Here is a 1,153,433-nt window from a genome sequence, read left to right as displayed (position 1 = left end):
TGATGTTCCTACGGGCTAATACTGCTACAGCTGCAGTGGGGTGTGGTCCACCTGCCTCATCTTCCTCATCATCGTCCGGTGCATCTGGCACTTGTATCCATGGGGCATTGGTGCGTACACATATGTTGTGCAACACACAACATCCAACGATCATCTTGCACACGATGTCTGGGCTGTACATGAGCCTTCCACCTGTGATGTCCAGGCGCTTGAAATGTGACTTCAAGATGCCAAATGTGCGTTCCACGATACCCCTGGTGCGTTTGTGGGCCGCATTGTACTGCCTCTCGGCCTGTGCGTTCTGGGCTGGGAGGGGTGTCATCATCCAAGGGCCCAGTGCTTATCCTTGATCACCTGTGACAGTGCAGAGAGACATGAGTCAGTAGTTGGTTATGCATAATGTGCTGGCAGGCTCACTGGTTCATTGGTGTGTGATATGTGTAAATTAGTGATTCCTATTTGACATGTACTGCTTGTAGAAAATGAGCGCCATCAATGTGTATTACATAGCCTCACTGCTGCTACTCTCTGCCCCAAGCCTATTCACTAGTGTGCACAGTGCAGTTGCATCACTGGCACTCCTACGGCACACCATTGTCATGCCTGTCTGCGCATGTCCACAAGCCTGACAACGGCACTGTGATGTTGTGTGCTGAAGGTGGGCGGCCATGTGTGTATAGGCCTATGGTAAGGATAGGGCAGATACAGATCTAGAGTTCATGGCTGGCTGAACTAACAGCCAGCCCTTTGGCTTATGCTGCGGGAATAGCGACACACCCAACAGTTGGCATGTATGATTATGAACCCGGACCCCGAACTGGCTTGTACTCCTTTATTTACCCCCGGGGGCATGCTACATTGCAACATTGTCCAATGTGGGACGGGTGACGCTGACACTACAATAGAGACACACGCATTAGTTACTTCCTTGGCAAGGCCAAAACATAACCACGCCCAGAGTCCCGGGTTGATGAACCACACCCCTACGTTGGACTGTCATACACCAGTCCACTCCACCTACGCTTACTGTGGGGTACGACACAGCTACATGTCCCAGGTCTTCCCCACTGCCTGAGGTAACATGGTTGCATCTGCTGCACACCGCACAATGTGATGTTGTAGGGCCCGGGGCCCTCATGCATACATAATAACCACACAGACACACTTAGTTTGTGGAACTGGCTGTGGGCACATACACCCAGCCCCTTTTATTGCCAGGGTCACATGTTCAGTGACGCCTATGCTAATGGGTGTGGGTTGAGTGTAAGCCAGCCCTCAGGGAGTGGTTGGTGATGGCAACAACTACAAGAGTGATCAGACAATCAGAAATTCAAAGGTCAAACAGCAAGGGACCATGACTTGAGCTGCACTGCGGCCGGGGCCACGGGGCGGTGACTTGCAGTGCACTGGGGTAGGGCCACAAGAGCTGAGCGGGTCCTCGTCGATGTCCACAGAGAAAGTCGCAGTGTGTTTCGGGGGACTGTGGAAGGCGTTCTTCTAGTGCATGATGCAGAGGGCAGAACCAAGCAGGAAGAGGCAATATGGAGGAGATAAATGCTACATACTCATTCTTAGCACTAAGTCAGTTTCAGCTACATGATGATGAAGACAATCCCCAGGCCATATACGTAGATGCCACCAAAGATCAATCAAAGAGTGTCCATGAATTGGGGGCACAGACTTAGTTGCACCAGGGCTGAAAGGGGATGCAGTCTACGATGAGGTCTGTACAATGATATAATCTCTGCCATGAATAAATCAAGACTCAGTTCCAAATGTGTGACCTACTCAACCGCAGTGTAGGCCGGAGCCAGCGGTCAGCAGGGACCCACAGCCACGTGTCGTTGGCTTGCAATGCACAGAGTTAGTGGCACCAGAGCAGTTGTTGGTACTGTTCGATCACCTCCGTAACGATGATCCTTTTTTCCTCTAGACTGAACCGCATCTTTCACTTACTCCTTTCCTTGTGTGCAATGACACGAACTCTGCTATAAAAGAAATCAAGACTCATTTCCAAATGTGTGACCTACTTGACCGCAGTGTAGGTCGAAGGCAGTAGTCAGCAAGGGTCCACAGACACGTGTCGTTGGAATGCTATGTACAGAGTTGGTTGCACCACATCAAAGGGAGTACAGTGATATCAAACATCCCGTTAACATATATGAACTCGGCCATCTTGATATCAAGACTCAGTTCCAAATGTGTGACTTACTAGACTGCAGTGTAGGCCGCAGGCAGTGTTGGAGTACGTCAACGACAAAGAAGTACTGCAGGCCTGTGTCGCGGAATCCAGTCATGGTCTGAGGAGGCTGCCAAGCTCTCGGGCCTTGGGCTTGGAGCTTGCACCGACACACGCCGGTGTCAGCATGTGAGCAGTGAGGCCTGAGTGTGCAGGGGAGGGCACGGCGGGCCTGGGGACCAGCGGCCTGGGGTTCAGCAGGCGCACAGGATCGCATGCAGCACCGCTCACGGCATCAGCCTCATGGCGGGGTGAGAGGCACCACCCTGGCAGACACGTTGGCCATTCTGAAAGAGAACCACACCCAGAGCTACGCGCATTTTATTCACACCCCTGCGCTAGCCTGGCGTACGCCGGGCCAGCCCCTTCCACTGACACTAACAGGGGGGACGTAACAAGCTACATTTCTGCAATATTCCCCACTGGCTGAGGTAACATGGTTGCGTCTACTGTCCACTAAACTCCAAACACCAGAAGTTTATGTTGACATGGAAATGTCTGTGGTCTGCATACTGCAGTCTGCCCAGCACATCCACGCCACACTTGGCATTGTGTACATTCTCATTCATGGGTCACTTGCCTCCTTCGCACATGCCTGGTTCCCACCTATCCCCACAATAGGCTATTGTGTGGCTGAGGTACCATGCTGCTGATGGCTTATATACATGGCTAGCCCAGGTTACCATAGTAAGTTGTGCTGTCGTGTCTGGTAGGTGGGCATGTTGTTTGGCATGTTGTATGTGAGTTTGTAACATGTGCATTCCCAGAGTTGTGAGTTGCATGATTGTGGAGTTGAGGTGTGTGGTGTGTTCATTTGGTACTTACCAATGAGCAGTGCATTTCCGTAGGTGCCATCCTGGAAGCGCTGGTTGATGATGGACTGTCGGAAGATGTAGAAATCATGCTCACTGCTTGGGTAGGTGGCGATGACATTAGTGAAGAGTCGACACTTGGTACTACTTAACCATTGGTTAAGTTGGGACACTCTCATAAACGCGGTGTTGTTCGTGCGGTGTATCTCTTTCTTCCGCCCCTCACCCGCGTTGTGGCATTTATCATTGAGTGTTCCAACAACGTGCTGTATGCCAAGCCTCAACCCGAGGCAACCTCTGGCGCAAGTAGCAGTGTCCAGAGATAAAAATGCATGAAAAAAGGGGCACCCAAAAGAAAGGTTTGTAAAAAACATATACTTCACCCGTGGTAAGTTTTAATGAAAAATAGGTGAGGTATTGTTATTAAAAATGAAAGTTGCGGTATTGCTGGAGGTTGTGTTAATGAATCTCCTTATACCTTACGAACTACAGTGTCAACATGTTTCTGCTCCATGTGGCCCAGCCGGGTCTAGGGAGCATTCGTCAGGACAGAACATAACAAATGTATAACAGACAACAAAGGGTTTACTTGCACGATTTGTGTAGTAATGTTAATTCAAAAGTTGTATCAAAAGGAGCCTTTTGGAAATTTTCTGAAAAGGCAGAAAAAGCATATATTATAATGGGTGCGAGGGTAGCACATATATAATTTCTCAGCTTTATGGAGAATTCAATACAAACAGGTAAGAGAGCACTCAAATTTGCTCTGTGGGCAGACGTAAATGGCTTCATTAAGAGGACAGTGGGAGAAGAAATAGGCATTACAGGTGCTTTATTAGGTTTTAATGGCGTATTACAACCTCTCTGCTCGAAAGAGGTTGAAAAAGAAGTGCTAGATGGTTTGGAGCACAACATAGGAACGTTATCAGTGGCATATTGTAAGTGGAAACACGGGGTTTCTAAATTATGCCGTGGTGTGAATAAAAACGGAGTGCGTTCAATCATGTTATTCTTACCTCACTTTGTGGCTGCTTGCAGCTTCAACGGGTGGCTACGGGACTCTCTGGTCCCAGACTACAAAAGAAGGGTACAGGAAAGAGGTTTTAAGGCGTTCGTCTTACCCGCTAGATGAAAAACGCTAAACCCGACTCGGTCCGCCATTCTTACCAGCGTGTTGGTAGTTACCGGGACTTGTGCTGTCTCTGCCCCCGGATACTAGGTGCTGGTTTCCTGTTCCTGTTAAGACGGGGAGAGTGAGGGAAATGGAAAACAGACTACGCTTACGTTATGCCCAGTTAAAGATTCTTTAAGAATGTGGGTATTAGTTTTGGATATTATGTAAAATTGTTTATATTATGAAAGAAGGTGATATTTACAACGTTAATGTGTGAGAGTAGTTGGAAATCACATTTAGTTTTCTCTTTTCTCAAAATAAAATATTTACTGGGGAGCTGGAAAATAAACACACACATTCATCAGTGTGTCGTCACAAGCTGTACAGCTGGTGACAGCCTCATTAAGCAAGGATTAAGGATATGGCCACTCATGAAAAGGTAGATGCAAGTTCTTATTCTTTTTTGTTTTTATGAGAACTGGTGCCATGGGATATTATCATTGAGCCCGGACAAATGAGTTTGGAGGCGGTCCACCCATCGTTGCTCCTTCTCGAATAGAATTTTTTCTGCATTCCAGGGTCTGTCTATTAGTTTTTCAAGGACGGTCCATCTTAATTCTTCACAGTCATGTCCTTGGTCAACAAAATGGGAACACAGTTTCGTATTGTTTTTTTTCCGTCTGATATTACTCTTGTGTTCCCCTATACGAATCTTGATCTTTCTACAGGTCATACCTATGTACTTCTTCTTGCAGGGGCACCAGATCATGTATATGACGTGAGTCGAATTACAATTTGTGTGATGTTTCTGGGTCCATTTGAAGGAGTCTGTTAATTGTAGATATTGTGTCGTTGTTGTAAGTTTACATACAAGGCATGAGCCACAGGGGTGGTGGCCAGTGATAGGCAACATTTCCATATTTCTCAAGTTATTGGGGATTGTCCTCGGTACCAATGGGCGGGTGTGTACAAGTAAATCTTTGAGATTTTTCGTTTGTTTGTTTGCAAAACGAGGTTTTTGCCACTTATGCTTTCCAGTGTTCAGAATAGACCAGTTCTTATTGATTAGTTTTTGTACCTCATATGTTGCAGGACAAAAAGTTGTCACACAAGTGACCAGTTCTCGATTAGGTTCTTTGTTGTGAATCTGTAGGAGGCAATCTCTCGGTTGGTTTTTTGCTCTCTTGCAACATTTTGCAATCGTAGTCGGGGTGTAGTCTCTAGATTTCAGTTTAGTACACAATTCCTTTGCTTGAACTTCATAGTCAGTTTTTTTGCTACAATTTCGCTTCAATCTTAAAAACTGGCTGTATGGTAAATTGTCTCTGAGGGCTTTCGGGTGGTAACTTTTGTAAGATAAAAGGCTGTTCTTTGCTGTGGGCTTGGTATACGTCTTTGTTTCCAGCTTTCCATTTTCTACAAAGATCGTGAGATCTAGGAAGTCCAAATGAGTTTTACTCATAGTGTAGGTGAATTTCAGCCACTTGTCCCTCTCATTTAGCCATTCCATGAAAAGTTTTAGGTCCTGATTTGTGTGCCAGATTAATAGAATATCATCTATATATCGTTTCCAGTATAATATACTGGAAACGAACGGGTTGGTCTCGTTGAGAACAAACTTGTTCTCAAATTGGCTCACATAGAGACCTGCTACTGATGGAGCGAAGGCACTGCCCATAGATGTTCCATGGCATTAAAGATATAGGTCTCCGTTGTATTCAAAAAAAATTTCTGTAAGGGCCAGGCGACAACACTCCAGGACGAAGTGTCTGGGTGTCTTGTGGGTCCATTCATCCATAAACAGTTGATCTTCCAACATCTGAAGGGTATCGCCCTGAGGGAGGCTGGTATAAAGTTGTTCTACATCCAAGCCTACTAATATCATGGTATCAGTATCAAATGGTTTATCTGATATTTGGATGAGTAGATCACGGGTGTCTTTAAGATAAGTCGGTGTTTTTTGCACCATCGGTTTTAAGTACTCATCAGCAAATTTTGATAACGGTTCTAATAATGAACCAATCCCCGAGACTATGGGGCGCCCTGGAGGGGGGACTTTGTTTTTATGGATTTTTGAGAGTGAGTAAAAGAACGGTGTTTTTGGTTCATTAGTTAGTAAGTACTCTGCTTCTTTTTTGGAAATCCAGGAGTTGCTTTCAGCCTCATAGACCATTATCGCAATGGTATTCTGAAGTCTGGGTGTGGGATCTGTCATTATTCTCTTGTAGAATTTAGTGTCTGATAGAAGTTTGAGACATTGTTCATCATATCCTTCTTTAGTTAGGATAACAATTCCTCCACCCTTGTCTGCAGGTTTGATTATTATTTTGTCATTTGTTTTCAGTTCTTCCAGGGCTACACGTTCCTTCTTGGTCAGATTCTGGAAAGCATGTTTTTTGGTTTTATCCAAATCATCAATTCCTTTCATTAACGCTTGTTCAAACGTCTGTATTTCCACTGGGATGGCACTGTTCGGTGGATTAAATTTAGATTTTCTCTTTAAGGACGTATCTCCTTCATTTTGTTGGTATTCTGTATCCGAGAAGAACGATTTTAATTTTAGCGTTCTGCAGAATTCGGAAAGTTCGATTTTTAGTTTGAAGGTATCCAGTGGGGGGGTAGGGACAAATCCCAAGCCTTTATTTAAGACCTTGGTTTGATCATCCGATAGGATTATGTTGGTCAAGTTGACAATTAGGGATTGCTCTTGCTCGTGCTGGGTTTGGCTGTTGCCATGCTCCTCGTTAGCATATTGCGTTGTTGGTCCTGCCAGTTGATATTCTTTTTTCTTCCGCGTGATTGGTTCTGGCCTCTCCCTAAAAAAGGCTGTTGTGGGTGTCCATTATCATTGCCGGTTGTGTGTTGGTTACCCATTTGAGGAGGTTGCATGTTATGATTATAAGGGTTCATCCAACCTGCATATGGTGGTATAAAGGGTTGAAAGAATGGCATTTGGTTTCCTTGAAAATACGGTCGCTGCCATCTGTTGTTTCTTCTGGGTCGTTGGTACCGGTAATTTTGACGTCCTCTCTTGGGTGTTGAAAATTCAGAACCCGATTCGGGGCCATCTGAAGTGTTTCTATCTGAAGATTCATTATCGGATCCCTGATTTGGGCCTGTGTAATCTTCTTTTGTGTATGGATGCATGCGTTCCTGGCTGAACTTCTTGAGGTCTTTTGCAAGTTTTTGAAGTTTGCTTTCCATAAGATATTCATGGGTTTCATTCATTTCTTTTGTAATCTCTTCCAACCTTTTTTGGTATATGGACGGATTTATGCCCTTCTTTAGTTCTTCTTCGCATGCTTGTATTTGGATTAGGAGGGCATCAGACAGTCTTTTTGCTGTTTTGACTATTAAGACCAAGTAGTCCAGGGTGCATTTCCACGAAATGGATGACCAATCACGACGGAATGCTAGGTCGTGCAAAGAAATTCTAGGGGCATTGTTCACCCACAATCCTCTTGGGGCTGATTTGGACCGCAGGTACTCTGTCATTATTATGCCATGGATGGCAGTACGTATTTGTTCTCTCTTCTTATCGCTGAGGTTTTCCCAGTCATCGGTTTGGGCTAGGGCTTTTGTTAAGTCTGTATTTTGTAATAAAGATTGACCTGCCAAAATTTCATCAATGTCCTCTCCAGTGAAGCTAAGGCCCACATTGTCTTCCATTTTATCTGTATTAAAATGGTGTAAAGAAGAAACGGGGGGAAAAAGTGTGTACACTTTTTATAGTTTCACACTTTTGACAAAAATACTCCCGCAGCTGTGCGCTGCTTTAAATGCAATAATCAAAAAAGTAGGGAGGAGGGTAGAAGGTCCATTCATTACCCCAGTATCAGCAATTTAGGTAATCAAAAGAAGAATGGACACTTGGTACTACTTAACCATTGGTTAAGTTGGGACACTCTCATAAACGCGGTGTTGTTCGTGCGGTGTATCTCTTTCTTCCGCCCCTCACCCGCGTTGTGGCATTTATCATTGAGTGTTCCAACAACGTGCTGTATGCCAAGCCTCAACCCGAGGCAACCTCTGGCGCAAGTAGCAGTGTCCAGAGATAAAAATGCATGAAAAAAGGGGCACCCAAAAGAAAGGTTTGTAAAAAACATATACTTCACCCGTGGTAAGTTTTAATGAAAAATAGGTGAGGTATTGTTATTAAAAATGAAAGTTGCGGTATTGCTGGAGGTTGTGTTAATGAATCTCCTTATACCTTACGAACTACAGTGTCAACATGTTTCTGCTCCATGTGGCCCAGCCGGGTCTAGGGAGCATTCGTCAGGACAGAACATAACAAATGTATAACAGACAACAAAGGGTTTACTTGCACGATTTGTGTAGTAATGTTAATTCAAAAGTTGTATCCAAAGGAGCCTTTTGGAAATTTTCTGAAAAGGCAGAAAAAGCATATATTATAATGGGTGCGAGGGTAGCACATATATAATTTCTCAGCTTTATGGAGAATTCAATACAAACAGGTAAGAGAGCACTCAAATTTGCTCTGTGGGCAGACGTAAATGGCTTCATTAAGAGGACAGTGGGAGAAGAAATAGGCATTACAGGTGCTTTATTAGGTTTTAATGGCGTATTACAACCTCTCTGCTCGAAAGAGGTTGAAAAAGAAGTGCTAGATGGTTTGGAGCACAACATAGGAACGTTATCAGTGGCATATTGTAAGTGGAAACACGGGGTTTCTAAATTATGCCGTGGTGTGAATAAAAACGGAGTGCGTTCAATCATGTTATTCTTACCTCACTTTGTGGCTGCTTGCAGCTTCAATGGGTGGCTACGGGACTCTCTGGTCCCAGACTACAAAAGAAGGGTACAGGAAAGAGGTTTTAAGGCGTTCGTCTTACCCGCTAGATGAAAAACGCTAAACCCGACTCGGTCCGCCATTCTTACCAGCGTGTTGGTAGTTACCGGGACTTGTGCTGTCTCTGCCCCCGGATACTAGGTGCTGGTTTCCTGTTCCTGTTAAGACGGGGAGAGTGAGGGAAATGGAAAACAGACTACGCTTACGTTATGCCCAGTTAAAGATTCTTTAAGAATGTGGGTATTAGTTTTGGATATTATGTAAAATTGTTTATATTATGAAAGAAACCTAATAAAGCACCTGTAATGCCTATTTCTTCTCCCACTGTCCTCTTAATGAAGCCATTTACGTCTGCCCACAGAGCAAATTTGAGTGCTCTCTTACCTGTTTGTATTGAATTCTCCATAAAGCTGAGAAATTATATATGTGCTACCCTCGCACCCATTATAATATATGCTTTTTCTGCCTTTTCAGAAAATTTCCAAAAGGCTCCTTTGGATACAACTTTTGAATTAACATTACTACACAAATCGTGCAAGTAAACCCTTTGTTGTCGGTTATACATTTGTTATGTTCTGTCCTGACGAATGCTCCCTAGACCCGGCTGGGCCACATGGAGCAGAAACATGTTGACACTGTAGTTCGTAAGGTATAAGGAGATTCATTAACACAACCTCCAGCAATACCGCAACTTTCATTTTTAATAACAATACCTCACCTATTTTTCATTAAAACTTACCACGGGTGAAGTATATGTTTTTTACAAACCTTTCTTTTGGGTGCCCCTTTTTTCATGCATTTTTATCTCTGGACACTGCTACTTGCGCCAGAGGTTGCCTCGGGTTGAGGCTTGGCATACAGCACGTTGTTGGAACACTCAATGATAAATGCCACAACGCGGGTGAGGGGCGGAAGAAAGAGATACACCGCACGAACAACACCGCGTTTATGAGAGTGTCCCAACTTAACCAATGGTTAAGTAGTACCAAGTGTCCATTCTTCTTTTGATTACCTAAATTGCTGATACTGGGGTAATGAATGGACCTTCTACCCTCCTCCCTACTTTTTTGATTATTGCATTTAAAGCAGCGCACAGCTGCGGGAGTATTTTTGTCAAAAGTGTGAAACTATAAAAAGTGTACACACTTTTTTCCCCCCGTTTCTTCTTTACACCATTTTAATACAGATAAAATGGAAGACAATGTGGGCCTTAGCTTCACTGGAGAGGACATTGATGAAATTTTGGCAGGTCAATCTTTATTACAAAATACAGACTTAACAAAAGCCCTAGCCCAAACCGATGACTGGGAAAACCTCAGCGATAAGAAGAGAGAACAAATACGTACTGCCATCCATGGCATAATAATGACAGAGTACCTGCGGTCCAAATCAGCCCCAAGAGGATTGTGGGTGAACAATGCCCCTAGAATTTTTTTGCACAACCTAGCATTCCGTCGTGATTGGTCATCCATTTCGTGGAAATGCACCCTGGACTACTTGGTCTTAATAGTCAAAACAGCAAAAAGACTGTCTGATGCCCTCCTAATCCAAATACAAGCATGCGAAGAAGAACTAAAGAAGGGCATAAATCCGTCCATATACCAAAAAAGGTTGGAAGAGATTACAAAAGAAATGAATGAAACCCATGAATATCTTATGGAAAGCAAACTTCAAAAACTTGCAAAAGACCTCAAGAAGTTCAGCCAGGAACGCATGCATCCATACACAAAAGAAGATTACACAGGCCCAAATCAGGGATCCGATAATGAATCTTCAGATAGAAACACTTCAGATGGCTCCGAATCGGGTTCTGAATTTTCAACACCCAAGAGAGGACGTCAAAATTACCGGTACCAACGACCCAGAAGAAACAACAGATGGCAGCGACCGTATTTTCAAGGAAACCAAATGCCATTCTTTCAACCCTTTATACCACCATATGCAGGTTGGATGAACCCTTATAATCATAACATGCAACCTCCTCAAATGGGTAACCAACACACAACCGGCAATGATAATGGACACCCACAACAGCCTTTTTTAGGGAGAGGCCAGAACCAATCACGCAGAAGAAAAAAGAATATCAACTGGCAGGACCAACAACGCAATATGCTAACGAGGAGCATGGCAACAGCCAAACCCAGCACGAGCAAGAGCAATCCCTAATTGTCAACTTGACCAACATAATCCTATCGGATGATCAAACCAAGGTCTTAAATAAAGGCTTGGGATTTGTCCCTACCCCCCCACTGGATACCTTCAAACTAAAAAGCGAACTTTCCGAATTCTGCAGAATGCTAAAATTAAAATCGTTCTTCTCGGATACAGAATACCAACAAAATGAAGGAGATACGTCCTTAAAGAGAAAATCTAAATTTAATCCACCGAACAGTGCCATCCCAGTGGAAATACAGACGTTTGAACAAGCGTTAATGAAAGGAATTGATGATTTGGATAAAACCAAAAAACATGCTTTCCAGAATCTGACCAAGAAGGAACGTGTAGCCCTGGAAGAACTGAAAACAAATGACAAAATAATAATCAAACCTGCAGACAAGGGTGGAGGAATTGTTATCCTAACTAAAGAAGGATATGATGAACAATGTCTCAAACTTCTATCAGACACTAAATTCTACAAGAGAATAATGACAGATCCCACACCCAGACTTCAGAATACCATTGCGATAATGGTCTATGAGGCTGAAAGCAACTCCTGGATTTCCAAAAAAGAAGCAGAGTACTTACTAACTAATGAACCAAAAACACCGTTCTTTTACTCACTCCCAAAAATCCATAAAAACAAAGTCCCCCCTCCAGGGCGCCCCATAGTCTCGGGGATTGGTTCATTATTAGAACCGTTATCAAAATTTGCTGATGAGTACTTAAAACCGATGGTGCAAAAAACACCGACTTATCTTAAAGACACCCATGATCTACTCATCCAAATATCAGATAAACCATTTGATACTGATACCATGATATTAGTAGGCTTGGATGTAGAACAACTTTATACCAGCCTCCCTCAGGGCGATACCCTTCAGATGTTGGAAGATCAACTGTTTATGGATGAATGGACCCACAAGACACCCAGACACTTCGTCCTGGAGTGTTGTCGCCTGGCCCTTACAGAAATTTTTTTTGAATACAACGGAGACCTATATCTTCAATGCCATGGAACATCTATGGGCAGTGCCTTCGCTCCATCAGTAGCGGGTCTCTATGTGAGCCAATTTGAGAACAAGTTTGTTCTCAACGAGACCAACCCGTTCGTTTCCAGTATATTAAACTGGAAACGATATATAGATGATATTCTATTAATCTGGCACACAAATCAGGACCTAAAACTTTTCATGGAATGGCTAAATGAGAGGGACAAGTGGCTGAAATTCACCTACACTATGAGTAAAACTCATTTGGACTTCCTAGATCTCACGATCTTTGTAGAAAATGGAAAGCTGGAAACAAAGACGTATACCAAGCCCACAGCAAAGAACAGCCTTTTATCTAACAAAAGTTACCACCCGAAAGCCCTCAGAGACAATTTACCATACAGCCAGTTTTTAAGATTGAAGCGAAATTGTAGCAAAAAAACTGACTATGAAGTTCAAGCAAAGGAATTGTGTACTAAACTGAAATCTAGAGACTACACCCCGACTACGATTGCAAAATGTTGCAAGAGAGCAAAAAAACAACAGAGAGATTGCCTCCTACAGATTCACAACAAAGAACCTAATCGAGAACTGGTCACTTGTGTGACAACTTTTTGTCCTGCAACATATGAGGTACAAAAACTAATCAATAAGAACTGGTCTATTCTGAACACTGGAAAGCATAAGTGGCAAAAACCTCGTTTTGCAAACAAACGAACGAAAAATCTCAAAGATTTACTTGTACACACCCGCCCATTGGTACCGAGGACAATCCCCAATAACTTGAGAAATATGGAAATGTTGCCTATCACTGGCCACCACCCCTGTGGCTCATGCCTTGTATGTAAACTTACAACAACGACACAATATCTACAATTAACAGACTCCTTCAAATGGACCCAGAAACATCACACAAATTGTAATTCGACTCACGTCATATACATGATCTGGTGCCCCTGCAAGAAGAAGTACATAGGTATGACCTGTAGAAAGATCAAGATTCGTATAGGGGAACACAAGAGTAATATCAGACGGAAAAAAAACAATACGAAACTGTGTTCCCATTTTGTTGACCAAGGACATGACTGTGAAGAATTAAGATGGACCGTCCTTGAAAAACTAATAGACAGACCCTGGAATGCAGAAAAAATTCTATTCGAGAAGGAGCAACGATGGGTGGACCGCCTCCAAACTCATTTGTCCGGGCTCAATGATAATATCCCATGGCACCAGTTCTCATAAAAACAAAAAAGAATAAGAACTTGCATCTACCTTTTCATGAGTGGCCATATCCTTAATCCTTGCTTAATGAGGCTGTCACCAGCTGTACAGCTTGTGACGACACACTGATGAATGTGTGTGTTTATTTTCCAGCTCCCCAGTAAATATTTTATTTTGAGAAAAGAGAAAACTAAATGTGATTTCCAACTACTCTCACACATTAACGTTGTAAATATCACCTTCTTTCATAATATAAACAATTTTACATAATATCCAAAACTAATACCCACATTCTTAAAGAATCTTTAACTGGGCATAACGTAAGCGTAGTCTGTTTTCCATTTCCCTCACTCTCCCCGTCTTAACAGGAACAGGAAACCAGCACCTAGTATCCGGGGGCAGAGACAGCACAAGTCCCGGTAACTACCAACACGCTGGTAAGAATGGCGGACCGAGTCGGGTTTAGCGTTTTTCATCTAGCGGGTAAGACGAACGCCTTAAAACCTCTTTCCTGTACCCTTCTTTTGTAGTCTGGGACCAGAGAGTCCCGTAGCCACCCTTTGAAGCTGCAAGCAGCCACAAAGTGAGGTAAGAATAACATGATTGAACGCACTCCGTTTTTATTCACACCACGGCATAATTTAGAAACCCCGTGTTTCCACTTACAATATGCCACTGATAACGTTCCTATGTTGTGCTCCAAACCATCTAGCACTTCTTTTTCAACCTCTTTCGAGCAGAGAGGTTGTAATACGCCATTAAAACCTAATAAAGCACCTGTAATGCCTATTTCTTCTCCCACTGTCCTCTTAATGAAGCCATTTACGTCTGCCCACAGAGCAAATTTGAGTGCTCTCTTACCTGTTTGTATTGAATTCTCCATAAAGCTGAGAAATTATATATGTGCTACCCTCGCACCCATTATAATATATGCTTTTTCTGCCTTTTCAGAAAATTTCGAAAAGGCTCCTTTGGATACAACTTTTGAATTAACATTACTACACAAATCGTGCAAGTAAACCCTTTGTTGTCTGTTATACATTTGTTATGTTCTGTCCTGACGAATGCTCCCTAGACCCGGCTGGGCCACATGGAGCAGAAACATGTTGACACTGTAGTTCGTAAGGTATAAGGAGATTCATTAACACAACCTCCAGCAATACCGCAACTTTCATTTTTAATAACAATACCTCACCTATTTTTCATTAAAACTTACCACGGGTGAAGTATATGTTTTTTACAAACCTTTCTTTTGGGTGCCCCTTTTTTCATGCATTTTTATCTCTGGACACTGCTACTTGCGCCAGAGGTTGCCTCGGGTTGAGGCTTGGCATACAGCACGTTGTTGGAACACTCAATGATAAATGCCACAACGCGGGTGAGGGGCGGAAGAAAGAGATACACCGCACGAACAACACCGCGTTTATGAGAGTGTCCCAACTTAACCAATGGTTAAGTAGTACCAAGTGTCCATTCTTCTTTTGATTACCTAAATTGCTGATACTGGGGTAATGAATGGACCTTCTACCCTCCTCCCTACTTTTTTGATTATTGCATTAGTGAAGAGTCCCCTGTGGTCCACTATTGCCTGCACATTGATGGAATGTGAGTGCTTTCTGTTGGGGTAATTGTGTGCAGTATCGGCAGGGGGCACAAATAGGACATGTGTGCAGTGGATTGCCCCCAATGCGTGCGGGAATCCAGCTACGGCGTAGAAGCCTTAGCTCGGTCTCTAGCTGTTTCTGCGCAGTGTGAGGAAAGTGAAGGTGCTGGGGTGGCAAGCTGATGATGGCATCCAAGACAGTTGTGATGAACTTTGAGAGGGCTGGCTCTGAGACTCCTCCAACTTTGACAGTTGTTGGTTGGAAGGTACCAGAGGCCAATAGGGGCAGCACAGCCAGCAGCTTTGTCTGTGGAGGGATGTTGGTTGTCCGTTGTGTTGGTACCGTCAGCCTGTGGGCAATGATGGTCAGGATGCGGAGGATTGTTGTCCTTTTGAGCCTGTAGTGGTCAATGACATCCTCTGGTGTTAAGTCTGTAGAGCTGGTGTGTTTTCTGAAGGTCTGCTGTCTTGTCTGCGCTGCCTCTATGGTAGTCCGGGGGGGCTGAGAGGGTCCAGGGGGGGCTGGGGGTGGTGGTGGTGGGTGTTGTGGCCCTCTTGGGGCTCTGAGCTCCATGATCATCTGTTGTTCTTCAGGTGTGGCTCTGGGCTGGGGTCCCTTTTATGGTGCAGTTTGTAGTCCGACTTTACACCATGTAAGAACAGGCGTTAATTCCCTGCTGCTAACGTGACTTATCGCCTGTTTTGGGATCTTATTGCCGATCTGGCTGGTCGTTGAGAATCATGCAAAGTGGTGTTGTCGCGGCTTTTTGCATGGGAACGCCTTCTCTGCATACCATTAGCATTAGTTGCCAGTGTGATCTGTGGCGATGCTTTTTGCGGCTGCTATTGCAGGAAAACTGGTGATATCGGCTATTAGCACCAGCTTGTGAATAGGGTGATACATTTATCGCCACTTTGGCTGCAATAAAGTGCTGATAACTCAGCGATAAGTCCTTGAGAATATGCCCCATAATCGGTAAAGTGCCATAACTAATTAAAAAAAAAAGTGCCCTTGCAGTCAATGGAGTGATAAACTCCAACAAGGATTCAAACAATCTAAAGGTTTTAAAATCTAAGAATCAACAAGTAAGTTACCAATCAGCCACCCTCTGGAATTCACTGTTGAATACATAAACCCAGTGTGCACCTTTGAGAATAGCTTTAGCTAAGTGTAGAAGACCAGTATTCACCTAAACCAATTTTCATTATTATTTGCTTCATATAGTGCACCCACTTTATTTTAGATCATCTATCCAGTGAAACCACCTCCTTCATAGCTTCACAATAGTACTCCAACTCTACTGAGTACTTCAACCTTCTCTAGTACAATAAGGATCTTAATTGAGTTATATGTATTACTGCATTAAGACCCATATCTCGTCTTAGTGGTATTAGAGAAGTATTAATATAATTATTAGTTATAGGTCTTACAAATGTATTCTCTACAGTCCCCAGTCTAGCAAGATTCAAGAGGCTCCATAATTTGGCTCCATAGAGTGCACTGACTCAATCATTTCACTCTAAATACCTTAAGTGCAGGTGAGCTGGTCATAGTTTGAGATGCTCTTTACTGTCTTATCATGGCCGCAGAGAGGTGAATTAAATTTAAACTGCTCTTATCTAGTTGGGGGCGCGGGGGCATAACATGGATTTGGTCAGTATTATCCCCAAATAATCAAACTAGTGCAAACGAGCTAGTACATCCAAGATATTGTTTAAAACCAGATTGTTCCTCAAACTATTCAACAGGTGTGCCCTTAGGACTAAATCAAATGCCCATTTTGGATTGACAAAAAAAAAGAAAGGTGTTCATTCTGTATACCAACTGTTTTCCAATATATTAGAAGAAAACTAAAAATCTGGTCGATCATGCTGACCCCTTTTCTAAAACAAGCCTGCAGTGGCGAAAGGGCCTGGTGTCTTCTATACAAGAATCTGCTTTCCATAAAATGTGTCTAGCAAACACTTTTTGGGCCACATCTATTAGGATAATAGGTCTATAGTTTAGCGGGGAGTCCCTCAAACCCTTTTTAGGTCTAGCTGAGGCAGCTCATGCACTGCACACTCTGCAAGACATTTAGTAGTAGGGTTTGAAAAGTCCTACCTAAAGGCTTTTGCCGGCCTCCAGCTTGCGTTCACGAGCTCGTGTACGTGCACAGGCCATCTGGCTTTCTGTAATGGCTCATTAAGCCTCACAGCGTGTGAATCCCCTCCCCCACCCCACCCCTTCTCCCACTCCCTCCTCGTCAGCCTTTCTCATTGTTGGATCCATTTCACAGGGAAGCAACTTAATGAAAGAAGGAAAGCGAGGTGGGCTGCTCGCGCGCACCACTCGCAGGCTTGTTTCATTTTACACTTACAGTTCTCATGCTTCTTGTTGGCTTGCTCCCAAATACGCTTAACCCCACCTGCCCCCAAAATGCATTCATAGTTCCCATTCTTATTTATTTATGCACCTCAACCTCGGAGTAAACAAAACGAAAGATTTGCGACCAGGCAGACTGCGTTTATTTTTCATTTATTTTTCTAGCAAGGAGCCAAAGCTGTTGCAATGCTGTATTGCATGACTAAACAATATTGGCAATGCCATTAGGTCTTTCTTATAGACGAAACCTATTGGCTTTGCTAATGCTTTTATAGCTCGTTCTGCCCCCAGAGGTGGTCTTGTCATTGGGGAACTCTGGAAACTACTCAGCAAATTCTGTAACTCTTATGAGCAGTGTGGCTGAGGTAGTAAATTGAAATTGAATGAAAACATCTCCACTGCTTTTCTCATCAGACATGAAAATAATCAAATGCCTAAGTCAGCCTGATGCGGCTGAGACTGCCTGGCTCAGCTTGACTTTTGAAGGCAGAAGCGCAATGTCCTAATCTATCCATTTCTCTTGTACAAGCCTGTAGCATCATTGGCAGCTCCTGTCCAGTCACTGGTTTTGCCTTTTTTGCATGGCTTCCCAGTAGCCTTCAGCGCGGCTAGACGACTGTGGTGCTCTGTTGAGAAGTGGAAAGATAACCAATGGCAAATAAATATTTATTCCTCAGAAATGCTTTTATATTTCACCAAGGGGACCAAGAATTAAAACATGAAAATAATGGAAGAAGATGTAATACTTCTTAGAAACAGTGGTAGTGGTCTGTTTTATCGTCTCTATTAGATCAAAGTGTTGCAAGTGCAGTTTTGTGGGTGAGGGAGGATTCTAAAACGTTTTTTTAAAACAATGCCTGTCTCTTACAAGTCCAGGAAAATTATGGCGTAGCTTGTAATTAAGGCTGTCATATTCTGGTATTTGGTTTGAGGTCTGTTAGCGTTTCATAGGAACCCTGTAAATACAGGGAAGTTCTGAACCATCAGAAGGCTGGTAGCGCTGCTGTTCCTCATCTGGCTGTGAAGGGCTGAGGCCAACATGTCATGGATGCTAAAGTGACCCTTAATACCTGGTCTCGCCTACTGATGCCTAGTGGCTTGTAGTCATCGTTCAAAGTTGCTGCGGTCTTTTTCTACAGCTTGTTCCTTTCTTTTTGCAGTTTCAGTGGCCTGTTACTCTTATGGCTGTCAGCTGCTCGCTGTGTAACAAACACCACCATCTCCGTATGGTCGGTGAATGACCTACAAACGTACTGCCCTGTGGCGACCTTTTCTGTCTGTTTATTGTTTGACATTATGAGCCCGCGGGTCCCCTGTGGGAGCTCCTTTTAGCCCAGGCTGCTGGGATCTTTTTGGGGTTTTGTGTCCTGTCTGTTGCCGCGTGCAGTATTCCCTCAAGAGGAGACTCATTTCCTTCTCTTGTTTCCGGCCTCTGTTTCTTACGATCTCCTTTGTTATGTCTGTAGTTTTTACATTGCTTTTGCTCTGGTGGCGGGTCCGGAGATGGGGGAGCAACTCATTTATTCTTCTTTTTCTTAAGTAAGAAAACATTGGGATTATAGTTTTTCCTGAAGTGCTTTCCATATGAAAACAAGCATTGGCATAGCCAATAGGTCTCCCCTTTGGGACCTTATAAGTGTTTAGCCATGCAACACTTGATGTTGTTGCACCAAGGATATTGTGCTGGATAACTAAACACTCATAAAGTCCCAAAGGCAAGACCTATTGGCTATCAATGCTTGTTGTAAATAGGCATAATTTGGGATGCCTTCCAACTAGTAGGAATAGTACCCCGTTGCAGAATATATTTTGCCAACTTATTGTAATAAAAGGTCCATAGCTCTGCGTCAGCCAGGAATAGGTCATCTAGGACCCCATCAGGCCCGAAAGCCTTGCCAGGGGCAATTGCTTTGATTGCATCCAAAGTATCCTTTAACTCAAACAGCAGATGGACTTCAGGGGAATGAATAACAACATTTTGTGGAAAACCTCTGCAACCAAAGGTCTTTGCTGTTCTCTATACACATCAGAAAAATAGACATGCCAGGTCCCTGGCTGAATTGTGTTTGAAAATGACCTAAATGGACCATCATGACCATTTGCTACTAATTTCACAAATGTTCTCATATCACAGCTGCCTTGATGATGTCTTCCCATAGCTTTGCTTCCCATTCGTTATGAACCTTAGCTAAAGTTAACTTGTACTCTCCTTTTAGTACTAATCGAAGATACATCACCCAGGATGAGCGATTGGCAGAGTTCCTTCCTCTTGTTGGTACACAACTTGTTGTACCAAGGGCATTTGGATTGAGGATGAGCTCTTGTCGGCTTAGATTTGTTCATAAAGCATTTACCTAGGGTTGAAACAAAGCATCTTTTATATTATTAGCAGTATTAGTCCCACAATTATACCCATTTTGACAAGAACTCGATTTGCTTAGCTCCAAAAGCGCCGACCATAATGCCCCACCTATGAGCATTCTTGTACTTACATTGTTGACTACATTACCCCATTCGACCCTACGCCTGTCATTGGAGGGTGTGAGATTCAAAGCTAGTGATGCAAGGACATCTGTGAAGTGATGGAACAAACCATTCAGTGTGCGTGAGAAGGTGTTGTGGTCGCTATCTCCCTAGGGATTATCTTGAAAACAACCAGAATTTTCCAATGGTCGAGAGGGATTAAAATATAATCATGGGCAATTAAAAGTTTGTGTAGCATTGGGGACAGACAATGAGCAGCCGTTACATGCTCTCAGACCCCATGTCAACGTAAAGCAGAAGTGCTGGTATGCAGCTCAGGTCCAAAAGTTCACAGGAGTGACATTTAGGCCGGGTATCCCTTACTCTTTGTCCTCCTCACTACTTAATGAGAAATGTTCTAATCTCTAGGGCTTACAAGAGATGTAAAAGTCACCCGCAAAAATAGCTACTTTGTGAGAATTAAAAGAAGCTCTATGTTGGGCGAGACCCTGCATCACCTCGGTCTCCCTCCCCCTACCCTTGGGATTCTGTTATAAACATTGTAGAAAAAATAAGTATGACCATCTTTGCTAGTAAAAGAAATTCCCTTGATGTCATGTGAGATCCAAGGGATCCACAGGCGACCCTTTGCTGTTCTAATGGCAGGTTTATGGTAAGTTAAATACCCAGACCCTATACCTATACGAATCTTGATCTTTCTACAGGTCATACCTATGTACTTCTTCTTGCAGGGGCACCAGATCATGTATATGACGTGAGTCGAATTACAATTTGTGTGATGTTTCTGGGTCCATTTGAAGGAGTCTGTTAATTGTAGATATTGTGTCGTTGTTGTAAGTTTACATACAAGGCATGAGCCACAGGGGTGGTGGCCAGTGATAGGCAACATTTCCATATTTCTCAAGTTATTGGGGATTGTCCTCGGTACCAATGGGCGGGTGTGTACAAGTAAATCTTTGAGATTTTTCGTTCGTTTGTTTGCAAAACGAGGTTTTTGCCACTTATGCTTTCCAGTGTTCAGAATAGACCAGTTCTTATTGATTAGTTTTTGTACCTCATATGTTGCAGGACAAAAAGTTGTCACACAAGTGACCAGTTCTCGATTAGGTTCTTTGTTGTGAATCTGTAGGAGGCAATCTCTCGGTTGGTTTTTTGCTCTCTTGCAACATTTTGCAATCGTAGTCGGGGTGTAGTCTCTAGATTTCAGTTTAGTACACAATTCCTTTGCTTGAACTTCATAGTCAGTTTTTTTGCTACAATTTCGCTTCAATCTTAAAAACTGGCTGTATGGTAAATTGTCTCTGAGGGCTTTCGGGTGGTAACTTTTGTAAGATAAAAGGCTGTTCTTTGCTGTGGGCTTGGTATACGTCTTTGTTTCCAGCTTTCCATTTTCTACAAAGATCGTGAGATCTAGGAAGTCCAAATGAGTTTTACTCATAGTGTAGGTGAATTTCAGCCACTTGTCCCTCTCATTTAGCCATTCCATGAAAAGTTTTAGGTCCTGATTTGTGTGCCAGATTAATAGAATATCATCTATATATCGTTTCCAGTATAATATACTGGAAACGAACGGGTTGGTCTCGTTGAGAACAAACTTGTTCTCAAATTGGCTCACATAGAGACCCGCTACTGATGGAGCGAAGGCACTGCCCATAGATGTTCCATGGCATTGAAGATATAGGTCTCCGTTGTATTCAAAAAAAAATTCTGTAAGGGCCAGGCGACAACACTCCAGGACGAAGTGTCTGGGTGTCTTGTGGGTCCATTCATCCATAAACAGTTGATCTTCCAACATCTGAAGGGTATCGCCCTGAGGGAGGCTGGTATAAAGTTGTTCTACATCCAAGCCTACTAATATCATGGTATCAGTATCAAATGGTTTATCTGATATTTGGATGAGTAGATCACGGGTGTCTTTAAGATAAGTCGGTGTTTTTTGCACCATCGGTTTTAAGTACTCATCAGCAAATTTTGATAACGGTTCTAATAATGAACCAATCCCCGAGACTATGGGGCGCCCTGGAGGGGGGACTTTGTTTTTATGGATTTTTGGGAGTGAGTAAAAGAACGGTGTTTTTGGTTCATTAGTTAGTAAGTACTCTGCTTCTTTTTTGGAAATCCAGGAGTTGCTTTCAGCCTCATAGACCATTATCGCAATGGTATTCTGAAGTCTGGGTGTGGGATCTGTCATTATTCTCTTATAGAATTTAGTGTCTGATAGAAGTTTGAGACATTGTTCATCATATCCTTCTTTAGTTAGGATAACAATTCCTCCACCCTTGTCTGCAGGTTTGATTATTATTTTGTCATTTGTTTTCAGTTCTTCCAGGGCTACACGTTCCTTCTTGGTCAGATTCTGGAAAGCATGTGTTTTGGTTTTATCCAAATCATCAATTCCTTTCATTAATGCTTGTTCAAACGTCTGTATTTCCACTGGGATGGCACTGTTCGGTGGATTAAATTTAGATTTTCTCTTTAAGGACGTATTTCCTTCATTTTGTTGGTATTCTGTATCCGAGAAAACCTAATAAAGCACCTGTAATGCCTATTTCTTCTCCCACTGTCCTCTTAATGAAGCCATTTACGTCTGCCCACAGAGCAAATTTGAGTGCTCTCTTACCTGTTTGTATTGAATTCTCCATAAAGCTGAGAAATTATATATGTGCTACCCTCGCACCCATTATAATATATGCTTTTTCTGCCTTTTCAGAAAATTTCCAAAAGGCTCCTTTGGATACAACTTTTGAATTAACATTACTACACAAATCGTGCAAGTAAACCCTTTGTTGTCGGTTATACATTTGTTATGTTCTGTCCTGACGAATGCTCCCTAGACCCGGCTGGGCCACATGGAGCAGAAACATGTTGACACTGTAGTTCGTAAGGTATAAGGAGATTCATTAACACAACCTCCAGCAATACCGCAACTTTCATTTTTAATAACAATACCTCACCTATTTTTCATTAAAACTTACCACGGGTGAAGTATATGTTTTTTACAAACCTTTCTTTTGGGTGCCCCTTTTTTCATGCATTTTTATCTCTGGACACTGCTACTTGCGCCAGAGGTTGCCTCGGGTTGAGGCTTGGCATACAGCACGTTGTTGGAACACTCAATGATAAATGCCACAACGCGGGTGAGGGGCGGAAGAAAGAGATACACCGCACGAACAACACCGCGTTTATGAGAGTGTCCCAACTTAACCAATGGTTAAGTAGTACCAAGTGTCCATTCTTCTTTTGATTACCTAAATTGCTGATACTGGGGTAATGAATGGACCTTCTACCCTCCTCCCTACTTTTTTGATTATTGCATTTAAAGCAGCGCACAGCTGCGGGAGTATTTTTGTCAAAAGTGTGAAACTATAAAAAGTGTACACACTTTTTTTCCCCCGTTTCTTCTTTACACCATTTTAATACAGATAAAATGGAAGACAATGTGGGCCTTAGCTTCACTGGAGGGGACATTGATGAAATTTTGGCAGGTCAATCTTTATTACAAAATACAGACTTAACAAAAGCCCTAGCCCAAACCGATGACTGGGAAAACCTCAGCGATAAGAAGAGAGAACAAATACGTACTGCCATCCATGGCATAATAATGACAGAGTACCTGCGGTCCAAATCAGCCCCAAGAGGATTGTGGGTGAACAATGCCCCTAGAATTTTTTTGCACGACCTAGCATTCCGTCGTGATTGGTCATCCATTTCGTGGAAATGCACCCTGGACTACTTGGTCTTAATAGTCAAAACAGCAAAAAGACTGTCTGATGCCCTCCTAATCCAAATACAAGCATGCGAAGAAGAACTAAAGAAGGGCATAAATCCGTCCATATACCAAAAAAGGTTGGAAGAGATTACAAAAGAAATGAATGAAACCCATGAATATCTTATGGAAAGCAAACTTCAAAAACTTGCAAAAGACCTCAAGAAGTTCAGCCAGGAACGCATGCATCCATACACAAAAGAAGATTCCACAGGCCCAAATCAGGGATCCGATAATGAATCTTCAGATAGAAACACTTCAGATGGCTCCGAATCGGGTTCTGAATTTTCAACACCCAAGAGAGGACGTCAAAATTACCGGTACCAACGACCCAGAAGAAACAACAGATGGCAGCGACCGTATTTTCAAGGAAACCAAATGCCATTCTTTCAACCCTTTATACCACCATATGCAGGTTGGATGAACCCTTATAATCATAACATGCAACCTCCTCAAATGGGTAACCAACACACAACCGGCAATGATAATGGACACCCACAACAGCCTTTTTTAGGGAGAGGCCAGAACCAATCACGCGGAAGAAAAAAGAATATCAACTGGCAGGACCAACAACGCAATATGCTAACGAGGAGCATGGCAACAGCCAAACCCAGCACGAGCAAGAGCAATCCCTAATTGTCAACTTGACCAACATAATCCTATCGGATGATCAAACCAAGGTCTTAAATAAAGGCTTGGGATTTGTCCCTACCCCCCCACTGGATACCTTCAAACTAAAAAGCGAACTTTCCGAATTCTGCAGAACGCTAAAATTAAAATCGTTCTTCTCGGATACAGAATACCAACAAAATGAAGGAGATACGTCCTTAAAGAGAAAATCTAAATTTAATCCACCGAACAGTGCCATCCCAGTGGAAATACAGACGTTTGAACAAGCGTTAATGAAAGGAATTGATGATTTGGATAAAACCAAAAAACATGCTTTCCAGAATCTGACCAAGAAGGAACGTGTAGCCCTGGAAGAACTGAAAACAAATGACAAAATAATAATCAAACCTGCAGACAAGGGTGGAGGAATTGTTATCCTAACTAAAGAAGGATATGATGAACAATGTCTCAAACTTCTATCAGACACTAAATTCTACAAGAGAATAATGACAGATCCCACACCCAGACTTCAGAATACCATTGCGATAATGGTCTATGAGGCTGAAAGCAACTCCTGGATTTCCAAAAAAGAAGCAGAGTACTTACTAACTAATGAACCAAAAACACCGTTCTTTTACTCACTCCCAAAAATCCATAAAAACAAAGTCCCCCCTCCAGGGCGCCCCATAGTCTCGGGGATTGGTTCATTATTAGAACCGTTATCAAAATTTGCTGATGAGTACTTAAAACCGATGGTGCAAAAAACACCGACTTATCTTAAAGACACCCGTGATCTACTCATCCAAATATCAGATAAACCATTTGATACTGATACCATGATATTAGTAGGCTTGGATGTAGAACAACTTTATACCAGCCTCCCTCAGGGCGATACCCTTCAGATGTTGGAAGATCAACTGTTTATGGATGAATGGACCCACAAGACACCCAGACACTTCGTCCTGGAGTGTTGTCGCCTGGCCCTTACAGAATTTTTTTTTGAATACAACGGAGACCTATATCTTCAATGCCATGGAACATCTATGGGCAGTGCCTTCGCTCCATCAGTAGCGGGTCTCTATGTGAGCCAATTTGAGAACAAGTTTGTTCTCAACGAGACCAACCCGTTCGTTTCCAGTATATTATACTGGAAACGATATATAGATGATATTCTATTAATCTGGCACACAAATCAGGACCTAAAACTTTTCATGGAATGGCTAAATGAGAGGGACAAGTGGCTGAAATTCACCTACACTATGAGTAAAACTCATTTGGACTTCCTAGATCTCACGATCTTTGTAGAAAATGGAAAGCTGGAAACAAAGACGTATACCAAGCCCACAGCAAAGAACAGCCTTTTATCTAACAAAAGTTACCACCCGAAAGCCCTCAGAGACAATTTACCATACAGCCAGTTTTTAAGATTGAAGCGAAATTGTAGCAAAAAAACTGACTATGAAGTTCAAGCAAAGGAATTGTGTACTAAACTGAAATCTAGAGACTACACCCCGACTACGATTGCAAAATGTTGCAAGAGAGCAAAAAAACAACCGAGAGATTGCCTCCTACAGATTCACAACAAAGAACCTAATCGAGAACTGGTCACTTGTGTGACAACTTTTTGTCCTGCAACATATGAGGTACAAAAACTAATCAATAAGAACTGGTCTATTCTGAACACTGGAAAGCATAAGTGGCAAAAACCTCGTTTTGCAAACAAACGAACGAAAAATCTCAAAGATTTACTTGTACACACCCGCCCATTGGTACCGAGGACAATCCCCAATAACTTGAGAAATATGGAAATGTTGCCTATCACTGGCCACCACCCCTGTGGCTCATGCCTTGTATGTAAACTTACAACAACGACACAATATCTACAATTAACAGACTCCTTCAAATGGACCCAGAAACATCACACAAATTGTAATTCGACTCACGTCATATACATGATCTGGTGCCCCTGCAAGAAGAAGTACATAGGTATGACCTGTAGAAAGATCAAGATTCGTATAGGGGAACACAAGAGTAATATCAGACGGAAAAAAAACAATACGAAACTGTGTTCCCATTTTGTTGACCAAGGACATGACTGTGAAGAATTAAGATGGACCGTCCTTGAAAAACTAATAGACAGACCCTGGAATGCAGAAAAAATTCTATTCGAGAAGGAGCAACGATGGGTGGACCGCCTCCAAACTCATTTGTCCGGGCTCAATGATAATATCCCATGGCACCAGTTCTCATAAAAACAAAAAAGAATAAGAACTTGCATCTACCTTTTCATGAGTGGCCATATCCTTAATCCTTGCTTAATGAGGCTGTCACCAGCTGTACAGCTTGTGACGACACACTGATGAATGTGTGTGTTTATTTTCCAGCTCCCCAGTAAATATTTTATTTTGAGAAAAGAGAAAACTAAATGTGATTTCCAACTACTCTCACACATTAACGTTGTAAATATCACCTTCTTTCATAATATAAACAATTTTACATAATATCCAAAACTAATACCCACATTCTTAAAGAATCTTTAACTGGGCATAACGTAAGCGTAGTCTGTTTTCCATTTCCCTCACTCTCCCCGTCTTAACAGGAACAGGAAACCAGCACCTAGTATCCGGGGGCAGAGACAGCACAAGTCCCGGTAACTACGAACACGCTGGTAAGAATGGCGGACCGAGTCGGGTTTAGCGTTTTTCATCTAGCGGGTAAGACGAACGCCTTAAAACCTCTTTCCTGTACCCTTCTTTTGTAGTCTGGGACCAGAGAGTCCCGTAGCCACCCTTTGAAGCTGCAAGCAGCCACAAAGTGAGGTAAGAATAACATGATTGAACGCACTCCGTTTTTATTCACACCACGGCATAATTTAGAAACCCCGTGTTTCCACTTACAATATGCCACTGATAACGTTCCTATGTTGTGCTCCAAACCATCTAGCACTTCTTTTTCAACCTCTTTCGAGCAGAGAGGTTGTAATACGCCATTAAAACCTAATAAAGCACCTGTAATGCCTATTTCTTCTCCCACTGTCCTCTTAATGAAGCCATTTACGTCTGCCCACAGAGCAAATTTGAGTGCTCTCTTACCTGTTTGTATTGAATTCTCCATAAAGCTGAGAAATTATATATGTGCTACCCTCGCACCCATTATAATATATGCTTTTTCTGCCTTTTCAGAAAATTTCGAAAAGGCTCCTTTGGATACAACTTTTGAATTAACATTACTACACAAATCGTGCAAGTAAACCCTTTGTTGTCTGTTATACATTTGTTATGTTCTGTCCTGACGAATGCTCCCTAGACCCGGCTGGGCCACATGGAGCAGAAACATGTTGACACTGTAGTTCGTAAGGTATAAGGAGATTCATTAACACAACCTCCAGCAATACCGCAACTTTCATTTTTAATAACAATACCTCACCTATTTTTCATTAAAACTTACCACGGGTGAAGTATATGTTTTTTACAAACCTTTCTTTTGGGTGCCCCTTTTTTCATGCATTTTTATCTCTGGACACTGCTACTTGCGCCAGAGGTTGCCTCGGGTTGAGGCTTGGCATACAGCACGTTGTTGGAACACTCAATGATAAATGCCACAACGCGGGTGAGGGGCGGAAGAAAGAGATACACCGCACGAACAACACCGCGTTTATGAGAGTGTCCCAACTTAACCAATGGTTAAGTAGTACCAAGTGTCCATTCTTCTTTTGATTACCTAAATTGCTGATACTGGGGTAATGAATGGACCTTCTACCCTCCTCCCTACTTTTTTGATTATTGCATTAGTGAAGAGTCCCCTGTGGTCCACTATTGCCTGCACATTGATGGAATGTGAGTGCTTTCTGTTGGGGTAATTGTGTGCAGTATCGGCAGGGGGCACAAATAGGACATGTGTGCAGTGGATTGCCCCCAATGCGTGCGGGAATCCAGCTACGGCGTAGAAGCCTTAGCTCGGTCTCTAGCTGTTTCTGCGCAGTGTGAGGAAAGTGAAGGTGCTGGGGTGGCAAGCTGATGATGGCATCCAAGACAGTTGTGATGAACTTTGAGAGGGCTGGCTCTGAGACTCCTCCAACTTTGACAGTTGTTGGTTGGAAGGTACCAGAGGCCAATAGGGGCAGCACAGCCAGCAGCTTTGTCTGTGGAGGGATGTTGGTTGTCCGTTGTGTTGGTACCGTCAGCCTGTGGGCAATGATGGTCAGGATGCGGAGGATTGTTGTCCTTTTGAGCCTGTAGTGGTCAATGACATCCTCTGGTGTTAAGTCTGTAGAGCTGGTGTGTTTTCTGAAGGTCTGCTGTCTTGTCTGCGCTGCCTCTATGGTAGTCCGGGGGGGCTGAGAGGGTCCAGGGGGGGCTGGGGGTGGTGGTGGTGGGTGTTGTGGCCCTCTTGGGGCTCTGAGCTCCATGATCATCTGTTGTTCTTCAGGTGTGGCTCTGGGCTGGGGTCCCTTTTATGGTGCAGTTTGTAGTCCGACTTTACACCATGTAAGAACAGGCGTTAATTCCCTGCTGCTAACGTGACTTATCGCCTGTTTTGGGATCTTATTGCCGATCTGGCTGGTCGTTGAGAATCATGCAAAGTGGTGTTGTCGCGGCTTTTTGCATGGGAACGCCTTCTCTGCATACCATTAGCATTAGTTGCCAGTGTGATCTGTGGCGATGCTTTTTGCGGCTGCTATTGCAGGAAAACTGGTGATATCGGCTATTAGCACCAGCTTGTGAATAGGGTGATACATTTATCGCCACTTTGGCTGCAATAAAGTGCTGATAACTCAGCGATAAGTCCTTGAGAATATGCCCCATAATCGGTAAAGTGCCATAACTAATTAAAAAAAAAAGTGCCCTTGCAGTCAATGGAGTGATAAACTCCAACAAGGATTCAAACAATCTAAAGGTTTTAAAATCTAAGAATCAACAAGTAAGTTACCAATCAGCCACCCTCTGGAATTCACTGTTGAATACATAAACCCAGTGTGCACCTTTGAGAATAGCTTTAGCTAAGTGTAGAAGACCAGTATTCACCTAAACCAATTTTCATTATTATTTGCTTCATATAGTGCACCCACTTTATTTTAGATCATCTATCCAGTGAAACCACCTCCTTCATAGCTTCACAATAGTACTCCAACTCTACTGAGTACTTCAACCTTCTCTAGTACAATAAGGATCTTAATTGAGTTATATGTATTACTGCATTAAGACCCATATCTCGTCTTAGTGGTATTAGAGAAGTATTAATATAATTATTAGTTATAGGTCTTACAAATGTATTCTCTACAGTCCCCAGTCTAGCAAGATTCAAGAGGCTCCATAATTTGGCTCCATAGAGTGCACTGACTCAATCATTTCACTCTAAATACCTTAAGTGCAGGTGAGCTGGTCATAGTTTGAGATGCTCTTTACTGTCTTATCATGGCCGCAGAGAGGTGAATTAAATTTAAACTGCTCTTATCTAGTTGGGGGCGCGGGGGCATAACATGGATTTGGTCAGTATTATCCCCAAATAATCAAACTAGTGCAAACGAGCTAGTACATCCAAGATATTGTTTAAAACCAGATTGTTCCTCAAACTATTCAACAGGTGTGCCCTTAGGACTAAATCAAATGCCCATTTTGGATTGACAAAAAAAAAGAAAGGTGTTCATTCTGTATACCAACTGTTTTCCAATATATTAGAAGAAAACTAAAAATCTGGTCGATCATGCTGACCCCTTTTCTAAAACAAGCCTGCAGTGGCGAAAGGGCCTGGTGTCTTCTATACAAGAATCTGCTTTCCATAAAATGTGTCTAGCAAACACTTTTTGGGCCACATCTATTAGGATAATAGGTCTATAGTTTAGCGGGGAGTCCCTCAAACCCTTTTTAGGTCTCGCTGAGGCAGCTCATGCACTGCACACTCTGCAAGACATTTAGTAGTAGGGTTTGAAAAGTCCTACCTAAAGGCTTTTGCCGGCCTCCAGCTTGCGTTCACGAGCTCGTGTACGTGCACAGGCCATCTGGCTTTCTGTAATGGCTCATTAAGCCTCACAGCGCGTGAATCCCCTCCCCCACCCCACCCCTTCTCCCACTCCCTCCTCGTCAGCCTTTCTCATTGTTGGATCCATTTCACAGGGAAGCAACTTAATGAAAGAAGGAAAGCGAGGTGGGCTGCTCGCGCGCACCACTCGCAGGCTTGTTTCATTTTACACTTACAGTTCTCATGCTTCTTGTTGGCTTGCTCCCAAATACGCTTAACCCCACCTGCCCCCAAAATGCATTCATAGTTCCCATTCTTATTTATTTATGCACCTCAACCTCGGAGTAAACAAAACGAAAGATTTGCGACCAGGCAGACTGCGTTTATTTTTCATTTATTTTTCTAGCAAGGAGCCAAAGCTGTTGCAACGCTGTATTGCATGACTAAACAATATTGGCAATGCCATTAGGTCTTTCTTATAGACGAAACCTATTGGCTTTGCTAATGCTTTTATAGCTCGTTCTGCCCCCAGAGGTGGTCTTGTCATTGGGGAACTCTGGAAACTACTCAGCAAATTCTGTAACTCTTATGAGCAGTGTGGCTGAGGTAGTAAATTGAAATTGAATGAAAACATCTCCACTGCTTTTCTCATCAGACATGAAAATAATCAAATGCCTAAGTCAGCCTGATGCGGCTGAGACTGCCTGGCTCAGCTTGACTTTTGAAGGCAGAAGCGCAATGTCCTAATCTATCCATTTCTCTTGTACAAGCCTGTAGCATCATTGGCAGCTCCTGTCCAGTCACTGGTTTTGCCTTTTTTGCATGGCTTCCCAGTAGCCTTCAGCGCGGCTAGACGACTGTGGTGCTCTGTTGAGAAGTGGAAAGATAACCAATGGCAAATAAATATTTATTCCTCAGAAATGCTTTTATATTTCACCAAGGGGACCAAGAATTAAAACATGAAAATAATGGAAGAAGATGTAATACTTCTTAGAAACAGTGGTAGTGGTCTGTTTTATCGTCTCTATTAGATCAAAGTGTTGCAAGTGCAGTTTTGTGGGTGAGGGAGGATTCTAAAACGTTTTTTTAAAACAATGCCTGTCTCTTACAAGTCCAGGAAAATTATGGCGTAGCTTGTAATTAAGGCTGTCATATTCTGGTATTTGGTTTGAGGTCTGTTAGCGTTTCATAGGAACCCTGTAAATACAGGGAAGTTCTGAACCATCAGAAGGCTGGTAGCGCTGCTGTTCCTCATCTGGCTGTGAAGGGCTGAGGCCAACATGTCATGGATGCTAAAGTGACCCTTAATACCTGGTCTCGCCTACTGATGCCTAGTGGCTTGTAGTCATCGTTCAAAGTTGCTGCGGTCTTTTTCTACAGCTTGTTCCTTTCTTTTTGCAGTTTCAGTGGCCTGTTACTCTTATGGCTGTCAGCTGCTCGCTGTGTAACAAACACCACCATCTCCGTATGGTCGGTGAATGACCTACAAACGTACTGCCCTGTGGCGACCTTTTCTGTCTGTTTATTGTTTGACATTATGAGCCCGCGGGTCCCCTGTGGGAGCTCCTTTTAGCCCAGGCTGCTGGGATCTTTTTGGGGTTTTGTGTCCTGTCTGTTGCCGCGTGCAGTATTCCCTCAAGAGGAGACTCATTTCCTTCTCTTGTTTCCGTCCTCTGTTTCTTACGATCTCCTTTGTTATGTCTGTAGTTTTTACATTGCTTTTGCTCTGGTGGCGGGTCCGGAGATGGGGGAGCAACTCATTTATTCTTCTTTTTCTTAAGTAAGAAAACATTGGGATTATAGTTTTTCCTGAAGTGCTTTCCATATGAAAACAAGCATTGGCATAGCCAATAGGTCTCCCCTTTGGGACCTTATAAGTGTTTAGCCATGCAACACTTGATGTTGTTGCACCAAGGATATTGTGCTGGATAACTAAACACTCATAAAGTCCCAAAGGCAAGACCTATTGGCTATCAATGCTTGTTGTAAATAGGCATAATTTGGGATGCCTTCCAACTAGTAGGAATAGTACCCCGTTGCAGAATATATTTTGCCAACTTATTGTAATAAAAGGTCCATAGCTCTGCGTCAGCCAGGAATAGGTCATCTAGGACCCCATCAGGCCCGAAAGCCTTGCCAGGGGCAATTGCTTTGATTGCATCCAAAGTATCCTTTAACTCAAACAGCAGATGGACTTCAGGGGAATGAATAACAACATTTTGTGGAAAACCTCTGCAACCAAAGGTCTTTGCTGTTCTCTATACACATCAGAAAAATAGACATGCCAGGTCCCTGGCTGAATTGTGTTTGAAAATGACCTAAATGGACCATCATGACCATTTGCTACTAATTTCACAAATGTTCTCATATCACAGCTGCCTTGATGATGTCTTCCCATAGCTTTGCTTCCCATTCGTTATGAACCTTAGCTAAAGTTAACTTGTACTCTCCTTTTAGTACTAATCGAAGATACATCACCCAGGATGAGCGATTGGCAGAGTTCCTTCCTCTTGTTGGTACACAACTTGTTGTACCAAGGGCATTTGGATTGAGGATGAGCTCTTGTCGGCTTAGATTTGTTCATAAAGCATTTACCTAGGGTTGAAACAAAGCATCTTTTATATTATTAGCAGTATTAGTCCCACAATTATACCCATTTTGACAAGAACTCGATTTGCTTAGCTCCAAAAGCGCCGACCATAATGCCCCACCTATGAGCATTCTTGTACTTACATTGTTGACTACATTACCCCATTCGACCCTACGCCTGTCATTGGAGGGTGTGAGATTCAAAGCTAGTGATGCAAGGACATCTGTGAAGTGATGGAACAAACCATTCAGTGTGCGTGAGAAGGTGTTGTGGTCGCTATCTCCCTAGGGATTATCTTGAAAACAACCAGAATTTTCCAATGGTCGAGAGGGATTAAAATATAATCATGGGCAATTAAAAGTTTGTGTAGCATTGGGGACAGACAATGAGCAGCCGTTACATGCTCTCAGACCCCATGTCAACGTAAAGCAGAAGTGCTGGTATGCAGCTCAGGTCCAAAAGTTCACAGGAGTGACATTTAGGCCGGGTATCCCTTACTCTTTGTCCTCCTCACTACTTAATGAGAAATGTTCTAATCTCTAGGGCTTACAAGAGATGTAAAAGTCACCCGCAAAAATAGCTACTTTGTGAGAATTAAAAGAAGCTCTATGTTGGGCGAGACCCTGCATCACCTCGGTCTCCCTCCCCCTACCCTTGGGATTCTGTTATAAACATTGTAGAAAAAATAAGTATGACCATCTTTGCTAGTAAAAGAAATTCCCTTGATGTCATGTGAGATCCAAGGGATCCACAGGCGACCCTTTGCTGTTCTAATGGCAGGTTTATGGTAAGTTAAATACCCAGACCTAAATGGGGGGGGTTTGGTCGCTCAGGTTTCCTGAAAGAGACACACGTCAAATTGAACAATAAAAATCCCCCAAGATGAATCATCCAACTTGCCCCTAATTCCCGCAACATTCCAGGATCGAATGCTAGGAGATACAATGCATTTGGCGGAATCCAAAGGGAAAATAGATAAGGTAAAAGTAGTCTCCCTAATTAGATCACTAACTGGTGTACATAATGGATCTGAAATTGGGCAGCATCCCTCATTAGGAGTAGTACTAGGTTCAGAATCTTTGTTCAGTCAATCTACCATTGATGTGTTTGAGTGCTCAGTCGGTTGATGATTATTACCCCTCATTCACGACAGTGAACAACCAATGGTCAGCAAATTGAGCTTAAATCGTATCCTAGGTTCGCCAGCTAAGTGGTTCCATAGTCTCATATCCACCAAGCCCTCAGCCAAAGCCCTCAACTTCAGCTGGAGCTTAATATAGGCGAAAGGGCCTGATAGATCAGAGGAATCACGGAATCGCTATGCATCACAAATGTCTGATCAAACCACTGAGTAGCAATGATGTATACAACCTACCTAGTAGAGAGGCTTATTTATAAGTGACTCTCTCTCCTCTTGGACAGATTCGGGCAGTACCATTGTCATGTAGATCAAGGATGTTGACATCTTCCCTATCATGGTTGCCCTATCAGATCTAATAGGACCCCTCTGAGTCTTACTCAAATGGACAAAGTCATAAGACTGGACACATCCATTCTTATTTCCATATTTAAGTTTCGAGGGATTTTGGGCATTTCCTTTGGTAAAGTTTTATTCAAGCAAGCTGGTTCAGATGCAAGTTTGGTGGCCAAAAATATTTGTAGGTAATCTATAATAATAAACATTTAATTGTTTGCATTTATGAAATAATAATTTGATATAAAATATTGGAGATTTAGCGTCTCGGGTGCGGAGGGCAAGGGGGGAGGTTTTGGCTACCTGTGGTGGTGGTCTGCCACAGTGTGCCCAACTCCACGCCACGCACAGCCAAAAGTCATGCATTGTGGGGATTGGCTTTACTTATAGTAAAAAAAACACTACTTTAAATTTAAAAAAAAACTGAAATTTACTGGAAGGTTAAAGTAGCATTATAGTTAGGTGAAATTCAGTAACAACATATTATTTTAAAATCTAAAACCCATATAAATTCACCAGTTATGGTTATACTAGCAGCCCGTCCCGACGTTGACCGGGTATGAATTGCTGCCAGCCAGTAGTATAATGTTTTGTAGGATTTCGTTTTGATAGCATTTCTTATCTGTGACAGGCTTGTGAAACGCTCCGATTCACAGTGAACTGCTGATGCACTTAAGAGTGCGCGTTCAGTAGTGTGTGAACTCGAGTTTCCCCACTTTATTTTTCCTTGCAATATTATATAGCGTGAACTCGACAACATGGCATGAGCACAATTTATATTACAGAAGAATACATTCATTTGTGGTAGGCACAGGGAGACAAAGCGATTTGCCTGGAATCACAGGATGTTGAGCTGATGCCGAGATTTAAACGTAGCTCCCCAGCTCTAAAGTTCGCAATTCTAGAACTTGTGGCGGGAGGTGTGTCTAAAAGTGTATGTCGATGCTGGCCATCAATGAGAGAGACCTGTGCATTTTTCAAATGGGTGGTGAAAAAATATGAGTATGTTGCTTAAGATGTGTGCCGCCGTGCCACCAATGTACTTACCCATTATTCCGCAACTTTCTTTCCGCATATATCACTCTGCATACTTTCATTACGAAAGTACCATGAATCCGCAATGCCATTATAATGCATGGCATTACATTTTATATGCTTTTACCATGCACACATTCACAACGAAATTCGTTGTAAATGCATGAATGATAAATGCATGTTTTTTTTAATGTTTGGATAAGGTAGGTATGGGTATAGGGGTATATGTTTTGGGGTACTGAGGTATATGTTTTGGGGTGTTTGGGTATTTTAAGGGTTCAAATATAGTTTGGGATTATGGGGTACAGGGGTAGTTTTAGGGTTTAGGGATAGGTATGGGTTTTGGGGTACAGGGGTGTTGTTAGGGTTCAAGGCTAGGTTTGGGGTTTGGGGTATAGGGGTATTTTTAGGGTTCAGGGGTAGGTTTGGGTTTTGGGGTGCAGGGGTATTTTAAAGGTTCAGGGCTACGTTTGGGTTTTGGGTTACAGGGGTATTTTAGGGTTCAGGGTTAGTTTTAGGTTTTGGGGTACAGGGTTATTTTTAGGGTTCAGGGCTAGGTTTGGGTTTTGGAAACTCAAGTTTGAGCAGAATATCAAATATCACATCCATTTGCACTAAATACAACGTTTTCTCAGAATCCAACATATTAATATTAGCTTTAATACAATTAACTGAAAAACACCACATACTCACCTGGGCCCATAAATTCAACCACAACACACTGGCAATAACCACTGGGGTCATGTTTTGTAATTCTTTAGATTAGTTATCTCTAGTCTCTATCTAACCTTTCACTGATCAAAAAGTTCTTTCCTCTTGTCAATTGACTAGTTGATAGTGAAATTACTTAAGATTTCGATATATTTACACATTGGAAATGATCACAGAGTCAAGATGAATTTAAAGCTTTATCTCAAATTACACAAATATATTTATATTTACCTAGAATGGTGTGAAAACTAACTCCCAGGCCTAGGAATTGGAATGATCTGGTGAACAAAGGCTTCAGTACAGGAATTAGGACAGGACAGACAAACTATCTATCCCCAATGCTTGTGTAGCACCCCTCTCTGACACTCTCTTCCTCCTCGAGATTCTTCTGAGATCTTTTTCTAAATTAATTTGCTTAAGATACTTGGTTCTGTTACAAAACACAAGGGAACCCAATATGCAATTGGTCAGGGACCTTGGGTGCGTTACTATTTCTAAAGACATTTCTTCCAACGGAATCTCTTCATAATTTCTTTTATTTCCTTTCCCATTTATCTCATATCTTCTTCTTCTCAGTTTATTAGTACAACACTTACACCACATTATTATTGATAACATTAATATTGCTATACCTACTATAGGAAAAACTACTTGTCTGAGGAAACTTTTCCCTATATTGGAAAACCAATTCCCTACTGAAGAAATACTTTTCGCTACTTTTCCCGTACATTATCAACTTCCAGTGGTTTCAATTCTTCTTGGATTTTCTGTAATATTTTTTATATATCCCTTAATGTCTGTGCTTTTGTCTGGTACATAAGTGCAATAATGTTGCTCCTTCAACATTTTACAGACTCCGCCTCTTTAGCTAATAGTATATCAAGAGCAAATCGATTTTGCAAAATCATAAACCTAATTGCAACCATTTCAGTATTAATCATCAAGAAGCCTCCAGCAGTATCAGTCGAAAGACGATCAACTACTGTTGACAGTTGACAGATTCCATGTGAATTTAGTACGATTCCCACTGAAGGTATCAATGCACTGTATATGTCACCTATTATCTCCGAAAAACTAGCTCTCTTTCTACGTGTTAGCTCCTTACTCACGCACACAAAGCACTCCACAACACCGGACCAGCATACCTCAACAGACTACTCAGCTTTTACACCCCTAACCGCCAGCTCCGCTCCGCTGACCTCGTCATAGTCCCTCAGATCTGAAGAGTGACCTCCGGTGGCAGATTGTTCTCCCACCTCCCCGAAAAGACCTGGAACACCTTCCCAATCTTCCTACGGCAGACCCAGGACCTGCTTACCTTCAGAAAACTCCTCAAGACCTGGCTATTCAAGCAGTAGCAGCATCTCCCACCACCCCCCCAGTGCCTTGAGACCCTCACCGGTAAGTAGTGCGCTTTACAAATGTTCTGATTGATTGATTGATTGATTGATTAGCATTTAATTGCTTCCAGTAATTCTTTTGACATGGTATATTTTCGGAGAAACTATTCCAAAATAGCAACTTCCATACCACCTGGCAGGCAGCTTATAATAAGCTTTATTCTCACACACGTTTGTAAACTCCAGGAAATACACAATCAGTTCCCACTTTTAGTTCCCAATCTCCCAAAATTAGGAAGTTATGTTCACATTCACTGGAACCAATACATTTGTTATTATAATCTGTCTTTAATCTATAAAGACATATTTTCACTGTCATTGCAAAATCTAGGCCATCTCAGCATGTTCTTTGCCAACTGTATAAATTCCTTCTTTCTCTGCCCATGATGGAATCATGCTTTTCTTTGGAAATCTTGCCTCCTTTCCTCAACTAAATTAGAAATCACTTTCTCTTCTTCGCGTAATGAACATGTTAAATTATCTTTATGTGCCTTTTCTTTATCTAGTGATTTCATATTTAGGAACAATTCGCCATAAACTGTGCATCTAAACTATTACATACTGGATTCATATTTTTTCAGATAGGAATTTCTGTAAACACTACATCTATATTAGAATAATATTGCAATTTTCCTGTTCTATAAAATAAACTTGAAAGTACACCATTAGAAATACCATACGTTAAAAGTACATGGTAATACGTCACTCCCTCAGCCACTGCAGTAGGTAATTTCATACAAACATAACAATCGCTAATCTCCATGGTGTCCACATACTGAAATAATAACAAACTACCTATACAAACCCTACAACATCTTTTTATACAATTTCATTTTGTCTTCCTGTAACTCTGGTCTCAGCCATTTTTATCCAAGAAGATTTCTCTTCTTTCTTTTAATTTGGAATCAGAATCTTTTGAGTACTTCAAGGAGGAGTCACTTCCCCTTTGTCAATATGTTCTACGTTTACTTCTTCATCAGAATCTTCATTAATATCTAGATTTTCAAACTCTTCAAGGATAGGATCACATAGGTCCATTCAGGTCCTTTGAACTTATTGTTTAATACTTTCAATCTTGAACTTCTTCGAATGTTTTTAGCAATTGACTGTTCAGTCTGAGATTGACTTGTAACTGTGTTTACTTGCTCTGGATCTTCATTTATTGTTTTTAAATGATATTTAACCTTTTGACCTCACCTGGCCAATTGTCACCTTTTCTGACCCTTTTGACTTGCACTGCACATTCACCTTCCTGGTCTCTGTCAAGAGCCCGTTTATTTTTGTTACATTGTGTCACAACTTGATTTTCTTCGTCTTCTGAGTTCCTCTCTACCTTTCCTTGTTCAGGACTTGTCTGGGTGGCATTTTCTGCCTGAACCCGTTCTTCTGTTTCTACCTGTTCCTGTTTGAGTACTCTTTTAGATAGCTCTTCTACTTCTTCCCGAACTTGTTCTTCTTTTCCTAACTGGTCCTGTTCAGGTCTTACTAAAATGTTGTCTTCTGCTGCCTGAACGTGTTCTTCTATACCTATTTGTCCATGCTCAGGTCTTTCATTTGATCTGTTTGCCTGAGTATGTTCTCCTGTCCCTATCTGGTCCTGCTCAGAATCTCCAGTTTCTTTGTTCAATTCTTCCTGAGCATGTTCTTCTATACCTGTCTGATCCTCACTATTCTCCTGCTTCTCTAATGTTGCTCTACTTCGTGTTTTGATGAAGACCTCAGGTATGTCAACTATTGGTATCCAGTCCTCCTGAATTGTGCTCGGTTGTTCGTTGTCAATCTCTCTTGAGTCCATTGCTTCAAAATATTCACCTATACAACCTTCAGCAACTTCAAATGTTGGTATCAGTTGTGATCTTTCTTCATCAGTGGCTGAAAACCTTTTTGTATGACTAGCATGTACCCGGTTTGGCAGACCTGCACACTTCACTGCTGTGGTGGTGACCAATATGACTTGTCATGGCTTATCCCACCTTGGTGCTAGGCACGACTCTCTGGTGTGATACTTTACAACCACCCAATCTCCAGGAATCAAATCATGAGCTTGATCCGGCTGTCTTGTTACTGCATCTTCTCCAACCTGGTGAGAGATAGAACGCACTAGGTCAGCCAATCCTTTGAAATAATCCAATACCAGATCATCAGTTATATTCAATATTCTTTGTCCTGGTATAAATGTCTTATTCATTGTTCTTCCCATGATAATCTCATGGGGACTCAGTTCTGTGTTCTTGTCAGGAATACTTCTGAGTCCCATCAGAACAAGAGGCAATGCATCTGGCCAACTCATTGAAGTGGATGCACACACCTTTGCTAACCTTGACTTTATAGTTCCATTCAATTATTCTACCACTCCATAAGCCTGTGGGCGGTATGCACAGTGCAGTTTTTGTTTGATCTTGAATGCTTCACAGATTATTCAAATTATTTCATTATTAAAGTGAGTTCCTCTATCTGATTCTAAAGTTACTGGAAAACCAAATATGGGAATACATTCTCTCAACAATAGTCTAGCAACAGTTATGCTGTCATTTCTTCTTGTGGGGTATGCCTCCACCCACTGTGAAAACAAACAAACAATCACAAGGACGTTCCTCAATCCCTTGTATGGTGGTAGTGCTATGAAATCTAGCTGTAGCCTCACAAATGGTCCCTCTGCTTTTCCAATTCTTCCCCAACTGAACACTGTCTTTCTTCCTGGATTTATTTGTTGACAAGTTAAACATCTCTGGCAAAGACTTTCTGCAACCGTCCTAAATCTTGGATCGTACCAATCCTGTCTGAATTGTCGTATCATAGCATCCCTGCCTTCATGTATGTCTCAATTGTACATTCTCGCCATTTGTGAGAGCAAACAATATAGCATAGTTGGGCTGCCATCATAGTACACCTACACACCATCAGCTTCTCTTTGTTCACAACCCTGCTTGATCCAATTTTCCATTTCACTTTCTTCCACTTCCTCCTGCAACTGTCTCACCTCTTCCCATGTCTCAAGAACTGAAAATGACATAGGTTGGCAGCTGATTCCACTTGTTTCCATTTTCCTGTTTATTGAAATTTTGTTTCTAGCACAATACTGAGCAACTTGGTCAGCGTAACAGTTACCAGCTGTCACTTTATCATTTCCTGTCTGGTGAGCAACACACTTGACCACTCCTAGTTCTTTTAGTAATTGTATCGCTTACAAGAGTTCCTTCACAAATTTTTCATTTCTGATAGGGGATCCTGAAGAAGTCATGTATCCCCTTTGTGACCACAACTGGCTAAACTTATGCACAACCCCAGAACCATATTGGCTATCAGTAAATATGGTCACGCTCCAATTTTTTCCAATTTTGCATGTTTTAGTTAAAGCTATCAATTTGGCTACTTGTGCAGATTTTACTCCAGGTAAACAGGAAGCTTCAACAACCACAGTCAATTTGCATATAGCATAGGCTGCACTCAGTCCTCCTTCCTCAAGTCTTAAAGAAGAGCCATCGACGAATAACTCATGTTCTGGCTCTTTCAGTGGTTCTTCTTTTATGTCAGGTTGTGGTTTTGTGCACATCTCTGTAACAGTATCCAATAGAAAAGTGATGTCATTACCTTCCACTTTCCCATCAACAGATGAACCTGACTGATCTATCGGTAAGGATGCGCCAAGTAAGCATTCCTCCTCCTCTCCCCTCAGGCACCGTCATTGCATGAACATGTTTTCTTCATTTATATTCTGCAAAAAATATTGTGAAACCACAGAATTGTTCTTACTGCTTCCTGGAAATCCATTGTCCGCACTGTACTGTGCCTGATTCACACAATTTGGCATAGGGGCATGCAGCAAATGATACTTCTGATTAACTACCTGCTGCGGTTGATTCAAAAACCCCTCATTCTGCATCTGTGGATTTAAGTTTTGATTTGGGCCATGACTATTCTGAATATTTTTACACTCGTTTTTCCAATGTCCAAACTTTCCGCATCCATGTAAAGGAAATCTATTCTTCGCATCCTCTCTGTTCATTTGTCCCTTTTGTTTACCACTACTTGCCACATTATAATTCTGACTCTGGTCTTTTGTCTGTCCATCTGTTTGACTATCTGAATGTATTACCTGTTGTTCTGCCAATTTCACTTGCGCCCACATCATCTTTTCTTTTAGTTTCTTATGTCTATCCTCAATGTCATCTCCACAATATTTAGCATACTTTAATATCTCATCTATGGTCTTACTCTGCCAGCAGATCTATATTACCCAATCTGTTTCCTTTGGAGGTATCTTCCCTTTCAAAACGTAATTACTTGATGATATTTCTTCATCATGTCATCTGAGGGTGCTCCTGTTTTTGAATATCTCAGATATTCTTCACTAGGCCAATCAGCTGTGATTTTACATTCTGCCCATAAGTCTGCAGGCACCACTATATCAAACAGACTATCTAAATCTTGCAATAAAACCTTCAAAACGTTTACAAACCTTTCAACTTGCCTATACCATTCAACTGGCTTCTCTCTTAATTTTGGGAACTCATTTGTAAATGACAAAATATCCTGTCAACTCCATGGAACATGCACGTATCCACCACCATGTACCTCTCTCATGGGACACAATCTTTCTACTTTCCCTGTTTCTTTTATCAAATGTGCATTAGACGCTTCCTTAGCCTGTGCTTCTTCCTTCTTCTTTTGCCTTTTTCTTTCACTCTCCATTTATCAAGATCTCCCCATGTCTGCAAGATACACAACAACTCTTTCACTTGCAATTTTCTTCCGAACACATTCATATTTTCCAGATCTTTGGGGCAGATTTATGTTAACTGGCGCATCCCCAGGGATGCGCCAGCTAATGTGCGCCACAGTGCGCCACAGCTCCACCACCCATGGTGCGCCGCATTTATAATGCGGCGCACCATGGTGCAAAAACGGCACAGATGTGTGACGCATCTGTGCCGGAAAGGTGGCGCATTGCTGGAGTTGCGTCGCAAGCGCAACGCAGCTCCAGCAAGGCTCGGGGGTGACCCATCTTCACAATGCTGCGTCAAGACCTAGGCCTGCTTCAAGCAGGTGCAGGGTTTTGACGCAGCATTGGCCTGAAAGTGCTGAGTGAAATCTCCCCACCCCTCACCTCCCCCCCTGCACAGGAACGCCTCCTTATGGCGCAGGGCTTTACAACGTGATGCATCTCCTAGATGCGTCATGTTGTAAATAGGGCGCATTGTTTGCGCCGCCGTTGCATCAAATAAAGTGACGCAATTGCTGCGCAAAGAGGCGCAAGGGCATCATAAATCTGCCCCTTTGTCTTTAAAATCCACTCAGTAAGGCTTCTGTAATACCTTTGATTTCCCTATGTCTATTCCCATCTGAGAGGATAGTTCTGTTAATTTCTCATGTAACAATCTCGCATTTCAAGTTATAATCCTGCATACAAACAACAATTCTTCTTCATCATACGTGTTCAATCTATCTCTTCCCACATTTCCAGCAATCAATTCTTCCAATTCTACTTCAATTTGTGAATATCTAATAATTTAGGAGGTGAACTCTGATTTTCAATCCCTTGTGCTCATCTCTCTAAATCTCCTGGTGTTACTGATGTGGCACCCCGGACACCCGAGGAAGTTACTTTCCTTCCTTATTTTGAACTGCTAGGTATGACTCGCTTTGAGGTTTCGCTCACATTGTCTCTTATCGGTAGATCCATTAATGAAATTACTGAATCACACTCACTTGCTTGGTCATCAGTTATTATGATTTCTTTTCTGGGATTATTTAAAGGCACTACTGTAGCTGGTGATTTTGGACAATTTACTTTATCTCCATATAAAGGAACAACAGGACCTGTAGTTACAGGTATTGTCAATGCTTCAGGATTTACAGTTAGTTAGGTTATCTTCTGTATTAATTCTTCTCTATTTTTATTCAAGGCTTCTTTTTCTTTATCATAAAGTACTCTATTAACTGTTTGCTCATGCACAGCCTGTGGAATCAATGGTGGTCCTAATTGGAGCATTTGGGATAACTTTACTTGGTCCTTCTTGATACGGTGGTGGGTTTTTATTCAAAATATCTTCTAATAATTCATCATCTGATTCTTCATACCCTGTCATATTCAAATATTTTGATTTTTCTTTACACTTACTTCCTGTTCGTTCATCAGCCATTAATAGGGGATACAACCCTTCTGATACCATCGCTCTTCTCCACTGTTCATTTGTTTTTCACACGTCCCATTCATACCTCTGGTATAAAAATCCTGAAAATGTTCCTCTTCGACCCTTTTCTCTCTCAAATGACTCAGTCTCCCATTCTTCTAATGCCTCATACTGGGTTAATCTAGGTCTTGGGTCTAATTCATACCTCTGCATCCTCAAATTCTGTAAAATCCTTCCATTAAAGGTACCATGCTCTAGAAAGGCTAAAACGCCATCATCTTTTTTGTATTCCATCCAATTCTCCATCCATACACAGGTATGATAACCAGTTTCCAGGACAGGAACCAGGACAGGACAGACAACCTCTCTATCACCGACGCTTGCGTAGCACCCCTCTCTGACACTCTCTTCCTCCTTGAGATTCTTCTGCTATCTTCTTCTAAATTAATTTGCTTAAGATAATTGGTTCAGCAATTCGATTCTTTTTCAGCATCTCTGTCTTCAAACTCTGTGCTCTTTAGACAGCATACCAGTCTCTAGCTTCATTATCTCCATCTGCAACTACATACTTACTAACTAAACTACCTCAATTATACCTTTCTGTATGCTAGTACCACCCATTATTGTTTCAAACTTATGAAAATACTCATTCTGATTGGATAGGCAAGGGGAGGTGAACATCACACCATGTTTACATATTACTCTTTTCAGTTAGCCCTTTGTTAAGAAACCAATCCCCTTAATTCTTTATTCAAACGTTATTTCCCACCCGCATTCACAATGTAATTGTCACAAATTATAAATAATCTGCAGGTTCCCATCCGCTTCAGTGGACTGTTGTTCCGGTTCTCAGGAAAGTATCCATCAGCCACCTTGGACGATGTTCAAGTTGACAACACGTCTTCCAGCTTGGTTGCACTACTCATGTGCGGTAGAACGAGAAGGAATATACTGTGGCTCATGATTATAGGCCCATAATAAGCACCATTGAAAGAGTCAAAAGACAAATGTTAAATCAAAAATAAATGGTTTCACTGCATACCACCTATCTCTACTCTACCCCCATTTACTTATTATTTCGCTTTCCACATTAGCATTAGTAAAATAGCTGGGTTTTGTTTTTCAGCAAGCAGGTGGCAAGCATGTGAGTTTCAAGCGGTCATTTTGTTAGCTACTGCGCCAGTGCAGAAAGTTTCCTCCAAGCAAAAGATACATCATAATACATAGATGCAGTAGACACATGCACACTAAAGATTTTCAGTTAGCGGCCATTTTAGAATCACACTTGCGTTACTTATTAATAAAACTTATAGGCAAGCTTCGTTCTTACCTATAAATGTTGTGTAATGCATATTATTTCCACAATACAAGTTTAGTACGGGGTTAGAGGTTATTTATTTATTTAAAGAGTTTTATATAGCGCTGGCTAGACCGGAGGTATTAGAGCGCTCTACATAAGGTTCCACAAAGTTGCAAAACTTACATCCGTTACATATTACATAATAAACCAATGAAAACATTTAAGTAGCATGGAGGACGAGGTTCATGGAGTGAAGACAGGTGAGGGGGTAGGAAAAAGGAGTAGAGGGAGATACGTCAGAGAGACAAAGGGAACGTCTGTCTAAGGACCGGCTGGGTAGGTGAGGGCCGAGGGGGAAGTCTATAGCCCATCTCCTCAATAGCTATCAGGTAGCTCAACCGGGCATCAGCCAAATAGCTAAGTCTCCATGGAAAAACATTAAAGATAGGAAAAGGAAGGAGCCTGTAGGGAGAAGGGGTAGAGGTGTAGGGGTGGGAGGGTGGTATGATGGAGAGACTAAGGAAAGTCTGCCCAAAGTCTGGCTGGATAGGTGATGGCCGAGGGGGAGTCCACAACCCATCTCCTCTTTAGCTATCAGGTAGCTCCACCGGGCATTGGTCAAGTAGCTAAGTCTCCACAGTCAGGGAAAGGATCTCAAAGTAAAAGTCCGGAAGGGTGAGCAGGATCAAGGAGAGGAGAGGTGGCCATCTTGAGGTCAGGCACAGTGATTGTATTCTTGATTTATGGAATAAATCATTTGTCCCCCATAATCTCAATAACTGGAAATGCAAAAGGGGTGTGAGCTATGCAAGAGGATAGGGCCCGTGTTTTAAAAGGCTGAAAGTGTCACTCCCTCTCCAGCCGCAACCATAACTCAGAGGTAGTGTGGGCAAGTGAGTAGAATAATGCACAGCGAGCACCCCTGGGTGGTTAGCCGGTAAATCGGGATGAGGGCCGAGGGTAGGGGCCTTCTCGGAAGGACAGAAACGTTGGTCAGCGGCATCAGAAAGCATTCCTCATCCCCTTGATGATCAGGATGGTGCCCACGATCACACTAAAGATCCCCAAAGCTAGACTCAGGTTGCCCAACACTGTCTGTGCCTCTTCAGATGGTTGCTGGGGCACTTGCGCACATCTCTGCTGCATCACGGCAGATCGATGTGGCGGGGCAGTGCTTCGAAGAGCCCCTCGTAAGCTCTCTGGATTGGTACCATGCCGGCTGCCATGACAGGATCAGGCACATCAGGCAAATCCCCGGAGCGCTGCCAAACCCTGGTCGCAGCCTGGTAGTCCGGGGCCAGATGCCTCCCGCCGCTTCCTGGCACTGTTGGCTGTCATGCACATTATCACGCCTCACCAGCGGACCAGGCAATGTCCTCCTGCGATGTGGGGGCTCTCCCCAGCATTCCCCGGCTCTGTGCTCGCTTCTGCGGGAACAAGCAAACCGTTCACCACGTCCGCCGGGGTCTAGAAGTGGGGGCAGGCTCCCCTGCGATCATCTGGCCACAACTGGAGGGCATCCCTCAGTCACGGGCTCTCGGCGCTCCAAGAATTGCAGCTGCCATTTTTTGCCTCTCAAGGGTCTCCCAATCTTCGTCTCAGACCGCAGAGATTCCAGGCAGTCCCCAGAGGTTCCCCAGCAGTCTGGCCGCCCTGGAGCATTTTTTGGTGACAATAAGTGGTGTTTAAGCACTTGGGATCTTGGCCCGGGCTGGGAGCCGAGAGGGCTCACGTCCACTCTGCCATTTTGATCCCCAGTATTTTACATGAGTAGGTTACATGAGCAGATTGTTTTCAAGCAAGTCTCTTTTTCATGAGTCCTTGCTCCATCAGGCTGAATCAAGTAGTTGGTGTTGGATTACATTAATTTTGAAGGGAGAAAATCATTTTGGTCAGGATGGATCAAGTTCAGCGCTAAAATCTTTTAATCTGAGTTGGGTGTGCTGATGGGCTGATATAAGCTGAGGTAATCCGGGGAGTTGACCTTCTTCAATAAGCTGACTACCACAGCCTTGTTAAAAAAAATGTTGTCCTCATTCTGCCGATTCACTTGTTGGCTATACTCCCTTTCCATCTCTGGTAAACCAGGCCAGGATGAAGTCATTCCACTCAAGAGTAAAAGCTGTTTCCACTTCCACCCATCACTGGTGTGCCCGTAGCACAGAAGGGAACAGGACCGACAGCTAATTGTTGGCTTAATCATTGGACCCCAAACTTTTGAATCCAGTCCACCAACTTAACCCATACTTTTTCTCGACTGCTATGTCCTGTTTACTTATATTTACAACGCTCTTTTTGCACTCCAGAAAAGGAAGTGGAACACCCGATTTCCATGATTTACAAATCTGTCGTCTTCCTAGGAAAATCACATAACAATTAAATTTTGCATCCAGCCTACTAATGCAGGTAGCATTATCTTTACATATTCCCAAAAATAAAAGTAGGGACTTACCCTCACTGAGATACCTGTGACTCGTTAAAAATACACACACCTCAGACCACAATTTTGTGATCTCTGGGCATGTTAAGAACATGTGGAAATCATCAGCTGAGGTATCTCTACATCTTGGGCATGCATAGGGTATTCCTGAAAATTATTCTTATCTCACTGTGGACCAGAACACCCTGTAGACAGTGAAGAGATGATTGTGTTTTAGAGAGGCATGTTTAACAGTCTCTCTAAGCATTGCGAAGGAACCCATCCAAATTTCCCGCAATTTTATATCCATCACTCCATCTCCCCAGAGCTTTTGAATGTCTTTATCCAAATCGTCTTCTGCGTTAACCAAAGTGTGATACCACAAAGCTACCTCCTTCTTAGCAGTGTCAGTTTTTGTTGCTTGATCCAACCAGGAATCATCATCCACCTCATCCCAATCTTGACTTACCCACTACGCAGAAATCTGGTAATACGTAAACCTGGGTAGTTGGCCCCCTGTAAGTAAGCTCAACGTTTCCCAATCAACTAACTCGGTTTCCAGCTTCAGGTCTCCCCAGCGAGAATTTCCCGCTTTCTTCAATGGGAGGCTAAGTGAATCATTCAAACAGTCCGGGGTCCCTGGTGACACCCATATCAGGCCCTAGATGAGTAGTAGGAATTTCCCTGCCTTTTCCGAATAAAGACCCAAACTTTCAGAGCCTCCAATAAAATCTTCAATCTTACTTTTTTTTTTTAAACTTCGGGTCCCCAAACTTGAACAAAAATTGATCTCAGCTCACTAAGCATTGCCCCAAAGAGGATTCCTATTGCGTAGCTATCAACTTTGTTTAAAAGCATCTGACAATTCTTAAAGAGAAAAGCATGCTCATAGATCATCATGTGGGGTTGTGCCAACCCACCCTTCTCCAATCTCCTCCTTAATCTTTTCCAAGATATGCGAGAATCCTTCGAAGCCCAGATAAAGCTACCTAGCCTTCCTTGTAATTTAGCGATTTCCCTTTTATCAAATATTAATAGTATGGAATTTAAAAAAAAAGTGATTTTTGGTACACATTTAGGGGGAGATTCGCCCACCTAACCAGCAATCTTCCTACCTCCTGGCTGATCTTTTTGCAATTCACAATAGTAACTTCCGCTAATTTCTGCGTAATTATAATGCCCTGGTAGCACATACGCGATTTTGCCTGCAGGGTTTGCTTTGGTTGGTTCCATTCCATAATTTCTGTCTTATTTCTATTGACCCTGTTTCCAGATATCTTCCCGAATTATTCAACTTTGGACATTAGTGTAGGAATAGCCCTTTCAGGAGTCACTGTATAGAGTAAAAGATCATCAGCGAATAAAGCTAATTTTATCTCAAGATTTCCACAAGTGAAAGTAACAATGGTAATGTCCTTTCTAATCCATGCCGCTAACGGTTCAATGTACAAATTAAATAAAAGTGGGGATAGTGGACACCCCTGTCTTGTTCCGTGCATTATATTGAATCAATCAGTTAACTCTCCATTTATAAGAACCCTTGCTCTAGGTAGACGATACAGAAGTTGAACAGCCTTTATTATATTAATGGGGAATCCGAATATCTTTAGGGCCTTCCAGAGATAGGGCCAGTGAACTTGGTCAAAAGCCTTGGCGGCATCCACTGCCATGACTGTTACGGGTAAATTATGGGTTTCTGTCAAGTCTACTACTCCAAGCATTAAAAAGGTTAGCTCAGTAAGCTGCCTCCATGGAATAAAGCCTCTCTGATCACAATGTATAATGCATTTTATAATCTTGGCTACCCTGGCAGCCAAAATCCCTGCGAAAACTTTATAATCTGTGTTCAGTAATGATATGGGCCTGTAGGAGTCTACCGCGAGAGGGTCTTTGTTAGGTTTCAAAATGAATGTTACCGTTGCCTCAGCCCAGCATGAAGGAGGGTCGTCCCCTTCTATCAATATTGTGTTAAAAAGCTCCTTAAGCACTGGTACTATGATGTCTAGAAGACTAAGGTAAATCTCAGTTGGAAGACCGTCTGGCCCAGCCACCTTCCCTCTAGCCATCTTTCTCCACTGTTGTCAATTCTCCTCCTCTGTTATCTTGGCTGCTAGAGTCCCCTTCTGGTCTTCACTTAAATTCGGGAGTTCAATATCCTCTAAAAAACCCTCAATATTATCCCTCCCAGGGGAGATATCCTCTTTATACAATTGACTAACTTGACAAACTTCTAGCCCAATAATATTAGTGTCATCTACTTCTCCTGTCGTATGCTCTCTAAGACTTCTTATTTGATTGTGGGTTTTATCTACTTTGGCTTTCCAGGCTAAAAGAGAGCCACTCTTCTCGCCATATGCAACGTGCTGTAGTTGGCTAACTTTCCATCTAACCAACAATATCTTATCAAGGGCTCCTTGATATTCTGCTTGCAGCAGTTCTAATTTCTTAGTAAGCGAGGCCACATTGCTAGAACTCTCTAGTGATGCCTTTGTAACTCCTGCTCTTTACTTTTGATGGTTTTTAGGAGTGTTTCCTCTTGGTGCCTCGTACTTCGTTTTTTAACCACCATAATAGCAGTACCTATAGATCTTAAAAAAGCCTTAAAGAAATCCCATATAATTTGAACTTTTGCTTACACATTATTAGCTTAAAAAAAACGCAACCTCTTCTCTCATCTTAAATATAACCCCCTCATCTAACAGAATTGTCCTATCTAGGGTCCACCTTGTTATACCCCTCTTGTCTTGAAGCTTTAGTGAGAAGAAAACGGCCGAGTGATCTGAGAGTATGGCAGGCACATGCTTAATCATTTCCACACCCGTCAGCAACTCATGATCCAATAAAAAGTAATCGATACATGAGTGATGGCCATATTTTTTGTTAAAAAAGGTGAAATCCCTCTTATCTCCCATCTTTTTTCTCCAGGTATCGATTACGTTTAATTCATTGATCAAAGTTTTAAGTACCGCCGTTGTTTTTGATGGGGTGAAATATTTTGCTTTGGAGGTTCTGTCCAACTCCTTGCTTAAGACTAGGTTAAAATCCCCTCCAAGTATCATGGGGAACTAGATGTCAATAAGCTTGATTCCAATTTAATTAATTAATCCGATTGTCCTCATTTGGCCCATAATAGCTAGCAACGACTACAGACATTCCTTGTATATTTATCTTAATTAATACCTACCTCCCAGAACAATCTGTCTGATAGCTTTCCAAGATAATACCAAAATTACTTCTTATAAGAATTGCTACCCCCTTGTATTTCCACTTTGATCTGAACATGCGATAGGCTGAACCCAAGTCAATTTTTAAATGCACTTTTACATACATTTTTTATTAAATGAGTTTCTTACAATAGGATAACATTAGCCTCAGTTTTCTTAAGAAATCCCATTATTCGAGCTAGCTTCCTCGTAGACCTCAGGCCGTTAACGTTCCAGGAAATAAAGTGCACCAGGTTCTTATTCATCTATCAATTGTTAGAACTCACTTCCTACCTACCCCTTCAGAGTTAATCTTATACTGCCCCACCCTATGTAAGTATAAAAACAATAACAAAACAACACAACTTAATGGGGACCACCAACTATAAGGCAGAGTAAGGACAGTCCCCCTCCCAATGCTCCCAATCACCCGTGTCTCCTCCCCCACTCCCTCTGGGGAAACCCACTCCCTATCTCTTAGGCAAAGGCCTTCGAGGTATCCCCATGCAAGTGAAAGAGCGAATCTCTAGAACAAGCTCAATAACAAATCGATGCCTAATCCCCCACAGGAAAAAAAAAGGTAGAAAAAAGCTTATTGGTGGGTATTACGTGTAAGTGTACGTGTACATATGTTACGTGATTATGTGTATTTTTGTGACGAGAAATATAAAAAAAATTCAAAAACAATATAATGTCTATATCTAAATGCCTAACTGCATCTATTCATTCTGCTCTTCTATGTGCTTCTTCTATGTACATCTATATACATGTTATATCAGAATCCAAGTCCCTATCCTGTGCTCTCCATCAACTTTAACAAAGAGTCAACCTCTTCAGGGTCTCTAATAGTGTGCATTTTGTTTTGCCACATTATCTTTAACATGGCAGGAAATGTCATATGCACTTGGGACCCCTGAAACGTAATTCACTCATTTTAGTGCCTAACGCCCACTGCCTCTGGGCAGTCCTCTTGCCCATGTCAGAGCAAATTTGGTAGGTGACATATCCAAATTTCAACTGCCGTTCCTTCAGCGCTCACCCCAACACAAGCTCCTTGATCGTAAAAGTTAGAAAATGTATTAAAATCTTCCATGGGGCCTTCCTCCCTGGAGGAAGTCTATGAGGGTCTCCATGGACCCTTTGAAGTTCTCTTTCCCAGTCAATATCCATTCTGTCCTGAAGAAAATCTCCCAGTAGCTTCCACAAGAATCCTTTAATGTCCGAATCTTCTGCGTTTTCCAAACCCCCCAAAATGCGAACATTATTTCGCCTGACATGCAGCTCAAGTCTTTCCAGGTCCTATTGTAAGGTCTTATTCTCTACTTTGAGCCCCAATATTTCCTTAAAGTTTGCTGCAGTAACCTCACCCAATGTCTTCACCTCCTCCTCCAGACAAACAGTACGTGGGGCAATTCCATCAATCTTCTGTTCAAGAATCCCACATTTTCATTGAATGTCCTTCTGGTCTCAAACTTAACCAACATGTCTTGCCTCAAACTGAATAATAAATCTGTCACCTGGGCCGCTAAAGAGGCCCCCTCCTGTGAGCTATGATCTACCCTAGGGCTCTCATAGTTGCCCTAGGGCCCAGCATTACCTGTTTTATTCACGAACACCCCTCCTTCTTGGATCAATTGTACCGTGGGCAGGGGGGGTGGGCCAAGGAGTGCTCGAGGTGGTAGGGGAGCTAAATGCAGTGTCCTCTAAATTCTCTGCTGCAATCTCTGTGAGAGGGGAAAAGCGATTTTCCAACCTCAATGGCTCATTCTGCCTTCCCTGAGACCCTTTGTCTTCTATCCCATCCCCTGCATTCACAGTGCGCCCATCAGCCCCTACTGAACCTGCCACTTGTTCCATTATTTTAAAATAGGACCTAAGGGAGGGGGAGGCTTAGAAAGAGAGCCTGTTTCTCTTGCTACGCACTTTTTAACTTTGCCTCCCTTAGAGGGTTTGTTAACAGGAGTTATAGCTTGAGGAGTGCTCACTAACTTCCCCCTTCCAGTTGCGCTCTTTTTTCTCAGGGGCGGGGCGTAGAAGGTATCTACTCTTCCTTACTGGCAGGAGTTGCGCGCCCCTTCTTACCTCCACAGGTTCTCCAAGGGTGTTCAGTGCTACTGTTTTATCTTGGTCCTTGGGGGAGCCCCTGGTACCACTTAATACTCCCATACTGTCGGAGCTCCGAGCATTGGGATTTGAGTCACAAGGGAGAGGGTCTTTCTCCATCCACCCCCTAAGACTAAAGCTTTGCTCAAAAACTTCTGTTGTGCAGGGTATAACTCCCAGCCCTCCCGAAACACCCCCCTTTACCAGGGTTATAGCCAGCTTTTTACCGCCTTGTACCTGCCATGTACGTGACCCGCAAGTTTTCATTAGGGCACCTCTCCATCTGCTATGCAGCTTCGCTACAATTTGCCGGGAATTCCTCAAGGAAACAGCCGCCGGGCTCAAGCTCCTTTGGGGGGCGGAGTCGCTTTTCGCTGCCGGAATAGAACGAGCACCGAAACCCATACGAACAAGCATTTACAATGCAATGGTTTTGCCTTTGTTAAAGTTAGAGCTATCGGCATTGCTCTTGACATTATTTTTATTTATGTTTTTTTTAACATAAATAAATGGCATTGTCATTTACAATGCCACTAGCTGTATCTCTCGCAAATGACACACACAAACACACACAGAGCCCCCCCACACAGAGCCCCCCACACACACAGCAACACAGAGCCCCCCACACACACAGCCACACAGAGCCCCCCACACACACAGCCACACAAAGCCCCCCACACACACAGCCACACAGAGCCCTCCACACACCCACACAAAGCCTTCCACACACACCCACACAGCAAAAGCAGGCAACAGGGCCACACTGAGGCACAAGCAGGCAACAGGGGCACACTGAGGCACAAGCAGGCAACAGGCGCACACTGAGGCACAAGCAGGCAACAGGGGCACACGGAGGCACAAGCAGGCAACAGGGGCACACGGAGGCACAAGCAGGCAACAGGGGCACACGGAGGCACAAGCAGGCAACAGGAGCACCCAGAGGCACAAGCAGGCAACAGGGGCACACGGAGGCACAAGCAGGCAACAGGGGCACGAAAACGGAGGCACAAGCAGGCAACAGGGGCACACGGAGGCACAAGCAGGCAAGAGGGGCACACGGAGGCACAAGCAGGCGACAGGGGCACACGGAGGCACAAGCAGGCGACAGGGGCACGAAAACTGAGGCACAAGCAGGTGACAGGGGCACGAAAACTGAGGCACAAGCAGGCGACAGGGGCACGAAAAAGGAGGCGCAAGCAGGCAACAGGGGCACACGGAGGCACAAGCAGGCAACAGGGGCACACGGAGGCGCAGGCAACAGGGTCACGAAAACAAGCACAAGCAGGCAAAAGGGTCACAAGCAGGAATTGTAATTTAGACGGGGCTGAAGTGGAGAACGGTCAGTAGGGAAGTAGTGCGGCTGGTGCAGTAGTACCAGGCCGAAAGGTGAGAGGGGCTGTCTGCACCCCAGTTTGGACAGTTTCCACTACCTAACAGGGATTGGTGGGAGGGGGGCGTACTTCTTGCTTGCTTTAGGGCTGTTACTTCGGGGACGCAGTGCACGCTCTTGCCTGCTGCCTGCTGCCGCCGGGACACGACAACAGGCAGGGAGAGGACAGGCTGGGAGAGGGCAGGGAGGGGACAGGCTGGGAGAGGGCAGGCTGGGAGAGGGCAGGGAGGGGACAGGTGGGAGAGGGCAGGCTGGAAGTGGACAAGCTGGGAGAGGACAGGCTGGGAAAGGTCATGGAGGGGACAGGCTGGGAGAGGGCAGGCTGGAAGTGGACAGGCTGGAAGAGGACAGGCTGGGAAAGGGCAGGGAGGGGACAGGCTGGGAGAGGGCAGGCTGGGAGTGGGCAGGCTGCGAGAGGACAGGCTGTGAGAGGACAGGCTGCGAGAGGACAGGCTGCGAGAGGACAGGCTGCGAGAGGACAGGCTGCGAGAGGACAGGCTGTGAGAGGGCAGGCTACGAGAGGGCAGGCTGGAAGAGGACAGGCTGGGAGAGGACAGGCTGGGAGAGGACAGGCTGGGAGAGGGCAGACTGGGAGAGGGCAGGCTGGGAGAGGGCAGGCTGCGAGAGGGCAGGCTGCGAGAGGGCAGGCTGCGAGAGGACAGGCTGCGAGAGGACAGGCTGCGAGAGGACAGGCTGCAAGAGGACAGGCTGCGAGCGGACAGGCTACGAGAGGACAGGCTGCGAGAGGACAGGCTGGGAGAGGGCAGGCTGGGAGAGGGCCGGCTGCAAGAGGACAGGGCAGTAAGGGGGAAGGATTGGGGGTGGGCAGTAAGATAAGATTGGGACAGGGGAAACAAGGTAGTGGGGGTGGGGCAGTAGGACTGGGAGTGGCGGCAGCCGGGACGGAATGGGGGTGGCTTGGTGCTGCATAGGGACCTGTGGCAGTCGGTATTAGCGTCCACCCCACCCCTCCCCCCAGAATAGGCCTTGGGTGTGAGACAGGCTCCCAGCCTGCCCGCGGGAGACGAGTCACTGCGGCTGTAATGTGAGCCACACACCTGGCAGGCAAACAAACACCAGGCCAGACCTGCAGAGCTATCAGAGGGCGGGGAGGGGTCACTACATCAACCCCCTCCCCACCCAACCCCGACATGCCAGGCTGCCTGGGTTATCAGAGGGGGCGGGAGGTACCTCTACCTCTACATCTCCCCCCACCCCCCCGCCAAGTTTACACCACGCATGCCCGGGATGTCTGGGTGATCACACGGCTTTACTCCAAAGCACAATAACCCGTTCTAAGCTAGTTATATTTTGCCCGTCATTACAGAAACTACAGGTTTCCAATGCCACTGCCAAAGGTACTGTAATGAAGGCCATAGTATGCATCAAAGATAATGTCACATGGGAATACCAAGCCCACTATAAAACTTACAATACCAAGAAAGTAAACACTGAACCAATTGGAAAAACACGAGGTACAATTCATGGAACATGACAGACACCATACAGTGCAAACTTCTCAGCAGTCAGTGAAGCATCTCTTTTAACAAGCATGGTCAACAAGTCAATCTGAGAACCAAAAGAGTATCTTAGCCCAAAGAGATCAGAGGGACAAGACAAACGCCTTTCCACGCAAGGGGCTAAGCTAGGCACTTCCACTATAAAACGAAGCACAGGCAAATTAAGCTATGAACAGCAAGTTATCTTTCACCACATTATCAGACTATGATGTTAGCCATTATACACTGAGAGCCTTTGAAATTTTTTAACCAAAGGACAACCACCATTTCTTCTCAGACGTACCGGGCAATTGTGAACAGTTTCAAAGGGTTTTCACCCTCATTCATCTAATCTGCAATGGCATCGCCAGCAACTTATACACACACACAGAATGTGTCCTGGGATAGTGCACTCCTCTCGGGGCACGACGGCGTCACGTGCCCGCCCCACTGCACGCACATTTTTTCACACTCAGGTGGACACACACACACAATACACACTCTCACACTGATACTCAACACGTAGACACATATGCAGAGACTGAGAGACATGCAGACGGACGAGCTGACACGCACAGGCACACTCACTCACCCACACAATGCGCAGACAGACGTACACACATGAAGAAACCTGCACAAACACGCAGGCGCATACACATAGTACATACACACATAAGTATGTACACACAGAAGTATAGTAGTCCTTTATTGTTTTGACTTTGCGCAACTAATACGTGGGACCAGATGGGTCAGGCCGTCACATACGCACATTGGATTTCCTGCCAGCAAGCTTACCTGGTCACATGGAAGGGCGTGTGACCCAGAGCCCCGTGGGAGGCAACACCACAACACCCGGTCCCGCTTCTTGGGGCCGGGTGCTCTCACAGGCGGCGGCGGGGCTCCTCTTCGACCATGGAGCCCTGCCGGTGGGTGCATCTGCTTCTCCTTGTACGCGCTGGGGGGGGGGTGGGACTTTGCTGCAGCTCTTCCTCACCCGGTCCCGCTTCTTGGGGCCGGGTGCTCTCACGGGCGGCGGCGTGGCTCCTCTTCGACCATGGAGCCCTGCCGGTGGGTGCAGCTGCTTCTCCTTGTCCGCGCTGGGGGGGCGGGACCTACGCAACACAGGGCGGCCAGGGGCTGGAGGACTCCCGCTCCTCCCTCGGGACTGGCAAGAACTCCGGGGCTCCCCCTTCACTTGGGAGCCCAGGGAAGGACACGGCAGGCGGCAGCTTCTCCTTGCGCTGGAGCTCTTCTTCTCCGGCACTTCCGCTTGTCCCGCCCCCGGCCTGCCTGACTTCCGGGTCGCGGCCAATCGCAGAGCGGCCCTGGGGTCGGGAGGCCGGACAGCGGCGGTGTAAACACGGGACAATGCCGGGTGGGCACCGGCTTCAATTAAATTAAAATATAAAGCGAGGTGGCACTCGCTCAAAGGCGGCAATGTCCCTGGCAGGGTGGGCACCTACCAGGGGGCTAAAAAAAAATCGGCAAGGGACGGGGGGGCGGGTGCCGTCAATGCCGGAACAGACTCGGGGGCGTTCCCGAGAACTGGCTTTCGGCTGACGTCGCCAAAAGCCAAAAATTCTCGGGAACGCCCCCGAATCTGGTCCTGCATTGACAGACAGACGTGTCTTCCAATGGCTAGCCTCCATTTATGGAGCTAGCCAATCGAAGACGGGGCGGATTCCAAGCTCCATATACTATTCTCATTAGGTTTTTTCTAGCGAATGCTTACTTCGTAAGCATTGGCTAGTCAAAACCTAAAAATGAGGTGACAACCACTCAAGGACACTCCGTGATAGTTTGATGGTAATTTAGTTTGCGCAGTGTCTATAGCTGTTTACCAAGCGCCAGCGCCACCTAGTCGTACATAGATATGCTGATCATCCACCCAATTTGCTCTCCTGCTGCACGGCGATCCTCTCGACCGACGTTAGCCAGCAACCATGTTCGCCGATCACGTGACTCCCCACCTGCCCCCCACACTGTGAAATATTTTGTGGGGCACCTTCTCCTGCAGTAACTCATAAATAACTGTCAAGATGTTGCATACTTCTTTACTAAATAACTTATAAACGTCCACCGGGAACCCATTTCACCTGGCTGCTTTAACACTCGATAGTGCTTTAATTGTCTATGCAACCTCAGCCGGCGTAATGGGGAGAACTAGGGCTTGTTGCTGGGCCTCTGACAGAGCTAGCAGCTTGATGGATTGAAAACAAATATCAATGCTTTGTGGTGCCGGGTTATTGGCAACTGAATACAAGTGGAAATAATGCTTGTGAAACACCTCTCCAATTTGATCCAGCTGTGTGACCAGCTGCTTCAAAACATTATCGAATATGGATTTCTTGATATTATTGTTATACTTCTTCTTCAAAGACCAAGCAAAGCAGGGACCAACATGCTCACTCACCTCATGCTCTTTTGAAGGCACATATTTTTATTCACTATCTCAGCCGCTGTAAAGTGGTTGGTGAGGTTGGATCTTGTACTAGGATAACCCACGGGATCTTATCAGTTGAACTCTAAAGAAGAGAAACATGTCCTTCCCCACAAAAAAGCACACAGGCCCAAGGAAGCCCTTCATTAGAACAATTGGTCTACCAAGGAGTTCGGAACGCATCAGCATATTTGAAGTGCAGTTGGAGGGCATATACACCTCCACAAGGTCAAAAATGATAAAGACTGAGAGGATTCACACCTTTTCAGGCATTTGAATGTTAGGAGGAACATGCCTCGACCGCTTAGGGCCCTATGGTATTTGGAGGACCACGCATATGGAGGATAATAATAAAACGCCAGCGATATGCCATAAATATATTTTGTTGGACACTATTTCAGTTAATGGTATACTATATATGATAGACACTTATGTTTGGTTGATAACAGAAGCATTAGGTATGTGTTGGATATGTATATTTGTTGATAAACAAAGTACTACAATATAAGTTGGATACTTATGAATGCTGTTAACAGAAATATTAGGTGAAAAATTTCAATATATGTAAGGAAAAGTAATGATATTTGTATGAGTATTTAAATCTTTCTTTTGCTTTAAAGTATTGTTTATATGTGATTATGTTTTGTATTGTCCTATGAATAAATGTTGCAGAAGGATCAAAAATCCATGACAAAGAGTATTTTGGTGAATATTTTCACTTGTGTGTTACATGTCATGTAAGTATCAAAATTAGAAAAGTGGGAGGATACATTTGAAAAGTAATACTGATCCTTTCTAAGGAAGGATGGTTATAAAAGGCACAAAATAATTAACGCAGCCTGCACAAGCAGTATATGAAATCTTTGGTATAGGGGGTATTATTCTGAATACTGGTTGGTTTATTGATCCTGCCCCCTATTGCTGCAACAGGATTAATCCCCATTACGCAGATAACTTTCATTTTCAGAATTGTGACTTAAAGTCTGACTCTACCATTAAAGTAGATTTCAAATTGCAATTCTTTGGAGATCAAACATGACTTTTCCACCTGTTCCCAAGCAAAAGTGATAGCTTATTAAATGTAAGAATGTAATCCAATGTTATCCTATGAGAAGGGTGGGCCTCACAGTAGTGAAAAAAAGAATTTGCGAGTTTTTCATTACCAGGACATGCTAAACTTAAAAGTACATATCCAACTTTTGAAATACCCTACAACCTGCCTGATGTTCTGTTTAGGGCTTACTTTAAGGGGCCTTATGCACTAAAAAGGGATATTTAGGCCGGGCAAAATGTTTATTTGCCTGGTTCGAATTGGCAGTTTAAAACTGCACGCAGGCTGCAATGGGAAGCCAGAGGCATGTTTTAAAAGGTTACTTAAGTGGATGGGTCAATATGGGCAGCTGCCTACTAATAGGGTTTAATTTACAGGCTCTGGGTATATGTTGTACCAATTTACTGGGGACTCTTAAGTATATTAAATATGCCTTTGAGGCGGTACGGGTACTTACCCCAAGAAAGGGTGTCCCGCTGCGGATGTCAGCGCAGCGTCAACCTCACGGACTATGGCATCAATATTCCTCTGCTGTTTCTCTACAGGAGCAGGCAGATAGTCGTGACTCGGAAGTACCGCCTTTGCACCCAGGAAGAGAACTGCAGGAGCCAATGAAAGGAGGGCCGATCGTAAGCTGGGGCGAGAGAGAAGGAGACGAAGGCGAAAGAGAAGAAGACGCGGGACCCGAGTGCAGAGAAGAAGACGCAGGACCCGAGTGCAGAGAAGAAGACGCGGGACCCAAGTGCAGAGGAGAAGACGCGGGACCCAAGTGCAGAGGAGAAGACGCGGGACCCGAGTGCAGAGGAGAAGACGCGGGACCCGACTGCAGCAGTGAAACAGTACCGGAGGTCCGAACAGCTGAGACTCCTGACGACGAAGACGAACGCTCGTTTCGAGGGATGTACCATGTTACAACGCATACCGTTACAACTACCTACTATTACAACGCGACCATTACAACGCATACCATTACAACGCATAGCGCTTTTAGGTGCTGGATAGTGGTAAGTATAATTTACTATTCTAACTCCAGTCCCCGTGGACCCTAGGGAAGGTGTTGGATAGTAAATTATACTTATTCCCTATCCTAGAGCGCCCCCCAGCGCAATGCGTTGTAATGGTATGCGTTGTAAAAGTCGCGTTGTAATGGTAGTGCGTTGTAACAAATGCGTTGTAACAGGTGTATACCGTTTCGAGGACTGGTGGTGTCCGGAGGTGGCTGGGGAGCGGCCGTGACTCAGGAGAGTTACGGCGGGAGCTGGTGAGTACAAATGGCTTGAGGGTGTATTGAGGGGGAGAGGGAGGGATATTGTTATTTCCTGAAACGGGGAGGAGGGTGGAACGGGCACGGAACCTTTAAATACCTTATCTTTGGTCATTTCTTGTAAAAAAACCACAATTGCCCCATTCCTGTCTAAACACAGATCCCGGTGTAGGAACCTATCCATGACCTTTTGTCTCTCTACTGTGCGGGCACCAGAGTGTCATTGAGCACTGAGGTGTGGTGATGGTAGAACACGACCACATTAGTACCAGAATACATTCTTACGGTTCCCTTTGTTCTTTTTCTTTACTCCTATGAGCCTCCAGGGTAATCACCCCGGTCCGGAGGAGGCAGGAAGCAAAATCCCTTCTCCCACATCCAGTCCTTCAATCTCACGGGAATCATCTGAAGAATACGAAGAAACACAAAGACAGACTTCACGCCCTATCACAACTTCATCCTTTGTTAATAAACCTTTTTCTAAACCCTTACTGCAGCCTCCACGTCTGTTTATCAAACCTGCCCTCCCACAATGCCACTGAGGTGTACAACAATTTTACCAAGTTTTGAGGCGTGAGCACAAGCACTTTAGCACTGGTTAGAAGTGGTAAAGTAGACCTAAAGAGACCTAAAGCCAAAAAAAATGAATTTCAGCAAACAGGAGGGAGAAGGCAAAAACGTGTAAGGGAAGAACACTCTAAGGCTGACTGATCTAACAGTCCCTGTACCCAATGTGGACCTACAGTGCTTATTTTTTTCAATAATAAGGTCCACAGCTACGTTGCCCAATTGCACGGGGGCCAAATGTACCAAGGCTGCATAGTCTTGATTTCACCATGATGCCTGTTCCATCCACCACTAGACACATGCTGCCCCTTTCATCTCACTATTGCAGATTCTCTTTCACCACTGCCTTTCCCTTTGTCACTGTATTTCTGTCTTTCTCACATTTTTTTTGTTTTTTCTCTCTTTTGCTCTGCAACTGTGTCTGATGAGGAAAAATCAGTGTCAGTGAAGCAAAAATAAATGCTGGTGGGCACCACCTGGAACCACCATCTCAAATGAAGTGCTGCTATTGTAGTCATAATAATTGTTGCAAAAGAAGCACTCTTCTTAAGCAGAAGCACAAATCTTTTGCCCTATCAAATCTTGTAGGACGTAAAAATAAACGTGTGGGTGGACACGTTTGCGGTCCTCTCTCAGTGATGCATCTTAATGTTCTTTTTCTGTAGATCCCATAAGATCACCATGGTTACCTTGATACCCCAGACCTACATACGGGTACGTTGCAATGAGGACCACAGTGCTGCCCTGCCGGGTTTGAGCCTAGTTCCACGGAATTCTTTGCAGAGGTATTATAAAACACATCATGCAGGCCCTTGCAACAAAGAAATGTATTTCAGGAAAGAAGAAAAACAATTATTGAACCGTCCAGAAAACTGCAAATCTGAAATATCTTTCTTTATTATGCTAACGCATTTCTCCTATCTTGCGGTCCGATGATAGATAGGCAATGAATTCCAGTGTTTCAGCTGATGAAATGGAAAAATGCCAGGATTAGAAATTCGAAAGTAATAGACTCGATTGCCCCCACTTGAGCAAAACATGAAATCAGAGTACAAGAACTGAGCCACTGCGATCAATAAATTTAAATAAAGCTCCCTTCCTAATTTGCTGAAGCTTCATCTTTCAGGTGCCCATTTCGCAGGGAGCGATTTGTCAACACCGCGGAAAATATATACATGTGTGCTTCATACGCGGTGATTAATAGCATGCACCTAACGAGAGCACGCTCCTCAGCAGAGCGAGTTTTCAAAGCCGTAATTGATACACAAGAACGGCGGCGGTGAAGATTATTAATGACGTCGTTCCGTATTTTCGTGCTAATCTTCGGGAGGAAGTGTGCGTCTCTCGGCAAATCATTGCCGTCTATTTTCGAGGCGGGTCTGTCAGGATCAATCAAGGCGACTCACAAAAGGTTCTGCTCATAAACAAAGAATAATGGCTTTCTATTAAGGCAGCCGCGTGAGCTCCACGAGATCAAATTATTGAAGAAATCCTGCAAACATGTCACAGAGCGGAGTATGCATATTCAATCAAATTAATCGCTCTGCAAAATGGAAGAGCACACGACGCCAGAGTTCTGAGTAACGGATGATAACCGAGGGATGCCGAGTTGATATATGGTTTTTAGATGGTTTTATGTAGCAAACTTGTGACAAATTGACATTTTAGGAGCATTAATTCAAGCGTTCTTTTGGGATCTGCGTGTAACATGCAATTCATATGTGGCTATGTGTTAGAATTTGAATTTAACTTTCCCGTTCCCTATGCCTATTCCTTTTTAATCTAAGGGGCTCATTTATATGATGAGCTTGTGACGAGTGCAGTGCAGCAACTCACCTTGCACCGTGTGACAGGGAAAGGACAGGTACGCGCCATATTTACCTCTTTCTCACCCCCTGTGCTAAGCCTGTTTTTTGCTTTAGTTTGCGCTTAGGCCCCTGTAACCACAAAAGGTATCCATGACAAATTTTGCACCCATTTCTTCCAACATCCTTTTTCCCAACATTATGGGGATTTTAAAGGTACAGAGGGGTTGTGGATTCCCCTGGTGGGGGACCCAGAAACAAGCCAAATACTGCTAAATTCTGTTTATGGGGGGGAATATGGGGAAAACGTGCTGCAGAAGAAAACGTCTGTTTTTATCCCCTGCGACTATATTTTCAACAAAGGGTCTGTCATCCTCATCATCTTCCCAGCTGTCAGGGACAAGGAGACTTTTGTCAAAAAACCAGCAGTTTTAACACAGTTTTGGCATTTTACTAGGATATAGCCTATTTTTGCTACTTTTTGTGCTTTCAACCTCCTTCCAGTTAGTGGTAGAAATGGGTGTGAAAGCAATTATGGATCCCGGAAAGCTATACATGTCTGTAAAATAGACAACATTCTGAATTCAGCAAGGGGTCATTTGTGTGGATCCTTCAAGGTTTTTTTTATAGAAACTAACAATTGAAAAAAGGAAAATTTAAAATTAGTTGAAAGAAACAGCCATTTGTGCCTACGTTTTCACCTGTAACTTCTTCTAAGTATGACAGATTTTTAATAGCAATATGCCGTTACTTTTGCTGTACCCTTCTGGTTGTAGCGATATATAGAACTTTACTTAGAACCCTAGGAACCCAGAGCCAATAACTGAGCAGTGTTTTGCAGTGGTTTTTCATTGTGTACCGGGTATACAGCAATTCATTTGGTAAAATATAAAGAGTGAAAAATAGGTATCAATCAATCAATCAATTATTGTACTTGTAGAGCCACTACCTACCCGTGAGGGTCTCAAGGCGCTGAGGCAGGGGGTGCTGCTAGTGCTCGAAGAGCCAGGTTTTGAGGAGTCTTCTGAAGGTGAGCAGGTCTTGGGTCTGTCGAAGGTGGGTAGGGAGGGTGTTCCAGGTTTTGGCAGCGAGGAAGGAGAAGTATCTGCTGCCGGAGTTCATTCTTTGGATGCGGGGGAAAGCGGCGAGGGCGAGGCTGGCGGAGCGGAGCTGGCGGGTAGTCTGCTGTTGAGGTAGGCTGGTCCGGTGTTGTGGAGTGCTTTGTGTGCGTGGGTGAGGAGCTTGAAGGTGATCCTCTTGTTGACGGGGAGCCAATGTAGGTCTCTCAGGTGGGGGGTGATGTGGCTGCGGCGAGGGACGGTGAGGATCAGTCGGGCGGAGGTGTTTTGGATGCGTTGCAGTCGTCGCTGGTGTTTGGCCGGGATACCTGCATAGAGTGTGTTGCCATAGTCCAGCCTGCTGCTGACGGGGGCCTGTGTCACTGTTCTTCTTGTTTCGGTAGGGATCCACTTGTAGATCCTGCGGAGCATGCGGAGGGTGTTGTAGCAGGAGGAGGAGACGGCGTTGACCTGCTTCGACATGGAGAGGGAGGAGTCAAGGATGATTCCTAGGTTGCGTGCGTGGTTGGCGGGTGTTGGTGCTGGTCCCAGCGTGGTCGGCCACTAGGAGTCGTCCCAGGCTGAGGGGGTGGGTCAGAGGATGAGGACCTCCCTCTTGTCCGAGTTCAGTTTTAGTCGGCTGCTCCTCATCCATTCGGCGATGGCCTTCATTCCCTCATGGAAGTTGGTTTTGGCGGTGTGTGGGTCCTTGGTGAGGGAGAGGATGATCTTGTTGTCGTTAGCGTAGGAGATGATGTTGAGGTCGTGCTGGCGGGTGACGTGTGCGAGGGGGGCCATGTAGACGTTGAACAGCGTCGGGCTGAGGGATGATCCTTGGGGTACGCTGCAGATGATGTCGGTGGCTTCACATCGGAAGGGTGGGAGGCGGACGCTCTGGGCTCTGCCAGAGAGGAAGGACGTAGTCCAGTCCAGGGCCTTCTCTTGGATTCCGGTTTCTTGGAGGCGTGTCTGTAGTGTGTGGTGGCAGACCATGTCGAAGGAGGCTGACAGGTCCAGGAGGATGAGGGCTGATGTTTCGCTGTTGTCTAGTTGGAGCCTGATGTCGTCTGTGGCAGTGATGATGGCCGTCTCAATGCTTTGGTTTCTTCTGAATCCGGACTGGGACGGGTCTAGGCTGTTGTTGTCCTCGGGGTAGCTGGACAGTTGCGTGTTGACAATTTTCATAATGACCTTTGCCGGGAACGGGAGTAGGGAGATGGGCCGGAAATTCTTGAGGTCCTCGGGGTCTGCCTTGGGGTTCTTGAGAAGGGCGTTGATTTTGGCGTGCTTTCAGATTTCCGGGAATGTAGCTGTCTTAAAGGAGATGTTGATAACCTTCCGTAGTTGGGGTGCGATGGTTGCATCTGCTTTGTTGAATATGTGGTGTGGGCAGTGGTCTGACAGTGATCCTGAGTGGATGGAGTTAATGACCTTGCGTGTCTCGCCGTCGTTGAGGTTGGTCCAGGAGGTCAGGTCGTTTATGCGGGTGGTGTTTGTAGGGCTGGTGGGCTATGGCATAGTGAGGGCAGTCGTGGTATTAAAGCTTTCATGGATGTCAGCGATCTTGCTGTGGAAGAAAGCGGCCAGTGAGTCACACAGTTCTTATGAGGGGCGGGATTTCGTTGGCGTTGGCGCTGGGGTTGGAGAGTTCCTTCACAATACTGAAGAGCTCTTTTGCTGTCGTGTGTGTTGTTGTCCAGGCGGGCTTTGAAGGATGTTCTCTTGGCTAATATGATGTCAAAACCCAGCTCACCTTTGTCTCTGTTCAGTTCTGATGGAGGTTGAAGACAGTCCGACCCCACCCTGAAATTGCTTGTTCCAGCACACGAGTTTTAAAACAGTGCACTAAGAACCAGAAGCTCAAGGGAAGGGGGAAGTGGATAAAATAAAAAAAGAGAGACAACACCATTCTTGCGTTTCCACTGTAGAAGAGCTGCTAAAATCTGTGGCCCTCTCTGACTTCTGTAGAAACTGGTGCCTAATGAAACATAAACAAAGAACAGATAAGGGCAACCTATCCCTAAATGTGTTCCTGACTAAACCTTAATCTTATTAGAAATTCTCTTCTAAAAGTACCTCTTGGATCCTGGTCTCAAGCTTCCAGGTTTGGAATGTGTTACGGTTCTGGGATGTGCTTTCTATTACTGTAAAACTTCTGAAAAATCAAACGAATATCATTATCAGAATTACCAACGTCTAACATTCACCTTAATATAAATAAAGCCTAAATTCTTAAAAGCAAACTCACTTTTCACACATTTCCAGACTTTTTATAAAACAAATACTGTACTTTTACATCAAAATACAGCAGGTAATGTGTGCAAGTCCTTGATTTACTGTTTGCCTTGCTGTCAATGGTTTCCTCTGTTCGATTCTTAAAAAAGTTCCATGTAAAACAATGTTAATTTCACAAAGTTCCACAAAGTATTCTTGTAACAAAGGTTTTGAACCACAAAGTTTGTGGGAGATATCTTGTTCCAAATTGTCTTTACATGAATCCAGAAATCGCTGATAAAGTTCTTTCAGGTATAAAAGGTTTTGCACGTACTTGTTGCTGAAAAGGGATACTGATCAGTCTAACCTTGACCTCTTTCTCTTTTGCAGGTCGATTGCAGTGGACAGAAGAGGGGCTTAGGCAAGAAGTAGCCGGAAACCAGAAGAAGGAAAAGCCAGAAGCCGCGCCCGTTGAAGTCAATGAAGGTCTGGAGAGAGCAGGAGTGCCAGCGCCGAAGGATCTGTTCTCAGGTAAGTGGGAGGTAGACTAGCACAAGCACTGGGTGAGGGTCAGGGGCTGCCTTTTTTAGACAGGGCTGGGTGTGGTTCGAAGAGCTGGGTGTGGTTCAAAGAGCTCGGTGTGGTCTCACAAGCAGGTGTGCAGAGATTCAGTTATTATGCTAATGAGTTGAAGTAACACATGGCCTAGGGAGGAGTGTTCTAAATAAGCCTTGGTAAAAGCAAGGTCCAATGTTTTCTAAATAAGCCTTGGTAAAAGCAAGGTCCAATGTGCAAACAAGACAGCAATGTCCAAACTTGTGAATACATTGAGCAACATACACAGAAGTCTTAGGGAGGGGCTGAGATAACAAGAAAGGCTTTGAGTAGTATGTTTAAAGAGAGCTATTACATAGACCACTAGTGCAATGAGAAGGGACATGCTCTTTGCTGTGCACAAACCCTAACAGTCGCCCCCCTCCAAGGCGCCCTCCTACTGGACAGGGTTTCCCTGGATTTTTTTAGATAAAACTGTCTAATCAACCGTGGGGCATGTACATAGGACGCTGGTTCCCATGAATTCTCAGTTTCGTCATATCCTTTCCATTCTACCTAATAAAACAGACGTCCATGAATTCTTTTTGAGTCTTTTATGCTTTTCACTTCATATTCTAGATTTCCCTTAATTGGTATGGTTGGAGGTGGTGGTTCGGGTCGGGTATTTGAGTTGTACGGCTTAAGCAAGGACACATGGAATGTAGCATGTACTGAGTATTCTTTTGGTAAGTCCAATTTTACTGTTACCGGGTTTACTATGGCAGTTATACAAAAGGGTCCAATGAAACGTGGTTGCAGCTTTCGGGATCCCTCTATATTTAGGTTCTTTGTGGAGAGCCATACTTTGTCGCCGATTTTATACATTGGGGCCTCAGATCTGTGTTTGTCTGCTTGTCTTTTCATTCTTTCTTTGTACTTTAATAAATGTTTCCTGGCCTTGTCTTGTATGTCACCTAATCTCGTTAGTCTATCTGTTACTGTAGGCAACAGGGAATCTTCTAATAAAATGGGTATAGCTCTCGGATGATACCCCTGCATGAAATAGAATGGTGAGCAAAGTAGAGCTGCATGCTCAGTATTATTACAAACAAACTCCGCTACAGGGAGAGCTTCCAACCATTCACTAGAATAATCAGCCAATAAACAACGCAGCATTTGAAGTAAGGTTTGGTTCAGTTTGTACATCTATCCATCTGTTTCTGGATGGAAACCAGTGGATAATGCCAAATCTATTTTCAGTTTTTCGCATAATTTTTTCCAAAATCTAGAGTTGAACTGACTACCTCGGTCTGACACCACTTTACTTGGCAAACCATGTAAACGCACAATTTCTCTTATAAAAATATCGGCAAATTCTGCCGCAGTTGGCAATTTCCGTAATGGTACAAAATGTGCCATTTTAGACAAAAAAACACTATCACTAATTCTGTTGTGAAGGATTTTACTGGTGGTAAACCTACAATAAAGTCTACACTCACAGTGTGCCAAGGTTGTTTGGGTGATGGCATTGGTATTAACAAACCGTCAGGGGCCTTATGAGAAGATTTATGTCTTGCACAAACTGGACAGGTAGTGACAAATTGCTTAATGCCCTTACTCATATTGTCCCACCAAAAGTGTTTTCGCACATTTTCCAGGGTTTTTACCCAGCCAGGATGCCCTGCCAACGCTGAGGCATGATGCCAAATTATCACCTGTGTTTGTAATTCTGTGGTGGGCACTAACAGCATGTTGTTGTGATACAATAAACCTTGTTGTATTGAGTCATGGGAATCCTTTAACCAATCTTGAGGTGTCATTTGCATGTGTGCATTATATAGATCTGTGATGAAATCCTTCTGTTGTACTGGTGCCAAAAGTTTTTGGGGAGGAATAATGGGTTCTCCTATTTTGTCTTGTTTCATGTCTGAGGTATGTCCGTATCTAGTTAACACCTCAGATTGAATTTGTTGTGCACCTGGTCTATAGGTTATAACAAAGTCAAATGTACTAAAAAAATTTAACCAGCGCATCTGACGTGGAGTTAATGCTTTTGGTGATCCAAAGAACTGTAGGTTCTTATGGTCAGAAAAGATGGTAACAGGGTACTTGGCTCCTATTAAATGGTGTCTCCATTCAGAAAAGGCTACTTTGCTAGCTAATAGTTCTCTTTCAGCCACAGTGTAATTTTGTTCAGCTGGTAATAACATTTTGGAATAGAAGGCTATAGGATGTAATTGGCCATCTATTGCATCTCGTTGAGAGAGAACCCCTCCTAAAGCTACTTGTGAAGCATCCGCTTCGACAACAAATGGCAAATCAGGATCAGGATGTTTCAGAATTGGGGCTGAAGTGAACTTTTGTTTCAGGAGTTGAAAGGCGTGCGCCGCCTCATAAGACCAAAGAAATCGTTGCCCTTTCCGCAACAAGGTGGTTATTGGGGCCGTAATGTCTGCAAAATGAGAAATAAACCTCCTATAAAAATTGGCGAAACCCAGAAATTTCTGAACATCCTTCACAGATGATGGTTCTGGCCAATCAGTAATAGCACTAATTTTCTTTTCATTCATAATTATTCCTTGAGGTGACAGGCAGTATCCTAAAAAGTCCACTTTGCTGACATTAAAAGTACATCTTTCTAATTTAGCAAAGAGATGATTTTCTTTTAACTTTGATAATACTGCACGAACATGTTGGGTGTTTTCTTCCGGGTTCTTAGAGTAAATGAGGATATCGTCTATGTATACTATGACACAAACGTCCAGGAATTTGTGTAGGACCTCATTTATAAAGAATTGAAAGGCCGCAGGGGCATTACACTACCCAAAGGGCATTACTGTGTACTCAAATAGACCAAACTTTGTCTTGAAAGCTGTCTTCCACTCATCCCCCTCTTTTATTCGGACCAGGTGGTAAGCTCCCCGCAGATCTAGTTTAGTGTATACAGTAGAATGTCTTAATTGTTCCAACAACACAGGTATTAGAGGAAGAGGATATTTATTTTTTATTGTAGCCTTATTTAGTCCTCTATAGTCGATACACACGCGCAGAGATTTATCCGGCTTCGGGATAAAAAAAAGTGGAGATGACACCGGAGATGTTGAATGTCGGATGAACCCAGACTGTAGTAGGTCGTCTAGGTAGGTTCTTAAATATTTGGTCTCTTCGTCAGTCAAAGCACAAAGCACATACTCTGTTATTAGGTAAAGGGGTCCCTGGGATGAGATCTATACGGCAGTCTGACCGATGTGGGGGTAACACACTAGCCTTCACTGGATCAAAAACGTCTTTAAATTCAGAATATTCAGGAGGGAGACTTGGTTCGTCTTGTGTAACACTAGCACAGTGAAATACTGAGCTCTGTTCTGTACCTGCTTCTTGATAGCAATTGGTTCTACAGAATGAGGAATCCAAAGTAACTGTTCTGTTCACCCAATCAATTTTTGGGTTATGAGTTGTTAACCAGGGTACCCCGAGAATCAAGCCAAAATTAGGGGTATCTATCAGATCAACGCTAATCATCTCTGTGGGCCCGTTTTGACAGACCATGACAAGGGGACTTGTTTGTTTTGTGATTAATCCAGAGGTCAATTCTGACCCATCCACTGCACATACTGCTTCTGGACAAGGCTTTAGGCAAATAGGAAGACCTAATGTGTTAGCTAACTTATTATCCACAAAATTTCCTGTTGCTCCTGTGTCGAGTAGGACAGGGAGAGAATGTCTAACTTGGTGTAATGGCTGGATTTTCCGCTTAGATGGGATCAGCCCCCAGGGGCCCCTATGACCCAGCCAAAACGTACTCACCTTCCCTCCTTAGAATGTATTCACAATGGATAGATATACAGATATATATATATAGGTCGCACCTAAGGATGGGGAATAACAATACACATGCATAGATTTTCTACAATATCTTATTCACATCAGTTGGTCTCGCGGCCACCCCGACCCAGACCGGTCTACCCTGGGGCAGATCTGACACACAATCCGGTGCGTCTACACATGGGCCTGCAGAACCCAATGCTCCCTTTTCCAAACGGTTCGCAATCCGGCAAACCTCCACGCCAGTCTCCCCCCTGACGCTCTCACTTATTCAAGCCACAATCTTGTGGGTATACACGCTGGTCTCCTACCCAACGTTCTCACTAACGCCGCATATCAACGACGACCACATTCCTATGAACAGTCATCAGGACAATGTCTCAGTTATCTACTCGGGATAAAACTATAATAATGACTTTTAATACGGTTCCCAAATTATATGATGTACCTCCTATTCTTGGCATCAAAGGTCCACTCACTCCCTCTTTGTTCGATCACCATTTACCTGATCGGGATTTCACATCCGTTCACATAAACAACTCTCAACTAGGAGATGCATTTACCGAGATTGAACAGGAACACGAGGCACACTGTAATTCTATAAGAATTAGGATATTTATTGACAATAAACGCAAATCACATTACTATGCAACATAATTTCTGCAAAGAAAAGGTAAAGATTAGAACGCGTGCTAATTGGGAAAAGGACGGAGGTCACCTGGTTAATATGAAGTCTGGACTCGGCAGTCATCTAGGTTCCCTTCTCGTCTCTGTGTCCTGGCTCGCCTTGCAGTCACACCCCAGCCGTCACAAGTACACGTCTGCACCGCTAGGCTCAACCTCGTCTACTTCCCTCCAGGGCACCGGAACCTTGCTGGTTATAAGCTACCGTCTCTCTCTCTCTCTCTGTATCAGTGCGCTCCGCGCTAATTCTCCTTCAGTCTTTCTCAGAGAGTTTCGGTCTTAAATCTTTCTCGGACTTCAAAGATGGCGACTGTCCGCCATGAGATAATTAATGGCAGAGATGCTAACGGCTAGATGCCGCCAACGGACTAACTGACTAAACTGACTAACACCTTCGCTAATATCAAAGCCCGTTCCTTCATGGAAAGCTACGGCCAGTAACCTGCCACCCACCAAATTCTTGTACCTCCCCGTACCAAGGACACGTTCCCAGCCGGCCGGCCTGAAGTTGTGTCTTCGGTGTAGAGAAAAATACATTCCTTCGATAAGGGCCAGCCTGAGCCGGTTCTCTCCAAGCGAACAACAGCTTGAAACTAAAACACTACACTTGACCTAGAAAGCCTTCTCGAGCTACCGGGCAGAAAGCAAAATGGAGTCTGTCTCGTTTACGGCCTACGGGGCCCACAATATGCGTAACTCCATGGAAAATATCCTAACATGTTAGCAAATGGGCAAATCATGACTAATACTTATATATCTATCCCCTAACTTAAATTCATAAGCCCTATATTAAGGAAAGTGACACGAAAATACTCTAATATATGGAAGGCAGGAGCTAGTCAAAGAAACCCTGATCTGTGTGTTGTCTAATTTCTGCAGTCAAGTCGTGGAGTTTGTCAATATGGGATTGGATAGATTTAGAATGGTCAGACAAATTAAAACAGCATAGGCCTTCAAAATCAGAACATTCATGTCCATGTTTTAACAAAAGATAGTCAATAGCAGCGCGATTCTGTAAAATAGCTCTACGTTCGCCTTGGGCGTCTAATAAAAGGTCAGATAAAACAGTAGATGTCTGATTGATGGACTTAATCATCCAACAGGCCATTTTGCCGATCGTCTTGGCATTATAAACGGCCAATGCAGGCACTCCAATAATAGAAAAAGCTAAACCAAGGTATTCTGATTTAGAATAAAGGTGAACAGAGGAATCGCAATCCTCATGCAATGACATTGAATCACGTACAATACGGGAATGTGAATTAGGATGTGAGGAAAACATTAATAGGCTCAATCTAGTGATGGCACATGGGCCACCAGAAATATTCGCAGGAATATAGGGCCAAGATGAATTCCCGCAGGAGAACAGCCATCCAGCTGGCAATAACATTGAACGATAATAACTAGGGGCTACTAATAAACATTGACATGTCATATTGTTTTTTACAGAAAGACACAAATTCGGAAGTCTCTTTAAACACAGCAATCGTTGATGAGCTGAAAAAGAAGTAGCAGCCTGTATCTTTAGTTTTAAGCATTCGGTGATAGCCTTAGGGTCACATGTCATTATAAAACATAGGTCTCCAGGGGTAATATTAAAAGTAGTAATTCGGGAATTAATAGCGATATCAAGGTCTGGAAGAACAGTACATGAGGGACAAAACTCGTGGGCCGCAAAGTCGCCCAGAATAACATTGGGTCGGGCATTCGAGATATTAAAAATATGTCGCAAAGTCTCGGTAGATGCAGGGACGGCAACCAAACAGGTCGCTAAAATGTCAGTGACAGATTTCATTGGGGTAAGACAGAAATGCGGAGAGTTCGTCACCCGCTTTGCGAGTGTAATCCAGAAGTTGGACGAGGAGGTCCACGCGGACCGCGGAGCTCGGATTATCCCATCAACCGGCGTCGGTGGATCCTCTCCTCTCCCGGCGTAGCAGGCCAAAAGGAGTCCAGCGCCGACACATCCTGCAGCAGCAGTCCAGAGAATGATCTAAAAGAATACAAACACAGGCCTTAATCATTCTCGTAAGTAACATTTATCAGCTGGGACAGCTTCCCAGCCATCTTTCCCTGGCTTCATCACCAAAACGGTGTTGTCATGACCGGTCGCAATAATATCAGCCTGTTCAGGAGGATTTTTAGGCGATTGCACCCATATCTTAGCTCCAGGAAGATCAGATGATCCGAAGCCTTTTTGTCCTCGCACAGTTAGCAACGTTGGGGCAGAGCCCTTTTTGATCTCACCACTGAAGACAGGCATAATCAGTAACTGAGCAACACGGTCAGACTTTTTAATGAACAAATCAGTCTCACTGCTATTAAGCAGGAGAACCTTAATCTCTCCCTGATAATCACTGTCAATTACTCCTCCGAGCACTTGTACACCTTTCAGGGCCAGGCCAGATCTAGGGGCGATTAATCCAAAACTACCGGCAGGTATACAGACACCAATGCCAGTTTCAACAATGATTCGATCTTTTCCTGGAAATTTTGCATCATTCAAAGCATGCAGGTCGAGGCCTGCGGAGCCTGGGGTCGCTCTACATGGAGCCAAAGCACCGGGGGTAATTTCCCAATACATGATAGTGTTTGATAAAGAATTAGGCTTCACATCAACATTTGGAGGAAACAAACGCATTAAAGGGGATTCAGCATGTAACAAAGGGCGATTATTCAGGATCAATAAAGCTTGAAACAAGACATCCCTCCACTGGCTGTATCGGTCATCAGTCAATTTGCGCAACTGTTCTTTCAACAAACCATTCATTCTCTCAATCAGACCTGAAGCTTGTGGGTAATATGGAATGTGAAACACCCAATTAATATTATTTTCCGCACAGAATTCCTGCACCAATCTTCCACGAAAGTGGGATGCGTTATCTGATTGAATTTGGAATGGGACACCATAGTATAGAATAAGTAGCTCCAGGGTTTTAATGGTATTCACTTGGGTAGCGTTCTTGCAAGGGAAAGCGACCAAAAGGCCACTATAAGTGTCAACAACTGTACAAATATATTGACAATTTCTGCTCATAGGGAGCGGACCGATATAGTCAATCTGCCAAATTTGAGCGGGCAATTTACCTCGATGCAAGTGGCCTCGAACAATCTGAGGCACCTCCTTTTTCCTAGAATGCTGACAAATGGGACAATGTAGAATGACATCCTTGATTAAAGAAAAAGGAATATCAATTCCTCTATCGGCAGCCCACCTGCTAGTGGCTTTCTCTCCAAAATGTCCTGCTTTCTGGTGGGCCCACTTCGCCAATCCCGCCAAATCAGAATCTTGCATGTCCACCACTGCCTCAGCAATTTTAGATTTTTCATCTGCAATGTTATGGAAAAATTTATCAAGGGAGTCAATTGGAGTGTGAGCATCCACGTGAAAGATTGTTACAGTACTCTGCGGGAGCAGCTCCCAAATTTCTTGCCACAATTCCTTTCCCCACAATTCTTTTGAATGCAATTCCCAATTATGAGAATGCCATGTTGGTAACCATACCGCCAGTCCATTCGCAGTGGACCAGGAATCAGTGAAAATATGACATGTGCCAGGTAGTTCCTGTTTCAAAACTTGGTAAACTGCATAGAGTTCAGCATACTGACTACTCTTACCATCTCCAGTTGTACTCAATAATTTCTGCGTGATCGGGTTATACGAAACAGCTTTCCAATGCCTTTTGTCACCAATGAACTTCGCTGAACCATCCGTAAACCACACATGTTTTCTATCCTCCACGGACAGATCATCAAATGATTTACCCCACTGAACGGGAGACTCTTGCACCACGGGAACCGAACACTCACTGTCAGTCTCATTGGAGGGCGCCTGCGCCACTCGCTCATGTAAAACCGCCACACCTTTCGGACCCACACGTGCCCTGTCCTGAATGTACCATTTCCATTTAATCACACTAGCCTCCTGAGCATGTCCAATTCGATGGGACTTCGGTGAACTCAAAACCCACTGCATAATGGGAATTTCGGGCCTCAAATTCACAGCATGGCCTAGGGTCAGTTGCTCGGTATCCACCAGAGCCCAATAACAAGCAAGTAACTGTTTCTCAAAGGGTGAGTAACGCTCACCAGCCTCAGGTAACTTTTTAGTCCAAAAACCTAATGGCACTTTTTGTCTGCCCTGCTTTTGCCACAGGCTCCAATTGACATACAGGCCTTCCACGGACACATTCAGATCCACATCACCTTCACTCACGGGCCACAAATCCAAGGCATACTGAATAGCTTCTTTAGCCAAATTAAAAGCAGTCTGTTGAGACTCACCCCATTCAAACGCATTCTTTTTACGAGTGACTCGATACAATGGAGCCAAAATCTGACTTAGATGGGGAATATGCTGACGCCAAAATCCAAACAAACCAATGAAGCATTGAGCCTCTTTCCTGTTCCTGGGAACTGCAAAATCAAGTATTTTTCGCTTTACCTGTGGGATCACTTCTCTGTGACCTTCATGCCAATTAATTCCTAAAAATTCCACATTCTGGGATGGAGTTTGTAATTTGTCAGGATTAATTTCCCAACCTTTCGCTCGCAAACAATCAAGGATCTGATCTAAATGGGACTGTACCTGGTCTTGAGTTTCACCTTGAATCAAAATGTCGTCAATATAATGACAGACCTGAACTCGTGGATTCGTGGGCACTTCAGACAAATGCTCTGCCACCAGCCGGTGACAGATCGTAGTACTGTGTACATAGCCTTGAGGAAGACTTCGGAACGTCATTTGACGTCCATTCCATGTAAAACTGAACTGTTCCTGACATTCGGGGGCAATCGGTATTGAAAAGAAAGCATTAGCAATATCAATAGAAGCATACCACGTACCTGGATGCTTTTGAATTCTCTGAATTAGCGTGACAATGTCAGGCACTGCAACAGTCAATTTAGGTGTGTTTTTATTCAATTCTCGATAATCAACAGTCATGCGCCAAGAATTGTCACTTTTGCGCACGGGCCAAACGGGATTATTCCAAGCAGACGTGACCGGAGTTATGACTTCCGCGTCAACCAAATCCTGAATCGTAGCAGTAATCTCTTCATGACCACCTGGGATACGATATTGCTTCTGAGAAATCACCTTCGTGGCCAAAGGGATTTTAATAGGTGGCATTCGTAAACGGCCAACCCGTACGGGTCTGGTCGAAATGTACTGTCTAGTTCCAAATTGATAACAACCATCATCCAAATGCAAAGTCATTCCTTTCAAAATGTCAATTCCAATTATAAACTCCAAAAGTGGTACAACCAACACAGAGTATTCTCTACGAGGAATCCTACCAATTTTAATTTCGAGTGCAGTTTGAACTGCGGGTGTTTCTTTACCACCCAAACCAGTAATCGTGAAAGACTGTGCATGAAATTTCTTCGACTTACCATGAATTAAAGTGGCCTCCGCCCCAGTATCAACTAATGCTCGGGCCCTTTGGATATTACGATGTTTCCAAAAAATCTCAAAATCTACATAGGGTCTGTTGTCTCTGTGAGCCCACTTGTGTACCGGAGCTTGACCTATTTCCTAGTCATTTTTCCTGCGTTCCGTCAACCAAGACAAATCAGGGTAAATGCTCTCAGTTTTCTTTGGTATCAAAATATCTTGTTCATATCCGTCTCCAGTACGAAACGGATTAGTGTCATGTTCAAAAAGTTGTGAATTACGGTCAGAATGTCTGTTACGATCCTCTCTTTTTCTCATATCAGGGGAATAACTTCTTTCATCTTTTCGTCTGTTGGAAACACGATCATCTCTCCCCCTCTCACGGTCATCCTCTCTCCCCCTCCCGTCATTACGATGAGGGGATCCATCACGTTCATAACGCCGATCATCACGGCGATCCGAATTCACACGTCGCCTCTCATCACCACTGTCATCCGAACCACGGTCATACTCATTCTTTCGCACACGACGGGCACCCTCCTTTCGATCCAAACCACGCTTACGAAACATGTCCCATAAGCGATTATTAGGCTCACCGTCAATGTCCTCCCTTTTAACACCATCAGCAATGAGAGCAAGAAACATGTCACGTCTAGAGAACTTATAGTCCCCACCAGTACGACCCTCAGGTCGAGATTGTCTTTCAGGTTTAAACCACTCACCCAGCTCACCAAGCTGACGAACAGACTCAAGCACAGCAGACAAAGGATTGCCAGTTTGGTTAATCAATAATGTCATCATGACCTGCTTGTAAGCAACAGGAGAAGAACGGATAATGCGATTGCGCACAGAAGATGTTAAAAGACCATCCAATAACCTATCAGCAGTACTAAGAAAGATAGCCGTTTTCATGACTTCCTCCTTTAAACGTTGCGACGCATCGCGCAAAGTGTACCATGGTTTCTCATCAGTGGGCCAATCAGATTCAGTTGGATATTTATGATTACAGCCATCAGACGCAAGCTGGAGCAAAGTAATTTGACCAGCACCATTATAGTTTCGAAAATGATCCTGAATCGTAGAATCAGAACTTAAAGAGCAAAATCGTAAGCAGTCAACCGCATCGAGCATAATACCGGCAGCGCCAAGTTCATAAAGACGCACCATCCAGGTAAGCAAGGCCTCACCAGGCCGTTGTCGAAATCGTTGTAAAATGTCACTAACCTCCTGCTGAGTAAAATCTTCAATACAGTCTAAAGCTATACCAGCCGGGTTACCAGGGGCTTGTTGTAGTTTACGTTGAAAAACAGGGTGAGCAGAAACTTCAGGAAGAGCTTCCGAGGAAGCCCGCATCTTAGATTTAGTAGAACAATCAGGGCAAGCTACGTCATCCGAACGGGAAGAACGAGCACGGTCGCTGTGAGGACCTATATCAGTACATGAAACAGATTTACAATCACGTCCGGAGCGAGAAGACTCGCGCTTGTCACCCTCCTCCGCCGAGGAGTCAGAAGTATGAGAATCCCAGATATTACCGTCCCACTCATCGGGGTTCCAATCCATTCCGGCTTTTGCTACAACCATACGCACTTTGCGTGTAGATACACGACCACGACGATGTTTATACTTATATCGTGCAATACGGACCGCAGCTCTTTCGGCAATGGTCTGATATGTTTCAAGTTTGTCGGCAAGCAATTTATTTTGACAACGCAAAAGAGTATGCGCATTTTGGAACTCAACACACTGTCCTTCCATGTCCTTAAACTGCTTTTGTAGCTGAACAAACCTCTCATGCAGTATTCTGTATGCATTAAGAACAATCCAACCTCTGCGTCCTAAAATAGGAAGCTCATCACCCTTCACTACTGGCGCTTTCTGTAAGCACGATACCACATCGGCAGGCTCCGCCTGCTCCAAGCATGAAGACCAATTTTCACTCAAACCAGTAGAATCAGCCCACTCGCGGGCCAAGGCCTCGTAAGGGGTACATTCCCAGCCGGGAATCTGAATCGGTAACTTGAAAACCGACGATGATTTTTTCGCAAACATATTGACACAAAAAATTATATACACAACTATAAACAAAATATTATACGTACAAGCCGAGCGCAAACCAACAAGATTAAAACAACACAATGCACACAGGCTTCGTAAACAGTTCGTGACGCCAGATGTAATGGCTGGATTTTCCGCTTAGATGGGATCAGCCCCCAAGGGTCCCTATGACCCAGCCAAAACGTACTCACCTTCCCTCCTTAGAATGTATTCACAATGGATAGATATACAGATATATATATATAGGTCGCACCTAAGGATGGGGAATAACAATACACATGCATAGATTTTCTACAATATCTTATTCACATCAGTTGGTCTCGCGGCCACCCCGACCCAGACCGGTCTACCCTGGGGCAGATTTGACACACAATCCGGTGCGTCTACACATGGGCCTGCAGAACCCAATGCTCCCTTTTCCAAACGGTTCGCAATCCGGCAAACCTCCACGCCAGTCTCCCCCCTGACGCTCTCACTTATTCAAGCCACAATCTTGTGGGTATACACGCTGGTCTCCTACCCAACGTTCTCACTAACGCCGCATATCAACGACGACCACATTCCTATGAACAGTCATCAGGACAATGTCTCAGTTATCTACTCGGGATAAAACTATAATAATGACTTTTAATACGGTTCCCAAATTATATGATGTACCTCCTATTCTTGGCATCAAAGGTCCACTCACTCCCTCTTTGTTCGATCACCATTTACCTGATCGGGATTTCACATCCGTTCACATAAACAACTCTCAACTAGGAGATGCATTTACCGAGATTGAACAGGAACACGAGGCACACTGTAATTCTATAAGAATTAGGATATTTATTGACAATAAACGCAAATCACATTACTATGCAACATAATTTCTGCAAAGAAAAGGTAAAGATTAGAACGCGTGCTAATTGGGAAAAGGACGGAGGTCACCTGGTTAATATGAAGTCTGGACTCGGCAGTCATCTAGGTTCCCTTCTCGTCTCTGTGTCCTGGCTCGCCTTGCAGTCACATCCCAGCCGTCACAAGTACACGTCTGCACCGCTAGGCTCAACCTCGTCTACTTCCCTCCAGGGCACCGGAACCTTGCTGGTTATAAGCTACCGTCTCTCTCTCTCTCTCTGTATCAGTGCGCTCCGTGCTAATTCTCCTTCAGTCTTTCTCAGAGAGTTTCGGTCTTAAATCTTTCTCGGACTTCAAAGATGGCGACTGTCCGCCATGAGATAATTAATGGCAGAGATGCTAACGGCTAGATGCCGCCAACGGACTAACTGACTAAACTGACTAACACCTTCGCTAATATCAAAGCCCGTTCCTTCATGGAAAGCTACGGCCAGTAACCTGCCGCCCACCAAATTCTTGTACCTCCCCGTACCAAGGACACGTTCCCAGCCGGCCGGCCTGAAGTTGTGTCTTCGGTGTAGAGAAAAATACATTCCTTCGATAAGGGCCAGCCTGAGCCGGTTCTCTCCAAGCGAACAACAGCTTGAAACTAAAACACTACACTTGACCTAGAAAGCCTTCTCGAGCTACCGGGCAGAAAGCAAAATGGAGTCTGTCTCGTTTAAGGCCTACGGGGCCCACAATATGCGTAACTCCATGGAAAATATCCTAACATGTTAGCAAATGGGCAAATCATGACTAATACTTATATATCTATCCCCTAACTTAAATTCATAAGCCCTATATTAAGGAAAGTGACACGAAAATACTCTAATATATGGAAGGCAGGGGCCCTGTCTATAGTCCTAATCCCTATGCTATGGGGATGATAGGCTGGAGTCACTCTCCATCATTCTTCCCCTTAAAGGAGCCAGAAAAGGGCAGCCATTACACTTGGGTAGTAACAATTAAAAAGATCTGAATTATGAAATCTCTAGGTATGTGCGGTACCATGAAGGCTGCAGAATTAGAGGTTTGATTAAGATGTTTTCTCGAACAAGTAACCTCCCTCCTTGTCGAGCGTAATCGTTTCCCGACTCAGTTGAGGAGATAGAGGAAACAGTACCCTTTCGTGAAGTTTTAGGTTTTACTGGACATTCTCTGGTAAAATGTCCTGCCTTGCCACAATATAAACATAATTGTAGTTTTCTCCTTCTTTATTTTTCCTCTGACGTGAGTGGACCTCTGAGTGTCCCTATTTGCATAGGCTCAGGTTCAGGGAGTTTATTATCTGTGTCTTTCTTCTCATGTCTAATAAAAGTTAACCGCAATTCCAGTTTGGATTTATCGCCCTTTCTTTCTCCTAGTCTGTGTTCCAATTTCACAACTAAATCTACAAAGTCAGAATGTTCAAACCAGAGGGGGACCCCACATCAATTAAAGGCAAGTCGACGGGGACAATAAAGATCAAACAAGAGAGGAGAACCTGCCCTGTATGGTCTAATAGATGGCCTCAATGAGGTCCACTATATTATGAGACGTACCCAGAACCCGCGAGGGACACTTCAAAAATACATTGGCTCCAATTTATCAAAATTATTTTTTATTTTAAAGTTCATTTTTATTGTAGATAGGTTGAGACAATCCAGTGAATAAATATATACATAAATATAGGAAAGAATAGGAAAGCAAAATTAACAGTGGTTCTTACTCCACACTATCATACCAACTACACACATACTTAGACATTCACACATCACACAACACTATGCAAGGATGGTCTTTGATGGAGTGGAGACCGATGGTTTGGTATCCTGGTTGGTTCTGTAAGTTCCAGGATAGGAACAGACGCCAACGCGCCTTTCGGTGTGCGGCCCCGTCCAGGGCTACACCTTCATCAGGGCAAAGTGAAGAGGAGCAGAAGGAACCACAAGGAAGGTAGATAATCTGTTGATACTGAGCTAAACTAGCTTCAAGTAGAGAAATCTTCTCGTAAGTTCTATCGGTTTAACCCGGGTGAGCCAGGGCATCAGGATCTTTTAACATCTGTGGAAAAATGGAATATTTCGCCCGGGGGTAGGTAAAAAAACAGGAACTGCTGTAGACCATAGTGCGAAGAAGCTTATAGTTTCCTGGTAAAACAGGGAACAGCTCCGTAGATAGAGTTCCGTTTAGGATGAAAAATTACATGTACTTGTGTGCACGCACAAGGCCGGCCGGCAGACAGCTGATGCAGGGCCACGTAAGGGACCTTTTCCTCTTCCGGTAAAAATCTTCAAAGAAGCGGCTATCTCGTGACATAGGGTTTCCAGGTAGATAGTCTTTTCCCCTTTCAGACAAGTTCAAAGAGGACCGGCTTATTCGTGACGCAGAGTTTCCTTAAGGGCTAGGAAGATGCAGGGGGAACGCAATCTGAGAAAAAGATGTCTAGAGCGCATCCGGTCGTCGGCGGCGGCATAACACACGGGGGCAGAGAATCAGCTCTACCAGCTTTTACCAGGAAACTATCAGCTTCTTCGCACTATCGTCTACAGCAGTTCCTGTTTTTTTACCTACCCCCGGGCAAAATATTCGATTTTTCCACAGATGTTAAAAGATCCTGACGCCCTGGCTCACCCTGGTTAAGCCGATAGCACTTATGAGAAGATTTCTCTACTTGAAGCTAGTTTAGCTCAGTATCAACAGATTATCTACCTTCCTTGTGGTTCCTTCTGCTCCTCTTCACTTTGCCCTGATGAAGGTGTAGCCCCGGACGGGGCCGCACACCGAAATGCGCGTTGGCGTCTGTTCCTATCCTGGAACTTACAGAACCAACCAGGATACCAAACCATCGGTCTCCACTCCATCAAAGACCATCCTTGCATAGTGTTGTGTGATGTGTGAATGTCTAAGTATGTGTGTAGTTGGTATGATAGTGTGGAGTAAGAACCACTGTTAATTTTGCTTTCCTATTCTTTCCTATATTTATGTATATATTTATTCACTGGATTGTCTCAACCTATCTACAAGAAAAATTAACATTAAAATAAAAAATAATTTTGATAAATTGGAGCCAATGTATTTTTGAAGTGTCCCTCGCAGGTTCTGGGTACGTCACATAATATAGTGGACCTCATTGAGGCCATCTATTAGACCATACAGGGCAGGTTCTCCTCTCTTGTTTGATCTACAAAGTCAGATTGGTCTTCTGGCAAATCAACGATATGAGCCAGCGCGTCTTTTGAACTCGTCTCTCAAACCTTTATGAAAAAGGGAGACACGCTTTTCTTCTGGCCAACGTGTCTCGGTGAGTAAACGATTAAAACTAGTGAGATAGGACAATAAATCCTTGTTACCTTGTTTAAGATTTAAAAGTTCATTATCGCTTGCCTGCATAAAAGTGTGTTTTGCAAAAAGGCTGGTCATAGTACGTTTAAATTGATTCCAAGTATGGAGGATGGGATCATCTCTATCCACGAAAGGAATTGACCGATTGGCTGCTGTACCGCCCAAATAAGACAAGATGAATGCCACTTTCGTAGCATCAGTAGGGAACTGTTGTGGTTTACAAACAAAGTGTAATTGACATTGATTGATAAAAACATAGAATTTGTTACTACCTCCATGAAAACGTTCAGGTGCTGCTAAAGGCACAGCATTAGGAATATTAACAGTAACCTCAACTGGGGGGGAAAGTTGCATGTTTTGCTCGCGCCCCTGTCTCTGAGGAGGTTTTAAACAAAGGCGTAAAAGCTTCGTTCCACTGAGATTCCCTAGGTTTATACCTGCTTAAATCCTGTTTTAAAAAGGTGTTTTCCAACTTTAATTTCTCTATTTCCTTTTGCATATGTTGCAAGATGCCAGACACTGATTCATTATGGGCCAAGTCCTCGTTTAGGGCCTGCGCCATATCCGTGGCGTCAATGCCCTCTGTTTCTTCCCCGGCATTCATCGTCCAACAGAACTGAATATTTTAAAGGCTTGTGCTTCTGTCAAAGCCCAGCTCACCTGAGTTTCTGTTCAGTTCTGATGGAGGTTGAAGACATTCCGACCCCACCCTGAAACTGCTTGTTCCAGCACACTAGTTTTAAAACAGTGCACTAAGGGAAGGGGGGAAGTGGATAAAATAAAAAAAGAGAGACAACACCGTTCTTGCATTTCCACTGTAGAAGAGCTGCTAAAATCTGCGGCCCTCTCTAACTTCTGTAGAAACTGGTGCCTAATGAAACATAAACAAAGAACAGATAAGTGCAACCTATCCCTAAATGTGTTCCTGACTAAACCTTAATCTTATTAGAAATTCTCTTCTAAAAGTACCTCTTGGATCCTGGTCTCAAGCTTCCAGATTTGGAATGTGTTACTGTTCTGGGATGTGCTGTCTATTACTGTAAAACTACTGAAAAATCGAACGAATATCATTATCAGAATTACCAACGTCTAACATTCACCTTAATATAACTAAAGCCTAAATTCTTAATAGCAAACTCACTTTTCACACATTTCCAGACTTTTTATAAAACAAATACTGTACTTTTACATCAAAATACAGCAGGTAATTTGTGCAAGTCATTGATTTACTGTTTGCCTTGCTGTCAATGGTTTCCTCTGTTCAATTCTTTAAAAAGTTCCATGTAAAACAATGTTTATTTCACAAAGTTTCACAAAGTATTCTTGTAACAAAGGGTTTGAGCCACAAAGTTCGTGGGAGATATCTTGTTCCAAATTGTCTTTACATGAATCCAGAAATCACCGAAAAGTTCTTTCAGGTAATAAAAGGTTTTACACTTACTTGTTGCTGAAAAGGGATACTGATCAGTCTAACCTTGACCTCTTTCTCTTTTGCAGGTCGATTGCAGTGGACAGAAGAGAGGCTGAGGCAAGAAGTAGCCGGAAACCAGAAGAAGGAAAAGCCAGAAGCCGCACCCGTTGAAGTCAATGAAGGTCTGGAGAGAGCAGGAGTGCCAGCGCCGAAGGATCTGTTCTCAGGTAAGTGGGAGGTAGACGATCACAAGCACTGGGTGAGGCTCAGGGGCTGCCTTTTATAGACAGGGCTGGGTGTGGTTCGAAGAGCTGGGCACAAGCAGGTGTGCAGAGCTTCAGTTATTATGCTAATGAGTTGAAGTAACACATGGCCTAGGGAGGAGTGTTCTAAATAAGCCTTGGTAAAAGCAAGGTCCAATGTTTTCTAAATAAGCCTTGGGAAAAGCAAGGTCCAATGTGCAAACAAGACAGCAATGTGCAAACTTGTGAATACATTGAGCAACATACACAGAAGTCTTAGGGAGGGGCTGACATAACAAGAAAGGCTTTCAGTAGTATGTTTAAAGAGAGCTATTACAGAGAACACTAGTGCAATGAGAGGGGACATGCTCTTCGCTGTGCACAAAACCTAACATATGATGAGATGGTGATGCCTGCCGGTGACGTCCTTGTGGGCTGCGTGGCTGTTCGGTGTCTGTTCGTGGAAGCATTTCTTCTCCAGTTTCCTGCGGGCTCGTTTGGAGGTCTGGAGCTCTTCGGTGAACCAATTCATCTCTCATGAATTCGACTGTTCCCCCTGACTGGAAACATGCGATAGTTGTTCCATTGTTAAAAAATATGAATGCAGGTTCTTCTCTTCCCTCCAATTTCCGTCCTATTTCACTTCTGCCTTCTCTCTTTAAGATCCTGGAAAGACATATCAATGGGCATCTGTCTAAGTACATTGAAGCTAATGGGCTTCTGCACCCTTCCCAGTCCGGTTTTGGCATTTCGGTCACCTTGGGGTGACCGAAATGCTGCGTCAAAAGATTGACACTGGCAAAACCATGGCCTTGATATTACTTGATCTTAGTGTGGCCTTTGATACGGTTTCCCATACCGTACTCATTAAGGCCCTTCAATTAACTGGCTAAGTTCCTTTCTTACGGGTCGCACTTTCCAGGTTTTTTCCACTACATCAAAATCAAAGCCCCATGCTTCTCCTCATGGAGTCCCCCAGGGCTCTATCTCAGCCCCTTGCTGTTTAACATATATGTTAAGCCGCTGGCAGAAATGGTTGAGGAATCCGGTTTATCGCTGTTCTCCTATGCCGACGATACCCAGATCCTCTTCTCTCTTTCAGCAGGTAATACCATCCAGCCCTCTGCTCTTAGATCTGGCCTTTGTAAAGTGGTGACCTGGATGAACGCCAACTCTTTAAAGCTTAATGGTGATAAGACGGAGATCCTGATCTTGGGTAAAGATCGTAACCTCTGGGGCCCACAACATTGGCCGCCTGAAATGGGTCCTCTCCCTCAACCCTCCTCTCACGTGCGCAACCTTGGCTTCATCGTGGATGATTCTCTCTCCATGCGTCAGCAGGCAACTAAGGTTGCTGGTACTTGCTTTACGATTCTGAAATGGTTGAGAAAGATTGTGTGGATGCTCCCACCACATGCCCAGCGTACCGTAGTCCAAGCCCTTGTCACCTCTTGGCTGGACTACGGGAACAGGCTTTACTTGGGCGTAGCCAAAGAGGTTGCATGGAAATTACAGCGAGTTCAAAACTCCGCGGCTAGATTTCTCTGCCGCACTCCCAAACTCTCACCCACATCTGGGCTGCTGGCTGATCTCCACTGGCTTCCCATGGAAAAACGGGTCAAGTTAAAGCTTTAACTTCTATGTTCTGCATTAAACACTTACAATCGCCCCACTACGTGCAACTTTTAGCCTGTCCCTCTTCGAAACCTCAGATCCTCCACTCAAGAAAAATTTAGCGTCCCTAAAATCAGGCTTTCCCATATGGGGGGGTACTCTTTCTTGTATTTGGCCCCTACCCTTTGAAATAGCCTGCCGCTACCTCTCCGCATGCTACATAATCTTCTTTTATTCCGTAGATCCCTGAAAACATGGCTTTTCGGCCAATAAGCTGCTCTTCTCTATGCTGTTCCTGTTCAGCGCCGGGAAACCCTTTTGGGTAGCTGCGCTCTGATATACAAATTCAAATAAATAAATAGATAAATAACCAGATGGCCTCCTTGCTGGTGCAGCTGTTGGAGGGTTTCTTGAGCGGGGCAAGGGTGTTGGCGTAGTCGTTGAGCCATTGTCTGAGGTTGCGGGCAGCGGCGTCAGGGTCGGTGGCGTGGGTTCTGGGTGAGGGTGGTGGTCATCTGGTCTTCGGTGACTCTGCTCCAGCATCGGCAGGGCAGTTGTTGGGTGTGGTGGTGCGTGGTGTGTTTCTTGTAGGTGAAGTGGATGCAATGGTGGTCGGTCCAGTAGAGGTCAGTGGTGTGGTCGAAGGAGACGTGGGCGCTGGTGGAGAAGATGGGGTCGAGAGTGTGTCCGGCGGAGAGGGTGGGAGCGGTGACGAGTTGTTTGAGGCCGAGGTTGGCGAGGTTGGTGATCAGGGTGGCGGAATTGGCATTGTTGTTGTTCTCGAGGTGGAAGTTCAGGTCTCCGAGGAGGATGTAGTCCGTGGAGGCGATGGCGTGCGTGCTGTCGAGGTCGGCGATGGAGTTGCTGAACTGTGCCCGGGGTCCAGGGGTCTGTAGATGAGGGTCCCTCAGAGGGTGGTGTTGTGGTCGGTGTGGTTCCGGAAGTGCAGGTGTTCGGAGGTGCTGAGGGTGTCGTCTGAGTGGGTGGAGACCTTGAGGGTGCACTTGTGGATGATGGCTATTCTTCCTCCGATTCCGTTGGTGGGGTCCATGCGGTTGATCTTGTATCCATCCGGGATGGCTATGGCGATGTCGGGGGCCGAGGATTCGTTCCACCAGGTCTCGGTCAGGAAGGCCACGTCTGGGGCAGAGTTGTCGAGCAGGTCCCAGAGCTCGACGGTGTGCTTGCGTGCGGAGCGTGTGTTTAGAAGTATGCAGCAGAGGTGGTTGGGTCCGGTCCTTGGTGGTTTGGTGGCTCTGTTGCAGGTGAAGCTGCAGGTGTGGCAGGAGAATGGTCAGTGGGTGCGTTTCGGGGTGGCCTGGAAACAGCTGTGGTCTCGGTCGGCGTTGAGTGCGTGGAGAGAGCTGGCATTGTATTGGAGTCAGGCATTGTGGTGTTCGCAGGGTCCAGAAGGTCTGGCGCTGGGCGCGGTCCAGGCGCGGACAGGCGCAGACAGGCTTACCTCTGGCAAGCCTCCGGTGCGCCTGCTGCACGCGTCCGCTGTGCGGCCACGCCACGGCCGCCATTTAAGGTGGTGAGGGAGGGGGGAGCAGCTAAGAGGCAGGAGCGGGGCGGCGAATGGACGGTGAGGGGGTGGGCCACAGGAGAGCAGCGGCGGGAAGGAGCAAGGGATACAGAAGAGAGAAGGGGGAACAGGCACAACAAAGCAGAATACAGAACTACAAACGAGGGCGCATCAGTACAGAAGCCAAAAAACAGAGACTTAGTGAAATTACCAAGGGGGCACAGCACAGAGTCAGCAAACAGTCAGGGGGACAGCATGATCAAACTCATGTTTGGGAGGGGGAAGTTGGTGGAAGGCACTGGCATACAGGTGGAGCTGTGCGGCAGAAGGGGAGCAACACCTATTTATTTCCAAAATGGGAACAAAATATAGAGTTTAGAAACAGTAGCTATTTGCACATCTCCGAAATTTTGGGTACCCATACTAGCATGTGAATTGTAGGACATTTTTCAAAGTGACTTCTTTTTTACATATTGTCTTACATTTGGAAGGCAGAAATGCATAGAAAGTCAATTGGCAATAACAGTTGCTTTACAGTTCCGAGTTCCCCTAAGTCTCCCGATACAAAATGGCACCTCGCTTGTGTGGGTAGGCCTAATGCCCGCGACAGGATACGGCCCAAAACGCACCCTGGCACACTACGTTTTTACAGTGAAAACAGACACTTTTTTTGCACAGTGCCTAGCTGTGGATTTTGAAACCTAGCTCTGCTGGCACCTAGGGAAACCTAGCAAACATATACATTTTTAAAAACTAGACACCCGGGGAAATTTAGGTGGCAGGACTTGTGTGGCTCTCACCAGGTTCTGTTACTCAGAATCCCCTGCAAACCTCAAACATTGTCAACAAAACATATTTTCCTCACATTTCTGGGATGGAAAGTTATGGAATCTGCGTGGATCCACAAAAGTTTACCCACCCCGCATTCCCCCAAGTCTCCCAATAAAAATAGTGCCTCACTCTCGTGGGTGTGCCAAGTGCCTGTGACAGGCAGGGGCCCGAAACTTATTGAGGAGACCTCAAAATTACCTATCACAAAATGTTCTGGTTTTGCAAGGGGGGGGGTCACCTGGGTTTTTGGCCCCGGCTTGTCGGCCATCAAGGGAAACGTACCAAGCCCACACATTTCTGAAAACTAAAGACCCGGAGGAGTTCAGAGAGGTATGGCTTGCATGGACCCCCCAACGTTTTCCTACCCAGAATCCTCTGCAAACCTCAAATATAGCTTAAAAAAACTTTTTTTTTTTTGGTCCTCATCTCACCTGTCAAGCCTCTGCGGGTCTTATAAAGCCAGTTTTTCGATCTGTGGCCCCTCCGACTTACCGCACTCGCTTGGGTCATCCGACCGGTCCCTTTTTTGTGAGGGAACCTGGTGTAATCATTAGACCAATTATATTAATCTTAGACTTTGGCCCCAGCTCACAATGGGATGCCAGATGTTTGATAGCTTGTCTTCCGTACCCTCATAATCCAGACGAGCCATAGAGAATGATGCCTTAAGCCAATCCTCCCTCTGTGGTGGTAGGGGGTCTTTCCACCTCTTACAAATTTCCCTTTGAGCGAACAGTACATGATAAATTACGAAGCCTCTGTTTTTCTGGGAGAGGGTCTGACTAAGTCGACCATCATCTCCGAAAAACACCAATGACATATTGATATCTAAAGTGATGTTGAGAATATTGCATATATTGTCGCCCACCTCTGCCCAGAATTTTTCCAGTACTGGACACTCTAGGAAAACATGCAGATCATTGTCCAAAGGTAACAAACATCTTGGACATTAGGGGGTGGCTATGGAGCGAACTTGGCGATCCTAGCGGGGGTATAGTAGAGTCAGTGAATTATGAAGATTTTTTTTTTTTTAAACATGCAGGTTTGACATATTTATACAGAACCTTTAAAGAAGGCTCATATATACTAAATTGATGGCCCAAGAGGGGTTTCGGACCATACTGCAGCCAAGAGGGGGGGGGGGGGGGCACATGGTCCTCAGCTTCCAACAAGTTGTTATACCATACTGTGACTTCCTTCTTAATTGGGAGGGTAGATTGCCACAACCCTTCGATCTCTCCATTCCCACTGACCTCCCCTTTTTCTGCATCGTACCATCAGGCTAACTGTAAATATTTAAATCTTGAGAAGCCTGGCCCAATCTTTGCCCTTAAGTATTCCCATGGGTGAATCCCTCCAGAATCTACGAGCTCGGCCCATTTGATGATACCTGCCCGTCTCATGGGCAATGCGAGGCTATCTTTAAGGCAGCCCAGTGTTCCTGGTGAATCCCATACAGGAGCACTGTCTGAATAGTATCCTATGCCCCAACTACATCTGAGTGAATACATAACTCCAGGGCCGCCCTCAAAACCTTCAGGCGCACGCGCTTGAAGAATTTTGGAGATCCAAACTTATACAGAAAAGCCTCATCTTCTCCTCCACCCTCCGCTCTTACCATTTCACAAAGCAGCCTGCCCCACTCCGACTCCTCTGGTTTGACAAGTAGCATCCTTATGCTTTTAAACTGGAATTCTGCTGCATATAGCCTGACATCAGGAAGGGCTAGCCCACCTTTCCTCAGTCTGCATCTGATCTTTTTCCACCCCAGCCGGACCCCTTTTTACCCCCACACGAAGCTCCCAATTTTACTCTGTGCCTTGCTTAGACTTTTTTTCGGGAATGTTAACGGTATAGAGGAGAATAAATAAGACAACTTGGGCAGAATGACCATCTTTACCAGATTAGTTTTTCCATAGATGGTCAAGGGGAGGTTCCTCCATCTGCTAAAGAGGCCATCTATTTCCTCAATAACCCTGTTTAGGTTGAGCTCAGGTATCTTCTCCAAGTCCTTCACAATGTATATCCCCAGGTATCTCAACTCTGCACTGACTCTTCCCGACCACTCCAGGTTCCAGCACATCACCTTTGTCTTAGTTTTGTTAACTAGATATCCAGATAAGGCCCCAAATTCACACATAAGCTCTTCTACCCTCGGAATCGTTAACTCGGGGTCACACGTGTACAGAATTAGGTCATCGGTATAAAGGGCGATTTTGCAACTATATTGTTCAGATCTAAAAGGAAAACTTACATTGTCCAATCTCAACGCTTGTGCCAATGGTTCCATGTATATATTAAATGAAAGAGGCGAGAACGGACAGCCCTGCCTGGTTCCTCTCTGAATGTTGAAACATGATGTAAGTATCCTGTGTAGTAGGATTCGTGCGGAGGCACCATGGTAGCAGTTCTGCAGGGTTTAAATAAAGACGGGACCGAACCCCATTACCTTCAAAACCTCCCAGAGGTACACCCAACAGACTCCCTCAAAAGCCTTGGCCGCGTCCAAAGCGACTACGGCCAAGGGTTCAGTCCTCTGAATGGCAAGGTCTATATTGCCTATTAAGAGCTGTGTTTGCTCCTGTATGTGTTTCCTACAACAAACCCTTTCTGATCTGGGTGGATTAACTTCGGGATCAGTTTTGCCATTCTCCCTGTCAGAATGCTCATAAAGATCTTATAGTCGGCATTCAGCAGGGAGATTGGTCGATAGGAGTCTGCTTTTTTAGGGTCCTTCCCAGTTTTTAAAATCAGGACAATAATTGCCTCCTTCCAGGTCTCGGAGACCTTCCCAGTTAAGCAATAGATTGAATTAAAGGTGTCCCCCATTACGTTTATCATTTCCTCATTGAGGAGTTTATAGATCTCGCTTGGAAGTGAGTCTGGGCCTGCAGCTTTTTTATTCTTAGACTTTTTAATCTGGTCAACTACCTCCTCTACAGTAAAGGGAGCGTCTAATTTGTTCTTGCTTTCTTCCGAGAGCGTGGGAAGATGCTTATTCCTCAGGAATGACTGAATAGTACTCAATAAGGGTGCCATATCTTCTTTATATAATTCTGAAAAGATGGAGAGGAGGCAGAGCTGCATATCTTCGATCTTACTTGAGATCTCGCCACTAGCATTGATTTTTAATTCTTTTATGTCATTTCTAGCGCGGTCTGTTCTTGCTTTCCACGCTAAAAGGGCGCCTGCCTTCTCCCCATATTCGAAATTCTGCATCCTTCTAGAATTCCACTGCACTCTGCACTTAGCTTCTAGTTTTCCTCTATACTCTAATCTTGCTTCATCCAAATCCTTCAGGATTTGTGTTAGTCGTCCCGAGTCACTGTTGCTAAGTCCATTCCTCTTTTCCTCCAAGTTATTTATCTTCCCCTCAATGTCCTTCAATGCCTTTACCTCTACTTTGTTCTTAAAAGAGATTATTTCTAAAATTTCTGTGTGGGAAAGTAGTGGGATCACTGGGCTCATACAAATTTCTACCACCCAGCGTTTCCCGAGGTCTCCTGATAAAAATAGTACCTCACTCGTGTGGGTGGGCCAAGCACCTGTGACAGGCAAGGGCCCAAAATATTTTGAGGAGACATCAAAATCAGCTATCACAAAACAACCTGGTTTTGCAAGGGAATCACCTGGGTGTTTGGACCCGGGCTCAATAGCCGTCTAGGGTAACTACTAAACCCACACAATTCTGAAAACTAGACACCTGGGGGAGTCCAGTGAGGTATGGCTTGCGTGGACCCCCCAAAGTTTTCCTACCTAGAATTTCCTGCAAACCTCAAATTTAGCTGAACAAAATCAAAGTATTCTCAAATTTCTGTGTGGGAAAGCTGTGGGATCACCGGGCTGACACAACTTTCCTACCCCCAGCATTCCCCCAAATCTCCTGATAAACATGGTACCTCACTCGCATGGTTCTGCCAAGTAGACGCTACAGGCAAGGGTCAAAACATATTGAGGTGACATCAAAATAATTATTACAAAACAACCTGGTTTTGCAAGGGGGCACCTGAGGTTTTGGCCCCGGGCTCAGCAGCCCTTCAGGGAAACCTACCAAACCCACATATTTCGGAAAGCTAGACACCAGGGGGAGTCTAGGGAGGTATGGCTTGCGTGGATCCCCCAACGTATTCCTACCTAGAATTCCCTGCAAACCTCAAATTTAGCTGAAAAAAAATAACATTTTCCAAATATTTTTGCGTGGGATCACTGTTTCTGCACAAATGTCCTACCACACAATGGTCCCCTCAGTCTCCCAAGTACAATGATACCTAAATTGTGAGGGTGGGGCAAGAGCCTGTGACTGGGAAGGGCCAAAAACATAGGCATTAAGTGTGTGCCACAGCAAATATTAAGAGCTAAATTTTTTAAAAGATACGTTTTTAACCGATTCTGCATTGGAAACCCACACAGGTGACAAAACTAAGTCTGGGTAGTGATGGTTTTATTTGGTTGCACCACTATTTGGCTTGTGCCAATATATTTTTCAGGATTCACACAAAGAGTAATTTGATTGTGGTACCGAAAGGTACAGATGCATCAAACTACCCAATATGCATCAAATACATTGTTGAAATGCGTCCGTTCACATGAGAAATTAATGTACCAAAGCACTCAACATAAAGTATTACAACAGTATTGTCGCTATGCACAGTATTTTTCAAAACCCCAAAATCAGAGTGCGGGAGTCAAAGATCTGTTGTAGAAACTTATATTGTAGTCCAAGCTTCAGCCAACATGTGTTTCGTCACACGGTGACTTCTTCAGGCTGTAAATACAGATATACACAAGTAAATATCTGTATAAATAAAACATATGGTGTACAGATACATACTCGTCAGGTTCTATGTATAGTTTTTTATTTCTCAAAACACAATGTGAATCTACTCCAGAGAAAAACCATTATTGGGAACCACAATACAAAGTCACCGCATGAAAATAGAGGATTTCTAGTGCAAGTATGCGCTGAAGGAACATCCAAGCCAGAAGAAATACTTTTTTCGGTGAGAGTGTTTTCAAGATAAGGGGTTTAAGGCAATGTGGCTTTGCTTTGCTCATTAGGGAAAAATGATATAGAAGTTAACATTGTGAAAAGGTGATGAGTTAAATCACTAACCACCTGAGGATAAGGTAAAGGGAATAGTCTACAGATAATAGTCAAACAGTGAGGAAGTGAACTGACCTAAATGGTATAATACTGTTGTCACGATCCCGTGGGTCAACAGTGAGAATGGCCCGTAATGCATGTATAGACGGCAGCCATCTTATCAGAATTTGTGTGTCATGTCTAAAACATTCTCAACAGTAGTCTGTTCAGTTATTTGGGGATCATGCCACAGAACTATCAGGATTCACTTTCAGCGAGTTAGCTGTCACCCAGTACACTGTGAACCACAGAATATTCAGAATGTTCAATCACAGCACAGTTGATGTCAAGTAATTTTTAAGTAAAAATACTAGTGAATGACCATTTGAAAATACAGTCATCAAGATGCTTTATTTTTGGTTCCCAGGTTTGAGGACACTATATTTTTGATTCTGTTTCCAGACAGTTTATGCTGTGTAGGTAAGGACTATTTCATCATACCCTGTAGAGGTGATACAGTGTGAATACACTGACTCCCTCAAATTAGATCCTTTGGTTGAAAGTTAAATAAATCATCCCTCGCATTTCTGCTAGATGGACAAACACACACACACACCCACACACACGCATGCACACACACACAAACAAAATCCCTCTCTCTTTTCTAGTGTTAGTGATGCTAGTAAAGGTCATCATCTGACTGCCCTAGTTTAGTTCTAATGCACCAGAATCTGCATGTTATGGCGAATTTTCGAGAGGATGAGTCATAGTAGGAAATTATTATCACTCCCAATAATTTCCAAACACCGGGGTCTCTTATTTTATCAGGTGCAATACTTATTGAAAAATTAGGTGTCCCTGGAAGAGAGGTGGCTCTCCTTTAGGGGCTCCATAGCTACACTACACCCTCCTTGTTTTCTGGTACAGTTTTATTATATTAGGAGTGAATAATTATTCACTCTTGGTATAATAAAAATAAAATGCAGACCTGCTTCGGGTCCAGCAACAAACTGAGGCTGCTAGTGACATTGCCTGATTGCTAGCACAAGTGCATGAAGGTGCCAGAGCCATTATTAAGAGAGAAATCCCATAATTGTAAGCATGTCTATGTGACTATGTGTGTGAGGTAAAGTAAGATAGAGTCACTGAAGGAGTGAGTAGGAATGAGTTACAGTAAGAGCGAATATGTATGAGAATGAATGTAAGTGGGTGGATTGTATGATGTTACTATGGATACATTCACAACGCATGGCTTTGCAACGCAGTTGTTACAATGACCGCGTTGTTACTAGGCCTGGGCGGTAAATTCCGTTCCGCTCGCAGAATTTGCGGAATTTGGGTAATTTTGCGTTCTGCGGAGAAGCGAAATTGCACAAAATTCTCCGTTCCGCGACTTTGCGACATTTTTTGCTTGTTCGCGTTCTCAAAATGCGTGTTCGTGAGATATTTCCCCCCGAGCATGCAAACAGCAATTGCGAACAGGAAAAAAGCATCGCGAACAAGCAATTCCGCGTGTTCGCGGAATTTCTGCCTGTTCGCAGAGATTTTTTACCGTTCGCACAGATTTGCGTAATGCGATTACGCAAATTCCGCCCACCCCTAGTTGTTACCACACAAGCCATTACATCGCAAGTCATAACAACGACTTGGTCTAGGGGGCGCCCTGGATTAAGGAATAGTATAAATTACTATCCCTACTCCAGTTTGTGCAACAGCAGGAAAGGTTTTGGATTTAAAATCCATCACTTTCCCTGGTGTTGCATGCCCCCTAGAGCAAGTTGTTACAACTTGCGATGCAATGGCTTTCGTGGTAACAACGCAATCGTTGTAACTACTGCGTTGTAAAGTCATGAGTTGTGGGAACAGGTTGTAAATGCCGTTTCCCAAGTGAGTGACAAAGAATGACAGTTAATATAACTCAGTATAACTGAGTGTTACTGTGTGTGAGACTGATCGAGTCACAGTAAGAGTCCGAGTGAGTGAGAATGAGCAGGACTAAGTGAGACAGAGTGGGTCAGAGTAGAATGAGTAAGATTATGTGAATTAGTTGGATTGAGTGAGACAGAGAGTCATAGTGAGAGAGTAAACTTACTGGAAGCATGAGAGAACCCTTCAAGAAGAAGCTTATTGGAATTCAAGCCAAGACTTTTGCCACACCACTTTTAAAGGTCACCAGCTGCCACTGGAGCCCACCTTCCTATGTGAAGTATGCTCACTCAACCATACCCACCACTTTGGGGCCTATTACGATGTGAGCCAGAAAGCCTCTGAAAGCAGGTCGGAGGCTTTCCGACTCACATCACAGGTTTCAAATCCGCCAGCCTTATCATGATAAAGGCTGTTGGATTTGAAAGCGGCCGGTCAGACCGAATGGTTTCCGACAGGTTCAAGGAGCCTGTCAGCCAGTCGGAGGCCGCTCATAATACACAATGTACACTGTTTACGCAGTGAGGTCCCACAAACCTTTCATGTCGGGTTCTCCAACATGAAAATCCTGTCGGAAAGTGAATTTGTCTCCACAGGCTCCGGTTGGGAGCCTGGGGACGCCCTTGGTGCCCCCCTGGAAATCCCTGCACCGTGAGGTGCCTGCCACGTGTTGCAGCTTTAGACAGGCTCCCATTTCTCCATGGGAGATTGTGCTACAGTCAGTTTGCAGCCACAACAAAAGCTCCCATAGAAATGGGAGTATGTGACTGTACCATGTGTGTCGGGACTGCTGACTGGAGGTCGGTCGGTCTGTCCCGAGACCACGGCCGTCGTCCACACAACATAGGATTCAGTCCCTTAGTGTGTTTATGGCAGGCACATGGGATTGGGACTCACTTGTTCCAACAACCAATGACCCAGGGCAAGAGAGTAAGACAGAAAGGTAAGAAAGATGGAGCTAGAGAGATAAGAAAACAATGATGAAGGCAGAAAAGTGAATGAAAAAAAACTTGAGGAAGATAACGTTAATGCAAGTTTACGGTAGTAGAAGAAAAGGATAATGGTAATCATGGCATTCAGCAATGGGACCCTAAGACAACATTCAGGGTTCTGTATGTATGGTTTTAAAAATAACACACTTCCCCAAAAAATTGTCACCTCCACATTTAGTAGCAGACATCTCTCCTATTCCTTTTGTTGGTATAACTATATCTAAACCACCCTCACAATCACCAGCACACTGAAAGAACAGCTGAGCCTGGAAGCAGCTCCACTAGAATAACCAACACAACGAATGAACCATACATTTAACAGTAAGAGGTATCAGCTCCACATGAAAATATGTGTAAGCTACCCAGTGTCCAAGGATGAGAAGGAAATGTTGATAATGTTACCTCACAAGAAAAGGGCACATGCAATTCCAGTCCCAATGAGCATTTTCAAGAAAATATTGGCCATCACAAGGAAATATTGCTAATTTTCTAAGGGAAACTACCCAAGTGTGTATATATAGGAACAGTGAATGACACCAGATACTGCTACCAGTAATCAGGATCTACATCAGACTGCACGCATTAATAAGAACTTTAACCAGCCTAAACATGTTACACTGTCAAAACGGTGCACTGGAGAAGACCTACTGATTTACAGTAACACTGACTTGTGGGCTTGCCAATTCAATCGTACCTCATCCAGAGGGACCCAGACATATGTAAGCACACATGAACATTCATCTCACATATAGCATAACTGTGAATTACATCATCCTGACAGATCTAAGAACCTTGTAACAACAACGCTATCCTATGTTATTGTTTTATGACACAGTATATCCCAAACTCTACAGTGCTGCTGAAATAGGCAGGTGCAAGCAGGGCAGAGAACAAATCCAACCTTACCCAGGCATGATAACACCTTGGTAAACTTTAATACAGTTACATCCAACTCTCTCAAATTTTCAGAGCCATAAGAAAAATACAGTATATCTTCCTTTTAAAGAAAACATTTCTTTAACAATTAGTGATTGGAACTGGTAAATAAAACACATTTCAAATGTTTGGAAATCATTGTTTGTTGTGTTGTGAGATTAAGTTAGATGCTCCTAAGGATCTACTGAAGGAGCAAGCAGGATTATGTAAGACAGTCATTATTTGAAGGGGAAAATGCACAGATGAAGAATGAATTAGAAAACTGCACCATGAATTAGAAAGAAAGCATTAACCTCTGATGTAAAGCAGGAGAAATAAAGTGATGCCCATCTAGTGGCAGAATTTTACAAAGTGAAAGCAGAAATCAGAAAACTTGGGATCAATCCTGGCTTCCTCACTTGACCTAACTGTGGGATCCTAGGCAAATCTTTCACTTTTGTTTGACTTAATAGACTATGATGTTGCCCTATGCACAATATGAATCTAGGCCACATATAGTGCTCACAACAATTGACTTGCCTCTTAGTTCATTAATAGCATTGCTGTCAGGGCAAGGGTGGGTATGAATGTTTCTAAGTTCACACTAAATTCAAGCTATCACTTTTAGTAAATGCCTGTGAATGCAGTGACATAATCTAAAATACTATGGTGAAACATTTCAGGATTTTATTAACGAAATACACTTTTTTAATTGTAAAGTGACTGCATATGTTGTTGAATGAATTACTTGCCAGTTTCATGTCAAGGCTCATGCACTGTTAATTTGTTAGCTCGCCTATTTTTAACGAAGCTAGAGTTTGAAAATAATGCTGGGTCCTAGGTGATTGTAATGGTACTATTGAGGGGGGTGACCATGGTAGTGACTGAAATGGCCGCTTGGCCGTCAAGCTCTAGAGCTCGTGATCCAGATATCAGGATGATGATTCGCCGCAGGGCTCACTCATAATCATGCTTATCGACTTGGGGGTCATGTGAATCTGAGTGTGCTGCCGACTGATGCCTTACTTGTTAGCCCGATGCACCAGTGGGCCAGCAGTGCCTTCAGCGGGCCCACTCTGCCTGGCACAGCCTCAGATACCCCACAGTAACAGGGGCTGTGGGTGAGCCTCAGGCTGAGACTACAGAGTCTTGCGGAGCGGCAGACCCAACCCCTGCCACAGGGGACACCTCTGGAATGGCTTTTCCTGCTGGCTACCCACTCCTGCTGCCTCTACATTGGAGGCCGGATCCCGCTATCACCCACAGCCTGATCACCTGTCAAACATTTTGCTTGAGGCTGTGACGTTGCCTAAGTGCCGACCAGAAGATGAGATGGCAGAGCTCACCTACTGCGACCCTCTCATACTGCTTACGTGGCCGCCCCACTTTGCGTTGCGTCGAGGCTTCATCTGCTCCTTGAGCTACTTGGGAGCACTCTCTACATTATCTAGAGAACTACATTGAAGGCCTTAATTTTGACACCGACACCAGCGGGGACACTCGCTTGGTAAGAGACACTTGCCTCTGCTCCGCAACCAAGGCATTCCCCTTGATCAATGATACAATACCGCTGGCTCTCTCATACGAACCAACAGAGACAGCGTGGTGCTGAAGTGCCCCCCTTTCCTCCCGTTGGACCCACCGGTGCCGCTGTAATTGTAGTCCTACCCCCATGACCTGCTGTCTATACCACTGCATCATATTGACCACCCCACCTTTTGATCACTTATCGCATCCTCTTCAGACGCATCTTGTGCCCCCCGCTATTAGGCCATTGAGGCTTCCACCTCCAACTGTGCATATAGCCTTGGTGGATCGGCATTCTTACCTTAGACTACTTGTTGTGCTTCACCATACTCTCTAATGACAGGCAGGGGTGTTTCAAAACAGTACAAGCTCCCGTTAGATCAGTCTCTCTGCGCTATAGTGGATCTCAATCTGATAAACCATCACACATGGCAACGAATCCCAAGGGCCCGACAGCCATGGCGGCCGTAATGTCAGAGATCAGAGCCGGATTTCACTCCAGTGATGTTCGCTTCAATGCCCTTACCAACAGCCTTGACAGCATGGCAGAGCGCTTGGAATGCCAACACACCAGACTGGTTAACACTGAGAAGCGTATCTCCGGCATAGAGGATGACCTTGCTCCCATGACAAAAAGTATCAAAAAATAGGAGGGCATCCTTAAAACAGTAGCCATGAAGAACGAAGATTTGGAGTCACAATCCCATAGAAACAGCATCCGTATCCTTGATATTGCGGAAATTATAAACATGAAAGTTTTTGTACAGTCCCTGCTAATCCAAGTCTTCGACCACACCAGGTTCTCCTCAACGTTTGCTGTGGAACGGGCACACAGATCCTTTGGCATTCGTCCAACCATGGGAACCTCACCGATACCATTGCTAACCCATTTTATCAACTACAAAGACAGAGACATTGTGCTTCATTTGGTGCGCAAGAAGGGTCTTATACAATATCAAGGGTCTATGCTCTCATTCTTCCTCGATTTCACTCTCACGGTACAGGAAGCCCGGCACAGGTTCTCAGATGCCAAGAACTCACTACACAAGTTGGGCCTCAAATACACCATAACGTCGGGGTCAATGCAAAGCCCTGCAGCTTCAACACCCTACCTGATGTGATGACTTTTTGCAAGGACGCGGGGACACGTCGAGAGACGTCACCAGGCGCTCTATAAGCTCCTATAATAAATAATAATAATAAAGCATCACAACGCTAGTCCCTTGGGCTCTCAACGGAACACTTTTTAACATGCACCGCCTCTGTGCTTGGCTGAATCTACCCATGGTGACTGATCATATTGTGGTCTTCTGCATTCCACTATTAAGTTTCTCTCCGAAACTGCTGGTCCTGAGACTGCTAGGACATATATCTGGTTCAATTTTGGATGCCTTATTGGTCACCTTAAGGCAAATTCCTTGATATACCTATACATTTTCCCACTTTTGAGTGATGCCTGCTAGTTCTGCAACTACTAGTCAGCTTGGGACTGCGACCTCCGAGGCATTGCCTCCCGCAACAGTGTACCTTTTACAGTTGGGATTGTTTAAATTTTTGTTTTATGTGTTAGAGATTCACTAGATGGTTCAATGTCTAGTGTGGATGGGGGTAGGAATTGAGTTATTATGGTTTGCACAGTATAGTTCACTTGTCATTGCAGCACCAATGCTTACTGGAGTAGGCTTCACCATGGTTCGAAGTATCATGCTTAACACTACCACATGCCTCATCCTGACACTCAAAGGGGGAGTAACTATCCCCTTTTTTCTTGGTATATTCAAGGTTTCAGCTACCCATGTAAGGACAAACAAATCCTTACATACTTATCACGACATGGCGTTAAGATAGCCTTCCTCCTAGAGACCCATCTTCTACCCCAGGATTTTCAGTCATTACACGCACATGAGGTGTTTACCGAGAGTTTTCCTGTTACATCACCTACTCGCGAGGGGTCTGCATGCTTATACATAAGAGTGTCCCTTTCACTCTCCGCACATGCCAGAAATATCCAGATGGCCACTACATTTTACTGTCCAGATCATAGGCAGGCAGAGATGCCCTGTTGGTCAACATTTACTACTTGACTCCTTTAAATTTTTTCAACCACATACACAAACATGGGGTGAACGGAAGCCAAGCTAGTAATTATGGGTGGCGATTTCAATCTAGTTCTCAATCCCATAGCCGATTCTACTAGCACACCATCGAGTGGCAAATCGAATGCTAGGCTGACCCTCTATCAAATCATTGATACTTATAGCAACACAGACGTTTGGCACATGCGTCACCCCACCACTAAAGATTATACATTTTTTCTCCCTGCACGGAGTATGGAAATGGTTAGGTTATTGGATTGTGTCTGCCAATGTTTCCCACAGGACCACTGATATTAAACACCTACCTCGCACCCTATCAGACCATTGCCTGGTGGTCTCACATTTAGGCATTCCTGGTAGATTTATCCTGCTGCCCCCCTGACGCTTCCCGAACAAGGTTTTGCATGAACAAGTCTTCCATTCTTACATGATGCCGTTGTTCAGTATTTTGCCCTAAATGCAGGCACAGTTTCATCCTTGCCACTCTTTGAGAGGCTTTTAAGGCCTACACACACAGCATCCGTATTTCCAAACATACAGGCATTCTCAGAGATATTCATGCCAAACTGACTCGGATTCAGTCGGCCCTTTGCATTATTGATCAGACTGGTTCCCACTCTGATGACTCCTCCCAACTATATGCCCGTTTAACCTTACTGATTGAATTTCATGATGCTATGGTGAGGGGGAAAGACCAGGATGTTCGCTTGCTGGCCTGCTTCAGCCCAATCGCCTTTACATGTTTATTACCAAACTCTACACACCGACAGGAATGGTAATCACGAATAGTGAGGGCATACTCTCAAAATTACAATGATACTATGAGCAGCTTTATAGAGTAGAACCTGATATTAAAAAATACCTTGCAGAGATCACTATCGTTGGATAACAGATAGCCAACATAGATTTCTGGCCAAACCCATCACGAATGACCATACAGTACAGGCAATAGATGCTATTTATGGCTTCAAGGCCCCTGGGCTCGATAAAACATTCAAACACCTTCTTACTCCATATCTGCATGCTATGTATAGACTCCATTCCCCCACTCTCCATGATGCAGTGCTGACACTATTATTGAAACCTGGCAAAGACCCACAACTTTGCTCTTCCTATGGACCATTATTACTCCTTAATGTGGGTGATAAATTCTATGCTAAGTTTCTGGTCACTAGACTCTCACTGTTAATGTAACAAACCATCTCTCCAGTACAGTCAGGATTTGTTCCCCATAGATCTACCTCCTTTAACCTTAGAACGATATTCTCGGAGTTAAAGAGGATCCCCCCGACAACCCCTGCAGTGGCAGCATTACTTGACACTGAAAAAGTGTGTGACTTCTTAGAGTGGATGTTCCTGAGGGCAGCATTGGAGAAGTTTGGTCTTCCTCTTGCTTTTATTTACCTGAATATGCTCCTTTATACAAACCAATGGCATGGTTGTGAGTGAATGGCTCTCTTACTGACTAATTCTCTCTCACCACAGGTACTAGACAGGGCTGCCCCCTGTCTTCCCTCCTTTTTAGGATGAGCTTGATCGACCTGTTATATCTCTTTTGTGGGGTTTGGTGCACTCACCAGTTGCCGTCGGCTGTTATCTGGGTCATTTACAAATGCTTGCTTGTTATTTGTGCATTTGTTTAAATACCCTTCCTTTGTGGGCTTATCTCCCTCGTTGGTGATTTCACTAAGAGATCGTTTTGTTTGGCCATCAGACTGTACAGCATTTGATGGCCCCTCCTCTCTCCTACTCGCCGTCTCAGTGGACATCCCCTGTGTCACATGACATTGTCAACATATATTATCACTGGTGTTCATCAAGTGCACTTCCCTCCACTGCACTGTTTTTGTTGCATTGAGTACTGTTGCTTCTTCCCATTAACATGAATTATTAGACGAGAAATGTTAGGTTTGCAGTGCTTTTTAAAATGTGCGCCTTAGTTAGTAAGAAATGCTTTTTTTTTCTTACTGCACAGCACACTTTACCAAAAGCGGCTGCACTTTAATTTTCTTCAGAGTAAGCAGGGGGATGGGACGGATCCATCACCACAGCTTAAGGATGAGTCCTCAAAACGCGCCTAAGAATGCTGCTACTTGCTCTCCTCCACAGCAGTTGCGGTTGCCTCAGAGCACTGCCAGCGCCACAGCCGCTTGGCATGCCAACTCCACCCGCCCTCAGGTTCCAACATTCTGGGAGCCACAAACGTCAAGTTTTCAAGGCCACTTGACTGCAAACCAAAACACCAAACCAAAACACAGGTACATTTTTTTAAAGTTACAACACAAATTGCTCTAACTCTTGCAAACGTAAGAACTAATATTTAAACTTGTCACTCAAAAAGGCGGGAAACAAGATTGTTGGCGTCTTCAATTTCTGAAAAGTCTTGTGGTCTCCATTGCCATTCCTTGTTCTTTTCTCTCCTACTGCGGCATGGAGCTCCCATCTTGAGGGGTCAGCTCCCTAGTTGCTCAGCCACTTTTCTCCCATATAAGAGAACCTATGATGAAGGGCTGAGAGTAAGAGCTGCTGTCTGATTAATTTGTATAGTTTTTAAAACTGTATTGCATGATTTTTTAAACTTTTATTATTGCTCTGTGGGAATCTGATGTTTTTTGCTTAACTAATTGACCTTCACTGCTCTGCACTTCAGGCAATGAATCCATCACAGACCGATGTGGTTAAAAGGTCTCTTTTATTTCAGCAACAACAGACAGAATCACAAAGCAATCAATGACATTTAAGATTACCCCGCCCCCGCGACCCCTCCTTGTTCCACAATGAAAAATCCCCAAATCGATCCCCCAATGAAATTTCCCTCAAATCGATCCCCCAAGAGATTTTCCCCATGAATTTTTCCCCCAAATAGATCCCCAATTCTCTCTAACCTGGAACCTCGACCACAACCCCTTATCTCTGTTTCCCTTCTGTCCTAAGCTATCCTGCCTGCCCCAACCCTTCCTGCCTGCCTCAATCCAGTTCCAATCTGCCTCTAATGAAAAATAGAAATACCATGGAACCCAGGAAACCTCCCCGAAAGGGAAAACATTGAGGCTACAAAATTTTTATTAAAAAGTGGGAGGGTGGTTGGGGCACAAAATGAGCGCGCTGCCTGCATACCTCACTACAGGACCCCCAACTGGCATCAATTAGAATGCAGCCTTTGAAAATGCTGCGTTCTAAAGCAGACGCCTTGCCTGCACGCGCTTGCACTGGGCGAAACCACATGCCTGAAGCTGCTCGGGGGTGGACATTCTTTAAATGCCACCCCAAGCCCCCCATCGGGCAATAAATTACATCGCAGACCAATGGGGGTTAAAAGGTCGCTTTTATTTTAGCAACAACAAACAGAATCATAAAGCAATCAATGACTTTCAAGAATACCCCACCCCCACCACCCCTCCTTATTCACCTATGAAAAATCCCAAAATCGATCCCCCAATGAAATTTCCCCCATATCGATCCCCCAAGAGATTTGCCACATGAATTTTCCCCCAAATAGATTTCCTCAATTCTACCCCACCTGGAACCTTGACCCCAACCCCTTATCTCTGTTTCCCTTCTGTCCTAAGCTATTCTGCCTGCCCCAATCCTTCCTGCCTGCCTTAATCCCGTCTCAATCTGCCACCAGGAAAAAACCCTGTAAAGGCATTTTTCCTGTCCCCCCCCAACCCCTGCTTTTTACTGTGCTTGGAAATGGATAATAACCAAATATTGTGCAGATAGCAATCTTAATCAAAAATCCATAACTCATCTTGTGAGAGAAAACAAAATTCTTTAGTATCATACATTTCCCCAAATAAGAATGAAAGCCGCTTATGCAATCCTTCAACCCCACGGATGCAGGCCCAAAATGTAAGACAATTTATCTTTGATATTTACAATATCGAACTTATTTGCAATGAAGGACAAATGGATTCCATCCAGTCTGAAAAATTGAAAATCGTCTTTTCCAATGTCATCGTGCGACAGCCAGCTAATGTCATTGCTGATGCAAAACTGGTGAAGTTCTCCGTTAAATTTACGCCGGGCCCTGTCGATGGCAGAAAACTGTTTCGCGCCCCTCGAAACCACCTTGGTACAAGTGCTGTAAATATTATTTTCGTGTTGGGCCAAGAAAGCACATTTTTGGCTAAGTCGGCCTTGACGTCCAGAAGGAGACCGAGGCCTGACAATTGTACTAAATCATTTTCCCCCAAATGAAGCAGCAACACCTTAGGTAATGGCTTAGTAGAAGTCAATTCATTTAACCCCTTCGATGCTCATGACAGAATGGTTCCGTCATGGCATTGGTTGAGCTGCGCTCATGACGGAACCATTCCATCATGACCACACCCATTAACATTAGGGATCAGCACTGGTGATAAATCTGGGCAGCAGTCAAGGTGTTAAACTGGGCAACAGATGACCCCACCTCATCCCACTCTTACCAAACCATAAAATGTCTGTGTCCCCAAAACTAAAACCCAAATTTGAAAAATAGTGGCTTCTGTCAGCTTGTTTAGCCGCCCATCTGACCAAAGAGTGTCCTACAATCCATACATTCGCCATGGATGCCGGCGAAGATATGTGGGGACCTGAAAAGAAATAAATGTTAGCAAGAACGAAATGGATATCTAAAATTCATTCAAATCTCGAACATATTTTAAACAGCAATTTGATGACCAATGGCCAAGTTGGTGCAGCTGCTGTAAAGAGAAACCCCTTCTGGCACCCTCTGAAGCTGCTCCTGTGCAAAAGGAATGAGTACCAAAATCTAAAGGGTTCAACCCTAATGCAAGCAAAGATTTTCTCAGTACTGCTAACAGCTGGGAAGCGGTTAGTGCAGATCCATTCTGGTGCTGAAAAATAAAGTTGTTATTGGGGTAACAGGCAAACTCTTGAAATTGTAACCAGGCAAACCATGGGCATAGCGGACCGCTAAGTTTCCGCAACACTACAGTAGCCCCTTTACATCTCTGGTCTGTTTTAGATGATTCTTAATGGATTCGTAGCAAATCGGACAAGGTTGATACATTAGAATATTTTAGACCTTGAATAAACAATTTTCCTAGAAGTTCAGATACCCTAAACGCCCCAAAAAATAACCATAACATGCAAAGTTTAAAAAGTGCAACTTCAAACTTGGATTAACAAAGTGTGGGCAACGTTGGTATAATCCCTTCCAATAAATTAAAAGATATAGGCTTGCGCAGTATTGTTCTGCGTTTCTTTACCTTAGACCAACCTAGTAAAATTCTTCTTCCTTACTCACCAAAAGAGGGGTCATAACCCCAAAAACATTTTCCATAAAAAAATGCCTGAAAGCTTCCCCGCAAAAGTGGTAGCAGCTATATTTTTATCAATGTTTCTCAGAAAAAAAAACGCAGTATGTCATCGTTGCGTAGTAAAGAGCCTGACTGATCATTGTTACGACAAGCCACACCTGACTGTAGAAACTCCGCCCATACCCTTCTAAAAGCTAAGCATGTGCTGATAGCAAGAGGATGTTCCACAAACATCCTTATCTTCAATCCGCTAGCAGCAATAGCTCCTGAGAAATTGGAGTCTTTTCTGGATCTGCAGTGGGTGCCAAACCACGGAATCTCTGCCACTGAGAACAAGATAACGCATCTGCTATATTATTGTCCAGACCAGGAATATGCTTAACTCTAAAAGTTATATTCAACAATAAGCAACTCAGCATGAACCTCTGCAACAATTGAAGCAGGCGCTTTCCTTTTGCTCTCTGACCACTGACCAGATCAAGTACAGTTCTGTTATCAACGTGAAAAAGCACAGATTTATTAGCTAAGAACTTGCCTCAGACTGACAGTGCTACTATCAAGGGAAAAAATTCAAATAATGCGATGCTGCATTTTTCAATGACCCAGTGCCGGGGCCAAGGCTTACCACACCATTTTCCATCCCAGAAAAGGCCAAAACCGTTAACTCCTGAAGCATCAGAAAAAATGTGTATGGACCACACACATTTTTTGTCAACAGACCTTATAGGAACACCATTGAAACTTTGCAGGAACATCAACCAGACCTCGAAATCTGATCTCATGTAGAGAGATACTCTGACACTGTGATGGGGTAATGACACACCAGCCATGGCAAAACCTCCTGCAAAAGGATCTCCCGGCTTGTACTACACTGCAGGCAAAGTTCAGATGCCCCAATAGATGTTGCATCTCAAATAGAGTCAATTTATGTGATGCCATAGCATGGTCCAGCAACTGAACAATGTCTTGCACTTTTAAAATGGTAACCTAAAATGGTAACCTGGCTTCCATTTTGACTGAATCTATTTCTATACCTAGAAATATTAGACATGTCTCTAGCCCCTCTGTCTTCTCTGTCACCAACGGCACAACTTATTCTTGCATTACTGTTTGCTGCACTGCTGTTAGCCCTTTTGACCGACAAAGAGAAAATCGTCCATATAATGAGACACTTGCATGTAACCTGACCTGAATGAGAAAAGCCATTGAGAAAGAGAGGAAATGTTTAAACAGTTGACAGGAGACTGTACAACCCATAGGTAACACGTTGTCAACAAAGAAATGCCCTTGAAAATGTATGCCCAATAACGCAAAGTCTTGGGGATGGACTGGGAGCAACCCAAAGGCTGATTTTATATCGCATTTGGCTAACTCCGCTCCTGAGCCGGCCTTTTTAAGATCCAGAGCTACGTCCACTGAGGCGAATTGCACTACAGTGTCTTCATTGGCTATGAAATTGTTTACAGACAATCCTTGAGGCCAGGACAAGTGTTGAATCATATGGAATTCTCCCTCCGTCTTCTTGGGAACCACTCCTAGAGGGGAAACTATAAGATTGGGAAGGGGCCAAGAAAAGAAGGGGGCGGCTATCCTACCTTCGGCAAATTCAGAGTATAACTTGTTAGCAATTACCTGTGGGAATGGCTTTGCAGATTTTAAATTTTGCGCAAACCTTTGTTTCCTGGGACCTTGATAACCTAGTTTGAAACCCTCCTTAAACCCCCACTCCAATCTTAAAGCTTTCTCCCTGAGGGGGGTAAAATCTGAGCCAATTACATAAGTTGGGAATATCAATTGGTGCAACCGCCTTTGAAAGGAGGCTGGACAGGGGCGCCTCTTCCTCTGCCTTGACCGGTACAAAAGTTGGACGTTTGTTCGCTAAAGCATTGCAATACTGGGTGTTTGCCGCTGCATTTTGAGCATTCGTGCCTGCATTTGCATGGATACTTTTGGCAGAAACCCCTGTTAAAATTCCAACTGGCTTCTGTGGCAAAAGCTGTGGGTTTAGCCCATTAGCCTACCCCTCCCGTAGTGGGTCTGTTAAGAAAGGGCCGAGGGGTAACAGCCAGCCCACTGGCGGTATGCAATGTAGGAGGAGGCCTCTGGGGATACATCCACTGTACCCATAACTCGTTTTCCACTTCACCCCAAGGTTTTTCAGGAACTAACACCTGACGAGCTCTGAACTCCTAGTCGTAATGGAGCCATGCAAAACCTCCAAATTCTGCCTGAGCCTTTCTAATTGTATCCAAGTATTTGAAAATTGAGGCCGAACAGTCCGAGAACATTTCACATTAAACGCTTGCAAAAAATCAGAAAGGCTGAGGTCCCGGTATCAATGTTTGTTGGAACACTGGGTCTCCTTGCCAGCTCCCTTGCCTCCTCCCTGGAATCTTCCTTAGATTGGAGCTCTCTATGCAGCAACCTAAAACCATCTACAAATTCCTAGTTCCAAATCTTATCTTTAGTTTGCTTCTTAAGATGTGAACCCAATGGCATAGACAACCCCATATAGGGCAACAGTTTTAAACTTGTGATTTTGTCCTTGACATCTTTTTCCCCTTGAGAAATTAAGCCAGGTACCTCGTATGAAAATGAATCTGTCTTAGGGGATTCCTCCTGTAACTTTATAGATTCACAATGACAACAAGCCTTAGCATCTGTGGCTTTCCCAGGAACTGAGACCGCTTTACGTTTTCTAACATTGGATTGAGAATGAGTGTCAGTGACTTGCTCACCTGCTTGAAGGGGCTTGTCCAGCATTGCACGTCTTCCTGTAGTTACAACGGCAGATGCCTTGGAAAACCGCTCTATCTGTTTCCAATTTCTCTCCGATTCTTGCATCTGCAAAACATTAGCTCAAGAAATCTGCTTAACAAGCCCCCCCTGTTTGGAAAGAAAACGGTTGTTAGAAAGGTCCTCTTGACTAGCAATATCACTCTCCTACAATTCGGATAAATCATCCTCATCGTTATCATGTAACCCCTGTGCAGCCCTACTACATGAAGGCTGAGCCCCATACCCCACACCACCATCAAAAAACCTCCAGTTCACTGTTTTTTTGAACTGGGAGAGTTTATAATTGGTAACAGAGTTGGGAAAATTGCTTCCGCAGTTTTTTCTTGAGGGTGAAAAGGCGAGCAAGACGCTGGAAACCTGCCCAACGGCAGTGCGCTGCACCTGATGCCCTTCTGCAGCTTTGATGAAGCGTTGGCCCGCAAGTCGCCACTACTTGCAGAAATGTAGTGTTCTTGAAATTTGGCAGGCACCGCAAGACTTCCTTTTGTCTTCCCCTCAAACTAAACCCACTTACCCGCTCCAGGAGGCTCATGTGGCTGCCCTAACAGAGCTGACATCTGTGTCACCAAAATCAGAGGTTAAACCACTAGCCCTTTTCACCTCACTGACAGGGACATTCAAAGAGCTTGAGACACAAGAAACAGCAGGAACGCTACCAACCTTTGAAGGGATAACTTTTGGTAAAATTGAACCACTCGCCGACAATTTACTAGTATCAGAAGATATGACAGGCGAAAGTGGCCTCTCACAAGGAGCAGAAACCCCAACCTTCGATAATAACATTTTGTACCAAATATAGGAATGTCACGACCAGTGAACACTTCTCCAGAAAAATCATTTATAACATCACCAGAGTCACTTAGCTGACAATTGCCACTAGGTGGCGCCAACGCCTCTGTGTTAGCAAAGACAGCACCTTTAGAAAACGTGGATATCACTTTAAGCGAGATATCACGGAGCATGTTCGAGCCCTCCCTCTACACTGCACCACAACCGGAGGAGCTGGCTGCTGTAAAAAGTAAGCAGGGAAGCCTATCTAGACATTTTACTTAAAGAATTATTTATTTTTTCAGGCACCACCTCAGGAGAACTGTCGGACAATGTGCAGGCAATCACTACAGCAGACACCCCTTCCGAGGAAGCCCTCTTTTTAACAGCTAACCCAGTCCAAGCTTGACGTAAGAACCCAGTGGCCAATAAATCTTCCCTCCCTGCCTGGCACAACATTCTCTGCGCCTCCCTCCGCCTTATTAGCTGCTTCAGACATTGTTAAATAAACACACAAGCCTCCCAAAGTGGAATGAATTCACTCAGGAGTGGCACAAAATGAGCGCAATGCCTGCCTACCTCACTACAGGACCCCCAACTGGCATCAATTAGAACGCGGCGTTTGAAAACGCCGTGTTCTAAAGCAGGCGCCTTGCTGCATGCGCTCGCTCGCTCTGGGTGAAACCACATGCCTGAAGCTGCCCGGGGGTGGATATTCTTTGAATGCCACCTCCAAGCCCCCCATTGTGCTTCCTGCCTGAGAGTGTTTTTTTCCTTCACTCACTAGCGGCAACTTTGTAACATTATGGGGTCTTTGTTGAAGGTGGGGAGAGATAGCACATCACAAGGCTCTATATTTTCTGGCGACATCTCTTTCCAGGGCACCGAGAGAAAAGAGCAATTTTTCGATTCTCACATACTGACACATAGAGCCGCCATCTTGGGGGGTTGTTCTGACCGACTTTTTGCCCCTTTTCTTGAGTGAAGGTGATTGAAGGTGACTTTAGTCTGCTATCATTCTATTAGGAGGACTAGAACCTTAGATAGGGCCTATTTACAAGGCGTTTGATACAATTCCATACCCTTCTCTTTAGTTTAGGGCTTATAAATCTATGTTAAGGGATAGATTCCTTAGTATGAGTAGTAATCCGTCCTTTTATAAGAGTGCTAGTATATTTCCGATGGAGTTATGCTTATTTCGGGCCTTGTAGGCCTCAAACGGGAGAGACTCCATCTTTCTTTCTGCCCCGGCAGCTTGAAATGCTTCTAGGTCAAATGTAATGTTTTAGTTACGAGGTGTTGTTGGCTTGGAGAGAACCGGCTCGGGCTGGCCCTTATCGAAAGACTGTATTTTTCTCCGTGCCGAAGGCATAACATCAGGCCGGCCGGCCGGCTGAGAACGTGTCCTTGGTACGGGGAGGTACAAGAATTTGGTGGGCGGCAGGTTACTGGCCGTAACTTTCCATGAAGGGACATGCTTCCATATTAGCGAAAGCATGAGGCAGTGAGTTAGTCGGTCTGTAGGCGGCAGCTAGTCGTTAGCATCAATGCAATTAATTATTTCAAGGCAGACAGTCGCCATTTTGAAGTTCAAGAAAGACCGAGAAGCTGATACTCTCTTAGAAAGATTGAAGTTATTTAGTTTTAGTTTTAGTTGGAGCAGCTGGCGAGCTTTGACATTAAGATCAGAGCATACATAGTGAAGCAGTTAAGTTGAGAGAACGAATACCAGAGTGATAGAAACTGAGTTATAAGATCGAAGCTGAGAAGTGAAGACAGTCCGTGATTGAGAGGAGAGAGGAGTAGTGCAGAACAGCCAGAGAGAAAGCAGCTGATGAGAGAAAGGTTTCAGTGACTTGGAGGGAAACGGAGGAGACAGAGCATAGCGGTGCAGACGTGTATCCGTGACTGCAGAGGTGTGATCCTAAGACGAGCCAAGGCACAGACAAGAAGGGAACCCAGATGACTGCTGAGTCCAGACTTCATATCAATAAGGTGACGTCGACCCTTTCTTATTAGCGTGCACACACATTCTAACCTTTCCTTTTCCTTTTTAGGCTATATGTTATAGTATAGTATTATATTGTTGATATTATTATTATTATTGTTATAATAAAGATACCCCAGTTCTTAGTGAACCAGTGTGTATATTTTATTTTCCTACAGTAAGGTTAGCCTTTCTTCTAGTCAGATGCTGTTATATGAACGGATGCTACTCCCGTCCAGGTAAATGGTAACTGAATAATGAGGGAGAGAGGAGCTCTTGAAATAGGGAATACGTTATACACCGTGTAATTCGGCCATTCTTGTGTGATCCATAATATTGTAGTATTGTACCTCTAGTGGATAGTGAGAGATTCCCCAACATGAAGAGCTAAAGGTATTCATAGGAAAGTGATCGTCGTTGTAAGGCGGCGTTAATGAGAGCATCGGGAGGGAAACCGGTGTGTAATGGATCGCCTCCAGAGAAAGAGGCGTTAATGAGAGCATTGACTGAGGTCGATGTGTATACCAACAGGATTGTGGCTTGAGAGAGCACTGGTTGCAGCCAGTGTGTAATGGTAAGTAATCAGAACTGCCCCAGGGTAGATTAGTCTGGGCCCATGTGGTCGCGAGACTATATTGTATGAGTGTGGTATTTTAGAAGATCTAAGCTTGTATATTGCTAATTCCCAATCCTTGGGTAGGAATATAGATACCTGTTGTAAATAGGTCCTAAGGAGGGAGGTGGTTACGTTTCGGCTGGGTTAGTGGTGTCTTTGTGAGCTGATTCTATCTGGTCCGAAAATCCGGCTGTTACATCTGGCATCACGAACTGTTTACGAAGCCTGTGTGCGTTGTATTGTTTTTATCTTGTTGGCTTGCACTCGGCACGTACGGAGTTTATTTTGTATATAATTTGTTTATAGTTGTATATATCTTTTTGGTTTGTCAAAATGTTTTTGCGAAAGTCGAAATCTACTTTCAAATTGCCTATTGAAATTCCCGGCTGGGAATCAACGCCTTATGAGGCTTTGGCCCGTGAGTGGGCCGATTCTACTGGTTTGAGTGAAAATTGGAGTTCTTGTTTGGAGCTGGCGGAGCCAGCTAATGTTATTACTTGTTTGCAAAAAGCACCAGTAGTGAAGGGTGATGAGCTTCCTATTTTGGGATGCAGAGGTTGGATTGTTTTAACTGCGTACAGGATTGTACATGAGAAATTCTTAAAATTGCAGAGACAGTATGCGGATATGGAGGAAAAGTTTGTTGAAGTGCAGAATGCTCATACTCTTTTGCGATGTCAAAATAAATTGCTTGCCGACAAACTTGAGACTTATCAGACAATAGCCGAAAGGGCTGCTGTTCGGATTGCGAAATACAAATATAAGAATCGTCGTGGTCGTGTTTGTAAACGGAAGGTGCGTCTGGTTGTGGCAAAAGCTGGACTGAACTGGAATCCTGATGAATGGGATGGTAATATCTGGGACTCGAATGATTCTGGTTCCTCGGCTGAGGAGTCTGACAAGCGCGAGTCTTCTCGCTCCGGACGTGACTGTAAATCTACTTCTAGTGACAAATATGATGATTCCGGAGACCGTGGTCGCTCTTTCCGTTCTGATGACGTTTCTCGTTCTGATTGTCCCTCTAAATCTGTTGGGCTTCTTCTGATGCTTGTCCTGAAGTTTCTGCACATCCAGTTTTTCGACGAAAGTTACAGCAGGCTCCTGGTAATCCAAATGGTATTCCTTTGGATAGTTTAGAAGATTTTACCCAACAGAAGTTAGTGACATTTTGCAACGATTTCGGCAACGGCCCGGTGAGGCCTTGCTTACATGGATGGTACGCCTTTATGAATTGGGCGCTGCGGGTATCATGTTAGATGCAGGAGATGCCTTGAAATTTTGTTCTTTTCGTTCTGATTCCACTGTACAAGATCATTTTCGGAATTATAATGGTGTTGGTCAAATTAGTCTGCTTCAGTTAGCGACTGATGGCTGTAATCACAAATACCCTACTGAATCTGATTGGCCTCTGAATGACAAGCCATGGTACACATTGCGCGATGCGGCACAACGACTGGAAGAGGAGGTAATGAAAACTGCAATTTTTCTGAGTACATCTGACAGATTGTTGGATGGTTCGTTAACATCTTCTGTGCGTAATCGCATTATCCGTTCTTCCCCTGTTGCTTATAAGCAGGTTATGATGACTTTGTTGATTAATCAAACTGGCAAGGCATTGTCTATGGTGCTTGAATCTGTGCGTCAGCTTGGCGAACCGGGCGAATGGCTTAAACCTGAGAGGCAGTCCAGACCTGAGGGTCGTACTGCTGGAGGTTATAAGTTCACTCGACGTGATATGTATCTTGCTTTACTGGCTGATGGTGTGAAGAGTGAGGACATTGATGGTGAACCTAATAATCGCTTGTGGGAAATGTTTTGCAAGCGTGGTTTGGATCGGAAGGAGGGTGCCCGACGTGTGCGAAAGAATGATTGTGATCGGGAATATTGTGATGACAGTGGAGACGATAGACGTCGTGATGATTCTGATCGTCGCGATGGACGACGGCATGAACGTGATGTGTCCCCTCGGCGTGAAAAAGAGAGAGGGCGAGAGGGGGAAAGAGAAAGGGGAAGAGATGACTGCGTTCACAGCAGATATAGGGATGAAAGGGATCAGTCCCCTGAGATGAGGAGAAGGGAGGATCGACACAGATTTTCCGATCGAAATTCACAGTACCATGCAGATGACAAGAATCCATTTCGTAATGGGGATGGATATGAACATGATATTTTCTCGTCCAAGAAATATGAGAGCATTTACCCTGACTTGTCTTGGTTATCAGAACGTAATAAAAATGACTAGGAAATAGGTCAAGCTCCAGTACGCAGGTGGGCTCACAGAGACAATAGACCCTATGTAGATATTGAAATTTTTTGGAAACATCGTAATATCCAAAGGGCCCGAGCATTGGTAGATACAGGAGCGGAGGGCACTCTTATTCATGGAAAATCAAAGAAATTTAAAGGTCAGTTTTTCACAATTACTGGTTTAGGTGGAAAGGAAACTCCCGCAGTGCAAACTACACTTGAAATGAAAATAGGAAGAATTCCCCGAAAAGAATATTCTGTTTTAGTTGTGCCACTTTTGGAATACATAATCGGAATTGACATTTTGAAAGGAATGACATTGCATTTAGATGACGGCTGTTATCAATTTGGAAGTAAAAGTTACATATCCTCCAAACCTGTACGAGTTGGTCGCTTAAGAATGCTGCGCACAAAAAATGGAGTCTAGAGGGAAAGACAGAACTAGGACGCCCTCCACTCAATGAGTCATCAAACAAAACAAGTCCTAGTTCTCAATGCAATATTTTTCTATTGATATATAGAAATCGCTGGTTGCTCGTAGATCACAACAGGGAGTTCCTTAATCTAGGGGTACTCACGACTTCTCAATCTATTGCTTAAATAAAAAGCAACCTAGCTCTGATCTCAACAATACGAGACAACACAGGACTCACATACACTTTGAACGGACAAAAAAATGTGTGAATAGCGAGATGGCACCTCACGGGCGCACCACCAATGGGACCCCTGGCTAGTAAGCAAAATACAAATAATAGTGGAGGGTCAAGGGTTTGAATTTTTCTGAAAAAACGACTATGTGTGAGAGTCAGTGGCAATAGTCCACTAATCTGGGTACATCATTCGTGGTTATTGAAAAATACCCATCAGTAGCTCTTCCTTGGCGCCCTTTTCATCATATGGGTTCCTTCCAACCATGAAGGATAGTATTTTGATATGGTCAATTGGGACAGCATAAGGACCAGTGATGATATAACCGGGTCACAGGGAGCTTCTGAAAAGCAGTGCGGGGGGGTGTGTGTGTTTTAGCGTGCAAAAAGTGCAGGATAGTGACATTAAAATTAGATAACCATGAGGAAAAATTATTTATTAGAGACCTCAGTGTTTCTAAGATTTTAAAACGTGCGAAATTGGTAGTTTCACCTAATAGCTACCAACAGGTTGGTCGACATGACATGTTTCAGCAGATTTTTGGATCACAGAGGTATCCACTGCATTCCTCAGGACCTGTATCGCTACTGCTAGTAGTGTATTATAAAATATATAAGAAAAGGAAATCTTTCACCTGGGTACTAATGAAGGATCATTCTCCCAGCTAGGAAGTCCAGTGTAAGACAAACATAGTCGAAAAAAGAACAGAAAAAAACAACAATTAGTATATCTACAATATCCAGAGCACTTGCATGGTATATCATATCAGTAAAGAGAACCACATATGTTATCCTCTTCGTAGTACTTTGATTTCTACTATTAACCACCATACCTCCAAATGATATGTGGTAGGACTCTCACTTACCATATTGTGCAGGAGAGTACTGCCTCACCTCACCTGGCTCACAGCTCAGGTAATTGAAGCACCGCTCTAAAATGAGAAGAAAAATATACAAAGACACGTCAGCATCCGCTGACTTCACACTTAATCACAACTAATTCCAGTGTGCTTGCGGGTTTAAAAGGCCGATGTGTCCAGTTTAGGGCCTCGGCAGAATTAAATATCATTGTAAATGCCAATCCTCTGTTAGTGGAGAGGAATGTCTCTTGTTAGTTATTTTTGAACACAAAGACGGTGAGATTTGAAAACGGCATCTAAGTGTGTCCAAAATCACCGCTTGGTCGTGACTTATGAAAGGTGAGCCAGAGAGATCATGCGCTCTTAATCTTTGTGAACTCACGTTAGGTTAAACACGCACTAGGTCTCTGCCCCACGCATACGGCGTGGGACAGTGTTAGTTGCCATGTGTATTCCGCCGCTTTTAGTGAGAGGAAAAACGGTAGGAAATATGCCCCCAATGGTGAGCGAAGTCCTATCTCCCTTCAGTAAGGTTACTGCAATCAAAAAATCAATGCAAGGAGGTTAGCCTCTTTTACAGCGCAGCCCTGACACGCAATCACAAAGCTTCCCATGTCAAATAAAACCCTCCGATCTCACCCGTGGAGAATACTCGTTCGGCGTCTTCTCATTACTCGAACGCCGAGCGAGTGTTAAAGATGATCTATTTGTTTATCTCAGTGCCGGTTTCCGGGGTCTCTCATTGGCCGGCAATCGTCCCACCTGATTAGTTCTTGTTATCACGTGGCACCCGCGGCAATGGCTTGATTTTTTGATTGCAGTAACCTTACTAAAGGGAGATAGGACTTCGCTCACCATTGGGGGCATATTTCCTACCGTTTTTCCTCTCGGCTGGTATGAGGGGTTAAACCACGCAACGGGTAATTATAATACTCTGTAGTCAGTACAGCATGGATGTTAGACTGCATGATTTTTACACTCCAGTTAGGTGGCCAGACAGGTAACCCCATATATGTTTGTCTGTTTTTATTACAGCATTGGCAGCACAGTGTCTCTAGCAGTGGCATTCAAATTGAGTGGCCCTGAGGAAATTGCCTGATTTAAACCACGGCAATGAAACATGTCGGCTGTAAGTGGGGTGTGAAGTGATAGGTAGTCTTCGCACTCTCCTTTTTTAAGTGTCCTACTGTTTGCAACAAAGAAGGGAACATAAGTAAAGTTTAACGTCCTGGTTGCACAGTATCTTATATGTTTAAATGTTTAATGTTGTTAGTTTTTGTTACATATAAGTTGTGTTCACTGCACCACGCACTGTCTTTCTACTTTGGGTTTGAGACACGTTTCCGTTAAAGCCTGATGGCACCAATGATGATAACAGGGCCATCCTGGTGAGTACCAGCCAGGGGTCCCATTGGTGGTGCGCCCGTGAGGTGCCATCTCGCTATTCACACATTTTTTTGTCCGTTCAAAGTGTATGTGAGTCCTGTGTTGTCTCGTATTGTTGAGATCAGAGCTAGGTTGCTTTTTATTTAAGCAATAGATTGAGAAGTCGTGAGTACCCCTAGATTAAGGAACTCCTTGGTGTGATCTACGAGCAACCAGCGATTTCTATATATCAATAGAAAAATATTGCATTGAGAACTAGGACTTGTTTTGTTTGATGACGCTTAAGAATGCCCCCTATAAAAATTCCCCAGGCTACACAGGTTGTTTCCCAAAAACTATATCGTATCCCACGTGGCCATGAAGAAATTAGTGCTACAATTCAATATTTGGTGGATGCAGGAGTTATAACTCCGGTTACTTCTACTTGGAATAATCCCGTCTGGCCCGTACGTGAGAGTGATAATTCTTGGCGTATGACTGTTGATTACCGCAAATTGAATAAACATACACCCCCTTTGACTGTTGCAGTACCAGACATAATAACTTTAATTGAGAGAATTCAAAAGCATCCAGGAACATGGTATGTGTCTATTGATATTGCCAATGCTTTCTTTTCAATCCCAATTGCCCCTGAGTGTCAGGAACAATTCAGTTTTACATGGAATGGACGTCAAATGACGTTTAGAAGTCTTCCCCAAGGCTATGTACATATTCCTACGATCTGTCACCGGCTGGTGGCGGAGCATTTATCTGAAATACCCGTAAATCCACAAATTCAGATGTGTCATTATATTGATGATATTTTGATTCAAGGTGAGACACAAGATCAAGTTCAAACCCAGTTAGATCAGGTTATTGATCATTTACGTGAAAAAGGTTGGTAAATCAATCCCGATAAATTGCAAGGTCCATCACAAAGTGTGAAATTTTTAGGCATTAATTGGCATAAAGGTCATAGAGAGGTGATTCCACAAGTAAAGCAGAAGATTCTTGATTTTGCAGTTCCAAGAAACCGAAAAGAAGCTCAAAGCTTTATTGGCTTCTTTGGCTTTTGGCGTCAACATATCCCACATCTGAGTCAGATATTAGCCCCTTTATACAGAGTTACTCGTAAAAAGAATGCGTTTGAATGGAGTAAACTGCAGCAGGATGCGTTTGATTTGGCGAAAGAAGCGATTCAGTATGCTTTGGATTTGTGGCCCGTGCGTGACGGTGATGTGGATTTGAATGTGCCCGTGCAAAGTCTTTTTGCAAACTGGAGTTTGTGGCAAAAAAAAGGCAGAAATAAAGTACCATTAGGTTTTTGGACTAAAAAGTTACCTGATGCTGGTGAGCGTTATACACCTTTTGAGAAACAATTACTTGCATGTTATTGGGCTCTGGTGGATACCGAGCAATTGACGTTGGGGCATGATGTAATTTTGAGACCTGAGATTCCTATAATGCAATGGATTTTGAGTTCGCCGAAAACTCATCGAATTGGACATGCTCAAGAGGCGAGTGTGATTAAGTGGAAATGATACATACAAGACAGGGCACGTGTGGGACCGAAAGGTGTGGCATCATTACATGAGCAAGTGGCGCAGGCGCCATCGATTGAGACTGGGAGTGATTGCTCCGTACCTGTAGTACAGGAATCCCCTGTTAAGTGGGGTCAGCCATTTGATGATCTGTCCGCGGAGGATAGAAACCATGTGTGGTTTACGGATGGTTCAGCGAGGTACATAGGAGAGAAAAGGCATTGGAAGGCAGTGTCCTATAATCCCATCACACAAAAATTGCTGAGTACAACTGGTGAAGGAAAGAGTAGTCAATTTGCTGAATTATATGCTGTTTACCAAGTCTTAAAACAAGAGTTACCTGGTACATGTCATCTTTTTACTGATTCCTGGTCCACTGCTAATGGACTGGCGGTTTGGTTACCAACCTGGCATTCTCATAATTGGGAATTGCATTCTAAAGAACTTTGGGGTAAAGAATTATGGCAAGAAATCTGGGAAATTCTCCCACAAAGTACTGTTACAATCTTTCATGTAGATGCTCATACACCAATAGACTCCCTTGACAAATGTATTCATAACATTGCAGATGAGAAATCTAAAATTGCTGAGGCAGTGGTGGACATGCAAGATTCTGATCTGGTGGGATTTGCGAAATGGGCCCACCAGAAAGCAGGACATTTTGGAGAGAGAGCCACTAGCAGGTGGGCTACCGATCGAGGAATTTATATTCCTTTAAATTTGATTAAAGACACTATACTGCATTGTCCTATCTGTCAACATTCTAGATAGCGAAAGGTGCCCCAAATTGTTAAAGGACATTTACACAGAGGAAAATTACCCGCTCAAATTTGGCGGATTGATTATATTGGTCCACTCCCTATGAGTAAAAATTGCCAATATATTTGCACCATTGTTGATACGTACAGTGGCCTTTCCCTGTAATCGAGCTACCCAAGTGAATACCATTAAAACATTGGAATTGATTATGCTCTATTATGGTGTTCCATTTCAAATTCAATCTGATAATGCATCTCATTTCAAGGGAAGATTGATGCAGGAATTTTGTGTGGAAAATAACATTGAATGGGTGTTTCATATACCATATTATCCACAGGCATCAGGTCTTATTGAAAGAATGAATGGTTTGCTAAAAGAGCAATTGCGTAAATTAACTGACAGTAAATATAAGAATTGGAGAGATTATTTGTTTCAGGCACTATTAATTTTGAATAATCGTCCCTTGTTGAATGCTGAATCTCCATTAATGCGTTTAGCTCAGCCTGGAACCAGCCATGCCGAGACGCCGAAACTGACGACGGTCATTACAGCACTGTACCAACCTAGAACAAATACAACCAGGGACGGGTAGCTTTTTGAAGTACCAGAACTACTTTTTCGGACAAGACCTACAAAGTCCACGATAACAAGAAAAGATAAGGGAAGAGAGATACTCCAAAAGTTTTTTAAAGAAATAGGCTGGAATAAAGAAACGACCGAAAAATACCAGTGTGATCACAGAGGGATCTTACAAAAGACAACTTACCGAAAATATTCGCAGCGCCCTGAAGAAACTCCTTGGTAGGGAGTGAAACGCGTTGTCTGATCTCACTACATATTTTATTGATGTGCCCTTTTTTTGCTGAACAAAGATAAATAAAGAACATTTCTCTACTTACTCTTTTTGGACTCTCATTTTGGTGCGCCCCCATGAGTATCTAAAAATTGTTTAACTGATCTGGAGAGCACAGCGACGCCAAACAGCAGCTGGTGTTGGGGTTGGCAGCACAATATTAAACTGACTTGTCATAGACTCATTGGCACTGGAGTTTAGGTGCGGCATTTTTAAGGTCCGCTGCTGCTTTTTCGTATAAATGCGTTTATTTCCTACAGCTATTGATGCAAAGCCAGACACAATTGGCAATACTGTAATGTATTGGGAAATTTCCCCCGGAGCATTAGCTCCATGCAGAGCAACCCCAGGTTCTGCAGGCTTGGACCTGCATGCCTTGAATGATATTACCATAAAAAGCAGAGATCGAGTTATCATTGCAACTGGCGTTGGTGTCTGTATACCAACTGGAAATTTTGGACTGATTGCCCCTAGATCGGGCCTGGCCTTAACCCCTTCGCTGCTCATGACGAGCTCAGCTCGTCATGCAGTACACTGGTCGTGTGCTTATGACGAGCTCAGCTCGTCATGAAGAATGGGAAAAAAGTAGAATCAGCACATGAGGAAAATCTCCCTAGCAGCGATGGTGTTAAAAGGCATTCAAGTACTCGGAGGAGTCATTGACAGTGATTATCAGGGAGATATTATGGTGCTCCTGCTGAATAGCAGTGAGGTTGATTTACCGATTCATAAAACTGACCGAATTGCTCAGTTGCTAATCATGCCTGTTTTCAGTGGTGAGATTCAGAAAGGCACTGCCCCAACTTTGCTCATAAAACTGACCGAATTTCTCAGTTGCTAATCATGCCTGTTTTCAGTGGTGAGATTCAGAAAGGCACTGCCCCAACTTTGCTAACTGTACGAGGACAAAAAGGTTTTGGCTCCACAGATAATCCAGGACCGAGAGTGTGGCTGCAATCGCCTAAAAATCCCCCTGAACAAGCTGAAGTTATTGCAACCGGTCATGATAATACAATTCTTGTCATGAGACCAGGGAAAGATAGCTGGGAAGCTCTCCCGGCTGACAAATGTTATTTACGAGAATGAATAATGCCTGTATTTGACTTTCTTTCAGATCACTTTCTGGACTGCTGTTGCAGGATGTGCCGGCGTTGGACTCCTTTTGGCCTGCTACGTCGGGAAAGGAGGGAACCCACAGACTTTGGTTGATTCGATAACCTGAGTACCGCACTCCTTTGCTGCGTGGGATTCATCATCTAATTTTTGGACCACCTTGGCGCGAAGGGTCACTAACTCTCCACATTTCTGTTTAACACCGATGCGTTCGGTGACTGATATACTAGCGACCTGTTTGGTTGCTGTCCCTTCTTCGTTGGAGACTTTAGCCCATATCTTTAATATATCAAGTGCCTGTCCTAATGTTATTCTTGGAGACTTTGCCACACACGAGTACTGTCCTTTATGTACTGTGCTTTCAGATCCAACACCCCCGATTCATTCCCAAATAATTATGTATAATATCACACAGGGTGATTTATGCTTTTTCCTTACCTGCGATCCCAATGCAATTACTGAATGTGTGCGTTTAAAATTGAAAGGTGCCACTTCTTTTTCAGCTCATGAACGAATTTTGTGTTCCCGAAGATCCCCGAAATCATGTATTTCTGTTAGAGTTTAGTAGTTACCCCTAGTCATTATCGTACAATGCTTTTACCATTATCGTACAATGCTTTTACCTTCTGGATGGCTTTTCTCTTGTGGTAATACGTCTTGGCCCTATATTCCCGCAAACATTTCTGGAGGACCCTGTGCTATCACTAGACTGAGCTTAGTGATGTTTTCTTCACATCCTAATATGCATTCCCGTGTTGTTCGTGATGCTGTGATGTTACATGACAATTGTGACTCTACACTACATTTATTTTTTGAATCTGAATATCTTAGTTTAGCTTTTTCAATCATAGGTGTTCCTGCCTTAGCAGTCTACAACGCAAAGTCCATCGGGAAGATGGCCTGTTGGATGGTTAAATCTATCAATAATACTTCTACAATCTTATCTGACATGTTACTAGACGCCCAGGGCGAACGCAGAGCTGTTTTGCAAAACCGGGCTGCCATTGACTATCTTTTGCTCAAACATGGACATGACTGTTCTGACTTTGAGGGCCTTTGCTGTTTTAATCTATCAGATCATACCAGATCCATTCAGGCTCATATTGACAAACTTCATGACTTGACTAAAGAAGTTAGAAAACATATTGACCAGGGCTGGTTTGACTGGCTCTTCAATTGGTTACCTGACTTACATTCTTTACGACAGATATTAGGGGGTATCCTGATTACTATTTGCATTTTAGTAGCTATTTGCTGCTTTATTCAGTGCATTCCTTCTTTATTCCAGACCAGTAGATGTGGTACAAGAAATAGATCAGTTAGTTTTGTTTCATAGTATTCCTCTACGTATGTTAGTTCCATTTAGCGAATGATTAGTAGCCTAAAGTCAAGGGTGAAGTGTTCTGACCGACTTTTTGCCCCTTTTCTTGAGTGAAGGTGATTGAAGGTGACTTTAGTCTGCTATCATTCTATTAGGAGGACTAGAACCTTAGATAGGGCCTATTTACAAGGCGTTTGATACAATTCCATACCCTTCTCTTTAGTTTAGGGCTTATAAATCTATGTTAAGGGATAGATTTCTTAGTATGAGTAGTAATCCGTCCTTTTATAAGAGTGCTAGTATATTTCCGATGGAGTTATGCTTATTTTGGGCCTTGTAGGCCTCAAACGGGAGAGACTCCATCTTTCTTTCTGCCCCGGCAACTTGAAATGCTTCTAGGTCAAATGTAATGTTTTAGTTACGAGGTGTTGTTCGCTTGGAGAGAACCGGCTCGGGCTGGCCCTTATCGAAAGACTGTATTTTTCTCCGTGCCGAAGGCATAACATCAGGCCGGCCGGCTGAGAACGTGTCCTTGGTACGGGGAGGTACAAGAATTTGGTGGGCGGCAGGTTACTGGCCGTAACTTTCCATGAAGGGACAAGCTTCCATATTAGCGAAAGCATGAGGCAGTGAGTTAGTCGGTCTGTAGGCGGCAGCTAGTCGTTAGCATCAATGCAATTAATATTTCAAGGACAGTCGCCATTTTGAAGTTCGAGAAAGACCGAGAAGCTGATACTCTCTTAGAAAGATTGAAGTTATTTTAGTTGGAGCAGCTGGCAAGCTTTGACATTAAGATAAGAGCATACATAGTGAAGCAGTTAAGTTGAGAGTGATAGAAACTGAGTTATAAGATCGAAGCTGAGAAGTGAAGACAGTCCGTGATTGAGAGGAGAGAGGAGTAGTGCAGAACAGCCAGAGAGAAAGCAGCTGATGAGAGAAAGGTTCCAGTGACTTGGAGGGAAACGGAGGAGACAGAGCATAGCGGTGCAGATGTGTATCCATGACTGCAGAGGTGTGATCCTAAGACGAGCCAAGGCACAGACAAGAAGGGAACCCAGATGACTGCTGAGTCCAGACTTCATATCAATAAGGTGACGTCGACCCTTTCTTATTAGCGTGCACACACATTCTAACCTTTCCTTTTCCTTTTTAGGCTATATGTTATAGTATAGTATTATATTGTTGATATTATTATTATTGTTATAATAAAGATACCCCAGTTCTTAGTGAACCAGTGTGTATATTTTATTTTCCTACAGTAAGGTTAGCCTTCCTTCTAGTCAGATGCTGTTATATGAACGGATGCTACTCCCGTCCAGGTAAATGGTAACTGAATAATGAGGGAGAGAGGAGCTCTTGAAATAGGGAATACGTTATACACCGTGTAATTCGGCCATTCTTGTGTGATCCATAATATTGTAGTATTGTACCTCTAGTGGATAGTGAGAGATTCCCCAACATGAAGAGCTAAAGGTATTCATAGGAAAGTGATCGTCGTTGTAAGGCGGCGTTAATGAGAGCATCGGGAGGGAAACCGGTGTGTAATGAGATCGCCTCTAGAGAAAGAGGCGTTAATGAGAGCATCAGGAGGAAAACCGTTGTGTAATGAGATCGCCTCCAGAGAAAGAGGCGTTAATGAGAGCATTGACTGTGTCTTGGTTGCAGCCAGTGTGTAATGGTAAGTAATCAGAACTGCCCCAGGGTAGATTAGTCTGGGCCCATGTGGTCGCAAGACTATATTGTATGAGTGTGGTATTTTAGAAGATCTAAGCTTGTATATTGCTAATTCCCCATCCTTGGGTAGGAAATATAGATACCTGTTGTAAATAGGTCCTAAGGAGGGAGGTGGTTACGTTTCGGCTGGGTTAGTGGTGTCTTTGTGAGCTGATTCTATCTGGTCCGAAAATCCGGCCGTTACAGGGGTGGGCACAGCCAAAACATAGCAACATGCTCGATGTGCACACTGTGCTGCTTATGTCTACTGAAAATAGGTACATCTACAGGTAGATCACACAGTCTTTGACTCATGGCATTTCAACCCAAAACCTTGTATGTTGTTCATGCTGCACCTTTGCCTCCTTCTATCCTCCTGCTCTCGGGCCCTGCCATGCTGTGCTTGCTTTTGTACATTCTTTCTCTCCTCTTTCAATTTTTCTTCTGCTTTCCCGACCTCCAATGTCTTTTTCCATGGCTCCACGTTCATTGCATTCGCATCGTTTTGTTCATATTCTGATCCCTCTTCACCTCCTTCTTGCTTACCTCACCTGCTCTCCCCTTTTTTTTTCAACCTCACACCCCTCCTCCTCTTCTCATGTCTCCCTTTTCCCACACTTCCCTTCTTGGTTCTTTTTGTCAGAAGCAGATAATGAAAGCAATCAAAACATATCTCGCCTGCTTGCCGTTCACATTAGTATTCACTGGCTTACCCGTTGTGCGTTGCTGCGATCCCAGAAGAAAGGAAATTTATGGAAACTTGTTATGATAACATTCAATTTACATTGTGTCGTTTTTATTGAAATGTATTCATTTTAATATGGAAAACATTTTAAAGTGTTTTTTTAATTCTGTTCATTTAATCGAGTGCTTGTGGATACATTTTTTTTTTGTTTTTCAGTCTGGTGCGTACACAAATAAATCAGAAGATTTTACGAAGCGTGAGCTGGCCACATACAGTTGTCCATGTGAGAAGCACAGATTCTCCATATCTAGTCCACACACTTGCAGCGATTGTCCTTGTGCTTTGTTGATGGTCATTGCAAAAGCGAGTCACACTGGAAACTGTAAACCTTGCGTACACAAATAAATCAGAAGGTTTTCTGACGCGTGAGCTGGCCACATACAGTTGTCCATGTGAGAAGCACGGATTCTCCAAATCTAATCCACACACTTGCAGCGATTGTCCTTGTGCTTTGTTGATGGTCAATACAAAAGCGAGTCGCACCGTAAACTGTAAACCTTCAGTATTGGAAAGATTATGAGGGCCCTGGGGGGCCGGGGGGCCGATATTTAACAAATGTTTCTGTTTTTTTTTTTTTTGCCAGAAACCTTCGCGGGAGTGTACTCAACAACTTTCAACAATTATTTTTTTTTTTTTTGCCAGAAACCTTCGAGCGAGTGTACTCAACAACTTCTCAAAGTTTCATTGCGATCGGATGAATGGTGTAGTAATGCATAAAGTACAAACAGACATATTTTCGTTTTTATATATATATAGATTAACTTTTTAGTGACCAGCATTTCTTTTGTCTCCCAGCAACCTTGCTTTGCTGTAAATCTTTTTACAATGTCCTTACATTTCCTCTGCCTCAACATCAGTTGGAACCAGTACTATTTAACAGTTTTTTTCAGTGGCCCTCTGGAGTTGTAAAGGCACCTAAAGTACCTTATGTGCCTAAAGGCACATAACGCACTGCAGCCATAAAGCAATCTTTCTCTTTATAATTGCATCAAGGGTGCAATACCTTATAAGGCTAATAGAGGTGCCTTTATAACTCCTCTGGGACAACTAGTAACAGTTTATAGTACTGCACCCTTTCATTACTTCATGCCTATTCTTGGTAATACAATCCACACAAATACGCTCCGCACCATACCACATAATTCCAAACAGCATAATCTCATTCAATGCCACATACTTCCACACCACACAATTCAACTCTACACATTTCCATTCCACACCACATAATTCAACAATAAACTAAATTTTTCAAATCAACAACATAATTGCCCAACACCTCAAGTACATTCATTCCACACCATAGAATTCCACGTCATGCCACAAAATTGAACAGCACACCGCATAATTAAACTTCACTACATACCACTCCACAACACAAAATGCCATTCCACATAACTACACTGTATGACACACAACCACACTCCACATAATTCCAGTACACTTAATACCACGTAATTACTATCCACATACTTCCACTGCCAACCATGCCACATAATTTCACTACGCAAATCCACACCACACCATTCCACCACACACAATTCCACTGCTAACAATTGCAATCCAACCCACATAATTCTACTCCACACCACATACATCCACTCCACACAATCCAAATCACATGGGTAAAATACTCATTTACAACACCAATACCTCTAACTTTCACAAATGCAGGACCAATTTGCATTGCAACTGTATGTTATATTCGCAATGGACCCTCTGATTTGCCACTTGCAGGAACAGCCTCTGCATCGCAGACTTCAACATTTAAATGACCAACTACTAGCATCACTCGCTGATGATAGTTTATACCTCACCCGGCACCATGGTGCACAGTCTCCTGATATGGTTGGTTCGGGCTGGACGCTGACCCGGAGTCCAATGGGACACTCTGACCCTTCCTTATGAACGCGGCGGGTTCGGTGTCCCTGACTTCTATCTTTATTACCTGGCCACACAAATGTCGGTATTCATATCTCCGGTACCATCCAGATACCCGCATACCATATCTCAAGCCTGAGAGAGATCAGGCGGACAGCGGCCTCTCTTTTTCCATTAAGAGAGGGATCCCCATTCACCCAACAGATATCCAGACCCTATCTACCGCCTGTTGGGTCTGGAAGAGACTCCAATTCTGCTTGGGAAGTGGTATTCTATATTCCCCTGCCATTCTACTGTCTGATAACCCATGGCTTCTGCTCACACAGGAAAAAGTGCTCAACAAACCCTTTCATACCATGGGCAATGCCTTCCCTGACAGACATGTCCTTACGCATGCTGATGACACTCACTTTCAGCAGGCTACATACAAGAATCATTTTATATTACAAAGAAAGACTAGACAACAGCCTCCATTCTTGCATACCTACATACCCCCTCACTCTGGATGAGTTTCCACCCCTCACACTCATCATCTCAAATGATGACGGCAGCCATTTGACATCCAGGTTATATCTCTCTAGCTTGGCTTTGAAGCCAGACTCTACCAAACGTCCACAAGAAGCATGGAACACCGATCTTGGATATCCTGTATCTGACAAGGTTTGGTCATATTGCTGCTCACAAAAAAAATGGTGTCCATCAACCCCAGACATAAACTCGTACATTTTGAGTTCCTGCACAGGGCATGCATTTCCCCCACAGACATCGGCAGATGCGATCCCATACACCTTTCACACCCCCTCAAAGGCTTTGGCCCTTGATGCCAATTTTGCACATCTCACCTGATCACTAGCGATTATTGGATGTAATTTTCTCCCTCCTTTCCACTATGATGGATGTCACGTTCCAGCCTAACCCCAATGGCATTACTCTTGACAGTGACGCAGTGACACCACCAGCATATTAGGTCCTCATGCCGCTGAGTTGGTCGGACCGCCAGTTCAGAGGCTCCCGCCATGCCACCACAAGTTTGGCGGTCCGATGGACTCCCAAACTCATAATCAGACTCTTAAGCTTCCACTCTACACATCATGTATCTTATATCACATGCCTGCGAATGTCTCCTCCAGACCTTATTTATTGTGCTGAATTGTGTTTACCATCAGTGCTTATGCTTTCCACCATCCCCTTCCCCCCTTTCCACCTTTTCCTTTTATGGTTAAGTCATCATTCTTTCCTGCAATTTAGGCATGGCTGTGAGCTATGTAAAGCAAATCAGCTCATTTGTGATATTTAGTGCAATGTGTTTTGTTTCTTTATATGGTTTTCATGAGGAAAACCTTAATATTTTCTTTTAAAAAAGCAATAGCCCAGCCTTTGGAGTGTTTTTCCCTCCCTTATTTGTGAACTCTGTCCCTCACTCACCTCCTGCACACCCTGTCCCAACAGCAGCATGAAATAAAAGAACCAGGCAACATTATACTTTACATTTTGCAGTGGAAAGCGATGCGAAAGCAGTTAACATATCAGCACTTTAGGTTTGGTGATAACCATAACGACATATATCTAGAGCAAGTCCGGATGTGCCAGTAATTATGTAGTAAATGGCGCCCAAAAATCTATGGGCCTTGAGGTCTCAGGTAGCTACTCTGTGTATATACTCAATTGTTCCTTACAGAAGACAAGATCACAAATCCATTTACCCAGTGTCGGTGTGAGTTCTAATAAATTAGTGTGGCTATTGCAACAATGCGTCTATTACCTGGTTTAATTTTATCCAGCAGCCCAAATAGACACAACTCTGGTTCACACCCAATTTTTTCCAATATCATATCCGATAACGCCTTCATCACACCACTCCAGCAATTACATATAGCAGGGCACCTCCATGCAAGATGCAGAAAGTCTGCCCCCTCCTGCCGGCACCTAGTGAACATCGAATCCTCTCACAATCTATACTTTAGCAATTTTATTGGGGTATAATAAATCTGATGGAAATATTTCAAATGGATAATTCAGAGATTACAGCTAGCAGTCAGGCAGCCCGTTATTCTACAACATGCTTCCCAGTTTTTATGTGACATGGGGCAGGAGATTCATCCCACTCATTTTCTCTTTGGGATATGCAGTATATTCTGGTGATCATCCCACTACTCTTGCTGCCCTTTGAAATTACTTGTAACGCCTGCAGCACCAGTGGTTCCAGCGGGAAATCAGGCCAGGCTGTGCGCACAGTCACCCGCAATCTAACATATGTGAACCCATGCATTACTGTGTATTGCTCCTTCCCCCCGAAAGTCAGCCATAGTTAAGAAAGTTCCATTACGATGTGTATCTCCCAGTTTGTGGATACCAGCACCCTGAAGGACGCTAAGGGACCCTCGCTCCTTTGCCACTGATATTCCCGGGTGTGCGTCAATTGACATATCTGGCGCATAAAATATACTCTTGCCTCGTACACTTAGTCAATGGATCCCACGCCCACATCGTGCAGTTTACCGGATTAATTTCTCTTCCTCCCCCCTTGCGTTTATGAAGAATCTTAGCTGACAGTGGGGTCAGATGTACTGTACTTCCACAGCCAAATGTAGCATATACTTCTGCGGAAAGAGCAGATAATTTGCAAACTGCGCCTGTGCGAATGGGTAGTACAAACATATGTCCGATGCTTCAAACCCCCCTCTTCCAAATGACGGCGTTAGTGTATACCAGCTGCATCTTGGCTGCTGGCCAGCACAGATCGGTGACAGCAAGCATATCTGCAGTATTTTAAAAAAATGGCAGATTTAATTTTATTGGGACATTAACAAATAGATGCAGCAGTTTTGGTAGCACATTAATTTTTACTACAGCAATTCTGTCCGCTAGTGATAGCGGCAATCGTGTTCATCGGTGGACTTGCTCACCAATTGCAGTGACAACCATTCATAATTCAGGTTCAGCACCATCTCTGGGTCCCTATGCACCCAGATTCTCAGATATTTCACCGGATTGGTGGACCAGGCGAGCGGTTAATCCGGCACCACCTCTTCAGTACTATCAGTCAAAGGGAAGATCGTGGAACTTTGCCCAATTTATCCCCAGCCCCGAATTTCCTTCAAAAGTCACGTATTCTCTCCATATAGGTGATAGCTGTGTATCCGGGTCTCGGACATACAATACCATATCGTCCGCGTAAAGTGAGATGACCAACGGGCGCTGTCTTAACCCCAGTGCAGCCTCCTTGTGTTTCTGTCGTATTTTGCAGGCCAACGTCTCCAATGCCAGAGAAAAAAGCATCAGAGATATGGGGCAACCCTGTCTTGTGCCCTTACAGATTGCGAATGTGTCCGATACCCATCTATTGACCCTCACACGAGCGACAGGGTTGGTGTACAGCAGTCATATCCATTTTACAAAAAAAGGTAGCATACCCATTCTCTGCAGGAGTCAGGACCACACACATAAAGCCCCATTGGAGTGAGTCAAAAGCTGTATCTGCGTCAAGCAGCAACACCACAACAGGAGCCTCAGGGTCTAGCAGGTGTAATACAGCAAAAATGGTTCGGAGGTTGTGCACTGTAGATCGTTTGGAGACAAACCTCGATTGTTCCGGGAGGACCAACTTAGGAATCAAGGATTGCAGCCTAGTTGCTATCATCTTAGCTAATATTTTAGCATCTATATTTATAAGTGATAGCGGCCTATATGATTCACATCTATTTGCTACTTTCTCAGGCTTCAGAAGTGTAACTAATAATGCTTCCCTGAGGGAGGGAGGAAGTACTCCAGTTTTATAAGCTTCTGCAAAGACAGAAGGCGCAAGTTCATCTACAAATGTCTTATAAAACTCACTAAGCTGGCTGTAGAGCCCCACCACCTTGCAGGTAGGTAGGGACCTTATTGCCTCCTTCACATCATCAACTTCAAATGGTTGTGCTAAATATTCATGTTGCCCGTTCGATAGCCATCCCAGCGCAATATTGTTTAGACATTAACCTCAGCATCGGGCACAGCCTGTTTAGCCCAAATAGTTTAGTGTACAAATCTATAAATACTAGAAAAATCTTGGGCGTGTAGTACCTAAGAGCATTATCTGTGTCTATTAGTTCAGTAATGTGCTCCTGCCCCTTAGGCATGGACAGTTTTCATGCCAGCGAGCGACTAGGTCTCCCACCTTCCCCATAATAGCGTGCTCTACATCTCCTAGATTTATGCATTACTTCCTGATCTATTATCTGATTGTGTTCAGATCCAGCTCTCTCATCTGGGCCAGAGTGGTAGATGTTGGGTTTCGCTCATATTCTCGCTCCAACATACACATCTCATCAGCCAGTGTTTTCATTCTGTTCCTGAGGTCTTTCAACACTCCTGCCTTTGTACCTGTGTTCACACACCTTTTTGTAACTTTAAAAGCCTCCCAGAGAGTGCCTGCGCTGTCCACTGATTCTTCATTATCAGAGAAAAAGTTCTGTATTGCAACCCCTGTGCTGGCTCTGAATACTATATCAGTTAAGGAGGATGGTTGCAGTCGCCACTGGAACGGGGGTCGGACACAGGTATGCACTTTACGCTCTATCAACCCTGATGAGTTGTCCGACAACCAATATCATAACCCCCCTAGAGTATAATGAAAAGGAGGAGGCAACCCGCACCACTGCCTAGCAAGACTCAACACCTAGTTCTGAATGTTCAGTAAGGTGTGTCTCCTGAAGAAATCAACTTTAACATCCTGCCTATCTAGAAAGGCTAGCACATTTAGAATTTATTTTGGGTTATTTAACCCATGCACATTCCATATTATTTTTATCTTATCACCAAGGCCCGCAGTTTCCATCTTTCGATATAGTGACATAACATTACCCACATTGCGGTATTCTTAACGTTTTACTGCCCATTGCTTCCATCAGTGTCCATGCCTGCAATGAACCCCACCCCCCCCAACTCCCACCCACTTCAGTACCCCCAACTTGCCAAATACAACCCAGTCAAAAAAGTTTAAACACCCGAACTCCCCAGCGACCCAATTGAACAGATGGGGAACACCCATATGGGGACGCTAGAGAGTAGAAAGCCTCCCAGTGTTCGAGGGAGGTGGCAGAGTGTGTCCATAGTCCTTCATGGCCGTGCACAGCAACCTATTAATGATGTACAAGACATCTAAACTCAGTTCGACATATTACAGTGGTCCGCTCCTCAACTATTGAGCGATATAAGAGATATTAGAGATATAAGGGATATAAGAGATATAATAGATCGAGCCCACAAATTCCAACTACAGTCCGATGAAGTATATCAGAATGTAGCAACTCTTTTGCAGTATCGAGAACGAATGCATCGGAAATGTGCTGATTGGGGAACACAGAACCATATGAGGGAGGTACATCCTCTTTTCTTTCCAGAATTACCTGAAATTACGGATAATGGGGGCAATGTAACCAGAGCAAGGGTGGACGCAAGGCTTCAGGAACAATGGGTTTATACCCCTTGGAAACAAAGAGATGTCCCTACATTGAAAGCCCAGCTCCCTGACCCTTGTAAGAATCCCACTGCTTATTACAAGGAATTGGCCGAGGCTGCCAATTCCGCAATTATGACTATACCAGACATTGAGTATTTTTTTGGCCTTTTGATCCCGGTTGATATTTGGAGACAGATACATGATACGGACCACACTCCCGAGCTAGGGGACGTGGGATCAACTAAAGACTTGGGATAAGGAACGAAAGCCTGGGGAAAAACTGCGAGATGAAATTTTAGCAGTACCAGATAAAATTATTGCATATATGCAGACTCTCCTGCCTCCTAGGAAAATAGATTGGGATAAGTTAGCAGCATGTAAGCAGAAGAAGGATGAGAGTGTATAGGATTTCTTCACCAAGTTTGAGAAAATATTTATGTATTTTAGTGGGCAGGATTTATCCACAGATGGGGGAATAAGATTGTTTTTAAATAGATTTGTGACAAATTTGTTACCAGAGATTATGTCTCGTCTCCAGGCAGCTGAGAGTACATGGACTACGGCCACCCCGTCCGTGATCCTCAGTATGGCTCAGTATTATGAGCATCGAGAAAATGAAAGCAAGGAAAGGACTGAAAAGAAAACTAAAGATTTAAAGACTAGAGTCCTGTTGCAGCAAGTTAGTAGAGGACAGAATGCGGGACGAGGTGGGCGCGGTTCCTTCCAAAGGGGAATAGCAGGCAGAGGCTGAGGAGGTCCCCCGAATATTGGCCTGAATCAATGCTCGTACTGTAAGCAGGAGGGGCATTGGAGGGAGGACTGTCCTTTGTTGATGGCAAGAAATGGCCCCAGTAGGGGACGAGGATGGGGCCGGGGAAATATCGATCGAAATAGCATGCGAAGGGAAGACGAGGATTCCCGAAAGAACTATTTTGATAGTCCACAGAATAGGCAGTACTATAATGAGAATTATAGGGACAACAGGTACGATGGACAAGATTATGCATGAGACAGCCAAGGACTGAGAGGGGGCCACATTACAGTACCAGTTGACCAAGAGGGACCTTATGTACAAGGGGAACTGTTGGGTGCATCAGGAAAATTCCTATTGGATACTGGAGCAATGAATAGTTCAGTTGCTCATACAATGGTCCCAGGGGCTGCTCTGTCTGGCCAAAATAATGTATCGGTAGGTTTCTCTGGAATACCTGTGGTAATCCCTGTTTCTAAGTCTTTGCCTTTCACTGTAGGTCCTATTTCTATACAGTCACCTTTTCTGTTGACATCCAATTGTGGTGAGAATCTTTTGGGTTTAGATATTTTAAAGAAATTACATGCTCGGATTTATTGTTCACCGGATGGTGTATATTTGACAATGCAGAAACCTTCTTTAACGGACGCTCAATATTTTGCAAAAAATTAGTCTTCCCCCTGAATTCTCTACAATTCCTCAAACCTTATGGGCAACAGGAGACACTGATGTTGGTCTGTTAAAGATAGCCCCCGTGTCGATTACCCTGAAACCTAATGTGCAGCTGCCTCTCATTCCACAGTATAAGATTTCACCTGAAGGTAAACGGGCTATGTTAAACATTATTCGCGACCTTATTAAAAAGGGGGTGGTGGAAGAAACAGCAGCAAATACGTGCAATAGTCCAATCTTACCGATTTTGAAGAGAGCCCCAGTTGATGTTGCTCCAGATTATAAAAATACATATCGTTTTGTGATTGACCTTCGAGAGGTTAATAAAATAGTGGTTCCACAGTATCCAGTGGTACCCGATATAACTGCCATTTTGACTATGATTCCTCCCACAGCCCAATATTTCTCCGAAATAGATCTAAAGAATGCCTTCTTTAGCATCCTGATTCAGCCAGATAGCAGGCATATCTTTGGATTCTCATTGGCTGGCCGAAGTTTCAGATTTACACGCGCTCCCCAAGGCTATACTGAAAGTCCCAGTATCTATAGCCAAGCTTTAAAAGCAGTTCTTGATGAATTAGTCTTGCCAGCCGGAAATACTATCATTCAGTATGTAGATGATATATTGGTGGCCTCTGATACTAAAGAGGGATGCAAGGAGGCTACGGTGACATTGTTACACCATTTGGCAAAGAAAAGTAATAAAGTGTCCCTTTCTAAATTTCAATATTGTCGACAGGAAGTGACCTACTTAGGTCATTTTCTGTCGAAAGCGGGGAGGCGATTAACTCCTGAACGAATATCTGTTATAACTAACATGTCTGTACCTTGTACTCAACGTGATGTTCGTGCTTTTCTTGGAATAACCTCTTACTGTCGTCAATAGATTCCTAACTATTCACTTCTCTCTAAACCCTTGTTGCAATTGACAACCAAAGATGTGCATGAACCCCTACCCTGGACGGATGAATGTCAAGAAGCCTTTGAATCTTTAAAGTCTGCTCTTTGTTCTGCACCTGTGTTGGGAACTCCAGATTACCGAAAGCCTTTTTCACTTTATGTGCACGAGGTAGACGGTTGTTCATTATCAGTATTAACACGGACTTTTGGTGGGAAACAGAGACCCTGTGCATTTTTCTCTTCAGTTTTGGATATTGTTGCACGTGCCCTCCCAAGCTGTCTGAGGGCCACTGCTGCAGTAGCACTGGCCATCCGACAATCAGAAGGAATAGTCCTTAACACAGATCTCACAGTCATGGTACCGCATGCTGTGGATATCCTTTTGAATAGGACCAAGACCCAGCACCATACGAGTGCTAGATTGACAGGATATGAATTGACATTGTTTGCCCCTCACATCACTATTAAAAGATGCACCACTTAGAATCCTGCCACGTTATTGCCTCTCCCTGAGAAGGATGAAAGAGTTGAAGTCCATGATTGTGTATTTAGAACAGAGGAAGAAACAAAGGGGCGTGTAGATTTGACTTACACCCCTTTACTTGAACCAGATGGAGAATTGTATGTGGATGGCTCTTGTTTTAAGTTACCAGATGGCACTGCAACAGCTGCATATGCCATTACCACTTTGAAGACGGTAGTGGAAACCGCAAGGATTTCACACCACTCAGCCCAAGCAGCTGAACTAATAGCTTTGTGAAATGAGTGAAGGTCTGAGGCTGAATATTTTTACAGACAGCCAGTACGCCTTTGGCGTTGTCCATAGTTTTGGGAGGCTGTGGAGGGAGCGGGATTTCTTTACTACGCATGGCCAGAAAATTCAACATGGTCCCTTGATTGATCGATTGTTATTTGCCTTAACTTTACCTTAACTTTACCAAAGAAGTTAGCCATTATTAAATGCAGCGCACACAAAAAGGTTGTAGATTCTACTGGAAAAGGGAACGCCTTTGCCGATTCAGTAGCAAAAGAAACGGCTCAGGCTAAAGGAAGTCCCATGTTTCTTAGTACATCTGCCCGATGGCCCACCGAAACATCCCTTTTTGATAATACCATTGACAGTGTGAAAGAATTATAGAAGGAAGCGACTGTTGAGGAGATGCAGAGGTGGGAACGAGAGATTGGGAAACTAGATGAGAACGAATGTTGGATAGACCGATCTGAGAAGCAGCAATGGTTGCTCCCTAATGCATTGGTATATGCAGTAGTCACCATGGCGCATGGCCCGGCCCATATCATCGCTAAAGGAATTAGCGCAGTATTAGACCCAGTATGGAATAACCCCAACATTTCCAAAATAGCAGCCCACATTGTTAAATACTGCCCGGTGTGTTTTACGACATAACCCTGGAGGTAGAGAATCTGTTTTGAGTGGCAATTTTGCCCCGCCATCCTTGCCTTTTGAAGTTCTACAGATAGATTACATACAAATGGAACGAGTGAATAATTTGAAGTATGTATTGGTGGTGGTATGTGCTTTCAGTAAATGGGTTGAGGCCTACCCCACCAAAGATGCCACTGCGATTGCCACCCCTCAGGTCTTAATCAAGGAATTCTTCCCTAGATTTTGTTTGCCCTGAATTATCTGGTCGGACAACGGGCCCCAGTTTAACGCTTTACTTGTACAAAGTGTTTGTGACGAATTAAAAATAAGAGAAAAGTTCCAAGCTGCTAGACACCCACAATCAGCGGGCCTGGTCGAAAAATATGATGGCATTTTGAAGCTCAAAATGGCCAAAATCTGTGCAGACACTAGATTGAAGTGGCCCGATGCCCTCCCATTAGCTTTGCTGTCCCTCAGAATGACTCCTCATTCTAGGACTGGCCTGTCTCCATATGAAGTAATATTTGGCCGTCCCGCAAATGTGTGGGGAGTCCCTAGGCCCAGATCTTTAGGGATATTGATTATCCATTGATGACAGATTACCTTTATGCTCTGACTAAAGATCTGCGTTCTATTCATCAACAGGTATTGGACACATTGCAGCCACTACAGGAGGGTCCTGGACATCGATTGGAGCCCGGCCAGTGGATACTGGTGAAGAATTATCAATGGACATCGAGTTTGGAGCGCAGATGATCTGAGCCCTATCAAATTACCCTGGTAACGAGGACAACAGTGAAGGTACACGGCCGCAAGCACTGGATCCACACGAGCCACGTCAAACGCCTCCCGCTGCCCCTGACCGGCAGAACAAAGACGGAGTGCCGAGTCAGGAAGGGGAATTGATTCAAAGCTTTGTGCCCTTTTCGGATGCTCAGGAAAAAGGGCAATCAAGTGAAGTGTTGCCTGAAGGGGAAGGTGAGATAGCTCAATCAGAAGCAACTGCCAGTCCCGAGGCATCACAGGAGGTGACCGAGCTGGTTACCCATGCCACTGAATTGTTTTCTGACCAGGAGCAACCTGGCCATTGTCGATACGATCTGCGCTCCCGAAAACATCACGGTACCCCACTCTCTAATGAAAGAAATTAGACCAAGACTTTGTGATAAAAAACATCGAGTAGAGTGATTGGGGTGCTGAGCGAGACACTGGACTGAACTCGCTGAGAGCTTGGAACATTGTGTAATAGGCTCTGTTCAGAAAGAAAGACTGAGTTAAGGGCAGCGATCGTGGTTTTTTGGAATCTGAAAAGTTTGCATTTCCTTGGATGAGAGATAAGGGTCTGCCTGTGAGACTCTAAAACAACGGACACAGGGAGAAGATCCCTTAGTGGGGAGAAGAAACCCTCTGGTGGTGTGCGTGCTTTGTGGATACAAAGTTTAGTTGTGGACTTTTAGCGAGGGACCGATATAGATTTGGACTTTTAGAGAGTATGTTTCCCTTTGATCGATTTATGATGGAAGATGAATGACCACTCGCCCCTCGGCGCCATGTTCATAATATGCAATTGTTTTCCGGATGGCCCACCAGAGTGATGGTTGCATTCGTTGCTTTTATCGTCATAATTACTGTGATAATGGTGTGTGTGTTTGTCTACTTGGAATTTCAGCATCCAGTACAGAAATTGTTGAAAGCTACTCCTGCCCCAGAGGAACACCTCTTTTATTCTCTGCCCACGCATTCGGCTAGGCATAGGGAAACCTATTCGAAGAATGTTTTTATTGAAATGTTGCACCAGACCAACAGTACCACGAACAAAATGAACTGCTGGGTTTGTGGCTTGTTACCGTCAGTTATTAATCAACATGAGTTATTCATCTCTCTCCCTTTATCGTATTTAGCCAGTTGTGAGGCATGGTGGCAATTGTTATCATTGATGTATTCCCATTATGTTGCAAATCCCAAAATATATTCTGAAAGGGATTATGAAGCCATTTTAAAATATATAGAGCAACACCAAGGATTTGATGCTGAAGGGGATGAAGTTCAGGGTTCCTTAGATCCAAACGCCTGTATGAATGTATATACTGATTCTAAAAATGATACCTGGTTGCAAGAAGAAATGCAGGATTTTTAACTTTTTAATTCCACTTTGTATTTTTAGCATTTTAAGGAACGCAATGTTACAAATGATAGAGCCCTGCCAATCCCCATCATAAATTCCACCTCTTTGTTCTGTATTAGGGGGCGAGGTCACATTAAGGTAGGGAGTAGTACCTGTAATTACACTTATACATTGCAGACAGGCAGTTGTCCCCCGATGATCACTCCCCCTAATGTATATTTTGTGTGCGGGGAAAATGCTTATACTTGGCTTCCACGAGGATGGGCAGGATGGTGTTATCTGTCCTTTCTTTATCCCCTGTGTATATTGCCCCTTCTGATTACCATATAACTCATCAGCTAATGAAGAGAGAGATAGAATCCAATCGGACTATTAGGAGCTATGATACTGACAGCACTGATCAGACAGATACCTCGCTGCAGCAGTTTGATGACATTTCCAAGGGCCTGGTCCCATTCTGGGGTCCGATTTTCAATAGTCGGAATATAAGGCGCTTGTCTACAATTGTGGAAAATGTGGTCCAGACCACAACTGAAATTCTGACCAACCTCACTGTCGAGCTTCAGGCTACGAGGCTCGTTTCTCTTCAAAATAGGATGGTGTTAGACGTCATCCTGGCAGATAGGGGTGGAGACTGCCGCGTGATCGGCAGCTATTGTTGCGTTTTCATTCCTGATTCGGCCCCTACCATACACCTCGCTATTAAAAAATTACATCGATTAGCTACCGAGCTACATGAAGAGAACGGTACTTGTTCCCTCGGTGGGTGGTTTTGGGGCCTTCTAGCTACTTGGGGTTGGAAGATATTCATGATCCTGGCAGGAGCATTTGGAATCATCTTCACATGCTGTTTATGCCTCCAATGTGGCCCAGCATGTTGTACCTTTTGTGCCACTAGGATAACGTCCGCTCTGACTTTTCTCGACAGGAAAAGGTAGAAAAACAAATGATTCAGAAGGAGGTAACAGACCTCATGCAGATCGATGAAGGGGTGTTTGTAGAGTAAAGTAGTTATATAGGCCTTAGTAGGCCAAAAGGGCCGTCTGTTGGAATATAAAATTATATATACATTTATGATTGGCCCACTATGTACCATATAACCGCATATACGTATGGATAACCGCATAGTATTAAACTATATATGTTAGCTCAATAATAGATTCATGTAAGCCCGTTTCGACCTATTGATGTAACCAGGGCCACTTTGTTTTGTTTCCCTTCGTTCATGTACTGTTTCCCAGAAGTCACATGGTTTAGCTCATGGTAAGAAACCATGCTGAATTATTCAGTCTGCTTCTCAGAAAACCCAAGGTCACACCTGCCCTTCTTGTGGGACGCGTGCATTCTAGCAGAGCCCGTTCCTGTACTCTCCGGGTTTTAGATAGACAAGAGGGCGCCTCACTGACCTACCCCCGGAATAGCTTTAGCTTAGCTACCAACAATTAGTGGTGCCTTATATGAGTTTTCCTGCTGGCTTACTGACAACTTGTGTTCTTCCTTCTATGGTGTTAACCAGAATGTGTGAAAACGTATATATGCTTTGTATCACTTGTATTTCGTCAGTCTTCTCTGCGCACCTCTATGGGTCGTGTAGACCGAGGCTCCCCTGTCAGGGCTTGTATTTGATTGAATAAACGATTCGACCTTCTCCATTGCCGACTGCCTTTTTATTCCTTTATGTTATATATGGGCTATTGGTAAGTATAGCCCGACCTTGTAAAATTTGGTTCCTTCTGCATGTATGGTAAGTATTGGATAGTGTAGGGGTAAAAATTACTATTCTAACTCCAGGGGGTGCAACAGTAGGGTAAGTATTGGATAGTGTAGGGGTAAAAATTACTATTCTAACTCCAGGGGGTGCAACAGTAGAGTAAGTGTTGGATAGTGTAGGTATGCGTTGTAATGGTATGCGTTGTAATTATTGCGTTGTAATGACATGCTTTGTAGTGGTATGCGTTGTAGTGACATGCGTTGTAATGGTTGCGTTGTAATGGCATGCGTTGTAATGGATGTTGCATTGTAAAAGTTTCGTTGTAAAGGTAGTGCGTTGTAAAATTTGCGTTGTAAGTGTTGTTTCCCCATTTAAATATGAGGCAGAAGTTTATCTTTTGAAATATTGAATCAGAAGTAGTTATATGACCCAGAAATGAAATTTAATATGCCCTTTCAGTGTTTTTGATGTCCTTGTGGATAGTGCCCCACATATTTTAGCCAGAGATTCAAGTTTGAAAGAAACATCAACAGACCTTGTGCAAAAGGTGTAAAGGAGGACAGACATCCAGAATTGTAGCTACATTTAGGCTTATTCACGAAGGTGAATTTACATGTGTATATTTACTCGTGCAAACTTAGTATCACAATTTACAGTAACTTTACTACTTTTGGCTATTCAACATTTCCAAGTGTAAAGTTAATCCAAAGTGCAGGCTTACGTCTCCACTCCTCAGTTTAGGGAGTGAAGTCTACATGAATTTATGATCATAAAGTTACAACTAGTAAATTAACAGCTGTATGCTATGTACTGACAACTTAGCAGAGAACTCTACAGGTGGGAAGTAGACCTCAGTAGGGAGGAAAATGAGGAATTAAACACCTGAACTAAATCATACATACCTGACACACATTCCTTTCCAACAATATAAATACTGCCCACATCTTGGGCTAAGCATTTTTTGTCTTCGTCTTTCAGCTAGGACAACTACCACATTCTACCTGATGAATGCTGATGCCACTTTTGAAGAGGAAGAGAAATTAACTGAGGAGGCGACAGTCTTGTAGGCTTATTTGTGGTAAATCACTACAGACGACTGCATAGGCACCCTCCGTTCAACGTCTATTATTATTATTTTTATTTGGAATCTTATATAGCGCGTGGTTACCCTCGGGCATCCCAGCGCTCGTTCATAACTCAGAGGAATGGGGCTGAGAAAAGACACCATTAAGCGGGAAATAGGTGGGTCTTAAGCAACTTTCAGAACCGAATAATACCGGTCTCTGTTCGTAAATTCAAAGGCAACGCATTCCATAACTTGGCCACATTTACCGAGAATCTTCTCCCGCCCGTCCGGGCTCTTTTGGCTCTGGCCACTTGTACCAGGGATTTGTGGTCTGAGCAAAGTGCTCTGGTAGCCTTATAGGGGAGCACCATATTATGCAGGATGGGAGGGCGTTTCCTCTCAGGATTTTATGAGCTGTATAGAGAGATTTAAATTTTATCCTCTCCCGTACTGGGAGCCAATGCAGTGCTCTTAATGCTGGTTTTGCTGATTGTCTCCTAGGAATATTCAACAGCAGCCTTTCTGCCGCGTTCTGCACTTGTTGAAGTTTAGTGAGCGTTGCCTCCGGAGCGCCCAAGAAAAGCGCATTGCTGTAGTCCAACCTCGAGACAATCAGCCCCTGGATAAGGAGTTTCCTGGAGGTCGGAGGGAGAAGGGGTAGAATCTTGCGGGCCGATCGAAGCAAAGCAAAACAGACTCCGGCAGTTTTCTTTGCATGGGTCTTGCAAGACAAATTTTGTTCAAGCCACACGCCCAAACTTTTAATCTCTTTTTTGGGGGTTGGAGAATCACCAAGGCAAGTCGGCCAGCTACCTGGCGGTAACGAAGGCCCCGCATGTCCCAACAACATCAGCTCTGTTTTAGAGCCGTTCAATTTTAATGCTGAGTTGCCCATCCAAGTATACACCTTGGACAAGCAGGAGTGCAAGAGGTCAGGATGGTCCCCCAATTGGGAGAGGGCCACCACCAACTGGGTATCATCAGCATAGCTGATTATTTTGATACCCAGTGGTGCCACCACATCCTCTAATGGTGCCATATAGACATTAAACAATGTGGGGCTCAGGGAGGAGCCCTGAGGCACACCACATTGAAGGGGGATGGGGGCAGATTGAGCACTACCTTCCCAGACTTGGTAGGTTCATTGGTGAAGAAACGACGCGAGCCACTTCAAGGCCATTCCAGCCAGGCCCACGTCTGACAGTCGTTGGAGTAGCACCTGATGGTTTACAGTGTCAAAAGCCGCACTAAGGTCCAGGAGGATCACTGCCACTGATCCTCCTGAATCCAAAATGCTCCTGGCTTCTTCCACGACTGCCAGAAGGGCGGTATCAGTGCCTTGACCCGGCCTGAATCCCGTTTGGGAATTCCGCAACAAGCCATTAGACTCCAGGAAGTGTGACAGTTGCCTGTTCACCAGTTTCTCCGCAATGTTACCGAACCCAGGCAACAAGGAGATCGGTCTGAAATTAGCCAGGTCTGATGGATCTAGACCAGGCTTTTTCAAAAGGGCTTTTACGACCGCTTTTTTCCAACTAGGTGGAACCAACCCATGCGCAAAGGATGCATTGATAAGATCTGTTACTGGTTCCGCGATGGTAGTTGTTATCTGCTTAAGGTATCTCATCGGGACTGGATCCCTTGGTTAACCACTCTTCATGGCCCCTAGAACCTTAAGGACTTCGTCAGAGGTCACTGGGCCAAAGACGTCGAGCTTAATCTGAACATCGGCTCGCTGTTTGCCTATATCTAGTTCCTGGGCTGGTGGTAAGGAACTTACGATGTTTTCTACTTTCATATGAAAGTAGTTAGCCAGTTCCGTACATTTCTTGTGAGGGCTCTCATGGCTCACTGGCGGTTCCGGAGTTTTCAAAAGGTCTCTGAAGACCTTGAACGACTCTCTAGAGGAGTTAGCCGAGTTGCCAATTCTCTCCTCATAGAACTTGACTTTGGCATCCCGGAGAGCGGCTTTGTATCCTCTCATTGCTGTACGATACTCATTCCGGGTTGCCTCTTCCCAATCCTTCCTCCAAATCCTCTCTAGCCTTTTGCAGCCTTTCCTGAGAGTTCCCAATGTCTGGGAATACCAAGGGGCTGAACCCACTCTTTTCTCCCTCTTTGGCATTTTCTTTTTGGGAAGAATAGTGTCTAAGGATCTGTTTAGCCAATTTTCCAAATTTATATCAGCAGTTAGTGGATCCTGCACCGGGCGAGGGCGAGTCTCATCTAGATTGGCGATCCAGCGCTCCACTGGTAGCCTGGACCAAGCCCTGTCAACCAAGTAGGTCCTAGGAATAGTTGCATCCGCTAAGTCAAACTTCCAATTGAAAGGAACCAAAAAATGGTCTGACCACGGTAGAGCTAAAGGAGTCGAGGCTTCAATCCTGTCCATATTCGAAAAGACTGGATCCAGTAGGTGGCCCTTACAATGCGTGGCCCCTGAGTTGATTAGGCTCATATCAAAGGCTTTCAGATCACCTAGCAGGTCGGCAGCAAGTGTGTCCGCAGGGTCATCAAAATGGAGGTTAAAATCTCCAAGTGCCACAAAATTGGCGGTCGACGATGCCAGAAGCGTGACAGTTTCAATCAACGAACTGGCGAAATTGCCTACACACCCCGGAGGGCGGTACACTAGGAGGCCTGAAATGGAGGTCGTGGCTGACATCCGTAGTGAGAATTGACAGCTCTCACAGTCAAGCACCCCTCCATCCTGGGCTCTGCAAGCCAGCGTGTCCCTATAGATGATAGCAAGGCCACCTCCTCGACCAATAGGCCTATCTAGAGGATAGATTAGATAGCCAGGGGGGAGGGCTTGCACCATATCTGGGCCCGAACACAACGTGGTCCAGGTTTCTGATAAAAATAGGATATCCAACTCATGATCCATGACTAGGGAATTAATTTCAGTGGAATGGCTAGGGAGGGACCTACAGTTCAATAGCGCCATTAGTAAAGGCTTATTTCCTATGGCTCTCTGGCCCTTCATGCATCGATTACATGTCACAAAAGGTAAATCACTATTATAAGTAAAATTGCAGGGCACTTCATCCAAAGGGCGTAATGATATCAAATCATTTCTTGTATATGTCATACTGACCTTAGGGGAAAAAACCAGCGTGTCTAGCCCTAAGCCCGTCTGTGCCCGGACGGGCACAGACGGGCTGAACTCTGGCGTAACTCCGGCGGAATGACGGCGAACCCGCTGCGCGTACCCGCTGCGCGTTAGCATGGCCGCCTTTTATAGGAGGTCTAGCGTCCTTGTGACGACTAGACCGTGTGAGGAATAGCGTCCCACTTACCCCCAAGATGGCCGCCAAAATCGGAATCAGGAAGTCAAACAAAGGGACAAGGACCCGCAAAGAGCGGTGGGTTTACCAGATTATAGTGCAAGTTAGTGGGAATTAAAAGCAGGGGATAATGTAGAACACTAACAAAATTAAATACAAAAAACAGGCGTTTTAAAATTTATCGCGAAATACTGCTTGTAAATTGCACTGAAGCGCAGCACGCTTAAGCAAGCTACAGCGCGTCCTTCCTACTGCCAATGCCCCTTCAAAATGAACAAGGCAGAGCACCTAGTTTGTCCGCCTTTTGTAGGAGGTCTAGCGTCCTTGTGACGACTAGACCGTGTGAGGAATAGCGTCCCACTTACCCCCAAGATGGCCGCCAAAGTCGGAATCAGGAAGTCAAACAAAGGGACAAGGACCCGCAAAAAGCGGTGGGTTTACCAGATTATAGTGCAAGTTAGTGGGAATTAAAAGCAGGGGATAATGTAGAACACTAACAAAATGAAATACAAAAAACGGGCGTTTTAAAATTTATCGCGAAATACTGCTTGTAAATTGCACTGAAGCGCAGGTCTCTGTCGATGTATTTGGGGAGGAGAGTCCTTCTGAGGTGGGAGTCATTGAAAGTGCAGCATGGCAGCACCCAGGGCTGTTCTCCCAACACAGCAGAACACAACAAAACCCAAGCTCACAGGTATATCCTAATGATGCCATTGTCACTAATACACTATAGAGGATTTCTACCACTTTGTTTGTTAAACTATAGCGATATATTTTAGAATGCGTTCTTAATGACGTATAATTGTGGTCATATTTTATTTGACAATTATCTTGTTGAATCATTGTAAGAAATTGGAGTATTATTTGAGGTGGTGACAACTCAATCAAATAGATATCACAGTCCTAGTCAGGGTGAACCACAAAAGTCACTAAATAAACCTGTGCTGAGCTTTCTGGTAGCTTGGCACAAAGCAGTCAGGCTAACTTAGAGGTAATGTAAAGTATGTAGTATTCAAACAGTAATAAAGTGAAAACACAACAGAAGGAACATTGCAATCCAATGTAGACAATTTGACAATATTTTAATAAATAAAAAGACACCAAATCAACAACAATACAATAAGTAGAACCGGAGACATGATTTTTAAAAGTTTGAAAAAAAAATGGCAAAAAGTACTAAGTGCTAATTACTGTTGCCTTGTTGTGCAAAGACCAGGTAAAAGTTGCAAGTCCTGGCTGACCGCAATGGAGTACATGTCAGCTACAAGGACCAGTACTGATCCCAAAGTTACTTTCGGACTTAGGAGAAATGCTGAGAAGGTAGATTCTTCAGCTGTGCAAAGCTACAGACTACAGCTGAAGATGGGGTCGTTGATGACGAGGAGCCACTGGAAAAAGTTTCAGTGAAGTCATCAACGAAGGCAAGAAAAGCTCTGAGCAGGACAAGCAGCGCTTTTGTGTAAAGGAGGTTGTCGTTGTCGATGGGGGTGCTGCTTGAACTCTGGCCTAGTTCAGATTGCTACCTTCGGATGTAGAAGTTTTTCCTCAGAAGGGCAAGGCTGCAGGCCATAGCAGAAGAGGGTTCCATGAGGCCTGATACCACCATTGGGAGGCCCTGCTGTACTTGATTTGCTGCTGTGGAGAAAAACGAAGCTGGAGCTGTGGTGAATTCAGGCCCAGGAGGGATGTACCTTCGCCGAATCAGCTTGCAGGTAGGTCAGAATCTTCTGTCGTTTCCCCAGGCAGAAATCTTTGAAAAGGTTTATAAGTTCAAGGTTTTAGGGTTAGGCAGGAGAAGAATACTTTAATACCAATCCATGAGTCCCGGACCTTGGGGCACTGCTTGAAGGTTAGGACTCACTCCAGACGAGGCCAGCAGCAGGGTCAATTTGGTACTGGTGAGCTAGGAAGTGAGGGAAGGGCCTATGGATGCTTGGTATGTCCCTGTATCTCAATAAGGAGGTCTGCCAACTGTCCCTTGGAGTCACAGCATGCAGGTCCAGCCTTCCCACAGGTACGATAAAGCAGGCCACTCCTTCTTTGGGTTTGACAGGTCTATGACTGTTCTGTGGAATGGTCTGTGGGGTCTACGTTTATGCCCAGTGTCAGCCTGTGGGTGAAGGGCAACCCTTTGCCCACCCCTAAACCAGTTGTATCAGTTCCTCTGTCTTCACTGGGTGTGGTGCCAGACTGCCTGGAGTGACAAACTGAAGGTAGGACTAGGTGTGAGCTGCATTTGCCGGTGACAGGGTAGGCAGTCTTTGATGCCAGTAAGAGCTGGGATACAGCTCATAGACAATCCTTTTAAAGCTCAGGGAGGGCTCTGGGTAACGACCCTCTCTGGCCATACTGCTTAAGAGAGGCATGCCCTCCCCATAACCAAGGCCCTTTGTTCACTGTCTGGGAGCAGTACATGTAAAACTCCAGGTGAGCCATCAGAGATCAGGTGATAATGGACACCAGCAGTAAAGCCTTTTAGGTTCAGAAAAGAAAATGTCAAATTTCTAAAAGAGTCATTTTCAAAATATTAATTTAAAATCTGAATTTACCATTAAGTTCTATTTAGAAAATGATTCCTTGAATAATTTTTCGAGTGACTCCCAAACTAACGTTAAGCGTTATAAGTTATAATGTAAGCCTGTAGGTTCCTATGGGAGGCTACAAGTGATCAGCTAAAGGTGCTCTCACACACCTGGTTGGGTTTCATGCTTCATCATTTGGCGCTCCTTGCCAAGCCGGCGCTGCAATGCCTGACAGACCTGGGGGCTCTTTGGCGGAGATCTTTTGATAAAAAAAGTTATATGATGAGTGCACATGGGGGGGTGATATAGGGTGGTGATATAAAAAAGTCTAAGCAAACTTTATTAGAGTAGTGATAACTTGACATGATAAAAACATGGAAGCTATCTGAGGTGATAATGTACCTTAATAGCTATAGTGAAAGTGATATAGGGTCAACATGTTTCATGCCGCGACTGCCTGGAGGGTCAATTGGCATTTCATCAGGATCGAAATGGTGCCTGCCCTATATAGTATGAAGGTGGGACCTGCAAGTGAATTTCAGGTCCCCACGTAAACAATACATACTACACCTGTTGCGATGCAGAGAGGCTGATTCCACCTACAAAATAGAGAAAGGACCATGAGGGATCAGCTCTTAATAAAATTCACAACCTGACCATGTCTCTTTTCAGGTTCAACAGGAACATTTCGCTGCCCAGTTGGTGCAGTGTGAATTACTTAGGGGGAATCTTCCTCTACACAATCGAATGCAAAGCAATGGTCATGCACCAAACCCTTTTGGACAAATTCAGTGGTAGGAAAAGTGACAAGAAAAATAGGAAAAAGAGGGGTAGACTTACCCAATAGTCTAGGAAGAAATTCCCCTGAGGCAAGGAAGAGGACTGCGATTAGCTGCAGAAAAATTAATCTGGCCCAAACACAGATAAACTAATGAATATAAAAATGGAGGAGCCCATTGTCAATTGTTAAAAACATTCTAGGAAGTGAAGTATAAACATAAAGTTACACCACAGCACATAAAATAACTCACATGGTCCTCGCAGTATATTTGCCTGAGACCTACCCTCCACCGCTGACCTGTAGGTAAGGAATGAGGGGTCCGCGGCTTTTTAAAGACACAGCGTGACTGCCTTTAATGCCTTTGAAGGTGTGGCTAATTAGTAGCTACAGCAACTGAGAGTATTCAGGATGGCCGAGCTAGCTGATGGAAATGAATAAAACAGCCCAGGGACTTCTCGGATGGCTGAGCGGTGCATGTGTAGGAGGTCTGATGCATCAGGTCTCTCCTTGAGTCATAGTGAAGAACGAGGGACGCGCATGAGATGGGGAGTAATAGAGCAGCAGAGCTCTGCTAACGCCTGACACCTTTCTGGTGGAGCATGGGAAACTTCGATGGATGCTACATGGGTGTGCCGCATCCACCCAGGCTAGTAGGATGTTGTCAATCAGTTTGGAGGCCATCTTGGAAAGGAGGTCAATGCCCTCACATTCCGTCTAGCCTATCCCCAGCGTTTGACTGTAGAAGTCGGTGTAGGACCAGAAGTTTTATATATTAGTCACATTGATGTAAAGGGAGGCTCAGCCTTACTACACTGAAAAAAGGATTGATGGGAGGGGAGGTTTTACTGCCCGGACATATAAAGCATAAGAAATACATGTCCTATTCCATACACCCTCCCCTATGACCATCATGGCCAACCTTAGGAATGGCTTAGAAATATTAAAAAGGAAGGTTGAAGCCTGGCAAAAGGCTTATTTTGCCAGGTCCTCTGGTAGCATTTAATTTACTGGCCCTGGTAACATGTAGTACCATACACTATGGAACTCCAAGGTAATTAAAGTTGCCAATTAGGAATATGTCAATATTACCAGGTTTAAATGGAGAGCACAAGCACTTCACCACTGTATTGCAGTAGTGAAGTACATCCAGGGCCAACAAAAACATGTTGTCACAGAAGACAAGCTTCTGGCGGAATACCACAAAAAGATGGTCATTTCAAATAACTATTATATAACCATCAACTTTCTTTTGCCCTTTTTATAACCTGCCGCAACACCTATGTCTGTTTTTAGCACTGCACCAAACCCAAACCCCAGATTGCTCGGGTGGCAGAGAGTGATAAATTAAGTATCTGGTCTTGGTTTTGGTCTAACCACTTTTTTTAATACTGGCAGGGTAGCTGCATGTCTATTGTTTACCTTTTATGTTTTTAATACTTATATGTCAGCATTTGTGATCAAGATCAATTTTATAGTTTGTCAATATTCATTGAACATAAATCTTCTGTTTACAGCTGCTGGATTAGGAGATACCTTGCCAACACTATCTACAAAGGACCCAGGCTCAAAAGGTGACATCAAACTGCATCCAGAAATAAACCATTTGTGGCTCAGGCTAGTGACTTGACGATGAAATATAATAATTCCGTGCTCATACCTTTATGTTCACATGAGACTAATAGTGTAATATATTTTTTCAGAACAATATCAATTGAAGTCCTATGTAGAACGTTTGACACAAACTGAATTTAATGTAATTTTAATTGTATTTACATAGAGCTTACTACCCCAGATAAGGCTTTGAAGCGCTTTACGGCAAGTAGCACACTACTCCAGAACCCAAGGCTTGTGGGTAATCTGGTTGTTATTGTTGATAGTTGCAATTCGTCATGTGTGCTTGTCTAAAAGATTGCATGTATTTATTCCAGTTACTCTGGGATATAATATATTAATACCACTTGGTTGTAATCATTAGTGCTATGTAGTTCCAGATGAATGGCTGGGTGAGACAGATAGGCTGGCAGAACCGAGGTATTGTGAGGTTTCAGACATATAGGTGTTAAAGAGGAGAGATAGTGATCCATGAAAAGAAGTAGGAGAGATTAGGGCAGACAGGCAAGGGACTGTGAGGAGGCTAAACTCAGAAATGGAAGGCATGCGGAGGATGGAAGGTAAGAGGAGGGTCACTGTTGAAAGAAAGAAGAGTAGTCAAGTGGGAGCAAGTGAAGGTAATTTTTTCATGCAGAGGCTTAGAAGTATAGCGGAAGAAGACTTTCTGAGATAGCAAGCAATCTGAGGTTGTACGTTGTAAAAAGAACAACATTGTACATAGTACTTCATCTCAGGGAAGGACGGTTTAAACATACAAGTCTGGGTGTACACATCCTTTAAACATTAGGAGTGTGAGCGTGCTGTGCGTGAAGCCTAAGGCAGCCCTTTTAAAGATAGTGTGGAACATCCCAGACTTAGAATAGGGTCTGTACACTGTAGAAGGAGAGCTGGTGCAGAGAAAAGAAAAGGGCTCATTTAAAGGTATTTGCTCACTGTTCTGTATTACAGTTTTTTCACATACTACAGATAAGTTATTTAACACAGGCTGAGACCATCTTGCCAATGTGCAATTAAAATTGTACTTCATATTGTCACCCAATCCTGTTAGTTGTTTCTACCGTATAGTAGAGCAACTGGTGATACAAAGGTACCTACAGATTGCTGCCCAGGTTTATGCTGTGCATGTTTGTATATGTAAGTCAATCAAAGTAATGGAGGCCTATGGGTTCCAGTTTGGAAGTCCCAGGCCAGTTCCTGGCACACAGTTGGCATTGTTTTTTTCATACAGTGGAAATGTATCAGAAGGGAGGAAGCCCAGACACTTAAGTGGGAACAAAGGAGAAAAGGCTCCTATTGAAATTCCATTACGTCTTTTGCTGAGAGGAACTTCTGATTAAACCTACCTTTGGTACTGCCTTTAGGTGAAGGTGGGATTGAGGGAGCTGCAGTCACTATTGTTCAGCGTGAGACGTGAGAAGGGTCCTGAAGGTGGGACTACCCTTTGGGTCTCGCTGGATCACTGTCTTTAGGGGTGTTTGTAACCAGGTGCAGATCGTTCACACCTCCTTGTGCCTATATTCTGGGGGTACCGGATTGGAGATTACCCGGCTGTGAAGAGCATCAACCCACACAACGGCTGTGCCTGCATGACAGCATAGCGAGGCAATTGGAAAAAAGTAGGAAGCCATTCAAGGCCATCTTTGAGCTTCTGCTTTTCCTTAGGTAGAAGAAGGGATTGGGAAAGTGTAATTTCCGCTCGTAAAGGATCAGTGTGCAAACTATACTAATTTAGATTTCAAACTGATGCAAATTTCTCCACTTGACCCTGTAAAAAAGAGCACAAATGGCACTTGAGTCTTAAATGCCCTTTTGTATCAACAGAATATGGCCAAAAGACAAATGAGCATCTACAAAATAATGATATAGCATCTTTTTATTTATAGAAATAATACAACTTCTTATAAAAAAATTATATCAAAGCACATGTGAAACAAAACACAAGTTTGTATCTGTATTTGAAAATGTGGTGATTATCCTTTCAAATCGCAAACACGTACCACAGTCCTTTGTACCAAAGTATACACAACCTTATGCTGTCAACATTTCGCTTCTCCTGTCCATTGCGTGTGAGCAAATCTTAGCTGATGCGCTAAGCACCACTTTCAAGTACCGGTCCAGCATTTAAGACACAAATATTTTTACTCTCTCCTCTTCCCGCTGTTGTAACATTAAGATTCTACAAGGACATGTCTTCACTTCAGGGAGCGCATTCCTTTCAGGTGAATAAAGGGAGAAATGTATGCAACAAGAGCCATCCAATCATGGGACTTTAAGTATGAACTATGGGTGGGCGGTAAACTCCACCATGGCAGCGGAGTCCCAGAAAAGCTCAGCAAACTGGATGGTGGCAGAGCTTTTCTTGCACACAGCTCACCACCGTTACCTTGGCCAGCGTGAGTGAAATAATCAAGTGCTAGTATGAGTCCTGGCGTGTTGCTGCAGGTCGCTATCGCTCGCATTGAGAAAGCTGTCACTCGAGTAGAGAATCCATTTGAGTGGCAGAAACATCCAGCGCCCTCTGGCATGGCACATGGTGCCGTTTGCGCTGACTTTACAGCTTGGAAAATGCTCCTGGTGCTAAGAATCAGCAGGAGCAGTGTGACATGCCAAAATTCCGCCACTCAAGGAACTGAATCTGGCTGAATTTTTACGTAAGTCTGTGGAATTCTATGGAGTAAAACTCCACAAGTTCTGCCCACCCCAGTATCAATGCTCATTACATTGTCACATTCTTCCTTGAGGAAATCCTCGTAAATTTCATGAAAACAAGACATACACTATTAAGTCAAAGGCACACAATACAAATACTGAAATGTGGCAAATGGAAATACATAAAGAAGCATTCTGTTCGCACATATTTATGTCACTTTAACACACTGACAATCATTAATGACAGAATTATTGTGTACTCAACACATAAGAGAGAGAAAACACTAAGGTGTGAGGAAGAAACAGTACACTCTTAATACATTTTCTCTGGGCAATGTTTTTCTGACTTGAACATAGCATCACACAGTGCCTCGTATTGAGATTACAAGTTGCTTGCAGAAACAATCTATGTGTCTGCATAAAAACTTTTATGGATTGTTGCATCCTTAAAAATAGAGTAAATCAGGTCATGCCATTGATTCTGAACAAAACACTATATTTTATGCTATGTGAGTTTGTGAAGATGGTTGGAAAAGTGATGAGAAATATTTACAAATATTTACAAGTAGGACACTGTACCTACATTTTTCTTGGGTGGTATATAATAACAAGACCATTTAAAGCTTTGGTCTGTCCTATCCTTCTGTCGTACCGTTCATACTTTCTCAGTAAAACTCTGCGCTTGTTGGACAACATACACGCCAAAAGGATATGTTGGCCTTACTCCCGGTTGGCTGACAGTCACCATTCGTACGACTAACCTCACAAGGCAACAGTTGGCATGTACAACCTCAGAACAAGACACCCCTGACTTCCCAAGGAAATTGTGGAAACAGACGTAAAGCCCTTTCATTTGGTAACTCATGCATGCTCAAAGAGAAACACAAGAAATATTTGAATCAGCATTTCAAATATTTAGTGATAAGATTCTTGTGTGAAATATGTGTGCTGCAATTATCAATAGAAGGAAACAAAACAGAGTAATCAGCATTTCAAGAATGGTAAAAAAAATGAACTATTCAACCATTGTGTGGTTACATAGAGTATAGTTATAGTAATTTTCCTACCAAGTTCTCCCTATCCTAGTGTGCCTAGGCTGGTTCAATCTGCCAGAATCCTTGAGGGAACTCTAACTCCTCAGTTACCTGTGGGAACGTTTAATCTGGGAGGCCGTCTTGATGTAGAGCTGGGCACCATCCTTCTCAGGAGGTAAACAGTATTCAACTGGACTGGAATTCTGTCATTTGCAACCTTGACATTGTCAGCAAAATGCTCCTTTAACTCAACAAAGGAGTGATTTTGTTTATATAACAAACTTTAAAGCCATGCTGAGGCAGCCATTAATAATTCTATCCTAACAGAGCTGTCACAGAGGGAACAATAATAAATAACAATTTGCGTAGTGAACTTTAGTTCTCGTACAGAATGTTCAAGACTCTGATAATATACCTACGAAGAAGTGTAAATGTATGCAATGTCAATTCAGAGACTATTATTTCATACAGGTACGTAAGCAAATGTATGTCAAGTGTCAACATTCAAGAAAAGATGTCAACTTTAAAAGTGAGCATGTAAACTGTTGGTGTTCTTGTCCAGGCCTAATGTGACCACATAATACGTCTTATAATAAATGTTTACTGCCAATTTCCACTTCACTTTGCAGGCAGACAATGCGTATGCTCCACAGCATTTTCTAGTAGCATGGAGTCTGACGGCAGCTCAGGAAGCATGCACACCGCCAGGCACTGATCAGTCTTGAGCACTAGCCGTGGGTTGAACAGTTCAGCACAACCCTCTGAAGTAGGGTACCTAGAGAAAGCAGGTGTCCTCCCCTGGACCACAGCAAAGGCAACGACCCTCTCTGCTTCCGCAGCTTGAACTTTTTCTTTTACCCCCATGCTGTATCACACTAGAAAAGCTACAACTGCCTTACACCTCTCAAGCCCAAGCCTGGTATCCTGACTTTGTGTCCAGGTCAATCAGGATGTCATGGAAGACTTAAAAAAGTAAGCTTACACAAGACACAAGACTGAGATATTGTGAGGTAGGTTAAGAGAGTTAAGATATAATGAGAGACACGGACAGACAATGAGAGGGTGAGATAGGAAAAGAGTGATGATGAAGGATGAAGGATGGAAGGCAGAAATAAACTAAGTGAGGAAGGAAGGGGAGAGGGAAGTAGGATGGAAGAAAGTAAGCAAAGAAAGAAGATAAAGCAGCTCTGGAATATGTTTTGGTGCTTGCCATTATAGCAATAAGTCAATATAGCGAGTGAGTCGAACTAACTCAATGAGAACTTTGGGAAGGAATGTATAGAAATGTGGCAATAAAAGTGCATGTGATCCCTCAGTGCTGATGCCAGGCTGCATTTCTGAGAAACCGTCCACCCATCTGTTTACATTTTCTTACAAATTCAAAGTAGCTGTACCAGCCAATGATGCTTAGCCGTCTTTAAACGAATGATAATGGGCAATTGCATGAGAGAACTCAATATCCCTCTAAGCAACCATCTCAGTGGCTAAAACTGCTCAAGAAGAAGAGAAGGAGGAGGAGGAGCAGCTGGTTGTGGAAGAGGAGGTCCTTGACAAGAAGGCGGACTTGTTTGCCATCACAAAGAACATCTCCAAAAAGACCACTTAAAGTCCTGGCAGCAGTCTTCCTTCAAAACCAGCTATGAGGATTGCCTCAGCTAAACAGTCACACATGCCTCTTCTGCCTAGGCAAGACTCACCTCCACAGAGCCCTACATTAACAATTGCTTTTGTGCAGTGGTGTAAACACTTCTCTCATGAAAATACACACAGTCTTCTCTCATTCATTTGATTGAGATAATACCCGGTGTGAGGACCAGGTATTCATCATTCTTCCCCTCACAACTGCCCATATGGTACCCCTCTCTGTGATGGTTAACCTCCTGCCATGTCAGATGACCACATATGCTGGGAGAGTTAGCTTGGTGTAATGCTGCTCTGTGAGAGGGTCATTTTTTCTAGCAACAGTCTAATATGCTGGAGGATACTCATGGAATGGGAGCTATTTTCCATGAGATAGCTTTCTCCCTTAGATGTCTGACAAGCAAGTGTCTTGGATACCGTTGCAAAATGTTGCCAAGACATGGTAAATATACACAGAGAACATTTTCTGCAGTTTGAGCGAAGAGAGCGTAAGGCAAAAGGCCTTGGTTATGAACATGATAGAGGCAATAAGCAAAACATGTTATTGTCATTCTTCATGGCCAACACATGCACAAGATTCTACAGAGTGTATAGCAAACAAATGATGGATGGAATGCAGACAATGCAAACATTCTCCCCCAGTCAAAAGATCTTGGTTAAATCCATCGTTAATTTGCCCACTACGCCACCCCAGTTTGGACCCAGCCATATGCAAATCAGTCTTGACCCTGTGCCCCATGGGAACAGTCCAGACCGAACTGCCAGTCTAGATCCTCCCTGGACTGGAAAAAAGCATCCTGAGACCGGTTCCAGGGTATGTCACACTTCTTCAACCAGGCTAGCTTGAATCCAGTGGCGCAGTGAGCAAGGGACCCACTTCTGGGCATATTCATCCCACTTAGGACGAAAAGTGTTGTAGCAAACAAATGATGGACAGAATGCTGACAACAGAAACATTCTCCCCCAGTCAAAAGATCTGGGTTAAATCCATCATTATTTTGCCCACTACGCCACCCCAGTTTGGACCCAGCCATATGCAAATCAGTGTTGACCCTGTGCCCCATGGGAACAGTCCAGACCGAACTGCCAGGCCAGGTTCTCCCTGGACTGGAAACAAGCATTCTGGGACCGGTTTCAGGGTATTTTACCCTTCTTCAGCCAGGCTAGCTTGAATCCAGTGGCACAGTGAGCAAGGGACCCAAGTCTGGGCATACCCATCCCACTCAGGGTGAAAAGTTTTATAGCAAACAAATGATGGACGGAATGCTGACAATGCAAACATTCTCCCCCAGTCACAAGATCTGGGTTAAATACATTGTTATTTTGCCCACTACGCCACCCCAGTTTGGACCAAGTCATATGCAAATCAGTCTAGACCCTGTGCCCCATGGGAACAGTCCAGACCGAACTGCCAGGCCAGGTCCTCCCTGGACTAGAAATAAGCATCCTGGGACCGGTTTCAGGGTATGTCACCCTTCTACAGCCAGGCTAGCTTGAATCCAGTGGCGCAGTGAGCAAGAGACCCACGTCTGGGCATGGGAACAGTCCAGACCAAACTCTACAGAGGCACATCGACCTAGGAGAGACATGCCACCTGCCTACTTCACTTGCAGCACATCAACCTCTACTATCACCACTCAACCACCCACAAGACAAAACATTTTCAATCAATCTCAGCACCAGTATTGTGTAGACAAAGTGGTAGGCTAAATCCCCCAAAATACCTTTTGTTTTGTTACATTTTTACACACTAACCCCAACAGACTGACTGAAAACATTTTGGAAAAATAATGAATCTGCCTATTATATAACAACACTATGTTTGTCTTTCATTTATGGTGAATGTTTGATGTTGAAGTTATAAAATATGAAAGTTATGTGTGTTCTTATCTTTGTTCCTCTTCAAAAAGGATGGCATTTAAAAATGTTATTGTGATATTCAAACCATCTTCTATTGGCTGACATGCAATGCATTATTTTGCACATTTGTTTTCAACAAATAAATTAATTACTGAATTAGTCGATTTTGTTATATATAGTTAAAAAGGTAGTTTTTTGCTGAAATACTATTTTAGGGACACCCATAAACGATCCTTGGGAGTGGGTAAATGAAAATGAAAAAGAGCCTTACTTCGGGGGAAAGTGCAAAGCTGAAGGGAGGTGGGCAAGTAATACAAACATGTCTTAAAAGATCAATGGAAGAAGTCGATATTTCAGAGGTAACCAAATACAAACATTTGTATAGAGTAAAAAAAAATCAATCGATAAAAAGAATTCTTAATTTTGCCCAAAAATTCAAAGATCTGAAACAAAGTCTGTTGTCCTAAATTATAATAAAGTCCTTCCCCCGAGCCAGATGGGGTGCCTGAGTCATATTAATGGCATGAGGGTAAACGTTTTTGCCCATCCTCATTCTGACTTTTTTTTATTAAACCAATTTATATTCGGTTTTATGTCAAAATGCATGGTACATACACAAATGTAATACCTGTTGGTACTCAATGACAGTGAGACATCCGATGCTGTTATAAGCATGCAATTGTAACCCTTGTATCTCTTCCGAACACCCCCCCACCACCTCCCTCCATGAGTTATATTGAGAGTTGCACAGGTGTTGCCACAGCATTCACTCTTCAGTAGACCGTCGAAATGATATAGAGCGCACATGTGATATATCATTTTCTCCTATGGTAGCTAAGCGTGCAGGCTGCGTGGAGTTTCTAAATTAGAACCAATCCAATCCCCAGTCCTTTCGAATGGCATGTACAGGTGACCCCTTGCGTGATACTTCTGGCAAAGCGTGTTCCTGATCTTTGAGGTAGGGGTGGGCGGAAAATCCGTTCCGCTCGCGGATTTTGCGGATTTTCGGGAAATCCGCAATCCGCGAGATTTGCGAATCTCCCGCAAAATCCGCAAATCCGCGAGCAGCGGATTTTGCTCGCACTGCTCGCACTGTTCGCGTGAGTTCGCGTGAGTTCGCGCCCCGCGAATAAGTGCAAAATTGCAGAAATACGATCTTAGCAAAACTGAAAGTAACTACTTACCAGGTTCAAAAGTTCAGGCTCATCATTAGTAGCCATTTCCTGTAGTGCTTCCTGAGGGGCCCCTCCAGAGTTCAGTTGCCAGTTGAAACTATTATGTGACCCTGCTCTGAACCTCAGAATAGTTACACATATGCCACAAAGGTCCTGAATTACAGCTAAGGGAGACAAGCAGGAGCCAGGCTGGAAGTTAAAATCCATTAATCAGCCCCTAATTCATTATTGTCAGTTGGGGCAGGGCAGGTGTTGTAACTAATTTTGCAACAATGAAAGCACTTAGCAAGTGCAAAAGATCACTAATCAGGGCGCACTAAGGAAGCAGGTGCCAGCTAAAAAAATATTCTGTGACACATTAATTAGCCCCAAATTAATTCAGGTCACTTGAGGCAGGGAAGGTGTGCTTTGCTTTGCCGAAAATAATGTACACTGGACAACCAGAGGGTGTGGTGATGAAACAGAGGGTGGCATGGGTGGGCCAGAGGGTGGCATGAGTAGTCAGAGAGTGGCAGTGGTGACAGAGAGTGGCAGTGATGAAGAAGAGTGTCCCAAACAGGCTGGACACGTAGAAACAACAAGTTCGCGAAACTTGCGACCCGACAGGTAAGTTCGCAATTTGCGAAAGTGTACAAAACCCTCGCGAACTGGCAGAAACACGGGCGAACACAAAAAAAAAAAATCCGCAAATTCGCGGGAATTCGCGAATTTTGCGGATTGCGAATCCGCAAATCCGCAAAATTCGCGAACGCGAGATCCGCAAAATTCGCTCATGCCTACTTTGAGGCTATCCACAAAGGTCTGCCTATTCCAAGGTTCCAATCCTTCTCCTTGCTTCTCTCATTAGTACACCACCCGCATATCCCGCCCATATTTCTAGTTTTATGCGCCGTGTGGTTGCTCGAGGCTCCCCAGGGGGGAAACAAAACTTTTACAACGCAACATCCATTACAACGCATGCCATTACAATGCAACCATTACAACGCATGACACTACAACGCATACCACTACAACGCATGTCATTACAACGCAGTCATTACAATGCATACCATTACAACGCATAGCATTACACCTCATAGTACCCTTACACTATCCAACACTTACTCTACTGTTGCATCACCTGGAGTTAGAATAGTAATTTTTACCCCCTACACTATCCAACACTTACCCTACTGTTGCACCCCCCCCTGGAGTTAGAATAGTAATTTTTACCCCTACACACTCCAATACTTACCTTACATGCAAAGTAATGTTATGCGTTGTAATGGTATGCGTTGTAAAGGTAGTATGCGATGTAATGGAATGCGTTGTAAAGGTAGTTTTTAAAAATTCGTTGTAATGGCATGCGTTGTAATGGAATGCGTTGTAATGGATGTTGTGCTGTAAAATATGCATTGTAAAGGTATGCGTTGTAAAAGTATGCGTTGTAACGTAATACATCCTCCCCAGGGGATTTCAAGTTCCTAGTGAATTTGTTTTGAAGGTGTGTGAAAGCCAGCTTAGTGAGCAATGGCCCTGGAAGAAGGGACCTCCTTCTCTACAATTTCAGTAACTGTCCTCCTAACCTCCTCCCAGAAATTACGGAGCGAGGGGCAGGGCCACAACATAAGCAATATGTAATAGGTAATCAGGCATTTCTGGATATGTTGGGGACCCTGTCTAGAATGGATTCCCAGTCACTAGTTGGGATGGGAATACCCAAGTCCTCTTCCCAGTATGACCACAAATGTTCCAGTGGCTGGAGCACATCCTACATTATCGCCCTATATAAACATGTGACTTCCTTAAAGGAGCCCCAGGAGGACCATGTAGTGGCAGCTCTTGCCCTGCACCATAGAAAGACTCTCAAGGCCCTCTAGCCCTCCCATATATGACTGTGGTCAACAACAGCAATAAACTAATATAACCAGGAGTCAGTTTTTACTAAAATAAAAGTGTCTGTTTTCATAATGTTGAAAATAAAAACCTTTTTAGAAAAGCAGTATGAAAGAAGATTAAGGGACCACTTCCTCCCCTGGAACTAATGAATGTATCCTACTTGGACCTTGCTGTTTGTCATGAATGATTGTAAAAGGTATGTTGAATGATGTTCAGCAACCTCCAATTACATGCAGCTGTAAATGCCAAGCATCAAGCATCCCATGAAACACAGTATGGTTCTCATCAGATGCTGTGCACTGAAGTTACAGCCCATGCATTACAACTAGTATACCTAGGGCCACAGGAAATATGCCATTGTACGACTGCAGCGATTTTAGCATAATTATAGATATGCTGCAGATGCCACATAAGCCATAATCTGCCTTATAAACTGCTGACTTTAGCAAAACATTTTTATCACTAAACGGTTCAAAAGTTACTATGGTATGGTCACCTTTTTTTATTATTGCTTACTGCTATAGTTGGTTTTAACGTAGTACTAATAAGGTGCAACCAAATATTGACTGTTTCTCTGGAAAAAAAACAGGCACAACTATCACATTAGTTCAGAAAGGTTTTATCATACAAATATGTTTTGTAAAATAATGTTTTGTCTGTGAAAAATAAAGTACCATTGTGCATTTTTGGGTAATTTTTTTGGGAGACTTTTTATTGAACTCTGTAGAAAGTGTCTGCCACCGCACCACAGTCATCCACAAACCTTTGGTTTGCTAAACACTGTTTAAGAATATTTCCACTCTGTAAGTACCAGGTTCTACAAATTGTTGGCAGGAGGAGGTCCTTACGCCTAAAATCTTTTGAAAGGGGGGACTATGCATCAAATAGTTTGAAGACCTCTGTGATAGACCATGACTCCCAAATAGGACAGGCATGAGGGTTCCTACTGTGAAGGTTCCAATCCCTCTGAGGGTTACAACCAGCTGCTTTCGGATATAGTCAAGATTTCTTACAGTTGACTTTTAGGCCCTATAAGGAACCAAAGCTCTCCAACATGGCTCTAATCCAGACTAGATCTTCAGTTGTGTTTTTGAAGAAGATCAGGAGATCATACTCGTAGAAGGCTATGTGATGATTATGGCCTCACACCTGCAACCCCCCGATATGTTGTGTTAAAAATATTTATAGAGGGCACATACACCAGATGGTTACTGGCCCCATAATCCCACCCCACTCTTGCGTAGCTGGCCAAAGGCCTCATAGCCAACGCAAAGAGCAGGGAAGATAAAGGATACCCTTGTCTCATCCCTTGTCCAACTTCATAGCTGCCCGATATGGTCTGACCACTGGAAACTCTAGCCACTGGGTTTGCATATAGCAGCTTGGTCCATGACAGGAAGCCTTTCCCAACTGCATGTGTGACATTACATCATGCAGGAAACCCCACTATGGGAAACATCGTTTACACCGCAACTTTTATAACGCACTACCATTACGACGCAACTTTTACAATGAAGGTCATTACAACGAATTGCGCTGGAGGGCGCTCTAGGATAGGGAATAGTTTAATGATATCCAACACCTTCCCTACTATCCACGGGGACTGGAGTTGGAATAGTTGGAATAGTAAATTAAACTATTCACTATCCAGCGCCCCCCAACGCAAGTCGTTGTAACGACTTGCGTTGTAAAAGTTGTGTCGTAATGGCATGCGTTGTAAAAGCATGCGTTGAAACATGATACAACCCCCCACTATAGGCAGTCAAAAGCCTTTTCTATGTCAGAGCAAACAGTACTGCTTTAGCCTCCAACAGCCTCAGGAGGCGCCTGATATTAAGCATTGCATTACGGCCGGGTATAAAACCAACCTAAACTGGGTGTATGAGTTTGGTCATGAACGGCAGGAGTCTGGTCGTTCATATCCGGATGATAATATATGATTAATATTGGAAGGGGTCTATATGCTTTACGAATGTGTGCACGTTTCCCAGGATTTAGCAGGGGGATTGCCATCCCCTCCCAGGTGGCGTCCAGCGAATGCCCAGCTACCATGTAAGCACCAATTTAGGGGCCAGCTCTTTAGGCTGCATTGAACTCAACCGGGAGCCTGTCTATCCCCGGCATTTTGCTGCGTGTTGGACCCTTTATCGTTGCCCGTACATCCTGTAAAGTGATGTTGCTGCCTTCTGGGGCACAGAAGTGGTAACTGTGTCAGATAAGCCTGTATTGCTCCCATACCATGTACTGTAGCACTCTTATAGAGCTTCGAATAGTACTGGTGAAAATGTATATTGCTCTTCTCTTGACTATATACTTAGGTTCCCTCTTCTGCTTCAAGTTCCACTATGGATGACCCCCGTTTTACTGGATTGCCTAACCAGACCAGCAAGGATCCAGTGCGATCCCGCTCAGTGCCCCACATACTTCCTAAAATCAAAGCACCTAAGGTGTTATGGTTGTTTGAGGGCTCGCAGTGAGTTTTCCTTTGAATTGCATTGTTTGTATAAAGGTGTGTTCGCTATGCCATTAGGGCATTCAACTGTGTATCTTACCTACATGATATCTGCTCCTTTGCTGGATCCTGAATAAAAAGGAGAAGATCCGTTTATCGTATTATTTATTTTCCTGGAGCATGGATTTACTTTCATCATTAATTGTTTCTCAACACTGGCAACAAGCGGCTTATCCACTCAACTTTTATGGGTTAGCTGTTTTTCCTTTGATTGGTCATCTGTTTGTCATTCTGCCTCGTAATTGGATTCCTGTGAAGTGGTGTTTTTCTTCATTGGTCTGTTTACTCTTCAGGTCAGCATTCAAAAATTGGTTTGTTTACTGCTGCCTGGAACTGAAGGAGTGTGTTAACCCTTTCAGCACCATAGCTTGCCTCTTTTCAACGAAAGCTGTTTAATTGGTTAGTTGTATGCCATTGTAGCAAAATAAGTTTTTTTAACCCCTTCAGCACCATATATCGTCTCCTTCCAACGGAAGCTGCTGTAAACTGAAGGAGTTTTTTCTCACTCTCCTCCAGCACCGAGAATTAATCACATTTTCTGTGTGCATTGTAATGAATCCTGATATATGCACTGTGCAACTGACACGGTTTGTTCTCTATTGTTTATGGAGAGCTCATTAATATGGCAGTCTACGTGTCCTGGTAACATTTTATTCATCATTTTCGTTAACTGTGTAGCACATGTGTCTGCCTTTATTTTAGGAAAGCAAATTATTATTATTGGGTTTTTTTCTCAGTTGAATACATTTTTTTTCTCTTCAAGCCAATGTGTAAATGTTCTACAGTGGCACCTCAGAAGACAATGGTGACTACTTTTCTTATTTTAAATGTTTCTTCTTGTATTTTCAAACTTAAATAGTGCAAGTATGTCAGGAATTGTACCATCCCCATCCCTTCTGTCAGTTTCTGGTGGACCACCCATGGGAACCTGTATTTTTGGAATGTTGAACTACTTTAAGTAGAAGAATGTGAACCAGAAAGGAAATGTGATCTTTTGAAACATTGCTTAGGTGGTATGGGTCTAAAAGAATAAAAAAATCTTCCAGCTTTGGTAAATCCTGATAATCTTAATGTGTACCAATATGTAGCTAAACAATTGAGTCTAAGGTATGGTAAGAAAATCAACACTGTTATTGAGAGATTTATTTTTTATTCTAGGAAACAGTTGCCTAATGAGTCTATTGCTGATTATGTTTCCTCATTAAGATCTCTGACAGTCAAATGTGATTTTGAACACATTTCATTTGAGCAAGTACTAACAGCCTGATTCATCATTCTCCCGTTTTGCGAGCCGCTAATAGCGATTCATAGCGAATCGCTATTAAGGACTCGCAAAACGGGATTCATGTAGAAATTGTATAAAGAAATGCGATTCCTACATATTCCTTATTTGCGATTAGCAAATTGCTAATCGCAAATAAGGAATAACTCGCCATTCATTCCTATGGGCCATAGGAATGAATGGGGAGTATTCCTTATTTGCGATTAGCAATTTGCTAATCACAAATAAGATAGCGATTTGAAGGGTGCCAGGGGTGTCCAAAGGACACCCTGTAGCACCCCTCAAATGAAATTTTACACAGGTGTTGCACACACACATGTCCAAAGGACATGTGTGTGTGTAACATGCAACTCAGAAAAATGCATTTAAATGCATTTTTCTGAGTTTTTGCAATTTACCACGAGGTCTGACCTCGCGGTAAATTGCAGCCAGAAATTGCGAATTCGCAAAAAAAAATTGGATGATGAATTGCATTTAAGGAATCTCAAATAGAGATTCCTTAAATGTAATTCCTCGCAAAATTGCGAGATCGCAATTAGCGATTTTTGCATTTGGGATGCTGAATCCCAAATGCAAAAATCGCACTCGCAAAGGGCCAGATTCTCAGAATCTGGCCCTTTGCGAGCGCAATTTTGTTTGATGAATCGGGCGGTAAGGGACCAAATATTAATGAGAACTAATAAGAAGAAAATTTAAGAAAGGCTGTGGACAATGTCAGATATATCTCTTAATGGTGCTATTGATATTTCTAAAGCTATTGGACACTCTGATAAAATTGTACAAGAAAGAAGAGGCACAGAGAAGTGTGATGTACAAGTGGTCCCTAAAGATTTCGACAAAACAAGAAAAAATGTACCTTTTAAATTTACTAACATGCAAAAAATGACAACAGGTCTAAAGATATAGGACAAGACAACAAACGAGTTCCTTATATTTGTTATAGATATGGTAGCAGTGGGCCCCTGGGGAATTCCAAAAATTGACCAGCTAATTGATAGATCTTATTTAAAGTGAGGGAAGAAAGGGCATTTCAGCAGAGTGTGTAGGTCAATTCCCAGGAGAGTGAACTTTGTGCATTTCCTGATGATTTCGACACCACTTTTGAGAGTGATGAACAAAATGTGAATACTGTTCTGAATTTATGCTAAAGTAGGACAAAATGTCCTTCCTGTAATGCTACAATTAACGATGTAAGCACTCATGTTTTGGTAGATTCATGTTCTTGGTATATCATTTTGCCCCACAATGTTGTGAACAGAAATTGACCCAATGTAGAGTTAAATAATCCAGATATCAGTCCAGGTGGATACACTGGTCACATAATTGACTTAGTCGGGTATTTTGGGCCAATTTAGATTTTCTGGCCATCACACTTTTGGTAAAGTTTATGTATCCAAGAAAGGGCAATCACTTTTAGGATGGCCACATCAGGAAGAGATGGGGATAAAACTTGATCCTAATGCTGATCCCCAAGTATTTACTATAAAAAAAACTAAGCTCCAGTACTAAATATTCTACTAAATTTACACAAGAATTAAAATAATTGCTTCCTAACGTCTTCAGTGATAAATTGGGAATGTATCAAGGGTTTAAACACTCCATCAAAATCATGGAGGGTACTATTCCTGTGCGACATAGAGTAAGTAATGCACCTATTTCTTACAGGAACAAACTTAAACATATTCTGCAAGACTTATTTAGCAAGAATATCATCAAACCTGAAGAGTCATCACCATGGGTTTGTCCCATTGTTATTTCGGTCAAACATTCTGGGGAATTGAGACTAAGGGGGCCATTAGGATGACGGGCGGACCGCCCGCCATAAGGTGGGGGTCCTGTGGCCAGCATTAGGATGCGCCCGCCACAGTGGCGGCGCATCCAGCATTCCAACCATCATGGCAGGAAGGCAGGAAGGCATGCTGTGCACTTCCATTCACAGCATGGCAGGCACCAGGCGGTGCCTGCCATGCTCTGCATGGAACTGCTGGGGGCACCATAGGTAACCCCCATGTGCATGATGGCTCCAGGTGGGGACCGCACTATGTCAGCAACGCTGGCAAGGCTTGCTTCTAGATTGCAGAATTTCCGTTATCAATTAGAGTATGTGAATGGGAAAAGTAATGTACATGCTGATTGCATGTCAAGGTTGCCTTTAGCCTCTGTCTGTTCTGAAAAAGATGACAAAGTAGATTGTGAAGTAGCATTCACATACAAGGATATTAGTTTATTTGGTAATCCTTGCCCTATTGTTCAATAGGACAAATGGTGTTGTAGAGATGGGAAAAGACAATGAACTTAAGACCGTTGCAGAGTATATACCCAAAGGGTGGCCGAAGGAAGGAAAGTTAAAAATGAATTGTCTGGGTTTTCAAAGTACGTGAGGAATTAGCGGTTGAAAATGGCATACTTGTTAGGGGGGATACATTTGTTCCTCCTTTTAGTCTAAGGAATTTGATTATTGGTTTGGCTCACAAAAGATATTTCAAAATTTCAAGTACTGGAAGAAGAGTTAAAGAATGTTTTTGGTGGCCAGGCATTGATTCGTGTGCTGAATAACAAGTAAGATTGTGCCAACAATGTGCCATGAGTGACCAATCTGCGCAAGCTCTGGTTGCTGATCCGCATCCCGTTAAGTTACCAGATGGTCCTTGGCGGAAATTAGGCCTTGATATTATTTAGCGCTTTGCTGTTTTGCCCAAACAAGTTTCACTTGGTTTCATTCTCATTGATTACTATTCTAAGTGGCCTGAGGTCAAGATGGTGAAGGATGTGACTTCTGAGGTTGTTGTTGAAATTGTGAACAGTATATTTTGCAGGGAGGGAATTCCACAAGAGTTAGTCACTGACAATGGCCCACAATTCGTCAGTAGATTTTTGTAAGATTATCTCACCAATTGTGGTGTGTCACATAGGAGAATTGCTGTGTTCCATCCTGAGGCCAATGGTTAAGTAAAACACTTTAAGAAGGTTGTCAAGAAAGCCATCCAAATAAGTGTTAAGAGTGGCATTAAATGGAAAATAGCGCTACAATCTATGGTCCTAGCATATAGAACAGCTCCCAATGACATCACCTCACTATAAGAGACAATGAATAAAACAATTGCCCTTTCACAACTAATATTTCAGTTTGAATTTAATCAAAATGAATTTTATTTGTATCTATCAAAAGCCTTTTTTAAACCATTTTTACAATTTCTCTAAATTCTCCCCCCCAAAAAAACGATTTTTTTTCTTTTTCTTATTTTGGAGCCCTTTTTAGAATTGAAATTCACAATAATACTCTAAAAACCAACTTTATATACAACATATATACTGTGTCAGAATCCTACACCTAATACACTATTTCACACGTCCATACATACATACACACATCATACATACACAGAATGCCCTCCCTGGGAATGCTTTACTAAACCCTATGTATGGTGCGGCACTACAGATTAAGGGGCATATTATCAAGGGGGTTTATCTCCGTTTTTTTGGCTTCAAAAGCCAAGAAAGCGGAGATAAAATTATCTCCCTATTACCTAGCTGTCGCTAACACCAGTTAGCGACAGCTAGTAGGAGATAGCGACCATCTTGGGTCCCACTTTGCATGTCAGAGAAATTTATCACTAATGACATGCAAAGTGGGCGTGCCAGGATGTTAGCGACTGGAAACAGTCGCTAACATCGCTATCTCCTATTACCAACTTTTGGAGATATTCGCGGTAAGCGCGAATATCTCCAAAAGCTAACACCTGCCCTGAGCAGTTTTTAGCCATGTTTTCCAATGGGAGCTGGATAACATGGCTAAGAGCATTAGCTCGGTAATGCATGAATATCGCGGACTTTTCAGCGATATTCATGCATTGCGGCTGATTTTTATCGCATTTGCGATAAACCTTGGTAATACCAAGGTTTATCTGCGATAAAAATCTCCTCAGGTCGGCGATACATTTTTGTCTCTAACCAAGCAATAGCGATAATTATCGCTATTGCTTGGTAATATGCCCCTTAGTATTTTATATACAAAACAAAGGTGTTTACAAAAAACAAGGCCATCTAACAATATGACAAAATTCAGATTTTGACAAACAAATGAAACAATACAATGAAAAGGTCTAGGCGTTTCGAATCACCCTTGCTGCGGAGATTCTCCTCAGGACCAAAGATTATTCTGAAAGACAAAAACAACACAATCGTCTTACTTCCTATACTCTAGAGCAACCCCAACTGTCCACTCACTCAACATTCTCAGCTTACCTGGAAAATAAATTTTCAAGTCAAAATCTGAAAGTACATAAATTATGGACACTGTGGTCATGACTGCTCTTAAATGTGGTCTTTAAATATACAGCCCAAAAATATGTGAAGATTCTTACTTGATTAGACTTCAAGAAGTAGTTAAACTTCAAAAATGGCGCCGTGTAGGTGGACTTCTCACGCTTGTCTTTATACTTTATCTGTAGGACAATACATTTTGTCAAAATTCCATTCCGAATATACTGTTATTGATGACCTACGGGAGCAAGAAATCGATGTACCTTATTCAAGTTGTGTAGTCTTTTAGTCTTTTCGATAACGCTCAAGTCCGATGACATAAATCTGGACCTGTAGCGGGACAAGTATAATGTGTCAGGCATCTTGATTTAATGAAAATATGCACCTTTAAAAAAACGCAGTCAAAACTGCCGACACTCCCTGGCTACGTCAATAAACGGTAAAGAGCTCTGCAACAAAGCCGGTGCTTAGGTGCATTGTGGATGCAAAACATTTAATCGGACATTACACCGTGTTACGCGCTGTATTAAATCCGATCAGAAAAAAGGTGGAGTCTTAGATTTAAGGGGAGTTTTTACTTTTAACCGAGGCTCTTGATTTATCGAAAATATGCACCTTTTCAAAAACACGCAGTCAAAACTGCCGACACTCCCTGGCTACGACAATAAATGGTAAAGAGCTCTGAAACAAGCCGGTACTTGGGTGCATTGTGGATGCAAAACATTTAATCGGGCATCACGCTGTGTTACATACGGTCAGAAAAAAGGTGTAGTCAAAGATTTAAGGGGATTTTTACCTTGTTCGTTAACCGAGGCTCCCGACCGAGGCAACACGGGTGCACAGCCTCCGCTTGCTTGCTCGATAGTCACATATGTGCCACGGTTGGACGGCGCAGTGTTTTTGACGTCATAGCTAAAAGAGGATGCTGGGAAAGGTAGTTTATCCAGCTCAGGGCTAATATGGCGATTACTTGTCAAAGTAGTTTGTCCAGTGCAGGGCTAATGTGGTGATTATATATCAATATTCTACTGTCTTTTATCGGTTGCTCAGTGCACTTTGCAAATATGTCAACACGTTATTATCTATACAATTTTCTGAAGTATAAAAGTTTGTCCAAAACATCACAGGCTTGTTAACTAAACAGCTAAATACAGGACGAAGGTGGTGGACTAGCTTGTAAGATGTCTAACAAAAAAATCTTTATTTAGAGTACTTAGTATAGTTCTTAGACCGGTTTATTCGGCCCGGCTGTGAAAAAAATTACTCTGTTTCACCGGGTTTCTAAATGATGATGAGGCCTATATGTGGGTAAGGCAAGCTGGTGTTTAAACTCTCTTATAATTGGTGCTTCTATTGCTGTAAGTCTGCTTTGCCACCAGATGTCTAGGCCACAGTACTTATAAATACCAGAGCATAACTTCTGAGTCTGAAGGATGGTTTCACAGATGATAAATTTATGATAACTCGTTCAGTCCATCAACAGCTGTATTGTACTTTATAATTAGTGTAGCTTCTCTTTTGATCAAATTGGTCTCCAGATCACCTCCTCTTGCATTTTGGTCAACTTTAGAAATAACAGTCCATCTCAGATCTTTCTCAGTATGGGTATGGGATGTGCCAATGGTGTACTAATGGTGCCGTCTGTATATTCCTTTAATCCTGGACTTATGTTGTGTTATTCGGTGTCTGACTTCTTGATTGGTTTTCCCAATATATAGTTTTTAGCATGGGCACAATTTACCATAAACCACATATTTAGACTTGCAGTTCATAACATTTTTGTGTTTCCAGTATGTTCCATTATGTCTGACTACATCTCCTTCGATAGTCAAAGAAAAGCAGATACATGTTCCACATTTTTGGTGGCCTAAAATTGGCGGTGCCAACATAGTCCCGCAGAGTGGCAGTTTTTTGTTTGGGTAACGCAGCTCTAACAATTTGGTCTGTGATGCTCTTATCTTTTTTAAACGCATAGAGAGGAACCTCAATTCATTTTGGATCTAAGTTCTTTATATGATGCCAATTCTGATTGATTTGTTTTTTCAGCCAGTTGGACGTTGGAAAGTACGTGGACACACATACTATTCGATCTACCTTGCTTTTTTTTTAAAGTAAGGTGTCTTTTGGTGTCCACCAGGCTCGCTTCATAGCCCGTTTCAAAAGTTTTGAAGGGTAACCACGCGATGCAAGTTTTTCTTTTAAGTTGTTGGCATGGAACATGAATTCGTCCTTAAAAGAACAATTTCTTCGAATTCTTAGAAACTGCCCTAGGGGCAAATTCTCCTTCAGACTTCGCGGATGATTACTCATGAAGTGTAATGCTTTGTTCCTTTCCGACTTTTTTTTAAAAAGCGTGGTTGCCAACCTTCCTCCCGAAAGGTAAATCTCAAGGTCTAGAAAAGGCATTGTGTGTCTAGAGTGATTAAGGCTGAATTTGATGTCTTCAGTTCTGGTGTTTAACCACTGATGGAACGCGTGGAGTTGTTCTTCTTCACCTGTCCAAATTAAGAAGACATCATCAATATAACGGACCCAGCCGCCAATCCGCTGTTTGTAAGGATTATTCTCATAGACAAATTTCTCTTCGAACTTACTCATGAAAAGAACCGCTAATTCTGGGGCAAATGGACACCCCATGGCTACTCCCTTTATTTGGAAATAAAAGTCTTCTTTAAATTTGAAGTAGTTTTTTTTCAATGCCATGCTTGCTAGTTCCAAAATGAATTCGGTAGGAATTTTTACTGGTCTCTGTCTGCTGTCTAAGTATGTCTGTAACAGTGCAAGACCTTCGTCTTGCAGGATCTGAGTGTATAATGAAATGACGTCCATACTGACTAGAAGATCTTTATTCTCGTCAAACGGCATCTGGTCTAATTTATTTATAAAATCCATTGTGTCCTGCAGAAATTGATTTCACATCAGACATAAAGGGTTTTAGAAAAAAGTCCACGAATTTCGATACTGGTTCGAACAAGGACTCGCAGCCCGAAACTATAGGTCTTCACGGCAGGTGTTTTTCGTCCTTGTGTACTTTTGGTAGTACATAGAACAGAGGGGTTCTCTGGTGTCTATTCTGGAGGTATTCATATTCTTTCTTTCCTAAGAAACCCTGCTCTTTGTAGCTCCCATGTTGGATCTTTGGGGATCATTCTGTAGCAATCTGCATTAGATAATTGTTTGTTGACTTCAGCTGTATATTGGGGAACACCCCCATACAACAATTAATCCGCTCTTATCGGCCTGCTTAATTGTTATAGTTTCGTAATTTTTCAAAGTTTGCAGAGCCTTCTTTTGGGCTTTTGTCAGATTAGATTTTATAAACCCATGTTTTCTTTTTTCTTTATCAGCAATGGCTGAAAGGACTGTTCTCTCAAATGTGATCACCTCTTTGGGGATTTTGCTCGACGGAGGGCAGAAAATAGACTTCTTCTTTAGTCCTGTTGTTTCAGAATTCCCTTCTGTAATGAGTTCTGAAAAGAAAGTTGTAAGTCGAATTTTCTTGCAGAATTCGATGAATTCTGCTTTCATCTTGACAAATTTATTAGGTTTAGTAGGAACAAAGGTTAACCCCTTCTCCAACACGCTAATCTCCATTTTTGTTAGAACCTTGTCTGACAGATTGTATATTGGGGACTCGTTTAATTTTTGTAATTGTGTCTCTTCGTGGACATTTCCCATGGTTGTTCATTGTAGCTAGTTTTTCCTTGTGTTCTTCGCTGGCCTCGCCCTAAAAAAGGCTGCTGTTGTTGTGGCAAGTTTTGTTGGTAGTTTTGTTGGAAATTAACTCTGCAAAACCTGGTTGAGTGTTTGTATTATCCACTTTGCTTCTACTTGAAGATGAGGTGTGTGAAAAACTAATGAAATTATTTCTTGACCGCCCCTGATTTTCTGGGAGAAAACGTCGTGCCTCTGGTCTGGAGTAGAAATGTTGTTGGAGATAGGGGTATGCTTTTTCTAAAGAAAAATTCCTCTTGTCCTTTTCAAATTTCTTTTCATTTTGGTTGATTGTATAATCCTTGAATTCCAGGATGTCTTTTTCAACTTTTTCCAAAAGCGCTTTTGAGTCAGTGATTAGTTGGTTTGATTTAATTTCTGCCTCTAGAACTTCAATCTCTTCTAATTGTTGTTTTGAAAGTCTGTGTGCTGTTTCAACCGTTAGGACCATCAGGTCTCTACTACATTTCGTTTCGATGAAGCTACATCCTTTTTTATACAGTGGGTCTTCTGTGAAGATGACTGGTATATTCCTTATTATCAATCCTCCAGGAATAGTCCCTGCTCTTAAACGTTGGATGAGGAAATGTCCATGAAGATCCGTTCTGATCTGTTTCTTTTTCAGACGTATTAATTTCTCTGATTTGTTGCTAATTTTCGCAGTTGAGCTTAATGCTGCGGAGCTGAACAATGGAGAGTTGCTCAACAGTTTTTGGATGTGGTCTTCACTATATGCAAATGTTTCTTGTTCAGTCATGTTATTCGAAGTCACTGTCTCTCGTCCTAATCTGTCACTCTCTCAATCATTCAGCACTCTTTCTGTGAAGATATAATCTCACTCCCATCGATTTATTGTTCCCGTAGATCGTCAATAACAGTATATTTGGAATGGAATTTTGACAACATTTATTGTCCTACAGATAAAGTATAAAGACAAGCATGAGAAGTCCACCTACACGGTGCCATTTTTGAAGTTTAACTGCTTCTTGAAATCTAATCAAGTAAGAATCTTCCCATATTTTTGGGCTGTATATTTAAAGACCACATTTAAGAGCAGTCATGACCACAGTTTCCATAATTTTTCAGTAGACCGTCGAAATGATATAGAGCGCACATGTGATATATCATTTTCTCCTATGGTAGCTAAGCGTGCAGGCTGCGTGGAGTTTCTAAATTAGAACCAATCCAATCCCCAGTCCTTTCGAATGGCATGTACAGGTGACCCCTTGCGTGATACTTCTGGCAAAGCGTGTTCCTGATCTTTGAGGTAGGGGTGGGCGGAAAATCCGTTCCGCTCGCGGATTTTGCGGATTTTCGGGAAATCCGCAATCCGCGAGATTTGCGAATCTCCCGCAAAATCCGCAAATCCGCGAGCAGCGGATTTTGCTCGCACTGCTCGCACTGTTCGCGTGAGTTCGCGTGAGTTCGCGCCCCGCGAATAAGTGCAAAATTGCAGAAATACGATCTTAGCAAAACTGAAAGTAACTACTTACCAGGTTCAAAAGTTCAGGCTCATCATTAGTAGCCATTTCCTGTAGTGCTTCCTGAGGGGCCCCTCCAGAGTTCAGTTGCCAGTTGAAACTATTATGTGACCCTGCTCTGAACCTCAGAATAGTTACACATATGCCACAAAGGTCCTGAATTACAGCTAAGGGAGACAAGCAGGAGCCAGGCTGGAAGTTAAAATCCATTAATCAGCCCCTAATTCATTATTGTCAGTTGGGGCAGGGCAGGTGTTGTAACTAATTTTGCAACAATGAAAGCACTTAGCAAGTGCAAAAGATCACTAATCAGGGCGCACTAAGGAAGCAGGTGCCAGCTAAAAAAATATTCTGTGACACATTAATTAGCCCCAAATTAATTCAGGTCACTTGAGGCAGGGAAGGTGTGCTTTGCTTTGCCGAAAATAATGTACACTGGACAACCAGAGGGTGTGGTGATGAAACAGAGGGTGGCATGGGTGGGCCAGAGGGTGGCATGAGTAGTCAGAGAGTGGCAGTGGTGACAGAGAGTGGCAGTGATGAAGAAGAGTGTCCCAAACAGGCTGGACACGTAGAAACAACAAGTTCGCGAAACTTGCGACCCGACAGGTAAGTTCGCAATTTGCGAAAGTGTACAAAACCCTCGCGAACTGGCAGAAACACGGGCGAACACAAAAAAAAAAAATCCGCAAATTCGCGGGAATTCGCGAATTTTGCGGATTGCGAATCCGCAAATCCGCAAAATTCGCGAACGCGAGATCCGCAAAATTCGCTCATGCCTACTTTGAGGCTATCCACAAAGGTCTGCCTATTCCAAGGTTCCAATCCTTCTCCTTGCTTCTCTCATTAGTACACCACCCGCATATCCCGCCCATATTTCTAGTTTTATGCGCCGTGTGGTTGCTCGAGGCTCCCCAGGGGGGAAACAAAACTTTTACAACGCAACATCCATTACAACGCATGCCATTACAATGCAACCATTACAACGCATGACACTACAACGCATACCACTACAACGCATGTCATTACAACGCAGTCATTACAATGCATACCATTACAACGCATAGCATTACACCTCATAGTACCCTTACACTATCCAACACTTACTCTACTGTTGCATCACCTGGAGTTAGAATAGTAATTTTTACCCCCTACACTATCCAACACTTACCCTACTGTTGCACCCCCCCCTGGAGTTAGAATAGTAATTTTTACCCCTACACACTCCAATACTTACCTTACATGCAAAGTAATGTTATGCGTTGTAATGGTATGCGTTGTAAAGGTAGTATGCGATGTAATGGAATGCGTTGTAAAGGTAGTTTTTAAAAATTCGTTGTAATGGCATGCGTTGTAATGGAATGCGTTGTAATGGATGTTGTGCTGTAAAATATGCATTGTAAAGGTATGCGTTGTAAAAGTATGCGTTGTAACGTAATACATCCTCCCCAGGGGATTTCAAGTTCCTAGTGAATTTGTTTTGAAGGTGTGTGAAAGCCAGCTTAGTGAGCAATGGCCCTGGAAGAAGGGACCTCCTTCTCTACAATTTCAGTAACTGTCCTCCTAACCTCCTCCCAGAAATTACGGAGCGAGGGGCAGGGCCACAACATAAGCAATATGTAATAGGTAATCAGGCATTTCTGGATATGTTGGGGACCCTGTCTAGAATGGATTCCCAGTCACTAGTTGGGATGGGAATACCCAAGTCCTCTTCCCAGTATGACCACAAATGTTCCAGTGGCTGGAGCACATCCTACATTATCGCCCTATATAAACATGTGACTTCCTTAAAGGAGCCCCAGGAGGACCATGTAGTGGCAGCTCTTGCCCTGCACCATAGAAAGACTCTCAAGGCCCTCTAGCCCTCCCATATATGACTGTGGTCAACAACAGCAATAAACTAATATAACCAGGAGTCAGTTTTTACTAAAATAAAAGTGTCTGTTTTCATAATGTTGAAAATAAAAACCTTTTTAGAAAAGCAGTATGAAAGAAGATTAAGGGACCACTTCCTCCCCTGGAACTAATGAATGTATCCTACTTGGACCTTGCTGTTTGTCATGAATGATTGTAAAAGGTATGTTGAATGATGTTCAGCAACCTCCAATTACATGCAGCTGTAAATGCCAAGCATCAAGCATCCCATGAAACACAGTATGGTTCTCATCAGATGCTGTGCACTGAAGTTACAGCCCATGCATTACAACTAGTATACCTAGGGCCACAGGAAATATGCCATTGTACGACTGCAGCGATTTTAGCATAATTATAGATATGCTGCAGATGCCACATAAGCCATAATCTGCCTTATAAACTGCTGACTTTAGCAAAACATTTTTATCACTAAACGGTTCAAAAGTTACTATGGTATGGTCACCTTTTTTTATTATTGCTTACTGCTATAGTTGGTTTTAACGTAGTACTAATAAGGTGCAACCAAATATTGACTGTTTCTCTGGAAAAAAAACAGGCACAACTATCACATTAGTTCAGAAAGGTTTTATCATACAAATATGTTTTGTAAAATAATGTTTTGTCTGTGAAAAATAAAGTACCATTGTGCATTTTTGGGTAATTTTTTTGGGAGACTTTTTATTGAACTCTGTAGAAAGTGTCTGCCACCGCACCACAGTCATCCACAAACCTTTGGTTTGCTAAACACTGTTTAAGAATATTTCCACTCTGTAAGTACCAGGTTCTACAAATTGTTGGCAGGAGGAGGTCCTTACGCCTAAAATCTTTTGAAAGGGGGGACTATGCATCAAATAGTTTGAAGACCTCTGTGATAGACCATGACTCCCAAATAGGACAGGCATGAGGGTTCCTACTGTGAAGGTTCCAATCCCTCTGAGGGTTACAACCAGCTGCTTTCGGATATAGTCAAGATTTCTTACAGTTGACTTTTAGGCCCTATAAGGAACCAAAGCTCTCCAACATGGCTCTAATCCAGACTAGATCTTCAGTTGTGTTTTTGAAGAAGATCAGGAGATCATACTCGTAGAAGGCTATGTGATGATTATGGCCTCACACCTGCAACCCCCCGATATGTTGTGTTAAAAATATTTATAGAGGGCACATACACCAGATGGTTACTGGCCCCATAATCCCACCCCACTCTTGCGTAGCTGGCCAAAGGCCTCATAGCCAACGCAAAGAGCAGGGAAGATAAAGGATACCCTTGTCTCATCCCTTGTCCAACTTCATAGCTGCCCGATATGGTCTGACCACTGGAAACTCTAGCCACTGGGTTTGCATATAGCAGCTTGGTCCATGACAGGAAGCCTTTCCCAACTGCATGTGTGACATTACATCATGCAGGAAACCCCACTATGGGAAACATCGTTTACACCGCAACTTTTATAACGCACTACCATTACGACGCAACTTTTACAATGAAGGTCATTACAACGAATTGCGCTGGAGGGCGCTCTAGGATAGGGAATAGTTTAATGATATCCAACACCTTCCCTACTATCCACGGGGACTGGAGTTGGAATAGTTGGAATAGTAAATTAAACTATTCACTATCCAGCGCCCCCCAACGCAAGTCGTTGTAACGACTTGCGTTGTAAAAGTTGTGTCGTAATGGCATGCGTTGTAAAAGCATGCGTTGAAACATGATACAACCCCCCACTATAGGCAGTCAAAAGCCTTTTCTATGTCAGAGCAAACAGTACTGCTTTAGCCTCCAACAGCCTCAGGAGGCGCCTGATATTAAGCATTGCATTACGGCCGGGTATAAAACCAACCTAAACTGGGTGTATGAGTTTGGTCATGAACGGCAGGAGTCTGGTCGTTCATATCCGGATGATAATATATGATTAATATTGGAAGGGGTCTATATGCTTTACGAATGTGTGCACGTTTCCCAGGATTTAGCAGGGGGATTGCCATCCCCTCCCAGGTGGCGTCCAGCGAATGCCCAGCTACCATGTAAGCACCAATTTAGGGGCCAGCTCTTTAGGCTGCATTGAACTCAACCGGGAGCCTGTCTATCCCCGGCATTTTGCTGCGTGTTGGACCCTTTATCGTTGCCCGTACATCCTGTAAAGTGATGTTGCTGCCTTCTGGGGCACAGAAGTGGTAACTGTGTCAGATAAGCCTGTATTGCTCCCATACCATGTACTGTAGCACTCTTATAGAGCTTCGAATAGTACTGGTGAAAATGTATATTGCTCTTCTCTTGACTATATACTTAGGTTCCCTCTTCTGCTTCAAGTTCCACTATGGATGACCCCCGTTTTACTGGATTGCCTAACCAGACCAGCAAGGATCCAGTGCGATCCCGCTCAGTGCCCCACATACTTCCTAAAATCAAAGCACCTAAGGTGTTATGGTTGTTTGAGGGCTCGCAGTGAGTTTTCCTTTGAATTGCATTGTTTGTATAAAGGTGTGTTCGCTATGCCATTAGGGCATTCAACTGTGTATCTTACCTACATGATATCTGCTCCTTTGCTGGATCCTGAATAAAAAGGAGAAGATCCGTTTATCGTATTATTTATTTTCCTGGAGCATGGATTTACTTTCATCATTAATTGTTTCTCAACACTGGCAACAAGCGGCTTATCCACTCAACTTTTATGGGTTAGCTGTTTTTCCTTTGATTGGTCATCTGTTTGTCATTCTGCCTCGTAATTGGATTCCTGTGAAGTGGTGTTTTTCTTCATTGGTCTGTTTACTCTTCAGGTCAGCATTCAAAAATTGGTTTGTTTACTGCTGCCTGGAACTGAAGGAGTGTGTTAACCCTTTCAGCACCATAGCTTGCCTCTTTTCAACGAAAGCTGTTTAATTGGTTAGTTGTATGCCATTGTAGCAAAATAAGTTTTTTTAACCCCTTCAGCACCATATATCGTCTCCTTCCAACGGAAGCTGCTGTAAACTGAAGGAGTTTTTTCTCACTCTCCTCCAGCACCGAGAATTAATCACATTTTCTGTGTGCATTGTAATGAATCCTGATATATGCACTGTGCAACTGACACGGTTTGTTCTCTATTGTTTATGGAGAGCTCATTAATATGGCAGTCTACGTGTCCTGGTAACATTTTATTCATCATTTTCGTTAACTGTGTAGCACATGTGTCTGCCTTTATTTTAGGAAAGCAAATTATTATTATTGGGTTTTTTTCTCAGTTGAATACATTTTTTTTCTCTTCAAGCCAATGTGTAAATGTTCTACAGTGGCACCTCAGAAGACAATGGTGACTACTTTTCTTATTTTAAATGTTTCTTCTTGTATTTTCAAACTTAAATAGTGCAAGTATGTCAGGAATTGTACCATCCCCATCCCTTCTGTCAGTTTCTGGTGGACCACCCATGGGAACCTGTATTTTTGGAATGTTGAACTACTTTAAGTAGAAGAATGTGAACCAGAAAGGAAATGTGATCTTTTGAAACATTGCTTAGGTGGTATGGGTCTAAAAGAATAAAAAAATCTTCCAGCTTTGGTAAATCCTGATAATCTTAATGTGTACCAATATGTAGCTAAACAATTGAGTCTAAGGTATGGTAAGAAAATCAACACTGTTATTGAGAGATTTATTTTTTATTCTAGGAAACAGTTGCCTAATGAGTCTATTGCTGATTATGTTTCCTCATTAAGATCTCTGACAGTCAAATGTGATTTTGAACACATTTCATTTGAGCAAGTACTAACAGCCTGATTCATCATTCTCCCGTTTTGCGAGCCGCTAATAGCGATTCATAGCGAATCGCTATTAAGGACTCGCAAAACGGGATTCATGTAGAAATTGTATAAAGAAATGCGATTCCTACATATTCCTTATTTGCGATTAGCAAATTGCTAATCGCAAATAAGGAATAACTCGCCATTCATTCCTATGGGCCATAGGAATGAATGGGGAGTATTCCTTATTTGCGATTAGCAATTTGCTAATCACAAATAAGATAGCGATTTGAAGGGTGCCAGGGGTGTCCAAAGGACACCCTGTAGCACCCCTCAAATGAAATTTTACACAGGTGTTGCACACACACATGTCCAAAGGACATGTGTGTGTGTAACATGCAACTCAGAAAAATGCATTTAAATGCATTTTTCTGAGTTTTTGCAATTTACCACGAGGTCTGACCTCGCGGTAAATTGCAGCCAGAAATTGCGAATTCGCAAAAAAAAATTGGATGATGAATTGCATTTAAGGAATCTCAAATAGAGATTCCTTAAATGTAATTCCTCGCAAAATTGCGAGATCGCAATTAGCGATTTTTGCATTTGGGATGCTGAATCCCAAATGCAAAAATCGCACTCGCAAAGGGCCAGATTCTCAGAATCTGGCCCTTTGCGAGCGCAATTTTGTTTGATGAATCGGGCGGTAAGGGACCAAATATTAATGAGAACTAATAAGAAGAAAATTTAAGAAAGGCTGTGGACAATGTCAGATATATCTCTTAATGGTGCTATTGATATTTCTAAAGCTATTGGACACTCTGATAAAATTGTACAAGAAAGAAGAGGCACAGAGAAGTGTGATGTACAAGTGGTCCCTAAAGATTTCGACAAAACAAGAAAAAATGTACCTTTTAAATTTACTAACATGCAAAAAATGACAACAGGTCTAAAGATATAGGACAAGACAACAAACGAGTTCCTTATATTTGTTATAGATATGGTAGCAGTGGGCCCCTGGGGAATTCCAAAAATTGACCAGCTAATTGATAGATCTTATTTAAAGTGAGGGAAGAAAGGGCATTTCAGCAGAGTGTGTAGGTCAATTCCCAGGAGAGTGAACTTTGTGCATTTCCTGATGATTTCGACACCACTTTTGAGAGTGATGAACAAAATGTGAATACTGTTCTGAATTTATGCTAAAGTAGGACAAAATGTCCTTCCTGTAATGCTACAATTAACGATGTAAGCACTCATGTTTTGGTAGATTCATGTTCTTGGTATATCATTTTGCCCCACAATGTTGTGAACAGAAATTGACCCAATGTAGAGTTAAATAATCCAGATATCAGTCCAGGTGGATACACTGGTCACATAATTGACTTAGTCGGGTATTTTGGGCCAATTTAGATTTTCTGGCCATCACACTTTTGGTAAAGTTTATGTATCCAAGAAAGGGCAATCACTTTTAGGATGGCCACATCAGGAAGAGATGGGGATAAAACTTGATCCTAATGCTGATCCCCAAGTATTTACTATAAAAAAAACTAAGCTCCAGTACTAAATATTCTACTAAATTTACACAAGAATTAAAATAATTGCTTCCTAACGTCTTCAGTGATAAATTGGGAATGTATCAAGGGTTTAAACACTCCATCAAAATCATGGAGGGTACTATTCCTGTGCGACATAGAGTAAGTAATGCACCTATTTCTTACAGGAACAAACTTAAACATATTCTGCAAGACTTATTTAGCAAGAATATCATCAAACCTGAAGAGTCATCACCATGGGTTTGTCCCATTGTTATTTCGGTCAAACATTCTGGGGAATTGAGACTAAGGGGGCCATTAGGATGACGGGCGGACCGCCCGCCATAAGGTGGGGGTCCTGTGGCCAGCATTAGGATGCGCCCGCCACAGTGGCGGCGCATCCAGCATTCCAACCATCATGGCAGGAAGGCAGGAAGGCATGCTGTGCACTTCCATTCACAGCATGGCAGGCACCAGGCGGTGCCTGCCATGCTCTGCATGGAACTGCTGGGGGCACCATAGGTAACCCCCATGTGCATGATGGCTCCAGGTGGGGACCGCACTATGTCAGCAACGCTGGCAAGGCTTGCTTCTAGATTGCAGAATTTCCGTTATCAATTAGAGTATGTGAATGGGAAAAGTAATGTACATGCTGATTGCATGTCAAGGTTGCCTTTAGCCTCTGTCTGTTCTGAAAAAGATGACAAAGTAGATTGTGAAGTAGCATTCACATACAAGGATATTAGTTTATTTGGTAATCCTTGCCCTATTGTTCAATAGGACAAATGGTGTTGTAGAGATGGGAAAAGACAATGAACTTAAGACCGTTGCAGAGTATATACCCAAAGGGTGGCCGAAGGAAGGAAAGTTAAAAATGAATTGTCTGGGTTTTCAAAGTACGTGAGGAATTAGCGGTTGAAAATGGCATACTTGTTAGGGGGGATACATTTGTTCCTCCTTTTAGTCTAAGGAATTTGATTATTGGTTTGGCTCACAAAAGATATTTCAAAATTTCAAGTACTGGAAGAAGAGTTAAAGAATGTTTTTGGTGGCCAGGCATTGATTCGTGTGCTGAATAACAAGTAAGATTGTGCCAACAATGTGCCATGAGTGACCAATCTGCGCAAGCTCTGGTTGCTGATCCGCATCCCGTTAAGTTACCAGATGGTCCTTGGCGGAAATTAGGCCTTGATATTATTTAGCGCTTTGCTGTTTTGCCCAAACAAGTTTCACTTGGTTTCATTCTCATTGATTACTATTCTAAGTGGCCTGAGGTCAAGATGGTGAAGGATGTGACTTCTGAGGTTGTTGTTGAAATTGTGAACAGTATATTTTGCAGGGAGGGAATTCCACAAGAGTTAGTCACTGACAATGGCCCACAATTCGTCAGTAGATTTTTGTAAGATTATCTCACCAATTGTGGTGTGTCACATAGGAGAATTGCTGTGTTCCATCCTGAGGCCAATGGTTAAGTAAAACACTTTAAGAAGGTTGTCAAGAAAGCCATCCAAATAAGTGTTAAGAGTGGCATTAAATGGAAAATAGCGCTACAATCTATGGTCCTAGCATATAGAACAGCTCCCAATGACATCACCTCACTATAAGAGACAATGAATAAAACAATTGCCCTTTCACAACTAATATTTCAGTTTGAATTTAATCAAAATGAATTTTATTTGTATCTATCAAAAGCCTTTTTTAAACCATTTTTACAATTTCTCTAAATTCTCCCCCCCAAAAAAACGATTTTTTTTCTTTTTCTTATTTTGGAGCCCTTTTTAGAATTGAAATTCACAATAATACTCTAAAAACCAACTTTATATACAACATATATACTGTGTCAGAATCCTACACCTAATACACTATTTCACACGTCCATACATACATACACACATCATACATACACAGAATGCCCTCCCTGGGAATGCTTTACTAAACCCTATGTATGGTGCGGCACTACAGATTAAGGGGCATATTATCAAGGGGGTTTATCTCCGTTTTTTTGGCTTCAAAAGCCAAGAAAGCGGAGATAAAATTATCTCCCTATTACCTAGCTGTCGCTAACACCAGTTAGCGACAGCTAGTAGGAGATAGCGACCATCTTGGGTCCCACTTTGCATGTCAGAGAAATTTATCACTAATGACATGCAAAGTGGGCGTGCCAGGATGTTAGCGACTGGAAACAGTCGCTAACATCGCTATCTCCTATTACCAACTTTTGGAGATATTCGCGGTAAGCGCGAATATCTCCAAAAGCTAACACCTGCCCTGAGCAGTTTTTAGCCATGTTTTCCAATGGGAGCTGGATAACATGGCTAAGAGCATTAGCTCGGTAATGCATGAATATCGCGGACTTTTCAGCGATATTCATGCATTGCGGCTGATTTTTATCGCATTTGCGATAAACCTTGGTAATACCAAGGTTTATCTGCGATAAAAATCTCCTCAGGTCGGCGATACATTTTTGTCTCTAACCAAGCAATAGCGATAATTATCGCTATTGCTTGGTAATATGCCCCTTAGTATTTTATATACAAAACAAAGGTGTTTACAAAAAACAAGGCCATCTAACAATATGACAAAATTCAGATTTTGACAAACAAATGAAACAATACAATGAAAAGGTCTAGGCGTTTCGAATCACCCTTGCTGCGGAGATTCTCCTCAGGACCAAAGATTATTCTGAAAGACAAAAACAACACAATCGTCTTACTTCCTATACTCTAGAGCAACCCCAACTGTCCACTCACTCAACATTCTCAGCTTACCTGGAAAATAAATTTTCAAGTCAAAATCTGAAAGTACATAAATTATGGACACTGTGGTCATGACTGCTCTTAAATGTGGTCTTTAAATATACAGCCCAAAAATATGTGAAGATTCTTACTTGATTAGACTTCAAGAAGTAGTTAAACTTCAAAAATGGCGCCGTGTAGGTGGACTTCTCACGCTTGTCTTTATACTTTATCTGTAGGACAATACATTTTGTCAAAATTCCATTCCGAATATACTGTTATTGATGACCTACGGGAGCAAGAAATCGATGTACCTTATTCAAGTTGTGTAGTCTTTTAGTCTTTTCGATAACGCTCAAGTCCGATGACATAAATCTGGACCTGTAGCGGGACAAGTATAATGTGTCAGGCATCTTGATTTAATGAAAATATGCACCTTTAAAAAAACGCAGTCAAAACTGCCGACACTCCCTGGCTACGTCAATAAACGGTAAAGAGCTCTGCAACAAAGCCGGTGCTTAGGTGCATTGTGGATGCAAAACATTTAATCGGACATTACACCGTGTTACGCGCTGTATTAAATCCGATCAGAAAAAAGGTGGAGTCTTAGATTTAAGGGGAGTTTTTACTTTTAACCGAGGCTCTTGATTTATCGAAAATATGCACCTTTTCAAAAACACGCAGTCAAAACTGCCGACACTCCCTGGCTACGACAATAAATGGTAAAGAGCTCTGAAACAAGCCGGTACTTGGGTGCATTGTGGATGCAAAACATTTAATCGGGCATCACGCTGTGTTACATACGGTCAGAAAAAAGGTGTAGTCAAAGATTTAAGGGGATTTTTACCTTGTTCGTTAACCGAGGCTCCCGACCGAGGCAACACGGGTGCACAGCCTCCGCTTGCTTGCTCGATAGTCACATATGTGCCACGGTTGGACGGCGCAGTGTTTTTGACGTCATAGCTAAAAGAGGATGCTGGGAAAGGTAGTTTATCCAGCTCAGGGCTAATATGGCGATTACTTGTCAAAGTAGTTTGTCCAGTGCAGGGCTAATGTGGTGATTATATATCAATATTCTACTGTCTTTTATCGGTTGCTCAGTGCACTTTGCAAATATGTCAACACGTTATTATCTATACAATTTTCTGAAGTATAAAAGTTTGTCCAAAACATCACAGGCTTGTTAACTAAACAGCTAAATACAGGACGAAGGTGGTGGACTAGCTTGTAAGATGTCTAACAAAAAAATCTTTATTTAGAGTACTTAGTATAGTTCTTAGACCGGTTTATTCGGCCCGGCTGTGAAAAAAATTACTCTGTTTCACCGGGTTTCTAAATGATGATGAGGCCTATATGTGGGTAAGGCAAGCTGGTGTTTAAACTCTCTTATAATTGGTGCTTCTATTGCTGTAAGTCTGCTTTGCCACCAGATGTCTAGGCCACAGTACTTATAAATACCAGAGCATAACTTCTGAGTCTGAAGGATGGTTTCACAGATGATAAATTTATGATAACTCGTTCAGTCCATCAACAGCTGTATTGTACTTTATAATTAGTGTAGCTTCTCTTTTGATCAAATTGGTCTCCAGATCACCTCCTCTTGCATTTTGGTCAACTTTAGAAATAACAGTCCATCTCAGATCTTTCTCAGTATGGGTATGGGATGTGCCAATGGTGTACTAATGGTGCCGTCTGTATATTCCTTTAATCCTGGACTTATGTTGTGTTATTCGGTGTCTGACTTCTTGATTGGTTTTCCCAATATATAGTTTTTAGCATGGGCACAATTTACCATAAACCACATATTTAGACTTGCAGTTCATAACATTTTTGTGTTTCCAGTATGTTCCATTATGTCTGACTACATCTCCTTCGATAGTCAAAGAAAAGCAGATACATGTTCCACATTTTTGGTGGCCTAAAATTGGCGGTGCCAACATAGTCCCGCAGAGTGGCAGTTTTTTGTTTGGGTAACGCAGCTCTAACAATTTGGTCTGTGATGCTCTTATCTTTTTTAAACGCATAGAGAGGAACCTCAATTCATTTTGGATCTAAGTTCTTTATATGATGCCAATTCTGATTGATTTGTTTTTTCAGCCAGTTGGACGTTGGAAAGTACGTGGACACACATACTATTCGATCTACCTTGCTTTTTTTTTAAAGTAAGGTGTCTTTTGGTGTCCACCAGGCTCGCTTCATAGCCCGTTTCAAAAGTTTTGAAGGGTAACCACGCGATGCAAGTTTTTCTTTTAAGTTGTTGGCATGGAACATGAATTCGTCCTTAAAAGAACAATTTCTTCGAATTCTTAGAAACTGCCCTAGGGGCAAATTCTCCTTCAGACTTCGCGGATGATTACTCATGAAGTGTAATGCTTTGTTCCTTTCCGACTTTTTTTTAAAAAGCGTGGTTGCCAACCTTCCTCCCGAAAGGTAAATCTCAAGGTCTAGAAAAGGCATTGTGTGTCTAGAGTGATTAAGGCTGAATTTGATGTCTTCAGTTCTGGTGTTTAACCACTGATGGAACGCGTGGAGTTGTTCTTCTTCACCTGTCCAAATTAAGAAGACATCATCAATATAACGGACCCAGCCGCCAATCCGCTGTTTGTAAGGATTATTCTCATAGACAAATTTCTCTTCGAACTTACTCATGAAAAGAACCGCTAATTCTGGGGCAAATGGACACCCCATGGCTACTCCCTTTATTTGGAAATAAAAGTCTTCTTTAAATTTGAAGTAGTTTTTTTTCAATGCCATGCTTGCTAGTTCCAAAATGAATTCGGTAGGAATTTTTACTGGTCTCTGTCTGCTGTCTAAGTATGTCTGTAACAGTGCAAGACCTTCGTCTTGCAGGATCTGAGTGTATAATGAAATGACGTCCATACTGACTAGAAGATCTTTATTCTCGTCAAACGGCATCTGGTCTAATTTATTTATAAAATCCATTGTGTCCTGCAGAAATTGATTTCACATCAGACATAAAGGGTTTTAGAAAAAAGTCCACGAATTTCGATACTGGTTCGAACAAGGACTCGCAGCCCGAAACTATAGGTCTTCACGGCAGGTGTTTTTCGTCCTTGTGTACTTTTGGTAGTACATAGAACAGAGGGGTTCTCTGGTGTCTATTCTGGAGGTATTCATATTCTTTCTTTCCTAAGAAACCCTGCTCTTTGTAGCTCCCATGTTGGATCTTTGGGGATCATTCTGTAGCAATCTGCATTAGATAATTGTTTGTTGACTTCAGCTGTATATTGGGGAACACCCCCATACAACAATTAATCCGCTCTTATCGGCCTGCTTAATTGTTATAGTTTCGTAATTTTTCAAAGTTTGCAGAGCCTTCTTTTGGGCTTTTGTCAGATTAGATTTTATAAACCCATGTTTTCTTTTTTCTTTATCAGCAATGGCTGAAAGGACTGTTCTCTCAAATGTGATCACCTCTTTGGGGATTTTGCTCGACGGAGGGCAGAAAATAGACTTCTTCTTTAGTCCTGTTGTTTCAGAATTCCCTTCTGTAATGAGTTCTGAAAAGAAAGTTGTAAGTCGAATTTTCTTGCAGAATTCGATGAATTCTGCTTTCATCTTGACAAATTTATTAGGTTTAGTAGGAACAAAGGTTAACCCCTTCTCCAACACGCTAATCTCCATTTTTGTTAGAACCTTGTCTGACAGATTGTATATTGGGGACTCGTTTAATTTTTGTAATTGTGTCTCTTCGTGGACATTTCCCATGGTTGTTCATTGTAGCTAGTTTTTCCTTGTGTTCTTCGCTGGCCTCGCCCTAAAAAAGGCTGCTGTTGTTGTGGCAAGTTTTGTTGGTAGTTTTGTTGGAAATTAACTCTGCAAAACCTGGTTGAGTGTTTGTATTATCCACTTTGCTTCTACTTGAAGATGAGGTGTGTGAAAAACTAATGAAATTATTTCTTGACCGCCCCTGATTTTCTGGGAGAAAACGTCGTGCCTCTGGTCTGGAGTAGAAATGTTGTTGGAGATAGGGGTATGCTTTTTCTAAAGAAAAATTCCTCTTGTCCTTTTCAAATTTCTTTTCATTTTGGTTGATTGTATAATCCTTGAATTCCAGGATGTCTTTTTCAACTTTTTCCAAAAGCGCTTTTGAGTCAGTGATTAGTTGGTTTGATTTAATTTCTGCCTCTAGAACTTCAATCTCTTCTAATTGTTGTTTTGAAAGTCTGTGTGCTGTTTCAACCGTTAGGACCATCAGGTCTCTACTACATTTCGTTTCGATGAAGCTACATCCTTTTTTATACAGTGGGTCTTCTGTGAAGATGACTGGTATATTCCTTATTATCAATCCTCCAGGAATAGTCCCTGCTCTTAAACGTTGGATGAGGAAATGTCCATGAAGATCCGTTCTGATCTGTTTCTTTTTCAGACGTATTAATTTCTCTGATTTGTTGCTAATTTTCGCAGTTGAGCTTAATGCTGCGGAGCTGAACAATGGAGAGTTGCTCAACAGTTTTTGGATGTGGTCTTCACTATATGCAAATGTTTCTTGTTCAGTCATGTTATTCGAAGTCACTGTCTCTCGTCCTAATCTGTCACTCTCTCAATCATTCAGCACTCTTTCTGTGAAGATATAATCTCACTCCCATCGATTTATTGTTCCCGTAGATCGTCAATAACAGTATATTTGGAATGGAATTTTGACAACATTTATTGTCCTACAGATAAAGTATAAAGACAAGCATGAGAAGTCCACCTACACGGTGCCATTTTTGAAGTTTAACTGCTTCTTGAAATCTAATCAAGTAAGAATCTTCCCATATTTTTGGGCTGTATATTTAAAGACCACATTTAAGAGCAGTCATGACCACAGTTTCCATAATTTTTGTACTTTAAAATTTTGACATGGAAATTTCTTTTCCAGAATAGAGTGGTAAGCTGAGAATGCTGAGTGAGTGGACAGTTGGGGTTGCTCTAGAGTATAGGAAGTAAGACGGTTGTGTTGTTTTTGTCTTTCAGAATAATCTTTGGTCCTGTGAAAAATCCCCGCAGTGAGGGTGATTCAAAATGCGTAGACCTTTTCATTGCTTAGGCCAAACTGTAATGTTTCATTTGTTTGTCAAAATCTGAATTTTGTCATGTTGTTAGATGGCCTTGTTTTTTGTAAACACCTTTGTTTTGTATATAAAATACTAAATCTGTAGTGTCGCACCATAAATAGGGTTTAGTAAAGCATTCTCAGGACGGGCATTCTGTGTATGTATGATGTGTGAATGTGTGTATGGACGTGTGAAATGGTGTAATAGGTTTATGATTCTGACACAGTATATATGTTGTATATAAAGTTGGTTTTTAGAGTATGATTGTGAATTTCAATTCTAAAAGGGGCTCCAAAAAAAGAAAAACAAAAAATTTAGTTTATTTTTTATTATTTTTTGAGAATTTAGAGAAAATTGTAAAAATGGTTTAAAAAAGACTTTTGATAGATACAAATAAAATTCTTTTTGATTCAATTCAAACTGAAATATTGGTTGTGAAAGGGCAATTGTTTTATTCATTGTCTCTTATACTTATGGTCAAGTAACAGCGCAGTATTGGCAACTTGTTTTGTTTACTTAGATTGTGGCGTGGCCTTGCTGCGCTTAAGCCAAACCCTTGTTGTTTTTTCCATCACCTCAGTTAGTCCTTTTGAATTACTTAGGGGCGTAAACCATGGTCGAAATTAGTGCCATGGTGGTTAAAAAACAAGCGAAGCACAAATGTTGATGATACTGAGTTGGATTTCAAGAAAATCAGACATAAAATGTAGGATTATAAATCCAAAATGATGGAAGTCTTGAGTTGCAGAAAGGGTTTTGATAGCAGTACAAAAGGGGGCAGTGATGGACGGAGCATCTGAACCAATCAAACACTCACACCCAGTCAAAAGATCTGGGTTTGATCCATCACCGTTCTTTAGCCCACTCTGCCACCCCAGTTCAGACATGGCTATATGCAAATCAGTCTGACCCTGTGCCTCATGGGAACAGTCCAGCCCGAACTGCCAAGCCATGCCTTCCCTGGACCGGAAACAAGCTTCCGAGGACCGGTTTCTGGCATTCCAGCCATCTTCAGCCCGGCTTGCTTGAATACAGTGGCAAAGTGAGCAAGGGACTCACGTCTGAGCATACCCTGCCACACTTATGGCGGCCAAAGTGGTACAAAAGGGGGGGGGTGATGGACGGAGCATCTGAACCAATTAAACACTCACACCCAGTCAAAAGATCTGGGTTTGATCCATCACCGTTCTTTAGCCCACTCTGCCACCCCAGTTCAGACATGGCTATATGCAAATCAGTCTGACCCTGTGCCTCATGGGAACAGTCCAGCCCGAACTGCCAAGCCATGCCTTCCCTGGACCGTAAACAAGCTTCCGAGGACCGGTTTCTGGCATTCCAGCCGCCTTCAGCCCGGCTTGCTTGAATACAGTGGCAAAGTGAGCAAGGGACTCACGTCTGAGCATACCCTGCCACACTTATGGCGGCCAAAGCGGTACCAAAGGGGGGGGGTGATGGACGGAGCATCTGAACCAATTAAACACTCACACCCAGTCAAAAGATCTGGGTTTGATCCATCACCGTTCTTTAGCCCACTCTGCCACCTCAGTTCAGACATGGCTATATGCAAATCAGTCTGACCCTGTGCCTCGTGGGAACAGTCCAGCCCGAACTGCCAAGCCATGCCTTTCCTGGACCGGAAACAAGCTTCCGAGGACCGGTTTCTGGCATTCTAGCCGTCTTCAGCCCGGCTTGCTTGAATCCAGTGGCAAAGTGAGCAAAGGACTCACGTCTGAGCATACCCTGCCACACTTATGGCGGCCAAAGCGGTACAAATGGGGGTGGTGATGGACGGAGCATCTGAACCAATCATACACTCACACCCAGTCAAAAGATCTGGGTTTGATCCATCACCGTGCTTTAGCCCACTCTGCCACCCCAGTTCAGACATGGCTATATGCAAATCAGTCTGACCCTGTGCCTCATGGGAACAGTCCAGCCCGAACTGCCAAGCCATGCCTTCCCTGGACTGGAAACAAGCTTCCGAGGACCGGTTTCTGGCATTCCAGCCATTTTCAGCCCAGCTTGCTTGAATCCAGTGGCAAAGTGAGCAAGGGACTCAAGTCTGAGCATACCCTGCCACACTTATGGCGGCCAAAGCGGTACAAAAGGGGGTGGTGATGGACGGAGCATCTGAACCAATCAAACACTCACACCCAGTCAAAAGATCTGGCTTTGCCACTGGATTCAAGCAAGCCGGGCTGAAGACGGCTGGAATGCCAGAAACCGGTCCTCGGAAGCTTGTTTCCGGTCCAGGGAAGACATGATTTGGCAGTTCGGGCTGGACTGTTCCCATGAGGCACAGGTCAGACTGATTTGCCTATAGCCATGTCTGAACTGGGGTGGCAGAGTGGGCTAAAGAACTGTGATGGATTAAACCCAGATCTTGTGACTGGGTGTGAGTGTTTGATTGATTCAGATGCTCCGTCCATTAACACCTCCTTTTGTACCGCTTTTGGCCGCCATAAGTGTGGCAGGGTATGCTCAGACGTGAGTCCCTTGCTCACTTTGCCACTGGATGCAAGCAAGCCAGGCTGAAGACGGCTGGAATGCCAGAAACCGGTCCTCGGAAGCTTGTTTCAGGTCCAGGGAAGACATGGCTTGGCAGTTCGGGCTGGACTGTTCCCATGAGGCATAGGGTCAGACTGATTTGCATATAGCCATGTCTGAACTGGGGTGGCAGAGTGGGATAAAGAACTGTGATGGATTACACCCAGATATTTTGACTGGGTGTGAGTGTTTGATTGATTCAGATGCTCCGTCCATCACCACCTCCTTTTGTAACAGGTTTTGATAGCAAGCAAATAGTAAACATTGGTGATTTTATGTGCATCAAAAAGTCTAAATCCGATGGAAAGGGCAAAAGTATATGATCGGACCCCATCCGGGTTATACAAATTTTTAGGAATGCTGTTCATGTTGAGGGGGGTCAGTGTATGGAATCTCAAATAAGTGTCATTGTTTAAAGGCAAACTAATGGGTTGTGTCACTTCTGAGAGCAACATATTTTTGGATGTAAGAGATCCTGATCAAAGTGTCTATGGTTAACGCACTCTAACCACTGACATCACCAGACCCAAAAATGATAGAACAAGACGCTTACTTGTAAAATGTGCAGATTATGTTCTCAGTTAAAAGAGGGAAGAGGAAAGAGAAAAAAGGAAAAACATTTAAAAAAATATTCTGTAAGGGGGAAGGTGTGTTACATACACGCAAGTGTGCAACATTGTTTCTCGCATCCTTGTGTGTGTATGTTATACTTGTTTTCCTTTCAACGTGGCAAGTGGAGACATGTGCATTGTTTATTGGCGTGTCTCTGTTTTCCTTCAAGCTGTTATGGTTGTTTGGGGGCTTGCAGTGAGTTTTCCTTTGAATTGTATTGTTTGAATAAAGCATTCAACTGTGTATTTTACCAACATGATGTCTGTTCCTTTGCTGCATTCTGAATAAAAAGGAGAAGATCTATATTATCGTATTCTGTGTTTTCCAGGAGGAAAGGAGGAGGAGAGGAGTACAACAATTTGGGGGAAGACCACACCAAATGGTGTCAGTTCTAATAGTGTTCTATCCATAATCGCTCACTGTCAGTAAAGAGGGGCTGCTTAGTGTGCCACTCCAAGTCACAAGACTGGTCCCAGATCTCTGTAAGTCAAAGGCAGGCCTAGCCCTTTACGCACATATAGTGTCCAGAAAATAAAATATACCAAATATACATAAAGATGGATACTCATGGCAAAAGAACCTGCCTGTGTAACATGCAGAGGACATTCCTGTCTGAACAGTTAAAAAGGGAAGAGAGTTGAAATGACAGAAGACTGTAACAGCTTGAATGAAAATGGAAATTCCACAATAAGGTATAATGTCAGCCTGAGACTGAGTGAAAATGATAATGGTACAAGTTGAATGTGACAACCTGAACAGAAATACACTTGACTAATTGAGAAAATAAGGCAATCTATGGAGGGAAAAGAAAATCAAGTTACAGAGTGTTGTTACTTGTATCCTGGATCTGCTCTCAGTACACCTACAGCCAGACAATCATCAAACTGTCATCATGTCTTTTTCTTCTAGGCATCTAGGATATGGGACAACATTCTTGTATCCACATGGTCTGCTGCAATATTTCCTCAATTTAGGAAAGAAATAAAGACACACCTATTAAGACCACTACATCACAATGCAGTAACACTCCAATAACTAGATCTCTCATCACTTGTTGACTGGATTCTTGCCTTTGAACATTTACAATTCTCTGCCTACATTTTGGTTAAGTTTACAATATACAGATACCCCATACATATGTAAATACATACAATGTTACCATGATAGCAAGCCATAATAATATTCCATGTGATGTAATCAATGCTTCTAGGAAGTACTTTTGATATTTTAAAAGCTGTAGCCCTTTATTTGTACCAGAATGTAGGTAAGTGTACTGCACAGAGGCATACATGAGCTAAATATTGAAATATTTAACAGTTATGTAAATTAAACTTTAATTTATTCCATTTTACCCTACATTGTCAATTTGATTATATCATAGTCTAACAATGAGAACCTACCCACAATGCCCCGCTGCCTGTGAAAAGCTTGATGTATGCCTGACCCTTGGCAAATTCAATAGCAGGGCTTGAGCTTATAATGTAGAAAGGCAGAGCAGCTACAGAAAGAGACTATAACGCAACAATGAATGATTGTAAATGATAATTTTACAGTGCTGACTGATAGATCAGGTCTTGTACAGTAATGCTGATGAAACAGCATGGCATTATATGTCAGTGGTACGGCATTATGCCCAGGACGTATGCAGCAAATATCTATGCATGCTGCAATTCAGGTAATGGATATATGACCCCCAAGGGCCAGATGTATCTAAGGATTGCATTGCCCTTTTGTCACACAAAGTGACACAAGCGCAAATCAATACTTATGTGCTGTGCTGTGCTTACTAAGTCTACAAGGCTACCATGCCTGGCCCTTCCTTGATTGGTAAATCTGGAGTAATGCAAGGCAGTGCAAGTAGCTGACTTGCATTATTCTGCACTGGGAAGGCATTTTTGGAGCATCAGTGTCCCCACGTATCCACCCATGCCTTTTAGCGTATTCCCAGATTTACTGCGACTGATAAACCTACTCCTATTTGTTCACTCTTTCTTAGTGTGCTGCATCCTGCAGCACACTTAGAAATAGTAAAGTGCCTATAAGGATTGTTTTTGTGCAGGAAGGTGATCCTTCCTGCACAAAAACAAACCGGCACCGTTGCACAATGGTACAAGGGTGCCTGCAGTGGTGCTAGATACCACACATTGTGCCAGCGCAGGGAAAGCAGGAACCTTCCTTATCTCAATAGTTATGACACATTCTGCCCTCTCCATTTGGTGCAGCATAGAAAGTTGCCTATCTAAGTTGCGCTGCGTCAAATAATGATAAATCGGGGCCCACGTGACCACAAATGTTGGACCCAAGGCACACTATGCAACACTAGAGGGTCTAGAGAGAGGCACACCTATGTGCATGGGGAGTGTTACCAGCAGCTTCCCCAAGCCTGCACTTTAGTACATTTGGCTATGTCCTTGCTACCTTCCTTTGTTAGGTTTCATGGAGGCAGTCACTGAAAAAAAAAGGGAACAAAAGTTTGAAAATCATGTTTCTTTTCTGTACCTACTGCTACCTGCCATTTTTCCAGATTTTCATCAGCAAACAGCAGGTAGTTGCATTGGGAGGAGAGATCGAACACTGTGAAGTCAGATTTTTCCTTTGTATTGCATTGTTTTTATAAAGATGTGTTCGTTATGCCGTTAGGGCATTCAAATGTGTATTTTACCTACATGATATCTGTTCCTCTGCTAGATCCTGAATGAAAAAGAAGAAGATCCACTTTATCATATTTTCTGTGTTTTCCTGGAGCCTGGATTTACTGTCATCATTATTTGTTTCTCAACACTGACCACGCTCAACCTTACCTTTTCAGGCCTTTCTCCTCAGAAATGTATCTAAGTCCGAAGGTAAGAGCTGACCGGGCCCAGTCCACTTCTTGTATCAAAATCATGCTCCATTTGCCGTCAGCCTTAACTTTAACTGATGCGGTCTTCAGCGACTAGATGTCCACAGTTAGCTCTTTGATCTTTTAGCCGCTATTTCGAACCTTAAACTTTCAAAATTCATAACACTGGTGCTACTGATTGCATATTGTCATTTTAATGTCAAATAATGTATTTTAATGTACTCTATTTTTCTAAATTGGTTTGAGATTTTACTTGTCATTTTTATTACTGTTCATGTGCTGCATAAATGCTTTACACATTGCCTCTAAGCTAGGCCTGACTGCTTTTTGTGCCAGGCTACCTAAAATTAAGCACATGCTAATTTTATGACTTTTTGTGGTTCACCCTGCAAGGATTGTGGCAGTTGCTTGAATAGGGCTCACACTCCAGGCAACCAAAACCCCAATTTTTCACACTCTGTCACACAACAAGTGAGCCTTTCAAGGTACCTTAGCCTTTCCGTTGGATTCTGACTGGATTTTCCATCAGGAAATGCTTGGAAAAATTGAGTCTAGGTTCCAATCATATAACATCTTTCCAAATATTTTTAAAATGTTGTGGGTATGAATATAAACCTGAAGACAATTGATGTATCAACATATTAACTCCCCAAAAGTAATAGTGCCTTCAATCTTCAAAAATATGTACATGCCCATTTAACACACTTTGCGTCCTGTTAAATTGAAATAGGATGATGTTCACCAAATGAAACAGTGCGGATTAGAAACATCATACATATCAACATAGTGAAGAGTAGTATTGATTATCTCTGACAATAGAGACGCCATTATGAACACTGTGCCAAGAAGAACTGTTAATGGACTTTAAGGTTTGTGGTTCCATAAGCTGTATGTCCAAAGAATAGGCTGTCCATTGCATGGGTAACTATTTCTTTTTGAATGACATGAGCAATGATTTCAATTATTTCATTTTGGCTGATATCTGACATCTGGTTGTCTTGCAGTTGCAGCCATTTGCTTACATTGGATTCCCTTTCAGTATCTGTTGTTTGTTCCATCATCAGTTGTTACAGCATTCCATAGCGATGTTCATGATTTCTAAAGGGCACTCCTTTTCCAACAAAGGAAGTTAGTCACAGTACTAAATTCAAAGTGCCACATAGGAAGTCTACATGTTTATCAATAACAAGAAAAGAATTGAAGGCCCATTATATGGAGTATAGTTTGGCTCAGCTCTACAGCTGCCCTCATATAGCCAAATTAACCTCAGCTTTTTTAGAAATCAAAGATATACTTTGCTTTGAGCAGGCTCTAGATGTCATCAAACCTGAAGCTGCTAGGAAGCTTTATCTACAGTTGAGGCATGGGGCCCTCCCTCCCTTTACATCCAAATGGAAGGGTTTTCAAACTGTGAATTGCCCGGCATGCGATTGCCCCAAAGAATCTGTACTCCATGTCTTCTTTAGCTGCCCTGGCTACGATAAAGCAAGGAGACGTTGGTTGGTACAGATTTGTAGGAACCTTGGAAGCAGGCGATGTTCTGAGGCGTTCAGGATACTGAAGTATGACACCAGTATACCGATCGTTTACTCAGTTGCAGGCTTCCTATTTTCCATGGGGTGTACTCGTAGGATTTTTATGAAAATAACCTAAGATGCTCTAGTATGCCATTGTGTAAGAGTGATTTGTAGACCTGGGGAAGCTAGTGGAAGGACAAGCCCCCAGATGCATCAAGGCCAGATTCTGCGAATTTCAAATTGCGAAAAATACCGAATCGCAATTTAGAATTCGCAGAATGGGATGCATCAAGAAAATCGATTAAAAAAAGCGAATCGCAGTCGGCCGCAATTGCCGATTGCGATTTTCGGTAAATCGTACAAAAATCGCAGAATCGCCTGTTTCCCATGTTGAAATTGCGATCTCGCAATTACCGAAATCGCAAATTGCAATCTCGCTAATTGCGAGATCACAAAAACGGGAAGTCGCATTTCAAGCACAATGATGACATCACAACAAGGAAGTAGGCAGTTCCCTCACGCATTTTGAACACAGAGCCTGAGAGTGGAAGAAGCACAGCACAGAGCTCCACCAGACACATCCTGCAGCACCACAAGAGGATGCACTCATCAAACCAAAATGTCTCAGGAAGCAGCAGGAAGCAGTGCACCTGGCAGAAAACGCAAAATAACATTTTCCAAGCAGGAGTTGGAGTTCCTCATCGAGGGTGTAAGCAGGGACCATGACAGGCTGTTTGGCAAGGAATCACGGAAGGTGCCTGAAGCCGACAAGAGGCGCATTTGGCAGCGCATTCGGTCCAAGGTGAACTCTGTTTGAGTGACCCAGCGCTCCATAGATGAGCTGAAGAAGAGGTGGTAAAACTCAGAGGTCGTGCCAAAGAGCGCATTGCTGAGAGGCTGGGGGAGCAACATGCCACGGGAGGAGGAGACCCCACAGTTGCGCCCAACACTCCACTTGAAGACCTGGTGGAGGACACACTCAACCCTGCAGCCTGCGTGGGGGTCACCCGGATGGACACCTCCCGACCCACCCAACAATCTCAAGGTAAGTGCCATGCAACTGCGACCCCGTCCCCTAACAATGCCCATGCCTCCAGATCTATCCATTTGATAATCCCAGTAATGCAGGCCATGTACATTAGAAATGCCATATTGCATTGTGGGACCTGTAGTGTGACAACAGTTCCCGGTTAGCCACACACAGCCAGACCTGTCAGGTGAAACATATCCCTAAAGCCAGTCAGGGAATGCAAGGCTGCATGCATGTTGCAACATCCCATGTGCAAGATACATATCATTAATCATGCACCCATTTACATCACAGGTGCTGCAGAACAATCCAGCAAAGACAGCGAGGAACTCCAGATTGAGGAGAACCCTAAGGACACCGAGGTAGAGGGCCATCCTACCCCACGACCTGGACCATCACAACCACCAGCACCAGTACCACCACCTTCCCATGCGGACAGGGCCACCCCTGCAGCCACAGGAGGACAGCAACCACCCCATGTGACACCCATGGCAGTGGTACAGGCCACACCACCACCCAGGAGGCAGACACGGTGCACAGCCACTGTGCGTTCGCAGTCCAGCGGACTGATGAGGCATCAGCGCAACGTGTCAACGCGCGCTGGCAGGGGGGAACATGTCCAAGATCCTGGGCTGTGCATGGAACGCCGGATGCTAGCTGTCCACCAAAAGCAGGCACGGCACATGGCAGCCATGCAGCTGCAGCTTTATAAGACAGCGCGCAATGTGAGCCAGCTCACCTAAAGCGTGCAGGTGCTGACGGCTGCTGTCAGGGAATACAGCCAAATCATGGTGTCACAGCAGGACATCACCCGCTGCCTCCACCGCCAGCTGCTGACCCGGCTGTCTGCATGCACCAGATCAAACCATCTGATTGGTAATGCGACCTCCCAACTTTTGCGCTGGTCCCTGACGATGCAAATTCAGATGGTGCAATGCTGCCAGGACGTCGCCAGGGGGTTGGAACAGGTCACAACAGCTGTCCAGAATCAGTAGGCGAGTGGCCATGGCCATGCAAGGGGGGGATGATGCCAGTGAGGGCACATCAAGTCTCAGCAGCCTGTCTGTGCAGGTGGAAAATGTACGCCGCCACAGCACCAGGCCCAGTGCAGCATCACAGGCCAATACTGGCGAGGAGGATGTGGAGAGGTGACTGGGTGCGTCCGGCCGGAGGCGCCAGTGATTCTATGTACTCTAGCAGCAGTGCCATGCTGATAAGACACAGTCAAAAAACAGTGTCCCAATAGGTGATAATGAACAGTCAATTAAATATGCATGCACATCGCATTGCTAGCAAGGAAAAAGAAGAACACTCTTTGAATTTTCAGACAAGGTAGTAAATCATCTTGTTTTATAGTATAAATTCATTTTTTTTTTTTGAAGACCAATGGTCCCAAACTTTATTTAGTTTCACAGATGAGTTAAACAGCAGTCACACAGTGTCATAACAATAAACCACTACTACAAGCGGTACTCGGCTGTCAGTACAGAATGACATGGCAATTAAATACGAGTGAAAATAAACAGTAGCCAGTGGTAATGCATTAGTTCACAAGCAGCGGTGCTAGGAAATGTCTCGTGCCGCAGCGCTTGCGGCTCATGGCACTGCGCTAGGACCAGGGTGCTGTAAGAAATCCGACAGTCATTGCATTGAGTTATGTTCCCTGTTCAGTACAGTAGCGAGCTGGAGCAGGATCATATCCCCCGTCGTCACATGGATCGCTGGGCTTCCGCTGCCTGTACATGAAAACACCCAGTTGCCATTGTATGATACGGAAACAGGGAGGGGGGTGTCGAGCATTAGCGCGTGTACAAAATCAACAGTCTCTGTGTCAACCAAAAGGTATAACTGGGAATTAAAAGAGGAGGGGGAGGGAGAAACATTTCAACAACTGTTGGACTAGTGCATGTGCGTGTGGTAGTGTGTCTTGAATCCTAGCCGTGTGTGGTGCACCCTGTACGGGCTGCGCAGGGGCGGGGGTGATCGAGGATGTGGTGTCGCTGCGGCCGCGGGGTGGAGGCGGGGGGGGGAGGAGGCAGCGGGGGGGGGGAAGGGCAGCGGCGGGGGGCGGCAGGGGACATCGCTCGGTGTGCAAGAGCTCGGTAGTCGGGGCTGGCGGCGGGGGGGAATGAGGGGGGGAGGGGGGGGCGCGGCAGTGGGGGAGGAAGGGGGGGGACGCGGCAGTGGGGGGGGGGGGCAAATTCCGTGACCTATATGGACAGCAAGCGACAGGGCCCCTTCTATTCCGCGTCAGGTTGGCATTCTATACCGGCCCGGGCGCATGCCCTGTGGTACGCGATCAGGGTAGCGTCCCAGTCTTGGGCGATCGGGTATTTCCGTAGGCCAGTGGTCTCCTCTCTGTGTAGTGACACACTCTCCGCACTGGCCCAGTTGCCAAAAGAGCGACGCCAGTCTGCAGGGCGCGGTGGGTTGGCGTTTTTCCACCGTTTCGTAATGAGGCGTTTAGCCGTAATGAGGCCTAAGTCCCAAAAGCGTGCCCGCAGCTTGGTCTGCTTGGTTCTCCTGTAGAGCCCCAGTAGGCATACTTCCCACGTCTTGGGGAGAGTTTCGCCCGAGGCCGCCGTCAGCGTGTCAGTGACCGCTGACCAGTACGAGGCGAGGTGGGCGCAGTTCCAGAGTGCGTGCAGGAAGTCTGAGTCTAGGAGGCCGCATCTGGGACATGCCGACGAAGTGAGTCCGAAATAGCGATTCAGTTTGTCAGGAGACAAATATGCTCGATGAATGATATAATATTGGATGGTTTTAAATCGCGCGTTTCGGGGAACATTTCTAGCGCCCGCTAATATTGCGGTCCATTGTTTGTCCGTCCAGTCGGAGCCTCGGTCGGTCGTCCACTTCCCCCTCAGCCTTTGGGAGGAGAATAGAGTATGGGTGTGTAGTGCCTGTGCCAGCCAGTGCACTATATGAGACCCATTGCCCATCACGTGCAGGTACTGGATGAGAAGATGAGTGGGCGGTTCTTGGCTCATGTCACCCCATGCCTTCGTCAGTTCATGTAGGAGTCCGGCGTGTGCCAGGAATTGACCCACTGGCAGCTCGGTGTCTGCGGTCAGGGTCTCGAAGGGCAGCAGCACTCCGTCGCTATATAGGCCGCTCAGGTCGTCCAGGTCTGCCGCCGTCCAGCTGCGTAGCGCAGTCGAGGAAAGTATGCTAGTGCCCAAGGGAGTTCCCAGTAGTGGCAGGTTCGGAGCGTAGGGCACTGTGCCTTTGGTAAGTCTGAGGGCCCGCGCAAAGCACCGCTTCGCGATCGCCACATGGACTTGTGTGGGGTGTCGCCCCTGCGTTAGGGGGTGGAAGAGTGTGAGCACCTGCACGGGGGACAGAGTGGTATCAGCCGTGGCCGTGTCTATCAGGTTCTTGCCGCTCAGCCAGTAAGCGACCCATTGTAGCTGGGCTGCTAAGTAATATAGCTCCTGGTTGGGGACGGCTAAGCCTCCAGCGTCCGTGGCCGCATATAGAGTCTTTAACGCTACCCGTGGTCTCCCTTTGTTCCAAATAAGGCGCCTGGTGAGAGTTTCCAGCCCTCTGAATATGCGCGCTGGCACATACACTGGCAGGTTAGCATAATAATAGAGGAGCCGGGGGAGCAGTATCATTTTGGTCAGTGCCACTCTGGCCGGCACATTCAGCGGGAGGGAGTTCCAGAACGTGACCTGGGCCGTGAGTGAGGATATAGCCCTCACCAGGTTACCCTCCAGGAGATCCACGGGGTCTCGATATATCAAGATCCCTAGGTACCTGAATACCGTCGGGTGCCATCGGAGCGTCTCCCCCATCATGCGCACCTCACATTGCGGCATCTCGCTACTGAATGCGTAGGTTCCCGATTTGGCCCAGTTAACGCGGAGCCCCGACATATCTCCGAATGTACGGAAGATGTCCGCGATTGCCTCAGGTATGCATGTGAGATCTCTGACATACAGTAGTAGATCATCGGCATATAGAGACACCGAGTGTATGCCGTCCGCTAGTGGGATGCCCCATGTGGTGCCGGAGGTGCGGAGCAGTTCCGCCAATGGCTCCATCGCCAGGGCGAATATCATAGGGGAGAGGGGGCAGCCCTGTCTGGTACCCCGCCCAATGCGGATCCTGTCGGAAAACAACCGCCCAGTCCGGACACGCACTTCGGGCGCCTGATAGAGGAGCCCCACCATCTGGATATAGGCTTCGCCTAGTTCGTATTTCTCAAGGACTCGGAGGAGATACGGCCATTCCACCGAGTCGAACGCTTTTTCCAGATCGAGCACGATGCACCCTGAACGCGGCCAGGTAGGGGTTGCATACCGTTGGATCTTAAAAAACCGGCGTAGGTTGTAGGACGTGCTCCTGGTGGGCACAAAGCCATTTTGATCAGCGTGCACCAGCGTGGGGACCAGCGGTGCAAGTCTCCGGGCGAGCGTCGCGGCTAATATTTTATAATCGGTGTTGAGGAGTGCCAATGGTCTGTATGAGCCAAGTTCGGTCGCCTCCCTACCTGGTTTCAGCAGAGAGACCAGGTTAGCTTCGTTTAGGGACGCTGGGAGCTCAGCATCTTCCAATGCCGCCTTATACATTCTCAGCAGTTCTGGTATTAGCACCAGTGAGTAGGCTTTGTAGAACTCTGCCGGGAGCCCGTCAGGGCCCGGCGCTTTGCTATTGGAAAGGGAGAAAATCACGTCCCGTAGTTCCTCACCGGTAATTGCAGCACCCAGCTCCGCCTGGTGGGCAGCAGTAGCTGTTGGGAGCTGCAGGGTCGTTAGATAGTCCACGATCTCCACCACGGTGGCCTGCAGCCGTGTGTTATACAGGGACTTGTAATGTGACGTGAACGCCTCGTGGATCTGTGTCTGGGTGTAGACCTCGACGCCTTGGGACGTACGGATCGATAGGACCGGCGCAGACTGCGCGTCCTGCCGTATCAGCCACGATAGCAGTCTGCCAGGTTTGTCCCCCGCGTTGTGAGTGCGCGCGGAGTGGGCCGCGAAGTTAATGTTCTTTAGGCGCTCCATCAACGCAGCGTGATCTGCCCTGGTCGAGATCAGCTGGGAATCATCGCCTCCCGTCGCCTCCCGTTCTTTATCCAGTAGCGCCTCCTCCACCCTTATCAGATCCCTCTCCACCTGGCCTCGCAGGCCCGCCTGAACACTGAGGCAGCCTCCCCGGGTGACCGCCTTGAAGGCGTCCCACTCAAGTCTCGGGGAGGAGGTCGAGTCGGTGTTGTCTTCAAAATATTGAATGATTCTCCTGGACATCTCCTCCCGGAATGGCGGGTCGAGTAGGAGGTCCGGCTGTAAGCGCCATGTGGGTACGGGCGGACGTGGGCGCCGCCATCCATAGACCAGTGTGTGCGGGTTATGGTCCGAGTGCGTCCGTCCCAGATAGTCAGCGTCAGTCACGGAGGAAATCAGGTCGCGGGACAGCATGTATCGGTCCAACCTAACATGCAGAGAATGGGCTCCCGAGTAATAGGAATACACCCGGGCGGTGGGATTCCTGACTCGCCAGGCATCGTGCAGGTTCCATTGTGTCGCCCAATCGGTTAGGGCCCTGGAAGTCGCTTGCGCTGGGGCGATCGCTGCTGGGGGGGACGAGCGGTCAAGGGAATTTATAGTATAAATTCATGGTCGGTATTACACATTTATAAGCAGCACTGCATAAATTCAATTAGGTGACAACCAAAGAAACTTGGTGCTCTACAAAAATTGACTGTGGTGAAAGTGGCAACGCAAGTGGGAGAGTGAACAGCAGAAACGGCGCACTGTGAAGAGGTGCAAGTAATCTACAGTGGGTGGTTCAGATCATGTGACAAAGTGGGATCACAGATACAAAATTTCATTTACATTATTTGAACCACATTAGAGAAGTACGCCTATTAATAAGCTGTAGAGTCGACGGTGTTTCGATCCACGCTAGTAAGGACCGTCATCAGGACTGGGTTGTCTTGTTTAGGGCATGCTGCAAGGGAAGGAGAAAGTGTAAGGGCCGAAGTACTGGAGGTGAAGGAGGGGAGGGGGACGTGAAATGCAAGGGTAATAAATACCTGGAAGGAAGTTAGAGTTGGGGCGATCTAGGGTGATCGTCAGGGAATGAATCTCAACCTGCACAAGGGCTCTGTATTTAAAAAAGAGGGCCTGGGATCAGGACACTAGATCGATTACTCGGGATATTAATAGGAAGGTAGTAAACTTAGAATACATACAGGTATAGGAGAGCTGGGCGGTCGTCTGCGATCCGCCGAAACCTGCACGAGTCCTGTAAAAGAATGGGAACAGGAGCGGGGTGATTAATACCCGGTTTATGACGTTAACCTGTCTTAAAGGTAGTGCGGTAGATAGTGGGGCCAAGGTGTTAACCTTAGATCATCGTGCCGGCACCGGAATCAATCATGCGGTCTGGTGAAAGCTGGCGTTCGAGTAGAATGGATGATCTACTTACGCATGTGGGAGGAGGATGGGCGGGGTCTGGGAGAATGACGCGAGGGACGGGGGCGTGAACTATGGAGTGACGTGCACTACAAGTGAAGTCTGTCGCTAGGGAATTACCTGTCAAAGGGACAGTAATAATGTCTGGCTGTGATATGTTGAACCCAGGATCGTATTGTGGCAAAATATGAATATAGGTCATATAATATTGACAATGCATAGGTTATTTAAAACATAAATTAAACACTGCATCGGAACTTTGTAAACATAACAGCCGTGAGATACTCGTGAACAGCGAACACAGTTCTAGCCGAGGGATTGAGCCGCTTAATTCCAATAACAATGATAATTGCTTTTTTAATCGTGGATCTCAACTGATTGCCACACAGATTTAGCTACCAGTACTTAATTACTGACAATATATCACAGCGTAGTCCGATTGGAAACTCGGAAAACGGGACGGGGGGTGGGGGTTGTGGTAGGTAGGGGAAGTGGAGGGGAAGGGAAGGGGGGAAGGGGGAAGGGGATAGCAGATCAGAGTGAAGAGTGGTGGTTAAGTTGCTGTATGTGGGGTCAAGGGGGAAGAGGGTTACTGTTTGCAGGGTCAGAGAAGGAGGTACATGTCATCAAGTGGTAACAGTGCTGTTCCACTCATCGATGGTGTTAAGGCCATTATTCACAGAGTCACAGATGGTTATCCATTTGCATTCGGCTTTGTTAAGTAAGGATTTAATGTCTCCTCCACGGATCGGTAGAGTTGGTTTTTCCACCACTTGCCACAAAATGTCTGTATCTATGTGTCCCAATTCTAGATAGTGTGCCACTAGAGGTGCCGTCAAGGTTTTACAGTTTATCCTACTTTTGTGTTGGATAATACGTTGCTTAATCATCTGCGTTGTTTGGCCGATGTAGAGAAGTTTGCACGGGCATTTGATTGCATAGTTGACATTCTGCGATCTGCAGTTTGTGTGATTTTATTAGTTTATGTGAACGGCCCCTGAAATTGAATTCTTTTGTGTTGAGAGTCAGGCTGCAAACGCTGCAGTTTTAACATCTGAAATGTCCCACAATCGGATTGAGGCCCCAGGCTGCTGTTATGGTGTTACTTTTTTTTGGTGGTTTGTTGCCACGTAATGGCATGTACTTTTATGTTGATAAGACAAGCACGCCTGCTTCGCTATCATGGGGCTGTATAAGGAAATACAGTTGTCATGTTTTGTGAAAAAAGAATGTAAAGAAATATTATTGTGCAAAAAACAAGAATTTTTTCAAACGTAAATCCGACTCATGTCATTATTTCATTTGGCATGCATGAGTGCAGTGTTGTGTGAGGGTTATGGTTGCACTTGAAATAGTTCATTGTGATTTGGTTGCGGCGCCTGTGTCCTTCTGCAGGATTCTCCCCGCGTGCATGATGCACATGTGCAGGTGGGCGGTTGTCCCCCTCCGACTCACTGCCAGAGCTCTCCACAGGTATCCTCCGCTTCGTAGCAATATTGTGGAGTATGGCACACACGGCCACGATGCGGCATCAGACCTCAGGCTGGTATTTGAGGGCCCCACCAGTCTTATGTAGGATGCAGAATCGGCTCTTTAACAGCCCAAATGTCCGTTCAATACAATTTCTAGTGCGAATGTGTGCAGCATTGTAACGCCGTTGCTGTGTGTCAGGGTTGAGTTATGGGGAGAGGAGGTACTCACGGAGGCCGTAGGCGCTGTCACCTGAACAAAAGGAGCAGAGGGTCAGTGCCTGCTTTGCACGGCTACATGGTCTCGACGTACAGTATGTGGGCATGTGTACTTATCTAGGAAATGTCCTTCGCCATAGTCACCCCTGGCCAAGTGTGTATGCCACTGTCCCGGAAGATGAAGGAATCATGCGTGCTCCCCGGTTATCAGGCCACTATGTCAGTGATGATTGCCTTTGCATTGCAGACCATCTGGATGTTCAGTGAGTGGTAGGACTTGTGGTTCCAGTACATGTACTCTGTCTCAGCGGGTGGGCAGATGTGGATGTGGGTTCAGTCAATGCATTCAATTACATGGGGAAATTGCGCAATGTTGTAGAATTGAAACTTTGCTTGACTTAAGTCCTGTTGGTTGTTTCGGAAGGTTATGTAATGGTGTATCCGGGTCAGCATGGCGTCCAGGAAACTCCGGAGGCAGCGGGACAGTGTGCTCTGGGAGATCCCTCCTGGATATGCAACTATCCCCTGGAAGCTTCCAGAGGCCAGGAGGTGCAGGCAGCACAGGACCTGGACATGGGTGGGCACGGCATTGGTCCTCCGTGTTGGGTGCTGCATCAGGGGTCAAGGTCATCGATGAGCTTCTTAATCATTGACCCATTCAGCCTGTATTTGGAGTAGATCTCCTCATCAGTCTGGCCCGGGAGTGTTATCCGCAGCCGGAAGATGCTTTCCTGAATACTGCAGTGGTTCCGGGCTGCACGCTGGAGCCTCAGCCGCCTTGCCACGATGTATAGACCTGGCATTGTGAATGTCCTCAAGCTCCCACTGTGTCTCCTTAAGTGTGTTTGTTTTGCCCCGCCCCTTTTTACAGTTTCAATCATTATTATTTTTTTTTCAATTTGAACTTTATGGCTACCACCTGGTTTGACTTCTGCTTAAATAGCACCTCGCTAATAGCGATTTATTTATTTTTGTTGCTAATTGCGATTTTTGATGAATAGGATTTGCAAATATTTTGCAAGTTCGCTAATTATTTCGCAGAATCAGTGGAACATCGCTATTACAGAATCACGAAGGGGGTTCCACGTTGATTCTGCGAATTTAATTGCGATCTCGCAAAATATTTTTTTAAGATATTGGCAACCACAGGATTGACCTCTGAAATGAAGAAATTTCCATTTTTGATGAAGTTGATAACATATTTAGGACACAAAGTAAGCATAGCAGTGATTTCTCCTAAGAAAGAGAACAGTAAATCAATTAGTAATTCTCCACCAACAAGGATGAGGTAAGCTCCTTTTCAAAGTTGTCTGAATTCTACTCCAAGTGTGTAAAAAACCTATGGCATAAGACAATTATTGAAGGATCATCATGAATTCCAGTGGAGTAAAGAATTACAAAGGGAGTTTGACAGCATTAAGAGTGATATCAGCAATGCTATTCCTTTACAAGGTTGTAATTCTGCCCCACAGCATTTCAACCACTAACTCTAGCGATAAGGGCCTTGGAGCTGTTTTGACACAAATTTCAGGAGTTCGCGCGAAATACACTGTGTCATGTGCTTCCTGCTCCTTGTCTCCCACAATTTGTCCAGGTATTTCCTACAACATAGTGGAGGTCTGAAAACAGATAGTGATTGTCTGAGTCAGCACAACAATTAGTGGACCCCACACATTTATACATATCTGAATCTATCCCTGCCTACCAATATAACGACTTTAAACTGCTTTTGGATTTCACAATGTCTAGATGTCCCTCATGTGTACTTCTTAAAATTCCTAGTCTAAGATTATGAGTGGACGCCAGTTTATCGCCTCTATCGCCTCTCAGAATGAATCCCCAATCACTTACTGATGACTCTTTTTTAACTTCCCAAAATTGTTTGCATTCCTTTGTCAACTTACTTTTGGTGGGCCAACCTTGTGTAATGGGGTTTCTCACTTCAGACAAGGTTTCATCAGATTCATAGCCACACTTCCAGTCCTCTCTTACAATGGAGACATTATTTTCTCCTACCATTGCTACACAATACTATTCCTAGACATTAGAAATATGTTAAATCAAGGGTAAAGGAGATCTACTTAAATAACGTGCCTCTTTATTTTTGTTTCCTGGTAAATACTAAGATAGAAGCCTTAGGGAAATTCTGGCGATGTGTTGGGTTGCCTTAATGACACCATGTGGTGTTAAGATCAGTGTGTAATGTAAATCTTCAACCCCACAGATACTGCCTGCCTTCCTCCATAACCCATACCGAGGCTAACATTTCCCTCCTAATAATGGAATATTTTCCTTCTGTGGGTGACAAGGAGCGAGAAGCAAATGACACAGTGTACTCCAGGCCAACTCCTGAAACTTGTGTCAAAACAGCTCCCAGGCCCTTATCGCTAGAGTTAGCGGTTAAAATGCTGTGGGGCAGAATTAAAACCTTGTAAAGGAAGATCATTGCTGATATCACTGTTAATGCTTTCAAACTCCCTTTGCAATTCTTCACTCCACTGGAATTCCTGACAATCCTTCAATAATTGTCTTATGCCATAGGTTTTTGTCAGCAAAGTTTCCAGTTTAAAGGGAATCTCTCTCTCTTATTTCCGGAAATCATCTGCCTGCTTCTTCACATGGAATGAATTCTCCCTTTCAATTCACTGCAGCCACTGTGCACCCTCACTAGAGCCGAAGAGTCAGTGTTGGAAGACCGATAATAGCTGACATGTTTGGCCTTTTAACAAAGGATTCATTATTTTCTATCCTTTGCTGAGCACACATCACAGAGGACGTACACTGTGCACATATGCTGTTGCTATTACTTTAATTCTTTCAATAGGCCCCGCGTGTTAACAATCAGCAATATGCACAGGGCCCCTTGTGAATGTGCGCTTCCCGCCAGCATTCACATTGCCTTTCAATGCAGGGGCCTGTGATTGGAATACGTGCAGCAGATGGTTGGACATCAATAAATAATTGGTGCATCTTTCATCTCTCACAACTGTGCCACTGGTTACTACTTTTACAACTGACAAATCAAGGCTGGCGGCCGGGTCAGTGACAGAAAGGTGGGTGTAAATGAGAGGATAACAAGGCTGGGTGTGGTGGCGCGCTCTAGTTGTTGCACGTCACGCGACGACGTGACGTGCTGGCGGCCATGTTGCGGCTGCGCGCGCAGCGCGCAATGAGTGGCACGAAAGCCGAGGAGACGGACACAGCGGCTCGGCGCTCCTTAGGAATAGATTTAACTAAATAAATACCGTTAAACGTACAACGGCTGCAGCATCTTTATTGAGAGTAACACAACATTACAATGGCGACGAGGGTAGGATGTTGAGCCCCTGTCCACCACAGGGGAGGAACCCCACCACCAGGAGTCACGGAGGGAAACATCACTCACACCGGTGAACAGAAGACAAGCAGCAGCGAGCAGGACTACGAGGCTAGGTGGTCAGAGGAACACGCGGTCAAGAAGAGACCAACAGCTACCACACAGGTACCCAACCCTAAGGAGCGTGGCAGAGCCCAGAATCACCCAGGAGGTGAGGACAATTAAGCTAAGGGGGGTGGACAGACCCCAGAGGGACAAGGCAAAGCGCGCCAGATCACGCAACAGACCACAGCACAGGGAGAAACGAGCTGGCTGCCTTACAAAAGAGCGAGGGGGCTAACGCACGTAGTTCCCAGTCTCACACAAGTAAAGAGGAGCAAGACAATACACCGGGCAGTCCCAGAAGTCAAGGGAGCACGCAACCCACGGTCAAGAGCGAAAAGATGAGTGCGCTAGCAGGATACGCGATGGCGCCAGTGCAATTTCTGCCCAGACCAGGTGAACCGCTAATGAAGTGGGAGGACTGGAGAGAGTACATTGATAACTTCATAGGGGTTCTGGAAGGTGAGAATGAGGAACAGTTCAACCCCAAGAGAAAAAAACGCATCCTATTGCTCAACCTAGGCCCGGAAGGTCTGAGAATCTATAAGAGCCTGGTGCCAAAACAAAGAGGAAGCACTGATGATGACGTCTATGCCCACGCCATTGATGACCTGAATGAACACTACAGGCCAGCGGTGTGTGTATCTGTGGACAGGTTCAATTTCCAGCAAAGAAAACAACGCCCAGGTGAGACAGTAGAGGAATACGTGGCGGCCCTGAAGAGACTGGCATCCACGTGCAAATATGACAATTGGGAAGAGGAATTCATCAAAGATCAGGTGGTGATGCACACCACGAGCACAGCTGTGCAGGACAAGCTATCGGCCAGCGGGGACACCACACTAAAGGAGGTGATGGTAATCGTCAAGAGTGCAGAACTAGCACGCAGGTGTGCGGAAGCAACAAAGAAGGAGACGGCGCCCAGCACCATGGTGAACAGAGTGGACGAAGAGGAGCCCCGCAGGGACCACAAGTACAAAGGGTCGTCGGTGAAGGGACCCAACAAATGGCAAGGCAACCCAGGCCCCCCAGGAAAACAGGCGGTGAGCAACAAGAAATCATGCTACAGATGCGGAAGTTGGTCCCACGAGGCGCACGACAGGAAGTGCCCAGCGTTCCGCGCCAAATGTATGTACTGCGGCACCGTGGGCCACTATGAGAAGGTACGCCGGAGGAAAGCTTCTAAAAGCATGGTGAAATACATCGGCCAAGAAAGCGAAGAACAAGAAGAAGGCACAGAGGAGGATGTTGTCACGGTACTCTGCATTTATGATCAAGTGCTGAGCGTGGATGGCCAAGTGCTGAGCGTGGATGGTAGAAGAACGACGAAACCTGTCCTGGAAATGTCGATAGGGTGAGTACTGATAAGCGTGGTGGCCGACACGGGCTCGCCCTACACCATCGTCCAGAGGGCGGTGTGGGAGGAGAGTTTCGCACCGTATCTAGGCCCAGAACTGGAGAAGCTGGATATCCGCCCGGTCACATATAATTGGGACCGCATAGCCATGGCAGAATTCAGACCATTAAAATTTGAGTTTAGAGGCCGTTCTGCTTTCTGCAAACTCTACATATCGGAGAGAGGACCCTCGGTCCTAGGATGGCTGGACCAAGGCGACCTGGGCATCAAGTTGGATCCTGGGGGAAAGGAGCAAATACTACTTACCGAACTGGAAACCTGTCCAGATCTGGACAAATGGAAAAGGGAGTACCCCAAAGTGTTCAGAGGCATGGTAGGAAAGATGGAGAAATTCTCACACAAGATAATCCTGAAGGAGGATGCCGTGCCAGTCGCCCACAAAGTGAGAAATGTGCCTTTGGCGGTGAGAGAAGCAGTACAGGAAGAACTACAGGACTTAGAAACGAAAGGGATCATTGAACCGATCACGTGTGCGGAGTGGCTGGGGCCCTTGGTGATAGTCGTGAAACCAAACGGGAAGGTCAGGCTGTGTGTCGACTTGCGCGAATTGAACAAAAGTATCGTGGTGGAGAAGTTCCCCTTGCCTAGAATCGAGGAAATGCTGGCCAGCACCAGGGGAATCAAGTGGTACTCCACTATAGACTTGACTTCAGCCTACCACCAGATAGCACTGCACCCGGAGAGCCGCAAACTAACATCATTCATCACCCCATTCGGGTGCTATCAGTTCCGCCGTATGCCGTTCGGGCTAGCCTCAGCGGCTGCGGTGTTCCAGAAGCTGATGCACCAACTGTTTAAAGACACGGATGGCGTCCAATACTTCCAGGACCTCATCCTGGTAATGGGTCGAGACAAACCAGACCATGATGCGAAACTCAGCAAGGTACTGAAGTTCCTAGAGGGTAAGGGCCTCACAGCCGAATGGACCAAGTGCCGATAGGAATGGAGTCGATGACCTACTTAGGGCACGAAATAGGGGTGCGAGGGGTGACCCCGAAAGCAGAGAGTGTGAAGGCAATTTGTGAAGCACCATCGCCCACCAACAAAGAGGAAGTCAGATAATTTTTAGGTATGGCGGAATATTATAGCAAGTTCGTGCAGCACTTCGCCTCTAAGACTCATCACATGAGGCAGCTGACGAGAGACAGCACGGAGTTCTGCTGGACGGAGGAAGCGCAGGGTGAATTTCAAGTCATCAAGAAAGAAGTGGCAGGAGCAGTACCACTCCAAGGATATGACCCCCAGGGTAAGACAGTGCTTACCACCGATGCCAGCAACAAGGGGCTGGGTGCTGTCTTGATGCAAGACCGAGGTCAAGGAAGGATGGAGACGCTCAGTTTCGCATCCCGCACACTGAGCGAAACGGAAAATAAATACAGCGTGATAGAAAAAGAAATGCTGGCAGTCGTGTGGGCAATGACCAGATTCAGGCACTTCCCATGGGGCAAACGGTTCCAATTGAAAACAGATCATAAGCCCCTGCTGAAAGTGCTAACATCCAGCGGACATGCCAATGCAACACCCAGGATCTCCAAAATGACCCTAAAACTGCTAGAATTCAGATATGATATAGAACACGTCCCAGGCAGTAGGAACAGAGTGGCGAACTATCTGAGTAGAGCAGCGGCCATGGAGCAGAGCGAGGAAGACCAAGCAGGAATAGAGGAATTGGTAGCACTAACGGAAGACCAGGAAAAAGTAATAAGTAATCAAGAGTGGAAAGAAGTGAATGACGAAGACCAGACCTTAGAGGAAGTGAAATCCTACATCAAAAAGGGATGGCCAGACAAAAGACAGACCCGTGAGGACCTCAAACCATTCTATGAAATCAGGAAAGAGTTGTCGATGGACGACCAAGGAGTGTTTTTGTACAGGGGAGAGAAAGTCATCCCCCCGGCAGACATCATCCCCAAGTTATTAAACATGCTCCACGAAGGACACTTGGGGATAGGGAAATTGAAGTTGAGGACCAAGCAAAACTACTGGTGGCCAGGAATGGACGTAAGGGCCGAGAGACATGTCAGGGACTGCTCTCAGTGCCAAGGGGCAGATAAAACACTCAAACCACTACGCCCAGCTCTCGGAAAATTTGACCCCCCCGCTGAATCCGTGGGAGGAGTTGTCGGTGGATATTCTGGGCCCGATCCTGGATGTACACGGAGTCCAAAAGTATGTGTGTGTCCTCATGGATAGGTATTCGAAATGGCCAGAGTTGAAAGTAGATGAGGCGATGGACACGGAGACCATCATAAAGTTCCTGGCTGACACCTTTGTGAGAGAAGGTGTCCCAAAGTCCATGCTAAGTGACAATGGCCCCCAATTGAGATCCGAAAAATGGAGCAACTTCATGCAGAGGAATGGAATTCTAGCCAAACACACGTCCATCTACCATCCCGCTGGAAACGGGCTAGTAGAACGATTTAACAGAGTGGTGATGGGATCGATCCAGGCAGCTATCTCCAGTAACAAGGACTGGGAAAGGGAGATATGGCACATGGTGTGGGCGTACAGGATCACCCCCACAGGAAGAGGATACAGCCCCTTCCAAATATTGCGGGGTCGCGAACCGTTTACTCAGGATAATCGCGTATGGAAGGAAAATACCGTAACGAGCGAGTGGCCCCCGGCAGTGGTGCGAGCCAATTTGGAAAAGGCACAAGCCATTTATTCGAGACACTACAACAACCGGAGAAACGTGAAAGAGACAGAATTGGAAAAAGGTGAATGGGTGCGAGTAAAGTTGGCCACGCTACAAAGGAAAGGTGACAGTAAGTACAGTAAGCCCATGCAGGTCAAGGAAGTGTTAGGCAGAGCGGCTCTGCTAAGTGATGGAAACGTGTGGTCACAGGATCGCATGGCAAGATGCAACAGAGTCCTACGATGAGACCAAGGCGGAGCAGACCTAGAAGGCATGGAGGAAGGAAATGTGGAGCAAGAACAAGCAAAGGTGGAACTGGACGGAAGAAGAGGAGAACAGCAAGGAGAAAGAACTGATGACAGCAGCCAGATGGCTGTGAGGGAAGGAGACATGAGTAGCCGAGATGGAAGCGCGGCTGCACTTGGAAGTGGAGGTTTGAACGAAGAAGCTCAGGAGGGGGAGACCCCATCTACCCCGGTGAGACTGACCCAGAGGGGTAGAGCGGTGGTCAAACCAGCAAGGTTCCGAGACTTTGACATGAACGGCGGACAGTGAGTTAACAGTTTCATTGTTGGGAAAAAGGGGGAGATATGTGGTGGCGCGCTCTAGTTGTTGCACGTCACGCGACGACGTGACGTGCTGGCGGCCATGTTGCGGCTGCGCGCGCATCGCGCAATGAGTGGCGCAAAAGCCGAGGAGACGGACACAGCGGCTCGGCGCTCCTTAGGAATAGATTTAACTAAATAAATACCGTTAAACGTACAACGGCTGCAGCGTCTTTATTGAGAGTAACACGACATTACACTGGGCTGCCTGCTAGATTACAGGGAAGCCAGCTGGCTATTGGAACTTTTTTCTCAGAAACACAGCTTCCCAGTCTGCTCTCTTAGTTCAACTGATCACTTCAGCCCCCCACAGTCCTAGCCAAAGTGCTCATCTAAAGTTGTTAAAGTTGGGGAACATTAAAATGGTGAACATTAAGGTGCACCGGGAACACTGTATCCAAAAAAAAGATGGTGGCACATGGATCACCCCTCCTCCTGTTCTCTGATGTGTTTATCCCCACCCTCCTCCTACTGTCTGATGTGTTTTCCCTCGCTCTCATGTTGCTTGACCCCACTCAACCCCTGTGCTATTTTTTTCGCATGTTGCGCAGCAGAGCTGGCTGTTGTACAGCATAGCTTAATGAAAAAAAAACATTATGAGGCAGTCAATGCTGGCTGCATCATATTGCTTTTTTAGGTCGAGTCTGGCTACACGCATGTGCTGTCTAAAAGACATGTTGTATTTACTAAAAGGGCTTTGATCCGTCCTGCTGCTCCAGTGTCACTCTTCTTTGCTGGCTCCTGATTGGTTCATGCACCAAATACATCACTTCCGATTATAGTTGAGGACCACCTTTCAACAACAGATTGATTCCCCATAATTAGTGGCCATCTGCTTTGATCAGGTACTAATTCTTCTACCAGAGATAGAATACAAGATGGTGTACCCACAAAAGAGTCAAAACCTCTTTCTTATATGTAGATGTTCTACTTTGTTCCAAATGTTGTTGTTCTCTAATAAAAACAGCCAAGAAGTACAACCAACACATTTCATTCAGACCATGCTGAATTTTATCAGGGCTGTGAATAACATATAAAACAGTATATAAGACACACACTGCATATTAAATAGCCTCTTGCTAACACACAATAATGATACAAACATAAAACATATAAAACAATCACAACCAGTCCACTTGTTTTTTGGGAACCGCACCCTGCAAAACATATACATATGGAGGATCCATGGGGACAGGGCACCCATACGTCAATGTAAAAAAGTCAGTAACACAAAATTGCCGGTCCATAACACATATTGGTGCATATTTATCGCAATGGGAGATATATAATTAGAAAAAGATATATTGATTTCTAAAGTCCTTGTCATTTAATAATACATTTATGGAAACTATTTTTTCTTCCCCTCCCATTGCCCCTGCCCTAGGGCTTTGCTCACTTTCTTGCTCTTGGCTGCTTCATGGACACTTCGCTTTTTCACACAGCATGGCAGCCATTTGTTCTAAATTGGGATGAACACTTCCCACTAGTGCTCATGGTCTGTTTTCATATTTAGTGCACTTTATTATACAGCTACCTACAGCACACTTAAGTTTTCACAAATCTGAACCATGCGTTTCCAGACACACAGGTCCAGTGGACCACATGTACACGCACATGTGTAGCACAGTCTTTTTCTCCTTCTCTTGGTCTTGCACGTGTGTAATATGATCCTCATTTCAGTTACTTGACTCACGTACAATGAGGTCAGCTTTTAAGTTTTTTGCCATGTTATCCTGAGCCGAGGTCATGTAGTGCTTCTCACTTTTGAGCTTCGTTGGCCATTTAAGTCAGTCCAGTATGAAAGCAGCACTTCCTACATTGATCCTCAGACCAGATGCAGACGAGATGCGCTGCCACCATAGAGAAGTGAAGGGAACCCCGTATTAGCAGCCATATTAGAAGTACGTAAGGTTAACTCTGGATTCCCAGTTTCAACATATGACTCCCTGAAGACAACTCTTCATACAATTGCACATGCAATATGACTACTCCTATGATGTTGTATTGCAGTCAGATTTTCAGACCTGTCTGCAACAATAAGAGGAAGCTCTAAGAAGTTTCAGCTCTAAATATCATTATTGATTAACAACATACATATGAAATAGCATATTAGCATTACTCTTGTAGCATTGGTAATGCCACTAGAGTTTCAATTATAATCATATCTCAGATTTAGAACCTGCAGCAAGCACTGCTTGAATAAGTCAAGCTCAATGACAAACATGTATTCTTTGCTGGTATCCCTCTAAAGTTTAGCGATGGAAAAATGAGTTTCCAAGAAAGAGGAATGTGTGACAAAGCATGACAGAAACTTGGCACAGCAAAATGCACACGTATATAAAAAATAGCGGCTTCAGAGAATCTGTGTGGATAATGTCCATCTATAACTTTAGTTTGTGACCTCAAAATTCGTCTAAACATGTCTATCTTCGTACAATTATTAGAGCTATTGAGACAACGTGCATGCAGTGACTGCAGTTCTGTGTGCCAGGGCTTCCAGGTGCTGGACATTCAATTCTTTTATCAGAGTATTGTGGAGTTATGGTGTTTATTTTGTACTCTGGGTTAATGTGAATTATGCATAGAGGTTTTAAGCAGTGGACGTGACAGTGGGGGCAGCAGTAGTAAGGAAAGCAGCTTCAGGAAGTGTTTTTTGAAGTTGGCTAATATTTGGTGATTGGCACATGCTTATATCTTCAACATTTTATGTGCAGGGCTAAAGAACAAGGCAGGCTGAGAGCCGTTTAAACGCTTTAACAATAAATGTGACTGACCTTTTATAAGCGGCATAATTATCACAGGCTTTTAAAAACTGCTCCTCATTGCAATCTGCAAACCTGATTTACCACAATGGCATGGGTTGGTCACTCTAGTGGTCCAGATCTTTTAACACCCTTAAGTCAAATGAGATTTGGTCATTTTTATTAAAAAGCTTTCACGTGGATTTCAGATTGTCTGAGGAATTCATCTATTGTCACACAAACCTTCAAAGTGTTTATCATAATGTCACCCGGGAATAAGAAGCGTGTGGCAGAGGCGAAGTCACAGTTGAGGGCATGTCCGGGGCAAAGGCCAAGTATAACAGACTCAGATTCATTGATGTGTGTGAAGGAATGAGGAAGTGGTGAACACTCCAAAGCTGAAAGAAATACGGCACCGGAGGGCGCTCCAGAAAAGCCGTCGGAACAGACCCGGTTCCCCCTTTTTTTGAGAACTAAGGCTACTTTTGAAATTCGGCGAGTAGAACAAAACACACGAACCGTGTGAAAATCGAACACCTCTTTAAATCAAAAATTGCAGCAAAACATTGGTTCACCTTGCACCATATATCCAGAAAAACGCACAGAAAATTCTACACAAGTTTTTTGGATGAACAGAACCACCTCTAACCCCCAGAGGTTTAACAAACGGGGAAAAGAATTCAGTTGGCCCTGAGGAGAGTTTGAGAAGAAACCTCCCAAACTCGAAACGCGTAGGCGGACAGGATCAAGTCCTCAGTTCTTATAAATAGTCAAAATTGCTAGGAACTATAAGCCTGCTTAAACATTTCTACCGAAAGGTCGTTTTGTTTTGTTTTTTGGAGACCTTTAGATAGGCTCCTTGTTGGTCAAATTCAATAACTTCACAATAATGTTATGGAGAAATATGTTGACAATTCCCCCTGTCTTGTGAAATAATAACATATGTGTTTTGTATATTATTTATTAGTTGTATGTATTTTCAATAACTTTTGTATGTTTGCGTCAAATTGTCGTGTAATCATGCACTTTTGATTTTTCTTGTTGTACGCTCATGGTGAGTACGTTCAAGACATTGATACTTCTCTTGACTGAAGTGATATCTACTTTTGATAAAATTGATAAATAAAACGGCGCAACTAATCGCCAAGGTAAACATATTAAGCTTTGTTTATCTGTTTTCATCCCAAATCAAAACGGTGTGAAATGAAATGAAGTGTGGGTTCCTCTCTTTTTTACAAAGTATTTGGGCCCTTACCCCACTTCTGTCCGCATGGGCCAATCTCCTTTTTTGAAAAAAATGACCTTTTATAAGCGGCATAATTATCACAGGCTTTTAAAAACTGCTCCTCATTGCAATCTGCAAACCTGATTTACCACAATGGCATGGGTTGGTCACTCTAGTGGTCCAGATCTTTTAACACCCTTAAGTCAAATGAGATCCGGTCATTTTTATTAAAAAGCTTTCACGTGGATTTCAGATTGTCTGAGGAATCCATCTATTGTCACACAAACCTTCAAAGTGTTTATCATAATGTCACCCGGGAATAAGAAGCGTGTGGCAGAGGCGAAGTCACAGTTGAGGGCATGTCCGGGGCAAAGGCCAAGTATAACAGACTCAGATTCATTGATTCACTCTCTTGCTTCCTCTATATCTATATCTCTATCTCTGAACACAACACACAAATCCATGCCTCATACATCCACTACACACAACACATTTTCACATCTTTTAATAATCTGCCACACAGTTAAACTACACACACTTCAGCTGCACTTCATTCCACTACATGCCACATAATTACAAGCCACTAAAATACAATCCACAAAATTCAACTGCCCTCAATGCCACACAATTCCACTTCACAAAATACCACCCTGCTACTTAATTCCATTCCACTCCAAACCATATAGTTATACTCCACACAAAAACATTCAACTCCAGATAATTCCCCTACACATAATTACACTCCAGGCTACATATCACACCACATATTTACACCTCACTCAAATCCAAAACACATAATTAAACTCCACAAAATAAATTATGGTGACAGCTACACAATCACCCCATCCTAGATTCCACCAGGTGTCAGTTTTTAGTGGAGAAATGTGATGTATCCATTTTGGGATATGGGCCATTTCCTGTTGTGGGCATTAGGCCTTCCCACACAAATGAGGTGCCATTTGTATGGAGAGATATCGGGAAATTGTGGGTGAAAGGAAGTTTGTGGCTTCCCACAGATTCCCGAACTTTCCATCACATGAATGTGAGTAAAATGTGATCTTTCCATCAAATAAATGTGAGGAAAATGTGTTTTTTAGTTAAGGTTTGAGATTTCCATGGGGTTCTGGGTAAATAAACATGGTGAGAGTCATGCAAGTCACCAGATCCTGGATTCCCTCAGGTGTCTAGTTTATAAAAATATGCAAATTCACTAGGTTTCTCCAGAGGCTGACAAAATTAGGGCCCACAATCCACAGTTGCCCAATTTACAAAAATTGTTTCAGTTTTGAGTGGTAAAAAGTGATGCACCAATGTTGTGCTTTGGGCCATTTCCTGTTGCGGGGAACTAATCCTACCCACCCAAGTGAGGTGCCATTTTTATTGGGAGACTTAGGGGAATACTGGGTGAGAGGAAGTTTGTGGCTCCCCACAAATTACTGAACTTTCCGTCACCGAAAATTAAGAATATGTGTTTTTTTACCACACGAGTCACCCCACCCTACATTCTCCTAGGTGTTTAGTTTCAATAAATGTGCAAGTTTGCTAGGTTTCTCTAGGTTATGGTTGAGTTAGTGACCAAAATCCACAGCAACCTATTTTTCAGTGAAAAAATATGATGTATCCATGCTGCGTTTTGGGCTGTATCCTGACGCCGACACTAGGCCTACCTTAACAAGTGAAGTGCCATTTGTATTGGGAGATTTGAAGGAACGCTGGTTGGAAGGACATTTGTGGCTTCACACAGATTCCAGAACTTCACGTAACAGAAATGAGAGGTAAAATGTGTGATTTTTTTCTTTACCAAAGTTCGACATTTGCAAGAGCTTCTGGACAAAATTACCTAGCGAAAGCCACACCAGTCATGCATCCTTGGACTTCCCTAGTTGTCTAGTTTCAAACATTTGCAGGTTTGCCAAGTTTCCCTAGGTGTTGGCTGTGCTAGGGCCCAAAATCCACAGCTACCCATTTTGCAAAAAAGTGATAGTTTTGAGTGGAAAAATGTGATATATCCATTTCGAGTTTTGGGCTGTTTCTTGTCGATGGCATTAGGCCTACCCACAGAAATGAGGTACCATTTTTATTGGGAGACTTAGGGGATGCTAAGTGGAAGGAAGTTTGTGGCTCCCCACAAATTACTGAACTTTCCGTCACCGAAAATTAAGAATATGTGTTTTTTTACCACACGAGTCACCCCACCCTACATTCTCCTAGGTGTTTAGTTTCAATAAATGTGCAAGTTTGCTAGGTTTCTCTAGGTTACGGTTGAGTTAGTGATCAAAATCCACAGCGACCTATTTTTCAGTGAAAAAATATGATGTATCCATGCTGCGTTTTGGGCTGTTTCCTGACGCCGACACTAGGCCTACCTTAACAAGTGAAGTGCCATTTGTATTGGGAGATTTGAAGGAACGCTGGTTGGAAGGACATTTGTGGCTTCCCACAGATTCCAGAACTTCACGTAACAGAAATGAGAGGGAAAATGTGTGATTTTTTTCTTTACCAAAGTTCGACATTTGCAAGAGCTTCTGGACAAAATTACCTAGTGAAAGCCACACCTGTCATGCTTCCTTGGACTTCCCTAGTTGTCTAGTATTTAAACATTTGCAGGTTTGCCAAGGTGTTGGCTGTGCTAGGGCCCAAAATCCACAGCTACCCATTTTGCAAAAAAGTGATAGTTTTGAGTGGAAAAATGTGATATATCCATTTCGAGTTTTGGGCTGTTTCTTGTCGCTGGCAGTAGGCCTACCCACAGAAATGAGGTACCATTTTTATTGGGAGACTTAGGGGATGCTAAGTGGAAGGAAGTTTGTGGTCCGCCACAGATTCTGGAATTTTCCATCACACAAATATGAGGAAATTTGATTTTTTTAGTCAAAGTTTGAGTCTTGCCAGGGATTCTAGTTAAATAAAAGCTGGTGACAGCCCCACAAGTCACCCAACCCTAGATTCCCCAAGGTGTCTAGTTTTCAAAAATGTGCATGTTTGTTAGGGTTCCTAGATGTTACCTCCACAGCTAACCCTTCAAAAAGAGGGGTCGGTTTTGAGAGGACAAAATTGATGTTTGTTCATGTTGCGTTTAAGCCGTTTCCTGTTGTGGGCACTAGGCCTACCCACACATGTAAGGTGCTATTTATATTAGGAGGCTAAGGGAATTGGTGGGTGGAAGGAAGTTTGTGGCTCCCCACAGATTCTAGAATTTCCCATCACATAAATCTGAGGAAAATGTGTTTTTTTGGTCAAGGTTTGAGATTTGCAAAGGATTCTGGGGACCTATGACCCTGGTCGCAAGCAGGCCACTGCCCACGCTGCTGCATGGCTCTGCCTGCATTGTTTTGGCCTAATCTTGTATTTTTCCCCTGTGCCTAACTTGGTTTCTTGCCCAGACTTGTTTTAATTCCCCTGTGCCTGTACTTGCTTTCTTTCCCAGACTTGTTTTTATCCCCCTGTTCCTGTACTTGCTTTCTTGCCCAGACTTGTTTTTATTCCCCTGTGCTTGTACTTGCTTTCTTGCCCCGACTTATTTTTATTCCCCTGTGCTTAACTTGCTTTCTTGTCCAGACTTTTCCCCTGTGCCTGTACTTGCTTTTTTGCCCAGACTTGTTTTTATTCCTCTGTGCCTGTACTTGCTTTCTTGCCCAGACTTGTTGTTATTCCCCTGTGCCTGCACATGCTTTCTTGCCCAGACTTGTTTTTATTCCTCTGTGCCTGAACTTGTTTTCTTCCCTAAACTTGTTTTCCCTTCCTGTGCCCATTTCTCCCGCGGCCCATCCATTTTTCCAGCGGCTGCGTCCCCGCCCCCCTGCAATCCCATTCGCCGCCCGCTCCCGCCTCCTAGCTGCTCCTCCCTCCCACATCCCCTCATATGGAGGCTGCACGCAGCGGCCGCACCGCTGGCGCGCCGAGGCAAGCCCGTCTGCGACCGTCTGAGCCTGGACAGCGCCCAGCGCCAGGACCCCTGAACCCCGCAAACACCACAATGCCTGACACTGCTACGATGCCAGAACCCTCCACGCACTCAACTCTGGACGATCACACACCTGCTTCCTGGCTTCCCAGAAGTGCACCCACGGAGCTTTCACCTGCCAGAACTGCAGCTTCACAAGCATCTGCCCCACCATGCTGCCGACCAGGAAAGAACCCAACCACCTCAGATGCATCCTTCTTAACACCCGCTCCACCCGCAAACATGCCATTGAACTCTAGGACCTACTTGACGGAGACCTGGCTGAACCCCACCTTGGCATCCGACATAGCCATAGCTGTCCTGGAAGGCTACAAGATCACCCGCAGGGACTGCACCAATGGAGCAGGAGGAGGAATCGCCATCGTCCACAGGAACACTCTCAGAGTCTCGACCAACACCAACGACACCCTCAGCACTGCCGAACACCTGACTTCCAGATCCACACCAACCCCAACACCACCCTCAGAGGAACATTCATCTATGGACCCCCGGACCAGACCACAGTTCAGTGACTCCATCGCTGACTTCGCCAGCACACACGCCCTCGCCTCCATGAACTACATCCTCCTCAGGGACCTGAATGTCCACCTCAAGAACAACAACAAGACCAACTCCACCACCCTGATCTGCAACCTAGCCAACATCGGACTCGTCACAATACCCACCCACTTCGCCGGTCACACGCTTGAACCCATCTTCTCCGCAAGCCCCCGTGTCTCCTTCAGCCACACCACTGAACTCCACTGGACCGAACATCGCTCCATCCACTTCACCTTCAAGAATCCCCCCAGGCACCCAACAAATGCCTCGCCACTGCTGGAGCAAAGTCACCGAAGACCAGCTAACCACCACCCTCACCCAGAGCCCACCCACTAACCCCACCGACACTGCTGGAGCAAAGTCACCGAAGACCAGCTAACCACCACCCTCACCCAGAGCCCACCCACTAACCCCACCGACACTGCCTCCCACAACCTCAGACAGTGGAGCTAGCTGTTTCACTGAAGACCTCTGGGCCTCCAAGCAAACCTGCCGAAAGCTGGAGAAGATCTGGCTCTGTGAACAAGCACCGGACCTCCAAGCAGCCACCAAGAACGCCACCCGCATACCTCAACACCTCATCAGATCCGCCAAAAGGGCCTTCTTCAAAAACCGCCTAGACAACAACGTGCACAACAGCAAAGAACTCTTCAACATCATGAAGGAACTCTCCAACCCCAGCTACAAACACCAACAATGTCCCACCCTCGCAAGACCTGTGCGACTCGCTGGCCACCTTCTTCCACCGCAAGATCGCATACATCCACAACAGCTTCAACGCCACGACCTCCCTGACGACCACTGAGACCTCCGCCCCCACCAACCACCTGCTCTCCTGGACCAACATCAACGACAAGGACACCATCAAGATCATGAACACAATCCACTCTGGATCTCCGTCAGACCCATGCCCACACCACATCTTCAACAAACCAGCACATCCATCACACCCCATCTACGGAAAGTCATCAACACCTCCTTCGAGACAGCAACCTTCCCGGAGAGCTGGAAGCACACCGAGATCAACGCCTTACTCAAGAAACCCAAGGCGGACCCCAAAGACCTCAATAACCTCCGGCCCATCTCCCTGCTCCCGTTCCCGGCAAAGGTCATTGAGAAGACCGTCAACAAACTGACCCGCTACCTCGAGGAGAACTACATTCTGGACCCTTCCCAGTCCGGGTTCCGCAGCAACCTCACCACCGAGACTGCCCTCATCACTGCCACCGATAACATCATGTCCCTGCTGGAAAACGGAGTAACGGCGGCCCTCATCCTGCTGGACCTGTCAGCCGCCTTCGACACGGTCTGCCACCACACACTACGAACATGCCTCCACAACGCCAGGATCCAAGAGAAGGCCCTGGACTGGACCACCTCCTTCCTCTCCAGCAGAAAACAGAGCATCCGTCTTCCCCCCTTCCGCTCCAAAGCCACTGAGATCATCTGCAGCGTACCCCAGGGCTCATCCCTCAGCCCAACTCTGTTTAACATCTACATGGCACCGCTTGCCCACATCGCCCATCAGCAAGACCTTAACATCATCTCCTATGCCGATGACACCCAGCTGATCCTCTTCCTCACCAAGGACCCCCACACTACCAAAACCAACCTTCATGAAGGAATGAAGGTCGTCACTGAATGGATGAGGAACATCCGACTGAAGCTGAATTTGGTCAAGACGGAGGCCCTCATCCTCGGATCCACCCCTTTGGCCTGGGACAACTCCTGGTGGCCGACAGCACTAGCAACCACTCCAATACCCACCAACCACTCACGCAACCTAGGGGTGATCCTCGACTCAACCCTCTCCATGACTAAACAGGTCAATGCCGTCTCCTCCTCCTGCTTCAACACCCTCTGCATGCTCCGCAGGATCTACAAGTGGATCCCCACTGAAGCGAGAAGAAAGGTCACCCAGGCCCTCGTCAGCAGCAGGTTGCACTACAGAAATGCCTCTGTACAGGAGCCTCGGCCAAATTCCTGAGACAGCTCCAATGCACCCAGAACGCCACTGTCCGCCTGATCCTCGACATCCCTCGCCACAGCCACATCACACCTCACCTGAGAGACCTGCAATGGCTCCCGGTCAACAAGAGGATAACCCTCAAGCTCCTCGCCCACGCACACAAGGTACTCCACAACACCAGACCAACGTACCTCAACAGACAACTCAGCTTCTACACCCCCACCCACAAGCTCCGCTCGCCGACCTCGCACTCGCCACAGTCGCCTGCTTCCAAAGAGTGACCTGAAGCGGCAAATCGTTCTCCCACCTCGTCGCCAAGACCTGGAACACCCTCCCCATTCACCCATGGCAGACCCAAGACCTGCTGACCTTCAGAAAACTCCTCAAGACATGGCTTTGCAAACAGTAGCAGCATTCCCCACCCAGCTCCTTGAGACCCTCACGGGTGAGTAGTAGGCTTTACAAATGATTGATTGATTGATTGATTGATTGATTGATTGATTGATTGATTGATTGATTGATTGGGTAAAGAAACCCGGTGAGAGCCACGCAAGTCACCCCACCTTGGATTTCACAGTTTTCTAGTTTATAAAAATGTGCAAGTGCTCTAGGTTCCCTTAGGTGTTGGCTGAGCTCAGACCCACAATAAACAGCTACCAACTTTGCAACAAAAAGTTCTGTTTTGAGCAGAAAATTGCGATGTATCCATGTTGCTCTTTGGGCCGTTCCCTATCGTGGTCACAAGCCTACCCAGAAAAGTGTGGTGACCTTTTTATTGGGAGACTTAGGGGACCTCTGATTGGAAGGACGTTTGCGGCTCCCCACAAACTACAGATCTTTATATCACTGAAATGTGAGGAGAATGAGGTTTTTTGGTCAAGGTTTGAGGTTTGCAAGGGATTCTGGGTAACATTGACCTGGTGCGAGCAACACACTTCCCCCAACCCTAGGTTTCTACAGGTGTCTAGTTTTTAAAAAGGTGAAAGTTTGCTGGGTTTCCCTCGGTGCCGGCCGAGTTACGACCCAAAATTCACATCTACACACTTTTGAGTTGAAACATTTTATGTATCCTTGTTGGATGTTTGGCTGTTTCCTGTCACGGGCCTTAGGCCTACCCACACAAGTGAGGTACTATTTTTATTGGGAGACTTAGGTTGGGTGGAATGAGGTTTTTAGCTTCCCATAAATACAGAACTTCCCATTACAGAAATGAGCGGAAAATGTGTTTTGGTTGTCAAGGTTTGAGATCTACGAGGGATTCTGGGAACAAAGCCTGCAGAAAGCAATGCAAGTCACCTTACCCTAGATTCCCCAGGTATCTAGTTTTTAAAAATGAGAAAAATAAGATAGTTTGAGACTTTAGAAGTCCGTTTGAATCCAAAATTGCATATACTTTTAAAGGCAGCCTGCAAAGCAGGGATTCCTTTAAAATTGTAGTAGGCAACACCGCAGTGCACACAGTGCAAGGAATCTACTGGGCCTCTAAACCTCCTTTTTCCTATTATATACCTGGGACTTATAGGGAGGTTGGATCCCTCTAGCCCTATTTTCTACTAAGGACTTACAGGGTCTGTCAATTGCACTTGTAATGCATTTGTAATCAGACTATATACTTTTACAGCACAGCACTGGCCCTGGGTCTGGTAAGCAGATCCCGGGGCACAGTCAAGTTCAGTTACCACCAGAACCAAGCGAAAAATGGGTGTGATCACGGCAAAAAGGATGACTTTCTCACACATGATTATTGACATATCCATATGAACCACATCACGCAAGAAGACTTTAGGCTTTCCAGAAAGAAAAGTACACCAATGTCTAGCTGAGGTCCCAGGTTGCTCCATGATGGTCTCAATCTGCTTCACCGTGACTGTACCCACCTCTGTTGAATGACTTAAGGGGTAATTAATGAACTCTGCAGCATATGTCGCGGCTGACAAAAGACACAATATGCCATTTGAATCCTCAAATTGGCAAAACAGACTTTATTTTCACAGTAAAGTATCAATGTTATCAACATGCCCTACTTGGGTGTTTTTAAACTGTGGCCAATGGACCCCTAAGAATTCTTAACATCTGCTCATGGGGTGCTTTGTGAGCCTTTTCTTTTTTTTGGTGGGTGTTCAAGACCACAGGTAGGTTTGCGAGGGCTGATGCAAGGACAGACACACTATACTGCTCTTGATTGCTCTGACAGTGTGTCTATGGCAGCGAGGAACTCACAACATGCACCTCCAACACACACTGCCACCTCTGCTAGTTTATACCTTGGAGCTACAGCACATACATAGTCTCTTCACCGGCACCACGAATATATGACGTAATCCCGCATACCATCAGTCCGCATACCATCAGTCCGCAAAAACAATCCCGCATGTACTATTAGGCCGCAAAATAAAAGAACGAAAACTTTTAGAACAAATATGCCTTTAGCACGCATGCCTTTACAACGATAAGGCATGCATGTTAAAGGTATATTTGTTGTGAAAGTTGTAAAGGTAAGTAAAAGTACACTACCCTACACTCTAATGTAATACCCAGCACGACCCCCCAACACTACCATAAAGCACTTTACTTCCCTACACAAACACTACAACAGTACCTTAATACACTACCCCCAGCATGACTCTACACAAACACTACAATACTGCACTAAACCACTACCCCCTAAACCCTAAAACACTACCCCCAGCATGACCCTACACTACAACACTACCCAAACCCTAAACCATGACACCCCAGCATGATCCTACACTACACAAACACTACAACACTACCCTAAACCCTAAACCACTACACCCCAGCATGACCCTACACTACAAAAACCCTACAACACTACCCTAAACCCTAAAACACTACCCCTGCATGACCCTACACTACAACACTACCCAAAACCCTAAAACACTACACCCAGCATGACCCTAGACTACGCAAACACTACAATACTACCCTAAACCCTTAAACACTACCCTCAGCATGACCCTACACTACACAAACACTACAACACTACCCTAAACCCTAAAACACTACCCCCAGCAGGACCCTACACTACGCAAACACTAAAACACTACCCTAAACCCTAAAACACTACCCCCAGCATGACCCTACACTACACTAACACTACAACACTACCCTAAACCGTAAAACACTACCACCAGCTTAACCCTACACTACGCAAACTTTTAGAACAAATATGCCTTTAGCACGCATGCCTTTACAACGATAAGGCATGCATGTTAAAGGTATATTTGTTGTGAAAGTTGTAAAGGTAAGTAAAAGTACACTACCCTACACTCTAATGTAATACCCAGCACGACCCCACAACACTACCATAAAGCACTTTACTTCCCTACACAAACACTACAACAGTACCTTAATACACTACCCCCAGCATGACCCTACACAAACACTACAATACTGCACTAAACCACTACCCCCTAAACCCTAAAACACTACCCCCAGCATGACCCTACACTACAACGCTACCCAAACCCTAAACCATTACACCCCAGCATGATCCTACACTACACAACCACTACAACACTACCCTAAACCCTAAACCACTACACCCCAGCATGACCCTACACTACCAAAACCCTACAACACTACCCTAAACCCTAAAACACTACCCCTGCATGACCCTACACTACAACACTACCCAAAACCCTAAAACACTACACCCCAGCATGACCCTAGACTACGCAAACACTACAATACTACCCTAAACCCTTAAACACTACCCTCAGCATGACCCTACACTACACAAACACTACAACACTACCCTAAACCCTAAAACACTACCCCCAGCAGGACCCTACACTACGCAAACACTAAAACACTACCCTAAACCCTAAAACACTACCCCCAGCATGACCCTACACTACGCAAACACTACAACACTACCCTAAACCGTAAAACACTACCACCAGCTTAACCCTACACTACGCAAACACTACAACACACCCCTAAACCCTACAACACTTCCCCCAGCACGACCCTACACTAAACAACCACCACAACTCTACACTACACTAACACAACACTACACTACACAACACTACACTATACAATCACTAACCCACGAAAAAATTAACCCAAACCCACTTACCTCTCTCGTCATCGTGGTTTTCACAACGCAAATGCCTTTACCATAAATGCCTTTAAAACATAATTCGTTGTAAAGGCATGCATGATAAATGCACATGCGTTTTGAAAAAATGCGGGATAATGGTATGCGAGGTCAATGACCTTGTGGGATAATGGTATGCGGACTGAAAGTCCGCGGGATAAAAAATGCGGGATAATGGCTGAAAACCGCTGCAGGCCCATGCCCAGCCACCACCGCAGTACGCATATGGGCTCACAGGCGCCTGATGTCCCGTGGGCAGTGCAGGCCACAAACTGTGTGGGTCTTGCATTTCCTGCCCCCAATGATGATGCAGGCAGTGCAGTTTTCCAGAAAATAAGTTATAATTCAAGCCCCTACTAGCTCAGCAAGGTCGGGCGTTGTGTGTTTTCAACTCACCAAAGCACATTGCACCTTTCTCATTCCCTGAAAGGACATGTCATACTTCACTTAGGGAACCTCGGGAAGTGAGCACTGCAGGGTGTTAGATTTTACTGCAAGGTCGGGCTTTTCACAGTAGCTGCTCAGAGGACTTTGCTGCTCTTAGTGAGTTGCAAAAGCTCAGGGCCGCATTTACAGAGACTGGTTATGCTCAAAGTAAAAATTGCTGAGTAGTGGGTTAGGGTTACCACCCTGACTGTTTTCTACCGACACCACCGGCATTTTAATGTCTCGTCTAGGCCGATACAAAAATTAGCAAAATCTCCTAAAATCAGTGGGGCAATGGCCCCGATTCACAGAACTAACTTAAAACAAAATCCTAAACTTACTACTTTTGGTATTCACAGAAGTTAGGATTTAGTCTTAAATTTGTCTTAAGACAGACTTAAGACAGAATTAAGGAAGACTTAAGTTAGGATTTTGTCTTAAGTCTGTCTTAAGACAAACTTAAGACAAAATCCTAATTTCTGTGAATACTAAAAGTAGTAAGTTTAGGATTTTGTCTTAAGTTAGTTCTGTGAATCGCGCCCATACTTACAAGCCCCTTGTGCCACCGGTACATGACTTTTTTCCTGTATTAAGTGACGCACCAGCAGCGCAAGGGACTTGTAAATAAACCCCAGTATCTTTAGCACTTAAGGGCAGATTTACAATAACTGGAGCATCCCTGCCTATCAGCAGGGATGCGCCAGTTATTTTGTGTGACGTTCAAAACCCCTTGCACCACCATGGATGCGCAGCATTTATAATGCAAAAGAAACACAATTGATGGACGGAATGCAGAACAAATCAAAACATTCACCCCCACTCAAAAGATCTGGGTTAAATCCATCATTCTTTTGCTCATCCTGCCACTCCAGTTTAGAGCTAGCCATATGCAAATCAGTCTTGACCCTGTATCTCATGGGAAAAGTCCAGCCCGAACTGCCGAGCCAGGTCCTCCCTGGTCCAGAAACAAGCACCCTAGGACTGGTTTCGGGGTTTCACCCCTCTTTAGCCAGGATAGCTTTATTGCAGTGGCACAGTGAGCCCAGGGCCCACGTCCAGGCATACCTGGCGCACTTAGGGCGAGAAAACAAGACACACAATTGATGGATGGAATGCAGAACAAATCAAAACATTCACCCTAGTCAAAAGATCAGGTTTAAATCCATCATTATTTTGCTCACCATGCCACCCCAAATTAGCCCTGGCCATATGCAAATCAGTCTTGACCCTGTCCCTCATGGGAACAGTCCAGCCCGAACTGCCAAGCCAGGTCCTCCCTGGACCAGAAACAAGCATCCTAGGACCGGGGAAGGTATGCCCAGATGAGGGTCCAGTGCTCACTACTCCACTGGATTCAAGCTAGCCTGCCGATGAAGGGTGATACCCTGAAACCGATCCCAGGATGCTTGTCCAGTCCAGGGAAGACCTGGCTTGGCATTTCGGGCTGGACTGTTCCCAGAAGGAACAGGGTCAAGACTGATTTGCATATGGCTGGGTCCAAACTGAGGTGGTGTGGTGAGCAAAAGAATGATGGATTAAACCCAGATCCTTGTGACTGGGGCTGAATGTTTGCATTGTCCAGCATTCTGTCCCTCAACTGTTTATTTTGCATATGTCACCCAAAGTGGGAAGGGTATGCCCAGTCGTGGGTCCCTTGCTCACTACACCACTGGATTCAAGCTAGCCTGGCCGATGAAGGGTGATGCCCTGAAACCAGCCCCATGATGCTTGATTCCGGTCCAGGGAGGACCTGGCTTGGCAGTTCGGGCTGGACTGTTCCCACAAGGAACAGGGTCAAGACTGATTTGCATATGGCTGGGTCGAAACTGGGGTGGTGTGGTGAGCAAAATATTGATGGATTAAACCCAGATCCTTGTGACTGGGGGTGAATGTTTGCATTGTCCAGCATTCCGTCCATCAACTGTTTCTTTTGCATTTATAATGCGGCGCATCGTGGCGCAAGCATCCGTCAGCGTATAGGTGACACAGTGCTGGGGTCGGTTCGCAAGTGCGACGCAACTCCAGCACTGCTCAGGGGTGCCCGATTCTTGCTGTGCTGTGTCACTAAGGTTTTGATGCAGTGGGGACGTAAAATAGACTCAGTGAAATCTTGTAGATTTCACTGCTTCACTTTTACCGAGCTTCCTTGCGAGGGAATGCCCATTGTGCATAAATTATACCTGACACAGGTATAATGTAGCGCAGGGCTTTACATCTCACTAGATACGTCACGTTGTAAATATGTCACATAGTGGCTCATTGTTTACTGCGCTGCTGTGTCACAAAAGAAATGCAACGGCTGCGATAAAGCGTTGCAAGGGGCTTGTAAATCTGCCCTATAATCTGTACATTCTTAAAATTGCAAATATAAACACTTTTAAATGTGTCTGGCACTATGTTAACGATATTTGACTGATAATTAAAATACGGAAGTGGTTATAAAGTAAACAAAGGCAAAAACGTCCTGTTAAAAGTGAATACATGCAATGTTGTTTCAAGTCCTACTTAGTATCATGTCCGGACCTTTACAGAAACTTATAAAACAACAAAAGGCTGATATTTTTCTCTGGAAAGCTGGCAACCCTAGCTAAATATTTTATATTTTGGCCAAGCACATCATATCTTAAATTTTTTCCACTCACAGTGCCTGCAGTCACATATAATGCTATATCACGTACTCCCGTGGCAAGTGCATTATTGTTGAGGTTCTAATGGTAGATATGACAAGGGGTCCCTGGCCTCCAGCGGCGATCCATTGGTGATCTGCAGAAGTCAAATGGTTAGGGACCAGTGCTCTAGTTTCAAATTCAGATTCCCCATAGTTGGAAATGACATGCGCCACATAAGTGTCAGGGCTCAAATACAAATATTGCCTGGGTAACTGGAAGAAGAGAAGCTGAAGTTGAAAAAAGAGGTGAAAGGTAATTATTGATTAATACTAAACTGCTACATTGTGTTAGATTTGGGGGTCTCTGGTTGGCACAGGTAGGTACTTCTGACAAATGGGGACCCTCTCCTCTAGTCAGGGAAAGCGGATTACACACCTAAAATAACCCCTGCTCACCCTCTAGGTTGCGTGGCGCGAGCAGTCAAGGCTTATTTCAGAGGCATTGTATGTTAAGCAGTTGTGACCACATACAGTAACCCAGTGATAACACTACAAATGGACACCACACAGGTTTTATATAAAAAATAAGTAGACTTTATATAGAGTTACCACAAGACCATAAACAACAAAAATACACAATGCTGTTACTTTAAGATGGTAGATTTAAGCTTAGTTCAGTTGAGTTCTTAGATGCCACCGTACTCAAGTTTTTTTTTAAAAGTACTGTATTTTACAGAAAAGTGATGGTTTAAGATAAGGCAAATAAGTGCCTAATCTATTGTCATGGAGGTTTCTGCAATTTAGCGAAACTGGGGAAAGAACACAAGAACAGAAAAGAATAATATTTTTTTAATATTTTTTATATTTTACTTGTATAGTGATTCACTATATCCATTACTCAAGGTTCAGTGACCTAGGGAAAAAGGTGTGTGGGTAGCAGCTACTAGACAAAATATGTCATCCTAATAGTGAAGGTGCGCCCTGAAAAAAAGAACGAAGACAGGACATACAAAACACAGAACATAAACCACACGCTCTATCTGTTTAACCTTTGTAGTTGTGGGGACCTGTTATTGTGAGGAAAATGATAAAGTTGTCTTTAGTGCATACTTGTTACCACCATTTGGTTTGCTTCATGAGCCTCCTAAAGTTGGGGGACTGTCATGCTATTCTGCACGTTGCAAAGTTAAAGTGCTCAGATCGCTTACTTACAGAGTAGAGGTTCTGCACGTCGTTACCAGCTATTGTACTCACTGTTACGAGAGCAATTCCTACGCCTTGTTGCCCCAAAGCGGCTCCGCTGTGAATGAGGGCAGGACTGAAATTCGCTCTATTTATATCAGATTGTAGAGTCAATTAAACATTAATTGACTGAAAAAACAGAAGGGAGTGGACTGCCCAAACATGGTCCTTCCGGACCGTAAGTTAATTAGCAAACCGGCCCGGAGCGTGCTAGTTAGTATTGTACCGACGCGTATGTGACGCATTGTCACTGTGCATGTGCAGGCAAGGAGAGAGTGTTTCCTGCACTGCACATACGCATCGGCGGGTTGTTAGTGGCTCACCGCTGTCTACTCAGTGGCATTCAATCCGCGCTCCAATAACAGAGCATAATTCCCCGATCCTGCAGCCTGTATTAAAAAGGTGCCAGTTAATCTATTGTTACACCTAAGATAAACATTCGGTATGTTGCAATTTACTCGCTCAGTAACTGTGCTGTAAATGTTGTTGAGTGCTGTCTACCCAGGGGGTTGGTGGCGTTTCAAATGTTATTGTGTGCTGTCTATCAGGAAAATGCCAAGATTGCATTGGGGGAAATTAACTAGGGATTATTAAAAGCTTTCTGACATTAAGGTAACATGATGATTGGAGAAAGGTTCACATGTGAAGCATATCCTGTAGTTCAAGACACATTTGAGTGCTTTTACCTGCATTACCAGGTACTGTCAATTCAATTGCCCCCCATGGAATATCATCATTGAGACCGATGATGTGGGTGCCCAGCCGGAACACCCACCGTTGTTCTTTTTCAAACAGGCCATTTTCAGACTGTAGTTGTTCTATTACAGTCCAGTTCAAGTCATTTACACAGTGTTGTTCATTCAAAAAATGTGTGTCGATTTTGGTTATGCTCTTTTTGCACCTCACATTACTTTTGTGCTCACTGATTCTGATTTTGACTGCTGTGGTGGTCATCCCGACGTACTCGAGGCCACAGGGACAAGTGATCAAGTAAACCATGTGTTTGCTGTTACAGTTCGTGAATTGTCTTTGGTCCCACGTAGTCCCATTCCTAAAAGTTAGGTGCCTGCTTTTCTTGGTCAGATGACAACTATTGCAATTACCACAGGGGTGGTGCCCCTGTATGCCATGCAGTGTTGGTTGTTCAGACTGTTTGTTTTGCGGGCAGGTGTGGACTGAAATGTCTTTCAGATTTTTTCCTCGCCTTTGTGCAAATAGGGTTTTTCAAAATCCAGTTCTCCGCAGATCAATATGGGCCTATGTTTGTTAATGATTTTTGAGACCTCGTTAGAATGGGTACTGTATATCGTCACACAGATGGGTCTTTTCTGGTCAGCCTCTTTATGAACTTTGTCTCCTAGAAGGGCCTCTCTATTGTTGTTACAGGCTCGCTTAATTGCTTTGTTGATCAACCGTTCCGGGTATTGTCTTTGCTGAAGTTTGGTTTTTAGGTCTGTTGCCTGTGCTTTATACTTTACTACATCAGTGCAATTCCTCTGAAGGTGGAGGAATTGTCCATACAGGAGTTTCTCCCAGAGATGTCGCGGATGAAAACTGTTGAATCGTAGGAGGCAGTTTCTGGCGGTAGGCTTGAAGTGTGTAGTGGTTTTGAGCATTCCACCTTCAGGGTAGATATTCAAATCCAGAAATACCAAAGACTCACTGGAGACCAAGCTGGTGAATTTCAAGAAAGCGTTTTGGGTGTTGAGCCACGTCATGAATTCGGTCACAGATTGCAAATCACCCTGCCAGATGACAAAAATGCCATCTATATATCTCTTCCAGGTTAGGATGTTGCTTCTGAAAGGGTTACCTATGTGTAGGATTCTGTTTGTCTCTAGGTGATGGACATACAGGCCGGCCAGGCGAGGAGCAAATGTGCTGCCCATACTAGTGCAGTGGCTATGGAGGTACAGTGTTTTGTTGTACTCAAAGAAATTCTTTGTGAGTGCTATAGAAATGCATTCTAGAACAACACCCCTGGGTGTTTGGTATTTCCAAGGGGCCGCTTCCACCATTCCTACTATGTTTATGCAATTGGTTTTGTATAGCGCATAAATCATCAGGTCTCATAGCGCTGCAGATACAATCAGATAAGGAGAGAGAAGGAAATATGGAAACATCTTAATCAGAACAGCCAGGTTTTCAAGTTTTTTCTGAATGATTTATGATTAGGATCACATCTGATGGAAAAAGGAAGTGCGTTCCAAGTGGCAGGGCCAATTTTAGAGAAATGTCTGTCTCCATTTCTGACTGTTCGGACTTTGGGGACTGTTAAAAGATGTTTATTGGGTGATCTAAGGGTTCTTCCCGGACAGTAACCTCGGAGCTTTTGCATCAGGTACTGTGGACCCTGTCCATACAAAGATTTATGGACCAGGCAGCAAACCTTGAATTTAATGCGTTTTCTGATTGGCAGTCAGTGTAGTTCTTTCAGACATGGGGCTGAAGGGGTGCGGTGTGGAAGATCAAGGGTCAGCCTGGCTGCCGCATTCTGAAGAGTCTGAAGCTTGGTTAAAAGGCTTTCATTAACATCCGCCAGCAATGAATTACCCTAATCCAAACGACTATGGTGGAACGTAATGATTCTGTGGGGTTCTCCTGTAGGACTGTATAGTTCCTCCTGTCTGACAAGAGTCTCAGACATTCCTGATCATAGGCGGTCGTGGTTTGCACCACTATCGCCCCCCCCCACCCCTTGTCTGCAGGTTTGATAGTGATATCCTTGTTTTCTGCAAGTTGTTTGATCGCCTCTTGTTCCAAACAGCTGGTCTTGTGGAAGACTCTAGTATTTGATAAGTTTAAAGTGCTCAGTTCGCTCATTACTGCCTTCTCAAAGGCAAGTACTTCTACTGGCAAAACTGCATCAGGTGGGGTGAAAGTAGACTTTGGTTTCAGCCCTGTGTTAGTGGTTACAGCTGTGGCTTCTTTATTATGGAAGAAGGTTTGGAGTTTGATTTTTCTTTCAGGTGCACTCCTCCCTCCCATCAAGATGCAGATCTCTCTATTCACCACTGGGTCACTCAGCCTGTCTCCTGGAATTCCCCAGCCCTGTTACTCACAGAAACCACACATAGGAATACACAAACTAGCAGAGGCAGAATTTAATGGTTAGACCAGCAAATACCTACTTTCTAAAAATGGTATTTGCAAACACAAAATATTAAAATAAACTTTCCTAAAAGAAGTATTTTATTATTCTGAGTTCAGGCATACTAAACTCGAATTTCCACCATGTTCTCTGAGCCTGTTAGGATTATAAAATGTACCAATTCTAACAGCCCATTCGGGCCTATGGAGAACAGGTAGCCTTGCAATAGTGAAAAACGAAATGGCTGTAATTCACTATCAGGACATGCCACACACCTCAGGGCTTGTCCTACCTTATACTTACAATGCACCCTGCTCTTGGGCCTACCATAGGGGTGACTGATAGGAAGAAAAGGGAAGGTTTAGGGACTGGGAAGTGGGTGCACTGGCCTAGTCAGCATGACAGTACCAGACTGTACGCAGGCTCTGCAATGGCAGACTTTAGACACATTTTACAAGGCTGCTTCTGTGGGTGGCACAACCAGTGCTGCAGGCCCACCAGCAGCATTTGGATTACACGCCCTGGCACACTCAGTGCACTAGACTAGGGTCTGGGTAGTAAACCAACATAGCCAAACATGGAATCACTAATCCATACATCAATTTACAATAGGGAGCACTTGCACTGTGGCACTGGATAGCAGTGGCACAGTGCCCAAAGCATCTAACACCAGCAAAAATACATGAGGAAACAGCAACAATGGAAGGGAGACCCACACCAATGGTGCCAGGTCTAACAAATTTCTTAAAACAGAACATTTCATAAATCCTGTATGCACACCACCTTTTTTCACCCTCTCTTTAAAAAAACGTTATGATATTTATTTTTTTCAACCATGAAAGTGAATGATTTCAGACAATGCAGGCCTGCTATTTTTTTTTATTAGTGTTTGGTACACCATTAGCCAAGTACTGGCTGTGGTGATTAGAAAAATAATTCCTCATGGGAAATGTAGACACCTGGAGGGCAGTGCAGTGTTGGCTAATTATTCATTTTGGGCCTGCTTCACTAAGATATTTACGTGGTAAAGTTTTGAAATGCAGAGTCAACATACACGGGACAGAATTGCTGCACTGCAGCTCTCAGTGCGGAGATTCCACCCTAGGGCGCACACTCCACAGTGGTAACTTTACTTCACGTAAATACCTTTGTGAATCAGGCCCACAGAGTATAGCATACCTCTTTGAATAAATAAATGGATGCTTGCACTTTGAATTTCTTTGATTGATTGTCTAGTCAGGTGGATAAGGATCAATAGGCAGGTTCTTGTTTTTAGGAGGACTCCAATGGACGTCATTTAGGGGTCACCAGGGGTAACGGCTGCAACCCCTGGCATTCCCCTTGTGACCCCTAGCACTGCAGTTGCAACCCCTTAGTGTTAGCAGTGGCAAAATCAGTGCCAGGAATAGAAGCAGCTCATCCTTATGGACGTTAGCGAGGGCTTCCCTCTCCTTGTTTTTTGTCAATTTTGTATTATTCTGATAGTGAATAATATTACACTATTCGTTATTAGTTTAATAAAAAATAGATTAAAAATAGTTGGAATAGGACTTTCCCTGGCAGCTGAGGTATGTTTGTTGTGTGAGTGCTTGCAGTTTTGAGTGTGTTCATGTAAGAGAGAGTGTGTGTATGTGTGAGTGTGTGTGTATGTGTGGGAAGTGTGTGTATGTGTAAATACCAGTGGCATAACGAAACTTAAGGGGCCCTCCTGCAAAGTACATGAAGGTCCCCCATCTGCTGTCAGTCAGGAGCTCTCAGGGATGGGTACTGTGCTGAGGGGACGTTTTGGAGCTTGGGGACCCCCTGCAATGCGGGGGCTGTGGGGGCCTATGTTACACCAATGGTGTGTATTTGTAAGACTGTGAATGTGTAAGCATGTGTATGTGTGAATAAAAGTGAAGCTCAAAAGGCATGTGAAGTCATTTCCACTACCTATGGTATTTTGTTCATGGACGTCCATGGGGACCACTAAGCTCTGTGATTGTTAACAGTGTTTAGGACTTGGGTCGATTGATCACACAGATCCCTTTATTCTGAGGAGAGGTTCTAAAATACTGTCTTTGATGTTTTTTATTTGATGTACATATATCTTGATTATGTTGCAAGCAGACAACATTTACTTTCTGCAACGGTGATGTTTTTTTAAATCAATGTAATCTTTTATTCTAAGTGGATGTTGAGTGGATTTATTAGATAATCTTGTCAATAAAGTTATGATGATAGTAATAAGATGACTGTGTCTTACGTGTGAGTGCAAGAAACTAGAGTTCAGTGCTTTTTACTTTCCTATAACTCTGACAGAGAGCAATGAAAAGTATCTTTATTGTATAGTTGATAAAAACCGTTATGAAAGGTGAGTATGTGACAGTTCATATATATTACAATGTAAAAACCCATTATGAATTTAAAATAGTGATTAGGTCTGTCCGTTGCTAAAAAGAAACATTAAGATATGCAATTATTTAGAACTAAGAGATAAAAAGATGCTAGTAGGGAGTACTAGACATGGGACAAGGCACACTTTCTTATCTCACAATTCCTATGTGATTTATTTGTAGAAATATTGTTAAGAATGATGAGTTAAAGCACCGAAAACTAAGTTATTTAGTTGACATTATTATTATTTATTGTGTTTATTAGGCCCACAGTCAGATTTTTTTTTACAAGTTCATTACATACAACAACGTGCATCAATAAAACAACAATTCATCTTTCACAGTTCAATATGTCCTTAAAAAATTGGGTGTAATAGCCAGAGTGGGACTATTAGACATAATTAGTTGTAACATTTGTCAATCTATTTTCTGTATTTGTTACACTGCATGGTTCACATTTACAAAAGAATATTTCACATACCAAAATGTGACGTTGTCTAGAATAATGATTTCAACTAAAAAGGAATGTGTAGCGATGACGAGTGTAGAGTGCAGGACTATAAAAACGGAAGAGTTCTTCTGTTGTTGAGTTTCACCAACATCATTCTCACTTGAGTTACTTCTTATAGCAACTTTTGTTTAACTTTACGAGCTTTTATCACCCAATCAAAGGCTTCAAAAACAATGGGAGATTTGTTGGATAGTCTTCGATAGTATCATTTCTAGGCCAACAAAGTTGTGATTTTTGTAAACGGTAATATAATCAAGGGAAGGTATAACAAAATCATTTAAAGGTCTCATCTAATGTGGGGAAAAAAAGAAGTTCTCTTTGCCAGTCCTATATCTCTAACAATCATTAGCAATAGGAATTCTAGAATATTTGTTTGTTTGAAGATGTTGCTGGGGTTATGAGATTTATTGTGACATCATACACTGGATGGCCTGTTCAATAGTGGTCAGCGTAGATGCAAAGTCACACCAAAAACAACACTTTTAAAGTAAAAGGGGAATGAAACATTAACAAGACAAATGGAATGCAGTCAAGAATGCACCAAGTATTCAAGTCTGTGAATAAATATGGGTACAATGTGTAAAGAATGTGTTACACAACATCATTTTTGTATGTATTGTCAAATCTTTTCTAAATGTGCAATATTAGGTGACAATTTTTTTATACTAATTTTTATTTATTTAAATATTTATGAGTGTGTTTATTAATGTAGTTAAGTTATGCCACATTTTTGGAGACATTATGCTGTTCAAATGCATGTTGTTTTGGTATTCTGTTCATCTTGCTCCTGCTCATTACACCTCCCAATCAATGCCTGCATGTTTTTTATTTCTTCCCACACTCTTATCAGAGGACAGGACTCTGTGATGCAACTGGTCTTCTTAGAGGGCATGTAATAGGGAATGAAGCTCTCTTACTGTACTGAATGTTTTATTCTGAAGAACACTTGCGCTAAAAGTTCAGATTAAGTGTTTCTGAAATACACTGGTGTGTGAGTCTGCTTGAAAAGTTTTCATATTGAATTTCACACATCTGGACTTTGTTATTACTGGATTACTAGATTTCCACTACCTGTGGTATTTTGTTCATGGACGTCCATGGGGACCACTAAGCTCTGTGATTGCTAAAAATGTTTAGGACTGGGGCTGATTGATCACACAGATTTCTATATTCTGAGGAGAGGTTCTAAAATACTGTCTTTGATGTTTTTTTATTTGATGTACATATATCTTTAATATGTTGCAAGCACAACAACATTTAATTTCTACAACGGTGATGGTTTTTTAAATCAATGTAATCTTTTATTCTAAGTGGATGTTGAGTCGATTTATTAGATAATCTTCTTAATAAAGTTATGATGATAGTAATAAGATGACTGTGTCTTACATGTGAGTGCAAGAAACTAGAGTTCAGTGCTTTTTACTTTCCTATTACTCCGACAGAGAGCAAAGAAAAGTATCTTTATTGTATAGTTGATAAAAACCATTAAGAAAGGTGAGTATGTGACAGTTCATATATATTACAATGTACAAACCCATTATGAATTTAAAATAGAGATTAGGTCTGTCCGTTGCTAAAAAGAAACATTAAAATATGCAATTATTTAGAATTAAGAGATAAAAAGATGCTAGTAGGGAGTACTAGACATGGGAAAAGGCACACTTTCTTATCTCACAATTCCTATGCGATTTATTTGTGGAATTATTGTTAAGAATGATGAGTTAAAGCAACTAAGCTATTTAGTTGACATTATTCTTATTTACTGTGTTTATAAGGCCCACAATCCTTATAAACAATGACCAACAATAAAAAGATTTTTTTCTACAAGTTCATTACATACAACAACGTGCATCAATAAAACAACAATTCATCTTTTACAGTTCAATATGTCCTTAAAAAATGGGTGTAATTGCCAGAGCGGGAATATTAGACATAATTAGTTGTAACATTTGTCAATCTATTTTCTGTATTTGTTACACTACATGGTTCACATTTACAAAAGTATATTTCACATACCAAAATGTGGCGTTGTCTAGAATAGTGATTTCAACTAAAAAGGAATGTGTAGCGATGACAGGAGTGCAGAGTGCAGGACTATAAAAAGGGAAGAGTTCTTCTGGTGTTGAGTTTCACCAACATCATTCTCACTTGAGTTTCTTCTTATAGCAACTTTTGTTTAACTTTACGAGCTTCTATCACCCAATCAAAGGCTTCAAAAACAATGGGAGATTTGTTGGATAGACTTCGATAGTATCATTTCTAGGCCGATAAAGTTGTGATTTTTGTAAACGGTAATATAATCAAGGGAATGTATAACAAAATCATTTAAAGGTCTCATCTAATGTGGGAAGAAAAAAGTTCTCTTTGCCAGTCCTATATCTCTAACAATCATCAGCAACAGGAATTCTAGAATATTTGTTTGTTTGAAGATGTCGCTGGGGTTATGAGATTTATTGTGACATCAAACACTGGATGGCCTCTTCAAAAGTGGTCAGCGTAGATGCATAGTCACACCAAAAACAACACTTTAAAAGTAAAAAGGGAAAGAAACATTAACAAGACAAATGGAATGTAGTCAAGAATGCACCAAGTATTCAAGTCTGTGAATAAATATGGGTACAATGTGTAAAGAATGTGTTACACAACATCATTTGTATATGTATTGTCGAATCTTTTCTAAATGTGCAATATTAGGTGACAACTTTTTTTGTATACTAATTTCTATTTATTTAAACATTTAGGAGTGTATTTATTAATGTAGTTAAGTTATGCCACATTTTTGGAGACATTATGTTGTTCAAATGCATGTTGTTTTGGTATTCAGTTCATCTTGCTCCTGCTCATTACACCTCCCAATCAATGCTACGCATGTTTTTTATTTCTCCTCACCGTCTTCTCAGAGGACAGGACGCTTTGATGCAACTGGTTTTCTTAGAGGGCATGTATTGTGAATGAAACTCTCTTACTGTACTGAATGTTTTATTCTGAAGAACACTTGCGGTAAAAGTTCAGATTAAGTGTTTTTGAAATACACTGGCGTGTGAGTCAGCTTGAAAATGTTTCATATTGAATTGCACACATCTGGACTTGGTTATTACTGAAGAATCGGATGAAGTTTTCCATTTACTTAAAAATGGGTTTGTGTTAGATTTAAGCTCAACTCGATCATTATTCTGGTTTGCTCAATATGTATTATCACTTGTCATGCCATGCTAAATTTACCATGTCTGCTTATTACCTATCCATCGAATGTGTATAAAAACCCCTAGTTTTGCGAGTAAGCCAGAAGCTTTTCTTGATCCTTTATAAACACCGTCCGTTAATTGACAGAATTCGCTTTCAATTATAGATGCTGTGTTTATGAGTTTTTGTTGCATATTGGGACTTAAAATAATTCAGATTTTTGACTATGTACTCTGTATCTGAACCTACACAGCATATATTTAGCATTCCTCTGTATCATCTATTTTGAGATTTTTGTAATAAATCCCTTCAACTGATTTGTGTGTGGTGTACGTATTCATGATGTATATTGGAGTTTGCGTTTGAGGAATAAATATTGGTTACTCTTGTGATTAATTTGGATATGTGATGATTGTGACTTCATTTGGTGGATTTATTACTGTTGTACTGATGTAATATATTTGTAAACTGATGTGCAGATTTGTTAGGTTGGATTGGTTGGTTTGGTTATCAGATTATTTGAAATCCAAAATCTCAAAACATATTGGCTTTACTTGTCTGTATTTTTGGTGTATAGAATGAAGCGCCCCATACACATTGAAAGGGATTGTGAACTAACAAGTTTCCTTTTCTAGATTGCATGCCTAATTCAAATTGGTGATTTTTTCTCTTAAGTACACATGAGCAAGCACACCGACTAGCGGTTATCCATTGACTGGATAGGGGTCTGCCTAGTTTGAATTATAGAACTTTGTGAATTATTTTCTGATTTTCCATTCTTGATTTTCAATTTGTTTTTATTTCTGCAGTTTCAAGGTTTGTGATTGGATTGTTGTACTTGATTTACTGAGTTTCTTCCTTTTTAGGGTAGACATACAAGGGTATAGCCAATCCGTTGCTTTAAAAGAGGGTCAGCAATTAATTTCCTGGCCATGGATAAGTCATGCTGTAATTGGTTACTCAGCCAAGGATTGGTGATACATCACCACAAAGATGAGAACTGATTGATTGGTTATTGACTGACAAAGTTGGGCTGTGATAGGTTGGCCTTTGACAGAGCAGTGCTGAAATTGGCTCTTGTTTAGTAGTTCATTTGTTGTGATTTTGAGTTGATTTCAGAATTTATTTTAACTGGAAAAAAAATTTAAGTTTGTTAGTAAAACCTAAGGTTACTGTGGCACCTAGGGAGGATCAGAAATTACCGTCAGTAGAAACACCATCCAACAAGATGATGAAAGAGATTGGGTACTATACATGTACCTGCATTCAGGTTGGAATACATACACTGCACATGATGAAGTTTTACTATTTTCATTAGAGGGTGGCTTTAGGAAGCTAGATTATTTTAGACAAACTATGTATGACATGAAACTGATGCCTCCCATACAGTTTGAGATCCTAAATATATGGGATTGCATGTCAACAGAGAAAAAGAAAGCCATAAAGCTGGTGAAAACTCATTTAAAAATTGTCTTGAGAGTAAAATAGATTGACAGAAAAAATGTTGGTGGGAGGATATGATCGAATGTGTAAAAACATTCCTCTGCTATTATTAATGGGAATAATGGCAAAGACAAAACAAATAAAAAAGAAAAGCAGAATAATGGATCTGATAAGGAGGATAACTTTTTTTAAAGGTTTTTTGAATTCTAGACCTCTTCCATACACAGCAAGACCAGTGGAAACATGTGGAACGAGCTCTGGACTAAGCATGGGCGGAAAATCCGTTCCGCTCGCGGATTTTGCGGATTTTCGGTAAATTCGCAATCCGCGAGATTCGCGAATTTCCCGCAAAATCCGCAAATCCGCGAGCAGCGGATTTTATGGCTTGCTCGCACTGTTCGTGTGAGTTCGCGGCTTCCCAGTTCAACTTCGCCCCCCGCGAATAAGCGCTAAATTGCAGAAATACGATCTTAGCAAAACTGAAACTACTTACCAGGTTCAAAAGTTCAAGCTCATCATTAGTAGCCATTTCCTGTAGTGCTTCCTGAGGGGCCCCTTCAGAGTTCAGTTGCCTACTTGCAACTATTATGTGACCCTGCTCTGACCCTCAGAATAGTTACACAAAGGTCCTGAATTACAGCTAAGGCAGACAAGCAGGAGCCAGGCTGGAAGTTCAAATCCAGTGACACATTAATAAGCCCCTAGTTCATTATTGTCAGTTGGGGCAGGGCAGGTGTTGTAACTAATTTTTCAACAATGAAAGCACTTAGCAAGTGCAAAAGATCACTAATCAGGAAGCACTAAGGAAGCAGGTGCCAGCTAAAAAAATATTCTGTGACACATTAATCAGCCCCAAATTAATTCAGGTCACTTGATGCAGGGAAGGTGTGCTTTGCTTTGCCACAATAATGTACACTGGACAACCAGAGGGTGCTGTGATGAAACAGAGGGTGGCATGGGTAGGCCAGAGGGTGGCATGAGTAGTCAGAGAGTGGCAGTGGTGACAGGGAGTGGCAGTGATGAAGAAGAGTGTCCCAAACAGGCTGGACACGTAGAAACAACAAGTTCGCAAAACTTGCGACCCAACAGGTAAGTTCGCGTTTGCGAAATTGTACAAAACCCTCGCGAACTGGCAGAAACCCGCGCGAACACACAAAAAAAAATCCGCAAATTCGCGAGAATTCGCGGATTTTGCGGATTGCGAGTTCGCAAATCCGCAAAATTCGCGAACGCGAGATTCGCAAAATTCGCCCATGCTTACTCTGGACTGAATACAGGTGGTGGAGGGATGGTGGTATGTTTATGTTGAGCTGTAGTCAAGTCAAGTCATAAAATTTGTATAGCGCACTACATACCCAGAGGGTTTCAAGGCGCTTAGGAAGGGGAGGAGGATTATTTGTCAAATATCCACGTTTTAAGCTGTTTTCTGAACGCTAGGTGGTTCTGGGTGAGACGAAGGTAAGCGGGAAGTGAGTTCCATGTTTTAGCAGCCAGGTAAGAAAAGGATCTGCCTCCCATGGTGGTCTTGTTAATGCGAGGTACAGTGGCGAGGGCTTGGTTGGAAGAGCGTAGTTGGCGGGAGGGGGTGTAGAAGGACAGTCGAGAGTTGAGGCAATCTGGTCCGATGTCGTAAAGTGATTTGTGTGCGTGGGTGAGCAGTCGGAAAGTGATCCTCTTATTGACGGGTAGCCAGTGGAGGTCTTTAAGGTGACCAGAGATGTGTTCGTTGCAAGGGATGTCTAAAATGAGCCTGGCTGAGGCGTTTTGGATTCGTTGGAGTTTCTTCTGGAGTTTAGCGGTGGTACCTGCGTAGAGGGTGTTTCCGTAGTCCAGTCGGCTCGTGACCAGAGCGTGGGTGACTGTTTTCCTTGTTTCGGAGGGGATCCAGCGAAATGTTTTTCTGAGCATGCGGAGAATGTTGAAGCAGGAAGAGGATACGGCGTTGACTTGTTTGTTCATTGAGAGTGAAGAATCCAGGATGACGCCAAGGTTCCGTGCGTGGTCTGTCGGGATGGGTGCTTTTCCGAGGGCTTCCGGCCACCAGGAGTCGTCCCAAGCAGAGGGGGATGTGCCTAGGATGAGGACCTCTGTTTTGTCTGAGTTCAGTTTCAGACGGCTTTGTTTCATCCATTCGGCGACTTCTTTCATTCCTGTACTATTACTGTAGTGGTACTAAGTGCACCGACAGATACAGTGATTGCCCTTGTGCCTAGCATAAGTGGAGATACACAAATGTGAGTGCAGGCTCAACCTGTCACACTTATAAGAACAGTGGTTCATGAAGAAGCTCCTTAACAAATTAATATTGGAATTTTAGAAAAATTATTTGGTGTGATGCTACGGGGAACTATTGACATAAGTAGACTGTTGACCTACAATGCTGATAAAGTGAGATATTTGATTAAAGAAGGAGCCAGATATGCTAGTGAAGCACACAATTAGAAGAATTAGGTGCTGATGAATTAGAGGTTGACACCAGAAAGATGAAGAACATAAAACTAAATAATAAAATCGATTTGACTCATTCTGAAATTAAAGAGTTGAGTTTAATCCCATTTAGGGCCCATAGTAAAAGATTAATTGAGAAAACAAGGGATTGGATTGATTTGAAGAAATATCAAGAAAGATGGAAGAAGGGGACAGCAAATGAAAAGACAATGAAAGGGACTGAAGGTAGGGGAAGAGGCATCACATGGGATTTGGAAGTTGGAACAGCTGACAAGAACTTGAACTCATTTGTATGCATTTACTACTTACGTTTTGGCATTGAGACAGGACCCAGGAAAATTTTATAAAGCGACTCACAAATTGACACATGTTTCTCGGATGCTATCGGCTTATTTTAATATACTTGTTCAGATTGTGGTTTCTAGTGGTTTGTGGGGTGAGTGTAAGGCTGTTGTTGGATGGACAACCCAATTCCCGGCAGGAAATACTCCTTGTGGTGCTCCTTTTGAGAAGGTAGAATGTGATTAAGCATTTGAAAAAATGAGTTCCTGAGAAGTATATAAATTTGAATAAAATGTTAAGAACGTCACAAGTGCAGAAAGAGTCAGTATTTGCTTTTTATGAGACATTTTGTTGATTGTTGATTTATAGTGGAGTCCAAGACCCAGAAAGAGATGGGGCCAGTGGATTCATGTCTGTATGGTTTGAGGCCAAATATTAGTAATCACATTCAGCAGAATGAGATGTGCTGACAGGCAAATAACATAGTTTTTGAAATTGGTGAAATATAGTAGTGAATATCTTAAGACGAAACAGAAAAGGATCACGGAGAAGTTAATGATTGCCCAAATTAAACAGTTGGAGAAAGGATCATGGAATCAAATAGGTTCAATATGATTTTCTTTAAATCTGGTAGGAATGCACTGAATCAAATGCAGGTGCAAACTGACAGGGGAAGTGATAGTAGGAATATGAATGTTGAAATGATAAAAAAGAATAGAGTGTATGACTTCTGGGGAGAAGATTGGGCAGTGAAAGAGGGAGTGCCATCAGAATTTTATTAGGAAGCGAAAGAAATAATGCGATGGTCCAGAGTATGCAAAAGTCTGAACAGAAGGGATTGAGGCTGAAATAATTGCTAATACAAACGTCTCCTGCCCCAGTGATGCAGCAAAACATGAAGAACAAGATGCCCTATATTGCAGGGTACCAGCAGGATCCATTGATTCTGAATATATGAGTTGAGAGGGAATAATTCACAAAGGCCGCACCTGAGGGGAAATATCATTACATGGTTGGAGGAGGCTTAGAGGTAGACCAAAGGGGTAAATACTTTGACAGAGAAAGATAGAGATACAGGGGCTACCCGTTCTAATCTACATTTCAATCTGTGGAAGTGCCAAACATACACCTGTCAGGAAAAGAAGTCCAAGTTGTAGGGATCAGTAAGAAACAAATTCTTAATCAGGTTACAGCAGATGTTCCAGTTAAAATTGGACAGATGTAATATAAGTACCAATTTACTTTGTGTGATTTAATCCCTTTGAATGTATTGGGAAGGGACTTGCTTCAAAATGAATAGTGTTGCAAATGAAACACAAGGTGAGGATTCTATGTTCAAGATACATGTATCATATTCAAGAGCTGAGTTATCACCACTTTTAACCAAATACAACAGGGCTCTGGATTAAAGACATGCAATTAAGGATAAGGTATGGGATTTTACTGGGAAAGATACTGGATTAATTAAAAGGGCAAAGCCAGTCAAAATAAAGATAAAATCAGATCCAATATTTCCTAGAACTAGACAATACAGGCTAACAAAAGAAGCAGAAAAGGGAATGAAACCAGTAATTGAAAAGGTTATTGAATAGGCAATTCTTCAGGAGGTACTTGATAAACCTTGTAACTCTGCCATGATGGGAATCAAAATGCTGAATGGCCAGTGTAGATTCATAGAGGATCTTTGCAAGATTAACAAGATTAACAAAATAGTGATACCATGTTGTCCAGTGGTACTGAATCCAGCAATGATTTTGTTTTATATTCCATCCAAAGCAGAATGGTATTTAGTCATTGACTTATTGCCAAGCATTATTTTCAATTCCTTGGCATGAGATATCGCACTTTCTTTTTGTCTTTCAATTTTTAAATAAAGTTCTTGTGTGGTGTGGAATCCCACAAGTGCATACGGAAAGTCCGCAAATTTTAAGTCAAATCTTGAAGAAATAACTAGAGAATTTGAAGTTTCCATGCATGTCAGCCATATTGCACTATTTTGATGACCTACTGGTCGCACCTAAGACAAAAGAAGGCTGCAAACTTGATACAATTGCCTTGTTAAATCATCTATCTGAAAATGGATTTAAGCTTTCCCAGGCAAAAATGAAGCATTGTAAAAAGGAAGTAATCTATCTTGGACAACCTGTTAAAAACTGTGTTAGAAAAGTCTCAAAAGAGCGTGTTTCTGCATTTCTGAAATGTAGTCAACCGACTACCCAAAGGTAGGTTTGGATGTGTTTCTTTGAAATACTGGGTACTGTCATCAGTAGATTCAAACTTTTCCTTGATTGCAAACATTTTTGTAGGGTTGACCTTTAATGCTGTCCAAGATGCGTTGCCATTTGATGTTGAATATATTGAAGGATTTAAGAAATTGAAAGAGGGCTTGTGTCATGCGCCCACACTTTGGATACCTAACTAAAATGTAATGTTTTTTTATGTTTAGCCATGATACAAATGCGATGTGCACTTTTGATTCTCACCCAGAAACCTGGAGGTTTAATGCGTCCAGTAACTCATCTTTCCGCTGGGTTTGATGCAGCAGCTGTAATTCTTCCTGATTGTTTGAAATTGGGTACAGCTGTTTTTATTGCTATTGAACAAAGTGACGAGATTGGTATGGACCATACTTTAATTGTATATGTTCCACATATGGCTGAAATTCTTTTGACCAGGACAATAACACAACATATAGGGAAACAGCCTTTACAACATAGTTGTTACATCGCATTACCTGCACAATGCGGACGTTACAACGACTGCATTGTTACAAAACAATGCCTTTACATCGCAAGTCATTAGATCGACTTGCTCTAAATGTCGCTCCAACCTAAGGAAAAGTATAATTTACTATTCTAGCGCCTTCCCTACTGTTGTGCAGGCTGGAGTTGGAATTGTAAATTATACAATTCCTAAGGTTTGAGCGCCGTCTAGAGCAAGTCAATATAATGACTTGTGTTGTAAAGGTATCACGTTCTAACAACACTGTTGTTGTAATGACCGTGTTGTAATGGAACGCAATGTTGTAGCATGCGTTGTAACATGCTATATCCAAGATATAACCAGCAGCAGACTGACTTGCTACAAGAAGATCATACTTGTAGTGGAGAACATCTCTATTAGGAGATACAATGTCTGGAACCCAGTGACACTGCTACCTATTTCAGGCAAGAGCTGTGAAGACAGGGAAATGATAATCAGATTGATGATGAACCAGATCATGACTGCAAAGAAGTGACTGAGTTGCGTGCAGAACCAAGACCAGACATTAAAGAGAAACCTTTGAAAATGGCTGATTTGACATTATTTTTTTTGTTTTTTGTTCTATACCCTAAGATGTAGCAATGAGAGCTGCCTATTTTGTGTGTTTTGTTTCCTGAAGCTTTAGAAGCATCCTCTCTGTCAACCATAACTGCAGCACAAGTGACAGTACTGGTTCAATTGACAAGAGCTTGCGGCTTATCAGAGAACTTGGAAGTAACAATTTATACAGATGGCCCACATGGTTTCTGAGCTCTCCGTGACTATGATCACCTATAGCGGTACAAAAGGGGGTGGTGATGGACGGAGCATCTGAACCAATCAAACACTCACACCCAGTCAACAGATGTACCGCTTTGTTCGCCATAAGTTGGCAGGGTATACTTAGATGTGACCCCTTGCTCACTTTGCCACTGGATTCATGCAAGCCTGGCCGAAGACGGCTGTAATGCCAGAATCCGGTCCTAGGAAGCTTGAATCCGGTCCAGGGAAGGCATGGCTTGGCAGTTCGGGCTGGACGGTTATCATGAAGCACAGGGTAAGACTGATTTGCATATGGCAATGTTTGAACTGGGGTGGCAGAGTCGGCTAAAGAACAGTGATGGATTAAACCCAGATCTGTCGACTGGGTGTGAGTGTTTGATTGGTTCAAATGCTGCGTCCATCACCACCCCTTTTTGTGCCGCTTTGTTCGCCATAAGTTGGCAGGGTATGCTCAGACGTGAGTCCCTTGCTCACTTTTCCACTGGATTCAAGCAAGCCTGGCTGAAGACGGCTGTAATGCAAGAAACCGGTCCTAGGAAGCTTGAATCTGGTCCAGGAAAGGCATGGCTTGGCAGTTCGGGCTGGACTGTTTCCATGAGGCACAGGGTCAGACTGATTTGCATATGGCCATGTCTGAACTGGGGAGGCAGAGTGGGCTAAAGAACGTTGATGGATTAAACCCAGATCTGTTGCTGGGGTGAGAGTGTTTGATTGGTTCAGATGCTCTGTCCATCCCCACCCCCTTTTGTACCGCTTTGTTTGCCATAAGTTGGCAGGGTATGCCAGACGTGAGTCCATTACTCACTTTGCCACTGGATTCAAGCAAGCCTGGCTGCAGACGGCTGTAATGCCAGAAACCGGTCCTAGGAAGCTTGAATCCGGTCCAGGGAAGGCATGGCGTGGCAGTTCGGGCTGGACTGTTCCCATGAGACACAAGGTCAGACCGATTTGCATATGTCCATGTCTGAACAGGGGTGGCAGAGTGGGCTAAAGAACGGTGATGGATTACGCCCAGATCTGTTGACTGGGTGTGAGTATTTTATTGGTTCAGATGCTCCATCCATCACCACCCCCTTTTGTACCGCTATGATCACCTATAGTCATAAAAGGGTTTATGACATCCTCAGGAGTCACACAAGCAAACAACATAAAGCCAAAAGAAATTGCTGTTGTTAAATGTATAGCCCATAAAATATGGAGAGTCTATGGACATGCTTGGAAGCAAGTATGCAGATTAGGTTGAAAAATATTTCGTGTTACGAGATGAAAGAGTTGTACAAGAGGGTGAAAATGGGGAGTAGAGAACTGATTCAATACAAAATGCAGATAATGCACATTTTGTGTTTATGGATTCAATGCAGACTTCTTAAGCTAACTGAGAGATTTGCAGGAGGTCGCCCCAGAAAATGAAAAATAAAAGTGGGAGAGACTAGGCTACAAGACATTTTATCAGGATTCGTATGTGAATGTTGAGCACAAATATGTCTTATACCTTTCTTCATGTTATTTCCAATGTACAAGTATTTGCACAACAGGACTATTAAAGATAGTCTGTTTAGAATATTCAAAAAGTACTACAAAAATACAGGATTTCAAAACAATGCTGAAGATGATTGATATGTCATTTGACTAATAAAAGGAAGAAAACTGCCACATTTATGAATCACATTGGCAAATTAGATGGCCCATTTACAATACTTTATTTAGATTCTAAACTGTAATGGTTTGAAGTGCTTCTTATTAATTATCTGCTTTTCTTCTGAATGAACTGAGTCATTTCCCACCAGAAGAGCAGATAGCCTTACAATGGCCACATTGCTCTTGAGGGAGTTGATACCCAGATTTGCCCTGCCAATTTCCATTGAGACTGATTATGGAACCCATTTGAAAATAATCAGCACAGCATTTGAGATCAACCAAAGATTACCTTGAATTATCAGTCATAATCTTCAGGAATAGTAGAGAGACCTAATGTCACTTTCAAGAGTAAACTGGCAGAAGTCTGTGCTTCAACTGATCTAAAGTGGCCTGATGCCCTTCCTTTTGTTCTGTTGAGCATGATAAGTACTGTTGAAAAATAACAGGTTTATCGCTCCAAGAAAATTATTATGGTAAGATCAATGAGGCTTGAATATGGTCCTTACGCTGCACATAGTTTAAATAACTGATGACATTGTGCTAGCTTATTTGAAAAATCTGGCTGATATGGATAAATCTGTCTCTAATCAGGTGAATATGGCAACAGAAGAATCCAAGGATTTTACATGTTGTTGGTCGCGGAAGCAGTTTATGAGTTAACTTCTTCAGAGTGAACCACACAGAGTCAGCTGCAAAGTCAAGGCCATAGCCAACCTTGAGTTCAGAGCATGAAATCCAGAAAGAGAGAGGAATGTTAGAGTTTGAAACTGGTAAAGATAAAAAGCATAAGCAAAGTCAGGTGGTGACGTTCAGGTTATTGAAAGCTCTGGCAAAGAAACTGAAATTCCTGAAATCCATTTTGAAAATGGAGATGAAATTGAAAAGCTGTCACAAAAGACAAAGGCATGATTGGCAGCAGGAAGTAGTAGTTTTTGATCCAAGCAGTAAACAGTTTCAGGTGAGGATAAACATTGCAAAGATGCCTAAAGGAAAGAAGAAGTTCGCAGTGAACAGAGCAGACAATGACAAAGCTGATTAGAGTTTAAGTTTGAGTTCAAATTTGATCACAAGTCAAAGTTCCTTGGAGAGTAAAGAACCTCTGACAAAGATTGATGCTGAGAGTGAAAATGTTGAGAATGATTTTCTAAGGATAAGGTATTGCAAAAGAAAGCAATGTGAATCAGAAGAAAAGCCCAAGAAATAAATAGATTCTGAAACTAGTTGAAGTGAATTATCAGTAGCCAAGAGATCAACGAGAAAAAGAGTTTCAAATTGAAAATATGCATCACATGTTAAGGTCTATTTAGCTACAACGTTAGAAGAGGAAGAAGATGAAGCTGTGTTAGATTATCATACTTTGGTGAATCAATGCCAGTGGAAGTTTGAGAGTGTATTAGAAACTCAGTTTCAAACAGAAAAGCCATCTTAAATTGAATAAAGGGACTTCTTGAGATAACATTTTAAGGCTGCTGTTGAACTAAGAGAACTGACACTTGAAACAAATTTGAAATTAACTTTTGGACAAACTTAGAGGATCATTTTTGAATTGTTGGTTTGATTATTGTTTTAATAGAAAAGAAGATTCATTCTATTTTTGTAAAAATAATTCTTGTTGATTTTGAGAATTTTACCACAATACTTAAAATACATTTTGTCTCAAGTGGGATATGCTTCAGATTGTGTCCAAAATGCTAAAGTTGAGATTACTGCTAAAGGTGGATTTAAGGGTAGTGTGTATAAAAAAGATTAGAGAATATGTAGGAATTATGAAGGTTAGCAGGTGTTACGTTTGTGCCTACCTTTGATATATATGTTGAATTTTTTATCCATGATAAATTTATATTTCCCTTATTTGACTGATTTTAGTGTGTCATTAGAGAATTTGCCTGTTAGAGAACACAACAGAGAAAGTAAATTTAGTCCAACTTTTAGAGTTATAGCGCAAGATAAGTATGATACTGACAGAGGTGTTGTGTTGCTTACTTCTGTACTGCTCCTTTAATCATACACATTCTTTCTTATGTCATTACTGAATGTGGAATGTTACATATGTCATGTTGATGTGCATCCTTTGTAAGAGTCAGTTATTCATTGATGCTGATCTATGCTGGATTACTTGTACTGTGCTCTTCGATTAAATAAGCATCTACCTTAACCTTCCTTGGATTCATCTTCATTTCACTGGCGACGGGATTCGAAGAGCAGAACCCACGTGGGATACCTGATCTAATTTAAAAAATTTAATTTGGTTACCTCATTTTACTGAGAAGGACGTTAAACAACTCTTGGACATGGTAATTATACAAAGTATTATTACTATTTACTTTTGGATTAACCTTATGTGCTTGAGCATATTTTAATTTCGTGCATTTTTTAAATACGAGCTGTTTTGGGCGAAAACAAAAACAAGAAGATTGCCATTAACTTCTTCGTCTTAATTTAAACTATGGGCCTAACAGAAATGACAATTTTGTTCGTGTGATCGAAAATTAAAGGATAGAGCTCTTTACCGTTTTTTTGTAAAGAAGTGTTTTGTTGCTATAGCGTTTTGCCGTTATTATCATTACGCATTGCAACTCGCATCTCAGCTCGCTCCAACGCTCGCACCATTTCCAAAAGTAAACAATTCTTTCTGTCAGTGACGAACTTGGCGCATTGCTGTTCTACTGCTACGACGTTCCGCATTGAATGCTGGGAGTTTGCGTGTGACGTGACACGTTGCAGCGTCATAGCGGCCATTTTGGTAAAACCTGAAGTCGCGGACACATTCGTTTTAAGGAATCACATTAACATCGAACTAATTACTTTAGCGCTTGAAGAAACGGAGAGACAAATTTAATTATTTCAACAGCGGATTACCATTAACGGTGATTCGCACACCTTGTCCTACCTTATCAGCGCGTTACCATCGACGGTGACTCGCACACCTTGTGATTTTGGAGAGAAGATTAAACAATTTCAACAGCGAGTTACCATTAACGGTGATTCGCACACCTTCTCCTACCTTATCAGCGCGTTGCCATCGACGGTGATTCGCACACCTTGTGATTTTTATATATAATTATTTATTTACAGTATCCTTGTTTAATGATTGTTAACACTGTGTGATATTATTTTACCAGCATAACTTCGTATAAATTGTGTTCTAGCACAGTTAGTGATAAAATTTAAAGTACTTAGTCCAGCATTTTTCTCATTTTAAATTTTAAATTATTGTGGCATTAGGTTTAAATTAGGATGACTCAGCCTAACTACAATATTAGCCCTCCTCAGGCATTTTGGGTTTCTGGTAATGAACCACCACTTAAGTGGTTGGAATGGAAGCCTTATTTTTCCAATTACATAGATGCATTAGATGAGGATGGAAAAATGTCTCATGCTCAGAAAAAGAGACTTCTTCTCCATTCCTTAGGTCCTGTTGATTTAAAGGTATATGAAACTATGACTAAACCCTCCTTTCCAGGTGATTTAAATGCTTATATGTTAGCGCTTTTACACTTAGACACATACTTTGCTCCTAAAGTGTGTATTGGCGTAACAAGATTCAAATTTTTTTCAAGAAAACAGACTAAAGATGAGAACATTGATCATTTTCTCGCTGACCTTAAAAAACTATCTTTAGACTGTAAATTTGGTGTTCTACAAGAAGAATTAATTAGAGACCAAATTGTTATGCATTCTTTTAATGCTTCCATACAAGACAGACTATGGATAAATGGAGATTCTCCTTTAGATGATATTCTTGCAATTGCACGCAAAGCTGAGATGTCTGGCAGGTGCGCAAATGTGATTAAGAATGATAATGTTGCTCCGACTAATGAGGTAGTCGGGAAAATAAATGCCACTGATAAAAAGAGGTTTAGCTATAACTCTAGGCAATCTTTTAGCTCTAATAACAAGTCTTTCTCAACTAAACATCCTCAATCTTCTTCGAATTTTAAACCTAAGTGTTACAGATGCAACAGTTTAGAGCATTTGGCTGATTTCAGAGGGTGTCCTGGCATGAAAGCTAAATGTTCTAGTTGTGGTTTAAAAGGTCATTTAACAAAAGCATGCAACAGGAAAAAGAAGAGTAAAGTAAATTTTTTGAATGACATTGATGAGGAAGAAAACTTGGAGAATGACGTAGAGGATAATCTAGTAATGAATGTTCATGATAAGCTAGTTTTAAGGATAAGAGATGAAGACATGATTAACAAACCTATTTGTACAATGAGTATTGGTGGAGTAGTGGTCAAAATCTATGCTGATTCGGGCTCACCTTATACCATTGTTAATGAAGAAATGTGGAAATCTTGTTTTATCCAACATGTTGGTGAAAAGTTATTGCCATCAGATATCCACCCAGAAGGTTATATGGGAGACCCTATTTCTATCCTGGGTTTTCGCTGGTTTGTTTTCAGGTTCAAGGATAGAGAGTGTAGAGGAAAGCTTTATATTTCCAAGAAAGGACCACCTGTTTTAGGGTGGTTCGACCAAAACAACTTCACATTATCTTAGATCCTAATAGTAAAGAACAAGTTTTAGTAGTGGATGATTGTTCTGTTGTTACTGATAGCATTTTAAAGAAATTTCCGAAAGTTTTTAGTAAAACTTTATGAAATTTAATTGGTTTTGAACATAAGATTATATTAAAAGATGATGCTTGTCCTAAGGTACACAAGTGTAGGAATGTACCTATCTTAGTGAGAGATGAGGTCAGTAAAGAACTGGATAAACTTGTTTCTACTGACATTATTGAACCTATTGAGGCAAGTGAATGGGTTTCGCCAATTGTCGTCGCGAGACGAAGCAATGGTAAAATAGGATTGTGTGTAGACCTGAGATATTTGAACAACAATATTGTGGTTGACAAGTTCCCACTTCCTAAAATCAATGAGATGGTCTCTAGTATTGGTAATGCACAATGGTTTTCTACTATTGACCTCTCGTCTGCATACCACCAGATTTCTCTGTGCCCTGAATCAATGAAGTTTACATCCTTTGTGACACCTTTTGGTTGCTTCCGTTATAAACGCATGCCCTTTGGCTTAGCTTCAGCAGCTGCGGTTTTCCAACGGCTAATGTATCAATTATTTAAGGGAGAAAAAGGTGTCAGATTCTTTCAGGACGACACTCTTGTTTTTGGAGATGATGAAAATGAGCATTTATCAAGGTTGCATAAGGTTTTGAATATTCTTGAGGGCAAGGGTCTTACTGTTGAACATTCTAAATGTACATTTGCTCAGAAGAGTGTAACTTACCTGGGCCACATCATCGACGCTGAGGGGGTTAAACCTAAACCTTTATTGGTTTCAGCTATCTCTGAGGCTCCTGTGCCTACAAGTAAGGATGATATTAAGTCATTCCTAGGAATGGTTGAGTTTTGCTCTAAATATGTTCCTAATTTTGCGAGTGTTTCATACAATATTCGACAACTTTTAAAGAAGGGAGTGAAGTTTGAATGGTCTAAGTCTTGTGATGAAGACTTCATGAATATTAAAAAGGCTATTGCCCAAACCACTGCTCTACACAGTTTCGATCCATCTTTAGAGAATGTTATTACTACTGACGCTAGTAATAAAGGTCTTGGAGCTGTTTTGGTGCAAATTGATGAGAAAGGGAAGGAAAATGTAATAGCCTATGCCTCTAGATCTCTTTCTCCTTGTGAATAAAAGTACCCTATAATAGAAAGGGAGGCTTTAGCTTGTGCCTGGGCGCTTGATCATTTTAAGTCCTTCGTGTGGGGCAAAATGTGTTTATTACGCAGCGACCACAAACCATTGGTAAAGATTTTGACTACCGAAGGAGTTATCAATGCTTCTGCTCGCCTTGCTAGGATTTCCATGAGGTTACAGAATTTAATTTACAAGATTGTTTATGTACCAGGTAAAAGCAACGTTCTTGCCGATTTTCTGTCAAGGATGCCCGTAATGTTAGAGGAAGTTGATAGTAATGATTGGAATGAATTGCAAATAGCATATGTTCATGATGAAGGACTTTCAGCCTTCAGCAAGGAAGAATGGAATACGGAGTACTTAGCTGATGAATGCTTACAGAAGGTGATTTCCTACACAGTTGAGGGTTGGCCAGATAAAAAAGATGTTCTAGATGATAATTTAAGACCTTTTTGGGAGATTAGGTCTGAACTCTCTGTTACTCATGAGACCTTATTAAGGGGTGAAAGAATTGTTCCTCCTGGAGGGTTGCGTGAAGGAATCATTGAACTTTGCCATGAAGGTCACCCTGGGATCGTAAGATCTAAATCCTTAGTAAAGAATTTGTTCTGGTGGCCCGGTTGTGATTCTCAAATAGAAAAGATTGTTAGAGACTGTACCATTTGTGCTTCTGCAGACAAAACCTTGCGTACCTTCCGTCCTCCTATGTTGGAGTGTTCTCCTCCTGAATCTACTTGGGAATCTGTTGCTGTGGACATTATGGGTCCTATTCAAGATCAGGATGGTTCTCAGCGGTATTTAATTGTTATCATTGATTTGTTTTCTAAATGGCCGGTTGTTAAGGTAGTAGAGAGAGCAGCTACTGATTCTGTTTTAAGTTTTTTGGATGAAACTTTTGTTACTGAGGGTATTCCTTCTTGCATTCTCACCGATAATGGTGTTCAGTTCTTATCTGTAAAAGCGAAAAGATATTTCAGCAAACTTGGTATTAGGCATAGAACTACGTCTCTTTATAATCCTGGTGGCAACGGTGTAGTGGAACGTTTTAACAGGGTACTGAAAAATACTATTCAACTTTCTATTAGTAATAATTTGGATTGGCCAACTCAAGTTGGGAAAGTTGTTTGGAATTATCGTATTACTGTAAATGATTCTACTGGTATTTCTCCTTTTGTCCTAATGAAGGGTAGGAACCCACGTTCTAAAACCATTCCCACTTGGTTATTTTCAGGTGAAATTGATCCCTATTCAAAGGATTTAGTTAAGGCACGGTTAGTTCAGGTCCATGACAAAAGTAAAAAATATCATGATTTGAAGCATGGATCAAAAGAGGTTATAATAAATGTTGGTGTTTGGGTTAGAATTAAAAAACCTTTTAAGGTACAGAAAGGCGAGTCTACCTTTTCTGAACCTTTTCAAGTAATGGACATTTTAAAGAATTCTGTTAAACTTAGTAATGGGAAAGTTTGGAACTTAAGTAGAGTTGCCAGGTGTAATCTGAGTTGCTCTCCTAGGCTTGAAGTTCCTAACCACATGTGGAAACCTGAAGATTTGGATGTCGATGACTCTAATGGCAACAAGAATTTTCTTAACAATTCTGGAGTGGTTAGTTGTCCAAGTTTGTGTGAGGTCCCTGATTCTAGTGTGGTTGTTACTGAAAGCGATAACTTAAATTCTTCTAGCAATATCTCTGAGGATTCGGTTGTCACTCCTATGGAAGATTGTTTTGTTTCTGGTGAGGATTCTACTCTCCGCCATTCCTCAAGGAAGAGGGTGGTTCCTTTGTGGCTTAAAGATTATATCACTAACAATAGTTAAGGGTTTATCACAAATTTTTGGTAATTTTTGGTAGTAGTTGTTTTTTCACTTATTGTATGTTTTCTTATTCTTTTTTTAATTTTTTTTATTTTATTATTAGATAGGGGGATGTGTTGTGTTGCTTACTTCTGTACTGCTCCTTTAATCATACACATTCTTTCTTATGTCATTACTGAATGTGGAATGTTACATATGTCATGTTGATATGCATCCTTTGTAAGAGTCAGTTATTCATTGATGCTGATCTATGCTGGATTACTTGTACTGTGCTCTTCGATTAAATAAGAATCTACCTTAACCTTCCTTGGATTCATCTTCATTTCAAGAGGTCGAAGTTATGTGTTTTGACTAGTGAGGAGAATAATTGTATCAGTGAATATAATAAGATAGGAGTAAAGGTTGTAAGTAACTTGGAAATAACTGAAGCTCCAACCTGCAGCTCCATCTTTTGAACATTGGAGGACAAAGATGTATAATTTATTTAATCTTGAGTTTAGTTTATATTCTGTTAAAGGGGTGAAGAAACGTGAAATTGGTATCAAAATATGGGGATTTTTGCTGAGCATATGCATGTTTGAAGTGGTACAAATGGAGATATTAACTGTTTTTTGGTCAAGATACTGTGGAATAATACAATATAATTAAAAAAAAGAAAAGAACTGAAGCTTTCATTAGAACAGGTGAAAGAAGAAGATGAATTTAGATTGTTGGGTGTACATGCTAGGCTGAGAACAGAAGAGGAAATAAGAGGTGAATTATGTATGTTGAGGTGTAGTTCTTCAATGAGAGTTAAGGTAGAATCTGTAGGAAAGAGTGTGTGTGATAGAACCTATGAAATTAGTGGAGTCTTTTTGCTTGATGGAGAATCTATTTTTAGGGGAAGTTATTATTTCTGTGGAAAAATTGCTTATTTTATTTTGCCAAGAAATTGGGTTGGCTCATGTTACTTAGCCTTAGGGTCTCCTAGAGTTTATCCTGTTGATGAATTAGATAATGAACACAGTTTGGGAATAGTGAGACATACTTTTGGACAAGTAGTGTGAGTCATGTTAGGTGCTATAATTCATTCTGTGGGGGTGGCAATGAAAGATGTGAAAATTAGGCGCTTGTCTACTGTTGTGGATAGGCTTGCAGTAGATACAGCAATTTCATTTAAGCTAGTAAATTTAGAAATTGTAGCCATTAAGGCTATGGTGATGCACAATTGTCTTGCATTAGATGTTATTCTGGTAAAAGAGTCTGTAACTAATAAAAGCCAAGAGGTTTTTATCATTATTCCTGACAGTAGTAGAAATATTGATTATTTTGTTACTAACCTTTTGCATACGATTAGGTCTTTTGAAGAAACTGGTTTATGGAAGACTGTAGGTTCATGTTTAGTGAGTTGGTGAAGAGTTTTGGTGAGGTTGGAGAATGGCTAGGTAATTTATTTAGAAATGCGTTTCAGGCTTTAGTAACCCATATAACTATCATAACAATCTGAACATTTATTCTGTTTCTTTTGCTGAAATATTTTGAGTGTATGATTAGTGTATATATGAAAACAAAGATAAAGGTGAAAAGGAAAAGATCAATACAGATGGAATTGGAGCATCTCAATTATCATGTCTACAAAAAGATGAAAATGGTACAATGGAGGGAGAGTCTCAAAACAACTAAAGATGATGACCGACATCTACTAACTGATGACTGATTAATAAAGTTTATTAGTTGGTTTTAGTGATTATTAAAAAATATTCAGAGGAGGGAATTTGTCAAAGCTTTTTTATAAATGTGCAGTACTGCTTGACACATAATTTTTAAATACTAATGATTTTTATGATGATTATAGTAGCAAGTTTGTTATTAGTGTAATTTAGTTAAGCCGCATTTTTTCAGAGACAGCATTTAGTTAATACGGATCCTGTTTTGGTGTTTTGTCCATTTTGCTCTTGCTCATTACCCCTCCCAAACAATGTCTCCTGTGTTTTTTTATCTCTCATAGTCTTACCTCAGCACAGCCCACTGTGATGGAATTGGCTTCCTTAGAGAGAATGCATTTTGAATGACATTTTCTTGCATGTATCATTATGAAAGACACTTCCACTGAAAGTTCACATGTAGGCTTGCTGAAATACACTACTGTATTAATCATAGTTTGAAAATGTTTCATATTGTGTTGTACATCTCTGGACTGTGCTGTTGCTGAAGAAGCTGATGGAGTATTCTGTGTACTTAAAAATGGGTTAGTGTTATATTTACGCTCATGAAGATCATTATTATGATTTGCTTAATGTGTTATCACTAATCTTACCATCCTAAATTTGCCTATTACTTATTCATAAAACGTGTATAAAAACCCTTGGTTTTCAGGGTGCGCCAGAGACTTTTCTTGATCTACTAGTAACACTGTCCATTTATTGAGGGACTTCCCTTTCCATTAGAGGCAGTTTTTATTACATGGTGTTGCCTATTGAAACTAATTCGGGTTTATTGCTATCTTCTCTTTATCTGAGCTTTCAAGGCATATATTTTGCATTTCTCTGTATCGCCAATTTTGGGATTTTGCAATGAAACCCTTTAACATTTCATTGATCTAGAACTCTAGATGATCAAAATTACAGGAGCCGAGTTGTCAGAGGTACTTTTTGGGGTGAACATATTGGGGTTTGGCTCTCACAGTAACCTCTTATCATGCAAAATACCCCCAGAGAAAAATATTAATAGTCAGAAGAATGATCATATTTATATTACAAACTGTCCTCCAACGTGGGATTTCCTTGATGCTGGTAAGTTTCCTTTCCTGTTCTGCTTGCTCTTCTTTGGTTAATTTCACAGTGGGAGTCACAGATATGCCACAAATCCAGAAGTATGTTCTCTTCCACCAAGGATAATCAGCAGCTATGAAAATATTTGGAGGAAGAAGATTTAGAATAAATTCATAGACTATGGCACAATCACCCATATTTTATACTGTTTGCTGCCTCATTGTTTTTATGAAGCATCAATGCATAAAATGGTTCTTCATCCAAGCAAATCTGTGAATGATACGTACTGCTATAGGGGTTGAAATAACAAGCATTTTCCACCCAGTGCTTTGCTATGATAGGTGATATGTTTTCACTTTTTTGGACTGTCAGCGTAATTCTGTAACATCCAATATATATTGCATAATTTGAACCAGAAAGGAGATGCTGCTGCAGTTTAAGTGCCACAGTTCTCTCCAAACTATTGTATGTATCTATGTATTAATACTTCTGTAATCTGACTTCAAATTGTAGAGTGATCCAATCTCATTCATACTGAGAGCAAACTGGGAGCTTGAACAATAGGAAAACCATGGGAGCATACACAATGTGGTCCACTCATGTGAGTTACTTTATTCACATTTTAAGTGTGAAAAAGGTACTTTTCTACCACTTATTCTAGATGGTCTGTGGTGCAGAAGGATTAACTGTTTTCAGTTTAGTACTCAAACAAACTCCAGTCTCTTCCTTTCTCCAAACCCTAACTAACCCTGATTAATTAAGTGAAAAAAGTTTACTTAGACCCTGATCTAATAAGCAATGACACATTCCATATCTGTAGCTTTTATCTTATATAAATATTGCAATAAAAAACTTTTTATGATTGTATAAATTTACGCCTCAAAGTAATAAAATATATACAGTCATCATCATATAGCTTATTTTGCATTTCAATGAACCTTTAAAACATGCAATCCATTAACAACAACAGTTATAAGCATGGTAGACATACAGAAAAAAACTGTAAAAAGAGAACTTCAGTTGTTAGAACCAACTGAATGTTAAACTATTTACATAAATTGCTTGTGCATCCATAGGGCCATCAGTATATTTATAAAAACTTTTTGGGGGAAATTCAGGGGCATATTACCAACAACTAGCGATAATTATCGCTATGTTGGTTTAGAGGCGGTATTTTTATCGCCGAGCTGCGGCAATTTTTATCGCTTAGGAACCTTGCTATTATCAAGGTATATCTCCTAAGCGATAAAAATCGGCCGAAATGCATGAATATCGCTGAAAGGTCAGCGATATTCATGCATTACTGAGCTAATGCTCTTAGCCATGTTATCCACCTCCAAATGGATAACATGGCTAAGAACTGCTCAGGGGCAGGTGTTAGCTTTTGGAGATATTCTGCACCTGCTCCCACGCTCCCTGACCCCCAGAACTGGAAGCGCCTCACTCCACCTCGCAGCTGCAGCCTGGTATCGTAGCGCTCAGTGTAATCACCAACTCGCATTGCTAAAGATCACTATTGTAGCACCTGGCATCGTAGCGCTTTGCTGCTGTTAATTGATTCGGTATTTTGTGGACTGGATTTAAATATTAACTGCAAGACTCCCACCCGCATCGCCTGCAATAACATTTGTGCCTGATTGTACCGCTATCACTGCCCGGATCCTAGCGCTATTCCGGCTGTGCCCCTGTCTAGCTTTAGATTTGCGCTGCCATTTTGTGATTGTAACTATTGGCCAGTCTCTTCCCCGCTCCCGCCTCCCAGCTGACCCCCCTCCCACTGATACAGTAGGCCTGCCCCAACTGAGCTAGCTCTGTGACCATCTTCGCTCGCACCGAAGCGGTCGCTCCCACGCTCCCTGACCCCCAGAACTGGAAGCGCCTCACTCCACCTCGCAGCTGCAGCCTGGTATCGTAGCGCTCGGTGCAATCACCAACTCGCATTGCTACAGATCACTATTGTAGCGCCTGCCATCGTAGCGCTTTGCTGCTGTTAATTAATTCTGTATTTTGCGGACTGGATTTAAATATTAACTGCTAGACTGCCGCCCACATCGCCTGCAATAACATTTGTGCCTGATTGTACCGCTATCACTGCCCGGATCCTAGCGCTATTCCGGCTGTGCCCCTGTCTCGCTTTAGATTTGCGCTGCCATTTTGTGATTGTAACTATTGGCCAGTCTCTTCCCCGCTCCCGCCTCCCAGCTGACCCCCCTCCCACTGATACAGTAGGCCTGCCCCATCTGAGCTAGCGCTGTGACCATCTTCGCTCGCACCGAAGCGGTCGCTCCCACGTTCCCTGACCCCCAGAACTGGAAGCGCCTCACTCCACCTCGCAGCTGCAGCCTGGTATCGTAGCGCTCGGTGTAATCACCAACTCGCATTGCTAAAGATCACTATTGTAGCGCCTGGCATTGTAGCGCTTTGCTGCTGTTAATTAATTCTGTATTTTGCGGACTGGATTTAAATATTAACTGCTAGACTGCCGCCCGCATCGCCTGCAATAACATTTGTGCCTGATTGTGCCGCTATCACTGCCCGGATCCTAGCGCTATTCCGGCTGTGCCCCTGTCTTGCTTTAGATTTGCGCTGCCATTTTGTGATTGTAACTATTGGCCAGTCTCTTCCCAGCTCCCGCCTCCCAGCTGACCCCCCTCCCACTGATACAGTAGGCCTGCCCCATCTGAGCTAGCTCTGTGACCATCTTTGCTCGCACCGAAGCGGTCGCTCCCACGCTCCCTCACCCCCAGAACTGGAAGCGCCTCACTCCACCTCGCAGCTGCAGACTGGTATCGTAGTGCTCGGTGTAATCACCAACTCGCATTGCTAAAGATCACTATTGTAGCGCCTGGCATCGTAGCGCTTTGCTGCTGTTAATTAATTCTGTATTTTGCGGACTGGATTTAAATATTAACTGCTAGACTGCTGCCCGCATCGCCTGCAATAACATTTGTGCCTGATTGTACCGCTATCACTTCCCGGATCCTAGCGCTATTCCGGCTGTGCCCCTGTCTCGCTTTAGATTTGCGCTGCCATTTTATGATTGTAACTATTGGCCAGTCTCTTCCCCGCTCCTGCCTCCCAGCTGACCCCCCTCCCACTGATACAGTAGGCCTGCCCCATCTGAGCTAGCGCTGTGACCATCTTCGCTCGCACCGAAGCGGTCGCTCCCACGCTCCCTGACCCCCAGAACTGGAAGCGCCTCACTCCACCTCGCAGCTGCAGCCTGGTATCGTAGCACTCGGTGTAATCACCAACTCGCATTGCTAAAGATCACTATTGTAGCGCCTGGCATCGTAGCGCTTTGCTGCTGTTAATTAATTCTGTATTTTGCGGACTGGATTTAAATATTAACTGCTAGACTGCCGCCCGCATCGCCTGCAATAACATTTGTGCCTGATTGTACCGCTATCACTGCCCGGATCTAAGCGCTATTCCGGCTGTGCCCCTGTCTCGCTTTAGATTTGCGCTGCCATTTTGTGATTGTAACTATTGGCCAGTCTCTTCTCCGCTCCCGCCTCCCAGCTGACCCCCCTCCCACTGATACAGTAGGCCTGCCCCATCTGAGCTAGCGCTGTGACCATCTTCGCTCGCACCGAAGCAGTCGCTCCCACGTTCCCTGACCCCCAGAACTGGAAGCGCCTCACTCCACCTCGCAGCTGCAGCCTGGTATCGTAGCGCTCGGTGTAATCACCAACTCGCATTGCTAAAGATCACTATTGTAGCACCTGGCATCGTAGCGCTTTGCTGCTGTTAATTGATTCGGTATTTTGTGGACTGGATTTAAATATTAACTGCTAGACTCCCGCCCGCATCGCCTGCAATACCATTTGTGCCTGATTGTACCACTATCACTGCCCGGATCCTAGCGCTATTCCGGCTGTGCCCCTGTCCTGCTTTAGATTTGCGCTGCCATTTTGTGATTGTAACTATTGGCCAGTCTCCTCCCCGCTCCCGCCTCCCAGCTGACCCCCCTCCCACTGATACAGTAGGCCTGCCCCATCTGAGCTAGCGCTGTGACCATCTTTGCTCACACCGAAGCGGTCGCTCCCATGCTCCCTCACCCCCAGAACTGGAAGCGCCTCACTCCACCTCGCAGCTGCAGCCTGGTATCGTAGTGCTCGGTGTAATCACCAACTCGCATTGCTAAAGATCACTATTGTAGCGCCTGGCATCGTAGCGCTTTGCTGCTGTTAATTTATTCTGTATTTTGCGGACTGGATTTAAATATTAACTGCTAGACTGCTGCCCGCATCGCCTGCAATAACATTTGTGCCTGATTGTACCGCTATCACTTCCCGGATCCTAGCGCTATTCCGGCTGTGCCCCTGTCTCGCTTTAGATTTGCGCTGCCATTTTATGATTGTAACTATTGGCCAGTCTCTTCCCCGCTCCTGCCTCCCAGCTGACCCCCCTCCCACTGATACAGTAGGCCTGCCCCATCTGAGCTAGCGCTGTGACCATCTTCGCTCGCACCGAAGCGGTCGCTCCCACGCTCCCTGACCCCCAGAACTGGAAGCGCCTCACTCCACCTCGCAGCTGCAGCCTGGTATCGTAGCACTCGGTGTAATCACCAACTCGCATTGCTAAAGATCACTATTGTAGCGCCTGGCATCGTAGCGCTTTGCTGCTGTTAATTAATTCTGTATTTTGCGGACTGGATTTAAATATTAACTGCTAGACTGCCGCCCGCATCGCCTGCAATAACATTTGTGCCTGATTGTACCGCTATCACTGCCCGGATCTAAGCGCTATTCCGGCTGTGCCCCTGTCTCGCTTTAGATTTGCGCTGCCATTTTGTGATTGTAACTATTGGCCAGTCTCTTCTCCGCTCCCGCCTCCCAGCTGACCCCCCTCCCACTGATACAGTAGGCCTGCCCCATCTGAGCTAGCGCTGTGACCATCTTCGCTCGCACCGAAGCAGTCGCTCCCACGTTCCCTGACCCCCAGAACTGGAAGCGCCTCACTCCACCTCGCAGCTGCAGCCTGGTATCGTAGCGCTCGGTGTAATCACCAACTCGCATTGCTAAAGATCACTATTGTAGCACCTGGCATCGTAGCGCTTTGCTGCTGTTAATTGATTCGGTATTTTGTGGACTGGATTTAAATATTAACTGCTAGACTCCCGCCCGCATCGCCTGCAATACCATTTGTGCCTGATTGTACCACTATCACTGCCCGGATCCTAGCGCTATTCCGGCTGTGCCCCTGTCCTGCTTTAGATTTGCGCTGCCATTTTGTGATTGTAACTATTGGCCAGTCTCCTCCCCGCTCCCGCCTCCCAGCTGACCCCCCTCCCACTGATACAGTAGGCCTGCCCCATCTGAGCTAGCGCTGTGACCATCTTTGCTCACACCGAAGCGGTCGCTCCCATGCTCCCTCACCCCCAGAACTGGAAGCGCCTCACTCCACCTCGCAGCTGCAGCCTGGTATCGTAGTGCTCGGTGTAATCACCAACTCGCATTGCTAAAGATCACTATTGTAGCGCCTGGCATCGTAGCGCTTTGCTGCTGTTAATTTATTCTGTATTTTGCGGACTGGATTTAAATATTAACTGCTAGACTGCTGCCCGCATCGCCTGCAATAACATTTGTGCCTGATTGTACCGCTATCACTGCCCGGATCCTAGCGCTATTCCGGCTGTGCCCCTGTCTCGCTTTAGATTTGCGCTGCCATTTTGTGATTGTAACTATTGGCCAGTCTCTTCCCCGCTCCTGCCTCCCAGCTGACCCCCCTCCCACTGATACAGTAGGCCTGCCCCATCTGAGCTAGCGCTGTGACCATCTTCGCTCGAACCGAAGCGGTCGCTCCCACGCTCCCTGACCCCCAGAACTGGAAGCGCCTCACTCCACCTCGCAGCTGCAGCCTGGTATCGTAGCACTCGGTGTAATCACCAACTCGCATTGCTAAAGATCACTATTGTAGCGCCTGGCATCGTAGCGCTTTGCTGCTGTTAATTAATTCTGTATTTTCCGGACTGGATTTAAATATTAACTGCTAGACTGCTAGACTGCCGCCCGCATCGCCTGCAATAACATTTGTGCCTGATTGTACCGCTATCACTGCCCGGATCTAAGCGCTATTCCGGCTGTGCCCCTGTCTCGCTTTATATTTGCGCTGCCATTTTGTGACTGTAACTATTGGCCAGTCTCTTCCCCGCTCCCGCCTCCCAGCTGACCCCCCTCCCACTGATACAGTAGGCCTGCCCCATCTGAGCTAGCGCTGTGACCATCTTCACTCGCACCGAAGCGGTCGCTCCCACGTTCCCTGACCCCCAGAACTGGAAGCGCCTCACTCCACCTCGCAGCTGCAGCCTGGTATCGTAGCGCTCGGTGTAATCACCAACTCGCATTGCTAAAGATCACTATTGTAGCGCCTGGCATCGTAGCGCTTTGCTGCTGTTAATTAATTCTGTATTTTGCGGACTGGATTTAAATATTAACTGCTAGACTGCAGCCCGCATCGCCTGCAATAACATTTGTGCCTGATTGTGCCGCTATCACTGCCCGGATCCTCGCGCTATTCCGGCTGTGCCCCTGTCTCGCTTTAGATTTGCGCTGCCATTTTGTGATTGTAACTATTGGCCAGTCTCTTCCCCGCTCCCGCCTCCCAGCTGACCCCCCTCCCACTGATACAGTAGGCCTGCCCCATCTGAGATAGCGCTGTGACCATCTTTGCTCGCACCGAAGCGGTCGCTCCCACGCTCCCTCACCCCCAGAACTGGAAGCGCCTCACTCCACCTCGCAGCTGCAGCCTGGTATCGTAGTGCTCGGTGTAATCACCAACTCGCATTGCTAAAGATCACTATTGTAGCGCCTGGCATCGTAGCGCTTTGCTGCTGTTAATTAATTCTGTATTTTGCGGATTGGATTTAAATATTAACTGCTAGACTGCTGCCCGCATCGCCTGCAATAACATTTGTGCCTGATTGTACCGCTATCACTGCCCGGATCCTAGCGCTATTCCGGCTGTGCCCCTGTCTCGCTTTAGATTTGCGCTGCCATTTTGTGATTGTAACTATTGGCCAGTCTCTTCCCCGCTCCTGCCTCCCAGCTGACCCCCCTCCCACTGATACAGTAGGCCTGCCCCATCTGAGCTAGCGCTGTGACCATCTTCGCTCGAACCGAAGCGGTCGCTCCCACGCTCCCTGACCCCCAGAACTGGAAGCGCCTCACTCCACCTCGCAGCTGCAGCCTGGTATCGTAGCACTCGGTGTAATCACCAACTCGCATTGCTAAAGATCACTATTGTAGCGCCTGGCATCGTAGCGCTTTGCTGCTGTTAATTAATTCTGTATTTTCCGGACTGGATTTAAATATTAACTGCTAGACTGCTAGACTGCCGCCCGCATTGCCTGCAATAACATTTGTGCCTGATTGTACCGCTATCACTGCCCGGATCTAAGCGCTATTCCGGCTGTGCCCCTGTCTCGCTTTATATTTGCGCTGCCATTTTGTGACTGTAACTATTGGCCAGTCTCTTCCCCGCTCCCGCCTCCCAGCTGACCCCCCTCCCACTGATACAGTAGGCCTGCCCCATCTGAGCTAGCGCTGTGACCATCTTCACTCGCACCGAAGCGGTCGCTCCCACGTTCCCTGACCCCCAGAACTGGAAGCGCCTCACTCCACCTCGCAGCTGCAGCCTGGTATCGTAGCGCTCGGTGTAATCACCAACTCGCATTGCTAAAGATCACTATTGTAGCGCCTGGCATCGTAGCGCTTTGCTGCTGTTAATTAATTCTGTATTTTGCGGACTGGATTTAAATATTAACTGCTAGACTGCAGCCCGCATCGCCTGCAATAACATTTGTGCCTGATTGTGCCGCTATCACTACCCGGATCCTCGCGCTATTCCGGCTGTGCCCCTGTCTCGCTTTAGATTTGCGCTGCCATTTTGTGATTGTAACTATTGGCCAGTCTCTTCCCCGCTCCCGCCTCCCAGCTGACCCCCCTCCCACTGATACAGTAGGCCTGCCCCATCTGAGATAGCGCTGTGACCATCTTTGCTCGCACCGAAGCGGTCGCTCCCACGCTCCCTCACCCCCAGAACTGGAAGCGCCTCACTCCACCTCGCAGCTGCAGCCTGGTATCGTAGTGCTCGGTGTAATCACCAACTCGCATTGCTAAAGATCACTATTGTAGCGCCTGGCATTGTAGCGCTTTGCTGCTGTTAATTAATTCTGTATTTTGCGGACTGGATTTAAATATTAACTGCTAGACTGCCGCCCGCATCGCCTGCAATAACATTTGTGCCTGATTGTGCCGCTATCACTGCCCGGATCCTAGCGCTATTCCGGCTGTGCCCCTGTCTTGCTTTAGATTTGCGCTGCCATTTTGTGATTGTAACTATTGGCCAGTCTCTTCCCCGCTCCCGCCTCCCAGCTGACCCCCCTCCCACTGATACAGTAGGCCTGCCCCATCTGAGATAGCGCTGTGACCATCTTTGCTCGCACCGAAGCGGTCGCTCCCACGCTCCCTCACCCCCAGAACTGGAAGCGCCTCACTCCACCTCGCAGCTGCAGCCTGGTATCGTAGTGCTCGGTGTAATCACCAACTCGCATTGCTAAAGATCACTATTGTAGCGCCTGGCATCGTAGCGCTTTGCTGCTGTTAATTAATTCTGTATTTTGCGGATTGGATTTAAATATTAACTGCTAGACTGCTGCCCGCATCGCCTGCAATAACATTTGTGCCTGATTGTACCGCTATCACTGCCCGGATCCTAGCGCTATTCCGGCTGTGCCCCTGTCTCGCTTTAGATTTGCGCTGCCATTTTGTGATTGTAACTATTGGCCAGTCTCTTCCCCGCTCCTGCCTCCCAGCTGACCCCCCTCCCACTGATACAGTAGGCCTGCCCCATCTGAGCTAGCGCTGTGACCATCTTCGCTCGAACCGAAGCGGTCGCTCCCACGCTCCCTGACCCCCAGAACTGGAAGCGCCTCACTCCACCTCGCAGCTGCAGCCTGGTATCGTAGCACTCGGTGTAATCACCAACTCGCATTGCTAAAGATCACTATTGTAGCGCCTGGCATCGTAGCGCTTTGCTGCTGTTAATTAATTCTGTATTTTCCGGACTGGATTTAAATATTAACTGCTAGACTGCTAGACTGCCGCCCGCATTGCCTGCAATAACATTTGTGCCTGATTGTACCGCTATCACTGCCCGGATCTAAGCGCTATTCCGGCTGTGCCCCTGTCTCGCTTTATATTTGCGCTGCCATTTTGTGACTGTAACTATTGGCCAGTCTCTTCCCCGCTCCCACCTCCCAGCTGACCCCCCTCCCACTGATACAGTAGGCCTGCCCCATCTGAGCTAGCGCTGTGACCATCTTCACTCGCACCGAAGCGGTCGCTCCCACGTTCCCTGACCCCCAGAACTGGAAGCGCCTCACTCCACCTCGCAGCTGCAGCCTGGTATCGTAGCGCTCGGTGTAATCACCAACTCGCATTGCTAAAGATCACTATTGTAGCGCCTGGCATCGTAGCGCTTTGCTGCTGTTAATTAATTCTGTATTTTGCGGACTGGATTTAAATATTAACTGCTAGACTGCAGCCCGCATCGCCTGCAATAACATTTGTGCCTGATTGTGCCGCTATCACTACCCGGATCCTCGCGCTATTCCGGCTGTGCCCCTGTCTCGCTTTAGATTTGCGCTGCCATTTTGTGATTGTAACTATTGGCCAGTCTCTTCCCCGCTCCCGCCTCCCAGCTGACCCCCCTCCCACTGATACAGTAGGCCTGCCCCATCTGAGATAGCGCTGTGACCATCTTTGCTCGCACCGAAGCGGTCGCTCCCACGCTCCCTCACCCCCAGAACTGGAAGCGCCTCACTCCACCTCGCAGCTGCAGCCTGGTATCGTAGTGCTCGGTGTAATCACCAACTCGCATTGCTAAAGATCACTATTGTAGCGCCTGGCATCGTAGCGCTTTGCTGCTGTTAATTAATTCTGTATTTTGCGGATTGGATTTAAATATTAACTGCTAGACTGCTGCCCGCATCGCCTGCAATAACATTTGTGCCTGATTGTACCGCTATCACTGCCCGGATCCTAGCGCTATTCCGGCTGTGCCCCTGTCTCGCTTTAGATTTGCGCTGCCATTTTGTGATTGTAACTATTGGCCAGTCTCTTCCCCGCTCCTGCCTCCCAGCTGACCCCCCTCCCACTGATACAGTAGGCCTGCCCCATCTGAGTTAGCGCTGTGACCATCTTCGCTCGCACCGAAGCGGTCGCTCCCACGCTCCCTGACCCCCAGAACTGGAAGCGCCTCACTCCACCTCGCAGCTGCAGCCTGGTATCGTAGCACTCGGTGTAATCACCAACTCGCATTGCTAAAGATCACTATTGTAGCGCCTGGCATCGTAGCGCTTTGCTGCTGTTAATTAATTCTGTATTTTGCGGACTGGATTTAAATATTAACTGCTAGACTGCCGCCCGCATCGCCTGCAATAACATTTGTGCCTGATTGTACCGCTATCACTGCCCGGATCTAAGCGCTATTCCGACTGTGCCCCTGTCTCGCTTTAGATTTGCGCTGCCATTTTGTGATTGTAACTATTGGCCAGTCTCTTCCCCGCTCCCGCCTCCCAGCTGACCCCCCTCCCACTGATACAGTGGGCCTGCCCCATCTGAGCTAGCGCTGTGACCATCTTCGCTCGCACCGAAGCGGTTGCTCCCACGCTCCCTGACCCCCAGAACTGGAAGCGCCTCACTCCACATCGCAGCTGCAGCCTGGTATTGTAGCGCTCGGTGTAATCACCAACTCGCATTGCTAAAGATCACTATTGTAGCACCTGGCATCGTAGCGCTTTGCTGCTGTTAATTGATTCGGTATTTTGTGGACTGGATTTAAATATTAACTGCTAGACTCCCGCCCGCATCGCCTGCAATAACATTTGTGCCTGATTGTACCACTATCACTGCCCGGATCCTAGCGCTATTCCGGCTGTGCCCCTGTCTCGCTTTAGATTTGCGCTGCCATTTTGTGATTGTAACTATTGGCCAGTCTCTTCCGCGCTCCCGCCTCCCAGCTGACCCCCCTCCCACTGATACAGTAGGCCTGTCCCATCTGAGCTAGCTCTGTGACCATCTTCGCTCGCACCGAAGCGGTCGCTCCCACGCTCCCTGACCCCCAGAACTGGAAGCGCCTCACTCCACCTCGCAGCGGCAGCCTGTTATCGTAGCGCTCGGTGCAATCACCAACTCGCATTGCTAAAGATCACTATTGTAGCGCCTGGCATCGTAGCGCTTTGCTGCTGTTAATTAATTCTGTACTTTACGGACTGGATTTAAATATTAACTGCTAGACTGCCGCCCGCATCGCCTGCAATAACATTTGTGCCTGATTGTACCGCTATCACTGCCCGGATCCTCGCGCTATTCCGGCTGTGCCCCTGTCTCGCTTTAGATTTGCGCTGCCATTTTGTGATTGTAACTATTGGCCAGTCTCTTCCCCGCTCCCGCCTCCCAGCTGACCCCCCTCCCACTGATACAGTAGGCCTGCCCCATCTGAGCTAGCGCTGTGACCATCTTCGCTCGCACCGAAGCGGTCGCTCCCACGCTCCCTGACCCCCAGAACTGGAAGCGCCTCACTCCACCTCGCAGCTGCAGCCTGGTATCGTAGCGCTCGGTGTAATCACCAACTCGCATTGCTAAAGATCACTATTGTAGCGCCTGGCATCGTAGCGCTTTGCTGCTGTTAATTAATTCTGTATTTTGCGGACTGGATTTAAATATTAACTGCTAGACTGCCGCCCGCATCGCCTGCAATAACATTTGTGCCTGATTGTGCCGCTATCACTGCCCGGATCCTAGCGCTATTCCGGCTGTGCCCCTGTCTCGCTTTAGAATTGCGCTGCCATTTTGTGATTGTAACGATTGGCCAGTCTCTTCCCCGCTCCCGCCTCCCAGCTGACCCCCCTCCCACTGATACAGTAGGCCTGCCCCATCTGAGCTAGCGCTGTGACCATCTTCGCTCGCACCGAAGCGGTCGCTCCCACGCTCCCTCACCCCCAGAACTGGAAGCGTCTCACTCAACCTCGCAGCTGCAGCCTGGTATCGTAGCGCTCGGTGTAATCACCAACTCGCATTGCTAAAGATCACTATTGTAGCGCCTGGCATCGTAGCGCTTTGCTGCTGTTGATTAATTCTGTATTTTGCGGACTGGATTTAAATATTAACTGCTAGACTGCCGCCCACATCGCCTGCAATAACATTTGCGCCTGATTGTACCGCTATCACTGCCCGGATCCTAGAGCTATTCCGGCTGTGCCCCTGTCTCGCTTTAGATTTGCGCTGCCATTTTGTGATTGTAACTATTGGCCAGTCTCTTCCCCGCTCCCGCCTCCCAGCTGACCCCCCTCGCCCCTCCCCTTCCACTATCCACATATGAAAGATGCATTCACGCGCAGCGTCCATGCGCAGCCGTCGCGCCGAAGGTGCGCCAAAGATAAGCCCGTCTTGCCCGTCCGCGCCTGGACCGCGCCCAGCGCCACAACCCCTGCTCCTCGCAAACCCCTCTCCTCCCGCATTACGTATGACGCCGCTACCCTCTTTGCCCTTAACCCCGGCCGCAAACCACAATGCTGCGAAGCTGCCCCAGGACGTACCCACGGCCCTTTCGCCTGTCACACCTGCAAGTTCACCTGCTTCAGGACCCTCACCAAATCCATTTCCTCCAAACACAGCTCCGACTCTAACCACCTGAAGTGCTTCCTGCTGAACACCCGCTCGGTCCACAGACACTGTGTCACCGGACATCGCCTTCCTTACAGAAACCTGGATGAACACTTCATCAGCACCCGACATCGCTATAGCCATACCGGACGATTACAAGATCATCCGAAAAGACCGCACCAACCAAACAGGAGGAGGCGTCGCCATCATCCACAGGAACACCATCAAAATCACGACCAGCTCCGACGATAATCTTGCAACCGGCTAACATCTCCACTTCCAGATCCACACCGACCCCAGGACCACACTTAGAGGCACCCTCATCTACAGGCCTCCAGGAACCCGCACTCAATTCAGTGATGACATCACGGACTTCGTCAGTCAACATGCACTCGCCTCCGAGAACTACATTCTATTAGGAGACCTCAACTTCCACCTTGAAAACAAACACGACTACAACACCAACTCCCTTCTGGACAACCTGGCCAATCTCGGATTCAAACAACTTGTGGATACCCCCACCCATATAGCCGGGCACACGCTCGACCCTATCTTCACCTCCAGCAAGCACATTTCCTTCGACCGCACCACAGCTCTCCATTGGACAGACCACAGCTGTGTTCACTTCAGCTACAAAACCACCTTGACCCACTACCGCCCACAACCTATTTCCTCGGAGAAACTGGAACAAAATCACCTCCGACCAACTCCACATCACTCATGCAAAACCCTCCCACCCTCTCGTTGGACCCAAACCAAGCGGCCACCAAACTCAATCAATGGATCACCCACAGCGCTTACGATTTAGCACCCCTGAAAAAGCACCAAATCAATTCATGCAGCAAAAAAGCTCCCTGGTTCAATGATGACCTTACAAAATCCAAGAAGCTATGCTGCAGCCTAGAGAAAACATGGAGAAAAAACCCAACCACCGACAACATGGCCACCCTCAAGGCGGCCACCCGCAAACACCACCAACTGATTCGATCCACCAAGAAATCCGCTTTCAAGGATCATCTCGACAACAGTGCCCACAACAGCAAGGAACTCTTCAACATCGTCAAAGAATTCACCAACCCCGCCGCAGCATCTAACGACATCACTCCCTCCCAAGACCTCTGCGATGCATTATCCTCCTTCTTCTACAACAAAATTGCTGACATTCACAACAGCTTCGAGAACACGCCCGGCGAACAACCCTCCCCACCCCCCTCAGATCCTACTCCGCCAACTAACAACCTCAGCGCCTGGAACCCAATCACCACTGAAGACACCATCCGCCTGATGAACTCAATCTACTCTGGATCGCCAACCGACCCCTGTCCCCACCACATCTTCAACAAAGCAGACTCCATCATCGCACCCCACCTCCGTGATGTCATCAGCTGCTCGTTCAACTCTGCCACCTTCCCAGAAAGCTGGAAACATGCCGAACTCAGCTCCCTCTTGAAGAAACCCACAGCCGACCCCTCCGAACTTAAAAACTACCGACCCATATCCCTCCTCCCCTTCCCCGCCAAAGTCATTGAGAAAGCCGGCAACAGCCAGCTCGCCGCCTTCCTTGAATCCAACAACTCCCTCGATCCCTCTCAGTCCCGATTTTGAGCCAAACACAGCACTGAAACCGCCCTCATCGCAGCAACAGACGACATCCGAACACTCCTGGATAACGGAGAAACAGCGGCCCTCATTCTTCTCGACCTCTCGGCCGCTTTCGACATAGTCTGCCACAGCACCCTTATACAACGCCTCAGCAACATCAGCATATAAGGAAAAGCCTTGGACTGGATCATCTCATTCCTCACCGGGAGAACTCAAAGAGTCCGACTTCCCCCATTCATCTCAGAGGCCACTGAAGTCATCTGTGGAGTACCACAAGGTTCATCACTCAGTCCCACCCTCTTCAAAGTTTACATGAGTCCACTCGCCTCCATCGCGCGTCAACACAACCTCAACATCATCTCTTACGCCGACGACACCCAATTAATCCTTTCCCTCACCAAAGACCCTAACACCGCCAAAAAAAATCTTCACAAAGGCATGAAAGAAGTAGCCGAATGGATGAAACATAGCCGCCTAAAACTCAACTCAGACAAAACGGAGGTGCTCATCCTAGGATCCTCCCCCTCTGCCTGGGACGACTCTTGGTGGCCTTCCGTTCTGGGCACAGCTCCCACACCCACAGACGACGCACGCAACCTGGGCTTCATCCTAGACTCCTCTCTCTCGATGTCTAGACAAGTCAACGCAGTCTCATCCTCCTGCTTCAACGTACTTCGTATTCTCAAAAAGATCTTCCGCTGGATCCCCCTCGACACAAGAAAGACTGTCACCCACGCACTGGTCACGAGTCGACTGGATTATGGTAACACACTATACGCCGAAATTACAGCAAAATTACAGAAAAAACTCCAACGCATCCAAAACGCATCAGCGAGACCCATATTGGAGATCCCTCACCAAGATCACATCACCGGACACCTAAAAGACCTCCACTGGCTTCCCATCAACAAGAGAATTACATTCCGTCTTCTCACCCACACGCACAAGGCCCTCTACAAACTAGGACCCGAATGCCTCAACACCCAACTGTCCTTCTACACACCCACCCGCCAACTGAGATCGTCCAATCAATCCCTCGCAGCAGTCCCGCGCATCCGAAAATCCACCATGGGTAGCAGATCCTTCTCCTTCCTGGCGGCCAAGACCTGGAACTTACTCCCCACTCACCTCCGGCTTACCCAAAACCACATCTCCTTCAGAAAAGAACTCAAAACCTGGCTATTCGACAAAAATTGAACCCCCTTCCCAAGCGCCTTGAGACCCTCTGGGTGAGCAGTGCGCTATACAAATCCCTGAACTTGAACTTGAACTTGGTTGCCAACAGACCTGGGACCCACACCACCCCCCATCGACCCCACCAAAAGCCTTGGTATCATCACTGGTGAAAAACTCATAATGGCCCAACAAGTGAATGCCGTCACCTCCTCCTGCTTCTTCATCCTACATATTCTTCCAAAATCTTCGGCTGACTCTCCAATGAAATCAGACACACGATCACCCAGGCCCTCATCACCAGCAGAATGGAATACAACAATGCACTCTACACCAGCAATATGAAACAATTCTTACAAAGACTCAAGAACACGGAGGACGTCACCGCCATACTCCTCTTAAACATCCCCCGCAACAAACACATCACACCCCATCTCAGAGAGCTACATTGGCTACCAGTCCAGAAGCAATGCAAGTTCAAACTGCTCACGCACACAGACAAAGCTCTCCATTGGACCTGCCTACCTTTACCACTGCCTCAACTTCCACCAACACACCAGGCAACTGGGCTCATCCTCACTCCCCCTCGTGTAAATGCTCTGCATCCGAATGATCAAGTCTTTAGGATGCTCCTTTGTCTACATCAAGTCCAAATCCTGCAACGACATTCCACACCACACCACATCAGGACAACCCCATGCGTCCTAGAATTTCGCAAGAAAATGAAGACCTTGCTATTTGACTAGGAGCCCGATCAGCTCCTCACCTACTCTAGCGCCTAGTTACCTCTTGGGTAATAAGTGCGCTTTACAAATCCCCAAAACATTACATTACATTGCCTGGCTGTGTATAAATAAAATCAATTGGCCCTATCAAGTATCCTTTAATAAAGTTTGTCTAGCTGGGGTATTTCTGCCAGGCCCATTTAAACAGACCAACGCATCCTCAGATAGGCACAGCTGCATCTCGTGTATGATTCCCTGTGAAATACATACAGGGATAATAGCGTCAGGTATTTTGTATACTGCTAGCACATCAACCTGATCACTATCCATTTGAGACACATCTAAACACATATTAAAGTCTCTCATTAAAACTGGTGATTTTTTTTTTAAGCAGACGGCCTATATTCTCCCTTAGCAGTGACACCTGCTTCCTATTGAATTGTTTTTATCCATTTTAGACAAATATTGATCACAGTTATCATTTCAAATTTTTCATTATTTAAATACTAATTTAAAAGACATGCATGAATCCATTCACATTCTGTTTTTAATTGTGCTGACTTTTTTTTAATTTTAGTTGATTTAATGTAAGTAATCCTCCAGTTTGTTGCCCAACACACTTATGTTGGGCATCAGCGGGACTTTGCACAAAACTGGTTAATACACGTGTCGTACCAGATAACCATTTATCCTGGAAACAGATTATTGAGCAATCCGTGCCTTGCAAATTCCTCAGGCAACACAAAATCCATTAAAAAAAACAGATTATCTGGTAAACATTTTTCCTTGTCAATTTTACCTGACTTTGTACCATCTTTTTCCTGATAATTGCTTAGAGAGGAAATTGTATATCTTTTCCTTACATCATAATTACCCAGTTCTTTGTACCTTGGGGGACAGTCAATTTTAGAATTCCTCAAGACAATCCCACTTGCCTATTTTGCACCTCACAGATTCCATCAGTCTATTTATTTGGGCAGCACTCAAACTTGCATGTTTTTGTAGGAATGCCTTTTTACACTTCTCCCGATTTCCCCCTGCTGTACTAGACTCAGGCCTTGGCGGTTTAATTCGACTTCTGAATTCACTAATAGACTTTTCACAAGTATATAATTTGTTAGAAAATAAGTGCCAGGGCCCTCATCAGGTGGTCATTTTCACCTGCATTGCCCATTGCCACTGTGCACTGCCAACTACAGTAACAACACAACTACAAACCATCAAACTCCTACAGTTTTGAGAAATCTAACTATTCCAGATCCTGAAAGCTAAAAGAATGACTTTGGCAGCTGGTATTAATAATTGTAATGCATATTAAATTGATAAACATCTGTTGTTGTACTTGTCTCTAAATTAGCGAAATAGTGCCACCATGTGGCAGACTGTCATAAGTGCCGGTGTTGATAATTAAGTGCCAGTGCCAAGCACCCCCTGGCTAAAATTAGGAACTGCTTTTCACCACCCTTGAGCAAAACACAATTTTCAACACCTCCTTCCCTGGTTCATTTTTGATAAAGTCCACCTGTTTTAACTCTTTTAAAGCAATTATAGGGATATACAATTTTAAAATGCTTGAATGAGGTGTGATATATTTAGTGGGGGCCATTTTTTTCTCTCTTTTCTTATAACGTGAAAATTCAAAAGGAGATAAGTATTCTCTGATTTCGTTTTTGAGTCCCTTTTCATCCCTACTATCCCTTATATCCCTTCATGCTTCTTGTGGGTTCTATTCTCTCTCATGTAAACACTTATCTGTGGCCTCTACATATTCTTGAAATTGATTTCCTTGGTTTCTAATCTACATTGTATTTATTGTTTTGGGGCATTTAAATACCCTACATATGGACATTTATTTCTTCAATCAATCAATCAATCAGGGTGCATAAAGCACGCTACTCACCCATGAGGGTCTCAAGGCGTAGGTGGGGGGTGGGGGGAGAGCAGGTTCAGATCAGTCGGAGAGTCAGGTCTTGAGGTCCTTCCTGAATGCGCGTAGGGACGGGGAGCATCTGATGTTCACCCGGAGCTCGTTCCAGGTCTTGGCTGCAATGTAGGAGAATGCTCTCCCTCCTGTTCTGTTTCTGCGGATACGGTGACCTCTGCCAGGGCGAGGTCAGCAGAGCAGAGGTTCCTATTGGGTACGTGGAAAGACGTTCTCTTGCTGAGGAATTTGGGTCCGATGTTGTTGAGGGATTTGTAGACGTGGGTGAGGAGTTTGAAGGTATCCCTCTTCTCGACAGGGAGCCAGTGGAGGTCACGTAGGTGATGGGTCATGTGTTCATGACATGGTGTCCTGAGGAGGAGTCTGGTTGCTGCGTTCTGTATGGTTTGGAGCTTGTGTCGACGGGCTCTGTTGATTCCGGTGTATAGGGCGTTGCCGTAGTCCAGTCTGCTGGTTATGAGAGTGTGAGTGACAGTCTTTCTGCAGTCACGGAGGATCCACTTGAAGGTCTTGCGGAGGATGCGCAGGCAGTTGAAACTGGTGGAGGCAACAGAGTTGATCTGGCGGTTCATCGAAAGGGAGGAGTCGAGGATGATGCCAAAGGTTTCATGCTTGGTTTGTGGATTTCAGAGGGCGGAGGTCCACCAGGTGTTGTCCCAGGTGGAGGTGGAGGTGCAGGGTCCAAGGTTGGGGACTTTGGTCTTCTCTGAGTTGAGTTTCAAACAGCTGTCCTTCATCCAGGCTGCCACGTTCTTCATTTCCTCCTGGAGTCTGGTGTATTCGGGATTCTTCGTGAGTGAGAGGATGAGCTGGGTGTCGTCATTGTAGGATACAATGCTGGACGCTCTCGGGCAGCCATGCGCTCTATAAATCGGGCAGCCATGCGCTCTATAAATCTCCAAAATATAAATAAATAAAAATAAACAACGCTGAGCCCATGATATCTGACGATGGCGGCGAAGGGGGGCTGTAGATGTTGAAGCGTGTGGGGCTAATTGATGATCCTTGGGCTACTCCGCAGTTGATATCGGTGGGTTCGGAGAGGAAGGGAGGGAGTATTATCCTCTGGGTTCAACCGGAGAGAAAGGATTGGATCCAGTCAAGGACAGCTCTTTGTATCCCCACGTTGCAAAGTCTGGCTGCGAGCGAAACGGTGTTGAAGGCTGCGGAGAGGTCCAGAAGGATGAGGGCCGCAGTCTGTCCCTGGTCAAGTAGCATCAGTGGCGGTGAGGAGGGCATTCTCAGCGCTGTGGTTGTGGCCGAATCCAGACTGGGAGGCGTCCAGGATGGAGTTCTCTTTGATGAAGGCGGTCAGTCGGGTGGTTTACGAGTCTCTTAGTGACTTTGGCCGCGAAGGGGAGGAGAGAGATGGGCCGGTAGTTTTTCAGGTCTGATGGGTCTACTGTTGGTTTCTTGAGAAGGGGTTTGACCTCCGGCGGCTTCCAGTCATCAGGGAGGATGCTGGACAAGAAAGAGGCGTTGATTGTCCATCCTTTTTCGGGTGAGATGGCGGCCGCCGCCCTGTGGAATATGTGCAGTGGGCAATGGTCCGGTGGGTCTCCTGAGTGGGTTTTCTTCATGGTCGCGGTGATGTGTTCGACAGTGGCGGGGTTCCAGGTCATGATGGATGGCTTATTTGCAGCGTAGTGGGGGTGGGTGGTGTCCGGCGTCTGTTCGCTGAAGTTGTCGTAGAGGACTTTGATCTTCCGGTGGAAGTAGGAGCTGAGCTTGTCACAGAGTTCCTTGGAAGGTGTCACATCCGTGGCTTTGCTGGGGGGTTTTGTGAACTGCTGGATGACATTGAATAGTTCCTTGGTGTTGGTCGTGTTGGTCTGGATTTTGTCTCTTATGAAGATCCGTTTGGTGTCTCATATGTGCTGGTGGTATTTATTCAGGGCACTCCTTCGGTTGTCTGTGCTTCCATGGTTTTCTGGTTTCGATAGGTTTTCTCTAAGGGTCTGCAGGAGCGTCTAGCTTCTTGTAGTTCTGTAGGGAACTAGGGAGCCTTCAGGTAGCGTTGTTTGGTGGGGTGGCGGAGGGGTGCAAGCTTGTTGGCGCAGCGGGAGATCCAGTGGTGAAATTCTGAGGCTGCAGAGTTTCTGTTGGTTGTGGCCCTGGGGGATCTTGGAGGAGGGTGGTGTTAAGTTCTTAGTTGTGTTTGCCTTGGAACTTTCTCAAGGGTTTTAAATCAAATCTTATTCTACTTTTGGATTTCCCCTTCTTAGCCTTGGCTCCCTTTTTGTGAAGGAAGAGAGACAAGTTTCAGGATAGACACGGGAAAGGTCCAGAGACAAGTTCAGAGTATTCTTATTTCCATTTATCGGCACTTTGACTTGGAGGAGAGAGATGTCCAGACCTTGCTGATGAGTGAGGATGAGGTATATACTACAGTTTTCTGCTGAACGTGCTTGCTAATGAATTTCCTAGTAGTAGTAGTAGTATCACCACACCAACATGACTGAGGTTTTGAGAAATCATATGAAGTTTGAGCACATAGGTCACCTTTTTTCCTACCCCTTTGACATTTGATTTTAATCTCCCTTACTGCTTTTCATTCCGCAGTACACCTAGGGCCCCCCCTTGGCTGTCCCTCAAATTTGGCTGCCTGGTATGGGCTAAAATCTTCCCCAAAACACCCAATATGTCAGCTACACAAAAGAGAAAAAACTGATAACTGTGCAATTCAGAGAGATAGTAAAATACACCTATCTGCTCCGTCAACACTCAATGCAGGTTCTTCCACCACCCTACTTATGTGTGTGTGTCTAAAGATGGTTACAGCTCTCCTACAAACTTATGACTCCTTGTTGCTGTAAACTCGGTGAATATCCCTAATTCCTTCCACCATCACCCTTCATATCACTGATCAAAAAGCCCTTTTCAATCTGCCACATGCCTGAGCTCCCCCCGATTCACCAAGAAGAAGGCAGATGTAGAGGTGAAGGACAGAGGGACATCACCATTTTTTTCAGGCAGCAACACAGAGCTGAAATAGAGTAAACTCAATCCAACAGATTAATAAGTACTCTCACAGGAACAGACAAAACATCACTCAAAAGCAGTCCAGTGTTTTTGTTTTTAAATATGCAGGAACACAGGTTTCGATATAGGTTTGAAGCCTCTAAAGCACTGCCACTATAGGTCTCATGATGTAGCGGTAAAATCTACAACAAGCACAGGGCTTGAGGTAGGTGTGCATAACTGGGGACAACTATTGGTGGTCAGAAAACAGCAGTAATCATTGGAACAGCTGAAGCCCAGCAGTTGCAGGACAGCAACAAATAGGCTGGTACGAGCACAGCAGTTTCAGTGTATGAGAATGTGCGGCGTGATAAGGAGGGAAGAGCAGGCTTGTGAGCATCCTTGAACGCATCCCTCCCTCTTGCATAGACCCTCTATTATATTGCGGCATATTCAAGTAAATTGTGCATCACAATATCCTAAATTTGTGCAGGACACTGTTGCTCTTTTAGATGCATTTCCAATACATGGTCTTACACAAGGAAAGTACTTTGTAATCACTTTGAAAGTGTTTGCTGTTTTTTGTTACAATGAATGCTCTAGGTATTTTGTAATGGGTGCCAGCCCTGATGTATCAAACAGCTAGTAGCTATGGAGTGTGCAGAAATATATATTTATCACCACTGGGTAGTTATAGTTAGGATCGACTTTCCATAGGTGAAGCATGTTTTGGTTTTGCTATTACTTAGGTGCTGTTTGACGTATCTTCACTAAACGTTTAAAAAAAAGTTCTTTTACTTCAGCTCCTTCCTTGAAAGTTTTGGGGCCATCTATAAAGTGGGAGCTGGGAAAAAGAGAGAAGTCCTAAAACACATTTTTCTCATTCATTTTTACATAGGAAAATTGAAGAGTGAAACCGCAAAAATTGCTGAACGCAATTACATCAAATTTGGCAGAAAGCCAGATATTGGTTCAGAAAGCATACTTTTTGTGGTTTGATGTTAGTCTATTCAGTAGTTTTTTTTAGAAATGTGAGAAATGTTATCTCAAAATGTATGGACATATCATGCTGCAGAGGATCAGTGGTTCAGCCAGATTTCTAGATGAGATCTGATTAGCTCACACCACATCAACATTGATGTGGCTGCAGCCATTTTAAACCTCAAACCCTGGGAAATGGTCTGAAAAACATTTAAGGGGCAGGGTTGACAAAAGCATGTGGGGGTGCCAGCGGGAAAATTCCCCTTGTGGGCCAAAAACGTTTTCCTTTTAATAATGGTGGATCTGTGAATCTGCAGCAATTAAAAAAGAAAATAGCGTACATTAAAGAAATTCCCTCTTGGTAGGCAGGAACAGTGGGGTGAGGCAAGGGTTTTTTAAGGAGAGGAGGGCCCACATGCCCCCTCCCCAAACCTATTTCGGCCCCAGGGACCACCTACCCCCGGACCACATTAATGTAACAATAAAGAAGGCATGTCCCCCCCCAGGAGGCTCTACAGACCCTGGTGACCCCATTCCTAAGTGCGTTTTCATTTTAATGGGAGACCCCAGGGTCCCGATCCCCATGGGCTGTATTTTTTAAACTAAAAGCAACATGTGCCGCCCCCTACCCAAGCCTGTCCAGGACATTAGAAGTTCCATTCCCGGGCAGTTAGCATTTTTAAGTGGCGGGCTGTATGCCCACTCTGTGAGACTTGACAGGCTCCAGACACCACATCCCCTTGGGGACATACATTTTTTTTATTTAAAGGGGAGTGAGACAGGCTTGGTCAGGTCCCAAGGACACCATCTATCGGACTGTATTTTGGGAGGAAATATGCCCTGGTGCCCGATACTTTACAGTGGTAGGCCCACCCCATGGAAAATGTGGTTCCCTGCATGGGACCATGCAGGCATAACCTGCCCTCACTCTTCCGGGAATGGAAAATATGTTTCTGGGAATGGAAAAGATGTTAACAAAAAATGTCGCTCCCATCCGAGTTGGAGCAACAGAAAGGTGATGCCAGAACTGTGGGGGCCCCAAGTGGGCATCAGGGGATCCACCCTATAAGGAATAGGGTTGTTAGTTGACCAGGGAGTAAGTTCTGGTCAAGCGGCAACCACAATTCTTGTCAGGGTAAGGCAAATTAATCTGAGCTCAGCCCCTTGATAGCTTGGCACAGAACAGTCAGGCTTAACTTAGAGACAATGTGTAAAATATTTGAGCAAGAATTCAAACAGGAAACAGTGAAAACAATCCACAAAAGGAACCTGCAACAGAGTTAGAAAGGTAGAATAATTTTGCACAAACAAACACTAGTCCAATCCCACCACTGCCACCAGTATAAGAAACTGTTTTTTTGGTTGATTTGGGCGTAAGCCATAGTCAACAATTCTTTTCAGAGTAAGGCACCAGCAAACCCTAAATTTTAACTGTATTCACCCCCTTGGGAGCTTGGCACAGAGCAGTCAGTCTTAACTTAGAGGCAATGTGTAAAGTATTTATGTGCCACTTTCAGCTGTAAAGGAGTGAAATCACACACAAATAACCCCACAACAGAGTTAGAGGAACAGTGTGATTTGTAATGAATAAAACAAGATGCAGAGAGGTTACATGGTGAGTTCTTGGTGCGTCATCGTAAATGATCTCACCGACAGGGCTTGCGATGTAGTTCAATGCTGGGGATGCGAAGCACAGCCGGCATTGCATGGGTTTAGAAGAGGTGCGATGCTGAGCTGAGGAGTTCTTCGTCATTGTCAAGGCAGCTGTTGACAAAAGATATGACTGCTTGGGCTGCAGATGTGCGACGCTGCATGCGCAATGTGGCACTTCCGAGAACTGGGGTGGCCCATCTTTGCAATTAGCCCAATCAATACAGCAGTAGCAATGCATCTGTTCTGCTCAGGGATGCACCACTCAGCCAAGGAGATGCATCAGTTCTTCTTGGGATGCATCGCTCAGCAGAGGAGATGCAACTGTTCTACTGGCAAGCAAATTAGGTCCACTGCTAAGGGTTCCAAGACTAGGGTGATACCACTTGGCAGGGCTGATTCACAGATGGCAGAGTCCAGGTGCAGATGCAAGGAGGTTGGAACCTGTTATGTCCCAGAGACCTCGGATCAGGAGGCCAGCCAACTAGCCCCAGGAGTCACTCTGGATTGAAGAGATGCAGGTCTAGTCTTTATCACCCAGGCAAGATGGCAGAAGGCAGCAGATCATCACAGCAAAGCAGGAACCCAGCAGAGTCCACTCTAGCAAAGTGGCAGTCCTTCAGCAGCACAGCAAGTCCTTTTTCCTGGCAGAAGTGAACTAAAGTGGTGGTGTCTGAGGTCCTTCTTTTATACACAGTTATGCCTTTGAAGTGGGAAGAAGGTTCTAGGGGCATGCCCTGCCTTCCATGTCCTGGCTCCATACTGACTACAGGGGTGATGCATCCCTTTGTGTGGGAACATGGCACAGTCTATTCAGCTGTAAGTGAGGCTGGGTCCAGCTCTTCCCTCCCTCCCATCCTGCCAGTGATGGCCCATTCAGTCACACTTAAGCTCCCATTGTCTGTGGCTGTCTAGGAGGAGTACACTACACCCAGTTATGAGGCCAGAGACATGCTGCAGGCACAAATGGATGAGGCAAGAAAATACCTACTGACATTTTCTGAATTGTAATAAGTTCTACTTCACCATAAGTTAGGATTTTAAGTTAGGATTTCAGAGACACCGAGCTTGAACCAATTATATCTTCCCACTTGGAAATTACACTTATAAAATGTAATAAGGTAACCCCAATATTATCCTGTGGGAGATATAGGATTTGAAGTAGTGTTAAATGAGTTTAAGAGGTTATTACTACCAAGACACGTAAAGCTTAAAAGTACATGTTCAGCTTTTTAAATACATTGCACCCTGCCCTCTGGACTGTCCAGGGCCTACCCTAGGGGTTCTTTATATGTATTAAAAAGGAAGGCTTAGGCCTGGCAAAAGGCTTATTTTGCTAGCTTGAAATGGCAGTTTAAACTGCACTCACGGGCCCTGCAATAGCAGGTCTGAGACGTGTTAGACGGTCTGCTTGAGCAGGTGGCACAATCTGAGCTGCAGGCCCACTAGTAGCAATTAATTTACAAGTCCTGGGCACATGTAGTGCACTTTGCTAGGTACTTATAAGTAAATTACATACCCCAATTGGGTATAACGTTAACTATCATGTTTAGAGTAAAGAGCACATGAACTTTAGCAGTGGTTAGCAGTGGTTAAGGGCTCAGTCCTAACACCAGCAAAGTCGAGGTCAGAGAAAGTGGAGGAGGAAAGCAAAAAGTCTGGGGAAGACCACAGGTCTAACACACCAAAAATCTTTAAAAAATAAATGGCGTCCACCAGGGGAGCCGGCAAAGGCTGCAGATGCCCTGGGATTCCCACCACAGCCCCAACAAGAGCTGTGGGTACCCCGGGGATCCACTTAAAGAAAACAGCAGGCTTCTGCCTGTACCAATAATGAGTGGTGGCTGGGAGCGTGGGGGCCCTTGGTCTTCTCCTGCAGCTCCAAAACAAATATATATATAAATATATATATTTTCACACAAAAATAACAAAGGTTGCAGTGGCGCTATAATTAGGAATTAGCATTTAAAAAAAATAGAAATTCACAAAAAAATCCAAAGGTTACAAGGACGTTATAGTTAGGCAATAGAATTAAATAAAAACCTTTGAAATGTACTGAAAAAAGGTATAGCCAAGTCAACAAATGCTTCTCCTATGGAAACATGGTCCTAACTACCCACTGATGATCGCCAGTTGGTAATGTGTGAATACATATATATATTATATAGTTCGGAATTACCATTTAAAAAACCTTTGAAATTCACTGAAAACACCATAGGTTTCAGGCACATTATAGTTAGAAATTAGCATTTAAGAAACCTTAGAAATTCACTGAAAAAACCATAGGTTTCAGGGGCATTATAGTTAGTTGTACATTTCATTCGTACAAAACCATAGAAATTCACCTGTTATAGTTAGTTCAGCTAACTATAATTCACTCCCACGCAATGCACTGCTTTTGACGTCACATATTACATCAATCATGACATGGTCAGTGACATCACTGATGACATCTCAAATGACGTCACTGATGACATCATCCAGTGACTGTGTGTTTCTGTAAAGTTTAAATATGTTATATATATCTAGGGAAAGGCGTATTGAGGAATGAGTGGGTGTATTAGTGTCTGAATGGATGATTTAGTAGGTGCACGACCGACTCCATAAGTGAGTGGTTAAACGTATCTTACTGAATGCATGGGTTAGTGACTACACTGTGTGAATGTCTGTATTCATCTGTCTGTTGGTGTGTTAGTAGCTGCATGGGTCTGCAACTAGCTACATGAGTGTCTATATGGGTTATTGATTGGTTGTCTGAGTATGTGTGGGTGGGGTGTGTGTGACTCGGTGCATAGATGTTGAGTGGAGGATTCACTGGGTGCATGATTTCAAGAGTGCAGCCGTGATGGACTGTATGGGTGGGTGAGTGTATGTATAGGTGTGTTGGTGAGTAAATGTATATGTAAATGTAAATGTAGGTATACTTATATAGCGCAACCTGTCACCCAAAGGGCATCCTGGCGCTTGCTTAGGGAACCCGTCCTGGTATTCCCCTGTGAGAGGCCCCGGCATGGTATCCACAAGGTGAAAGCCAGGCATCCCGCCGCGAGGGGCCGTTGTGGAGATTAAGCAAGCTATTGCCCAGAGTCGCAGAGCGTGAACCCGTGAGTCGAGAAGGCACCGGAGCGAGAATTATCGAGACCGTGGAATTTTTAGCCCAAGACCTGCCGAGGCGGGGAATTGAACCCTGGCCCAGGGCCGATCTCAGCTTCCGGGTCTGCCGCCTCTAACCCCTGAGCCACACTTCTCCACACTATATCTCAGTGGTACTTGTGTGAGTAACTACATATGTGAAAGTCAGTATATATATGTATGTTGGAGTATATAAATGGCTATAAGCGAGAGTGTGCGATTGTGAGAGTGGCTGTATGGATGAGTGTGTGCTTGTATCAGTGATTGCATAAGAGCGTAAGAATGTGTTAGTATTTGTATGAGTAATTGAGCTGGTGTGTGTATAACTGTATAGGTGAGTAAATGGCATTGTGATTAATTATTTGCATGATTGACTAGGTACCTCTATGGATGAGGGGTGGTGTGTGAGTATCTATATAGGTGTATAAGTGCATATCATAGTCCTGCACTGAGTGACCACAAGTATGAGTGACTGTACGGGTGAGTGAGTGGATGTGTGTGTAAACCTAAAAATCAGTGAGTGGGTATGTAGGTATTGGTGTGGGAGTGTCTATGGTTTTGAGAATGGCAGTCTGCAATTTTGAGTTGGTGTATGAAAAGTTATATTAGGGTGCGAGAAGATGCATCAAGTTATCACATGGATGTCTCATCAGTGATGTCATTTGAAATGTCATCAGTGATGTCATCAATGATGTCACTGACCATGTTATGAGTGATGTAATATGTGACGTCATCAGCAGTTCATTGCGGGCGCGAGTCATTGTTAGTTGCACAGTGTTGAAGGGAGGGGGGCCTGAGGTGACATGTGTGCAAACACGCCCTGTGGCCGTTTTAAGTTGGGAGATTAACTCCCCTTGAATCCTGACAGTCCCTGGGGTCCAACTAGCTCACCAGGTACCTCCAGTAAGCACCACAGAGCTGTGTTGCAGAGAGGTGTAAAAAGGGGCGTGGCCTGACCCACCTCTCTGCAATGCAGCGCAGTGGCACTTACTGGAGGTAACTAGTGGGCTAGTTGGCCCCCAGGGACACTCAGAATTGAAGAGGAATGAATTCCCCAACTTAAAACGGGCCACAGTGGCCACAGTGGCCCCCTCCCGGGCCACTTCTGGCCCCGACGACCTCAACCCCCGGGCCTGGCCATTGCTTTTTTTTATATTTCGGAGGGGGGGCCGCAAGGACCCCTCCTCATGCCAATTATGGCCTCAGGGACCCATCCCCTGGGGCCGGCCTGCCTTTTTTTTTAGTTTGTAGGGGAGGGGGCTCGTGGCCCTCCTCTCTGACCACTTCTGGCCCCTGGGAACCCATCCCCCGGGGCTGGCCTTCTCTGTTGGGGACTGTGGCGGGAGCCCCAATGCCCCATGGTCCCGCCGGCTCCCCGTGTCCTGCGGGAGCCGGCATTGCTTTTCCACATAGGGAGCTGCCAACATGCCGCTCCCTGTGTGGAAAAGCAATCTGCTTTGCTTCATTGAATTCCCCCATGCATATTTCTAAATTGAGCCCCGGGAGGTGTCCCTGAGGCTGCATAGGGAGCTGGAGACCTACATGCAAATTTCTAAATTTAGCCCTGGAGAGGAGGTGGTCCCTGGGGCTCTGGGGGGCCATGTAGCCCCTGGCACTTAAGGTAAATAGCCCTGGGGAGGTGGTGGTTTCTGGGCCTGCAAAGGGGGTCAGGAATCCCCTCACACATTTTTTTAACGTTTAATGCCCCGGTGCCGTGGCTGTCATTGGGCTACGGGGGCTGCGGGGCCCCCGCATTCAAGTTAAGCTCCAGGAGGTGGTGGTCCATTGTATTTCATTTTAACATTGTCCCGGGACCTGGCCCACCTGAGGGCTTCAAAAAAACAAAGCTGGGGAGTCCATGCTTGGTTTTTCTAAAATGCTTCTTTTGGCCCTGAAGGTCCCACAACCCAGTGGGACCCGCTGAGCAGGCCTAGGCCTAGGCCCCTTTTCTTAATTTTTTTACCTTTTTTCTTGTGACTTGCTTGAAACGAGCCACAAGATGGGTGCCAGCACTTCCTGGTTTGAATTGCTGGCAGCCAATCAGAACTCAGGCACCAGATTTGTAGGCTTTGTGGAGCCTACGTGGTGATATTTGTATACTCTGGACCAAGAGCTACCTTTTGGACCAAGAGGTACATTTTGACCAAATTTGGTGTAATTCCTACTCAGTATTTCGCATTGTAGCTGCATCAATAGTTTCCTACGGAAATTAACATCGAGAAAAAGCGTTTTGGGACCCCTTTTTTTATCAGCAAATGCTTCATGGATCACCCTGAAATGTACAAGACTGGAGCTAAATTGAGTGGGCCATTAGTTTTGAAAATTCCGTGAAGATTCGTCAAACGGCACCAGAGATATTGGCAAAAGAAAAAACTGTTTTTGAATAGAAACAAGATCCTAATTATAACTACCTGCTATACATGTATATATGTATACATATATTGACTGAAAGAACCAAAGGTTCCAGTGACGTTATAACTAGGCTGACATCACTCGTACAAAACTAGAGAATTTCAGCAGTTATAGTTTGCAGTGCATGCTGGACAAAGCCCTGGGGAGGTGGTGGTCCCAGGGGATGAGGGGGCTGAGTGGCCCCTTTCTTAATTATTTACATTTGCCCCGGGGAGTTGGCTGTCCCTGGGGCTGCGGGGGGCACGTGCCCCCCACTTTAAGTTCTCCTTTAGCTCCAGAGAGGTGACGGTCCCAGGGGAAGCAGGGCAACCCTCACATATATTTCAATGAATGCCCTGTGGAGGTGATGGTCCCTGGGAATGTGGGGGTCCGCATGGCCTCTCCTTTTTAATAATACATAAACCACAGGGAGGTGGAAGGCCTCGTGGAGCAGGGGGGTCTACATGAGCACCCTGTGCATATTTTAAAAAATGCCCCTAGGCTTTGGTCCACACGGGGGCTTCTAGCAAATGAAAAATGTAGCCATGAACCTGCAGTTCCACCTGCATATTGTGGCAAAAAAAAAATCTTTTATCTGGGGGGGGGGGGGGGGGGGGGGAGGGGGTCACGGTATTCCTACCCTGACACCTTTTCTTTTTTCTTTTTACTTTTTTTGAGGGACTCATCTTCAAACAGAGGCCCAAGGTGGCTGTCAACACTTCCAGGTGGAAGTGTTGGCAGGCAATCAAATTTTAGTTGGATCTACGCGCCCAATGCAAAGACTTGTGGCCCCACAGATCTGTATTTTTAAACTTATATATCTTCAAAACTATTGAACGGATTTACACAAAATCACAAAAAGCTTGCTTTCTGGAGCAACATCTAGCTTTCTGCCAAATGTTATGTAATTCTGTTCAGTGGTAAGTGCTGTAGTCATGTAAAAAAATACTCATTGACATAACATGGTAAAAACATGTTTTGGACCCCCCTTTTTTCTTGGCCTGACAGATGACCCCGAAACTTTCAACACAGTAGCTTAACAAACAAGGATTGGCATAGCGAATAGGTCTCCCTTTTGGGAACCTATAAGTATTTAGTTATGCAGCATAATATCCTTGGTGCAACAACATTAACTGTTGCATGGTTAAACACTTATAAGGTCCCAAAGGCGAGACCTATTGGCTATGCCACTGCTTGTTGTAATAAGCATTGGCAAGTGAGTGTGTTACTTAATTGAAAGGAGGTTGTATCCTAGTTTGCCGATTCTCGCAAATTCTCCAGTCTTTTTTTTGTTCTTACTAATTAATAAATTTAAATTTCCAGTTAAAATTGTATATTCATGCTAAGGCGGTATCTGCTCCATGTGTTTGTAACAGGTATTTGCTTTGTGTTTAGGCACCTCGCACCTGATCAGTTCCAAGCTTCTTGTTTAAATGGAATCCTCATCCAAATACAAGTCATTCATGTAACACCACCTGTGCCACCTTTTGAGAATGGTCTTTGTTCTGGGGAGAAGATAATCACTGGGATAGGTTCACTTTTGACAGAGTCCACAGCAGCCATCCTCCATCCAGTTCTGTGGAGGCAGGAGGCATAGACAGTGTTGCGTGTATCTGACCACACACGCCTTCTATCCCCATCCCATCTCTCTACAGTGAGAGGGAAGCAACAGTAAAACATGGGTGCACAAGATAAGCTGTTGCGCAGAGTGCACCCTCTAATTACATGATTGGCTGCTAATTCACGTGTGGCAAGCACAGCACCGTACAAATGCACATGTATAGTATCACTGCTTCACGTGATCATAGGGAGTATATCTGTATATACCTATAGAAATGTCAGATTGTGTGGAGTGAGTTGGACAGGAGGGCTAAGGCGTATGGTGCCTTATGTCTGTTTTCCAGGTTATCTAGAATTAGAGATAGTTTGCTGTGCTCCATTAATACATTTTCTATATAGCGCAAGCCTGGCACATAGGCGAAAGCACTTTATAGTTAAAGCATCGGTATGAGTGTGTAGTAAAATAAAAGCAAAATGCATCTATAATAACAAACGTGCATTTCAGATAAAGAAATGTCAGTGCGCTTTTACAGATTTAGTTAGAAGTGTACAGTAATATACTAAAAATACCTATATACGAGGGTGTTTCACACATCTAAAAACATCTATGCAAATAAAAGCAGCTCTGTTAAAATGTGACGTTGGACTCTCTGTAGTTTACCTTGGGCTGGCAGGGAGAGAAGTCACGCTTGTTCTTGAAGCTTAATGAATCTTTTCACTTTAAAGTTTAGGAGTTCTGGTGCTCCCTACAACATAATTTTGGCTTTGACTTGCCAGCTCAAGGACGAGGTCCCAGCGTGAACTTCATGGATCTTTCGAAGGGGTCTGAAAAACCAACTTGAGAAGGAAAGCAGTGAGCAACTGAAGTCACCCACATCAGAACTGTGAAAGTCTGTCTGTGGTGGTATGGTGAGTCAAGCCAAGCATAGACAAGCAGTAAATTAAAGGAAATTTTGGAAGGGTAGTGTGGCTGAACACAGGAGGAGCCCAAGCGTGATCTGCACCGTGGAGAAAGTGTCAGCGGGTTAAAGTGTGGCAGCGTTGGTCAGGACGGAGACGGAAGAGCGCATATTGTAGACTATCTTCACAAGGGGAGAAAGTGAAGGCAAAGTCTGAAACAGCTGCCACTGTGAGGCGCAGATCAAAGTGAAAGTAGAGGCATGAAGAGAGTGCATGCTGCCACACAGAGCATGAACTAAAGCAGGATACAGTTTTCTGCTTGTGAGTGCTCTTGTTTTACAAGTGGGCACTCTCTAGCTAAGAGACCAACTGTCTCTGAGGCGCATATGGAATTAAATGGTAATTGCAGCCATGCTGCATGCATAGCAGAGAAGGTAAAGGCAAAGAAAGAAGCTATTGTCACAGAGAGGCACATATTAAAGCGCAGCGTGATTGAAACCACAGCGTGGCAGAGGAAGTGATGAGAAGAGGCACAGATCAAAGTGGTGTTTAACTAGCGCAGAGGGCGTAGTTGACTACATACAGAAAGCCTGTTTTCATAGTTTTGGCAAATAAAAAAAAACACGCATTTAAAAGGCATAAGACTACTTTCCAGAGGAACCCTCACGCTGAAAGTAAAAAGCAGCAGGGGGAGGGGTGAGAGAATGGGGCCTGTGCATGATTCCCTTGCGGGAGCGAGCAGGAACCATCTGTTTGTAAGTAACAGATGGTTTGAAAGCTCGCTCCAGCAGGGGAATCGGCAAACATGCACGCGTTACCATTCAAAGCAATGCAACACGTGCACGTTTTTGCCTGCAAAGCTGTGTCGATTACAAGAGGTCTTTTTCCTAAGCAGCGCATGCACGCTGCATACGTGAGACATAAAAAATGGGATTCAGCACGTTTTTTGCAAAACTAAAAACGCTTTTCCTATGGAAAATTTTGGGCTTAACTATAACTAAGTAATGGTGACCGCCAGTAGGTAATATATGTATGTGGTCAAGACCAGGATGCGTCATACCAGCATTTTTAAAGTAAATTATTGTGAGCAGTATAATTGGTGTCTGCACCTGATCTTTGGATTTGGGTTTTTGGATTTGGAGTATTGGAGGCGATTGTGCGTGTGTATATATACATGTATATATATATATATAACCACTTTGTTTGGCCTAATGAGAGGACGCCACAAAACAGATGGTTGAACTGCTTTTATTGCGAGGAAAAAGTAAGCACAACAAGCCCCGCCCATGTGGGCGTGCGCCAAACGGCCTTCTGGAACTTGAGGTTCCCTCCATTTTTATTCTCCCAGTGGATGCCGTCGTGTGCCCAAATAAAATGCAGTTTTACCCCACAGCAGGATTCGAGAGGCAGCCTTCACCCAACTCACTGGGGTAAAACTGCATTTTATTTGGGCACACGGCGGCATCCACTGGTAGAATAAAAGTGAAGGGAACCTCAAGTTACCCCCCCCCCCAAAAAATAAATAAATAAATAAATAAATAAATAAATTTTTTAAAAAACACATGGGCGGGACTTATTGTGCTTATCATGGCTCCCTCCTATTGCCGTTGTCTTGCTTGCATCACCCGTTATCAAGAGCGCAGGAGCGCTTGAAACGCGGTGGGCATGGTACTTTGGAGTGTGGAGAGCCCTTTTACCTGACTTTGTTTCCTCGCAATAAAAAGCAGTTCGACCATCTGTTTTGTTGCGTCCTCTCATTAGGCCAAACAAAGTAAGAATTAGGTAAAAAAAAATGTATATGTGGAAACTCTCTCGATCTGTATGTAATGTGTTCCCATCATGCATGCTAATTAGGCAGTGAGCGATAGACATAGAAGTTCTAATCTTCACGAATATAGGGTCTGCACTACACACATGCGGGCCTCAGCGATAGCAACTAATCAGCTATGGGATCTGATTTATTATGCATAGTGCATAAGTGGAGATAGTGAAAAATAAAATTGTCCAAGAGGTTCATGAACTGACCCAGATCTCCCGCATGTGTTGCATTGTGTGGTATGCTTCCTATTTGAAGCGGATGGGTAAGCAATGTACAAAGTGCCAGCTCAGGGAGTATCACTGTATAGGATGGTTATACAGTGGCTGAGGTTCAAGTGTGAGGGAGGAACTATTCGGCCCAAGTGGGCTTGAGCATGGGTGTGCAGATAGATGTCTTACTCTAAGTTGAGAAATACCTACAAAATACAGGGATGGTCAAGGGAGATAAACAGGAAAGGAGTGAATAAGACAAAATTATATAAGAAAAAGAGATCCTCACGCTAAAAGGAATGGATCTGTTGTGAGGAGCAAAAAGCATTGCTTTCATAAATGGACATTGAGCGCTTCGTCGGTATTCATCCCATGTGGGATTTTGGAGTCAAGGAGGATAATGTATCTGGACTCCAGTCTCCTCAATGACAATTGTCTGTTACCTCCTCTTGGTTTTTTTGGGACACTGTTGATGACAAAGCAGGAGAGGTCTTGGGCTTTCCCTGCATGGCCAGAGTTAATATGCCTAGCAACTGGGTATGATTGGTCATTATTAGAGATGACCCTCAGGTGCTGCAGGATGCGAACATGTACCAGGTGAATTGTGCTCTCTACATAACATTTATTGTAGGTGCATTGCAGGACATACACAGCAAAATCTGTTTTGCAGTTGTAACTGCCATTTATTTCATAAGATGATTGTCTAAAGGGCATATGTACTGTTTTCATATTTGTACCTTGTCTGCACGCTTTGCATCTACTGCTTTTCGTGAGTCCTTTGGGTGATTGTAGCCAGTTCGGTGATCTGACAATGGTTGGCACATTACGCACTATCTCCTGGCACATAGATTTCGCTCTTCTGAAGCTCATTGTCGGAACTTTTGCACAAGTGGGGCCCAGTGTATGATCATTACGCACGGTGCCCCAGTGCCTGTAGAGTATTTTCCTAAGTGTAGCATGGTATGCATTAAACCCAATGATTAATCTGGGAGTGTCTGTTTTGGTTTCCCTTTTCTGGGTCTGTTTCTTAATGTTAAACAGCAGGTCTTCTCTCGTTACTTTCTTGCTCCTAGTCGCGGCTCTAGTTAAGGTCTCTGTTTTATACCCCCTCCTTTTTAGCCTTTGGAAGAGCTCATTGGTGGATCTCTGTCGGTCCTCCTCAGTGCTACAGTTGCGCTTCATTCTTAAGCATTCTGCATAGGGAACACCCTCCTTAACACTGTTGTGGTGTAAACTGTTGGCATGCAGAATGGCATTTCCTGCTGTTGCAATGCGTTATTTTCTACATATACCTCTATGTCCAGGAACTGTGTGCTGCCTTTTCTGGTATGGCAGGTAAATGATAGATTCAGGTTGTTGTTGTTAAGGTCTTGTGCAAACAATTCTGCACTTTCCTGTGTCCCATGCCATAATGCAAATATGTCATCTATATACCTCACATAAAGTGCCACATTTTCAATCATTTCTTTTTTCTGTTTTTTCATGAGTACTTGCTCCTCCCACTGGCCCAAATGCAAATTAGCATAGCTGTGGTGTGAAGCAAGTACACATGGCTGTACCCTACAGCTGTTTGTAATACAATTTATCAAAAATGAAAATATTGTTTTCAAGGCACCATTCAGCCATTTGTAGGAGCATCAGGGAATGCCCATGTTGCTGCAGTAGATTTCTACTCGAGCTGCAGCTTTCTGAACGCGGACTGGTAGTTTCATATCGCGAGCATACACGACCACTCGCAATGAGAAACCTGACTTTCCCACGTTGGCCGCTCTCACACTCATAGCCGAGAAGCATAGTGCGAAAATAATTTCATATGTGGACGATACCCAACTGTTGTTCACATGTGAGAAGGGGACCGAGTTCAATGGCAAAGCTACTAAAAACTGCTTATCTGAGTTTTTTTCCATGCTCAGAATTAACCAACTGAAATGTAACTCAGACAAATCTAAGATTATTTTCTTTGGCTCCGGCACCTGCGATGCTTGGCTTAATTGGTGGCAGCAAGATATGTCCCCCCCTTCAGCACCAGTGACCACGGCAAACAAATTAGGGGTTAAACCGGATTCTATCCTCTCAATGAAGGCCCAGATACAATCAGTGGCCGGAACCTGCTTTGGGTTGTTAAGAATGCTGCGAAAGGTTCTCCCCTACATCCTGTCCCGCATACAAAGACTATCGTACAGGCCTTGGACATCTCTAGGCTGGATTATGTCAACTCCCTCTACCTAGGCCTTCCTGCCTATCTGGTCGGCCGTCTTCAAGTGATCCAAAATGCTGCAGCCAGAGCCATTTTTCTGGCAGGTCTCAGCACACACGCAACCCCTTTGCTGCTCTCCCTGCATTGTTTCCCGGTTCAGAAAGGGATCCATTTTAAATCATTGGTGCTGGTCTTTAAAGCCTTCCATAAGATTGGGACTCCTTACCTCAATGAAAGATTTCAACGTTACATTTCCCAGCGCACTCTGAGGTCTTCCGCTCAGCTTCTGACCACTCCTAAGGTCAGCCTGTCAAGGATTGAGGGCAGAACCTTTCAAGTGGCAGCTTCTCGTTTAAAGAATTCTCTGCCACTTGGTCTCAGTCAGGCACAAGACCTCCTCACGTTTAGGCGGAAATTGAAGACCTGGCTGTTTCAGCTGTAAATCTTTCAGATTACTTTTCGCAAGCAGAGCTTCTCTTTCTGTTAGTTGTTGCGTGGTCTTTTCTTTTGTGCCGGATCACTCCTGGGAGTAGCCGCGTGCTTTATAAGTGCCTAACATAACAGAAGCTTGCCAGGTGGTTTATTTTCCACGCTCGCGATCGGCAACTTGATGTTGCTGTTCGCGAACAAGGAAAAAGTCTCGCCGTGATGTCATTTTGCTTGCTCACGGTTGCCAACTTGACTTTGAGGACCACAAGCAACAAAAAATGACCGCTGCACTACGCTACGCTACACGTGTTTGCAGTGTGCTACGTGCAATTCACGTAATGCGAAGTAGCGCAAACTTCGCAACTATGCAAGCGTAGCGTAGCGTTGTACTTTGCCCAGGCTTAGTTAGTATCTGTATAAATAAGTTTGGTGATTTGTGTATGACTGTATAAACAAGGAAATAGGTGTGTGATAGTTTCTTTGCATGACTGACCAGGTGTATGAGTAACTCTTTGGGTGAGTTGCAGTGTGTGAGTGTCTATAGGGGTGTATGAGTGGATATATCAGTGACTGTATAGATGAATGACTTTGTGTATGAGTGACTGTATGGGTTAGTGGGTGGATGTGTGTGTAGATGTATGAATCACTGAGCAGGTATGTACTAACTGCAATGGGTCTGTCTATGGTTTCGATATTGGTGGTCTGTATTTTCGAGTGGGTGTATAAAAGGTTTTATTAGGGTATGAGGAGGTACGTCAGATGAGCACATGGGTGATGTCATCAGTGATGTCATCAGTGATATCATTTGAGATGTCATCAGTGATGTCACTGAGCATGTCATGAGTTATGTAATATGGGACGTCAGCAGTGCATTGCTGGCGCTCAAGTTGTAGTTAGGTTTACAAACTATAAAGGCCGAATTTCTATGGTTTTGTATGAGTGAAATCTCCGCCTAACTATAACCTCCCTGAAACCTTTGGTTTCTTTCAGTGAATTTCAAAGGTTTTTTAAATGAAAATTTCTAACTATAACGTCCCTGAAACCTATGGTTTTTTCCAGTGAATTCCAAAGGTTTTTTAAATGCTAATTTCCAACTGTAACGTCCCTGAAACCTATGTTTTTTTAGTGAATTTCAAAGGTTTTTTAAATGTTAATTTCTAACTATAACGTCCCTGAAACCTATGTTTTTCTTAGTGAATTTCTAAGGTTTTTTAAATGCTAATTTCTAACTATGCCTACAAAGGTAGAACATGTGAAGAAAGAGGAAGAAAAGCGCAGCAAGAAGCAAGACAAATGCAGAAAGAGGCAACAGACGTCCAGAAAGACGAAGAAAAGTGCAGGAAGAAGAAGATTTGTGCAGAAAGAACCAACAGAGGAGCAGAAAGCCCTCCTGTGCCCCCAACTTTTTGTTGATGGGTACTGGTGGTAACTGACTCTGACTAACCAGGCCGAGAGACAGTGCTTTGCTAGAAGACACTTAGAATATAGTGAAAACACCTACATACACTAGGGAACACTTTGCATTGGGGTACCCCTGTGATTAACATGACCTCCTCTGTATTTGCCATGAGTTAATGCCTGAGTCATTGCATGAGTACATGAGTAGTGACTGGATGATTAGAGTGCTACAAGGAGAGTGCATGGTGATTTTATATGTGCTTGGGTTTTGGCACAGTGATTGGATAAGCACATAGGATTGGCTGGGTGATTGGATGACTGCATAGATAGTACCATGGAGATTACTGGATTGCATAGGTAGTCCTCAAGGTATTGTAGCAGTGCATGTGTTAATGACGGGGTCATTGCATGAGTACATGAGTACTGAGTGGATAATTAGAGTACTGCAAGAAGAGTGTGTGGTGAATTTATGAGTGCTTGGGTATTGGAGGAGTATTTGGATTAGTACATGGTAGTGGCTGGGTGACTGGAGGAGTGCACAGGGAGTGACAGTGTGATTGTGGGACTGCATGGGTACTACCTGGGGAATCGAAGGAGTAAATGAGAAGTGTGGAAGTGGGTACAGGACTGTATGGGTAGGGCATATGGGGTTGTAACAGTGATCAGTTAGTGCCTGGATCATTGCATGAGTACATAGCTGCTGACTGAAAGATAAGGGGGCATATTATTCAGGGGTTTTATCTCCGCTTTTTTGGCTTTAGAAGCCAAGAAAGCAGAGATAAAATTATCTCCCTATTACCTAGCTATTGCTAACACCAGTTAGCGACAGCTAGTAGGAGATAGCGACCATCTTGGGCCCCACTTTGCATGTCAGTGATATTTATCACTAATGACATGCAAAGTGGGCGTGCCAAGATGTTAGCGACTGGAAACAGTCGCTAACATCGCTATCTCCTATTACCAACTTTTGGAGATATTCGCGCTAAGCGCGAATATCTCTAAAAGCTAACACCTGCCCTGAGCAGTTCTTAGCCATGTTATCCAATGGGAGGTGGATAACATGGCTAAGAGCATTAGCTCGGTAATGCATGAATATCGCTGACTTTTCAGCGATATTCATGCATTGCGGCGATTTTTATCGCATTTGCGATAAACCTTGGTAATACCAAGGTTTATCTGAGATAAAAAACGCCGCAGCTCAGCGGTAAACTTTTGTCTCTAACCAAGCAATAGCGATAATTATCTTTTGAAATAAAGATCTAACTGCTCACTTGCATATCTTGGGTCAACTCCTCATTTCTGGTCTTCGTGATGCCTCTGGGATAGGGGGCTCAGCGATTCGGACTGAGTTTCCTGCATATATATATATATATATATATATATATATATTCACAGAAAAAACCATAGGTTATAGTGGATATATAGTTAGGAATTTGCATTTACAAAACCTTGAAAATTCAATGAAAAAACCATAGGTTATAGGCCATATATAGTTAGGAATTAGCATTTACAAAACCTTATTTTACTCGCATAAAACCATTGAAATTCCATATATAGTTAGCTAACTATAAGCGCTAACTATATATCGCGCACCCGCAATCCACTGCTGATGATGTCACATATTACATCATTCATGACATGGTCAGTGACATCACTGATGACATCACTGATGACATCTCAAATGACATCACTGATGACATCACTGATCAAAACAACCAGTGATTGTATGTGTCTGTAAAGTTTAAATATGTTTCACATATTGAAGAATGAGTGGATGTATAAGTGTCTGGATGAAGAATTTAGTAGGTGCATGACTGACTGTATGAGTGAGTGATTAAATGTGTCTCACTGAGTACATGGGTTAGTGACTAAACTGTCTTAATTCGTGCATCAGTATGTTTGTTGTTGTGTAAGCTGCTGCATGTGTTGATCAGTAGCTATAAGAGTGGCCATATGGGTTATTGATTGGTTGCCCAAGTATTTGAATGGGAGGCTGAGTGTGTGTGTGGGTGGCTGGGAGGTGCGTGACTCTGTGCATAGATGTGTAAGCAGTTGATTCACTAGGAGTATGAGTTCAAGAGTGCATGTGGAAACAGCTATATGGGCGGTTGACTGTGCATGGGTGTGTTGGTGAGTGAATGGATTTCTCATTGCTACATGTGCAAGTAAGTACGTATGTAAAACACAGTACATGTGAGAGTTGAGATATATAAATAACTGTGCATAAGAGCCAGTGAATGTGTGAGTGGCTGTATCGATCACTGTGAGCTTGTATCAGGGATTATATAAGAGAGTAAATATGTGTTATTATATGTTTGAATAAGTAAGATGTGTATAACTGTATAGTTGAGGAAATGGAGGTGTGATTGATTCTTTGCATGACTGACTAGGTGTGTGCGTAACTCCATGGATGAGTGACAGTCTGTGAGTGTCTGTTTATACTGAGTGTATGTAAGGTTATATTAGAGTCTGAAGAGGTTCATTGTATTATCACATGAGTGATGTGATCAGTGATGACAAATGAGATATCATCAGTGATGTCATTTGAGTTGTCATCAGTGATGTCATCAGTGATGTCATTTGAGATGTCATCATTGATATCATTTGAGTTGTCATCAGTGATGTCATTTGAGATGTCATCAGTGATGTCATCAGTGATGTCACTGACCATGTCATGAATGATGTAATATGTGACATCATCAGCAGTGGATTGCGGGTGCGCGATATATAGTTAGCGCTTATAGTTAGCTAACTATATATGGAATTTCAATGGTTTTATGCGAGTAAAATAAGGTTTTGTAAATGCTAATTCCTAACTATATATGGCCTATAACCTATGGTTTTTTCATTGAATTTTCAAGGTTTTGTAAATGCAAATTCCTAACTATATATCCACTATAACCTATGGTTTTTTCTGTGAATTTCATTGGTTTTTTAATAGCAAATATGAAAAGCTTTAAAATGTCAAGTACGTGATAGATAAAAACATTTTCGTATTTATGCACGCTGATGTGCTTTGAACGCTGCCCCCCCCCCTCCCCTCTTTTGCCTTAGTAGTACTCTCTCTTTGCAGATACTGAAGGGTAGTTAACGCAGGCCTTTACCCCCGTTGTAATCCGTCGTACCTCCTTGTCTCTCCATTTGATTGATTGTTGTCCAAGCATTTACTGTTTTAGAATTGGTTCTCTTTGGATCATTCTCTATTTACAAACAAGCACAAAGTCGCAATACTCTGTTTAGTCTTTGCAGATAGTGAAAAATCGTGTAAAAAAATAAAAGTAATCGAGCAAAATCAGTAGGCCACTAATTGGATCTCTTTTTGACCTCGCTAAAATAGAAATATTAGGAACAACCCTTCTTGAGAAATACGAAAATAGTGAGATGAACTGAGCTCCACACCATGAGGGCTGCAAGACAGCTCGGCTCCATCACCCATCCCGCACAAAATAATGACAAACCCTATGCAAATATTAAAAATATAGACAACACACCAGCAAAGAAACAGGGTAAAACATTTTATTAAAAAACTATTTACATAACGTTGGTTTATAAGATGATGTCAGTAGTGGACCGATGTGTGAATAGATCGAAAACAGCACAAGGCTCCAAGATCCGGATAGCAAGCTCCTGGATGTTGGGTGCCATAGTTTAGAGTTCTGAATTTCAGCCTTTTTCAATGCCTGTGCTTTGTTGAATAAAAATGGCGGCTTGACACAAAGCTGACTCAAGCGTTGTTACTGATGCTATGCAGACCAAAACTGGTTTTCAGTTTGTACATTTTTCTAGATTTTTCAATCCAAGTTTGATTGACTTTGTAGAACGATGGCTTCAGATTTTCAACATACGGTGTGGTGGCGCTGACTGGGAGGGGGCGCTTCGCTCCTGCCCCCTCCCCAAGTAAGATTTTCATACGTGAAAGTACGTTAATGGTTTTGGTCCCTGAGATGCTTCGATGTCACTACCATTCTCAAATAGCATAAGTTCTGGATGTTGGGTGCCATAGTTAAGAGTTCTGAGCAGCGCTTGTAACACTGTCTGAAGCTTATTTCCACCTACTGCAGCTTCACTATTCTCAAAGTAAGTGAGTGTCGTTTGTGGACCTGACTGCATTAGAAAACAATGTGATATGTTACCTTCCTAAACAGCTTGACGGAGGCCCCTGAGGGGCGGTGTGATGGCCATGGACTCGGAGAAGACGCTTGGCTCCGACACCCTCCCCAAGTCTTATAGCACTGGTGTAGCCTGAGATCGCCCCCGACATAGGCGGCCGGCTCCCGGGGTCCGGCGGAACTTTTTGCCTTTTGATGACTCTTCAATTCTGGACCTTGTCCCACAATCCGTTTGACCTGAAGACAAGCTGTAGTGGGGCGCCCCTTTATCGTTTTAGTTGCCATTCCGCCCGCTTTTGCTACACTGTGCCTCTTCCGCCATTCAGCTGTTTTCCGCCCGCTCTTGCGACTACAGCGTCTCGCTCACCATGTAGTTGAGATGCGCCCGCTCTTGCGGTGCAGCGATAGGCGGCTGCCACAGGACTCTCAAAATGGCGGCCGGCTCTTCGGTTTTGGGCCTGGTCCACTAAAATGGCCCTGGGACACCTTGGAACTCGGACGCTTGTCTGCTAGGGCTTGGGTCCCATTCTCGAAAAGCGTCCCCTCAGCCGTGAAGATTCTACAAAAGTCTTGGGGGCCTCCGACTCCCGCAGGCTTCTGGTGGGGAGCGGCTGCCATGATTGCTTGTGGAATGGCCACGACGGAGCTACGAGATGGTAGTGGTCTCATGCTGACGCCAGCTTTAGTCTGAAACATCCAGAAACACTGTAGACTACCAATTCGATCAGTTCCGGTAGCGCCCCAACATGACCCGGAAGAGAAGAACTTGCCCTCCCCTCTTTGACTGATGGTTCTTGTTGCCTGTCCCCTCTGTTGTCATTTAACAGAACTTTTTGGACTGCTGAAAGGGGTTGTGTTCTGAACGCTGGTTGGTGGAGACATTTAGACTATATTCTTGACCTACGTTGTCGCGTAATGCGTTTTATGACACGCCGCGTTAGCGCACCCGGAAGTGATCCGAGGCGCGGCGCGCAGCGCGTAACGTAAGCATAACAGGTCATGTGACTTGTTAATAAAACTTTTCATTGGTTCATTTTACTTTTGTTAATTTAATGATGAAAAGCTTGGTCATATGACCTAAAAATTACGCTTTTTATTATTTTCGAACAATATTTTTTTTTCAAACATATGTTATAATATTCCAGGCTAATGTACTTTCCCGGAAAATTTACAACTGTCTTGCAAGTAAAATATATTCCTTTTTCGAGAAAAAGGGCGTTTCTTCCTTCCATGACGGAGCCGTTGAGTAAAAGAGATTCGGCCTGCTGTCTTAGTCGCCGATACGCCTGATTATCAGATTCTTATCGATCACTTTATGTTGCAGACATGAAAAACACAACTGCCCTTGACCATTTATCTTTACTGCGTTCCTACATATTATACCTTTTATCCGTCATGTAATTGGACTGCTTTATTTCACTTGCCTTTTACTGATTCGAAAACAGTCACTAAAAGTAAAAACTTTACAAATGAAAATACTACTACTGTGTTTTGTTTTAAAAACCTTTATTGTGAAAATGTCAGTATACAAATACGGGCCTATAACCACGTGGGCCGGCCACGGAGCAAACTGAAATCGTATATGATGAGGAGACATTTACACTGTAGAAGAACGTAACGAGCGGGCCATTAGGTGACAAGAACAAAGGTGTCTAACAGTTGCGGAATCGGTGGACGTACATTTTGTAATTAAAATACGACAGGGCCACTTACAATAACATTTTCTAGATATACATTTGCGGGCAAAGAGTTACGAGTCCCATTTATACCGGCGCCATTTTGGGCGAGGCCGGGCAGGTCCAAGATATAGTCAAAATGTCTCCACCAACCATCGGCCAGACCAGAACCCCTTTCGGCCCTTTATGTTACAAGATGGTGTCTTCCATTCAGAAAATATTGGTGGCAGCATTTTGAAAGGAAACAGAAACAGCCGTTCTCCTAGTGAGTTTCACATTGTTACATTTAGGAAGAATGTTGAAGAGTAGTATGTGGAAAATCTGAAGCCATTTTTCTACAAACTCTCAATCAGACTTGGATGGAAAAAAAAACCTGAAGAATGTACAAACTGAAAACCAATTTTTGTCTGTATAGCACCAACAGTAACGCTTGAGTCAGCTTTGTGTCAAGCCGCCATTTTCATTCAATCAATAGCGTCCCCCTGCACACATTCAGGGACCTGGTCGTGTCTTCAGATGAAACGCATTGTAGGAAAAGAAGCAGAAAGGAAAAGGAAAAAAGTTCCGCCGGACCTAGTGAAGCTGCAGCAGGTGCAAATAAGCTTCAGACAGTCTTACAAGCACTGCTCAGAACTCTCAACTGAGGCACTCAACATCCAGGACTTGCCATTCGGATCTTGGCGCCTTGTATTTTTGTTTTGTTTTTGATGGAGGGGAAACAACAAAAAACAGACATTGAAAAAGGCTCAACAGTGCAGGGGGCCTTGTGCTGGTTCCGACCTATTCACACATCGGTCCGCAACTGACATCACCTCATAAACCAACGGGGCACCCCACGCCGACTTTCGGCGCAGCATTGTAGGATGGCCACACCAGTGCGGCAATTTGCTGGACACCACCTCGGTGCCATCCAGATCTCGGCGCGTTCATTCAATCAATAGCGTCCCCCTGCACACATTCAGGGACCTGGTCGTGTCTTCAGAAGAAACGCATTGTAGGAAAAGAAGCAGAAAGGAAAAGGCAAAAAGTTCCGCCGGACCTAGTGAAGCTGCAGCAGGTGCAAATAAGCTTCAGACAGTCCTACAAGCACTGCTCAGAAATCTCAACTGAGGCACTCAACATCCAGGACTTGCCATTCGGATCTTGGCGCCTTGTGCTGGTTCCGACCTATTCACACATCAGTCCACTACTGACATCACCTCATAAGCCAACGGGGCACCCCACGCCGACTTCCGGCGCAGCATTGTAGGATGGCCACACCAGTGCAGCCACTTGCTGGACACCACCTCGGTGCCATCCGGATCTCAGCGCGTTCGAGTCACTGTGCCGGAAGAGTGACCGGAACTCAGCTGAACACGCCGTCTTTCGGCGCAGCATTGTAGGATGGCCACACCAGTACGGCAATTTGCTGGACACCACCTCGGCGCCATCCGGATCTCGGCGCGTTCGAGTCACTGTACCGCAACAGTGACCGCAATTCAGCTGGACACGCCGTCTTTCGGCGCAGCATTGTAGGATGGCCACACCAGTGCGGCAATTTGCTGGACACCACCTCGGAGCCATCCGGATCTCGGCGCGTTGTGCTGCCTTCGGCCTATTCGCACATCGGTCCGCTACTGACGCCGCCTCACGTGCCAACGGATTTTCTACGCTTTTTGTAGCCCTATGTCGCATAACAGGTCATGTGACTTGTTTATAAAACTTTTCATTGGTTCATTTTACTTTTGGTTTCCTAAAGATGGAAGGCTTGGTCATATGACCTAAAAATAACACTTTTCATTGGTTTAGAACATTTTTTTTTCCCAAACGATGAAAGCCCCACCTTGTTTCTGGATCATTCAGACTGAAGCTGGCGTCAGCATGAGAGCACCACCATCTCGTGGCTCCGTCGTGGTCATTCCGCGAGCAATCATGGCAGCCGCTCCCCACCGGAAGCCTGCGGGAGTCGGGGGCCCCCAAGACTTTTATACAATCTTCACGGCTGAGGGGACGCTTTTCGAGAATGGAGCCCAAGCCCTAGCAGGCAAGCGTCCGAGTTCCAAAGTGTCCCAGGGCCATTTCAGTGGACCAGGCCCAAAACCGAGGAGCCGTCCGCCATTTTAAGGGCCATGTGGCAGCCGCCTATCGCTGCACTGCAAGAGTGGGAGCAACTCAACAACATGGTGAGCGAGACGCTGTGGCCGCAAGAGCGAGCGCAACTCAGCTAGATGGCCGCCACCTGGGGAGGCCCGTTCACGCCGGCTCCCCCACGCCCCCCCCGGGCCGCCGCACGCCAATTTTCGGAGCAGCATTGTAGGATACCAAAACCAGTGCGGCAGTTTACTGGACATCACCTGGGTGCCTGTCGTACATGTTGTGTCAGCCATGTGACACTGGACACAGACCGCTACTGACGAGGCCTCCCCCCGCACCACCCGGGACGCCCCACGCTGTTTTTCTGTGCTGCATTGTAGGATCCCTAAACCAGTGCGGCACCCAGGCGACATCACCTGGGTGCCGTCCAGAACTCTGCACGTTGTGCTGCCTTGGGACTATTCGCACAACAGACCGCTACTGACGAGGCCTCCCCCCGCCCCACCCGGGACGCCCCACGCCAATTCCCGGAGCAGCATTGTAGGATCCCTAAACCAGTGCGGCACCCAGGCGACATCACCTGGGTGCCGTCCAGAACTCTGCACGTTGTGCTGCCTTGGGACTATTCGCACAAAAGACAGCTTCTAACCATTGTTGCTTTTTGTGTTAATAAATGTTTAAATGTTTTTAGTTTTTGTTCTGTTCATTATCGTTAAAAGTTAATAAAGTTTTATAACCTTAATTTGTTGGAGTGTTATCTATTTTTTGAAAAACGGGTGAATGGGGCCTTGAATCGGGTTATTGTCATGTGTGGGCTTTGGAAGTGTGCTGCTGCAGGATCGGACATTTCAAACTCAAATGCACGTTCTTTTTCTTACCTTTCCGAAGCATGGAGCGCAATAGCAGGCAGAGAAAGGGTGATGCACGTGTTGAACACTACCTGACCTGGCAAGTTGCTGGCAGTGCCCCCCCGCCCGCTCCTGAAAGAGGGCACACACACACCGCCGCCCCGAGTACTTCACAAATCTTTAAAAGACCATGCGCTTGTTCATGAGGCTTAAATGGTTTATCACCTCTTCTAGAACCCCTGCATCGACCCTCTGACGTTTCCTGGAAAAATTACCATGTAACACAATACCAAGCCCTGTCAGCTGAAACCCCCAAGGAATCGTGGGGCATATTATCAAGGGGGTTTATCTCCGCTTTTTTGGCTTTAAAAGCCATGAAAGCGGAGATAAAATTATCTCCCTATTACCAAGCTGTCGCTAACACCAGTTAGTGACAGCTAAAAGGAGATAGCGACCATCTTGGGCCCCGCTTTGCATGTCAGTGATACTTATCACTAATAACATGCAAAGTGGCGTGCCAAGATGTTAGCGACTGGAAACAGTCTCTAACATCGCTTTCTCCCATTACCAACTTTTGGAGATATTCGCGCTAAGCGCGAATATCTCCAAAATCTAACACCTGCCCTGAGCAGTTCTTAGCCATGTTATCCAATGGGAGGTGGATAACATGGCTAAGAGCATTTGCTCGATAATACATGAATATCGCTGACTTTTCTGCGATAATAGCAAGGTTTATCTGCGATAAAAATCGCCGATGTGCGGCGATAATTTTTGTCTCTAAACAAGTTAGAGACAAAAATTATCGCTAGTTGTTCGTAATATGCCCCCGGGTTTTTGCTTGCAGAAATCGGGAGGCGGGAGACTAGCACTGAAATCAGTAGTCACACGCCTGAATCGGGAGGGTTGGCATGTCTAAATTCTCTACAGCTGGGGCCATAAACTACATCCGCAGGGGTAGGTGATAGCCTGGGACCAGCCTGGCATCTAAAATGGCTGCCGTGCACGACAAAATTGTGGCATTCGAAAAAAGGCAAGATGGCGCAGCCGCTGGAAGAGATATATCAACATATATCAGCCTCCTCAGCCACCCTCAGGAAACATAGGGGATTAGGATATGTCTCCCGCACCCCCTTATACCTAGTACTTTAATTAACGAAGCACAAAATGGCGAATTCCCGTTTCGCTACCAGTTTGCGGCCCAGTTCGCGGCCCGTGAAGCGCTTCTACCGTGAAAAATCATTTTTTTTTTATTTTCCCCACGGGACCCTTTAATAACCCCAACAACATTCCTAGGGGGTCAAGAGGGGGATCCCTTGCCCCCTTTCATTAAATTCCCCCTTAGTTTTTCACCTTTTCTTCTCTCTCGATCCTACCGAGAGACAAGATGGCGGCCGCTCCGGACTGTCACGCAGCAAAAAAAAAAAAAAAGCTCACGCACAGCCGCTGGAAGAGATGTATCAACATATATCAGCCTCCTCACCCACCCTCAGGAAACATAGGGGATTAGGATACGTCTCCCGCACCCACTTATAACTAGTAATTTAATTTACGAAGCACAAAATGGCGAATTCCCGTTTCGCTACCAGTTCGCGGCTGCGCTTCTACCGTGAAAAATCATTTTTTTTTTATTTTCCCCACGGGACCCTTTAATAACCCCAACAACATTCCTAGGGGGTCAAGAGGGGGATACCTTGCCCCCTTTCATTAAATTCCCCCTTCGTTTTCCACCTCTTCTTCTCTCTCGATCCTACCGAGAGACAAGATGGCGTCCGCTCCGGACTGTTTAGAATGTTGACAGACACCGGAGAGCCAATCAGCTTTCTGCGCGCAAAGTTCCGATAAGCGAAAAGTAAGCGGACCGGATCGCTGCCCAGAGCGCTGTTACAGATATATATCTTGGTTTGAACGTTAATTTCTCAAAAACTACTGGAGCACATATATTGAGACCTAGCAAAGGCACATCGGGCTAACAGTCCCTACAATTTTGCCAAGTTTCGTGCAAATCCATTCAGCCGTTCGAGCTAAAAGTGAGTCCAACCGCCCTATGGAAAACTCAATGCAAAAAACGCGTTTTGGGACCCCCCTTTTTTCTCAGCCCCCCCTTGACGAAACCCCACCAAATTTTCAGGGGCTGCTCAGAAACAAAATGTGCCATTTTCCTGAAAATTTCAGCCGATTCCGTCCACAAACGCCAAAGTTATTAGACATAGAATTTTCAAAAGTTCCATAGAGAAAAAATCCTAACTATATATACCTACTGGCGATAGCCAGTAGGTAATATATATATATATATATATATATATATATATATATATATATATATATATATATATATATATATATATATATATATATATATATATATATATATATATGTATATATATATATATATATATATATATATATATATATATATATATTCACTGAAAAAAACATAGCTTTCAGGGACATTATAGTTAGAAATTAGCATTTAAAAAACCTTAGAATTTCACTTAAAAAACCATAGGTTTCAGGGACGTTATAGTAAGTTGGACATTTCACTCGTACAAACCAGAGAAATTTGGCTGTTATAGTTAGTTCCGAAAACTATTACTCGCGCCCCTGCAATGTACTGCTGATAACGTCACATATTATATCATTCATGACATGGTCAGTGACATCACTGATGACATCGCTGATGACATCTCAAATGACATCACTGATCACTGATGACTTCACTGATGACATCATCCAGTGGTTTTTTCTATAAGGTTTAAATTTATATAATTTGGTTTTTAACACATTCTCTCGGGATAATAATAGCGGTACCTGTAATGGGTGCTTTTGCTCACGAGGGCCTTTTTTATTTTAGCACTAATTTGCACGTATTTTTCTGTATTGGCATAAATGGATGATGAATGCAGGATTCATTTCACAGCTATCTTAGACTAAAAACTTTGCCCACTTGGGCTTTATTAAAGCATTGTTTAAGGCAACTAAAGAAATAAAAACTGTTTTGGAAAATGCAGAATGTATACATAAAGGTTTTATAAACTAATTGCCCTCAACACTAATTTACGTGTTTAGAAACCGGAATTGTAGGTCACAATTTTGAAAGGGCGAATACCAACTGTATACATATATTTTTATTGTCAAACATCGGATTTTATGATGGTTTGGTACAAAAATGTTATTGTTGCATATTCTTTTAGAGCATCAACATTTAAAAAAAATGTTTACATATTTAAAATTATATTTATATATTTATTCACAATGACGCCTATATTAATTTATGCATGACATTTTTTGCACAGTCCGAATGTAAACGGCTGCTATGAGTAACTTGTTGCTTTCCATGATATGATTTGCACTAAGATGTTGTCACTTCCTGTGGACACACTTTATATGCCGTCCTTTCCCTTAACAACGCGTCATGTAATCAAGACGCGAGTGGGGGTCGAAACGCATTATGGCGGACTGGCTGGTTTGATAATAAAGCACTATTGATTAGCACAAAGGTTTGGGTCCATTTCTTGTCATTTGCCCAGGAGAGGCAGTTACAAGCGACGATTTGGATGCATTAGGAATACCAAGGAACTTCAGCGGTACAAGTGGAACCCCTCCCCTTGTTGGGCACAGCAGCAGGAAGTCGCCGGTTCTGGTTGCTTCTCCCCCAGTTACTCTTGTTTGCGCATGGGGTTGTGGAAGGAGCAGGTCCTGATGGGAGATTATAAGACAATTATGGATAATCAGGTTGTTGTTTATCTTGGGTATATTGATGACCTGTTTTTTATTTGGAAGGGCAAAGAGCAGAGTGCCAACCAATTTGTTGAAATGCTTAACACCAACGGCCTTAAATTACATTTCACATCAACCATTTTGCAGGAGAAAAAAGGGGGGTTCCCGGGAGACTTGCTTTAGGTATGGATGGGGCACCCGATTGTTTGTTACCCTCGTCAACATCGACATATACAGTTTTGCAGAGCTGATTAAGTTCATCCAATAGGGTGAGATTTTGGCATCGGTCTGCTACCGCTAGAGGGGATTGGGAACTATCTATGGCTTCTATTAAAGGACTTTGTTCAACTCTCTCTAGTTCGCATTGAATGTCCGATGTAACCCTAATTAGGAAGTTGTCCAGAGTCCCCTTCCGAGGCCCCCCTGGGAGATAACATTTTTTATACCTTCTTTGCCAGTCATGATGTGGATTGTTTATGTGGTATAAAAAGACTCCGGCACTAGACCAACGTGTTACATAGCAACCATGATAATCCTTGAGTGTCAACCAAAGTAATCGGGGCGAAATCTGTTAGAGATCTATACTAACAGAAAAAGAGTACGCTCTTTATCCAGCAGTAAGCAGGCAAGAGACAGGTGGGGTGGCCCTGCCCTGCCTCTTCTGGCCTCTGAGGGCCACAGAGGGCCTGCACTTTGCCCGGGCTTAGCCCGGCGTCCCGCCAGCGTCCCGCGAGGCGGGGGTCACGCTGTTTTAATGCGCCACCTGGCGCTGTTTCCGGGTGGGAGGGACGCGCCGCTGGGAAATGTAGTCCCGGGGCCGGGTGCGCGTGTCACTGGAAATGGTGGCTCTTGGCGGTGTCGGCGTGTCTCCCCTCTCTCCTGGTTCCCCCGAGTCCTGGTAAGTGGTGCCATATGTCTCTATTATGTACTATACCATGTATCCTGCAGACAGGTGCTCTGAAGCTGTCTCCTATTTGATATCTGCAATGGAATTCTCTGGCACAAATCTAGTCCATCCATCTTCCTTTTTTTCAACTGTGTGCAAACACAGGCGTTTGTGCATTTTAAGACTTACTTAAATTTACCTAAGCAGTGCTACATCTAAAACATGGCATAATAAATTTTTAACAGCACAGTATAATTTTAACATTTTACAAAAGTTTGGATACTAACTGGGGAATTGTAGGCCTGAAACACAAGTGTGAAGATGGTTAGACTACTACATGCATAGTGCATTTGAGTTTCAAGTACTGCATACCCTAAAGCCTGGCTCACTGCAAGAGTACATGCACTTATGTGTCTGCAAACACATCAACCAACCAAATACTTTTCTTTCAATTTTCCCAAATGCACACTGACTCACAGTGTGATTCTAGACAAATAACAATATCTCTAAAATGCTTCTCTCAGTGATTCCTAAATGCACACAGACTCACTGTGTGATTCTAGACCAGCAACACTATCCCTTGTAATTTTTACCAAAACACATCTAATAGTCTACAAGACATAAGGTGACTGCACACATTGCACAAAATGTTCTACTACACATTAGTATAGAGTGCATCTGTCAGGATGATTCCTAAATGCACACAAGACTCACTGTGTGATTCGAGACAAACAACACTATTCCTTGCAGTTTACCAGAACACATTTCATAGTCTAGAAGGAGTACTGTATTTTAGTGGGGAAACGTGTCTCATTTTGCAAATACATAAACAATGACTGGTTTCTAATTCTACCAAAACATGAAAACAGCACAGTTATCTGTCTGCAAACACATGAAATACACAAATGCTTATCTCAGAATGGTTTCTAAATGCACACACACTCACAATAGGATTCTAGAGAAAAAAGTATTCCCTGCACTTTAGCAGAAGAACCACATTAGTCTGATTAAAATCCAAATGCACCACATACATCCTCTCACAAATTAATAACTCACCTTTCAAATTGTTTTGTAGATTAAGAAGTATGTCAGTCACACACCAGATTTTCTTATACAGAGTTTCTGTTCTGTACACCTCTCACCAAAACCAGAGAATGGCAAAGTTCCCCTCTCATTTTTTACACATATATACATCTAAACATCAAATTGCTTCCCACATTAATTCAAAACCAAACACACATTTCTATTGGTTACACATTTCAACCCTTTCCAATGGACATCAATTTGAACACTACCCCCAATCTGCCTTCTCCCTCTTACCATAGAAACAGTTCATGGAACACTTAACTGAGCACATAGGCCACAGGTTCACCACACAATGTTGCTAATCAAAACAGCAACTGTGCTGGACTTTTCAACATATCAGCTTATCTTATGTAAAGTTCATTTCAATCAGTTTTTGTTAACCAATAAGAATCATGCTTTTAAAAAACAGAACCATGCACCCTAGTTTTCAGTGTAGAATGTTGTCAAACAACAAATCATTTATTTTCTTTTTTCAAAACTGCATCTTATCCATCATTTTAGAAAAATGTTACTTTTCAAACTGCCATTTCATTTACAGAGACCATCTGAGTGCATTCAGATCTCCCTTCAAGATGCTTAGAGTGTGGATTGTGGGAAACAGCTATATTTTCTGGAGCCAAATGTATGCAGAAAACAAAGACATTCACAAAGGTTTGCCAAATGTAGACATTCAATGGATTGGACAGAGAGGGTTAAAGTGGCACCAATTGATGCCATTGGTTAAATCCTTTTTGCATCTCCAACACCCTGACCTCATAATTGTGCACTGTGGTGGCAATGACCTAGACACTTTGACTAGGGTAGGTCTGGAAATGCTTATGAAGGACACCTTTGGAGAATTGCTGTCACTTTTCCCCCAAACTGCCTTTGTCTATTCTAACATATGCCAAAGGCAGAAATGGTACTGGTCCAATCAATTTTGTCCACAGATTGAGAAAGCTAGAAAACATGTGAATAAATCTGTTTCTGCTTTTCTCCAAGACTATAGAATGGGGTCCATTTACCGCAACAATCTGCGTTTCAATATGGATGGCATCTATAGGAGAGATGGTGTACATTTTACTGATAAGGGAAACAGAGTCTTCCTCATAAACTTCAGACTCTGCATCAGTACTTACTTGTAGGTACCAAAACTCTGTCAATAAACACAACAGCTCTTTTTAGAGCCACCAAAGATCTAAAGACATAAGCTTGGTGTATATCTCAATTTTTTTATTTTTTGGGGCTTGGAGTCACGCACACAATGCGTTAGAATCGTGCATCCAACACATAGAAGTCGTGCACCAAACGTGCTGGAGTCGCTCAGCCTACAGGTTAGTAGTTGTGCATCCAACGCGTGCACACTAGGGGGCCGTGCTGAGAACTGTGCTAGATGCGCGACCCCTAATTTGACAGTAGAAAGAAAACAGCCCCTATCACTAATTTTTATTATCCCCGGGGACCCCATCCCCCGGGGCTTATAAAAACGTTGGAGATTGTGGGGGAGCCCCAATGCCCCCACAGTCCCAGCCGGCTCCCCGTGTCCTTCGGTAGCCGGCATTGCTTTTCCACATGGGGAGCTGCTAACATGCAATATGGTTTGGATTTTGAAAGAGAGAGCAGGTTTCCGTGCTCTCTCTTTCAAAATCCAAACCACGTTTGCTATGGGAGGGCGGGAGACTCCTGCCCTTTCGTAGCAAACAACAGTGTCCTGGGGGTGGGCACCCCAGGACACTGCAGGAGACGGCCCTCGGGGTGGCAGTCCCCAGGGCCCTCAAGGGCTTCAGGAGGGGGGCCACGCAGCCCCACTCCCACAATACATAAAGCCCCAGGTTGTGGTGGTCCCTGGGGCTTGAAGGGGCCATTGAGCCCCCCCACAAATTATACTAGGAGGGGCTTTTGAGCCCCTCCAAACAATTTAATTTTGGAGCCCGTGGGGTGGCAGTCCCTGGGCCTGGGGGGGGCCATCTGGGCCCCCTTTAAATTTAATATTTTTGACCCCGGGATTTGGCCCCCCAGGGTCTAAATATAAAAGAAGCTTGGTTCTATTTTTTTTTCAGCAGAATCCTGCACCCTGCGCACACCTTGTGTTTATAAAAAATAAAAATATTGGGGGGGCCGGGAGTTCTTCTGGGGCCCCCTAAGCAGGTCTAGACGGTCAAAGTATTTCTACCCTGCCCCCTTTATAAGTTTTGCACACTTATTCTACAGACTTCTTCAGCTTCGCTTCTACCGAGGCACAAAATGGCTGCCAACAGTTCCTGGTTTTGAATGTTGATAACCACTTGACAGCCAATTAGCATTCAGCACGTGATCAGGAAGGTGCACTCAGGGTGAGCGCAGGGTGCGCGGATTCAGCGCGGCCACAGATATATATGTACTTTTAAATGTGATTTTCTCAGTAACTACTGAACAGATTGACACCATTTAAGCAAAAGGCACGAGTCTGATCTGAAGACTACCTCTTTGCCAAATTTGGAGTAATTCCGTTTAGCAGTTCGGGCTGTAGCTGTGGCTAAAGGGCCTATGGGAAATTGCATGGGGAAAACACATTTTGGGACCCCCCTATTTTCTCGGCCACTGCTACACTAATCATCCCGAGACTTTCAGGATAAGAGCGGATTGGAGCTGACCATAAGTTTTGAAAATTGTGCGAAGATTCGTCAATCGGTGCCAAAGTTATTGGGAATAGAATGTTGCAGATTTCCTATGGAAAATAGGTCCTAACTATAACTACCTTCTGGCGACCGCCAGTAGGTTATATATATATATATATATATATATATATGCATATTTATATATATATATATCCAAATCAAAAAGGTTACCCTTGTGGAAAAAGCCTCCCAGCACGTTGTTTTTCAGCACTTTTATTTGACTGGATGTCAGCAGCGTTGCACAAACACTTCGGCTTTTTAAGTTAAGACAGCAGCTTCAGGCAGACGTGTTTCAGAATTTCTTTCTTCAGTGGCATTAGTGCTCGATATTCATGCCCCAGGTGCTTTCATTTTACATTGATGTGAACCACCCCCAGTGGGCGTTGCCGCAGTTCGCAGCATGCTGGTTCACGTAGTCTGCACATATCATAAAACTCATGTGAGTAGTTGCATGAAGTTCGTTATTTCCAAAATTGTTTCTTCCCCAGTGGGTAAAGCTTAGAAAGTCATTACAGCGCTGCCAAATTCATGCATTTCAATCAGGCTCGTGCTTCCTGCTCTTTGGTGGTCTCCCCTTGAAAAAAGCACCGCAGGTCCGCTTCAGCAGAGTGGCTTTCTCCGCGACTGGGTCAGCCGCAAATAGCCAAATAAAAAAGGTTACCCTTGTGGAAAAAGCCTCCCAGCACGTTGTTTTTCAGCACTTTTATTTGACTGGATGCCAGCAGCGTTGCACAAACATTTCCGCTTTTTAAGTTAAAACAGCAGCTTCAGCCAGACGCGTTTCAGAATTTTTTCATCAGTGGCATTAGTGCTCGATATTCATGCCCCTGGTGCTTTCATTTTACATTGATGTGAACCACCCCCAGTGGGCATTGCCGCAGTTCGCAGCATGCTGGTTCACGTAGTTTGCACATATCATAAAACTCATGTGAGTAGTTGCATGAAGTTCGTTATTTCAAAAATTGTTTCTTCCCCAGTGGGTAAAGCTTAGAAAGTCATTACAGCGCTGCCAAATTCATGCATTTCAATCAGGCTCGTGCTTCCGGCTCTTTGGTGGTCTCCCCTTGAAAAAAGCACCGCAGGTCCGCTTCAGCAGAGTGGCTTTCTTCGCGACTGGGTCAGCCGCAAATATCCAAATCAAAAAGGTTACCCTTGTGGAAAAAGCCTCCCAGCACGTTGTTTTTTAGCACTTTTATTTGACTGGATGCCAGCAGCGTTGTACAAACTTCCGCTTTTTAAGTTAAGACAGCAGCTTCATCCAGACGCATTTCAGAATTTCTTTCTTTAGTGGCATTAGTGCTCGATATTCATGCCCCAGGTGCTTTCATTTTACATTGATGTGAACCACCCCCAGTGGGCGTTGCCGCAGTTCGCAGCATGCTGGTTCACGTAGTTTGCACATATCATAAAACTCATGTGAGTAGTTGCATGAAGTTCGTTATTTCAAAAAAAAAATCTTCACCAGTGGGTAAAGCTTAGAAATTCATTACAGCGCTGCCAAAGACTTTCAGGATAAGAGCGGATCGAAGCTGACCATAAGTTTTGAAAATTGTGCGAAGATTCGTCAATCGGTGCCAAAGTTATTGGGAATAGAATGTTGCAGATGTCCTCTGGAAAATAGGTCCTAACTATAACTACCTTCTGGCGACCGCCAGTAGGGCATATATATATATATATATGCATATATAGATATATATATACATTCCAACCACTCCCGACTTTCAGCTAAGAAATCGGACACCAACACCTAGGAGTAAGCTTCTGCCATTCAGCTTAGGGTTTTATTTCATTTTTTCGCATGACGCGTTTCGGCACGCCTGCCTTGTTCACATGGGCAGTCAATAAAATCAAACAAGTATTTTATCAGAGGAAGTTCAGTCACATGATCAACTTCTTAGTTAATATAGAAGACAGACTATACAATTGCACGTAATGGGGAAACAAAGTAACACCGATTGTTCACAGTCTTTTCCTCCTACCATAAATATGGCATAATTCACATTTTCACTGTACAGAATATAATACATTATTACAACATACAACAATTGATAAAACCATCTCAAATTGTTAATATACTTATACTTCCACTTATGCATTAATTCATGCATAACTAAGACCAGAGTATCGACAAAAGTTAATCTCCTCAAACAGTATTTTATAAAAGAGATTTCTTTTCCCATATTTTCCATTATTCTCTCAACCTGTGTCGATCACTTTATTGTAATTCTCTGTGCAGTTTAGGGTCTGTTTAGGGTCTGTATGTCCTATATTCAACGGAGAAGAAATATTCTGTTTCTAGTCTGTACACCAAACGATATATATATATCAAAGCTCCAACTCCATCGAATGCAGACTTCGTCGAACACCGGCGGGTGCCATTAAATTCTCATGTGAAATACCAGCTCCAGCGCATGCGATAATATAGCACGCATAGGCAATCACGGGGACTGTAATCCACAGCAGACGCGTTTCAGCATATCAGCTTTCTTCAGTGCTTTTAAAAAGTGTAAAAATGTCAGATGCACGACATGCATTTAAAAATAGAATAGTCCCGCCTGATTGGTGTTTATGGATGGTGGTAAGTAAGGAAGGACTCCAGCGATATTCACTTCCCCTGGCAGCCATGTTAGTAGGATAATATTTCAATGCATATTGACTCTATCAACTTTCATCCCAGGGAAATATTTCCATATTCAAAAGTTCTTTCTTTTTTGGCATGCTTGTTGAAAAATTAGTCCATTCCAAAAACTACTCCAAGCCTAAGCGACCACCATCAGGTCGTGCCACTTAGTCCCCTCGCCTAGCCTCTGTTCATTCACGGAGAATCCGCGGGCAGCAGTAGATTACAGCAAGCCCTGAATTCGGAGTAGTTATGGCATCTGCTCTTAGAGACATCGATCCATTGGATCTGGAGTAGGAGGAGATTTTGAAAAACGTAGGAGAGTTTTGTGTGGGCCTTTTTTATGGTGCCAGAGGGCGATAAGAAGGTGAATGCACGCAAAGTGACTTGCACCATTAGTGAGCGGATTTTGTCACGGGGCTCAGACAAGAACTATACATGCGTGACATCTAGGATGAGGAAATATCTAGAAACTCTCCATCCTGTACACTTGGCCAGAGAAGAGAGGAGAAGACAATTGAATGAAGCTGCACAGCAAGACCTAAATGCTCCTTCTATCTCTGCTCAACAAGCTCCTCGTGCACCAAGGCCCCATATTGTTCCTGAACTGTTTGAAGTGGCCATAGTGTACAAAAAGTGTGATGCCAAACTGTGCATTACTGAGCAGTGCATGGACATTATTGTGAGTGCCATCAAAGCACATCAATGTTAAAAAAATTATAATGTGCTCCAAAATGTCCTTTTCTTTGCTTTTTGTTAAACAGCTGCTTTGCTGTTTTCAATCTTCATTTGTTAAATCAAATGCACACAAATAAAGGTTAACAAAAATACAAAAAAAGTAAAAAATATTCAAAAAAACTAAAAAAAACGGACTTTACAGAACCACATCTATTGGAAAAAGAAAAAATCCCTGAATGATTGCATGAGAGCAAGGGCACTGTGTAGGTGATTGTAGAACTGCAATGGTACTGCATGGGTAATGCATCAGTGCATGGGTAAGGCTTGGGTTATTCCATGAGCACACAAGTAGTGCTTCGGTCATTGGGACAGTGCATGAGTACATGGGTACTGACTGGATGATTAGATGACTGCAAGGATAGTGCATGGTGAATTTATAAGTGATTGGGTATTATCGGAGTGATTGGATAAGTACATGTTACTGCCTGGGTGATTGGAGGAGTACATGGGTAGTGACAGGGGGATTGCTGGAGTGCATGGGTACTAACTGGGTAATTGAAGGAACAAATGAGTAGTGTATGGGTGGTTAGAGGACTGCAAGGGTAGTACACAGGGGATTGTTCTGTGCATGTGTTAGTGCCTGGGTCATTGCAAGAGTACATGGGTACTGTCTGAATGATTAGAGTACTACAAGGAGAGTGCATTGTGAATTTGCAAGTGCTTGGGTATTGGCGGGGTGTCTGGATACGTTTACTGGCTGGGTGATTGGAGGAGTGCATAGGGAGTGACAGGGTCATTGCTGGACTGCATGGGTACTACTTGGGGAATTGAAGGAGAGAATGAGTAGTGTATTTGAGTGGGTTGGTCTGACGTATGCCACTCCAGCATAGGAGTGTGAATAAATAGGCCGGGGCTCTGGGCGTGGTTCACTTCCGTGAAGGCCAACGCACCCACACCCTGCCACGAGGCCGCTGCCGTGACCGTCCGCCTCCTCGACGCAGGTCCCCTGCGAACCCAGCGGCACAGCACCGCACAGTTATGTCTGTTCTAACTACTGCCTTCGATCTACACTGCGGACAGCAGTGCTCACAATTCAGATCTAGTCGCGATTGCAGATGCAGTCTGGTAGGCAACAGACATTGCTACCAGGGCGGCCCACCCGGGCCACACATCATCGCTGGGTGTGCCACCGCTGAGTACTTCAGGTGCCACTAACTCAGTGCACCACAAGTCACCGCTACCACTGCCTCCAGCCTACACTGCGGACAGCAGGGCTCGCAATTCAGATCGAGTCGCGATTGCAGATGACACAGTTCAGTAGGCAGCAGGCATTACTACTAGTGCGGTCCGCCTGGATCACGCATCATCGCTGGCTGCGCACATGCTGAGGGCCTCAGGTGCCACTAACTCAGTGCATTACAAGTCAATGCCACGTGGCCTTATTGAGGCAGAAATTATTAGGCAAAAGACATAATGCCCAGTGCGGCCCGCCGGGACCACGCGTCATCGCTTACTGTGCACATGCTGAGTGCCACAGGTGCCGTTAACTCAGTACACCACAAGTCACCACCACATGGCCTTTTTGAGGCCAAATTCATTAGGCAAAATACACTGCAAGTCATCTAAACGCCACGTGGCTGTGGCCCCTGCTGACCTCTGCCTCTGTCCTACACTGCGGTCAGCAGGGCTCACAATTCAAATTCCGTCTTGATTCATTAATTGCAGAGTCCAGTAGGCAACAGACGTTGCATCCAGTGTGGCCTGCCCGGACCATACTGAGGCAGAATTCATTAGGCAAAAGACATTGCTACCAGCGCTGGCTGCGCACACGGTGAGTGCTTCAAGTGCCATTAACTCTGTGCCGCCCAAGTCAACGCCACGTTGCTGTGAGCCCTTGCTGAACCCTGTCTCAGTGCTATACTGTGGTCAGCAGGGCTCACAATTCAATATTAGTACCAATGCAAATTGTGTAAGAGAGTATAATTGGTTAAAAAGACTGTATGCTCCCTACTTAGGTGAATTTCCTGTATATGTGGAAAACACATTTTCCCCCTTTACAGAAGCTGACCAGGGCAGGCTACTAGCGGGCCACATGGCTGTGGGCCCTTGCTGACAGTTGCCTCCGGCCTACACTGCAGACAGCAGGGCTTGCATTTCAGAACGAGTTGCTATGGCAGATGTTGCAGTCCAGTAGGCAACAGACATTACTACCAGTGCGGCTCGCCCGGACCGTGCATCATCGCTTGCTGCACACACGGTGAGTGCTTCCGGTGCCACTAATTTTGAGCAGCTCAAGTCAACCCCACATGGCTGTGTGCCCTTGCTGACCGCTGCCTCTGGCCTGCACTGCAGTCAGCAGTGCTCACAATTCAAATTCAGTCTTGATTCATTAACTGCAGAGTCCAGTAGGCAACCGACATTGCATCCAGTGTGGCCCGCCCGGACACACATCATCGCTGGCTGTGTACACGCTGTGTGCTTCAGGTGCCACTAACTATGCAGCTCAAGTCAATGCTACATGGCTGTGGGCCCTTGCTGACCGCTGCCTCCGGTCTACACTGTGGACAGCAGGGCTCACTATTCAGATCAAGTTGCGATTGCAGATGACGCAGCCCAGTAGGCAACAGACATTGCTTCCAGTGCAGCCCGCCCAGAACATGCATCATCGCTGGCTGTGCACATGCTGAGTGCTTCAGGTGCCACTAACTCTGTGCAGCTTAAGTCAATGCCACGTGGCAGTGGGCCTTTGCTGACCGCTGCCTCCAGCCTACACTGCGGATAGCAGGGCTCACAATTCAGATTGAGTCGGGATTGCAGATGACTCAGCCCAGTAGGCAACAGCCATTGCTACCAGTGCAGCCCGCCCACACCACGTATCATCGCTCGCTACACACACGCTGAGTGCTTCAGGTGCCACTAACTCTGTGCAGCTCAAGTCAACACCATGTGGCAGTGGGCCCTTGCTGACCGCTGCCTCCAGCCTACACTGCGGTCAGCAAGGCTCACAATTCAAATTCAGTCTTGACTCATTAATTGCAGAGTCCAGTAGGCAACTAACTATAATGTCCCTGAAACCAGTGCTTTTTTCTAGTGAATTTCTAAGGTGTTTTAAATTCTCATTTCTAACAACAATATTGCACTCAGAAGATCCAATATTTCGACAATGTATTCCATACATAATTCATCTTTTGTTCCATAAACCTACACTGCGGTCAGCAGGGCTCACAATTCGAATTCAGTCTTGATTAATTAATTGCAGAGTTGCTGGCTGCCCACACGCTGAGTGCTTCTGGTGCCACTAACTCTGTGCAGCTCAAATCAATGCCCTGTGGCTGTGTGCCCTTGCTGACCGCTACCTCGGGCCTACACTGCGGTCAGCACAGCTCACAATTAAAATTGAGTCTTGATTCATTAATTTTAGAGTCCAGTTTGAAACAGACATTGCATCCAGTGCGGCCTGCCCGGACGCTGCATCATCACTGGTTGTGTACACAATGAATGCTTCAGGTGCCACTAACTCTGTGCAGCTCTAGTCAACGCCACATGGCAGTGTGCCTTTGCTGACCGCTGCCTCTGAGTGCTTCAGGTGCCACTAACTCTGTGCAGCTTAAGTCAATGCCACGTGGCAGTCGGCCTTTGCTGACCGCTGCCTCCAGCCTACACTGCGGACAGCAGGGCTCACAATTCAGATCGAGTCGGGCTTGCAGATGACTCAGCCCAGTAGGCAACAGCTATTGCTACCAGTGCAGCCCGCCCAGTAGGCAACAGCCATTGCTACCAGTGCAGCCCGCCCAGACCACTCATCATCGCTGGCTGCACACACGCTGAGTGCTTCAGGTGCCGCTAACTCTGTGCAGCTCAAGTCAACACCACGTGGCAGTGGGCCCTTGCTGACCGCTGCCTCCAGCCTACACTGCGGTCAGCAAGGCTCACAATTCAAATTCATTCTTGATTCATTAATTGCAGAGTCCAGTAGGCAACTAACTATAATGTCCCTGAAACCAGTGCTTTTTTCTAGTGAATTTCTAAGGTGTTTTAAATTCTCATTTCTAACAACAATATTGCACTCAGAAGATCCAAAATTTTGACAATGTATTCCATACATAATTCATCTTTTGTTCCATAAACCTACACTGAAGTCAGCAGGGCTCACAATTCAAATTCAGTCTTGATAAGTTAATTGCAGAGTTGCTGGCTGCCCACACGCTGAGTGCTTCCGGTGCCACTAACTCTGTGCAGCTCAAATCAATGCCATGCGGCTGTGTGCCCTTCCTGACTGCTGCCTCCTGCCTACACTGCGGTCAGCAGGGCTCACAATTAAAATTGAGTCTTGATTCATTAATTTTAGAGTCCAGTTGGAAACAGACATTGCATCCAGTGCGGCCTGCCCGGACGCTGCATCATCACTGGCTGCGCACACACTAAATGCTTCAGGTGACACTAACTCTTTGCAGCTCAAGTCAATGCCACGTTGCTGTGTGTCCTTGCTGACTGCTGCCTCAGGCCTACACTGTGGTCAGCAGGGCTCACAATTCAAATTCAGTCTTGATTAATTAAGTGCAGAGTCCAGTGGGCAACAGACATTGTATCCAGTGCGATTCACCCAGAACACGCATCATCGCTGGCTGTGCACATGCTGAGTGGTTCAGGTGATACTTACTCTGTGCAGCTTAAGTCAATGCCACGTAGCAATCGGCCTTTGCTGACCGCTGCCTCCAGCCTACACTGCGGACAGCAGGGCTCACAATTCAGATCGAGTCGGGATTGCAGATGACTCAGCCCAGTAGGCAACAGCCTTTGTGTTCAGGGGGGCACTGCCCCTTGTTCAAACCAGTCTTAAAAAACATTTAGGAATATAACTATGAGAGATGAAGCCGCTGAACTTTGGAGAAATGGATTGATCAAGATTGACATGGATTAAACCTACTTCGTGGTCAAGAGGAACCTCTGCCAAGGAAGAAACAGCTGAAGAGACTGAAGGAAAGGACTGACCCTTGCTGTGTGTTCTGGGGCTGGCCTGCAGTTTTCTGCTTTAACCAAGGAGAGGCTAAAGGGACTTTGCTGTGTGCTGTGTTCCCCTGCTTGAAAGGACTTTGCTGTGTGCTGTGTCTGGAAGTAACTTATCCCCAAGGACGCGAGGGGAGCTGGCTCCCTGTTGCGGAAACTCAAGAACACAAAAGTTTCTAGGAGAGTCTCAGCAATGCTGTGTGTGTGTGCTTTTTGCAGCCTGAGACCCTCGTAAGAAATGCCCTGTGATCGTGGGCACCTGCAGTCCAAGCGAGTCTCAGCGACGCTGTGTGCGTGTGCTTTTTGCAGCCTGAGCCCTTTGTGAGGATTTTCCTATGATCGTGTGCATCGGAGTCCAATTGAGTCTCAGCACGCTATGTGTGTACTTTGTGCAGCCTGAGACATTTGTGAGGATTGCCCTGTTATCGTGCACACCCGGAGTCCAAGTGAGTCTCATCGATGTTGTGTGTGTGTGTGTGCTTTGTGCAGCCTGAGACCTTCGTGAGGATGGCCCTGTTATTGTGCACTGGAGTCCAAGTGAGTCTCCCTTGATGCTGTGTGCGTGTGCTTTGTGCAACCTGAGACCTTCGTGAGAATTGCCTTGTTATCGTGTGCACTGGAGTCCAAGTGAATCTCAGCGACGCTGTGTGTGTGTGTGCTTTATGCAGCCTGAGACCTTCAGGAGGATTGCTCTGTTATCGTGCACATCTGGAGTCCAAGTGAGTCTCAGCGATGTTGTGTGTGTGTGCTTTGTGCAGCCTGAGACCTTTGTGAGGATTGCCCTGTTATTGTGCACACCCGGAGTCCAAGTGAGTCTCAGCGATGTTGTGTGTGTGTGCTTTGTGCAGCGTGAGACCTTCGTGAGGATTGACCTGTTATTGTGCACCGGAGTCCAAGTGAGTCTCTGTGATGCTGTGTGCGTGTGCTTTGTGCAGCTTGACACCTTCGTGAGGATTATTACAGGAAGGTTTTTAGTGTCAGTGAAGCGAAGGGAGAAGAGAGGGGTGGCTCTCAGTTGTGTTCCTCAGTTGTGGACACAACTGAGGAACACGGCGACCCGGGAGCTTTACAAACAGCGCCCGTATCGCGTATTCTTTTGTTTCGCAACTTATAGGGACTGAGAGCCATCCCTCTCTTCTCCCTTCGCTTCGATACAATATATTTACCGAGACGGTAGATAGGATTTACTCCTTCCACTACTTGTTTCAGTGTGAAAAGCTCCGGGGATTACAGTCGATTCAGATAAACACAACAGTGTTTATCCTGATTTCAATACTTCCATTCGAATCGGTCAAGGGCCCCACCGGGTCGGAAGTATCACCGGCAGAGCGACCTTTGGCATAGATACAGCCATTCAGAGCCCTGAAGATTCGCGAGAGCGATGAAACATGTGTCGGTTGGCTGCTGTATATCACATGAAAATTAAAGAACGGAAGACTACCTATTCTTTTCTTTGTTGAAACGATTGTTTATTCTGCAGCTTTACCTATATTTCTTGCTACATGTTACACTATCTACGTAGTTTTGAAATTTGATGTGTGTGCATAGGGTTGTTTGTCTTTCTACCTTTGTGAGGATTGCCCTGTCATCATGTGCACCCGGAACTCAAGTGAGTCTCAGCGATGTTGTGTGTGTGTGCTTCGTGCATCCTGAGACCTTCGTGAGGAGTGCCCTGTGACCGTGCATACCCGAAGCTCAAGTGAGTCTCAGTGACACTGTGTGCATGTGCACTTTTGCAGCCTGAGATCTTCGTATCACCAGCGGCCCAGACCGGCAACCCCAGAGCGCTAGAGTGGGACCTCAAACCAGCCCCGTTGGAGGAGGGCCCGAGTTCCACTGCCCGGAATCCACATAGTTGCAACAGAGGCCCAAGTCACAGGTAGAGGAGAGGAGAGTAAGGTTTTAGCCCCCAGGTAATGTGTGTCACTGCCTGGGGCGGGGTACAGGCTCAGAGAGAGACTATCTCGGCCTCTCCCATTCTTGAAGCGTGAGCCTATGCTTCGGCTCGTATCGCGGCCCTTACTTTGCAAGGAGTGGCAGTACCGGGGCCAGAGTGCGGAGCTGCACTTTGGTTTACACCAGACCCGTGTTGGGGGCATCTGTTGATGGAAGCTGACCGCGAGACAATACGAGTGGCAGAGAGACCGCCTAAGGCACCTCGATCGGTGCTGGAGGGTATTGCACATTGCATTATTTCTGCATTAGGAACTACCTGATTGTCGTATTACGCATTGCATTATTTTTGCATTATGAACTACCTGATTAGTGTATTACGCATTGCTTTATTTCTGCATTATGAACTACGCATTGCATTATATCTGTATTACGAACTGCCTGATTGTTGCATTACCCATTGCACTATTTTTGCATGACAAACTACTTGATTGTTGCATTTTGCATTGCGTTAGTTTGCATAACGAACTACCTGATTGTTGCTTTACGCATTGCATTATTTTGGCACTACGAACTTCTTGATTGTTGCATAACGAACTGCATTATTTTTACATTGCAAAGTGCCTAATTCTTGCATTACGAATTTCATAGCATAGTATAAGGACTGCAGTGGATCATTTAGGGCGCTAAAGGGTGCACAGCAAGATGGCTGCATGCTAGTGTAGCTCTGCCCGGCTGCCCTGCTATCCGTCCATTATTCGCCACCAAATCACTGCATCCACAACACTGTTACAGGGGGACTGCAAGGTAGCACTCCCCTGCTTCCTTTCTGGGTAACGTGAAGAGCCCAGCGCTGCCTCCGTGCTGGGGATCCTGCTCAACAAGTTTCCAGCGAGAGCGGGCAAGATGGCGCCTGCGGGGTGGCTTTGAGGTGAGTCTCTCCCCCTGCTGATTCACATGACGGAGGATTGCGGGCCAATTACTGAAGCGAAGGCCAGCACGGAGTGACATCGGCTGTGCCTGAGGTGGATTGCTGGAAACTCAACCGAGATCCTGCCACATGTGAACGGAGTCCCCTGGTGTGCAGAAGAGGTACAGCAGCCTGAACTTAGATCTCTGTCCTGGGCTGCCTCGGGGGAGCCTGCGGCCTGTTGCATCCTCCTGGTGCTGACCACGGTGAGTAGGGCTAGACCTGGATAGGCTCGTGGCTGTGGAGGTGGGTGCGGGTCTGGTGGTGTGGCGCACTCTCTTCGAGCTGTTGGGAGTATCGGCACTGGCGAGTGAGGCACGGATTTGGGTGACACTGGCGCTGCCTGCGGCCTGCGGGAAACTGACCATCTGCATTTGCGAAGACACCCAGAGTAGTATAGACTTTCTTCATCTTGCGGCCTAATTGCTTTGAGGGTCATCAGGCCTACTAGTGCGGCCGGGCACTGCTGCGCAGCCCTAGACTTACGCAAGCGGGGACTGCTATGAGGCCAGCGCTGCGAGGGTTGGAGTGGCAGTGGGCCTGGGTGAACTGAGTGCTGAGTGGCCTGGTGGATAGCACTTTGTGGTGGAGGTGCCGTGGGCCCCGGGAGTGTGCCCCTGACTCAAGTGGATTGGTTATGGATGTAACATGGCTATGCGTTAAAATGCTCAAGAACTCTGCAGCCTGGCTCTGTCTGCCTGGGAGGCACGAAATTTGACTACTGCTGTAGTGTCGATCCCACGCTGGTGACATCGGTACTGCTGGTATTCCCCTCTTCCTGGGATTGACTGCTGTCAGGGAATGCGTGGAGGTGACGCTCATGGGCTGGGTGCCGGAGAAGCGTAGCGAGGGTCCTTGTCTCTGTTTGCCTCACGGCTGGATGCAACTTGCAGAGGCCCGGTTGTTGCTGCTTTTCTCTACTGTGGCATGGTCTATGTGAGTGGGCTTACTGTCGTTGACGCCGGATTGCAGAAGGAGCCGGGGCTAGGCACTATATACACTTCCTACACAAGCTGGTTATACCCCTGTGGTTGGCGATGGGGGGACAGATAAATTGCAGCCACGCCTCACCTTCGAGGCACTAAAATCAACAAAGACAGCCCACAAAGCAGCGGTGGACCATCACCTGGACCATATGTGCACACAATTGGAGAAACTAAACTCCCATATGGGTTTACGTGGAACAATGAGTGTCGGCTGCAGAGGAATAAATATGGAGAGGGTTCTGGCCCTCATTCAGGCCAAGAATGAGGATTTGGAGGCGTGGTCCCAGCGCAACAACATAAGACTCACAGGACTGCCGGAGTCCACCAATGTGGGAAAATATAGACTTACAAAGAAAATGTAATCAAAGACATTTTTGTTACAGAACAGTGTCAAATATGTTCATTGTGAAGCGCGCTCGCCGCTCACTTGCGGCGCGTCCAGTCCAAGGGGCTCCTCCCCGTCCAATCATAGCTAGGGTGTTAAACTATAGGGAACGTGATTCCATTCTCCGGATGGCCAGAGCCAAGGGTTCTATTGTCCATCAAGGTAATGCTCTGGCCTTCTTCTCTGACTTTACTGTTACTGTGCAGGCTGCCCGCAGAGAATTTGGTAATGTGAAAACATTTTTGCAATCTGAAGGAGTTCCCTATGCGATGCTATATCCCACTCGTTTGCGGTTTGGCCCTGCCAGAGACTTGAAACTTTTCTCTAATCCTAAGGCGGCCTTCGAACGTGCGAAGCAGCTGAAGAGGAACCAGCGGGAGTCCAGCACGGCAAACAGTGATGAGGAACAGTAGTAGGGGAGTTAGTCATCTCAGGAACTAGACTATAGTTTTATTGATCGCTGCTGTACACAATGTATTAAGAATATTTCATATTTTATAGGGATGTGCTCCCTTGGGAAGTTGGGCTCATCATGGTCTGCGCGCTGGGGGTTCTAGAAGGGTTAATGTGGTACAGTCCCTAGACCTGCTCAGCCACCTTCAACTAGTAGGGAGGTTAGGAACCCTCCGACGTCCCCTTTAAATGGGTGTACCCCACAAACAAGCTACTCTCTTTGGTTTCTTTTTGGGGCATTTTGTTTCATTTTGGGATGGCTTTAGTGAGTTGGGGAAGCTGAAGTGGGTGGGGGTGGTGAGGTTGTGGTTCGGGGGAAGGCATTGGCGCTTTCACTTTCTATGACACAGGACATTGAGATGCATCACCAAATAGTAGACACTAGAGCTAAGATGTATTTTCCCCTTGGAAGTGTATCATGGTGCGAGCGATATGACTGGTAGAGTAAAGTCCTTGGCATGGAACGTGCAGGTCTGCATTCCCCTCCCAAAAAATCGAGCAGTACTGGCATACTTGGATAGGATGGATGTACAAGTAGTGTTCCTTCAAGAAACGCATCTTACCAGATCCTCTGAACAAAATGTGGGTGCTAGATGGGCAGGAATGCGAATAGCGTCCGATTACTCTACCTATGCATGGGGCATGATGATTCTTGTTAAAAAGGGAGTCCCCTTTACTGTTATGCGGACTGAAACAGATGAGCTTGGACGAGTGGCAATGGTTTATGGTCAATTGGTGGGTATGAGCATACGAACTGAATGTAGATGACTCTTCCTTTTTTACAGATGTTTGGGTGCCGTATAGCTGGGTTCCCATCGGCTAAGATTTTCTGGGGAGGTGATTTTAATGTGTGTTTGGATGGAGCTCTTGACCGCATGAGTAGGGGTACTACTATGCTCATGCAGGCATCAGAAACGGTATTAGGGTCAAGGATGCAGGAAACCTACATGATGTATGGCACACTCAACATCGGTGGAACAGGAAAGCACATTAATATCCACGGGGACTTGGTCCTGCATAGATTTCTGGCTAGTCACTGAGACTGCATTCCCCGGTGCTTCTTGAATTACAGATACCAACTTGTGAGCCACCACCTTTCACATGGCGGCTTCAGCTGTCTTTGCTGACGGACCCTGTCTATTGACAGACCATTGGGAAGGCAATCCGGAAAACGAAGGCTCGGTTGACAGTGCTGGAGTGCTATTGGAGGCATCTAAAGTAACGATTAGGGGCACCTGCATAGGGGCGCAGGCTGCAGTGTTGTGGGACCTTAGACATAGGATTAATAAGCTGGCAGCTGATATCTCTACCTTAGAACAAGAGTACGATAAGTCCCTTTCCTCCACTACGCCAGCTGCACTACGGGATCTTTTTGCGGAAAATAACAATACTGTGGATCAGGAGCTGTTACACAGATCCAGGTGCAGTGTAGATCGCTATTATGGGGATGCTGGTTGCCCGGGTAGGTCTCTGGCCCAGAATCTTGCGGTACCACGTAGTCAGGCTTGTGTCACTGAGATGCTGGATGAGGAGGGAGTGGCATATTATACAACTATAGAGGCCAGTGATAATATTGTTAGGCACTACACTAAATTATATGCATAAGGAGCCACAGTGCTACCAACGGAGGTACACTCCTATCTTGATGACGTTGCACAGGGGTGGCTTTCAGAGGGAATACATTACACAGCCCTTCGATGTTGAAGATGTTAAGTTAGCCATAATGTTTCTTCCCACATGTAAAGCGGCTGGGCTGGATGGGCTCCCAGTGAGTTCTATAAGACCTATGTGGATGAATTGGCCCCTCGGCTGCTACAGGTGTATGATCCAATGAGGGAAAACTCCCACCCTACCTTAAAGAGTCTCTATTGGTTACACTCCTAGAGCCCGATAAGGCTGCCAATTGGTGCAACTCCTATAGGCCTCTTTCCATAATTAATATAGATGCCAAGATATTGGCTAAATTGATAGCCATCAGGCTTCAGCCGCTTTTTCCCCTTCTGGTTTTACCGGATCAGTCGGGTTTCATGACAGCAAGATCCACTGCGCACAACTTCCGTACTGTGTTTTCCACACTGCATTATTTTGACCCAGCATTCCAGGCAGTTGCTATGTTACTAGACGCAACAAAGCATTTGATTCCCCTCAGTGTGATTGTATGTTTACCGTTTTTACTAGAATGGGCCTTCCTCCGTTTTTTCTGCAGTGGGTAAGAGTGCTGTATACTGAGCCTCAGGCACGAGTGCGCATTAATGGGTGGGTGTCCTCAGCTTTCCCTATAGAGAGGGGGTACGCTTCACGGCTGCCCCTTGTCGCTGATGCTTTTTGCGCTCTCGTTAGAGCCGTTGGCCTGTAAACTTTGGCAGCGTCATGCAGCAACTGCGTTTCACTTTTGGCAGCAACCATTGGTGGTTTCACTTTAAGCTAATGATATGCTGTTGTACGTGAGGGAGCCTGCCACCTTCCTACGAGCCCTTCTTCAGGAGTATGTTAAGTTTGAGAGGTACTCTGGCCTGGGGATAAATTGGGCGACGTCTGTTGTATTTCTGCTCATGGCTGGAAGTATGGAGGTAGAGATGAATTTCCCTCTGGTGTGGACTCATGATCCGGTGAAGTACCTAGGGATATGTTTACATAGAGACCCAGATCGGATCACAAGGATCACCGAGCAGATGGAGCGGTGGACTAGTCTGCCTCTTTCGCTAGCCGATTGAATCACAGCAATTAAAATGACTATTTATTTTGCCCAAATTACTGTATCTCTTCGAAAATATTCTGATTATATTGAACATAGCGTTGTTCCGTACACTCCAGTCTACATTGCTCATGTTTGTATGGGGTGGTAAGAAGCCCAGATGCAGCTGGGATGTCTTAGTGCAGCCTTTCAACCGCGGGGGCTTCAAGGCACCTGATTTACTGCTCTATTATCTCTGCGCACAAGTGCAGTTTGCGCACTATTGGTACTTTCCACAGCGTTTTCAGCCCCATACTGTAATAGAGGTGGATGCTGTTCTCCCAATGCGGCTGCAGGCGACTACCCTTTCCGGCAGGATGGGTGGTACTAGAATCGAAATAAATCCTGCACTATGCACAGTGTGAACCTGGAGGGCCTTAGCCAAAAGGTACAGGCTTACCACACTGTATGCCCCGTCGCTACCACTATTTAGAAAAGGGGGTGGTGATGAACAGAGTTTCTGAGTTAAACAGACCACTCTTACCCAGTCCAAAGATCAGGGCTTGATCCATCACCGTTATTTATCTCACTGCCCCATCCCAGCTCAGAACCTGGCTATATGCAAATCAGTCTGTCCCTGGCCCAGTGCATCATGGGAACAGGGCAGACTAAACTACCAAGCCAATTCTTCACCAGAAAGGAGACAAGCTACCGGGGACCGGTTTCTGGCATTTCAGCCTTCTTCGGCCCGGCTTGCTTGAATCCTGATGGAGCAGTGAGAAAGGGACTCATGTCTGAGTATACCCTGCCACACCTATAGTGGCCAAAAACGATTTAGAAAAGGGGGTGGTGATGAACAGAGTGTCTGAGTTAAACAGACCACTCTTACCCAGTCCAAAGATCAGGGCTTGATCCATCACCGTTATTTATCTCACTGCCCCATCCCAGCTCAGAACCTGGCTATATGCAAATCAGTCTGTCCCTGGCCCAGTGCATCATGGGAACAGGGCAGACTAAACTACCAAGCCAATTCTTCACCAGAAAGGAGACAAGCTACCGGGGACCGGTTTCTGGCATTTCAGCCTTCTTCGGCCCGGCTTGCTTGAATCCTGATGGAGCAGTGAGAAAGGGACTCATGTCTGAGTATACCCTGCCACACCTATAGTGGCCAAAAACGATTTAGAAAAGGGGGTGGTGATGAACAGAGTGTCTGAGTTAAACAGACCACTCTTACCCAGTCCAAAGATCAGGGCTTGATCCATCACCGTTATTTATCTCACTGCCCCATCCCAGCTCAGAACCTGGCTATATGCAAATCAGTCTGTCCCTGGCCCAGTGCATCATGGGAACAGGGCAGACTAAACTACCAAGCCAATTCTTCACCAGAAAGGAGACAAGCTACCGGGGACCGGTTTCTGGCATTTCAGCCTTCTTCGGCCCGGCTTGCTTGAATCCTGATGGAGCAGTGAGAAAGGGACTCATGTCTGAGTATACCCTGCCACACCTATAGTGGCCAAAAACGATTTAGAAAAGGGGGTGGTGATGAACAGAGTGTCTGAGTTAAACAGACCACTCTTACCCAGTCCAAAGATCAGGGCTTGATCCATCACCGTTATTTATCTCACTGCCCCATCCCAGCTCAGAACCTGGCTATATGCAAATCAGTCTGTCCCTGGCCCAGTGCATCATGGGAACAGGGCAGACTAAACTACCAAGCCAATTCTTCACCAGAAAGGAGACAAGCTACCGGGGACCGGTTTCTGGCATTTCAGCCTTCTTCGGCCCGGCTTGCTTGAATCCTGATGGAGCAGTGAGAAAGGGACTCATGTCTGAGTATACCCTGCCACACCTATAGTGGCCAAAAACGATTTAGAAAAGGGGGTGGTGATGAACAGAGTGTCTGAGTTAAACAGACCACTCTTACCCAGTCCAAAGATCGGGGCTTGATCCATCACCGTTATTTATCTCACTGCCCCATCCCAGCTCAGAACCTGGCTATATGCAAATCAGTCTGTCCCTGGCCCAGTGCATCATGGGAACAGGGCAGACTAAACTACCAAGCCAATTCTTCACCAGAAAGGAGACAAGCTACCGGGGACCGGTTTCTGGCATTTCAGCCTTCTTCGGCCCGGCTTGCTTGAATCCTGATGGAGCAGTGAGAAAGGGACTCATGTCTGAGTATACCCTGCCACACCTATAGTGGCCAAAAACGATTTAGAAAAGGGGGTGGTGATGAACAGAGTGTCTGAGTTAAACAAACCACTCTTACCCAGTCCAAAGATCAGGGCTTGATCCATCACCGTTATTTATCTCACTGCCCCATCCCAGCTCAGAACCTGGCTATATGCAAATCAGTCTGTCCCTGGCCCAGTGCATCATGGGAACAGGGCAGACTAAACTACCAAGCCAATTCTTCACCAGAAAGGAGACAAGCTACCGGGGACCGGTTTCTGGAATTTCAGCCTTCTTCGGCCCGGCTTGCTTGAATCCTGATGGAGCAGTGAGAAAGGGACTCATGTCTGAGTATACCCTGCCACACCTATAGTGGCCAAAAACGATTTAGAAAAGGGGGTGGTGATGAACAGAGTGTCTGAGTTAAACAGACCACTCTTACCCAGTCCAAAGATCAGGGCTTGATCCATCACCGTTATTTATCTCACTGCCCCATCCCAGCCCAGAACCTGGCTATATGCAAATTAGTCTGTCCCTGGCCCAGTGCATCATGGGAACAGGGCAGACTAAACTACCAAGCCAATTCTTCACCAGAAAGGAGACAAGCTACCGGGGACCGGTTTCTGGCATTTCAGCCTTCTTCGGCCCGGCTTGCTTGAATCCTGATGGAGCAGTGAGAAAGGGACTCATGTCTGAGTATACCCTGCCACACCTATAGTGGCCAAAAACGATTTAGAAAAGGGGGTGGTGATGAACAGAGTGTCTGAGTTAAACAGACCACTCTACCACTGGCTGCACACCCTGATATCTCGGCGGCTCTGGAGAAACATGCGATTCGGGAACTAGCGGCTTACTACCTTGGGGGATTTGTATAAACAAGGGCAGTTTTGTTCGCTGCAGGGCGTACAAGAGGACCGACGTCACAGCTTTATGCTAGGATTCATATATGTCTGGGTGTGGCAAACGATTAGGGGTATCTACCTGGCCTTTCCAGCAAAGCCTAGACCGATGAGAGCACTGCAGCCGGTGCTGGCTGGGGCAGAGAAAAAGGGCCTTATTACCAGGCTCTACAATGTTTTGCAAAGGGAGAAGGAGCAGGGAGAATACCCCTTTCATTTGAAATGGAGCTTGGCGCTAGTACCTGCATTAATGACAGAGCAGTGGCAAAGCTGCTGCACACTCACTGGGCACCTTACATCGAACTGTAACCTCTGTATGATCCACTTTAAGTTTTTGCACCAGTTGTACTATACCCCCTTGCAACTTTGTAAGTATGGGCTGCGGGAAAATGCTAATTGTGTGAGGTGTGGACAGGCAGACGCTGATTTTCTGCATCTGGAATGGTCCTGTGCTGGTGTATTCGAGTATTGGACTAGGGTAGTGTAGGTGTTAACTGATGTTGTTATGGAACCTGTGAGCTGTACTCCGGATGTGCGCCTCCTGAGCAGCGTTAAGAGTCTCAAGCCCTGCAACCGGCGCATTGTTGCAGTCTTGACCCTGATGGCCAAGAAGGCGGTGGCACTGAACTGGGGGGCAAAATCTATTCCCACTGTTAAAAAATGGATTCATGATCATATTTCTTTTTACGTAAATGTATGCTTGTTTTTATGAAGATAAACCTGGCAGCTCATGCCAAGCTACCGAGGGGGTGAGCGGGGGCTATCTGAGAAGGTGTCCTTCCTTTCCCTGACATGAAAGCAAGGGCCCATATTTGGCCTAAGGTACCTACCTCAGCCAACTAGCGACCCCCAGGTCTAACATTCACCTAGAATGAGAATGTGCCCACTACTACAGAGGGGCCGGCTGGGATTATATACGTGCCATGGGCTCAGTTGGTCAAAGAGGGATTGCAAACAAAGTTACCGTCATTGCTGGATGGGGTAGGGAAATGGATTACCTGTTTGGAGAAAAACACATCAGGTATCAGTCTAGCAATAGGAGACATTAAGAGTCTGCTAAGCAGACTAACACAGTGTCCATCCAAGCTTGCATTCCAGCAATTACGCTAAAAAATACCCAGCATAACAGTGCTGCATGTAATACAGACAGGCACCAGATTGGGAACACCCTGAGAGAATTATTCCCTGACCACCCAGATGTAGGAGGTCAAATGGCAGAGACCATGAAGCCAGAGGAAAGCATAAACACTTTCCTAAATAGGAGGAGGGAAAGATGGGAACAAGAAACTGGCCAACTTTGGACAGATACAGGCCCACAAGTCAAATGTTTCCATACTATTCTTAAGAAAGGGTTTACCGACTGAGAAACAGGACAGGCTGTACAGTGTAGTTGGTTTATATACCAAACCCTGGCAGGAGATACAAACTCATATACTTCACCACCATAAGAAAAAGCAAGGAAAGGATAGAGAGAAGCATGAGCAGACCCAAAGAGAAACAGCAAAATTAGTGCAGCAGAAACTGAAAAAGACTGCCCTCGAGATGTCAGCGTTCTCTACAGCTGTGCAGATGGCACCAATCCCATTGGCGGCTCCACCAAAAATCTTTAGAGGGATCCAAACAAGGAGTTTGGGAGCACAAACAGGTTATGGTAGTGGAGGCCAGGGAGGCAGGTCACAACCAGACATTAGAGAGTGCTACTATTGCCGAAGCCGGGGTCATTTGGTAGATGCATGCCGTACATAGGCATACCATGAGCAGCAAAAGCAGCAGAGGTTAGAGAACCTGGAGCAGCTACCACAAAACCTCATGAACGTCCCTCCTCAGCATCAACCACAGGGTAATCAGAACGTATCATACACTCAGTCGCAGGGAGGTCCGTTGATTGCCACACAACCACAGCAGGGATCAAGTAATTGATCAATCACATAGCAGCAGCAACCACAGACAGGGAATCCAGCCCAACAGGGACCAGGGCCACAACCACGGCAAGGAGGGGTAACAGTGTGGGGAGGTAGCACCTTCACAGAACCACAGAGCCAAAATCCACAGTTAAATAGGAGCCTCAGTAGATGAAGACAGGTAGAATGAACCACAGCGACTTATCATGACCAGCATTCCTCTATCCCGTTTTCCCACATATTGTATCAGAACAGATAGGACTACAGCATTGGGAGTCCAAATAGAAGTTTTACTTGCTTCCAGGAATTCAGTGTTGCTGGAGGATTTGTCGATCAGGTGTCCACACTAAGCTCGGCATTGATGGTGACTCCATGGGAGCACAGAATATTCAGGTTGCCTAAAGCTCCTACAGAAACTAGGCCTCACTCTGCTGTTGCTCTCCAAGGCAGGATTCACTGGCCACACCCCAAGGGGGCTGGAAAAAAAATGTATTTAAAAGCTGACACCCAGGTTTTGCAGCCAAAGTCTAATGGGGTGCATTCCAATCACCCAGTCAAAGAGTCCCCATTTTCGAATATCATGCCCATGCTTAATGATTCCTTCATGGCATGTAGTCCCCACAGCACCTCAAAAGACTCTAAAAGCCTCTGAATCCTTGGAGGCCTCCCTTTATGAATGAAGCCATCCTTGGTGATGTGAACAATGTTCTTCTTGCACCTGGGATGATTGGACCATAAAACTCCACAATCTCCACATGCGAGAGTCAATAAGCTAAAGTGCCTCAGTGTAGGGTGAACAGGCATCTTAGATTTGACTGGACAGTCCTGTTTTTTTAGTCCTCTGTCTTGGCAGATTTTCCCAGGTTTTGGGAGGCCCCACTGAACTAGCCTCTATGAGCTCATAGTTAGTCTATGTCCCGTATTGCCTCCATGTCTGTTTATTCAGTTAGTGAGAGCAATCTTCAAGGCATTTTGCACCCCTCTGCGATGTGGAATTGTAAGTCCTACTCCTGTTTTTGTGAGATATTCTGCTTTTTTGGGCTTTGGAATTCTGGTCACCTTAGCTCAGTGAGATGATGAGCTCAAGACTCCGTTTGGGGGTCTATTCAACCTTTCAATGCGGGTGTGGCCCATTGGAGAGGGGGCGTAAGGGACTAAGACTCCCTAGACTCTACCCTTGCTCGAGATGAATCGCTCTGCACCGGGTGTGCCCCTTCCAGGCTCAACCCTAATATGAAGCATAGCCAACTCACAAATACTCCAGCCTTGCAGGCACCATCCAGGAAATGGTAATCCATGACTGCTGACCCTACTAAGGGCAGTAAAGGGGAGGAGGGAAAATTCACATGGGGCAAGGAAACAAAGAATGATGTGACTCGGGCGGGGCGCTAGAGGGCGCCAGGCAAGATGGCCGCACGAATGTGAGGCTCCGCCAGATCGAGCCAACATCCTTCTTAAAATCCTGCATAATCTGTCCCTGCGACACCCCAGCGTAGCGGGCTTACCTTTGGGAGCGAGGCAGCAACGACTGGCTATCCGTGTACCCCTCTGGCCGGCCCGATGGTGCGTGCTGCCGACTGCTCTGCCGGCTGGGCCCTGACAACGTGGTGTGCTGGGACGGCTCTGCGTTAGAGGTCTGCCCGCGGGGACGGAATCCTGAGGTGCCCGGCGTGAATACCTGCGGGGCCGGAGCGGCTGGTTGGCCCTGTCGGGACTGGAGGAGCGGCACTGGGCTGCGCCGGAGGAGAGAGGTCGCTGTCTGGCTCGACTCCGGCGTCTGCCGGTTGCGGTGAGTGGGGAGACGGCCTGGAACAGCCCGGGGCTGCAGAGGTGGTGCTGGGCCGCACTGGGCCGCTCCGCGCGAGCTGTGGCTGGTAGGGGCGGGGTGCGATCCGGCGCGGCTGTGGGGGCCGATTTGACTGGTGTCGGCTCTGTGGTGCTGCAGAGGCTCCTGCGGCGGGCTGCCTGGGTCTGGGGCGGTGAAGGTGCTGCGGGTGACGGCGGACTGCCCGGCGGTCAGCTACAGAACGGCGGGGCTTGCGGGGAGGCCATGGCTCCTGCTCTGCCGGCCGCCGGTGCCCCCGGGGGGCTGAAGTGCTGCTCCGGTGCTGCTGCTGCATTGGCCTGAAGCTGAGATACTGTCTGGAGGCATCTTGGGATCTGTGGACCGTCCTGGTGACTGGGGCTGCTGGAGGCCTGTAAGGCCGTGATTGGCGCCTGGAGAGCTCCACGCTGGGTCCTGCTTTCCTGCGCGTTGCCGGCTGGTGGTACTGCCTGTTGGTTGCTGGCACTTCTTCTCCCTGGTGGTGGTGTCTGCCAACCTATCTTCGTTGCTGGCTATCCTGCCTGCTTTGCTGGTGGTTGCTGCTGATACGGAGTGGGCTACTGGTGACGGTGTGCTGGCGCTATGGGCAGGCCTGAAAGGAATCAGCCCAAATTGACATTTGATGCTAGAAAATCCACGACGTCGGCCTCGCAGACGCCGCCGGACATGGAACTTGCAGGGGCGTCTGGAGGTACAACTAATTTGGAGGCTGTACTGGTGGCGATGCAAAAACGCTGCAGTCCATAGAAGGTACCATGGAGGCAGTGAATCACAGGCTGGACCATATGGCATCTCAATTTGAGAGACAAAGTGAGCGTATGGGAGAAGTTGAACAGAGAGTGTCTGCCACCGAGAATGGCCTGGCCACTACTTCCACCAAGGTGTTCAACATGGAGCGTGTTTTGAAGGTCATCCAGGCCAAGAATGAGGAGTTGGAAGGACGGTCCCGGCGCAATAACATCCGCGTCACGGGGCTGCCGGAGTCAACCAATGTGGGTCGGATGGAGGATTTTATGGAACGCTTGTTGTTAGACATTTTTGGAGCGGATCAGCTGTCCCGAGTGTTCACAGTAGAGCGGGCACATTGTTCATTGGCGAAGCGTCCAGTGCCCGGAGCGACGCCCCGTCCCGTCATTGCCCGCATACTCAATTATAAAGACAGTGATGTGATTCTGCGACTGGCTCGTGAGAAGGGCACCATCGACTATCAGGGCAATAAACTTGAATTCTATCCTGATTTCACAGTGGCGGTACAGACAGCAAGGAAGGAATTCCAGGTGGTCAAGCAAATGCTCAGGGCAGAAGACATTCCATATGCCATGCTCTATCCGGCCCGCCTCCGCATCGGACCGCCGGCGGACAATAAAATCTTTACATCTCCTAAGGCAGCCATGGAGTATGCGAAGAAACAAAAAAAATTGAAACGAGACTCTAATGCAGCGCAAGATGGGGAGGAGGAGCCGCGCGATGCAGCGGCATAGGTCTATGCTCTCCTTCGGCGTCATTGTTGATGCTGGCCATACTAGTTGAGACCTCACTGTGCGATAATGCTCCACTCTTCTCATAGACTAATTGATGCCTGTACACTGTCGTGGTGGGCTGCTGGGTCCGTGCGCTATTGTATTCTTATTGTTCTTAACAGTGACCTGGCCGCAGAGCTGCGACAAATGTAATGTTCTTTGCTTACATGTTGGGTTTGATGCACGGTTGCTGGGTGGAGGCGGGATGTGACCATTGTGCTGCTACGACAGAGGGGCTATGGCTCTGGAGGGGAGACATGCTGCACTGTTGTTTGATATATTGTTGGTTGAGGATGGGCTCCTGGGCCTCTGCGCAGTCCCATATAGATTGGTTGCACCTGCCTTCTGGAAGAGGTCTTGGGGATGGCTGCTTCCTGGGAGGGTTCCTATTGTCCTGTTGTTGTGCCCGCTCCCAGTTATATATTGCTGATGACTGTAATGCTGCCTCCTCCACTGATTGCGGCTGGGATGTTTTAGCAAGTGCCGCGGTGCTGGGGGTCTGGAGAGGACAGGTTGGATGGTTTGCTCGATTCCCTCCTGCTTAGCTTGCTAGTGGGAGTTGGGCACCTCTACGCCCCCACGCATGGGAGCTCCCCACAAATGATTTGGTGCGACAGTTGGGGTGTGGGCACTGAGGGGTTGGGGATGGCTTTGGCAGGTTGGGGGTGCTGAAGTGGGGATCAGGTTGCCAGGGTTTTCAGTTCTGGGGGGGAGTGTGCACATGGGGGTACATGCAGGGAGGGTTTGTTTGGCGATGCTGGGGGCTGCCTCTGGTGGGAAATGGGAGGACTGTCATTGTTACTGTATATTGGCCGGAAAGTGCATTTGAGACCAAATGGGTAAATATATGTACTATCTGCTATTCTTTCTAGGGGGGGTACGCTGAATTGGATAACGTGGAATGTGCGGGGTCTTAACAGACCACAAAAGACTAGGCAGATGCTTGCGTACTTAACTAGACACGCTGCACAGGTGGCCTTCCTGCAGGAGACACATCTCAGTGGACAGGCGGCTACGGCGATCGCTTGCCGTTGGGCTGGTACCAAGGTGGCCACTTCATACTCCTCTTGTGCCCGTGGTGTTATGATTCTCATTAAAAAAGGCATCCCATTTGTGAATCTGCATGAGGAGGTCGATCAGGAAGGTCGCTATATCATATTGCACGGAAAACTGTGTGGTACGCTTGTCACGTTGGTTAATGTGTATGGACCCAACATCGATGATCCGGATTTTTATGTCACTTTGTGGAATAAGATCTATCAGCTACCTCCCTCGGCGATTCTCTGTGGGGGGACCTGAACGTGACGCTGGATCAAGGGTTGGATAAAAAGGAAACGCGCCAATCGTCCATGAAGCGTGCATGCGGGGCTGTCAGGGATGGGATGGAGGTGCTGGGGCTGGTGGATGTGTGGCGCCTGGGTCATCCTGGAGTGCGGGAAGGCACCTGCTATACCTCTGCTCATGATACATGGTCGAGGTTGGATTACTGGTTGGTGACAAAGGATGTGAGTGGCTGGGTGGCGAGCTCTGAACATCTGGCTCGTACTTTATCCGATCACGCTCCTGTTTTGATGGAGGTCCAGCTACCGTCGCATGCGCATGTACCGTTTGCCTGGCGGCTGCCTGCCGGTGTTCTGAACGATCAGGTTATGCGAGAGGGTTTACGTGCAGAGATTGAAATGTTTTTTGATAAAAATGTTGGTTCGGTGTCCAGTGCGGGTGTGCTGTGAGAGGCGTTTAAAGTGACAGTGCGGGGCACATGTATCGGCATTCAGGCCGGGGTACTCAAATCGCTTAGGAATTCTATGGAACGGTTGGAACGTGAGTTGTTAAGTCTGGAGCGACAATGTGAACTGGAGCCCTCCGCTCGCTTACTGGCGGACGTGCGCCTAAAGGTCTCTGAGTACAACGAGCTGGCAGATCAGGAGGTTCAGTACCTATCCAAGCGTGCCAAAGCACGGTACTATGGCGAGGGTGGCAGGCCCAGACGGGGCCTGGCGGACAGGCTACGTGAACCCTGGGCTAAACAGTGCACAGTGCAGGAGATCAGGGAGGGCGATAGGACTGTGACGGATGCGGAGGGTGTCTTGGATTGTTTCACTCGATACTACGCTAACATGTATGCACATAGGGACACGGCAGACGACGGGGAGATCGCTGACTATCTAGAGGACGTCGCGCTGGTCTGGCTCTCGAAGGGGCAGCAGGACTTTCTGATGCACCATGTCACTGAGGGCGAACTGAGAGATGCGATTGCGGCTTTGCCGAGCGGCAAGCCCGCCGGTACGGATGGCTTGCCGCCGGAATTCTATAAGGAGTATGTGGATTTGTTGCTGCCGCATCTGGCGATGGTGTTGGAGGAGGCCTTTGACTGTGGGCAACTACCTCTGATGCTGAGGGAGGCCTTGCTGGTGGTCCTTCTGAAGCCCGGCAAACCTCTGGATTGATGTGAGTCATACCGGCCGTTGTCATTGATGAACACAGACGTTAAGATTATCGCCAAGGTGTTGGCCACTCGCTTGCAACTATTATTGCCGGTGATGGTGTTGCCGGACCAATCTGGATTCGTCCCGGCGCGTTCCACCACACATAACCTCAGAGCACTGTTCGCGGTCCTACACTTACTCAAACCTGACTTAGCTGCGGTGGCGGTCCTCTTGGACGCTGCCAAAGCGTTCAACTCTGTTGCCTGGAGTTACATGATGGCCATACTGCATCGTATGGGGGTGCCGTTCTTTTTCACGTCGCTAATTGCTTTGTTGTACACTAATCCTGTGGCCCGAGTGCGAGTGAACGGACGCGTGTCAGAACCGTTCGCCATACAAAGGGGCACGAGGCAGGGGTGCCCACTCTCGCCGTTACTGTTTGCCATCATTGTGGAACCGCTAGCCTGTATTTTGCAGCAGCGACATGCATCCTCGTCCCTTTGTTTCCGTCTACGCTCCCTGGCAGTATCCATGTACGCAGATGACATGGTCCTTTATGTTCGAGAACCTGACAGATATCTAGATGGGGTGCTCAGGGAATACATGCGGTTTGAGCGTTTCTCCGGCTTGTCGATCAACTGGGGAAAGTCTGTAGTGCTACCCCTGACAGCTGTTACGCGCCCATGCCCGTTAGAATTCCCTTTGGAATGGGCTGACGAACCTGTCCGCTATCTGGGTGTCTGGATACATAGAGAAGCCCAATTAATGATTCGGGCTAATTACGGTGTGGCCATTTCCAACTTAGAAGACCAAGTGGCGCGCTGCCGCTATCGTTCGCAGACCGCGTGGCTTTGATTAAAATGGTGGTGCTCCCCAAATTCTTATATTATTTTGTCAACATCCCGCTCCATTTGACGTCGAGTTTTTTCACAACGTTGCAGTCACTACTTACTACTTTAGCTTGGGGGGGGAAGAAACCCCGTGTGAAATGGGACACCCTGACTAAGCCATATGAGAGGGGTGGCTTTGCGGTGCCTGACATGAAGCTCTATTATCTATGTGCGCAGGCGCATTTTGCCTCGTACTGGGTCTTGGCGCCGCCGCTGCCGTTGAAGGCGATGCTTGTAAACTCACATTCTGTATATGACCGGGACGAGGTGGACACGGTGCAGAACACGGCGAGAGCGTAGCAGGAATTGGGCAGACGCTCTGGTTCGTTGCCTCTCTATGCGCCGGCCATGCCACTGCTTCATCATGAACACATCTCAGTATCGAGTGAGATAGGGGCTCTGCATCTCCTGCAAGATGCCGGCATAACCACGATGGGGGACGTCTTTCCGGCAGGCCGCTTCCTGGAATTATCGCCCATACTGGACTGCACGAATAATGTCACCATGGCTACCTTTGTGTATGTCCGGTTGAGAGCCGCAGTGCGCGCTCATTATCTGACTTTTCCGTTAGAGCCGCCCACGCAGACTGCGCTACAGTTCATGTACACTGCTACTTCTAGAGTCAAAATGGTGTCGAGGTTGTACAAAATTTCACAAGATGAAGAGGGTGGTATGGATATTGCTGCGAAGGCTAGATGGGATGCGTGTCTGCTAGAGCTGCTTCTGGAGGATGAATGGGAAGAGTGCTGTGCCATGACCGGGAAGTTTGCTGTTAATGGTAACTTCAGACTCTTGCATTATAAATTCTTGCAGCAATGGTATTACACACCGGAGCAACTCTTTAAATTTGGCCTGCGTGACTCCCCTACGTGTGTGCGATGTGGGGCTGCTGTGGCTGACTTTCTGCATCTGGCTTGGACATGCCCGCGAGTGTCTAGGTTTTGGGTGGCGGTGACTGAGGCGTTGTCTGCTATGACCTCGGTGTCTATTGAGGCGACGCCATGGGTATGTTTGCTGGGAATGGTGTCTGGAGTTCCTTTGGGCGCTCGCCGGCTGGTGGCTCTGTCGCTGCAACTTGCTAAGCGCAGTGTGGCGACCTGCTGGGGGGGGACACGGGCACCGGATGTGAAAACTTGGTTAAAGGACATGGCATATTGTCGAGATCAATTGACGTGCTACTATGAAGAACTACCAGAACGCTCCCGTCCCCGCGACATCTGGGGTCCGTTTACCACCTATATGCTGGCGCAATTGTCTGATGATGGTTAGCTCTGCCTGTGTGAGGGTTGCTATGGAAAGGGATGCCTGATGGGAAGTATGGGCTACAGGACCTCCTGCTCTTTTAAATTGCTGCTTTGTGCTGAGGCCTTTTAACCTGCGCTGGTTGCCTGGACGGTGTCTGGCCACGGATGGCATAGCCTTTGCCTGTGGTGGACCCCTCTGAATTGCTGCACTGCTTTGACTCCCTTGCTTTCTGGCTTGACTACTGCTCTGCTGAACCTCTCTCCTGGGGGGGTGGTCCACCCGCATCGTATCTGCGATCCCATGTATTGTTGCTTACCTGCTGTGCTACTCCGAGGGGGGAAGGTGGGGGGGGGGGAGCAATGTGGTTTCCAATGTTCTTGTTCTATTCTAAAAAAAACACAAAATGAGACCTCAGATGATTTCTAACTGCCTACCAGATATGGTTCCATGCTCTATGATGCTAGTTGCTGACTGGTGCGCCACCGGGCCTATGGCTGTCGGTAACATGGCTGTGTACTATGACTTGTTTGCGCTTCTGATTTCATCATTTGCGGCCGGCCCGCTGGGTTGTAGGCCAGAGGCTGTGTAACTGTACTTCAGATAATAAAGGTCTTCCAAAAAAAAAAAAAAAAAAAAAAAAGAATGATGTGACTCAAGGAAACACCAAAAAGTAAAATAAAAATACGGCCAAAACTAACCCAAAATAAAGATTTCAGATAAAAAGATGGAGTGGAGATAAGATTATCTGAGGCCACTAGGGATGGTCAGATAGCACACCACGTGCCAGGAACAGGGGAATGCACAAGCATAAAAATGTATTCACTGGACATGTGGCAAGAGCCAGTAACACCAAACAGCAACAGGGTCCTTTTCCCCACATTTCTGCACACTTGTAGCAAACATGTGGACTAAATAACACAGATTATAGCAAATGTAACTAGGGGTACAATGAAAACAGGTAGCCCCCAACAGGAAAAGAGTCTCAGGCAGGGACCATACAACAAACACCCTCACACCGGGCAAGGTGCCTTGGATAAAATCAGAGATGCCCATAGAACTGCTAAAGCCACAGTTCTATCCCTCCTTGCACTCATGAGACCACTTCAGAAACATTCTGTTGACCTGACCACCCAGAAATGAATTGTCAGAGAAGGTCCGATAACACCCAAGCAGGATTAGGTGTGGGCTCGCCAGCTTATTTACTAAAATAAGATTTGTCTATATACTAATAATCACTTCTTTCACCCCCCCCAAATCACTTTAAGACTTACCCAAAAAGGGTTGTCTTCCTATACCTCAGTAGATCCTGACTAGTCGGTTGATAGGAACACCCCAGTGGTAAATATACAGGTCCTCCAAAACCGTTGACACCGGAGGACGTGATTAGCTGAATTGACAACCAACAAAGTTCTTTTAAAACCTGTAACCACAAAGACAATGAAGTGCACCAAAGCTTACTTGTCGTCAACACCCATGACCCAAACGGAGAAAAGACATTACGTACTAACACAAATTAAATCAGGGAAAAGCCACAGGCCCTCAGCAAGGGGTCTACCTAGCACCCACGCTGGTGCATCGTTCCAAAAAGCAGTTGAGCCCTTCCATGGCGATGACACCCCTGATCTAAACACTGCAAACCTTTTTTAACCTGTCAGAGAAACACAGTCACTAGAGGAGCACAAATGACACCCAGAGCATCCATAACTCGTACTGCAGTAACATAAAAAAAAGTTATGTATATTTATATGGTGATGTACGACCTGCCTACTATGAGTAGTCCCACACTTGAGTACTACATAGGAACTGTTGAGTCCAAAGAAATTTATTAATGGGAAGCTACAGCGCCTGCTTTGGGACCTTGCATATCTTATCTACAATTACGTTAAACAAAACACTAGCATCCCACATACAGTGCACAGTGACAATGTAAAATGACAATGTAAAAAATTCTTTATTGTGTAGTTAATAAAAACCATTACAATATGAGATGCAACATTGATTTAAGATGGATCGGAGAAAGCACTTGCCAATAAAACAATAAAACGAAATTTTTAAAAGATAAACTTAATATTGGTACTGGTATAAAAAATTGTAAGTGCAGTCAGCTTCCAAGCATCAGCTAGATCATGCTATGTCTGCTCATTGATCCCACACGTTGCAGTTACAGGTAGACTTTAATTGTCCCAAGAAGTAGTTCATGGGAATGCAAATGCCTTATTCACCCTACCTATGTAGGATAAGGGACAAGATCCAACCCAACAAAATAGAACCTCACAACGTAGTTGTAAATATGACCCAATACAACACTAACCCAACAGCGCTGTACATCCTCACTGAGCCCGCTGCTATTCAAAGTGAGCAGGACGGAATTTGTAGGAAAGGTATCATGGGGAAAAGATCACATGGCCCGAGATTTCCCGATGAAGAGATTTTTGGAGTTGGAAAATCCACCAACTCACAAACACATTTGCTTCAGCATTCATCTTTGGACCAAGGGTGCATCAGTGTATCCAGGGCGGTCTTCTTAAACAACAAGTTGTCTCTCGAAATGGGATTCCTATGTAGGGTTTCCAAGTAGCGAATAAAAAGGGGAATGAATCATCGCACAGAGGAGGGCCGAAGGAAAGTATGACTACCCCATGTCATGAAAATCTGTGCCACCTAGGTGGGTGGATACTATTGGCTAGAATGGAAAAGTCAATCCCTGATTTTACAGAAATATACGCTCTATTTCATGTGTTTTTGAGGAAAAAAACTAAGAAGTGATATTCCATATTCCGAATATGCCATGGGCACATCCCCTCTTATGTAATATTAGTAGCAGTGCAGCGATCATGTCTACACTCAGGTGGCTCCCAGATAGAGGGGACGGTGTTCTCTTGTCACCGTGCACACCCCAACCCTCGTCATTCCTGGAGAACAACTAACAGACTTGTACCAGCACCTGTTAAAGAAAAAGACCACATTGCTGCACAAAACTAGTGAAAAGAGAGCTGTGGACAAATTTTGGCTGAGCTCAATTCAAAGACATTCCATAAGAGTTTTGACTGTTCATGGAAGCACAACTAGGGGTGAGGCGGTCGATCCCCTTCTTCACCCTGCAGACAAAAGCTAATGCCGGCAGGCTGCAAATTACTGGATGAGAAATGCTCACAATACTGAACAGCACTGAACTCTGCCTCAATTCGATCAAGGAAGAAATGTGAGCCCATCCTCCTCATGGGAGAATGTGTGATTCGGAAATCATGAAGGGCGCGCTAATTTAACATGAAAACCATGGGGTTTCTTCACTCGTTTAGCTAGGCTTGGTTGTCTTTAGTATTCCAAATGAAACAATCATGTCGCTGTAGAGATCATCATATATTTTTATTCATTTCCAATAAATGTCTTTGTCAAAATATTTGTTGAAGTTCATTCGAATCATAAACAATTCATTGCATTACTTCATGCCCAATGCATTTCGGGTTGATCAGGGTAACCCTTCGTCAGGGGCCACCGCAGTCGGGGTCTCCTCAGTACACACTTCCTGGTAGTGCAGCTGGGCTTTCTTTGAGTTGTAGGATTCAAATCCTACAACTCCCAGAAATTGTATGTTCATTGTATGTTCATTGGACTCTGTTTAACCCCTTCGCTGCTGATGACGAGTGTAAGAATGCAGGAAACAGATTAAAATCCAAGAAGCTTTATTCAGCAGCACAGCATCATACATAGAGCTACAGAGTCCAGATACAACTGACTCAAAGATGCAGAATGCATCACCAGGAAAGTTCTGAGAACTAGAACATGATGGACCAGGTCTCATGCCATTAAAGGGGAAGGAATAAAAAGCAAGGAACACAATGCAGGATGTAACAACGAGCTCAGCTCGTCATCAGCTACAGCGCTCGTATGCTGATGACGAGCTGAGCTCGTCATATAAAATGGGTTTTTGGAATCTGCAGCACACCACTGTAAATTGTACCGCGGTTAAGGTGTTAATCCAACCAATAATGCATTCCAGAAATGGTTTTAAGTTGCGCTGTAGGGTTTCTCGGTTTACTCAAAAACATCTATCCTTGTGATTGAAGCAACTTGACAATGGATAGTAATACAATTGGATTTTTTTACTCTGAACCTTTTCACTTATTTTGGCATGTTTTGCAATTTCTGCTTGAGAAGATATCAGCCTGCTGTTTTACTGAAATAGCTCGAAGTGAACTACAGTGGGCAAAGAAGGTCAAGAAAAGATTAGAAGACATCACAGGAACTTTAAAATTTTAATTAACAATAGCTGAGGCCTAACTCTCTAAAGTAGACTTAAAAATAGACTGTAAAAAAGACTCTAGGTTGGCAGACTTGAAGTATGTAAGGAATGGACCTTCAACAAAACATATGATAGATTCATGGGAAAATATGAATGTCTTTCGGGGCTTATCTGCATGAGAAATTTGAAGTCTTTCTAGTTCAAGAGAATAACTGCACATGCAGACTGCCTTCTCAAAACTTCAAAGTTCATGTTTTAATTGATTGTCATCATTTTTACAGGCTCTGTTGCTTGCTTTTAAAACCTCTTTTAAAAAAATATAATATAAGTTGAAGAAATGACGAACTAGCGCTTTGGTTAAGAACGAAATTCTTTGATGGGCATGCGCATTGGCTGTGTTTAGGTGGCAGGGGTTCTGTGATTTTAGTTGAAGTATTATGAATTGGTATTTAAATAGTGTAATTATGTATAAAATGGTATTGATTTTAAAGAATTTATGTTTTAAAGACTATGTCTAAACATTATTAAAGTATGATCGGAACTCTGCTTGAGAATTGAAATAGTTAGGCTTGCTGCTGAGAGAGGGACGACGAGCTTCTTGGGCTGCACAATCCTACCTTCCAATCACCACTCCATTTCTTCACCCACTCCTCGCAACCCCCGCTGCGCGGGTGCCGCTCGAGGCCAACGTTACTGAGGAATCACCGCCTATGAGAGGAGTTCCTGGAGATGCCCTCCGCCCTTGCGGGACTGCGAGGACCAGCGGGCGTTGCGTCTCTTGACTCGCCGCAGCTGGTCCTCTTCCCGCCCCCTCCCGCCTGGACTGAAAAGAGCTGCGGGCAGGGACCTCGGCGCTTGCTGCTGAGAGAGGGACAACGAGCTTCTTGGGCTGCACAATCCTACCTTCCAATCACCACTCCATTTCTTCACCCACTCCTCGCGGCCCTCGCTGCGCGGGGGCCGCTCGAGGCCAACGTTACTGGGGAATCACCGCCTACGAGAGGAGTTCCTGGAGACGCCCTCCGCCCTTGCGGGACTGCAAGGACCAGCGGGCGTTGCGTCTCTTGACTCGCCGCAGCTGGTCCTCTTCCCGCCCCCTCCCGCCTGGACTTAAAAGAGCTGCGGGCAGGGACCTCGGCGCTTGCTGCTGAGAGAGAGACGACCAGCTTCTTGGGCTGCACAATCCTACCTTCCAATCACCACTCCATTTCTTCACCCACTCCTCGGGCCCCCGCTGCGCGGGCGCCGCTCGAGGCCAACGTTACTGGGGAATCACCGCCTACGAGAGGAGTTCCTGGAGACGCCCTCTACCCTTGCGGGACTGCGAGGACCAGCGGGCGTTGCGTCTCTTGACTCGCCGCAGCTGGTCCTCTTCCCGCCCCCTCCCGCCTGGACTGAAAAGAGCTGCGGGCAGGGACCTCGGCGCTTGCTGCTGAGAGAGGGACGACGAGCTTCTTGGGCTGCACAATCCTACCTTCCAATCACCACTCCATTTCTTCACCCACTCCTCGCGGCCCCCGCTGCGCGGGAGCCGCTCGAGGCCAACGTTACTGGGGAATCACCGCCTATGAGAGGAGTTCCTGTAGACGCCCTCCGCCCTTGCGGGACTGCGAGGACCAGCGGGCATTGCGTCTCTTGACTCGCCGCAGCTGGTCCTCTTCCCGCCTCCTCCCGCTATAAACAGGAAGTAGCTACCGCGCACGCGGGACGCACGCGGGGCCAAGCGCGGTGCTAAGCCCGGGCCAAGGGCGGGCACGTTGTTGCCCGTTAGTGCCCGGTAGGGACCGGACCGGGCTATCCCCCTTGATCTTTGTCACAACTCTATTCTGGTACGTTGTCGCTGTCTGCTCTTTGCCAAGAGCAATATGCCTGGAAGAACCAGAAGTAAAACTAAATCTGCATTAGCTGTAGCCCAGATTACAGGGCCAATAGACCAATTCATCTCACGGACCAATGAGGTTATTGAGCAGAGTATCTCCCTCCTGGAGCGAAGAGTATCTATGGACCTTGTTAATGCAAAACGCTCCTCAATGGGCCTTTTGTCTACTTTGGCCTCTCCCATTCAGCAAGCTCCTACACCTTCTATTTCGACACCATCTGTCACAACTGCAGTTATCCATACAGTGCCGTGCTCAGTGGATTTGTCTGCAACCCAATCTGAGTCTGACTCTCTTTCGTCAATTGATCTTGAAACCACCCCAGACTTAGAGTTATGTCAAGCATTGGGAACATTGGAAACAACCATAGACAAGCAGATCCGGGGAGCTAGGGAAGGAGCCATCTCTAAACGGGGAAATACCAAGTCACGCGGTAACACAGCGGTGCTTGACATACCTTTGGAGTCCGGGGGGGTTCAGTTCTTATAGCCCACACAACGCAGTACAAACACATCAATTGTTAACAATTCCATAGCACCTACTATTGCTGTAGAGGATTTAGATAACTTACATAAGATATCCCAGTTGGGGGGTCTGTGTAGAGCCTGTAATATCACCCCGCAAATATTAAGTTCCATCAAAGAGCTCTTCACTCAATACTTAAAACCAATAGAAACTAGTTTGAGGCATCTTGAAACCCAGAAAGCAACCTTATCACATACTCCCTCTACCGTGCCTAGCTTACATCCACCCAAACAAGGGAAGGGGAAATCTACTTACTCAACAAAAGTTCCCCAACCTGTTCAACCTGGTGCGGGAACTAAACAGCCTGTAGCGGCCACCCCATCTCTTCCGAAACCTAAGCATATAGCTCCATTAGTTAAACAACAGCTAAACCCAGCGTTAGGTGTGCAAATGATCCCATCAGGATCTGTAAAAAATGCAAATGTAAACATAAACCAAGCTACTAACAAAAAACCGACATCTCCACCTCCTAAAATGATGGAAACAAAATCCTCGGTGGCAGCTAAAAAGGGAGTACGACCAAGGCGCCCAGTGCATCTCTCACCGGAGGCAACCCCCTACACTGTTATCCTTACAGGAGTACCTGAACTACCTGAGGGTACTAACGAATCTGCCTGGTCACTTAAAAACAAGGTCCTGCAGTGGCTACATTTCAATAGACCACTAGAGCCCTACCACTCTGGAGAAGTGTGGCTCACTGGTTAGAGGAGGCAGACCTGAAAGCAGAGGTCAGGCCGGGACCAGGGTTCAATTCCCGGCTTGGCGGGGTCTTGAGTCCTAAAATGTCCATGGACTCGACAATTCTCGCTCCGGTGCCTACTCGATTCACGGGTTCACACTCTGCGACTCTGGGCAATAGCTTGCTTAATCTCCACAACGGCCCCTCGTGGCGGGATGCCTGGCTTTCACCTTGCGGATACCCTGCCGGGGTTATCTCACAGGGGAATGCCAGGACGGGTTCCCTAAGCAAGCGCTTAGAAACCGGTTGGTGATTTGCGCTATATAAATCCCTGCACATTTACATTTACATTTAGGATATCAACAGTTCGCAGAGTAACCTGGATAGGGGATGAACGCAAATCAATCCAGGGCGACTGTGTCATAGTAAATTGTAATGATCCAACTACTGTTGACTATATTTGCTCTTGGCCAACACTAGGGAAAACGGGTGGAATTGACGCCCAACATCTTTCTTTTTTCTACCCCCCACTAAATACCCACCAATACCCTCCCACTTTAAACTGGCAACACCCACGGGAAGGGCAATGGAACCAGGTGGGCTACAGTTATGGCAATAGAAATAGCAGTAGAGATTGGCAGACTCAGCTCTGGCATCCTGGCAGGTCCCTCTTTTCAATGGAGGGTTGGCAGGGTTTTCCAACCAGAAATAGGTATGACTATTTGGAAATGGTAGATTGACCGTTAGTGACCATAATGAGTACGTCCCAGGCCCTAAAAACCACGGTCGCCTCTCCAAGTCCCGGCTCACAATTACATCAGTCTAAACCCCATGTCCAACAAGACTTAATTTTGTCCCCTACAAATAGCACCCAGTTTGGTCTCACGACAGAACCTCCCCATGTTATTTCAAATGAAATGATGATCAGCCACCTGGAAACCTCCATGGCTGCAAATGATATAAACCGACATCAGACCAGTGACCTGGTCATTATTAAAGCAACCACCGTGATCCCACCAGAGTCATTACCACTGCGATCATTCGATCGTCAGTTACCATCTCACCTAAAAGACCATTTCCACACAGTAGACCTCAGCTTTTCAATATTATACTGGAACGTCGCAGGCCTTCGTGCTAAGCTGTCACTGCAACCGTGGCTTGATACAGTGAGGGAACACCAGATAGTTTGTCTCCAGGAAGCGTGGTCAACTATTCCAAACCATCTAATGGGATATAAAACTTTTCATACCCCAGCAATCCAGGGAGCTATGGGTAGACCAAAGGGAGGCCTTGTGGTCTATGTTGCTAATACCTTGCCTACTATATCCATATGCAAGCTAAAAGAACTCCTGACTTACCAAATTCTGCAAGTAAATTTTACCAAAAACGGTACCTATATTCTGATTAACTATTATAATAATTTAGATACAATGGACTGTATAAATACGCTAACAGAAATTACCACTTTTTTAGAATCTTTGCAAAACGATTCCCAATCTTCCCCAGTACATATAATCTGGGGTGGTGATTTTAACCTCTCATTATGCACTAACTATAAAAATGGAATTTGTGGCCTGCAGGACGAACATGGTAGTCCTCTGTGTCATTTCACCCATTCCACTCGAGGCAACAAATTAAACGAGTCCCTTTTTTCCCTAGAACTTGATTTTGCAAACGACCTAGTGGAACCACAAATAGATTTTTCACCAACGTTTCATGGTAGAGGGTTTTCAACCACTATTGATTACATTCTGACTTCCCAGATCCTAAAATGGCAAGTGCTCAATTTCTCCACTGGGACAGACGTTAGCAGCGATCACTTCCCGATTAGTGTAAGAGTTAAGCCAAAAATGGTTAAATCGCAGTCTATCACTTCTAGCCGGATGACGGGGACTGCAGAGATCCACGCCTCTGCGTAGTCTCCCGTGACTCACGACCCATGGCCCCGCCTTCAGGAATGGCGATCGAGCTTCAGAGACGCTAGCTGCTTCCCGCTGCTCTCACAGTCTGCTTCTGCACTGGCCGCCGCGAAGCAAGGAAATGAGCGTTGGAAGCGTCAGAATCACATCAGAATCGCGGCTGAAAACCTCTGAGGATTGAAAGCAGAGGAGCCGTTTAAAGCTTTGCCCCGCGAGTCCGGCTCAACTGTTAATTACCGCATCACTACACTCGCTACGTTCCTGGACTGTCGGCGGAGAGCGCATTCCAAGAATGCCCGAGGTGAGCACTCCCTCAGTGATACCAGCACCGCGACAACTGTGAGATTTAAGGAATGGGGTTAGGGATAGGTTGGCAAAAGCGGAGGGGGAAAATGAAAAAAATGAAAAAAATGTCAATCTCACCCTCTCATTAGCAGAAGCTGGATAAAGCGTCTTACACTTTATACAAGCATTTCGTGAAAATCGGCTGCAAAGTATCAGCGGAGTTTCTCAACTCCAGGGCCTCATAAAGACTGCCAAGCTGTAATTGTGAGGAAAAAAAAATCAAATAAAAAAAAAAAACTCTTGATGGTCACGCAATTGTACAGTTAAAGTCTCAAAAGCTTCATAAGTTCTTTGCAAAAAAAAAATATATATATATATAAAGGAGAGGTTGCACTTCTAAGAATGGGCAAACCGCAGAAAGAGTGTGAGGATGCAGTCAAACTCAGTAAAGTGGAAGCGGCTGCCCGACAGAAGGCTAAAACTCGCCTTGCTCTGGCTAGAAAGGCGGCACGCAAGGCTGCTAAGGATAAAAAAGAGGATGGCAACAGGGAGGAAAGCCCTGTGCCTGAAGATACAACACCCGAGTCTTCAGATGATGAACTGCCTCTCTCCTCCACCCCCCAACAGCATGAAGAACAGTGTAAAGCAGTTATCAAGGAGGGCAACATGGCTGACCTTAATACTGTAGTTCCTTCTCTTCAGCTAGAGGTGGTAGTTCATCCTCAACCTCAACCCCCAAATTCTTCTCCAACTCCGGCTATACCAGCAACCCAGACAGAAGAGGGGGGTGGAAAGAGTGGAACCAGAGGAAAGGAAGTGAAGGATTTTCCACTTTTTGCGAAAAAAACAACTCCAAAATTGAACCTCCCCTCCTCTTCACAGGATACATCTACCCCAAGTGCCTTATCTAAAGGCCCCGACAAGACAGTATCTGCACCTCAAACCCAGCTTCCAACAGCAAATGAGGAAGTAAGGGATGGGGAAATCATACAAGCGATAACCCCCAGGAATGAAGAAGCAACAGAGCTCGACTTAAGTATACTGTACTCTGAAGGGAGATCTGAAGCAAAATTCCAGCTAGACATTCGTGAGATGCTCAATTTAATTCTCGACGAAATTCGTGAGATTAAAAATAATCAACGAACTGAGCTAGCTGCCATCCATGCCAGAATAGATAAGCTGGAGGAAATAACATTAGCACTCCCTATAAGGGTTCAGGAAGCTGAGTCAAGGATAGCAAGCTTGGAAGATCAAATGAATAGGGCCTCAGGAGCAACCAAGGAGGCTGTAAAGAAGAGGATCTCTATGGAAAATAAACTTGAGGAGTTGGAGAACCATTCTCGTAGATCAAACCTGAGAATTGTGGGGGTTCCCGAAGGAACAGAAGGCCCAGACACGATACAATGGGTTAACTCTTTCATCCAGAAAGTAGTCCTACCAGACTTTGAGGGAGACCTAACAATAACAAGGGCCCACAGAGTACCGGCTCAGCGTTTCCCAAATTCTCCATTTCCAAGAACTATCTTACTGAATTTTGCGGACTTCAGGATTAAGGAGCGGATTCTTTCAAAGGCCTATCAACAACGTCAGTTTGCTATTTCAGAAACTATTAAATGTAGGATATTCTCAGACATGACTGCGGCCGCAGCCAAAAGAAGGAAAGAATTTGTAAAATTGTTACAACTGTTCAAAGCTAATGGCGCCCAGGCCTCGATTGCTCAGCAATCAAAGCTGAAGGTTCTTGTAAAGGGAAAATTATTTTTGTTTACCGATATTGAAGAGGCCCAGACTCTTCTCAATGAAATATCCACAAAGGCCTAGGTTAAAAGGCTCAAAAGCTCAAAAAACTTAAAAAGCGATTACATTTAAGAAATCCGAGTATTCTGTTAGCAAAAACAAAAAAATATATATATATATATTTATATAAAAGTAAATAAAAAAGAGGGAAACAACCAAGGCGGCGCCTGGGTTAGTGGGTCACACCAGGTGTAACAAGAAGACACCTGAAGAAGCTATGGGGGGGGGAGATGTGGGCTGCGTGGACGGAGGGGGGGCTCCCACGTCACTGGGGGGGTGTAGGGTGGGGGGGGGTAAATGCAGTAAAAAAATACAAGCACAGTAGGTCTGTTATTCTTGAAATTAGTTGGTACAGAATATGTTTAAGATTTTTTTCTATAGATGGGTTTTGATCCATGCAAAATCCTGTCCTTAAATGCAAATGGGCTGCTCAACAAACAGAAATACGGTGCCCTTTTAAAATGGATTACAGCCCTTAAACCCCAGGTGGTCTTCCTCCAGGAGACACACCTGAAAACACATTATCCAAAATTGTTTCTGCCAAGATATTTCTCCCATGGGTTCTTCTCCTCAGCAGGGGTGGCGCAGAGGGGTGTCGCAATCTACTTCTCAAGAAACCTACCCTGGGAAATTGTGCAGGTACAAAGAGATCCTAAAGGTAGATGGCTTTGGGTGGTAGTAAAACTGCTGGGAAAAACATTCAACCTTGTAAATTACTATGGCCCAATCTTAGATGACACCACAGCCCTGACTGAAATTAGTGAAACGTTAAGGGGTACTCCGGGGCAAGTTATAATAGGGGGTGATTTTAATTACATTCAGGATTTAAAGAAGGATACCTCTAACAAGAATAAGAAACAATTAAAACCAAAAACTAAAAGGGTGCTAGAGGCCTTTATGGCAGAATACCAACTGCGGGACTCTTGGCGCTCACTGAACCCCAACATTGAGTATTACACATGTTATTCTAATAGATTTCAGACAGCCTCCAGAATAGACTTATTTCTATCCTCCAGATCGTTGCAAATCTCCAACGCATCGATAGGTTGTAATCCGTTTTCAGATCACGGGAGGATTGAAATTGAATTGATTCTGGAGGGTATGGAGGGGGTGCGTCCCAGGTGGCAGCTGGATCGTACCCTCTTACAGAATACATTATGGGTAGAGAGCTTCAGAGAATGGATAAAAGAGTTTTTTTTGGTCAATAAGGATTCAGCAGAGCCTTTTGCAATATGGGGCGCATTTAAAGCTGCAGCCCGAGGACAGATTATAGCATATTCCAGCAACAAGGCAAACGTCCGTAAGGGAAAAATATCTACCCTTCAGTGTATCGCTGAGAAAGAATACGCATTAAAACTGCATCAAATGCCTAATAAATGGGAACAAGCCAAAGCATCGCTCAGGGACTTCTTTATTTTGGAAGAGATAAACAGCTCAAAGGCCTTCTGATGGGGAAGCTTTTGGCTAACTCGATCCGAAAAAAACGAGAGTCCTCTGTTATTTTGAAAATTCAGGATCCCCTCGGTGGCACAGAGACTCGGAGTGAGGGGATCGCGAAAATATTCCTAGATCATTACAAGAGAATCTATTCTCCTGCTATTCAAGTGGAAGAAACACTAATCAGGGAATATTTTGACAATCTGGATATACCCAAAATTTCTGTCTCCAGGCATAATCAAATAAATAGCGAAATAAGTTCCCTAGAAATACAAAATGGTATAAAGGAAACAGCGGGAGCGAAAGCCTCAGGTATAGATGGGTTCCCAATTGAGTTTTATAAGGTGTTTTTGAAGGAACTAGAAGACCCCTTGAAAAATCTATTTAATTATATTCGACTTGGCGGGACGGTTCCTTTAGAGTTCAAAGAGTCCACAATTATTAGTTTCGTGAAGAAAGATAAAAACCCCGAGGATGTGAATTCCGTTAGACCAATTAGTCTGTTGAACTCGGACTATAAGATCTTTATGAAAATCTGGGCTCAAAGATTTGTGTTCGCAGCCCAGGAGGTAATACATCAAGACCAGACGGGGTTTATAGCCGGTCGCTATATGGCTGCTAATACAGAATATTTGATACAGGCGTTAGATTTTTTTAATATTAACTAAATCCCTGCATGCATCTTAATGATTGATGCAGAAAAAGCGTTTGATTTAGTTAACTGGTCAGTTTTTTTTACTTCCTTGGGTTATTTTGGGTTCCCTGCTCTAATTATTAATATGCTACAGAATATTTATGAAGGGGCATCAGCCCAGGTTATAATTAATGCTAGGCAAGCAGGGAAGATAAAAATTAATCGAGGCACTAGACAGGGGTGCCCCTTATCCCCCTTGCTTTTCACTTTTTTTATTGAACCTCTAGTAATAAAATTAAGGAATAATGTAGCAATATCTCCCCCAATCGTTGGAATGTCAAAACTAAAATTATTCGCAGACGATATTATCTTATATATGGCCCCCGATAAAGAAAATATTCTTCATCTTATGAAAGATCTTAAGGAATACGAAAAGATTGGGGGTTATAAGATCAATGAGAAAAAAACAGAAGTTCTTGTTTTATGCTCAAATTCAGATTTTCTTCCGCTAGAACTTCAGCCCCAAGCAGAAAAACGGGATCCAATAAGATACCTAGGGATCTATGTAACCAGGGAGTATCAAGAACTTTTTCGTTTAAATTATTTAAAAACGAAGAACAAAATCAAGAGCTTACTTGAACAATGGGACCTGTTGCCTTTGTCTTTGATTGGCAGAGTGGCTTTGGTAAAGATGAACGTACTGCCCTTGCTTTTATTCTTGTTTAGCAATATCCCAATTAAAGTTAACATGGCCTTTTTTAATGAACTTGAATCCATGTTGAGAAGATTTATTTGGAATAAAAAGGCCTCAAGAGCCAAGCTTTCGGTGGTACAACTTTCAGTAAACCTAGGTGGACTCGCTCTGCCCCATTTTAAAACATATTATGAAGCAGCTTTTTTTGACATAGTGGCGGGATTATTAAGGAATAGACAGACAAGAGACAATTTTTTTTGGATAAAATGCTTGAGGAATCAGGCTCTCAAATTTTTTTCTTTTTAAAAACTGCAAAGCTTCCTAAGAAAACCAGATATAAGACACTGATGGGATATGCATCAAGATTACGGCTCTTATTTAAAAAATATGGTTCAGATGGATCTATCCATTTGAAACTGATAGAATGTGCTAAGATGGGTCTTCAGATATCATTGAATCACCTGCTAGAATGGGAATCCGCTGGATTTGGGGAAATAAGGCACCTACTCATCCAAAATTCTGTAATTGGCTGGCAAACGGTAATAGATAGAGCACATCCTAGACGTATTAGGTTCTTCGAATATATACAACTGGTCAATTTTATAAAAAAAGAAATAGGAGGGCTAGATACAACACCTAATGTTTTGTTAACAGCTCTATATGGGGAGAAACATACAGGTATTGGATTCTGGTATAAAAAGCTCTTCCCCTCTGGACCATCTCCTATAACTGCTTGTCACTTAGAAAAAATAAGCCTTATGACTCAGTGTGTTTTTACAGATAAAGACTGGGAAGTTATATGTCATTTAGGAAACAAAGCACTCCGTGCAGCTAATTTTAAACGTATGTCCTTTTTTTCTCGTTGGTTGTTATATTATACCCCTGAGGCTTTGCAGAGAATATTCCCTGCATACGAGAACAAATGTTTCAGATGTAAAACTAGGGGTCAGGGTGGCTGGCATCATATCTTCTTCTCCTGTCCTAAGTTAGAATCCTTTTGGAAGGGGATTTTTACAGACTTATGGATGGCAATTGGGAAAATTCTACTACCAGAGGTAGAGATAGCCCTTTTCGGTATCTGTAAAGATAGGAACAGGTTTAACAAATCAGAAGAAGTGTTTATTTTTATCTCTACGGCGGTAGCACGATCTTTAATCTTACAAAATTGGAAATCTATGTTAGCCCCATGCCAATTAAAATGGATTAATAAAATGAGAAGAACATGTAACTTTGAGAGAGCCTATGCAGGTAGAGTGGGAGCGATTGCTAGGTTTGAAAGGAACTGGAAATATTTTGAGATGCTTGAATCGATAAAAGGAAGTTAATAGTCTTATTTAAGTCAAATTTTTAGAATGTATTGCTTCTACATTTTTAAGAATTTCAACTACATATTTAATCTGCTATATTATACCAGTCGTTTGTGTATCCCATCATAGATATATTTATTTGTTAACGTTGTGCGATTTTGCATTTGTACTTTAAAGAAATAGGATAATACTCCTCCTGATATATATTGTCGGTCCACCCACTTTAACGCTCTAGTCTCTTTACATATGCCAACTTTACATGTTACTGCACTAGCACTTTAAAAAAAAAAAAAAAAAATGTACAATAATATTCTTGCTGTTTTAAATTAGCGGCTTCCATACTACATTGCACTAGCACTTTATCAATCCGTATTGTAATCTTGATGTTTGTTCCATACCAATAGTTTTTATATTTTCAATCTGACTACGTTTTTGTTTTAGCATTTTATGAAAGGAAAAACGTTTAGTCATACGTTATTGCAGTTTGTGTAGTTTTGTCTCTTGTATATTGTCTGGAAATTTTTTCTAATTATGAAGTAATTAATGTACCAATGTTTATCCTACGGCTTGTTTAATAAAAAAAATAAAAAAATAAAAAAACTTCTAGCCATCTAAGACAAAATTCACTAACTATGAATAAATTGAATGGTTAAACAGTCAAATGGGCCAAGGTGGACCCAGTTGCAATAACAGAGAGGGTCCTCGTAAAAACTAAACCTTGGGTACTTGACTGTCTATCACCCGACTCCACCCCCAGACAATCGTGGGAAGCTTTCAGAATATCCTGAAGGTAATTGGAAAGGAGCTTTCTGGTAAGCATAGGAACAACAAGTCAACCTCTCCGAGGTGGTTTAATGCAGACTGTCGCAAGGCCCTTTCGAACCTAAAGGAAGCCCTTCATAGACCTACGAGGGATACCTTGGAAATCTCAAATTTAAGGAAACACTATAATACAGCTAGACGGGTACGCAGAAGAGAAACTAAGAAAAATCTTTGGGCACAATTGCATGATAGCTGCCAAAGCAAGGATAGCGCCCTCTTCTGGCAAGTCATCAGATCCCCCTTTCTGGCCGATACCTCAAAGGGACAGCACCTAGACGTTGCAATTTCGGCAGATGAATGGGTCTCTCATTTTTCCAAAATCTTTGGGAATTCCCATATAGACTCAGCAGGAATAGACCACAGTGGAGGCCATAAGTCAGGGAAGAACATCTATCCGATTAACATCCATTTTAACCATGCGGAAGTCGCCAAAGCACTCAAAGCGTCGAAACCCGGAAAAGCTCCCGGGCCGGACGGAGTTCCACTGGACATTTTTTTCCACAACATCGAACTCTGGTCACCACTACTTACCCAGGTCCTGGCAGCAGTAACATCAGTAGGGCTGCTAGAGTCTTGGTCAACATCAATCCTGCTTCCCATCTTCAAAAAAGGTGAACGTAACGACCCGGCCTGCTACAGGCCAATTTCCCTTCTGGACTCCATGGGCAAAGTTGCAGGTCGGGTGCTTTTGGACCGATTACAATCCTGGGCCCAAGAAAATAACATCATGACCGACCTGCAATACGGTTTCCAGAAGGGTCTTGGGACCGTGGAGCAGGCCCTGAACCTTGCCCTTTTGATTGGAAAATACGTGGGTGCAAAAAGAGGTAACATCTTTCTTGTCTACGTTGATCTCAGCACAGCATTTGACTGCGTCCAGCATTCCAAACTTTGGTCTATTCTTAGTGATCTTGGGGTGGACCCATCCCTTATAGTTTTTCTCCGTGATCTCTATTCTGACGCCACGGCGTGTGTCAGATTTGGAGTTAACGGAGAGCTAACTCCTTCTTTTACCATAGGAAAAGGAATAAGACAGGGATGCGTACTGGCTCCCTTCCTGTTCAACCTTTACACCAATGGTCTAGAGCAGGCTATGCTGGAAGGGAGCCAGGATCTACCCCAGATAAACCATCGTCCTATACCAACAGTGCTATATGCTGATGACTCGGTCATTTTAGCTCGAACACTGAATCAACTCCAAAAACAACTTAACATATATTGCTGCTTTATGGGTTCTCTTGGTCTTAAAATTATTATAAAAAAAACATTTACCATGCACATTGGTCCTAAGGTCAAGAATTCCAAACCAATCCTGGTGGACAAAATAAGACTGGAGAAAACTTCTGTTTATCCATACCTAGGCATTCTTGTGGACGATTCTTTAAGTTGGCGACAGGCCACGGCCAGTAGAAAACTTCTCTTCCAGCGAGCAACATCGCCCCTGGTCACCTTTTCGAGAAAGTTAGGCAAACCCGCACCCCCCGAACTTTTGAAAATTTACTACGCAAAATGCCATAGTGTGGCTACCTATGGAGCGGGTGTTTGGGGTTATGGTCCAATAGACTCTATTCAGATAATAGAGAATGGTTTTGTCAAAAACCTGCTGGCTCTTCCACGAAGTGCTCCGAACTATGCTTCACATAATGAGCTTGGCATGGAATATATCACAGACGCCATACGTTCCCAACCAATTCTCTTTTGGCAACGCATGTGGACTAAACCAGAGTGTCATCTAACACGATCTTTGATCACAGACTGTATAGCCTTAACCAACTGGCACAGGATTCCCTGGTTAGTCTATGTGTGGAACTTTCTTAATGATCTTGGCCGCAACTCTTATTTTGATGACCCACCTAGTGTAGAGGACATCTCTAGAAAAGAGCTAAAGACGATGTGTATGGACCATTTGAGAGAACTGCGCAATCAAATGGAGATCACAAAACCTTCGAACTCTAAAATTTGTGCAATTCAAATTGTTAAAGGCATCCAACCCTATCTGAAGTACTATTTGTCCAACCATGAGAAATATCTTCTGACAAGATTTCGTTTCAACACCTTTTTCCGTCTAGTTTCCTTTCCGAAAGTTCAAAACTGGTCCCATACCCATATGAATTGTCCGTGTGATGGAGTATCCACTCAATCAACAATTCATATTATTTTCTTTTGTAAATATTATAAAACACCACGAAAATCCTGGATTCTCCCACTTCTTCAATCCTCTGGACACAGGTTATGTCACCTTGCATTTCTCTCTCTGCAGCTCTTGGACTCGGTACATGTTGCAAAGTGCATAGCCACTTTTTTAAAAGCTTGCAATAAAATACGCCAAGCGTACGACTGATAAGAAATTTCTACCTTAAAGCTTGCGTAATCCTTTTTTTATATATAATTCTCATAAATTTAATCTAATTTCTTTCCTTTCAAGTTCTTATAGTTTTAAATTGTTGTAAGAGTGGGTATTTATTATAAATAGTATTCTTCTTTGAAATTTTTTTTCCCATAACAAATATTGTTTTGTTTAATCCATTGTTTTAAATTGTGTACTTTTTATGGTTACAAATAAGTGGTAATCGAATAAAAGTTTATGAAACTAAAAAAAAAAATAGTTAGGGGAATATGCAAAAGGAAGTGCCAGAGAGAGGTGTTAGCCCATCCGGTTAATGCCTCTCTCCATCACTTCTGAAAAGCAAAGCTGCACCATTTGTACAAGAATGTGGTGCAGCCTTGCGTTTCCCACCTGCGATGGAGCTAAGTTTAGCAACTTAGTGCCAATGCAGGCACCCTTGTTCCATAGGGCAAGGGTGTCTGCTAGCAGGGGAGGATTGCTTATCGGTAGAAAGTTGTCCCTTCCTGCACATAAATAATCCTAAAATGCTATTCAGTCACTGTCATGTGTGCTGCTTTGTGCAGAGACATGAAAGTCAAAAAATTTAATTAAAAAAAAATATATTGTTTATGTGCAGGAAGGAACACCTTCCTACACATATACGATCCATAACATTTTCCTTTTTCCACGAGGAGAAATAATGCATTTCTTCTTGTTTCGCCAACTTAAGACCAGGTTTCTCCTGGTCTTAATTTTGGTGCTGCCTTGTAAATGGGGGCTGCGTCAAAAACAATGGGTGTTGTGGGGGAATGCCCACCGCAACACAGACTACCCACCCCTTTCACGCTAACCATAGCGTGAAAAGCGGGCCTTATTTACAAGGCACCGTAAGTGGCTTAACACTGCCATGTAAAAATTTGTGCAGTCCCTATCGCCCCCACAACGTCGGTAAAGGTGACATTGTGGTGGCAATAGGGGTTTGTACATATGCACCTTAGTCTTTTGTTTTACGTGCTTTCTTTTTCTTCCTTGTTACTTTCGCCTACTGACATATCTGCACCACAGCATATTATTTCTGGTGTGAAAACACTGTGCGGGGCTAGGTTCACTAAATACATATAAACGCACATTTCAATTCCTACACACAGCTGTGACTGGAGCATGACCATATTTAGGGGAGGCCTCAAGCTGGCACAGGAATGAAGTGCTAGTCAGGAGAAATTGTCTCCATTCATGGCATCTTTCATATCAATAATACTCAATCATAGCATGACAAAATGTACAGGACACTTCCACACTCACAACATTTGGGCATAGTAGAAAAAGCAATAGAAATGTTACCAAATATCTGGAAGTTATTTATTTTGTTTAAATTCACAAAAAACACATGGCTAAAGGAGAGTGCGAGCAATTAGGTATTGGTTTACTCACAGCAAGAATTATTTTCGTTAAAAGAGCTCAAAAATTGTATAGGGCTAACATCCTTATTAGGGTTTTTCTGTGTTGAGCCCTCATCTCGCCTGTTTCGCTCTGACTGTTTAGCACCTTCACTGATGTGTGCGAAATGAACACATTTCTTGGTAGTTATGCATGGTATGTCAGTAGGATTTTTCTCATCCAGTCCTTTACATCTGATTCATTCTTTTTTTATTTTTTTTGACGTTTTCTTGTTTACAATGCTGTTTGTAATTGCTTACCCGCTTCGCTGCGGCCGGAATTCCCCGGTGGTGCAGAGGAATTCCAAGCGTGCGCAGTTCGAACGGCCACCAGCCGTCCTCCGCACACGCTCACAGTGACGTGTGACAGAGGTTAACAGCGGCGTCACAAGGGTTGGTGTCAGCCAGTGCGTAACTTATGGTGTCACCCCCTCACGACTTACCCCATGATGGACATTGGCACATGTAGACAAAGTAAATATTTAGTAGGAGGAAGCGCCTGAAGAGAGTGTCTCTATATTTGTCAGATAGCATTAAAATTCTGACATGTTTTATGTAGCGTGTCTGACTGCCTTGTACTTTTGTGGCACTTGCGTGAAAGGCGTGCACGCTGCTTTTGATATTGTGCGAGAGGCACTTAATTACAGGGTGGACCTAGTATAAAGTTCACAGGAGGGGTGGGGGCTAGTGAATAGCGTAGTCTTTGCAGGAAGTTCTGAAGAACTGCTCGGCTTCCGCCCCTGGGACCCCTCCACTCGTGATAAATTGGAGTCCTAAGCTGGCCCTTTCAGGTATTCTGAATAACATCCAGGTGCGTGCAGAAGTCCCTTTGTATCAATGTGAACTTGCATAATTTTGGTAAGTTAGTATTATGCTTGCTAAGTGAAATACCAGAGTGTATGAAATTAAAACAGTAATGTAATTACTTGCCGCTGGTACCAAAACCTTCGAGCACGTGTTCTAGAACATATGGCTGAGATACCCGCCACCCCCTCTCAACACAATCCCCAAGGATGGGAAACCGGAAACAGTTCTGAACTTTTGGAAGACGGGAGGGAGTGACCCTCCCGGCCGTATTTATTAAAATATGAAACAAAATTAAAACATTAAAATAACAGTTTCATATTATGTACAATTTCATTTACCACATTGCGATGTTTGGCTGACCTTAACATATTCTCTAATACAAAGGTTCTCCTAGCCGAACTAACATCCTACAAAACATCTAACTTGAGATTTTGAAATTGTACATCCTAACTTTTAAGGGCCAACGGCAAGGTCGTAACCGGTGTCAAGATCCCTAACCAGAAATATCCCCCTCACTTGTGAGGGGCGACCGCACAGAGGTGTACCTCAAGTGCAACTACCAATTTCCCTTGACTTGACGGGGGCCCCAATAGACTCGACGCCACTTAAAGGTCGTCCGAGGACTCGTGTGAGGAATCTAGAAGGTAGCGTAGACCCCCCCCCAAACCCCACACAACTTACCACATCTGCCGTCGCAGATGTCCTGGCCCCGGGAAATTCTCCGGGAGGGGGCTGTAGCCCCCCCTACCCAGGAAGGGGCCTTGACCGCCTTTCCTTTCCTTTCGGCGTCCCATCCTTAGAAGGGACCGCCTTCCCCGTTGAGGGGCCAATGGCCACCTCCTTCGAGCGCTCCCATCCGTAATGGGTGACGCCCACTCATAGGGATCTTCCAATTAGTGCTCACCGATCATGACCTTACCGCCCGACCAAAATAAATACGACAGTTCTAAACTAAATGACTAGATTACTTAAAAGACAGTTAAAAACACTTTTATTAAAACATGCTACTGATCAACACTAGAGCAAGATTATTTTATTTGCAAAAACATACCACAAATTGACCATCTCTTTTATTGCATATTCAAGGTTATCACGATAATAATCTGACCTGCAAACAAAAGGTTACCACATCAAACTTTATTTAAAACTACTTGCTGTCTTCAGGGGCTGGTGGGTGGGTCAAAATTGGCTCTTCGTTCCGTCTCGAGCTCACGTGCAGCGAGGTGGTGCAGCTTCAGAGCACAGGAACAAGAGGATGCTTCCTTGGCTTGTTGCTCCTTTTATCCGTCTTCAGGGCGGGCGTAAACCCGCCCCGGCCTGCCCCGAGGGCGTGGCCCGGCCGCGTCAGTGTCTAGGCCAGCCCACTCCAGGGCGGGAAAAAGGCGCGCCCCGGCTACGCCACTTCGGGCATACCAGCCGAGACTCGCCTCCCGCCCAAGATGGCTTCCCGGGGGGATCGTGGTACTCCGCCATACGTTCGGGGGGACCGAATGGTCGCCCCTTTCCATATGGCTGAGATACCCGCCACCTAAGCATGAGCGAATTTTGCGGATCTCGCGTTCGCGAATTTTGCGGATTTGCGGATTCGCAATCCGCAAAATCCGCGAATTCCCGCGAATTTGCGGATTTTTTTTTTTTTGTGTTCGCCCGTGTTTCTGCCAGTTCGCGAGGGTTTTGTACACTTTCGCAAATTGCGAACTTACCTGTTGGGTCGCAAGTTTCGCGAACTTGTTGTTTCTACGTGTCCAGGCTGTTTGGGACACTCTTCTTCATCACTGCCACTCTCTGTCACCACTGCCACTCTCTGACTACTCATGCCACCCTCTGGCCCACCCATGCCACCCTCTGTTTCATCACCACACCCTCTGGTTGTCCAGTGTACATTATTTTCGGCAAAGCAAAGCACACCTTCCCTGCCTCAAGTGACCTGAATTAATTTGGGGCTGATTCATGTGTCACAGAATATTTTTTTAGCTGGCACCTGCTTCCTTAGTGCGCCCTGATTAGTGATCTTTTGCACTTGCTAAGTGCTTTCATTGTTGCAAAATTAGTTACAACACCTGCCCTGCCCCAACTGACAATAATGAATTAGGGGCTGATTAATGGATTTTAACTTCCAGCCTGGCTCCTGCTTGTCTCCCTTAGCTGTAATTCAGGACCTTTGTGGCATATGTGTAACTATTCTGAGGTTCAGAGCAGGGTCACATAATAGTTTCAAGTGGCAACTGAACTCTGGAGGGGCCCCTCAGGAAGCACTCCAGGAAATGGCTACTAATGATGAGCCTGAACTTTTGAACCTGGTAAGTAGTTACTTTCAGTTTTGCTAATATCGTATTTCTGCAATTTTGCACTTATTCGCGGGGCGCGAACTCACGCGAACAGTGCGAGCAGTGCGAGCAAAATCCGCTGCTCGCGGATTTGCGGATTTTGCGGGAAATTCGCAAATCTCGCGGATTGCGGATTTCCCGAAAATCCGCAAAATCCGCGAGCGGAACGGATTTTCCGCCCACGCCTACCGCCACCCCCTCTCAACACAATCCCCAAGGATGGGAAACCGGAAACAGTTCTGAACTTTTGGAAGACGGGAGGGAGTGACCCTCCCGGCCGTATTTATTAAAATATGACACAAAATTAAAACATTAAAATAACAGTTTCATATTATGTACAATTTCATTTACCACATTGCGATGTTTGGCTAACCTTAACATATTCTCTAATACAAAGGTTCTCCTAGCCGAACTAACATCCTACAAAACATCTAACTTGAGATTTTGAAATTGTACATCCTAACGTTTAAGGGCCAACGGCAAGGTCGTAACCGGTGTCAAGATCCCTAACCAGAAATATCCCCCTCACTTGTGAGGGGCGACCGCACAGAGGTGTACCTCAAGTGCAACTACCAATTTCCCTTGACTTGACGGGGGCCCCAATAGACTCGACGCCACTTAAAGGTCGTCCGAGGACTCGTGTGAGGAATCTAGAAGGTAGCGTAGACCCCCCCCCCAAACCCCACACAACTTACCACATCTGCCGTCGCAGATGTCCTGGCCCCGGGAAATTCTCCGGGAGGGGGCTGTAGCCCCCCCTACCCAGGAAGGGGCCTTGACCGCCTTTCCTTTCCTTTCGGCGTCCCATCCTTAGAAGGGACCGCCTTCCCCGTTGAGGGGCCAATGGCCACCTCCTTCGAGCGCTCCCATCCGTAATGGGTGACGCCCACTCATAGGGATCTTCCAATTAGTGCTCACCGATAATGACCTTACCGCCACAGGCCGGATAGTTGACCGGCTATCCGGACCCCCCACAACACTCCTACCTAAAGGTCATGTCTTAAAGTCTTCAACCAGGCTATACAGTCTCCTATGAGTAACTCGTTCCCCACCCGGGACAAATGAACACCATCCCCCAAATACATACTGTCACCAGTAATACAACCATGCGAAATAGAATGCAGTGTATTAGAACGGAACAATCTACTCACTTTGTTATTAATTTTCCTTACTGAATGGTTTAGAGCAGAAACAGAAATAGCCCCCCGCCATACCTTACGTGGGATCATATGTGACCATGCAATTGTGCACCCTGGAACTCTCCTCGCCAACCAACTTACAGTGAAAAGCATCGCCTCAAGAAGAAGTCGTCTACCAGTGGTGACCAAATCATTGCCCCCAAGATGTACTATGACTATAGACGGCGGTGACCTCGTCCGCCCTAGCAAACCCTCAAAAAATGATTGAAACTGGTCAATACAGAGTCCGCCCTTTCCGTAGAAAGACACCCTGTACCCGTATTCCACAGCCACGTGATTCATGTCACCTGCTTTGAATACGTCCGCGGCACGCCTCACGTATGAGTGGCCCACGACCCACACCTCCTTTTTCACAGCCGGTGAAGTATGACCGCTGGCCCGGTGTTGGGTCGACTGCATAGTCCGCCCGCCTCGTAGGCTTGCGCAACTGAAACCAAACAAAAACAAGAAGCGTGAGTACATCGTTACAGCTTCACAACATGTGCATTCGCACATACCTCTTATAACAATTGGAGGACCAACGCCCCACACGTTTAATTTGTTCAACATTCAGACCCCTGGCCGTAGCCTCTGTAGCAGCCCCTATCCGAAAGGAATGGGTCCCAAACTCGCCCGGGTTCAAGCCCGCAGCCGTAATAGACATCGCAAGCACCCGCTGAAACTGAAACCTCGTCAGTGGGGTGGCGTCAGCGTGTCTCAACAAGGCCCCCCCCCATGATGCCACCCTTTGTGCTAAATACTCCTCTACACAACTCACCGGGCACATGGAGGACCCGGGGATCCTTCGTATCAGTATGCAGTCGCCCATCGAACCCTGATCGGTCTTGGACTTGACAAATGAGACAGTCATTGTCTCCCCCCTGACTTGGACGTGCTCTCGGCACAGTCCCCCCATGGTATCCTGCTTGTTCCTTGCCACTAATTCGCTTACCCGCATAGCCCCATGAAATGCTAGCACAAAAGCGGCCCGGAATAACACTGCTTCATACTGGGATGAACATGTTGCAGGCAGTACAGATAACAACAAAGCCAACCTATCCAGACCTATCGGGCGCCTTTCATCTACTCTGCGACCCTCAAGGCGTTGCCACCCACGTAGCGCTTTTTGCACAACGAAAGACGCTGTCGGGTCCTGGATCCCATGAGCCCTAGCCACAAAGGAAATGGCGGCCCGATGCCTCTGAGCCGTAGCCACTGATTTGCCTGCCTGACGTAAGGATAGCAGGAATTTCACTACCAGCTCCTCCTGGCCCCAAAGCTCCCCTCTAGCTGCCCCCAAAAAGGCCCAATAGGAACGGAACGCCCCTTCATATGCCTTCCTCGTCCTGGGTGCTAAACTCTCTCCCACGAGGTTCTGTAGTTCGGGGCACCGAGAGACCAGAGAGCTTCGGGAAAGGGTGCTGCCACCGGGTCCGCTGTGGGCAGAAAACCCCAGAAGGCCTGCATACGAAAACGAGAAAGCGCATCAGCCGCCTGGTTCATCACCCCCGGGACATGTCTTGCCTCAAATAGTACATTCAATTGCATACACAATAACACAATTTCCTTGAGCAATCTCAGAATCCACTTGCATCGTGCTGCCTGGCTATTGATACACTCAACAACGGTCATGTTATCAGACCAGAATACCACAGAGTGATCTCTGAACCCCTCGGGCCAAGTTCTCAGGGCCACCAGAATGGGAAAAAGTTCTAGGAAAGCAATGTTATTTGTCAGACCACTCTCATGCCACCATGACGGCCACTTTTGTGCCGACCATTGAGTGCCGAATATGGCACCAAAACCAATGCTTCCTGCCGAATCCGTCCACAGCCCCAGCTCCTCGGAGGACACGGCCGGTTTGTTCCAGACAATTCGGCCATTGAAATCCGCCAGAAATGCCAACCAAATGCGCATGTCCTGGCGAACCTCTGCCGAGAGTCTTGTGCGATGATGACCCTCCTTCAGGCCGACCATGGCTTGAGCGATCGAGCGAGAAAAAGGGCGGGCCATTGGTATAACTCTTAGGGCAAAGTTCAACTGCCCCACCAATTGTTGTAATTGATGCAGCCTAACCTTAGACTCACTTATACACATTTGCAGGGATGCCCTGAATCGTAACACTTTGTCCCCTGGTAGACGAAAACAACCTTCCTTGGAATCGAGCTCGATCCCCAGAAACTCGAGGCAAGTCGAGGGACCCACAGTCTTACCTGGTGCCAATGGCACGCCAAACTGATTCATCAAAAAACAAAATGCAGTCAAAGCCTGTCCACATTCGGGATCCCCGGCTGCCCCCAGAAACAAAAAATCATCGAGATAATGCATCACATGTTGAAACCCCGTTTTCCTCGTGAAGACCCATTGCAGGAAGCAACTGAACTTTTCGAAATAGGCACAAGATATCGAGCACCCCATTGGCATACACCTATCCATGTAATAATGACCCTGAAACATGAAACCAAGGAGACGCTGATCGTCTGGATGTACCGGGAGCAACCGGAACGCTGACTCGATATCAGATTTTGCCATCAGCGCACCGGGCCCCAGGCGATTCAAAATGGCTACGGCCTCATCGAAGGATGCGTACCGCACTGAACACACTTCTGGGTCTATCGCATCGTTTACAGAAAGACCACGTGGGGCTGATAAATTATGTATCAGCCGAAACTCCCCCGGGTCCTTCTTGGGGACCACCCCTAAAGGGGAACAAACAAAGTCAGCAACTGGTGGCGCATTAAATGGACCGGCGACTCGACCTCGAGCCACCTCTTTCCCGATCTTTTCTTGTACCACGGTCGTATGCTGTAGGACCGATATCTGGTTTTTACATTGTGGCACACCCCGAAACCCTCCCACTGGGATGCGGAAACCATATGAAAATCCGTTGCGCAACACCCCAGCGGAAGCGTGATCCGGGTATTCGCTGAGCCAAGGAATCATTGCCATGGTATCAATCGGGGTAGGTAAAGGCGCCCCTCGGACTATGTCAGACCTGTTTGGCGCCTCCTCTCCCCCCGTTATCACCTGTTTTGGCTCTGCACATGGACTCAGGATGGGATGATTGCCCACACCCCCCACACTCGTGCCTAAATTTGCATGACCCCTGGGGCCTAGTACATTTCCCCATGTTAAAGTTCCAACAAACCCCCCTTTTAATTGCGTTGCCGGCTGGCCTCGAGTGATTGTCGTTACTCGTACCTGATCGAAAGGGCGTCCCCGCATATTGGCGGGAGGATTCACCCACGTTACTCCCTACCAATGGCACCTTCAACATACCAGAGTCCTCCATTTTTGACCAGGACACAGAGTCATAACAATCCCAAGTTAAATTATTATCATGCTCTTTCGCTTTTCTGAAAATATTGTCGTAACAAAACCAATGATTGCCCTCGTGAGATACTGAATACCCCATGATCCGTGACTGATAAATCGGCAATTCGGGCAGCAATTCGGGCCTACGTTCACCCAAAATGGATGTAAAAACCCCCCATGCCTTGCCCCAATTACCAATGTTTTCATTTACCTTAAAGGCGGCCATCTTTGCGCGCCAAACACTTGGATGCATGAGCTCTTTCTGGCTCTTAACATGCTCCATTTCATAATGGTCGGTAAGCAATGAGAAGATGTTTATATATTCCCCTGCCCATATCTTCTCTTTAATAGCCAGAGGGACCCAATTTTTCCCTCCGAGAGGGTGCCGAATCATCCCTCGCAATCGGCAATGGCCGCTTACCTGAACCGGAAGCTGTATCAGCGACTGGAACTGATGGCGATGGTGCCTTCGTCGTTTCCCTTGTTTCCCGCAGCTGCCTCATCAACACCTGCGCGTCGTCAGCCGTGGCGCCCTTGCTACCTTTACCCAACCACGCTGCTAATTGTGCTGCCAGCTCGGGCGGCATATCCTCCCCGGACACGGGGGTGACCACTACGGGAATCGGATTCCCCTCTTCCGGCAAAGGAGTGGGTGCTTCGAGTGGGGTACAGGGAACTGGGACGTCTCCCCCTGCTGTTCCCTTTCTGGGCCTCTTGCCTTTTCCTCCTGGAGCTGCTCCTGGCAGAGGACGTTTCGGCCCCCCTTCCTCGTCTTTCTCCGCCATTCGCTTCTTTAAGTCGGTCACCTCCTTCATGAGAACACGCAGCATCTGGTCGGTAGTCATTCGCTTTCCCGCCTTTTTAGGCATTCTCCGATAGAGTATCTGAAAAACAAACAAGAACGATTACAACGCTCAAAATTGGCTCTTCGTTCCGTCTCGAGCTCACGTGCAGCGAGGTGGTGCAGCTTCAGAGCACAGGAACAAGAGGATGCTTCCTTGGCTTGTTGCTCCTTTTATCCGTCTTCAGGGCGGGCGTAAACCCGCCCCGGCCTGCCCCGAGGGCGTGGCCCGGCCGCGTCAGTGTCTAGGCCAGCCCACTCCAGGGCGGGAAAAAGGCGCGCCCCGGCTACGCCACTTCGGGCATACCAGCCGAGACTCGCCTCCCGCCCAAGATGGCTTCCCGGGGGGATCGTGGTACTCCGCCATACGTTCGGGGGGACCGAATGGTCGCCCCTTTCCACAAACACCCGGAACGCAGACTGCTGCGTTTTGCAGCACTTGTGTTTTCTGCGCTTTTTTAAAGGGCAAAATGTGTCCTCACATCCATATAAAATATAGCACCAAATATGCTTTTGCATTTCATGTAATTATATGAAAGTTTCCTGAAACTGCATGTAATTACGCAAATGCAAACTACATGAATTTCCACATACCTGGTCTGTTCTTATTTGCCAAAGGAGTTCAAATGGAACTCTATTTTTCCATGAAGAGCATTTTTGAGGAAAAGCCCCGTTAGTATCTGTCAACCGGTCAGTGTATCGCTGCTACAGGTCTGACTGCCAGATGTGTGTGTGTGAGCTTTTACAGCGAGCGAACGTTCACGTTTCAGACGAAGCTGGCCTCACACAGGTGTCAAGGTGGTGTCACCCCATGTGATGGTGTCCCCCGGTGCAGTCAGCACCACCGCACCCCATAATGACGCCCCTGGAGGTTAAGCGTATGTTTAAAATATGGTTCTGGTCTCGGACAGTCTTTTACAAAGTTTGCATCCCCCAAACTACATGTATTAAAAAAACTAAAATAAAATACAACTAACTACATTGCATCCAAATTATTTAAATATTGCAGGAGATATTCTTCTTGTTGTGTTACCTGCAGGTAGTTCAGAGGCATCCTTGTCTGTGATGCAAAGATCGGAGCTGCCTGCTGCCTGTTCATCCCAGGGAATGACATGGAATCTACCAAGAAGCATGCGTGAAGAGGGAGGTGCCCCTGAGTTGGAGTGGTTTTCAAATTGGTTTTCCTGGCTCGCACAATGGAAATCGGGTTTATGTAAATCAGTGTTGCCAGTTATCGTTGTGTTTTTATTGCTATACGGGGGTCTACAATTGGAGATTACTTGCTGTAAAAATGCAGTCCTCAAACTGGGGAGACTGAAAATAATTAAGGAGGTAGTTGTAGTCAAAAAGCAAGCATAAGGAACAGCAGGTCCTAAATAAATTAACTGTTACAAATGCATGAGTTAGATAGTGTAGTTGAAAAATCAACTGGAAGTTGGACTGTTAACATGGAAATCGATGCGTTCATTGATAAAAAATTAAATCTCATCATTATTGATAGACCCGCCCATTCTGAACTCCCTATCAACCTCAATTCGCAAATATGTAGTTAAGCAGGCACTGCGACCTAAGCTCTGGATTATTGATTGATAGGTCACAGATGGGAAGGTGCCTGGCTGGCAGGTAAACACTTGGGCAGGAAAACCTTGATCAATCCCACAGATAAACACAGCGACATTACAATGGTCAGGGGAGACTGACACGATAAAGGACATGGCCAGAGGGGGGTACAAGCGCTCCTAAAAACAAATAAAGTCACATACCACATGATTTTGGTACACATAGCCAATGAAGATCTAGCACACATAGTGATTACGCACTCCCCATGCCAGACATCTGGACACGTTCACCACTAGCCACACTGTGTAATGCAGGGTTGAGACCCACCTGCAGCAACTATTTGACCATTCATTTATGACTCCAAATGCACAATGGACATTCCTCACCATATATGGTAGGCTGGAAACATTTTTGATCTGTCATGTTTTTGTATATAAGAAGGCCATCTACCAAATGTAAATTGAGACAGTCCTCAGACTTAGTGCCTGTAACTGTTCTCCCGGCTGAACGGTTTTATTAAACAAACTGTTCCTATTTTGCCAAGCGCCTCTTTTTTTTTTTTGTAAGGATTTCAAACTCAAGCAACATCCTTTTAACTTCTAATGTATCTCAAATTTCCCTAATTTGATATGCTTCTTACATTCTTCCATTTCACTAAGCATTGCTTTAATTAACTTTGCAGCCCTAATGCCTTTCGCCTACCTTCTCCTTACCTGCTCTCCAGTATTCCATGTTCCTCTCCTGGGGTTGGCCTTCCTCTAGCTGCTCTGCCCTCTGTCAGTACCTGGCAAAGGCGCTTGAGCAATACAAGCTATGTGAGCAAACCAACATGTTCTGTTGTGATTAGGCCAACCTGAAACATCATGGTTCACTGAGAAAAATTTAAGTGCAATATTTTAAACATTTCCGATTTTGAAAAGCCTTAATAAGGTTATTAAGATACGTATAATATCTATGATGTTACTTATTTGTTTTCCAGGCACAGACATTGATAGTTGTTTGTCTATTAGGGATCAGAATAATGAAATTGTATGTTCATTGGACTCTGTTTAACGTCTTCGCTGCTGATGACGAGCTGAGCTCGTCATGTAACATGGGTTTTTGAAATCTGCAGCACACCACTGTAAATCGTACCGCGGTTAAGGTGTTAATCCAACCAATAATGCATTCCAGAAATAGTTTTAAGTGGCGCTCAAGGGTTTCTCGGTTTATTCAAAAACATCTATCCTTGTGATTAGAGCAACTTTACAATGGATAGTAATACAATTGGATTTTTTTACTCTGAACCTTTTCACTTATTTTGGCATGACTTGCAATTTCTGCTTGAGAAGATATCAGCCTGCTGTTTTACTGAAATAGCACGAAGTGAACTACAGTGGGCAAAGAAAGTCAAGAAAAGATTAGAAGACATCACACGAACTTTAAAATTTGAATTAACAATAGCTGAGGCCTAACTCTCTAGACTTTAAAATAGACTGTAAAAAAGAATCTAGGTTGGCAGACTTGAAGTATGTAAGGAATGGACCTTCAACAAAACATATGATAGATTCATGGGAAAATATGAATGTCTTTCGGGACTTATCTGCACTTCCGGGTTGCATTAAATGTGCGTTATGTAAGACCTGAGAAATTTGAAGTCTTTCTAGTTCAAGAGAATAACTGCACATGCAGACTGCCTTCTCAAAACTTCAATGTCCATGTTTTAATTGATTGTCATCATTTTTATAGGCTCTGTTGCTTGCTTTTAAAACCTCTTCTTAAAAAATATAATATAAGTTGAAGAAATGACGCACTAGCGCTTTGGTTAAGAAGGAAATTCTTTGATGTGGTGTGTGCATTGGCTAAAGTTCTTAAAATATGTTTGGACTAGTGTCCTAATGTGTTTAGGTGGTAGGGGTTCTGTGATTTTAGTTGAAGTATTATGAATTGGTATTTATATAGTGTAATTATGTATAAAATGTTATTGATTTTAAAGAATGTATGTTTTAAAGACTATGTCTAAACATTATTAAAGTATGATCTGAACTCTGGTTGAGAATTGAAATAGTTAGGGGAATATGCTAAAGGAAGTGCCAGAGAGAGGCGTTAGCCCATCCGGTTAATGCCTCTCTCCATCACTTCTGAAAAGCAAAGCTGCACCATTTGTACAAGAATGTGGTGCAGCCTTGCGTTTCCCCCCTGCGATGGACCTAAGTTTCGCAACTTAGTGCCAATGCAGGCACCCTTGTTCCATAGGGCAAGGGTGTCTGCGAGCAGGGGAGGATTGCTTATCTGTAGAAAGTTATCCCTTCCTGCACATAAATAATCCTAAAATGCTATTCAGTCACTGTCATGTGTGCTGCTTCGTGCAGAGACATGAAAGTCAAATAAATTGAATTTTTAAAAAAAATATTGTTTATGTGCAGGAAGGAACACCTTCCTACACATATACAATCCATGACATTTTCCTTTTTCCACGAGGAGAAATAATGCATTTCTCCTTGTTTCGCCAACTTAAGACCAGGTTGCTCCTGGTCTTAATGTTGGTGCTGCCTCCTATGTATGCCACCCTTGTAAAAGGGGGCTGCGTCAAAAACAATGGGTGTTGTGGTGGAATGCCCACCGCAACACAGACTACCCACCCCTTTCACGCTAAGTGTAGCGTGAAAAGGGGGCCTTATTTACAAGGCACCGTAAGTGGCTTAACACTGCCATGTAAATAATGTGCAGTCCCTATCGCCACCACAACGTTGGTAAAAGTGACATTGTGGTGGCAATAGGGGTTTGTACATATGCCCCTTAGTCTTTAGTTTTACGTGCTTTCCTTTTTCTTCCTTGTTACTTTTGCCTACTGACATATCTGCACCACAGCATATTATTTCTGATGTGAAAACACTGTGCAGGGCTAGCTTCACTAAATACATATAAACGCACAGTTCAATTCCTACACACAGCTGTGACTGGAGCATGACCATATTTAGGGGAGGCCTCAAGCTGGCACAGGAATGAAGTACTAGTCAGGAGAAATTGTCTCCATTCATGGCATCTTTCATATCAGTAATACTCAATCATAGCATGACAAAATGTAACACAAGGACACTTCCACACTCACAACATTTGGGCATAGTAGAAAAAGCTATAGAAATGTTACCAAATATCTGGAAGTTATTTATTTTGTTTACATTCACAAAAAACACATGGCTAAAGGAGAGTGCAAACAATTAGGTATTGGTTTACTCACAGCAAGAATTATTTTCGTTAAAAGAGCTCAAAAATTGTATAGGGCTAACATCTTTATTAGGGTTTTTCTGTGTTGAGCCCTCGTCTCGCCTGTTTCGCTCTGACTGTTTAGCACCTTCACTGATGTGGGCGAAATGAACACATTTCTTGGTAGTTATGCATGGTATGTCAGTAGGATTTTTCTCATCCAGTCCTTTACACCAGATTCATTTTTTTTTTATACGTCTTCTTGTTTACAATGCTGTTTGTAATTGCTTACCTGCTTCGCTGCGGCCGGAATTCCCCCGTGGTGCAGAGGAATTCCAAGCGTGCGCAGGTCGGATGGCCCCCAGCCGTCCTTCGCACACGCTCACCGTGACATGTGACAGAGGTTAACAGCGGCATCACAAGGGTTGGTGTCAGCCAGTGCGTAACTTATGGTGCCACCCCCTAACGACTTTACCCATGATGGACATTGGCACATGGAGACAAAGTAAATATTTAGGGGCAGATTTATGAAGGGCTTGCGCCACGTTTACGCCGCCGTTGCGTGACGCAACGGCGCGGAAACGTGGCGCATCCCTGCGCCCTATTTACAACGTGACGCATCTAGGAGATGCGTCACGTTGTACAGCACTGCGCCATGAGGAGGCGTTCCTGCGCAGGGGGGGGGCGTTCCTGCGCAGGAACGCCTCCTGAAAGTGGCTGAGTGAAATCTATGAGATTTCACTCAGTCACTTTCAGGGCAATGCTGCGTCAAAACCCTGCGCCTGCTTGAAGCAGGCGTAGGGCTTGAGGCAGCATTGAAAGAATAGGCCCCCCCAGAGCATTGCTGGAGCTGCGTCGCGCTTGCGACGCAACTCCAGCAATGCGTCACTTTTACGGCACAGATGCGTGACGCATCTGTGCCGTTTTTGCCCCATGGTGCGCCGCATCATAAATGCGGCGCACCATGGGTGGCGTAGCTGTGGCGCACTGTGGCGCATGTTAATTGGCGCATCCCTCGGGATGCGCCAGTTAACATAAATCTGCCCCTTAGTAGGAGGAAGCGCCTGAAGAGAGTGTCTCTATATTTGTCAGATAGCATTAAAATTCTGACATGTTTTATGTAGCGTTCTGACTGCCTTGTACTTTTGAGGCACTTGCGTGAAAGGCGTACACGCTGCTTTTGATAGTGTGCGAAAGGCACTTAATTACAGGGTGGACCTAGTATAAAGTTCACAGGAGGGGTGGGGGCTAGTGAATAGCGTAGTCTTTGCAGGAAGTTCTGAAGAACTGCTCGGCTTCCGCCCCTGGGACCCCCCCACTCGTGATAAATTGGAGTCCTAAGCTGGCCCTTTCAGGTATTCTGAATAACATCCAGGTGCGTGCAGAAGTCCCTTTGTATCAATGTAAACTTGCATAATTTTGGTAAGTTAGTGTTATGCTTGCTATGTGAAATACCAGAGTGTTTGAAATGAAAACAGTAATGTATACTTGCCGCCGGTACCAACACCTTCGCGCACTTGTTCAAGAACACAAACACCCGGAACGCAGACTGCTGCGTTTTGCAGCACTTGTGTTTTCTGCGCTTTTTAAAAGTGAAAAATGTGTCCTCACATCCATATAAAATATAGCACCAAATATGCTTTTGCATTTCATGTAATTATATGCAAATTTCCTGAAACTGCATGTAATTACGCAAATGCAAACTACATGAATGTTCACATACCTGGTCTGTTCTTATTTGCCAAAGGAGTTCAAATGGAACTCTATTTTTCCATGAAGAGCATTTTTGAGGAAAAGCCCCGTTAGTATCTGTCAACCAGTCAGTGTATCGCTGCTACAGGTCTGACTGCCAGATGTGTGTGAGCTTTTGCAGCGCGCGAACGTTCACGTTTCAGACGAAGCTGGCCTCACGTAGGTGTCAAGGTGGTGTCACCCCATGTGATGGTGTCACTCGGTGCGGTCCGCACCCCCGCACCCCCATAGAGACGCCCCTGGAGGTTAAGCGTATGTTTAAAATATGGTTCTTGTCTCGGACAGTCTTTTACAAAGATTGCATCCCCCAAAATACATGTATTAAAAAAACTAAAATAAAATACAACCAACTACATTGCATTCAAATTATTTAAATATTGCAGGAGATACTCTTCTTGTTGTGTTACCTGCAGGTAGTTCAGAGGCATCCTTGATGGTGATGTTGTCTGTATTTTCCTTCCTCTCCCAGGGATTCATCAGGTCTACTCGAGGAGCAGTGCTATGCCTAGTCCACCATGTTAAGCGAACAAGCTGATAAAAAAATGTTTTAAATATTTACATTATTTTAGGAAAATCATTAAAGTGACTGGCAATATAAAATCTATAAAGAGTAGCAACAAATTTCAAACTAAAATTGCGAATCAGAAAATACAAATTTTTGATTGGCTCATAGCCAGTCGATATTTTCAAAGAAAATTCAAAGACAAGGTTCATTACAGTATCAGCCCACATATCACTATGCTTTTTCCCCATAACAGCTGCCTGTGAAGATCACAGAATTGTAATAAACAACTAGATGTTCACCAAGCTCAGCAAATGTGCCTGCATTGGGAGACATACTGCTGGAGTGGATCACTTTATAATCATTCCATTTACTATTGAAAAGACTGAGGCCAAGATTTATCAAGGGATTACATTGCCCTTGTGTCCCATAAGGTTACGCAAGGCAACACAAGCCTTAAGTTACATTTACTATGCCACACAGAGGCACCTTACTTGGGTCTGTGTGGCATAGTAAATCTAAAGGAATGCAAGCCGGCGAAAGTTGATGCCTTGAGTTACTCTGAATTTGGAATGCATTCCATGGGTGAAGTTCTAGTGCTCCATGCATCCACCCATGTATTGTGACACATTCCCAGATTTACTAAGACTAGTAAATCTGTGAATGCATCAAAATGCTACACCTTTCCAGGTGAGGCATAACAAGGAGAAATATGCTTAGTTCTCCTCGTTATATACTCTTTCTTCGTGTTCTGCATTCTGCAGCACACATAGAAAGCGGAAAATGCCTCTACAGATTGTTTTCTGCAGTAAGGTATTACTTTCTGCACAAGAAGAATCCTGACTATAATGCGGACACCCTTGAACCATGGCGCAAAGGTACCTATGTTAGTACTCAGCAGCCACAAGTGCGCCAGCACAGAGGGAGAGCAGGGATGTGCCTTATGTTAGTTATTTTGCTGCATTCATGCTCTCTCCATTTGATGCAGCCGCAGGGCTCTGGGTGATGTACCTGACCCCAAGTGGGTGGCATAGATACCTGAGAAGACTTTGGGCAGCATTTCCCGATCCCCTAAAAAAAATGTGCTGCTCTCTACTGAAGAAGGACACCTATCCTGAAACATGTGTCTAGAGATACACAGCACTAGCTGAACCAACAAAGGTGAAAAACGAAATACTGTCACTGAAGTAAGTGTTATCATGCACTGCATTTAGCATGATGAATTGGGGTGAACTGAGTACTGCGATGTGAGAAGACTTTGGGCAAAATGTTCAGCCCCCAAAAGAATGTGTTGATCTCAACTGAAGGACAATCTTAGAAATGGGATTCCTGGTTTGCCGGAATTATGCACGCAGGTCAGGCGGGAATCACCACTCTAGTCACAGTAGGCTAGATAAACAATAGGATAACCTGTGCTCATCCTGTAGTAGCTTGGCACAGAGCAGTCAGTCTTATATACAAAGGCACTGTTTAAAATATTTGTGCAAGACACTCACACAGTAACAAAATGAATACAGCACCAAAAGACTCCATAGTGAGTTAAACATAAAATCAGCGACGGCTCGTGGAGGGAGTTACGGCGGGGCAGGAGGGTGGGGAGGGGGAGGGGCAGGGTGGAGGTTGCTAAAAACCGGCATATGGATAATTGCAGGTAAGTAAACAATTTAATTAATAAAACGAATTTCGTAGTGCGCCTTGCATCGCAAAATGCAATGCAGTGCGAGCTACGAAATTCGTTTTATTAATTAAATTGTTTACTTACCTGCAATTATCCATATGCCGGTTTTTAGCAACCTCCACCCTGCCCCTCCCCCTCCCCACCCTCCTGCCCCACCGTAACTCCCTCCACGAGCCGTCGCTGCATAAAATATTATATTTTTATGAATAAAACAAGACCAAAACAACAAAAATCCAATACGTAGAACCTGAATTATTTATTTTCAAAGAATAAACCAAAAACAGTGCTCAGAAGTCAATAGCTCTAAAAGATTTCTGTAGGTCACACTAGACTGGGGTTAATCCGATATTCAGGCTGACTTTGATGGAGTACGGGTGCAATCGAGTTCTAAAAGGGTTCCGCTGAAGTTTTAACTTTTCAAGCTGAGTGAAGTGCCCCGTTTGTGGAGAAAGCAGTTACTTGGGAGAGTGTTGCTAGCGATGGCCCTATGGGTGCAAAGTGTCAGCCGGGCATCGCAGACAGGGTCTTGGGGGTCAGGACACGATGCTGGGGCAGCTTGCCCTGATTCTTCCAGCGAGTGGCTTAGACCCACTGCAAACGGAGCCGTTTGCAGTTCCGAAGATCCCAAAATCTCGATTTAATGGGCTCAAGAGCTGTAGGCAGCCGCAGCCGGTAGTGGGAGTACCTGCCAGGCGGTGAGTGGGGAGGGGTAGGGGCAGGGTGGGGGGTAGTAATGTATGGATTACGGACCTTAACAGGTAAGTAGCCATATAAATAAATAAAACGAATTTCGTTACGCACACTGCATTGCATTTGGTGATGCAGTGCATACCCCAAAATTCATTTAATTTATTTGTATGTTTACTTACCTCTTAAGGTCCGTAATTCATACATTACTACCCCCCACCCTGCCCCTACCCCTCCCCAGCAGGGCAACAAGCAGAAAAGCAGTCCTTGCAGAAAAGCAGTCCAGCTGAGTCCTTTAAACACCAGAGCAGTTCTTCTAACAGAGGTTCAGTTCAAGATACAGAAGTGTCTGACTTTAGGGGGTCAGAGGACCAGTACCTATACACAAAATTGCCTATAATGTAGGGGTGACGGATCACTGACATAATATAGAATGACAAAATATAGACTTACCAAAATATAGTCACCAAAATATAGAATGCCAAAATATCGAATTCCTATCTACAAACAGGTAAGTACAAAAATATTGAATCCAAAATATAGTCTGTAAAAAATATAGTCAGTCAAAATATCGAATTTTTTTAAATGTCTTAAAAGTAATTTAAAATTGATGAAATAATAAATATAATTAACTAAAACATACTTAAAAATACTCAAATAACCTTAAAATGAAGATATAACTAATTTAAGTTATTAATAAAAACTGTACAATATTTTACCGTAGGATAGCAGGAGGGTAACATTTAATATTACCACTCCAGGGAGTGCAACAGTAGGGAAAGCGTTGGATAGCGTAGGGGTGAAAAATACTATTCCCACTCCAGTGAGTGCAACAGTAGGGAAAGCGTTGGATAGCGCAGGGGTAAAAAATACTATTCCCACTCCAGTGAGTGCAACAGTAGGGAAAGCGTTGGATAGCATAAGGGTAAAAATTACTATTCCCACTCCAGAGAGCGCAACAGTAGGGAAAGCGTTGGATAGCAGGAGGGTAAAAATTACTATTCCAACTTCAGAGCGTGCAACAGTAGGGAAAGCGTTAGATAGCGTAGGGGTAAAAATTACTATTCCCACTCCAGAGAGTGCAACAGTAGGGAAAGCGTTGGATAGCGTAGGGGTAAAAAATACTATTCCCACTCCAGTGAGTGCAACAGTAGGGAAATCATTGGATAGCGTAAGGGTAAAAGTTACTATTCCCACTCCAGAGAGTGGAACTGTAGGGAAAGTGTTGGATAGCGAGAGGGTAAAAAATACTATTCCCACTCCAGTGAGTGCAACAGTAGGGAAAGCGTTGGATAGCGTAGGGGTAAAAAATACAATTCCCACTCCAGAAAGTGCAACAGTAGGGAATGCGTTGGATAGCGTAGGGGTCAAAATTAATATTCCCACTCCAGAGAGTGCAACAGTAGGGAAAGCGTTGGATAGCGTAGGGGTAAAAAATACTATTCCCACTCCAGTGAGTGCAACAGTAGGGAAAGCGTTGGATAGCATAAGCGTAAAAATTACTATTCCCACTCCAGAGAGCGCAACAGTAGGGAAAGCGTTGGATAGCGGGAGGGTAAAAATTACTATTCCAACTTCAGAGCGTGCAACAGTAGGGAAAGCGTTGGATAGCGTAGGGGTAAAAATTACTATTCCCACTCCAGAGAGTGCAACAGTAGGGAAAGCATTGGATATTCGAAGAGTAAAAATTACTATTTCCACTCCAGAGAGTACAACAGTAGGGAAAGCATTGGATAGCGTAGGGGTAAAAATTACTATTCCCTCTCCAGAGAGTGCAACAGTAGGGAAAGCGTTGGATAGCGGGAGTGTGAAAATTACTATTCCCACTCCAGATAGTGCAACAGTAGGGAAAGCTTTGGATAGCGTAGGGGTAAAAATGACTATTCCCACTCCAGAGAGTGCAACAGTAGGGAAAGCGTTGGATAGCGTAGGGGTAAAAAATACTATTCCACTCCAGGGAGTGCAACAGTAGGGAAAGCGTTGGATAGCGGTAGGGTGAAAATTACTACTCCCACTCCATTGAGTTTAACAGTAGGGAAAGTAATGATTTAATATATTATTAAAAATAAATTAAATATCAATCCCAATAAAACATTATTTGAAATTAATAACCAATTTAATATTATGTAATAATTAATTAGAAATACAACTACATATTAGTTATTAAAAATTAATAACCTATTCATAATTATTTAACAACTAATTAATTTTCAATAACAAAAACTAATTAATAATACAAATTAATACCTTTTAAAAATTAACAGTAAATTATCAATAAACAAAATGTATTTTTAACATGTAATTAATTACAATTACATTACTTTCCACCTATTCCCCTAAAAACGCACATCCCACTACAGAAAATACATTATTACAATTATCATACTTATCAAATATTTAATTAATACAAAATAATTACCAATTAATAAAAATTAATTGCCAAGTAATAGAAATTAATTACCAATTAAAAATTAATTAACAATAAATTTAAAATCAATACCAATGAATGAAAAAAATTATTTACTTAATTACAATTAAATTACTTCCCACCCTTTTCCCCTATAAACCCACAACCCGCTACAGAAAATAAATTTTGAAAATTAACATAATTAACAATTAGTCAATTAATACAAATTAATTGGCAATTAATAAAAATTAATTACCAATTAAAAATAACAATAAATTCAAAATGAATACCAATAAATAAATACAAATATTTAATTAATTACAATTAAATTACTTCCCACCCTATTCCCCTATAAACCCACAACCCGCTACAGAACTAAAAAGCAAAATTTAATAAAAAATTAATAATAATTGCTAAAAATTAATATTTATTTTAATATAATTAAATTACTTCCCACCCTATTCCCCTATAAACCCACAACCCGCTACAGAATTAAATTACGGAAAAATTAAAGAACATAAAATTCATTACTTAAAATACATTAAACATACATTACAAAAATTAATATACACTTTTCACACATATACTAACATACAAAACACATTAAAATATTGATATTATAAAAAAATCGATATATTTAATGCCTATATTGTATACTTCGATATTTTGACTTCTATATTTTGAAAATCTATATTACTTACCTTAAATTCGATATTTTTAACCACTATATTGTGTCCATTCGATATTTTGTCCATTCTATATTTTTACTTCGATATTATGTCCATTCTATATTTTGGAATCGATATTATGACTGTTTACCAATTCCAATGCATGCAGATCAGTTCTTTGTCAAATCCAGCCCTTACTGTGCTTGTGGCTGTCTAGAGGGAATGCTCAAAGTGTGCTGTCAACCAGCCCACATGTGTATTGGAGATAGGCTGTCAGGCTCAAAGAGCAGTAAGTATCAAGAAAATATCCCCTTTCTAAAAGTAGCCTTTCCAAAACAGTAATGTTAAATACAGCTTCTTTTTCACAAATGTATTCTAATTCATATTCAGGTATCATTTGCATGACAATTAAATAGACAAAAGGAAGCCTTTTGAAAAAAAAATTACATTTGCATTCATCTTACTGGAGGTACAGAAAAGGTGGTCCAATGACATGCAAAAGCATTCTTCTTCATCAAGAACTGTAAATATAGACAGATTTTAAATCGCATTATGACATTGTTGCTTAATTCATTTTTCTGACCTTACAAAAAAATATTGCCAGAAAAGTAGAACACACACTCACTCATTCATCTAGTACTGCTTCCATTGGAGAATTCCAGATACCCTTGACTTTCCTCAATGCGTCCACCCTTTGCGCATACTGCTCCTCTAGTTTCCTAACACAATCCATTTTTGTTACTACGCTTTCAGATGTGGGAGGGACAGTGGATATATGGAGTGTAAAATTGACTTTGGCAGTCGGGATAGAATCTATCATATGGCCCACAAAGTGTGTACGGGGAGCACATGTTAAGTAAATGGCTTTCCAATCTAAATGGGCTCTCTACTATACCCGATATTGTCTGCAGCAAATGTTTTCAACCTTGTCAGCTAAATGTTTTCGCTGTGGGTATCTGCGAGGGGGCTGGGCACATGTGGAGTTTTTATGTCCCAAGCTGTTCGAGGTTTGAAATAAAATGATTGCCTTCTTGGGTGAAAAGCTACACATTCACATTCAACCAGACTTACAGGGGGCATCATTGAAAATTTTGCCATCAATATGTCAACTAAAGCTGCAACAACAACAATACTTTTTTATTAGGTCCCTGGTTGTGAAGTTGCTAATTCTTCAAAAGTAGAAAACACATATCCCTCCCACAGTGTTAAATCCAGCTTCACCATTACAATTCCAAACATATCAAACATGAAAAATCTACTCCTTCCTGTGCTGACATATACGTGCTGACATATACGTGGGGTAGTCCTCTCAGTAGTGAAAAATGAAATAGGCTGTTGGCCACTACCAGAACATGCAAAACATAAAGGTACATGTCCTACCTTTTTTTGTTTAAATCATTTTCATTAACCTTTTTTTTCGTTTTGCACATTATCAATAGAGCATACAGTCAGAACAGTGCTCAAGTAGCGGACGGAGAAAGAAAGCAAAGTGATTGCCAGTAGCGTGGTGCATAGTAACTAATAGCAACATAACAACGGAGATTTAAGGTATGGTGAGTACATCAAATTGTGAGGCAATATCTCAAGAAGGACAGAGCAGTGCTGACAAATCACGGCACCAGATAGCATGTGAATAAATCAGGTACTGTGCAGTTCAAACTCTACCAGGAACATAGAGCACAACAAAATGAGGACAACATAAGTGAAGGATGGGCAGGGGAGAGTCACTCAAGACCTGCTGCCGCATCCTATGTAGCCGGGGGGCCAATAACCGCCAAGATTTAGTGACAGTCGGGCTCTGAGACAGAGGGGCTAAATCAGTTTGGGTATCGGCATTAATCTGCATTTGCGCCAGTGAGGGATATACCCTGAGTGATAATCCTTGATGATGTAGTCTGGTTCCCTGTGTCAGTGTCCACCCGTAGAAGTTTGGAGACCATTGCTTCCCATTGAGGTGCTGGGGGAACATACGAATGCCAAGCAGGTCCTCTCTATCTAGCGCCACACCCTCCGCTTTCGCCCAGTTAAGCAGGGATTGGTGCCAAGCTAGAGGGTGGGGCGATAGGGGGATTTCCATCTCTTGGTGATCAAGGTACATGTCCTACCTTTATTGAACATAGCAGCCTGACCTTAGGTTTACTTAGGGCCTACCTTAGGGGTGACTTATGTGTAATAAAATGGGAGGTTAAGGCTTGGCAAGTAGTTTTAAATGGAAAGTTGAAGTGGCAGCAAACTGCACACACCGGCAAGGCAGTGGCAGGCATGAGACAGGTTTGAAAGGCTACTCCTGCAGATGGTACAATCAGTGCTGCAGCCAACTAGTAGCATTCAAAGTACAGACCCTGGGAATATTGTATGCCACTTCACAAGATATTCTAATCAGGTATACACCAATGTCATCATGTTTAGGGGAGAAGCACATGCACTGTTAGCAGTGATAAAGTGCTCAGAGTCCTGAGGCTAACAAAAAGGATCAGCAAAAAAAGGAGGCAAAAAGTTGGGGGAAAGACCACCCAAAGGATGATAGGCCTAACAGACAACTATCCTGAAGCACGTGTCTAAAGAGACACACAACTGGCTGCACCAACAAGGGTGAATAACTGTAGACTGTCACTGAAATAAGTGTTATCCTGCACATTATCTACCATGCTGCTTTGGGGTGAAATTAGTGCTGGGATGTGAGGCAGTGTGCTCCCACCCCTTTTTATTTGAAAAGGCTCCCATGACCTAATGAGCTGATGAGCTCTGGCTGATGCACCTGCACCATGAGTGGTAGAGAGACCTGAGAAGACTTTTTGCAGCGGTTCCAGCACCCTGAAAAATTGTGTTGCTCTCTACTGAAGAAAGACAACTATCTTGATACATGTTACTTGATACACTTGCTGCACCAACAAGGGTAAAAAGCTAAAGACTGTCAATGAAGTATGTTATCATGCACTACATTTACCTGTCTGTCACTGTATATGACCTTGCTCTGCATTTACCATGATGCATTGGGGCAAACTGAGTGCAGGGACATGAGGCAGTCTGCTCCAACTCTCTCTTTCTTTGGGAATTTATATTATTGTTTTTTTTTTAGTTTTTTTATTTAATATCGATTTTTCTTTTAATTACAGGATTATTTTCTTTAGCAACTGTGTTTTTCTTGATTATAATATGTTCTTTTTTTATATATTTGTGAAATATATTAATATATTCTGCTACTCATTGATATTTTTTACGTTGGTTTTTATTTGTGTATGTATTTTGTGCGTGTGTGTATATGAAAAACCAAAGGTTAAAAGGATGTTATAGTTAGCTCCAATTTGACTTGTCTAAAACCAGTGACATTCAGCAGTTATAGTTAGCTTCTCTAACTATAACATATGCCCCCCCCGCAATACAGTGTTTATGACCTCACATCATGGTCGGTGAAATCACTGATGACATCTCAAATTCCAGGACTGATTACACCATCTAGTGAATGTAAATTTTGTTCTAAGAGTTTATGTTTTTTAAAGACATGTTAACCTACTACAAATGGTACATTAGTATACTAGGTGCACTACCAATGAGTGATACTATTTCAATCAATCAGCAAAATTTGTATAGCGCGCTACTAATCCGTGAGGGTCTCAAGGCGCTGAGGGGGGGGGGGGGGTCGCTACTGCTCGCACAGCCAGGTCCTGAGTTGTTTCCTGAAGGAGAGATGATCCGGGGTCAGCCGTAGGTGAGTGTGGAGGGAGTTCCATGTCTTGGCTGCCAGGTAGGAGAAGGATCTTCCTCCGATGGTGGATTTCCGGACTCGTGGGACGGAGGCGAGGGCGAGGCTGGTGGATCGGAGCTGGCGGGTGGGTGTGTAGAATGCGAGGCCGCTGTTGAGGTACTGTAGGCCCTTGTTGTGGAGCGCCTTGTGTGCGTGGGTGAGGAGTCTGAACAAGATCCTCTTGTCGACGGGGAGCAAGTGCAGGTCCTTCAGGTGGGCTGAGATGTGGCTGCGGTGAGGGATGTCCAGTCGTGCTGAGGCGTTCTGAATGCGCTGGAGTCTCTTCCGGAGTTTGGCTGTGGTTCCAGCGTAGAGGGTGTTCCCGTAGTCCAAACGGCTGGTGACGAGGGCCTGGGTGACCGTCTTCCTGGTTTCGGTGGGGATCCACCGAAAGATCTTTCGGAGCAAGCGCAGGGTCTTGAAGCAGGATGACGAGACGGCGTTCACTTGCTTGGTCATCGTGAGGGAGGAGTCCAGGATTAAGCCCAGGTTGCATGCGTGGTCTGTTGGTTTGGGGGCGGTTCCCAGGGCAGGGGGCCACCAGGAGTCGTCCCAGGCGGAGGGAGATGGTCCGAGGATGAGGACTTCCGTCTTGTCTGAGTTCAGTTTCAGACGGCTGATCTTCATCCATTCTGCGACGTCTTTCATTCCTTCCTGGAGGTTGGCTTTGGAGGTGGTGGGGTCGTTGGTGAGGGAGAGGATCAGCTGGGTGTCGTCCGCGTAGGAGATGATGATGAGGTTGTGTTGGCGTGCGATGGCTGCGAGGGGGCTCATGTAGATGTTGAAGAGGGTGGGGCTGAGTGAGGATCCTTGCGGAACACCGCAGATGACTTCAGTGGCCACGGAACGGAACGGGGGAGGTGGACTCTCTGGGTTCTTCCGTCGAGGAACGAGATGATCCACTCCAGTGCTGCTCCGTGGATTCCGGTGTTGCTGAGGCGCTGTATCAGGGTGCGGTGGCATATGGTGTCGAAGGCTGCTGAGAGGTCTAGGAGGATGAGGGCAGCAGTTTCCCCGTTGTCGAGCAGGGACCTGATGTCGTCGGTGGCTGCGATGAGGGTGGTCTGGGTGCTATGGTTTGCTCGGAAACCGGACTGTGAGGGGTCGAGGGATCCATTGGTCTCGAGGAAGGCGGAGAGTTGTCTGTTGATGGTCTTCTCGATGACTTTGGCAGGAAAAAGGAGGAGTGAGATCGGGCGGAAGTTCTTGAGGTCCGTGGGGTCCGCGGTGGGTTTCTTCAGGAGAGCGCTCAGCTCGGCATGCTTCCAGCTCTCCGGGAAGGTGGCGGAAGGGAAGGAGCTGTTGATGATATCCCGGAGTTGAGGTGCGATGATGGAGTCGGCTTTGTTGAAGATGTGGTGTGGACAGAGGTCGGTTGGGGAGCCGGAGTGGATGGTCTTCATCGTGCGAGTGGTGTCTTCGGTGCTGACCGAGGTCCAGGTGCAGAGGGTGGTGGTGGGGGGAGCTGGTTCAGTGGTTGGGTGCGTGGTCAGTGCGCCGAAGCTGTTGTGTATGTCGGTGATCTTGCGGCGGAAGAACGCGGCAAGAGAGTTGCAGAGGTCTTGCGAGGGTGTGATGTCATTGTTGCAGGCGCTCGGGTTGGAGAGCTCTTTAACGATGCTGAAGAGTTCCTTGCTGTTGTGGGTGTTGTTGTCCAGTCTTTCTTTGAATGTAGTCTTTTTGGTGGTGCGGATCAGCTGGTGGTGTTTGCGGGTGGCGTTCTTGAGGGCTGTCATGTGTATTGTTGTCTGGTCGTGGCGCCAGGCTTTCTCGAGGGTGCGGCAGGTTTTCTTGGAGTTTTTGAGGTCGTTGGTAAACCACAAGGCTTTCCTGCTGCCGGCTCTGCTGGAGGATTCTTCAGTGGTGCGAGTTCGTCGGCGCAGTTGGTGAGCCACTGTGTGAGGTTGCGGGCTGCTTCGTTGGGGTCCTTTGTGTTGGTGGGCGGGTTCTGGCTGAGGTTGGTGGCGAGCTGGTCAGCGGTGATCTTGCTCCAGCTTATGTGGGGAACCTGTTGTGGGTGGTGGTGGGTCGTGGTTCTCCTGAAGTTGAAGTGGACGCAGCTGTGATCGTCCAGTGTAGTCCGGTGGAGTGGCTGAAGGAGATGTGCTTGCTGGAGGAGAAGACGGAGTCAAGCGTGTGGCCGGCGTAGTTGGTGGGGGTGCTCACCAGTTGCTTGAGTCCGAGGTTGGCGAGGTTGTCCAGCAGGGCGGCGGTGTTTCAGTCCTTGTTGTTCTCCGGGTGGAAGTTGAGGTCCCCTAGGAGGATGTAGTCTGGGGAGGTTAGGGCGTGCGGACTGACGAAGTCTGAGATGGCTTCGCTGAATTGTGTGCATGGTCCTGGGGGTCTGTAGATGAGGGTGCTTCTGAGGGTGGTCTTGGGGTCGGTGTGTATCTGGAAGTGAAGGTGCTCGGCGGCAGTGAGGGTGCCATCGGAGCTGGTTGTGATGCGGATGGTGTTTATGTGGACGATGGCGATGCCTCCTCTGGTTTGGTTGACGCGGTCCCTCCGGGTGATCTTGTAGCCATCCGGGATGGCTATGGCGATGTCAGGGGCTGAGGAGGCGTTCATCCAGGTTTCTGTGAGGAAGGCGACATCTGGTGATGTTGTGTCGAGGAGGTTCCAGAGGTCGACGGCGTGCCTGTATGATTGATTGATTGATTGCTGTCTGCCTGACTGTATGGGTCTATAACTGGCTATATGAATAGCTGTATGATTGAGGTAGTAGTTGTGTGAGTTGCAGTATAAGTGAGTGAGTGGGTGCACGAGTTGCTCTATGTATGTGTGAGTCGTTGTGTTAGTACTGTATGGGTCTGTGAATGGGTATGTGAGTGGTTGTGTGGGTATGTGAGTGAGAGTACAAGAGGTTGTATGGGGTGTGTAGCTGTTTTGTCGATGATGTTATCAGTGATGTCATTTGAGATGTCATGAGTGATGTCACTGATCATGTAATGAGTGATGTGAAATGTGAGTCATAAGCAGTGCATTGTGGAGCGTAAGTTATAATTAGCTCAGCTAAGTATAACTGCTGAATTCCATTGGTTTTGTATGAGTGAAATCTGAACCTGTAACGTCCCTGTAACCTTTGATTTGTTGAGTGAATTTCTATGTTTTTTTAATTCTATTTCAGAATTATAATGCCCCTGTAACCTTTGTTTTTTTCTGTGAATTTATAAGGTCTTTCTAAAGTTGTTTCCTAGTTTTAAAGTCCCTGTAACCTTTGGTTCTGTAAGTTAATTTCTAGGTTTTGTTTTATTTTATTTCCTAAATGTAACCACTAAACTTTGACAAAGAGTATGTGAAGGCAGGAGTGTCTTATTAGGGGCTAGATGTAGGTAATTTCTATTTACCGATTCCTAAATATCGACTTTTACCGATTCAGTATTTAAAAATCGGTAAATAGAATGTAGGTAAACAATCTGTACATTTTACTGATTTGGGAATATTCGTTATTACCCATTCGGTATTTACCGAATCGGTAATAAAGAATACCTTACCATTCATTACTATGGGCCTGGAGGCCCACAGGAATGAATGGGAAGCCATTCACTATTACCAAATTGGTAAATACCGAATCAGTATTAGGGGGAGCATATTCAAGGGTGGCAGGGTGTCACATTTACACCCTGTTGCACCCCTTAATTGTGCATGTGTGCCCATGTGGCCCACATACATGCCCTAAGGGCATGTATGACTGCCACATGACACTTTTAAAAAAGCACAAAATTGCTTTTGAAAAGGTATTCGGTATTTATCACTAACTTGTAGTTGGTGGTAAATAACAAATCATTAAACCAACAATGCACTCACTTGAGTGCTCCCTACATAGTATTTAAGGATTCGGTAATTTATCGGTATTTTACCTGTTCCTTAAAATGACGAATCGGAAAATTACTGAATCCTTAAATCCAGCCTCCTACATCTCAAAGGGCTAAATACCGGTCGGTAACGGGAAATTTACTGATTTTCGGCCTTTACCGACCGGTATTAGCCCACCTAAATCTAGCCCTTAGTCTGTTAGTGGGTGTTAAAATGTCTGAGTGGGTCAGTCAGTGGGTGTGTAAGTGTCTAAGTGGTTCTGTGAAAGGGTGCATGAGTGGGAGTGTGAGCGAGTACATCATTCTCTGAGTTGGTCCATGAGTGAGTGCATGAGTCTAGGTGGGTCTGTGAGTGAGTGCAAGAGTCTCTGAATGGGTCTTTGAGGGAGTGCATGAGTCTCTTGGTGGGTCTGTGACTGGAAGCATGAGTTATTGAGTGGGTATGTGAGTGGGTGCTTGAGTGTCTGAGTGGGTCTGTGAGTAGGTTCATGAGTGTCATAGAAGGTGTGTGAGTAAATGGATGAGTCTCTGAGTGGATGAGTGAGTGGGGGCATGAATGTCTTAGTGGGTTTCTGACTGGCTGGGTGAGTCTCTGTGTGAGTCTGTGAGTGGTTGAGTGAGTGTCTGAGACGGTTAGTCAGTGGGTGTGTGGCTCTGGGAGTGGCTCTGTGAGTGGATACATGAGTCTCTAAGTAGGTCTGTGAATTGGAACCTGAGTGTCTGAGTGGGTCTGTGAGTGGGTGGATATGTGTGGGAGTGGGTCTGTAAAAGTCTGCAAGAGTCTTTTGAGTGGGTCTGTGAGAGGGTGCAAGTGACTATGAGTGAGTCTGTCAGTGGGTGTGGAAGCATTCAGTGGGTCCATGAGTAGATGCATGATTGTGTGAGTGGGTGTGTGGGTGAATCTCTGAGTGGATCTGTGAGAATGTATCTGAATCGCTCAGTGAGTAGGTGAATGAATGCTTGAATAGATATGTGAGTGGGTACATGAGTGACTAAGTGTGTCTATCAGTGGGTGTGTGAGCTTCTAAGTGAGTCTGTGAGTGGGTGCATGGGAGCAGGTCTTCATGCCAGCTCCCTCTGTGATGGTCCTCCTGTCCAGCAAGCCTGCTGTCTGCTTCCCTCTGCTGCCTTAAATTTTGTGCCTCCTCCACTCGTTGTTCTGCCTCTTCTCTCTTATTGTTCCTGCCCTCTATTTTGCTTTTTTTCTGGCCATTCTGCCCATTATTTTGCCTCTTTCTGACTCCAGGCCTTTATTCCGCCTCTTGCCACTCATTTCATACCTCTCTTTTGCCTCTTGCTGCTAGTTCTTGACTGCTATTTGACACTTTCTGCTCCTTCTGCCCATTATTTTGCCTCTTTCTATAAACACCTGACCTTTATCCTGCCCTTTGCTACTGGTTTCTGAACTTTATTTTGTCTCTTTTTGCTCCATCTGACCTTTATTATGCCTCTTTTTGCTCCTTTTGACTTTTTATTTTGCCTCTTTCAGCCCGTTGCTGACCTAGATTTTGCCACTTTCTGCTCACTGCTGACCTTTATTTAGCCTCTTTCTGCTTGTTTCTCACCTTTATTTTGCCTCCTTTTGCTAATGTCTCACCTTGTTTCCTCTTTTTGCTCATAGCTGAACTTTATTCTGCCTCTTTCCGCTCATTTCTCACTTTCATTTTGCCTCTTTCTGCTCATTGCTGACCTTTATTTTGCCTATTTCTGCAAGTTTCTAATCTCTATTCTGCCTCTTTCTGCTATTTTCTCAGGGACCCCGCAGTCCCAGATGGTTCACCACCTCCCAGGGGAGACAGCATTGCTCCCTCCCTCAAGAGCAATTGTTTAATCTCTTTCCCTGCCTGCATGTATGCAGGCAGGGAAAGAGATGAAACCTATGCTTCCACCATGTGGGAGGTGGCAATCTTACAGCTCCAGTCCCCTGGAACCAGAGCATTTGCTTTAGCTTGGTGGGAGCTGGGACAAATCCCGCTAAGCTAAAGCAAACAGCTAAGTCCCCAGATGGGAACCCTAGGATATAGCAGGAGCTGACCATGCAGGGTGGCAGTCCCCAGGGCTGAATATGTCTCCAGGAGGGGGGACTGCATGTCCCCTTTTTGCTGTTTACACAGGCTGCCCCGTGGAGGTGGTGGTCCCCAGGACCCACTACAATGACCTGGATCTAGGTGAAAACGCCCTTCTCTCTATTTCTCTGCACCTCTGATGAAACAAAGTATGCATGATTGGCTGAGTAAAATACCTGTCTATTGTTTCCATAACTCTGAAGATCAGTTTTATCTTGGGGAAACAAAGTTGTTATGTTTATGCGGTTGTCAGAAACTAATCCCTTTTGTTTATTCGAGGAAGTTTCTAGCGACCTCTTAGCTAGCTGCCACTCACAATTAAGTTAAATATATTCAATAGAGACCTAGTCGACCTAAGTCCTATGTCACATCTATAGGATATATTATTCCAATGCACAGAACCTATTGGGAATATAGGAACTACACTACTATATATTTGCCGCAATATGTTTTTGTAAAAATACTGTTTGACACAATACTGTGTCATTGAATCCTATTTTAAGAAGTACCAATCCTTTCCTTTTTTTTATTTGCAAGATCAGTTTCAGTTACTGAAAAAATGTCTGAACACTTGAGATTATGTCAGAGCAAGTAGGTGTTAAAATTGGTATTGAGGTAAAGTTCTACTGATAAATGTATACGTTTGGGACAGCAGTAACTATGGGTTTTAAAGTATGTATGTCTAAACCTGATGACTTAATAGTACAGGTTGTTTATTGGAGTAATAATCTTAATATTACAGTGACTGGTAATCGAATTCAACCAGGCGTGGTGCATCTATTGGGGGGTATGGGCGTAGCTCCCCCGCCCGCAGCTCCCTTTGCATCTTTGAACTTCAGTAAACTGAATCAGTTTACTTAAGTTCAAAGACGCGGCCCGCCGAGGGAGAACTGATAATCCTGTTAGTCAGCATGACGTCAAACCGCCCACCCCTTCAGAGTTTGAAGTGGGTGGGCGGGCTGGCGTCATTTGGGGCAGCAGGCAGCAACACAAGTGAGCATGAGTGGGGACGGAGGCCGAATTTTTTAACAGTGCCCACTCATGCGCACTTCTGTTTCACCTGTTTGTGCACACCCATTAGGAGCCCTTGACCTCCTAATGGGCGTGCTGGGGCAAAGAGAAACCTGTGCCCCAAGCCAATCCATGCAGCTTTCAAGATATTCAGAGGTTACGAACGCCACGCTCGAATAATAGAGGTTCATAGACCTTCTGCTACATTGTGTGAAGGCTACAAGTAACAGTTTCTAAATAAAGATGTCTATACAAATCACCATTGAAGACAGGATTCTCTACATACTCTAGCATTGCTTCGCATCTAGATAAAGATCTGGGACCAATTGAGAATGCGTTTTCATCCTTTGGAAGTCCACTGACAGACTATTATAAATAACGTTAACTCTACATCTTACAAAGGGGTCAACTTGTATGTTTTTACTTGTCCTGAAGATGGTCTCTGCAATCAAATTCTAGAGACCGAAACGTCAACCAACGCTTTTTTTTTTGATTATCACGTATTTAGTACAACAAGGAAGAAAAGTGTATACAATAGTTACAGTGGAGTTGTTTTTTTCTGTATCATTTACTTCTTGTAACATTGTAAATATACTTTCCAGTACCCTTTCTTTGCTTGAATATTATATAAAGAATATTTTCTGTATACACCTGTTATCTCTGCTCCTTTTTTGATTTTCTTTCATTGTAAATTTTTTTTTTTTATTATTCATAGTGATTATTAACACTGGTTAACTGAATGAATAACAGAACGTTACATGTTTGAACATAGACCACTATTCATTGGGGTATTCTTCAATACACAAAAAATATTTCTCAACAAAATCCCTTGAAGGTACCTTTACCATATTATTCCAAGCTAATCCTGGCGCTGGCTGAAAGAGCCTGTTGCCGACGTGTTGCCGCCGTGAAGGTGCCAAGCCAGGGGAGCAGAGGTGGCGCAGACCGGCTGATGCTGTGAGGTAAGTTTTGTTTTTTATTATGTAATTCCTCGCTTCCCACCCCACTCCGCGCGCGACTCCCCCGCGAGCCGTGACTGGCATTATGCTGCTCTCAAGGGGGTCCTCGAAAGCATTATGCCCATGCAGTAACTTGTAGGGTATTCAACTTCCTAAATAAAAGAAACAGTTTAAGAGCCTGTAGATTTTAGTGGAATTGCAGGACTTGACACATGACATTCGATAAAAAGATTAATCCCTTCTATGGCTGAAGTCTGATTCCCCAGCCCCAGAAGGACTAACGGTATTAGAGAGTGTATTATTAAGCACTTTGAAAGACTTCAGCAACACGTCCAGTGTGTGTATTCGTGTGGTGTTCTGTGCACGCCTTTGTGTGCCCGCCTGCAGGTGTATAATTGTGTGTTTGTGTGTACATGCTAGTAATTGTGTGTGTATTCATGTGCCTGCACGTGTGTTTGTGTGTTTGCGTGTTAGATTACAATTTGCAGACAGACTGGACAATATTAACTAGCCCAAAATTGCATTTTGGGGGTCCTCCCATCCACCACACGTCTATTTAATGGCTGATTTTGAGGAATAGGGACACGGTTTTGCCTTAGTATGCACTCCGTTTTCCTCTTTTTCACTGAATTTCAGATCCGGGCCCGCACCGAACACTCCCGCGGGTATTTTTATGAATAAACCACCCTTCGATTAACACCTTCTCTCGCCGTTGTAACAGTTTACATTTTACGAAACAGGAATGGAAAATACATTGGTGCTCGAGTTCGGCAAAAATTTAACACAATTTCTTAACAGTTGTCATATGTCGCTACTCGTTTTCCGCACAGTGTCTGAATATTCGTTTTGTTTCTAGAAGCACTCTAAATCAATGGCATAATATTCATTGGGCCTCATTTATGAAAAGTGACGCATCGCTGGGTGAAAACAGCGATGCGTCACTTTTCACTGCGACCTCCTTGCGACACCAATGATGCGTCATATTTACAGTATGACGCATCATGTCGCAAGGAGTTACAGATACGTCAGTATTTCTGACGTATCTGTAAGCGCAAAAGTCACGCATTGCTGGGGTGTGTCACAAAAGTGACGCAACTCCAGCAATGCGTCCTTTCATATGGGGAAAGCCCCATGTGAAAGGGCTTGCGTCAGTCTTACGCCTGCTGTGAGGCAGGCGCAAGATTTTGACGCAACAGCGTCCTAAAAGTGACGCAGTGAAATCTCATAGATTTCACTGCGTCACTATTACGAGGCTTTTTGCGGAGGAACGCCCCCTCTGCATACATTATAACTGACGCAGGTATAATGCAGCGCAGGGGTTTACAAAGTGACGCATCTGCTTAGATGCGTCACTTTGTAAATAGTGCGCAACAGGAGGCATGTTTTACGCCGCCGATGCGTCACAAAAAGTGACGCATCGGAAGCGCAAAACTGACGCAAGGGCTCATAAATAAGCCCTCCTGTGTGTGTGCGTGCGCGTGTGTTTGTGTGTGATGTATGTGTTTTAAACCTCATTTCATTGTGCGTTTGTGTGTGTGTGTGTAAACCTCAGTATCTGTGTGTAAATCTCAGTGTGTGCGTGTGTGTGTGCGTGTGTGAGTAAACCTCAGCGTGTGTGTGTGTAAACTTCAATGTGTGTGTAAACCTCAGTGTGTGTGTTTTCAAACCTCACCTCATTATTCATAGAATAACTGTTGGGGAAAACTACATCCGAATTGTGGCTGCATATGTCCCATTCCAATAAGATAATCCCCCCACACACCCACAAACCACCGCTACCATGCACCTTGCTTTACATATTTGACGATAAATCATACACAATTCTCCCCACACCACTGACACAGGAGCAACTAAAATAAAAGCCTCCTTCATAAAGAAAAATCTATAACTACCAATAGTTACTGCTTTATTAGTTTTCAGAGCGCTTCAGATGCCAGGGCAAATCTTCCAGTGGCTGTTAAAGTTGAGCATTTGTTTGAATGTGCAACGATTGGAGATGTCTGAAGACGCATGTAGAACAGCATAGGTGTGATATATTTGATAATAATGTGCAAACCCAATTTTCAACACTACTCAACGGTATTTCGAAGCACAACAGTGTCACAGCTATTAAAATAAATATGATTCGAGGATGGAGTCAGCGGTTAGGATAATGTGTGTCTGGTTTACTCTTGCATTGTCCCTTATTCCGCCTTGAGGATTTTTTCCCTGAATCAATAGTCGTTTTCTGCGATCCAATGGCATGCTTTCATGAGCTCGAGGACGTGTAGCTGCTCTGACAGAAAGTTTACGCCCCGCCACTTTCAAATGTCACCAGCCACCACTGAATTCAACAGTCTCTGTGAGCAGGTGCACAGCTCTTAATCTCCTCAAACTTTAATGTGTAGCATAATAAGGCACTTTAAGTTTTACTATACACCTTCTATGGGTATAGATCTGATGCTAAATGTTCTAGTTGGGAGGGCGCGATGATAGATGAAATGTTTGTTTTCCTTAGTCCCTCCCATCAAGGAAGTTTGGAGGTAATTATTTAACAAACAAGTACTATTTTACATATTCATTTTATTATTTCTAATAACACAATCAAGTTTGGGATGGATCATTTTATAATGATAAGAACTTCTTGTTTTTGTTTGTCACTATTACAGTTGAGAGGCTATATGTTGCTACAGAATGGGCTAATTCTAACCCTTTTGGGAGTGGCGGGCTAAACATGTGTATTGCTATTATGTGGAAACCCCACTTTAATTTTAAAAGCCAGACAGAAGATGTTTCACATTTTCTGGGCTCCACTACAACAATTAGATGGTATGCTCTCATCTGTGGTCCCCCTACAATCTGTGGAGAGATCTGTGTATTGGCTTATTGAGGCAGTTATCTATAATGTATTAATCCTTTTCATGCTAATACTTCCATAAAAGTTTGAATTTGGACTGATATGTGCATCAAATGTTTATACTGTATTTATTGGTGCAGCAGTTCTTTTTTCATTTATACAATATTACAAAATGTACAATGCAATAGTTGCATTGTTTTTCTGTTCGATTGATTATTACCTTTTTAAAATTATATTTTAATAAATTACGCTTGAATATAGTTGTTCATAAGGTATAGTAAGAGATACTTTTATAGACAATAAAGGTACATTTTTTATGCATGCTTTATTGTTTCCATATTTTTAACTACAACAATTTATTTTTACGGCAGTGCACATTTATGCACGGAGATGTAACCACGTACAAAAGGAAGTGGTAAAAGTAAATAAAATGATATGTCCAAACTACAAATCATTCGGAGGGTTGCACTACCATTTCCTTATATTTAACTCTCAGGAAAAATGATTCTGATGACTCTCCACATTTATGCAATCAGATGGAACTAGTGACAAAACAAAGTGGGAGAAGTACAACAAAAATGAAGAGCCTCATCCTCAAGAAAATGACACAGTGCGGTGTCATTTTCACAGCACAGCGATGTGTCGTATTAACAACAATACGATGTATCCCTGTGCTTTCCCCAGCACTGGCTCACAATTGGCTGTCACACAGAAGCACTGGCCACCTTGCGTCCTTTTGCAAGGGTGACTGCACTAAGGGGATGATTTTTTCGTGCAGGAAGGAACACCTTTCTGCAAAAAAATAATCATCATTGGCATTTTCCTCTTTCTATGCGTGCTGCAGAATTCAGCACACATAGAAAGAAGACAAAAAAGAAGAAATAAAAGTATTTCTCCTCGTTTCTCCATTCCTATGCCTCCTCTGGGGAGGCATAGGATTATAATGCATTCCTAGTTTTACAAAATGCTGTAAATCTGGGAATGCGGCATTGTCCATGGATGTTGCGTGGGAACACCCACAGCAAAACCCATAGAACTCCCATTTCACGCAGAGTAATGCGTTAAAGGGGCCTACATTTAGAATACCAAGAAAAGTCATGCAGGATGACTTTATGTGCAAGCCCATTGCACCACCGGTGTATCAAAAAATGTGACGCACCGGCGCGCCATGGGCGCCATGGGCTTGTAAATACCCCCACAATACCAACTCTTATTGGAGGGTCAAGCTACCTATAGGAGCACAAACACATTAATTTTAAATGTCATTGCACGTCAATCTGTAAATACCTTCCTGCACCCTTAAAGATCAACTTCCATGTATCTAAATGGAAAGTTAACGAAATCTTGCATGTTTACCAAAATAGTTCTATTAAAAATAAGGAGGTATTAAATGACAGAGAGGCTGGTTAGTCAAAGGTAACAGATTTATAAAGGGTATGCCGGGCCTGAGTATGGTCTTCGGTTGCTATCGCTCTCATTAACAATGTTTTTCTCTTCAAAAATGTGCAGGCCAAAAAAAATGACTAAGAACCCAAACATCCCCTCACATTTTTAAACAGCTGGTTTAGTATTGGCATTTGCCCCTTTTATGCTTATTTATTCCGGCCTGCTCCGTAGGAAAGGCATTCATTTAATCAGCACCAAATATAGCAATAAGGTATTTAAGAGTGCCTCACTTTCGTTATGAATATAGAATGTTAGCATTCTAGTTTTTCATTAAAACTTTGATGTATCTACAAGACACTAGGGAATCCTTTGCCAGACTCCAACTGGAATTGGAAATACATGTTTTACTCAGCATGCCAGATTTTTTTCTCAAGTGGATGAGGAAGATATTTTTGAATTATATAACATTTAATTTTAGTTTCCTGGCAACTAATTGGATTTTCAAAAAGAAAATTATTAGCAAAATCATTTTCTCTCAAATCCCATCAGAGGATAAGCATTTTGCCACCTTAGAACTCATGACAATTTGTAAAATTAGCGTGGCGTCATGGACGTCATGTAGGGGTAGCCAGGGAACAGTGGCGGTTGGTGGATTTTGAAAGTGGTGAGGGTGAAAAATTGTATTGTAGTACAACGACTGAGTGAGCGAGCCCGAACTGCGAAATTAGGGTGCAGGGGATTTTCCCACGCAAGAAATTTTTTGAAAAAATGGGTTCAAATGGTGGCTTTTTACACTCCGGGCCCGATTCACAGAATGAACTGAAGACTCAATCCTAAACTTACTACTATTTTGGTATTCACAGAATGCACTTACTACTTTTGGCATTCACAGAATGCACTTACTACTTTTGGCATTCACAGAGTGAACTTACTACTTTTGGTATTCACAGAAGTTAGGATTTTGTCTTAAGTCTGTTTTAAGTCTGTCTTAAGACAAACTTAAGACAAAATCCTAACTTCTGTGAATACCGAAAGTAGTAAGTTCACTCTGTGAATGCCAAAAGTAGTAAGTGCATTCTGTGAATACCAAAATAGTAGTTTGTTTAGGATTGAGTCTTAAGTTAATTCTGTGAATCGGGCCCTACATATTTACAGTAAATTGTTGCAAAACGGGGATCAAAATATACCATTTTAAAGCACAAGTGTGAAGAAAACATTAGAAACAAATAAAAAATGTGCCCTATCCACGAACTGGTCTGCTTGCAAAATGACCCCCAAGCCAAGCACACACAACCAATCGAAACAGGGCCTCTAAGTGTTTTCTACCTGTGACACATCTCTGCCTCATTGCTGTATTGGTTGAAGTCAAGGCTCATGCCATTTGTAACACTGTACATTGCAAATACTTTAAAAATTAGATGGCGAAAGAGATCCATCCCAGGATTGCAGTTCCATTTTTTAGTATAAGCCAGGAAAACAGAAATTATATTTCAGCACAATGTGGTATTTTTAGATTAACACTCTCCACATGTAACTCAGCACACTAGCACACTAACACAGGCACAGCGAGCGCATGTTCTCACATGGGGTAGTGACAAGAAAGGACGATCCCGCCAGGGCCTCTTGACTCGAGGCAGTCCAGTTCAGCCCTGGTTACACTTATCTATACATGTTATCGGGCGGAGCTTAACAGTACAAGAATTGTGAAACTTTAGGTATGACATCAATAAAGATATTTCATATGCTAATGTTGTTGGTAGCTGCTTATTCAGTATAATCAGAGAACTGCTATGCCAACTCACTGGCCTGTTCACAAGAGCACAGTGCATCAAAGCGAAGTGAGGCCTCCTTAGATTACCTTTTTCAAAGTTTACACTAGAGCAGAGTACAGCCCAAGGCAATGGTGTCAACCCATCTAATCTGTTACCAGGCCCAGTGTTTAGTTTTTATCTCCTGACACATGGCTTGAATTGTATTGCTTGCATTTGTAAGCCCTTTGCGTTCATCAAATCAGTTTACGTAGGCTGCAAGCCCTTTGTTATTCCATAAACAAACAAAGCGCACATTTCGCAGGCCAGGCTGTAAACTGTGCTGCAGGAGGTAATCCTTGATGCTCAAACATAACAGTCAGTCACAGCCCTAGTCCATTGGTAAATGTGAATTTTCTGGTTTAATACATGTGGTTGCAGCAGAGGCTCAGAACAGCAACATCAACAAATTAATCACAGTGCAGTTTAGGTGAAAATCGAAAAATGGAGGCCCATTGGACTCGGAGAGTGTGTTAATGAGAAGTGAAAACATATGGTGCCGGTGATGTATTCATGGTGTAGTTTACTATCCCTGTGCATAAGTGCTTCAACACTTTGCACATGTATAGCAAGTGCTATATAAATGGTACAGTCTAATACAATGTGCATGGGTTGTATACCTCCACACTCTCCCGTGCCCCATCACCCCATCTTTTGATGATTCCTTTCATGATGGAGCACAATTTCACTTTTGATTTGCAAGACTCTCTGGACGATTTACTTTAACTGATACCGAACCAGGGGTGTGAGGGCCAACACTAACCTTAATGAAAAAATCTACCAAAATAAGTACACAGAAAGCTGGCAAAAATAAACATTTGTAATGCCACATGTTATCTACCCCATCTCGAAGAGATAAATGGCCATTCAAATGCAAACTGTGTTTCTGCAACACATCAAATTATGTCTGCAGAGCCTGTGTATGTGACCACCGAACTCAAACCTTTACAAATATTCTCTTTGTAATGAAAGTCAGACGAGAGGGAATGTCCCACTCTAGAACATACACATAAAAAGGGAATATTTGGTCAAGGGGGCACAGGATGCAAAAACAGGCTTCAGTTCAGGAGTGTGCCTCAGCCGACGTCACCAGAGCTAAGCTGCAGCTGTCTTCACTCAGAGATGCTGTATTTCTGGCTGGTAGTGGCACTTCTATTATTGCTTGCTTTTAGCCCGGCTGCCATCCGTGCCAGCCAGAGAGTCCACAATGAAAGGGAGTAAGAGGGGGGGGGTCATAACACCTGGGGCCTACAGATATATGGCTGGACACATAAAGAACAGAGACCACACACTCGGTATACTATTCTGGACCGGAAGCCACGAGCAACCTCCGTCCTTTTATTTATAGCCTTCTGGCCACGCCTGGCCAGAAGGTGCTACAATGTGTGAGAGTGTTTCCGGGTCTCGGCTGAGACCCGCGAAACACTAGAGCACCACATCCCTTCCCAACTTGGTATTTGTTTTTCTTCTCCAATAGTCTTAAAGAGTCAACACGCAAAATCTGCCAGCCTCTGGCTTGGCCTGGGGTTTGGCCGAAGGTTGTGAAGACTTCGCCCCCTGGCTGTCGAGGACTCAGGCTCTTGTCTCACTGGAGATGGTGGTGTGCTGACAGACTCACCAGCCTCACCTGGAGCACCGTCATGGTCAGATTGATCAGCCACTTCGGTGGGTGGTCCATCACAGGTTACTGGGGTTTCGGGCGCAGATGGAATGCGCTTAAACCATGACACGTTCCTGGTGACTTCTTCCCCATTCTTTTGTACCGTCACAGCAGTGCCTTTTGTCGCCTTGATTATCCACGGTTCAGCTTCATAAGGAGTACGAAATTTTCCTCCCGGCCTACGTGTTCGTATCAATACCGTGTCTCCAGGGATTAATTGTTTGTCTCGTGCCCGCCTCTTCCGGCTTGCCCTCTCGTTCGTCTTTCTCCTTCTCTCTTGAGTAGCGGCCGGCACATATGGTTCAGGCCTCCAGTTATCGGCCATTGGTAACAGGTCGCGCCGGGGTCCTGCAAACATCAACGACCATGGGGATCTTTGAGTAGTACTGTGGGGGGTGCTTCTGTACTCCCTCAGGAAAAGTTGTAGTGCTTTCTCCGGGTCTGTCTCTTCTACCATTGCTATCCTCAGTGTTTTATTGATAGTCCTCATGAATCTTTCCGCTTCTCCATTGGCCTGAGGCCATTGAGGTGTGACTCGATGATGTTTTATCCCTAGGCCTCGCAGGAACTCTTTAAATTTGTTTCCTTGAAACGGTGGGCCATTGTCCGTTTTGATCAACTGGGGAATGCCAAACATCGCAAAGATTTTACTGAGGATCGGCTGTATGTTTATGAAGCTGGTAGATGGTGCTACCTCAACCACTGGGTACTTAGTGTAACTGTCTATCAGCACCACAGTCACTCTTCCGTCAGGAAAACTACCAAAATCCACGCTGACCCAGGTCCAGGGTGATGGAGAGGGTTCTTCCGTGATAATGGGTGCTGGTGTATCTGGCAAACTGGTTAGCTGGCATGCCCGGCAATTCCTCACAACACTGTCAACTTTTTCTTCCATGTGGGGAAACCATACCTTTTCCCTCATCCTGGCTTTCATCCTTCTCGTGCCTTGATGTCCTTCGTGGGCCAACAATGTCGCTTGATCCTGGAGAGCATTTGGAATCACTACTCGTGACCCTCGAAGTATGAGCCCATTGTTTGCTCTGCTAAGTCCATTGTGTACCCTCCAGAATTGGGAAAGGCGAGTGCGGTCCACCTCATTCCAATCACTCACATTTCGTAAGAAGTTCTCCCAAGATCCGGCGTCTATCGCTGCCTTGACTCTTGTCACGACTACGTCATTGTCATACTGAGCCACAATGTCTTCTGCTGCTAATGCTCGGGGACATGATAGTTGGGACACCATATCCACAAATTCTTCGGTCCGCAGATCTTGATCTTGAGCTGCACCTCCTTCCACCTGAGGATGTCGTGACAAGAAATCCGCCAGATTCTTTGCTCCCGGTCTGTAGAACAGATCCATTTGATAGTGTTGGACCTGAATGGCCCATCTCTCAATCCGCGGCGGCGGGTGCGGGGCTGTACCTTTAAACAAAGGTATCAACGGCTTGATGATCTGTGACCATTCTGAACGGCTGTCCGGTGATATATAGATGGAAATGATTGCAGGCCCACTCCACTGCCAGCGCTTCTATCTCTATCTGCGAATATCTTGCCTCTGTCGCTGTGAGGGCCTTGCTTGCAAAGGCCAGGGGAACCCACACTCCAGGCTCTGACTCCTGTGTCAGCAGTGCACCCAAACCAACAGGGCTGGCATCCACCAGTATTTCTGTCTGCCTTGCCGTATCAAAATACGCCATCGTTGTGCTGTCCAGCAATGCCGCTTTCACTTTGTCAAACGCTTCGGCTTCCGTTTGGGACCATCTCCATGAATTTTCTTTTTTTGTCAGGTTCCGCAAAGGTTCCGCTATGGTGGCTAGCTGAGGGATAAAACCGGGCACAATATTGTGCCATGCCCATAAATCTTCTCACCTCTGACGCGGTTGTTGGGGCTAGAGCACACTTTATGGCGGATGACTTCCGGGGATCTACCTTGACTCCCTCCGAGTCAAAGACGTATCCAAAGAACTCTATTGATTGTTTGAAAAACTGACACTTCTCCTTGTGTAACGTGACACCAAATTCGGCCAGTCTTCTGAGCGTGGCTTTCAACCTCCTATGGTGTTCTTCACTCGTCTTGGCGTGGATGAGTATGTGATCGCTGACATTTAATAACCCATTCAGTCCTGTCAGGATTTCTTTAATGGCGTTTTGAAAAATTTCGGCTGCAGATGTTATGCCGAAATTGAGTCTTTTGTACCTTCTCAGTCCTAAGTGCGTTGAAAACGTCGTGATGTAGCGGCTCTCTTCCGCTAGCCTCAGTTGGTGGTAGCCTGCCTTTAGATCTAATTTGGAGAACCATTGTGCTCCGTTCAGGTCCGTTAGTATGTCATCTACTGTGGGCGTGAGATGCCTCTCCCTCTTGATTGCCTTATTGGGCATGCGCATGTCAATGCATATACGGATCTTGCCGGGCTGTCAGGGGTTCTCTGCGATCACCATCGGAGATACCCATGGTGTCGGCCCAGCTACTTTCTCTATCACTCCCTGCTCTTCCAGCTTCAGCAACTCTTGTTCAACTGCCGACCGAAGATGGAACGGAATTCTCCGATGCCTCAATGCTATGGGTTGTATCGCCTTGTCAATGTGTAGTTTGACTGGTGGCCTCTTGATGGTTCCTAGACCTTGAAAGAGTGATGGGAACAGTTGAAGGATTTCCTCTGTGTGTAGTGCTTTGACTGCATTTGCAAAAGCAATTAGCTTGAGGTCCTCAGCTGTGTGACTTCCAACCAGCAGGTCTGCCTCTTTGTCAATCACATGAAAAGTGGTCGTTAGCTCTTGACCTTCCGCTTTCACCTGCACAGTCATCTTCCCTCGTAGGGGTAACGGCGTCTTGCTGCCATATGTTAAAATGCGAGCCTTCGACGGTACAAGCTGTGGTCTCGGTTTTAACGCCTTCTAATGTTGAATGCCCATTACATTGATCGTGGCTCCAGTGTTTATAACTCCTGTTACTGTCGATCCGTCGATTTGAATCTGACACTTCGGTTGCGGTCTTCGCCTCCTTTTGAGTTCATTCACGAAGGATACATAATAGCACTCTTTCTCATCCTCCGTCGATGAATCCTCTAGCCGCTGTGGATATCGGGATGGTGTCCTGCTTCCTCTCGATGGGTGTGCATCACGCCCATCATCTAAAGCAAGTTGTCTGACTGCTTTAGTCGGTGTTCTCTTTCCTGCTGTTCCTTGTCCCCTGAAGCTACCTCTTGCACCACCCCTGCAGACACTGGCAAAGTGGTTAAGCCCTCCACATTTGGGGCATGACTTGCCACGTGCAGGGCAGCCAGGTTATGTTCTTCATATCCACAGAAACCACATTGTGCGCGGCGTTGTGTCCTGGTCGGCCATCTTCCTCGTCCTCCGCGGCCACCGCTCTGCATTGCATCTACTCTTTCCATTTTCACTGTTACTTCAGTGCTTGTTGAGGGGTTCATGGCCGCTTCCATCGCCGTGGCCCGTGCATCCGACAACTCATGTGACCTGGCCAGCATTAATATTTCATCCAATGTTATACGGGGCTGTCTTAGTATCAGCGTCCTTAGATGTTTATTCTTGCATCCTTGAATCAGCTGCGCTGTTACCTCCTTTGTTTGATCATCGTCTGGACATGTGCTTATCAGCTCTCTCAGCCGCGCGTGAAAAGCGTCCTTCGTTTCTCCCTCCCTTTGCCTGGACTGCCTGAATTTGAACCTTTCATAATGGGGGTTCAATTGCGGGTCAAAATGTGCGTTCAGCGCTTGTACGGCAGCATCATAGTCTGACGCTAATCCGGTGTTCGGCAGGTGTGAGAATAATTTTTAGAGTTCATCACCACCAAAAGGCAGTAGCAGGGATCTTTTCACCTCAATGTCCTTTTCCCTTGTTGCCGTGAAGTAGTTGTTTAAACGACTCAGCCACACCGTCCATCTCGGCACCGCTGTGCTGGGGTCAGCCAGCGCACTGAATGGTGGTATTGGGTTGATTTGGGAGTGTGGCGATTGCTGGATCACTGGACCCACTGCCTGTTGTACTACTGGTCCTGCCACCTGTGCTGGGGCTGCTGCTTGTTGGGTCCCTCCTGCCGGTGCGGCGTTTTGCACGACTGACATGGCTGTGGCTGTCTGGGCTTGCTTCTACGCCTCACTCATCAGACTCAGTGCTTGATGTGTGTCCCTCTCTGTGACACAGCCAACCACTTCCTCTTTACCTCGTTTGTGTTTCAATGTCCCTGTTCATGCACTCCTTCTACCTCTTTTTTTTTCTTTCTTCTTACTTGTGTTTGATTTTTTTTTGTTTTTGGACGTACCACTGCTTGTTAATGGCCGTTCACGCCGATGCCGTCTTCTCGGCACGCTACCTGCACACGTGCAGCCGTTGCTGGGACACTTTGCACCCTAGCGCCGACTTCTCCACCCATGCGCTGAGACCGAGGCTTCTTCACGCGTCTCCAATGCTGGGGCAGGCCTCGCGCTCACAGCGCATGCACACACCATTCCAGGCGCCAGCTGGGTCCTCGTACCGCGCGGCCCGTTGCCTGCCTCGTCCCCGTCTGCTGAAGGGCTCCACGCTCGCCGGTCTCCACGCAGTTCCACTCACGCTGAAGTATTTCGGGGTTCTCAAGGCCTACACGCTCCAGAGATTACCCACTTACACAAGAACTGTTGGCACGGAAACTGTAAAATGCAAAGAACAAGTTTATTAAAACCCCATGGGGTGGTGGTACACTCAAACAGCACCCTTCGGTAATGCAAGAGGTATCACACCGAACACCGGTGTGACCCCGTTTATATACAAGTTTGGGGCAATAAAAGATAGGCGGCACAAGTTAAGACATAGTTTTAGAGACATATATGGTCATGTTTTGGAATACTGCCAGCTCATTGGAGAGTTTCAAACCCACTGGTCAGTTAGCGGCACATTCCTGAAGGTTTACGGGTCAGTGAGAACTGCGCATGTGTGGCTTGACCAGTACTAAAAATAGCCTGTTGCTGGGCAGATGAGAGTGGTCAGTGGAACGGACAAAGGACTAAAGGGCACGTCGGCCACGAGGCCGCTCATGGTCTAAGATGGCCGCTGCAACATTCAAAAATGGCGTTTATCGTATATAGCCAAGTTAAGGAGGACAACGTGTAGGTTCAGCTAATCGCTAATCCGAACGGGCCAATTACGACAGACGACCCTTTTAGCGTTTAGCTGAATCTACCTCATAATGAACATAGTCTGGATGTTCGTCCTCGATGTCTATTAACATAATTTGTGTCACCTCTTTGTGTAGCATCATTTTGTCATGGGCAAGAGCCCGCCTCGATGGTAAGCAAGCTGATAGACACATTGAACATAAGGCAGGGCCACATTGGATACACAAGCATATAAAGAACATTGCTCCCACAAGTATGCAGAGAATTGTCAACAGTTTCCAGCCCCAAGTTGCAATCATGGACCAGAACCATCCAGAAAGTGTCCAAGTTCCATTGTCCGGGTGTATTTCGGCAGCTATTTTATGCAGCTTGGAAATCGCATCATACACAGATGGAGAATTATCAGGAACGTAAACACAACAGCTGCTTCCGATGATTCTACATGCCCCCCCACGATCAGCCAAAACAACGTCCAGCACCATCCGGTTTTGGAGGGTGACAATTCTGGAAATCTGCAGTTCTTCGGTAATATTCCCCAGGGCAATAGCAGTGTCATTCGCAACAGCCTCGACAACGCGAGTCAGCCGTCTGATTTTCCGGCTGTTCAATGCAGCCCCCACAAAGGAGAATAGTCCCAGATTGAAATCCACATACTGTTGTAATGCAGTGTCCGTTTGATCAATGTCCTCTAGAGCAACAGTTCGCTTAACTCTGTTCAAAACAAAATCGTGGTACAGAGTATAGTCGTTGTGGTACATCGGAGGGGCAATGAATACAGGAGGTAGCACAAACGATACATAACATGTGCCCAACCACCCCACTGGGAGCTGATGGTACCCCTTCGTTCCACAGATGAAGTAGGTGTTTCGAGATGCAACAAATGAAATGCCATTCGGGCTATCAAACGTGAGAGTAATATTACATTCGCTTTTCCCCACTGCAATCGTACCCTTGTTTCGGATACATAAATCGACTTTTGTGGCAATGACATTTATGACATGAGCACTGGATACATTCACATTTCGTTGATTGCTATATATTCGTGGAGCAGATACATTATCAGGCCTGTATTCTTCCCACTCGAAACGTGTACCCTCAGCCCGGGGAAACCCATCCTTGTCATGGGAACATACTTTATTCAAACGGAAAAGCACCCCCCCTTTGGTTGGCCATCTCAAAGTAAAGAGGAGGGTGTACCAGGCATTGCATGACCCATTGTGCGAAAACGGGAGTGGAATAAGTGGGGTGCCCCCTCTCTTCTGGTGCCCAGGCAACATTCCACACACCCAGCAGTTAGAGGTATTGGTCATATTATGCGTGTGGTGAAGAATCTGAATGAAGCTGTTATTTAAGTACGTTTGGCGATGGCGTTCTTCATGGAATGGCAATGTAAAATGGAAATGTTCAGACGGTGCCGGGGTAGTCGGCAACAAATGTTCTCGTACAGGCACCACAAGTTCGACTACCCAGGCTATAACAGCTATCACCACAATGGTTAGAACAAAGAGAAAGGCACCCAATATTTTCTTGTCACGAGATGCCGTTGATGCCATAGTTCAAGAAAGTTTGTACAGAGTCTTAAGTAGCACGAATTGTTCACAAATTGTCCCAGATACACGTGCGTGTATACCTAAAAAAAAGAAAAATGTGGTGCTGAACTCCGAGGTAGCCGTTGTTTTTTTCTCCGGGCCAAGACGGGTGTCGCTACTCTGGCAGAACTGATCCCCCCCCCTTGGAATTCCCGGTTTCCGTTTCACAAACCTGGAGCGGTAACCAACCAGTCATAAAAAAGGAACAAAAAATCTTCTTATCGCGGGCGTAGATTGTAGCGCTCTCTTCCGGTAGCAGATTGGTCCGGGAAGACTCCCTCCACTTCGGCCGACGTCACAGCTGGGCTCTTCTCTTTCTCCAAGATCTCCTTATAGTCAGTCAGCACAGCAGGAGTCACCAGGTCCGGAGAGACACGGCGACAATGGGTCGAATGCACCCACCGCTTCCTGTTCGTCACTCGTACTGCGGTGCGGGTCGCCAAAAGGACCTGCTCGGGGCCTTTCCACCTGGGCTCCAAACTGCTTGCTCTCTCAAACGAGCGGATCATCACGTGGTCCCCAGGACGAAGATCGTGGCCTTCTCCAGTGGAGTTATCAGGGAGCGCTTCTCGAACCTGTTGATGAATAGAGAGCAAATCATTTGTTAATCGTGCCAAATAATCATTCATCATAACACAAGGCACATCATGTATTAATCGCGGCTTGGGCACCCCCCAGATATTCATGGGGCGGCCAAACACCACCTCATAGGGCGTAAGGCCAGTTTGTGAGTGGGGTACTGATCTAAGAGAGAGCAGTGCTAGCGGCAATGCATCTGGCCACTTCAACGATGTAGACGCCACGATTTTGGCCAGCTTAAGCTTCAAGGTGGCATTGTACCGCTCGACCAAACCTGCTGACTGAGGGTGGAATACAGCGTGGAACTTTTGCTGAATCCCTAACCCCTTCAGTACATATTCCACAATCTTTCCAACAAAATGGGGCCCATTATCGCTCCACAGAAATTTACAGACTCCAAAGCGAGGAAAGAATTCCTTAAGCAACACCTTAGCTGTAGTCAAAGCCGTATTGTCTTTCGTGGGGTAGGCCTCAACCCATTTGCTAAAAGCACACACCACCACTAGGACGTACTTCAGGTTATTGCAGCGCTCGAGTTGGATGTAATCCATTTGAAGCACTTCAAACGGTGCAGAAGGTGGAACGAACCCTCCTTTCGGAGTATGGGCCCCCTTCCCAGGATTGTGTTGCAAACACACCAGGCAGGTCTGCACTACTCTCTTTGCAGTATTTGCAATCTCAGGATGTTCCCAAACTCGTGTTAAAAGCCGAGTTATTGCAAGAGCTCCGACATGGGCCAGTCCATGAGTCATCTGGACCATCGCCTGTAAGTAAGCCGCAGGCAATTTCCACTTCTCCATGTCTTTGCTTCTCCAACAACCTTCATCATCTAGCACCCCATCTGCTGCCCAAGCCGCAAGCTCAGATTCTGTAGCTGATTTTTGAATATCCCGTATCTCTGCTCTAGCATCACTCCATCTCTCGGCCTGTGATTGTACCACGTACATAGGGGAGCTAGTTCGGGACATAGCCGTCTGCCTTGCTATGCTGTCTGCAAAGGCATTTCCTTGACCCACTTTATCCGTGATCTTTTTATGGGCACTACACTTCACTATCGCTACTTTCTTGGGGCAAAGCAACGCGTTTAGGAGATCACGCACTAACTCTCCGTGCATAATGTGCTCTCCGTGTGATGTCAGAAACCCACGTTCCCTCCAGAGAAGTCCGAAGTCATGGGCCACTCCAAAGGCATACCGGCTGTCTGTGTATATGTTCACACATAGGCCAGCACTCAATTCGCAGGCTCTTGTTAAAGCTATCAGCTCTGCTGCCTGAGCCGATTTTTGTGGTATTCTAGCTGTTTCAACCACCGTCTTAAGAGTCGTGATCGCATATGCTGCGGAAGTCGTACCATCTGGTAGCCTCAAACACGATCCATCAACCCACAGTTCCCCATCCACATCAGGAAGTGGCACATCCTGTAAGTCAACACGACCCTTTGTCTGTTCCTCAGTCAGGAAAACACAGTCATGATGTTTTTCTTCCTGACCCTCCTCGGCCGGATAGGGCAATAAAGTCACGGGGTTCAAAGTAGCGCATCTTTTCAATGTTATGTGTGGCGCTAAAAGTGTCAGCTCATATCCTGTAAGTCGTGCGCTCGTGAGGTATTGGGTCTTTGTTTGGTTTAACAGGGCATCTACTGCGTGAGGAACTAACACCAACAGTTTGTGTGATAACACTATGCCCTCACTCTGTCGTATGGCTACTGCTGTTGCCGCTACCGCTCGAAAACACCCAGGCAACCCTCGTGCTACAGGATCCAAAATGGCAGAGAAGTATGCACATGGTCTCTGCTTATCCCCGTGTAACTGCACTAACACTGACAACGCGCACCCATCATTCTCGTGCACGTACAATGTGAAAAGTTTCGTGTAATCTGGTGTTCCTAGCACGGGTGCAGAACAAAGGGCCTGTCTCAACTGCTCAAAGGCTTTCTGACATTCGTCTGTCCACTCAAGAGGCATCGGTGTAGTTTTGGACAATAATGCTAGCAAAGGTTTTATGATATGTGAAAAACCCATGATCCATTGTCTACAAAAAGATGTCAACCCTATGAAGGCACGCACATCTCTCTGCGTGCGGGGGACTGGTGTGTCTAAAATTGCCTGAATTCGATCAGATGTTAATGCCCGCCCCTCCTTAGACAACAGATGACCGAGGTAGGTCACCTGGGGTCTACAGTATTGAAGCTTTTTCTTGGAAACCTTGTGATTGTTTTGTGCCAAAAAGGAAAGCAACGCAAGCGTACTCTGTTCACATTGTGCATAGGAGTCGGCGGCGAGCAGAAGGTCATCCACGTACTGGATGAGCGCCACACCAGACTGCAATTTAAAGGAATCTAGTTGACGTTTCAAAGCCTGGCTGTAGATGCTAGGGCTCTCAGTATATCCTTGGGGAACACGACAAAATCTATACGATTTATTATTGAGCGTAAAACCAAACAGATATCTGCTATCTGGGTGAACAGGGATAGAAAAGAACGCATTCTTTAGGTCCATAACGCTAAAAGTGGTGGCTGTCGGTGGAACCAAAGTAAGCAAAGTCGTGATATCAGACACCACTGGGTATTGGGGAATGACAATTTTATTTATTTCACGCAAATCAATAATAAATCGATAGATCTTGCCATCTGAGTCTCTCTTAAGAATCGGTAGAATAGGGCTGTTACAAACATTATAAGGGACCTCCTCCACCACCCCTGCAGAAATCAAATCCTGAACAATATGCGTCAGTGCAATTTCACCTTCCTTCGAGATCTTATACTGTGGCACTCGTGGTAGAGGGGCCCCCTCCTTAACAGTAATGTGTATTGGTGGAACGCGCATCTCTCCCACATCCGTATCTGATGTCGCCCACAACGTGTGCGGCAGAGAGGCCAAAGCGGGAATATCTAAAATGACACAAAATCTGTCAGGGTCAGGGCAATCATCAGGGTCAGGGTAGTTGTCATTCAGAATAACCCGCACTCCCTCTGGAGCGCAGCGTATTGTTGCTCGAAAATATTTAAGCAAGTCAATGCCCAAGATATTATCTGGGGTATGGGGCGATAACAAAAATTGGCCAAAACTAAAGTATTTGTCAATGCATAGTGCAAGGGGCTTGGACAATGGGCTGGGGGAGGGTGTGCCATCAAACCCTACACACGTAATCATTTCGCCAGACAGGGGAGCCCTCGGAACCAAGTTTTTCGACAGAGCGCTACGAGTAGCTCCTGTGTCGACTAGAAACTGATCAGTAGAACCCAAAATACCCGCTGTTACATATGGACCTTGCTGATCTACTGGCACTTCAACTGATTCCTTACCCCATCCTACGCAATCCTATGCATGCACATAATCCTGATGTTCCACATTCTCTCCTTCCAAAATCTGATATTGATTCCGTCTATCAAACGTATTTCGTTCGTCCTGGCCACGGCCCCTCTCCTCAACCTGTCTACGTTCACCTCCGCCACCTCTCATTCCAGTATAACCTCCTCTTGACCTTCCACTACCTCGACCACGCTGACTACGCTGTTCACGAAGTACCGGACAATCGTCGGCCCAATGCCCAAACTCCTTACAATAAGCACACTGATCCTCCGCAATGTCCGTACGACCATACGATGCGTTACCTCCACCTCGTCTACCTCTCTCATTCCCTCTACCCTGTGTTCCCCGAACCTGCGCCAACATCACCTTCGTTTTCAATTCCTTCGTCTTTTTCTCTACACTTTCTTTAGCCTCCACTTCCTGCCGCTCATAATACTGAGCCATAGTTAACAAGGACGCAGGGGTCGCCGTGGCCCAGGAACTCTCACTCGACTTCAATCGCTTTGCAATCTCTGGTAGGAGATTAGCCACATACTTATCTACAAACAAATGCCGACCCGTATCGTCAGTTAAAGATTGACCACTGTAATCATGAAATGCCTCCTCGAAACGTGTAAAGAAATCTGAGACCGTTTCATCGAGTTTCTGCTTGCACGACGTTAACATGGTCCAATCTATCTTTTTGGCAGGAACAAGCGTTTTCAATTTATGCAAGATAGCTGCCGGAAGATCTAGAATTAGCTGACAAGGCTTACATGCTGGTTCTCTATCTAAATCTGCAGCATTTATCTCTTTCCATGTCCCCCCCAAAATCGTTTCGTCATTAGTTTTACGAATTTGCCTCCACATATCAGGTGGTAAAATCAGCCCAAAAAACAAATCTATATCTACAAGAGTCATCACACAAGACGATATAGCCCCCTCCACCCCTTCATAAAATGCCGCCGGATTCTTCCGAAGGTCAGGTAAAGAATTTTTCAAGGCCATCACATCTGCTCTATTCCATGGCGTATATACCCAATTATACACAAAATACCCTTTCGCATCCTTCGACAACTTATCATCATCCGTACCTTCCCCTTTTGGTGGAACATACAAAGGCGCGGCTTCACGCATAGGCATAACATGCAACGCAGAATTCTTATCTGAACCACGAAGAGAACACTCCTTAGCCTCCCCGCTATTTCCCGGCTCGGACTCCTTTTGCCTCCGTTTTCGTTCCTGTCGCAACTGGGTTGTCTCATCCCGCAGCTTGATCAATTGCTTGAACAGGTCGTCAACATCTGTAAGATCAAAATCACCTTTAGCTAAATTCTCACGATACACCGACAACACTTTAGGCTCAAGCGTATCAGAAAGTTCACGATATGCATTTACAACTTCATCCGCCAAACTAGACAGAAAATACATTAATTCAAGATCCGACCACCCTTTCTTCTCTGTTAACAACTGCTCCTGAGTAACACAATGCTTATTCACTTTACGAGCCCAACTACGTAAATGAGCGGACCTATCCGCAGTAAACCTGAGAGCAGATACACCCTTTTGGTTCGACTTATCCTGTCCATCATCCTCGGAATCCGCAGCCGGAGCCGTCGGCAGAACGTACGGAGGCGGTGACCGATCTAACAAAGAAAAATCATCAATTTCATTATTAAGGACAGGATAGAGTGGTCGGCGAATAGGAAATTGACCAGTCGTTTGCAAATTACGCTCCCGTTCCTCCCTTTCTTTCTTCTCCTGAGCCTCCTTTTCCTCAAGCTGTAAAGCCTTATCCCGAGCAGCCTTGCGCTGCTCTTTGTCCGCCAAGGCAACCTCACGCTTCATTCGTTCACGCGCCGCTTTCTCCCACATTCGCACACAATCAAACATGTTTTGTCTAGACCTGCGCTGAAACATACATTGCTCCACAAATTGGATTTTACTCAAATCGTATGACCCGTGTAGGGGCCATTGCAATTCGGGATCGGCCTTAGTGTACTTATGCCACAATTTACTGTACATAATAGGGGGGAGGCCAAACTTGATATACATTTCCCTATTTGGAGTCCCCTCTGGGGGAGCCGGCTGTGATTCCGCTAACCTAATTGAGGCACCTTCTCCAAAACAACACATTCCTCGAAGTGTGCTAAAAACAGGCATGTTCGAAAAGTATCACGAAAGCGTGACACCAGACAAAATGGCACTTACAGTTCTCCTCACGATTGTGCCGCTCAAGGGAAAAAACAAAGTTAGAGAAACATCTCTACATGCCTGCCTATGTGAAGTGCACTACACATATAAGTTCAAAGATCACAAATTCACAATGTTAGCTAACTCAAATCAAAGTTCATAGAATTCGGCAGGCGTCCTCACCGATCACAAAGCACAGATTTTCAGTAAGCGTCCGAAGACTACCTTACCGAACACAATTCGTAGGACTTCAGTAAGCGTCCGAAGACTACCTTTCCGAACACAAAGCTTACCAAATACTCAACTGTCCAGGTTCCAACTGCCAAGGTCTTGTAAGCCAAATCAGCCAAACGGCACTCTCTCAGTGATGCGGACACTTCGAAAACTCAGTCGGAGACCGGCGCCACCTGGAAGGTCAGATCGGAAGGAAAGGAAAAAACACCGTGGCAGCCAAGACTCGGGTCACTCGTGGCAGCGCGCGCCCATGGCGGATTTCCAAGCCTTCGTCACGACCTCTCCTTCGGGCATCCGAGTCGCCGATGAGTCCCTTCGTGGTCGCCAATTGAAGTATTTCGGGGTTCCCAAGGCCTACACGCTCCAGAGATTACCCACTTACACAAGAACTGTTGGCACGGAAACTGTAAAATGCAAAGAACAAGTTTATTAAAACCCCATGGGGTGGTGGTACACTCAAACAGCACCCTTCGGTAATGCAAGAGGTATCACACCGAACACCGGTGTGACCCCGTTTATATACAAGTTTGGGGCAATAAAAGATAGGCGGCACAAGTTAAGACATAGTTTTAGAGACATATATGGTCATGTTTTGGAATACTTCCAGCTCATTGGAGAGTTTCAAACCCACTGGTCAGTTAGCGGCACATTCCTGAAGGTTTACGGGTCAGTGAGAACTGCGCATGTGTGGCTTGACCAGTACTAAAAATAGCCTGTTGCTGGGCAGATGAGAGTGGTCAGTGGAACGGACAAAGGACTAAAGGGCACGTCGGCCACGAGGCCGCTCATGGTCTAAGATGGCCGCTGCAACATTCAAAAATGGCGTTTATCGTATATAGCCAAGTTAAGGAGGACAACGTGTAGGTTCAGCTAATCGCTAATCCGAACGGGCCAATTACGACAACGCTGCTTACCGGTGCACCACTCGAGCGGCGGTACCCTCAATGCCGGCTCATCCACCACCTTGCCAGACCACTTGCAAGACCGGAGGCCACACCGCCAATGCCGACGGTAGGAAAGTCTTACTCCTCAGCCAGGGTTCTTCCACAGACGTCACCAACCTCGTCGCCAGTGTAAGGGAGTAAGAGGGGGGGTCACAACACCTGGGGCCTACAGATATATGGCTGGACACATAAAGAACAGAGACCACACACTCGGTATACACTTCTGGACCGGAAGCCACGAGCAACCTCCGTCCTTTTATTTATAGCCTTCTGGCCACGCCTGGCCAGAAGGTGCTACAATGTGTGAGAGTGTTTCCGGGTCTCGGCCGAGACCCGCGAAACACTAGAGCTCCACACACAACACCTACCCCCTAACTAAAACAATACCGCAAAACTGAAATTAATATATGCAGGCAAGGAGAGACAAAGCAGATTTAAAGGGCTCTCTCTGGCGCCGTTCTTTGTCCTTCTCAGGAGCGGCAGTAATTCCTCCAACGGACCACCTCCTGTGAGCCTGAGTGGTTGGTGTACATTACAACAACGGTTGCGCGCACTGACTCGCAAAATCTGCATGGCGTCACTTTGAGGTGCGGGCACCGTTACAGCATAACTCTCACAGTGCACAGCATGAATCATGATGCAGCTGGACCCGGATAAACAACAGTAGACACCGGATCCATGTGAGGTTGGACCAGCGGCATTGCCATTTGTTTTAACTGTGAGGGCAACGTCGCGTCTATAAGCCTAAGGGTCAGCCGGTATTATATGGCAGCTACCAATAACTTCAAATGCGCCCTGGCCTGCGCTCCCACAGCGGTAGGAGGGAAGTGACAGACACCATAATTTGATTGGTCACAGTCAGGGTGGGGGTGGGATTAACACTACAGTGAGGCTTGCACAACTGTGATTGATGTGTAGCCCTGGCCTCTGCAGAGCTGAAGCTGACAGCACCCAGGGCTAGCCTTATTGGCGGGGGAGGTCCTTCAGCAAGGACTTCAATGGCTTTGCCAAGCTGGTGGTGTCACAAGCCTTAGGGCTGTGAGCTTGTCAGCTGGCAAATCTAGGATTGCTGGCGCATGTTCAGAGTGCATGATTTGTGCCTGCCATAAACCTGACTTGTGAACGCTGCCTGCAGTCACCAGACAGCCTGAGTCAGTTTACTGGCACTTTGGCTATAAAGTACTATAATAACAAGCATTTGCAATGCAATAGGTCTCGCATTAATTAAGTTTGAGCTATTGGCATTGCTAAATATTGCAACACCAATTGCAACAAAAGTCTATAAATTGTGGGCCAAAAACATGTGTATTTATTTTTGTAGCAATGGTGGCATGCTGCACATTAGATAAATATGTTTAAAAGTAAAGTGTGCCATACTGCGATTGCTCCAATAGTTAATTGTGGATGTGTTAACAATTGATGTGTGCACTGATGGCTAGTGGTGTGTCTGCCTGTAGAAATTGTGCACTGATGGCTGGTGGTGTGTGTGCCTGGTGGAAGCGTGCACTGATGTCTGGGGTTGTGTGTGCCTGGTGGATGCATGCAATGATGGCTGGTGGCGTGTGTGCCTGGTGGAAGTGTGCCCTGCCGGCTGGTGGTGTGTGTGCCTGGTGGAAGTGTGCACTGATGGCTAATGGTGTGTGTGCCTGGTGAAAGTGTGCACTGATGGCTTGCGGTGTGTGCCTCGTGAAAATGTGGACTGACGGCTCGTGGTGTGGTGTGCCTGGTGAAAGCATGCACTGACGTCTGGTGGTGTGTGGCTGTTGGTGTTTGTGCCAGGTGAAAGGCGTGCACTGATGGCTGGTGGAGTTTGTGCCCGCTGAAAGTGTGCATTGACGACTGATGGTGTCTGTGCCTGGTGAAAGTGTGCACCGACGGCTGGTGGTGTGTATGCCTGGTGAAAGCGTGCACTGACAGCTGGTGGTGTGTGTGTGACTGTTGAAAGCGCGCACTGACTGCTGGTGTGTGTGCCTGGTGAAAGTGTGCACTGATGGCTAATGGTGTGTGTGCCTGGTGAAAGCGTGCACTGTCGACTGGTGGTGTGTGTGTGCCTGGTGAAAGCGTGTACTGACGGCTGGTGCTGTGTGCCTGGTGGAAGCGTGCACTGATGGCTGGTGGTGTTTATGTCCGGTGAAAGTGTGCACTTACGGATGGTGGTGTTTGTGTCCGGTGAAAACGTGCACTGACGACTGATGGTGTGTGTGCCTGGTGAGAGTATGCAGTGACGGCGGGCGGTGTTTCTGCTTTGTGAAAGTGTGCACTGACGGTAGGTGGTGTTTGTGTCCGGTGAAAGCGTGCACTGACGACAGATGGTGTGTGTGCCTGGTGAAAGTGTGCATTTACAGCTGGTGGTGTGTGTGTGCTTGGTGGAAGCATGCACTGACGTCTGGTGGTGTGTGTGCGTTGAGATCTCTGTCCTTAGTTGGCATCATTTGCTGTTTTTATATGGAATAAAAGTGGATTTCACTATAAAGGGGGGCACATTAAGTGATTCTAAAATTACATTTGTTTCACTTAACGCGGCTATATAATTATGAGACACAGAACTGCAAAACTTGTATTATGTATTTAAAACTGCGAAAATCAGGCAGCCAATTAGAAAACGTGTGAAAAATGTGACTTCAAGTAATATTTTTAATATTTATCTAATCATTTTATATTTATGAAATTTGTGAAATTTTGTGAATCTTTTAAGTACGTAACTGTAATTTTTAGATTGATCAATACTGTCTTTTTATGATATTGAATTATCGAATAAAGTACTTTGACTGACTTCAAGTATGTACACACCTTACTTGGGAGTCATAGCAGGTGGTCCCAAATGGTCAGAATGTTCTGTTCAACTCAATGTCAATGTGTTTCTGGGAGATATGGCAAACTTCGGCAAACTTCGGGCCCCTCATCAGATTGTGCTGGGGGCATCATTTTGCATTACGCCACTGCTTCATTAGTAAGGCCCCATTACACAAGGGATTCTGGGAGACGGGTGCGTGAGTTAGGTCATTCACTGTTAATTAAGTTTAAACTATTGGTGTGGTACATCATGCTGAATGACTAAATATGTTGAATTTTGTGTAGGCTGGATGGGTGTCAAATTATCTTAAGTACAGAATTACAAAATTGTGCACACCAGTGTTTGTGGAGATTTTGGTGCTGTAGTGGCATGTGGGCAGATGGTGGGGGAGGTGCAGGAGCAAACATCGAGGGCTGCCATATGAAGCCGGATGCTGTGCCTGAATTTAGTACTGGGAGGGGGAGGGGTGGCAGGGTTTGTCCCAGCGCTGCGGAAAGGTCACCAGCTGGACCCACAAGTTCATCCACAATGGCAGTGCGTTTTCAGACCTTGCTTCTCTAGGTACAGGATTGCTTTCCAGGGCAGCTGTCTGCACAAGAGAAAGATGATGTAAGCCCGGCCAGGTTTCTGCCCTACAGGCACATGTAGTGCTGGTGGCAGGGGGTCGTGGCACGAAGCCTTTGACCAGCCATAGCCAGCTGCTCTGGGTGGCACCAGGGTTATTTTTTAGGTCTCGGCATGCCAATGCGCTTGCGCATTGCTGGCTGAGATTATAGTAGGGCAAAAGAACAGTCTACCAACGGCGGATTAGCCACAGTTCATGTGAGCTATGCGCGTGCACAAACCAGCCACGTCACAAACCACCATTTGTCTGTGCCTCCTGTCACACTTCAAAGCTGCCGCTCCCCAGCTCGCCGCATCGGACTTCAAAGCAATGCGCTGCCGCCCGCCCCCCCCCCCCGTAGCAATGCCAAGAGCTTGTTAATCCTCCTTGTGATTAAACCAGCCGCTGCCGCTCCCTGGGAAAGTTTGCTCGAGCTGTCTCCTTCACTAATCCCCACCTCTCGGTCTTGTTCGTCTTCACGTCTCATCCTTTCTTCTCAGCGCCCCTCTCGTTCACCCTCCATCTTCTTCATTTCTCTCCACTCCCTTGTCATATTTTTTATTTAACTTCTATCTCGCATTTCATTCTCTCTTCTTGTTTCCCTTCTGTGCGTTCCTCTCACCTCGCATCTCAACCCCATCCGTACTTCTGTTCTCTTTTGCTTTCTCTTCCGTTTTCTCTTCTTACCTCACCACATCACTCTTTCTTCCTCTAAGTCTCTTTCTTTCATATATTACCTTGTCTCTTAAATTCCTTTATCTTTCCTGTATTCCCCGTTTAATTTAATTTCCCTCATCACCTTTCCCTCCCCTTGCCTCTCTCCATTTTATTTCCATGACTTTTTCTCAAGTCGCTCCTCATTTCGCATCGTTTCCTTTCACATTTTTCTCTTCTTCCCATCCACACTTCCCTAAACCTCTAACTCCCAATCTCCTTTCTTTCCTGTAGGTGTTATCCTGTATTCTCTCCTTCCATCTTGCAGAACTTCTTCTTTCCCCTCTCTTTTCATTCATTCTTTCATTCTTCCTCTCCTTCACCCTTCTACCCAACTCTTGCCTCGCAAACTCCTACAACCTCGTGCCATTTCCTCGTGCACAGAAGTGATCTGGTCTCTCCTGTGTTAGAGGGTTTTAAGCGTAGAAATGATTGAAAGCCCAGTGTGTTCACAATCAGCTGTCAGACTTCAGTGCCTGGCGGCGTTTCATACGTAGACGCTTTAGTAATGTATGCAGACGCCTATTTATTTCTGCAGTGTGTCACTTATAAAGTGTTAAATGTAGAGGATGACTCGTTTTCTCAGCAGCTGGGGAATTCCCAGTCTGACTAAACTGCGCCCTTCCCAGTGGCTATAATATACTCACTATCAAATTTGAAAAGAGCTCTTTTGGACAGTTAGGTGCTGAGTGTACGATCTGTCACAAGGGCCTCTGGAATTATATGGTAAAAGAGGACCCAAGGTCAGGCTAACTCAATCAATTAGCAGAATGCTGCAGCATATCATGTGACGGTATACGCTTGTTATTTTATCAATTTATTAAAGATGCAGATTATACAGCAAATTATGGAATATGTGGCAAATACAGTAAATTCACAACTATACCAGAAACACCGCAGATTAAACCGCATAATTAGTGGCCCTGATTATAACATGACTTGCAGGATTTGCTAGCTCTGATATATGGAGGATAATGGATGTTCTGAACACGTAAGAAAGTACGTCTTGTATTTTATTAAATAAATTACCAAAATTATGAGAGACATAACATGCTCAAAACCTTTTCTTACTGTCTCTAGCCCCCCTTTCTATCTTCAATCATCTCTCATTTTGATTTGTTCTCGCTCCAAGTACCCCCCCAACCTCTCGCTTCTCTGTTTCTCCTTGTGTCTTTCTTACTCCTACCAATCCGGTTATAGTCCTCTTCCACCTACACCACGCCACACACTGCTGCACGCCTCACACTGCTGCACGCCACACACTGCTGCACGCATCACACTGCTGCACGCCACACACTGCTGCACGCCACACACTGCTGCACGCATCACACTGCTGCACGCCACACACTGCTGCACGCCTCACACTGCTGCACGCCTCACACTGCTGCACGCCACACACTGCTGCACGCCACACACTGCTGCACACCACACACTGCTGCACGCCACACACTGCTGCACGCCTTACAATGCTGCACACCAAACACTGCTGCACGCCACACACTGCTGCACGCCACACACTGCTGCACGCCTCACACTGCTGCACGCCACACACTGCTGCACGCATCACACTGCTGCACGCCACACACTGCTGCATGCCTCACACTGCTGCACGCCTCACACTGCTGCACGCCACACACTGCTGCACGCCACACTGCTGCACTTCACACACTGCTGCACGCCACACACTGCTGCATGCCACACACTGCTGCATGCCACACACTGCTGCATGCCTCACACTGCTGCATGCCTCACACTGCTGCATGCCTCACACTGCTGCACGCCTCACACTGCTTCATGCCACACACTGCTGCACATCACACACTGCTGCAAACTCCACGCCACACACTGCTGCATGCCTCAGACTGCTGCACGCCTCACACTGCTGCACGCCTTACACTGCTGCACGCCTCACACTGCTGCATGCCTCACACTGCTGCACGCCTCACACTGCTGCACGCCTCACAATGCTGCACACCTCACACTGCTGCACGCCTCACACTGCTGCACGCCACACACTGCTGCACGCTTCACACTGCTGCACGCTGCACACCACACACTGCTGCACACCTTACTCTACCACTCTACTGCCCTCACTCACTCTATCGCCCTCACTCACTCTATCAACCTCAATCACTCTATCACCCTCACTCACTCACTCTATCGCCCTCCCTCACTCTATCTATCACCCTCCCTCACTCTACCTATCACCCTCCCTCACTCTATCTATCGCCCTCCCTCACTCTATCTATCGCCCTCCCTCACTCTATCTATCTATCTATCGCCCTCCCTCTATCTATCTATCTCCCTCCCTCTATCTATCGCCCTCCCTATATCTATCGCCCTCCCTCCCTCTATCGCCCTCCCTCTCTTTCACCCACCTACTTCTCTAACTCCCTGTTCTCTGCTCCTGTGCTGATCTGCTGCTCTCTTCCACCCCACCTCCTTCTTTAACTCCATGTTCTCTTCTGCTGTGCTGATCTGCTCCTCTCTTCCACCCAGCTCCTTCTCTAACTCCCTGTTCTCTTCTCTTCTCCAGTGCTGATCTGCTGCTCTCTTCCACCCTGCCTCCTTCTCTAACTCCCTGTTCTCTGCTCCTGTGCTGATCTGCTGCTCTCTTCCACCCCGCCTCCTTCTTTAACTCCCTGTTTTCTTCTCCTGTGCTAATCTGCTGTTCTCTTCCACCCGCCTCTTTCTCTAACTCCCTGTTCTCTTCTACTGTGCTGATCTGCTGCTCTCTTCCACCCACCTCCTTCTCTAACTCCCTGTTCACTTCTCTTCTCCAGAGCTGATCTGCTGCTCTCTTCAACCCGCCTCCTTCTCTACCTCCCTGTTCTCTTCTCTTGTGCTGTTTTGCTGCTCTCTTCCACCCCACCTCCTTCTTTAACTCCCTGTTCTCTTCCGCTGTGCTGATCTGCTGCTCTCTTCTACCCACCTCCTTCTCTAACTCCCCTTTCTCTTCTTTTCTCCCTCTGCTGATCAGCTGCTCTCTTCCACCCGCCTCCTTCTTTAACTCCCTGTTCTCTTCTGCTGATCTGCTGCTCTCTTCCACCTCGCCTCCTTCTCTAACTCCCTGTTCTCTTCTCCTGTGCAAATCTGCTGCTCTCTTCCACCCCGCCTCCTTCTTTAACTCCCGGTTTTCTTCTCCAGTGCTAATCTGCTGTTCTATTCCACCCGCCTCTTTCTCTAACTCCCTGTTCTCTTCTCCTATGCTGATCTGCTGCTCTCTTCCACCGCCTCCTTTTCTAACTCCCTGTTCACTTCTCTTCTCCAGAGATGATCTGCTGCTCTCTTCAACCCGCCTCCTTCTCTACCTCCCTGTTCTCCTCTCTCATGCTGTTTTGCTGTTCAATTCCACCCCACCTCCTTCTTTAACTCCCTGTTCTCTTCTGCGGTGCTGATCTGCTGCTCTCTTCCACCCACCTCCTTCTCTAACTCCCTGTTCTCTTCTTTTCTCTCCCTACTGATCTGCTGCTCTCTTCCACCGCCTCCTTCTTTAACTCCCTGTTCTCTTCTTCTGATCTGCTGCTCTCATCTACCTCGCCTCCTTCTCTAACTCCCCGTTCTCTTCTCCTGTGCTAATCTGCTGGTCTCTTCCACCCCACCTCCTTCTTTAACTCCCGGTTTTCTTCTCTAGTGCTAATCTGCTGTTCTCTTCCACCCACCTCTTTCTCTAACTCCCTGTTCTCTTCTCCTGTGCTGATCTGCTGCTCTCTTCCACCCGCCTCCTTCTCTAACTCCCTGTTCACTTCTCTTCTCCAGAGCTGATCTGCTGCTCTCTTCCGCCCGCCTCCTTCTTTAACTCCCTGTTCTCTTTTGCTGTGCTGATCTGCTGCTCTCTTCCACGCCGCCTCCATCTTTTACTCCCTGTTCTCGTCTCCTGTGCTAATCTGCTGCTCCCTTCCACCGCCTCCTTCTTTAACTCCCTGGTCTCTTCTCCTGTGCTGATCTGCTGCTCTCATCCACCCCACCTCCTTCTTTACTCCCTGGTCTCTTCTCTTCTCCGGGTGCTGAACTGCTGTTCTCTTCCACCCGCCTCCTTCTTTAACTCCCTGTTATCTTCTCCTGTACTGATCTGCTGCTCTCGTCCACCCCAACTTCTTCTTTAACTCCCTGGTCTCTTCTCCTGTGCTGATCTGCTGCTCTCATCCACCCCACCTCCTTCTTTACTCCCTGGTCTCTTCTCTTCTGCTGTGCTGATCTGCTGTTCTCTTTCACCCGCCTCCTTCTCTAACTCCCTGTTCTCTTCTTCTGATCTGCTGCTCTCATCCACCTCCCCTCCTTCTCTAACTCCCCGTTCTCTTCTCCTGTGCTAATCTGCTGGTCTCTTCCACCCCACCTCCTTCTTTAACTCCCGGTTTTCTTCTCTAGTGCTAATCTGCTGTTCTCTTCCACCCACCTCTTTCTCTAACTCCCTGTTCTCTTCTCCTGTGCTGATCTGCTGCTCTCTTCCACCCGCCTCCTTCTCTAACTCCCTGTTCACTTCTCTTCTCCAGAGCAGATCTGCTGCTCTCTTCAACCCGCCTCCTTCTCTACCTCCCTGTTCTCTTCTCTCGTGCTGTTTTGCTTCTCTCTTCCACCCCACCTCCTTCTTTAACTCCCTGTTCTCTTCTGCTGTGCTGATTTGCTGCTCTCTTCCACCCACATCCTTCTCTAACTCACTGTTCTCTTCTTTTCTCCCTCTGCTGATCTGCTGCTCTCTTCCACCCGCCTCCTTCTTTAACTCCCTGTTCTCTTCTGCTGACCTGATGCTCTCTTCCACCTCGCCTCCTTCTCTAACTCACCGTTCTCTTCTCCTGTGCTAATCTGCTGCTCTCTTCCACCCCACCTCCTTCTTTAACTCCATGTTATCCTCTGCTGTGCTGATCTGCTCCTCTCTTCCACCCACCTCCTTCTCTAACTCCCTGTTCTCTTCTCCTCTCCTGTGCTGATCTGCTGCTCTCTTCCACCCGCCTCCTACTTTAACTCCCTGTTTTCTTCTCCTGTGCTGATCTGCTGTTCTCTTCCACCTGCCTCTTTTTCTAACTCCCTGTTCTCTTCTCCTGTGCCGATCTGCTGTTCTCTTCCGTCCGCCTCCTTTTTAACTCCCTGTTCTCTTCTCCTGTGCTGATCTGCTGCTCTCTTCCACCCCACCTCCTTCTTTAACTCCCTGTTCTCTTTTACTGTGCTGATCTGCTGTTCTCTTCCACCGCCTCCTATTTTAACTCCATGTTCTCTTCTGCTGTGCTGTTATGCTGCTCTCTCCCACCCACCTCCTTCTCCAACTCCCTGTTCTCTTCTCTTCTCCAGAGCTGTCGTGCTGCTCTCTTCCACCCACCTTCTTCTCTTGCTCCCTGTTCTCTTTTCCTCTCCTGTGCTGATCTGCTGCTCTCTTCCGCCCGCCTCCTTCTTTAACTCCCTGTTCTCTTTTTCTGTGCTGATCTGCTGCTCTCTTCCACGCCACCTCCATCTTTTACTCCCTGTTCTCGTCTCCTGTGCTAATCTGCTGCTCCCTTCCACCGCCTCCTTCTTTAACTCCCTGGTCTCTTCTCCTGTGCTGATCTGCTGCTCTCATCCACCCCACCTCCTTCTTTACTCCCTGGTCTCTTCTCTTCTCCTGTGCTGAACTGCTGTTCTCTTCCACCCGCCTCCTTCTTTAACTCCCTGTTATCTTCTCCTGTACTGATCTGCTGCTCTCGTCCACCCCAACTTCTTCTTTAACTCCCTGGTCTCTTCTCCTGTGCTGATCTGCTGCTCTCATCCACCCCACCTCCTTCTTTACTCCCTGGTCTCTTCTCTTCTCCTGTGCTGATCTGCTGTTCTCTTTCACCCGCCTCCTTCTCTAACTCCCTGTTCTCTTCTCCTGTGTTAATATGTTGTTCTCTTCCACCCGCTTACTTCCTTAACTCCCTCTTCTCATCTCCTGTGCTGATCTGCTGCTCTCTTCCACCCCACCTCCTTCTTTAAGTCAATGTTCTCTTCACCTGTGCTGATCTGCCTCTCTCTTCCACCACACCTCCTTCATTAACTCTGTTTTTTTCTCCTGTGCTGATCTGCTGTTCACTTCCACCACCTCCTTCTCTAACTCCCTGTTCTCTTCTCCCATGATGATCTGCTGTTCTCTTCCTCCCGCCTCATTCTCGAACTCCCTGTTCTCTTCTCCAATGATGATCTTTCTGCTATCTTCCATCCGCCTCCTTCTCTAACTCCCTGTTCTCTTTCCTGTGCTGATCTGCTGTTCTCTTTCACCCCGCCTACTTCTCTAACTCCCTGTTCTCTTCTCCTGTGCTAATATCCTGTTCTCTTCCACCCGCTTCCTTCCTTAACTCCCTGTTCTCTCCTCCTGTACTGATCTGCTGTCTTTTCCACCGCCTCCTTCTGTAACTCCCGGTTCTCTTCTCCTGTCCTGATCTGCTGTTCTTTTCCACCCCGCCTCCTTCTTTAACTCCCTGTTCTCTTCTTTCGTGCTGATCTGCTGTTCTCTTCCACCCCACCTCCTTCTCTACCTCACTGTTCTATTCTCCTGTGCTGATCTGCTGCTCTGTTCCACCTCACCTCCTTCTTTCACTCCCTGTTCTCTTCTGCTGTGCTGATCTGTTCCTCTCTTCCACCCACCTCCTTCTCTAACTCCCTGTTCTTTTCTTTTCTCCCTCTGCTGATCTGCTGCTCTCTTCCACCCGCCTCCTTCTTTAACTCCCTGTTCTCTTCTGCTGATCTGCTGCTCTGTTCCACCTCGCCTTCTTCTCTAACTCCCTGTTCTCTTCTCCTGTGCTGATCTGCTGCTCTCTTCCACCCCACCTCCTTCTTTAACTCCATTGTCTCTTTTGCTATGCTGAGCTGCTGCTCTCTCCCACCGTCTCCTTCTTTAACTCCTTGGTCTCTTCTCCTGTGCTGATCTGCTGCACTCATCCACCCCATCTCCTTCTTTACTCCCTGGTCTCTTCTCTTCTCCTGTGCTGAACTGCTGTTCTCTTCCACCCACCTCCTTCTTTAACTCCCTGTTATCTTCTCCTGTGCTGATCTGTTGCTCTCATCCACCCCAACTTCTTCTTTAACTCCCTGTTCGCTTCTCTTCTCCTGTGCTCATCTGCTGTTCTCTTTCACCCCGCCTCATTCTCTAACTCCCTGTTCTCTTCTCCTGTGCTAATATGTTGTTCTATTCCACCCGCTTCCTTCCTAAACTCCCTGTTCTCTTCTCCTGTGCTGATCTGCTGCTCTCTTCTACCCCACCTCCTTCCTTAACTCCCTGTTCTCTTCACCTGTGCTGATCAGTTGCTCTCTTCCACCCGCCTTCTTCTTTAACTCCTTGTTCTCTTTTGCTGTGCTGATCTGCTGCTCTCTGCATCCTTCTCTTCCACCCACCTCCTCCAATTCCCTGTTCTCTTCTCTTCTCCCGTACCGATCTGCTGCTCTCTCCTACCGCCTCCTTTTCTAGCTCCCTGTTCTCTTCTCTTCTCCTGTGCCGATCTGCTGTTCTCTTCCACCCGCCTCCTGCTTTAACTCCCTGTTCTCTTCTCCTGTGCTGATCTGCTGCTCTCTTCCACCCCACCTCCTTCTTTAACACCCTGTTCTCTTCTCCTGTGCTGATCTGCTGCTCTCTTCCACCTCGCCTCCTTCTTTAACTCCCTGTTATTTTCTCCAGTTCTGATCTGCTGCTCTCTTCCACCCCGCCTCCTTCTTTAACTCCCTGTTCTTTTCTCCCATGCTGATCTGCTGTTCTCTTCCACCCGCTTCCTTCTTTACCTCCCTGTTCTCTTCTCCTGTGCTGATCTGCTGCTCTCTTCCACCCCACCTCCTCCTTTAACTACCTGTTCTCTTCTCCTGTGCTGATCTGCTGCTCTCTTCCACCCGAATAAAACGTTAACCTCCTGTTCTGTTCTACCATGCTGATCCGCTGCTCTCTTCCACCCCGCCCCCTTCTCCAACTCCCTGTTCTCTTCTCCCGCGCTGATCTGCTGTTCCCTTCCACCGCCTCCTTCTCTAACTCCCTGTTTTCTTCTCCTGTGCTGATCTGCTGCTCTCTTCCACCCACCTCTTTCTCTAACTCTCTGTTCTCTTCTCCTGTGCTGATCTGCTCACTTCCACCGCCTCCTTCTTTAACTCCCTGTTATCTTCTGCTGTGCTGATCTGCTGCTCTCTTTCACATACATTCTTCTCTAACCACACACACATACATACAACCATGCACACACACACACAAACAACCACACACACACACAACCACACAAACACACACAACCACACACAACCATACACACACAACCACACACAACCACAACCCCACACACAACCACACACATACAATCACACCCAACCACACACACACAACCACACACAACCACAACCCCACACACAACCACACACACACAACCACACCCACAACCACACACAGCCACACACAGCCACATACAACCACACACAACCACACACACATACAAACACACACAGCCACACACAACCACCCACACACAACCACACACACAACCACACAACCACACACACAACCACAAACACACAACCACACACCCAACCACACACACACAACCACACACACACAAAAACACTCAACCACACACACACACCCACACCCAACCACACACACACACAACCATACACACACAACCATACACTCCCAACCACACACAACCACACACTGAACCCCACCACCCACAACCACACACACAACCACACCCATCCACACACACATACAACCACACATACAACCACACACAACCACACACAACCACACCCAACCACACACACATCCACACCCAACCACACACAACCACACACACACACAACTACACACACACACACACACACAACTACACACACACACACACACAACCACACACACACACACAACCACACACATCTATCGCCCTCACTCTATCTATCGCCCTCACTCTATCTATCGCCCTCACACTATCTAGCTATCTATTGCCCTCACTCTATCTATCGCCCTCACTCTATCTATCGCCCTCACTCTATCTATCGCCCTCACTCTATCTATCGCCCTCACTCTATCTATCTATCGTCCTCACTCTATCTATCTATCGCCCTCACTCTTTCTATCTATCGCCCTCACTCTATCTATCTATCTATCTATCGCTCTCACTCTATCTATCTATCTATCTATCTATCGCCCTCACTCTATCTATCTATCTATCTATCTATCTATCTATCTATCTATCTATCTATCTATCTATCTATCTATCTATCTATCTATCTATCTATCTATCTATCTATCTATCTATCTATCTATCTATCTATCTATCACCCTCAATCTATCTATCTATCGCCCTCACTTTATCTGCCTATCGCCATCATTCTATCTATCTATCAATCGCCCTCACTCTATTTATCTATTTATCTTTTGCCCTCACTCTATTATTCTATCGCCCTCACTCTATTTATCTATCGCCCTCACTCTATTTATCTATCGCCCTCACTCTATCTATCTTTAGCCCTCACTTTATCTATCTATCGCACCACCACAGCATCACTCAGGGGCACCACAACATCACCATGCGCTACCACAGCATCACTGAACGCCACAGCATCACTCGTCGCCACCACAACATCACTCAGCGCCACCACAGCATCAGTCTGTGCAACCATTCAACAACAACTGGTTCAAATATGTTCTCTCAATGTTTCAAGCTTTATTACAAATGTCACAAAAAGATGTTAATATTTCACTTCTTTTCTTGGATTTTCGTCACAATAAAATACACGAACATAATCTTCACAAAAGTTAATTACAAAAATGTAAGCTATTGCCATTATAAATTACAATAACTTTTATTTAAGTAATAATTATTTAAAAAAATTAAAAGCCATTGGTATTTGTAATATCAATACATCTAAGTCACGTAAATACAAAACATGTTGCATTACAAATGCTATAGGTGTCACATTTGCAAAAGTTAAAAGTATTGGCATTGTAAATGACAAAGCTATTAATTTCGCTTTTTTCAAAACCAACACATTAATAAAAAATGTGTCATTTACAAGACCAAATGCTCAAACTTTCCTAATGCGAGACCTATTGCATTGCAAATGCTTGTTTTTTAAGAGAGGTCCCGTGACTCACGTCTAAGCATGCCACACTTAAGGAGGGTGACAGATTACATTTAAAAAACTGAAGAATGCGCTAATTTCACAATAGGACTATTTCAGTGGTCTTTTCGAACAACACGTTAAATGTTACCTTTCCAGCAGACACAGGTTTCAAGGCCCAGGCCTGTAAGTGATGACACACATGCAGCCTGGGAGAGACAACAATACTTGCCATTACAGCTAAACACAAAGGGCCTCATTTATGAGGCTGTGCGTCACTTTTACACCGCCGGTGCGTCACTTTTGTGACACACTCCAGCAATGCGTCACTTTTGCGCTTACATATACGTCAGAAATACTGACGTATCTGTAACTCCTTGCGAAATGATGCATCATACATTAAATATGACGCATCAGGAATGTCGCAAGGAGTGCGCACTGAGAAGTGACGCATCGCTACTTTCACGCAGCAATGCGTCATTTCTCATAAATGAGGCCCAAAGGGTCGGGATTCAAAACAACGCAGTTGGAGACCAGAAGGAGTGCAGGTGTGAAGGAGACTGCAGACGTTGATTTGCGGTGAGCTGTGCCATGGCAAAAAGGATGTGAATAACGAAGCTGTTGAGGATAGCTGGCGCCAGTACAGAAATGGAAGGATGGAGGCTGCAAAATGGTTCAAGATGAATATCTCGGACTTCAGTTCATTTCGCAAGAAGATGCTATTGAGTCCTTCGCGCTTGGCACAGGGTGATACTTACAATCCGCAATGATCTCTGCAATGGCACAGGAGGTATGTATGGTGGGCCAGCTTCTCAGAGGATCCAGCGCCCTCACAGATGCTGACATCGCTCCTCGCACTGGCAGGAGGGAGTAGATTGATATTGTACATTTCCTATTAAATGTATTTTACTGTGCCTACTTCTTGAAAAAATCTTCATTGCTATTAAGTAGTTGGGGACGGTATCCTCAAAATAAACAGTCTGGCTTAGAGACATGTTAGGGTGGGCAGTGGCAGAAGAAGTAGAAACGTGTGGCGAAAATTAGAAATTGGAAGGTGATTTGGCCGCATGGGCGGAAACGCTATCTGATTAAAGCGAACCCTCAGAAGCAAGTGTGAAAGAGATAGAAGAGGGTGCAGAATTGATACGTTGATTTGTGGTGAGCTGTGCCATGACATAAAGGGTGTGAATACCAAATTGGATGACCAATGAAAGGTGGAACCGTCTCCAATCACAGCAGACTCTCATGCAGGTCGAAGGGCTGCAAGACACGCTGCGTGGTGGGTGAAAGTTTGAGCCCGGCACAGCGGCTCATTACTGTTGCTGGAAGAGGCTTTTGCCGGTGAAGTAGTGGGAGGAGCATCAAATGGGCAGGCTGTTTCGGGCGTTCACTCGCAAATGAACGCAAGCTTTAGGCCGCATGAAGGCAAGCTTTAGGCCAGTGGGTCGCAATTTGAAAAGCCCCTTTACTATAAGTCGAGCAACAGCGCATGCGCTGTCCTAGCTCGACCTAAAAGTCACAAATTAGGAGGCAGAAAATGGACAGGGGCGTAGCCCCTCCGCTCATATGAAAGAACCGCCACTGCAAGGGAATGCAGCTGTGACCTTTGATATATATGTGGCCACCCATGGAACTGTACTTTTGCCCCTTATCATCACAAGGGCCACGGGGCTAATGTGAGAAAGCACGCCTTGTGCATTCAGCACAGGTCTTCCAAAACAGCTGCACAATCGACTATTTCTATGTTCCATTTTGTTTCGAAATATTTTATATGTTGGGTCATATTCTCAATAGCAGCAGCACATATAGAAACTATCTCATTATGCTACCAAGTCCCTTCTAAATTACCACAGTGAAATACAAAATCCTGTGACAAAGAGCCATGGGATCCGAGATAATGACAAGGTCTTTACCCAGTTTAAACTTCGTAAACTTGTTGTTTTCAACTTTGTAAACCAGTTGTTTTCTTTTTATCTGAAGAGGCAAATAATCCAATCCAAACTAAAAGATAAAGCCAAATATAATAAAGGCAATAATCTTTTCTTAGGTATTTCTTGCAGTAAAAACTTACAAACAAGTAACATTTTATTCTGACTGGCCAGGTTGTAGCTTTGTTACTTGCACATCGGCAAACATTGCATATTGTTCGAAATTCATTGTCATATAAGTATACATTTAAAATCATAGATGACCATTCTTGAGGTAACAATTTGCAGGGAATGTGAAGTTGGTTTTACATCTTCCAGTGACTACAACATTGCTTGTGTGTGTGTGTGTGCGCGCACACGCATGCACACGAGCGCAACTGTGGGAGGAGGCACATATGAATCAAATTGTATGCAAAATGTCAAATTGAATGTGGAGCTTGTATGTGTCACACAACTCGCCTGGGAGTTTTCCAGGCACTAGGCTGCATTGATTTATCATATGACAGACACATGACAGACCAATTCCCAGGAAAAATTTAATTTAGCCCAGTAATCTATGATTTGAAGGATGCATTGTTTGTGTTTGTGTAGCTTTGGCTCTTGTTACCTTTTGTCTTCACCTTGATCATGTTTTAAACGACACCTACACTGATTTTCACTACACAAAATACAAAAATGTACATTAACAAGCAGAAATTAATTTGGCAATTATTTTTGTGTCTGATCTCCTTTTGAGCACCAAGCGTGGACAGGATAACCTTGATTATAGATATAATTTCTTTGAGACGTCTGGAAATGGCAGCAGACGTTCTATCCAAAATGAGTTCTAATTGTTAGACCTCTATATATGGGTTTACATTTAGTGTAAAATAATTGAGCCTGGGCACATTATGATTGATCCTGGATTAATGATGGCTGAGGAAAGATCAGCGTGGACAAATGAGATGCAAGTCTTGGCAAATTATAGATGAGAATAGTCAAATAGTTCTGGGGTTTATGGTTGAGTCTGGGTAAATGATTATAGAGCTTAGGCATTTGAGGACTCCATTTGGTCATGCAAAGGTTGCACCTGCAGCATAAAATGGCTGCATTTCATTGCTGTGCCCATGGCATTTCATAACTGCACGATTGGCATATCATAGCATCCTCAAGCCAAAAATGCTTGTTTTTCTCTTTTTATATCTTGCTACTTTATAACCTTACACTTTACCTGACAGAGCACTTTCTTTGATTTCAAATGGTTCCAAACGTAAGTGGCCCTACTTCCTGTGATGTCTCCAGGGCCAACAGTCATATGATGTCATATTTATTTATTTATTTTGTGACATTTATAAAGCGCACTGTTACCAGCCGGTGTCCTGGCGCTGATAGACCACTCCCAAGACTAGCCCTGAAGCTTATTGCCTAAAGAGCCATGTTTTCAAGGCCTTTCGAAAGGACATCAGATCCGGAGCCTGTCTAAGGACCGCTGGCAAAGCTATCCAAGCCTTTGCTGCTCCCCAGGAAAAGCTTCTGCCCCCCCAACGAGCTTTCCTAATTCTTTGAACCACAATCAGCCCCTGATCAGCAGACCTGAGGGATCTAGCTGGCTTGTACCACTAAAAGAACTGGGTCATGCACTGAGGGCCCAGTCCTTTAAGTGCCTTAAAAACTATGCAAAGTGCTTTAAATGCAATCCTTTTACGCACCGGTAATCAGTGTAGTTTCACCAGCTCTTGAGTGACCGAGGCAAATTTAGGTATACCCGTGATCAAGCGGGCCGCTGCATTTTGCAGGACTTGTAGTTTATTAAGCAGCCCCTGTTGCGCAATAACCAGCAAACCGTTGCAATAGTCCAGGCGGGGCAGGATCAGTACAGTCACCACTGTTTTCCTGTATTCGTCAGGAAGAAGGGGCAAAATCTTGCGTAATGACTCAAGTCCAAAGTGGGTGGCTGAGGACAGTGCGTTTACTTGGGGCCTAAAAGACAGTTCATCGTCCATCAGAATCCCAAGATTTTGCTGGGATATCATCTGGGTCAAAGGGTATGAGACGTCACTTCCGTGACTCCTAGCATTTGATGAATCGGGTGTGTGGCTTCAACAATAAAATTATTAAATTGTGTCTACAATCTACAGCTTCTTATTTCCTTCTTTTTATGATCCCCAAAACCAGACAATCTCTGCAACTCATTTTAATGGGGCAAAAAAGGTGAAGCATTTGCACAAAAAATCCCACAGGTATGATTCTGTTTACGTTCCACCTAAACAGTACAACAAAAGCACACCACCTAACAATTTAATGAATTTCACACCAACTTTTGAGGGTCTAATTTACAATGACAATATTATCAAAAGGGTAGAGTACTCTCACACAGTTATGGAGGAGTAGGGCACTCAGCTTTGTCAAGTCCTCTGGCTCCACTCCTTAATCCATAACTAATTGGTTTAGCCCTCGTCCCTGGATAATATTCCTGCTGTTACATGATTTTCACTGGCATTTCGATCGGCCCATATATCATGTATGTCTATCATGAGTGCCTGTTTATCTATTTGTGCGTACATTTAATAGACTTGACCACTATGGGCCTTTATTTGAACAGCAACGTTTTTAAAAACTCCTCGTTTCAAATATTAAAAGAAGGCCTCTGTGTGTGATTTTTTGCTGTTCTATAAATTTTTATTCATTCAAGCTGCAGGTTTTTTGTTAGTATTATGATACCATTTTGCAATCCGCATACTGTATCATTTTCAGCTAAAAGCGATACCATGCAACACACTTTGAAAATAAACAATTACAAAGAACTAGAAAACATGGACATGAACTATAATCCCTTTAGTGATGCCTCCAGCTAATGATATTAAAGCTGCGGGACTGCATGTTCAAGATGAGGGGTGAGGTGTTCAAATTAATATTCTTGCTAATCTCACAGAGTTTTAGATCGAAAAGTTATATATGCCTTTTAGTACTTGTAGCATAGACGCCTTATAAGCCTCAGCAGATTACGCACTCTTTACATCTAAATATGGAAAATATACATGCTAACCAAAACTAAGTTTGAGAGGTAATAGATTTACGAATACCAGCTCCAGAGTAAAAAGTAAATTGGCAGAGATATAGGGGCATATTATCAAGGGGGTTTATCTCCGCTTTTTTGGCTTTAAAAGCCAAGAAAGCGGAGATAAAATTATCTCCCTATTACCAAGCTGTCGCTAACACCAGTTAGCAACAGCTAGTAGGAGATAGCGACCATCTTGGGCCCCACTTTGCATGTCAGTGATATTTATCACTAATGAGATGCAAAGTGGGCGTGCCAAGATGTTAGAGACTGAAAACAGTCGCTAACATCGCTATCTCCTATTACCAACTTTTGGAGATATTCGCGCTAAGCGGGAATATCTCCAAAAGCTAACACCTGCCCTGAGCAGTTCTTAGCCATGTTATCCAATGGGAGGTGGATAACATGGCTAAGAGCATTTGCTCGATAATGCATGAATATCGCTGACTTTTCAGCGATATTCATGCATTTCGGCCGTTTTTTATCGCATTTGCGATAAACCTTGTTAATAGCAAGGTTTATCTGCGATAAAAATCGCCGATGTGCGGCGATAATTTTTGTCATAGCGCCTTAAATTGATTCCCGCTTTGATCTCACGAAAACAGAAAATAAGGTAGAAGTATCTGTATGCCGGGAATGATTGTTAATTTCCTAAGATTTATTGCAAGAGCAAAGCATGAACAAAGGTAATGCCGCCTGTCACTTTCTGCTGAAGTACTGTAATTTGTTGGTTCTCACCTTTCTATTGGATTTATTCTCTCATCATTTTTTATCATTGGCATATGTTAAACGAAAAATGAAAAGTTTCAGGCAGGGAATTTTTTTTTTAAATGTAAGATCTCCATATTTCCACAAGTGTCTAATTACTACTAACACATAGATGGGTGTAGGCGCAGCTAAGGTCAGAATAAAATGAAAGAAAATAGCACCAAGTGGGAAATGATTGTGCAAAGTCCATTGACGTCAGCATCTCTTTCTTTGATGAGTACCATTCTGGACATGCCAAGACATCCTCAGCCTTCGTTTTGAATGCAGCTCTGGAGTCAGATGCAAAATTCGCTGGGAGAAATACTATTTGCATAAAGTTTCAGTTTGATTTGTCAGCCTTAGGATGGAAGACCTTCACTGGTGAATGCTGGGAAGATGTAATGTTTTGAAAATGAATATTCACCCAAAGGTCTTTTATTTTTTCAGGGTGTTCCCATTAGAAATTGCAGGGAAAGAGATTCAGAAACTACAATCTATTTGTAGTAGCTTCTTGTGGGCCCAGGATAAACCCCGCCGAGCTATGAAATGTATGACCCTTCCGCGCGTATGAGGAGGCTGGGCGGTTTCCTATTTCAGTATTACTATTGGGCATGTTTACTAGTACTACAACACATGGGAATCTTATAAGTTGGGGAGAACAAGGAAAATGTAGATGAAATACTGCATATTTTCCAGATATTATTGGATTCTACAGCTGAGAGAAGTTTTTTTAAGTATCTTGAGCCCAGCTATTTAAAAAAACACGCGTCTCAAGGCGGTCCAGGTCGCCCATAAGGCTTGGCCTCAGATTCAGAGATATCTGCAGATTGATAGGATTAATTAATTGTCGACAACTGAAACAATTAATTAATATGATGTAGACCTTCTTGACGGAAGTTTCAGGGGCTCGGATTGTGATAACCCCTACAGTAATGTTACTGGGGGTATTAGAAGATGGTGTGCTAGCACAGGGAATGTATAAATGTAGATATTTAATATCCAGGCCCAGGTGGAAGCATCAATGCCCCAGTGGTGCCCACCAGTTCTCCTCCTCCAGCATGAGCCATTATTACTCCAGCATGCAGTGAGCAGAAACAAATGCTGTTCACTGCATGCTGGAGTAGTTCCTTCACCTGCTTTCATGTCCACAGTGAAAAGCCCACTACCAGCAGATGGGAGCAGTTTTCCTGCTCCCACCCGCTGGGAGCAGACTTACTGTTTGCTCTTCCTTAGTAGGAGTTGTCAAATCTCCCACCAAAAGAAAGCAAACATCTATGTACCAAGGTTGGGCCCTCGGACATAGGAACCAGCCATGGGAGGGATGGCAGTCTCCAGGGCCATTAACAGCACCAGGACAGGGGCCACATGGGCCCACTCTATTCAAATTATATGGGCTGCCCTGGTGGTTCCCGGGGCCAAAAGTTGGCCTGGGAGGGGGCTGTACAGCCCACCTACCTCTTATTTTATAGTGGTCTGCCCTGGGGAGGTGGCGATCCCTCGGGACAGAATCGTCCTTGTGGAGGGGGCTGAGTACTTCTCCCTCCCCACTATACTAATTTTCATTTGCATGGGATAAGTTAAAAAAAAATGCTTTTTGGCCCCGGCGGTGTCCCTGCAGAACCCCTCCACCAGGCTTAGGGTATTCCTACCCTGTTCCTTCTCTTTTTTTAACTTTTTTTGGGAAATTGACTCAGTCTGAGTCCCAAAATGGCTGCCAATACTTCCAGGTTGAAATGTTGGCAACCAATCTGATTTCAACATGAGATCTGTTGAATACGTGGAGCATCCACATCCTTAGAGATACAAATGTTTTCTTTCTTTAGTAACTAGAAAACTACTGAACGGATTCACACCAAATCTCAAAAAGGGTTCTTTTTTGGACAAAAAGCTAGCTTTCTGGCAAATTTTGTGTAATTCCATCCAGCAGTTCGGGCTTTAGTTGTATCTAAAATCTCTTTTGAAAATTGAATGGGGAAAACACATTTTGGGACCCCCCCCTTTTCATCTGCCCCTGCTTGGTGAGTCATCTCCAAACTTTCAACATGCAGCAGAACTCAGGTGCATACTAGTTTTGAACATTTTGTGAAGATTTGTCAAATGGTGTCAAAGTTGTTAGAAAAACAAGAAATGCTTTTTCAATGGGAACTAGGTCCTAACTAGAAGTGTCATCAGTGATGTCATTTGAGACCTCAACACTGATGTCACTGATCATAACATAACATAACATGAGTATTTGTAAAGCGCACGTTCACCACTACGGGCCTCTTGGCGCTGAAATAACAGATGTTTGTTGTTACCCAACTCAATGGTATCATGTCATGGTAATCATGTCATGAGTGATGTTATATGTGAGGCCATAAGCAGTGCATTGAGAGAGCGTAAGTTATAGTTAGCTCAAGTAACTGTAACTGCTGAAGTTCACTGGTTTTGTATGAGTGAAATATGAGCCTACCTATAACGTCCCTGTAAATTTGTTTTTTTCAGTTAAGTTCTACATTTTACTTCTTTTTTTAAATTTCTATTTCCAAACTATAACCACTGTGTAACCTTTGATTTATTAAGTGAATTTGTATGATTTTTAAAGTTGTGTTCTTAACTGTACCCACTAACCTTTGACAATAAGAGCCTTATTACAATTTCCGGTAGATCAGTGTGGAATCCCAACTGCAGTATTACAATGCAACCGCACATGATGCGGTCGCATACTCCCATTTCTCTATGCGAGCTTGTGCTGCAGCTGTAAGGTGGCCATAGCACAAGCACCCAGAGAGAAATTGGAGAATCTGTTTATCTCTGCACCTAGGGTGCCTGCCACACGGTGGGGGGTTCAACAGGGGGCACGCGGAGGCGCAGAGAGAAGTGGGCCCTGCTATGGGCCCCACAGTCGCTTTCCGACAGGTTTTTTCATGTCGGAAAACCCAACATGGATAGCCTGTCAGTAACCAACATCGTAATCCCTACTGTGGAAATGCCATCCATAGGGATTACGGTCAGTCCTCCGACTGCCGATGGGCTCTTTGAGCCCATTGGAATCTAGTCGGAATGACCGGCTGGGTTTCACTTCTTACTGCCTGCATCACAATGCGGCGGTTGAAACTGAAACTCACAATGAGACTTGGAAAGCCTACAACCAGCGGTCGGAGGCTTTCCGGGTCTCATCGAGTGTCTGAGTTGGCATGTAAGTGGATTTGAGAAAGTTTACTGGGGCTGTAAGTGGGCATATGGGTGGGTGTCTGGGTCTCTGACAGGGATGTGTGGTAAACTCCACTGCAGTGGTGGAGTTTGAAGAGTTTTGCTACTCCGTGCTCTGGTTGGAAGATCCTCTGCAGAGTGGTTGAGAAAGGGGGCATGGCCTCTGATAAAGTCTGAGCAATCCCACTGTGGGGGAGTTACTTGTGGCAACAATAGTGGTACTTGACCCCAAACGACCCTCAGCAGCCAAAGGGACTTAATTCACCAACCAGTAGTGCGCTAGGAGGTTCCTTTGCACAGTTATGTTATGTTATGTTATGTTAAAGTTTGTCTTAATATAGCGCTCAGCTACTCCGAAGGAGTGTCCCGGCGCTTTATCAGATTGAGAACAGATGCTTAGGAGCGGGCAGACCAGGCCGAGGACTATTGTACAAAGAGCCATGTCTTTAGCTCTTTCCTAAATTTCAAAAGGCTGGTATTCTGTCTCAGGGGAACAGGCAGGGAGTTCCACAATTTTGGAGCTAGATAGCGAAAGGAACGCCCGCCCAGTCGGGCCCGTCGGACAAGAGGAACAGTTGCCAAGGCCAGAGAAGCTGACCTCAAAGTGCGTGAAGGCATATAAAAAGCCAGCCTGTTTCTAATATATTTGGCTCCAATGCCATGGAGCGCCTTGAAGGCTAGCGTGAGAGCCTTAAAAGCTGCATGCTTTTTGATGGGGAGCCAATGAAGTTTTTGTAACAGTGCCGTCGCGCTTGTTCTACGATGGAAGCCAAAAATGGCTCTAGCAGCGGCATTCTGTACAACTTGCAGACGAGAAATGAGAAAATTCGGCAGGCCCAGATAAAGCACATTAGAATAATCCAGGCGGGAGCCTATCAAAGCCTGGACGTCACTTTCCGGTGACATAGAGACAACATCGGGAGGAATTTTCTGAGCATTTTGATGATGCCAAAACACTTGCCCACAAGGCCCATGACCTGGGGTTTCAGTGTCAATCCATCATCAATCTGTGCACCCAGGTTCTTAGCCCTGGAGGACACAGCCAAGGGAGGGAACATATCTGGTGGCCACCAAGACTGCCACCTGGGGTCTGATGGGCAGCCAAAAAATAGCAGCTGCGACTTATTGGAATTGCATTGTTGAGTGGTTGAGAAAGGAGGCGGGGCCTCCAATGAAACCTAAGCAGTCCCTCTGTGGGTGACTACAGGTGGCAACAATGACCCTCTACAACCAAGGATACTTCATCCACCAACCGCTTACTTATGGGCCCCAACAACCTTCAGCAGTCAATGGCACTTCATTTCCCCAAACAGTAGTGCACCAGGAGTCCTCCGATGAGGTATGAGAAATCCTGCTGTGTGCGACTTACTTGTGTGTGTTATCTAACCCTGGGAAGGTGATGGTTCCTGGGGCTCAATAACCCTCAGGAGGGGGGTCTGGGCTCCACACTCCCAACTGGGGGCTCTTTTCAAACCAAACTCATTTTTTTAAAAACATGTTGCCGTGGATTTGTGGCTCTGTTGTGTTTTTGTATAAATGTTTATATTTTTTTAAGTGCTTTTTGGCCCATTAGGGTTCCTCACGGACCCCATGACGAGAGCTAAGTGGTTAGGGTGTTCCTACCCTCTACCCTTTCCCTTTTAAAATGTTTTTTGTGGGACTCTGCTGAAACCAAGTCCCAGGTTAACTGCCAATTCTTCCTGGTTGAAATGTTGGCAGCCAATCAGATCTCAGTACGAGATCGGGAGGGTTCACCAAGGGTTTGCACCTCAAGATAATCAAATTTAGATTTCTTTTAATAACTCAAAAACTACTGAATAGATTCACACCAAATAACAAAATACACTCTTTCAAGAGCTAGCTTTTTGTCAAGTTCGATGTAATTCCATTCAGCAATTCGGGCTGTAGCCGTGTTCAAAATTCCCTATGGAAATTAACAGTGGGAAAACCCTTTTTTTGACCCCCCCCTCTTCTGGGTTCCAGCTTGATGGATCACACCAAAACCTTCCATGCACAACAAGAAGCACCAATGGCACCAAAGATATAGGCACGTCTATAGAAACATGGCCCAAACTATAACTATGTACTGACGACCATCAGTAGGCTTTTATATATATATATATATATATATATATATATATATATATATATATATATATATATATATATATATATATATATATATATATATATTCCTCGGTTGCTCCAAAAGGTTGCGGTGATATTTGTTTAGTTACTGTGATTGTTAAGATGTATTAACAACGTAGTTTAACTCCTGGTATTTCACCTAGTGACTGTCCTCTGCCATTATCAATGGACTATGTCTTTCACATATCATGCATGTTTATTTTTCCATGAATTTGCCTGGCCATAACACGTGAGCGCTCACTCTAACCACTCGTGTCATGTGTAGACAATGAGATGCGTGTTATGGGTCATAATCTTGACTCTTTGAAGTATGTTTACTATATACGTACTTACTGTGTTTGTTAAGAAGTATTAACAACGTAGTTTAACCATTCCAACATGGCCGAACCAAACCTTTGGGCTTGTGACCTGCGACCTGTGTCCTTTGTCTATGTTGTTATTGTTTCAGTATTTACACTGCACAAACGCGTTGCACAAACTTACGTGAACAAGGCTTCCCGTAAGCCGAAACATGTTGTAAGGGGTCATTAAACACCCTTGGAACCTGCTGATGTCTGGCGTTTATTGAGTGCCTGAGAGCGTGGTACAATTTGTTACGAAGTGTCTGACAATATATATATATATATATATATATATATATATATATACATACATATGTATATATATGTTGAAATCAATGGTTCAAGACTGGGGTAACCTAGTCGAAACGCGTCATGTTGGTGAAAATAAAAACTGCACTTTAAAAAGAACTACCTTTCGTTGTGGTCCGTTCCTGGTAAGAAGCGTTGGGTGGAGATTTTGCCCTGGCAAGCTGCTTCTCAAGGACTTGTTTGTCATATATATATATATATACATATGTATATATATGTTGAAATCAATGGTTGAAATCAAATCAACTTCTAGCCATCCAAAAACCGATCTTGTATATATGTATATAGATTTATTTATATAGATTTATTTCTTCAGACTGTATATATCATCACATTCATTGAGCAATTTTTTCACGAAAAAGTGACGAATTTGCACACTTGTATGATGGTCTTACCATGTATTGAAAATCTATCCTTGAATGAAGTAATTCGGATGTATATGGAACCAATCCTGTCATAATTCACAAAATACAATGCTTTGACCTTATGACTTTGTTTTTGTTTTTTTAAGCTTTTAGTTCATGTATCAGCGAGCTGATTTTGTTTTCATTTGCATCTATGAGCATTCTTCAAATAATCTGTCTTACCCGACAGAACCACTTTTTGTTTAACTATTAAATACCCAGGTTCTGAGGGACACAGGGTCACCCCTTTTTTGTGAATCATCTCTTTTATGGCTGGCCACAGCCGAATAAAGATTTTCTGACTGACTGTCCATGGATTTGTTGTGAAAAGAGAGTCAGTAACAGCTTCTCCGATGTACACCTGGAATTCTTTGTGAATTTTAAAAAGCCAGGAATTGTCTCCAAACACAGACAAAAGCCTATGAAATTACTTTTTGACTTTTGTTTTAGAGAATTGACCCATAGATAGAGGCGTTACAGAGCTGAATTAGGTCCATAAATGTTTTACTAAATTAGGCCAAAGTCATTAATGCCAGTTTCACAACACAAGAAACGGCATAATTAATGACATATTAATATTGTTAATATTTAGAACTTTATATAGTGTTTCATGTTCGCATGTCTGCTGTTTCTAACCACTATTAATAACAGATGTTACATTCCACGATTTAATGGTACTCAATTGTTTGTGCTTACCTCTCGGACTATTCTAGTCTGCATGTTGAGTCAGTGGCATGTTGAACATCAGAAACAAAGCGGGGCACACTAAACAAATGAAATGCCCTGGCTCTGCATGTTAAATGAGCAGCAGAGAGGCCGCTGAAGACTCTGAATGGAGGCATATGGGATGCTTTATGTATGTGTGTATCTCAATACCGGTACTTCCACGGTCACCCACACGTAATGAATCCCATGCGCTTATTGCCTCTGATGGCACAATTGTTGTTTCCCACTGCATATGTGTAGTATGCACAAGTGGTTTAGATTCCTCGCCCTCCTTACCTGATTGACAAGGCACCAATGTGAGCATTAGAGCGTTGTATGCAGAGGAATAATTTTTACAAGGTGAACAAAATCAAATATTGTAAAAAATAAATGTATTATTGTATCACACTTGTTTCCATAGAGTTGCAGCCGTACACACCACATGTTGCGGTTCTCCCCACTAAACTAAGCATGTTTTTGGACAGTGGCAAGGTCAAAAGACAAGAATGGGAGGGCACCCACTGAGCAAGTGAAAGTCAGGGGTGCTAGGCCATGATCCATCTACAAATGACCTCTTTTTAGTCTGAAGTGGCAGCATCCTGCACATGGTGCCCCTCAGCTTGTCACCGGGAAGCACAATAGTGTGGGTGCTTATTGGAGAACTTATTTTCACTATCAGACTTTGACCTATCTAAAGAAACAGGGAGGAAAGAGTATGGAGAGGAAACAGTGGAAAGCAGAGGTGAAAAAACACGTAAAAATGGGGCAATGAGAGAGGAAGTGCAGGTTGGTAGAAGAAGGAGGGATAAGATGGAATCAAGACTAGGTATCTTCGACTCACACTGGTCTTTCACATAATCTAGTGGCTAGTGACAAAGAAGAAGAAGGAGACATCCTCAAGGGCGCTACTAACACCGAGTCCGCATTGGTGGCCCTGGCAGCCTCAATCGCATCAATGAGAGAAGAGATTCGTAATGACTTTCTAGTCTCCAAGACAAATCAGAACGACATTCGGACATATTGCGAAGCGCTGGAGAGAAAAGTAGATGGCTTGGGGGAGAGAACAGAAGCTCTGGAGAGCTCGATTGGAGAAATGAAAGCAAACCTAGATGCAGCCGAATCAAAAATCCAAAAACTACGGAGGGAAGGGGACACGATGAAAGATAGAGTGGAATCGCTAGAGAACTATTCACGCAGGAATAACTTGCGCCTTCTTAAGATCCCGGAGGGAAAGGAAGGTGGAGACCTTAAAGGCTTTATAGTTAAACTATTGAAGGAAGCCTTAGACCTCGAAGAGTCAGCAGAGGAGTTGGATAAAGACATACAGAGAATTCACCGCGACCCGTTCCGATTAAACTCTGGCAGGACGAAGCCCAGGAAAATCCTTATAAACTTCTTGACATATGCCCTGAAAGAGAAAATTCTCAACGCTGCCCTTAGACTTAAAACCACAAAAGGCCCTGATTTCCCTTTCGAAATCCGCTCCGATCTATCCAAGACTACGCTTGATAGGCAATGGGAGCTGGGCCAGAAGATGGATAAATTCAGAGCAGCTGGTGCAACGGTCCAGATGAGGTTCCCGGCTTTCTTGCGCATTATGTATAACAATAAGATGCACAATGTCAGATCACCTTATGAGGCAGATGAACTCCTGGAATACATTTGTAATCACTCCCAGGGTAAACTTTAAGTGAGCAGAATCATTAACCATATTCTTCTCTATATTTCCCCTGTTTACCTCATTCTTACTTGACTCGATGTATCATTGTTGAGAATGTAGTTTGAAGTGGGCACAGTATTAGGGGGCGCTCTATAGGGCTTTAGAAAAAGTTCTAGGAAAAGATTTAGAAAGAAAGAAAAAAAAAAAGAAAGAAATTATATAAAAAAAAAACCCTAATAAACAAATAAACAAATAAATAAATTTAAAAAAAAAAAAAAAAAGGGTATGGGAGCAAAGAAAATAATCATATAAATAAATAAATAAATAATCGAAGATTACTAAAGGGGGAAGAAAAAAATATATGTAAGACCCTACACAGGTTAATGCACAGGGCACTTGTTAGTTTTTTTTTTTTTTCTTTAAGAAGAGCACTCCGTGGTGTGGGAGGAGAAGGCGCAGCTTGGCGCGAAGCCGGCCATACATCTGGTCGGAGTAAGTATGGGTGGGTTCTCCAAGGGGGAGGGGGATGGGGGGTCGGGAACTGGGGGGGGGAAACACAAAAATGCAAAACTATCCTCAGGAGTCTGGCCCTCAAATTCAGGTTTTTCCTTTAATCCACTCAATTGCCACTGATAAGACAAATAAGGTTAATAAAGGGAATAACACCAAAGTGAGCGGGAGGGAGGAATATACTAGGGAGGATGTAGAAAGATGACCTCAGTTCAGTTCTTATCTTGGAATGTTAATGGTCTGCGTGTGCAAGGGAGAAGAGAACGTATTTTACAATACTTGCGGGACTCCCCAGCGCAGATCATTATAATCCAAGAATCACATCTTTTAAAAAGTGAGGCCAATTCAATACTAAAAAAACAAAAGTGGATTGACAAATTCATCAGCACTGATCATAACGCTAATATAAGAGGAATCCTTTTAATCTGCAAAAAAACAGCAAAGGTGCAGATCCTCAATTGTAACGAGGACAACAGTGGAAGATGGCTTCTAGTTAAGCTGTCCATCAATGGGTGGGTGTGTAACCTAGTCGGATATTATGGCCCCAATATAGATGATCCGTCTTTCTTAGAAATAGTCAGGAACAACTTAATGACCACTACAGAACCTATAATATGGACAGGGGATTTTAATGTTATACTGAATCCAAGACTAGATAAATCCACTCACCACAGTGGATATAGAAGTAATACCCCCTCTAAAGCTAGACAGTCTCTCAAAGGGATTATGGAACAAATAGGCTTGGCAGATCTATGAAGAGAAAAAGCGGGTAACAAACAAGGTATATCCTATAGGAACTTAAAGTATAAACATACCTCAAGAATTGACTTCGCCTTGTTCAGCTACTGCCTCCAAAATTCTATTCCTAGTATCAAGTATATACCCTCCCACCTATCGGATCATTCAGCTCTCTCATTTACGCTAAAACTTCATGATCAAATTAAACATTCCTCTTGGTCATTTGACCGTACTATTTTACTAGAGCAGGAGGAAGTGACATACTTAAAAAATGAAATTAGCATGTTCTTGGATATCAACCTCGGCTCAGCCTCTCTCGATACGGTTTGGGAGGCTCTAAAAGCATATTTGAGAGGTTGTATTACAAACAGAGCCTCCTATCTGAGGAAAACTTATATATCAAAAATTCACAATCTTGAACAAGAACTAGAAATAATTGAGCAGAGACTCGGGGGCTCAATTGGGTCGCTTCAAGATCAAAAGAACATCTCCGATCTGAGGAATCAGCTAGAAAACATTTTACAAGAGAGAGTAACAAAGAGATGGGAGGCGAGTAAAATCTCAAACTTTGAATTTGGGGAAACAGCGGGTAAGATCTTGGCTTGGAAGGTCAAGGCTGATCAAGCTAAAAGCCATATAAGAGGAATTAAGGTTGAAGGTGAAAGCGAACTCAGGACAGCAAATCAAGAAATAAGTACAGTCTTCAGGGAATTCTTTGAGGAGATCTACAGGGAAGATATCCTTGACAACCAACAGGCAAGAGATACATGGTTAAATCAGATCGCTTTACCATCCCTTTCACTCGCACAACGCCCGGGGATTGAGATGGATATCTCCGAAATAGAAGTAAGGAAGGTCATCTTGTCACTTAAACATGGCAAAGCTGCAGGTCCTGACGGACTTCCTGGAGAACTGTACCGTACCTTGGCCGATGCAATTGTCCCCACTTTAACGTCCCTCTTCAATGATATTTTGAGGGAAGGTCACGACCCCCCTCGATCGTGGAGCGAGGCCACCATAGTATTGATTCCCAAACCCGGCAAAGACTCAACTTTATGTGGGTCATACCGCCCAATATCACTACTGAACAGTGACTACAAGATTTTTGCTTCCATTTTAGCAGCCAGAGTGGGATCAGTAGTGGGTGAAATTATACACCAGGACCAGAAGGGCTTCATCAAAGGTCGCCAGCTTTCCGATCTAACGTACGACCTTGTGGGGGCAATTGACATCGCCTCATCCTTCTCCCTTCCGCTGGCAACACTCACCCTAGATGCGGCTAAAGCCTTCGATAGGGTAAATTGGCCGTACCTCAATGATGTACTGAGGAAGTTTAACTTTGGGGAGAAATTTGGCCGCACTATAGAACTCATGTACAACTCACCATCTGCACGGCTCCTAATAAATGGAACACTATCTGAATCATTTGGGATGTCGAGAGGCACTAGACAGGGCTGCCCGCTTTCCCCCCTCCTCTTCAATTTGTATATTGAACCATTTGCGGAAGTCCTAAGAAGAGATGAACTTATTCCATCCTTCAGATTTGGGGGGTGGGAAAAGCGGGTAGCTCTGTATGCAGACGACATCCTAGTTTTTACCTCAGATCCGGAGATTACATTTCCAGAGGTAATAAGGAGAGCTGAAGAGTTTGGCCGGATCTCGGGCTATGAGATTAACCCAAGCAAAACCGACATCATGGCTTGGAACATCCCTGATTTACGGCTAAAAATAACCAACTCAATGAGATACCTGGGTATTCGGATAGTGCAAGATGTCAGCAAAATCGCTCAAGTTAACCTCGAGAGAGTGTCTAATGAAAGCAAGAAATTATTAAAATCTTGGTCCAATCTCCCACTGACTATCCTTGGTAGAATAAGTCTGATGAAGATGTCCATCCTTCCCAAATTTACTTTTATTTTTAACTCCATCCCCCTTGCATTCGATAACGCAGCCTTGGAGAAATGTCAGAGAGAGCTCAATTCCTTTGTTTGGTGTTATAAATCGGCAAGAGTGGCATGGAAGAAATTGAGAAGGAGGAGGGAAAAGGGGGGCCTGTCTTTGCCGGATTTGCAATATTATGCGTGGGCATTCCAACTGTCTCACTCAAGAATGCTCCTAAAAAATCCATCTAATACCTCTATTGGTCTCATGTTTAACGCCATGCTGATTGGTGCTGGGTTACCAACTAATGGATTCATGTTTAAATATGGCGATCAGAAATATTTCAAAAAAGTAAAATTAAAAATTCTTATGTCCCAAGCGAAGTTATGGTCACATATAAGGAGGAAACTAGGCTTGCCATATTACTCTAACTCTGCACCCATTTGGGACTCTCCAGGGTTGCCGCTTTGTCTAGAAGACAGGCTTGCAAACTCGTTGAGACTAGGAGGAATATTAACATGGGGAGATTTATTGGTAGGCGAATCCTTGAGGCCCTGGGAGGAATTACGGGATCAACTGGGTTCAGAGTTTTCGTGGTTTAAGTTCTTACAACTAGACAGTTGGTTCAAAGCACTGGTCAGGTCTGGAGTAACTCTTGGGAAGTGCAGTATCACTGGAGAAATTGGTAGCTAGATCAGGAGGAGGCAAAGAAGTCTCGCAGTGGTACTGGAGCCTGTTAGAAGAGATAGATGGAGAATTCATCCTCCCGGAACAACTATGGGGTACAGAACTTGGAGCCCAGAGTATCGAATTCTGGCAGAAATCCTGCACCCTGCTATATAAATGTGTTAAACCTGCATGGCTTAGGCGTAACCATTTTTTTACGATACACCAAGCTTATTTTACACCTCTAAAACTCTAAATTCATCCCAGGGAAGAAATGCAATAAATGTGACTGCTTCGCTGCTTCGGACATTCACATGTTTAAAGATTGTCCAAACATACTACAGTTCTGGAATGAGGTAAAAGTGACTTTGGACTCTATCCTCAATATCTCGATTTCTATTTCACTCCCCTTGATTATATTTGGATGGGATAATAGCATTAAGGGTCATCCAAGGACATTTCTGTTTTATGTAATACTGCTTGCAAGAAGGGAAATATGCAAGGTCTGGATAGAAAACTCGGCACCAACACATGCAAACTGGTTGTCATCTCTCTATGCAACCTCTAAAACAGACTTGTTGAGATCAGGTGGCCCACGCAACCGGGCTTTTTGGAATTTTTTGGTTCAGTGGAGACAGTAACCGGGTTTTTTTTTTTTTTTTTTTTTTTTTCCCCCCCCGGTCCAATGATTATGCCTTAGAACTCCAAGAACTAGGCCCCCCTCATTTGGTCTCAAGGCTAGTTCAACTGGTTAAACACTAAGTTTGGAGTCATTACCCGCTTTCTCTTCGGGCCATCTCCTGCCGATTCTCATAAATCGCGTTTTCAGGAGCAGGGGTAAACTTGCACCTTAAGTCAACACGCGCATGGCAGTTGGAGGCTAAATAAGAGGAGGGTCCAGGCAAATGAGGATTAAAAAAAAAATGAAAAAAAAAAAAAAAGACTAGGTATCTTTGCATTTCATTCACATGTTTCAAGGGGACTGTATCAGCTAAGCCAGCTCACAGGTGCATCATATCACAACAAAGTAGTGCATCCCTGATAGTGGCCAGATAGAAAAAAGATATGATTGGAGTGCCATAAAACGACTGGCTGGCATCAGATCTCTCCAGGGGTAATAAGAAGCAGGCGGGTTAAGGAAAGGAGGCAGGTACAGGCATGAAGAGTTAGGAAAACAGGTGCAGGGAGAGTGAGAGAAGGAACAGAGAGAGAGCAAGGGAAAGAGCATGAGCACTCGCCAATGGGAGAGGAGGCAGAGCAGGGATGTGAAAGCAGGGGAGAGCAAGAAAGGGGGTTTAGAAAGAGACAGGAGGCATCCAGAGACAGAGAGAGCAAGCAAAGATAAGAAAGAGCAAGCAAAGACAAGAAAGAGCAAACAAAGACAAGGGTTGGGGCTCCTAGAGGTGGGGCAGTAAGTTGAGGCATGGGACAACAAAGACTAGGGAATTGGGTCTTAGACCAACAAAATAGAGACTGACACTGAAGCTGGAATTCAAAGAACAAGTTTATTAATCACTCATGAGTGGGACTACATGAATACAACACATTTTCCAGTGCTGCCTGAGGTAGTACATTGAAGTCACAGAACACAGGCCTTATATGCAGCTTTTTCTGCACTGGTAAGTAACGGGGACTAACAGGGAGCACTGCATTCCTGGGAGGCTTCCCCACCCGGTGCCTAAGGTGAGGAGGGGGAGACAAGCGCAGAGGCACAGAAGATCTGTCCAAGGGGCTGGAAGCCGTGCAGTGCACTTTGTCTCTCGTCCTGCAAAACACAGCATCCAGTGCGGCAGTTGAGAGGCCCTGTGTGAAGTTCCCTGACCGGTGAGGAAACTCCGGAGCAACGGGACGCCCAGCCGAGCCCTAAAGATCGGCCGGCTTTCAGTGATGCTGCGCTCTACATCGGCTGCAATACACAGGGTCGATATCTCGCAGACGCCTCAAGAGAGGTGAGGTGGGTCCTCGTGCATGCCTGACTTAGGGGGCTCTGCTAGATCGAGTGCGAGGACTAAGCAACTATCGGCTTTGTAATTGGATTTACTGGTAGTCCTTCCGGTGCCATTTTTTAGGACAGCACTACCCCGTATCTCTCCAGCCCTGTCTCAATCTCGACTGGGGGCTTTTGAGTCCCACCCTTGCACTTCTGCTGGCGTGTTTTAGCTTGTGATGTAGCTGGAACACGCTTGTGGATGAACTCTGGGGGAAGTCCTGGTACCCTTGGATTCTCAGGCAGCCCGCTGTTTGTAGGTTTGAGCGGACCGCTGACTCTCTTACTGTTATTGAACTTCAATGTGGCTGGAAAACTACTGACCCCATAGTCTCTCACACTATCTGGCTACTGGTCTGTGGAAGGTCCAGGGGTCTGTCACTGGACTCAGAGTCATTCAACAGGGGGTGATCTCCTGATAACAGTGTGCATTTGTGAGGGCCCATTTTGTATGTCTATGGCCTGTTGCTATAATCAGACTACCATGTCGTCCTCCTACCGCTGATCCTGAAGATGGCGCCCCCTTCCCTTATCGGAGGATCTGCTGAGCATGGAAATAGAAATGGGCCTGCTCCCTTCACAAACTATAGTGGCCCTCTTGGTGTGGTCATTCACTTTACCTATACTCACACTCCTTGTCCCTTCTATTTATGCCCAATATCACATACTGGGTGACGTCGCCTATCTTCAAAATGGCGCTGGGCAGGCGATTTCAGGTCTATGCACTGTGTGCTCCCCAAAGGTGAACAGAGGGGCCGGCTGGACATCAGGCATTATTTTCTTCCTCTTCTTGTTTTTCTTTGTTTATTGACTGTACTAGCAATAGATCTAACTGTAATATAACAGCAATTGATTTAACGCTGTAACATGCCTTATTCCTCATGTAAAGTGCTCTGATACCTCCGGGTCTACCCTGGACTTCCTCGTCACCTCGTTGTGTCTCCTACCCCCTCCCCACCTCTTCCCTCCTTCATTCTTTAATTGCCTCCCCTATTCCTTTCCCCCTACCTGCTCTGTTTATCCTTATGCCTATGCTCCGCTCAAGTCGCCCTTTTACATTATCCCCTTACCCTTTTACATGCCTTGAACAAATGGATGTCTACCCTACCAGCCCGACTTCCTATTATGTCCCACTCTAGTATGCCCTTGTTCAAAGCACTCCTATTCCCCTTGTTGGGGATGGATATAGCATTTTGCCCCGGGAGACATACAGATAAACTGAGTAAAAATAAAACATAAATATGTACAAATACGTAAGAAGTATATTCAGGAATTGTCGAGTTGTACATTAAAAGCTGTTTGCTTACTTATGCTAATGCTCAATTCACACACATACAAGGAATCTGGTACTTTTGCTGAACATTGTGCACCAGTTCTGAGAGCATGAAAAAGCAGGCTTGTGGTGTGGCCCACCGTCATGTGCATGTGGACGCTATCCTTTCAGGCTCCACTCTCCACTGCACTTATCTGTCACATGCAGGCATGTAGGTAACCCAAAATGTGTCAAAACCGAGAGGACTAGCGGCAGGGCATTGAGGGCGGCTCTGACGACTGGGACTACCTGTACGAATTAACAGCAGCCTCAACAAACAGGAGACTTGGATGATGTCTGTGACCCGTCGATGATCGCAGCGGTCGAGGTGCTGGAGAGGGGGGACTGATGCCTCCCACAGAGGCTGGAGAGTAGCGCATACGCGACGGCCTGACCCCAACATGGCATGGCACCAACCAAGAGACTGATCTACGGGCTCCTGAGGAGTTGAGACACAGTCCTGCTTATTTAATTCAACCAATGGATACACTTGATTATTTAAGGTTTAATAGGAGTTATTGGCATTTAAATCCATTCACAAATTGGGATATATTTCCAATCACACAGTGTTCCAAATACACTTAAAAGTGGAATCACAAGCCATTTGTCTCCAAGCCATGCAATTTCTCTCATTACAACTTCTCATCCGTTCTTCCACAACAGCAGTTCAAACATGAATAGCAAAATATCCTAATATGTAAATGTTTTCTATATAATTATGGTTCTGCCATATTTGACCGCATAATACTTCATGCACTGCATAATCTTACAGTTTTAACTAATCATTTTTGTAGCTCAAATGGATAAAAGTTACTAAAAAATGTGACTTGATTTGCTGCAAAGTGGGTGGCCCTTTGCAAAGGTTGGCTGATCACCTTTCTTACTGCTGTATTTGTATGTTATACTAATACTACTAAGGCTGAATCTTTGCAGACTTAACAAGTGTAAAAATAACTAAATAATAAAGTATAAGAAAATATTGCACTATGCTGCAGCCTTTTTTTATGGCATAATTTAGTCAACACTGCAGTATCATTTCTTCCTCCATTGCTGCATAATTCCAGTGGCTCCAGAGCAGGTAACACATGTTAAAAGTGATTGTGCATGAAGCAGAGAGACTGTGAAGTTTGCAAACTTAGTTTGATGTGCGTGCAAATCCTGCATTGCCGATCCTTGGTGAGTTGCAGCTACTACTGCTTAACCAAGGCCAATGCAGATACCAATGGGTGAGGCGGACTGGCCTCGATGGCAGGGCCGGCTTTAGTGCTGGTGGTGCCCTGTGCAACAATGTTTGCTGGTGCCCTCAATGATCACCTATGCCTCGGACTCTCTCACTACCACCCTTTAACAGTCCCCCTCAAGTCTCCATAACTGCACTCTTTCTCAGATGCATTTAATTGGATTTACAGCGCCACTCATACCAGTTTATGGTGTCAGAAGACTTTACATCACACCCTACACAGAGACAATCATTTATACATGTGTAAATCACTGTATAGGAAGTGTTACATAAGACAAAGGACTACAAGGTGTAGAAGACACATGACGACCATACTAGTAGGCAGCACAGTTTAATAGCTCACTGGTCTATGTTAGGATTTTAACTTATAAACTGGAAGTAACAAAGGAATCTCTCTGACAAAAGCAGTAACCTACTAGCCTAGTAAACATTATGAGCACTTTGCGACCTGTATGGTACATGTTCTTTGCAGCAGGCACATTAACCCTCTGTGCTACCTTTCCAGGAGTCAACCCTTCCACTAGACAAAACTCCAATCTCCCTCTAGAAAGAACATTAATCACCAAAGTTATCATGACATTTTTATTGTTGCTGTAAATTGCTGGAGTCCAGGAAAGAGGCAGAAGTTTTTTTAAACCATAATACACTTGCAAACACTGCGACCCCACCCAAAATAGGTACCCAGTGCGGTCACATCGTTTGCACCACCCAAACCTGCTCAAGGTTCATGTGACCTCAGTGACAGAGTCACAGTGACTGGATCACTGTTGCTCTAGGCTGTGCTGCTTCGTAGACCTGCCCGATGAATTGGAGATGAACTTCACAATTGGCACTGCTAGGGTACACTTGCTTGTGCTAGGACATCAGGCCTTCTAAGGTCCAGTAGGGCCTTCTAAGGTCTGGCATAGGAATATTCTCCCTCAGTAGAGTGGTCTGGTGGACTGGTCATGAAGGCTGAACCCACTTCCCCAGTTCCAAATTCGACAGATCTGGCCATAGTGCCACATCCTCTTCCCCACTGAACACCATACTGCCCCACTGAAAGAAATGTGCACTGCCTCCATCTACAACCTAATTGTAACCGTTATAAACACATGGATGTGGCTCAATTCAAATGATTCACTTGATAAGAGTAATATGCTGCCTAAAAAAAAAAAGGTTAAAGCAAACACTCATAGGGAATGCAAGATTAAGTGAAGCATGTGAAATGTAGCAGAAATAACATGGTTACCTTAACGATCTCTTACTCACTATTCAGAAATCAGCAAGTGGTTGTACCTGAAAAGTTAAGGACATGACTACAGGGCCCTGAAGGGAACCGTTTCAATGTCCATCATTTATATCCATACAAAACGTACCGTACAAAACGTAAGCTGTATAGGTTAAAAAGACCACATCCTTAAACACAGACCCATGGTACACATTTGGTTTTCTAATCGACCCATGAACCAGGTTTCGCAATACATCCAGGAATGGTGCACTTCCCTACCTGGGGACAGCAATGCTGTTCAAAGAAAGAGGAGAAAACAAAAGTAGCGCTTCACTGCAAAGTCTGTAAAGTGAGGCTGTTGTGTTTGGATGTGAATAAAACCAATCTGACCACATTACAACCCCCACTCTGGCTTGCTTTATTTAGTTATGTGTTTATTTTTCATATTTAAAACCTTTTATTTCTCTCCATCCAAGGCTACACTTTGGAATAAAAAAATGTCAGAAAAGGGGCATTTCCCGCAAGAGTGTTTTTCTTTTTTGGATCCATTTTACAGGGAAGCAAGTAAATGAAAGAAGGAAAGAGAGGTTGTGAACCGTTTCTTCAAGTCACGGTAATCATTAAGTGAGGAGCGAGACAGAAAGAAAGGGAATAATAGGAAGCGGGGGGCCGCTGCCAGCACAGAAAAGAGGAGGACATTGTCTGTGTCTTCTCTGGGCAGTAGGGAAGAGACAGAGTCCTTTTCCTTCTCTGCCAGTCCCGCCCGTCCCTGATTGTCCACGAAAACAAGCCGAGCATTGTCGGAATGCCTTTGCTATTTCTGCCATCCTAGGACATAGTTTTGAAAATAAAAAGTAGGGGAATGGAATCTTTTCAAGGAAAGAAGTAGGGGCACGCCCAAGACGGCAGAAATAGCAAAGGCCTTCAGAAAAGGCTCTGCTTGCTTTCGTGAACATTCGGGGACGGGCAGAGAAGGAAAAGGACTCTGTCCAGAGAAGACATGGACAATGTCCTCTTCTTTTCTGTGCTGGCAGATCCCCCCACCCCCTCTGTCTTCCTATTATTTCCTCTTTTTCTGTCTTGCTCCTCACTTACTGGAAACCGTGATTTAAAGAAACCGTTCTCAACCTCTCCTTCCTTCTTTCATTTAGTTGCTTCTCTGTGAAATGGATCCAAAAAAGACAAGCGCATGCCTTGCGCTGGCAGCAGGGGGAGGAGAGAGAGGAGGGGGGCCTGCGCCTGTTTCCCTTGCGGGAGCGAGCAGAAACCTTATGCTTTCAAGGTTTGCTCCCGCAGGGGAATTGCCAAACGTGCACGTGTTGCCATTGAAGGCAATGCAAGGCGTGCACATTTTTGGGACCAAAACAGAATCGATCACTAAAGGTCTACTATGCAGCGCATGTGTGCTGCGTAGGCGAGACCTAAAAGCGTGCATGAGGCATGCTGGCAATAGGAGTGTCAAATGCAAACCGAGGGCCACACAGATGAAAAGGCACACACTGGTGGGAACACTGTTGTCACCTAATGTTCCAGTGACGAGGTGCTGATTGGCCAGCCCAGGCCAGTCTTCCAGGCAATCGGATCTGTGCATTTCATGCTGCTAGCGAGATGCAAGCTTCGGCTGGGTAGTGGGTGGCCCTATAGTAAGAATGGCAAAGAGGGCAGGGAAAATGGTAGGACAGATAGAAGAAATAGTACCTGCATCGCAGTGGACTGGCACTAATCAAGTAGATTTGGTCTGTGCTTAGCCAGTGCTCCTCAGCTAGGAACAGAAGTGATGTATCAGCTGCGCAAACCAATTGGGGGCAGCAAAGAAGCGCAACACTGGAGTCAACCTGTGGTAATTAGTCGGTGGGATCAAAGTCCTATTCTAAATACAGCATGTCTCGAAGACAAAGCATGCGCTTTTTAAAGGCTAGACCTAAAAAAGAGCTGCATAGATTTTTTACTGAAGAAGTTAGAAAAACGATCCAGGGAAATTCCAAACAGTTCAGGTTAAAAAATATTTTCAGTAAACCGTGACAGACAGATCAATGCTTGTGTTTTTCTGATGATAGATCCTTGGGCCCTGATTCACTAAAGTGAAGCTGGACATTTGCATTTTTTGGAACCAGGTCCTCAGTCACCATTAGGACCTGAGAGTGCAAGGATTGTCTGGCAGGAAGTAAGAATGCTGTGCTTGGCGTTTTGCCCCGTCCTCAACGGAAATCCTGCCGGTGCTGTGTGCATGAGTACAGGGCCTGCTGCCACTGGAAGTGTAGTGGCATGTAAATGCCTTAAATGGTCTGTAAATGTCAATGCTTACATTTACAATTCCACCTCATGCTTAGGGATGGGGAATGTAAATATACACTTCATCTAAAGGAAAACACAGGTCTGCAGCATTCTGATAAAAAAGTGAAAACACAAAGTTTTGGTGTGTGAATTACAAGAGATGAAAATGGGGCACCTGCTGAACAATAATCTTTGAAATTGAAATACTCATTTAACATACAGATGATGGGCTGCCACTGGCTGATGTTGCTGGGTCTTTTAAAGTCAGCATGTTGTGTATGTAGTGTGACCTACTCGTGTTAATCGTTATTAATTTTGTTTTCCTTTCTTTTCTGATTAATGCGCACATGAGCACTTCTACAAACACTTTTCCTTTTCACTCTGTTTGGAGCAAGCATTATGAAATAAACTCTAGGAGTTTTTGTTAATATATTATACATGAGTTTTTGATACATCAAATTTATTGTGACTGTTAGACACAGTAGTAAGTGTGATTCATGTATTGATCCTGTTTTTCGCTCGCATACATTGCAAACTTAAATGTTACATCTTTCTCTGATTAAGTGCCAGTAGGACCACATACTTTTCACGTACATTAAAGTAGGCGCACATCTTCGGCCGCTTTGCAAAAATTTTGAAACAAGTGGAGAAGAAAATGCCTAGACAGAACATCAATATAGCTGAAAAGCAAAGGTTGGACGCTGTTAAATAACTGCTTATTTTACTGATGTATTCCAAAGAGCAATTAGTTTGTATTGACTTTAACTGATTTTTAGCAAACTGGTTAATTACTTTAAAAAATTGATAATATGAAATGCGATATTTTGTAGCAATGGTTTTAAGTAACTGTGCTAAACAAAATAAAGTTGAACAGAGCTGATGCTAAATCATGAACTCCGCGCATTGGTCCCAGCAGACGTCACAGGTTCGAATAAGCCCGTCTGGCCAGAAGCACCATCTGCCGCGAGACAGTTGCTCCATTCTGCAGTCTCATTGGGTAATGAGCTGCTTCTCTGCACATTTCCAAGGACTCTGCGACAATATGGCCCACCAACTGGAAGGGAGAGAGCGGCGCTGCTGTGTACCCAACGCCTTCATGGAGATGTTTGCTTTCCGACACAGCGTGAGCACAATAAGGCTGGGACGTGCTCCAAAACAGTAAGCAAAGCAGACAAAACTGTTATCTCTTGCAGTTTTTGCCTTTAATTGAATTACAAAGCCACATTGCATACCAGTCCCACTGGGGCAGTGTCAAGGAACTGCCTTTTTTTCCTCACATTTGATTACAATTTGCAAGTGCCACATTGCAGCACAAACTCATCAGCAGAGAAGCAATTAGAAGTTGGGTTTTCAGTCGGCACTGTGACTGATCATGGCCACCTACTTCTTTAACAATGTAACATGCTTGCTGATGGTCTAATAAATGCTGGTTCCGCGTTAAAGCTTTAAACTGATGGGGAAACTAAAACCCTAGAATATTTTATTAAGGCTGGATTTTTTAAACGAATTGGTGGGAACTTCTTTAATTTCAAATCTTCCTCGCCCTTTTCTGAACTTATATCAGGTTCAGTTTATCTAACAAGTTAGAAAGGACTATTTTATCCACGGAGACCAACCGAGTCACATTTCTAGGAGCTGCTGTGAGCTTCCGCCTCGACTAAAGTTGCGACTTAAGCCGGGCTACCTATCTCATGGTCGCAAAGGCCCGGAACCTCCAATCCACACAATCAGGACTGCATATTTACGTGCTATCGCCATGGATAGCAGGAGAGCTTGATTGTTGCAACAGAATATTCTAGTCCTGGTCCCCATCTCCCATGTAAGGGATACAATTCTGGTATAGATACCCCAAGGTACAGAAAACAAAGGGACAAATAAATCAACACATGATGCACCAAAAGTGACGCAAACTGGTTTAAAGTGTTGATACTTTCCATCACAAAACTTAATAGTAGCACTAAAGTGATGCACAGTAGTGCTTTGTCGGCATTGTGCTACTTTGTGTCAAGGGAGCGTTCAATGGATGGTACATGAGTGCTCGAATGCAACCACCCCTTGTTTTTGATGCAAAGCCTTACATATGTTGACAGTGCTTTGCGGCAAATGTTTACGCTGCCTTGAGGCAGTTTGCAAGATAGGCAAAAAGTTGTATTTTCTCCGAACTTTTCCAACGTTGCATGAGTGGTGCACTATACTGCACATATACAAAGTGGGGAAAGTCCTAGTAATGTATTTTATACAGGAAGGCTATGCTTCCAGTACTAAACCTATGCTAGACTCAAGCACATGCCTTTGCATCACAGTGTAAAGGTGTGCACGCGGTACTAGGGAGCTAGAAAGTGCACCAGCGCTAGGGAAAAACATAGCAGGACCATAACTTAGTAGATATGAATCTATCCATCTCTCTCTTTCATGCAACGCAGAGCAGCAACTTTGGTTGCTGGCCTACCTCGTGTGAAGAAAATGAAGATTCCCACCAATATCGTTTAGCCTTCACAAATAGTTATGTCAAAATGCAATACAAAAGGGAGAAGTTTTTATCACAATAAACACCCACAATATAAAAGAAGCTGCCAAAACCACCAAAAGCTCCCTCTTTAACAATGTTCAAACAGCAAATAGCAACATGGAAAAATAACAATTAGTAGTGATTTAGACCAGCGCCTAAAATCACCATGGAGTACAGTGGACACTTCCTCGACTAGTGTACTGGCGCAGAGTGTCCTGCATGGATTATCTACTGAGGTTTTTACAGAACAAGGAGAAAATGCAAGACTTGAACAACAAACAGGCTACACTTTAAAGATACATATCAAAGGGACACCTAGAACCCGCAATCCATTATTTCATCACATCATCAACAGTCTTGCACTGCCCCAGCCCGATAACACATGTCACATATCTCTCTAAAGTTGTCCATGAGTTACATATTCCAGAAAATAGCTGGCCAATTTTACTTACTGAATCTGAATCTGAATCTGTATTTTAGTTGTCCACATCAATTATTACAGTTGAGAGTTTAATCTTGGTTTCATGCTTATTTTTGTTATGCCACATCTTATATTCATATGGACAAGAAATACTTAGAAGAGTCTTTGTTAACTTTCATATTGTCTTTTGATTGTGGGGGAGAATGCTGCATACTATTCCACCCAATTCCCTTCCTTAACAGGGCACACACATAAACTCAACCAAAAATCCAGGTGCGAACGTTCTCACCCCAATTTTCCTAAAACGTGAATACATTCTAAAGTAGGCTAATATGCTTACACTCTCGTCTGGGATTGCTGGGGTACAGAGGCTCACAACTATGCTGATGATGCCGGTCACTGCAAAAAGGATCAAAGCGAAATACAGGTAGTGGACATCTTTCACCACTGAGAGACGTGTGTCCACCTCACCGCAATGCGGTGCTTGATTAGTGAAGTCCAAGATCATGCGGATCACTCCAACAATGAATCCAACGGCGAGACCCCAAAAAGCACCCTGTGAAATAAAGAACATTAAAAATGAGAGGAAGAAAGTTAAATCTTAAACATTGCGATATGCTTCAGGGAATTATTAGACATTTACAGTGAAATAGATGCTTCTAAATAACAGGAGCATTGATGTATGCCCTAGAATATCTCCCAAAAATAAATGACACTTTCTGCACAAGTGTGAAGGAAAACTCCTGCGGAAAATAGCTAACACTAGTCAGGGGGAAACAACACTTACAACGCAACTTTTACAACGCACTACCTTTACAACGAAACTTTTACAACGCAACATCCATTACAATGCATACCATTACAACGCAACCATTACAACGCATGTCACTACAAGGCATACCACTACAACGCATGTCATTACAACACAGTCATTACAACGCATACCATTACAACGCATACCTACACTATCCAACACTTACCCTACTGCTGCACCCCCTGGAGTTAGAATAGTAATTTTTACCCCTACACTATCCAATACTTACCATACATGCAATGTAATGGTATGCGTTGTAATGGTATGCGTTGTAAATGTAGTATGCGCTGTAGTGGAATGCGTTGTAAAGGTAGTTTCAAAGAATTTGTTGTAATGGCATGCGTTGTAATTGAATGCGTTGTAATGGATTTTGCGGTGTAAAAAATGCGTTGTAAAGGTATGCGTTGTAAAAGTATGCGTTGTAACGACATACATCCCTAGTCAGGCTATGCCAGCCCATGCGCTAAGATTAGAATTGCTTCTGACAAGTGCATACACAATTGCCCGGCAAACAGAATTAGATGGGCCTATAATATGCTACATGCAGATAAAGATACTGTGAGGTCTCTAATAAAGCTCGAGACCTTTGAGGTTGAATCGAGCACTCTTACAATTACTTATAATCTTGAATAAGCTCTATCAAACTTCAAGTGCACTATTCCACTCTTACACTCCTGTACATGTGCTCATTTAAAGCTATATTTATTAAATATGATACAGCACCTTAGTTTTGACCTAGATTCATATTACCTCTCGCAGTTATCCCACTACGGGTCTTAGTCAGCCTCTTTTGAATATAACATTTATCATCAGCAATATCTAAGATTTGCACACAGCGCATTATACTACATTATCATGCTCCGATTGAGGCTCTTGCCTTTGAACTCCTATACTAAACATTGGGATAAAACAATAGATAATACAGGATTATGTAAACTGTGTAGTGGCACGGAACAAGACTTAGTACACATGCTATGCACCTGTCCAAATAAAGAGGTAGCAGTAGCCCGGCTTTGATTTTTATACCCCATAAGCTATAGACATATGGTATCTACTGTGAATGACCTGGTCGCTCTTATACATTCTCCTCCAAATGAATTAGTCTGTAATAATCTAAGAAAATTTTCAAATCTTTGTTACCATTGTTTTAGATATATCTGTGTGTATTTATTGTAAACATGTAACTATATTATTGAATTACTGTGTATCTTAATTGTTGTCCTCAGTGGAGGTCTAAATCAATTCAATAAAGAAATTTAAATAACAGCAGCATAATCACAGATACAACATGAAATACAATTGAAAGATATGGACCACAGATGTTCTTCTCTAGCCTGATGAAAAACAGAATACTGCTGTTGCTGGTTGATGCCCATACAATTTATCGTAGCACCAATATGGGAGACTATCTCAAAGTAATGTATTTGCTGTACCCTAAATATATTTATCTCATGTATACATTCATGAAAGGACCAATCGTATGCGAATCAGACAATCCCACATCTAAAAAGGAGCCTTCCAGTCTAAACTGTTAAATCACACTCATTGCGAACAAAACAAAAACCAACTCCAGATGAAATTAGACATAATAGTGCCGTAAATTAAACCTGTGTAATTTTGTGACATCAAGTAACTCAATTTTGTACAGATTTAAAAAAAAAAAGAAGCCATTTTAGGGATCGGAACTGAAAGTGACAGCTACCCGTCATGATCTTCCTGGCACCCATCTTCAATGTCAATCTGTGTAAACCAGTTTGCCTAACCCCGGCCTAGCACTGTTCCTGGGACCACCAGCCCTTGCCCAGCCTGGGGAATCCTTGCCCAATTTTACCAAAGATAAAACGTCCGGGTTTCGCAATGAAAGTTAAAACTTCACTCACTCGTACTCTAGACATTGACTGTAAGGTGGCCAAGGCTGGGCAGACGTACTTCACTTTGAGAAATGCAAAAGACAAAAAAAAGGATTGATATGCAAGTTAAAACTAATCAAACAGGGGGGGCCTCATTTACTATATTTTGAGGCATGGAAGCGCAGCAAGCCTTCTTGCTGTGTTGCCGTGCCTCCAAATGAAAGGGCAGGAATGCACTGTATCTGCAAGATATGGTGCATTCCTTTCTCCTCTGCGCCGGCACACAAGCAGCTGCTGTGCGCCAGCGCAGACATCCATGCATCATTTTGCAAGGGTGCCTGCGTTGAGGGGATGATTGTTTTTGAGCAGGAAGGGACACTTTCCTGCAAAAAAACAATCATTAAAGCCGTTTCCCTCTTTTTGTGCATGCTGTGGAATGCTGCACACATGGAAAGAGTAAAAAACTAGGAGAAATAAAATGATTTCTCCTTTTTGACCCTCCTGATGCCTCCCCTTGTTGTGAATCCGCCATAGCGTGCTATCAATCACCCAAATCAAAGCCTCTGTTCTTCGGTTGAGATAAGAATTTCCAGGAATGGAGTGATTATTTATCAATAAATAGATGCAGTTTAATCTTATCAGAAAAAATCCTTCTTGATTAACATATAATCGCTGGGATTCCCGGTAGCGTAAAGAAGGTAAGGTCTACTGAGCAAATATCCTCAGTCTTCTTGCCGTTTGTCTATCTGTGAATGAATTCAATTTTTCTTTTCTTACCCTAGGCATTTACAAAGCACCTCAACCATGGATATCAGTCTGCAAATCAGTGGAAAGAAGGAAGCCTTGCCCCAATTTGTGCTGACTCGTAGCAAACAGGTCGTTGTGAAGTGAACAATGGATTCCCCGTGGGTCGATTCTATGGTCGAGGATAAGGACGGTATGCAGAAAGGCATGCCACCTCTAACATTTTGCTGCATTGTGTTGAAGAGCCAGACGGAAGGGGGTGAGACCTCCAGATACCTGAGTCAGCGTGTGTGATGTCAAAGGGACTGATGGAAATGTTGTACCTTTTGGTAATATGACTTTGAAATACCAGCACACCTGCTATGACTAGGGTGCAAAGGTGCATGAGCTATTCAGGATTGCATAGTACATCCTCTCCTAGGCAACCATTTACTCATGGGCGCGATCTACCTGCAACCACGGATCTCTTGTATGCTGCAAGGTGTGAACTTGTCGTAAATGAGCCGCTGACACTTCTTATCTTGTGAAGCTGATTTATTAGGGAGAACAGCAGAGAGTGACCCAACGCCTGCTGACCAAACTCCAACTGACTCTAATACAACATGGAGTCAGAGATAAGTATTCTGGAATGTTAAAAAGTAAATAGAACAGCAGGGATCATAGAGAATAACAATAGATAAGATTTACAACAGAACTCCTTTGCCTAATGCCAAAGGTAATTTGTACTGTGTGGTTGTGTGTTCCAATCTCCATTTTCGTGCTACTATTGGTATCACTGTACAAAACGTGCCTCTGTACCATCTTGCAGGATGAGCAGTGTGTAAAATGAATGCAAACACCATACTATTGTTCTGTGTTCAAAATGGGCAAGATGGCTGGAGATATATCTGATATACTCAGTGGCGTAACAAAAGCCCCCGCATCGCCCGTGGTGCAGGGAGGATGCCGAGCTCCGTGGGCCCTCTCCAGCACTGGCCGGCTCAGGGTCTGAGAGTGTCAGACTGGGTTGAGAGCATGGGAGGGCTCTTCCATGTACTTTGCAGGGGGGCCCCCTCAAGTTTCGTTACGCCACTGGGTATACTACTGATTGGGTGACCGCATGTCTGTGTAACTCTTTTATTCAACTCAAGCATTGTCACATGCACCCCTGCTCTGCTCCCTGATTTTCAGTATCCAACTGGAGTTGCATACCCCCCATTAGTTGCATCCAAACAATTGACAAGAGGGGGAAAGGGTCGGATATGGGGGCATCAAATCCCTTTCTTCCAAGGAAATCATTAAATCCCAACATGATTGCTTTTTTGCCAGGGTTTCTGTTTGTCGAAAAGCATGTACAAGTGATCATCGGCATGCTGAAGGCGGCTATTGAGATGCACAACACAAATGCATCTCAAGTGGAGCTTGTAACTTTATATCAGTGAATACATCAACAGGCCTTATTGATGTTTCTAATTGATGGTTTGTGTTCTATTCTTCATTTTTAATACATACAGTCATTCCCTTTTCCAAAACAATGTATTTACCCAGTGATAATGAAAAGGGAATATTTTAAATGTGTTAACTTAAGTAAGGCAATCTGATTGCAAATGTTATCGCTTAAAGTGAAATCTAAACTAAATTATTTCTTTAAGTGCAAGGTAACTAATTTACAATAGGTAAAGTTACATTGGATGTGCTTGTATGCTTTATTTATGGGCATACGCATGTGCATGTTTGTCACAATTGGGGATTTGTGAAGGAGCCCTCGACACAAAATGAAATACCAAATGTTGAACGTTCACTATTAGCATTAGCAGTTGAAGAACATATCCACGTCCAGTTCTGCTGTACTTTGTACGTAGTACTGGTGGGCCACTGGGGTCAATCAAGCATCACAATGACTACAAAGACGTCTTTGAGAGAGGCACTAGCAAAAAGAGATTGCATGTTTGACACTATACCTTAAAGAGGCAGTGCAATTTTCACCTGGAATGATGACATCATATCACACTACCCTCACCACCATATTATAAGCAGGCTTCGTTAACTGGTTTACCTATTCTGTCACACAGAAAGTATTATTCTGTAAAATCAAGAACCAGGATATCCCAGATTATGTCACCCTAAATGATTCATATTACTTACAGATTCATTTATTCTTTTGCAAAACATTGCAAGCAGGAAGATTGCAGTGAATGGCGGGGCTATGTAGCTGCTCATAGACTGCACATACTCAAAGAGCTTTCCACTGTTGGCTGCCTGAATGATGGGTATCCAGAGGATACTGACAGCAGCAAGGATTAAAATGAATATTCTAGAGGGAAAAGGTTGAGACACAGAAAGTTAAAATGTATTCATATACCGAATCGTTGAGTTCTCTGACCATAATAACATTTATAATTTGCCAAGAAGAACATAATTGGTTCTGAATTTAATACTCAATGAAATTGACAATTGTTTTGGCTGATGTGTAATGAACAGCTTTGTTGTTATACTCTGGGGCATAAGGGATAGAGAATTGCTGCAGATGGTGGTGGTGACATCTGAGTAGAAGTTGAGAAGAACACAAGATGAAGTGGAGGAGTACAAATGTGTGTGAATGTGGTACACTGGTTTGTAGGAAGAGTTAAAAATGGTATGCATTTAATTCTAACAAATTAGGCACATTTGGGAATAAGAACATATGTTTATTTAAAAATGGAACTAGGGCAGGTGGAGTCCTTTCAGGAATGTGGAACCACATTATTGTGTGAAAAGCTGGCTCCAGGCAGCAGACTTAGCTGACTTCACCAAAATATTTTATTGGCAGCAATGCAGGTTAATGCATTGCAACAAGGATTGAATGGGCAGATCTTTAAAAGAAATTCCAAACAAATATATTCACTGAGTCGTTCATTGTTAGCCTATACCCTTAGTGAAGGATGCATACTCATGATAGCATGGTTCCATGCCTCCCTCCGGGTAGACGACAGTTTGAGAGCAGCTGCCATATTTCCAGGTGGACTCGGGGCAGACATCCTGCCTAGCCCACCAATAATGCACTGCAAGACCACAACCTCTTTTTGAAACTATGTGACTCCCCCTCAAAAAGACCTGCTTCATCTTTCAGTTTGAACCATTAATGCTGAATGAAAATAAGTGTGACTTTAGGAAAGAACTGCCTTCTGAAGTCGAGTGGAGTATGCACGAGTTTGGGTGAGTCTGTCCCAGAGTGGCTAAGACACATATGATCTCCAGTAATATAAAGAGGGTGGAGCACCATAGTATGTGCACTATAGAGAGGTTAATACATGAGGATGTCAACTGCTATGGAAGGCAGAGGACTCTTTTAGTTCTAGACAGCTGCTTAAGTGCTACCACCAGTCGTGTAGAAGTAAACATAGCATATCACAAGGCTTTAAGTGATTTTTGAAAACACTAACGATTCCGGCCTGGCCTGACACTTTACACAAGCAAGTCATAGCCCTTCCACTCCAAACTCAACCTATCCACCATAACACCTTTCCCCATTCCCTTCTTCAGTGAGTTCTTTTTCAGTGATGGCAACAGCAGGGTCCTGCAGCAGCATGCTTTGGCTCCATATTCCAGCAGCACCCTTTGACTCCACATCCGACAGTCACATTCTTACACCATTCTCAATGGTTTATAAGGTTTCATTGGAGGGAGGATGAAGTTAAACAAAGCCAGACTTTATGAGCACCAGCAGGTAGCTGACAGTGAACCAGTGCAATTCAGCTAGCAACATGGAGAGGAAGTTGGTGTAAAGAAAAATCAACCACAATAAGGAAAGGACTATTTCCATAGAAGAGAATAACTGAACAACATTCACAATGATACTCTCTGTGCATGCAAGTACTCTAATGAAGGAGCAAAATATGGAATACATAATGTCACTTCCTGTCCCATGCGAACTCTTGGCCGCCAAAACTCTAATTTATCCTCAGAGTTGCTAAACAACAGTGTGCCTAAACTCAAGGGAGAACTCAGGAATCACTTCTCAAAAAGTTAAAATTATATGACGTGCCATAAAGGCGCAATTTAATATGACAGAAAAACAACCTGCCAACTATCATGAGCTCCTGCTCAGATGCATTCTTGCGTATCCTCTGCCAAATGTCAAGAGTAAAGAGAGTGCTACTACTGTTGAAGATGGATGTGAGTGAACTCATTAAGGCAGCCATTAGGACAGCGATCATCAATCCTCTTAGACCTGTAGGTAAAAGAAGACAACACACAGTATGAATCAGAAGGTCTGACCAGGACTTAAAGCAACAGCCAAATATTAAAATTGTAACATTGTCAATGCAATACCAAACAATATCTATCTATCTATCTATCTATCTATCTATCTATCTATCTATCTATCTATCTATCTATCTATCTATCTATCTATCTATCTATCTATCTATCTATCTATCTATCTATCTATCTATCTATCTATCTATCTATCTATCTATCTATCTATCTATCTATCTATCTATCTATCTAACTATCTATCTATCTATCTATCTATCTATCTATCTATCTATCTGTCTGTCTGTCTGTCTGTCTGTCTGTCTGTCTGTCTGTCTGTCTGTCTGTCTGTCTGTCTGTCTGTCTATCTATCTATCTATCTATCTATCTATCTATCGGACTCACTCTATCTATCTATCTATCTATCTATCTATCTATCTATCTATCTATCTATCTATCTATCTATCTATCTATCTATCTATCTATCTATCTATCTATCTATCTATCTATCTATCTATCTGTCTATCTGTCTGTCTGTCTGTCTGTCTGTCTGTCTGTCTATCTATCAATATTGATTTACATGCAAGAAGGAAATGAAGCTAATACTTGGACTCACCAAAGGACATAAAATGTACTCCTTACTCAGATAGTACAATATTGTTTGTTTAATGACTGCGCTACTGTTAACAAACTAAACCAATACAATTCTTCAGCTATATTTACATCAATTGACTATAGCTCGAGCCCTAAACGAACTATAAGTCGTGCCCCCGCCATCCACAGTTTTATCAATGATATAATTCCAGATTTTGCGGTGATGTTATTATAGATGCCATATAACATGTCATATGTAATTTTGGAGTGCATGGTGCTTGTTAAAGTTACAATAGAAAGAGTGTTTTTTGTTTGCTAATAGCTTTGGCGCCTATTATTACATCTTGATAAAACTTTCCAAAGTTCACCCACCTCAGTTTTTTCCTGGAAAGTTTCATGCTAATCCATCAAGTAGGGGCTGAGAAAATGAGCATTGGCATATCCAATAGGTTCCGCTTTTGGGACCTTATAAGTATTTAGTTATGCAGCACAATATCCTTGGTGCAACAACATCAACTGTTGCATGGCTAAACACTTATAAGGTCCCAAAGGTGAGACCTATTGGCTATGCCAGTGCTTGTTGACAGTGCAAAGAAAACGTAAATTGCTGCTTTACTTTCTCCTAGTCAATCAAGGCCAATGACTTTCTACTCGCAATAACACAAACAAACCCAGTCCCAGGTGGTTTGGACCACTGTCTTATCAAAGTAAGCTATATGGAAATAGAAGCAGACAGCTCATCTTTTTAAATAAAACGTGAAAATGGTTGACTCCAGTCTGACATTACGTGTCTGCCCTGAGTGCTCGTGAGTGGACTCAAGCAGTTGTCTCCCTCCCACACATAAGGCAGATGTCAATGCTGTGTCCATGCCGCTCTGCTGTCATTACTGGTACTGTTCGTGTACTGCCTGGAGCCTGTCACAGCAGAGATAACTGTGAGGGGAACTGTTCCAACCTATTTCCTTCAAACGTGCAAAGAACACTTTTTCATGGGACCATGGGACACAGGGTGACTGCAAAGCACCTTCTTCTGGGCTGCAGATTCGGAAAAACAAACAATACCATTACAATAATGGGTCCTTCATCATCTGGTTTGTGATCATGTGGGCATAGGGCACAAATGCGTTAAAATAACCCACAGATGACCAGTGGTTGGCCAGCTGGCTTCAACTTCTAAGTTGCATTTGTCAATGAATTTTTTGCAGGCAGGCAGCAGGGTCCGAGTGATTCCCACTGAAATGTAATGTGTGGGTGCCCCACTCTACTATGGGGGGTACGCCGGACTCCGTTACACCCCTGAATGTAAGGCACCGGTGCTTGCGAACATAATACCACGTGCCCTGCAGCCCTAGGCCCGGTAGTAGAATTCTGTCTGAATTAAAAGCTATAGGCAGGGCCAGGCGATGAGTGGGCAAAGTGCAAAACTGTACCTACAATTGGGCAACAAGCCCGAGCAATGGGACGATGGATGGCTGGCAGCAGGCAGGGGATGAGGGAGGCGATGGAGAGTGCTACAGCCTCACTAATGGGATGCGGGATGCAAAATCTGAACCACAGTTTCTATCACTGAGTGTGAACCTCACTTCAAGTTTCCCCTTGGAGAAATCAATTCACAAAGATGGTGTTTCTGAAATTGTGTGCGATCATGCCATCTGTAAGTGCTCTGCGTCAGGAAGGGGAGTTGAAGAATGAAAAAAACATGGAGGAGCCAGGGTATTGAAAACAGAGTGGGTGAACACCGGATAAGAGAATGAAGAGAGACGGAGTGTGGGGTGAAATAGAGGGAAGAAGAATGAACAGAGGTAGAGGAGGACATGCGCCCAAAATGAACATTTTGTAGTACAGGATTGGTACATCATGTCTCGCATCGAGGCAGACCTCATGATGTAAGGACTGGAAAGGTTTAAAAAAAGGTAGTCAAAATTCATTCCTTTAGGAGACTTCTATCAGACTAAGTACTTTAAAAATAGCGATCACAAGAACACAAAATTAAAAAAAATTAACTACTTAGACAAGCTAATACTAATATGTCCAGTTTCTAAGTACTGCCGTAGAGTTTCATGCAGTGGGACAACTCATTAGAGCAAGAAAATTCAACAAAGTTAACGGAGTGGTGCTGATATTTTAAAACAATGTGGCTATAAGGCTGATATTTAAAAGCAATGCGGTGCATGTATGTATGCGCGCGCACAGTGTTCTCTTTTTCAAAGCACATACTCGTGCCTGTGGCGGGCAGCTGCGCACTCCCGCAAGGCGTATGCCGCCACAAGCACGAGTATGTGCTTTGAAAAAGAGCTGCATGATGGCTAAAGGTCTCCTATGTAGCGCATGCAGGTTGCGTAGGCAAGACCTAAAAAGGGGGTCCAAAACACAATTTCCCAATGCAGTTTTCCACTGGAAAATTCAACAGTGATACTGTGAAAAAGACTGCACAGAAATACATCACATTTTCCAGAAAGCTAAATCTTAGCCCACAAATCGTGTTTGTTTGTGATTTGGTGTAAATCTGTTCAGTAGTTTTTGGGAAATGTATTTATCTGGATGATTGTGTTCGCAGGAGTCTAGCAAGACTCCCCGTTGAAGTAACTTATGAAAATAGAGCTAGGCACAATATGAGAAGAATTCTTGTGGCAGCCCTTGTGGGGGTAGAGGAGCATAAGGGGGTTCAGACAGATCCCTCTGGAGCTGAAAATACATTGTTTTTACTGCAATCCTGTGGTTCTTCTGCAAGATCACAATTAACAAACAAAAATATTGCCGCCCTCAATTTTCTTTATAACTAAATGACCCCAGGATGGGCCAGGGCCCAGGGGTCAACACTATAGTCTTTGTAGGCATGGAGGCAGATGGAACCCCCTCCGTGAGCCTTCCCTAAGCTTCACAAACCTGGGCCCCTTTATTTTACATCAGGATGGGGGCATGTGACCCCCCGTCTCTGAACCTTATGTGACCCGGGAGACCCCATCTCCAAGGGCGCTTAAAAAAAAAGAAATGGCAGGGGCATGTCCTGCTACTCCCTAAATATTATTTTGCCCCCAGATTCCATCCCTCGGGACTGATATATATTTAGGGGACGGGGCATGCAGCCCACCACATTGAGGCTCTTTGAGGCCCCAGGGACCCCTTCCCCATGGGTAGTGTCTATTTTCTATGGTGTATGGGGCCATTAGGATCCCCTCCATGTTCGTACATCAGTCCCTTTCCCCAATACTGTTAGAGTGTCCTGGAGAACCCATCCTCAAGGAAATATATTTTCCCTGTCCTGGATAATGAAGAAAGGGAACAGAAATGTATTCCCTGCCTGCACTCTCCCAGGAAGGGAACAACCTGCCTGCACCCTTCCGGGCAGGGAACAATTTTGTTCCTGCCTGGGCAGGAGCAAAGGAACTAAGCCAGCTCTCACCAGCATTACAATGGGAGCTGGAGGGGTGGCTGGGGCCACAGGGGCCTTGGGACTCACCTATATGGCCCCGACCATGGACACATTGTGGGTGTTCTGGGTGGGCACTGGGGTACGCACCAATAATCTGAGTAGCAGGCTTATGCCCGGGGAGCTAGCAGGGGCACCAAGGGTCCTGGGGCTTCCCTTGCAGCCCTCAACTAATACTACCTTGTGGGTACCCACTGCTAAAAAAACACCGAATGCTAGCTCCCACCGGCACCTGCGATGGGCAGGCTGTCTAGCTGGTAGAGTCAGCGGAGGTCCTTGAGGCTCCCCCTGTGGACCCCACATTTAACAAAAAAATGCAGTAATAGTTTTAGGAGCTTGCTGGTGCCCAAAGAACTGGCAGAGCTGCACCAAACATGAATTTTTAATATTGTGGACGCTGCAGGGAGTGCAGCAGCCCTCAGCGTCATTAAAAAAAGCGCACAATAAGTCTTCTGTGTCAATAAATCCATGAGGCCAGGAGAGCTTATCATATTTTTTAAAGCTCTTAAAGCTGGAGCCGGAGAATTTTCATCTGGATTGCAAGTCTCTCTTGTGGTGGGGGTCTAAAGCTGCACTTTATGGTATGACATTTTTTTAAATAAATACCCATAGACATTATTTTTAAAATGCTGCTGTTAGAAATTGGGTTACTGGTTGGGATGTGAGCTCTTGTCATGCAGCAACAACAATCCTAGTGAGGGTAAGGCACAAGCAAACCCCAAATTAACCTGTGCTCTCAATTTAGCTTGGAGCAGAGCAGCCAGGCTTAACTTGAAGGCAATGTGTAAAGTATTTGCGCAACACTTCAAACAGTAACACAGTGAAAAGACCACACAAAATGTTCCCACACGAGGTTTGGAAAAACAGAGTCAACTTTAATAAATAAAACAAGTCCAAAGCAACAAAAATCTAATAGGGGAAACAGGAGATATTGAATTTTAAAGTTTCAACGTAAAATAACGACAAAGAGCACAAAGCGCCAACAAGGAATTTCTGGTTGTGCTGGACTTGGACAAAGTCTCAAGTTGAGGCTCACCGTGACGGAGCGTGAGCCAGCTATAAGGACCCAGTTAGGCCTGCTGAACAGAGCACCCTAAATCCTGGTTATAGAGCATTGCATGGGTCCTAGGCGAAGAAGAGTTGTGCAGTCAAAGCAATGCGTTAGTTCCGAGATATGGTGAGGCTATGGCACGAAGTCCTCTTGCAGCATCATTGAGGATCCTGTTGAAGCGGCTTGTGATATGAAGTTTGGGCACAAATTATTTCTGAGGAGCTGCAAGGCTGCAATGCAGAGGCCGGTGTCATCGTCAAGCGGCAGTCGGCGAGAAATACAAGAACCCGGGTCAGAGATGCGCCGTCCTGCTATTTGAATCACATCTCCCAGCAGGCTCAGGGGTATACAGGAAGTGAATCCTGTGAATAATTGTGTGTGGACAGAGGGAAGGCAATAAGCCCTTCCTTGTCAATCACTCGGGTATTGTCAATCGGACTGTTTTGTGTTCTTGGCACGATCTGAGGATTTTTCGGATTTTGTCTTGACTCTGCTGAAACCTGCCCACGCCTGCACAAGGGCAGGGTGTGCCACGTTCCTTTTCTTGTTCTTTTACCTTCACTAGCCGTAGTGGACTCACCGGGGCAATTTTATTTTGTCGGCGGCCTCCTTGAGCTGCGTCTTCCATTCCTAGCGAGGGACACTTTTCCTGACTCCTGGATTTGGCCGCTATTTCCTGTTCCCAGATTGCCTGAGTAACGGTTGCAGCTTTTCTCTGCTGTTCATTTCTTTTTCTTTTTATGGTTTGTGGACTGGACTGTTTGCATCCTGCTACTTAGCTGCTGTGACTGAGCAGGGAGCTCTTGCCTTGTGGATTATTTCATTTTGTGCTGCAAGTCTTTTCAAGGACCCCGTTTCTGTAGGAAATTGCGTCATTACTTTCTTGGAGGAGAACATAGATTCAAAATCTGGTGTTCCTCGACTGGGTTTCCTGAATCCGGTTCTGGACATAATCCCTGCCATTGGGACAACGTGGTATGCACCTTTAGCTTATGTTGTGCAGTCCTACAAGAGATTGAGGCTTGGGGTGATGGGAGATGAGCCAGGGTGTGCATGAGTGCTGGGAATGACACCTCTTGTCTTTTTGTCTTACACACAGGGGCACTTTTAAGTGACTGAAGTACCCCAAGGCGTTTCTGTGAAGCCAGCTGTCCACGGGGGTATCCAGACATGTGCTTCTCAACCCTTCGTAGCCTTTGTTGTTTTACCCTATTCCCCTTTTTCCCGTGGCGCTCCTGCATAGAGGGGTGGTTAGGTATACTCCTCTTGGTGGTAGTGTTTAGGGGAATAGAGGACCTGGCAGCTTTCCATCATCCCCCCCGGAGTGGTAGCTGACTCTGGGTCCTGACAGATTGACAAGCCCAAGTTGTTTGTACAGCCTGGGTGATGGTAATTCATGATATGTTGGCAACAGTACTCGAAACCATGACAACCTTGCAAATTGAGGTGCAGGCCTTCCGGGCTGAGAACCAGGAATTGAGGAAAGAGCTAGGGACTGTACATAGAGAGGTGGCAGGATTATCAAGGAAAGAGAAGCCTGAGTAGTAGAGAGCCTTACATTAAGGATTCGACATGGCCTCCTCTCTTACAGGCATTTGGGCTTCCTCTTGTTCAGAGTCCTCAGTCAGTCATGGAGGGCCACCAACCTATCACACGTTTTTTTGCTGCCAGCCATACCACCTCCCAAAGTGAAGGAAGCAATACCCTTATCAACGTCATACAACATCCACAAGTTCCTCTGGCCCTTCCTGAATGTTTCTTTGGGGATTCGAAGAAGATTGGCACATTCTTAAATCAGTGCTGGTTACATTTTCTCTGTAAACCTGCCATCTTCTGGGAGGATCAAGCAAAGATGGCCTTCATCATGTCCTATTTGGGAGGGAACGCCGCAAGCTGGATCTCCATGGAGCTTATCATCTGGTGCGAGTGAAGCAGGGAGACAAGTGGAAGACGGCCTTTCAGACCAAGTTTGGTCTCTTTGAATAGCAAGTGACGCCCTTTGGGCTATGTAATGCTCCTGCCGCCCGGCTTCCAATACTTCATGGATGAGGGCTTCAGAGGGTATCTCAATGTATTTTGTATCCTATATATTTATGATTTACTCATTTTTCTACACAGAACATGTGAGAGCAGTACTGGTACGATTACAGAAAATCTCTCTATATGCCAAACTCGAGAAGTGCCTGTTTCATGCACCCAAAATCGAGTTCTCAGGACATGTGATAAACAAGAAAGGGTTACACATGGACAGCAGGAAGGTGTTGGCCATCACACAGTGGACCTCTCCTACTAGTGTGAAAGGGTTGCGGAGCTTCCTTGGGTTTGCAAATCTTTATAGGAAGTTTATACAGGACTTTGCTCGCATTATCCAACACATCACCCGTTTGTTGAAGAAGGGCACTCCTTATGTCTAGGGAGACGATGCCGAACGAGCCTTTCAAGACTTGAAGGAAAGATTCACGCAGCCCCCTAAATTGCGTCATCCGGACATCCATCTGCCTTAGATGGAAATCAATACCTCTCAGTATGCATTGGGGGGAGTGTTATCACAAAGACATCCAGAAACAGGACAAATGCACCCAGTCGTGCACTGTTCCAAGAAGCTAAATCCCAGTGAGATCAATTACAGTATCACTGATAAGGAATTGCTGGCTACAAAGAGAGCATGTGAGGAAAAAATACATTATTTACTAGGCTCCTCCCACAAAATAGAGATATATACGGATCATAGGAACCTGTTATTCCTAAAAACAGCTAGAGCCCTTACACCAAAGCAGTTGAGATGGTCCCTCTTCTTTTCAGACCATCATTTTGTCATTAAGTACAGGCCTGGTCCACAAAATGGCAAAGCTGATGTCTTCTCAAGAATTGCTCAGGAGCTGGATAGAGCAGAGGAACAAACACCGCCTATAATCCTCCAAAAGGGAGCATTCCCAAGCCCGGAGCTGGTGATTATCACCACATACTCCTTCCTGGACGAGGTGAAGACACATTTGGCCTTAATGGATCAACAGGCTTGGATTTTAGAAGAACTAGCCCTTCGAACCCAGAAACAGGGCCTGCTGTATCATTGCAAGGCGCTTTTTATAACCAATAACCTCCTACAAAACCAGGCATTGTCGTGGACCCATGACTCGACAATCAGTGGACATACAGGAAAACCGAAAACCAAACCTAACTGCACGTCATTTTTGGTGCCCAAACCTACATCATGATGTCGGGCAGTATGTACAAAACTGAGCTGTCTGCATTCAGGGAAAATCCCACCATGGCAAACCAGTGGGTCTAATATGCTCTATCCCCATTTCTCCTTCCCCTTGGCATACTGTCTCAATGGATTTTATTGTTGAAATGCTGATTAGTGAAGGCTTTACTGTGATCCTAATGGTTGTGGACCATTTCACTAAAATGGGTCATTTCATCCCCATGGAGAAAGTACCTACGTTGTCTGAGGTAGCACAGGCCTTCCTACAAAACATTGTCAGACTCCACAGAATACCTGCGGTCATAATCACTGACAGAGAATCTCTGGTCACCTCAAGGTTTTGGAAGCCTTTATGCACAGCTACCATCCTCAAACCGATGGGAGGACAGAACCCCTAAATCAACCCCCCGAACAATATGTACGGTGTTTCACTCTACAGAATGAAGAAGAGTGGGGCTCTTTACTTTGGATGGCAAAGTTTGTGTGCAATAATGCAGAGCATTTGTCGTTGGGATGATCTCCCTTCTTTTGCCAGAATGGATGTCATCCAAATATTATTCCCTTTGAATAGCCAGTTTCAACAGCACATCCATCCATGCAAGAACATCATGAATAGTTACGCACTATCCTCTAAGACGCCCAAAAATAATTATCCAAGGCACAGAGCAGTAACGAACGTTTTGCTGACAAGAAACAGGCGAAAGAACCAGAGTACCAGGTTGAGGACAAGGTGTGGTTGGCAACAAAAAACTTGCATTTAAGAGGGGTTAACAAACTGAAACCAAGAAATGTGGGCCCCTATTCTATTGCAAAGATCATGAACCCAGTGGCTATGAAACTGGCTCTGCTTTCTACTTGGCGGATCCACCCTGTCTTTCATGTTTCCCTACTATGCCTTTGTTCTGCTCAAAAGCGGTTACCCGATCTCCTTCCTCCCTTCGAAGCCTGGCAGACTGCCGAGACAACGGCCTTTGCGGGGGTACTGTCATGGTGGTATCAGTTGAGCTGTTCATGCAGGTAGCTTGTTGTGTTTTATCTAGGACCCCAATCAATATTGTGACCTCATGCCCCTATACGGCTATAATCAATACATATCCCTATAATGGCATAAACGATCAGAGCCATATTTCAGTAACTCGTCTCTGCAACTCATGACAGTCCATGACACAGCAGAAGCCACCTGGGAAAGCCCCGTTTGCTTTGTTTTGATTAGTAATAGAACTCCTGCGAGCACTGTAAGAACGACCAGTTCTTAGTTACATCTTTATTGACGTCTTATGTCCAAAAACATATGTCAAACTCGGCACCTTTCAGGTATAAATATACCAACGTTGCCTTAAGCAAGCACACGTGGTGGTGAATACTGGAGCAGAACAGCTGTCCCTTGCAGAGACCAGCAGATGCGAGAAGCCCACGGACGCTGCCCCTCCTCCATGACGCGCTGAGAAAGACGCTGTATTTCCTCCTGCCGAGAAAAACCAGCTCCGGCGTTTTGAGCCTACCCTTGCGGGTGACTGGGATATCGGGCCTGAGAGGAGATACCGGATGTATGACGCATACTTTTACCACGCATACCATTACAACGCGGTTTTTACAACGCATACCATTACAATGCATAGCGCTTTGGGGTGCTGGATAGTGAATAGTTTCATTTACTATTCCAACTCCAGTCCCTGTGGACACTAGCGAAGGTGTTGGATAGTAAATTAAACTTATTCCCTATCCTAGAGCGCCCCCCAGCGCAATGCGTTGTAATGGTTTGCGTTGTAATGACTGCATAGTAATGGTAGTGCGTGGTAAAAGATTCGTTGTAAAGGTTGTATACCGGAGATACCAGACCTCCTGCATTCTATTCCAGAGGTACGGTGCTGACTAAACCCTTAGAGAGAATTCTTGAAACAAACTCTTGGCAAAACCAACTTAACATAAACTGCTACTTACTTACTCCCTCCCATGTATTAGGCTTAGGTCAGGTACACCGGGGTAGGCGTAGTTAGAAGCACCAGTTGAGGTCGTTAGCTAATGTATACATGAATGTATATATTTTATTCATTTTAACCATCTTATGGCTAAGAAACCATATCAATGCTTTTACAGTAATATTTCGTAATACTCCTTTTACTGTACGCACTTTTCATAATAACAAGTTTTGCAATTGTGGCAATTCATTTCTCTTGCATGAGAAGGAAGACTGCTCAATAAATAATATCTTTTATTGAAAACGCCCGTCTCTATTCTCTGCATCCTGGTGAAAGTAAATCTGCACAACTGACTGAGTGAAATAGCTGTCTATTGTTTCACACGACTCTAGAGATTGACTCTTATTCTGAGGAACAAAGTTGTCATGTTTATGCGGTTGTCGGAAGCTGAATCCCTTCTTGTCTGAAGCCTGGGAAGCTGATCACTTCCTATTCAGTCAAGAAGGTTTCCAGTGACCTCTGAGCTAGCTGGCGCAAACCTAAATTAATTCTAACATAGTCAGTAGAGATCTAGAAGACCGCTCTCCTACGTCTACACTGCTGTTTATGTTATTCCAAAGCGCAGGGCCTATAGGGAAAATAGGAACTACACTACACGGCGCCCAACGTTTGGTAAGGCGATAAAACTAACGCAAGACGTTAGAGTAACTCAGTCGTGCTTTTTCACACAGACCCTTTCTCCCGTAAATACTCCAATAGACGTCTGGAGTGGGTGAAAGGTTAAAATCCGCCGGAACTTAGTAGGAAGAGATTCCTATGTAAAGTTTCTGGTTTAGTCAACGTTGAAGGATACAGTGTTCCAAAATATTGGGCACCTAATCTTTGTTTCCTTGGAAACCTGCTCTGCAAACCTTCATTAATACAATGTCAGAAAATGGCAATAACAACAGAACCAATGAAATCGCAGTAGATGCGGATCAACCGGGTTTTGATGTTACAGGAATTAATGAACCGGGTGCGATCATCATCCCGGCACACATAAGAAAAACTATAACTTTAAAACTTATAGAAAATGGACTGACATCACGAGGTGGTACAGTCATTTTCGTGATAGAGGCACACGAATATCAGCAGACAGAGGTATTCTTGGATAAACTTTCCAGCGGCAGACGCTACAACACACGAGTTTCACTATTACAAAATAGAGGAACCACCGGAAGAGTACGCTCCTTTCGAGGAGATTGAAATCCCATTAAAGTACCAAGAGCACCTGCTCTGGTTTAAAGGCGCCCTTAAACATAATGATCACATCACCAGGCTCAGTCCACTAGGTAGACCAGGAGCAATGTGGCCGGTTCTAGCCAGCTACACACCACATCCAGACATTGGAAAAATGTCAAGAGAAGAACTTTTAGCACAGCTAAAATTATTAATTAAAATACATAGACAATCAGTCCAATATGTAATGCGGACTGCAACAGTCCAAACAGCTGTTAATGTTCCACAGCTGACCCCTCATCAGGGGAACACAAATAAAATTACACCACAGAACATACAATCATGTCTTGGAAAAACTCCCGCAATCGGGAACAAAATCCTTTCTGGTTAGCACAGAAAATTACTCAAATAGAGGCAGTATTCCCGAATACTAACCTTATTGAGAAACACAGAATTCTGACTATCTGCCTTCCAATGGGGGTCGCACCACATGTGGAGGACTGTGACACTTGGGGTACAGTTTTTGCTTCCATTTACACAAAAACACATGGTGTTCCTTCCATGGCGGTAATACCGGATGTGCTAAAACAAATTCAGAATGAATACGGTCCAGAACCTGCTTTAACTCTTGGTATGAAATTACTGAAAGACTTCAAGCAGGTCTCGGCTACATTACTAGCCAACATAAAAGGAGAAGCAGCAGCTGTGGCGATCTGCCAGAAATTGAAAGAAACAGATATAACAGATCAACCAATTGAGCTTGCCAGAATTATAGAAAAATGCTATGAAGAATTAGGTAGAGATAGTTTGGGTGGGAAACCTGTAAAACCCCAACTACTCGAAAATCCTGAAAAACTATTTATTAAAAATAATCTAAACACTCCTAAAAAGAGTTGGGATGGAAACAAACAGTCCTCTCCCAAAGAAAAAGTTTACCAGTCCAGAGGAAGTCTCCTCGACGGAGGGAAAGAACTCCGACTCGAGAACACCAGTCTCCCCAGAGGGAGCACTCTGAGAAAATATATAACCTTAGAAATAGGGATAACTTGAAAAAGCCTGATAGATATCAAAGTATTGATACACGTCCCTCTCTATCTTTTTCGCAGAAATCGGAAAGAAGAGGACGGTCAGACCCAAGGGAAGAGCACACCAAGTCCAAAGACAAGGAAACTGCTCAAAGTAAAAAATTACAATTCCCAAGGAAGAAGGTAGCCAGTATTAGAGTAATCGAACATGCAGAGAATACTGAGGACACAGCTGAAAAACGGAGAGTGGGCACAGACAATGCTAGACAGTGCAGCAGAAATCAGCATAGCTCGCAAGATCCTGATAAGTCATCTGGAGACAGTGGACACGAATTAATACATTCAAGTAGAAACTGCAGACAGCAGAGTTAGCAAACCTCATAAGATATACGAAATAACACTGCATATAGAGGGAGATAAGACTAGAAAAATAAGGGGTCTATTTTGGAATAACCTCTCAAAAGGCCATGACATCCTGTTAGCCGAGAAAGATTGGCCACCAGAGTTTGTCAGGGAGTGCACTTATGGCGAAGAAATGATTATGCCTGCCTTCTCAAATCACATTCCAATTCACACTAAATATATATATGCAAGGAAATGGGCAGTAGCCCAGGCACCAGCATTATATAAAAATCATGTAGGATGGGATGAGGACTCTCCCCCTCCTAAAATCCAGTTAAAAAATCAACCAACTGCACAAAGGCAGTACCCAATTAAGCAAGAAGCTAAAAAACAGGTCAGGGAGATTTTAGATCAACTCGAATACCAAGGGGTAATTGAAACATGCATCTCTCAAATGAACAATCCTTTGTTTCCTGTCTCCATACCGGACGATTCATATCGTCTAGTCTTGGACTACAGACACCTTAACTCATGTTGCAAAACATTTGCGGTACAAAATTCGCACAGTGCGGCACTAATGAATAACATAGTTCGCAAAAAATACAAAACAACATTAGACATATCTAATGGGTTCTTTTGCCAAAATATTGCACCAGAAAGCAGATACTTGACCGCTTTCTCAATAATGGGGTCACAGAAAAATTTCTGTAGGCTCCCAGGACTATTCTCAGCCAGAGTAACAGAGTTACTACAAATATATGATGATGAGGCATTATCTTATGTCGATGACATATATCTCACAGACGACGACTTGGATACTCACTTGAAAAGGGTGAACACCATAATACTTGGGTTCACAGCAGAGGGTTACAAATTCAACTTTAAAAAGTCGAGAATTGCCCATCTAACAGTCTTATTCTTAGGATACGAATTATCAAGTGAAGGAAAAAGCCTAGCGTACAACTTCTTAGAGAAGTGTGCTGTTCTCCAAGCACCAAAAACGCTGAAGAACTTACAATCGATTCTAGGCTTCCTGAATTTCGGAAGAACTTACATTCTAAACTACGCAGAAAGAATTAAACCTCTCTACGAATTAATAAAACCTGATTTTAAACCAATCAACTGGACTCAAAAACACACAGAAATTTTGAGAGCACTGCAAACAGACATGTTAGCAAAAACAAAATTAGAAAAACGTGACAATACACGCAACCTTGTAATCCGAGTCATCCCAGGAAGATGCGGATTCACGTACCTGACCTCTAATGAGGGAGAAACGGTACCAATAGCTTACAAATCACATTTGAACACACACGCAGAAAAAACATTCAGTCTCACAGAAAATACTGTAAAGACAGTGCAAACTGCTATAGCGAAAGAACGAGCCCTAGCACAAGGCAAAAGGATCACTGTTCTCACAGCAGAATCCGCCTTCGAGGCACTATTCAGCCCAGTAAACCTGGCTACAGTGTCACTAGATCCGAAATGGATACAGTGGGAAAATTCTCTTGCTGCAGAAGACGTGAAATACTATTTCGCCCCGCACATGAAAAAAGTGAATGATTTAAAATATGAAAAAGAATATCCTCTGCCAATCGAAATTCTCCCTCTAGAACAGTACTCCTGTATAATCTATACAGACAGAATTGTACAGCATTACAATGTAGAAGAAAAATCCTACGATGCAGCCTTCACGATTGTTAAAGGTCGCTGGTTCTGCGGTAAATTCAGACCAAAAATAACAAAAACTGAATCACTGAGAAAATGTTCAGCTCAGCGAGCTGAAATCTGATGTTTAAAGATGGCGCTTGAAAATGCCGAACGTGAATTCCCGACACTAATCGTGTGCGATTCGCATTTTTGCGTCAACTCCTACAATAATGATTTGCAGAACTGGGTTCAAAATCATTACAAAGATGACACATGTGCCACAATCAAGCATAAGATGCTTTGGAAACAAGTAGTTCTTTTACAGAAAGAACTACAAAAGACTCACGTGATATACACTCTGAGTCAACGACGTGACGGAGTTCACGTTGCAGGGAATTCATTGGCTAATACAGCCATAGCAGAAGCAAGTAAACCGGCTTCCGTAGCCACAAAAAAGCGTTCAGAAAAATACATAGACGGGGAAACCATGCTCGTGGTAAAAACGTCTTCAAAAGGCAACTGTGCAGCACTACCTGTAAACTATCCACTCAATTATACATACGTAATTGATGCAAACTCCGTTCCTTTTGCTCGAATCCCTGGAGTGGGGGATAGGGTAATTCCAAACCCGAACCGGAGAAAATTATTAATAGCAGACGCACACATGGGTGAAGGTCCGAGGCACAAACAGATAAAGGAATCTCTGACAGAATTACAATCAGCATACTGGTGGCCGGGGATTTGTAAAGAACTGCCCAGACTGCGACAGAGACCGCAGTAACGAGTCAAGCGGAGTAATGCTATGGCCATGTATGAAGGTAGCATAGAGCTATCTACACATGCAATCCAGCGTCCTATTATTTGTTTAAAGACTACATTCACTTTAAAAATGTGGCCCCAGCGCTCGGCTGACGCCAAAACTGTTATAAAAGATTTGCGAGTCCTTATCGGCACATACGCTATTGCCATGCTTCATTCTGACCAGGGTCCTGCTTTTAGCTCTCGAGCTTATAAGGAGGCCATGACCAGCATGGGCATTGGATTGCGATTCTCTTGTCCATTTCATCCTGATTGAAATAGTGTAGTGGAAAGAAAAAACCGAGACATAAAGCAATCTATAAAAGCAAAGGTATTAGGTTCGGGTGATGGGTGGGTCAAACATTTAATAAGTGTCCAAAGTAGTCTTACCAACCTGCCAAGAAATTCTCTAAAAGGTTTCAGCCCGTACGAACTATTGTTCGGAACTAGAATGCATGTTCAGGACTTAGATAGTCTTGCTTCAGTGGTAGAAGATAAGAATAAGACTTTGATATCAAAGATCGTTTGGCTGTTTTACAGGACTTAAATGAAACAAGAAAAGCCCTGAGCAACATAAAGTTAAAACAACAGCCAATCACCACTGAAGACACACCACTTGTCCCAGCAAGACCTGTCTGGATTCCAAAGATTGGGGATCTGGTCAGAGAGAAAATAGAGGTGAAGAAGGAATTTGGGCCTTCGTACAGAAAAGCAGTACCTGTCTTAGCAATCAACGGAACAAGATCAGTAGTACTACCACCCCTTGCTGGTAAAAAAGAGAACAGAGTTGTATCAATCGACCTGGTAAAACCAGAATCGTGTGGCCTATAATCAATAGCAAGCCTAGTGGACTCCCAAGAAGTAACAGAATACCCAAATTTGCAAGTATCCAAGAGGTTCAAACTGAAAGACTAATCACATTTGATAAACCTGCAGTTATTAAAAAAGGACTATGCAGAAATGCAATGGAACTTGTCCCTCTTGAAACACAGATTGAAACAGTTCGTCATGAAACACCAGTCTACAATGATGTAGCATCAGAATATGCTAATGAAAGGCAAATTGAGAAAACAATTCCAACAATTGACAGAACTGCATCTGGCTACTTCATCAACTTCAACAACTTTTCTGAAGATCAAAGCGACCAAGAAGTGACGCCAGAAACAAAGACTTTTAAGGAAAAAGCAACAGAACTCTTTCATCAACTCAAAGAAACCTATCTTATTTCTCCATGGTTAGAATTTTGGATTGGGCTAGGTGTATTTTTCCTCCTGCTTTGGCTCATCATGGTACTTTGCTTGGGAAAATTCATTGAGTGAAAATACAGTTCAATGGACACAGCAAGTCAGAACATCAACTTAGTTCTGAAACGACACAGATCATCTCACGTGGAGAAAAGCGAACTATCATCGGTAAATGTCACAGCCATTCCAATACCCGGCGGGGTAGTTTGGTACAAGACAGACTATGAAATATATGGCCCGGTCGAGATCTTGAAATATCCTCACCAGTTTAAGGTTTCATTAAGTGACTTTGTAAAACCAAGTACATTCTCTGATGATTGGGACTTTAAAAGTATAAATGATATGATGTCAGATTTGGTGTTGTCAGCAAAATTTACAGAACATGATTATTTACAAGGTTCATCTAATTATGAACAGATGTACTGTTTTTCACATTACGCAGACCACTATTTACATAAATCTGCTCAACCTAGAAATGTTTTTAAATATAACCAATGGGAACATTATGCTACTCCACCTAAAAGAGGTTCAAAAACTTCTATGAGAAATTCCAATACTTCTCCTCAGGGTTTAACACAAGTAATGCAGAAACATTTTATAATAAACTGTTGTATAAAATAGGGATGAAAACCATGCTGACAAATACTAAATTGATATATTCAGAAGCATTTTATGAAAAACTTATTACATTTGGTTTTGATTTCGCGAAAAATAACATTGAAACAAAAACCATCTGGGGTACAAAAGAATGGCAGGTACAAGGCCTAGAAGCATTATTTCGAGCCTGCATGATCCCAGAACAAATAATGTTCTTGAATGACACAATTCAACAAACAACCTGTCTTGGCCTAGCTAAGATTAAAGACCTTAATAAACCGTCTATTCCAAAGCCAATACCTGATAATGCAACCACAGATATTGAAATAGACGTATCCCAAATTTTAAATGAAAACAACACATCCTGATTGGAAAAAGTGGTTAATCTGGCCTACAGACACGAATAACTGTCAAGCTAGATTCCTGAACAAAATACAGGGGTTAAAAATGTCCAGACCAGACCCTAGATACTCCCAGAGACAACATCCAGGGATAGTAACAACATACAGTGTAGGGAAACTCTGCCTTGAATGGCTACAAACATCCACACTGGCACAAATTAAGCAACACTTGTCTTTACTTAAAGATGGTGCTGACTTGCGCGATTTCATTATGGGACCACGCAAACAGCGTCAAAAACATTTCATAGCGGCCAGCATATATGCGGCATACAACGAGGCTTGGAAAGGAACTCAAATTGAAACAGCCGAGAAAATACGAGAAATTGATCGTATCAATTTGGAAAAATCACTTTCTGTTGTGGACAATGGGTTAATGACTCTGTCCTCCAGAATATATTCACTGGACAGTATTGTATCATCTGCTATTGATATAATAGACCAGGACTTGCTAATGTTACAACATGGCCAGTCCCAATTACGTTCTATTGTACAGCTAGGATGGATGTTGCAAAATCTCCGTTCGGGCTATGTGCCATGGCGTTTAATCAACACAACGTCATTGTTTTCCATCTTTAACCTTACTGATAAACAAATCAGTTTGGCACAGAAAGGAGCAGACTATACAATCCTGAGCATCGAAAAACTTGGGAGATTGCCATTGACAATGTCAGAAAGACCTGTCATTGAATGGATAATACACGGGATTATCAAAATTGCGATAACAACTTTCCAATTTAAAAATTGCCTTGAGTATATACCGGCAGGCCAGTATGAAAAGTTGGGTAAAGGATACATTAAGTCATCATGGAAATTACCTTATACACACACATGTTATAGTGAGAACAACAAAAATGTATTTGTTAGTGGTAATGAGTGTAAACATTCACTAAGCGGTATACTTTTGTGCCAAGGTATTAACTTACATGGGGCCTGTGAGGGTACTTCAAACAACCTTTCATGGTTGAAAAAAAAATAAATAAATTAAAAAACGGCCCTGGAGACTCAGTGAATCCGATTTGGCCTAATTTGAAAGTCTCTTCTATACAAATTGATACTTTAAGCAGAATGAAGTCTTTTATTTTTGCAGACAACAGTGCCCATCACGTCATCAAAAGAGATGTATGATCTCCAAGTTGCAAGGACGGCGGCAGAGATACATGCACTTTTATCAACAAATTGCCCGGTGCATTTCAAAGAAATGCTCAGCCAAATACTAAATATGTCGAATGCCAGTGGTATCTCGAATGTATTTAAGACAGTTTTTTCGGGACTGTTAACACCATTTGAAGCGGTCCTGGGTATCTTTCCAAATTTTGTACATTCGATTTTTGGCAACGTACCACTACTTTTGGGACTCGTAGCAGGTATTTTATTTTTGCCTCTCCTGCTCCGATATGGCAAACCAAAACGCAGACATGACTCCGGCACGGATGGAAGAAACGATCCTACTAATACGCTACCGGGACCGCATAACTAAAGTCCTTGGGATAGCTCGGCTACGAGATCTGAATATGACCTGGTTTCTTTCATTCAGACCTATATGGCAGACCTGCATCTTACCTGTGCTTCGATGTATGCTATGCGGAGAGGAATGCGTGTTAGACACATGTCTTGCACTACCATCAGCAATACTAATGGACGTCGATACTTTGCTAAGTCCAGTAACGGCTCACGCATTGTGTTGTCCCCAGCGGTTACCAATCCTGATGACGGCATTCGTTGAGACTCCTGCACTACGACTAGGTGGTGGCAGTGAAGCAAGAAATGAAAGCAGCATCACCCAGGTACGACCTTCTGTGAGCATTGCTGATCCTGAAATCGATGATAGCAATCATTCTCACAACTGCCAAGTTACAGCATTATCGAACTTGGTCGAACTGTCACCTGAATATATAGACCAATTCTTTGCGAGCCTGTCTTAAATGATGTTCTCTCCTGAACAGAAACAATAACTTTTTGGGAAAACAATCTGGCACACAGCGTTCCCATGAACTCTGAATTCGGCCTTCAGCTTTGAACAACAAAAGCTACTGAAAAGCGTTTTGAACTACTTTTCCCCCCTCACCATGAAATTAATTTTTCCAAAATATTTACTTTTTTTCTGGCACACGTCCTTTGCTTAAAGTAGAACTATTCATAAAGAACATAGCTTCTATTTTTAGTAAATCTAGAGACAAAATATAAACTCAGCCTCTAGCACATTTTAATGCAATAGTATTTAATATGTGATGAAATAGTCTCGCCCTTCTTTTCTGTATTTAGAGACATTTCATGTGTAATTATTCGCAAAGTCGTTCAACTGAATACATATGCAATATTTTTTTTGAATGATTACTATGCTTGATAACGTACAGTACCAATTCATTTCCATGTATTTCAAGTACACCATTTCAAATGCAAAATGTATTTTGGGGTGGGTATGAATACACGTGCTTCTTATTGCTTTAGTTTTAGTAATTTGATGGACATAAATTTGTGGAGTGGGTGTTGTGTTTTATCTAGGACCTCGATCAATATTGTGACCTCATGCCCCTATACGGCTATAATCAATACATATCCCTATAATGGCATAAACGATCAGAGCCATATTTCAGTAACTCGTCTCTGCAGCTCATGACAGTCCATGACACAGCAGAAGCCACTTCCTTAGATTCCTAGATAGCACACCGAGTTCTTTCGACATCTCAAACCCCCCAGCAACCTGGGAAAGCCCCGTTTGCTTTGTTTTGATTAGTAATAGAACTCCTGCGAGCACTGTAAGAACGACCAGTTCTTAGTGACATCTTTATTGACATCCTATGTCCAAAAACTTACGTCAAACTCGGCACCTTTCAGGTATAAATATACCAACGTTGCCTTAAGCAAGCACACAGTGGTGGTGAATACTGGAGCAGAACAGCTGTCCCTTGCAGAGCCCAGCAGATGCGAGAAGCCCACGGACGCTGCCCTTCCTCCTTGACGCGCTGAGAAAGACGCTGTCTTTTCTCCTGCCGAGAAAATCCAGCTCCGGCGTTTCCAGCCTACCCTTGCGGGTGACTGGGATATCGGGTCCTGAGAGGAGATACCAGACCTCCTGCATTCTATTCCAGAGGTACGGTGCTGACTAAACCCTTAGAGAGAATTCTTGAAACAAACTCTTGGCAAAACCAACTTAACTTAAACTGCTACTTACTTACTCCCTCCCATGTATTAGGCTTAGGTCAGGTACACCGGGGTAGGCGTAGTTAGAAGCACCAGTTGAGGTCGTTAGCTAATGTATACATGAATGTATATATTTTATTCATTTTAACCATCTTATGGCTAAGAAACCATATCAATGCTTTTACAGTATTATTTCGTAATACTCCTTTTACTGTACGCACTTTTCATAATAACAAGTTTTGCAATTGTGGCAATTCATTTCTCTTGCATGAGAAGGAAGACTGCTCAATAAATAATATATTTTATTGAAAACGCCCGTCTCTCTATTCTCTGCATCCTGGTGAAAGTAAATATGCACAACTGACTGAGTGAAATAGCTGTCTATTATTTCACACGATTCTAGAGATTGACTCTTATTCTGAGGAGCAAAGTTGTCATGTTTATGCGGTTGTCGGAAGCTGAATCCCTTCTTGTCTGAAGCCTGGGAAGCTGATCACTTCCTATTCAGTCAAGAAAGTTTCCAGTGACCTCTGAGCTAGCTGGCGCAAACCTAAATTAAGTCTAACATAGTCAGTAGAGACCTAGAAGACCGCAGTCCTACGTCTACACTGCTGTTTATGTTATTCCAATGCGCAGGGCCTATAGGGAAAATAGGAACTACACTACAAGCCAACACACATCACCATGTTTCTCCACCTCTAATCTATAACCGAATGACTGGGAGATGGGTATGCTAGTGGAACCACATCTCGCAACAGGCTCAGGGGCATACAGGAAGTGAATTCTGTGAATGATTGTGGACGGAGGGCAGGATATAATCCCCTCTTTGTCAATCACTCGGGGCTTGTCAATTGGACTGATTTGTGTTCCTGTCTCGATCTGAGGATTTTTCGGAATTTGTCTTGTCTCTGCTGAACCCTGCCCTTGATGGCACACTGGGAGTGTGTGGGACATCCCTTTTCTTTTTCTTTCACCTTCGCTTGCCATGGCAGCCTCACTGTGTGCAATTATCTTTCGTCAGTGGCCTCCTTGAGCTGCGTCTTCCATTCCTAGCTAGGGGCACTTTTCTGAGTGCTAGCAATGACACCTCTTTTTGCTACATACAGTGGCACTTATATGTTTCTGAAGTCCCCCGAGGCATTCATGTGAAGCCAGCTGTCCCGAGCGTATCCAGATACGTGGTGCTCTACTTTTCACAGCTTTTGTTGTTTTACCCTATCCCCCTTTTCCCCGTGGTGCTCCTGCAGAGAGGGGTGGTTACGAACACTCCCCTTGGTGGTAGCATTTAAGGGAATAGAGGACCTGGCAGCTTTTCATGATCCCCGCTGGACACCTCAGCAGGTTAGTGGTAACTGATCTGGATCCTGACATCGAGGATGCACAGTTCATCCAAGAACACGCAACGTTCCAGCTTGAGGATGCACAGCTCAGCAGAGAAGATGCATCAGTTCTGCTGGTAAGCACATTAGGCCCACTTCCAAGCGGCCCAGGACTAGGGTGGCACCACTTGGCAAGGTAGACTCACAGATGGCAGAGTCCGAGTGCAGATACAAGGTTGTTGGAAGCTTGTTAAGACCCAAAGTCTACAGATCAGGATGCCAGCCAACTAGCCCTTGGAGACACTCTAGGTTCTGGGTTCAAGAAATTCAGATCCAGTCCTTCACACCCTGTCAAGATGGCAGCAGGTCCGCACATCAAAGAAGGAGTGCAGCAAAGTAGCAGTCCAGCAGAGTGCCAGTCCTTTCAGCAGCACAGCAGTCCTTCTACCTGGCAGAGTATACACAGGTCCAGAAGGGTACTGAAGTGGTGGTGCTTTGAAGCAGAGAGAACCATCTAAAAAAGGCTGGAAATGCACAGATTCCCTGCTCTGCCAGTCCTGGCTCCAAACTAACTGCAGGGGGTAGGCAGCCCTTTGTGTGGTGACAGGGTCCAGCTCCTCCCTCCCATCCTATCAGGATCACCCACTCAGCCACACATAATCTCCCATTGTGTGTGGCTGTCTGGGTGGAATACAAAAAGTCCAATTTACAACTATAACCAGTCATGTGAACTGAGACAGACTGCAGGCAAGAAAATGCCAAGTTTCTAATAGTGCTGGCCTGGCAGTTTGGGCTGAACTGTTCCCATTGGGCGCAGGGTCAAGACTGATTTTCATATGGCTGCGTCCAAACTGGAATGGCATGGTGTGCAAAAAAACAATGGATTTAGGCCCAGATCTTTGTACTGGGGTGAATGTAGGAGATTGTTCTACATTCTGTCCATCAATTGTTATTTTTGCAAGTTTCTAATAGTGGCATTTTCAGAATTGTCATTTAAAATCCAACTTCACCATAAGATAGCATTTTAAATTAGGATTCCAGAGACACCAAACAAGAATCATTCAGAAATTATGCTTATAAAATGTAATAAAATAATCCTGATGTTATCCTATGGGTGATATAGGCCTTGCAGTAGTGAAAACTAATGTAAGGGTTGTTCACTACTAGTACATTTAAAACGTAAAAAGTACATGTCCTGCTTTTTAAATTCACTGTACCCTGCCTCTGGGCTGTCTAAGTCCTACTATAGGGGTAACTTATATGTATTAAAAAGGAAAGTTTTGGCTTGGCAAGAGGTGTAACTTACCAGGTCGACATAGCAGTTTAAACTGCACACACAGGCTCTGCAATGGCAAGCCTTAGACATGTTTGAAGGGCTACTTACGTGGGTGGCACAATCGGTGCTGTAGGCCCACTAGGAGCATTTAATTTACAGACCCTGGGCACAGGTATTGCAGATTCCTAGAGAGTTATAAGTAAATTAAATATGCCAATTGTAGATAAGCCCATGTTACCATTTTTTAGGGAAAGAGCACAAGCACTTTAGCTTTGGTCAGTAGTGGTAAAGTAGGCCAAATCCTAAGGCCAGAAAAAACAAAGGCATCAAAAGCAGGAGGTTGTAAGGCAAAAAGTTAGGAGAAACCACACCAAGGATGCCAGGTCTAACAGCTACATTAAAGAAACAATGAGAATCATTATTATTAAACATTCCAATTTGTGAGTTAAAGTACATTGGAGACTTTTTGACAAAGATAATAGGTCTGCTTTACACATGTAAATTTGCTAACTCGTTCCCTTCATAAAGCCAATAGGCCCACTTTTTATATTTTGGTATTCTGACACTTTAGCAAAGTCAGCAGGTCTGCCTTATTTAAAGTGTCTCTCATTATATTTGGTCCTGGATTGCTGGTGTTCTGGTTCAGAGAGAACCTGTCCTGGCAGTTTGAGCTGGACTGTTCACATGGAGAGCAGGGTCAAGACAGATATGGATATGGCTGGGTCCAAACCGAGGTGAAATGGTGGGAAAAACATGATGGATTGTGTTGTAGCCCAAGAGATTGCCTGTGGCTGAGATTAATTCAAGCATTGCATTCATCACCTTGTTTTTTGTGTATTTGATGCCCAAAGTGTGCCGGGTATGCTCTCATGTTGGCCCAGTGTGCACACTGTGCCTCTGGAACTAAGCTACACTTGGATGAAGAGCCCTATAAGGTGCAAAACCAGTCCAGGGTTGGTTGTGTTCCTGCTCAGGGAGGACCTGGCTTGGCAGTTCCGGCTGAATTGTTCCCATCAGCAGCAGGATCAGGATTGATTTAGAAATGGCTGGGTCCAAATTGAGGTGGCAAGGGGGGCAAAAAATGATGAATCAGGATGCCTCCTTGAGCTATTGCCAGTGTCAGAGGTTAATTCAAGCATTCCATTCGTCACCTTGTTGTTACATTTGACATCCTTTATATTGTAACATCACATAGTCAGGCCGTTCACGACAGGGGCTTGGGAGCCAGCAGGGTGTTTAGTTGCAGGAGGCCAGGCCATACGCACAACCCCCCACTGGGCCCTGCAGTGGACATCTTGCTTTACGTAAAATAAATCCCTATAAAATCACGGAAAAAATAAAAGATCAAAGTGACGTTATAGTTAGGAATTGTAATTATGTCTTACTTTACGCTGAAAAAACCTTAGGGGTTCACTGAAAAAAAACAAAGCTTAAGGAGACGTTTCAGTCAGGTGAAAATGACAGTTAAGACACACCCTTTAAAACAAACAAAACAACTGAAGTTGACCAGTTATAGTTATCACAAGTAGCTCTAACTCATGCCCTAGAGTAGCTATAAATCACAACCTTGCCTTCTTTAAAAGAAATGTATTTAATATAGTCATGCCAAGTACATTTTATGCTTATCATATAAACAAAGCATGACTAATTCTGTAGGACTACGTACATCTTACTATGCACATACACAGCATACAGCTATACATAATAGTGATAGCAGTCCAACATTTCTAATAGCCACTAACCTGATTAATGAACCCGATGTTTGCAGTAATTTCAGATATCAGTGCCAAACATTTTTTGTGCAGGGATAGATTGTTAGTGGGTGGATGAAGTGAAGGAGAGGAGCCTATGCCTGCTCTGAAAATCCGCTGATTTGATGACTGCGTATGCAGGCTGGATTGTGGCATCGAGAGCAGCATTGGCTAAAAAGTCCAAACCAGCCCTGCTAATTTCCTCTCCTCCCGCAATCTCTCTCTTTCCATGCCTCCATTGTACCAATCTCCTTCTCTCCTCTCACTCTCACTCTCCTCCCTCTCTGTTTGCTTTCTCTTTACCTTCCTTCTTCTGCTCTCTCTTTTTCTTTCTCCAGAAGCCTTCCTTAATCTGCTTTAACACACTTCTGGAGTAAGTGACCATGAGCGGCTCCTCCATTAGAGAGGAGGAGTGTCGCCCCACTAATTAAAATACCCACATGCCCAGAGATGAAAAATAAAATGGTAATAAAGTTAATTTACTATCATCTTATTTATCAGTAACCCACATCCCCAGCTGAGTGTCAGGGTGGAGCAGAGCCATTGCCGCTGAGTGATAGTAGAAGGGAAGAGTGGTGGGCTGCTCACTTAAGTTTACAGTGTGCATCTCACTTTGACCAACTATCTTGCGACGGCCGGCCAGACATGGGCACTTTAAACCTCTCTAACCCAGCTGTCTGAGACAGCTGAATTAACAGTAAGCACAGGCATCCAGTGTCCTTTGGAGTGCAGTGACAGCCAGCTTCATCTAATCCTAGCCCTTTTCTCATGCTGTTTAACAACATGAGAGCAGTGCCAGGATTGGTTAGGGGTGTTGGCTGGGGTCTGTGCATGAGGAGAGAAGAACACCAGGACAAGAACGAGGATGTGCAGTGTGCAGAAAGGTAAGGGACTTTTATAACCTTTCTTTAAGTATATTTTATGTCTTTGTGCTAGGTGTGAGAGATGCAAGAAGTGCATTGTAGGTTAGAGAAAAGCAGGAACTTCAGAAAAATGTAGTAATTTGAATACATGCAGAGACACCTGAGAGATGTGGGGTAATTAAGAAGAACCTTAGAGCAATGCAAGGACCTCATGGGTCTTTGGAGTCGTCGGAGAGATGAGGGGTCATCAGCGGTGTGCAGAGACTTGAGGAACATGCAGGGACTCACCAGATATGTAGGAACTTTACTAAGATGTGAAGAAGTCCGGTTTGTGCAGGGACATAAGAGATCTGCTGGGACTCGGCATAGATGCAGGGATTTCTGAAAGATTCAGGGACATCAGAAGAATGCAGGGACTTTAGAGGGACGCAGTCTCTGTAGAGGGTTCAGGGACTTAAGTAAAAGCAGGGACTTGATAGAGTTGTGTGGACTTTAGGGAGCACCAGTGTCATTGGTGCATGTAGGGATTCAAAGAGATGCATGGTAAACAGGGTTGCAGGAACATGACAGAGATGCAGGGACTTCAAAAGATATGTGTTCATCAGGGAGTGTATTGACTTTAGGGAAATGCATGGTCATTAGAGAGTTCAGGGCATTGCTAGAAGTGCAGAGACTTGACAGTGATGAAGGGACGCCATCTCAAAGAGATGCTGCATCATTAGGTGTGAAGGGATTTGAGAGATATGCAGGGGCTTGTCAGAGATGTGTGGACTAACTACAAAGAAATAAAGGGACATCAAAGTTGGGAAACAATCTCACAGTGTTACAGGGTTCTTCGAGAGGTAATGGGGCACAGTGTGTGTGTCGGGGTGGAGTGTGGGTGGTACCTAAGGAGGGGGGTGAACAAGAGACTTAGTGATGCACAGCCGAAGCTGCATAGATCCCTGGGACGACTGTGGTCTGAGTGTCTGATTCCAGTGCTCATTGGTTTACAATAACAAGGGGGGCTCAAAGCAAGGGCGTAACACAGGATCCTGCAGCTCAGGGGCCCTCATTCTTCATGGGGCCCCACTTCAGCCCAATGCCTATGGATATTTGTGAGATATTGGGGCCATTACAACGTTTTTGCAGAGAGCCCCACCATTTTGCATCATGCCACTGCCTACAGCGACCACTTCCGCTATGGAATAGGCCTCATACAGATGTTTCTTGTTTCACCAGACTACTTTACATCACATTATGTCTCAAAAAGACCCCAACTGCCATTACCAAGAAATGATCTGGAAGGCCTTGTGGTGAATGGTAGGGATGCAAGGGTCGGTAACGATTGTTTTTTTTTTCTAAATGAGATGGCCTCTTCAAGGCCAGGCTGAACAAGTTCTTACAATGTCCGCCTTGGTATAAACATTAGGACGGGCTGACTATTCTGCTCGTGATATTTGGGGTTAGAAAGGCACATTTTGCCTTCAGAAAAAGATTGGCAGCGCTCCTAAGTGTGGTTTTTTGCCTTCTGGTGGCTGAACGCCAATAGGTCATTCAAATGTTGTTATGAAGAAAAGGCTTGGTCTGAAACCCTCAACCCCCTCCCGGTGTCTGCCCTGAATGACATTAACATAAGACCATGAACGGAATTCAAATAAACAGCATAACAGGACCAAAACCATCAATTTGACTAGAAAAACAAAACATGGCCATTTCATGAACCCAAGCAAATGCGGGGCATCTAATATGTGCATTATCATCCTTACGATGTATGACTCAAAATGTGAAGTGAATGGTGTCCTCTCACTTAAATAGGAAGTGTCAAATCCATTGTTTTTGTTCACATTTGATTATACTATTATGGCTTCGAGCCGGCTGCAGAGTGCATATTGTGCATATGGATAGCTCAGTCGGCTAATGCGCTTATATCATGAGTTTTGGGCAGTCGGTGGGTGCCAGGCTGAAGATGCCTTCCTCCCTCTGAGGTCGATAACCCAAGCACCACTGAGGTGTGTGTCTCTTAATCATCGTCATTATTATTAATATTAATCATAGTCACGTTAATACTCATTACCGTAATTCTATTGACCATAATCTGGGATTATCTATCAGATCCCATTATAAATAGTGGGTGCAGTTTGATCAAGTTGGATGGTAGGTCAGGGTAGACTTCAAAAGTGTAGTCTGGGGGAATTATGCCCATTTGACAAGAAGAGAAACCAGGGGCCGGATGTACGACCTGCAAAATAGAGCCTCGCAAATTGCGACTCATTTGCGACTTGGAATCTGGGAGACGCTATTTGGCATGCACAACAGTGTGTTTAACTCTGTCTGCGATTCCCAGTGGGGTCGCATATTGCAAGGCTCATGAATATTAATGAGCATCTCGCAATTTGTGAGCCCACTGGGAATGACAGGATCTCCCAGGGATGGTGGCCTGCTGGGCTCAGCAGACCACCATGTCTGGGACTGCTTTTAAATAAAGCAGCTTTTTATTTTTTAAAAGCAGCCCGTTTTCCTTAAACGAAAATGGGATGCATTAAGAAAATAAATAAATAAGAAACATTTTCGGTTAATTTTTTAAGGGCAGGTAGTGGTCCCTGCGACCACTGCCTGCCCTTAAAAAATATTTTTAGAGACAGTCAAGAAGTGAAAGGGGTCCCATTGCAAATTGCAACTGCATTACCACCCTCTTGAAGAGGTTGGTAAATTGCAAGTGTTTTGAGACCGCATTTGCGGTCACAAAACATTCATACATTGATTTGAAGACCCTATTAGGAAAGGAAAGCCCCTTCCTAATTTCGACTCGCAATTATACATGGCCCTGGGCCATTTTGCATGCACAAATGGGTCGCAAACCTGTTTGCGCATACTTTTTAGGGTCATACATCTGGCCCCAAATCCGGTGAAATGAGGTAACTCGAGGACAGAAAAACAAGACAACCAAAACAAACAAATTATATCACCAGCGGAGGGAAACGCTGTAAATATTAGTTTCTAATAAGAATGACACTTGGCAAGACAACGTCTGTGTAAATGTATCAACACCTTTTTAGGTCTTGGCTGTGGACAGTGCTTGCGCTGTCTCAAAGGGACATGCTGTATCTACTTTGGGGGCTTCAGCCTGCCTTTAGGCTTTCAATATGCTGGCTCTGCTATTGTTTCTCCCCATTTGTCCCTTGCATGCATTTGTCATACCTCTATCTGAGTTTACCTCTCCCCAGAGCAGGGACTAAGTATACTATTCCTCCACTGCTCTCATTTTCTGACCATTTTAGGGACTTTTTTTCTTGGCTTGTGAGCCCTCCTCTGGAGTGCTGTGTTTTCACCTACTCCAGCACCATTGTAAACAGCATTCATGTTTTCACATCTTCTTGAAGCCCCCCAGCTTCCACTCTGTATGGTATTACTACTTCACTCCCATCCCCTTCTTCTCCTGTTGTTGCAGCCGCACTTCAGGTTTCACCATGGCGGCCACCAGCCTAACTTTTTTTCTACACAGGAGACTTATATTACCCATGCCATTATGGGGCCATGGAACACGCTCAAGTTGAGTAACTTTAATTCTCTAAATAACTGCTGCACCCTTACACAGGAATCTGCCTCAACATTGCGCTGCTGGGTCAAGGTGATTGTTAGTGAATTACACTGTTTCAATGAGATCCGACGAGCGCCATATAGTAAAATACCAACCAAATATGGGGGCATATCAGCAACAGACGGCGATAAATATCTCAAAGCGCACTTAGCGTTTTTTTATTTATCGCTGGCTATCACTGGAATGTATCTCCTGTTAGCACATTATTAAGAACTAATTTCTCTAGGCGATAAAATTCCAGCGATAGCAGCGTTGTAGGAGGGGATGTCGCCGGAAATCCAGCAAAAAGTCCACAGGAATGGCAAAAACGTTGTTGATAGGCCAGGGTGCACTCAGCCTGATGATCCACCTTCCATTGGATAATGCAGGGAAGTCAGGTTTTCAGCAGACATTAGTTTTCGGTGAAACCCGCGGTTAGCGCGGATTTCAAAATCGTTAACTGTGTTGTTGGCCACCTTGTAAATATTGCAATGTGCACATAGCGATAATTTACATGGTGTTCCGTGAGGGGTACGGCCATGACGCCCACTTTGCATCCCATCAGAGATGCAGAGCAAGGTGTCTGGAAACGGCTGCTAACATGCGCTAATGCATGTTAGCACCGCCTTGTAAATAGGGCAAAAATATTATCTCCGCTTTTTTGTCTTTAAAGCCAAAAAAGCGGAGATAAGGCCCTTGATAATATGCCCCACAGTGTTTGTTTGTCCGCCGCATCCTCCTTACATAGGACTATAACTCGCTTCAATATGGCACACTTATCAGGTGATGCCACAGTGGCATTGCCACTTTATCAATTAAGTCCGATGAGCGCAGAGCCGCTGCATATTTAAAGTCAAACAAAATATGCCGCCTGTCTTATCAGCCACATCTCACCAATCGCAGGGACGCCGGTCGGCCCTGCATATAAGCAAAGGAGGTTAAGTCATGAGATTTGGCTATATCCTGAATTCCTATGACGTGTGGCTTTAGTTGAGGAGGAAGTGTGTGTCTAAAGAGGAAACAGGGGGTACCCCATGTGCGTTATATGAAACGCCACCCCATCACCCTCCCAAACTGTAGCCTCTGGTTTTTTTTGCCACTCTGCAGATGCTACTCAGGGTGCACAAAAATGCTAAACCCAATGTTTACAATTTTTGGAGAATGTTAAACTTTCTGTTAATTAGTCAAGGAGTGGACTTAGAACAGCGACTTACACTGTTTGGCGTGCAACCTCTCTTTATCGACCGCCAAATCAAAAGGCTCGATTTGGCCATGCTGTGATTGACTACTGTGCCTACAGGTTGCATATTCGACGGAGCAGCGTGTGCCTAATCCTGTTTGTGAAAACGAATTATGTGTATTTATGAAAATACCCGTCCTGAGGCATGTTTCGCTTGCAGTTTGTTTTTTTGCAGCAAAAAAATATTTAGCCATGTTTTCAATTTTTTTTGTAGCATCTGTGACGTGAACCAAGGGCATTTTATTACATAGGTAATACAATGAACTTACTCCAAAGCAGAGAAACTACTTTAAAGTACAACACCAATGGACTGTGACGGGTGCAGAGTCAAAACCAAGTTTGATTTTCATTTCTTTTTCATAGGAATCACTGATTATACACACACACCCTCCCTTTCCGTTTTAAAACTGCAAAAAGAAAAACTTATAAAGAGGGTATTAATTATATGATGAAATCCTCTGCTCTATAACTCCATGAGCGCCACTGCTAGATTTTAGAATGGAGGTGATTCATTGACCAAGATGCCCCCTGTAGTACTAGGAAGTTTGGGCTGCAGCCTGCAGTCAGAGCTTCCCAATTTGTCTAAACAGTGTGCCTCTGGGCAAAGCACATTAACCCTCTCTGTCTGGATCCGTCCTCTTAACAGAAATGGATGTCCTATACAAAATGTGAAGGAAGAGGCCAGTATTTTGTTTGAAAAAATGTGAAAAAAACTATTGAATATGAAAGAGGTTGGTTATAATGTAAATCGCTTAAGTGAAGGCTGTGTTTGAAGGGAGGCAGGGTCGTGCTATACGGGTGGGAGGGGCACGTGAAGCGATGTTCAATAATTGCTGCCTTAAACAGACATCATAGCTGATGCTTAGGGTGTGGCTGGCTATTCAGAAAAGTTGGGAGGGGCCTTCCCACCTCCACTGTCTTAGGGCATCTCATCCTGCAGACCTCCCATTGAACTCTTACCAACAGCCGAGTGGCGGACTGACAACACCTAAAAACACAGACCGCTGCCGCCTCCTACACTGTCTTTTTAAAGTTGGGAAATGCTTTTGAAGAAAAAGTCACTGCCTTCCCAAATTCATTGCACAGGTGACAGGGCCAAGACCTAAAATTAAAAAAGGGTGTTGTGCTTTCTACCACCAGAAGGCATCTGACGGGCAATATTAGCTCAGCATTCCCCTGGAATGAAAATAGGCAGATGAGCAAACAAATTAAAAGGGAGAGAGAGGCCAACAGGCTGGCTTGACAAGCAGAGCCATGAATATGTTTGGCATGTAAATCGTTCAATTAGCGTCATGTAACGAAAAGTATATTTCTATATTGTGGAAAAAGTTCACGTTATTATATCAAAGTATTGCTTCAGTCAGTGACTTTTATTAGAACTGATAGGTTTTAAATATGAAAATAGAGCGAAAGAGAGTGTTTCAAATGTTAATTTGCAGTAGCGGAATTTGTGGACTTCTGTACAATCACAGCTTTTTTAAGTAAAGACTTTGAAGTATTCACAATAGGAATCATTGATTTTACTTGTTTATATCAAACTGCTAATAGGCATTTGCAAAGCCAATAGGTCTTGCTTAACAGTGGCCACTATGTGTGCTTCTGAGATCTTTGCTCTTAATGTTTATAGTAGTTCAGTGGCATGCTTAGAAAATAAATACCTCTTTTTTTGTTCTCGAACTCCATATAAATTACAATGACTTTTAGCAATGGTGGTATTAATATGCACTTCATTTAAACTTCTTTCAACCCTATTTTATCACAGTATCTAAATCATATCACTTCTTTATTTCATGCCTGCTACATTTGTTTAATTCCTGGAAATGCTGCACATATCTAGGCATGTAAATCATACATTTGATATGGTAAAAACAAAGACACTTATTTGAAGTTTGCAGACATTTTTCATATTTTATTTGCTGTGTTGTATAATTTACATAGCAATTATTTTCAGCGCTCAAGCAGTGCACAGGCTCTGAGATCTCAACTGCCCTCCACACCCTCCTGTGTTATGTTGCATGACTTGCCCCCCACACTATTTTGATTGATTTTCTTCTCCGCAACTGCCCTGCACCCCATACTTTGTTGTGTAGCTTGACTCACCACTTGCTGTGCTGCTTAACCCGCCATTATGTTGCTTGTTTTTATGAGTGCGGGGATAACCTTTATAGGTTTTGCCTACTAAACAGGTTGTATATAAGAGAGCCACTTCTGTACCATTCCAAAAACGTACTTACACACTTAAATTGTGTGCTTGTAGCTAAAAGACATTAACATTGACAAAGCCAATAGATCTACCATTGCTGAGACCTATTGGCTTTGCCAATGCGTGTTAGTAGGATGACGTTGGCTGTTCCTCAGGGTGGTCTATTGGTTTTGGACAGAGATGCATAAAATGTGGACCCCTGTCCCGTTCAACTTTTTCTATTTTTTAAATCTTCTAATGTGCACCACATTTCTGACATGCATTACATTACAGTTTTAAAGTTGAACATTTTAGTTAATGTCATTTTGGGGTTGCATGCACCCACCACCCATTTGCCCGCCCCGCCAATCTGCCTTGTATCTGTCCTTCAGCATCGTTCTTGTGGGCCAGACAACTTGACCTCTCTGCGGCGGAAAAAATGTGGAGTCCATCTTTGTGTCACGTTGTAGATTTGTATGGGATACCAGATCAATTCTCGATGAATGACTACTGCACATCCATCACTGACATTAAATGTTCAAAACGTGGTGCAACACAACCTTTGCTCTTCTCTTTGTCGGTCTGGGATTGGTGATTTAGTTATTATTCACCCTGGGAACATTTCCCAGAATTCAGAGCGGACACATCTACATCGGTCCTTATCATAGTCACGGACAGTACAGCTTCCTTAGGATTTATAAATGCTTCACTATCCTTACACAGATGATTTGGGGAAAGATCTACAAATCAATGTCTGCAAATTAAATTATAAGGAGGTTTATCTCCGCTTTTTTGGCTTTAAAAGCCAAGAAAGCGGAGATAAAATAATCTCCCTATTACCTTGCTGTCGCTAACACCAGTTAGCGACAGCTAGTAGGAGATAGCGACCATCTTGGGCCCCACTTTGCATGTCAGTGATATTTATCACTAATGACATGTAAAGTGGGCGTGCCAAGATGATAGCGACTGGAAACTGTCGCTAACATCGCTATCTCCTATTACCAACTTTTGGAGATATTCGTTCTAAGCGCGAATATCTCCAAAAGCTAACACCTGCCCTGAGCAGTTCTTAGCCATGTTATCCAATGGGAGGTGGATAACATGGCTAAGAGCATTAGCTCGCTAATGCTTGAATATCGCTGACTTTTCAGCGATAGTCATGCATTGCGGCCGATTTTTATCGCATTTGCGATAAACCTTGGTAATACCAAGGTTTATCTGCGATAAAAATCACCGCAGCTCAGCGATACATTTTTGTCTCTAACCAAGCAATAGCGATAATTATAGCTATTGCTTGGTCATATGCCCCAATATCCATTCCTCCAACTCATTTGGCACATATTGGATCAAAGGCTGCGCTGTACTACAGAGCTTTCAGATACAGGAGCATATCTGAAAGACATTTGAGAGCATAATCACATATCTTAAAGGGTATTAATATATATCTCTCTTCAAATGTCTAATGCACCCTACAAATAATAGACGGACATAGTGCAAATGATAGAGATTTTAGATGACTCTCACCTTCAGGAAGCAGTTCCATTATCAGTTTAGGATAAGCAATGTTGCTACAGCCCACTTTAGTTCCACAAACACTTTCACAGATTTCTGGAACCACACAGGCAATTTCATCTGACAAAAAATTATATAAGCTTATAAATTAAAGTTCAAAGTACCCACAATTTACTTCTAAACAAGACAGGAACATATATTTATGATGTGTTAATTGCTAAACAATGTGAAACAGTAAGGTTTCTAAAGGTCAAGAACAAGAATAAAATATCATACACTAATTAGCTTAGAACATACTTCATGTTGATGTTAAATATTATGAATGCACAATGATTTTATTCAGACCAAAATACCAACTGCTAAGAGGATGTTGATTTTTGAAAATAATGAAGTCCCTGACATGCTGGGAATTTCTGATACATATCTGACACATTGACATTTTTTTCCCTTCTAGGAATGCAAGACAGAGGACAAAACATTAGAGAAATGATGTTGAATGCTATACCTTAAATAAGTAGCTCTTTTGATACTATGTTGGCTGGCAAATGACAATCTCTGACCAACTAAGAGGGTGTTTGAAATGTTTGAGCGGCAGTGACTCTGCTATCAGACACACACAGATCATTCATCTGGCTATGGAAAGGGGAATTGAGAATTGGGAGAATGAGACAGCCAATAATTTGTGGCAGGTGGCTCATTACCATCCACACCTAGATCACCCCCTTTGCTTTCACACGTTTTGAGGGTTGCCTCTCAGAAGTAAATTACCACATATTTTGGTAGGGTTGTGAGGGAGCTTTTTATTAAAACTGAAAATATATATATATTTGGAGTGATGTGCAATTTTAACGTGAAATTAATATTAAATGGACAGAACACTAAAATGTGCAAAATGCAGTAAGTAGTTATACAAATGGCTTAACCAAATCTGCTAAGGTATGCATAGCATGTTTAAAAGGGTGACCATACCCTGACATGACTTCAATTAAAGCTTCCCCTAGCACTGTAGAACGTTCCTAATTAATGATTCCTATTGAGAATGTTTGCTAAAACACCTTACTGCTAAAAAGAAGTAATGAAACCTTTTAATTTTCTAGAATACAATGCATGAATAGAAATATTGATAATTTTTAACATATTTTCCTCATTTCACAATGAAAAATGTGGAGCTGAACAATATTCGTTGCAGCTGATACATTTTATTTGATATAACTCATTAAGTTAAGAGACTATTTTTTATTGGAAGGCATTCTCATGGGAAAAGAGTCTAGCAATAGAAAGGCTTTGTATGTAGATACAATTTTAATATTGTGTCACACTTAGGGGCTGATTACGAAGTCATTAGGAAAGACTTCCAGATGAGCCTGTGCCGGAAAGCTTTCCCTATGAATCGCACTCCGGGAGTCCCTCCCACCGATTACGATGTGTCCGTATGTCTGCAGACTCAGTTCGGTCGGACTCCCAATGAATTCAATTGAAGTCTGTCTACCCGACGTGAGCACAGGTTCTCATTGAAAAAAGGGTGGGTGGGGAAAAGCATGCACCTTGTGGCGGGCACCATGGCCACGCTGTGCTTGCAAAGAAAGGGGGAAACCATGGGTACCCCCTACAACCGATTCGGAGTGCCCGGGTGAAGGGTGCCTGCTACGGGCACCCAAAGCCTGATTCCCACAGCCTTTTCATCTCATCAAAACAGAATCGGTACGGCCTTGAGATTCGGTCATCGTACTCACTCGCACGGAAACCGTCCCCATTGAGCTGCACAATTCTGCTCTGAACCGGTTGGGCTGTCTGATTGAGTTCGGAATCAATTTGCTCAGCCTGAATGGCTTCCTCGCATTGTACGCGGTCATCCGGATAGGTGGACTTTTCAGTCAGAAACATCGGCTACGAATCGGATTCGCTTGATCCGATTCCCGCTTGGACCCTTTCCTAACGACATTGAAATCGGGCCTTTAGTGATCATTTTCTGTAGTCTATTGTGCCAGTCTTGGGAAACAAAGAGGAAAATCTATCTATTATTAGAAGAATACCGAAAGTGGATTGGATGAGAGTACAGGAAGATACATCTGGACTGCAACATTAAACTTTACAATAAGTTCTGCTGACATTGTTTGATTGAATTTTGAGCTTCAACCTATCTCACTCTGTCCTCTTGAACTTAAACTCTTTATGGGTTCTAGCTCACACAATTTTCACACCGTTAGTAGAATAGGGATGTCTTCCTTTATGGAACATACTTGTTGCATTATTATTATGATCTAATCACATCTTTTATTATCAAATCTGTAATTTGACTGAGATTTTAAGTTAACTAAATAAAAAAAAGATTTTACTAAATGTTTAATTAACATAAAACCCTTAAAACCAATTCAAACTCTCATTAATGACTGAATTTAGAAATAGAATTGTGATTTTTGTGATGCTTAGCTTCTGATCTTCTCATAAATAGTAGCAAAGGTCTGTCATGGAGAAGAAGGCCCATTCCTCAGAGCGGGTATCAACTGTGTTTGTGTAAAGTAGAGATGTTAAACTATTTTATCAAAATTGATTCCTGCTCCAGCAGTTGTAATTGTAAAGCTACAATTGGCATGAGTCTCCTTCCTACACCTTCCTCCTGTTACTCTGTCACATCCAGCATGGCAGAAAAGAGAGACTTAACAAATGGAATTCATTTATATTATTTTCATCACAGGTATAATCTCCAACCTACAACCAGTCTTAATGATTATTCACAATAACACCTGGTGGACACGCAAACCAAGATCAACAGGGCGTTCCATGACCACTTGACTGCATTATATGCCCAGCCTACATGCGTCAACCCAGGTCAAATTACTGCCTTTTTGACGGACCTCCCATTCCCATTCCTTGACGCCGAAGACCAAAGAGACCTCGAGGGCCCCGTTACACAACACAAGATCAGGGTGGTCATCAAGTCCCTGAACCTTAAAAAGACGCCGGGCATGGACGGACAGCCAGTGGAGTTTTATGCGACCTACTCAGATATCTTGGTACCAATCCTGGAGAAAGTATACCGAACGGCATTGGTGGAAGGCCATTTGCCTGACTCCACGATGCAGGCATTAGTTGTATCGCTCCCTAAACCCAGGAGGGATAGCCTAGATAGGGTAAATTACAGGCCGTTATCGATGCTCTCCACGGAATACAAAATACTCAGCAAAGCGATAGCTCTGAGATTACAGACGCACCTCCCTGCCCGATCCACAGAGACCAATGTGGATTTCTCCCAGGTAGGAGCACCTCCATGAACACCCAACGCTTACACGCGCTTATGGCGTCCACTCCACCGACCCTCCCTACAGCGGGTTGTATAGCATTGGACCTCAGACAGGCTTTCGACTCCCTGGCTTGGTCGTATATGTTCCAGGCCCTGGAGAAGTTTGGGCTTCCCGCCTCCCTTTTGGCATGGATCAGATTACTTTATACTTCTCCGACGGCACGGGCGTGCACGGGGCGACATATCTATGATGCATACAGGATCCATTGCGGCACTAGACAAGGATGTCCCTTGTCCCCACTGCTCTTTGTACTGGCCCTGGAACTCCTGGCCATAGCCCTGAGGACCAGGATGGCACGGAGTGGCATTCCTAGCGGTGGTGCCCAGCACCTGATATCGATCTACGCGGACGATATACTGTTGTTTTTCCGTGACCTAGAAACCGATTACGCTGCCATATACGAGACCTTTGAGAGGTTCTCCGCAATTTCGGGACTGGCCATAAATCCTGAGAAGTCAAGTGGCTTCTACTTCCAAGACACTCCGAACCCCGGTTCCATAACCTTCGGGGCCCACCTTATTTCGGTGGCTCCCACCACATTTAAATACCTGGGGATCCAGGTCTATAGGCAGCAGGAGGACCAGATAGAGGGGAATATTAAAAAAGCTATATCACGTCTCCGCGCCTCGGTGGGGTTTTGGACGACGCTACCATTATCGGTCATGGGATGGGGAGAACTACATGCCCTGTTGCTCCCGAAGAGCCGCATTCCTGTGGAGTGCCATCCACTCCTCCGTACATCTCTAAAATGCTGGCGGAAAGCTCTAGCATACACGTCCTTGGTCGAGGCGTACGTGGCTAACACCCCCCTGTATGGTATCCAGACGCCGCAGGGCAGGCTTACGGACAGAGCGCTTCGATCATGGGGGAGGCGGGTGTGGAGAGAGTAGGAGACTTTTTCGGAGATGACCACCTTCTTACTCATGAAGCCTTCTTACAGGCCACTGGTGCCCCCCCTAGACTGTACCTATTGCATGCCGCAGTCACACACTACATACAACACAGATGTGCACCTCAACGCCTACAACCCCCACAGCATGAACTAGTACACTTATTGTATCTCATGGGTTCGGGAGGACACCTGGTCAGATGGCTGTACACAGGGGTCAGGGCGCACGCTGCAGTCTCACTCACCTCGCTTATGCACACCTGGGCGCATGACACAGGCCAGGAGCTCTCGACCAAGGATTGGACCACAATACTAGAACACCCCAGATGGGTATCACGCAATGTCCGGATCAGATTTATTCAGGGGATGGTTTTAGACAGGGCATTACTGACCCCTATGCAACTACATAAAATGTTCCCGGTCTCTCCCCATGGTTGCCCGCGCTGCAGTGAGGAGCAAGCTGGGTTCCTTCATATGTAGTGGTTATGCCCACGACTCCGAGAGTATTGGGTAGGGGTGTGCTGAATAATGCGAACAGTCACGACCCTGCCAGTGCCGGAGGAAGAGCTGTACTGTCTGCTGGGGCTGCGCAGAAGACCTAAGGCACTGAAAGCCCAATTTAAACTCCTAGACCTGGCATTGTTATTAGCACTCAGGACAATAACGATGAGATGGAAGTCCCCTAGACCACCCAGGATACACTTATGGCAGGCAGAAGTGCTTAAGTGGGGGAGGGCAGAGGGGACAACACTTAGGAGGGAAGAAACACGTGGTCTCCGGAAATTCCCATTATCCTAGGAATGGGAGACTATTGTCAGCACACTGGAAAGCGAGGACCTAACCCAGGCAGCGGGTACCGGACCGGGGAATTAGTCAGGAGAGGCCACAAGAACTGTAGAGGGAGGCGATGTACCCCAGATCCTCTCGCATCATAACTTACAACACCCCAAGATGTAGCATACGCTGACGCCTACAATAGCCCGAGAAGTCCAATTCCCATCTAGATGGTTGGAATTGTTAAACTGCCAGGGGATGGGAAGTTCAAGAAAGTAAGAGGGCGGGGGTGGTGGGTGGGAAAAGGAATGTTCGGACACTTTTTATGTATATTCACACGATGCTGATGCTTAGGAGCTTATGCAAAAGAATTGTGTGTTATTACTATTATCGTCTCCTGCTGGTACCACTGTAAGGAGATAAGGGGATATGCACGGTGTGAAAATACAAAACACCAGCTGGTGTGTTGACACGGTTAACTGTGATGTACAATTTTGAATACTGCAGCTGTGAATAAAGTTTAAAAAAAAAAAACAGACAACTCTCTACTTTTGTGGAGAACCATAAATTGCTCCAACCCTCAGAGTCAGGGTTCAGAGCATGTCACAGTACTGAATGTGCAGCTCTGGGTGTCACAGAGTATCTTAGGTGGCTCCTGGATGATGACGGGATGGCAGCGCTGATTCTATTAAACCTCAGCACTGCTTTAAATACTGTGTCACATGCCACAGTATTGGAGAGGCGGGCCATTCTAGACTTCAAGTTCTGCCCTATCCTGGATGGAACCTTTCTTGAGTGACCAAACATTCCAGGTCTCCTCAGCGAATGTCTCCTCCACACGACATGTCCTTACCTCAGTAGTGCATCAAGGCTCAGCCTTAGGTCTGGCATTATTCAATATATCTGTCCGGCTGACCTGGTTGAAGGCTTAAACCTGACCTTATTTGCCTATGCGAATGACACATAGTCATCTTGTCTCTGTTATCTGCTTGGGATCATAACTCTGAGGCCCTGAATTCCTGTCTCGATGGGTTTCCTCATGAATGAACACAAATTCTCTGAAGCTTAATGGAGAAAAGACTGACACACTAGTGCTGGGAAAGAACCCGTCCCTATGAGGCCCACCGCACTGGCCTGAAAACTTGTGCTCTCTTCCTGTGCCGTCCTAAAAGGGTGAAGAACCTTGACTTCCTGCTGGGTGAAAGGCTGTCCAGAAGCCTCATTTTGTGAAGTTGGCCTCTACCTGTTTTGCTATCTTAAAAGGAGTGCGCAAAATCTTTTGTGTTCTTCCATTTTCAGCCAAAGGAGTGTCATTCAGGCACTCATTCTATCTGAATTCAACTACAGTAATGTCCACTATTTGGGATCTGAAAAAGCATCTATCAGAAGGCTGCAAGTGGTACAAAACTCGGTGTCCAGGCTGCTCTACAGACTCCCAAAATGTGCATTTCCTGTAGGGGTTGCACTGATTTAAAGGTGGAGAAACTGATCCAATTTAAAGACCACTGCTTTGTGCAGAGAGCTAGATCAGGAGCTTGCCCCTGATACCTCCACAGAATGGTGAGACCATATCAACTGGCTTGCTCCCTATGTTCCAGTCATCTCTCCTTATGGATGGTTCCGATAGTTAGCCGGGCTCGTATGGGCGACCTGTTGTTTGCCTATCAGATCTGTAAGCTTCGGAACAATCTTCAGCAAACCTTGAGAAGCTGTACTTCACTGACTACTATTCAGAAACAGTCGAAGATCTGGATGTTTTGAGTTATTGGTCTTGCTGCATCCTACCCATCTTCTAGCATCGAGAAACCTTGTGTGTGCAAGTGTTGTGCTATACAAGCTTTAATAATAATAGCATGCTGTGTCCATTCGGCGATATTGCTCTTTGTATGTTGTAGGTAGGAGGAGGTAAATCTGATTTGCCCAATAGGATTCTGCCTGACTTTGGATGGTGATTTATATGCTAATTAGAGAAAGGTAAATCTATGAAAATCTTCTCTTTACAGGGCATAGCTAGCTATTTGCATGGATAATGGATCTTCCACAATCAGTTTTCTCTGCGGAACAACATAATCAGACAATATTCTCAAAAGTAGCCCAAGGCTTGACTGTTCTTTATTTTTTGGGGTAGAAAACTCTAACACTGACCTGTGAAAATAGTCTGTAGAATTATGTAGGCAATCTTGGTGTAGGAGATGGGCTTAAATTGGACCACATTTCAAGGACATTCTCCAGGAGGTTCAGGGTCAAGCTAATATTGATTAATTAATAAGTGACTGGTTGTTTGACATCACAGCCTATGAAGAGTTTCAGTTTCATGTGCAGCTTATCTAATTCTGATTATGATAATTAATCTTATAATAACCTTCAAATTTTGAAATGTTGTAATTAATAGTGATGCTATTATCCAATAGAAGGAAAAATATCTACTTTTAGGCATAAGTGTAATAGTCTGATTCACCCCCTTGTATTCAACTGTGTGATTTGAGGCATACAGTGATTTTCTCCACTGAGCTACAGCCCCCAATTTCTTGAAGGCAAATCATACTCCTAAGAAACACTGGGGCAACATCACAAAGGCATTTGCTGCCACAAACCTTTATTTATGGATACAAATGTTTGCATTTATACCCACCAGCAATTCACAAAAGAAATTCTGGTAAGCATAAATCATTTCTCTGTGGTGTACCTCTTCTAGACAAATGCAGAGCTATACACAGCATATCCCAATGGGTGGTAAGTGAGCAAAAAAAAATATGGTCAAACTTGTAAATTGTGTGTTTGTCAACAAAGATGTACATTTGTGGGCATTCAAAAACTCTGATCCACCATTTTCCACTCTTGAAATGATTGTTGATTTACTCTAGCAAATAAATGGGGTAACTCCCCTTTCAGGAAAGAAAGGCGAGCGGATCACCACCAATGTTGGAGGAGATGTAGGTGAAGGATTTCTCCATAGGGAAAATGCTTTGGGTGGAGAATAGTAATAAAAAATACATGTGCACAATGAGCATCATTTCCCCAGTGCCTGACCCTTGACTATGGAGAGATATCTACCTGGGAAATCGAAGCTTGGTAAATATTTCACAAGCCATTCTCCTCAGTATGCCTAGAAGCATGCACTTGGTTCAGCTTTTAAGGCACACTGCTGGGTAAAGTTGTGAATTCTGTAGAGTGGTAAATTCATAAGAGTACTTCTGTTGGTGCTGATTTAATACTTTCTTTGTGAATTTCCTCCTTATATTTACTGATGAAATTTCCAGGCATACTGCTGGGAATATTTGCGAAATCCAAAAATAGTAAAATTGCAGTAAAAAAAAGCAATGAAACATTAAATTACTGTGATGTCAGTGGTACAGAGGCCCATTCCAGAGCAGCTGATCTAAAAAGAAGTAAGTGGGAAGTAAAATCTCTATTAATGAAACTACTGCCACTGTAAGCAGTGTCAGCAAAATTATTATTTGTAATTTTTTTTAATGAAGCGCACATCCACTCTGCAGAGTCTTTTGGCGAAGACCAGCTGCCTCACAAATGATGTAACATGACATTACAAAATGAAAAACCTAGGGCTCAGTTTATGAAGCGCAAATCGCTGCATTGCATTACTTTTCCCTGGGAAGGCTTTCCATGGGCATTGCATAGGTGTTCCCATGCAACTCCAATGGATTTTGAAACATTCCCAGATTTATCATTATTGCTAGACCTGGGAATGCGGCAAAAAAATACCTCTTCCCAGGGCAGGCGTTACTAGGAGAAGTATCTTTATTTCTCCTCTTTTTTTGTGTAATGTATTCTGCATCGATAAAGGAATATGCCACAGGGGATTGATTTTGTGCAGGATGGTACCCATTCCTGCACAAAACAAATCCTGCATGTAACAAAGGCACAGTGCCAAGGTGCCTGCATTGGAACTTGCAGCTCATTGTACACCAGTGCTGCTAAAAAGACTGGAATGCGCCATATTGTGCTAAATACTGCACATTCCTGTCCTTTCCCTATCTTGCAGCGCTGCGGTACATTTACATAAATATGCTCCCAGCTTTTTAATGCATTCCTATAATCTAGAAGAGTGGACTGATCTCTAGTAGTAGTAATAGTAGAAAATACTTAATTTTGGCCATAGGCCATAAAAGTTGTACAGTAAAAATAGGCTAAAACACAATACATTTGGCTCATAAATACACAATACAACACTCTTGGAGGTCTCCCACACATTAAAATATCACATAAGATACATCCCTATTAGCCTAGTTACCTGAAAAAAAAGAAACACAGCTCAATATAGACATAAACCTAAAAGGCCTGCCATGTCTAATAGTGGAAATTATGCATGCAGTAATAATAGTGCTAATAGTACTTTTGTTACAGTTACAGACCATAAAAGCAGTTAAAAGTAAGGTTCAAGAATCATAAATATTAGTTAAAACATAACAAAACCCTTACATTTACCAACAAGTGTTGACGCCTAGTCCCATATCTCAAGTCAAAGACACATACATGCCCTATATATTTCGGTAGGTTGACCAGGTTGGATAAAGTGCAAGTGCTTAAGCATTATAACGGGAGACCAAGTTGTGATCTGGCCGTGCCCACTGCCAATAAAAATCTGCTCACATAGAAAACAGTGAGTATGTTCATTTCTGTGCTCAATATTTGAAGAGCAGGTATGTAAAATGTTGGAGCCCCAATCTCTGGCAGTAGGGTTTCAGCCATTTCGCTCTAGCAAAAGAATACAGTGGGCAACAGAATATAATATGTTCTTTGGTTTCCACCCGATCCAATCATATAGGGCACAGTTGCTCTAACTTCAGGTAGTATTTGTTAGTACAGCTCCATGGTGCCTGGATGATCTGCTTTGCAATTTCAGATATTTACAACAAATTATTTTGAAGATGTTTTAAGAAGAGGAGTGTGAGTTCCTTCGGGGGGTACATTGTTTTAATTTCTTTATTAGAAATGGGGTCAGTGCCCTGAAAAATATTAAACATGATGCAGGTAGCTTTGAATTAAATCATTCTCACACTGGGAGTCAGAAAAGCTGCTTTAGCTGGTCAGAGATGGAGTACATTTGTTTTTTACATTAAAGATGATGCTAACCAGTGCATTCTGGATCTTTTGGAATCTGTTTAGTGAGTATTGGGGCAAATCCAGATACACTGAGTTGCCTTAACCCAATCGAGATGATAGCTATTATAATATTTTTAGGGAAAGTGTGAAATGGCATTATTTGATGCATGGTGGAGATATAAAATAAGCAAGACTTTGGTTCCATATCAATTTATTTGCCTGGATTTAGCTTTCAGTAAATGATAATCTCTAAAGTGCCAATACCGGAATCCTCCTCTGGACAGTATCCCAGATTTGATGGTTCGGGGGAATATTTCCATCGATTTATCATGCTGAAGATATGTAGGATTTCGGATTTTGTTGGATCAAATTTAGGCAATCCATCCATGAAGCCACTGATTAAAGCATGGCTTGTGACCTAAAGTAAGGATACTAGGGGTCCTCTTTCAGGTTGAACAATATTTGTATGTCATCTGCATAAAGAAAAGACAATTACATCACAAAGTTACAGTCTACCGTCTCAGTATCCCATGGAAAGCATCTACACTGTGAATGGTGGGGCGGTTACAGTTGGCCAGAAGACCACAGGTTTCGGGGGCCTACATAATAAAACCAATCAAAACCAGAATCAGACCTCGCTATCCCCTCCTAAACAGCTCAATTGCCTATACGGCAACGCTCGTTCCCTCCCAAAACACTCCCTCGAAATATGGGCATTATTAGATCAAGAAAAGCCCGATCTTTTCTTCATCACGGAAACTTGGCTTCAAGATACATCCACCCCAGACATAGCCATTGCCCTTCCTGCTGACTATAACACCTCCAGACTAGATAGGACGTGCAAGAAGGGCGGAGGCACAGCAGTTGTCTATAAATCCCCTATGAAACTTTGCATGATCGATTCACACATAGAAAGCTGGGGCAAATTACTTATCTTCTCTCTAGACCTAAACAACAAAGAGTCCTGGAAAGGAGCTCTAGTAAACAGACCCCCTGGAAATAAAACAAATTTTGCTGCACAACTATTAGATATCTTAGCTCCCCACGTCCTAGCCTGCAAGAACTTCCTCCTAATGGGGGACTTTAATCACCATGCTGAACTACGCCAAGATCCACACACCACTGAACTGATCACTAGTATCATTTCATTAGGCTTGACTCTACTGGAGACTGGTCCCACACATAATGCTGGACATACCCTGGACCTCATATTTACAAATATTCAGGAAATCAGGATCACCGAGCTCTACCCGGTTTTATGGTCAGACCACTCTATAATCAAGTTTAATATTGCTGTAAACTCCACCTAACCATCCCATCGAAAGGAAGTGAAAATGAGCCGGCCTTGGAATAAAATTACCCTGGACTCATTCTCAAGTCATTTCCCCCCCCCAAACGACCCAACTTACCGACCCAAATCAGGCGGCCAGTGATCTTCATCTGACAATCACTGTAGCCCTTGATTCTATTACCCCTAAACAGGCAACCAAAAAGTCCCAATAAACGATCCCCCTGGTTTACACCAAATTAAAAAATTGTTAAAAAGGCCACAAGAACAGCCGAGCGACAATGGCGAAAAACCAAAAATCTATCGGACAAACAAACATACAAAACCTTGCATAAAGACTATATGGATCAAATAGCATCGGCAAAGAAAGCCTATCTTGGAACCAGAATCAACCAAGCTGGAAACTCACAAAAATAACTCTACTCAATAGTAAAAGAGTTCACTAATCCTTCGTCATGCAACCCCCCTAGCACAGAGTCCCAAGAGTGGGCAAATGTCCTTTCCATTCACTTCAGAGATAAAATAAATGATATACACAAATTATTCCCCATACAAATGACACCCGCCACTGGCGAAAGGCCAATAACCTCATCACACACAGAACATCAATTATCGCAAAATGTTCTACAAGAATTTTACACACTCTCAGAGGTAGAAGTAATGGCCACTATGAGTAAAACTAAATCAGGATCCAGCAGATCCAGCATCGGCCCAGATCCTGACCAAAATAGCTCCGGCTATTATTACTGAAATAACTGCAACCCTGAATCTTTCACTAGCCCAATCCATTTTTCCAACGACCCCAAAACAACCCTTAAACTACCGCCCGATTTCCCTTTTACCCCTCTTCGGGAAAATTATGGAAGCACAAATAAACAAACAGCTAACCAAACACTTGGAAGATAACAAGCTACTGGACTCTTCTCAGTCAGGATTTAGAGCTTTCCACAGCACCGAGACAGCCCTACTTGAAGTAATAGACAACATTCGTCTGACAATGGACGCCAGACAATCTGCCATCCTGGTTCTACTCGATCTGTCGGCAGCCTTCGACACCATCTCGCACAGTATTCTGTTATAGCGTCTGATGGAGATTGGTGTTGAGGGCTCCGCCTTACGGTGGATTCAAAGCTACCTAACTGGCAGGACATCAAAGGTCAAAACGGGACCGTACACCTCAGCCAGTGTTGACAACGATGAGGGTGTTCCCCAGGGGTCAATACTAAGCCCCCCCCTTTTTAACATTTATCTGTCCCCACTGGCTAAAGTGATTAGAGCTTACGGTTTCGATACAGTGTCTTACGCCGATGACATCCAGATTTTAATCACCTTAGGCCCTAACCCCTCGAACAGAAAGCTCAGATTCCAACAGTGCATGCTCTCTATAAAAAGTTGGATGTCAAACAACTACTTAATGCTAAACGCAGGGAAGACAGAAATAATGTTATTCGGAAATGCGAACAAATATTGGACAGACGATTGGTGGACACCGGCACTAGGCCTCTGTCCTGCCCCAAAAAATTCAGTCAGGAATTTGGGAGTCACCATTGATGACAAACTATCAATGTCCTCCCATGTAAACAAAGTAGTGCACACTAGTATAGGTATAATGAGTAGCCTGAGAAAGGTTTTTAAACGGATACGCCAGTCAAACCCCTAGTGCAGGGCTTAATCATAAGCTGACTGTACTATGGAAATGCATTACTAGCGGACATCAAGGAAAGTTCCCTGACCAAACTTCACACCCTCCAAAATACAGCAGACAGACTGGTCTTAGACCTTCCACCTCACACTTCATCTGCCTCATGCTAAAGAAGCTGCACTGGCTCCCCTTAAGGAAACGCATCAAATTCAAAATCTGCTGCTTAGTTCACAAATCCATAAATGGCCAGGGACCAAAATACCTGGAAAAAAAACTTAAGAAGTACTCTCCATCTAGAACCCTCCGATCTTCAGACAAACACCTACTAACAGTGCCAAAGGTTAGAACGGTAAAAAATGGGGACAGATGTTTTTCAAAGTTGGGCCCGGCAACATGGAACACCTTACCATTATCTATCAGATCCGATACAAACCATAAAACATTCAGTAAGACCCTGATAACATGGCTCTTTTAGACCTGGGCTATCTTTCCACCCTACCTCTCTTCTCAATTTTCTGCAAGCGCTATGAGACCTATTGGTGATTTATGCGCTATACAAATTCAAAATACAAATACAAATACACTGGACCCTAAATAGGACTCTCTTTTACCACCCACCCAGGGACTGGAGTTGCCTTTTCCATGTTTGAATTTCGGTTCTGGCACTTGCTATGCCAAAGTGGGGAACCATCTTCAATTCAATACTATATTGCAGACCATACAAATAAAAAAAACATTATATGTGTGCAAGCAAAAGATAGTGAATGCACTCTTACTTGGATAAAGTGCTCTGCTGATCATGCCAGGAAGGACCACAAAAAAGGTGGGCAGTATTTTCAAGTAGCCACCTAACACTGAGCCTCCTTTTGCATGTGAAAGGTTTTTAGCTGAGAGGGACCTCTGGACTAGTACCTGAAACAGATAAAAAAGAAAGAGACAAAATGCGGTTATAAACAAATAACAATGTATGCTCCTAGTGTAAGAATCTGTAAAATTACTAGCATCCACATTTCCCAAAGCAATATAAATTAGAAGGTCTCTTGATGGATGCACAAATGGTAAGATTCGGTGGTACCCTACTTCTTGTAAATTGTATGTTTTAAAACAATAACACTATGGATCACACTCTGAGTCCCAAAGAAATCCTGATTCATGTTTAAATGGGAGATTTTCCATCCAAAGGAGGATTCTGAGGTTTCCAAAATTTACTGCATGTCTGAACTTTTGCCCTGCAACATTTCACTGTACAAAACCTGGCGAAATTGAAAAACATTAATCAGAGAGAACATCTTCAACGTCACATGTTATGCCATATTCTGAGCAGACAGATTAGGATATACTGCCACATCTATTAAGTGCTGCACTCTGCTATTAGTATTTAGCTTGTGTGGGATTACTGAAGCAAATCCAAGGAAAGAATATCTACCATTTTAAAAAATGAACCCTCCCACTAATCAGAGAGAAGTCAGAATGTTTTGTGAAATGGTGATCTACTGTCTTCAGTGGATACCAAACTTTTCCCTAGTGACAAAGCCTCTACAGATTTTAACACACAAGGACGCGTCTGATCCGCTACCATAGACAACAAAAGCATAAATTCCTTTCTTGAGCTCATAGAAAGTCTTTGCCACACCTAGGAATGCCACATTACAGTAAGTAGTTCCTTCTGTAATGCAGTAAAGCAACAGTGTGCTCGCTCCCAATGTCTACACAAGACATTGTGAATTCTGAAGACCAGGGGCCTACTTTTCAGCCACACTGGACCCAATTGACACAGGGTTGATGGATTGCCTAAAGACAGTGACAATGGTAGTTGGGAGCATACAGCAGAGTGAGGGCATCATTAGGGGCTATCCTTTTATATTGATGGTTCTCCACTCAGTGGAGATGCTCCTAAGATGCAACATTTGAATAACAGCTGCCTTACTAAGTATGAGCAGGTTACATTATGTTGAAAAAGTGTTCTTGCTTAAACCCTGCTACATTGTTGACATTGTCTGAAACTGAAAAGGGGGGGCGAAGTTGAACATGACTGTCTTGATGTGACTGAGATGTGCATCATGATGAGACCTGATATCAAATACCTGATTTCCAATCCCAGTATGTACCGTTTTATGATGGTTCATGCTTGAGGGATGATGGGGAAGGTTGAGATCTGCTTATGCCATCTGCACTATAGAAGGTGTAGTGGAAGCCTACTTTTTATCTTTGTTTATCAGTTTTCATCATCCCATAAATAAACACATATAGACACCAAAGTGCCATTGGGAACGTAAAGTGCAACAACAGAATACAAATTGCAAGAGAGCAATGACGTTGAACATAAGTGCAACAGTGATGACAGTTCAGAGACCCAGGCAGGAAGTACATGCTAAAAAGAAAAATAGTACAGCAAGGCAAACACCATAAGCATAACCAGCTGGGACAGTTGCATGGGGATCAAGTGCAGAGCAACCCAGAGCCCAGCACTTCTATGTATCTGTCTCTGGCACATCTAATGTTAACAGATAGTCTCTTAGTGGTTGCCCTATGTCCTTAGGTCTAGAAGGAGGGGTTGGAGAGTAGCGTACAATTCACTAGTGTTGTTGCAGCATATTAGACTCTGCAGCCACAAATGAAAGGTCTTCAAATGCATCTCTCCAGTAAGGTGCCTCACTCCTACAGGTCCATGTTAAGTGAGAAAAGTCAATTTTGGAAAAGGTGATGGACAGAGTTTCTGAATGATGCAGAATACTCCTACCCAGTCAAGAGATCAGGGCTTGATCCATCACCGTTTTTTAGCTCACTGCACCATCCCAGCTCAGAACCTGGCTACATGCAAATTAGTCTGTTCCCGTCCCAGTGCATGATGGGAACAGGGCAGACCAAACTACCAAGCCAATTCTTCACCAGAAAGGAGACAAGCTACCGGGGACCGGTTTCTGGCATTTCAGCCGTCATCGGCCCGGCTTGCTTGAATCCTGATGGTGCAATGAGCTAGGGACTCACGTCTGAGTATACCCTCCCACACATAGGGGGTCATTACGATGGAGGATTTTCCGCATCCTCCGGGCCGGCGGAAGCCACCGCCGGCCCGGAGGATGCGGAAAATCCTCTGCGGACCCACCAGGACCCACCGCCACATTAGGATGGCTGGTGGGTCATGGTTTAGGTCCGCAGCTTTTCTGCCGCGGCTGGCTTACAACCGCGGCGGAAAAGCACTAAAATGGTGACGGTGTCTATCAGACACCGTCAGCCAGATTAGGATTTGCTTGGGAACATGCTTTTCCGCGGCGGCTTTTCCGCCGTGGAAAAGCATGTGTAACTGCACTGCGAGGGCCCGTTGCGGGCCCCCTAGGTGTAGTGGGGGGTGCACATGGGGGGTACCGTAGGTACCCTATGCATTTGCGTGCACAATGCAGCAGGCACCGCGCGGTGCCTGCCACTTTGTGCACGCAAATGCTGTGCATGCTTTTTTAACATTGCTGCGGGTGCAGCTTGAAGCTCCACCCGCAGCAATGTTAAAAATAGAGGATGTGACCGCCACCCTGGCGGTCACATCCTAATCTGCACAGAGGGAACGCCGCAGCCCATGCGGACGTTCCCTCATGCTCTGGGGTCGCGGACGGACTCAAGTCCGTCCGCGATCGTAATGACCCCCTTAGTGTGGATAAAATCAATTTTGGAAAAGGTGATGGACAGAGTTTCTGAATGATGCAGAATACTCCTACCCAGTCAAGAGATCAGGGCTTGATCCATCACCGTTTGGAGTGAGAAAAGTAAGCCTTACATTTTGGGCAGGTTGAGGGGTGGAAGGGATCAATACATGCCAATGTAGAAGTTGTGGTAAGCCCGGCATAGCAACTTATACTGAATGAGCTTATGTCAGTGGTTAAGGGATACCAAGCGTGTTTCTGCACAACAGGCATACCATACTTTGTTAGGCAGGGGTTGCCTTAGATCTTTTTCCCAGGTATCTCTAAGCTGTGAATCATGTACTGGCAATAGGTTCAGGCAATTTGGAAGTGAGTCTAGCACTTATGGTGGCGGTGATGACAAACGTAAGCAGCATGAACTCCTCCGGGGTTAATGGGTAGGATGTAATCAGGGCATGTAGGGCACTCTGTAAGCACCTAAGTATGAAATGTTCAACATAGGGTGCACTGGAAAACTGCTTGGCTTCCATACAGGAGAATACATACCCATCTGGGAACAGAGCTCCATATGTGTGCAAAGGCAGCTAATGGGCGCTGGACCAGACATTCCTGGGTAATGGAAAGCCATGGCTATTTGTCAGGGGTGCTGAACGAGTGCTAAGTTTGTCTGTGTTGGGAAGTCGAGCATGTCTACAGCGCACCCAACTTCTGTTGAAGAGAGTTTCTATGTCATTGAAGTTTGACGGTTTGCCCACTGGATGGAGTGTGCACATGGTCGCCGGGGCTGTAATTTTTTTTCAGGGATTCCATAAGGGAGGTGCGCATCAGAGTGAAACCAGTAGTGATCAAACTAGCACTGTGCTGCTGTGTAATACATGTGGAAACGTGGGACACCAAATCCTACTTGTTTGTATGAGGACATCTCAGCGAATTTTGGGTTGTTTACCTGTCCATATAAGACACAGAAATAGGCTATGTAGGGTCCTAAAAAGGAGTTTGGATCTGGTATGGGCACATTAAAAAATAAATAAAGAAACTGAGGCAGCACCACCATTTTAATGATGCCAATATGGCCACCCATAGAAAGGGGAAGCTGAATCCAATGATCCACCTGTGATTTTAGTGTTTCCACTGCTGGGCATAGTTCAAACTTAAGACTTGGTCTTTGCCAAGGTGTACGTTTATGTCAAGGTATCAAACATATTCATTGAACATTGTCAGGGAAAATCCTCTGTGGATATGTCATTCCTGTAGATGGCACACAAAAGGATCCATTGCTATAATGAAGAGCAACGGGGACAGCGGGAATGCCTGTCTTGTCTCCCTGTTGACAGCAAATGAAGGAGATAGGATACCATTGGCTCTGATTTTAGGGGTCGATTAGGATTATAAAAGCACGATCAGTGAAGTGAAGCCTCACTGGAGCTCGAATTTATGGAGCGTGGTGTGTAGAAAGGACCATTTTAAGGAGTTGAATGCTTCCTCTCCATACAAGAGGGCTACTCCAGCGGGTGTAGTTGGGGAAACCCGAATAGGTACTGCAAAAACTGTGTCACAATTTAAGGAAATAGAGCAGTGTAGGACAAATCCCGATTGGGCTGGGGAGATGATTTAGTCCATCAATAGGGAAAGATATTTGGCAAATAATTTTGATAGTATCTTATTATCAAAATTAAGCAGGGACAGAGGTCTATAAGAGCTACATAGATGGGGGTCTTTCCAAAGTTTAACCCCTTCCCTGCTCATGACAAGCTCAGCTCGTCATGCAGTACACTGGTCGTGTGCTTATGACGAGCTGAGCTCGTCATGAACAATGGAAATCTGGAGAGTTCAGCACCTTGCTGGAATAGCTGTAGCAGTCAAGGTGTTAAGTAGGAGTGTGATGACTACTTCCCATAATGTGGGCAGGAGTGTACCTACCTCAAGTGCCTCCAAAAACATTGGAAGGAGGGGCAGCACCAGTATTTTATCATAGGTCTTGTTGAATTCCCCAGTTAAGCCATCAAGGCCAGGAGCCTTAGCGCCATCAAAGTAATCAATGGCAAGGACTATTTCTTTGGGTGTGAAAGGCTCACTATAAATTGCTGTTGGGCCATAGTCAACCATTACATAGATCGTTCAGCGAGCTATTGCGCCTACTCGGGGTTCTCCATCATGGTGGGTGAATTAGAGATGGGTGTAGTAGCTGAGTAGTTAAGCCTTACTGAGACATTTAGTCTGTATGTCCACTGTAGCAGTAGTATTGGTATCATTAAAACATCTCAGTTCTGAGATGTGTGAGGGGGCCCTGCGAGGTCGCAGTAACCTAGCCAATGTGCGCCGGTGCCTCTCGCCCTCCCCATATCGGCGAGCCCATGCATATTTTCTCAGATAATTTGCCTCACACCACTCTAGCTCATGGAATAGGTCCATTAGGGTGGAACATTTATGCAGTTGAAAGTTAGTGGTTTGCTTCTAAATTCTTTATCTAGGTCCATCAGTTGAGCTTCAACATGGGACTGGGACGCAAGTCTCGCAATACACCAGAGTGCTTAGCTATGCCGACACCCCTGATGTATGCCTTAAAGGCCACCCACAGGTGATTCAAGTGGAAATGCTCAGTATGAAAAGGGTCATCATGCAATGCCAAGGTGGGGAAGCACCACTGTCGCTCAAGTCCTACCTTGATGGTGCGAGTTTCATCAAAGCAGGGGAGTGATTCATGAGGGTATGAGGAAGATGCATGAAAGAGGTAAGCCATGGGGCATCAGAAACAGGGAACAGCCAATAATACATGCATGTCCACATGTTGTGTGGTGCGGCCTGATACATGTATGCCGGTTGCCATTATGTTTCAAGCACCCAGAATCAGTAAGTGTGTAGTTGTCACAAATATCCCGGAGCACATACAGAGAGTGGGGTTAACCAGTAGGCGCTGAAGTAGTGGTATCTACTGCACGGTCGAGTAGCATATTAAAATTGCTGACCAACATGATATGATTGACATCAAAGCGATCCATATGGGATTGTAGGGACTGTAAGAATTCTGGGTTATCAGTATTTCTTACATAGACATTGGCAAGCAGAATGCGCTGTCCAGCCATTGTCCCTGCGAAGAGAACGTATCTGCCCTCCTCGTCTGCATAGTTATCATAGGGTTTGAATGGGAGGTTTTTATGAATTCATGTGCAGACCCCTCTGGAAAATGTACTATATTTCAAAAAGTATCTTTGTGGTCCCCATGTGGCTGCAAAAGTATGTGCAGAACCCGGAGGTAAGTACGTCTCTTGTAAAATTCCCATCTGAGCTCCACGCCTGTTCAAATAGTGCAGAACTTGTTGGCACTTATGGGGGTTATTAAGACCATGGATGCTCCAGGATAGGAAGATAATATCAGAAACAGAATTTCTACTGTAGCTCGTGTGTGTCATCTATACATATATGTTATTAGTAAAGAGAGTAGGCATGATGTGATCTAACTGCAATAAAAAAGGCTAAACGAACATGAATACCCAACCCAACTAAAACCCTTCTCCCTCCACCCCACCCACACCTGGCAAGAACATGCCTGATGAACCTATACACTGCAACAAAACCATAAAAGAACTCCGAAGGAAATCATTGTGGTGTCAACCTCATGGATGTGGCAACACCAAGACAGAAACCCCTAAGCCCAAGAATTGTAAGTAAGAGGATGGGCTCATTAGGAAGATATGAGGCAGGAGAGTCAGACATTATGACCAGTTAAGTTACAAGGATACGATGATAGACTTCACTGAAAGGAACATGCTGTATGTAGCGGCTATTTAACAAGGATGTATTCCAGTCCAGAGGAAATAAGTCCATACTGGCAGGAACCTGGTAGTCAGGTGGGGAGTGCTCTGGTATATTTTGTTTAGAGCAATTCTGTTCTTTGTTGTGTTGTTTATGGAATGCCAAGGCCTGGGTGTCAAGGATGCAAGCCTTACACTTCATATCCACTTGCTGTCTGTTAGGATATAGTATTCTGTAGCGGGCCCATTTTGCAGACTGCAGCCTTCACATCTGAAAACCTGCATTTAGCTTCCTGGACTGCAATGGTGAAGTTAGGGAAAAGGGAGACCACTACCCCCTGATACTGAAAAGGGCCCAGTTCTTGTGCCAGCCCCAATGCTTTATCACGATCCCTACAATTAAGGATCCATGAGAACATCAGGCCAGCAAGGGTGCCCGGCTTGGCTCAGGGTCCCAGGGAGTGGTGCGCACGTTCCACTAGAGAGGTGGTTGTGAAGTTCTCCTGCCCCAAAAACTCAGAGAGCAGTTATTCAACAAAGAGGTCCATGCGACCAGTATCCCTGGTCTCCGCAATATCTATGATACGTATATTATTGCTTTGCCCCTGGACCTATAGGTCTTCATTTTTAAGTGCGATTGTAAATGTATGTGTCTTGTAAAGCGCACTGCTGCCCTGAGGCGTCGTGGCGCTGTAGACCGCTGGGGAACCCATCCTGGCTATCCCTGTGAGATGGTCCCTACTGGGTATCTCCAAGGTGAAACCAGGCATCCCCGGCAAATGTTGGGGCCGTTGTAGATTTGAGGCAAGCTAATGACCATAGTTGCCGAGTGTGATCCCTGGTTAGAGTAGGCACCGAGGCGAGAATTATCGAGTCCGCTGACCCTGGTCCACAACCCTGCCGCGTCGGGAATTGAACCCTGGTCCCGGGCCGTTCTCTGCTTCCGGGTCTGCTGCCTCTAATCAGTGAGCCACACCACTTCAAGTCTAGATTCCAATTTCTCTAAGAGTTTTTCTTTGTTAGTTGTGCCATCTTCCAGTTTGTTCTTCCACCGCCCTCTAGCCATATTTGCTGCTGGTCGAGTCCCTTCTCATACATTCCAGGCGGGTTGTGAGGGTGTCAAATAGAGAATCAATTGCCCGAATGCCAGCCCAAAGTTCTGCCATGATGGCATCCACTCCCTTCAACTGTTTGGGCTTGGGTTTGCCTGCTGTGCCACCCTCCATAGTTGGTGGAACGTCAGGGGTATCAAAATGTTTATTCTTTTCTAATTGCAGTTTGCGCTGCTACAAGTCGTCATGTTCCATTGCAGAGGTCAAGGCAGAAAGGGTACGCTTATATAAGGTTAAAATGGGTAGATATCGTCCAGTTATGAAACTGACCCCTAATATCTGGAGGCCAGAGCCCGCACTATAGAGGGATTTCATGTAGAGAAGGTCAGAGAGAGCGAGGCTCACCAGCATGCATCAAAGGTCGGAGGAGTGTGAACAAGAAACGGGCTGGAGAGGACGCTGTGATTCATGGCGGAGGCCCCCCAATACCACAGTGGGGAGAGAGCAGGTGCCACTCCACTAGGTGAGTATGCAGGTCATTGAGCCCAGAGCTTGAACTTAAGTGGTAGACCAGTGGTTCCAGGAGGGAGACCCTTGTATGGCCTAGCTGCAAATTAAGGAGTAGGTTAGTATTGCAGGTATTGCTAGCGAGGCATTCTGGGTGGTATCTGCATGTTTCACATCCGCTATGCAGGGCTCTGCCACATTATTCCATTTTACCAGTTAGTAGATGTGCTCTTACTCTAGTCTCCGATCACTGCCTGAATATGGATCCTGAGCGGTATTCCTTCAGCACACATTCCACGCGGTCCCGCAGCCTCATAGCGATGTGTGCAGGAGCCTCCCACTGTGCTCTCTCCTGCTTGGATGAACCACCATGCGCGGAGTGCTTCTGGAAAGGGTTTTAGGGTAGCAGGAGAGTGGCGCTCATACAGGTAACCTTTTCCTATATGGATGTGTGGGGAATAGGAGTATGTGGTGCAGCCAGATCAGAGGTAAACCCAAAACCTCTGAAACAGGAGAAAGAGCTGGAAAACTCTTAATACAGTATACATAAACACAGCACTGGGCACACATGTATGATCATAAGTTGATACATTTGTAGATAATGAAGTCGTCAATACTGGTGGTTTTCTTTATAGATAGTTTTTATGAGAATGTTCATGTGAAAAATTACAACAACGCCAGCTGACACGTGTTTCGTCAACAGGTCAGTGCCAGTGACTCTTCAGGGCTTGAAGCGCTTGTATGGATACTTTAAAGACCGGTGATAATTCTGAACCGGTACGTGGGTTCTCATACGCCGGTATGGCTGTAGGTAATAAGAAGGTAAAGTAAGGGTGATATATCCATGGGCGGGTTCGTCCGTAGTAGAATGGAGCCTAGAGTAACAGAATCCATGAAGTTGCTCGTCTCTCGTTGGAGTTTCTTTGGAGAGCCAGGAGTGGGATGTAGGCCTGGAAAGACAGTGGGTCCTGTGTGTCACACTGACAGCACCGTTTGGTTCTGTTGGCCCAACACCTCAGGCTCGCCCAAGGCCCTTTTCAGCCTGCAAGGTGGGTGGACGATGCAGTTGCTTCGTTTCCGCGAGCTAGTGAAAGCCTCCCAACCTGCAGATAAAAGACACCATACCACCACTTAAACCCCCCCAGTTCACTGAATCATTTGTGTGGAAGTGCGGGCACTTAGGTCTGCATTCATCAACCCATCAAAAAGCTTATAAGGACTTGATCCACTGGAGTTTCAGCGCCACCTGGTTATATTGCTTACCGGCGTGGCCAGGAGCAGATCATTTACACTGATAGTCAGTATGGCTTTGGTGAAATTCATGATTTTGGAATGTTCAGCCGCCCTCTTTTTCTCAACTACTTTCAAAGATGTCTCATAGACTAAGGTTGAGAAAGAATACTGTTCTCTGCCCTTTGTTCAGGCTGGAACATTTGTTAACCTAATTACCAGGGGCCTCATTTAAGAGGCCTTGCGTCAGTTTTGCGCTGCTGATGCGTCACTTTTTGTGACGCATCGGCGTCGTAAAAGATGCACCTTGTTGCGCCATATTTAAAAAGTGACGCATCTAGGTAGATGCGTCACTTTTTAAACCTCTACGCCACATTATACCTGCGTCAGGTATAATGTATGCAGAGGGGGTGCTCCCCCGCAAAAAACCTCGTAATAGTGACGCAGTGACATCTATGAGATTTTACTGCGTCACTTTTGGGACGCTGTTGCGTCAAAATCTTGCGCCTGCCTCACAGCAGGCGTAAGACTGACGCAAGCCCTTTCACATGGGGCTTTCTCCATGTGAAAGGAGGCATTGCTGGAGTTGCGTCAGTTTTGTGACACACTCCAGCAATGCGTCACTTTTGCGCTTACAGATACGTCAGAAATACTGACGTATCTGTAACTCCTTGCGACATGATGCGTCATACATTAAATATGACGCATCATTGGTGTCGCAAGGAGTGCGCAGTGAAAAGTGACGCATCGCTGTTTTCACGCAGCGATGCGTCACTTTTCATAAATAAGGACCCAGGAGTGTGCCAACACAGCCTGTGAAACTCACAGCCTCACTCTTTCTTCGAGCAAGTAGAATTTAATATCTAGAATGTGAGTAGTTTAAAAGGTGTGTGATCTAATAGCAGTAGGGGCAGCCATTATCTTCCCAGGCAGGCCATCCAAAAGTAAATCTCTGAAGCCAATGGGCTATGAAAATTAAATTCTCTGTAGAACTATATGGTAACCCTCATTTTGGGTAAAACTAACCCTAAATATGTGTCTTCAACCCATTCAAACATAAATGCAGAACCAAATCCCGTTTCTGCCTTATGTGCCCATCAAACAAAATATTCAACCCAGTCAGACCCTGTTCAGGGGTCCATAGGGCGAAATGGGCCATCTGGCACTAGTTTTGGTGGCTAAGGTTATGTACCACTCGTGTTCTGGGGTCTGTACTACAATGGTTCGGCAAACTAGGCTAATAATACCCTTTCTTCACTTGATTCACAGGGCAATAAGGGTGAGGAGTCAAGGACTTATCAGGGATTTAGGGCTTCATTTATGAGAAAGTAACATAGCGTGGTGCCGCAAGCCATTTGGCTGCGCTGTGCTGCATTACTTTCAAGCACAGGGGTGCGTCATATTAAAACAATATGACTGATACCTGTACTCTCCGCTGCACTAGTGCACTATTGACTGCCATGCGCCAAAGCAGGCACCCTGCACCATGGTGCAAGGGTGTCTGCATTTGGGGATGATTGTTTGTGTACAGGAGGTTCCTGTACAAAAACAATCCTAAGCGGTATTTTCCTCTTTCTATGCGTGCTGCAGAATGCAGCATGCATGGAAAGAGGAAAACTAGGAGGAATAAAAGTATTTCTCATCATTGCGCCTCCTTACGCCTCCCCTGGGGAGGTGTAGGATTCTGACGCATTCCCAGGTTTTCATAAATGTGTAAATCTGGGAATGTGGCAGAATCCATGGGTTTTAAGTGGGAACACTCACAGCAACACCCTTAGAACGCCCCTTTCACGCAAAGTGCTACGAGCAAAGGGGACGTTTTTTCAAGGACATGAAAAGCCATGCAGTTGGCTTTACGTGTCCTTGTAAATATGGAGCACCAAATTGTGCCACCAGTGCAGCGGCGCAAAGGGCTTGTAAATATGCCCCTTAGTGTGGAGGGAACAGTTCAGAACTCAGTAGTCAACCAATGAACACAATAACATATTCTCCAATCCAGTGTTTATTTCTTTATTTCTTTATTTTATAAAGGAATTTAATCTTACAGCAAAATGAAATACTACACAGCTCAACAGGTTTCGCCATTATGAGTGAGGTGCTAAACCTCTCTACTACCCTCTGTCCTCTTTCAGAGTTTCCTGATATCTATAGCCCATGGTCTGTAGCATGCATATAATTAAAGTTAAAGTTTCAAAAATCTTAAATTCCCACTGCTGAGATTTTCTGCACTTTCAGTTTCTTTTTACACAAACAATAGGTCCCACTTTTACCTACTCACAGTCAGGGCAGTTTGGATGGTGTTGGCTGGCATGTTCAGTGTTACCGCTCCTGCAGTAGACTCTTGTAGTGGCAGGGCCATGTCAGCGACCTCACTTGGAACTCGACCTTTATGTGCAATTAGCATGGCCGGTTCTTTCTGTGGCACTTGTCATGAACAGTAGTGGTCCCTAAGGCCAAGTGCCTGGATTCAGCAGGGCAGCATTTTGACCTGTGGCAAGGAGGTATGGTTTTTCAGCAGTTGTGGCCTTTGGGCTGATTAAGGTTTCAGCATCAATGATGATGAGGAATCTCCATCTTTGATGTTGGAAGTAACACACCAGTCTCTCAGGCAAATGGTAGGATGATGTGTGGCACAACTAGGCTTTGGAACTTCAAAGTTTTGAAGCAGTTCACAGTGGAAACTTCTAGAAGAGGCAGGGAGACTCCTTTGATAGCTGTGTCAGTCCTCGCAAGCTTCTATTTTTTGATAGTCCACTGGTTATTCCTCATCTCAGGAACACAATGGGCTTCTACTTGTGGTCAGTTTATCCTTATGCAGGTCTAGACACTCTTCTTACCTATTTCAGCAGGCAAGCTTGACTCCGGGTCTAGTAGATATTCACTTGAACTAGTAGCTTCCTAAATGGAACCATAAGTTTGCAGTTTGTGGAATTCCTCCGGCTTACAGATTGACAGCTCAGCGGAAGGCTTGTCATTGCCTTTCAGTTTCATTTCCATTAATACCACAAATGTATGGTTCAGTTTAGACAACTACTAGTCCAAGTGAAAATCTACTACAGCTCCAGTGTGTACCTTGGACATTTATTTGGGCCATAGGTATCAAACAAGTTTGCATTGCAAACGGTGCGAATTGCTAAATTTGACTGTTTTCTAATGTAAAATAGCCTTTCCTATTGTTTGAAAGGCATTTGCAGCGAAAAATAAGGGAATCACAAGATTTGCAAATCCCTAAAATTAGGGAATCACAATTAGGTAGTCACAAAGTCAATATATGAACCTTTCGCAAATTGGGAATAGTCACAAAATCGGGATTATGAAAGTACAATTGGCCACCAACTCAAATCAGATGTTAACAAGGTACAACCTACCTATTTAAACAGGCATCAGCATTTTACAAAAAGGCTTCACTCTACCTCATGGCAAGGAGGCAATGAGAGGTGAAGGGGCCCCCTGCAAGTTACACGGAGGGCCCCACCTCTGGATTTAATCCTGAGCTTGTATGTCCCTGCAGCTCGGGGGCCTCCCCCTGCACCGCGGGGGCTGTTGGGGTCGGTGTTAGGCCCCTGAAAGGAGGATAAGGATCCTGACAGGTTTGCATAGAATGAGGAGGAGACAAGAGCACATTTTCAGAATGCGCATAAACCTTGTTCGACCAAACTGAGAAGGAAATCCATGAGAAGTATAGGCTGAATTCTGCAGTGATATCAGACTTGATAGCTGAACTGTACCCACAACTGTAGCTTTACACTCACATGACCAATGCTATTTAAACTCATGTGCAGGTGTTATGTTCCCTGCACCTGTTAGCCTCAGGAAGCTACTAAGGGGTCATAGCTGCAGCCGGAGGGTTGTCCCTAAGTGCACTGCCATGCTTTTTAATGCATTTCTGGATGAAATGTTCATGAAAATTAGTCATTACATCAGATTCCCTAACACACCACAGGACTTGCAGCTCACTAAACTGAAATGTTACCAGACAACACAATTTCCATGCATCATTGGCTGAATTGATGGGTTTCAATATGTTCACCCACTCTAAATGAGTATATCTTCACAAATAGGAAATTTAGCCATTCGTTAAACATACAAGTGACATGCAATGCTCAAGTTTTATAACTTCTTTATATTGTGGCCAGATGCCCTGGTAGTACAAATGATTTCTTTATTTTTCACCATAGTTGAATCTTAATAGTTGACTAATTGGTGGTGAATTTGGGGAAGGATATTCACTAGGTAAATCTCATTTATACTGTGTACCACATAATACAGATGCAGTAACTCATGACAGTGAATCATTATTTGCTGTTATGATCCTCACCTCTTATTTGGATCCATACCCTACAATCAGCAATAAAAGCACACTTAATGTGATAAAGAGGACCTTTTGGGTTGCTTAAGACGGTTGTATGATGATCCATTGCTAAAAAAAATTTCACACGCGTTTACAGCGCTGCAGTTACATCGCAACGATGATCACAGCGGCAATGTTTTCATTGCACGTTGTTGCAACGCTAATGCGGCCTTCTAATTGGATAGCCAATCACATCGGAGACTTTACATCGCGCGACATGACAACGCGATTTGTGTGCCCTACCACACGTTTAAACGTGTGCACCTGCTTTATTTCGATCTGTAAGTGCTTCGTATTGATATTTAACTTTTTGTGGCAGGAGTATCGCCACCGAAAGTTAAATTCCAACACGAAGCACTTACAGATCGAAATAAAGCAGGAGCACGCATTGAAGGGCACAAATAAACCTCATAGTTAGCAGCTACATCTTTTCAACCAATGTTTAATCTGGATCGGACCTTGAATACTTCTCGCCTACTCCAACCATTCAATCACAAATAGCATTCAGACTCTGACCCCTCCCCTGCCTTTACAATCATAAACGTGGTTCCAAGCCACTCTATGTGTGAAACAAATCTGCTATAGTGCAGACGCTTCACACAGGCAGATTCGCAGGCCATTTTTCTAGTCAAGTAAAATTAAAATCTGCTGACAGGTGTGCACTTCAAGTCGAACAGCACACAACAACAAACGCCTCGTTTGCACAAATACTAAAATAGACATGGCATGTGCAACACATGACTTGGGTACAATATGCAGCAGAAGATGAAGGGAAGCGTCAAGCTTTGATGAATCAAACCCACAATGCAGCTTAAAGCCAGGAGAAAACGCACGACTGTGAAAGAGCAAAGCAACGAAGACACAGTCTGCAGGAAGTTACAGGCTAACTTAAACAAGCGCGTTCCTCGCGCTAAAAGGAGGTAGCAGGGTGGGGGTGAGAGGAGGGGGCGAATGCATTTCACTTGCGGGAGTGAGCAGTGCCAGAAGCGATAATTGCTTCCATATGGCGCTGTGCGCTCCTGCAAGTGAATCGCCACACATGCACACCTTCCCATTGAAGGCAATGGAACGCGTGCACGTTTTAGACTGAAAAGCCATAGCGATAGCAAAAGGTCTTTTTACCTAACAGCGCATGTGCGCTGCGTAGACGAGACCTAAAAACCAAAAGGAACTTGCCTGTCCAAAGGTCAGGGATCACATTCATAAGAGACATATGTATATCAACAATTTTAGGGTCCCTAGAGAGTCAAGCATTTTTTATTAGATTCTCAACAAATTCTAGCATCTATAGCTTTTCAATGCTATTGCCATCAATGGAAATATTCAAAACATGTTATAAATTACAGCCATCAAGGGGATTGAAAGTGTTCTTGCGATAGTGCCATTGAAATATTATTACCAATTTCTGTACTGATGGTAGAACCAGTTCCAAAATTGTTTTATGTCCTGAACTTTAGGCAAACACATACATTAATGGCCAACTGTGTTGCTCATATTGCCTTTTTGCAACAGCAGACCTATACTCTTTCCTAGAGTTATCTACTAGGAGCACATCTTGATGGCTAGTGATGCCGTTAGAGTTTGATGTAAATATTTTCACCAAGCCCAGCTTCTATTTCTTGGACCTTTAGCAAAGTTTGTACATAGTTTATTCTTGAGGAGCATAACGTAGGGTATAGGCCACTTGATTTCCCTCTGTATCTTGTCCACCTGAAATAAACCTAGCAGACTTATTTGGTGCTGATGGGCCTGAAGCTCAGGTGGGGATGCCACGGAGGAAAGTTTGGTAGGCACACATGTCTTCTTAAACTATAGGTTTTGCCTTGTGCAGTTCTTCCCTTATCTAAGAAATCTGGCACAGATCAATAATTTCAACTTCAGCTTGGAGAAAGGCGAGAGTCTGTAAGTTATGCCTCAACAAATTATTTCAATTTAAAGGTCGTCTTCGGCCTGAAATGTAGTATATTATGTAATGTACTCACCAATACTGTGCTCCCAAAAATAATATCTTTGTTGGATTTGCTGGAATTTACAAAGATTTTTGATGACATCATTTGCACTGTCTTGACGACAGTTATTCATGAACCCGTGAAATTCCATGAAACAGATTGAATTATTCAGAGCGTAGTTGTTGTTTTGCCATGGCTCCAACTTTAAAATGCTTGTATTAACTTCCAATTATTTAGTGATAGGATGGATACCAATGAGCATTATTATTATTACCACATAAAATCCATCAAATGCCAAGTACGTTTTTGTGGTTTGTCATTTGTCCCCGAGCACATACTTAAATTAGAGAGCTTATGACCCTTTTGGTTGTATGCTTATTGTTATAGAATACACTTCCTGATTGCTTAGGTGTTTTTCAAAACTTAAGAGAACCTGGGAAATTATAAAGATGGTCATAAAAGTGGGTAAAGAGGATGAAATACTCATAAGCCACATTATTAGGGCCTCATTTTATCAATCCAGCTCTGTCAATGAAAAAAAAAAATTGAAAATTAAATAAGGAATGAAGTATTACTGCAGTTCCTTAAATAAGTGCATGACTGAATTGAAGATATTAAACGTGTACACAAATTGTAAAAGAAGGCGCCTTTACCTGGTCTGCACACCAAACCCAAGTCGAAAGCACCGTGAGGCCAAATATCATTCCTGGCCAAGGAAGGTCACTTGTGACAGGATCCCTGAACACGTGAAATGAATCAGCACGTGGAAGGTGGCAGGTGGTGTTAGGTATTGTCTCATTTGGAATTGCTTTCATGTACTTTTCCTCAAGTCCAGGATACCAACCGATTTTATCCAAAGCTGTAAAACAAAATTGTTCATCTTTTACTGTAAGTATATGCAGATCTTTAACTTAATGCTGAAGGAAAATTAAAAACAGGTTTGGTGTATAATCTTTAAACCCAAGAGTTTATTTGTGTGGAAAAGGAGTAATTAAAGTAAAGCATGATCACCTTTTCCCCATACATCACAAATAGATTTTCTTGAAAAAATTGCTACAGATTTCTACAATACTAATTCATAAATATGAAGATAATAGAACATATACTCAGAATGGTGTAAGAAATAGAGTTACTGATTGAGGACCCTATTAAGGCATCAACCACAATCCTCGTCAGGGTGAAGTCACAAACAAGCCCCAAATTAACCTGTGCTGAACTCTTGGGTAGCTTGGCACAGAGCATTCAGGCTTAACTCAGTGAGGCTATGTGTAAAGTATTTGTGCAATGCTTCAAACAGTAACACAATTAAGGAATCCCTTCCCATTCATTTCTATGGGCCAAGAGGCCCCTCGAAATTAATAGGAATTGCATTCGCAATTTGGTAGTAGGCAGTAGGTACTCGCAAATTGCTCATGCAATTTCAAGGGTGCAAAAGTTCCAAAAGGATACCCTGTTGCACCCCTATGGGCATGTATGTGTTTTTTTTTAGGAAATCGCAAATAACCACCAACTTGATTCTCTAAATGCATGCGCAAAATATTGGGTTTTTCTTTCCTACTTTGCACACAGCTATATTTCGATAGCAAAAGCTGAAATTCTGCACATTACAGCGTTTGTGATCGCAATTTAGCTTGATACATCTGGCCTAATGCCTTTCTTTTAGGTTTTAAAAACCAACACATAAATAAAAGGCATTGTCATTTAGAATGCCGATAGCTCAAACTCTGTAAACGCGAGACTTATTGCATTCCAAATGAGTGTTTTATATTGCATTCACAGATGTCATGCTGAGACCTAAAAATGATGGCCATATACTTCCAATAAAAATGATTTATTACAATAATCTCAATAAAAAGAATTAACCATGGCAAATAATTGTAATATACAGCACAGGAGCTTCCTAGCGGACAGGTGTATTTAGAGCGTGCATTGAAACCATAATTTAGCTTAAAAGCACAAAACAGGAAAAGAGGATTCTTAATGATGCATGGAAAAAGAACTATTGGCTTTGAACCTTTCTGAAAATATATGTTTTAACACATAAGGAAAAAAAAACGATAAAAAATGGAGGCAGAGATTTAAGTGTGCCAGTTGCTTCTGTGGGAAAAAAACGTAACAGCAGCAATACCACCCTTCACTGCCTTTAATGTAACTTCAAAGAGACTGATTATAGATCTTTCACAGTCTCGTCATTTTCAATATTTTGCACAACAAAGCCATAGTTGTTGCTTTTTATTTATCTTATGCTACTAACAGCCATTGACATAGGCAATAGTCCTGGCTTGTTGTAGATGTAAGGTTACTTGTTGTATTATATATCTAAATGCAATAACAGAATCAGCAAAATACCATTCGGGCATCACACTATGCTGAGCACAGATTTTTAGTTTAACCCTTTCGCTGCTGATGACGAGCTCAGCTCGTCATCACCCACGGGTGGCGTGTGCTGATGACGAGCTGAGCTCGTCATGTAAACAGCAAAATGATCATTTGCAGCACAGGGGAAAAATGACCACAGCAGCGATGCGGTTAAGTGTTTTAAGCCACGCCCTTAATTACATCGGCTACGCCCCTTTGAGAGAACCGCCCAGTTTGTTATACCACTTAAAACCCTGAATGAAGGGAAGCAGTTGTAAAGTTATTTATTGGCCCACCTACCCTGGCCCTAAAGCGTACATCTTTTTAGGCAGATGCACACGTGTTGAGCCTAAATGCATCGCCCACAGTGCAAGAGAGCCGAGGACTTAAGTGAGCTGACCATGAATTACTCCATGCTGCCTGCTGTGGTGGTAGAAGCAAAATTTGATTTGAGAGCTGAATAGAGCAATGAATAAAGAGGGCTGGTCCTAAGCCACTCTATATGTAAGCACGTATTTTTTAATGTATTCATTGTTTAATTAACTATGGGAAGCTGGCTATCTCTAGGCCAAGCCTACAAAGGTTAAGTATGAATCACCACATCCAAGAAATACAGCAAGCATCCTTAGAATCTCTCCTCTTCCCCATTCCCATTCCCACCCCCTCCAACCTCAACACCACACCCTTCCACCTCAGTCTTCACTGCCCCATGTAACGGAAATGATTGGGTTGTATGTCTTGCAATAACATTTGTCCCAAATGTGCAATACAGTCTCCCGTTGTGTGCAAGGAAAGTTGAAGACCATCCTGAAAATATATTTATGACATCGATCTGGCTTTCTTCCTCACCTTTCAATTCCAGGAAAAGAGCATTTGCAAAAAATAAATAAATAAAATAAAAATAATATGTGTGTAGTGAAGGGGTCTTCCTGTTCTACATATCGTCTCATGTACACTCCACTGGGTATAGTCTCAAATTCTGCTGCATAACAAAACAAGCTCTTGCAGAATCCCTAGGCCTCGAGTAGCAACCACCCAAGACAAGTACTTTTCTCTTGTTCATTTAGGCAAACACGTCCCCCGGGCTGGCTCTGCTGCTCAACATATTGTGGTGAATAGGATTCTAGTGCATGCAGCATGTGCTTGTGGCCAGCTGCGGTAAACTAGTAGGACACGTTGTGCAAACCACATTCATTGAACCCACCTGACAAGTTGCTAAACCGGTGGTGTCACCAGAGGCCACGAGACAAAGGGGAAAAAAGAAAACAAGGAGGTATTATTATTATTATTACTATTTTTAGAGAGTTGGTGAGGATGTGTCCTAATGGCCAAAGCGGATGACTTTGAAGCTGGGGAACCAAGTTTGAATCAGGTGGGAGGCTCAAACATCCTGCATTTGAGGACACATTAATTAATCTACCGATGACCAAAAAATATTTAAAAAAAAAAGTCTGTCTGAAAAGTGCTGCTAAATAAACCGGGCAAAAAGCAGCACCGGGCGGGAACAAAATTGTTATCTTCAACTAATAGAAAAGCACTGCAAGGGTAACAATACTGTACTTAGCCGGTGCTCCTCTGCCGAACAAGGGAAATGACGCATAGTTGGCTGGTTATGAGACTGTAAAGAAGAGCGACGCATGAGTTTGACCAGTGGTAATTTGCAGGAGGGAATAGCGTGATATTATTGATGACAGCAGGTCTTGCAGACAGCGCATGCACACTGATGCTCAACCTAAAAATAACAATAATAACATCTACAGTTAGTATTACTGTTGATATTAAATCAAAGTAGTAATAATAATAATACAAAGTAAGAATAGGAATAAAAAGAATAATAATCATATTCATCAACTACATTCATTTTCTAAATGGCATAGCAGAGGCCCCAACCTTTGCCATTATAACTGTCCTTCTTTTAGCACTGTGCAGATACTTAAAATGGAGTCTAGACAATCAGAAATGAAATGTTCCAGGTGTTATGAGAGATGGAGGAACAACAAAACCCCAGAAACACACACAATCTTCAAACCCCCGAAACTCACGCAACCCTCAAACCCTCTGTTAGACCTGTCTGGCTTCTTGACGTAGTCCCTCCTATTTTTTTTTATTTATTTTGTCCCCTTTTTGCCCCTCATACCCTTGATAATTTTTGTCCACTGACTTTTTATAGGTGTTGGCCAGGGGGATAGGTGTTCTTTCTCCCCCTCATAATTTTTCACCTCAGGCCCAGAGGCCTGTTCTGACAGGAAACCACACAAAATGGTGGCCACCAACTGCCCTAACTGTCACACTCAGAACTTGGCAATAGCCTTTCATAGGGCATTCTAGAACCTTCTGGTCCATTCTGGACCACTGAGGGTCAGCCTTTATAAGGCGGAATGCGGGGCAGCCATTTTGTCTTGCCAGAGAGGGATTCAGCTGGAGGACAGGCTGTAGCTAAGGGTGGGAAGAGGCTAGTCATAGGGTTGACCTCCTGGACTGGGAAGCTGCCTTTTTGAATCACCACACTGCCCCCTTTAGGTTACTTGTCCTGACCCCGCTGGTGAGGGTTACTGGAGACCCTGGGCGCCTAACTTGCCCCTTGTCCAAACTATACAGGGGAAGTTCTCAGGAGAAGGAGACTGCAGCGCTGCGGAGCGCAGTCCTCTGCCCAGAAAAGGAACTTAAGGGAAGTGATCCCCAGAATACTATTACAGAGGCTGAAAGGGTGAAGAACTGGAGAGGAGTTTACCGCCTCGAATCACGAGTAATTCCCCCCCCTTTTTCCCTGTACCTGGGCGGTCCTGACTCAAGTGAGCTCCCTGTGACTGCAGTGGGGGCTGTGAGTGTGCTCTACTCGAAGTGTCTCAGGGAACACTAGTTGTGTGATCGGGCCGCCTGTGTGCCTGTGACCCGTAGTGGCGGCGAACGCTGTGGCGGTAGGTCGCTTCTCCGCGCTGAGTCCTTTCAGCGCTATCCCGACCTGAGCAGCGAGAGAGAGCCGGTGTTAGTGGGCGGAGCCGGAAGAAACAGAGCCGAGCAGACTCCAGCCGAAGCCACTGCTCACCCGCGCATGCCCGGTCGCACCGCTTCCCTTCAGGAAGGCGGAGGCGGGACCAGGCGAGGTAGCGCCGAGAGCCGAGCAGAGGCTGTGGTGAGTGACATCGTCTTCTCCGCTCGAGCGCCTCACATAGGGGCCGGTGCGAGCAGGAAAGGAGGGCCGTGTATTCCGTTTTTGCCACCGCATCAGTCCAGAGTGAGCAGCTGACTGGAGGAAGATCATTTGAGTAAACAAGACCTGTGAGGAGCCACCGGTCAACAGAGACGCGCGGTGTCTGGTAAAGCCGTCTCATCCGAACAGTAAGGAGAAGGGGTCCTTGTGGGCTCGGTGTGGAAAGGGGAAGAGCGGAACCGGCCAGACAATAACTGTTAACTTGCTCCTCTCCCTTCAGCTGTGAACAGGAAGTGGGGAGTAGTGGGAGAGTACAAGTTTGGTTCTAATATTGCTGGTGCCTGCTCACCTGAAGGAGTCATCAGATCCCCATAGAAAGTGTGGGTGCTGTCATACAGGCCTGAGATTCTAAACCCCCCCTTTAAGGCTGTCTACTTGTTGTGGGGAAAATTACCTACAGTGGGAGAAGGGTTAGAGCACTACCTCGTTTCTACACTTAATTAAATATGAGGATCTGAAGTAGATGTATTAGTGTTGTGAAGCTGATAATTTTAGTTGGCATTCCTGCCGGATCTGTAGCAATTGCCTGGCTATATTGAATTGAATTTTCATCTCTAAAAGGAAGTTGTAACAGCAAAGTTTAAATAAGCATAGAGCTTAATGAGACGTTCTGCTAATTCTGTAAATGTGGTGATTTGATACTTTTGAAAGTGCCATTATTGATTCATTGACAAGTGTATTGTATTGTTGAACAGGTTAACATCTCGGGAAGTGGAATATTGATTGGAAGAGAACTGAATGTAGTGTACTGAAGAAATTAATTGATAATTTGCTAGTAATTTAAATGGTATAACTGCTGATTCTAAAGTAACCTGTAATGTTATAGGCTATATAAATTTTGAGAACAAAGAGAATATTATTTTTATAAAGCAGTACTTATTTTTCCACATTTTTGGTGTAGCGTTTTCTTTTTGTGTGTTATTGCGTGGCTTTACTGTTGGGTGGTCTGCAACCTTTACACTGTGCCTCTGAAATGTCTGACTTGCCCTAGGCCAGGCTACCCCAGTTCCAACAGATTGGTGCCTAGCGGTGGGATCGTGACTTGGTTGTAGCTACTCAATAGTAATTCAACGTAATACACTAAACCTACACCAGGAGTTTTCTCCTTGCGGCCCTCCTAATTTGTCTTTTTGATTTTTCTAAATTTGTTCCTGGTGGTGGGTGGAGGTGGCTTTAGGTTGCCCTTGCAACTCTGAAATTTCTGGTGTGTTATCTAGGTTTGCCTGACTCAAAATGGAGTTCGCTGTGGAAAACCTAGAGGTCTATTCTGTGTCACAGTTGAAAATGTTCTGCCAGCAAATGGGGGTATTTTTCAAACATGGTGCCAGGAAGGGGGAGCTCCAGATCAGTCTTAGGGCTTGGGTGGAGGCACACCAAGAAAAGAAGGAGGAGGAAGAGGGGGTAGACCAGGACACGGTGGGGGAGATAGATGAGTTATTCCACACTGAAGGGGAAAACTTACTCCCAGGACCAGTGTCCTACTCCAGAAGGGGCAATAGCGCCTCTGGGGGAAGCTTAACTGAAGCTGAGCTCACGGATAGGAGGGAGAAAAGACAGTTGAGATGGGAGTTGGCTAAGTTGGAGCAGGAGAAAGAGGAGAGGAGGATGGCCCACGAGTTCAGACTGAAGGAACTGGAGCTCCAAAGCCTGCGACGGGGGTCCTCTCCTGGAAGGAATGGTGGCAGCGAACCAAAGGAGACAGCCAGGGAGACCAAACCCTATTTACCAAAAGACCTGATAGCGAGCTTCAGTCAGGGGGACGATATAGCTAAGTGGCTAGCTGCTTATGAGGTTTCTCTGAGGGTTCATGGGGTGCAGGAGAAGCACTGGGGGGGTAGTCTGTACAAGTACATGCCTCCTGCTGGTCGGGACACTTTGCTGGCCCTGGAACCAGAGGAACAAACTAACTACCCCACCATGAAGCTGGCGTTGTTAAGGAAGTTCGGGCTTACCCCAGAAAGGTACCGACAGAAGTTCAGGGGGAGCCACAAATTAAGCACCCAGAACTGGGTGGACTTCCTTGACTACGCCAGGAAGGCCTTAGAGGGTTGGGTCAAGGGCAGTGAGGTGAAAGATTATGAGGGGCTGTACGATCTATTTTTGAGAGAACACCTCCTCGAGAAATGTTTTCCCGAGCTGCGCCAACACCTGGTGGACAGCAAGCTGACCAATCCCCGGAAGCTTGCAGAGGAGGCGGACATCTGGGCAAGTACCCGGGTGTCCTCCAAGGGGACTGGAGGGGATTCTCAAAAAGCCGGACAGGGCGCCCCCCAGAAGAAGGAGGGGGGGGGGGAGAAAAAGAAAGAGTTCTCCAAAGGTCCCCAAAGTAACTTCCAAGGGAAGGGAGCAGGTTTCACCCCTAGGGCAAACCCGCCCAGAAACCCTAATCCTGGCCAAAGCCAGCAGCCAAGGGTTCTCCACTGTTTTGAATGTGGTGGTGTTGGACATTATAAGGGGGATGTCAGATGCCCAAAGAGACCACCCCCTCCCACCGGAGGAAAGTCACCGGGAGTAGCTAGTGTAGCGCTCGGGGAGGAGTTGCCCTTAGATAAGGGGGGTGAGTGGGCGGGTGTCACCTTAGTGTCCTGGGAGAGCGGGAGATGGTTCCAAAGATCCAGGTGCCCCCAAATACTACAAAGTATGGGCAATGGGTTACCATCAATGGCCAGAGAGGGGAGGCTCTGAGAGATACAGGAGCCAGTATGACTATGGTGAGAAGTCAACTGGTGTCTCCAGAGCAGGTTGTTCCTAATGTACTCCACCCCGCCGCGATGGCTGACGGCAGAATGGGCCACTATCCAGTGGCTGAGGTTCCCTTTGAGTGGGAGGGGGTTGCAGGTTCACTTCGAGTTGCCGTAAGCCCTGCCGTGCCAGTCGATTGTCTGTTGGGGAATGACATGGAACACAACACTTGGAGAGAGGTGGAATACCGGACACATTCTGCGATGCTGGGTACACCTGACTGGGCCTGTGCAAGCACACGGTCTGCGACTGCCCGGAGAGGGAGTTCGCCTGTGTTGGAGCCTGGAACAATGGCCCAACCCGCTGCTAAGAAGGGACAGACCCGGAGACAGAGAAAGCCTGCTCCGGCTTCCACACCCCATGTGACAGATCGGCCACCTGCGGTGGTGGACCAGGAGTCCGTGGAGGGGGAAGTAGACTCGCTGGAGGATTTACCCATCCCTGCGGAGTGGCATGTGGAGGGAGGTCCTACCAGAGAGGAATTCTGTAAGGGGCAGAGGGAGTGCCCCACCCTTGAGGGACTGAGGCAACAGGCTGAAGCCCAAGCAGCAGGTGATGTTACGGGACACTACCATATTTACTGGGAGGATGGACTCCTCTACAGTGAACCCAAGGTACCCTTGCCTGGTTCATCAAGGGCCTTGGTAGTCCCGCAACAGTACCGAGCCTTTCTTTTGGAATTGGCTCATGCCATACCCCTGGCAGGACACTTAGGCCAGGACAAGACCTTTGCACGGCTTGTCCTCCACTTTTACTGGCCTCAGATGAAAGTGGCGTCCAACACTTACTGTCGGACATGTGTAACCTGCCAGGCCAGTGGGAAAACAGGGGTGAAGCTAAAGGCTCCCCTGGAACCACTACCAGTCGTTAGCACACCCTTTGAGAGGGTGGGCATCGACATTGTAGGGCCTTTAGATCCACCAACAACAGCTGGTCACAGGTTTATCCTGGTTCTGGTGGATCATGCCACACGGTACCCAGAGGCAATTCCTCTGAGGACAGTCACTGCACCTGTAGTGGCAAGAGCCCTAATGGGAATCTTTACCCGAGTGGGATTTCCCAAGGAAGTTGTGTCTGACAGGGGGACGAACTTCATGTCAGCTTACATGCGGGCAATGTGGAAGGAGTGTGGAGTGACCTACCGGTTCACCACTCCTTATCACCCCCAGTCAAATGGACTGGTTGAGAGGTTTAATAAGACCTTGAAGGGCATGATCAGAAGTCTGCCCGAAAGCCTGCGGAGGAGATGGGACGTCCTCCTACCCTGTTTGCTCTTTTCTTACAGGGAAGTGCCCCAGAAGGGAGTGGGCTTCAGCCCCTTTGAACTTCTGTATGGGCACCCTGTACGCGGTCCTCTCAGCCTGGTGAAGGATGGTTGGGAGAAGTCTCACAGGAAACCCCCCCAGGATGTGGTGAGCTACATGCTGGCCTTCAGGAGCCAAATGGCGAAGTTGTGGAAGCAAGCTTCTGACAACTTGGAGGCCAGCCAGGCAGTAATGAAGGAGTGGTATGACCACAATGCTCACCAGGTGGAATTGGAGCCTGGCCAGAAAGTGTGGGTGATGGAGCCTGGAGAGCTTAGCGCCCTTCAGGATCGCTGGACAGGCCCCTTTGAGGTGTTGGAGAAGAAGAGTAAGGCCACATACCTGGTGGACCTTAAGACCCCTCGACAGCCCCTACGGGTGCTGCATGCCAACTGTCTCAAGCCCCACCATGAGAGGCCTGAAGTCATGTTGATGATGGTGACTGACGGGGAGGAGGAAGCGGAAAGCGAACCTCTCCCAGATCTATTTGCGTCTCAAGAGAAGGATGGGTCAGTGGAGGGAGTGATTCTCTCTCCTACTCTAACTCCTGAGCAGCGGGAGGACTGCCGCCAGATCCTGGAGCAGTACTCTTCGTTGTTCTCCCTTGTCCCGGGAAGGACTCACCTGTGTACCCATGACGTGGACACAGGAGACAGCCCACCAGTGAAGTCGAAGACCTACCGGCTGTCTGACAAGGTGAAGGCTAGCATCCACGGGGAGGTTGCCAAGATGCTAGAGTTGGGAGTTATTGAACCTTCCAACAGCCCTTGGTCCAGTCCGCTGGTGCTCGTGCCAAAAGCCGCACCACCAGGCACCACACCTGAACTGAGGTTCTGTGTGGATTACCGAGGACTGAATTCAGTGACAAAGACTGATGCTCATCCGATCCCTAGGGCGGATGAATTGATTGACCGGCTAGGAGCTGCCCAATATCTGAGTACCTTTGACCTCACTTCAGGGTACTGGCAGATCTCCTTGACAGATGGAGCAAGGGAAAGGTCAGCCTTCTCCACGCCTGAGGGACACGACCAGTTCTGTGTGATGCCCTTTGGGCTCAAGAACGCCCCTGCCACATTTCAGCGGCTGGTGAACCAGGTCCTCTCTGGAATGAAGAGTTTCTCTGCTGCTTACTTGGATGACATTGCTGTCTTCAGTAGCAGTTGGGAGGACCATCTGCAGCATTTGCAAGCAGTTCTCCAGGCCCTGAGACAAGCTGGATTGACAATTAAGGCCAGCAAATGCCAGATTGGGCAGGGGTCGGTTGTGTACCTTGGACACTTGGTGGGTAGGGGGACTGTGCAGCCCCTGCAGGCGAAGATTGAGGCAATCATGGCCTGGGAACCCCCCAAGACACAGACTGAGGTCCGAGCTTTCCTGGGCCTCACAGGCTACTACCGTCGCTTTGTGAAGGGGTATGGCACTATTGTAGCGCCCCTCACAGAGCTCACCTCCAAGAAACAACCTCGACGGGTAGTTTGGACGGGAGCTTGTCAGCAAGCTTTCGAGAAATTGAAACAGGCGTTCATTGTCCAAACAGATGCATCAGAACATGGCATTGGGGCAGTCTTATCGCAACTAAATGAAGAGGGCCTGGATCAACCTGTAGTCTTCTTATCCAGGAGACTGCTTCCCCGGGAACAGAAGTGGAGTGCCATTGAGAGAGAAGCTTTTGCGGTGGTGTGGGCTCTGAAGAAGCTGCGGCCATACCTTTTTGGCTCGCACTTCCTGGTTCAGACTGACCACCGACCCCTTCGTTGGCTGATGCAAATGAAGGGGGAAAATCCCAAGCTGTTGAGGTGGTCCATCTCCCTACAGGGAATGGACTTCCGGGTGGAACATCGGCCTGGAGTGGACCACGCCAATGCAGACGGTCTCTCCAGGTATTTCCGCCCTAGTGATGAGGACTCCCAAGGGGTTGGGTAGTTCTCCCCACTTTCAGCTGGGGGGGATGCGTGTTAGACCTGTCTGGCTTCTTGACGTAGTCCCTCCTATTTTTTTTATTTATTTTGTCCCCTTTTTGCCCCTCATACCCTTGATAATTTTTGTCCACTGACTTTTTATAGGTGTTGGCCAGGGGGATAGGTGTTCTTTCTCCCCCTCATAATTTTTCACCTCAGGCCCAGAGGCCTGTTCTGACAGGAAAGTTGGAACCACACAAAATGGTGGCCACCAACTGCCCTAACTGTCACACTCAGAACTTGGCAATAGCCTAGCATAGGGCATTCTAGAACCTTCTGGTCCATTCTGGACCACTGAGGGTCAGCCTATATAAGGCGGAATGCGGGGCAGCCATTTTGTCTTGCCAGAGAGGGATTCAGCTGGAGGACAGGCTGTAGCTAAGGGTGGGAAGAGGCTAGTCGTAGGGTTGACCTCCTGGACTGGGAAGCTGCCTTTTTGAATCACCACACTGCCCCCTTTAGGTTACTTGTCCTGACCCCGCTGGTGAGGGTTACTGGAGACCCTGGGCGCCTAACTTGCCCCTTGTCCAAACTATACAGGGGAAGTTCTCAGGAGAAGGAGACTGCAGCGCTGCGAAGCGCAGTCCTCTGCCCAGAAAAGGAACTTAAGGGAAGTGATCCCCAGAATACTATTACAGAGGCTGAAAGGGTGAAGAACTGGAGAGGAGTTTACCGCCTCGAATCACGAGTAATTCCCCCCACTTTTTCCCTGTACCTGGGCTGTCCTGACTCAAGTGAGCTCCCTGTGACTGCAGTGGGGGCTGGGAGCGTGCTCTACTCGAAGTGTCTCAGGGAACACTAGTTGTGTGATCGGGCCGCCTGTGTGCCTGTGACCCGTAGTGGCGGCGGACGCTGTGGCGGTAGGTCGCTTCTCCGCGCTGAGTCCTTTCAGCGCTATCCCGACCTGAGCAGCGAGAGAGAGCCGGTGTTAGTGGGCGGAGCCGGAAGAAACAGAGCTGAGCAGACTCCAGCCGAAGCCACTGCTCACCCGCGCATGCCCGGTCGCACCGCTTCCCTTCAGGAAGGCGGAGGCGGGACCAGGCGAGGTAGCGCCGAGAGCCAAGCAGAGGCTGTGGTGAGTGACATCGTCTTCCCCGCTCGAGCGCCTCACATAGGGGCCGGCGCGAGCGGGAAAGGAGGGCCGTGTATTCCGTTTTTGCCACCGCATCAGTCCAGAGTGAGCAGCTGACTGGAGGAAGATCGTTTGGGTAAACAAGACCTGTGAGGAGCCACCGGTCAACAGAGACGCGCGGTGTCTGGTAAAGCCGTCTCATTCGAACAGTAAGGAGAAGGGGTCCTTGTGGGCTCGGTGTGGAAAGGGGAAGAGCGGAACCGGCCAGACAATAACTGTTAACTTGCTCCTCTCCCTTCAGCTGTGAACAGGAAGTGGGGAGTAGTGGGAGAGTACAAGTTTGGTTCTAATATTGCTGGTGCCTGCTCACCTGAAGGAGCCATCAGATCCCCATAGAAAGTGTGGGTGCTGTCATACAGGCCTGAGATTCTAAACCCCCCCTTTAAGGCTGTCTACTTGTTGTGGGGAAAATTACCTACAGTGGGAGAAGGGTTAGAGCACTACCTCGTTTCTACACTTAATTAAATATGAGGATCTGAAGTAGATGTATTAGTGTTGTGAAGCTGATAATTTTAGTTGGCATTCCTGCCGGATCTGTAGCAATTGCCTGGCTATATTGAATTGAATTTTCATCTCTAAAAGGAAGTTGTAACAGCAAAGTTTAAATAAGCATAGAGCTTAATGAGACGTTCTGCTAATTCTGTAAATGTGGTGATTTGATACTTTTGAAAGTGCCATTATTGATTCATTGACAAGTGTATTGTATTGTTGAACAGGTTAACATCTCGGGAAGTGGAATATTGATTGGAAGAGAACTGAATGTAGTGTACTGAAGAAATTAATTGATAATTTGCTAGTAATTTAAATGGTATAACTGCTGATTCTAAAGTAACCTGTAATGTTATAGGCTATATAAATTTTGAGAACAAAGAGAATATTATTTTTATAAGGCAGTACTTATTTTTCCACATTTTTGGTGTAGCGTTTTCTTTTTGTGTGTTATTGCGTGGCTTTACTGTTGGGTGGTCTGCACCCTTTACACTGTGCCTCTGAAATGTCTGACTTGCCCTAGGCCAGGCTACCCCAGTTCCAACATCCACCTTCAATGCTAACCAGCTTCTCCTCAAAATATTAAAAAAACTGCCTTCTAAGACAGAATCAATCCCAATGCACACAACAGCAAAGAACTCTTCGCCATCATTAAGGAGTTCGCCAGGCCCAACAGCGAGACCGCAGACGTCCCATCCTCCCAATACCTCTGCAACAAACGCAGCACCTTCCTCCACCACAAGATCAGGCAGATCTACAACAGCTTCTGCACCAACGGCCCTGCCACAACACCCGCCACCACTGCATGCAACCATGTCGCACCCCAACAGATCGTGCTCAACTGGACTCCACTCACCACAGATGACGCACACAAGATAATGAAGAGCATCCACTCACGAGCCCCATCGGATCCCTGCCTGTACCACATCTTCCACAGAGCAACCGCCTCCATCGCCCCCCAGCTTAGTCGCACTATCAACTGCTCCATCATAGCTGTCACCTTCCGCATTGACTGGAAATACGCCGAGATCAACCCCATACAGAAGAAACATTCTGCTGTCCCGACAGACCTCAAGAACTTCAGACCTATCTCCCTCCTTATCTTCCCAGCCAAGGTAATTGAGAAGGCCATCATTGCTGAGCTCTCCAAGTTCATCAACGAGAACCACATCCTGGACACCTCCCAATCCGACTTCGAACCAACCACAGCACCGAGACTGCACTCCTTGTTGCATCTGACAACAACCAATCCTTCCTAACCTGGGGGAACCATTGCCCTCGTTCTACTAGATCTCTTGGCCGCCTTCAACACTGTCTCTTATTGCATGCTAATCACAAGACTTCACGTTGCTGGCATCTGCGAAAAGGCACTGGACTGGATCGACTACTTCTGGACAGGTCAAACACAGCGAGTCAGACTACCCCCGTTCCTCTCAGAGCCTACAGGGATCTGATGCTGATTGCTGGGGGGCTCATCCCTGAGCCCAACCATCTTCAACGTCTTCATAGCCTCCCTCACAGTCATTGTCAGAAGCCATGGATTCAACATCGTCTCCTACGCAGATGACACCCAGCTGATCATCTCCCTCACCAACAAACTCACAGCTGCCAAAATCAACTTTCATAATGGAATGAAGGCCGTTGCTACCTGTACGACAGACAGCCACCTCAAGCTCAACTCAGACAAGACAGAGGTACTCATCCTGGGACCCACCCCCTCAGCCTAGGCCCACAGCACTTGTAATCCCTTCCACCCCTATTGACCACGCACACAACCTCAGCATCATACTGGACTCCACGCTCACAATGAAACACCAAATCAACGCAGTATACTCATCCAGCTTCTAGATCCTCTATCTGCTTTGAAAGACATTCCGATGGATCACCACTTAATCCAGAAAGACAGTCGCTCTCACACTCATCACCAGAAGACTTGACTATGGTAATGCTCTCTATGCCAGCGTCACCCAGGAAAAGCTCAGGAAATAACAGAACATCCAAAATGCTTCAGCCAGACCGGTCCTAGAGCGCCCCCGCTGCAGCCACATGACACAACATCTCTGACAGCTCCACTGGCTTCCAATCAACAAGAGAATTGCATTCAAGCTCCTCACACACCTATGAGGCTCTTCAAGACAGACGCAGGACCAGAATATTTGAACCACCCCCTCACTTTTCACACACCCATCAGACAACACCGCTCTGCCCAACCCGCCTTGGCCTCCGTCCCATGGATCCACAAGACCAGAACCAGAGAAAGATCCTTCTCCTACCTCACCGCCATGACCTCGAACACCCTGCCCCTCTACCTCATGCAATCCACTTTGTTGACCCAGTTCAGGAAGGAACTCAAGACCTGGCTCTTAGACTAAACCTCCACACCCAGATGGATCCGCAGACCCCCCCCCCCCCCCCCCAGTGCCTTGATACCCGCACAAGTGAGTAGCCACACTTTGCAACCCCTTGATTGATTATGGAAGGACTCATAATTCAATTCAGTGGCTTGTGCTGCTTTGAGTTACATTTCGAGTTGATAGGCATTCCAAAGGTGAAGCATAGGTGTTCCTGTGCATCTACTCACAGATTAGATGCAATTCCAGATTTACAAAGTTTGGTAAACCTGGGATTTCTATCCTTTGGGAAACACCATTTATTTAGGTACAGCATATCAAATAGAAACCCTTGCAATGAAACAAGTTGGAAAAGAGTACATAATCAGTTTAGTGGGTCTGCTTGGTGTGCACTGTGCAGAAGGTAATGGTGAGTGATGCTTAGACCAAAAAATGATGTTAAAAAATAGAGTGCATATGTTATACTGGAAATTACTATGGCTCAGATTCCTGTAATTTGTTTCGCTTGCTCGCTATGCACCACAGACACTAACCAACCCTAATGAAACCATTCTTGGCCCTGTACAAAAGGGACCAGCCCCAAAAATGGAGTCTGGACTTAGAATGCATTTTCCGAGTTGTGATACATGGTGTGGAATAGTTACAGCTTGCAGGTGACTCACAGACCCATTTGCCAGAAAAAACCTTGAATAGTTTCTAGACGTGCCAACATTGAGAGGTCTGGTAACAATAGGCAGATAGTTTATATCAACCCACAAATTCTGCTAAAAAACCTGAATGAAATACATGAAAACCTTTCATAATTTTTAGAATCCTCCCTGAAATACTAGGACTCTATGAACCAACCAAAAGTATTTGAATATGAGCATTAGCTGCTGATGTTTGTTCAGCCAGCACCAGGGTACCGCAATGCTGAGGGCACATCTGGTGCCCTAGTAAAGGCAAAAGATGACAGCTGTGACTAGGCTGTCCTTTACCCTTTTCAGTAATTATGTAGTCCCACATTTTGCTCAGCTCTGTAGCAGGATGAGCAACTAACATCCTGAAATGCCTTTTTCAGATGACAATAATGCTTAGTTTTTCAATCCACTCACTGTCCCCCAGCTATCTACCTCAACACCCGATCTGCGGTCGCCCATGCGCACGAACTTTCGGTCCTGCTGGACCTTCACACCCCCGATCTCCTCTTCCTAACTGAGACCTGGTTCTGCGACGACTCCCTCCCCGCACTTCTTTCCACCTTACCGGCCTCCTACTACGCCCTTAGGGCTGATCGTCCATCTGGTAGAGCCGGGAGCGGCGTGGCGGTCGTCGCACGTACCGATCTCCCCTTTCAAATCCTATCCCTTCCCACCATTGCTACCACTGAATTCCTAGTGATCCGCACACTCTCCACCTCTCCCCCCCTAACCTGCTTCCTCACTTACCGTCCCCCCCAGTCCCCCCTACAGTTCCTCCCCGACTTTCTGGAGGTCCTGGCCACTATTACTGTCAACAATTCCTCTATCTTACTCCTTGGCGACTTTAATTTCTGGCCTTCCGATCCTGCCGAATGTCCTTCATCAAAGGAATTCTCCGAAACCCTTCACTCTCTCAACTTTACATCCCATGTCCACTCCCCTACCCACACTAAAGGTCATCGGCTTGACCAGATCTGGTCCCTGAACTGCCCTGTGGAATCACTCTCTATCTCCCCTTGTCCTTGGTCTGACCATCACTTGATCTCCTTTCTCCTCCCCATTCTTCCCCCAGCTAAGCCCCTCCGACCCAAAAACACCTGGGTCCGATCATGGAGTCGTGTCAATCTTGAAAATTTCTCCTCCCTCCTGACTAATTCTTTTCCCTCTCTCCAGGGCCTCACCACCGCTTCCCAGGTTGATTCCATAAATCAATGGCTCACTCACAGCTGCGACTCTGTTGCCCCGCTCAAACGCATCACCTCCAAACGCGACAAAGACGCCAATCGGTGGTTTAATAATGAGCTTAAAACCACCAAATTAACTGTCCGTCGCGCAGAGCGGGCCTGGAGAAGAAACTACTGCCCCACTTTGAAACTGGAATACACCATCATCCTGAGCCAGTATAAAAAAGCCATCTTGGAGGCCAAAACATCCTACTTCTCTTCGTAAATCCTAGCAGCAGAGAACCAGTCCAAAGAGATTTTTTCCATCGTCCACAACCTGGCGTTCTCGGACAGAACTACTCTCAAACCAGCCCCTTCCGAAGTTCTCTGTCTCTCTCTTAACGATTATTTTATTCACAAAATTACCACCATTAAGGCCAACATCCCCCCTCCCTCCCCATCTTTTGTTGATCCTCAATGTCCTTCCCCAAAAGGTGCACTAATCTCCTTTCCCCCTATCACTCGGGAAAGTCTGACATCTGTAGTGTCACTGATCAAATCCGGCTCTCCGCTTGATCCCTGTCCTGCCCACATCCTCCGCCATGTCTTTGTCTCTTGCCCAAACCCTCCCCTCCACCTCCTCAACAGTTCCCTCTCTCAAGGCATAGTTCCTAACTCCATGAAATCCGCGGTCATTGTGCCTATTCTGAAGAAACCGGGGGCAGATCCCTCTGTCCCGGCCAATTTCCGCCCCATTTCCCTTCTACCTTTCCTGGCTAAGGTGCTTGAGCGCCATGTCACCTGCGCTCTGAGTTCCTTTGTGGAGAAACACGGTGTCCTTGCCCCCCGTCAAGCCGGTTTTCGCCCCGCACACTCTACGGAGTCTGTTGTTATGTCGGTCCTTGACACCCTCAGGGAGGGTATGGACACTAATCAGCACCAGGCGCTTGTGCTCCTCGATCTCTCAGCCGCTTTCGATACGGTGGACCACAACACCTTACTTTCCCGTATCGCGGCGGCGGGGATCGGGGGGAGTGCCCTGGTCTGGTTGTCCTCCTTCTTGAGTGACCGCACCCAGGCTGTCCGCCTGGGTGACTACACAGCGGACACCCGAAGAGTTCAGTGCAGGGTTCCCCAGGGTTCCTCTCTCTCTCCCCTCCTATTTAATCTGTATATTGCCCCTCTTATTTTCTCTCTTCAACAGATGGAGGTCACCGTATTTAATTATGCGGATGACCTCCAGCTGGTTTTCAATCTCTCTTCTCCTTCTGCCACACTTAACTTTCAAACTGTTATGCTTCATATCAGGGACTGGATGAACCACAACCACCTTAAACTCAACCCTGATAAAACAGAACTGGTGTTGACGGGTGGTCCATCCAGTCCCTGGTCCCCTCTCTTCTGGCCCCCTTCTCTTGGTCCTTCTCCTGTTCCCTTCAGTCAAAACTTTAGGCATAAAACTCAACTCTCAACTCACCCTTCACTCCCAGGTTAGCTCTGTGGTATCTTCTTCCTTTCTCTCACTGCGTACTATTCGCAGGGTGTCCCGATTCTTCACTTTCTCCGCACTTAAACTCATCATTTTGGCCATGGTGGTGTCCCGCCTGGATTACGGGAACGCCCTGTATGCCGGCATTCCTGCATACAGCCTGCGTCGCCTTCAACAAATACAGAACCAGGCGGCCCGCCTGGCCTTCAATCTCCCTAAATTCCACCACTCTACCCCTCTCTTGAAATCTCTGCACTGGCTCCCCGTGCGAGCTATAATTCAATTCAAGCTCGCATGCATTACTTTCCTGGCCCGCTCCAGTTCGGCGCCAGCCTTCATCTCCTCTGAGATCGTCCCTTATGTCCCCACTAGGGCTCTACGATCCTCCACCCAGTCCCTCCTTACCATCCCACGCTTCCGGAGAAAGAAGTGAGGTGGATCTAAATTTGCTGTCCTCGCCCCTACCCTCTGGAATTCCCTTCCCCTTGAACTTCGCTCCATCCCCCTCTATTCGCAATTCCGTAAAAGCCTCAAAACCCATTTTTTCACAAAATCCTTTGACTGATTGCCCGTTTTGACCTCCCTACCTTCACCCTCAGTCCCCGTTAGCTATAGCGCCAAGAAGCCGCTGGTATACGTGCGCTTAACAAGAACTTTTAAACTCAAACTCAAACTTTCATCAACCTTGGATCAGGAATCCTTAACTTAGTCTTTTGTTCTGGCCTTTTGTTTCTTGAGTCCCTAAAGATGTGTCTAGATCCTAATAAAAAATGTGAACACTTGTAGCATCTGATTTTTTTAAAATAAGAGCACCTGCCACAATTGGTTCTACTTCATTTCTGGGCTATATTCTCCAAATTAACCGGATTGAAATTGTCGCTGGCCAGGACCAACAGTTAGTATCTCTGGCAATGGGCACTAGCAGAGACTTACGTTACTTCACTTGAAGGCCAGATGGTTCCCCATAGAGTTATGAGCTATACATGCAACATGCAAAACAACAAGGACCTGGGTTCTGTGGGTTAGCCAGGAACATCAAAATATAATTGGCGTAGAGCACAATGTGCTCCTCAGGTCCCCCATCCCACGACGACCTCTGGATGCGAGCATCATGGCAGTTGAGGCACCCCAGGTGCGCTATCAAAAAGACAAAGAGGAAGGGAGAGGGGGGCAACCCTGACAGGTAGCTCTGCAGAAAAGGAATGGTGAAGACCTCATTCTGTTTACCCAGACTTGGGTGGTGGGGTTGGCGTAGATGAGACCCACAAGTGCGCTGAAGTTATGCCATGTTACGCGATTTATAAAGTGCATGGCTGTCCCAGCAAAGGGACATCCCAGCACTGAAGATCATGGGGAGAGGAAAGTAAGAGGCCTAGAGCTACTGAAACAGCCAAGTCTCTACTGCCGTTCTGAACGCCAGAAGGTTGGGAATACTCCTGATCGCGAGAGGCATCGAGTTCCATAAAATAGGGGCTAACACTCTAAATGACCGGCCTTCTACTCTGGCTCTACGAAAACGTGGCCCCCGCATCAGGTGTAGATCCGCAGAACGCAGAGCACAGGAGGGGATATAGTGGTGGCCAAGGTCTCTAAGAATCGCCAGACAGGTGCCTGTCTGAACTTTATGAGTGGCACAAAGTGCTTCAAAGCTAATTCTTCACTCCACAGGGAGCCAGTGGAGTCGACGTAGCACCCCTGAGACCGAGCTATACTTAGGTAGTGCAAATAAGATGCATGCAGTCGCATTCATGGTACGTTGGAGTCTATTGGTGTCAGACTTGTTAGCACCAAGCAAAATGCTGTTACAATAATCTAACCTCGCTAGGATCATGGCTTGCACAACCAGCTGGGATGTGTGAGGGTAAAAAAGACCCAAAATGGGTTTGTCAGTGCAAAATACCAAAGTAGGGTCCTGCCACCGTCTTGGCATGCTCCTCAAACGAGAGTACAGTATCCAGCCGGATACCTAGATGTTTTACTGTGGCCTTGGGTGTAGGAGGAGTACCCAAATGTAAATGTAAATGTGTGTGTCTTGTAAAGCGCACTGCTACCCTGAGGCGACCTGGCGCTATAGACCGCTGGGGAACCTGTCCTGGCTTTCCCTGTGAGATGTTCCCTCCTGGGTATCTCCGGCGTTTGTGGGGAGCCGTTGTGGAGATGAGGCAAGCTAATGCCCAGAGTTGCCGAGTGTGATCCCTGGTTAGAGTAGGCACCAAGGCTAGAATTATCGAGTCCGCTGACCCTGGTTCACAACCCTGCCGCATTGGGGATTGAACCCTGGTCCCGGGCCGTTCTCTGCTTCCGGGTCTGCCGCCTCTAACCAGTGAGCCACACCACTCCACCAACACAGACGGCCACCAGTCGTTACCCCAAAGGTGAGAATCTCTGCCAAACAGAAGGATCTCAGTTTTGTATGAGTTTAACTGCAGGCAGTTCACCTCCATCCAGCCCATTATGGCTGTCAGATCCTCCTGAAATGTAATCATGTCATGGCTGGAGTCCTTGGTACAGGAAAAAATGAGATGTGTATCGTCCGCTTAAGATACTAACAGTATGTTGCAAATTTTGGCCAACAAGACCAGCGGATAAACGTAAATGTTGAACAGGTTCGGACTCAGAGACGAGCCCTGAGGAACTCCACAGCACAGAGGATGTATCTGAAAGTGGAACGGAGGAGCGATGACCTGGAAAGACCTGCCCACAGAAAGGAGGAGAGCCAATCAAGGGCGCTATCTGTGACACCGATCTCAAGCAGTCGATGGATCAGGATGCTGAGTGAGACCGTGTTGATGGCCGCACTGAGATCAAGCAGGATGAGCGCAGCAATGTTGCCCTCATCCATGGAGGCTCTTAGTTGCTCTGTTACAGCTAATAGGGCTGACCCTATGCTGTGCTTAGGTAAGGTACAAGACCAGCCATCTTCAGCACTAGTTCCAAAAAGGACCAGTCAAAGGCATTAAAAGCCTTCTCTAAAGCCACCAGTAGTAGGGCTGAGGGATCCTCAAGGTGAGGGGCTTGGGAGAGGGCCATTTGGTCACTCCACATACAATGCAGATTTCTTCTGTGAGGCATGAAGCCACATTGGTATTGGTGGAACAAGTAAGCCAGGGTGTGGGATATATGATTTGCTAGGACTTTAGCAAACACCTTGATGTCAGCATTAATAAAAGAGACAAGCCTATAGGAAGGGCAGCAGTTCAGATGTTGGCCTGATTTAGGGATTGTCTCTGTGGTGACTCCTGGGGGAACGTCCCTCGGTCAGCCATCTTGGTGTAAAGCGGCAACAGATGGGGAAGAAGGCGGGACCAGTACAAAGGAATATATTCAATCAGGAAACCATCAGAACCTGGGGTTTTCCCCGGAGTCAATGTGAAGGCTCCGCTCTGATCCCCTCCACTGTAATCAGCATCTTTAAATTGGTGGCCAGCGATGGGGGAATCGAGGGCAGGGGTATGCACTATTGCATCGGATGAGCAATCTCCAAAGGGAGTCTGGGCATTTCTGCATACAATGGGCAGTAATAGTAAGCAAAAACCTGGACCTAGAGCATCACGAATGGAGGGCGCAACTCTAGAGACCACGTTTCTTGTGACCAACCAGTAAAGAAGCTTTCCCATTGTGTCCCCTTGCTCGTACACTCATATCGTAAATGTCAGGGAAAAGCTCAGGTCCCAGTCCCCATCATGTCTCATTTGTACCAATCCCCAAGGCTCTCTGGTTGCCCATGTATATTATCATTATGCAGGGTTTATCACTCCTTGTATATGAAAAACGAGGTTTCTGTTGGTTGTAGCATTGCCTGCTTTAATAGTGTGTAATGATAATGAGTGTTTAACTGTTGCACTGCTTGTTTGCACTGCATTAGTGATGTTATGTGGTTAGACAACGTGCCTTTCACTTGCTAGGCAAAAGTCATGTTAGTGGGCGTGGTTGGCCTGGTGCAACCGGCATGTGCAGGGGCGTGGCTCGCCTTGTGTTGCATCACCTGTCCTGATCGGTGATAAAAGGGCGAGCCCCGCACATGCCGGTGCATGGCTTACTTCCTGGAATCTATTACAGGACAGGAGGCTTCAGATTATGCTTCTCATTCTTTTACTGTAAGTAACAGCAGCCAATGAAAATACGTATTTTTCATTACAAAACAGTAAACAAACTACATATCCCATCATGACATGTACTTAGGCACGCCCCCTTAGTCTATAAGAGCTCCTTGCGTGCAGCCATCTTCCTCTTTCTTTGCTGCTCACAGCAAGAGATAAGTGCACTTTGTTTCCTCCCTCTGCTGTTGGCATGGATGGTTGTGTGATATTGGTTATTTAAATATTGAGAGAATATATTGAACGTTATAAAGATTGTTTAGCATGACTACGCTTGAGACTGTCCCTCCTATTGTGTGTGGGTCAGGGTGACAGGTTTTGGTGCACTGGTGGGAGTACGAATGCTTACATCGCTGTTTTTCTCCCCGTTTTTGGCATTCCTGAGGCTGGTGAAAGCTCGACTGAGCGTTTAGATCATTCCGGTTGTTGACCGGGGGCAGACCGGCACCGTTTCTCTTCACGGAGCCTTCTTATTACCCAGAGTTTATTTTCCCTGATTGTGTGAGAGGGCGCGTCTATCGCGCGAGCGCAGGGCTTCCCTCATCAGCCCGATGACGCTGTAGAGACCGGGTGGCTCTCGGCAGCAGCGCGCTCCTCAACGAGCTGAAATTTGGGCTTCTTTCTAGTAGGATTTCAGTCGAGTTTGGGCAGCGCGCTGCGGGGCGAATTTCTTACTGACAGTTGCTCGAGTCTGGGCATAGCTTTGCATCGGTGGTCGTTCTGCCCCTATAAATCGCCCAAAAGGTTGTAAAATCGAGGCCTTCATTTTGAGTGAGCACACACTCTTAGTATCTTTCTTTGGCCTGGGTCCCTGGCCCTACTGACTACAGCTTTGCTGAGGGGGGTTTTAAAGTTGATCATTGGTGTGCAAAGTGGGCTGACCCCCCCCTACCCTCCTTGTGGCTTGTGAAGGTCTCTCAACGCAGTGTGCTATAATTCCCTAGAGTGGAAATAAGTAAGCCACCTCTATAAAGATGTCAGAAGGAGAGCATTACTATGAGGAGTATGCTGAGGAGGAGACATATGACGGACAGCAGGAGGCTGTCTTGGAGGACAATATAGTAAAGGCTTTGGACGCTTCCGTCCAGTCCTCAGTAAATAGGGCTATGGAGACTACGGTCCCACAAACTGTCCAGCAAGCCCTAGCTGCAGCCCTACGCCCTATCAGGAAGCAACTGGAGGGCTTCGCTAAGAGGCACGGCTACGACAAGCCGCAAAAGAAGAAGGTAGAGGCATCTACATCAAGTCAGCAAGCAGCTGACTCTGCTAAATGGCCACATGCGCAAGCCTTATCCACGTTGCCCGCAGGAGGGGCAGTGGATCATTCTTACTCCGAAGGCAAGGCTAAATACAAGTGCAAATCCTATCCAGACACGGATACCGACACAAACACCACTAACATGGACACGGACACAGACACCTCGGAGGAGCCTCCTTCAAAGAAAGCAAAGATGTCACAGCCTGCGGGGGTGACACCGGTGAATACCCCATTCACTTTCGATCCGTCGGATATCATGCACCCCAGGTCCTCGGTCTGGGTACCCCCAGCCGCGGTCACGGCTTATCTCTATGAGAACATTCGTAAAAGTTTCCCGAGGGAGGTGCGTAATCGCCTCAGGTCCGAGTGCCCTCGGCCAGATCTCCAGGATAAGGTGGCGGAAACGCCGGAGATAGACGCTAGTCTCTTGACTTTTCTAAAAATAAATTCAAAGGACCCCAAGCGTGGTCTTGATCGGGCATGGAGAGGGGTGCCAAGACAAGATGTTGGATGCTGTAGGCCCTTTGGCCAAGATCCTAGAGATGGCTCTAGCGTATAAGGAATCCTCTACGACCGTGGACCCGGACGTACTGGCAGGATGGACCCAGTGGGCCATATGCCTTATTGGCAATGCGAATTGCGCCATATCTGCGGAACGGCACAAATCTCTCCTGATGAAAATGGACGGCAACCAAACCGAATTGGCAGGCGCAGAGCTGGGTCCCCTAGCAGCAGGTCAGCTCTTCGGGGATAAGTTTGTAAAGGACGTTTCTAACGATGTCGGAACTTTCATGGCGCTGGACAAGGCGCAGTCAGGCATCAAAAGAGCCCTGTGCCAGGATGTTTTTAACAGGGCCGGACGAGGCGGGGGTCGCTCGTCGGGCCATGGTGGTCCCCAAGGCTCCCAGAGAGGCGACTACGGTCGTGGCAGGAGCGACTATGATTTAACCAGAGGATGGACCTTCTATCCCTCGCGCAGGCGGTTCAACAGGAATTGATTCCAGTCGAACAACAATAGAGGAAACTTCAAAAGCCACCAGAGCACAGGTGAGAGTTGCATATCTTTCTCTTCTTCCTTTGGGGGGTCGGACGCGATACTGCCTCCGGCAGTGGCAAGAGCTTACTCAGGACGCCTGGGTGTTACAGACAGTACAGGGCTTTCACTTGGAGTTTTATTCTCGTCCTGTTCAGTCAGGTTTCCCTGCAAGTCTCCATTTTTCCCAACTAGATCTCAGTTTTATAGAAGAGGAGATCGAGGGATTGCTGCAAAAGCACGTGATAGCACCGGCCGATCAGGGGCCTCATGGCTTTTGCAGCAATATATTCATTGTTCAGAAGAAAGGAGGCGGACCAGGTTGGTTCTGAATCTCAGGGAATTCAACCAGTTTATCACTTACAATCATTTCAAGATGGAGGGCATCCATCTTTTGCCAGACTTACTGCAGGAAGGGGACTGGATGGTCCGATTGGACCTCAAAGACGCCTATCTCCCCGTCCCAATCTTCCCTCCACATCGCAGGTACCTCCAGTTCAGGTGAAAGGGCCGATGGTAGGAATATTTGGCTCTGCCTTTCAGGCTCTCCTCAGCTCCTTGGTGTTTCACCAAGATAATGAAGCCAGTCGTGGCTTATCTCAGAGAGAGGGGGATTCGTCTCATAATATACCTGGACGACATCCTGATCATGGCACAGGATCAGAGGATCCTTCAGCAGCACCTCGAACAGACGACAACGCTGCTTCAAAACTTGGGGTTTGTCATCAATTCGAAGAAATCTGTGATGGTCCCCACCCAGGTAATAGACTTCCTGGGGTTCACAATAGACTCAATGGCGGCACAGCAGTGCCTTCCAAAGGAGAAACTGAAGGATCTAAAGAAGGAGATCCGGAAGTTGCTGAGCAATCAGACGGTCACTCTCAGGGCAATTGCCAGAGTAGTGGGAATATTGGCCTCATCAGTCCAAGCGATATTCCCGGGCCCTCTGCACTACAGGGCCCTGCAACAGTTAAAGATAAGGCACCTGCAGAAAGGACTGTCGTATTCGGACGTCGTCCCTCTCTCGCAGGAGGTAAAGACCGAACTACAATGGTGGCTAGGCCATGTAGACGCCTGGAACGGCCGGGCAATATTCGGCTCGCAGCCGGAGATCATAATCGAATCCGACGCCAGCCGCTGGGGCTGGGGGGCGCGCTGCGGAGACATTTCCACAGGTGGCAGGTGGTCTCCACAGGAGCTTGCGCTACATATAAATGGCTTAGAGCTACTAGCATGGTCGTTCGCCGTGCGGACTTTGTCCCCGAGGCAGACCTCTTGTTGTATCCTCTTTCGCATGGACAATGTGTCGGCGGTGAGGTACATCAACAAGTTGGGCAGCACGAGATCGTCACTACTTGTACAGATATCCAAAGACTTTTGGCACTATTGCCTGGCGAATCAAATATCCATAATAGCGGAATATCTGCCGGGCCAGGCCAATCAAGTGGCAGATTGGAATTCGAGATACCTCAGGGACTCCAACGACTGGAAGTTGCTCCCGGAGGTCTTTCAATGGCTACAGAAGATTTGGGGTCCATTCCAGACGGATCTCTTCGCCTCCAGACTGACATATCAAATGCCCCAGTTCTTCAGTTGGAGGCCGGACCCTTTGGCAAAGGCGACCAATGCATTTCTCCAGGACTGGTCGAATCCTTAATAGAATTGAAAATTCTTGGCACGAATGTTAGTAAATTTTTGATTCCTGGCGGCTGGTGTCCTCCGCTCGACGTCTTTGCTCCAACTGCCAAGTGGATTCCTCGACTAAGGACTCATGTCGGACATCCTAGGTGCAGCGCATTTCTTTCTGCTTGTCTTTTCCTCGCTTTTGTGACGTCCTGGCCTCGGGCTTGACTTTTTCGTATGCGCTCGTTGCTAAGATTTAACCATTGACTCCCTAACTTAACTGCACGCATAGTCAGGGCGAATTTGTTGGTTTGCCTTATTAGAAGACTTGAGGAAAGGTAAAAAAAAGACTCAGCAGTGCGTTATACACCCACTGGACAAGGAACGAGAAGTGTTCATATTCATTATTTTCATTTTTGTTTTTATTGCAGCTTTGTGTGCTGTCCATGCCTGTGCGAATGTCAGGGATTGGAAAACACGATGCTCAATATGAATGGTGTCATTGGTTTTAGTACTCTTATTATTTATTTAGTTCTGCCTTATTTTGCGTATCCTTTGAACTTTCATTTGATTTACTCCTGTTGGAGCAAGAGACTTGTACTCATGATGAGTATTCTTTCAAGTGTCTAAAAAAGAGAATGTCTACGGTCTAAAGAGGACTCCTACAAACTTCACGACTATCATCCCTGTGGACGAGAGGTACCAAGAGAATGCAAATGGTCCTTGCATTAGGTGAATAAATGTCTATCATGTGGCATTGATGTATCTAAATGTGTGTGTGTGTGTGGGTTCGAAGAAGTGTAACTGTTTACATCCTTACTATTTTTCCACTGCCAGAATTATTACACAATGCTGTCAATTCCTCAGAGACCCGAGACGTGGTGCCCGGCAGGACCAGGCTGAGTGAAGAAGCATTGATTGTTTTTTCTCTTGACTTGTTTCTCCATCCACTTCCCCTTCCTTTTGTGAACTAAGAGGTGTTCCAAGAGGTTTGGGGAACATTCATCATTCATCGCTCCTACAGACATATCGAGATTTAAGGTGAGTGGTAGTGCCATATTATAACAGTCAGTGCTCTCCAGCATTGCCTGGCCTCCTCCAGCAAGATTTGATGCAGGCAAGACCTCAGAGCATCCAGCTGGTGGTATAAGTCGAGCGAGGGCCATCGCTGTGCCCTCCATTCCACAACTAGAATTTAAGTCTCAAGATTTGCCATCTGTGGCAACCTTTCTTTCTGTTTGCCACGGACATATCCCTTAATCATCCCTTTAAGGAACGGCTTGTTGGCTGCCTAAAGTGTACCAGGGGAAGGCACAGAGCCCTTGTTCACCTCAATGTAAGAGCAGACTTCTGCTTTGATAAAGCCAGAGCAATCCTGAGATTTAAAATACCAAGTTTTAACAAGCCACATCTGGCACATCGCTGTTGCAGGGGGCTGAAATGGATTAGGAGCAGGGCATGGTCTGAGATCCCTTGGGGAAGAATATCAATATCTGAAAGCTGAGGGACATCCGTCGCTGGGAGCCACAGCAGATCTATTCATGACACAGTTTTGTGCACCGCTGATGTGTGCATAAGAGTGTGGGTATGAGGGTACTAAGAATGTCATGCATCGCTCAGTCCCAATGAGTTTGCCCAGGTCCCGAGCTGGTGGAATTACAACTGATGTTCTAGTCACTGGGGGCCAGTAGTGTCCTGCACAGGGTCAGGCATGTCATTGAAGTCATCCCCTGTCAGCATTGAGTACTTAGGGGGCTCAATAGAAGGGACCCAAGTGTTTGCAATGTGGATTGGAGCTGTTGCTGTGAGCCATAGACTGTGAAGAAGTCATAATGTTGGCCTTCTAGCCTACCCTTAACTTCCACCTAGAACCCCTAAAGGTCTGCAGGAGAGGAGGACACCACAAACGGAAACTCCCTATACAGCAGGATGGCCACTCCACACGATCCCGGGAGAATCCTGCATGGTGCACCCTATTGTAGCCAAACTGACCCATTAACAGGCATTGTGGCCCAACAGGTGAGTCTCAGCTGCAAATGGTTCACATGTCTGAGAATGGCCGACCTCTTGATATGATCCAGGAGGGCATTACCATTCCAGGAGAGTACCTTCATCAGCATCAGCGTCGAAGGCGGTTGAAGCGTGGCAAAACCACCATAGGAGGACACCATAAGGTCCAGTGAGGCAGTAGTTAAAGGGCAGATTAAGGGTACTTGGTGTGGGACAAAGGTGTATGATCAGACATACAATAACAAACATCCAAAACACCAAAACAACCCAATCCACTAACCGACCTCCACCTTATACTTCTACCACAGTAGCATCTGCTGCCCTTACACTAAACATAAAGACGAAGGCTCAGACCAATAAGCCCAGTGGGGGCCACCTTCCCACAGAGGATCCAGATGCATGCCAGTTATAGTTAAGCACTCACAGTGGGGTGCAGGAGGGGCAGCCACAACAATAAAAGGGCAACATCAGTAAACAACCAAGAAAAACAACAGATTCAGCACCATCTCCGTAGCAGTGCTGAACCGTAGGATGGATGTGAGGGCCCATCAAGTCTCTCAAGGGGGGCACCAGGGTCACCAGTTTTAGATCAGAAGATGATCAGCATGTCAGTTAAGGCGGCCTCCTGGTCTTCTCCCCCAATCAGCACCCTGCCATTATCCAAGTTGGAGGATTCATGTCTGCTTAAGAGGCGTGCAAGAGGGTGTTCCTCCACCTGAGTGGTTTTGGAGGAAGGCAGGGTGTGGTATCACTTATCTCTGGGTCAGGACCCCCAGGGTCATCCTCTCTTTTGCCCACCCCCAGGCCTCTTAAGGAGAATCACAGAAGTAGGTTTGCAAGTAAGAAATAATTTTCAACCCTGCAGGGAAGATAAACACATACTGCAAACAGAGGGCACAGAGCTTCTGCTTGACGTTCTCGAATGAGAGCCTGCGCTGCTGGACCGCTCTTTGATAATCATGAAAAATCTTAATCCTTGCATTTGGAAGTGGATATCCTATTGCCCTGTGGCATCTTGGGGGATAGTATCTCTATCTCTGAGGTTGAGGATTCACCCAATCAGCAGTTGAGCCATAGTCCAGGTGGAGAGCAGAGAACAAAGGGGCAAAGATCAGTGTGCCAACTCAGGAGGAACCAGGGCAAAAGCTTCTCAGCAGGAATCCTTGACCTCAGCCATGCCTCCAGAAAGCATTCCGCGTCCGAGACTTCAGCTCCCTCAAATGGAATCCAACAAAGTGGAGGTTATTCCTGTGGGAGCGATTTTCTGTGCCTTCTGCCTAGTCCTCCAGCTGTGCTGTCATGGAAAGTAGTTTGGAAACTTACAGCTTAAGCATGGCCAGCTCATTCTCCACTGAGGAGACCTGTGTCTTGGCCTCGGTAACCGTAGTGGCGACGCTTCGGAGGTTCTGGCTCAGCAAGCAAATATCCACCTACTCTTCTCCTACCTTGGTCTCCACTACCAACTTTGAGTCTTGGATTGCCTTGAGTATGGTGGCGAAGACTGACTGTGCTGCAGGAGGGTGGTTGGTGGTACACATGGCCACTGAGGTCCGCCAGGTGTATTGGTCTATTTTAATTTGGGTGGATGCCCGGGGTGGTGGTGTGCCTCGCCACATGGCAGCATGGGGCCAGAGGTCTCTGAGGATGAAAGAGGGGGATGGGAGGAGGACGGAAAGCTTGTACCTCTTAAAACTGGTGGACCTCTTACCCACAGGCAGAAGGAGCAGCCAGGGCATCAGTGCTCCTCAGGTCCATCCAGTCCATAGGCTCCAGTCCTTAAGACAGGGTTAGGTGGGACGGCAGACCAACTGGTGATACAGGTGCAGCCAAGGATGTGTATCTGGCCTTAAAAGTCTTAGGTAACACTTCGGCACAGTAAAATGGAGGGGCTTCAACAGCGTGCCACTGTCTTTGGGCAGGGACAGGGGATTGGGGGGGGAGGGGCAGCAGCTCAACAGGTCTTCAGCCCTTTTCAGGTTATAGTATTTCACCCCTGGGGGCAGCAGCCACTACAATTCATTCCAGAATGTTCTCAACAGCAAGGCACTGCAAGCAGCTCCAAGTGGTGGGGAGGGCAACACCTAAGTCCTCCACATACCTCCAGTCTCTTGCATTCAGAATCCACCCCATGGCCCACTCCCAAGTCTCAGTCTCTGTATTAGCGGGCTCAGGCTTTTCCCAGGGCCTCAGGCTGATCAGTGTGCAGGCAGTTAAAGCAGCAAGGCAGGACCAGACCGCATCAAGAATTCAGCCTCTCAGAGGCATGAGCGAGGCTCTGCATACGAGGGCAATTACCGCAAGCTGATGGCTGGCATTCGGTCCTCTGTCCGAATTTGAGCTCCAAGAAGAACTGCCGAGCCCTCGAGAGAACCTGGCGCAGAGACCCAACACCGGACAACATGACTGCCCTCAAGCTCGCCACCCGAAAACACCACCAACTCATCAACGACACCAAGAAAACTGCATTCAAGGAACGACTGGACAACAACGCACACAACAGCAAGGAACTCTTCAACATCGTCAAAGAGCTCTCCAACCCCAACGCCGGAAACAACGACATCACCCCTTCGCAAGACCTCTGCAACTCCCTCGCCTCCTACTTCCACAACAAGATTGCGGACATACACAACAGCTTCAGCACTCAACCGACGAACGCCACGACTGAACCACCGCCCCCCACCACCACCCTCCACGCCTGGACCCCGATCAGCACCGAAGATACCATCCGCACGATGAACTCCATCCACTCCGGATCTCCGACCGACCCCTGCCCCCACCACGTCTTCAACAAGGCCAACGCTGTCATCGCACCCCACCTGCGGGACATCATCAACACCTCCTTCGACACCGCTACCTTCCCGGAGAGCTGGAAGCACGATGAACTTAGCGCTCTACTAAAGAAGCCATCGGCCGACCCCACGACCTCAAGAACTACCGCCCCATCTCGCTGCTCCCGTTTCCTGCAAAAGTCATCGAGAAGACCGTCAACAAGCAGCTGCCGCCTTCCTCGAGACGAATGGATCCCTCGACCCCTCGCAGTCTGGCTTCCGGGCCAACCACAGCACCGAGACTGCCCTGATCGCAGCCACCGATGACATCCGAGCGCTGCTCGACAACGGTGAAACAGCGGCCCTCATCCTCCTCGACCTCTCCGCGGTCTTGGACACTGTCTGCCACCGTACCCTAGTACAACGCCTCAGCAACGTCGGGGTCCAGGAGAAGGCATTGGAGTGGATCATCTCCTTCCTCGCCGGAAGGACACAGAGAGTCCGCCTCCCTCCGTTCAGATCTGAAGCCACCGAAGTCATCTGCGGCGTTCCTCAAGGCTCCTCGCTCAGTCAACGTCTACATGAGCCCCCTCGCAGACATTGCACGCCAGCACAACCTCAACATCATCTCCTACACCGACGACACCCAGCTGATCCTCCCACTTACCAACGACCCCGCCACCGCCAGAGCCAACCTTCACGAAGGGATGAAAGAGGTAGCCGAATGGATGAAGAACAGCCGCCTGAAACTGAACTCGGACAAGACGGAAGTCCTCATCCTGGGATCCTCACCCGCCGCTTGGGACGACTCCTGGTGGCCCCCCGCCCTAGGCAGCGCACCCAAACCAACAGATCACGCACGCAACCTGGGCTTCATCCTGGACTCCTCCCTCTCCATGACCAGACAAGTCAACGCCGTCTCCTCGTCATGCTTCAACATCCTGCGCATGCTACGTAAGATCTTCCGGTGGATCCCCACCGAGACCAGGAAGACGGTCACCCAGGCCCTCGTCACCAGCCGTCTGGACTACGGCAACTCCCTCTACGCCGGAACCACCGCCAAACTCCAGAAGAGACTCCAGCGGATCCAGAACGCCTCAGCACGACTCATCCTGGACATCCCCCGTCGCAGCCACATCTCCGGACACCTGAGAGACCTGCACTGGCTCCCGGTCAACAAGAGAATCACCTTCCGTCCCCTCACCCACGCACACAAAGCCCTACACAACCAAGGCCCAGGATACCTCAACAGCCGCCTCAACTTCTACGCTCCCAAACGCCAGCTTCGATCGACCAGCCACGCCCTCGCCGCCGTCCCCCGCATCCGAAGAGCCACCACAGGGGGACGGTCCTTCTCCTACCTCGCCACCAAGACATGGAACTCCCTCCCCACCCACCTCCGCCTGACCCAGGACCACCTCGCCTTCAGGAAGCAACTCAAGACCTGGCTGTTCGAGCAGTAGCGGACCCTCCTCCCCCAGCGCCTTGAGACCCTCCGGGTGAGTAGTGCGCTATATAAATGCGATGATTGATTGATTGATTGATTGATTGTCCATTTTTGGAAAGATCTTCCGCTGGCAGTCACAGGGAGGATAGCGGTTGCAGAAATGAACCTTGTTCGGCGACTCCTATACTTATTTTTCAATCTCCTGGTGGTTCCCCAACGACCTTTTTTTCGCAAGCTTGACACCCTGCTGGGAATCCTCATCTGGGGCTCCGGCCACTGGCATATTGCTCTTGCAAAACTGCAGCTGCCCCTTGACCAGGGAGGGCTAGCGGCCCCATTCTTTGAGTCATACATTTTGGCCACCCAGTTGCAATGGGTGTTCCGTTGGACGGCGGGCCGGGCACAAAGGGAACTGATCACTACGACTGGGCACTTTCAAATCCCTACTATCCATCGCATGCTGTTAATAGGGGCTCCGCCACAGCCAACTAAGCCACTCCAGGAGATGACTGCGCAGACCTGTCTAACACGCATTCACAGTATGCATCGAGCTGCACCTTCGTATTCCCCGCTTCTGCCACTAGTAGGGTTCCCCAAAGGCCGGGCACACTACACAGAGAGTATGCTACACATATGGACTGACTGTGCCTTGACGGACATAGGGGCGCTGTATTTAATGGACAATTACAGACATTTGAGGCACTTGTGACTGACTTCGAGCTTCCCAGGGGACAGTTTCTATTGCATAGACAGCTCCTAGAAGACTGCCGCAAGCTATGGCACATGATTGACACAGAACCCCCACGCACCCGGTAATCCATGCTATCCTGCAGATGGGTCCAGGGCGACACTTAGTCACCTGGATATATAAAGCCATACGTGCCCTCAAACAACCCACACTGGCCCCACTCAGAGAATACTGGGAAACCGACTTTCACAGGCCACTGCATGTCAGGGAATGGATTAGGGCACTTGAACATACCAAAAAAGTAACCCGATTCAAAAACATACAATTACACATACTGCATAGGGTTTACCTCACTCCCGAAAAACTTCAGAAGTACTTCCCATGCAGTTATTTGTTTGCCCTAGATGCTTGGAGCCCAATGTCTCTTTTCTACACATATTATAGGATTGTCCATCACTTTATAGTTATTGGCACACAATCCACATGGCCCTTCGAGAGGTCAAGGGGCTACGGGATCTTTACACATGGGAGGTCAGCGCCCTGGGTATTCATAGGCGACACAAATACATGAAAGTAGAGAAGCGATATGCCTACTTGGTACTCCTCCTGGCCAAGCGATGCATTTTTATGCACTGAAAGGCGACGGAGGGTCCGCCCCTGGCGGCATGGGTGGGCGCGGTCAAAAAGTGGGGCACGGCAGAAGAAGCACTACTCCGAGCGGAGGAAGTCCAGGGAATCCGCAAACATCCAATTTCCATGCCCTGGCCCATGTTGCTTCATTCTTTTGCGCAAGAAAAAACAACAGTGGCGGGACCTCGGTCGATTGGTTCACCCGGGGTTCCCATAGCCCATGAGACTACCCAGGGGGGAGTACAGATCGCAACAGCCTGCCACAACAGACTCCACACCAAGCCCTCATGTGGGCAGCAATCAGTGACCCCATCTCCCCCCCACCCCCGCACCTGCACAACTCCAGCAGGATACCCCGCAATAGAACAGCTCTTAGGCAAATTACTACACATAACCATTGCATGCAACACAGTGCACCCCAGTTTTGTGTATCCCCAGTTGGGTTCAAGGTTAACACCGGCTGGCATCCCATAACCCCTATGACAACCTGCAAGGGGGAAACAGACGCACCCCACAATTTCAGCAAGGAGCAGCAACCATTCTGCAGGCTTGTTAGTTAGAATTGGACACAGACCTCTTGGGACTGTCGCCAGCTCAAAGACTGAATGGGGGCCTTTACGCTCTAGGACTATACACTCTAAGGTCAAAGTAGAGCACGTTTGCACGGTCTTGCTTGTAAGATAATATCACCTGCGTTTAAAATTGTGTTAAATGTACTATAAAATAAATGTTTTTCCAAAAAAATGAGCGAGGCTCTGCATGGCCTTGACAATCACACAGGGCCAGCTGCAGGTTGCAGGGCGTAGTCTATCAGGGTCCCACACAGGCCACCTACACAGGCCAGCCATGCTGCTGTGCCCCAATTAGAGGGCCCAGCCGTATGATGTCCAAGGGCAGCCCTCCTCTCTGGGCTCCTTGCCCCACTTGGCACCTCTGCTCCCTCCTGCACGAGCACTGGCCCGCACTGGAAGCCTGCAGGTAGCATCACATGTCGCTCCCTCAGGCCCGCCACTCAGCCCCCACCCGGTATAGATATCACCAGATGGACATCTGGAGTTTGTCCTCTCCCAGGCCTCAGATATGGGTCCCCCTCAAGCGGGAATCCGCTACAAGCCAGCCACGTGGACAACCAATCCCCTGGCTCATGGCGTCTCAGGCAACCTCTATTGACTACCATAGTGACTCTGTTTTCTGGCCCCTGCATGGAGCACGGAGGTGGGGGGTCAGAAGAGGCGTTCAGCCATGGATGAAGAGGAATATTGAAAGGGTGGAATGGAAAAACACTAATTTGAGGCCGCTATCTTGACCAGCCCGACCTCACCCCCAAATATGTGTCAAGGATTATGTGTATAACAGAAAGGGATACATTGTAAATCTTAATTTGTATATCAATAGAACTTTTGAAAAAAGCAAAATCAGATTTCTACCAATCATTTTTCGTTGAATCTTTTAACGTCCAAATGTTTCAATTTTTTGTAAAAAATGCCTGGTGTTAGCTTTAGAAATAGTTATAGTTTTTAGTTAGTTAAAGATGTATGGATAGAGATAGAGGGTGTCCGATCCCTAGAATGGTTTTTTTTTCCAGGGAAGATTAAGGTGACATATAATTTTGGTTAACTATTGGGTAGGTTTTGGGTCATTTATAGGGTACTTCTGAATAGGGGTTTGCGGAACTCATGGACTTTCACTCTGTGGAATTCCAGAGTTACATGAAACTCCATGAGATTTCACGGAGTTCCACGAACAAGTGGAATTAGGTATGCTGTGCTGCTTGCACTGATTTTTTGCCCAAACAAAGAACTCTATTACTCCAATCACAGATGCACATGTGCAATGTAGCTCCTAAATCTCTTAACCTATGATTGTTACTTACCAATGAATGTAAGGACAAATGATCCAGCCACCATTATGACAGTCTGAAGTGTATCTGTGTAAATCACAGCAGTTAGACCACCTGCAATGAGATATGGAGCAATATGAATATTAATCTTATTTTTAGAGAGTGGTCTTGAGCATTATGTATGACTGAACCTATTCTAATAATAAGGCCAGGCAATGACAACAATTATTTTCAATTTTCCATTCTGCACAGACATATGTTTACAAAGCTGTCCATGTTAACGAGAAAACACACAACACCCCATTTTTACTTTGCCCTGAGTTTCTCACAGTGGTCTGCTGCTTAGTTAGGCATTAGACTTTTAATTGGTGTAATGCATCATGGCTTTCTGATTGATGATAGGATATTGCAACATGTGCGCATCATCCAAACGGCCCATATTCAGTGCACCAATCTCGTCACACATACGGCCCAAAAATCATTTGTTTCCATAGTGTGCTTCAACCCTATGTCTGCCAGAGTGAGGATGGCCCACCATCACCCTTATGCGCTCCTTTATTTCAACACTTTTAATTGCCCATATACATTTAAACTTTGCCAACAATTCCATCAGACACACTACTACTCACCTGCTCTGTACATTTATCTTAAAGTGCCACACTATGATCCCAAATATTGACTATACCATCAGCATTGGATGTCCTCCCACAGTAGTGACAAATCACAAACCTGCATTGTTATGCTATGCAATGGTGACTTGTAAAAAACATTAATCACCCATGAGGGTTTTCAGGTGCTTGAGCAAATGTATAGGCGTGTGATTCCCATTGCGCTATTTGAAAAGCCCGGTTTTCAGCATCTTTAAGAACTCAAGAAGTGACACATCATACCACCACCATTCCTACACTACCAGCTCTTTAATAAGGGTGGGCATAGTTGGCGGAGTACCACTACACAGTGTTCGGAAGAATTAATAAAAAACTCTGTGAACTCCACTCCGCAACTCCGTTGCGCCTCATCCCAATTACTAAAAGAGACCTCACATACCCTTGATAAAACAACAAGTATCTCAATCATTACATTAAAAAATGCATATAGTCATCTCACAAAAGTGAAAATGAAAATATAGCAAGCAGTGAGAGAGGTGATGATTTTGGTGTCCTAACTAACCTAGGGAGAGAACCAAGCAGATGCCTTGAACATAAAGAGCACATCATGCTGAACGATTGGTGGTGGTGGTGGTCAATCCTCCTAGGACCACCCCAAGCACAGTTATGGGCAAAAATACAATCCCAACCGAAGGCCCAACAAAGCATTATGGAACGAGATTCTAGAGTATAGTGAATATAGTAGAGTGTAGTGAATATAGTATCCAATATCAAACTTTCCTCAAGGGGGAGGCTCTCCAGGTTCAGCTGAGAGCTAATACTATAATATTCACTGCACTCTAGAATCTCGCCCCATAATGCTTTGCTGGGCACTTGGTTAGCATTGTATTTGTGGCCATAACTTTGCTTTGAGTGGTCCTAGGAGGATGGGACCACCACTGAATCGTTCAGAATGATATGCTCTTAGTGTTCAAAGCATCTGCTTGCCCTCCCCCTATTTTAGGGATGCCCCCAAAATCACCACCTCTATCATTGCATGGTATTCTTTAATGTTTGCTTTTGTGAATTGGTTATATGCTTTTTAGCATGTAAAGGTAAAGTTGTTTTATTAAAGGGTTGTGGGTGTCGTAGCTAACTCCACTATGTATTGGAGTCAGAATTATTGCATGAATTGTGTGTTTTCAATGAAATGCTTAGTTTTCAAATCTCTGCAACCTCCGCACATCACCCATCAGCACATGAAGTGACATCACTGGATTCTCCATCATCCACCTGCACAGGAAATGACATCACTGAATTTCCCATCATGCATCTGGGCAAGACAGGACAATACTGGTTCTCCCACTAAAATCATCTTTAAAAGATGAAGCCAAGCTAGAGGACTTAATTTTCCATCACCCATTAGCACAAGAAATTACATCATGGCACCCTGGACTCCACTCCCCTCCCAGGGTCTACTTAATGAAAGATGCAACATGGGAGCACAACTGGATTGCCTTTAGCAAAGGCATGCCAAAGGTGAGTTTGTCTGAGCCCGTCTGTGCCTGGACCACACCCAGGGCAGGAACCCTGATCTGGTCACTGCCCGTTCCCCCAACTGCTACTGTGTCGCACCTCATACCACAATAGGAGCTTTCACCTGCTCTCACTGCTGGTTCTCCAGCTGCTACCTACCCACATACCCCATGGATATATTCACAATGTCCTCAGCACCCCCTCCCAACACACACCACACAAGCACCAACAACACCTACACCTCCAGCCTATACCACATGCTACAGCAAACCCACACGTCAACACCCACTCATCATCATCAAAATTCTTTATTTCGGTTCAAAATAAAACCATAAAAGATACATCATAAATATACAAATACAATTGTATAAACAAATGCAACAATTTCATACATGAATAATAACACCTCAGCACGGTAGGGGCTGAAAGTCTAAAACAATAATAGAATTACCGTACCACAAGAATACTATTAAAATATTTACATACATTAAAAGCCAGACATAAAGTTTAAGAATAATATTTATACTGTGTGCATAATTCATATTTATTGTTCTGATATAGGCATATGCACCGTTATTTAAAAATGTCTTTTTTTTTATTCCTTTTTATTGTTGACAGGCTGACAAGGAAGAAATACATTAAAGCATTGATACATGAGTTAACATACATAAATTATATCATATAACATATAATAAGGCGAGTAGGCCATGAGATATGAGAAGAGAAGAAAAAGAATCCCAAAAAAAAAAAAGAAAAGCAAACAAAAAGAGTAGTAGCAGTTTCTTTTAACAGTCATACAGGATATATTGTCCTAAAGACACAGAATATCAATTCATGAGATTTATTAAAATCTTTCCCTATACCCAAAAGAAAATAGAGTGAAACATCATCGTTCCACAAAAGTTCCCCAATTTTTTTCATGCTTTCTCAATGTGCGTATTCCCCTAATGTTTGCTAAGGCTAGTTCCATTGAGTGAATCTCGGTTAGCAATGCCCACCAGTCCCAAACCTTAGGTGTTCCTGAGCTGGTCCAAGCTCTAGCCAGAGTTAGCTTGGCGCAAGACATAAGTACCGTAGCCAGGGCAGCCTGTGGAAAAGAGACAGGGTAGCTGTCTAACAGAACAGAGGCTGCCGTGAACGTAGGCAGCTGAACCTGTTTCATTTTCAAAACATTTTGAATATCGCACCAAAAAGTCTTGAGATTAGGACAGGAAAACAGCATGTGTACCAGATCAGCTGCTTCAGCAGAGCATTTGAGGCATTTTGTGCGGTCACTGTAGGTATTGTTAGGGGACCATTTAGAAATTCTTTCCGGGGTGTAATATAACATGCAGGTTGTTCTGAGTTGTTGGAGTCTTAGACTAGATGACCGTACTCGTTTATTGATATTTATCAAGGAGCTCTCTATCTGTTTAGATGTTATATTTGAGCCCAATATTCTGCTCCATTTGCCAGCCAATTTGAAACAATCGTTTAGTTTAAAGTCAATTAGAAGTCTATATGCTTCACTTATTGCTGACTTATTTTTTAGAGAATATAAACAGGTCCAAATATCACATTCAGAAACCTCCATGATTTGTTTTTTATTAATCAAATAGTCATGTAGTTGTAAATGTTTGTACCTCATGTTTTCAGGTAAATCGTATAGCAGTTTGAGAGTATTGAAGTCTAAGAATCCTTGTGTGCCATGTAGGTCCCCTAGAACAGTAATTCCTGACCTAAGCCAACCAAGTGTAATATTGTCATTAAAAATACTTGGAAGACTCGGATTACCCCACAACGGAAGCTTTGGATGAAAAAAGCTAGTTTTACAAAAAGAGAGTATATTGCCCCAAATCTTTGTTATGTCTCTTGCGGTCTTAAATCTAACCCTTTTATAGTAGTTGGGATCGTTGGTTCTGAACAAAAACACATTTGAGTCAGATTTTAGCATGAAAGAATGAAAGAACAAAGCCCTTCCTTCCTTAAGTAAAGAGCGGAGGCGGATGACAAAAGCGGACCAAAAGTACAATTTGAAATCGGGAAAATTAAGCCCTCCTTCGTTCGTGTTATTTTTCATAAAGTTCAATGACCTTCTCGCTTTTTTGTACCCCCAGATAAAACTACTGAGTACTCCATCGAGTTTCTTAAAAAATTGATTATTTAGCGCTAATGGGATAGATTGAAATAAGAACACATATTTAGGCAATACCTTCATCTTAATTAGATTGATTCTGCCGATTAAGTTCAGAGGTAGTCTGTGCCATTAATAATAGGCTGATGGATTTGGTTAGTTTGTTATAGTTTATATTATTAATTTCCTGTAATTTGGCCGTTATTTTAACCCCTAAGTAAGTAGCATTGTTGCAGATCTCAGGCACTGTCACAGCTGGAGTGTAATTAGCAATAACCTGTGTTTTTTGTAGATTGAGTTTATAGCCCGCCACCTTCCCAAATTTTCCGGCCTCTAAAGCTATTCCCTTTAGTGCCTCGACAATATCTTCTGAATAAACCGCGATATCGTCAGCGTATGCAGTTATTTTTAGCTCTTGTGAGCCTGATCTAAAAGGTACAATCTGGGTTTGGGATTGAAGGGCAAACAAAAAAAGTTCCAATGAGAGGGCAAATAAAAGAGGTGATAGGGGACAACCCTGACGGGTTCCACGTTGAATTGAAAAGTCTGAGGATATCAGCCCCCCATAGCTGGTATAAGCCGTTGGGTTATCATACAATGCTTGTATGCACCGTAAGAATTGTCCCCTGAACCCTATTTTAGACAGTACGCACCAGAGAAAGTCCCACCCCACTCGGTCGAAAGCTTTTTCAGCGTCTAATAAGATCATACCGAGTGGGGTGCATTCAGTCTCTGCTACATCAAATGCCGTAATAGCCATATTAACATGTATAGTAGTGTCTCTCCCAGTTATAAAACCATGTTGCTGTGAATTAATGATTTGGGGCATGATAGGGGCTAATCTTAGTGCTAAAATTTTTGCAAAATTTTTTGCATCTGTATTTATTAGAGAGATAGGGCGGTATGACGCTCTCTCTGCCTTCGGCTTATCTTTCTTCAAGAAAAATATTATTTTTTCCCTGTTCCAAGATTTAGGTGTTTTTCCATTTAAGCCTACAGATTGGATAACTTTCAGCAGTAATTGTTCTAGTTCTTTTAAACATGATTTGTATATTTCTAAGGGTATAGTGTCTTCCCCGCCGCTTTTCCTACAGGTAGTAAGGCTATGGCTTGATGTAGCTCAGCCATTGTTATATCGTCAGATAGTGAATCTATCTCTGGAATGTTCTGAGTATCTACTATATGATCTTCGACATATTTCTGTATGTCATCTAGATTGGGCTCCAATTCTGGGGTATATAAAATTCTATAGAAATCGGCGAATTGTTCTAAAATATCTTGTGGTTGATTATAAATTTTATTACCAGCCCCCCGAATGTTTGTAATTGTAGAGTTTGCTCTATCCTCGGCAGCTTTATAAGCCAAAATGTTCCCAATTTTGTCCCCCCCCCCCTCGTATTGTGTTATTTTAAATTTGTGTAAGTTGTTTATACTTTTCTGGATACATTTTGTCTTAATTTCATTTTTTAGTGAGCAAAGGTTAAGACCAATTTCTGTGCTCGTTGGTAAAAATGTCAATACTATTTCCACGTAGTCATTCCAACTCGAATATTTTTCTGTACAATAATAAGTTCATAATTTATTTTTAGCATCACGGGCCGTAAAGTATATGTGCATAATTTTAAAAAGCCATAGATATAGGAACACCAGTACTCAGAGCATTATCGTTACACTCTTAATCCAACTTTAGCCTTTATAAGACTCACATTAAATATAAATCTACTGACACTAAAGGCAATTTTTATAGATGTATCTGTTTTTCATATTCTTCCTGCCTCTAAGCAAGCTCTAATGTTCCTTGGTTTGCCATATGCTGGGCAGAAGAATAATATATGAAGATCATTCTCCTTCGACACATTTTGTCATAGTTCACAAAACTCATTGCTGTTCCTACCACAGTTTATAACCCATTTTGATGTGTCCATATTAATTTGTAACTCGCCATATCTGAACATATACAAGGCTTTAGCTAGTTGTGGACTTATCTCATCCAAAAAGGATTCAAAACTCGCTACATCCTTAAAAAGAAGAAACATAGCTATTAGTGTGCCATTGTCTTTGCTGTGTAACACATTATTTTGAATATGAGTCAAAAAAGTGGATTTTCACAATTGTTTTGCTAAACACGGTCAACTGTGTCAGAGTTTTCCAAAAATGACTCAGGCCCAGTTTCTCAAACCAAGGAAAAACACGTATGAACGACGGAGTACTCCTGCCCTTGTCATTCTCTAAGATCTCCTGTAGAACGTCCTTATAATTAGTCAATTCAGTAGTTGACCAGAGCCGTACCAAAAATAATAAGGGTCTTATTCGTTTGACGTTTAGATCCATGGAAACAGGAATTAGGGCTGTTCGCACTGGCAAGCTTAACACTCTTCTAAAAAATTAGTTTTTTCCTAATTCAAAACTCTTTTTGCAATGGGGCCCCCATAATTCAGCGCCATAAAGAGAAGCTGATTGTACTTTGTGTTTAAAGACCTCCAGAGCAGGAGTCAACGCCTTCGAGATACTACTTCCATGCTTCTTTGTTATTGGCAATGAGTTTTGGAGTTGGATAATCTTGTTTTTTTCTAATTGTTGCTTACAAGACAACTTTATATCTAAGGTTATACCTAAGTAGGTAAAATGGTGTACATACTCTAATTTTTCTTATATATTTCCAGCATAGACATAGAAATCTAAAAACCTGGTCGATTGTGCTTGTTTTAATTCTAAATCCCACCAACGCAGCCACGTGTCTTCGGAGGGCCCCCGTGGTGGTCCCAAGGCCCCGTGGGCCCGTGCCACCCATGGTGGGCATTTTTCCTCAGCTGCCCAACTGTTGAAGGGGATCCGCTGCAGCGTTTGGTGGCCACTTCCTGAGGGCTCCTGGGGCACGGTGATTTTCTGGGCCTGCAGGCTCCAACGAGCGGCAATTATTTCTTGGAGGGCCCAGAGGGGCCATGTTTTCCCCCATGGTGTGGCACAGTGGTTCCCCCATTTGTGCAGTCCTGGAGAGAGTCCCTGAGAGGGACAGAAGCGGCACTGTGGAGCCAGGCCCCAGTGGATTTACAGCTACCCAGCAAATAGTGGGCAGCTGCAACGTTTAGGCCGCTGGTGACTTTGGGGGCATGTCTGAGTTAGGAGTGAGTCACACTCCTTTTCCCTGACACAGCTGTGCAGCACTTAGTGCCAGCTGCAACGTTTAGGTTTGCGCAGATGGTCCACCCTTAACTTCCGCTGCATTGACAGCGCGCTCTGACATTCTGGACACAGGGCATTTAAACCCCTTCGGAGATGGCCAATTGGCCAGAGGAACGGGTAGATGGATAGGGCGCAAGGCTCTAATGCTCTCGAGATCATGGGGCCAAACGTTTGACGGCCCGCTGGCAGTTGGGGCCCCTCAAAGTCTGCCTCTCCCCCCTTAGGATCCCTTGGGCACTTATCGGCTGGAGTGGAGGCAGGACTCTACTTCTTTTCGGGCGTGGCACCTGCAGGGCTCTCCCTTCACCTCGGGAGCCCCGCCGACCTGCCACAGCGCTCCTCTCTACAAGTGCGGCGGCACACGGCGCTCTCCCTCTTCCTAGGAGAGCCCCACCTGGGATCAGTCTTCTGATGCGGCACACAGGGCTCCCTCCTCGCAACGGGAGCCCTGTTGGCTCCATGGCCAGACTTCGGGGTCATCTTCCCCCGTCTGGGGGAAGGCGGAAGTGACGCCGGCAGTCCTGCACCGAAGGATGGACCTGCATCTGTCTTCCGGGTCGCGCTAGGCAACGGCCCGAGGGAAAGCTCTCTCGCGGCTCGGGTCAGACACGGGGTGGGCACCCGCTCTCATACAAAAATAAAAACTCTGGCAAAGTCACGGGGTGGGCACCAGCACAGGATAATATATAAATAAGGCCCAAGCCGCGGGGTGGGCACCTGCGCACCACCCCAATAACCACAGAAAGTAGCAAATCAGCAGGGTGGCACCCACAAGGCTGCCATCACGGGGGAGCCCCTACGCTGGGGATTCCCCCTCCAGCAGCGCAGCGCTGCCCCGGGGGAGTGAAGCTCCAGTGCCCCCGGGGAATGCAGGCAGCGCCTCCTCATGGTTAACAAGAGTCAGGTGTTCCTAAAGCAAAGCCAGCCCTCCTCGGGCTTAAAGGAATCAATGTCAAGGCTCCCGGGCAAAGAAATGGAGCAGACAGCTCCCCACAAAGGAAAGTCCTCCAGGACCAGACCGAGGCATAAGGGTCCCAGGAAGAAGTCTTCCAGGCATCCAGGGGCAGGGCATGGCCCAGGGAAGCAAGCCTTCCTCTGGGCCCCAGCAGCAGCACGCCCCTGGTAGATTTGAGTAGCAAGACAAGAAAAATGTCATGGGGTCACAGCCCCTTATTTATACAGCAAATTTCCTTTGTCACCTAGCACAGGGTTTAGGGAAAACCAGATGCAACTGGTTTGGGAGCACTTGAGCACTTTGTTTTGCTCTGCTCCTCTTCTCTTATTCACAGGATCGGTCAGGGACATCAGACGGACCACAGGGGGTAGAGCCAGTATTGTGGAGGGAAGGCCCAGTCCTATTCAGGTCACAGGTGCAACTCCTCCCTCCCATCTACATGCAGATCTCCCCTTTCACCACCGGGCAGACCCATCCTGACTCCTGGAGCCAAGCACACCAGCCAGCTCCTGTCAATCACAAGCCAGACAGTCAATTTACATTCACTGCACACAGAAATGCCAACTTCTAAAAGTGGCACTTCTACACTAGTCACATTAAATCTGCGCACACCGCCGTGCAGCATTTATTCCCACGAGTTAGCACACGCCAAACTCGCCCCTGCACTCTCCCACATTAGGAACTACCATGGACACACTAATCCCCATGCATTCCTATGGGAGGGCAGGCCACTCTCACCAAACATACACAGAGAGCGCACGCACTTTACACTGGACCACAGTGAAAAAGTGCGCAGAGGCCTCAAATCACCAACACCAGGTTACAGAAACAGGCTAGGAGAATGCAAAAAGTTTCGGGGTGAACCTGCCAAAAGGGCCAAATCCAACAGGCCCTCTATATTCCAGGAAGTAAGTTGTACTTTTTTCTGATTGTTTACTCCTGTGTTTATCATGTTTAGCCTATATGAGTTAGTCATTAGATCAAAAGAAGCATTTAGGGCCTGGGTAATAACCCTTGCTGCTCCTCCGCCCCAAATTGTACATACAGCTCAGATGCCTTGCAAGAGATTGTCTCCCCCTGTACCTTGTTGTAAACAAAAGGAAGTCCGGACTTCTGGCGTAGATTAAGTAGATTCTTTTATTTAAGTTGTTTCAAGAAGTTAAGAGGAAAACCCCACCAGGAGCAGCTACCCTGCTGCTCAGCCCTTACCAAACTGACACTCACAGACATCCAACATTCTTTCCATCCAACATTCAACACAACACACATTCTAGCTGAGCAGCAGGTACACTTAAGTTACAACACATCTCCCTTCTTTAGGGGAAACAAATGCATTGTGAAATAGATTAGATTAAACAATTAAACTAATGACAATATGGCAAATAACATCTAGTCAAGAAATTGAATACAATGCACTAATAATAAAAAATGCAATACAATAATACACATCTCGCATGAAAATGTAGTAGAGGTTTCACACCACATTACATACTGAACAAAGCATCACATTATGACTTCCTGAATTAAAACCACCATCCTACATCATACACCAAAACCAATATGCCACAAATCATACCAGTTGGCCAGACAGGTACAACGAGCAACATACAGGGAACAAACCTTAAAACAACATATATATATATATATATATATATATATATATATATATATATATATATATATATATATATATATATATATATATATATAATTCAGGAAACAACATGCGCATCACAGACCAGTAAATATACACCATAATAGCACTGCTACGCACACTTATCCAAACTCAAACTCAAAGACAAAGGGTGTCATATTCATGCACCATCTCATACACAACTCAACCGATGAGTGGCCTAACAACTCAACACCAACTCATACACAACATTCTAATGCTTCTGGGATCCTAGTCCCTGTTGTGGATCAAGTTCTGGGACAGTTGTCTCCAACATGGGCTCTTTGTCCCTGTTTTTTAAGCTCTCCATTATGTTTCAAATTGTGGGACATTCTCCCTAACATGGCCTCTCAGACCTGCTTCCAATACTAGGACCTTTGTCCCCTGCTTTCTATACTGGGACCTTTGTCCCCTGCTTCCAATACTAGGACCTTTGTCCCCTGCTTCCAATACTGGGACCTTTGTCCCCTGCTTCCAATACTAGGACCTTTGTCCTGTTTCGGCTTCTTCTGGGCTCTCTGCCCCTTTTTTCCATTTTTTGTAAAAATATTCACTGTGGTTGGCAGGCGTCATTAAGAAAATACTGCATCACAAATAAAAAAATAACTAGATATATCTCAAACTCTTCGTAGTGACATTCACGGAAATATGGAGTATTTCATTGACAGATTTCATTTCTTTGTCGTTGTGCAGAGGTGTTATGTTGTATCCTGTTATTTCTTGTTTTGATGTTCTGATCCCTGTCCCTTTAATGCCTGCATTCCTTTTGGATCTTTCTTGTCTTTGGTGTTCTCTCTTTCTGCTGGGTCTGGCAGTTGCTTGCTAGCCTGGAGAGGGACACCAGCTAATAGCTGTAGCTTGAAATAAATACTCTATTTTATCTCTACTTTGATGTGGTCGTTGTAACTTCTTCAACACAACATTTTGGCGATGGAAGCCTAGCAAGCATTAGAGAAGGAGCTACTGAGAGATGACTAAGCAGCTGGTGGAGAGAACCGCGCGTGTAACAGGAAAAGAGAGAGCTTATTACTAAGAAGAGTCTGTCTACATTGCCCAATTTGTTAATACTGTGACCAATGGAAAATTTGTCGGGACTGTACCAAAGGTGAGGTATTGACCTTGAAAAGCCGCAGGAAAATACGACACTGTGTGAGTACTGTCCGATTTTATTTGTAAAGAGTTTACTCATTTTGCCAGCCGTGTTTCGAGCACAACGTTGCCAAGCAACTTTAATGGCCTGCAACGTTTCTCAAAAAGAACGCGGCTGAACAGAAGGCTGCCATTGTTGCTCCGGTTGTGCGCATGACAACAATCTCGGACTCACCACGACTCACGCAGCGTATCGACGTTGCGCACTGACGTGCTGGCAGCCATATTTCCGCTTCCTGTAAAATAGACGGTTGCTAGGTAACGCGGCCGAGCGCAAAAGGAGACAAGAAAGTGAGGAGAAATGAATTCATACAGCAACATGAGTAATTAGGGGTGATTTTTGACACAAGCAGTGCAAAACGAGGAGTAAGGGGAATTATCGATTTTTACCTAAATAAGGAATATTGTGTTTTTGGTCACAAGGAACATTTTGGGCAAGGTACATTTGTTAGAGTTCAAAGTACTGTTCAAGTAGACAGCGCAGTAAAAGTGGAGCAGCGAAGCAGTGTAAAAGCTCACTGTTGAGGTATATCTTAAGCTCACTGTGAGTACTGCATAGGCTTTCAGTGGAGGCAGAGGATAAGTGTGACTTTCAGTGGAGGCACAGGATAAGTGTGACTAAAGTGATGGAGAGCAATAGTGTAGTCATGCCACCATTGTTCTTACAGCAGAGTGGAGACCCTCCTATCGAATGGGAGGAATGGATCGAGGTATTCGAAAATTATCTTGAGGCAATTGACGGAAAAGACTTTAGTGCAGTGAGGAAAAAAGCACTATTACTGAGTACTTTGGGGAAAGAAGGTCAACACGCCTTCAAATTTTTGTCCCCAGGAACAAATGCAGAGGGGAGAGCGATTACTAACTTGTATTTGGAGGCTAAAGCACGTTTAAAGAAAAGGTACTCTAAAGAAGTGAACATAGTAATGGCTAGACATAAGTTCTACACGCAGCCTCAACGTCAAGGGGAGAGTGTGGACCAATTCGTAACTCGCCTAAGAGAGCTGTCGTTGAAATGCAACTTTGGAAACATCAGGGATTTGATGATCAGGGACTAGCTTATCGTCCAGTGTGGGAACAAGAAGATGCAAGAGAAGCTGTGGGCGGCGAAGAATCCCAGTTTGCAAAATGCCATTGACATTGCAAAGATTGTTGAAGAATCTGGTGCATGCATGAAGGAGATGGAACGGAAGGATAGTTTAAAAGAGAATGTGTCGTGTGTGGAAGTTGTTGAGGAAGTGGGAGCTGTTGGTGGAAAGAAATCCTATGAGAAGGGTGAAAAGTTACTAGGGAAAAAAACATATAATGTTAATAATAATAGTGACTCTTATAGGAGTAGAGACAAGATGTGCGCAAGGTGTGGAAGCACCTACCACACTTCTGATTATAAAAAATGCTTTGCCATAGATAAGGATTGTTTGAAATGTGGTAAGCGTGGACACTTTTCGAGAATGTGTAAATTTGCAACTAAAGGGAGGGTTGTGGTCGTACAACGGGAACAAACTGAGGTTGCAACAGTTGACAGTGTGGAAGGTGCAAATAAGATTTTGGTGGTGAGTGATGAAGAGTTGGATATGAATCCTAGAAGAAGGGTGAGACCGAAGGCTGTGTTTGAGATTGATGGTGTGATAGTTGAGTTGACGGTGGATTCGGGGTCCTTTTGGACCATTATTCCAGTGTGCTTGTTTAGTGTGAATTGGCCAAAGGTTGTGCTAGAAGCGAAGGAGATCAATCCTGGTGGGTTCCAAGGTGAAAGAATTAGGATTTTGGGGTTCATGTCTGCTGTCATTTCGTTCAGAGGAAGATCTGTGAAAGGTAAGGTGTATGTGGCACAGTCTGGTCCAGCAATATTGGGGTGGGGACACCAGTATGATCTCCACATTGTATTGAGCCCGAGGGCTGTCGATCAAGTGATGGTAGTGGACGAGGTGACTACTCTTTCAATTGTTGATGGGATGCCTGAGTTGTTTAAGGAAACGATTGTTGAGTTGAAAGGCTATGTGCACAGGATCATGTTAAAGCCTGATGCAGTTCCTTTACAACACAAGGTGAGGAAGGTACCTATTGTAGCTAGGGCTGAGGTTAAGAGAATGTTGGGTGAAATGTTGGAACAGGGAGTCATTGAGCAGATTGAGACCTCATCTTGGATTTCGCCAGTCGTGATCACGACCAAATCCGACGGAAAATACAGGTTCTGTGTGGATTTACGCACACTTAATCGCAACATCGTTGTAGATGGGTTTCCCCTTCCAAATATTAACGAGTTGGTGCTGTAGTTGAAAGGTGGTAGGTTTTTTTCAAAGCTTGACTTACGGAGTGCCTACCACCAGATCAGACTACATGAGGAGTCCAAGCATTTGACGGCATTTATCACGTCCGAGGGCATTTACCAGTTTACCAGGATGCCGTTTGGGTTGGCGTCGGCAGCAGGAGTATTCCAGCGTATGATGGGCTCGGTGTTGAGTGGGGTGGAAAATGTCGTTCATTTTCAAGATGACGTATTATTGTTTGGCAAAACTAAGGAGGAGCATGATGTAATCTTGAAGACGGTCCTAAATAAGATGGAGTTGGCTGGTTTAACCTTGAGGAAGGATAAATGCAAGTTTGCGGTGGAGGAGGTGGAGTACCTTGGTTATACTTTGTCAGATGATGGTGTGAGGCCTAAGCGTGATTTGTTGGAATCAATACGGAAGGCACCAGCACCTGGTGATAGAGATCAGTTAAGATCGTTTCTCGGTCTCATAGAGTATTACGCAAAATTTGTTAGGAATTTTGCAGACAAGACGGAGAAAATTAGGTTAATACTTAGGAAAGGTTGCAAGTTTAGTTGGGGTAAGGAACAGGAGAGTGCATTTGTGGGAATAAAGAAGGAGATATGTGAAGCTGGTATCTTAACACCGTTTGATACTAAGAAAGAGTCTGTTTTGACTGTTGATGCGAGCGGTGTTGGCTTGGGAGCTGTGCTTGCACAGGTTCATTCTTCGGGAATAAAGACAGTTGCGTTCGCATCCAGGTCTCTTACTGTTTCGGAGAGGAATTACTCCATAATTGAGAAGGAAGCTCTTGCCGCGGCTTGGGGGTGTGCTTATTTCAGGATGTATCTGTGGAGATCTCTTTTCAGAATACAGACTGACAACACACCCTTAGTAAGGATATTGTCTCCTGGTGGAGCTGGTAAAGGCTCGGCGAGATTGGCTAGGTTGGCTGCGAAACTCCAAGAGTATCTATACAAAGTGGAGTATATTCCGGGATGGAAGAACAATTTGGCTGGCGGTCTGTCCAGACTTCCGTTACCCTGGCAAGAGGTTGATCGTACGGGCATTGAGTCATCTTTGTGTGAGGGCTCGGTAGCGCCAGTGGGTGATGTTGTTGAGTTCTGTTCAAGTGCGATTGGGAAGGAGAAGTGGGATGAGTGCATGGCTACTGATGATGTGTTGAAGAAGGTGAAGGAGTTGATTGTTGGTGGGTCAAGGCATGAGAGCACCCTTGACTGTGCTGTCAGGCCATTCTTGAAGGTGCTAGATGAACTGTCTATTCTGGATCAAGAGAAGAATATAATAATGAAGAGCTACAAGTTTATTCCCCCACAGGATTTGAGGTTCACTTTATTCAAGCTGGCGCACGAAGGTCATCTGGGCCAGTCACTCACTAAAAAAAGATTGAGAGAGTGTTTTTGGTGGCCGTCAATGGATCAACATATTTCTGATTGGGTCGAGAGGTGTTCTGATTGTGTGGAGAGCGAGAAGAGGCTAAAGTTGGGCAGTCAGATAACACATGGTTCTATTGAAGATCCTCTTGCTCCTTGGTATTCTTTTTGCATGGATTTTGTAGGTCCTTTCAATGGTCTAAATGAGGATTTGAGATTTGCCCTTGTCCTGATTGATGTTTATTCTAGGTGGTTGGTGGTAAAGTTCTGCAGGGAAATATCCACTAGGATGACGATTCAGTTGTTATCTGAGATTTTTAGGGAGGAAGGGTTTCCTTTGAAGCTCATTACGGACAACGGGACTCAGTTAACTTCTGAGGAAATGAGAAAGTTCCTTTCTGCTTGTGGAATTGTGCATTCTAGGACGTCCTTTTACAAGCCACAGGGCAATGGAATGGTTGAGAGGGCAAACCGCATGGTGAAAGGGGCAATCCAAATGGCTATGGCGACAGGTGGCTCTGTGAGAAGCATGGTGGAGGAGTTAGTCTGGGCGTACCGTACGACAGAAAATTATTCTTCTGGTATAGTTCCTTTTACTGTTATGAGAGGTCATTGTGCTGGCACAAAGTTGATTCCTGCGTGGATGAAGGAGTGTGTGAGTTTGGATAATCTAGGAGGTGTAAAGGGTGTTCTGAATTCTGCACAGGATTTGTCTCATAACATCAGGGTCAATGATCTTGTAAAAGTAAAACCTGGATGGATTTCGGGTGGTTTGACCAAGTTTAGGGGACCGTACAAGGTGAAATCAGCGCATGAAAGGTATGTTGTTTTGGATAATGGTGAACACTGGAACTTCAGAAGAGTTGCTCTTTACAAGAGACATTCTGATGTGGGTGCTGGTGACAAGGGACATTCTGATGGGGGTGCTAGTGATGCATGTGCTGGTGGGAAAACGGGGGATGGTGCTTGTGGTTCCTCGACCAGGACAAGGAGACCTCCATCATATTTGAGTGTTTACTTTTGTGATGACCCTTACTTTTTTTTTTATTCTGTTTCTTTTCTTTCTATTCTTTCTGTTCTTCATGGTGAAGGAATGAGGATATGTTGTATCCTGTTATTTCTTGTTTTGATGTTCTGATCCCTGTCCCTTTAATGCCTGCATTCCTTTTGGATCTTTCTTGTCTTTGGTGTTCTCTCTTTCTGCTGGGTCTGGCAGTTGCTTGCTAGCCTGGAGAGGGACACCAGCTGATAGCTGTAGCTTGAAATAAATACTCTATTTTATCTCTACTTTGATGTGGTCGTTGTAACTTCCTCAACACAACATGTTATTTAACCACTAGATGTCACTGTTGTGATTGTGCACAAATACGATCCCACACATAACACTCCATAAGCCCGGGAAGACAGTAAACCTGTGAGAATGGAGATCACGCAACTGTGATCTAATGGCAGTTTCTGGGAGTCACAGTGGAAAATTTCTGGACGTTAAATAGACGTCACGTTGTAAGATTCTAAACTTTATAGAAGGATAAAAAACAACTTGGTTGGCAAAACAAAACCAAAGTGTAAGGCAAAACACCAAGGAATACTACGAACTTCCTGCACTTTAGCCAACCACAAAAATGGCTGCACGTTACTGACGCTAAGCCGGGTGGTTGTCACCTAAAAGCTCTGTGACGAAGCCTGAAAAGGATTCAGGGCTCACGCTGATTCAGAGATCGGTGCGCATGAGCTGAATTCGTTGCGGTGGGTGAGTTTCCAACTGTCATAATTTTAAAGATGAAAGTAACGATGTGTGTATTGCCACAATGGTAATTAAATAGTCCAATACAACTACCGCCTTATACATAGCTGCCAAGGTTTCAAATTGCTGTGTGTGACATTTTCATAATTTCAGTCAAATTATGAGTGACATTTGAACGACTATGAGTGACACTTTCTCACGAGCAAAATCAAGCAATGTAGATGACGGAAACATAAATATTCAAAATTATTCCCATTTGAGCAACAAGAAATGCTAAGAAGATCTTAAAACTGTTTCAAAACACCAGAATGGGAAGTGCACTAACCGGAGACTGCGTGACTGCAGTTCTCAGTAACAGAGGGCAGACAGGCACTGCAGCTGCTCAGATTTCATTGATCATTCATGACTGCATGCTAGCCGAAAAGCTAATTTTATAGTTTAGCGTAGCAAGTGTAACTAGGAGATTAAACCATCACTCAGTCTCAGGCATAATCGGGTGCTAATGCAATAAGGTAAAACAATCATATACGGTTTCCACCTCGTGTTCCTAAGTTGTAAGTGTGTACATTTCCACTGAGATGAGACACTCTTTTAGCTTTGTCATTTATAGGATGACCACTTCCATGATAATTGTACTTGTTACAATAACTGCCTCTCTGCTTGACAAAACATAATGTCAGTTAGATCAGCTGAGCCCAACCCGCGGCGGCACCAGCGCGCAGTTCTACTTAACTTGCAGGCTTAGGCAGCTTGCTAAAACTAAATTATTACGAATGTGTTAAATCAGAAAGCAACATGAATTGTCAGACCTGAGTTGCGATGGGACGAGGGAGATCTCTTCTTTCAGCACGGGCCGCATTGTGGAGGCCCTCAAATTTCTCGAGATCTTCCCTCTGCACAGGTGACTGTCCGACGTCTGCTGAGTGCTCTCCCTGTCCCTCGTGATGATGGGGCAGCAAACTACTGGTGGCACACAGGCTGTTAGAAACATTACTGCCCGCGTTAAATTGCCGCCTTACTACTAGTGACATCCTGTTGGAAAATCGACAGTCACGTGACGGCACGTAACGTGATGCCGCCGCAGCCGACCCTAGCTGAGTGAGTCTAAACAGCAGCTCAGCTGGCTCTGTGAATGTTGAATATGCCGCCTGCGCAGCTGAGCACCCTGGAGGCGCGACCCTATACATTGCAGCTTTCATTTTAAAATCTAGTCTGCACCAGCCAGCCAGCCGGCCCGCAAGTGAAGTCTGCTGCGACCCGGCCCAGGTTGGCATAGGCAGCCAGTTTCAGCATTGTCAGCAGAGTGCCAGTCAGGGGCAAAATGCGTGACAATGCATTTCAGTGGGGTGATGCGGGAACACCACACTGAAATGTTTGGCGTCACGCGGGATGCGTGACACTTGGCAGGACTGCTTATATTAAAGATGTAAAAAACATCAGCCAATACCGGAGCCCGATTTCTGCCCCCGAACATACTCCTCATGATCACCTCACATTGGGACTTAGTCCTTGCCCCAGGTTCCACCTTATATTAAAGATGTAAAAACATCAGGCAACATCAGAGCCCGATTTCTGCCCCCGAACATACTCCTCATGGTCACCTCACATTGGGACTTAAACCTTGCCCCAGGTTCCAGGTGATAATTATCAAATTGCTCAAACACCTCGCACTGCATCATAGACACTCGATCATAGCCCCCATAATTGACAGTAGGTGTTCTCTTCGATGCCAAGCTCTTTGCCTCATATCACCATAGATACTCCCAAATGTGAACACTGAAAGTGCATGAAGACCTTACGTTATCAGCACTTCCCACCGGGGTCCATTTCTTTTGCTCACGAACAGCAGGTAACAACAGTAAACACCGGGGCTCGATGACTGCACCTAAAGACACTTCTTAAGGTGTGATTCATTATAGTGTCTCCTATTGATACGTGGTGAGTACTCCACAACAGGACTCGATCTATATCCCCGAATTAGCATAATACAGTTAACGCTGTAACTTGTACTTTGCCAATGATTAACATAGCAAGATCTGGCACAACATGGGTTTTAGGGCGATCGAAGGTAGGGTCACTGGTGGGGTTTAGGTGCCAGACCGCATTACTCATATACTTTTAATATAGAGTCATTTACCTTGAGATTTTCTTGGCTTCTGTTTTCTGTGCCTGTCAGGTTTTCTTTTTACAGAGTCCATTAGCTTTTCTTTTCTGTTTCTTGCAAGTTTCATTTGTTATTTTCAGTTGGCTGAATTTGCACACGTGGATTCTTCTTCAAAAACGTCGCCAAAATGTTGTAAACAAAAAGAAGTCCGGACTTCTGGAGTAGATTAAGTAGATTCCTTTATTTAAATTGTTTCAAGAAGTTAAGAGAAAAACCCCACCAGGAGAAGCTACCCTGCTGCTCAGCCCTTACCCAACTGACACTCACAGACATCCAACATTCCATCCATCCAACATTCAACACAACACACACTTTAGCTGAGCAGCAAGTACACTTAAGCTACAACATACCTCCTCTAGCTGCTGCATATTTAGAGGACGCATCTGTTCCATCCTACAATTTATCTCAATGGTAGCAGGGAAGAATGTCATCTGCTACAGGAGTTGGTTGTCAATCTAAGGCATCCAGAGCAGATAATGCCTGGAACCTATTTGGGGATAATATTGAAACTTCATCATGAACAAGTATTATGACTGCAAGGCCTCCACCATGACTTCAAAGGCCCTTTGTAAATCATGCCCACAGTCTTTTGAATTGCAAGTGGAGCTGTGCACAGCTCTGCACCCCCATCCTTCCTGAGATAGTCCATTCAGGCACACCTAGTTCCTATATTTTGTGGCTGTGTTGAAGGAATATACAAAGGTGAACTGCAAACTGCACCTATCACATGACCCAGGAACAGGTCCCAGGCACCAAATGGTGAGGACAAGAAAATTCCAACTTTTCAAAAGTGGCTTTTTCAGAATTTGACTTAAAATGTAACTTAACCATTAAAGAAGATTTTAAATTACTGTTCCTCAGACACCAAACTTGACTTTTCTCTATGCTCCCAGTCAAAAGATATCACTTATTAAGTGTGATAAAGGAAGCCAATGGTATCCTATGGGAGATGTGTGCCCCCCAGTAGTGTGAACACAAATTTGTAAGCTTTTCCACTACCAGAACATGTAAAACTAAGAGGTACATGCCCACCTTTTTAATTACAAGGCTCTCTGCCCTGTGGGTTGTCTAGGGCCTACTCCAGGGCTGACTTTTATGGAAAAAACGGAGTTTAAGACTTGGAAAGGGTTGTAGTATGGCCTGAGGCCTGCATTGCGCGCATGTTATGTTAGCATGGTTTATTAGAAGTTTAAACACCATTTTACCTTTTGCTGCTTTTGCATACAACACTGCATAGCTGTGTTTTGTACGTTAGCCTTCACAAAGGTCTATACATGAGCAAAGGTTTGTTTTCGGAATCTCTAGACTTTCATTGTGCCCCTAGTCTGAACAGTTAGTGCTGAGCCATCAAGGTTATCAAAACATGTTAGCTGTTCTTCGACATGTCCATGTAACCCTCTCTAGACAGAACAGTGTGGCAGCTGTGAGCCAAGTAAGATTCTGGCGTCCTTATTATCACACACTCGCCATGATTTTACACACTTGGAAGATTTTCCATTTCCAGGAATGCAGAGAGTCTATGCTGATCCAGATGTAATTTACTCTTACTGAGCGGAAAGAAAATGGGGTCACCCAAAACAAGCCGAAGAGACCTTTAGTTTATAATACATATTTCCTATAGAGGAAGGGTGCTAAAACTAGGCGCTATAGGGCCTGTTTGCACTATCATTGTAATATGATTCCTCCTTTTGTATATTATGGAATTGTAACCATGCTGACCATATTATTCTTAATCATATGTCTGCTTATGTTGGCTAAAATACACACACATGAGATTGCGTTGTTAAAATGAATATTTTAACCTTACCGTGTCTCTTCTTTACTCCTGTTGTGGACTGGTATGAGAGTATAACAAAAGAGTGTTCTCACTTCCCACCATTCCTGAGCTGGTCCTAAATCACATGTTCTAGGTTGTCTAATCATTGGTTACTTTGCTATAGGACGAAGAGCTAATGTCACACTGATGCTAGCTGGTTGGGGTTTTTCTAGGCACTGAGGTGATTTTCTGGTACACCACAATTCACTGATGTCCTAGGTCTCTGTGCACAGTTCTGTGTATGAGCAGAATCCTTGCAACATGGTGTTGTTGTGGCAAGTCAAATTGACAGCTTTAAACTGTCAACAGGCTGCAATGGCAAGCCTGGGGCCATTGTACAGGGCTACTTAAGTGGGTGACACAATAAATGCTGAGGGCCCGATTCACAGAGCTAACTTAAGACAAAATCCTTAATTTCTTAACATTTTGGTATTCACAGAAGGCACTTACTCATTTTGGTATTCACAGAAGGCACTTACTACTTTTTGTATTCACAGAAGTTAGGAGGCCTAACTTTAGGACTCCTAAATGCCTTCTGTGAATACCAAAAAGTCTTAAAGTTAGTTAGGATTTTTCTCAGTTTAGGAGTAGTAAAGTTAGGACTACTAACTTTAGGACTCATAAATGTCTTCGGTGAATACCGAAAGTCTTAAAGTTAGGATTGATCTCAGTTTAGGAGTCCTAAACGTTGGAGTCCTAACTTTACTACTCAACTACTACTAATCTCAACCACAGCGCCCTGGACCCTGTCCCTGCAGTCCAGCCAGGCCAATAACTTGCCCGCTTTATCACCTACATCGTAGATTCTGCTGAGCGTGGCCCTGTTTTTTATTTATTTATCTGTGCAATTTTATATAGCGCAAACTTTACCCGAAGGTGTCAGAGTGCTTTACATAAGAACCAGTTGAAAACATAAGGACTAACGGTTACATGAAAAAATTGCAAATTTTTGCTTTATATAAGAACCAGTTGAAAACATACGGATTTAGGAGTACATGTGTTACAAAAAAGGTACAAACAGAAAAAATTGCAAATGTACAAGAGATAAAGTCACTCAAGGAGGAGATACAAATGGATATACTCTAGGCATATACTAGTAATATCTCTATCTAGATATGGATATACTCTAAAAGTCACATAGGAATGGTAGAGAGCATGGCGGACTACTGCATATTCTAGTGATTAGAGTTATCTCTATATACATAGGGAAGGGATACACATGGATATACTCTAAACGTCACATAGGAGACTAGTCGTTAGAGTTATCTCTATATACATAGGGAAGGGATACACATGGATATACTCTAACAGTCACATAGGTGACTAGTCGTTAGAGTTATCTCTATATACATAGGAAGGGATAAGACTGGATATACTCTAAGGGTCACATAGGAATGGTAGAGAGTACAAAAATCTACTGCATATACTAGTGATTAGAGTTACCTCTATATACATAGGGAGGGGATATGACTGGAAATACTCTAAGAGTCGCATAGGAATGGTAGATGGTACAAGGTCTACTGCAAATACCAGTGATTAGAGTTATTTCAATATGCCAAAAGGCAGAGTTCCATAAGTGTGGATGCAGTCACAGCACAAAGGGAGGGTGAGAGAGATACAAGGGTATGGAGAGAGGGGAAAGCAGAAAAGGGAAGAAACATTTGAGGATTATCCACGGGGAAAAAGGTTAAAGGACGAGGGAATGAAAGGAGGGCCAGAGTCCAGAGAAAACTGTCCGAAATCAGCAGCAAAGTGTCGGCCAGGACAAAATAAAAAGTCAAGAAGTCCAGGAGAGAAGGTGGGAGCCCAGGTGGGAGATGAAGCTGGAGGCCAGCCGCAGGCGGGTCATCATCGTGGAGAGGTGGTGACGGATTCAACCGCCCAGGAAGATGTGTGGACATCAGCGGCGGGCCGGCAGGGGGGCAAGCAGTGTGGACCCCGGGAGCAATGCAGCCTTGCACAGCACATTCAGAACACTGGTGCCATGCAGCGGGGGGAGGGGTAAGTGATCCGGAGATCCGGCCCGTGTTGCAGGACCACAGACAGGGCATTCCGGTAATGGCAGTGGCCCCATATCGGCAGCAGGTCGGGTGGCAGGCCAGACAATCTGAGAGGGGGCCGCAGGATCAAGAAGAGGCCGGAGAGAAGTTGGGGCGAGCCAGAGGAAGCGGCGATCGCCATCCGAAAGTCGCTGCCGGCCGCCATCTTAGAGTCAGCCAGGCGCTGGGAGGATTCCCTCTGTGGGGGTCGCCGTCAAAGTAAAGCTAGATGCCAGTCAGCTGCTGCAAAAATCTAGGCATCTAGGCATCTAGGCAAGCCGGGGGAGCGCAGGTCGCAATCCTACCTCCCAGCAGCGGCCGCAGTCGGCAGGGTCCACGGCGAGGTGCCGCCCGCCATTTTGAGCGCCACCGCCCTCTCTTCCTTCTCTTCGGGAGATCGGACCTGTCCGCCTACTAAGGAGCGATCACTGTTGCTCCGCAAATGCCCCACTCGCTCCGCTTCATGTGGGGATAATGGGTGATCCAAAGAGGGGCTGTAGCCGCCTAGAGCCAGATTCGAGCAGCTCGTGAACCGGGAGCCGAGACGATCCACGTCCGCTCGGCTCCCGGTTCACTCATTTTCCTCCCAGTGGACCCAGATCGGCTCTTGGACCTCCCCTGCAGCCAAAAAGGGGTGTGTGTGGCGTAGTATTCACATGGACCCACGTTACCTGCAGCAGGAAGCGTGCAACAGGACAGGAGGATGTTCCTTCGGCTGCCAAGGGGTGCCTCGCGCCGGCTGCTCCAGAGCGCGCGCCACCCTCTGTGAACTCATACAGCGGGCGCGCTACAACGCAGCTAAAGCACTTAGGGAGAACCCCCCCCCCTCTTTCAGATGTCAGTCCGTCTGCCCTGGCCCAGCACCTGCGGGACCCTGTAATCTGTCTTAGCGGCCTCCGTAGCTAGATCTGAGAAGTCCTTGATTTTAATGAGTAACTTCTGACGCACCTCCACCGAGTCCTGCATCTGGAGAGCCTTTTCTAAATCTAAGATTTCCTCTTCCAAACGAGCCATGTCAGCCCCCCTCTCCCTACACTGTCCAGCAATCTGAGCCAAGACCACCCCTGTATAACAGTCTTAAAGGCCTCCCAGAGTACATTCACCGAGTCGATTGCTCCTTCATTCTCCTGGAATTAAAGATCCGACCTTGTCCCTGATGGGGGAATTGTAAGGTACCAGGAATTGATCGGCGCCACACGACCAGCCGTGGGCTCGCCCATTTCCAGACTACACAGTATGGGTGATTGATCAGAGATCCCCCTGGTCAGATGTTGTATGTCCCTGACCGTGTGAAGTTGGTCCGCTAACGTCAATGCATAATCTATGCGGAACATACTGTGATGACGCCCAGATTGATAAGAGTGTTGAAGTTCAGTCGGATGCAAATTCCTCCAGATATCTACCAGGCCCACTGCACCCAAAAAGCTATGAATCCGCCCACGCGAAGGCGGCAGGGCACGCTGGGGCCACCAATTAAGGGAGTCAGAGACTATAGAGTTAAAATCAACAATCTTGCGTCGAGCAAAACGAGAAGGAGTTCTCCGAGATCAGTGAATGCTTGAGTGTGCAGACCGGGTGCCACATAGACTGAGACGATGATTCAGAGTGCGCCCCTCCCAGGTCCCAGAATATGCAACAAACTTACCCAGGGCATCAGTGCAGACCGAATCATTAGTCAGGGGGAACGATTTCCAGACTAGTACACCCACACCCGAGACCCAGAGCCGAAAGCCGAGTGGGCTGCCAGTTGGAAACTCCATTGTGACAAGGCTCTGCAGGTATTTCCAAATAGGTGGGTCTCCTGTAGCAGAACAACATCAGGAGAGTGTCTCTTTAAAAACTGAGAATCCACCCCGCTCTTGATCTTGTCGCCCAACCCGTTAACATTCCAAGACAGTAGCTTAAGCTCATGCCTAGTCATCATGCCCTTTAGTCCGTCTCAGGGGTAAATACATTTCCAGAAAGGAGCCCTCAGAAAGGCCTCTAGGGGGAGACTTTCCGAGCACCTTGGTTGTAACACCCAGGGAGACACCAAGAACATGGAACCAGCACCAGCCGTTGCCTGAGGCCAGTTAAATATGTCTTGCCTAAACAACAAAAAAACAACAATACAAATGAAAACAATCCTCCCCACCCCCTCACAAACTTGCAAAACTGCCACTGTATCCCCCCTCCCTGCCTCCCTGCTTGGCGGTGTCAAAACCCCCCGACCTCCCAAACTAGCAGAGTGCCTATCGCCAACCCCTCAATACTTGTGGGTGCGTATGACCAACCGAGCACCCGCCTCCAAACATGGGCAACTGGTAATCACACTTTGCAAACGAAAATAGTCCAGGAGCATCAATCAAACCCTTTAAAATGCTTCCCCCTGCCATGGCACTGTCCATTCCACCAATGCGAACTTCAGGGGACAAAGGGCAGGATCGTTCCACCCAAGTAATGGTCCGTTGGAATCTTCACTCGAGTTGCGACATTGAAGACCCATCACAGCACTGTAGCCCAAAAAAATGCGGGAGTATGGGCGCCAATGGTAAATCAGGCAGCAGCTCAAAGGGATCTGGGTTATAACACCCCTCACTAGTCTACAAATCAATCTTGGCTCAGTTCCAAGGCAGCCGGATTCTCCACTGGTCTATAGAAAGCGACTGCGCCCAGCTCTTTCCTTCAGGGACCCGCTGCAGGCTGCCCGTACCCAAAACGGCCGCAATTTGCGCAATCCCCCACTCCGATTCCTCAGGGAGAGTCAATACCCCCCTCCGCTCCCCGCATATGGCTGCAGCCATCTTGGAGCTTGCAAACAGTCACTAGTCCGATCAGGAGCCAGCGAGGGGAGCGCTGCATGGAGCCCCCAAAGTAGGGAGCCCAGAGAAGGGGACTGAGTCACTCCATCCATATGGTCCCTCCGGAAACCTCTGATCCACTCACCTTTGTCCAAATGTGACCGCCTGGTTTTGGATTTTACTTGCTCGACCCTGAGGGCTCCTGAAATCTGCTGGTGTTTCAACACCGCCTTCTCTATGTGTCTTGACCAACCAAGTTTACTTGAGATCTCGACCCCAAGGTATGTAAAAACATTTACCAACTCTAATTTGATATTGTTCAAAAATACATTGGGTCGAGATTGACGCTTTTGCCCAAAGGCCATCAACTTGGTTTTATTTACATTAACCTCGAGACCCCGTTCTTTACAGAATGAGTCAAAAATGTTCAAGGCTCGCTGGAGACCCGACGGGGTTTTGGACACGATCAAAGTGTCGTCAGCGAACATCAGAATTGGAACTCTGATGCCCGCTAACGAAGGTGCGTCAACCATTGCGTCCATCATCCTGTCTACAATGCCATTAATGAACAGGGAGAACAGCAGGGGTGCCATTGCACATCCCTGCCGGACCCCCCGCTCGACTGAGAAGTTGGTGGTGGATTCCCCATTCCTCCCCCACTGGACCTTTGCATAGTTGCTTTCATGCAGACGCATTATCAGCGTAAGCAAATCAGGTGGGACCCCTATTTTGGACAGAACCTCCCACAGCGTGCACCTGGGCACCAGATCAAAGGCAGCCCTTAGATCTACAAATGCTACATAGAGGCTGCCTTTGCCCAGGAGTACAGTCCCCCACCGCAGCATGGTGAAACGAAAAATTTGATCGACCGTACTAGTTGCACGTCTGAAACCTGCCTGGAAGGGGGATAAAGCATTGTTGTCATCTACCCAGGCCATGAGTTTGTCGACCAGCATCTTCCCCACTACTTTTTGCATGGTGGCCAGCAAACTTATTGGTCTATAATTTGCCGGGAGTGACCGATCGCCTTTCTTAAAGATCGGTATTATTATTGCCCCCTTCCATATATTTGGGATTTTTGCCCCTTTCGCTAGGCCGTTTCCCAACAAGGTCGCGTATTTTGCCCACTGGACCTTGTCGTGTTTAAAAATGTCTGAAGGGATTCCATCTAGCCCAGGGGCTTTCCCCCCCTGCAAACTTGCTATTACGTGTTCCGCGTCCTTAGTTGAAAATAAATCACCCTTGCAAAATGCCATAGGGATTGGTTCAATGGCCATTATATCCCTACTCTCAGCATACTGGGGTTTAAAATATTCGACCCACAACGCCTCATCGACATTGTTGTCGGGATTGTTGGGGGCGCCCCCTCTTCCCCATTTCACAATTTTCCAGAAAAGTCTGGAATCCTTTTGCCCTGAAGCCTCGAGTAGCTCCTCCCAGTACTCCTCGTCCCACAGCTTCTTGGCCTTGCGGATACTGTCATTATAATATTTCCTAGCGGCGCTAATCGAGGCCTTGTCCCTGCTTTTGAGTGCTCTGCCCAACTCCAGTCTGGCTACCCTGCACTGTTTGTTGAACCAGGTCGCCATTGTGCTTGGTACTTTTCTGATAGTCTTTGAAGGCTTGGTAAAGTGCGGTTTTATCAAAGAGAAGAATGTGTCATGTATATCAGTTAATTGGACAGAGTCTGGTGTTACCGGGTCTACTTTTGCCATGGCATCAATAGCATTGACTGTCTCCATATTAATGGACTCCATAGTGGACAAATTGGCCAGGACATATGGCCATCTCACCCGTCTTGAGTCATTAGCCATAACAGGTACACTCCCACTACCTGACACTAAGTTGGTTCGTGCGGCCTTCCACCATGAGTGGGAGACACAGAGGGGGTTATGGTCACTTTCTACTCTCCCCACAATTTCCATGTCACCCACGCCACACCATAACTCAAGACTACAGATGACATAGTCAATCCTACTTTTATTATGTCCATTGTCGAATGTACAATTGCCACCTTGGTCGCTTTTTGTCCTGCCATTAAGGGCCCTCAAACCATACTCCAGACATAACGCATTCAACAACAGAATTTCTTTTGTCCACCGCTTCACAGGTATGAGGTTTAGATTTGGGATGCCCCAAAGGGCATCTTCCTCTATTCCTATTGGGTATGCAGTATTTTCTAAAGGCTCAAATGTCCTATTCAAATCACCAGCCAAGATTACTCTGTTTCCAAGTGACCGGGATTCGAGGGAGGCGGATAAGACCTCTAGGGTAGCAGAATTCCCAAGACTCTTGCCCCTAGCATATATGTTATAGATGTCTATCAAGCCACCCTTTCCTGCAGATAATCTCAATAATTGTATATCCTTGCAACCTAGATCAATAATTTTTACTTTGACATTAGAGTTTTGCTTGATCCAAATTGCGAGGCCTCCCATAGGTCTACCCCTGGGGCCTCTCGTAGCTGGTATACAAAAATTTAAATATCCTGGGAAATATATTGGGTCGCAAGCCCACGTCTCTTGGAATAGGCACATTTCAAACCCACTTACAAAATCAATCCAATGCTGTGACAACAATCTGACCCCCAGCCCCGCTATATTCCATGACAAAAGTCTCTCCAGGGTATTTTCTATACAAGTCCCCTTTTCGTTAGATGCCATGGGCAAGAAATCATCCAGCTTCCCACAATCACAATCCTTTCCTAGAACAATATTTATACAGTTTGCATCTATTCCCTCCTTGATGCAAATAGTGGTTGGAATGGCTAGTTCACCCGCACAACCTGCCGGACTTGCAATGATGCTCCCATCACTCACATTCACTACTTCAGATGTTGGGCTCATTTCAACTTCATTGTGTATCCTTGTTTCAACAGGGTTACTTCCCCCAACCTTTTCCCCTTCCAGATGTAATTGCTCAACTGATCTATGTCAACATCCCCACCTCATCTGCCCCTGCCCATTCTGGGGGATAAATGCCGGTATATAGCAATTATTTGTTCTTGATATGGGAGCAGCAGTGGGGCCAGCCTCTACCCCGGTATAGAGACTGGATCTCGATAGCTCCCTACAGCCCCCTGGGTAGATGACCGGTCTGGGATAAAAAAAGGTGAGGTCCTCAACCCCAATCCCACCAATGCTAATATTCCAACCAGGTCCCGTTATCAGCCCCACAACCCTTGGATCCTGGAAGTTAATTATAATACACTCACCCCCCTGCTTTTTTAGGGTATTCCCTATCCAGTTGACCCTTCTTGCCCCAATTATCAGGCCATCCACTCCCCCTGGCAGGGGTCTATTGACACGAAGCCAATGCATGGCCTTATTTTTTAGCGTGGAGTATTGATAGGGGGGTGTACCCAGTTAAAGTTAGGGGGACCTGGGTAAACAAGCGTATAAAGCGAAGGGGTCCCAGTAACAGAGAAACATTAACCACAAAATTAGAAATAAATCAAATCAACAAAGTTTTGGTCCACATTGTTTTAATTCACAATGGGACGTTATGCTAAACATGCACATATTACACAGTAATCAAGCATTGGTTAAATACAGTGCCCCAAAGAGTAAAGGCGGGGAGGGGAATGTGGTAGTGACGGGAATCAGTGAGGAAGGAGAAAAAGATTCTTAGGTGACGATATAATCAACACTAGAAGCTTGTTTTGCACAGTTACAAATTCTGTACCAGAAAATAGGACCAATAGGTTCAAATATAGTATTTTAGACAAATATCATACTCCAAAAGTTCAGCAAATGATAACAATAGGGTATGGAGTTGAAAATGAAAGGCTGTCAGATGTCGACGTTTCGACCCATGTGAGCGCAGATAATATTATAATCTTGCAGTAGGGTCTTCATCAGGACTGGAAGGTTGGGGACACGTGATCTATTTAGTACACAAATGAAAATGTTTTAATACGGGGAAGTATTATTCCTAACTCAAGTTAAAGAGCATTGCACATCACCCATATCATGGAAATGGCTCAATAGATATCCCGCTGGCTTAGCTGAGAATCCAGGCAAGAAAATGCATAAATTTAAGTGCAGCACAGGGCGCACACTATGGAGATGGTTAAGTGATGTTCGAGATTCACAAGTATTAAAATTGACAATTAAAAACAGTTAGTGAAGAGCAGTTGAGGATAGGCTGAAACCGCGTGGGTGGACAGTCTTAAAAATCACCCGATAATCCAGGATGTTATACGGTAATTCCATAGACAAGAGAAAACCTGCTGATGGCAGATAGCATGCATTACTACTAAGTAGTGCTAATATAAACCTGGCTAACTAAGGAGGCTTACCACACACGATGTTTGAACAGGACCCGATTATGCATGAGTTCAAGGTTGATTAGAAGGAAGATATCTATAATGTAAAAACAAGGTGTATAGACCAATATGTCTTTAGAGAAACAATGGTGGGATGTATATACTTAAAGGGCGAAGGAGGACTTACCAAGAAGTAGCCCAAACAATGTTCAAATTAATTCCACAGGTTAGAGGGGGTCCATTAGGATCATCGTCATTTATCTAGCGAGTTCAAAAAAAACGCTATTTAGGGGATCATAGTTTCAATGTTATCAGTACATCGAACAAACAAAATAACCCAGGCGACGGGTTGGGGACTCACCCGGGTGAGGCAGCGTGAGCACGTCCGACAGGGATCGTGCTTCGAGCAGTCTGGGCGGCGGTGCTGTAATTGCTGCGTCTGAAAAACAGGGCGAGGGCAGTCAATCTTTAAATTAAAGATCGAGTCGTTTAAGAAGCGTAGGGAAAGGGTCCTGATTGATTGAACGCTTACCGTTCACGGAGCTAATCCGGCTCGGGTCTGGTCTCACAGTTGCAATGGCACCGCGGAGTTCCGGGTTAGGAATATCACCCTGACAACCAGGTCACGTGGTGACGTCTCGCTCGCGGAAAAATAGTGGAAAGACTAACTAAAGGCATGTTGTACATGGAACATGCCAAATGTAGTCCTAATTAATAGTGAAATCTTTTGATAAATTATAAATCCAACAATGATAATCTGCTGTATTCGAGATGTCATTATAAAATTACTAGACCTGGTAGGTTAAGATGGGGTCACTATTTACAGGGATAAAGTTATCAATTGAAATAAAATGAACGACTGAAATGCCTCAGTGTGTTAATTAATAACGTATAGTGGACTTAATGACGAGGCAAGATTGGGGTCATGCCAATATAAGATTTGGGGATAACATTTATACAAAAAAATGCTGTATGAATAATCATTGCAGAGAAACATATTGAAGATACCATGGCGTACCTCTCACAAGAGGGTAAAGGCCACATAACGCGCTGTACAGGATTTCAGACCGATAAAGAAATAAAATTAAATTAAATGACGTAAATAGTCAAGCAGTGGCGTACCTCTTCCATGAGGGTAAGGCCACATTACAGGTTAACAACACCTATTACAGACCCATACCGGGTTGGCAGTACATGTGTTGGAATCAGTATGTTAAATAAATGCAAATTGTGACTCATAAAGTGTAGACAAGGAAATGGCATGACTTATAAATCAATTGCGTTACCCACATGTATAAATAATGGCCTTAGTGCTATAACTAAGACAGTGTTCAGATCAGAGTGGCCAATTGGGAAAAAGAGCTGTCGTGTTCGTTAAGACCTGATTCTATTGAGTCAAAGGTAAACATCCATTTAAGTTCACGGATATTAAGGATGTTGGAAATATTGCCACCACGCGGTCCAAGTGCAGCTTTCTCTATGATTACCCATTTCAAACTCTCAGGGGTGTGCCCAGCGGTTGAGAAGTGGTCAACAAGTGGTGCGCCTGGCACTTTGCACCGGATTCGGCTCATGTGTTGGAGTATCCTCATCTTTGCTTTCTGCTGTGTCTGGCCGATATAAATCAGTTGGCATGGACATATAATGGCATAGATTACGTTAACAGAGTTGCAATTGGTATGCGTCTTGAGCGAAATTTTATGATGACGGTATACAAACTCTTTAGTTTGGATTGTGCTTTCGCATGCTTTACAGCTGCCACATCTGGAGTGGCCCACAATTGGAGGCAAATTCCACAAAGCCGTGATTGTGGGATCCTTTGGTGTTTGTAGGAAGGAACGCACCACATGATCTTTGATGCTTCTGGCTTTTTTGAAAGCATGTAATGGCGGATTGGTTTGTCGAATATCATCAGAGATGAGTGGCCAGTAGTGATTGATTATACGCTTCATTTGATTGCTTTTCGTATTGAAGGTGGTAACACACACAATTCTTTGTTCCGATTGATCTTGTTTAGTCTTGGCTACAAGTAGCTCTTCACGAGGGTAAAACCACGCCCTCTTCCTTGCTCGTTTGATCAATGATTTTGGATATCCTCTACTCAACAGCCTTTGTTGGAGTTCTTCAGACTCGGAAAAATAATATTCTTTATTTGAGCAATTCCGGCGAATGCGGAGGAATTGCCCAAAGGGCAGATTGTCCCGCAGTGCTCTAGGGTGGTGACTGTCATAGTGCAGGAGTGAGTTCCTCTCAGCTGGTTTTCGGTACAGAGTTGTTAGTAGTTGACCTGAGTTTTCATATATCGTAAGGTCCAGGAAGTTAATCTGATGATTGTCTGATTGGATGGTGAACTTGATGAAATTGGACTGCTCATTCAACCATCCAAAAAATAGCATTAGTTCTTGAAGACCACCGTTCCATATCAGTAGGATGTCGTCTATGTAGCGCATCCATAGACTGAGATGGTCTTTAAATGGGTTGATCTGGCTCAGTACAGTGTCTTGCTCAAAGGCCGCCATATAAAGGATGGCCACATCAGGGGCAAAAGGAGCCCCCATTGCTACTCCTGACGTTTGGATGTAGAATTTTTCTTTAAAAATGAAAAAATTCTTGGTCATAGCTATACGGAGTAAAGCAACAATAAAATCCGTAGGTACCTGGACAGGGGCTGGTCGTTGATTCAGACAGCGGGTAATCACCATAAGTGCTTCCTGTTGAGGAATGCATGTATACAGTGATATGACATCACACGTTGCTAGTAGTTGGTGATCTGTGTTAAATGCTAATCCTTCTATAAGATTTATGGTATGCATTGTATCCCGAAGGTAGGCCGGAGTGGCCTCTGCTATTGGTTTTAAGAAAAAATCAATATATTTGCCCAGAGGCTCAAGGATTGAGCCGCACCCGGAAACAATGGGACGGCCGGGGGGGTTGGTCATTGATTTATGAATCTTCGGTATAGTGTATATGGTTGCCAGACGTGGATGTGGGTGGTTCAAGAAATTAAATTCTAATTCCGATAGGAACCCCTGATCAAGGCCAGCTTGAGTTATTTCAAGAATTTCTCGTGCAATTGCTTGTGTAGGATCTGATCTTAGTAATTGATAACTGGTACCATCATTCAACTGGCGAAGGATTTCTGATTCATAGGAACTGACATCCTGCACTACAATTGCTCCACCCTTGTCTGCCGGTTTGATAACTAGTTGGGCATTTTGTGCCAAAGTTTGAAGAGCCAATTTTTCATTCTTGCTAGTGTTAAATCTGGTGTAGCTTTTCGTTTCCAGAAGTTGTAATATGTCCCTAAGTACAACTGATTCAAATGTCAGAATCTTGTGCGACATTACACTGTTGAATGGAACAAACGTGGACGGTGGTCTCAATCCAGTGACAGTTGGTTGAATATCCGGTGTTGAGTTACGAAAGAAGTACTTCAACCGTATTTTGCGAAAGAATCGGTATAGTTCAGTGCGAATGGTAAATGAGTCAGGATGGTTGGTAGGAACATATGATAAGCCTTTGGCCAGGATTTTAATTTCATCATTGTTCAGAAGATGTCTGGATATATTTACAACAGGGCTGTCAGCCTGAGGGGGAGCACCTCCCAATAGTCTTAACCGAGGGTGATTTTCGGAGTTTTTGGTAGTCTGTAGGTTTTCAACGCCTGTTACCATCTGTATGTTTTGTTTCGGGTAACACGTTCCCCGTGTTGTGGTTCTGGTTGGAAGTGTACCTGTTTGGATGGTTGGCCACGACCCCCATTCCATGAGTTTGTGTTTGGTTGAGATCCACGTTGTTGGCCGCGTTGCCAGTTGTTGCCTCTGCCGCGGGATGGGCGCCATGACCCCTGGCGTTGCCCTAAAAAAGGGTTGTACTGGAACTGCTGATTGTAACCAAAATCTGGGTAGTTCTGTTGGTAACTAGGGCCTGGTTGGTCTTGCTCACCCTCCGAGCTGTAGGAGGAGTCTGAAAAAGTGTAGTAGTTGCCTCTGCCTCTGAATGTTCCTCGGCCTCGGTTGGTAAATCTACCTTGGTTATCTTGTCGGAAGTAGTCTTCTTGCAGATATGGATAAGTTTTTTTCTTATCATACAATTTAATGTCACGAGCCAGTTTCTCAAGTTTGCGATTTTGAGTTGTCAGATCAAAGTCCTTGAGTGTGGCTTCTAGATTAGTGATAGTTTCTTTTGCGTTAGCAAAACTTGCATCAGCCGATATTTCTGCCTTTAGGGTTTTAATTTCAGCAGTGATGACTTGAATTTGTTCGGCAGCTGTTTCGACGCCAAGGACCATCCAATGGCGGCTGCAATTGTTCGCCACGTGGCTGAATCCCTCTCTAAATTTGGGTACCTCCACAAAGATAGCTGGTTCAATCTTAATTTGTAACCCAATGGGGATGATATTTTCTTGGAGGTATTTCTTGAGGAGATGTCCGTGCCACCGAGTGCGGATCAGCTTTTTCTCCAACCGCTCAAGACGGGAGATCTTATCCTTAAGTGAAAAATCAATAGTTGGGATATCGGAGGAAATGAAAACGTTGTTGGGATCCTCTAATAATTTGTCAATATAATCCTCGGAATAGGATAGTAATTCAGCCATGATGTGCATAGGTCAAATAGATTGGACATGGAGAGGAACCTCGCAGAACATCGTCTGCTCGAAGTAGAGTATTGATAGGGGGGTGTACCCAGTTAAAGTTAGGGGGACCTGGGTAAACAAGCGTATAAAGCGAAGGGGTCCCAGTAACAGAGAAACATTAACCACAAAATTAGAAATAAATCAAATCAACAAAGTTTTGGTCCACATTGTTTTAATTCACAATGGGACGTTATGCTAAACATGCACATATTACACAGTAATCAAGCATTGGTTAAATACAGTGCCCCAAAGAGTAAAGGCGGGGAGGGGAATGTGGTAGTGACGGGAATCAGTGAGGAAGGAGAAAAAGATTCTTAGGTGACGATATAATCAACACTAGAAGCTTGTTTTGCACAGTTACAAATTCTGTACCAGAAAATAGGACCAATAGGTTCAAATATAGTATTTTAGACAAATATCATACTCCAAAAGTTCAGCAAATGATAACAATAGGGTATGGAGTTGAAAATGAAAGGCTGTCAGATGTCGACGTTTCGACCCATGTGAGCGCAGATAATATTATAATCTTGCAGTAGGGTCTTCATCAGGACTGGAAGGTTGGGGACACGTGATCTATTTAGTACACAAATGAAAATGTTTTAATACGGGGAAGTATTATTCCTAACTCAAGTTAAAGAGCATTGCACATCACCCATATCATGGAAATGGCTCAATAGATATCCCGCTGGCTTAGCTGAGAATTCAGGCAAGAAAATGCATAAATTTAAGTGCAGCACAGGGCGCACACTATGGAGATGGTTAAGTGATGTTCGAGATTCACAAGTATTAAAATTGACAATTAAAAACAGTTAGTGAAGAGCAGTTGAGGATAGGCTGAAACCGCGTGGGTGGACAGTCTTAAAAATCACCCGATAATCCAGGATGTTATACGGTAATTCCATAGACAAGAGAAAACCTGCTGATGGCAGATAGCATGCATTACTACTAAGTAGTGCTAATATAAACCTGGCTAACTATTTTTTAGCGTGTCATAAGTTTCTCTTTGGCCCTCCATTAACGGTGGAACATTCGTAAGTATGGCCACGTATGGGTGGGAGTCCGGGGTGAGCTGTACTGGGGGGATCCTAGTCAGCAGTTTAGTTATATGGGGTTTTGTTTGTGCTTGCTCTGGGAGAACACGGCACTGTGTAAGGATGTTTTCCACTGCCACAACAGAATTAGTCCCGTTCCCGATACTAGGGGCACCCCTCGTGGGACCACCACCCATTACTATCTGGGAGGTAGGCCCCCCCTTATTCCCGTTGCCATTACTAGAAGGGATTTTGTCCTTTCCTGGCCATTTGGCCACAGTTTTCCCCGGTCCGGTCGGCAGAAGTGTGGCATTTTTACTAATAATGGTGGGCAGGTTTTTCACACTATCCTTACTACCCTTGTTGGTAATGTTATTGGGCTTAGTTTTCCCGCTATTACTAATGATTTTGGTGGACATTAAATCAGATACATTCTTACTATTCGCCCCTTTATTTTCCTGGACAGGAGTAACACTTACAGGCGGGGATTGTAAGTCTACCAACGCGACTCCTTGGTCTTTATCAACTATCTGTAGGTGTTTCCCAATCTCACCCATTTTATTGCCAGCCTTAATTAGAGATTTAATAGAAAAAAAATTATCTAAGCTAGCTTGTTCTAGGTGGTCAAGTTGTTCAGCTAGCTTTTGCAGTCTGAGCTCTACGGGATGTAGGAGGGAACGCATTATTTTTTCCACTTCTACCAGGAAATCATGATTGGGAGATAGTGGCCCCGGCAGTGCTATGCAGGTTGAATCTGCGGCTGGTATCGCCAATTTTGTAGAAGGCACCATAATTACAGGGTCCACTTCTAATTGGACTGCTATAGCCTCCCCCATTGGCATTGCTGCGCCATTCTTTGCAGGGACATGGCTTAAGAATGGTTTGGTACCCAGCTTCCTGTACTTTCTAGCAGGTTTTTGAGTTTGTGGTTTTTTAACAGTAACTCCCCATTTCCTTTTAACACCGGGCTTGGGTTTAAGCACTTCCAAATGCACACAGGGTTTTTCCACAACTCCTTTCTCTTTAGATAATTGACTAGGTACATCAGAATGCTCAACAGATAGACTAGTTGCTACAGTGACTAATGATGAGATGTCAGCTAACTCATTATGGGAGGGTAAATCAAGTAGTAGGTCCTGAGTGACTGGTAAAACAATAGATGACAGAGGTGTAACCAGCGCAGGAAAGTTCAGACCTTGGTTTTTCTCAGGCGGGTTTTTCAAAAGCTCAATCGAGAGCCTACGCCCAGCTCGTCTTTCCGCCAGTGCGATCTCTTTATCAATATCCTGTGGCAAGCGTTTAAAGTAGGAATCAAGGGGGCCCATGACAGCCGGCTCTGCCTCGACCATTGGAGGCAACAGGGTAGAGGTGCTTGTTGAGCAAGCCATAGTACAGGGATCCCCCCTTCAACCCCCCAATAAACCCACAAGTCACGAATCAGTTAATATATCAGTAGGTGGGTCAATACCTGGACCGTAGATGTTAATGGGGTAGCCCAGCCCGGCCTCCCTCGGCCCCGGACGGCCACAGACGGTCCCGCCCTTGTCCCGGGCTTCTCCCGCGCGCTCCCGCGCAGCGGGGATGCAAGGTGCGTAATATACGGTGTGTGCACAAATAGGTGAAGAGGGGGGAGGGGTCGGGGAGAGCGGCCCAGGTGTAACAAGTCAAGCAGGCAGGCGGGCGCTCCTGGGATATGCAGTCCCAGTTGAGCGCACGCACTCGCTCGCAGCCCCGGCAAAAATCCTTCCCTCAGCGTCCCCTTGTGAAAAACGGCAGGCAGCACTCCTAGCGCAGCGGGACCCGCGGAGCGGGTTCCGCAAGAAGTGGGCTGATGGCAAACTCCAAACTCCAAATAGGTCACAACAAAATGCAGAGAGGCGTCCCACTCGCCAGATCCAGAGAAGCAGTTGATAAGCGCTCGACGATGAGAGGGGGGAGGGGTCGGGGAGAGCGGCCCAGGTGTAACAAGTCAAGCAGGCAGGCGGGCGCTCCTGGGATATGCAGTCCCAGTTGAGCGCGCGCACTCGCTCGCAGCCCCGGCAAAAATCCTTCCCTCAGCGTCCCCTTGTGAAAAACGGCAGGCAGCACTCCTAGCGCAGCGGGACCCGCGGAGCGGGTTCCGCAAGAAGTGGGCTGATGGCAATCTCCAAACTCCAAATAGGTCACAACAAAATGCAGAGAGGCGTCCCACTCGCCAGATCCAGAGAAGCAGTTGATAAGCGCTCGATGAGAGGGGGGAGGGGTCGGGGAGAGCGGCCCAGGTGTAACAAGTCAAGCAGGCAGGCGGGCGCTCCTGGGATATGCAGTCCCAGTTGAGCGCGCGCACTCGCTCGCAGCCCCGGCAAAAATCCTTCCCTCAGCGTCCCCTTGTGAAAAACGGCAGGCAGCACTCCTAGCGCAGCGGGACCCGCGGAGCGGGTTCCGCAAGAAGTGGGCTGATGGCAAACTCCAAACTCCAAATAGGTCACAACAAAATGCAGAGAGGCGTCCCACTCGCCAGATCCAGATCCACTGTATGCCACTGCACAAACATGGGTAATGTATCCCACAACTGACCACCGATGTGAGAATTTGGTTTGTTGATTGAGAGGGGTGTAGCCATACTTAAGCAACAGCCATAATCATTGTCAGGGTGAACCAACAAAAAATCACAAAATTAACCTTTGCTTAACCCTCTTAACTTAGAGACAATGTATAAAGTATCTATGCAATACGCAAACAGTAATAAAGTGAAAAAAGGACAAAAGTAAAATCTCACACCAATTTAGACAAACTAGAGTAAAATGTAATTAATTATTTGACACAAAAATTTACAGTATCCAATCATCTGAACCAGATATATGTGTTTTCAAAGATTTAAGGTAAGTATTGTGCCTAAAAGCACAAAGTGTCATTCACGGTTATCACAGGAGTATTGCAGATGTTCGTCACAGTAGCACGAAGAGCATGTCGGGTGTCAGAGATGGTCTCCACTGTAGTGAAAAGATCCTAATGGGATGTCAAGACGGCCATTGCTGAACCTTCTTTTTGGCAGTAACCACAGGCAGTCGATGCTGTTTTGCGAAGTGCAGATCTAGCTTTTCTGTTCATCACTGGTGGTCACCTTTGTGCGGGTTCACTGGAGCATCACGTTGGCAGTCAGTTTGGGCAGCACGATCTTTAGGCGAACAGGCCCGTTAATGGACGATAAGAGCCCAATGGTCATCAGTCAGATGACCACTGGAGTCACTTAAGCCTGGGATGACGGGTGCAAGTCCAGTATTCCTTCTCAGACCGCAGGTAGGCCTCAGGCATCTGGATAATCCTCTGGAAGCAGGGGTGTTCTTCTTCTGTGGTATCCCCATGTCCAGGAGTGAACCGAAGAATACGTTGATGGTTGTATTTATACCTGGTGCCTCCTTTGAACAGGGAGAAATGTCTGGAGGCTTCCCTCACAGATGTGTCTGGAATTTCCTGCTTCCCTGGTCCCAGTCTGTCTACAGGCACCATAGGCTAATGTGAAGCATTTTGTCGGAGAGTAGACAGTATTTTGAAGTGCATATGGGGCTGTGTACAGCTCTGCCCCTCAACCTGCCTGAGATGGTCTATGCAGGCACAACACGTCCCACTATTTTGTGATGGTCTGGGAGGAATACACAAAGGCCCAATGCCAACTACATCAAGTCATGTGACCCAGGAACAGCCTGGAGGGACCAAATGGCTAGGACAAGAAAATGCCAACTTCTCAAAACTGAAAAGTGGAATTTTCAGATTTGTGACTTGAATTCCGACTTTTCCATTAACCCCTTCCATGCTGATGACGGCCCCCAGCCGTCATGCATCACGGTGCTCATGTGCTAATGACGGCTGGGGGCCATCATGAACCCGCCCACTCTTAAAAACAGCCGCGCAGAATCGCGGCCGCGCCCAAGGGGTTAAAAATGATTTTAAATTACAATTCCTCAGACACCAAACATGACTTTCCCACCTGCTCCAAATAAACATTTACACCTTATTAAATGGAATAATGGAACCTAATGTCATACCAGGCAATGTAAAACTAAAGAATAGATGTCCAACTTTTACTTTTTAATTGCAATGAACTCTGCCCATGGACTGTCTGGAGCCAACTTTAGGGCTAACATATGTAATAAAAAGGGATTTTAAAGCTTGGTAAGGAGGTTATTTTGCCACATCAAATTGGCTGCTTAAAAATTCCAACAGGCTGCAATGGCAGGCCTGGGGAATATATTTTTAAGGATTAATCAAGTGTGTGGCACAATAAGTGCTCTAGGCCCACTACTAGCATTTAATTGTTCATCACTGGGTATATGGTATACCATTTTACTAGAGACTGATAAGTAAATTAAATATGTCAATAAGTTTTAAGACATTTTAGCATGTTCTGGGGTTGTGAGCCAAGCACTTTAGCACTGGTTATCAGTGGTAAAGTGCACAGAGTTCAAGGCCAACGAAAACAAAATCAGGGGGATGGCAAATTACCTAAGGTCTAATTGTTTCTTATTTGTCCATCTGTCCCACAAGCGGTCAGGCACAAGCTCTTCAAACTAAGCAACATTAGTGTGAAATATCTTTGTATTTATGAGAGAAACACTTGGTCGCAAATAGTGCTCATATCAGGATGAGCTATTACTCAGATTCATGTGTATTAAGATGCAGCCATATTCTTGACTATCTGTCCTCTGCCGGTGGATGCGGGGTACAATTTTAAAAGAGAGGCCCAGATAAGGACGTCAAGACATATAGTCTGTCTCAAGCAAGGCTTTTGTTTTCTGGCCCCTTAAAGCCTCTACTGAACCCCTTAGAACATACACACCATAATGTGAGGCATGAGGCATTTTGATAGCAGGTGGGAGGAACCATGTCCCCATGTCCCAAAAATTCTTCAGTGCCCAGCGAAGCAGGTAGATCAGTCTATTCCTGACTGTGATTTGTAAAACTTCTTCCTTTGAGTCTTTGGGCCGGATTCACAGAGCTAACTTAAGACAAAACCCTAAACGTACTACCATTTTGTTATTCACGGAAGGCACTTACTCATTTTGGTATACACAGAAGGCACTTACTCTTTTTGGTATTCACATAAGTTATGAGTCCTAACTTTAGGACTCCCTAATGCCTTCTGTGAATACCAAAAGTCTTTAAGTTAGAATTGTTCTCAATTTAGGAGTCCTAAAGTTAGGAGTCCTAACTTTACAACTCCTAAACTGAGAAAAATCCTAACTTTAAGACTTTTGGTATTCATAGAAGCCATTTAGGAATACTAAAGTTAGGAGTCCTAACTTTACTACTCCTAAACTGAGAAATATCCTAACTTTAAGTCTTTCAGTATTCACAGAAGGCATTTAGGAGTCCTAAAGTTAGGAATCCTAACTTCTGTGAATACTGAAATAAGTAAGTGCCCTCTGTGAATACCAAAATGGTAGTAAATTTAGGATTTTTTCTTGTTAGTTCTGTGAATCGGGCCTCTTCTTACTTTCTCTTTTCCACTTGCTTTCTTTGTTTTATGTATTTCCCCCTCCTTATAGCACTATAGCCCTTAATGCTTTCTTTTTTTGAACACCTATAGCTAGATAAACGGAATTCATTCCCTTGTCATTTTCACTACATTTCAACATTAGAGGATATTTTTATTTTTACCTTCTAGTAGCTCTTTGTGTTAACTAATTATTCCACTGGACCACTGTGTCCCTAAAGTTTTCTCTGCAAAATGAAATTCCTTGTACCAGTTAGTACTGGTAACACCCAGGTAAAATGTAGATAACTTTTTAAAATAGTGCTTAATACCACAGCTGTACATTATTTCTAAGTGCTGTACTGTACGGAAGTAACTTGCTCCCAAATAATTCTATTCAATGAACCGACCCTGGAAGAAAGAAAGGCGGAGATGGTCAGTGGATGTTCAAACATACAACTTGGAGGTGACTCCAGAGATCAGTAGTGCGTATCTAACTCCTTCAGGCATGCGGCTGACAAAGAATTAAATACAAATTGTTATATTTATTTATTTGAGAGATTATTGCATTTCCAAGAGAACAATTACAGTAGGTTATATAATCTGCCAGATCTCTGTTTTGAGCTATTCTTCCACTAATTCATGGCATCTTTGTATGTTGCTACAGAATACAGATTTTCGTTTGTCATTTCTGTGTACCAAACTCTACAAATAAAACTCTGGTAAAATAGTAATTACCTGCTTCTGTAGTGCTTACTATACCAATGTTTTCTACTTCTGAGAACTGTAAAGTACAGCTGTTACTCCTACTCACTGTCTTCAATTCACTCATCTCAGAAGGATGAAACAGCAAGTCTGCTCTGTCTGGTATTTAGCCTGTATCAAGGGGGCCACTCCAAATATCAGTAGTCAGCTCAACCATTTTAAAACTGACAAAATCAATGATTGCACAGTCGTCAAATCATTATAATTTCTTATTTAAAAAGTAATTCTTCTTCCATGAAATGAAAAGTGCGGACTACAGTTCACAACAAAACAACCTAAAATACCATATGTAGCAAAAACATAATTAAACTTACAATGCTCCTGGAAAACCTTTGGTACACTTCATTAGAATATAACTTACAGTAGTATCAACGACCTGGGAAAGATTGCCATTTATTTCTAAATGTCCCAGTATGTGTGTTCCTTGGCATTCGTGTTTCTTTACACGTGGGATTCTTGGTAATCTTACTGTCTTTCCTGGGATGTCTGTCTGCTCTGAGTTAAGCATTTCATTAGGTTAATATTTACAGGAGTACTCTAGCACAGTCCAATTTTTTGCATGGATCAGTGAGTGGAAATTGGATTCTTGTATTCAACATGATTTCCTACCATCCATGGATATCTTCTCAGCAGTGGCGTAACACAAAATGAAGGACCCCACCCCACGCAGAATGAGATGAGGGGCCCTGAGTCTCCTAGATCTTAGAGATGTTTATTGGCCTTCAATTGAATGGGTGCCCCCCTTGAAGGGGTGAGGGCCCTTGAGGGTTGAGGGACCCTTCACTGCAGTGGCTGCAGGGGCCTGCGTGCAGACCTCCCTCTTCTCCCAAATGGAATCAGTTGTTAATCCCATGCAAGGTGTCACATTACTAAAACTGAAACATTCACCCACAACAATCTCTTACAAATAAAATGCTGCCCTCTGCATAACCCTGCTACTAAAAAAGAATTGCATCACTTCAAAGAGGCCCTTATTAACTGCTGTTGTGTCCTAGCTCACCATTCAGAACTTCATGACACAAGTCCTAACCCCTAACTCGAACTGTTCATTGTGACTAACACTTTGTTTAACACTTCCTCGTAAGTAATTATTGTGTTTAATCTTCCTGAAGGTTTCTGCATTAGCCGCCTCCTCAAGGATTAGAAGAAGGGTGTGGGGACTAGTGATCAGTCAAAAAAATGCCACCTCTTGGACACTTCTCTCCACTCAGGGTAACACCTTTCCAATGCCTGCATGTGGACACCTGGCTATCGAGTCAAGGAAATCTTACCCCTATACTGAACTCTGGGAGTTCAAATTACATTGTGCCTGCCCTACTGTTAGATTACTATGGTGTGTATGCAACAGCATGTGAATCCTGGTGTGTGTCAATTAATGAAAACCAAAACTGAGAAAACATACTGGAGTGAACCTGATTATGGAAAACCAATTTTAAGGAAAGATAATTTTAAGGAAATACAATTAAATCGAAAATTAAAGGAAGCCTTTCCAAATAAAGAATATTTTAATGTAAAGTCCAAAATTGCATTAAACTTAGGTGGAGTTTAGAACTACTATGGGGTTGTTAGGCTCAGGGATGGGTAATGCTTAGGGTGATGAGGGGTTCTTAGGAGTCAGGAATAGAAAGGGGTTTCAGTGTTCATAGATGGGTGGAGTGTAGGGGTGGGGAGGGTTTTTTTAGAGTTCACTGATGAGCGGTGTTTAAGTGTGTGAGGTGCTTTTAGGTTTCAGGCTTGGGCGGAGTGTAAGGGTGGTGAGTGGTTTTAAGGATTCAGGGATGGGTCGAGTATAACTGTAGAAAGGAAGGGGTTTTTAGGGTTCAGGGATGAGTAGTTTGGGGTGATGAGGTATTCTTATATGACATTGATGGCCGATGTTTAGGCGCGGTGAGGCTTTTTTAGGGTGCAGAAATGGGTGGAGTTAGGCGTAGGTAGTGAATTTATGCTTCAGGGATGGTGAAATTTTGGGGTAGAAAGGACTTGTAGGCTTCAGGGGTGAGTGTAGGCTTTAGGTGTAGTGAGAGGCTATAGGTGCTTGATGGAGTTTAGGGATTGAGAGTGGTCAGTGAGTTAAAAGCATCTTAAGTAATTGCTTGACAAAGTAAAAGACATAAATATGAACTAATGTCCCCTTAAATAAAGCACTGATATAAATATCTCAGACACAACTGTTTCTGAAAGTAAGATCTGCCACCCTTGCATTTACACTTTAAAAAACTATCCAAAACATTCTATGAATTGGTTTCTACAACTTGGAAATTTGTATGAAGCAGTTGGGATGAAATGGTTTCCCAGTAATTCTATTCCCTGGAATCCTTTTTTTATATATCACATACAACCCTGGTATGCATCTACAGTCCAGCAGCCCAGTGATTTGCTATTGTTCTCTACTTAAGCTCTACTAGGATTAGCCAGTCTTGTTTTCATATATGTAACCCACACGATTCTTATTTCATTGTCGTTGCTTAGAACTCTGCCTCATTTTCGCCTCACTGTCACTTTAAGGAGCCAGGGGCCAGATGTAGGTAAATCTCAATTACCGATTCATAAATACTGAATTTTACCGATTCGGTATTTATGAATCTGTAAATGAGATGTAGTTAAAAATTCGGTATTTTTTACCGAATCGGTAAGATTCGGTAAATACCGAATCGGTATTTGCTATTGAATCCTATGGGCCTTGAAGCCCATAGGATTCAATAGCAAATACCGATTCGGTATTTACCGAATCGGTTAAAATACCGAATTGCTAAGGGGGACAGGGTGTCACTTTGACACCCTGTTGCACCCCTGTACCTAGGTTTTGCGCCATGTGGCACACAGACATGCCCTTAGGGCATGTCTGTGTGCCACATGGCACAGTGGTACATGCACAGATGTGCATGCACACAGGAATTCGTAATTTAACATGCAATTGTATTGCATGGTAAATACCGAATTCTAAAGGCCCTGTAGCACTGTTAGAAGTGCTACCTACATCACAAAATACATTTTCGGTATTTTTACCGAATGGTAAATTTACAGAATCGGTAAAATGTACAGAATCGGTAAACTTACCGATTCTGTAATTTTACCGATTCGGTAAAATTACCGATTCGGTAAAATTACCGAAAATGTACGTTTTTTTAGCCCCTACATCTCCATAGCCCTTTACCGGTCGGAAATGGCCGAAAATCAGTATTTTTGGCCGTTTCCGACCGGTAAAGGGCTACCTACATCTGGCCCAAATGCTGGTGTTGTGCAGTCTTCCTCTGCTCCTGTCAATGCTTTATTTTATCTCCCCAACTGTACTCTTGTTTGCCACTCCTACTCCTTGTAAATAGCTTGTTATATCTGCCTGCTCCAATCCTGGATTTAACTTGTTATTGCTGAATCTTGTAAATAACTTCTATCACTGTAAAGCGCTCTGATACCCTAACGGGTCACGTTTGCGCTATACAAAACAATAAATAAATAAAAGCCACTATAGAAACCAGTGCTTAACCCTTTGGTAGCTTGGCACAAAACAGTTAGGCTTAACTTAATGTCAATATATAAAGTATTTATCTAGTACTCAAATATAATTATGGAGTAAACACAACACAAGAAAAATCCCAACCCAATTTAGAAAAATAGAGAATATTTTAATAAAGAAAATGTCACAGAATTAGCCAAAATCCAAGTAGAACCAGACATATCAGATTTTGAAATAGTGCCAAAAAGCAGAGGTGCTAGGGGGCGTGCATGCAATATGGCTGCACAGAAGTGAGGCTCCTGCAGCCTGGGCCATAACATCCATAATTATCCTTTCATGTAGGCAGACTAATCGCATCCAAAGTGCAATCCGTAATGCCAATAGCAGCGGGGCAGTGGTGAGAGCAGGTGCTGATCTCCCAGATGAAGCGGTAGCTGAGACAGAGGGCGAGGAGGAGCAGCTGAAGCGAGTGTGACAAGACTAAACACAAATTGAGCCTGAGGCATTAAACCTGAGTTGGGTCAAGACAGCACACCACATGGCGTTTGGGGAGAGAAGCAGTTCGCATGGCGGAGTCCTATTTGGCTGAGCGCTCAACTGCAGGATATCTATGACCACACCAAACATGAAACCCATGGATCGCATAGCAGTGTGGCACTGGTGAATGCTGCAGCCAGTCCGGAATACAGCAGTAACGCATGCATTTCCCAACACTACTGTGAACGGGAGGTGAGGTAGAGAGGCTGAGGAGCGTGCGGTAGAGAGGCTGAGGAGCGCAAGGCGAGACTGCAAGTAAATTGAGTCCGATGTATCATACGCTGGTAAGACCGCACATATTAGCCGCACAGCGCGAAAGAAGAGAACAACAGTTCGGCCGGCCAGAATTTGTACATCAACGTACCCGACCACACTGTACCTGTAACAATGGCGCTAGCACCCGACCAGTGGAAGACGGCACCGAGAACACAAAGCACGACAAAGGCTGTGTGCTGCCACCAAAACTTGTCTCCACTGACCACATGACGACTGTGAGGCAGTCAGGGAACAAAAGAGCGAACTTGGTCACACTTGCTTGGACACTCCAACAGAACCAGAAATAAGCAACTGAGCACTTCCTCTGGACAATGAAATGTAACAGTAACACTCACTGCATTGCAGACTGAACATCCCCTGTTGTTTGAAATCAGACCACTAGTATACTGCCCCTATTGAAATGACGACCTTCTGGTACTGTGAGTAGTGTAGGCATCCCCCCCCCCCCCACGGGTCTCACCTAGTGGGACCTACCGAGGGCGAGCATAGCTGTGGCCCCCTTGGAATTACTGTTATATGGCCATTAGGGTCATTGTCGACGTTGCTTAGTTAGCCTAAGCTCTGCTGCCATGATGCTGCTTTTGCGCACTCTACTATATGATAATATTTCGCCATTAATCTGTTTATGACTTTCACATGAGAACTGTCTGCTTTTTGCGTTCTCTGCTGCTAGTTCCTGGAGTTTAGTCTGAACACAATGCAAGGTCGACAAACAATGCCCCTTGTTATTCTGTTCTGGTCAGTCCCTAGCACCTCGACAAAACATGGTAAACACAGACGCACTGATGGAAACGTGTGCTTTGATATTAAGGGGATGCTTGTTGTTGAACACACAGTTGGAGAGAGACCTTTCCATGGGGAAGAGCTATTCTGCTCCTATGATGTAAAGCTTCCATCTAGGCTTTAAGGTATGCGGTCTGTTGACAAAGCCCAGAGATCTTCTTTTATATAATAAAACGTCTTCTAGTCAAGGGGAGGGTGGTTAGGCCTTATAGTCCTTGTTCCACTGTCTGTATATGTGGACTTCCCCCTTTATATTCTATAGAATCGTAATAATGCTAATTGTTCTGAGCTTATGCAATTAGCTGCTGGCAGTGGCTTGTATACTGCATTATAGAGCACAATAATTAAAGTAAACATTTTGAACTATTACAGTAACTCTGCCAATTCTTATTGCGGACCAGTACGAGTGATTCCCGAGAGAGTGGGGAGTGTTGTGTTCTGGATTGTCTAATCATTTGTAGCTTCATGATTATGTAGGAGAAGGAGTGAGACACTATAGCTAGTCGATTCGGGGATTTGGGGTACTAAGGTGGTAGGAAGGTACAACCCTTATACACCGAAGTCCTGTTTTCCTGCGCATAGTTCTGTGTATGTGCAGAATCCCCACAACAATACCTCACAAGCAGAACCCTCTATTGTTTTTCTTCTTTCTAGCTTATAGTTTTTTTTTCTTGTTCCGAATGTTTTTCAGAGTTCATGGGAGGATGAAAAATTGACTCCGACAAGATTGGGTTGTCGCTGGGGAAGGGGGATTTTAGGAATATATCAGCAGCAACATATACATCCACACAGGGTCTATAGTACATTAAAGACAATGATGCTTCAAATTGCCATACTATATTGAAAATGAATGGCCGGGGTTTGAATAACCCACATAAATGCAGGCATATCCTTGCATACTTAGATAGGCATTAGGTCAATTTTTGCTTTTGCAAGAGATCCATTTAAGTCCTTTGTTTGCCCCTACCTTTGGAACTCAATGGGCAATGTATCACTGCTTTGCATCATATTCTACTTACGCTAGAGGCACTGCCATAATAATTTAAAAAAAATACCCCATCATCTTTTAGAAGCTTGGAGACACCTCCATCCCACCAATAGAGAGGGTACACATTATTCAACAGTGCATTCAACATGGTCTACGCTGGATAATTAGGTAATTTCTAGAGGGATAGGACACTGGGTAGACAGAGTCGATCACCTTGCTCTAATGTATTCAGATCACTCCCTGATAAAATTGATGTTAGCCACCCAGGAATGAGGCACCATATGGGAATTGCAGGCTTCATCCAACTACATTACTGGATACCACATTTAAAGCCATATTCATCAACCTGAATTGCGCTCGCAAATGGCCAGATTCTGAGAATCTGGCCGTTTGCGAGTGCGATTTTTGCATTTGGGATTCATCATCCCAAATGCAAAAATCGCTATTTGCGAAATCGCATATTTGCGAGGAATTGGATTTAAGGAATCTCTAATAGAGATTCCTTAAATGCAATTCATCACCCTATTTGAAATTGCGAATTCGCAATATTTGGTCGCAATTTACCACGAAATCTGACTTCGTGGTAAATTGCGAAAAACGAGTAAAAAGCACTTTTGTGCATTTTTTACTTTTGCATGTTACACACACACATGTCCTCTGGACATGTGTGTGCGCAACACCTGTTCAAATGTGCATTTGAGGGGTGCTACAGGGTGTCCTTTGGACACCCCTGGCACCCTTCAAATCGCAATCTTATTTGCGATTAGCAAATTGCTAATCGCAAATAAGGAATACTCCACATTCATTCCTATGGGCCTTTTGGCCCATAGGAATGAATGGGGAGCTTTTCCTTATTTGCGATTAGCAATTTGCTCATCGCAAATAAGGAATCAGTAGGAATCGCAATAAATTTTGCTAATCCTACATGAATCCCGTTTTGCGAGTCCTTAATAGCGAATCACAATAATTCGCTATTAGGGCCTCGCAAAAAGGGAGATTGATAAATCAGGCTGTTAGAGTTGAAATAGGGCAAGAAATCCGCTGGGCCCAATTCACAAAAATAATCGGAGGCATAATCCTAACTTTACAACTTTCGGTATTCACACTAGGCATTTAGGAGTAGTAAAGTTAGGATTCCTAACTGTACTACTCCTAAACTGATACAAAATCCTAAATTTAAGACTTTTGGTATTCACAAAAGGCATTTTGGAGTAGTATTTACTACTCCTAAACTGAGACAAAATCCTAACTTTACTACTCCTAAATGCCTATTGTGAATAGCAAAACTCGTAAAGTTAGGATTTTGTCTCAGATTACTTTTGTGAATCGGACCCAAGATTTTTTTCAACGCAATATAGGATCGGTGACCCACATCCACCGTATGGGAGACCTTTAAAGTAACAATAAGGGGACTGTGTATATCCAAGGGAGGTGGTACCTTAAAGGATATTCAGAATTCCTCACACAACTGGGATAAGACATAAAACACTTAGAACAAGAGATAACATCTTCTACAGAGGGGGTAAATAAGCAACCCCCAGAGGCAAAGTAACTGAATGTAAGGATTTAGCAGAAAGAGAATGCAAGTTTAGAATTAAATATTATAGAGCCCGCAGCTATGGGTAAGGCGAAAGACCGGGTAAGGTCATTGGAGACACCATCCAAAAATCCTGATTCTCAAATTATGTAACAGAAATCCAAGATCCAAGCGGCACAATACACAGAGACACTCCAGATCTCTTACAAAACTTCACAGTATACTACTCCGCTCTATACACCAAACAAAGAAAGTAATCACTTGATCTCTCCACATATCTAGAAAATCCAGCACTTGGTTGGTTGGGTAATGCACAGAGAGACTTCCTAGCGAAAGCACTGGAAGAAGATAAAATTTAAACTGCAGATGAAATTGTGGAGCACCCCAGGATCCAACAGCCTCCCTATTGAATTTTATAAAATGTATATAGACTGTCTTGTTCCCATATTAAAGAACGTGTTTGAGGAGACCAGTGAAAGCAGAATCCTGCCCTATCTATGAGGGATATATATATGACAACAGGGTTTGCCCTAATCCTCCACCAGCATCTAGGCAAGAATGAATGAATGAATGAATGAAATGGCATTTGTAATGCGCAACTATGCCCAATGGGCGTCAAGGCGCCTAACTCAAAAAACTAGCTGTCAGCAATCAGAAACAGAGCTTACTGGTATGCTTTAATGAAAAGCCAAGTTTTCAATGATTTCCTAAAAAGGTCAAGTGAAGGCAATGACTTGATCTCAAGGGGAAGTGTATTCCACATCTGGGGTGCCAGAATGGAAAAGGCTTTACTCCCCCAGCTAGCCTTCTTGGCACGAGGGATTACCAGTTGGTTAAGTTCACTGGAGCGTAAGCATCTGTTCGGGACATACCTAGTAAGTAGGGATCCAAGGGCATCAGCCGGACCTGCAATTAGGGCCCTGTATGTAAGACAGAGAAGTTTGAACATGATCCTTGAGGGAATAGGAAGCCAATGGAGATTCTTCCTCGCCAAGGTCATAGATGACAGCCAAGGCAGGGCAAGGGCAAAACGTGCTGCCACATTTTGTATGACCTGCAGGCGCTGCAGAAGGCCCTTGTTGGCCCCGGCGTAAAGTGAATTACAGTAATCGAGCCTTGAGCCAACAAGAGCGATCACAACCTGCTTCCGTGCCTGTGGGGAAAGATAGTGGACGATCCTTTTCAGAGTCCTGATGACGCCCCAACAGGTGGCCACTGTTCTATTGACCTGGAGCTCCATAGAAAGCTGGGTGTCAAAGATGACACCAAGGTTCCTGGCAGATTGTGTGGGTGTGGGGCAGATGCCTAAAGATGGAGGCCACCACTCACCTGACCACATGCCCTGGTCTTTGCCGAAGACCAGGACCTCTGTCTTGTCCCCGTTCAACTTTAGGGAGTTGGAAATCTTCCACTCTGCAACAAGTTGCATGCAGGACCTAAAGTTTGACGCGGCTACATTCACAGAGTGGGTCAGGGATACCATAATCTGCGTGTCGTCGGCATACGACACTACCTCCATCCCTTGAGATCTTACTAGTCTTGCAAGGGGGGCCACGTAGATGTTAAACAGGGTCGGACTCAGTGCCGACCCCTGTGGCACCCCGCATTGCAAAGACTTAGCAGGGGAGAGGAACTCTCCTAGCATGACACGCTGCTCTCGTGGATGTAAGAAGGAGCTCAGGAGACTGAGGGCCGGTCCTTCTACCCCTGCCTCCCTTAACCTGGATGTTAAAGTAAGGGGAGACAGGGTGTCGAATGCTGCTGTAAGGTCCAGCAGTACCAGCACGGTGGTTTGACCCAGATCAACTTTCCTGCGGATGTTATCCATGACTTTAGTCAAAGCAGACTCCGTGCTATGCAGCTTTCTGAAGCCATGTTGGGACCCATCCAAGAAGCCTGAAGCATCGAGGAAGTTAGAAAGATGCGAGTTCAGATGAGTCTCCAACATCTTAGCAGGGGCCGGCAGAAGGGATATGGGTCTGAAGTTCTTCAGTATGCCGGGGTCTAAGGTGGACTTTTTCAGAAGAGGCTTTACAATAGCTTTCTTCCAGACTAATGGAAAAGTACCTTGTTCCATGGCTCCATTCATTACTTCCAGCATCGGAGAAAGAATGATATCCCTACAGTCCTTTAATAATTTCAAAGGAACTGGGTCCAGTGGGGAAGACGATTTCGTTTTGTCCAAAAGGAGATTGAGTCCCTCCAAAGAGAGAGCAGGGAAATGTTTGAGGGACTGGGGGGCATCTGTATTCCAAGATTCCAGCAGTTTAATTCGAGAGAAGTCCTCATCACTCAGAGAGTTCCTCTGTGATTGTAGAGCTATATAGATATCATCTATTTTTTTATAGAAGAAGTCTGATATGTTATTACATAGCTCCTGTGAGCCAACCACAGGATCTGGAACCTGGAGAGAGCACAGCGAGTCCACGATTTTAAAGAGCTCTTTAGAGGATGTTAGAGAACAGGTTAAGTTGGTAAAGTAATCCTGTTTTTCCTTAATCACTCTATTTTTGTATTCTCGTAACAGGCTCTTGTAGACTTCTCGATCTTTAGGATCCCAGGTTTTGCGCCATCCTCGTTCCTTCTGTCTGCATTTTTGTCTAAGAAGCCTCAAAGCACTTGTGAACCAGGGGGCAGTTGGCTTCTGTCGAGCTACAGATTTCAGAGAGGGGGGGGGGGCTAGTTCATCTGCGGCTCTGGTGATGGCATCGGTGAGTTCTTGAGCCGCCTCATCCACCACCCGCTGAGATGTGATGTTAGTATTATGGATGAAGGGGGCCAGAGCCTCATTTGTAAAATTTCTGAAGCTCCTTTTGAAGCATTTTTTACCAGTGCCCAAATCAGCATCAGAGCAAGGGAGGTCTAAGGACAGTGGGACTGCTAGATGGTCAGACCAAGTTATCGGTACCGGCATGCCGACAATTAATCTAGAGTCATTAGAAAAAATCCCATCAAGGGTGTGCCCCGCCTTATGGGTCGGGTGGAGAACTCTTTGGACAAAGTTGCAAGCCTCCAGAGAATTAAGCAAGGAGGAGAGTATCTAACTATACATAGATAGTGATGCGGAGGAATACATGCAGTACAAGTATCAATAGGACACATACAAATTAAATCCTATTCTTTGGTACACAGTCCCTTCCTATTTGACTTACTATTATGTCAAAGTGAATGTGTTTCTTTGTTAATGTTTATGTAATTAGTTTATCTGTGTGAGCTGTTGCATTGATGTATTTTATGTTTTGGTAAAAACAAGAGAACAATTGAAAGAATTTATACATTTTTCCTATTGGAATCAGAGGTGGTATGTGCTTTAATGATAGTAAGTCAAATCGGAAGGGCCTATCTATGAGGAAAGCAACAATTACCTCTCTACTCAAACCTGGCCTACCAACAGAGCAGTGTGAGTCTTATCGACCGCTCTCTTTGATTAACTGCAACACTAAACTTTTAGCTAAAGTTCTAGCTAACAGACTCAATCTCCTAATGATGTCCCTTGTACTACCAGACCAAGCAGGATTCACTCTGGGACATGCAACATCCCACAATATCCGCACTCTTTTTTCAGTAATGCAAGATATAGATCCCGACATAGAAGCAATAGCAATATATTTAGACGCTACACAAGAGTTTGATTCAGTGGAGTGGGACTATCTTCTGGGGACACTTACAGCCTTATTCATGAAGGCTAAATCGGCTCGCAAAGGGCCGGATTCTGAGAATCCGGCCCTTTGCGAGTGCGATTTTTGCATTTGGGATTCAGCATCCCAAATGCAAAAATCGGCAATTGCTAAATCGCTAAATTGCGAGGAATTACATTTAAGGAATCTCTATTTGAGATTCCTTAAATGCAATTCATGAAGCATTTGAAAATTGCGAAAATGCAATTTTGGGCCGCTATTTACCGAGAGGTCAGACCTCTCGGTAAATAGCAAAAACTTAGAAAAATGCTTTTAAAAGCATTTTTCTAAGTTGCATGTTGCACACACACATGTCCTTTGGACATGTGTGTGCGCAACACCTGTTTCAATTTGCATTTAAGGGGTGCTACAGGGTGTCCTTTGGACACCCCTGGCACCCTTTAAATCGCTATCTTATTTGCGAGTAGCAAATTGCTAATCGCAAATAAGGAATACTCCCCATGCATTCCTATGGGTTTTTTGGCCCATAGGAATGCATGGGGAGTTATTCCTTATTTGCGATTAGCAATTAGCTAATCGCAAATAAGGAATCAGTGGGAATCGCAATTAATATTGCGATTCCTACATGATTACCGTTTTGCGAGTCTCAAATAGCGATTCCTTATGATTCGCTATTTGAGCCTCGCAAAACGGCCCGATCATGAATCAGGCTGTTAGTCATATGGAAATGCCCCCAAACTTTCTAAATTTGGACTGAACTGCATTATTTCCACCCTCAAGCCATCATTCTCCTTAATAGAGCACACTCGTCATCTTTGCCGATAACTCCAGGTGCCTATTATCGCAACTACTCTTTGCGCTAGCAATCAAGCCACTAACGGGCAAATTGAGGCAACATCATAAAGAGCGGGCCCTTCGATATCCCACCAGGCATCTTATAATATCTCTTTATTCAGACGATGTTACGCTTTTCCTCAGAGATCCACAGGTAAACCAGAACCCCATACTAAGCAAATTTATCATATTTGGAGAATATTCCGGAATGCACATCAACTGGGACAACTCTCACATATTCCCTCTCACCGATACTACTTCTCCATTTTCATTAGACTACCCAATAGAATGTTGTGCCTTGGAAGTGAAACACTTAGGTGTCAAGCTCACCAGAGATAAGACTGCATTTATCTGCATGAACTATGGGACAAACTTAGCAACCCTGACTGACTCTATCACATGCTGGATAGCTATGCCCTTAACTATGGTAGGGCGGGTATCCCTAATGAAAATGGTGGTATTGCCCAAACTGTTGTATCTTTTTTCAAATGTCCCTTATTATCTGGGACAACCATTCTTCGCGGCCCTGAAAACACAGCTGATCCGTTTAAAGTTGGGCGGCAAACAAACCGGATGAAGTGGGAAATACTGACGCTTCCCTTCTCACAAGGAGGATTTGAAGTGCCTGACTTTTTTGCTACATATTGGTTTCATCCACCCCACACAAGCCACATCTAGTTGTGGAATCTGGATATATGTAATTGACTCCACTGACTGGAGTCATTGCAACACATGCCAAAGTCAGAGATGCCGATCCTACCCCGGTGGCATGTACCACAATGCGTGCTGGAGAATGGCTGAAATGCCGGATGTGCTTATACTATACTCGCCCTGGTTGCCTCTCACATATCAGCCAGACCTGAAAGTAACTCCTGAGCTAACATGTAGGCAAATTTTGAATAAAGTAAAGGCTCAGAAATGAGGAAACCTGCATGAAAACGGTACGTTCCGAAAAAAGGAACAATTTTTCCGAGGGAGTATACCCACCACAATGGACTTATTCATATATGTCAGACTCAGGCAAAGCGTGAAGGCTGCCACCCCATGTTTTCTGCAGGAACCACAGGTAATGCCCCCTCGGCATGAGATTTTACAAGCTGGCCCGCCTCAATGTGTAACCTCCCTTATTTACCACAGCACCCAAGTATCTCGTAAGACATATCAAGTGAAATTGTGTACTAACTCGGAAGTTGAACTCTGAGTCACAATCTCAGATAAGCAGTTGGAGGACTGCTGTGGACAGACAGTAAACATAACTTCCAACAGTAGCCTACGCATGATACATTATAAGTGTATGCACCGCCTATACTATACCCTAGTCAAGATGTACAAATTTCAACTAAGAGATAGCGATAGATGTGAAATGTGCAGGAGAGAAGCTGCAGATTTCCTACATCTGTCATGGGAATGTACTGAAATTAGTCGATACTGGCATCAGGTATTTAATGCATGGACACAAATGATTGGATCCGCCTCGGAATGTATCACCAGTCGCAGCCTTACTAGGATACACAGGGGAGGTTGAGGAAGTATATAGGAAATATACAGCATTCGGGTTGTTCATGGCTAAGCGCAGAGTCGCCTGTAGATGGGAAAGGGGAAGAGAACCTAAATTTAATGAATGGATTCAAAATTTTGTATTATGGCAGGAACAATCACTCATGTATGCCGAGCTACTTCTGCTCTCTTCCAGACCAAAAGATATTGGGGACCTATTGAAAGCATAGCAAACACAAGGTGAAGATGGATGAAGCGCTGAAACATTTCAGACACTAACCCCCAGTCACAGATCTGGGTTGAATCCATCATCATTCTTGAGCTCACTACGCCACTTCAGTTCAGACCCAACTAAATGCAAATCAGTCTTGGTACCCTGTGCCTCATGGGAACAATTCAGCCCGAAATGCCAAGCCAGGTCTTCCCTGTACCGGAAACAAGAATCCTGGGACCGGTTTCTAGGTACCACCCTTCATCAGCCAGGCTAGCTTGAATCCAGTGGCAAATTCAGCAAAGGACTAACGCCTGGGCATACCCTGCCTACTTAGGGCTAACAAAGCAAATACAAGGAGATGATGGAAGGAGCTCTGAAACTTTTCAGACACTCACCCCCAATCACAGATCTGGGGTGAATCCATTATCATTCTTTAGCTCACATCTCCATCTCAGTTCAGACCCAGATATATGCAAATCAGTCTTGACCCTGTGCCTTATAGGAATAGTCCAGCTCGAACTACCAAGCCATGTCTTCCCTGAATAGAAAACAAGCATCATGGGACTGGTTCCTGTTTAACACCCTTCATCTGCCAGGCTAGCTTGAATCCAGTGGCAAAGTGAGCAAGGGACCCACGTCTGGGCATACCTAGCCAACTTAGGGTGAACAAAGCAAACACAAGAAGATGATGGGCAGAGCGCTGAAACTTTTCAGACACTCACCACAAATCACAGATCTGGCTCGAATCCATCTTCATTCTTTAGCTAACTTTGGCACCTCAGTTCAAACCCAGCTATATGCAAATCCGTCTTGACCCTGTGCCTCATGGGGACAGTCCAGCCCGAACTGCCAAGCCACGTCTTCCATGGACCGGAAACAAGCATCCTGGGACTGGTTTCTGTTTAACACCCTTCATCTGCCAGGCTAGCTTGAATCCTGTGGCAAAGTGAGTATGGGACCCACGTCTGGGAATTCCCTGCCAACTTAGGTTGAACAAAGGAAACACAAGGAGAAGATGGCCAGATCGCTGACATTTTTCAGACACTCACCCCGAATCCATCATCATTTTTTAGCTCACTTCGCCACCTCAGTTCAGATCTAGCTATATGCAAATCAGTCTTGTTCCTGTGCCTCATGGAAACAGTCCAGCCCGAACTGCCAAGCCAGGGCTTCCCTGAACGGGAAACAAGCATCCTTGGACCTGTTTCTGGGTAACACCCTTCATCAGCCAGGCTAACTTGAATCCAGTGGCATATCTACAGACCACTTCGATATAAACAAAGATGCAGGAAGGGAGGAGAGTCAAGAGGAGGGATGGTATAAGCGTCCAAGGAGTTATGTCTCCACACTAATACATACCTGCCCACAAATATGTACAGAGCTGGGGGATGGATTGGGGGACCTGAGAGTACAATACACACGCCAGATACACTGTTACCACACATTAAAGCGATGCTGTAATAAATGGCAATGATGAAAAAGAATGCTGATAATGTACTGTGACGCAATTTGACGATGGAAATTATACATGTTGATAAAGTAACATGAACATGTTCCTCATAATGATGTATTATATGTATGCTGCTGATATTGTTGCATCTGAAACACAACACAAATAAACAAATATTTAAAAAAAAGAAAAAGAAAATAGTGTCAAAAAGCACAAAGTACCAACCGTGGTTATCTCTTTAACAGGGGTCAAAGTCAAAAGTTAATGTCGACCGCTATGTTGAAAGGGTCAGATACAGGGAACAAGTTTGTTGTATTGGAAAGTTTACCTTCTGACGTAGAAACATTTTTTGAGGGAAAGTGGTCATTGATGGTACAAAGTAGGGTTCGTCGACAGCAGGTTGCTGAAGAGCGTGTAAACAGCAAGTCTTCAGCAAAGGCGGGAAAATTCAGGGTTGGCAAAGTCTTAAGTTGGTGCCTGGGAAGGCCTTTACTTTGATGGTACGCTGCTGGGGGTTGGTCCCGATAAAGCCCTATAATTTGGACGTCAACATTTTTTTGCATATAAAATCCTTCAGTGGGGCAAACCACCAAGCTGGGGCTGACCGTAAATTTAACGTCAATGCCTGAAGGTTCGACAGCAATTCTGGTCTCTGACAGGTCTCCAGGCAGATAGTTGGCAAAATGTTTCTAAGATTCACTTCTTGCAGTTTGGGTACAGAATGAGTACACTCCAACACCTACTAAGAGTCCAGGACCTGGGGTTACCCCTTGAGGGTTAACTCTCACTCCAACAGAGGCCAGCAGAAGTTCTACTGAAGGTCCAGTAGGTAGTGGTGAGCTGGGATATTTCAGGGAAAGACCTCCATAACCTTGGTGTGTACATGTAAGAGTCATCCAACTGATCCCTGAAGTCACTTCTTAGATCCTGGTTTCAAGGCAAAAAAGTCCAGTCTTCTTTCAGGTTTCATATAGCTCCACAGGACTGCTCTGAAAAGAGATTCTGGGGTTGCCAGTTTTATAACCAGTATCAACCTTCTTTGGACTGCAATTCATTTGTCCACCCCTAAATCAGTTATGGTCAGTTCTTCCCCTTCTTGTGGGGTTGAGACCAGCCTTTCTGCAGAGACAAAGAAGAGGCAAGCCTGGGTGTGAGCTGTATCTTCCAGTGACAATGTAGGCACCTTTTGAAGTCTGGAAGGTGCTGGGCACATTTCTAGGCTAGCCTTGGAGCTCAGGCAGGGCTGGGTTCAACCCCTTCAGAAAGGAGAGGGGCTTAGGAGAGGAGCACCCCTCGGCATACTCAAGGCCCTTTTGCCCACTGTCTGGGAGGAATACACGTCTCACCCCAGGGGAGTCATCAGGGGACATTAAGACACTGGTATCCAAGTCCTTTTGGTTTGGGCACATAAATTGCAACTTTCGAAAACTTCAATTGGTATAGTAGTACTAAAAAAATGAAACTTGACCATTATGTTCAATTTTAAATGAGCCCTTAAATTATGGTTCTAGTCACTCCCAAACTAAAGTCATACATAATAAATTGTTATAATGTAACAACCCAGTATGTCTCTATGGGAGACGCAGCCTTCCCACAGTGAAAAACGTTTTTGAAGATTTTTCACTGTCAGGACATGCAAAACATTAACTATACATGTCTTGGCTTTTAGATACCATGCCCCCTGCTCTAGGGGCATTTAGGATCTATGTAAGAGGTGACTGAAAGGTATTAAAAAGAAAGTTTAATCCTGACAAAAGGTTTATTATGGCAGTCCAAAATGGCAATTTAAAACTGCACACAGGCTGAAAGTGCCGGCCTGGAAACATGTTTTACAGGACTAGGGTAATGAGTGCTGCAGGCCACTTGTAGCATTTAATTTACTAACCCAGGGTACATGTAGTACGATATAATAGGGATTTGTAAATAAATCAAATATACCAATCAGTTCTATACTGCATCTAATACATTTAGAGAGGAGATCACAAGTCCTTTACCTCTGGTTAGCAGGGGTAAAGTGCACTTTGTCCTTTGACCAACCTAAAAACAGGTTCAGCAACAGAAGGCAGCATTCTGGGATGACACAGCAGAAATGGCAAATTCTCAACATTTGTACAATCTCTACATTCTCAAACTGGGAAGACGGCCGTCTAAAGAAAAAATAACTAGCAAATTGAAGCAAATGGGTTCTGCATTTTAGTCCTCTGGATATTTTGTTTTGACTACCCAGTTTTTGGACTTTTACTGTGAGCGAGTCTCACCACCTGAGTTTTACTTACAGTAAATTCACAATAATCTGAATGAGTGTGCTACCTGCCAGTGTCTGCCTTTTAAAATAAAGTTGCTGCTGTAGGAGGATCCACACTGGTTACCCATGATCACCTGTGTGTATGCACAGGTGTAGGTTGTGGATATATAACTGTTAGACCTGGCATCTTTGGTGTGGTTTCCCCTGTCTATTTTATTGCCTCTACCTTCTGTATTTTTGGCGCTGTGCTGGATCTTGTTTTTGCTTGTTTAGATGCTTTGGGCACTTTGCCAATGTTGATCAGTGTCAAAGTGCAAGTGCTCCCTGTATAAATTGTTATTGTAATTGGTTATCCAGGATTGGCATATTTGTATCACCAAGAAGTCCCTAGTAAAGTGCACTGAATGTGCCAGGGCTGGTGATAAAAATTCTGCTAGTGGGCCTGCAGCACTGATTGTGCAACCCACATAAGTAGCCCTAAAATGGTGTCTCAGGCCTGCCACCGCAGTGCCTGTTTGCAGTCTGCGGACTGCCATGTCGACCTGGTCAGTGTCCCCATTGACCAGGCCTAACCCTTCCCTTTCTGTACACATTGGTCACCCCTATGGAAGGCCTAAGGTACCCCATTGGGAAGGGTGCAGTGTATGTGAAAGGTAGAGAATGTACTAGTGCAGGTGACATGCTCTGGTAGTGAATTACAGCCATTTTTGTTTTCACTATTGTAAGGCTATCTTGCCCATAGGCTATCATCGGGAATGCTGGCTACAGTGGTCACCTGCATATATTCCCATAGGAACAAGATAGGACATGAAAGTCTGGTATCCCTGGACTCAGAAATTAATAGCACATCTTTTAGGAAAGGTGTTTTTAAATCCTGTGTTTGAGAACAGCACTTTTAGAAAGAGGATGTTCTGTTTTGTCTGACCTTTCTGCGTCCCTTGGCCTGTTTGTGAATTGACTGTCTGGTTTGTGAGTGACAGGGGCTGGGTGGCTCCCAGAGGTGAGTTGGTCATCCCTGGGCTGAGTAGCTCCATCTGCATCTAGAGTAGTGGGAGGGGATAGCACCTGGGCCTGAATAGGGCTGTGCCTGCCTTCCACAATGCTGGCTCCACCTCCTGCTGGGCGGCTACCGACCCTGCCCCTGTCTCTGAAAGGAAAGGAGAGGCCAGGAAAACAAAGTGCTCAAGGAACACCCAGAACTGGTTCAGACCGGGCTCAGAGCCCTCCTGCACAAAGGGAACAAAGACTTTCAGGGGTATAAGTACAGGACCCCAGACTACAGAAAATTAGATCATCCTGGAATCAAGAAGGAACCTCTGCCAAGGAGAAAGCTGGAAGAAGGAAGGAAGATTGTCCTGCTGTGTGCTTGTGGACTGACCTGCAGTTGCTTTGCTGGAAGGAGAGGGGGAGGACTTTGCTTTGTGCTGTGTCCCCTTGCTTGCAGGAATCTCCAAGGGCCTGAGAAGAGCTGGCTCCCTGTTAAGAAGTCCCAGGAACAAAAGGACTTAACCCCCAGCTTCTCTGTACTCTACTGGGAGAGTTCTTTCCTTCCCAGAGTGCTTGGGCCAGTTATGGTGCCTCTGGAAGTTATACCTGTGTTTGGGAAGCTGGAAAAGAAGATACTAAAGACTTTCTGCAAAGTTCCACGCATCGCTCGCTTGCAGAGCGCTTCCTGGTCAGTGCGAGGAAATTCCCGCCTGCGCTGAGATCGAGATCGACGCAGAGCCTGTTGCTGCTGCAAGAACCAACGCATCCTTCGCTTGCGGAATGCATCACTCCGGTGTGGGAAAAGTACCATCGCTGCGAACATCGTCGCAGAGCCTGTCGTCGCTGGGTGAGATCGTCGGACCTCCTGCTTGCGGACCGCATCTTGTCACTGCGAGAGTCGTCGCAGAGCCATCGCCTTGAAGGGCCGCAAGAGGAGAAGATTGGTGCTGCACCGCGCATCGCCGCCGCACCGCACCTGAGATCGTTGCCGTCCCGAAGATCGTTGCATCGTACCTTTTGCGAGCCGCTTCCACCGAAACCTGCGCACCGGAATCCATGCAAGGTATCGCATGCCTCCCCATACAGATCGGAGTCATCGCAACACGCCCGCTACGTCCAACGGGGTTGTCGCATCGTCTCCCCAGGGTCTCAGGAGTGACACATCGCTTGCTTTTCAACGCTGCAGCTTTCACTTGGAACTTTTGTCTCATCTAAAGGTACTGTTGGCTAAAACGTGACGCAACTGTGCATTATTTTAACGCAACCTTAAGAACACTTTTTAAACCATATTCCTGAACTAGGTATGTTGGATTTTTGTCGTTTTGGTCTTGTGTAGTTTAGATTAAATACCTTTATTTTTCGAAAATGTTGTGGAGTCAGTTTGTGGTGTTTTCACTGTGTTACTGTGAGTGTTGGTACTTTACACATTGCCTTTGATGAGCCTGACTGCTCGTGCCAAGCTACCAAGGGGGTGAGCAGGGGTTATATAAAGATTGTATTCTTCTTACCCTGACTAGAAGCAAGGGTCCCTATGTGGACAGTGGTACCTACCTCTGCCAACTAGAGACCCCCAGTTCTAACATTTTTGGTCAGCGGTGGGATTTTGAACTTGTATTTGTACTAGACCCACAGTGACTGGTATACATCACTAGTGAGTGCAAACCACTACGCCACCGCATACTACGCTTGAGGTTTTTTGGTTCTATTTTTGAGTAACTCTTAAAAGCATCATGTCTGTGAATGGAAAGGCACCAAGTGTGGAGGCAGAATTGGAATTTGTTATTGAGGATTTGTATTTATACAAAGTTGAGGAGCTTAAGCAATTCTGCAAACAGTTTGAGTGCCCCATAAAGATCAGCTTCAGGAGGATGAGCTGCAGAGAATCTTGAAGACCTGGAGGGAGGCCCAAGAAGGAAATGATGCAAGTGGAAAGGAGGGGTTTCAACCCCATGAATTGCCAGTGGGCAATCCAGGCTCAAGGCCTGGCAGCAACCATTCCAACAGGGGTCTTTCCCCAGAAGAGTTAGAAGAGAAGCAAAGAGTAAGAGACGATGACTTGGGAGTCATGAGGATAAAGATGAAGCAATTCAAAATGGAGAAAGAGAGAGAAAGGGTGGCGGAGGAGAGCAAGAAGGCTCGTGCCCTGGAGGAAAAGAAATTCCTTTGGCTCATGAGTTGAGCATGAGGAAACTGGATATCAAGGCCAAGCAGGTGGATTCCAGTTCCAATGGTGGCAGCGCACAGCCAGTGCCAGGGGGTAAAGTATATATTCCCAAGGATTTGGTACAAATTATAATAGGAGTGAGGATATTTATGCCTGGTTTACTTCTTATGAAATTGCATTGAGAATGAATGGTGTGCCTGAACAGCATTGGGGGGCGGGCCTGTAAAAACATGTTGAGGCTTCTGGGAGGAGTGCTCTGGAGCCCTTAGAGTTAGCAGGTACCATGACCTACCCCAATATGAAGGAGGCCCTATGTCTCAGGTATGGACTTACTCCAGAGCAGTACAGACTGCATTTTAGGAACTCCAAAAAGAGAGAGTCTGAGACTTGGATGGAGTGTGTGAATTTGTACTCGCGTGCACTGGAAGGTTGGATGAAGTGCAGCAAAGTAACTGATTATAAGGGGTTGTTGCATTTAATTAGTTGGGAGCACATGAGTAGTCTTTGTGTTCCAGAGCTGTGCCAGCATCTTTTAGACAGCAAGCTGACAGACCCCATTGAGCTTGCTAAGGAGGCGGACCGCTGGAACGCGGACCGTTGGAACAGTACCAGGGTTCACAGAGGAAATGTGGGTACCACAGCCAAAGGTGGGTGAGGTACCCAGCAGAAGAGTGGGGGGACAAGGGTAACCAAAAGAAGTTCTCGCAAGGGTCCCAAAAGGGTTCCCAGGGAAAGGAATCCCAACCCCCCTAACCCAAGCAGCCATGGCCCCCTAGAGTCAGAAAGGTCCCCCTACTTGCTATCACTGCAATGAGGTAGAACGTGTTATCAATAGGTGCCCTAAGAAACAGCCAGCACCCACTGGTGCTCCAGCCCCAGGGTTAGCAAGTGTAGCTTTGGGAGGGGAGTTAATTACCAGTGGGGAGGAAGGATTAGCAATCATGACCCTTGTCTCTCTAGGAGACCAAGAGATGGTCCAGGATACCTATCTGCCCCCTAACACTAAGAAATACGGGCAGAAGGTGACCATCAATGGGAGGGAGGTAGAGGCTATGAGAGACACAGGAGACAGCGTGACATCCGTGAGGTGTCAGTGGGTGTCTGAAGAGCAGGTCATTCCCAATGTACTCCACCAAGTAGTTGTAGCTGACAGCTCAGAGATCCTCTGCAAAGTGGCGTGTGTTCCCTTTGAGTGGAGGGGGGTCTCTGGTCTCTTGGAGGTTGTTTTAAGTTAAGCCTTGTCTGTAGACTGTCTGCTAGGTAATGACCTGGAGAGTTCTCCATGGAAGGAGGTGGAGCACCAGGTTCATCTGGAGATGTTGGGTTTGCCTGCGTGGATCTGTGTGACCACGTGGGCTATGACAGACAGTAAGGGTGATTCAGCAGAACTGGAGCCTGAAACAGTGGCCCAGGAACCTGCCAGGAGAAGAAGAGGCAGGAGTGCGGAAAACCCACCCCCAGCTGTTCTCACGGCCCAGGAAGGAGCAGAACCTGAGGGGGATGCCCTGGAGCCTACCGGGAAACAGGTGGCCGAACTGGTGGACCTACCTGAGCTGCTTCATTGGCAGCAAGAAGGTGGCCCCTCCAGGGAGGAATTATGCAAGGCACAGAATGATTGCCCTTCCCTCATTGGTGTGCGGCAACAGGCTGCAGACCAGGCAGCAGGTGGATAGTCCAAGGATGATCTCATTTACTGGGAGGATGAGTTGCTATATAGTGAGCCTAAGTTTGCTGAGCCCGGTGCAGCCCGTGTGCTAGTGGTACCCGAGCGCTTCAGGAGCTTCCTAATAGGTCTGGATCATGACGTGCCTCTCGCAGGACATCTGGGGCAAGACAAGACCTTCCAAAGGTGTGTTACCCACTTCTACTGGCCCCAGATCAAGAAGCACATCGGGACATTCTGTAGATCTTGCCAGACATGTCAGGCGAGTGGCAAAAGTGGAGGGATGTGCAAGGCACCCCTCCAAAGCTCTCCTGTGGTGAGCACCCCTTTTGAGCGGGTAGGCATCGACATTGTGAGGCCACTGGACCCCAAGACAGCCTTAGGCAACAGGTTCCTCCTGGTCTTGGTGGACCATGCCACCCGGTACCCAGAAGCTGTCCTTCTCAGGACAATCACAGCCCCCGTGGTGGGCCGTGCATTGATGGGGATCTTTTCCTGTGTGGGGTTCCCCAGAGAGGTGGTCTCCGACCGGGGTACCAACTTCATCTCTAGGTACATGAAGTCTCTGTGGGAGGAGGGTGGGGTAACTTATAAGTTTACCACTCCTTACCACCTTCAAGGAAATGAGTTGGTTGAAAGGTTCAACTCCACCCTGAAAGGTATGATTATGGGCCTAGCGGAGCCCATGAGACGGAAGTGGGACGTCTTTCTGCCATGCCTGTTGTTTGCCTACAGGGAGGTGCCTCAGAAGTCCATAGGGTTCAGTCCCTTTGTACTTCTGTATGGCCACCCTGTTAGAGGACCTCTCACACTGGTGAAGGAGGGGTGGGAGAAATCCCGTGGAAAAAAAACCCAGGATGTGTTCAGCTATGTGCTGGCCTTACGCAGCCAGACACAATGCTTCAGGAAGCTCACACAGGAGAACCTAGAACCTAGCCAGGAATAAATTAAAAGATGGTACGACCAGAATACCACTCTGGTCGCATTTCAACCTGGGCAGAAAGTGTGGGTGATGGCGCCAGTGGAGCCTTGTGCACTCCAAGACAAGTGGACTGGGCCATAAGAGGTGGTGGAGCGCAAGAGCGAAGTAACCTACCTGGTTAACTTGAAGACCCCCAGGGACCCCCCTAGAGTCTTGCATGATAATTTCCTCAATCCCCACTTTGAGAGGTCTGAAGTGACAATGCTCCTGGGTACAGATGCTGGAATGGAAGAGGAAAGCGACCCTCTTCCTGACCTCCTGGCAGCCAAGGAGCAAGACGGGTCAGTGGATGGCGTGGTTCTCTTGCCCACCCTGACCCAATAACAGCAGAGGAACTGTCGCCAAGTGTTGGGTCAGTTTGCCTCCCTGTTATCCCTGACCCCAGGTGTCACCAATTGCTGTGTCCATGATGTGGACACTGGAGAAAATTTACCAGTGAAACAGAAAATGTACAGGGTAGCTGACAAGGTCAGGACCAGTATCAAGGAAAAGGTTTCCAAGATGTTGCTGCTAGGGTAATTGAGCCCTCCAGCAGCCCCTGGGCTAGCCGAGTGGTCTTAGTGCCAAAAGCTGACCGCCACTCCAGAACTCTGGTTTTGTGTGGACTACCGTGGGCTCAATGCGGTCACCAAGACTGACGCACACCCCATCCCCAGAGCTGATGAGCTCGTGGATCGGTTGGGAGCTTCCCAGTACCTCAGTACATTTGACTTAACTTATGGGTACTGGCAGATTGCCTTAACTGAGGGGGCCAAAGAGAGGTCTGCGTTCTTGACGCCAGAAGGGCACTTTCAGTTCCGAGTCATGCCCTTTGAGTTGAAGAACGCCCCTGCCACATTCCATAGACTGGTCAACCAAGTACTGATCGGGCTGGAGGAATTCAGCTCCGCCCACCTGGATGACATTGCTGTGTTCAGCTCCACGTGGGAGGAACACTTGCAAAACCTCTGTGAAGTGTTGGAGGCTCTGCAAATGTCAGGCCTCACTATACCAGGCCAGCAAGTGCCAGATAGGGCAGGGATCTGTGGTGTATTTGGGACACCAGGTGGGGAGCGTCCAGATGGTGCCCCTACAAGCGAAGATTGAAACCATTGTGGATTGGGAGCACCCCAAGACCCAGACAGAGGTGGGAGCCTTTTAGGCCTCACCGGGTATTACCGAAGGTTTGTCAAGGGATATGGCACCATCGGTGCCCCCTTGACAGACCTGACTTCAAGGAAGCAGCCCAGGAGAGTGAATTGCACAGAAGCATGTCAAACTGCTTTAAATGCCCTGAAAACTGCTATGTGTACTGCACCGGTGCTCAAGGCACCTGATTTCTCCAGTGAGTTTGTAGTGCATACAGACGCTTCAGAGCATGGTGTGGGAGCAGTCCTCTCTCACAGATCAACGACGAGGGCTGGAACCAACCTGTAGCTTTCATTAGTAGGAGGCTACTACCCAGGGAACAGAGGTGGGGTGCAATTGAAAGGGATGCTTTTGCTATGGTCTGGGCTCTAAAGAAGATGAGGCCCTACTTATTTGGAACTCACTTCCGGGCTCAGACAGACCACAAGCCCCTCATATGGTTAATGCAGATGAGGGGTGAGAACCCAAAACTGTTTTGGTGGTCCATCTCCCTACAGGGAATGGACTTTACGGTGGAACACCGTCCTGGTACTGAACACGCCAAGGCTGATGGTCTGTCCAGATTTTTCCGCTTTAGTGAAGAGAACTCCCAAGAGGGTGGGCAGTTCTCCCTACTTTCAGCTGGAGGGAACACGTGTTAGACCTGGCATCTTTGGCGTGGTTTCCCCAGTCTTTTTTTTTGCCTCTACCTCCTGTATTTTTGACGCTGTGCTGGAATTCGTTTTTGCTGGTTTAGATGCTTTGGGCACTTTGCCACTGCTGATCAGTATCAAAGTGCAAGTCCTCCCTGTGTAAATTGTTATTGTAATTGGTTATCCAGGATTGGCATATTTGTATCACCAAGAAGTCTCTAGTAAAGTGCACTGAATGTGCCAGGGCTGTTGATACAAATGTTACTAGTGGGCCTGCAGCACTGATTGTGCCACCCACATGAGTAGCCCTAAAATGGTGTCTCAGGACTTTGCTTTGTGCTGTGTCCCCTTGCTTTAAGGAATCTCCAAAGGCCTGAGAAGAGCTGACTCCCTGTTAAGAAGTCCCAGGAACAAAAGGACTTCACCCCCAGCTTCCATGAACTCTACTGAGACAGTTCTGTCCTTCCCAGAGTGCTTGGGCCAGTTGGGGTGCCTCTGGAAGTTGTACCTGTGTTTGGGAAGCTGCAAATGAAGATCCTAAAGACTTTCTGCAAAGTTTCACACATCGCTCGCTTGCAGAGCGCATCCCAGTCAGTGCGAGGAAATTCCAACCACCGCAAAGATCGAGATCGTCACAGTGCCTGTTGCCGCTGCAAGAACCGTTGCATTCTTCGCTTGCAGAACGCATCGTTCCGGGGCGGGAAAAGTACCATAGCTGCAAACATCGTGGCAGAGCCCGCCGTCGCTGGCTGAGATCATCGTACCGCCTGCTTGCGGACCGAATCATGTCGCTGCGAGAGTCGTCGCAGAGCCATCGCCTCGAGGGGCAGAGAAGGGAGAAGATTGACGCTGCGCATCGCCGCCGTACCTGTGATCGTCACTGTCCTGAAGATCGTCGCATCATACTGTATTTGAGCCGCTTCCTCCGAAACCTGCGCACCGGATTCCACGGAAGGTATCGCATCCCTTCCCATACAGACCAGAGTAATTGCAACATGCCCACTACGTCAGCGGGGTTGTCGCATCGCCTGCCCAGGGTCTCAGGAGTGATGCACCACTTGCTTTTCAACGCTGCAGCTTTCACTTGGAACTTTTGTCGCATCTAAAGATACTGTTGGCTAAAACATGACGCAACTGTGGATTATTTTAACGCAACCTTAAGAACCCTTTTGAAACCATATTCTTGAACTGTGTATGCTGGATTTTTGTCGTTTTGGTCTTGTGCAGTTTAGATTAAATACCTTTATTTTTCTAAACTGTTGTGGAGTCAGTTTGTGCTGTTTTCACTGTGTTACTGTGAGTGTTGGTACAAATACTTGCATCCTCCTTACCCTGACTAGAAGCAAGGGTCCCTATTTGGACAGTGGTACCTACCTATGCCAACTGGAGACCCCCCGTTCTAACAATAACTACTTTCCTGAGCAGCCCACTATCTCCACATAGGGAGCCAGTCACAGAAGAGTATCTTTAGGATTGGTAATGACCTCGGTTTGACTTTAAAATGTAAGTAGGAATTCATAGTGTAGGTCCGAAGTGCTTACTGAAGATTTGTGATGCATATATTGTGTTACAGATTTTTAGGCAAAATCAGCCCTGAAGTACTGTTTCACTACACTTAGGCCTACAAGGTCCAGCAATGTACCAATCTGCAAGTATGCACCTACATGTGGATTTACAGTCATTAACATTCCATATACACACATTATGGCATTTTCACGTTTGCCTTGTTTTCCTGGCTCAGCTCATAATAAGATTCCAGTTCTTTGCCTCCCCCCCCCCTACTGGATCATGTTCATTAGTATGCCCCCCTGCAGAGCGAGCAACGGCCTCCAATCACAACAAAGCAATTCACACCCCTGGAAAAGGAAGGGGAGGGGAGGAAACTGGAACTGTTTATTATCTTGTCACATTACATCTCGCCTGGGCCAAGCAAGGATCACTCCAACAAAGGAGGCGGTCAGACCTCTTGGTCCAACTCAAAGGAGAGACTCACATTTGAAGTTTCGGAGGAAGAGGATCAGAAAGCTGTGCCAACTAGGGGCAGAGCTGAAGCTTTAAGGTGAGCTCTTTCCAGAGACAACTTTAAGTTGCCATATTGGATTGTCCCAGAACAATGTGCAGGAGGGTTGTGACAGGGGTGGAGTGATGTTGTAGAATTGGAGGATGGACCAGAGGTGCCAGGTTTCTAGAGTTTCCCATCCCTACTTAAAAGCCCCTGTACAAGGGAGACATGGATAATAAGACACTGGACCTAGGAGCCACAAGGAGCAATGATGCCCATCTGAATGAAGAAGACTCCAGCTGACCCCAGTACTAGGATAGGTCTCTCCAGGGTCCGTGGTGACCCCCTAATTCATACCTATTAAAAATGGGGGGTCTCTAGTTGGCTGAGGTAGGTACCTTTGTCCAAATAGGGACTCTAGCTTTTAGTCAGGATCAGGGGGATACACTTCTAAAATAACCCCTGCTCACCCACTTGGTAGCTTGGCATGAGTAGAAAGCCTTATCTCAGAGGCAATGTGGAAAGCATTTGTGAACATATACTGTAACACAGTGAAAACGCTACAAATGGACACCACACTAGTTTAGAAATATAAGCAATCTTTATCTACACAAGACCAAACAACAAAAATCCATAATCCATAATATAGTATCAAAAATAAGGCTCTTACATGGTAGAAATAGTTCAGTCCAATGCAAGTTGTAAATGTAACACTTTTCCCACAAAGTACCTTAGATGTGACACACAAAACAAACAAAGGGTCGCAGGGAAGGTGATGCGTAAGTTCCTTTCTTCGTGGGAGGCGATAGGTATGTTCCTTACTGCAGCCCAGAGGAGGTGATGCATCTGTTCCTTACCAGAGTTCAGGGGATGTGTCTGTTTCTTACTGCATGTCACCCTCTGAGCACACTAATGAGTAACTAAAGGACGGTTTCAACTAAATTTGAGTTGCACAAAGAAAATTAAATAGCTGGCAATCCACTTAATATCATGACAAAATCAAGCCCATTCTCCAGACGTAGTAGACTCTGCAGATCCTCAAAGGTTTATTCCAAAGTAACATAAGCTCTGTACATCAGTCTCTGTGCATGGATGGTACATCAGCCAACACGTGTTTCGTCGTGTATTTATATCACACATAGACTTCTTCAGGGCTGCAACCAAATAAATATTGCCCATAAATAGATTTGAACTGTAGTTTGTTATCAAAAGAAGAGAGAATTAAATAGTTCCCTTCACCAACACAGAAGAGAAAGTTCAAACAGGGTCTAATCTTGCGTGTAGGTACTCATCATAAGAAAGAAAAGAGGTTTCCATAGCCCTAACAAGAGTAGAAAGTTCACACTCATAATATCCGTGAATACCTTATAACCCAGTCGGATCACTGAAATAATATCGAAAGTACAAAAATATTGAGTACAAAATATCGTTAACAATAATATAGATGTAAAAAATATCGACTTTATTAAAAACAGTGTTAAATTAAATTAATATTACATTTTAATTACTAAAATATACTTACAAATACTTAAATTAAATTATAATAATTAAATAATAAATGAAAATAATAAAAATAATTTTTTACAATCTTATTTGTTGACCCTGAACCCTAAAATATACCCCTTTACCCAAAAACCCAAAACTGACCCTGAACCCTAAAAATACCCCTTTACCCAAAAACTAAAAACTGACCCTGAACCCTAAAAATGCCCCTTTACCCAAAAACTGAAAACTGACCCTGAACCCTATAAATGCCCCTTTACCCAAAAACTGAAAACTGACCCTGAACGCTAAAAATGCCCCTTTACCCAAAAACTGAAAACTGACCTTGAACCCTAAAAATGCCCCTTTACCCAAAAACTAAAAACTGACCCTGAATCCTAAAAATGCCCCTTTACCCAAAAACTGAAAACTGACCCTGAACCCTAAAAATGCCCCTTTACCCAAAAACTGAAAACTGACCCTGAACCCTAAAAATGCCCCTTTACCCAAAAACTGAAAACGGACCCTGAACCCTAAAAATGCCCCTTTACCCAAAAACTGAAAACTGACCCTGAACCCTAAAAATACTCCTTTACCCAAAATTTATCAATATTATTTAATTACCAAATAATTATTAATTAACAATAACAATAAAGTAAATATATTAGAACATTAGCTGTAATTATTTTAATAATTAATATTATTTTTTCCCAATTAATTACTTAACAATAACACAAAATTATATATATTAAAATGTACTCTAATTAATGTAATTAACTAATTACAATTAATTAATTACCAATTAATTAATAATACAAAATATGTACAAAATTATATTAATTAATTAACTAATTATTATTAATTAATTATCAATTAATTATTAATTATAAATATTTACAAACATATATTAATTAATTATTATTAAATTACTTCCCACCCTATTCCCCTATAAACCCACAACCCGCTACAGAATTACATTACGCAATTATTAAAAAAACAAAATTCATTTACTAAAATATTTTATAACATTAATACACACTTTTCACACATATTATTACATAAAAATACACTATAAAATATTATATATTATTAAAAATTCGATATTTTTGCTATCTATATTTTATACAGCCGATATTACTTCACTTACCTGAAAAACGATATTTTTGTAGTCGATATTATGTCCAGTCGATATTTTGTCCAGTCTATATTTAAAACTCGATATTATGTCCAGTCGATATTTTGGAGTCGATATTTTGTCTGTGCACCAACCCAGTCACATTACACTTTCACTGCTAACAATAGAAGATGCTTCAGTTTCACTAGCACTGACGCTAGGTGTAGTGTTAGACCTCTGTTTTGAACCCTGGGGTTGCTGAACTAAGTAATCAAAACGCTTGGCAAACGTGAAGACGCGGCCTGTCTTGTAGTCTCTCTCATCCCGCTGTAACTTCCTGGCCTTTCTACGTTTAATGTCTGCCTGAAGGTCGTTTAAATAGTTATCAAGAATAGTATAATTCTTGATCGTAGCCTCAGGCATATTACTTCGTGATAATATTTAACGAGGTGAGAATTATGTAGAACTGTTATACTTATTTGAATTACTACGATGATAGCGGGATACATATAGTACTTTGTCTTTCAGGAGGCATTATTCAAAACGTTGGAATATTTATGTGGAATACTGAACACGTACTTATGGTAATTTTTGGTGAGTGCCAGTTCACCCACAACAATATGAGCATTAGTGTGTATAACATTTTGGTTGACTTATAGTGAGGGTCTTGGACAGTATTTTACGTCCTTGTATACTGGATACCGTTTCTTGGGATTATCAAATATTACTTAGATCTGTTGTTAGACCGCTGAGTAGGACTCAGGAGATTCACCTAATAGAGATATATATGGCATATGGTAGCCGTGTTTGGTGACTTTTGTTTGCACTCATTTCCAGATCATTTTTCCTGGTAGCAAGACGAAGGAGTTATATATCCAGGAAATTCTATTTGCTTTGAGGTGATTATACCTTACCGTAATTTCAGCTGAATGTGACTGGGTTATAAGGTATTCACGGATATTATGAGTGTGAACTTTCTACTCTTGTTAGGGCTATGGAAACCTCTTTTCTTTCTTATGATGAGTACCTATACGCAAGATTAGACCCTGTTTGAACTTTCTCTTCTGTGTTGGTGAAGGGAACAATTTAATTCTCTCTTCTTTTGATAACAAACTACAGTTCAAATCTATTTATGGGCAATATTTATTTGGTTGCAGCCCTGAAGAAGTCTATGTGTGATATAAATACACGACGAAACACGTGTTGGCTGATGTACCATCCATGCACAGAGACTGATGTACAGCGCTTATGTTACTTTGGAATAAACCTTTGAGGATCTGCAGAGACTACTACATCTGGAGAATGGACTTGATTTTGTCATGATATTAAGTGGATTGCCAGCTATTTAATTTTCTTTGTGCAACTCAAATTCAGTTGAAACCGTCCTTTAGTTACTCATTAGTGTGCTCAGAGGGTGACATGAAATTTTAGCTTCTGTTGTTTCAGAAATGTTGGGTATTGGATGCGCACCCTCCCTCTAGATGCACCACCCATTGACCTTATTGTGAACATAATATACTTTCCCTGGTATTATTGTGGTGCGCCCGTACAGCTGCTAGCATCCAAGTGTTTAGTCTGTTTCTTACTGTTTTCTGGTGACAATGCAACAAGATGGCGCCTTGATGCATGGCGATGAGCCTGTGTGATACCACAAAATGGCAGCTCGATGCGAAGCGATGGTCCAGTATGATGCGTGATCTTTTGCAGCCGCACGTTTTTCTCGGCGATGCGTCGGGACCCCTAGGGGATACAGCGCGCTTCTTCCTGGTTGGTAGGCAAGGCGTAGGAACCAAGTGTGGATGCAGCATGCTTCTTCTCCGTGGCTTGGCAATGTGTCGGGAATCGGTGCAGATGCAACGCGCTTCTTCCTCGTTGCGTCGATCTTCCAGCTCCCAGCGACAACCAGCCTTTAGAGGTCCTAAACAGTAGCAGGCACCTCTTTTCAGGTTACAATTCCCTACAAGGAAATTCAGGGGAACTGGTGGTGAATTCTTTGTGTCCCTGAAACTTCAGAACAGGAGGAAAACTCAGTTTCAAGCTCTTGGAGATCACTTCTTGTAGCAGATGACAAAGCAAACAGCAAAGTCCTTTTTCTCCTTTCCTTGGCAACAAGTAGCCACTGCAGGCCAAACCCAAACAGCAAACAACACAGGGGCAGTAATCCTCCTCAGCTTCTCCAGCTCTTCTCCTTGGCAAAGGTTCCTCTTGAATTCCCAGAGGTGATCTAAAGGTCTGGGGTCTGGGTCCCCCTTTTTATACATACAAATTCTTTGTTCTCTGAATCAAGAGAATGTTTGCACCCAGCACAACCCAGCTCTGTCTTCACTGGTGCAGCTTCCTGGCAGGAGGTGGAGACAGGATTGTTGAAAGCAGACCTGGCCCAGGCAGGTGAAATGAAATCTCCTCCCCCTACTCTAAATTCAACCCAAGTCCATTCAGCCCAGCCCTGACTCGTCAGACTGCCAGAGCCGCAGCCCTGCTCCAGCCTCTGTCACTCACAAGCCAGGCATGTAATACACAAACCTAACAGAGGCACACTGGATGGTTAGGCAAGAAAATTCCTACTTTCTAAAAGTAGCATTCTGAGAAAATTCCTACTTTCTAAAAGTAGCATTCTGAGTACAGGCTTACTAAACTTTAATTTCCCATCTTGTTCCCAGGGTCAGTTATGATTATAAGATGTTATACGAAAACTAACCATTCTGGCCTATGGGAAAGTTAGCCTTGCAATAGTGAAAAATTAAATTGGCAGTATTTCACTATCAGGACATGCCACACACATCAGGGCATGTCCTACCTTTCACATACAATGCACCCTGCCCCTAGGGGTACCTTGGGCCTACCTTAGGGGTGACTTACATGCAGAAAAGGGAATGCTTGGGGACTGGCAAATGTGTGCACTTGCCAGGTCGACATGGCAGTCCAGACTGCACACAGGCTCTGCAATGGCGGGCCTGAGTCACATTTTACTGGATGCTTCTGTAGGTGGCAAATTCAGTGCTGCAAGCCCACCAGCAGCATTTGATTTACAGGCCCTGGGCACACACGTGCACTGTACTAGGAACTGACAAGTAAATCAAATAACCAGTTATGGAATCACTAATCCATACAACAATTTACAAAAGGGAGCACTTGCACTTTGGCACCTAACAGCAGTGGCAAAGTGCCTAAAGCATCTACACCACCAAAAACACAGCAGGCAACAGCAAAAAATGGGAGACCAACGCCAATGGTGCCAAGTCTTATATTACCCCTGAGTAACAGTTGGGGTAATGGACCTATTGGGGACTTCTGTTAACTGGTCACTGAAACCACTAACATACAGGTACCCTTCAATATGCCAGGAAGCTTTGGGGTGTAGGATGTTTGGCAGGGATGGTGTTTTACTGTCTGGCTGCAGAGAGGCTGCGCAGAATGCCCCTACAATCTTGGAGCCAAGCAGAGGACAGGTCTGGAGCAGGGAGCCAGAAAATCCAGGTCTTCATGAAAGGTGCCCCTTTAGAGACCAGGAGACCTAACGTAAATGCTCCTGTGGCTAGGTCTGTCCACTAAGAGCACAGCAAGACACCAATCGTATAAATCACTCCTACATGGCCAGAGAAACAGGCCTGGTGAGTCTGGACCCCTAGGAACAGAAACTGAAAGAAAATGAAGCGCATAGTGCTCCGCTCAATTTTCTAAAAATACCCCTACAGTGGCCATGGCCCAAGGGTCAGTGCAACTGCCATTGATTTTTTTGCCCTCATGAAGGGGCATGCATGAAGCCCCCTCCCAGAGTTCTACCAAGGCCCGGGAACCACATACCCAGGGACTCAAAGCAACAGAGTGTGTCTTGAGGCACCCCAACTCCTCCGGACAACTGAAGCCACGTGGAGCACCACCATGCTCCTATGTTGCCGTTGGGCAGGCCGAAGACCTAGGAGGTATCTGGTGTTCCTCCTCTCCCCTCCATGCTTGTGTCTGGGGGATGCACAGAGTGTACATAGTCAGCACCCTTCCTGCCTTCTGCAAGATTGGGTAGAGTTGGAATGTTTGGCTTGTGTCTGTTGCTGATAGTGGACCAAGAGTGAGAAAGCCAGCAGGGTATGCAAGTTTCTTGGGCCTCCCAACATGGCTCCCAATGTGAGAAGGAGGCTTGTGGGTGCCCCAGGTAAGAGTGGGAAACCGCTACAACAGAGTAGAAGTATGGAGCATCAGGCTGTCTAACCGAAAAAAGCATTTTCAAGGCCACTCATAATATCCATTACCTCTGCAAGGAGCGCTCCACAATGTCCTATGAGGGGCTGAAATATGCACATTGCCGAGGTGGACTAGGGGTACTACCAGAATTCAACAAACATTTTGGAGACAGTGCAAGGAGTGCATCATTCCCCCAAAAATATTTTTTGAAGACTCCCTACGTTTGCTGAGGTATTAAATTGGTGCCCTCTGGAACAGTTCCCCATTGTTTCAAACAACCCTAAAGTTGGAACTTTTGTTCTTGAGCTCTGGAATAGACCTGGGCTAAGTTGTAATTATATTATAGTAATTGGCATAGTTTTCATTACTGAGATTGCCATTATGCCACATCGTGTAATTTCAGGGAAACATTTTAACACAAGAACTACTATTCAGTTCATTTTTTAACATCAGGGGCAATTCAGGTAAATGTTTTACCTTAACAGACCCTTTGGGCAATTCTTAAGCACAACACCACACATCCGAATGCAAACTGCAACGTTTTGAACATTAACCGCAGTTCCTTTAACATGGGTGGTCATCAAACATTTTAATTACATTTTTCACCAGAGCAGACTTTTGGGTAAATTTTCAGCAACAACTACAAACACAAGCAACCAAAAAATCAACTCAAAGTTACATTTTCGAGTTAAATTATTTCCCAAACTGACTATTCTGGTACTTGTGTTTGAGTTGGAGATGCATTTCGCATAATTAGGTGTAATTATGCATACTTTTGTGGTAATTTTTTGTAATCAGGCTACTCAAAATGAAGCATGTCACACCAATTCCTACTCTGGAGTGAGGGGACCCCTCATGGTAGGCGCTCTGATTGAAGCAGCAGTCCGCATGAAGTGTAAGACAGACTCAGAGATATCTGTGCTTGACTTTGAATGCTTTATTAATAATGTTTGTTATGAACAATGCAATGTTTCTATTACAATTATTGCATCGCAGTATTGGTATTGCCCCCAGTATGCATGCATTGTTTATAATGACACCCATTTATATTGTGATGTTGCATTCCGTTAGGTGGGCAGTATTTTGGTTATAGAGTTCAGAACCCAATGGGGTGTAACATGATATAAGGGTTTCATGCAACATACTTCCATCTACCCGAATGTGTGTATTTGCAATACAATGTATAGTATTTAGTAGTGTATATGTGTAATAATTTCCTTTATTTTAAAAATGGCACAGGACAAATGTTTATTGAGAGTGTTGCAAACCAACAGAATGGGATTACTAGCTCACACCACCGACCCTGAGTAGAGGCCTTGGACTGTACTGTGTCCCTATCCTGAGAGAGTCAATTGCTAAAATGAGGTGCTTGGTTCCCTGCGTCCTTTATAAACCACCTGTTAAAAAAAATTACACTTCCCTCTTCTTGCTGAAATCCTCTTTTTTTGTTGGGGCTTGTAAAAGAAATAGCTCAATTTTCCAATGAATAAAAACATAAAAACTTGACGTTGAATCACCAATTGGAAACTCTACCAAATTACAAAAAAAAAGCAAAAGTGAAATGCTTGACGTTGTAGTCCAATGTCAAACTCTAAACTCACAAATAAACTTTGAGCACAAAAACGTTATCTTCTCTAGATGACTCCTTAATAGCTTCCTGAGCCAACAATAACTACTCCTCAAGTGGAGGAATCCTGGTTTAAGTTATTATAAGATGTGCCTTCATCTAGGCCATTTTCCCGATTTCCTAAACACCGGCCATGTCAAACTCTGACTGAAGAAATGTGGTAGTGATCCAGTAGATTCTAACAACCACAAGTCAATCACAGGCCTCCATTTCTTGCCTGTCTCGATAGCTGCCTGGCTGCTCAACTGAAGGGTAATATGTCAGACAATAGCTTTCTTGCTGACCTCCAATCTAGGTTTAGATCAAAATGTAGCTCCAATTCTGTTGTTCTGCATTATGTCTATGACGCACTTAGAAACTAATACAAAGATGAGGCTTGTCTCCTGGTACTTGTTGACCTCTCTGTGGTGTCCAATACCAAATACCTTAAAAATAGTCCTATATACACCCCCAAAACCATGACACCATGACACATAACAGACTTGACTTCCTATCTATGCAGGCGATGACATCATCGCTAGTTAACAGGACCTGAGGTTCATCCTCAATAGGAGACTCCATCTGGATGAACGCATGAAACATTTGGCCAAAGGTGCACAGCTCCAACTGAAAATGTTATGACAATTAAAATATTTTATTCCAAACTAAGTCTAAAAGTCAAATCTTAAATTTAACAAAATCAACTATATCAATGCCCTCCACCTTGACTTTCCCAAAGCTGGGCTTGCACCTTTGACAGCAATAGCCTATTCAAGTGCACATCTTGCAGATGACACCTGCCAAAGAGACCAAAGCCCTCCAGTGGTGAAGGATATCCAATGGCTCATGTTCAAAGCAAGATATTACTACAAACCAGCCCTCTTTAGCTGTAATGCATACCATCTGCAAGAACCAAAAACCCTCCCACAAAAACTTAAAATACCTTGGGGAGCCTGCTATCCTAGCAGCAACACACATCTACATCAAGTAGTTGTTAAAGCACTGAAATAAGAAACATCGACAGAGGCCTTCACTAGCGCAGTGCCATAAAAATGAAGCTCCATCAGCCTCTACCGCAGGAAAGCACCCACTCTAAAAATAATTCGAATTTGAACTCAGAAAATAGTATCCCTAATATATGTTCAGGTTGGCCTTGTGAAACATAGGGCTTGTGTACGGGGGGAGCGGATTGGACTTCCTAGGCGGAATTGCAGTTCCCTCGATCATAAATATGCTGGTGTTTTGACGCCCAGATTTCTTAAATGCTGGAGCACTGGGCCTAATTTTACCTGCCAGGAAATCTGTCCTGTGAAATAATCCTAAGAATAGAATGCATTGCAGACCAGCCCCGGTCCCTGTCCTCACCAAACCTGCTGGAAGGCATGTGGAGGATGTAATGATCCTACCTCCCAGACAGCAAACTCACCTACCCTTTCCTGCATCTGCCCAGTCACACAATGACACCACTTGCTTAGAGCAGGTTGTAAATGTGTGCTCTAGTTCCACAAATTGGGAATTCCATGCCAATTTCTGCCTGGTAAACTAAGGTCTACACCGTTATTCCCTATTCTGTGTTATCTATCTTGTAGTAGGAAGAAAGATGCATGAGTTAACTCTGGACACCTGATGTTTCTGCACACGTATATGTCCTATTGCGATGCATTCGTGCAATGACCTGTCACTTATCTCTGCATGCCGAGTGATGCTAACTCATGTCAATATACAGTTACACGAAATTGTCATTAATCCTCTATTTCCTTGAACATTTGTCCTGCAATAGCTTAGAACTCTATATCTTTTGCACGCTTGTCTGTTAAGGTCATTTTGAGACTGGAACTATTTTCTATTTATTGCAAATGCTTTTTCTGTACAGCATTCTAAGGCCTTTGTTGCATGGTCCATGCCATAGAAAACAATGCAATCAAATACACTAAAATTAAATGATATAAAAAATAAATGAATGCTTCACTGTTTCAGTACATTGGTGCTTGCATTACACTTTTTTAAATACCGACATCAGTTTGCTTCTAGGTTTCGAGAATCAGGGTCATCAACGTTATTATAATATTTTTGAGGTTAAAGTCAACGTTTTGCCGCACCATCACCAGCAGTAAAAATGCTAGAAAAGCAAAGCCTTTTGGTAGACAAAAAGCATAAGTACAAATGACAACCACTATAAGTAAACTGATAGAATTCACTTTTCGATGCCCTTATTACCCTATGATGACGTGCGAGTTAGCATCATATGACTAACTAATGCAGTTCGTATATGCACTTATGCTGAATTCATATTCTTACTTATTGCTTATATTCAAATGTATGCGTGACCATATTAGTTTCTTAGCTTAGCCTGTGTGCCACCATTTTGTGTAACTCTCTGTGCCTGCGGGCTCTGCTCGCTCATGCCCCTCCCGCAGGAATACAGAAATATACTAAGACAGCAGTTTTCGTTTCTCGGCTCACTGTGACCGAAACTAACACTTCTTGTTATCTGTAATGTTCTCATGCCCAGAGACGCCGAAGCCTAGCTCCATGGCCTTGAGCAGGGATAATAATGTATCCCTTGCAGGTGCAGATGCCTGCTGTATGAGAGCATAGTCCACTGGTCTGAGGCTCGGTAACTTTCCACAAGGGGCGTACCCCATTTACTGTATTGCATTATAATGTATTGCTGTGATGCAGAGAGTCAGTCCTCTCGTTCGCACTCCTAGGAGTGAGGTCGGACAGGGCCCTCTCATATGAGTGTTGTTTGGCCTAATAAAGACTTTTGTTTATACTTCTCCACTGTCCGGCTGACTTCCTATAAGGTAATTATAGGTGAGTGCTGTAAGTCACTCCAGTGGATTTGAGCCACGCTTATCAGATGGCGCCCGAATAGGGACCCCGCGATAAGGATCTTTCTCACCCGTAAGTGGGTAGCAGAAGACCGGGGACCCGCTGGTCGGCACGGTGGGCCCGGGATCCCATTTGATGCCGAGCTTGGTTCTCGCAGCGCTGCCCCACCCTGCTGATCGGGAGAGGTCCCGGTTCGGATCTTACGCCGGGGTCCAGAAGGCGGAACTTGAAGCTGACCGTGTTGGTCCTGGCAGCCGGAGGTGGAGAACGGTAGAGGTCGGTGCCGCCTACAGAAGGTGAGTGGTCCACCTGTGATTGCTGCAAGAACGGGAGTGTTCCGGGTGACTAGAGCGTCTCCGATGGTTTGAGGAGCCGGTGTGCTCCTGGGGCTAGTGTGCTCCGGGGAACTCAGAGTACGAGTTGGTGCTCTGACAGACTTGACGGGGTTGGGGACGTATTTCGCGATAATTGTTTGTAGTGATCCGACCGAATGGTACTGTGGTGAAAGCGTGGCTCATTGTGGGCAGACTCTGGTGCGCTTACCCTGAACTCCTGGTGTGGTGATTCAGTGGAGGTGTGATCTGGGTTTCCCGCGGTAAAGTGCGCAGTGATCCACAGTGCCGCACGGGTGGCGGATCTGTTCCCCTTCCTCAGAACAGTTAGCATACTGTTCGGTCTGCGGTAAAGTCCAGGTTCCCCAGGACTTGGTCGACGGGCCTTGTCCCATTTGGTAACACGTGTTTGGAGATATTGTATATGTGTACGTGGTTCTCTGATGTCCGTCTATATGTCTGTGTGTGAATGAACTTGAGTTGTGATTCAAGATAAAGTAAAGATGCCGTGTTTTAGCAAGTTACGATGTTTTGGATGCTGTTGTCGACCCTCAGATACTAGACTGGCCGAGAGCCAACCTGCACCCCCTGAAGGGACACCGAGTTTTGATATGTATGTTAAACATGGACTGGTCCCGATTTTGTTTGGTACTTTGTGGCATCGGTACACTGCTGATAATGTGGATTTACAATGGCCTTTGACGGGTTCTTTTGATGAAGCTAAATTGGATTATTTGCAAGACAAACTGTTTGCTAGGCGTAGCCGCCAGAGTATGTTCGACTCTTTGCGAGTGTGGCAGAAAGAGGCCAGGAAACGTAAGATGCGAGAGGAGAAAGAGGAGTATAAAAAGTCCACCCAGACTATGGCGCAGAAAGCGAAGGAACAGGTGGGGAATGAAAATGCACTTCGTATGGAGCGTGCAGATAGGCTTTGTAGGTTGAAAGAAAATAAAAGTTATGTGGTACGAGAAGATGACCCTGATGAGATGGAGGACATTTTGAATGCCCGACCCCCTCCCCCTTATGCCCCACAGCCCTTGTACCCCTCCTTGCCACTTTCGGCCCCTAGTAGTGCCGTGCCAGGTCCTTCAGCGAGTGCCCTCCAACTATCCCTGCCCTCGACACCCCTCGTTTCTCTACTCCAGACCACTTCACCTGCCCCCTCACCCTTTTCTTTGAGCACTCCCTACTGTTTCAGCTAGTACCACCCCCAGTCAGGAGATGCTAACACCGAGTCGCGGCGCAGGTAGCGGATTGTTTTCACAGGTACGGAAGCTGCTTACACGTTCTACAGTTGGTTTGGATGAAAAAAGTATGGTGGCTAATCAGGCATGCCAATGGGCCAGGAATAATATTTATTCGTTCGAAGATATTTGGTCCACCATGAAAGATTTTGAGCCCTTGATGCAGCAGCACGCTTTGTGGCACATGGCTGGTGTATTGATACCGCTATGGGAGCAGGGATATGGAGGTGTGGCTCCGGCGGTTTTACGGGATATACAGGCTGGAGCGTACAGAACGAACACAGGGGTGAAGGAAGTGATGAGTAGTTTGCGCGCACTATTGCAATACAGGAATGAATTGCCCTCTGTTGGTACACCCCATTTCCCAGGTCTCCACCCAATGCGAGAGGTGCACCCTATTTTTCATCCTGAGGTCCCCGAGTTGTTAGACCCAGTCACGAGGGCTGTTACAAGGAACAGAATTGATGCGCATTTTCAGGAGCAATGGGTGTATACGCCATGGAAGAGAAGTGAGGTGTTGTCATTGAAGGCTCAGCTGCCGGATTCCAGAAAGAATCCGACCGCCTATTACAAAGAGCTTACGGAAGCGGCGTCTTCTACGGTGATGACGTTGGCCGATGTTGAATTGTTTTTCGGGCTTTTGGTCCCGGTTGATGTGTGGCGGCAGGTGAAAGGCACGGATCATAGGGAGGAACTGGGAGGTACATGGCAGGAGTTACAGGACTGGGACAAGGAGCGTAAGCCAGGGGAGAAGCCGAGGGCTGAAATATTAGCTTTACCGGGGCGCATAATAAAGTATATGCACTCCCTTATTCCTCCGAAAAAGGTGGATTGGGACAAATTGACGGCTTGCAAGCAGAAAAAGGATGAGGCGGTCTCAGATTTCTTTACGAGGTTTGAGGAAACGTTCATGGATTTTAGTGGACAGGATGTGTCACAGGATGGAGGGTTACGACTCTTTGTTAACAGGTTTGTCACAAATTTATTGCCTGAAATATCAGCTAGACTGCAAGCGTCGGAGAGCACGTGGACGACGTCCTCTCCTTCGGGAATACTAAGTATGGCGCAATATTACGAGCACAGGGAAAATGAGAACAAGGACAAGCAGGAGAAGAAGGCTAAAGATTTGAAGACGAGGGTTTTGTTGCAGCAGGTGGCAAGAGGCAGAGGAAGAGGTGCGGCACTGAGTCGCGGAGGTGGTTTTGGGAGAGGTGAGAGTAGGGAAAGGCTGGGACCGAACCAGTGCGCCAAGTGTAAGCAGGAAGGGCATTGGTGGCGAGACTGCCCGCTGCTCCAGTCAGGTACCGGTCCAGGAAGAGGACGAGGACGAGGTAGTGGTGATTTTGGGAGACAGGCTGCGCGATCAGAAGGAGGCGGGAGACCGGGAGGCAATTACTTTGACAACGGGACAGATAGACAACAGTCACAGAGGAGCGGGGGCCAGTATTACAACGATGATTACTCGGTGGACGATTTGACAGGGTTCTCCCACAACTAGGACAGCGTAGGACAGAGCATGGGACCAGTACTTATGGAAGTTGATCAGAGGGGACCTTATGTCGAAGCCGACTTACTAGGGTCTCAACAGAAATTTCTAGTGGATACGGGTGCAATGAAAAGTTCAGTGGCTCGTTCTCGGGTCCCAGGGGCGGCTCTGTCTGGCAAGAATAACATATCCGTGGGTTTCGCAGGAACTCCGGTGATTAGCCCCATTTCTAAACCTCTCACGTTAACGATTGGTCCTTTTACTGTTGATTCACCGTTTTTATTGACATCAAATTGTGGAGAAAATTTGTTGGGTTTAGATTTATTGAAGAGATTGCATGCCACCATTTATTGTTCTCCGGATGGCGTGTACCTTACTCTAGGCCCCAATGTTGCCCGCCCACTACAGTGCTTTTCAAAAGACGACCCGCTGCCACCTGAGTTTCGAGGCATACCCGACAGCATGTGGGCTGTCAGTGATAATGATGTAGGGAAAATGGATATTGCCCCGGTGTCAATAAGAGTGAAGGTGGGAGCCAAATTGCCCAGAATTCCACAATACAGAATACCTAGGGAGGGTGAGAAGGCCTTGTTACAAATAATTCAAGATTTAATACAGTCTGGAGTAGTGGAAGAGACTGATTCGAATATATGTAACAGTCCTATTTTGCCTGTACTTAAAAGACGGTCACCTGATGCTACTGATAATACTCCTGATGTTTATAGATTTGTGATTGATTTGCGGCAAGTAAATAGAGTAGTGGAGCCACAGTATCCGGTGGTCTCGGACATCACTACAATATTGACTATGATTCCACCTTCGGCCAAATATTTCTCTGTCCTAGATTTGAAAAACGCTTTCTTCAGTATTCCAGTACATGAGGAAAGCCGTTATCTCTTCGGATTCTCATTGGCTGGCCGAAGCTTCCGCTTCAAGAGAATTCCTCAGGGGTACACTGAGAGTCCGAGTATATACAGTCAGGCTCTAAAGGCACAATTGGATGACCTGGAACTTCCACCTGGCAACGTCATGTTGCAATATGTGGATGATATCCTAATAGCATCGGATGATGAGCAGGGTTGTCGGGATGCTACTGTAAAATTGTTACACCATTTGGCAAAAAGGGGGCATAAAGTGTCCCTTCCGAAATTTCAATACTGTCGAACGGAGGTCACCTACCTCGGTCACCTCCTTTCGAAAGTGGGGAGGAGATTGACGCCGGAGCGCATAAAAGCGATCACTAACATGCAAATACCTAACACGCAGCGAGAGGTGCGCGCGTTCCTAGGCATAACATCGTATTGTCGTCAGTGGATATCTAACTATGCGTTACTAACAAAACCCCTATTGTATCTGACTACCAAAGAAGTGCGCGAACCCCTACCCTGGACCCCCGCATGTCAGGAAGCGTTTGAGTCACTAAAAACGTCTTTGTGTTCTGCGCCAGTTCTTGGAACCCCTGATTACCAGAAGCCTTTTGTTCTTTATGTGCACGAGGCGGAAGGTTGTGCGTTGTCTGTCTTAACTCAGTGTTTTGGGGGGAAGCAGAGACCGTGTGCGTACTTCTCTGCAATGCTCGATAATGTGGCAAGAGCGCTGCCGAGCTGTCTGAGAGCCACGGCGGCTGCTGCGGTCTCCATAAGGCAATCGGCAGGGCTCGTGCTGGGATCAGACCTCACAGTAATGGTACCGCATGCTGTGGACATTTTACTGAACAGGACGCAGACGCAGCATTTAACAAGTGCTCGTCTGACGGGTTACGAGATGACTCTTTTTGCACCCCATGTAACAATTAAAAGGTGTGCCACATTGAACCCCGCCACCTTGTTACCTATCCCCACAGATACTGACACAAATGACACAAATGATGATGACATACATGACTGTCTGTATAGGACTGAGGAAGAGACAAAGGGGAGGGTGGATCTGACAGACAGGCCCATGGAAGAACCAGACGGGGAACTGTATGTCGATGGATCCTGTTTTAAATTACCAGACGGTACATCGACAGCAGCATATGCAATAACAACATTACAGACGGTGGTAGAGACTTCTAGAATACCTTACAATTCTGCTCAGGCTGCCGAGATTATTGCCTTACTGAGAGCATGTGAGTTGAGTGAGGGGTTGGATGTGAACATTTACACCGATAGCCAATACGCCTTTGGCGTGGCTCATAATTATGGGCGACTTTGGGCAGAACGGGGATTTCTGACGTCTCACGGACAACGTATACAACATGGTCCACTGATATTACGTCTGCTAACGGCACTGACATTACCCAAAAGATTGGCTGTGATAAAATGTAGCGCACACAAGACAATAGTGGACGATGTCGGGCGAGGCAACGCTTTTGCCGATGAGACAGCAAAAGAGACTGCTAGAGAAAAATTACCACGCATGTTTGTGGCAGGACCAGCACGATGGGTCCCAGATGTTCATATGTTCGCAGACACGGTACAGAGTGTCAAGAACATACAAAGCAAAGCGACGGATGAGAAATTGAGAGCATGGAAGGATGGGCAGGGACGACTGGATGCGGATGAATGTTGGACAGATGTGACAGACAAGAGACGATGGATGTTACCGAATGCGTATGTCCTTCCAGTAGTGACGATGGCACACGGGCCTGCCCATGTGAGTGCCAAGGGTATTTGCAAATTGTTAGACCCGGTGTGGAGCAATAAAAATATCTCTAAGATGGCCACCAATTTGGTTCGTCAGTGTATGGTGTGTTTGAGACACAATCCTGGAAAGGGTACCCCTGTCCCAACTGGAAATTTTGCACCCCCCTCTTTCCCTTTTGAGGTGATTCAGATGGATTACATCGAAATGGAAAGAGTCAATAACTTGAAGTACGTCCTTGTAGTCGTATGTGCTTTTAGTAGGTGGGTGGAGGCGTTCCCAACGAAAGACTGTACGGCCATGTCTACTGCGAAAATGTTGATAAAGGAGTATTTCTCCCGCTTCGGATTACCTAGGGTGATCTGGAGTGATAATGGCACGTCCTTTAATGCAGAATTGGTGAAACAAATTAGTAAAGGTTTGCACATATCGCAGAAATTTCATTCAGCCTTACACCCTCAGGCAGCAGGACTCGTGGAGCGGTTTAATGGCACGCTCAAGCTCAAGATGGCCAAAATATGTGAGAGTACAGGTCTCCGTTGGCCAGATGCACTTCCCCTAGCTTTGCTTTCCACGAGAGTCACTGTAAATGCAAAAATGGGCGTTTCTCCACATGAAGTGGTATTCGGCCGCCCGGCCAATATCTGGGGAGTGCCTAGGCCTAAATGTTTTGCTGACATACCTTACCCTTTGTTGACAGATTATCTGTATGCTTTGACTAAAGATCTTCGTTCTATTCATCAGCAGGTAGCAGACACTCTGAAGCCATTGCCAGAGGGGCCTGGACACACCATCCACCCGGGGGACTGGGTCGTCGTCCGAAGATATCAGCGGAAGTCTTGTTTGGAACCGAGGTGGTCAGAGCCTCGCCAGGTGCTCCTCACTACGCGCACGGCGCTTCGGATTGACGGCAGAAAGTGGACCCATGCCTCTCATGTGAAGAGGGTCCCGCTCCCGTTGCCCTATGATCAATGGGTACAAGATGGCATCGCTGACCAGGAGTCTGAACATATCCCGAGGTATGTTCCTTTCTCGGATGCTTCACTGATTGGAGAAGAGCGAAGCGGAATTGAGAATACTGTGAGCTCTACCACTCCTTTTGCTGCTAGCAAAGAGATATCGGAAAGTTCAGCATCTGCCACTGATACACCTGCTTTGTTTTCTGACCCCGAACTGCCAGGGAGCACTCGCTATAATTTGCGGCCCCGAAGAAAATAAGTACAGTGCTGGAATATGATGGACTAAATACTGGAAGAAGGGCTTAGTGGACATTCTGAAAAAGAAGATTTAGTGGTAGGGATGGACTTGTAAGAGCCCTGGTGTTTAGCCGAAGATTGTGTTCTTTGAGTCTATAGAGTGGCGCGGGGCCCGAATTAAGTGCTTCCCTTGTTTCAAATTGTTGAACAGCGACGTTGGAGTAGGTATGGACGGTAAAAGCCTGCCTGTGAGGCTTTGAAGGACACAGGGAGAAGATCCCTTTTTAAGGGTTGAAGAACCCCTCTGGCCGGTTGAGGATTGTCTGGGACTATTTTTTTTTTTAGTAACAGTGTGATTTTTATCTTTTTGATTTTTGATACTTTTGAACGATTATTAGAAATGTATCCCTTTGGGCGGCCCATCCCTGATGAGGAGCAGCCTTTTGCAGCTCCCCCGAGACGTGAGCCTGATTCCCCCTGGTTGGCCCTTCCCCGAAAGGGAAAAATAGTAGTGATCATAATAGTTTTAATTGCCTTTCTGGTGACTCTTGGAATACTGTTTTTCCTAGATAAACACTATCCCGTTCATACATTTGCACCCACACCTACTGCTGTTCCGGAACACAAAATGATAACTGTCGATTATGGTGAGAGAATGATACGTAAAAATTATAAAGACAATGTTTTTATTAAAACTTTGCATCATGCACATGCCACTACCAACATGACAGATTGCTGGGTTTGTGGGCTTTTACCTTCTGCTGCCTATAAAAAAGATAGGTTCCTCGCTCTCCCTTTAACGCCAGTGAATAGTTGTGTGGGGTGGTATACTCTTATCGGTCTTGTTAAATATTTTCAGCAGCCAGATTCTTTGACTCCACGCCTGCAGAATAGGGGGTGGACAATGACAATGCGAGTGCGGCCTTTGCCTTCAGCTTCCCTTGGACGAATATACACTGACGGACGTTTTGACCAGACTTTTATAGAGACATGTGAGAAAAAGTTGGGTCGATTCTTGACACCTAATGATACTGATCGACTCAGGGATAGTTTCATGAAATTGAACGCCACTTTGTCTTATAGGCATCCCCCTAAGAGTAAAGACAGCTCCAAGTCTTTGATACCCCTGGCTGTGGTGGGTCCTCCTCCGTTTTTCTGTATAGAGGGAAGGGGTCCCATCAAGGTTGGAAATAGCTCTTGTAATGTGACTGCTTCAATACGCCCCTCTTTGATTGCCCCACCCAGTGTCTATTTTGTTTGCGGTGAAAATGGATACTTATGGTTGCCCGAGGGTTGGGGTGGGGTGTGCTACCTGGCTTATATGATTCCTCCCGTGTATGTGGCCCCCTCTGATTATCACAGAACTCATCGACGATTCCCCAGTCCTCAGGAGCAGCCGCAAGAGCAGCGTAAAAGGAGGGAACTTCAGGTAGAGGAAGTTGATCAGACAGATACCTCGTATCAGCAATGGACTGATTTTTCTAAGGGTTTGCTTCCTTTCTGGGGCCCTATATTCAACAGTAGAGCTATTAGACGACTCTCTAGGGTAATGGAAAAGGTGGTTCTGGTTGAGGCTGACATTACGACTAACATCTCTGTTGAGGTTCAGGCTATGAGATTATTTACGATCCAGAACAGGATGGTTCTTGACGTCATACTAGCTGATAGGGGCGGGGCCTGTCGCGTCATCGGGACATCTTGCTGTGTTTATATCCCAGACTCCGCCCCGACTGTTAACTTGGCAGTGCAAAAATTGCATAGATTAGCGACTGAACTACACCAAGATAATGGGACATGGTCTCTCCAAGGGTGGCTCTGGGGTGCCTTTTCTTCCTGGGGCTGGAAAATATTGATGGGTTTGGTTGGAGTGGTGAGTGTAATTCTGTCATGCTGCCTTTGCATATATTGCCTCCCTCCATGTTGTTCAATGTGTGCTGCAAATATACGTCCGAAAAAGAAGTTACATGGTCAATATGCCACTTCTATGATTACTGAAATTCCTGCTGATGCCAGTTGGTTGATGTTTATTGCAGAAGATGTTCTAGACTGAAGAAATATAGTCCTGCCCCTAGAATGGATGTCGGCACTACCTTTGGCAAATAAATGAGGCTATAGTTAGCCAATGATGCTAAAAGGAGGGTCTGATAGAATTCACTTTTCGATGCCCTTATTACCCTATGATGACGTGCGAGTTAGCATCATATGACTAACTAATGCAGTTCGTATATGCACTTATGCTGAATTCATATTCTTACTTATTGCTTATATTCAAATGTATGCGTGACCATATTAGTTTCTTAGCTTAGCCTGTGTGCCACCATTTTGTGTAACTCTCTGTGCCTGCGGGCTCTGCTCGCTCATGCCCCTCCCGCAGGAATACAGAAATATACTAAGACAGCAGTTTTCGTTTCTCGGCTCACTGTGACCGAAACTAACACTTCTTGTTATCTGTAATGTTCTCATGCCCAGAGACGCCGAAGCCTAGCTCCATGGCCTTGAGCAGAGATAATAATGTATCCCTTGCAGGTGCAGATGCCTGCTGTATGAGAGCATTGTCCACTGGTCTGAGGCTCGGTAACTTTCCACAAGGGGCGTACCCCATTTACTGTATTGCATTATAATGTATTGCTGTGATGCAGAGAGTCAGTCCTCTCGTTCGCACTCCTAGGAGTGAGGTCGGACAGGGCCCTCTCATATGAGTGTTGTTTGGCCTAATAAAGACTTTTGTTTATACTTCTCCACTGTCCGGCTGACTTCCTATAAGGTAATTATAGGTGAGTGCTGTAAGTCACTCCAGTGGATTTGAGCCACGCTTATCAAAACCTTCAACAAAATCACTAGTGAAATTCACTCCTGTGCTGCCTATTAGAAGCGCCTATGAACATTTTATAAGGACACTGTAAGACCAATACCATACATTAACTCGGAAGCCAGTTAATTATTTCTTGTTTAAAAAAAAAAACGATCATACTCACAAGCATTGGTAACCTTCCTCAGTGGCCAGTGTATAACGCTTATGATGGGGCCTGAAGGCTTGGCTCTTCGGATTAACTTTGCACCTAGTCTGATCTGCTGCGCCTCCCCCGCCCCCACAGCACCTTGAGCCCCTCATAGGTGAGTAGCTGTGCTTTACAAACCCTGATTGATTGATGAGAGAGAGAGATCATGTGCCCCCTTTTTTCATCCTTCCCATCTTGCAGTGCAGTACTCTTCTACACAAAGCCTAATTGCCGCATCCCAAGTCTGCGTTCGATGTGTTTCTGGCGTATGGTCAGGGCTCGAGTCGGAGTACCACGCGGGTGGACGGCGTCCCCCCACTTATTTTACCGGAGGGACGCCGTCCACCCTGCAAACAGCTGGACTTCAATCTTTGGCCTCTCTGGGACGAGGAGCTCGACACCTTTCGTGATGTCACTTCCTGTTGTGACGTCACTTCCGGTGACAGCGTCCCCCCACTTCTTTTTTTACGCCTTGTGCCCTGCTTATGGTTCACACAGGTGTATCACATATGTCCGTTATATTGATACTGGTGTTAAAGAAGGCTGTCTTGGAGCAATCAACCTGACTGTTGTCAAAAGTAGATAAAAAGTGCCCCAAATGGGGCTGGCACTGACATATACAAACAACACTGACCTCCAATTCAGCGTATCCAGGTTGCTGCCATCACATGTGAGTTAATTATTAAGCAACATCATCATGCAAAGAAAGTTGGGAGTCGACATAGCAAAGGAGATTTCATTGTCGCCAGACCACCCACATGAGAGGAGAGGAGTGACAGCGAGGATGCCCCAGAGCCAGGTCTGGGCCTCCTGACAGCCTGCGTGCTTGGAAAGCAGACATAATTACCTGTGATGGTGTAGATGCCAGTCACTGCCAGTAGCACAACTGTGGACAGGTAGAGGTTCCAGCCCAGGGCCACCTGGATGAAGAGCGCGCCGGAGAACAGGTCTACCTGCAATAAAGACAAGCATCATTTGCATCTGGCAGCAAGAGGCCTGGCATCCAAGTGACCTCTAGGCATTCATTGATTACAGTAACCGTCAAAGATGCATCTTACATTTATTGGTTAAATTACATGTTTGTAGGAAACTGGAGTGGGTGTAAAGAAGAATCAGAGAACCACCACCAAAGCATGAACAAGTGTTAGATGGTAAAAAGGAGGCGGGCGAAAGTTTTAAGGATTGTCCAATTTGTCAGAAGAGCTTTGACTAAAAGACATCACATAAGAAAACAGGAGGATTGTGCTTTTTACACATAAATGAATGGAGAAAGGTTGAGCCTACCACAGAAATTGACCTTATGGAACCTTCTCCTCCCAAAGAAGAGTCTATCTTGACGACCATCAGTGTATTTCTGGTAACCTTAGGTCTGGCTACCGCCAGCCCTTCACATGAATGCAAATCCAGACACTAAAACAGAAGGGACTCAACAGTGGTCCTAAGCGCGAGAATGACCTCCTCGTTACTGAGGCAGTCTTAAGAGCAAGAATGACCTCCCTGTTAATGAGACTGTCCTTAGAGCGAAAATGACCTGTCTTGAACTAATACTGTCCTAAGAGCCAGAATGTCCTCCTTGTCACTAAGACAGTCCTAAGAATCAGAATGAGGTCGCTAAAACTAAGACTGTCCCTCTTAGCTAATTGTACAACTAATACCGGAGGGGCTCTTTCACCATACCAAAAGTCCTTCTCACTCACTAGTAGTTTCTGTGGCAGTCAGGGCCTACATATTGTACACAGCCCCTTTTTAAGTCAAGCATTCAAGACCTCTTGTGTATATACTTTAGTATATACTTATTATATACTTACATGTGTATGTACTTTGTGGGCTCTGGAGATCAGCCCTAGAACTTGTCTGCTTCGGCTTAGGGACTTTTTTTCTGTTCAACTGCCTCTATTTAACTGCCTTGATAGAAAACGACCAGCAGAGGTCAGTAAAATACCTGAACCAATTTAGCATTCTCTAGATTCCAGTTCATAGAAATTGTCTTCCACAAGCACTCGTAGACAATAATATTTTTTCAAATCTTGTATTTTCAGTGATATGACCACCGAAGGCCTTGAGTTCATATTACAAATAGGGCTTTGGACTTTATAATTTCCTGCTGAAAGGCAATATTTCTCTCCATGTGTTCCCATACCTGGTGTGTCACGCAGTTTGTTGCTTACTTTCCCACCATAGCCAAATACATATAAGGCCCCAAAGGCGAGACCGATAGCATTGCAAATGATTGTTTAACTAAAGCCTAATCTGTAAACATGAATCCAGCTCTTGGGTAAGCATCCACCCTTAGCAATGTGCGACACTGCATTTCTCTTCGAGGCTTTTTCAATATTTAAAAAATTACATGAATAAAGGAGGCAAAGAGTAGGCCTGGGCAAGATTTCTGTTCCATTGCTTCCATATTACCTTTGTTACACACCATTCCTGAAATGGCATCAAGAGGCCACGTGGTGTAATTATGCTTCATTCACTGCAAAATGTTAGCACCAAAGCATATGAATAACGTGAATAGTCACAATGCAGGTGACTGTTGTTTACACCACTTGTGTTTTTGTGCATGCATTTTTTAGCGACAAATGCGTCCTCGTGCCCAGAATGGCGCAAGAACACATTTCACCCTATAATATAGCACAAAATGCCAGTTTTTCGGGTTTCCATTACTTTTGTGCAATTTCATGTAAGTTCGCGGAATCCATTTATAACAATTCTGCACACCACTAGTAAAGAGCTTTCACTTCTTGTGTAGTAGTCTCTGCTAGTGAGATGCCGTTGAACAACTCCAAGAAGTTGCGGGGGTAGGAGCTGGAAGCAGGGGCGGTGGGGTGCTACGGCAACCCGAAAATTGTCATGCTGGATTTCAGAAGGTGAATGAGCAATAAAAATGCCTTTAAATTTTGCTTTTATCTTGTCACAGTTGCTGTACTTGAAAGACAGAGGGCAAGTATCAGACTGCTTCTTGTGAGAAACTGCTTCTTATTTTAACACAGAGATAGGTGTTTGCCGATTGATGTCCGCAAAGTCAGAGTAATTTTTAAAAGTGAACTATGTGACGCTCCTGCTGGGGTACTGGAACTGTGAAAGGAAAGCCTGCAGGTTGACATTTTTACTAACACACAAAACAATTCAAATATCTCTAAATTAACTGTATACATATTTCAGAAAAAGCAGTTAGGATACAAAAATGAAGTACTTTTTTGTAACTCTGAAGCGTAAGGAAAACATAGATTTTAATTGGATTAAAATTTATCAAGACACTTTATTTGGAGATGTGCAGATTGCAAATATTTGATTAAACTTAATTTCCACACATTATTGTTTGTGCACTGTCCCATTTTATCAGTAAAACTTTACATTTGTTCAAATGTGGTGGCTATTTCAATGGAAAGTGTGCTGTCCATAAATGAGAGTGCAGAACACTTCACCCTTATCACTCTCTTGCTAAATACATTTGCTATACTTGATCTTTGTGTGACGCTAGGGATTTTTACAACCCCTATGACTTCAGTGATGTAACATCAATGGCGCACCCACACACCGCCACCCTGAAAATTGTTCCAACACCACTAGGTGCAGGATTATTAGCCTACAGAATAGTGAGTGCAATCACACATCATGTGCTACTATCGCCACAGTGCAAAGAAAATATGGCACGGCTGCTTTTCAGGACAGGTCTTGATGTGCATAGATGGGTGAATTTTACCCGGCATGTTGGAAATTGGGTTAGTAGTTGAGGGGAGTGAAAACCCTACTCAATCTGCAACCACAATTCTTGTTAGGGTGAAATACATTAATTAAGTGACTGAAAGAAATATCCCTGACCAATTTAGACATATAGAGAAATATTTAATATTTTATTTGAGACCAAAATGATAAAAAATCCAATAGAACCAGAGATAATCAATTAAAAAAATGTAGGTAAAAACAGTGCTTAGAAGCACCAAATGCCACCTGTTGTCATATGGTCATGTCAGACTGGAACAAATTCACAAGTTCAGGCCAACTGCAATAGAGTCATCCTTTTCACTCCCAAAAACAGTTCTCTGCCTATTCAACTCTGGATCAATGATATCAAAGCTCTCAACTGCTCCCTCTCCACCTCTAACTCTGTCAAATCCTTGGGCATCAGCATTGATAAGAATCTTACTCTCATCCCTCACATTAAAAATGCTGCTAAAGGTGCTCTCTTCACCCTTCCCTACCTTAAAAAAATCAAACCTTTTATTCCAGCGGATGACTTCAAAATTGTTGTCCAATCTCTTGTACTTTCCAGAATTGACTATGGCAACGCCACCCTTGTAGGCACCCCAAAAGTCCACCTTGCCCCGATCAAATCGGTCCTCAACCTGGCTGCCTGACTTATCTTGGATTGTAAACAATTTGATCACATTTCTCCTATCCTCAAAAACCTTAAGTGGCTCCCAATTGAAGGTAGATCCACCTTCAAGATGGCTTGTATTACTCACAAAACCCTTCACCAAAACACCCCCTCTTACCTCTCTGACAAACTACAAAAAGCTGGTTGTTCCAGGTCCTTGAGAAGCACTAACGCCCTTGTCCTCATCCCCCCGAGACTCAAATGTACAAAGACACAATCACGTGCATTCTCTGGTAATGCCCCTACGATTTGCAACCCTTCCTACCCTCTCTTCAAAAAAAGACTCAAGGTGCTTCTTCTCAACAAATATCTGGGCACCTAACGTCTCTATATTGATTCAGTCCTCATTTTCTCTCCTTTCTTTCAACCGTCCCCATCTCCCTTACCCACTCCTTAATTACTCTCTTTCCTCAATCACCTCGTCTAACTGAAATGCCTTATCCCATGCTAGTTTTTATTCACTCTGTAATTTTGTTTTATTTTGTTTCAAAATGTTTATCTTGTTTATCTGTCTGTAAAGTGCTCTGATACTCCTGGGTTCTGTAGCGCTATATAAAACCTTTTAAATAAATAAATAAAATAAATAAAGTGCAAGCAAGCTACAGGGACCAGATTGGGCCCGCTGAACAGTGTACCCTAAATCCTGGTTTAGCAGTATGTGAGGTCCTATATCGAGGAGGGGTTGCACAGTGGTGATTCTGGGCTGTGATGCGAAGTCCTGCGTTGAGGATGCGTCGTACAAAGGTGGCTTCAGGGAGCGGCAGGGCTGTGATGAGAGCTCCTGTGTCAAGGATGCGCAATGCTGCAGTGGTTCTGAGGAGAGGCTGAACTATGATGCAAGGTCTTGCCTTGAGGAGGCAATGCACAACAGTGGTTCCAAGGAGCTGCTATGTCCTGCATTGGGGTTACAACATGCAGCTGCGGTTCTGATGCAAGGCGGTGTGTCATGCTTTGTTGATTCTGCTTGCACCGCAGCTTGACTGGTAGAGCACCTTCGGGCCCACTTCTTAGGGTGCATGACTGGGAGACATCACTTGGGGGGATGAGACTTGCAAAAGACACACTTTAGGTGCTGGGTTCGTGGTGGATGGAGCCTTTTCTGTCCTTGAGGCTCTGATCAGGAGCCAGCCAACTAGCCCTTGGGGTCACTCTGGTGGTCCTGGATTTAAGATGCAGGTCCAGTGCTCCTCACTCAGGCAGCAGGACAACATAACATAACATGTGTATATGTAGAGTGCACATTCACCCGTAGGCATCTTGTAGCTGAGTAACAGATGTTTCATTGTTACCCAACTCAACAGTACTCATTTTATCGATCTCAGAAGGATGAACCTCTGACCATGGGAGGTCTAACACAGGCCCTTGCAGTGGACACATTTGTCCACTGAGGCTAGGGACCCGGCTCACAGGGCAGCAGAGTAGCAGTCCTTCGTGGGGCGGAGCACAACAGCAGTCTTGTGTCTTCCACAAGTCCATAGGCGTATTGAAGAATTGGGTCTGAGGGTCCACTATTTATCCATGGTGCCAGCCGTAAAATTGGAGAAGTTTCTATAAGGTTCCACCTAGAGTTGGCTAAAATATTCCAGTCTGCCCACGGAATTGGCAGATGTTTGGCCACTTCGGGTTACTTTTTAACGTAGAGTTCTTGGCAAATTCTGCCAGTCGCCATATGATGGAATATTTCTCCTATGAGGTTCCAGAATATGTGAGCTGGCAAGCGTGAGAAATTTAGTGTCCCCTAGTGCGGGTGACATTGTTTGTTGTCAGAGGGCTGCCGTTTAAGTAGATTTGGGGGTGCTCAGGTAGAGTTTCTACTAGAACAGCAGCAAAATTAACTTGAATAGCTGGGTGTTCTTGCGCAATGCATGGTGCCGTTCTCTGATTTCCAGTGCTGCTCATGCCACCAACACTACATTGCGGTACAAAAGGGGGTGTGATGGACGGAGCATCTGAACCAATCAAACACTCACACACAGTCAACAGATCTGGGTTTACTCTATCACCGTTCTTTAGCCCACTATGCCACCCCAGTTCAGACATGGCCATATGCAAATCAGTCTGACCCTGTGCCTCATGGGAACAGTCCAGCCCGAACTGCCAAGCCATGCCTTCCCTGGACCAGAAACAAGCTTTCTAGGACCGGTTTCTGGCATTACAACCGTCTTCAGCCAGGCTTGCTTGAATCCAGTGGCAAAGTGAGCAAGGGACTCACGTCTGAGCATACCCTGCCAACTTATGGCGAACAAAGCGGTACAAAAGGGTTTATTTTTCCAGGTCAAAAAGACAGCTTAAAACTGCCCTCAGAGGCTGCAATGGAAAGCCTGAGACATGTTTAAAAGGGCTACTGAAGTGGGAAGTACAAGTCCCACTAGTAGCATTTTTTACAGGCCCTTGGGTATATGTAGTACCACTTTACTAGGGACTTACAAGTAAATTAAATGTGCTGATTGGGTGTAAGAAAATCTCTCAATTTTTAAAGAAGACAGCGCAAGCACTTTATCACTAGAAGTGGTAAAGTATGCAGAGTCCTAGAGCCAACAAAAACAAATTCCACAAAAACAGGAGGAGTGAGGCAAAAGGTTTGGGGGAAGATCACTCTAAGGCTAACAGGTCAGGTCTAACACTGCATATAATATGCATTTTTCTCCAGGCACTCACCACTTCTGAAAACGTCTGCACAATTGATAATTATGATCACAGCCTTTAGAGACTGTACACATTATTATGTGATGAGTGCTGGCATACACAGTCTTAGAAAATTGTCTTAACTTTACATAACTACTGCTAGCATGCACAACCTTAGGGAGCTGTAAACTTTACACACCTGCTGGTGTCCACTGCCTTAGGGTTTGTGAACATTTTCATGAGGACACTGCAGGTGTTCGTAGACCTAGAGTTTGTGTGCGTTTCACATAAACACTATTGTGGCAAACTGGCTATTTTTCTGTTTAATGAAGCAGAGCCTGTACATTGGTTTTATCTCTACTGCTGCATTATGAATCTTCACAGCTTTGGTGTTCAGGTGTGTTCTACTTGACCCCTCATTCACTGGGGTTCAGTATCTGTTATTTGGGCAGGTAGCACTAAACTCAGTTAAGATCGTTACTGTAAGGTGCTGTATATGCTAAATGCATTACTACCTCCCCATTTCAAGTTCTCGGCCCCGAATGGGAGATAATGCGGGAATACTGCACATGAGATTACAGGGGCACTCAGAATGAGGCCCATAGAGCCTTCTTTATGTAATGGTACTGGTTTGTTAAACATGATCTGGCGACAGTGTTTAGTGTTTCTTTCATTACTAGTGTGTGAACTGATTATGCTGTGTGCTGACTGCTGTCTGATGGGGAAGTGGGTATGGGCACTTTTGCTATGAGGAGCAAGTATTGACTATTGTGGAGCTTTGGTAGAGAGAATATATGATAATAGTTACATGTTAGTAATCTTTTGCCTAAGCCATACAAAATCACATTGTCCATTCTGTAAAATGAGTACTTCTATAACAAGGTCGAACCTGTTAAATAGCATGTTAACGAATATTACACACAGATAATGCAGACAAGGACTGCTGAACTTCTTCCATAACCCTCTTGGGATTCAGTTTCTCTCATAGCATATCTTATAAGCATGAAGAACCCCAACTCTTGCAGAAACTTGAAAATCTTCAATCTTTGTTCAATAAAATGATAAAATTTTAAAATAACAAGATTTCATAAGAGGCATCAATATCGCTCTGAATAGACTGCATAAATGTAGCTTCTTCATTCTTGTTTGTGCTTCAAGTGTTATTTGAAAATATAGTAATGTATATATTTGTTGCAAAGTATTCCTGTGCCCTGGGCACTTCCATTTTTTGCTGAATGGTACCAGTGGTAACTAATTCTGACTGTCCCTGGTCTCTGCCTAACCAGGTCCAGGTCCAGGGCCAGTGCTATGCTGAAATCACTTAGAATACAGTGAAAATACCTACAGAAATTAGGGTACAATATAGGTTAGGGAACCCCCATGTTTGGCATTACCTCCCCTATAATGCCCTAGTACATATTAGAGCAGGGGATTAAAACTATGTATAAGTCCCTAGTATCTGGAAGTTTAGACACCAGCAACCCTTTCTGCACTTGCATATGTGCAATTTAATTATTAAGCCAACAAAATCAACATACATTTAAATTACTTTGATGACTATGAAAAACAAACATAATCTCTGGGAGAGAGCAAAAATAAAAGGAAAACAACATATATATAAAGAAAATTAGTTACTGTAAGTAGTCGACTAACACGCTCCAACCAGCGTTTCTGCGGACCCTTTAGAGAATAAAGACTGTATTCCAAATTACATATAGCATACAATTTGCCCCTCCACATTTCAAAAGATGGTGGCTCTTATCCCTCCATAATGCTGAGATACACAGTCTTGCAATCACCACAGATATAAATATAAAATATCTAAATTTATACATCCGCTGTAAATCTACTTCTTCCTCCACTACTCCAATCACAGTTGAAGTAATCACTACCCGCATTCCCATCACCTCTGTCACAAAGATCTCAATCTTGTTTATAAACTGTCTCAAATCTGGACACTCAGAATACCGTATTTTCCGGCGTATAAGACGACCTTTTAACCCCTTAAAATTTTCTGGGAAGTCGGGGGTCGTCTTATACGCCGGATACAAAAATTGGCGGTTTATTTCACATAGCGCGGACTTCACCCGAAGGTGTCAGACCGCGTCTCAATTGAAATGGGTGCCGCTTAGGGAACTCCAGCACAGAACAAAGAACGTAGGCGGTCTTGAAAATAAATTGATCGCACTGTGCAACACGAGATCAGCCCCTCGCCAGCCAGAGGCAACTCAAACACTGCGCAAGCTTTAAAAGAAAACAAATGGCGCGGGAACTCCAGCACAGAACAAAGAACGTAGGCGGTCTTGAAAATAAATTGATCGCACTGTGCAACACGATATCAGCCCCTCGCCAGCCAGAGGCAACTCAAACACTGCGCAAGCTTTAAAAGAAAACAAATGGCGCCGTGAACCCTACCTGGACTGCAGCTGCACATCCCCCAGGCAGACGAGGCGCTCCTCCACGTGTGCTGATCTCTCTCTCCTTCCGCAATTCTTACGCTCATCGGAAGGAGAGGAGCGTCAGTACCACATGATCTCCTCAGTCCATGGAGATAGAAAGGGGACTGTAGGACGTTAGGAAGTGGGGGTCGTCTTATACGGCGAATATATCATGAAACCTACATTTTGTCCATGAAAGTAGGGGGTCGTCTTATACGCCGGGTCGTCTTATACGCCGGAAAATACGGTACATGTGGAGGTTATTTGCTTGATCGAATTCAAATCGAGTACATTTACCTTGATTTGAGCCCCCCCCCCCATTGAGCAATTTTGACTGGTGTGTAGTAGAGATCATATATAGTTTTGTAATGTTGTGACTTGAGGCTAGAAGAGAGGAGGAGTTTTTCTGCCAATATTAATGACTGCTGTAAGAGATTCCCTAGCTGATTTAGCTTAATATTCCATTTAGAGTTCTGCTTTTCCAAATCATCCCCTTGTAATTCTAAAAGATTCTGATATAGAATACCAATCCTCCCTTGTTTCCTAATTGTTTCCAGCAGCTTAATTTTTATACTCAATTATTGTACATCTCCTCTCTTTTGTAAATAATCACAGATTTTCAAATATTCTAAAAGATCAGTTTTGGGAACATCATAGTTGATTGTTAATGTAGCCTAGGTCTTAATTCCATTACAATCCACTAGATCCCCTAGAGTCATTAATCCTTTCCGCCTCCACCTAGCCAAAACGTTGACAGAAACAATACTAGAGGGTAGGGCTGAAGATGAAGTAGGTGTATAATAGTTAACTTTATTGACCTTCAACAATTTCTGCACCTGTTTCCATACTTTATGCACATCTTGCAGCACCTTAAAATGAGTTTTTTTTATAATAACTGGGCTCCAAATGTAAAAATCAATTCCTGTCTGTTCTAGAGCCCAATAATAACTGAAAAATGTTTGGAGCTGTTTCCATTTTTTCATCTCGTTCACCAACCAACAAGATGCCCATATGTTGCAACATGCACACCAGATAGTAAAACAGAAAGTTCGGGACTGCCCAGCCCCTCAGGATCTGGGCAGGGTCATATACCTCATTGCTCACCGAGGTTTACCTTGCGCCCACAAAAACCTTCAACATATAGATTGCAATTTTTGCAGTTGTTTCAATGTAAATTCCAGGTGAACACATCTAAAATAATACATTACTTTTGGCAAAATATCCATTTTTAAGACGCTACATCTCCCACCAATCAACAAATGTAGATTTTCTATTCTATCTAAATCTTTCTTGATTTTCTGCATTAGTGGCTCCCAATTTGATAATACCATTTTATCTGGAAAGGCATTAATTCGAATCCCTAAATATATAGCCTTTTCTATGACCCTAGAATCATTGCTACGCACTTGCCCAGTACAGATTACTTGTGTTTTAGTAATATTTAGCTTACATTCTGATCCTTCCCCAAATTGAGTAGCTAGCTGTTCAAACTCTTTGACAGTATTGATTGGATCAGGTGAGATAACCGCAATGTCATCTGCATATGCAAGTATAGTAACCTATAGCCTAGGTCTCGCTATTTCCTTATGTAACCTATGTTCTAATAAATTCACGAAGGATTGATGTATAAGGCTAATATTAGAGGGGAACAGGGACACCCTTGTCGGGTCCCTTTTGATATTTTAACAAAATGAGACTCTAGTCCTGTTGCACTTATTTTTGCCTTGGGTGAGCGGTACATGGTTTGTAAGGCTTGTATATAGCCAGGTCCAAAACCTTGCCCCAGCATCGTGGTCCATAAGAACTCCCAGGAGACACTGTCAAAAGCTTTCTCCTCTTCGAGTAGAACCACACCACACGGTGCTTTTAATACCGTAGCAATGTGCAATGAGGTAACTACCCGACTGACATGATTAACCGTGCCTCTTCCTGGTATGAACCCATGCTGTTGAACAGAAACTATAGAAGTTATAACACGCGACAGCCGAGTTGCTAATATTTTTGTGTATATCTTCCCATCACAATTTAATAAAGAGATGGGTCGACACGAATCCGGCAATAGAGGACGATTATGTTTTTTTAGAAAAATAACTATGCTTGCTTCATCCCATGACGTTGGAGCAGAGCCTCTCTGCGCTTCCCGAAACACCGGCAGCATATCTTTTTGTAATTCCAAGAATAATTTCTTTGTAAAACTTCAATAGGATTTTATCAGGCCTAGCAGCTTTCCCAGACGCTAATGAGCTGACTGTCTCTTCTAGTTCTTCCAGGGTTATGGGCTTTTCCAAATACTCACTATTGTCTGCGCTTAGTACCTTCCTATAAGTATCTATGAAAACATTTTAAGATATACCTTGACACGTATATTCTTCTGTATATAAGTCCTCATAAAACATTCAAAAAACTTTAAGGATTTCTGCTAGTGTTCCCACCGTCTTTTCATTCGGATCTTTAATTGCTGTAATAGCACCTCTTGTTTCTTTTTGCCTTATTTGTTTAGCCAAGCACTTGCCGGTCTTCTCCCCATACTCATAGCACTCTTTCCTATATGCTTGGTATTTGCTAGCATTATCTGTGGCCAACGTCTCATTTATCTTAGCCTTTCACTTAGATATCTCAGTTTGCGCTTGTGAGCTGTCTGATTTCTCTCTTAAATTGCGAGTTAAAGTACACTATGCTTTTCTAAGGTTGTGATATAGTCGCTGAGTCAGCTGTCTCTGTTGTTTCTGAGCATATAATCCAAAGCTAAGAAATTCCCCTCTCAATGCAGCTTTTAGTGCGTCTCACACAATACAACTATTAGCTGATTCCCGATTTATGTCAAGAAATTCTTTTAACCATTGTCGTATGTGGGTGACGATTAGGTCATTTAGCAGCATTTTACGATCAAATGAAAAGCTCCCCCTATTCAAATTACTCCTGACATTTTGATTGTTAAAGCAAGTGGATTATGATCTGAGGTGATTCTAGGAAAAACCTGTATATGCGCGTCAGATAGCAACGTTTTAGTAATAAGGAAATAGTCAAGTGTTGCTAACTTCCAATGGGGATAAGAAAAATAAGTATACCCTGGATCTGACTGCTACAGTCTGGACCAGACATGTTCTAATCCATGCTCATATAGTATCTGTTGTAGAGACTTATAAACCTTGGGCTTTCGCCTTACATATTTATCTCCAGAAGCCCCCTTGAATACATCTCCCAACTGAATATTCAGATCCCCACAAAATATCAGAGGAGATACCCATGATGCTAGTTCCGTATGTAAGTACTCCAGTATTTGAGCTTCATCATGGTTAGATACATACACTGAGCATACCGTGAATGTTTGACTGGCTGTTACAAATTCCACAATTACCCAGCGCCCATATTTATCTGCTAAACATTTCCCAGCCTTTATATTATTATTTTTAGTCATGACGGCCACCCCTCTGGAAGTAGTCTAGCACCTTGGATTTGACCCAAGGAATATCGGTCTCCTGAAGGCAAATCAAACCAGAAGATATATTTCTAATTTCCTGTGCTATTCTTTGTTGTTTAGACCTCTCATTAAGGGCCTGAACATTTAATGTGCATACTGAAAGTGAACTCATCATTTACTTTTCCTTCCTAATGCTAACAAAACTGTTGCCTCTCTCCAAAAGCACCAATCATTTACTCTCATTTGCATATCTCTATTTATTGGCTTTTTCCCCCATTTCTAACCCCCGTGTTCCCCCGAAAGCCACCTCCCCCACTACCCACCCATCCCTCCCGCTTGGTCTCCTCTGTCCATAAGACCCCCCTCACCCACCTACCCATGGAGGCTGCAAGACCCAGGTCTTGAGTGATGAAGAGCCCTGTCCCAACACTGACTGTTCCCCCTCCCCTCAAATTTTCCCCCTCTCACTGTATTCCATCATCGTCACTAATCACTCATGATGTATTTTGCAAGATAAGGACACACAAAGAAAATAAAGAAAATAAATGATGAATAATCAATAATCCATACAGACACATAAAATCCAAGGCCGTTATCATGTTAACCTTGATATTGTCCGAGCTAACTGCTAATGTAATATCCTATAATAACACTGCAATTTAAGACAGAATTATCTGTAAGAACTCTTTTGCTTTCCTGACAGATGTAAAAAACCTTGTTGTGTCCTGATAATGACCTTGGGTTTTGCAGGGTTCAATAGTAACACCTGGGCACCTTTAGCTTCAAAGGATGAGATTAATTGCCGAAGTTGCCATCTCTTTTTCCACTGTTTGGTGGCAATAGTCAGGGCGCACAAATAATTCAAATCCATCCCCCCTTCTCTTCCTGTCTGGCCTAGCCAGGTCATATAAAGCCTGTCTAGATAAAAAAAATTGGATAGAGCTATCAAAATTGCTCTAGGTTGAGTATCTTTACTAGTCTCATAATTAGATTTTTGTTGAAAAAGGAACCGATGGGCCCGTTGAACCTCGCTATCCCATGACCAGTGTGTCATGGGACTGGCGTGAAGAACTCTCCAACCCCAGCTCCAACACCAATGACATTCCACCATCACTAGACCTGTGCGACTCACTAGCCACCTTCTTTCACCGCAAGATCACCGACATACATGACAGCTTCAACACCGACACCCCCACACCCATTGCAGAGACCACCACCCTGGCGACCTCCACCCGCACCAATCACCTGACCGCTTGGTCCAACGTCAGCCTCGAAGACACTATCAAGACTATGAACTCCATCCACTCCGGATCCCGATCTCACCCATGCCCTCATCACGTTTTCAACAAAGCCAGCACAGCCATCGCACCCCATCTCCGGAAAACAATCAACATCTCCTCCGAGACAGCAACCTTTCCAGAGAGCTGGAAGCACGCTGAGATCAGCACCCTACAGAAGAAACCTAATGCGGACCCCAAGGACCTCAGGAACTTTCGGCCCATCTCCCTGCTCCCCTTGCAGGCGAAAGTCAAGGAGAAGATCGTCAACAAACAACTGACCTTGAAGACAACAACATCCAGGTTCCCTCCCAGTCCGGCTTCCGCAGCAACCACAGCACCGAGACCACCTTCATTGCCGCCACCGATGACATCAGGATCCTCATGGACAAAGGAGAAACCGCCACCCTCATCCTTCTTGACCTATCAGCAGCCTTTAACACGGTCTGCCGCCGCACCCTAACAGCACACCTCCACGACGCCAGAATCCAAGAGAAGGCCCTGGCCTGGACCACATCCTTCCTCTCCGGCAGAACCCAGAGCGTCCGCCTCCCACCCTTCCACTCCGAGACCATCAAAATCATCTGCGGCGTTCCACAGGGATCCTCCTTTAGCACGATGCTGTTTAATATCTACATGGCACCACTCGCCCACGTCGCATGACAAAACAACCTCAACATCATCTCCTATGCAGACGACACCCAGCTGATCATATCCCTCACTTAGACCCCCACCCCGCAAAAGCCAAGCTCCACAGAGGAATGAAGGCCGTCACCGAATGAATGAAGGACAGCAGGCTGAAGCTGAATTCAGACAAGACGGAGATCCTCATCCTCGGCCCCACCCCATCAGCATGGGACGACTCCTGGTGGCCCACATCGCTAGGAACAGCTCCAGACCCCACGACCACGCGCGCAACCTGGGGGTCATCCTCGACTCCGCCCTCTCTATGAGCAAGCAAATCAACACCGTCTCCGTGTCCTGCTTCAACACCCTCCTCATGCTTCGCAGGATCTTCAAATGGATCCCCCCGACATGAGAAAAACCGTCACCCAGGCCCTTGTTACCAGCAGACTGGACTACGGGAACGCCCTCTACGCAGGAACAACAACTAAGCTCCTGAGATGGTTGCAAGTCATCCAGAACACCTCAGCACAACTGATCCTCGACGTCCCCCGATGCAGCCACATCAAACCCCACCGGAGAGGCCAGCATTGGCTCCCCGTCGACAAGAGGATCACCTTTAAACTCCTCATCCACGCACACAAAGGCCTTCACAACACCGACCCAGCATACCTCAACGACCGACTCAGCCTCTACACCCCCACCCACAGCCTCCGCTCCACCAACCTCGCCCTCGTCACAGTTCCACGCATCCGGAAATCTACCGCCGGCGGCAGATCCTTCTCCTACTTTGCCGCCAAGACTTGGAACACTCTCCCTACCGACCTACGACAGACCAAGGACCTACTGGCCTTCAGGAGACTTCTCAAGACCTGGCTTTTTGATCAGTAGCAGCCCCCTCCCCTAGTGCCTTGAGACCCTCACGGGTATGTAGCATGCTCTACAAATGTAATGATTGATTGATTGAATACCGGAAATGCTTCTGTAAAGAAGCCTACCACAAACTTTCGTGGATCGGAGCCCTCTTTCCCTTCAGGGATTCCCAGAATTCTCAAGTTATTTTGTCGGAGTCTGTTACCAATATCCTCCAGTTTCCAGGCCATATCACTCCGCTGTGCTATTAACTCCTCTGTTGCTGTCCTCTGAATGCTCATTTGGTCTTCAAGAGTAGAGATCCGATTCTCCGCTTCCGTTATTTGCTCAGAAAACCCCGAGCAGGTCTTAGCCACCCGGCATAGTGAATTTTTTAGTTTTCGGCACGTCCCCTGTATTTTCTGCCTCTCCAGTCCAGTTTCTTCCCTGTGCGACATTGTAGATTTGTATATTACTGCCAGGGAGATCTCTTGTATAGCCCCTGTTGTATTAGACTGATCTTGTTGCATCCCCTTCAACATTTCACTGTGTGTCGCATTAGATAAAGGTACAGACCCATCCCCCTTTCTAGTTACTTTCTTACGTATTGTATCAACACCCGGTGTCTTAGCCCAGTTCCCGGGGGTCTCCTCCTCTTGATGCAGACTACAAGTCTCACTCCATCTTCTTCCAGGTGAGCTGGGCAAGCCATCAGACATTTGTGTAGACTCATCCCCCGATGAGTTAGTATGGTCAGAAAATGAGTCAAAAGGCTCCCCCGAGTCCTTTTCAGGAGCTTCATGAGGGTTGTGCTGAGCATCTCCGCTATTTTCGGTCATGTCAGTCAATTCAATTATCTCTTCATTACCATCCAACCTAACCAAATTTCTACCATGCTCAGACACCTGTGAGAGAGATCTGACATCATGGACCGATATATCCTCATTAACTGGTGTGGTATGAATACGCGGATGAATGATAGTGAGAGTAACTTCAATTTCACCAGCGCCCCTGCCCTCCTTGTCTCCATCTTTGCTCATTTATCACCTCCACACTACCTTCAGAGGACTCTATGCCAGCCCCGCTCTCCTCCTGTTGTAGTCCCTCATCTGGCTCTTTCAGTGCGCTAGTTGCTACCACAGTCACAACCTCCTCAGAGATGTGGGCTTTGTTCTTTGAGCCAATGAGAAAGATGGCAGGGGTAACCGTTTTTGCAGACCGAGTATTAGTTGTATTACCTGGTAGCAGACTACTTCCTGGGTCTTGTGTAGCCGCTACCTGTATATGTTTTTCTGGGGTAGTTTGGGAGTTCTCTGTTTGCTGCTGCTTGGCGGCTATCACAGCGGCATCCCCAGCTCGTTTGCCGCCACTTGCGCCCTATGGTGGCATCTCTAAAACCAAGCTTGCACGCCCGCTGTCCAAGACTGTGCAAGAAGCACCTCATGTTCGGGGAAGTAGCAGGTGCAGAAACAAAGGTCGGAAGTTCGGGACTGACAATCGCCGACACGTAACTTCCACAGCATCGGGGGTCTCTGTCAGTTTTCTTTAGCACAGCCTTTCCGTGCCTCCCTAGTGAAAACTAGTAAAGACTTGAGGAGCAAAATTTCAGAGGTTTTAAAAAGTAAATCGTACGGGTGTGGGACGGTCAGTAATGGAGCTCACTCGGTTACACCAGCGGCCGCCATCTTGCCTCCTGTAGTTTGCAGAACTGCTTTTAAATGTAAATTATGCCCATACTGCATGTTGGTTTTAGTTGCACTTAAAAAGTGATAAACTTCAATATGTGGGCACTTTAGGTACCCCCAAGGTCTCCCTAGGTGTCCCATGGGTGGCGGGTCTTACTTATAGGGAAGACCCTAATAAAAGACATTTTATATGACCTTGGGATAGAGAAATTGCACATTTCACTTCCCTCATTGTAGTAAAGTGCTTCCCTAAATTGACTTTTGCTCTAGGAGCACTGTTAAGGGACCATCTACATTAATACTGTATTTTAATGGCCCCTAGAGTCTCCCCTATGTGTCCAGAAGTGGGGGGGAGGTCATGTATATATAAGCAGGGTACTTATAAAAGCAATTTTTAGGCCCTGGTGTTGGAGAAATTGGACATTCCATTTTCCCAATTGTACATCCCCAACCACATAGGTTAACTTTGTAATAGTTAATGAATTCATAACTACTGTAAGGGACAACCAAAAAATATCATTCAAGGAGAATGATATTGATAAACCCAACAATATGATGTTGTTAAATTTATCTTAAAAAATAAAGAAAATAAGTTTGAAGACTTGTCTACAAGCCAAAATTCAGCCCTCTTGTGGCCTTCTCTGATTGGTCAGAGTTAAGTGGATTAGCCGGGCAGCTTTGATGAATTGACAAGTGCCACTCAGGGAGAAATGATAGATCTCGTAAGAGGACCCTACTCCACAGGAATGGCAGAGCAGAGGGAAGGGGCGTAATGCATCAGATTCAAAATTAGAAAGAGACAGCCAGATCCATCTACACCCTTCCACTCTGAACCGAGCCAGATAATAGGATTAAGGAAAGAAGTTGAAGATGTAGGACGGAGGGAGCTATGGAAATGAGCCATCCTGGAGGTTGGTTTAGCTAGCTCTTGCTTCTCTGCTGAGACTTCAGCCATACTGAATTTTGCACAAACAGTGCTTTCTGATAGACCATTGTGCTAAACGTTGGAGGAAAAGGTCATATACTGGGGTGCTGTCCTGCACCTCATTGGACAGACGTGCCCTCCTGCTTGACCCCAGAGAACACTGAATAAGTATCTGAGAGGGGCACATTATCTCAGATCTGCTGCTTGAAACAACAGAAGAGGAGGGTCCTTGTTGGAAGTTTGATTTTGCACCAACCAGGCCCTGCACATTGACTGACTACACCTTCCATATAATCTGGAACTACAGCCCTGTTGACCTAAATTGCTTCAAGAGGAATAAAGTGTGGACTCCCTGCAAGCTACAGGTCACAAGAGCTCACCTGGACCATCCCCACCAAGAATCCCCAGCCTGGAGTGCATCCAGTGGATGTGTAAGGGTTTTGTTCAGTGGATTGTGGGAACTAAAGTCCCAAACTTTCAAAGGCAAACTTGGAGATTCCAGACCCTTGGATTGTGTTTTGGAAACTTTGGAACCACAAAAAGAACTTCAGGAAAAAGATCCAGAAGTTTGGAGAAATTTGGAGCAACTTTGGTAAAAAGCTCAATAAGTGGACCCAACTCAACCTGCGCAGCCAGGGCCTGCGATCCTCAACCGTCAGCAAGCCAGCACTTCAGGTTCATTCCGCTGAAAAGCTCCAGAGGTCTGACCTTCACCAAACCCGGCCCGGTGAAGAGCATCGAGGGACCCGGAAGAAAAAGCTCAGTTACAGTTTCTAAGTCCAAAGGTAAAAGACAACCATGGGAGTCAAGACTCCCACCTTCAGCCGTAGCTGGCCTGGATCCCTGGTTTATCCCACTGGAAAGCTATGGTGGTCTGACTTCCATACTTTGACCAGGAGCTCGTCGAAGGCAACCTGGTGAACCCTCACTGAACCCGGACTGGTCGAGAGCATGGAGGGACATTGGCAGAATAGGCTCCCGAAAAGTTGCAGACAGAAGGTAAAAACTGTGACCAAGGCCTACAGCGAGGGGTATCCATGCAGGGTTCCATTGGGGTCATCCTGCAACTTTGACTTTATCCTGGTTTAGTGCAACTAATGCCCAATAGGAGCAGTAGGTTTATATGTGCTATATAGTTCTATATCTAGGATAATACAAATCCGGTTCCCTACATTGTTTTTTTTTTTGCTTTGGTGTCGGTCAGTCATTCATCATCACTTTATTTTGCTGATACAAATACAGCATAAATCTACAGCATTTTCTACAAACAGTGCCATAAAATATTCAAATTAAATTATACATAATAGATACAATTCCTAAAAGTTTAAATGTAAAATGTATACATTGGTAAAAAAACAGCTTATCTCATCTAAAGGAGAGAAAAATGTTTATAGATATGCACAGCTATGCTTTCTTGCCTCTAAATTTCATTGAGTCTCACATTTCAAACACTTTCTTCTCGTTTTTAAGGCCCACCAAAAAAACAAACAAAGGCAGTAGCAATGTAAAAGAGTCTGATAATGACTTAAGAAAGTAGAGGACTGGACAACATGGTCTGAACGGAAGGCTGAGCATAAGCACAGAGATATATTTTTTCTTTTCCTCAGGGTACAGACTACAGAAAAATAAAATATGAAGCTCACATTGTGGGGATGGCGCATCACAAGGGCAGGCTGGAAGAGCATCCAAAAAGGTAGGTGGAATATAGTTCAGTCGAAACCTCAAGAGTAGATATCTACGATGAGAATTTCTAACGAAAGATAAGTATGAAGTTTCAGTTTTATTAATTAGAGGTTCTAAATAATATTGTTTAACTCTAGTCTTATTGCAGCTAGACTCCCATTTATCTCTGGTGAACTTCTCTCATAGTAGCCCCTTTAGTTCTGACCTTGACACTAAGAATTGGGGAAGAACGGGTCACGCCCGCAATATATTGTTCATATGGACTCCTGACTGCTTTTTTAGTAGTAACATATAGCAATAATTGGTGTTCAGTGGGTTTCCTAGAGGTTTTGGCCCTAGTGCTTGCTAGGTAACTAACATGAGGAAGTCGTTTATATCGAGAAATGTATGTGTTCTGAAAGCGGCACAGTTGCAGATGGAATATATAAATATTGTGTGTAAACATAAACAGAAAAGCTTTCATAAAAAGTGCCCTTAAACGTATCCAACTTTCCAAAACGAGTTGCCACAGATGTTATAAAGCATATGCTTTACACATCAAAGTGAGCACCAGGCATTGTTAAATTTTGTTACAATGTGGCTACTCTCTTTCCTGTGAAAAGATCTTATTCTGTTTTTGACAGTGAATGGGTCATAAACAGTGTAAATGGTGCAAGATCACCATATGTTAGGCTGAAGCTGACACTGAAATTCGGTTTTGTACTTTGCTCCAAAAAAGGCAATTTCACAAATTAAATGGACTCACCAAAAAAGTCGAATTTTTCTAAAAACGTTCAAAGGTTGTGTGCAGACGAAGAATGAGATACCTTTTAAGACGGCTATGTATAAAATAAAATTAAAAAAGGGCACAAGCCGACTTTATGCTGCATTCCTCATTACTATAAACGCTATCACTTTGAAGTCAGCTGAAAGCAAAATAACCAGACTCCCACAAAAATACAGTTGACCTCTCTCTTTGAATGCCCAGCAAACGTGATGAGATAAAAACAAGATCTAAAGGCCTGTTGGCAGAAAACGAGCTCTGGGAAGTATACAGTGAACACAGCTTTCTCATCGGGTGGGACAAACTAAACCTGGACAGCCTAAAGCAAATAAAGCCAATAGTTAAGAAGCAAGAAAATGTGAGTTACAAACCACAAACTCCAAACCCAATGGCAAGTGACGGGCAGAAAGCATTCACAGGTCAACTTTATGAAATTCCCCAATATGTCTTTTGCATACCACAACAATATGTTCTTGAAGTAGAAATAACGACAGCAGAACAGAGCTTATTATCATGCCCAGACTGCCACCACTTCTTGGGTGTGGTTTTGTAAAAAAGTAAAATGCCATGGTTACATTTAAGAAAAAGGAACAAATGATGGATAGAATGCTGCACAATGCAAACATTCGCCCCCAGTTACAAAGATCTGGGTTTAATCCAACGTTCTTTTGCTCACCACGCCACCCCAGTTTGGACCCATCCAGTTGCAAATCAGTCTTGACCCTATTCCTCATGGTAACAGTCCAGCCCGAACTGCCAAGCCGGGTCCTCCCTGGACCAGAAACAAGCATACTGGGACCGGTTTTGGAGCATCACCCCTCATCTGCCAGGATAAGCTTGAATCCAGTGGCGCAGTGAGCACGGGACCCACGCCTGGGCTTACCCTTCCCACTTAGGGCAACAAAAGTAAAAGGAACAAATGATGGATGGAATGCTGAACAATGCAAACATTCACCGCCCAGTCACAGAGATCTGGGTTTAATCCATTGTTCTTTTCCTCGCCACGCCACTCCAGTTTGGACCCAGCCATATGCAGGTTAGTCTTGACGCTGTTGCTCATGGGAACAGTTGAGCCTTTGCTGCTAGGTCGGGTCCTCCCTGGACCACAGGCAGGCATCCTGGGACCGGTTTCGGGGCATCGCCTCATATCAGCTGGCTGATGTAGGGGGATGCTCCGGGGCCGGTCCCACGATGTTTGTTTCCGATCCGGGGAGGACCTGCCTTGGCGGTTCGGGTTGGACTGTTCCCATGAGGAACGGTGTTAAGGCTGATTTGCATGTGGCTGGGTCTTAGCTGCAGTGGCGTGGTGGGCAAAGGAACGATGTATTTAACCCAGATCTCTTGACTGGGGTGAATGTATGATTCATTCAGCATTCCGTCCATCATTTGTTTGCGTAACACAATGGTTAAATTTAAAACACTTCATACAAATTCTTCATGGCAGGTGGGGGCAGGGAGCAAAACAAGAATCTAAGATGGCGATATACGCATTTTACTTTTTACTTGGGTTAGTCCAATTTCTGTTGCCACATGATTCCACTATTTAAAAACTCATCATGGCGATCTAGCCATTTACATGGTTTCACGCTCATTTTTAGTAAGTCACTACCTGTAGGCCTGTTTCTTTACTTTATTGTATGGTAGGATATGAAAACACATACATAAAAAATAAAATACATTTATTTATATTTGTTTTTGTCAATGTTGCGTTGGTGCGTGTATGCCACATTGTTAATAAATAATTAGGGCAGTTGAGCCAATTGCTGCTCGAATCAGGGCGTTATGGGTGGGATTAGCCACTGTGAGGTCACAGGATGCCATTGAAGCTGCACACACACGCGTAGAAATTAAAGTGTAAAGGAGAGCAATGGACTAGGTGAGAACATTCCAGTTGCTGCTTGCAGGGTACCCTCGAGGGGTTAGTGAATGGATTGTGTGATGTCACACATCAGTCAATACCCCTGTTGTTCGCTTTCCACTGCAACTTCTCATGGGTAAATTCACTTGAGCATGGACTACTGTTATACTGCTACCAGATGTATCTTCTACATAGATCCTTTTCTTGTCTATTGTCCAACCAGGTCTTGGATACTGTATCTATATTTTGCTTGATATACATTGAATGTTTTGTTATGTACCCTTTTGCCATGTAGCTATGTTAGGAAGTTTATACTATCATTGACCAGCATTGAACATATGTTATTTTCTTTGTATTTATGTAACTTTGACACCTACCCTGTAAAGCGCTCTGATACCTGCAAGGGTCTGGTTCGCGCTATATAAAACTTTCAAATCATAATCATCCAACTCCGAGTGACAAATTACAGTAGAGCAGAGCTGTGTGAAAGGGGCAGGAATGCACAATATTTGTATTTTATTTATTTTTGTTCTATTTTATAGAACTAAGCGGTCACTGGTAATGCAGTATCAATACCATATAAAACATCTTTACATGTAAAACAAAGTACAGTTTTCGTATATTGGTACACTCTCATACACTTGCTCATACATATCAATTCCATTGTTGTTCTTGCATCTCCATCTCCACAGTGAGAGAGGTGCATATCTCCACCCAGTAATTTTTCCATTTGCTCCATTTTTTGTCCCACCTCTTGGGGCATCCCTGGATTTCTCAGCAATCATGCATTTGTCCAGCTCTTTGGCCCATCCCCCCACGGCCGGCACCTCAGCTGCTCCCCAATGCATAGCTATTGAATGTTTCACCAATGTAAAACCGAGGGTGACCCACTGCTGTTCCACTAAATTGAGGTCGGCTGTCTCCTATATTTTTTAGAAGCCCCAATCTTGGTGTCAGCTGGATATCCTTCCCAATGGCCCGGTGGATAGGTTGTGTGGCTTCTTCCCAAAGAAAGTTCATGTGTGAGCAATCCCTCAAGGTGTGGTACAGGGTGCCTCCTCGAGGCACTGTCTCAGGCAAAATGTATCTTCCCTGCGCCCAATCTGTGGACTCTGTGAAATACTATCTGTATCTGTAACCCTTCAATTTTATAAGCCGGAATTCAAGAGAAATGGCTGCCTCTCTCTGAGACATAAATGCAGCTTGCCAATCCTTGCCCTCTAATGGGCCCATGTCAGCCTGCCATTGTTCTCAAAGACTCCGAAGTGGGTCTGGCAAGTTGTTGCACAACTTATGATAGGTCAGAGATATCGCTTTTTTGGCAGGTTTTCAGAGAGTAACGTTTTCTCCACTCTGGCACCTCCCCCATTTCGGAGAGTGCATCAGTAAGAGCGTGACGGATTTGCAGGTAGCGGAACACCTCCCCCCCGGTCAGGTCATATTCTTCCTCAAGTTGTGCAAATGACACCATTTTATCTTTTTTCCAAAGGTGACCGATGGTAGAAATACCGATAGTGTCCCAGCTGTCAAAACCAGGTTGATAACATAGTGTCCCAAGTTTTTGGGTCGACCACAGCGGGGTAGCCTGAGCCAGGACATCCAGCCAGCCAAGTTTCCTATTGGCCTGCCTCCAGATAGCTATAGTTTGAGCCGTAGGGTCAGAATAGAGGGCCCCTAAATACTCCTCTCTCCCCATCTGGTATTTATCCAGAAGATAAGCTGGGTCTATCGGGGGCTATATATCCATTGATTCACCACCACCAGCTGTGAAGCTTAGTATTAGAAGTGCACAAGAATGCACAATATTTAACATGAGATGCTGCATCCCTGGCTTTTCCTTGCATGGGTGCACAATGCAGGCATCCCTGGGCCATGGTGCAAGGGTGCCTGCGTTACCGACAGGATTGTTTTTTTGCAGGAAAAGACACCTTACTGCACAAAAAGTATCCTATGATGCATTTTTCTCTTTCTATTTGTGTTGCACTTGAAAATTCCCCGAATTTCGCTTTACCTCCACCTGCTTCTTAATTCCATTGAGGTCTGACTTCTGTATTTTTGCTGCAGCCTCGCCTTACTTTTGCTTAAATGGACAAGACCTTCACATCCATATAGACATGATTGGTAAACTAAATTTGTTCTAACATAGTGAAACCCATCGATAAACACAGGGAGAGTAATGATTTATTATATCTGCACATAAACAAGCATTTCTCCTACATTAGGATATAATCTGCTGCAAATCATTGCACTAGATCTATGTCTAGTTTAAATAGGAATGTTCATAATGTCATTTAACTCATTCTGCCATTTATGCTGGTGGTTGACAGGACTTGGACAGGACGTGGAATTTAGTGAGGGCTGGGCCTTGTTGCGCACATTGTTAAGTTAGCATAGGCTTATTAGACGTTTAAACGCCATTTTACCTTTTGCTGCTTTTTGAACACAACACTGCATATAGCTGTTTTTGTAAGTTAGGCTGCGTGAAATACTTCACATGAGAACGGCTTGTTTACAGCATCCCTAGACTTACATCGCGACCCTAGTCTGCACAGTGAGTGCTAAAGCCTCCAAGGTTATCATAACAAGGTAGCCGTTGTTCGGGCTGATCGGCTCACGTTTTATAACATACATGCAGCTGTAGCCAATGGCGATTCTGGCTCCTTTAATATTCCACTGTGGGCATGAATGCAGGCACTTGGAAGAATCCCGTTTTTCCAGAGAGACAAGAGCTTTTGCAGATCCTGATGTGATTTACTCCTGTTGACCTTGGAGGTATGGGGTCCCCCACACAAGCCTAGGAGACCTTCTATATTTTATAAAACATAGTTCCTAGCTAGAGAGGGTGATTCACTAGGCACTATAAGACCTGTTTTCACCATCATTGTAATATGATTTCTCCTTTTGTGTTTAATGGAATTGTAACAATGCTGATCAAATTATTTGTAAACATATGTCTGCTTATATACTGCAAAGATACTGCATCTTAGACCACGTCATTAAAATCAATATTTTAACCTTTCCCGTGTCTCTTTTTTACTCCTTTTGTGGACTGGTATGAGAATATAATGAAAGAGTGTTCTTGATTCCCACCATTCCTGAGTACAATCTAAGTTGCATGTTCTGAGTTATCTAATCACTGGTTCCTTTGCTATAGGACGAAGAGCTAATGTAACACTGAGGCTAGTCGGTTAGGGTTTCTAGGTACTGAGGTGAGTTTTTTGGTCCACCACAATTCAATGAGGTCCTGTGCCTCTGTACACAGTTCTGTGTAGGAGCAGAATCCCTGCAACAGGACCAGTGGCGTAACGAAAGTTTAAGGGACCCCTTCTGCAATGTGCACAGAGGGGCCCTTGCTCAGTATTTAATAAGGAGCGCTCAGGCTTAATTATTGTGCTGAGGGGGCCGCCCGCATGGCCGGTGATGCGGGGCCTGTGTTACGCCCCTGACATGGACGTCTTATGGAGGTCAACTGAGCAAAATGTCAAGAAAACGTAAAAGATATTCACATACCCTATGACCTCCTCTCATGACATCACAGGAAATGACATCAAATGACTTTTACGAAAATGACATTACTGGAAATTATGACATACTAAAGATTAATTTGAATTCCAATTGCTCCCTCTAAATTCAGCCAAGCAACTAAACTGTGAACTATGGGTTTCCTGTAAGATTAAGGGGGACACTGTAATTACTTGTAATTACTCATTGCTTTTCTCGAGCACAGCTGGAAGGAAGCATTTACTCAATGGATACATTAATGAAAATAAGTGGAACTTTTTTTATGAACCTTTATGCGTCAACAGCCTCTTATTTGGTGTGAGAACACTACAGAAGGTAAACAAGGCTCACGAAGACCTAATTATTTTTTGAACTGAAGCTTTCTTAAAGGGTTAGTATCATGAGTCGCAAACAAGCTACCAGGGGTCGCAAATCACAAGTTAGATGTCAAGGTTGAAACCTCCAAAATTACGTCCAAGTTCGATCGACAAACGTTTACAGGCCAACGCGCCTTGCAACCTCAGAATTAAATTATATTTTCACATTTTAAGGAAGCAAAAATATTGTTTAAAAAACATTGGTTTTCAAATCCTCCCACCTCTCTTATGCTGAGATTTGAAGGCAGTATTCAAGACGCATTAATTGCCAAAGCCAATAGGTCTTGAATCTAAAAGTTTGCGCTATTGGCTTTAACAATGTTTTTTTGCTTATTACAAAGAAAACCCATTCAAAGATAGTCTCTGATGTGCATGCTTGCTTTGTGACTCATGAGCATGTGTGCATCATCGAGATGAAGGCCTCTTCTTTTAATGGACTGCTCTTACATAGTAAAAGGCAATATTATAACAGTACATTAAAATGTAAAACAAAAGTTGAAAAAGTATATGCACAGCAAAACCAAAGAACTGAGCAGCCCAGCAGCACTTCATAGATGCCAGGCCCTCATAAATATAGATGAGTATACATTTAACTAAATAAATAACTACATAAATAAGTAAATAAATGAATCAAGATGAGCATGACGGGAAGCCGGATGGGAAACAGGGCGGGGTACATAGGGAAGGAGCTGCGGGGTTAATTGAAGAAGTATATAGAGAATGAGTAAACAAGCATTTGCAATGTAATCAGTCTCGCCTTTGGGACCTTATATGTATTTAGCTGTGCAGCACATTAGCCTGGGTGTTGAAACATCTACTGTTCTTTAACACAGCGGGAAAGTAAGCAACAAACTGGGTGACACGCCAGGTATGGGAACACATGGAGAGAAATATTGCCTTTCAGTCGGAAAAGGTATAGTTCAAAGCTCTGTTTTTAATATAAAATCAGGGCCTTCGGTGGTCAAGATTTGAAAAAAATATTGTCTACGGGTGCTCGTGGAATTTCTATGGACTAGAATCTAGAGAATGCTAAAGTGATTCTGGCATTTTACTGACCTCTGCTCTTCGTTTTCTAGCAAGAAAGTTAAATAGAGGCAGTTGCCAGAAAAAGAAAAAAAGAAAGTCCCTAAGCAGAAAGCAATTCTGGTATTTTACTGACCTCTGCTGGTTGTTTTCTATCAATATAGTTAAAAAGAGGCAGTTGAACAGAAAACAAAGTCCCTAAGCGGAAGCAGACAAGTCCTAGGGCTGATCTTCAGAGCCCCCTAAGTGCATACACATATAAGTAGAAACTGAATTTTCGAATGCTCAACCTAAAAAGAAGTGCAAGTGAAAGTTAAGCAATGAACTGAGGGTTCCTACAGGACTTTGCAGCTACTGGACCCATGTTAAAAACATAAATAAATAAGTCATGGAGAGGGATATAAGCAGTGTGGAACAAAAGAAAGAGGAATAAACAAAGGAGGAAAGAAAGAAAGACACTAACAAACAAACAAAGAAACAAAGAGGAGGACAAGAAAGAAAAAGAAAGGAAAGAAAGAAAGAAAGAATGAAAGAGAAAAAGAAAGAAAGAAGGAAGGAGGTAAGCAAAAAAAGAAACAGGAAAAAAAGAGGGAAGAAAAAGAAAGAAGGATGGAAGGAATGAAAGAAAAAAAAGGAAGTAAACTAGGAAAGAATATAGGAATACTGACATTTAGGGTTCCAAAGAGAGAGCCCTCATGAGTTTATATTTCGAGTTCATTTGAGCTGTTGGCATGGTGTAAAAAAGCAGCTGTCAGATAAACAAAGGCCACATCAAAAGGAATTTACAACAGCATTGGCAGGAGTCAGGAACTGATAAAGATATAATGTGCTCTGTGCTGCCTGACAGAGAATGTATTACTGTCACATCAAGCGCCACAAACAAAGGCAACACTAAAGTAATAATACTAAAGTAAAAACAAAAACACTGGCACTGGCACTGAAGAGAACTGCCTTGTGTGCAGATGTGCTATTTGTGAAAGGGCTAAATGCAGTCACTCAAAAGGAAGTTTGCGATTGGCTGAAGAAGGCTGACCCATTGCCACATGCTGTATGCTATGGTGGGCAGAAGCAAAATGTGAATGACATAACAAGAGACCGCTGGATGAAGAGAGGTGGTTGAAAGTCCTGTTAAGTAGTATGATATTCATATAATTTTAGTCAAATCAAAAGGTCTTTGATAATGCCAGATCTAAAAAGTGTCCACCTAGGTATGCAGTGGAAAGATACTTGTCATCCAGTCAGAACATTGAGCACCCAAAATACTTCACGGCATGTATTAACAATAATGAGCACCTTCCCTGTTTGCACCATTACGCACCTTTAAATAGGCAAGAAAATGTATTGTGAGTGACTTCACCCCCATCGGCAGGAGGATCTTTGTGGGGTCCATCGAGCCCCATTCACCATTCTAGAAAGCTGCCCTTGATGGAGCAAGGTGGAAAAAACAAAATTTTGTATACCCCTCATGAAGTTACTTGCTCATAACAATAACATGAATTAATCATGTGTTTTTGAAAATTAATCAACATAGAATAGAATACACACACAAGTACACGTGGGAAACTAATTTGCTCATGTTGCAAACTATAATCAACTAAGTGATGTTGTTCAGTTCAGAATGAATGCAGCAGCTATAAACTAACCAAAAGCAGCCTGAATGTGCTTTCTGTATGTTTATTTGTGGCAAAAACATGAAGACTGGTGAGTAAATCACGCATATATGTTGCTTTATTTGCTAGATAATAACTAACAGGGATACCTTAGTAAGGGGGAGGTAAACAGAAGGGTTATAATTCAATAATTTATGTTTATTTGCGTTTGTTTCTATAATAGTTCCCGTTCTGGCCCATGAGGCCTGTAATAAAATGGACGTTTCTGTAACTCCGAGATTGAAATACAGCACACATGCGCATACTGAAAGAATCTGCAGATGAGTCTGAACTGTTTGTACAGGAACAGAATGGGTCAATGACAGCGTGCCCTGAAAGTCCAGCTGAGTGCCAACAAAATGGACATCCGTGCTGAGAAAACGTGGGAAACTGAAACTTACAAGTTAAAGGACATGAGCGAAGCGGATATAATGAGGACAAAGAACATTTTCATTGAGTTGATCTAGCGGAAATTAAACAATAAGATGATGAAGTTATGCTCACCCACCCCTTGAATTAACCAATCAGAACTGTTGAACGATACTGCTAGTTACTTATGTAGACAGATTAAGTAGGGAAAAAGGGTATAAAAGAGTATGTTCGGACTTAAGAAAAAACTCTCTCTTACTTCATTTTCATCTGTGTATCCTGACATCCTGCCGGAACACCGAGTTTTTCCTGAGGCGTAAGGACTTTGAATTTTTCTGAACTTTAACTTTGCTTGAATGAGTAAGGAGTCTTTAGATGAGGTTATAGCTACAGGGATTAGAGAGAGGTACTTTGGGAACTATTATGTCTTTTGCAAATATTCCCGTCCTATAATCTCAATAATAATGTGCTTATTTTCTGAGCTTTGAATTAAAATTGAAATATAAATGTATGAGTTAAAATTCTTTTTTTCTTTTAAAATCTATTTTTATTAAACAAATTTATAAGTGAATAAATAAAGGTCATGCTAGAAGATTTTTCTTTAAATAAAAATTAGATAAATGAAGAATTAAGCTGGTCTTGTTCGTCCTTAGCCTAATTTTTTACTAGCAGATCCATAGGCCATTAAATGGTGGTGTATCTGAAACGCGTTGTTTCTCGGTGCTCCCGAAGCGACCTTTAAAACCCTCCAACAGGTGCAAAATGCAGCTGCGAGAGTCCTTATGGATGTTCCCAGGAGGCAGTCTGCCGCCCCGGCCCTCAAAATGCTTCACTGGCTCCCCGTGAAGGAGCGAGTGAAATTTAAAGCGCTTTGCACGGCCCACAAAATTCTGCATGGCAAGGGCCCCCCCATCCTTTCTATCATGGCCCGTCCTTATAAGCCCCCACGTCTTTTGCGCTCGGACCAAAAACATCTTCTGCAGTCAGCGAGAGTAAGGAGAGCTCGTTCTGGGGGCAGGCGTTTCTCTGTGCAGGTGGCGACTTTGTGGAACTCGTTGCCCCTTAAGATTCGCTCAGAGCCCAAGATCCTACTGTTTAGGAAACTTCTCAAGACCTATCTGTTCCCACAGTAGTGATTAGATTGAGCTTCTCCTTTTGGTCTGTTTCGCGCCGGGATGCCCCCGGGTAAGCTGAGCGCGCTATAAATTTCATATAATAATAATAATAATAAATTGTCTCTTTGAAAAACCATGGTAAACGATTTAAACTGCAGGTGTATATATATATATATATAATAAACATTTAGCTTAATTTAGACACTTCGCTATGATCTAGCAGCTCTCCTTTGAGTCTCACCAATCCATGAAGTAGAGAAGGTGATGTAGTGTATGAGTGATGTGCAGTGTTATGGGACCCACTGATGAATAAATGTGTGATTTGAAACTTCAGGGAAAGGTGATGAGGTTTAAGAAGTTAATTCTGGAGTAGCGCTGCATCACCCTCAGTGGGCGCACTGAGAGTGCTCCACCATTTTGTGGGGCATTGTCATTAATATGGTTAGGCGTAGAGACAAAGTGATTCCCATATTTTTATGGGGCCACACACAATGCATATATGATAACCCCGACTCACGATAGCGTTGGTGCTACATATGCAACAGCGCTATCAGTATTACAGAAAGGGGCTGCACTAGTGTCTGCAGCCCCTTCGTAATACCAAAGAGCCTCAGAGGTGCACAAATCATGTGTACATGCCTGTTGCGTCCTCAAGGGCTCTTTCTGTAATATTGCCCCTGAATGACACCAACACAAGAATAGGGAAGTAAGCGATTGAATCAAAAGCAGACAAGTAGGACAGACAACAAAGCTAACAAAGAGATCCAATAATGAGAGAAGGACTGACCCAAAGCCATCTCTCGGTATATGCTGTGTATTAAAATCAATTGGTCTTCATACAGGTAATTAGCCTTAGCGCTACACTTGCAGCAGCGCTCTCATTTTCAGCTCGTGATCTTCAGCTTGTGATTTTAAACCTCCCTTTTTGTCATTTAATTTGTAATTTTGTTTGGGCACCTTCCCCCCTGATTTTAAAGCCTGGCCACGCATACCCCCACTGCTGCCACCTTACCTGCACCTTAATTTGGAAAACTCATCGCATTTCGCGGGTCCTCGGCCCCTGTCTCGTCGGCGGCCATATTAGGTGAGGGGCACAGATCGCGCGCTCTAGTCTGCTTTCTGTTTCTCGAGGCGAGCATAAAGGCAGGCAAACTGAATAGCTCGCACTCCTTAGCCTTAGCGCTACACTTGCAGCAGGGCTCTCATTTTCAGCTCGTGATCTTCAGCTTGTGATTTTAAACCTCCCTTTTTGTCATTTAATTTGTAATTTTGTTTGGGCACCTTCCCCCCTGATTTTAAAGCCTGGCCACGCATACCCCCACTGCTGCCACCTTAACTGCACCTTAATTTGGAAAACTCACCGCATTTCGTGGGTCCTCGGCCCCTGTTTCGTCGGCGGCCATATTAGGTGAGGGGCACAGATCGCGCGCTCTAGTCTGCTTTCTGTTTCTCGAGGAGAACATAAAGGCAGCCATGCCGGCGCGCAGCGGTAACGCGCAGCGGGGACGCCAGACTGACGCCGGAGTTACGCCAGAGTTCAGCCCGTCTGCGCCCGTCCGCGCTGAGGACGGGCTGCAGGTCGGCCTGGACTCTGCTCCTACTCTTTCACCTCCTGACAGGATTACCAGGCTATATTCAAGGTCAGAAATTCTCTCACTTAGACCTGTATCCCAGCCCTGTCTTCATCGTTATTCGCCTGAGAGGATCCTGCACTCTTATAGCTGTAGGGCTTGTATGGCCCCTTTTGATTTCTCCTGCAATGGCTCTGCAACATCTCTTCTCCCTCCCAAACAACCTTGAGATCTGGCTTCTTGATTAACGCTTGTTCGCTCATTAAGCACAACGTCGCCTTTCACGATTTCGTGGATGAGCGACAGCCGGATTGGGTGTTTATCACGGAGACCTGGACCTCAGATACCTCAGGACATGACCTGATTATGGCCATTCCTGATGGTTACTCTCTCTATAGACAAGATAGACCTTTGCGCAGAGGAGGAGGCATTGCTATTCTTCTTAAATCCACCTTCTCTTGCCTGACTAAATCTCTATCGATGCCCTCAGATCGGTTCGAAGCGCTATACTTTTGTATTACCCTCTCTCCATCGGTCTCTTTTACAGGGATTTTGATATATAGACCCCCCGGTCCCAGAGCCAGTTTCCCTTCAGAACTATTGACACTCTTGGAACCCTACTTTGGAAAAGCGGCTTTCACCATTTTGGGTGATTTTAATTTTCATTTGGATGAGGTCAATTCGAAGGACACAATATCGCTGGTCGATTCACTAGGAGCATGTGACCTCGCCCAGCTTGTGAATAGTCCCACCCATAAGGCTGGGCACATACTCGACGGGGTATTCTCTAACGACACCAGGCTCTCTACTGGCCTCCCGCTACCGTTGGTTTGGACTGATCATTGTGCCGTGCCATTGGAATTTTCCTTTCCTGCCTCATGTATTATTAACATGGGAACCTCTCCATTCATTCTTAGGAGAAATTTTAGGAAGATTTCGGATGAGGCTCTTGTCCCGCTTGTCTCCACCCCCGAATCTTTATTATCAAAAGACATAGCTGTGGCAGCTCAAGACTTGACGGATTCTATTTCTAGGGCAGTGGAACAACTTGCCCCCTCATCTCTGCGCTATGTAGCTCGCCGAAAGCCTATGGCACCTTGGTTTTCTGATCAGCTGCGACTCCTGAGGCAGGGATGTAGGAGTAGTGAGAGAAACTGGAGGAAATCTTGGGACTCCTGAGGTCCTGGGTCTCTGTACACAGTTCTGTGTAGGAGCAGAATCCCTGCAACAGGACCAGTGGCGTAACGAAAGTTTAAGGGACCCCTTCTGCAATGTGCACAGAGGGGCCCCTGCTCAGTATTTAATAAGGAGCGCTCAGGCTTAATTATTGTGCTGAGGGGGCCCCCTGCAGCTCGGGGGCCGCCCGCATGGCGGGTAATGCGGGGCCTGTGTTACGCCCCTGACATGGACGTCTGATGGAGGTCAACTGAGCAAAATGTCAAGAAAACGTAAAAGATATTAACACACCCTATGATCTCCTCTCATGACATCACAGGAAATGACATCAAATGACTTTTACGAAAATGACATTACTGGAAATTATGACATACTAAAGATTAATTTGAATTCCAATTGCTCCCTCTAAATTCAGCCAAGCAGCTAAGCTGTGAACTATGGGTTTCCTGTAAGATTAAGGGGGACACTGTAATTACTTGTAATTACTAATTGCTTTTCTCGAGCACAGCTGGAAGGAAGCATTTACTCAATGGATACATTCATGAAAATAAGTGGAACTTTTTCTATGACCCTTTATCCATCAACAGCCTCTTATTTGGTGTGAGAACACTACAGAAGGTAAACAAGGCTCACAAAAGACCTAATTCTTTTTTGAACTGACACTTCCTTAAAGGTTTAGTATCATGAGTCGCAAGCAAGCTACCAGGGGTCGCAAATAACAAGTTAGATGTCAAGGTTGCAACCTACAAAATTACGTCCAAGTTCGATGGACAAACGTTTACAGGCCAACGCGCCTTGCAACCTCAGAATTAAATTATATTTTCACATTTTAAGGAAGCAAAAATATTGTTTAAAAACATTGGTTTTCAAATCCTCCCACCTCTCTTATGCGGAGATTTGAAGGCAGTAGTAATCAAGACACATTAATTGCCAAAGCCAATAGGTCTTGAATCTAAAAGTTTGCGCTATTGGCTTTAACAATGTACTTTTGCTTATTACAAAGAAAACCCATTCAAAGATAGTCTCTGATGTGCATGCTTGCTTTGTGACTCATGAGCATGTGTGCATCATCGAGATGAAGGCCTCTTCTTTTAATGGACTGCTCTTACATAGTAAAAGGCAATATTATAACAGTACATTAAAATGTAAAACAAAAGTTGAAAAAGAAGTATGTGCACGGCAAAACCAAAGAACTGAGCAGCCCAGCAGCACTTCATAGATGCCAGGCCCTCATAAATATAGATGAGTATACATTCAACTAAATAAATAACTACATAAATAAGTAAATAAATGAATCAAGATGAGCATGACGGGGAGCCGGATGGGAAACAGGGCGGGGTACATCGGGAAGGAGCTGCGGGGTTAATTGAAGAAGTATATAGAGAATGAGTAAACAAGCATTTGCAATGTAATCAGTCTCGCCTTTGGGACCTTATATGTATTTAGCTGTGCAGCACATTAGCCTGGGTGTTGAAACATCTACTGTTCTTTAACACAGCTGGAAAGTAAGCAACAAACTGGGTGACACGCCAGGTATAGGAACACATGGAGAGAAATATTGCCTTTCAGTCGGAAAAGGTATAGTTCAAAGCTCTGTTTTTATTATAAAATCAGGGCCTTCGACGGTCAAGATTTGAAAAAAATATTATTGTCTACGGGTGCTCGTGGAATTTCTATGGACTAGAATCTAGAGAATGCTAAAGTGATTCTGGCATTTTATTGACCTCTGCTGGTTGATTTCTATCAATATAGTTAAATAGAGGCAGTTGAACAGAAAAAAAAGTCCCTAAGCAGAAGCAGACAAGTCCTAGGGCTGATCTTCAGAGCCCCCTAAGTGCATACACATATAAGTAGAAACTGAATTTTCGAATGCTCAACCTAAAAAGAAGTGCAAGTGAAAGTTAAGCAATGAACTGAGGGTTCCTACAGGACTTTGCAGCTACTGGACCCATGTTAAAAACATAAATAAATAAGTCATGGAGAGGGATATAAGCAGTGTGGAACAAAAGAAAGAGGAAGAAACAAAGGAGGAAAGAAAGAAAGACACTAACAAAGAAAGAAAGAAACAAAGAGGAAGACAAGAAAGAAAAAGAAAGGAAAGAAAGAAAGAATGAAAGAGAAAAAGAAAGAAAGAAGGAAGGAGGTAAGCAAAAAAAGAAACAGGAAAAAAAGAGGGAAGAAAAAGAAAGAAGGAGGGAAGGAATGAAAGAAAAAAAAGGAAGTAAACTAGGAAAGAATATAGGAATGACGACATTTACGGTTCCAAAGAGAGACCCCTCTAATGAGTTTATATTTCGAGTTCATTTGAGCTGTTGGCATGGTGTAAAAAAGCAGCTGTCAGATAAACAAAGGCCACATCAAAAGGAATTTACAACAGCATTGGCAGGAGTCAGGAACTGATAAAGATATAATGTGCTCTGTGCTGCCTGACAGAGAATGTATTACTGTCACATCAAGCGCCACAAACAAAGGCAACACTAAAGTAATAATACTAAAGTAAAAACAAAAACACTGGCACTGGCACTGAAGAGAACTGCCTTGTGTGCAGATGTGCTATTTGTGAAAGGGCTAAATGCAGTCACTCAAAAGGAAGTTTGCAATTGGCTGAAGAAGGCTGACCCATTGCCACATGCTGTATGCTATGGTGGGCAGAAGCAAAATGTGAATGACATAACAAGAGACCGCTGGATGAAGAGAGGTGGTTGAAAGTCCTGTTAAGTAGTATGATATTCATATAATTTTAGTCAAATCAAAAGGTCTTTGATAATGCCAGATCTAAAAAGTGTCCACCTAGGTATGCAGTGGAAAGATACTTGTCATCCAGTCAGAACATTGAGCACCCAAAATACTTCACGGCATGTATTAACAATAATGAGCACCTTCCCTGTTTGCACCATTACGCACCTTTAAATAGGCAAGAAAATGTATTGTGAGTGACTTCACCCCCATCGGCAGGCGGATCTTTGTGGGGTCCATCGAACCCCATTCACCATTCTAGAAAGCTGCCCTTGATAGAGCGAGGTGGAAAAAATTTTTTTTGTATACCCCTCATGAAGTTACTTGCTCATAACAATAACATGAATTAATCATGTGGTTTTGAAAATTAATCAACATAGAATTGAATACACACACAAGTACACGTGGGAAACTAATTTGCTCATGTTGCAAACTATAATCAACTAAGTGATGTTGTTCAGTTCAGAATGAATGCAGCAGCTATAAACTAACCAAAAGCAGCCTGAATGTGCTTTCTGTATGTTTATTTGTGGCAAAAACATGAAGACTGGTGAGTAAATCACGCATATATGTTGCTTTATTTGCTAGATAATAACTAACAGGGATACCTTAGTAAGGGGGAGGTAAACAGAAGGGTTATAATTCAATAATTTATGTTTATTTGCGTTTGTTTCTATTATAGTTCCCGTTCTGGCCCATGAGGCCTGTAATAAAATGGACGTTTCTGTAACTCCGAGATTGAAATACAGCACACATGCGCATACTGAAAGAATCTGCAGATGAGTCTGAACTGTTTGTACATGAACAGAATGGGTCAATGACAGCGTGCCCTGAAAGTCCAGCTGAGTGCCAACAAAATGGACATCCGTACTGAGAAAACGTGGGAAACTGAAACTTACAAGTTAAAGGACATGAGCGAAGCGGATATAATGAGGACAAAGAACATTTTCATTGAGTTGATCTAGCGGAAATTAAACAATAAGATGATGAAGTTATGCTCACCCACCCCTTGAATTAACCAATCAGAACTGTTGAACGATACTGCTAGTTACTTATGTAGACAGATTAAGTAGGGAAAAAGGGTATAAAAGAGTATGTTCGGACTTAAGAAAAAACTCTCTCTTACTTCATTTTCATCTGTGTATCCTGACATCCTGCCGGAATACCGAGTTTTTCCTGAGGCGTAAGGACTTTGAATTTTTCTGAACTTTAACTTTGCTTGAATGAGTAAGGAGTCTTTAGATGAGGTTATAGCTACAGGGATTAGAGAGAGGTACTTTGGGAACTATTATGTCTTTTGCAAATATTCGCGTCCTATAATCTCAATAATAATGTGCTTATTTTCTGAGCTTTGAATTAAAATTGAAATATAAATGTATGAGTTAAAATTATTTTTTTCTTTTAAAATCTATTTTTATTAAACAAATTTATAAGTGAATAAATAAAGGTCATGCTAGAAGATTTTTCTTTAAATAAAAATTAGATAAATGAAGAATTAAGCTGGTTTTGTTCGTCCTTAGCCTAATTTTTTCCTAGCAGATCCATAGGCCATTAAATGGTGGTGTATCTGAATAAATTGTCTCTTTGAAAAACCATGGTAAACGATTTAAACTGCAGGTGTATATATATATATAATAAACATTTAGCTTAATTTAGACACTTCGCTATGATCTAGCAGCTCTCCTTTGAGTCTCACCAATCCATGAAGTAGAGAAGGTGATGTAGTGTATGAGTGAAGTGCAGTGTTATGGGCCCCACTGATGAATAAATGTGTGATTTGAAACTTCAGGGAAAGGTGATGAGGTTTAAGAAGTTAATTCTGGAGTAGCGCTGCATCACCCTCAGTGGGCGCACTGAGAGTGCTCCACCATTTTGTGGGGCATTGTCATTAATATGGTTAGGCGTAGAGACAAAGTGATTCCCATATTTTTATGGGGCCACACACAATGCATATATGATAACCCCGACTCACGATAGCGTTGGTGCTACATATGCAACAGCGCTATCAGTATTACAGAAAGGGGCTGCACTAGTGTCTGCAGCCCCTTCGTAATACCAAAGAGCCTCAGAGGTGCACAAAGCATGTGTACATGCCTGTTGCGTCCTCAAGGGCTCTTTCTGTAATATTGCCCCTGAATGACACCAACACAAGAATAGGGAAGTAAGCGATTGAATCAAAAGCAGACAAGTAGGACAGACAACAAAGCTAACAAAGAGATCCAATAATGAGAGAAGGACTGACCCAAAGCCATCTCTCGGTATATGCTGTGTATTAAAATCAATTGGTCTTCATACAGGTAATTAGCCTTAGCGCTACACTTGCAGCAGCGCTCTCATTTTCAGCTCGTGATCTTCAGCTTGTGATTTTAAACCTCCCTTTTTGTCATTTAATTTGTAATTTTGTTTGGGCACCTTCCCCCCAGATTTTAAAGCCTGGCCACGCATACCCCCACTGCTGCCACCTTACCTGCACCTTAATTTGGAAAACTCACCGCATTTCGCGGGTCCTCGGCCCCTGTCTCGTCGGTGGCCATATTAGGTGAGGGGCACAGATCGCGCGCTCTAGTCTGCTTTCTATTTCTCGAGGCGAACATAAAGGCAGCCGTGCCGGCGCGCAGCGGTAACGCGCAGCGGGGACACCAGACTGACGCCGGAGTTACGCCAGAGTTCAGCCCGTCTGCGCCCGTCCGCGCTGAGGACGAGCTGCAGGTCGGCCTGGACTCTGCTCCTACTCTTTCACCTCCTGATGGGATAACCAGGCTATATTCAAGGTCAGAAATTCTCTCACTTAGACCTGTATCCCAGCCCTGTCTTCATCGTTATTCGCCTGAGGGGATCCTGCACTCTTATAGCTGTAGGGCTTGTATGGCCCCTTTTGATTTCTCCTGCAATGGCTCTGCAACATCTCTTCTCCCGCCCAAACAACCTGATGCGCCCTTGAGATCTGGCTTCTTGATTAACGCTTGTTCGCTCATTAAGCACAACATCGCCTTTCACGATTTTGTGGATGAGCGACAGCCGGATTGGGTGTTTATCACGGAGACCTGGGCCTCAGATACCTCAGGACATGACCTGATTATGGCCATTCCTGATGGTTACTCTCTCTATAGACAAGATAGACCTTTGCGCAGAGGAGGAGTCATTGCTATTCTTCTTAAATCCACCTTCTCTTGCCTGACTAAATCTCTATCGATGCCCTCAGATCGGTTCGAAGCGCTATACTTTTGTATTACCCTCTCTCCATCGGTCTCTTTTACAGGGATTTTGATATATAGACCCCCCGGTCCCAGAGCCAGTTTCCCTTCAGAACTATTGACACTCTTGGAACCCTACTTTGGAAAAGCGGCTTTCACCATTTTGGGTGATTTTAATTTTCATTTGGATGAGGTCAATTCGAAGGACACAATATCGCTGGTCGATTCACTAGGAGCATGTGACCTCGCCCAGCTTGTGAATAGTTCCACCCATAAGGCTGGGCACATACTCGACGGGGTATTCTCTAACGACACCAGGCTCTCTACTGGCCTCCCGCTACCGTTGGTTTGGACTGATCATTGTGCCGTGCCATTGGAATTTTCCTTTCCTGCCTCATGTATTATTAACATGGGAACCTCTCCATTCATTCTTAGGAGAAATTTTAGGAAGATTTCGGATGAGGCTCTTGTCCCGCTTGTCTCCACCCCCGAATCTTTATTATCAAAAGACGTAGCTGTGGCAGCTCAAGACTTGACGGATTCTATTTCTAGAGCAGTGGAACAACTTGCCCCCTCATCTCTGCACTATGTAGCTCGCCAAAAGCCTATGGCACCTTGGTTTTCTGATCAGCTGCGACTCCTGAGGCAGGGATGTAGGAGTAGTGAGAGAAACTGGAGGAAATCTTGGGACTCCAATGATCGAGAGGCCCACAAGTCTGCACTGCGGGAATATAAACGGAGAGTGGTGACAGAGAAGCAGGAGTACTTCTCCAATCTCACCAGCTCCCTCTCCTCCTCTAGGGAGCTCTTTAAAATCGCTGACACCTTATGCTCCTTGCAACTCCCTGATCCCGTAGTCAGTTCGCAGGAACTTTGCAATAACATCTCCAACTTTTTTCACAATAAAATTCTTGACATACATGTCTCCCTGGAAGCTCATTGTCATGCTTTGGACCAAAGCATACTGCCTGCCATTTCCAGTCTGGATTCTTTAGGTACAGATCCCTCCTGTTCTCTTATGGAATTCCCATCTTTATCCTTGGAAGGACTGAACCTGTTGCTTGACAGGACCAAATCTGCTTCCCCCCTGGATCCTCTACCTCTGAAAAAACTGAAAGAGTGTAGAAATAGCCTTCTTCCTCCTATGCTTGAGGTAATGAATAAGGCTATTACCCAGGGTTCTTTCCCTTCTGTGTGGAAGAAGGCGATTGTGAAACCTCTCCTTAAGAAGCCGTCCCTCGATCCGGCCTTGCTGAAAAATTTCAGGCCGATCTCCCTCCTCCCTGCCCCCGCCAAGATGCTTGAGGCGCATCTGAATTTCCATCTGTCCTCCTTCCTTGAATCATCCGAATACCTTGACAACACGCAACACGGTTTTAGAAAACACCATAGTACTGAGTCCGCCCTCACTTGTGTGGTCAATAACATCCGACGCAAAGTGGACTCTGGCCAAACCACGGTTTTGGTTTTGTTGGACCTCACGGCCGCATTTGACACCCTGTCCCTGGCCATTCTTACATCTCGGCTCAGGGAAGCTGGTGTCCCGGGACCGGCCTTGAGTCTCCTCAACTCCTTTCTGTTGGAAAGGGAGCAGAGAGTGATGCTCAGGAACCACCTCTCCCCTGCCAAGTCATTGCAGTGTGGGGTGCCACAAGGGTCGGCTTTAAGCCCGACCCTGTTTAACATCTATCTGGCTCCCCTGGCAAGACTAGTAAGATCGCAGGGGATGGAGGTGGTGTCCTATGCAGACGACACCCAGATTATGGTGTCGCTGGCTCACTCCTCTGTCAGGACATCTGCCGCCAGTTTCAGGGTATGTATGCAGTATGTGGCAGACTGGATGACTATAAATTCCCTGAAACTGAACGGCGAAAAGACGGAGGTGTTGATCTTTGGGAAGGACCAAGATGCTTGGTCAAGTGAGTGGTGACCACCTTCTCTTGGCATCTGCCCCACCCCCTCCCAATCTGCCAGAAACCTTGGCGTAATTTTCGACACCTCGCTTTCCCTTTCCCTTCAAGTCAACAGGACCGTGGCCACTTGCTGGGGTGTGATCAGGATGCTCAACAAAATCCGTGGGTATCTTTCCCCCCAGGCACGTAAACAGGTTGCAGTTGCCTTGGTAGGATCGAGGTTAGATTACTGCAACTCTCTGTATATGGAAGCCAATAAAAGCCTCATACATCGACTGCAGATTGTGCAGAATGCTGCAGCTCGCTTTGTCCTGGCCCTTCCTAAAACCTCCTCCGCTACTGCAGCCAGGAAATAACTCCATTGGCTACCTGTCCAGCACAGAATCTCTTTTAAAGTTCTGTGTTTGGCCTACAGAGCTTTGACAGAAGGCTCCTCTAGTGCTATTGGCTCTCTCCTTACGCGCTATGTCTCTACAAGAGGCCTTCGTTCTGCGGGACTCTGTCAACTTGTTGTTCCGCGTTTCAAACTAGCCAGATGGGGAGCCAGAGCTTTCTCCATGGTTGCTCCTCAGCTCTGGAATTCGATCCCTATCGAAATAAAAACCCTTCCCACAATTGAGTCATTCAAAAAGGCTCTTAAAACCTGCCTTTTTAAGAGGGCCTATCAATGAGAGAATGCTGTAGAGTGGGGGCTTAGCTACTATATTTGATTTAGGCGCCTTGAAGCCCACTGGGCTAAGTTTGCGCAAGATAAGATCCGTTTCATTCATTCATTCATTATGTAGCTGCGACCTAAAAAATAGACTTGCGTATTTTTTAAAGGAAATGTATTTGTGTAAAATAGCTCTTCTGCTGGTCCATTAACATATATTAATCTCCAAAATGCAAGTACAACAGAAATAACTCTTTCAGTAAACACAAAGTGTGCTCTCACACCTTGAAAAGATTAAACATGTTGATCATTTTTTTCTGTTATACCACAAAAAGTAACACACAATGTACATAGAGCATTCACAAAACTTGCACACCATATTATTGTCAACAAGTAAATTACAAAACATGTGAAATGTGATACATCAGGGTCGGCGCTAGGCAGCCCCGGACTGGAAACACAATCCAGCCCTGGCAATTCAGTTGGACTGGCGGCGCTATTGAGAAGCACTGCTGCTGCTTTTGTTACAAGGGGCCGATATTGCAGCAAAGCTGAATAACCGGACCCCAGTAACCAAAACGGCCTCCACCACTCAAAAATCAGGAAAGTGCCCAGTGCCAGATATGGCCAGTCCAGCACTGGTGGCAGGCATGGGCTCTATGGGCTGCATGATCAGCTTCCCAGGGCCCTGTGTTCAGCCTACCAACATGGGGCCTCGCACCAGTGTCGCCCATGACCTGGGCCTCGCACCTATGCTCCAGCACTGCGAGGCCCAGGGGAGGGGCACTTCTCTCCTGGGCCTCACAGGCATGTGTAGTGCTGCCATCAATATAGGAAGGCCCTATAGAAAAGACAAGTAACTCTCATCCTTCCAGCCCTCATTGAGCTGTGAAAGCTGCTTATCAGTGTCTGGTAGAGGGTTGCTGCACAGGAGGGCTCCTGCCCCATGCAGGTGCAGGATCACCTTCAACTATTGGAATGCAAATAAGGTTCCCATCTTGCAACAGAAAATTCCAGGCCATTTGTTGTTATTTTAGGAGGCTGCAAAGGCAGGGCATAATACTATATAGTACTTTAAAGAAAATAGTGTGCATCCATTTGTGATAAGATACTTCTGTCTTTGCTTACCATAATTATTACTCAGGGGTTGAACTCAACTCTAGAACATGTTTAAATGTGTTTTCTGTTTATAGTTTCTGTTTTGATTATGTACACATAAGGGCTAAAAATAACAATTTCTAGTGAGGTGCTTATTTCTGTACCATCTTGTACATAAAACAGAACACATCAGGAGAGAAAACCAGCTCGATGGAAACTCGAGATATAAACAGCCTTGAATGAGGATTGAAACCCATTTTTTGCAGTTTTGTAAAGTGCAAACCGGGCCCGAAGTTATTGGAGCACTTTTCATGAGAACCAGTTACATTAATTAAGGACACATTCTTTTTTTAGGCACAGGTAGATTAAGTAATTTGCCCAGAATCACAGGATCTTGAGCTGACTGGAATCTGATTCCCCAGTTAGAAAGTTGTCCACTCTAGCAGTAATGTCACATCCTGGTTAGATGGTGGGTGGCAGGCAGATGGAACATGAAAGCTCGGCTCTTTATGGACTTATGGTTCAAACTGGACCTCATGCTGAGCCAGAGCCAGGGAGTACACCTTTGGTATTTATTTCTCACATTAATCCTGTTTCAAAGTGCTGCTGTATAAACAGAGCAGTGGACAAGGCACAGAGATAGTATGATTCGCCCAGGACCAAACATTATGTTTAATTAGTAGACCCAGGACTGCAGTACAATGCTACTTGGTACAAAGGCTATATATTTACCACTGTGCTTGATTTAAGTGATGATTACATATGACTGGGCACCTTCTTTCTCTCAGGAAATATTCAGTACATTTGTAAAAATATAAGTGACTAGCAGTTTTTATATTAAATCAAAATACTCCCAATCTTCACAAATTATGTGGCAGGGATGAGTAAATTATACAGCAAGAAAAGGCATATAATGTGGCATAATTAGGTACATTGTATGATAGTATTACTTCACTATATTGTCATTGGTTGCACTTATTAAGTACCAGTTTAACATCCAAATATAGCAATAAGCACCAGAAAAGTAACTGGTCTAGCTTTGCCAACGTTCTTTGGCTGCACGGCAACATGTGTCATTGTGTTATTAGGATGTGACACTCATGAGTAATAAAAAAAAACATAAATACAGTGCAGTCCTCTTGTAATGATCAGTGTGCTCTGGAGCAACAGCACATAATGCAATAAATTAGCATGCCAGAAAGGGGCATAACAAGGCTACTATGGGATCTAAAGCAAATAACGAAAATGAGACTCCTCTACCCCACACTTTGGTAGTAAAAGGCAACCAAAACTGAGATCTAGTAGGACCATCAGACTGCTGGCCCGGTACCACTGCACACACCACACTGATGATAACTAAGGTCCTGATTACGATGGCGGACGGACTTCGTCCCAGGGATTGGGACCGCCCATCTATATGGCAGCGTTCCAGCACCTCAAATTACAATTCAGCCGCCACCACGGCAGCCGCAAAAGGTAGTTTTAACAATGAAGCCCGCAGCACCCACCACAATGTTAAAAATGAAGGTTTGCTTTTTCCTTCACTATGTGGCAGGCACCATGCGGGGCCTGCCACATGGTATAGGGAAATGTAGGGGGCCCGCAACCGGCCCCTAAAGTCAATCCCCACCAGCCTTTCCATGGCCGGGGAACAGACATGGAAATGCAGCATCCTTATGTGGCAGATGGTGCTTGCTAGGCACCACCACCATTCTAGGGATGTGGGCAAGGCCGACAGGCAATCGTAATGATTGCCTCTGTCGGACCTGTTGCAGATGGGCTTTCCTCCCTCCAGCACTCCGCCCGCTATTCTTATCTGGCGGGCGGGCAATAGCCTAACAATGGCGGTGAACCTGCCACTGTCAGCCTGCCGATAGCAGCTTCACCACCATCTTAATCAGGCCCTAAGTCCTTGATTGGGAAATACAAATCCTCTTTCAGGACAGGTCAAACAACAAACATGGAAGAAAGCACCCAGGCACATCCTCAACCACACGAAAAAGCACAATGACCAATGGCAGCTAGTGACCTTTAAAAGTGGTGGGGTGTAATCTTTGGTTCGAATTTCAATGAGCTTGTTCTTGAAGGGTTCTCTCACACTTTCTTGCACTAAGGGCCTCATTTACAAACATTTGGCGTAGGGCAGCGCCGCAGTGTTTTCCGCTGTGCTACCCTACGCCAAATTAAAAGGGCAGGAATGCACCGTATCTATGAGATACAGTGCATTCCTGTCCTTTAGGCCAGCGCTGGCGCGCAATTTGGTGCCCAGCGCCAACACAGGCACCCTTGTTCTGCATTGTAGGTAGGATTTTTCAGAATGCAGCACACATGGAAAGCGGAAACAAATGGGAAGATTATCATAGTTTCTCCTCATTACACCTGGTCTGAGGAGGTGTAAGGTTTTGGCACTGCCAAATGTTTCGGTGACTTTAAATCTGGGGCAGCATCAAAATTCATGAGTGTTGCATGGAAACACCCACCACAAGGCCCATGAAACACCTCGTTGACACAAGGAATGCAGCGCTGCCTAGTCTTAGTCCATATGTATGAGGCCATGCAAAACTATGCAGGGTGGCTTTGCATCGCCTCATAGATATGATTGAGAGGCCTACGCTACCGTAGCAACTAAAAAATTGATGCTCTGGTTGCACATGCCTTTTGTAGATTACCCCTTAAATTTACTGTCTGACTTTGACTCACTCAGTCTCACTCTGGCTCTCTAATTCTTGCTGTCTCACTCCTTCTACTCTGACCCACTCTGTCTCACTTAGTCCCACTCATTCTCACTAATTCTGAATTACTCAGATTTACTGTGCCTGACACACAGTAACATTCTGTTACACTCACTGTCATTCTTCCTCAATCACTCACATTCATCCACACACATTTCCGTATGTACTGTCACTCATTCTCAGTCACTCTGACTTGCTCCTTCAGTGACTCTCTCTCACTTTAACTCCCACATATAGCCACACAGGCATGCTTACAGTGCTGGAATGGCAGAGGCACCTTTATGCACCTATGTCAGCAATCAAAAAATGCCACTAGCTGCCTCAGTTTGTTCCTGGACTCGAAGCGGGTCTTCATTTTATTTTTACTGTACCAATATTGAAGAATGGTTCACTCTTGATACAGTAGAAATGGACCACAAAATAAGTAGGGTGTATTGCAGCTGTGGAGCCCATAAAGGAAAGGCGCCACTGGTCCAGGGACACCCATTTGTCAAACCAATCCATCCCCTCAATCATCTATTCTTTCACTTATCAACCCTCTTTCATCATTTCATTCATCCATCCTTTCAATCATCCATTTATCCTTTTGCTTATCTATCCACCCTTTTGCTCCATCTATCCATCCTTTCACTCCATCCACTCATAATCCTCCCTTTGTCTCATCCATCTATACACCCTTTCACTCAGCCATCCATCCTTATACCTAACTATCCACCCTTTAACCCATCTATCCATCCATCCAGCCATCATTCCATCCATTCATCCATCAATGCACCCTTTCACTCATCCATCCATCCTTTCATCCAGGCATCCATCTACCCTGCCTTTTACTCATCCATCCTTTGTTCTACTCATCCATCTTTACATATATCATTTCGCTCATCATCCATATTTTCACTCCATCCATTAATCCACTCATCCATCCTTTTACACTCCCACTCATTAAGCCATCCTTTCACTAAGTGTTCATTCCATCATTCCTTTCTCTCATCATCCAGCGATCCATCCTTTTAGTTCTCCATCCAGTCACTCTTTCACTGATCCATCCATTCATTCATCCCTCCATCCCTTCATCCATCCTCCCTTTCACTCATACACACTCTCTCTCTTTCACTCTTCTATTCTTACATCAATCCTTTCACTCATTCATCCATGCATCCATCCTTTCATAAATCCACTCACTCATCCTCCCAAGTTCATGATGACCCTTTGTGTGCCACGCTGCAGACAGAAGAGGCCGATCAAGATCCCCACTCCCTCTGTTGCTGCTAAAGCAGGGGTGTGGCGCCACAATGCTGCTGATGCAGAGGCTTAACTTCACACTTACCTCTTAGTCCTCTAGTGCAATTGTTGTCTGCAACTCGTTCCTTCTTTCTCTTGGAACTCTATGGTCGAGATAAGGGGCACTCTCTGTGTTCAGCTCCATAATGTTTTTTTTCAAAGTGAAACCAAATGCTTTACTAAAGATGTCACTGCCAGAAGAGTAGCCCCTGCACCCCTCCTACAGCCTGCCCCTCTATGATAATCAACACATTTTTGGCACCCGCTCCCTCCTTGTCCTCATCAGACTGCTCCACCCCCGCCCACTGAAGCGCATAGAGTTCTGTAACTCCTCCCAGGGCCACTGTTCATGCAGCCCAAAAGCCACTGGATCCATGGCTTTCTAATTCAGCACTCCCTCTCATGTGATGTCACCTTATTGTAGTTTGTGCCTACAGGTCGAATGAAACCTCGCTGGGCTGGTGCTTGCGCAGTAGGACATCTTCAAAGTTCTCTAGAGTTCACCCAGGAGATTCATCGCACCACCTCAGAGCAGTAATTTATTTTCCAGGGGCGGCACAGAGGAGAGGTGCCCCACTGTTCTCGGAGCAGGAAGAAGGAAAAATAAAATAATATTAACTCTGTTATTATCATTTTAATTTTCATTACGGGTCTTGGTTAGGGCGGGACAGGGCAGGGCTGGGGCCAAAGGGGGAAGAGTGGTAGCACACTCTACGTCTGCATGACTGGTCTGCCGTCTTGGGCCGCCAAACAGTCATGCGCACTTTGCATGTTCCCCACCAGGCTGCATGACACAGCCTGGTGAGGAACATGTTCAGACTCCCATTACCCGGCTGAGTGCCGAACCACAGAACTTAGACCTATCACAGCGCTGCATTGCATCATTGTGATTAGCTTAGCGGAGGCTGAGGAGAAGGCAGTGTGAGGAGGGACCAAAGCTGAGGAGAGGCGGAGGCTGGCAAAGAGTAAGTGGGGTTTTTTGTTGGCCCCTGCCACACCTGTTCCTTGCCAGCTGCAACTGTTTTTTTTTCAGCTGCTCTGTGATTATTTCCCTGTTCTTGTCTCTTCTCCAGGGGTGGCAGGGCAATGCCCCCTTTGCCCAGTAGCACAAGTCACACCTGACAATGACACAGACACATATGCCCAAATGTACACATCCCGTAACATTTTCAACAGTTCTGAAAGACTTAAAAGTTTGTAGAAAAACGTATTCACTAAAGCAGACAAAATGATTCACAGGGACAACAAAATGCTGAGAAATATTCCTGGTTTACATTAGCACAATGCTGGGATGAAGCCTGTTTGTGATTTCATGATTTTCATACGGAACAAAAACATGTCCCTCAATCATCTAATGCAATGTGACTGCCTTATTGTTGTATCGACTTTTACTTTAGTCTCAGCCAATCTCATCTGCACTAATGGGATGAAATGGTTGCCAGTCTGACTGAAAACCTATAAGCATCGGTTTCTATCAGATCTCCAGTACCGCATCAAGCACTAAATGAATCATATTAAAGACCTTTGTGATGTTGTCCGGGCTGTAAACAGATTTTTATTGATGGCTTGACTAAGTTTCCTCGTAAATGAAAATTGTCTAAAACGTTATAGACCATCTCTTGATGCAAAAGCACTTTGAAAAATTGGCATTCTTCTTAAAGAGTATACAGAGTACTGTGTCCCAACCCTTTGATGCCACAGCGTAGTTTACTGCCTTCATACTTTGTATAGCACAACAAACAACTCTCTATTATTGTATTCACTCATCCTAAACCTACAGACTCCAAGACCTCAATTGTTTCACTCTTCCAATGTGTCTTTTCTGCCTTTAACTTTAGTTTCAAAAACGTGCTTGGACTATCATCCTTACTGCTCCGTTACCTTTAGCTAAGTTCACGTCACACAAATACCATATACAAAAATACATATATATATATATGTATATATATATGTATATATATATATATATATATATATATATATATATATATATATATATATATATATATATATATATATATATATTGATGACTATTATATACTTCTGCTATTATATATATATTGATGACTATTATATACTTCTGCTCATTTTTACCTTCAATGACATTACCATCTATTTTAGAAACATTTTGGCCAAGATTTACTAATTTTCCCTTCACAACCAAATTTGCTTCACAGTATTGTACAAGGTGGGGAAATCCATCCCAGACCTACCCCTGAGTTACTCAGCTGCCCTTGAAGAAGCAGTGGTCTAGAGGTAATCTACCAACAGACCGCCTGAATGTTTATAGTCTGTATCAGAAGTACCAAATACAGCATTATCTGACATGCAAATAATGATGTTTCTTTCTACAGCTACAGTTTTGCATAATCAATTTGCAAACTATCTAAAAAATCCTCTATATTCTTGAAATTCTACTTGAAATATTGACCTTGATTTAGAACATTTGACTGTTGCCTCTCATTGTTTTCATTCGAATGGCCATCTGCTAACAGCATCCTCTGCATGCCTACTTTCTCAGAGTACAATCTACTGTAAGTTGCACTCAAACTTGCCTTAATCTCTTCTATTGTATTTCTCCAGAATGCCTGCATCTCATTTGATAGATCACGACCTGTCCTTTGAAACCATACCAATACAATTTAACACTACCTAATCTTCTCAAGACTATCTTTTAATCGCACCACTCAATTGCAAGAGCTCACTATAAACTGGATCAAATGCTTGGAATGGTTTCTTCAGACTAGACAGAGCCCAATATCCAACAATAACCAATAAGCACTGAATTTCCTGCTAACCTTGACTCCCAAAGCGGTGTGCTGGTCAGTGTAAAGCGATTCAACATGTAATGAGAGACAGAAGTTCTCCATAAATGCAATTACAATACATTGAAATACATTTACTTGAGATTGACCTGCTGCTGCCATCCCATGTGCTTGTGCTCTACATAGGTCGATTTGTGCAATGCAACAGCCTCTCACCATGGTGGTGGAGGTGAATGTGTTCTATCTAGCATATGAAGTGTACAAGAAGAACACATTCATATACCTAGACAAACTAAGAAGGATCCTATGCTTTGGAGTTGTGTTGTACACTTCATCACACATGCACTGCATTGTTTTTTGAGAAATGAATTATATCTGTTAATGCTTGCTCGTTTTTAATGCGAAGCCTGGTCTGGTTGTCTTGATATAAAAGGCTTTTTTGTCAAAACTTATGATAGTTTGCAATGGTCAACCAAGTAACACCAAAACCCCCCTTTGACAGAAAGTGCTAACAGGGTAGTATCAAGCACGTTTTGTGCTGAGAAAAAGGCTCTTTTCAGCATAGCATACATTTTGCAGTGGAATGTAAATACGAATGTGTGACTTTGAAATTGCGTAAAACCTTAGTAAATCTGAGCCTTCCCGAGGCGACTCCTCTGCTAAGGCTGAGTAGTGTCACTCCACTGCTCTCAGAGCAGGCGAAAGGAAAAATAAAATGATAACCCAGTTATTGTTTTATTTTTCATTATGTTGCTAGGTGAGGGCGGGGCATGGCTAGGGTCACAGGGGGAGGAGCGGTGGCACACTCTAAGCGGGCATGACTGTTTGGCCAGACGCCTTGTGTCGGCTAAAACACTCATGCACACTTTGCATGTTCCCCATCAGGCTGCATTACACAGCCTGGTGAGGAACATGTCCAGGCCCCCATTCCCCAACTGAGTATCAAACCACAGCGCTCAGACCAATCATAAGGCTACATCGCAGCGTGGTGATCGGCCTAGGGGAGGGGGCCTGTGTGCTTCCTGCTTCTTCTGCAGCTCAGAAGAAGGTGGCGTGAGAAGGGACTGAAGCTGAGGAGAGACAGCGGCCGGCAAAGGGTAAGTGTTTTTTTTATTTATTTTTTGTCAATCTAAGTAACGCCCAGAACGTCCCCTCAACAAAAAAACAGTGCAATGCAGTATAAAGCACTTTTTGCGCAAGAAAAGGGTTCCTTTCCATAGTTTTTGTATAGAAGAGTAAATACAAATGCATGGCTTTGCTTTACTTTGAGAAGGCACAATGTCCTAGCAAACCTAAGCTCTTGTCTTAAGAAGTTTGCTTTGTCATGTTTAATTCAATTTATAACACATTTGAATATTATATTGCAGACACTACGGAAAGCAATACACCATTGTGTAAATACAGAAAAAAACATCCCTAATAAAACCTTTGGCTTTATTGAGCTTGAGGACACTGCTGTGCCACCCTTCTATTGACAATTGGTATGGAAGATGTCAAGAATATATTCACAGTCCCATCAGGATAGCCTATATACTCACTAAAGGGTACAAAGGGTAATCTTGCATTATTCGTAGTGCAGTAAAAGAACATAGGGCTAATTCACAAACTGTTTTTTTTTTACAAAAAACAGTAGTACAGTAGAATCACGTACTACAAAATACATTTCACAAACACTGTGAGTGTAAATCTCCACCTCTCCTGTCTTTTCTAGGGGGGGATCCTCACAGATGTAACTTTACTACTTCCTAGGATAAGTGGGAAGGGCCTGGGGGGGGGGGGGGTGGAGGGGGGGGGGTAGTTGGGAAAAGGGGTTAAGAAATTGTGTTTTTGGTTGATTCTCAAGCAACAACCCCAATCCCAGGGTAAATTGCAACAGACACTATAATATCCTGTGCTTAACCATTTGTTAGCTTGACACAAATACAGTGAGGCCTAACTTAGAGGGAATGTGTAAAGTACTTATGCAGCTCCCAAACAGCTACAAAGTGAAAATACACCACGAGGAAAAACCCACACCGATTTAGAAAAATAGAACATAATTCAATAAATAAAATTAGACCCAAACCCCAAAAATCCAATCAGTGGAACCAGAGATATGCATTTTCAAAGATTTAGGTAAGCGTAGCATCCACAAGCACAAAGTGCCAAATGTGTTTATCTGGCTGTGCTAGACCCGGGGACAGGCTGACCGTGATGGAGCACAGGCCGGATACAGGGATCATGTTAGTACAGCTGAAAAAGTTACAGTCTCAAAGTCCAGGTTGAAGTATCCAGTTCGCTATGGCGGAAATTGCAGGGAGAGTGTTGTGGATGTCCAACACTTTAGCATGAAGAGCAGACTGGGCATCAATGATGGTCGATGCTGTAGCACAAAGATCCTGACGGGCGTATTCAACAGTCATTTCTGGAGCTTTGCATTGGCAATCTCTGCAGGCTGTCAATGCTGTAGCAGGAAGTGCAGATCTCGCTTTGATGGTCATCCCTAGCAGTTGCTGTAGTGCCAAGAGAGGAGACCACCAGAGCTTCATGTTGGTGGTCATCGCTGGAGGCAAAAAAAGTCAAAAATTTCAAGATTTCTCTGTTTCTTCAAAGAAGCTCAACTGATGCCAGTCAAGGGTACCGGGCCTGGGGAGGCACCTGTTGGGGATCAGGAACTCACTCCAGCAGTAGACCAAAAGGCTCAGGCAGGTCTAGTTGCAGGTCTAGGCAAGTCTAATGCAGCAGGGCAGCTGAGCAGTTGCAGAGAGGCTTCCGGAGATTGTAGTGTCCTTGTATCACAGAACAGAAGGACAGCCAGGTGGCTGTCCTTCTGTTCTGTGGTCCTTGGAGTCAATCTGCCTGGGATGAAGGGAGTATTTCCAGTCTTCCTTCCCAGAGGACAGGATAGGCCTCAAGCACCACACCAGGGCAGTTCTGTGGCCTCAAGTTGTAACCACGGGACCAGGAGTGTACTGAACAGTGGGCTGGAGGGTCCTATTTTTACATCTACTACCGCAGTCTCAGGATGTCTAGGATGTCAAAAGACTAGTGTGAAGCCCTTTTAAATGTGCAGAAGCTACTCCTTTGAAATGGAAGTTGTGGTGTGCACAGCTTTGCCCCTCCTGTCCTGGTAACACCTTTTGCAGGGATTCTGATCACTAACAGAGCTGTGCTTGTGACCATAGAGGTGTAGGTGACTGACACACCATACCACCGCAGAATCTATGAGCCGTAGTCCGACTAGTTATAGTGCTTCAATTGCCCTCCGAACCTTTCCTGAGAGACAAGTGATATGCACCCCAGAACACAAAACACTTGACCCCCTCAGAGAGCGCTGTAACAGGACACACCCTTTCACTCTCTCACTTGTACTTGCCCACAATAAGATAAAAAAGAGACATGGAGGAAGTTTACAATGTTTACTTAAACTATTGTGCTCTTAAATGCAGTATTTGCACAATAATTAGACAACAAATGCCTATTACAATTATCGCCAGCATGGACTAACAAACCATATACCATGAAAAGCCCTGTCATGCTTTAAGGCAGATTGGCCAAACCCTCCCCATTTATACTGAAGGTAAATGATTACATATGATAGATGTCTGGGATTAGAGGCAGAACCCGTACATTAGCATACCTAGGTGGATGTTCTACATCCCAGCTACACTCTCATCAGAGGACCTTCACTCTGTGTGTTTTTTCAGAATCCCTGTCTTCAGTTGTATGGCAGATTTACAAGCCCCTTGGGTCATCTTTACAACACCGTTGCGTCACTTCTGTGAGGCAGCACGTCATAAACAATGCACCACTATGCAACATATTTACAACGTGACGCATCTAGTGAGATGCGTCACATTGTAAAGCCCTGCGCTACATTTTACCTGCGTCGGATATAATGTATGCAGGGTAGGCGTTCTATCGCAAGGATACCCTGTAAAAGTGACGCAGTGAAATCTACAAGATTTCGCAGAGTCACTTTTACGTCCCCGCTGTGTCAAAACGTTACACCTGCTTGTAGCAGGCATAAGGGGTAATGCAGCACAGCAATTATAGGACGCCTATGAGCAGTGCTGGAGTAGCGGCGCGCTTGCGACACGACTCCAGCACTGCATCACCTATACGCTGACAGATGCTTCACCCATCTGTCTATCCTTGCGCCATGGTGCCCTGCATTGTAAATGCGGCGCATCCATGGTGGGGCAAGGGGTTTCTAATGTCACGCAAAATAACTGGCGCATCCCTGCTGATATGCAGAGATGCACCAGTTATTGTTAATCTGCCCCTATATGTGTATTCAAAATCAGCAGCTGCATTCCTTTATTGCGTCAAAGTGCTAATGTCTGACCAGAGAGAATATCAAGGGGCAATGTGGTTTGTCCTTTCTTGGACTGTTCAGACTAAATCCCAGGAAATTAGTAAAAAACAAAAACATATGCTGGTTCCGTGTGAAAATATAATGTGGCACAAAGGCAAGCTTGTTATTTAGTAACATGTGCAAAACCGATGCAGCATACAACGTGCATGATTAGGCTAACATAGGAAAAATTACAATGGACCATGAGAGAAACATATGACGTCCTCCCTTTGGTCAGGATAATAGCACAAAAAAGCACAACAATTGTAAATACAGTTAAAAGATCTGTGGCGGTTTCTCTATTAGGGCCTGAGGGCGTTGTCCCCCTGTTTGTTTTGTTTCCCCCAGGTGGCTCCATATTAAATGTTTTGATTGCATTTAGCATTGCTTTTAGTTCAAAATGCATGTCTCTGGCAGAATTTGCGTTTTTGAGAGTGAGAGGAAGGGCAGACGTGAGTTGAGAATGTGAAGCCTGAATCGTAATTGATAGGCCGTTCAACTGGGTCTTGGGGTGAAGTGCGCATGTCGGGTTGGACAGGTGCCTAGCTGTGACCAGCCTGACATGCTCACTTGCATCCTCACCTACCAGCACAACATTAGGAGCCTGGGGTCTACAGCCAAAGCCCCCAAGTGCCTGACCGATCCAATGCCCGCGCTGCTCTCCTGCTGTTTATTAACAAACAGCAAGGGAGCAGCGTCTGCATTGGCTCAGGAGACAGGGTGGACTGAAGGCATGAGCTAGTCGTAACTTTATCCATGCACACCCAGTGGAGACAGCTAAAAGACACGATGAAAGGAGTGAGTGTGCAGCAGAGGCGGTCACGGAGTCAACTCAATACAGAGTTTAATGCAGCTGTGACGAACAGTGAGTCACTCGTCGTGGAAGGTGTTAGTGCACAGGCGGTCACAGGGTTTAATAAATGTGTCTGCAGTGCACACATCACAAACGTACTTAATGTACCAGCCAGGGCTTCTCTGTGAACTGTGCTACGGAGCTTTGACTAAGGTTATTAAGGGCAGTTCCACGTGCAACCGTTGTTTGGATGCCTCCGCCATGCTTTACATCTCAGTTGAGCTTGTGTGTGGATTTCCGAGGGAGACTGGTGTGGGTTTTTTTTCTGCAGGGTCGGACTGGCTGTGGCAATCTGTCAGTGCCGGATTAGCTTTTCCATCAGGTCCATGTTCAGATAATGGCCTGCTGGTGCCAGTTAGATAAATTACATTACAGAATTAGAACATGCCATTCAAAACAGCCTTCGCAGGATGCAGTCGCAGAAATATTCACATTCTGTGGCGAACACAGGGCCAAGACGGAAGTAGCCTTAAATGTACCATGCAAATGTAGGGGCATATTAACAAGTGTAGTATTGTCGCTTTAGCTAAAAAGGCAATATTTTTATCGCCCTATTTACAACATGATGCTAACATGCATTAGCGCATGTTGGCACGCGTTTTCCCGACGCCTCGCTTTGCATCTCTAATGAGATGCAAAGTGGGCGTTACTGGGCAGTACTCCTTGTAAATTATCGCTGATGTGCACATCGTGATATTTACAAGGAGGCCCACGCATTTTTGCAGACGTCGGTAAAAATGCTGACTTAGGTATAAGGTATACTTACCATTGGGAGTGGATTATGCTGATAAAACCACAGGGTTGTATTAGCGAGGTTATCGCAGTTTTCCATGGAACATCGCTGAAATAATTATCGCCATTGCGCTAAGCATTGTTAATACAGCGCTAGCATGGTGATAATTACCAGCGATAGCCAGCGATAACAGTTTTCTCGCTAAGAGCGGCGAGCGAAAATGATCGCTGACGCTTGATAATATGCCCCATAGTTCGTAATGATGGAGAATTTCCCGAATTCCACTTCCTCCAGGCACAAGAAAGGAATCTTTTCTGAATGCACCGTCTGAATGGAATGCAAAAAAACCTGCTAGTTAAATGAAGTTTCTTAACCATGCTTAATTTACATATTTACAGCAGTACTACCTGACCTGAGAAGCACCATGCGCAGTAGGCCTCCATCTGCAAAATGATAAAAATATAGAAAGAAAGGAAAATGGCATCTAGTCCTCTTTCTCTCTTTTTCGGGTTCATGTAGGAGTAGTAAACAATGCGTGCACGCGTTTCAAGGAAAGTGCATTGAACATATTGTAGTTCAAATGTTTGTTCCAGAATCGCATATTTCATTTTTGTCAGCACGTCGTTTTTGCTCAAAGAGATCATTCTGCACAAGCGAATATAGCAAAAAAGTGCTAGCAAAATCGCCCAAGAAATTCAGGCCTTAATACAAGTGCCCCTGAGGTATGCTGGAATTTGTCTAACCTGAAAAAGTCAGACACCCTAGGGTACGGAATTTATTGGGTGTCATAAATTCAACCTATTTTGCCTTTTTGTGAATATCGTGGTTTTTGGTGCTTAGTGCTTATGTGCTTGATAAGTACCAGGCCTTTTTCATGGTAATGTCCAGCAGGTTTCCATTTGACCTGCCAACAAATAAAAGAGAGAGAACTTTACCGCACCACATTGTTTTAATTACAATCTCTGTGCAAACAGCTACTTATGCTGTGCAAGGATCGCAATTTACAGAACAATTGTAATCTGGTCCTGTAGAGACTGCCACGTTGGAGCCTTTGGTAGCCTACACTCTGTGACTGGCGCTGAGTCACTTGTAGACGGGCGGTGAGTCACTTGTAGAAGGTGCGAGTCACTTACACAGTGATACCACTTCATGGTCCCATTGCATCACAACCTTCCATCTCATAGGATCCGTTTCTAAATTCACAGAAAAAAATAAAAATCGCCGATGAGGCTGAAAATAATGTTTGGTTGCCAGAATGTGAAGTGTTGGGGGCATATTATCAAGGACGGCGTTAAAATTATCGCCAATTTAGCGGCAGAAAACTGCCGCTAAAGTGGCGATAATGGCTTGATAATATGCCCTGGAGAATTCCAATAGAAGCCCATGTTCACACCAGAACATGGACTTCTTTTGGAATTCTCAATTCTCAAGGACATATTATCAAGCCCCTTATCGCCGCTTTAGCTGCAGTTTTCTGTCGCTGAACCGACGATAATTTTTAATGCCGTCCTTGATAATATGCCCCTTAGTGTTTACTACTGAACCTCCCTAGTGGTAATTAGAAGCTACAGCAGTGCTCACAATGAGGGTGACTACACAGCTGGATACAGAAATGTTTTTTTTCAGGAACAAGTGACATGATCTTTGAGTTGGTTGAATGTGTGTGCTGGGGCAGCATATATTGAAACCACTTCATGGTCCCTCTGCAGGTACACAGCACTGTTATCATGGTCTTTTATGAAGTCCTGTGGTATACTGAATAAGCTGAAACCGACATCATCATTATATGAAATCTCTTTATTGGTGTCATAACTAGCTATCACAATTGCTTTATTATCCTTTCTGCTTTCCCGAATTATCTTGAAAATGCACCATTTGCTTACTCTTTTTAAAAAAAAGTTCTCGGGGGAGAAGCCCCTCCCTGGACCCTTCTCATAACGGTCGGGATCCCTTGCTATGCTCCCTCGCCACAGTGCACTCATCCACAATTATTACCCCCCCCCCACACACTTTCAAATGTCACCATCCGCCACTGCAAAAGATAAACAAATTCAAAGCTTAATTCATAAAATCATAATTGAAAAACTAAAAAGTAAATTGTCAATTTAGAAAAAATTGTCAAATTATGGTGCTTCGAAAGGAATCCATTGTCCCACTCACAAATTCAAAGCCCAGAGACTCTATAAAGCAATCTAACTCTGCAAACGATGATTGGTTAACAGCCCAAGTCACGAGATCCAAGCAACAGACATTATCCTCTGTCTCAACCGGTGCTAAGACAGTTGCCGGGCAACCTGCAGCTGTGTTAGTAGGGCCTGTATTCCATGATCCATGTGCCAATGCACATATTTCCTTGAAGATGAGTGGCTCAAACTTCACATTGTGGAGAAGCTGCAAAACTAGGGGGAGGTTCTGAAGATGGATTGCTAAGGGATTCATTAACAGTTCAATGTCCATGGTAGCGGGTATCTGCAAACCCACGTAAATATCAGGTGCTCATTCAAAGGGGCCCCAGAGGCAGTGGAACACGGGATGTACGCAAGTAAACCAGGCATGCTGAATTGTTAAGGACCAATTGAGATTCAGCTCTTGTAATAAAGATGCCAAAAATCTGAAGCAGAAGAAACAATACACTTGCCAGTGCTGAGAAGCTAATTTTTCAAAACAACTGAATAGAAAAAGCATACATGAAGAATAGCAAGAACACTTGCTTTATAAATTGCAACTTTGCTTTTAATTTTTCTGAAGACTATTTTAGTTTTGAGTCATTTTTCGTTTTGTGCATGGGAATACAAAAACAGGGGGGGTTTTATATACATTTATATACTAACATGAAAAAGACAAATTGGTATGTACAATAAATCAAACAAACTCACAAACAACACATTCTTGGCCATCCATTCATACTATACCACTTCCATACTGGTCCCGGTGTCAAAAAGAACCTATATATACAAAATATGCAATTTTTGTTTTTACACTTTCAATGTAAATTCAAAGCACCTCCCTCTCCACCTTCTTTTGGAATACAATCATTCGCAATCACGGTTGGAGCCATGACCCAACAATAGAGGTAGGCTGAGGGAAGCCAGATAGTGAATAAGGTGTTCATCTCTTAGATCATTAGAGTGATGTTTGTTTTCCTTTCCTTTGTAGTTACTTATTGGTCCTGAGGAGAACCCTGGCATTCTCAGGGTTTCGAAACGCGTCGATCGACCCGGTCCCGGGTCATCCCTTTGAATTTACATTGAAAGTGTCTTGACAACCGACTGAAAGACTATTTGCTTTCTTTTTTCAACTTCTACGAACAATTGTAAAAAGTGTAAAAACAAAAATTGCATATTTTGTATATATAGGTTCTTTTTGACACCGGGACCAGTATGGATGTGGTATAGTATGAATGGATGGCCAAGAATGTGTTGTTTGTGAGTTTGTTTGATTTATTATACATACCAATTTGTCTTTTTCATGTTTGTATATAAATGTATATAAAACCCCCCCTGTTTTTGTATTCCCATGCACAAAACGAAAAATGACTCAAAACTAAAATAGTCTTCAGAAAAATTAAAAGCAAAGTTGCAATTTATAAAGCAAGTGTTCTTGCTATTCTTCATGTATGCTTTTTCTATTCAGTTGTTTTGAAAAGTTAGCTTCTCAGCACTGGCAAGTGTATTGTTTCTTCAGTTTAGATTGGCTCAGCCTTGCTGAGTGTAGGAGTCAAGACCCTTTTTGTTGTCTAAAAATCTGAAGCAGGCGTTCACAATAGTGTTGGAGCGGTTGCAGTTCCAGAGGGTTACCAAAAGGAAGAAGGATGAGAATGATGCAAATGAGGAATAACAGCAGCAGAAATCTTCTGAATACACTGAAATAAATGGAATGAATAAGATTCGGTCTTATTCCAAAGACAATCTGGAAAGAACTGATGTGGCCGGAGGCGACAAATTTATAAAAGTGCGCAAGACTGGCCGTGCTAGAGGCATAAATAAATTGATGAAAATTCTCCGAAATGCAGGGGAAGTTTTGAGTTTAACAATGACTGTATTTCACTAGGAGTTCTAGTCACCTGCAATTCGAAGGTTTCACAGGCAGTCGTGAGAGCTACCTTTCTTTGAAAGCGTAGTGCTTTGAGTCTTCTTAGCTTGTTGAAAGCTGTCTTCAAAGTTGGAAGGGAAGGTCACAATGAGCTATCTACCATCCCATGTGTAAGGGAGAATAGGGCGTTGTTGCAACAAGTCTTAAGTGTTTGAAATGTCCAGCTAAACTGCATGATAGATCTAAGCTGACTTTGCCCATGATACAACGTTGACAGATCTCCTTGCATAATATCACTAACAGACAACACAATGTTATTTAATTTGTAAATACGGGAAGACAGAGTAATAATACTATTTTAAACAACAGTAAGCATTTCATCCAAATTATCTTGGACAATTTGTCTTAAACATACAGCAGCTCCCATTTGGGACAATATCCAAATTTCATAATATGTACTAATGAATACATCTTTTAGCCCAAGTTTTGGTTGGGGGTCTTCACGTAACCAAGTACTGCAACACTTAAATGGGCAAAAAAATATAAACCAACAGGACGCTTCTAGAACAGGAAGTCAAGCCACCCGAAGGGAAACAATGCCCAGGACCCAGACCTATCTGCATCACCCACATTCTCCATAATGGACCTACTATGGATGTTACAGAAAACCCTCCAGGGAATCTTAGAAGTAACAATGTTGAATAATGGAGTTTTAAAATCACAAGAATCTTCCTTAAAAAAGATTGAAGAGGAGCTGGTAGGAATTAAGGATCAAATGCCGCACATGTTAAGACCAGTAGTTACTTCCCAGCCCACAGAACAATGCATAGTGAGTGAATCGGCAGAGGCATTGGATAATGTATATATATCCAAACGCCCAATGCTGATAAAAAGGTGACATGAATATGTAAGGGTCCTTACTACACACTCACAACGATGTGAATGCACCCTCACTTGGTGGATTGTCACCCTATCGAATCACCTTCTGCAGTAACATATAATCCTATAAGACACTCAAGAACAGTGGTAGGCATACACACCTATCTCGGGAATCTTCCACCCACCTATCCATACCAATAGCACCATGTGAATAATTTCTACTTAAGATCTCACCGGCATAGAAAAGATAAATACAGTAATGTTTTCTAATTGGTAATATCTACTTTCTCCCTCGTGAGTACATTAGATATAGACACACCATTCTTGATTACACATAATGCCGACATGAGAGCAGCGTGCATATAACTAAAAATTAGTATCTTGGCAATTATGAATAAAGTATGCCAAGCGGCATTATTTTCCTCTCCTCCACTATACTTCGCAAGTGTACACACTACCTTTGTCCAAAACAACTGGTCAACACGCGATACATCCAGCATTAACATTTCCCCACGCTAAGATGGCGGCCACTTTTCGCACTTCCCAACCAACCGGCATTTTCTATGTCTAGTTTTCCTACATAGCGTCACTTCCTCCTCCGGCCAGGGGTCCGCTCACGACAGACGGCCACCGGGAATCAACGGAGGAGGGATACCGAACTATAGGTAAGTCGCTGCCCGCTCCCTCTTATAACTAGATTTCAAATAGCATTGAGCTCACGGATAGACGCGAACTGGCGATCGCATTTGTAATAATTGCACGCTATCTTCCAAATCCTTACAGCTTACCGCCAACCAGAAAACGCACCCGTTTTCCGAGGTTTTCTACCTTATGGATCCCCTCCCGGTCAACACCTGAAATACAACAATACTCAGGTACTGAACGTATCTTTAGCCTTCAATTTCTCCTAGCAATTGTACTGAAAAACTTATTGAGGTAAACACGATGTATGCTACCTCAGGTTCACTGATCGTGTTGCTTCACTTTATTTCTTTATCATAGCGTCTTTAACCTGAAGTCTCTGACACACCCAAAAAGGGCGAAACAGAGCTGATAGAACGCGATCTTGCTTCTAAATCCACGGGATAGTCCACCACTACCTACCAAGATATTCGAATGTAAATAATCCCAGTGGTAAGGATACTTCCAATACAGTGTCCTGGTTATTTTGTTTTATTTTCAATGTAACCATCCATTGAAAGGTTCTCTCACATTCCTCATTTTATGCCTTCCTGATGATGTTTTCTCTTCTCCTCTCGCCTTTGTAGTCTCTCTCTAATCCACCTACGTGGAATATTGCCATAACTTCCAGACCATACTCAACCCACATCCAGGAGTTGAGTTTAAAGGTAAACAACTAAACCTCTTAGAGAGAGCATGCATCTCAAGACATCACTATAGATATCGCTTTAAATACCACGCAGTCATTTTAGACCACAAATGATATTCACACACTTCGGTATGAACTTGTCACCGACAAAACTTTCACTTCACTTTTGCTTGCCCTCACAAATTTATCTCACCACTCTGTAACCCTAGATAGGCAGGACCACCGTGTGCACGTGAACGCTTGCCACAATTGTCAACTGAATGCCATCAACTTCACACCCAGGGCACCACCACTCAAGGAAAACCACTCACTTCCTCAGAGTGTGACACTCTTAGTGTTCTGAACGTCATCACCCATCACACCCACTCCCTGTGCAACTGGATACGCACACCAATACTGCATGCGTGATGCACTTCAAGTCACCATATGCAGTCCAATTTTGCGAGATGACGTACCAGTAAATTTGTATACACTGTGCTTTGTACCACCAGCCCTGAAGAGTCGTGTTGACTCAACGGCACACGACGAAACACGTGTCGGCTTACTGATATTCCTCAAGTCTGGATCTAATAAATCTTCACCCTGCTGGGACAAGAAACACACCAAAGGATCTGCTTCTATGTTATTTCATTTTTTGATACCTGTCTATTGTACTGAATTGTGGAACACTTGTTTGTAGTTGCGAGAGCATAGCTGTTCAATTGTCGTATAGTCTCTGACTTTTTAGACGGTTAAGGGTGTTTTTCCGTCTACTCTTTACGCACTACATAGTCACCAATTTCGAAATACACACATTAACATAAAATTTGAGGCAGTGCGCCCATGACATCTGAATTCTAAAAAATACCCCCAAGTAGTTTACCTTTATCTCCTCAGATAGGGTGCCTCCACGTTTCTAACTAATTATTGCCTATACTTCTAGTTTTTACCTGTCCGTCATACTATGGACAGAGATAAGGCAGCAGCAGATCTCTTTGAGAACCTGGCCAAAGGCATGCCCACACACCAGGCATCGGCCACGGCAGGCCCTGCACGTATAGAGGGTTTAAGAGACAAGTTGTTCAAATTGGAGAAACTCAAGAAACAAGAGAACTCCCGTTGGTGGGACGGAGCGACTCTAAAACACTATCTAAAGCTTAAATTGGTCCCTAGAGGACTGAGGTCCCAAATCTTTCCAACTTACGATGATCTAGACAGAGATCTTATGATCAAATGGGAAGACTCACTCAATCAGAATTCCATTACACTCATGGACATTCTTATCGAGAGTGCTGACCGCAAAACCGCAAAATTACAGGCAGAAATCTCTATTGTGGAACAGGAGATAAAAGATTTAAACAAACCTGAAGCCACAGTCAAAAATTACACCTTACTAGATGAGATTCTTCTCAAGCATCAGACAGAAATAAAGAACAGGAAGGCACGTCAGATCAAAAGGGACGAGGCAGACTACAAAAATGGTAGAATCTATACCTTTGACCGTAAATATGATTCCCTGATCCCTAAACCCAAGACAGGCCCACAGTCTGGCAGAACCACAACTACCAGTTCCGTTAATTCCAGCACCACGTCCCTGAGCTCTACTGGGCTCAGTGACATTGAAAATGAAATCCTAGCGAATTCAGAACCCCACAGTTCAACCTTTTTTTTAGAAATGGAACGGGTGAGGAAAGGCAGCAGAACCCAACCACCAAGAACCGTCATAGACCCAAACCCCACAGGGGCAAACGCAGGAACAAGCGAGGACTATCGCAGGAAACTGAGGTCAGGGACACAGAAGAATTAGTTACACCAAGTGACAAAGTACAAGTTATCAATCTGTCCTCATTTTCCTTGACACCTGATATGGTCTCCCTTTTGAGTAGGGGCCTTAACTTTAATCCCTATGCCACCGGTGATATGTGCCAGACCAAGATAGATGTCTTTAAATTCATTCGTAACCTTAAACTAAAAAAAAAAAAAACACTTTGCTGGATCACAGAACATACAGAGCCAACCTAGACACACTCCGAATGTTTTTGATGATGTTTCTCTGACCATTAAAGATGTGCAATCCACACACTTGCTTCTTTCTTTGACAGATAGGGAAGACAGTCCTCTTGAAATGGAAAAACTACTAGAGGACCTCGATGTTGAAACTGACTACAGCATGGCTAGTGGCTTAAAAAGTAAATCTAAATGGACACCCACGTTACCAGGTGGTAATGTGATTGACAATTTTCATAGACATGTCCTTGAGGATCTGAACAGAGTCAACACCAAAAACTTAAACACCAAGTTTAAATACAAAGACAACCTAACTAAAGGGGAACGGCTAGCACTCTCCACGTTAAGTGACAATCCAAATATCATCATCAGGGAGGCGGACAAAGGGGGCAATGTGGTGGTCATGGATCTGATTGACTACAACAATGAGATCCAGGGCCAACTTAACGATAACTCTTGCTATGAGTTACTCAATCATAACCCCATTGGTCCACTAACACTTTTAATCAACGGACTCTTACTCACCTGGAAACAATCTGGTCTTCTGGATGATAATGAATACCTATACCTCAAAGTCTTCAGACCCACGTATCCGTGGTTGTATACGTTACCTAAAGTCCACAAGAAACTACCTTTCCCTCCAGGGAGACCGATAGTCTCGGGGATCGGAGGTCCCACCGAAAGAATCGCAGAGTATGTGGATCTTTTCTTGGGACCTCTGGTCAGAAATCTTCCGTCTTACATACAAGACTCTAAACACATCTTAAGCATCATGGCAGACATGGAGTGGCAACAAGGCACCATGTTAGTAACACTAGATGTGGTGTCTCTTTACACCAGCATCAATCCGGAACTAGGTCTAGAAGCCATTACTACACTCTTATCTAACCGACCGGCTTCTCTCTGGGCACACACTAATATGCTACTACACATGATGAGGATCATTCTGGAAAACAACTTTTTCATTTTTGATCGGAAATGGTATCGGCAAAAAAAGGGAGTAGCCATGGGCTCCAAATTCTCACCCTCCTTCGCTAATCTCTTTATGGGGGCGTTGGAGGCTGACTTGATTTGGGGTACCAAGGGAATTCAATACATCGACTCCATAGTGTTTTGGGGTCGATACATTGACGATTGCTTTCTGCTTTGGTCAGGCTCTGAAGAACTTCTCCAATCCTTTTTTGAACACCTAAACAACAATACATGGGAAATGAGCTTCACCATGAAACACAGCCTTACTAGTATGGAGTTCTTAGATTTGGACTTCTACATAAAAGATAACAAGATACACTCCAAACTTTTCAGAAAGCCAACGTCCTGCAACTCTATACTCCATGCCTCCAGTTTTCACCCTGAACACCAGTTACGCTCCATCCCATATGGAGAATTCTTAAGTGCCAAACGTAACTGTAGTGAATCCAATGAGTTCGAGAAATGCATCTCAAATATGAGAGACAGATTTCTAAGACGAGGGTACTCTAAATCATCCCTCAAAACAGCAGAACAAAAAACCAGAACCATCCCGAGACCTGACTGTCTGAAAAAACGCACGGAGACAGAGTCCTCCGGACAACAAATCAGACTGATAACTGAGTACAATGCACTTAACTACACCACCAAAAAGAGCTTCAACAAACACTGGAAACTGCTAAAAGAGGATCCCGTGCTTAAGGAGTTCCTTCCAGACAGACCTGCCATTACGTACAAAAAGGGTTTCACTCTGAAAAACAAACTGAGCCCCACGGTGCCCCCTAACACTGGGGCGCGAGATTGGCTATCCACAAGAGGTCTGGGCTTCTACAAATGTGGTTTATGTTCCATGTGTATCTGGGGAAAACATGGCACCACAACTTTCAAGGGTCCGGAAGGGACTATGTACAAAATCAAACACAATATCACTTGTCTGACCAAATTTGTTGTCTACATAATTGAATGTAAATGTGGCAAAATCTATGTTGGCAGTACCATCAGGGCACTTAGAGAAAGAATTGCAGAACACATGAGGGCCATACAGAAAAGAGACCCGAGGTACCCAGTAGCCCTACACGTAGCGGAGTGCCAACCTCTAGAGGATGACTTCAAAGTGCGTGTTTTTGGTATCGACATGATTCCCCTCAATATCCGAGGGGGCAATAGAGAACTGACGCTCAGACGTAGAGAGGCCACATGGATCATGCGCCTACAGAGCGTGGAACATGGGCTAAACTACGACCCTGAGCTTCAATATTTTCTAGGTAACTAATGAGTTACCTGTGGGGATCCCATCTTTTGAAAACCAATGATATCTACCTCTAGATACTGACACAACTCCCATGAAACAACCACAGACACTCTGTTGTACAAAGATCTACATCGTTTGGAACAAAAATGCAACAAAATAATGCACGTATTGCAATTTATACAAACGCTTCTATAATGTTAATCTGTAACCATACATGTCAATTTTGAATGCTCTATAACCTATTACATGTGTGAAATGAGGCTACTATCTTATGAACTACCAGAATCGCTGAGATTGGACAAAAAAGATGCAATTTGGCTTTATGTAATCTATATTAATGTGATCTATGGAGTCACCTTTTCACAACAATGTGAATGCACCCTCACTTGTTGGATTGTCACCCTGAAATGGGGCCAGTGTCTCATGATCTATATGAATTGCCGGTGAGATTGGACAAAAAAGATGCAATTTGGTTTTTTGTAAACTATATTAATGTGATCTAGGAAGTCACCTTCTCACAACGATGTGAATGCACCCTCACTTGGTGGATTGTCACCCTATCGAATCACCTTCTGCAGTAACATATAATCCTATAAGACACTCAAGAACAGTGGTAGGCATACACACCTATCTCGGGAATCTTCCACCCACCTATCCATACCAATAGCACCATGTGAATAATTTCTACTTAAGATCTCACCGGCATAGAAAAGATAAATACAGTAATGTTTTCTAATTGGTAATATCTACTTTCTTCCTCGTGAGTACATTAGATATAGACACACCATTCTTGACTACACATAATGCCGACATGAGAGCAGCGTGCATATAACTAAAAATTAGTATCTTGGCAATTATGAATAAAGTATGCCAAGCTGCATTATTTTCCTCTCCTCCACTATACTTCGCAAGTGTACACACTACCTTTGTCCAAAACAACTGGTCAACACGCGATACATCCAGCATTAACATTTCCCCATGCTAAGATGGCGGCCACTTTTCGCACTTCCCAACCAACCGGCATTTTCTATGTCTAGTTTTCCTACATAGCGTCACTTCCTCCTCCGACCCGGGGTCCGCTCACGACAGACGGCCACCGGGAATCAACGGAGGAGGGATACCGAACTATGGGTAAGTCGCCGCCCGCTCCCTCTTATAACTAGATTTCTAATAGCATTGAGCTCACGGATAGACGCGAACTGGCGATCGCATTTGTAATAATTGTACGCTATCTTCCAAATCCTTACAGCTTACCGCCAACCAGAAAACGCACCCGTTTTCTGAGGTTTTCTACCTTATGAATCCCCTCCCGGTCAACACCTGAAATACAACAATACTCAGGTACTGAACGTATCTTTAGCCTTCAATTTCTCCTAGCAATTGTACTGAAAAACTTATTGAGGTAAACACGATGTATGCTACCTCAGGTTCACTGATCGTGTTGCTTCACTTTATTTCTTTATCATAGCGCCTTTAACCTGAAGTCTCTGACACACCCAAAAAGGGCGAAACAGAGCTGATAGAACGCGATCTTGCTTCTAAATCCACGGGATAGTCCACCACTACCTACCAAGATATTCGAATGTAAATAATCCCAGTGGTAAGGATACTTCCAATACAGTGTCCTGGTTATTTTGTTTTATTTTCAATGTAACCATCCATTGAAAGGTTCTCTCACATTCCTCATTTTATGCCTTCCTGATGATGTTTTCTCTTCTCCTCTCGCCTTTGTAGTCTCTCTCTAATCCACCTACGTGGAATATTGCCATAACTTCCAGACCATACTCAACCCACATCCAGGAGTTGAGTTTAAAGGTAAACAACTAAACCTCTTAGAGAGAGCATGCATCTCAATACATCACTATAGATATCGCTTTAAATACCACGCAGTCATTTTAGACCACAAATGATATTCACACACTTCGGTATGAACTTGTCACCGACAAAACTTTCACTTCACTTTTGCTTGCCCTCACAAATTTATCTCACCACTCTGTAACCCTAGATAGGCAGGACCACCGTGTGCACGTGAACGCTTGCCACAATTGTCAACTGAATGCCATCAACTTCACACCCAGGGCACCACCACTCAAGGAAAACCACTCACTTCCTCAGAGTGTGACACTCTTAGTGTTCTGAACGTCATCACCCATCACACCCACTCCCTGTGCAACTGGATACGCACACCACTACTGCATGCGTGATGCACTTCAAGTCACCATATGCAGTCCAATTTTGCGAGATGACGTACCAGTAAATTTGTATACACTGTGCTTTGTACCACCAGCCCTGAAGAGTCGTGTTGACTCAACGGCACACGACGAAACACGTGTCGGCTTACTGATATTCCTCAAGTCTGGATCTAATAAATCTTCACCCTGCTGGGACAAGAAACACACCAAAGGATCTGCTTCTATGTTATTTCATTTTTTGATACCTGTTTATTGTACTGAATTGTGGAACACTTGTTTGTAGTTGCGAGAGCATAGCTGTTCAAGGGTCCTTACTACAAGCAGGACATGCAGGAAGCGGGCCCCTAAAACATCACTTAAGGCAAAGGGCAGACAGTTAAATCCAGAAAACCCCAAGACATTATTAGAGGTGGATAATAACAAATGGGTGTATCTGGAACCGGTGCAATCGGGCCAAAGGAGAAAGAAGCTGAGGAAAATGAACCCTCTAAATAGGGCACAGATTTTGACTTCCTTTTCTAAATGCAAAAGTCTGAGTGGGATTGGCTCAAAATATCTGAGACAGGTGGGCTTCATAGAAAATGCAAATGGCAAGGAAATAACAAGAGTATTACTTTACTCGGACCTGGTAAAAATTGCAATTGTAAAAGCAACTAGTGAGATAACCCAAGTGGGAATAAGGGTAATCCCAGAGAGGGAAGTACAGGGAAAAATACACTCAGGAAGTAGTTTCCTCAAATGCCATGCAGGTCTAGGGAGGAGACAGGTGAAGCTACTAAGAGATAATGAAGAAGATGGTAGCCGCTTGAACATAGTGGTAAATAATACAGCAAAGGATGACTTATGGGGTAATTGGAGCCAAAGAAGCTACCTGGGGGAACACTCCGAGAGGTGCATGGAGGGAAGGGATGAGGATGGTGGTCTAAGTGAGGTAAAATTGGATGGGAGGGTGTCGCACAGTCGAAGTCTCTTATTGTGGAATGTAAATGGCCTAGGCTATGAGACAAAACAAGAGCATATAAAGAAATTAGTAAATAAATTGGAAATTGCCTGCCTACAAGAGACTTGGATATGCAACGAAACCCCTATCATCGAGGGTTACCTGCAACTAAATCGACCGGCCAAGAAAAAAAGATTTGGTTGCACTTCGGGGGGGAATAATGACTTTTGTTTCAATAAACGTATTAAGAAACGTAACCCCATTAAAAGTGAAATGTAAATGGCTATTGGCTTGTAGATTAGACCTACTGACCTTAGATAATAAATATGAAATGGTGACTGTTATAAATGTATATATGCAGTGGGATAATGTGGCAGAGTATGTAACTGAGATGGGGAATTTCAAAGAAGATATTGATTCCTTATTAGAAAAATATGCTTCAGATGTACTGCTAATTATGGGGGATTTCAACCATAAGCTACACCCAAAGAAGGCCGATCGCTGGAATAGAGATCTGTTGGATGCATATGGAATTAATTATGCCAGCTTCCCTGTATGTGATCCCTTGAAACAGGATATGGAATTAGTAAACTTTTTAGGGGGGAGGGATCTCTTTTGCCTAAATGGCAGAGTTAAAACAGACTGCCCGGCAAAGAAGACTTTCAAAATAGGTTTACAAAACTGCCCAATCGACTATGTTTTTATGTTAGCCTGGAATTTCCCCCTAGTACGGGAATTCTACTCGGAAAGGAGAGAACGATGTTGTTTCCCTGCAGACAGAGTAGAATGTTACAAACATTTTTAACACAGTTTTCCAACTGAATATGTGCTAACAATATCAGAATGTTGTGATTGAGAGTATCGGGGATCAGGTCTGCTTGATTTGGACCCAGATGTGGAAATGAAAAAACAAACATGACAGCCCTTAGTGTCTACTAGCCAAAATTACCACCCGTTAGGATCTGAAAGTGTTGAATTGAATGTACTATTCTGTACCATGCTATTGAGTTCTTCTTCAGTCTAATTTGTTAAACTTTGCCAATAATCAAAGTGGGAAATGGAGGGAATGATGGCCTAATTAATTTCTTCAATTTTTGCCAAGCCCAGGCATACAGTCTTCTGGACTATGTCATTCATGAAGATCATTTGTGTGGGAACTAAGCAGGCTCAAAATAATGTCTCTGTTCCCTGAACCTGCCATGAATTTGTTCTCCAAATTGTTTTTAGTTCAATTGCATTCTTTCAATAATCATAGCCTTTGAGGGCTCACTAGTTAACAAATTAATCTGGATGAGCTTGTGCTGTGTAAGCATATATTATTTTGGTAGGATAGGGACTACATTGAAAAAATGTGATGTGAGGTCTGAAGTGTCATATCCTGTGAAATAAGTGAACTTGTCTGTATGCGTTTTTGAGCTCCCTTGTGGGAGTAGTCGGACAATGTTCACATTGTGTACAATCATAATGAGGATGTTGACTACTGGCTCTGTGTAGGAAGTGATGTCCATAATGGTGATAACAGAACAGATCAGCATAGTTAGCAGAATTAAGGTATAAGTCTTGCTGATTCAAAAACCGTATGATAGTCTAATTCTGTAAGCATAGAAATTACAGTTTTGGTATACCAATCATTTGAATGTAACCCAGGTGAGGTTCCGTGACGATTTGAACCCGTGTTTTCAATATTGTCGGAAATACATAATATTGGTATCAGCGAACCGCAAATGATCCATTTAGCATATCCTGGTGTTTTCGCTACGCTACGAGCAAGAGTACTCCTGTAATAGACACATTTCTGATCTACCCATGGCATCCATCTTAGATCATGGCAGCCATTTTGTGTTTCTTGCCCTCACATACGCAATAACCTCTGATCACTTCATTTCGATTAAGGACACGTAGCCTTAGCCGGAGATTCACTTCTTTCATGATACGTGCACCTCAAACCAGATCACGCTGTAACTGCATGACTCGACAAAGACTGCCTCCTCTGCCCGAGGCCAGTCCTGCCAAACTGGTCTTCGTGTCCATTGTCCTGATCATGATTAGGCGGCCGAAGCCGGTAGCCTTGCCCATTTACAACCCACAAGCATCTCTTATCCCGCTTTCCTATCTTCCACACCTGGCTCCGTTCCTTTCTTTCTGAAACTTTATTAGGGGGAGGTAACGAACTTTACGATGAGGCGGTCCGGGTCCTGAATGCAATATTGACAGGGAATTGTGATGAACTAGTGGGAACCCCTCTTCGTAGATGTTTCGTATCAGATTTTATCAACGGTTCCTGTGCACGCCAAATATTTATTGTTTATGACACAAAGGTTTTGGGAATGTACCAACATGTGAAGAATTCGCCTGAAGGCCAAAAACTAGTATATAAGGAGCAACCCGCTTTGTACAATTTGAACAGGCTCCTAGATTCTGCCCGTGTGTAGTATCTGTGACTTCTGTGTCCCTGCAGTAATAAACCTTTGGTCTTTGACGCCACCATCGAGAAGCCCGTGTTTCTGTTCATTTGTGCACCAAGGCAGGTGGAACTCCGGGGTCTTTGGGTGTTGTTCCCTGACACCTCTGGACGGAACCAAAAAGTCCAGAACTCCAATTGGCGCCCAACGTAGGGCGACGTCATTCGGTACCGGTCCAAAAGCCTGAAGAGTTCGAGAAGCTTCGTGTGAAGATTCCTGAGGGAGGCGCCCCACTTCATCGATCCCGGCATATCGCAAAAGTGGCCCGAAGTTCTCTTCCACGAGGGTTTCCCGTTCAGGACGGCTGCAGTGGGCCGTTGCCTTGACCGTCGCCCTGTCTTGGACCCGAGGTGCAGTCCTTAGTACGGCGAAACGTGACGGGTTTCTCCTTGGTGACGTCTTCAGTGACTCAGTTAAGTATTTAGTGATAGCTAGCTGGTTACTTTGTGAGGATTGTTAAAATCCTTGATTGGTTCTTGGTTTGGTTTTGGTTCTTGGTAGGATTATCACAGGTTGTTCTGGTTAAGATAATCTATTTGGTTTAGTTTGGGTATCGATACAACAGTTCGTTTTGGTAGGCCTAAATTCTTGGTTCAAGTGCACATATCTGTTTTGTGTTTTGTTTGTTTTGTGTTCCGGACTGAAAAATGGTAAGTCGGAAAATGTTGTCTTGCTTTGGTTGCAACCGTGACTCACGATTGGAGGACTCTTGTCTGGTTCCTCCGATTGGGACTCCCCTATATGATTTATATTGTAAACATGGTGTGGGTCCTATATCTTATAATGAGGTATGGGTCCGTTACACTGCGAAGGATGGTGTCCTTAGTTGGCCACTGCATGGTAGTTTTGAACCTGAGATTCTCGACAACTTAGAAGCGAAATTGTTTAGGAAGAAAGCCCGGCCGGCAATGTTTGATTCTTTCCGTTATTGGCGAAAAGAATCCAAACAGAGAGAAATGAAACGGTTGAAGAAAGAACAGAAAGAACAAGAAGAGTTGACTCTAGAGCAAGCGGCTAAGCAGTTGCAGGCTAACGAGTGTGAGAAGGCCATAGATGTAGCCATTAGAGAGCATAACTTAGCGATTGACAAGTGCTATCCTGCCTTGCCATCGAAAATGGCTAAGATACTGGAGGATTCCGAAAACGATCCTCTGTTATCTTATCTGTTACGGTCACCTCCACCGTATGCACAAGGTGCTGCGGCTCCACTTGTCCCGAATGTTCAATTGCCGGTTGCTGGACAACCTGGTGTTCTTGCTCCTGTCCCTCAGAATCAAGTTCCCGTACCTCCTGTGATGAATGTGAATGTTCCTACAGCTCCTTCTCTTCCTGAACTGTCAGCTTCTGTAACTACTATTCCACAAACTATTTTTCTCGATACTCCTACTGTTCCGTTATCTATTCCTACCTCTACTGCGTTCTCTACGTCTGCGAGTGTGCTAACTCCACTTTCTGTTCGTCGAAGAATCACTGATTCTGTTACTAATATGCTGTCTCCTTTATATAAAACTTTAATTAAGACTCCTACTCCTGATTCAGTTCAGAGACGTATTCAGCTTCCAAGTACTGAGGAACGGGGAATTTTAGATTCCACGGCTCTCAGATGGATTTCGAAGAGTAGAAGATATAGTACGAGAGATGTGTTAGACACATTTATGCAGTGGAAGGAACCAACACAACGGTATGTCTTTGATGAGATGTGCTCGTTGTTACGTGAAGAAATAGAAGAAGATGATGTTGAATCAGATTTGGAAGATTTAATTAAAGTTCAAAAAGAGTTTGCTGCTGGAATGATAGTGGGTGATAATATAAAAGAAGCGATGGAACTTATTTTAAGTTTTAGGAATGATCCATCTCTTCGTTCGCCGAGAGATTTAGAAAGAGGAAAAATGAAGCTAAGTCGCCAATATCCTATGAGGGAAGTTCCTCCAATCTGGCGCGAAGCAGTGGCACGTGATGATAATGCTGGTATTGCAGGTGCTCCAGCGCAGTTCCAAAGAGTGTGGATACACATTCCATGGAAGCGAGCTGAAGTGCTAGCGGTGAAGAAGGCCTTGCCAGATCCACGCAAGAATCCTGCTGGATATTACAAGGAATTAACACAGACAGTTGAGGCTTGTATAATGAACTTAGCCGACATCGATATGTTATTTGGCAATGTAGTTCCGCAACCAGTGTGGGCTAAAATTCGTAGAGAGGATCATCAAGCTGCCTTAGGTGGTGATTGGGCAGCTATCACTGCAGCAGATGGTCAGCAAATAGGTGCTGCGAAACCCGAACCCCTAATTGCTAATCTACCAGGTAGAATAATTGATCTAATGAAGACTCTGATGCCAGCATTGCGTGTAAATTGGGACAAGCTGTCAGCATGCAGGCAGAAGAAAGACGAAAGTGTCTCCGACTTCTTCACAAGGTTTGAAGAGACTTTTGTAGATCATAGTGGTCAGGACATGAGTACAGAAGGAGGACAAAGACTGTTTGTCGATAAATTTGTGCATAATTTGTTACCTGAATTATGCAATAAATTAAAAGACTCAGAAAGTGCGTGGGCTGTATCCACAACAGCGCAAATACTTGCGACTGCACAGTACTACGAAAATAGGGATAAAGAGGAAAAGGAGAAATCAGAAAAGAAAACGAAAGATTTAAAAACTAAAGTTCTTTTGCAGCAGGCGTATCCGCCTCGCATGAATCAATCTAATACACAGCAAGGTTCGTACCAAAGGACAGATTATAGCTCATCAAGACCTCAATATCAGTGGAATCAGTGTGCGTACTGTAAGAAAGAGGGTCACTATAAAAATGAATGTCCGATCTTAGCGCAAAATAATGCAGCAGCAGCTCAGAGAGGTCGTGGTGGTTTTGTGCAGAATTCTAGAGGTCGAGGACGAGGTGCTATGCCTCCACAAACGAATGATCGTCCTTCCAATCACTTTGATCAACGAAGTGGACAATCTACTCAGCAAAATAGATCTCAACAATATCTTGTTGAAGACTATTGTGAAGTAGATGAGGGTTTTCAGCAAAATGGGTACTAGGACAGCCATGGACAGAGAGAGGGAGTAGTATCAGTTCCAGTGGATCAGAGTGGGCCTTATGTCGCAGTAGCAACATCAGGTGTAGTCGAACCGTTTCTGTTGGATACTGGTGCCGCAAAAAGTTCTATCATTCATGCGAAACTCCCTGGCGCACCTTTGTCCGGCTCAACAAATGTTTCCGTAGGTTTTTCAGGCGCCCCTGTTTACAACCCGATATCTGGTCCTTTGTCTATTTCTGTTGGACCGTGCCAATTGAAAGCACCCCTGATTTTGACGACAGGTTGTAATGAAAATCTGCTTGGTTTAGATTTGTTAAAACGACTATATGCGACATTGTACTGTTCTCCGGAAGGAGTACAACTCACATTGGGTAAAAATATCACCTCTCCGATGTACTTGTCAATGGACGCACTCCCGCCAGAGCTACGCTCACTCCCTGATTCTCTTTGGGCGACTGGTCCTAATGATGTAGGTCTCTTAGAAATTCCACCGTATGTGGTAACCTTGAAAACAAATGTAAAATTTCCAAGAATTCCCCAATATAAAATATCTAGTGAAGGAGAGCGTGCACTTTTATTGATTGTGCAAGATTTGATTAAGAAAGATGTGGTTGAAGAAACTAGAGGAAATGTCTGTAACAGTCCTGTATTGCCGATTCTGAAACGAACTGATCCTACAAAACCTCCAGTATACAGGTTTGTCATAGACCTTAGAGAAGTTAATAAGATTGTGGTTCCGCAGTTTCCTGTGGTTCCGGATATTACTGCCTTGCTAACATTGATTCCTGCTACAGCCACATGGTTCTCAGTTATTGACTTAAAGAATGCCTTTTTCAGCATTCCGATAGCCGAAGAAAGTAGAGATATTTTCGGCTTCTGTCTAGGAGGTCGCAGTTTCAGATTTAAACGCGCTCCACAAGGCTATTGTGAAAGTCCATCCATTTATAGTCAAGCATTAAAAAGCCAGTTAGATTCTTTTGTCCTTCCTCCAGGTTCTGCTCTAGTACAGTACGTAGACGATCTTCTAGTGGCTGCCGATGACAAGGAAACTTGCAAAGCAGCTACAATCTCCTTATTGCATCATTTGTCTCATTTGAATCACAAGGTATCTCCTTCCAAAATGCAATACTGCTGCCAAGAAGTGACCTACCTAGGTCATCTCTTGTCAAAGGAGGGAAGGAAGTTGACCCCAGAAAGAATAAAAGAAATTACACAGATGAGTGTTCCACGCACACAGAGAGAAGTACGTGCCTTTCTAGGTATTACCTCTTACTGTAGGCAGTGGATTCCAAATTTTTCTCTTTTAGCGAAACCATTGGTAGCTTTGACTGGGAAAAATGTTCCGAGTCCGGTGCCATGGTCTGATGAATGTCAAGAGAGTTTTACGGAATTACGAAAAGCATTGTGTTCAGCTCCTGTATTGGGTACACCTGATTACAGTAAGCCGTTCACGCTCTATGTTCACGAGAGAGAAGGTTGCGCGTTGAGTGTTCTGACACAGAAGTTTGGTGATAAACAACGCCCTTGTGCGTATTTTTCATCAACATTAGATCCGGTAGCCAGAGCGTTGCCTAGTTGTTTGAGAGCTACAGCGGCAGCTGCGGCTTCCATTCGACAATCTGCTGGTTTGGTGATGAACAACATGCTAGTGGTCATGGTTCCTCATGCAGTGGATACACTCATGAACCGAACGAAGACACAACACCTTACTAGTGCGAGATTATCTGGTTACGAGCTGACATTACTAGCGAGTCATATTCAGATCAAAAGATGTAATGTATTGAATCCAGCAACACTGTTGCCGACTGATCAAGAGTCGAGTGATTCCGAGCCACATGATTGCTGTTTTAAAACGGAGGAAGAGACAAAAGGACGCATTGATTTGAAGGATACTCCGTTATCCGATCCGGATGGTACGCTGTATGTGGATGGGTCATGTTTTAAATTGGAGAATGGTGATGTGACTGCTGCTTACGCAGTAACGACTTTGAAGACGATTGTGGAGACTGCAAGAGTGAGTCAGAATTCTGCCCAAGCTGCAGAATTAATAGCTCTAACGAGAGCGTGTGTTTTAGCTGAGGGAAAGAGAGTGAATGTGTTTACAGATAGTCAGTACGCATTTGGCGTGGCCCATAGTTTTGGCCGGTTGTGGAGAGAAAGAGGTTTCATTACGTCCCATGGGACTAAGATCCAACATGGTCAGCTAGTTAATGACTTGTTGGAATCTCTAACCTTGCCGACTGAAGTTGCGATTGTGAAGTGCAGTGCTCATAAAGCAATCATGGATGATGTTGGTCGTGGAAATGCTTTTGCTGATGAAATTGCTAAACAGACAGCTAGAGACACGATGAGCAGAATGTATGTTGCTACGTCTGCAAGATGGATTGCTGAGTCTGGAATGTGTGAAGATACTATGGAAAGTGTGAAAGAGATTCAGAAAGAAGCAACTGAGGAAGAGAAACGTGTATGGAGAGAAAGTACGGGCAAGTTGGACTCGAATGGATGTTGGATTGATTTGACAGAACAGCAGCGTTGGATGTTGCCCGATGCGTATGTGCTTGCAGTAGTAACGATGGCGCATGGAGTAGCGCATATAAGTTCTAAAGGGATATGTAAGATGTTGGCTCCGGTCTGGAAGAATGAGAGAATCAGTAAGTGTGCAGAGAGAGTGGTGAAAAATTGTATGGTGTGCTTGATGCATAATCCTGGCAAGGGAACTCCAACTCCAGCTGGTCATTTCGCTCCTCCTTCCTGCCCCTTTGAAGTGATTCAGTTAGACTTCATTCACATGGAGCGCTGCAATAATTTGAAGTATGTCCTGGTGGTAGTTTGTGCTTTTTCCAGGTGGATAGAAGCATATCCACTAAAGGACAACACTGCCCTATCGACTGCCAAAATTCTTCTCAAGGAATATTTCCCTAGATTTGGAATGCCACGGATTGTATGGTCAGATAACGGAAGTGAGTTTATAGGGAAAGTTATGCAGAGTGTGTGTGCCGGCCTAGGGCTGAAACAGAAATTCCACAGTGCAAACCATCCCCAGTCTGCTGGTTTAGTGGAGGGTTACAATGGCACCCTCAAGCTGAAAATAGCTAAAATACAAGCATCCACAGGTTTAGCCTGGCCAGACGCACTTCCTTTGGCCTTGTTATCAACGAGAGCAACGGTACATTCTAGAATAGGGCTTAGTCCTTATGAAATAGTCTTTGGTCGCCCGGCAAATATCTGGGGTGTGCCAAGGCCTAAAGAATTTTGTTCCATAGAATATCCTATGTTGATAGACTACCTTTATGACTTGACTGCTAAATTGAGTCTTATTCATCAACAGGTTTTCGATGCTTTGCCAAAACCTCCGGAGAGTCCAGGGCATCAGCTGAAACCGGGAGACTTCGTCGTCATCAAAAACTTCGCGAGGACGAAGAACCTTCAGCCGAGATTTGTGGGGCCCTTCCAAATCCTACTTGCAACGAGGACAGCAGTTCGTGTAGCTGGCCGCAAGCACTGGGTACACGCATCACATGTTAAGCGTGTCCCTTTGCCGCTCCCTTACGACGACTGGGTAAAGAAGGGAATTGGTGCCTCCGAATCTGAAAGCACACCGAAGTTCATCTCTTTCAGCGATGCCGAATTGATTACTGACACTCCAAAACCTGACTCTCCTCCTGAAAAGACTCCTTTGAACACTGAACATTTGTCTCCAGCATCAGAAGAAACTTTGCCATCTGCGAACTTAAACACTGCAACAGCTGCTAGTGATACACTATTTTCCGATCAGACAGTACCAGCGAAACAGAGATATAACTTAAGAAGCCGTAAAATGGACAAATAAAGCAGGCAACTGCATATTGTGATTTTGATATATTGAACTTTTGCCTTCAGCCAGGAAGTTTGCTATTATTTATTGTTTTTAAAATTGCCTTGCCGTCTGGGTAGCCGTAGGGTCGTGGCTGTGTGCCTAGTTGAATCTGCAGGGGTCTGACACAAGGTCGATCTTTCTGTTGGTTCTGGGAACTCCCAGGGCTGATAGAGGCATTTTCATCTACGTACACATCATCAGTGGTCGCGAGCGGATTGTAGAAGATGGAGCTTCCTGCGCTGCAACGAGAAAATGTGATTTATGTTCGCAGAAACAGACTTCATAGAATTCTTCATAGCAAATGCTTTTTGATGCAATGTGCCATTACATTCTTGATTATTTTAGCAACATTGGTGGGTGGAATCGTCTTTAGTATAAATTTGATTTTTGTGCCAATTACTACAGTACCTCCCCTTGATCCTGCCATTTCTACTGTTTCTTCTATACACTCTTTTCACTCGTTTCCTGAACATGAGCAAGCCCGACGCTCAGAATTCACCAACAACACTTTTGTACAGCTCTTGCACCAACACCAACTGGTAGTTAACACTACAAACTGCTGGGTGTGTGGCTTGATACCCCACACTATGGATAAAGGTATTCCCTATCTGGTTTTGCCTTACAGCTACAATGGATCATTTCAGGCCCTCCAAACCATCTTTGCTTATGCCCTTGAAACTTATCCTCCACGTCCACCGCGTTCCACTAAATATAACTCTGCCAACAAAGCCTTAGTCCAGGGAATTATTGACATGGTCAAGGACGTCAATAATACTCCATCTTACCCTAGAGACGAATTGCGAGTATATTTAAGTTGGAATACTTCAGAGTATCGCCTTAGTTTAGCAGAAAGCAAGCGTAAAAGCTCAACTCCAATCTGGGTCGTACCTCACCGAGGTCAGGTCTGTTTGCAAGGTAATGGGAGAAATCCGAGAGCTCAGCTAGGAAGGAGTGAGTGCGTAGAGACTTATGTGTTTCCGGCTAACTCTTCCCCTGCCTTTCTCACTGCTAGGGGTACCTACTTCATTTGTCGAGACAGAGCTTATACATGGTTGCCTGCCGACTTTTCAGGATCATGTTATATTGCTCGATTGTTGCCTCCGACATACACTGCTTCATCTGATTACCACAGAACCAGAGTAGCGAGAGGTGTCTTCAGCAAGGAAGATACCGCTGGTCAGGAAGCTGGAGACTTCTTCAAAGGCTTCCTTCCGTTCTGGGGGCCTATGGCCAATAGTAGAAACATACGACAGCTAACACGGGTAGTTGAATCTACTATTACCGAAACTGCTGGTGCCCTTAGCAACTTGACAGCTGAGCTTCAGGCGGATAGACTCATGACGTTGCAGAACCGTATGGTTCTAGACGTAATACTTGCAGATCGAGGTGGGGTATGCAGAATGATCCAATCGAGCTGCTGTGTCTTTATTCCCAATAACGCTCCAACAGTCTATGAGGCGATCTCTAAGCTACACAAGATTTCCGACTCTATTCATGTAGACAAGGGAAACTGGTCCTTCATGGAGTGGTTTTGGACTCTGATATCAGCGTGGGGATGGAAGGTTCTGATGGTCATTGGTGTCGTCTTAGTATTCCTATTCTCATGCTGCCTGATTATCCAGTGTGGTCCTGCTCTGTGTAGTCTTTGTGCTGCAACTTGTCTCAGAAAACCACCTGCGTTTGGAGAAAAGGCACGAGAAAGGATGATGATACAACAACATGTCACTGACCTGATGAGCATAGAATTAGACTCTGACATAGACTGAGTAATTGCCTATGTAAGGGCAAAAGGAGGGTCTGAGGTTCCGTGACGATTTGAACCCGTGTTTTCAATATTGTCGGAAATACATAATATTGGTATCAGCGAACCGCAAATGATCCATTTAGCATATCCTGGTGTTTTCGCTACGCTACGAGCAAGAGTACTCCTGTAATAGACACATTTCTGATCTACCCATGGCATCCATCTTAGATCATGGCAGCCATTTTGTGTTTCTTGCCCTCACATACGCAATAACCTCTGATCACTTCATTTCGATTAAGGACACGTAGCCTTAGCCGGAGATTCACCTCTTTCATGATACGTGCACCTCAAACCAGATCACGCTGTAACTGCATGACTCGACAAAGACTGCCTCCTCTGCCCGAGGCCAGTCCTGCCAAACTGGTCTTCGTGTCCATTGTCCTGATCATGATTAGGCGGCCGAAGCCGGTAGCCTTGCCCATTTACAACCCACAAGCATCTCTTATCCCGCTTTCCTATCTTCCACACCTGGCTCCGTTCCTTTCTTTCTGAAACTTTATTAGGGGGAGGTAACGAACTTTACGATGAGGCGGTCCGGGTCCTGAATGCAATATTGACAGGGAATTGTGATGAACTAGTGGGAACCCCTCTTCGTAGATGTTTCGTATCAGATTTTATCAACGGTTCCTGTGCACGCCAAATATTTATTGTTTATGACACAAAGGTTTTGGGAATGTACCAACATGTGAAGAATTCGCCTGAAGGCCAAAAACTAGTATATAAGGAGCAACCCGCTTTGTACAATTTGAACAGGCTCCTAGATTCTGCCCGTGTGTAGTATCTGTGACTTCTGTGTCCCTGCAGTAATAAACCTTTGGTCTTTGACGCCACCATCGAGAAGCCCGTGTTTCTGTTCATTTGTGCACCAAGGCAGGTGGAACTCCGGGGTCTTTGGGTGTTGTTCCCTGACACCTCTGGACGGAACCAAAAAGTCCAGAACTCCACAGGAATTCGCAGGATCTCTGTAGGGCTGACTATATAGAAAGGAATTTCATCCTAAGCAATCCCATCAGTCACTAGAATGGCTGAAAGGTGGACCAGGGACAGGTCTCTTTTCAGTTTCTGCGAAGAAGAATGTGGGGCCAACGCCCCATCGACCAGTTCCATAGCAGATTGTTTGTGGAGGTAATGGCCATTTATTAGCAGGAAAAAAATTATCATATATCCTATCCACATGAACAAGAAAAAGAAGGAGAGTATGATCCAAACGTATATCCAAGGCGGAACTAGATAAGTGCGTTTCAACCATGAAATAAGAACACAAATCTATGCTGGAGGAGGATGAAAAACAGGAGAACTGTCTCAAGAAAAATCATCTTGATCCATATAATACCTGGAATTACTTGGAAACCTGGTGGCCCGGGTTCAATAGTAGGACTCGAAAAATCCATCAAAGGTGTATTTACCATTGGCGGGCAGTATAAATGACATCTGCCGTAGAAGACACAATAGTAGAAACAGTTCATCATTTCGGTCAAGGTGGGGTACTCTGCCTACCCAAGAGTTTCAGCATCAATGGTTCTCACAGGCAGCAAATGAATGTCTAGTGGAGGAGCAAAAACTTGTGTCTTACTATTGAGAAATGGCCACATGGTGTAGTTTGACATGTTCGACAGAGACAAAGTGTTTGTCTCTATAATCAGGAAGCAGTGGCAAAATTCCAAATCTGGTACCTTGGACTCCAAATACTGGTTCAGGAGTGCGGTAGGAGGGGCCAAATTCCTTTTCAATCACTACCTTGTCTCGAACAAGATCTCCAAGCTTTGGAATCCAGTCGGAAACCCCAGGCTTTGCATCTGCAGGTGGCGAGAGAGAAGTGTGAAAGTGTGCACTTGAATGAGCATAATGAAACTTTTGTAGGTCCTGTAGGAGAGCACAATCGATATTTTTGCCAAATGTTGAGGGAGCCAACACAATGTCTGGACAGTCAAGGTCAGGCACAAACATCTTGATGTTAAAAATTACTTTGTATGCAGTCCCCGCACCCAGATATCTTTTAGGGAGGTTACTAAGACCTCGTTGGACCACATAGAGGTGATTGATCAAACCACACCAAATACCTAATACTCTAGCCGTTTAGGACTGCTTTAAATCAAGGTTCCTAATTTCCATAACAGAATTGCCCTCAAGCCTAGTTGGAAAATAGTAATGCACCTGTACACCAAGTGACGTAATTGAATTTCAGTACGCTCTCGAAGGGAAAGCTGAACACTGGTCGGAATGGAATGCACTGCACGCATAGGTACCGATAAAGACTTGCAAGTCTTAAACAACAGTTTTAAAGCCGAGTGCTGTGGCCAAACCCAAAGGAATGAAGAGCAAGAATAAACTGTGGGGCATGGCCTGGCGTCTGCCAAGATGGCAGCTTAGAGCGAGAGCTCTGGCGGGGCCTCAACGAAAGCCTGTGATATCCATCCAGCATCCTGTTGTAGTGGTGCTCTATGTAGGTATGCAGCTGTGGGACACGGGGAGCTATCGTCTGGGGTCCCCGGTGTGGGGCTGCAACTTGTGCCTGCAGAACTTGATGAGATCGGGCCTGAGAGGCCGGCGGTTGCAGAGGTTTCCGGAGTAGCTGGGCGGTGCTCGCATCGCACAGGCCAAGGACTTCCGTGTATCTTGAGCCGCTGAGACTGTGGTGCCCGCAAGTGAGGCCCACACCGTTTTAATCAAACTCTGGAGATCCAGTGGTGCACAGTCGCACCCGCCCAGTGAGCACTGGGCAGCCGGGCTTGGTCGGTGGCAATGGGACCAGTAAGTGGCTGGTGGAAGTGCGATCAGAGGGGCGGTGACCCTGTATAGTGTATAGACTTAGTGGGGCTGGCAAGCTGCTCCTACACGGCCTGAGAACTCCTGTGAAGTCCCCGACCCCCCAAGTAAGACCGTCCCAACATTCCATGTATATAGCGCGACTCCTCCTGCTTCGCTTCTGACGCTATTGCTTCAAGGCCCGTATCACAGTTAGTATGATTGGTGGGGTGCTGGCCCCATGTAAAGGCTTGCACAGCAGTGTTTGATTAGCCACCCCCACAATAAGCGTTACCCCTGGGACAGCTTTGGAGATATCTAGGCCAGGTGGGCCCCAACTGTGTACCTGGCCTAAGCGGCACCCTCGAGTCCGCGGTCCGACGACTTCCTTCAGAGGCCTGAGACTGCACTCTCGGTGCACTGGAATAGAATGCATCGGCCATATTTACTGTATTATATCCACCCAAGGGGTGTAAATTTGGGCCTGGAACCCATAAAGGTATTGGGGGCCATGTTATATCCTGGTTCAAGAAACTGCACAATCCACACTGTGAGAGGAGGGACTTGCCCCGCAAGCTATTCTGACATTGGGAACGTGCCTAGCTTGCAATTCAAGTGGAAGATACCTGTGGGCTTGGGACATTTGGAGGCCGAGTGAGGTTCTCTGGTGGCCCCCCTTCTAGTGCAGGTACATTGACGGCGACGCGCCTTCTTGGCCAGAACCACTCGGAGGAGCGGAGGGAGACGGGTCTGCACAGGCTGTTTACCATACCTTGATCTTAATACGACTTGGACCTTCACATAATGAAGTCTAAAGGGGCCCTGCCAGTACAGTCAAATACATTGGACTAGTACCCGGTCCCGAAACAGTCTCTACGCTCAATAATGGCGGCCATTCAGGTTTTGGGAACAACGCTGGAAACAAAGATCGATGAAGTTTCAATGGAAATGAATGTAATCCGAGCTGACATGAACAAGACTTCGGAGCGGGTTACAGTGGCGGAGACGAATATAACAGAACTTCAATCTACCACACGTAAATTGGAGGAGAGGGTACAACAACTAGTTCATCAACACTGTCAAGTGGTCCTGAAGCTGGAGTACCAGGAAGGAAGGGCCGGCCTGACAACATCTGGATGGTAGGGGTACCGGAGGGGGCAGAAGGCCCCAGTATGGCACTTTTTCTCGAAGACTTAATACTGAACCATCTCAAGCCTAAGTGGTTGTCTACCTTTTTACAGTAGAGAGGGCCCATAGGGCCCCGGTCCCTGCACTGAGACCTGGGGCTCCTCCCAGAACAATCATTGCTAGGATCCTCAGCTATAGGAACTGGTATGCCATCTTGCAAGCTGCTAGAGTACATGGCGACCTCCTGAATGACAACACAACTGTAAAAAAAATTATAGACTTTACTTTAAAGGTGGAACAGGAGCGTTACACCTTTGACTGAGGTGAAGTGTGCTCTAAGGGAAATGGGCACCAAGTACATGATGTTCTTCCTGCCGGAACTCAAAATAATTGCTAATGGGAGATCCTGGTTCTTCACAACTCCATCCGAGGTACAAGATTGGCTGGACGAGGAACGCTCACAAAAGGACAATAAACGCCTGGTGGATGGCTGGAGAGACACTCGTGAGCGTTCATCAGGTTCCTCAAGTGGGCGTAAGGGAATGGACAAGCGAGAGCAATGATCTCGGCGGTCGCAATCGAGGAGCCTAGCGGTCTCAGAGACTCACAGAAAATTACCTCAACGCCACTGATGCCTGGTCCTTGGGACTCATAGTTGTAACACGTAATGTATATTGATCTGATTAGTAAGTGGGTAATTGCACTTCTCCTGATGGCTGACACCGCAGACTTGGTAATGCGCTGCAACACAACTTTCCTGGACAGGGGCTGGGTTTGGGCCTCCCTGAGCCTTAAGGAGGCGACGCTCAACAGCCCCTTTGTTAGTTGATTGTTTTTTGGGGGACAGGCACTCTGCTAGTTGGGGTTGTGGGTAGTTTTAGACCTACGCAGCAGGGTAGCAGAGATGTAGTTCATTTTTTTTTAATGAAGTTGTGTTATACTTGCTTCAGAACATCAATGTAATTCACACTGACCTGGGTACCAGGACACAAGGTACTATACCGATACATAGGGGAGGAGGTGGCCGATTGAAGGGAGGGTAGGCTGGGAGGAGATTCGACAAAAGTTCCTCTTAGATGGCCTCGCATCATACTAAGAAAATGAAGGTGCTAACATGGAACGTGAATGGTCTGGGTGATAAAATTAAACGGACTATCGTGCTACTGTACCTACATAGACATTCTCCAGACATAGTGCTCCTAGAGGAGAGGCACCTGAAGGGTAATAATTATCTAGCTCTCAACAGGATACATGCTAGTGATGCATGCAGGGTTCACAACTGGTTCCAGGGGGACTGCAATATTGCTTCAAAACACGGTGCCTTTAGTGATAGCTCGCTCTTGGAGTGATCATATGGGGCTATATGTGGCACTGTCAGGGACATGGGAGGGCCATACCCTTAACATTAGGCTCAGTCTATATCCCCCAAGACTGTATGGGATGACATTCCCAGATCTTAGCGAACTCCTACTAGACATGCCACAAAGTACCCTCATCCTGGATGGGGACATGAATGAAACAATAGCGCTGGATCTAGATCATGATATACACTTCCACAGGGCCGGTGGACTGCAACCAATAAAGGTTTTTGCGACTGAAAAGGGGCTGGTGGACCTATGGAGACTGCACAATCCTGCCGCCAGGCAATACACCCACATCTCGGTGGCGCATGGCAGTGGGTCATGTGTATATTATATCTTTACGCATACCACCTCAACTGTACTCTTTCAGGATTGTTATCACAGGGCCTGTGGATTTTCTGATCATTCCCAGGTGGAAGTACTCATACGGGGCCCAGTGAGGGACTTGACTCTTCCTCCATGTCTAGACATCTACCTATTCAAAGACCAGGAGTAATACTTTACAGAGAATACCTGATCTGTATGATCCAACTGCATACTATGGGAGGCATATAAAACAGTAGCCAGGGACCATGTACACGCGACAGCCTGGGCTAGATGTAAAGAAAAAAGGGCGAAATGCGAAGTTTGGAGCAGGAGATTATAACACTTAAATCAGCATTGGGACTGACTCAGGGGGGCGAGGTTAGACACCTACATACACTTAGTCTCAAACAGAAAGAACTTATAGATTTAGAGGAGGACACAGCCCGTACCTATACCATAGCCATGCAACAAAGTATTTATGACCTGGGCAATAAGGCAAATAAACGTATTGCATGGTTGGTCAAGGAGAGATAGAGGGCGTAACCTGGTTTCTGAGATTCGGACTTCGGAGGGTATGGAAAGGGGGACGGGAGCAGTTATAGCCGAGATGTTTGCTAAATATTACAAAGGGATCTACTCATTCAGCCGGTCACCTGCTGGATCCGGTTTTTACTAACATTCCTTCCCTGACGACTCAATATCCGGTACCCATGACCTGTTCGGACCATTTTTTGGTCCCTCTGTGCATTTAGGTTATAGCTCCTAAATGTAAATTAGACAACTCCTATTCCTTAAAACGCCCTTGGCATAAGCTAAATTGGGATCAATTTGAAACCCTACTTTCGAGCTCCGTCCCAGTGTTGCCGACAGATCCTGATAAAGCATATTTAGCCTTTTCTGACTGGATCAGTCAGCCGCTGGATAAGCTGATTCCAGGTAAGTGGTCCCCTAACCGTATGTCCAAGTCTAATCCTTGGTACAATGAAAAGCTAGCTTTACTGGGAAAAATTTGCAAAAAAATTGAAAGATCCTGGAGAAGGGACTTTGACCCTCTATCTAAAGTGCACTATCGGGAAGCAGTAAGGATCTATCACAAGGCAATTCATACTGAACGTGCATCCTTTTATACCGTAAAAATTTGCAATAGTTCTAATCCCGCGAAGAGTATCTTCTCCATTGTGTCAGATCTAAAAAATCAGAAGGAGACGGCTGACCCACTAATTTCCTCGAGCCAACAATGTGAGGAACTTGCCTTATTCTCTTCTAAAAAGATAAGGAGACATCTATAAAGGCTTTCCCATGACTGTTCTGGACTGCCCTGAAATACTTAGTAAAGGTACGTTGAACACCTTAGAGGTTTTTTCTCAGATTGAGCAGGACCAGCTACTTGCTCTTTGTGCACAAATTAAATCAGGCTCACCGGCCGATCCTTTGAAACCTGACCAATTTGGGGGAATTTTACCCACCATCTCTCCCTTTCTTGGCCAAGTGATCAATAAATCACTCAATCTGGCGATTGTACCTACAGCATGGAAACAAGCTTGAGTACTGCCATTGCTTAAAAAACCTTCCCTGGATGCCAAAAAAAACAGAGAATTTCAGGCCAATTTCACTGCTCTCTTGGACTGCAAAAATTGTGGAAGAATATATTAACTCCATTCTTTCTGACTACCTGACCAGTATTAACATACTCGACCCCTCGCAAAACGGGTTTTGTGCTGGTCATGGTACAGATTCAGTGCTTCTGGCAGTACAGGAACATCTCTGGGCAGCGTTGGACGCAGAACAGACGTCGCTACTGATCCTTTTGGACCTCAGTGCTGCGTTTGATACTGTGTTCCATGTCATCTTGTTACGCCAGCTGAAAGAGGCAGGCATCAGTGGCCTCGCTTTGAAGTGGATAGCGTCATTTCTTTCAGACAGGTCCTATCAGGTGATTGCTCCCCCTTTTTTTTCATCGACCTTACCCATCAAGCACGGAGTACCACAGGGTTCATCTTTGAGCCCTCTGCTCTTTAACCTGTACGTACAACCTTTGGCTGTTTTTGCCAAGAGCAGAGGTCTGACTGTGGTTTCCTACGCCGACGACACGCAGCTGGTCGTGGCACTTTCCAGTAACTCCAGCGACAACGCCGCTAATCCAAGGTGATCTTGCGGCAGTTACCGGCTGGATGACAGCCAATTGCCTCAAAAAACACAGTTGATGGACAGAATGCAGAACAATGTCTTACATTCACCCCAGTACAAAGATCTGGGCCTAAATCCATCGTTTTTTTGCACTCCACACCACCCTAGGTCAGACACTGGCTATATGCAAATCAGCCTTGACCCTGTGCCTCATGGGAACAGTCCAGCCCAAACTACCAAGCCATGTCTTTCCTAGACCGGAATCAAGCATCCAAGGACCGGTTTCTGGCTATCAGCCTTCTTCAGCCTGGATAGCTTGACTCCAGTGATGTGGAGAGCCTGGGACTCACGTCTGAGCATACCCAGCCCACTCGGGGTGAAAATTGCAAAAAACACAGTTGATGGACAGAATGCAGAACAATGTCTTACATTCACCCCAGTACAAAGATCTGGGCCTAAATCCATCGTTTTTTTGCACTCCACACCACCCTAGGTCAGACACTGGCTATATGCAAATCAGCCTTGACCATGTGCCTCATGGGAACAGTCCAGCCCGAACTACCAAGCCATGTCTTTCCTAGACCGGAATCAAGCATCCAAGGACCGGTTTCTGGCTATCAGCCTTCTTCAGCCTGGATAGCCTGACTCCAGTGGTATGGAGAGCATGGGACATAGATCTTTTGACTGGGTGTGAGTGTTTGATTGATTCAGATGCTCCGTCCATCACCACCCCCTTTTGTACCGCTTTTGGCCGCCATAAGTTTGGCAGGGTATGCTCAGACGTGAGTCCCTTGCTCACTTTGCCACTGGATTCAAGCAAGCCGGGCTGAAGACGGCTGGAATGCCAGAAACCGGTCCTCGGAAGCTTGTTTCCGGTCCAGGGAAGACATGGCTTGGCAGTTCGGGCTGGACTGTTCCCATGAGGCACAGGGTCAGACTGATTTGCATATAGCCATGTCTGAACTGGGGTGGCAGAGTGGGCTAAAGAACGGTGATGGATTAAACCTAGATCTTTTGACTGGGTGTGAGTGTTTGATTGATTCAGATGCTCCGTCCATCACCACCCCCTTTTGTACAGCCAATTGCCTCAGGCTGAACACTAGTAAGTCGGAGGTGTTGCTGGTGGGAAGGGATCATGGGTTATGGAATGAGCACTGGTGGCCCAGGAATCTAGGTACCCCTCCCTCTCCTAAACAGGTGGTAAAGAACTTGGGGGTTTGGATGGACTCTTCGCTCAGTTTCCAGATCCAAACAAAGAAGGTAGCGGGCACTTGTTACGGTCTATTTCTTGGACTGAGACCTTCTCTAGGCTTCTTTGATGCACCGACCAGACAGCTCATTATTCAAGCATTAATTATCTCTAGGCTTGACTATGTGAACTCTCTGTGCTTAGGGGTAAACAAGGCAGAAATTCTAAGGTTACAGAGAGTTCACAATGCTGCAGTGAGAGCTATTTTGGGCTTGTGTAGAGTCTGCTCGGTGTCTGGCAGTATTCGTCTCCTCCACTGGCTGCCCGTGGCTCAAAGGATCAAGTTTAAAGCCCTCTGTATAGTTTTTAAAATTCTGAAGCTCGGATCCCCCAGCGCACTGACAGATCTGCTTTCTTTCTATGTCCCTTCCCGCCAGGTTCGCTCCGTGGGCCAATATTTGCTGCGGGTCCCTCGAGTCAGGAAAACTCAAGCTGGAGGTCGTTCCTTCCTTTATAGAGCGAAGATTCTTTGGAACTCTCTGCCCCCTCATATTCGTGGCCTTAACAATCTTACTGATTTTAGGAAAGCTATTAAAACCTTTCTTTTTCCTACTGTGTAGACCGTTGTCCATTCTTTGCTGCTGTTTTCTGCTTCTAGCGCCAGGACGCCCCTTGGCTGGGGAAGCTGTTGTGCTCTATAAATGCTTAATATAGAATAGAATAGAATAGAATCTATCAGTCCCAGATGGACAGGGGTGAAGATGACTGTGTGGAGTCCCTTAAAGATATAGTATTACTGACGCTCACTGATGGGGACCGGAAAGCAGCTGACTCAGACTTCACCACTGAAGAAATTGAGGGTGCCATGCGAGACCTCCAGTCCGGAAAAGCGGCTGGTCCAATTTGCTTCCCTGCTGAGATGTATAAATGTGTGGCAGGACAGTTGGCACCACACATGCTCCATGTTCCAAGAGGCGAGGGCAGAGGGCCAATTGCCTCTGGACTTGAGGACGGGTACTATAGTTGTCATTCCAAAGAGAGGCTCTCTGTGGTTCAAATAGAACAATGTCAGTCCTGAACTTTGAGGCCTAGGTTTTGACTAAAGCGATCTCCAACAGACTAGCCCCAATGATACAGTCACTGATCCACCCGGACCAGTCCGGATTTATGCCTCATAGAAGCACTAGGCTGAAACTCCGTCATCTTTATGGGTCATACACATGGTATGGCACCGACCTGATGATCCAGCAGCACTCCAGTCACTTGATGCTTATATGACATTCAAAAGTATCGAATGGCCATACTTGTGGGCTGTTCTTCCAAGTTTGAATTGGCCGGGGTTTCAGAAGCTGGGTTGAGCTTCTAAACGCCACCCCACTGGCACGTGTCCAGGTTAATTGGACGGTACCAAGAATTTTTCGGTTCCATAGGGGTATGCGGCAGGGCTGCCCACTCTTGCCGGTGCTCTTGACATTGGCTCTTGAACTGTTTCCCTCATGGGTACGAGGGGATCCGATAGTGAGAGGCATTGACGTGGGGGTGGGGTTGGGGGGGGTGGGATAGCACATCTCCCTCTACGCGGACGATATCCTGTTGTATGCCCATAGACCCAGACAGACCTTCCATAGACTTATCCATATTATATAGTCGTTTGGGCAATATTCTGCATAGCGCATACATTGGGATAAGTCCCTGGTATTTGCTCTGGTGGTGGAGCCTCCAGCTTTGACATCGGCGTGCAATGAGCTGGTCCACAAAGATTTATTTAAATATCTCAGCATTTGGATTACTAAAATGAAAGAGGAGTTCATGCAGTGAAACGTACACTCACAGTTAGAAAGGTTGAAAGGGGGCGTTGGCCACTGGCGGCGCTTGCTGGTCTCCCTTATGGAAAGAGCGGTTTTATTCAAAATGATGGCTCTACGGCATCTATTGTAAGCCATACAAAACACTCCATTCCAGATTCCGGAAGTATTCTTCCATGCGGTTGAGTCTGAACAGCAGACGTTACTATCAGGGGGAGGCTGCCCTACGATCGCTCTGATGAAATTGCAGAAAGGGGTCTACGAAGGAGGACTGGCGGTACCGGACAAAAGAAAGTATTATTGGGCAGCACAGCTTGTTAACGTTAATGGGTGGGTCTTCGCACCAACTGAGGAAGCAGCCTACCTGGTTGATCGGCTTGCTATGGGTGGGGTTAGCTTTCTTTCGGTTCTTTTTGGGGGGGAGAAAGAGGACAATCAGCCTGATTCATGAAAAACAGGATTTGCGATTCTCAAATTGCGATAAATTGCGAATCGCTATTGAGAAATCGCAAATCTGAATTCATGAAGATTAGCGATAAAAAAATGCGATTCGCACGCGGGCGCAAATTCCGTTTGCGATTAACGATAATCGCAGAAAAATCGCTATTTCCGGCTACCCGCGTCGGGATTGCGATCTCGCAAATAGCGATATCGCTATTTGCGATATCGCTAATTGCGAGATCGCAAAATCGCGAGATCGGGAAAACGGGAAGTCGCATTTCGAGCAGAGTGATGACATCACAACCAGGAAGCAGCCAGTTCCCACCCCCATTCACCACAGTGAGGCAGACCTCGAGGGAGCAAGTGGGAGAGCTGCTGCTATTCTGGTGACTTGTACTCTGCAACAACATTGCTGCCATGTCAGAGGAACCTGTTCCTGGCCCCAGCAACACCACAGGGCGGAAGAGGAAGCTCACATTTTCTGAGCAGGAGCTCGAACATTTGATTGAAGGGGTGGTGGCCAACCACGCCAAACTCTTTGGCAAAGACTCCAGGAGGGTCCCGGAGCAAGAAAAAAGGAGGAGCTGGCAGGGAATAGCCTCCACCATCAACTCCGTGGGTGTGGCCGATAAGTCACTAGACGAACTTAAAAAAAGATGGTACGACCTCCGAGGTCGTGCCAAAGAGAAGGTGGCGGAGAGTCATCGGGCACTGGAGGTGGCGGACCTACAGTCCCTCCTAACACAGCCTTGGAGGACCAGGTGGAAGACACCCTTGAGAGGGAGGCGTGCATTGGCTTCACACGTCTGGACTCATCCCGCCCCACCCAAGACACCCAAGGTAAGTGGCATGCAACTGCGACCGTGTCCCCTATGAATGTCCATGACCAAATAGGCTCCCATAATGTCCCATAGTCATGCCATTGTTGCACATCACGGAATGCCCTGAAGCATTGTGGGAGATGTAGTGTGGCCACAATGTAGTAGTACCACAATGCAGCCAGACAGGTTTCAAAGTACGCAAAGCCACTGCCATTCAGGGAATGTCACCCAGCATGCATGTAGCAACTGCACGTCTGACAGATACATGCTACTAATGATCGTCCACTTACCCTCACAGGTGGCGCTGAAAGCAGCGACAGCGAAAGGCTGCTAATTGATGAGGAGGCCCAGGAGGAGGAGGTGCCACCACAAACACAGGCACCAGCCCCTGCCGCTGCAACAACACCAGCAGCCAGGTCCACCAGCAGTGTGCCCCCTGCGTCTGGCACACCACCTACAGCCACAGCCAGGCCCGCGACTATTGTGCCCCCTGCGTCTGTCGCACCACCTACAGCCACAGCCAGGCCCGCGACTATTGTGCCTCCAGTCCCTGCCGCACCAGCAACGCCTGCTGTGACACCACCAGCAGCTGGTGCTACAACATCTGGGCCCGCGACAGCGGCAACACAGCGGCCAGCCACAGTGTCAGGCCAGCAGAGCAGGCGTGGCAGGTCTCGCCAGCACACCACTGCAGCAATCAGCAGGAGGGGTAATGGACAGGGGCTGGCGCGTATGAGCGTTGAAAGATGCATGTTGCGTATCCATCAGCGCCAGGCATGGCAGCAAGGTGCCATTCAGCTCCAGCTCCACAAGATTGGGCGCAATGTGGCCGGAGTGGGTGACCGCCTGGACCGCATGACGGCGGCCATGGCAGGTGTGGGGGACCGCATGGACAACATGACTGCAGCCATGGCAGGTTTCGGGGAGGGAATGGCCCGCATTACTGCAGCCATGGAGGCCAACACTGCAGCGATGACTACTCATCGCAGTGCAGCACGCCGGCGCCACCATCAGCTCATGAGCCGGCTGGCCGCCTACAGCAGGTCCAATTATGTTGCAGCCAATGCAACTTCACTGTTGTCGCGGTGGTCCCTAGCACAGCAGCACCAACCTATCCAGTGCTGTGAGGACATGACCAGGGTCCTGGAGCACCTGACCACGGTGGTTACGGCACTACACCCTCCTGCTCTACCTGCCACTGTTGGGAGTGATGATGTCAGTGAGGGGGCATCCAGCATCAGCAGCCACTCTGCCTCACAAGTCCTGCCACTCGGGCGCAGCACCATGCCCACGGCAGGTACAGGTGCCCCGGAAGAGGATGCGCCTCAGAGGCGCTTGGGTGGAACGCGCAGGAGGCGCAATTGAGTACATTTGACAATTACAGGCACAGGCTGACTATAAGCCTGCCCTGTCCTTTGACACTCTATGTAGGACAGGGGAAACCCATTAAACCAAAGGGTACCTGGGTAATATAGACTCAAATAAGAAGTTGGTACCTAGGTTATACGGTATGTATTATAATTTGAAGTAATAAGGAATAAAGTTAAAGTACTCCCTATATTAGTGTTTATATCACTGTGACCACACTAAGTAATTTTATCTCTTTTATATAGCCTCCTATCTCATCGTGACCCACAGACACGTAAGCGATTGTTAACAAATGATTTTTATTTTTTATTTTTATCAAGTAAGAAAATTCATATATCTCTCATTTCTGATTTTCAAAACACGTTTGTATATACAAATAGTTTTTACATATATACAACAGGATAGAAGCCCTTCGTTTCTAATTAGGATGTCTCACCAAAAACTTTAAACAGACATTCCTATTGAGATCACGCAGACTCATATGAGGAAAACAATTAGGTGGAACTAATTTAACCCAATGTCTTAAAGATCCCTCAACACACTATTCAAATTAATCAGAATTATTTATATGTATCTGCTGTCTCTGTATGGTCGACGCGTTTCAGCCAATCAATTCTGGCCTCTTCAGGACTAGGGCTATTTACAATCCATTCAGCTCGCGCTCCAATCGCCTCTTTACTTATTGCTAATTTGCTCAATCACAGGTGAAAGCCTCAGCAGTGCGCGTTCCTCTCTCCCCGGGGTTCAGCTCGTGCTCACAGCGCCTCTTTAGTTATTTCTGATTGTACAATTAAGGGTTGAAAGTCTCAGTAGTGCGCGTTCCTCTCTCCCCGGGGTGTTTAGTATTGTCTCTCCGTGGTTCCAATTCGGTCGACTCTCTAGAGTGTTTGTGTGTGTCCGCCTCTATTATTTAAACGATACTTTGACACAGCAGTATGCAGTAATACTGTTAGTAGAAGATAGTTGAACTGGTACCATTTTTGTGATTGAAACAAATATATTTATTTTGCAGCACACATTAGCGTTGTGTCATTATTACATTTTGCATGCATTAGTGATTTGTGGGGTGAGGGAAGAGGGAGCACTAGAAACTGTTCACTGTGATGTGGTTGCGACGTCTGTGGCCTTCAGCTGGGTTCTCCCCGCGTGCATGGCGTGCATGTGCAGGTGGCCGGTTGTCCCCTTCAGATTCACTGCCAGAGATGTCGACAGGTATCCGGCGCTTGGTTGCAATGTTATGTAGTATTGCGCAGACAGCCACAATGCGGCAGCACACTGCAGGACTGTAATACATGGCCCCACCTGTCTTGTGCAGTATGTGGAACCTGCTCTTGAGCAGGCCAAATGTCCTTTCTATGCAATTCCTCTTCCGTATGTGTGCAATATTGTAGCGCTGTTGCTGTGGTGTAGCAGGGTTGAGGTATGGGGCCAGGAGGTATTCACGGAGGGCGTAGCCACTGTCACCTGAATGAGAGGAGCAGATGGTGATTGCCTGTGCTGCGCTGTTACTTCATAGCAATGTGACATTGTCGACAAAGTGTACTTACCAAGTAGGTGTCCTTCCCCAAACTCTCCCCTGACCAGTCGTGTGTGGAGGCCGCTGTGCCGGAATATGAAGGAGTCATGGCTACTCCCTGGGTACTGGGCGACAATGTCAGTGATGTATGTCTTAGCATTGCAGACCATCTGTATGTTGAGGGAGTGGTAGGACTTTCTATTGCGGAACATATACTCCGTGGCAGCTGGTGGGCAGATGGCGACGTGGGTACAGTCTATGCATCCGAGTACATGTGGAAAATGGGCTACATTGTAGAATTGTAGCTTGGTCAAGTCCAATTCCTGTTGGCTGGTGGGAAATTTGATGTGACGGTGTAGCTGGGTGAGCATGGCATCAACAAAAGTGTGGAGGCAGCGTGACATGGTGGGCTGGGATATCCCCCCAGCAGCCGCTACTATCCCCTGGAAACTCCCGGAGGCCAGGAGGTGCAGGCTACACAATACCTGCACATGTGTAGGCACCGCATTGGTACGGCTTGTTGGGTGCTGCATCAGGGGGTCAAGGTCCTGTATTAGCTGCATTATCATTTCCCCATTCAGCCTGTATTTTGCATATATCTGCTCTCTGGTTTGGCCCAGCAAGGTGACCCGCTGGCGGAAAATTCTGTCCTGGATCCTGCGTCTCCTCCGTGCTAATCGCTGTAGCCTTCGACGCCTCACCACCATGTACATACCTGACATTGTGGAACTCCTAATGCTGCTGCTGCTGATTGTCCTTATGTGTGATTGGTCAGGCCTGAACCTGTTGGTGATTGGCCAACGGTTTTTTAAATGTAATTTTTGCATGGCTTTTATGGTTACCACCTGCTTTGAGTTGCCCTTAATTTGCGTGGCGCAAACTGCGATTTTTTGGATTTTCGCTATTTGCGATTTTTCATGAATGCCGATTGCGATTGTATAATGAATTCGCTATTTATTTCGCAGAATCCGTGGTTTGTCGCATTTTCCGATTCGCTAATGCTCTCCTACCGGGATTCTGCGAATATAATAGCGAATTCGCTATTATGTGTTTGCGATTTCGCTATTTTGATGTTGAATGCCGATTACGGAAATTGCGCCCGCAATTGCATTTTCGCAGCGATTGCGGGCGCATTTTTACATCATGAATCAGGCTGAATGTCCCTTCCGACCCGCACACAGACTGTGGTCACGGCATGGCAAAAGGCAACTAAAATGATTGGGTGGGAGGCTAGGTGAACTGAGCAGACCCCATCTGGGAGGGATATTTCCTGAGGGAGGTCAGGCACCTAAAAGGGTTTCATGGAAGGAGCAGCATCGGCATTGATCTCCAGGGAGATATTTGGAAAAAGGGGAAAATGATCTTGTTTAATAGCCTTCAAATAGAATTCAAAATGGGTACGACTGAGCAATTTAGATACTTACAGCTGAGGCATGCACTTCAATGTCACCTGAAAGAAGGAGTCTCGCTGCCGGAATATAAACCAATTGAAGACAGACTTCTCCTTGACCCAATGATTGATAGGGAAATATCCCTCACATACAAAAAACTTATAAATAATACCCCTGACTGTTAGAGACCTTTGTGGGCGGCATGGGAATTGGATGTGGGTCTCCTGGAGGATGATGATTGGAGGGAGGTCCTTCTGAGCACCCGAGAGGTATCTGTGAGAGCAAGATTTCGGCTGATCCAGCTTCATATTCTACACAGATCTTACACCTCGCGGTCAGTACAATACCGCATGGGTCATTGTACGTCAGCAGTTTGTTTGGGCTTGTGGGGAGACAGGAAAGTTTTTCCATATATTGTTGGACTGTCGCAAGATTCAGAAATTTTGAAGGGATGTGGCTTAAGTGATGACAACAGTAGCGGGAGAGAAGGTCCCAATAGAGGTGAGATGGCATATCCTGGGGGTGTCAGGTGAAATAGTATGGCCCAAATGGGCCACAACATTTCTTGCCCTGGTGGGAGTGGTGGCAAAGCTATACATCGCCCGAGCGTGGGGTGCCAGAATAGCCCCAGCACTACAGTCCTGGGAAAATGATTTAGACTGGAGCCAGCGGGCTGAGCAGACAATATACCAGAGCAGGGGATGCCCACTTAAATGGGAAAAGATATGGGAACCTGGGTGAACTACAGAACAGATCAGCCCCCAACATAACAGGAAACATTCAACATTTTCAGAAACATGTTGTATGGCTGGATTCTCTGTCTCACTAGTTGGGGGGTTGGGACACTGGGAGGCTTGACTTGTTATACTAGCTCAGCATTTGTATATGCCAAACTCCATACTATGTAAACTATGTATATTGTAATATCTTCTGAAGCAGGAGTTTTTCTGGTTAATAAAAAAGAATAAAAAACAAGCATTTACAATGCAACGGTTTCGCCTTTGGAAAAGTTAGAGCTATTGGCATTGTAAATGACAAAATTTGTATTTATGTGTTGGTTTTGAAATAAATGGCATTGTCATTTAAATTGCCAATAGCTTAATCTCTCGCAAATGTGAGACCTATTGTACCCTACGGACGAGCTCAGCAGACAGCAATTACTACCACATACACACACACACCCAGAGCCAGCCACACACACCCAGAGCCCCCCCACACACACACACACTCTGGAGCAGTCACACACACACACTCTGGAGCAGTCACACACACACACTCTGGAGCACAAGCACCCCTCAGCGGTCCTTACAGAAAGTCTCCACTTTCTATTACTTATTCGATCATCGAAGTTGCATTTTTTGTTAAACTCGTTTTGTGAACGTCCTTAGCAATGTCATTCTCTTTTAATTAACTAAAAGTGCTTTGTTTATCTCAGGGTGGTCTAACAAATGTGGACTGATTGTACTGTTCCTAGTTTTCAGGCTTTTCTACTGCTTTACTACAATCAATCAATTTATTCAGTTCCTTTTATTTTGTTGTGGGTCTCCTGCCCCGATTTTTAAAAAAAAATGTTATCTTTCCTTTCAGACCTATCCATGGATATTTCTAAAGGCAGCAGCGTGGCTGAGGTTCATGAAGGCCTGCACTGAAGACAGAGTCTGTTGGTGCAGGCGGATGTTTTTCCTTGTAGTCTAGCTGTTCCTCTTGAATATGATTATGTTAAATTGAAGTAAAACAAAACTCTTTACAGCGCTTAAAAACGGCATGCTACATTTGGCGCTATGTCTAACCGAATTTTGCTGTATCGCTGGCTGGGGTACAATCCTGGTCTGTATAATGTGCTAATGACGTGCATTACAGCACACAGTGTGAGCTGTGTGATACACTGCATGTCTGGGTCTCACGGCGACAAGAGACACGAAGTGACAGGACAATAAAAGTGCACACATACAGCACTAGATTTTTACTGTGCACACTTTTAATCCGTGTTTGTTTTAGGATGGCATCCTTCCCAAGAGGAGGGGGCGCGGTTCCTCTGAAGGAGGTAGAGTTAAGTGCCTGTGACAGTTGGCTTTAGATGGAAAATACAGAAGCGCTGGCACATGTTTGCTCCTGATAAGTGCTTGTACTCTTCCTAAACTGTTTTTATAGCAGAACTGAGAAGCACATGTGCTCTCCTTTTCAAATTACTCAGTATTGGACCATTTAAAGAACTGCTAAAGCCACAACAAATCGCTAGTTTACGTCAGCGCATGTGTGCATTGTCAATTTAAATAAATGTGGAAAAATACTAGCTATAGCATCGCCTTTTACTTGTGGCAAAAATAAATGTGGATAAATACAGAAAAAATGCCCCAAAAATAAATATGGATAAATACAGACGGAAATGGCAAAAAAATAAATACCATAAAACCGGGAGCCCTAATTATAAGCTATAGTGTCTTGAGCAGGCGCGCAACACCCATTGGGCTCACGGGGCTTCAGCCCCCCCCTGTCCATCAGGCCAGGCAGAGACAGCTTCGCGGGCTGCGAGCATCTTATTGCAGCCGCACCCGAGTACTTAACAGGTCTTTAAAAGACCATTTCCTTGCAAATGAGACTTTTGTTGTGTTTGACCCCTTCTACAGCCACTCTGTCTAAGGTGGAAGAATTAGCCCCCCCGAAATATTTTTCAGACCCCCCCAAATTTGGCTCTAGTTGCCCGCCTGGTCTTGAGTGAGATGTATGCGCGATCCAAAAAGGAGAAAACTAAGGTAAATACAGGCGGTAAAAAAACGTGAAAGTGAGAAAGAAGGGTTTAAAAAGATCCATCAAGAGCTAGAGGCAAGCAGTGCATGATTGTGAATACAAGAGGCACGAGGGGGAATCAAGACAAGACAGCCTTGGTATTTAGCAACCCAGGGGTGTTCTGAGAAAAGCTTTTTGCTTAGGTCTTATTCTTTTCAGAGAGTTGAGCAGCGTCACCCTCAAGCTCTACGAGATGCAGATACCACAAGAGAACATGTGGGTTGAAGACTTTCTGCTGTTCCGCTCTAGCCAAAAACCACTGGAGCGAGTTACAGCAAGTGACCTTCCAAGCTGTCCATGCGACAGTCCAGGTTTTTTTATTTTTATTCTGAGACTAGTCCTCTTGTTGATTCAGTCATTAAACCCAGCGTACAGTACGAAAATGCAAAAATACTCCTGCACTGGAGCAGCTAGTCACGTATGCACCTGTGAATATAGCAATTATATGGAAATTGGACGGATGAATATATTAATTCTATCAAGTTCTGGACCGATGAGGCCTTAAATTGCATCCATGCAAAGCTGCCAAGTGGTCAACTTTAATTTTATAGTAAGCTACACTGTGTCATAGTCATTTCATAGTGGCCAGGCTTCTGATGCACGCATAATCTGCTGTCCCAACTCCGGTGATTTGCAATGTGGGACTTCAGTGTGTCACAGCCCATAAAATATGTACCCCAAAGTATCAAAATGTGTAATAAGTATGTGGACGGGGCAGCATACGATACAGCTTGGACGTAGGAAATTCAAAAGCTCTCCATTCGGTCCATAATTAGTTATACTCAGGAATAGTAAGTAAAAACTACAAGACCCAGAATGCGCTACACAACACCACAACGGGCTGATGCACAGGACACAAGGTGGAACTTGCCGAGAATGGCCACACCCTCACTGGAGGCAATCAAGTGCGGGGTCTTTACTTATGGAATTGACTTCTATTAATGGTCATTTAATTTGACTTCAAACTTTGACCTGCCCATCTTGAGACCGCTCGAGGCCTATCAAGGAAAGCGGCCAGTATCCAGCGGATGACAGGGTCTCCCACTCCAGGCTCGAGGACGACAGCCATGTGCACCCCATACTAGGGGCCCCAACCCCAAAAGGGCAGAGAGACGAGGCATGGACCGGAGCAGCTGATCACCCCGGGTCCTCGGAATCTAAGCGGCTAGGACAATGGATCAGGGGTGCAGTCTGAAACGGTAACGTCATCCTTAAAACACTTGCTAAGCCTCGTAGCAGCGCCTTGTAGTCCCGCAGAACAGACAACAAACCACGCATACAGCGGAGAATCACGCTGCTTTCACCCCGATCAGACCACACACCTCAGGGGTGTCACCCAGAACAAGCCACAAGCCCCGTCTCCGAGCCCCTTACCGCGAGCCACAGGCGGTGAGCGCAGAATCCTGGACGAGAGAAGCAAACAGACGGGCGGTCTCACCGGCCTCTTTAAAGGCCCCGGCCCCGCCCCTTTACTCCAGGTGAGGCCGCACTCGGCCTGCTTCAAACACAGGGTCGGCCTCACCTAAAGGGCGGTTATGGGCGCCCTATAGAATTATCTATTGGCTCTAATTTTAAAACTCAAATTGTCTGCAGCAACATCAAATCCATGCAGTCTGCCCTACATTGCAAAACGCTTACACAGCGTGTCTTTTTTATACTCTGAAAACTGCCTGTTTGCAAATAATATGCGAAACTTTTTTAGCTACCTTATTCGTAAATGGGGGCACTTTTATTTTGCTGCCGGGGCCAATTTTCTATCTCAGTCAGATCCAGTTTAACTTCAACTGGTTTGAAGCGACCCATTACAAAAAATATATAAACAACGGCACAAACAGGGGGGCAGAGGCTTGCCTCATGGCCTCGGTAGACGCTGCTCGGAAAGCACAGCGCCCTGTAAAGATTCGGGGGCGTGCTCTCCCCTTCCCATTGGCTGGAAGGTAAAATTCCAGCCAATGGGAAGAGGAGAGGGCGGGACTTAAAAAAAGACCCAGAAACGCCCCCGAACCGCGTCAATGCGGGCCCTGAACTGAGTGACGCTCCTCTCCTCCAATGGCTGGCCAGCATTTACGAGGCCAGCAAATGGAGAAGAGGGGCGTGTTCAGGCCCCCATACTACAAACATAAGATTTCGGCTCCGCCCACTGCTTATGCAGTGCGACGGTAGCCGAAACCTAAAAAAAGAATCAACTGCAACCAAAAGAAATTTGATCCAAATAAATCCAGCCAAAGGGATTGTTGGAAATTAAGAGGTGTGTCTGCGGTGGACGAGCCACATGGAGCTTTTTATTTGTTGACAAATGTAAATTTGGTAAATATGCTCAAAATGTAGAAATTCAAAGTCCACATAAACAGCTGTTAAGGATGTTGCCCACTGAATCCATCTAGAAGGCAGGGCTTACGATTTGGTACTCTAGCTTTTGCAACAGCTTTTAAGGCTGGAATTGGTGTAACAACAATGATGCGTTTTCCTTGTGCAAGAGGCTGTTCTTTTAGGATGGCTTATGCACCACAGTCATTATATTTCAGTGGCAGCAAAATGCATTTCTGCATTAAAATATAAATGCAATTTATATGCAATTGGCACTTTTTCACCTTCGTTAAAGGTGATGTATTTAAATCCAATTGTTCTAGGTAAAATACGAATGACCAGGTTTGTGGTATTGACACGTTGATGCAAGTGGTGTGTTTCAAGTAAGTCAGATTGTAAAGGTCTGAGTATATCAGTATGTTCTGATGTCCAGCATGCAGTGGAAAAATCAGGGTGTATCAATGCACAAAGTGGTTTTATGCTTTGTGCATATTCAAAATTCAGAAATCCTAGCAAGGACTGTAATTTTTTAATAGTGTTAGGACATTGCAAATTTGCACATCTCTCCCAAAAATTAGGGGCAAGATTCTTTCCCTCATTCGTAAGTTCATATCCTAGGAAAAGGTCATTTACAAAAGCTATATTTGAATTTTTAAAGTAGGACTTGTAACCAAGTTCGGCAGATCCAAATATTATGCGATCTACTCTGACCAAGTGGGGATTCAATTAATCGTCTGTTAAGTAGATATCATCTACGTAGGACAGGGTGTCATGGTCAATATCTTGAATAATCAACATAATTCATGCTGCGAAAACTCCTAGGCTTCTTATAACCCATAGGTAGTTGTGTATAATGCATTTGAAAGCCACAGGCGTTAAAAGGGGATCAGTGTTGGCTCTCAGGAGCCAAATTGTGACTGAAAAAACTATTGGAAATATCCAACATGGAGCATATTTACAAGGGAATTATGCCACTGGAATGTCATGTTTTCTAACGTTCTGGTGGCGCACTGCCCTGCACCATATTTACAAAGTGGCATTAAGCCATTTTTAAGGCTTAACTCCACTTTTTAAAAACAGTATCCTTTCACGCAGGCATCTGCGTGAACAAACTTTCAATGGGTGTTGCTTTGTTGTTCCACCACAACAGCCAATGCTTTTCGACGGTGCCACAGATTTACAAGGATCTGTAAACCTGAGATAGAGCCAAACACTAACACCATGCAAAAATGGGCATTAGAATGGCGCAACAAGGAGAAATACTTTTATTACTCCTCGTTTTTGCTCTTTCAATGTGTGTTGCATTTTGCAGGACACATAGAAAAAGAAAAACACAATTAATGATTGTTTATGTGCTGTAGGTCCACTAGGGGCATTTAATATACAGGCCCTGGGTACATGCAGTACCACTTTATTAGGGACTTTTAAGTAAAGTAAATGTGTCTATTGGGTGTAAGCCAAGTTTACCATTTTCAAATGGGTGGGCCCAAGCACTTTAGTACTGGTGAGCAGTGGTAAAGTGCACAGAGCCCTTAAAGCCAACAAAAACGATTTTCAACAAAACAGGAGGTGTGAAAGTAAAACAAAAAGTCTTGCGGTTGACCACCCTAAGACTGTCACGTCTGACATGTGTCCCCCCAGCTCAAACTGGGGAGAAATACTCACCGTCATAGAATCTCCCATCACTAAGGCAGAAGAACCTTGATAGACCAGCAACATTGGACTGGGCTACCCAAGGGCGGTGTTCCACAATAAAGTCCATTCCCTGTGAGGGGATGGACCATCTCAACAGTTATTGATTCTCACCCCTCATTTGCATGTGCCATCTGATGGGCCTGTGGTCTGTCTGACCCTTAATTTAGTCCGAGACAGGTGTGGTCTCAGCTTCTTCAGTGTCCAGACCATAGCAAAGGCTTTTTATTTCAATTGCACTCCACCTCAGTTCCCTGGAGAGCAATCTCCTACTTATGATGGCAAGAGTTTAGTTTAGGCCCTTTTCATCTAACTGTGATAGTAAAGACCCAATGCCAACCTCTGAAGCATCCGTCTGCATTATGTTTTCCTGATAGAAGTCAGGGACCTTTAGCACATGTGCAGTGCACACGGGGTCCTTCAGGGTGTGAGAAGCTTTGTGGCAGGCCTCTGTCCAGATTACCTTCTTCTTGAGCTGCTTCTTTAAAGTCAGCTCAGTTAACCCCTTCGTCGCTGGGTTAGTTCCCCCACGGCACGGGGGGAGGGGAGGACCGCGCGCCGCGTTGCTCGTGATGAGCCCAGCTCGTCATGAGTCACAGTGAAGCTGTGCCCATGACGAACTGGGCTCTTCAGGACCCCATCCACTGAATAATTCTCCCACACAGGCGGGGAATCAATCGCGCGTGGGCGGGCGGTGGCCGTTATGATGAGCCCAGCTCGTCATGAAGTCAGCTCCACTGTGACTCATGACGAGCTGGGCTCGTCATGAGCATGGAAGGGGTTAAGGGGGTAACAATGGTGCCATAGCCCTCAGTAAACCTCCTATAGTAACCAGTGAGTCCCAGGAAAACCCTCACTTCAGTTTTAGGGGTTTCCCAAGACAAGATTGCCTCAATCTTGGCTTAGAGGGGCTGCACCTTGCCCAACCCTACTAGGTGTCCCAGATACACGACTGATCTCTGTATATCTGGTACTTGCTGCCCTCCATGGCCTTTGTAGTCTGTTCCAGAACCTAAAGAATCTCCTGGAGATCCTCACAGCTAAATCTGTAAACAGCTATGTCATCCAGGTTGGAGGCTAAAATTGCCTCTATGCCGGTCAGGACTCCTGAGCCAACTACTGCGCCAGTCCCTCTGCTGTTCTGTGGTCAGTGTAGGTGAGATGTTGACACCTTCCACTGACCCATCTTGCTCCTTTGAAGTTAGAAGGTTGGGTAGAGGTTCACTCGCCTCTTACACCCCATCATCTGTCATCTGTCACCAGGAGCATGGTGACTTCAAACCTTTCATAATGGGGCTTGAGGCAATTCTTACGGAGTACCCTTAAGTGGCTCCTGGGGTTTTGAGCTCCACCAAGTAGATGAACTCCATCTTGTTCTCCTTCATCTCATATGGCCCTGACCTGTGGTCTTGGAAGGCCCTGAGGTCCACTGGCCTCAGGGCCACACTTTATGGCCAGGCTGAAACTCGACCAAAGTGGCCTTCTTGTCAAGACAAAGTTTCAACACCCCCTGGCTGGCTTCTAGGTTCTCAGAGACCTACTTCCAGAAGCGCTGCATCTGGTTTCATCGAGCTAGCATGTAGCAGACTACATCCTTGGGGTGGGGAGCATGGGTTTCGTGAGAGCTTGCTCCCACCCCTTTTTCACCAAACTGAGAAGTCCTCTAACAGGTTAGCCAAAGAGGAGTTCAAATGGGCAAAACTCAACACACTTCTGTGGTACCTCTCTGTAGCTAAAAAGAAGGCATGGTAAGAAGTCTTTCCACTTCTGCCTCATTGGCTCAGGCAGGCGCATAGTCATGCCCTTCAGGTTCTTGTTGAATCTCTCAACAAACCTGTTGGTCTCAGGATAGTACGGTATGGAGAACTTTTAAGCCACCCCACACTCACCCCACATTAACGTCATGTATGCAGACATAAAGTTTGTGACCCTGTCAGACACTTCTTCTTTGGGGAACCTCACCTTAGTAAAAATCCCCATCAGGGTCTAGCCACCTCAGGTGCAGTCACAGACTTCTTAGTTATGACCTCTGTGTATCTAGTGGCATTGTATACCAAATCTAGTATAAACCTGTTGCCTAAGGCTGTCCTAGGGTTTTAGGGGCTCAACAATTATGATGCCCACCATTTCAGATGGAGTTCCACCGACAGATAAGGCAACCAGTGGAACCTTTAGTTTTTCCATCACTTCCCATTGGCCTGGCAGGTGTGGCATGAACTACAGAATGTATCTGAGGCTGTCTGCATCTGGGGACAATTTAAGAGGGTACCAAGCCTGGCAAAACTTCTGCAAATGTCCTACAACAGATATATCATGAGCTAGACCTAGTAGGAAGGCTCTGTAGTACAGGGGGACCACCAATACATGAGTTCCCTTAGGCTCAGAAACCTTAGGATCACTATATAGGAGGACATTCCCCTAATAGATCAGGTGATCTCACGAGGTTTCACCAGCTGCCTAGTGCTCAGCTTGCTGCCTCAAGAATTTTAAGTTGGACACTCTTCCTAAACTCCTCCCTGGTACCTTCGAATTTCCATTCAGCAAATGCAAACAGGTCTCCTGGGGCTGCAAGGTCTTCCCCGGTAGGCTCCAGGGCCGCTTTCTCAGGCACCACTTTAACAAGGACCGTGGGAGTGAATCCCTGTCAGGCCAAAATTTGATCACACTTGTACAGGCCACTTTTTGAGCCGCTGGAGTCCGAGGTCTGAATGGCTTGCCTACGAGAATAGTTGCATCTGCCATAAAGGACTGGGTTGTCTTGCTTAGCCTGCTCTTTGAAAACTGCCTGTGGGGGAATGCAGTGCCAGAGAGGTTTAGAGGTGCCAAACTCACTCAAATCCACAAAAAAGGCGCATGAGATGAACCTGCTAACTTCCGACTCATCGTTCTACTTGATGTCGAAGGGAAATGCTTTGCAAAATCTTAAACAATGACTTAGAGGAATGGTCCCACACTAAGGACCTAATACCTATCACTCAAATGTGCTTTAGGTACGGGCATAGCATAGAAGATAATCTGATCATCTTCTCTTCTTTAATCAAAGCTGCTAACATCAAAAAGCCCCCCCCCCCCACTATATGTTGCATCGATCAATTTTAAAACCTCCTTCGATAAAGTGGAAAGAGAAAGACTCTGGGAGAAGCTGGCTAACTGGGGTATCTCAGAAAATCTTTCTGAAGAGCCAGAGACCTAGCTAATGGAAAAATGACATGTAATAGAATCACAACTCATAAAATCAGGACCAGCTTAGGAGTTAAATAAGGTTGTATCCCTGTTCTGCTGATTTTCAACCTTTACTTGGCAAACATGAATAAATCTCTGACATCTACCCGTGGTTTTCGACCAAAATTTGCCTGCGCCTCCATGACGTGCCTTCAGCACGCTGTTGATACTTTACTATTCAATCACACTGCGGTAGGACTGCAGCAATTTCTGGCGGCCCTCACGCTGTATTGTGTGGAAAACAAACTAGAAGTCAATCATGGCAAAACAAAAATCATGGCTTGTGGAGTCAGAAACATATGTGCTGCCAAATTCAGTTTTTCAATGAACAAGGTGGTTCTGGAACAAGTGACACGCCTCAAATATCTTGAGATTGACTGTAACCGGCATGGTTCCCATATTACACACCTGTCCAGTCTAAATGACTCTGCTCTGTCAATGACAATGAGCCTTAAAAAACTGTTCTCCAATATGAGTGGTCCTGATTTAACGGGCATCTGCGAAGTATTCAATACCAAATTTAAGCCAGCGCTCAAGTATGGCTCACTGATTTTTAAAGATAACTTCTCTTTCGGATTGGACATAGCACAAACAAGATGTTATAGACATCTACTCAATATTCTGGACACTGCACCATCTTCACAGATACGGCTGGAATTTGGTCTCAGTAAGCAATCTCATATGCTGAAGGCCAATTTTTTGATAGACTATATGAAGCTGATAGTCGCACTCCCAGGGTCCTTGAAAGAATTCATAAGGAAAGGTATCCAAGACAAAAAAATCATGTGGGAACCCTACGTGAGGGAGTCAATAGAAGCTCTTGAGGCACCAAATATCTTTAAACTCAATTTAACCCCGAAGCTTACTGCAAAATTGCTGGTGAAAATAGTAAAGATGCAATCTGGAATTGAGGACAAACAAGAACTTTCTTGAAAAGTCCACACCAGTATATGTGAGACTCTGTACAGAGATCTGGAGAAAGCATCATATATAGCCAGGCCCAGGACATTGGTAATTAAAAAAGATCTGTTGAGGCTTAGAGGTGGTTTAATTACCCGGAAAGGCTACACATTTGGTAGATTAACCGGATCAATGGAGCACTACTACCACCTATGCAATTACAAGGAGGAAAATTTGACTCTTGTGAGTTGTGTGTGCCCAACCCTAAAGAATTTAAGATCCTATTGGCTGAAACTGTTGTTCCGCAAACTCGACATTAGACAATGCAATATGCCAATCACAAAGTGCGAGTGGTGTGGATGTTAAACTATTAATAAGATGTGTGAAATTCCTTAGAGAAGCACTAAAGCTGCTGAATCTACCGCTAGAGAGCCGTTAAGCTGGGGAAGGCTTTTTTTTTAGACCCTTCTTTTTAACCCTAAAGTCTGCACAACTCTGGTGAGTAGGTGATGCTGTGAAGGGTCTGACTGCGGTCCATGCAGTCCCATTCTAGTTGGACCTCTTTTGGATCTCCGGGTCTTCACCTCCAAAAATAGACATGGTGCATAGCTAAAAGGGATTTTTCCCATGACACTGTAGCAGCCCTTTATTTCATTTAAAATATAAACTTTCACTGCAGTGTCTGGCACTGCAGCAGTTATGCTTGCTAGGTCTAATTGAATATGTCACTTTCATATGTTTATTCGGCTTGGGGAAGTTTAGGATTTCTTGTCCTGTATCTCAAAAGAATCAGACCAGTGGAGTATAGCCACAATGAACTTTGTAAAGCTGGTCAAAGTGCCACTGTAGTAAATCAAAGGTTAAAATTGCAATTTAGTTACCGGGTGAGCTGCAGATATGCCAGTCTTTTCTTATAACACATCACAGTTTATCAACAACAATCTGTTTATTGCTCATTTGTCTTCTACAGAACCTTGGGCATACAAGTCATTTTGCTGAATTCTTGGGCCCCAGAAACCTAACAAACCTCTTGGTGCATGGGACTAGTTGTGGTCCCCACTTCATTTCTCTGGATTCTTCAAATGCATGACTTTTGCCTCTTAGGACATAATTAAATCGGTTAGGGCTACAGAAGATATCTTACATTTTTCCATCTCCCCGACCCATTGTACTTTAGCCATTCTGACTTTTACTTAACCTTAACACAGTACCCAGTCCCTTTCACCCCTGGGTGTGAACTGTGCCCTAATCACCTTGTTGTATGACATTGCGCTCTGCACTTTAGTGGATCATGCTTATAATTGAGTTCATCGAGTTACAGTACGATAGGCTGGTTGATCATGGCTGTTATATTATGCAAAATGTAGGAAATGTTTTAGCTATATTATGTTTCTGTGGTGTTTATTGCTATTAAGATAAATTTAATTTTTTATAATGTGATTGTTTTAAATAACTTAAAACAATAAAAATTAATCTATCTATCTGGAGCGTGGGAGTTTCAGGGGCTGTTTCTCATGCTTCCTGACCTTCCTCTTTTTGGGAGCTACCTGGACTATTTTTCTAGGCTCCAGGCTGCTTTGACTCCCCTCTGAGGCTGCTATTGACGTTGTAGTCAGGCACACTCACTCAAGCAACCCTAACATCTTCAGTTCTGTCCTGGGCTCCACTTATTTCCAGACAGTCTGCACTAGATCCTTCCCATGAAGACAATCAACAGGCATAGTAGGACTCACAGCTACTATAAGAAAACTTGAGCGGCCACCCCAAATCAATGGGAACCAGATCCACTGGGCAGTGACTCTTACGGTTTGTTTCTATTACAACCTGGTAGAATATAGTGGGAATTTACTGCTCTGAGTCATGCTGGCTCCGGTTTATAGCAGATTCTTCATCCTCTGTTCATTCATTGTGACCCACTGCAATACTTGTAAGTATTAGCAAGCATGTGGGTTTTGGCCAACATCTCTTTGTCACTCAGAGACACAAGGATAACCTCTGTGCTCTCTCTCCCACAAAAACTGGGGCAATCTCCTCCCCAAGTGCTACACAGGCCAACCCTTGAGTCTGCCCACCGGTGTGGGACTATGCCCTCTTAGGAGACTTGGCATCCCCCTTCACATGCCAATACTTGTGACACCCATAGCACTTGGAGATAAACTTTCCTATTTTCTAATCCACAAACCAATATTTTTCTGGTCAGATTGGATCTGGTTCACCTTTAACTGTGAACTATTTTAGGGGCCTTAAGAGAACTCCTTATTTACATTTGTATCTCACCCCTCTTTCCTCTGCTGGGAGCCCTGGCCACCTTTGTGGGAACAATTCTGTTGCTGATCCAGTGGTATGCCTCCTTTACAAGCTCGCTGGGGCCGTTAAACTTACTATCAACCAACTCTGTACTGCAGGAACTAAGCATGGGCTCCCTTGAAAGTAAAGAAACAACAGAATGTCCCAGGGTTCTACGTATAATTATGTAAGCACAGTTTAGCAAAAAACATATATGTAAACACAAGCATTCTATATCATCAAGAAAAACAAAAATTTTGTTGTGTCAGCCAACACTTGAATAATACAAGTGAATCCAGAGATTTGATATATCAAAAATACATTTACGTTATTTATTATTACAAACAATTTAAAAACATTTTGTTGTTAAAAACATAAAAATTATAGACAATTAATATACATTTCATTACAGAAAACAGAAGTCGACGCAGCGTTTCGGTGATATTCGATTGATATTTCACCTTCTTCAGGACAGTTTTCTAAACAGTAGAGAATACATGTGTTATTATTCAGTACACGTGTTGCTGACACCAAACTATCGTAACTTTTCTAACAAAAAATCATTCTAGTCTATCTTTATATTGTACTTTAATCTAATGTTTATCAAGTATACATTTCTAACGCCATTTAATCAAAAACACACTTTTTAATAAAAAACACATGTTATAATATCTACACAGGCATTACATTATTAATTATCAAGTATAGCTACGTCTCCACCATTATAGAACGTAGTTGATTTAGGATTATTGTAGGTAGGTACCACTGGATATATTCTTTCTAAGGCCACATTTCTATTTCAAAGTATCCCAGTCTCAATCATGGCCCATTAAGAGTATTGATAGACTTTCACCCTACCTCACTGTGTTCATGGGGATTCTACAGTGTTTCTGTGGAGTACTCCTTTGTAATGGCGGAATCACTCACATTGAATATCTATAAACAATATAGATTATATTCTCAAACATATGGTTATGACCTTACTGGATTCTACATACTCTCATGTTGATGTGTTGTACATACCAATTGTAATGTTTTCACTTTCTGAGGACTTTGGATGTAGCCACCGTGTCTTTATCTTTAAAAATGCACTGGGCATATGCTGGAAATACCAACAGAAATCTGATAGGCATATTGACTCAATGAGACATTTTAGCTAAAGGCGGTTAGTGAATCATCCCATGTAAAGAAGGAGTTGTTAACTTGCCTAAAAAGCGCTACTATTCAAGAAGCCTGATGGGGTCTGCTTATCAGTCGTGGCTAGATAGCGCCGATCCTCGGGGCGCCTCAAGGATATTTTAATTCTCAGCTTGATTATCTATAAGAATTAAAGTTTTCATTACAGATAAACTTGAGACTCTCGGTTTTTGCAGTATTTACAGATTTCATTGGTAACCATAACCTTTCAAAAGGAACAATAAAGTACCTGGTCATTTTGTATAGCCAGCCACAATGTGTAGATATAATTTCGTCCTATCTACACATTGTGGCTGGCTATACAAAATGACCAGGTACTTTATTGCCCAGTGCATTTTTAAAGATAAAGACACGGTGGCTACATCCAAAGTCCTCAGAAAGTGAAAACATTACAATTGGTATGTACAATACATCAACATGAGAGTATGTAGAATCCAGTAAGGTCATAACCATATGTTTGAGAATATAATCTATATTGTTTATAGATATTCAATGTGAGTGATTCCGCCATTACAAAGGAGTACTCCACAGAAACACTGTAGAATCCCCATGAACACAGTGAGGTAGGGTGAAAGTCTATCAATACTCTTAATGGACCATGATTGAGACTGAGATACTTTGAAATAGAAATGTGGCCTTAGAAAGAATATATCCAGTGGTACCTACCTACAACAATCCTAAATCAACTCCGTTCTATAATGGTGGAGACGTAGCTATACTTGATAATTAATAATGTAATGCCTAAGTGTAGATATTATAACGTGTTTTTATTAAAAAGTGTGTTTTTGATTAAATGGCATTAGAAATGTATACTTGATAAACATTAGATTAAAGTACAATATAAAGATAGACTAGAATGATTTTTTGTTAGAAAAGATACGATAGTTTGGTGTCAGCAACACGTGTACTGAATAATAACACATGTATTCTCTACTGTTTAGAAAACTGTCCTGAAGAAGGTGAAATATCAATCGAATATCACCGAAACGCTGCGTCGACTTCTGTTTTCTGTAATGAAATGTATATTAATTGTCTATAATTTTTATGTTTTTAACAAAATGTTTTTAAATTGTTTGTAATAATAAATAACATAAATGTATTTTTGATATATAAAATCTCTGGATTCACGTGTATTATTCAAGTGTTGGCTGACACAACGAAATTTTAGTTTTTCTTGATGATATAGAATGCTTGTGTTTACATATATGTTTTTTGCTAAACTGTGCTTACATAATTATACGTAGAACCCTGAGACATTCTGTTGTTTCTTTGGATCCTACCCAGTCCCTATTGTATTTAGTAGGGTACCTCCCTTTCTTTGTAATGCTCCCTTGAAAGTAGACTGCACTACCCAGTAACATCACTCACATTGCTACCCCTCACCAAACTACTCAGTGCCTTTCTGCAGTAATCCTAGAAATCCGACCAAGACTGGTTTGGCAGTTTCTGGCTGTCACTGAATCTGACGTGGTACTTCTCAGGAGTCAACTCAAAATTAGTAGGTAAAGTGACTCTCCTGGGAGTGTACCTCATCTGGTCCCCACCTCTAAAGTAAGAACAGTATCCCTCCCCACTGGGGCAGTGTCCTCTGGGAACCTGTGCATCCAGAGTGCATCCTCAGACCTGTTGCATATGCAGAACCATTATTTATATAAACCCTCACCAAATAGCTGGGAACCAGGATTTGGGGTATACAGACTCTTACCCCTCCGTAGGGCACTGGATTGCTATCACCTTTGTTGCTGGACCTTGCTGCTAGCTTGGAAATCATGTTCAGCTCCTTCAGGCTCCTCTAATGAGCCAGCCTATTTTTCCCATGGCCCAACTTCTCCTCCATTTTACATTTGGCAATCTGCAGCTTGAACTAAATGTGAGCAATGAACTCTGCTCCGCTAGCGGAGGTTGCAGAGATTTGGTAACTACGCATTTCATTGAAAACACGGAATTCATGCAACAATTCTGACTCTGCTACGTAGTGGAATTAGCTACTGTACCCACAACCCTTTGATAAAACAACTTTACCTTTACATGCTAAGAAGCATATAACCAATTCCCAAAACTAAACTTTGAAAAATATCAGGCAATTAGAGAGGTGATGATTTTGGGGTCACCCCTAACCTAGGGGGAGGGCAAGCAGATTCCTTTACCACAAAGAGCATATCATACTGAACGATTCGGTGGTGGTCCCATCCTAAGCAAAGTTATAGGCAAAAATACAATGCCAACAAAAGGCCCAGCAAAGCATTATGCAGCGAGATTCTAGAGTTTAGTGAATATTATAGTATTAGCTCTCAGCTGAGCCCTAAAGCCTGCCCCTTGAGGAATGTTTGGATAATGAATACTATAATATTCACTGCACTCTAGAATATCGTCCCATAATGCTTTGCAGGGCCTTTGGTTGGGATTGTATTTTTGCTCATAACTGTGCTTGGGGTGGTCCTAGGGGGATGGGACCACCACCAATCGTTCAGCATGATGTGTTCTTTGTGTTCAAGGCATCTGCTTGGTTCTCTCCCTAGGTTATTGAGGACACCAACATCATCACCTCTCTCACTGCATTTTCACTTTTGTGAGATGGCTATATGGATTTTTGTATGTAATGATCGAAATACTTTTTGTTTTATCAAGAGTATGTGAGGTTTCTGTTTTATTGAATTGGGGTGAGGCGGAATAGAGTTGCAGAGCGGAGTTCACAGAGTTTTTGATAAATTCTGTAGAATTTTGCGTGGTTGTACTCTGCCAACTAGGCCCACCCTTAGCTTGAACCCTATTTCTACTCTCCTGTCTGTCAACACCTCAGAGGACAGGATTTGGAAGGACACACTGCTCCTTGTTGTGACAGGGGGCTCCATTGCTGCCACCAAGATCTCCACCTCCTCACCAGGTTGCGGCTGCTCAGGCTCTGTGGCCTGGCCCTCCTCCTCCTCTAAGTCCACTTTCTCTCCCTAAAGGGAAACATCATCTGGCTTCTTTGGGTTGGACTGCATCCTCTTGTCCTCCTCATAGGCTCGGAGGTCTACCTGGAGTGACACTGCCAGCTATGCTGTAGCACTCAATGATGACATGAGATTCTCCCAATTTTCAATCAGGGATTTACACTGCAGATAGAGCTTCATGATTTGGTACACAGTGTAAAGTTTCAGGCCCTGAAAACTAGCTTCAAGTCTGAATTAGAGAACCTGGTTTTATGTGGAAAGTCAATGCTGGCAAAACTATATTTGTCATAACAACCCATGATAATCGTAAAGAGTTGCCCATACCTTTACTATGTTGATGAATCACTTCCCGTCAAGGTGGGACAAGGGGTTGTTAGATTTGCTGGCCAGAGATTGGAAGATATGCTCACATTTATATTACTTCTACACTTCTCACAATGATTTGTTTGAGCTTCAGCAGTTGAAAACCTGACCTACTACTGAGTAGCAACAACATGAAACTCAACATTGTTTATAGTGCATTGCCATGTGGAGCAGTGAAAACCCATCATGGTTTTACCATCAATTACAATACTCATTCAGGTGGTGTTTCCAGCTGAACTGAAGCTTCTTCTCTGCTGAACGAATGTATCCCTTTGGTTGAGCAGCGCATCTCTGAGCAGAACCGATGCATCACCACTGCAGTGTGTATTGGACCCCATTGCATCTTGGGACGACACGTTGCAATCAAAACCTCCACTATGCGATGCTTGACCCGGAGCAAGGTCCTCGAATCCCTCATCAACGGCAGCCTCAACGACAATGATGAAATTCTGCATCGCAGATTCACTGCTCTTCGGAAATGACGCATCACCTCTGCTGAATCTTACATTCTCGACACTGGACTGCTCTTTTCAATTCCCGTCGATGGGATACTTGATGTCAATGCAACAGGACCTCCCAGCACAGCCTAATCACCTCTTGGAACCAACTCGTCACCTTGGCTGATACATCTTAAAACACGCAATTTCCAGGCAAAGCTCCGTAACCAGGATTTAAGCTTCTCTGTTCAGCAGGCCTAACTGGGTACCTGTAGTCAGTCTGTGCTCCATTGTGGTTGGCCTGAACTAGGGATCTTGTCCTGATACAGCACAACCAGATATCCCCAATAGCACTTTGTGCTTTTGGGCACTATTTTACTTAAAAAAATTGTAATTCAATATCTCTGATTCCACGAATTAAATGTTTGTCATATCGATCTTGTTTTATTTATTAAAGTCAGAACTATTCTTCCAACCTGGAGTAGGATCTTTTTGTGTGGTGTTTTTACTGTTTTATTGTTTTAAGTGTTGCACAAATACTTTGCACACAGCCTATAAGTTAAGCCTGACTGCTCTGTGCCAAGCTAACAGAGGCTGAGCACAGGTTAATTTAGGGTTTGCCTGACCCTTCCCCTCCCTAGGATTGCGGTTGCTGGTTGACCAGGGCTTACAATCCAGTCAACCTACAGCCCAATTTCTAACATCTATATATCATATGCCAAACATTTGCCTTCCCACCTGGCTGCTGGTTTATAGTAAATAATATCTTCTATTTAGATTATATAATTATTCATCCGGACTTAAAGATGTCCTTCTAGAGGAGTTCAGATTTAGCGTCATTGGCAACCATACAGTTAGAAGGAGCTGGTGGAAGGATGAGAGTGACATACTGGGGGAGAGTCAGGGGCTGTGGAGAGACTGGGGGAGAGCGGATAGACTGCAGAGAGTGAAAGGACTGGGACGGAGAGCATATAGTTAAGGGGGAAAGCAGAAAGATGAGGGCAGACAAGATTTTGGGTGGAAACCAGAGGGACTGATGGGAGAACAGAAAGACTGACCAGTACTTCAGATTGATGGGAAGAGTGGGTAGACTGGGAGAGAGTGGATAGAGTGAAGGAGAGTGGACAGACTGAAGGAAAGAGCAGATAAAGTGGTGAAAAATGAGAAAACAAAATCAGGTCAAGGAAAACAGACAGACCGAGTGAAAGCAGAAAAAATAGGGGGAGAATGAAAGATGGTGGAGGGCTGAGAGAGTGGGAGGGAAAGACTGGTGGTGATGGTAGACATTCTTGCTGGGAGAGTGGAGAAATGGAAATGGCAGGATAAATGGGAAAAAGCTGACATTCTGGGGAGAGAAGAGAGGCTTGGGGAGAGTCATCAGATTGCAGGACAGAGAGGAGAGAGTAAGCGGAGAGTGGGTAAGCTGAGGCAGGAAGGGCAGGCTAGTTGACATAGCAGACAGAGGAGGAGGTATAGGCAGAAAGGAAGAATGGAGAGACAGAAGGAGCATTGGGACTGAACTTGCGAACAGACAGACTGAGAAGCAGAGCAGAGGGAGTGGAGGGAGAGCAGATTGCCTGGGGGAGTGATGGGGAGGGATAATGGACAACCGGGGATGGAGAGGGGAGAGAAGGGGGGATCGGAGACATTAAGAGGAAGAGAGGACAGACTGAGTGAGAGAGCAGACAGACTGAAGATAATGAAAGGGCTGGGGCAGAGAGCAAACCATCTGATGGGGAGGCTAAGAGGGAGACAAAGGAAAGAAGAGCCTGAGGGGTTGAGTTGACAGCCTGTGATGAAGAACAGAGATGCTGGTTGAGATGGGAGGGACTGACAAGAAGAGTGGTGTGACTGGGGAGAGCTTAGAGGCTGTTAGGGAGAAAGGAGAGTATTTGAGGAGCAGAGAAATACTGGGGGAGAGCAAACAGAATGGCAATGGGAGCAGAGAGACTGAGAATTTGTGGTCACAATAGAGGAGAAAGTGGAGAGGCTATGGCAGTGCGTAATTTAAGCTGGTGGTTGCCTGTGGTGGGCACCAGCACTAATTTATGGGCATCAACACTTATTTCTCCTCATTGGATATTTCCCAAGAGATGGAAAAAACCTGGAAAGTAGAATGTTCAGAATTGAGATAAAGGTACAGGGAGTGTCTGGTAGCTGATTAAAAAACTAGAGAGAGATTCCAGACTTTGCATCCTTAGTATTTGGTGTGCTGGTGTGGTCTCGGCTTCTGAGGAGAACTTTGGACACCTGCACTTATTTTTCTATGAATTAGGCACTGAGTAGGGTGAGAGTGGGCAAGCTCAGTCAGGAGAGGACAGGGATGGGACAGAGGAGACAGACTTGAGGTAAAATCAGACAGACCAGTGAAACATCGGACCGCCAAACAGTGGTGAGACTGTGAAAGAGAACAGAGAGTCAGTAAGAAATCAGAGAGATAAGGGCTGGGAGAGACCTGGAGGGAAAGAATATAGTCAGAGGTAGAGTGAGGACAATGAGGAGAGCAAAGAGACTGGCTTGTACAGTAGAGAGGTTTTCAAGGATAGCAGACAGATTCCAAGAGGGGCGAGTAGCTGGTGTTGAGAACAGACAGAATTGGTGGCAGAGAAGAGCGATTCAAAGTGGCAAGACATGGAGAGCGAATGGCCAGTCAAGGGGAGAGTGTGGAGATGAATGGAGAGGGGACAGAATGAGAGTGAGAATGGGCAGACTGGGTGGGAGCAGATTGCCTGAGGGTGTCGAGAGACTGATAAACTGGAGTAGAATTGAAAATCTGGAAATGAGGGGTGACAGTCTCGGTGGAGCGTGCAGAGACTAAAAGTGAGTGAAAAGATTAACAGGGCGAGCATACAAATGTGTATTGAGATTAGAGGAACCTCAAAGTCTGAGGAGGATGAAAGAGCAGAGTAGGAGGAACAGCAATAACATATGGAGTGGCAAGACAGGAAGGAAGTGGACAGTTTGGGGAAGAGTGGGTATTAAAGGGAAGAGATTCAAATAGAGATCAGACAGTCTTGGAAAGGGAAAAGAGACTGGTAATGAGAGCAAAGAGATGAGGGAGTCAGGAGATTGGAAAGGGGAGCAGGCAGTGTGGGACGAGATCAGAGACATAAGAGGCAAACCAGCGATGCTGGCTTGGAGAGCATTGGGACTGGGGAAGGTACTAATAGGGAGAATGATCAGACTGGGTTGTACAGTGCACAATCTAGGAGAGGGAGCAGACACCCTGGTCTGATTTAGAGTTTGGCATGTGGGTTACTCTGTCACAAATGTGACGAATATCCTGTCTGCTGTATTAAGAGTGCCATACTCTAAATCAGGCCCACTGTCTGCAGGGAGAGCAGATAAAATAGAGAAGGAGGAGATAGGCTGGCTTGGCGAGCAGTGAGACTGAGCAAGAGTGATAGAGGGCAAACTGGGGAGGGGAGCAGAGAGATGGAGACAGTTGAAAGATTGGCAGGGAAAACACACTGCAAGGGAGAGTGGAGAGAGTAGCAAGGCAGAGTGGAGAGTCTGATGACAAGACTGGAATGGAAATGGGCAGTCTGAAGAAGAGTCAAGACATTGGGAGGGAGCAGAGAATCTGTATGGTACAGCAGAAATCCTGACAATGGTGGTGAGACTGGGATGGTGAGTGGAGAGTCTGAAAGAGAGCAGAGATATTGGAGGGAGAGGAGAGAAGTTTGGGGTGAGCAGACAGTCCCTGGAATAGTGGGGGCATTAGTAGGAGAGGAGTCAAATGGAGAGGGACTCCAGTTAGACTGAGGGCTAGCATGAAAACTGGGAGAGAGAGCAGACAGGGGAGGAGGATGAAGGCAGGGTAACAGGAAAGAGGGCAGAATATTGGAGGATCGGCAGAGTAGGCAAAAAACAGGAGGTTAATGGACAGACTTAGAAAAAGCAGGCCAGCTCAGAGGAATGTGGGCAGACTTAATGGGAAATCTGAAAGATGGGGTAATTGAAAGGTGCAAATAAACAGACCTGGGAGAGAACAGGCATAGTATGGAACGTAAGCAGACTCAATGGGAGAACAGCAGAATGTGGAGACAGCAGGTAGGCTGAGAAGAAAGCATTCAGATTCATGGAGAGAACAGACAAACTAAGGGAAGTGGGCAGGGGGAAAGGAATGTAGGCAGACCTGAGAGAGAATAGGCAGGTTGGGAGAAATTGCTCACGGTAGAAGGAAGCAGGCAAACTCAGACGAAAATGGGTTGACTCCGGGGTGAGTGGGTAGACTCAGAGAAAACAGACAAGCTAAGAGAAAGCTGGCAGACTTGGGTGAGAACATGCACACTGTAGAGAAGTGGACAGGCAGAGGGAAAATGCCATGCCTACAGGTCCCTGAAAGTTACTAGAAGAGTTATGAAGGTTGGTTGATAGCTGGCAGTGAGGCTCAGGTGGGACAAAATGGTGTTCATGAGGAGCTTTTTGTAACTGCCAGATGTGTGCTGAGCAACTGAAGATGGGTTTTGAGGGTTTTATATGTGTCAAATGGAGGCTTGCGAGCAACGTATCAACCATGTGCAGCATGAGCTGATGACCTGCAAATTCATCTCCATTACAACCTGCCCAAGACCTTTAGCTTTCACTTGCCCTGAATGGGCAAGTGAAAGCACTGGTTTCAGCTAGAAGATGCAGGACACAGTAGTTAGGTGCCTGTCTATGTAGTATGTGGTGAGCGAGGAGACTCAGTGAAATATGGCTACAAAGGCAGAAATGGAGTGAAAAGGCTAGCAAAGGGCTCAAAGGCTGGATTAGGGTCTGTGAGGGCCAGCATACTTGGATGTACAATATTAAAGCAGGCCCAAGGATCAGAAGAACTAATGAGTTGCAAATCTGCAGACAGGGTTGACTGAACTCTTGAAGTTTGGGGGAGCAAAGACCATGTTAAGTAGAGGGCTTTTCATAGGTGCCCTTGGTCATTGCTTTAGGTGGGCTGAGCTCTAGTGAGAGAAAGAAGCAAATGTTTACACTGATCCTGACACTGACAGGGCTCACTTTTGATGCATTCCCTCAAAATTAAAATCAGCAGGCTTGAAGACAGAGCATGCTCACAAGCAACATAACATGGCTGAGGTTGATTTGTGTTAGGCCTCTCCAGGTTTAGGGCCACTTCCAGGCTGACTTAGGACCTTTCCACTGAATCTGTCTATATTTCTCCTTTTTATAAGTAAAAATGTGTTTCTAAATCAGGTTCTACACTGGCACCTCTCAATGGCTATGTTCATAGTGCAAGAGCACGTGAGAGGAAATTGAGAGGTCTCAGTCTCCCACTACTCAGGGTTCGGAACTGTCTGATTTCAGGTGGAAAGTAGAAAGGTGTGTGAACGGAGGGCAAAATAGATTAATTACTGACATGTTGGATCTTGAGGTGATGAAAACCAGGAAAAGGAAGACCAGTTAGAGGAGGAATACCATTACGACTAGGAGGAAGATCAGAAAAATTAAGAGTGCTAGGAAGGATATGAGGACTATGATGAAAACCTGGCAGAAAGGACCTGGAACTCCAGGAGGAACAATACCATCAGGAGGAACATCAGGACCAGGAAGAGGAGTGCAGGGCCACCAGAGAGATCCAGAACACTAGGACCAGGAAGACCAGCAGGAGCAAGAAGACAAGAAGGTGTATCAAGAAGATTAAAAGGAGGAACAGGCAGACTAGGGGTCATCCTTGAGCCCTACCTTATTTAACATTGACATGTGCTCCGTAGCAGAGGTGGTATTACCTTTTTGTGTACATGTAGTGACCTACGCAGATGAGACACAACTTGTGGTAGGGCTTAATCAAGCTGAAAGTTCCCTTCATAGTCTTCACCCTTGCTTAGAAGAAATTGCCAACTGAATGAATGACTCCATCCTGAAACTGAAGGGGAAAAAAGCGAGATAACGATCTTGGGGAATCGCTCCCCCCTTGATCTAAACACAATATGGCTGACCACTCTCGGTCTTGCCTCTACCCCAAATACTCAGGTAAAAAACCTGGGTGTCTGGGTGGACCAAGATCTCACCTTTAAGACACAAGCACGGAATATGGTGGCCACGTGCTATGGCATCTTGAAAATGATTCAAAAAGTCCTTCTCCCCTTCTCAGAAGTCATGAAATTGCCGAAATAAAGGGGCATTATAGCATTGCATTTATGGGAGGTACTGCTCGCCACAGCACGAACTTACCAGAAGCCTTTGATGAAGGGGAAACCTCGAAACGCGTGAGGCTGTTGGGAAGCTGCTTTAATGAACTCGCATGAACTGCACAACTGTACCTGAAATAAAAGGCTGGTAACCTGTCGCTGGTCTCGTGTGCGTCTCAAGTCTGAGTTACCACGTTTTTTCCAAATTCAGGCGGACGCTCATCCGCCGAGACTGCATCACTCCAAAATAATTAGGAGGCCAGGAGGTTTGGATACACCGTCCTCGTTTCTGGAGCAACGACGAAGGATTGAAGTAGTGCATCAATGCTGGGGCCCAGTGGGGGCTATACTGAAAGCAGTCATTAGTGCGCCAAAATACGGAGTGAATAACTGTGCACTACACATCCCAGAAGTCATGAAATTGCCGAAATAAAGGGGGGTGATAACATTGCATTTTTGGGAGGTACTGCACGCCACAGCATGAACTTACCAGAAGCCTTTGATAAAGGGGAAACCTGAAACGCGTCAGGCTGTTGGGAAGCTGCTTTAATGAACCGGCATGAACTGCACAACTGTACCTGAAAAAAAAGGCTGGTAACCTGTCGCTGGACTCGTGTGCGTCTCATGTCTGAGTTACCACATTTTTTCTACATATATATATATATATATATATATATATATATATATATATATATATATATATATATATATATATATATATATATATATATATATATATATATATATATATATATATAACCTACTGGCGGTCACCAGTAGGTAGTTATAGTTAGGATTTTTTCAATGCAAAATCTCAACATTCTATTGGGAATAACTTTGGCGCCGGTTGAGGAATCTGCCTGAAAATTTCCTCAAATTAGCCTCGCGGCGCTTCGGTCCTTCACTGAAAGTTTGGGGAGGATTTGTCAAGCGGGGGCCAAGATAAAAGCAGGGTCCCAAAATGTGTTTTCCCCATGTTAATTTCCATAGGGCGGTCGACCTCACTTTTAGCCCGAACGGCTGAATGGATTTCCACCAAACTTGGCAAAATTGTAGGGACTGGTAGCCCGATGTGCCTTTGCTATGTCTCAAGACATATGCTCCAGTGGTTTTTACGAAAATTAACTTTGCAAAAAATATATATATGTTAGAGCCAAAATGTAGCCCAATATAGCCCAATGTAGCCCAATGTAGCCCAAAGATGGCCACCACAGACAAAAAAAAAACAAATGTAGCCCAAATATCAGCCAGATGTAGCCCAACTATAGCCCAATGACAGAATGTCCCAGAGTGTTCTAAAGAACAACTAGAACGCTAACGGTCTTACTTATGACAAAAGTATGGCACACCTGAAGTCATCTTGATTGGAATAAAGTGGTAACACTTAATACATTTAAATTGCAAAGGAACAAAATGAGGGGGTTCATTTTGCCATAGAAATTATGATTAGTGCGGAAGAAAGAAAAATTAGGGCACATTTTGAGTGACTTCTCAAATCCTCTTATATTTCATTAAAAAAATCTGATATGCAGTCTCCCAAGATGGCCACCAGAGACTAAAGAGCCCAAATGTAGCCTAAATATCAGCCAGATGTAGCCCAACTATAGCCCAATGACAGAATGTCCCAGAGTGTTCTAAAGAACAACTAGAACGCTAACGGTCTTACTTATGACAAAAGTATGGCACACCTGAAGTCATCTTGATTGGAATAAAGTGGTAACACTTAATACATTTAATTTGAAAAGGAACAAAATGAGGGGTTTCATTTTGCCATAGAAATTATATATATATATATATATATATATATATATATATATATATATATATATATATATATATATATATATATATATATATATATATATATATATTCACTGAAAAAACCATAGGTTTCACACCAGTTATAGTTAGGTGGAAATTTTACTCGCATAAAACCATTGAAATTCCCACGTTATAGTTAGTTGGACTCACTATAACTTGCGCGTGCAATGCACTGCTGATGACGTCACATATTACATCACTCATGACATGGTCAGTGACATCACTCATGACATCACTGATGACATCTCAAATGACATCACTGATGACATCATCCAGTGAATGTGTATCTTTCTGAAAAATAAATATTTTTTATATATGTATATCTAAAGGTTGATGGGAGAATAAATGGGTAAATAAATGTCTAAATGGATGTTTTTTTGTGTAAAATTGATTGGTTAACTGACTTATTAAATGTATCTTAGTGAATACATATATTAGCGAGTAATGTTTAAATATTTAAATATCTGTATCTGTGTCTCACTTTGTGTATAAGTGGCTGCATGGGTTGGTGAGTAGCTACATGAGTGTGTATATGGGTTATTAATTGTTTTTTTGAGTATCAGTATCAGTGTCTGTATGGTTCGGTGGAGGATATTACTTAGAGCACAGATGCATGAATGAGTGACTCACTATTTGTATGTATTTTGAAGACAGCATGTGTGCAAGACTGTATAGGTGGATGATTGTGTGTATGGGTGGGTTAGTGAGTATGTGTTTTTATAATTGATTGTTTAAGAGAGTAAATATGTTTCCGTTTCTGTAGAAGTATGTGTAGTGGTGTGTATATAGCAGTATAATCAAGTAAATGGTTTTTTGATAGTTTATTTGCATGTGTGAATTTGTGTGTGAGTAACTATATGGATGAGTATTAGTGTGTAACAGGATGTATAGGTGTATGAGTACATATGATGAGTAAGTATATGCATGAGTGACTATATAGAACTGTTGGTGAATGAGTGGATGTGTATGTAGATGTTGGAATTACCTAATAAGTTGTTGTAATTGGTATTGGTTTCTCCTTTTTTAAGAAAATGTTAGTTTCTATTTTTGAATGTGTGTGTCAAAGGTTATTTTATGCTGATAGGAGGTCTGCCACTTTGTCACAAGGATGTTGTCATCAGTGATGTCATTTGAGATGTTTATTTTTCAGAAAGATACACATTCACTGGAAGCATTTGAAAAGGAACAGGAGACCATGATCAAACGCTTCAAAGAACGTGGGTACAATCAGAAAACCATACAGGGAGCTGTGAAAAGGGTGAACACCAAAGAAAGGAAAGACCTTTTAGACACTAATAAGATCAACGACACAGAATCTAATATTAGATTCATCACTACTTTCTCAGGCCAAGCTAGAGATGTGAAAAAGATTCTCATGAAACACTGGCATGTGCTTTTGACAGATCAACATTTGAAATCACACTTAAACCCCAACCCGCAGGTTACATTCAGAAAGAGCAAATCCTTGAGAGATGAGCTCAGTCCGAATTCAGTAACCAGCACTAAGAAACCGATTGATACACCAGGGTTTAAATGCTGTAGATCATGTAAAGCTTGTCGCAACAGCACCAATTGCAAAGAGGTAACTGTGCCGAGCACTGGAAGGGTGTTTTCAATACAGAAGAATGTAAACTGCAAGACTATGTATTGTGTATACCTACTTATTTGTCGATGCGATAAGTGGTATATAGGAAGCACCACACTCAAGGCAAAGGAAAGAGTGCTACAGCACCTCAGGGCAATTAAGAACCACAATGTGCAATACCCTGTGGCCAGGCATTTTTTCGAATACCACTTCCAAAATGAAAACTTGCTAAGAATGGTGGTGCTGGATAAGATTGATCTAGGAGTACGTGGTGGGGACAGAACAACGTGTCTTAGAAAGATGGAATCAAGATATATTATTGATTTCGAAACCACGTTTCCTCAGGGTCTTAATAATCATGAGGAACTTTCGGTGCACCTTGAACAATGAGAGAGAAATGTAAATATGAATTAGCTTGAACATGAAACACTAGATGTATAAACATCAGAAATATTTAGCTGCTGAACGTAAGTCGTCTCTTTTAAACTCTTTTTCATGTTTTAATCCACAGAATTTGTTTGTATGATGTTGGACATTGGAACTCTAACGCACAGAAGTGACAGTTGTAACCAATAAGCCTATGTGACATGGATGAAACTCTTTTTGGAGGATTGAAATGAAATGAAATGAGAAAGTCTGGAGATAACTAACCATGAACACAGTTATTTTGAATCCATTGCAAGTACATGCATATAATTTACAAGACTATTGGCTTGGCCCACTTGGGCTTGATTGTGCAATCATGCATTGAGACAGACATGGAGGAAACTTTGTTTGGAGGATTGAAATGAAATGAAAAATTCTGGAGATAACTAACTATGAACGTAGTTATTTTGAATTTGTTGCAAGTATATGCTTATAATTTACAAGACTATTGGTTTTGCCCACTTGGGCTTGATTTGGCAAGTATGCATTTAGACAGAGAGAATGTCATTGCTACTATGATATGCCCAGGACATGCCAGCTCTAAGACTTTGCCCAGTTGGGCTTAATCCCAGTCCTCCAACGGATGTATAATTATAATTATTTTATGTTACCTCTACTGCTTAATATGTCACAAGAACAAAAGGCGGAGAGCCACTGACTATAACTATTGTTTGACACATACTTTGGTTTACAAACTGTAAATATTAACTTGGCATGAATGTTGCAATTTCCAGTTCCAATATGTTCCCCACACTTTGCACTTTTGGTGTTTATGGATTAGTCCTACCTCTATGACGAGTGTATAGACAATGTAAAAGGACTAGGTTTTAGAATCCTCAGCAAACGTGAGCAAGCCGTGAGGTGAAACGCGTTGGTTGTTTTTGCAGCCAATAAATTTTCCACAGCACAGCAAACTCTGTGTCGTCTACGTATTTTCTTGAAAAGAAAACGTGTGGTGAGATATATTGGGCTTCCGGGACCCCAGGGACGACCCACTCGTGAGCGGGTACTAGCCTGTACCGGAAATCTGTGTTTGTATATATATATATATATATATATATATATATATATATATATATATATATATATATATATATATATATATATATATATGTAAATGGCTCACACTCCACTTTCCTTCGCTGTGAAAACAAAGTTCAGCACTCCCGGGGTACAGGCAGATGTTTCTTTATTTCGCCATTAGTTGCAGACAGAGGCGTTTCGGACGTAAGTCCTTCATCAGTGTTTACTTTGCGCGCCGTCAAGCGGCTACCTATATACAAAATTCTGACATGCCCAGCAGTGCTATTCAAAAGGGGTATATAGATCGTATGTATGCCTTTGCGAAAGGTGCGACCATCTTGGAACGCATAAGATATGCGCTATGGTGTGTTTTTAACCATATATCGTGCCCATCTGGCCGTGTATCGGCCTGGTGGCCGCAAGGCTGGTGTAACTTTGCTATGAAGCCGTGGATCGGCATGACACCAGCTACCTCCGCTTGCTCCATTCGATTTCGATTAAAATCCAAATTTAATAAATTCATTCATCATGGGCGTGTCCCAATGTTAATACCATTATATTTACAAAGCAGCATTCAATCAATTGGAGTACAGAAGCCTCTGTCTCCATAAAGTTTCATAATATCGGACAACATAGCATAAGTTAAAAAGCAGATGCAAAAACAAAAACAAAAAGCAAAAAACAGTCAAATTCATTTGTAAATTAGCCATCAAAGCAGTTTAAAGTTATTCATTCATTTTCCTAAGTGTACCCATAATTCCTCTCCACTGTTCATCCCATGTGGATGTTTTGTTTGTAAATCGATGATATAGCGGGATTCTAGTCCACGAAGCCTCAAAAGTCTGTCACCTCCCCTAGGATTTATCGGAACATGATCTATCCCAAAATATTGCAATAGATCCCTATTGCTCTGATGTTCCTTGGCAAAATGCCGTGCCACCAGATAATTTACATCTTTATTGCAGATGGGACGTTGGTGTTCCAAAATTCGCATCTTCACGTTATTAATTGTACTGCCGATATATTTCAGTCCGCAGGGACATATCAGGCAGTATACAACATAGGGGTTCCAACATGTGATAAACTTGGTTATTTTTCTTGGTATTTTTAGACCAGGGATATTGTATGTCAGGACTCGTTTGCTGTTTTCACAGGCTTTGCATTTGGCACATGGAAAGAATCCCTTCATGTCTTTAAGGGTATTACTTTTCTTAGGCTTAGGGGGCATGAGATGACTTTGTACCAATTTGTCTTTCAAAGAATTTTGTTTTCGAAAGGTTATCAGGGGGCGAATAGGAACGTCATGCCCTATAATGGGATCCAGACGCAATACATGCCAATTTTTTGTTAGTATTTTTCTCAGTTGGTTGGCATCACTTGAGAAAGTTGTCACCATCCTAAATTTGTTGTTTAACTCAGATTGGGCCTTTGGTTCTTTTGCATTAAGTAAACTCTGTCTTGGTATTTTAAGAACTTTCTGAAAAGTTTTCTTAAGAAGACTGGAGTCATATCCCCTGGTTTCAAATCTCACAATAGACTCCTTTGCTGCATTAATAAAGTCGGAATCCCCTGAGCAATTCCGCCGGAGTCTTAACAGCTCGCCATAGGGTATGCTTCGAATCAGGTTCCCAGGGTGACTACTCTTGGCATGTAATATGCTATTGCCCGAAGTGGGCTTCCTGTATAATGCCGTTTCAAGTTTCCCTTCGTTGACAAAGACCTTTAAATCTAAATAGTGCACTTCCTCTCTACTTAGGTCACTAGTAAATTTTAGGTTCAGGTTATTTCTGTTCAGATCCCTGATAAAATCCTCTGCCTGGTTGAAGGAGCCCCTCCATACCAGGAACAGGTCATCTATATAACGACGCCACACAATCACATTTCCGGCCCATTTGGCGTTGTCACCTCCCAGGGCCACCTGCTCCTCCCACCAGCACACGAATAAATTCGCGTAACTGGGGGCGAAGCAGGTGCACATCGCTGTCCCTGAGATCTGTTTGTATAGATCATTTTGAAATAAGAAAATGTTGTGTGTTAAACAGAATTCAAGTAGTTCGATCAACATAACCCCATGTTCAGTATACTTCATCGGTCTTTTTTCTAAGAAGTATTTTACTGCTTCGACTCCCTGCTCATGCCGAATGCAAGTATATAGGCTTGTGATGTCGAGAGTTATGAGTATGTATGTCTCGTCCCACTGAATGTTCTCAACCTGTTCAATGACATTTTTGGTATCTTTTACATAGGACCTTAATGTAACAACCAATCGAGCAAGAAATGAGTCAAGATACATTGAGAGTTCCTCAGTGAGTCCTCCCTTTGACCACACGATTAGTCACCCTGGTGGTGAGCGGAGGTTTTTATGCACTTTAGGCAGTTGGTAAAAAGTTGGTGTTACTGGCTCATGATTACGCAAGAATAGAAATTCATTTGTGTACAACATAGATCTATTTCACCATTTGTTTAATAGATCGTGATAAGTTTGTATACTTTGGGCATATTCCTCTTTCTTAGTTCTAATGTAACAATTCACATCCCCCAGTTGACGGAGGGACTCTTGGCAGTATTGTTCTCTAGGGAGTAAGACGATATTTTCTCCCTTATCTGAGGGTTTTACAATGATCTCGTCATTCTTGCTTATCTCAGATAAGATCTGTGTTTGTATTCCCGAGAGATTCCTTTTATGGAGATTGTGTTTCTGTCCAGTGATCCTAAACTTCATCAGGTCATCAATCACTGCTTCTGAGAACGTGTCGATGGCATCATAAGGCATCTGTGTGTTGAATTGCGACGGTGCCTTAAAATCAGTTTCCGGAGCTTGTTGTTCAATGTTTGCTCTCCTTGCTCTCATTATCGTATCATCACATATCTCCAGATCTTGTTCCGTTCTTAATTCTGTCAAGGTTTCCATGAGATTCAAGTTTTTAGTGCTCAAGGTATCAGCCATTTCTCTTGTACTTTTTTTCTTAGTTTTTTTCGTTTTTTTCCGTATTTGAAGGCTTCAGGGCGAAGAATTTATGAAGTTTAATTTTGCGGACCAACCTAAAAAGGTCTATCCTGGTCTGTGTATATTCTAATCTGTCACTCGGACAGAATGTTAGACCCAGCTGCAAGGTGTCTTCCTCTTCTTTAGTCAGGATTTTGTCAGTTAGATTGATAATCGTAAGGTTTGGACCAGCGATTACCATTGGTTGCCCCTCTTTTTGCGAGGGTTCCGGGATCCTGCTCCTCCTCTTCCTCTTCCCCTTCCAGCCTCCTCTTCGGGTACTTCTTCGTTTTCTGGGGGTCTTAATTTCCCCCCCCTCAGCCAACTTTTTCACCTTTTCAAAGAAATTTGATGCTCCACGAAAGGCAATAAACAAAAAGAAAGGAACAGTGCCAATGACACCTGTGGAAACCTCGGAATCAGAGGTGACGGAAGAGGAGCAGTCGGGTGATGAAGTGGCATCAGCCTCAAAAACAACTTCAAAAAGCCCTTTTCAGTTGGAGTTCAAGTTGATACGCCAAAGTTGGCCGAGGGGGGGGAATTAAGACCCCCAGAAAATGAAGAAGAACCCGAAGATGAGGCTGGAAGGGGAAGAGGAAGAGGAGGAGCAGGATCCCGGAACCCTCGCAAAAAGAGGGGCAACCGATGGTAATCGCTGGTCCTAACCTTACGATTATCAATCTAACTGACAAAATCCTGACTAAAGAAGAGGAAGACACCTTGCAGCTGGGTCTAACATTCTGTCGGAGTGACAGATTAGAATATACACAGACCATGATAGACCTTTTTAGGTTGGTCCTCAAAATTAAACTTCATAAATTCTTCGCCCTGAAGCCTTCAAATACGGAAAAAACGAAAAAAACAAAGAAAAAAAAGTACAAGAGAAATGACTGATACCTTGAGCACTAAAGGCTTGAAACTCATGGAAACCTTGACAGAATTAAGAACGGAACATGATCTGGAGATATGTGATGATACGATAATGAGAGCAAGGAGAGCAAACATTGAACAACAAGCTCCGGAAACTGATTTTAAGGCACCGTCGCAATTCAATCCACAGATTCCTTATGATGCCATCGACACGTTCTCAGAAGCAGTGATTGATGACCTGATGAAGTTTAGGATCACTGGACAGAAACACAATCTCAATAAAAGGAATCTCTCGGGAATACAAACACAGATCTTATCTGAGATAAGCAAGAATGACGAGATCATTGTGAAACCCTCAGATAAGGGAGGAAATATCGTCTTACTCCCTAGAGAACAATACTGCCAAGAGTCCCTCCGTCAACTGGGGGATGTGAATTGTTACATAAGAACTAACAAAGAGGAATTTGCCCAAAGTATACAAACTTATCACAATCTATTAAACAAATGGCGAAATAGATCTATGTTGGACACAAATGAATTTCTATTCTTGCGTAATCATGAGCCAGTAACACCAACTTTTTACCAACTGCCTAAAGTGCATAAAAACCTCCGCTCACCACCAGGGAGACCAATCATGTGGTCAAAGGGAGGACTCACTGAGAAACTCTCAATGTATATTGACTCATTTCTTGCTCGATTGGTTGTTACATTAGGGTCCTATGTAAAAGATACCAAAGATTTCATTGAACAGGTTCAGTACATTCAGTGGGACGAGACATACATACTCATAACTCTCGACATCACAAGCCTATATACTTGCATTCGGCATGAGCAGGGAGTCGAAGCAGTAAAATACTTCTTAGAAAAAAGACCGATGAAGTATACTGAACATGGGGTTATGTTGATCGAACTACTTGAATTCTGTTTAACACACAACATTTTCTTATTTCAAAATGATCTATACAAACAGATCTCAGGGACAGCGATGGGCACCTGCTTCGCCCCCAGTTACGCAAATGTATTCGTGGGCTGGTGGGAGGAGCAGGTGGCCCTGGGAGGTGACAACGCCAAATGGGCCGGAAATGTGAATGTGTGGCGTCGTTATATAGACGACCTGTTCCTGGTATGGAGGGGCTCCTTCAACCAGGCAGAGGATTTTATCAGGGATCTGAACAGAAATAACCTGAACCTAAAAGTTACTAGTGACCTAAGTAGAGAAGAAGTGCACTATCTAGATTTAAAGGTCTTTGTCAACGAAGGGAAACTTGAAACGGCATTATACAGGAAGCCCACTTCGGGCAATAGCATATTACATGCCAAGAGTAGTCACCCTGGGAACCTGATTCGAAGCATACCCTATGGCGAGCTGTTAAGACTCCGGCGGAATTGCTCAAGGGATTCCGACTTTATTAATGCAGCAAAGGAGTGAGATTTGAAACCAGGGGATATGACTCCAGTCTTCTTAAGAAAACTTTTAAGAAAGTTCTTAAAATACCAAGATGGAGTTTACTTAATGCAAAAGAACCAAAGGCCCAATCTGAGTTAAACAACAAATTTAGGATGGTGACAACTTTCTCGAGTGATGCCAATCAACTGAGAAAAATACTAACTAAAAATTGGCATGTATTGTGTCTGGATCCCATTATAGGGCATGATGTTCCTATTCGCCCCCTGATAACCTTTCGAAAACAAAATTCTTTGAAAGACAAATTGGTACAAAGTCATCTCATGCCCCCTAAGCCTAAGAAAAGTAATACCCTTAAAGACATGAAGGGATTCTTTCCGTGTGCCAAATGCAAAGCCTGTGAAAACAGCAAACGAGTCCTGACATACAATATCCCTGGTCTAAACATACCAAGAAAAATAACCAAGTTTATCACATGTCAGACCCCCTATGTTGTATACTGCCTGATATGTCCCTGCGGACTGAAATATATCGGCAGTACAATTAATAACGTGAAGATGCGAATTTTGGAACACCAACGTGTCATCTGCAATAAAGATGTAAATTATCCGGTGGCACAGCATTTTGCCAAGGAACATCGGAGCAATAGGAATCTATTGCAATATTTTGGGATAGATCATGTTCCGATAAATCCCAGGGGAGGTGACAGACTTTTGAGGCTTCGTAGACTAGAATCCCGCTATATCATCGATTTACAAACAAAACATCCACATGGGATGAATAGTGGAGAGGAATTATTGGTACACTTAGGAAAATGAATGAATAACTTTAAACTGTTTTGATGGCTAATTTACAAATGAATTTGACAGTTTTTTGCTTTTTGTTTTTGTTTTTGCATCTGCTTTTTAACTTATGCTATGTTGTCCGATATTATGAAACTTTATGGAGACAGAGGCTTCTGTACTCCAATTGATTGAATGCTGCTTTGTTAATATAATGGTATTAACATTGGGACACGCCCATTATGAATGAATTTATTAAATTTGGATTTTAATCGAAGTCGTATGGAGCAAGCGGAGGTAGCTGGTGTCATGCCGATCCACGGCTTTATGTTATGTTATGTTATGTTATGTTACGATTATTTATTGTGCGCACAGATACTCCAGCCAAGGAGCGTCCTGGCGCAGAGGCAGGTGGCACGTAACACAACACCAGGCTAAGAACAAAACTAAGGGACAGCTAAAACAGGAAGGTTTTTATAGCCCTCCGAAAGGTCAGAAGGTCCTCCAGCAAGCGGATTTCAACAGGCAAGGAGTTCCATGCTGACGCAGCCAATACCTTAAACGAGCGGCCTCCCATACGACTAAGCCTGAATCTGGGAACCACCGCAAGGGCCAGACCCTGAGAGCGAAGGCTACGGACAGGGACATAAAAAGACAGACAGCTCGACAGGATTTCCGGGCCTGTGCCTCTCAAGATTTTAAAAGCGAAGCACAAAACCTTGAAGAGGATGCGCTTCCTAACCGGAAGCCAGTGTAGGGAGCGAAGGACACCTGTCACTGAGCAGAATCTGGGCAAGCCCACAATCGCCCTTGCCGCAGCATTCTGAACCCGTTGTAAGCGGGTTAATTCGGCCTGGTTGGCCCCAGCCAGGAGAGAGCTGGCGTAATCCAGGCGGGAGATAATAGTGGCCTGGATCACCAACTGCCTGGTCGGGGCGTCAAAGAACTTGAGAACAGGTCTCAAGCCTCTCAGGAGACCGAAGCAACAAGCCGCGGTTCTTTTAGTATGGCCTACAAAAGAGAGGCCCGCATCCAGCCATACCCCCAGATTTTTCACTTCCGATACCGGGATCGGAGTAGGTCCCAACTCTGAGGGCCACCAGTGGTCACCCCACAGCTCCACTCCCTTCCCGACGACCATCACCTCTGTTTTAGTGGCGTTAAGCTGGAGGCAATTGCCTGTCAGCCAGCTAGCCACCGCCTTCAGTCCAGACTGAAACCTAGGGGCCTCAATCTCCGCATCCCCGCTGAGAGTAACCGCCAGCTGAGTGTCGTCGGCATATGAGACCAAGGTAAGGCCCCACTGCCTAGCGACATCAGCCAGCGGTCTCACGTAAAGATTGAATAACGTGGGGCTCAGCGAGGACCCTTGCGGAACCCCCATGGCCAGTGGCTGGTAGTTGGACTTGAAGGGAGGGATGGCAACACAGAAGGAGCGGTCATCTAAAAAGGAGCGGAACCATTGCAGCGCCTGACCGCCAATGCCAGTCTCCTCGAGCCGGCGTAGGAGGATGCTGTGATCTATAGCAAAGTTACACCAGCCTTGCGGCCACCAGGCCGATACACGGCCAGATGGGCATGATATATGGTTAAAAACACATCATAGCGCATATCTTATGCGTTCCAAGATGGCTGCACCTTTTGCAAAGGCATACATACGATCTAGATACCCCTTTTGAATAACACTGCTGGGCGTGTCAGAATGTTGTATATAGGTAACCGCTTGACGGCGCGCAAAGTAAACACTGATGAAGGACTTACGTCCGAAACGCGTCTGTCTGCAACTAATGGCGAAATAAAGAAACATCTGCCTGTACCCCGGGAGTGCTGAACTTTGTTTTCACAGCGAAGGAAAATGGAGTGTGAGCCATTAATTTTGAACGCGTGTGCCATCGCTTTTTGAGCACCCGCTCGGGAGTGACCTGTGATGTATGGTACAACACGAGCGCCGATATATATATATATATATATATATATATATATATATATATATATATATATATATATATATATATATATATATATATATAAATATATATATATATATATATATATATATATCCCATTTTGAAATGCCCACACTTCATAATTGAGCATCGTGTTTGGACAGCAAATAAAACACATAGTTCATTAACTATGTACCCCATTATATAATAGTGGTCAAACACAATTTTTATTGTGTAACTTGATGTTCAGGTAGAGGTGATTTAACATCCTGCATGTTTTATTTGCTGTCTAAACATGATGCTCAATTATGAAGTGTGGGCATTTCAAAATGACGCTCCCATTTTGTGTTTATGGAGGCTTGTCAAGATTGCGCGGCAGTCCTTCCTTTGTGTTGTCAACAGGAGTGATGTGTTTAAAAAAAAGTAATCTCAGCGCTTTCAGTAAACATAGATGAAGGCCGTTGCCGAAACGCGACTGATTGTTGAGTGCCAGCGTTCTCTTTTCATAAATTGACGGAACCTGCCCTCACGAGTGCTGTCTTCCTTGGGGATTTCCTGAGAGTTGGAGGAGAGTTAAAGCTACAATTGTAATGCGGGTGCACCCCGCATTTGAGCAGCACCCGCCTGAGAGTGCACCAAGCTGGTGTTTTGGAGCGAATATATATATAAATACATATATATATATATATATATATATATATATATATATATATATATATATATATATATATATATATATATATATATATATATATATATATATATATATATATATATATATATATATCAAGCAGGTGCAACCTCCCAGGCTCCGACCGCAGCGACCCAGGAAATCACGCAGATCCGGTAGTTTACTTTAAGCACAGATTTTATTTAAAAGCTGAACCAAGCAATCTGACGCGTTTCGGGCATCCCCCCTTGCTCACAGTCAGTAGGTATATATAGTTAGGACCTAGTTACCATAGGAAATTCCGAACATTCTATTGGGAATAACTTTTTTTGAGGGATCTACCTGTAATTTCCTTAAATTTCCCTCGCTGCGCTCCGCTGCTTCCCTGAAAGTTTCAGGGGGATTCGTCAACAACTACTGGAGGGATTTTCACCAAATATAGAAAAGGCACTACTGCATACCTGATCCTACCATTTTGCTAAGTTTGGTGTAATTCCGTTCAGCCGTTCGGGCTGTAGCCGTGTCTAAACGTCTCATAGAAAATGCCAGTTGTAGTCTATCTTGGACCACACAATTCCAGGAAGTCAGCGATCGAGCTAGTGGTTAGCGCGCCCAGAAACTCTGGTAATTTGTGCAGTGACGGCATCTTCCGTCCAAAACAGATAGACTACAACTACTAAGGTGTCTAAGACAGTGTGCCCGGCTGGGTTCACTGTAAGTAAATTCGAATTACTTCCACACGCATGGGTTACATTTTCCTTTAGCCCACTACAAGACGTCCCACACTCTTTGTCCTGATGAGACCCTCACTCTAAGGGTCGAAACGCCGTCGACGTACCTGGAGGCGAATAAGACTCATTCAGTGTCTATGATTGTATAGCAGCTGTTCCAAAATTGATTTTTTTAAAAAATTGCTCGGAGTCATGTCTCTCTCTTGTAAATAGCCACCACCGTAACCTGTATTGTCCACTTTACTGTACACACGCTGTTTCTTTGGTTACTTCACAAATCACTGGGGACACATTGCACTTTGTATATTGTAATATATGTCGTAGTCAAAAGTAACTTTTATTATTTGTGTTATTTGAAACATATAAAAAACTGTTTGAAACTGATATAATTGTGTCTCTCTCTCTCTCCTTCCTGCCACCCTTTCTCCAATACTCAGATTGGTATTAAGTTCCCATCTATTAAATATTCATAAAAAGTGATATGCCACAGGAACCATTGTTTTTCTGGATAAACGTATTGCCCTGGTTCCTCTGTGAGTAGGGTCTCCCTTGTTCTTCTTTTTTCACTATTTACCTGACAGTCAGGTAAATAATAAATAATCTGTTAAGTGAAGATTAGATCAATAGTAGAGATTTTGCCTTTATTAAGTATGTAGTGCATAACAAGACAAAAAGATTCTGTATTTTTTAGATGGGGCTGAGCAATCATCAGAGAAACCTCACTATGTGTACGTGGCACACTAAATATAAACAATAAATCAGTACTATTAGTTCAGCGGCTAGGCAAAGAGCAGAAAAACCTTTCAATTTACACTGGAAGTGCCTAAAATTGATGCTATTTAGTCAGCTGGGGCAAAAAGGACGCTTTTATATTTGCTTGTCTAATGGCTGGGTAGTATATCATCTCTGCCACTTAATTGATGGCCCAATAAAAAGAGGGAAATGTTATAATTTGTTGGGTGGCTGGCTAAATAGCTGGCACACCAGGTAAAGTTTGCTTATTTTCCTGGCCACTGGCCAAATTTTACAGCCACCTGCCAGACAGTGCATAATCTATTTTAATTTAGCCAGGTAAATAGAGAGGTCGGTTTATTATTTGCATGTGTGCCTTCTAAACATGAGATCCAAAAGGAGCTGTGCCGTTCCTCAAAAAAAGAGGTTAAAAAGAGGAAGTGTACATGCCAACGGGTTGTCTGGATGCTGTTGGTCAGGTAACAACCTATAGTGGGGCATCCATTTTGTTGGATGTAATGTCATCACACACCCTTGCAGGTGTCATGCTTCATCATCTGGGCTGCTCCTCGTTGGGTCGGCGGTGCAATACCCAACGGGCGACATCTCAAAGAGGGGGACTTTGGCGGATATCTTTTATCCAACAGCCGTAGAGTGAAGTGCGGGTGTGGGGCCAGTAATGTATAGATGTTTTATGTGAGTTAAAATAAAGCTGGGAGTACCAGTGCAAATTTATTCTGGGGTCTCCTGCTCTAGTTAAAAAGGACAAGCTTAACTGATGATTGATGGGTAATAATGTGCCCTACAAGGTTCTCAGTTAGTTTGTGAAGTGGTTTATATGTTTCTCGCGTCAATATAGATTCACTCGCGATTCTTCAGGACCTAAGAAAAAAGGAAAATATCCAAAAACTGCCTACATATTTTGGATCTCACAAGGTATCCAGTGTGTTGTACTAAAACTAAAATAACAACAAGATAATGGTGTCTTGTGTAGGTGTGTACCTGATTGATGCTGGAACTGCCTGGAGGGGAGAAAAAATGCATATCACAGCAGGTATCAAAATAACTGACAAAAAGTGACAATGTACATCCTCTAGGATTACTAGAAACACATTTACTAGTGTCTACGCTAAAAACCAATTAAAGCCAATGTGGACATGCCATGTCCGTGGGCAAACGGTGGTGAGCATGCCCATGTGTGCCTTCTAAACATGGCATTATCTCCGCTATTTAGCCAGCGGTTGGAAATAAAGTGAAGTTTGTTTGCTATTCCTTCGTTGCCATCCAGCAACATACTGTATCACTGCTATTTAGTCAGTGATTGGGTAAATAATGTCCTTTATTTCTATTTGAATGACTGCCAGCTTAATTATACAAAATGTCATTTTTTTACGTAGCGGCCAGCAGTTGAGTAAATAGTGAAGTTTCTTAGCTGTTTGACAACCACATACCTAAAATTGCAAAATCAACTATTTAGTCAGTGTCTGGTTAAATAGAAAAATGTATCTGCTGTCAAGAATGAGCTCCTCCTGGTAGCCTACAGTGCATGGTCATGTTTTCAGCTGCCTGTGTGAGTCCACCCACACAAGGTAGGTTCCATCAATTTTCTCTCTCTTCATAGTAATTACTGCAACAAAGCCTTTAACACAGAAGTACCACCATCTCACTCTGCTGTGTCACCATCTGACTCTGCTGCCCATACTCCTATCTTTCCCATCACTATCCAAAACTATCCCCCACACACTACTATGGCGTAACATGGTACCTTCATGGAAATGCAAAGCCCTAATTCCTACCACATAAAATGTCTGCAAAATCTCCCCAGCGTTGCTGTGAAAACCTACTAACATACACTCCTCAAAGAATACCCAGAAACACTATTAACCGACATACAGAAACAAGAATATCTTAATCAAATCCTCAGAACAAAATCTCTCCATTTTTGACCTCCACTTCCCGCTCTCTGCGCCTCCATGTCAATGGCCCTCAACCCCACTCTATCTCGTGCCCCCACAGAACATATTCCGTTCTCTCTCCTCTCTCAGTTAAATCTACCACTCCCTGATCTCATGTACTCCACCTACACTTCTCCTACATCCTCCCCCATTCATAAATGCCAGGAGGCAATGACCACACCTCAGGAAATAGCTCCTCCTCCTTCAAGAACCGCTTTCCCTACACTGTTAGACCAAACACCTTCACCAGAACCCTCTCAAACCAAGACCCACTTTTAACTAAATCCAACCAAAGCACCCATCCTAGCCTACAGCGACCACCAGCCTGCCCCTTTTGCTACAGAATCAACAACCTGTCAACTGATCCCCATAATCACCCGTCTGGAGCGCAAAATCAACTCAATCCTGGATAGAATCTCCTTATTACGAAAGGACACACAGATTTGCTCTAACTCATCTCCCATTCACACAAATATGGTGAACACCGATCTGACCACAAATATGCACCCTGGCTCTCCACGCTCTACCACCTGGGCAGCTATGCCCTATATTCACTACCACCTCAAAACTAGATACACCACTAGATGCAATGTTGCAGCTGGAAGCTGAGATGCTGGGCAAAATCATACAACAATGCTCCTAGCCATCCCTACTACCGCAAGATTATGGCCATCCTTGACACTAGTAGGATCCCCTCCACCAACTGCCCCCAGACCACCTGCCCAACTCACTACTATCCAACCTAATCAATACTCAGTACTCCTGAGGCGAAAGCCGGGAGCGTCACACGTTTGTTTTAAAATTTGAGTGTCACTTCTGTTTCTTTGTATTTTTTAAAACTATCTTACCTGGCAACATTACTGGCAGTTAAAGCAATTCCCAGTCCCCGCGCAGCAGATCTTATCGCTGTCGCGGACCCAAACACCAACCACTTGTGGACGCCATTGCCGGCGGGCACTAGGGCCCCCCTTCGCCCCGCCCAGCTTAGAAAGCGCTGAGAACGAGCGCTTCAGCAGAATCAGTACTCCTGAGGTGGAAGCCGGGAGCGTCACACGTTTCTTTTAAAATTTGAGTATCACTTCTGTTTCTTTGTGTTTTTTTAAAACTATCTTACCTGGCAACATTACTGGCACTTAAAGCAATTCCCAGTCCCCGGTCATGCGGATCTTATCGCTGTCGCGGACCAAAACAACAACCACTTGTGGACGCCATTGCCGGTGTGCACCGAGGCCACGCCCCCTTTGGGGCCACGCCCCCCACCCAGCTTAAAAAGCGCTGAGAATGAGCGCTTCAGCAGAATCAGTACTCCTGAGGCCGAAGCCGGGAGCGTCACACGTTTGTTTTAAAATTTGAGTGTCACTTCTGTTTCTTTGTGTTTTTTAAAACTATCTTACCTGGCAACATTACTGGCAGTTAAAGCAATTCTCGGTCCCCGCGCAGCGGATCTTATCGCTGTCGCAGACCCAAACTACGACCACTTGTGGACGCCATTGCCGGCATGCACCGAGGCCATGCCCCCTTTGAGGCCACGCCCCCCCGCCCAGCTTAAAAAGCGCTGAGAACGAGCGCTTCAGCAGAATCAGTACTCCTGAGGCGGAAGCCGGGAGCGTCACACGTTTGTTTTAAAATTTGAGTGTCACTTCTGTTTCTTTGTGTTTTTTAAAACTATCTTACCTGGCAACATTACTGGCAGTTAAAGCAATTCCCAGTCCCCGCGCAGCAGATCTTATCGCTGTCGCGGACCCAAACAACAACCACTTGTGGACGCCATTGCCGGCGTGCACCGAGGCCACGCCCCCTTTGAGGCCACGCCCCCCGCCCAGCTTAAAAAGCGCTGAGAACGAGCTATTCAGCAGAATCAGTACTCCTGAGGCGGAAGCCGGGAGCGTCACACGTTAGTTTTAAAATTTGAGTGTCATTTCTGTTTCTTTGTGTTTTTTTAAAACTATCTTACCTGGCAACATTGCTGGCAGTTAAAGCAATTCCCGGTCCCCGCGCAGCGGATCTTATCGCTGTCGCGGACCCAAACAACAACCACTTGTGGACGCTATTGCCGGCGTACACCGAGGCCATGCACCCTTTGAGGCCACGCCCCCCTCCCAGCTTAAAAAGCGCTGAGAACGAGCGCTTCAGCAGAATCAGTACTCCTGAGGCGGAAGCCGGGAGCGTCACACGTTTGTTTTAAAATTTGAGTGTCACTTCTGTTTCTTTGTGTTTTTTAAAACTATCTTACCTGGCAACATTACTGGCAGTAAAAGCAATTCCCGGTCCCCACGCAGCAGATCTTATCGCTGTCGCGGACCCAAACAACAACCACTTGTGGACGCCATGGCCGGCGTGCACCGAGGCCACGCCCCCTTTGAGGCCACGCCCCCCCGCCCAGCTTAAAAAGCGCTGAGAACGAGCGCTTCAGCAGAAATCAGTACTCCTGAGGCAGAAGCCGGGAGCGTCACACGTTAGTTTTAAACTTTGAGTGTCATTTCTATTTCTTTGTGTTTTTTTAAAACTATCTTACCTGGCAACATTACTGGCAGTTAAAGCAATTCCCGGTCCCCGCGCAGCGGATCTTATCGCTGTCGCGGACCCAAACAACAACCACTTGCGGACGCCATTGCTGGCGTGCACCGAGGCCACGCCCCTTTTGAGGCCACGCCCAGCTTAAAAAGCGCTGAAAACGAGCGCTTCAGCAGAATCAGTACTCCTGAGGCGGAAGCCGGGAGCGTCACACGTTTGTTTTAAAATTTGAGTGTCACTTCTGTTTCTTTGTGTTTTTTAAAACTATCTTACCTGGCAACATTACTGGCAGTTAAAGCAATTCCCAGTCCCCGCGGAGCGGATCTTATCGCTGTCGCGGACCCAAACAACAACCACTTGTGGACGCCATTGCCGGCGTGCACCGAGGCCACGCCCCCTTTGAGGCCACGCCCCCGCCCAGCTTAAAAAGCGCTGAGAACGAGCGCTTCAGCAGAATCAGTACTCCTGAGGCGGAAGCAGGGAGCGTCACACGTTTGTTTTAAAATTTGAGTGTCACTTCTGTTTCTTTGTGTTTTTTTAAAACTATCTTACCTGGCAACATTACTGGCAGTTAAAGCAATTCCCGGTCCCCGCGCAGCGGATCTTATCGCTGTCGCGGACCCAAACAACAACCACTTGTGGACGCCATTGCCGGCGTGCACCGAGGCCACGCCCCCTTTGAGGCCACACACCCCCTATAACCCCTCCTTCAACGCTTAATATGTGCCTTTGGAGAAAGCGCAGCGGAGGAGCGCAGCGGGCGCGCCGTCAGCGCTCCGAAGGCGCGCCTAAGGCAAGCCCGTCTGCGCCCGTCCGCGCCAGGACGGGCCGAGGGCCAGCCACCCTGGACTCTTCCACCCAACCTACGATATCATACTCCAGAGACTCCTTGCTTCAACTGGATCGGCCCCTCCAGCCTCCCTGTACGACTGTTTTTTACGGTGAGAGTTCTCTTACCCACTGCCCGCACTGCTCATTCAAACTCACACCTGTGATGAAAAATCAGGCACCCCGGACCATCATTAAGATGGCCCTGCTAAATTGCAGATCCCTGCCCAAACATAGTCATGAAATTCTTATGCTTCTAGAAGAAGAGTAACTTGAGATCCTATTTCTCACTGAGACATGGCTCACTCCAGACTCAGACTTTGATGTGGTGCAGGCGTTACCGCAGGGTTACCTTATACAACACTTGGATCGAGCGAAGGGAAAGGGAGGAGGGATAGCTATTATCCACAAGGTACAACTCTCATGTAGATTCCAGGACAGCCCTTTACTGAACTGTGAAAATGTTCATTTTAGCATTCAACTGTCCCCCTGTAATTCAATCTCAGGAGCCCTCATCTACCACCCTCCAGGAGACTTGGTTAAATTCTGCAGCTCCCTCGTTGAATTCTCCACAGCCATGACAGGCACCTTGTCTAACCTACTCATCCCTGGGGATCTTAATATCCACTTCGATAATAGGGAGGACAACATCGCATCAGAGCTGCACCTAGACCTTGCCACCCATCATCTCCATCTTCAGAACGACCAACCCACGCAGAGTCATGGGCATTTACTTGATCCTATTTTTTGTAACATCGATACCTTGAAAACCAACGCCCGATCCTTCTGCCCTGGTCAGACCACAGGCTCATCCCCTTCAGTTGGGAGATCCCGACCAACGTTCCTCCCATTCAACCTCCCGGTAAACCGGCTCGTCCCTGGGCAAAATTAGACCCCAAAAAATGGGAACAGATCCTGGACCTCTCCAAGCCCAGTCTTGCCACCGACCCCGTAACAGCGGACGCGGAGTTCTCATCCTGGATCGAAAACTCCCTCAATACCATTCTCCCTAACAAACCACATCGGACATCCCACAAAAAAACCTCCTCCCCATGGTTCAACCAGGAAACCCGCCTTCTGAAGAAGCTATGCAAAAGGGCTGAAAGAACTTGGCTGAAAGACTTCGACCCTAATAGCAAGAAGGAATACAGGCTGGCCATCCTCAATTATAAAAAAGCCTTGAAAAAAGCCCAAACATCCTTTTTTCAAGAGAAAATTAATGCTGCATCTTGCTCGTCGAGGGAGACTTTTCGTATTGTAAAACTACTCTTGAAAACCCCAGAGTCCACTTGTCCGACTGTCCTCGTAGACAACCACTGTGATAAGTTGGCCACGTACTTCGATCAAAAAATTCAAAATATTCTGCAGCAACTCCCGTCTATCCCTTCGAAACCACCTCCTATTTCCCTAATTCAAGCCCAGAACCTCAACACGAGACTTGAGACGTTCACTCCCATAAATAAGGAAACCTTGGCCCCCATCTTCCAATCCCTTAAAAGTGGCTCACCTTCTGACCCTGCCCCAGTCAAAATCCTAAAGCAAGTAACACCCACCATCCTCGCACCTATGGTACACCTGATTAATGCCTCTCTGGCATACGGAGTGGTTCCCCCCAGCTGGAAAAAGGCGAAAGTTAGAGCCTTACTAAAAAAACCTAATCTAGACCCCCTCAACCTAGCCAACTTCAGGCCCATATCGCTCCTCCCCTGCATCAGTAAAATGACAGAAAAATGTATAAATGCCCAGCTTTCACACTACCTCGAATCGAATGAACTACTTAAACCATCTCAGACGGGTTTTCGCCCCGGCCAAGGCACGGAAACAGCAATGGTGACGGTGGTCGAGGAAGCCAGGAAGATCATGGATGCAGGAGGATCAGTGGCAGTGATCCTCCTGGATCTGAGCGCGGCCTTCGACACTGTCAACCACCAAATCCTGGTTCAGCGACTTAGTGATCTTGGGATTACAGATGTTGCCCTGACCTGGATAAAATCCTTTCTCCATGACCGTTCATTCCAGGTGATCGAGGGTAGTTATACATCCAAGGAGACCCCTATACGTTGCGGAGTGCCACAGGGCTCCTCCTTGAGCCCCACGCTCTTCAACGTATATATGTACCCGCTCGAAAAAATAGTCACCCCTCACGGGATTAAACTCCTAACGTACGCTGAAAACACCCAGCTGGTTGTCTCCCTACCACCAATCTGTACTCCTGTCTGAGAGACATAGTCAGCTGGATGGACAGTTCTCACTTGAAGCTCAACAGCGACAAGACATTACTGGTAATGTGGAATCAGGCTCATTTCCGTCCAGAATCTCTATGGCCCCCATGCATGGGCAAGCCCCCAACCCCTAAATCCGAGATTAAAAGCCTCGGACTATGGCTAGACCAAAATCTCACCATGCACACCCAAGCTAGGAAAACGGCCGGGGTCTGCTATGGGCTTCTGCGATCCGCCCGGAAAATTCTACCATTGCTCCCTTTTCATCTAGGAAACTCCTCATCCAAGGCCTCATCCTGTCACGACTGGATTATGGCAACGCACGGTTTCTGGGTGCCCCGCGGAAAGTTACTACCAAACTTCAGGTGGTGCAGAACGCTGCCGCACGGATCCTCACCAACACCAAGAGCCGGTGCTCGGCCAAGCCAGCCATTAAAGCACTTCATTGGCTGCCCGTGGTAGAAAGAGTGCAATTTAAGGTGCTCTGCCTAACGCACAAAATCCTTAACGGTAAAGCCCCGCCCATCTTCAGAGACCTGGTGACTCCTTACACCACCTCTAGACCTCTTCGGTCGTCTAATGCCCATCTAACTTTGCCACCCAAGATCAAGAGAGCGCGATCAGGAGGTCGGCGTTTCTCCTACAACGCTTCCAAAATATGGAACTCCCTCCCTCCTGACATTTGTGCACAGCCTAATCTTCTGGCCTTCCGAAAATCTCTGAAAACCTGGCTGTTCCCGTGAGCCTCCCCTTACGACTCCGCCTGTACTCATTCAGCGCTGGGACGCTCACGGGCAGCCATGCGCTTTAGAAATCCTGTAACATTTAACATTTAACATTTAACATCTGATACAAGAACGTTACCCATTGCAAACTGCATGCTATTAAGTTGTCAGTCAGCAGTGAAAACTTCCACTGAAATAGTGTAAACCATCCTACTACATAAAATTGGGAAAATAAATTTTGACTAAAAGCTGGCTCAATGACCACTCATTCCCCATTTCCGTTCACCTCACCTCTCCAGACTTTTCAATGCTTTGACGTGGTTTCAAAGATTGTTTCAAATGTGGGTTACCTAGCATCTCTGCTCAAAAAGCCCTAACCCCTTCAAATTCCATCTCATCTATCACCTACTAGATGGAAAACCACAATTCTTCAAAGATCTAACAGAACACAAAACATCCTATAGGACTCTACAGGCATTATATTAGGAGACCTTAACCTGCACCTGAACGATGCAGAAGATATACAGCATACGCCTTATCCACCTTACTTGAATCAAAATATCTCACTCAGAACAAAAAAAGGAAACTCACAATAAGGCAATAATCTCCAAGCATAATACCATATCCCTCCACTTCATCCTACCCACCAACTGGACTATTAACCACTTAATTATATTTGATCTCAATGTCAGCCAACTTAAGCTCCACTCCCAAAATGATCAACCTAAGCTCTGGACAAGAAATACCCACAAACCCCTCTCCCCCAAATTAGAATCCCTAATCAGTTGCCAAATTCTAGGTCTACATGACCTTACTTCCACAGATGACCTCACCTCCCACTATAACACTAAAATTACAGAACTTCTTGACATTATCTCCCCTCTAAAACTAAATAAATCATGAATGATCCTTTCCAGATCCTGGTTTAATAAAGACCTAAATAAAGAGAGACGCCAACTTAGGCTGGTTGAAAGTACTTGGAGACAATAACCGTCACTAATCCTTCTCTCTTTCCTCTGAGCTCAACACCTGAAATACAAAAAACATATCTACTGAGAGAAATCATCTTTCTTCCGAACCCTACTCGACTACTACAGAAACAGACCTTTTCAACATCATCAAACAGCAAACCTCCTCCTTTGCACTACACTCATCTGATGACTCCGTTAAGCGTGGTGCCAAATTTGCCAAATTCTCCTCAGAAAAAAACACAAACATCAAACACTCATTGGCCCCTCCCACCTCCTCGCCCTCTACAATTAATGCCCCTCCTACCGAAGATGGTCCCACCAGTGCCACACCTCCAACCACTGATGGTACCCCCATACCCACCTCCAAATGTAGCCATACTACCAACCACAACACCAACCAACTAATAAACAATGTAACCTGAACCAGATTTGAAAATATGCATCCATGAAGCTGATATCACACCTATCTGACCCCCTTTCTTCATCTCTTGTCAAACCACGTAGACACATAATCTCCCCAACACGGGCAAAATTATTAACTCCTCCCTCTCCAATGGCTCTTTGCTAGGCTCTCTCAAACTTGACCAAGTAACCCTCCCCCATCAAAAAGCGAGCTGCCGACCAGAATGATCAACTACAGATCTATAACCAACCTCCCTCTCCTTGCCAAAGCTATTGAGAAATGTGTCCTCTCACAACTCAACAGCCATACTGAAAAATTCAACCTTCATGACACCTTCCAACCGCGTTTCAGAAAAGGCTGCGGTCTGAAGTCTGCAATTTTGAACATCAGTGATGGCATACACAGATCCCTCAATGATGGACAGGCCTGCCTCCTAGCCCTCATGAACCTCAATGTGGCCTTTGGTTAGTGTTAACCATAACATTCTCCGAAACACCCTCTCACAGCGTGCAGGCACCGAAGGTATTGTCCTTCAGTGGTTTGCCTCATATCTGAACCAATGATCTTAACTCAGCAAACTGAAAAAATCTGTTTCACCAGCAATATCAGTCCCACAAGGAGTTCCTTAAGGCTCAATCTTGTCCCGTGACTTGTTCAGCCGCTACATGGAATCACTTGCAGTTATCCTGAAACAAGCCTTAATTGCCACCATCTTTATGCAAATGACACCTGATTCAACATTAATCTCTTGTCACCCAAAAACATACAGCAGCTTAACAACGCTCTCTCCACAGTACAATCCTGGCTGACCAAAAACCACCTAAAGCTCAACCCCAACAAAACTGAATTCCTACTCTTCAAACCAAAAGGAAAGATCCTATCCTTTTCACAACTGGCTTGATAGACTAACTGCAATAAACTGAAAACCATCCATCTCCAACTCTATCAAATCCCTAAGGATTACACTTAACAAATTCCTGAGCCTGAAAGATCACAATAATGCCTCAGCAAAAAGTGCCTTCTACATGTTGAAATGTCTAAAAAAAAATCAAACCCTTTGCCCCCCTTGACGACCTAAAGACCATAGTACAATCCTTCTTACCATCTAAGCGGGACTATAGTAATTCAACGATCACTGGCATCCCAAAAAGAACACTGTATTCCTATGAATCCCACACCCAATGCAGTCACCAGACGTATCTCTGTAAAGAGACGCTATGATCATATCACTCCCACACTTAAAAAACTCAACTGGCTACCAGTTGAAGCGAGAAGTATATTCAAAACGACCTGCATATCCCACAAAGCTCTATACACTGAAAAATCAAGCTACCTCACAAATAAACTATCAACATCTGGACAAAAGAGGCCCCTATAAAGCTCAAACACTCTACTCCTAATTCCCCCCAAATTTAAAAAAGAAACATCACTCACCCATTCCTTCCCTGGGAATGCAACTAGAATTTGGAATGCCCTGCCACAGGATCTACATGACAATCAATCACACATACACTTCAGAAAAAACTTGAAATTACTTTTCTTCAAATACCTGAACTCACCCTACTAAAAATCCCGACTTCCTTGTTGCACTTCCCCCATCATCCATCAACAAGCTTGAACAACTCTAGCTCTAAAATTAACTTTTGAAATAACTCACCTTCCCTACCTCCGAACCATACCACTTGTCCATTCTATTCCACCATCGTCTCTATATTACCACCATGTATACCTACTGTTTTTTAAATATTTCATGTGTATTATTTGTAAATGTTGTTGTGCATGCTCTGTAAAGTGCTCTGATATCCTCGGGTCACGTTTGTGCTATATAAAACTCGAAAAATAAATAAATAAAATGAAAATAAATACATCTGCAAAGATATTGGCCTAACAGTGCAGAATCTTCATTATTTACCCATCAGACAGTTAAATAGTGAACTTTCTGTGTGATTTGCGTGAGCATCTGCCAAGAAGTGAAGAATCTCTAACATTTTGCCACCAGCCAGGTAAATAGTGAAGTTTCTCTGCTATTTGCAAGGCAGCAAGCTAAGTAGTAAATAACCTGTGCTGCAATAAATAATCTCTGTTACAGCCAGTAGCTGGGTAAATCGCAGAGAAACAGCAAAAATGGAGGAGGAAGGCAAAAGTTTGGGGTAAGACCACCCCAAGGCTGACAGGTCTAACATTAGGGAAAAATAAGCATGCATGAAATGACTCATGGTGACTCAAAAATTTGGTCCCCCTCTTTCCCAGTTGAGGTTGTCAAGAATTTAGGTGTTAAATGTGACAGTCACCTCTCTATTTAAAATCCGATTTTCTCAGTTTCATCCACCAGTTTCAGATTACTTAAAGCCCTTCTCAAGGTGTTAGGTTTTCTTCCTCTCAATGCCAGAAGGACGGTGATCCATGTATTAATAAAAAATGGGCTGGATTATTCTAAGGCCTTATACTTGGGCCTTACTAAACAACTTGTTGACAAACTTCAGCAGGTTCAACACACTGCAGCAAGGCTTGTCTTTGACCTTCCCAATGCTATTCAGTGTCTTATACACTAATAGATCTTCACTGGCTTCGTACTCAAAAGAGGATCTAGTTTAAAATGATGTACATACATGGGGCTATTCTTCAATCCAGTCCACTCAGTTTAAAGAAGATGTTTAAAGGTTTGGAGCTCCCAGCCCTCTTAGATACCCTTATGCCTTCCCAATCCTTCCCTTTGGATACGGTTCCTCTTTGCAATGGTTGTGGGAGCCAGACTTTGGAATTCATCCCCTATATCTCTTCCGTCTCAACCTAACGGAGCTTGGCTCTCTAGGAACCTGAAAACATATCTCTTTTCAGAATACTGATTGCCGTAATTTCTCTTATTTTCTCCTCTCCTTTTGGGTATCTCACCATTTTAGAACCTTAAAGCTCTTTATGGGCATAAAATGAGCTCTATCAATCACATTTCAATTTCAAAACAGTGCAAACATCAGACAAGGATGTGATGGGCGTTGCAATTTGCGAGTAAACATGCTTCTTGCCGATTCAAGATGGTGGAAGGTCATGGTATAAGCATGTGCTGTGTGAACCATCATAATGGATCCTAAATTGAGAATTGAGAAATTCATTGACTATATTACTCCAGCTACAACACGGGCCTTGTATATTAAACTGAGGTTGGGAACATTGTCATTAATGTTGTGAACAAGTGGCATCCTGAGGTTATTTCCTCAAAGGATTGCCCTGCCTGCAGTTTAACTGAGGAAACTGAAGAACATCTCTTGCTTTTATGCCCTGCAGTCCGAAAGCAAAGGTCGAAATGGATCGCCCATTCTGTCGAATAACGGGTGTAAAATCCTATAAAGTTGCCACAAGAATTTGTAAATATGACACTAGCCCTTACGTTGTTTTCTCTGTTGCTAAATATCTTGAATCAGTCTGGTTTAGGAGGATAAGATACTTTCTGACTAATATTAGTCTATTTTGTAATTCATCGGATGTTTGAAATTCTGGGAGGCTGTCATAAAGGATTTTTATCATGGTATTGAAGATAATAGCAGATTGATTTTGTTTTTAGGCTGAGTTAAGGGTTGTACTATGTCGAAGAACTTGTACATTTGTAAAATATATATTTTTGCTTGCACTATTACATATTTGCACTATAATTGCTGCTGATATACTTGGGTTACTCGATGTGGCAATAAATGAATGAAAAAAAGAAATTAAGCATCATTTCATTTACCACTCAATTTCACTACTCAATGAATTAGAGGCTTTCCTCACGCAATCAGGCACAAATTGCCCATGGTCATTTGGTTATAAGCAGCGCCTAATTTTAGCCGGTGGTTTCCAGTGCACTTAATTGTCAACACCAGAGCTTGTGACAGTCTTCCATAAGGTGGCACTGTCTGGATAATTTAGAGATGACCACAACTACAGTTAATAATTAATTCAATATACATTAAAAATGATGATTAGCTGCCGGCCAATTCTATATGTATAGCTGTGGAGGCCTGACATAGTCCGAATTGTCACACTTGTAGGAGTGGGTGATGGTTAGTAGTTGTGTTCTTACTATCATTGGCAGCATAGTATGGTCAGTGTGTGGTGCAAGCTGCAGTGGCCTCCTGCTGAGAGCCCTGGCACTTATGTTTTTTAACAAATTAAGCACTGTAAATTTGACGTCATTCAGTTCAGAAGAAGCAACAGAGACAACGGCCTGAGTCACCAAAAAGTCCACAGAATGTATACAGATCTATGAATTTTAAGAATTCACAAAACTTTCCTGAAGTATGGCTGGAAAGTTACGAAGGTCAGACATAAGGTTACTTCAGGAACCGTTTGTGAATTCCTATTTTTTCCAGTGCATATTTATGGGCATTTCTCTCTGTCTAATTCCACGGGCTGTAATTGTGCATGCTGGAATGACATTGTTTTTGACACAAGCCACTAATTTAAGGTCTCGCGGAGGCAGTGCTTGCTCTGCATGCACTGTCTCAGCGAGACATAAAGTAATCTGTATGTTGGGGTAAATTTAATGTAATCTGTCTTTCCGCTTGCTATTGGCTTAGTTGTGGTTGTTTTGTTGTTCTCTTCCTTTCTGTTGGCTTTTGGTAATTTTCTAACTTCCTTGTAGTCCCGATACAGCGGTGCCTAACTACAGTGTTAGTTCGCTCTCCTTGCACTTCTTTTAATTGAAGTGCAGTGTGCCACCTGTTTTTCAGCTGTAGCCTGGTAACTGAAGACTTTTCTGTACCCAGGACCGACAACGCTTCCTGCACCATATGAAGCACTGGTCTCCGCTCTCACCAAAGGAATTCAGGCTTCACGGCCTCCGCCACGCTTCATGTATCATGAAACCCAGCTAGCGTGAAGCGGGTGCCGTGATGCTAAAAGAAGACACAGACTCTTTGATTAAGTGCAAGGTCCAGGCTGTTAAGGAAGCGCCTCAGGCTCGAGACACCAGCATTTCCGACCTCTGTTAACATGTGTGGCCAGAAAGCGGCCGGGGTTGCCAGCAGCTTCTCAAGCCTACTTTGCACAAACCATTGGCAGGTCGAAGAAGAGAGGGTGAGCACTGTGAAATCCGACACCGACAGTCTGCGAGGCCAGTGACAAGGAAGGCTGCTCTCTATTTGTTTCATGATTGGACTTGTTTCACTGTGCCTTTGATAAAAACACCATTACGCTGATCTTCCCTCCAAACACAAGCCAGTTCCAGCTGTGCGTGTGCTATTTTTATGACATCCCTGCATGCATCAGGCTGTAGTATTTTGTATAAATGATGGATTTGGAATTAGAAACTCCGTACAACTAAATCATAATGGGTATTTATACAGGTGTGTTACAAAAAACGTAATAAAAAATACTACGGTATCTTTGTTTTATTTGGTTCCTGCTCGTGTGTTTGCACGCTTTACGGCCACCTTATCTGTCAGCATGGTGTGCTCTGGACAGACTTTGGTGCCAGAGCAGGTTTTAAACACCACAGCACAAAACCATCCAGAGCAGGCCACTACACAGTCCCTTGGTCAGCATGCAGGAATGTAAACTGTGCAGCCAAATTACATTCCAGTGCTGTTCTAATTTTTTTTCTCTTCATTTTTAAAAGGTCATTTTATTCTGCGGCTTCGCGTTTGATTTTACATTATTAAAGGGGCTGTTGGGCTGACACCTCTTCTCAGAGTTCTGCAGCTCATTTTCATGCCGGATGTGTTGGAGAAAGGTGCTAACAGCTGGCGCATGGGGGCACATATTCCTACACCAGAATCGTCACACAGAGTGTGTGCAGACCAACGAGCAAGGCTGGCTTAAGGTGGCACGCCCTGTGCAGGGCAACGTGGAATTGTGAACAGTCTTCACAAAAAGCATGTGACATAACATAGCCATGGGCGTCCGCAGACATTTTTCCAGGGGGGGGGGGGCAAAATGTTAACATCATCACCATCCTCCGACATGATGTGTGCCAAGTGGGGCACAAGAAACACTGGGGCGCAGAACTAGGATAGACTCAATTAAATGCCAGAAATCCAGGACATGTGACTGACCCTGCCACAGGCCAACAAACACCACCTGTAGGGAAAACGCTAAACTTTCTGACAAGGTGCTTTATCTCTGTGTGCTAGGTATGCAGACTTACGGGTCCTCGATCCAACACCAATCAAGGCTGTCTTCAGCACGATTCGATTTTTATCAGAATACTTTAAAACAGCCTATGATTAAAGCACCAGATTAAATATATTGTATGCACAGTGTATGTTAGGGATTATTTGTAGCACACATATTTACCAACATTGGCTTCTTGGTGCTAGAATTCTTGAAAACTTTTATTCAAAGTTAAAGCACAACGTCAAAGTTAGTAATAAATAATTCAGCAATCACGCACGCTAGTGATTCGCCAATGGGTGCTCCCTTTATTAGAATTCTCTGGGCATTGCTACATTTTACACACAATCAATTAATTTATACAAAATAAAATGTATAGGTCCAAATGTTAGCTATATTTTTTAAAAGAAACTTAGTTTGACATTGACTACATGTAGAGGGACTCTGACAACGTGCCCACGTTTAGGGATACAATGATGGCCAGCTCCCTTATGCGAAGCCTGGCACCGTAAATGTGTGGCACATGCGGTGCCCGCAGCGGCGGCACATCACAGGTCCAGGGATGCTGAGTCTTACACAGTGGTCGAAGTGGGGGAAAAAAAGTATTGGAACAGTGGGCGGAGAATCAAAGGGCGGGATTAACCCAAGGATTGGATCTGTGGGTGGAGCCAGAGGTGTGGCCAGAATTCGCAGACATCCCAATTTTTTGTATTTGTTTGGCATTTCACTGCCCAGTTTAATCAACCAATGGATACACATGATTATTTAAGTTTATAATGAGTTATTGACATTAAAATATATTCACAAAGTGGGATATGCTTCTAATCACAGAATGTACCAAATACGATAAAATGTGGAAACACAAGCCATTTGTCTCCGAGCCATGGAGTTTCAGTCATCAGCACTACTCCCTTTTCCACAACAGCAGTTCAAACATGAATGGCAAAATATCCTAGTTTGCAAATGTTTTCTCTAAAATTATGGCTCTGCCATATTTGCCTTATAATGCAAGATCTGCTGCATGATCTGACCATTTAAACGAATAAATTGTTTGTAGCTCAAACATATCAAAAGTTAATATAAAATGTGACTTGTGTTGCTGCAAAGTGGATGGCCTATTGTAAAGGTTGACCGGTCACCTCTCTCACTGCTGCCTTTGTATGTTACACTGGTACAAATAAGGCAAAATCTTTCCAGAGTCTGTTAGCATGTGTACACATGTCAAAATAATAAAATATCAGAAAATATACTGCGTTACGCTGCAACCTTTTTTTAATGCATAATTTAGTAAACACTATGGCATAATGTTGTCATCCTTTGCTGCATAATTAATCCCAGTGGCCCCACAGCAGGCAGCACATGTTAAAAGTGCTTGTGAATGAAGCTGGGTGACTGTAAGTTTGCGAACTTAGTTTGGCGTGCGTGCAAATCCTGCATTGCCAATCCCTTGTGAGTTGCAGCTACTACTGCTGAAACAAGGCCAATGGAGGTACCTATGAGTGAGGCAGACTGGCCTCAAGGGTAGGGCCAGCCACAGCACTGGTGGTGTCCTGTGCATTAATGTTTTAGTGCCCCAGGATTCCCTAACTACCACCCTTTAACTGTGCCCCCCATTTTCCAAAACCACTCTCTCTCAGATGCATTTAATTTGATTTACAGCGCCACTCATACCATTGTAAAGTGTCAGAGGACTTTACATCACACACATTACACAGAGACAATCAATATGTGTGTAAATCACTGTATAGAAAATGTTACATAAGACTAAGGACTACAAGGTGTAGGAGTCACATGACAACCATACTAGTAGCCCGTATAGTTTTATAGTGATTGGTCTGGAGAAACACAATACCCGGAATTTAAAACGTAATACCATGGTGGGGGTTCTCCTTAATAATCAGAATTGATTTCTATCCAATAGAACACTTTTTGGGACATTGGGATAATGAAAGACTGGGGGGAGGGGGGGAAGATAACGCTCTAATTTATACCGTGCAGTTTGTATGCAGCTCTTAGATGACAGTTAATAGCTCACTGTTCTAAGTTAGGATTTTAACTTATAATCTGCAAGTAACAAAAGGATCTCTCTGACAAAAGCAGTAGCCCACTGATCTATTTACATTATGTTCACTTTGTGATCTACATGGCGCATGTTCTTTGCAGCTGTACATTAACCCTCTGAGCTACCTTTCCATGAGTCAAAACTTCCACTAGACTAAATTCTGATCTCTCTCTAGGAAGAACATTAATCACCAGAGTCATAATGACATTTTTATTGTTGCCAAAAATTGCTGGAGGACAGGAAGGAGGCAGCAAGCGTTTTTAAAACCATAATATACTTGCAAACATGATGCCTCCACCTAAAGTCAGCACCTGGTGCGGTCACACTTGTTGCACCGCCTTAGAGCTGGCCCTTCTCAAGGGTCCTGTGACCTCAGTGACTGTTGTTCTAGGGTGTGCTGCTTCATAGGCTTGCCCCCAAGACTGGAGGTGAACTTCAGTATGGATAGCGGTGAGCAAGCCTTGAAGGTTAACCTACACTTGTCATGCAAGGGTCTACCTGCTGGTGAGAAGACACCAGGACTTCTAAGGGGTTGCAAAGCCTTCTAAGGTCTAGCATGTGATTGCGCTCTCGCAGGAGAGTGGTCTGGTGGACTGGTTATTAAGGCTGAACCTGGTTCCCAGTTCCAAATTCAGCAGCTCTGACCATAGTGCCACATCCTCTCCCCCACTGAACACCGTACTGCCCCACTGAGAAAAACTTCCACCGTCTTCAAATACAACCCAATTGTTGCCCGCTATAAACACCTGGATGCGGCTCAATTTAAATTACGCACTAGTCAAGAGCAATATACGGCCTACAAAAAAAAAGTATCAACATCCTGGAAAAAGCACTTATAGGGAAGGCAAAATTTAGCAAATCATGGGAAATGTAAGCAGGAACAACATGGTTACTGTAATTCTTTTACACTCACTATTCAGAAATCAGTGAGTGCTTTTGCCTTAAAAGTTAAGGACACGACTACAGGGCCCTGAATGGACCCGTTTCAATGGCCATTGCTTATATCCTTACTAAACGTAAGCAGTATGGTTAAAAGACCACATCCCTGGACACAGAGCCGCAGCACACATTTTGTTTTCCAATCCACAGATTGCAGTACCTCCAGGATTGGTGAACTAGTTCCAAGTCCAGGGAAAACAAAGACAAGAAAACAAAAATAGCGCTTCACTGGCAAACTCTGTACTTCACTGGTGGCAAACTCTGTAAAAGTGGCGCTACTGTGTTTCAGTGTGAAAAAAATCAGTTTGGCCAGTTTGCTACCACTCCGTCTTACTTTATTTAGTTATTTATCTATTTTTCATGTTTTTAGCCGTTTATTCTCAATGCTGCACTTTGGAATTAAAATGTCAGAAAAACATGACATTTCCAGCAAAAGCGTCTTTCTTTTTTAGATCCATTTCTCAGGGAAGCAAATAAAAGAAAGGAGAGGAAAGAGAGTGAGAACCCCGTCTTGAAGTCACGGTTTTCATGGGCGTCCGAAGGGGGGGGCAAGCGCTCCTCCTTGCCGCCCCCCTGCGGACGCCCATGAACATAGCCTCGAGCTTGAGGTGAGAGCGAGGGTGGGTCTCTAAATTAAGTTATATGAAGCAGCTCTCTGAGACAAAAGTTCAGCCGACCAGCAAGGAGTTATTCCTGGCATATAAAAACGTGTTTGAAAAAGCTGTGCACTTCAAGAACAAAGACAAGATGTGCTGTCTGTGGCTCCCAAATAAGACACAAGGCAGATCACAAATATAACTGTGTTGTAGTGTGTCCTGGTCCCACCTCAAACACTCCTTTCTGCCAAATGTGCCGTTTAATAGCATTCAAAGACAATTCTTTTCGCCCTGCCTACTCCCCTTACTTTTTCAAAGTAGTTGCGGACTTGAGAAAAACACATAATTAAGTATGTTATTTAGTACGTCTCCTTAGTTCGGGATTGTGAAATTAAGATTGCTGCTGTGCCCATGGTTCGTGAATCTTATGTGTTCATGCCACCCTGCCCATAAGTGCTGCAGCCCTTCACCCACCAATCCCTACGCACCTCCCCACCCTCTCGGGTTCCTGCAGTGTGGTGCTGTGTATTGTGTACCATTAAATGAGTAATATCCGTACTTCGTGGCCATAGAAATGTTGGTAATTGGCACACAAATACACACAGCATAATCACATTTATACAGTTCTTGGAACCACAGATGTTTGGTATGAGGCGCTTTTTAAAAAAAAATAAGTTGTATGGCGTTGCACCTTACTAGTGCCATTCCAAACTTTTCTTGGTTAGCACCAGGGTGAATAGAGCAAAACTACGCCTGCCAGTGGGAACGCTTTTTTATTTTCTATTATTTGTGTCTTGAGGGTTTTTAAAGAGTGCTGCATTCTATTATTGGGACTTCTAAGTGCTTGGGCTGAGCGACCCACAAAGGGTTGAAACTGCAAGAGTAGGGGGGAGGGTAATGCAGGGTCAAGACCTTGGGGAAGTGGGAAAAGTAGCAGTGCTTTGCCAGCTGCTGCTTGATCAGTTACAGCAGGTATAATACATATGTTTCCAGATTTAAACCGTTGATGCTGCAAATTCAACTTGGCAATTTTTAAAGCTTTACAGGATCTATAACAAGCATTTTTTTTATTTAACCAGAGGTATACTATTTCCCCATGAAGAATTCCTTTCCCTTACACACCCACCAGGTTTAGGGATCTTCTCTTCCTCTTTTCTTCATGGTCAGTGTGTTACTCCTGCCTTTGACAGGATCAAACCTTTGATCATTTCCAGGGTGGGAAGGGGTTATAGTGGATATAGCTCATAACCAAACTTCTCAGAAATACTCCTTCCCTGAAAGCCAAATCCATGCCCCTTTCAGTATGATTTACTCATGTGTAATACTAATCAATTATGGGATAATATATTGCGCCTAAGGCTCCATACCTTGCACTTGTGAATCCAGCTATTTGTTTCAGTAACATTTACGCACCAAAATGGTTCCGTGAAATGCTTAACGTTTTAGATGCTGTGGGGAAGAGTAAATGGTAATCAACTCTACCTTGCCAGAGACTCAACTAGCCAATGGTTGACTAAGTTGTGTCTCTTTATAGCTAGGTTTATGCGAAGTCAAGTCAAGTCAAGTCAGAGAATTTATATAGCGCGCTACATACCCAGAGGGTCTCAAGGCGCTTAAGGAGGGGTGGGGAATTACTTGTCAAATATCCACGTTTTAAGTTGCTTTCTGAATGCTAGGTGGTTCTGGGTAAGGCGAAGGTAAGTGGGAAGTGAGTTCCAGGTTTTAGCTGCCAGGTAGGAGAAGGATCTACCTCCCATGGTGGTTTTGTTGATGCGAGGTACAGTGGCAAGGGCTTGGTTGGATGATCGTAGCTGGATAGGTAGGAAAGATAGGGTCTTTCATGTATCAGACACTAATAACACCGTTTCAGCTCCTAAATTTAGGATCTGTACAAGGAATTATTGTACCGCAAGACAGACAACATTTTGTTGTCCCTCCCCCAGGGAACAGTAGGTCACTTGATGCCTTTTGGTGCAGCCTGGAGCAGACTGACGGAGGCACCCAAGATGGCCCTCTCGTATGGCCTGGCCATGAATGATGTCAAGCGTAGAATACACTTGCATTGTAATGAACATATCCAACACCTCAAAACTCACACTTAATTCAGTATTCAAACAAGCCACTAAGGAGTCATTATGGTTTGTCCACCTAGGGCTAGCTCATTAGAGTATACGTACAGATATTTTGGTGAATATGTAGAGCATGAGCGACATGATAGATATGTATATCCGGATCCTCTGTCCTCCAAAGCGTTTCCTCAGGTACTCTGGCACGGTCACCACTCCTGATGCAATGTAAACAGGAACAAAGATCCACCCCAGGGCTACCAGTACCCATGATGCCTAGCAGCAAACAAAAGAAGGTGTTGTTATCTCGCATGCAGCAGGCAACATTATTGTCAATTCATGTAACACTTAGATATCTCGCCTATGGCAATCAACCACAATTCATCTGTATTCTTGTTGAAGGGTAAATGAAAACCAAAATCATGACAAGGAAAAAAGTGATATATGACAGAGCTCAGTGAAATCATTACATTGAAAGATTAGAAGGGTCTTTGGGGTTCACACCTGGGAGGCAGAAGTGACCGACATGCAGTGCAAATAAATGTATCAAAAGCATATCACGTGATGTTTGAGCATACAGACCCTAGACCCTTTGTGAAGGATGCCCTAAAGATGTTGCCCAGATATTGGCGTCTCTCTTAGATGAGCTTGCTGTGTTAATCACAAGCTCACAGTGGAATAGGAAGTAGCATAGAGGTGGGCTGGCTAAACTGAAGCTGGATGTCATGTGAACGTTCTGGGATGTAAATAAACACATTAGATTTAGAAGGGGGTGTGAAGATGCAGTCGTGGTGTGCTATTGTGTTGGGCAGAGTTAGAGGAAGAGATGATATCGCTATTGAAAAAATAATCCACCCTGAGCGTGAAGGAATTAAAGCAATTACATATTTAAAATCTTTCATGGAAATACTCGAGAAAATAATATTTCCTTTAATGCGGATCATTATCCGGTGACAATAGTAGATGGATCAGCATTGATGTAATCAGACAGTACGAAAATTGAATAATAATTTGATTTCCAGCAGGGGCGGCTCTAGGCTCATGGCAGCCATGGGCAGGGAGCGTAGGTAGGGGGCCCCGGAAGAGGGGGTCCAGGCGGGGCCCCGAAGAGGAAGCGGGGGTCAGGGTGTTTGGAAGTGGAACAGAGCCAGAGGCGGACAAATCCCTGCCAGGGGCCGCCACGCAAATATGTATCCATCCTCAGAGGATTATTATATTAAGGATATATATTGGCGTGGCGGCCCCTGGGGTTTGGCGGCCCTGTGCAGGTGCACAGCTTGCACATGCCTAAGGTCGCCCCTGTTTATAGAAATTCTTAATGTGTATTTTTTGTGGAAAGGAGAATCTTAAAGATAAACTAAGAGACTACTTTAGGACAAAATATCTACTCAACAATAACAGAGCAGAGTAAATTCTGTGGTCAGAGCCTCTCTGCCTGACATACAATAATTCAAAGTTGAAAAGGGTAAAAAATGCTAATGACCTTACAACAGAAAACCTCACCACCCCCTAAACATTCTGGGCCTCATTTATGAAAAGTGATGCAGCGCTGCGAGAAAACAGCAATGCATCACTTTTCATTGCGCCCTCCTTGCGACATCAATGATGCGTCATATTTACAGTATGACGCATCATGGCGCAAGGAGTTACCCATAAGTCAGTATTTCTGACGTATCTGTAGGTGCAAAAATGCTGCATTGCTGGAGTGTTGCACAAAAGTGACGCAACTCCAGCAATGCGTCATTTCACATGGACGAGTCCCCTGTGAAATGTGCCTGCGTCAGTCTTACGCCTGCCAAGAGGCGGGCGTAAGATATTGAGGCATTTGCATCCTAGAAGTGGAGCAGTGAAATCTTATAAATATCACTGCGTCACTTCTACGACCCTTTCTTGTGCCGGAATGCCCCCCTGCATACATTATACCTGGCGCAGGTATATTGTGGCGCAGGGGTTAACAAAGTGACACATCTACCTAGATGCGTCACTGTGTAAATATGGTGTAACGAGGCACATTTTTTACGCCGCTGGGACGCACCGGTGGCGCAAAAGTGACGCAAAGGCTCATAAATAAGTCCCACTGTATTGTGAGACAATGTCTTCTTTTGGGAACAGTGCCGTAGCTGGGGGAGCACTGTTTCTGGGGGCGGCAGAGGTGAGCAAGTCGTGCCTGTCGGCTACCACCATCCAGATCCCCCCACCCAAAATAAGTCATCCGTCGGCCACCATCCCACCCTCGGTCTTACCTGCACCAGGCGGTAAACTTAGGGACCAGTGTTTGGGAAAATTATTCAGGTGTATTCTCATTTCAGCTTCGTGGGATAAAATGTGTGTATTGTCTATCCCATACTTTGCTAAAACACCTTTAATGCAAATGATTTAAATTTTGTGTACGCACGTGGACTTGAGATGGGCATCAGAGCAATTCGGCCAATTAATGAAAAGAAGCCTGTGCCTGAATGAACTGGACCCTCTGCCCAGGAGTTGTAATGTTTTTGACTACAACTTATCTATACAGCGCTCATTTTTCAAATGTGATTTTGAATTAAAAGTACAGGTACCTCAGGAAAGGAACCTTTCTGCTAAAAATCCTAGGAATCACGAGGTGCAACACTCTTGATAAATGTTATGTCTTCAAAACGTAGGCAGCACTTAGATAGAAGTGAATAAGACGCCAGCAGTAATGATGGTTGGACTACATTAAATGGACAAGAGTCATGCGCCCATTACAAATAGAGCAGCCAGATCCTCTGCTACTTAGGAAGGTGCAATGTCAGTGGAACAATCTGCTTTCACTGGGATAGATGCCTTACACTCACTGTCTAAATTCGCCTTTTAGCAACTCCAGGGTGATTATTAGCATCATAGACATCAACATCATTGCTCTGCATGAATAACATTTTTATCCAAGACAAAGTTGCATCCTTTTTTCATGAATGAGGTAAGACTGTGTAGGAGTGCATACCTGTCTAAGTGAGAGCACGGGGTTACCAAGGAACAAATGAATCCCGGTGAAGTAACCCCCCCCTGTCCCCCAAGGGAACATAAGAGCATTGGCTCTCTAACTCACAGCCTTTTGGGCACTCTAGTTATTGTAATATGATGTCCAGGGCCTGGCCATTGCTGCAATAGGGGAACCCTGTTCGGGAGTCGCTTTCTCCAGTCTCTCTTTTCTTCAGAGTTCTACCATATTTTAATACTGTCCAAATGTCCAAAATACCACTTAGATAGATATACTGCAGACTCTGCTTGACTCTTTGCAATATATTCCGCCCTTTACATGGGAATGGGAGTGCTGCGGAGAATTTAGATACCGAAGTTGGGTCCATATCTAAGCAAAGGGTCACTTCCTACAATGATGTCTGTGTTTGGCCCTGTCTCAGAATGCAAAACCCTTGGCCAGACCATCCATTTCTACATGAATGCTCACATTCCCTCCTGCCTCATGAGTTGAGAAAAAGCTGACACAATCCAGCATCAGCCCTTTTCCTATTTATTTGGCCTGGTAATGTTTTACAGATACAATTCTAGTTCCCCATTAAACCTACTATACATTAACTTTTAATGATGACAATATCATCGTGTAAAGAAAATATTAATCAAGAAACGTTAACCCTGCATCTCTTCCTCCTATGCAAATGCTACCCAAACTGACATATTTACAAAGGTGGGTGGCAATAATAATGTCCTTTTTACTTCCCCCAGTGTCTGGCCGACTGTTCACGTGAATATCATGCGAGGAATGGAGGCAGTAGTCTTCTCCATGTGTGTCACATCTCAGTCAATGAATCTATGTTTACATCTGTATCCTAGGTTGGTTTCTGATATGGGAGTAAATCTATGTGATCCCTGTATGTTACACGAGCCTGACATAGAAGGCCATTTAGTTAGTAATGTTCTATCTAGGCTGCTGGGCTGCAAAATGATTGGTCATAATTACATTTGGGATGACTTAGAAAGGGCAATTGTGTCAAACATATTCCAGCTGGGTTGCTGGGACTGAAAAAACTCTGCGCGCCTGGCATATTGCATTCATTTTCAGCTTGTAAGCACTACTGTATCAGCAATATACAATGGATTTATTGTAAGAGTAAATATCAGCATTTTTAAACATTTACTATAGGTTTACCCTATTGGTACTATGTGGATAGTTAATTCACAACTGGTTTCCTGCTACCAGAGGCATTCTCTCCACTCCTTGCATATTATATTTACATAGACCTCATGTGGGCTTTTGTGTTGGCAATATAATGACGGTGGGCCCGATTCACAGAATGAACTTAAGATTCAATCCTAAACTTACTACTATTTTGGTATTCACAGAATGCACTTACTACTTTTGGCATTCACAGAATGCACTAACTACTTTTGATATTCCCCAAATGAATTTACTACTTTTGGTATTCACAGAAGTTAGGATTTTTGTCTTAAGTTTGTCTTAAGACAAACTTAAGACAGACTTAAGTTAGGATTTTGTCTTAAGTCTGTCTTAAGTCTGTCTTAAGTCTGTCTTAAGTCTGTCTTAAGTTTGTCTTAAGTCTGTCTTAAGTCTGTCTTAAGTTTGTCTTAAGTCTGTCTTAAGTTTGTCTTAAGACAAACTTTAGACAAAATCCTAACTTCTGTGAATACCAAAAGTAGTAAGTTCATTCTGTGATGCCGAAAGTAGTAAGTGCATTCTGTGAATACCAAAATAGTACTAAGTTTAGGATTGAGTCTTAAGTTCATTCTGTGTATCAGGCCTGGTGTTCCTATGATCAGAAATATTCTCTGTGTCCCCTGAATATGACAGCTGAGTTAACCATATTGACTACAGGGTGAAATTCTATGAATGGTGTTTCAACTGGTTTACTGGTAACACATTCATTTTCTGCACTCCTTGTATCTTGCATCTTGGTTTTCGTTATCATGGCAACTGTGTCAGGGATATTACAACTGGGCTCACAGGACCTCAGTGCTTCACAGTAATTTGTGAACTGGTGACTTGTGCCCTGGACCATCGCTTTATCGATTGTTATTGCACTCTAAGGTCCTCTGCACACAGAAAAGCTGCTTACCTTCATAAGAGATGTGTTCCCCGCGCAGAGAAAAGATTAAATGAACTGCTGTATTTTTAAAAATAATGTGCTCAGGGCCATGGGAACATGGGAAGGATGAACACTTTGGTGCTATTCATTTTCCCATCCAATTTAGGGGGACTTTTTTGCCTTTTTTTAAATGGAGTTTAATGTTCTAATTCATAAATTTCCCAAGGTTTCTGCCAATATATATTGGAACCTTTTACCAACCATAACCCGTTATTACCTTAGGATGTTTTGCTTGTCGTGAGTAATATATTAGGCCATGCTTTTACTCTTTTGCCTGATTGATCTTATATCGTGAGGTTGACAAGAACAAACCCATAATTTCAAAAACAGTTCTTAATGATGACTTCACATACAAATACATACGTTCATGCATGCATAGTTTAACGTATAGTGAATTGACACTGGAGTAGTATTGGGTCATGTGTTAATTCTGCCTAATCATTACAGCTATCAGCTCTAGCTACATGTTAAAAAATAGCACCGTTGTCTGGTTTCTCATGTCATGCAGAAGGCAAACAACAGAAACTATTTACTAGTACTGCTGTGGTGGGGTCATAAAGAGCCTAGGTTGAATTTAAGAGATGTCACCCAAATTACAATTGTCCCAAAGAATTCCCAACCACTCTCGTGCAGTCTACGCATGAATGGAATTGCTACTATGAGTTGAGGATTTTAATTCAACAAAGTTTGACCTATTGTATTTAGCAAGATTCATGTGTGGTTGGAAGAGAATCTGTTCAGAGAGACTGGCCACTAAGTGCCACAGGCTCTTAAATATTTCCCAAGTTTCATTCTAACAACATGGATGGTTTGATTGGCTTGAATTTAAAGGGGGGTATTCCATAGTTAAATATTTAACCGAACAGCTTGCATAGATGGGCAGTTAAAGGTTCCACAAAGGCTTTGTAAAGTTCACCACCTGGCCCAGGGCTTTGCTACTGATTGCCCAAAGGGCACTTAACATTTCTCCATGAGTGATATCCCCTATCAGTTTCAGTTTCAGTTTATAGTTTATTGCGCAGTTAATTAAAACCAATGCAATACAGTACACAATAAGAAAGTTAAAATGCTCATAAAAAAAACATGCGTTTAAGATCAATTCTATACTATGGTGCGATATGCATAAGCTATTCAACATAAAAAAATATATTTTGCCTGCCGCCCACAATAGGCCGTTCTGTACTTCTCATCCACTTTGTAGGCCTGTTAGTCTATTCGTATTTCCCGTAAAATTCATTAAAGTTTACAACATAGATGATTCATCAATGTAAATAAATCATATGTCCTGTTTGTAGATTGTTCATGGGTCAGTTTTTGGTAGTTTTTTTTCCACTGCTTTTAAAAATTTCACGAAGCTGCAGCTCAGCTGAGGGTCCTGTGCTGAGAAGCAGGTTAGCACTGCACTCCTTCGTGTGCGTACACCCTGTAGAATAAAATGGCGTTTCAGCAGGAGCTTCCTTTCTTCTTGCAGTTCTTTACACGAGCATAGCAGATGCATCATGTCTTCAGCCCCAATGCCACATAGCCTGCATAGTATTCCTGCTTTCGATCTCAGCCAGTGAGGGAGGTGTAGGATGCATGGTAGCAGGCCCAGTCTGTATCTTAAAAAGGACAGTTTGTTTTTTTTCGTATAGCCTAGACCGACATAAGGCTGGGGGGCTTGTGTCAGGTATGTGTTTAATACATCCATGCATGAGATATTTTTGATAAGGTGGCTTTATCCTCGACCCATGACTGAAGCTTGATCGATTTCTTCACCAATTTATTTAGTGATTTGTGATCTGCAGGGGACGCCCAGAGTTCTGCCAGCCCAGTGTTCACTATGCTCTTTTCCAGATATTTTGCTGCTGGTGAGTTTTGGGTCTGCTCTAGCTCTTTCCATAAATATTCGTTCAACGTTCCTTCAGTCGTTTTCCTTACTTTGTCCCATGAGCAGATATATGCCCCCTGTCGTGCCAAAAACTGTGACCGAATACCAAACTCCAATCTGATCTGTGCTGGGGAGGTTCGCTTTGGTAGGCTGAAGATGATTCTATATGCCGACACGATTGTACTGTCAAGTGTTACGGCATCTCTGCCTCGGTGGGCCTCACTCCCATAAGTCAGCGTTGGTAGCAGTTTGGCACGTATCACATTCAGTAAAGGGGTCAAAGAAGGGCCGGAGAGGTTGTTGTTTAGTGTTTTTAAAGAGATTGCCAGAGCGAGGCCTTTGCCTCTTATGCTGGCCCTTTGTTCGCTGAATTGGCCACCACTGTCAATTTTCACACCTAGATATTTGTACGACGACGTGTCTTTAATGCGGGTGTTATTCCAGAACCACGAGAAGACTTTCTTGTTTTTGTTCTTGCTGATTGTCATTGTTTGTGTTTTCTCGAGGTTCACTGTTAAATCATTTAACTCGGAATATCTCTGGGTCGTATTTAAGAGATTTTGGAGCCCTACTCTTGTATGGCTTATTAGCACCAGGTCGTCTGCATATAAAAGGCATGGTAGATTTAGGCCTCCTAATTTTGGCGAGTGTGAGTTGCAGTTGTTTAATAGGGGCACCAAGTCCGCCAGGAACAGGTTGAACAGTGTGGGGGCCAACACGCAGCCCTGTTTAAGGCCGTTGTTGGTTTGTATCCGCCTTGACAGCATTGAGCCGTCCCCCACCTTAATCTGAATCCAAGTGTCTGTATGTAAATTAATTAACAGCTCCAACAACCCTTTTGGGATACCCCAATCAATGAGTTTTGTCCATGGTAGATTGCGGTTAATGTTGTCGAATGCCGCCTTATAGTCAATATAGCAGAGGTGCAGGGGCATTTTTTTCATCTCTGCCTTATCTATAAGCATACCCATAGTCAGTATGTTTGTTGTTGTCCCCACTGCTTTAACGAAGCCTGTTTGATTAACAGGTATAAGAGACTTCCTCATGGCCCATGCCTTTAGTTCTTCCAGTATTAGACCTGCAAAATACTTAGCATCATTATCGATTAGGGCAACTAGCCAGTAATTTTGATGAAGGCCTCTATCCCCTGCTTTATATATGGGGGCAATGATGGAACCCTTCCAAGTGTCTGGTAAGATGTTAGTGTGCCTGATCTCCCGAAAAAGGGGTTCAAGTGCCACTGCCCAATAGTCCATATCTTGTTTGAAGAGGACGGGCGGAATCCCGTTTGGACCCGGCGTGCCTTCCCTTCTTCCTTTCTATCAGTTCTCCCAGCTGCTCCCTGGAAATACAATATGGTGGGTGTTGCTCATGAAATCCTGATATTCCTCATCATGATAGTACTTCTTTTAGTGCACAGAGTAGGATGAGAAGATGTGCGTGCTTCCATTGTCAGACAGGTCAGTGTTTGGACCATCTTTTGTCTGTTTGTTGTCCTGTTATATGTTCTGCTGGGCCAGTTTCTTTAGTTAATTTCCCCGATATTAAAACAAACATTGCTTGCAGCAACTCAAATCCATGCAATCATCCATACCTTGAAAAACACTTACACAAGCATCCATACCTTGCAAAACACTTACACAAGCATCCATGCCCTGAAAAACACTTACACAAGCATCCATACCTTGCAAAACACTTACACAAGCATCCATACCTTGCAAAACACTTACACAATCATCCATACCTTGAAAAACACTTACACCATCATCCATACCTTGCAAAACACTTACACAAGCATCCATACCTTGCAAAACACTTACACAAGCATCCATACCTTGCAAAACACTTACACAGTGTATCTCTTCACAAGTTCAACACTGCCTCCATTTGCAAACACGGGCACTTTTATGTTGTTTCCTTAGCTAACTTTCTGTCCCAGTTTGACCCTGGCCACTGGAGCAATTATGCCAATCTGGAGCGTTATTGACTGCGGGATAACGTGTCTTATCGCAAAGATAACAGCAACTTTTATATTGTTGTAATTGTACACTTTGAGCACTGACCTGTACATCATGTCCCAGTAAGTCACAAGACACGCACACTGTACTAACAAACACACGCCCTGGTTTGTAAATCAGTTGTGTCCCATTACTGAATAATCAGACAGGCGGCAGGCACAGTAGCCACAATAAATGAAGCCTGGCATAGAATCTTACATTCCACTCGAAGCCTCCGACCGCCAGGCCTCCAGCCGCTGCAGTGCTTGCCATGCCAACGAACAGGCCGCTCCCCACATTGCTCGACATGAGCGAAGCCCCGATCTGCAAGAAAGCCACAGAAGAGAAGAGAGCATGAAGTTTAAACGTCTCTCAGTGGATTTTACTGCATGCACCATCTAGGACCAAGATTGAACAATTACAACAATGCCGTTGCATATTATAGCTTCTGTTCTTGGTATAAAAAACATAACTATGTGAGCTGCAGTAACAATGTATTCGAATGGAAATTGAATTTCAAATTTCAAACATTCGATATACATAAGTATTTATCAAGCACTGACATTGCCACAGGGTCTGGCTTTAAAGGAATGATGACACATAAAGGAGGGGACCCCTCTAACGTTACTTCGAAGTCAGGGAAGAGAGGGGAGAAAAAGTAAAGAGTACTGAAGAAATTCCCTCAAGACCTATATACTTTTAATTACCAACATGATTTGCATATTTCACTTTGTTCACACACAACAATAATCTCAGAACTAATTAATTACATTTCTTTGATATTTTATTTCATCGTTCTTTGTTTTTCATTTGCATTTCTTATAAATTCATCATTCTTTGTTTTTCATTTTCATTTCTTATAAAATATTTTTATCTTTTCTATATATTGTTTTGTGCAAAATACATATTCCAACAAGTACAAAAACAATTTTATAGTAAATAACCCCTGGGCTATAAAAACACAACAATATTAATAGAATTACACTCATACACTATCATTCATTCTAACTTATTCCCATCCACACACTCCATACAGATGCAGTAGCTGAACAAATCTTGATGTCATGTGGCAGAAAAAGATTTTTTCTGCCTAACTTTAAACCATCAGATGTTAAAGATTGGTTCCACGCAAGGTCAAAGGATTTAAAGGAATGATGTACGGTAATGTGAAGCACAACAACCAAATTGTATGGGAATAGATATGCATTTGTGTGGAAGCAAAGAACTATAAAATAATATTGGTGTCGGTTAAATGGTGACAGTTGCACTGTAAAGCCAGACCTAAAAATCCACATAGGTTAATGACTACCCCCTTCCATGTATGCTGCTGCCAAAGATAAAGAAAAAACGATCTAGCTATCTAAGAAATTTTAACAGCATTCAAATGTCATGTGTATGCCCCTAGAAGTTCAAGCTCCGAAAGCTGGATACATAAACTACATGATCACAGCTGTGTGGAGGGCAAGCACTTTTTTGTGGAAGCACACAACTTCTGCCCAATCATCACATGTACACCTGGCTCTCAATATGTGAGGGGAGCCAAATCCCCTCTCTAATGATGATCACATAATCATCTGGCAACAGGTGCGCTGTCAAGCCAAAACATAAACATGACATATGCAGGGTTAGCAAGAGTTGAGCTCTTGATAAATTGGAACAATAGATATTTCTTCTGTGTGATCCATATTTCACTCATTACATTGCATAGGTTTTGCTATTGGATATAGGGCCGTATAATAACATATACACAAATAGTCCTGCAGGTGACACTGTCGCTTGCTCTACCTCCCAATGAAGTATATAACTATACCTTGTCAGGCAGATTTCCGCTAAACCCTGGCTTTGTGCATTGGTGCCAGGCTGCCACGGCAGTCTGGTCAGAAGTGCCAGAGAAGGATGAGACTGGGTTCCCTTTAGAAAAGTTGTGAATATTTTGTTATCCAGCGGCTAATTAATTAGTTCTTCCTGAGCACTGCCATTTAATAGATAGCAGGTGGTAGGAATGAAGGGGGATACTGCAGGAGAGGACGTTACTAGACCAGACCTGCCCTTTTGTCTGTCTCAGTTTACTGTTTTAGGAATGCAGATGACAGCAAGGCGCAGGAAACTCACACCTCATTGTGTCCATGTTGTGGGTGCTTCTGCTAGCAGCAAATGACGGTGTTACCTATTGCACGAAGCATCACTTTTCATAAAGACTAGGGGTGGGCGGCCAGCTACGCTCCGTGCACGGAGTGTGCGTAGTGCCGCCCACTCCGCATTTTGCGGAGCTGGCGGAGCCAGGCGGCACTACGCACGCTCCTCAGACGGAGCGTAGCTGGCCGCCACCCGCCTCCCTCCCGCCCTCTCCAAATACTTTAAAATAAAGGAATGCTATATTTAAAAAGCACTTACCTTGCCGCCGCTGGCCGCCGCGTTCCCCGGGGCTTGTTATCTTCCGTCTTCCGTCTTTATCAGTAATGCGCATGCGCGGGCGGCCGCGCATGCGCATTTTCACGAGAAAATGCGCATGCGCGGCCGCGCGCGCATGCGCATTACTGATAAAGACGGAAGACGGAAGATAATGAGCCCCGGGGAACGCGGCGGCCAGCGGCGGCAAGGTAAGTGCTTTTTAGCATTCCTTTATTTTAAAGTATTTAGGGAGGGCGGGAGGGTGGCGGGTGGCGGGGCTGGCGGCCAGTGGTTTTGCGGAGTGGGGCTACGCGGAGTGCGGAGGTGGGCGTAGTTTCTCGCCCACTTCGCGTAGCTCCGCGAAGCCCCACTCCGCGAACTCCGCCCAGGGTTAATAAAGACTGTGTCTGGAGGGTGGCCTCAAAAGAACAGTTGAAAGTGAACCAACTCAAACAGGCTCTGAAGCTTAAGACAGTGGATACACATCCGGTTTGGAAAATTTGAATTAAAGTGGAATCCAAACCACCCTACTTTATTCCAGTCGCACATTCTACATGACCAAGGAACGGAGTTCTCTAAGCATTATAAACAAAATTTTCAGCAGCAAGTCTGGTTAAGTGTAGTCAGTCACCCACCTGCCCTAGTGGGCTAGTGGTAGAGCATCACTGCTCTGCTGCTGGACTACCCTCTATCTCATTTTATCTTCCTTTCTCTCTGCTTTCGTCTGCCTTTACTGATTTTCCCCCTCATATCTGGTAGTCTAGTGGTAGAGAATCACTGCTCTGCTGCTGGACTGTTTCTTTCTGTCCCTTTCATACTTCTTGCACATCTTACTACTTTTTTTCTTGTTTTCTTCTTTGTGCCCTTTGCCGAGTTTGCCCCTGTGATCTCCTATGGCCTGCCATCCTCTTCCACTGCTACTTTGTCACTCCTTGCGTTTCCCACCTTCCAGCTGTCCAGCCCCCCCCGCACACAACTTATTGGTGGCTGCGCAACAGGTGCACTGCTGGTGCACGGCAGGTGCACCAAAGGCAAGTCCATCGACGCCTGGACTGCGCCCAGTGCCACAAACCCAGGTCCTCAGACCTTCCAGCACCCTCCTCACCCTCAACTCCAGACCCCGTCTGCTACCTCACATCGCGAAAGGACACCCAGGCACCCTTCTGCTGCCAACACTGCAGCTGCACCCTGTCTCACCACTGCACTCCAGCTCCTCCCACCACCCAACTGACAAAAAGCGCACTCGACCTTCTTAGCTGCATTCTCCTCAATGTGCGCTCCCTCCACAAGCATGCCACAGAAATCTGGACCTCCTCGACTCCGTCACTCCAGAGATTGCCTTTGTCATGGCACCATGGACAAACTTGGGGTTATCTGTAAACACTCCTAGGATATTCCTAACCTGTAAACCGACAGAGATAGTATTGGATTTATGATACTCAGTGAGCATACGTATCATAAGCTCCAGGGGGACAAATTTATTTTTTTGTTTCTTGAGAAAAAAAAGGGATTTGTTCGCCTCAAGCTTAAGATGCTCAGTGAGCATACGTATCATAAGCTCGAGGCGGACACATTTCTTTTTTTGTGTCTGAAGTAACTTGAGAAACAAAAAAATAAATTTGTCCGCCTCCAGCTTATAAAACGTATGCTCACTGAGTATACAAATCCAAAACTATCCCTATCGGTTTACAGGTTAGGCATATCCCGGGAGTGTTTACAGATAACCCCAAGTATATTAACAATTTCAGTTATATAGGAACCACATGCTCTAGGCACTGGCTAGTGTTAGGCATGGACATTGCAACCTAAGAACTTAAAAAGTTATCTGATATAATTATGGACATTGAGAAACAAATTCAAGATAGTAACACTGTACCTGAGGCAAAGAAACTCATTGAAAAAGTTCAAAAAATGGTAGAAGAATTCCATTGAACAGAACAAAATAAAAAAAAATAAAGTCAAGAAGGACATTAAATCCTTCACACAAGAGCGAGCCTACCCCTACCTTAATAAATACTTTTACACAAACAGATCAAACAATAGTTACCCCCAGAATTCAACAACAATTTAGTTGGTTTCCCGGATACGTCAGCTGAGTCCTCTGACAACTCTGACGTGGGCGAAGGATCTTGTACTTCCACAAGAAACCCAAACACTCATTTTTTAGGGAGAGAACAATCAGATCCTCCCAAAAGAGGACGCATGAAACAACAGCCCCGCTGGTACAACGCCCCAGGGGAGTGACAGACAAGGCAGAAAATTTACCAATGGTAACCTCTGCAGTGGATTCTAACAACATGACAATCCCCATCTTTCGGTATTCACAGAAGGCATTTAGGAGTCCTAAAGTTAGGAGTCCTAACTTCTGTGAATACCGAAATGAGTAAGTTCATTGTGTGTATACAAAAAGTAGTAAGTGCATTCTGTGAATGCCAAAAGTAGTAAGTAGTAAGTTCATTCTGTGAATACCAAAAGTAGTAAGTGCAATCTGTGAATACCAAAACAGTAGTAAGTTTAGGATTGAGTCTTAAGTTCATTCTGTGAATCGGGCCCTATTTCATCATTTCACTACAGAGAATGGCTATTATTGCCCTACAGAATAGGCATTAATGCACTGCAAAACATGCTGTTATCCTACCGTAGTAAATGTGCATTATTGTACCACAAAATGTTCCCATGGCTGTGCTGAAGAATGTGTCCATAGCTGTATAGAACATGAGTATCAGCAAATATTATCAATCAAATATTCTTTATCTATACTATCATCCCACTCAAATGTGCTTAAACAATCAGAGATGGCGGCACCAGACAGATACACAAAAATAACCACGTGCAGAAATGCAAACAAGAGGGAATCAGACACTTAATTACACATGGAAACTCTGTAAGACAAGCATTTAGACACTGGCACAGAGGCAGACACAGTCATGGTGGTGCCATTTTAGCACACAATGGAGCTAGACACAAAGATCCAGACGGATGCAATCACACAGAGACAGACAGTGTACACACTGTGACAGACACACATATATGTCACAGCCAGAACAAACAGAGATACGGTTATAGCCCAAGAAATATATTAATATGTAAGTAAGTAAAATGTTAGCTACCCAAGAGAACTACTCTCCTCATGGCTATTAAGTAGTTTGGGAACTACTGCAATTGTCTTTTTTGTATAGATGAATTTTATATTAATGATGTAGTAAAATGTAGTTTTAATTTTGTGTAGTAATTTTGAAATTAATGATGCTGCAAAATTTTCTTTCAGATTTAGATTTTGAGTATGTTTTTATTTGGTGATGTAAATGATTATAACTTGATCAGATCAATTACTTACTATTATTAAGTATAAACAGATGTATGACGTTAAAACGCATACTTTTACATCGCATACCATTACAACGCGATTTTTACAACGCAGGATCCTTTACAACGAATGCTTTTACAACTGATGTCATTACATAGCAGATGCTATTACACGCATGCCATTACAACGTAAGTATAGGTAAGCATATCTTTTTAAAAAATGTTTTAATTAATAAATATTTAATTAACTATACCCTTAAAATACCCCTGTACCCAAAACCTATCCCTAATCCGTAAAGCTACCCCTGTACCCCAAAACACAAACCTAGCCCTGAACCCTAAAAATACTCCTATACCCCATAACCCAAACCTAGCCCTGAACCCTAAAAATACCCCTGTACCCCATAACCCAAACCTAGCCCTGAACCCTAAAAATACCCCTGTACCCCATAACCCAAACCTAGCCCTGAACCCTAAAAATACCCTTGTACCCCATAACCCAAACCTAGCCCTGAACCCTAAAAATACCCCTGTACCCCATAACCCAAACCTAGCCCTGAACCCTAAAAATACCCCTGTACCCCATAACCCAAACCTAGCCCTGAACCCTAAAAATACCCCTGTACCCATTACCCAAACCTAGCCCTGAACCCTAAAAATACCCCTGTACCCCATAACCCAAACTTAGCCCTGAACCCTAAAAATACCCCTGTACCCCATAACCCAAACCTAGCCCTGAACCCTAAAAATACCCCTGTACCCCATAACCCAAACCTAGCCCTGAACCCTAAAAATACCCCTGTACCCATTACCCAAACCTAGCCCTGAACCCTAAAAATACCCCTGTACCCCAAAACCCAAACCTAGCCTTGAACCCTAAAAATACCCCTGTACCCCAAAACTCAAACCTAGCCCTGAACCCTAAAAATACCCCTGTACCCCATAACCCAGACCTAGCCCTGAACCCTAAAATACCCCTGTACCCCATAACCCAAACCTAGCCCTGAACCCTAAAAATACCCCTGTACCCCATATGGAGTGATCATCACCTCATTGAGCTTTTTATCACTACGGCAGCTCGCCCTACCGGGAAGCCTGATAAAACATCTTTCAGGCGCCCCTGGAAAAAGCTCAAATTGGAGGATTTCCATTGTGCTCTGACCAATACACCCTTGGTTTATTCGGATGACGTTGAAATCTGGGTATTACACCTTTTGCGCTTGGATTGCTCGAGTGCTCGACCTACTAATACCAGCTACCTGGAGCAGGAACCGTTCCTCCCAGTCTAACCCTTGGTACTCGGAGGACCTCAGGCGATTAAAAGCTACCTGTCGCCAAGCCGAAAGAGCTTGGAGGAAGAGATATGAGAAAGACCTAAAAGTCTTCTACCTGGCTAAGGTTAAGGCTTACCATAGAGCTGTGTGCCGTGCCCGAGCTGATTATTATGCACGGGAATTTCAGGCAAGCTCTAACCCTTCCAAGTTGGTTTTTAAAGTTCTGAAGGAGCTCACAGTGAACAGACTCCCTAATAACGAGATCTGCTCCCTTGCTCACTGTGAGGGTCTGGCCAGTTTCTTTGTGGAAAAGGTTAGCGCTATTTATCGCTCTTTTCCCAAAGCTGACCTGGATAGTACAACTATAACACCTCGTACTTCTCTAGGCTTGGCCACTCTTCTCATACCATCAGAATCAGAGTTTAATCTCTTAGTGGCCAAGGTCAAATCTGGCTCGTCAGACGACCCTCTAAGACCAGCCCAGTTTGTGGACTCAGCGCCCCTCTGCCTTCCTCCCATTCGTCATCTTGTGGAGCAATCCCTAACTATCAGCTCAGTTCTGCCTGCCTGGAAAGCCGCCTGTGTTATGCCTATTATAAAAAAAACGGGACTGGATCCATTGAAGCCGGAGAGCTATCAACCAATCTCTCTCCTTCCATGGGTGGCAAAGATCACAGAGGCCCATGTGAATAATCTTTTAACGAAACATCTGACTTCAGCTCAATTATTGGATCCCACACAGAATGGCTTTAGACCTGGACACAGTACAGAGACGGCACTCCTATATATGGTTGAACACCTCCGCTCTGTACTAGATGCCGGTCAAACGGCGGCACTGGTCCTTTTGGACCTCAGTGCCGCCTTTGACACTGTATCCCATCCCATCCTTCTCCAGAGGCTTAGGGAGGCTGGTATTTCAGGCAGTGCGTTAGACTGGTTTCAGTCGTTCCTATCGGAACGCTCCTTTCAGGTGGTTGTACCACCATTTAGATCTAAATCCCGTGCCATCACTCAAGGAGTCCCGCAGGGGTCGGCGTTGAGCCCCACTCTCTTCAACCTTTATGTTCAACCATTAGCGGAGGTTGCGAAGAGATGGGGTCTCACAATGGTATCCTACGCCGACGATACCCAGTTGGCGGTGGCCCTCAACGGAGATTCCGACCAACTGGCATCCAACTTTGCGGATGGTTTGAGGGCAGTTGCCAGCTGGCTAACGGCCAACTGCTTACAGCTCAACGCCCTCAAAACCGAGGTGATGGTACTGGGAAAACAGCCAGATCTGTGGGGTGCAAACTGGTGGCCCAAGGAGTTAGGACCCCCCCCAAAACCGGTGTCGGAACTAAAGAACCTTGGCGTGTGGCTGGACTCCAAATTTACCTTCTCATGCCACACTAAGAAGGTGGCATCTATGTGCTTTGGCATCTTACGTGGTTTGAGGCCCATCCTCAAATTTTTCGATGCCCCCACTCGCCAGATGGTGGTTCAAGCGAGTGTATTATCTAGACTCGACTACGCCAGCGCATTGCTTCTGGGCGCTAACCAGGCGGAAGTCCTGCGATTTCAACGGGTCCAGAATGCGGCAGCCAGGGCCCTGGTAGGCCTCCCACGGTTCTGCTCAGCTCGCAGCACAATTGCTAAACTACACTGGTTGCCAGTCATCAGACGCATCGAATTTAAAGCATTATGCTTTGCTTTTAAAATTCTGAAATCTGACACTCCCGCTATCCTTCAGCATCTCCTGACTCTTTATACTCCTTCGCGTAGTCTGCGCTCTGCTAGCCAAAGTCTGGCACTTGTTCCCCGATTCTGTAAATGCAGATTGGGCGGTCGATCGTTTATGGTGTTGGCCGCCAAACTGTGGAATGCACTTCCTGTCCACATTCGTTCCCTAGAAAACCTTTTCGCTTTTAGGAAAGCTATGAAAACTTATCTTTTCCCACTGCCCTATTAGCTTCCTATTCTGCTTGTTTGTTATGTTCTTTTTCCGATATAGCGCCAGGACGCCCCTTCGCTGGGGCAGCTGTGCGCTCAAAAATACATTTAACATAACATAACATAACATAACCCAAACCTAGCCCTGAACCCTAAAAATACCCCTGTACCCCATAACCCAAACCTAGCCCTGAACCCTAAAAATACCCCTGTACCCCATAACCCAAACCTAGCCCTGAACCCTAAAAATACCCCTGTACCCCAAAACCCAAATTAAATAAATGTATTAAAAAAGATAAACTTACCTATACTTACATTGTAATGGCATGCGTTGTAATAGCATCTGCTATGTAATGTCATGCGTTGTAAAGGCATGCGTTGTAAAGGATCCTGCGTTGTAGTGGTTGCGTTGTAAAAGTAGTCCGTTGTAACAGTTGCGTTGTAACTGTTGTTTCCCAGTATAAACAACATACACAATGGCGCAGCGGTATAAAAGTCAAACACATGCTGTCAATCAGATGTACATACAGCATGGAACCCAAGTGGCACACAGTAAAGACACAGTGTCACATAATACAGACACAATGACATAAAACACGCACACAGTGACACTGCAGCATACAACACAGATACAGTGAAACACAGATCAAAAGCACAATGACACATAGCATAGAAAACAGTCACACAACACACAGTACAGGGCAGGCGCATAGTGATACAAAGCACATAAGTCATGACGCGCAGCACGGACAGTGTTGGACACCATACAGCAGAGGGATGCAGCAGAGACCACATCACAGCAAAACACACATCTGTGGCATGCACACACCTGTTGCTGCTGAAGACACCACTGCCACACCAACATCTAACACAACTAGAGTGTACCACAGCCACAACTTTACCACCAGACCTCATCCTGGCCTGTTCCTGCCTGTGGAAATGATTATTAATGCTCTGGGAACATTTATCCACAGCCCGGTCTGTTCCTGACTGTGAAAATGATTCCTGGGAACATCTCTCCACAGACCACAGTCAGCCCTGGACTGGTCCTGTCTGTGGATATGATTCATCCCAGTTCTGCGCTGCACCGTTAGTGGAGTGAATGCTGGCCGCAAATCACATTTTAATTTTAATGGTGAGAATGCGTGATCAGGGGTGGAAGTCATTATGCCTCCATGCTGCACTCCTTCCCTCCCTCTGAGACGTCTCCCTCCCTGCTCTCTCACAAGCAGGCTACATCAATATAGCTTTTTTTCTTCTCACTTTTCAGCCATGAATCCGATGCACAGAAGCCACGCTGCTGTGCAATAGGGCTACAAATATTGCAAAAGACAATAGCTTGTTTCTTTTGCACTGATTGACAGAACACTGGGTTTTCTGCCTGGGGCAAAACAACCGCTGCTATTTTGCTTTTGCTGTGTGATTTTCTAGGCTCTCCTCCAGTGAGAATGTCAGCCATTTATAGAAGGGAGCCCTCTACTTGCTCGATGTCTGTTCAGAAACACGGGAGACCCTTACATTCATGCTGTGCTTGTAGAAAGGGCGTGTGTTACCGTGCGCCTCTATAACTCATTTCTTTTTTGGAATAATTGACAACTATTCCACATGCCATAAATAACGTTTGCTCAGTTTTTTCCTTTTGCACATACCATCAGATTAGGCGCTAATCTGATAGTATGTGCAAAATAATTCATTGGGCCTGTAATTTACTTTCGTTTGCCGCGCCCGCCCAATTCAGTCCCCCAGAGGCTGAGTCAGCAATCACAGTAGACTGTGATTAAAGTAGGAGAATGAACAAAGCAGCCAGCCTGCATTTGCTTAGTTCAGTTCTCCTACTTTAATCGCGACCTGGACCCCTCACAATGCGCACCAAATCAAAAATGGTAATCATGATGATGATTGATTCATCACCATAATTAAAAATGTTGATTTATTGCCTGCACCCGCGATGATCCTGTGAGAGGCTGAGCGCTCAACTCAGGCCAGTGAGGCCACCTCACTCTGCACTGCCTCCGCCCTCCGCCCTACTCACAATAAGTCACTCAAATCAAATAAAATTAACTCAATCACTGCGCGCGGTGTGACGCCCGCCCAGTGCCAACTGTGCCCCCATGAATCATCAATTGGTGACGACTGCAGTGGAGGGAAAAACTCACTGGCTGTTGGCGGCAGTCAGGGAGGCTAGCCTAGGAATAATTCAATTATGGCCGCCCACAAACTCCGGTCAAGTGCGCATAGTGCTGTTATCTCAGTAGTGACTCATGATGCTGCAGGCAGTCACACGCCCTTTTAATTGAGCAAGGCCCAATGCGCATTCGGCATGATGACATCAGCCCCACCATAAGAGTGGCGTGCAGACGCGGTGGAGGAGGAGACAGTGCATCATTCAGCGCGCTGGGCAAAGGCACCTCCTCCTGGTTATTGGTTTGCACCGCACGGGTCAATCAGGCTGTGCTGAGATTAGGAGCAATTCTGTTTTTAGAGCATTTAGCTTCAGGTGGTTCCGTGTCAGCCAGCTTTGTGTTTCCAGCAGGACTGAATTGAGGGACTGAATGCTCTCAAGGGAGGCGATCTTCAAATATAGTTGGGTGTCATCCGCATAATTGTGATAGTGAATGCTGGATTATTTCAGAATTTCTGTTAGAGGCTCCATGAACACCCCAGGGCTCATCCTTCAGCCCGAGGCTGTTCAACGTCTACATGGCCCCGCTCTCACAAGTGGCCCGCCGACACGACCTCAACATCATCTCCTACGCCGATGACACCCAGCTCATCGTCTCCCTCACCAATGACCCGCACACCGCCAAAACCAACCTTCACCAGGGAATGAAGGCCGTTGCCGACTGGGTGAGGAACAGCTGTCTGAAGCTAAACTCGGACAAGACGGAGGTACTCATCCTCGGACCCATCCCCTCAGCCAGGGACGACTCCTGGTGGCCGACCACACTGGGAACAGCACCAACACCCACCAACCGTGCACGCAACCTAGGATTCATCCTCAACTCCTCCCTCTCCATGTCTAAACAGGTCAATGCCGTCTCCTCCTCCTGCTACAACACCCTCTGCATGCTCCGCAGGATCTACAAGTGGATCCCGATCGAAACAAGAAGAACGGTGACACAGGCCCTCGTCAACAGCAGACTGGGCTACGGCAATGCACTCTACGCAGGAATCCCAGCCAAACACCTACGATGACTACAACGCATCCAAAACGCCACCGCCCGACTGATCGTCAATGTCCCCGCCGCAGCCACATCATCCCCCACCTGAGAGCCCTACACTGGCTCCCCGTCGACAAGAGGATCACCTTCAAGCACCTCACCCACGCACACAAAGCACTCCACAATTATTATTATTATTATTTCTGAGTTTGTATAGCGCCTGGTTACACTGTCAGTGTGTCCCCGCGCTGTCAGAAGAACTAGTTGCTCAGTCAGTAAGACAAAGGCGGGGCTATTCTTTAGGAAAGAGGAATGTTTTAAGTTTCCTGCGGAAGATGAGCTCCGATGTTTCCAATCTTAGGCTCAGGGGAAGAGAGTTCCATTTATGTGCCGCCAAAGAACGAAAGGATCTCCCCCCCATTCTGGCTCTCTTGTGTCTGGGGACAGCGAGGAGGCCTGCTCCTAATGAGCGGGGTTGTCTGGTTGGCGTGTAGGGGCAGAGGAGGTTCCGAAGGAAGGCAGGGCCCTTGCCATGTACGATCCTGTGACCAATACATAGGACCTTGAAGTCGATCCTTTCATTGATCGGAAGCCAATGGAGTATTTGTAGAGATTTTTTTGAGGCGGCTCGTCTGGGCAGCCGGAGGACCAGGCGGGCGGCAGCATTCTGGATTGTCTGCAGTCGACGCCGACTAGTGTCGTTGGCGCCTAGATACAAGGCATTGCCATAGTCCAGTCTCGAAGTGACAAGAGCATGGACCAGGGTCTTCCTTGAGGATTCTGGGAGCAGGTCCAGGGTCTTACGGAGTTTCCGTAGAATAGAAAAGCACGTACCAGCTACCCGTCTGGTGTGGTAGTCGTAGTTAAGTTTTGAGTCCACCCATACTCCAAGGTTCTTGACCTGATCACTGGGGGTAGGGAGAGGCCCCAGGGTCTGAGGCCACCAGGCAGACGACCAGACTGAGGGGGGTTTTCCTACAATTAGCACCTCAGTCTTGTCTCCGTTCAGACGGAGGCAGTTCTTCACCATCCATCCAGCGAGCTCTTGGAGGCATGATGAGAAGTTCGCGGCGGCTTGTTCAGCCGGTTGGGTCAGAGCGACCACCAGCTGAGTGTCGTCTGCGTATGTCACTACTTCCACCCCGTAGCGCTCCGCAGTGGTAGCCACGGGGTGACATACAAATTGAAAAGGGTTGGACTGAGGCTTGATCCCTGAGGCACTCCTTGACCGAGGTCAAAGGTGTCAGAGCGTGCTCTTCCTTGCTCCACCGAGAAGCTACGGTTAGTAAGAAAAGATTCCAGCCACAACCAGGCCGTGCCTGTCACAATGCCAGACCAGCCTACCTGAACAGCAGACTCTGCTTCTACACCCCCACCGGCCAGCTCTGCTCCGCCAGCCTCGCCCTCGCCGCTGTCCTGGCCCACATGCAATGAACAACCTCCAGCAGCAGATCCTTCTCCTACCTAACTGCCAAGACCTGTGACACCCTCCCTACCCACCTACGGCAGACCCAAGACCCACTTGCCTTCAGAAGACTCCTCAAGACCTGGCTCTTCGAGCAGTAGCTGCACCCCCTCCCCTCAGCGCCTTGAGACCCTCACGGGTAAATAGAGTGCTTTACAAGTACTCTGATTGATTGAGTGATTGATCCTGTGTTTCAGGAGGTCAATTAGGTTTTGTGTTTGACAGTATCAAATGCTGACGAGAGGTCACGATGGATCAGTAGGCACGACTCATTGTGATCCAGCATTCTTAACGCATCATCAACAATGTGCATTAGTGCCGACTCTGTTCTATGGCCCGGGCGGAAATCAGATTGGCATTGGTCCAGGAGTTGGAAATGGTCGATGTGGTTACAGAGTTGAGCCATCACACATTTCTCCAGGAGTTTTTGCCAGGGTGGGGATGTTGGAGATGGGGCTAAAGTTATGCAGGTCCGTGGGATCAGCAGTTGGTTATTTTAGAATCAGGGTAACGTACCTTAATTTTAGGCAGTCTGAAATATCGCCTTGCCGAAGTGATGCATTGACGATCTTTGTCCACAATGTTAGTAAGGAGGATCTAACTTCCGGGAATAGGTTCGATGGCAGAGGGTCATTGTAATGATTGGAAGATTTCAGAGTCGACAGATTTTTGCGTATAGGGCACTCATCCAGGGTTTGGAACAGACTCCAGGATGCATTGTTTTTAGGGGGGTTAGGTTGCACAGGGTCAGAGATAGCCATGCCTAATTGACATGTTTGGTGGGGGGGGCAGGATGTTCTCGCAGAGAGCAGTCGGATCATGCGAGTTGACGTTTTGTAGGCATATTTTCAGCTGTTTCGAGTTCTTAGGCTGGGCTTTACATGCTTTTACCGTATCAAGGATGCGAAGGAAATGCAATAATGGTCTGTATAATCACATAGAACTCTGCTTCCTGCATTGAATCCAGTACTCCATCTCTGTGGTGCCTCTTCTTGTCTCTAGAGCCACTGCTAAGTCATTCCCCTCCTTCTCCTCTTCATCCTGCTCAGGGCCATAACCATCTTGGTCCTCTGGGGGTGCCCATACCAGCATGCTACATCAAACTCATACAACACATGCAGATGGTGCTGCTTAGTGGACCCCCGCTTCACTTCCAGCCTCTGCTCCCTGAAGAACTCCTTTAGCTCCCTCATAATATAATATGATAGGCAGCTGGGGCCCATTTCCACTCTGGCAAGGTATCACAGGTGCAACAACAAAAGAGTCCCAAGTTTATGATGGTGAGCAATAACCACAATTTCAAAAAGTGACCAATTTGAGAGAAAAAAGGAGAATTAAAAAGGAACTTGAAATAGCCTAATATTATTTATTTGGGATTTTCAGTGTAACACAAAATCACTGCACAGATACAGGTCCTACGCTTCACCGCTGATCACCTATGTAAGGAATTAGGGTACTGGTTGAGGGGGATAAAACCCTACTCAAGCAGCAACCACAATTCTTGTCAGGGTGAAATCACAAGCAAACCCCAATTTATGGGAGTAGCCCTTGAACTTTGGTTGTTGCACCCCTCCCCCTGCCTAGCTCCACCAGACTGGGACTCTGCTCCTAAGCTGAAAGCCTTCTGTTCGATCCGGTTGTCGAAGGGACTACTCACCTTGCCAGATTACTGTGACAGCACCCATATAGCTTTGCCTGGTAAACATAATTTATTTGTTAGTTTGTTTGTTAGTGGTTATCAGTTATTCCTTTGAAACTTTATTTTGCATTGGAACACATAATTTTTCACTGGTCTTTGGTTTTTTTTCTTCACTGGACCGCTTTTTTCGCCCGCTCTATCCTGCCATTTTCCTTCTCCTGATACTTTTCTGCTGCCCGTCCTCCCAGACAGCCCCTCGCACCTTACAGAAATACATATGGAGGCTGCTGCATGGCCGTGCAACTGGTAAGCCAAGGCGTACAAAAGGGAAGCTTGTCTGTGTCCATCCAAGCCTAGACCACATCCAGCGCCAGGACTCCTGGCCCTTCCACCATCTGCCGCTGTACTGCAGAAGAGCTGTTGGCCCTGGACCCCGGACACCAGGACAACAGCTGCTTCACCTCCTCCCCACGATCAACCATAGGCCCCTTGACCTGCTGCCACTGCCACTGCCACTTCTCCTGTCACCTGCACCAGAATCAGCCCGCCTCATCTCACAGGACTATGAACACACCGCAATCGCTCCAATGCCTCTTGCTCAATGCCCATTCCTAAGGCAAACTTGCCAAGAAATCTGGGACACCATCACCACCCTCTCCCCTTACATCGCCTTAATAACCCAAACATGGCTTAAACCCTCCTTGAACCTCGGCATTGCCTCTGCCACTCCTGATGAATGCAAGATCATACACCAAGACCACACCAACAAACAATGCGGGGCATGGCCATTATCTTCAAGGAAACTATCCGATGCACCACCTACAATGATGACCCCATGCCTCTCACGCAACACCTCAACTTCCAACTACAGCCCGATGCTAAGACCATGAAAAGAGGCTACTTCACATACAGAACCCCGGGACCCTTCTGCCATTCCATTTCCGACCTCATCGCCCCACTAGCAATTGATTCTAATCACTACGTCCTACTTGGCGATCTAAATTTCCTCTTTGGTTACCCCAATGACGCCAATTCCATCACCCTCCTGGAGAACCTAAACAACATTGGCCTCATCAACACACAAAAGGGGGGAGGGCCAAAATTGTTTAAACTCCAATACCCCAGGCCCCCTGGAGCAAACCAAATGATCACACACAAGGGCTATATAGAGTACACAACAACAACAAAGGAAAATTCTCCTATTTGGAAAAACTGCCCTCACTCACATACCGAGGTATGTGACATGCTTCATCATAGGGCCTGCTACAGACGCCCTAGTGTAGCCACATCCAGGGCGGAGCATTAGGAAGGGGGAAAAAATTATAATAAATTCCACACTACGAGACGTACAACAAAATCAGTCAATACGTACAACGAGTAACACACATGAGTAATAGAACGTGCAGTGAACACCTCGTGGATAAGTGCGACAAGAAAGTGCAGTAAGGATGTGATTAAAACTGATTATGGGTGCCAGTAGAAAGAATTACTTTATTAAACCCAATTTGATACCCTTATCAGGATTAAAAAATAAGAAAAGGATGGGGAAATGTCTTATTGACAAAAAAAGGTTCCTCAAGACTTCCCTCCTACCACTGCTGAACTCAACATGTTTCGACCGCTTCAATTGTTCCTCAAAAGGTCACTCTGGTCTTCATCAGGACTGTCGCGATCAGAACCACTCGCTACCCTGCCGTAATTAGGTCACAGGGCCTCCAGACTGGAGTAGGTCTAGCAGATCCGTACTACTCCGGGTCTTCCGATCATTCAGTGGAGATTAAGCCCCCAAACATCAGGGGAGAACATTCACTAGAAAAGAGTAAAGAGTAATGATAGGGGTACGAGTACTATCCCCCCGTTATTTTACTCAATTCATCCCCTAAAATGTATGTTTCTCTAACTAGGGTATTGCTCCAACTAAATGAACTATGCTCACAAAAGTTCCATATTAGGACTCAATAGTATGGTGTTGTAGCCTGGGTTTTCTTTCCAAACACTCCAGGTGATTAACTTTGATCACTTAATCTTGAATCAAATTATTTGATAAGTGAAATGGTAATAATATACTTAACACACTCACGTTCCCAAGGCAAAGCTTGGGACTACCATGAACCCACACACACTCCACAGCTGAACCACTCTTAAAATAGGCACATCGTTAAAAAGCCTCCAATTAGGCTAGTGACCCACAGATGAATGAGACTTACCGAGTTTATGTATTACACAAACTCGAACTGGTGTCCGTCAGGAGGGTCTGCCTGTGAACACAATCTACGAGGGAATGGAGCATGAGAGATATTTAGCGTCATCACTTCTGCCGAGCCGGCGTCATTCAAATCACAAGGTGAGGCGCCGGTCTATCCAACCCTCACCCATTCTCCTTACCGTTCGTTTAGGCTAGCCCTGCCAAAGAATTCCTGTACCTTGAAGCACCGCGCAGATGGGAAACGCGGTGTCAGATCGAGTATTTACCGATGAACCATTGCCTGCTCCGCCCCCGCAGACTGACGTCACGGGCGTCAAAGCATCATGACGTCAGGCGTGGCAATCCCTTAGGAGCTGTCGGAAAATGTAGTACCGGCTGAGTAGCTCGTCTCTATGCTTCATCGCGTAGAGGCAAGGGGGGCTGATATGCGAAGCTAATACTAACGAACCCCACAAACACGGTAAATAAACTATCTTAATCAAGAGTGCTTGTACAGGAAGGTACAGTTAAAAATGATTAATTTGATAGATTAATATCGAAGTGGCCCGTCAGTAGGTGATTAGTAATTGTTGGACCCGGCCCTTTGGGCAGGTTCACCCCTAGACTTTTTGCTTTTTCCTAGCCTGTTTCTGGAACCTGGTGTTGGTGATTTTAGGCCTCTGCGCACTTTTTCACTGTGGTACAGTGTAAAGTGCTGGCGCTCTCTGTATGAAGAGTGAGTGACCTGCCCTCCCATAGGAATGAATGGGGAATATGTATGCCCATGGTAGTTCCTGTTGTGTGGGGAGTGCAGGGGTCGAGTTTGATATGTATAGACTCGTGAGAATGAATGCTGCAAAATGATGTATGCAGCATGACTGTGCCTAGTCTGGAAGTACTACTTTTGGAAGTTGGTATATTTGTGTAAGTTAGTTCTGGCGTGTGATTGGCTGGTGAGTCTGCCCAGGAGTGCCTGGACCTGCTGGTGGATGGACTGTCTGGTTTGAGTAGGACAGGGTCTGCAGGGTCTGCAAGGCCCCAGAGGAGGGGGTCTGAGTCAGCCGTGGATGAAAGGCCCCTCTGCTGTCAGGGATGGGAGGAAAGAGCGTCTGGTGGTGCTGGGCCGTGCCTGTCGCCCACCCTGCTAGCTCTCCTTCCTGACGGCTCACTGTCACCTCTGGCCCTGAAGCTGTCAGGAAGACGAAAACCAGAAACATTCCAGCACTCAGGGTCCCTTGCACGAAGTACTTCAAAGGCATTTCTGGGTATAAGAAGGGGATGAGTCTCCTTCCAAGTTGTTCTTGTTCTAGCTCTTGTGGCTGACTTGGATCTACCAGGGGTGGGCGCTGCCCAGCCCCTGGGTGCCTGGATTCCTGGACTCCTGGGGGACCCTTCTGCCCTGCCTGGGCTGAAGGGGGGACTTGGCTTTGCCCCTGGGGAAGCTCTGGGACCCTGGCAGCGTGGAGAAGCTGCCTTTTCCTGGGGAGAGCGCTGGAGTTGATTTCTAGCGCCTGGAGGCGCTGGGCTTCCCCCTGAGCGCCTGGGAGCACTCTGCCTGCTGTCTAGAGCTCTGGGGCGCTTAATTTCCCCCACGCGCTTGAGAGCACCTTTTCTGGACTTTCTAGCGCTTAGGAGCGCTTTTCCTGCTTGTTTATAGCGCTGGATGCGCTGAGGATTCCTGCCTGCATGGATATAATTATCTACGAGTGCCCACCTCGATCTGTCGCGGAGGAAAACAAACCACGAAGGGGCCGCGACCGGATTGGCCGAGACCCGAGGAGAGCCGTGCTCTGATTGGCCCGTGGATCGGCGAGGCCGCGCTGCCATTGGTTGGCGGCCTCGCGTCATGAGGGGCTCGGCGCAGGAGCCGCGATGTGATTGGCTGGGCCGCGCCGAGGAAGAAGGAAGATGGCGCTGCCTGCCGGCGGGTCGGCGGGGCTCCCGTGAGCTAAGGGAGCCCGGCGGCATCTGAGGAGACGAGGCGGCCGGTTGGCAGGGCTCCCGTGTACCGAGGGAGCCCTGCAGGAAGAGAGAAGTTCGACCGCCCCCCTCCTGCCGCGAGAGAAGAGACTGCCCCCGGGAGCCTGGCTGGCTCCACTCTGCGTCCCGGTCCCGAGACGGGGGACCGGGCCAAGCGAGGAGAGTCTGGGAGGAGCAGGAGCTCCTCCGTGGCCGCCGAGCCCCGCCCCCGCCGCACAGGAGACCCGGTGAGTCGGGACTGAGGGCCGGGCAGAGGGGGACAGAAGGGAGGAGGGGCGCCGGGACACGTTGCCGGTGTCCGCCCCCCCCCCCCCAGGCGCGAGAGCGCGCCTGTTGGCATTACGAAGCCACGAGGGCTTCAAGGGCGGCCCCAGTTGGCAGTGGGTCGCCCCAACGCATTACAAAGCCTTCAAGGGCGGCCCCAGTTGGCAGTGGGTCGCCCCAACGCGCATGAGCCTAGAGAGGCTCAGAGGGGCCGCATTATGTTTACGAGCCCGTTTGGCTCCCGAGAGGGCCATATTCGAGAGGGGGGGACTTCGGGGCATATTGTCAGTGCTCGTCCCTTCCTGCCCCCGAGTGTGAGGGCTAGAGTCCGGTGAGGCTCCAGGGGCACCAGTGTTTTAAGAGCCTCTGTGGCTCCAACGTCTGGGGCATGTGCTATGCCCAGAGCCTGTGTGGCTCCAGCAGTGGCGCAGTTGGCGCCTAAGGGCCAGTGAGGGCCCTGGCGCAGTTTTATTGTTCTCCAGGTGCCCAGCACTTAGTGGGCACCTGCTACGTTTAGGCTTTTTGGTACTTTGAGACTGGCGCTGCAGGGCAGCGCACCCTGACACTGAGACTCAGGGCGTCTGAGCCCCAACAAGGCCATTGGCCTGGGGACTGCCACAGGTAGTGGCTTATGTGAGTTTGCGCAATGGTATGGTTATTGCACCTCTGAATGTGATCTCTTGCATTATGTGTTATTCCTGCACCTCTGAAGGTTTTTAGGCCTCATGTGATATTTGCGCTATGGTATTACTCTTGACACCTCTGAATGTTTGATGCATTATGTGTCTTTCTCTTCATGCGCTGCACCTCTGAATGTTTAGTCATCATGTGTCTTCTTGCGCTGCACCCCTGAATGTATTTTGATTGCATCATGTGCTCTGTTCTTAACACCGCTGAATGTGTAGGTCTATACATCATGTGGTTTCTTTCTTTACTACTCCTCTGAATGTATATTCATGCATCATGGGTAATGTGTTCTGATTTATACCCCTAAGTGGATTTTATCCTTAGGTGGTTGTTCTTTCTAGTACAGGGGGTCCTAGTGAGGTCCTGGTTACCTGCGAGACATGCTCCTAAGGTGTTTAGGGTTGCGTAGTGTGTACTTACCTGTTCCCAGTAGTTACTGGATGTGATTCATAACTGTTACTTTGTACTACAGTGATTTTATACTCTTTTAGTCTAAGTTCTGATAGTATTTCATTACTATTAAAGTGCTGATTGGGACAGTGGCCCTTGTGGCCCTGTCTTGTGAATAATCCCATGTGAATATTGCCCGTGCCAATTGGCACCATGTATATGTGTGATTTTATCTGATGTGCTTTTACAATACAAAAGGTATTTTTATAATAACCTTGTGTGGAGTCTCTTTTGTGGTGTACCTAGTATGTTGTTGCTATTGTGCGCTGACGCAAATGCTTTACACATTGCCTCCGAGTTTAGCCTAGACTGCTCGTGCCAAGCTACCAAGGGGGTGAGCAGGGGTTATCTTGGTGTGTGACTTCCTTGCCCTGACTAGATTGGTGGTTTCTGCCTGGCTTTGGCGTCAGCCTTAGCCTACCAGAAATAGCCAGTTCTAACATTGGTGGGTCAGCGGTGCGGATTTGGACTTGTGTTTGCGCAGTGCCATAGCGACAACTGTCTACATTACAAAACTCTGCAATTGTTTTTTCAGATAGTCACATGTTTGGGATTATTGTTTTTGATTTTTTTCCTCAAGAGTGTCATTTTCAAATGTGTTTCTGCGCTTTATGTTTAGCGGCAGATGAGAGAAAGTGACATGGCGGGACGCCAGTAGAGGGGAGGTTCCCATAGATGCTGGGTCCCTTGTCCAATCCCAAATCCTGTACCTGTGTGGGTAGATGGAAGAGAGGGAGTGTGAGGAGAAAAGACTAGCTCAGGAGGGTGGTTGTTCCCTGAGTGTAGTGTGTGTGTCTGGATTCCCCAGTGTGGTAGGATCCAGTGGTGGCAGCTTTAATTTGTCCAGTGCGCGTGAAATCCCATTCCCCGCTCCCAGAGTTTGGTACCTGTGTCACGTGTGGTCAGGTTGAGGAATCAGGGGTGGTAGAAACTGCCTTACCAATCCGAGGGGGGGGAGTGTGTGGATGGGTGGTGTCTTGAACTGGAGGAGCTGGTGTGAGTTTTTTTTAAAGGAGCTTGCACGTGAGGTGTACCTCTGGTGGTGTGCAGGAGGTCCTGCAGAGGAACTGGACAAGAAGGTGGACGTCTGGCGGTGTGCTAGATGTCTTGCAGTGGCATTAGGGAGTGATTCTAAAAGCAGTGGCTTGTGTATCTGATGATCCTGTGTAGGTGAAGAGGTTCATGTGTAGCCCAGCTAGATCCCAGTAGGATGGTAGGGGTGTAGGGGCTCACGTCCTGTCTCAGTGGAGGCGGAGTGAGTGTGGGACGGTGTGTCCCACGTTGGCCTGAAACCTTATCTCAGGGCCCGGAGGGTTCCCTAAGGGAGCGCCAGGTCAGGGGCCTAGGCTGTACATACAGGTCAGTTGAGGAGGATCTTCCTGTGTCTAGAGGACGGGGAGTGTCTGTAACCAGAACTCCGGCGGTCCTAGTGTTGGGCAGTACCGCTCCTAAGTGGAGGGTGCAGAAGTCCTGGCTCGCTGAGCATTTGCCCGTCTAGAGTGCTTGCCCATTTGTGGGGCCTCTGGAGGTTGTTCCCCGAGGAGGGGGGAAAGCCGGGTTGGGGTTGTGGCCTGACCTGGGAGGAGTACTGGAGGAAAGTGTGTCACTGATACGCCGCTGGCGTGTGCTCTGTCTAGCCTTGGACATACTGAGAATCACCCTGTGATAGGGAGTACTGAAGGAAAGTGTGTCACTGATACGCCGCTGGCGTGTGCTCTGTCTAGCCTGGGACATACTGAGAATCACCCTGTGATAGGGAGTACTGGAGGAGTGTGTGTCGCTGATACGCCGCTGGCGTGTGCTCTGTCTAGCCTGAGACATACTGGAACTGGAAGGGGGTGCAGAGGGACGGTGTCCTTACTTCTGACCCCGGTGCAACCTGAGGGTTTAGATCTTAGGTTGGGAGATTAGGAAACTTCTAGGTCAAGAGGAATCTCTGCCCAAGTGGATCAGCTGAAGAGACTGAGGGGGCTGCCCTTGCTGTGTGTCCTGGGGCTCACCTGCAGTTTGTTGTTTCCACTAAGGTAGAGGAAAGGGGGCTTTGCGGTGTGCTGTGTCCCCCCACCTGCTTGAAGAGGGACTGTGCTGTGTGCTTTGTACCTCAGAAGTGGAATAGTTTCCAGGTGGTAGACCAGTGATGGAGTAAGGTCCTGATCTGGTAGGAGAATTGTGTTCTGGTGAATGCTTCTCTGTGAGGGTGCGGAAACCCAGAAGTAGAGGTAGGTTGGGGCATTCTTGCCCATGACCTCTGGTCAGCTTGGGGGTGTGGACCCTAGGTTGTTGGATCAGTGGTAGTTGTAGCTACACTGAGAGAGAGAGTGGAGAATGGCTATTGTGTGCCAGGGGTTATTGCCCCCCGCTCTGTGGATTGGTTAGGACCTGTGATTTGGATGGTCTTGGCTGTGGATGACTAGTGAGTACCAGTGGGGTATCCTAGTTGTGTCAGAGAGTTATTGTTTAGAGGTAACCAGGTAGGTTCAGAGTGGCGAAAAACCGGAGGGTGTCCCTGCCGGGCAGGTCCGTGTCCGTGGTTTTTGTCTCCCAAAGCAGTGAAGCCCATCAGTGGAGTGATTGGTCTACCCTGCGTTTTGGCTGGAAGGGGGCTGTGTTGGACCCGGCCCTTTGGGCAGGTTCACCCCTAGACTTTTTGCTTTTTCCTAGCCTGTTTCTGGAACCTGGTGTTGGTGATTTTAGGCCTCTGCGCACTTTTTCACTGTGGTACAGTGTAAAGTGCTGGCGCTCTTTGTATGAAGAGTGAGTGACCTGCCCTCCCATAGGAATGAATGGGGAATATGTATGCCCATGGTAGTTCCTGTTGTGTGGGGAGTGCAGGGGTCGAGTTTGATATGTATAGACTCGTGAGAATGAATGCTGCAAAATGATGTATGCAGCATGACTGTGCCTAGTCTGGAAGTACTACTTTTGGAATTTGGTATATTTGTGTAAGTTAGTTCTGGCGTGTGATTGGCTGGTGAGTCTGCCCAGGAGTGCCTGGACCTGCTGGTGGATGGACTGTCCGGTTTGAGTAGGACAGGGTCTGCAGGGTCTGCAAGGCCCCAGAGGAGGGGGTCTGAGTCAGCCGTGGATGAAAGGCCCCTCTGCTGTCAGGGATGGGAGGAAAGAGCGTCTGGTGGTGCTGGGCCGTGCCTGTCGCCCACCCTGCTAGCTCTCCTTCCTGACGGCTCACTGTCACCTCTGGCCCTGAAGCTGTCAGGAAGACGAAAACCAGAAACATTCCAGCACTCAGGGTCCCTTGCACGAAGTACTTCAAAGGCATTTCTGGGTATAAGAAGGGGATGAGTCTCCTTCCAAGTTGTTCTTGTTCTAGCTCTTGTGGCTGACTTGGATCTACCAGGGGTGGGCGCTGCCCAGCCCCTGGGTGCCTGGATTCCTGGACTCCTGGGGGACCCTTCTGCCCTGCCTGGGCTGAAGGGGGGACTTGGCTTTGCCCCTGGGGAAGCTCTGGGACCCTGGCAGCGTGGAGAAGCTGCCTTTTCCTGGGGAGAGCGCTGGAGTTGATTTCTAGCGCCTGGAGGCGCTGGGCTTCCCCCTGAGCGCCTGGGAGCACTCTGCCTGCTGTCTAGAGCTCTGGGGCGCTTAATTTCCCCCACGCGCTTGAGAGCACCTTTTCTGGACTTTCTAGCGCTTAGGAGCGCTTTTCCTGCTTGTTTATAGCGCTGGATGCGCTGAGGATTCCTGCCTGCATGGATATAATTATCTACGAGTGCCCACCTCGATCTGTCGCGGAGGAAAACAAACCACGAAGGGGCCGCGACCGGATTGGCCGAGACCCGAGGAGAGCCGTGCTCTGATTGGCCCGTGGATCGGCGAGGCCGCGCTGCCATTGGTTGGCGGCCTCGCGTCATGAGGGGCTCGGCGCAGGAGCCGCGACGTGATTGGCTGGGCCGCGCCGAGGAAGAAGGAAGATGGCGCTGCCTGCCGGCGGGTCGGTGGGGCTCCCGTGAGCTAAGGGAGCCCGGCGGCATCTGAGGAGACGAGGCGGCCGGTTGGCAGGGCTCCCGTGTACCGAGGGAGCCCTGCAGGAAGAGAGAAGTTCGACCGCCCCCGTCCTGCCGCGAGAGAAGAGACTGCCCCCGGGAGCCTGGCTGGCTCCACTCTGCGTCCCGGTCCCGAGACGGGGGACCGGGCCAAGCGAGGAGAGTCTGGGAGGAGCAGGAGCTCCTCCGTGGCCGCCGAGCCCCGCCCCCGCCGCACAGGAGACCCGGTGAGTCGGGACTGAGGGCCGGGCAGAGGGGCACAGAAGGGAGGAGGGGCGCCGGGACACGTTGCCGGTGTCCGCCCCCCCCCCTGGCGCGAGAGCGCGCCTGTTGGCATTACGAAGCCACGAGGGCTTCAAGGGCGGCCCCAGTTGGCAGTGGGTCGCCCCAACGCATTACAAAGCCTTCAAGGGCGGCCCCAGTTGGCAGTGGGTCGCCCCAACGCGCATGAGCCTAGAGAGGCTCAGAGGGGCCGCATTATGTTTACGAGCCCGTTTGGCTCCAGAGAGGGCCATATTCGAGAGGGGGGGACTTCGGGGCATATTGTCAGTGCTCGTCCCTTCCTGCCCCCGAGTGTGAGGGCTAGAGTCCGGTGAGGCTCCAGGGGCACCAGTGTTTTAAGAGCCTCTGTGGCTCCAACGTCTGGGGCATGTGCTATGCCCAGAGCCTGTGTGGCTCCAGCAGTGGCGCAGTTTGCGCCTAAGGGCCAGTGAGGGCCCTGGCGCAGTTTTATTGTTCTCCAGGTGCCCAGCACTTAGTGGGCACCTGCTACGTTTAGGCTTTTTGGTACTTTGAGACTGGCGCTGCAGGGCAGCGCACCCTGACACTGAGACTCAGGGCGTCTGAGCCCCAACAAGGCCATTGGCCTAGGGACTGCCACAGGTAGTGGCTTATGTGAGTTTGCGCAATGGTATGGTTATTGCACCTCTGAATGTGATCTCTTGCATTATGTGTTATTCCTGCACCTCTGAAGGTTTTTAGGCCTCATGTGATATTTGCGCTATGGTATTACTCTTGACACCTCTGAATGTTTGATGCATTATGTGTCTTTCTCTTCATGCGCTGCACCTCTGAATGTTTAGTCATCATGTGTCTTCTTGCGCTGCACCCCTGAATGTATTTTGATTGCATCATGTGCTCTGTTCTTAACACCGCTGAATGTGTAGGTCTATACATCATGTGGTTTCTTTCTTTATTACTCCTCTGAATGTATATTCATGCATCATGGGTAATGTGTTCTGATTTATACCCCTAAGTGGATTTTATCCTTAGGTGGTTGTTCTTTCTAGTACAGGGGGTCCTAGTGAGGTCCTGGTTACCTGCGTGACATGCTCCTAAGGTGTTTAGGGTTGCGTAGTGTGTACTTACCTGTTCCCAGTAGTTACTGGATGTGATTCATAACTGTTACTTTGTACTACAGTGATTTTATACTCTTTTAGTCTAAGTTCTGATAGTATTTCATTACTACTAAAGTGCTGATTGGGACAGTGGCCCTTGTGGCCCTGTCTTGTGAATAATCCCATGTGAATATTGCCCGTGCCAATTGGCACCATGTATATGTGTGATTTTATCTGATGTGCTTTTACAATACAAAAGGTATTTTTATAATAACCTTGTGTGGAGTCTCTTTTGTGGTGTACCTAGTATGTTGTTGCTATTGTGCGCTGACGCAAATGCTTTACACATTGCCTCCGAGTTTAGCCTAGACTGCTCGTGCCAAGCTTGCCAAGGGGGTGAGCAGGGGTTATCTTGGTGTGTGACTTCCTTGCCCTGACTAGATTGGTGGTTTCTGCCTGGCTTTGGCGTCAGCCTTAGCCTACCAGAAATAGCCAGTTCTAACAGTAATCAATACCCCAAGTCACGAGTGTCTGTACCGGCAATCATAATAAATGCATAGGTGCTGAAAAAAGGGGGCATTATCATTAGATATTGGTAGCCTGGGACTGAATGGAGAGGAGGGATGTATGATGTACATACTTCATAATGCTTCACCAGGGTAGAACAACCATCCCCACGAAGGGGGTTGTGAATAAAGTGACCCCATGCTTTAAGATAGTAATTGACCATGAATCTCGGCCGGGGATCATAACCATAGTGTGACTATATCCTATGTGATATCCCAAGTGTGTTATTTCATAGAGGACGACCACCAGGTGTAGTGTATAGAAGATGTATTAAGTCATAGCTGATGAGAAGGTGGTCAAAGTATCCATGGCGGCATTAATAAAATTGTTTTATTCACTGTCTTCCCAGTGCCTGACAAGGAATGTCATCGTTTAGTCCCACTTTATGGCTTCTCAGGCGGTATACCCATTGTTGTTCTCGCTGCAGTAACACCCTTTGGTCATCTATTTGATGTCTGCTAGACTTTACCTTCTCTATCACGGTCCATCTGAGGTGTTCTATACTATGTCCATTTTCAAAAAAATGGGCCGTGAGTTTCGTGTTTGTCTTGCCACATCTTATAGTGCTCTGATGTTCTGTGATTCTGGTGCGTACCTTTCTACTTGTCATCCCTACATACTTTTTTTGACAGGGTCAGGTTAGCAAGTAGATCACTCCCTGGGAACTACAATTGGTGTGAGATCTCTGTTCCCAGGGAGTGTGGAGCCCTAAATCAATTGAAGTGGAGTTGTTAGTCAAGTGGCAGACACTGCATGAACCGCAACGTGTGTGTCCGGTCAGTTTGGGTAAACCTGTCACAGTAGTATTCTCTTTTGCTAGCCCCAGGTTCCTGGGTCTAGTATGTATGAGAAGATCCCTCAAGTTCTGGCTACGTCTGAAGGAAAACAGTGGTGTCTCAACCTTCATGCTCCCTGTATTGAGTATCTTCCAATTCTTCAGAACCAACTTTTTAATTTGATGTGATGCCGTGTTAAAGGTGGATACAAACACCGGTTTCTAGGTTTGGGGTCTCATGTTCTTGGACAATAGTGCGTCACGGTTGGCATTGAACGCTCTTTTCCGTGCTTTTTTGATGACTCGGATAGGGTATCCCATCTGTTGTAATCTCGTAGTCAAAGCTTCCGCTTCCTCAGTGAAATCATCTCTTTCAGAGCAATTGCGCCAAATGCGGAAAAATTGTCCTACTGGTAAATTCTCCCGTAGTGAGCGCGGATGGAAGCTCTCGAATGCCAGTAGAGCGTTCTTGTCGGTGGGTTTGTGAAAGACCTTTGTTTTTAGGATACCGCCACTAGGTTCAATAACTAGGTCCAGGAAAGATAGGTTGGTCTTAGTGATGGTCGAAGTGAAATGGAGGAACGGATTCTGGGCATTGAGCCAGTCGAGAAAAAGATCAACAAATGTTCTCTCGCCCCTCCATATCACTAAGACGTCATGAATATAACGTCTCCACAACCTCAAGTTGTTCGTCCATGGACCACTGGTGTTCAGCACTGTAAGTTCTTCAAAAGCCCCAACATAAAGTCCAGCAAGGGTAGGGGCAAAAACACTCCCCATGGAGGTGCCATGGGTTTGAAGATATTGTCCCCCCTCAAACTCGAAAAAGTTTTTCGTGAGGGCTATTTCGGCCAGATGTAGGATAAAGGCCCGTGGGGTTTCATATGGCCAATCCCTTTAAAAAAGTAAAGATTCCAGGACCCTCAGTGTCTCCTGCTGTGGAATGTTCGTATAGAGGGCCTCTATATCAAGCCCTATCAAGAATTCATAGTCAGGATCGAATGGTACATCTTTTAACAGGTTTAAAATGTCCAGGGTGTCCCTTAGATAGGTTGGTAAGCGCTGCACCATTGGCTTCAAGAAGAAGTCACAAAATTGCGAAAGAGGTTCAAGCAAAGACCCCATCCCGGAGACAATGGGTCTACCGGGAGGGGGTCTTGCTGTTTTGTGGATCTTCGGATGGCAATAAAAATAAGGAACCCTCGGATGTTTGTTCACAAGGAACTTGGCTTCCTTTTCCGTGATCCAATCGTTAATCCTTGCCTCTTCCACCATGCTTACAATCTCCCTGGTGATCTCCTCTGTGGGGTCCTCTCCAAGTCTTTTGTACGTTCTGGGTTCAGCAAGAAGGCAGGTGCATTCCTGACGGTAGGCATCTACGTCCATAATTACAATCGCACCCCCTTTGTCCGCAGGTTTCAGGATCATTTCCTTATTGTTCCCCAGTTCTCTCAATACTTTTCTTTCACAATTAGATAAGTTGGAAAAAGGACTCGATTGGTTGAGATTTGCTGTTTCCAAATCATGAACCACTGCTTCCTCAAAGGCCGCAATCTGTGGGGGGAGTAACGCCAGTTGTGGTGTAAACGTTGATTTCGGGCAAAATGGTGTGTCGACATTATTTCCTTCGTTAGGGTTCCGATCCTCAAAGAACACCATCAATCTCAGATTGCGGAAAAAGACTGCCATATCCTGTCGGAGTGTAAACAGGTCAGGGTAGTTGGTGGGAACAAAGCCCAGTCCTTTATTCAGAACCCGTTCCTCAATGAGAGTTAAGGGATGACCCGACAAGTTCACCACTAGAGAGAGTCGCGGCTCGTACTCGGTGAGGTTCCCTGTGCCATACTCCTGGTCACCCGTTGGGTGATTTCTTGTTCTTGATCCGACCAGTTCACCCGAGTTGGTGGTTTCTGTTTGCCGCGTCCTTTGCCCCGGCCTCTCCCTAAAAAAGGCCCCTGGTAGTTTTGAAATTGGGGGTTCTGAAATTCCAGGTTTGGAAATCTTTGGTTGTCATAGGTCTGATTTTGAAAGGGACCCGGGGGTTGGTATCCTGTCATTGGCCAATTGTAAGCCTGGTTAGGGTATGGTTGGAAAGGCTGCTGGAAAAATGGTGGTCTGGGACCTCGCCAATTTCCACGGCCTCTCCCTCTTCTCTTAGGTTGGTAGTCACTGCCCTCACTAGAACTGCTGGTGGTATATTGGCGGGGACGGCCCTGTTGGTTACTCCTATTCGCCTCTGCCATCTTCTGTTTGGCATATTCAGTGGATGTATACGGGTATGCCTTCTCTCTGGAGAAATTATTCAAAACCTTTTAAAGTTTGGAGATGTTAGAATGGATCAGATGGTCCCTATATTCTCCAAGTTCGGTATTAATTTGTTCCAGTTTGTGATCGAACGATGTCATTACGATATCAGTTTGTAATCCTGCTTCTGTTGTCTGGATTTTAATTAGGAGGGCATCTGCTAGCCGTTTGGCTCTCCGGATAATTAAAACCAACCAGTCTCTGGTACATTTCCAGGACACCAGAGCCCAATCACGTCGGAATTCATCATCCTCAAGGAAAATGAGTGGTTCGTTGGTAACTAAGAGGCCCCTTGGGGTTGCATTAACCCGTAGGTATTCTGTTAAGATTTCCCCATGTAGGATTGTTTTAACCTGTGTTTTTTTAAGTTCCAATAGGGTCTCCCAACCTTCTCCTTGTGCCAAAACTGCTGTCACTGTACTGCCTCCTCAGAGGGAGGGCCCTGCAAGGATGTCAGAAACAATGTCATCCCCAAATGAAAGCCCTGGAATCAATGCCATATTATGTGTGATCAACATTGGCCTCACCCAACTGGTCACCGAACCCATGCACAAAGCCAGACATACAGTTGACCCCATTTTAACCCCTAGTGACAGAATAAAATACAGCCACGTCACACAGTTCACCTGGACCAATGACCCCATCATTCACTTCACCATCTCCAACACTCAGCACACTATCATCAAGCCTCACAGCTCCTCCCACCACAGCAGGGGTAAAGTAACTGAGACACAGTGGACATAGGCCCTCAGCACCACCCAACTCCAAGCTTCAACAGTCTTTGACCAGGCTGTCCAGAACGTCACCGCCTACATGACAAATCACAAAATGTGCCGACAGAGTCACCCCACCAAAACTAGCAAGTCAACAAAACTTCAGAACTAGCCAGCAGGTATGCCCCGTAGCTCAGAACCATCAAGCGCAACTGCAATCGACTCAAGAAATAATGGCTTATGTCCAAGTACCCCTTCAACAGAACGGCTCCCAAATCAGCACCAAGCCAACTACCACCTGCACATCAATAAAGCCAAAAAAGCAACTATCACTGAACCAGATCGATACTGTAGCCGACTACTCAAAGTAACTTTTCTAAATAATCAAGGAATTGTCCGAACAACAGCCACAGAGAACGCCATCCACCCCTGCAAAGAACTCTGCAACACCCTCATGGACCACTTTCACAGCAAGATCGCCACCATCTACAACAATTTCGACCCCCAACCCACCACTGTCAACTTCAAAAATCCCAATCAACCAGCGCAAACCAGATGACTGATCACCACCTGATCTCGGCTCACCACTCACACCACCACTGCCAATATGTCTTCCTTCCACTCCGGGCATCCAACGACCCCTGGCCCACCATCTCTTCAACGTTGGAGCCAACCCAATCAACACAGAACTCATCAGCATCCTCAACAACTGCTTCTCAACAGCAATGTTCCGGAACAGATGGAAGCACATAGAGGTCAGACTACTCGGAGAGAAACCCTCAGCCGACCCCAGCGATATAAAAAATGATCGACCGAGATCCCTGCTCCCCTACCTGGCCAAAAGTACTCAAGAAAGCCATCAGCCAACAGCTCACTGAATACCCGGAACAAAATCACCAACCTCAGAATCAGGGTTCTGTGCCAACCCCAGCACTGAGGCTGTGCTAATTGCTGCCCCAGGCAACATCAGAACTCTCCTCGACCACAGAGAAACTGTGGCCCTGATCCCCATCAACCTCTCTGCTGCATTTAACACCGTCTCCCACCACACCCTCATTGACAGACTCTCAACATTGGCATACAGGAAAACGCCCTCAAATGGATCGCCTCTTTCCTTATGGGACACACAAAGAGCACATCATATGCGGAGTGCCCTAAGTTTCATCTCTCAGCCCCACTCTGTTCAACACCTACATGACCCCCCTCGCAGACGTCATCTGATCCCATGGCCTCAACATAATCTCCTATGCAGATGAAACTCAACTAATCCCCTCACTCACTGAGGAACCCTCCAACACCAAACCAGCTTCTGCAACGCCATGACCAATGTAGCCAACTGGATGAGAGACAACTGCCTCAAACTCAACTCCGACAAGATGGATGTACTGATCTTTGGGAAGAACACTTCCATCTGGGACCACAGCTGGTGATCAGCAGAACAAGAAGCAACACCCACACCAACAGGCCATGAACACACCCTTGGAATAATCTTTGACAGCTAAATGTCCATCAAATGACAAGTCAATGCGACTGCATCCTCCTGATTCCATATCTTCTGCATGCTCCATAGAATTTTTTGTTTGATCCCAGTCAAAACCAGAAAGATCGTCACTCAGGCTCTCATCATTTGACGCTCTCAGTAGCGGTCGCTCCCCAAGCTCTCTGCTCTAATCCTGGCATCGTTTGGCTCCCTGATTCCCTCCTGATATCGTTAGGCTGCGCGCATTGCCCTCATCAGATAAGTATTGTTGTGCTGACTGCTGTGTACAATTGCGCTATTTTGCGATAAGCCCTGCCAAATTGCATTAATATTCATATTCTCTGCGCTCGCTGTGTTGCTCTTAGCCATAAGTTTGTGCTCTGAATATTTCTAGCGCTTTACTGAATTGTGCTTTGGATATTTGTAGCGCTTTGTAGAATAATCGTAGAAGCTGCTTGATTTTAGCCCAGCCTCTCTCTAGTTTCGTTTTTGTTGCTGCTCCGGCCATTTTGTTGTTGTTTTGCCTTGGAGACCGTCCCCTACACCTCGCACCCGCCTCCCAGCTGACCCTCCCTCACCCCTCCCCCCTCCACTTCTCCACTTATGACTGACGCATTTGCGCGCAGCGTTCACGAGCAGCGATCGCGCCCCATGCGCGCCGAAGGTGCGTCAAAGGTAAGCCCGTCTGCGCCCGTCCGCACCTGGACCGCGCCCAGCGCCAGACCCCCTAGCTCCCGCGACCCCCACTCCTCCCGCTTAACTTATGACGCCTCGTCCCTCCTAGCCCTTAACCCAAAACGCACACCACAATGCTTCGAAGCTGCCCCGGGACGTACCCACGGTCCTTTCGCCTGCCACTCCTGCAAATTTACCAGCATCAAGATCCATACCACATCCACTAACTCCAAACACAGCTCCGACTCTAACCACCTGAAGTGCATCCTGCTGAACACTCGCTCGGTCCACAGACACGCAACTAACCTCTGGGACCTACTCGACACTGCTTCACCGGATGTCGCCTTCCTTACAGAAACCTGGATGAACGCATCATCAACACCCGACATCGCCATAGCCATCCCGGACACTTACAAGATCACCCGAAAAGACCGCACCAATCAAACAGGAGGAGGCATCACCATCGTCCATAAGAACACCATCAAAATCACGACCAGCTTCGACGATAACCTTGCAACCGCCGAACACCTCCACTTCCAGATCCACACCGACCCTAGGACCACACTTAGAGGCACCCTCATCTACAGGCCCCCAGGAACCCGTGAACAATTCAGCGAAGACATACTGACTTCATCAGCCGACATGCCCTCGCCTCCGAGAACTACATTCTACTAGGAGACCTCAACTTCCACCTGGAAAAGAAAAACGACAGCAACACCACCACCCTCCTTGACAACCTGTCCAATCTCGGTCTCCAACAACTTGTTGACACCCCCACCCATGTAGCCGGACATGCACTCGACCCAATCTTCACTTCTAGCAAGTACATTTCCTTCGATCGCACCATAGCTCTCCATTGGACGGACCACAGTTGTGTTCACTTCAGCTACAAAACCACCTCGACCCACAACCCCCCACAACCTATTCCTCGAAGAAACTGGAACAAATCACCACCGACCAACTCCTCACATCGCTCAACCAAAACCCACCGCCCTCTCATCGGACCCAAACCAAGCCGCCACCAAACTCAAACAATAGATCACTCACAGCGCTGATGAATTAGCACCCTTGAAAAACCATCACACCAAACAGGACAGCAAAAAGGCCCCCATGTTCAACGATGACCTTAAGAAATCCAAGAAGCTATGCCGTACTCTCGAGAAAACATGGAGAAAAAACCCAACCACCTACAACATGACCACCTTCAAGGCAGCCACCCGCAAACACCACCAACTGATTCGATCCACCAAGAAATCATCATTCAAGAATCGACTCGACAACAACGCCCATAACAGCAAGACACTATTCAACATCGTCAAAGAATTCACCAACCCCACCGCAGCCTCAAACGACATCACTCCCTCCCAAGACCTCTGCGATTTGTTATCCTCCTTCTTCTACAACAAAATTGCCGACATACATAACAGCTTCGAGAACATTTCCAACAAACAATCCTCTCCACCCCCCTCCGAACCTAAACCGCCCTCTAACAACCTCAGCGCCTGGAACCCAATCACCACTGAAGACACCATCCGCCTAATGAACTCCATCCACTCTGGCTCGCCAACCGACCCCTGTCCCCACCACATCTTCAACAAAGCAGACTCCATCATCGCACCCCATCTCCGTGATATCATCAACTGCTCCTTCAACTCTGCTACCTTCCCAGAAAGCTGGAAACACGCCGAAGTCAGCGCCCTCCTGAAGAAACCCACAGCAGACCCCTCTGAACTTAAAAACTACCGCCCCATATCCCTCCTCCCATTCCCGGCCAAAGTCATTGAGAAAGCCGTCAATAGCCAGCTCGCCGCCTTCCTTGAATCCAATAACTCCCTCGATCCCTCACACTCCGGCTTTCGAGCCAAACACAGCAGCGAGACCGCCCTCATCGCAGCTACAGAAGACATCCGAACACTACGGGACAATGGAGAAACAGTGGCCCTCATTCTACTCGACCTCTCCGCCGCCTTCGACACAGTCTGTCACAGCACCCTCATACAACGCCTCAGCAACATCGGCATACAAGGAAAAGCCTTGGACTGGATCATCTCGTTCCTAACTGGGAGAACTCAGAGAGTCCGACTTCCCCCATTCAAATCAGAGGCCACTGAAGTTATCTGAGGTGTACCACAAGGATCATCACTCAGTCCCACCCTCTTCAACGTTTACATGAGTCCACTCGCATCCATCGCGCGTCAACACAACCTTAACATCATCTCCTACGCTGACGACACCCAGCTGATCCTTTCCCTCACCAAAGACCCTATCACCGCCAAAGCCAATCTTCACGAAGGCATGAAAGAAGTATCCGAATGGATGAAAAACAGTCGCCTAAAACTTAACTCAGACAAAACGGAGGTGCTCATCCTAGTATCATCCCCCTCTGCCTGGGACGACTCATGGTGGCCTTCGGCTCTGGGCACAGCACCCATATCCACAGACCATGCACATAACCTTGGCTTCATCCTAGACTCCTCACTCTCGATGACCAGACAAGTCAACGCCGTCTCATCCTCCTGCTTCAACGTACTTCGTATGCTCAAAAAAATCTTCCGTTGGATCCCCTCCGAGACAAGAAAAACTGTCACCCACGCACTGGTCACGAGTCGACTGGACTAAGGAAACACCCTCTACGCCGGAATCACAGCCAAATTACAGAAAAAACTCCAACGCATCCAAAACGCATCAGCGAGACTCATTTTGGACATCCCTCGCCAAGATCACATTACCGGCCACCTGAAAGACCTTCACTGGCTCCCTGTCAACAAGAGAATAACGTTCCGTCTCCTCACCCACGCACACAAGGCCCTCAACAAACTAGGACCCGAATGCCTCAACACCCGACTGTCCTTCTACACTCCCTCCCGCCAACTAAGATCCGCCAATCAAGCCCTCGCCGCAGTTCCGCGTATCCAAAGATCCTCCATGGGAGGTAGATCCTTCTCCTACTTGGCGGCCAAGACCTGGAACTCACTCCCCACTCACCTCTGCCTTACACAGAACCACATCTCCTTCAGAAAAGAACTTAAAACCTGGCTATTCGCTAAATAATGAACCCCCTTCCCAAGCGCCTTGAGACCCTCTGGGTGAGTAGTGCGCTATATAAATTCTCAAACTTGAACTTGAACTTGAACTTGAACTCGACTAAGGCAACACTGTCTATGCCAGCATATCCACCCAGCTCCTCAGAAGACTCCAGACCATATAGAAAACAGCAGCCAGATTCGTCCTGGACTTCCCCCAAATGGACCTACATCACCCCCCCAATTCTGAAACCTCGACTGGCTCCTCATTCAGGAAAGGTGCCAGTTCAAGATTCTCATGCACACCTACAAAACTCTACACGGTAAAGGACCGTCCTACATCAACCGTCGAATGAACATCCATCTGCACACAAGAATCTAGTACTCCTCCTCGCTTGCGTGCACACAGCCCTTGCATTTATTGAAGCCAAAGAGGGGGCTGCTCCTCCTCCTGCATCACCGCCAAGATCTGGGCCGACATATCCTTCCTCCTCTGAACAGCACCCTTCCTGGCAGACTTCAGAAAGAAACTCAATACCTGGCTTTTCAGCAGAGACATGGAGCCGGTGTCACGCTATACAGATACTGACAGATTGAACCTGTTCTCGACCCTCTGGTAGTTAGGCACAGAGCAGTATCTGGTTGTCCCAGACTAGGACAAAGTCACAAGTTCAGACCAACCGCAATAGATTATGAGGTGGCTAAAGGGACCCAATTAGGTCCACTGAACACAGTACTTTAATCCTGGTTGCGTAGAGATGCAGAGATCTGTGTCAAAAATGCTTTGTGCAGCAGAGACAATGCAAGGTCCGGGTGAGTAGATGACTCATGCAGAGCCGATTCTGGCTAGCTGCGAAGTGCAATGTGATGTCTCTGTGTGGAGATGCAGTGCACATTAGTGGTTCTGATGGGCTGCGATGGGTTATGAAAAGCCTTTAGATGCGGCAGACCACGCAGCAGGGGCAGAGCATCAGTTTTGAGGTTGATGCATTGAGCAGCAGAGGTTCTGCCCCTTAGCCTTCTCATCAGGAGACCAGCCAACTAACCCTTGGAGTCACTCTGGGGTTTAGAGATGTGGGTCCATTCCTTCTCACCAAGGCAAGAGGGCATTAGGGAAGCAGGTCAGGACAGCAGGGTAAAAGTCAAGTAGAGGGACAGACCATTCAGCAGCATAGCAATCCATCTTCTTGGCAGGGTTCACAGTCAAGATGTGTACTGAAGAGTTGGGGTCTGAGGTTGAATATTTATACCTGGTGCCCACTTTGAAGTGGAGGAAGCTTCTAGCTTTTTTCCACTCTCCTGAGATGTAAGACATCCCTTCCTCTTTGTCCTGGCCCCAGCTTGTTTGGGTCATATTACACTTGTGACAAACCTTTTGTGAATGTGCTCAAGCAGAGACTTTGTGATGTGCAAGTGTGGTAGGTGACAACTCCTCAACGTCATGAACTCAGTGGTCCATCCTGCTAATACCTATCTTCCCTTTGTCTCACTGTCTGGGAACAATACACAAAGACCAATTGCCAACTACACCTAGTCATGCAACCCAGGATGAGGCTGCAGGTACCAAATGGTAGAACAAGAAAATGCCAACTTTCTCAAAGTGTCATTTTCAGAATTGTGAATAAAAATCCAACTTTACCATTAAAGAGGGCTTTTAATTACAGTTCTTTAGACACCAAACTTGACTTGTCAAACTGCTCCCAATTGCCGTTTACAACTTTTTAAATGTAGTTAGGTAACTCTAATGTTATCCTATGGGAGAGGTACGTCTTCTAGTAGTGAAAAACAACTTTAGGAGTTTTCAGTACCTGGACATGTAAAAGTACTAAAGTACATGACCAACTTCTTAAATACACAGCATCCTGACCTCTGGGCTTTTCTGTGCCTACCCTAGAGATGACTTATATGTATTAAAAAGGAAAGTTTAGACCTGGCAAAAGTTTAATTTTGCCATGTCAAAATGGCAGTTTGAAACTGCACACACAGGTTGCAATGGCAGGCCAGGGACATGTTTAAGGTGCTACTGAAGTGTGCGGCACAATCATTGCTCCAGGCCCACTAGTAGCATTTAATTTACCAGGCATAGGTAGTGTGGAGAAGTGTGGCTCACGGTGTAGAGCAGGCAGACCCGGAAGCTGAGGTCAGACCCGGGACCAGGGTTCAATTCCAAACGCGGCAGGGTCTTGAGCTCAAATGTCCACGGACTCGATAATTCTTGCTTCGGTGCCTGCTCTAATCATGGGTTCTCACCCTGCAACTCTGGGCATTAAGCTTGCTTAATCTCCACAACGGCCCCCCTGCGGCGGGATGCCTGGCTTTCACCTTGGGGATGCCCTGTAGGGGCTATCTCACAGGGAAAAGCCAGGACGGGTTCCCAAGGCAAGCGCCGGGAAACCTCCGGGTAGCTGTGCGCTCAATAAATGTAATAATAATAATAGGTACAGGAAGTACCACTTTACTTGGGATTTACAAGTAAATGAAATGTGCCAATTTGGTGTAAGCCAATTCCACCATGTTTTAAGCATAGAGCTCAAGCACTTTAGCACCGGTAAACAGTGGTAAAGTGCACAGAGTCCTAAAAGCCAACACAAAATGGGTTCAGAATCAAGAAGGGTGAAGGCAATACGTTTGAAGTTGACCCTGCAGAAAAGGCCAATTCACTAGGTGTCCATAAATTCATTAAAACATTTTTTTATAAATTGGTCTTGGATTTCTTGAGTGTTGAGTTTCTTTCTTCGTCAGTTGTTTTGAAGCTTTACATGTGTTCCTTTTCTGTAAGCTGAGTGCTCAGAGCCACAGCTACCCAGGGTGAGCTAAGGTTTAACTAACAAAAGTTGACTGGCCAGTAAGGGGTAGGTAGTTTATTACATGGTGAAGTCTCATGACCACAAGATATAATTCACCCCATTTAATCACATTATGTCATTATTTTCATGTATTGAATAATGTCACACTGTTAGGTCCTGGCTAAACCAACAAGAATATGAGAAAAGCTAAAATGAGTGCACATGCGGCAGCCTGAAATAAAAGCCTGCAACCTTTAGCAAAATACCATAACCTATCAATTCTCTCCTCCCCCACAATACCAGTGAATCTCCCATCCAGTGATCTTACAAAATTTATGAAGCACAAGAGGACAGTGGCATGTTTTGACCTCTTACCCAAAGGTCTTATGCACGGTGTCATATCATGAACTCCTTTCCCTCAGAATGATATAATTTACAAAGTGATTACATTTAATCTCGGTTGTACTTTTATGCCTCAAATGGGATTGTGGCAGGTTGGTGATGAACTGGAAGTAACACTACAAAGCTGGAGTTAATTCTGAAATGTAGGATTCACCTATTACGGACTGACACAAGCCCAGACCAAAATATAATCCAACAGCATCATGCAGGATCTGATCATATGATTCTTCAGCAAGAAGCCAATGAGCTCTTGGAACAAATGGCACATTTCAGGCCTTGAATATTAGCAGAGTCAGAGCAGAACGATACAATTCTAGAGGTCGAGCTCTACACCAGAAAGTCGTTAACAATAAAAGGATGGGCGGTCATCTCTAAACCTAAGTGGAGCTAAAGCCAGTTTAGCTCCCTGGATGTTCATCATAGAGTTGAGTTAGGGCACCAGAAAGCAGACATGCTGTTAAAATAGATTTCTGCAGAAGATGCATTAGCCCAAGTTTCGCTATTACTGTTAAAGCATTCTCGGGGACCCTGATCCAAAAGCCTTCGCCATTATTGCATGTTTATATCTAGTTAATCAATTATAATTCTTGCTGAAGCATAGACCCTGCTTACATTCAAGTGTGCACACTGATGACTAACAACTTCTTAACATATTTACTTGTGGTAATAGCTCATCTAAGTATACCAGTTATTTCTAGTTAATACTTAAAAAGAGTAAATCGCAGTACATGTTTTCTCTTTTAGCTACACACAACTATTAATTTGTTTTTGTTCTGTAAAGGGAGAGGGCTACGCCTTGTCTTACAATTAAATCACATAGACATTCTTATTGCGAACAGGATATATTACTTTCCTTCAAAAAATATATTCTTATGACACAAACAATTTAGAGCTTTTACACACGGCGAACTTCTCAAGTGAAAAGTGGAGATACGTGATAAGCTTTTTAACCAATTTGAGGAAGAAAGTTGTGATTAGTGGTGGAGGAGAGATATTTTAAAATTATGTTTTAGAGAAGCAGGCTAAACGTTGGCATGGATAATCCATACATGACACGAGGCAAGTTTTGCCTTGATGGCCATCCTAGAATACTAAACTACAGAGTAAAGGTCTTCTGTGGGTTTATTTGTCTGGGACGCGACTGGAGGAGGTAGGTGTGGAAATCTTTCAGGAGCAGTATCATAGATAGTGCCCCAGGGGTGTAACAGGGATTTGCGCCTGCTTTTTATACCTCGGGGCACAATGGTATTACAGACATGGCTGCAATGCTTGTGAAGTCCCTTCTGTAACACTGATAGGGCAGGTGCACATGTCCCACCAGCGCTATCCTGAGAGGGCTTTCCCTCATTTGCATGGGGGTATGACCACACGCAAATCAGGAAATCACTTTGCCTCTGCACTTGAACCAATGCAGCTTCAGAAGCAAACATGCCCTTAGAAGGTGCAATAGCACCACGAAAAGGTGGCACAATGTCAGTGTGCCACCTGAGGTCAGCCCTCTCAGGTCGTGAAAGGTGAGCTCATGGACCACCCAGAAAGCCCCTCGCAGGCAGGTGTAGTCACCTTCAGCTTGGACCTTTAATGCTGGGGCAGGTCCTTAATGTCCAGGATAGACTGCTACAGTGGTCTAGAATACTATTAATGGGTTCCCTTTTCGTGTGGTCTAGAGGAAGAGACATTCGTCTCTGGGGTTCTTATTAGAAGGGGTTTGTGGTGAGCCAAAACACGTATTAAAGCTGTTCAGGGATCAACAAATTCACAATCAATTGCAAGCTTCATTTACTAAACAACATTTTGCCTCTCTTTGGCCATAACATGAGGTAATGAGGATGTAAACACTATTTTTATTAAAAGGAATTCTTTTATTGTTTTCTGTTCATACCAATTTATTAATGCAGGGTCATTAAAAAGATTTTTTTAAAACAGTTACTGTGGCGTTATACTCCACACACATGAGAAAATCACAGTTTAAAATAATAGTTCTTTCAAAACAACAAATTTATCATAATAAAACAAAACTTTGTCAAATTTATTACAAAAACACAAATTGTCGACGCGGCGTTTCGGTGATTCTATATCTTCACCTTCTTCAGGACAGTGTGTACATTAAAAATTCTATAGAATTAAAAACACAAAGGAAACATTTTAGTGTATTTGGTCTGTGGTAGAACAGAAATTTCTTTTAAGCTATACAGTATCTACAGTGTACATCCTATATTTACACTAGTGCATAGTGTTTAAGCATTGAAGGCAGTATCGTGACCACTCTTTCTATTGCAAACATTTCCACAAAACAAACCTAATCTCTATTTGTAGATCCCACAACTTTAGTTTGGACACACCTCGTGGTTTACATCCCTTCATGCCTCTTATTCTAGGGCGATAGGGTGAACGTTAACTAGTTAGTCATCATTTTTTATACAGATGACATTATTTTTAGCTATTTCTAGGGTGTGGGGTGTGTTGTTCAGTTCGTACATACCTCCAGTTGTGCTGTTGTTTGGTCAGTCGCTTTTTTAAGAAGAAATTGGCGAGTTGTGACCTTGTCAGATATCTTGACTTCTGTAAGAATGGTTAGATTTAGCGGGTCGTTAGATCACCTCTAACTGTTTTTTACATTTTTTCTTTTAGATAAATCTTACTTCTAATTTCTTGTTACCTTACTTAGGAGTAATTTCCTCTTACGTGATATGGTGTTGGACCACCTCTTCAATATTTTTTATCAAAGGCGTGCCTATCAAAAAAATGTTTTACTTTAGTAGTTACTTCTAACTTATATCGCCCATTGTTCTATTAATAATAGAAACCGCAAATGCCACATTAATCATAGAAAAAGAAGAAATAGACGAAATGGAGAAGAAACTAAGAGAAAACACCTCATTTGATGATGCAAAAAGTAAGTTAGAGGAAATCCAAGGAGATCTGGATGGATACAGAGACTATCTAACAAATAAAAAAAAGTAGTAAATTTAGAAAAGATGTTGAAAAATACAGACCTGAACTAACTTACCCCTATCTCCAAAAAGACTATTACGAGAAACAACGAGAAGAATCCCAATACAAACAGAAGTGGCAATCTAATAGAGGAAATGGTCCAAAAAGAAGAGTCACTTTCTCTGAGAGCTCTTATACGAGCAATGACTCTGAAACAGAAACTAACTCTGAAAACCCTGCCCCGAGGGACACCAGTAATAGCAATAGTAATAGTAATAAACCTAACAGAGAGAGTTTGCCTTTTTCAGACAGGCGCAAGACAAATCAAAATACGAACCCGAGAGGAAGGGGAAGAGGGAGGAACTACTATCCCCAGAACCAAGGGCAAGCACGTCCATATATGAAGACACGCAGTCAAAAGAATTGGGACTAGACCCTAAAATAGCAGTCATAAACCTATCCAGTAGAGTCCTAAATACTGATGAGATGCGGCTACTTGAAAAGGGTTTAGGCTATGCCATCGCTGAACCTGTTGACAAATTTAATCTTCAACGGGACATTAAAAGTTTTTTTAGAAAAATCAGGCTGAATAGATTTTTCGAAGGAAAAAAAAAAACCCCGAGTGATAATAAGTCGGGACTGAGGCCCAAGTCAAAATGGATGCCCACTGGTCCCATGGTCAGTAAAGAAATAGACATTTTTGAAAAAGTCATTGAGAAAGGGTTAGAAGACCTTCTGAAACAAAAATCCTGGGTTAAATACAACCTCACCAAAGATGAGAAAAATGCCCTAGGAACCCTTCAAGAATGTAAGGACATAACCATAAAGCCAGGTGACAAAGGTGGCAGTATTGTCATCATGGACACGCATAAATATGAGACCAAAATGCAAGAAATGCTAAAAAATCCTTTGCATTATACACCCTCCAATAGACAAGAATGGTCCAACTTGAAAATAACAATAATAAATAGATTGAACTATGCCCTAGAAGATGGTGTCATAAACCAAGAGGAATTTAACTTCCTAAGAAATGAAACACCAGTGATACCCGCTATCTATGGCCTGCCCAAGGTTCATAAAAACCTCTTGGACCCACCCATGAGACCTATAGTATCCAGTCTGAATTCGTTAACAGAGCCTTTAACCACTTGGCTGCTAAGGCTTAGAAGGCTTTATAATGAGATTTGCATTGAAATGAATGGGCAGCGCATGACGAGTTACCCTTGTCATTAGCATTGAAGAGGTTAAGCCAGTACGTGGATACGTTTATTCAACCCCTAGTAACCCAACAAAAAGCCTATATCAAAGACACGACAGATATGATCAATAAAATTGAAAATAAACCTTACAATAGAGACAGCGAGTGGCTAGTGACTCTAGATATAGAGTCACTATACACGAATATCCCAATCAATCAATCAATCAATCATTCAATGGCATTTATAGAGCGCACTACTTACCCGTAGGGTCTCGAGGCGCTGGGGGGGAGGGAGGTGCCGCTACTGCTCGAACAGCCAGGTCTTCAGCTTCTTCCTGAAGGAGAGGTGGTCTTGGGTCAGGCGCAGGTCGGTCGGGAGGGCGTTCCAGGTCTTGGCGGCCAGGTAGGAGAAGGACCTTCCTCCTGAAGTCGCTCTTCGGATGCGGGGGACGGCGGCGAGGGCGTGGTTGGCTGATCGGAGGTGGCGTTTGGGAGCGTAGAAGTTGATTCGGTTGTTGAGGTAGCTCGGGCCTTGGTCGTGTAGGGCTTTGTGTGCGTGGGTGAGGAGGCGGAAGGTGATTCTTTTGTTGACGGGGAGCCAATGCAGGTCTCTCAGATGTCCGGAGATGTGGCTGGTTCGTGGGATGTCGAGGATGAGTCTGGCTGAGGCATTCTGGATCCGCTGGAGTCTCTTCTGGAGCTTGGCGGTGGTGCCGGCGTAGAGGGCGTTGCCGTAGTCCAGTCGACTAGTGACGAGGGCATGGGTGACGGTCTTCCTGGTCTCGGTGGGGATCCACCAGAAGATCTTCCGTAGCATGCGTAGGATGTTGAAGCACGCCGAGGAGACGTTGTTGACTTGCCTGGTCATGGAGAGGGAGGAGTCCAGGATGAAGCCCAGGTTGCGTGCGTGGTCTGTCGGTTTGGGTGCGGTGCCCAGGGCGGGAGGCCACCAGGAGTCGTCCCAGGCGGAGGGTGAAGAGCCCAGGATGAGGACCTCCGTCTTGTCTGAGTTCAGTTTCAGGCGGCTGGTCGTCATCCACTCGGCTACCTCTTTCATCCCTTCGTGCAGGTTGGCTCTGGCGGCGGCGGGGTCGTTGGTCAGGGAGAGGATCAGCTGGGTGTCGTCGGCGTAGGAGATTATGCTGAGGTTGTGTTGGCGTGCGATGGCCACGAGGGGGCTCATGTAGACGTTGAAGAGGGTGGGGCTCAGCGAGGATCCTTGAGGGACGCCGCAGATGACTTCGGTGGCCTCTGACTTGTACGGTGGAAGGCGGACTCTCTGTGTTCTTCCGTCGAGGAAGGAGATGATCCATTCCAGAGCCTTCTCCTGGATACCGACGTTGCTGAGGCGCTGTACTAGGGTGCGGTGGCAGACGGTGTCGAATGCCGCGGAGAGGTCTAGGAGGATGAGGGCCGCTGTTTCTCCGTTGTCCATCAGGGCTCGGATGTCATCGGTGGCGGCGATGAGGGCGGTCTCGGTGCTGTGGTTGGCACGGAAGCCGGACTGTGAGGGGTCGAGGGATCCATTCGTCTCCAGGAAGGCGGCCAGCTGCTTGTTGACGGTCTTCTCGATGACTTTGGCTGGGAACAGGAGGAGCGAGATGGGGCGGTAATTCTTGAGTTCGGTGGGGTCCGCTGTGGGTTTCTTGAGTAGAGCGCTGAGTTCGGCGTGCTTCCAGCTCTCAGGGAAGGTGGCGGTGTCGAAGCATGTGTTGATGATGTCTCGCAGGTGGGGTGCGATGACAGCGTCGGCCTTGTTGAAGACGTGGTGAGGGCAGGGGTCGGTCGGAGATCCGGAGTGGATGGAGTTCATCATGCGGATGGTGTCTTCGGTGCTGATCGGAGTCCAGGCGTGGAGGGTGGTGGTGGGGGGTGGTTGTTCGGTCGTGGTGTGCGTTGGTTGGTTGTTGAAGCTGTTGTGTATGTCCGCGATCTTGTTGTGGAAGTATGAGGCGAGGTAGTTGCAGAGGTCTTGCGATGGGGTGATGTCGTTGTTTCCGGCGCTGGGGTTGGATAGCTCTTTCACGATGTTGAAGAGTTCCTTGCAGTTGTGTGCGTTGTTGTCCAGCCGGTCCTTGAATGCAGTTTTCTTGGCAGCGCGGATCAGCTGGTGGTGCTTCCGGGTGGCAAGCTTGAAGGTGGTCATGTTGTCCGGTGTTGGTTCCCTTCTCCAGACTTTCTCGAGGGCTCGTCAGTTCTTCTTGGAGCTCTTGAGTTCGTCGGTGAACCATGAGTCTTTCTTGCTGCCGGGTCTGCTGGGCGGGGTCCTCAGCGGGGCGAGCTCGTTCGCGCAGTTGCTGATCCACTTAGTGAGGTTTTCGGCGGCTTGGCTGGGGTTCGCTGAGCTGGTGGGAGGGTGCTGGCTCAGGGAGGTGGCGAGTTGGTCGGCTGTGATCTTGTTCCAGCTTCTGCGGGCGGTCTGTTGTTGGTGGTGGTGGGTCGTCGTTCTTTTGAAGGTGAAGTGGATGCAGCTGTGGTCCGTCCATTGAAGCTCTGTGGCGTGGCTGAAGTCGATGTCTGTGCTGGATGAGAAGACTGCGTCGAGTGTGTGTCCGGCGAGGTGGGTGGGGGTGGACACCAGCTGCTTGAGTCCAAGATTGGCGAGGTTGTCGAGCAGGGTGCTGGTGTTGCGGTCGTTGTTGTTCTCCAGGTGGAAGTTGAGGTCCCCCAGGAGGATGTAGTCGGCGGAGGGGAGGGCATGCGGGCTGACGAAGTCGGCGATGTCCTCGCTGAATTGGGTGCGTGGTCCTGGAGGTCGGTAGATCAGGGTGCCTCTGAGGGTGGTCTTCGGGTCGGTGTGGATCTGGAAGTGCAGGTGTTCGGCGGTGGTCAGGGTGTTGTCAGTGCTGGTCGTGAGACGGATGGTGTTCTTGTGGATGATGGCGATGCCTCCTCCCATCTCGTTGGCGGTGCGATCCCTCCGGGTGATCTTGTAGCCCTCTGGGATGGCGATGGCGATGTCGGGAGCTGAAGAGGCGTTCATCCAGGTCTCCGTGAGGAAGGCAACGTCTGGAGCTGTGGTGTCGAGGAGGTTCCAGAGTTCGATGGCGTGTCTGTGGACGGAGCGGGTGTTGAGCAGGATGCACTTGAGGTGGGTGCTGCTGGTGTTCGTCTTGGTGGGTGCTGGTGCGCGGCAGGTCCGGATGCAGGTGAACTTGCAGGCGTGGCAGCTGAAGGGTCCGTGGGTGCGTCGTGGTGTGGCTTGGTAGCATCCTGGGGGCCGACCGGCGTTGAGTGCGCTGAGGTTGGCGGCGGTGTACGTCAGGCGGGTCGGTCGGGGTCCTCGTGGGCCAGGGGTCCTGGCGCTGGGCGCGATCCAGTCGCGGACGGGCGCAGACGGGCTTACCTTTGGCACGCCTTCGGCGCACAATCGGCGCACCCGCTGCGCGTGACCGCTGCGCGTTCGCACGGTCGCCATATATGGCGAAGTGCGCGGGGGGCGGAGCAGCTGGGAGGCAGGAGCGGGGAGGGTACAGAAGAAAAAGGGGCGGGGTTATCGGCGGTGGCGGGAAGCGGGGAGGGAGGACGGGGGACTGAACAAAAGGCTACACAGGAAGGAAATTACAAAATACAAACAGGACTGAAAAATACAAGCAATATAGATGGACAAGAATTACAAAAACTGCAAACAGGACGGCAAAAACAACAGGCAGGACGAGCGAGCACGGACCACGCCGCTCTGAGGCAGGGGGCGTGGTCACGAGACGGCAGCGAGGCAGTGGGGCACACAGGCAGGGAGGCGCACGCAGCAGCTGGTGGCCGTGCGGCGCGGGGGTGTCCTAGCAACTAGGTCACAATCACCTGCGTCGCACGGTCGCCATATATGGCCAAGCACAGCACGGACCACGCCGCTCTGAGGCAGGGGGCGTGGTCACGAGACGGCAGCGAGGCAGTGGGGCACACGGGCAGGGAGGCGCACGCAGCAGCTGGTGGCCGTGCGGCGCGGGGGTGTCCTAGCAACTAGGTCACACTCACCTGCGTCGCACGGTCGCCATATATGGCGAAGTGCGCGGGGGGCGGAGCAGCTGGGAGGCGGGAGCGGGGAGGGTACAGAAGAAAAAGGGGCGGGGTTATCGGCGGTGGCGGGAAGCGGGGAGGGAGGACGGGGGACTGAACAAAAGGCTACACAGGAAGGAAATTACAAAATACAAACAGGACTGAAAAATACAAGCAATATAGATGGACAAGAATTACAAAAACTGCAAACAGGACGGCAAAAACAACAGGCAGGACGAGCGAGCACGGACCACGCCGCTCTGAGGCAGGGGGCGTGGTCACGAGACGGCAGCGAGGCAGTGGGGCACACAGGCAGGGAGGCGCACGCAGCAGCTGGTGGCCGTGCGGCGCGGGGGTGTCCTAGCAACTAGGTCACAATCACCTGCGTCGCACGGTCGCCATATATGGCCAAGCACAGCACGGACCACGCCGCTCTGAGGCAGGGGGCGTGGTCACGAGACGGCAGCGAGGCAGTGGGGCACACGGGCAGGGAGGCGCACGCAGCAGCTGGTGGCCGTGCGGCGCGGGGGTGTCCTAGCAACTAGGTCACACTCACCTGCGTCGCACGGTCGCCATATATGGCCAAGTGCGCGGGGGGGCGGAGCAGCTGGGAGGCGGGAGCGGGGAGAGTACAGAAGAAAAAGGGGCGGTTTATCGGCGGTGGCGGGAAGCGGGGAGGGAGGACGGGGGACTGAACAAAAGGCTACACAGGAAGGAAATTACAAAATACAAACAGGACTGAAAAATACAAGCAATATAGATGGACAAAAATTACAAAAACTGCAAACAGGACGGCAAAAACAACAGGCAGGACGAGCGAGCACGGACCACGCCGCTCTGAGGCAGGGGTCGTGGTCACGAGACGGCAGCGAGGCAGTGGGGCACACGGGCAGGGAGGCGCACGCAGCAGCTGGTGGCCGTGCGGCGCGGGGGTGTCCTAGCAACTAGGTCACACTCACCTGCGTCGCACGGTCGCCATATATGGCCAAGTGCGCGGGGGGCGGAGCAGCTGGGAGGCGGGAGCGGGGAGGGTACAGAAGAAAAAGGGGCGGGGTTATCGGCGGTGGCGGGAAGCGGGGAGGGAGGACGGGGGACTGAACAAAAGGCTACACAGGAAGGAAATTACAAAATACAAACAGGACTGAAAAATACAAGCAATATAGATGGACAAAAATTACAAAAACTGCAAACAGGACGGCAAAAACAACAGGCAGGACGAGCGAGCACGGACCACGCCGCTCTGAGGCAGGGGGCGTGGTCACGAGATGGCAGCGAGGCAGTGGGGCACACGGGCAGGGAGGCGCACGCAGCAGCTGGTGGCCGTGCGGCGCGGGGGTGTCCTAGCAACTAGGTCACCCCACAGCAAGATACGAGAGTAATGATGGAAAATATCCTCAAAGGCGGAGAAGAGGATTTGTCTGAACATGCGCAGTTTATAATAGACTGTATAGAGATCATTCTAACAAACAATATATTTCTATTTAAAGAAGACCTATTTAAACAAATAAAGGGCACCAGTATGGGCGCAACCTGCGCACCGAGCCTAGCGTGCCTTTATGTCTCAACCTTTGAGGAGAAACATGTATTTAATGAACTGTCCCCTTTTTTCGAAAACATTAAAATGTGGTATCGTTTCATTGACGACGTGTTTTTTATATGGTCAGGCAGCGAAGATGTCCTAAAGGAATTTATCGAATGGATAAACCTTGGGGATAAGAACTTAAAATTCACCTCCACCTATAGCAATCAAAGCTGTAACTTCTTAGATTTAAGGATAAAACACTCAGAAGGCCTCTTAAAAGTAGAACTTTTTAGTAAGCCCACTGACCGTAACACAATGTTACACTATGGCAGTTATCACCCATCCACCCAAAAGAACAATATACCCTTTGGCCAGTTTTTAAGAGTGAAAAGAAACTGTACAGACAAACAGGAATTTGAGAAACATGCTTTAACTCTTACCAACAAATTTGTGGCAAGAGGTTACCCCAAAAAAATGGTTAAGAAAGCCAACAAAAGAGCGAAATACTTTAATAGAGACAGCATATTTCAACCTAAAATAGCACAGCCCCCAAAAGACCAACAGCTAGTGTGCATCACAAATTTTTCCAATATAAGCAACAAGATCAAGAATCTGATAAATAGGAATTGGAACTTACTGCAAAATCAGAACAACGCTCCTCTACCTAAACCTATCTATGCTTTCCGCAGGAATAAAACAATTAAAAACTGCTTAGTGCACACGTATCCGGACAATCACAGGAGGAACAAACTGAGAACCATAGATGGGAAAACCCCAGTGGGTAATTTCCCATGTGGTTCGTGTAAAAACTGCGATTTGATCATCAAGGGACCCAAAGTTACCTATAATGGAGTGAGTCATCAGCTAAATGAATTAGTAAACTGTAGGACATCCAATGTAATATACATGATACAGTGCCCCTGCCAAAAAGCGTATGTAGGAGAGACCTCCAGAGAAATACGAATACGGCTGAATGAGCACAAATCAGCCATCAGATCAAAACGGGCAAATGCCCCTTTGACTGAACACTGGGAAACCCTGAAACACAAGGTCGAAGATCTCAAATGGTGTGTGCTCGAAGTAGTCACACTAAACAACAGAGGAGGTGATTTGGACATGAAAAGAAGAAAGAGAGAACAGTACTACATGTCCAAGTTTAATACTTTTAAAAACGGATTAAACAGTAAAGAAGAATGGGATAGGATCCTTTAAATTTCCAGACAGGGTTAAAATAGCTAAATCTGACTATATGAAATTAATATGTTTTTTCTTTGAAAAAACACAATATACGACATTAGAACCATTAATAGGAAATATATGTTCTATCATGACCTATGCACTCGCTTTAAGCAAACCACTCCAGGTTATTGATATCGAAAAAACAATAGAATATCTGAGAAATCCCAGTTAAGATGAAAGGTTCCCCCCATGAAGTGTATGGAATCTGGCAACAGCAGAATAGAAACGTAGAATTGTGATCATTTGGAAACATATGTGGTTTCCAAATTGACTACAGCCACGAATTATAGTTTTTTAATAAAAAGTTTCCAACTAAAAAAACTAGAAAATAACAACTCCTGAATCATGAGCGCTGGTTAGAAAATCTCCAGATGTCTATCATATATATGTAAATGCATAGAGACAAATGAATTATAGGAGAAATGAATTGAAGATCTGTAGATTACATAACTATAGTTACATAGGAAGAACGGCGGATCCAAAACATGTTCCAAGATGGCCGCCGCGCATGCGCACAGGATTACAAACCACGTGAGCAGTTCTTGAGGGTGAATTCAGGATGTGGGGACCAAGATAAACTCCCTTCTAAAAATAATTGCATCCAATTGATTATAAATGAAGAAAAATAGTGGAAACAAACCCGAAGTGAAAAGGATAAAATAAAACAAACGCGTGCCTAATGAATAGTTTACAGTGTTAAGATGGCCGCCACATTTCACCCAAAAGCCGAGTCTCACTCGAAGACACCTCAGGTGCAAGAACTTGAGCATAATTAAATTAATTAACAGACTTATAAAAGCCTGAGAACAACCAGTAGCCAGTAACCACTACCTGCAAGCCGGCTGAGGTGCACGCCCGGAAAACGCGAGGAGGAAGATTCAAAGTAAGTAAACCTTAGAGTAGAGCGAACCTTAAACTCCATTGACTAAAATTAATTTTGATCAATATTGTAGACCTAAATAGCCGTTCCCCTCTGTTGTGTTCCAGACAAAGCAAGAATTACCCCCGCTTCTTTGAAAAGCTTCGCCATAAAAGCAAGTGCGAGCTGTTAAAAAAGATAACCAGAGGTAACGTATTTAAATCGGCTTATAGAGTATTAAAATTAATTAACCATGCACCACCCCAAACTAAGGTTTGACATACTTTCTCCCGGGTTTTCCAAAAGGTGAGAAACTACCACTCAGATCAATACCGGGCAAGGACAAGGAAAACCGGCCTCTGCATAAGATCCTTCACTGAAGTATATCAGGTACTCCCAGCACAAATGTTATAAGATTTAAAAGAAAAAACAGCAAAAATAGGCTATCGTATAATGTGAGAATCCCCGTAGTAGCCCCATGGTAAAATTTATCTCTTGGTGCGTTCCCAAAATTTTTTTTTAAAAACAAATAAGCAGAAATAGGCTATTGTATAATGTGAGAATCTCCGCAATAGCCCCATGGTAAAATTTATCTTTTGATGCTCCCCAGCTTTTAAAGCAAAATATCTCACCAAACAAACCGGGTGAAGAAAATTGATACCGTCCAAGGACAAAGACTAGTCTATGGAGAATCCCAGGTACGGATAATTCTACTCTACTGTAAAAAATAGTAGTAACTACAGGAGAATGCGAGTTATACCAAAACTCAACAATGGGCGATATAAGTTAGAAGTAACTACTAAAGTAAAACATTTTTTTGATATGCACGCCTTTGATAAAAAATATTGAAGAGGCGGTCCAACACCATATCACGTAAGAGGAAATTACTCCTAAGTAAGGTAACAAGAAAAAAGAAGTAAGATTTATCTAAAAGAAAAAACGGATTAAACAGTTAGAGGTGATCTAACGACCCGCTAAATCTAACCATTCTTACAGAAGTCAAGATATCTGACAAGGTCACAACTCGCCAATTTCTTCTTAAAAAAGTGACTGACCAAACAACAGCACAACTGGAGGTATGTACGAACTGAACAACACACCCCACACCCTAGAAATAGCTAAAAATAATGTCATCTGTATAAAAAATGATGACTAACTAGTTAACGTTCACCCTATCGCCCTAGAATAAGAGGCATGAAGGGATGTAAACCACGAGGTGTGTCCAAACTAAAGTTGTGGGATCTACAAATAGCGATTAGGTTTGTTTTGTGGAAATGTTTGCAATAGAAAGAGTGGTCACGATACTGCCTTCAATGCTTAAACACTATGCACTAGTGTAAATATAGGATGTACACTGTAGATACTGTATAGCTTAAAAGAAATTTCTGTTCTACCACAGACCAAATACACTAAAATGTTTCCTTTGTGTTTTTAATTCTATAGAATTTTTAATGTACACACTGTCCTGAAGAAGGTGAAGATATAGAATCACCGAAACGTCGCGTCGAAAATTTGTGTTTTTGTAATAAATTTTACAAAGTTTTGTTTTATTATGATAAATTTGTTGTTTTGAAAGAACTATTATTTTAAACTGTGATTTTCTCATGTGTGTGGATTATAACGCCACAGTAACTGTTTTAAAAAAATCTTTTTAATGACCCTGCATTAATAAATTGGTATGAACAGAAAACAATAAAAGAATTCCTTTTAATAAAAATAGTGTTTACATCCTCATTACCTCATGTTATGGCCAAAGAGAGGCAAAATGTTGTTTAGTAAATGAAGCTTGCAATTGATTGTGAATTTGTTGATCCCTGAACAGCTTTAATACGTGTTTTGGCTCACCACAAACCCCTTCTAATAAGAACCCCAGAGACGAATGTCTCTTCCTCTAGACCACACGAAAAGGGAACCCACTTTTTTTGTCTGTTTAAAAAAAAACCTTCCCTTTTCAAGAAAGGGTTTCTCCTTCTGAGATTTGAAGCTAGAAAACTATTAGAACATTCTGCCCCATGAAAGCAGAAAGTCCTAATTGGGAAAACAAAGGCATCAGAGACCAAGCGGATTGAAATCCCCCAGGACTCGAAGCCTTTGTTTCACAGCTGTTGTCATGAATGTTCCGAAGATAACAGCTGCACGTAGGGCCGTGGCTGTTAGCTGTGGGACATTCACAGCAAGAGCTATGAAAGCAGGCTGCCAGAAATCAGCCCCTGGTTCCCCCAGCTCAGATAAACCGCTTTTTCTGAGTCAAGTTAAGCCAAGGAGATCCAGCTATCACACTTCCCTCCTTCTGAAGTCCAGTGACACTGAACTAAAGGAGGAGGGAAAGGTGAAGGCTTCGTGTGTCCTGCCGCATGGCCTCTGCCTTTTGCTTTACCCTACCTATTTCAGATAGTTTTGAGAAGCAAGGTAAAGACAAAGGCAGAGGACATTAGGACATTGAAATGTTGAGAGCTTCTGGCCTATATCAGTTTATATAGACTGCGGCTGCTCAATACAACTCTCAACATTCCACTGTTCTAAGTACTGTTATTGATGCAATGCAGCAGAGCAAGGGAACTTGTTGCATGAAAGGGAGAGGGCAGATATGCTCCATATTTACAAGGATATGCAGCATTTCTGCTCCCTCCTTGTCTTGGTGCACAGTGTGCTGCCTAGCGCCAAAGCAGAAACCCTTGAACCACAATGCAAGGGTGACTGCATTATGGGCAGGGCTGTTTTTGTGCAGGAATGCATACTTTCCTGCACAAAAACAACCCATCGATACATATTACTCTTTCTATGTGTGCTGCACAGATGGAGAAAATAAGAAACAAGGAGAAATACAAATATTTCTCCTTGTTAAACTCCATGGGGTTGGAGCACCTATTTGGCGCACTCCTAGGTTTATGTTTCTTTGTAAATCTGGGTTTGGGTCAAAAAACATGGGTGGATGCATGGGAACTGCCATGGCCCATCTATGTAATGCCTAACTGTTTTGCAAAGTAACGCAAGGCAGCAATATGTGCTGGGTTACCTTGTATTTACTAAACCAAGCAAAGCCATGCAAAGAGGCATTGCATGGTTTAGTGAATGGCAAAAAGTATTTGCTGTGCCACAAAGGTGATGCAAAATTATAGTGAATCTGGGCCAATATACCTAGTCAATGCTGTACCACTAGGTTCACTGGAATCGACACCTATTTTAATCAATGGAACAGTATACATGGCTGTGACCTTTCTTCCTGTGACAAAGCAATATCACTGCACATTATCTAGGCTATTTAGCCCTCCATATATTTAGAGGCCACATTTCCCACTATCTGGCTTCATGGCAGTAGCGGCTGCAGACCAGAGGTGGTGGGCAGGGGACGGAGGGGGGAGGTAAATTATAATAAAAAAATACACTTACCTTGTCTTAGAACAACCGCGGCTGCCGTCTCTTCATTCTCCGTCCTCCTCTCCACTCGGCAGGAAGCATCCAGCCTGCCAGAATTCCCTGGCCAATCACAACGCTGCCTTAGCAGTGTTGTGATTGGTCCTAGCACCATGGTTCGCCTCTCAGACAGGGACTGGAAGGCTCTGCAAGTTCTCCACCCAGGCTGTATGTAGTCAAAGCGTCATACACACTTTAGGTGCAGCCAGCACTCTTTCCCTTGTGATACACGAGGAGCCCAGCCCGCCCCCTTGGCTTCCTCTGAAAGCTGAAAGCAAAAAACTAAATGATAATAACAAACGTTATCATTTTTTTTGCATTCAGCTGGCAGCTGAAGCAGTGGGCGATGTTCCTGCACCTCAGCGGTGCTTCATGGTGCCGCACCAGTGGTGACCGTTAGACATCGAATTTATTTGGTATGGGTATTAAGTGGGCCACAAAAGGTATCTGGCCTAAATGGAGATAATATGTCCTGACATGTACCTCAGCTATAATTTGGTCAACATGGCTACCATGTTTCCAGCCTCTCCCTTGATTGGGATTGAAACCTGCATCACAATGAGTATGTGTTAGGGATTTCATGGAATGGATCAGAAGCAAGCGTATAACAGTGATTTCCATTTTATATTAGACATTGAAATTTTTGCTTCATGGCTTAATACATTGGGCATTTTCAGTTTAAATTGCAAGCTCAGACCCCAAATGCAATACTTAAGACTTCACAATATCTATATCAATCAATAAGAGGAGTTTGCACAACAATGTTTAATTGGAAACCATGCATAAATAAGAGATCATATTGTATCCATAGTAGCGTAATTCATAACTATAACATCACTTTAAACTTTGGATGTTTGAGTGAATTTATAGGGTTTTGTAATATAAGTCACTGTCAATATGTATAAAGCTAGGACTATTGGCTTTATCAAGGGGTAGCTGTATTAATATACAAGACAAGCCGAATCCTTTTGTCGAATGATCACCACATTAATATATAAGGGCAAGCCTACTGGCTTTGTCAAGGAGTCAGAACATTAATATATAATGGCAAGCATATTGGCTTTATCCACAGGTAACAACCTACAGCTTGACATGTTAACAATCATCATCAAAACTATTACATTCCCAAGCCAAATGCATCGCAGTGTTTCTGGTTGAATATTTAAATAAAACATTTGTATTCAAAACAACATTAAACTTATGTCAGAATCTTTCTTTTACATTTCTCAGGCTGCATATAACTGTCATAAAGTCAACCACAAGACGCCCCTGCATTCCAGAGATAAAGAGCGAAACATTTTAGCTCTGGAAATGCTTGAAAACTTCATAAACTTCTCCTGGGGTCATGTTCTATACAGGGTAAAGCATTTTTTGAGGGGGGGGAGTGTGGGGGCTGCTGCATCTTTACTTAAAATACATGGTGATGGTGCCCCAGCCCAGATTGGTGCACTACCATGCATAAAGATATATGTAGATTAGCCAATGAAGGCCATTATGGGACTCTTTTTGCAACGAGCAGTGAATAATAAATGAGTGTCTCTAGCCACATATTTATTATCATTTGTTATCCTCACATCTTTCATTTCTGTGACCAGCCTGGTCCCGCCTGGGACACCAATGACTCATTTTGTTGTTGAGGGCCACAAGGGTGCTCACAGGGCCACCACAGCCTTGACGACTCCCTGCAAGCAGTCCGATTCCATGGAGCTGTGCAGGAGCCAGACACACTTTTTTTTCAAAATGTGTGCCCCAGTCCCACTGGGGCACCCAACAAAATTTTTAAAGTTGATGGCCATTAGGGGAGTCCCTGGGTCCCCACGGCCCCACCTCTTCCCTGCCAGCATCCATCCTAGTTGCTGGCAGGAGCCAGCTTCATTAGTTTGTTCCCGTCTGGCAGGAGCAAACCTATTTCCTATCTGGGAGCGGGTGGGCTGAGAGTTAGGTTTACATGTCCTGCCTTCACTCTCTGGGCAGGGAACAACTCAGTGTCCTGGGTGATGAGGCCCTCAATCAATCAATCAATCATGGCATTTGGAGAGCAGACTACTTACTCGTGAGGGGCTCAATGCGCTGGGGGGTTGGGAATGTTGCTACTGCTCGAAAAGCCAGGTCTTGAGGAGTCTTCTGAAGGTCAGCAGGTCTTGGGTCAGCCGTAGGTGGGTGGGGAGGGTCTTTCAGGTCTTGGCGGCAAGGTGGGAGAATGATTTGCCACCTGAGTTCACTCTTCGGATGCCGGGGACTGTGGCGAGGGCAAAGTCGGTGGAGTGGAGCTGGCGGGTGGGGGTGTAGAAGCTGGGACGACTGTTGAAGAATGCTGGTCTGGTGTTGTGGAGTACCTTGTGTGCGTGGGTGAGGAGCTTGAAGGTTATCCTCTTGTTGACAGGAAGCCAGTGCAGGTCTCTCAGGTGGGATGTGATGTGGCTTAGGCAAGGGATGTCGGGGACCAGGCGTGCAGAGGCGTTCTGGATGTGTTGGAGCCATTTCAGGAGTTTGGCCGAGGCTCCTGCATACAGGGCGTTTCCCTAGTCCAGCCTGCTGCTGACAAGGGCCTGGGTGACCGTTTTTCTCGTCTCGTGGGGATCCACTTGCAGATCTTGCGGAGCATGCAGAGGGTGTTGAAGCAGGAGAAAGAGACGGCATTGACCTGCTTGGTCATGGAGAGAGTGGAGTTGAGGATGACCCCAAGGTTGCGTGCATGGTCGGTGGGTGTTGGAGCTGTTCCCAATGTGGTTAGCCACCAGGAGTCGTTCCAGGCTGAAGGGGTGAATCTGAGGAAGAGGACCTCTGTCTTGTCCGAGTTCAGATTCAGTCGGCTGTTCCTCATCCATTGATCGACGTCCTTCATTCCTTTGTGGAGGTTGGTTTTGGTGGTGTTAAGGTTCCTGGTGAGGTAGAGGATCAGCTGGGTGTCGTCGGCGTAGGAGATGATGTTGGGAGGCCCTGGGACACTACTGCCATCAGGTCCCGGTGGATGGGGTCCCTGGGCCCATTATATGGCTCTGGGAGGGGGACACACAGCCCTCCTCCCCAAATCAAAAAACATAAGCCCCGGAGGATCGGTACCCATGCCTTCAAAAGGCTCACCCCATTACAAGTTATTGCCCAGGGGAAGGGGTCCCCTATGCCTTCAAAGGTTTTAAGGAGGGGGTCTTCATGCCCCCCTCTCAAAATAGACACAAAGCACCAACACCCCACCCTGGCCAACCCCCTGGAGCTTTTATTTGATCTGCAGTACGGTTTAAAAAAAGAAATTGGTCTGGTCCCCAGGCACCCCATACCAGGCCAAGTGGGTCAGGGTATCCCAACCCTGTCTCCCTTATATGTTTGGTAAAGCAAGCATGAAAGGTGACAAAGGCCTTTCACCATTCCAGGCATGGTATTACAGCTTCAGCCAAACTTTTTTTCATAATTTATGCAGCACTCTAGCTTGAAAGGGCATTGTTTTGACTTATACAGATTGATTCCTTATGTCTGGACAAAGCTATACCTATACCTATACGAGCTCTAATAAGAACTAAACACATGTGTCAAGAGTTGCATCTACTCTTTCCAGGTTGACTTGGCGCTATATTACCAATCCAAGATTGTAATACTGTGCCTGGAATGGTAAACGTATTTTGGCATTTTTTAGCTTAGCGTGGATGGCACTGTGGTAATCCTAGGTTTAAGACTTCATTACTAATGATTGGGGGCGAGAAGCCATGGCTCACAACAGGTGAAGCCTTATGTGGGTCATGATGTACCTCGACTCACCCTATATATGTCCTATCATAAATATCTCGTAAAGGTAAATGCATGTAGAGTTAAGTAAAGTAAACCTATTTATACCTCCTTTCATAATATTTCGGTGGCTGATATTTCAGCCGTGATTTTCTTATACATCAATATTCAGGCCCAATAATCTAGTATGAAACTTTGTTTTTTTTTTGCTTTTCTTTATAACGCTTTCTTTCTTAAGGAGACTCCCTATACATCCCACATTCTCACAATTTTTATCTTTTGAAATTTTAGGACATTTCATTGCAATTTCGCTCCTCTCCTGATGTTGTTCAGCAGCATAAACTCTATTGTACAATTCGAATGCGGGACTAAGTCACTGTTTGATGCAACAAATAATACTACAGATGCTAACATCAATATTTTTATTATCAATTTTTTCAAACAGGATAATACTTTTCTGATTCTTTATCATAGACATCCAAGCCACTGATTCAGATAAAATTTACATGAAATCATATGACAAAGTCTGTTATTATTTTGTAAAATCTGGGAAGCCCTGTTGCCCCTTGGATGAAGATAGAACAACATTGTACAGCGCATGCAAAAGGCCTTCTACTCGGTGTGTAGGTAACACGAAAATGCTGCACAAAGCGAAACGTATATGCAAATCAGTTTCACAGAAACAAATCCAACATTGTCATGGATGCGAATGTGTGCAAAAGGTTATAGTAAAATGTTATTGTGCAGAAAGAGGGCAATGTAAGAAAAAGTGCAGCGTTGCTACATGGGCCTAACTCAGGCGCATAACATTGCCTGCAATCTTTGAAAATCGGATGTTCTCATGCCTCCCTCCTCTTGGCGAAACCATAAAAAACTGGCATCCATGGAAAAGGGTGTTGAAGAAAGATTCCCGATCTGATTTGACCTCTGCCCTGAATATGTCTTGGAGATGATGCTGAAGTGCAAAGTCATCCATCCACTTTGCCTCAAGAGCGACTAAATAAATAAGGTCTGAGAAGAGAAAGCTTGGATTCTGGACATCTCCGAGACTTTTTCCAGACCCTCCAAATCATTACTTAAGGCGCTGCAAACAACTAAAATGTTTTACTAGAATAACATTTCATATTTGGTTTTAGATAAAGCCCAAACTGACTTTTATGCATTTTTGTAACTTTGTTTCAGTTTGCAGAAAAAATCTATACAATCTCCTCATAATAAACATGTTCACATTTGACATGTTTTTAAAATAATTCCTAGTGTACTTATTACTCAGAAAGAATAAAAAGGATTGTTCTTGCAGGATACAATCTGTGATACGACCCTTGATGACATAAAGCTTCATCGATGGATTGGCTTTTACCACTGTTTTGGGAGACCCTAGTGCAGACATAGGTTAGTGGTACTACTAACTCTCAAGGGAGCTTAATAAGGCATTGGCTGGTAAGGGCCAGAGAACCCATGAGGCCTTATTCCATCAAGGGCAACAGACCTGAGCCTGGAACAACAATGTCTTACTTTGCACAGAAGTGGTAAGTTCAACAGCACCGTCATTCAGAGCTTGATTACACACGAACATACAACTACAACAATTTAGACACCATACACTGCAGATAGTCACAACATGTGTTTGGGCTGGACTGTTCCCATGAGGCACAGGGTCAGACTGATTTGCATATGGCCATGTCTGAACTGGGGTGGTGTGGAGTGCAAAAAAACAATGGATTTAGGCCCAGATCTCCGTACTGGGGCGAATCTATGACATTGTTCTACATTCTGTCCACCAATTGTTGTTTTTGCATTTGAGTGTAGGCACTCCCATCCCAATGAATCCACTGACCAATGCAGATGTGGAAAGAGTTACAAAAGGGTCTTGTGTATTTCTGGTTTACTGCCTACAGTACTGTTCTATGTCTATGTATGTTTGGGAAATGCCATACAAAACATCAGGTAAATATGTGCACATAAACCCTGATAATGAAACAGGCTCGTAATAAAATATCACTCTTCATCTGAATCGTAAAGAGGGTGATTGGTAGAAGTACAGAACGTGCAATTTTCCGATATACTCTTCTTTCTGGATAATGTGGAAGGAATACACTCTGATAAAAGTAAAAGTATTTTGCTCTAGCCTTATAATTAAAAAGAACATTCAAGAACTAAAGAAGAACATTAGTAGGAAGGTCAGAATGTGCTTGAATGTGATCGTTCCATAATCAAAATCTATATATTTCAAAAACTTACAGGGAACCATGTCATTGATCGGCCTGCAAGGAAGTATTCTCCAACCGTTCCTTGACTTGTACGTATAGAAGACTGAAAGACAAAAACATATATACTGTTCATCATATATTTTCAAGAGAATTTCAATGAGGTTGTCTTAATCTGCCTAGAACATCTGAATGAAGAACATTCATTTGACTTATGCACCAACCTTGCCTTTTACTGTGTCGATAGTAGACCTAATTTTATGATTAAGGCAATGCAAAATCCTCCAATTTCTTGAACGAATGCTCAAATCAGAGGAGAATGCAGGGGTGGAATTTACTCCACCATCAAATCCCTATGCTCTGGATTCACTTTTTCAGCATTTCTTCTAGAAATTCAAGGCTTTTCCATATCTATTCAGCTCAAAACTCTCGACTATTACTTGACTGCAATGGAACATCAACAAGACAGTCACATCAGTCAAACCTGTAGTCAGTTTTAAAATTCAAATCATTAAGCATATAACTCATCTAATCTATCAAGCGTTTCCACAGCATAGCTAGATATTAAAAATGACTACTTCCTCACATCCGAAACCATATTGCACGCTTACCAGTCTTAATTAAACAGCGATATATGTTTAAAACTATAGATACATAGGAGCTGATTTTGTACCATTGGATTTCTTTAAAAGTTATATTTTCAACTTGTCATTAGAGAAATAGGAATCAAAGTAAACGTTTTGAACAATTGCAAACAGAGTACCAATATACAGAAAAAGAGATAGAACTGTGACATGAAATGGATTTCAACAGTGCCGTGGGGCTCTGCAGCTAGGCGCCCTCTCACGCATGCATATCGTTAGATTGCCTCAATATAAATAAACACCCATACACCTAGACTTCTTCATTATAAATGCATATAGTCCCTCAAAACGAGTGGCCCAAACAATAGGCCTGTATATCAACATCCCCAAAGTTACCAATATCGCGGGCACGGGTAACTCTGGGGGTGGTGAAAATGCGGCCGATTACAAGTTGGACTTTGAGAGTCCATTAAAAGTAAGGAATTACTTGTGGAAACAGTAATTATGGGTCTGATTACCTTGGTGATATTTTCATTTTGCCTGGACTTTCACCCAGACTTTTTTCCGGTACAAAGCAGTCAAAATCGCAAGACAAACATAAACTGATAGTAGTGTTGTTAGTTCGCAAGACACGCGTGAGCACAAGCAACTGGTTGCACACATACAGAGTGGAAAATGAGCACTTACACTTGATAAACAACATTTCCCAGACTTATGTGCATAGCCCCAGCCACTAGAAGGCCAGCACAATCAGGCACACTTCTGAGTCACCTCTTTAGAGCTCCCTTGTCTGGCAAAAGTGTTTGTTCTGACTCTTCTCTTTTTGCTATAGTTCACACTTGCCTTGCTTAACACTTGACCGCTGCTGCCTACTCTCTTATTCAGTTCCCTTCAGTACCTCGGTTCCTTCCCCTTTTGTTACTGAATTCTGTCTCAGTACCTGCTTGTTAGTTTGTATCCCCTCTGGTAAGTCCAGCACCTTGTTACCGTTATGTCTAATGTATGTCCCATCTTGTTGTCCCCGTGGTTATTGTGTTCTTTCACATTTAAGTGGAGACCTTAAGACCCTTCTCTTGTCTCTGACATGCTGTGCTTACGATATTCATTTTGGGCTGTCAGGAAACAAGCATGCAAGAGTGTATCCCTCTCTCTCTCTCTCTCTCTCCCTCTCTCTCTCTCTCTCTCTCTCTCTCTCTCTCTCTGTGTATCTCTATTTCTCAAATTATGAAGCCCTTTTGAAATTATAGGTTACTGATACTCCCAGCTGTAGTGAAGACACTACGCAGATTGTAGTAAGAGAAGGAGGTTTATTCACAGGTCACGTCCATCCACGAAGGGGCATTGGAGGAACTGACTACAGAAAGAATGCAGAGCTCCAGTGACATCATGACATTCCAACCCTCGGGCTTGCACAATACCACACATCTCCCTTTGTATAAAAACAAAGAGTAATAGAATGTAAATAACAAAGGTGCTATCTAAATAAAACAAAAAGTGTGTTTGGAATAATTTCATTTAACACAACACATCGTACCCACACCCTCTTTGAAAAAGAAAAAAAAACCCTAAGAAAAATAAATAAAATAAAAGAGGAAAAAAATCACGGCAGTTTAACATGAAACAAAGTAATTCCATATCTTTGGTCTCATTAAAGTACGGACGCTCCTTCCTGTATCTTCGGTCAACATATCGCTCTTTGAACATTTCTTGATTTTACCAGGCAAAGCAAAATTCTGAGTATAACATTTCTTGGTTTCCCCAGACATGACAAGGTTATGGGGAATCAAAGCCACACGAGAAATGCCCCACCAATTCCCATCAGAGAGTTTCACATAATTCTTTCCTAGTCCATATACCTGAACAGGATCTTTGAATTTCAATAAAGCTTTTCCAACAAGAACTGGATTTTTGGCATGTGCACATTCACCTATTTTTAATCTACATTCTTTCCTCAAACCTGGATTAATTTTAACAGTTCTTTTTAGATTGGCTAGGTTGGATTTGATTTCAGCAGATTACCACCAACTATCAACACTCCCAAACTTCAGTGATATTTTTGTAACCCAATAAGGACAGAGCTCCGTGGCAGCTTCCCTACCCCTCTTCAACTCAAATGGGTATTTCCCAGTTAATGAATGCGGTGTAGTGGGACCAAACCAAGTCCTGAATAGACTTGTTAACGCTCACGTTGCTTTTGATAGAAGCTTGAATGCATTCTACTAGTATTTTGTTAAAGCGTTCAACTTTCCTGTTGCTTTGAGGATGATAAAGAGGTGTCCTCAAGTGTTTTATGGCACAATACTTTAAAAAAGAAGACATTTCTGTTGAAGTAAATTGAACTCCATTGTCAGCGAGGATCTCCCCAGGGAGTCCTTATCATGAGAACTTTCTGGAAACACTCAGGGCCTGATTCACAAAAGTAATCTGTGACAAAATCCTAATTTTACGACTTTCATTATTCACAAAAGGGTTTTAGGAGTAGTAAAGTTAGGAATCCTAACTTTACAACTTTCAGTATACACAGAAGGCATTTAGGAGTAGCAAAGTTAGTATTCCTAACTTTACTACTCCTAAACTGAGACAAAATACTAACTTTATGACTTTCGGTATTCACAAAAGGCTTTTAGGAGGAGGGTTTTGTCTCAGTTTAGGAGTAGTAAAGTTAGGAATACTAACTTTACTTATCCTAAATGTATTTTGTGAATACCCAAAGCAGTAAAGGTAATGCATCGCTTCAGAGGAGCTGCGAGGCTGCAATGTGGAGTGTGGCATCGTGCAATGTGGGTCTTTGTGGAAGTACTGATCCTCGCAGCAGAGGAGATGCATTGTTTCACTAGGGCCACAGAGACTGGCAGAGCACCTTAAGCCCACTTCCAAGGCTCCAGAACTGGGATGGCACCATTTGTCAGGGAGCACTCGGAGATGACTTCTGTTTAATGTTTATGTTCTTCCTGGGTCTGAACACGACACAATACATTTAAATTTCTTTTATCAAATAGATATCTCCCTTGGTTCAAATAAAAACAAGCAGATACTCCTAATGTGGGATTTTAATGCAAAAATCTCTACTTCTCTACTTCATGCATTTCGCCGATGACACGCAGCTGGCTATCTCCCTATCGCGTGCACCCGGTCTTGCGATGGACAGTTTCAGGGATTGCATGCAAGAACTTGCAACCTGGATGTCCACCAACTGCCTTAAATTAAACGGCAACAAGACCGAGGTGCTCGTTGTGGGGAGGGATCCATCTGCCTGGTCATCGGCATGGTGGCCTCCATGCCTGGGTGAGGCTCCCATACCCCGCCAGGGAGTCAAAAACCTTGGCGTATGGCTCGACGCCGACCTATCTTTTGGACCCCAAATAGACCGAGTGGCAGGGGTCTGTTTTGGCGTCTTAAAAACTATAAGGAAGGTCCTTGACCTCCTCCCTATGTCCGCACGGAAAACACTGGTACACGCCCTTGTGACATCACGCCTAGACTACGGCAACCTACTTTACCTGGGTACCACCTGTAAGGCCATGAATCGCCTCCAGGTAATACAGAATGCGGCAGCCCGTCTCATCCTAAAAATCCCTAAACGATCAGACACCAAGGCCGCTCTCAAAACTCTCCACTGGCTGCCAGTAAAAAGCAGAGTGGAATTTAAAGCCCTCTGTACCTGTCACCGCATCCTGGCCAAGAAAACGCCTATTCCACTCCAGAACTTTGTGACAAGGTATACACCATCACGCGATTTGCGCTCCTCATTTGGGGGCCTACTTCAGGTTCCTAGGGTCAAAAGGGCCCGTATGGGCGGACGATCCTTCCGCCATCTGGCAGCGAAAAGCTGGAATTCCCTCCCTCTCCATCTCCGCCTTGATCCTTCCGAATCCAGCTTCCGAAAGAATCTAAAAACATACCTGTTCTCCAGATAATTGGTTTCTCGTCTCCCTAACTTCGTCCAGAGTTCTTTAGTTGTAGCGCGGGGACACGCGTCTGCGTAACCAAGCGCTTTATAAGCTACCCTTATTATTATTATTCTGAATTCCGAACTTGAAGAATCTTGCTCTATTCCAGTGGCAGTATTCTCAGAAAATATTAGAGCTAATAAAAGGGGGAACATTTTATTGTAAAAAATCAATGAATTCAATGGAATAATTTTAAATGGGAGAATGAGAGGAGATGTGCCGGGCTCATAGACGCGAAAAGGTCCAACAGGGCTATCTATTCTGGACTATGCTATCAGCAGTTACGACTTGTTCAATAAACTTCGCAGTTTCTCAATACCTCCATCTTCAGCCAGCTTTTACATGGTCTTTATCACAAGGTAGGGGGGAGGAATTACTCAAAGAAAAACCAGGTCAAATACTGTGGAGCAGCAAGAACTATAAGCACATTTACAAAAAAATTATGCGATTATGGAGTTCCAGCTGTATGAGCAAATCAATAAGAGAGTCAACTCAATCTCTAATTTTGAAAGCTACTACTACTATGCAGAAGAAGCCTCTTCCCAGTAAAGATAGCCCACAAATGACAAAAGATCTGTCAGTAAAACTCCTGTCTAAGAAATTAAATCAGCTGATTAGGTTGCAATTTACAAACTTCTCCCCTACTAGGAAGGCCAAAATTTCATCCTGAAGAAAGGGAAAAAAAAGGCTTAACATGAAAACGAATAGAACAAAAATGAATAGATGTTGGGTAGACCTGCAAGAAGCAGTGCGTCTAAAAAATTCTAAAGCCTTTTGGGATATAGTTGCAGAAGCTAGTGGAACCAAAACACCACCAAGAGCAACTCCAGTCCCACAAAAAGAATGGGTCGCTTATTTATCCAAATTATATGAGGAAAATCTACCTTCTATTGATATCGGGAAATCTCTATGCGATGAACGACCAGCAGATAAAGTCACTTACTGATCAGTAAATTGTCATATACATAAGGAAAGTGAGAAATACAGCAGCAATGGGACCAGACAGGATTCCGGTGAAGGTCCTAAAAGAAACATCGAAGGATGGAGTAAAGACTTGGCCCCCCTATTTATGTACTGCTATAGAACTGGCCAAATTCTGAACTCATGGACGGGCAGTATAGTAGTTCTAAAGGTTCCCGCTTTTCTCCAATTAATTATCGTTAGATTGCCCTCCTTGATGCTACTGGAAAAATATTTGCGGCCAGCATTTTGGAACAACTGAATGACTGGGCCAGAGGTAGGGGGTAATTCCTACGGGACAAGCAGGCTTTCATCAAAACCACTCTGTGATTGATAATATCACCATCTTGCAAACTAGTATAGAAACATATGTGATTAGTAGAGCTCAGTTAGTTTTTAGTTTATTTGTAGATTTTTCTACAGCTTTCAAAAAGGTGGATAGGCCTTCTATGTGGAGGAAACTATTGAAGTTAAGTGTTCCGATAAGTCTGCTAAGAATAATAGTAGCACTTCACACAACCACATGGTGTAAGGTACATATGGGAGGAGATAAGGGCTTAACTCAACAGAGATTTCTACGCAAAACGTGCTCAAGCAAGGATGTTTACTTAACCCCCCTCCTCTTTACACTATTCCTTAGCGATTTCCCGGACTGTTTCCAGGAGGTAAATCATTTCCTGCCTCAATTAGCAACACAAAAAATCCATCTTTTAATGTATGCCGATGACTTGGTTTTATTTGATTCAACCCCAATTGGGCTGCAGCATAATATGGAGGCTCTTTTTAATTATACTGAAAGACATTTTTTAAGAATAAATATTTCAAAAACAACAATCGTACCATTTAGAGGTAGGAAAAAAGCTATAGCTTTTACCTAGAAACCAGGAGGAATAACATTAGAAATAGCATCTACTTACATCTATTTAGGGAGAGTTTTCTCTCAGTCCACTCGTACTGCTTCGCACTTTCAGCGGACTGAACTAAAAACAGGGTCCCATGTTAGTGCTATAAAAAAGTTGTATTTCTCTACTGGGAGGCAACATTTTTTAGCTCTCCTTGAAGTTTATAGAACAAAGATCACCTTTCCTAACATCTGGTCTAGAATATATTTCTATAAATTGTTGGGGTTATTTAAATCTCAAGGAGGGAAAACTCTTGTGTATGCTTACGACTACAAGCCAAGCCACTCCCATTCAGGCACGTCGATTGGAATTAGGGGTAGTGAGTGCATATGCGAGAGCTTTGGCAAACCTTGTCAGATGGGCTTACAATTTACTACATGCACCTGATGGTACATTAAGAGCAATTTTACATCAGGAAACTTTTAAGGGGGATCCAGCAGTATATACTTTTAAACAAAATTTAGAGATCTCTTTGCAGCACTTTCAATGCTCCAAGAACCTTTTACAAAGTTAATCCCCGCACTCTTGAAGTTTTTTTTGAAAAAAATCTACTCAGAGGCTGAGCTACGAAATGGATAAACTTTATTGTCAACAGTTATCGCATTACAAGTTTGCGTTAGCTATGGTGCAGTATAAAGAGATGCCAAAATATTTGAGTTTTACACTGGGCCACAAGGTTAGGCGTTGCATCCTGATGCTAAGGCTGGGCACACTACCGTTAAAAGATGTAACAAAAAAGTGGGACAGAAACTTTAACAAAATAGGCTAATGTGATTTGTGCAATAAAGGAATTCAAGATTTGGAACATGTCCTATTTGTCTGTCCAAATAGCAGTTTGGTTGATGCACTCTCTCGATTTTTAAAACCTATTTGTATAAAATATAATATTTTAAGAATTATGCATCTGATTGAGATTATAAGAACCCCACCTGATGAATTTGTATGTTACAAAGTTTTTAACTTTTTAAAAGTGTTATTCCAGCTATTTTAGAGACAAATAAGCTAAGAACAATAATCCATTTTGCTTATAAAGAATTTCATGATATATTGTAATACTATGGGACTGGAAATTTGTGTATATTATCTTAACATATTGTGGATCTCGAACAAGGTCTATATCAATCAATAAATTTTAATTTCAATTGTTGGGGGTTTGTCTGAGAGAGAGAGTGCAAGTTGCATGTTGTCACTGTATGAAAGGATGTTGTGTGTGTGGATTACATTGGCCAGAGGGATCCTGTATCCATTCAAGATAGTGGAGGGCGTTACGCTGATGAGTTTGCAGGCTTCTGAGGAGTAAGGGTCCAGCTTACAGCTTCTGTTCTATATGTTAAGAAGAAGCGGACCCAGTTGAGAGCAGGTCCTTCGATGTTAATCTCGTGCAGGTGGGGTGTGAGACTGTTGCAAATGCTACAGAGAGGTTCAGGAGAATGAGGGTTGCTGTCTCTCCTCTGTCAAGGATCATGTGGATGTTATCTGTGGCAACAATGGATACTGTTTCTGTAATGTGGTTAGGCCTGAACCCAGAGCGTATGTTGTCAAGGAGCTGGTAGTTGCAGAGGTGGTCGATGAGGCAATGGTTGATAGGTTTCACTAAAACCGTAATCAGATATGGTGGAATGGAGAAGTCTAAAAACACACATTTTCCTAACATTTATGTGAAAGAAAGTTTCAGCATCTGCTGGGATCTACACATTTCCCATCATCTAGTATTTCCATATTTCTCACAATAAAAACACCACCCCATTTGCGTGGCTCAGCCTAGTTCCCACGACACAAAGGCCCAAAAGTGCTACATTGAAACATCAGCAACAGGGGTAGCTTAGGTTTTTGAATCCTCGCTTGGATGCCACCCGTTGTAACACATGAAACCAAGACATTTTTAAATAAAAAACGAAATCAAGGGAGACTCCAGGAAGGTGTGCCTTGAGTTGATCTGATTATCCGATTGGAAAACCTCAAATATTGCCTATGATCATGCATTTTCTTCATATGTCTGTGACGGAAAGTAACAGAATCAGCAAGGATTCAAAAATTCCTAACACTCAGCATTTCTACACTTATTTCAATAGAAATGCTGCCCGACTTGTGTGACTGCACTGAATTGAATGCCAGTGCAACAATCCACCTGTTTAGTAGCATACTATATTATTCTAATTTCCACTGCTGCCAATACTGTTCCTTCTAAAATAACCCAAAAAACCCCTTTTCTGTGAAAGACGCTTTATTTCATGCTTCTTGTAAATATCCCTTTGCTCATTCATGTTTTTAATTTCTGACTGGTGCCCCTGATAATGTCGCTCCTTTTCACTTTCTCTGATAACATTTTCTGCCCACTTGGCCCAATAGCCCTGCCCTCTTGTACCCCTTGACTATTACACCATCCCAGTTCACTTTTTTAAATCTTTCCTGTTCACGGAGTTATCACTGTCTAGCCTCAAATCCATTGCCTCCCCTGAGCACCACTTTCTTTGTTATTGCAATAAACCCAAGTCTCCCTTCATTTCTCCTGACATTTTGTTTTTGAGGAGTCTGGTGTGCCTCCTTTACCCTTTCTCCAGGGGTGGCTCCCACTCAGGGGCAGAGGAGCGGCACCCCGCCTGCTGAAAGCACGGCAGGCAAACACAAATAAATAAAATGGCATGTGAATGCCATTTCATTTATACGCCACTGCACCGGCTCACGCTGTGTACACTGCGAGAGTGGTGGCGGGTCTGAATACCGCAAATGCAGGATGACAGCACAGGTCTCATTGCGCGTGTCAGATTAGCTGGCAGCCCGACATTCGCACTGTAGACACAGCAATCCAAAGGCTGTGGAACAGCCTGGGGATTGCTGGCACAGACCCCAGACTGAAAATGAGCACTGGATGAGCCTGGTCCTAACAATCCTGGAGCTGCTCTCACAGCATTAGAGCAGCTCCAGGATTGGTTGAAGTTGAGTTCAGCAAGTTCTCCCTTTTCCTGCTTATGGATAGCAAACAGAATTGCTGCACTGGTCGTGCTCTAGCTCATGAATTTATGGTGAGTTGTGCGCCTTCATGCCCGCCATTTATTTATTTAAGTTAGCTCCCACTGCCTTCCTCCTTATGCTCCAAACTTACATTCCATACCCCTCTGCCAGTGTCCTGCATTTCTAGATACCTTTTTAATTAATTTGGTTTTAGAAACAGGATTTCATGATTTTTTTCGGATCACACAGCACTAAGGTTGTTGGTATTGAGGGGCCGATTAGGACGGTGGACGGACTTTGTCCGTCCGCAATCCCATCGTAGGAAGGGACTGTCTGCCACAGGGGCGGAGGTCCCGTGCAACGAATTAGGATGCTCCCGCCACAGTGGCGGGGGCATCCCGCATTTCTAACATTGCGGCGGGAGGTACTGAAAGCACCGTCCGCCGCAATGCTAAAAATGCATGTTGTGCGTTTCAAAGCACAACATGACAGGCACCGCGCGGTGCCTGCCATGTTGTACTTTAAAACGCAGGGTGGGTACCATAGGTACCCCCCATGTGCACCCCCAACCCCCATTCACCCTGGGGGCCCAAGCAAAGACCGTATGCCTTTCCACGGTGGCAATGCCGCTGTGGAAATGCATAGGACCGCCGGCATCTTAATATGGTTGGCGGTGTCTCGCAGACACCGCCACCATATGTGAGCACCTTTTTCCGCTGGTCGTGAAGGCGACCGGTGGAAAAGCGGCGGACGGTCTTGCCGTCCGCCGCGGACTCCCCTGCCATCCTAATGTGGCGGAGGGTCATTTCTGTGAGGATGGCGGACGGATTGCCGCCAGCCTGGTGGGGGCAATCCGTCCGCCATCCTAATCGGCCCCTTAGTTAGTATGCGGAAGATCTGAATGCGGATCTTAAGGTAAGGCTAGGAGAATTGGTGAAGTTGAGCAATATTGCAAATCAGAAGGTCAAGGGGCACCGCAGCAATAAACCACCATTTTCCTGAATAGGACATAAAATGTTTTTTGGCACCTTTTGTCCAAGAGAACCACTAGTTTCATCTTGCAACTCTTTTTTGTGGTCACGAAGAACAACAAATACACAATCTCATCAATATCTATGAATTAAAAACAATTGAACAAAATGAGTCCCTTGTCATACATTTTAAAGTTCGAGGAATGAAAGCGATTGTAACAATTTACCAATTGAGGGAGCATCTTGAAAATGAGTTGGATGGGTATGACTTTGCGTACTTTTTACATTATGTAGTGTAATTTCACCACCATATGTGATGTTGCCCAACCCTTGACAAATTTAAAGCTTTACAAACATATTTTCTTTCTTTAATTGTTTTAAAGAACATCTGAAGATTTGTGTTTTTTTGTAATTGAAACTCAATGGGGATTATTTACAAGAAAATGACTCATCTGTATAGATGCGTCAGTTTCCCTGCACCACCATGGATTGTAAATACTGCACACACAGGTATAATGTGGCACAGGGCTTTACAAGGTGATGCATCTCCCTTGTCACATTGTAAATGGGCAGCAACGTAGAGCTTTGTTTACGCCGACGCTGCGTCACAAAAAGTGACACAAAAGCGGTGAAAAAGGGTTGCAATTGGCTTGTAAATCAGCCCCAAGGTGTCTGACTTGATAGGAGCTTTGAGTGTGGAGCATTGTTTAAGCTTTCTTGCTTGATAACTCTTGTCAATGTGTTCTGTTTCCTCAAAAGGAAAAAACACAGTTGCCTTGGCAGGGGAACTCATTCTTTGTAACAAATGATAATGTTCTTAAGACGGCACCTAAGTGATACACAGGGCGACTCATAATTTGCTGTTGTGAGGAAGGTGGGGTGGATTGGTAATCTCTAGGAGCAAGATTTCAGCTTTTTCCACATTCAGGCAAAAATCCCTTTTTTTCTGCATTGAGCTTGTGACAGGGAGTGTGTTGTGTTTGGTAGGGTTCCAGAGTTGTCTTCAAGCTTCAGGTGGAGCTATGTGTCTTCCGCATACATGAGATATCTTTTGTCTTTAGACTCTTGGTAAGAGGGGTCATAGAGATGTTGAATATTTTGAGTGATAATGCAGTGCTTTGAGAAACTTCACTTGTGATTTTGGAAAGTCTATAAAACTATGAAAACTATTTTTGACCCAAAGGATATAATTTTGTCATAAGATCATTTGAAAGTTAATGTTAATACATTTCTAAATTATATGAATACCAAAAAAGGCATCCTGGCGCTATTTCAGTAAGAATATTGGACTGGGAGAGGGAGAAAGTTAGACCCTAAATATTTAATGGCCAGATGGGAATAGCCAAATCTCTAATTGTTTTTTAAAACTAAGTAATTTGGGCTTTGCTCTGATATAGTCCGGGAGTGCATACCACGATTTATAGGCAATGTGGGAGAAACGTCTTCCTACCCAGTGGGCTTTCTTTTTTTTTTTTTTAAATTTTTGAAAACCTTTATTGTGCTTCAACCAGTGGGCTTTCTTGATCCTAGGGACCACTACCATATTGACAGTGGAATATTACAGAGTACGCGTGCATGCTGCTAAGAGAAAACAGGAACTGGTAGAGGCAAAATGAATGAAGCTTAGCAATATTGATTTCCTGCAAATCAGATTTAGGATATTGCTATTACGAATTTATAAAGCTCTTTTTAGTTTTATTAGAGATTCTTAATGGGTAGCAAATAGATCAACCTCATGCATATTAATGAGTAGGTAGCAATTTGCGACCGACTAGGATTCACTGCCATCTCAAGGAAGGTGGCCTGCTGGGGTCAACAGAGCACCATGTCTGTGATTGCTTTAAAATAAAGCATTTTTTTTTTCTTTAATACAGCCCATTTTCCTCAAAGGAAAATAGGATGTGTTTAAAAAGCAAAAAAAATTAACTGTTTATGTTAAATTTGTTAAGAGCAGGCAGTGGTCCCAGGGACCACTGCCTGCTCTTAAAAGATATTTATTCATCCATTCCCCAAAGGGGAATGGGTCCTTTGGGGTCTCCTTCCCATTTGCGAATGGATTTAGTAGGTGGTAAATTGCAAATGTTTTGCGACCACATTTTGTTTGCAAAACATTAGTACATAGCACTACAAACTGGTATTAGGAAAGAAAGCCCTAAGCACGGGGGTGTAACAAAGCCCCCGCTGCCCCCGCGTTGTGTTGAGGCCCCCCAAGTTCCAGGGTCCCAGGGGCCCTTTTACTTCATGATGAATTAAATGGTGCGCTCAGTGCGCACGGCACGCCCGGCCTTTTAATAAATTAAATGGTGCGCACAGCACCCACTGGCCCGGACCCGGCTGAGCCTCAGAGGTTCATCAGTAATATGGTGCGTATGTACGCATGCCCAGTCGGGTCGGGCCTCTCAGAGGCTCGCCTCGCTCTTCATTAATGAAAAGGTGTGCAACTGCTGCACACGAGCGGGCCCCGACCGAGCCTCTGAGGCTCTTTATATTAATGGTGAGTCAGGGTGGGTGCGCATGGTGCCGTGGACTTCAGGGGGAGGCAGGGGGCAGGGCTGGGGACCAATGCCCTGATTGAATTTGTCATGCCCATGGAGCGTGCACAATAAGAAGTGCACATGAAACAGTGACTGAGGAATGGCTTCCCAGAACCCTGCCACGCTCCTATGCCAGAGACTAAGAGAAGGACTGGCCAAAGTCCCTCACCGGCCATAATTTAAATAAATTTATTACTAGCCCCCCCGCCCCTTGCTCTGCCCTGCCCCTTTCTTCTGATTCTTCTACCTGCCCGGCCTGCCCGCTCGCGCCTACTGACCTCTGAAGCTTAGCTGCAGGCCAGGCCCAGCCCTCAGGTCAGGTGAGTCTGTAGGGCTAGTAGGCAGGAGTAGTGGTCAGATGTGTCGGGGGCTGGCTCTGTGGGTTCAGGCGCTTGGACTGCTCTGTGCCCACCCGGCCCTGGTGCAGTCCGGGGACCCGGAAGCTCTCACTTGGTCAGCTTGTCTCTGTTTATAGTATCTTCCGCTTAAGCCATCTCCCCCCTTTGCGCTCTCTCTTGTCTGTCACTCTGTCTATAGAATATGCTATTCGTCCTCTCTGTCACGCTCCCTCTCGCAGACTCTCTGCATTTATCGACGATTTTAGCTGCGGCCTCTGTCTCTTTTACCACAGGCCACTGGAATGAGTGATTCAACGACCATGGTGTTTTCCGCTTAATTATCTGTTTGCCACACTTGTCACATGACGCAAAATATGCTGCATAATTAGCACTTTTCAAAGAAAAATGTTTCTACCTCAAAAGGATGAAAACACGTGGTAGGGTTGACTGCTCACCTTTCAACTATGAATCCCTCTATACAAGTGCTGACCTGCTACAAATAAAGCGCACCCTTTTCTCACATAGTATTACTGCCTTAAAAAGGATAACGCTGTAAATAATACTGACATAGAATATGCCGCCTGTGGCAAAGTTTGGTCTTCTTTAGCCACAGAAGTGCAAGTGTCCCTGTTTATAGACAACTGAACCCTCTTTCTTTTTTTTTTTTTTTTTTGAAAACCTTTATTGAGCCTACACAGTCATTACACAGCTTGTCGCCTACAACCCAACCGGGCCGGCCTCTAAGAAAGCGTTAAGCAAATAAATATGCATTATTACAGTACAATTACACCTGCGGTCGTGAGGACATGAGGATGAAGCTCCAAAAAGAAATTGTGAAGCAGGGATTGCGAGTGGTCCATGTCGAATTAGGAGGTTTTCGTTTTCTGTTTTGTACCTAAAAAGAACATTCAAACTTCGGGAAACACTTTGCCATCGATACAGGAAACTTAATGCCAGTTAGGTGGAAGCGTACTTCTGAGTCCATGCCAACAGCACTTTGCACACCTTGGTAGGCACCGTATTAGTCGTCCCATTCCGTTACCCCGCCCCCACCCGGTGTCGCCCCCCCCCCACCATCAAGCCCTCCCCGCACATTCACTCTTCCTCGTCCGACTCTAGTGTGTCACCTTCAGGAAGTGGCTCACAAATCTCACCTCGGTAAGCATTCCATGGGGACCAAACTTTGTTCCACTTGGCCGGGCACCCCCTGGTCAAATACACTGCCCGTTCCGTGACCATGGCCCTGTCCATATTAACACACCATTGTGAAGCCTTCGGTAGATCCGCCACCCCCCAGCGCTGTGCGATATCCCTCTTAGCCATCATCATACCAATCGTTACCCATAGGCGGCCATGCCGGGACAAGTCAGTTGGTTCCCACACATTAAGAAGGCAGCGACGAGGCTCTGGATGCACGGAGACCTCCAGCACTTGTGAGACGGTGCGCAGGACCTGACGCCAATAGGTTTGTATAAGGGAGCAGTCCCAGAGTGTGTGGAATAGTGTGCCCTCCTCCCCGCAGCCCCGTAAGCAGAAGGGGTCAGGGGCTCGCTGTATGTGGTGAAGCAATGTTCTGGTGTAATATGTTCTGTGCAGAACTTTGAGTTGGATGAGTCTCATTCTAGAGGATATGCCCGCTTCTTTAGGGGATGCCAGTGCCTCATTCCATTCGTGTTCATCCATCTCTCCCACGTCCTGTTCCCATTTTCCCTTAAGAGGCACTAGCGGGTCTGGGGAATTATTTAGGAGTTTCCGGTAGGTAAGGGAGGTGGCCTTTTCCACCATATAGTCAGTCAAGAGGCGATCTTCTAGCGGGGACGACTCTGGGAGAGTTGACCCCACCGGAATAACCGCCAGCAGAGCATGACGAATTTGGACATACCGATAGGTTTCATGTGGTCCCATTTCGTAGAGTTCCTTCAGGCGGTCAAACGCGATGACAGCCCCACGGTCCCACATGTCCCCCACTGTTGAGATGCCAATATCGTCCCAGCGGGAGAACCCCTTGCTGGTCCGAAGGTTGCCCAGAGCACGTGAGTCCCAGAGTGGAGTGAGCTTGGTGATAGTATCTTTCCATCCCAGCGCAGCGGTGGCTGCATGCCAGGTGGACACCGTGATCTTAGTGGGCCCCTTCAACGACCTGAGTTTACGTTTATCGTAAAGCGGGGCCAGCAGGGTACCAGCCCCCAGCTGGGCCCGATCCGCCTGGAATGCAGGGTCCCATTGCGATGCGTGCAGCCATTAATTGATCGGCCGAAGCTGGGCCGCCCAATAGTAAAGTTGGAGGTTAGGAAGTGCGATGCCACCCTCGTACCAGCCCTTACAGAGCTTGGCGTGAGCTATCCGTGCCGGGCGATTATTCCATAGCAGACCAGAGACCACCGCCGCCACCCTCTTGAAGTACCTGGGGGGCACCGCAAAAGGGGTATTGTCCAGAATATATAGAAAGCGGGGCAGGGATTTCATTTTGAAGAGGGCTGCTTTCCCCAGCATCGTTAGCGGTAAACCTGCCCAGAAGCTCGCATCTCGCCTGAGGCGGTCCAGCGGTGGCGCCAGGTTCAATCTTTCGTATTCCGCCGGGTCACTCGTGACGTGAATACCAAGATACTTAAATGACGAGCCGGCCAGTCGCAGGGGGCAGGCAGAGCCAACCGCGGGTGGGCCGCCCGTCAGGGCGTACAATTCGGATTTAGTCCAATTAATGGTGTAGCCAGACACCTCCCCGTGGGCATTGCAGATGCGTAAGAGAGCCGGAATGCCGTGTTCAGGATCCGTCAGGTAGACCAGCATATCATCCGCGTAGAGCGAAATGCGGTCTTTCCAGCCCTCCCTCCATTGAATCCCCTTAAGCAAGGGGGTGGTCCTAATGCGGATTGCCAAAGGCTCTAGCGACAGCGCAAATAGCAGGGGGGAAAGAGGGCAACCCTGTCGGGTGCCACGCTTGAGCGGGAAGGAGCGTGAAATGTGGCCATTCGCCACCACATGCGCTACCGGCATGGTGTACAGCAGTTTTACCCATGAGATGAAGACAGGGCCAAAACCCATGTACTGGAGAACCTCAAAGAGATAAGCCCACTCGACCATGTCAAAGGCCATCTTTGCATCCAGGGCCAAGATGGCCGCGGGTTCGCCGATTTCATCCGTTTTGGCCATTACCCCATGCACCCGTCGTAGATTGAGTGAGGTGTTTCTGTGGGGCATAAACCCCGACTGGTCCGGGTGAATTAGGTCAGAGAGGTGGGGCATGAGACGATTTGCCAGAAGTTTCGCCAGAATTTTGCTTTCTGCGTTAAGTAAGGATATAGGGCGGTATGAGGAGCATTCCTCCGGGGGCTTACCAGGCTTAGGAATAGCCACAATCGTGGCCGTTCGTTGGTCTAACGGGAGTACCCCCGTAGTACGGCACTCCTCATACATTCGGAGCAGGTATGGGCTAAGAACAGCAGTGCGGTCTTGGAACCACTCAATTGGGATGCCGTTCGGTCCGAGCGCTTTGCCCGTATGTAGGGCCCCAATGGCGATCCGTAGTTCGTCAGCAGTAAAAGGCGTCTCAAGCTCAGCCGCCGCCTCGGGCAACAGTGCCGGGATGGGCAGATCATACAGTGCGTTTTGGGCCGCAATCGCAGTGACGTCCCGCTCTGGGGTGTAGACTTTCTCAAAGTGGGCAGCCAATGCTTCCACTATCCGAGCTGGGTCCGTGTGAATGTTCCCCTGCTCGTCCTTAACCTGTTGAATCCCCCTGGCACTTCCACCTCTTTTGTCTAGCCAAGCCAGCATTTTCCCTGCCTTGTCCCCCATATCATACACGCGGTTTTGTGTGTCAGTGATGTGACCTTGTGTAATGTGTCGAGCGTGGTCTGCATAGAGACGCTGGGCCAGCAGGAGCGCATGTAGTGTGTCGTCAGTGGGGTCTGTTTCATGGGCAGTGGTTGTTTCGCGCAGTCGTAGCTCGAGCGCCGAGTGTTCCGCCGCCTGTTCTCGTCTATACGAAGTTATGGAGCTAATGGCTTGCCCCCTCAGGACGGCCTTATAAGCCTCCCATAGCACCTCAGCCGAGGCTGCGGTAGGCTCGTTCTCCATGAAGTAATGGGTAGTGGCAGTCTGCAGTGCCTTCCGGACCTTAGGTACCTTTAGATATGAAGCACGCATCGGGAAGACGCGGTGGCGTGAGCGTGTTTGTGAAGTAATGGTGAGAGTTAGTGGGGAGTGATCCGAGATGCCCCTAGGGTGAATGAGCACCTCTTCGACGCGCTGCAACCCATCCCCCAACGCCAAAAAGTGGTCAATGCGGGACAGACTATTATGGACGGTGGAGTGGAAGGTGTACTGTCGCTGTGTTGGGTGGACGTGTCGCCATATGTCTACCAGCCCCAGTGCCTCAAGGAACCTCTGGAATCTGGAGGGACCCCCGGGGAGAGCGGTTGCCGGGAATCTGTCGAGTTGTGGGTCAGCAGGGGCATTAAAGTCCCCGCCTAGCAAGGTGTCTCCCTCGGGGAGGGACAGCAAGAAATCGCCCAGGGCAGGCAGCATCACTGAGTGCAAGGACGGCGGGATGTACACTGATACTACAGTCAGGGGGCGCCCATCCCATTGACCACTCACCGCCGCAAAACAGCCCTGTGGATCAGTTTTTGTGCTAATGGTGATAAAAGTAGAGGATTTTCTGAGCAGGATACCCGTGCCCCGGGACCCAGTGGAGAATTCGGAGTGGGCCAACATTGTATACCCTCACCTGTCCAGGGCCTTGGTGGCAGTACCCATTAGATGGGTCTCTTGAAGGAGTATGAGGTCAGGTTTATGACGCTTGACCTCGGACAGAACAAGGCCACGCTTCACTTTATCACCCAAACCGCGCACATTCCAGGCCAGAAGCTTGAGGGAGGAGCCGCCCAGTCGCGTCTCACCCGCCTGCATCACGTTAGGCCGTGCACCCACCACCATCGAAACTTAGGGACAAAAACCATCAGCACATGGCCCACCCTCCCAGCATCGTTCCAGTAAATAGCACAGTACATTCTACATTTTTTGATCGATAGCATGAATTTCCCGTAAAACCAAACAAATCCCCCCCCCAACACCCCCCACCCTGCCTCCCTGCCAAACGGACTCAAAACTGCCCGCCACCCCAACTTAGCAGAGCGCTTATCCCATATCAGAAACAGAGTACTTGCACGTCGGGGGAGAGTGTCCCCCAAAGCAGGCGGTCCCTTTGTAGCCCTCGGGTCGTCCGGGCCAGCGTCCATTAACGACTCAATGAAGAATCAGAATGGGAGTATAGTTCAGGAGTAACTCGGTAGTCCCTTGTGGTCTCATCATTCGCCTCCATCAGCTCCCAATTGTTCCTGTGACGGTGATCCATTCTCGCTGTTCCTGGGTGGAGAGCGTGAGCCCCGCCGGCTCCCTTCTCCCGACCTGTTGCGTCGACGGTTAGAGGTGCGGTCCACAGTGTGCCAGCCATCCAGCCACTCCCTGGCATTCTCTGCTGAGTCGAAAAACCAGACCTTCTTGTCCGCCACCACTCTTAGCCGGGCCGGAAACAGCATGGAGTACGGCAGTTCTTGGTCGCGAAGCGACTTTTTAACTTCGAGGAATGTCCTCCTCTTACGGGTGACCTCCGCCGTGTAGTCAGGAAAGAACGAAATCCGTGAATTCTGGATTTGGATGGGCGGTGCCACCCTGGCGGCTTGGAGGACTGCATCGCGGTCTCGAAAGTTGAAGAGTCTCGCCAAGATGGGGCGCGGGGCGGCTCCCGGGGTAGGCGTCCCTCCCGGGACCCGGTGGGCCCGCTCTACTGTAAAGAAGTTGGACAGTCCCTTCGGGGCCAGTTTGGTCTTTATAAGGTCTTCAACGTATAGGTCCATGGCCCCCTTTGTTTCAGACTCCGGAACCCCCAAGATACGGACGTTGTTGCGTCTGGAGCACCCCTCCTGGTCATCCAACTTACTTTTCAAAAGTTTATTGTCCGCCTGCAGCCTCTCCATTGCCACTTGTAGGTCAGAAACGTCTTCTATTAAGGATTTAGTCACCACCTCCACCTGCTTCACCCTTTCGCTCATTTTCTGGAGGTCGGCTCTGATAAGGGTAACCTCCGCCGCGGTCGAGCCCACCGTGGCCTGTACCTGCTCCAGTGCCCGTAGCACGTCGTCCAGCGTGGCCTTTTTAGCGCCGTCGTTGTCAGCGCCCTTCCCCAATGATTTGCGCTGCTCAGGCTGGGTGGATGACTGGTTATCGTAGGCATACTTCCCAAGCCTCGCCTGAGCAGCAGTCTGCCGTTGTCCCTTCCCCGCCATTACTGTCCAGTGAGACAAGGTCTATGATGGGGCGGGCCGGAGGTCCGTAGCTGTCCACGGGGGGGAAGGGAATGCAGGGGGGGGGGCCCAGAACGGGTGGGGGCCAGAGGTCGCTGGCGCTATTCGAGTGTCACCGGCCGCCGCGGAGCTGTGGCGGCCTCGGCTGGGTCAAGCAAAATGGCGACTGGTGCTGCACAGGTCCCCCGGTTTGTGTCGAGCGCAGCCAAGGGGCACAGATGCCCAGCGTCACTGTGTCCACTGCGTGAGGGATAGAGCGGGCGGCGGGGAGGATCGCCAGCCAAGAGTGTGGGGCGATGGCATCGTCGGCTACTTCCGGATGGTTGCGCCGGGGAGGATGAACTTCCGCCCGGCCTCAGGAATCACTCGACACCGATGCTCGCCTCGTGTCACCAGGCCCGTCTTCCACAAGGGACGGAGATGAGGTTTCGCCCCGATACCGGGGTCCAAGCGCTCCCAAATTTTCTGTGCCGGTGCCGTTCGGTCACCGCACCCAGGACACCCTCTTCGGACTGAGCAGTGAGCGGATAGGCATGCGGATTGTTGCGGGAAGCCGCCTCGCTACGGGAGCCTCTCTAGGTTGCTGCCGCCATCCTCGGCTGCTAGCCACGCCCCCCGAACCCTCTTTCTTGAATTATTTTTTGGACTCTTTCTTTTTATTTCCAATGGTCGTTCTCTCCGTCTCCTTCTTCCCTCTCCACGTCTCTTTCTTTCATTGTTTAATTATCTCTGTCGTCCTGTTTGAGTTTCTTTATTATCCCATAGCTATCTCCCCCGTTCCGCCCCTGTAGCTTTAGAACTCCTGTCATTCCCTCTCTCTTTTCTTTTCTCTCTCTCCCTCTCTTCTCCTTCTCTCTCGCACTGCCCCTCTCTAGGGCTACATCTTAATCTTCATTTAGCTCAACCTATGTATGTGTGCCTCCGCCCCCAGCCATCTCGCGTCCCTCTTATGAATAAATGAATGATGAAGGGTGGAAGGAACTTGCACTCGTATAGCGCTGCTCTTGGAACTGAATAGTTTTGAGCTGCTTTATGGCTTGGAGAATTATGAACATCCTCACTGTCTCTCACTGTGAGCCAATTGGGTTCCCTTTGGTGAAAAGTGCATATAATCGTCAACCACTACCCCAGACTTTTGCTGGTGGTAATTGCATTGGTGAAAATGCCCAAAAGTGATCAACAGCCGCAACAGTAATCCATATCTCCTTTATGTTTTATCCCACTTCAAATCTCTAAACCTGAAGTTAAAGTCCTGCGCAAACACAGTAACAGAGAGTGTGCTACAGTGGTGTACCTCTGGACTTCGCACAGAAGTAATCGGAGGGGGCTGCTCACGAGGGCTTCTGAGCTCTTTGTTGACTTTTATCGGAATCCCTTTGTTTTCTCTCTGCAACATTTCTGAAATAGAGTGCACTTGTGTGATAAATTATTCTCGAAGTTTAAGAAGGTGCTCAGCTTGCTTTTACCATAGTCATATAACTGATGCACCAAAGAGACAATACATATCTCCGGAGTGGCGCCAGTGGATGCCCAAGTGTGAGTGTGCCATAAGAGCTGTGTAAATCCGAATTGCACTAGTGCAAGTCTGGTGAGTTCTCCATTAGAGTTGTGTAAATATGAAGTGCTCCGGACAGTGCACAGCTCTGTCAGTGGGCCATACGATCCATGCAAACTGGAGATGCTCCAGAGTAAATCTCTGTGAGTCGGCCATACGATCCGTGCAATCTGGGGATGCTCCAGAGTAAATCTCTGTGAGTCTGCCACAGTCAGTGCAGTCTGGAGATGCCCCAGTGAAAATCTCTGTGAGTCTGCCACAGGGTCAGTGCATTCTAGAGATTCCCCAGTGTAAATCTCTGTGAGTCTGCCATACGATCCATGCAAATTGGGGATGCTCCAGTATAAGTCTTTGTGCTATGAGATCTGTGTAAATCTGAGGCGCCCCAGTGCAAGTCAGCAAGAGCATGCCACTTTGTTAACCTGACGGCCTCCCTCATCTCTACTAGGGACTTGTTAAGGATCGTATATTCTCTTTCCATCCTTCAGACGCCGGACCCCATAGTGGGATCTCAGGAGCTGTGTGATAAGATCTCTACTTTCTTCCACACTAAAATAGTAGATATCTATAATGCTCTTGAAGCACTCAACCATGATTTGGGTGTTCCGTCTTTCTCTGCTTCTCCCACTCCCGAATGCCAGGTGAGTGAACTCCTCCCCAGTTTCCTTAACTTTACTCTTCTCACCTCTGAATGGCTCAACCTGCTTCTTGATAACAATAAATCTGGATCCCCTCTGGATCCCTGCCCTCTCAAGATACTCAAGGATTGTAGGGAGGTGGTGTTGCCTCCCCTTCCAGAGGTGATGAACCTAGCAATTACTGAAGGAATTTTTCCTCTTTCTTGGAAAATAGCGGTTGTCAAACCTCTTTTGAAAAAGGCCACATTGAACCCTGGGGTCTTGAAGAACTTCCGCCCAATATCTCTGTTACCTGCACCAGCAAAAGTACTTGAGGCACATCTTAACCATCACGTAAGTGCCTTCTTGGATGACTCTAGTCTGTTGGACTCATCTCAACATGGTTTTCGAAGAGCTCACAGTACCGAGTCTGCCCTTACGGTGGACATCAACAACATCCGTTCGAAAGTCGACATGGGCCAGACCACCCTTCTGGTCCTGCTCGACCTGACAGCCGCCTTTGATACCCTGTCTCCCTCTGTCTTGGTCACGCGCCTCAGGGAGATGGGAGTTGAGGGCCCAGCTCCAAGCCTCCTGACCTCTTTTCTTAATCAAAGAGAATAGAGGGTGATGCTGGGCGAATTCCTCTCCCCCTCCAAATCTGTGCAGTGTGGGGTCCCCCAGGGATCGTCACTAAGTCCCACACTTTTTAACATCTATGTGGCCCCACTTGCCAGGTTAGTAAGATCTTTCGGGTTAGAGGTGTTGTCATATGCTGACGACACACAAATCATGGTCTCCCTCTCTCAATCAGTGAGTATCTCCGCTCTTAACTTCAGGAACTATATGGATGCAGTTTCTCAGTGGATGATTCAGAACTCCCTGAAGTTAAAAGGAGAGAAAACCGAGGTTCTGATGTTCGGCGGTAAGCAGGACATCTGGTCGAGTGACTGGTGGCCTCCGTCCCTCGGAGTGTGTCCCCTGCCCTCTCAATCTGCCAGGAATCTGGGTGTGCTAATAAACACTACGCTCTCCTTCGACCGTCAGGTCAGTAGGACTGTTTCCACCTGCTGTGGTGTCATCAGGACCCTGGGAAAGATCACACACTACCTCTCTCCGGAAGCCCGGAAGCAGGACACTGTGGCTCTTGTCTCGTCGAGACTAGATTACTGTAATGCGCTTTACTTAGGCATCAATAAGAATCTCGTTCAGCGCTTACAGATAGTGCAAAATGCGGTGGCCAGGCTGGTTCTTAACCTTCCCAGTCTCTCTTCAGCTTCTTTGGCCAGGAAGAACCTGCATTGGCTACCCATCCAGTCCAGGATCTCATTTAAGATCCTTTGTCTTGCCCATGGGGCCCTGTATGGATCAGGCTCAGAAGGCATCAGGTCCCTCCTACACCCTTACTCTCCTAGTAGAGCCCTCCGCTCTTCTAATAAAAACCTTTTGTCTGTCCCTCGGTTCCTCAAAGTCAGGTGGGGAGGGAGGGCCTTCTCCTCCCTGGCCCCTAGGCTGTGGAATACTCTTCCCCCTGAACTTACAGGACAATCCTCCATCTTGCTCTTCTGTAAAGCATTAAAAACGTGGCTCTTTGTAGAGGCCTACCCGTAGACTTGCATTTCAATAAACTATAAGCTGTATTATCTTTTAGGCGCCTTGATGACCTTGGGCTAAGTCGCACGTTACAAGACTTCATTCATTCATTCATAATACCCGTGTAAATCAGAGTTTTACCAGTGCAAACCTTGGTGAGTTCTCCATGGAATGCGTGTACATTTGAGGTGCTCTGTTGCATGTCTCTGCGAGTGTGCCATAACATCTGTGTCATTTCAAAAAGCCCCCTGCGTGTGCCATTGTGCCACAGTGCTTAATTTGTAATAGAATAAGTGCCTGTGCCCAAAACTTTGCTCTGAACCCCGTAGCAGGTGCAATTAAATGTTGGCGTACTGAATGCCAAGGATGCGTGTTCTTGAAACAACCTCAGGCCTCTTTATTCTGCTGCCAGACACTAACTGTCCCTTTATCTCATCCGTACACACTCCTGCTTTCTCCCTTTATGGTGGGTTTTTCGTCATTCTCTTCCTCTGCCTTTCTGCTTTGTTAGTTTTTCAGTCTCTTGCGCTCTGGTGCTAAAAAAAAAAGTGCTGGTGCTCCGCACCGGCTCAAATTAAGCACTAGTATGCCATAAGATTGTGTAAATCCGAGGTGCTGCGTTGCGAGTCTATGTGAGTGTGCCATAAGACTCCTGTACTCCAGAGGGGCTCCAGTCCAAGCCCCTGGGAGTGTGCTGGGAAATTTGGGAAATCTAAGATGCTCCAGAGCAAGCCGATGTGAGTGTGCCATGACACCAGTGTACATCGAAGGGGCTACAGTGTAAGCCTCTGTGAGTGCACGTGTCATAAAATTCGTGCAAATCGCAGCTGCTCGGATGCTCGGATGAACATGTTTGTGAGTTCGCATTAACACTTGTGTAAATCTGAGGTACTCATTTGTGAGTGCGACATAAGATGTGTGTAGATCTGAGACTCTCCAATGAAGTGTTTGTAAGTGTTCCGGGAGCGCTTGTAAATCTGTGCGCATGCATACCCTTCACGAACAACTCTGCTGGTGCCCCTCTACAGATTCCTTCACAATCCCTGCTACTGAGACAACACTCCGCTCTATTGAACCTTCTCTCTCTTGACCTACAGACCCCTTCCATTCCAGATCAGACACACACACCTCTTCGAAGTAAACAGGCTCTACCTCATATATCTTCGAGGCATATAAACGCGGTCTTCAGTGCTTCCTGTTATTCCTGGACAGACTTCCACAGCCACGCAAACCTCCTGGAATTCTAGAACTAAGATCAGCACGTAGTGCTATGCCTCAGTTATAACCCTCGGTAGCCTTTGCTGTTTCCGTAATTGGGTCCTCACACAGCGCTGGCAATGCAGATCAATATTTACCTGTAGTAGTTCTTGTCGTTCCAGTGCTGAGGTCCAGACACAGCTCATCAAATACATCCAAGTTGTGACTTAAAACACACCTGCTATAACTCTCACGCTCCGATCTATCAATGCACATCAGTCGTTGCCTGTAGGACAGACTTCTACTTTTCTCTGCTCTGATGTACATTTGTGATAAGTGGCTAATAGTCTTACAAGTGCATAGTGTGTACTCAATGCTTTGTCTGGGATGTGAATTTGTACTCTGAGTGACGTAACGTACAGATATGTTTTGCCCAGTGACTTAACGTCCAGTGACATTGAACTCTGAGTGCTTTAATGACGTCCAGTGGTGTTGTGCACTGACGCGAAGTGGAACTCAGTGATGTACAGTAATGTGCACCACCGAGTAACGTTACGTACATTGATATTGTGCATCGAGTGACTGCTTTAGGTGCAGTGATATGTGCCTAGTGACATGGCGACCTGTGAAGTTTTGCTCAGGTTCTTGACGTCCATTGGCTCTAAACGCCGAGTAACTAAGGGCGTAACACAGGCCCCCACAGCCCATGCGGTGCGGGTGGGGGGTGCTGAGCTGCAGGGCCCCCCTCAGCACAGTACTCAGGCCTGAGAGCTCCGGATTAAATCCGGAGCAGGGGCCCCTCCATGTACCTTGCAGGGGGGCCCCCTCAACTTTCGTTACGCCACTGCCTAAACATGTCCCTTCCAAATACCGAATCACAAACCCAAATTATGATTCATATTTTTGCGGTCGCAAACAGCCCAATTCTTCAAATCGGGGCATTTGTGACTGCAAAAATGCTTCGTACATCTGAACCTAAAACTTCTTTATTGGTTTTAGTGGAGCTCAAATAAAATAATTTATCAGATTAAGCTTTTTTAAAGAAACTTTTGCACGCACATTTGACACGCATTGCCCGTCACCGCGTACACGCTCCCCGTCATCAAAGGTCACATATGAGGGCAATTACGTGATGCCATCTTGGATTTTTACAAGCATTGTAACGCTCGCATATCTTCATTCAGGAAAACCTAATTTCTTTGCTCGGGAAGACCTCTTTTACCTAATATGATTATCCAAGTATATAACTACTAACCTGTATTTTTAAATTTATTAAAAATAGTAAATTTATCAATTAATTCATATATATATATATATATATATATATATATATATATATATATATATATATATATATATATACTAGCAGCCCGTCCCGACCTTGTCCGTGAGCAATCAGGCTTCCCCGACCCCCGCCTGCCCCGACATTAGCCATCAGCCCGGGCCCCCGTCCGCCCCGTCCCCCGGCAGTCCTGACCCCCGCCTGCCTTGACATTGTCCTCCTGAGGTTTACCTCACACAATTATGCCAGAGGCCCAGTGTTGCAGTGGTGGCCAGCTGCAGCACCTGAGGCACGGGGGAGCTTTCTGGGTAAGTGGGGCTCTGGCGCTCTGTTTGCAGGGAGGCGATGATGAGCAGAGGTTGCAGGGATAATAGTAGGAGTTCACAGAGTATGGAGCAGCCGGCGGGAGTCGGGAGCTTGAGCACAATTATGCCAGAGGGTCCCCCCGGAGCCTTTTTGTTGTAACTCCCCATTCCCCGCGTGCCCCGACCCCCGCCTGCCCCGACATTGTCCCCCGGAGCCTTACCTCAGCTGCCGCTCCTCAGTTCAGTGCTCCTCGCTGCTCCGCCGGTCCGCTGCTGCTCACCGCCTGTGTGCCGCTCGTCAGTGCTCCTCCCCCGCGCCATGTCCGCCGCTCAGCCGCCGCTCCTCAGTTCAGTGCTCCTCGCCGCTCCGCCGGTCTGCTGCTGCTCACCGCCTGTGTGCCGCTCGTCAGTGCTCCTCCCCCGCGCCATGTCCGCCGCTCCTCCTCGCGCTCCTGGACGACGTCAGCACGCAGGTCGCGGCCGGCGATACTTCGAGGGGACTACTTTTTTTTTAAATGTAAATTTTTTTATATAACATATTTTTTAAACTTATATAGCCTATGTCCATCTGCACACCCTGAGGATTCCAACGAGGTATCGGGTGTGTGGATTGGCGCTGTGGTTCCCGAGTTTCCCCGCCTCAAAGCCTCAAAGTTCTTCCTTTATAATAGTAGTATAGATAGATATATATGTACATATAGGAGGAGGTGTGGAGTGTTTATTGCAAGCAAGCCGGTTGACCACGCTACTTAGCGCTTTGTTTGGTATTTGTTTCCAGAAGCGGCGATTACAAGCGGATGCAGTCTGACGAGATTGGAACCTTAACCTGAAACCCTTCACGGCGGTAGATTCTGAACGCTTAATACGAGTGTTTCCTTGAGATACGGCCGGTTCGGGTTTCCTGAGGGTGAGTTCTACAGAAGATATTATCTCGTCTCATTACACTGACTTTCCGATGCAGTTTGGGATTTTGTTCTCATTTAAATCGTCAGTGTCGACAATAACTTGTAACGCGGCTATGTGTTAGCATACCTTACAGCCTATTGGAAAGGCGCTGCATTTGTAACACGACTTTTCCCTGCCCTTTCTCCAGTGCACCGTTTAAACTGGGATTCGGCAATTGGGACCTCCAATATATGCCACCAAATATTGATTACTATTATTAATTTGGTTTGCAGAAGAGGAGAATTATATATCAAATAATGCATGAATAAAAGGTGCACCGCACCCACGATATCGAGTAAGATGGATGATTAAATGCAGTCTCGCAGGAGGCTCAGAGCACAGTCTATGTTTTTACAAAACGACAAGCAGCTACCGAACAAAGAACACTCTACGACTCCTAGCTCAATAGCAAATAAATACCAGAAATTAGAGAAATTGATTCGTAAAGAAGTGTCACGCTGGTGGGAAGCAATAACGCTTGAAAAATATCAAGAGGAGAAGAGGGTTCCCAGGGGCTTGAGAATCCTAATTGCCCCTTCCTATGAAGAGCCAGACATAGAACTGGCTGAAGAGTGGGCTGATAACCTCATGGATTGTTCAAATAGAATGCTGTCGATACTGATTAAACACGCTTGGAAAGATAGACTTGCATTACTCAAACAAATTGCAGACCTAAAAAACGAAATAGAGAAAGAAGATACAACTGAGAGTTTCAATAAAAAAATGGAAGATATAACAAAAAGAATTTCGAAGCATGAAGATGAAATTGTGGCTAAAAAAGAAAGGAAATTCACTAGAGACAAGATTGATTATCAGTCTGGCCGTATTTCCACATTTAGCCGCAAATATGACAACATGAAAAGGAAAGGTGTTCAAGCCAATCTGGATATGATACAAGTGGGCAATGAAGGTGATGGGGAAGTCAGTGAGAGTGACGTCTCAGAGGACGATACAACACCTGTTGGAACAAATCCTCCGAAACCGTCAAATTTTTGGGAGGAATTCCGCTTGATGAACCAATCAGCTCAACAACAAAATTGGCAGATAGACCGAGGCCGGGGGAAGGGAAGAAGCTTTTGTGGAAGAGGAAAAGGAAGAGGCAGAGATGGAGGAGAGACCACGCAATTCAGAAACAAATCAGGAGAGGAGGAAGGTGGCAAAACTAAAGCAACCCCAATGGGAGTGGTAACACGGGGTCAGAAAAAACGAGGAAAATGAACCAGAGAAATGTGGTAAATTTATCTTCCCGTTTACTTTCCAGTATTGAACTTGATGTTTTACAATTTGGTCTTTCCTTTTGCCCTACCTCCAACTTTTGCCACTCCCAAGAACGCATTGATCTGTTCAGTTTTACCAGAAAATTAAGACTACACAAGTGGCATAAACTTAAAGTTAGGGGTACTGTTAAAGATACTGTTAATGTACCACCTGCTTGTGAAACCATAGGGGAGATTGAAACATTAATCACATTGAAACTTTTGGAAAATGAAGATCTGGACGAAGGAACTCTCAATGCGGAGTCCTTGGGCTTCAACACTAACATGAACTCCCCAAATAGCTTTAAACCTAAATCTATCTCTAACCCTACCTTACCACACTGTGGCATTGATACTTTTGAGACTCTTGTGGTGAATGACTTGAAAAATATGGCCAAAAAGAAACATTGGACCAATGACAATTTAAGCAAATCTGAACGTTTGGCAATACGTGCCCTAGAATGTGACCCCTCAATTGTGATCCGCCAGTCGGATAAGGGGGGAATTTTGTTGTCTTGGATACTGTGAAGTACATACAGGAGGGTATGTGTCAACTAAACTGTTCAGATTGCTATGAATTGGCCACATTAGATAGAGTTGAATGTTCTAATAAACAGTACTATGAGATGTTAAAAAATTGGCACACAGTAGGTATCCTGGAGTGGAACGAATATTCATTTCTACTTAATCGCAACCCCAAAGTTGCAATTTTATATCTTTTACCCAAACTTCACAAAATTCATGTTGAGCCCCCGGGTAGACCTATCGTTTCCTCTATGGGTTCCCTACTAGAAAAAAACTCCAAATATATAGATTACTTCCTTCGTCCGTTTGTAGAAGAACTCCCTTCCTATCTAAAAGATAGTAGAGACTTTATCAATAAGATTAAGGACATACACTGGAAAGAAAGCTACCTATTGATCACCTTAGATGTATGTAGTCTATATACATCGATTAGACATGCTGACGGCATTCAAGCCTGTCGTCAGTTCTTGAAAGCTCGATCGATTTCTTTTTTGAATCATACTGAGATGTTACTTCAGATGATGACCTTTTGTTTGGAAAACAATTTCTTTGTCTTCAATGATATCTACTACAGACAACGACAAGGGACAGCGATGGGAACTTGTTTTGCTCCCAGTTTTGCCAATTTATTTATGGCAAGCTGGGAGCAGCAAGTGGCCCGGACTCAGGATCTATATCGCAGCCATGTGAAAATCTGGCTGCGATATATTGATGATCTTTTTATCATCTGGGATGGTCCACAAAGTCTGGCTGAACAATTTATTCAGGTACTGAATCAAAATAATCTGAATTTAATTCTAGAGGGGATAATTAGTGATTGCACCATGGAATTTTTAGATCTTACTGTCCGGGTGTCGAATAAGAAACTTGTCACTAAACTTTTCAGGAAAGAAACTGCTGGAAACACCCTGCTACATGCAGACAGTGGCCATCCAAAATCCCTTGTCCGAAGTATACCGTTTGGCGAATTCCTCCGGGCGCGGAGGAATTGCAGTTCTGAACATGATTTTGTTGAGGAAGGGAAATGTATGACTGCACGTTTCATTGAGAGAGGTTACCAGGCGAATATTGTCAATGAAGCGTTTGAGAAAGCTAGCAAAATCAGTCATGTTGAACTTTTAACACCTAAAGAGAAAAAATCTATAACAGAGGGTAATACAGTCAGATATGTATCTACTTATCATTCAAAATCATAGCAAGTACAGAAAAGTCTGAGAAAACATTAGAAAGTTCTTAGTACTGAATCTACACTTGAGGATGCACTGAGATGCAATCCAGACATCACATACCGTAAGGCCAACTCTCTAAAAGATAAGCTGAGTAAAAATGATATAATCTCCTCCAAGAATAATTAATCTGACATTGAAGGATTCTTCAAGTGCATGGCCTATAAGGCGTGCAAATTTAGCTCCAATGTTAAAAAGGTACACTTTCCAGTGGAAGACAGAGACAGAACTATCAACAAACATCTGTCCTGTTTGTCAGACTACTGCATATATGTTTTGGTTTGCCCGTGTGCTTATAAGTATGTTGGGAGCACGATGTTCCCAGCAAAAAAACGCATTCTCGAACAAATGCGGGCAATCCAAAATAAAGATTAACTCTCTCCGATTGCGAGACATTTCGAAGAACTACAAAAAAGTAATCGCAATCTGTTAAAGTTCTTTGTTATTGACCGTATCCCCCCCATGAAAAGAGGAGTTGATAGGATACGTAAATTACGACAATTGGAGAGCCGTTATATATTAGATTTAGACACAAAGATACCTGGAGGGCTTAACTCTGAAGAGGAGCTAGCCTGGCATCTGGGTGATTGATCTTGTGTATGAGTAACTTCTGATTATTGATTCTGCAATTTATGATTAATACTGCTTACTGTGCTTTTGGTTTTTAACTTGTCTGTTGCTGAGCCTCCTGCAATGTGCCCCTTTAACTGTTTTTAACTTTCACGTAACTATATTGATCACTGTTTTGTCTTGTGTATTTTTGCAACCTTTTGACCATAGTATACATTGTTTGAATCTCAATTGGTCTGACCAAGGCTGGTTTTCTTCTTTTATTTGTCTAGGCGTAGGACGTAAACAAGTGGTGACATTTGTGAATATTGCAAAATTTTGGGATCAACTCGACAGAAGAATCAAGACGACTATGTTGCTTAATAGTTGTATTTTACACATTTAAGTTTTCTCACTTGGGAGTTTAAAAAGTACCGATAATTTCTTTGTCGTTACCCACTGGGGATATGCACTTCAATTGTGTTAGTATGGGGCTAGCACGTTAGCGGAATTAACTGTTAAATTGATAAAATTAATAAATGTTTTAGGTCGGTTTTGCCCAAGAAGAACTAATAATATAAACTAACAATGTCACGATAAACTACTGTAGCCTTAGATGACAATATAATGCATGATGATATGTTGTACTCAATCAGTTGCATATGTCAATTCAGCGATAAGACTGTTGAAATATGATTTCAGTCGCGCTTGAGTATATAATATTTGATCTAGTGAATTGATAACTCTCTTTCTACTTAACTCAAGAATAACCAGTCTCTAATACAGGAAATTATGAGAATTTGGTTGGGTCAGACATAGTAGAGCACCTTTCAAATATGGCCGCTGTTTGCAAAAATGTTTGATGTTAAGTCCTTTGTTTATGTTCACACTACTGCTGTGTGACGAGACTTTGAATGAACTTTATTTAACACAGCGAATTTTGCATTGAGTTTACCCGTGAGCAAGACGAGTTGATCGTCGAAACGCGTTTGGTGTTTGTTCCATCACTCGTTATACCATGCTTAAATTTTGCTAAATAAACTCTCCTTTCTGCAACTACGAATTTGAAGTGGCGAACCTTATTGGAGTGGAGTGCATCGGCATAAATTGCTTTTTGTGCTTTGGGAACTGGTGATATATATATATATATATATATATATATATATATATATATATATATATATATATATATATATATATATGTGTGTGTGTGTATATATATATATATATATATATATGTGTGTGTGTATATATATATATATATATATATATATATATATATATATATATATATATATATATATATTACCTACTGGCGATAGCCAGTAGGTATATATAGTTAGAATTTTTTGTCTATGGGACTTTTGAAAATTCTATGTCTAATAACTTTGGCGTTTGTGGACGGAATCGGCTGAAATTTTCAGGAAAATGGCACATTTTGTTTCTGAGCAGCCCCTGAAAATTTGGTGGGGTTTCGTCAAGGGGGTGCTGAGAAAAAAGGGGGGTCCCAAAACGCGTTTTTTGCATTGAGTTTTCCATAGGGCGGTTGGACTCACTTTTAGCTCGAACGGCTGAATGGATTTGCACGAAACTTGGCAAAATTGTAGGGACTGTTAGCCCGATGTGCCTTTGCTAGGTCTCAATATATGTGCTCCAGTAGTTTTTGAGAAATTAACGTTCAAACCAAGATATATATCTGTAACAGCGCTCTGGGCAGCGATCCGGTCCGCTTACTTTTCGCTTATCGGAACTTTGCGCGCAGAAAGCTGATTGGCTCTCCGGTGTCTGTCAACATTCTAAACAGTCCGGAGCGGACGCCATCTTGTCTCTCGGTAGGATCGAGAGAGAAGAAGAGGTGGAAAACGAAGGGGGAATTTAATGAAAGGGGGCAAGGTATCCCCCTCTTGACCCCCTAGGAATGTTGCTGGGGTTATTAAAGGGTCCCGTGGGGAAAATAAAAAAAAAATGATTTTTCACGGTAGAAGCGCGGCCGCGAACTGGTAGCGAAACGGGAATTCGCCATTTTGTGCTTCGTAAATTAAATTACTAGTTATAAGTGGGTGCGGGAGACGTATCCTAATCCCCTATGTTTCCTGAGGGTGGGTGAGGAGGCTGATATATGTTGATACATCTCTTCCAGCGGCTGTGCGTGAGCTTTTTTTTTTTTTTGCTGCGTGACAGTCCGGAGCGGCCGCCATCTTGTCTCTCGGTAGGATCGAGAGAGAAGAAAAGGTGAAAAACTAAGGGGGAATTTAATGAAAGGGGGCAAGGTATCCCCCTCTTGACCCCCTAGGAATGTTGTTGGGGTTATTAAAGGGTCCCGTGGGGAAAAAAAAAAAAAATGATTTTTCACGGTAGAAGCACTTCACGGGCCGCGAACTGGGCCGCAAACTGGTAGCGAAACGGGAATTCGCCATTTTGTGCTTCGTTAATTAAAGTACTAGGTATAAGGGGGTGCGGGAGACATATCCTAATCCCCTATGTTTCCTGAGGGTGGCTGAGGAGGCTGATATATGTTGATACATCTCTTCCAGCGGCTGCGCCATCTTGCCTTTTTTCGAATGCCACAATTTTGTCGTGCACGGCAGCCATTTTAGATGCCAGGCTGGTTCCAGGCTATCACCTAACCCTGCGGATGTAGTTTATGGCCCCAGCTGTAGAGAATTCAGACATGCCAATCCTCCTGATTCAGGCGTGTGAGTACTGATTTCAGTGCTAGTCTCCCGCCTCCCGATTTCTGCAAGCAAAAACCCGGGGGCATATTACGAACAACTAGCGATAATTTTTGTCTCTAACTTGTTTAGAGACAAAAATTATCGCCGCACATCGGCGATTTTTATCGCAGATAAACCTTGGTATTATCGCAGAAAAGTCAGCGATATTCATGTATTATCGACCTAATGCTCTTAGCCATGTTATCCACCTCCCATTGGATAACATGGCTAAGAACTGCTCAGGGCAGGTGTTAGATTTTGGAGATATTCGCGCTTAGCGCGAATATCTCCAAAAGTTGGTAATAGAAGGTAGCGATGTTAGGGACTGTTTCCAGTCGCTAACATCTTGGCACGCCACTTTGCATGTCATTAGTGATAAGTATCACTGACATGCAAAGCGGGGCCCAAGATGGTCGCTATCTCCTTTTAGCTGTCACTAACTGGTGTTAGCGACAGCTTGATAATAGGGAAATAATTTTATCTCCACTTTCATGGTTTTTAAAGCCAAAAAAGCGGAGATAAACCCCCTTGATAATATGCCCCACGATTCCTTGGGGGTTTCAGCTGACAGGGCTTGGTATTGTGTTACATGGTAATTTTTCCAGGAAACGTCAGAGGGTCGATGCAGGGGTTCTAGAAGAGGTGATAAACCATTTAAGCCTCATGAACAAGCGCATGGTCTTTTAAAGATTTGTGAAGTACTCGGGGCGGCGGTGTGTGTGTGCCCTCTTTCAGGAGCGGGCGGGGGGGCACTGCCAGCAACTTGCCAGGTCAGGTAGTGTTCAACACGTGCATCACCCTTTCTCTGCCTGCTATTGCGCTCCATGCTTCGGAAAGGTAAGAAAAAGAACGTGCATTTGAGTTTGAAATGTCCGATCCTGCAGCAGCACACTTCCAAAGCCCACACATGACAATAACCCGATTCAAGGCCCCATTCACCCGTTTTAAAAAAAATAGATAACACTCCAACAAAGTAAGGTTATAAAACTTTATTAACTACTAACTTTAACAAACGGAACAAAAACTAAAAACATTTAAACATTTCTCAACACAAAAAGCAACAATGGTTAGAAGCTGTCTTTTGTGCGAATAGTCCCAAGGCAGCACAACGTGCAGAGTTCTGGACGGCACCCAGGTGATGTCGCCTGGGTGCCGCACTGGTTTAGGGATCCTACAATGCTGCTCCGAAAATTGGCGTGGGGCGTCCCGGGTGGGGCGGGGGGAGGCCTCGTCAGTAGCGGTCTGTTGTGCGAATAGTCCCAAGGCAGCACAACGTGCAGAGTTCTGGACGGCACCCAGGTGATGTCGCCTGGGTGCCGCACTGGTTTAGGGATCCTACAATGCAGCACAGAAAAACAGCGTGGGGCGTCCCGGGTGGTGCGGGGGGAGGCCTCGTCAGTAGCGGTCTGTGTCCAGTGTCACATGGCTGACACAACATGTACGACAGGCACCCAGGTGATGTCCAGTAAACTGCCGCACTGGTTTTGGTATCCTACAATGCTGCTCCGAAAATTGGCGTGCGGCGGCCCGGGGGGGGGGGCGTGGGGGAGCCGGCGTGAACGGGCCTCCCCAGGTGGCGGCCATCTAGCTGAGTTGCGATCGCTCTTGCGGCCACAGCGTCTCGCTCACCATGTTGTTGAGTTGCTCCCACTCTTGCAGTGCAGCGATAGGCGGCTGCCACATGGCTCTTAAAATGGCGGACAGCTCCTCGGTTTTAGGCCTGGTCCACTGAAATGGTCCTGGGACACTTTGGAACTCGGACGCTTGCCTGCTAGGGCTTGGGTTCCATTCTCGAAAAGCGTCCCTTCAGCCGTGAAGATTGTATAAAAGTCTTGGGGGCCCCCGACTCCCGCAGGCTTCCGGTGGGGAGCGGCTGCCATGATTGCTCGCGGAATGACCACGACGGAGCCACGAGATGGTGGTGCTCTCATGCTGACGCCAGCTTCAGTCTGAATGATCCAGAAACAAGGTGGGGCTTTCATCGTTTGGGAAAAAAAAATGTTCTAAACCAATGAAAAGTGTTATTTTTAGGTCATATGACCAAGCCTTCTATCTTTAGGAAACCAAAAGTAAAATGAACCAATGAAAAGTTTTATAAACAAGTCACATGACCTGTTATGCGACATAGGGCTACAAAAAGCGTAGAAAATCCGTTGGCACGTGAGGCGGTGTCAGTAGCGGACCGATGTGCGAATAGGCCGAAGGCAGCACAACGCGCCGAGATCTGGATGGCACCGAGGTGGTGTCCAGCAAATTGCCGCACTGGTGTGGCCATCCTACAATGCTGCGCCGAAAGACGGCGTGTCCAGCTGAGTTGCGGTCACTGTTGCGGTACAGTGACTCGAACGCGCCGAGATCCGGATGGCACCGAGGTGGTGTCCAGCAAATTGCCGCACTGGTGTGGCCATCCTACAATGCTGCGCCGAAAGACGGCGTGTCCAGCTGAGTTGCGGTCACTCTTGCGGTACAGTGACTCGAACGCGCCGAGATCCGGATGGCGCCGAGGTGGTGTCCAGCAAATTGCCGTACTGGTGTGGCCATCCTACAATGCTGCGCCGAAAGACGGCGTGTTCAGCTGAGTTCCGGTCACTCTTCCGGCACAGTGACTCGAACGCGCTGAGATCCGGATGGCACCGAGGTGGTGTCCAGCAAGTGGCTGCACTGGTGTGGCCATCCTACAATGCTGCGCCGAAAGTCGGCGTGGGGTGCCCCGTTGGCTTATGAGGTGATGTCAGTAGTGGACTGATGTGTGAATAGGTCGGAACCAGCACAAGGCGCCAAGATCCGAATGGCAAGTCCTGGATGTTGAGTGCCTCAGTTGAGATTTCTGAGCAGTGCTTGTAGGACTGTCTGAAGCTTATTTGCACCTGTTGCAGCTTCACTAGGTCCGGCGGAACTTTTTGCCTTTTCCTTTCTGCTTCTTTTCCTACAATGCGTTTCATCTGAAGACACGACCAGGTCCCTGAATGTGTGCAGGGGGACGCTATTGATTGAATGAACGCGCCGAGATCTGGATGGCACCGAGGTGGTGTCCAGCAAATTGCCGCACTGGTGTGGCCATCCTACAATGCTGCGCCGAAAGTCGGCGTGGGGTGCCCCGTTGGTTTATGAGGTGATGTCAGTAGTGGACCGATGTGTGAATAGGTCGGAACCAGCACAAGGCGCCCTGCACTGTTGAGCCTTTTTCAATGTCTGTTTTTTGTTGTTTCCCCTCCATCAAAAACAAAACAAAAATACAAGGCGCCAAGATCCGAATGGCAAGTCCTGGATGTTGAGTGTCTCAGTTGAGAGTTCTGAGCAGTGCTTGTAAGACTGTCTGAAGCTTATTTGCACCTGCTGCAGCTTCACTAGGTCCGGCGGAACTTTTTTCCTTTTCCTTTCTGCTTCTTTTCCTACAATGCGTTTCATCTGAAGACACGACCAGGTCCCTGAATGTGTGCAGGGGGACGCTATTGATTGAATGAAAATGGCGGCTTGACACAAAGCTGACTCAAGCGTTACTGTTGGTGCTATACAGACAAAAATTGGTTTTCAGTTTGTACATTCTTCAGGTTTTTTTTTTCCATCCAAGTCTGATTGAGAGTTTGTAGAAAAATGGCTTCAGATTTTCCACATACTACTCTTCAACATTCTTCCTAAATGTAACAATGTGAAACTCACTAGGAGAACGGCTGTTTCTGTTTCCTTTCAAAATGCTGCCACCAATATTTTCTGAATGGAAGACACCATCTTGTAGCATAAAGGGCCGAAAGGGGTTCTGGTCTGGCCGATGGTTGGTGGAGACATTTTGACTATATCTTGGACCTGCCCGGCCTCGCCCAAAATGGCGCCGGTATAAATGGGACTCGTAACTCTTTGCCCGCAAATGTATATCTAGAAAATGTTATTGTAAGTGGCCCTGTCGTATTTTAATTACAAAATGTACGTCCACCGATTCCGCAACTGTTAGACACCTTTGTTCTTGTCACCTAATGGCCCGCTCGTTACGTTCTTCTACAGTGTAAATGTCTCCTCATCATATACGATTTCAGTTTGCTCCGTGGCCGGCCCACGTGGTTATAGGCCCGTATTTGTATACTGACATTTTCACAATAAAGGTTTTTAAAACAAAACACGGTAGTAGTATTTTCATTTGTAAAGTTTTTACTTTTAGTGACTGTTTTCGAATCAGTAAAAGGCAAGTGAAATAAAGCAGTCCAATTACATGACGGATAAAAGGTATAATATGTAGGAACGCAGTAAAGATAAATGGTGAAGGGCAGTTGTGTTTTTCATGTCTGCAACATAAAGTGATCGATAAGAATCTGATAATCAGGCGTATCGGCGACTAAGACAGCAGGCCGAATCTCTTTTACTCAACGGCTCCGTCATGGAAGGAAGAAACGCCCTCTTTCTCGAAAAAGGAATATATTTTACTTGCAAGACAGTTGTAAATTTTCCGGGAAAGTACATTAGCCTGGAATATTATAACATATGTTTGAAAAAAAAATATTGTTCGAAAATAATAAAAAGCGTAATTTTTAGGTCATATGACCAAGCTTTTCATCATTAAATTAACAAAAGTAAAATGAACCAATGAAAAGTTTTATTAACAAGTCACATGACCTGTTATGCTTACGTTACGCGCTGCGCGCCGCGCCTCGGATCACTTCCGGGTGCGCTAACGCGGCGTGTCATAAAACGCATTACGCGACAACGTAGGTCAAGAATATAGTCTAAATGTCTCCACCAACCAGCGTTCAGAACACAACCCCTTTCAGCAGTCCAAAAAGTTCTGTTAAATGACAACAGAGGGGACAGGCAACAAGAACCATCAGTCAAAGAGGGGAGGGCAAGTTCTTCTCTTCCGGGTCATGTTGGGGCGCTACCGGAACTGATCGAATTGGTAGTCTACAGTGTTTCTGGATGTTTCAGACTAAAGCTGGCGTCAGCATGAGACCACTACCATCTCGTAGCTCCGTCGTGGCCATTCCACGAGCAATCATGGCAGCCGCTCCCCACCAGAAGCCTGCGAGAGTCGGAGGCCCCCAAGACTTTTGTAGAATCTTCACGGCTGAGGGGACGCTTTTCGAGAATGGGACCCAAGCCCTAGCAGACAAGCGTCCGAGTTCCAAGGTGTCCCAGGGCCATTTTAGTGGACCAGGCCCAAAACCGAAGAGCCGGCCGCCATTTTGAGAGTCCTGTGGCAGCCGCCTATCGCTGCACCGCAAGAGCGGGCGCATCTCAACTACATGGTGAGCGAGACGCTGTAGTCGCAAGAGCGGGCGGAAAACAGCTGAATGGCGGAAGAGGCACAGTGTAGCAAAAGCGGGCGGAATGGCAACTAAAACGATAAAGGGGCGCCCCACTACAGCTTGTCTTCAGGTCAAACGGATTGTGGGACAAGGTCCAGAATTGAAGAGTCATCAAAAGGCAAAAAGTTCCGCCGGACCCCGGGAGCCGGCCGCCTATGTCGGGGGCGATCTCAGGCTACACCAGTGCTATAAGACTTGGGGAGGGTGTCGGAGCCAAGCGTCTTCTCCGAGTCCATGGCCATCACACCGCCCCTCAGGGGCCTCCGTCAAGCTGTTTAGGAAGGTAACATATCACATTGTTTTCTAATGCAGTCAGGTCCACAAACGACACTCACTTACTTTGAGAATAGTGAAGCTGCAGTAGGTGGAAATAAGCTTCAGACAGTGTTACAAGCACTGCTCAGAACTCTTAACTATGGCACCCAACATCCAGAACTTATGCTATTTGAGAATGGTAGTGACATCGAAGCATCTCAGGGACCAAAACCATTAACGTACTTTCACGTATGAAAATCTTACTTGGGGAGGGGGCAGGAGCGAAGCGCCCCCTCCCAGTCAGCGCCACCACACCGTATGTTGAAAATCTGAAGCCATCGTTCTACAAAGTCAACCAAACTTGGATTGAAAAATCTAGAAAAATGTACAAACTGAAAACCAGTTTTGGTCTGCATAGCATCAGTAACAACGTTTGAGTCAGCTTTGTGTCAAGCCGCCATTTTGATTCAACAAAGCACAGGCATTGAAAAAGGCTGAAATTCAGAACTCTAAACTATGGCACCCAACATCCAGGAGCTTGCTATCCGGATCTTGGAGCCTTGTGCTGTTTTCGATCTATTCACACATCGGTCCACTACTGACATCATCTTATAGACCAACGTTATGTAAATAGTTTTTTAATAAAATGTTTTACCCTGTTTCTTTGCTGGTGTGTTGTCTATATTTTTAATATTTGCATAGGGTTTGTCGTTATTTTGTGCGGGATGGGTGATGGAGCCGAGCTGTCTTGCAGCCCTCATGGTGTGGAGCTCAGTTCATCTCACTATTTTCGTATTTCTCAAGAAGGGTTGTTCCTAATATTTCTATTTTAGCGAGGTCAAAAAGAGATCCAATTAGTGGCCTACTGATTTTGTTCGATTACTTTTATTTTTTTACACGATTTTTCACTATCTGCAAAGACTAAACAGAGTATTGCGACTTTGTGCTTGTTTGTAAATAGAGAATGATCCAAAGAGAACCAATTCTAAAACAGTAAATGCTTGGACAACAATCAATCAAATGGAGAGACAAGGAGGCACGACGGATTACAACGGGGGTAAAGGCCTGCGTTAACTACCCTTCAGTATCTGCAAAGAGAGAGTACTACTAAGGCAAAAGAGGGGGGGGGGGGGCAGCGTTCAAAGCACATCAGCGTGCATAAATACGAAAATGTTTTTATCTATCACGTACTTGACATTTTAAAGCTTTTCATATTTGCTATTAAAAAACCAATGAAATTCACAGAAAAAACCATAGGTTATAGTGGATATATAGTTAGGAATTTGCATTTACAAAACCTTGAAAATTCAATGAAAAAACCATAGGTTATAGGCCATATATAGTTAGGAATTAGCATTTACAAAACCTTATTTTACTCGCATAAAACCATTGAAATTCCATATATAGTTAGCTAACTATAAGCGCTAACTATATATCGCGCACCCGCAATCCACTGCTGATGATGTCACATATTACATCATTCATGACATGGTCAGTGACATCACTGATGACATCACTGATGACATCTCAAATGACATCACTGATGACAACTCAAATGATATCAATGATGACATCTCAAATGACATCACTGATGACATCACTGATGACAACTCAAATGACATCACTGATGACATCTCATTTGTCATCACTGATCACATCACTCATGTGATAATACAATGAACCTCTTCAGACTCTAATATAACCTTACATACACTCAGTATAAACAGACACTCACAGACTGTCACTCATCCATGGAGTTACTCACACACCTAGTCAGTCATGCAAAGAATCAATCACACCTCCATTTCCTCAACTATACAGTTATACACATCTTACTTATTCAAACATATAATAACACATATTTACTCTCTTATATAATCCCTGATACAAGCTCACAGTGATCGATACAGCCACTCACACATTCACTGGCTCTTATGTTCAGTTATTTATATATCTCAACTCTCACATGTATTGTGTTTTACATACGTACTTACTTGCACATGTAGCAATGAGAAATCCATTCACTCACCAACACACCCATGCACAGTCAACCGCCCATATAGCTGTTTCCACATGCACTCTTGAACTCATACTCCTAGTGAATCAACTGCTTACACATCTATGCACAGAGTCACGCACCTCCCAGCCACCCACACACACACTCAGCCTCCCATTCAAATACTTGGGCAACCAATCAATAACCCATATGGCCACTCTTATAGCTACTGATCAACACATGCAGCAGCTTACACAACAACAAACATACTGATGCACGAATTAAGACAGTTTAGTCACTAACCCATGTACTCAGTGAGACACATTTAATCACTCACTCATACAGTCAGTCATGCACCTACTAAATTCTTCATCCAGACACTTATACATCCACTCATTCTTCAATATGTGAAACATATTTAAACTTTACAGACACATACAATCACTGGATGTTGTGATCAGTGATGTCATCAGTGATGTCATTTGAGATGTCATCAGTGATGTCATCAGTGATGTCACTGACCATGTCATGAATGATGTAATATGTGACATCATCAGCAGTGGATTGCGGGTGCGCGATATATAGTTAGCGCTTATAGTTAGCTAACTATATATGGAATTTCAATGGTTTTATGCGAGTAAAATAAGGTTTTGTAAATGCTAATTCCTAACTATATATGGCCTATAACCTATGGTTTTTTCATTGAATTTTCAAGGTTTTGTAAATGCAAATTCCTAACTATATATCCACTATAACCTATGGTTTTTTCTGTGAATATATATATATATATATATATATATTCTCTTCTCTTTCATTCTGGGTGTTTTCTTGTAATGTTTCATCATGGCAACAAAACAGAATTTTATTATTCAACCTTCTCAACCTTTCTGGCCTTCGGGAACTGCACCTTCCATGAAATGTTTAGAATGCAAGGCCTATTTTTTAAACTTTATCAAGGCTGTTGATGAGGATAATAAAAATGTCAGCATATAGGGAAAAAAACACTTTTCTTGTATTCTATTGGTCCAGGAGGACTAAAAGCTTATGATCGTATGCCAAAAGGAGCTGTAAGTGGAGACACTAATGAGTTTCTTGCCATATTGAAAGACTTTGATAACCATTTCGCACCCAAAGTTTGCATTGGAATAACAAGATATACATTTTTCATAGAAAGCAAGAATCTAATGATTACGTATCGGCTCTTAGGCTTATTGCTAATGACTGCAAATGTAATCATTTACAAGATCAATTCATAAGAGACCAAGTGGTTATGCTCACCAGGGACTCGTCCATTCAAGAACGTTTATGAATCAATGGTGATGCAGATTTAAAAGATATTTTAGCTCTTGTGAGAAAAGCAGAACTATCTAGCCGCAGTGCAAAAGGTTTAAAAAACAATGCTAAAGCGGATGATAAAACTAAAGTTAACCGTCAGAAAAATGAAAGATAGAACAAGAAATGTTATTCTAAGTCGTTAAACATGATTCATTCAAAAGGAATGAAAATGTTAAATGTTATCGCTGTGATAGTAGTTCACATTTAGCATCAAGCATTTTTGCCCTGCTTTGAAACAAAGATGCTCGGTTTGTAATATTGTTGGCCATTATGCTAAAGTGTGTCACAGGAAAAAGTTTGCCGAAGTGAAATGTGTTGATGATGAGACTTGCTCGGATGATGAGGAACAATTAGTCAAGAAGTTCTCTTCGCATATAACCACAGATATTGAAAAAAACTAATAGCAGTGATTATAAGTCTAGAGTGTTATTCTTGTTAAATATTATTGATAAGAAAGCAGACAACAAAAAGAAACCATTGTGTTTAATATCTTTAGGTGGTGTTAACGTTCAAGTATATGCAGATTCTGGATCTGCGTACACTATAGTTAATGAAGAAGTTTGGGAAAGTAAATTTGTACATAAACTAGGACATGAATTACTTCCTCCTGATAGTCATCCCGAAGGATTCTCAGGAGAGAAGATGGATATGGTTGAACACTGTTCCCTTCTTTTCAGATTCAAAGAAAGGGAATCATATGGGAAACTATATATGTCAAAGAAAGGCCCTTCAGTACTTGGATGGAAAGATCAGGGTACTCTTCTATAATACTCAACCCCAATTGTGATGATCCTGTCATGCTATTAGATGACAATACAGTATTGTGCAAGGATATCTTCAATTCGTTCCCTAAGGTCTTCAGTTAGAAAATTGGTAAGATAAATGATTTTAAACACCAAATAGTGTTGAAACCTGATGCTTGTCCGAAAGTTCACAAATTTAGGAACATATCTAGTTTATTGAGAAAGGAAGTAGATCTAGAACTTGAAAAACTTGTTAAAGCTGACATAATTCAACCTATTGAATCCTCACAATGGATTTCTCCGATTGTTGTCGCACGACGTAGCAATGGAAAATTAAGGTTGTGTATCGATTTGAGACATTTAAACAACAATTTAGTTGTAGATAAGTTTCCCTTACCCAAAATATCTGAACTGCTCAGTTTAATTAAAGATGCTAATTGGTTTCCCACAATAGATTTATCCGCTACCTATCATAAAATTCCTCTCACTAATGACAGTAAACCATTAACTGCTTTCATAACTCCTTCAGGATGTTTTCAGTACAAATGTTTACCTTTTGGTCTCGCCTCTGCTACGGCGATTTTCCAAAGATTGATGCATCAATTTTTCTGTAAGTTTGATAAAGTACGATCTTTCCAAGATGACATTTTGGATTTTGGAAAGCACAGACAGGAACATGATTGTACTATTATTATTATTATATTTAATTGTATACAGCGCGGAGCTACCCGGAGGTTTCCCGGCGCTAAACAAAAGAGGGAGGACGGGTTAGTCGCACAAAGACAATCTCTATAAGGCATAGAGGGTCTATAGGTTAAATAACCAGGTCTTGAGGTCTCTGCGGAACCTTAGATAGCAGGATTCAGAGCGTAAGGAAAGAGGTAGGGCATTCCACAGGGAAGGGGCCAAGTAAGCGAATGAGCGGCCGCCCATTCTGGCTCTCCTAATACGAAGCACCTGATATCTATGTTGGGTAGATGAACGAAGAGTGCAGGGGGGACAATAGTGTTGAACCAGAGTGCTTAAATAAAAAGGGGCATTACCTGATTTGATACGGTGCATAAAACAGAGGGCCTTAAATTTAGAGCGGTTTTCAATACGGAGCCAGTGTAGGCTACGCAGAGAAGCAGAAGTGGAAAAGGTTCTGGGGAGATTACAGAGTAATCGAACAGCCATGTTTTGAACCATCTGAAGTTTACAGGGCCACCTCCTTGCATGCACCCAGAAAAAGAACATTCCCATAGTCCAGCCGTTATGTAATTAACTCTTGGACTACGGTTTTCTGGGTGTCATGGGGAAGCATCCATATGATCTTTCTCAGCCACTTGATGATGGTAATACAGGTGGCCGAGACCTTGATCACATGTTGCCTCATCGACAGCTGATCATCAAATATGATGCCTAGTTTGCGAGCTGGTTTGGAGGGAACAGGTAGGGGACCCATTTGCTGTGGCCAATGGTAGGGACCCCATAGTGTAGTATTATGGCCAAACAAGAGAAGCTCGGTCTTATCCCCATTTAATTTTAATTTATTGTCGTGCATCCAACTAGCTATGTTATTGAGACCAGAAAGAAGGGATGATGTAGTGGAGTTTTGACCTGTGGAAAGTGAATAGATGATCTGAGTATCATCGGCGTAAGAATAGATGGTAAGTCCGGCTTGCTCCGCAATGGTAGCTAGGGGTCTTACATACAAGTTGAAGAATAGTGGGCTCAAAATAGAGCCCTAAGGGATGCCATGAGTGGAGTGATGGGTTTGGGAAGCTGAGGAAGGGGAGAAAACTTGGAACGTGCGATCAGATAGATAGCTGGCCGCCCAACCGAGAGCTGAGCCACTGATGCCGATGGACTTAATGGCAGTAAGAAGGATGGAATGGGAAACAGTGTCAAAAGCGGCACTCAAATCCAGTTGGATGAGTGCCACAGATTCCCCTCTGTCTACCTGGCACCGGATGGTCTCAGAGACCCCAGGAAGAGTAGACTCGGTAGAGAAGCCAGACCTAAAGCCAGACTGAGACTGATGGAGAAAGTTGCCTGCTTCAATGTAAGTGGTGAGCTGTTTGTTAATGTGCTTTTCCAGAATTTTGGAGCAGACCGGAAGAAGTGAGATGGGGTGAAAATTAGCTGGGTTATTGGGTTATTGGGATCAGCATTAGCTTTCTCTAGTAGGGGCACAATCATCGCGTGCTTCCAGGTACTCGGGACCTTGGCTTCTTTGAGTGAGGCATTAAGGAGTTCTAAAATTAAAGTGAATGCATGAAAATCAAGAGTTAGAAGGATTTGTGGGGGCATGGGATCCAAGGGAGAACCAGATTTAATGCAACCCAGGATATTCTGCAGAGAAGTGATAGTAAGAGGGTCCCATGCAATCAGCTGATGCGGGGAGGGCGGACACATTTGCACATGTGTTTCTGATTCATACAAGGATGCAGACATGACCGGCTCAGGAGAGGACGCAATGTGAGTAGGAACTCCAAAGTTAGCATAGATGGTCTCAATCTTGGCAGTGAAAAATTCTGCCAAGGAGTTACATTGCGTTTCATCCAGACAGGGAGCTTTGTGTAGGCAGGACATGCCCGAAAGTTCCTGCACAGCTTTAAATAAGGCTTTAGGTCGGTTCTGAGCATTTAGAATGGTTAGATTAACATGTTCCGCCTTGGCTATATTACAAAGGCAATGGTATTTGGTAAGAGCATCTTTGTAAGTTTGTTTGGCCCAGGATCGTAATAAGCGTGCCATTTCCGTTCCAATTTTTTGCATATAGATTTCTCATTTTTTAATTGTTCAGTGAACCATGGAGCGGGGGCGATGATGTAAGTTGTGTTTATATTTGTGCAGGGGGAGACATCTATTGACAGCGGAAGTAAGCCAGTTATGTATAACAGCCTCCTCCTCAATGGTGGCCATATTAATAGAAGGTCTGGTATTCTCAAGACAGGAATTCTGTTTTTTGGAATCTAGATTCTTCCAATTTCTACCAGCCCTAGATAGCGTGGAGTTTCCGAGATTTTCGGGGCACAGTCAATTTGTATAGAGAAACTAATTATGTAATGATCGGACCAAAGAATGGGCCTGGGGGACTTACATGTTATGGTGTCTAAGTTAGAAAAAATGGGATCCAGTAAGTTTCCTGCCTTGTGAGTAGGGCCAGAGTTATGAAGAGAAATGTTAAGTGCTGCTAAATCTTGTATAAGGTGTGTACTGGTGAGGCAGGATACGTCGTTAAAATGTAGGTTAAGGTCTCCAAGGACCAGGAAGTTAGTTGAGTGCAAGAGTAGTGGAGCAATATATTCAGAAAATGAAGAGGCCCAAGTACTGGCCGTGCCGGGTGGGCGGTAAATGAGAGTGCCAGAAAGAGTGTAGTTAGGGGAGAGCAGAAGTTTGAACAGGCCGGCTTCACAATTAGGAATAGCTAAGTCTTCCCACTTGCAAGAATAAATTCTTTTAGAAATGATTGCTATACCGCCTTCCTCCTTTCCCACTCTATTTTTACCTACGTAAGTGTAGTCATCGGGGAGGGCTGATGCTATGTCGGGGCCAGAGCTGTCGTTCAGCCAGGTCTCCGAAAGAAACATAGCAGCTGGTTGAGCGGAAATGAGATATGTATGCTCAAAGATGTTTTAGGTGTCCTGGAACAAAAAGGTTTAACTGTTGAACACACAAAATGTAAATTTGCTGTGACATCTATTACGCATTTAGGACATATCATCAGTGGAGAAGGTGTCTCTACCAAACCTGCTTTGGTAGATTCAGTGTTGAATGACCCTCATCCTAAAAATGAGGATGAAGTACGTTCTTTTATTGGATTAGTGGAGTTTTATTTAAAATTGGTGCGTAATTTCTCTAATAAAATGTTAACATTAATTGGTCTGTAGAATGTAATAAAGAATTTGAGGACATTAGGAAGGCTATTTCTGATTCACCAGCCTTAAGTGCTTTTGACCCTGAACTCAAGAATTATATCACTGTAGATGCTAGTAATGAAGGGTTGTGTGGTGTTCTCATATCTATCAGGAAGGGAAGGAATTCATCATTGATTATGCTTCTTGTGCCCTTTCACCCACTGAGGAGAAATTCTCAGTAATAGAAAAATAAACTTTGGCTTGTATCTGGTCTCTTGAACATATCAGAGCATTTGTTTGGGGTAGACCATGCATTCTTAGAACAGATCACAAACCATTGGTAAAACTGAAGGTTTATTCAATGCTTCTCCTAGAATTGCTAGAATGTCATTAAGATTGCAAAACTACATCTATAAAATTGTTTATGTAAGGAGACTGTAGCAGAGGATTTTTTATCACGTATGCCCACTAATCTAATAGACAGTTCTGATCATGAATGGGAGAATATTCAAGTTGCATTAGTTCATGATCATGGGTTACCTAATACTGATAAAAGTAAATGGTAAAATGTTATAAGGAGGATAGTTTTCTTTTGTTATCAATTGGTGGCCATCCAAATGCAATTTACCTGTAGAATTTAAATGGGAGACATTGTTCACCACGCATCCATTTCAACGTGGTGCTATTACATTGTGGTTTTCACTACCCAAGTTGTTACACCGACTTGCACTGGAGGGTGCTGTTGACTAAGGAATAGTGTAAATTACTGTTTCCAACACTTTCCCTACTGTATGTAGATGGGAGTTGAAATAGTAATTCGCACTATTCCTAAGTCCAGCGCCCCTCCAGCGCAAGTCGATGTAACAACTTGCATTGTGAAAACCGCAATCTAACAGACAGCATTGAAATGACCTTCGATGTATCATCATACATCCAATTTAGACCACTGTGGGAAGTTTGTGATTTACTTTCCATATCACATGGCAACATCATAAGGGGTGACAAAGTCACTCCTCCTTCACAACTTAGAGAAATTATAGTTAAAAATTGTCATGAAGGCCACGGTGGTATACTCAAAACTAAGCAGAGAATAAAGCAATGGTACTGGTGGCCAGGAATGGATGTATTCATTGAGAGGTTTATTAGAAATTGGGTCTGGTGTGCTAACTCAGATAAAACTCTTGTTACTCTTAGTGGAGAAGTGTGGCTCACTGGTTAGAGCAGGCATACCCTGAAGTAGAGGTCAGACCCGGGGCCAGGGTTCAATTCCCGACACGGCAGGGTCTGAGCCCCAGTGTCCACGGACTCGATAATTCTCACTTCGGTGCCTACTCGAATCACGGGTTCACACTCTGCAACTCTGGGCAACAGCTTGCTTAATCTCCACTATGGCCCCCCCGTGGCGGGATGCCTGGCTTTCACCCTGGGGATGCCCAGTACGGGTTATCTCACAGGGAAAAGCCAGGACGGGTTCCCAATGCAAGCGCCGAGATGCCTAAGGGTAAGTCGAGCGCTATATGAGAACACACATACATACATACATACTCGTAAACCTCCTATGGCTGAACCAATATTTCCAAGATCACCATGGCATACAGTGGCCCTTGATATAATGGGACCCATTTGTTCCCAGAACAAATATGTGTTAGCTGTGATTGATCTTTTCTCGAGATGGCCAGTTTTGAAAATTGTTGAAAAAGTTAACTCTGAAGAAGTTAGTCAATTTCTGGACTGTGTTTTCGTTGGTGAGGGACTTCCTGCTTTACTTGTTAGTGACAACGGTGTCCAATTTACTTCTAAAATTGCCAAAGAATACTTTGATAAGGTTGGAATAAGGCACTGTACTACATCATTACACAACCCAAGCAGTAATGGTATGATTGAACGTTTTAACATAGTATTAAAAATGCCATACAACCTGCCATCAGTAATAATAGTGATTGGGAGTTCTAATTATTCAAAACTGTTTGGATGTGTGGAACTTCTACACATGACGTTTTAGGGGTGTCACCATTTGAAGCTATGAGGGGGAGAGCTGTTCATACTAAATGTAATCCAGAATGGATTTTTGATGTTCACAAACCTTGTGTACCCATGGATGTCCTGAGATCTAGAATTGAGAACAAACATCTTAGAAACAAGGCGGTGTATGACCTGAAACATAATGTCAAAGCTTGTGACGTTAGTGTGGATACTTGGGTTAAAGTTAAAAAACCTTGGAAGGTAAAGAAGGAAGAAAGTCAGTTTTCTGAACCTTTAAAAGTTATTAAAAATGTTCGCAATGCTGTGCAATTAAGCGATAGAAAAGTATGGAATTTGAAACGCATCGCAGTGCTTAAAAGTGAAACTCATTTATACAAAAATTATGGGAATCCTGGTTTATCAAGAAAAGCATATCAATATTTTATTATTGATGATGATCATATTCGCGTTGATGATACCAATATTACTCAGCCTATTGTTCATGCGGGTACTAGCAATAATTGTCATTCTGCTAAGGAGTCTTCTGTTACTGGCACTGGTGATTACTCTGCTGTTGAATCTTCCTTTGTGAAGAGCAGCCTGGTTGATACTAGTGTAAGTACTGAAGCATCAGGAACAGCGGTTGACATTGGTATTCCAGTTGATACAACTAAAACTAATGAAGATGTTAATGGTGCAACAGCGGTCACAACTGAAGTTAGGAATGATGATGTTAGTGATCGTTCTGCACGCACTCGCACTAAACCAAAGTGGTTAGAAGACTATGTTTGTGATGATCAATGAAATTGAATGTTATTTTCTGATTTTGTTTTTAGATTTTTTTTATAATTGTTATTTTATGATTTCTTTGTATCTTTTATTTTTTAGTGTTTATTGTATATTTATGAAGAGGGAAGATGTGTTGTGTTTCCCTTTAAATAAATTGTATACCTCGTGTCACTGCGCAAGGAATGAATTCTTGTTACCACAAATGGTTTGCTTTTAAATTGTAGGTTCCATTCTTCAGTCCTTAAACCTGACAACCAGGACTCTTATCTGCGGTTAGTCAGGGATAAGGACTGAAGGTGGCGTACTCTATCGATGTCTATTTCTTGGAATAAATTCTTTAATCTTAATTGGATTATGGTGTCCTTTACTTAACACATGGGTCAGAGCTATGGGCCTCTGAAGAATACAATATGAATGAGCACTGGAAATAGTAAGAGTGATCAATGCCAAATTATAGCTGACTCTAAGGTTTCCTTGCCCAATGACATTGGCGATGTATGAAATATTGTGTTATATGAGTGAGATATTTGGCAACCATTTTAGAAAGATGAGGTGATGTGCAATCGTGATGATGGGCTTTACGATAAATTGCTAAGAACCAGTTAGTTATGGAAACACCTTGGAGGAGTCTCACTGTCTTTGTTTTATACTATATACTACACTTAGGCTGGAAATAATGATGAATTTTGAATTGTTTTTAAAAAACTTATATTTTACTTATTTATAGATTTTTGTGTACTTTTATGGTCGTATTAATTGTACCGAATAAAGTAATTGAAATGAATTGAATTCATGAATATGAGGTTGACACAAACAATCTTAATATATACTATACAAATTTTGTAAATGACAGAAAAGCACACTCCTCTTCAAGTCAGTTTAAAAGCAATAAAACATGAATACGTGCATTTTACAATATCCTAGAAGCCTTGCAATAAATATTATTGCACTAAAAATAATATGAGGACCTATTCAGAAAAAGCATGTATGAGTATGTAAAGTAGTACTCCAGAAGTACTATGTCACATACTCATAAATACTATTCACCAAATGATGAGCCTGTAGTTCTGTCTCAGCCTCTTATATCTCTTCAATGGGGCCGATTCTGATGTTGAACGGACCGGTGTCTGTCCGACATCGGTCAGGAACTGGAATCGAACAAACTCTTGCCATCGGTTCCAGACCTGCTAGTAGGATGTGACGGAACCATATTCGGTTGCATGCCTATACCATTCAGTGGGAGCATGAATTCTGAATGGAATGCAGGCTTGCATGGAAAGAGTGGAGGTTCAGTTCATCCCTGCACCCCATGGCAGACATACCAAGGTGCCTGCCACCAGGTGCAGGGATCAACAGGGGTTGGTGCCCCTAGGCCACCATTTGGTGGCCTCGCAACCTTGGGGGTCCTGCTATGGGCCCCCAAAGACAGTTTCCCACTGACTTTCTGTGTCGGAAAGGCCGGCACAAAAAGGCATTGGGAAATTGCCATTGTTTCCAGGGGAGTACTTAAGGGTTTCCAGATGGTAAAGCACTCCCAGAGACCATCGTAAGCCATCCGGAAAACCAAGTTGGATTCCTTTCAGACCAAGCCCATCAGAATGGCTCAGTCAGAAAGGAATCCAAATCTGTGACTCCAATGCAGTGAGGATGGCTCAGACCAAGGGTCGGAGCCATTCCTAACCACATCGGAATCGGCCCCTTAGTAGAGATGCCTGTCATGAATGCCAATATCTTGGCAAAACTGTGTCTACATTTCAGTAAGCAAAAGAGGAAGAAGAGAGAGTGGTGACAAAATGGGGAATATTTACTACAACAAATGTGGGGCATAGGGAAATTTAAGGAGGTGTTTAGGGAATCACAAGTGTAAGAAAATGTGTTGTTGGTTTAAGAGGGTGTGAGCCCTATTTAAACAACTGTCACAATCCTTGTCACAGTTCACCACAAAAAGTCACTAAATTAATCTGTGCTTATCCTTCTGGTAGCTTGGCACAAATACAGTCAGGCTTAACACAGAGGCAATGTGTAAAGTATTTATGTAGCACACAACACAAGAAAAATCCTACACCAATTTTGAAAAATAGATTGAAATTTAATACATTTTGGACACCAAGATGCTGAAAATCCAATCAGTAAAACAAGTGATACGCAATTTTAAATATGTGGGTAAAAATGGTGCTGAGAAGCACAAAGCACCAATTGTGGTTATGTGGACGTGCCAGATTGGGACAAAGTCATATGTTTCAGCTACAATGATGGAGGTGGGCTGCATATAGGGGCCAAGTTAGGCACGCTGAGAATTGTACCTTATGTCCTGGATAAGGGGCGTTGGGCAGTGCAGCAGCAGTTTCGAGGAGAGATATGGGGTCCTGCTTTGAGTTGGGTCATGCTGCCTTAGTGCAGATGAGGAGTTGTGTGGACTGTGAGATTAGATCTGCATTGATTTGCATTCCGTTGCCCTGTGTCAGTTCTGATAGGGAGCTGTGAGGGCTGTGGTGCGAGATTCTGTATCATGCTGCATCATCCTCCGCTGGTTCCTTGGAGAAGCTGTGAGGGTTGCATCGGGTTGCTTTGCGCTCTGGCGGTTCTGATGGGGACCACAGCTGGGCTGGTAGAGCCCCTTTATTCTCACTTCCAAAGGTTTGAGGCTTGGGAGGCACCACTTGGGAGGTTAGGACTCACGTATGAGGTGCAGGGCTTAAGGGTGATGGAGCCCTTGAAGTCACTATGGTGGTCCTGGCTTCAAGGTACAGGTCCAGCCCTTCTCTCTAGGCAGCTTGGCAGTCCTTCTTGCAGCAGAAAAGCGGGGCAGCAAAGCAATAGGAGAGCAGAGCTGTCCTGCTTCTGAGTTTTCGACAGGTCCAGAAGTGACCTGAAGAGTTGGGTCTGAGTGTCGAATGTTTACACCTGGTGCCCATTTTGAAGTGTAAGAAGCTTTAGGAGTTTTTCCCATACAGAGATGCCTGGAATTTCCTGCCTTCATGCTCTGGTCACAGTCAGTCTGGGGGCACAATAGGCTAGTGTGAAGTTCTTAGTGAGTGTTCTGGGCCAGTGCCTTTGAAGTGCAAGTGTGGTAGGTGACAACTCTGCACCCTAACTGTGCCAGGATGGCCCATTCTGCCAACACCCATACCCTCTATTTTGATACTGTCTAAGAGGAATACACAAAGGCCACCTGCAAACTACATGTAGTCATGTGACCCAGGAACAGCCTGAGACACCAAATGGTTAGGACAAGAAAATGACATCTTTCTAAATGTGGCATTTGATTTAAAATCTGACTTTACTATTACAGAGGTTTTTAAATTACACTCATTTTATGTAATTAGGCAATCCAATAATATCTTATGGGAGAGGTAAGCCTTGCAATAGTGAACACATAATTTGGGAGTTGTTCACTAGTAGGACATGCAAAACTTAAAAGTACATGTCCATGTTTTTAAATACAACAGACACTCCCCTACAGGCTGTTTTAGGGGCTACCCTAGAGTTGACTTTCATGTATTGAAGGAGAATGTTTAGGCTTGGAAAATGGATTAGGTCAAAAAGGCAGTTTAAAGCTGCACAGTCAGGCTGCAAAAGTAGGAGGCACAATTAATGCTGCAGGTCCACTTGTAGCATTTAATGTGTCGGCCCCGGGTAAATGTTGCACCAAATTACTATGGTCTTACAAGTAAATTAAATGTGCTTTTTGGGGGTAAGTCAATTTTACCATCTTTAAACGAGAGAGCACAAGCGTCCTTTTGATTTATATCTTGAGTTTTATATCTAGGTGTTTAAACACTAGAGACTCCCTCCTTCAAAATACATAGAACATAAATCAAATTACTGGCTTCTACTGATGACATAACAATCCTATCTTCAAATCCTATTAGAGCTCTAGATGCTCTTGACAGGCAGCGGCACAGTTCGGCTGTGTCGGGGTATAAACAAATTGCAGATAATACTCAAATTATGAGTAATGTAGTGTGAGATAGCACTGGTACATGATTTGTATCTTCAGCTACTTACTTAGGAGTTCCAATTTTGACTCAAATAGAGAAGATTATTAAGTTAAATTATGGCACACTATTTAAAAAAATCTCTTGAGGTCATGAAAAAATGGGATAGACTTCAGCTGAGCCTCATTGTCTGATGTAAACTAATTAAAATAAATATACTCCCTTTATATCTATATTTCCTCTGAACTATATTATTTTTTCTCTCTAAGATATATTTTGAGAGGATTGAGGATAGCTGGTAACATTTCATTTGGCAACTGAAAGAAACACAGCAAAGCATGCTCTATTTACAGCTCCCGCTTGACAAAGGTGCAAGATGTTTCCATCCCTCTGGATGTACTTTCTTGCTACTTTTCCAGGTCAGCTAACTGCGTTAATTTGTGGTAATAAATTGCTTCTTGAGGGCCTATAGTCAGATTATTAGTATTATCAGGCAGATAACAAGGCGCTGTAAGGAATGTAAGGCTCAGCATATTTTAAATAGACAATCAGGGGCTTGTAAAGTGTGGCCACTTACCCGTGAGGGTCTCAAAGAAAGGCACTGGAGGGGAAGGGGGTTGCTGCTGGCCCTTCTGGGTGTAGGATCATTCGAAGAGCAAGGTCTTCAAGTCCATCTTGGACTGGGTCAGCAACGCAGATTAGTTGTGGTGGAGTGGCAGGGTGTTTCAGGTCTTGGCGGCAAGGTAGAAGAATGAACTTCCACCGGTTCTGGTCTTGTGGATCCTGGGGATGGAGGCTAGGGCGAGTTGGGTGGAACGGAGTAGTTTGGCGGGTACTTGGAATGCGAGGCAGTGGTTCAGGCATGCTGGCCATTCGTTGTGGAGAGCTTTGTAGGCATGTGAGAGAAGCTTAAAGGCAATTCTCTTGTTGACTGAGAACCAGTGGAGTTGTTGGAGGTGTTGCATGATGTGACTGCAGCTGGGATGTTGAGGACTAGTCTGGCTGCAGCGTTTTAGACGTTCTATAGTTTCTCATCTTTTTTTTTTATCCTCATTCGCCACCAATCTCACTTCAGTTTGCACCCAAGATGTCTATACCATACTCAGCAAGCTGGAAGTAGGTAGGCAATTGGAGGTGGTGACCCGCCTTTAGGTACCAGGACTTACTTGGGTGCTAATGAAGAACCGACTGAGATAACTCTTCCGGCAAGCTCCAAGAGCTAGGGGACCCTCGCCGTAAACCTTCCAGAGGGGAAAAACTGGGGGTAAATGGCATAGCCCGAAGAGTATTATGGCAGCATAATCATGGAACTCAGAAAAAAACCCACCATAAAACATTATCTGAGCCTAATCTAGGTTGCAACAAGTCCCAAATGCCAACTTCTTCTTTCTACAAGATCTAGCTAGGTCCAGCTTAGAAACCGCCATGACTGAGGACAGCCAGTCTGAAAAGGTTAAATGCTGTGAAACCCACTGCGGGTAGCTGTGCGCCTTATAAGTTTAAATAAATAAATAAATAAATAAATACATTAAAGGTAGGAGGGAAAGAATCTGTCCATCTTTTGCAGATTTCTCTCCTGGCTAGCAGGTTAGCATAAAAAAGCAGTGATCTAGGAGGGCCCACTATTTCATATGTAAGACTGAAGATAATCAGGGATAGATTGATATAAATTGGACAGCCCATAACAGTTGTCAAGAAACTTCTGACTTTATCCCAAAAGATTTCCAAAGCGGGACGTTCCTTAAACATATGAGTGTCAGAAGCTGAGGCCAGCCCACATTTCTTGCAACACACCGGGGGGCGATAGTAATTTTAGAGAGTTTTATTGCGGAGAAATAGGACCTATGAATAGTAAACAGGTGGTTTCTTTTCAGCCATGCGGGCTTTACTGCCTCGTATAAGATCTAACACGAACTCAGCCGTACTTGATCGCAATCTTGTGCAGGTAAGGAGCATCCCCACAGCTCCTTGGCCAGCTTAAAGTCACCTTCCACAGATTCGATAATGGCCTGGTACCAAAATGAGACCTCCCTTCTCCCAGGGGATTTTGCCACCAGCTGATGTTCTAAAAAGCTGCCACTCCCTACAGGGTTCTTTTGGTTTAATTTCGATTGGGCCCAGCATTTCAACTAGAGGTATTTAAACCTAGAGAGGTCCGCTCCGACTTTATCCTTAGGTTTGATCCCATGAGATCAGAGTGCCATCGGGGATCAGGTCCCCCCAAACCACCAGCCCCGCTTCTCTCAAGGGTACTGCCAAACTATCCCTTAAACACTCCAGGGCACGGGGAGAGTCCCAGAGGGGAGCCAGGCTGGAAAAGTAACTAAGTGCAGCCGCTCCCCTAAGTTTCACCCAGGTTTTAGCAAATCCTTCAACGTAATCTTTTTTTTAAAAATTGGGTCTCCAAATTTAAACAAAAATTCTTCCTGAGAAAGATTGGCACCTCTAAGCATAGCTAGGAGCATAGCCCCTGCTCCGGTGTTAACCGGCATTTTCAAAAGCATTCGTGAGTGCGTGAGTTGAAAGGCCCAAGCATAAAACTGAAAATCTGGCAGAGCAAGGCCACCCTTCTCTCTCCTCTGCCTCAACTTTTTCCATGCTATTCTTGGTGATTTATATTCCCAAACAAATTAGTTTATATCTCACTGTAATTTGTAAATAGCAGTTTTTTCTAAGTGAAGGGGATATAGTTGCTGAGACCTAAAAAGACTTGGGCCGGATTACAATGGCAGGGAGACCGCCACTGACAAGCAGGGATTACAATGTTCCTTTCCGCCTGCCTGTTCATGGCGGTTAGCCTGCCATGAACAGGCAGGTGGAAAGGGACTTTGGGGGCCCGTAGTGGCCCCCCTTACCTCCTGCCACCCAGACACAGGACCTGGGGGGCACCTATGGTGTCCCCCTACATATCCTTGCACAATGTGGCAGGCACCATTATGGTGCCTGCCATGTAGTGCAGGGGAATGTAAATTGTCCCTTTTCTAAATTGTGGCGTGTGTTGCAGTAACCAGCACCCGCCACAATTCAAAACATAGGCAATGCGACTGCCTCAGTGGCAGCTGCATTGTAATTTATACTGTGGGACTGCCACCTTGCAGGTGGGTGGTCACAAATACGAAATGATGGTGGATGGACTGACGCCCGTCCACCATCGTAATCAGCCCCTTAGACGCTCACTTAAAACGTTAAGTAATAAATGTGAAATAGCAAAACTGGAACTAAATCGCTGATAGACCTGTCAGCCTTAGGGTGGTCTTCCTCTAAATTTTTTGCCTTCTTCCTCCAATTTTTCTGATCTCGTTTTTGCTGGCCATAGGAGTCTGTGCAAAAGAGGATTTCTCTTGAGACCACTACCCCTTTTACAGGCTGAGGTAATGTTTAAATCACATTCTCAAATTTTACAATTGCAACATTTTCATTATTATTTACAACAAAATTATTGTTGTTACTCATTAATCTTAAAAAGCTAAAGTTGCCAAAGCTAAAAGTCCTGGCTGGTTTTACGTGTATGTCAGTTGGTGACATCTGGATGCAATCACAGAAGGCTCAGACAGGAACCAAATTACCGGTTAGGTGGCACACTATGGAAATCACCGAAATGTAGTTTACGTGTTGAATCCCACCCTTAGTCACACAGGACACACTCCTTTTAGAGAACACTCCCACTTTTTCCCCTAATTTGAAGCCCAGCGCACCAAAAAGGAAGTGTAATGATTTCTTCATCTTTATATGCCCAGAGAAGAGTTGTATTTCCATTTGCTTGAATTATTATCTATAGACACATAGGCATAAAGTTAGAAAGGGAAAACAGTTTCTCTGAGAAGTCACACATTTGGAGGGAGGAGGTGGCAGTGATAGAGAGAGGTGTCGTTGTCCCGAAGTAACCTAGGGTGATGCCTCTAGAGGAAGATTCAGTGAGGGGGACAAACAGTCTGAGTACACATTTTTTGTTTATTCATTTTTTCTCTTCCTGAAATTGACAATCAGTCACATGCATTATAAAAGCTGTTTTGACTTACTTATTTCGATACAAACATTTCGAAACAGGTTTGTGGGGAGTGGAAATCTGCTGTAGATACCTATGCTATCCTATGTTAAAACTGCAAGTATGAGGGTAGAATAGGAGTTATAAATGTTATTCTCATGTGCGTAAAGTCTCGCATGGGTCATGACTCATGGGCCATCCACAGGTCGGGGACTTTTTCTCTTTTGCTTCGTTTTGGGCCTATGTGTAGCTTCCCTCCTGCAACCTGGTAATGCTCCCTCAGAAATTCTAGCAGGTGCTGAAAACAGCGCTATAAAGGGGCAGGTACTGTCCGGTACTGAGTACCTGCAGTTCTTTAATTTAAAACGGGGAGAAACTGCACTTCTCATCACTCCTGCAATACATTTGATGGGAGAGTACCATTACCTCTCAGAAGTGAACAGGTGCTGTGGCTAGTTAGTACCAGCACTTATGTGTTTCCATTTAAAGCACTGGCTAAAAATGATGTACTATGTTCTCATGAATTAATATTCAGTCTATTTTATTTGCAGCCCTGAAAATGCCTGGAAGTTAGTGATCTTTTTTCTCTTGCAACAGTTTAAAAGAGAGACTAAAATCTTGACTTTGACATAAAAACTCACAAGTATAGAACTTTGTGACCTTTGGGTAGTATTGGTAGTTTTAACAGGAATTAGAGGATGATTCTGGTTGAAAAACTCTGCAATTGTCAGAACCCTATGTGTAATACTAGTAAGATAGTTCTGGTGGTTAATGCACTTTCTGAAAAGATTGATTTGCGACATTTAGTTGCAGTTTTTAATGAAAATCAAATAAATTAAAAGGCTAATGTGCGAGTCTTACATGTAACGTGTAGGTCGCAGATTTCCATATGTAATATGGTTTATGTGATAACCTTTTCATTGCAGGGACCATTGTGTAACCTGAACGTCACAAGCCACAATCTTGCTAAAAGAGCTCTGTGTAATTTAGGGTTTTGCAAATTGAGATAATGCCAAACTATGTAAAATTGCGGAAGGGTAACCGTTTTGCCCCCACAAAGTGTTTCAGTTTGAATAACTTTAAAATGTTTGGCATTTCAGCTCATCAACCTCCTACTACCAATATCCTTCTGACAAAGGAGTAGAGCTTTTGAAAAAAGTAGGACAAAGCAAACTTTGAGTACATGGTTTACCTACATTAAAGTACATGTGTTACTTCACACGATCATAAAATTACCTCAGCTGCATAGACCCGCACACTAATTCACAAGGTAATTTTCAGAAGGTAGGTGAGGAGATAAAATAGTAATTATATACCAAGCTTAATGATTACGTGGCAGGCGATGTAGTGGGCGTGGTGTTATAATAGGTCAATATAATCCACTTTGATAGTATTACCCACAAACATGTTTGTTTTTATTTAGCAAATAAAAATGGGGTGCGTAGCCCGCAGTGTAAGTGTGCTACTTTTGCAGCACCAACAACTTTTCTTTCACAAGAGATGCCCCAACCTTGAGAGAAGGGGAACAGTATACACCAGGGTGCTTGCTAAGTAGGCTTCACCTATACCCTTACATGTGGTTTCGCTTTGAAGAGCCCCTGGATGGGCGTATAAACAGTGCCCTCTAGCAATGAAACTCAAGAGGCATCACTGCTTAACCCCTTCCACGCTGATGACGTGCTGGGCTCGTCATGGCGTAGCCCTCTCGCACGCTGATGACGAGCCCAGCTCGTCACGTAACATGCGCTTTTAAAAATCTCAGCGTACGAGCGGAATTCCGCTAGCGCGTTAAAATCACCAGTGTGCAATTGGGAGTTGGCAAGCGTTTCTAGTTAAGGGAATCCATGTGCACTTTTAAACTTAAATGCTCTTTGCTTCAGGATAAACCTGCCTGACAGACCAGTGGGTTATGAGCATGCTTCCGAGAGACGGGGATTACCTCAGCGTCACAGGGCTATATAGCTATGTTTTCAACACTGACAGAAGAAAATAAGTGTGTCCTCTTTCGCAAGTTGATACAATGAGTACCATTTCATTCCAGTACTAAAAAAACTCATATTTGCGGGAGAAGATGTAAGAAAATAGGAGAAATGTTATATAAATAAAAACGTTATCATGCATTGTTATTATATTACCATCATCATATCATATGTATAATTATGATATATATATCAAATATAATGTAAGGAGTGATTCATGAACTAACGCTTTCCGATGTCTCCGAACTCAATAAAGTGGCATCTTGACTTGGCGAGTGTAAAGTTTTATATATGTCCATACGTTTTCTGGTGCATAATATATTTACCTTTTGTGACACTATTAGAACCGACACAAACGGTTTATCATGAGCTGGCTATGCTGGCCGCGGAGCGCAGTGCATGGACTTCTGGAGCTCTGGCCTGTGCGTCATCAAAGCCGATTGGGAGCTGTAGGAAATTGGCATTATTAATGGTGCAGGGTGTGAGGCCTTCCCAGCTAATAGGTCCACAATGCACTCTCACTGGGAACCAAGCACCCCATTGAAGCACTCAACTATGTCAGAGAAGCAAAGCAGATGGTGTGGGCTGGCAATCACCATTCACTGGCATGCAATAATAACACTCAATAAACAACTGTCCAGTGCTTTTTTTCTTTAGAAAAGGAAAAGTACATGTATTATACACACACTGCTAAATACTATGCATTTATTTACAAACATATACGGGGCATATTAGCAAGCAGCAGCGATATTTATCGCTGGCCGCGCCTAGCACGAGTTTCCCTATCGCCGGCTATCGCTGGAATACATTGCCAAGCTCGCGCTGTATTTATAACGCTTAGCGCATTGGCGATGAAAATTCCAGCAATAGCAGGGAAATGTCCCAACATCGCTGGAAAACCAGCAATGTTCCCTGCAAAACAGCGATGACCTTGCTGATACGACCCTGTGGTTGTAACCCCACATTCCACCTCCCATGCAAAGTATACCTAACACTGGATTTTAGCAGATGTTAAAATCCAGCGTTAATGGCTGGTTAGCGCGATTTTGTTAATCTTTACACCAGCCGGCGCATTGTTGTAAATATCGCGAAGCTGCCTTCGCGATATTTTCCCATGTAGCTAGTGAGGCACTCCTACTTTGCATCTCATTAACGATGCAATGCAAAGCGGGAGGTAAATCACGGAAACACGAGCTAGTGTGTCCTTGCTAATATTGCGATAAAATTATCGCCGCTTTTTGGCCGAAAACGGATGCTAAAGCAGCGATAATTTTATCTCACCCTCTTGTTAATATGCCCCTACATAAGGCAGATAGAAAATACCTTGGGAACACTCAAATTATATTTGACCCCTACAGGGTCATGACCGTCAGAATCCCAGTACCCCCCCCCCCCCCCCCAACTATACCAGACAGCACATCACATTATAAAGGGATATCACTTTATAAAGGTCTTCTGCCTTTATCAAGGGCCATCACAACATACAAGGCAAGCCTATTGGCTTCATTAAAGGTGCACCCCATTTAATGACTGTAGGAAATCGGGTCACTGGTTGAGGGTTTAAAACCCTACTTAAACACCAAACACAATTTCTGTCAGGGCGAAGTCACAAGCAAACCACAAATTAACCTGTGCTTAACCCTCTGATAGCTTGGCACAAAGGAACTTAGAGGCAATGTGTATAGTATTTATGCAGCACTTCAAACAGTAATAAAATGAACACACCACATAATAAAAATCCCACACCAATTTAGAAAAACTGAGTACAATGTAATAAATTATTTGAAACCAAAATGACAAAAATCAAATTGGTAGAAACAGTTATTTAATTTTAAAGATGTAAGTAAAAATAATGCTTACAAGAACAAAGCACCAACTAAGGTTATCTGGTCATGCCAGACTAGAACAAAGTCACAAATTCAGACTGGAGCGCAGGTCAGCTAGAAGGGCAAAGTTAGGCTGGCTAAACAACATACATTAAATCCTGATTGTGGACCACTGCAAGATCCCAAAATGAGGATGAGTCTGGCAGGGGCAGCTCTGAAGAACTGTGTCACTGCAATGCGAGATCCTCCGTCATTGTTGAGAAGGCCATTGATGAAGGGCTTGCGAAATGAAGTACTGCGATGCAGATGCACTGTGCGGAGGCAGGTCAGAGGAGCTGCGGTGTGATGTTCTGTGTCGTTGTTCAAAATGCCATCGGCGGGGGCTTGTGATGTTAAGTCCTGCATTGTGGACGTGTCATGCAGTTGCGTTCCAAGGAGCGGAGGGTTGTGATGCGATGTCGTGCGCAGTGGTGGTTCGGGTGGGGAGCTGCAAGGAGATGCATTGTGCATTGTGCTGTGTCGGTTCTGCCCAGAAGACCAAAGCTGGGCTGGCAGAGTACATTTACACCCACTTCCAAGGGTTCAGGACTGGGGTGGCACCACTTGGGGCAAGACTCACAGCAGGCAGGGCCCAGGTGCTGGGTTGAAGGTGATTAGAGCCTTTTCTGTCCCCGGAACTCTGATCAGGAGGTGAGCCAACTAGCTCTTGGAGTCACTGTGGTGGTCTTGTGTTCAAGATGCAGGTCCTGTTTTTTCCTTTTCACTCAGGCAGTAGAGTATGAGTCCTTCTTGTAGCAGTGCAGCACTGCAGCCCTTCTGTGTCTTCCACAGGTACAGAGGTGTACTGCAGAGTTGAGCCTGAGGGTCCATCATTTATTCTCAGGGCCAGCTTTGAAGTAAGAGAAGGTTCTGGAGGTTTCCACCCCGAAAGGTTTGTGGAGCTTCTTGCCTCTCTGCCCTGCCCCCAACCCGTCCAGGGGACAGAATACTAGGCAGAGGCTTTGTGATGTGCAAGTGTAGTACATGACAGATCTCCCCCTCATCAAGTCAGAGATGGCCCACTCTACCAACAACTATTTGTCTTTTATCTGATTGTCGGGGAGCAATACACAAAACCAGCTGCCAGCTACCCCCAGTCATGTGACCCAGGATCCAGGCTGCAGGCACCAAATGGTTAGGACAAGAAAATGGCAACTTTCTAAAAGTCATGTAAGTGAAGATTGTGCACTCCGTTATTCAAGAAGGTATGAGTTTCTTTAACTAATGAACTCGATCAGTCTGCTATACCGGAGCAATTATTGCCTAATAATTCACCACCATGCAATAGGATCATCACATACTGTTTTGATTTTAACGCACTTTCACTTGTTTCACAATTGATGGCATGTTTTCCATGCACACTTTATTTGACCACAGAAGAACTATTCAATTGTTCCCACTACAACTTACAGCATGTTTGTCATGCACAAATCATTTGATTGTATAAAATCCACTTTACACATCTGTAAATTGGAGTTTTTTGATCCATGTTTTTCTTGAGGCCCCTAACAAAGAGAAGACAGTCTTGAAATGCATTGGGAACCGTCTCCTCAAGTGTTCTAACTTTTCCTGTTTGAAATGTTTACACTACTTGTTATCATGAACCGTTGACGATTGAGTCATTTGGAATAAATATGATCTGGTTTGATTGTGCAATTAACATGTGTACATAAATTGTTGACCGTGTAACAAAATATTTCACTCTAGTGGTGAACAACCTGCCCAAGTCCTCTTTCGGGCTTGGCCTCCGTGGAATTATATCATCCTGTCTCACCCTTAATCTGTGCTCCCCGCAATGCTTGCAGCATGTGCCCAATGCTCAAGATGTCCTCATCTGTCTCTGATCACCATGGTGTTATATCAAAAAACTCCTCAGGCAGATATCTCCCAGTGCAAAATTGGATAAGCATGCAATTTAGTCAGCCGAAGCGTTATGTGTGAAGTGATGTGTGACGTGATGTGTGGATATAAAAACTGAACGGGTTAAGGGGCTAAAACTTGCTGACTGTTAACGTTCAAAACAGGCTGCACATGACATCTGTGGTAGACGACACTCAAGCCGCTGTTATGTATAAAAAAAAAAGAAAAAGATGTGGAAAGCTGAAAACCGAAGATCAATGCGGAGAATAGCCGAGAGCCAAACTCAACAAGCAATGTACACCCTGGTCCCTACCTCCAGACTTGTGAGGTGATCAGCATAACCAACCAGTTCCGTGCATGAATCCTGTACTGCTATGGTTGCGAAGGCAGTGTGGATCAAGAACCATGTATTTCAACATGCTAGAGCATAAAAAACAGAGATTAACATTTTCGTATACTAATTCAACTATGGGCACACCGTACGGCACGCTTGCTGGTATTACCTACTTCAGAGGAATTCCATCCTGTAGTGGAACGGCATGCAGTGATAACGATGCTGGGTGTTGCGCATGAGTGAATGCCAAATCTGTCAGCAGATACACTCCCAAGTGCATTGCAAAAACGACGGACTAGTACAGCCTAGGGTGTGGTGATTCCTACGGTGTTTTATGGATGCCAGATGTAAAAAGAGCCATAATATGATCAACAGCTAATGCGTATTTAATGTGAAGTACAAAACATGTGCGAGAATCAAGAGGGAGAGAGAGGACCAGATAGCTAGTCCAGATCCCCGGATTATATGTAAGCAAATCAAAAGGAGACTAGCTAGAAAAGGGGTTAGTCTGACATTATTTTGTTATTGTCATAGCGACTCAGTATTGTTGGCGGTGGCACCTGTTGGGTGTCTTTAGAAAGCCCTCACCCACCAACCTAGTTGGTGGCATGCTTCATCATCGGGCCCACCCAGTGACACCTAGCGTGTCCCGGGTGTGCTTCGACGCCTGATTACAGCGGAGCAGGTATGTCACTGTGTGTGCGGTGTGGGGTGTACAGAAAAGTGAGGTTAAAACGGCTTGGCGGATGGTCCCTGGGGTGAGGAAACTTTATTAAGAGGGCCTCCGTCAGCGGTTAAAAATAAGGCTGAGGGACGTTAGAGGCGGGTTACGACCTCCTACGTCCTAAATGTGTCAACATGTTTCAGCCAGTGCCTTATATTAATCTGGCTTTCTTCAGGACAGTAAAAATATGTGTAGGTTAAAATTAGGGGAAGTGTAGTGTAGTCTATGTGTCTACACGCCCTAAAGTGTATATAACTGTGAGAGGGGGATTCCCTTCTCAAGATCACCTGTACATTTAACATTGAGAGACACGGACAAGACAGACATAGGAGAAAAAGAGTCACTAGAAAATATTGATCATATTTTATGACAGCCGGCTTAATAGCGAATTAGTGCAGGCTATGAGCGGCTCAAGTGTAATGATACTGGTGGTATCATTATTGTGGAATCGCACTGGAACTTCGAGGGTGAAGTGGTTAAAACAGCGGTAAAAATACTGCAGTAGTGAATAGTGAAGTATTGTGGCGCAAGGACCATGTCTTACGCTTTTTAGAGGCTTGCTTGTGCTCCAAGGCTATTGAAGTGGCAAGGGGTGGCCCTGGTAGGGAGAAAGAGGACCACTGGGGTAAGGAGACCTGTGGGAGAAAGGGTAGCGCTTACCTATGGTAGAGATGTTCAGCATACTCACAGGATTTCTGGTCAGCACCAGCGTGGGACCTGTTGTGCCTCCTTCGCATAACCGGTAGTGAATGGCTGTGGTGGCCGGTTTTTTATACTGACGTTAACTGCATGATTAATGGCACCTGGAGGAGAGAGTAATGGTGGAAAGACTCGCTTTTCGGATCGAAATCATGCTCAGGTGAGTGCCCTTCGTTTCGCGCTAGTGCGCGGAGTAGTGCTGCAGGCTTAGCGCATGCGTGCGGGTGGTGTGTTGCCGTGCGCATGCGCGGCCGGGAAGCGGTTAGCGCATGCGCGGCCGGGAAGTGGTCTGCGCATGCGTAGTGACGCGAGTCCTGAGTGCGGTTGGGTTTATGTTGGCGCCCGCGCACAAGTGACTCAGGCATTATTTTCGGTGGCAAGTGCAGTGGCTGAGTTGGTGGCGCTAGGGGCACAGGATGTTGCCCAAGTGCCAGTGGGTCCCTCTGTGTAATTGGAAGATAACAAGGGGCATAAAGAATAGGCTGGGGGCACATGGTTGTTCCCAGGGATGTCCCACTATTTATATGGGTGTATAACAAGGGACATGGAACATTGTGGCAATAAAGGCAAAATGCCTAATAGTCCCTGTAGTTATTAACACTATGGGGCTGATTCCGATTCGGGAAAAACTGCTCAGAATAGCCGTTTGGAGCGTTTTTCCCGTACGAATCGTACCTTGCAATGTCCCCCGTACGTACGACGAAGTACGATTCGTACCAGGAGCCGTACTCCGTACGAGTCGTAAAGAGACCGTACGACTCGAATCTCCGTACGATTCTCCCTTGGAACCCGCTGTAAGCGACATCTGTACGGTTCGCGGCTGCTTTTTCTGACCCGGCAAGTACAATTCGTCTCGGGTACGCACCGTACAACCCTTTTCCTACGGGAGCTGTAAACAGCCGTAAAAGCAGAGTTCGCAGTGAAACAGGTACGGAACGGCCCCCCGGGGATGGCGTGTACCCCTCATGATCGCAGGGGTACGGCGCGTACCCCTGCGATCATGGGGGGTAAGCACCATACCCCGCGATCTTGGGGTGTACGCACCGTACCCCGCGATCTTGGGGTGCACCCACCGTACCCCATGTTCGCTGGGTGTACGGTGCGTACACCTTACGATCGAGGGGTATGGCGCGTACCCCCCATGATCGCAGGGGTATGCGCCATACCCCTGCGATCATGTGGGGTACGCGCCATACGGTGTGTATGTGATTATGCGCTATTCCGTACGAATCGCCCTTACCTGACGTGGATCGTACGAATCGCGTCCTGATTCCCCAGTCCGGATCGTACTTGTCGGGTCGTACGGCATGTGTACGAGTCGTACGGTTCACTGTTTCAGCCCTGCAATACGTACGGATCGCGACGATTTGGACGGATTGACGGAATACAGATCGTGCTACGCGAGTCGGACGAACGGGTACGATTCGTACGGCGATGGCTCCGGATGAAAATCGTACGGATGTTTTTTTTCCAGGATCGGAATCGGGCCCTATATGATCAGACATACATGCAGGAGGCACTGGATTTAACTACAGTAGTCAAGTCATAGTTTATTGTTTGATTAATTAAAATCTTTACAAATCCCCCCGATATGAATAAAAAACATATAAAAGAAGTGTTGTTACAGCCATAATTAAAACGCAAATGACATTACCGCAATCCCATTAATTATTTGACAAAAGTGCAAATGCTTGTTTTTTTATTCAAAACATTTAAAACTCGTTCGTTGAGATTCCTAATTACAAAATCAATTTCCTAGCTAAAAACCTGATAGCGCTTTAACTTATTTGGTGTAGTCTCTCCCACTCTACTGAATGAAAAGCACAAAAGACAGACTATAAGTTAGGCGGCATAGTATGACATCATAATGGGCGCTACAATTTAAAACTAGAACAGCATAATTAAAAAAGAATGGAGAGCCCTAAAAGGAGGCGATTCTTTTAGATAATGCACAGGTTTTCAGAAGTATAATCTTTTAGTCCATCTTTTAAAAGCCTACAACTAAACAGAGTCTATTCATGATTTTTCATTCTGTCCATTTGTTAGGGTGATGGGTCAACAATGTCCTTGCAGCATGGTTCATGCTTGTTTGGTTTACTCCCCATTGACTTGCCATAAGAGACTTCTGACCTTTGTCATGTATTTGACCCCCCGGCAGGCCAAAATAATAGAAGTGCCCTCCAACCAGCGAATCACCGCTTGCCTGCACGAACGAATGTTCAGATCATTAAAGATGTATTTTAAGTACTGTCTCCTCTGGTCCGTGACTGCTGGGCAAACACATAATAAGTGGGTTAAAGATTCTACTTGAAAACCACATAATCGACGGTTCGTGGTTTGGAAGGACTTTTTTCACGATGGATGCAGATCTTTTGAATCATGCAAACCCATTTGGTATTGTATGAAGCTCTTTTTTAGCTGCAAGCTGAAGTGAGTGGATAAATATGCTTGTGGCTTTAGGGAACTATAAGAGTTGATGACGGCCCACCCGTGCCGGCACTGAGTAATTGCTACAGTAATTTTAGGAAATTAATCAAAATGTTGCACTCTCTGGTGCTAGTGCTAAAGAAAACACCCCATATCAAGTTTATCAATAAGAACCTTGAGATTCATTGTGTTTAGTCTACTAATCAAATATATTTCCCTTTGAGATAAGAGTTTAGAGTTGTCCCTACTGGGATGGTTTATCATAACTTCTATGACCTGGAATCTCAATTGGGCAATGGAATGTCTGTGTTCTACCCAATGTTCCGCTGAGTGAGAAATGACGTTATGAGTACGAAGTTATGAGTACGAATTCTGCTTTTATGCTCAGTCAGTCTGATTTTTATTTTCCTCTCAGTCTTCCCAACGTATAACAAACTGCATGGGCATTTGATGGCATAAATAACATTGCTGGTGTTCCAGTGAGCGTAGTGATTCAAAGGAATTTTTTCACCTGTTCTAGGGTGAACCAAAATATTCACGGTTGTCACATTTTTACAATTGATGCAGTTCAGACATTTCTTGGTGCCCATGCTCTGACTATCTTTAGGTGATTTCTTGGAAGATAAGATCTTTTGGATGTTTCTCGGTCTGGTGTATCCAAACTGAGGTTTCTGTTCAAAAATACAGTGGACATCTGGCTCTTGTAATAACTCCCAGCATCTAGGGATAATTTTTTTTATCTCACTTGATTTAGTGGGGAATTTCCACACAAATACTGTACTTGTCGGTTTGTCAATAGTTTTCTTTTGCAGCGATTTCTTTCGATCCATTGAGAGTACTCGGTCCTCGTGCTGCTCCAAAATTTTAAGTGGGTAATCTCTCAGCCGGAATTTCTCTTTTTTGATTATACAAGTTGGGGAGTAAGATGATATGCGATTGATTTTAGGGAATTGAGAGTAAGGTATGTTGTTAATCAAGCTAGACGGTCGAAAACTCTGGAATAACAAAGCATTGTTTCTGTCTGATGGTTTAGGTACGTGCTTGTGTGCAACCCCGTTTCATGCAGCTCAATCCATACAACCGGAAATGCCATGCTAGTCCTGCTGATGGTGCGGGTGAATTGAATTCTAGGATTTGTTGTATTCAATGAGTGGGTACTGTCTTTCAGGCTGAATTTGATGTTCTTCCACACTTAAGAAAATATGGTCTATGTACCGACAAAAGAAGAGTAGATTATCTGTCCATTGCATATTTGTGAGCATGTGGCAGTATTCGAACTAAGCCATTTAGATATTGGCGTATCGTGGTGCTCCAACAAAGCTCATAGAATTGCCGCTTTATTGGAGGAAGTAACTATTCTTCCATTCAAACTAGCTGAGATGAAGACATAAATGCAGGAGTTCTAACAGAAAAACCTTCTCAGCTGTCATGTTGGATTGACGTAATAAAGCCCATTCAATTGCCTCCAATCCGTCAGACTGAACTATCGAAGTGTACAAAAACACAACATCAATAGTACAAAGGTACCATTCATCATTCCCTCTTGGTGGGAGTTCATCCAGGCATCTTAAGAAGTCTGTGGTGTCTTGAATATAAGTGCACAAGGATTGTCCAAGTGGTTCAAAAAGTGAATGATATCCAGAGACTACGGGTCGGCACAGAGGATCGACCAAACTCCTATGAATCTTGGGAAGCATGTACAATCTTGGTCTGCGGGGGAACCTGGTTGTCAGAAAGTTTTTTGTGGAATCATCAATCCAGCCTAGATTGGTTGCTTTCTCAAGTACTTTATTGAGAAGAGCTGATATTCCTGCTGTAGTATCTGTATCCAAATGTAAATAGATGGATTCATTTTCAACATGTTCCTTAATTTTATCATGGTAAAATGGTGCACCCATCATCACCAGGACGCCGCCTTTATCCGCCTTTTGAAAGACGCTGTCTGGGTTGCGTGCCAGAGATTGTAGTGTGCTGTATTCAGCTCTAATCAAGTTGCATCTCTTCTTGTATTTGAACTTCAGTGATAACAGATCTTTTTTCACAAGGAATTCAAACATATCACAGTTTTGTGAGAGACAGGTCCCTGGTAGGTGCTTTTAGGTTTGAAGATCAGTTTATCTGGATCATCTGCTGTGGCCTGGGTAGGCATAATCCTCTCCCAAAAATTCTTTATTCACAAAATCCTCATAAATTTGAAAAGCGCCACTTCACTTTCTAAAACTGTTCTAGTGTAAGTGGGAATAAATGAAGTGCCTTATTGAGAACTGCTTTTTGTGTGTATGAAAGCAGAGTAGATGAAATGTTGATCACAAGGCTTGGCCTGACTCCACAGAATTTTCTTGGTTTTTTTCTTTGTCCTATTCCCCTCCGGGTTTTATTGTGGTTGTGCGTTGTTTGTACTGTGTTTGGTTGGGTGGTCGACCCGAATCAGAATTTTTGTTAAAAAAAGAAGGGGAATGATTATTGTCAATATTCGTGGTGTCCTGAGGCGGAAAGCCAGGAGCTGCACTTTGTGATTGATACTGCTTTTAATAATCTTTTTAATCATTTCAGTGTTGTTGAATCCTGTGATTTTAGCCTACCTTGACCCACTGCTTCACGTTCGGGGAGCCTGCTGATTAGGAGCAGCGCCTCCCTCTCTCAGTCAAAACGCCATTGACGGCGTGCAGCGAGGCCACGCCCCCTTTTTTGGCCACGCCCCCTCCGCCGAGTTTAAAAGCACTGAATACGAGTGAATAACCAGAGATTCCCACTCCTGAGGCGGAAAGCCGGGAGCTGCACTTTGTGATTGATACTGCTTTTAATAATCTTTTTAATCATTTCAGTGTTGTTGAATCCTGTGATTTTAGCCTACCTTGACCCACTGCTTCACGTTCAGGGAGCCTGCTGATTAGGAGCAGCGCCTCCCTCTCTCAGTCAAAACGCCATTGACGGCGTGCAGCGAGGCCACGCCCCCTTTTTGGCCACGCCCCCTCCGCCGAGTTTAAAAGCACTGAATACGAGTGAATAACCAGAGATTCCCACTCCTGAGGCGGAAAGCCGGGAGCTGCACTTTGTGATTGATACTGCTTTTAATAATCTTTTTAATCATTTCAGTGTTGTTGAATCCTGTGATTTTAGCCTACCTTGACCCACTGCTTCACGTTCGGGGAGCCTGCTGATTAGGAGCAGCGCCTCCCTCTCTCAGTCAAAACGCCATTGACGGCGTGCAGCGAGGCCACGCCCCCTTTTTTGGCCACGCCCCCTCCGCCGAGTTTAAAAGCACTGAATACGAGTGAATAACCAGAGATTCCCACTCCTGAGGCGGAAAGCCGGGAGCTGCACTTTGTGATTGATACTGCTTTTAATAATCTTTTTAATCATTTCAGTGTTGTTGAATCCTGTGATTTTAGCCTACCTTGACCCACTGCTTCACGTTCAGGGAGCCTGCTGATTAGGAGCAGCGCCTCCCTCTCTCAGTCAAAACGCCATTGACGGCGTGCAGCGAGGCCACGCCCCCTTTTTTTGGCCACGCCCCCTCCGCCGAGTTTAAAAGCACTGAATACGAGTGAATAACCAGAGATTCCCACTCCTGAGGCGGAAAGCCGGGAGCTGCACTTTGTGATTGATACTGCTTTTAATAATCTTTTTAATCATTTCAGTGTTGTTGAATCCTGTGATTTTAGCCTACCTTGACCCACTGCTTCACGTTCGGGGAGCCTGCTGATTAGGAGCAGCGCCTCCCTCTCTCAGTCAAAACGCCATTGACGGCGTGCAGCGAGGCCACGCCCCCTTTTTTGGCCACGCCCCCCCGCCTCTCCTACACTATTTAATGTGTCACTGGAGGAAGCGCAGCGGACGAGCGCAGCGGGAGCGCCGTTTGCGCGCCGAAGGCGCGCCTAAGGCAAGCCCGTCTGCGCCCGTCTGCGCCCGTCTGCGCCCGTCTGCGCCCGTCTGCGCCCGTCCGCGCCTGGACCGGGCCCAGGGCCACCCCCCCTACTCGTTCCACCATTACCAACCCTGCAACTACCATTATGTACAACTCCGACTACCTTCATTCGCTAAACTCCACCGCGCATCAATGCCAGCGCATTAATCTAGAAAAACAACCTCGCCACCTTCCTTACATCTGCCCAAAATGCTCCTTTATCACTAATAACTACCGCCCCTCACCAACAACGATCACAAACAAAAAGGCACTACCTAAATCATGCATAGCCGCTCTGATAAATGTGCGCTCCCTCCCTAAGCACAAATATGAAATCTCCAATTTCATTGAGAGCCACAACATCGACCTCCTCTTCATTACCGAAACATGGGGCGATCTCTCCTGCGGACCAGATTTCGCGACTGCTACCCCTGAAGGATACTCTAATGTTAGACTGGACAGACCTCCTCCTAAAAAAGGAGGCGGACTAGCCATCATATACCGTGGAAACCTAACAGTACGAACAGAAACTATCCCCACCTCTTGCTGTGAAGCTTTGTCTTTCTCTATCTCTATCCCAAATGCGCCCCCTTTCAAAGGTACACTTATCTACCACCCTCCTGGACCTCGCAGTCCTTTCCTCGCTAGTTTACCCATGCTTCTTGAACCACTGGCAGGTGAAAGTCAGTACACCTTTTTAGGTGATTTTAACTTCCATCTTGAGCTATTGGATAATCCTGATACCACTGCTCTGTTATCTGAACTAAATACTATAGGACTCCCACAATTGGTCACTGGCTCCTCGCATACTGCGGGCCATCTCCTCGACGGTCTATTCTCTAGCGAGAAATCCCTAGCAATAAAGGATCTCCTTCCCTTTACCTGGACGGACCATTCTGCTATTCTTTTTGATTTTACACTACAACCTTCTCCCCCCCGACTCCACACCTCCCCACCCTTAAATAAATTCAGAGCCTGGAAAAGCATCGACATTCCTGCTTCCCAATCCTCACTATTGACCTCCCGACCACCCACTGAGGCTGACCCTGAACTAGCTGCCATTAACTATACCACTTGGATCCGAAACACTGTCGATCAAACAGTCCCACTTAAGAAACAATCCTCCAACAGAAACATCAAGTCCTCACCCTGGTTCAATGATACTCTTAGACTGGAAAGACAACACTGTAGGCGCCAAGAACGCAAATGGAGACGTGACTACGACCCAGAGCAAAAAGCCCTCTATAAAATCATGCTGCTTAACTACAAACAACTAATCATCAAGGAGAAAAGTAAGTACTATAGCAGTCAAATTAATCTTGCTCAAGACTCAACCAAACAACTCTTCCAGGTAGTGACGCGTCTCTCTGGACAAACAGCATCCACCCCTATTACATATACCCAAGAATTATGTAACTCTCTGGCAAACCATTTCCAAAAAAAAGTCACGGACATCTTCTCCCAATTTAAAGCGCATGCCAATGGTACTGGACACCCTCACTCCGCCTCTAATGACCAAACTCCGTCGGACATGAACTCTACCAACCCCCCTCGAACAAACCCTCCCAGTTCCTTCCAGGAATTTTCTCAGATCTCCTCTGAATTGGTGTCTCATCTCTTACGCACCACGAATTCCGGATCTCCGGAAGACCCATGTCCCCCCGCCATTCTCAAAAACTTCCCCGAAATTATAAGCCCTAAACTCACCGATATTTTTAATACAATGTTCCTGTCCACTACTTTTCCTTCCATCTGGAAAAAAGCCATTGTCAAACCTCTTATCAAAAAAAGCTCACTTGATCCGACGATAGTTGCCAATTATCGTCCTATCGCCTGCCTCCCACTCCCTGCCAAACTTGTGGAAAAAATAATGAATACACAAATTTCAGATTTTATAGATCAAAACAACTGCCTGGACGAAACACAATTTGGCTTCCGGAAGGGACACGGGACGGAAACTGCGCTTATTAAAGCCACAGAGGAAATCAGGAAGTCTCTGGATAGTGGAGGATCAGCAGTGCTCATTCTGCTGGACCTGTCTGCGGCCTTCGACACGGTCGATCACTCCACTTTGATCGACCGTGTCGAAACGGCAGGCATCACGGGTGCAGCGAAAGAACTCATAGCCTCATTCCTCACCGATCGAGTTCAATCCGTTGCCTTCGGCAACTTCAACTCACCTCCCTTCACTCTTCCTTGTGGTGTTCCCCAGGGGTCCTCGCTAAGTCCCACATTATTCAACATCTATGTGTCAGACTTAGCGAGGACCATAAAAATCCATCACCTGGCAGTTACATCCTACGCCGACGACACCCAGATTGTCCTAGCCATAAACAAAAACGGAGATGAAGTGGCCGCCAACTTTAATCTGGGAATGCTGGCAATAAGTAATTGGATGGCAAGAAACTGCCTGAAATTAAACTCAGATAAAACGGAGGTGATGCTGTTTGGCAATCTCTCCCCTGCTTGGTCTCCCACATGGTGGCCTGATGCCCTGGGACCCCCCCTTCCCCTGTGACCAAGGCAAGAAATCTCGGAGTTATACTGGACACCAAACTTACCTTCATGCACCACGTCAACGCGGTAGTATCCTCCTCATTCTATACCTTGAGAATGATAAAAAAACTCCTACCTTATCTTCCCACGAATATGACAAAAACGTTGATCAGCGCACTCATCATGGCCCGCATTGACTATTGTAATGGTCTGCTAGTCAATGCTCAAGAAGGTGTTCTAAAGAAATTACAACTGGTGCAAAATGCGGCGGCCAGATTGATTACGGGATGTCCTAAGTATGCCTCCATTTCTGGGACACTCCGAGAGCTTCACTGGCTGCCTGTAAAGAAGAGAACTAAGTTCAAGGCCCTCTGTATTGCCTATAAAGCAATTCATGGTCAAGGTCCAGCGTATTTGAAAGATTCCTTCTGTCCTTACAAACCTGCCAGATCCCTAAGATCCTCAACCGCTGGACTCATGCAGGTTCCCAGGACTAAGAAAGTCTCCTGGGGAGACAGATCCTTCATAGTTACCACTTCTAAACTATGGAACAGTCTTCCACATTACATCAAAGCCTCCACATCTCTTCTCTCTTTCCGCAAGCAGATAAAATCTTGGCTGTTCACGCAATAACTCCTCATGGACCAGTTCTCTCTCTCAGCGCCGAGACACCCACGGGTAATTGAGCACTTAACAAATCGCCTAAATAAATAAATATAGATGTGCTTTGTGGATTGCTATGTCTGGGTAGTGCCATATTGGCAGGAGCTCATGACATTTCTGTGTCCTGGTCAGTCACTACAATTTTTTCAGATGACGTGTTTGGTTTTATGGAAAATCTTCTTTGAGTGTACACTTCCGTCTAAGTGTATGTCTCATTCAACTTGTAATCAATGGTGTTGCATTTAAATTTCCTTAGCTTAGTCTCTTGTAGTTCTTTGCCATATATGTTGCATTTCGGTTAAACTCCTCCAGTGTGCTTTGCCAATTCTCTTGATTCCTTCTACTGGATAATTCACATTTAAAGCTATCAATTTCTTCCTCCAAGTCACGAATGGTTCGCAAAAGTTCTTTAATTATAAGAACTATTATTCCAGAGAACATTTGTTCAAAATGGTAAACCAATTCACCATGAATGCTCGGTTGTGCTGTAATCTGAAAATCATGGGTTTCATGGCTAGTCTAGGACTTAGGGGGATTCGCTTAACCGTGTGGTATTAAAAGAGTGAGGAGGTGTGCAACCGTTGGTTGAGTTCATGACCTGTTAGATAGTCTAATTGTTTTAACTGTTGTGTTATGGATCCATTCTGTTCATTAAAAGTTTTCACTTCTTGTATCAAACCATATATTTCCAAAGCCTGTTCCTGGGTGTATACTTTGGTAAAGGCTTAGTTTTCCGTTATGTTTGAGATGGTTTAAAAAAACATGATGTTATCAGTTGGGTGCCACAATCTAAAGTTGGGCAAAGTAAGCACTCATGTGTGTGAAGATTGTGCACTCCTTTTATTCAAGAAAGTATGAGTTTTTTTTAACAAATTAACGCCATCAGTGTGCTACTCCTTAGCAACAGTTGCCTAATAATTCTAAGATGTAGACCAGGGAGGCCAAGCCCCAAAGGCGACTTCACTACAGTGAAATATTTTGTTATACGGTCAACAATTTCTGTACACATGTTAATTACATGATCAAAACAAATCATATTTATTCCAAATGACTCAATCATCAACATTTCATGATATCAAGTAGCATAAATCAACAGAAAGTTAGGTCGTCTCTGCAACAAAATCAAAATTGTTCAACAGGAAAAGTTAGCCCACTTGATGTGATGGTGTCAAATGCATTTCAGGACTTAAGGCATTCGGCACAATCACCTACAGTGAACTAACTTTTCTTGATGAACAATTTTGATTTTGTCACAAAAATTTCCTAACTTTTATTACTTTACTTGTTATCATGAAACATTGACCATTAGTTCCTTTGGAATAAATATGATTTGGTTTGATCATGTAATTAACATGTGTACATAAATTGTTGACGTGTAACAAAATATTTCACTCTTGTGGTGCACACCCTGCCCTAGTTGCCTTTGGGACTTGACCTCTCTGGTCAACTTTCTAAAAGTGGCATTTTCAGAATAGTGGCTTAAAATCCGACTTTACCATTAAAGCATTAAAGAGGGTCATAATTTACAATATTTTAGACACCAATCTCAATATTTCTTCAGGCTCCCAATTGAAAGTTATCACTTATTAAATGTAATAAAGTAACCCAATGCTATCCTTTGGGATAGTGCCGTGATAACAAATTATTTTAAGAGTACTTCACTACCTGAAGTACATGACCATATTTTTAAATACACTGCACCTTACCATATGAGCTGTTTGGGGTCTATTCCAGGAGTGACTTATAGGTATTAAAAAGGAAAGTCCATTCCTGGCAAGCGTTTTAGCTTGCTTGGTTAAAATGGCAGTTTAAAACAGTGCTCACAGGTTGCAATGGCAGACTTGAGATATGTTTTACAGGCTGTTTAAGAGGATGGCACCAATAGTGCTGCAGGACAACTAGTTGTATTTAATTGATAGGCCACATGTAGTACTATTTTAATAAGGAGTTATAATTATATTAAATGTGCTTTTGCCATGTTTTGGTATTGCTTAGTGAGTGAGTACAAACACCTTAAAACTGGTTAGAAGTGGTAAAATGTGCTCAGTGTGCTAAGGCAAACAAAACCAAGATCAGCAAAAATGGAGGAGTAATGCAAATGTTTGGGGGAAGATCAAACTAAGGCTGACAGGTCTAACAAAGACAAACAAACTACATGTCAAACATCATCAACCTTTTACTAGAGTCATTAATCGTCCAATCCTTTATGTCAATAAAGCTTTTTAACATTGATCAAAATCACTTTGCGCACTTAGGATTAATAAAGCATTGAAAATAAACTTTATATGTGTCTGTGTCTTTTTTATACACCTTCAGACCACATAAAATCTAGCCACAGAACAAGCTCATAAAGAGTCCATGTGACTATATTTTTTTAAGCACCTTTAAGTAACATAAAATGTAGCCATAGAACTAATGCCTAGAGAGCACACACACTCTGAGATAAATAGAAAAAAGCAAGCATTTAGAGCACTCAAAATAATGATGAAAATCCTGTGGGGGTCATAAAGTTATAGTTTTTTGGGGGGGTCATAAATTCTGTGACCCCAAAAACAAAGTCAGTATTTTTTTTAAGTTGGGGCGGGGGGGGACTGTGCCACACCTGCAGCCACCACACAATTTATTTTTCACACTGGTGGTTTTGCTGCCATGTTGGGGTCATCACAAGGCAAGAAAATATGCTAATAAGCCTCTCCTGAGACACTATTAGGTGCTCCTTCCGAGGAAGCAGTAAATCGTTGAACGGTGGGTCTCTGACTGTATTTGGGGGTCCAAACATGTTTTTCTTTCCTTTTTTTTCTTTTGGAATCGGTGCCCTGGTCCACCTAGGACACTCCAAACCTATTGTTTCTGTTTGGGGCAACAGGGGGAGCCCACTCCCTGCTGCCCAGCAAATTCTTCAGCTCCCACCTGAAGTGGGAGCCAGCAATACTCTGTTGGTTCTCCCACTTGGCGGAAGAGCCACAGTGTTAGATCTGGGGGTCTCTAGTTGGCAGACGTAGGTACCAATGTCCAAATAGGGACCCTTGCTTCTAGTCAGGGTAAGGGGGATACACTCTTTAGATAACCCCTGCTCACCCCCTTGGTAGCTTGACACGAGCAGATAGGCTTATCAAAGGCAATGTGTAAAGTATTTGTACCAACACTCACAGTAACACAGTGAAAACGCCACAAATGGACTCCAATGATCTCCATTTCTAAACTACACAAGACCAAAATGACAAAAATCCAACATACACAGTTCAAGAATATGATTTTCAAAGAGTTCTAGGGTTTGGTCAAAATAAGCCACAGTTGCGTCATGTTTAACCCAAAGTACCTGTAGATGCGACAAAACTTCTAAATGGAAGCTGCAGCGTTGAAAAACAAGCAATGTGTCACTCCTGAGACCCTGGGGAGGCGATGCGACAGCCCTGCTTCACGCAGCGGCGTGTTGCGACTAATCCGGTCTGTATGGGGAGGGATGCGGTACCTTGTATGGATTCCGGTGCGCAGGTTCGGTAGGAAGCGTCTCGCACAGGCACGATGCGACGATCTCAGGTGCGGCGGCGATGCGCAGCGCAGCGTCGATCTTTTCCTCTTGCGGCCCCTTGATGGGATGGCTCTGCGACGATGTTCATAGCGATGTGATGCTGTCCGCAAGCAAGCGGTGCAACGATCTCACCCAGCAACATCAGGCTCTACGCCGATACTCGCAGCGACAGGAAGCTTCCCGCACCGGGGCGATGCGTTCTGCAAGTCAGTTCTTGCAGCGGCAACAGGCGCTGCGACGATCTCGATCTACGCGGTGGCATAAATTTCCTTGCACTGTCGGGGATGCCCTCTGCAAGCGAGCGATGCATAAACATTAAAGATTGTCTTCTTTTCTCCTTGTCCAGCTTCCCAAACAGCAGGCAACAACTTCCAGAGGCCCCACAATTGGATCAAGCATTCTAGGAAGGGCAGAACTCACTCAGCAGAGTTCAGGGGGAAGCTGGGGGTGAAGTCCTTTTGTTCTTTGGACTTCTTAACAAGAGGCCAGCTCTCCTCAGGCCCTTGGAGATCTCTTCAAGCAAGGGGACACAGCACACAGCAAAGTCCTTCCCCTCTCCTTGGCAGCAAAGCAACTGCAGGACAGTCCACAAGCACACAGCAGGACAGTCCTTCCTCTTCAGTCTTCCAGTTTTCTCCTTGGCGGAGGATCCTTCTTGATTCCAGGATGATCTAATTTTCTGTAGTCTGGGTAGCCCTTTTAAGGTCTCGCTCGAGACCTATTGCTGTGGAGTTCGCTCTCAAGGGAGATAGACCTGGGCACGATTCACATCGTGGACGCGCATGCCCAGTCCCCCCGGAGCCGTGCACATCTTTTGCTCCACATTCACAGCGGCAGCCTCTCACAATCAGACGTGCACGCAGCCACACTCAAGGAAACGCACACACGCTGACACACACACACTCACACACACGCTGACACACACACACCCCCCCTACCCTCCCCTCCCCCCACCTACCGGGCTCTTTCCTCGTGTCCCTCTCCCTCGCAGTGGGTCAGTCTCGGCAGCAGGCAGACTCGGAGGTCGGGCGTGTCTTCTACGGTGATTTTCAGCTTGCGCAGCTACAGCTGATGTGCACGCTCACGGCGACTGCGTGTCGTCTCGTGCACTCCCACCGCGCTGTTTCGCGCCCGCGATCCTCACTCAGCTTGTTTTTAAATGTTTCCCTGTGCAGTGGAACTGGTTCTCATCTAAAGCAGGTCGAGTTCACGCTGTATAAAACTGCACACACAAAATACAGCTACTCACGCATACACTTCGGGGAAAATGAGCGTTCTGGAGCCTATGACACTGCAAGGCAGTTGCTCCATTTTAGGCAACATCTATCTTGTTCTTGGGACTCACAGTTTCTCGTCGCTGTGACTCCAATGGTCCCAGTATGCACACACATTGTACTACAAAGCCAGGACTGGCTTAAAGTGGGTCCGTTTGCCGCTGCCTCAGCACATTGTGCAACTCCCTGTCTGATGCTCGCGGCCTCGCGCCGTTCTGGGTATGCCTACTGCGTGACGGGCGCACGGGGCCGGACTGGGAGTCAGGTGACCGAGACCAGGAACTGAGAGCAGAGGCACTGCCAGAGGGACCGATAAAAACAACAGCCGCCAGGGCGGGATGCAGGAGGGAGAGGGACCGCGAGGACAGGGGCCAGAGCACTCAAAACAAAGCGAGGGGCTGAGGTAGCATGAACGAGGCAAAACGACTGGATTGAAAGAACTCCTGAATCGGGTAAGAAAGTCCCTAGTTCCCAGACAGAAGCCTGCCCTGTGTCATCTACAGTACAGTTTATAGGTGTAGGTAGAGAGGACAGAGACGTCCACCCGGCAAACTCTGGGGTAGTAACCCCGCTGATTCTGACGCCCAGGGTAAGTAAGTACTCACTACCATTCCTATGTGATTCTTAGAGTTTATCCATTGTATCTCTTCCATGAGTGACTTTACTACTTGTACATTTTCAATTTGTTTCTATTTGTATCTCTTTCCTGCGTAACTTTACAACTTGTACATTTGCAATTTTTTTTCCTGTTTGTATCTTTTATGTAACTCATGTAATCCTAAATCCTTATGTATCGCAACTGGTTCTTTTGTGAAGCGCTCTAACACCTTCGGGAAATGTTCGCGCTATAGAAAATCACATTAAAAAACTAAGATACTAGAAGTGGGATCAGGCAGGAGGCAGGTTGTCGGGGGCAGGTGTTGGTGCTTAGCGAAGTGCCCTGTGACCAGTGAGGGTGTCGCAGTACCAGGCGCGCAACACCCATTGGGCTCACTGGACTTCAGCCCCCCCCTCTTTAAAAGACCATTTAGTTGTAAATGAGACTTTTGTTGTGTGGTCACCCCCAGCCACTTTGTCCGTGGTTGGAAGAATTAGCCCCCCCCCACTCCACGAAATTTGGCTCTAGTTGCCCGCCTGCGCAGTACTATGCTCTTTAATTGTCTGATAACTGGGGGGAAGCCTTGGTATCGGGGCGCTGTATTAGTACATGAGGAGATAACGGAAGATTGTCTCTGTGCTCACGGAGGGTGACCAGGGGGTCGGTGGAGTCGGTCTCGCGGCAGTGTCCTCGGATGTTTAAAGGCTATAAACCGTGCTTGAAATAGAAATTTGCAAGTGCAGGTACCCACTATCTCGGAGCACCTGCCTGCCACTGAGAATTACAGGCACTCTCCCATTCACCCCCATTTGAGAAGACTATTTCAAATGATAAAGTGCGGGCACTCCGTACCCGAGAATTCCGGCTCATTTAAAGCACTATATGTAAGCATGTTTTTAGGGTACATGGTACTGGGCTGAGAGTCAGAGCAGCAGTACGTTTGATGCGAGGTGTTTGGGGTAAGGTCAAGTGAGAGGATCTGGTCTATGTGATTTTTTTGGGGAGGGGTAACGTGCTCTTGAGGGCTCTGCACTCTATAAAGTACTTGAGCAACTGTTGGCTGTGCTAGAACTCAGTGCTCTGTTTATTCTTTGAAGGCTCAACGCTTCTTGGTTGTACCCTATTTTTCCTGTGTGCATCGTGCTCTGCGGTGTGGAGTACGGAGTACACAAGAAGGGGGGGCACAGGTGAAGTAATAATTTCAGAGAGATCAGCAGGGGAGGCAGGTGACTGTAGCCTCAGGTGAGACCTGATAAAAATCCCCAGGCACCTGTGGGTCAGAGGGAAGACTTACGACTCAAGACAGTCAGGTGTTTATCAGCTCACAACCCTGTTGTACCGGTGGCACCCACAGGCAGCTGCTGGAGTCAGTTTGTAAAGACAGGTATTTCGGCCATGAGGGCTGTCGAGGCAGACATGTTAGAAGTGGTTGTTTACTGACCCTCGTGCCGTAATAAAGGTGGAGTTAACATCCAGTGCTAGTTAGTTTGCATTATTGCACATGAAGTCGCAACACAGAATAAAGGGCATGCACACAGAGGCGAGGAGGGGCGCTGATTGCAGGTGTATACCCAAGAATAGGAGGATCTTGGGATAATAGATGCCCAGGGCTGTGTGGGAGTATGTGACAAGAGGAATGGAGACAATTTGTGGATCTAGACGTTGGCTGCGTGCAGGTTTTTGGAAAGGGCAACACAGCGCCTTGACGCTCCATCTGGGTCATGAGTAGCTCTCTAGTAAATCATGTTTCGGATTCAGTGTCACGAGAAGAGATGAATGTTATAGATAAACAATTGGCAAAGCAATAGGTCTGGCGTTGGCAAGCTGATGCAGCGATTACTCGTACGATTAGGGTGATTTTGTGCATGTTTCTATGCGTATGCCTTTGCATCCTTTCGTGATATATATACCATCTCTATATTTCAGATGGCCGTACGGAGTCAGTGTTTTTAAAATCTTCTCAATTTACTCTCCATTGGAATATATCGCAGCACTGATAAAAGTAAGATATTCTTTATCAGATACATGTTCATGCAATTGTTATAGCATCATCTTTAACTACAATGAGTCATATGATTATTGTGGTTTAGATAAACTCATGTTCCGTCTTCCATGTTTTAGATTATTTAGAATCAGACTAAGCCCCCTCACCGCGAAGACACGCTTTATCGCCTAACTTCGAGCATAAGAGAATTGGTAGCTATTAGCTGACTAGGAGGTGCGTTTTCCACTATATGCTCCTTGGCTATATAGATCAGCATGTTGCTCTTAGATAGGCTGTACAGACCGTAACATCATCGTATTTCTGTTTTAGTTGCCCTGACCATAGGAAGAACTGTTATATATTACTATGAAGACCTGAGCCACTTATAACAACGGACCATATACTGCACCGATTTGTGGTAAGATTCCTTTCAGGGGAAGAAATCTGTCTCTAGTTAAGCCTATTGCAGCATGTAAAGTAAGGGATTTCTTTGCCTTTTATTTATGTGCTTTTTTGTACATCTTGTCTCTTCAAATTGGTCAACCTATATGAAGATAGAACTTAAGCAATAGGAAATATTTGTTTTTACCGTAAGTAGATTAACGCCCTTTTATTTGTAGAATGTTTTTGTGTGCGTTATTGTAAATGAAAAGTATTTTTTGCAGGAATAGGATCTTTTGTCTATTTCTCTGTGCTTGTTGTGAAATTAGGCTTGACACGAGTATATCATCTTGGATATGACGCTATGATGTTTACATGTAAGGTGACATTATACACCGTGCACCTTTTCTTGCAACATATGGTCATGTGAAGAGCTACTGTGCTAAATCTAAACAATTGTTGTTTTTTTTAAAAAACTTATACGGTTGTTGTTTCTCTCAACTTGTTGCGACTGGTTTGGTGACAGATATATTCTTTTTTCCCCTTTTTTTATATATATCTTATAGATCCCCTGATATCTGGTAAATAAACTGTGAGAAAAAGGTCCTGAGGATGGTGGCCTAGAGCCGCCGAAACGCGCGTCGACCTGGTGCAGGGGCCTCAAATTGCATATTGAGACCCTAGAATTGGCACTTAGATCTTGCCAACTGTAACTCAGCCTTTCCCTTTTTCCTTGATGGTGTGGTTTGAATGTAGTATGGGTGCGAGAATGTTAGTATTTTGAGTTTGTGTGTATGGTATCAGGTGGTGTCTTCTTAAATAATCTGTGTCACATGATTTTGTACATATTTATAGCTATTTTTGTGATAATTGTTTACATGTATTAAGAAAAAATATTCCCAAAAAAATGTATTCATGATGAAATAATTTTTTACAAATCTAATAATAAGAAATCATATAAAATGAAAATAAAAGAAATGTTGAAATAAAAGTTGGCTAGAATAACTTTGTCACCAAGTATTAATAAGTAGGATGTATACCAATATTTGAAGTGTATGGCCATTGAAGGAACAATTCTTTCACAGTGATGTTTTTCCTTTCCCCTCTGTTCCTTGGCCACAATTAACCTTGTTGAGGGGGTCCCATCATACATGCTGCTAGCATTCTCGGTTCTTTAACCATGGGATTTTGTCCTTTTTTTGCCTAATTTTTTCTCTATTAATTTACTACTTTGTTTGATTATCATAGGTTGCTCTCACAGGACCATTTTGTTGCCTTTTATATTGTGGTGTCACATTCTTTGTGATTTCTTCTTTGTGTCTATTTAGGTTGTCAGGAAACACTTTTCTCTTTTCAGAAATTTGGCTCACCCTAACTTTTGAAACACGTGAGTATTACAGACTAACATAGGTATAGAGGATCTAGAGTTTTTCTGAAAATGGATAACTTTCAGACATTTGGATTTTCTGATGATGATTTTAACACCTTGATGGGTAAAGTCACAGGAGACAGTGGCTCTTGCCCCCCCCCCACCAATTAGGTAACAGTGATTGGCAAAATCTTCTGAATATGCGGAAGAAATTGAAACGAATAGAATTCCATGCATTTTACATGTTTGAGTACCTAAAGGCGGGTGTAATTCCCTCAGGATTAAGAGTCCGTAATGCCCCTGCACTATTTGTCGACATCAGAAAGTTCCTGGAGCGGTGGTCACTTATTTCTAACTGCTGCTCCAGGGACTGGAGGATGTTGATCATAGAAACTGCTAAGGACATAGCATCCACACTTCTGCAGGAGATAAATGACCTAGAAGCTAAGCTTAACGCATCTACGGCTGTGGATTAAGCTAAGAGCAGCCTCGAAAAAATCCAAACTGAAATGAAGGATTTTGATACCTACCTTACTAATAAAAAGACGGATAAGTTAAGAAAAGATGTAAGGTGGTTTACTAAAGAAAAGATCTACCCATACCTTACCCCTAGCTACTATCAGGAGGGGGTGCAAGGTAATTACAATCCTAATTTCAATGGCTACTCTGGGAGGAGGTACACCAATTTCTCTGACTCTGGCTCCTCTGGATCAGAGGGAGAGAATTATCAAGATATGAATAATGGCCAATACATCTCCAGACCATTTAGAGGTAGACCCACTCAACGTCCATTCAATGGAAGGGGTTTTTTACCCCGGGGCCAGTACAGAGGGAGGAATGTACGATGGCAAGATCAAGGAGCGCAAGCCCAAATGAGCCCTCAACCTCCACAACGGTATGTGAGGACATGCAACCAGCAGTACTGCTGGTAGGAGGTACAGAGGTCTCCACCTCTATTACTGAAGAAAATTTACCAATTTACAATCTTTCCTCCATGTCACTCAAACCTGAGGACATAAAAGTGCTTAGCAAGGGCTTATCTTTTGTCTCAAGTATACACTTGAATAAATTCAAGCTACATGAGGATTTGTTTGCCTTTTTTCGAAAGGTTAGATTGAATAAATTATTTGCTGACCGTCCACTAAATGAGGAAGATAATAATCTGTCTAGGTGTAAACCGCCATCGACTTTCACTCCGACATTGGACATGGTAGGCACAGACGTGCGTATTTTTGAACAGAATGTCCTTCGGGACATTGCAGAAGTTATAAAAAATCCCTATAAACCTCAGTCTAATCTTTCTAGTTTGGAAATTGCATCTCTTAATGAATTGAAATCTAATCCCTCCATTGTCATTAAACCTTGTGACAAAGGTGGGGGTATTACCTTATCTGACAGAGCCAGCTACGATGATAAAATGTCTGAGATGCTGTCAGTGACAGAGCATTACAGACCAGCACAACGCAAGGAACTGGACAGGTTGAACAAACATATTCAAGAAATAACCCAAATGGCATTCACAGATGGATACATTTGTGAAGATGAATATATTTTTCTGAACAAAGCCTCCCCCATAACCTCCGCCCTTTATGGTCTTCCAAAAACGCATAAGTCAGAAACAAATCCACCTATGCGACCCATAATATCTACCATTGGGTCCTGCACGGAACCTCTATCAAAGTGTGTTGATAGATTTTTGTGTCCTCTTACTCATAAGTATGCCTCTTATATCCGTGACACCGGGGATATAATTAATAAGATAGAGGGCCTGCCATTCAATCCTGACATAGACATCCTCGTGACGCTCAACATTGAGGCATTATACACTAATATTCCTCAGTGTCGAGCGTTACAGGCGGTCTCAGACCTACTGCAGAGATATCCGTCGGATCGCCCTAATGTTTTCATCCTACAATGTCTGGAGATCGTTCTCTTGAACAACTTCTTTGAGTGTAATGGCCGCCTTTTTAAACAAATCAAAGGTACTTCAATGGGGGCCTCTTGTGCCCCTAGTGTGGCTAATACCTTTATGGGAGAGTGGGAGCTCAAAAACATCTATAATGAACTGGCCCCATTTTTGAAAATATTTCAGTTTGGAAGTGTTTTATAGATGATATTTTCTTTATTTGGAGTAGTCCAGAAGAACTTTTACAGACTTTTATTCTTTGGCTGAATGCCAGTGACACCAATCTGAGGTTCACGGTGAATTTCAACAACCGTAAAGTGGACTTTTTAGACATCAGCATTGAAGGTATTGATGTACATCTAACAGTAAGCCTTTTTAGGAAAAGTACAGCCAAAAACACCATTCTAAAGTTTAATAGTTATCATCCGAACTGTCAAAGGGAATCCATCCCCTTCGGTGACTTTTTACAGATTTGTCGAAATTGTACAGATATGAGCTCCTTTCACAAACATGGAGATGCTCTCCAAAATAGGTTGCTTAAGAGAGGTTATCCCCATCGCCTCGTACGGCATGCCTATAAAAGAGCTAAATATTCCGACAGAACTGCGCTTCTCCAGGGCACTACACGTCCAAAACAAAACCGGATAACGTGTGTGATTAACCACTCTACCCTAAACTTCAAAATTAGGAACATTATCAATAAAAACTGGAGAATTTTGAACTCTGACGAGAATGTTCCTTCTTTGCCACTACCCATGTTAGCCTATTGAAGGAATAAAAACCTTAGGGATATGTTGGTACATACCAGACAAACCAAAACTTTGTCTTCAGATAACCTGCGTTCTATCACAGGCCTACCAGTTGTGTTAGGCAATCACAGATGTGGCTCGTGCCACGCCTGTGAGTCAGCCATCACATCTGAGGTGATTAAATACAATGAAAAACAACTTAAACTGCGATATTTGACGAATTGTCGCAGTAGTGACGTCGTTTACTTTCTGTTCTGCAGTTGTGGTTTGGCTTATGTGGGTGAAACGGGTCGCGAATTTCGCGTCCGTTTCAGTGAACATAAGTCTGCCATTAGGACCAAAAAATTATCGACCCCCCTAGTCCAACATTGTCTAGATAAAAACCACACTGAACATGAAATCATGTGGTCTATCCTGGAAAAGTTAGTACCCAGAATGGGCCAATTGAATGAAATCACCCAGAAGAAACGTGAAACTTTCTGGATCTATCACCTGGATAGTGTCAAACGTGGATTGAATGAGGAAATATCCTGGTTTGTTACCAAGTAGAGATTACATTATTTCAAGTTAGTACCTGTACTCCAACCTATATCAATAGTCCTTGTAAATATGATCCATTAATTGGCGCTGATTTTTTCCCCTTTTTTTCTTATTTATATGTGAATTGTCTTATGTTCTGAGCACTCTATCTTATATTGAGGGCTTCTTCATACCTATGAAAAGTAATGATAGGTGGACATGTGTGTAAATCACTATTACCGGCACGTAGAGAAAATGACTGTTTACAATAAACAAGTCTTATACTCTTGTGTTTTCCTATCGCCGGGACCTTTAATAAATAGTTGTTTCATTTACTTAGAGATTACTTTTTCCTTTGTAGCTTAGCTCAATACGTTCTTTGTCCGGTTTCCTCGTTTTCTTTTTAGTTGTTTTTCACGTTAGGTATATACGTCAGGCAAATGGCTATTGATGTGCGGTCCACTTTCTATGTCGAGTCCCGCAGGACGTTTTAGATCCCATCGGGAATACGGGTATTATCGCGTGATTTTGGCCCTCGCGGAGGGGTTTTAAGTCGGATATCATATTACGAACACCGTTTACCGCGAACATTTGAAGAAGAGAGGGAGTGTATACGGCCACGCGTGACGCCCTGGTAGGTTATAATTATGGTTTATGTGAGTTTATGTAGGCTTAGAATGCAGCCGGAGTGCTATATGCTGGGAAGATCGGGCTATTATTTTTAACATCTGACTCTATGCTCTCTGAGCCTCCCCAACTCTCTTGTGCCTCAGTGCCTATCAATCTATCATGTAATCGTACGATTAGGGTGATTTTGTGCATGTTTCTATGCGTATGCCTTTGCATCCTTTCGTGATATATATACCATCTCTATATTTCAGATGGCCGTACGGAGTCAGTGTTTTTAAAATCTTCTCAATTTACTCTCCATTGGAATATATCGCAGCACTGATAAAAGTTAGATATTCTTTATCAGATACATGTTCATGCAATTGTTATAGCATCATCTTTAACTACAATGAGTCATATGATGATTGTCGTTTAAAGAAACTCATGTTCCGTCTTCCATGTTTTAGATTATTTAAAATCAGACTAAGCCCCCTCACCGCGAAGACACGCTTTATCGCCTAACTTCGAGCATAAGAGAATTGGTAGCTATTAGCTGACTAGGAGGTGCGTTTTCCACTATATGCTCCTTGGCTATATAGATCAGCATGTTGCTCTTAGATAGGCTGTACAGACCCTAACATCGTCGTATTTCTGTTTTAGTTGCCCTGACCATAGGAAGAACTGTTATATACTACTATGGAGACCTGAGCCACTTATAACAATGGACCATATACTGCACCGATTATTGGTAAGATTCCTTTCAGGAGAAGAAATCTGTCTCTAGTTAAGCCTATTGCAGCATGTAAAGTAAGGGCTTTCTGTGCCTTTTATTTGTGTGCTTTTTTGTACATCTTGTCTCTTCAAATTGGTCAACCTATATGAAGATAGAACTTAAGCAATAGGAAATATCTGCTTTTACCGTAAGTAGATTAACGCCCTTTTATTTGTAGAATGTTTTTGTGTGCGTTATTGTAAATGAAAAGTATTTTTTGCAGGAATAGGATCTTTTGTCTATTTCTCTGTGCTTGTTGTGAAATTTGGCTTGACACGAGTATATCATTTTGGATATGACGCTATGATGTTAAGGTGACATTATACACAGTGCACCTTTTCTTGCAACATATGGTCATGTGAAGAGCTACTGTGCTAAATCTAAACAATTGTTGTTTTTTTAAAAAAATTATACAGTTGTTGTTTCTCTCAACTTGTTGCGACTGTTTTGGTGACAGATATATTCTTTTTTCCTCTTTTTTTTATATATATATCTTATAGATCCCCTGATATCTGGTAAATAAACTGTGAGAAAAAGGTCCTGAGGAAGGTGGCCTAGAGCCGCCGAAACGCGCGTCGACCTGGTGCAGGGGCCTCAAATTGCATCTTGAGACCCTAGAATTGGCACTTAGATCTTGCCAACTGTAACTCAGCCTTTCCCTTTTTCCTTGATGGTGTGGTTTGAATGTAGTATGGGTGCGAGAATGTTAGTATTTTGAGTTTGTGTGTAGGGTATCAGGTGGTGTCTTCTTAAATAATCTGTCACATGATTTTGTACATATTCATAGCTATTTCTGTGATAATTGTTTACATGTATTAAGAAAAAATATTCCCAAAAAAAATGTATTCATGATGAAATAATTTTTTACAAATCTAATAATAAGAAATCATATAAAATGAAAATAAAAGAAATGTTGAAATAAAAGTTGTCTAGGATAACTTTGTCGCCAAGTATTAATAAGTAGGATGTATACCAATATTTGAAATGTATGGCCATTGAAGGAACAATTCTTTCACAGTGATGTTTTTCCTTTCCCCTCTGTTCCTTGGCCACAATTAACCTTGTTGAGGGGGTCCCATCATGCATGCTGTTAGTTTGCATTATTGCACATGAAGTCGCAACACAGAATAAAGGGCATGCACACAGAGGCGAGGAGGGGCGCTGATTGCAGGTGTATACCCAAGAATAGGAGGATCTTGAGATAATAGATGCCCAGGGTTGTGTGGGAGTATGTGACAAGAGGAATGGAGACAATTTGTGGATCTAGACGTTGGCTGCGTGCAGGTTTTTGGAAAAGGCAACACAGCGCCTTGAAGCTCCATCTGGGTCATGAGTAGCTCTCTCATAAATCATGTTTCGGATTCAGTGTCACGAGAAGAGATGAATGTTATAGATAAACAATTGGCAAAGCAATAGGTCTGGCGTTGGCAAGCTGATGCAGCGATTACTTTTTTTAAAATCTTTTATCGTGAGCACACGCTACACATTATAAAAATCCTGGCACCTAAACCGTGGCAGAATGTATATGTAATTGCAATATTCATTTAAAAAAAGGACCACTGTGAATAGTTTTAATAAAACGGTACTGATGCTTTCTGGCAAGCTGGTGTACTTGGAAAAGTGAAACCCTTTTAATGAGTTTAATGCAGGCAAGGCCTAACAGCAAGCAGCATGGTCGAGCATCCAGGCTTGGCAATTTTCATAATCGTTAAAGGTGGGGAGAGTAATTGACTAAAGATTAATAAACAGTAGAAATGGATCTAAAATGTGCCGAAGGCATGGACTTCCCAACTCTTGTAAACCGTGAAATAAAGTGCTTTTAGAAGCACCTTTAAGCAAAGGATGGAGTTTATCCTCTGTGCGATGAATGGCTGATATTTAAACTGAGAAATTGTGCGGTTCCTTTTTTACCTCTAATGCACAAGCCTCGTGTAGATTCGGAAGAACAGATCCGTGTGCCATTAATGCCCTGTGATTAGAATTTGTTCACATTGGTACATAAGCGTCGTTTAAATATAAATATAGGGAGCGTGTGTATTAAAGTAAAAAGGACATGACAATTAAGTTTTATTCTCGGTCTGGTGTTGTTTTCTAAAGCCAATCTCTCCCAATATTATGCCAACAAACCACGAGAGTAGAGGCCCAGGTATTCATGTCGCCTTCTGCACCTGCCCCACTAATCCTGGATATCATGAGCAGGGTTCTGCACCCTCGTCTCCATGTGCATCAGTCGTGCCTCGTCTCGTGTGTGTGCAGCAGTTTTTTACCGCAAGGATAAGATCACGTGGGTATCAGTGGAGCAGGCATCATCAAGTATTACAAGCCCAGAACAGGCTGTACTGACCTCGGCGAGTGTTGCGGCAGATGTTCAGTATCCTGTTAAAGTTCTCCCACAAACCCCCAGGCACCCAGCACAATAACAGGCCCCAAGCCACCAACTTTCTCCTATTACTACCTCTTCTGGGCGCAAAGTAACTTTATTTATTCCAGTGACACGTGCATGAGGGGTCTCTGTTATTGTGACGGGGTGGTCTCTAGCGCTGTGTGGGCATTCAATCCTAGCTCACTTTGTATAGCGCTGGGTGTGTTCTATTCTAGTGCTGTGTGTGTTCTATTCTAGCGCTGTGTGGGCATTCAATGCTAGCTCATTTTGTATAGCGCTGGGTGTGTTCACTGCTGCTCGCTCTGCTTAGCGCTGTGTGCTATCTGTGAGAGCGCTGTGCTAGCATCACACTGTAGCTCGTTTTGGAGAGATTTAAACTGACCTGGATCAGCCTCTGGCGCTGCTCGCTCAGCTCCGCATTGCAACGCTTTGGTTTACGGTAGGCGCTTTGATTCCATTTGCTGCCCCTGCCTCACTTTCACTTTGACCCTCCATTTTGTTTGTGTTGGTGCTCCCTGGGCCGCCCCTCCTCCCCGCTACCGCCTCCCAGCTGCTGCCCCTCCCACACACGAACAGAGGGCTCTCCACCTCTCCTGACCAACTGTGACCGCCCGGACTTGCTCCAGAACGGTCGCTCCCTCCCTCACTCCCTGGTCCCTCGCTGTGAAACTGCTATTGACCGCATTTGGGTATCGTTGCTAGCGCTGTGTGTGTGTTCTATTCTAGCGCTGTGTGTGCATTTAATCCCAGCTCATTTTGTATAGCGCTGTGTGTGTTCTAATCTAGCGCTGTGTGTGTTCTATTCTAGCGCTGTGTGGGAATTCAATCCTAGCTCACTTTGTATAGCGCTGGGTGTGTTCTATTCTAGTGCTGTGTGTGTTCTATTCTAGCGCTGTGTGGGCATTCAATGCTAGCTCATTTTGTATAGCGCTGGGTGTGTTCACTGCTGCTCGCTCTGCTTAGCGCTGTGTGCTATCTGTGAGAGCGCTGTGCTAGCATCACACTGTAGCTCGTTTTGGAGAGATTTAAACTGACCTGGATCAGCCTCTGGCGCTGCTCGCTCAGCTCCGCATTGCAACGCTTTGGTTTACGGTAGGCGCTTTGATTCCATTTGCTGCCCCTGCCTCACTTTCACTTTGACCCTCCATTTTGTTTGTGTTGGTGCTCCCTGGGCCGCCCCTCCTCCCCGCTACCGCCTCCCAGCTGCTGCCCCTCCCACACACGAACAGAGGGCTCTCCACCTCTCCTGACCAACTGTGACCGCCCGGACTTGCTCCAGAACGGTCGCTCCCTCCCTCACTCCCTGGTCCCTCGCTGTGAAACTGCTATTGACCGCATTTGGGTATCGTTGCTAGCGCTGTGTGTGTGTTCTATTCTAGCGCTGTGTGTGCATTCAATCCCAGCTCATTTTGTATAGCGCTGTGTGTGTTCTAATCTAGCGCTGTGTGTGTTCTATTCTAGCGCTGTGTGGGCATTCAATCCTAGCTCACTTTGTATAGCGCTGGGTGTGTTCTATTCTAGTGCTGTGTGTGTTCTATTCTAGCGCTGTGTGGGCATTCAATGCTAGCTCATTTTGTATAGCGCTGGGTGTGTTCACTGCTGCTCGCTCTGCTTAGCGCTGTGTGCTATCTGTGAGAGTGCTGTGCTAGCATCACACTGTAGCTCGTTTTGGAGAGATTTAAACTGACCTGGATCAGCCTCTGGCGCTGCTCGCTCAGCTCCGCATTGCAACGCTTTGGTTTACGGTAGGCGCTTTGATTCCATTTGCTGCCCCTGCCTCACTTTCACTTTGACCCTCCATTTTGTTTGTGTTGGTGCTCCCTGGGCCGCCCCTCCTTCCCGCTACCGCCTCCCAGCTGCTGCCCCTCCCACACACGAACAAAGGGCTCTCCACCTCTCCTGACCAACTGTGACCGCCCGGACTTGCTCCAGAACGGTCGCTCCCTCCCTCACTCCCTGGTCCCTCGCTGTGAAACTGCTATTGACCGCATTTGGGTATCGTTGCTAGCGCTGTGTGTGTGTTCTATTCTAGCGCTGTGTGTGCATTCAATCCCAGCTCATTTTGTATAGCGCTGTGTGTGTTCTAATCTAGCGCTGTGTGTGTTCTATTCTAGCGCTGTGTGGGCATTCAATCCTAGCTCACTTTGTATAGCGCTGGGTGTGTTCTATTCTAGTGCTGTGTGTGTTCTATTCTAGCGCTGTGTGGGCATTCAATGCTAGCTCATTTTGTATAGCGCTGGGTGTGTTCACTGCTGCTCGCTCTGCTTAGCGCTGTGTGCTATCTGTGAGAGCGCTGTGCTAGCATCACACTGTAGCTCGTTTTGGAGAGATTTAAACTGACCTGGATCAGCCTCTGGCGCTGCTCGCTCAGCTCCGCATTGCAACACTTTGGTTTACGGTAGGCGCTTTGATTCCATTTGCTGCCCCTGCCTCACTTTCACTTTGACCCTCCATTTTGTTTGTGTTGGTGCTCCCTGGGCCACCCCTCCTCCCCGCTACCGCCTCCCAGCTGCTGCCCCTCCCACGCTCCGCCCCCTCCACCATCCATTTATGACCATTGCCCCCGCGCGCAGCGTTCACGCGCAGCGACCGCGCCCAATCCGCGCCGAAGGTGCGCCAAAGGTAAGCCCGTCTACGCCCGTCCGCGCCTGGACCGCGCCCAGCGCCAGTCCCCCTGTCCCTCGCATTGCCCAGCTCCCCCGCGTTACCTACGATGCCACCACCCTCCTAGCCCTTAACCCCGGCCGCTCCCCCAACTGCGTCCAAGCCGCTCCTGGACACACCCATGGACCTTTCTCATGCTACTCCTGCAAATTCTTCTGCACTGTCAACCAGTCCGCTACGATCACACCTCAGTTTCCCGACACCAACCACCTACAATGCATCTTGCTCAACACCCGATCGGTCCACAGGCACGCCATTGACCTATGGAATCTACTAGACACCATCTCTCCGGACGTCGCCTTCCTAACAGAAACATGGATGAACGCCTCCTCCACCCCAGACATCACCATTGCCATCCCAGAAGACTATAAGATCATACGCAAGGATCGTACCGGCCACACAGGAGGAGGAATCGCTATCGTCCACAAGAAATCCATCCAAATCTCAACCAGCTCTGACGTCAACCTCGCCAACTCTGAACACCTTCACTTCCAGATTCACATCGACCCCAAGACCACACTCAGAGGCACCCTCCTTTACAGGCCTCCAGGACCCCACGCTCAATTTAGTGAGGACATCACTGACTTCATCACTCCACACGCGCTCCCCTCCAAAGATTACATCCTTCTGGGAGACCTCAACTTTCACCTTGAAAAGAACAACGACCGCAACTCCACCGCCCTGCTGGACAACCTCGCCAACCTCGGACTTAAACAACTGGTCACTTCCCCCACCCACATCGCAGGTCATACTCTCGACCCTATCTTCACCTCCAGCAATCATGTCTCCTTCAGCCACACCACGAATCTCCTTTGGACTGACCACAGCTGCGTTCACTTTACCTACAACAAGCCCAAACCCAACAACCACCCCCAACCAACTCTGCAAAGAAACTGGAACAAAATCACCATCGACCAGATCTCCTCATCGCTTCTCCTAAACCCCCCAGCCCACTCCTCAAACCCCGACCAAGCCGCCACCAACCTCACCCTATGGCTATCCAACAGCGCCGACACCCTAGCACCACTGAAAAAACGACAAAGCAAACTTGGCAGCAAAAAGGCCTCATGGTTCAACGATGATCTTAAGAAATCCAAGAAACTCTGCCGCTCCCTTGAGAAAGCCTGGAAAAAAGACCCAACCACCAGCACCAAGGACGCCTTCAAAAACGCCACCCGCATACACCACCAACTGATCCGAAAGGCCAAGAAAACCGCCTTCAAGGAACGACTAGATAACAACGCCCACAACAGCAAGGAACTTTTCAACATCGTCAAGGAATTTACCAATCCCTCGGCCAGCTCTAACGACATCACCCCCTCTCAAGCCCTCTGCGACTCCCTAGCCTCATTCTTCCACAACAAAATTGCAGACATCCACAACAGCTTCGACAACCAACCCGGAGACCAACCCACCCAACCATCTGCTGGACCTTCACCCCCCTCAAACATCCTTAATGACTGGAACACAATCTCCACTGAGGACACCATCCGCCTGATGAACTCCATCCACTCAGGATCCCCCACAGACCCATGCCCTCACCACATCTTCAACAAAGCAGACTCCATCATAGCACCGCACCTCCGTGACGTCATCAACTGCTCCTTCAAATCCGCCACCTTCCCGGAAAGCTGGAAACACGCTGAACTTAGCGCCCTTCTGAAGAAACCCACAGCGGACCCCACCGAACTCAAAAATTACCGCCCCATCTCGCTCCTTCCATTCCCGGCCAAAGTCATCGAGAAAGCTGTCAACAACCAGCTCGCCGCCTTCCTCGAAGCCAACAAATCCCTCGACTCCTCACAGTCCGGCTTCCGAGCAAAACACAGCACTGAGACCGCCCTCATCGCAGCCACAGACGACATCCGAACTCTACTGGACAATGGAGACACAGTCGCCCTCATCCTCCTCGACCTCTCCGCAGCCTTTGACACAGTCTGCCATAGCACCCTTCTACAGCGCCTCAGAAACATCGGAATCCAAGGAAAAGCACTGGAATGGATCACCTCGTTCCTCACCGGAAGAACCCAGAAAGTCCGCCTCCCACCTTTCAAGTCAGAGGCCACTGAAGTCATCTGCGGCGTACCACAAGGATCTTCACTCAGCCCCACACTTTTCAACGTATACATGAGCCCCCTCGCAGCCATCGCCCGCCAACACAACCTCAACATCATCTCCTACGCGGATGACACTCAACTAATCCTTTCACTCACCAAGGACCCTAGCACAGCCAAAACTAACCTACACGAAGGAATGAAAGAAGTAGCCGAATGGATGAAACACAGCCGTCTGAAACTGAACTCTGATAAAACAGAAGTCCTCATCTTAGGTACCTCCCCCTCCGCTTGGGACGACTCTTGGTGGCCAGAAGCCCTTGGAAAAGCACCCATCCCGACGGACCACGCACGGAACCTGGGCGTCATCCTGGATTCCTCACTTTCAATGAACAGACAAGTCAACGCCGTCTCCTCATCCTGCTTCAACATTCTTCGCATGCTCAAAAAAACATTTCGTTGGATCCCCACCGAGACTAGGAAAACGGTCACCCACGCTCTGGTCACGAGCCGACTGGACTATGGAAACACCCTCTACGCCGGGACTACCACTAAACTCCAGAGAAGACTCCAACGAATCCAAAACGCCTCAGCCAGGCTCATATTAGACATCCCGCGTAGAGAACATATCTCTGGTCACCTGAAAGACCTCCACTGGCTTCCCGTCAATAAGAGGATCACTTTCCGGCTCCTAACCCACGCACACAAAGCACTCTACGAAATCGGACCAGAATGCCTCAACACACGACTGTCCTTCTACACCCCCTCCCGCCAGCTTCGTTCTTCCAACCAAGCCCTTGCCACGGTACCTCGCATCAACAGGACCACCATGGGAGGTAGATCCTTCTCCTACCTGGCAGCTAAAACCTGGAACTCACTTCCCACTTACCTTCGCCTTACCCAGAACCACCTAGCATTCAGAAAGCAACTTAAAACGTGGATATTTGACAAGTGATTCACCACCCCTCCTTAAGCGCCTTGAGACCCTCTGGGTATGTAGTGCGCTATATAAATCCTTTGACTTGACTTGACTTGACTCTCCTGCTTCCAAGAATCACTTACCACCTGCTATATCCCTGGAACCAAGTATATTGATTTCTAAACAATAAATCCTCTTCCAGACAGACCCAGTCTTTGACTTTTAACTCCTTTTTTGCCTCTATACTCTTCAGAGAGCTACCCTCGCACCATGCCTCCCTTTCCTCTCCTCCCCTTCTGCCAACCAGAAGCCTGTGATTGGCTATTCACAAGGCACAACCTCCCGTCCTGTGAGATGCTAACATTTTGGGCAAGACTCTTCCATAATTCCTTCCTCTTGTCCCTTTCTTTTCCTCTCTTGGGCATTTCCATCCCTCCTGTTCAATACCCAATATTTTATGGAAAAATGTGGGTAGTTTAACATGCTTTATAAATAATCAGTGTATTACATCTTTGCTGTGATTGTTGGACATCTTTGAGAGATGTTGGTCTGTGATTGTTAAACATGTACCAAGGCCCTAAAAATTGGCAAAGGGATGCTCTTCAGGGCGACAACGCCCCCCCTCAAACAAACTGTTGCTCACAGATCCAAAACAAAACATTAGACAATCAAATCAGTTTTTTATTAATTAAGACCTCATCAGAGGTCAACAATATAAAACATTCAGGGTCAATACAAAATCAAATATGGCAAATTTAATACCTTTTTATCTATTAATACAGCAGTAGGAAAGTTGTAAAACATTTATACAGTTTATAGCATACAACAAATTCATCAAGGGGTGATCTAGTTGGACATCTCAAATCACTAATTTTAGATATGCTATATTTAAAACGTATATGTTTTATGAAGCGGTTCTGAGCTTCCACCAAGACTTTACTGGGGCAGACCTATAAAACATGCACAACATCTTGGACACCTCCCCCTACAGAGTTCACAAGATCCAGACTTGTCACTTGTCACTCCAGTGTTTGGTGTAGGTTTTTAATGGTAAGACCCCTAAACGTAAAATGATAATACATCATTTAACGCTGTGATTTAATGTATGTCTCAGCTATCTTTGATTAATTTTATGTTCTAGTTTATTAACGAATAGCCTATTATTTACTAACAGGGAACAGTGTACAATGTTAAGATCATAACTCAGTCAAGGTGTAATTAAAAAGTGCTGGTGACCAGGACTGCAGTAGGGTGATAGAACATTGGAAATGCTCTAAGGCACTCGCGAAATTTTCATTAAAAATGTACTGGCTCTTTCCAGCCTTAAAAGTTTGAATCTTTAAGAGAACACTCTGAGAGCTTTCTTCCGCATGTAGTAAGTTTTATGCCAATCTTATTACATTTGCCAAAGATCTAGAAAAGCGCTAACTATAATGAGTTCTAAATGTAGTGCTTGTACTGATATGGCTTGGCTCATAGTGGTTCTCTAAGGGAGAAGCTTCCCTTCATTTAAATTTTATATTGACCACTTATTTATAGAAATATACTCTAGTGCATATGACAGAGTGGAGAGTATCTTTGCTCGATAGATTTCTAGAAGGGAATGAAAGTGTCTCTTTCCCAAAGAAGAATAACATCCTTTTACATCACTTACATGAGCTATAGCCTTGAACTCCATATGTAAAAAGTGAGTGGTAGTTCCTAATGTTTGTGAAAATACTTTCTTCAAATAGGCTGCCCCGAAATTATGGAACACATTTCCCCAATCCATTAGATCCAGCCCAAATCTTCTGTCATTCAGAAAGAAGCTGAAAACATGGTTGTTTAACCTCTAAGAGCCAGAAGCCAAGCATAGGAGAGTTCACAACAGTACAGCGCTGAGACGCCTGCGGGCATTTGTTCGCGCTCTATGAAATGTTAAAAATAAATAAATAAATAAATAAATAAATTTACGTCCTTGATACCTCAACAGGTATCCTGCCCAATTTTCAGTGGAAGTGACAATCGTGTTTCCTCCCCCTAAACGGTACCACTTTTGTCTTAGAAATGTTTACTTTAAAAAAAATAGTTTTCAGTATATCTTAAGAGTGTGTCCATGTTACACTTTAGACAAAAAGGTGTGAGCTAAAAAATGACCACATCCATCATCAGCATACATAAAAACATACAAATGTGTGATGCAGTTTTGGGAGGAAAGTTGTTTACTTTTAAGAAACAATCGGGTAAATCGCTAAGAAATAGTGAAAACAAAAAAGTAGCCAAAAGACATCCCTGCTACAAGCCATTTAAAGTAGAGATCTTGAATCAGTCCCTTATCCCCCCCCCCCCCCCATTTGTACTCTACACCAGGTTGATGAGGGAAAAGTAACTATTTGTCTTAGAAGAGCAAATGGGGATCTTCATTTTCTTTAGTTTCCTCCACAGGGTGGGTCTTTCGACCAAGTCAAAGGCTGTTGAAATGTCAACAAACTTGCTATATACCACTTGCGATTTATTCATCACATACTTGTCATTTATCCTTATATCAGTCGATCTGAGTCCGCAAGCGCACAATAAAGCACCAAGCCAAATATTTGTTATGGAATGAATGTCCTTCACAACACACCCAGTGGACAGTCGACAACCCCATTCATCTTCTTGGAATGCAAAGAATGGTGCTAAGTCTGGCTCACTCGGAATCAAAATGTATGTAGCAAATACTACAGGCAAACTCCGGCACAGTAGGGTACCCAAGGGTTCTCCGTAACATCAATAAGAATCATCACTAAGCACTGCAAATAACAGGTTACAGTTAGAAAGCCAAGGGCCCTGTGGAAAGGCATCACCGTAATGCTGAGAGTGCAAGGCATGGCAGGCACATACTACACAGACACTGATAACATAACAAAGGCAGTTGGTTGAGTATCTTGCACCAACAAAAGGTAGGTGCTACACTGATCTTTTTTTTTTTTTCCTCCAACTTTTAGGCTAGGCCACAGAAGCAGCTATTGGGTGCTGGACAAAGGCAGAACAAGCAGCTGAGGGGTGTTGTCCACTCACGGCCACTAAAGGTGGCAAATCCTCACTTTTCGTTTTAGTTAGTTGTTCAGCTGACAAATAGGCTCATTAGCAGCTATAGTCTATTTAAATTATGCTTGTGGGTTTAAGAAGATGTTCAAGAGGAACTTCGTGTACGCAAAAGTCAGATTCCAACCTTTCTGAATAACTTTCATCTTCAGAAGTACTTGACGCGGAAGCAATTTAGTATAGATGTTCTATGGCATCTCTCAGGCAGTATGTATAGGTCTGTGTTCACTGTACATAGGGACAGTGCAGTCAATCTTCACTCTACATAGAGACGCTGTAGCATATATATGCCTATCTTGTCTCTAAATAGAGACAATGCAGCATCTATAGGTCTATCTTCACTCTACTCAGGGGTGTTGCAGCGTGTATAGGTCTTTGTTCACTGTCCATAGGGGTGTTGCAGCATGTATAGGTCTTTGTTCACAGGGGCTCTGCAGTATGGTTAGGTCTTTGTTCACTGTTCATAGGGGTGTTGCAGCATGTATAGGTCTATGTGTGCTTTACATAGGGACACTGTCTGCAGCATGAATAGGTCTATGTTCACTTCACATATGGGCACTGTCTGCAGCATGTGTAGGTATATGGTCACTTCACATAGGGGCACTGTCTGCAGCATGTATAGGTATATGGTCACTTCACATAGGGGCACTGTCTGCAGCATGTATAGGTCTATGTTCACTTTACACAGGGGCATTGTATGCAATATGTATAGCCCCAAGTAGGTCTATGTTCACTCTACATATGAACATTGCAACATGTATGGGTCTATTTACTCTCTACATAGGGACATTGCAGCAAATATAGGTCTATGTTCACTTTGCATTGGGGTATTGCAGCATGTGTAGGTCTATGTTCACTCTATATAGGGACATCGCAGCTTATGTAGGTCTACGTTCACTCTACACCGGGACAATACAGCATGTATAGGTCTATGTTTACTCTACGTAAGGGCATTGCAACGTGTATAGGCCTATGTCCACTTCTACATATGGACATTGCAGTGTTACTAGGTCTATGTCCACTCTAGATTGGTATTCTTGATGAGGCCAATAACTGGAAAACACTATCTGTGAGAACCTACACTAGTTGAGAAATGGAGGTTTGAGTTGCCCTGAAGCTAGAAAGACTGACTGGTGAAATTGCAGGGAGGCCGAGACATTAATTATCAAACAGCCAGCAAAGGCAATTAAAATCTTCCAAGATGTGTAGCTCCTTGAGGTGAGAAAGGAGCTCTTGACAGGCACGTAAGAGCACAAATCCATTGAGTCTTTGAAATAACAAAAGCAGCAGCATACTCTCTTGGAGCTACACTGAGCAGAGAACACAGGTTTTCTAGTGCTTGGGCTCACAAGCTTCCATGAGAGGCAGCTGCAATGCTCATCCATAGATTCTGCAAAAGGAAGCCTGAAACCCAGTTTTTTAGGTCGAGCCTATCCCATTCCACAGAAATGGATAGGGGAGAATTTTAGTGGGCAAAATAAGTTCTCAAACCATCAGGCGGATATCAAACAGTTCACGTGAAATCACGTGAACACAAGCGCGCTCATTTCCCCTCATCAAAGCCATCAGTCTCCCTCCCACAGGCTTCCCCAGCGTGGCAGTGCGCGCTGGCCTCACTTCTCCCCCCCCCCTAATTGCTTGCACTTTCACGGCCGCCAGGCCGTGAGCTACATCAAAGGGTTCCGCTGCCCCGCCCTCTGCTTCACGGCCGCTTCTCATTTCTGCCCATCATCACATCATCAGCCTCCCTCCCACAGGCAGCTTCTTTTTAAAGAAGACTTGTTTAAGCTGCTCCTGCTATGTTCATCTAACAAGAGGCACTGATTGTAATTACAACGGTCAGGTTTTGCTTCGCTTTCATGAACAGCTTGATAATTAAGCTGTGGGCTATGGTGACGTTCTATAGAGTGGTGTGGACCTATCATTATCTAAATGCGCTATTTATCATGCGTTATACATTAAATGGCTGCAGGAAGGAAATCAGAATGAATGTAGGTCCCCCCAGTGTAAAAAACCCATATTGTACTGGAACCTTGAAATAAAACTTACTGCCTGTTAAACATGGCTTTTTATAACACTGCAGTTTGCACCCATACATATAATTAAATAAATATTGCTGCTATGTTGCAACGAATGTGATTTGTATAGCACACCTTGGTATACCCTCACAACATTCTGAGCTAGCCGTACAGCGCGTGTGTTTGTTTACACATGGCTCTGCGGTTTCAGTCACACTGCTTGCTGCCTGTTTCGAGGGAGCCTGGCATAAGTATTCATCGCGCGCTGGAGTGATCCCGGTCACCTGTTGGCTTGTGCAGTGTGAGACTCACATTGATGGTGTGAGCGTCCCGCGGTCGTGGTACTTGCGTAAGAGTATGGCATTGGTGGGCAGAACTGTTGTGCCTGGGTGCGCACTCTACATAGGCAACACACGCTGAGTGCGTTAGTAGTGCCGCTCGTGTCGTTGTGTAGGAGTGTCCCAGAGTCTGCTTGTGCAAGTGTCACTGTGCATGCATCTGTGCCAATGTGAGTGCATTAATTAATTGTGTGGCTGTCGACAGATAAGTGTCACAGTGCACGTGCACGTGGTGCCTGTTTGCACATCAGTGTCGTATGTGTGTGAGGCTGCACGTGGTGCCTGTTTGCACATCAGTGTCGCATGTGTGTGTGGCCGCCTCTGTGTCTGCGTGTGTGTGGCCGCCCCCTGTGTCTGCGTGCGTGTTGCTGCACGTGTTACGTGGCCCTTGCAGTTTTTCAACAGGGGGTGTCTCATTGTTGCTTCGTTTGTTCCACCACTGTCATTCACAGCATCCACAAGTACCTCCGTCATATCTAGATCGCCTTCTACGGCTCTTGCAGCAGCTGCAAAATTCCACTCTCTCAGCACTTTCAATTCCAAAAAAAGACAATTATTATCGGGTTCATCACGGATATCTTTCCTGTTCCCGGCATGCTGTGCACCACAGATTCGTATGGTAAGGCTCTGGTCAGGCGCTTGGAGGAGGCACAGTTTTTAAAGGCAAGCTCATCTATCAGCTACAAAGACAGTACGGATCGATGGTAAAAGGCGGAGCCGGCATAGGGATTCTCTGCAGCAGAGCAAACTACTGAGAGGAGCAATGGGGGAGACATTTAAATACTTGCAGTATGAATGAAATGGATGCAGGCTTTAGGAGAGAACACAATACTTTGTTTCTATACATGGTTATGCGCCAAATATATGTGGCTTCCAAGCGCTTTGACAGCGAAAGAGAGAGGCAAGCATGTTCTTGCGAAGGAGCACGAGATACAATGCATGTGTGACTCGCACACCCCACGACCAACCAATGAAAGATGTGAGTGAATCAAACACTGAATACTTGTGCCAAATCGGTAATAAGTAACATCCTGAAAAAAATCCAAGCAAAAGGCCTCCTACACGAGAACCCTTCTCAACCATGAACTTTGAACTTTCCAAACCTGCAAACTACAGACCAGTTTCCAGACGCCTGGATAAGCTGATTTAGAAAAGGTCTTAGCACATCTCCTTAACCTCACCCTGGGATACGACCTGCGGACAGAGGAATCATTAGGATTCCCACCAGCCAGAGGCACAAATTCAGAATGACCTAAAAGAGATATCCAGCTTGGAGGACTTAAAACTTACAGAGGACAAAAGAACTCCACTACTGCCTTATGGACTTAGTATAAGCTTTCTGATACAACCCATCACCAAACACTCATTCTCAGGCTGGAAAGCCTTGAAATTTACAGAAAGACTCTGAAAAGAAATCGCCTGTTACCTCAAAGACAGACCCCAGAAAACTGGCCCCACTCACTTTCACTCGCTCTCCACAGCCCACTCTGCAGTGACCCTCAGGGATCAGTTATCTCACTTCTTCTATTCTACCTCTATCGGACCTCCTTACTGGTTTTCTTTCTTTTGAGCACCTTTGTGCTAAAAGTAAAAACAAATCACGTTTCGTGCTGTTTTTACCAATCTAACTTATCCACCTCTCAAAATACTTTCACATTTCACTATATTAATTCACCACTAATCCTTTATGGGTTCCGGAATAGCACTGGCCAAAAAAGCGCTTCAACACCCCAACAGGGGTAGCAAGCGCTATATAAATGAAAACCTTTTTTCCCTCTTCTATCCCTCCACTATCCATTTTAATTCAAATAATTAACTATCATATCCACCACTCAAATTACTTTCATATTTCACTATACTAATTCATCACTAATCCTTTATGGGTTTCGGAGTAGAGTGCTACTCACTGAAAAAGCGATTCAACGCCTCTCCCTCATCCGGGGTAGTAAGCGCTATATAAAGCAATTACCACACAATAAGATATTGGTAAATAAAAAAAGTACTTTCTGCATTTTGTAGGCATGCATATAGGCATGCTCCTACAAAATGACACAGTTGGCTTCATAATGGTGTTTATATATGTATATTTTTTTAAACAAAAATATAAGCCATGATGCTCAGCAGCCGCAATGCTGTACAGCTATGATACTCAAAGTAGGGGCCGGGGGCCGCTTGTGCCCCTCTTGACCTTTACATGCGGCCTCCTCCTAGTGAACAGCAGTGCGAGCTGCTGAGCACTATTATCCAGAAAAAAATTTTAACCTGCAAAGAAATGCTTGTCCGTTTATTTAACATTTTTTAAGACCTCCTCACACAGTCTCTGACCCACCCAGACCCCTACCACCACCCCTCTGGCATCAGTGCGGCCCTCTGTCACACCATAGACCGTACTTTGATGCCCCTGTGCAAATGTCTGTGAGTACCCCTGCTGTACAGCATGACTAAATATCACTATCTTAGAAAGTTGATACCTATTGGCTTTGCCAGAGCTTGTTTTTAGATAAACCCCTTGCACCGCAAGTCCGTTTCCTTGTACTCAGTCAGACTGATTTCAGTACTGAACAGTAAGTAACAATAATTTTAGGCTGTCTATCTGCCTTTAAAATACCTGCTGTAAAGTTCCTTGTTTGCGTATGGCACGTTATGATCCCATGAGCTGAGCGAAAAACTGTTGTTGGTGGAGCTCAGCTGTTCCAATACTCAAGCATTCTTTTTGTCACACTTCTATTCCCATTCCTCAGATCCATCTCTCTTCGTCACACTTCTTTACCCATTCCTCAGATCCATCTCTCTTTGTCACACTTCTTTACCCTTCCCTCATATCCATCTCTATCGCCCTCACTCTATCTATCGCCCTCACTCTATCCATCGCCCTCACTCTATCTATCGCCCTCACTCTATCTGTCTATCTATCGCACTCACTCTATCTATCACCATCACTCTATCTATCACTCTATCTGTCTCTCTATCTATCGCTCTCACTCTATCTATCACCCTCACTCTATCTATCGCCCTCACTCTTATCTATCCAACGCCCTCCCTCTATCTATCTCCCTCTATCTATCTATCGCCCTCCCTCTATATATCTATCGCACTCACTCTATCTATCGTACTCACTCTATCTATCTATCGCATCATCACAGCATCACTCAGCACCACCACAGCATCACTCAGGGGCACCACAACATCACTATGCGCTACCACAGCATCACTGAAGGCCACAGCATCACTCGTCGCCACCACAACATCACTCGCGCCACCACAGCATCAATGTGTGCAACCATTCAATAACATCTGGTTCAAATATGTTCTATCAATGTTTCAAGCTTTATTACAAATGTCACAAAAAGATGTTAATATTTCACTTCTTTTCATGGATTTTCGCCACAATAAAATACACTGAACATAATCTTCACAAAAGTTATTTACTCAAGTTTAAGCTATTGCCATTATAAATTACAATAACTTTTATTTAAGTAATAATTATTAAAATAAAAAAAACATTGTTATTTGTAATATCAATACATCTAAGTCACGTAAATACAACACAATTTGCATTACAAATGCTATAGGTGTCATATTTGCAAAAGTTAAAAGTATTGGCATTGTAAATGACAAAGCTATTAATTTCGCAATTTTCAAAACCAACACATAAAAAAAATTTCCTTTACAAGACCAATAGCTCAAACTTTCCTAATGCGAGACCTATTGCATTGCAAATGCTTGTTATAGCAGTCTTTCCTTTGTTCCCTAGAGGCAGAGAGGCCGTGGCTTTGTCAGAACCAGTTCAGGTCAGTTCCTGAGCACTTAGGGGCATATTATCAAGAACTGCGATAACTTTATCGCCGCTTTAGTGGTAGGAAACTACAGCTAAAATGGGGATAATGGGCTTGATAATATGCCCTTGTGAATTCCCATAGCAGCCCAGGTTAACACCAGATTCTGGGCTGCTATGGGAATTCATAAGGACATATTATCAAGCCCATTCTCGCAGTGTTAGCGGCAGTTTTCTGCCGCTGAAGCAGCGAAACTTTTATTGCCATTCTTGATAATATGCTCCTTTGTTTTTCTGTCTTCTCCTCTCCTTTCAGAGAGAGGGGCAGGGTCGTCAGCCACCCAGCAGGAGGTGGAGCCAGCATTGTGGAAGGCAGGCACAGCCCTTTTCAGGCCCAGGTGCTATCCCCTCTCACCACTCAAGATGCAGATGCAGTCATTCTGCCGAGGGCTGACTCATCCAACCTCCTGGGGGCTCCCCGGCCCCTGTCACTCACAAACCAGACAGTCATTTCACAAACAGGCCAAGGCACACAGAAAGGGCAAACAAGAGAACAGCAACTTTCTAAAAGTGCTGTTCTCAAACACAGGATTTAAAAAACATCTTTCCTAAAAGATATGTTATTAAATTATGAGTTCAGGGATACCAGACTTTAATTTTCTATCTTGCTCCAATGGGAAGATATGCAGGTAAAACATTATACACAGCATTCCCCATTATAGCCTATGGGCAAGATAGCCCTCTCAATAGTGAAAAACTAAAATGGCTGTAATTCACTACCAGAGCAAGTCACAAACACTAGAAAATGCTCTACCTTTCATATACACTGCACCCTGCCCAGGGGGGTACCTAGGGCCTTCTATAGGGGTGCCCAATGTGTACAGAAAGGGACGGGTTAGGATTGGCCAGTGTGGACACTGGTCAGGGCAGCATGGCAGTTAGCAACTGCACCCTGGCATCGTGATGGCAGGCCTGCGACACCATTTTAGGTCTACTCATGTGGGTGGCACAATAAGTGCTGCAGGCCCACTAGTAGCATTTTAATCACCTTCCCTGGCACACTCAGTGCACTTTACTAGGGACTTCCTGGTAATACAAATATGCCAATCATGGATAACCAATCACAATTACAATTTACTCAGGAAGCACTTGCACTTTGATGCTGATCAGCAGTGGCAAAGTGCCGAAAGCATCTAAACCAGCAAAAACTAAATCCAGCACAGCGTCAAAAATACAGGAGGTAGAGGCAAAAAAGTCAGGGGAAACTACGCCAAAGATGCCAGTTGTAACACATGTCCCCTCCAGCTGAAAGTGGGGAGAACTACCCGCCCTCTTGGGAACTCTCTTCACTAAGGTGGAAAAACCTGGACAGACCATCAGCATTGGCGTGTTCTGTACCAGGGAGGTGTTCCACCGTAAAGTCCATTCCCTGTAGGGAGATGGACCACCTCAACAGTTTTGGGTTCTCACCCCTCATTTGCATCAACCATCTGAGGGGCCTGTGGTCTGTCTGAACCCTGAAGTGAGTCCCAAACAAGTAGGGCCTCAGCTTCTTCAGAGCCCAGACCACAGCAAAAGCTTACCTTTCAATCGCACTCTTACCTCTGTTCCCTGAGAAGTAGCCTTCTACTAATGAAAGCTACAGGTTGGTCCAAGCCCTCGTCATTGATCTGTGAGAGTACTGCTCCCACACCATGCTCTGAAGCGTCTGTCTGCACTACAAACTTACTAGAGAAATCAGGCGTCTTGAGCACAGGTGCTGTGCACATGGCAGTCTTCAGGGCATCAAAAGCAGTTTGACAGGCATCGGTTCAATTCACTCTCCTGGGCTGCTTCCTTGAATCCAGTTCTGTCAAGGGGGCAACAATGGTGCCATATCCCTTTGTTAGCATGAGCTGAAAGCCATTTTGTATTTCTGGCAGCCATTTTAGTTAGCCATGTGCTGCCACGTGCTCGCCATGTGCTCTGTCGTCCCTCAGTGTTGACTGCTCTTCTAATCTGCCTAGAAACAAACTATATTCAGCATCTTCCACCTTCGCACATGCTCAGTTGAGATTGTAGCTGTCCTTGCAACTGTTCCTAGTCTGTAAATGTCAGGATGTGTTCACCAAAATTAGCAACTGTTAGCTCCTCCCACTTTGTTGAGCAAGCAGATCTTGCATGTCCATATTAGTCATTTTGCATGCTTACATGAGCCAGGACTGCCCCTTGGTCTTATTCTGACTATGTAACCCTAAGCATATATAAGGCTCCTGTTGTGTGTACTCCTTAGACTGCCTCATTCATTTGCTAAGGCTTCTGTGTGACACAGTCTCCCTCATTTGAGGTTAATAAAGATGTTACTTTAATATTTCAGCTTCTGTGCCAATTTCTTCTTTGTTGGTTTAAAAGGACCAAGTATCAGTGGGACCCCTGAGAAGGTTTCTATTTTCTACACCTTGACAAATATTCTGTAATACCCAGTCAGACCTAGGAAGGCTCTCACCTCTGTCTGGGTCTTGGGGGGCTCCCAAGCCAGAATGGTATCAATCTTTGCCTATAGGGGTGCCACCTGGGCGCTCCCTATCTGGTGTCCCAAGTACACCACAGATCCCTGCCCTATCTGGCACTTACTGGCCTTGATAGTGAGGTCTGCCCTTTACAAAGCCTTCAACACTTCACAGAGGTGTTGTAAGTGTTCTTCCCATGTGGAGCTGAACACAGCAATGTCATCCAGGTATGCAGCGCTGAATTCCTCCAGCCCGGACAGTACCTAGTTGACCAGTCTATGGAATGTGGCAGGGGCGTTCTTCAACCTAAAGGGCATGACACGGAACTGGAAGTGCCCCTCTGGCATTGAGAACACAGACCTCTCTTTGGCCCCCTCAGTTAAGGCAATCTGCCAGTACCCAGATGTTAAGTCAAATGTACTGAGGTACTGGGCAGGGCCCCACTGATCCACGAGTTCATCAGCTCTGGGGATGGGGTGTGCATCAGTCTTGATGACCACATTGAGCCCACGGTTGTCCACACAAAACCGGAGTTCTGGAGTGGCACCGGGCGCAGCAGCTTTTGGCACTAAGAACACTGGGCTAACCCAGGGGTTGCTGGAGGGCTCAATTACCCCTAGCGCCAACATCTTGGAAACCTCTTCCTTGATCCTGGCCCTGACCTTGTCAGCTGCCCTGTAAAATTTCTGTTTCACAGGTAGACTATTTCCAGTGTCCACGTCATGGACGCACCAATTGATGACACCTGGGGTCAGGGAGAACAGGGAGGCAAACTGACCCAACACCTGGTGGCAGTCCCTCTGCTGCTCTGGGGTCAGGGTGGGTGAGAGGACCACACCACCACTGACCCATCTTGCTCCTTGGCTGCCAGGAGGTCAGGAAGAGGGTCACTTTCCTCTTCCATTCCAGCATCTGTAGCCAGGAGCATTCTCACATCAGACCTCTCAAAGTGGGGCTTGAGGGGATTCACATTTAAGACCCTCAGGGGCTGCCTGGAAGTCTGCAAGTTAACCAGGTAGGCTACTTCACTCTTGCGCTCCACCACCTCATATGGCCCAGTCCACTTATCTTGGAGCGCACAAGGCTCCACTGGCGCCATCACCCACACTTTCTGCCTAGGTTGAAATTTGAGCAGAGTGGTATTCTGGTCGTGCCATCTTTTCATTTCTTCCTGGCTAGCTTCTAGGTTCTCCTGAGCGAGCTTCCTGAAGCGTTGTGTCTGGTTGTAGAAATCCAGCACATAGCTGAGCACATCCTGGGGGGTTATCCCGAGGGATTTCTCCCACCCCTCCTTCACTAGAGTGAGAGGTCCTCTAACAGGGTAGCCCTACAGAAGTTCAAAGGGACTGAACCCTAGGGATTTCTGAGGCACCTCCATGTAGGCAAACAACAGGCTTGGTAAAAAGACATCCCACTTCCGTCTCATGGGCTCCGCCAGGCCCATAATCATACCTTTCAGGGTTCGGTTGAACCTTTCAAGCAACCCGCTTCCTTGAGGGTGGTAAGGAGTGGTGAACTTGTAAGTTACCCCACACTCCTCCCACATAGACTTCATGTACCTAGAGATGAAGTTGGTATCCCGGTCGGAGACCACCTCTCTGGGTAACCCCACACGGGAAAAGATCCCCATCAATGCACGGCCCACCACAGGTGCTGTGATTGTCCTGAGAGGGACAGCTTCAGGGTACCGGGTGGCATTGTCCACCAAGACCAGGATGAACCTGTTGCCTAAGGCTGTCTTGGTGTCCAGTGGCCCAACAATGTCGATGCCCACATGCTCGAAAGGGGTGCTCACCACTGGAAAGGGTTGGAGGGGTGCCTTGCACTTCCCTCCACTCTTACCACTTGCCTGACATGTCTGGCAAGTCCTACAGAATGTACCAGCATGCTTCTTCATCTGGGGGCCAGAAGAAGTGGGTGACAAGCCTTTGGAAGGTCTTCTCTTGCCCCAGATGTCCTGCCAGAGGCACGTCATGAGCCAGACCCATTAGGAAGTCCCTGAAGTGCTAGGGTACCACCAGCCCACGGGCTGCACCGGGCTCAGCAAACTTAGGCTCACTGTAAAGGAACTCATCTTCCCAATAAATGAGATGATCCTTGGACTCTCTACCAGCTGCCTGGTCTGTAGCCTGCTACCGCACACCAATGAGAGAAGGGCATTCCATCTGCGCCTTGCAGAACTCCTCCCTGGAGGGGCCACCTTCTTGCCGCCAATGGGTCAGCTCAGGTAAGTCCCCCAGTTCGGCCACCTGTTCCTCTGTAGGCTCCTGGGCATCCCCCTCAAATTCTGTTCCTTCCTGGGCAGTGGGAAAGGCTGGGGCTGGTTTCCCATGCCCCCTGCCCCTTCTCTTCCTGGCATGAGTCAGGGCCATTGTTTCAGGCTCCAGGTCTGCTGAATCACCCCTACTGGCTGCCATAGACCGAGTGGTCACACAGATCCACTCAGGCAGACCCATCATCTCAATGCGAGCCTGGTGTTCCACCTCCTTCCATTGGGAATTCTCCAGGTCATTTCCTAGCAGACAGTCTACAGGCATGGATGGACTCACAACAACCTTCAAGAGACCTTCGACCCCCCTCCACTCATAAGGAACCTGCACCACCTTGCAGAGGCACACCGAGTTGTCCGCTGCAACTACTGGGTGAAGTACATTGGGAATGACCTGCACTTCAGACGCCCACTGACACCTTACAGCTGTCACACTGGCTCCTGTGTCTCTCCGAGCCTCCATCTTCCTCCCATTGATGGTCACCAACTGCCCGTATTTCTTAGTGTTCAGGGCAGGTATGTTTCCTGGACCATCTCTTGGTCTCCTAAAGAGACAAGGGTCATTACTGCTAGTCCCTCCCCCTCACTGGAAATTAAATCCCCTCCCAAAGCTACACTCACTAAACCCGGTGTTGGAGCACCAGTGGGTGCTGGAGGTTTCTTGGGGCAACTAGGGGCAATGTGACCCACCTCTTTGCAGTGATAGCATGTAGGGGGACCCCTTACATCCCGTCTGGCCCTAGGGGGCCAGGGTTGTCTAGGTTTGGGGGGTTGGGACTCCTTTCCCTGGGAACTGTTTTGGGGCCCTTGAGAGAACTCCTTTTGGTTACCCTTGTCCCCCCCACTCTTCTGCTGGGGACCCTGCCCACCTTTGGCTGTGGTGCCCACAATTCCCCTGTGGAGGCGGACCCAGCGGTCCGCCTCCTTAGCAAGCTCAATTGGGTCCGTCAGCTTGCTGTCTAAAAGATTCTGGCGTAGCTCTCGAACACATAGACTACTCAAGTGCTCCCAACTAATTAAATGCAACAACCCTTTATAATCAGTTACTTTTCTGCCCTTCATCCACTCTTCCAGTACACGCGAGTACAGATTCACACATTCCATCCAAGTCTCAGACTCTTTCTTCTTGGAGTTCCTAAACTGCAGTCTATACTGCTCTGGAGTAAGTCCATACCTGAGACATAGGGCCTCTTTCTTATTGGAATAGGTCATGGTACCTGCTAATTCTAAGGGACTCTAGAGCACTCATCCCAGAAGCCTCAAAATGTTTTCACAGGCCCGCCCCCATTGCTGTTCAGGCACACCATTCATTCTCAAAGTAATCTCATACGAGGTAAACCAGGCATAGATATCCTCGCTCCTGTGGTAATTCTGTACCAAATCCTTGGGAATATATACTTTACCCCCTGCACTGGCTGTGCGCTGTCACCATTTGAACCGGACTCCAGCTCCTTGGCCTTGATATCCAGTTTTCTCATGCTCAACTCATGAGCCAAAAGCAATTTATTTTCTTCCAGGGCACGGGCATTCTTGCTCTCCTCCGCCGCCCTTTCTCTGTCTTTCTCCACTTCCAATTGCTTCATCTTTAACCTCATGACTTCCAAGTCATAGCTTCTCACCCCCAGATTCTCCTCTAACTCTTCTGGAGTGAAACTCCTATTGGAATGGGTGCTGACAGGCCTTCAGCCTGGGTTGCTCACAAGCAAATTTTGGGGTTGAAAACCATCCCTACCACTTGTAACATTTCCTCCTTGGGCCTCCCACCAGGCTTTCAAGACTTTCTGCAGCACATCCTTTCTAGAGCTGCTTCTCACAGGGAAACCAAGATCCTTGCAGAAGTGCTTAAGCTGCTACACCTTGTATGAATACAGATCTTCAATGTGAAACTCCACTTCTGCCCCTTCACTTGCTGCCTTTCCTTTCAGAGACATGATGCTTTGTGGAGTTACTCAAAAATAGGACCAACAATCTTAACACGGTATGTGGTTGGTAGTGGTCTGCACTAGACTAGTGATGTACACCATTTACTATGTGTCAAGTACAAATACAAGCTCAAATCCTCATCGCTGACCACCAATGTTAGATCTGGGGTCTCTAGTTGGCAGAGGTAGGTACCAATGTCCAAATAGGGACCCTTGCTTCTAGTCAGGGTAAGGGGGATACATTCTTTAGATAACCCCTGCTCACCCCCTTGGTAGCTTGGCACAAGCAGACAGGCTTATCAAAGCTAATGTGTGAAGTATGTGTACCAACACTCACAGTAACACAGTGAAAACACCACAAATGGACTCCACACCAGTTTAGAAAAATAAAGTATCTTTATCTAAACTACACAAGACCAAAATGACAAAAATCCAACATACACAGTTCAAGAATAGGATTTTCAAAGAGTTCTAGGGTTTGCGCCAAAATAATCCACAGTTGCATCATGTTTAGCCCAAAGTACCTGTAGATGTGACAAAAGCTCCAAATGGAAGCTGCAGCGTTGAAAAACAAGCGATGCGTCACTCCTGAGACCCTGGGGAGGTGATGCGACAGCCTTGCTGCACGCAGCAGATGTGTTGCGACGAATCCGGTCTGTATGGGGAGGAATGCAATACCTTGTATGGATTCCGGTGCGCAGGATCGGTAGGAAGCATCTCACACAGGCATGATCGACGATCTTCGAGATGGTGAAGAACTCAGGTGTGGCGGCGATGCGCAGTGTGATATTCTCTCTCAGCCCCTCGATGCAATGGCTCTGCGGCAATGTTCACAGTGACGTGATGCAGTCCGCAAGCAAGCGGTGCGAAGATCTCACCCAGCGACGACAGGCTCTGCGACGATACTCGCAGCGACTGAAAACTTCCCGCACCGGGGCGATGCGTTTGGCAAGCGAATGATGCATTGGTTCTTGCAGCGGCAACAGGCGCTGCAACGATCTCGATCTTCGCGGCGGCGGAAATTTCCTCGCACTGTCGGGGATGTGCTCCGCAAGCGAGCGATGCGTGAAAATTGCAGATTGTCTTCTTTTCTCTTTGTCCAGCTTCCCAAACAGCAGGCAACAACTTCCAGAGGCCCCACAATTGGATCAAGCACTCTAGGAAGGGAGAACTCAGTCAGCAGAGTTCAGGGGAAGCTGGGGGCGAGGTCCTTTGGTTCCTGAGACTTCTTAACAGGAGGCCAGGTCTCCTCAGACCCTTGGAGATCTCTTCAAGCAAGGGGACACAGCTCACAGCAAAGTCCTTCCCTTCTCCTTGGCAGCAAAGCAACTGCTGGTCAGTCCACAAGCACACAGCAGGACAGTCCTTCCTCTTCAGTCTTCCAGCTTTCTCCTTAGCAGAGGTTCCTTCTTGGTTCCAGGATAATCGATTTTTCTGTAGTCTGGGTAGCCCTTTTTATACCAGTCTTTAATTTGTTCTTTAGAGGCAGAGAAGCCTTGGCTTGTTCAGAACCAGTTCCGGTCAGTTCCTGAGCAATTTGTTTTTCTGTCTTCTCCTCTCCTTTCAGACAGAGGGGCATGGTCATCAGCCACCCAGCAGGAGGTGGAACCAGCATTTTGGAAGGCAGGCACAGCCCTTTTCAGGCCCAGGTGCTATCCCCTCTCACCACTCAAGATGCAGATGCAGTCATTCAGCCTAGGGCTGACTCATCCAACCTCCTGGGGGCTCCCCAGCCCCTGTCACTCACAAACCAGACAGTCAATTCACAAACAGGCCAAGGCACACAGAAAGGGCAGACAAGAGAACAGCCACTTTCTAAATGTGCTGTTCTCAAACACAGGATTTAAAACACATCTTTCCTAAAAGATATGTTATTAAATTCTGAGTTCAGGGATACCAGACTTTAATTTTCTATCTTGCTCCTATGGGAAGATATGCAGGTAAACATTATACACAGCATTCCACATTATAGCCTATAGGCAAGATAGCCCTCTCAATAGTGAAAAACAAAAATGGCTGTAATTCACTAACCGAGCATGTCACACACACTAGTACATGCTCTACCTTTCATTTACACTGCACCCTTGCCAGAGGGGTAACTAGGGCCTTCTATAGGGGTGTCCATTGTGTACAGAAAGGGAAGGGTTAGGCCTGGCCAGTGTGGACACTGGTCAGGGCAGCATGGCAGTCAACAACTGCACCCAGGCACTGCGGTGGCAGGCCTGAGACACCATTTTAGGGCTACTCATGTGGGTGGCACAGTCAGTGCTGCAGGCCCACTAGTAGCATTTGAATCACCTTCCCTGGCACACTCAGTGCACTTTACTAGGGACTTCCTGGTAATACAAATATGCCAATCATGGATAACCAATCACAATTACAATTTACTCATGGAGCACTTGCACTTTGACACTGATCAGAGATGGCAGAGTGCCCAAAGCATCTAAACCAGCAAAAACAAAATCCAGCACAGCGTCAAAAATACAGGAGGTACAGGCAAAAAAAGTCAGGGGAAACCACGTCAAAGATGCCAGGTCTAACACATGGCATCAATCCTTCAGCTCCTGTGTGGCAGGAGTCCGCAAAAGGTTCTTCTCCTCTTGGGCGGGATGCATGGTGGTGCGTCCCCCTCACTTTTTTTGCCAGGGCATGAAGATGGTGTTCGGGGATTCCCTGTATAGGAACCGGCACAGGGGTTGGGATCCCTGGACCCCACGAGTTCTGATGAGGGGCCCCCAATCACACACACCCTCCCTGGAGAAGAACAAATAATCTGCTTTTAATGCCAGCCCCCGGCCATTGGCCCATTCCGCGGGTAATTTTGCAAAGATGCGTCAGAGTCCCATGTGCTTTGATCATTGCTGGGGGTTAAGGTCACCCATCTTTCAATGGCCAAAACTTTGACCCCATTAGAATTATTGCAAAGATCCTGGGCTCTTTTTACTCCTGGTGGCCTCCTGCCCTCCAGAGTGATGCACTTTGCAGGAAGCTGGGACCAGTAGCTCCCTGCACCAGCTTTTCTCCTGGTCTTGTTCAAAGGTGATCCTCTCCTCTTGTTTGGGTGCAGAAGTTCATAACTTTCCCACAACTGGCCCTCAAGAGGTATAAGGGGATCAGTCTTACTGTCCCTTTGAAAGACCCACTGGTCCTAGGATCAATTGCTGTAAGATTCCTTAGTCCCTTAGGGCATCACGGGTTTTGTCCTTCCAGTTGTCCAAGGCTGCTACCTCCGTGGTAGTCCCAGTAAAAACATACAGTAAAAAAGCGCTCTCTCTCCATTGTGAAAGAGATTTTAAATTGGGTGCAAGTTTCTAGAAGCCAGGCCCCCAAGGCCAATCCTAACATGCCACATCACCTCTGCACCCCTTTATGAACCCTCTTCCACAGCATGCTGGGACAGTCCTAGCTGGTGCTTTTTGGAAGACACTTGTCACATCTCCTCTTGGAGCCTCAACTCCCCTCTCCCTATCATCTCTGTCAGGGCCTTTCTCATCAAAACTAAGGTTTGGGCAAAGAATTCCACTTGACCGGCAGAATTCGCTGAGCTTTGCCCACCCTGTGCGGAGTTCCACAACACTCCGCAAAGTGACGCAGAAAGGAGTTTTTTCTCCGCGTGACTCACCAACATTAAGATAGTGAGCAGGAGCGAGAAAAGATGCACAGTAGACCCCCTCCTGGTAAGATTTCTCAGTTGCGGCGGGTTGTGACTGCTCACATTGAGAAATCTGCTGCTTGCATTGAGGAAGCTGCCACTCGCGTAAAATTCCTACCCAAGCGGCAGAAAGTAGCAACGCCATCTAACATGATGCACAGTGACGTTCGCAGTCATTTTACAGTATGGGATAAACTCTCTGCACTAAAAATCAGTGTCAGCAGGGTGACTTACCACACTCCACCGCTCACGGAACTCTGGGGATCGCAACAGAGTTTTTTCTGCACTTTGTAGGGTTTTGCGGGCAGAACTCCACAAACTATACCCCTGCATAATCAAAACTTCAACAAGGAGACCCCTCCTGTATTTTCTCCAGTTGTCTGGGCTTCCTTCTTTGTTCATTGGGCCTGAGCTGCCCCCAGCCCTGGTACAGTTTGACAACTATTTAACAGATGCAGATTTTCTTTCCCACCCCTTACTCATCAAGAGCTGAGATAAGCACTGTTAATTGTTCCTTCTGTGTGAGGAGGCTTTGTTCCCTCTGCTGGGCAACAATGTAATTTAGTTGGCCAATCAGGGTGCAAAAATGCCTAAGCTCTGATCCTGAATTGAGCCTGAGAAATATGAGAATTCTGGATGACCCAGAACTATATCTGCTTGAGACTTGCATATTCCATCTAGGTGCATGTTTCACCCCATTTTGATACCTTGATGGACTTTGTAGGCCAAAGGGAAGTAAAACAGCAATCTAAGGCAGAATTACCTTTATGTATATAATAAAGTTTCACTGCAGACATAACAGTAAATCATACTGACTTTACCTAAAAGTGTCCACTAATATTATAAGGCCTATGCACAGTCCTTCTAACCTTGCAGAGTACCCCCTTGCTCCAGGCTTCCTGTGTGCAGTTACCAGGCTGTGCATGCCAGTAATCTCGCATACACAGCCCGTACACACCTGTGCACAGGTGTTCACGTGTAACCAATAAAAAGTTCAAAACTGGGTGATTTTAAAAAATGCAAAACAATCCAGGCATTTAAAATGGGTGGAAGCCATTTTGTAACAAGAGTCGAACCAGATACTATGACTAGGCCATGCTTTGCCAGCACTAGACGGAGGGGGAGAATGAAATGATGACTCAGTTAATGTTTACCCGTGAGCTGTTCCGGTGTTGCTTGTCAGGGTGCATGAGAATCAGGTGGGTGCAAGTCATTGATGCAGTGTCCCATTTGTTGGTAGTCTCGGGGCATGGATGTCACTTCTGTGACACTTGCAAGCTGCAACAACATGGGCTGAAGAAGAAGAAAGAACTCCTGGGCTTTTTTTAAAACATCACACAAACACACACACACACACACAGCTCTCGGTTAGGGGCATTAGCACAAAAGAGAGCCAATGCTGGGCATGATGGGGCATGTAGTCTGTGCTGTACTGGTGCAGCAGGCGTTGAAGTGCGTTCAGAAGACACAAGAAACTACATATTCCAGCAGGCAACGTGCACTATGGTCACAATTCTATTAGCAGACTAATAGTGATTCTAGCTCATGCAATGCTAAGAAGAGAGAAACGTGTAAACTAACTGAATTCAAAACTCCTTGATAGTTTCTCTGTGCATGCTGTCACGTCATCACACTTTGACGTATCACGCGGCTTCTATATTACGTGAGTGGAAACGTGTTAATAGTCACTAGAAGTGCAATAGAAGCATTCTTTTACTGGAAGCACACAACTTCTGCCAAATCAGTACATGTACTCTTGGCTCCCAAAATGCTGAAGGAGCCAAACCCCCCTCTTTTGGTAACTATCACAAAATTGTCAGGTGACAGCTGCGCTGTCAAGCTAGGCCATAAAAAACAGGCCAATTTTCCTGGGCATAAGAGAGGGGTTTTCAATCCTGCTACAGCAGAATACACTTTGGGCCAGATCTAGCTAAAGTACATTTACCGATTCTAAAATACCGAATTTTACCGATTCAGTAGTTTAGAATCGGTAAATGCTATGTAGCAAAATAATCGGTAAACATTAGCGTATCGGTATTTACCAATTTGGTAATTGCCATTCATTCCTATGGGCCTGGAGGCCAATAGGAATGAATGGCAATTACCGAATTGGTAAATACCAATTCGGTAAAATGAGGGACACATTCAAGGGTGCCAAGGTGTCACTTTGACACCCTGTTGCACCCCTGAATCGTGCTTGTGTGCAGATGTGGCACACATACATGCCCTAAAGGCATGCATGTCTGCCACATGGCACAGTTGAAAATGCACAGATTTGCATTTTCAAAGGTATTCGTTATTTACCACCAACTTTGAGTTGGTGGTAAATAATGAATCCTAAAATGGGAAAAGCCCTCATTTGAGTGCTCCCTACATTGCAAATTTGGTAATTTACTGCTTCGGTATTTTAAGGAATCGGTAATTTACTGATTCCTTAAAATACCGAATTGGTAAATTACCGAATTGGCAATTTAGGCCACCTACATCTCAGTAGCCTCATGCCGGTCGGTAATGGCCGAAATTCGGTCATTTCAGCCGTTACCGACCGGTATTGGGCGACCTACATCTGGCCCAAAGTCTTTTGTAAAATGACAACAACAAGGCCACAAAAAGACATTAAAGGGTGAGACTTTTGACAATTTTATTACTATTTCATTTGCATTTGAGTGTGTTAAATAATGGGAAACGGCATAAATTACATGCATGGAAAATGTTCAAAGTCCTTTTCATGCGTACTTTTTTATGAATGGTAATAAGGACCACTTCTCCCAAAATAAACGTGTGTTGCTCGAATAAAATGATCATGTGGTTCCTTGAAGAGGTGGTGGACAGTAGTGGCTGGCAGGGAATGAGAGTGGAGAGGTGTAGGGAGGGGGGGTCACGGGTGGGTGGTACTACATTTTGAAAATCACACTTCCCACCTTGCTGCTGCCGCCCTCCCTTGTCACCTCTTTGTGGGGAAGCTGGAAGCGCACAGGCTCCCTCCACTAAGCCAATCACAGCAGTGCAATGCAGTGTTGTGATTGGTCTGACCGCTGTGGCTCGGCGCTCAGGTAGGGAATGTCCGTGTATGTTCACCACCAGGCTGTGTAATGCAGCCTGGTGGGAAATCTAAAAAGTGTGCATAATTGTTTGGGCCAAGCAGTCTTTCCCACTTTGGAGTGTAGCAACCACTCCCCCTCGTGCACGTCAGGGGAGCCCAGCCCCGCCCAACCTGGTGGATACCAAAATAAAATGATAATGACAGAAATATCTTCTGTTATCATTTTATTTTTGTATTTTACACCCTTCACAGCAGCGGGGCAATGCTCCTCCGCCTTAGCAGAGTACCCACCACTTGTAGTGGAATGTAAGGTTATGATGCTCTTCTTATCCAGAAAGTAAACTTTTGAAGGGAGTAGTGATTAAAGTTCACAAATGAGTGTAGGCGGGGATAGCAACAGCTTTGTGCTCTTGCTTTGGGATTTACAAGTTGGGTGTGCTCTACTGATTGGCTACACAGCCAATAAAGGTGGCATGCTCGGTCTGAAACCCAGTTCTGTGATGTCAGGAGCTGGAAAAAAACACCTAAGATCAGAGTTTGAATGTCAAGTAGTAAACAATGCCTGAATTACTTACCGTTAATCTTCTTTACTCCGATTCCTTATTCCTTATTCCTCATCCCATTACTCACTATTTGCATACTGTGAGGCCAAGCCTCACCTCAGTCACCTCTACCAAGCGACTCCTAATAAATTGAAGAAAAAAAAACATCCCATTTAGTATTAAAGGGGAACAAGGATTGGGCACTTAATGAATTTTCCAAGCCTCAACAGACACACCTAAACTTAGAAAAGGGAAAAAGGGATGGAAGGAATGTGAGTAATGGGACGAGGAAAAGGGAATCAGAGTAGTGGAGATTAACAGTAAGTAATCCAGGCATTATCTCCTCATCCATTCCTTGTCCCATGTCTTACTATATGCAAGAATGCCTAAGCAAATACAGAAAAAGGCAAACAAAAGAGTCCTGCTCAAAATATTTATTTAATACTGAAATCAGAAAAAAGAGGCATGATTCTACAGCTAGAAAAAGTACTATATAGTTCCATACCTGGAAAGAATTTAGAACTGGTCTAGCAAAATCTAATTCAGATCCCAGAGCTAGATTAAGCCTACAATGGTCAACAAATGTCGACCGAGAAGCGCAGAAGGATGAAGCACATATATCTGTAATGGAAACAACATCCCGTTCTGCCCATGATGCAGCCATGCCACGAGCAGACCAAGCCTGAACAGACCTAGGAGACACAAGATCCACCCTGGAGTAAGCAAAAGAAATCACATCTATTTCTATTTCTATTTAGGGGGTTTTGTAAAGCGCTTGGTGACGCACAGCGGCGTGTCCCCGCGCTGAGGAGCAGATACTTACTGGAACCTACAGAAGCGGAATACCTTACTGTACGAAGAGTGCAGTTTTAAGCTTGGCTCTAAAGATTAGTTCTGATGGTTCTAGTCGCAATGCCATGGGTAGTTTGTTCCATCTAGAAGCTGCAAGGTACCTAAAGGATCTTCCGCCCATCCGTGCTCTAGACACCTTGGGGATAGCCAGGAGTCCTGAGCCGGAAGATCTCAGGGAGCGGGACGGCTCGTAAGACGTCAGCAGTCCTTTCAAAGGGAGAGGAGACCTCCCATTGATGATCCGATGGCACGTGCATAGTGCTTTGAATTCTACCCTGCTTCTGATCGGGAGCCAATGCAAAGACCGGAGGGCCGCTGAGGACGCGGCTCTTCTGGGTAGTCTAAGCACTAGTCGGGCAGCGGCATTCTGTAAGACCTGTAGGCGGCTCAAATTCTTCTCCAAGGTCCCTAAATAGAGAAGATTGCCATAGTCCATCTTTGATGTAACTAGTGCATGCACCAGGGTTTAACGGGCTCTCACAGGTAAAAACTTCAATGCCTTCCTGAGACTTTTGAGGGTCCCGAAACATGATCCGACCACCCGATTGATCTGGGGGCCAAAGGTCAGGTCAGTATCAAACCAGATGCCCAAGTTCTTTGCTTTCTGGCATGGGATGGGTGTTGGACCAAGGCAAGACGGCCACCATGCCGACGTCCATGCCGATTGGCATCCCCCCACGACCAGCACCTCGGTCTTGCCTCCGTTGAGCTTGAGACAATTGGCGGACATCCAGGCAGCTAGATCTTGCATGCAAGCTCTGAAGATGTCCGCCGAAAGACCGGGTGCACGCGACAGGGAGATGACCAACTGCGTGTCGTCGGCATACGACACCATTCGGAGGCCGTGACTCTCTACTAAGGTGGCAATCGGGGCAACATAAAGATTAAAAAGTGTTGGACTCAGGGACGAGCCCTGCGGCACCCCCTGGTCCAAAGAGATTCGCTCAGAGTAATGGTCACCTTGCCTCACTTGGAAGCCTCGGCCTGCAAGAAATGAATAAATCCATTTCAGCGCTGCCCCTCTCACCCCACCTTTGTTCAGACACTGTAGCAAGATGGAGTGTGCTACAGTGTCGAACGCCGCGCTGAGGTCTAAGAGGATTAAAGCCATGGTTTGTCCCTCGTCAGCACCTTGCCTGAGGGTTTTGGTAGCCCTGAGAAGGGCAGACTCCATAGAATGACGGGGCCGAAACCCGAATTGGGTAGGGTGAAGAAGGTTGCTTTCCTCCACATATTTCATTAGCTGTTTGTTTACCACCTTCTCCGCTACCTTAGAGAAATAAGGCAGCAGAGAAATGGGGCGTAGATTGTCCAGCTTCTCAAAGCTAATGTTGGGCTTCTTGCGGAGGGGAAGCACCACAGCCTGTTTCCAATCCTCAGGTATAGAACTAGATCGGAAGGAGACATCTAGCAAGTGCCTGATGTAGGGTTCAAGTGTCTCCAGACTGTCACTCAACCTTTTTGGGGATGCGGGATCTCGAGGGGAGCCAGATTTAACAGATCTGCAAATTTTAACTAAATCCTCCGGTAAGGGGATAGTAAAATTGAGTAGCAGATTATGATTGGCTTCATCTCCTACTAGGTCTGCAGGCTCTTCCGCTACAGGTGGTATATCGGGAAAAGCAGAATAAATCTTAGACACTTTGTCTCCAAAGTACTTGGCAATGCGATTGCATGCTGCTACTGAGTGGTCTTCATCTTGAGTAAAGGTTTTTGGGGTGGCTAGGGACTTATATATGCTGATCAGTTCCCTGGCAGAATTCTCTGCCCCGTGGATTCTGTCTGCATAGTATGTGGCTTTCTCTATCCGGATTTTGTTATGATAGGTACGTCTCTTAGTGAGATAGGCCTCTTTTATCCGGTCATCATATGCCACTCTCCATTGTCTTTCGGCTCGTTTACAGTCCCTTTTGGCGCAGCGCAGCACCTCGCTGAACCAGGGAGCAGTTCTTTGTCTGTGGACACCTTTGGTTGACTGGCCCAATGGGGCTGTGCAGTCCAGAGCAGCCGTGATGCGGTCATTGAGCAATTTATTTGCCGTTGCCACATCATTGCCTCCTGGGGGCCCTTCCGCGGTAAGAGTCTTATTAAACTCTAGCAGGGAGAATCTTGCCCACCTGCGTCGAGGGTAGTTGAGAGGGGTGGGAGCGATAGCTTTATGCTTGGGCAAGTGAATAACGAATGGGACAAAAAAGGGATCTGTCCAGGGCAGGGGCACTGGGGGGGCAACTAAGACATCCTCCCAATTGGCAAATATAGGGTCTAGCAGATGCCCACGATTATGTGTTGGAAGCTGCCCCTTTAGCTCTAGCTGTAGGGTGTGAAGTTCTTCCTGGAACTCCACCGCTCCTTTGTCTAGTGAGTCTTCCAGGTGTGTGTTTAAGTCTCCCAACAACAGAAACTTGTCCCTCCTTATCTCTGTTTCTGGGACACACTCTAAAAGATTGCCTTTAAATCTGGACATAGGTCCCGGTTGGCGATAAACTAGCAGACCCTTTACAGTCATGCTCCCGTCGATTGTTATGGTGAAAACACCCGCCTCACATCCTGCCAGATTAACTGGTTCTAGTTTGCAGGCCCATTGCTGTTTAAAGGCGATCGCAATTCCGCCTCCTCTGCCTACCGGTCTGTCCAGGCGCACCATCTGATAGTCATCTGGTAAATCCTGAATGATATTGGGATCAGAGTTGGCATCAAGCCAAGTTTCTGTAATAAACAGCAGATCAGGATGTTTATCAATGAGAAGGTCATATACATCGTGTTTATGACAGCTAAGCGACCTCACTTTAATGAGCCTGCAGGACAGCGAGGAGTTGCTAGCCCTGATGTCTGCTAGCGCTGTGCTGAAGCGGAATTGGCAGTGACTACACCCTTCATTCTCCCCTACCCTTACGCTGTGGTGGCCAGGAGTGCACACATTAGAGGAAAAACTTACTAACTCACTCCTGCTCCAGGTGAATCTACAATGCGGGCCAGGGGTTGGGGCACTGGGCCGTGTCCGGTCGCGGACGGGCGCAGAAGGGCTTGGCTTAGGCGCTGCTTCGGCGCGCATCCGGCGCCCCCGCTGCGCCAGCCCGCTGCGCCGTCTGGCCGGGATACACATTATATAGGGTGTGAGGAGGGTGGGAGGGCGGCGCGACTAGAGCGCACCCCCAGCCCTACCTAAAATGGCGCCCACCGCCGCCAACAGCAAATCACACAAGACGGCTGGGCGAGGCAGAGAAAAGGAAAATCAGCGTGTTAGAGAGATGTTAATGTGCCTAGATAAATTCCCCAATTAAAAATTCTATTTAGAACCCCCAAGTAAAATTCAGAAAAAAACGCTGTCTTTGCAGCTTAAAACACAGTTTCGCTAGTAAATAAGCCAGCAAGTAGGTTCCAGATAAAAACGCTTGCAGCCCTAGTGTCTCTCGCTAGGGAGAGCTCTAAAATAGGCAGCGAGGGCTTCAATGAGCAGCTCTAAATAGCCTGGGAGGGCGGGAGGGCGGCGGGACTAGAGCGCACCCCCAGCCCTACCTAAAATGGCGCCCACCGCCGCCAACAGCAAATCACACAAGACGGCTGGGCGAGGCAGAAAAAAGGAAAATCAGCGTGTTAGAGAGATGTTAGTGTGCCTAGATAAATTCCCCAATTAAAAATTCTATTTAGAACCCCCAAGTAAAATTCAGAAAAAAACGCTGTCTTTTCAGCTTAAAACACAGTTTCACTAGTAAATATGCCAGTAAGTAGGTTCCAGATAAAAACGCTTGCAGCCCTAGTGTCTCTCGCTAGGGAGAGCTCTAAAATAGGCCCAAAGGGATAGGGTTGAAGGACCAAAATTCATAAACACTGAGCCACTCATGCTGAAGTTGACAGATCTAGCCAAATTAATATTTACTGCCCTTACTAATTCTGGATAGAATTCACCATCAGAAGAGGAAGGAAGTACAGGAAGCACAATGTCCTGAGTCCTGTCAAACACCGAATTTACTTTAAGCATAAACTTAGCACCCAACTTTAAAACAATATGATCCTCAAACAAACCAAGGTCAGGGAGGTTACAACGCATGACTGAAAGTTCACCCAGTCTTCTGGCAGTGACAATGGAGACCAAAAATGAATACCTTCAAGGTCAAGAATTTCAGAGGGATACCAGAGAATGTCTTGAAAGGACGACTCTGCAATGACTTTAATACCAGAAGAAGGTCCCAAGATGGAAAGGAATTCCTTACTTTGGCTCTCAACAATTCAAACCCTTAAATATTCGTGTAACCCATCCTTCAATCTCAGAAAGAGCACACCAAGGGGAAGGGATCACCCTAATTGCAACCCACTAACTCTTAGATTAGCTGAAGACCAACATTTGTCAAATCCTTCCTGTAGGGAGGCAACTAATATGATTAAAATCATTATTTCTACACCACTTAGAAAATGAGGACCATTGATGTACATAGATGTTTTTGTTGCTAGTTTCCTAGAGTCCTGAATAGAGTCTGACACAGCCAGAGACATGCCTAGCCTCCTAACCCCATCCATCTCAACCTGCGAGCTTTACCTCAACCTCTGGATATGGAGAAGAATCAAGAGAGGAGGAGGAAGGATCTGACTTAGAGAGAGAGATCGGGAGGAGGCACACTAGGGCCACTAACATATTCAACAGCAGAGAAAAACAATGTCTCTGAGGCCAGAATTGACAAACCAAGATCACCTCCGACCTCTTCCTCCAAATACTTCCTAGAAAACAAGGAGCTAGGGGGATTGAAGGAAACACATACACTGGCTGTTCAGCCACTGATCAATGCATCCACTCCTATTTCCTGAGGGTCACTGGAAAATAATCTTGGGGAAAGGGAATTGGATTGGTCTGCAAAGAGATCGATGGGGTTGGAGGGGTTGCTGAACCTTTGGCAAGTCATCTGAAACTCCTCCCTTATATTCTCAAGCTTTGACAAGAGGGAAACACTTGCTTAGGGAGTCTGATACCCTGTCGTTCCTCCCTGAAAATGAATGGCTCTCAGGGATGACAAACTCTTCTCTGCCCAGTCAATTGCTATCTACACCAGTAAATTCAAGGACATGGACCTCCTTCCAAGTTGTCTGCTCAGATACATTGCTTTGCATTGCCAGTGCTCACCAGTACATTGCTGTGATAGATCTAGAGAGCCGTCCCCACGCTCTGGGCTCTACCCAGCTGCAGGGATGGAGACGTTTGTGTGGTCTCCAGATTCCCTGTGTCGAATGAGGCCCAGCACTGTGTGGAGTGTGCTGAGAGAGTGCACACACAGGAACACTGGGAGTGCATAATCCTTGCTCCCCTGTAATATTAAAGGGGAGACACGAGACACTCCTTCGGGGGGGGGGGGTGGGGGGGGGGAGTTGTGTGCGATATCAAACACCTATGGCAAAGGAGGCGGGTCGCTTCTCGTTTCATTGATAAAGAGTGTAGGCGTGACTCTGGGGAGGCCCCGACATCTCTGTATGCAAACAATCAGGAATGGGATGAGGATGTAAGGCAGTGCACATCACTAAGACCTACATGCGATGCCAGGTTAGGAAGAAATGTCACCTTTAATGCTGCTCATCTCCACTGCGTACCTGCTGTTCCGGTGCCTGACAGGTTGGGAGACCCCTGAATAAAGAGCCCGGCTGCAAGCACAGCTATGCTAGGGAAGGTGGGGGGGGGGGGGGTGACAGCGGCCAACCCCCCGGGCTCTACACCGTTCCAAGTGTGTTCAACTGGACTTTGACAAATGCAACGTAACTGTGGACTTACCCATATCCCGACGACCAGAACAAAGACGAAATACACCACCACCACGATGATGTCCGGAGTGCCCAGCGTCTTCTTCTCCACACCGGTGCCGATGGGGGCTGAAGTGGCGCTGTCCATGGCTGGGAGCGAAGTGTGAGCTGAGGTGAGGTGCCGGGTGAACTTTGAAGCACTTCTTCGTAGCCTTCTTCTAATTATTAACCGATTCCTGCCCCAGAAAAATAGTGATAAAGTAATCAAACAGAAATTGCTAATTGTATTAATTGCTTTCGTTCAGAGACCGATTAAGGTGTTTATTTAACGAGCATTTGATATCACAATAGAATCAACTGGAGTTGGCTGTGAGCTCTTGCACAGTTCACACAGAGCCTCCTGTGTGGATTATGAATACAACGTAAAGCCAGAAGTAGCGCATTGCTTTGCAGAGCACTGTTGCGCGCACAGAGAGGCGGCGAGTCCTCCCAAACAGAGGTAGCTCAGAGGATAAGGTGTGCCCCTCTGTGCCCCTTTCTGCGGGGTGAGGCATTCGGGAAGGGGGTGGGATGTAGGGGGGCAGGTCTGGAAAAACACCACCGCAGAAAACGGCTTTTTTTGAGACACTGTGGGGCAGATTTACACGCCCCTTGCGTCACTTTTGCGTCACTTTTCCCATGTTAAAAGTGACGCAAAAGTGGCTCAAAGGGCTTGTAAATCTGCCCCTGTGTGTTTGCTAAATATAAACAGGGCCACTAGAATTATTCGTCACCGATGGGCAAATCTATAATTATGCGAGAAATGCCCCGGCTAGACAAGCACATAATCTTAGTGAAATTGTGCAGCTGGGAAGGGCAAAATTATGTAGCAAGGATGAGTAAATTTAGTGGCAAGAAAAAGTGAATTATGGTGCATGATGCATCATATTTTGTGATAGTATTACATCACTATTTTGTAAATGTTACACTTGTTAACACTGTCTTGGAATGGGTTGATACTCGTTAGTACCAATTTAACATCCAAGTATAGCCATAAACAACAGAAAAGTGACCAGTCAACTTTTGCAAAGGCCCTTTCAGTACACAGCAACACACGTGGCCCTTCGATTTTAGTAACTTTCAAACAGTTTGAACTAGAAACATTTTTTTTTATTCTGTAGATTATGCAGCAGGTGATGAATTATGTGGCAAGTGTGGCAAAACTATATTTTGCGGAAAAATGCTGGGTCCGCACAATTGCATAATTTCAGTGGCCCTGAGTATACCCCAGTTTAATAGGGGGCTGTATAATGTTTAAAAGACCCTACAACAATTCCAGATTTAGACTAGGTGGGTTGTATACACAGTCCCATCCAATCATATTCTCGTACCGCTGTCATTGAATAAGTGCGCACTGTCCAATGTACAGGAACGAGCTGCAAGAATCCCCCCTAATGGCAAAAGTGATGAAACACATTTGCTGTACCTTCGTTGTCTGATAAGTTCAGTTCAACTTCTCTAGTGATAACAAGCAATATACTCATTTCTGCAGGGGCAGTGCAGGGAATAATGCAGTCAGGAACTACTTCAACTTACGCATGGACCATCATTGGCCACTGCCGAAGGCTACTCTATGGTGACTGAGTGCTGGGCAGTGGAGGGCAGCAGCAAGCACTAAAACAGCGTGAAGTAGGAACAATAATACTGTGGGAATGCTAAAAATGCAAAGAACAACTGACTGAACAACTAGGTAATATCACCTTAATTGTGTACTATTTTAGGACAGGTGTTTGCCCTCTGCCCCAGTTTTGGACTGACTGGTGTCTTAAATAGCTTAAATGCTGTAGAGAGTGGTCACTGGGCCTGCAATGGAGTGTGCGGTTTTTGGCTTCATATGAAGCAGCATTTGCTAACATTTTTGCAAGAAACAACAAAACATAATGCAATAACATAACACGAAGCAACATAACAACAACATAAAAGGGCACAACAAAACAATTTAAAAAACAGAATGCAACAACCACAGTACAACTAGGGTTGCCACCCTTCCCAGAGAGAATACTGGCCATCGTTTCACATGTTAAGATTCTGCAAAGGGCTGGACATGATACTTAAATATGACTTTCTATGAAAATGCATATATGCAGGGCACAAGTCCGATAAAAAGAAGTGGGGTGACTGACCAAGTCAGACACTCTGCAAGTGACATCATGACGTTTCTCATGACGTCAGGACATATCGCTATAAAAGACTATCTACATTATTTCTGTAAATACCATTTACATTTAAGTGTGAGGTTCCAGGACGCCTCCAGTCAGGATATTCAAACAAAAGGAGGCCAGATGGCCCCTTAACTTCGGCCTGGCTAGAAATGGAACAAAAACCACCAAAACAGACAACGTCCAGGCGTTGCTGAACCTCTCACGGTAATGGGAAAAGTTCAGAATATTTCTGTGGGGCCCAACATCCTGGCAGAGGAGACGGCGTCCACCCTGTGAAAATAGTGGGTGGATGCTGTGTACCTGCGTGTATCCACGACTTGTGCCCTGTATATATGAAATTGTATTTTTAACATGGACTTTCAGCCTTTGTTTACTTTAATCATTAGTCAGGGTCATTAAGGCAGCTGTAGAACTCAGTGGTTTCCTCTTACTTTTACTATTTAACTTGTGTATTGATAAGGGGGAAAAATACCAGCGTCAGGTGACTTTCCTACTTTTTGGAGGGTACGGACTTAAAATACCAGAGGCCTCATTTATGAGGCCTTGCGTCAGTTTTGCGCTGCTGATGCGTCACTTCGCATCGGCGGCGTAAAACATGCGCCTTGTTGCGCCATATTTAAAAAGTGACGCATCTAGGTAGATGCGCCACTTTTTACACCCCTGCGCCACATTATACCTGCGTCAGGTATAATGTATGCAGAGGGGGCATTCCCCCGCAAAAAACCTCGTAATAGTGACGCAGTGAAATCTATGAGATTTCACTGCGTCACTTTTAGGACGCTGTTGCGTCAAAATCTTGCGCCTGCCTCACAGCAGGCGTAAGACTGACGCAAGCCCTTTCACATGGGGCTTTCCCCATGTGAAAGGACGCATTGCTGGAGTTGCGTCACTTTTGTGACACACTCCAGCAATGCGTCACTTTTGCCCCATGTGAAAGGGCTTGCGTCAGTCTTACGCCTGCTGTGAGGCAGACGCAAGATTTTGACGCAACAGCGTCCTAAAAGTGACTCAGTGAAATCTCATAGATTTCACTGCGTCACTATTACGAGGCTTTTTGCGGGGGAACGCCCCCTCTGCAACCATTATACCTGACGCAGGTATAATGTGGCACAGGGGTTTAAAAAGTGGTGCATCTACCTAGATGCGTCACTTTTTAAATATAGCGCAACAAGGCGCATTTTTTACACCGCTGGTGCGACACTAAAAGTGACGCACTGGTGGCGCAAAACTGAGAAAAGAAAAAATTTCGGGGGGGCTGAACCTTTATTCAGTAGGCAGATTGGAGCTGCAGGGCCTCCAACAAGAGGTGAAACAACAGCAAGGCCTATTTTACATTCAAATGGTCTTTAAAAGACCTGTGAAACGTTCAGGTGCGGCTCTGTGTGTGCCCGGGATCTGTCTCATCCCAGGCTGCCAGACACGACGGTGGGGGGTGGGGGCTGAAGCCCGAAGCCCGGTGAGTCCAATGGGTGTTGCGCGCCTGCTCTCACGCAACACATTATGCCATTTCCGTTGATTTTCGGGGCTGCTCGTACTTCCAGCTCTAGAGTTTTTCTCTAACTGCGTGAAATTCCGCAGAGTGAACCTCCTCAAGTTCGACCCACCGCCATAATAAAACCGAGGAGGTGGAAATCCTATGTACCACACCAATGCACTAACGCTGAACAAAAACATAATGTGACATTACACAACCTCTCACCGCCATAACAAAAGACTACACAAAAAAAGTAAACAAACATTCTTTTCACCCATCATCACCTTCAGATAATATGCAGTAAAAGGTGCGATAACTACCTTAAATACCACCAAAGATATATAACGGCGCCGCTCAAAAAAAATGTCATCCGCCTCCTGTGCTTTTTGTGTGGATGGTGGCAGAGAACATGGAGGCAGCCACCTGGCCACCCAGGACAGAACAGAGGACGGGTGGAGAGGCGTGCGTCTACTCTAGGTCACCTAATTCCCCTGAGAGACCCTTTGACCCGTGGTTCGATTGGGAGTTTCCCTGCGTGTACCTGCTGCCGCTCTCGGCGTCTCTGCTGCCCTCTGTGGGTCGATTCTCCCGCTGCCCCGCGTGGGGTGGCACCCCCTCTTTCTACCGCCGCCGGCTCCGAGCTCAGCTTCTTACGGTAGATTTCTTCGGGTTCCGGCCTATGACATCCCGGCGCCCCCTGTGCTCTGACGGCCCGGTGGATGAGGGTCGAACAATAGGATGCGGACACAGGCCCCTGACGGGAGGCTGGGATTAGACGCAGGGTTCAGGATACCACCATGCGCCATGCATGCGGGGAGAAAGAGGGCAGCCCTGGACAGACAGAGGGAAGGAACCACATGAGCAGGGAGAGGGGGCGGCTTATTCTCTTCTCTTATTGGGCAGACACGAGGGTAGCTTACTTTGTTGAAGGACTTGGTTCAGAGATTTGACACACTTATAGTGCCAACACGTCCTTGTTGACATTGCAGCCAGTATGTGAGAATTGTTAGATAAAAAAGTAATTGTCACATGAGATCACTGGGTCATTTCGATAAGAATCGGGGGTTTATTGAGCTTAAACAATGGGGAGTCTCTTGCATTTTTCCCTCCAGCAAATTTTAATATTTCGATTTTTATGTAGCGCTGACATGAAACACCGGATGCTTTTATTAGAGGAGTGAGTGAAAACAAGCCATTGCTCCCTCCCAATGCTCCCGGTAACAGTGATTTTAGCACATGCTACTTTCCAAACAGTGGTGCAGTAGGGCCCCCAACCCTTGAAGGGGCCCTAAACCCTTTAGTGGGCCCCCATCCTGGCCAGGGCCAATACATTCCTCCAAGATATGGGACACTCGGGCCCCCTTCCTCAAATTTTGAGGGTTGGCTAGCAGAATAGTTCTGCATTATCTCACTTTGGCTAAAGAGAGCCCATTATTCATTTTTATAGCCACAGTTAATTTTGTGTTTACTCAGTCAGCACAAAAAAAAATAGAAAAATTGGTTCTGTCGGTTTTCAATTACTTAGAGTGAGCAAGTAGCAACAGCTTACTTAAAACACATATCAATGATTTGAGAAAGAGGAAAATAATATAACACACACCAAAATTAGAATTGAATAATCTATTCTGAAAAAAATATCAATAATCATGGCTGTTGCAAATTCACAATTTCAATTGCAATTTGTAAGATGTGACTGTGGTGAAAAAGTGACATGTGGTGATTGGTGATGAAGACAGTACACTATACACAAAACAAAAATGCGTGCAGTCAAGAGAGGGGAAAAAAGAAATTATTTTTACAATGTCCTTGTTATTTTAGCACATGTCCTTCAGGATCCCTTGTCAAATTAAACTGTAATCCTGAGTGTTGTGTAGACGTATGTGGTGCGTCGACGTTTCGGCCCCATAAGTAGCGCAAAAGTAAAATGCGTCAGGGTGGGTCTTCTTCAGGACAGGAGGGAGGAGTAGGCAGCCTCTGGGTTTAATTTAAGAGCTGTGTCAGTTGTGTGTTATAAAACAAAATTGTAGATTAAATATTTGGCTTTCAGAAATTAAGTTTACCAAAATGCAGATTCTTTAGTATATCTGCAAGTGTCTCTTACTCAGAGAAGGGTTAAGATTAGAGCCTCACAAACCTCCACCAGCTGGCTGGAGCCTACCACAAAGTGACAAGGACGAATTCAGTAACTGACAACATTTCTATTGCATTTTATACAAAAGGAGTCTGTTTTAAATGCGACATACCTCAATAGTATTCTGTAATTGACTTACACCCGTCGGGTGAAGTCTTTGGTTATAGCCAGTCAGGTGATTTACTAGAAAAATAGTAAATGGAAGGGAGCGTGAGTCATTAATTTTTAGAGAAAAGGAAAAGAAAACCCATGTAGGCGCGACGCGCGCTTCTCTCAGTGCTTACTAACACTCCCTCACCGTGATCTGGCAAAAAGCGCGTCCGTCCGGCAGCTGCTTTGTTTGAAGAATCGGCCCAGGGTGCGAGGCAGGTTATAAATAGCATACAGGGCGTGAGGGAGACGTGCACCCTTGCCCGTGTCTCTTGGGAGCGTTTTTAACGTAAATTATGTAAAGAGACGTGCACGCCTGGTGCAGCAGATTGATTGCCCGGTCAAAAAACCGGCTTGCTAGTTGTAAAGAATGTGTTGACGTCAGTTAGGTAAAAAGACGTGAACGCATGGTGCAATGATTTAGTAAGCCTGTCAAAAAAACAGGGCTGCCAATGGCAAGTATTCATGTAAATGAGAAACTATGCTACATGTCACTCGTGAATGCAGTTTGAAAGATATCAAAACTGGAAAAGAAAACAATTTGGCGAGTGCAGGCAAGGCACATCAATTTGAAGGTGAATCATACATATAATTTACAAAGACATTATTGATAAAATCCAACATGCTTTGCGCATAGGTTGTTAAAGATTGCAGGAATCGGTTAGCATGAGCTGAAAACCATTTTGTTCTTTGCACCCATTTTAGTTAGCCATGTACTCGCCATGTGCTTTTTCCCTCTTTCAGAGCCTTGCACATGCTCAGAAAGGCCTAGCTAGTAGAGTGCATCTGCTCCTAGTATAGAACTGTATATGTATATATATATATTTTATTTTTTTGCTTGATTAATTAAAATCTTTGCAAATGCATAACAAAAAATTCCCATTTGCCCACGGATAAATACAATTAAAAACAATTTAAAAACCACATAATATTAAAACAAGGTCGTCAATTGCATATTCCTAATTTATAAAATTTGGCTGATTTTAAAGGGGATTCTCATAAACTAATACGTCTTAATTAATAATGACAATAAGTGCCACAACTTCTCAAAGCAGTTTTAGATTTTTCCTGCTGCACCTATAAAATGGGAGCTTGGTCCTAAGCGTAAAATGTAGGTGCTTTTATTAAGAGAAATCATTTTAGAAGTGTCTGCAGTCCTGTACAAGTAATGCAAGGTGTATGAGTAAAAGTGTAGATCATTTCCTTTTTAGGTCTCGCCTGCCGTTGCGCTTGCGCATTCGAGCTGGCGAGAGATATAGGGGCTTATCCAGAGTTTAACCAAAGTGGCGATTTGATGCAGTGCACGTGCGCTTTTAGGTCAATGCGCAAGCGCAATGAGTTAAAATGCGCGTGCACAGCATCAAATCGCCAGCCATCTGTTCCCCAGCTTGGTGCCTCCAGCAGCTCTTCCCGCTCCGCTCCGCCCCCTGCTGCATCAAAGCGTGCACTCTGACTCAGCCATTTCTCCTCCCCTTTCAGTTTCACGGCCGCTAGGCCGTGTCTCCTGTTTTTTTACTTTTTTCCCCTACTTGTTTACTCTCTCGTCCTCTTCCTCTTGTTTCTCTTGTTTCTCTTGTTAACACAGCAGTCCGTGCGGCAACTGAGGGCTTCAGACATGCTACAATTCTTAGCTCATTATCGCCCAATCCCTTACCCTGTCCTTGCATGAATATGGCAGCTGCACACTTTTGTTTGGTTCTGCATATCAGCGCGGCACACCGCATTGTATGTTTACATGTATCGGCATCCGAATCTTGCACTGCTGGCCCGGTCGGAAATGAGGGCTTCAGACATGCTACAATTCTTAGCTCATTATCGCCCAATCCCTTACCCTGTCCTTGCATGAATATCAATCAATCAATCAATCAAAGCATTTATATAGCGCACTACTCACCCAGAGGGTCTCAAGGCGCTGGGGGAGGGGGGTCCGCTACTGCTCGAACAGCCAGGTCTTGAGTTGCTTCCTGAAGGCGAGGTGGTCCTGGGTCAGGCGGAGGTGGGTCGGGAGGGAGTTCCATGTCTTGGCGGCGAGGTAGGAGAAGGACCGTCCCCCTGTGGTGGCTCTTCGGATGCGGGGGACGGTGGCGAGGGCGTGGCTGGTCGATCGAAGCTGGCGTTTGGGAGCGTAGAAGTTGAGGCGGCTGTTGAGGTATCCTGGGCCTTGGTTGTGTAGGGCTTTGTGTGCGTGGGTGAGGAGTCGGAAGGTGATTCTCTTGTTGACCGGGAGCCAGTGTAGGTCTCTCAGGTGTCCGGAGATGTGGCTGCGACGGGCGATGTCCAGGATGAGTCGTGCTGAGGCGTTCTGGATCTGCTGGAGTCTCTTCTGGAGTTTGGCGGTGGTTCCGGCATAGAGGGAGTTGCCGTAGTCCAGACGGCTGGTAACGAGGGCCTGGGTGACCGTCTTCCTGGTCTCGGTGGGGATCCACCGGAAGATCTTACGTAGCATGCGCAGGATGTTGAAGCACGACGAGGAGACAGCGTTGACTTGTCTGGTCATGAAGAGGGAGGAGTCCAGGATGAAGCCCAGGTTGCGTGCGTGGTCTGTTGGTTTGGGTGCGCTGCCTAGGGCGGGGGGCCACCAGGAGTCGTCCCAGGCGGAGGGTGAGGATCCCAGGATGAGGATTTCCGTCTTGTCCGAGTTCAGTTTCCGGCGGCTGTTCTTCATCCATTCGGCTACCTCTTTCATCCCTTCGTGAAGGTTGGCTCTGGTGGTGGCGGGGTTGTTGGTGAGGGAGAGAATCAGCTGGGTGTCGTCGGCGTAGGAGATGATGTTGAGGTTGTGCTGGCGTGCGATGTCTGCGAGGGGGCTCATGTAGACGTTGAAAAGGGTTGGACTGAGAGAGGAGCCTTGAGGAACGCCGCAGATGACTTCGGTGGCTTCAGATCTGAACGGGGGGAGGCGGACTCTCTGTGTCCTTCCGGCGAGGAAGGAGATGATCCACTCCAGTGCCTTCTCCTGGATTCCGACGTTGCTGAGTCGCTGCACTAGTGTACGGTGGCAGACAGTGTCGAAGGCCGCGGAGAGGTCTAGGAGGATGAGGGCTGCTGTTTCTCCGTTGTCAAGCAGTGCTCGGATATCATCGGTGGCTGCGATCAGGGCGGTCTCGGTGCTGTGGTTGGCCCGGAAGCCGGACTGCGAGACGTCGAGGGATCCGTTCTTCTCGAGGAAGGCGGCCAGCTGCTTGTTGACGGTCTTCTCGATGACTTTAGCAGGAAACCGGAGCAGCGAGATGGGGCGGTAGTTCTTGAGGTCGGTGGGGTCGGCTGATGGCTTCTTTTGTAGAGCGCTGAGTTCGGCGTGCTTCCAGCTCTCCGGGAAGGTAGCGGTGTCAAAGGAGGTGTTGATGATGTCCCGCAGTTGGGGTGCGATGACTAGCCCTGGGCGGAGTTGGTGGAGTGGGGCTTCGCGGAGCTACGCGAAGTGGGCGAGAAACTACGCCCACCTCCGCACTCCGCGTAGCCCCACTCCGCAAAACCACTGGCCGCCAGCCCCGCCACCCGCCTCCCTCCCGCCCTCCCTAAATACTTTCAAATAAAGGAATGAAATAATTTAAAAAGCACTTACCTTGCCGCCGCTGCCCGCCGCGTCCCCGGGGCTCGCTATCTTCCGTCTTCTTTAGTAATGCGCATGCGCGGGCGGCCGCGCATGCGCATTTTCTCGTGAAAATGCGCATGCGTGGCTGCCCGCGCATGCGCATTACTGAAGAAGACGGAAGACGGAAGATAACGAGCCCCGGGGACGCGGCGGGCAGCGGCGGCAAGGTAAGTGCTTTTTAAATTATTGCATTCCTTTATTTGCAAGTATTTAGGGAGGGCGGGAGGGAGGCGGGTGGCGGCCAGCTACGCTCCGTCTGCGGAGCGTGCGTAGTGCCGCCTGGCTCCGCCAGCTCCGCAAAATGCGGAGTAGGCGGCACTACGCACACTCCGCGCACGGAGCGTAGCTGGCCGCCCACCCCTAGCGATGACAGCGTCGGCCTTTGTTGAAGATGTGGTGAAGGTAGGGGTCGGTAGGAGATCCGGACTGGATGGAGTTCATCGTGCGGACCGTGTCTTCGGTGCTGATCGGGGTCCAGGAGCGGAGGGTGGTGGTGGGGGGCGGTGGTTCGGTCGTGGCGTGCGTTGGTTGAGTGCTGAAGCTGTTGTGTATGTCCGCGATCTTGTTGTGAAAGTAGGAGGCGAGGGAGTTGCAGAGGTCTTGCGAAGGGGTGATGTCGTTGTTTCCGGCATTGGGGTTGGAGAGCTCTTTAACGATGTTGAAGAGTTCCTTGCTGTTGTGTGCGTTGTTGTCCAGTCGTTCCTTGAATGCGGTTTTCTTGGTGGCGTGGATGAGTTGGTGGTGTTTTCGGGTGGCGAGCTTGAGGGCAGTCATGTTGTCCGGTCTTGGGTCTCTGCGCCATGTTCTCTCGAGGGCTTGGCAGTTCTTCTTGGAGCTCTTGAGTTCGGCGGTGAACCATGGGGCTTTCTTGCTACTGGGTCTGCTAGGCGGGGTCTTCAGAGGGGCGAGGTCGTCTGCGCAGTTGCTGATCCACTTCGCGAGGTTGGTGGCCGCCTGGCTTGGGTTCGTTGCGCTGGTGGGAGGGTTCATGCTCAGAGAGGTCGCGAGCTGGTCAGCTGTGATCTTGTTCCAGCTTCTGCGTGCAACCTGTTGCTGGTGGTGGTGGATCGTGGTCCTTCTGAAGCTGAAGTGGACGCAGCTGTGGTCCGTCCAGTGGAGTCCGGTGGCGTGGCTGAAGATGATGTCCTTGCTGGATGAGAAGACGGGGTCGAGTGTGTGTCCAGTGTAGTGGGTGGGGGTGGTGACCAGCTGCTTGAGTCCCAGGTTTGCGAGGTTGTCCAGCAGGGTGGTGGTGTTGCGGTCGTTGTTGTTCTCCAGGTGGAAGTTGAGGTTCCCGAGGAGGATGTAGTCAGCGGAGAGGAGGGCGTGCAGGCTGATGAAGTCGGGGATGTCTTCGCTGAATTGTGTGCGTGGTCCCGGGGGCCTGTAGATGAGGGTGCCTCTGAGGGTGGTCTTGGGGTTGATGTGGACCTGGAAGTGCAGGTGCTCGGCGGGTGCGAGGGTGTCGTGGGTGTTGGTCGTGATGCGGATGGTGTTCCTGTGGATGATGGCGATGCCTCCTCCGGTCTGGTTGATGCGGTCCCTTCGGATGATCTTGTAGCCGTCTGGGATGGCGATGGTGATGTCTGGCGCTGAAGAGGCGTTCATCCAGGTTTCCGTGAGGAAGGCTACGTCTGGTGAGGTTGTGTCGAGCAGGTTCCAGAGCTCGATGGCGTGTCTGTGGGCAGAGCGGGTGTTGAGCAGGATGCATTTCAGGTGGCTGCTGCTGTTGCTCGTCTTGGTCTTGGTTGGTGCAGGAGTAGTGCTGGTCCGGATGCAGGTGAACTTGCAGGCGTTGCAGCAGAAGGGTCCGTGGGCGCGTCTCGGGGTGGCTCGGTAGCATCCTGGGATTCGGCCGGCGTTGAGTGCGTTGAGGGTGGCGTTGTCGTACGTCCGGCGGGTGGGCTGGGGTCTGCGGGGGCCAGGGGTCCTGGCGCTGGGCGCGGTCCAGACGCGGACGGGCGCAGACGGGCTTACCTTTGGCGCACCTTCGGCGCTCAATCGGCTCTCCCGCTGCGCGCGTCCGCTGCGCGGTTGCTCTGGGGGTGTCATAAGAAGGGGGAAGAGAGGGCGGGTCAGGTGGGCGGTGGGAGCGGCTCGGCCAATGGGCCGGTGGTGGTCGGGGCCTGTGGCGAGCTGCGGCAGGAAACTGGCGAGCGGGTGGCTCTGCTGAGGCTGGGCCGCTCGGGGGGCCAGGGGGGCGTCTGCGGCGAAAAAGGCGGCAAGGCTGGCAGGCAGGAGCAGGCAGGAGCAGGAGGCGGCAGGAGGAGCAAGGGGGTGACCCGGCCTGGTGAGAGGCGCAGTGGTAATATGGCAGTTGCACACTTTTGTTTGGTTCTGCATATCAGCGCGGCACACCGCATTTTATGTTTACATGTATCGGTATTGGATTCTTGCACTGCTGGCCTGGTCGGAAAGTGTTATGGTAACCAGGTTGTTCCTGCTTACTTTTCACATGCTTTACCTTAAGCAGTCCACGCGGAGCCAGAGGGCTACAGACACACTACAATGCTGGCCATATTATTGCCCCACCTCTCCCTCGTCCTTGCAAGAATATGGCAGTGGCCCACTTTTGTTTGGTTCGGCATATACCCTGTCCTTGCATGAATATGGCAGCTGCACACTTTGTTTGGTTCTGCATATCAGCGCGGCACACCGCATTTTTACACCGCATTTTATGTTTACATGTATTGGCATCGGATTCTTGCACTGCTGGCCCGGTCGGAAAGTGTTATGGTAACCATGTTGTTCCTGCTTACATTTCACATGCTTTACCTTAAGCAGTCCACGCGGACCCAGAGGACTACAGACACACTACAATGCTGGCCTCATTATTGCCCCACCTCCACCCCGTCCTTGCAAGAATATGGCAGTGGCCCACTTTTGATTCTTGCACTACTGGCCTGGTCGGAAAGTGTTAAGGTAACCATGTTGTTCCTGCTTACATTTCACATGCTTTACTTAAGCAAGAATATGGAGGCTGCCCACTTTTGTTTGTTTCTGCATATTAACGCGGCATGCCACGTTTTGGCTTTACATGTATCAGTGTCTTATTCTTGCTCTGCTGGCCCGATTGGAGTGTGTTAAAGTAATCATGTTATTGATGCTTACATTTCAGGTGCTTTTCTTTCGTTCTGTTATTTAATTAATCCACTACAAATGCACACATATGTATGCGTGCGACCCACCGTAGTGCCGAAGTCTGCCTGGGTGCATGTCTTTAGCGCGAGGAGTAAGTGCACAAAGGCACTCGGTGAGGAACGCACCTTTTACCAACACTCGAGCAGCATTCACGCTCAGCTGCCATTTGCTCCTTTTATCGTCTGCCTCTTCCTTCCCCACTGCTTGTTATTTGAAGGATGCATGCTGATCCCCCCCGCCAAGGGGCTTTAAACCCAACAAGCTGAGCATTCCTAATTCCTAGCCCTCCCCCCACAAACGAATTCCATGGAGACAGAGCCCCAGGCTGGGAGAGTACAGTAGTGGGGCAGGAACATGGGGGCTGGGAGGAGGACGTTTGTGCCAGCAGGGAACACCAGGCAGTGTCACATATTTTGTTAGAAAGGGTATCTTTTGAAAATATTGTTTTTCTCCTACCTTATTATGGTTACAAAATTCTAATTAAGTAGCGGAAGTACTTTTACTGTTTTATCCAGGCTTCTCTTTGAGTGGGACTTTGGACAGCTGTTGAATGGATTTTGGCACTTTACAGACCGCTCTAAATTTGGCAGATCGGAACTGTAAATTGAGGGTAAAATAATGGCACTACAACGCCAACCCAACTTTCCGGCTTCTAGTGTAGTAACAACCCATCGAATGAAAGGTCTATGGTCCCTCATTGGACCACTTTTGATTTAAAGGATAACTGTTAAAACCCTTCTTTTAGTATATCTTTTTCGTCAGCATGTTTCATGTGATTTTTGCAGTGCCCCGATGCTCACCGGCGGTGCTGGTTCATAGTCATTGTAATAGGTGCGTTGGGGTCGAATGAGGTCATTCAGAGTCGGAGCTACACACTTTCCTTTAACACACCCTCTCCAAATCGCCAGCCATCTGTTCCCCAGCTTGGTGCCGCCAGCAGCTCTTCCCGCTCCGCTCCGCCCCCTGCTGCATCAAAGCTTGCACTCTGACTCAGCCATTTCTCCTCCCCTTTCAGTTTCACGGCCGCCAGGCCGTGTCTCCCCAGCTTGGTGCCGCCAGCAGCTCTTCAAAGGATTTCTCCTCCCCTAAATATTCACGGCCGGCCGGCCGTACTTTCACTTTCACTGGGGTTTTTTTTTACTTCTTCATGGACTCCTACCACCCTCCCTACTCCTCCCACCCTTCCCGCTCTTGCTGGTATGTCTTTGACATGTCATTGGTTTCTTATACCCTACTTTACCTATTTTTTTGTTTTCAACACATTTCTTCCAGTCTTTCCCTTTCTGTTCTCCTTATTCATTAAGCGATTTTCCCTGAGTTTTCTGTTAGCCATGTTACTCTCTCATTATCCTTTGAATATGTATATTTTTTATTATCCTCCGTTTCTATTATCCATCCACTGATTTACTTTTTTTTCTATTATTATTGTCTCCCGTTCTCATTTTCTTCTGGTCCTCCTATCTTTCAACATCTCACGGTTTACCTTTTTCTTACGATCTTTTACCCCATCCCCTTTTTAAGTATACCGTTTTTAGGAACTGGAATAAAAAAAACGATATAAGGTGAACATACCGCAGTTTCCTCTGCTCTGTCATTGTGTCCTAACATCCCACGCACTTGTGCCTGCATGTAAAATCAATCATCACGCTGACGTAGAAGAGACCCTTAACAAACCTGCTTTGGCCTTAAAAGATCACACCCGTTTTATGTCCCGGTCCCCTTTTTACTCACAATTACATGATGGGGCACCAGCTCAATTATTGCTTCTTAATAAGACTGCAAGTGCGCTAAAAATGCCAAATTCTCAGTTCGCGTATGAAAGGACAGATTCCCAGGGTTCTTGGCCAGCATCTGTGTTTGAAGTTACTGCTCGTTCCCTTTGAAGCCAAGCAGTGAGTGTTGTTGCTATCACTAGTGCAGCAGGTGCGGTGGCACTGACACCGAGTGGTTAGCAACCCCCGCTGCAGCCCCGTCCTTGCTACATTTTAGTACCCACATGGTGGGCAAGTGTTACCCTTTTCTTTGGTTGCATAAGGTAGCAGGGAACTAAAGTTGTGCTCGCGCGCTTCTGGTGTTCTGGGAATGGACACTCGTGTACTAGCTATGCGCTTTAGACGTGTTTTCATTCATTCCAGTATTTTGCACTAAATGCAGGTGCACTGTCAACTTGTCAACACTGAAAAACGGGGTGCTGTAGCGGGCTTGACTTGCACAACACTGCACCTCATAGCTCACATGCGTGATCTTGTGCAAATGCATCCTATAATCCACACACTGGTTCAAGACCAGTTGGAAGTCTTTCAAGGCATTACAGACACATGATGTGGTTCACACTGTTCTAAATCTTCTCCACGTTTTTGTTTGGTCATTGGTGGTAAACCTGTGCCAAAAGAAATCATTTTTGTGTTTTAAAATGTAATTTTTCAATGAGCAACCAAACACGTCGTCTTACAAGTGCACCTGCAACCAGCACGAGTGTCCTTCCTGTGTCGACTTGTAGTTAGTTCGCACACGAGGAGCGGCCACCTAGTCCTCACTCTAACACAATAACTGCCTCTTTTAACATATACACTGGAGGATGTGTCTACTGTTTTCTTACTCGGGGAAAAAGCGGTTCTACTGCGTTTACATCTAACCCGCTGTATTTTCACCGACATGTCGTCGGAGTATTAATTTTGGGTGTTAATGTTCAACGCTGCATTAACCGCTTTTCAGGACTACAGGTGGGAGCACACCTATGGTAAATAGATAATTACATTACAACAGTGACATTTTCACGGACACTTATTAGGATCTGTCAAATAAACAAACGAGGATTTTCTTTTTTACTTTTCTTCAGTCAGAGTAAGGAGTGTGCACATTTCAGCGAGTTAGAAAAGACAAATGCTTCCATGGGTTGTTTGAACAATCTGCTCGCGTATGAGCTTTTAAACATTGTAGCATTCCGTAATTTGTATGGGGGCTTGCAGCGAGTTTCCAATACACAATGCTTCCCTTGCATTCCCTTTCTGAAAATAGCCAGTGTACCCTTTCCACTGTCTTGGGCGAAAGACAAGGTCACAAATCAGAAAGGAGAAGTTGTGGATTACATTTTTGATGCCCAGCTGAGAATCACAGATCAACCAGAATGACAAGGAGGCTTTTGCTTGAGGTGACCCCCCTTTGAAATAAGGGTTGCTTCAGGTTCTTCAGCCTCACATCTCTGAGTCCTGGTCACAAAGTGAATGAAAGTTTGCCTCCGGTGCCTGTTAGATTGAAGTGAAGAAAACTGGTGAACTGCCTGAGACACTGGACAGGATCATTGAAAAAGTTTTTCTTCTCAAACTGGGCCATGATTCTTGAGTTGCAAGTTGTGCAGCTCCACCGTGGGAACAACAAGAGCCTCTCTTTGAGGCTCAAACGGACACAGGGAGAAGACTCCCCTCTGGCTGGTTGTACAGCGGCTTCAATTACCCACGGACTTCTTTTTGTTAGTAATGTACCCCTTTAGTGATCCCATTTTTGAAGATGAGCTGCCCTATGCTGCTCCTCGTCCTAATTTCTATGGCCCTGTGTGGTCCTCCTGGTCCCCAGGAGCCAGGATTGTTTTTGTAATAATATGTCTGACTGCTTTAATATTTGCATTAGGTATTATGGTTTTCTGAGAGAGAGACATTCTTCTGAGCAAGCGACAAATGTTACTTTACCCTTTCCTTGACTATATTAATTGATACTCTAGCCCTCATAAAAGGAACACTGGAAAAGTCTATTGAAATAGTTTTTTACATAGAATTAGACTAGATGGTTCTAGGATTTGCTTTCGGCTTGTGGTTGAAAAATTTATAATTCTGTTTGTAATATTAGTTATTACTCTCTCCTGCTATCTGTATGTTAGTTATGACCCAATGCTCTGTTCCCTTTGTACTCCTGCCCATACCTTGTACATATACCCACTTAATGAAATGTTTAGAATGAAAAATGCCCACCTATCAATGGATTAGGATATTGTTGAATTCAAGAGAATACATGTGCAAAATATTTTCTATGTTCCTTCTAGATCATTGGAATGTCTTTAGCTCATGCTAAACGGACTATCTGTTAAAGATTGCAGGAATCGCTGTTAGCATGAGCTGAAAGCCATTTTGTACTTTGCAGCCATTTTAGTTAGCCATGTGCTCGCAATGTGCTTTTTACCTCGTCCAGAGCCTTGCACATGCTCAGAAAGGCCTAGCTATTAGAGTGCACCTGCTCCTAGTATAGAACTGTCAGGCTATTCTTACTCATGTGTTCAGTTTTAGTCTCCCCTCTCAGGTGTATCAGTGAACCCTTTAGAAGGTTTTTATTTCTTCAAGGTGATGAACAGTAATGTTAATGTTTCACATCATTAAATCGTGAGCAAATACTGCATACTCAGTCAGCACAGCAGCACAAGGACAGTTGTGTGTGACTTTCTTTTTCATGCTTGTTATTTTGGCGAGCTATTCAGCTCCTAAGTGCATAGATTTTAACTGCTTTTTTATGAGGCCCTATGAGCTCTGCAATTTGAAGGTGAATCATACATATAATTTACAAAGACATTATTGATAAAATCCAACATGCTTTGCGCATAGGTTGTTAAAGATTGCAGGAATCGGTTAGCATGAGCTGAAAACCATTTTGTTCTTTGCACCCATTTTAGTTAGCCATGTACTCGCCATGTGCTTTTTCCCTCTTTCAGAGCCTTGCACATGCTCAGAAAGGCCTAGCTAGTAGAGTGCATCTGCTCCTAGTATAGAACTGTATATGTATATATATATATTTTATTTTTTTGCTTGATTAATTAAAATCTTTGCAAATGCATAACAAAAAATTCCCATTTGCCCACGGATAAATACAATTAAAAACAATTTAAAAACCACATAATATTAAAACAAGGTCGTCAATTGCATATTCCTAATTTATAAAATTTGGCTGATTTTAAAGGGGATTCTCATAAACTAATACGTCTTAATTAATAATGACAATAAGTGCCACAACTTCTCAAAGCAGTTTTAGATTTTTCCTGCTGCACCTATAAAATGGGAGCTTGGTCCTAAGCGTAAAATGTAGGTGCTTTTATTAAGAGAAATCATTTTAGAAGTGTCTGCAGTCCTGTACAAGTAATGCAAGGTGTATGAGTAAAAGTGTAGATCATTTCCTTTTTAGGTCTCGTCTGCCGTTGCGCTTGCGCATTCGAGCTGGCGAGAGATATAGGGGCTTATCCAGAGTTTAACCAAAGTGGCGATTTGATGCAGTGCACGTGCGCTTTTAGGTCAATGCGCAAGCGCAATGAGTTAAAATGCGCGTGCACAGCATCAAATCGCCAGCCATCTGTTCCCCAGCTTGGTGCCTCCAGCAGCTCTTCCCGCTCCGCTCCGCCCCCTGCTGCATCAAAGCGTGCACTCTGACTCAGCCATTTCTCCTCCCCTTTCAGTTTCACGGCCGCTAGGCCGTGTCTCCTGTTTTTTTACTTTTTTCCCCTACTTGTTTACTCTCTCGTCCTCTTCCTCTTGTTTCTCTTGTTTCTCTTGTTAACACAGTAGTCCGTGCGGCAACTGAGGGCTTCAGACATGCTACAATTCTTAGCTCATTATCGCCCAATCCCTTACCCTGTCCTTGCATGAATATGGCAGCTGCACACTTTTGTTTGGTTCTGCATATCAGCGCGGCACACCGCATTGTATGTTTACATGTATCGGCATCCGAATCTTGCACTGCTGGCCCGGTCGGAAATGAGGGCTTCAGACATGCTACAATTCTTAGCTCATTATCGCCCAATCCCTTACCCTGTCCTTGCATGAATATCAATCAATCAATCAATCAAAGCATTTATATAGCGCACTACTCACCCAGAGGGTCTCAAGGCGCTGGGGGAGGGGGGTCCGCTACTGCTCGAACAGCCAGGTCTTGAGTTGCTTCCTGAAGGCGAGGTGGTCCTGGGTCAGGCGGAGGTGGGTCGGGAGGGAGTTCCATGTCTTGGCGGCGAGGTAGGAGAAGGACCGTCCCCCTGTGGTGGCTCTTCGGATGCGGGGGACGGTGGCGAGGGCGTGGCTGGTCGATCGAAGCTGGCGTTTGGGAGCGTAGAAGTTGAGGCGGCTGTTGAGGTATCCTGGGCCTTGGTTGTGTAGGGCTTTGTGTGCGTGGGTGAGGAGTCGGAAGGTGATTCTCTTGTTGACCGGGAGCCAGTGTAGGTCTCTCAGGTGTCCGGAGATGTGGCTGCGACGGGCGATGTCCAGGATGAGTCGTGCTGAGGCGTTCTGGATCTGCTGGAGTCTCTTCTGGAGTTTGGCGGTGGTTCCGGCATAGAGGGAGTTGCCGTAGTCCAGACGGCTGGTAACGAGGGCCTGGGTGACCGTCTTCCTGGTCTCGGTGGGGATCCACCGGAAGATCTTACGTAGCATGCGCAGGATGTTGAAGCACGACGAGGAGACGGCGTTGACTTGTCTGGTCATGAAGAGGGAGGAGTCCAGGATGAAGCCCAGGTTGCGTGCGTGGTCTGTTGGTTTGGGTGCGCTGCCTAGGGCGGGGGGCCACCAGGAGTCGTCCCAGGCGGAGGGTGAGGATCCCAGGATGAGGATTTCCGTCTTGTCCGAGTTCAGTTTCCGGCGGCTGTTCTTCATCCATTCGGCTACCTCTTTCATCCCTTCGTGAAGGTTGGCTCTGGTGGTGGCGGGGTTGTTGGTGAGGGAGAGAATCAGCTGGGTGTCGTCGGCGTAGGAGATGATGTTGAGGTTGTGCTGGCGTGCGATGTCTGCGAGGGGGCTCATGTAGACGTTGAAAAGGGTTGGACTGAGAGAGGAGCCTTGAGGAACGCCGCAGATGACTTCGGTGGCTTCAGATCTGAACGGGGGGAGGCGGACTCTCTGTGTCCTTCCGGCGAGGAAGGAGATGATCCACTCCAGTGCCTTCTCCTGGATTCCGACGTTGCTGAGTCGCTGCACTAGTGTACGGTGGCAGACAGTGTCGAAGGCCGCGGAGAGGTCTAGGAGGATGAGGGCTGCTGTTTCTCCGTTGTCAAGCAGTGCTCGGATATCATCGGTGGCTGCGATCAGGGCGGTCTCGGTGCTGTGGTTGGCCCGGAAGCCGGACTGCGAGACGTCGAGGGATCCGTTCTTCTCGAGGAAGGCGGCCAGCTGCTTGTTGACGGTCTTCTCGATGACTTTAGCAGGAAACCGGAGCAGCGAGATGGGGCGGTAGTTCTTGAGGTCGGTGGGGTCGGCTGATGGCTTCTTTTGTAGAGCGCTGAGTTCGGCGTGCTTCCAGCTCTCCGGGAAGGTAGCGGTGTCAAAGGAGGTGTTGATGATGTCCCGCAGTTGGGGTGCGATGACTAGCCCTGGGCGGAGTTGGTGGAGTGGGGCTTCGCGGAGCTACGCGAAGTGGGCGAGAAACTACGCCCACCTCCGCACTCCGCGTAGCCCCACTCCGCAAAACCACTGGCCGCCAGCCCCGCCACCCGCCTCCCTCCCGCCCTCCCTAAATACTTTCAAATAAAGGAATGAAATAATTTAAAAAGCACTTACCTTGCCGCCGCTGCCCGCCGCGTCCCCGGGGCTCGCTATCTTCCGTCTTCTTTAGTATGGCGCATGCGCGGGCGGCCGCGCATGCGCATTTTCTCGTGAAAATGCGCATGCGTGGCTGCCCGCGCATGCGCATTACTGAAGAAGACGGAAGACGGAAGATAACGAGCCCCGGGGACGCGGCGGGCAGCGGCGGCAAGGTAAGTGCTTTTTAAATTATTGCATTCCTTTATTTGCAAGTATTTAGGGAGGGCGGGAGGGAGGCGGGTGGCGGCCAGCTACGCTCCGTCTGCGGAGCGTGCGTAGTGCCGCCTGGCTCCGCCAGCTCCGCCAGCTCCGCAAAATGCGGAGCAGGCGGCACTACGCACACTCCGCGCACGGAGCGTAGCTGGCCGCCCACCCCTAGCGATGACAGCGTCGGCCTTTGTTGAAGATGTGGTGAAGGTAGGGGTCGGTAGGAGATCCGGACTGGATGGAGTTCATCGTGCGGACCGTGTCTTCGGTGCTGATCGGGGTCCAGGAGCGGAGGGTGGTGGTGGGGGGCGGTGGTTCGGTCGTGGCGTGCGTTGGTTGAGTGCTGAAGCTGTTGTGTATGTCCGCGATCTTGTTGTGAAAGTAGGAGGCGAGGGAGTTGCAGAGGTCTTGCGAAGGGGTGATGTCGTTGTTTCCGGCATTGGGGTTGGAGAGCTCTTTAACGATGTTGAAGAGTTCCTTGCTGTTGTGTGCGTTGTTGTCCAGTCGTTCCTTGAATGCGGTTTTCTTGGTGGCGTGGATGAGTTGGTGGTGTTTTCGGGTGGCGAGCTTGAGGGCAGTCATGTTGTCCGGTCTTGGGTCTCTGCGCCATGTTCTCTCGAGGGCTTGGCAGTTCTTCTTGGAGCTCTTGAGTTCGGCGGTGAACCATGGGGCTTTCTTGCTACTGGGTCTGCTAGGCGGGGTCTTCAGAGGGGCGAGGTCGTCTGCGCAGTTGCTGATCCACTTCGCGAGGTTGGTGGCCGCCTGGCTTGGGTTCGTTGCGCTGGTGGGAGGGTTCATGCTCAGAGAGGTCGCGAGCTGGTCAGCTGTGATCTTGTTCCAGCTTCTGCGTGCAACCTGTTGCTGGTGGTGGTGGATCGTGGTCCTTCTGAAGCTGAAGTGGACGCAGCTGTGGTCCGTCCAGTGGAGTCCGGTGGCGTGGCTGAAGATGATGTCCTTGCTGGATGAGAAGACGGGGTCGAGTGTGTGTCCAGTGTAGTGGGTGGGGGTGGTGACCAGCTGCTTGAGTCCCAGGTTTGCGAGGTTGTCCAGCAGGGTGGTGGTGTTGCGGTCGTTGTTGTTCTCCAGGTGGAAGTTGAGGTTCCCGAGGAGGATGTAGTCAGCGGAGAGGAGGGCGTGCAGGCTGATGAAGTCGGCGATGTCTTCGCTGAATTGTGTGCGTGGTCCCGGGGGCCTGTAGATGAGGGTGCCTCTGAGGGTGGTCTTGGGGTTGATGTGGACCTGGAAGTGCAGGTGCTCGGCGGGTGCGAGGGTGTCGTGGGTGTTGGTCGTGATGCGGATGGTGTTCCTGTGGATGATGGCGATGCCTCCTCCGGTCTGGTTGATGCGGTCCCTTCGGATGATCTTGTAGCCGTCTGGGATGGTGATGGTGATGTCTGGCGCTGAAGAGGCGTTCATCCAGGTTTCCGTGAGGAAGGCTACGTCTGGTGAGGTTGTGTCGAGCAGGTTCCAGAGCTCGATGGCGTGTCTGTGGGCAGAGCGGGTGTTGAGCAGGATGCATTTCAGGTGGCTGCTGCTGTTGCTCGTCTTGGTCTTGGTTGGTGCAGGAGTAGTGCTGGTCCGGATGCAGGTGAACTTGCAGGCGTTGCAGCAGAAGGGTCCGTGGGCGCGTCTCGGGGTGGCTCGGTAGCATCCTGGGATTCGGCCGGCGTTGAGTGCGTTGAGGGTGGCGTTGTCGTACGTCCGGCGGGTGGGCTGGGGTCTGCGGGGGCCAGGGGTCCTGGCGCTGGGCGCGGTCCAGACGCGGACGGGCGCAGACGGGCTTACCTTTGGCGCACCTTCGGCGCTCAATCGGCTCTCCCGCTGCGCGCGTCCGCTGCGCGGTTGCTCTGGGGGTGTCATAAGAAGGGGGAAGAGAGGGCGGGTCAGGTGGGCGGTGGGAGCGGCTCGGCCAATGGGCCGGTGGTGGTCGGGGCCTGTGGCGAGCTGCGGCAGGAAACTGGCGAGCGGGTGGCTCTGCTGAGGCTGGGCCGCTCGGGGGGCCAGGGGGGCGTCTGCGGCGAAAAAGGCGGCAAGGCTGGCAGGCAGGAGCAGGCAGGAGCAGGAGGCGGCAGGAGGAGCAAGGGGGTGACCCGGCCTGGTGAGAGGCGCAGTGGTAATATGGCAGTTGCACACTTTTGTTTGGTTCTGCATATCAGCGCGGCACACCGCATTTTATGTTTACATGTATCGGTATTGGATTCTTGCACTGCTGGCCTGGTCGGAAAGTGTTATGGTAACCAGGTTGTTCCTGCTTACTTTTCACATACTTTACCTTAAGCAGTCCACGCGGAGCCAGAGGGCTACAGACACACTACAATGCTGGCCATATTATTGCCCCACCTCTCCCTCGTCCTTGCAAGAATATGGCAGTGGCCCACTTTTGTTTGGTTCGGCATATACCCTGTCCTTGCATGAATATGGCAGCTGCACACTTTGTTTGGTTCTGCATATCAGCGCGGCACACCGCATTTTTACACCGCATTTTATGTTTACATGTATTGGCATCGGATTCTTGCACTGCTGGCCCGGTCGGAAAGTGTTATGGTAACCATGTTGTTCCTGCTTACATTTCACATGCTTTACCTTAAGCAGTCCACGCGGACCCAGAGGGCTACAGACACACTACAATGCTGGCCTCATTATTGCCCCACCTCCACCCCGTCCTTGCAAGAATATGGCAGTGGCCCACTTTTGATTCTTGCACTACTGGCCTGGTCGGAAAGTGTTAAGGTAACCATGTTGTTCCTGCTTACATTTCACATGCTTTACTTAAGCAAGAATATGGAGGCTGCCCACTTTTGTTTGTTTCTGCATATTAACGCGGCATGCCACGTTTTGGCTTTACATGTATCAGTGTCTTATTCTTGCTCTGCTGGCCCGATTGGAGTGTGTTAAAGTAATCATGTTATTGATGCTTACATTTCAGGTGCTTTTCTTTCGTTCTGTTATTTAATTAATCCACTACAAATGCACACATATGTATGCGTGCGACCCACCGTAGTGCCGAAGTCTGCCTGGGTGCATGTCTTTAGCGCGAGGAGTAAGTGCACAAAGGCACTCGGTGAGGAACGCACCTTTTACCAACACTCGAGCAGCATTCACGCTCAGCTGCCATTTGCTCCTTTTATCGTCTGCCTCTTCCTTCCCCACTGCTTGTTATTTGAAGGATGCATGCTGATCCCCCCCGCCAAGGGGCTTTAAACCCAACAAGCTGAGCATTCCTAATTCCTAGCCCTCCCCCCACAAACGAATTCCATGGAGACAGAGCCCCAGGCTGGGAGAGTACAGTAGTGGGGCAGGAACATGGGGGCTGGGAGGAGGACGTTTGTGCCAGCAGGGAACACCAGGCAGTGTCACATATTTTGTTAGAAAGGGTATCTTTTGAAAATATTGTTTTTCTCCTACCTTATTATGGTTACAAAATTCTAATTAAGTAGCGGAAGTACTTTTACTGTTTTATCCAGGCTTCTCTTTGAGTGGGACTTTGGACAGCTGTTGAATGGATTTTGGCACTTTACAGACCGCTCTAAATTTGGCAGATCGGAACTGTAAATTGAGGGTAAAATAATGGCACTACAACGCCAACCCAACTTTCCGGCTTCTAGTGTAGTAACAACCCATCGAATGAAAGGTCTATGGTCCCTCATTGGACCACTTTTGATTTAAAGGATAACTGTTAAAACCCTTCTTTTAGTATATCTTTTTCGTCAGCATGTTTCATGTGATTTTTGCAGTGCCCCGATGCTCACCGGCGGTGCTGGTTCATAGTCATTGTAATAGGTGCGTTGGGGTCGAATGAGGTCATTCAGAGTCGGAGCTACACACTTTCCTTTAACACACCCTCTCCAAATCGCCAGCCATCTGTTCCCCAGCTTGGTGCCGCCAGCAGCTCTTCCCGCTCCGCTCCGCCCCCTGCTGCATCAAAGCTTGCACTCTGACTCAGCCATTTCTCCTCCCCTTTCAGTTTCACGGCCGCCAGGCCGTGTCTCCCCAGCTTGGTGCCGCCAGCAGCTCTTCAAAGGATTTCTCCTCCCCTAAATATTCACGGCCGGCCGGCCGTACTTTCACTTTCACTGGGGTTTTTTTTTACTTCTTCATGGACTCCTACCACCCTCCCTACTCCTCCCACCCTTCCCGCTCTTGCTGGTATGTCTTTGACATGTCATTGGTTTCTTATACCCTACTTTACCTATTTTTTTGTTTTCAACACATTTCTTCCAGTCTTTCCCTTTCTGTTCTCCTTATTCATTAAGCGATTTTCCCTGAGTTTTCTGTTAGCCATGTTACTCTCTCATTATCCTTTGAATATGTATATTTTTTATTATCCTCCGTTTCTATTATCCATCCACTGATTTACTTTTTTTTCTATTATTATTGTCTCCTGTTCTCATTTTCTTCTGGTCCTCCTATCTTTCAACATCTCACGGTTTACCTTTTTCTTACGATCTTTTACCCCATCCCCTTTTTAAGTATACCGTTTTTAGGAACTGGAATAAAAAAAACGATATAAGGTGAACATACCGCAGTTTCCTCTGCTCTGTCATTGTGTCCTAACATCCCACGCACTTGTGCCTGCATGTAAAATCAATCATCACGCTGACGTAGAAGAGACCCTTAACAAACCTGCTTTGGCCTTAAAAGATCACACCCGTTTTATGTCCCGGTCCCCTTTTTACTCACAATTACATGATGGGGCACCAGCTCAATTATTGCTTCTTAATAAGACTGCAAGTGCGCTAAAAATGCCAAATTCTCAGTTCGCGTATGAAAGGACAGATTCCCAGGGTTCTTGGCCAGCATCTGTGTTTGAAGTTACTGCTCGTTCCCTTTGAAGCCAAGCAGTGAGTGTTGTTGCTATCACTAGTGCAGCAGGTGCGGTGGCACTGACACCGAGTGGTTAGCAACCCCCGCTGCAGCCCCGTCCTTGCTACATTTTAGTACCCACATGGTGGGCAAGTGTTACCCTTTTCTTTGGTTGCATAAGGTAGCAGGGAACTAAAGTTGTGCTCGCGCGCTTCTGGTGTTCTGGGAATGGACACTCGTGTACTAGCTATGCGCTTTAGACGTGTTTTCATTCATTCCAGTATTTTGCACTAAATGCAGGTGCACTGTCAACTTGTCAACACTGAAAAACGGGGTGCTGTAGCGGGCTTGACTTGCACAACACTGCACCTCATAGCTCACATGCGTGATCTTGTGCAAATGCATCCTATAATCCACACACTGGTTCAAGACCAGTTGGAAGTCTTTCAAGGCATTACAGACACATGATGTGGTTCACACTGTTCTAAATCTTCTCCACGTTTTTGTTTGGTCATTGGTGGTAAACCTGTGCCAAAAGAAATCATTTTTGTGTTTTAAAATGTAATTTTTCAATGAGCAACCAAACACGTCGTCTTACAAGTGCACCTGCAACCAGCACGAGTGTCCTTCCTGTGTCGACTTGTAGTTAGTTCGCACACGAGGAGCGGCCACCTAGTCCTCACTCTAACACAATAACTGCCTCTTTTAACATATACACTGGAGGATGTGTCTACTGTTTTCTTACTCGGGGAAAAAGCGGTTCTACTGCGTTTACATCTAACCCGCTGTATTTTCACCGACATGTCGTCGGAGTATTAATTTTGGGTGTTAATGTTCAACGCTGCATTAACCGCTTTTCAGGACTACAGGTGGGAGCACACCTATGGTAAATAGATAATTACATTACAACAGTGACATTTTCACGGACACTTATTAGGATCTGTCAAATAAACAAACGAGGATTTTCTTTTTTACTTTTCTTCAGTCAGAGTAAGGAGTGTGCACATTTCAGCGAGTTAGAAAAGACAAATGCTTCCATGGGTTGTTTGAACAATCTGCTTGCGTATGAGCTTTTAAACATTGTAGCATTCCGTAATTTGTATGGGGGCTTGCAGCGAGTTTCCAATACACAATGCTTCCCTTGCATTCCCTTTCTGAAAATAGCCAGTGTACCCTTTCCACTGTCTTGGGCGAAAGACAAGGTCACAAATCAGAAAGGAGAAGTTGTGGATTAAATTTTTGATGCCCAGCTGAGAATCACAGATCAACCAGAATGACAAGGAGGCTTTTGCTTGAGGGACCCCCCTTTGAAATAAGGGTTGCTTCAGGTTCTTCAGCCTCACATCTCTGAGTCCTGGTCACAAAGTGAATGAAAGTTTGCCTCCGGTGCCTGTTAGATTGAAGTGAAGAAAACTGGTGAACTGCCTGAGACACTGGACAGGATCATTGAAAAAGTTTTTCTTCTCAAACTGGGCCATGATTCTTGAGTTGCAAGTTGTGCAGCTCCACCGTGGGAACAACAAGAGCCTCTCTTTGAGGCTCAAACGGACACAGGGAGAAGACTCCCCTCTGGCTGGTTGTACAGCGGCTTCAATTACCCACGGACTTCTTTTTGTTAGTAATGTAGCCCTTTAGTGATCCCATTTTTGAAGATGAGCTGCCCTATGCTGCTCCTCGTCCTAATTTCTATGGCCCTGTGTGGTCCTCCTGGTCCCCAGGAGCCAGAATTGTTTTTGTAATAATATGTCTGACTGCTTTAATATTTGCATTAGGTATTATGTTTTTCTGAGAGAGAGACATTCTTCTGAGCAAGCGACAAATGTTACTTTACCCTTTCCTTGACTATATTAATTGATACTCTAGCCCTCATAAAAGGAACACTGGAAAAGTCTATTGAAATAGTTTTTTACATAGAATTAGACTAGATGGTTCTAGGATTTGCTTTCGGCTTGGGGTTGAAAAATGTATAATTCTGTTTGTAATATTAGTTATTACTCTCTCCTGCTATCTGTATGTTAGTTATGACCCAATGCTCTGTTCCCTTTGTACTCCTGCCCATACCTTGTACATATACCCACTTAATGAAATGTTTAGAATGAAAAATGCCCACCTATCAATGGATTAGGATATTGTTGAATTCAAGAGAATACATGTGCAAAATATTTTCTATGTTCCTTCTAGATCATTGGAATGTCTTTAGCTCATGCTAAACGGACTATCTGTTAAAGATTGCAGGAATCGCTGTTAGCATGAGCTGAAAGCCATTTTGTACTTTGCAGCCATTTTAGTTAGCCATGTGCTCGCAATGTGCTTTTTACCTCGTCCAGAGCCTTGCACATGCTCAGAAAGGCCTAGCTATTAGAGTGCACCTGCTCCTAGTATAGAACTGTCAGGCTATTCTTACTCATGTGTTCAGTTTTAGTCTCCCCTCTCAGGTGTATCAGTGAACCCTTTAGAAGGTTTTTATTTCTTCAAGGTGATGAACAGTAATGTTAATGTTTCACATCATTAAATCGTGAGCAAATACTGCATACTCAGTCAGCACAGCAGCACAAGGACAGTTGTGTGTGACTTTCTTTTTCATGCTTGTTATTTTGGCGAGCTATTCAGCTCCTAAGTGCATAGATTTTAACTGCTTTTTTATGAGGCCCTATGAGCTCTGCGAGGCCCTGTTCAAAAGCTCAGCACAGCTAAGAAGTGTCATATTGGTCATTTTAAGCCCATAGACAGAGTGGGCACAGTATACATGCAGTCCTTATACCCAGTGAATGTCACCACTGAGCAGAGAATTGAAATAACCAAGCAGTGATATTTGGTCAGACAGCACCCAGTCAGGAGGAAGCCAGCAGAGAAAACACCCATGGAGCAAAAGCACCATCGCTGTCTACAGCCACAGTAGGGCGTGCACAGCCTTATTGTCAGGTTCACAGCAGAGCGAGTTTTATTGGCTGAAATAATTAACCCTGTCCAGGCACTGGATATCCCCCATGTAGAACCCTGCAATACCCCTGTTGTGACAAGAACACCCGGTATCATCCATTCAGTGGAGATGTAAAGACTCATTGCAAGGTCTCTATTTTGACATGCTTGCAATGTAAAATGCTGGCCACCAAGGAACTGCATCTTTAGGCATAAGGACACTTGAGGCGAGACACAGCAGGGGTTGACAAGGTCCCAAAAGGAAATGGGCTAAGCAGTGAAAGGGAGGAGAGCGCTCTGATCTTGGCCACCCCGTTGCAAAGAAGAGGAGTCGTCACAGGAGGACACTTAGAACCGGAGATACAATCCACACAGTGCCACTCAATATAAAGACTGGAGGACATATTTATGAAAGGGTTGCATTGCTTTAGCACCACACAACAGGAGGCATGTGTGACGGAACCTTTAAATTTGATTTATCAAGACATGCAAAGCTACCTTGTGTGACCCTGATTGGCCCACAAAATCAGAGCAATGCAATGCACTGCATTGAGTTACTCTGCCATGGGGAGGGGTTCCATGGGTGGTGTGTGGCTGTTCCCATTCAAGACCCATGCACAAAAGCAATCCTGCTTAAAGCACCTAAACCCTTGCACCATGGTATAAGATTGCCTGCATTGGTGCTAAGCAGCACATTGTGCGCCAGCACAGGGAAATGGCAGGAATAGTCCTCATCTTGGTAAATGCAGTACATTCCTGCATTTTCCCTGTCACACAGCACAGCATGATGACATGGTGTGCAGTGCTGCACTGGTTGACATATTGGTAAATATGTTCCTAAGTCTACATACCTCAGAGCCACCACATTGTCCAATCCTGCAGAAGGACACAGCCCTAAGCAGGAGAAGTCCAAAGAAAGCAACTCTGGACCTAAAAGTGGACAGACCACACAATGCAGCAACTGTGCTCCAGATACTAGAACCACATTGTCCCAAAACCTCAAGGCACGCCGTGGCCCACCCCATCAGCCATGCCTTAAGGCAGTGATGCCTATAGACACAAGACTTATGCCACCTGGTGAAAGTGTGTCAGAGCCACAGCTCCCTACTGCCCACCAAAGAAAGTCCCAGAAGAGGTAACACCATGGAGTAGGAGCGCCAAGTTGGTCCCTGAAGAGGGATAATGCAACGTGAGGCTGAATGGGGAAACTGCCTTTACAACATGGTCGTTACCATGAACTACCTTTAGCACACATCCTTAACCATACATAAGTCTTTAGCAAAAATGTCTTTACTATTTTTTTTTTTTAATTTCGTAGAGTTTTGTAGAGCGCAAACTAGACCAGAGAAATCGGGTATTAGAGCTCTTTACATGAGCACCAGTTTCAATACAGATGGACACATTAATTTTTGTTAGGCACGGGGAAATCAAGTGAATTGCCCTGTATCACAGGATGTTGAGCATCGTTGCCGAGACTTGAAACTGATTCCCCAGCTTCGAGGTCGACCGCACTAGCTATAAGGCTACATCAGCACTATGCTAAATTTTAGCCTTTGTTACTTTTTAGGTATTTCACAGTAGGCCTGGGCGGTAAATTCCATTCCGCTCACGGAATTTGGGTAATTTCGCGTTCCGCTGAGAACGCAAAATTGCCCAAAATTCTGCGTTCCGCCACTTCGCGAAATTTTTAGCTTGTTCGTGATCTCAAAATGCGTGTTCGTGAGATATTTCCCTTCGAGCACGCAAACAGTGATTGTGAACCAAAAACAAGCATTGCGAACAACTTCATGTTCGCGGAATTTCTGCCTGTTCGTTAAGATTTTTTACTGTTTCGCGAAGATTTGCGTAACGCGATTACATAAATTCCACCCACTCCTATTTCACAGGTAGGTATAAAGCCTTTAAGAAACAATAAAAAAATAATATATATATATATATATATATATATATATATATATATATATATATATATATATATATATATATATATATATACTTGTTCTCCTGCTCTTTACCCTCCTTGTAGCTAAAAAGATAACCACAACGCCATGTGTAGCTGGCCCAAAATTGATTTATTTCTGCCTAATTCGGACGCATTTCGACTGTCCTTGCAGTCTTGCTCACCTATATTTTCAAAATCAGAAGCAGCCATTTTAATTCATTCCATTACGTATCACGTGTTGGACTACCCAGTCATAGACATGATAGACAGACTTGTAGTTTTTAAATGCATTGTCAGTTTGTAGTTCATAATAAAAATATATTAAACAAACTTCACAATATCTTGCAAGTATATATATAATGAAAAATCGATTTTTGTTATTTACAATTCATGTCACGCCCACTTATTAACGGTATACTCTCTTGTTTCTTGAAAACGAATTGTGTGCGCTTTATTTGTCGAACAAAACTTCCACACCATTGGGTATGTTAGATTTAAACTTGAGGCAAAAACCAATATTATAATAAATGCCGAGTCTACCTGAGCAGAGCCCAAGTGGGCATTGTCCAACCTAACAAACACAAAATTTTGTGTTTGAGCAAGTATTGAGCCCCTGTGGGCATACCCTCATGGTGTTGAGTTTAGTTCAAAAAATAATAATCAATAATTCTACTATGAATTAAGAATACCCAAAATGTCCCCAAACTCTTTGACTGTCTAAAATTACATACAAATTAACCAACACGAAAAAAACCTAAAAAACATTTAAAAAAATTTGGCAGCATAAATGATATCATCATACTATCCATCTCGTCCTGTTTGTGCGCGGATGAAAATATGAAATAAACAATTTCTGCAGTCAGCAGTGATTTAAATGGCAAAGTGTCATTGTTCTCTGTTTGGTGGAGTCCAACACCTGGACCGGTAATCGGACATATATATATATATATCTATATATATCTATATATATCTATATATATCTGATCAAGACTACATCGGTAGTCGAAACGTTGCATTTTTTGGGAGGCACAAGAACTAAATAAAACATCTTGCCTGGAAAGCGTGGGGTCTGTCTCTTCTCTCGCCGCTGTGCAGTGGAGGTTTGAAGATTTGTGCTGATATATATATATATATATATATATATATATTACCTACTGGCGGTCGGCAGTAGGTAGTTATAGTTAGGATTATTTTCAATAGAAAATCTCAACATTCTATTGTGAATAACTTTGGCGCCAGTTGAGGAATCTGCCTGAAAATGTCCTCAAATTTGCCTCGTGGCGCCCCGGTCCTTCCCTGAGAGTTTGGTGGGAATTTGTCAAGCGGGGGCTGAGATAAAAGGGGGGTCCCAAAATGTGTTTTCCCCATGTTAATTTCCATAGGGCGGTCGACCTCACTTTTAGCCCGAACGGCTGAATGGATTTCCACTAAACTTGGCAAAATTGTAGGGACTGGTAACCCGATGTGCCTTTGCTATGTCTCAAGATATGTGCTCTAGTGGATTTTGAGTAATTTAGGTTAAAAAAAATATGTATATCTGTAAGCGCTCCCCCGGTACGCGCACCAGGGCGCTAACCAGCGCGCTACGTGAGTTCGCGCGCGGAAAGCTGATTGGCTCTCGGGTGTCTGTCAACATTCCAAACAGTCCGGAGCGGCCGCCATCTTGTGTCTCGGTAGGATTGAGACACAAGAGGTGGCAAAAACAAAAGGGGATAGGACCATAAGGGGGCAGAGTAGACCCCCCCTGACCCCCTAGGTTCGATGTGGGGGCTACAAAAGGGCCCCGCGGGGCAAAAAAAAAATATATACTTTTTGATTTGCGCGGGGGAGCGCCCGGTACTCACACCGCGGATCGTACCGGGAATCGTTCCATGGGGAAAAAAGAATGATAGAGTTTTTAAAAAATGTAGCCTTTTTTTTATAATTTGGAGGTAGTTCTAAAAAGAACTGTTTTTTTCTTCTTTTTGTTGTTTTATATTTTTTGGTGCCTTTTGTACTTTTTTTGGCTTTTATGAACTATTTTATATTTTTTTGTTATTTTTATGGGGAGAAACAAAAAACAGGGAATTGAAAATGGCTCAACTGGAGCAAAAAAAAATCAGGAAAAAATTAGGGTTTTTTTGGGCAATTGTGGTTGTCACCAGCAAGGACGATGAGCTTTATGCTCTTTTCACCATAGGAGATGGTCTTACCACAAAAAATACATGTGATCCTGAATTCATCAAACCGTGGTTCTATGCAAGGGATCGTCTCCCTTGTCTCTGGTCCCGATGGAGTGGGTTGCTTTCTTTTGGAGGTGCTGGGTGAAGATTGGGGAGGGTTACTGGCCAGTTCTCTCACCTCTGCGGCAGCATTGTTGTTGGGATGCTTGCACTGCATGTGCCTAATCATGGTGTTATTACCAACTGAATATTTTTTGTTAGGGTTCCCCCTTGAAATTTCAATGCCACAGATTTGGCAAGTCACCTTTGGTGCATTGACTTTCTTCTTGCCTTCTGGGATAGAAAAAAGCTCCCATACAATGTGCTGCCTTGGCCTGTATGGGGTATTGTCTTCTGGCAGCCACCTCCTCCCCTCCTCCTCCTCCTCCTCCTCCTCCTCTTCTTCTTGACCACCAATGTGATGTTGTGGTGGTCCTCTTGGTGCTGCTGGTGGTGGTGGTGGTGCAGATGCTCCAGCTGCTGCTGCTACTGTACCCATTTTAAAGTACAAAATATTTCTTTTAGATCTCCAAACAGGTCTTCCTCAGTCAAAGGACAAAGTCAGAATAAGGAAAAAAGGTGGGGGCTTTCATCATTTGGAAAAAAAAAACTGTCCTGAACCAATGAAAAGTGTTATTTTTAGGCCACATGACCCGACGCGCTTACGCGACGCGCCCCGTGGGGCGCGTCGCGTAAGCGCGTCAGATGCTTACGTTGCGCGATCGTATTTGCTCGAGTACTTACGGGTGCGCTTACGCCGTGCGTATCACGCAGACGCGGCTACGCGATACGTCACGATGTTTTCGTTCGCTGCAATAGCGCTAACGGAACGCTCACCGGTGCGCGACCCGGGGCGCTCCGGAAAACTGCGCTCTCCAGTGCGCACACTGGGACGCGCACCGGGAGCGCACCAGGGCAAAAAAAATAAAAAATAGTATTACATAAATATACAATATAGGATTCATTATAAAAAATATTATATTTGATAGCAATAGAAATTTGCTATTAAAAAACTTTGAAATTCACTGAAAAAAACATAGGTTTGAGGCCCTATATATAGTTAGGATTTAGCATTTACAAAACCTATGAAATTCACTGAAAAAACCATAGGTTTCACACCAGTTATAGTTAGGAATTAGCATTTAAAAAACCTATTAAATTCACTGAAAAAAAAAAAGGTTTCACACCAGTTATAGTTAGGAATTAGCATTTAAAAAACCTATTAAATTCACTGAAAAAACCATAGGTTTCACACCAGTTATAGTTAGCTGGAAATTTTACTGACATAAAACTATAGAAATTCCAACGTTATAGTTAGTTGGACTCACTATAACAAGCGCGCCTGCAATGCACTGCTGATGACGTCACATATTACATCACTCATGACATCGTCAGTGACATCACTCATGACATCACTTATGACACCATCCTTGTGACAGAGTGACAGACCTCCTTTTAGTGTAATGTAACCCTTGAAATAGATATTCAAAAATAGAAACTAACATTTTCAAAAAAATTGAGATACCCATACCAGTTACAACAACCAATTCAGTAATTCCACCATCTATATACACATCCACTCATTTACCAACAGTTCTATATAGTCACTCATACATATACTCACTCATCATATCTAGTGATACATCTATACATCCTGTCATACACCGACAGTCATCCAAAAGTTACTCACACACATACTCACACATGCAAATAAATTATTGAACATCCATTTATTTGCATATAAAACTATACACACACTACCTCTTTACTTCTAAAGAAACTTACACATACTTACTCTCTAAAACAATCACTTATATAAACATATACTTATTTAAACAGGAACTCTTACAATCTCTTACTCTCACATATACTCACTTACATACATCAAAACTCACATACACTAGATTAAAATATATGTCGTTACTAAAAAACACAATAGTGAGACAGTCATTCACTCACTAACACACACATATACACACTCATCCACTCATACAGTCCTGCACATATGCTGTCTTCAAAACACATACAAACAGTGAGTCAGTCACCAACCCATGCAGCTACTTATACACATTCAATATTTAAAAATTACTCGCTAATATATGTATTCAATAAAATACACTTAATAAGGCAGTTAACCAATCATTTTTTAAAAAAAAAACATCCATTTACACACTTATTTAATCATTTATTCTTCCATCAACCTTTACAGATACAAAAAATAAAAATATTAATTTTAAAGAAAGACACACATTCACTGGCTGGTGTCATCAGTGATGTCATGGGTGATGTCACTGACGATGTCATGAGTGATGTAATATGTGACGTCATCAGCAGTGCATTGCAGGCACGCTTGTTATAGTGAGTCCAACTAACTATAACGTTGGAATTTCTATGGTTTTATGTCAGTAAAATTTCCAGCTAACTATAACTGGTGTGAAACCTATGTTTTTTTCAGTGAATTTAATAGGTTTTTTAAATGCTAATTCCTAACTATAACTGGTGTGAAACCTATGGTTTTTTTCAGTGAATTTAATAGGTTTTTTAAATGCTAATTCCTAACTATGACTGGTGTGAAACCTATGGTTTTTTCAGTGAATATATATATATATATATATATATATATATATATATATATATATATATATATATATATATATATATATATATATATATATATATTCGTCCACCTCGGTTCCTTATGCCGGAAATCGCAGCGCTCTGTCACCAGTTCGTAAATCCCTGTGGCAGAACCACGCCACATTTAAATCCAAGACCACATCTCCCGACTGGGAGAAAAACGGGATGAACTCGCGTTTGTCTTTTTTTTAAATGCTTTTTATTTCACACCTCACGGCATGGATATTGTTAGGCAGGCAGGCATAAATCAGCGCGTTTCGGGATAGCCTATCCCTTGTTCACGATCAATCTGGCCACAGGCTTTCCATACTAATATAGTGAATTACATCATTACATCACTTCCTGTTTGGTGTTATTTTGGCCCTTAGCCTTCTGGATGTTGTAGTTTTTTAATTTTTTTTAATATATTTTTTATGTGTATATTTTTATTAATATGAAGGAATTTATTGGCAAAATTACAGTCGCTTCCTGAAGTCTGTGAAAAATAGTGGCAGACGCGTTTCTGGCCCCAATGGCCGTCCTCAGTGCCAACTCCACAAGTAAAACATAGGTCCCAGGGCCTTAGAGATTGCGTCAATATCCGCAAGCTCTTGGCTCCTCCTCCTCCAGGTGAGTTCAACTAAAGCGTTGCACCTCCCAGGCGCACTGCCTGATGGAACTTGCAGTCCACGAGGTCCCCTATACACAGTGTATGGGACAACAGACTCACTTTCATGCCCCCAATTGCTTGGCGTTTACTGCATTGTCCACCGCAGCGATCCTGGACACATTATTCCGGCCATACGTTCACACGAGCCCTTTTCAGGCAGCGCAATGCCGCCTCCTCTCTCCCCTTCGCGTAAATACACAACAGCGGGCAAGTACCTCTGCTTGGGGGGGCGCCGCGTTGTGTTTCTCACACCATACCACCAGTTCAGCTGATCACGCGGAGCTCCAGACCGAGAGGGCGTGCCCCTGCCGGTAACAGCCATCCCCGGCTACACATGGAACACCAATGCTGACCACGAAAGTAATCAGCTGGACACATGCTCCGGGCTCATATGAAGGAATTTATTGGCAAAATTGCAGTCGCTTCCTGAAGTCTGTGAAGAATAGTGGCAGATGCGTTTCTGGTCCCAATGGCCATCCTCAGTGCCAACTCCACAAGTAAAACATAGTTCCCAGGGCCTTAGAGATTGCCTCAATATCCGCAAGCTCTTGGCTCCTCCTCCTCCAGGTGAGTTCAATTAAAGTGTTGCACCTCCCAGGCGCACTGCCTGATGGAACTTGCAGTCCACGAGGTCCCGTATACACAGTGTATGGGACAACAGACTCACTTTCGTGCCCCCAATTGCTTGGCGTTTACTGCATTGTCCACCGCAGCGATCCTGGGCACATTATTCCGGCCATACCTTCACACGAGCCCTTTTGAGGCAGCGCAATGCCGCCTCCTCTGTCCCCTTCCCGTAGACACACACCAGCTGGCAAGTACCTCTGCTTGGGGGGGCGCCGCGTTGTGTTTCTCACACCATACCACCAGTTCAGCTGATCACGCGAATCTCCAGACCGAGAGGGCGTACCCCTGCCGGTAACAGCCATCCCCGGCTACACATAGAACACCAATGCTGACCACGAAAGTAATCAGCGGGACACATGCTCCGGATTCATATAAAGGAATTTATTGGCAAAATTGCAGTCGCTTCCTGAAGTCTGTGAAGAATAGTGGCAGACGCGTTTCTGGCCCCAATGCCGTACATATATATATATATATATATATATATATATATATATATATATATATATATATATATATATATATATATATATATATATATATATATATATATATATATATCACTGAAAAAACCATAGGTTATAGACCATATATAGTTAGGAATTTGCATTTACAAAACCTTGAAAATTCACTGAAAAAACCATAGGTTAGAGACCATATATAGTTAGCTGGACATTTTATTGACATAAAACCAATGAAATCCCATATATAGTTAGTTGCACTAACTATATATCGCGCACCAGCAATCCACTGCTGATGATGTCACATATTACATCATTCATGACATGGTCAGTGACATCACTGATGACATCACTGATGACATCTCAAATGACATCACTGATGACATCACTGATGACATCACTGATGACATCATCCAGTGACTGTGTTTCTGTAAAGTTTAAATATGTTTTACATATTGAAGAATGAGTGGGTGTATAAGTGTCTGGATGAAGGATTTAGTAGGTGCGTGACTGACTGAGTGAGTGAATAAATGTGTCTTACTGAATGTATGGGTTAGTGACTAAACTGTCTGAAAGTGTGCATCAATATGTCTGTTGTTGTGCAAGCTGCTGCATGTGTTGATCAATAGCTATATGAGTGGGTATTTGGTTTATTGATTGGTTGGCCAAGTATTTGTATTGAAGACTGAGTGTGTGTGTGGCTGGCTGGTAGGTGTGTGACTGTGCAGATCAATGTGTACTTGTATCAGTGATTGTATAAGAGAGTAAGTATGTGTTAGTATATGTGTGAAAAAGTAAGGTGTTCTGTGTTTAACTGTATAGATGAGGAAATGGAAGTGGGATTGATTCTTTACAGGACTGACTAGGTGTGTGAGTAACTCCATGGATGAGTGGCAGTGTGTGAGTGTTTGCATAGGTGTGTGAGTGCATATTATTGTTGTAATAATGAGTGACTGTATGTATGAGTAATTGTATGGGTGAATGAGTGAATGTGTGTGTAGACGTAGGAATCAGTGAGTGCGTATGTAGTAACTGGTCTTGGTGTGTCAATGGTTTCATAAATGATACTCTGTATTTTACACTAGGTGTAACAGAGGTTATATTAGAGTGTAAGGAGGTGCATTGTATTATCACATGAAGTATATCATCAGTGGTGTGATCATTGATGTCAAATGAGATGTCATCAGTGATGTCATTTGAGATGTCATCAGTGATGTCATCAGTGATGTCACTGACCATGTCATGAATGATGTAATATGTGACATCATCAGCAGTGGATTGCGGGTGCGCGATATATAGTTAGTGCAACTAACTATATATGGAATTTCATTGGTTTTATGTCAATAAAATGTCCAGCTAACTATATATGGTCTCTAACCTATGGTTTTTTCAGTGAATTTTCAAGGTTTTGTAAATGCAAATTACTAACTATATATGGTCTATAACCTATGGTTTTTTCAGTGAATTTCATTGGTTTTTTAAAAGCTAATATCTATAGCTGTAAAATATATTGTTTATTACGTGACGTATCACGTAGCCAGGTGAGACGCCTCATGACGTGTTGCATAACCATGACGTATCGGCTCTGCAGCGCAAACAAAACCCGTAATGTAAGCGCGCCGGAGCACGCTTACAGATATATATATATTTTTTTAACCTTAATTAGACAAAATCCACAAGTGCACATATCTTGAGGCCTTGCAAAGGCACATCAAACAAACAATCCCTACAATTTTGCCAAGTTTGCTGGAAATCTATTCCCTTAATTTTTTTTTTACTGTTTCTCTTGGTTTTCCCCTTGTTACGCTTACCGGGACGCTACCCAGTACGCGAACCGGACGCTCCAAAAACACAAGATGACGGACTCTCGTTACGCTGCGAATTAGCTGCCCGGTTCGCGTACCGGGAAGCGCCTCTACCGCGAAAAATCAAAATTTTTTTTTTGTATTTTTTGCCCGGCGGGGGACTTTAATATCCCCCTCATCAATCCTAGGGGGTCAGGAGGGGTTTACCTTGCCCCCTTTCTTTCATTTCCCCCTTCGTTTTTCACCACGTCTTGTCTCTCGAACCTACCGAGAGACAAGATGGCGGCCGCTCCGGACTGTTTACAATGTTGACAGCCAATCAGCTTCTCCTCAGACTCCAGTTACGCTGCCGGTTAGCTGCCCGGTTAGCTGCCCGGTTCGCGTACCGGGACGCGCCTCTACGGCGAAAAATCGCAATTTTTTTTTATTTTTTATTTTTTGCCCCGCGGGGCACTTTAATATCCCCCTCATCAATCCTAGGGGGTCAGGAGGGGTCTACCTTGCCCCCTTTCCTTCATTTCCCCCAATCGTTTTTCTCCTCCTCTTGTCTCTCGATCCTACCGAGAGACAAGATGGCGGCCGGTCCGGACTGTTTAGAATGTTGACAGACACCGGAGAGCCAATCAGCTTCACTTCGCGAAGTTCCGTTACGCGTCAGGTACGCGAACCGGGGCGCTAACCGGAGCGCTGTCACAGATATATCTGTTTTTTAAAACGTTAATTTCTCAAAATCCACTGGAGCACATATTTTGAGACATAGCAAAGGCAAGTCAGGCAAACCATATCTACAATTTTACCAAGTTTTGTGTAAATCCATTCAGCCGTTCGAGCTAAAAGTGAGTCCAACCGCCCTATGGAAAACTCAATGTTAAAAACACATTTTGGGACCCCCTTTTTTCTCGGCCCCCACTTCATGAAACCCCCCCAATCTTTCAGAGCACGCTCAGAAACAAAATGTGCCATTTTCCTGAAAATTTCAGCCAATTCCGTCCACAAACGCCAAAGTTATTCCACATAGAATTTTCAGAAATCCCATAGGAAAAAAATCCTAACTATATATACCTACTGGCGACAGCAACCTGGATTTACCCCCTGTGTGATCGCTTGATTTTTATACCCCCTGTGTGATCGCTTGATTTTGAATATATATATATATATATATATATATATATATATATATATATATATATATATATATATTACCTACTGGCTATCGCCAGTAGGTATATATAGTTAGGATTTTTTCTCTATGGGACTTTTGAAAATTCTATGTCTAATAACTTTGGCGTTTGTGGACGGAATCGGCTGTAATTTTCAGGAAAATGGCACATTTTGTTTCTGAGCAGCCCCTGAAAATTTGGTGGGGTTTCGTCAAGGGGGGGCTGAGAAAAAAGGGGGGTCCCAAAACGCGTTTTTTGCATTGAGTTTTCCATAGGGCGGTTGGACTCACTTTTAGCTCGAACGGCTGAATGGATTTGCACGAAACTTGGCAAAATTGTAGGGACTGTTAGCCCGATGTGCCTTTGCTAGGTCTCAATATATGTGCTCCAGTAGTTTTTGAGAAATTAACGTTCAAACCAAGATATATATCTGTAACAGCGCTCTGGGCAGCGATCCGGTCCGCTTACTTTTCGCTTATCGGAACTTTGCGCGCAGAAAGCTGATTGGCTCTCCGGTGTCTGTCAACATTCTAAACAGTCCGGAGCGGACGCCATCTTGTCTCTCGGTAGGATCGAGAGAGAAGAAGAGGTGGAAAACGAAGGGGGAATTTAATGAAAGGGGGCAAGGTATCCCCCTCTTGACCCCCTAGGAATGTTGTTGGGGTTATTAAAGGGTCCCGTGGGGAAAATAAAAAAAAATGATTTTTCACGGTAGAAGCGCGGCCGCGAACTGGTAGCGAAACGGGAATTCGCCATTTTGAGCTTCGTTAATTAAATTACTAGTTATAAGTGGGTGCGGGAGACGTATCCTAATCCCCTATGTTTCCTGAGGGTGGCTGAGGAGGCTGATATATGTTGATACATCTCTTCCAGCGGCTGTGCGTGAGCTTTTTTTTTTTTTTTGCTGCGTGACAGTCCGGAGCGGCCGCCATCTTGTCTCTCGGTAGGATCGAGAGAGAAGAAAAGGTGAAAAACTAAAGGGGAATTTAATGAAAGGGGGCAAGGTATCCCCCTCTTCACCCCCTAGGAATGTTGTTGGGGTTATTAAAGGGTCCCGTGGGGAAAATAAAAAAAAAAATGATTTTTCACGGTAGAAGCGCTTCACGGGCCGCGAACTGGGCCGCAAACTGGTAGCGAAACGGGAATTCGCCATTTTGTGCTTCGTTAATTAAATTACTAGGTATAAGGGGGTGCGGGAGACGTATCCTAATCCCCTATGTTTCCTGAGGGTGGCTGAGGAGGCTGATATATGTTGATACATCTCTTCCAGCGGCTGCGCCATCTGGCCTTTTTTTCGAATGCCACAATTTTGTCGTGCACGGCAGCCATTTTAGATGCCAGGCTGGTCCCAGGCTATCACCTAACCCTGCGGATGTAGTTTATGGCCCCAGCTGTAGAGAATTCAGACATGCCAACCCTCCTGATTCAGGCGTGTGACTACTGATTTCAGTGCTAGTCTCCCGCCTCCCGATTTCTGCAAGCAAAAACCCGGGGGCATATTACGAACAACTAGCGATAATTTTTGTCTCTAACTTGTTTAGAGACAAAAATTATCGCCGCACATCGGCGATTTTTATCGCAGATAAACCTTGCTATTATCGCAGAAAAGTCAGCGATATTCATGTATTATTGACCTAATGCTCTTAGCCATGTTATCCACCTCCCATTGGATAACATGGCTAAGAACTGCTCAGGGCAGGTGTTAGATTTGGGAGATATTCGCGCTTAGCGCGAATATCTCCAAAAGTTGGTAATAGAAGGTAGCGATGTTAGGGACTGTTTCCAGTCGCTAACATCTTGGCACGCCACTTTGCATGTCATTAGTGATAAATATCACTGACATGCAAAGCGGGGCCCAAGATGGTCGCTATCTCCTTTTAGCTGTCACTAACTGGTGTTAGCGACAGCTTGGTAATAGGGAGATAATTTTATCTCCGCTTTCATGGCTTTTAAAGCCAAAAAAGCGGAGATAAACCCCCTTGATAATATGCCCCACGATTCCTTGGGGGTTTCAGCTGACAGGGCTTGGTATTGTGTTACATGGTTATTTTTCCATGAAACGTCAGAGGGTCGATGCAGGGGTTCTAGAAGAGGTGATAAACCATTTAAGCCTCATGAACAAGCGCATGGTTTTTTAAAGATTTGTGAAGTACTCGGGGCGGCGGTGTGTGTGTGCCGTCTTTCAGGAGCGGGCGGGGGGGGGCACTGCCAGCAACTTGCCAGGTCAGGTAGTGTTCAACACGTGCATCACCCTTTCTCTGTCTGCTATTGCGCTCCATGCTTCGAAAAGGTAAGAAAAAGAACGTGCATTTGAGTTTGAAATGTCCGATCCTGCAGCAGCACACTTCCAAAGCCCACACATGACAATAACCCGATTCAAGGCCCCATTCACCCGTTTTTCAAAAAATAGATAACACTCCAACAATTTAAGGTTATAAAACTTTATTAACTTTTAACGATAATGAACAGAACAAAAACTAAAAACATTTAAACATTTATTAACACAAAAAGCAACAATGGTTAGAAGCTGTCTTTTGTGCGAATAGTCCCAAGGCAGCACAACGTGCAGAGTTCTGGACGGCACCCAGGTGATGTCGCCTGGGTGCCGCACTGGTTTAGGGATCCTACAATGCTGCTCCGAAAATTGGCGTGGGGCGTCCCGGGTGGGGCGGGGGGAGGCCTCGTCAGTAGCGGTCTGTTGTGCGAATAGTCCCAAGGCAGCACAACGTGCAGAGTTCTGGACGGCACCCAGGTGATGTCGCCTGGGTGCCGCACTGGTTTAGGGATCCTACAATGCAGCACAGAAAAACAGCGTGGGGCGTCCCGGGTGGTGCGGGGGGAGGCCTCGTCAGTAGCGGTCTGTGTCCAGTGTCACATGGCTGACACAACATGTACGACAGGCACCCAGGTGATGTCCAGTAAACTGCCGCACTGGTTTTGGTATCCTACAATGCTGCTCCGAAAATTGGCGTGCGGCGGCCCGGGGGGGGGGGGGGAGGCGGCGTGAACGGGCCTCCCCAGGTGGCGGCCATCTAGCTGAGTTGCGCTCGCTCTTGCGGCCACAGCGTCTCGCTCACCATGTTGTGGAGTTGCTCCCACTCTTGCAGTGCAGCGATAGGCGGCTGCCACATGGCTGTCAAAATGGCGGACGGCTCTTCGGTTTTGGGCCTGGTCCACTGAAATGGCCCTGGGACACCTTGGAAGTCGGACGCTTGCCTGCTAGGGCTTGGGCTCCATTCTCGAAAAGCGTCCCCTCAGCCGTGAAGATTGTATAAAAGTCTTGGGGGCCCCCGACTCCCGCAGGCTTCCGGTGGGGAGCGGCTGCCATGATTGCTCGCGGAATGACCACGACGGAGCCACGAGATGGTGGTGCTCTCATGCTGACGCCAGCTTCAGTCTGAATGATCCAGAAACAAGGTGGGGCTTTCATCGTTTGGGAAAAAAAATGTTCTAAACCAATGAAAAGTGTTATTTTTAGGTCATATGACCAAGCCTTCCATCTTTAGGAAACCAAAAGTAAAATGAACCAATGAAAAGTTTTATAAACAAGTCACATGACCTGTTCTGCGGCATAGGGCTACAAAAAGCGTAGAAAATCCGTTGGCACGTGAGGCGGCGTCAGTAGCGGACCGATGTGCGAATAGGCCGAAGGCAGCACAACGCGTCGAGATCCGGATGGCACCGAGGTGGTGTCCAGCAAATTGCCGCACTGGTGTGGCCATCCTACAATGCTGCGCCGAAAGACGGCGTGTCCAGCTGAGTTGCGGTCACTGTCAGTAGCGGACCGATGTGCGAATAGGCCGAAGGCAGCACAACGCGTCGAGATGCGGATGGCACCGATGTGGTGTCCAGCAAATTGCCGCACTGGTGTGGCCATCCTACAATGCTGCGCCGAAAGACGGCGTGTCCAGCTGAGTTGCGGTCACTGTCAGTACCGGACCGATGTGCGAATAGGCCGAAGGCAGCACAACGCGTCGAGATCCGGATGGCACCGAGGTGGTGTCCAGCAAATTGCCGCACTGGTGTGGCCATCCTACAATGCTGCGCCGAAAGACGGCGTGTCCAGCTGAGTTGCGGTCACTGTTGCGGTACAGTGACTCGAACGCACCGAGATCCGGATGGCACCGAGGTGGTGTCCAGCAAATTGCCGCACTGGTGTGGCCATCCTACAATGCTGCGCCGAAAGACGGCGTGTCCAGCTGAATTGCGGTCACTGTTGCGGTACAGTGACTCGAACGCGCCGAGATCCGGATGGCACCGAGGTGGTGTCTAGCAAATTGCCGCACTGGTGTGGCCATCCTACAATGCTGCGCCGAAAGACGGCGTGTCCAGCTGAGTTGCGGTCACTGTTGCGGTACAGTGAGTCGAACGCGCCGAGATCTGGATGGCCAAGTTTCAAGTTTCATCTGGCAGTTTTTCTCCATCCCTCCTGGATCAAAGAAGGTGAATGCTAAATATGCCACCTGCCTCATCTGAACATATGAAGTTAACTTGTATACACTGTGGTGCTATGCTGTCCTATGGCAACATGAGCATCAACCTGATGAATACGGCATTCGAAAATCATAAATGCCCTAATGCACCCAAGAAGTAATTTTTTTTTTGCTCCAGTTGAGCCGTTTTCAATGCCTGTTTTTTGTTGTTTCCCCTCCATCAAGAACAAAACAAAAATACAAGGCGCTAAGATCCGAATGGCAAGTCCTGGATGTTGAGTGCCTCAGTTGAGAGTTCTGAGCAGTGCTTGTAAGACTGTCTGAAGCTTATTTGCACCTGCTGCAGCTTCACTAGGTCCGGCGGAACTTTTTTCCTTTTCCTTTCTGCTTCTTTTCCTACAATGAGTTTCATCTGAAGACACGACCAGGTCCCTGAATGTGTGCAGGGGGACGCTATTGATTGAATGAAAATGGCGGCTTGACACAAAGCTGACTCAAGCGTTACTGTTGGTGCTATACAGACAAAAATTGGTTTTCAGTTTGTACATTCTTCAGGTTTTTTTTTCCATCCAAGTCTGATTGAGAGTTTGTAGAAAAATGGCTTCAGATTTTCCACATACTACTCTTCAACATTCTTCCTAAATGTAACAATGTGAAACTCACTAGGAGAACGGCTGTTTCTGTTTCCTTTCAAAATGCTGCCACCAATATTTTCTGAATGGAAGACACCATCTTGTAGCATAAAGGGCCGAAAGGGGTTCTGGTCTGGCCGATGGTTGGTGGAGACATTTTGACTATATCTTGGACCTGCCCGGCCTCGCCCAAAATGGCGCCGGTATAAATGGGACTCGTAACTCTTTGCCCGCAAATGTATATCTAGAAAATGTTATTGTAAGTGGCCCTGTCGTATTTTAAATGTACGTCCACCGATTCCGCAACTGTTAGACACCTTTGTTCTTGTCACCTAATGGCCCGCTCGTTACGTTCTTCTACAGTGTAAATGTCTCCTCATCATATACGATTTCAGTTTGCTCCGTGGCCGGCCCACGTGGTTATAGGCCCGTATTTGTATACTGACATTTTCACAATAAAGGTTTTTAAAACAAAACACGGTAGTAGTATTTTCATTTGTAAAGTTTTTACTTTTAGTGACTGTTTTCGAATCAGTAAAAGGCAAGTGAAATAAAGCAGTCCAATTACATGACGGATAAAAGGTATAATATGTAGGAACGCAGTAAAGATAAATGGTCAAGGGCAGTTGTGTTTTTCATGTCTGCAACATAAAGTGATCGATAAGAATCTGATAATCAGGCTTATCGGCGACTAAGACAGCAGGCCGAATCTCTTTTACTCAACGGCTCCGTCATGGAAGGAAGAAACGCCCTTTTTCTCGAAAAAGGAATATATTTTACTTGCAAGACAGTTGTAAATTTTCCGGGAAAGTACATTAGCCTGGAATATTATAACATATGTTTGAAAAAAAAATATTGTTCGAAAATAATAAAAAGCGTAATTTTTAGGTCATATGACCAAGCTTTTCATCATTAAATTAACAAAAGTAAAATGAACCAATGAAAAGTTTTATTAACAAGTCACATGACCTGTTATGCTTACGTTACGCGCTGCGCGCCGCGCCTCGGATCACTTCCGGGTGCGCTAACGCGGCGTGTCATAAAACGCATTACGCGACAACGTAGGTCAAGAATATAGTCTAAATGTCTCCACCAACCAGCGTTCAGAACACAACCCCTTTCAGCAGTCCAAAAAGTTCTGTTAAATGACAACAGAGGGGACAGGCAACAAGAACCATCAGTCAAAGAGGGGAGGGCAAGTTCTTCTCTTCCGGGTCATGTTGGGGCGCTACCGGAACTGATCGAATTGGTAGTCTACAGTGTTTCTGGATGTTTCAGACTAAAGCTGGCGTCAGCATGAGACCACTACCATCTCGTAGCTCCGTCGTGGCCATTCCACGAGCAATCATGGCAGCCGCTCCCCACCAGAAGCCTGCGGGAGTCGGAGGCCCCCAAGACTTTTGTAGAATCTTCACGGCTGAGGGGACGCTTTTCGAGAATGGGACCCAAGCCCTAGCAGACAAGCGTCCGAGTTCCAAGGTGTCCCAGGGCCATTTTAGTGGACCAGGCCCAAAACCGAAGAGCCGGCCGCCATTTTGAGAGTCCTGTGGCAGCCGCCTATCGCTGCACCGCAAGAGCGGGCGCATCTCAACTACATGGTGAGCGAGACGCTGTAGTCGCAAGAGCGGGCGGAAAACAGCTGAATGGCGGAAGAGGCACAGTGTAGCAAAAGCGGGCGGAATGGCAACTAAAACGATAAAGGGGCGCCCCACTACAGCTTGTCTTCAGGTCAAACGGATTGTGGGACAAGGTCCAGAATTGAAGAGTCATCAAAAGGCAAAAAGTTCCGCCGGACCCCGGGAGCCGGCCGCCTATGTCGGGGGCGATCTCAGGCTACACCAGTGCTATAAGACTTGGGGAGGGTGTCGGAGCCAAGCGTCTTCTCCGAGTCCATGGCCATCACACCGCCCCTCAGGGGCCTCCGTCAAGCTGTTTAGGAAGGTAACATATCACATTGTTTTCTAATGCAGTCAGGTCCACAAACGACACTCACTTACTTTGAGAATAGTGAAGCTGCAGTAGGTGGAAATAAGCTTCAGACAGTGTTACAAGCGCTGCTCAGAACTCTTAACTATGGCACCCAACATCCAGAACTTATGCTATTTGAGAATGGTAGTGACATCGAAGCATCTCAGGGACCAAAACCATTAACGTACTTTCACGTATGAAAATCTTACTTGGGGAGGGGGCAGGAGCGAAGCGCCCCCTCCCAGTCAGCGCCACCACACTGTATGTTGAAAATCTGAAGCCATCGTTCTACAAAGTCAACCAAACTTGGATTGAAAAATCTAGAAAAATGTACAAACTGAAAACCAGTTTTGGTCTGCATAGCATCAGTAACAACGCTTGAGTCAGCTTTGTGTCAAGCCGCCATTTTGATTCAACAAAGCACAGGCATTGAAAAAGGCTGAAATTCAGAACTCTAAACTATGGCACCCAACATCCAGGAGCTTGCTATCCGGATCTTGGAGCCTTGTGCTGTTTTCGATCTATTCACACATCGGTCCACTACTGACATCATCTTATAAACCAACGTTATGTAAATAGTTTTTTAATAAAATGTTTTACCCTGTTTCTTTGCTGGTGTGTTGTCTATATTTTTAATATTTGCATAGGGTTTGTCGTTATTTTGTGCGGGATGGGTGATGGAGCCGAACTGTCTTGCAGCCCTCATGGTGTGGAGCTCAGTTCATCTCACTATTTTCGTATTTCTCAAGAAGGGTTGTTCCTAATATTTCTATTTTAGCGAGGTCAAAAAGAGATCCAATTAGTGGCCTACTGATTTTGCTCGATTACTTTTATTTTTTTACACGATTTTTCACTATCTGCAAAGACTAAACAGAGTATTGCGACTTTGTGCTTGTTTGTAAATAGAGAATGATCCAAAGAGAACCAATTCTAAAACAGTAAATGCTTGGACAACAATCAATCAAATGGAGAGACAAGGAGGCACGACGGATTACAACGGGGGTAAAGGCCTGCGTTAACTACCCTTCAGTATCTGCAAAGAGAGAGTACTACTAAGGCAAAAGAGGGGAGGGGGGGGGCAGCGTTCAAAGCACATCAGCGTGCATAAATACGAAAATGTTTTTATCTATCACGTACTTGACATTTTAAAGCTTTTCATATTTGCTATTAAAAAACCAATGAAATTCACAGAAAAAACCATAGGTTATAGTGGATATATAGTTAGGAATTTGCATTTACAAAACCTTGAAAATTCAATGAAAAAACCATAGGTTATAGGCCATATATAGTTAGGAATTAGCATTTACAAAACCTTATTTTACTCGCATAAAACCATTGAAATTCCATATATAGTTAGCTAACTATAAGCGCTAACTATATATCGCGCACCCGCAATCCACTGCTGATGATGTCACATATTACATCATTCATGACATGGTCAGTGACATCACTGATGACATCACTGATGACATCTCAAATGACATCACTGATGACAACTCAAATGATATCAATGATGACATCTTAAATGACATCACTGATGACAACTCAAATGACATCACTGATGACATCTCATTTGTCATCACTGATCACATCACTCATGTGATAATACAATGAACCTCTTCAGACTCTAATATAACCTTACATACACTCAGTATAAACAGACACTCACAGACTGTCACTCATCCATGGAGTTACTCACACACCTAGTCAGTCATGCAAAGAATCAATCACACCTCCATTTCCTCAACTATACAGTTATACACATCTTACTTATTCAAACATATAATAACACATATTTACTCTCTTATATAATCCCTGATACAAGCTCACAGTGATCGATACAGCCACTCACACATTCACTGGCTCTTATGTTCAGTTATTTATATATCTCAACTCTCACATGTATTGTGTTTTACATACGTACTTACTTGCACATGTAGCAATGAGAAATCCATTCACTCACCAACACACCCATGCACAGTCAACCGCCCATATAGCTGTTTCCACATGCACTCTTGAACTCATACTCCTAGTGAATCAACTGCTTACACATCTATGCACAGAGTCACGCACCTCCCAGCCACCCACACACACACTCAGCCTCCCATTCAAATATTTGGGCAACCAATCAATAACCCATATGGCCACTCTTATAGCTACTGATCAACACATGCAGCAGCTTACACAACATCAAACATACTGATGCACGAATTAAGACAGTTTAGTCACTAACCCATGTACTCAGTGAGACACATTTAATCACTCACTCATACAGTCAGTCATGCACCTACTAAATTCTTCATCCAGACACTTATACATCCACTCATTCTTCAATATGTGAAACATATTTAAACTTTACAGACACATACAATCACTGGATGTTGTGATCAGTGATGTCATCAGTGATGTCACTGACCATGTCATGAATGATGTAATATGTGACATCATCAGCAGTGGATTGCGGGTGCGCGATATATAGTTAGCGCTTATAGTTAGCTAACTATATATGGAATTTCAATGGTTTTATGCGAGTAAAATAAGGTTTTGTAAATGCTAATTCCTAACTATATATGGCCTATAACCTATGGTTTTTTCATTGAATATATATATATATATCTGAAGCAAACGCACTGGATTCAGGCAATTTGCTCTCTATATATATATATAACGTTTTAAAAAACAGATATATCTGTGACAGCGCTCCGGTTAGCGCCCCGGTTCGCGTACCTGACGCGTAACGGAACTTCGCGAAGTGAAGCTGATTGGCTCTCCGGTGTCTGTCAACATTCTAAACAGTCCGGACCGGCCGCCATCTTGTCTCTCGGTAGGATCGAGAGACAAGAGGAGGAGAAAAACGATAGGGGGAAATGAAGGAAAGGGGGCAAGGTAGACCCCTCCTGACCCCCTAGGATTGATGAGGGGGATATTAAAGTGCCCCGCGGGGCAAAAAATAAAAAATAAAAAAAAATTGCGATTTTTCGCCGTAGAGGCGCGTCCCGGTACGCGAACCGGGCAGCTAACCGGGAAGCTAACCGGCAGCGTAACTGGAGTCTGAGGAGAAGCTGATTGGCTGTCAACATTGTAAACAGTCCGGAGCGGCCGCCATCTTGTCTCTCGGTAGGTTCGAGAGACAAGACGTGGTGAAAAACGAAGGGGGAAATGAAAGAAAGGGGCAAGGTAAACCCCTCCTGACCCCCTAGGATTGATGAGGGGGATATTAAAGTCCCCCGCCAGGCAAAAAATACAAAAAAAAAAATTTTGATCTTTCGCGGTAGAGGCGCTTCCCGGTACGCGAACCGGGCAGCTAATAGGCAGCGTAACGAGATATATATATATATATATATATATATATATATATATATATATATATATATATATATATATATATATATATATATATATGTATATATATATATATATATATATATATATATATATATATATTCAAAATCAAGCGATCACACAGGGGGTATAAAAATCAAGCGATCACACAGGGGGTAAATCCAGGTTGCTGTTTAATCCAGTAACGTGTTTCAAGTGTCACACACTCTTGCTCACACACTGGATGTATGCTGCCTGGGGGAATACATTCCTTCAAAATAGAAGGTGGACAGTAGTGAACTGAATTACATCTGTAAACATGTCATCCATTTTGAAGCGCAAAGATACCTAATGTCCTGGTGCCCATTACTGCAGTTATTGATCAGTATAACATTTCTGTGCTGTATTTGGACATGATTACATGTAACTATAAAGTAGTTCCATACAGGTGTATTATTGGCTGTCGTACTAATACCTATCCACATGTTCTTATGTGACGAGCCATATCCTTTACGATTATGGCATCCATCTTGGATTTACCTTTTGCCTGGTCTGTTGTCCTCATAATGAGTTATTGGTCAACATAACATATCTGTGCTACATTTGAACACAAATAAAATGAACCAAAGTTCAATTTTAGAATTACATAACATTTTAAGTTTCTCTTTTTTGCTGTTCTCAAATTCTACTGAACTTCACCATACACAGTGATTTCAACGTAGTATCATCATAAAACAGCAGGGGAAAAATAATCAATGAGATTTTGACAAAAAAACACATTACGGAAAAGCATTATTTCCAATATGTGTACCTATATGTGTACCTATATGTTTACCTATCTACAGTTTCTAAATTACGTCCAACTTGTACATTAGGTATTTTATTACTCTCAAGTACATTTGCTAAAATATATACTCTCATTTATATCTGCTACAATATAGAAAACAAATATATAAACTATTCCTTTTTGGGACAATTTTCCAAATGCAACATCAATTAGCACAAATAATAACCTAAAGACTATTTATAAATATTATTTGTTTCAAATCCAGTCCACTTTCTGTTCACAACTTCCTAATAGGCCGAATAAAGTATTCAAAACTTTTGCTTGGTAAAAATCCAATAAACATTTGTTAGTTTGTGTTCACATCTTCCCAATAGCCAAATAATGTATTCAAAACTTTTGCTTAAATAAATCCAATATAAATTTGTTAATTCATGTTGACATCTTCCCAATAGTCTGAATAATGTATTCAAAACTTTGGCTTCAATATTAACAAATACCAATCTGGTAATTCATAAGGTAATCTTGGTTTACATTTCAAGTGGGCATCATTGCAATGTGTCCATCTTTTATTACACTTCAAATACACAGTATAGTGTCCATGTGTTGTAGTAGGCCCTCCTAGAAAATAATAGCCCCTGCTATGAAAGTTCTTCCTGAAATAGATATTTGATGTGCAACAATTTTTATTTTATTTTGGTCTCTAATTTTCTGTCATTTGCTTTACAACGTTGAAACATTAAAATTAGATATTTTTCACATCTTTCTTAGTGTAATGTAGACAACAGCTCTGATTTACAATGTGAACATTTTATATCCTGATTGGCTGTTTTTAGTAATTTGTTAAAAGGTACTGATTTGCAATCTGGTATCGTAAAGTATATTAATAGTTCTGTGTCTATTTCAGTGCAGTAAATGAACATTCTTCACATTTATGAGCCCATCTATAACTTACTCCAAATAAGTATTCAATCTGTATTCCTTCATGTTTTACTACTCCAAGCATAAACATTAGACATTCTTGTGCATCTTGTTGAATATTAAGAGTAAATGTCAAAGAACCAGTATATATTTCCAAAAGATGTCAAACACCAGTTACCAATTGTTTAAATACATGATGTATTAAAGTACAACAACTTTTTTCATGATTTTCCATAATTTCACAATGAAGCCCTTCAAGATAAAACACAAACAATTCACAACCACATTAGCACCTGAACTGTGTTCCAACTGGTATCCTGCAATCTCATCAACAGTTTCCATTTTCATTTTTTTTTAAATGATTCTCTTCAATCTGTTTATTTTTTTGAACCTCAATTGAATGCTTGATATATTTCCGTTCTGGACACACTGAACGTTTTTCATACAGGGGATATTCACATTAATGAAGAGTATAAAGTCTTCTTAAACAATTGTACTCTCACACAATTTGCATCTGTACTAACCTTTTATCTCATCAAAATAAATACAATACGAAACCAGATAATGTTCCTACTCTAGACAATGCAAACTATGCCTTTCCTTCTTTGAACACTGTACTTCAAATATTTACGAAAGCACTGTCTATACTTAAACCTTGAGATTTATAAATAGTTACTGAATATGCAAAAGACAAAGGAAGCTGTTTTCTGCGAACATACAAGTCTATTACAAGCAAAAAACATACAACACAATGCCCAATCTGTCTTATCTCTTTAATCTGATAACATTTTATCTTCAAAAATCTTATTCCATCTGTGTTCTGAAAATTTACAAAATCAACAACTTTTCCCATCGCTCCATTTACTAAACCTTCTTCTACATTCAAATTACGCCATAAAATTACCCTTCAGTTTAGTTATAAATGTAAAGTTATTTCTAAGCCTGCAGCCTTAGATACAGACTTTTCCAAAGAATTCACTTTTGATTGCAGTTTTTCTGTGAGAAAAATAGTCAATCCTCGATGTTCAATTTTATCAATAGCTTCAATTTCCACTATTTGTTGTTTTTCCAGTTTTAGAAGTTCTTGATTAAATGTAGAACGCTCTTGCAGAGTAGGCATTAGGCAAACTATAAACTTCTTTTCTCCAAGCTTATTGTACATTATTTCAGCCGCTGTGTTTCCAAGTTGTAAAAAAGTTTCTCAGTAGCCGAATTTCCAAAGCTTGTTTACCATCTTTTGTCAAGACAACAATTTTTATATGTAAATGTAAATGTAAATGTACAGGAATTTATATAGCGCAAATCACCAACCGGTTACTAAGCGCTTGCTTAGGGAACCCGTCCTGGTATTCCCCTGTGAGATAACCCCGGCAGAGTATCCGCAAGGTGAAAGCCAGGCATCCCGCTGCGAGGGGCTGTTGTGGAGATTAAGCAAGCTATTGCCCAGAGTCGCAGAGTGTGAACCCATGAATCGAGTAGGCACCGGAGCAAGAATTGTCGAGTCCATGGACATTTTAGGACTCAAGACCCCACCGAACCGGGAATTGAACCCTGGTCCCAGGCTGACCTCTGCTTCCAGGTCTGCCTCCTCTAACCAGTGAGCCACACTTCTCCACTATCTTGAAGAATATTCTCTTAATGTACATCACTTGCTTATCGCATATTATTAATATGTTCTTTATATTCAAAATGAGAACAAATGTTCACATTTCCAATACGTCCCAAAGATTTTCTAGTGTCTTCATACACAAGTGTTTTTAAAAACAGGTTGCCCTTTTAAAAGAGTAAGTTGTAGTAGATCGCCGAATACAATTCTATGTTTTCATCCAAACAAAACATCATAATCTGTTTTTAAAATCTGTTGCATTCTCAAGTGTACAAAAGCAAACATTAGGTTTGAGACCATGCTCACCTCATCAATGATTAGAAGTTTCATTTTCTTCAATATTCTTGAGACTTCATAACAAGCATCTCTAGATAGCTTGTGATATCCCAATGTATTTTCATTTTCAACTAGTAGCATGAGTCATCAATGTAAAGTAATCCCTTTCATGTTGTGTGCTGCTAATCCAGTTGGCGCTGTTACAACTAAGCATGGGTGAATTTTGCGAATTTGCAATCCGCGAATTTTCGGATTTGCGAATTCCCAATCCGCAAAATTCGCGAATTTGTAGATTTTTCTATTTTTACGAGTTTGCGGGTGTTCGCGAGGCACTTTGCGTGTTCGCGGGTGTTCGCAAGGCGCTTTGCTTTTTCGCAGGGATTTTTTTTGCTGGTTAATCACTGCCACCCTCTCATTTTTTATGCCGATCTGCCCTCTGTACCACTCGTTTCTGTGCCCTTCTGCCCTCTGCCCCACTCATTTTTTGTCCCCTTCTGCCCTCTGTCCCACTTTTGTGCCCTTTGCCCTCAGCCCCACTTAGAATAGCGCTGGCAAGCTGCCAGCGCCATTCTAAAATAGCTGCAAATAGCTTCAACAGGAAGCACTAATAGATAAAGTAAAGCAGGTGCTAGAGTTGAAGGTCAAATTAGGTTACACAATCATTAATCACCCCAAGTTTGGGGTGATTAATGATTGTGTAACTGAATTTGAGCAGCACCTGCTTTACTTTATCTAATAGAGCTTCCTGTTGAAGCTGTCTTTTGTAACTATTTTAGAATGGCTCTGGCAGCTTGCTGCGCCATTCTAAAAGAGTTACAAAAGTCAGCTTGAACTTTTGTACCAATCCGTTCCGCTCGCGGATTTTGCGGGAAATTCGCGAATCTCGCGGATTGCGAATTTACCGAAAATCCGCAAAATCCGCGAGCGGAACCGATTTTCCGCCCATGCTTAGTTACAACACAAGATAAATGTGATCCTGTAGTTTTGTAAACATAACTGGTCAAAATTTTGACAAAGAAACATTTTCCGGTTCCAGCTTGACCTCTGCTGTACATTAGAATAGGTTTAAACGATGAGCATTGGCATTCTCTTTTTCATGTTGCAAACCATGTTGTACCTGTTCTGTCACTTGCAGATATATTTTTTTTGTTGAATAATTGCCTGTTGTGCTTCCTGTACAATTTCTTTCCCTGTGAAATGTCTTCCCACTTTTCTTTCAACTCTGTCTTTTTCAGATTTGGCTATATATGACGTAACATAGCTAGCAACAGCAATTGAATTATCAGCAACATATTGAATATACATATTTGCATTCCACATTGTCAAAATCACTGGATTTTACTCATTAATATACTTAGAGTCTTTAGTTCTTTTTAAGTTGTATGTATTCTTTGGAGATTTTTGAGTTCTTTTATGCCTTACTGCTGACATAAAACTATTTACTCTTCCTTTAAAAATTATTGTACGTGGGAATCCAAAACGACATTTTGTATAAAAGTTTCCCTTTGACTTGTAATTTGTTGGCCATATTTTCCACATAGATGACCCTGAAATGGTAAAACATGCTGTCTCAAGCTATTTTCTCCTCCTTCTTTTGGAATGGCACAGGTAACATACTGTTCGATAAAAGACAAAACAATTTCATCAGTTCCAAATTTTGGTGAATTCTTGATCTATAATAGCAAGTGTATATGAGGAGCACCTCTGGCTTGGTATTCCTTTCTCCAAAATAAATCAAAACTCCAGTAGGTGGATTAATTATATTGCAGGTAGAATACATCATAGCTTGAAACCTGTGATTAAAATATCTGCACACATTTACAGGTTCCAAGGAGCAAACTTCTCCAGCTGTCTTCAATTCAATATTTTTTACATTTGAATTTACTTCTTGTAAAAATTCAAGTAAATTGTCCCTATGTATATTCAGCACAGCTAAGTGTTACAAATCATGTAGTGGTACCTAAGTTTCTTAACATACATTTAAGTTTTTATTTATTTATTTTATTTTACAGAGTTTTATATAGCGTAAACTAGACCCGAATCGGGTATCAAAGCGCTTTACATAGCCCCAGTTGCATTACATGAGGACACATTTATTTATTATTGTTAGGCACAGGGATCTTAAGCGATTTTCCCAGACTCGCAGGATGTTCAGCGTCATGGCCAAGACTCGAACTCAGTTCCCCAGATTCCAGGTCGACTGCCCTAGCCATTAGCCCAACTCCTCTCCTGTGACGACAATACCAATACTCATTTGTACCCCGTTGACACGCCATCTAATTAATTAACTGAGTTTCTAAGTCTTTGTTGAACTTTGTCCATGAATTCCCTTGCAGAAACATGTGTAAGATGAACTCCTGTTTTTATTATGTGGTTCACTGCATATGAAAGTGCGAACAAGTCACTTTCAAACATAAGATAAAATATATGTGGAATGCACTGTCAAAATCTTAGATCTTCTGAGTAAAATCTTGGGGAGCGGTATTCTGAAGCTGGAATCTGTACTGCTCGATCATCATATCGTCTAGGGGTGGGCGGCCAGCTACGCTCCGTGCACGGAGTGTGCGTAGTGCCGCCTACTCCGCATTTTGCGGAGCTGGCGGAGCCAGGCGGCACTACGCACGCTCCGCAGACGGAGCGTAGCTGGCCGCCACCCGCCTCCCTCCCGCCCTCCCTAAATACTTTCAAATAAAGGAATGCAATAATTTAAAAAGCACTTACCTTGCCGCCGCTGCCCGCCGCGTCCCCGGGGCTCGTTATCTTCCGTCTTCCGTCTTCTTCAGTAATGCGCATGCGCGGGCGGCCGCGCATGCGCATTTTCACGAGAAAATGCGCATGCGCGGCCGCCCGCGCATGCGCATTACTAAAGAAGACGGAAGATAGCGAGCCCCGGGGACGTGGCGGGCAGCGGCGGCAAGGTAAGTGCTTTTTAAATTATTTCATTCCTTTATTTGAAAGTATTTAGGGAGGGCGGGAGGGAGGCGGGTGGCGGGGCTGGCGGCCAGTGGTTTTGCGGAGTGGGGCTACGCGGAGTGCGGAGGTGGGCGTAGTTTCTCGCCCACTTCGCGTAGCTCTGCAAAGCCCCACTCCGCCAACTCCGCCCAGGGCTAATATCGTCCACCTTCTCCAGTGGGGAACAGCTGTGGAACATAATGAACTTCAAAACATTTTTCCAATGCACTCATGTGAGTTTCCTTTGTTTTCTTTATTTGAAATAATTCAATACAGTTCCCTATCACTTCTTTTGAATATAGAGGAAGTACACTGTAATGTTCGTAAATCTCTTCACTCTTGGACTTCCCACTTTTTATATTTGTCCACTTTGAATTCCTGTTTCATCTTCTAAACATATTTCCTATTCTTCCACATTTACAGTTTTATAATAGATATTGTTCTGTACAACATAAAATTGCAGCCTTTTAACGTTTAGTAACATCTTATAACTCTTGCCTTATTTTTCGACTCTTTGTTAGTGCACCATTAACTAGAATAACTACAGGCTTACTTTACTCTCTCTCTATACTAACAGTTTCAAAATGTTTCTTAAAATCTAAAGGTAAGTACACAACTCTTCCTTTCAGACCTGTTTGTAAATCTGTTGGAGAAAGCGTACCTGTTTTAGGCTCCATACGAATTATGTCCTGAAACGGGTGCACAGATTGAATAAGAAGTGTCTCATATGCATTTAAATCTGACAGTTCCCGAGGTATAGCTACCAACTCTAAGTTATTAAGTACAGCTCCAGCTGACATTCTGTTCTCTTCTAACTTGTTGTAACCATATTTACAAATAACTTATTCAGTTCCCAACTAAAAACAACCTTCCACTAACAAATAAGCACCAAATTGCTACCATTTATCATTGCTTTCCTTTTCACTTTTTAAATACAAATCAACATTTCTAGTTTGAGTTTAACAGTGAGTGCGTTGACAATAAATACAAACATAGTTTGTTTTTTCAGATGAAACTATCTTAAACTTTCTCATTTCTTCTGAAAACTTGTTAGTACTATTATCTTCCACCTGTTTTTCAACACCTACATTTATCAAGCTGTCACTTTCTCTGCACTGTGAACCAAAGAAATGAAACTCAATATCATCACAAACATTTTTTACATACCATACTGAACCATGCAAAAGAGCTGTGTTCATTTCATTTAAAGATGATGCAGGACTTTTTACGTAGTACAATCTCCTTACTAACTTCCACATTTCTTAGTGATGTACTGCTAACATTCTTAAATGATAAAAAGTACTTTGACACATTTTTCCAGAAAGACAAGCCAGAGAATGACTAAGCATGGGCGAAATTAGCAAATTTGCTTTCCGCAAATTCACGGATTTCCCTGCGAAATCGCAAAAAAAATCAGCGAATTTGCAAATTTTCCCATGAAATCGCGTATTGTTTTGCGATTTGCCCTGAGTAATTTCTACTGGCTAATCCAGTAAGTGCTCCCTCATTGGGTAAATATATAGTGCTTTTACTACACTGCAGCTGCGTAAAGGGCCAGAAGACATGTTTCCAGTGACCATGTGTGCCTGTAACACAGGCACAGGCACGCATGGTCACTGGAGACACATCTTCTGGCCCTTTACGCAGCTACAGTGTAGTAAAAGCACTATGGGGCAGATTTACAAGCCGCTTGCGCCTCTTTTGCGCCGCAGTTGCGTCACTTTTGTGACGCAGTGGCAGCACAAAAGTAATCATGGGCTGAAAATTCGTTCCACTCGCGAAATTTGCGGATTTTCAGCGATTTTGCAATCTGCGAATTTCGCGAAATCGCTGTAAAATCCGCGAATCAGCGGGGACGAATTTTCAGCTAAGCACTTACAGGGTTACAGCAGCAGGGGCAAAAGTTGAAGCTTATTTTTTGTTACCTTTTACAAAAGGGTTACAAAGAAATTAACTTCAACTTGGGCACCTGCTGCTGTAAGCCTGTAAGTGCTTCCTGGCGCCTCGTTGCCTACTTGCAACTATTCTCTGACCCTGCTCTGACCCTTGAAGCAGGGTCAGAGAATAGTCACAAGTAGGCAATGAGGCGCCTGTCACGAAAATTAAACCTCAACAGGAAGCACTGACAGATATAAAAACAAGCATTTGCAATGCATAGGTCTCGCATTAGGAAAGTTTGAGCTATTGGTCTTGTAAATGACAATTTTTTTATTGATGTGTTGGTTTTGAAAATAGCTAAATTAATAGCTTTGTCATTTACTTTTTTTTTTTTTTAAAGTTTTATTGTTTTATCGCAAGGAAATACAGCAAAACATAATAGACGAAATAACACAATATGTTCAAAAAATATATAACAGTTTTTGACAAAATACACGAAAGAAAGAAGAATAAGTCAAACAATAAAGCAAGTTAGGTTAAATCCACTCGGCAATTGGTGCCCAAATTTTTTCCCGCATGATTCTTTTTTTAACCCCCTTCAACTTATATATAGCAGATTCTATGTTGTACATAAATAATAATTTTTCCCGCCACATAAAAAACGTGGGGGGATCCGGGCTAATCCATTCCTTAGTAATACAAGATCTGACTGCAGCCATACAAAGAAAAAGAAAGTAAGACATTGGTCTGGGCCTAGTAACAGTATCGTTTATACCAAGTAATAATAATTCGGGAGTTATCTTAATCTCACATTTCAAAATAATAGATAAAAAGGTTTCAATATGTTGGTACAGCAATGAAAGTTTAGAGCAAAAGAAAAACATATGTAATTCATCGGCTGCATATAACCCACACCGACTGCAAGTCGTGCCTACCGTCGTGCTCCACTTAACAATTTTACTTGGAGTGTAATAAAGATTATGGATGCACATAAAATGTTGGGATTTCATCATCCCGGTTATAAGACACTCTGCAGTCATTTTAATCGACAATAAAATATCAACATCTGGTATACCTAAACTGTTAGCCCATTTCAACTGGCATTGACGTAAGTCATCCCCATATTCCTGCATTAAACTTAAATAAATAGCTCCTATACGGGGTTTTTTTTGCAAAAGCTCTAACAATGGAGTTTTAACTGGAGGAATTAAAGGATGATTCTGCAGAAAGCTACGGAGTTGAAGATATTTAAAAAAATCATTTCTTCCCACAGAAAAATTAATCATTAGATCCTGAAATGAAACCATTTGACCATTATAAAATAAATCACCCAAATGCCTTATTCCTTTCTGCTGCCATCTATACATGGTTAAATCATAGAACATTTCTGGAAATAGATCCTTTGATGTAAGGGGAGTGTAAAAATTTAGTTTCATTAATTTTATATGTCTTCAGATTTTTTGCCAGACTCCAAAAGCTGACTTCAACGTCTTATACTTAGTTTTCTTATTATAACTGGGTTCTACCATTCTCAAAAAGCTGCCCTTAACTTTCTCACCCATAATCATTTGATAAATTGATGGAGTCTGGCAATCCAGCAGTTCCACTCTATCTCCCATAATTAGGGGGCCAATATATTGCAAAGCGGCAGAAAAATAATAAAAAAGAAAGTAAGGGACATTCCATCTGCCACATTCATTGCTAAGAATCATTTTCTTAGCAGCTTTCCTATTGCGTTTATAACCCCATAGAAATCGGAAAATAGTTCTCTCTAAATTTCTAAAGGAAAGCAGTTGAAAATCTAGTGGTATTGTGCGAAACAAATATAAAACTTTTGGTAGAATCAACATTTTTAAAATGTTAAGTCTACCAAAGAGAGATAAGTGTAAATGATCCAGGCGAGCTTTGTCATTTACAATGCCAATAGTTATAACTTTCGCAAATGTGACACCTATAGCATTTGTAATGCAATATGTTTTGTATTTACGTGACTTAGATGTATTGATATTATAAATTACAATGGCTTTTAATTTTTTTCAATAATTAACACTTAAATAAAAGTGATTTTAATTTATAATGGCAATAGCTTAAACTTTTGTAAATAACTTTTGTGAAGATTATGTTCAGTGTATTTTATTGTGACGAAAATCCAAGAACAGAAGTGAAATATTAACATCTTTTTGTGACATTTGTAATAAAGCTTGAAATGTTGAATGGTTGCGCAGATTGATGATGGGGTGGCGCTGAGTGGTGCTGTGGTGGTGCTGAGTGATGCTGTGGTGGTGCTGAGTGATGCTGTGGTGGTGCTGAGTGATACTGTGATGGTGCTGAGTGATGCTGGGGTTGTGCTGAGTGGTGCTGTGGCGGTGCTGAGTGATGCTGTGGTGGTGCTGAGTGATGCTGTGGTGGTGCTGAGTGGTGCTGTGGTGGTGCTGAGGGATAATGTGGTGGTGCTGAGTGATGCTGTGGTGGTGCTGAGTGATGCTGTGGTGATGCTGAGTGGTGCTGTGGTGGTGCTGATTGGTGCTGTGGTGCTGTTGAGTGGTGCTGTGGTGGTGCTGAGTGATGCTGTGGTGGTGCTGAGTGATGCTGTGGTGGTGCTGAGCGGTGCTGTGGTGGTGCTGAGTGATAATGTGGTGGTGCTGAGTGATGCTGTGGTGGTGCTGAGTGATAATGTGGTGCCACTGACTAATGCTGTGGTGGCGCTGAGTGATGCTGTGGTGGTGCTGAGTGGTGCTGTGGTGGTGCTGAGTGGTGCTGTGGTGGTGCTGAGTGGTGCTGTGGTGGTGCTGAGTGATGCTGTGGTGGTGCTGAGTGGTGCTGTGGTGGTGCTCAGTGATGCTGTGGTGGTGCTGAGTGATGCTGTGGTGGTGCTGAGTGATAATGTGGTGGTGCTGAGTGATGCTATGGTGGTGCTGAGTGATGCTGTGGTGGCACTGAGTGGTGCTGTGGTGGGGCTGGGTGGTGCTGTGGTCGTGCTGAGTGATGCTGTGGTGGTGCTGAGTGATGCTGTGGTGGTACTGAGTGATAATGTGGTGGTGCTGAGTGATGCTGGGGTATCGCTGAGTGATGATGTGGTGATGCAGAGGGCAGAAAGGCACAAAAAGCAGTCTAACAAAGGGCGGAAGGGCAGAAAAACAAGGGAAAAACTAGTCTAACAGAGGGCAGAAGGGCACAAAAAACGAGTCTAACAGAGGACAGAAGGGCAGAAAAACAAGGGAAAACTAGTCTAACAGAGGGCAGAATGGCACAAAAAACAAGTCTAACAGGGGGCAGAAAGGCAGAAAAACAAGGGAAAAATGAGTCTAACAGAGGGCAGAAGGGAAGAAAAACAAGGGAAAAACGAGTCTAACAGAGGGCAGAAGGGCACAAAAAACGAGTCTAACAGGGGGCAGAATGAATCCCGCCCTGCATGTTTGTCCACGAAGATGCCACCTTTTTGTGCAATACCTCTACTCAACTGGAGTACTTTCTACTGTCTAATCACGAAGTGCTCCCTCGTTGGCTGAATGTATAGGGGCAGATTTACAATAACTGGCGCATCCCCAGGGATGCGCCAGTTATTGTGCGCCGCAGCTCCGCCACACATGGTGCGCCGCATTTACAATCCATTTTTTAATCTCATTTAATTTGCAGTGTCCTCCATCTAGGGTAGTAGCTTCTTTGACTAACTCAGGTAATTTCAGACTCTGGTATAAGCTAAACATGGAGTCTCTTAACACTCTCCTGGTCCCTAGCATACCTGATACCACTTTATCTGTGCTCTCATTAAATGCTTCTGTTTCGGACTGGCTAACCACGGCCATTGATACTTGTTTGCCCCTTGTGTCAAAACGTAGTTTCACACATCATCCTCCTGCATCATGGTTTACAAACGACCTCAAAATCACCAAGTCTAAGTATAAAGCTCTAGAGAGAAGATGGTGGAGATTGTACTCTCCCACTCGCAAAGATGCTCATAAAGCTGCTCTCAAAATGTTATCACTTAGACTGCAAAACGGCACACACCTCTTATGTTGCAAGTACAATCACTCAGGCATCAAACCAGGCCTTATTTTCTGCAGTAAAGAAGCTAGCTGGTTCCGATACCACCCCCACCCCATGTTCTTGACTAAAGTCAATGCAATAATATCGCTGACTTCTTTATCCAGATGGTTGAACTCATTCACAGGTCACTTTTGGCTTCTCCCTCCTTGTACAGTGTGACTTCTCCATATGACCTGATGAATTACAGTACTTCCAATTTGACAGCTAAACTTTACTCCTGGGATCCTTTTGATGCGACGTCCCTTCAAAACTGCTTAAATAGGAAAAAGTGTGGCTCTCGACTCGACCCTTTGCCCATTAACATCCTACGCCAGCTCTCTTTAACATCTAAAGGCGTTATTATAGAACTTCTTAATGCCTCTATGCGGGAGGCTTTGGTCCCCTCCGAGTGGAAGCGGGCCAAGGTCGTCCATTTACTGAAAAAGGCCGGAGCAGATTCTTCTGTACTATCGAATTTCAGGCCTATATTTCTGCTCCCTGTATTTTCCAAAATTTTGGAAAAACATATTTATACGCAACTGAGTGAACACATAGAATAAGTGGGTCGTCTTCATTACTCTCAATCCGGGTTCAGAGCCAATTTATCTACCGAAACTGCTCTTCTTGGGGTCACTGAGAAGTTGCGCCAACATCATGACCGAGGGGAAACAGCGGCACTCATTCTATTAGCCCTCAGGTCACTCTGGCTCGATAGCATCACCTTATCTCGGTTTGCCTCATTTCTAAGTGGTTGCACCTTTCAGATCTTTTCTGCCACGTCATCATCTAAGATCTGCGAATCAGCACAAGGAGTCCCACAGGGGTCCATCTTAAGCCCCTTACTTTTTAACATCTCCGTTAGAACCCTGGCTACAATCATGGAGGAGTCAGGATTATCCCTCTATTCATATGCTGATGATACGCAGATTGTTTTTTCATTGTCCACCACCAAAGACGCTACAACATCTGCCCTTCAGTGCGGCCTACGGTAAGTGACAGAGTGGATGCGCCTCAATTTATGGGGACAAGACGGAGGTTGTTATCCTAGGTAAGCATAAAGACCTATGGGGCCCTCACCACTGGCCTCACAAAATGGGTCCCTTTCCCGTTCCTGTCACTCATGTCCGTAATCTGGGTTTCATCATTGATGAAAATCTTTCCATGAGACAACAGCGGCTAATGTGGCTGCCATCTGCTTTACGATCTTGAGATGGCTCCCTAAAATCATCTGGATACTCCCTGTCTATACCCAACGCACGGTAGTCCAGGCACTTATCACCTCTCGACTCGATTACGGCAACGTTCTTTACCTTGGTAGTTTAAAAACGGTACTGAAAAAGTTACAGGTAGTCCAGAACTCTGCAGCACGCCTTCTCTGCCAAGTTCCCAGACAGGCTTCCATCTCGCCTTATCTTTGTGACCTCCACTGGCTACGAATCGATCAAAGAATTACATCTAAAACTTTGTGTTGCATCTTTAAAATCAAACAAGGGGTTGCACCACTGTATCTGCAGGAGCTCATGCATCCCTACATTCCTTCTCGTCCCCTGTGCTCTACAGCTCATGGGGACTTTGTGATCCCCAGATTTAAATTAACAAGAATGGGAGGTTGCTCCTTCTCTTGTCTCGGCCCCAAAATCTGGAATTCTCTTCCTGTGTCTTTGAAAATGACTCGTCTTATCTGAGCTTTCGAAGAAATCTTGAAACTTGCCTTTTTTAGGAGTAAATGTGCTTTTAACCACTCGCTTTCTAGCAACTTGTGTGCTAGGCACCGGGAAACCCTTTTTGGGTATCTGCGCGCATTACAAATTTAATTTAATAATAATAATAATAATAATTAACCAGTCTTTTTCTTTTGCTTTTCTCCTTCATAAAGTGCATTGTTTTATTCAATGTTTTCATTCTCTTCAATACCAATATAATTTTCATTTCAATCGAAAAGCAGTATCCACTACACTTTCAATCTGTTGCTTCTTCTTGTATGCTGCTGATCTTTTTTTATACTTTTTACAATCTTTTAATGCATTTTGACTTACTCTATTCTGAAACATACATACACGTATGTCTTTAAGTTGTTTCTGTCTTTTTGTGACGTGTGTTTCTTTTCCACTGTATCTATTTATTTGCTTGTGCTTTGTTGTAAAAATGTATTTTGTTCTTTGATTAATATTTTGTTCTTTTAATCTCAGTAAGTACTTCTGTTTCCTTTGTTCTCTTCTCTTTTCATGTTTTCTTGCCATCTGTTATTTATAATCCAATATAAATATCTTTCTAAAAAACAAATAATTGTTTGAATAGTGTATAACATCAATACAAAAATTTAAAATTAATAACATTTAAATTTTCAAAATAACAACTAAGCACAAATGTATAATTGAATTCCTATTGCATTTATAACACATTAAAAGAGAAAAGTGTAAAAACAAGTAAAAGAACTGCAAAAACAGAAGGAAGGGTGGTCACAGAAAAAAACAGACAAAGGCAAGAGGAGTTGAAGAAGAAGTAAGAGGGGTACAGAAAGAAGTATGTGAAGTGCAGAAAGAAGCAACAGATTTACTGAAAGAGACAAAAGAAGAGCAGTATGAGACAAGAGGAATGCAAAAAGATTTAAGAGAAGTGCAGAAAGAAGCAACATAAATGTAGAAATAGGAAACAGAAGTACAGAAAGGAGCAACAGCGGTACAGAAAGAGACAAGAGAAGTGCAGAAAGATGCTAGACTGTGTTTTAATGGTTGCCTGAGTGCAAGACTAATGCTGGGGTCATTGAAAGAGTGCATAAGTAGTGTCCGAGTGAATGGCTGAGTTCAAGAATGCTGTCTGAGTTATTACATGAATACATGGGTAGTGCCAGATAATGTATAAGTGGAGAAGTACTGTTTAGGTGATTAGATGAGTGCATAAGTACTGTCTGACTGAGTTTATGACTTGAAGAATAATATCTACGTGATTACATCAATGCTTAGGTAGTGCCTGCGTAAAACCATCACTTTAAGAATAGCTGCCTAAGAGAATAGTTTAGTGGTGCTTGAGTTATTGTATACATCTACGGGTAGAATGCCAGTGATTTCATAAACACAGGAGTAGTGTATGGGTGATTTCATGAATGCAGGGGTAATAACTGGATGAGTGGGTATGTGCATCAATAGTGCACATGTACATTCATGAATCCAAGAGTAATATCTGTCTCCTTAGTTCATTCCATAACTAGTACTTGAGTACAAGGATGACTCAAAAAGTAATCTGTAGTTTATTGTATGAGTGCAACGGTGGTACCTGAGGAAATGTACATGTGCATAGATGTTGTCAGAGTAAATCTTTGAGTGCAAAAGTGGTGCCTGAGTGATTGTAAAATTGTATAGGTAATAACTGATTTATTGAATGAATGTATAGGTAGTTTCTCTTCAACTGTATGACTGCAAGGGCAGTCCCTGAGTAAAAGGATGAATGTAAGAGTAATAGTAGGCTCATTGGATAAGTGCATATGTAGTGCCTGACAGAATGGATGACTGGATGGGTACTGCCTAAGTGAATAGTCCAGTGCTAGAGTAGTGCCTGGATGATTGAATTAGTGCAGGGATACTGTCTGGGTGATTGTATCAGTGCATGGAAAATACCTGAGAGAAACTAAGAGGGCATGGTTTATTGCATGAGTGTATGGGAGAGCTTGAGATAATGGATGAGAGAACGGATACTGCCTTTGTGATTCTATCACTGCACAAGTAGTAACTGGATGATTGTATGAGTATATGGGAAATACCTGAGAGAAAGAATGAGTGTTAGGGTAATGCTTGGACCAGTACATGAGTGTGTCAGTAGTGTCTGAGTGAATACGAGTGGATAGGTACTGCCTGAGTGAATGTTTAAGTGGAATAGTGTCTGGGGTATTATATAAATGTACGGTTCATGACTGACTGATTAGAAGTGTATAAAGGTAGTGCCTCTTTGATTGCATAACTGAATAAGAATGTCTAACTGAATTGATGAGTCCAAGAGTGATAAGTGCCTCTTTTCATAATTGCACAACTAGTGCTTGAGTATGGAGATATAGGGACATATTTACAAGCCTCTTGCGACATATTTACAATGTTATGCATCTAGTAAGATGCGTCACGTTGTAAAGCCCTGCACTACATTATACCTTCTTCAGGTATAATGTATGCAGGGTGGTCGTTCCGTCGCAAGGACGCCCCGTAAAAGTGATGCAGTGAAATCTACAAGATTTCACTGAATCACTTTTACGACCCCGCTGCGTCAAAACCTTACGCCTGCTTGTAGCAGGGGTAAGGAGTGACTCAGCACAGCAAGTATAGGGTGCCCCTGAGCAGTGCTGGAGTTGCATTTACGGCATCAGATGCATCACGCATCTGTCTATTCTTGCGCCATGGTGCGCCACATTGTAAATGCATTGTAAATGCGTTGCATCCATGGTGGCGCAAGGGGTTTCTGCCGTGACGCAAAATAACTGGCGTATCCCTGCTGATATGCAGGGATGCGCCAGTTATTGTAAATCCGCCCCGTAATTCTCACTACATTCCTGAAAGCAAGAATGCATGTGTCTGTCCCTTGTTCTAATAGTATCATATGTAAAATAAACATACAAATACATGTATACCAGTGTTTTATACCTCTACCATCTTTATAGGTATAAGATATGTGAGAATACACGTGGATGTAGAGACATACTTGAGTCATAAGACTACAAAGTCCCTTAACCCCATGGCTGCTCAGCATATTCCCCTGCTGTGCTGAGAAATCGTAAATGCCATACAACATGACGAGCTGGGCTCGTCATCAGTGTAGCAGCAGGCTACTTCATGACGAGCCCAGCTCGTCATGAGCCTAGAAGGGGTTAACCTTGACAGACTGCACTTTCCATTTTAGAGACACCTAAAATTATGAGGCGTATTTCAAGTATACATTTCCATATACCAATACGAGCTAACGTAATCACTAACCCTTCCACCAACAAGTCTTCCTCAATTTTGTGCTGCAGCTTCGCTATTCACCAACTACTGAGAGTGTTGGGCCTAGCAAATGCAAAGCAACAAGTTTTTCAAAGTGTCTTTTAAAAGTCTCATTATGCTTCGAAAACCATGCATAAATGTGTCTGTACCTTTTCCTAGTGGCATAATATGCAAAAGAAACATACAAAAACATGTATAACAGTGTTTTATACACCTACCATCTTTATAAGTATGAGACATGTGAGAATACATTTGCAAGCAGACACTTACTTGAGTCATAAGACTACAAGTCCCTTAACCTTGACAGACTGCAGTTTCCATTTCATAGATGCACTTAAAATTATGCCGCGTACATGAAGTGTACATTTCCATAGTCCAATATGAGCTAATATAATCACTAATCCTTCTACCAACAAGTCTAAACCTCACTTTTGTGCTGCAGCTTCACTATTCAGCAACTACTGAGAGTGTTATGCCTATCAAATGCAATGCAGCAAGTTCTTTCAAAGTGCCTGTTAAAAGTCTCGCTATACTCCTCAAATCATGCATACATTTGATTGTACCTTTTCAGAGTGGCATAATATGCAAAAGAAACATAAAAATACATGTATACCAGTGTTTTATACTCCTACCATCTTTATAGGTATAAGAAATGTGAGAATACATGTGCAAGCAGGCACATACTTGAGTCATAAGACTACAAAGTCCCTTAACATTGACAGATTGCACTTTCCATTTCAAAGAGACTTCTAAAATTATGTGGCGTATTTTAAGTGTACATTTCCAAAGACCAATAGGAGCTAACCTAATCGCTAATGCTTCTACCAACAAGTCTGAAACCTCACTTTTGTCATGCAGCTTCACTATTCAGCAACCAGTGGGACTGTTGGGCCTAGCCAAATGCAAAGCAGCAAGTTTTTCAAAGTGTCTGTTAAAAGTCTCACTACACTCCTAAAAACAAGCATGCATGTGTCTGTACCTTTTCTTAGTGGCATCATAAGAAAAAGAAAGATACAAATACCTGTATACCAGGGTTTTAGATCTCTAGCATCTTTATAGGTATAACACATGTGCCAATACATGTACAAACAGACAGATGGTTGAGTCACAAGTCTACAAAGTCCCTTAACCCTGACAGACTGCACTTTCCATTTCATAGAGACTCCTAAAATGATGCGGCTTATTTGAAGTGTACATTTCCATAGACCAATAGGAGCTAACCTAATCACTAATCATTCTACCAACAAGTCTTAAACCTCACGTTTGTGCTGCAGCTTCACTAATATTTATTTTTATTTAAGATTTTTTTTAGCACGCAGCTACCCCCAAAGGAGGTACTCCGGCGCTGAGGCAGTTGACTGATTGGATAGGTGTGTGAAGGAAGTAGATGCAGTTGAAAAGCCAGGTTTTAAGGGCACAGTGGAAAGTTAGTTCCGTCTCCGATATATGGATCGAGAGTGGCCGGGCATTCCAGAGTTTGGCGTCCTGACCACGAAGGCTCTGCTGCCTGCCGTTTCCTTACGAAAATGGCAATGACAAGGAGACACATATGATTGGATCGCAGGACCCGGATGTAATGCTGGAGTCTGTTTCTCAGATACGCCAGGCCCAGTCCCCTGGTAGTTCTGAACGCAAGAGTAAGGGCTATTAATTCAATGTGTCTAATCACCGGTAACCAGTGCAGGTTCCTCAGGTGGGGGGAGATCGGGTGGCGGAAAGGTGTCTTGCAGGTTATTTTGCCAACAGCATTCTGGACTATCTGCAGTCTGCAAGTCAGATAGGCGGGTAGACCCAGCTCAAGACTATTGGCATCATCCAGGTAAGATGTAATAAGTGCGTGAACTACAGTTCTATGATATTCCAATGGAAGGAAGTGGAGAAATTTCCTCATAATGCATAGCTTCCCAAAGCATGAGGCTGAGACTTGCATAATTTGGGATTAGCTGGAGAGTTCATAGTCGAAACTGAACCTCAGATTTCTCACCAAGTCAATGGGCACCGGGGAAGATTCATCTCTTGAGGCCACCATAACATGGGGGGAGAGGCCTTCTTATTAAAAAAGAGGACCTTAGTTTTATCTGAGTTAAGCTTAAAGCAATTCAGTGTCATCCAAGCTGAGATGTTACTCAGGCAGCTTCTAAAATTAGTGAAAGCATCGTCTGAATGATCCTCGAAGGAGAACACCAATTGGGTGTCATCTGCGTAGGAGACCACCCTCACCCCGTAGGATTCAACCAGGTAAGAGGGAGACGTTGAAAAGAAGAGGTCCCAGTGCGAACGCCTGGGGATCACCACATAGCAGGGTTTTCTCGGCAGAGATGAAATTGTGGGGAAGACTTCTTGTGACTGATTTTCCAGAAAGGACCGGATCTAGGACAGGGAAGTAGCCTGAATACCCAGGTCTCTTAATCTGTCAATTAAAATGGAGTGGGAAACCGTATCAAAGTCCATGGACAGGTCGAATAGCATAAGCATAGCTGCTTTGCCCTGGTCGACCTGCTCGTGTACGCTCTCGGATACGTCAAGGAGGGCGGTCTCCGTGCTGTAGCCAGCTCTGAAGCCAAATTGGGAGTCATGGAAGAGGTTCCTGTATTCTAAATGATTGGACAGTTGGTCCTGGAGTATTTGTTCCAGGATTTTAGCCGGTGCCGGGAGCAGGGAGATGGTTCTGAAGTTTTTTAATTCAGCCGGGTCGGCATCTGTTTTCTTAGGGATCGGCAGGTGGTAGGCTTGTTTCCACAATGCAGGGAAAATTCCTGAACTCAGGGAGGAGTTCCAAATTTGATTTAACGGTGCGTTGATACATGGTGCCGACAGTTTAAAGAACTGTGCGGGCCAAGGATCGCCCAGCGACCCGGAATTTGCTGGTCAATAGTTTTTGCAGAGAATACTGAAGTGAGAGTGGGTGGAATTTGCTAAGCTTGTCATTATTGTCGGACAAGATAGTGAGCTCAATGGTAATCTGAGGGGAAGTAAAGGTGCTCCAGATAGCTTGGATTTTGTCTTAGGAAAAATTCAGATAGGCCTGTGCAGAGGGAAGCGATGGGAAGAACAGTACTTGCAGTGGCAAGAGGCTATATGAAATATTGGACAATTCTAAAGAGTGTTTTCACTGAGTTGCCAGCAGAGCTGATCTGATTAGAGAAATAGTCCCTCACTGTGTTGTGCTTAAATTTGTTTTTTTAGAGCTTTTATGTATGCCAGTTTGGCAGTGGGGTCATAGGATTGTCTCCCAACACGCTCCATTTGTTTACAGCGACTTTTCTCAAAGCAAAGTTTATGGTAGAAGGAGGGGGGTGTGGGTCTTTGCCTGGAGTAGGTGGTTGATCTGAAGGGGGCAACAATGTCTTAGGCAGAGCTTTCCAAACTGTGTGTCCCAACAGTACTGTGTCGCCTCCAAATGGTGGGTGTGTCGGGTGGCACTTAGCACATAACTGCTACTAATTGAGAGGCATTCCTAGACACTCTGCTGTTGTATTTCTATCTAGGACCCTAATTCGATATTCCCGATTCATGCCCTTATGTGCTTTTAATAAATAGTACCCTTATAAAGGCATAAGAATCAGATCCATATTTAGTAATAGCCCAAGCAGTCCAAAGCACAGCAAGGCTACTCCCATAGACTCCTAGAAAGCGCAACACATTCTTTAAACAAACCAACCCTCCAGCAGCCCAGGAATCCCCCTCCTGCTTTTGTTTTGATTTGCACAAAAACTCCTAGAGTCCAGCAAGAACTGAAGGTTCTTAATGACGTCTTATGTCCAACCTTACGTCAAACCCGACACCTTTCAGGTATAAATATACCAACGTTGCTTTAAGCAAACACACGGTGGTGGGGAGCAGAGCGACGATCTACTTGTCCGAGAGCCCAGCTGTTGCCAGTGCAGAAGGAAGCCGCCCCTCCCTTTTTGACTCGCTGGAGAAGCTGCCTTTTCTCACGCAGAGAAATCCAGGTCCGGTGTTCCCGAGTTACCCTCGCGGGTTGCTGGGAGATTGAGTCCTGAGAAGCGAGATACAAGGCCGCCTTCATTCTATAACCAAGGTACGGAGCTGATTAAAACCTTCGAGAGAATTCTTGATTCCGATCCTTGGCAAAAACCTAACTTTAACTTAAAACTGCTACTTACTTACTCCTTCCCACGTATTAGGCTTAGGTCAGGTACACTGGGGTAGGCGTATCTTAGATTCACCAGTTGAGTTCATTTAGTCAATGTTTTTATGTATGTATATATATTTTATATATTTTAAAGCATCACATGGCTAAGAAACCATATCAATGCTTTTACAGTATTATTTCATAATACTACTTTTACTGTACGCACTTTACCTTATGATAAGTATTGCAATTGTGGCAATTAATTTCTCTTGCATGAGAAAGAAGACTGCTCAATAAAATAACACCTTTTATTGAAAACACCCGTCTCTCTATTTCTCTGCACTCTGGTGAAACTAAGCATGCACGATTGACTGAGTAAAATAGCCGTCTATTGTTTTCACACGACTCTAGAGATACACTCTTTATTCTCAGGGAGCAAAGTTGTCATGTTTATGCGGTTGTCAGAAACAAATCCCTTCTTGTCTACATCAGGACGGTTAACCCTTTCCTGAACATTCGAGAAAGCTTCTAGTGACCTCTGAGCGAGTTGGCAAAGCTAATTAAGTCTACCATAGTCAGTAGAGACCTAGATGACCTCAGTCCTATGTCTACACTGCTGTTTATGTTATTCCAATGTTCAGAGCCTATTAGCAATATAGGAACTACACTACATGGCGCCCAACGTTTGGTAAGGCGATAATCTAACGCAAGACACTAGAGTAACTCAGTCGTGCTTTCCACACAGACCCCATTTTCCCGTAAAAACTCCAATAGACGTCTGGAGTGGGTGAAAGGTTAATATCCGCTGGAACTTAGTAGGATGAGAATCCTATGTATTAGTTCTTGGTTTAGTCAATGTTGAAGGATAAAGTGTTCCAAAATATTGTGCACCTAATCTTTGTTTCCTTGAAACTTGATCTGCAACAAACTTTCTGTCAGTAAAATGGGAGAAAGTGAAGACGAAAGAGAGAAAGAAGCATTAGCAGCTCCTTCCTTAGCGGAAGACTCAAGTCTTCAAGAAAATGACCCGAATGCTATAATCATTCCGGTCAATATAAGAAGAACTATAACTCTTAAACTTATAGAGAATGGACTATCACCAAGAGGTGGTACAGTCATATTCGTGATAGAGGCACATGAGTTTCGGCAGACAGTGGTATTCTATTCATGGATACATTTTCCAGCAGCACACGCTGTCACAAAAGACTTCCACTATTACAAGATAGAGGAACCTCCGGATATATACACTCCTTTCGAGGACGTTGAAATCCCACTAACATACCAAGAGCACCTGCTCAGGTTTAAAGGCGCCCTAAAACATCAAAATCACATCACCAGGCACGGTCCACTAGGTAGACCAGGAGCCACGTGGCCGGTTCTAGCCAGCTACACACCACACCCAGACATTGAAAAAATGTCAAGCGAAGAACTCCTAGTTAAAGTAAAGGAATTAACAAAAGCATACAGAGAATTAGTTCAATTGGCAAGGGACGATATAAAGCACCTCAAGAAATTGAAGGAGACAGATATAACAGACCAACCATTTGAGCTTGCTAAAATCATAGAAAAATCCTATGAAGAATTAGGAAGAGATAGTTTGGGTGGTAAACCGGTAAAACCCCAACTAATTGAAAATCCTGAAAAAAACCTGTATTAAAAATAATCTAAATACTCCAAAAAAGAGCTGGGATGGTAATAAACAATCCACTCCCAAAGAAAAACAATTCCAGTCCAGAGGAAGGTCTCCCCAACGGAGGAATAAATCACCGGTTGGAAGAGACAAATCTCCCCAAAGGGAACCCTCGGAAAAAAGATATAACCTTAGAGATAGGGATAAAATAAGAAAACCTGACAGATATCAAGACATTGATACACGTCCCTCTCGATCCTTCTCACTCAATCTTTCTCGATCTTCCTCACAGAAATCGGAAAGAAGAGGACGGTCAGAACACAAGGAAGAGCACGTCAAGTCCAAAGACAAAGAACCTGCTCATCAAAGTAAGAAAACACAATTTCCCAGAAAGAAGGTAGCAAGTATTAAAATTAAACATGCCGAGGATTCTGAGGACACAGCTGAAAAACGGAGAGTGGGCCAGACAATGCTAGACAGCGCAGCAGAAGTGACCATAGCTCGCAAGATCCTGATGAATCTTCTGGAGACAGCGGACACAAATGAATACATTCAGGTGGAAACTGCAGACACACGAGTTAGTGTGCCCCATAAACTATATGAAATAACATTGCGTATAGAGGGAGATAAAACTAGGAAAATTAAAAGTCTCTTTTGGGAAAATCTTTCTAAAGGCTATAACAACCTGTTAGCTGAAAAAGGCTGGCCACCATATTTTGTCAGGGAGTGCCCTCATGGCGTAGAAATGATTATGCCTGCCTTCTCATATCATAGCCCAATTCATAAAAAATACATATTTGCAAGAAAATGGGCGGTGGCCCAAGCCCTGCATTATATAAAAACCATGTAGGATGGGATGAGGACTCTCCTCACCACAAAATCCAGTTAAAAAAATCAACCGACCGCACAAAGACAGTACCCAGTTAAACAAGAAGCTAAAAAGCAAGTCAGGGAGATCTTAGATCAACTTGAATACCAAGGGGTGATTGAAACATGCACCTCACAAATGAACAATCCTTTGTTTCCTGTCTCCAAGCCAGACAATTCATATCGTCTAGTTTTGTACTACAGACATTTAAACTCCTGCTGTAAAACATTTGCAGTACAAAATTCACACAGTGCAGCACTAATGAACAATATTGTGCGCAAAAAATATAAAACAACATTAGACATTTCAAATGGATTCTTCTGTCAAAACATAGCACTTGAAAGCAGATACTTGACCGCTTTCTCAATAATGGGGTTGCAAAAACAATTTTGCCGACTCCCACAGGGATTCAAGAATAGCCCAGGATTATTCTCAGCAAGGGTAACAGAATTACTACAAATATATGATGATGAAGCATTATCATATGTCGATGAGATCTATCTGACAGACGATGACCTGGAGACTCACTTAAAAAGAGTGAATACCATAATTCTTGGGTTCGCATCAGAGGGTTACAAATTCAACTTTAAAAAGTCAAGAATTTCCCATCTAACAGTCCTATTTTTAGGATATGAATTATCAAGTGAAGGCAAAAGCCTGGCAGACAACTTCTTAGAGACGTGTGCAGTACTCCAAGCACCAAAAACGCTGAGAAATTTACAATCAAAACTAGGCTTCCTGAATTTCGGAAGAACATACATTCTAAATTATGCAGAGAGGGTTAAACCTCTCTATGAATTAATAAAACCTGATTTCAAACCCATACATTGGACTCAAAAAACACACAGAAATTTTGAGATCATTACAGACAGACATGTTAACTAAAACAAATTTGCAAACTCGCGACAACGTACGCAACCTTGTAATCCGAGTAATTCCAGGAAAATGCGGATTCACATACCTGACCTCCAATGAGGGAGAAACGGTACCAATAGCTTACAAATCACACTTGTACACTCAAGATGAAATGAAATTCAGCTCTACAGAATAAATTCTGACAGCGGTTCAAACTGCTGTAGCAAAAGAAAGAGCCCTAGCCTAAGGCAAAAGAATAACGGTTTATACAGCAGAATCAGCCCTTGAGGCATTAACAAGTCCACCGAACTTGAAAACAGTGGCATTAGATCCAAAATGGATACAATGGGAAAATTATCTTGCTACAGAAGACGTGAAATACTATTTTGACCCGAAAATGAAAAAATAGATGATCTAGATTATGAAGAATATCCTCTGCCAATCGGAATTCTGCCTCTCGAACGATATACCTGTGTAATCTATATGGAAAAATTTGCATACCATTAAGATGTAGAGAAAAAATCCTACAATGCAGCGTGCGCGATTGTTAAAGGTCGCTGGGGCTGTGGTAGATTCAAACCGATGATTACCAAAACTGAATCACTCAGAAACTGCTCAGCTCAGAGAGCTGAAATGAGATCTTTAAAGATGGCGCTTGAAAATGCAGATCGTGAATTCCCCACACTAATATTGTGCGATTCACATTACTGCATCAAGTCATACAACAGTGATATGCAGACATGGAGCAAGAACGGGTACAAAGATGACACAGGTGCCACAATAAAGCACAAAAAGCTTTGGGAACAAGTAGTTCTTTTACAAAAAGAACTACAAAAGACTCACGTGATACATACACTGAGTCATCGACATGATGGCGTTCACGTTGCAGGGAATTCATTGGCTGATAGAGCCACAGCGGCGGCTGATCAACCGGCTTCCGTAGCCACTAAAAAGCGTTCAGAAAAACAAATAGATGGAGAAACCATGCTGGCGGTAAAAGCCTCATTAAAAGGCGATTATGCAGCATTACCTCTCAACTATCCACTCAATAATACATACATAATTGATGCAAACTCCGTTGCTTTTGCTCAAATCCCTGGAGTGGGGGATAGAGTAATTCCAAACACGAACCGGAGAGTTTTCTTGATTGAAGATGCACACATGGGATTGGGTCTGAGGCATCAAGAGATACTGAAATCTCTGATAGAATTACAATCAAATTATTGGTGGCCGGGAATGAGCGTAGATATCTATAATTTTGCAAGAAATTGTGAGGACTGCAACAGAGATCGCAGTTGTGAACTGGACCAGACAACAGCCCAGACACCACTATTAGACAGGATCAGGCTATCTATGCGCAGACGTCCGACCGGACAAATGCGGTCCCATAATTATTAAGATTTGATTCACTAAAAATGTAGGCCCCAGAGCTCGGCTGACGCCAGACTGTTATAAAAGATTTGCGAGTCTTTATCGACACATACGCAATTGGCATGCTACATTCTGACCAGGGTCCTGCGTTTAGCTCTCGAGCTTACAAAGAGACCATGACCAGCAAGGCCATTGCATTGCGGTACGCTTCTCCCTTCCATCCTGAGGGAAATGCGGTAGAGGAAAGAAAAAACCGTGACATAAAGCAATCTATAACGGCGAGGGTATTAGGTTCTGGTGATGGGTGGGTCAAACATTTAATAAGTGTCCAACGTAGTCTTAATAACATGCCAAGAGATCCTCTAAAAGGTTTCAGTACGTATGAACTTTTGTTTGGAACTAGAATGATTATCCGGGATTTGGATCGTCAGACTTCAGTGGTAGAAGAAAAATCTTTTGATATCAAAGATCGTTTGGCTGTTTTACAGGACTTGAATGAAACAAGAAAAAGTCTAAGTAACATAAAGAGTAAGCCAACAACCACTGAAGAACTACCTGTCCCAGCAAGACCTGTCTGGATTCCAAAGATTAGGGATCTGGTCAGAGAAAAGATCGCGGTGAAGAAGGAATTTGGGCCTTCTTACAGAAAAGCAGTACCTGTCTTAGGTATCAGCGAACAAGATCAGTAGTACTACCGCCACTTGCTGGTAAAAAAGAAAACAGAATTGTTTCAATCGACCTGGTGAAACCACAAACATGTGGCCGATAATAAGTAGCAGGCCCAGTGGACTCCCAAGAAATAGCAGAAGACCAAACTTTGCTACAATCCAAGAGGTTCAAACTGAGAGACTAATCACATTCGATAAACCAACAGTAAATAAAAAAGGACTATTCAACAAAGCCATGGAACTTGTGCCTCTTGAAACGCAAATTTCAACAATTCGTGAAGGTACACCAATCTACAGCGATGTAGCTTCAGAATGTACAAACGTAACAAAAGAAAATGCAAAGATCAATGGAAATCCGGAAGCGATCCCACCAATTGACAGAACTGCATCTGGCTATTTTATCAACTTTGTTGACTTTACCGATGATCCAAGTGACCATGGAAACAAGCCAGCAACAAAAAGTTTCAAAGAGAAAATGACCGAGCTGTTTCACCAACTGAAAAAGACATATCTGATCTCACCATGGATTGAATTTTGGACTGTGTTAGGTGTACTTTTCCTCCTGCTTTGGATCATCATGGTTTTATGTTTGGGTAGATTCATTGATGGAAAATAAAGTACAATGGACACAGCAAGTCAAAACATCAACTTGGTCCTAAAGTCGCACAGATCCTCTCACATCAAGAAAAGAGAACTAACATCAGTGAACATAACAGCCAATCCAATACCTGGGGGTATTGTATGGGACAGAACTGACTATGATATTTATGGCCCGATTGAGCTCTGGAAGTATCCACACCAGTTCAAGATTTCCTTAAGTGATTTTGTGAAACCAAGTTCCTTTTCTGATGATTGGGATTTTGAAAATATTAATAATATGATGTCAGATTTAATAATGTCAGCTAAATTCACAGAACATGATTATTTACAGGGTTCATCAAATTATGAAGAATTATACTGTTACAATCAGTATGGTCATCACTATTTGCATAAATCTGCACAACCTAAAAATGTTTTTACTTATAATCAATGGGAACATTGTCCAACACCACCAAAAGGAAGTTCAAAAACATTTTTTGAGAAATTTCCATACTTCTCAGGGTTTAACAACAGTGATCCAGAAACGTTTTACTTTAAAATGTTGAATAGGACAGGAATGAAAAACATGCTGACAAATACTAAATTGATTTATTCTGAAAAATGTAACATTTGCTTTTGAGTTTTGGAAAAACAACATTGAAACAAAAACCATCTGGGGAACAAAAGACTGGCAGGTACAAGGTCTAGAATCATTATTTAGAGCGTGTATGATCCCAGAACAAATAATACTCCTGAATGATACCATTCAACAAACTACTTGTCTTGGTTTAGCTAAGATAAAAGACTGAAACAAACCGTCTATTCCGAAGCCCATACCTGATTACAACAGTACTACTGAAATGGAAATAGACGTATCCCATATTTTTCACCAAAACAGAACAAATCCTGATTGGAAAAAATGGTTGATCTGGCCCATAGACACAAACAACTGTCAAGATAGATTCCTGAACAAAAGACAGGGGTTCAAAATGACCAGACCAGACCCAAGATCTTCCCAGAGACAACATCCAGGGATAGTTTACAACATACAGTGTAGGGAAACTATGCCTTGAGTGGCTACAAACATCCACACTGGCTGAAATTAGGCAACATTTGACTTTACTTAAAGAAGGTGCTGACTTGTGAGAGTTCTTAATGGGACCTCGCAAACAGCGTCAAAAACGTTTCATAGCAGCCGGTATATATGCTGCATACAACGAAGCTTGGAAAGTAATGCAAATTGAAACAGTAGAAAAAATACGCGAAATTGATCGTATACATTTGGAAAAATCAATTTCTGTTGTGGACAATGGGTTAATGACTCAGTCTTCCAGAATTTATTCATTGGACAGTAGTGTATAATCTGCCTTTGATATAATAGAGCAAGACTTGCTAATGTTACAACATGGTCAGTCCCAATTGCGTTCTATTGTACAGCTTGGCTGGCTGTTGCAAAACCTACGTTCAGGCTACATGCCATGGCATCTAATCAGCATAACGTCATTATTTTCTATCTTTAACCTTACTGATAAACAAATCAGTTTGACACAAAAAGGAGCAGATTATACGATTCTGAGCATTGAAAAACTTGAGAGATTACCATTGACAATGTCAGAGAGACCTGTCATTGAATGGATAATACACGGAACAATTGCAATTCCAATAACAATTTTCCAGTTTAAATATTGCCAAGAATATGTACCAGCAGGCCAGTATGAAAGGTTGGGTAAAGGTTACATCAAATCAACCTGGGATTTACCTTACACACACAAATGTTATAATGAAAGGAAAAAGGAGTTATTCCTTAGTGGCAATAATTGTAAAAAATCACTAGGCGGTACACTTCTATGTCAAGGTATTAACTTGCATGGAGCCTGCGAAGGGTCTTCAAATAACCTTTCATGTCACCTGCAAGGCACTCCTGCAACACAGATAGAACCATTTTTCAGACAACTCTCCAACGGTAACTACGTTGTAATAACTGACCACAGCTGTTGTGGATTGGTGCCAGGAAAATGTTATCTCGTAACTGTTACTTCCAGGGTCGTTTGCTGTATGCAAGTATTGTATCCAAACAGCAATCCAGACATGGAGGCAGCAATATGGCCTTATTTGAATATCTCTTCTATTCGAATTGATACTATAAGTAGAATGAAGTCTATTCTTTTATAGACAACTATGCCTTTGACATCATCGAAAGAAACGTATGACCTGCAAGTTGCAAGGATAGCTGCAGAGATACATACCCTTTTATCGACAAATTGCCCTGTGCATTTGGTAGCAATGTTAAGTCAAATTTTAAACATGTCTGATACCAGTGGCATCGCACATGTATTTAAGACAATTTTTTTGGGACTATTAACACCATTTGAAACAGTTCTGGGCATCTTCCTGAATTTTGTCCATTCTGTCTTTGGCGGCCTACCTTTAATTTTGGGACTCGTAGCAGGAATTTTATTTTTGCTCTTTCTACTCCGATATGGCAAGCCAATCCATAGACAAGACTCCAGCAACGATGGAAGAAACAATCCTAGCAATACGATACCGAGACCGTATCACTAAGGTCCTCGGATTGGCCCGGCTAAGAGATCTGAGTACAACTTGGTTTCTTTCATTCAGACCAATCTGGCAGGATTGCATCTTACCTGTGCTTCGATGTCTGCTGTGCGGAGAAGAATGCGTGTTGGACGTCTGTCTTACACTACCATCAGCAGTGCCAATGGATATCGATACTTTGCTAGGTCCAGTAACGACTCATGCAACGTGTTGTCCCCAGCGGCTTCCTATTCTGATGACGGCATTCGTTGAGACTTCACCACTACGAGTAGGTGGAGGTGAAGTTCGAGAGGAAAGCAGCACCAAACAGGTACAAACTTCTGTGAGCATTGCTGATCCAAACATCAATGATAGCAATCACGCAGAGAACTGCACAATTTCAGTATTTTCAAACGTGGTCGAACTTTCACCTGATGTGGTAGACCAATTTTTTGCGAGTCTGTCTAATATGATGTTCTCCCCTGGACAACGGGAATAACTTTTTAGAACAAGCACACAGCGTTCCCTGAACTCTGAATTTGGCCTTCAGTTCTGTTAAACAAAGCAATTGAAAACATTTAGAACTATTTTTCCTCTAAAAACGAAATTATTTTTCCTTTCAAATCAAAATATTTTTCAATTTTTCCCGGCACATGATACTTTGCTTAAAGTAGAACTATTCTTAGAGAACAGAGCTTCTATTTTTAGAAACATTAGAGACAATATTTTACCTCAGCCTCTAGCACATGTACAATATCGTATAAGTATGTGATGAAATGGTCTCGACCTTCTCTTCTGTATTACAGAGCCATTTCATGTGTAATTTCATTTATAATTTTCGCAATTCATTCAGCTGATATATTTGAACTTAACTGAATGATAACCTTGCTTGAAAACGTACAGTACCAATACTCAATTTTGTGTATAAACCATACACCATTTCAAATGCAATTATGTATTTTGGGGTGGGTTGGAAAACACACATGCATCGTATGTTTACTATTGCTTATTTTTTAGTAATGATGGACATTAATCCGTGGAGTGGGTGTTGTATTTCTATCTAGGACCCTAATTCGATATTCTCGATTCATGCCCTTATGTGGTTTTAATAAATAGTACCCTGATAAAGGCATAAGAATGAGATCCATATTTAGTAATAGCTCATGCAGTCCAAAGCAGGGCAAGGCTACTCCCATAGACTCCAAGAAAGCACAATGCGTTCTTTAAACAAACCAAGCCTCCAGCAGCCCGGGAATCCCCATCCTGCTTTTGTTTTGATTTGCACAAGAACTCCTAGAGTCCAGCAAGAACTGTTAGTTCTTAATGACGTCTTATGTCCAACCTTACGTCAAACCCGACACCTTTCAGGTATAAATATACCAACGTTGCCTTAAGTAAACAAACGGTGGTGGGGAGCAGAGCGATGTTCTACTTGTCCGAGAGCCCAGCTGTTGCCAGAGCAGAAGGAAGCCGCCCTCCCTTTTTGACGCGCTGGAGAAGCTGCCTTTTTTCACGCCGAGAAATCCAGCTCCGGTGTTCCCGAGTTACCCTCGCAGGTTGCTGGGAGATTGAGTCCTGAGAAGCAAAATACAAGACCTCCTTCATTCTATAACCAAGGTACGGAGCTGATTAAAACCTTCGAGAGAATTCTTGATTCCGGTCCTTGGCAAAACACCTAACTTTAACTTAAAAGCTGCTACTTACTTACTCCTTCCCACGTATTAGGCTTAGGTCAGGTACACTGGGGTAGGCGTATCTTAGAAGCACCAGTTGAGTTTGTTTAGTCAATATTTTTATGTATGTATATATATTTTATATATTTTAAAGTATCATATGGCCAAGAAACCATATCAATGCTTTTACAGTATTATTTCATAATACTACTTTTACTGTACGGACTTTACTTTATGATAAGTATTGCAATTGTGGCAATTCATTTCTCTTGCATGAGAAAGAAGACTGCTCAATAAAATAACACCTTTTATTGAAAACGCCCGTCTCTCTATTTCTCTGGACTCTGGCGAAACTAAGCATGCACGATTGACTGAGTGAAATAGCCGTCTATTGTTTTCACACGACTCTAGAGATACACTCTTTATTCTGAGGGGGCAAAGTTGTCATGTTTATGCGGTTGTCAGAAACGAATCCCTTCTTGTCTAAAGCAGGATGGTTAACCCTTTCCTGAACATTCGAGAAAGCTTCTAGTGACCTCTCAGCTAGCTGGCAAAACTAATTAAGTCTAACATAGTCAGTAGAGACCTAGATGACCTCAATCCTACGTCTACACTGCTGTTTATGTTATTCCAATGCGCAGAGACTATTGGGAATATAGGAACTACACTACACTGCTCTATGGGGGCCGGGCGATTCACAACAAAGGCTCATTAACAAGTAAATGGTCTTTTAAAGACCTGTGAAGTGCGTGGGTGCGGCTGTGTGTGTGCCCGGGAATCCGGGGTGAGGAGACAGAGGGTGACAGACAGGGAGACGGAGGGAGGAAGACAGAGGGAGGGAGACAGAGGGAGGGAAACAGAGGTAGAGAAACAGAGGGAGGGAAACAGAGAGAGGGAAACAGAGAGAGAGGCAGAGGGCGACAGACAGAGGGAGTGAGACAGAGGAAATAAGGGGACAAAGGGAGGGAGACAGACAGAGGGATTGAGACAGAGGGAGGGAAACAGAGGGAGGGAGACAGAGAGAGGGAAACACACAGACAGAGGGAGGGAGACAGACAGAGGGAGAGCGGGAGGGAGACAGAGAGAGGGAGAGGGAGGGAGAGGGCAAAAGATAGAGGGAGGGAGACAGAGGGAGGAGGGCAACAGAGGCAGGGAGACAGACAGAGGGAGACAGACAGAGGGCGACAGACAGAGGGAGACAGATGGAGACAGACAGAGGAAGGGAGACAGAGAGAGGTAAACCAGGGGAGACAGAGCGAGAGGGAGACAGAGGGAGGGAGACAGAGGGAGGGAGTCCGGGAAAGGTAGAGGGAGACAGAGGGAGGGAGACAGAGAGAAAGGGCGACAGAAAGAGAGGGAGTCAGAGAGAGAGAGAGAGAGAGAGAGAGAGAGAGAGAGAGAGAGAGAGAGGGAGACAGAGGGAGGGAGACAGAGGAAGGGAGACAGAGGGACGGAGACAGAAGGAAGGAAACAGAGGGACAGAGACAGAGAGAGGGTGACAGGGTGACAGACAGATGGCGACAGACAGATGGGGACAGGCAGAGGGAGACAGACAGAGGGAGGAGGGAGACAGAGGGAAGGAGACAGAGGGAGGGAGACAGATAGAGGAAACAGATAGAGGGAGACAGACAAGAAGGAGACAGACGGAGACAGACAGAGGGAGGGAGCGAGGGGGAGGGAGACAGAGGGAGATAGAGAGAGAGAGAAGGGGAGACAGACAGAGTGAGTGAGACAGAGAGAGACAGACAGAGGGAGGGAGAGGGATAGAGAGGTAGAGAGAGGGAGGGAGACAGAGAGAGAGGGAGACAGAAATGAGACAGAGAGGAGACTGAGAGAGGGAGACAGAGAGAGAGGGAGACAGAGAGAGCGGGAGACAAAGTGAGAGGGAGACATAGAGAGGGAGACAGAGAGAGGGAGACAGAGAGAGAGGAGGAGAGAGGGAGACAAAGAGAGGGAGACAGAGGGAGGGAGACAGAGGGAGGGAGACAGAAAGACAGCGAGAGAAGGAGAAAGAGGGAGACAGAGAGGGAGACAGAGAGAGGGAAACAAATGGAGGGAGACAGACAAAAAGAGACAGACAGAGAGAGGGAGTCAGGGGGACACAGATGGAAGGAGAGGGAGACAGACAGAGGGAGACAGACAGAGAGAGGGAGACAGATAAAGGGAGGCAGAGGGAGGGAAACAGAGGGAGGGAGACAGAGGGAGGGAGACAGAGAGAGAGGGAGACAGAGAGAGAGGTAGAAAGAGGGAGACAGAGAGGGAAACAGAGAGAGGGAGACAGAGAGAGGGAGACAGATAGAAGGAGACAGACAAAAGGGAGTCAGACAGGGGGAGGGAGTCAGGGGAGACAGAGGGAAGGAGAGAGAGACAGACAGGGGGAGACAGACAGAGGGAGGGAGGCAGACAGAGAAAGGGAGACAGAGGGAGGGAGACAGAGGGAGGGAGACAGAGGGAGACAGACAGAGAGAGACAGACAGAGGGAGAGAGACAGGGGGAGACAGACAGAGGGAGAGCGAGAGGAAGACAGAGGGAGAGAGGGGGAGAGACAGAGGGAGAGGGAGGGAGACAGAGGGAGGGAGATAGAGGGACGGAGACAGAGGGAGGGAGACCGAGGCACGGAAACAGAGGGAGACAGAGAGAGGGAGACAGAGAGCGGGAGACAGAGGGCGACACAAAGAAGTAGACAGACAGAGGGAGCTAGACAGTTAGAGGGAGACAGAGCGAGATAGACAGACAGAGGGAGACAGAGGGATGGAGGCAGAGAGAGACAGGGGGAGTGAGAGGGAGGGAAACAGAGAGAGAGGGAGGGAGAGAGAGAGAGAGGAGACAGTTCAAGAGAGAGAGAGGGAGACAGACAAAGTGAGTCAGTGGGAGACAGAGGGAGAGAGAGAGAGAGAGAGGAAGAGATAGACAGAGGGAGGGAGAGAGAGAGAGAGGGAGGGAGAGATAGAGAGAGGGAGGGAGACAGAGAGAGCGAGAGAGATAGAAAGAAGTGTGTATGCTGGGTCTGGTGTTTCCGTGGGCAAAGGCATCCACTGCAGGGGCCTGTGTTCAACCTCATGGTCTCAAACTTGCTTGAAAATGCACCATTTGCTCACTTTTATTTCAAAATGTTCTTCTGGCGGAAGAACCCCCCCCAAACACCCCTTAAGTGGTTCAGGCTTGATCGCTACGCTCGCGTCGCTACACTGCCTTACTGTGTCCCAAAATGATACATCTCTAAAAAGTGAAAAGTTTAGAAAGCTGGCGTCTAAGGTTTTGGACATCCAACTAATAAAGCTTACCAAGTCTTCATCAGGGTTACCTGGACAACTGGAGAGGTGCTGTTGTGAGTGCGGGTGCCATGCTTTTACTGGTGACGTTATGCCACATTCTCCTTTTTTCCAAGGCTTGATTTGTCTGGAGATAGGGTGGTTGAGTTTCTGGCAGAAAGGTTTAAGAAAGTTGTCAGCCCAGTGAGCGGTAAAGGGGGTGCTGCTTTTAAATTGGGGTTATTCTTGGAAATAAGGTCCAGAGTATGGCATGCTAAGTGCGTCGGGCCTTTTACCAGCTGTGTTAGGTTAAGATCATTGAACGTTTCGGCCAGTTGACTTGCTTTGGTGCAATTGTCGTTCTCCATGTGGACGTTGAAATCGCCTAGGATTGTGTACTAGGGGTGCTTGAGTGAAAGGTCAGCTGCAATGTCATATACTTCCAGCAGGTGACAGGCAGGGGAGTTTAGAGGTCTATACACTAAGATGGCAGCCGTCGAGAGGCCAGAAGCAAATTTAACAGAAAAGAACATAGCTTCCAGGGGCCCTATGTTATCGATCTTTCTGTAAGAGATTTCCCAGCACGCTCGGAGAATACCTGCCACCCCACACCCCCCAGTTTTGTAACCCGCCCTGTTGACCCCTATGGGCTGATAACCTAGCGGAAAGGCTAGATTGAGGTCAGAATTTGTGCTATCTCTAAGACAGGTTTGGATGAGGAACTATTCAGCAACTATAGAGAGTGTTGGGCCTAGTAAATGCAAAGTAGCATGTAGTGTAGTTCCTATTTTCCCAATAGGCCCAGCGCATTGGAATAACATAAACAGTAGTATGGACGTAGAAGTGCGGATCTTCCTGGTCTCCACTGACTATGCTAAACTTAATTGGGTGTGTTGCCAACTAGCTCAGACGTCACTGGAAACTTTCTTGACTGAATAGGAAGGGATCAGCTTCCCTGGTACAGACAAGAAGGGATTCAGTTTTCCAACAACCGCATAAACATGACAACTTTGCTCCTTAGAATAAGAGTCAATCTCTAGAGTCGTGTGAAACAATAGACAGTTATTTTACTCAGTCAGTTTTGTGCAGATTACTTTCACCAATATGCAGAGAATAGAGAGACGGGCGTTTTCAATAAAAAGGTATTATTTATTGAACAGTCTTTCTTCTCATACAAGAGAAATGAATTGCCACAATTGCAAGACTAGTTATTACAAAAAGTGCGTACTGTAAAATGAGTATTGCAAAATAATACTGGAAAAGCATTGATATGGTTTCTTAGCCATACAATGGTTTAAAATGAATAAAACATATATACATTCATATATACATTTAGCTAACGAACTCAACTGGTGCTTCTAACTACGCCTGTGTACCTGACCTAAGCCTAATACTTGGGAGGGAGTAAGTAAGTAGCAGTTTTAGTTAAGTTGGTTTTGCCAAGGTTTGCTTCAAGAATTCTCTCTAAGGGTTTAGTCAATACCATACCTCTTAAATAGAATGTTGGAGGTCTGGTATCTCCTACCAGGACTCGATATCCCAGTCACTCGCAAGAGTGGGCTGGAAACGCCGGAGCTGGATTTCTCGGCAGGAGACAGCGTCTCTCTCAGCGCGTCGAGGAACAGGAGGGGCAGCGTCCGCGGGCAGCTTGCATCTGCTGGGCTCTGAAGGGGACAGCTGTTCTGCTCCTATGTTCACCACACCATCGTTCGCTGATGTCTTTGAGGCAGCGATAGCATCAGTATCAGCGTGGCAGCGTTTGCTTAAGGCAACGTTGGTAATATTTATACCTGAAAGGTGCCTGGTTTGACGTAAGTTTTTGGACATAAGACGTCAATAAAGATGTCACTAGGAAGTGATCGTCTCTTAGTGCTCATTAGAGTTCTGTTACTAATCAAAACATAGCAAGCGGGGCTTTCCCAGGTTGCTGAGTTTTATCTTGTTGAAGAACTCGGAGTGTAATCTAGGAATCTTAGATAGTGGCTTCTGCTGTGTCATTTGCTCTAATGAGCTGCAGACGAAGCTGCAGAGGAAGTGATTCTGAAATGTGGCTCTGATCGTGTTAGGCCAGAGACCAGTTTCTGAAATTTTACTCTTGATCGTTTATGCCAATATAGGGGTACAAAGGGATTATAACCGGATAGGGGCATAAGGTCACAGTATTGATCAGGGTCCTAGATTAGAACGCGACAAGCAAGCTTTTCAAAGTGTCTGTTAAAAGTCTCACAATACTCCTAAAACCATGCATAAACGTATGCCAGTGGTTTATGTCTTTACCATCTTTATAGGTATAAGGCATTTAAGAATACATTTGCAAGCAGACACATGCTTGAGTCATAAGACTACAACCTCCCTTAACCTTGACAGACTGCACTTTCCATTTTGAAGATACGTCTAAAATGATGCGCCTATTTGGAGTGTTCATTTCCATAGACCAATACTAGCTAACTTAATCACTAATCCTTCTACCAACAAGGCTTAAACCTCACTTTTGTGCTGCAGCTTCACTATTCAGCAACTACTGAGAGTGTTGGGCCTAGCAAATGCAATGTAACACGTTTTTCAAAGTATCTGTTAAAAGTCTCCCTATACTCCTAAAACCTTGCATGCATGTGTCTGTACCTTTTCCTAGTGGCATCATATGTAATAGAAACATACAAATATATGTTTACCAGTGTTTTATACTTACATCTACCATCTTTATAGGCATAACACATGTGACAATACATATGTAAGCAGACGCATACTTGTGTCATAAGACTACGAATTCCCTTAACCTTGACAGACTGCACTTTCCATATCAAAGAGACAACTAAAATGATGCAGCATATTTCAAGTGTACATTTCCATAGACCAATGCGAGCTGCACATTTGAAAAAACAAGTGCAAGTACAAATGTACCTCATTCACTACACTATAATGCACTTTCAATTATTAAGCGTTCTACATCTGCACCTTTCCACACACTCATACACACTACCATAATCACAAATCCATCTGCCAAGCTACACATGTTACTTTGCACAAACTATTTCAAATAACACTTCATCAGAATAAAACAAACTACAATAGACATCTGTACATTTGATAACATATTTCAAACCTTACACTACAAAGAGAGAAGCACTGCCTCATTATACATAACACACATTTCTTACTCACCTTTGAAATAGTTTTGCAGAATATTAAGTTTCACAAACGCATTAAGGATTTTCTTTTGCACACAATAAATGTCATACAGCACTCTCAGCAAGGTGAAACCAGTAATGGCAAACTTTCCCTCTCTTTCTGCACACTATATGTATAATGTAAGTAGCAAATCACATTGCTTCCTACATTATTTCAATTTGTGAAACACATTTCTATTGGTTAGACATATTAACCCTTTCTAACTGTCTACTAAAAGTACCCAAACTGGTGCTGTAATTTCCTGGAGTCTCAACTCTACGTCACTGCCACAGTGTAGTGTTGCAATGGAGCCTCGAACCCTTACGGTAGTTCAAAAACCTACTCCTAATAATACTAGTATACTTTTTTAACAACACACTAGTTCTGAACATACAAATGACTTAGAAAACCTTAATTTAGTAATATATGACTTTTATTTAAAGTTTCTATTTCACAATTTAAATCCACTGTAAAGTTTCAACCCTTCTCCCAACCAGTTTCTATAGTAACACTTGCTGCAACATTCAACTGTACTGGCAGGTCACAAGTTCACCATATTTTCAAGTTCAGCACACAAGCTTACAAATGCAAACAGCATGAGGGGTTGGCTTTTGCAAACTATTACCTTATCCTATCTACTGCACCTTTCAAACACGTTTTATTAACAAATCAGATTGCTGAACACCGATGCTTAAAACCTTTTTGCATCTCCAATCCACTGACCTCATAATTGTGCACTGTGGTGGCAATGACCTAGGCATATTGACTGGGGTAGGTCTGGAAATGTTAATGAAGGATATATTTGCACAATTGATGTTGCTTTTGCCTCAAACTGTCTTTCTATACTATAATATTTGCCAAAGTCAGAAATGGAAGTTGCCAAACAATTCTGTCCACAGATAGAGAAAGCTATAATGAATGTCAATAAAGCTGTTTCTGCTTACCACAGAGACCATAGGATAGGTTCCATCTATAACAACAATCTACGTTTTGGCATGGATGACATCTGCAGAAGTGATGGAGTGCACTTCACAGATCAAGGGAACAGAGTATTTCTCATCAACCTTAAGCTGTGCATCTGCACTTACATGTAGCTACAACAAACTCATAAGAAAAAACAAGGCCTCTTTTTAGAGACACCCTATAACCGAAGAGTGTTTTTTTCGATTCCCGAACCCATCGCAGATTCTCAAAACAAAAGAATGAATTCAATGTACTACAACACAGTGCACTTTTCAAGTTTAAATAATAAAAAAAACTATTACTACTAACTCAAATCACATTTTATGTTATTATTAACTTCAATCTCACTAACTCTATTAAGCAAGTTCACAAATGCAACACTACCCTCTAAATAAATACTATTAAATCATTTATTTGAGGTGGGTCCTCGAATCCAGCATGGAGGTGGCGCACTGAGAGCTGCAATGGAGTTGCAACTCCAAACATGACAAAAAAAATATTACCTCCCAGTCTTATTACTCAAAGTCTGCCCCAGGGTCCCCATCCCCTGAGGCACAGCATTTTAAAATGAAAACCTGCCCCGGACATTTTTTCACCCCGGGGACCCCATCCCCAGGGGCATGCCCTCATGTTGGAGACCACAAGGGAAGCCCCAATGTCCCTGCAGTCCCTGCCAGTCCTGCAGGAGCCGGCATTGCTTTGGGACAAACAGAGCTGCTGACATGCAGCTTCCTTTGCCCAAAAGCAATTCTGCTTTGCTTCATGGAAGAGAGAGCAGGAAACCTGCTCTCGCTTCCATGAAGCAAAGCAGTGTTTTTTTATGGCTGGGCGGGAGCCGTGCTCTCTCACTGCCATAGCAAACTGCAGTGTCCCAGGGTAGGCATCCTGGGACATTGCTGGAGCCTGCATTGGAGGGTGGCGGTCCCCAGGGCCATGTAGGGCTGCTGGAGGGGGCTGCACAGCCCCCTCCCTTAGTGTTTAATTATTTAATGACCCAGGGAGCTGGTGGTCCCTGGGGCAGTATGGAGGGGGGCAGGAGCCCCCCACTATAATTAAAAATTGAAACCCCAGGGAGGTGGTGGTCCCAGGGGCTTGGGTGGCCCATGAGGACCCCCACCGATAATGAACAAAAGCCCTGGGGAGGTGGAAGTCCCTGGGGTGGAGGGGGGTGCATGCCCCCAACATATTATTTGAAATCCAATTGGAGGTTGGGATGCGCACTCCTTGGTTTGATATATTGATAAGTTCATTAAGGTGGGTGGTGCCTCTGAGGTTGAACCCACTGTACTTGGGTTAGGTACAACTCAATGATGCACTGTTCTATCGAGAATAGTGTCTCCCCAGGGCACTCGAAATTAAATGTTCAGTAGTTTGTTCAATAAAGTTCAGAAAAAGTTCAATTCACAAGTCATTTTATTTCAAAGTTTTTCTTTGCAATCATGAAATTTGCAAAGAAAAACTTTGAAATAAAATGACTTGTGAATTGAACTTTTTCTGAACTTTATTGAACAAACTACTGAACATTTAATTTCGAGTGCCCTGGGGAGACACTATTCTCGATAGAACAGTGCATCATTGAGTTGAACCCAACATATTATTACCATGCCCTGGGGTGGTGGCAATCCCCGGGGCTGCAGGGGCCCCCAGGAGCCCCCGCATAATAACAATACATTGTCCCCGGGACCTGACCCAACCAGGGGCTTAAAAGAAACAAAGTGGGGAGGCCGCGCTTCATTTTTGAAAACATATTTTGGCTGGACTAGCACACACAGTGCGAATCTAACCATTTAAAAAAAAAGCTTTTTTTGGCCCTGGTGGGTCCGAGCAGGCTTAGGGATTCAGGGTGTTTCTACCCTGCCTCCTTTTCTTGTTTTTTTCATTTTTTTACTGTTTTCTTGTGACTCGATGGCTGCCAACAGTTCCTGGTTTGGAGTATTCACAGCCAATCAGAGTCACGGTCGTGATCGGGAGGATTCATGGATCCATTGTAATCACCAGCTATCAATATTTTATTATTTATGAACTTTTCAGGAACTGCTGAATGAATTTACACCAGTTAAAGCAAAGAGTGCACTCTGCACCAAGAGCTACCTCTTTGCCAAATTTGGCGCAATTCCATTCAGTAGTTCGGGCTGTAGCTGCGACAAATGTTTCCTATGTAAATTAACATGGAGAAAACGCATTTTTGAATGCCGTTCCTTCTCAGCCCCTGCTTGACAAATCACCGTGAAGCTTTCAAGACAGGTGCTGACCAGAGCGCCCGAAAATAGTCAGTCCTGAACTTCCAGAAAGCTGGCGACCAGAGACAAAAGACCAAACAAATCCCAAGTTGAGGCAAAAAGATGATTTATTCCAACAAAATCAGCAGCTCAGCGGACTGACGCGTTTTGGGCGGATGCCCTAGATCACAGTAGGATATTAGCCAAATTGCCTTCTTTTTCAATGCATTTGTGCACACCATGTGATAAATAAACAGTGACAAAATACTATATGGCAAGCCCTAATGCAGGCGTGGGTTCTTTTAAATTAAAGATTACCAATTTCACAAAATCAGAAGATGAAAATCTTAATCTGTGCTGAATATATTCTTAAACTGTTCAGTTCAATATATAAATATATGTATATATATATATATATATATATATATATATATATATATATATATATATATATATATATATATATATATATATATATATATATAGTTATTGTTAGGACCTAGTTTCCATAGGAAATCCGCAACATTCTATTTAGAATAACTTTGGCGCCGGTGGACGAATCATTGTGAAATTCTCCAAGAAAATGGCCTGCTCTGCTCGGCTCCTTCGCTGAAAGTTTGGGGGTGATTCGTTAAGCGGGGGCCGAGAAAAAAGGGGGGTCCCAAAACGTGTTTTCCCCATGCCGTTTCCCATGAGGCCCTTTAAGTGAGGCTACAGCCCGAACTGCTGTACGGAATTACACCAAATTTGGCAAAAGGTAGAGTTTGGTTTGCAGATCACGCTTTTTGTTAAATGGTGTGAATCCATTCAGTAGTTTCTTAGAAAATCAAAAGTAAAACCATAGATATATCTATAGACAAAGTATTGTACGCGTACCTTCCTGAGCACAAGCTTTATGCTAATTGGCTGTCAACACTCCGAACCAGGAAGTGTTGGCAGCCATCTTGTGACTTGGGCACAAGAAAGCAGCAAAAGAAATACGAAAAACACGCAAAGGGGGCAAGGCAGAAACACCTTGACCCGCTAGGCCTGGTCAGGGGGTCCCACAAGGACCCCCAAGGCCTCAAAAATTTATTTATTTATTTTTAAATTGCGGGATACGCGTAGGTACGCATACCCCGTGAAAAAAAAAACCTGGTCTGCTTTTTTTTCTAGTTAGCCCCTGGGTGGACCAAATCCCCAGGGCTTTTTAAAAAAACGTATGGGGGGCCCAATCCCCCCAACACTGCCCTGGGGACCGCCACCACTGGGACAAAGTAATTATAATAGCGGGGGGCACACAGCCCCCCCGAAGCCCCGGGAACTGCAACCCCCTGGGGCTTGGATATGAATGATGGGGGGCCTCTAAGGACCCCAAGCCCCAGGGACTGCCACCCCCTGGCGCTTTATTATGAAGTATGCCGGGGGCTCATGGCCACCCCCAGGGCTTCATTTTAAAAATATTTAAAAAAATCTGTGTGGGGGGCTCAAGCTCCTCCCACGCGCCCCGGGGACCGTCACCTCCCCGGGGCATTAATATTTAAAATAGGGGGTCTGAGACGGACCCCACAGCCCCGGGGACCACCACCCCGAGGCATTTAAATAGTTGGAGGGGGGCCATGCAGCCCCCTTCCCGGAGCCCTTGATGGCCCTGGGGACCGCCACCCCCCAGGGCCGGCTCCTGCAGTGTCCCGGGGTGCCTAGCCCCGGGACACTGCTGTTTGCTATGGTAGGGCTGGAGCCTTGCGGCTCCCGCCCTACCATTGCAAACTGCTTTGGTTTTTAAAAGAGAGAGCAGGAAACCTGCTCTCTCTTCAAAAACCAAAGCTGATTGCTTTTCTGCATGGGGAGCAGTATGTTAGCTGCTCCCCATGCAGATAAGCAATGCTGGCTCCCGTAGGATGCAGGGAGCCGGCAGGGACCATGGGGGGCTTGGGGAGCCCCCCAAAGCCTCCAATGAGGAGGACCAGGCCCCGGGGGATGGGTTCCCCGGGGCCAGAAATGGCTCAGTAAGGGGGCCCCCCTCCCAAACAAATGGCCGGCCCTGGGGAATGGGGTCCCCGGGGCCAAAAGTGGCCACCAGAAAATTGGGGGCAGGCCCTGGGGGATGGAGTCCCGAGGGCCAAAAAAAAAGAAAAAGAAGGGGGGCTACACAGCCCCCCCTTCTTAAAAGTATATAAAATAAAAAATGGGATCGGGAGAAGGCCACGTCCCCTCCCTGCACCTCTCTGCAAACACGCCCCCTGGCACATTTGCAAAGAGGGTAATTAATTCCCCTTGCATACTGGGGGTCCCTGGGGGCCAACTAGCGCACCAGGACCCCCACAGTATGCGCCAGGGGCTGCATTGCAGAGAGGTGTAAAAAAGGGCATAGCCTCACAACACCTCTCTGCAACGCAGCCCCCTGGCACATACTGGAGATTCTGAATAGGTTGTTGTTAGCCGTATTGGTATCTCTGGAAATTGTAATTTCTATTTTTGAATGTGTGTATCAAAGGTTATATTAGGTTGAGAGGAGGTCTGCCACTCTTTCACAAGGATGATGCCATCAGTGATGTCATCAGTGATGTCAGTTGAGATGTCATCAGTGATGTGTAAATGAGCCCTCAGTGACAGACTCACACATACAGACATACATTTAACTAATAATTCATCTTTCTTTTAACAAGAATAGGTGGTTCTTTAGAGAACCATTTTTGAAACAGGTTCTTTAAAAAAACATTTCTAACTATTAGTTTTTTTGTGTGTTTTTATTTTATATTCCGAAATACTAATAAAACAAAGTTCAACAAAGCACAATAAAAATAATCTGTGCTTTAAAAATAATGCAAAAAATGTGTGCATTGATGGTTTGAATCTAGGTTGAAACGACTTGTTTGCCCACTCCAAGAAAAGTAGTGAATTTGGGACAGTATATTCAGATTTTCCCAAATTCAGGCATGGTGACAGGAATACTGGTCAGTGTAGTTTGTGCAGATATTTCGGCAGCACTTCCTCAATCAGCAGCCTCTTGATATCTAAGTCTCTACATCTCAGCCCGTGTGCGGCGAGTTGGTGGATGGTTCTGTAATGTTTGTACATAATGAAGGTGCCGCAGCTGTACATTTTCTCACTACCCCGGGAGGGAATGATTTTGCAGATGGTACAAGTAATCTGCTGGGCGTTGACCTTCTTTTTACCTTTTGGTATGGTGAAAAACTGACACATGATGCTCTCTTTCTTCTTCCTGGGTGGTTCTTTCTCTCCTTCATCAAACATTCTCAATTCTTCCTCCTCCTATTGCCTGAAAGAACCAGTCATGTTTTTCTCCAACAGAATAAGCACACAAAAACAATTAGCCTGCTTCCTAACTAGTAGAAATCGTAATGAGAACCACACCCTCCTATTTCTAGAAAAAGGTAGAAGTTTGAAGTTCCTATGATTGAAAAGTGTTACACTAATCAAATACTTTTTTTGTTGGTCACATGGGGTGTGCAACTTCCGAGTGACCCCAACGCACCGAGAGTGTGATTCCCTAAAATATATTAATTCATAATCTATTGGGCAAATTATTGAAAACCTAACATTTTTTTATTATTTTTAATAAACCTCTTCATGATTTATTGCAACTTAAAACTTCTATACACTGATTTTGAAAACATTTTTCAGACTTATAGGAATCGAGACCCCGGAAATATGTTATGTAATGGGCGTGGTGGTATCGCCATTGATCGAAATACTATTAAGATTAACATTAACAAAAAATATAATTTTACTGCTGGATGCATTATTATTGTATTACCTAAGAGTTCCACTTTTATAACTGATAATGTGAACATAACGTTATATATTTAGCTTTAATATGACACATTTACAAAATCCATGCACCCAGTACGGGTACAAAGTTCTAAAAAATTTGAATTGAAAACTGTTATACATTGATCGTTAAATAACTATGTATTAATCTATTGTTTAAACAAAGATGTTGCTATCAAAAATTAAATGTAAAGAAAAAATGAAGCACAAGGTCCTGCACTTTATTTAGCATCATCTCCGGGTGGGTCAGTTCCCGGGGGCATCAATGAAAAACAAATTTTAAAAAAGCAGCGGACGGCTTAACAGTTTACAGTACTCAACATGGCTTTCACTCTGGCCATTCCACTGAGTCTGCACTAGTCATGGCTATGGAGGAACTCCTTTGGCAAATTGGCAGAGGTGGCACGGTAGTCCTGATCCTACTTGACTTATCCGCCACGTTCGACACAGTGAATCACTCAGTTCTTACGCAATAGCTGAAGGCAATTGGGATTGGGACACCGGTCTTGCCCTTCTCACCTCCTTCTTGACAGGGAGAGAACACAAGGTCTGCTGGGAAAACCTTAAGTCAGACAAATTTTACCTTTCTTACCGAGTCCCACAGGGGTCAGCGTTCACCCACAGAATTCAACATATATGTGAATTCGCAAGCTTGTATCGTACGCCAACAATACACAAATCATAATTTCCATATGCTCCAGGGAAAGAGCGCAGTTGGCTAGGTTTCACAGCTGTCTTGATCACATCATACAATGTATGTACCTTAGCTATCTAAAACTAAACACTCAGAAGACGGGGTTTATGGAGTTTGGCACTGGTCCTCCCATTTGGAACGCTACCTCGTGGCCGGCAGTGGCAGGAGTCTGTACGTTGCCAATTACCAAAATGAGAAACCTGGGCATTGTGTGTGAAACTCAGCTCAGTTTTGTGGGACAGATAAACCAGGTAAACTTGACTTGCTACTTCACTCTAAAGATATTGTGGCAGATTTGACAGTTTCTCCCAATGGAGTTAAGAAAAAAAGTTGTGGTAGCACTTGTGTTGTCTAGGATCAACTACTACAAAGCCCACCACCTACGGGTGGATAAACGGCAATTAATCAAATTGCAATCCCTGCAGATCGCCGCTGCTTGAACCCTTTTGAACATCCCTAACATTTAATCATGTATCTGGGGGTATTAGAAAAGTTCCCTTCCAGTCAAGAAGCGGATAACATTCAAGGCTTTATGTTTGGTTTATAAAACCTTGTACGGAGGTGGACCTAGGGAATATCTTAAATGATCCCAATGGTACACCCCAGACATTTTCTGAGATCAGCGAAGCAAGTACTGGTTAATGTCCCGAAAATCAAAAAGGCAAAATGGGGTGGCAGATGCCTCTCCCATCTAGCTCCAAAGCTCTGGAACAAGTTGCCTCTGACATTAGATCCCAACCTGTCCGTACACAATTTTGGGCCTTATTGAAAATCTGTCTTTTTCCCACTCAGTAACAACCTGCCCTTTCTTGGGTTCTTCCTACATCTCTGCTATTCCAGCTCCAAGACACCTCAGCAATAGAGTGCCTTATAAACCTCTTACTTACTTACCTTACTTACTTACGGCCGCCCTCGCTACGAAGGGGATCACCACCTCCCCGGAGCAATATCTTCGGCAAATGCAGGGGAGGGCATGGCCCCCCACCGCAGCCCCATGTACTGCCAACTCCCTGTGCTTTAACAAAAAAGTGAAACCAGGGAGGTCTATGGCCCCCCAGGCAGTCTCAGAGCACCACCTCCCCGGGACTCAAAAACAATAATAATAATTGGAGTCTCTTCTGGACCCCTGGCCTTGGGGACAAACACCTCCCGGTGGCTAAATTAACTATTAAATTGTAGGGCGGCTCTACCCACCAGGCAAACCCGGGGACCACCACCTCCCAGGGGTAACTCATTAAAATTGTATATGGGAGCACCACCTCCCATGGGTTTAATTTACAAAGGAGGAGGGTGCTCAGCCCCCCTCTTGGAGCTGTATATATCCCTGGAGACTACCACGCATCAGGGCCGGCTACAGCAATGTTGCAGGGTGCCCTTTACGGTACATTGTAGTTTGCTATGGCATGGGGAAGAGTGCCACAAGGCTCTCTTCCCCTTTTAAAAAAAATAAATAAAGGCCTGACCCTTGGGGATGGGCTCCCCAGGGCAGAAAGTGGCTTTGGTAGAGGGCTCGTATGGTCCCCTCCCTTAAAAAAAAAAAGGCACACCCACGGGATGAGGTCCCTGGTCCCACAAATGCCCCCTTACTATGAAATAAAATGTTAATGCTGGGTCCCTGGGGATAGGGCCCCCTGGGCCAAAATGGTCCATGGAAGGGTGGCCACATGGCCCTACTTCCTAAAAAAGCAAAAAAATGAAACAAATGTAAAAAAAAGGCAACTTGCCAGAGGCCTCACCCCCTTTCTCCACAACTCTACAAACACGCCTCTTAGCATGCTGCTGGTTGGTGCTTGAGTCGCCTTGGCTGCTGAGGGTCCTTAGGGGTCACCAAGACTTTCTGTTGCTAACTGTAAGCTTAACACAGCAGGATTGCTGAGAGGTGGTCAAACAATGCCCTCTTTCTACACCACTCTGCAAATGTTTCTCTCAATGCACTGCTGGTGGGGGTATGAGGTCTCCTTCCCTTCTGAGAGCCTCAAGACTAAAGTGGACATCTTACCCCAACCAGTAGCAAGCCAGGACGTGTGTTTGCAGATTGGTAGAAAAAGCCTCTGACGACTTCTCAGCAATCTAGACGGGGGTTGTCACTGGAGGTAATAGGAGGGCTACTTGGCCCCCAAGGACTGGCAAGAGCCAAGGGGATTTCATCAACCTACTAGGAGTGAGCCAGGAGACCCCTTTGCAAAGTGGTGGATAAATGGGGCATGGCCTCCTACCAGGTCTGAGCTATCCTGCTGAGTGAGACTTACTAGAGGAAACAGGGCCGGGGGGCTGGCCCCCAATGACGCCTTTGGGAGGCAAACACCCCTCCTATTGTCTCCGGTAAGCCCCGCACAGCAGGATTGCTAAGATGTCCATGGAGACCATGCCCCTTTTCTCTATCACTCTGCAAACATGGCATGTGGTATACTACTGGTTCAGGCATGAAGTACATGTTGTATACATGTATACATGTGTTTACATTTAAAGTCGTGCTGCTGTTGAGAGCGATTTTGAGGAAAACTAAGTGAGCACAGACTGCAATTGGATTTCTTCGTGCCTATCTCTGATGTCAAACTTAAGAGTTAAATTGGCTGAAAATACAGAAACTGCATAAGGGTCCCAGAAACAGCAGCGAGTTTGTCAATTAAGAAGAAGATGTACAGTAGCTGGCCTGTGAGCCCAGAAGTGACTATAAAAAGGAATGTGTCCCAGAAATTGCACCAGAAGTGACTATAAAATGGAGAGTGTCATGTATGGCTGGAAAGCCTTTCATGTGTTTGTGTTGTGTATGGGGTGACTGCAGTAGGGTTAAGTCCCTTATTTTTAGTCTTTGGTTGAGTGGTATGAGATGTTTGTAGTTGTGTCACTAAGTTCTGGTGTAGTTTGGTTGTTGATGTAGTGTCCCTCACACGTCAGGGTTGTGTTGGGAGTGTGTTTTGCCTCGCACGTCATGGTTGCGTTGGCAGTAGTGTCCCTCACATGCCAGGATTATGTGTTGGGAGTGTGTTGTGCCTTGCACGTCATGGTTGCATTGGCAGTTGTGTCCCTCACACGTCAGGGTTTTGTGTTGGGAATGTGTTTTGCCTCGCACATCTTGGTTGCGTTGGCAGTAGTGTCCCTCACACGTCAGGGTTGTGTGTTGGGAATGTGTTTTGCCTCGCACATCTTGGTTGCGTTGGCAGTTGTGTCCCTCACACGTCAGGGTTGTGTTGGGTATGTGTTTTGCCTTGCGCGTCAAGGTTGCGTTGGCAGTGTCCCTCGCACGCATGGTTGTCTTGTGTGTGTGTATGGATTGTTTTGCGTTGTTTGGGTTTGAATGGGTTTATTTGTGCGTGTTAATTTGCCATGAGGTGTACATGTTGTTTCCTGATATATTTGGTGTATAGGGTTGTTCGGGTGTGTGTCGCTTATTGTACTGGTCTGGCCAACTGGTATCGTTTGTGGCGTATGGATGTTGGATGTGGTTTTGTTGCTTATTTCAGGAAGTAATGTGTTGCATGTAATACCTGTTCAGACTGTTGTGCGCGTGGGTCTGTATGGAAAGGGATAGGATGTGTCTTCTTGGTCAGTTTGTTTTTTGTGTTGTTTGAGGTATGTGGGTATCTATTGTTTTTTTTTATTACATTGCACATTTCATCTTACTGGAGCTTTGTTTGAATTTATTGAATTTATTGTTCAATTGTATTTGACTTGTTGTCAATGTTCTATTTGTTTTCTTTAATTTCCCAACGAAGGGAGATAATGTTGTATCTTACATCTTCCTGCTGCTCAGCTTGTATGTATGACGTGTGGAATGTTAGATGATTGGAATGTTGGTGTGCTGTGAATGTCAGTTGGGTGAGGGCTGAGCAGCAGGACAGCTGCTCCTGATGGGGTTATCGCTATAACTTATGACTTAACATCTTAACTAATAAAGTAACTTAAGAACTTACAGTTCCAGCTTCCTTTCTGATTACTTCAGTACACTTTACTCTGAGGGACTTTGGGACCAAGAAGCCCTCCTGGTACCTTCTGTAAGTCCTACAAAATTGGATTCCTGAGAACTGGTCAGAGAACCAGCACCTTTCTCCACCGCTGTGTAAATGCAGCTGCTAGTTAAAAAAGCCCAAAGGTTACAGGGATGGCATCATAAGGATTTTTTTTTTAAAACCTTAGAAATTCACAGAAAAAACAAAGGTTACAGGGACGTTATAGTATATATGTACATATACATAGATATACATATGTATATTCACAGAAAAAAACTAATGTTATTGGGATTTATATAGAAACTTATGGAGAGATTAATTGATTTTCCCAGAATCGCAGGATGTTGAGCCACCAAGACTCAAACCAGGATCCCCAGCACTTGCAACAACTTCTTTGGCCACTGCGCCACATCCGCTCCACTCCTGGGTTACTTGTCATGGAGCTCTTTCCATAATCCCGGATGATGACTGATTAAAAACAGCTTCTTATTCATCACAGAAACTGATGCATTACCAATGCTTGTATATTTAGCCTGTGCTTCCATGTTTGCTGAGGGTTTTCTGTTCACTGTCTGCTGTGTAATATTTCACCATTGCTGTCACACTTCTAAAAATAAGATCAAGCTATTCTCTGGTAATGCTCTGCTCTGTGCAGTTTGCTGGCGGACTTTTTTTGTTTATTGTTACATTATTTTTATGGCACTGACCGACGTGCCAAACAATGTAACTAGCACTTTCTTGTGCCTCTGCAGCACTGCAATCAACAGTAGGTAAAGTTGCAGGTCTTTATAATGTTGTATTTATCTCCCTGGGGAGAATTAAAGACCGAGCTGAATCGGCAGGGCTTCAAACTCGTTATCTGCTAGTTCTTCAAGAGCGCTTCAACAAATGCTTTAACCCGCTAATTTATCATCAGAATGTGTCGAGCCCTGTTAGTTACTTTATGTATAATTTGGTTACACACACTTTTTTTGTGCTTACAGAAATGAATGTGTTGCTTTGTAAAAGCACAGTAAGCAAACAGGATGTGTGAGAATGTGATTAATAAACATAATATCTTGGCACACACACCATTTGACGTGTCAACATGCTTTTTCTCTTATGAGGACTTACATGTTTTTAAAAGAATGACAAGTGGGGTAGGTCTTGAAATTGTTACTTTTTGGGTTAAAATGTCTGAGATTGTAGAAGTCCTTAAAGTAGGCTTAGGATATGAAACTGTGATCACAGTCCTATTATGCTGAGAGTGCTGATGAGTTAGTCAACTGACACTCTCTACATGTGTTAACACCCTCTGGTGGTGGGAAGGGGAGGACATAGGTGGAGGAGGTGTGTGAGACAGCAGGGTTCACAACACACCGAGGGACAGGCTCATTAAAGAACAATTGAGGCCGATCAGAAGTGTGTGCAAGCTGACAGCACAGAGCAGATTGGTGTGCTTGTGAAAACAGAACCAAAGATCTTTTGGGGGTAGGGACCTACATTCTGTGTCAATTAGTTTACGTTTAAACCCATTATGTCTGTAAATTGTTTAACCATTAACTAGTTTGCAGTCCACTCCTTAACTTATTTTTATATTCTGGTGCTTTCACTAAACTATTGTATGTGTAAAGTTTATTACAAGCTCTTTACGTGAAAATTCATTGCATTCATTGTTTGCACAATCAATGCATTTTTGATGAGTTGTTCTCTTTGTATGCTTGCAATGCATTTATGCAGTTTTTTAATATACACTTAAAAGGGGCTTACATCCTGCCCCTCTCTTTCCTGACTTTTCATTGGTTCCTGCGCTTGCCACTTACTTTTCCTCCATTTCTATTAGCTGTAGCATATTTTCCTGCATGTACCAATGCTTATTTCACATCTGCTTCTCTTATCAGCTTCCCACAGCTGAAATACTGCTATGGTGGAACTATGTTTTTCATAAAGTTTTGCCTCTTTCTGCTTTTTTGTCTTGCAACAGATTTATACAGCACAACTGATCACGAGCAGAGATTAAACGATTTGCCCAAGTTCACAGGCTGTTTAGTCACTGAGACAATCAATCAAAGCATTTATATAGCGCACTACTCACCCAGAGGGTCTCAAGGCGCTAGGGGAGGGGGGTCCGCTACTGCTCGAACAGCCATGTCTTGAGTTGCTTCCTGAAGGCGAGGTGGTCCTGGGTCAGGCGGAGGTGGGTCGGGAGGGAGTTCCATGTCTTGGCGGCGAGGTAGGAGAAGGACCGTCCCCCTGTGGTGGCTCTTCGGATGCGGGGACGGCGGCGAGGGCGTGGCCGGTCGATCGAAGCTGGCGTTTGGGAGCGTAGAAGTTGAGACGGCTGTTGAGGTACCCTGGGCCTTGGTTGTGTAGGGCTTTGTGTGCGTGGGTGAGGAGACGGAAGGTGATTCTCTTGTTGACCGGGAGCCAGTGCAGGTCTCTCAGGTGTCCGGAGATGTGGCTGCGAAGGGGGGATGTCCAGGATGAGTCGTGCTGCGGCGTTCTGGATCCGCTGGAGTCTCTTCTGGAGTTTGGCGGTGGTTCCGGCGTAGAGGGAGTTGCCGTAGTCCAGGCGGCTGGTGACGAGGGCCTGGGTGACCGTCTTCCTGGTCTCGGTGGGGATCCACCGGAAGATCTTACGTAGCATGCGCAGGATGTTGAAGCACGACGAGGAGACGGCGTTGACTTGTCTGGTCATGGAGAGGGAGGAGTCCAGGATGAATCCCAGGTTGCGTGCGTGGTCTGTTGGTTTGGGTGTGCTGCCTAGGGCGGGGGGGGACCAGAAGTCATCCCAGGCGGAGGGTGAGGATCCCAGGATGAGGACTTCCGTCTTGTCCGAGTTCAGTTTCAGGGGGCTGTTCTTCATCCATTCGGCTACCTCTTTCATCCCTTCGTGCAGGTTGGCTCTGGCGGTGGCGGGGTCGTTGGTGAGGGAGAGGATCAGCTGGGTGTCGTCGGCGTAGGAGATGATGTTGAGGTTGTGCTGGCTTGCGATGGCTGCGAGGGGGCTCATGTAGACGTTGAAGAGGGTTGGGCTGAGCGAGGAGTCTCCTAGTCAGCAGCTCTGACCACTGTGCCTCATCCTCTCCACTCCACTCCAGTTAAACTTGCAAGGGAGCTCTTTCCTTCATCCCAGACGGTGATTGTTAAAAGCAGCTTAATATTCATCATGTAGGCGAAACCAATGCGTTACCAATGCTTGTGTTATATTTGGTCCCTGGGAGATTGGGACCCCAGGGCCTGATAAGGCTCAGGGAGGGGGTCTGCAAACCCCCTCCACCCCATATTTGGCCCCATTTCGAAAATGTTTGTGCCCTCCCCTTTATAATAACTTGTGGACTCAGGTGATGGGTTTCCAAGGGCCTGGTAAGGCTCAGGGCGGGGGTAGGGGCTATGCAATCCCCTCCCTCTTTTTATTATGTTTGGGCCTTGGGGATGGATTCACGTGATCTCTTTCCACTTTTTAATATATTTGGAACTTGGGGATGGATTCACACTCCACACCACACGCGACGAAGGCCATGCGCAGGTTTGGGTTGGCTGACTGTAGGTAGCTGGGCGTTAGGCCTGGATACCCTTGGGTGGCTACTTGTGATCAGCCAAGCCAAGCCCTGTTGCCAACCCCCTGCTGTGCACATCCAAAGACTACGAACAGTGTGCAGTTTAATGCCTGTGGAATGAGGTTGGCTTTACGTATGGTAATAAAATATTATTTTACATTTGAAAAAAAAACTAGAAATACATTGACAATTGAAGTTGATATGAGTGGAAAGTGGGTACTGTAAACAGTGTTTACTCTGTGAAGACTGGTTACTCACAGAATATTAAAATATTTAAAAGTATCTACTAAGAACAGTGTACACTCTATGTAAAACTTGTCCAAAGAGAGATTATATACTTACAAAAAGCCTGCACCATTATTTTTTAAAATTATTTTTAAAGAGAGGTGGGCTGTCCCGGGGTGATTTTGGCCCCCTGGACCACATCCCCAAGGGCATGCCCCCTTTTCTGATTTCATATTCTTTTTTTAAAAGGGATGGCGACACGCTGCCTCCACCTGGACTGATATTGCCTCCAGGAACCCCCTTCGACTGGGTCCCACCCCTTTTTTTCTAAAAAAAGTGAGGGGGCCATGTCACTCCCTCCTGGACTGATTTCAGCCCTGGGGACCCCATCCCGTGGGTCCTGGCCACAATACTGTGTGCCCTGGTCCCACCCAGGGAACCCAGTTACTCGTGTTGACTATAACTACCTACTGGTGACCGCCAGTAGGTAATATATATATGTATATTCTACTACTGTACTTAACTCCACGTCTGCACACCTTGACAATATTGTCAAGCTACATAGATGTGGAGCTAAGAATAGTACATTTATACTAGGTCTGTGCGTAATTCGCAGAGTTTTGCTACGGGGAACTCCTCAAAGTGACAAAAAACCTCTGCGTAGATCCTCAAATGGTGAAATGCAGTATGAACTGCCATTCGTGCTGATCTTCCTGGTGCTGGAGCAGACATTCTACCCGAGCGGCAGCTCTCGCTCTCCAACTTACTATTCGCGAGCGTGAGCGGTGAAAAAACTCTTCTGCATTACGTAGAGCGTAGTTTCTGCACTTTGTGAGCTCTGCGGAGCTCGCATTGCGGAAAACTCTGCAAACCTCTGCGAACGGAGCGGCGTTCACCGCCAAGGCCTAATTTATACTTACCACTATACTGCATGTGGGAAAATACCTCTTCTTGCATGGTCACCCCTCTTTTTGCACACTGATGCTGCTGATTCTGAACTCTGCCTACTGGGACACTGCTGTCCAGACTTCAGTAGATGTGCTCTGATGCCTAAAATATGATTGAATTTCCTACACGCTAATCGGCATCTTTAGCTTTCCAATAAAGACATATTACATGATGTAGGAAAAACACATATGGCATGGAAAAGCTGACAGTAGGACTGCAGCACATGTTATGCCATCCATTAGAGTGACAAACTAAACATGGCTTCAGACCTACCTGTTTAGCCTGACTCCTACCAATGTTTAACCTGCAGGCAAATCTATCAAAATAACCCTTTTACACAAGAAAAAACCTAGTTTTAAATATTTAATACATTATACCCTGTAGAGGCCCTGCAACCCACAATGGTGCCTAGTATTTCAACTGGTTCATGCAGGAATTTTGTGTTTGCATGTACTTACAGTGCTAGCTCCCAAAAGCTATTATTAGTGTACAAGGCAGTAGATTTTCCTATGAGGAAAACTAAAGCTCAGAAAAAACCGTGAGAGCATTACAAATGTAGGGTGGGCAGTAAACTCCACCAAGCGGTGGTTGGCAGCATTTTTGCCAAACTCAATGCAGAGTGTGGAGTGCGCAAAACTATGAAAAATATGCTGGCAGAGCAGAGTTTACCGCTCACCTCTAGTCCGGTCTATCAAAGTCTAGAGCGCATGCTCCAAACTTGTGTCTATCTCACTCTGCTGTTTTCCTGAATGTGCCTTTCTCCTTCCTCCACAGGTGGCCATAGCATGGAGCCAGCTTGTCAGTGGTCAAAGCGGAGCAGCTGTAACTACCCACCCTTGTCCCACCCACAGATGTGAGTGTGCCAGTACCAGCTGAGCGAGAAGCTGGAACTTTTTTCTGCTGTCTGCCCTGCACCAACAGGTTCGAGAAGAAGGTGATAGTACTGGAGCTGAACCAGATAAAGTAGGGGTGTCAGTGAACATAATCTGGCCCACCAAAGCTAGTACGCTCCCAATGAAGTAGCCTCTGTAATTTTGCCTTTATGCTCCTTAAAACCTGAAAACACTGCAACCATGTAGCATTGCATCTCCTGGTTAGAAATTACATACTTTTTAAGTGTTTGACAGGGTTGGACTTTCAAGTGCTAACAGACCGAAGACTACAGGGTCCAGCATCTGTGTGGCAGGGAGGCTGCCCATCCAACAGCACACTTCTCCAGCAGCATGCACAGACTAGCAAGCGCCGTTGTGCCCAGGACTATGAGCTCTAGCATCCTGTGCGGCAAGATGGCCACCCTTCCCAAGTGCTTCCAGACTCTGATGGCCCATCTTCTTTCTCCATATCCCTGGCCCAACATCAAAATTAACATCAACACACTGGATTGTACAAGGAATTAAAGGTATGCAAGTGTCTTTTTCTTTTCTGTACCTGATTGTTATAATTCAAAATGGGTAAACAGAAAGTCAGCCAAGTCACGGAATGTGCTAAAAAACTAACTAACTGTCGCTCAACTGTATACCATTGATACTGGAATTGGCTGGGTGGAGACAAATCTGGATACCACCTTAAGGAACTCTGGAGCATTAATCCTTAGCACCCAAGAAGCCACAGCAGCCCCACTGCAAAACTCAGGTGATGTCCTCCTCACTTATCTGAAAGGTTCGACAGTGGTGGCACTCTCTGAGACTACACAAAAGAACCCATGTGTCATTTATGATTCACTAACTTTGAGAGTGCTAGGCCCTTTCTTATCAGATAGCCCACCACCAAAGAAAATCAGGAAAGATACAATAAAAGTGAGCAGGGCAAATTACGTATCACAGAACAGCTCTACTATACTTCCTAAAAAGAGCCTGAACAAAGAGACCAACTAGAAAGGCAGAGCGAAGATCAGTCCCAGATCCTACTGTTAGAAATGGGGGTCTCTAGTTGGCAATGGTTTGCACCTTTGTCCAAGTAGAGACCCTTCTTCCTAGTCAGGGTAAAAGAGTTACACTCCTAGAATAACCCCTGTTCACCCCCTGGTTAGCTTGACACGAGCAGTCAGGGCCGTGTGTAAAGCATTTGCACATAGCCAACAGTAATACAGTGAAAACAGTACAAAAATACACCATACCATTTTAGAAAAATAACCGATATTTTAAAAAATCCAAAAGAAGACCAAAACTCCAAACTTCCAACATACAGTACTTGAAAATAGACAATTTGCAAGAATATCTTTGAAAATGCAGTTCCTTGAAGTCGGTAGCTCCATCCTTTGCTACCGCGATGCTGAAAAGGACCAAATCCAACAGTTCCTGCTGACTGTGTTGGAGCGAGTCAGCGTTGGGGTCAATAGCCTCATAAACAGTAACTTTTTTGTTGTGCCTGATGCAGCCGGATGTGGCAATTGTCTTGGTTGCAATGCAAAGCGTAGCGGTGCGCCGTGCAGAGTTCTCAGGTCAAGGTGAAGGCAGCGGCTTTTGACGGTCTTCCAGCGCCGTCGGTGAGACCAGGGCTGCGATAAAAAGTGAGGTGGTGCTGGATGCAGTGCTGACAGATTGCGGTGCAGGCGACAGAGCTAGTTGAAGAGCAGCCACAGCGTATGTGAAACCAGTGCGGCGAGGTGAAGCGAGGTGGTGTGGAATGTGGTGTCCACAGGTCATGGTGCAAGCAGTGGCTCGGTGGCGATGGTTTCGGTCATCGTCAGTGAGGCTAGGGTTGCTGTGCGAAATGTGGGGGTTCCCTCCGCTGTGCCTTCAGGACACAGAGCCAGCGAGCGAGTTGGTGATAGAGTCGACTCCTTTTCCTCTTCTGTTGCAACTGAAACCCACAGTTCCAGAGGCGGTGCCCAAAGGTGAGTGCAGTCTTTGCTGTCGCTGAGACTTCGTGAACAGTTGCAAGCTCGGTTAGGAGCCCTTGGAGATACTCAACAACAAGTTAGAGAAAGTTCAGTCTGGGCCTTTCACTGCCCAAGGCAAAAGCAGCAACTGCAGGCCAAACAAACAAAGCAACAACACATCAAAGAGGTAGTACTCTTCTTGGCGGCTCTTACAGCTTTTATTTTGGAAGTGTTCATTGATTCCAGTGCGTTGTAAAGTTCTGGTGTCTAAACTCCAATATTTATACTCAAAATTCCTTTGTTCTCTTGTGGCAAATAGTGTCTGTGCTCAACGAAACCAGTTCTTTTCTCTCTGGCCCAGCTTCACGGCAGGAATTGGAGACAGCATTGTACAAGGCAGACCAGGCCCATTCAGGTACAAGGAAATCTCCTTCAACTGCTCTAAATGCAGCCCAGGTCTACTCAGCCCAGCCCTGACTCATCGAGGAAAGGCAGGACACACCTCGACCTCCCCAGTGACTGTCTAAAGAGAATACACATCCCCAGCCCCTGTCACTCCAAAGCCAGACAGTCAATCCGAAAACCAAGCAGAGGCACACAGGATGGCTACGCAAGAAAATACCTACTTTCTAAAAGTGGTATTTTCAAACACAGAACAAAAAAATCTACTTTACCAAAAGGTGCCTATTTACATCCGGAGTCCTAATGGGAAGTTATGCTTATAAGAGGTTATACGTAAACTCCCATTCTATTCTATGGGACAGGTAGCCTTTCCCTAGTGAAAAACGAAATACACTGTAATTTACTACCAGGACATGTCACACATACCAGTACATGTCCTACCTTTAACTAACACAGAACCCTGCCCACAGCGGTACGTTAGGCCTACTCTAGGGTTGACTTACATGTAGGAAAAAGGAAAGTTTAGGGCCTGGCAAGTGGGTGCACTTGTCAGATCGACATGGCAGTTACAAACTGAGCTCAGACACTGCAGTGGCAGGTCTGAGATACCTTTTCAGGGATAGTAACGTGGGTAGCACAATCAGTGCTGCAGGTCCACTAGTAGCATTTGATTTACAGGCCCTCGTGCACTCAGTGCACTCACTAGGGTCTTACCAGTAGATCACATATACCAATTATGGAAACACCAATCCAAAATAACAATTTACAACAGGAGCACTTGCCCTTTAACACTGAACAGGAGTGAGAAAGTGTGCAGAGGCACTAAACCAGAAAAAAACATTAGGTCAGAAAGCAAAAGGACAGAGGAAACATGCCAAACGATGCCCGGTCTAACACCCATCCATTGGGTATTTCAAAAACTTTAGTGGTAAATGTTTAGGCAGGCTAGATCGCCTAGGTAGCCAAATCAGTGAGATCAGCAATTTGTGCTCCCTGATGTTGACAAAACTGAGTGGCTTGGATGAGAAACTGTCTAATCTGTGCTCAATTTAATAAAAGTGGCTTAGGGAGCTAGAATCAGAATGTGATGGCCATCGACCAGCAAAGAGCTCAATGTAAAACCTTGCAACAACAGAACTTGATTCTTACAGGAAGTAGCCAATTACAAGTACAGAGAGGTCAGCAGATGCTCTGTGATAAGTCGGTGGTGTAAAGATCACACACCCCTAGGAGAGCTGTAGAATCCAAGTAGGGTGGGGAGAGAGTGATGAAGTCCGCAGTAATCAGATTCTTCCAAGTAAGCATTATAAAAGCTTAACTAAGTGCTCTGACATTAGCTCCCAAATACCACCACCCAATTATTCACAAGCTTTGTATCCCAAGTTCTGAATCTCACATTTTCCTCCTAAATAAAGGGACCTATTGGCTCAGGAAACAGTCAGGTTGGCTTGCAACCTGTCCAAGGAGATTCTCTCTGTAAGTAGAGTCTCATGAGTTGAGCCAGTTCAGAAATCTTTGCCTGGGGATAATATAATAATCCATTTTAAAAGGTCGGATTTACCATGGGCAATGTTACACTGCTTAGATTTTAAACTTAAACTTTTTAAATCCAAGCCAATTAGGAAGCAAGAAGTCTGGTTCTCCGATAAACTAAGAACTCTTAAACAAGGAGCCAGGAAATTAGAGAAAATTTGGAGAACATCCCATCTTCTAGAAGACAAAGAAAAATATTGGAGTGCATTATCCTCCTATCATAAAGCAATACGTTGCGCGCGTAAAGCACATATTGCTACCCAAATACAAGAAGCTGGAAACTCCCCTCGAGTTCTTTTTCAAATAGTACAGACATTTGCTAAGCCGACAGCATGTGAAGCTCCTGATACTTCGTCCCAACAGCTGTGTGATGAGATTTCATGTTTCTTCACCAACAAAATAGATAAAATCTACGATAAAATTTTATGTACTAATCAGGCTTCAATTATTACTCCGGTGAACCCCCTACCTACTCTCCCTGACTCTACATCAGACTCACAATCCCTGGATATCTTTCCCCCTGTTTCACCTCAAGAAATATCGCGACTTATAAAACAGATCAAAAGTGGTAGCCCAGAGGATGCTATACCAGCCAGACTAATACCCACTTTGGATGAACACCTTAGTCCATTGATCACAGAACTAGTGAACCTCTCACTCATCTCAGGCACTGTCCCCAAAGAATGGAAACGAGCTCTTGTCAGACCTTTGAGGAAGAACACCGCCCTACCATGGTCTGACCTGACAAATTTAAGACCCATCTCTCTGCTTCCTTTCTTGGGGAAAGTCACAGAAAAATATGTCAATCAACATCTATCTAGACATATCGAACAAGTACATGCCTTGGATGAGTCCCAATCTGGATTCCGCCCCAAATACAGTACTGAATCCACTTTGCTGTCTGTTACTGATGATCTCCATGCCTACCAGGACAAGGGCCTATCAGTCATCTTGGTTCTATTGGATCTATCGGCAGCGTTCGACACCGTATCTCATTCCATCTTAATTCAACGGTTGTCGAGCGCTGGCCTTAAGAACAAAGCCCTGGAATGGCTAAAGAGTTTCCTAGCTGATCGTACCCAGAGAGTCACCATGGGCACATATCGCTCGGCGGAAATTGAGATTTCTAAGGGGGTGCCACAGGGCTCATGTTTGAGCCCCACGCTCTTTAATATCTACGTGGCCCCCCTGGCAGGAGTGTTGCGAAGATACGGATTTGTCCCCGTATCTTACGCAGATGACACTCAACTCCTGTTCCCCTTCAAATCTCTTTCCGCCGAAGTTAAGAACTCTTTCTCAGCTGGCATGAAAGCAGTGGCACATTGGATGTCCTCCAACTACCTCCAATGCAATGTCAGCAAGACGGAGATCATGCTGTTTGGAGAAGCTAAGATACTCTGGACTCCGGATTGGTGGCCTGCTGAGCTGGGGGCTGTCCCTGAACCCAAGAAGATTGTGAAGAACTTGGGTATTCGACTGGACCATGATCTGTCTCTCAAACAGCATACCAGTTATATATCAGGGATATGCTTCCACACTATTGGCCTGCTTCGCAAAGTCTTCCCTCTTCTACCTAACTCAGTGAGGAAAACCTTGGTGCAAGCACTTATACTGAGTCGGATAGACTATTGCAATGGTCTGTTAATCTCAGCCAATGAAGGAGTGCTAGACAAACTGCAGGTCATTCAGAACACGGCAGCTCGCCTTGTTCTGAATGCCCCTCCGAGAACTCCCTCCAAACCCCTTCTTGAGCAACTGCACTGGCTCCCAGTCAGACAAAGGGCCAAATTTAAAATTTGTTGCTTAATCCACAAGTGTCTGAACGGACAGGGACCTACTTATCTCGAACGGAGATTTGTTTCTTATGTCCCAGCGCGGTCCCTCAGATCAAGCACCAACCTTTTACTTGTGGTCCCCCATGTCAAAAAGGCCAGGCATGGAGGTAGAGCTCTATCCACTTTAGGCCCAAAGATGTGGAACAAACTGCCTCTGACCTTACGACAATGTAATGAACATTTAACATTCCGTAAGCAACTAAAAACCATTCTATTCAAAAATCAAATCTAAACACCTCAGTATATCAATATGTTCGCGGAGTTACCGGTCAAAAGCGCAGAGATACGCCTGGTGGAGTGATTCTAGCGCTATACAAAACCACAAATAAATAAATAAATAAATAAAATAGATCCGTTAATTTTTCATCAGGGGAAAATCAAAGCACAGCCTTTAGGTTTTTTTATGATCAAAGGAGAAATCATGCAAACCCTTTTCTGGACTGACACACAACAGACCCAAGGTACACAGTGACGCAAATGTGTCCTTCCCACGTATTGTGCCAGTCGCTGACAGGTGTGAGGTCTTATTATCTTCTGAACAGCTGGACTGACCATTGCATCCTTCTGGGACTCCTGGTCTTGAATAAAAGCTTAGTCCAACTCATACGACTGATTTATCAATGACTAATTCTGACCCAGTATCACTGATGACATTAAATGTGATTTTCTGGGGTGTGGCGGGACTGTGGACAAACTGTATAATCCTAATTGGTTGCAGCTAGTGGAGCATTATGGTGCTATATGTTGCAAAGAGATATGGTCACAAGACTCTTTGTGTATACATTTTTAATCAATGTTTAGTGTCCTAGCGACTCCTTCAACCTCAGAAAGGGCTAGGGTCGGTTGATAACCTTTCTATCAGTTAGCCTTGCCGGTATAATTGCTCGAGAAATGCATTGCAGGTGCCAACAGCAATGGCTGCACACTAGAGGTGCTCCGAGCTACCTTTGGTGTTAATCCCTGATATCTGACACACAATAAGTTCCTGCTCACTTTCTCAATGCACTAGTAAAATCAGAAATATCAGCAACTTCAGAAGAGCTTCAGAAGTGCTTTCCCCTCTGTCATGCTATCACCACCCAGAAGTGATTTCAGAGTTAAGGGGGTCCTGCTGAATTGTCTGAGTGACCCTCTGGAGGAGTGCACCAGTAGAATCTGTGAAGCGGCTGAGCACCCAACGTGGCCTGGCTGACAAATCGTGATTAGCCCCTGCACGTGGAGAGGATGAGGGGAAATCATAGGGATTGGCGCTTGCCCAAACCAATAACATGGATAAATACGCTATCTCTAAGTCATCCATAGCCATATCTGCTGACTCAAAGTAATAGGTGGAGGATGCAGAATGTTCGTTCAGAGCCATAATGGTGGCCATAGCTGATCTAAAGGGCATGATCGTACCAAAACTGAATGCTGTCACCATGGACCTTTACTTTTCTCAGAGCAGATTTCCGCAAAATCTCTGAGAAGGTATCCACCGCAGAAACAAATATCACCCAGCTGCAAACTATGTCAAAAAGGTTAGAGGAGCAAATGCATTACCTCACAAAACAGCAGACAATTATGGTAACAAAACTGGAGGACCAGGAGGGGCGAGTGCAAAAAAAATGGGTGGTAGGGGTCACTGATGTTGCAGATGGTCACATTGTTGATCTATTCTTGGAAGACCTTAGCCATAATCATCTGCAGCCCAAATGTAAATCAAACTTCTTCACAATTGAATGAGCCCACAGAGCACCAGTCCTGAAGTTGAGTCTGGTGCTCCGCCTTGTACATTCATTGCCAGGATCTTCAACTATCGAGACAGAGATGCTATTCTCCAGGCAGCCCACTCCTATGGCAACCTGAAATATGAAAATGCTAAGGTACATTTCTTCCCTGAATTTAGGTGCAGCGACAACGCTGGTGCTTTGAGGCAGTAAAGCAAGAGCTGCACAATAAAGAACTTAAGTATATGATGCTATACCCGGCGAGACTTATGGTGGTAGCAGAAGGGAAAACATGGCATTTCACTTTGCCCCAAGAGGCATAGGAGAGTTTGGAGTGCTGGTAGGTGGTCGGACGCCGTTCTCCATGAGATACTCGGAAAGGACATGCCCATGATCTATGGAGAGAGAACAATATGCAAGATACTGAACATCCATCTGGAGATGGGACCCAAGAGAAGTAATGAACAAAGGTTAAGAACTCATCGGCAGGGCTGGTGACAGCCAGGAAAGTAAGATACTGGTCTAGCATCCATGTCAAACACTGACAGTATCCTTTGTTTTCCAAAACACTGTATAGGGGGTGGCTGGCATGTGACGAAGGGGGGGCACTGGTTACAATGAGAATGAGCAGGAGAACAGCCATGCAGGACTGGAAAATATGTTGTGTTCAAGGGCCCTTGCCGGGGGAGCAAGCTCACCCTAGAATAGTTATGTTAGCAATGGGGTGACAGGCACTCTGCAAGTTGGGGCGGTGGGGTAGAATTTCAACCCATGGAGCTGGATAGCGGGAGGGGAGAGAAAATTGCAATCATGTTCGATTTTGTTTTGATGTTACTTGTTATCTTCTGTTTAGCTCAGTGGGCATAGAGATAGAGGAACAGGCTTTAGTAGTGTACTGGGTTGACTGGAAACTTCTCTCCACCATCCCTAAACGGCAGTGTTTTCTAGGGCTTCAGTATGTCAGTTAACTCATCATGCCCATTTGACATCCAAGGAACAGTTATGACACACCCAATCGTATCCCGATAAGGCGCTCCTTTGAAGGTCATGACATTGAATGTTTGGCCTGGCAATAAAATGAACCATACAATAGTCCCACAATACCTCCGAAGACACGCCCCAGATTTAGTTCTCTTGCAGGAAACACACTTGAAGGGTAACCATTATAAAGCGCTAGACCGATACCGGTATACTCTCCTTACACACATAGGCTACTTAGCAGGTTCAGGAGGTGGGTATAATGGATAAATCATCCATCCCATTCATAGCTGGTTAAACATGGCACAGCCACCTTGGTAGATACGTAGTGTTAACAGGCATGTGAGAATGCCAGACATTAAACTTTTGCTCAGCTTACATACCGCCAAGGCTTTACGCCGTTATATTGCCTGCAATCAGAGCCCTTCTACTGGAAATGCCACAGGGTACGCTGGTAATGGAGTGTGACATGAACACTGCCATGGACCTGGAGAGAGGTACGGAATCAAGTACTCGCTTTTGCATTAATCAAGAGCCCTTATGGGAATTTGTGGAAGCAAGGGTGTTATTAGACTTATAGTGCGAGCATAACCTGACATTACAACAATGCACTTTTTATTCTACTGCGCATGCTAGTTATTCCTACACACTGCACACATGTGGGACTGTTACAGGGTGCTACACCTAAAGAGTATGGTATCTTGGACCACTCCCAGGTCGAGGTGCTGCTACTGGGCCCATCGAGAGACACCACATTGCCCCCAATAATAGACCCATAGCGTTTTACGGACAAATTGTTCATGCATAGGGTTACGGAATGGACAGATCAATATTTCCAGTAGAACTAGGGAACAGTTGATTCATCATATTCCTTAAGGGAGGCCTATATGACAAGGTTTCACAACACATACTTAATATGTTTTGGAAGGCTAGGAGGGAGAGGTCCTTGCCTGAAAAAAAAGACCGGCTACTATTGTGGTCATCCCTTAAAGAAGTAACCCCTAGAGGACTGCAGACCTATAGACCTATATCATTACTAAATCTCCCTAGCTGCTGAGGTACTGGTAAAGGTCCTAGCAAATAGGCTCTGTACAGTGTATTCCTAGCTGGTCTATCTGGACCAATCCGGCTTTATGTCTCATAAAAGAACTTGACTAAATCTTAGACGCCTATACGGAGTGCTCCAAATGGCTACAACTAAGCGGACAGAGGAGACAGTAATACTTTCACTGGACGTACAAATGGCATTTGACAGCATTGAATGGTCATATAAAGAGGCTGGGTTGTGGTCCACGTTTTTGTGAATGGATCAATCTCTTATATCATGATTCGCTAGCAAGAGTACGGGTCAATGTGGTGGTGTCTCTTTCTTTTGCACTACACAAGGGCACGTGACAGGGATGCCCGTTATCCCCAATGATGTTTGCACTGATGCTTGAGCCACTAGCGGCCTATGTCTGTCACAATCCACTAATACCAAGTATCACGAGTAGAGTGGGCAGAGCTTGCGGAATTTCACTCTGTAGAATTCCTCACAGTTACCTAAATTCTCCACTCGGTTTGCAGTATTGCACCGTTATGAATTCTGCTGCATATGGTGGCATATCAATGGTATTGTATGCCTGTGGAAAGTAAACTCTTCCCGAGCAGCCTCAGTCACCATTGTAACGGTTACTCCAAGCAGCTACAACCTGCCCATACCAGATCTGCTGACAGGGGGCAAGTAGTACTCCTCCTCATCACCACCACACCAAGCACAAAAACAGTATGATATAGAATACACATTCAGTGCCCTGTAGCCACCCCACAGGCAACAGGATATCATGGGTGTCCTAGCAGGGCACATGAGACTGGCAGTGATCCTGTGCTTTCCTCCAAAGTCAGGCACCAGGCAAATGTTGTTGAGCAGCCTGTCCACTGTCTTCTTCATGTAGGCCATATTGCAGGACCAGTAAATTGATTTTGCTCACCTCTGGGCACAGAAGATCATGGCTACCATGATGGGAAATGAGATCCCAAAACATCCTTGCTCGTAGTCCCGACTCCAGAGCTGTCCACATTCCTGGCTTGCAGGCCGAATCTCTCTGGCGAGTGGCAATAGAAGATTTAAGGGAAAATACCGAGCCCAGGCATGCCTACGGACACCCAAGGTCACCGGTTTCCCAAGCTGCAAACAAAGCAGGTGTACTGCAGACTCTTCCGAGCAGAGATGGGAGTTGAGCTTCTGACACGGATCTCGCCTCGGTGCCAGTGCTAGCATCTTGGAATGGGTGAATTAGGGCTGTTCACTGTGTGCCACAACAGGGCTATAGAAGATGCTGTTCTCACCCATCCCTTGCTCACAACAGCTCGGTCATTTCTCTTATGTTCTGGGAACATTCCAAGTTTCATTTGATTTTGGCAGCAGACTCGGATTGGCTCCGATAAAGTATGGACATCCCCTTACTGGCTTCAGCTTCTAGGGGTTGGTGATGAACTCCATTACACAGCATAGGGGGAGATTTTTGCCAAACTCCACACCTCGCGTCAGGGCAGAGCAGGCAAATCTTTGCAAACTCCACCAGCGGAGCAGAGTTTGTCACCCACCCATAATCAGGAGTGATAGGGTTCAGAGGAACTTATATCTCTCTACGCAAACGAGATTCTATTATTTGCCCCACGGCCTTATCTTATGGTTGGCGGACTGCTCCAGTTAGGCCAGCTGTTTGGAACCTACTCTCTGTATCAAAATAATATGGGTAAGTCTCTTCTCCTTCCTTATTTTGCAGGTCTTCACTCCTGCTGTGGCAAGGAAAAGACCCTTGATCGTGAAAGACAAGTTTAGATATCTGAGAATCTGGATCTCAAAGGAACTCTAAAGTTTCCCGACTTATAACTTTCTCCCACAGACTGAGAAACTCCGGAGTCACGTGGCACACTGAAGGTCCCTGATGGTCAGGGCAGTCTTATTTGAAATGATGGTCCTGCCTCGCTTGCTCTAATTGCTACAGAACTCTCCATATAAAATACAAGCAGACTTCTTCCAAAAGGTAGACAGTGAACTACGGAAACTACTCTGGAACGGAGGCAGTTCTAAGATTGCAATATTGAAGCTTTAAAGAGGAGCATTCAAGGGGGGTCTTGTGGTCCCAGACATAAAGAAATATTACTGGTTGGCCCAACTAATAACCATCAATGATTGCGTGTTCGCAGACAAAGATAAACTTGCATATCGGATAGAACTCTATGCAATGGGTGACTTATGTGGCATGACGTGGTAGAGGAGGATGACTGGGTGGAGGTGCTTCATAGCCCTAGACAGGCACACCTTCATCTCATACAGCTGCAAATTTTCCACAGATCCAATTCTTCTAGAATACTCATGCATCAGTTGAGAATGTGTAATGTGGATCAATATGCAAGAGGGTGTGGTGCAGTAGGGTTGTTTTTTCATATTCTTTGGGCCTGTCCCGCTATTTTAACACTACTGGCAGGGAGTGGTGCAGGTTATGGCTGAAGTCTAGGGCCTGGATGTCCCCCTGGAGGCAAAGTGGCATGCCTTAAGCATGACAGGTGAGGTGGTGTGCCCCAAATATTACAAGATGTAGCTTATGATGGCGGTCATAGTGGCGAAACAGAACAGGGCCTGGGGCGTAGATCACTTTGTGAGGATAAAAGATTGGAAAATTGATCTAGATTGATGCAGAAAAGCAGAACAGGAGGTATACCAGGGTAGGGTCTGCCCAAAAAAGTGGGAGAAGGTTTGGGGTCTGTGGGAAGCATACAAGAGTTATTGAACATGCACATTGGAGAAGTGAGATTTCATGGATAATGAGATTTTGTTAGAATTACCAGCAATGTATTAAGGTATACTTTATACAGACACTTGCCCTATTGCTTTAGTGAATATTTTAGTCTGTTGTAAATGCAGAATATATTATGGTCCATCTTGTTTCAAAAATGTATATATGAAACGCTCCAATTGCACTGAACATAAGTTGAATAAAAATATTTTTAAAGAAAAAAGGAATGCAGCATATAGCATATTCTCAAGCTCTAGCTATCGTTTGATTTGCTGTTGATTAAGTTTACAATAATGTTTTTGATCTTTCCATAACTAAGGTTGTGGATGAACTGATGGATCATTTATGTAAAGTTGAGAGTGGCCATGATTAGGAATTGTTAATAATATGGTTAGAGGATTTCAATATATGTCATGATGACCTGTGGTCTCTGGGATGATTTAAGTTCATCAATAACACATTTCAGACACACTCCCTATTGAGATGACTTGAACAGGGTGTTTTATTTCTAGAAATCTGGTCTTTGCTCAGGATTAGACTCCCTCTAGATACGTGCCAGTCCCAACATTTATCAGACAGAGTCATGCTCAATAATTGTTTATATGTTATTCTCTAGGAACCTAGTACCTGTTCCCCATGAGCACGAGGTAGCTATAAGTGGTATAAGTGACCATAAGCCACTTTCTTTTGGACTAAAATTAGACTTGAAACTAAAGGCATCAATACTACACAGTAGTATTAAGTGGAACCAGACTGATAAGAAAATATTTCTGAGGTACTTAGTGAAAGATAATCAGACATTAATTGCCACTGTTCTACAGCACAAAGGACCACCTATTGATGTCATCCAGGCATATACGTCTCTGAGCTCGTATTTTCCAGTAACATTAATTAAAAATATCTCTGTGGATAGAACAAGCCCAAGTTGTTTAAACCACGATTGTTCCAAAAGTCATACATCTCTTAAAATGGCTCGTAAGTTCCCAGGACAAAAACAGGAGTGGTTAAGGCCAGTAAAGCTCCTAAAGTAGCTATTGCAGCTAGGAAAGCTTTAAATTGGAAGTAGGTAAGGGAATACCTTGAGGTTGGAAGTAGACTGAAGGATCCCCATGCCTTTTGGAAAATTGTAAATTACCAGTTCTACTCAAGTCATGGTAGTCCATAAGTAGATGTAGGTCTCTCTGAGAAGCTTGGGTAGCACATTTTCAAAGATTTTTTTAAACCCTAAAGATCCAATTCAACTAATGGATATAGGGGAAGGGATTCATAATGAACCTGAGGCTGCCACTGCTCTCAGCAACACCATTGAAGTGTCTGATATGATATTAGCCTTTGAAAGTTGCCCCATAGATAAAGCTCCAGGTCTAGACAAAATTCTTTAGAACTGTTTAAAGCACTCCCCCAATTCTAGGGCCCATTGTTTACCAATGTTATATGATCAGCAATTGTTGGTCCATTAGTTACAACTTGGTAGAAACCAACAATTGTCCTGATATTTAAAAAAGTGGAGAAAAATCAGCCACATGTCTGGACTCCTAAATGTTGGCCTGAAGATATGGGTCCCCTACCGTCTCCCACTAGGAAGGCGAAAAAATTGGAGTTTGGATAGATGATAAATTAAGTTTAGAATGCTGCGGCCAGACTGCTTACTAACACATCAAATACGAGTCTATCTCAGCCAAAATAAAAATGCTCCACTGGATGCCAGTCAGGAAACGGACTCAATTTAAGTCTCTCTGTCTTGTTTTAACACCTTACCTGCTTTGGAACGTCCAGCTCAGGTGCTGAACGTTCCATTGCGCAGGTGCAGCTGGAACGTCCAACGGCTGACGGCAGCACTCCCGAGGTAGTAGTGCCGTCGGCCGTTGGTATAGGCGCAGCACTTAAGAGGTTAAAGGCTGTACAAAAGTGGGTGGTGATGGACGGAGCATCTGAACCAATCAAACACTCATACCCAGTCAACAGATCTGGGTTTAATCCATCACCGTTCTTTAGCCCACTCTGCCACTCCAGTTCAGACATAGCCATATGCAAATCAGTCTGACCCTGTACCTCATGGGATCAGTCCAGCCCGAACTGCCAAGCCATGTGTGGTAAATATTTAATTTACCGTCCTAATTTCTATGCAGGTAAGTACTTAAACAAAAATAACTCAATCGGAAAGAAAGACGCAGAGTCCGTGGTGTTAGAGTTCTTAGGGGTTTTATTCCTTAAAAAAGAATGGTTCTTGAAACGGATATCGGGTTCCTGACACCACTGGGGTTCAGGAAGGGATAGAGCAATGCTTTATTGACAATACATAGCTTTTATACTTAAATCATATACTGGAAACCAATACAGTAGGCGTAACAGCTGAGAGAAACAAGATAAGAGCACACACGTGTTAGCAATACGTAATCAGAAGGCGTGAACTTGGCGTGAACATAGAGGTGTGTGCTAGAAACGTCACATGTAAGTGTCACAAGTGGGTGGGTACATAGCAGAATCTTGCAATGTCAGCAGAAATCTGAGGTCTGGATGCGTGCGCAGCTGCATGACGTGTGATTGACGTAAAACTGGAGGGTGCAGGGGACTTGACATTTACACTAGAGGAAAGAGACAGAAGTCTGGCATGTCAGATCAACTCGTACCTATATCATATCTGATATCTGATGTTTGGGAACCATATTATCTAGAAGGAAAGGTCTCTCGGACAGAGGCTATTCTATACTGACTGTGAGTGCGTGTATAAGCGTCTAAGTGTCTGCATGAGATGCGAGGGGGCATGGGCCTACCATGGTAACAGAAGCTATGAATTACTTGCACGGAGACAGTGAGGCCGGGCCCTTTGCTCTGCAGCTGGAAGGATGTTTACTTGAACTAGTAGGCAGGAATGCATTTTCGAGGAGCGGAGCAGATAATTCGAAGGTTGAATACAGTCTTGGCAGGCAACAGGCTGAGCTAAGCGCCGTGAGCCGCGCAGGGAGTAAGGCAGAGGTCACGGGTACAGAGGCCGGCCCAGGCTGAGGCATTCAGAGTCTGAAGGCAGAAAAAGGCTCGATGGCAGAATTAGCCTACTTCGCCTGGGCTGGAAAACGTGTAAAGTATACCACAAAAAGACGTTGGCAAGGCATACTTAGGAACGGAATATTCAACCCGTTCAGGGTGGATTCGAAAGAGGACATGTTAACATTGGACGCAAATGTATTTGCGTCTTCATAGCTGGCACAGGAGGGAAGTTACATGCACTTTAAGCTGGTACATGGAGACGGTGGGGTACACGTTAGGGAACATTTCTTGACCATAAAATTTATATTTCCTCATTCCCTCCTTGTTCCCTACGGACCCTTCATGATATATCGATCCTCATGAATCGATCAGTCTGTTCACGTAACATCATTTGCTCTTCTTTCTTCTTTTCGCGTTTTGAATGAAAACTGGAATGCGGAATACATGATGTGGCGCACAGACCACAAATCGCTGGCCCACATTGTAGGCACAGGCAGCAACTGAATACTATGACAAGGGCAATGCCTAGGAAGGATAGGATCTTCCATCCCCAAGCGGTCAACATTGTCCAGAACCAACCGGACCAAGTCCAGGTGCCTGGATTCTGATGTATCAAACTTGCAATTTTATGAAGACGTGTGATAGCTTTATATACTGTTGGCGCGTTTTCTGGAATGAAAACACAGCAACTTGACCCGATGACCTTACAGGCTCCGCCCCTATCTGCCAGGATGACGTCAATAACAAGACGATTTTGAAGAACAACAACCCGCATGGCGGACTGCTCCTCTGTTAAGTTGCCTAGAGCGGAAGTAGTTTCATTCACTACTGCTTCGAGGGTTCTAGTTAATTTGCGTATCAGTTTACTATTAAAAACAGCACCTAAGTAGGGGAAGAAACCTTTATTGAAGTCTGTATATTGTTCCCATGCTGTTTCAGTATAGTCGACAATCGGGAGATCTCTTCGGAGTCTATTGTTTACTAGATTTGTATTTCTGTGATAGTCAGGATGGGCTAGGAAAACAGGGGGCAGAAGGAATGCAATGTAACAGGTACCATCCCAATCTGGAGGTAAGCGTATGTATGCGGTATGGCCACAAACAAAGTAGGAATGACGAGTAGCTCTAAATGTAGACTTGCCCTGATCACTGAATTCGACCACAGTAGTACATTTACTATGACCTAAGTGTACTGAACCCTTCTTTCTGACACATAAATCACCAGTGACTGGTAATACTGACATAGCAGGGAGAACTGGTGCAGCTTCAGATTCAACAGTAAGAATCATGAGGTTAATTGTATAATTACCTAATCCATATACTTCATTTTCTAGATCAGTTCCTGTCCTAGTGGGAAGTCCCTTCTTGTCAGGGTAGCAGGCGTTAAGCAGAACTAAGTTCAGGTTTCCCCAAACTCAATTTCCTTCGAAAACAGCAATATCAGAATCTAAAGAATTAATGAATCTAAACCATGCACCACATGAGCCATTGTGAGTGAACGGGTATGGAAAGAGAGGCAGAACTCCCTTGTATTTCTGGTAGGGAGGGTGTCGGCCACATATCCAACAGTTGGCAGCATTGTTAGTCTGATGGGAGTGATGTAACATACTAATGAATGTATTGTTGCGCAGCGCAAGTCTGTAAGATAACTCGTGGGGGGGTAATTCACTAAAAGAATGTTCGGCAGTGACATTGTAAGCAGATTCTGTACGCTTGAAGATAGGGTAATATATATGCAACAATATACTAGCAGCAATAATCAGAAAGCTTAGAAAAAACATAACCAATAATGTCACTATACAGTGACTACGGAGTGATTTACAATATGCACGTTTCTTGAGTTGTCTCTCTCTATCTCGGTCTAGGGGATACATGTCAGAAACTAATTTAACCGATTCACCTAGGGGAGGACTTAAACAATTAAACTGTCTGACTTGCTAGACCGTAATTTTGATTTGTACTCCTCTTGCGGAGTTTTGTCTCTCTTGGGAACTTTAAAGTCACTAGAATCGGGGCAGTCCTTTGAGGGGGTGGAAGAGTCAGTTTCTGGCAACAGTTCATTACACTTTTTAATATGACTCGTATGAATCCACCCCTTTCGGCCCTCAACCTTGATTGCAGTCCTCGTGGTCAGAAGGACGAGCTTCGGCTCCTGCCAACGGGGCTCCAGCGGACTCCTCCTATCGAAATTTCGTATCAGCACAGTATCTCCAGGACGGACATCGTGTGGCTTCACATCAGTGTTGTCGGGAAAGGCTGCGGCAACCTGTGAACGACATGATTGGAGTGCAGACATCAAGGAGGCAAGGTAATCTGTCAGCATATTACAATCAACATCGGTTATTTTCTTAGGCATGGGCGTCCCCCACATATTTGGTGGTCGGCCAAAGACCACCTCATACGGGGATAGTCCTGATCTCGAATGTGGGACCATTCTCATGTAGAATAGTGCAACTGGCAGGGCGACTATCCAGTCGACCCCTTTCTCTTTACATATTTTGGCAAGACGTGTTTTCAGTGTCTGATTATGCCTTTCTACAAGGCCAGCTGCCTCGGGATGTCGGACGCAATGGAATTTCCACTGGTATCCTAGCAGGAGTGAAACCTGCTTCATGAGCTCGGACGAGAATGGCTGTCCGTTATCTGAGTACACGATACGAGGCAAGCCGTACCGTGGGAAAAATTCTCGAACCAGCTGCCTGGCAGTGGTCGGGGCAGTGTAATCTGGGACTGGATATGCTTCGGTCCAACGGGAAAGTGCACAAACAACTACGAGGACATACTTGAATCCTCGACATCTGTCCATCTGGATATAATCCATCTGGAGGACTTCAAAAGGGTGATCGGGAGGATGAAATCCACCTTGCTCTACAGGGACGCTTTTACCTGGATTGAACTGACAACAGATCATGCAAGTACGCACTTTCTGTTTTGCTGCTGCTCGTAAATGTTTGTTGTACCAGAGATTCTGTAAACTGTCTAACATAGCTTTTTCTCCTAGGTGTGCTGGACTATGTGCGGTATTTATTATGACTTGAACCATAGAGTCGGGGAGAAACCATGTAGATTTTCCCTTCGTCATCCATCCCTGATCTGCCTGGATCCCTCCTAGTTCAGTCCATTTCTTGATTTCATCTGAAGTGGCATGTGTCTGAATATCGATTACATCTAGTGTGGGATCTTTAACTGTCATACAATGTGTCTGCACTATGATCTTTGTTACATCAGTTGTCTGGGTGTGAGTCAATGCTGTATGTTTTGCTGTTTGGTCTGCCAGGTCGTTACCCTGGGAAATAGAGTCTGTAACTTTAGTATGTGCTTTACACTTCATGATGGATATGCCTGAAGGCAGATGTATTGCTTCTAACAGTGCTTGAATGAGGGGACCGTGTTGAATCTTGGCACCATGAGAGGTCAAGAAACCTCGTTCTTGCCATAACACTCCGAAGTCGTGTACGACTCCGAAAGCATAACGTGAATCTGTGTATATGTTAACATTTCTGTTCTTGGCTAGTATACAGGCTCGGGTCAGAGCGATGAGCTCCGCTGCTTGAGCAGACAGTGTGTCAATACGATGTGTTTCTTTGACTTCGGTTTCAGTGGTCACTGCATACGCGGCCACTAATTCTCCTGTACTTGTTCTCATACATGAACCGTCCACGTAAAGTGTCAGGTCTGGATTTGTCAGTGGAACATCTGTTAAGTCTCGTCGGGGCTTTGTTACTGCATTAATGATCTCTATACAATCATGCGGGGCTGAATCTGTCATAATCGAGGGTAACAATGTTGCAGGATTTAGAATGTTACAGCGTCTGATTTCTATGTGTGGCTGGAATAGCGTCAATTCATAACCTGTCAGTCGTGCTATAGTCAAGTGTTGAGTCTGGGTTCGGTTTAGAAGAACCTCTACAGAATGTGGAACTTGTACTGTCAATGGATGTCCTAATACTATTGAGTCGCTCTGTCTGATTGCTAGGGCTGTCGCTGCAACTGATTTTAAGCACGCAGGTAGAGCCTGGGCCACTGAATCCAATGTACTTGAAAAATAAGCACAAGGCTTATGTGAACCTGCTTGATCTTGTGTGAGGACAGACAACGCTGTACCATCACGTTCTGTAACAAAAAGTGTAAAAGGTTTGCTGTAACATGGTGTCGCTAAAACTGGTGCTTGACATAAAGCTTTCTTTAATTCCTCAAAAGCCTGTGTATGTTCCTGAGTCCAAGGAAGGGCAGTCGAAGTCGCTGCCTCCTGTGTTGTCAACTGAATGAGTGGTTTAGCTAGAAATGCATACTGAGGAATCCATTGTCTGCAGTACGAGGTGAGGCCTATAAAGGCCCGCACTTCCTTTTGTGTCTGGGGTTGTGGCATGTTTACAATTAACTGGATGCGGTCAGGAGTGAGCTGTCTCCCCACTTTGGACAGCAAGTGACCCAAGTACACAACTTGCTGAACACAGAATTGTAGCTTCGAAGGTGACACCTTGTGTCCCTTGTCGGCCAAAAAATGTAAAACTGTCAGTGATGCTTGTTCACATTCGGGTTCACTTCGTGCGGTGATCAGCAGATCATCGACGTACTGTAGTAGGGCAGTGTTAACTGGCATTTGGATACAATCAAGTTGTTTTTTCAGTGCTTGGCTATAGATGCTGGGGCTTTCTGTGAATCCTTGAGGTGCGCGTGAAAATTTGAAACTTCGTCCATTTAAACTGAATCCGATGAGATATTGGCTCTCAGGATCAATGGGCACACTGAAGAAGGCGTTCTTGAGGTCAATTACAGTAAAGAACGTCGCTTCTGAATCAATAGCAGTCAATAAGGATGAGATGTCGGGAACCACAGGATACTGTGGAACAATGCATTTATTCAGTTCTCGTAAATCAATCACCAGCCGATATACTGGCGGTGCATTGGGATCAGTACGTTTAAGAATCGGAATGATAGGGGAATTACAGATATTGGAGTCGGTTTCTACGACCACTCCTTGGGCAATGAGCTCTTCAATGATTTCCAGTAAAGCCACTACAGCATCGGGTGGTAACTTGTATTGTCTGATTCGGGGTAAAACAACTCCTGGTTTGAGTGTAACACGGTATGGTGTAATGTGCATGCAACCTACATCGGTTGGGCCTTGTGCCCACAGGTGTTTCGGTACATTTTTCAATCTGACATCAAACTCTCGTAATACATAGTGACCCTTAAAGTCACGCAGAAAAAGTCTAACTCCTTCCGGAGAACAACCTATCACAGCTCCTAGAGCCTTCAGTGTCTTGATACCTAACAAGTTTTCTGGACATGATTTCGTGAGCAACAAGTCTGTAACACGGGATAATGGACCTACTGCTAGAGGGACAGGTTTCGATACTTCATTTACAATAGGCTGTCCTGAAAAACCAAGGGAAACATTCTGTGAGCCTGAGAGGGGTGCCCCTGGGACTTCATCATGGCTGATTGTTGTGCGGCTTGCCCCTGTGTCAATTAAAAACTTTCTGTCTTTTCCCAATACTTGACTATGTACATAAGGACCCTCTTGATCTACAGGAATCTCAATAAGAGGCAAGCCAACCTCCCTCTCTAGGCTGTTTCATGTGTATCGCTGATAATCGGGGTAATCGGATTGGGCATACTGATACATTTGCTGTGAAACTTGCTGAGTCGCGGCAATGGGCTGTGGCTGTGATACCGCTGCGGTCTGTACTGTATGTGGTGGAGCATGCATAGGCTGTGTATTCTGTGACGTCTGTTGCTGGACCTGGTCTTGTCTAGGCTGACGCGGTCTTTCTTTAGTTTTACCTGTTGATATATTGTGTTTCAGGACTGGACATTCATGTACGTAGTGACCTGGCTGCTTGCAATAGTTGCATGTCCCTTTAACGGGAGCTGCTGAATTACCTGTCTGGGTCGCACCCTTTCTCTGGCCGTCGGCTGGAACCGACTGGGCCACTAACATTTTCATTTTCGTGTCTTTCATACGTCTCTGTTCGTGATCCTGTTCTTCTCTAATTCTGTTCTGGTGATACTGTAACATTTGTAACATCTGGGATGGCGTATTTGCTTGCCATGTACTTTCAACTTTATATACACGGTTCTTAACTGATGTCAGGGAATTCTCGACTAATTTGGTTACAAAAAGATGTGGGTATGACTCGCTACCTGGTTTCAGGCCACTATTAATAATGAAACATTTCTCGAATCTTGAATAGAAGTCACTAGTATCTTCGTCGTGTTTCTGTTTACAGGCTGAGATTGCGTCCCAGTCTTCCTTTTTGGTTGTCAATAATCTTGGCAAAACCTGTACTATTAAACCTGGTAATGCTTTAGCTTTATCCCCAAGGCCTAGCCCTGGAGTACAAGCTTTTTCCTCGTCTTCTATTTCAGTCCAAATAATCTTTTTATCTCCCACCTCCCATTCTTTTTCCTTGAGTTTCTCGTAGATGCCGGTGGGCAGCAGTACTTTTAACAATTTCATAATATCCGTATACGTGTAATCTCCCATGAGTAACATATCCTTACGTTCTCGGTGAAAACCTGCAGGGTCTTTATCGTGACAGGGTACTAGTTTCTTCATTTCTAACAATTCTAACTTTGTCAAAGGTGTGTACACAAACACACGTTCCAAGGCATTATCGGCATTCATAACTGGGTGTACTTCTCGTAAAGGATTCTGCCTGTCAAAATGGAACATTTTTCTTTCTGGGGGAGCTGAAACATATTGTGGGCCTAAGAAAGCGTTATATCTGTGCCGTTGTTCTAGAATTATTTGAATTAACTTGGTACTTAGGCCTCTCCATCTATTCATAAGTAGTGCTTCTAATGTATCAGGTAAGGGACCTGGATCAGAATGTTGATTTCTGTATAACGTGAGGAGATGCTGAATCATGTATACACCAGCTAATTTCTGCTCATCTGGGGAAAGGTTCAGAAACGTCTGTGCTACTGTATCATCATTGTATGTGTTAAGATTGTCAGCCCATAGTACTGTTGACCGGGCTAGTTCTTGTTCATACATAGAATTTAGTACGTGGTACCCCATTCGTTCTTGAAGAATTTTATCGGTACCCTGAAACAGATATTCAGGAGAATTCGGTTTTGATATGCCGGAGAGAAAAACTCTCTTGCTTTCTGGGCGAATACCTTTCTTAAGGTAATTTCCCTTACCCACATACGCTATCATTTCTTTAGTCGTTTCTGGTTCTTCAGGCTCGTCCTCCTCGGAGGAGGAGTCATTCCTGTCATTTTCTTTTTCCTTTTCTTGTTCTTTTTTGTGTATTTCTATTACTGTTTTTCTGATTTTCTTGTACATGCTCGCTATACAATTCAGTTTATCATGATTTCCCTCGGCTATATTTTGACCCCACCTGTTTAGTGCTTCCATCTCTTCCTTGTCTGCTCCAGGCCTGTCTCGTTCTCTTATTAAGCAATTTATGAAGAAACGTAATATACAACCTTGAGTGTCAACTTTCTTGTGAGCCAGGGCCTCTTTAATACTTTCAGGATCTTCCCCAGTCTGGACAAAATGATATATTCTATCTAGGTGGTCAGCCATCCCTGGGAATAACACTAGGTAATCTGTAGCTTTTCGTAAGCGTAATGATGCTAACAACATTCTATCGTCTTTACCGGGTACTGGATCGTATCTGCAAATTGGAAGGGGTTCTTTAAGCATGTCAAAACTTGGTGATTGGGGTGTACGTTGCTTCATTAAGTCCCTAATGTTTAATCTGTGTGTTGATGGCGGGGTCTGGAGACCTCCTGTCGCACCTCCTGAGGCGGAGGCTTGAGCATTATTTCTCTGTGGAGTCTGTATGTGTACCTGAACTTGTCTCTTATTAGGATCGGGCGCAAACGGATTTAGTATATTAATCTTAGATGTGGGAAGTGGTGGAGGTGGAGGAGCAGGTGGAGCAGGCTGTCGAACGGGTGAACTTTGTTGCGGTAATGGCGGGACATTGTCTTGGAGTGGGTTGCCACCTCCGTCACCGTCAGCAGGCGGTACGTGGGCACATGGATTGGTGTAAGCGGGAGCTACATCGTCTAGATAGGAAGCAAGGAATATGTCTTTTGTGGTCCTGTGACTTACTTTAGTTGGAACCAATGGTGGCGGCAAATCTTTCGGTATTTCTGAAGTGGCTTTAGGCAAACCCTCGGCCACTAAATACATGCCATTTGCAAGAGTGTTTCGCATGCGGTCTACTTGTTCTGCTTTTACTCGGATCCCTTCATTAACTAATTCGTTTTCTCGGACTTCATCCGACTCTTCTCTATGTTTATCTTCTTTTCGGAGTGCTTTTTCGGCACGTTTATGTGATTCTTTACGCCACAATTCTATGGCATCTTTCTGGGATTGTCTGGCTTTCTTTTTCCATAGCGCTTCTTCTACTCTCATGATGCACTAGGCATCCCATGTTCCTGTAACCGGCCACCTGTGTCTCTCCTCTAGGTGCTTGGTATAATCGGCCCATAAATCTAGGTACAGTATGGCATCTAAGCCATGCTTATGGTACATAAAATTTCCAGGAGTGTCCCTAGGGGGGGACAGGAATTTCTTCCTCTAGTATCCCTTTCCTAGTTCCTATCTGTCTTAATTTATTGAAAAACGGCATCTTGTTACTTAGTACTGGATACTCGATACTCGATATTTGTTATTTACTCTGAACACAACTAGTTACACAAAAACACAGTAATGTACATCAAACAGTCACTCATACCACGACATTAATCACATGAAACATTTTGAACACATATGACTACCCTTGATACTAGATGTACTGCTAAACAGTACAGATACACTGTTGAGAACAGTGAAAGAACTTGAATGCTTGATGTACTGCTAAACAGCACAGATACACTGTCTAAAACAGTGCAGACCGTGTTTGTGTACCCAAACCCGTCTTTACCGGATACATAATAATGCACCCGTCTAGATGCGTCCCCAGCAATGGTACTCACCGGGAAGCACGGAACAGAAGGCCTTGGAAAACTCGACTGGACTGGACCGGACTGGACTCGACTCGACTCGATACGTGAATACTTCGGAACTGGTGGGCCTCTTGACACCTCGGACCTTGCTTCTTTCGGCTAGGCTCTGGTCGGGATCCTCCGCACTCCTCACCGCCTCGTCTGGGTGCTGATCGCAGTCTCCGTCACCTCCGTGGGCCAGAGGGAGATACAGGAAATCCTGCGGGTACGCGTAATTGTCCGTCTTGACTTATGGCAGGGGGCAAAGGTTGCAACGCACCAACCGGCGCGTGGGGTGGGGGAGGGGTCCCTATTCGGGCGCCAAAATAATGTGGTAAATATTTAATTTACCGTCCTAATTTCTATGCAGGTAAGTACTTAAACAAAAATAACTCAATCGGAAAGAAAGACGCAGAGTCCGTGGTGTTAGAGTTCTTAGGGGTTTTATTCCTTAAAAAGGAATGGTTCTTGAACCGGATATCGGGTTCCTGACACCACTGGGGTTCAAGAAGGGATAGAGCAATGCTTTATTGACAATACATAGCTTTTATACTTAGATCATATACTGGAAACCAATACAGTAGGCGTAACAGCTGAGAGAAACAAGATAAGAGCACACACGTGTTAGCAATACGTAATCAGAAGGCGTGAACTAGGCGTGAACATAGAGGTGTGTGCTAGAAACGTCACATGTAAGTGTCACAAGTGGGTGGGTACATAGCAGAATCTTGCAATGTCAGCAGAAATCTGAGGTCTGGATGCGTGTGCAGCTGCATGACGTGTGATTGACGTGAAACTGGAGGGTGCAGGGGACTTGACATTTACACTAGAGGAAAGAGACAGAAGTCTGGCATGTCAGATCAACTCGTACCTATATCATATCTGATATCTGATGTTTGGGAACCATATTATCTAGAAGGAAAGGTCTCTCGGACAGAGGCTATTCTATACTGACTGTGAGTGCGTGTATAAGCGTCTAAGTGTCTGCATGAGATGCGAGGGGGCATGGGCCTACCATGGTAACAGAAGCTATGAATTACTTGCACGGAGACAGTGAGGCCGGGCCCTTTGCTCTGCAGCTGGAAGGATGTTTACTTGAACTAGTAGGCAGGAATGCATTTTCGAGGAGCTGAGCAGATAATTCGAAGGTTGAATACAGTCTTGGCAGGCAACAGGCTGAGCTAAGCGCCGTGAGCCGCGCAGGGAGTAAGGCAGAGGTCACGGGGACAGAGGCCGGCCCAGGCTGAGGCATTCAGAGTCTGAAGGCAGAAAAAGGCTCGATGGCAGAATTCAGGGCCTACTTCGCCTGGGCTGGAAAACGTGTAAAGTATACCACAAAAAGACGTTGGCAAGGCATACTTAGGAACGGAATATTCAACCCGTTCAGGGTGGATTCGAAAGAGGACATGTTAACGTTGGACGCAAATGTATTTGCGTCTTCATAGCTGGCACAGAGGGAAGTTACATGCACTTTAAGCTGGTACATGGAGACGGTGGGGTACACGTTAGGGAACATTTCTTGACCATAAAATTTATATTTCCTCACATGCCTTCCCTGGACCGGAAACAAGCTTCCTAGGACCGGTTTCTGGCATTACAGCTGCCTTCAGCCAGGCTTGCTTGAATCCAGGGGCAAAGTGAGCAAGGGACTCACGTCTGAGTATACCCTGCCAACTTATGGCGAACAAAGCAGTACAAAAGGAGGTGGTGATGGAGGGAGCATCTGAACCAATCAAACACTCATACCGAGTCAACAGATCTGGGTTTAATCCATCACCGTTCTTTAGCCCACTCTGCCACCCCAGTTCAGACATGGCCATATGCAAATCATGTCTTAAGTTTGTCTTAAGTCTGTCTTAAGTTTGCCTTAAGACAAACTTAAGACAAAATCCTAACTTTTGTGAATACCAAAAGTAGTAAGTTCATTCTCTGAATGCCAAAAGTAGTAAGTGCATTCTGTGAATAGCAAAATAGTAGTAAGTTTAGGATTGAGTCTTAAGTTCATTCTGTGAATCGGGCCCTAGAGACCTACAATTTCAAAAGTTTATTGAAGCTATTTTCCGATTTCCCAAAAGACTTAGGGGCATATTATCAAGGGGGTTTATCTCCGCTTTTTTGGCTTTAAAAGCCAAGAAAGCGGAGATAAAATTATCTCCCTATTACCTAGCTGTAGCTAACACCAGTTAGCGACAGCTAGTAGGAGATAGCGACCATCTTGGGCCCCACTTTGCATGTCAGTGATATTTATCACTAATGACATGCAAAGTGGGCGTGCCAAGATGTTAGCGACTGGAAACAGTCGCTAACATTGCTATCTCCTATTACCAACTTTTGGAGATATTCGCGCTAAGCGCGAATAGCTCCAAAAGCTAACACCTGCCCTGAGCAGTTCTTAGCCATGTTATCCAACAGGAGGTGGATAACAAGGCTAAGAGCATTAGCTTGGTAATGCATGAATATCGCGGACTTTTCAGCGATATTCATGCATTGCGGACGATTTTTATCGCATTTGCGATAAACCTTGGTAATACCAAGGTTTATCTGCGATAAAAATCGCCGCAGCTCAGCGGTAAATTTTTGTCTCTAACCAAGCAATAGCGATAATCATCGCTATTGCTTGGTAATATGCCCCTTAGTGCCTGATTACAATTTTGGCAGTACTGCTCCGGATTTGCACTGTCACTGCATTGCCAAAGCGCTGCATGGTCCGCCCACCATATTACGAGTTCAATTCATGTCTGGCTGGCTTTTCTTTTGCCATTCCCATGGCGGTGCCCTGAAATTAGGCACCACTATAGAAAAGCAGTTCCAGCACGGCATGGACAGTGAAATCCATGCCGTGCTGGATTTTGGGGGGCATGCAAACAGGGGGCACAGGTTATGCCCCTGAAAGCAATCCCACCGTGGCAGGGGCATGTTTCCCCAAAGCCGGACTGTTCATGGTGGGCTCACCGCCATGAAAAGGCTGTTGGCAGGTAAACTTGTAATATGCTTGGAAGACGTGACAGTCCTGCTTTGCATATTGTATACCCCTTCCGCTGCTCTACCGCCAGGAAACATCGCTTCGCTAGTGCAGCCGGTGCGTTAAGGTGGTCCGAATGGCCACCCTGTAATAACGCCGCCACCGCTGCGCCAACGTGAGTCTGCTGGTCAAAGACCGTCAGAGTTAGAATTTGGCCCTTAATTTTAAATCAGTAAGTGTTTTTACATATTTTTAAAAGTAAATGTTTTTCCACTGGCAACTTCTGTGTAGGTATGTGGCGCTATACAAAAAGTAATTCCCTGCAGAAAGTGGAGAACAATTTATAAGAAGGATCTCGGCCGTTCCACAATCAACACCCACACATTTTTGCCACTTTGAAGTGGGTCTCGGCTTCATTGAAGATCATGTTAAGCTCCAGCATTTGCTATTATGGCTTAGAATAGGGAGGAAATCTGAGGTATACTTCAGTAGACCCATTTTGGGTAATTGCCTTGCTTTAAACATTGTTTTAGACATCCCTTGACTTTTTTGTGTACAACAAAGTTTTAATGACGTAGGCCTGTTGGAGCTTTTTTCTAACCCAGTTGACTCTCCCCACCTGACCCCTTCTGTAGTCAAAGAAGTATTTATGAGGCGTAGTCAATTTATGCATTTGCCAAATCTGGAAAATAGGGCCAAGGGACTTTTTAAACAGAATCCAAATGTGAACCCCTCCCTGTTTGTATTAACTTGATTTCCCCTTAACTCACTTCGCTTTTTGTTGACCTTTCATGCCCAAGGCTCGTGGTTTCAATCTCGTTCCGCGCGCCCATGTGATGGTGCTACAGCACTGAGCAAATTGCACTTTATATTATTCTGCCTTCAGTATATCATGGAAGAGACACGTTTATTGCTCCTAGAACTGTGAGAATCTAAACTTGAATCCAAAACACTGGCTCTTGTTTACGTACCGCGTTTAGAAAGCTCAGAGCTATGTCACGCAGTGTAAACTTCATGTGTCTTACAAACCCGAATGGGGTATTGAGAGATAGAATTTATGATATGTATTTACTCTTCTGCAATACTGATTATAATTTTAACTGCAATGCATTGTATATGTAATTTTATATTCTGTTTGATTGTGCCATTTGTATACTGATGTGTTGATCGCTTTTTAAAGGACTTTTGTGAAACGTTGTAGCGGAATAAAGTATTTTGAACTGAGTGATCAAACACTCAGTAAACCTGTGTTCTGAATTGCAAATTAAATTAAAGGCTTTATAACAAAGTTCATCACATTTCTTGACTTATCCTATGCCATTGTAGCAAGTTTGGGGTGTGCTTTAATTCCTTCTTGTATTAGCCTGTACTGGGCATGGGTTGTCTCCTTTAATGGTTTTACTGTTCGTAAAAAAATCATTTTATGCTCTTTAATTATTGTGATTGATTTATTTATATAAAATAAACGTATACACACATACAGCGTAGCATGAGCCCAATGGGAAGGAGAGCTGGTCCCAGAACCAGTTTTGTTTACTTGAGGAGGAGGGGAATGCTCGTTTCTCTAAAGACACCTCTCTCTGGCCCACCAGCACCTTCCAAGGGCATAAGGGCGATGGCATGCTAGATTTGACTCAGAATAGGGGACTTTGGGATCGTTTGTAGTAACGCAAACAGGATATGCTTTGAACGTTTCAAGGGTTGTCCCAGGGAATCTTTTTCTCCTTGGTGATCATTCAGTATAGAACCCCAACTCACCAGAGCACACCTGAAAGAACAGAAAGTACTGGACTTGTTGTCTGTGACTTGTGTGGAGACCTAGAGGGCTGGACCTGCTCCCACGTGTACACCACTGGCATAACACACCTGGAGGGGGCTCCCCTACAAGGTACTTGGAGGACCCCCTCCAGACTTACCCAGGAGTTCTCCAGCAAGAGTATTCTGCTGAAGGGGCCCCCTGGAGCTTGGGGCCCCCCGCACCGTGGGGGCTACAGGGGTCTGTTTTACGCCAGTGGTGTACACAGGACAGAGATGGGGAAAGTGTACTCCAAGGTGCTGTCGGTTGAACTCCTGTGAGGCTACAGGGATGCAGAATGCTGCAAGAGACTTTTTCCTGAAATGACCAGTTGACCTATAGCAACGGGATCCTAACTGGAAGTTGCTGGTGTCCTCTTTCAACTCAGCCCCGGCCCTTAGATGCTGCCCGTACAGCATCTAAGGCCCTTCTTCAGAAAAATTGGGACTGCTGAAAATGTTTGAACTTCCAAAACCTCAGAAGAGTCATTGGGGCCTCAAGGCAAAAGTATCCAATTTCAAGAGGAATTGACAACTATAGCATCAGACTTGCCCCCACATGCACGTTGGTCGTGAGCTCCATAAAAAAAGACTAAAGGCAGAAAGCTTAACCGAATGAAGGTGCGAAAATTAGTGACACACTAGAGGGCTTCTTGAGATCCAAATTGAACATTTCCCACAGTGAGATTTTCCTGCTATAACCAACGGCTCTGCTAGTCCTCCAATGGCTTCCCAAAATCAAAAACACTTCACTGGATACAGCCAGCAGGCTTGTTCTTCTGGATCATCTTGACTTCCATTTCAGTAACGACCCGTTTGAGGAACCAGACTACCTCTCCATTGCAGTTGGCATGGAATCACACCTAGACCCTGGTTAACTGTGAACAGTGACTTCTGATATGTGCTGTACATTTTCTTGGTGCGTTTGCTCTAATATTTTAATAATTCATATCTTTAGTTTTTTTATTAGATTTCAGTCATTTATATATTAGCTGTTTTGTTGTATATTTTCTGATTTAATTTTGTTGTAAATATAGAAATTAATTCTGGGATTTTTATTGAGCTGTGTTTTGATTTGATTTCTCTCCTCTTTAGTGCATGTAGTGCTAAAACACAATCTAAGTGCTACTCAAATGGTAAGAGCCAGAGAGATGGAACAGATTGGCTCTTATCACTACCCTCCTAAATATCCTGTTTTGTGTGCACACTGCCATTTGGTGATTCCAGCGTTGGTGTTAATTACACGCTCTGAAGGTTTTTGCTCTCACTAATTTCTCCATACTCTGCAAAATTTGGGTTTGTGCACCTCAGACCAGGTCAAAATTAGGTCAGGCCTGAACTTGTGGAGTTTCACTTTGCGGAGTTCCATGGAGTTACATAAAAAATCAGAGTTATGTGAGTGGCGGAGTTGCGGTACTTTACACTGCTCATGCTGATTTTTAGCACCAGGAGCTTGTCCAGCTATGTCAAATCAGAACAAACAGCACCATGTGGTATGCCAGAGGCCTTTGTTCCTTTCTGCAGCTCGAGTAGTTCTTTAACTCGAGTGGCAGCTTTCACTCCATGAGCAGAACCTTTCTCAGCGTGCGCGGTAGCGCCCTACTGCAACTGCTCATGTTGAAAAATGTTGCTGGGGGTGATCTAGTGCCTAATTTTCTCACTTGTGCTCCTTAACTTACCAGTTGGCAAACCATGCACGAGAAAAAACTCTGCCACGTGGCGGTTGGCAGAGTTTTTCAAAAACTCTGTGCTTCAAGCAGAGTGCAGAGTGGGCAAAACACTGCTAACTCTACCGGAGGAGCAGAGTTTACCACCCACCCCTAGTGGAAATGCATGCAATTAGTATATTGCCCCTCAATCCCAGGTCAGAATATCAGAATGATGTGCAAACTGTGTTCGCAAGCTTGAGTAATAATTGTATTGAGGCGTATTTTTGTTTTGTTTGGGGAAGCTTCAAAAAGCTAACAATTTACTTTGCATTGCAGACACTGTGGATGGTTATTGTATTAGCAGTCACATGGTGGTGCAGAGAAGTCACACAATTGCGATCGAAATATCAGCCTACTACAATTTCGAATCCACTATATTGACTACCACTATATCATGAAGGTAAGTAGATCTTTAGTTAAGAGTATTAACTCTGCCATTCCTCCATATACTTACTGTGCAGTTATATGTTAGTTGATATTGTGAAGCTGATACTGCAAACCTGTTATGCTACAGGTGAAGATTGCAAGAAACAGCCCATCACAAATGCAAGAATCGCCCTACTGCCCCTTTTAGGCCGAGCCTAGCGTTGCAGCGTATGCACGTGTCAGTCAGGGCGATCAACAGCGCGCTTAAGACGTCCAGAGCACGTGGTAGAAAGCTTTAGACTGTAATGGAGGTTTGAGGTAAGATTTCACCAGACGGTATGCTGTGTGATATAGATTTGAGCTGGCGAGAGGTGAGCGTTATTATTCATGTTCATGACATTATTTTTTAGCATCGCAATAAGCCCTGCCGGGATCAACATTTTTGATCAATCAAGCCTCATGTCGGCGCCGCCTCACAGGCTTTCTTCGTGTGCTGCTCAACACATGGAAGAAAACAATGTAATCCGGATCATTATCAGAACGGGGCACAGGCTGCAGCCCCCCGCTGGTATGGTGGTGGCAAGGCACCCCAGACAGTCACTACTAAACACTTGTAGAAACAAAGATCCAAAGGCGGACTCCAAGTGCCGCACAGGTCTCAGTGTAGTCACCCAAGATGTAGTCAAATATCAATTGAATGAATGATGTGCACAACCTGCTCCTGCAACCGCCGTTGAGGAATGCAACCCGCCTGCTCAGGAACCAAAACTAGAAAAGCAATGGAGCGGTGCACTACCAGGGTATAATGGCATTCTATAATGAAGCACGATCAGTTAATTCGTTGGTACCATCTTTATTCAAATATATCCAAATGAACAGAAAACAGACATCAGCCAACGCGTTTCGTTCTAGGAATGAACTTCGTCAGGGCAATAAATGTATGTCGAAAGCCTTCATGAGTTGTAAAAATAAGGTCCAATCACCCTCAAACTGTAGTGATCAAATAAATTGCCGAATAGGCCTCCATGATAAGGGCCGACAGTGTGAAGCTTTGAATGGCGGTCTGAACGTATCGGCACTTCTGAAAGTTTTTTTACCTGGCTGCCCTAAACTGTCCCTTCCTCTAAACTTGAGTGGTGTTGGTAGGATGTCCCCCCCTACCTTGCAATTACCAAAGGGCCTCCTAGCAGTCATTGGAGCGCCCCCCTCGAACCCTCAAACACAATTTCGGTCCCAGGCGGCCGGTCTGACTCAGAGAGCTGATAGTTGTCCACCATGGCCAGTCCACTCTGTAGCAAAACCAGCAGAGAGGCTACTGTGACTGGCAGTGGAAGTTCCTAATGAGTGCTAAACGATTGATTAAGAAAAACTAACACCCTAAGAATGGCAATCCACAACACCGACGCAGCTCCTGTTTACATTTCGCATGGTTTACTCTATCTTGCATTCCTGAAGGCTATTTCCTTTTACCAACTGTTATGTTGTGTTTCTATAGATTTTAGAGTGACATGCTTATGGACAAATTCCGAGACATGTTGGGAGAGAAAGAATGAAAGTGTATAAAGTGAGAAAATGCAAAATACAGTAAGAAGGAAAAACGTGATAGATTGAAGCACTCCGAAGACTGCTTCCCTTCCACACACCTTAGTAATGTTTAAATTATAGTCTAACATTTTCAGAATTGCATCATTTTGAACTCTAATTCTCCACATAATATGTATTATTACTCATTCATCTAATACACCTAACAAGGATACGTTTTAGGATATGTTGGTTATTGTGCTGTATATCTGGCTATAGGAATTTTTTTCTGGGGTGGGAGAGATGTAGGAGGGTTAGAGGTGCGAGGGTAGTTTCAATAACAAGCTGACCAATGCTATAAAATGTACTTTTTTGGCTAGCATGTGGTCATAAATGATTAGATCATCTTCTGAGCAGCAGCAGTGCCTGCCTGTCCCTGGTTACTGGGAACTGCAGTCATGCAGTGTGTCTCAAGTTATTGTCTTTCCATTTCTGGTGCTAGCCAGCAGTAGTAAGATCTTCTTAAAGTTTCTTGATGCTCAAATGGGTGTAATTTCTGATATTTATATGTTTCTCTCATCGACTTCATTGCTTGATTTTTGCTCCTGAGAAAGTGTCTCTCTTAATTGTTGAAATGTTACTCATAATTACACTAAAATATGAAAATGCCACACATAGCAATCTGAAACCTTGGCAGCTATGGATAGGGCACGTGGGGGAGAACTTTAGGTGACCAGGACTCGGGGTGAGTTGACTTCAGGTGGACAGGGGTGAGAAAGTTCCACATAGTCAGGGTCCCAGTGTGAGCAGGCATCAGGCAGCCAGGGGGCGTGGGGTGAGAGAGCATCAGCCAGTAAAGAACCTGGGGCCATATTATCAAGAAAGGGCGATACAGTATCGCCGCATTTATTGGCAGGAAACTGCAGCTACAGCGGCGATAATGGGCTTGATAATATGCCCTTGTAAATTCCCATAGCAGCCCAGGTTAACACCAGAACCTGGGTTGGTATGGGAATTCCCAAGGGCATATTATCAAGCCCATTATCGCCGCTTTAGCGGCAGTTTCCTTCCGATAAAAGCGGCGATAATGTATCGCCCTTTCTTGATAATATGGCCCCTGGTGTGAGAGAGCTTCAGATGCTCACGAAAAGGGGGTGGTGATGAACAGAGTGTCTGAATTAAGCAGACCACTCTTACCCAGTCCAAAGATCAGGGCTTGATCCATCACCGTTTTTTTAGCTCACTGCACCATCCCAGCTCAGAACTTGGCTATATGCAAATTAGTCTGACCCTGGCCCAGTGCATCATGGGAACAGGGCAGACCAAACTACCAAGCAATTCTTATACTGGGAAGGAAACAAGCTACCGGGGACCGGTTTCTGGCATTTCAGCCGTCTTCGGCCCGGCTTGCTTGAATCCTGATGGTGCAATGAGCTAGGGACTCACATCTGAGTATACCCTTCCACGCTTATGGTGGACAAAAATGATTCAGAAAAGGGGGTGGTGATGAACAGAGTGTCTGAATTAAGCAGACCACTCTTACCCAGTCCAAAGATCAGGGCTTGATCCATCACCGTTTTTTAGCTCACTGCACCATCCCAGCTCAGAGCTTGGCTATATGCAAATTAGTCTGACCCTGGCCCAGTGCATCATGGGAACAGGGCAGACCAAACTACCAAGCCAATTCTTATACCCTAAGCGTGGAAGGGTATACTCAGACATGAGTCCCTTGCTCATTGCACCATCAGGATTCAAGCAAACCGGGCCGAAGACGGCTGTAATGCCAGAAACTCAGACATGAGTCCCTTGCTCATTGCACCATCAGGATTGAAGCAAACCGGGCCGAAGACGGCTGTAATGCCAGAAACCGGTCCCCGGGAGCTTGTTTCCTTCCCAGTGTAAGAATTGGCTTTTGTAGTTTGGTTTGCCTTGTTCCCATCATGCACTGGGACAGGAACAGACTAATTTGCATACAGCCAGGTTCTGAAACTGGGATGGTGCAGTGAGCTAAAAAACGGTGTTGGATCTAGCCCTGATCTCTTGACTGGGTGAGAGTTTTCTGCTTAATTCAGAGACTCTGTCCTTCACCACCCCTTGTTGTAAATATATTTGTCCACCCTAAGCGTGGAAGGGTATACTCAGACATGAGTCCCTTGCTCATTGCACCATCAGGATTCAAGCAAACCGGGCCGAAGACGGCTGTAATGCCAGAAACCGGTCCCCGGGAGCTTGTTTCCTTCCCAGTGTAAGAATTGGCTTTTGTAGTTTGGTTTGCCCTGTTCCCATCATGCACTGGGACAGGAACAGACTAATTTGCATACAGCCAGGTTCTGAAACTGGGATGGTGCAGTGAGCTAAAAAACGGTGTTGGATCTAGCCCTGATCTCTTGACTGGGTGAGAGTTTTCTGCTTAATTCAGAGACTCTGTCCCTCACCACCCCTTGTTGTAAATATTTTTGTCCACCCTAAGCGTGGAAGGGTATACTCAGACATGAATCCCTTGCTCATTGCTCCATCAGGATTCAAGCAAACCGGGCCGAAGACGGCTGTAATGCCAGAAACCGGTCCCCGGGAGCTTGTTTCCTTCCCAGTGTAAGAATTGGCTTTTGTAGTTTGGTTTGCCCTGTTCCCATCATGCACTGGGACAGGCACAGACTAATTTGCATACAGCCAGGTTCTGAAACTGGGATGGTGCAGTGAGCTAAAAAACGGTGTTGGATCTAGCCCTGATCTCTTGACTGGGTGAGAGTTTTCTGCTTAAATCAGAGACTCTGTCCCTCACCACCCCTTGTTGTAAATATTTTTGTCCACCCTAAGCATGGAAGGGTATACTCAGACATGAGTCCCTTGCTCATTGCACCATCAGGATTCAAGCAAACCGGGCCGAAGACGGCTGTAATGCCAGAAACCGGTCCCCGGGAGCTTGTTTCCTTCCCAGTGTAAGAATTGGCTTTTGTAGTTTGGTTTGCCCTGTTCCCATCATGCACTGGGACAGGAACAGACTAATTTGCATACAGCCAGGTTCTGAAACTGGGATGGTGCAGTGAGCTAAAAAATGGTGTTGGATCTAGCCCTGATCTCTTGACTGGGTGAGAGTTTTCTGCTTAATTCAGAGACTCTGTCCCTCACCACCCCTTGTTGTAAATATTGTTGTCCACCCTAAGCGTGGAAGGGTATACTCAGACATGAGTCCCTTGCTCATTGCACCATCAGGATTCAAGCAAACCGGGCCGAAGACGGCTGTACTGCCAAAAACTGGTCCCCGGGAGCTTGTTTCCTTCCCAGTGTAAGAATTGGCTTTTGTAGTTTGGTTTGCCCTGTTCCCATCATGCACTGGGACAGGAACAGACTAATTTGCATACAGCCAGGTTCTGAAACTGGGATGGTGCAGTGAGCTAAAAAACGGTGTTGGATCTAGCCCTGATCTCTTGACTGGGTGAGAGCTTTCTGCTTAATTCAGAGACTCTGTCCCTCACCACCCCTTGTTGTAAATATTTTTGTCCACCCTAAGCGTGGAAGGGTATACTCAGACATGAGTCCCTTGCTCATTGCACCATCAGGATTCAAGCAAACCGGGCCGAAGACGGCTGTAATGCCAGAAACCGGTCCCCGGGAGCTTGTTTCCTTCCCAGTGTAAGAATTGGCTTTTGTAGTTTGGTTTGCCCTGTTCCCATCATGCACTGGGACAGGAACAGACTAATTTGCATACAGCCAGGTTCTGAGACTGGGATGGTGCAGTGAGCTAAAAAACGGTGTTGGATCTAGCCCTGATCTCTTGACTGGGTGAGAGTTTTCTGCTTAATTCAGAGACTCTGTCCCTCACCACCCCTTGTTGTAAATATTCAGATGCTCAAGGGCATGGGGTAAGAAAGCTGCACACGAGAGAGCTTCAGACAGTCAGATGCCAAGAGTAGTAGCGCTTATGATGCTCCCTGACCTGGGTGTGAAAGAGATTCGGAATGAGGGTGTGATTGGGTGTGGGTAGCCTTGAGGTATATGTGGTGCAGTTTTAGACAGGGCTGGTGCAGGTGCAGGCATTGGAGGCTTGAGGGGGAGAGCGAGCAACTACATCGGCCGACTTGGGCACGTTGCTCTCCTCCCTCGCGCTGCCCATACTCTGTCCCCGCAGCTGCTAACATTCCCACTAACAGACCAGCCGCAGCCCTTCTTGTTTTATTTTAATTGGGCCTGCGTCGTAGATAGCAGGCACAGGAAGTCGCCTAATGCCATGCAGTGTACTTTGTGAAATGTGAGACGTCGCCTTACTGTTGCCAACACTGCTTGGAGTCCTGTCCATGAGGAGGAGGAGGTGCTTTGACAAGCGCAAATCTAATGAAGCGCGCCCTTAGGACCTGGGCACCCCGGGCCACGCCCCCGGTCACGTGATCCTGGGCGGCCGGTCGCCCAATCGGCACTCGGTCGCCCATGTACTTCCGGGTTGGCACACGTATGTCCGGCTGGGGTGGCAGGGGGCGGAGACCTTTGCCCAGGGCCGGTCCTAGGGCTCATGGGGCCCTGGGCTGAATAGGAAAATGTGAGGCCCCTATAATTTGCATACGATTTAACTTAACAGGAAGTGACATCATAGGAAGTCATTTCAATTGGCCATTATTTATATTGATATTGATATTGTTTATAGAGCATGCCAATGTGGCCCTGCCATCTGCAGCTGTAATCATAAATAAAGCTAAACAGGAAAACATTTTGCACTACTGCCACTTGTGAGGCATTTTTTCTGCCTTTAATGATGCTTGCACAGTTGTTCCATGTACCGCGCATGCTGTAGTTGAGTGAAGATTGAGCTTGTGCTGTCTGTGTTGAATGTGTTTTTGTGTATGAGGGAAGCACATTCTGCTGCTGCTTGTGTTGCATATGCTCTTTTTTTGTGAACCTTGCACTGCTGCTACCCGTGCTGCACACGCTCTGTGTTGGACCTGAAACTTGCACGCCTGTGCCTCCATTGCAAAGGCTCACTGTCTTCTACATGCTTGTCCTGCTGTTGCCTGCGCTAAGCATGCTCTGTGTCTGAGAGAAAGAAGCTTGCCCTGCTGCTGCCTGTGCTGAACATGCTCTGTGTCTGAGAGAAGGACGCCTGCCCTAGTGCTGCCTGTGCTGAACATGACCTGTGTCTGAGAGCAGGAAGCTTGCCCTGCCGCTGCCTGTGCTGAACATGACCTGTGTATGAGAGAAGGAAACCTGTCCTACTACTGCCAGTGCTGATCATGTTCTGTGTCGGAGAGAAGGAAGCTTGTCCTGCTGCTGCCTGTGCAACATGCTCTGTGTCTGAGAGAAGGAAGCTTGCCCTGCTGCTGCCTGTGCTGAACATGACCTGTGTCTGATAGAAGGAAGCTTGGCCTTCTGTTGCCTGTGCTGAACATGCTCTGTATCTTGAGAGAAGGAAGCTTGGCCTGCTGCTGCCTGTGCCGAACATGCTCCGTGTCTGAGAGCAGGAAACTTGCCCTGCTGCTGCCTGTACTGAACATGCTCTGTGTCTGAGAGCAGGAAGCTTGCACCGCTGCTGCCTGTGCCGTACATGCTCTGTGCCTGATAGAAGGAAGCTTGCCCTGCTGCTTTCCGAACATGCTCTGTGTCTGAGAGAAGGAATCTTGCCCTGCTGCTGCCTGTGCTGAACATGTTGTGTACCTGAGAGCAGGAAGCTTGCACTGGTGCTGCCTGTGCTGAACATGCTCTGTATCTTAGAGCAGGAAGCTTGCCCTTCTGCTGCACGCGCTGAACATGCTCTGTATCTGAGTA

General features: G+C 44.9%; 1 protein-coding gene and 1 long non-coding RNA gene across 4 annotated transcripts; one reads left to right on the top strand and one right to left on the bottom strand.

The window, feature by feature from the left end:
- Nucleotides 1–246,631: 246,631 nt before the first annotated feature.
- LOC147747161 (uncharacterized) lies at nt 246,632–260,171 on the top strand. 2 transcript variants are annotated; one of them, XR_015307506.1, is made up of 3 exons: nt 246,632–248,274; nt 249,406–251,850; nt 257,687–260,171. It is a non-coding gene; the product is annotated as an uncharacterized LOC147747161 (long non-coding RNA). The 2 variants fall into 2 exon arrangements; XR_015307505.1 differs by having other exon boundaries at nt 248,027–248,274; nt 249,015–251,850.
- On the bottom strand, nt 257,911–1,010,150 carry LOC147747160 (sodium/glucose cotransporter 4-like). 2 transcript variants are annotated; one of them, XR_015307504.1, is made up of 15 exons: nt 1,009,952–1,010,148; nt 884,199–884,270; nt 824,501–824,605; nt 815,445–815,609; nt 659,040–659,145; nt 568,585–568,665; nt 532,934–533,139; nt 516,581–516,716; nt 502,858–502,965; nt 468,355–468,505; nt 466,441–466,609; nt 461,249–461,464; nt 378,700–378,899; nt 372,273–372,826; nt 363,609–364,375 (listed from the first exon to the last, which is right to left on the bottom strand). XR_015307504.1 is itself a non-coding variant. In XM_086952402.1 (14 exons), the coding sequence occupies exons 1-14, from the start codon at nt 1,010,066–1,010,068 to the stop codon at nt 260,030–260,032; spliced, it is 1,965 nt and encodes a 654-aa protein (XP_086808528.1). In that variant the 5' UTR covers nt 1,010,069–1,010,150; the 3' UTR covers nt 257,911–260,029. The 2 variants fall into 2 exon arrangements, 1 of the variants encoding a protein (XP_086808528.1); XM_086952402.1 differs by lacking the exons at nt 363,609–364,375; nt 372,273–372,826 and adding an exon at nt 257,911–260,238 and having other exon boundaries at nt 378,776–378,899; nt 1,009,952–1,010,150.
- Between the last annotated feature and the right edge of the window lie 143,283 nt (nt 1,010,151–1,153,433).

This window comes from Lissotriton vulgaris, chromosome 1_1 (assembly GCF_964263255.1).
Source record: "Lissotriton vulgaris chromosome 1_1, aLisVul1.2, whole genome shotgun sequence".
Taxonomy (NCBI): Eukaryota; Metazoa; Chordata; class Amphibia; order Caudata; family Salamandridae; genus Lissotriton; species Lissotriton vulgaris.
Note: the sequence above shows the minus strand (reverse complement) of the source record. Positions and strands in the feature narration are given on the sequence as shown.

What these genes read in the sequence shown, in the direction of transcription:
- LOC147747160 (XM_086952402.1), bottom strand. Translation starts at nt 1,010,068, where the DNA reads ATGGACAGCGCCACTTCAGCCCCCATCGGCACCGGTGTGGAGAAGAAG. An exon ending in GGGTTTGGTGTGCAGACCAG is followed by an intron (nt 516,717 to 532,933) that starts GTAAAGGCGCCT and finishes TATCTGTTTCAG; the next exon opens with GTACTAGTCCAGAGGTCCCT. An exon ending in CAGCAATCCCAGACGAGAGT is followed by an intron (nt 378,900 to 461,248) that starts GTAAGCATATTA and finishes TTTTTTTATCAG; the next exon opens with CTTGTTCGCTTAACATGGTG.